This window comes from Rhinatrema bivittatum, chromosome 2 (genome assembly GCF_901001135.1).
Source record: "Rhinatrema bivittatum chromosome 2, aRhiBiv1.1, whole genome shotgun sequence".
Classification (NCBI taxonomy): Eukaryota; Metazoa; Chordata; class Amphibia; order Gymnophiona; family Rhinatrematidae; genus Rhinatrema; species Rhinatrema bivittatum.
This window is the reverse complement of record NC_042616.1, coordinates 55487077-56640509: the sequence shown is the minus strand read 5'-3', so window position 1 is coordinate 56640509 and position 1153433 is coordinate 55487077. Positions and strand designations below refer to the sequence as shown.

Sequence of the window (1153433 nt, the reverse complement as noted above, 5' to 3'; positions counted from 1 at the left end):
CATCTGAAATTAACTTAGCAGTAATCCTTTAACTTAGCAGTAATCCCTGCCGATCCTGCCCCCTTACACCTCCCTTGCCCTCCCCCATGACTTATTATAAGACGTCAAGCTCGCTGTAAATTGTTTTAAAATTGTTTTACATTCTCTCATAATTTGTTTTATTGTTAACATTGTATAGCGCTCGCCCTCCCCTCCCCCCGTACATAGCTTACCTGCCCCCCACCATTTTCCCCCTCCCACTATATTACGATACATTTCCACCCCACCCCACCTCCCCCCTGTACTGTTCCCCCCCTCCTCCCCTTTTGCTCTCCCAAGTTTGCTGTAAATTGTTTGAAATTGTTTTTAACTTGTTTCACTGTAACTTGTTAAGTTCGCTGTAAACCGATATGATGTACTCACGAATACCGGTATAAAACCCCCCCCCCCACTTACATAAATAAATACGTAAGTAAGTAAGTAAGTAGAAGGTACTCCTGAACAGAAATATGAAGTGGTGACAGAGCTGAAGAAAAGGAAACCCAAGGATAGTGTCGAAAGATGATAAAAGAGCAGGAAACTCCTTCTGGTGGGAGACTCTTATCATCACAGGCATTGATTTCGTATAATTATAAGGAAATGAAAAGGTGACATGCCTACTGGGTTTCTTGGCTGGCAGGGATGCCACAAATATCCTTTGTATTACCGAAGCAGAAAGGGAGGGAATGTGAAGTTAAATATAGAAAACACAGTAAATGACGGCAAATAAAGGCGAAAAAGGCCCATTTATTTATTTATTTATTTTTCTATGCCGAGGTTCATCGGGCGTATCACATCTAGCCTACCCAGCAGTGATTTATTTTACATGCATCTACCCAAAACTGATCAAATTCCCACATGTAACACAAACCCCACTCCTGCTGTGCCCTCCTTAAGGTTGCAAGTGCTGCTCCCTTGTTTTTTCAGGAAGCACTGCTCGCCCTGGGCTGCAGCTGTTGCTCAGTGAAGATTTTTCAGTGCCATTCAGTACCATTCTCTTGCATCTAGGGATCTGAAGTCTGTCACTGTCCAGGGGTGATTCATCTGTCCTACTCACTTTCTGCAAGCAGGACTATCTTTGGGGGGGAGGGGGTTGACCTGTATATTTGCACAGGGCACCACTGCTTCAGGTGCATGACCATTGTTTTGAAGGAATGCCACCGATTGCTGCACTCCTGGACACGGAGGGCACAGCTGGCTGCACTTCTGTAGTGAGCGGGTGGGGGGTTGGGATTTCCCTGCCCTGGCCATGGATGATGATGCAGCATTTTTAAAGGAGCGCCACAGACTGGACTGGTGGTTACTCCTCCTGCCATGGTGGGCACCATTCTTGGTGCCAGCACAGGGCAATGCCCTGCACTAAAGCTGGACCCGTCAGCATGATCCTGGGCAAGTCACCTTTTCTCCTCAGTTTCAGTAATAATAATATTGTTTCTTGACCTTGCTTTCATTTGGAAGCTTACATGCAGTTCTAAGCCTGAAAAGAGGAAAGAGAGGCGAGGCCTAGTGGTTACAGCAATGGGCTATGATCTGGGGAGACCAGGGTTCAAGTCCCGCTGTCGCTCCTTGTGACCTTGGGCAAGTCACTTTACCCTCCGTTGCCTCAGGTACAAACCTAGGCCTAGATTCATCATTCTGCTATAAATGTAGCAGAGTGATGAGCTGCCGCGAAAAAAGGGGCGGAGGGCCGAAAAAAAGGGTGGGGAGGCGATAGTGTGCTGCCGGCTGCATTGTGGCAGTGCGGTTTTGTCTGCCGCAGGTGCGACCGTGCTGCACTCTATTGCCCCCATAGCACCAGGGCAAAAGGTGGTGCTTTTTCCCGCGCTACTGCCGGCAATAATGTCCAAAACATTATCGCCGGCAGCAGTGCCACCGCATCATTACCCTTAACCCCACCCAAACTCCTCCCTAACTCCACCCCTTCCCCTAATTTAAATTTTACCACCGCAATACTCCCATTGTCGTGTGCGTTAACGGCCCATCGCATTTTAGAAAATGACCCTATTAGACTGTAAGCCCTCTGGGGATAGGGAAATACCCACAGTACCTGAATGTGATCCCCTCTGAAGTTCTGAAATGCGGAATACAAAAAGCTAAATAAATAATCTAGAAGGATCCTTAGAGAAAGGGGAGGAAAATTATTCTGGAGGGATGCGAGGGATGGTATTCTAATCCTGGTCTTGAGGTATCCTTGGAGAGGTGAGAGAGGGGGAATTCTTATCTCTGATCTGGGGAGATTCCTAGACGGGAAAGAGTAAAAGGATTCCAGTAGTTGAGTTGTATGTAGATACTCTGTAGAGGACAAATAGGCAACCCAGTGCTCCATTGTAGGGTTCATTCATACCAGGGCAGGTCCCCAAGGGATGCAGGGCCTGGTGTGAATTAAGGATTGGCAGGGGATGGGGAGGGATGGGAGAAGGAAGAATTTATTTATTTATTTATTTATTTATTTAAGGCTTTTTCTATACCGAGGTTCAGGTAACAGAGTTACTAATCACTTCGGTTTACATCAAACAACTAACAAAATTTACCAACATAGGTTGAGGATTGGAAGGGAGGAGGTATGCTGATGAAAGTTGAAGACTAGTGGTGGCAGAGCATGAGTTGCTCCTTCCCAGGCCACCAGCCAATTGCATGTTTGATGGCTGATTGCACCTGATTGGCTCGTGAGCAGAGTGGGCTGGGAAGCACGGGACCTCTTTCAGTATGGGGCCTTGGGAAGTTGCCTTACTCACCATCCCTTAAAGCCAGACCTGATCCTTATGATGGGTGCTGGCTGAGGAAAGATGGAAGTCTTGTAGATTCCATAAAAGCCCGAATGTTTTAAAGGTCGTTTCCCATTTTGTATCTAAGGGAAAAATACTTGGTATGTCTGGCTAAAGTGTGATATCAGCACAGATACCCAGAACTGTGTGAGATCTACGTCATTTGATTTACAATTATTATTTTAAAAATGAAGGAAGGAAGCGTGTGACATCATGGTCAAAGAAGGTGGCTTTAATCAGTGAGTTCCGACCAGAGGAAAAACCTAAAGCCGGTGCAGAATCAGAGGCAGTAACAGTAGTGAGCATGTGGATACTGCACAAAGTTTCTGAAATAAATGCATTTTTCAATGTGAGCCATGCAGCCTTTAAGTGGGGAGCAGCATCTGAGCCTCATGAGACAGGGCCTCCTCATACTCTGAGGACAATGGAGAATCCAAAGGTGGTGAAAGAGGTCTTTAAAGCAGAATTGTGAGCCTGATTCAGAGACTTAAAAAAGGATATAGCAACTGTGAAAAATTAAATTCTGGATACCATCTCAGAATTACGAGCGGAGGTAACAGACATAGGAGGCGGATCGATGAGGTGGAACAAACGGGTGGAGGACCACTCGGGCCAGCTTACTGAATTGCAAACTGCGGTTGAGGGGTTTGCGGCTGCAGAGCAGGAGCTAAAAAACAAGCTGGAAGATTTAAAAAATCGATCACGCCGAAACATGCGCCAGAGATTGGCGATTACAAGAACAACGTTGAAACTGTGCAAAAGATAAATAAAGCCTTATTGGAAAGTGGAGAATCAGGAGATGAGGCCCCTATGCAAATTTGCATTGAAAGAGCGCATCAGGCACTGGGCATACCACATCCAAACCTGCCAAGGGACATAGTCGCGTGCTTCAGGAAGGAATTAGCCCGTGAAGAAAAAGATTATGGCCAATGCTAGAGGCTTGGGAGCCTTTTACTGGGAACCCCATAAATTGGAGATCTTTGGGGATCTGTCCCTGGCTAGCTTGAAGAGGAGGAGAGACTTTAGGGAGATCAGCAGCATACTCAGAAGGAAGCAGTGTTAAATATAGATGGCTGTTTCCAATTGGGCTGAGTTTTCTCGTCAGTGGCACTACATGCAAAGTTAATATGCTGGAAGAGGGGCAGAAAGCAGGTTTGATTGAAAGATGCAAGTGTAAGCCCTAGTTTAAAGGAGACGTCCCCTGCTGCCTCAGAGTGATTTTTAAAAATGGCAGAAGGTCCCGGTGAATTTCAGTACCTGGCCAACTGAAGTGCTAAATCAGGAGCTGAAGGCTAGAGGATACGACAATTTTCCTGAAATTTTCTACTGATGTAGTAGTGACTGAGTGGCTGCAGTGGCTGCTTCTAAGTCTGTTTTTGATGCCACATGAAGAACTGAGCAATGTTACTACTGAGCTGTACCTTCTGGCCTCTGGAGCTCTTCCTTCTCCTTGATGGTGGTGGATGCAAGGAAGAGTTGGATAGAGTGGGGCAGAAGGGGTAGAGGGGGAGTTTGGGGAGTTTATTGTTAGGAGTGGGAGGGAGTGGCCTGGAGAGATGGGGTGTTCAGCTATGGGATAGGGAGGGATGGGAGGGATTTTGGTAAAGGGTTGAATATTTTGATGAAGAGACAGTTAATATTTAAGGAGGCCTCTAGGAGAAGAGCGGGCGTGGTGCTAGTGCAAGAGACTCATTTCCAAAAAGGTGGATGAGAGATTGCTTGAGATCAAGGACTTTGATCCTATTGTTTTAGCTTTAAATTTTGTATTAAGCTAAAGTGTATGTGTGGGGGAGAGTAATGTTTTTGAAGGTACTCTGTGTGTGTGTTTTGGATGTTCAGAAGGATGTGGAAGGTCAACTCATTTTTGTGAATGTGATTGTGTGGGAGTGACGGTTACATAGTGAACTTATATTGTCCAAATGTGGAACAAGGTATTTTTTTTGCTAGGATCCAAGAGAAATTGATTACTTTTGTGAAAGGTCCTATTATAGTGGGGTGAGATTTTAATTTAACACCTAATCTTACGCTGGATAATTCTTGTTCCTCCAGCGTTGCTCAGAAAAGGTATGGAATAAAATTGTCTGCCATGATAAAAGCATTGAAGCTAGTGGATGAGTGAAGGATATTCAGGGCCGGATTTAAGGCGAATGGTGCACTGAGATGAAAAGCACCCCCACCCAAGTCCTCTCCTAGGCTGAGGCAAGATGGGATCCGATGTGGCCATGTGATTGCTCCTTTCAGCCTCAGTGGGATGGGATCTGCTGCGGCCACACTTGGCCTCTCCTCCTTTATCCCTGCAGCCAGGTCAGGTGTGCCTTCAGCTGCAGCAAGATGGGATTCACCAAGGCCACATGTTTGCTCCCTTCAGCCACAGCGGGATGGGATCTGCCGCAGCCACTCTGAGCCTCTCCTCCATCCCCATGGTCCCTAGGGCACCCCTCAGTGGATGGCACCTCAAGCTGTCGCCCAGCTCACCCATCCCAAAAACCATCCATGAAAGCATTACACCTTGGAGAAGGGATTATGCGTTTTATTTTATCCCACATGGGTCTTATTCCAGGATAGATTTGATTTTAGTTGAAACAGGGGTAATGGGCCAGGTCTCTACTGCAGATATTGAATCCATCACTTGGTCTCACCATAAACCAGTTTGGCTGAGGCTGAATGGGGTTCAAGATCAATCTAAAGTAAGGTTTTGGAGCTTAAATGAAGCTATGCTAAGGGATGAATAGATATGAAAGGAAATATAAACATACATTTGAGAGGAAATGATATTTAATAATACAAGGGGAGTCAGCCTCTTATGGTATGGGTCAGACTGAAGACAGTGTTAAGGAGTTGTTTTATAGCGTGGGCCTCACAGAAGGAGAGGGAGAGAAGAATTTGATTTTTGTTGAGTTTTGGAAAGGCTCTGAAGGAATGCATAAACAATCAGCGTCTTGAAAGTTTTGTGCCAGATTGCTATCTGAAGCAGCAAAGTAAAGGATTTGTATACAGATGTGATTCATTACCAATTGCAATTGACTAAGCAAGAAGATTCTAAATTTGGAAATAATGCTTCAAAGCTGTTGGCTTTGAAGCTGAAAATGGAAATTGTGCAGTCAGAGATAACCATGATTTGGGATGAGAATGGGGAGGGTCTTCAGAATGGGGATTCTTTCAAGATTTATATTCCTCAGATCCATTCATCAGTGACGAGGAGATAGCTACTTATTTACAAAATGTGATTTTTGCCTAGGATTAAGTCACCAGAACAGAATAGGTTGGACTCGGAAATTTCCGAGTATGAGATTTTGTAGGCAATCAAGGCCCTTAAAGTGGATAAGGCCCCCCCCCCCCCCGGGTTTGACAGCTATACAGGGCATTTCTATAAAAAGTTTGGTAATTTGCTAGATGTACCATTGAAACTATTGTTTAATGGTCTTCTTGAAGGGGGGAGCTTTAGCTCCATCTATGAGGACAGCGTGTATAGTGGTCCTTCTGAAGGAAGGTAGAGATAAGACAGTTTGCAAGATGTGTAGGCCAAGCTCTCTGCTGAATGTGGATATTAAAATTCTGGCAAAAAATGTTAGCAGTTCAATTGGCAAAGGTTCTTCTAGGGCTTGTCCATGAAGATCAATCAGGGTTCATCCCAGGTCGCCACACAGTGGATAATGTAAAGTGAGTCTTGCATTTGATATGGGCTGTTGATATGGTGGGTGCAGAAAGAGTTCAGAATGTCATTATACTCTGACGATGTGCGTTTTTCAATCAGTCAGCTGAGGGCTCTGATGATTGAGCTCAAGGAATAGTGGGTTTTAAGGTGAACAATAGTAACATTTCACGGGTGGATAAGGAGTTATTAAAAGAGGCTTGCGGTACTTGGGAGTCCATATAGTGGTTCCAAGGAAGCAGTTATTGGGGGCAAATCTCTCTCCATTGCTCACTAGCATATTTAAAGACCTATAGGTTTGGATGTATACGTGGCATCCCTATTGGGTCTGGCCACTAGATGCCACAATCCCTGTACTTACAGCACACTAGACAGGAGTCATCCATACCCTTGAGTCCCTCCCACCTGGAGGTTCTGATTGGGTGATTCAGGGCTATTTAGCCCAGCCATTTTAACACTCGTGGGGTTCAGTTAGAGAGAGCAGCTGCAGTGACAACATGTAATTTTTCCATACTCTGGTAGGGCCTCCCAGCCTTGCCCAAAAGAGTTTTCTTTTAGAAGAGACACTCGCCGTGCACTCTCTGCCAGAGGGTCTTTCTTATAATTCACAGTGCGATAGACTTTTAAGCCCGATACCCCTTTGAGGCAAGGGGCTCTCTTCAGGGGACAAAGAACTAAGATCCTACTCTACTTCATGGGTAGGCAAGCACCAGTGATGGATCCTGCTGCGAGAGACAGTAAGGGCAGAGAAGCTATCCAGATTAAGATTTAAAGTATTTTTTGAAACTTAAGAGTAGTGGAAAGGTTTCCCCGTTCCCCACTGGGATTGCAGTGCTTTGAATAGCCTGGACCCCAGATTTTTCCACCAGAGAAATCACCTAAAGTAACAAATAAGGAGAATGAACAACAGAGTCCAGGGAAGAGCAAGAGAAGAAGATCCCATCTGGATTTCCACCTAAGGAAACAGGACAGGCTGGGTGTCCATGGGAGAGAACATTTCTAAAGGTAGGATTTTTGCAAAGCAAAGGGGAACCCTCCATTAGGATTCCCACGGCACAGCCGCTGGGAGAGTCAGCACATTTAACATCACCATGGGCTCTACCCAGAGGTCTGTAATAAGGACACCTACCAACACAGAAAAAAACCTCTGTAACTACAGTCAGATGTGCACTCATCACTTTGGACAATGGACTTTAATTTGTCTTTAAGAATCAGTAAACTTTATTTTAACTCCCAGACCTGGTCCTCTCTTGAGTTCTTACAACCTCTCTCCTCATGGGACGCACCTTAAGTACAGCACACACACTGGCGACCTCTTTTGAATCGTCTGGGCCATAAGCGAGTCCCCCCCCGGGATTAAAAATTAGCATGGGAATGAATAGCTAGCCGGAGCAGCCCCAGAAGATATAAATGAGATTGTGTGCCCTTGGGACTTAAAGCACCCCACTAAGCATTACATAGAGAGAAATTTTCTGGTTAGGATGGGTTGAGGTGATTAAAATGAATGTGTTGCCTAGGCTTAGTTATTATTTTCAAGTGTTACCTACTAAGGTTCCAAAAGCAAAGTTTAATCAGTCTCAGAAGAAATTGTTGGGTTTTATTTGGCGAGAGAGGTTTAAAGGTACCTCATGTAGGGAAATATGTTGCTTTTCAATTGAAGATGTTAGAATGGCAGATTAGGCATCATCCAAAACAGTGGGTGCGGATTGAACAGTTTTTCATATGGTTCCCTGCTGTCTGAAATTCCCTGGGTACAAAGGGAGATAGGATGCAAGGGATTCCTTTGAACCTTTTTACCCGGTATTCGCTACAAGTTTAGGATTCGAACAATACTCATCTGGTTTCTTGAGAGAACATATTCCCCTTTGACTCGCATTAGTTACTTACTTACTTGGGTTAAAGTTAGGGGTTTTTTGAAGGCAGGGAGATCAAGGTTTGCGAAGCATAGGGCAGCTTGGTTTCAAAGGGAAAATCATGAGTTTTGCAGAACTGAGAGATAATACTCCCTGTTGAATATGGATTTGTGTTTTTTCAGGTCAATCATTATTAACTAAGGCATGCTGTTGGAAGAGAATTATTGAGAATCACCCCGATATTTGAGAGGCTCTATGTGTAAAGCTCGCCTTTGGAAAAAGATTGGTATCCAGAGTTTATAAAAGCTTGGTCTCCTCCGCAATAGGAAAGCTTAAGGAGGAAACAGCATGGGAGCAGGAGCTAATGTGTAATATAGACTTTGTCGACTGGGAAGACATTCAGATGCAGATTATACAAATTTTCCATTTCAGCGAATTTGATGGAAAATGCATATTAGGTTTATTTTAGGTGGTACCTCACCCCCTCTTGTTTGCATGCCATGTTCACTGCAGCGTCAGACAGATGTTAGCAAAATTGCGAAGAAGGAACAATGGGGCATATTTGGTGGAGCTGTGCCAAGATAGCGGGATTTTGGAAGAAGTGCAAAATTTGGTTCAAGCATTACTAACACTGCCAATTGATTGGGACCTGAAATTGTTTTGGTTTAATTTTCCAATAGAATCTGCATCTAGGAAAAGTGATAGGTCGGCTGCTCTAGCTTTTGTTGCAGCCAGGTGCGTGACTGCTAGGCACTGGAAAAGGTTGGATCGCCCTGGTTTTTACTTTTCCATAAAAGACTTTTGTGAGGAGGGATAGGTTGCCTGACATTTTGTCAGTATGGAAACCATTTGAAAAATGGACTACCATAGTTCCAAGGACTTTACTACTTGAGGGAGGGGCAGGGGGTGGGACTGGGGAAGAGTTTTCGGAGTAAAGACTTGTTTGATTCATTGTGCGCGATGATTATGCTTGTTGTAGAAAAGTAAATAAAGTATAAATGTAAAAAAAAAAAAAAAAATGAAGGAAGGAAACTATACAAATGCCATGAGTCAGATTAACTTTAAAAATGTTTATTTCAATTTTTTTTGGAATTTTATTTTATTGTATTTCAAAAAAAAAAGAGTAAAAGTACAAAATAAGTCAGTCAAGTACAGGAAAGGTTTAAGAAATCATGGTGGGAATGTCGGAGTATGTCTCCAACCCAAAGAATATACACATGGGGCAGGAATCAACCAACTTGCTGTATGCATCACTCACAGACTTCTGCAGCTCATCCTGTGCCCTCCGTTTTCTGTACAACACACACCAATGCATGCCATGGACCCTTTGGGGGGGGAGGGAGCGTGTGGGCGGGGGGAGGGGGAAGCCACAACAAGTTAGGAGAATTGAGATTTGTACAACTGTTCTCTCTCCTCTCGCTCTCTCATGTCTTTGTGCCTCTGTCCTGCTCTTCTTATGTTAGGTTGTTCTGCAGGCAGTTCACGTCCAGACTGTCATGTCCACCCTTGTCACTGTCGTGCTTTGGCGACAGGGAATTCTGAATGTTGAAGGGCTCCTCCTCCTTCGCAGAGGGTTTTGTGGGATCCTGCAGTTTGTGGATGGCGTTAGGGTCCTCCTACAGAAGGGAAGCGGAAACAAAGAGAGGATGAGAAAGTGATTATGTTTGGGGGCCCGGTTCAGCTTTTCTGTATCTGGGAGGAGGAAAGGGAGGTGTGCTGGAGTTGACAACACATAGCTCTCATTAACAAATCTAGACTATGTTGTGGAGTTATAGCCAAAACCTACAGCGCATTGTAGCAACCAGTCAAGTTTGATGTTTACATTTCTATACAAGCTATGAAATGTATTTATTTATTTTTTTTGCATAAATAAGCCTTTCATGCTTGGAAATTTTAAATCTTCTTTTCCACTTCAAACCATGCAAAGAAACACTAACATAGCAAATGTCTGCTGATAAGGACTATTTGATCCTCCCAGTCTACTTGGTTGCTGAAGCCTACCTTGCTCCAGCTAAGGATATCTCCCAGCTGCACAAGCTTAACCACCTAAACTGCTCTAGCTCTGGCCGTCACCCCTTCCTAGCCATTGCACCCATCCACTGCACTAAGAATGTCTCTCAGCTGCCAGCTATGCCAGTCTGACTACCTGCAGGAGACCACTTCGTCTCCTCGTCATCCTTAGCTGGAAAGTGTCGCCAAGTCAACCTGCTGAAGCCCGTGCTGGTAACCCTCCAGTTCTGTCTGACAGAGTATCAAAGCTCTGCCACTCCTGCACGCTGGTTGACTTTCTTCCCTCTTTCTGGTAGCTTGATGCAGCCGTATCGCTGCTCTGTGCAAGTCAGCTTTGCCATGTCCTCTTTTGTTTTGGGTGGTTGAATCCCTAGGTTTCTCTACCTGATCCGACATGCAGACCTCCTCTTTTACGTCCTCCTCCCTCTGCTCTTTGCATCAGTCCCAAGCCTGCTTGAATACTGTCACAGTTCTGTTTCCTACCTCCTTTGCAGTCAGGTTATCCCATGCATCGACCACTATCTCGATAAAGAAGTATTTCCTCATGTTTCCTTGGAATCGTCCTTGCTCCATTTTCATATCATGACCCCCCCAGTCCTTGATTTTCCCTTTTTTAAATACAAAATGCCTGTCTTTTTGCTTCAGTCATATCCTCCCTTTCTCTTCTCTTTTCCAGTTCCTTAGCCTTAATGTTCAAGATGCTGGACTTTACTATCATTTCTCTCTTTCACCCACCCTCAGCTAGGCCTGGGTTTAGGCACAAGTAAGCTTTGGTTATTAATTAGAATGGTATTTTAGCATCCCTTGTTGACTTGTTAATGTTTTCTCCAACTGTAATATATGTCATTTCGTGCTAGGAGTCTGCATGTGTGTGTAATATATGTCATTTCGTGCTAGGAGTCTGCATGTGTGTGTGCATATGTTTGTGTGTGTAATATATGTCATTTCGTGCTAGGAGTCTGCATGTGTGTGTGCATATGCTTGTGTGTGTAATGTATGTCATTTCGTGCTAGGAGTCTGCATGTGTGTGCATATGCTTGTGTGTGTAATGTATGTCATTTCGTGCTAGGAGTCTGCATGTGTGTGTGCATATGTTTGTGTGTGTAATATATGTCATTTCGTGCTAGGAGTCTGCATGTGTGTGTGCATATGCTTGTGTGTGTAATATATGTCATTTCGTGCTAGGAGTCTGCATGTGTGTGTAATATATGTCATTTCGTGCTAGGAGTCTGCATGTGTGTGTGCATATGCTTGTGTGTGTAATGTATGTCATTTCGTGCTAGGAGTCTGCATGTGTGTGTGCATATGCTTGTGTGTGTAATGTATGTCATTTCGTGCTAGGAGTCTGCGTGTGTGTGCATATGCTTGTGTGTGTAATATGTCATTTCGTGCTAGGAGTCTGCGTGTGTGTGTAATGTATGTCATTTCGTGCTAGGAGTCTGCGTGTGTGTGCATATGCTTGTGTGTGTAATGTATGTCATTTCGTGCTAGGAGTCTGCATGTGTGTGTGCATATGTTTGTGTGTGTAATATATGTCATTTCGTGCTAGGAGTCTGCATGTGTGTGTAATATATGTCATTTCGTGCTAGGAGTCTGCATGTGTGTGTGCATATGCTTGTGTGTGTAATGTATGTCATTTCGTGCTAGGAGTCTGCATGTGTGTGTGCATATGTTTGTGTGTGTAATGTATGTCATTTCGTGCTAGGAGTCTGCATGTGTGTGTGCATATGTTTGTGTGTGTAATATATGTCATTTCGTGCTAGGAGTCTGCATGTGTGTGTAATATATGTCATTTCGTGCTAGGAGTCTGCATGTGTGTGTGCATATGCTTGTGTGTGTAATGTATGTCATTTCGTGCTAGGAGTCTGCATGTGTGTGTGTGCATATGTTTGTGTGTGTAATGTATGTCATTTCGTGCTAGGAGTCTGCATGTGTGTGTGCATATGTTTGTGTGTGTAATGTATGTCATTTCGTGCTAGGAGTCTGCATGTGTGTGTGCATATGCTTGTGTGTGTAATGTATGTCATTTCGTGCTAGGAGTCTGCATGTGTGTGTGCATATGCTTGTGTGTGTAATGTATGTCATTTCGTGCTAGGAGTCTGCATGTGTGTGTGCATATGTTTGTGTGTGTAATGTATGTCATTTCGTGCTAGGAGTCTGCATGTGTGTGTGCATATGTTTGTGTGTGTAATATATGTCATTTCGTGCTAGGAGTCTGCATGTGTGTGTGCATATGCTTGTGTGTGTTTGCGTGTCTGTGCAGTTGGTAGTTAGAGTTTTCCTTGGCACTTATCATTTCATGCTGGGGATGAAGGTACTGATAGTTAATCTTGTCCTGGGGACAGTATTACATGTCATTCCATGATGCTGGTGCCTCCTTCAGAACCCGTTTGTATAAATAAATGCTGTTGGGCGCTGGGACCCCCCCCTGACTAGAAGGCTGAGCTTAAACCAGAGGGTGTCAAATCACTATCCTTGAGGGCCGCGAGTTGGTCAGGTTTTCAGGCTATCCTTAATGAATTTGCGTGAGATATATTTGTATGCACGCTGCCTCAACTGTATGCAAATCAATCTCATGCCGATTCATTAGGGGTGCCCTGAAAACCCAAACGGTTCATGGATACCCCAGGTACCGGAGTTTGAGACCCCCTGGCTTTAAACATACGTAGTGGGTCCTCGGAACTATCTATTCCAGTGTAAGAAGTCCGGGCTCTGCCTCCAAACACAGACAAAAAAAAAATTCTTAGGGAGAACAGTGAGGGCGGGAGGGGGAGATACAATAAATCACTAATATTTTTTTTTAACTCGGCTGCATCTTTGGGCCTTCAGCAAAAAATGGTGCCAGTATTTGTATCCTGGTGCCATGGGCCTTCATTAGCAACTACCCTGAGGGATTTTGTCACTTATTCTGTATCCCCCTCCCTTCACTGTATCTAGTCTGGTAATTGCAGCTAAGGTCCTGGGGGCTCCCGCTGGAACCCTAAACTCATTGGCCCTGAAACCGGCTGCTAGGTGTCACCCTCGAGTAATGACCAATGCTCCCTTCCCCCACCCCCACCCTGCCTCTAAAAAGCATCCCCAGCCCCAGTCAAGCTGGGGAGCAGAAGGCCTAACTCATACCGTCCAACATGAAGGTATGCAGCACTGCCACGGAGACACCACGCTGATCCAAAATAAATGATTTTCAGGGGTCAGTGGCTGAATCTCACATGGGATACAGTCCCTTCTTAGCCGTTTCAACGAGCTCCTTGCCTTTAATGTTTTTCCCCCTTCAGTCTCCAGAGCCCCTCAGAGTGAGCAGTACTGTGTCATGGGGGGATGGGGAGGTGGGAGGCTGAGTTATCTGTTCCCAGGCTCACCCATCGCTGACTCTGCATAGGTGTAGAATAATGGTTTAGACAGTCCTTGGGACCTATTGACCAGTCTGGTTTTCAAGATTTTCGCAATAAATATGAATGACAAATATTAGCATGCCTTGCTTTCCTTTTATGCACATATTGTACATCTCATGCATATTCATTGCAGATATCGTGAAAGCCAGATTGGCTGGTGAGCCCAAGGGCTGGGGTTGAGGACCATTAGCTTAGAGCTACTGGAGGCAGGATGGCTCTGCTTTCTAATAACCCCTCTCCCCAGGTGTTTTTTTTTTTGTTTCTTGCAGTCTTGCCTGCCCCAGTGAGAAGAACATAACTGTACATAAGCAGAATGAAAGAAGAAATCAATTTAACCTCCCTCTCCCCCCCCCAAACCACAGGATCGACCAGTTTATCTGCTTTATACCCTTATCCTCCTCTTTCCACTAGTGATGTGCTGGAAGGGGCTCCTGGAAACACCCTCGCTAAATCATTTAATCAAAACAGAATCTTCCAGCAAGTGGAGGAGAGCTCCCGCCATAAGAAACTGGTACCACGTTACTGCTTCCTACTGAAGTAACTGCACAGGGCATGGCGTGAAAATGGCCACCAGCCATTCGCGGGAAGTGCAATAGCATTTCTTTTTTTTACCACTAGAGGGAGCCAAGACAGGTGGAGGACTGTAACCTTTCTCTTCACAGGCGGAATCGCTGCTGGATAGCTTCAGGTGTGATGTTGTACACTATATGGAGGGCAATCTCCTCTAACCCCCCCCCACACACACACATTCCTTACTCCTCCCTGCTGGTATTGTGCCACATGGTCAAGATCACCTTTATTATAAATCCCCAGGCCTTCCCAGCAGAGAGTGCATGCAATAACTCTGATCTTGCAAGGAAGCGCTGAAATTCTGGGCTCATGAAGTCATATTCTATACTTCCAATTTATTGCTCACGGGTCAGTAATTTACCAGACATACGTAGACACACACATGCACACAAAAACATGAAGACACGTAAGTGCACACATACACAGCGACGTACAATGATAACCAATCAGCTGGGATTCCCTCTCATGGACCGGGAGCATCCATGTGAGTCTTAGAACATGTCACAGTGTCATTTAAGCAACAGAGGGCGAGGGAAAGCAGTGAGGGAAACATAGCAGAACTGAAGCCGCTTCAGTGCAGAAGGTCTGGTTCAGGGTGCCAGAGCTGACATTGTATTCAGGTAGGGGGAGGGGGGAGCTCCTGCACACTCACTCTCTATCTCATCCCACCTCCTCTTCTGTATGGTGCCATCCACATGAAACAAGGTGGACACATCTGTCTGATCTACAATTCCCAGCCATTGTCGACTTCAGGAGTCCCATGCTTCTGCTCTGCACATATGGCCTGAATGTGAGAGATGGTCACCTTCAGGACATCTGCAGATGTAGGGACACTTGCTAAGTCTCTGTTACTGGTCTGGGAAAAGTCCAGGCTACTGTTCCAATCAAACCTCTTCCTAAAATCCTTCATCCAATCAAAAGCCACCTGTGAGGGATGCTGTAAAATTTTGGCCACAGTTTGCAAGGATTTATGGGCACTGCCTTCTGTTTGTGCTGGAGCTCTGTTTGATGGGTGTCCCTGAGGATTTCAGGCATTGTTCCCCCCTAAAAGGGGACGCTCATTCTGGCTTCATGCTCCTGAGAAACTGTTTATATGCAGAGAGAAAAAACTTTCCATTCCGTCTGCTCCTTATAATCACACCACTTTTTTTTCCTACAACAAAGACATTTTTGGGGACTAAGCCAAGTCCTAGAAAGAAGTCAGTACCATGTAGCCTGTGACCTTTAATTATTCATTTGCCCCTTGCTGAAAGTGGTCACTGATGCATCCTGTGGTCAGCACTGAGTTTTCTACCAGGATACTCTGGAAGCTGGGTGAAAAGGGATCGTGCCATGATGCCATGCTTTTGCTATACGATTGCTTTGTTTTTGTGTTATAGGCTTTTAAAAAATTATTTCACTCACTTTGTGTCTACACCTCTGATAGGAGCTGAGAAGCTAGCTTTCTGCTTTGTTCCCAGGGATTAGCCCGTGATGCAGAGAATAGGAGTGAGGCTGGAGCAGAGCAGAGCAGAGCTTCTCTAATGCACAAACCAGCCCTCCCCTCGTGTTCTCCCTTCCTGGGTAGCAGCACAAAATAGGAGGGAAAGAGGTGAGGCTGGAGTAGACAAAGAAGAGCTACTCTGCTCCTTAATCCAGTCCCTCCCCTCCAATCATGCAGAGAACAGGAGGGGAGGGGGTGAGGATAGAGCAAACACTGCAGAGCAGAGAAGAGCTACTCTGCTCCCAAAGCCATCCCCACCACCATAGATGGGATGGGAAGGGTCAGGCTGGAGCAGAAGGAGCAACAGGTTTGTAGTGTTCTGTGCTCCTGGGCTTCAGACTCAGCAGAATCTCAGTTATACTCCTGTTTTGTGTTTTTTTAGAGGATTGTTCTCTGAATGAGGGGAAGGAGGGTCTATCATGATTGTTGACTTTAATCATCAGAATCGTTTTTAAGTACCTAGTAATTCCTCTGCTACTGGAAGCAGGAATATATCATCAGAATTGTGGACTGGAATAACTGGGCTGACTGGATGGACAGTTGGCCTTTTTCTGCCATTATTGAGTATGTTACAATCAATATCCTGTTCTCCTTTTTCATGTACAATAAATCTGTAATTAGAAATGCAGAACTTTTTTTCATACTAATGCCAATATTAATTTTCAAAAGTTAGTTTATTTACTATTTATTTATGAATTTATTTATTTGAATATTATATATATTGCAATAATAGCAAAGAGGTCCATATTCAGCCACTATCTGGCTGAACAAGTTAGCTGGATAAACATATCCGACTAAATTTGTCCAGAATATTCAGCGATGCAGTTGCACTGCTGAATATACCCATATAACGAATAAAAGAATAAGTTTATCCAGATAACTTTAGATCTGTCTAACTTAACCAGCTGACTTAGCTGGATAAGTCTGAATATCTGGCTAAGTTAGCCAGATAAGTCGCCACGCCCCAGAATGCTCTCGTCCTGTCTATCACTTAGCCAAATAACTAGCTAGATAAATAGTTACCCAGCTAAGTGGCAGCCATTCAATGCAGCCAAATATTTCCTAGCATGTAGACAGATGGACTCAGGACGAGTAGGATTATGCTCCCCTGCCAGCAGATGGAGATGGAGCAAGCTGACGTCACAGTATATATATAACCCTGCAGTGACCCCAGCCTGCCAGTATTCTCCGTCTCCAGCAGAGCAATGCCCTATGGGGACTGCTTTGAGCTTTTTGAAAGGAGAAATTTGAAGTTCTAAATCCAGGAAAGAAAGCCCCGATCTCCTGCAGTGACACCTAAATGTCCCTCCCCCAGTTGAGAATTTCTAAGGCGATTTCTGTGCCTTGGTCCGATAGCTGGGTTTTCCGACGTGGACTTAGCTGCTAGTTCAGCTGAAAGGCAGCAGGTGCAGGAGGCCGAGCGAGGTGGTGACGGCAGATGCCCTCTCCCCCTATAGCTGGAGACTGTCTCTGTACTCAGCCAGTAAGCACTGAGCTAGGTAAGGTTTAAAAAAAAAAGGAGAATGTTTTACCTGAAACAGAAACAGTTAGAGGGGTTTCAGGACTTTCTCTGGTCTCCATTCTCGGCGCGTCATGCCGACATTTGTTCTCGTTCCCGTTAGGGTTGGGAGGCTCCCGGTAGGCTAGGCCCCACACGTAGGCTTTTTTCTTGCAGGCTGCGTGGTAGGCCGCGGCAGCCATTTTCGCATGCCCTTGTGCGTGTTCTGCTGCCCTCTATAGGCTGTTGGTATGCGCAGTGTGTCGACTCTGTGCACTTGTTGTGCGCTTGTTTTTTGGGCGTGCTTTTTACGTGCACAAACTTTTTTATGCACTCAACTTGGTGCACAGGTTGTGCGTGCGCCTTTCTGTACTTTCTTCTAGGCACTTATTTTTTTAGCACATTTCATTTTTGAACGCGAGCCATTCCAAAGCACGTTTACTGCAGCAATGGCGCCGGTAAGCAAGAAGCCTAAGTGTCTTCCTATTTGTGTTGCCTGTCATATTAGGGCTTCTCAGCCTAACCTGGCTTCTAATCTGTGTCAGCGCTGCTCAGACGCTCAGGGAGAGTTTTCTTCCTCGGATTTTGCTAAGCCTGGCTCTTCCCATTCGGATAATGGGTTGGTCATGGCCCTGACTGGGGGGACGCCATATCTTGGTTCTCTCTTGACTGGTTCCTCCACTGGCGAGAGCAGTTCTGTGGGACCAGCTCCAGTTCCTTCTGGGCTTGCTCTGGGCCCGGCTGCCTTTTCTTGGGTGGAATTTGTTTCAAGGCTTACAAGCCTTTCTTCAGGCACAGTCCTCCACTTCCTCCATTTCTGTCCGGTTGGATCCTCGGCCGCTGGCTCCTCCCTCTTCCAGTCCTATGCTTAAGCGCTGGGGCTCGCCTCGGCTCCCTGCTGATCTTCTCGACAGGAATCCGGATGGCAGTGATGATGAGATTGATCCTGATTCCCTGGAAGATGGGGAAATTCCTCCAGGACTGGAACTGCATCGAACCATGTTCTAGTTCTTTCATAGAGATGAACTGCCGGCCCTGATTTCCCAGACCTTGAAACAGCTGGGTGTTCCTAGTTCGGATGTTATGTCAGAGCAGAGGAAGAATCCCATTTTAGTTTCCTTACATAAAGCCTCTTGTTTTTTCTCAGTGATGGATGCCATCCAGGAATTGATTGTTCTGGAATGGGATGCCCCAGAGACAAATTATAAGGGGGTTGGACATTGGAAAGCCTGTACCCCCTGGATCCGGCTGTGAGAGAGCATTTGCATTTTCCCAAAGTGGATGCTCTGGTATGTGCAGTGTCTAAGCGGTCGACTATCCCCATAGAGGGAGGAGTGGCCTTGAAGGATGTACATGATAGAAGGATTGAGGCTATTCTTAAACAAGCCTTGGAGGCAGTGGCGATGAATTTACAGATTGCCTCCTGTTGCGCCCTAGTGGTGAGATCTTGACTGCGTCTCTCTTAGGAGGTTAATGTGTCTGGAAGGAAATCCAGAACGGTTATGGAACCAGCTGTCACCTTTTTAGTGGATGCAGGCTGTAATTTGGTGCGGACGTCGGCCAGAGGAGTGGCTTCGGTGATAGCGGCCAGGCATCAACTCTGGTTGCAAAATTGGTCAGCTGACACAGTTTCCAAAGCCAGTCTTACCAAGATGCCCTTTAAAGGCTTGCTCTTGTTTGAGAGCAAGTTGGAGAAACTGGCTAATAAGTGGGGCAAGTCTCCAGTGCCTCGGTTGCCAGAGGATAAGAAACAGTTATAGCACCCCTTTGGTATGAGGGCTCGTTTCCGGGATTCCAGGCTTTGTCATTCCTACAGAGGGACGACCTTTCAGCAGACTCGGCCTTTCGGTACTTCTCAGTCCTTTTGTCCCCGGCAGCCCAAGAGAGGAGCAGGCTTGGGTGGTGGGCCCTCCCGAGCTTCCAATCAAGGTTTGCCAATCCACCTTCCAGAACAGGAAATAGGGGGACATCTCTCTCTCTTTTATCAGAGGTGGGTTGAGATCACGTCGGACCAGTGGGTCCTGGAATTGTTATGCAAAGAGTATGCACTGGAATTTCGCAGTTTTCCTCGGGACATGTTCATGGTGTCCCTTTGCCACTTCCCGCAGAAGAAGCAGGCAGTGGAGTTCATGCTTCAAAGGCTCCTCAGACTGAGGGCTGTGGTTCCGGTGCCCTCGTCTCAAGGAAGAATGGGACGATATTCCATTTATTTTGTTGTGCCCAAGAAGGAGGGCTCTTTTCATCCCATCTTGGGTCTCAAGAAGTTGCCAGCAGGTCTAGGAACTGAAGGCCCCAGCAATCCACAATCAGCTGAAATGCTTTGGCTGACAACACCCACTCTCCTGGGTCCAGACTCTTCCTGCTGAGAAAGTTCACTCTTACGTTGTCTTTTCCTGCAATGTGAGAGGCCGATATCATCTGCAGATGACCTTCTGCCCATTCCATCAGGTGATCTAATTCCTGCAGCACTTGCTGGCTCTTGGTTCCTTCCTGGCAATTGATATAGGCCAACGTTGTCGTGTTGTTCGACATCATGCAAACCGCTTGATTCCGCAGCCTGTGACTGTACTGCAAGCATGTTAGCTGTACCACCCGGGCCTCCAGGCGATTGATGTTCCAGCGGGACTCTTGGAGAAGAGACGGCTGAGGGGGGATATGATAGAGGTCTTTAAGATCATGAGAAGTCTTGAATGAGTAGATGTGAATTGGTTATTTACATTTTCGAATAATAGAAGGACTAGGGGGCATTCCATTAAGTTAGCAAGTAGCACATTTAAGACTAATCGGAGAAAATTCTTTTTCACTCAACGCACAATAAAGCTCTGGAATTTGTTGCCAGAGGATGTGATTAGTGCAGTTAGTGTAGCTGGGTTCAAAAAAGGTTTGGATAAGTTCTTGGAGGAGAAGTCCATTAATGGCTATTAATCAAGTTTACTTGGGGAATAGCCACTGCTATTAATTGCATCAGTAGCATGGGATCTTCTTAGTGTTTGGGTAACTGCCAGGTTCTTGTGGCCTAGTTTGGCCTCTGTTGGAAACAGGATGCTGGGCTTGATGGACCCTTGTTCTGACCCACTATGGAAATTTCTTATGTTCTTAAGGTGCAGGCTGTGGCTCTTGGCTGTTTCAGAGGCCTGGTGAACGGTGTTTCCTTGTCGTTTCATCCTGATGTGGCCCATTTTTTGAAGAGATGAAGCACCTTAGGCCTCCCTTGAGGTTACCGCTTCTATTGCAAAATCTTAATTTTGTGCTGGACTTTTTGGCGGGCCCTACGTTCCAACCACAGCGTAGCCTTTCCTTACAGTTGTTGACTTTGAAGACTGTGTTCCTGGTGACTATATGTACTGCGTGTCGGATTTCTGAGCTGCAGGCCTTGTCTTGCCGGGAGCCGTTCCTTCGGGTGATTCCAGGGGCGTTACAGCTGTGTATTGTTCCATTCTTCTTGCCCATGGTAGTCTCGGACTTTCATTTGAATCAGTCCATCTCCTTGCCATCTCTGGATAAGGTCAGGGATTTGGAGGAGTTTCGCCTTTTGCTCTCCTTGGATGTTAAGTGTCTTGTTGTGCGGTATCTGGAGGTCTCTGAGTTTTTTCAAAAAATGGATCACCTGTTTGTTCTCCATGGCGGGAGTAAGCAGAGCACTCCAGCTTCACAGGCTACCATAGCTCATTGGATTAAGGAGGTTGTCACAGCTGCTTATGTGGATGCTGGAAAGCCATTGCCTACTCAGGTTAGGGCTCATTCCACTAGGGCTCAGGCAGTGTTATGGGCGGACGTTAGTCTGTTGTCTCCGATTGATATCTGCTGAGCTGTGATGTGGTCATCCTTACACACTTTTTCCAGGTTTTATTATCTGGATGTGCAGACCCGGGAGGATGCAGCCTTTGCACATGCAGTGTTGACTGGACCACAGGCAGCCTCCCACCCTGTTGTGGAGTACCTTTGGTATATCCCACTGGTCCTGAGTCCATCTGCTACACGCTATGAAATGGAGAAATTACTTACCTGATAATTTTGTTTTCCTTAGTGTAGACAAATGGACTCAGCTTCCCGCCCTTGGCTGCCGCATGAGTGTTAGTCCTCCTGCGGTGCTCTGGGTCCCAAGGGCTTAATGGTAAGTGTTCATCCAGTCCCTAGCTTGGGGTACCTAGAATATTATGTGAGTTCAGTGTTTATGGTTGGTTGAGTACAGTTCTGTTTTTAATCAAGTTTTTTGCTAGTCTGTCCACCATTGCTTTTGAAGAGAATACTGGCAGGATGGGGGTCACTGCAGGGTTATATATTCTGTGATGTCAGCTTGGTCCATCTCCATCTGCTGGCAGGGGAGCACAAACCCCACTGGTCCTGAGTCCATCTTTCTACACTAAGGAAAACAAAATTATCAGGTAAGTAATTTCTCCATTCAAACAGCTCCATTTAGCCAGATACGTCCAAATTTATCCGGGTAAGTGTCGCTCAAAATGTTCGTGATAAAACAATGCACATGAAAATTAAAAAAAAAAAATCAACATGTAGGGAGCAGGTTGAAAGAAGTGCAGGGCTGAAGGTTCACCTAGGTTGCCTAATTCCTTTGCACCAAACTTGCAAAGAGCATGCCGGAGATTGGCTCCAAAAAACTAGGGAGCAGAGTACGGTAGCTCTTCTTTGTCTGCTCCAATCACCCATTCCCTCCTGTTTCCTGCTGCTAACCAGCTTCTCAGCATGGGGGTTAGAGAACTATCACTGCAATGATTTAGCCAAAGGGGGAGGAGGGGGAAGTGAAAAAGAGGACCACCCAATCAGGCACAAATACAGGTGCAGCTTTGGCTCTGCCCTCCTCTCCTTCTTCCCATCCACATGGTGACCAGCAGGACAGGAACAAGTTCTAACAGGGCTGGAAAATTCAGGAGTCTGAGTAAAGCCAGCGATCCACATATGTAAGATTGCTGTCATTGAAATCACTATAAAACAACATGGCTACCTCCACATTAAATGGACTATAAATTCCACTAATCCACTACTTTGATGCATGCTTTTATCTATTGCTTGCATTTAATTTGCACTGGAAAGCATTCTGAGTTAATTAAAAAAATGATATAGAAATTGAAATAAATGAAATAAAAATGAAAAAAATATTTTGTGAATTGAACAATTACACATGACATATCACCTATGTGCTCTCAAAAGCCCAGGAGCAATATCATATTTGGATAATTCTTAAGTTCGTCTAATGAAAAGTATCACAGACAGGATGCAAAATATCCCAGAATGGAAAATAATTGTTAATTGATTGCACGGTTTTGTTGTTGTTGCCTGAAATCTCCCAGGTGGTCGCACCCTGGGTAGAAGGTTACTCTTCCTCCATTCTTTAGCAAAGATGGGTGCCCTAAACCAGACCTTGTCAGCGGGAGGAGGCGTACCAAAGCATGCAGAAGGGAGAGCTGAAGAAAGCGAGTTACCTGACAGATAATGTTATCATAGTAAGCCAATGCACAGGCATGAGGGGAGAGGTTAGATGGGGTGTCGCAAAGTTTCCTTACATTTGGGTGCGAGCCTTCGGCAATCGTGGAGAGAGAAAAGTTATCGTTGTGAAGCTCCGACGGTGTTCGGTATCTGCTGAAGGAGGAGGGTTGACGAGCAAAGGAAGGGAGAGAAAAAAGAAAGCTGATAAATGCATGGAAATAAGTAACATCGCTGCAGTAAGACTATCTAGTACAACAAGACTGAGTGAAAAAAATAAAGATACATCTATTTCACTCTCTTCTGGGTAGAACCAGGATTATTACTGTTCTCTAAACATCTGTTTTAATTATTTATAATGATTGTTGATTTTTTTTTCTCCATTTCACTTCCCCAATCATTTTTCTTCCCCTCTTCCCCCCAAACCACCATAAGAACATAAGAACATGCCATACTGGGTCAGACCAAGCGTCCATCAAGCCCAGCATCCTGTCTCCAACAGTGGCCAATCCAGGCCATAAGAACCTAGTAAGTTCATAAAACCTAAGTCTATCCCATGTTACTGTAGTTAGTAATAGCAGTGGTTATTTTCTAAGTCAATTAATAGCAGGTAATGGACGTCTCCTCCAAGAACTTATCCAATCCTTTTTCTAAACCCAGCTACACTAACTGCATAAACCATATCCCCTGGCAACAAATTCCAGAGTTTAATTGTGCATTGAGTGAAAAAGAACTTTCTCCAATTAGTTTTAAATGTGCCACATGCTAACTTCATGGAGTGCCCCCTAGTCCTTCTATTATCTGAAAGAGTAAATAACCAATTCACATGTACCCATTCTAGACCTCTCATGATTTTAAACACCTCTATCATATCCCCCCTCAGCCATCTCTTCTCCAAGCTGAAAAGTCCTAACCTCTTTAGTCTTTCCTCATAGGGGAGCTGTTCCATCCCCTTTATCATTTTGGTCACCCTTCTCTGTACCTTCTCCATCGCAACTATATCTTTTTTGAGATGCGACGACCAGAATTGTACACAGTATTCAAGGTGTGGTCTCACCATGGAGCGATACAGAGGCATTATGACAATTTCCGTTTTATTCACGATTCCCTTTCTGATTATTCCCAACATTCTGTTTGCTTTTTTGAGTGCCGCAGCACACTGAACCGACAATTTCAATGTGTTATCCACTATGACACCTAGATCTTTTTCTTGGGTGGAGCTCCTAATATGGAACCTAACATTGTGTAACTGTAGCATGGGTTATTTTTCCCTATATGCGTCACCTTGCACTTATCCACATTAAATTTCATCTGCCATTTGGATGCCCAGTTTTCCAGTCTCACAAGGTCTTCCTGCAATTTATCACAATCTGCTTGTGATTTAACTATTCTGAATAATTTTGTATCATCTGCAAATTTGATTACCTCACTCATATTTATTTCCAAATCATTTATAACTATATTGAAAAGTACGGGTCCCAATACAGATCCCTGATGCACTCCACTGCCCACTCCCTTCCACTGAGAAAATTGTCCATGTAATCCTACTCTCTGTTTCCTGTCTTTTAGCCAGTTTGTAATCCACGAAAGGACATCGCCACCTATCCCATGACTTTTTACTTTTCCTAGAAGCCTCTCATGAGGAACTTTGTCAAATGCCTTCTGAAAATCCAAAAACACTTCATCTACTGGTTCACCTTCATCTACATGTTTATTAACTCCTTCAAAAAAGTGAAGCAGATTTGTGAGGCAAGACTTGCCCTGGGTAAAGCCATGCTGACTTTGTTCCATTAAACCATGTCTTTCTATATGTTCTGTGATTTTGAAATTTAGAACACTTTCCACTATTTTTCCTGGCACCGAAGTTAGGCCTGTAGTTTCCCGGATCGCCCCTGGAGCCCTTTTTAAATATTGGGGTTACATTAGCCACCCTCCAGTCTTCAGGTACAATGGATAATTTTAATGATAGGTTACAAATTTTTATTAATAAATCTGAAATTTCATTTTTTAGTTCCTTCAGAACCCTGCGGGGTATACCATTCAGTCCAGGTGGTTTATTATTCTTCAGTTTGTCAATCAGGCCTATCATATCTTCTAGGTTCACCGTGATTTGGTTCAGTTCATCTGAATCATTATCCATGAAAACCTTCTCCGGAACGGGTACTTCCCCAACATCCTCTTCAGTAAACACCGAAGCAAAGAAATCATTTAATCTTTCCGCAATGGCCTTATCTTCTCTAATTGCCCCTTTAACCCCTCGATCATCTAACGGTCCAACTGATTCCCTCGCAGCTTTTCTGCTTCGGATATATTTTAAAAAGCTTTTACTGTGAGTTTTTGCCTCTATGGCCAACTTCTTTTCAAATTCTCTCTTAGCCTGTCTTATCAATGTCTTACATTTAACTTGCCAATACTTATGCTTTATCTTGTTTTCTTCTGTTGGATCCTTCTTCCAATTTTTGAATGAAGATCTTTTGGCTAAAATAGCCTCTTTCACCTCCCCTTTTAACCATGCCGGTAATCATTTTGCCTTCCTTCCACCTGTCTTAATGTGTGGAATACATCTGGACTGTGCTTCTAGGATGGTATTTCTTAACAATGTCCACGCCTGTTGCACACTTTTTACCTTTGTAGCTGCTCCTTTCAGATTTTTTCTAACTATTTTTCATTTTATCAAAGTTTCCCTTTTGAAAGTTTAGCACTAGAGCCGTGGATTTGCTTACTGTCCCCCTTCCTGTCATTAATTCAAATTTGATCATATTATGATCACTATTGCCAAGCGGCCCCACCACCGTTACCTCTCTCACTAGATCCTGTGCTCCACTGAGAATTAGATCTAAAATTGCTCCCTCTCTCATCAGTTCCTGAGCCAATTGCTCCATAAAATTGTCATTTATTCCATCCAGGAATTTTATGTCTCTAGCGTGTCTCGATGATACATTTACCAGGTGAATATTGGGGTAATTGAAATCTCCCATTATTACTGCACTACTCAGTAAACCTGGAAAATGTACTAGGGCAAACTGATAAACTAAAGAATAGCAAATCTCCTGAGCCAGATGGTATATATCCCAGAGTGCTGAAAGAACTGAGAAATGAAATTGTGGACCTACTATTGGAAATTTGTAAACTATCAGTAAGCTTGTCTATAGAATCTGAAGACTGGAGGGTTGCCAATGCAATGCTAATTTTTACAAAGGGATCAAGGGGTGATCCAGGAAACTACAGACCAGTGAGCCTGACATCTGTACCAGGCAAAATGGTAGAAACTATCATAAAGAACAAAATTGATGAACATATAGACAGGGAGAGTTTAACTGGCAAAGCCAACATGCATTTAGTCAAAGGAAGTCTTGCCTGACCAATCTGCTACATTTTTGGAGGGTGTAAACAAACATGTGGATAAAGGTGAGCCAGTTGATATAGTGTATCTGGAGTTCCAGAACGCATTTGACAAAGTCCATCATGAGAGACTTCTTATGAAATTAAAAAGTCATGGGATAGGGGGAGTGTCCTATTATGGATTGCCAACTGATTAAAAGACAGAAAATAGAGAGTAGGGCTAAATGGTAAATTTTCCCAATGGAGGATGGTGAATAGTGGAGTGCCCCAGGGATCTGTTCTGGGACCACTGATTTTTAATATATTTATAAATGACCTGGAAATGAGAGCAACAAGTGAGATGATCAAATTTACCAATGACAGAAAATTATTCAAAGTTGTTAAATAACAAGCGGATTGTAAGAAATTGCAAGAGGACATTGCAAAACTGGGAGACTGGGCATACAAATGACAAATGAAATTTAATGTGGCGATTGCAAAGTGATGCACTTAGGGAAGAGTAACCCAAATTTTGGCTACACAATGTGGGGCAGATTTTAAAAGCCCTACGCGCGTAAATGGGGTTACGCGCACCGGGTCTATTTTAGAAAGGCCCGGTGACACGCGTAAAGCCCCAGGACACGTCTAAGTCCCGGGGCTTTGGGAAAGGGGACGGGGCGGGGCCAGAGGCCTCCGGCACAGCGGCCATTTGCCGCTGTGTCGGAAGATTGCATGCCGGCCGAGTGCCGGCGTACGCAACCGGCGCCTGCCTGGAGGCAGGTGCAGAAGGTAGGACAAAGGTCTGGGGTGGGCCTAGGTAAGGGGAAGGGAGGTTAGGGTAGAAGGGCTGGGAAGTTCCCTCCCAGGCCACTTCAAAATCGGAGCGGCCTGGGAGGGAACGGGTGAAGGTCGTGGGCGTAGGCGCGTGCAATTTTGCACCCCCTTGCGCATGCCGACCCCCAATTTTATAAGATGTACGCACCTGTGCACGCATGTTATAAAATTGGGCGTCCATGTGTGCAAGCCGGGTCGTGCGCACACATGGACGCCTGCGCATAGCTTTTTAAAATTTACCCCTGCATGTTTCCACATTAGGAGGCATCACTCAGGAAAAGGATCTAGGTGTCATCATTGAAAATATGTTGAAATCTGCTCAGTGTGCAGCAGCAGCTAAAAGGCAAATAGAATGCTAGGGATTATTAGGAAAGGAATGGAGAACAAAACTGAGAATATCATAATGCCTCTGTATCGCTCCATGGTGCAACCTCATCTTGAGTACTGTTTGCAGTTCTGGTCACATCTCAAAAAATTTATAGCAGAATTAGAAAAGGTACAGAGAAGGGCGACCACAATGATAAAGGGGATGGAATGATTCCCCTATGAGGAAAGGCTAAAGGGGTTAGGACTCTTCAGCTTGGTGAAGAGACGGCTGAGAGGAGATGTGATAGAGGTCTATAAAATCATGAGTGGAATGGAATGAGTAAACATTAATAGTTGTTTACTCTTTCGAAAAGTACAAAGACCAGGGGACACACAATGAAATTGCTAGGTAATACAGTTAAACTAATAAGAGAAAATACTGTTTTACTCAACGCATAATTAAACTCTGGAATTTGTTGCCACAGGATGTGATGAAAGCTATTAGTGTAGCTGCGTTTAAAAAAGATTTGGACAAATTCTTGGAGGAAAAATCCATAAACTCTACCATTATTAAGGTAGAGTTCCAGAAATCCACTGCTTATTCTTGGGATAAACAGCTTGGACTCTATCTACTCCCTGGGATCCTGCCAGGTACTTATGACCTGGATTGGCCACTGTTGGAAACAGGATATTGGGCTTGATGGACCTTTGGTCTGACCCAGTATAGCAAGTCTTATGTCTTATGATTCCATTAAGACTGCTGTTAGGCAATATTAAAATAATAAATGGTGCCCTGGGACACATCAGGATAATAGTGGAGATAGTAGGGAGGGGGGACGGGACACCAAAATTATTACTCATAGAAGCATTAAAAAACTGGATTATGAAACAATCAATACATTGTTATGAATGTTAAACACTGCGGGAGTAAATATTCAGTCATTGGCCAGATTGCAAAGTTACCCCTGGATGCACTAAGCTGCAAAGTTTTATTGTAGGAGGGGTCCCGCTTTCATGAGGAGAGGGGGGGTGTCACCACGATAGTGAGGCCCCCTCCCCTGAAAAATCTTTGTGGCTCTATGGTGTGTTTTGTCTCACGGCCAAATACCATGGGGCAAAATAACGCGCCTAGCGGCCTTTTAACGTGATGGCAGCCCCCAACCTCAAGGGACCGCCATCGCCTTAAAGGGCCACTGGCAGAAAAAAAATTGTGGGGAAAATGGGGAGGTTGAACGAGGGTGAGTTGGGGGCCTGGACCCTAATTTTATTTTACTTTTTTGCTTTCGAGATGGTAGGAGTTGTGTATGGAAAGGAGGGCTGGGACCCTATTTGTGACTTGGGGGGGTTGGATATGGGCAGGGGGGGCTGGGTTTTGGGACCCTATATTTTTTTTAGCTCTCGGGGAGGGGGTTAGTTGGGGGTGGGGCTGGGACACTCATTTTTATTTGTTGGGGGTGGGGGGCCCAGGACACTCATTTTTTTTCATTTTGTCCTTTTGGGGAGGGGTGGGGGGGGGCTGGAGTCATCGCCGTGCAGACTCATTTTTCATTGGTTTTTTTTCTTTGTTTTTCGTTGGGTTTTTTTCATTGTTTTTCAACTGCCGGCCTCAGGTTGAGCCTGAGGTCAACACTGAACCCCGCTCAACCTCCCCATGTGGCTGCAACATTTTTTTTTTTCTTTGCCAGTTCTTTAAAATGTGAGGTGGGAGCCTCGAGACCCGCATTAGGGTCCCAGACCTCCTGCCTCACATTTAACACTTTTGAAATAGGTGTTATTTTATCACAGCTGACCACCTTCTCGGTCAGCCGCAATAAAAATATTTGCATAGGATTTCCTATGCACAACTTTCTTTGCATGTATTTGCATTATGCATGCATGCAAAGAAGGTCATTCTATTAGGGGAGGGTAGAAGGGTGGGCAGATGGAAAATATTACTTGTGTCGTTGCGATAGTGCTCTATGACGGCAATATATGCTGCTTATCATGTGATATGTACTGTTTAATGCTCGTTAGAGCACTGCTGCGGCTTGATCCATGCCCCGGTTAGCTGGATAAACTTATCCGGCCAGCTTGGGAGGGATATTCAGTGGTGCAGCCTCAGTATTGAATATGGCAGGTTATCTTAAAGATAGCCAAATAAGTTTAACTGGATATCTATAGGACTACTCTATGACACGACCAGAGTTAGCCACAGAAGTTATTTGGCTAACACTGAATATCTGAGTTAGCTGGATAACTTAGCCGGCTAACTTAATTCTGCTCCGGAACACCCGCAGGACGCCCTCATGCAATTTGGCTTAATTTTTGGACAGATAATAAGTTAATTCAGCTAAACTTTAGCCAGATAGGTAGGGGAAACATTGAAAAGTCAGCATTCAGCCGGATAACTTGTGGGTTATCCAGCTAAATGCCACTGAATAGTGACCCCTGCATCTTCCTCTTTGTGTGTGTCTGGGCGGTGGGAGGGGATGTCTAAACTTTTTTGGGAGGGTAGCAGTGCCCCTCCAGGTGATATGTCTGAATTCAACACAGCTTTATGGGCAGATGATTAGTACCACAAAGATCTGTCATGTTCAGTATTTTTAGCATAAGCTAATAGAGAATTTGCTACATTCAAACAGGTGAGCTTAGAAGGTACCGGTACCTTCACTGGCTGCTGCTCTTCAAGATGCAATTCTTTGTATAGCAAGACAGGGCTTCTGATTCTTCCCTGTGCTTAAAAAGATACAGGCAATATTTATTTAGGCCTGCTTTAAGGACAAGTGCCTCAGAGAGCTGGCCTGGGAGGATGTGAGCATTTCCAACCTGCAGGGTCCCTTTCTGATAGGCTCAGAATAATCTAGAAATCCATTTTGGGCAAGTCAACAGAGGACAGCAACATGCCCCAAGTTTACTCAGAAGATCATCTGGCATGGCAGGAGCTATCTGGCAGGCAGACCGTGAAGGCCACATGCCGTATGCCGAGTCTCCTCTCACTCTCTCTCCTGAGCTGCAAAACATGTGCCTGGCCCTTCCCCAGCGAATTTTAGATGCGAGCACTTTGCACTGTGGCTACAGAATCAGTGCTCCAAATAGCAGCACTGCCCAATGGAACGATTAACTAGCCCTGTAACTGGAGGGCCTGGAATATCAATCAGATGGCTAGAACTGTAAACGTGGCCTTGAAGGAAAAAAAAAACTGGTAACTTATTTCTTTCTGGCCAGGAAACAGTTTTTCCAGTATTCCAGATGTGGCTGGAGATGGAGGAAGTGAATTGAATGTATGGAATGCTTTTTTAACAGCAGTATCACGGCAGACGGTGCTGCCCTCTTTAAATACCGCTATTCCATGAACGTGGAACGGTGGAAGCCGCGAGATGCAAGCACTGCTTTCGTGCGACCTGCTGCTCTGAGGTAGCTGCTGGAAATACAGTTCTGGAGCTCAGGGAGGCAGGGAACACAGAAGAAATTTTCTAGAGCCATCAAAATAAAGCTACTGTCTTCCACCCAATGCTGCATTGTCACTGCCGCCTAAAAGATACAACGATCCATCCATAGAATCTCGTTGTATAGTGCACAGTAACATAGCAAACGATGGCGGCTAAAGACCAAAAAGGCCCCATCTAATCTGCTCAGGAGCAACTGTACGCACCTCTACCCAAAACAGATCAAATTCTCACATAGAGTCTAACTCCCAATCCCGTTGTGTCTCCTTTATGGTTGCACCTGCAGGTTACCCCATGCCTTCCAGGAAGCACAATGCAGCCAACATCACTGCTGCCTTGAGCTGCAACTACTCAGTAAAGGATGCCCAGTACCTTCATTACCATTCTCTGGCCACTAACAAATGATAAATATCCCTCGTATTCTATAGAGCTGTGCACGCGTCCTAGAGCGTATCATGGCACACTGCAGAATTCCGGGGCGGTATGACTGCAGAACCTATGGAATCCCACAGGTCCCCAAGCCCATTCCCCAAACTCTCCTGCCATTCTTTGCCATGGCCAGTAACCCCGGGGCATGCCCTCACTGCTCTTGCACTTCCCAGAGCCCTCAGACTCAGGTTATGCTCGACATATTCAGATGCGGTCCTTCTGCTTGTTTCTTGCGCGCTCCACGCTGATTTCTGTCTGAGGCGACCACCGTGGGAAATACCAGTGCAGGGCCTGCAGAGTAACCCAGGGCCAGTGATAAAATGGCGCCAGAAGCCCTCCCAGCTCACTGTCATTTCAAGGCTGACTGCCTCAACGTGGAGATTTGCTTCTGCCCAAATCATCAGGGGAGTGATCTCCAGGGACACCTGGTGACTCTTGGTACCGCCTTGTCGGTTGATGTAGGCCACTGTGGTGGCGTTGTCTGACATCACTCTGACCGCTCTGTTTCGGAGTCTGTGGGCAAATCGCAGGCATGCGAGCCTGACCGCCCGTGCTTCCAGTCGGTTGATGTTCCATCCCGACTCCCTTCTGCTCCACCGCCCTTGGGCGGGGAGCTCTTCGCAGTGTGCTCCCCATCCGTTCAGACTGGCGTCTGTAGTGAGCAAGGTCCAGGTTGGGGAGGACATCCTCGAGCCCCGGCTCAACTGGCCGGGCCGCAACCACCACCGTAGCTGAATCCGTACTCTGGCTGGTAGAGGCAGGTGGACGGTGTAGTTCTGCCATCGTGGGCTCCACCGGGACAGGAGGGCGCGTTGTAAAGGTCTCATATGAGCCCGCGCCCATGGGACCACTTCCAGAGTGGACGCCATGAGGCCGAGGACCTGCAGGTAATCCCGAGCTGTGGGCCGGATGGTGCGCAGCAGCACCTGCAGACAATTCTGAAGCTTCATTTCTGCCGTTATTACCACCCAGCCGGACTACGCGCCTCTTGAGCGGGCGTCTTAAAAACGTGCGCCTATAAACGGGCGTCTTATAATATGTGCCTATGTACGGGCGCCTAAGCAATGTGCGCCTATGTACGGGCGCCTAACTATAAGCGGGTGTCTTTCTATAAGAAAAGCGTACAGCGGGCGCCTAACGCAGCGCGCGTACAGCAACGGGCGCCTATCGCAGTATGCGAAAGCAAGACAAATGTCGATTTCTTCAGTGTGCTGCCGCACAAGCAGGCCCAGCTAATCCGCACTTCCTCGGAGACCACAATAAAGATGTACGCCTTACCTTGTCTTCGGCGCTTCCCGGCTAGAACCCGGGCGGTCTCCGGCTGCGGGGGGAGAGGGGAAGTACCTTCACCGCCGCTCTGGGAAGTGCACCGGCTGCCTCTAGGCCGCGCCCGAACTCGTCTCGCTGGGGGCCAAGTCCACGCTGGGACCGAGGCTGCCTCTATGCCGCGCCCGAGCCCTTCTCACTCGGGGGCAAGGTCCCTGCCGCGACCCAGCCACCGGACCGAGGCTCTTACCTCCGAGGGACCACGGAAGCCAGCTTGGGAAACTCAACTGGGGGAGGGACTGACTGGTATCACCGCAGGAGTGCGGGGCTTGTCTTCAGTAAGTTGTTTTCGATGAGATTTAGAAGTTTAGAATTTGGAAACACGCTCTGCGAGCGTGAAGGAGCTCCAAACTGCTTTGGAGATGGAAATTACTGAGTTGCTTCACTTCCTGTGGGGGTATATGTACCCGTGCTGATGTCAGATCCGTCTCCAACTGCTAGCACGAGCACGCTATACCCACTTGTTTTGAGTCCATCTGCTACACGCTAGGAAATATACTTTGCCAGTAAGAGTATAGGTACCGTTACATGTACTGTGTCCGGCTATTATTCTGTGACAATCAGGCCGATACCGTACAGTGCGATCCAATGGAGCACACTGTTAACCCGCGTTTGGACGCACGTTTTCGACGCACTAGCTTTACCCCTTATTCAGTAAGGGGTAATAGCGTGTAGAAAATGCGCGTCCAACCCCCCCCCCCCCCGAAACTAGTAGCGCCTGCAACATGTAAATGCATGTTGATGGCCCTATTAGTTATTCCCGTGCGATTCAGTAAGTAAAATGTGCAGCCAAGCCGCACATTTTACTTTCAGAAATTAGCGCCTACCCAAAGGTTGACGTTAATTTCTGCCGGCACCAGGAAAGCGTACAGAAAAACAGTAAAAACTGCTTTTCTGTGCACCCTCCGACTTAATATCATGGCGATATTAAGTCGGAGGTCCCAAAAGTTAAAAATAATTAAAAATTTAAAAAAATATTTTTAAATCGGCCCGCGGCTCGCGGGTTGAAAACCGGACCCTCAATTTTGCCGGCGTCCGGTTTCCAAACCCGTGGCTGTCAGCGGGTTTGAGAACCGACGCCGGCAAAATTGAGCGTCGGCTGTCAAACTCGCTGACAGCCACCGCTCCTGTCATTTGCATGTGGGCCGATACTTAATCGTGCGCAAGGAGAGTGGCCTGTGCGCGTGCCGAGAGAGCAGGTGCTCGCCCGCTCTCCAGCGACTTTTACTGTATCGGCCCGAATGTAGGGAGGAAATGCCTTGCAACTGCTCTCCTGGCATGAAATGACCTGCCTGGGCAGGAAATGTTGCACCTTCCCATAAGAGAGAGTGGGCTGGCACTGGGGCCCTGGAGTTAGCACTGCCCAGGACAGGGTAAACACTCCAAGAGGGCCCTCCGTGCACTTTGGACTAAAATAAGATGGCCAGACAGCTCCATGGCATTAAGGGTAGGTTGATCCAGGCCAAGCTTTTACCTTCCCGCTGCAAGCAATGACCTGCAGTCCCACTTTTCTTAAGGAAATTAGCTCATGTAGACAACGGAATAATAGCGGCACTGACTTATCCACATTATGAGGTGTGTGATTAATGCAGCGTTGTGCCACTGTATAATGAAGGGCAGAGGTTTACTAAGCAAACTCAGCCATGCATGAAGACCAGTAGTAATGCCCTCCCTGACCTCTGCCTGCTTCCCTGGGCATGGGGGATACCAATGGCTGAGTGGTGTGATCTGCAGATAGGGTCCACGCGATGGAATGCAAATCCCAAAGACTACCAGATGGCCAGTGCAGGGGGTCCTCCGGCTGGTGAAAAAGGGCTGTTCTGAATGCAACTGCAACATGTCTGGCCCTGCTCCTTCAGCTGCGCATCCTACGCCGAAATACCTTTTACCTAAAGGAGCACCAAGGCATTCTGGAAGGCAACAGCGTGAAAAGGCAGGAAGATCTATACAGCGTGCTCTGGTTCCAGCCTGATGCAATTTCAGGAGAGCTGGGCCAGTACAATAACTCCTTGGGAAACAAAATCTCAGCAACTGCAGACCCAGCTTCAGGGATTGGGGAGGGGGAGGGGGTAAAGGGGGAGGGGGGGTGTCATGGGAGCAGGGCCTGCATGTCACCACATGCACAAAGCCCCCTCCCATAGTCATTACAAATGCAAATGAACTGCCCCTACCCTGCCTCATTGCACAGCCACAATAAAACCCCCCCATTGGTCCACCTCCCCCCCCCCCCCCCCCCCGCCGCATCTTAATGAGTTAAAGAGCTTTGCAGAGTCTTTGGCAGCTGCTGCTCTGCGGGAGGCCTTCTTATTCTGGGAGCGGCAGATGGTGCTTTGTTCTGCCCCAGGATGAGGAGTTTCTGCCCCTGTCATACTCCAAACCTCAGGGCTTGAGTTCAGTAACCAATCATCGTCCGTTCCATCTCTGTCCAAGCCTACGTTAAAGATTCCAAAGGGATTATAATTTAAAGGGGAAATACTGTGTAGTATTTCCCCTTTAAATGTAGTAATCGGAACTGAAATCCGAACCGATTCTGGTTCCGATTCACATCTCTAGAAAGTACTCTTTTTTTTTTTCTCTTAAGATTCAAGCCCTGGAATCTGCCTCTTTCTGTACCTTTGTTTAATTTGCTAGTTATCTGGCCAGGGAAAATGCTTTAGGAATCACTTTCTGTTTTCCCTGTGAATTGCCATTTTTACTTTCTTGGTGTTTCCTGTTGCAAGGGCTGCTGGGTAAAAGTGATGTCACGGTGCTGTAAGATGCTCACGCTCCTTACAGCACAGGTGTCAGGGTAAAAGAAAATCACGCCGCGGTGGGCCTTGAACGGGAGCCACTCAGAGGTCGGTGCCTTGCTGTGAGGCCACCGAGGCAGTCTCAGATCTGTGTTTGCCTGGGACACGGCTCTGCCCCTGAGAATCTAGATTTGGTCCTGGAGGGAGGAATCAAAAGGGGGTGGCTGGGAAGGACCCAGTGTTTGGGCAACTTGATCGCCAAGAGCTGTACAATGGGATTGGAAGATGAAGCTGTCTTGCTGCAATAGGCCTGAACCCTGAACATGGAATAGCAGTGAAGCAAGCTGGTATAACCAGACTCCGGTAACAGGCTGCCGAACCGGGTTCTATGTATTAATTTGCAAAGAAACCTGCGTCTGTGAATAAAGCCCTGGCATCTGAAGATGATGAAAGTTATGTCCGTGTCCAGGAGGGGCCCTAACCCCGACAGTCTGCCTTTAATCTGGGGTAGAGTTAATCAGGTGCTGGGAGCAAGCAGCAGTTTGGCTACAACCATCAGCACTATAGCAGGGTGTTATGCCTTGCAATTCGTTTTCACTCTGTGCTCACACCGCAGTCCTGGTGTGTAACCTGGTCCTGAATCCTGGTTTTACGTCCTACCAAGAGGGAAAAGATGAAAAGTGCTTTCCCTCCAGCCAAGTATGCAAGCTCTTGTGCACAGAATAAGGCTATCCATACATGTAGGGTGCCCGTATGTAGCACCCTGCAATGGCTGTGCTGGAAGGGAGGCAGCAACAGCAGCAGCAGCAAATTTAAGAACTGCTGCACCAGAAATCGGCTCCTGCAGACATAGCAGCGGTAAAGACCCCTACCAAGCCCAGGGGCGGGCAGTTGAAAAACTGCCCAACAACATTTGCAGCCCCAGGCGGTGGATCAGCAGAACCACCCAGGCCCGCCGCCACCAGAACACTTTGACGGCAGCAGGGAAAGTTACTCAGGGTCCCTGCACCGGTGACACCTAACACTTCAGGTTACGCCTGGAGTACTCCCAGGAAGGAAGTGTGAGGATGAACCTTATTCACAGGAGATGCCGTGAAATGGCTACCGCTCTCATGGGACAAAAACCGGCACGTGACTTGGAAGAGATCTCAGGATGAGTTTTAACGAATGTTTTTGGGACCCACACCAGATATGTTCTGTACCATGGGGGCCTCTGACAGTGAAAACAAGGCAGAGGTTCAGTTCTTTCTTAGGCAACCGGGTGTTTGTCAGCCACAGGGAGGCAGCAGATGGAATGAGCAAGGCCTGTGCCGTCAGTTCCATCTGGGACTACATGAGGAAGTAACAGATGAGAAGGCCCGAGTAAAACCACCCGCGTCCCCGGAGGAGCTGCTTAATACCACTATCTGTACAGTTTTGAAACTGGAAGAGTGACAAGAGCGTAGAGATGTATCAGGGTGGCCACGTCCTTCACCCAGTACCCCTGAGGAGAAGGCCCCCCCGAGCCAATGCAAGTAGATGTGACTCACTCCTGGCAATTAGGTTTGGGGAAAGGAGCAGGATGCCCATGACCTCAGTGCCTGTGGTGCGAGCGTATTGGGCATTTTACGGTGTCTCAGAGTGCCGTATAACCTGGAACAGAGGGATCCTGGACCTCTGATGAGAAAAAAAGCTGGAGCACCCCAGAGGAATGTGGACCAAGGCGAAAGGGTAGGAAGAATAGCCACACTGGGGCAAACCGAGGCGGCTGGCACGTGGACACTAGATTGCTTCTGGGAACAGAAGTTTATGGGAAAAACTCCACCATGCCTTTAGCTCCCAAATGAGCAAGAGTGTGAGTACCATTAATTCCCAAATGGCCATTGTCAGTGAAGCTGGCAATAGCCCAGTTTAAGATGCTCAAGTGCCTTGCTCAAAGACAAGGAGCACCAGAGAGAAGCACAGCACGATCTCCAGGAGGTAACCTAGGGGTTAATTGAAGTAGTGGCCACTGACCCCCAAAGGCAGCTCCAATGATTATAGCCTGACTGGGGAAAGCATCCTGAGGATTTTCTGTGCTAAGAGTACTGCTCCCCAACGGAAGAAGGGGAAACGTCACCGGTAGCAGGCCACCATCTATCAGGCATATGACCCTGCGCAAGAAGACCCTAGCACAGGAAGCAGATTTAAGGGATATCTGAGAGCCAGAAGTGGCAGGGGCCAAGTCTGGTTTCTCTGGGGGACTTCACAGAGGAAGACCTGGCAAAGCCCAGTATAGGAGGCTGTACATTGTAGACTCAGGAGAGCAGGATCTGAGCTTGTCAAAACCGAACTCTCCCCACGTCAGGTCAAAGTTGGGTTGTGCCATTAGATCAGCAGGGCCATTGCCACCAAAGTCAAGTTCAGGGGAACTAAACTTAATTTTTGTGGAACGCAATTTCCCCAGTACCCAACCAAAATTGTTCAGTAAGCCTGAGTCAACAGGCCAGCTGTAGCCATGGAGGGCACTAGCCCTCAAAGGCTAAAAACCATCTTGATTTTCTCTAGTCATGACTGATAGTTCTGCTTTCTCATTGGAAACTCTGAATTGGGTTATGACAAGGGAAACTCAAGTCTTGCCCTTAGGAGAGGCATTAAAGATAACATTCCAGGATATGAGGTCCAGGACCCAGGGAGAGTCTATGGGGCTACTCAAAGGTTAACACTGGAGAGGAAGGTGATGTCAGGGTAAAAAAAGGTATTGGGTGGGTTTTGAACTAGAGACTGCCTGGTTGAAGACTGGTGCCCTGCTAGCAAGGCCACTGAGTGTCTTAAACAGAGGCAGCCTCAGACCTCTGTTCACATGGGACATGGCCTCACCCCTGATGATCTGACTGTTCCTCAGGAGGGGCTCAAAAGAGGTTGATGGAAAAGGCCCAGTGTTTGGGAAACTTGGCGTTTTCAGCCTTGGACAGAGTCGTAAGACCTACGCTTCGAACCTAGCAGGCAAGGGCCCAACACTGACCGACGACACATCGGAAGAGGACCAACTCCCTGATGAAAGGTCTCAGTGTAGACCTGAAACGCGGCTGCGTCGGTGACCCACCAAACCACCAGATAAGTTGGCGTGTTGTAGGAGCTTTTTTAAGCCATAAGAGACTGCCGGTTAAGCCTACTTAGGTCGCGCCATCAGCGGCTTTTCAATATCTATACCCTTCTTTGGGATCAGTTTATAAGGCTGCAAGGAGCGTTCACTTGATAACATTTTGAATAATTTCAACACTTGAGTGTATTTTTGCACCGTTATTAATACAGTAAAAAAAATTTTCAGATTAATAGAAGAAACATTTTTCAAAAAAAAGCATTTTGAACAGCAATATTGTTTTGTACACACAGTGCACACATTGGTCGGAGGAGGGATGTTTATGATTACAATTTACAGTCATATTACCCCGGTTGGGGATTTATGATTATGTATATGAAACATTCCTCTCCTTCCAAACAAATTTTTTGGTTTTGTTAACAGTTGAATTTTTTCACTCTTTTTTTTGAGGATTTCAATGTTTCAGTTCGTTATATTTACTTGAAGGTTCCGTTTTTGAGGTTTGAATTAGTATAGTAAGGATCCTTCTTAAATTGATTGGGTGCCTATTGATAATAGTGTGAATAAACCCTGGCATTTGAATATGAAGGAGAACTGCCTGTGTCCAGGAGAGGCCTTAATGCGACACACCATCAAGAAAGGCTCCTAGAAGAAAAGCAGACTGGAGTGCACATAAGGGGGCTTGATTGTTTAGATTTCAAGAACCACAGCAACTGAATAGCAGTGCTACAGCTGCATCAGGCTTCCGAGAACACTGGGGAAACCTGCTCAGAGCAACCACGGTTGAAACCCAAACATCGATGAGCATGGGAAAGCTGAATGTCTAGGGCAACAGCCTTACAGATCTTGATGGCTGAGTAGATTATGTAAGACTTCGTAACAGAGCATGAGGTGGGGGGGGAGATGGAGGGCCCTGGATGCTGGATTGGGTGTTGAAAGGGGCGGATTGGCCTATCGGGGGAATCGGGCATCCCCCGGTGGGCCGATCACTCCAGTCATGTGGTCTGCCGTGCGCGGCAGTGACAGAGCCGCACTCGGCAGACCACGTGATGTGTCCTGGGCCAGATTGGGCGGCGAATACCCAGGCCGGTCCGACATCGTGAATCCGCCGCTGGATGGGAATCGGAGGAAGATGAGAAAGCCCGGCAGAGATGGTGGAGGCACAGTGGCAGGATTTGGACATGGCAGAGAGGTGATGGGAGCAGAGTTGGGGGAGGAGGGGTTATGAGACATGGGAGAGCTGGTGTGAGGTTGGATATGGGCATTTGTACGCTTGTCTATCCAGGGTGATAAAGAAACAGAGAAGAAGAATCTCAACTGGGCAGACTGGCTGGGCCAGTTGTTCTTTATCAGCCATCATTTGCCATGCTCCTACAAGTTAACGAGAGGCAGAGAGTAGGGGCCAGCTCAGAGGAACAGATTCATTAGCAGCAGCTGAGGAAGTGCGCGAGTGCTAAGTCTCTTTTGTGGCGTGACAGTGGCAGGAAGATGGAGGAGAATCTGAGGAACAGGAAGTCGGGGGGAATGGAGGGGCCCAAGGAGCCAGTAGAAATCAGAGACCACAAGGAGCAGCGGCTGGAGGTTGGGAGGGGGGCCACAAGGAGCAGTGGCAGGAGGTGTGTTTTGGGGGTAGGAGGAAATACCATTTGGCCCACAGTCCTTGAAAATGGCCACTAGCAGTGGCAATATTGTGCAGGCAGGAGGAGGGGCAGGTGGTAGCAGGACTGTGCCAGGCCAGAGGGCCCGAGAAGCCCAATTGTACGGGGGGGACACCCTCTCCCCTCCCCAGAGGTTTGATTTCATTGGGTGGTCGGATGTGTGTGGGGGGGGGGGGGGCTGCTCCATGAACTCCGTGAAATAATTTAGAAGAGTTTAAGTCCTCTCTTGGTAATTAGTTTCAGAGCCTTGGTTCTGCGCACTCCCTTCACTCTGCTCGGATAATTTATAGCTCATTTAAAACAGAAGGGACTTGCACACCATTCTGGCTCAGACACCATGTCTGACCTCTGCCTGGGATGGGCATTTTGCATATAAATCACGGGGAGGCATTCATTCAGCGGCCTCGCTGGAGCGTGAAGGCGTTCAAAGAGCAACGGAAAGGCCCAGTGCCCTGAAGTCCATCACCTGGGCTCTTTCAGCGCTGCCCTGCTTTTCATGTACTCTCTGCTCTGAAGCGGCGATATGTGCCACATCAACAGAGAGAGAGAGAGAGAGGGACGTTGTAACTGGAGCAGCAGGGAGGGCCCCCATAATCAATATTCCTTCCTCACTCCCTGACAATGACCCCTGCCAGGAACCAAGGCACTCGCAACCAGAATTGTATTCAAAATTCTCGGTGGGACCCCTGTAGGAAGTGAGCAAGCCTTCAACAAAGGCTGACACAGTGACAGTAGGCGTATTATGGCTGCCGGGGCTGGCTTTGAGGTTAAGTAAGCTGTGCAGCCGCGCAGGGCACCAAGCACAGAGGGAGTGCCTGCCACACCAGCGCCTCCTCTCCCCTGGCCCCCTTCCATGTTATCTGTGCAGGTGGGGGAGGAAAGGAGGCTGGGGAGAATAATGGGGGAGATAGTGGGCAGAGGATGGGGGAGATAGTGAGAGGGCAATGCTGGGCAGGGGGGGAGAGAGAGCGAGAAAGGGGGGAGGAGGGGGATTGGCATGCTGGAGCTATTACCATTAGCAAAAGGCAGAGCTGCCGCTGCTGAATGGGCAGGGGGGGGGGGGGGCCGATTTCAGATTTTGCCCATGGTATCGGTTAGCCTAGAGCTGGCCCTGATCCCTGAATCCCATTGCCAGGAATGCCAGAACGTTATTCAGAACAAGATGGGGCAGGCAGGGAAGAACAGAGGTGGAGCAATGAGCAATGGTAATAACCAGCAGATCCCCGAGCCATCACTCGCTCAATGTGTGAGCATCCCCATCCTCCCCCCGCCAAGGTAAGAACTCACTTAACCTACTTCTCCTCCCCTCAACACTGTCACATCAGTGACAGAATTTTTTTGTCCACTATTTCTTGATTTTTTTCAGGCACCCCTTCCCCGAAGCAGCTTGCAAGACCTGGAGGTCTAAGCACACAGCATTTGAGCGAATGTATCCATAGAACTGGCGGCTGAAATACTAAGTAACGGATTAACCAGAAGTGAGCTGGAGGAAAATGTTAATTTGGATGTCGGGAGGGAGCCTGTGCCAGAGTTGAGGGGCAAGGGGTAAATACAGGGAAGGCTAAAAATCGAGCAGACACCTGCCGGATGCAAGGCATACAGAGAAGGGCTGGAGGAGGAATGGAGATACCGGGAGAGGGACTAGAGAGAAGATTATACAGGTAATGAAAGCGCTGATTCCTACCTCATTCCCTACACTGACCTGTGATGGGGAAGGGATCTGAGAGGAAATGCCTGGGTCATCTGTTCTGTTCATTTACGGTATTAAATCTAACATTGCACAGATGCACAGGAGAAATGACTGGCAAGACACTGAGGCAGCCACTAAAAGCCTGGTAATGTGTCAACCGAAGATAATCACGTCCTTCCATAGTGCAGGTCCCAGCCTGGGACCAGTTGCCGGGCTTGTTGGACAAGTGACCTTCATTAAGCTCTTGCCCAACGTTCCCAGGACGAGAAGGTGCGCCCTTGCATTACAGGTGAACATCCTGCAGGCCGGGATGAGGGAGAAGCCCAGGGGCATGGCGTGCAGATGGAGCCACAGCGCCAAAGACTGCCAGGCTATCTCTGGCTGCCCTGTCAATGCTGTACAGGAAAAACCCTGGTGCCTTTTCCTGTCGCTCTCAAAGGCACCAGAAGAGACGGTTCTACACCAGTGGCCGCTTAAATGCTCACCAGCTGTTCACGTTAATGAAAGGCAATTTAACGGTTCGAGTGCCCGGCCTGCGGGGGACACCACGGTGGCGAGGCGAGACATCTATTTACCGCTCCATGCACTGCTTAACCTCCATAAATAAGAACCTCATTCACTTCGCTCTCCGATTCCCACCCCCAGCCCCCCACCTCCAGCCCCCAGCGAGCCCCCCCAGGGTGGCCATCCCTTGCCCTCAGGCGATACTCACTTCCTCTTGCGCAGTTTGTAGTTCTCGGTTTTCAGCAGGTAGAGCTTCTTGGCAAAGAAGACGGTCATCATGAAGAGCAGCAGCACCACCAGGGCCGCCGTGCCCACCGCCACGCACATCACCTGGAAATCGGTGATGATGGACTCGCACCGCACCCCCTTGTGCCAGATGTAGTCCTGCGTGTTACACCTGCAGCGGGAAGCAAGAGGGGCAAAGTCAGGTCCACTGCTGCCGGCCAGGCTGAGCCACAGAGGGACAGGAACTCCCTGCACGTTCGCCCGCTTCCTTCACCATTCTCCTCTCTCCTCCTCCTCTATAAAAACTCTCCCAAGTCTCCTGCATTGCCCTGGAGTCTCTGATCTTTTCAGTATTGCTAGCACTCCCTCCTCCGACTCTTCTCTCCTGTCTTCTCTCCTTCCTGCTTGTCTCCCTTCCTCTGCCTCTCCCCTCCATCTTTCCCGCTGTCTCTCCTTGCTTTCTACCCATCTAGCGCCGTCTCTCCTGCCTTCTCTCTCCCTTTCTTCTCTTATTTCTGCTCTTTTTTTCTCTCTCCCCTCTCCTCCTCCTCCTCTCTCAGCTCTGTTATGTAATTCAGCTTGGTTTGTAAATGTTAGCCTCAGCCACTACCGCTGACTGTTAACCTGCTTTTTTTTTTTTATTATCTGTTCTGCTGCAGCGGCTTCTGCACTCCGCCTGCATGGGGAAGCAACCTGTGCAGGCCTCTCAGCTCCAGGGAGATGTGGTGGGGGTGGGGGCAGCAGCCGGTAACCTCAAGGAGTCACCAGCAAGCAGGGGAAGGGAGGCAGTACAATGAGCACATGGACGTGGCCTGAGGGGGGCATGGACGCGCCCGCACGGGTAGAGGGAGGGCTAGGGGAGGAGTAGGGTTGCCAACTTTCAACCATGAAAATTCCAAAAAACACTTGGGGGGTGCAGAGTACAAATGCTTGCTGCTTGCTGATTTCCTTCCACATCCACACAGGACTATTACTGCCACCCCCACCGTTAGGAAACGTGCATCTCGCTAGAGAGAGAATTACAACAAATACTTGTCCTGATTTATCAGTATCGGACGGACTTTCTAATAACTTAGTCCCAGCCTAGTCCCTCTGTCCGTATTCTGGAGTGCTGATCCCTTCCTCGGCCCCAGCCTCTTTAATTTGTCCATGACTTGGAGTACTGACCCTTTTCTCAATCCCAGTCCTCTGACTCTCTCCCCCTGCAGTGGGGCTATTTACCTACACTTTTCTATACAAATGCATCCCCCCCCCCCCCCCACAGTAAAAGTACTACTAAAATTATTTGATAGAGTCAGTCAATCAATCCTCGTATATGAAAGTGAGGTCTAGGGTCTATCATTAACCCAAAACTATACAGAATGGAACAGAACTCCTACAGAAAACCTGCACCTCCAGGTCTGCAAATAGTCTGTGCTCAGAGAGACATTCTCAGTAAGGGGTGCAGAGCAGAACTATATATTTCCTTTTATTATTCACCATACAAAAAAAATAGAATATTCAAAGTTTGAATCATCTAACAGTGACACAAACTCCCTCCTCTACCAGGCACCCTTTGAAGTAACACAAAACCCTGCAAAAAATATACTCAGCACCTACGTAGCAAACCTGCCATCCCCAAACACACTAAACTCCTTGAACTCAAGCATCAACAACCCTATCTACGAAATGGTGGAACTGCAAATGTTGCAGTGAACCCTAGAGCACCAATACACCTCCTACTGGGAAATTGGAAGAATGCAGACTCCTATTATTCACTACAGCAAAACTACATGTTTCTAGTATTTCTCACCTCTGCCACACATGCAGAAAGACCAAATCACCAAATACAGAACAAGTGACCAAAAGTCAGAAATGCGCAGTCAAAAACTGAAATGGAAATCCTGCAAAGCCAGACTCCACATGTAGTGCAGCAATGGAGAACTAAAAAGGGAAAAGCAAAATAAAAGGATAATTGCTGGAGGACCGATAACAGAATGGTAATCCTCCAGCACAGATAGCAAGGGGTTAACTGCCTCCCCCCCCCCCCCCCCCAGCCATATGGAGAGAAAAATCCATAAGAGAAGAGATGTATATTTCCAAAGCAGGCATATTCCAATCACTAAACTAAAAATAAAATGCTTAGGGTGGCTTTGGCTGTGATAAACGGGCGCTAATTATTTTAAATAAATAAATCTTCCTTTCTTGTCTGGACATATTATGGGGTCAATTTTAAAAGCGATGCTCGCGCTAAGAAGCCCATTATTGTGAGTACCTGGGCCACGTGCAAACGGTGCGTATTTTTAAAAGCTGAAAATTACGTGCATATGTACACGCGTGTGCGAGTAAAAAAAAAAGAAGAGGCACAAAAGGGGCAGAGTTGGGGGTGGGCATGGGCACTCTGAGGCAGGGCCAAAGACAATGCATGTAACTCTGTATTTTAAAACTGCTCGCCTCATATATTTCCTGCTGCTCCTGATGACGTGTAAGTCTGCAGAAATTGTTGTTTAGACCTAACTTGCCAGGGTGAGGGGTCTGGGTCAACTGGGGAGGGGGGGGGGAGTGCAGGATGAAGACCTAGAGGGGTACGGATGATCTCGAGTCAGACTAGGGAAACTGGTGGACCAACTGGGAAAACTGGCTTATGTCCTTCATGTGAACATGTTTTAAAATCCGCTTACCCGTGTGCGTTAAAACCAAAAATTTCTTAAGGAAGATACGCAAAATACGTTTGCTTGAGTAACACCTTAAAATTAGGAGCACACATACGTGTGTTAGGTGTATTTTAAATCTTATGCACGGAAATGCTCGCACAATATGCTTGCTTGCACGCCCATATAGGTGTTTTAAAGTTACCATCTATATTTTTGAATTGTGTTGATCCCAGTCTTTTCTGCTTTTCCTATGACGTTATCCAGGGTCTCCTTTCCATTTTTCTTTTCTTCTTTCTTCTCCTGTCTTTTTCACTTCTTCCCCTAGGATTCTTTCAATTTTATCTCTTTTTCTTCATTTCTTTTTTCTGTCTCTGACAACTCATAACTAGGTTTCACTCCCCTTCATACCCTCCCTCTTTCAGTCTTCACTCTCTCTTTTCAACTCTCACTTACCCACCATCTTTCCATCTCCCACTCCAATCACCTTCCCAGTCTGTCTCCCCTTTTCCCCACTCCTTCCCTAATCTCATATTTCCCCACGTCCTAATCCTCCATTTCTACCCTTTAAATTTACCTTCTCTCCAGTCCTCAACTGCTTTCCATTGCCTCTAATCTTCTCCGGACTGATTTCTATAGTTCATGCCCTCCCCTGCCTCCAGACCCTTTTATCTGTCTTTTACACCTAACCAGCCTCCAAGGACCCTTCTTTCACCACCTCCTCAACCCCATTCCCATTTTCTCACCCCCCCCCCCCCAAATCATCCCAGTCATTTTTTACTGCCTCTCACCCTTTCCACAGTCCTCCAGGTCATTCACACCACATTCTCCACCCTTCAGCTCCCTTCTTCTCTGACCGCATCTCACACCTTTACTCATATACCCAGTCCATCTAACACAACCCCCACTCAAATCCACCCAACTGCCAAGTTCCCACTGTCCACCTTTCCAAATCTCCAGTCAGTCTCTGAGACCCAACAATTCCATTTCCCTTAGTCTTTGCTCAATCCTGCCGCCCACGCTCTGAGTCCCCACTATCTCCCCCAATCATGAAATCCCCATTCATCCTCTGCTCTGCTCCCCCACCCCCGAAATCCCTGTTCTTCCTCTGCAGAACAATCACCACACCTCCAACGTGCAACATCACTGCATCTTGCTCCAATGGACATCTGCCTGCTGTCAGCCCCAATCGCAGCAGACACCAGTGCTACCACTTCCAAAGACTATGGTTGGCTTAGGTTGCTGCCACTTACTTTAAGGGAACGTGGGAGATGAGACTTCCCAAACTGGAAGGCTCCCATGAAATACGAGAGACTTGGCCTGTCTGGAAAACCTGTCTCTCTCTCTATCTCTCTCTTCACTTCCTTCCTCTAACTCTTCGCTCCTTCTCTCCTCATACTCTGGCTGATCTCTGTATTTCTCCCCTCTCCTTCCCTGCTCTCTGGGTCTCTCCCCTCTCTGCTCTCCGTTTTACTTTTACTTTCCTTGATGTTTGACCCTAGCAGTGCAGGCTTATAGGTGCCACGAGCTATTCATATGCACCACTGGGGTATGAATTGTGCACCTGGGTAGACACAAAGCATAACAAGAGCACGGATCTGCAGCCATCCTATAACTTTAGAATATAGAAGTCATATATATTTGCTGGCCTAGTAGTTTCTAATTGCTACTTATGGCTTTCCAGCTCAATTGGAACCAGCCTCAGTTGGGCTATGAGGCCATCAGCCATCATTCACAACTATCCAGGGTTTCACACCCACCTCCGCCCCCCCACCCCTCCCAATTTATATTCCTCTCCCCAATTACCTAGCCCAACCATCGCAGTAACAATCCTCAGCCAGAAGCCACGCATTGGCATTTCTTCTGGAACCCTGCAATCATGGCCATGAATTTCGGCCACTAGGTGTCATTGTTGCAAAATGCCTGGGACTCCCTCCCTCTGCAGGATCCTCAGCTCCAGAAAGCAGAACCCAGATCCCCCGCAGGGCAACATGCAAGCCACTGAGGCACTTCGGCCGGCCCGAGTGTGGCTTTTTTGAGACTTGTTATGCAGCTCATTGCTAAAGTGACTTAATGACAAAGGTCAAGTTCACCACTCCTGAGAGGGCATTTCCTCTCACCTAAGAGGGATGAAGACCCTCTGATCTCTTCCAGTCTCACTGCACACTGACAGCAGGAAGCACCGAACACAAGCAGCTGTTTGTGAGGCCAGCAAAGCGTCTCCTCTGTTTTTCTCATTTGTAATATGATAGTGCCTGGGCACAGTCAGAGAAGCAGAGAACTTTTCAAAATAAAAGTGATGCAATCACAAGAAACCTGTTCAGTTCAAGCGCTCTTGATAAGAAGCAATGGGTGCCTGTCCATATTTATTTATTGAAGGAAGCGCTATCTAGATTGCTCAAAAATATCAACCTGGATTTTTTTTTTTTTTTTAGTGCCTGTGCAACTTCTCCTGATCTTATCCTTAAGTCTCCTTCCCTTTTTCTGTCCTAATATATTATGTGGCAAATTTTCAAAGGCTTGTCTTTTATGCAAGTAAAAATAAGGGTTAAACCATGTAAATTAGCCCTGGCTTTTTAGCTGTGTCAGACACAGATTTAACCCTCCATCTATCCACCTCTGAATTTTCACCCAGCCCAGAGGTTGGGGGAGTTGTCCCCTCCAAAGTTGCAGCTGCCCTGGGGGAGGGTAGTATCTAGGTTGCCTCTCAATGACGCATCAGCTGGGCCTTCCTAATGTAGTGATGTGGCTGCTGAAGCTACTTTCAGTGACCGGTTGGACCTCCGATGGCAGGGCAGCCACCATTAGGCAGTTGCCTACTCTGCCTATTGGGAAGTCTGCCCCTGAGTTGGCTGAAAGTATGCACAGACTGTTAGCCACATAGGAAAGAGGGGTTCTGGGGAAGCATTTGGAGTGGTGATTGCAAACTGCTCGCATACAGTCAGTATTTAAAAAAAAATGTATGTGGGCAGGTTTACACACATATTTCACGGCTTCGTTTCACACTGGGTAGGGGTGTGCAGGTGGATAACTTTAGACAAATGTAACCCCTCCTGCTTCACTGGGTAGACTGAATGAAGGGGGCCACATAGTTCTCAGGATGCTACTAACACCCCGGACCTCTGATTCTCTCTGCCATAGCAACACAAGTAGCTTCTAGGATGTTGGGGGTGTCAGGGAGCCAGCAGCCAGAGCTGGACTCTGGGAGTAGCCCTCCGGCCACTCCAAAAGCCCTTTCGGTCTATAGATAGGCGTGAGCCACTGTGCCACGACGTAACCTGCACAACCCCGGGGGCGGGTGAGCACATCCAGGCATGAACTAGGCATACGCTGAAGACAAGAATCCAAGCAAAACAAGGCACCAGGCGAAGATTGAAGACAAAGAGTCCCAGCAAGATGAGGATTCAGCTGAAGGCTGAAGACAAGGACCAACAGACCCAGGCATGACCAAGTCTATAAAAGAGAAGGCATGGGAACTCAGGACCAGAACTTAGGAACTCAAAAGACTATGACCAAGACTAGGAACTCAGGAACAGGTCTCTGAAGACTTGGAACCGGACCACTGGTGTGAAGATTGAAGACACCAGATGCTGGAACAAGGTGAAGACCACAGGAACTAGATGTGGACCTCCTGAAGCAGACTAAAGACACCAGACGCTGGGACAAGGCCAAGACTGAGGCACTGGAACAAGACGAAGACCACAGGAGACCTTGCAGGACCAGAGACTTGGAATCAGGAATGAAGACAAGGAACCCACAGAACCAGGAACAAGAGATTGGTGACCTTGCGAAGGCCAGAAACAAAGACTGAAGAGCTCTTATGTAGGGCAGCCAGAAATGATGTCTTTTGAGGGTGCTGTGGGCTTTTCCCGCTGTGGGCACTTTAAATGCTGAAGAGACACACGCGTGCACGACCTAGCAGAAGGCCAGCGGAAATCAGGCCACAAAGAGACGGCATCGGTGGTACTCTCAGGCCACAGGAAAGTGAGGCAATGAGGCCCCTGAGCCCATCCCAAAAAGGGGAAGGTTTAAAGCTGGGGAGAATATCCCCAAAAATGCAAAACCATAGGGGTGAATTTTAAAAGAGTTGCTCGCATTAAAAGACCCACATATGTGCGTATCTGGTCTGAGCGCAAGCAACTCGTATTTTAAAATGGCTCCATTACACACGTATATATGTGTGTGCGAGCAATCAAAAGCATGGAAAAAGAGGTGGAGTTAGGGCATGTCAGAGGCATTCCAGGGTGGATTCAACATTTACATGCGTAAATATGGATTTAAAATCCCACACCCGCAGCACGCGTCTGGCTGTTACCCGCGCATATTTACTACTGCTCTTGATGAGATGAAAGTCTGAACAAAACTCATTTCAGGCCTAAAACGACATGGTGAGGGGTCTGGGTAAACAGGATAGAGTGCAGGCTGAAGAACTAGAGGGATATGGATGATCTAGAGATAGGCTGGGCAAACTGGTGGAATAATTGGTCAAACTGGCTATTTCCTTCAGGCCCACTTTTTAAAATCTGCTTAGCTGCGCACGATAAAGCCGACGAATCCATAAGGAAGATACACAAATAATAGTTGCCTGTGTAACCGTTTAAAATTAGGGGCACATATACATGTGCTGGGTGTATATTAAACAGTGCATGCGCAGCTGGGCGGACGATTTAAAATTCCTACATATATGTGCTCGTGCGCGCATATGTATGTATGTGGGTGCCTGCGTGCTCGTTTTTAAAGTTTCCGGCCCTATGTGGGCTGGAAAAGGTTTAGCAATGGTGCAAAGCCGCTAGCCAGACTCAACACACGCCGGTACCTTCTGTGTGAATATGGGCTGGATTTGTGCGGGCAACAAAGTAGGCAGGAAGCCTTGCTGGACAGGCATCCCACTGCAAAATTTGACTCAATAATTATTTCTCAGGTTTTTCACACTTTTCCAAACCAAAAAACTGTGCACTTTTAGCATAAGCTCCATCCCTTGTTTGTTTTTTTTTTGGACAGTCTCCTTCACCTAATCCACACTCCAGCAATCCATGCTGTACGGGGCATGGGGCTAGGGTGAGGAGCAGCAGCTCATCAGCGCCGTGTGCGACCGGAGAATCCATTGTAACCTAAACAGGATGGCGCTTTCTTTTTTAATAAAAAACTTTACACACGTCCCAAAAATGAAATAAAAATGAAAAAGAAAAAAAATTTGAATCTTAATGATTTTATTTAACTGCATATGACTTTTTAATAGTACTGTTGCTTTTGGCTTACCATAAGGGTTCACATTTCCTTACAGGAAACCAGACTGCTCCCGTAAGCCCTTAGAACCTGCTTTGTTCTTCAGCTGCGGCCTCACATCCTAGGTCGAGAAGAAGCAGGCCTGCTGACTTTGTCCGTATAAGAACATATGTCTCCCGAGACCAGTCTAGGGTGCAGGGATCCCTCAGACCTGCCAAGTCTCCCGCGTCGGGCAGGGGTTTCCCACTTCGCGAGTCCATCTCCCACGCGAGAGCAGGAACCTCCCGCCCAATGCATGAGAACTTGGAAGGCAGGTGGCATCAGCTCCAGCGGAAGGGTCTTATGTTGCTGAGCTGACTGAGAAGGCGCGCTGCACCTCAGACCCACAGAGGAGTGCCAGGAATCTGTCACACAGCAGCCCACCATTTGGTTTATTCTTTGCTGGCACTGTGACGAGCAACTTCTAACCTCATGAGATCAGCAGCAGGAGGTGCTGGGCTGCGAGATTTGAAAGTTACCGGTCGTGGTGCCTGCAGAGAAGACATTGGACAGTGACCTGCTGCCTGATGGGCTCAGTTAGCTGCTGCAGGCGAGAGTGGGTAAACTGGGGAGGGGCAGAAGGTGAATGGAGGAGATTTGGGGGGAGGGGGGGTTACAAGCAATACGGGACATGATGCTGGGAAGGGAGGGGATCAGATGTTGAGGAAGGGTGGAGTGAGGAGCATTGAAGAGCAAATACTAGGGAATGGGGGGGGGGGAATGGCAGAGGGAATAGGTGCTGAGGAAGGGGGGAGCAGGTAGCAGGGAGCATGAATGCTGGAGAAGGTGGGATCAAGAGTCAGGGGATAGATACTGGAGAAGGGAATGGGCAGAGGCAGTAGCCAGATGTTAGGGAAGAAGAGTGGGGAGAGGCAAATGGTAGGAAGAAGGGGGAAAGACTGGAAGGAGATGACAAGAAACAAAGGAGGGGAGGCAGAAGACGGATGATGGGGAAGTGGAAAGATTACAGGGGGACAGATGCTGGGGAAAGGGGGTAAAAGGTGGGGCAAATACTGGAGAAAAAGAGTGAGGCAGGGAATAGATGCCAGGGGTAGAAGGAAGACGGGAATGGATGCTGGGGAAGAGAGAAAGAAGGGTTAGTGGAGGGAAGGTGTAAGAATGAGAAATGAGATACATGGATAAGGAATGACGTTGAGGGGATGGGAAACAAAGACGTGGAAAGGCAGGAGAGAGAAAAATGAAGAGAGAGGGATGGGGCTGATGCAGGGGGAGAGGAAAGGGACAAGTAGGGTGGATGCGAGAGATGAGAAATGTGGAGGGATGGGGAAGGAGAAATAGAGACGAGGATGAGTGAAGGGGATGGGTGGCAAAGGAATGGAAGTGTAGGAGAGAGGAAAATGAGGTGGTGGGGTAGGTGAGAGAGTGAAACGTGTAAGAAAAGCTACAAAGTAAAAAGAAATGAGATGGAAATGAAAGGAAGGGAGATGAAAGATGAGAAGAGAAATGGGAAAGGAGGGCAGAATAGAGGGAGAGAGAGAGAAGAAAGAACCTGAGAGGGAGGAGAGATAGAGAAAGTATCGGGGATGGGGGAGGAAGGGAGGACTGGGGATTGGAGTGAGAAAGAGAGGAAACAGGATTTAGTGCTCGTTGGGGGTGGGTTGGGGAGATGAGGAGTCCAGGGAAATAATGGAGGAAGAAGGGAATGGGAACTGAAGGAGAGAGCATAGGAGAAAGGGGAGGAGAAAGGGGAGGAGGAATGGAGAAAGGAGAATATGCAGGAAGAGTCAAGGAGAGAAGAAAGCAGAAAGCAAAGGAAGAGAAAGTCTTAGCATATTCACTCATAGAAAGGGACGAAGAAGGAAGAGAAAGAACTGAAATAGGACACAGCAAGAAAGAATCAAGAGGCAGAGATGGAGAGCAAGCAGAGATAAGAGGAAAGAAATCACACTGCAGACCCACAGGCTCTGATCTTTCTCCTGAGTCCCGAGATGACTGGAAAACGCCCCCATGAGCTTTGCTATACTGATCAGACAAACGCAGGAGTCTGCCTTGGGCTCTGCATTTTGAACAGTGAAGCACTGAAACAAGCAGGGTTGCCCTGGGAGGTGGAGGAATCTCCTTCACTAGGGGTAGGCGACTCCAGCCCTTGAGAACTGCAAACAGGTCTGGTTTTCAGGGTATGCACAAGGAATAAGCACGAGAGAGATCTGCATGCACTACCTCCCCGGTATGCAAATACATCTCATGCATATTCACCATGGATGTCCTGAAACCCAGACCTGTCTGTGGCACTGGAGGACAAGAGTTGCCTTAGACACGCAGCTGTCTGTGATGGTTGAGGTATGGTGGACTCTGTCTAAAGGCAGCAGGATGAAGAGATGACCTCTTGACGTCCCTCCTGATAGGGTTAAACCCACTGACTATTATATTGCATGCATAGAAATATAGTTTTGATGAAAAGCAGGGCAACATTTCCATAGGTCTGGCACACCTAACCAGTCGGGTATTCAGATATATGTAATGAATATGCATGAGAGAAATTTGCATACACTGGGTCTCCATTGCATTCAGATCTGTCTCATGAATATTCATTGTTGCAAGCCTGAAAACCTGACTGGAGTGGTGTGCCCCCCTCGGAGAAGGTTAGGAAACGGGAATCATCTCTTATCCATTTCCAACTATATTCTTCTCTGTTTATATGGCAAGGCTTCCCCAACCTCTCCTGATGACCCCACAGTTAGTCTGGTTTTCATGATATTCGCCATGAAAAAGACTAGCGATAAATTAGCCTATACTGGGTATCCAATGCATGCAAATGTATCTCATGCATATTCACTGTGGATATCCCAAAGAGCAGACTGAATGTGGGGTCACCAGGACAACTTTGGAAAGCCTTGTTCTATGAGGTACAATGAACTCCGTTCCCCTTCCTCCCCACTTCCGTTCAATCAAGAACAATAAAGGAGATTTTCACAGAGGGCGCCTGCCTAGGACTTGAAGCACCCGTAGCCTGTCTCTAACTATGCCGGCACTGACTATATTCCCTGAGGCTTCTCAGAGACACTTCATCTCGTCTCTTACTCCTTCCTTACCCTTATGGTAGCCAGCAATTTCATTTCATAAGGGAGCAGGTAATCCAGTCCTTATTTTACCCACCTGCTTGTGTGGACTTGCAGATATGATTCTCTTACAAAAACAAAACAGCATTACATCTCCACTCACAATGTGGGGTAAAACAAGGGCTGCATTAGCATGACATGGAATAGTTGGAAATGCTCCTGTACCCCAACTGGGGGTTCTCAGACTATACCAGGGCTTCCCAAACTGTCCTGGGGACCCTACAGCCAATTGGGTTTTCAGGATATCCACAATGATCATGCATGAGATAATTTTGCATATACTGGGTCTTCAGCGCAGGCAAAGTTTATCTCATGCACATCCTTCCTGAAAAAGCTGATGCCTGTGAGGCCACCAGGATAGTTCTGGAGAGCCTGGGACTATCCCTACTGCACTGGAAAACCTCCTGAAGGGATAACTTCCCTCCCTTCCTCTCCCCCTCCCCCCCCCCCATGCCTCCATGCCACATGCATACTTTATAAACAGGGCTTTGATAGAACTATAGTAACTGGTAGAGCCTTGACTAGCACAGCAGTCGCGTTTTCAGGCTACCTGTAATGAACATGCAGGGCAGAGATTTACATACATGCAGATCTACCTCGTGCATATTCATTTCTGCAATCCTGGAAACCTGAGTGGCTGGGTGTGCCTCCAGGAGAGGGTTGGGAAACTTTGCCAAAGGGCTCCATCCAGAACCCTGAATCTGGCCACTAGGTGTCACCCATAAGCAATGACCACAGCTCCCTCCTCAGGGGATGGGAAAGCTGACTCAGCAGCAAGCCAGGCTAACCGGCCCTATTTACATCCCCATTCTGACTTCCAGATCACCTCGGACTTTTTCATGACATGTTTATCTCCTTGGGGAGGGTTAGTGTGATATACAACGGCAGGTTTTTTTTTTTTGTGCTGACAGATTCATCATCATCATCATCATCCTTTATTTGTGCCGCACCTTCCCAGCCAGGAAGATCTTTCTCTCCTACTCCTTCTGGGCTTCCAGCTCATTTGGAACCCAAGCTGGCGTTGTCACCTTTCTTCACAACTAGCCATGGATCTTTCCCCCTATTTCAACCCCCCTCCCAATTTGCTAGCCCGCCTGTCCACCATTCCAGGAGTGCAATAAAAGCAGTCATAAAAAATTAAACAGAAACTTAACAATGGGCTTCCCACGATTCCCCAATGGATTTAAAAAAAGCCATTTATGTGCATAAAATTGGGTTATCATTGACATAGATGCTAGTGAAAATCAGGCCCAAAATTATACATATATTAAATATATACAGGCATCATTAAGCAAAAAAAAAAATTTACAATAATGACATTAGAGGGGTTTTTTTTTAATCCAAATATTTTCTAAGCGAGAGCACTTTGAATGGGGAAATTAAAAAAAAAAAAAAAAAAGTCTGCTTGCCACGCATGGAAAAGCAGCAGTTGGAGGCTTCTCTGTAAGTAGTAGAAGATTTGAGTACATAAATCCAGAGTGGCAAAGCTTTCTCACTACGTGCCAAGTCGCACTCTCTAGCCAGCGGTTCCTTAACTGTAAACGCCGCATATAAATGCCAGCGTGCTCTTTGCTGAATGATCGGTGGATCCAGCTCGCGCTTTTAATGACTTATAACAAAGCAGGTCATAAAACGCATTAGTAGTAAAGAAAGACCGAACAGATGGTGCAAGGGAAAGGCTGTTGGAAGACGGAGATATTGTTAGAAGACTGTGTGTGTGTGTGTTTGCTTGCCAGCCCGCTGAAAATGGATGCAATGCAATAAGTACAGATAACAAGAAAGTGAAAATGAAATGCATGCTGGTCTCCAGGGTCCCCAGTTGACTTCCTGAAGGCAAGGCCGGTGCAAGGGGATTAGGCGCCCTAGGCGAGCCTTCTCCCTTGCGCCCCCCCCCTGGTCTCGGCCCCGACTCCTACATCGGTCTCGATCACGCCCACCGGCTGTGTGGTTTTCTGGGTCGCGAGCAGGTTGGGCACTGCTCGCAGGCCCGCCAAATCTCCACTCCTCTTTGCCGCCGCTTGCGGCCCCATATGGTTCGCACCCAGTGGCGCACCAAGGGTCTCCGGTGCCCGGGGCCTAATGCATTTGTGTGCCTCTCCAGCATCCCCCCTTAATCCTTCTTGTACTAATGCTTAAGGTCACAGAAAATCAGTGGCATCTCTAGACAGAAGAATTTGTTTGTTTTTTTTTGTGGGGGGGAGCCAAAATGACATTTCTTCATCTCACCCACCTCTATAGCATGGATCCTGCTTTAAAATTGGTTTAAAAAAAAAAAGTGTTAATAAAAAAGTCCAAAGGGTCTTCTGCGCAATTTTAAAAAGCTGACCAGTTTCACACTTCTAGTAAAATTACTATAAAATTATTTGATAGCCTCATTCAACTAATTCTATATGACTATGAGAGTGAAGTCTGGAATTTATAGGAAGGGACAGAATGTCAATATAAATCCTGCACCTCCGGTTCTGTAACTCTCTGCATCCACTGAAATTCCCCCAAACAATGGAGCTTGGATGTTTCCCTTACAGCTCATCAAGGTAAAAGATATTTTCAAATTCTGGTGTCACCTCACAGTAACAGCAGCACAAACACCTTCCACTGCCAGGCACATTGTGAACTAACACAAAACCCTGCAAAAAAGACACTCAAAATCTATACTGCAATCCCATCGTAACATAACAGTAATAACACCAAGGACTCAAACAACAATAACCCTACCTGTGAATAAGCAAGGGTAAATATTACACTGGGTCCTAGAATACCAATACACCACCTACTGAGAAAGCAAAACAAACCAGATTGCTATAGATCCCTATGCTAGCAGAATCTCTCATCATGGTCACACACACAGAGCAGAGACAGACCCTCACCAAATACAGAATACAAAATAAAGGAGCACAAATTAGACAAAAACTGAAATGGAAACTCCAAGAAGCCAGACTCTGTGTATTAACAATGGAAAAACAGAATCACCATTCCTCATAAAACAAATAAAATCAAGAAACATAAAGCATCAGTTATAATAGTAAAACCGTAATAAAAGAATATTTTAAATCTACTGATAAATAGAATTTCTATTAATTAAAATCATATACATTTTTTACTATTTCCCAAACACCAATAAAATATTTCAAAACAGCACATATATCAAATAACATCCAATAATTAAAACTAATAAGGATTTTAAAAAGCTCCTGCTGTCCCCTTCTGTGGGAGCTCTTGATTTCCAGTCACCCTGATATTGTCGAAGATTAGGAGGTTATCCTCTCTCTCTCACACATACTCACATGTCCATTCCCTCTCACACATACACTGTCACATACATACACATTCATGCTCTTATACCCACCATAACCTCTCACTCTCACAGACACTGACACATTCTCAGGCTCTAAGACACTCTTTCCCCTCCACACACACCCCCCCCCCCCCATATACAAACTCTTACTCCCCTGGATTTTCTCATACACACTCATGCTCTCACACTCACTGGCTCCCTCACATACACACAAACACACACATCCAGGCAGGCTCCCAGTCATTCTCACACCACTACCTCCCCATCCCCCAGGCATGCACACATTCATTCTCACACACACAGACCCCCAGGCAGGCAACCATGCATTCACACACATACACCCCCAGACAGACTCCCATTCATACACATGCATACACTAAAGGCAGACCCCCCTCTCTTTCTTTTGCCAACAACCTCAGAGCCTCTCTCATTCCTCTGCTGCCACTGTCACTGCTGCCGTGTGGCTATTGGGGAGGTGCCGATTGCTGCTACTGACACTGAAGCCCATTCTGCTGCTTCCTCTGTGCAGGCCCCGTGGGCTTCCACTTTCTCCATGCTGATCTCGTACATTGTGAGATCCGCATAGAGAAAGTGCTACTCTTGCACATTACCAAAGATTACATGTGCCAATCACTAAAAAGTAATTTTTATTTTTTTTTACCTTTGCTGTCTTACATATATATAGAAACATAGAAGTGACGGCAGAAGAAGACCAAATCTGATCTTAGTTTTCTAATCAGTTGGTCATAGGCTTTTTTTTTCCTACCTTCCCTTTCTTATTTTTTTGCCAATTCCTTTTATATTGTCTTTTTTTTCTATTTCTTTTCTCTCCATCTTCTTCCCTCAAACACACAGTCAGGTTCTCATTCTCACATGCATTTCTCTCTCTCATATACACACAGGCTCTCACTGGCACATGCTGCTTGAGTCTCACACACACAGGTTCTCTCACTGGCACATGCTGCTTGAGTCTCACACACACAGGTTCTCTCACTGTCACATGCTCTCTCTCATACAATCATTCATACACACAGTCTCTCACTGGCACAAGCTGTCTGACTCACACACACAGGCTCTCTCTCACTCCCACATGCTGTCTTGCTCAAGCACAGGCTCTCACTGTCACATGCTCTCTCTCATACAATCATTCATACACACAGTCTCTCACTGGCACATGCTGTCTGATTCTCACACACACAGGCTCTCTCTCACTCCCACATGATGTCTTGCTCAAGCACAGGCTCTCACTGTCACATGCTGTGTCTCTCACACACAAACAGAGGCTCTCACATTCTGTCTCTGCAAACATTCAGGTCCTCACTTCCACACACAGTCTCTCAACTCACTCTCACATACAATCTCTCAACTCACTCTCACACACAATCTCTCATCTCATACATGCACACATACACACTCTACAGACCCTCAGCCTCTCTCTCACCTCTGGGCCTCCTCTTCGCGGGTCACCGCAGGATGGGCTCTGCAGTGGCCCTGATCTTCTCGGGCTGCGGAGGCCCTGCTACCGGGCCTCTTCCTCTTCTCGGGCCGCTGCGACTTGGGATTCGCGGCGGCCCGTAAGTGTTGCTCCTCTTTCGCACGCGCTGATGCTCCTCCTCCTCCTTCCTGCCCACTTGGCTCCAGCAACGTTTTCTTCCGGGGCCGTGCAGGCAGGAAGGAGGAGGAGCACCTGCATGTTTAAACGCAACCTTTTTCTTCGGGCCGTGGTGACGTGAGCTCCACCACGGCCCTGCCGATCTGCCTGCTATGTGTCGCTACTCAGCCGCCAGTGGGATGAGGTCCACCGGCAGCCGCCCGAGCCTCCCTGCGCCCGGGGGCATTGGCTCCCCTCGGGATGCCACTGCTCGCGGCGCCCCCTAATACTCGGCGCCCTAGGCCCAGGGCTAGTTTGCCTAGTGCGTCCACCAGCCCTGCCTGAAGGCCCCCACTGCGGTCATTAAATCATGTGGGAACTTTTCTGCCCCTTGAGGTAGATGGCAAGGTAGGATCCCGCTGCAGCCGCCAGCATTAGGTGGGGCTTTCAGATCTGCAGGGTGTGCTTCTGCGCTTCAGGGCAGAGTTGGGTCCTTGGATGGAAGCAAAGCTCTTGCTGGTACTCCCAGGGATGGCAAACCAGCCAGAGAAAGGACGGTGTATTGGGGTTAGGGGAGGCGGGGCCGGGGGCACCATTTCACACAAGTTAAAGAGCGGCGCTGGCACGTGCGTCCTGGGCACATACCTGCTGGCTTTGCCAGTCGCAGCCATGTTAGACTCACAAGCTGCTTCAGTACATCTTTAAGCATGGCAAAAATGAGTCAGTTCAGCTGGGGGGAAGTTATTTTGGCCACAGTGATATATAATCAGCTGCAGGCTTGGATGTGAAGACTTTGTAGCTTATTCTTAAAAAGCCCTACATGAAGTGGTTTTGCTGCAGCCAAGGATTTTGGTTTCTTTGAAATTTCCATATGTGGTAGCCTGGAAACAAACCCAGTGTTGGACAAAAGATGCATCTGAATTTTGCTATTATTGTTGTGGGGGTCACTAGAAACAGATAGAATTAAAATTGTGGAATTTTTTTTTTTAACTTGTTCTTTATTAGACTTAAGTGCACAACAAAGACACAGTTATTGTCTCATTCACATTTGTTAGACAAATATGTTGGTTAAATATGACAACTAAATAAATCACATCACGTATTTTAATGAACATATGTGTGGTCCCGTCCCCCCCTTCCCCTTGGTCCAGACTATGAATTATTCCTATGCTTGGGGTGGGGAGTACCACATGAGAAATGTTATTTACTAGTATGATTTATCTTCGGGTTTGTAGCCTGAGTGGGGGATGAGACAGAGTCCCGGTCACCCCCCTACCACTGTTCTGTGCCCTTCCCACACAACCTCTCCCTTGTGACATCACAGAGCGCATAAAATCATCACACAGGAATAAAACAGTAATTAATCTTTTTACTAGCATTATGTACTTAGACAGTAAATCCAACCAGAACATTAAATGGGAAAAGTACAACAGTGAAGTATAATATAAGCTTGCAGTTTTCTTATTTTATATCAAGGAATGCAAAAATAACACTGGGTATGGCCTGTTAGCCAGGGCAACCAACATAGTCATATGGATAGTAAAAAAAAACAAACAAGGAACACTAATAGAGAAAGGTTGAGGGAGAAAAGCAGTAAAGTACCCAGGAATTGGATAAAGACTCCTAGTAGCCATCCAGAGGGAAGAATCCCTGAAGTCAAGGGGTATAACTCTCTGCTAGGGAAGCTCCAGGAAAAGGGTAACGTTGCAACAAACTGCTCAGAAAGCATTGGGACTGAATGTTGATTTGTAGGATCTCTCATTCTCAAAGAAGTTGAATTGAGAAGAGAGAATTTCGGTTTATGTTTATTTTTGGGGAACTCTATCCATTTATCTTTTTTTAAGATTTTTGCCTAAAGATTCTGACTGCGTTTGGATTTATAATAAAATTCTATTTTGCAACCAAGCTCAGGTGTGGACCTTGGCCTTTGTTGGCATATAGGAAGTCTTCCCCTGGGCCTCCCAGAGATTTCTCTGGTCCCTGACCGGCGATCCCTGGAGGACCATTACTGTGGCCCTAGTGAAAATTGTTGCACTGGAGGTGGACCCTTGGCCTGGTGCAGGATTGGTACGACCCTCCGGTCGGACCCGGAGAGCGCCTGCCAGCAGGAGGCGGAGCACAGGAGGAGACAGAGGCTAAATGGAGCTTCACCAATAGCGACCCGGGGTTCCCTCAGGTTGAGCCCTTGGTTACCCGGGCCGCCTGGTCTTAGGTGGGCCTCGCAGGGTCTCCTAGAGAGGAAGTGCAGAGGAGTGCCCACCACGAACAAGGGTGCGTGGTCGATGTCCAAACAAGAATGTCCAGAGGTCACAGGAGGCCAGAACAGAGAGTCCGAATGGATAGGCAAAAGGAGGCGCTAGGGCCACTAGCGCGTCCCTAGCACCTCCTTTTGGACCGGAGCGGCGGCTGTCAGCGGGTTTGACAGCCGACGCTCAATTTTGCCGGCGTCGGTTCTCGAGCTCACTGACAGCCATGGGCTCGGAAACCAGACGCCGGCAAAATTGAACGTCCGGTTTTCGACCCGACAATTGCGGGCGAACTTTTTTTTAAATTATTTTTTTACCCTTCGGGACCTCCGACTTAATATCGCCATGATATTAAGTCAGAGGGTGAACAGAAAAGCAGTTTTTACTGCTTTTCTGTTCACTTTCCCGGTGCCCGAAGAAATTAGCGTCTACCTTCTGAAAGCAAAATGTGCGGCTTGGCTGCACATTTTGTTTTCTGAATCGCGCGGGAATACCTAATAGGGCCATCAACATACCTTTGCATGTTGCGGGCGCTATTAGGTTCAGGGGATTGGACGCGCATTTTCGGCCCCTTACTGAATAAGGGGTAATGCTAGCGCGTTGAAAACGCGCGACCAATGGCGGGTTAACAGTGCGCTCCAATGGAGCGCACTGTACTGTATTGGCCCGATGCTAGTACAATACACCATCACTTTTTCCTGGGCATAGTTCATACCTCACAATGGTCATGGACCTCTTTACACAAATCTCCAAAGTACCATCCCTCCTTTCTTGTTTCCCTGGACATAGCACTAACAAGAACATCTTGAAGCAATAGCTTAGTGCAACTCACCTCTCTTGATCACAGCTTCTTTCCCCCTTTGAGCCTCCTACTATGCATCTGTTGATTAGGTCCTTGGGAGGAGGACAACACTACTCCACCTTCTGCCCACTGGCCTCTCTGTTTCACCACATGGTGGTGTTCCTCAGTGGGAAGAAGAAACCTCTACTGTCCATGTGTGCTAGATTCCCTGGAGCTCACACATCCAGACATTATAGAGCAGTTCCCCATTCTGCTCCTACTTCCTTTTGATCCATCTGGTAGTTCCCCATAGGAGAGAAAGAACTCACTTCTTGCCACTCTGATACTCCTCAGCTTCGACCCAACCATGAACTGGAACGGACTCCACTTCATCTCTTTTCGGCCTCGGACCTCTCCCCTTGTGGGGGATATCTCCTGAAGGGTTCCATTCCCTTTGGGGGGTTCCCGAGCCTCCCAGCCTGTAGGTTGGATACTCCAGTGCGGTCACATCCCTGGAGGTTCCTAACCCCCACCTTATACTGGGGAAGAGCAGGGGAGGAAAGGACAAAAACTCACCAAAGCCTTTACCTTTTATACTGCTCTCTCTCTAGAATCCACCAATAAGAGCATCCCAAACTCTTAAGGGAACATACACTCTTTTCCCAAAAAGCACCTTAAACAATTTACATCATGAATCATTCCCCCAAAATGCCATCCAGTGGTCATTTCATGGTACTATATGATAACTATTTAATACTTTTGTTAACCAGTCAAGATATGATGAGGGCAAGTTTTTCCCAACCCAGACAGTGTTGTACCATTTAACCCAGAATAATAATGGTCATCTCAAGGGGTTCGCCACACTTGGGGATCAACTCCTTTCTCTTCTTCTATGCACATATCCAAAACAACTGCTAAAATGTGTTGTTTCTTTCTCTATAACATCACCAAAATACATCCTTTTCTTTCTGAACACACTACCAGAACCCTTATCCACTCTCTCATCACCTCCCATTTAGACTACTGCAACCTGCTCCCCACAGGCCTCCCAGTGAACCTTTTCTCTCCCCACTTCAATCTATCCAAAATTCAGCTGTGCGACCTATCTTTCACCAGAGTCACTATACCCATATAACCCCTCTTCTCAAGTCACTACATTGGCTCCCTATCTGTTCTCGTATTGAGTTTCTCTTGCTCACCTACAAGAGCCCTTGCTCTGCAGCCCCTCACTGCCTCTTCTCGCTTATCTCCCCTTACACCCCTCATTGTACATTCTGCTCATCAGGCAAGTCAGTCCTATCTATGTCCTTCTCCTTCCGACTTCATGCTTTCCACCTGGCTTATACTTCCTGAGCTGGCGCATCATGCTTCCTCTCCAGCTTTATTAAAACCTCACTTTTTCAGGCTGCTTTTAAATATTAACCCCTGATTATCCCATTTATAGCCTTATTGATTTTCATCATTTTCTTAAATCAATGAAATTCCCAACATCGTTTTAGCCCTGTATGGTTGTCTTGATTAGATTGTAAGCTCTACAGAGAAAGGACTCACTCTTATATGTTTTTGTAAAGAGCTGCGTACATCAAGTAGCACTATGGAAGTGATAAATAGTAGTACTAGAAGTACAGCTACAATATGCAGGACAACCAGTTCGTATGGATCTCATTAGCCCTATCCAACCAGCTAATATATAATCTTTTCTATTTAAGGCTATCTTTTTAAATGCTTCTATAAAAGGATATAATTTAATTGGTATAACTCCTCCAACTTGGCTGAGATATTTATTCCCAGATATTTTATACTACTGTTGTTCCGCCTAAAAGGGCAGTGTGCTCCACATCTCAATCTATTAAATTCTTCTCTGTTCAGGGGCATGTTTTCAGACTGACTTATGCCCCAAAAGCACTTAATTTGTCTAACCGGGCTGGTATGGATCGCTCCAAATCAGTTAAATATGTTACGAGCGCGCAGGGGCGCGGTCGTCTCGGGCGGGTGGTGAGCCCTTGGGCCACGGCAGGACCCCAGGAGGAGCCCAAGGCCACACCGTGGGAGGTGAGCTGAGCAGGCATGGTGAGCCAGGCAGGCAGGAACAGAAGCAGGAAGTCCGACCCTCAGCCGGACCTGCATGCCCATGGTAGCCAACACGGGGAAGTTGACTAATGAACGGTCCTCCGACTGTTCCCGGCCCTTTCGGACCTGCCGCAGGGAACGGCAATGGGCAGCAGGCCGGACAGAGGCGAGGGCAGACAGAGTCCTTAGCAGAAGACATCAGACAGGGCAGAAGCAGGCTGAGGCAAGACGGAGACATCAGGACAAGGGCTGAAGCGAGACACAGGAAAGGCCCAGGCGAGCGGGAACTCCGATGCTGGGATACTCACATCCGAAGCCCCCTCGGCTGGCAGAGGAAGACATCCGGGCAAGGGCTGAAGCAGACACTGTAGACAAGGCTGGACGGGAACATTGCACTGTCCATCAGGGCGCCCTACTCAGCCCACCCGTGGGACTGAGTCGCGGACCACCCTGTCCCAGACGCGCCCTACACAGCCTAGGAAGGCTGGTCGCGGACCACGCTGAGAAGGAGGGCGCGGGGAAGACCCAGGCGAACAGGAACTCCGATGCTGGGATACTCACATCCGAAGCCCTTTCGGCTGGCAGGAACAGGAGCAGACAACAGGCAAAGACACTGGACAAGGAACCATGGAAGACCTGGATCAGCACGGTTACAGCCAACTGTAAGGCCTGATTGAAGGCCGAAGACAAGCAGGAGTCGGAGTCACGGACCGGAGTCAAGGCAGGCTGAAGACAAGCAGGAGTCGGAGTCATGGACCGGAGTCAAGGCAGGCTGAAGACAAGCAGGAGTCGGAGTCACGGACCGGAGTCAAGGCAGGCTGACGACAAGCAGAAGTCGGAGCCACGGAGGACCTGGATCGGGAGAGGCCACAGACAACTGTGTAACCCAATCCGAAGGCCCGGTGCAAGTGAACAGACAGTCCTTAAGTACTGGAGGTAGAAGGCAACTCCCTGGGAGGAGCTTGCCAGGACCGCCCACCGCTGGTCCTATAACTAGGGTAGAGAGCTGCGGGCCAGCCCCTAGAGAAACGGGCGTGGCTGGAAGCAGGAAGTCCAAACGCTGAGGCTTGCAAGCCACAGGCATGCCTCAGGAGCAGCTAGGCCTCTAAGGCCCTGGAGCAAGTCCTGGAAGATGCGCAGGCGAGGCCCTGGCTTCAAGGCGGCCTCAGGAGGAAGGTAAGAGACCTCCTGCAGCGCAGCAGCAGGGGGGATCGCAACAAAATACTGTAATATATCATCTTCAGTCAGTGACATTTTTGGCTCCAGCTCCTACATCACAATTCCTCTTCTCTGAGAAGATCTCCTGATATGCTCTGCCAGGGGCTCAGCCACCAAGGGGAACAGTAATGGTGAGAGAGGACAGGCTTGCCCAGTCGCTCTGTGAAGCTCAGGCTGATCCGAAGTTGCCACATTTCTCTGACCTCTGCTCTAGGGAACTTCTAAAGGACCTGCATCCATCTCCTAAGATGATTTCCAAGCCTAAATCCAGGCTCGTGTTCTACGGTTTCTTCCATAAATCTCCATTCGACCCTGTTGAATGCCCTCTCTGCATCTAATGTGACAGTCGCTGAGTTCTCATTTCTACCAATGGCAAACTTGATGAACCTCTAGTGTCCTTAGCATATTGTCACTTGAATGTCTCGCTAAAATGAAGCCAACCTGATTCCCTGTGAATTAGTTTTGTTATTTTTTGATCTACACTAATTGCAGTTACTTTGCAAACTTTTTCATATCTGCATTTAGCTATATTATGGGGTGATGCAATGCACATTTCTTTGTCAAGACATTTCTTTGTCTTCTGTCAATACTTTGCAATAAACTTTGGTGTTTCTCAAACAACAAAAGGAAGATTCTCAGTAAGAATTTGGTTTGTTGGACAGATCTTAAGATATCCACCATACACCTCCTTCTCTGTGATATATTATTAGTGTACAAGTGGCTCTTTCTTCTTTGACTTTATACCGTTATGCATGCAGCATAAATTGTCATGGAAAGATGGCCTGAGACCAACACATTCTGAGACAGCCATGCCCATGTCGGGGCTACCTGTACTGCAAACCTTTTGTAGTATTCTAGGCCAAAACCATCTTTAATGCATGCTTTTCCAGCCTTTAATTTCTTAATAGTTTCTAATTCCTCTAGGACATGTAACTGAAGCCTCTACTTCCCCCTGTGATGCTCCGTTTTGTATGCTCATGCTATTTAATGACCCATCGGTATGTAAAGGGATCTTGCTATTTACCAATGCGTTCTCAGATTTCTATGCAGAATAATAGCATGAACACACTACCGGCAGAGCTGGTGCAAGAGTATAGGCACCCTAGGCGACCCTTCAAGATTTTGATAATTAAACGTAATCATGATGATGCCATCGCCACGCCACCCAGAACACCCGCCCGCCCCCTCCCCACCCCCCCGTTTTCGCTGGTTTCACCATTCTGCGATAGAATGGTGAATCCAGGCCTTAGATGGGCTAACTTTTTAGCCAGATAGAAAGTGAGCCGGCTAAGTGGTAGCCACTGACAATACCCAGATAGTCAAACGCTACCACTTAACTAGCTAAGTCCAAACTTAACCGGCTAAAAGGAGCTGAATATCAGGTCCACTGTGCCTGATGAATGTGTCATTGAGATTTTAGGGGAAAGATTGCAAAAAAAAAAAAAAAAAGAATACATACATTTATAAATTAAAATAAATCCATACTAATCTACCTGAAAGTAATCTCTGAAATGGTTGACTGGCCTGAATTAGATTTTCCCCTTACTATTCACTATACAAAAAAAATAATTAAATTCTGTTGTTACCTCAGTAACAGTGACACAAGCTCCATCCATTAACAGGCACTTTGTAAAGCAGCACAAAACCCTTAAAAAAAGACATACCGAAGTTATATAGCAAACCTATTATACCAAAACAGCACTAAGCCCCAGAATTCAAACAGCAATAACCCTATCTAGGAAAAAGCAGCATTGCAAATATTACACCAGGCCCTAGAATACCATATACCCTTTATTGGGCAAACAGAACAAGTCAGATCCCTATGCAGAAGCTACATACCAGCAAAATATTTCATCTCAGTTACACAAGCAGAAAACACAGACTGTCACCAAATGCAGAAAAAGGGCTCCATTTGCAGCTGCTGTTTGACCAGCAAGATTACTCAGATAAACTTATCTGGCTAACTTTGCCAGGATATTCAGCAGTGCGGTGGTGCCACTGAATATACCCAACTACCTTAGAGATAGTTTATCCAGCTAACTTTAGGACTGCTCTGCAGTATGACTAGAGTTATCTGGGCTAACTTATCTCCACCCTGAAACACTCCCAGAACACCTCTAAGTTATCCAGCTAAGTTTTATTGGCTAACTACTTAGCCAGCTAACTAGAAGGCAGTCAGCCAGAGGGGGTTTTCAAATTCCACTATTTGTCTGGCTAATAGCAGCCTCTATGTGGCCACAAATTAGAACCTCTCCACCTTCAAGCTCACTGCTTGATCTCTGATCCCATTTCCATCCAGTTCCTCAACTGTATTTCCCTTGCAGTCACTCCCTCTATATGTCACATGCTCAACCTATCACTTTCCACTGCAACCTTTCCCCGCTGCCTTCAGACATGCTGTGATCACATTCTGTTTCAAAAAAAGCCTTCATGTGACCCAAACTGCCCTGCTATCATCCCTTCTCCCTCCTCCATTTCCCGTCCAGATTACTCAAACGTGTCTTTTACCTCTGCTGACTTGACTTTCTTTCATCTCAAGCCACTCTCAATCCATTCACATCTGACTTCCACCCTCTACATTCCTCAGAGACAGCCCTTGCTAAAGTGTCCAGTCATCTTTTCAATGCCAGGGCCAGGATCTTTTATTTGATCCTCATCCTCCTTGACATCTCCATTGCTTTCTGGCATCACCGATCACCATCTACTCCTTGACACTCTGTCCCTCACCTGGATGTTGGTATTCTGCCCTTTCTTGGGTTTTCACTTAACTTTCCCATCACACCTTTAGTGTATCATCTGGCAGTTAACAGTTGGTGTGCCTGAAAGTTCTGTCCTGGGCCCTTTTATTCTTCTCTCTACATACTTATTCCCTTGGTGTCCTGATGTCCTCCCATGGCTTTCAGTACTATCTTTATGCTGTTGATTCCCAGATCTGCATCTCTGCACCAGAACTTTCATCCAGAATCCAGTCTTAGATCTCAACCTGCTTGTCCAACGTCACCACCTAAATGCCCAGCCACCTAATATTAAGTTCACTTAGAGAATAGCCACTGCCATTAGCAATGGTTACATGAAATAAACTTAGTTTTTGGGTACTTGCCAGGTTCTTATGGCCTGGATTGGCCACTGTTGGAAACAGGATGCTGGGCTTGATGGACCCTTGGTCTGACCCAGTGTGGCATTTTCTTATGTTCTTATGTTCTTAATATGGTCAAGTTGCAACTTCTAATCTTTTCTCCAAAACCTACTTCCTGCCTGCCCCTTTCTTCACTTTCTGTGGATAACACTGGTATCATTCCAGTTCCCACAATTCACAACCGTGGGGGTCATCTTTGACTCCTCTCTCTCCTTCTCTGCACACATCCAAAACACCGCTAAAACATGTCAAATATTTCTATCACCAAATTGTTCCCTTTCTTTCTGAATACACTACTCTTGCTTTGTTTTGACCAGAAGAAGGAAGTGAAGCTCCTGAACACTAGTCAAGAAATGTTTCGTTAATCCAATAAAAAGATGCTATCTTATATTTTTGGTTTATTGACCTTTATTTCTGTGACTTACCATTGAATCCCAGCTGCCAAGACTTCGACCACTCTTCAAGCTTTCTTAAATCACTTTTCATTCTCTGTACTCCTTCAGGTATATCCGCTCTGTTACAGATCTTATAATCATCCACAAATAGACAAACGTTACCTTCTATCCCTTCCACAATGTTACTCACAAAGATGTTGAACATAACTGGTCCCAAAACCATTCCCTGTGGCACTCCACTTAACACCATTTTTTCTTCAGAATAGGTTCTATCTACCATTGCACGCTGTCTCCTGTCAGTCAACCAGTTTGTAAAGCATTCCACCACCTTGGCGCCTACTCCCAAGCTTCTCATTTTATTTATGAGCCTCCTATGTGGAACCGTATCTAAAGCTTTGCTGAAATCCAAGTAAATCACATCAAGTGCTCTTACTTGATCTAATTTTCTAGTCACCCAATCAAAAAAAAATCAATCAATTCCCCTGGTGAATCCTTGGGTCCAGCAACCCACTGGACTGTAGATAGTTTACTATCCTTTCCTTCAGTAGTGTCTCCATTAATTTTCCAACTACTGAGGTGAGGCTAACCAGCCAGTAGTTTACAGCCTCCTCTCTGCTACCGCTGTTATGAAGCGGGACCATCACCGCTCTTCTCCAATCTCATGGCACTACCGTTTTCAGGGATCTATTGAACAGGTCTTTCAATGGACCCTCCAGCATATATCTGAGTTCCCTCAGTATCCTGGGGTGTACCTCATCCAGCCGCATGGCCTTGTCCACTTTCAGTTTTCCTAGATCTTCCTATACATTCTCTTCTGTAAACAGGGTTGCATTTACCCCACTGCTATCCATGACTTTATCAACCAGCAAAGGTCCATCTCCAGGGTCTTCTTTAATGAACATTGAACTGAAGTATTTGTTTAATATTTCTGCCACTTCCTCATCTTTCTCCACACATTGCTCTTTGTCACCTTTCAATTTTACTATACCACCTTGGACAGTACTCCTTTCTTTGATATATCTAAAAAATGTTTTGTCACCTTGCTTTACCTCTTTGGCAATCCTTTCTTCCACCTGAACTTTTGCTTTCCTGATTTCTTTCATTTTCCCTAAGTATTCTCCCCATCTTCCTCTTTTTGGGATCCTTTGTAGAGATGTGATTCAGCCGAACCTTTTGGTTTGGCCTTCATTATCGGCCCGCTGCGGAAAATTTCATTTCCCGCAGTTCGGACCAGTTTGTTTTCGGCTGTCCCTAACTGAAAAAAAACCCAAACACCCCAACCCTTCAGATTTAATTAATTACAATCCCCCACCCTCCCGATCCCCCCAAAACTTGCCTAAAGTCCTTGGTGGCCCAGCAGGGGTCCCGGGAGCAATCTCCCGCTCTCGGGCTGTCAGCTGCTAGTAAACAAAATGGCCCCAGTGGCCCTTTGCCCTTACCATGTGACAGGGGCTATCGGTGCCATTGGCCAGCCTCTGTCACATGGTAGGAACAATGGATGGCCGGCGCCATCTAAAAAAAAGGTGCGGGCCATCCATTGCTCCTACCATGTGACAGGCGCTGGCCAATGGCACTGATAGCCCTGTCACATGGTAAGGGCAAAGGGCCATTGGCGCCATTTTGATTAGTGGCAACCGATGGCCCAAGAGAGGGAGATCGCTCCCAGAACCCCCGCTGGACCATCAGGGACTTTAGGCAAGTTTTGGGGGGTCGGGAGGGTGGGAGATTGTAATTAATTAAATCTGAAGGGCTGGGGTGGGTTTGGGGTTTGTTTGTTTTTTTTTATGTGCCCTTTCTCCCCCCCCCCCCCCCCGAAAATGATAAGAAAACCACATGAAATTTTGTGGATTTTCCTATCGTTTCGGGGACCCCCCCCCCCCCCCCGAACCACAACAAAATAGGAAATATCGTCTATATTTCCTATTTCGTCGCAAACAAATGCACATCCCTAATCCTTTGTACTTCTTGAATGCTGTTTTTCTTCTTGCCTTTATTTGGTTAGCCACCTCCTTTGAGAGCCAGATCAGTTTATGTTTACTCTTACTTTTGTTTACTTTTCTAACATAAAGATTTGGGGCTTTGTAATAGATCTTTTTAATTTGGCCTACTGTTCTTCCATTTCACCCATTTTCTCCCAGTCTTCTAGATCTTTCTCCAGGTACATTCTCATTTTGACAAAGTCCATATTTTTGAACTTCAAAACCTGGCTCTTTGTACGACTTCTCTGTATCCTATTTGCAATATCAAACTCTATTGTCTGATGATCACTGGTGAGCACCTACCTGGATATTAGAGGTGTTATCCCTATTAATGAGCACCAGGTCGAGTATCACACCTTTCCTCATGGGTTCCATTAGCTTTTGTTTGAGCAGAGCCCTTGAAGGACATCTACTATCTCTCTTCTTCTTGTAGATTCTGCAGAAGGGATACTCCAATCCACATTGGGCAGATTAAAATCTCCAATGAGCAACACTTCATCCTAATTTCCCACCTTTCGGATGTCTTCGATCAGATCACTGTACAGTTCTTCTGCTTGAGTTGGAGGCCTGTAAACCATGCCAGTGTAAATGGAAGTGCCATCTTCCTTTTTTTTAGGAAAACCCATAATGCTTCTTCCCTATCCCACGTTCCTTGCATTTCAGTTGCTTGGTTATTGTTTTTGACATAAAGAGCTACTCCTCCCTTTTTTCTTGTCCTCTCTGTCCTTCCTTAACAAGTTATAGCTCAGGACGACAGTATCCCAATCAGGAGATTCAGTGAACCAAGTTTCTGTAACAGCAACGATGTCCAAGTCCGCTTCTATCTTTAAGGCCTGCATCTCTGAGATTTTATTGCCCTGACTACAGGCATTTGTAGCCATAGCTTTCCAACTTTTCTGCCTTGGTTTGTTACTCTTTGTAGTCGCCTTTTTTGCTTTTTTGAGGTGATTAATTTTGTTATTTTCACCTCCCACTTCCTGTAATTTCATTGGCCACCCCCTGCCACCCCTATCCTCTGGTTTAAATGCCTAATGAATGATTTGAACTTCTCACTTAGTATCCTTTTACCTGCCACAGACAAATGTAGGCCATCCTTATCACATAACCTTTTATTGCTCCATACACGGCCCCAGCCTCCAATGTATCCAAAACCACTTGCTTTTCACCATGTTTTGAGCATGAATTGAAATTATCTACTGTATATGGCTTAGCCTTTCCTTTCCCTTTCCATGAACGGGTAATACTTCTAAAAAGATATGTGCCGAATCTTAATCCCTAGGTTTTGAAAATCTTTCTTTGTTGTATGGGTACCATTTGTAGTGAGGTCATTGGTCCCCAAATGGATGATAACATTGATATCAGAGCCCCTGCTTTCTTCTATCATTGCTTTGACTAGCTGTTTTGCATTTCTGTTAGCTGAGGATCCTGGAAGGCATTAAAATTTGTGACCCAAATAACTGAGACCTGATCCTGAGGTCCCCCGCACCCCCCACTCCCTACACACACACACACTCAGCCAGAGACGCTCATGCAACACCTTATTTTCCCAGGTCTCCGTTTCCCAAACTGTAATTAGGCATGGATAAGAGCGTTCCTGCTGTGCTGTCGGGTCATCCACCCCAGAGGTAGCTGTGTGCACATTTTCTGAAGTGCTAAAAATTCTCATGGGTGTCTCAACTCTCTTTGAAGTAAAGAAGCTTTAAAAAACCAAATTATGCTGGTGGAGAGCTGTCCTAAATTATATCGCGTTCCCAGCAAAAGATGTTCCTGAAAGAAATTCAATAAATGGCGACTTGGAGGGAAAAAACTTTTAATTTACGAAGGACGGGCATTAGCAGTTCCTGTGCAGAAAGACGGCACCATACGCAGAGTTCAGTTTTCTTTTAGCTGCTCACTAATCTCTAAAACAACACAACTACACTATGACGGTTACTTTGAAACCGGCGCGCATCCAGAGAAGTGGCCATTTTATGACATCCGCGCACATATGCACACAGGCTATAGAATAGGCTAAGCGCGTGCACGTGTGCATGCAATTTTTAAGTGGGCGCCCACACGTGCGGGCAAATCCCGCTTCCAACACGTAAGTGGAGGGGATTTTAAAAGGGGTGCGCATCCACGCCATTCCCAGTTTCACCAGTTCGTTCCCAGTTTGCTCAGTTAAGGGGCAGAACTTCCCAAACCCTTAGTTTAATAGCCTCCCTTTCCCCCTGTATGCCCCGACCCTTAAAACCCCGCTGACTAGCCTAAATTATTTTTTAATTTTATTCCTTACACACCATCCACAGCAGTAGTAATAGTTACACAGCAGGGGACCCCCCTGTTTGAGTAAGTGTTTACGCACGCATTTGCTGGTCTTCCCGGACACACCCACGCCCCACCCAGCGGGAGATACGCCATGTACACGGGTGGCTTATAAAATCCGCTCGGCGCATGCCAGCCCCATTCGCGTGCATATCTCCCGGCTTTGATGCGCGCAGGGCTTTTAAAATTCACCTTTATGTGTACTTGCAAAATAAACAACGCCCAGCCCCGCCAGTGTAGAGAACCCATAAAACGCCCGACAAGGATGAATCCCAGCAGCAGCTGCTTAAAACGGGTTTAATAAAAAGGCAAACGGGCCGACGCAATATGGATGCGCTACAAACGTGCGTCCGAACCGGGCGCGTGTTTTTTGTTTTTTTTTTACGCGCGCACAATCACCTCTCCTGGGCTGCCGTGCTAAAATGGACGCTCTAGGGATGAATTGTACGTCCCTATCCCGTCCACGGCATCCGGCGCCCAGAAGACGTGGCTGTGGGTGGGTTAGGAAAATGGACGCTCAATTTACGAGCGTATGCTTTATCCCACGGCAGCTAATTTACGGGCACAATACGCATCACATGCACATCCAATATACACGGCCCGGAGCGTGTATATTGTGCATTCCCCAAAATTTTTTTTCCCGACAAGATTTTTGGTTTTTTTTTTGCATGGTGCTGCTTTCTGTGGTTCTTCCTACTTAGTATCGCGATGACACTTAAGTGGGAGGAACTACAGAAAAGCAGGGGGTTTTTTTGTTTTTAAGTTGAGCCCTTGATGAGCTGGGAAGGCTTTACGCCTGCTCCGGGGCGGGCGTAAAATTTAACGGGTTATAAAGTGCGCCTTGGGCACCCGGGGATTTTTTTGCATCGCAGGGTAATAGCTAATTGCCTCATCTAATTTGTATTTACATGCGATGAGCGCTACTAGCAACGTGCGAGTTTGGAGGCAGGCTCTGGACGCACTGATGCCCTTATTGCATCAGGGGTTATGGACGCGTGTCCAAAACGCGCACGCAAACGCTCGTTAGCCTGTGCGCTGGGCTGGGCTCTCTTTATTGCATTAGCCCCAAAAAGAGAGAGACGGCAGGAGGGGCAGGAAAACGACAGCTTTGAATGACAGAGACCTGGCTTAACGTGCAATAGGGCCGGGCGGAAGGGACGGGGGTGAAAGAAAGTCCCAAAGGCTTGGGTCGGGGGCGGGGAGAGTCAGTTCGCTTTGCACAGTTTCAGAATAACACATCCCTTGCCCAAAGATTTAACGTCTGGAAGGAGAAAAAAAGAAAAATTCCACAGGAAAAGCTGTGCAAGCAAAAAAACCCGGAGCAAACAAACCCTTAGTGCTGGAATTTGGTCTTTTTTACATGCAACTTTTTAAAAACTGGCGAAATGTCCCAGAGTGGTTTTTCTTTTTTTTTTTTTTTGCACATGATTATTGCTTGCTCGGTTTTCATCTGTGGAGATTTTTCCCTTCCAGTTGCCAGAAACCAGAGACTTGGGCTAAAGATACTGCTGTTTCTTTAAATTTTTTGTACCCTGTAAGCCGCTCTGAGTCTTTGCGAGAAGAGCAGGGTGTACCTTTAAACCAGAAATGGAACAGTAGAAGTAAACGAATTTCAAGGCTTTTTGTATTTTTTTCCCCTTTCCCCTGCCTCCGGACATACCTATTTTAAGTTTGAAATGTAAAGGTAGCCCATAGTTTTTCTTATCATCTTCCACAGAACAGTCACATGGAGTCTGTTTTTTTTTAATAGAAAAGACACTGAGGAAACTCTATGAACATTGAAGATGATGGCAGATGCAGGGCGCTATTCCTCGCCCTCTTCCTATGGACAAAAAAAAGTCATTATTGAATAAAGCCCGAGACCTCAAGGCCAATCTAATCTGCCCATTTTCCTTTTCTATTGTAACATCACAGACCCTACTTGCTCTCTGGTTTTTACTTCTCTTCTTCTCAACGAAAGATCCTTTCTGCTTATCCCATGCTGTCTTGAGTGAGCCCTGATGCTGTTCCATGCCTCCACTACCCGTTCTGTTGTATCTCCTGGGCAGGGCTGGCGCAAGCATATTTGGTGCCCTAGGCAAATCTTTCATCATTCACCCCCTCTCCCCCAACATCACTACGGGCAATAGGGTTGCCAACTGGTTACAGATTTTCAAGACAAGCTGATCCGGTCCTGGTTTTACTCCCCCGCCTGCAAGAATTTATTGTCTTGCTTTTTCTCAGGGAATGCAATAGGGAAATCAGAACAAGTCCCAGCATGCAATGGGGTAAAACCAGGACCGGATCAACCTGTCCTGAAAATCTGGAGCCAGCAGGGCCGGTGCTAGCGATTGTGCTGCCCCCATGCAAACACTTTCTGTGCTGCCCCTCCCGTTCAGGGCCGTTGCGAGGGGCTCAGCCGCCCTAGACAAGCCATCATGCCGAGTGTCTTTCTCTCGCAGGCCTTCCTGATTGGGGGGGCAGAGCGGAAGCTGTGTGTGGGCGCACACACACACGCAAACAGAGACAGGCCTCTCCGACGGCGGCTTGGCACTCTAGGCAGCTGCCTAATTTGTCTAATGGAAGCACTGAGGTTCACTAGGAAGGAGTTTAGGAAAGTCATGAAAAGGTTTAATGACGTGAGGGCAAATTTCCTGAGCTGGCAGGAGGTGTTTGCCCCTTAGGGGATGGGCTTTCTGGGTGTGCTGTATGTAGCGCTTCCACAGGCACCTGGGAGTGGCAGAGGAGAAGCAAGAGAAAGATGATTCCTGACTAAGGATTACAGAACTTGGGGAGAGTGGAGATTTAGGAGTTGCGGAGCTGAGAGGAGTTGCTGTTGGGTCCTGCAAAGGAGCAGGGTTAGAAGCTGGTGACAAAAGTGGTGCTGGAGCAGCTGAGGAGTGGCTTCTGCTAGCAGCAGGTGAGAGGCAGCCAGAGGGAGCAGACCTCCAAGAAGGAAGGGAGGTCTGCTCCCTCTGGCTGCCTGTCCTGTCTGGGGAAGCCCACAGGGAAGATATCTGAGGATCTGTGAGTTTTATCCCAAAGCCCTTGGGTAAACAGAAGGGGAAGAGGGAGAGAACTGATTTGAATTAGAGGAAGTAGGTGCTGCCATTGCGGGGGTGGTTTCTGTGCTTGGACTGTATGCTCAGTTTTGTTAACGCTTTGCCATTTGAATTTTGAATATTTTTGGACCTTGTAATAAATGTCTTTTTTATTTTGGAACGGCCGTTGGGTGTGGACCTGTTTCGTCTTCCTGGTTAGTGCAAGTCTCCCCTTAGGCCTCCCAGCTTTTGTTGGTCCCCCACCTGACTGAATCCTGGCATTTAATCCGCTCAGGGGCTGCAGAAGGAGCGCTCGCCACCCTGCAGCTGCCAAAGGTGACCCCCGACAAAGGGGAGGCTACATGTAAACGTTTAATATTCCGCTTTTACCAAGCTGGTCTGAAGGCAGTCTCTTTAATTTCAAGAGCTTATTATTTATATAAACCCTACTCTATTCCAGGAGTCCCTATCAGGGGCAAGATTACCTTCCACAGCAATAAGCAAGCTGAGCTCTTAAAAGTAACAGTAAAAAAAATATATATGCTCTGCAAGGTATCTAAAAGATAGATAATCAATATTCATACATAGTTGTTTAGGAACGTTAAGTTGCCAAATTCTTGATCACTCTTCATTTTCACTACTCCATATGCAGTGTCCACCTTTTTGTAAGTCCTAATATTATGTGGAAAAAAAAAGATAAACCATTGCTAGCAACCCCTCTGTAGTATCAGATATGAAAATATTCAAAAGAACTGGACCAAGGCCTGATCCCTGAGGGATTCCACTGATAACCCATCTTTCCTTTGGAACAAACTCAATTTAACACTATCCTCTGTTGCCCATCACTCAGTCAGCTTCTAATCCAGTTTTGTACATTCTCAACAGTGACAACAAGAGAGTGTGGCAATACAATGACAACTTTTCCCCGCTCACCCCCTTTTCATCCATTCCAGTATTTCCGATTATATACTTAAATAGCTGAGAACATCAAAATATATCAATATACAATTAACGTTTTAATACCACTAGTACACATTAGGACACACTAGTACCCAGTTAAGGTAGTCGATAGGCACTTTCATTCAGTTGGGAGATTAGATTCAACATTGTAAATCGGAGGGGAATGTTTTCACAAACGATGCCCATATTTGCAACATCTGGCTTTGTGCTCTTTTAGAGCCTCCTCTTACTGATTTTCTTTCTAATAGATATAAATCCATAAAGGATGATTACCAGGAAATCATGATGGTTCCAACCATTTGCACAGTATAAGATGTAAAGCCACCAAGCATCCTTTGATCAACAAACATTTATTGAATAGATGTAGGTCTGACTTTGCCTGGACATGACCCAATAAACAGAATTCCACTGAACAAACTGTGTTGAGACATTAATAGTATTAAAGAAAGCTTTTATCAATTTCCAAAATCCCTGTATAGGCCCACAATCCCATAAACAGTGAACCAAGGATGTTGCTGAATGGGAACATTTCAAACAGGTGCCAGAAGAAGCCACTTTCGCTGCGTAGGCTCCTTTTGGCCAATATCTCGCCCTGTGCAAAATCCTTAAATGGACCTCCCACATAACAACATATTTCATTGCTCTTCGAGCCAAAATAGCACAGTCAAGAATATCATCATCTGACATGGTAATTTTTAACTCGCATGACCAAACTGCTGCTAACCTGGAGTAAATATTATATTTGTGAGTATTATGCAAATATTTATACATCATTGAAATCAACACTCGTTTTTTGCCTTCAAAGACAATAGGTGCTGAAATATCCCGTTAGTATTGCTCCCCCCAATATTCAACACCTGCCGTACATAACTGCAAATTTGCATATAAATGAAATAATCTTTCTCAAAAAATGATAAGTATTGAATGCAATACTGGAAGGATTCACCTTGCCAATTTGCAGATTAACAAATGGATTTATACTTGAAATTCCCTGTGAACAGAGCAACCTACATCTTACGTGCGTCAATCCCGGTTCAAATTTCGAGTTGCCAACCAGTGGTAAACTAAGGGATAACTGCCAACTGAGTCCCAAATGTTTCCTAATACTGCACCAACATTTCCTCATATTGCTGGCCATTAAAGATTCTAATGCATAAGAGGGCAGTTCTTCATTCTTAGCATAAAGTAGATACGATAAATGTAAAGGACTCGGCGTCTTTTTCTACCACTCCCAAATCATTCCCTCAATACTGACAACAGACATGAGATATTATAGAAATATATATCCGAGAAACCCATAGGTTGGAGGCATACCATCTGTGAGTATCCTTGAGAACTTTAATATCCAAATATCTGATGGTATGTACAGCATATGCCAAAGGAAAATTTGGCATAGTATCTTTCAATGAGCCCGCAAGATCCATAGTTCAATTTTAAACATCAAAAGCTACCAAAAAGATGTATATAGTTTAAAACCTTGGGAAGGGTAAACCGAGCTTTGGTCAAAACCATCAACATGTCATCCATGAATAACATCATTTTCAATTCTTTCCTTCCTACCTGAATCCCACAAATATTCATATTTTCATTGATTTTTCGAATTAGCGGTTCCAACGATGTAATAAATAATAATGGGGACAAAGAGCAACCCTGCCTAGTGCCCCTTCCCAGGTTAAAGATGGGGGATATAGAGCCATTAATGCAAATATAGGCCTTGGGATTTTTATAAAGAACCCTAATCGCAGCTATGATAGGGCCTCTAAAGCCAAACTGTTTCAATGCAGCAAATAGATATTCCCTCTCCACCCTATCGAATACTTTTTCTGCGTCAAAACTGACTAATAGGGGGTCCACAAGCTGCATTTTGTTACAAGACTCAAGTGCCAATATTAACCTTCTAATATTAACCCTTCTGTTCCTTCCACTCACAAACCCAGTCTGTTCTGTAGAAATCAAAAGAGGTAAAATATGCTTGAGCCTGTTGGCAATAACTTTAGCATATATTTTTATATCTAGATTTAGGACGCATATTGGCCTAAACGACCCAGGGTCAATTGTATCTTTGCCAGGTTTAGGGATAATTACAATAGCTGCCTCGGACATTGAAGTAGGCATAACTTCTTTTTCCCTCATATAATTAAACAATTCGGCAAGAGAGCTAGCCAGGGGAACCTGGAGATACTTATGAAACAATGCATTCAGCCTATCTGGGCCGGGTAATTTGAAAAGCCTTAATTCCTTAATAACGTGGTTTATTTTTACTTCAGAGAAAGGTTTGTTCAACCCTTCTAACTGCCCTGCTGATACTTGGGGTAAATTTAAATTGGAAAAGAATTCCAGTTGGTTTTCTAAATTTGGAGACTCAGATTTGTATAAAATTTGGTAAAAATCCTTGAATCTCTCTCCAATTTGTGCCATTGTGGTTGCAAAGGATCCATCTTTACACTTGATCTTGCTTATAAATTTGGACAGGGTATGAGCTTTGGCTAAATTAGCTAGCATGCGTCCCGGCTTATTGGCATGTAAAAAGAACTTATGTCAAAACATAAATATAGCATCTTTAGCTTTCTGATGTAACAAGTCATTCAGCGTTTGCTGCATCGTTCTAAACCTCTCTTTGCAAATATTAGAATTTCCCCTATTCCACTGGGACTTATTTCTAATCCACTTTTAATACTTTAGGATCCATTCCTGGACTGCTCAGCATGCTTGAGGTCTCCTATGTGGAATGCCTTACTGAAGTTTGAGTGCACCACATCCAGCATTTACTCCTGATCTGATTCTCTGATCTTTCAGTCAAAGGAATTGATCAGATTTATCTGATATGATCTCCACTGGGTAAAGCCATGCTGCCTTGAAATTCCTGCAATTTGCTGGATTCAAGATAATTCACTATCCTTTCCTTTGGTGGTGACTCCATTAAGTTGCCCACCACTGAGGTCAGAATAAATGACTTGTAAATAATCACCAGTCTTTTCCCCACTCCCACTTTTGTGAAGAAGGATAATGTCTGTCTGTCTCCAGTTTTCTGAAATAACAGAGGCTGGTTGAAGAGAAGTATCTGTGGAGCTGCCAGATCCCCTCTGAGCTCCTTTAGTATCCTGTGATGTAGAAGAACCAACTTCTGAAAATGATCAGGGTGCTGAACTCAACACAAATTACAGTTGCAACCCCTACCCCCACTCTCCCCAGCAAAAAAAGAAAAAAAAAATACAAAACAAAGCGGTTCATGGGTGTCAATGATCAGTGAGAATAATTTTCTCACAGCCCTCAAAGGGCCAGAGCAATGTTTCCCGACCTTTTTGAACTCAAGGCACACGTTCATTAACAAAAATGTTGTGTGGTGCACCCACCTCCAGGGAGTAGCCAGCGTGGGCATAGAGAAGAATTATAGTCTACTGGATTTGTTCCTCCCAGCAATACCCAGCTCCTTTGGCATTGGGGATGAAATACAAATTGCAATCGCGGGTTATCGACATCTTGAACCATAGGTGCCAGCTCTGTGAGTGCTTGAGCACCCCCAATATTGTTCAAATTCTTTCAGAGTCAGGCATCTGGGGTGCGGCAATCCAAAAGAGCTTTATGAGATGGGCGGTGAAAGACTAATGCACACGGACTGGGAGAGGGATCTTGATGTGACAGTGTCTGATGATCTGAAGGCAGTGAAGCAATGTGACAAGGAGATAGCTAAAGCCAGAAGAATGCTGGGCTGCATAGAGAGAGAGGAATAACCAGTAAGAAAAAAGAAATGATAATGCCCTTATTCAGGTCCTGGAGTACTACATTCAATACTGGTGTCCGTATCTCAAAAAGGATAAAGTCAGAATAGAGGTGATCCAAAGAAAAGCAACCAAAATGGTGTGGGGTCTGTACCGAAAGACTTATGAGGAGGGGCTGAAGGATCTGAATATGTACACCCGAGAGGAGGTGCAGGGGAGATAGGATACAGACCTTCAGATATCTGAAAGGTTTTAATGATGCACAATCTTCAAACCTTTTCCATTGAAAAGAAATGAATAGAACTAGGGGTCACGAAATGAAACTCCAGGGAGGACAACTCAGAACCAATGTCAGGAAATATTTCTTCATGGAGAGGGTGGTGAATGCCTGGAATACCCTTCCGGAAGAGGTGGTGAAGACGAAAACAGACAAAGAATTCAAAGGAGCATGGGATAAACACTGTGGATCCCTAAAGGCTAAAGGATGGAAATAAAGAAAAGAGTGCATGGGGGTAACTGAGGGTAACTTGCTGGTATGGCAGTTGCTACCCTTAACAAATAAGCCTTGATACTGTTAATGCAACTCCATCATTGCTCTCTGCTTCAACGGCAGTGAGAAAAGGGGAATTGGATTCAGACAGCAACCAACAAGGGGCCCGATTTTACGGTCTAGGGAACAAATAAACATGGGGGTAACATAGCTGATGCAGTGCTTGCTACCCTTAATCACTAAACCTGATACTTTGATGCAACTCCAACATTGCTCTCTGCTTTCATGACAACGGTTAAGGGAAATTGGATTCAAACAGCATCCGAGGGCCCTGACTTTTATGGTCTGGTAAACTAAGCATGGGGGTAACCTGCACAGTGCAGAAGATACTGGCATAAGCTTGCTGGGCAGACTGGGTGGATCATTTGGTCCTTCTCTGCCATCATTTCTATATTTCTATGTTTCTATTACTGTGACTAAGAAGGGGTAATTACTGTTGAGTTTAGCACATTCAGTTGTTTTGATAAGTTGGCTCCTCTGGCTTCAACACATTTCTCAATAACACTTCCTTGAGCTTCAGCCACAATGTGGCCCTGTTGTTATACTTCACTTTTTTCCACTCTCAGCTGCCTTTTAACATGGGCACATTGCCCATCTGCCCCTTTTCTCCCTGTGGATGCTCTTGCTCTCTCTTCTCTTTACCACCTACAGAATCCTGCTTCTTCCCTATCCTCAGCCCCTCGCCACATAAGGAATCCTCTCTATTCCGTCCCTTAAGTTCCTCCTTGTCAACAGACTTCCCCGCTCCCAGACTCCAGTTCCTTCTATATGCAGAAGAAAGCAGAAATCTGTACCGTGTATGTTTGTGTGAGAGTCTTTGTGTTTGGGAAACATGTGACAGCCTCTCTCTCTGTGTATGTGTGTGTGTGTCTAGGAGAGCATGTGAAAGTGAAAGCATATGTATGTGTGTGTGTGTGTGTGAAGGAGCCTGTGAGTGAGAGAGACATGTGAGATTGAAAGTCTGTGAGAAAGCGTGTGAGAGTGAAAGTGAGAGACTGTGTGTATGTGTATGTGTGTGTGTGTGTGTGTGTGAGAGAGAGAGAGAGAGAGAGAGAGGAAGGAAGGGAAAAAGACATGAGGAAAGAGAAAAACAGAAAGAGAAAAGAGACTTTGAAAAAGAAATTAGGAAAAGACCAGCAAGGGGAAAGTGGAAAAAAGAGACCAGGACCTACTGATTAGAAAATTAAAAAGATCAGGCAACAGTACCAGCTCACTTCCATGGGTAAATTCTTTGTTAAGAATTTAGCAACCCACAGGAGCTCTTCCATCACAACAGAGAGGTCTCCTTGAACTGCCTTCAGTAACAGCAGCAAGACTGTTTATACCAGGGTCTCTGCGTCCTCTGTCGCTGCGCCGTTGCTGTGGAACACAATTCCCGAAGCCTTAAGACTTACAGAGAATACAAAATGTTTTAAGACACTGTTAAAGTCATTTCTGCTAGGACTGGCTTTTAGTTGACTCTTTTATGTTGTCACTAATGGTATAAGCATCTGGAATGCTAATCTGGAGTTGGCTATCATCACTGCTGATACCTATCGGCACAGTACTGTACAAGTTTGTCTTAAATCTGTTTTAATATTCATCTTATTGTATTCATTATGTATGTTTTTATGTATATCGCTTAGGGCTTTGGTTCGAGCGATTAACAAATTGTACTAAATACAAATAATACAAATACAAATTCAAATTTGCATTGCTACCACCTCATACATAAGGTTGCTGCTGTTTGAGAGTTAGGGCTGTAATGGCACGGTATGGCAAGATTCTAAGTTTCTTTTTATTATTATTGGTTTTTTTTTGAGGGATTTGTGGTTACTACACAGCGATGATAACTTTCATAGCGGGCGCACGTGTGCTGGCCGGCGCTCGGGGACGCGGCCATGTTATAACATACACGTGTATATGGCGCGCATGTTATAAAATAGCCTGAACGCGCCCACATGTGCGTGCAATTTTAAGCGGGTGCACGCCTGGATGCGCAAAAGCCGCTTCTACCCCCGTGAAAGAGGGGTGATTTTTAAAGCGAAGTACTCCGACACCATTGCCAGTCTCTCCAGTTCCTTCCCAGTTCACTCAGTTAAGAGATAGGACTCCCAACCCCCCCCCCTAAGTTTAATGCCCTTCCTTCCCTCCGTTAGACCCGAGCCGTGTAAAACCCCGCTGATCTGTCGAGATTTTTATTTATTTTTTTTAAAGTTACGCGTCATCCGTAGCAGAAGTAAAGTTATGTGGCAGGGGAGCCCGGCACGCGCCAGCCCTGCCTATTTACGCGCCTATTTCAAGTTTGAATTCAGGAACGCCCGTGCCCCGCCCATTTTTAAAAAACCAGGCGCCTTTTAAAATCCGCTTGGCACGCACCGGCCCGACACATTCGCACATCCCGTAAACGACGCGCGCGTCGGGCTTTTAAAATTCACCTTAAAGAGTTTGGCGGTGGAGGGATTTTGTTTCGCTGAGATGACACCAGAATTTGAATTTCTTTTTTCTTTGTTTTTTTGCATGTTGGGTTATAATGTGAATTGTCCTATTCTGCTCTACATCTGTTGCACATTTTAGGTTTGTGTGATTATTTTTAGTATCGCTTTTTTATTGCAGTTATTGTCTCTGCCTTTCTGGAAAGAGGATTCATAAAAGAATACATTGGTGTTTGTTTTTTTTTACATGATTGATTGGATCTGATGACTCTGTTATATATCCTTTGTATGGTTTTTACATGATATTCTTCTTCTGTATTTATAAACTGCAATAAATATAATATGAATTAATACAGGTTACTAAGGAATTTTTAGTGTTGGTAAGGGCTTGAAATAGTGAATGACAGCTGTTGCAGACTACTTAGAAATCCATGCTCAGGTGCACTCCAAGGCTTTATTTATTGATAAGATTACAGTTAGTAGGGATCAGACCTGTAAGCCTACTGCCCATCCATGTTAACCTTGGGTCCCCGCCGACAAAAAAAAAAAAAAAAAATTCAGTTCTGGCTACGCCACTGAGAGCTGAGCTGAGTGAATGAAAGGGAAGGGAAGAGAGGTGAGAGCAGGAGGGAAGAGGTGTGAACGAGCGAGGGGACATGCATGGTTTGCAGGAATATACATGATGTATGGGGGGGGGGGAGGGGTGGCGGGGGCACCATCAATAATTTTTGCCCAGGGCACCATCTGACCTAAAGCAGGCCCTGCCTGCAAGCTTAGTTCACCCATCCCTTCGCAGCTCCCCAGCCCTCACCCACCCTTCCCCAGCCCTCACCCATCCCTTCGCAGCTGCCCAGCCCTCACCCCCTCCTCAGCACATCGGGCTTCCTTCCATTGGCAGGCTGGGCTCACCTTTCAGCTTGGGTCACTTTCAACAGCTCTGCCCCTCCCTGAGCCTAAGCACATCTTTTTTTTTTCCTGACGCTGCCCCTGCCTCCCCTTCCCCTGAAGCGCTTCTCCCCGTAGTCACAGATCCCAGGCCCCTGCAGAGTCCATATAAAGACTCTCCACCCCCTGGCCTGCCCCGGCCCTCGGCAGTCAGCACAGGCTGGCACCAGCTTCAGGGACAGAGCCGCGGCTGCACGTGGCGTCCTTTGCTCTCAGTTTGGAAACCTGAGAAATAACTGCTGTCTCCTGCGGGATATATTACATTATTGCCCATCCGCATCCCGGCAGGATATATTATATATATTATATTATATATATTACAGGGATGTGGGATATATGCCCATCCACTGTTACTGTTGTGATTACTGTGGACCCTTGGGCCAGACTGCAGGGAGGCTTCCTAAGCAGACCGGGAGGCGGAGTCTATGGGTCTGGCAGGGCTTCACCCGGAACCCAGAATCCCCCCGGGAGGAGCCCGTAGGGATCCAGGCCCTTGGGACTTAGGCTGAAGGTGGGCCGCAAAGGGTATGGCAGAAGCAGGCCCAGGTTAGGTAGAGATCAGCAAGCAAGTCCAGAAGCAGGCCTGGGGCAGGCAGGCTGCTAGCCAATAGTGTACTGAGGCCGGACCGGGTCAAGGGCGGTAACAGGCAAACAGAGTTCGGAAGCGGGCCAGGGGCAGGCCAGGCAGCCAGTGGGCAGAGTTCAGAACAAACCGAGGTCGTGGCTGGCAGTAAGCTGGCAGAGCGCTGAGGCAGACCGAGGTCGTGGCTGGCGGCTGGCTGGCAGAGTGCTGAAGCAGACCGGGGTCATGGCTGGCGGCAAGCTGGTAAAGTGCTGAAGCAGACCGGGGTCGTGGCTGGCGGCAGGCAGATGAAGTACTGAAGCAGGCCAGGGTCGAGAACCAGGAAGACAGTCGAGGAGTCTCTGAAGCAGGAACAGGAATGAAACCAGGAACCAGCAGAGTCAAGAAGGCAACTAGCATTCAAGGAACCTCGTTGCAAGGCGTCTACTAGGAGTCTGAACGCTGGTTAAATGCAGGCCCGGGGTGTGACGTCAGCTTGGGGGCTGTCCCGTACTTCCGGGTGCTGGATGCACATAAGGGCCTTCCTCGCGCGCGCGAGGCAAAGAGAGGGGCGGAACTTCTGGCAGCCTGGACGGCGTTTTCCACGTGGGGAAGCTGCGACCATGCGGCCCACCGGACCAGGACCTTGGCGCGTCTTCTCGTGGACCGGAGTGGAGGTAAGCGGACCCGACCCCGAACATGGAGGAGGCGGTCGGGACTGCAACATCCACATCCCTGCAGGATACATTACATATACATACATATATATATATATATATATATATATATATATAAATAAAATATTATATATATTACAGGGATGTGGGATATATGCCCATCCGCATCCCTGAATAATGTACATTATATTTTTCCTCTCATCCTACCCCCTGTATGCTCTAATAGAGTATATATTTCACCCTCCCCTGCCATCCTTACGCACTAACAACTCACTCTACTTATTACCATTGCCCTTCCCTTTATTGTATTTCTCCCTCCTCCTTGCTCCCTTCCCCTCTATACCCTTCCCCCTCTCCTCTTCTCTTCGTACCCCCTGACTTCTCTCTCACCTCCTACATTAATTCCCGCTATTCTGTATCAAGCTTACCCTTTCTCCCCTATAAATTTTGTTCTCTCCCCCTCCAATTCTTCTTCTCCCTTTCCTACTCCCCAATCAAGTTCATTGTTAATCAAATTTGTTACTTCCTCCAATTTCCAAGTTTTGTCGCACCCTGTTCTTTGTACCACGTTCAAGTTCTCTGTAAACCGATATGATGTACCCACGAATACCAGTCTAAAAAAGCTTTTAAATAAATAAATACATAAAATATAACAGGGAAATTATTATTTTTTTTTTTTCTGAACAAGGGGAATGGTGTTCCCCTCCATCACCCCACATTTCAAATCCTCACTACAGCTCCTCTCAACATCAGACCCACCAAGGGGGAGCAGTTTTAAAAGATTTTCAGACCACTGCATTGCAGGTCGCCACAACCTCTTCCCTCATCCTTTCAGTAAAATACCTTATTTACCCCCCGGGATTGCAGGGCTGGAGGAAAAGAACAGATGCAGTCTACCCCCGTAGTACAGAAATCTTCACCAAACTTAAAATAAACATGGTTAATCTATCATTAAAATCATCCATTGCACCTGAAGACTGGAGGGTGGCAAATGTAACCCCAATATTTAAAAAGGGCTCCAGGGGCGATCCGGGAAACTATAGACAAGTGAGCCTGACTTCAGTGCCGGGAAAAATAGTGGAAACTATTCTAAAGATCAAAATCGTAGAGCATATAGAAAGACATGGTTTAATGGAACAAAGTCAACATGGATTTACCCAAGGGAAGTCTTGCCTAAAACGTGGATAAAAGTGAACCGGTAGATGTAGTGTATTTGGATTTTCAGAAGGCGTTTGACAAAATTCCTCATGAGAGGCTTCTAGGAAAACTAAAAAATCATGGGATAGAAGGCGATGTCCTTTCGTGGATTACAAACTGGTTAAAAGACAGGAAACAGAGAATAGGATTAAATGGCCAATTTTCTCAGTGGAAAAGGGAAACAGTGGAGTTCCTCATGGATCTGTACTTGGACCGGTACTTTTCAAAATATTTATAAATGATCTGGAAAGGAATACGATGAGCGAGGTTATCAAATTTGCGGATATTACATAGAAACATAGAAATGACGGCAGAAGAAGACCAAATGGCCCATCTAGTCTGCCCAGCAAATTATTCAGAAGGACCTTGCAAGCCTGGAAGATTGGGCATCCAAATGGCAGATGAAATGTAATGTGGACAAGTACAAGGTGTTGCATATAGGGAAAAATAACCCTTGCTGTAGTTACACAATGTTAGGTTCCATATTAGGAGCTACCACCCAGGAAAGAGATCTAGGCATCATAGTGGATAATACTTTAAAATCGTTGGCTCAGTGTGCTGCAGCAGTCAAAAAAGCAAATAGAATGTTAGTACTTATTAGGAAGGGAATGGTGAATAAAATGGAAAATGTCATAATGCCTCTGTATCGCTCCATGGTGAGACCGCACCTTAAATACTGTGTACAATTCTGGTCGCCACATCTCAAAAAAGATATAGTTGCGATGGAGAAGGTACAGAGAAGGGCAACCAAAATGATAAAAGGGATGGAACAGCTCCCCTATGAGGAAAGGCTGAAGAGGTTAGGGCTGTTCAGCTTGGAGAAGAGACGGCTAAGGGGGGATATGATAGAAGTCTTTAAGATCATGAGAGGTCTTGAACGAGTAGATGTGAAGCGGTTATTTACACTTTCGGATAATAGAAGGACTAGGGGGCATTCCATGAAGTTAGCAAGTAGCACATTTAAAACTAATCGGAGAAAGTTCTTTTTCACTAACGCACAATTAAACTCTGGAATTTGTTGCCAGAGGATGTAGTTAGTGCAATTAGTGTAGCTGGGTTCAAAAAAGGATTGGATAAGTTGTTGGAGGAGAAGTCCATTAACTGCTATTAATCAAGTTGACTTATGGAATAGCCACTGCTATTAATTGCATCAGTAGCATGGGATCTTAACATAGAAATGACAGCAGAAGAAGACCAAACGACCCATCCAGTCTGCCCAGCAAGCTTTGCATTTTGTTTCTCATACTTATCTGTTTCTCTTGGTTCTTAGTAACCTTTTGGTTCTATTTCCCTTCTACCCCCACCATTAATGCAGCTTCTTATTCCTTTTCTTTTAAAATTAATTTTCTGGTTTTCCTCTCATTTCTTTATCATTTTTGTTATTTTTCCTCCATATGAATATCTCTTTCTCTCCACAGCTCATTATTTTCTTTGACCTCTTCTGGTCTCAGGCTCATCCCTTCCTGCCACTTCCATCCTTCTTCTCACCCCTTTACACCTCTTCCCTCCACTATGTTCCCCTCCCTTCTCAAACCCTTCTCTTGGCTTATCTTCACTTTCAGTCCCCTCCTCTTTGTCCCAGTCTTCTTCACTTCTTTTCTCTTCTTAGGTTGCCTTTGCCTAACCCCTCACCCCAGCTCCTCTCCCCATGGTCCTCTCTTCCAACTGGTATCCCCTTCTCCCTTCTTTCAGCTCCTTTCCTACCAGTATTCTCTCTCCCAGCCAGCATTCCTTCTCTTCTCTTCATCTCCCAGTAGTTCTCTTAGCCCCTCTTACCTGCCCCCTATAGCTCTTCTGACCCTCTTTCACCCTCCATGGGTCCTTTCTCCTTCTCTCATTCCCTCTTTCAGTCCCTCTTCAGCAGCCCTCCCCATCTCCACTGGCTCTTCAGGGCAAACCAAAGGCAGGAAGCCAGTCTGACCTACACTGCTGCTGCTTTCTGGTCCCCCTGCAGCCCATTGGTCAGATATTCCACAGTCAGCCAATAGGCTACAAGGAGTGGTGAGAGCCATGGCAGAGGAGACACATGAGCTTCCTGCCTGCCTTCCCCTGCAGTCCTTCAGAACATCACAGAGCTCATAGCTCTTAATTAGCAGGAGGCAATATTGGGGGTGCTCAAGCACCCTCAGAGCTGGCGCCTATGCTGTGATGCATCTCATCTGGCCCCACTGTCTTGTCCACTTTCAGTTTTTTTTTAGTTCCATCTTAACCCTTTCTGCTGTAAAAGGATTGGTATCCAGCTCTCTATGAAATGTATCCTGCCGTCTATTTATGATCCTTCTCCAACCTTTTCTTCAGTGAAGGCTAAACAGCAGTATATGTTTAATATTTGATTTATGCTTGTTGCCCTCCATACATTCCTCCTTTCATCTCTCAGCCTTACAATACCTCTGCATGACATTGTTTTATGAAAAGAACAGGTTTTGTTGCCTTAGCTATTTTTTCATCCTTTTATGCTTTTGCTGTCCTGACTGCCTTCCTTGCTTCTTTCAGCCTTTCCAGAAAAATCTACTTCATCTTCCTCTTTCTGAGCTCCCTTCTATCTTGGAATGCTGATCATTTTGTCCTTACCTTTTCAACGGCCTCTTTTGAAACCCTACTGGTTTATTACTTTCCTAACATAAAGATGTCGTACCCTTACAATGGCTCCTTTTACTTTAATCCACTGTTCTACTTCACCCCACCAGTGCCTTCCTAAGGAATTTTCCATCTTTAAAAAGTTGGTACTCTTGAAAGCCATGGCTCTGACTTTTAGCTGACCCCTCTCTGCCTATGCTGGGCCCCAGGTGACCACCTACTAGATGACATTAGAAACATTTTCCCTGTTTGTAAGTACTGGGTCCAGTATCATCCCTCCCTTAGGGATTCTGTTGCCGGCTGCCTTGAGGAGAGTCCAGGATTTTCCTTCTTCCCTCTGATTCTGCAGAGGGGACGATGCTCCAATCAACTCTCGGCACACTGAAATCTCCCACCAGCGCCACTTCGTTCATCACTGCGATATTATGGCTGTCTGAGACTAAATCTCTCATGCATTCTTCCGCCTGTTCTTGGGGGGGGGGGGGGGGGGGGGGTGTCTCTAGATCACACCAGTGTGAATGGAAACGCCATTTCCTCCTTTCTGAAATCATCCCCATACCCCCAGCACAGGAATAGGCAACATCGGTCCTGAAGTGCCACAAGCAGATCTGGTTTTTAGGATTTCCACAGCGACTATGCATGAGATAAATCTGCACGCACTGCCTCCTTTGTATGCAAATGTATCTCATGCATATTCATTGTGGATGTCCTGAGAACCAGACCTGCTTGTGGCACTCCAGGACCGGACCTGCTTATCCCTGCCCTAACATCTCGGTTGCGATATTTACTTAAGTTGCCCCTCCTGCTCCCTTTGTGCCTACCCTGTTCATCCCGAACAGATCAGAGCCTGGTATATGGCTACATCCCAGCCATTGGGTCTCGTTAAACCACATGGGACAGCGACAATAGCCAAACTTCCTTTAGCCGACAGGGCCTTCGAATCTAGGATTTTATTACCAGATTCTGGTCTCTTGGGTTCGGTTCCAGTTTTCACATCTAAAAATTATGATTTTCCTTCCCCCGATTCCTTGCTGGGACTTCTTCTCTTTGTTCTCAGTGTGTAGACTTTTTTGTTTTTTTCCGCCTTGTCGACCCTCCTTTATTTTTTCTCTTGCTTTCTTCATGGAATTCTTTATCAATTGCTTTATTTATTGCTATCCATCAAAACAGATCCAGGTGGATCAGCAAAAAGAACATCAGCTGGTAGGCAAAGGATTTAGACTTGGAAGCGGAAGCCTGCAGAGGTGTCCGAGACGGAGCAAATGTCAGCGAAGGGGAGGGTGCACTGCAGGGCAGGCAACTGAAGCCTTAGAACAAGGTTAGCAATGCCAGGCACCGATCAGAGCTTCAGTTTAATCAAGGTTTATGCAAATCATTTCCATTCAGCTCTACCGGACTCAAATGTATCACCGATCTATTAAAGGTGGATTTATGTAATCCTGGCCAGTGTCAGCATAGGAGGACAGGAGCTGCCCGTCGTGTTAAGGGCTTAACATGTGGGTTTAATTCCCAGATGAGTAGAGATGACAAGTGACCCAGATGAAGAAGGGAGATTTCAGGCCAGTCCTAGATTTCTGCCTGCCCCCCTTCCTGGTACCTGCGGGGCTAATTTCAAATGGTAAAAGGAGTGGACAACCACACAGCATGGGGATGAAAGTTAAAAAAAACAACCCAGGCATGCTCTTTATGGATTCTGGACAGGTAGAATAAAAACTACCATCCTTCCAAGACTAATTATACCTCTTAAATTCTTCTCTGATCTCCGTAATCATATTCCCCAATTTTATTTGGAAATGGAAATCCCCAAGCATTAATTTACATACTTTGTTCAAACCCAGACTCTATGGGGATACGCCTTTTACTTCATTTGAAACCTTACTGCTGGGTGGCTAGGCTTGCTTGTATGTGGCTTGCTAATGAAATAATTTCAAGCAGATGGGCTTAAATTTAGGAGTATTTCTTACATTCACTGATAAAACCAAGTTTGTCCATCAAGTCCCATCATAGCACACTCTGAAGATCCCTGGGAAAAACATTCTCTCCTATTTCTGTCCTGCACGTACCTGTACTATAACTATGATGCTGTGGAAACAAAAGACGACGACAAATCTTTTCCGTCAGAAAAAAATCAGCAGAACCAGGGGTCACGATTTAAAGCTCCAGGGAGGAAGACTCAGATCCAATGTCAGGAAGTATTTCTTCAGGGAGAGGGTGGTGGATGCCTGGAATGCCCTTCTGGAGGAAGTGGTGAAGACCAGAATTGTGAAGGACTTCAAAGGTGCGTGGGATAAACACTGTGGATCCATAAAGTCTAGAGGACGTGAATGAAGAGTGGGTGGCTCGCGGGAATGACGGCTACTACCTGGAGATAATACCTTATTCAATAAACATTCACACGGTTAATGCGACTCCAACATTGCTCTAAGCTTCAACGGCAAGAGGAAATGTGGAAAAAAGGATTTGCATTCACAAAAAAGTGGGGAGTAGCTTGCTTGTTATGGCAGTTACTACCCCAAACCAAATAAGCCTGATACTTCACTTTTAATGCATATCCAGCATAGCTCTCTGCTTCAACGGCAGGGGAGAAAGACCGACATTTCACGCATATCCAGCGTAGCTCTCTGCTTCAACGGCAGGGGAGAAAGTCTGATACTTCACTTTCAATGCATATTCAGCATAGCTCTCTGCTTCAACGGAAGGGGGGAAAGTCTGATACTTCACTTTCAATGCATATCCAGCATAACTCTCTGGTTCAACGGCAGGGAGAATGAAGAAAAGTGGATCTATATACAGACAACAACCAACAAGGACTGAATTACATAGTCTGGGTAAACAAATAAGCATGGGTGTAGCTTGCTTATTGCAGCGGTTACTACCCCTAACTAATTAAACTAGATATTTCACTTAGATGCAGTTCTAACACTTCTCTCTACATTAATGGTGGGGGTGGAAGGGAAATAGAACCAAAAGGTTACTAAGAGCCAAGAGTAACAGATAAGTATGAAAAAAAAAAAAGTGTGAAAGCTTGCTGGGCAGACTGGATGGGCTGTTTAGTCTTCTTCTGCTGTCATTTCTATGTTTCTATGTTTTTTAACTCTTTCAGTTAAATGAAAATAAGATTTAAATTGCTTTCAGATTTAGGCTCCAAATATTCAAAATACTTTTCAATAACCCAATCACGTTGGAAAATGTTTCTGGACATGCATCAAGAAGCATTAGCACTTGGTGCATGCTTCGGCTGTTCGATATCCCTGTAAATGTATCATTGCATTGAATGATGTACAGCAGATCTTTTTGACCCTTCTCAATTGTGATTTTTCTTAAATTCAAAGAAGATGTAAGTATTCTAATGTTTGTTACTGCTGGGTAGTTTCCAGAAGATGTTAATTTTTCAGATGTTAAACTCATGCCTTTTCTTTTTTTATTCCCTTTTTTATGCTTGGATCATTTACGGACTCCCTTCCCCCAGTATTGAGGACTCTTTAAGGCACACATTGTATTTCGTCTTTGGCTATTGATGGTCACTTGTTTTCTTCTATGGCCTGTATTTCTGTAACAGGTTATACTTGTAAAATTATTTGAAAATGATAAATTAAAAGTAAAAAAAACAAAACACCTCAACTTTTCAATTATTTTCAATTAAGATCTGCCATAGGATGACAAACATGTTTTGATAGGCCGTCTACCCTCTAGGATGCTAACAACTGTGGAGATGGTGACGGATGCTGAAAACATTATCTGTTGACCTGCGTAAAGCAAGCCAGAATGCGCGCTGCAGATTTCTTCTTAAAATTTCCTGAAAAGTGTATAATTAAATATTAAGGGTGTGTGTTTTATTTTCTTTGATCCAGTACAACTGGAGGGATTTCTTAAGGATGGAACAGCGGGCTCTGTTCTGTTATCAGAGTTACATAATTTATTTCAACCTTTGGGGGTTGTACCTAGGAGGGTGCAGTTTATGGGGTAGTGATGTTAATTCTATTGACAGTCTCTTTCTTCTGAATTAACGAGTTATGCAATGTTATCTGTCTATCTGCTTTTCTTCCTTTGTAGTTTCAGTTTTGATTCTGTAGGTTTCTTATGAGATGGATTTGCTGGCAATGTTAATTTATTTTGCTTTCTAATTTGGGTTGAATTTTGTTTTTGTATGTGTATGTAACAAGATCAGTTTTATTCTTGTTCAGTTTATTTTGTTGGCAATTAGTATTTTAAGTGTTCTTTTATTCTGTTTATTAGTTTACCTGTTATGCTGATCTCTGTATTATATGATCTTCTGCTTGTTAATAGAGCTCCAGCAAAGATGGCTGATGACTGGAATACAGGTTTAAGAGTTACCTTAACTAATGACAATTGGCTATTGATATGGAAACATGGACATAAGATTTCCCATGTGTTGCAAAAGAAGACCAATGTTTGTTCATCTTTTACATCTCACATGCAGGTACTCAATCTTTTATACCAAGATTCTCTTCTGCTAATCCATTGCCTTGGAGAAGGTACAGCCAACAAGGCACCCATGTATAAATGTGGTTGCCATGTTGGGTTAAAAAAATTTGGGGATGCTGCTGAGGCTGAAATTGCAGAGGAGGTCAGTTTCCCATTGCCTCTCTCCTTTCAAATTTCATTTTCTCATTATTCAGGGATGTTAATTCTCCTCCCTTGTCTATTATGTATTTAGTCTCGTCACCTTGTTACATGCGGCCAAATACGCAAATTATTTATTTATAAAATTTGTAGCCCACTCTATCTGTAATTCTAGGTGGTAACAAATTAAAATACACAATAGTTAGACATAAAACAATGCTAATAAATTAAAGTGAAACAACTTTGAACAAGTCAACCATGGCCTCAATGGCCAATACAATAATATCCACAGGCAAAGTCTGCAACCCGTAGGAAGTATCTGGCCAGATGTCATGATCATCAGGGCATCTTATGAATTAGTCACTGAACACGAGTATAAAAAAGGAAAGCCTTTAGCAGTTTTCTGAAATGAAATAGTGATTGTTCGGATATGATATCTTCAGGGAGTGAGCTCCACAACATGAGACCAGTTACACAGACTAGATGCTTGCATAACTCAGCAAGTCAAATAAGTTTGTCAAGGAAGTTACTAAAGAAAGAGTGTAAAGTATGGATGAGACGATATATCCTTGGAACAGAATTAAGATAGCGAGATACTAGACCATTAAAGGCTTTATATATGTCAGTGTAATAATGCTGAATTGAATCCTCCAGGTAATAGGTAGTTAGTGGAGATTATTCAATATGGGAGCAAAAGAACAGACCATATCTCACCCGTGCTAAAAGAGCTACACTGGCTCCCCATAGCAAAATGAATTGAATACAAAACACTATCAATGATTCACAACTATATTCACCACAATGACCACGATTGCCTCAACTCCCTTCTACAAATTCACCACACTCAACGCAACACGAGATCAGCCAATAAAGCACGTCTAGAAATCCCACCAGTCACCACAGCCAAATTAACTACCACCAGAAGAAGATCCTTTTCAATAGCTGGACCTCTCCTCTGGAACACTCTTCCTTCTAGTCTCAGACTACAAAACAACACCAAACTGTTCAAAAAACTACTCAAAACATGGCTCTTCAAGCAAGCATACAAAGACGGAATAGGTTAAACCAACGACTTTGACAATCCCCTTCATCCCTACTCCTCCACCCGCCCTAACTACCACATTTCCCCTCCTCTTTCCATTAAACTCCCCCTCCAGACCCAACCTCTTTTCTTCCCCTTAGCTCATCCTCCAACCCAGTACCCATCCACTCAACACACTACCTGATCATCTTAACATTCTTATCACTTGACAATGTATCACTAACCTACTGTCAGTATTGTTTCCAAGATCTTTTACTCACTCCTGTTTATGTAGCCCCCCTAATCTTTTCTATATATTTGCTATAATTGTAAGTCTGTTATAGTATGTCTATATTTTTAACAATATTGACATACTTAGACCTTTAACAGGTCTTTTGTATATATTCGTTATAATTTTATTTCTGTTAAAGTTGTTCCTCTGAATTCAATGTATAGCGTTGTTAAAAATGTAAACCGGAGTGAAGGCCCCCGCCAATACTTCGGTATATAAAAAAACTTATAAATAAAAAAATAAATAAAATATGCTCACACATAGAGGAACCTGTCACAATGTGAGCAGTGGGATTTTGGGCTATTTGCAAAGTCCTGATAGTCATATGGAGAAAACCAAGGTAGAGGGCATTGTAATAGTCAATGAAGGAAATGACTAACGATTGAATGAGCAACCAAAGCTTTAGATCACTAAGAAAACGTTTTAAAAAATAAATTCCGAAGGTGGCCCAGCTTATAGAAGGCATTTTTCACTATGTCACCAAATTGTGGCCAGAATGATAAAGAAGAATCAAGCAATACACCTAAATTGTGAGTTTTATGTCATATTGGAATTGCCATGCCCTCAAATAGCAAGGATGTTGGAGAGTCAACTGATGAGGAGGAGAAGTCCATTAATGGCTATTAATCAATTATACTTAGGGAATAGCCACTGCTATTAATTGCATCAGTAGCATGGGTTCTTCTTAGTGTTTGGGTAATTCCCAGGTTCTTGTGGCCTGGTTTTTGGCCTCTGTTGGAAACAGGATGCTGGGCTTGATGGACCCTTGGTCTGACCCAGCATGGCAATTTCTTATGTTCTTATGTTCTAAATCAAACAACTTCCGTTTATTTCAGGTTTAGAGCAAGCTTGTTTGCTAAAGAGCCAAGATTTAATAGCAATCAGGCAGTTTGAGACCTTGGACAGAACATCCATAGGAACCTTCATTTTCAATTTTTTTTCCCCATGGAAATTTCAATATTATAATAAAAAAACAAAAATTCAGTAGAAAAATTACTTTTTCATTGATTTTTCTAATGTGTGCTATAACAGTCATTTTTCCACTGATTTTTTATTTTTTTGTTATGACATTGAAATTCCCAGGAAATAAAAAATAAAACTGAAAATGAAGCTACCTAAGCATCTGTTAGTGAGAAGGTGACAAGAAGGTAAAACTGAATGTCATCAGCGCGTAATTTGTATCCCACATCCAGATTTGCCAGGGCCTGACACAATGGGAAGATGTAAATGTTGAACAAAATAGCTGCAAGTGCTGAGCCTTGTGGAACACCTGTAGTTAAAAGCACCATCAAGGAAGACCCTCTGTTGTGTTGACAGTTTTGTGGCCAGCTTGAAAATACAAGGAATGGCTGGGTGGGTGCTGATAGGCTGCTTGATGATATAATGAAAGGAAGGGCGGAGAGACAGCTATAGAGGTCCTGACCTCCACCCTCCTTTTTTCCCCCCCTGACTGAGCATGAATAGACTAAGGGAAACCTTGTAAAAAAATAAAAATTTAGAATTGTGTACCAACTTCAAAAAGTGCATTTTATGACTCCATGACCTGGATGTGAGCGTTATAGAGAGGAAGGAATGGGAGGGTGTGGGTCAATAGGCTTGCAGAGGGTGTTTGGGGTGGAAGGGGGTGATGTGGGTGAGTGGTGTGTTTGTGGGGGAGGGCGAGTACGTGTGGTGGAGAAGTGGGAGGTATGTGTTGTGGGGTTGGTGGACGTGGTGTAAGGGACAGGTGGGGGAGTCTGTCGGGGTATGTGCGGTGGGCCCACTTTACCCTTTTCACTCTACACTTTATTCCTCTCCTTCCCTCCCTCCCATTTTCCCCTTTGTCCCCCTCACCCCATACGTGGCAGGTGTACGTTGGAGGGTGAGTGATGTGTGGGGATGAGTAGGGGTTGAAGTGTATGTGTATGCACTCTTTCCCTCTCGCACACTTCACTTCGAGTCCTCCCCACATACCCTGTTTCCCCGAAAATAAGACATCCCCCGAAAATAAGACCTAGTAGAGGTTTTGCTGAATTGCTAAATATAAGACCTCCCCCGAAAGTAAGATCTAGCAAAGTTTTTATTTGGGTGCATGCCCGTCGCACAGAACACCAGAGCATGCAGCTGTGATTTTTTTACCCTGCAGGATTCACAGTTAGTTGTCATCACAAACCAGCATAACCAGACAACTATTCAGAATATAATAAATGTTCATTTTTTTATTCAACAGTATATGTGAATTCTTCTTCATGGAAAAATAAGACACCCCCAGAAAATAAGGCCTAGTGCATCTTTGGTAGCAAAAATTAATATAAGACACTGTCTTATTTTCGGGGAAACACGGTATATGCATTGGGGGTGAGATGGTGGTATCGGTGGGGCACTGTTTCCTTCTTACCTCGCCACTTTCCCTCGTACTCCCTTCTTTTCTCTTCCCCTCCACCCCCCACATGTGTGTGTGCAGGTGGAAGGTGGGTGGGGTTGGGTGTTGTAGGGGGGTGAGATGGGTAGTTTAACTGGGGGGTATGTGTGTGAAGTGTTATTGGTGGTGTAGGTGGGATATGTGGGGGATGGTGGTGGTATAGGTGGGGCATATGTTAGTGGTATGGAGTGCTTGGAACTATCTCCTCCTTGCACTTTCCACTTTGTCCCCCTCCCATCTTTCCTCTCTTCTGCTCACTCACCTCTTTTCTCACTATTCTTACTCACTCCCCACCCTCCTCCTTCCACAATACTCTCCTCCCCAGTCCTCCTTTCCCACGCCTCCTCTCTTCCTTTCCCTCTTCTTTCCTCCCACTAACTCCCCCCTGACCACTCACTCACCCCTTTCCTTCTAACTCTTCTCACTCACCCCTTCCCTTCGGTCCTCTGACTCGGCCCCTTCTCTCTACCCCCTTGCCTCTCACTCACCAACCTTCTTTTTTTGGGAGGACTGATAGCAAAAGGTCATTCCCCAAGCCCAGAGAGCAAGGGGTTAACATTCCCCAGCTGGGCTGCCTGACCCTACATGTAAGTCGGGGGCTATAAGGGTTTCCTAGAAAAATGTAACCCGTATTAGTGAGCCTGAGTCTCCATCTTCCTCCCTGCCTAATGTGCTGGTTGTATTCCAGTACAATCACCTATACAGAACCATGTAAATGTATACATATTGGGCCAGATTTTAAAAGCTTTATGCACGTAGAGTGCCTTACGTGCGCCGGGCCTATTTTATAAAAGCCCAGCGACGCGCGTAAAGCCCTGGGACGCGTCTAAATCCCAGGGCTTTACTAAAGGGGCAGTCTGGGGGCGGGGCCAGAGGCCTCCGACACAGCGGCCATTTGCCATTTGTGTTGGAGGATCACGTGCCGGCAGGCTGGCAGCGCGCGCAACCTGCGCCTACCTCCAGGCAGGCGCAAAAGGTGAGATAAGAAATTGGGGGGGGTTAGAGTAGGGCCGGGGGGGGGGGGGGGAAGGTTAGTTAAGGGGGAGGGAACGGGGGAAGCCCACGCGCCGACCCCTGATTTTATAACATGCGCGCGCCTATGCATGCATGTTATAAAATCGGCCGTAGCTCTGAAAATCTACCCCAATGTTTCTTACTTTTCTATCCCAGTTTCCCAAGTAAAGAATCCTTGCATGCTGCCACTGAAGAGTTCTGAGTTACTTCTGCTTCACAGTAAGTGTTTCTTCTGGAGGCCTGGGCGTTCTGCTGCATGCACACCCGTTTCCGACCCTGAACAAGTAGATTGGGCCAGAGTGATACCAAAGAAGGAAAAAAAAAAATAATCTATCGCTACTCTTCCCCATCCCCTCCCACTTTGGGTCTTGTCTGTCAGCTGCTGGTGGGGCCTGGGCAACCCCACCAGCCTTTCTACCACTGCCAGTGCTGGGGTTGTGGCTACCACCTTGCTGACTGCACCGCCCCTCACCACTGCAGCCTGCGGTCGCCTACAAGGGCGGCGGGGGCCCGTTTCCCAGCCCTGATGCACGGCGATGCTCACCCAGAGCCCCCTGATATTTTTTTTTTATGACATGGAGAGAAATTGGAGCAGAGTTGTTTTCTTTAAAATTGTGCCTAGATCAAATTGGTTATTAAATTAAAAAAAACCAAACTAGGAACATCCCAAAGTCTCCTTGCTTGAATCGGATCACTTGGCAGCTCTGGAGCAGTTGCTTTAACATTTTACTTCCACTATTTCAGTACTGTTGTGGGCACTTCCCACTGTTGGAATAAGCACTGAACACTTGACAGCCAGCAAAGAGAAATTCCTTATTAGTATTATTTCTTCCGGAGCAATGTAGAATACCATAGCAGAGTAAAGCACATGCAGAGGTAGAGACGGTGAGGCCCTGCGGCAGATTAGTTACACCACCTCCTCCAAACCTGCACAGCAGTGGGTTTGTTTCTCTGTTCGCATAACAAAGACCAGTTAGTACTACAACCTTATCTCAGATATGCTAATAACACCGCTTTCTTGTAAGCTGGAAGTTGAGCCCTAAAGCAGAAATGGAACCTGGGCGCTTGCATTTGGTATATTTTAACATTCCACAGCTCTGGCTGTTTCTATAGACCTGATCAGTTCAGTCTTATGACACTACCATTACCTTTCTGCCTCAGACGCTCCCCTCAAAATACCCACACGCTACCAGTTACAAAGGTTATGTAATGGACCCCCTTTATTTTAATTCCAATGTATCTGATGCTGCATTAATGTTCATATAGTAACATCAATAAAGATTTTTGTTAAAAAAAAAAAAATACAATCAAAAATTTGCAGCTCTGGAGAAGACTTCTGCAATTTGAGCTTTCCAGGGCTGGGCGTGTTAATGCGGTATACTTGTAGCCTCCAGGGGGAAGAGAGAGACAAGGGCTACCCTTTGGTAGGATTGCCATCTCAAATGAGGTTAACCCAGTCCTAGTTGTGCTCCACTGCATGTATGGAGATGTAGTTACGATTTCCGTAAGGAAAGTAGGAACTACATCTCCATACATGCAATGGGACAAAACCAGGACTGAATCAGCCATTTTGGGTTGACTTGGATGAGGTAATGTTGCATCTGTCGCTGCTCGATGCCCTCACTCCGCCCTCTTTACCTCTGTGGCGACTCCCTCCGGGTCTGATGGACGGTTAGCTGCCGTGGTGTCTTCTTGCCGTCTCCCTCCGGCGTCCCCGGACCGGCACGACGCTGCGGATCTGCCATGTTCCTGATGACATAGGGCACGCGCACGCTCAAATTGATGTACCAGCAAGGGCACGAACCTCGGGGGCGTCCCCTGAGATGACGTCATCCGCTTCCAATATAAAAGGTCTCAGTATTCGCTAACGAATCGAGTTAGCAAGGGTGATTGCTTCGGCTTTACTCCCAAGCTACTCTGTCTCCTCGGACTTACCAGGGGTACCTGCTCCTCGGGGGCCTCACTCTCTTTTCTTTATTTCAGATTGCAGATAGGAACTGGTACTCGCTCCTCGAGGGCCCATGTTCCTGAACACTCTGAAGATTCTCTACTGCCTGGAAGCTATCGCAGATACAGACATTTGTGAGTTACCATCGCTCTCTCAGAGCTTTCCCTGGAACCAGGTACTCGCTCCTTGAGGGTCTAACCCTTTCCAGCTACTGAGCTTCCTAAAGACCTTGTGTGAGTTTTGTCATCCAGTTCTGGCTATGAACACAGCATACCCTGTCTACTCACTATACTTAGTTTCTCTACAGCTCAGCAACCCTGGGATTGTGGTTCCAGTACCTGAGGGACTTCAGCCCTGCCGGGCATATCAGCTCACTACTGCCACCTCTGGTGGTTCTACTAACCTGTCTAATAAAAGAATTATCTGTGTCTGTCTCCGTACTCAAGCCTAGCCGGTGGTCTCTCTCAGGATATCCTCCTGGGGGGCGCAGTCATCTGTCATCGGCCCAAGGATCCACCTATCTACATTCCTCTACAGCTGAGTGCCCTCTCCAAGCACTCTGCTGGTAACAGATTGCTACTCCTTCTCCATCAGGAGTCTTCAGTAACAGATTCATAACAGATTGCTACTCCGCAGTCTAAACCCTAACAGATTGTTTACTACTCCCTCTACAGGAGCTGAGCATATCAGATTGCTAACTCCTCCTTCCACAGGAGCAGATTCATTACAGATCACTAACTCCTCCCTTCTTGAGGAGTAGATCATAACAGTTTGCTAACTCCTCCCTTCCACAGGAGCCAAAGCATAACAGATTGCTAACTCCTCCCTTCCTCAGGAGCCAATTCATAACAGGTAACAACCAGAGTTCCCTCGAAGCTGTGTGTGTATGCCCAGGCACAACCTTTCCCTCTGGCGCACACATTTTTTCTCCCACAGCGCAGGAAGGCCAGCGGGGCTGTGTTGGAGCTCATCTCACAAAGGCCCGAACACGATGGGAAGGCTGGCAGGGCCACGATGGCGCTCATATTGCTGTAGCCCAGAGATGACGGGTAGGCCAGTGGGGCCACGATGAAGCTCATCCCACCGCGGCCCCGTGATGATGGGAAGGCTAGTGGGAATGCAATGGAGCCCATCTTTCCGCAGTTTGAAGATGACAGGAAGGTTGGCGGGGCCATGGTGGAGCCCATCCTGCCACGGTCTAAAGGTGATGGGAAGACAGGCAGGGGCCGCAGTAGAGTCCATGACACTGTGGCCCAAAGATAATAGAAAGACCGGCAGAACCACAATGGAGCCCATCCTGCCACAGCTCAAAAAGAGGTGTGTGTGTGTGTGTGTGTGAGAGAGCGAGAGAGAGAGAGCCTGTCTGCATGTATGTGTATGTGTAAAAGGAAGCCTGTGTTTATGTGTAAGAGGGAGCCTGTGTGCATGTGTGTATGTGTGAGAGAGCTTGTGTGCAATTGTGTTTTTGTGTGTGAGAGAGCCTATTTGCATGTATATGTGTGTGTGTAAGAGCTGTCTGCATGTGCATGAGAGAGAGCCTGTGTGCATTTGTGTGTGTGTGTGTGTGTGTGTGAGAGAGAGAGAGAGAGCCTGTGAGAGCTTATATGTGTATATATGTGTGTTTGTGTGAAGGAGAGAAGGAGAGAGGGAAAGAGAGTTTGTGTATGAGAGAGAATATGTAACAGAATGAATGTGTTAGTGGGGAAAAGAGGAAAGGGGAATTGGATTTAGATAAGGACCCTGACTTTTATGGTCCGGGGAAAAAAAATAAGAATGGGGGTAACTATTTAAACATAAAAAAAAAAAAGAATGGGGGTACCTAATAAGCCTGATACTTTTGATGCAACTCCAACATTGCTCTCTGCTTCAACGGCAAGAGATAACAGGGAATTGGACTCAGACAGCAATAAACAAGGGCCCTGACTTTTACAGTCTGAGAAACTCATAAGTATGGGGGTGATCTGTACTTTGTGGTGGGTGCTGCCATAGGCTTGCTGGGCAGACTGGATGGACCATTTGGTCTTTTTCTGCCATCATTTCTATGTTTCTATGTGTCAGAAAGAGAGAAGATAAGGTTTGTGTGGCCACACCTCTTCCAATCCACAACAATCTTAGAATGATTGGAAATCAAAAGATCTCAGGTATGGAGAGCAGGAGATTTTTTTAATCCTTTTTAGTTTTAATTATTGGGTGTTTTTTGATGTTTCTGCTGTTTAGAAAAATTTTATTGGTGTTTTGGGAAATTTATAACATTTTAAAATTATTGGATGTTTTATTCATCAGATGTTTTGAAATACGTATTTTTTGTATGAGTATGGTTTTGCTATTCTGATTCATGATTTATATTTCTTGATTTTATTGTCTGATGTTTTATGAGGGATGGTCAGGCTGCACTGCATACAGCATCTGATTTGTTGCGATTTCTAGTTCAGTTTTTGTCTGCACAATTAACTGACACCTGTAGGATTATTGTGTGTAATCTATAAGGTGTTAAATATCATCTGAATAAGATCTAGCATCCATTTTCTTAAATTGTTGATGCAATGCTGTCAGATGATTTTAAAAATAGTTTGGCCAGGGCTTTCTTTATTGCATATAGGGCCTTTCAGGGGGGGGGGGGGGGGGGAGAGGAACCTGTAATGTCTTATAGCCGAGTCGCCAGATATGGTTAATGGCAGACCAAGGTATGCAGGGTCTAGAGCTGTGCTCTAATTCTTGGGTTAGTTACACAAAATTTGAAATTTATATTGGAGATTGGTTTTTTTTGGCTCGGTTCTGCGTGATCCAGGAATACATGATTGATAGAAAATGGGGGGGAAAAAAAAAGTCTTTTTATTTTGTAGATGCAGAATTTCTATATATAGAGAGAATGTATATTTCTATATTTCTGAGGCGAGCACTAGAATGATGGGGAGGGGATGGGGAGTGCTGATGTCAGCGAGAAGATAAAAGTGTGCCCACTCCGGCTAATCCATAATCAGTCTGAAGGGAGGTATTAGTCCTTTTCCCTCATCCTCCCAGTCTGACTTCCTTACTTTATGCACCCAAGGAGCAGGGATCAGAGGGGGGTGGGGGGAGGGGCGCCATCAATGATTTTCACAGCAGGGCGCCACGGCCTGAAGAAAGAAGAGGGCTGCGGCAGAGCCCATTATGCCACAGCCCACCCAGAGATGTTTTAGCTACCTTACCTCACAGGGTAAGGTAGCTAAAACATTTTTGCTCACAAACACCCCCAATCCTTACAGGGAACACCGGTGATGACTGTACACTTAGGGGCAGAATTTCGGCGACTGGGCGCACAGAGGGAGTGGCAGTAGAGTGTCACGTCCAGCCTGCTCGATGGCTGGAAGCCCTCAAGATCCAGGACCTGTTTATGGACAGCAACTGCATGAATGGTGCTGAGCTTAAGCATAGGGGACTGTGAATGAATTAGAAGCAAAAGCCCAAACCCAGCAAATTTTAGGCTATAAGTCCTGGCAGAAAGATCTGTTTCAGCTAATACTTCCACCCTAGAATTTAACTTGAAAATGTTTAATGAAATAGGTAGGAAAGCTGAAATTTGTTTGAGATTTGTAGAGCTGGCGGGTGTCATTGTTTTATGCTTTTTGTATTTAATAAATCTTTCCTTTGACATTCATTTATTTTTAAATTGTTTAAATGTATTTACTTGGCTTTATTATCTGCCTAACAGTCGCTCAAGGTGAAGAGCAACCCATAAAATACAATCATAACACATAAAATACACTAATAAAATTATCTAAAAAACATATCAACTTTACAATAAATTAGCTAAAAATCCAACATCATATCATAAATTACCAATAAAAAATATAAAGCACATAGGAGACTTAACTGATGTTTTTGGAGCAATCCTAGCCAGAGATAATGAAAAGGGCCACTTTATTGGCTACCTTTCTTGACGAGTCAGGCTAAATATATTTCCTTTATGGGTGGAGTAGTGGCTGTATTTCCTGATGTGATCAGAGAGATGCAGCGCAAGTGAAAATTGTTTCTTACTTACAGGAAGAGGGTACTTGATCTTGGAGCATCATCTCTTTTAAAATTTCCATGTAAGCACTTAGTTAATTTAAATGGAAATAAATATATTTTCTTTGATCCTGAATAGTTAAACAACTTTCTTCAGAATAGGATTTCACCGTAGATGTTGTCTTCTCAGTAGGATGTGTGTGAAACATTTATTGTGAGAATGTGCTGGTTTTTCTTAATACAATTTTCATTGTGATCTCTCCCCATATTGCGGACTGTGTTTTGGTAAATGGCGGCATGGTTTTAATTTTTGTCCTTTTCTTTTTTTTATCTGATCACCTCTTGCTTAAGTTTTTCTGTAATTCAAAGTTCTCTTGATTTATAATTTTCAAATCCAGTAAAGAGATAATAATTATATATAGTACAGATATATAGTAAACTGTCATAAATAATCTAAAAAATATAGCAATATACAATTAAACACCTGGGGGGGGGGGGGAATTTTTGCGACAACCTACATAAACTTACGGGCTGTCATACGAGAAAGTTATACCAATTTTCAAAGAGACCTTGTACGCGTAAGTTTGCTTTGAAAATGATCCCATGAAAACTACACGCACCCAAAGTTTTATGGCGAAAATTACATGCATATTTTTTCATAATCGAAAACTATGCACATACATGCAAACCCACCCATACTCCAAGCCCCAGAACGTCTCTCCGCAGTGCGCATAGTTTTACATGCAGACCGGCCAGGCATTATTCAAAAGGGCCATTTCTGTGAGCAAAGAACTGTTTTATCTGCAGAAGTCCCTTTTGGAAATTGCCTTCCCAGTGGGGATCCTAAGAGTCATAAAACAATCATTAAAAAAGGAAATACAATTATTAAAAGCATGATACAATAACTGGTGTTTTTTTTTTTTTTTGCTAATCACCTAAGCATGTTATTAAACGCCAAGTGAGCTTCCCAATGTGTGGAGTAATTATTAGAGAAAGCTCACTCATGTGTCCCAGCAAGCCCAAGTCGCTTTTACTGAAGGGTTACATAAAAAGGCTTCATGTTCTGGCCTCAGGGATTACAAGTCTATCATTAGGAAGAATGTCAAATAAATCGGGGAAATATTGGATTTTGTGGGATCTCTGCACATTTTGTTCGCCTTACTTTTCTTGCATCCTAACCCTGGGGCCATAAAAGAGCAAAATGTCTGGAAGCGGCAGGCTGTCGAGTGCCAGTGGGTGTCTGTTCACTGTCGCCAAGCACCTGCCGTCATCGCCAATTTATGAAGGAGACGAAAAAAAAAAAAAGGACAAGAAAAACAGCGGCAGTCACAGCTGCGGGAGCTCTTCCTGTCTCACAAAATCCCAATGGGAAGGACAGAGGGACGTGCATGGGAAAACAAGAACAACCTCAACTAGACCCAGCCCGTCACAGTCAGAGAGAGATACTAAGAGCAAAGCGGTAACTCAGATCCAGAGTTCAGGGACATGACAGAAGCAGGCTGCACGTGCTCAGGGACGCAGAGAAAGGGAAGGCAGCAGCCCCTAGGCTCGTCTGCTCTGTCCATCTTTCCTATCTGCTGTAATTTTGCAGCCTCGCATTGATTTGTGTAAGGGCCGGCCTGGTGGTCCAGTGGAAGAAATGCATGCAGCTCTATGCGGAAGGTCCCCAGCTCAATCCCCCAGTGGGGTCTTCTGCTTCCAGGGTCGGCCAGAGCTGGGGATGTTGCAGAGGCAGCATTCACAGCCCCCTGGGTGGGGGAAGATGGTTTGGGAGGGGGCGTCATTACTGGATTCAGGGCCCATGATTGCAGCGTTCTGGAAAGAGTCCTGGTGCATGGCCCCCAGCCCCAGGATCGTCACAGCAATCACCGGACTTAGATGTGCTGGAGTCAGGGACAGGGCAGGGAAAACCCCTTGCATAAGTTACAAATGAAGGCTCAAGGTGCCCCAGGATCCCAGCTGCGATGGAGGCCCAAAGCAGCAGGAGGGAACTGCAGAGTCCAAGGTAAAAAAAAAAGCTTTTGTCTTTCTTACGACACACAGCGATTTATATATTGCTGGAAAACTTTGTAACTGCATTTATCATAAAAGGCTCTGGAAAAGGGTGCTCCAGGAAACCAAATAACAGGATGTCCTCCACAGTGAACGAAAAAAAATGGAAGAAGCGGATTATAAAACTTTTACATACATAAATTAAATAATGTAGTGATCTGGCTCAAAGGATATTCTGTGCTCTTCTCACCCGAATCCTAATCTGCAGCTGCAGCATTCTCTGCTATGCCACGTAGCCTCCTGGCTGCTCTGCCAATGCACCTGAATTCCTAGGTACAGCACTCCCTGCTGAGCCCCCCCCCCCCACAGCTCCGCTAATGCACCTTAGCCTGACTGCAGCAGTCCCTGCTATCCCAGATCTGAGCCCCCTCAGCTCTGCCTAAGTCTGACCGGCAGCACCTGATCCCCAGTAGAAGTATTCTGGGCCCTGGACTCCCTGCAGTGGAGTCTGACATATATATAATGCACAGATCTTCCTTATAGTGCAGCGTTTCCCTACCCTCTTCTGGAAGCACAGCTAGCCAGTTGGATTTCCACAATGAATATGCATGAGAAAGATTTGCATAACGTGGGTCTCCAATATATGCATATTCATTATGAATATCTTGGAAACCTGACTGGTTAGGCGTGCCTCCAGGAAAGGGGTTGGGAAACACTGCTATAGCCCATAGGGAATTCCCTTATAGCATGCAAATACCCATGCAAAGGATATGTTTGTGTAATCATTTAGTATTTAGGAAGATGGTGAAAACTGTCTTCGTTTAAGGAGGCTTTCAATTGATTTGCTTTCCCTCAGTTTGATTATGACCTTGTGCCATGGAAGGAGGAAAGGTTCTGGCTCTGTGGGAGCTGTTGCTTATTGCTTGGGGTATTACTGGTCTTCTTATTTACGGCTGGTTTTTATTATCCTTTATTTTATCGCTTAGCATGCTGTTCCGCTTGTTCAAGTTTTGTTATGCTTGTAAATATATTGTTTCATTGGATTTGTAATGTATTGTAATGGTTATTTATTTGATGCTGTTGCATATCCCCTAGAGCGGATTGTGTATAGACAGCTCTTAAATAGGAGAAGTAGATGCACAAAGCCATTCCCCCTTTCCTAACACAGTCAAACCCCTGCTGTAACCTGCACTTCTCTGTGCAAAGGCTTGGACCCCAGGGCTGGCACTAACCAGAGAGGGGGAGGGGAAGCTGGTACTCCTGGTGTATTTATGGCTCTCATTAGGATTGGGGAGAACCATCTTGCTCAGCTTGCTCCGTGGATTATAAACCTCCTCGGGGAGCGATGTGTCAGCCAAGCTGTGACTGTGATGGGCAATCTTGTGGGGTTTAGTAGCAGAAGTTGCTTTATTGCAGGGGGGCAGGGATTTCCGCAGGTTACTGCCTCCCCAGCAGGGGTGGGGGAGGTGAGTCACCACTCTCTTCTCTTCAAATCCCTGCCCTAAGCAGGGGTGAAACCAGTCTCTGTCCTTGCCAGGAATCAGTAAAGTCTTTGACACTTGTAGCAAGGTTTTTATAGTGCTTAAAGCTCCTCTGCAGGATCTGTCCTCACACCCTCCGCCCCCTTACACTATGGCACTGGCTCTGGCCATCACAATATCAGGAACTGCCTGCCAAAATCTCTCTGCTGCTCAGAAAAAGCTAGGGCTGAAGAAGCTCCAAAAAGAGAGAAAAGCATGCAGAAGGATAACTGTGTGTCGGCAGGACTGCTGCATGGCCTAGTGCTCCCTCCCCCCACCAAGAGTTCCCACACAATTAAAAATTATGAATTTATAACAGAAGATTCTACATGGAAAAGGGCTTTGAGATAAAAATATCACTTACAACATGCATATTAAATGTATATGTACTACTATGATGCCGACCGGAAAGCTCTGCCAAAACAAGACACATGGAACCCATATGGACTTAGGTCCACATAATGGGGTAGATTTTATATAAGTATGCCTGCGCGTACTTTTGTTCGCGCACCAGGCGCAAACAAAAGTACGCTTGATTTTAATAGATACGCGCATAGCCACGCGTATCCTTTAAAATCCGGGGTCGGCGCGCGCAAGGCTGCCCAAAATCGGCAGCCTGCTTGCGCCGAGCCGCGCAGCCTGTCTTCGTTTCCTCCGAGGCCGCTCCAAAATCGGAGTGGCCTCGGAGGGAACTTTCCTTCCACCCCCCGCACCTTCCCCTCCCTAACCCCCCCACCTTTGTTTTAAAAGTTATGCCTGTCAGAGGCAGGTGTAACTCGCGCATACCGGCCAGCCGGCCGGCGCGAGATTCCCTGGCCTGGGAGCTGTTTCGGAGGCCTTGACCACACCCCCAAAACGCCCCCGGGCCGGAACCATGCCCGCGGCCCCGCCCCCAAATGATGTGCTGCCGTGACACGCCCCAGACACACCCACCCTCAGGAAAGCCCCGGGACTTATATGCATCCCGGGGCTTGTGCGCGCCGCTGAGCCTATTCAACATAGGCTCGGCGCGCGCAGGGGGAACTTGGGGCAGGTTTTCGAGGGGTACGCGCTTATCTTACGCACATACCTCTTTGAAAATCTGCCCCAATGGGTGTGGTCTTGACCCTCAGAAAGCCATAAGTAAACTGAATTATAATTACAATATAGTAAATCTACCATACCTAAACAGCACCAATTGTCAGCACTCCAACAGTAACAACCCTACCTAAGAAAATGAAACACTGACAATATTATACCAGGCTCCAAAACAAACAATACATCTTCTATTAGAAAAAAACAGAACAAGCCAGGCTGCTATAGATCCCTACACTGAAACTACATGCTAGCAGAATACCTCACCTCAGTGACACATGCAGAACACAGAGACCCTAATCAAATACAGAATAAAGTTACCATGAACTATAAATAGAAACTATGTAGACAAAATCTAAAGTCAGAACCTCAACAAACCAGACTCTGGATGCAGTGCAACAATGGAAAACCAGAATCAGCATGCCTCATAAAACATCAACCATAATAGTAACACCATACCAATAAAAAAATAAATATTTCAAAACAGCTGATAAAAAGAATAGCATCTAATAATTAACTCATATACAAATACAATATTTCAAAACTGCAGACACATTCAATAACACTCAATAATAATTAAAACTATTAAAGATAAAAAAAAACAAACTAAACACTCTCTCCGTACCTGGGAACTTTTGATTTCCAGTCACCCTGAGATTGTCATAGATTGGTTGGGAGAGGCAGGGTGTGGAGCACACAGACTTTCTCCTCTCTCTCCCTCACATACACACATACAGATGTTCTCTCAAAAACACATGCTCTCTGTTTCTCCCTACACATTTGCTGTGCCCCCATGACCCCCACACACACACACACACACTCGCTCCCCACTAATGCTCGCTGTCTGTTCCCATGCCCCCACACACACACACACACACACTCTGCCCCCCATTTCACACACACACACACACACACAAACACGATCTCTGTCCCCTGGACCCTGCAACACTCCGGCTCTCATATACACATACAGAAAATCTGCCTCCTCCCCCCCCCCCCAAATAAACATTCATGCATACATGCTCTTTCTCACATCCGTGTTCTCACTCAAAATGCTCGCTCTCCCCTCTCACACACACACACACATACACACAATCATGCATACATTGCTCTCTCTTCTCGGATAGGGCAAGCAGCAGCCATCCGCTTGGGTCACTGCAGCATCTGCAGGCCTCCTGTGCGGGACACTGTTTCTTTAGTACATGGACTCTGCTGCCACTGCGTCCGATGCCTTCTTCAGCTCCGCGGGCCTTGCTGCCGCTGCTCCCAATGATCTCTTCCCTTCAGGATCTGCCACCATTACTCTTCAGCCGGAAAGGCCCAGCTGCCTCTAATGCAGATCCTCTCTTCTGCACTGGCCCTTTCCTCTGGCTCACAGAGCCTCTACATCCGGCCTCAGATTGGGCCTCCTTCTTACCGCCTGCGCGGGCCCACTTCCTCTTCTAGTCTGCAGCAAACTTCCCACAGTCCTGCCACCAAAATTCGGGCTACTGCTTCCACATTTTAGGAGGATCGGTGCAAGCACTAGGCTGATGCACCCAAACCTGTGGCGCTCTGGCCAGTTCGCCTAGTGCTTCCACCAGCCTTGTGTGTAGGTGTGGAGAGGGAGGGGGTTAAAAGAGAACACCCCCAAACTTCTTTCAGTTTGGGTCCAGATTTAAGGGAGGGGCACAGAGTGATCAGCCACTCCCCACTGACTCAATAATCCAGTCAGTTCTTTTCTCTGCGCTCATGTTTGAAGAATTCATTTTTTACACTGAGGGTGATCCAGCACTGGAACCAGTTTCCCAAAGGGGTGGGGGGGAATCTCTATCAGTAGAGGATTTTTAAAAATGTTTTGAGCCTTTTTTGGCTTCCAGCTCAACCAAAACCAGAAACTGCTGGCACCAGGAACCTTTGTATGCAGCTACCCGGGGATTCCCCTCACCCCTATTTTATAATCCTCTCACAACTTAATTTAGTCCAATCATTGCAGCAAAAATCCTCAACTGGGGGTGGGTGGGGCCAATGCAACGTCCACAACCCTGCAATCGTGAGTTCCAAATCCGGCCACTAGGTGTCACCATCTGGTAACGACTATGACTCCCGGGGGGCTTGAACGCTGCCTCTGCAGCCTCCCCCCCAGTCTCAGCCGACCTGAGGAGGGGGAAAGACCTGAGCTAGGGAGCTAAACCCAGCTCCCTGCCCACATGAATAGTCTGGCCTGTCATTGGAGGTTTCAAAGAGCAAAGCCAGAAAGACATCTGTCTGAGATGAAGTTAGCGTGGAGCTAGGGAGGGGGGTACTAAAGATGACCTCTCAGATTCTTTTTCTGGGTGGTCGTGTCTCGGACTCTGCGGTCTGGGCCCGGAGCAGTGAGTGGGAGGTGGGCAGTCGGGGGAATATTACAGGTACAGAAGCAAGAGAAAGAGACAAAAGCAGGGCAGCCTCAACCTTAGAGGGACTGCCCGAGAAAAGAAAGTACAGTAAAATGGAAACAAATAATAATAATTCAGAGAAAAGAAAAAGATTATACTTCTTCTGGTGGCCTCCTTTTTGCCTGTCGGAGAAGAGGTAAAAGGGGAGGTCTGGCTTGGTTGGCAGCTCTGTGAGATCTGTGTTTGACTCCTGGTCAGGCTTCTGCTTCTTGGACCGGCTGAGGCTGTGGATGCTGTGAATGCTGCAGGGGCTGTGAATGCTGCAGAGGGAGCATTCACAGCCCCTGCAGGGGAGCTCTATGCAACAGCGACATCTAGTGGCCAAACCCGGGGCGCACATGGACTGGGGTCCAGAGGCTGAGGAATGTTCCTGTGATGCCTGGGCTTAGAAGTCTGTGTGTGTGTGGGGGGGGGGGGGAGCAGTGAAAAGCTTACATAATTGCACATGGCAGGCGAGCTGGAAGCCCGAAGGAACAGAACAGAAGAAATGCCAGGGTCCATCAAGCCCAGTATCCTGTCTCCAACAGTGGCCAATCCAAGCCACAAGTACCTGGCAAGTACCCAAAACATTAAATAGATCCCATGCTACTAATGCTGGCAGGAGGAGATTTAGATGCTTAAAAATAAGCAACAACAGGCAATGGAAGCACAGGGATATATTTGAATGTTTTTTTTTGGGAGGGGGGGGGGGGTTGTTTACTTTTTGTTATTTTTTAAAAATCCCTGCGATTCTTCTTTGCAGCCAAGCTTCACCTGCCTCGGTAACTTAGTAGATGACAGCCAGGCCTGGATTTAGGCGTAGGCAGCTGCCTAGGGTGCCAAATTTTGAAGGCGCCAAATATCCAGGCCAAGGAGGAGTCGGATTCTGCTTGCTTTATGGTCCTGCGCCGGCACTCTGCCTATGGGTACCCAAATCTTAAATCCAGCTCTGATGACGGCAGGAAAAAAACCCTCCAACTGTTCTATCCAGTTTACCCGTATTTTGCTATCTGTACTATCAAGGATATATTCCAGCTGCCAGCCACACGGTATGACCACCTGCAGGACACCACTCCTTATCCAGGATAGTTTTTCTTATCTTCCTCCGGTGTATTCCGCTTTCCTGGGTAGCTGAGCATGCAAGATCCTTCTTTTAGTTCATTCACAGGACCCCCCTTCCCCTGCCCAACCAGAAGACCCCCACAATAATCCGCTTTCGCCGCTTCAGTCTATTGCAGTTCCTGCCGCGATAAGAATCGGAACCATTTGCAATTATTTCAAGGACAGATCTGCCAGCAGGAGAGGGAGTGGGGGCTGTCCTGGACCATGGAGATACAGAATATCAGAAGGCTGATCCGGGTCGGATGCCCTCCCCCACAGAGGAGTGCTGGATCAGGTGATGGAGGAGGACCCAGGCCCAGAAGGAATGTGTGTGTGTGGGGGGGGGGGGGGGGGGTGCAAAGGAGAGAAATGCTAGGAGGGTGGAGAGATGGTGGTAAATGCTGAGGGAGGGAGTGGAGGAGAGAGGTGGAAGTAAGTGATGGAAAAGGGGTGAGAACTGAGGAGAGGTGCCGGGAAGGGGGTGGAGGATAGATGCGGGGAAGTAGGGGGCGAGAAAGGACAGAGATGCTGGGAAATGTGGGGAGGGGAAGAGGATGGATATGTTGAGAACGGGGGGAGAGGGGAGATATGCAGTGAGGGAGAGGCTGGGAGGAGAAAAGAGATTTTGAGAGTGGGAGATGCTGCAGAGGAAGAGAGAGAGAGAAAGGAAACAGTGGACAGGGGTTGGTGATTAAGCGACCCAATGAGGGGGAGGGGGAGAGATAAGGAGGGGGCAATGGAGGGGAGAACTGAAGGTGAAAGGGAGGCAGGAGGGGTGAAATCTATCAGTGGACAGAGAGGAAGAGATAAAGAGGCAGAGCAGAGAGAAATGGAGGAAATGAGATGAAAACTGATAGATCAATGTCAGACAGATGTAGGCGAGGAGGTGAAGAAGACAGGGAGCAAGAAGAAATAGAAAATGGAGCCTGGAAAAGGAATTAGAGGAAGATATCAAGAGGAAAACAGAAAGAAAAAAAAAGAGAGATCGGCACCAACATGATCAGAAAAATAAAATGACCAGACAACAAAGGTAGAATTAAAGTGTTTCATTTTCACCTCAGTCGTTGGAATAAGTCAGCTTTGGGAATGTGCATCTCTTAATTTTTATGTTTTGATCAATACAGGAGAAAATGCATTTTTATTTGTATTTCTTCAGCATTGCACTGCATGCTTATTGGGGTTCCCATTTCAGCTTTAATGTGAACATTTGAAATTTGTGTATTTGGTAGGGTATCGGTTCTGCGCATATGACCGTGGTGAGGGATTTTGTTAATGTCCAGTTTCTGGGAAAGGTTGTGTTCTCCCCGTAAGAGGCATATTGGCATCAGGAGGGCCTGGTGTAATATTTGCAGGGCTGCCTTTTTCCACACATAGGGCTGTTGCTGTTTGAGTGTTCTGGGAGTTAGTGCTGTTTTCGGTATGACAGATTCCTTTTTCCACAAATAGGGCTGTTGCTGTTTGAGTGTTCTGGGAGTTGGTGCTGTTTTCGGTATGACAGATTCCTTTTTCCACACATAGGGCTGTTGCTGTTTGAGTGTTCTGGGAGTTGGTGCTGTTTTCGGTATGACAGATTCCTTTTTCCACACATAGGGCTGTTGCTGTTTGAGTGTTCTGGGAGTTGGTGCTGTTTTCGGTATGACAGATTCCTTTTTCCACACATAGGGCTGTTGCTGTTTGAGTGTTCTGGGAGTTGGTGCTGTTTTCGGTATGACAGATTCCTTTTTCCACACATAGGGCTGTTGCTGTTTGAGTGTTCTGGGAGTTGGTGCTGTTTTCGGTATGACAGGTTCCTTTTTCCACACATAGGGCTGTTGCTGTTTGAGTGTTCTGGGAGTTGGTGCTGTTTTCGGTATGACAGATTCCTTTTTCCACACATAGGGCTGTTGCTGTTTGAGTGTTCTGGGAGTTAGTGCTGTTTTCGGTATGACAGATTCCTTTTTCCACACATAGGGCTGTTGCTGTTTGAGTGTTCTGGGAGTTAGTGCTGTTGCTGTTTGAGTGTTCTGGGAGTTAGTGCTGTTTTCGGTATGACAGATTCCTTTTTCCACACATAGGGCTGTTGCTGTTTGAGTGTTCTGGGAGTTAGTGCTGTTTTCGGTATGACAGATTCCTTTTTCCACACATAGGGCTGTTGCTGTTTGAGTGTTCTGGGAGTTAGTGCTGTTTTCGGTATGACAGATTCCTTTTTCCACACATAGGGCTGTTGCTGTTTGAGTGTTCTGGGAGTTAGTGCTGTTTTCGGTATGACAGATTCCTTTTTCCACACATAGGGCTGTTGCTGTTTGAGTGTTCTGGGAGTTAGTGCTGTTTTCGGTATGACAGATTCCTTTTTCCACACATAGGGCTGTTGCTGTTTGAGTGTTCTGGGAGTTGGTGCTGTTTTCGGTATGACAGATTCCTTTTTCCACACATAGGGCTGTTGCTGTTTGAGTGTTCTGGGAGTTGGTGCTGTTTTCGGTATGACAGATTCCTTTTTCCACACATAGGGCTGTTGCTGTTTGAGTGTTCTGGGAGTTGGTGCTGTTTTCGGTATGACAGATTCCTTTTTCCACACATAGGGCTGTTGCTGTTTGAGTGTTCTGGGAGTTAGTGCTGTTTTCGGTATGACAGATTCCTTTTTCCACACATAGGGCTGTTGCTGTTTGACTGTTCTGGGAGTTGGTGCTGTTTTCGGTATGACAGATTCCTTTTTCCACACATAGGGCTGTTGCTGTTTGAGTGTTCTGGGAGTTGGTGCTGTTTTTGGTATGACAGATTCCTTTTTCCACACATAGGGCTGTTGCTGTTTGAGTGTTCTGGGAGTTGGTGCTGTTTTCGGTATGACACATTTGTTGGTTAAATGCTGGACACACTATTCTAGGAGAGGTCTCACCGGCGCCTGCAGACTGGCACGGTTACTACTTATTTTCTGCTAGTTATGCCTCGCCCTAGGCATCCCTGCATCCCTCTGGCTCTGGCCGCTGCCTCCTCACACTGTTTCGCTGCCTGTGTTTGGGGGCGGGGCCTCTGGGAGACGAGGATGACATGTTTGAGAGGGAGCAGTTATTGGTAGTAGAGGGAGAGGCACAGGGTGGAGTGGCTGGGGGGGGGGGGGGATGTCGACGATGGTGGTCGGGGGAGGGATGTTGGTGGTGGAGGTGGCCTGGGAAGGGGGAGGGGCAGAGGAGGTGCACTTTTTGAGTCAGCCATAGGCGCCAAATTGCCTAGCTAGGGCTCTGCAGAATATTACAATAGTGCAAGCCAGAAAGTACTGGGCTCATATCGAAGTGAGAAGCAGTGTACACGCTCGGTGACACAACTGTAAAACTCTCTCTCTCTCTCTGCCGGAGCGGCTGCAGGTCAGAGGGTCACACAACGTCTTCCATAAAAGAAAGACTCATTTGTTCTGACTGCAGAGTTCAGGTTGCTGTTGGCCTTCACGGACACATCGCACACATGGCCTGAGCACGCCATCGCTCTCCCTGAAGTAGCAAGAGGAGCAGGATTGGGAACCAGAAGGAAAAGATCCTCCCGCCAGGCAGGCGCGCATCAGCTGAGGACAGCTGCAGAGGATACGTTTTCTTTTCTTTTTTTTTTTTGGCACTGCAGTTTAATTGCCTGCATTCTGATTTTGGCTTCGGAGAAGGATGCAAGCCTTGAACTGCTGGCGACAGTTACTCATTGGCCATTGTTCTGATATAAACTCTTGGTGGGCGGAGACCAGAGACTCTGCTCATTTAAGATGATCCCTATCCTCTGGATTAGGATATTCACCTCTGGTGAGTTTATGCTGAAATAGCAGCGGTAACAGGCATTCCCTAATTGCGGGGTTTTTTTTTTTTTTTGCTCTGATATTATCAAATGAATGTTCCTATTAGAGATTCTTCTACACATTCCACTGTGATCTCACCCTCTGTTAAACGCTTTGCTGGCCGCACATCCTAACCTGCTCTGTCTTGTGGGGTTTTCAGGATATCCCCCCCATGAAAATGCATAAGAGAACTTTGCATACATTGGAGACCCAGTATATGCTAATTTATCCATGCATATTCATTGAGAGACTAAGGCTGTTTCTGAGCTGTTTGCTCAGTTTCTGTGTTATTTATTGCAAACTATTTGTTCTGTGTAATGGTTTGATGTTTTGACTTATATGTCTGTCTCCATGGTTCTATGTTTTCTTGTGATCTGCCTTGAACAACTTTGGTGCATTTGACAAAATAGAAATTGTAAAAATAAAATCAGGAGCCATGTTTGCATGCAACGTGAACCAGCCGAAGCGGATGTTCCTACCTGCATTCCCTCCTACCTGGACCTGTACAGACCATTGCTAGGCCAGGCCTGGCACAAGAGAAATAGAGAGAAGCTCCAATGAGCTGCCAGCAGAGCTCATCATGCTGCCAGCCAGAGAAAGGAAGGAATGATACTGAGGGGCTTCTAATTGTGTGAGAAGGCATGTGTGTGTGTGTGTGTGTGTAAAAAAGTGTATGTGTGTGTGTGTGTAAAAAAGTGTATTTGTGCTTGTGTGAAAAAGTGTGTGTGTGTGTGTGTGTGTGAAAGCATGTGTGTGTGTGTGAGAATGCGTTTGTGTGAAAGCATGCATGTATGTGAGAGAAAGCGTGTGTTTGTGTGCACAAGAAAACATGTTTGTGAGAGACAGTGTGTGTGTATGTGAGAGAGCATGCTTATGAGAGAAAGAGAAAATGCATATATGTGAGACAAAGCATGGTTTGTGTGTGACAGAAAGCATGTGTGTGTGTGTGTGAGAGAAAGCGTGTGTGTGAAAGCATGTATGTATGTGAGAGGAAGCATGTGTTTGTAAGTACAAGAAAACATGTTTGTGTGAGAGACAGCGTGTGTGTATGTGAGAAAGAAAGCATGCATGTGAGAGAAAGAAAATGCATGTATGTCTGTCAGACAAAGCATGGTTTGTGTGTGACAGAAAGCATGTGTGAGATAAAGCACGTGTGGGTGTTTATATGTAAGAAAACATGTATATGTGTGAAAAAGAAAGCACATGTGTGTTCTAAGAGAAAATATGTGCATGTGTGTAAGAGGAGAAATTTTGTGCTGCCCCTCTATCTCTTTAGAGTAATCAAAACAAACTCAGGTAGGCCAGTGCAATATGGATGCTCTAAAAACGTGCGTCCAAACTGGGTTCATGTTTTTTTTTAACGCGCACGCAATCACCTCTCTTCAGCGCCTGATGCAATAAGCAAATCTGCTGCCGTGCTAAAAAAAGGATGCACTAGGGATAAACTATGCGCCCCTAGTGCGTCCGTGGTATCCGGCAGCCAGGAGACGTGGCTGTGCGTGGTTTAGGAAAACAGATGCTCAATTTAAGAGCATACATGTTATCCCACGGCAGCTAATTTACCGGCAGATTATGCACACAGAATATACACAACCCAGAGCGTGTATATTGTACGCCCTGAAATGTGTTTTTTTATGTTGACTTTTTATTTGCATGGTGCTGCTTTCTGTGGTTCTTCCTATTTAGTATTATGACACTACTAAGTAGGAGGAACCACAGAAAAGCAGTTTTTTTTGTTTTTAAGTTGAGCCCTTGACGCGCTGGAAGACTTTATGCCTGCTCCAGGGCAGGTGTAAAATTTTATTGGTTAAAAAGTGCACCTTGAGTGCACAAGAATTTTTTACATCGCAGGGTAATAGCTAATAGCCTCATCTACATGGAATTTACATGTAATGAGTGCTATTAGCTACGCATGAATTTGGACATACATTTTGGACGCACTGATCCTCTTATTGCATTGGGGTTATGGACGCATGTCCAAAATGTGTGTCTAAACACTTGTTAACCTGTGCACTGGGCTGGGCACACTTTATTGCATCGGCCCCAGGGTGTCTGGATATCAAAGGTTCCCGGGTATGGAGAGCAGGGATTTTTTTTTATCCTTAGTAGCTCTGATTATTCTGTGTTATTTGATGTGTCTGCTTTTTTGAAATATTTTGTTGGTGTCTGGGAAATAAAAATTAAGAGTTTTTAACTATTGGATGTTATTCTATTCATCAGCTGTTTTGAACTATTTATTCTTTTTTTGTTAGTATGTTTTACTATTATGATTGTTATTTTATATTTTTGTATTTTGTTTGATGTTTTATGAAGAATTGTGATGTTTCTGTTTTTCCATTGATGCATTGCATAGAGTATTTGGCTTCCTGCAATTTCTAGTTCAGTTGTTGTCTGCATGTTTCTATATATAATTTATAGTCTCTTTATTCTGTATTAGGTAAGGGTCTGTATGTTTTCTGCATGTGTGACAGAGGTGAGGTATTTTACTAGCATGTAGTTTCTGTGTAGGGATCTGTAGCAGCCTTGCTTGTTCTGTTTTCTTAATAGGATGTGTATTGGTGTTCTAGACCTGGTGTAATATTTTCAGTGTTGCCTTATCATAGGTAGGGTTGTTATTGTGAGTGCTGGCAGTTTGTGCTGATTTGGTGTGCATTGTAATTGTAATTACATTTTCTCATGGCATTCTATGGGCTACGCCAACACGCATTTCAGTAGTACAGAGAAACCTTTGCTGTTGTCTTGTCCACATGCTTGGCCATCTTGAGATCATCAGATATGATCACCCCCAGATCCCATTCTTGCTTCGTACGCAGAAGAATTTCAGAAAAGATCTCAGAATTCCTTGGCAAACTGATTCTCTGCCCAGTTCAGTTCTGACCTTGGCCCTCCAGTGATACAGAATGAAATTTTCCCTCTTGGTCCCTCATTCTTTGCTAAACTAAATAACTCTTTAACATAAAAGTATATACTCTATGCTATTTTCTGATGTGCTTTTACTCACCATGGTCCTTCCTAGAGCAAAAGTTGCTGGTGCTGATTGCTGTTATGAAAGTTCCTGCTGGCTAGACAGGGACACGGTGACCTAATTTTCCTTCCCTTCTGAATGACTGAAGAGCTATATTTCTCCACTTTCCTCCTGCAGCTCACAATATTGAGGCCAGGAACCTCACTGTCTTTTGCTCTGACTACCATTCACAATGATGTAACAGGAAGAGCTTGGGGTGGGAGGTTGGGGTTAACCCCAGTCGCTTGGCCCTCAAATCCTGAGGCTCCTTCATCCCAAGGATGCGTGCTCCTGCTCAAGCCTATGAACTCCCCCTACTCTGCAGTGCCTCTCTACCCTCCCCATCCATGCCTAAAATATAAGAGTCCTGATATCCTTCCCACCCCCATCCTTAACATAGCAATTCAACTGCTCCCTGTCAACTCACGTACTTGTCACTCCCCCCCCCCCCAGACTGGGAAATTCAACTTTCCCATGGGCCCTTCACAGACAATTGGTACACAAAAGGAAAACGTATTAAAGTACAGATATAATAGCCAATGGCTGCCCAGAGTTAAAGCATCAATTCACAAACATGACATGTTGAATCCTGCCATCAGAATCAAAATGCCTGCTCAACACAATCCCCACAACTCATCTTTCTCCATGCACCAACCCTCAGAAATGAGCTTGTGATTGTGCCTCTCTTCTTAAGAATTAATTCGCAACACGACTCTTCAGCCAGATAAATAATCATAACCGTTTCACCCCCAACTAACAGGCCAAGGTTTTGAAAAGGGGAGGGACTAAGAACGTGGCACAAATAACCCCCCCCCCAAGTTCCTCGGGCCTAGTCTAATGACTACTAATGCCACTTCAGTGCTCTTCCCCCAGGCAGGCAGAGTGGAACCTTAGTAAGTATAGGACCTGTAAACCTGTTGCCTGCATGAACCGCTGGTGAGCCCAAACAGCTGGCTCTGCTTTCTGCTGAGAACAACAACACTGGCTAAGGAGATCCCGGGAGGGGGGGGGGGCATAGTTCTTTCTGCACACCCAGGACTTGCCTTATTAAAAGGAAGGGAGGGAACCATGAAACTTCAACCACTTTTCTGGTGGTGTTCACAAGCTGGAAAACCTTAAATCAAGAGCTTCAGGTGTCACTGCTAGAAGCCATGAGATGAATGAGTGATAAGGCAACAAAGGATTTGACTATGAATGTCTGGAGGTTCTCTCAGGTACTAGAGTCCTCTCTTATATCTTTACAGTACAAAGAAGCAGAGCTGAGCCTCATACTTGCACATAAAGAGCATGAAAAAAGCATGATGCTTTGCACCGTCAACATTTTCAGTCGCTGTCCGCAAAGAACACAAGCAAAGCCTGAGCCAGAGCTTGAATCCACCAGTTGAACAAAACTGAGGATTTCTCACAATGTGCAGAAAGAATGTGGATTGAAATCCAATTCTGGTCCGGCCCAGTGACTCAGTGCACGTGGAAAGTTCAATCCCCAAGTTGGGTCTTCCGCTGCCCAGGTTGGCTAGGGCTGGGCATGCTGCAGAGGCCGTCTTCACAGTGCCCAGGAAAAAAAATGGGGAGTTGTGGTCATTGCTCAAGGGTGACATCTAGTGGCCAGATTCAGCACCTATGATTGTTACTTTGCAACTACTTTGACGAGGAAACTCAAGTAGCCATCATCATTCTAACTCTGCATTCTTGCTAAATGGATAAATCTGGCTTAATGGTTTGCAACATCCATTATTGACAGTTATTGTACACAAAGAAGGTAATTTTTAAAAACATTTAGTGCTTTACCAGCAGGAGTGGGCTTTTAAAAAAGTTGCCTGCCCAACATGGAGGTAAACCTACTTATGTATATCCTGTTTGGATTTATACGCATACATTTGAAAATTCCAACATATGCATGTAAATGTTCCCAAAAAATGTCTGTACACTAAATAGCAGGTGTAACCTTGTGCAGGTAGATTAGGTGGGATAATTTTCAAAGCGGACATATATGCAAAGGTCGGTTTTGAAAATTGGTGTGATTTGGATGTATATTTGCTGGCTACGTTATGCACGATGTAACAAAATCACCCCCTAAATGCAAAACTATTTAAAAATAGCTCAATCACGCACACACATGAACTTCAGGGAAAGCTTTCTGATCGAAAAAGGCTTCAGATATGCAAGCACTGGGTAAGAAAGCATCCTGGAGTCCACTTCTCTGATAGACTAGCAGCCTCATTTAGGTCTAATTCATTTGAAAGGATACAAAAAAGCATGAGTATTCCCCCAATAAATGCATCTTTCCCCATCTTGTATTTCTGGCCTATCTGCACACCAAGAACATAAGATGTTCCCTGCTGGCCAGACCAAAAGACCATTGAACTCAGCTTCCTGTCTCTGACAGTGACCAGTTCTTATCATTAAGAAGTATCTGGTGGACACCTTATCCAAGGATGTGACTCCAAGGACATGTGGCCAGGAGGGAAGGGTTAGGACTGCCCTTGTAGTTGGCCACGTAGTCATTAGGACGGTAGATAGCTGGGTGGCTGGTGGGCATGAAGATCCCTTGATAACTTGCGTGCCTGGTGCAAATGTAGTGGACCTCACATATTACTTAGATAGGATAATAGAGAATGATGGGGGGGGGGGGGGGGTAACTTGCTGGAGTGGTACATATGTGTGCCAATGGCATAGGAAGGTGCAGGAGGGAGGATCTGGAGGCTAAATTTAGGGTTTTAGGTAGGAAACTGAAATCCAGAACCTCACATTCACAGAAATACTCCCCATTCCATGCACGGGATCCCAGAGACAGGCTGAGCTCCGGAGTCTTAAAGTATGGATGAGGCAATAGTGCAGATGTTTTAAGAATGGGGAGCTTTCTGAAGGAAAGGGAGCCTATTCTGATGGGACAGGCTACACCTTAACCAGGGTGGAACCTGGCTGCTGGTGCTAACCTTTAAAAAGGAGATACAGCAGCTTTTAAACAAGATCATGAGGAAGCCAATGGTCTAACAAAATACATAGTCAGAGGGAGGTATGTTTAAAGGATACTGGCAAAACAGGGAAGTTAGAATGTCCCAATAAAGAGGTTGTGATAAAGGTTAAAGTAGCCCAAATGGATTTAAATAAAAAGCACACAGATACAAATGAATCCAAACTGCCTGTGTCATCTGCTAATAAGCAGGTTGTGAACAACAAGTTCAAATAAAAAAAATCATACTTTAAAATGTCTATGTGAATGCCAGAAATCTGAAAAATAAGATTAGAGAGTTAGAGTGTATGGCATCTCAGAGAACTGATGGAAGGAGGATAACCTTCGAGGAACTGTGATACCAGGGAACAAATTTCATTTCATTTATTATATCCTTCCACCAGACCACAAGCCTTCCCAAAGTGGTGTATAACCATACATGTAACATTGCACAATCTATGCAAACAGCAAAATAATAAAGCACCCTTAACCCAAATCATGCCCATCACCCCCATATCCCCTCTATTCTCCTGTCCCCCATCTCCCGCCATCAAACTGTTAGATCTTATCTACTCCCCAAATATTTATTTCATCAACAGCACACGGGCACAAACTAAATCTCCTACGAGTTCACCACTTGTTAAACCTATCAATCCTGTTTCCCCCCACCTCCCTCAGAAAGTCCACGATCCCATTTATCTATCAAGGAAAAGCCACTTTTTAATTTTCTTTTCCTGAATTATATCAACACGAACGGGCAGATCAAGTTGGTGGAGGGGGCGGCACTCTATGTTAAGGATGCCATAGAGTCAAGGTGGACAAAAGTTCCTCAGGAAATGAAATGTACTCTGGAATCCTTATGAATAGAATTTATAAGTGTGGCAGGGAAGAGTACAGTAGTGGGGTATACTATCACCCGAGGAAACAGAATAAAAAATACAGAGATTAGGCAGGCTAATAAAACTGGCAACACAATAATAATGAGAGATTTCAATTAACCCAGCATTGATTGGGTAAATGTCACATAAATAACTGTTTCATGTAGCTGCTGCTCATGGAACCAATGAAAGGGGGAACTACTTTAGTTCTAATTCGCAGTGGGACATGGGACACGGTGCAAGAGGCAAAGATGGTAGATTCGTTTGGCAATAATGATCATAAAGGGGGTCATTTTCAAAGGAGTTACGCATGTAAATGTGACATACTATCGTAGCAATTTTCAAAAGCTATTTACTCGAGTAAAGTGCACTTACTTGAGTAAATCCTATGGACAATTCAATGGCATATATTGTAGCAATTTTGAAAAGCCCACTTACTTGAGTAAAGTGTATTTACTCGAGCAAAAACCAGTTTTGCTCGAGTAAATGCTTTTTAAAATCTACCCCAAAGCATTTAAATCTGACATAATCACTGGAGGGCAGATATGCCCTAAAACAGCTGCATTAGCTTTGAACTTTAAAAAGGAAGACTATGATAAACTAAGAAAATTAGTAGTTAGTTAAAAATTAAAAGGAGAGGTTGCGAAGGTTTGCATAAGGTGTAGATATTGTTTAAAAATGCTATCTTGGAAGGTCAGATAAAATGTATTCCATGCATTAAGAAAGATCAAAGGAAGCCCAAACGACTGCCAGCATGATTTAATGGTAAGGTGAAAGAGGCAATTAAAGCCAAAAGGGCATCTTTCAACAATGAAAAGCAGACCCACATGATGAAAACAGGCAAAGGCATTGCACTGGCAAGTTAGAAGTAAAACAGTAATAATGCAGGCCAAGAAAGACTTTGAAAAGTAGGTTGCCATAGAGGTAACAACTAATAACAACGACAACTTTTTTAAGTACATTGAAACAAAAAGCCTGTGAGAGAATTAATTGGTCTGCTAGATGGCCAAGGGATAAAGAGTGCTCAGGAAGGACTAGAAAATAGCAAAAATGAATTAATTCTCTGCCTTGGTCTTTAACTGAGAAGAATGTTGGAGACATACCAACACCAGAAACATTTTTTGATGGAGATAATTCTGAGCAACTAAAGCAACTCATTATGAAACTGATAGATGTAACAGATCAAATTAACAAACTAAAAAGTAACAAATAACCAGGGCTGAATGGTTCTGAAAGGATTCAGACTTGAAATTTCAAACCTGTTACTAGTAATCTGTTACCTATCATATAAAAAAAACCACAGTACATGAAGACTGAAGGGTGTCAAATCGAATGCCTATTTCTAAAAAGGTCTCCAGGAGTGATCTGGGAAACTATAGCCCGGTGAGCCTGATGTTGGTCTTGGGCAAAATGATAGAAGCTATTCTTAAAAGCAAAATTACTGGCTATATAGATAGACAGGGCTTAATGGGGAAAAGCCAACATGGGCTTAGCAAAGGAGTGTCTTGCCTTGCCAATCTATTTGATTTTTTGAATTGTAAATACACATGGAAATAAAGGTGAAGCCAGTTGATATAGCATATTTAGATTTTCAGAAGGCATTTGACAAAGTCCTTTATGAGAGACTCCTTGGGAAATTAAAAGTCATGGCATAGGATGCAGTCTCTTATTTTGGATTTCTCACTGATTAAACGACAGGAAATAGAGAGTAGGACTAAATGGTCAGTTTTCTAACTAGAGAAAGGTAAAGAGTGGAATGCCCTAGGAATTTGTACTGGGACCTGGGCTACTTAAAATATTCATATATGATCTGGAAAAAGGAGCAATGAGTGAAGTGATCAGATTTGCAGACGTGTATAATAACTTCATATGATATCTACAAACGTCATCAATGTATGTAACTAACATACCAATGTGTGTTTGATGCAATTTGAATAATGGTACGATAGTGCATAAGTTTCCGACTTGCCCTAAAATTATCCCTTTTTGGGATGACATCCTAATGTTTTTGGAATAATGTGTTGAGCTTAAGATTCCCAAGAAGAGGACTAAACTTTTATTGGGAGATATAGCAGAGATTCTTGATCTCAGTGGAGGTGAAGACTTGCTTATATACTTGGCACTACAATTGGCATGCAAGTGTATTCTTCATCTATGGATAGATAAATTAACACCTAGTTGTCCTTATGGCAGAACAAAATGATGGGCCTTATGAAGATGGAAAGAATGGATATTCTTTTCTGAAAACGTAAAGCATTGGATGAATATGTGAAGACCTGGAAAAAGTTTTATCGGCTGCTGACAACAGAAGAGGTGAATAAGTTAACTTCTATGGGATATTCAATAGGCTGGGAGGTCAAATCTGCCACTTCTCCTGCTTCAAACACCAATATATGAAATAACTATAGGAAAGGGGTAGAAGCGGGGGTTCTACTGTATGGTTGTATTGAGAATGGGATTTAAAATGGTTAGTTTAATTTTATGTTATCTAAAATGTGTAAGGATTGTTTTATATGTATTTGAGTGTTGCTACTGCAACTCAATTTAATGTAAACCGCCTTGAAATGAACTTGAAAGTCGGTATATAAAGTGAAATAAATAAATAAATAAATAAATAAATAAATAACTGTCGACAGATGCACCGAACATTGATGGTTTCGCTGTCTAACAGTATTGTTGAACATCACTTCCTCTTGAAAGCTCAAGGAGTGTGAGTGGGTGGATGAGTAGGGGGCTGAAATTGGGTTGGGTAAGGAGTGTGTATGTCAGAGGTGTGAATGGTTGAGAGAGCGTGAGATCCAGAGTGGGTGTGTGAAAGATGACTGGGATGGCTGGTGGGGAAGGGATATATAAAGAAAAAAAAGGTGGCAGAGTACAGCATGAGACATGGATGGACTAGTCTATTGAATGTACTGTATTGAGTATTAACCCAGATTAAGATGAATCTATTAAAATTATAAAATTCCTGTTTGTATGGTTTTAATGGTTAAAATGTTTGTGCTTTCTGCTCAATAAAAAAAGTAATTAAAAAAAACAAGATTTACAAATGACACAAAATTATTCAGAGTTGAATACATCAGTAGATTGTGAGGACTTGCAGAAGAATCTAGCAAGACTAGGGGACTGGGTGTCTAAATAGCAAGTGAAGTTTAAAATGGACAAGTGCAAAGTGATACAAACAGAGAAAAAATAGTCCCAACTGCAAATACAGATTCCGTATTAGGAATCACCATCCAAGAAAAGGATCTCGGAGTTGTTGTGGACAATATTTTGAAATCCACAGCTCAGTGTATGGCAGTGGTCAAAAGAGCAAATATAATGTTAGGCATGCTTCATAAAGGAACGGGAGATAAAATGGAGACTATCATATTGCCTCTGTGACTGCACTCTGAGTATTGTGTTCAGTTCTGGTCGCACAATCTCAAAAAGGACATAATGAAACTAGAAAAGGTACAGAGAAGGGCAACAAAAATGATAAAAGGACTGAATGTTCCCTTATGAAGAAAGGCTGAAGAGGTTAGGGCTCTTCACCTTGGAAAGAGATGGCTGAAAGGAGATCTGACAGCAATTTATAAAATCATGAGAGGACGCACTAGGTAAATAAGGCTCAGTTATACTAAGACTAGGGTCACGCACCACGAAACTAAGAACCGGCAGATTTAAAGCAAATCATAGAAAGTACTTTTTCACTCAATGCGCAGTCGATTTGGAGAACCTGTTGCCAGAGGCGTGGGTCAAGACAACCAGCAGAATGGGGTTTAAAAGAAGTGTGAAGGAGTTCTTGGAGGCAAAGTTCATAAAGAATCATTGGCCAGGCAGACTTGGGGAAAGCCACAGCTTATCCCTGAGATTGCAACAAAATGTAGATCTGCTCATTGGGAACTGCAGGTTATTTTTGTCCCGAACTGGCCACTGTCTGAGACAGAGTACTGGGCTTGAAGGATATGGGTTTGACCCAGCATGGCACGTCTGATGCTCTTAGATCTAGATCCATAATTCCTTGTTGCTCGCTCCCCGGGATAAGCAGTGGGTTTCCCTCTGTTCACCTGGCTAATAATTATTTATGTACTTTTCCTCCAGGAACTTGTTCAAATTTCTTTAAAAGCCCCTCCTCGCTAAGAGGTAGATTTTCAAAGCAGCCACGGCCGTCCATGTCCCCGCAGTGCCCAGCGCGCACACATGGAGGTGCCGATTTTATAACATGTTATAAAATCAGATAGCCACACACACATGCACAGGCGGCACGCGTGGGGGCAAATTTTCATTAAATACGCGCGGCGACACAATCAGGCCTTCCCCAGTTCCCTCCCAGTCCGCTCAGCAGCTCAGTCAGGGGTCAGAGGGATGTGCGTACATGTAGCCTAATGAGAGTTCACACTGCAGAGCACTGTAAGCAGTTCGAGTACATTAACTGACTTTTATTATGGAAAGAAAATTCAAATCCCCAAATGCAGGGTTGCAGACCTCGCTGTTGCCATAACTGAATCCTGAAATGGGGAAAAATTCCTGGCGAGAGTGGCCAGTCTGGCACCTTTGACAAGCCCCGAATACACTAAAAAAAAAATAGCAAGAAAGGAAAATTAGAGAGCAGCAAGATCACGGGGTACACATAATCCAAATTTATGCCTGTAGGGAGGTTTCCAGCTGGAAAGTTTGTGGCATGTGAATCCAATAAAGCTTTCAGTGACATACGTGTCTTGCAGTGCTTCCTCTGGGCCACACACACACACACATACTGCAGCAGCTTACAGGGGCAAGGAGGCCTGGCAGACACTTAGCAGCTCCTATTTACGAACTGTAAGTTGCCACAGGCAAAGGAGCTGAGAGGGAAGTGGAGAATGTTTCACAGGCAGGAGAATCTCTGACGGTGAAAAACCGCAAAGAAGCAGGCGGTCGCTATCTCGTTAGGTCAAAGGATGTGAGGTTTTGCCAAACCGTCTGTCGGGAACTGCCTTGCACAAAGGGACTGCAGAAATCTGCATTTATATTGCTCAGGTCCCATGTCTTATGATGCAAGTTTGAATTCAAATTTTTCAAAATGTCTAAAAAAAAAAAAAAAGAGCAGACTGCTTTATTGTTTCATGAATGAGCTATTTTGCCCGGTGGTTGTTTTATTGACTGTGTAGGAGAATATGTTCCCTGTCACTGGCTGTTATCTACACTGACAAATATTGGATTTGAAGACATTTTTACTATATATATATATTTTTATTTTTTTTTTTTTATTTAGCACACATGAAACATGGTCCCAGTTTCTTTGTTCCCCTTGTCTGTCTTTTCCTAATTCCTTTTCCAGGTTCTCGTTTATTCTTTCTTCTCTCTCCTCGTCTTCTTTCCTGTCTCCTTCATACACTCTCTCTCACATGTGCACTCTCTCACACACACGCTTTCTCTCACATAGGCTCCCACTTTTTCATGCTCTCTCTCACATACACACAGGCTCCCACTCCCACTAACTCTCTGTCACTCAGGCTCCCACTCTCATACGTTCCATCTCAAATGCAGGCTCCCACTCCCCCCCACAAGCTGTTTATGACATGCAAGCTCTCATTCCCCCTCACAGACACACACAAGCTCTCATTCTTACATTCTCTTTCACATAGGTTTACATTCCAACACAAACATACAGGCTCTCACATGCAAGCTGACACACACACACAGGCTCTCACTCTCAAAAGCAAGCTGCCACTCCCACACAGGCTCCCGCTCTCATGCTTTCTCTCACATGCAGGCTCCCACTTCCACGCACATACGCTCCCTCACATATACACAGGATTTCACTCCCACATGCTCTCTCTTTTTCAAACATACATGTTCTTGCTCTCTCTTACATACAGGCTCTCACACCCACATGTTCTCTTTCTCTCTCTCACACACACACACACACAGAGCTTCTCCACTCCCACATGTTCTCTCTTATAAACACAACCCCAGGCAGGCTCCCATTCACATCTCTCCCCCAGGCAGTCTCCCATTCACACCCCATCCCACCCCATGACAGGCTCCCATTCACACTCACCCCCAGGCAGGCTCCCTTTTACACCTCCCCACCCCAAGGCAGGTTCCCATTCACACCTCTCCCCCCAGGCAGTCTCCCATTCACACCCCCACCCCACAGCAGGCTTCCCATTCACACACACACCCAGGCAGGCTCCCATTTATACCAACACCCCCAAGAAGGCTCCCATTCAACAAACACATACCCAGGCAGGCTTCCATTCACTCACAAACACAAAACCCAGGCAGTCTCTGGCCTCTTCTTTCTTTGACCACCAGTGGGACAGGCTCCACGGGCGGTCTCCCAGACCTCATTCTCTTCCTGACCGCTGGTGGGATGGGAGCCACTGGCAGCCTCGTGGGCCTCCTCTCTTCAGTCGCCTGTGGGACAGGGTTCACCAGCAGCCTCCCCTCTTCGGCTCTTGCTGGGTGTTCACACTTGGCACAGCCTGGCCTGTTCGTGGGGGCCCTGCGACAGAGCCTGTCTTCCCCAGCCACCAGGCAATGCTAAATGGGCTATGCCACTGGGCAGCAGCAATGCAAGCTTCCGCGCCTCCTTCACATACAGGCCCCACTAGAGATTAGAACAACACAGGAAGGAGCGGTGCAAGCTTCCCCCCACCACACACACACACCTCACCACCACAGAGCGAATACAGTACAGATAGCAGTAGTACAAGCTTTTCTCCAACATATATACACACACACACACACACACACACACACACACACAGTGTGCCCCACCACAGAACAGGTACAGCATAGGGAACGGCAGTTAAGATTTCCAACTGCCTCCATTATTTCAGGACTGGCTGATCTAATGCTGATTTCAGTGCTGATTTTTTTGCCAGGTCACTGATAAATTTGCTTTTCACAAAGTTGCGGCAGTTCAAGACTCAGAGATAAAGGGGAAATCTCTAGGGCCACACACTTAGGGCACTGTGAGAATTTTCAAAACTCATGGGTTGGTACTTCTTGATCTGAAAGCAGAAAGTGCCGGCCCGACAAGTTAAATGTAAGACATTGGTAAGACAGGCTAAGAAAGAATTTGAAAAGAAGTTGGCCATAGAGGCGAAAAAATTCACAATAAAAACGTTAAAAAATATATCCAAAGCAGAAAGTCTGCGAGGGAGTCAGTTGGACCGTTAGATGATCGAGGGGTTAAAAGGGGCACTTAGAGAAGATAAGGCCATCGTGGAAAGATTAAACAATTTCTTTGCATCGGTGTTCACTGAAGAGGATGTTGGGGAGATACCCGTACCGGAGAAGGTTTATATGGGTGATGATTCAGATCAACTGAACCAAATCACAGTGAACCTGGAAGATGTGGTAGGCCTGATTGACAAACTGAAGAGTAGTAAATCACCTGGACCGGATGGTATACACCCCAGAGTTCTGAAAGAACTAAAAAATGAAATTTCAGACCTATTTCAGTTAATTTGCAACCTATCATTAAAATCATCTGATGTACCTGAAGATTGGAAGATGGTCAATGTAACCCCTATATTTAAAAAGGGATCCAGGGGTGATCCGGGAAACTATAGACCAGTGAGCCTGAATTCAGTGTTGGGAAAATTTGTGGAAACTGTTATAAAAATAAAATCACAAAACATTTAAATAGACATGGTTTGATGGGATACAGCCAACATAGATTTACCCAAGAGAAGAGTTGCCTCACAAATCATCTACATTTTTTTAAAGGGGTGAATAAACCTGGGGGCATAGGTGAATTCGTAGAAGTGACGTATTTGGATTTTCAGAAGGCGTTTAACAAAGTCCCACATGAGAGGCTGGTTAAAAGATAGTGTATGAATATGATCAGTGCAACAGATGTCAGAGCTGTGAAAATGAAACTTAAGTGGACTGCTTTCCTGGAAACTACAGCAGGTACAGCTGTCCCTAGCAATGAGGCACTACACACATGCAAGATTTATTAATTGGACAAGGGATAAGGGGCGGGTAAACGCAGACACCTGTTGATTGGCTGAAGGTAACTCTTTATAACGCTTTGCACTAGCAGTGTAGTTCTGAGCAGGTTTTGGGCTTGCACCATTTGCTTTGTAATGCTCACTGCTCCTGAAGAAACCACACCTTTCTTCATCATAATAAACTTCACTGTTTGAATTCTAGAGCTGGTCTCTCCATGGGTCTTTCTAGTCCTAGGTTTATTTACAATAGGATACAGATTAGGATTAAAGAGTCAGTTTTTCACAGTGGAAAAAGGTAAACAGTGGAGTGCCTCAGGGAACTGTACTTGGACTGGTGCTTTTTAATACATGTATAAATGATCTGGAAAGGGGTACAATTTATTTATTTATTTATTTAACATTTTTATACACCGAAATTCATGTAGACAATTACATATCACTTCGGTTTACAGTATAACATAAACTAGCATGTAAGAATGCTTTTACATATAACAGGTATAAGATAACTTGGTGAGGTTATCTTATACCTGTTAAATGACTGAGGTGATCAAATTTGCAGATAACATAAAATTATGTAGAGTAGTTAAATCTCAAGCAGATAGTTATGCGAGACTGAAAGATTAGGCTTCCAAATGGCAGATAAAATTTAACATAGACAAGTGCAAAGTGATGCATATAGGGAAAAATACCCCATGCTGTAGTTACACAATGTTAGGTTCTATCTTAGGAGTTACCACCCAGGAAAGAAATCTAGGCGTCATAGTGGATAATACATTAAAATTGTTGGCTCAGTGAGTTTGGCATTCAAAAAAGCAAACAGAATGTTAGGAATTATTAGGAAGGGAATGGTAAATAAAACAGAGGATGTCATAATGCCGCTGTGTCGCTCCATAGTGAGACTGCCCCTTGAATACTGTTTGTAGTTCTGGTCACCGCATCTCAAAAAGGATATAGCTGCACTGGAGAAAGTGCAGAGAAGGGCGACCAAAATGATAAGGGGCATGGAACGGCTGCCCTATGAGGAAAGGCTAAAAATGTTAGGGCTGTTCAGTTTGGAGAAGAGACAACTGAGGGGGGATATGATAGAAGTCTACAAAATAATGAAAGGACATGAACAAGTTAATGTAAATCGGTTATTTACTCTTTCAGATAATTGAAGGACCAGGAGGCATACCATGAAGTTAGCAAGTAGTTAATTTAAAACAAATTGAAGAAAATTCTTTTTCACTCAGTGCTTAATTAAGCTCTGGAATTCATTGCCAGAGGATGTGGTTACAATAGTTAGGGTAACTGGGTTTAAAAAAGGTTTGGATAGGTTTCTAGAGGAAAATCCATAAACTGCTATTTCGGTAATTAATAAGCAATAGTAGCTTGTGATCTGTCTAATGTTTGGGTACTTGCCAGGTACATGTGACTTGGATTGGCCACTGTTGGAAACAGGATGCTGGGCTTGATGGACCCTTGGTCTGACTCAGTATGGCATGATCTTATGTTCTTATGAGTTTTAAAAATGCTTGCAGTGCAGGGAATGGGAAGGCGGGCAGAGCCCATCCTGCCAGCCACTGAGGAAAAGAGACCCCCACCCCCTTACCACTGTCCCTGCTTGGGAAGGAGGGTCGGGGGAGGGGAGAAACAATATCTAGGGAGGGGGGAGGGGGGGGCAAGAGAAGATGGATGCAGGCACCCATTTCTCCCCCACAACTCCATCACCTCCTGACCTGGTATTTTTTATTTTTTTTTTAGAAGCTCACCCTTGTTGAGTCCCTTTGCATGCTGGGTCTCGTATTTCTAATTTCCCCATTGATTCCCCTAAGACAGGACTTCCCGAGCCCATCCTGGTGAGCCTGCTCATAGCCAGTCAGTTTTTTCAGAGTGTGTCTGAGTACGTGTGCACCAAGTACATTTTTCCTTCTCTTGAGTAGCAGATCAGAAGTTGGGAGTAAGATATTTACTGCTCTGTCTATTGAATTGTGAAACCACTGATTTCTAAAGCTCCAAGTTAAAATTATACTGGGAGGAAATGTAATTGGAAAGGAAAGCTAGGAATTGTAACAGGTTTAACAATCCTTCAGCTTTTTCATGAAATGCTGGTTCGGAAGTAAATAAATTGAAACGCCCCTATTCTCTACTGGATTTTGTATCACTTCAAACACCTGATCTGCTCTGCGTATAAACTGAGAATTGTGCCACTCGTTGCTCCTGTGAAAAGCAAGGTATAAATAGCTTTCTGTGTTTGCTGAACAGACCTCTTTTGCAACCATGTTAAGAGCTATACCGACTTATTCCTGGGGTGTTAGCACAGGACAATACTTTTACAGAAAGGCTCAGTCACCCTTCCCTTACATGTGTGTGTTCATCTGCAGGTCCACCACACCATCTAATTGACAACTTTTAAAAAGAACCTCCACCCTGGCTGGACGAACCGCCTGAGACCAGGATTATGCAAAAAGTGCCACCCAGAAAGGACTCAAAAATGACAAATGATGTGGCATGTGGTTTCCCCCCTTTTGATCCAGAGAATTCTCCTGAACAGCAGTCTCAGTAGAGGGTGCCAGACTTTGCAGGTTAACTGGGAGGGACATTTACATGGACTAAGCCCATGCCTGTCACGGTTTCGCCTGCTCTGCAGCCTCCTCTTTTATCAGGGATCCTCAGCGAGCCCTGCTTCCAGCAGCGCAGGTTACCCCCCTCGCTGATTGGGTGGAGGGGCCAGGCACAGCCATGTTAATTTACTGTTTTGCCAGGTGCCCTGACTCAAACAGCAACCCCACCTATGAAAAATATTACAACAGATGCTAGAACATCACTTCAGTACATCTCTTATTGAAAAGCAGAACAAGCTAGACTGCCATGGAAACTACAGGTGACCCAAGAGAAGCTGCACACTTGCAGAATCCCTCAGTCGGGTAGCACACATGCAAGATATGGACCTTCACCTCACAGACAATAAGTAACCACAAATTTAGAAATAACGCAGACTCAATCCCCACATTCCTACTCTCCAAATTTTCCAACTGATCTCGGATTTCTGCCGCTCAATCCCCCAGTTCCTGCTTGCACCCTCCCCCACCCAATCCAAAATCTCCAGTCCCCCCCTCCCCATACACACACTCTCTTCCATTCAAAATCTGAGGCCCTGCTCCTTCCACTCAATTCCCCAGTCGTCCCCATGCCAACCAACCTAATCCCAGAGTCCCCTGCACTCTCTCTTTCCAACCATCTTTTTCTCCCCCCCCCCCCCCCAAATCCCAGCGTTTCTGCTCTGCTACTCAATCGCAGCCCAGACCCTGCTCACCCCTCCCCAATCCCTGAATCCCACACTCCTTTCCCCAGGCCTCTTCATCTCCCCTTGTCCCTGCTCTCCCCTCTCTACCTGAGGCCGCTCTCTTGTCTCTTTCCCTCTCTCCCTCTCTCTCTTATACAGAGTGTGCCACATTGTGGCTTGCAGGTGAAGTGATGATTTCACATCACTACTCACAATGACTGCCGTAGTGGAGAGAACCACTGTCAGAATCACCTGCTATGTCCAGTCTTTCAGGCCCCAGCAGCCCATAAGTGGGACCTGGCAACTGTCGCTCTCTCTCCTCCTCCTCCTCCGACACTGCACTGAGTGACCAGCAGTGCACAAATGGTTAATGTGCTGCAGGTGCAGCTACCGCGGCTGTGCCTGATTTGGGCCATCCTTCAGTGAAGACTGTGGATGCTCTCATCCACTGCAAATGCTGGGTCAGTAAGTGCCCCATGGGAACATCGAATCATCAAGTCAGCAAGAGGTGGAGCTGATGAATGCTGAGGCCCAGAGCACAAGCAAACACCGACACTGCGCTCGCGCCCTTCAGCCTCTCAGCAAGTCAACGCGGCACCTGGAGATCTGAATGTCCTGCCCAGAGTCCTGGAAGTTTGTGTAAATATCTGGAGTCTCCAGGCTAAATCTGGAAAGTTCCCAGGTATGATCATCTGATGCCTCAGCCCCAGCCCTACTTCACCCGGCCTGTCCAGTCCCTCGGTGTCTCTTCATTGAGTTACCTCGGTTCTGTGACCTGGCCAGGCTTGCCTTGTTCTTAAGCCTTGTGGCCTACCCAGGTCTCCTGCCTTGCTCTATAGCATACCTTGGCTTCCTCTTGCTCTGTGGCCTATCTTGGCCTCAGAGCCTTGCTCTGCAGCCTTCTAGTCTCTCCTGCATTGCTCAGTGGGCTTCTGGCCCTACCTGTCTTGCCTTATGGCCTTCAAACCTACTAGGTTTACCTAGCCCTATTTTGTGTCTTGTCAGGAGTTCTTGTTTATTGTTGTGTTGTGTATCCTAGTTCTGTCCTTGTCCAGTCCTGTCCTTATCTGGTCTTTGTCCTGTCCAATCTTTGTCTTGCTCAGTTCTTGTCCTGCCCGCCCAGTTCAGTCCCTTGTCTGTTTCTTAGGCCTTGTTCTTTCCCTTGGTTCAGCCCTGCCTGTATCTAACCTCTGCCTGTCCTCTTTATCAACCTTACTGCCAGTGCCTGGGCCAGCTCCCAGCCTGTGCCTGACTCCAGCTCCCAGCCTGTACACAGCTCAGAGTCTGTGCCTGTTCCATGATGTTCTGCAGGAGACAAGTCCCACTAGCCCCCAGAACCCAAAAGCTCAATCTTGGGGGGGGAAGGGGGGGGCTGGTTAGGCAGAAAACCAGCTCCAGTCCTTCCCTGTGGTCCTATACTGCTTCTGTGGGGATGCTCCCTGACTCTAGCCTGCCAGATCATGACTGAATGAAGAGGCCAAATAACCCACACAGGAGTGGATGTAGGATATCTTGCCAGCTGGTGGGCAAAGACATTTTTTTTTCATTCTACCATATCCCCTGCTCTCTATAGAGACTATAATGAATGCAACATTGGAACCCTCCACACTTTCTAGAATGGATTATTTGTCATTTCCCTAATTTTGACTTGTGGGAGTGTACAGAATGCTGTTCTGCAAACTCTGCATCCATGAATGTCTGTTCCAGTTGTGCTGCACCTCTGCCAGATCCAAGCTATGGATCCCACATCCTGATGATATGACTGTACCCCAGACCCTAACTTATTGGAAATGTAACAGATGCCCAGCTAAAAATCCATTGGTATTTCCATACTGCATTGGATGTGGGTCCCTTAATCCTACCTGGTGGTAATATAAACGCACTCCTGAGTAAATACCTCCTGAAAAAGCCTGTTCATATTGTCTTGCAACTATTCCAGCATCCCAATCACAATCGAATGTACACTATGTATTAAAAAATTGCGATTATGTAGCTCCCACAGCAAATAGCTTGAAAAACACAGCTAAAACAATCACTATTTACCAAGTTAATTTGAATCCCCTACTTGTAAAGGCAAAATCTGCTTCCGAATCCAGCCCAGAATCTCTGAAACTCACAGCACACCCAGGCACAACTAAAACCAGCCAAAAGAAGTTAAACTCAGTACCTGAAGGGGTAAATGTTACTTCACAATCTGGCACCCTTTCTGCTCCTGGGTCAGATTACTGCAGTTTCAAAGCCAGCTCCTGTTATGCAAACTTCAGACTCTAACAGCATGAGAGCTGCTGCTCAAGAAATACCCAGCAGGGCCTCTTTAAAAATAGCTAATACAGCCACAGTTTGCCAAGATAACTTAAATTCTGTACCTGAAAAGGCAAAAGTTGCTTCTGTATCCAGCCATGATAATCAGGAGCAAATAAATGCATAAGGAAATCCTGCTCTGGTGCCATTGTGTCAGTCTTCAGAAGTTCTGACACAGATAGACGCTGTTAGTTCAGTCCCTGGAAAGCAGGTTCAAGCAGCTGTTTACAGTGTACCCTTAACAAGGTCAGCTTTGACTCTGAGACAAGTAGTGTGTTCTTTTCCCACATTTGTCAGAATCCTGCCTTATTAAACCGGGTCTTATAATTAAGTCCAGTCCAGCTTCTCTGAATCCATTTCATGTTGTTTCAGCCTTTGCTCCCAAGAGTCTGGTTACAACTTTTTCTACCGTGTCTCTGTAGCCAGATGATCCAGTCCCTGCAACAAATCCACTCCAAAAGAAGCAGTCCAGTCCAGCCGATCCTCTCCAGAAGGAGCAGTCCAGTCCAGCCGATCCTCTCCAGAAGGAGCACTCTGGTCAAGCCACTCAGTGCCAGGGAGACTCTGATTCTGTGCTTCAGTACCCGACAGACTCTGACTCACTGTTTCAGCACCCGAGAGATGCGAGCTCACCCACCCAGCACCCAAAAGATGTGGGCCCAGCCAACCAATGCCTGAGAGACTTTGACCCAGTCACCTGCTGGCAAGATATTCAAAGCTTCTGTCTCCATCTTGAATAACCACCCTACTGGCCACAGCCCCCATGGCAAATGGGACCCAGGAGGAGAGGGTTTTAAAAGGAGGGGTACTGTCATGGTTTTGCTTGCTATGCCACGGTTCCACCTGCTATGCAGCTTCCCCTCCCCCAGGGATCCTCAGCAAGCCCCTCTCCCAGCAAAATAAGTTACCTCCTTGCAGATCACGTGATGCCTCAGCCCCAGCCCTACTTATCCCAGCCTATTCAGTCATTGAGTCACCTCGGCTCTCTGACCTGCCAGCCTCGCCTTGCGGCCTACCCAGACCTTCTGCCTTGCCGTGCAATCTACCCAAGCAATCTGTCATGCCATGTGGCCTACCTACGCCTTCTGCCTTGCCTTGTGGCCTACCCAGGCCTCATGTTTTCTTCCTGCCTTACTCTATAACCTACCTTGGTATTCTGTCTTGCTCTGTGGTCTATCTTAGCCTCCTGCCTTGCCCTGTAGCCTCCCAGGTTTTCTTGCCTTGCTCTGCAGCTTTCTAGGTTCTCCTGCATTGCTCAGTGGCCTTCTGGACCTACCTGTTCTGTCTTGTGGCCTTTGAGCCTTCTAAGGTTACCTAGCCCTGTCTCATGCCCTGTTGGGCATGAGACGTTTACTGTTGCAGGTTCTAGTTCCATCCTTGTCCAATCTTGCCCTTGTCCTGTTCAGTTCTTGTCCTGCCCAGCCCAATTCAGTCCTTTGTCTGTTTCCCAGGCCTTGCCCTTGTCCTTGGTTTACACCTGCCTGTCCTCTATAGCAGCCTTACTGCCAGCACCTGGACACAGCACTCAGCCTGTGCCTGACTCCAGATTCCAGTCTCTACACAGCTACCAGTCCGTGCCTGTTCTAGCCATGATGTTCTGCAGGAGACAAGTCCTATCGGATCCCAGAATCCAAGGGTTCAACCTGCAAGGGCGGGGCCTGGTTAGGCAGAAAACCAGCTCCAGTCCTGCCCTGAGGTCTTGTACCGCTTCTGTGGGAGTGCTCCCTGACTCCAACCTGCCCAACCGTGACAATACCCTGCTAAAATACATGAAACTGGATGAGCTTTAAGGTAAGAAAGCACTGGAAAAGAATGCCAGTCCTTAACAGGGAGAAACGTGGGGGATTGCTCATCTTCTACAGGGATAGCCGGCATCCCTATTTAGCAAAAACAATTTCAGTTGGGTTTCAATTTCGTATCTTGGCTTGTTTTTTTTTTTCCCTAAAGAGTTCCCAATTCTGTGCGGTAAGCAAACGTCACTTCAAATATCTCTCCCCTGGTACCAAGTAGGTAAGGAGGAAGATTCTGGGTGCCAATAACTTTATCAGTATCCCCGTGTGTAATCCCTGGGCAATTACATTCACCTCCAAACCTCTTCACCTACTGATATTTACATTTCCCAAGGAAACGCCTTAAGAGTTTGAAGCCTGTGTGCTGCTTAGCCACTTCTGATCCAAGCATGAGGAAAGTAAATGCGAGAGATGCTCTCCACTTTAGATAGATTTTTTTTTTTTAAAGATGATTGAATTCTAAATGTATATGAAAAATATGCGAGCGGATGGTAGCCATGGTTGAAGCACTGACGATTGGCGATACAACTCACAAGTTTCAAATTTGTGCTAATTCAACCCCTTTTTGTGTGTCTGTGTCAAAGCAAAAGTAAAGAGGGCATATGACATCATCATTCATTTCTCCCTCCCATCTACCTCTCAATTGGCAGACACTATACATGGCCTCTTGTGCTTAGTCCAGTTGTCTCTCACATTCCCTCCTATCATAACGCTTGAAAACGGCAGAGACCATCTGTGGATGAAGAGGGCATGCAGCTCACTACCAGAGATAATTCAGATCAACTCCTTGGTTGGTCACTTTAAGGCGTGCAGTGCGTTACTTCAGCAATGCCTTCCAGCACGGCTCCGCCCAGGGAGCAAACGCCTAAGCTGGAAACCAAACCCAGTGCACAGAGCAAATCACCGGCCCAGGAAACTGCGGCCTGTGTGCCTCCTGCTTTCTCCTCGGCTAGCTTTTCTCTCTATAAACCTCGGAGGTTTGAGCTCCATTTTACAAGGCTGCCAGAAATGGATCAATTTCACCTAAGAGAGAGCATAATTTAAAAAAAAGAAAAAAAAAAAGCAAAGCCAAAATGGACAATTAACACCTCAGAAAGGTGTCCCGTTGCAAAGACAGGGAGTATATAAGAAGGATTTGTGTGGGACAGGGCTTCCTAAACCTGTCCTGCTGATCCCCCCCAGCCATTAAAACTTTTAGGATATCCATATGCACAAGCAAGGTTTGAAAAATACACTCACACCATCACCTCAGGCAAAAGAACCTGAGGCAGGAGCAGGAGGTGAAAACGGCAGACACCCTCACCACCACTGAACGGCAAGTGGAGGGCAGCAGAGCCGGGTCCTGGAGCACCCTCGCCGCTGTCAACAGGAGTCAGCAGAGCGGGGCGCCATGGGGACTGCCCCTAATGACAGGAAGCTTCAACGCCACAGGAAACACCACCCCCCACCGCTGCCGACAGGAAAGTAGCAGGGCTGGGGGGGGGGTAACATTTCATGCCTTTCTTTTATACTGCCCCAGGCAATGACAAAGGAGTCAGGCTGCGAGGGATAAGAGGAGGAGTGCCAGGGAGCCGGCCAGGGCAGCTACCCACCGGCCCTGCAGGCAAAGAGGAGCAGGAGATGCAGCACCAGGTCCCTCTCCAAGAGGAGAGGAGGAGCAGCAGCAGGAAAGCGTCTTGGTCTTGGACTCGGTTGTTAAACTCCATGTAGCTCAACGAGACCCAAGGTCAGCGAATAAAGGGTTTACTTTCAGTGCCTGCCGTTAGATCCGCTCACCTCAGCGAAGTGAGGGGCAGGGCTGTTTCAATCGCAGGGGCCAAACCTCTGGAAGAGTTTTACCACTTGAATTTAAGAGTACAGGATAATCTGAAGAAATGTAAGCAGGATGTAAAAACATGGTGCTTTCAGCAAGCCTATGGAATCGATGCCAATGAGGGTAACTGAGGAACAGGAGATCGACAGGGGGACGCTCGTTTCTATTTTCTTAACTATATTTCTATTTTATTTTCTTTAATAAGTAGATTTTAGTTACTTGGGTTTTTTTATTTTATATTGAATTTTATTGTATTTTATTCTGTTTCTAACTTTTTATGATGATTTTTGCCTATGTAAACCATAAAGATAGAATCTTGTGTTCTGTGTAATGGTATATAATAAATAAATAAATAAACAAATATAAACAAATAATAATAAATAAATAATAAATAAATAAAAATAAATAAAAATAAACAAACAAATAAATAAATAAGGGCCTGGAAGGACAAGGAGTGAGAGCTGCAGCAGGGGGTAGGAAGAACTAAACCATTTTGAATTTCCGGCTGGGAAAAGGGGGGGGGGGCAGAATATAATCAGAAACAGAAAGAGGAGTGTGAGGGAGGACTGGAGAAGGGGAGAGAGAGAGAAAGAGAGAGGGAATTGCACCTGATCGGGGTGGGGTGGGCAATGAAAGGAAGCCATAAAGAGTGGGCTGCATGGGGCTGGGGTATTCTCTAGGGAAGGAATGCACTGATTATATATTCCTGCAAACCAACTACCCCCCCCCCCCCCCACAAAAAAAATAAAAATAAAAATTAATCATTATTTGGGGAAGAGGGGAGGGCACGTGCCTTTCATCCCCGGCGAGTACGTCCCGGAGGAATTTTTCAAACCCTGTGCATAAGATACATTTTCGCACGCTGGAGACCCGGTATTTGAAAATGTATCTCATGCATATTTATTAGGGAGATCCTGAAAACCCAGCTGGCTGTGGGGTTACCAGCACAGCTCTGGGAAGCCCTGCAATAGAGGCCCACTGCACTGCTTACCTGCAAAACGCCCCACTGTTTTCCACCAGGTAGCACTGGCCCCCGTTGTAGCAGTAAGTGGGGTAAACATCGCAGACCGACTTGCAGGTCCTGTTGTGCCTAAGGTAACCATTTCTGCACTCGCTGCTGCTGCTGCTGCTGCCGTTGCTGGAACCAGCCGAGGCCTGGGTCGGCTCTTTCATGGTCTCCGGCTGGGACTTGGGGTTCAGTCCCCCCTGGGGGACGACGAAGGTTTGCTGGGGGACCTGCAGCATCCCAGTAGGCTTCCCGTTCTGCACTGTGGTCTGTATTTTGGGAGTAAAAGTCTTCACCTTGGGATCGTTCCCATTTTCCAGCTCCCCGAGGGCACCATCCTCCGCCTCCATGTCCTCCTCCTCCTCATCGTCGTCGTCGGCGCCGCCTTCCTCGTCCCCGTCGGTGTAAAAAGAAGCGGTGGGATAAAAGTCGGATTCGTCGAAGGTTGTAAAGAAGTCACCGTAGAGATCCGGCACTGCCCAGGGCGGCGGTTTTTTGCCCGGCACTTTCTTGGTGGAGTCACCGCCGGGGCCGTCGACGGAGGAACCGGGGAAGCTCTCTAGGTCGCCACGGCCGTCCAGATCGGAGGGGTCGTAGTAGTCAGCATCAATGATCTCGCTCCATGACTGCTGGGAGGAGGGCTCTGGGGGCTTTAAGATTTCGGGGGGTGGAGTGCTGACCCCCTGCGGGCCCGTCCCCAGTTCCTCGTTCCGCAGCGTCAGATCGGTGGTGCCGCCGTGGGCCGGGGGACGGCTGGCGGCCTCCACCCAGGCTGCCGACGGCGAAGGCGCCTCCTCCTTCCCCGGGCCCGTGGCGACCTCGAGCTCTGACGCCCCCTGGGGGTCGGGATCTGCAGCTTTGCCGCCCGGGAGGGGCGACGGCGGGTCCACTTCCTGGAGCACTCTCAGGAGGTGGTCGGTCTCCGCAGAATCCGGGCTGATGCTTTTGTCCCCTGGCTCGCTCGCCGTGCCAGCATCCCCGGCCGTGGCACTCAGGACCGGAAGGAGGGTGGTGGGGCGGCTCCCCGTGAAAGCACCCAGGTCCCATTTTTTCTCCGCGGAGCTCGGGAAGGTGGCCTTAACGGCCGGGGTCCCAAGGCGCTGATCCCCACTCCCCATGTCCTCCTGGCTCTCAGCTGCCTCCCTGGTGGCACTTAGTTCCTGGGCCGCAGCCTCTCGGCCAGCAGGCCCGGCCACGCTGCCCAGGGCTGCCGAAGCCTCCGAAGCGCCTTCATTGTGTTTGACCAACAAAAGCTTGGCGTCGGGCTGCAGTCTCTCATTAGCAATTTCTCCAGAGCATCCCAAGCAGGCCGATGTCTCATTGTTTTCATTGTTTGCCCCACTGGGATTGTACTTTAAAGCACTGCCTGACAGGGAGAAGCTGCCGCCTTCGCCGGCAGAAGCCACAGCTGTGCTCGCTGCTGGTGCCAGATCTGGGGAATCCACAGGTGGTGTTTTGGGGGATTGCTGTGCTTCTGTTGCCTTCCAGGTCTTATCCTCTGAGCCATCTCCCTCCTGCCCTGTGGCATTTCTCGGTGGCTCCTGGTCAGGATCAGGCAGACCCCTCGCCGGGATGGGATCCAGGGCTCCTCTGCTGCCCTCTAAGCCAAACGTCAGGGTGTCAGGGGTGGATTTAGGGCCTGGATGCCATTCAGCCACTGAGGGTTTAATACAAAAAAAAAAAAAAAAAAAAAGAAGAGAAACATAAGTCAAAATACTTTAGAAGACTTCTAGTGGACTCAAGTAATTGGGGGGTTATTAATAAAATTATTGGCTATAATAGTGAATGTGGTACTTATCTTGTAATTGCTGTAAAGGCTTTAATAAAAATGCAACTAGTTTCTGCCAGCTGTGACAACACAATAGGCTGAAGAGACAAATAAAATGACCATTAAGAAGGCAGAAGCATTCAGCTATTGTCAGTGGAAAGCCATTTTAGCACAAAGATTTTTTTTTAAGGTCAATTATTTTATTACTTCTTTAGTAATGAATTAAATCATAAAGACCCTCAGGCAAGGATTCTTACAAAAAAAAAAAAAACCAAAAAAGATTCAGTACTCTTTTTTTTTTTAAGTCTTAGTGTAAGAGGGCACCAGGGCTGCGCTCTGAAAGTGGAAGCAGCCACACTGTGGGGGCCGGGAGAGAGCTGCCTTGCCCCTGGGGCTTGCTAAGCCTTCATCTGGAGCACGGACCCTGGGAAACCGGGCCCCTGAATTCTTCCTGGGCTCTGGCTCCCAGGGCCAGATTTAGGCACGGGCAAACATGGGTCATGGACTCGGGGTGCCAAATTGGAAAGGAACCCCTCCCCCCTTTTCTCTCCAATCTCTGGGAGATCCCCCCCCCCCCCCCACTAATACTCTGCCTATGAGCCCCTCCACCTTAAAGCGAGCCCTGCTCCTGTCTCCCTAGGTGGCAACAACTCTGACAGATTCCTGATCTTTCCCTAAAGGAAATCTCTCTAAGGATCCCCAGGAGTGCCCAGGCACACGGTCGGGGGGGCTTCCTGAACCGCTGTTCCCACAGCAGGGCACTGGTGCTGAGGAGGGCAAGGTGAACTCGCCAAAGCAAGTCCAGAGATGCAGTGAAAGTTAGCCCAGAAAGAAAAAAAAAATACAAATGCCATTCTTATATTTTCCGGCACTGAAGTAGACTGACACATCCCCCCACCACAGCATTTTGTTTTGTATAGAAAGCATCAGCGAAAACCCCTTTATGGAAACCTCCCGGGGTCTCGACATTGGAGAGAAAGGATCAGCCGCCGGGGGAAAAAGTAACCGGAAAATCCCCCGTCCTCATAGTCCGTTCCGCTGCCACGGGCGGGAGAATCTGGGGGAGGCAGCGCGGGCTGCTCACCGACCGTCATATGCATGGGCTTTTTTTTTTTTTTTTGTAATTTTTTTATACATTGATTTTTTTTTTTCTGGAGATGAATAAAAAAAAATAAAAATCAGCGGGGTTTCGGGACACGTGCCGGGCATCATTCCAGGAGGTGCAATAAATGCATTATTCACCGGCACCCCAGGTAACTAATAAATAGCTTCGGCATCAGCTCTAACGCTGCTCAGGGAGGTCATGCGATGCAGTTCCGTCACTTTCATTCTTATACAGACTACAAGAATATTCTCGACAAAAAAAACCAAAACAAAACCTGATTTTTTTTTTTTTTACTGTGCATTATTGCAATCTATATAATAAAAAAAAGTAGAAGCCTATAGGTGTGTGTGGAAGGAATACCTTAGCAGCGCACCATGTAAGTCACGGCCGCTTTTCTTTCTCTGGGTGTTTTTATACGTTACATCTCCGGGTCCGGGATTCAGATCATTTTTTTTCCCCCTGTGAGCGCTGCAGAGCCCGGAAAATGTAAATCTACATTGAATAGATCGCATGCTCTTTTAACCGAGCTAAAAAGGTTTGGATATTTTCGTGTAAGAAAAAAAAAATATTCAGAAATTCCTCTAATTCATCAGTTGCAATAATAATAATAATAATAATAATGGCATTGCAGAGAGAAAGGACCTACCAGAAGAAGCCTGGGGCGCGACGCTGGAAATCAGAGCCAAGACGAGCGCCGGGGCCCCCCAGCACCGCAGGCGGGGAGTCCGGACTGCTTCCATCCTGGCATGGGCGAAGGCTCCCCCCCCCCTTCCCTGCTGCTCGGCTCGGCTCGGCTCCCTTGTACCCCCGTCGCTTCCTCTGCTCCTCAAGCCCCGATCCCCCGCATGCCTCGGGCTCTCTCCCGGCTCTGCCCACCTAGAGCCCCATCTCGGTGCTGCCGGAGCCGACGATTGCAGCCCCCGGGGCTCGGGCCGGCTCTCGGCTCCAGCCGACGTGACGCTGACGCCTCCAGCGGCCCGAGCCTGGTGGGGGGAGGGAGGGAGGGGGGGGGGGCTGCACACAGCCACCCGGTCCTCCCCTCCCCCCTCCTCCTCTCTCTCTCTCTCTCGCGGTGCCCCCCTAATCAATTGCCATTTCATTCACTTCCCGCCCTCCGGCTTTCTCCCTGCTGTAAGATCAGTCTACATCAGCGCCCCCCCTCGTGTCCAGTGCCAGACACTTCATACAGTGCACAGGGAGAGAGAGCAACACGTCTGTGTCCTGCAGCCACTGAAACAAGGGGGAAAAGGCAAAAAAAAAAAAAAAAATGCATCCTTTGCGGCGGGGTAACCACTGTGCACCGGAGCAGCTTGAATTGCTCGTATTTCTCCCCAGCAACAATAAATACAAGTCACTTCTGAACAATAACACTTCGGCTTTCATTACCATACACGTTTAGGAGTTTAGAAGCTGGAGCTCCCCCCCCCCTGGCAGGGGGCTCAGAGGGACCTACCTAGCCTAGAAGGCCTGGATCCCTCTAAGCCAGGAGTGGGCAACTCTGGTCCTGGAGGGCCCTAAGCGGTGGCGTTTTCAAGCTATGGCTAATGAATATCCACGAGATATCTTTGCATGCAGGTTGCTTGAATTGTGAGCTAGGGTTACCCTGAAACTTCCACCCGTCATGGGGGGGGGGGGGGGCCCTGGAGGACTGGAATTGTCCCACCCCTGCTCTAAGATCAAAACATTATCACGTTCTAGGGCCCGATTTAAGATAGGAAGAGGACTGGAATGGCGATTGGGGGAGGAGGGACCCCAATCTTTGGACACTTTCAAAAATGTGGTGCCTAAATCTGGCCCTGCTGAGAATCAAGGTACAACCGTCTCATTCTCGCCCATGGTACCCCCTCTTCTTGCTGAAACCTTCACACACAATTGCTGTCAATCAGAAATTAAGAAAAAAACAACCACCCCCCAAAGGGTTTGCATTGAATAAATGCAGCATGCGGAGTGGGGGTGCTCGCTGCTGGCTTTCATCCTGCTGGCAGGAGAAGCTTTAAATATTGTGAAAGCTTCTATCCTCCAGCTCCTCGCTGCAGGACAGACACCAAGCCCTTCCTCCCTGGGCCGGCTTGTAAAGGCGGGAGAAAAGGCCACCTGGCCCCCTTCAGCCTTTCCGAAGGAATCTGGCTGCCGCTTGACGGGTTTTTACCAGCAGCGGTGGCGCCTCTGGCCAGCTGTGGACGCTACCGTCCGAGCGGGGCAAACAGCTGGCGGGTGCGACCCAAGGCCAGGCCAAAGAACGGGCTCCTAAAAAAAAAAAACCTTGAACAGACATTTTTTTTACACCCTCACGCGTCAATGGTAATAACGGTGTAAACAGGGCAATTAAAAAAGCATGCTTTTATCTGAAACTGGACGACCTAGTGTTCAAAAGGCAGGCGGCGGCTCGGACGCACGACGAGCACTGAGAAATCGAACATGTGTTTCTGACGGCGCAATTGAAAAGGGACGTGGGTTTTGTTGTTTCCCCCCACCACCTTCTTCTTAAAGAATACAATAACGTGGAAAGCAGATGCAGCCAGAGTGAAAGGTGGTGGGGGGTAGGGAGTCCTGCAGTAGAAAGGGACTGAAGAGAAACGCTAGAGCGGGGAGGGGGAGGATAGGGGATTGATTGGAGTACAGACCCTGAATTGAGAGAGAAGAATGGAAAGGAGAAGGGAGCTGTGTGTGCAGACGTGACTGGTATAGCAATCGTGGGAGAAAGAGGAGAGAGAGAGCCAGCGAGCATCAATCTCTTGCTGAACAGGGGGGGGGGGGGTCTGCAGGCAGGAGCACTGTGGCCCCGGGCAGTAGCCCCCCCCCCCCCCCCCCTTGGCTAGGAGGGCTGCCTGCAGCAGAGGGTGGGTGCAGCCCAGTAACTTGTTCTCTTACCCAGGTGCCACCCTGGGAGAGCTGGGCATGGCAGCAGCATTCAGCTTTCTTTGCAACTCCTTTACAGATGCGCTCAGACCTGGCATCTGCCTAATTTAGAAGTGTGGTGAGGAGGGGGGGGGGGAGGAGGTAACAACTCCCATTAATGCTGGGGTGGGGGGCCACTATAATTCATGGAAAGAGAGGCTATGAAGGCACATAAGGACCTCAAGGCCTAGCTCAGTCTCTCCTGCTTGCTTCCTTGTGCAATTCCATAGACCACAATTGAGTTCTGGTGTTCCCATCACTTTCTTTCCCTCCCCCCCCCCCCCCCCCCCCCCCCCAATTAAGGATCCTCTGTGTTTAGCCCAAGCCTTCTTGAACGCTGCTACTGTTTTTGCCTTCACTTCCACCAGTGGAAGGTGTTTACGTGCAAGTGGGTTCCGTTAGAAAATATTTCCTAATGTTCACCAGTTGTACAATTTTCACTTTTCCTTTTTCCTGGTGCACTGCTCATCACTTTAGCTATTGGAATGCTTCTATCATACGCCCCTGCTCGCTCCTCTCCCCTGGGGTCTGCATCTTTAAGTCGCATCTCACAGGACACTCTAGATTAGGTCTCACCACAGACTCGTACAGAGGCAGTGTCGCTCCCTTTATTTCTTATTAGTGATGCCTCTCCCTATGCATTGCACTTCCTTGTCACACTGTTTGGCTGCTTTGAGATCAATGGGTATCATATGATCACTGTGAAACCTCCTAGGTGGTGCACACATCAGTACAGAGGTATTTGATAGGCCTATGCCTTGTGTCTTTTAAATATCTATGACACTGAGCCCCATACAATCTCCCCCTATTTTGATAAATTTAACAATCATGATCAGCTGCCACGCTTTCACCTCACGACCAATCCTATTAAAAAAAAAAACAAAAAAAAAAAACACAGGCCCCTAGCATTACTGAGACCATGCTGGCTTTATGCACAATTAGTGATTTGCTGACAGTTTCCCCTATCAAGGAGCTTTCACCAGTTCGGCTCCAGTGGTTGAAGAACTCTTTATTTTCACCACCTCTCTTCATCTAACAAAAGTAAATGTTGCAAAAAAAACATACAATAATGTAATGCTGAAAATTACAATCCAGTCATGGGATTCTAGGTAGATTCTGAAACCTTTTACAGGATCAGCATATGAATTATCTAAGAATATGCTACATGAGCTTTTGAAACTACAGAGTTCTCTTTTTCAAATGTCACATCAGAAACATTATTCACATCTGAAGAAAGGACTTCTGTGGTCTCAACAGCTCATGCATAAAATTTTGGATAATACTTTCACTGATCCAATAAAAGCTATCACAGCCTGCAGAGAATTAATTTGCTCAAGGAGTCATACAGTTACTAGATCACTGCATTACATATTCCTTAAGACCATAAGAAATTACCATACTGGGTCAGACCAAGGATCCATCAAGCTCAGCATCCTGTTTCCAACAGTGGCCAAACTAGGCTACAAGAACCTGGCAAGTACCCAAACACTAAGTATATCCCATGTTACTGATGCAATTAATAGCAGTGGCTATTCCCGAAGTCAACTTGATTAATAGCAGGTAATGAACTTCTCTTCCAAGAACTTATCCAAACGTTTTTTGAACCCAGCTACACTAACTGCGCTAACCACATCCTCTGGCAACAAATTCCAGAGCTTAATTGTGCATTGAGTGAAAAATAATTTTCTCTGATTAGTTTTAAATGTGCCACATGCTAACTTCATGGAATGCCCCCCTAGTCCTTCTGTTATCTGAAAATGTAAATAACCGATTCACATTTACCCATTCTAGATCTCTAATGATCTTAAACACCTCTATCATATCCCCCCCTCAGCCATCTCTTCTCCAAGCTGAACAGGTCTAACCTCTTTAGCCTTTCCTCATAGGGAAGCTGTTCCATCCCCTTTATCATTTTGGTCACCCTTGGGTCAGCTCTGTGCAAGTGGGTGGGTCTTCAACATTAAAATCCCATTCAGGAATTATGAACTCCACCCCCCCCCCCCCAACACTACAGATCAAGAGCCTTAGGATCCTGCTGGACTCAGCAAACACTATGCCTCCCCCAAGTCCAGACCACGTTTAAAAGCTGCCTCTTTCACCTGCATCAGCTGTGGAAATTGTCCTGTCATTGAAAGGTTCGAGTTTGCTCACAGTGCTCCATGCTGCGATAACCTCATGGTTGGATTACTGCAATGCGCTCTATAATAGACTGACTTTGAAGAGTAAACACCAGCACCAGCTTACCGAGAATGCTGCAGCTCGAAAGCTAGAGACAAGATCACATTCCACCCATTCTGCACAAACTACCAGTACATTACTGGGCCAGATTTAAAAACCTAACACTAGCCTTCGGGACCCTATGAGGAAAAGGTCCAGATTACCTGAAGGACGACTTATCTTTCTATGCTCCTGCTAGGGCTTTAAAGGTCCTCCCAAGAAGCCTCCTTAAGCCCGCCAGCGATGAAAGATATCAAACCCTCTGATAGCCAGCGATGGGGCCTTCTTGCTGCTGACCCCACCCTCTGGAACTCTCCCGGAAGAGCTTCACCAAATCTAGGACTACCTTCAGTTAAAGTGGCACGTGCAGCATGGCTTTTCTATTAGGCCTTTAATGGGCAACGCTAACAACTGGATAGCACTACACGCCCTACCCAGAGGAGTTAGACAGCAGCAAGTCACTACTCGGCACTTTAATCTCTCTACTTCTCGCCTACATAGGTGCATAGTTGACTCCTTGTAGCATCTCTGAGGCCCATGGCTACATGACCCACCTTGTTGTGTGACTTCTCTTGGTTGTTTTTTAAGCTGTTTCCTTTGTTTTGTTTTGTTTTTCTTTGATTACTTAAAGTGATGTTCTCCCTTTGTTTATTTAAGCGGTGCATCCCCCTCAGAGGAGCAGGACTGAGACTGTGGATAATACTTGAATTATTTTAAAGATGAATTGGGTGGTCGCTATACGATTTACTTTGAAGTTTGGTTGCACTAAACATGGATTTTTGGAAACCCCACTCAAGTGTCCAGTGAGTTGTTAGTACCACCCGTGCAGAGACCGGGCAGAGGATTCAGCAACTGTGAGTACACTTGGAGGGAGGGGGGCGGCGTTCCCCCATTACCCCACACATTTAATAAGGAATCCTGTCCCAGATCTCAGCCTGCTTGTCTGACATCGCTGCCTGGATGTCCCACCACCACTTTAACTCAATGTGGCCAAGACAAAAATCCTTATCTTCCCCCCTCCCAACCCACTTTCCCTCTTCCTCTTTTCTCTAAATCTGTGGATAACACTGTCAGCCTCCCATTACCCTCTTGGGCTCATCTTCGACTCCTCTTTCTCCTTCTCCACACACATCCAAAACCCTGCTAAAATATGTTGTTTCTCTCTCTCTAACATCACCAAAATCTATCCTTTCCTTTCTGAACTCACTACAAGAACTCTTATTCACTCTCACTCTTATTCACTCTCACTCGTCTTTTGCCAATGTCACTAAACTCTGTATAACCCCTCTTTTCAAGTCACTGCATTGGCTCCCTATCCGTTCCATTAACCTGCACCTTTAACATGACTTATTACCATTTTCCAACATCTTCCCTTTTTTCCCTACCCTTTTATTTTAATCATTTTGTGTTTTTTTTACTTTGGCAACACATGCACATCTGTCATGCCAATACATTTATCTGACTCTGAATTTATCCATTTCCACATTCAGTTCGGGATCATCTTACCTACAAAAGCCTTGGCTCTGCAGCTCTTCACTCCCTCTCCTCTCTCCCTGTGCCCGTCCTCGTGAACTCTGCTCATCGGGCAAGTCACTCTTATCTATTCCTTTTCCTTCTCTGTCAACTCTCAACCCCATACTTTCCACCTGGCTGCATCCTATGCTTGGAATAGCCTTCCCAAATTGGTGCATCGTGTTCTTTCTTCTGGCCTTATTCAAATCCAGTCTTTTTGAGGCTGCTTTTAAATCCTAACCCCCGATTAATACACTCACAATCTTTTATTTATTTTTTATTTTATTTGTTAGATTTTCTAGACTGTCATTTAGGCTAGCCATCTCAACGGTTTACAAACATTTCACACAAGACATCCAATAAAAATATAAAAAGAAGTAAGATGAACTATTAGTTGTAAAACAAAGTTAATAAAAGACAAAGCAAATACAAGGCTTCTTAGTCATAAAATAAAGTTAATAACCAGCAAAAAGATAAAAGTATAAGCATTTAAGATTAGGCTGTAAAACTCTGGTACTTCAAAAGTATAACTGGGGGATAAAAAAAACTATCCATTACTATCGTGTATGCCTGCTCAAACAGCCAGGTTTTAAGTACCTTTTTAAACATTTTAAATTCTGCTTGTAATCTTAAGTCTACCGGCATTGATTTTAACCACTTTCTTAATAAATAAAATTCTCAAAGTCTCTTTTTCCCCTCTATGTCTTGTCTAGACCGTAAGCCCTACTGAGCCAAGACTGTCTCGTGTGCTTTTGTACAGTGCTGTGTATGTCGAGTAGCGCTACAGAAGTGGGAAGTAGTCGTTCAGCTCCTCCTAAAAATCAGGCACTGTAGGCACTGGTGCACGTCGCCCGTGCCTAAATCGGGGCCTGGCCACGCTGCCAGTTGTGCTGCATTTCACAAGCGCTGCCACGCTCTGTACCGGTTAAATAAGTCCTCCATTTCCTTTCTTAAATGGACCCCCTAACAGATCCCCCTGGGGCCCCTTGGCTTTCATATCGGGAATGGGAAGGACAAGGGCAATTTTAGTTAGAAAGGGAAAAATTACTGGATGTTTCCCACCACATTCATTGCAACCGGCTGGAATAAATTCCAAACCAGATGGTGTTATTTCCTTGTGAACTGGAATGTTGTCTTCAGAGAAGCAGCACTGGCAAAAGAACATATTTTTTTTTACATAATTCAGTTGGCAGATACAAAACAATTTTTTTAGGATTTCCCTTTTTCATGCACATTTTATTTCATGCTCTGAGGATGGCCTTTTTTTTTTTTTTTTTTTTTTTAAGACAATTTAGTTTTGGCCTGACAGTTTCCTCCTGCTCCTGTTGGGCTGTTTCCCTTTCTCCCACCTGCCTATTTTACATCCACACCTCCCCCTCACTTTCCTAGCCCAGGCCCATTGCAGCAACCTGTCCTTGGCTGAGAAGGGACCACACACCAGAGCTCCCTCCAGAACCCTGTGAGCATGGTCCCTAAGTCCAACCACTTGGTGTCACTGTTGAGCAATGACTGGGGGACCCAACTCCTAGGGTTGTGAATGATTTTCAGCCCTGGTTGGCCTAGGAAGTGAAGACCCGTCTCAGGGATCAAACCCAGACCGTTTGGCATGGCAGCATGCAGGGCTTTGTGTTTCCGTTGAGTCACTAGGCTGGCTTTGATATTAGGTTTTTCAAAGCTCTTCCTACTCAGTCACCCCCAGTCTCCCACTGCTCGTTATCTCAGGAAATCAAGGTGCTGCCATGCTTTACCTCACTGGAACCTTCATGCCGATTTTGCACTGATGCACACAAAGTATGAAGAGAGCAGGAACCAACTGACAAGTGGACTTTGCGAGGAGAATAAAGATCTTTAAAAACAGAGAGTATGGTCATAGTAAAAGGTGCACGCCTTTAATGCCAAAAAGTTATAAAATCTACAAAATAAAAAGTACTGGGAGAAGTCTAGAAATAAGAGCAAAAGAAGAAGCAACAGAAACAGGCAAGTTGATAATATCAAGGGAACTAAGCTGGCATGAAGTTGCTGGATGAGGTATTCCCTGTTTGCAGTTTGCATGTCTGCAGCAATGTCCCTCAGCTCAGAAGATGGGTAATGATGAGATTCCCCCTCTGTGAGGTCTCAGCATTGTACTCAATTTCCAGCACCTTTGTGGTGTACCTGGGGCACCCTGACACCGGTTCCACCTGGTGGGGTGGATGAAGGGATGAGTGTGTTACTGGTCAGAGCTACTCTTTGTGGGAGCCCCAATGATGACACAACAGTCAAACCTCTTAGTAAGAGCTTACCCAGCCAGCTGAAAATCCAGGAACACATCTTTCCCAAAAGACCAAGAGGAATGATGCTTTCAGTATTAAAATAATTGAGCTCATTCCACCATTTTATACTTATAAATACTTATAAAATATAAATAGGGCTCTTACACTGCTAGCATGGCTTGTTCTGTCTCCCACCTCAGAAAAAGTATAGCACGGGCAGCAGCAATGCAAGCTTCTCTTATACACAGACTCATCGCTGGGCCAACTGAAGTCCTATGCAGTCCCGAGAGTGGAGAGAAAGGGTCCTACTCCAAAGTTCTGGCTAGGTAACTCCTCTCCAATGATGCAACTACTGGAATCCCTCTGTGATGGCACAGCAATGAACTAGTGGCCACGTAACAACTCAGAAGACCTCCTACTGGCACTGTAGCAGCAGCAACATGGAGCACTGGTGTCCCCATCCCCCCAGGAGTGTGAGGTCCTGATATACAGTTTTTGTCTCCTGCCAGCAGGGGCCTATGTGAGTTTTGGGAACTAACTGGTTAGTCCTCCCAACTTTTGAGCTTGCATTTCCTGCTGGCAGCCATCTTGTTTCCTGCCTGGACAAATATAATTTCCAGGCTTCCAATTAGCAGGTTGCCAGAGTTTGGTTCTCGTTCTCTGGTTCCCTCATTAGAGTCCTGCTTGCAAAGTTTGTCTCACTTCTCTGGATCTGCTGATTTGTCTCATCTGGTCATTCTGTTTCTAGTTCACTTATTTATTTATTAAAAGATTTGTAGGTTGCACTATCTCTTGTTCTAGGTGCCTAAAATAAGGACATATAAAATAGACATGTAACAATGCACAGACAGACAGGCCTACGGGATATCAAAATTCCATACATCTTTGGTGCAGTGCTCAGCAACCAACTAAAATTAAACAGTGCCAGAAAAAGTAAATATACCAAGAGCCTATAATAACAGACCAGCTAAAAGAGTAACATTATATACCACTTATTCAGACCAGTTTTCTGAAAGCTGTAGACAGAATCAATTACCGCTTGTGCTTCATATTGCATTCCTACTGAGTCCTGGTTAGGAGCCTACTACATAAGCCCTGCTGGTCACAAGCATCTGAGGACTCACCTTGAGGGAAAGGTGGCCATCATAGGCAGAAGAGTCCTCCTGCTGATTTACCTTGCCAGTGTTTCAGCCACTCTGGCCTTGGGATCACATCTCTGGCAGTTTATGCCTTCACAACAAAGCACATTGTGCTCAACAGACCTGGTAGACTGGGCAGTCACCCATCTCACCTGCCCCTTCCAATGGCCCTGCTTACTTCACAACAGAAGAGGGAGAATACAGGCAACAGGATTGTACGCTATATCCATTCTTGACATCTCCCTCAATTTGAATTTCTCAAGTGAGCAGTATTTGAGATTGGAAATCCAAACGTGAATTAGTCAAGCCAGGCCTGCAGGCACAAAAAACCCCAGTTATATCTGGTGAAGCCTTACAATATAAACATACACATGTGATTCTGAGTTAGTCTGATGGGCTTATGGTAACCCCATGTAGTGCATACTGGAAGTCCAGTATTTATCATCAGTTTAGGCTCCTGCACCTAAAGCTCACTAGGGTTGTAGTGCCCAGCCAAGACGTACCAGGCATAGGTCTTGTGGTGACATATGCTGGTTGACGTAAGAACATAAGAACATAAGAAATTGCCATGCTGGGTCAGACCAAGGGTCCATCAAGCCCAGCATCCTGTTTCCAACAGAGGCCAAACCAGGCCACAAGAACTTAGCAATTATCCAAACACTAAGAAGATCTCATGCTACTGATGCAATTAATAGCAGTGGCTATTCCCTAAGTCAACTTGATTAATAGCCATTAATGGACTTCTCCTCCAAGAACTTATCCAAACCTTTTTTGAAACCAGCTACACTAACTGCACTAACCACATCCTCTGGCAACAAATTCCAGAGCTTTATTGTGCGTTGAGTGAAAAGAATTTTCTCTGATTAGTCTTAAATGTGCTACTTGCTAACTTCATGGAATGCCCCCTAGTCCTTCTATTATTCGAAAGTGTAAATAACCGAATCACATCTACTCGTTCAAGACTCTCATGATCTTAAAGACCTCTATCATATCCCCCGTCAGCCGTCTCTTCTCCAAGCTGAACAGCCCTAACCTCTTCAGCCTTTCCTCATAGGGGAGCTGTTCCATCCCCTTTATCATTTTGGTTACCCTTCTCTGTACCTTCTCCATCGCAACTATATCTTTTTTGAGATGTGGCGACCAGAATTGTACACAGTATTCAAGGTGTGGTCTCACCATGGAGTGATATAGAGGCATTATGACATTTTCCGTTTTATTAAACATTCCCTTCCTAATAATTCCTAATATTCTGTTTGCTTTTTTGACTGCTGCAGCACACTGAGCCGACGATTTTAAAGTATTATCCACTATGATGCCTAGATCTTTTTCCTGGGTGATAGTTCCTAATATGGAACCTAACATCGTGTAACCACAGCAAGGGTTATTTTTCCCTATATGCAACAGCTTGCACTTGTCCACATTAAATTTCATCTGCCATTTGGATGCCCAATCTTCCAGTCTTGCAAGGTCCTCCTGTAATGTATCACAGTCTGCTTGTGATTTAACTACTCTGAATAATTTTGTATAATCCGCAAATTAGATAACCTCACTCGTCGTCGTCGTATTCCTTTCCAGATCATTTATATATATATTGAAAAGTACCAGTCCAAGTACAGATCCCTGAGGCACTCCACTGTTTACCCTTTTCCACTGAGAAAATTGTCCATTTAATCCTACTCTCTGTTGCCTGTCTTTTAACCAGTTTGTAACCCACAAAAGGATATCGCCTCCTATCCCATGACTTTTTAGTTTTCGTAGAAGCCTCTCATGAGGGACTTTGTAAAACGCCTTCTGAAAATCCAAATACACTACATCTACCGGTTCACCTTTATCCACATGTTTATTAACCCCTTCAAAAAAATGAAGCAGATTTGTTAGGCAAGACTTCTCTTGGGTAAATCCATGTTGACTGTGTTCCATTAAATCATGTCTTTCTATATGATCTTCAGAATAGTTTCCACTATTTTTCCCAGCACAGAAGTTAGGCTCACTGGTCTATAGTTACCCAGATCGCCCCTGGAGCCTTTTTTCAATATTGGGGTTACATTGGCCACCCTCCAGTCTTCAGGTACAATTGATGATTTTAATGATAGGTTACAAATTTTAACTAATAGATCAGAAATTTCATTTTTTAGTTCCTTTAGTACCCTAGGATCCATACCATCCAGTCCAGGTGATTTGCTACTCTTTAGTTTGTCAATCTGGCCTACTACATCTTCCAGGTTCACAGTGATTTCGTTCAGTTCATCTGACTCATCACCCCTGAAAACCATCTCCGGAACTGGTATCTCCCCAACATCCTCATTAGTAAACACGGAAGCAAAGAATTCATTTAGTCTTTCTGCAATGGCCTTATCTTTCCTAAGAGCCCCTTTAACCCCTCTGTCATCTAATGGTCCAACCGACTCCCTTACAGGTTTCTTGCTTTGGATATATTTTAAAAAGTTTTTATTATGATTTTTTGCCTCTATGGCCAACTTCATTTCAAATTCTCTCTTCGCCTGTCTTATCAATGTTTTACACTTAACTTGACAATGCTTATGTTTTATCCTATTTTCTTCAGATGGATTCTTCTTCCAATTTTTAAAGGATTTTTTTTGGCTAAAATAGCCTCTTTCACCTCATCTCACCTTTTAACCATGATGGTAATCGTTTTGCCTTCCTTCCACCTTTCTTAATGTGTGGAATACATATGGACTGCACCTCTAGGATTGTATTTTTAAACAATGTCCAAGCCTGTTGAACACTTTTAACCTTTGCAGCTGCACCTTTCAGTTTTTTTCTATTTTATCAAAGTTTCCCTTTTGAAAATTTAGTGTTAGAGCTGCAGATTTACTTATTGTCCCCCTTCCAGTTATTAGTTTAAATTTGATCATGTTATGATCACTGTTGCCAAGTGGCCCCACCACCGTTACCTCTCTCACCAAATCCTGCGTTCCACTAAGAATTAAATCTAAAATAGCTCCCTCTCTTGTTGGTTCCTGAATCAATTGCTCCATAAAGCAGTCATTTATTACATCCAGGAACTTTATGTCTCTAGCAAGTCCTGATGTTACATTTACCCAGCCAATGTAGTGCAGACACCGACAAGAGGAAAAGGCGGCAAGGTTTGAATAAAACTTATAAAGGAACTACAGTATTGTGGATACAATGTAATTGGTCTTCTCAGTGGTACAGTTCAGGAGAATTACGTCTATTACAGTCCCTGAAGCAGCTCTGCGAAATGTATGACGGACTGGACTTTTCAAACAATTGGATCTCCGAAGCGCGGTAGCACCATCAGCCTAGCAAGGGAAGTACCGTTCCACATTAAATTTAAAAAAAATTTAAAGAAAAAGAAAAAAATATACTCATTAATAAAATAAGACATTTGAAAGACTTGGACCGATGATTAAATATGACCTGCAGCGATTAAAACACAGGCTAATGTGCTTGTATACCGTGGGTGTTATGATGGTCCCATATCCACATAAACTAAATTAAATGAAAATTGCACATAGAAGATAAAAATTCTGTTTACAACGTATTTGTGTGAAGTAATTGAAATCTCCCATTATTATTGCACTGCCAAATTGGTTTGCTTCCTTGATTTCTCTTAGCATTTCATCATTTGTCTGACCATTTTGTCCAGGTGGACGGTAGTATACTCCTATCACTATTCTCTTACCCAATACACATGGTATTTCTACCCATATAGATTCTACTGAGCATTTAGTCTCTTGTATGATCTTTATCCTGTTGGACTCTATACTGTCCTGGACATAAAGTGCCCCCCCCCCCCAAGTTGATCTTCCCTATCATTGCAATATAATTTGTGCCCTGATATAGCACTGTCCCATTGGTTATCCTCCTTCCACCAAGTTTCTGTGATGCCATTTATGTAAATCTCATCGTTTGCTGCTATACACTCTAACTCTCCCATCTTACTTCTTAGACTTCTGGCATTGGCATACAGACATTTCAAAGTGTGTTTTTTGTTTGTTTTAACAACCTGCTTTTCAGTTGCTAGGGATAATTCGGAAATCATTAGCTTTGGTGATTTTTTACATATAGGCATATGGACTATGTTTGCTTTTAATGGAACCTCTCTGTTGGGATGCCCTAACTCTCCTGTTTCATTAGTATCCTTCAAGGATACATTTCTCCGAACCATGCACTGTTGAGTGACTGTTGGCTTTCCCCCTTGTTCTAGATTAAGTAGAGCATTGGCTAGTCTCCTGTGGGCATACTGGCCTTCCCCTTTGACCTAGTAGATTTTTGCAGCCCATGGTTTGGTGGACACAGAGGAAAGGCCAGAAGTTGCACATTGTATTCCATAAGCACAAATCCATTCCATTGGCACAACTGCCTGCTTTTGCCATGGAGTTCATAGCATAGGACAGACTGAAGGGCTTTGCTGCCTTATGACTGATTCGGCTACCAAATGCTGGAAGAAAGATTAAATAAGGTGAAAGTTCTGCTTAAAAAATGAGGTGTAAGAATATTCCTGGAGAGAGAAAAACAAAGTTTTAAAAGATTTCATACTGTAATGCAAAGTTCCAATAGTCTGATTGGTCAAGGAGAAAACTGGAGGCTTTGTGGACTGTGATAAATTTTAAAGGGACAACAGAAAAATATGTTGCAGATTACACAGTGTTGTTCTGAAGCAAGTAGGCAGCAGTTTTATGAGGGTCCTGTTAAATCTCAACAGATATCCTTTAGAGTAACATCTCTGCTGACTTACTGCTAAGCGTTATGGCTAAGGAGATGAATAAAAGATCCTTTGAGGCTGTATGGGCAGATTCCACTGCTATGCCCCAGGGATTTGCGGCAAAACTCCCAGATGATGTGTGGCCCAATCAATGACTTGGTGTTGGACACTTGCAGTACATATAAGTATAGTGTATTGAATCGATAGCATGGCATAGAGGTTATATAGAACAAGATGATGTTACATGGTAGGCTGGTAGTAGTCTTTGTATACATTGAGGCAGAAGTCAAAGATGGTACTCTGTCTGTATATGCCATTTCCTCAGATTGTCTTGATGGGGTTGAGGTTGCGGAGATACAGGCCTGGGTTTAGTGGATGGGAGGTTGGGATTTGGTTTGTGCATGTAACCCCTGGGATGAGGTCCTCACTGAGGAATCCAAGGGCACACTTCAATTTCACAGGCTTAAGATGTCCAAACTTCCTACACCTCCATAAATCCATCTCTTTCCAGGATTTTCTGTCAAGGGAGGGAGAGAATAATCTCTGAGCGTTGTTTTGACAGTCTTTAACGTGTATAGTAATAATCATGCTAGATGCGGAATGTTGTTCCAATGTAACTTTACTGATAATTGACTGTAAAGTGAAATGAAATCAATTTACAAATCTATATTCAATGCAGTGCAATAAATCTGTGACTCTGTGCTGATGGCTTAATCTGATCTATTTTTTTCCACATCCCATCCCAATTTCAATGGCAGATTTGGAGTTTCCTTCCAAATTGGTGGACGACATGACACTTGAATTATTCTAATTCAAAACCCCATTACTCTTACCTTGATTCAGATGTCAAGAATAGGCTTCTTATTTCTAATCCAGTTTCTCCCAGAATATCCTGATGACACTGTAGTGGTTAACATCAGATTGATGCCACAGTTCTCTTTTCTTCACAATCTTCTCCTGCTCCCAGGAATGAATGAAGATCCAGTCTATTTATGACCTCTGAAGGGTCATGGGATCTCTCTGAGTGAGAAACTCCTCTAAAAACTCCTCTCCTGATAAAGGCAACTAAATTCCTTTGGCTTAGAGAAATTTAGTTGGCTTGTAAAAATAAAAAACAATCTTCAAAATGCAAATAAAAAGGGAGGGAAGGCTGCACAAAAACTCCCTTTAACAAAAAATGACATAAAAAATCAAAAGGCAATAATATTCATTGAAAATGGGGAAAAGGCAACCCATTCTACCTTTTCTTTAAGGCCAAAATGTTCCTCTTCCAAAAGCAAGAAAAAAAAACCAAGAGGGATGCTGTGTGACAGAATTCAAGATGGCAGCTTAACCTGTTAGCTCGTCTCTCTTGGTCATTCAAAACAACTAAAAACAGTGCTTTTTGTGAAAGTTAACCACTATTGACGAGCTTTATCGTACCAGTGCACCACCCGGATGACAATTAGGTACAAAACAACAGATTTGTGACAATTTTTGTACTGCAAATCGCAAGATGATTCGGCAACCGCTGACCCCGATAAGGCCGCAGAGATCTCTATGGAGGAAGACATGCAGGGGCCTGACCAGGTGATAACGACGTTGGCAGATGACCCAGACCTACCGACTTGCGCTGAAATGAGACAATGGTTCCTGGATTTACGTAGCAATATGAGACAACACAAACAGGAACTCCTGCACTTCATAATAGAAGTAAGAGAGGACTTGGCTTCCCTTGGTCATTGAGTTGACGAAATGGACACGCGAGTGGATGGCCACACAGCAACCATAAATGTGATGATGGTGCAGCAAAAACAGTTAAGCACCAACCATCAAACCATCGAAGAAAAGATTGAAGACCTGGAAAACAGGTCCAGGAGGAACAATCTACGCATTAGAGGAGTGCCTGAGTTACCTGAGTATTCTGATAGGATGGTGACGGTACAAAAAATCTGCCATCATCTTTTTTTTTTTTTTGTGTAAATATTTTTTATTAACAGCAAATCCATAACAATAACATGTGCATCAACATGAACATTGACAAAGTAAAGGCAAAGGGTGTACATCAGTAGTATGTTCAGTATGAGAAACCTGATTTCCAAGTCTGTTCAAAGTACTATTATTGTGAACATTTCCAGTAGATAAGCAAGTAACGAGCCAGCCGAACCCTATACCTTCTGTAAGTCAGAAGTCAATAAGTATCAAGTATTAAACTAGACAATTATAACCACAAAGCAGGGGAGACCACCATAAAGACCAAGAAGCCATTGAATTTGACTTCTACTGCAAGCCTGGTAATTGTGCAGAACACATTGAGGGACACAAACCAGGAGTAGGCTATTTCCCTTATACAATAATATGGATTACTATTAGCAGAAATTTTTTATTTTATTCACCCCTACTTAACTACCACTCCTCCCACCCCCCCCCCCCCACTAACCCTTCCCATTAGAGGCATATTAACATCAATTTTTTAAGGGCCCTTGACAACCATTCCTCTCCCTCCCCCCTCCCCAACCTTCATAGGGAATCACAGAACAGTAGATATCTCGATGTGAAGCACATTGAATATCAAATGGTACATCAAATGTTATGTCAAGAGATCCAACTACACCGGATCTGCAGGTTAATACTCAAAAAGAGGGACAATTTCCAACATCCATCAGTATTAAATGTACATCAGCTGATATCGAACTCTTTTCTTCATTCAGCTCTAGACCCCTTGCTTACAAAGTTAGGTTCCCCATAGAACTAATCGGGATATTTACTTTTCACTCAGTCGTCAAAGACGGTAGAAGGGAAATAGCTTCCTTTGGGAGGGAGCTCACATAAGCCTGCCAAATAGCAAGTGTTCTATTCCGATGTTTAGCTGTTTTCTGTCGAGCTGTTAAATATTCGTAATGTAAAGTTTGTTGAATTTTCTGTTTCCAAATCGGCTTGTAATGTGGTGACGGACTCATCCATTGGTTCAGTATGGTATCCACTGCCATTAGACTGATTTTATGTAGAAACTAGATGTGAAGTTTACCCAACTGGCTAACCGTGAGCGGTACGAGCCCGAATAACCAAATCCGAGGATCAAGTGGTACTGAAATTCCCCAAATCTTTCTTAACAAGAGGTGTAGATGTTTCCACAATTCTTGTACCATTACACATGACCAGAAACTATGATAGTAATCTGGATTGTCCGCTCCACACTTTGAGCATGAGCTGTCTGGTATTATGCCCATACGGAAGGCCGCCAATTGAGGGTAAAATGCCTGGTGGTAAAATTTAAATTGTTTATCTTGAAGTGTTACATTCTCACATGTTAGAGATATACGTTGGAAGCAAGCTTTAATGTCATCCGATATAATGGGTGCTGGTAGCACTTTGTTCCATTTGTGGATTATGTTAGGGAAAACTGGAGGGAACATCAAGGTCATGAGAGCTGAATAATACTGCGAGCATGTCAATCGTTTTCCCAGCGGTCCTTTGATAAATGAAATGAGACAAGGGGAACGCAAGAAGGACGGGTTGTTATGTAACAAACCATGAATAAAGTGCCGCAATTGTAGATAACCATAAAAGTCAGCATTTGGTATCTTATATAGAGTTTGGAGCTCCTGAAAGCTATAAACATAAACCGGATCCGCTTCACAATGTATCAATTGTATAATAGTTTTTAATCCGAGACGAGCCCACTGGGTGAAAAGGTGTTGCTCCATTCCCGGCTGGAAAGCAGGGTTACCTGTTATTGGTTGATAAACCGTACTCTCTGGAGACCCTTGATGGAGTTTACAGGTAAGGTGCCACATCTTGCGTAGCGGACGGATAACAACACTGGTCTTATGAAAAGATGGGATGGATACAGAAGGGCCTTGCAGCACTGCACCTGGTGATAGTGGAGTTAACCAGTGATGGACATGTCTCATGGGCGAACAAACTTCGGAGTCAAAGGTCCAGTCTCTTATATGACGTAGTAAGTTTGCATAATTGTATATCCTTAAATTCGGGCAGTTCAGACCTCCCGCAGTTTTTGGCCGCATCAGGACCTTCAGCGGAATCCGTGCTCGTTTTCCAGACCATAAGTATCGGTTAAACGCTCTATTGATTTCCATAACATCTTGTGCTTTTAGCCATATGGGTAGCATACTGAACAGGTAAAGCCATTTTGATATTTCCATCATCTTTAATAATAATATTTTCCCTGACAAAGAAAGTGGTAAAGTTTGCCAGGTTTGTAATTTCTGTAAAAGCTTCTTCTTTAGGGGTAAAACATTTTGAGCGTAAATATCTTTAGGGCTCGCTGGTATATATATTCCCAAGTATTTGAGAGAACTGGAAACCCATTTTAAGGGGAATTGCCCTGCCAGGATGATTGTAAAGTTCCTAAGACATCTAAAGCTTCGGACTTTTCAACATTTATCTTTAACCCGGCAAATCTCCTAAAGGCACGCTGGATGTTGAGTACAAACGGCAAAGCCGAAATTGGGTTGGTTAAATACACTAACATGTCATCGGCAAAAGCGGCTACGACAAAGGTATCTCCCCTCACCTTCTGCCCCTGCAGCTCGTGTGCTTGGGCTAACTTGCGTAGCAGCGGGTTCAACGAGAGGATATATAAAATAGGAGACAAGGGGCATCCTTGTCGAACTCCTCTCTGAATCTGGACTTCCTGAGAAGTAGAGTCATTCGCCACTATATAGGATCTGGGATTACTGTAGAGAATCGAGATAGCTTTAATCACCAAGTCAGGAAAGCAATAACGCTTCATCACGGAAAACATATAGTCCCACGACACACGGTTGAAAGCTTTCTCTGAATCGAAGCCCACTGCCATCACTTGATGCTGCAGCCGATGAGAGGTTTCCAATGCTGTTATTAAACGGAAGACATGCGCCCCAGCATTCCTGCCACTCACGAACCCAGCTTGAAAAGGAGAAATCAAAGTAGGTAAAACAGCCCCCATTCGTATTGCTAATATTCTCGCATAGATCTTTAAGTCCGAATTCAGTAGTGATATTGGCCTATAGGACGCTGCTTGCTGAGGATCCTTCCCTGGTTTAGGAAGAACTGTAATGTAGGCATCGTTGAAAGTAGACGGGAAGCCAGTTCCTAGCCACGCATGATTAAAAAATAAAGCAAGTTTGTCAATGATTCCAGTATTCAGCATCTTATAATGCTCCACCGGGAATCCATCGGGTCCGGGCGACTTATTACACTTGCCTGTTTTTAACACCCCGGATATTTCCCCCAATGAAATAGGCCTTGTCAGTAACTCTTTTTGAATTTCAGTAATGGAGGGTAACTGTATATCTGTAAAGAATATCTCCTCCTCGCATTGATCACCTTCTCTGTCTTCTCGGTAAAGGGATTCATAAAATTTGCGGAGAGTTTCTAATATATCCTCAGTCTTTGTCACATACTCTCCTCCGTTTGTTTTTAACCCATTAATATAAGGTTTTCTCCGTTTAGTAGCCACCAATCTGGCCAGCAATTTACTCGATTTGTTTCTGAAGCGATACAAGTAGTGGTCCGACGCTTGGAGAGATTTCTGCGCTCGCAGATGTAAATGCGCATTTAGTGAATGAACACACGCCCAATATGCTGTCGTATTTGAAGCGGAGGGGAGCTCAGCTAGTTGTCGTTTTGCCCGTTGTAATTGGGATTCCAACATTATTATGGTATTATTAAGTTGTTTACTTTTCTTAACAGTATATGCTATTATCTCTCCTCTCATTACAACTTTTCCAGTTTCCCAGAATAAGGCGGGGTCATTCAGATGTTGTTGGTTATTGTCTTGGAACTCCTCCCATTTGCTGCTTAAATATTTTTGGAATTCCACATCTTTCACAAGATAACCAGGGAGGCGCCAGGGTTTTTTTTTTCCCAGTCTGCACTGAAGAAGCCCAATAATCCACCCAGATAGGTGCATGGTCAGCCACCACTATGGCACCAATTTCCGCTGTGTCCACCTTGGAGAATAGGCGCTCAGCCAACAATATATAGTTTATGCGAGATAGAGTATTGTGTGCTCGGGATACATGAGTATACTCTCTTGCAGTTGGATTCAATATTCGCCAGGGGTCAACTAGGCCCAAATGTTTACTTAGCTGCGCTACCCCAGAAAGTTTACCGGCATGAAAGCCTTTTGGGAGTTGAGACTTGTCCAGATGTACATCAGATACACTGTTCATATCTCCTACCACCAGGAGATCTCCCAGAGCGTTAGCAAGGATTAATGAGATAATCTTGGCAAAGAATAGGGTGTCTGGCACATTCGGGGCATAGATATTGCATAGAGTCAGTTGTTTACCCGCTAGGGTGCCTTGTATAATAATGAAACGCCCATCTGGATCGTGTATCTCATTTGTAACCATTAAGGGTGTGTTTTTATTTACCAGGATCGCGACCCCTCCCTTCCTGCCGGCCGCAGGAGAGTAGTAACAATCGGAGACCCATTCCCTGCGCAATTTTACACTTTCCTTGTCGGTGAGATGCGTGTCCTGTAAGCATGCGATGTTAGCTTTTAACCTCTGTAGATGTTGAAGGATTGTTTTCCGTTTAATAGGGGTGCCTAAGCCATCAACATTCCATGAAATGATTCGATATTTACCCATGTTGGTCCCAGTGTAGTACCATACCAAAATATATGCCAGTAAACTGACAACAACGGGGTGCAGGCTCCCAGCCTAGCCCGCCTCTCTGGCCACGAGACCTCATCCACCAAGCAATTAGGTCAAACCTCTTGACATAGTCCATATTCACGTGAATTCTTCCTTTCATGATTCCCTTATACCCATTCCCTAACCCTATCCCCATTCCCAATGAGAAACCTATTCTCTAGGCGCTTCACCCAAACAGAAGTCCCTCCGTCTGGAGAGCGCGAGGTCACGTTCTGGAGTGTTCCCACCCCACAGCCAACTTTGAACACTTGGACTGAAATTGACTTGAAACGTATGATTTACTGCTTTATGCCTTTAGTTATGCAGTGAATTGCCATATCTAGTATATAACAGAGCCAGGTGCAAACTTCTCAAATGTCCTGAAAGCAAAGTTACCTTAAGGCTTTGCACATAAGATATCCAAATATTTGTGAGCATCTTCTGGGTTTCCGAAAGTTCTACTTCTCCCCTCGTACCAGATTTTTAATATAGCTGGGAACAGGACTGCAAATTTGATTTGGTGTTCCGCCAGTTTTGCACATACAGGGGAGAAGGCCCGTCGCTGTTGCGAGACCCGAGCAGAAAAATCTTGCGTGATCCGTATCTTAGAGCCCTGGTATATGATTTCTTTGGTCTATCGAGAAGCAGTCCATAATTTCTGACGATGAGCAAAGTTTAAAATTTTCGCTATGGCTATACGAGGCCTCGGGTCTGTCTCTTTCCGGGACCCTACTCTATGGGCCCTCTCTATGATAAGCTGATCTTTCAACTCCGGCACCCCCACTGCTTCAGGCAGCCATGTTTCCAAGAAAGTTTCCAAACCGGACTGGTCTACAGCTTCGGGTAAGCTTAAGAAACGTAAATTGGATCTCTGTGCTCTATTTTCTAAGTCTTCAAGTTTACTTTGAACTTCTTTCATAGTCTTTTCCTGCGTATCTAGTTTCCCTGCATAAGCCATCACGTCATCTTCTAGTACGGAAATTCGGCCCTCCACATGCTCAATTCGGGGACTCAGTTCGGTAAGCGCTTCTCTCACCTCATTTAGCTTATCTGAAATGCCAGCTAATTTTTCATCCAGCGCTGCTGTTATATCCTTGAACGCCGCTGCAGTAACGGCACCTAAGGGAAGATTATCGCCATCGCCTGCCGCCGCCGCCATTTTGTTCTCCGCCGCGGTCTTCGCCTTTTCTTTATCTTTGCGAGTGCTTTTTGAGGCCATAATCCCCGGTGAGCGATTCATGAAATTGACTATCGACATGTGCTAGAAGGATTTGTGCCTCTTGCACCTTCACGAGCGTCCTAGGATTGATTTCGCCGTTAGTTGTTGGCTATGGGGTCGGGAGCTGAAGCCAAACACATCCGCCTCAGCTCATCCCCCCACATGACCTCTGCCATCATCTTTTAAATAACCCAGATGAAAGAGGCATGGATAATGAACCATCGGCCGCTATTATGACAACAATCAAAAGGGCACATCGAGCTTTAGGCCCAGGGACAATGAACAAGCCCAGAGACATCATCTTATGCTTTCTTAGCTTCACTCAGAAATCGGTGATTTTTGAAGCAGCAAAGAAACACCCTAACCTAAAATGGGAAGGACACGAGATTGCTATATACCAAGACCTAGCTCCCAGTATGCTCAGGAAAAGATTCAATCTTTGAGAAGTTACTAAATCACTTCGTGAAAAGCAGATCTGGTATTGCTGGGTCTTTCCCTTTAGATTACAGTACATAGTTAAGGGTGTCACTTATAAAATATAAACTATTCCTGAGGCACAAGAAGCCTATAAACTAGTGGACATGGCTATTGATTTTTCGACTGCTACAACTGCCATATCTGCACCCAAACTGGATCTGCACCCTAGATGGCAGTGAAATGGCAAGGGAGGACGAGGGTTAAGACGCCACTTGGAGGAATCACAATTAGCGATGTCAGATCAGGGCTGACTTGCAGAAGACTATTACCGGAACAAACTTCTGTATTGTAAGAAAGTCAGATGTGGTAGACTGCCTTGATACTTAATTCTGAGCTCATAGCTCTAAATGCATCTTAAAGTTTCGGATATGCTGTAATAGTGGGTGTTTGTGGAGCCCAGGATGAAGCCCAGCATCCTGTTTCCAAAAGAGGCCAAACCAGGCCACAAGAACCTGGCAATTACCCAAACATCAAGAAGATACCATGCTACTGATGCAATTAATAGCAGTGGCTATTCCCTAAGTAAACTTGATTAATAGCAGTTAATGGACTTCTCCTCCAAAAACTTAGCCAAACCTTTTTTGAACCCAGCTACACTAACTACACTAACCACATCCTCCTGCAACAAATTCCAGAGCTTAATTGTGCATTGAGTAAAAAAGAATTTTCTCCGATTAGTCTGAAATGTGCTACTTGATAACTTCATGGAATGCCCCCTAGTTCTTCTATTATCCCAAAGTGTAAATCACTGATTCACATCCACTTGTTCAAGACCTCTCATGATCTTAAAGACCTCTATCATATTCCCCCCTCAGCCATCTCTTCTCCAAGCTGAACAGCCCTAACCTCTTCAGCCTTTCCTCATAGGGGAGCTGTTCCATCTCCTTTATCATTTTGATTGCCCTTCTCTGTACCTTCTCCATTGCAACTATATCTGTTTTGAGATGTGGCGACCAGAATTGTACATAGTATTCAAGGTGCGGTCTCACCATAGAGCGATACAGAGGTATTATGACATTTTCCGTTCTATTAACCATTCCCTTCCTAATAATTCCTATGAAGTCTGCGAAACAATGCGACAAGGCGATAGCAAAAGCCAGAAGAATGCTGGGCTGCATAGAGAGAGGAATATCGAGTAAGAAAAGGGAAGTGATTATTCCCTTGTACAGGTCCTTGGTGAGGCCTCACCTGGAGTACTGTGTTCAGTTCTGGAGATCGTATCTACAAAAAGACAAAGACAAGATGGAAGCGGTACAGAGAAGGGCGACCAGGAAGGTGGAGGATCTTCATCGGATGACGTACGAGGAGAGATTGAAGAATATAAATATGTACACCCTGGAGGAAAGGAGGAGCAGAGGTGATATGATACAGACTTTCAGATACTTGAAAGGTTTTAATGATCCAAAGGCAACGACAAACCTTTACCATAAGAAAAAAATCAGCAGAACCAGGGGTCACGATCTGAAGCTCCAGGGAGGAAGATTCAGAACCAATGTCAGGAAGTATTTCTTCACGGAGAGGGTGGTGGATGCCTGGAATGCCCTTCCGGAGGAAGTGGTGAAGACCAGAACTGTGAAGGACTTCAAAGGAGCGTGGGATAAACACTGTGGATCCATAAAGTCAAGAGGCCGCCAATGAAGAGTAGGTGACTCGCCAGAATGATGGCTACTGCCTGGAGACAATACCCTTATTCAATAAACATACACATGGTTACTGTGACTCCAACATCACTCTAAGCTTCAACAGCAAGAGGAAATGTGGAAAAAAGGATTTGCACTCACAAAGACGGGAGTAGCTGGCTTGTTACGGCGGTTACTACCCCAAACCAAATAACCAAATTACTACCTCCACCTTCCTCTATTCCTGATGCCTTTCAACTAGCTTGATCACTCCATTCTTATACTTCACCTTCAATGCATATCCAGCATAGTTCTCTGCTTCAACGGCAGGGGAGAAGAAAAACTGTTACTTCACACATCCAGCAGAGCTCTCTGCTTCAACGGCAGGGGAGAAGAAAAAAGGGTTCGCACTCACAAAGCGGGGAGTAGCTGGCTTGTTACGGCGGTTACTACCCCAAACCAAATGTGCCTGATACTTCACTTTCGATGCATATCCAGCATAGCTCTCTGCTTCAACGGCAGGGGAGAAGAAAAAAACTGATACCTCACGCATATCCAGCATAGCTCCCTGCTTCAACGGCAGGGGAGAAGATAAACAACCAATAAGGGCTGTATAACATAATCTGGGTAAAAACAAATAAGCATGGGTGTAGCTTGCTTATTGCGGCGGTTACTACCCCTACTACCTCTAACTAATCGAGCTAGATATTTCACTTGGATGCAGCTCCATCACCGCTCTCTACATTAATGGTGGGGGTGGAAGGGAAATAGAACCAAGAGCTAAGAGAAACAGATAAGTATGAGAGAAAAAATGAGTGAAGCTTGCTGGGCAGACTGGATGGGCCATTTGGTCTTCTTCTGCCGTCATTTCTATGTTTCTATATGTTTCTATGTTTCTGTTTGCTTTTTTGACTGCTGCAGCACACTGAGCCGACGATTTCAAAGTATTATCCACTATGATGCCTAGATCTTTTTCCTGGGTGGTAGCTCCTAATATGGAACCTAACATCGTGTAACTACAGCAAGGGTTATTTTTCCCTATATGCATCACCTTGCACTTGTCTACATTAAATTTCATCTGCCATTTGGATGCCCAGTCTTCCAGTCTTGCAAGGTCCTCCTGTTATGTATCACAATCCGCTTGTGATTTAACTACTCTGAATAATTTTGTATCGTCTGCAAATTTGATAACCTCACTCGTCGTATTCCTTTCCAGATCATCTATTAGATAAATGAGGCTTGACTGACGTGCCGCAAATGCGCAGTAGAGAGCAGCTCTACTGTGCATGTGCGGGTGAACATGTCGGTCAGAGCAGAACTTCAGCTCTTTGAAAACATGGCGGTGGCGGCGAGGAGCGGTAGCGGCGGCAAGGAGCGATGGCGGCAAGGAGCGGTAGCACCGGCGAGGGGCGGGCGAGAAGCGGTAGCAGCGGCGCGCACGAGGGAGGGAGGGACCTCCCCGGAGATCTTCCGTTTGTGCCATCCGAAGGGGTTGTAAATGACTGAAGGGAGGGGGGAGGGAGTGACTGAAGGGAGGGGGGAGGAGAGAGGGAGGGAGACTAGAGGGGGGAGGTGGGAGGGGGAGGGGAGAATGAGGGGGAGGGGGAAGGAAATGGACCGAAAAAAAAATTTAATGTAGCCGTTGTTACGGGCTTAACGGCTAGTTTATATATGTTTAAAGAGCGACGGGAGGGGCGCTTTTAGCACCATCTTGTTCTGGAAAATGCCCTCTGAGGGAGAAGAGCCGTGCCAGGAAGGTCAGACGGGCCTATACAGAACCAGGGTATATTATGCAGAACAGAAAGTCACTAACAGTATATTTTTGACTGTGGTTGTACTATCGTCTATTTCTTGGATTGTCCTTTCCATCACTACTTTATCTTTGCTGCTGGTTTTTGGAGTAGTAGATCTAAATCATGAATAAGATAAGAGTATTCTGTCAATACCAAAGATCTTAATATAAGCAGAAAGCAATATTTACTATATTACGAATTAAGGATATACAAGACAAACAGTCTTCCTACAGGAGACGCACCTAAAAAAGCACCATGAATACTTATTATTGCCGCCGGCATTTTCTAAAAAATACTATGCGGCCAGCACAGTTCATACTAAGTATACTGGTGTAGCTATCTTACTCTCCAACTCTCTTGTTTGTGAATGTATATCCCACTATGCTGACCCAAATGGTCATTTTCTTATTCTTAAAATTAGAGTAGGTGTGGCTGTTTACACTCTGGTTAATCTTTATACTCCTAAAAGATCAGAGCCCTTTTATCCAAAGTCTCAGTAAAATGCTAACTAAACATGTAGAAGGGACCTTAATAATAGGAGGTAAATCCCCAGTTAGATAATTCCAAATTACAGACTATTGCTAGTTCCTGAGCCAGGAGAGAACTTCGTACCTTTATGTCCCATTGGAATCTGATTGATGTGTGGAGACCGATTCCAATCATCCAGGGTTTATACCTTTTCCTCCTCCCCACATGATACTTACTCGCGAATTGATCTTATTCTTATTGATAAAACCCTAATAAGCAGGGTATCAGGGGGAGACATCGGCAATATATCCTGGTCAGACCATGCGCCAGTATGGCTTGAATAGTTAATGGTGAACAATGATAATGGATTAAAGTGCTGGCATTTAAACAAACAGTTGCTCCAAGATAAGTCCTTCTGCAAGACATTTGGGGAGAATCTAAAGGAATATTTTCAAATTAATACTAATCATGAACAATCCCCAGGAGTAATATGGGAATGCTCTAAAGTTGTAGCGAGGGGATTATTAATATCGTATGCAGCAAAATGTAAGAAAGAACAGGAGAATAGAAGAGTTCAGCTAAATTCTGAAATTACATGACTCTCGAGGCTACAAATGTGTTCTCCTACTAAATCCATAGGGTCCCAATTGCAGACAGCTAGGGCAGAACTCCAGACCCTTGATAATTCCACAATAGCCCATCAACTTAATATGCTTAAACAAGTACATTATAAAGGGGGGAACAAAGCTGGCCGTCTATTAGCACAGAAATTGAAAGCCTGACAGGCTCAAAATGTTATTGTGAAAATTAAAAACTCCCAGAATGAGTGTGTTTCAGATTCTGCGGCAATTAGGGAATGCTTTACAACTTTTTACAAACTATTATACACTAGTAATAAAACCATAACAGATGAGTCTATTACGGAGTACTTAGCAACATCTTCTCTCCCACAACTTACTCAAGAACAACAGGCTTACCTAGATTGCCCCATATCTACCCCCAAAGTATTTACCGCTAATAAAGACATGAAAATGGGCAAAGCACCGGGTTTGGACGGGTTTTCTGGTCTTTATTATAAATGCTTTGCTAAGATTCTGGTCACGCCTTTAACGGAAATGTTTAATTCCTTGGGAACAGGGAATGATTTGGCCACTGGTTCCAACATAGCCGGGATCACAGTGATTGTGAAAATAGGGCGCGATCCCGCTCTCTGTGGTTCCTACAGACCCATATCTTTAATAAACCTTGATTTACAAATACTGGCTCAGGTTTTAGCAGGGCACTTAAATACCATCTTACCCACCCTAGTTCACCTTGACCAAGCAGGCTTTGTTCCCAATCGCTCTGCGGCGGACAATGTTTGTAAGATCACAGACCTGTTATGGTGGGTCCAAGAAAACAAAGTACCAACCATTTTGCTTTCCGTGGACGAGGAGAAAGCTTTCGATATGGTGCACTGGCCTTTTTTGTTTCAAACAATGAATATGATGCAGTTTGGACCATTTTTTCTACATTGGTTACAGAAACTATATAATTCACCACAAGCCCAAGTCAAAGTTAATGGTGGATATGGCGAGCATTTTGTCATAAAAAGAGGCACCAGACAGGGTTGTCCGCTGTCACCCCTCTTATTTGCTTTATTTTTAGAGCCCTTTAATTACAGAATTCGTAATTCCATTAATGTTTTAGGAGTCAAGATAGGAGATCTGCAATTTAAACATTCTCTATTTGCGGATGATATTCTGTTCACTCTTACAAATCCTGAAATCTCACTACAAGGTGTCACTACTAAACTGCAAAACTTTAGTGCTGTTTCTGGATTTAAGGTAAATTTCAAAAAGTCAGATATTTTAAATGTTAATCTTGATAGCAATACCAGTAACTCCTTAAAAGAATGCTTTCCCTTTTGGTGGGCCACTAAATCCTTGAAATATCTTGGGATTCATATTGGCGCCGATATTGGAGATCTATTTAAACTAAACTATGACCCATTGATCAAAAAAGTAGAGGGGACCTGAACAAATGGGATAGACATAATTTCTCCTGGTTAGGACAAATAGCAATCATCAAAATGAATGTCCTACCAAAAGTTTTATATCTGTTCATTACCATTCCCATTTATTTGTCGGCCTCAGTATTGTGGGTTTGGAAAAAAAGGTTTTTGATTTTATATGGAGGCGCAGACCTCCCAGGGTCTCCAAACAAATTATGTACCTACCCAAAGAAAAAGGAGGCCTGGGGGTCCCAAATTTTCATTGGTACTATGTGGCTGCCCAATTATAGTCAATCCTTGATTTTCATAGGAATTTGACCTCAGAGCAGTGGATGGATATTGAGCAAGCCATGGTAGGAGAACAATCATTGTATGCCTTGGCAACCCCGCAATACATGGCGGCAATTGAAATGTTGGCCCAGCACGCAGAATACTACAATGAGAATGCGGAGACAGTGGAAAGATAGATTAGTGGGATATCATACATATCTTTCATAATGTATCCTTTTGTATGTATCATACATATCTTTCATAATGTATCCTTTTCAGTGGGCGTACACCCAAGAGCATTTCGGGATTGGAAAATCAGAGGAGCAATAAAGGCAGAGCACATGTCATCGCAGGGAGATATGTTACCTTTGAATACCTTGAAACTGCAACACCCTGACTGGGAAGTAAATGTTTTAGAGTACGCCCAAATCCGACATTTTATACTGACGCATAAAAAATCTCAAGCTTGAACTTTAACCAAATCACTATTTGAAAATCACTGCACACAGGGTGATAAAATTAAAGGTTTAATTTCAAAGGTATATAATTTGTTACAACCTAGAAGTAGTGCCCTGGGAAAGGGATTTAGAAAGGGATTTAGGAATAACAATCCCTGGGAAAGGGATTTAGGAATAACAATCAGTAAAGAAGATTGGGATTTGATTTATTTAAGTGCTCGAAAAAGTTCCATTTCTGCACAAATTCAGGAAAATTGTTATAAACTTCTGTATAGATGGTACTTAGTCCCAATGAAAACGTGCCACTTCTCTTCTTCCTACTCTAATAAATGTTGGCGTAACTGTGGAGGGCTAGGCTCATATATGCATATATGGTGGAATTGAATAAAAATAACTTTTTTTGGAAACAAATTACCACCTGGCAGTCACAGCTATTTAAAGTAGAGATAAAGTTGGAAGCTTTGAGTATGTTACTGGGTAGACCAAATGCAAGACTCAACCAACCCCCAACAAAGGTTTTGCTTAGAAGTATATATTGCAGCGAGAAGTGAACTTGCTCTACTCTGGAAACAAACTGAACTCCTGACACTCCAGGCAATTATTAATCTTTTATCTTTCTTCTGCCATATGGCACATTTAACAGCGCTTAATATTTTATATGTTTTTTTTGTTGATTTTTATGTTTTTTTCTTAATATAAAAAGAGAGATACTTTTCCAATTTGGGTTATGCCAAACGGGGGAAGTATCTCTTTTTATATTAAAAAAAAAACCAAAACAAACTTAAAAGTCAACCAAAAAAACTTATAAAATATTTGTTTGGACCTATGATTAAAGTGCACCTAAAAACGGTAAAATACTGAAAGCCTAAAAATTAGCTTCAGTATCCGTGGAGCAGTATGATGGTCCTCAGCATAAATTATTTTTTAATTTGTTTGCTCTTTAAAATATTTTGTTTTGATTGAAAGTACCATACTGACATCTGTTTCTCATATACATGCATGCCACTATATTTTTGCAATTGTTGTGAATTGTTTTCTTCCTTCACAAAATGAAGTGATCAGATTTGCAGATGTGTATAATACATACATTGATGATGTTTATAGATATCATATGACGTTAACCAACATACCAATGTGTGCTTGATGCAATTTGAATAATGGTACGATAGTGCATAAGTATCTGACTTGCCCTAAAATTACCCCTTTTTGGGATGACATCCTAATGTTTTTGGAACAATGTGTTGGGCTTAAGATTCCTAAGAAGGGGATTATACTTTTATTGGGAGATATGGCAGAGATTCTTGATCTCAGTGGAAGTACAGACTTACTTATATACTTGGCACTACAATTGGCATGCAAGTGTATTCTTCATCTATGGATAGATAAATTAACACCTAGTTGTCCTTATGGCAGAACAAAATGATGGGCCTTATGAAGATGGAAATAATGGATATTCTTTTCTGAAAACGTAAAGCATCGGATGAATATGTGAAGGCCTGGAAAACATTTTATCGGCTGCTGACAACAGAAGAGGTGAATAAGTTAACTTCTATGGGATATTCAGTAGACTGGGAGGTCACATCTGCCATTTCTCCTTCTGCTTCAAACACCAGTATATAAAATAACTATAGGAACTGTCAACAGATGTACTAAACATTGATGCCGTCGCTGACTAATGGTATTGTTGAACATCACTTCCTCTTGAAAGCTCAAGGAGTGTGAGTGGGTGGATGAGTAGAGGGCTGAAACTGGGTTGGGTAAGGAATGTGTATGTCAGAGGTGTGAATATTTGAGAAAGCGTGAGATCCAGAGTGGATGTGTGAAAAATGACTGGGGTGGTTGGTGAGGAGGGGAAGGGATATATAAAGGGAAAAAAAAGGTGGCAGAATACAGCATGAGACATGGATGGACTAGTCTATTGAATGTACTGTATTTAACAGATTAAGATGAATCTATTAAAATTATAAAATCCCTGTTTGTATGGTTTTAATATTTAATAGTTTTGTGCTTTCTGCTCAATAAAAAAGTAATTTAAAAAAAGATTTACAGATGACACAAAATTATTCAAAGTTGAATACATCAGCAGATTGTGAGGATTTGCAGAAGAACCTAGCAAGACTAGGGGACTGGGTGTCTAAATAGCAGGTGAAGTTTATAGTGGACAAGTGCAAAGTGATGCACACAAGGAAAAATAGTCCCAACTGAAGTACAGATTCCATCCAAGAAAAGGATCTCGGAGTCGTCGTGGACAATACTTTGAAATCCACAGCTCAGTGTACAGCAGCAGTCAAAAGAGCAAATATAATGTTAGGCATGCTTCATAAAGGAATGGGAGATAAAATGGAGACTATCATATTGCCTCTGCGACTGCACTTTGAGTATTGTGTTCAGTTCTGGTCGCACAATCTCAAAAAGGACATAATGAAACTAGAAAAGGTACAGAGAAAGGCAACAAAAATGATAAAAGGACTGAATGTTCCCTTATGAAGAAAGGCTGAAGAGGTTAGGGCTCTTCACCTTGGAAAGAGATGGCTGAAAGGGGATCTGATAGCAATTTATAAAATCATGAGAGGGCACAATAGGTAAATAAGGGACAACCTCCAAACCCATCCCCTTTGGGGGGAGGATCCTTCTAGTCATCACTCCTTAACTCACACCTCCCTTGGACCTCCCATTGCTGTAAAAGGTCTCAGTGTTACTCAATAGTACATACTTTAGTGATCTAGCAAGCATCACACTAGTATAGAAAGATCATCTGGATCCTTATCAACTAATTCATCTCCAGTTAATTTGCAAAGTACAATCCATGCATAGAACCTCAGATATATATGGTCAGGCTGTTATCCCTCTACTAAAGACTATACCTTACATTTCCTTGCAAAGTTCCTACAGCAGGTTTGATTTCTTTCTTTGTGCCCCTGAAGTTATACCGTATTTTCGTGTGTATAGGCCGCGGCTTATACACGGATTTACATTTTTGAAGAGAGGGGTGCGGCCTATACAAGGGTGCGGCTTATCTAAATCTGTATTTAAATAGGATAGACTAGGATAATCTATATAATACCTACCGGTATTCTTTATATATTTTTTTTAGTTTGCTTGTGGAAAGTAATACTGGAATGTTTACCACTGAAAGTAGGAGCAATAACGAGCACACTTCAAATTATGGTATATAACAGTATTGTTATTAAAGAAGAATGCACTGCAGACAATTCAAAACCAGATTGAGATGTTATTTTAATTAAGTGTATATATCGATACAGTACCTTTAATTTACCAGTAATTTCGAATTGTCACATATGAAAATTTAGAACACAAAAGCATATAAATATTTCCAAGTACTGTATTTCCATTTGGAACCAGTTACACATAAAATACATAAAGAATTCGGCAAAAACATGTAAACTTCAGTCTATATATTAACGAGGAAATAAGAATCTCAGTTTGTTATAGGCAGCAGTGTAATCTCAGTTAGCCAACACAATAAGTCAATATACGGTACTGCCAGACAATGATTCATTGCCAAATATTTTGTCATATCCAGTTCGGCGATTCAAGAGTACCGGTATTTACAGTTGTAGAGCAGTTTTGCTCATTTGGTCACTAGAAAGAAGAAAAACATTTATTTATTAACAAGGAAAAAATATTTTCTGGAAGAGAGTCCAAAATTAAAGTATGGAAGATGTATAAGATTTTAATGTTTTATGATATTTACACCATACCTCGTCATATGATGAAAATCCCTCAAAGTCTGTCAAGCAATCAGAATCAGCAAAGTGTTCAGCTGCAAAGGCTTCTGCTTCGTCGTCGTTAAATTCGTAGTCATCCCTTTTGGTCATGCCCGGGGGTCTTGCGGTTTTGGACCCTTATTGCCAAGTTTTTAGCGGAGATTTTGGGGGTCTCCATTCCCATTGCCCCTACGTGGTTGCTTCTTGGTTATATCCCAGCGTTGCGGGTTCAAGATCTGGGCACTCGCCTCTTCATTCAAAAGGCTGGGGTAGTGGGGAAGAGGGTTATTTTATTGCAATGGCGTGAGGTGGATCCACCCTCCTTTTGGGTGTGGAGAAATCTCCTCTATACTATGATGCATATGGAATCCTTTTCTTCCCATGGGCCGCCTCAGACGTGGGCCCGGTTTTTGGACATTTGGGAACCCTATCTACAAGCACTTCCTCATCGCGCCAGAAGCAGAATCCTTAACGCGTGATGTCAAGAGGACCTACCAGCTGGACCTTCTCAGCCTTTGCCTATCGATGATATTGTGGACGGCACGGTTCTCGGACTACCCTTGCGAGTTTTATTGGGGGACGAACAGAGGAGAAGTTTGGGGGTTGGGTTGTGGGAGGTAGGGGGGGGGGGGGGTCCTGTTTTTCTTGTTACCACAAATGTTGTTTTCAGTGACGCTGGGAGCGGGCGCAGAGTTAACCCGTACCCAGACGGTTGTTTCAGTGTATTATGTGAAACGTTAATAAAAATTGCTTCAACAAAAAAAAAATAAAAATTCGTAGTCATCATCTGAAGCTGATTCCGAAGCCGATGAATTAGCACCATCTGTGCTCTCCAGTAAGCCTGCCTTCTTGAAGCCATTAATTATTGTCGTTGACTTTACAGCCTCCCAAGACCTCAGAACCCATAAGTACACTTCTGAATAGGTAGCTCGCCGCTGCTTCCCTGAAGGAGTGAATGAGTGCACCCCATCTGACATCCACTTCTCCCATTCCTTCCGCACTAGGCACTTAAAAGGGTAATTAACCGTAATATCCAAAGGTTGTAATTTGCAGGTTAAACCTCCCGGAATTACTGCAATATGAGCGCCTGCTTTATTTAGAACTTTCTGAACAGATTCCTGCTTATGGGCAGCCATTGCGTCAAAGATCAAAAGAGATTTAGGTGAAAAGAATGCGCCAGGCTGTGCGCGAAAGCACTGCTCTGTCCACTTCATCATAATGTCTTCATTCATCCAGCCCTTTTTATTGCATATGATGCTTAGACCCTTAGCAAATTTTTCCTGCGGCATAGTTATGCGCTTAAAAATAACCATTGGCTTTAATTTCTTGCCATCGGCAGTGCACGCCAAAACCACAGTGAAACTGGTGCGTTCATGTCTTGTCGTTGTAATGGGTACCGTTTTAGTGCCACGTGGAGCAACCGTTCGAGTAGCAGGAATATCAAACCACATCGGTATCTCATCCATGTTTACTATATTACTGGGCCCTAAATTACCCTCAATACACTCTTTCCGCACAAAATCACGAAAACTTGTACTTAGTTCTTGCCAGTTCACGGGCAGCTTTTGACCTACAGTGGTCCTAGACCTTATTGACAACTCGTTCCTACGCATGAATTTGTACACCCAATTCAGTCCTCCAGAGAAATCACCAATTTTCAGTTCAGCAGCCAATGCTTTAGCCTTATGTTTAATGCTAATGGTAGAAACTACCCTGTTGCTATCCCTCTGTGCAAGCACCCATTCTCTTAGATTGGCTTCAAGAACTGGCCATTTGGCAGGCATACCTCGACGGGCACGCTTCTTTGGATTCATCTTTTCCAGTTCGGCTTCTTTTTTTCTCCACCTTCGAATATGCTTTTCGTCCACAGAAAATTGACGACCCGATTCTCAATTTCTGTGTGTTTTTGCGTATTCTATTGCTGCCAGTTTAAAATCTGCCATGTAAGAATGATGCTTAGGCATAGTACAGTATACAAGGGTGTGGCCAATGTATGGGTGTGGCCTACACAACAACTTGCTGACAGACACCGGATTTCCGCAGCTTATACATGGGTGCGGCTTATACACGCGAAAATACAGTAGTTGTTATTAAATCTTGCAATCTATTTATTTGTTGCATATCTAACTGTTATGCTGTATCAGTTACAATGGACCCCAGAGAATTCTGGATGTTAAATTTGTTCGTTTTACGATCATTTTGAAGATCCCATGTTATTTGCAATATACTTGTGGTCCCTCTTTGAAACAGTGGCATAGCCAGAACTGAATTTTTTGTGGGGCAGTAGGCATATAGGTTTGAGTCTTACTAGTTGTACTCTTATCCATAAATAATACCTTAGAATGCACCTGACAATGGATTTCTTTGTAGTCTGCAACAGCCATCATACATCATGAGTGATGCTTTAAAATATTTTGTTTCAAGCACTTACAAATATTAAAAAATAGCTTATTGATCTGTAATAATTTATTTTATATGCATTTCAGTTTATAAATACACAACAATATCATATAAAAAATAAACAAAGAACACTTAATAGAAACAACAGATCCAATCACGTAATAAAACAAATATCAACTTAAAGATTCACAATGGGTGAAGAGCAGAACTAGGATTGTTCATATTATAACCCAACATGCAAAAAAAAAAAATATTCAGATTCCTTGTCTCCTTAATAACAGCAAAACAAATTCCCTCCAATGCCAAGCACTTTGTGAAGTAACTTAAACCCCTACAAAAATATAATAAAAAACCATCTAGAGCCTTGCCATGCCATACCATAACAGCAGTAACTCCCATGACTCAAAACAGCAGCAACCTTATCTATGAAAAAGCAGCAAGGCAAATGTTACACCAGGCCCTAGAACACTGATACACAACCTACTGGACAAATAAGCTGGACTATTACAAATCCTTAGAGAGAAGCTACATGCTAGCTGAAATACTGCACCTCTGTCACACATGCGCAACCCAAACAGACCCTTACCTAATACAGAATAAGAGACTACAAATTAGAAACAGAGATATGTAGGCAAGACTGAAATAGGAAACATAAGAAACCAGACTTTGTGAACGGTGGAATACTGAAGAAAAAGTAAAATACAAATATAGAAGAAATGCACATTCCCAAACATGGCATATTTCAATTGCTGAAAGTAAAAAAAATATATATATATTTTATTTTTTACCTTTGTTGTTTGATCTTATTTTTCTAATCAGTTGGTCACAGTCTTTTTTTCCCCCTTGTCTGTCTTTTCCTAATTCCTTTTTCAAAGTCTATTTAATTTCTTCTCTCTTCTCCTGTCTTCCTTCCTTCCTCATATAGGCTCCCACTCCCACACACTCTTTCTTACCCAGGCTCCCACGCTCACAGGCAGGTTCTCACTCTCATATATTCTCTCTAACAGGCAGGTTCTCACTCCCACACACACACACACATAGGCTCTCACTCTTACATGCAGGCTCCCACTCCTACACTCTTGCTCTTCTCACATCCACAGGATCTCACACCCACATGCTCTCTCTCTCACACCCATTCAGGCTCTCCATGCCCACATGCTCTCTCTCACACATACAAGCTTCTCACTCCCATGCTCTCTTATACACTGGCTTCTCATTCCCATGCTCTCTTTTACACACTGGCTTCTGTAATGGCCCTGTGACAGCCTTCCTTTTCTTGGCACTGGGCAGTGCTGATTGGGTGGGCCTGATTGCAAATTAGGTGAGCCACAACCCACCCAGGTACTCCTGTGGCTATGCCACTGCTTTGGAAATGATCAGCCACAAAGTATCTGTGTTAAAACTTATGGCAGAAGGGGCACAACATTTTGCATGTCACCATTTGAAATGATCAAATGTACATGCTGTTTTACTCTGCCCACATAAAAAACATTTATAAGAAAACCTCTTTTCTAATCTCACTAAAAGTGTACACACACACAATGACAGCTCAGATGGAGTTTTAGCCATGTAAAGGAGGGCAAGTCTCAGCCTGGTGATTTTACCCAGGTAAATGACTTAGAAAACAGTTTTCTGCAATTCATGATGGGTTTCAAGATCATGAGCGCTGTTCAACATTCATAACTCTCTGGACTAATAATAGTTCACTCAGGTGGGAAGCCAATAGAACAGTATTCGTGAGCAAACTTTTCATACTTATCTTCCCAGGTCTCATCAGATGCAATATGTAAATCTATAAATGCTAAAAGGGGTAAAATCATGCATTTGGGGTACAGAACCCTACTAGCTACATTTTCTTTATAAGGAAAAGAGCTGAAAAGCTGTTAAACAAGATAGATATTTAGGATAATCATCTCAGATAATTATTTGATATGAGGCTTCGAAGGGGAAGACTCAAGAGCAACATCAGGAAATATTTGTTCATGGAAAGGATCATAGATACAGTACATGGACTGGCCTCCCGGGAGAGGTGTTGGAGACAGAAATAGCAAGGGAGAGTTCAAGAGAGCATGGGATAAGCGCGGAAGATTTCTGACTGTGGAGGAGTGAGAGGGAAGCCAAAATTCAACTGGGGTAAATGTCACTATGCCAGAAATGAAACTAGGGAGACTAGATGGTCCTTATCCACTGTCATATTTATTTACACAGTTTATGGTTTTGTTTCTTGATGACTTGAAAGTGGTTAATCAAAATAATAAAGCAACAGGGAACAATAACAGTATGCTCGGTTGCATATACAGGGGTATCATCAGCAGGAAAAAAACACCAAGAGGTAAGATTGCCTTTGTATAGGTCACAAGTAAGAGTCCTCTATGAGTTAGGGGTCCTCATGGATACCAATCTGCTTGGGTTTTCAGGATATCCGTAATGAATGTGGTTGAGAGAGATTTGAATGCAGGCTGCTTCAACTGTAGGCAGATCTATCTTGTGCATGTTCAACAGGGATGTCCTGAAAACCCCAGTGGAATACCTACAGTTCTGAACACAGTCTCTGAGTACTGTGTTCAGATCAGGAGGCCACACTTTCATAAGGACATTAACAGAATGGAAGGTGGTCTACTAAAATAACACTGGGCCTGCAGCAATACAAACCTACAAAGAAAGGTCTTCACTGGAGGAAAGAAGAGAAAGGGGGATACAATAGAAATGTTCCAATATTTAACTAGCTTCAATTAATTGCAGGGAGGTGAAATTTTCTACATAAAAGGAATTTCAAGGGCAAGGGGTCATGCTGCCCCAACTTCTCCTGGATGACAGAGGCTCATGTGGAAAGTCATGTGCCAGGGCAGTACCTGTGATCCCAGATGCTTCCCACAAAGGAATAAAAGGAACAGTCTTTTAAGGCTCTTAAGGGTTTTTTTTTTAAATTTTTCCTGGAGGTCCCCTGCAATAGTCCTGTAGGGAAAAAAACACCCCCACATTCCAGCACTGTCGGGTCAGTTTTAAAATCATTGCTTGTGCAAAAATGCCCACATATGGGCATGTGGGGGGGGGGGGGGGGCACACAAGCACATCGATTTTAAGAAGCCACAAATTAAATCCGAATGTACCCGTGCATGCTTGAGAAACAAAGGGGCAAAAAAAGGGGCAGGGCATAGGCATTCCAGTGTGGGGACAACCCTTACCACGTTATTTCATATTCTAAAACTGAAAACCACACCACATGCAGGCTAGATATCCGCGTAACTTTACTGCTGCTCCTGATGAGGAGCAAGTCTGGAGATCTCAAGTTTAAGGGCTTATAGGACAGTGTGAGAGGTGAGGGGTCCAAGTCAACTGAGCGGCATGCAGGATGAAGAATCAGAGGGTCTTAAACCTCTATATTAACCGGACAAACTGGTGGACTAATTGGAAAACTGGCAATGTGCCTCATATGCAAGCATGTTTTAAAATCCACTTTCATGAGAGTGACGTGAGGAGAAGGCCATGACCAGGCCCCACGCCCCAAAACGATGATAAACGTGACTTCACCAAGGTTCTGTTATATTTACAGCACGTTTAACACAGGCGAGAAGCAGTGTAGCTAAAACTTGTGGTAAGAGCCATTCTTCTGATGAGTTTAAATGTCCACGAAAGTACTGTAAACAAAAACAGAATAGATGCCTTGATCTTTTCCAAATATTTATTAAAGTAAGAGACGTATAGACGTATTCATAAAAATGCCCGACTCAGGCAGAGTTTCGCAACTCAACAGCCGCTGCCTCAGGGGCTACAAGCAAACCAAACAAAAAATCAATCATCCTAAAAATTCTAAAAACATTTTTTTTTAAATAATTATCTACAAAATTTTGTTAAAATGGTGACATGTATATTCAAACAAAAATAAAAAAATATATTAACTGTAGATGTTACATTATTTATACAGAAAAAATATATGTATTATATAACTAAACAGTAACAAATTAATGTAAAGCTATTTACCTTGGACAATCAAGAATCTCAGATGAGTATAAAATCATCAAGGGAAGGTCACTGTGAACCAACACTGAAAGATAACTATAAAAAATGTGCAAGCAATTAATTTAACCTTTGGGAAACATAGGATACTTAGTTAAATGTGCCAGTCTTTGTAATGAACCAGCAATAAAAGACTAATGTAAGAAATGTGTATGCAAAAATTGTATCCTTTTAGGAACATTGGATACTTAGATAAATATACAAGCCTTTTTTAAGGCTGACCACAAAACCACAAAAAATAACTATTGAACAGCCTGGTAATTTAGATCCTTGTGATTAATTAATGAAATAAGCCTATAGGAGCCCTTCTCCAAAGGGTCTTTTCCTTTTTATGGAAGCACTGTAATAGAATAATGGCTTGCATTATTCTATTACAGTGCTTCCATAAAGAAGAAATCATAAATTGCTGTAGTTATCATCTTCAATATCAGTTGAGAAATAGAAGCAGCTAAAATTGTATAAAACTCAGCATCTAACCCATCAAGCCCAGGTGCTTTGGTCAGTTTCAAAGCATGAATGGCACATTCAACTTCTACAGTCTTAAAAGGGGAGTTTAGAAATTGTGTTGGTGCTAGCTAGACAGTTCTGAAATAGATAAGCCTATAAAGAATTCGTTTTGGACCTCAACATCACATGATTGAGCAGAGTATAACTCAGAATAAAATTCAACTAAAGTATCAGTAATTTGAGTAACATTCAAAGTAACTTCCCATGCTTGTTTCGTAACACACTAATATAATGTTGTGGCCTGGCACCATGTATCATCCTGGCCAAGAGCTTACTAGCCTTGTTACCATAGCCTTTTCAATTGCGGGCCCTTTAGTTTGGAAATCCCTCCCTGAGGTCAGAACAATTAAAGAACCCAAATTCTTCAACAAGGTGCTAAAAAGTACCTATGTCGGAAAGCCTATTCAACTTGAACACGTCAGTGATGTCATGTAGCCCAAATTTAAATTTATATTTAAATTTAAATCTGAATTTATGCTTTTATGTCAATGAGATTTTGTCTTGTTAATTTATTTTATCTCCTGCCTTTGTATTTTAATTTGTCATATTCATTTTATGTACTTTAAATAATGTGTATTTATTTGTAATCTGCCCTGAACATAGGAAGGGAGGGTAAAGCAAATGTTGCTTACCTGATGTAACAGGAGTTCTCACAGGACAGCAGGATGTTAGTCCTCACAAATGGGTGACATCGAGGATGGAGCCCAACCACGGAAAACTTCTGTCAAAGTTTCAGGAACTTTGACTGGCCCCTACTGGGCATGCCCAGCACGGCACTAACCCTGCAGCCAGCAGGGGTCTCCCTTCAGTCTTGTTTCAAAGCTACAGGCAGTGCCGAAAAATAAAATAAAAACGAACCCAACACCGCGGGGTGGCGGGCGGGTTTCGTGAGGACTAACATCTTGCTGTCCTGTGAGAACACCTGTTACATCAGGTAAGCAACATTTGCTTTCTCACAGGACAAGCAGGATGGTTGTCCTCACAAATGGGTGAGTACCGAGCTGAGGATGTCCGAACCTGCACCAAATGTACCCAACGGCGTGCAACAGGCACTACAACTGGGGTGAAATTTGGTAGAGGGCATCCGCACCCTACCGGGAGGTGGAAGGGTGTTGGTACATCATGCTGGAAAAAGGTTACGCAAGACAGACTGGCCGAAGATGGAATCCTGTCTTCCAGCTTTGTCCAAGCAATAATGGGCTGCAAATGTATGGAGGGAACTCCAGGTGGCAGCCTTGCAGATGTCAGAAAGCGGCACCGATCGAAGGTGTGCTACTGAAGTCGCCATGGCCCTCACAGAGTGTGCTTTGACACGGTCTTGGAAAGGAATGCCAGCTTGCTGATAGCAGAATGAGATGCAGTCCGCCAACCAGGAAGAAAGAGCCTGCTTACCCACAGGTTGCCCTAACTTGTTAGGATGGAAAGAGACAAATAATTGAGTGCTCTTCCTGTGGGCAACTGTACGGTCTAGAAAGAAAGCTAGAGCACGTTTACAGTCAAGGGTATGCAGAGTCTGTTCCCCGGAGCTGGAGTGGGGCCTGGGAAAAAAGATAGGTAGTATAATGGATTGATTAATATGAAACTCCGAAACTACCTTAGGTAAGAATTTAGGGTGAGTGCGGAGTACCGCCCGGTCCTGCAGGAGTTTAGTGTAAGGCGGATAGGTAACTAGGGCCTGTAATTCACTAACCCTGCGAGCTGAAGTGATAGCCAAAAGGAATAACACTTTCCATGTGAGATATTTTAGGTCACAGGAGTATAGAGGTTCGAAAGGAGGTTTCATAAGGCGACCAAGAACCAGATTAAGGTCCCAAGAAGGGGCCGGAGGGCGTAAAGGTGGCTTCAAATGGATCAATCCTTTAAGAAAGCGTGTTACAAGGGGTTGTACTGAAATAGGGACACCCCCGATACCTTTATGGAAGGCGGCTACCGCACTGACATGCATTCTAATGGAAGAGGTCTTTAGACCTGATTCTGATAGATGCCAGAGATAGTCCAAGAATTTAGAAATTGGACCGGAAAGGTGATCAAGGGACTGAGAAGTGCACCATGATGTATACCTTTTCCATTTGTAAGAATAAGATTTTCTTGTGGAAGGCTTTCGGGAAGCGATCAGGACACGAGAAACTGAATCTGAAAGGTTAAATGGCCGAAGGACTAACCTTTCAACATCCATGCCGTCAGGGACAAGGCGTGGAGGTTGGGATGGAGGAGGCATCCATCGTTTTGAGTGATCAGATGCGGGTCCTTCCCCAGAGGAATGTGCCTGCGGATGGAGAGATCCTGAAGTATGGGAAACCACACTTGGCGTGGCCAGTGCGGTGCTATCAGGATCATAGTTCCCCTGTCCTGACGTAGCTTCACGAGAGTCTTCGACAGAAGAGGAAGTGGAGGGAATGCATAAAGCAGACCGGTTGACCACGTGAGGGAGAATGCATCCCTCGGCCGAGAGTGCTGGCTCCGAATGAGAGAGCAATAATTGGCCACTTTGTGGTTCTGAGGGGACGCAAAGAGGTCTATATGGGGATAACCCCATTTGTGAAACAGAGAGGTCGCTACCAAGGGGTCGAGTGACCACTCGTGTGGTTGGAAGACGCGGCTCAGCTGGTCTGCCAATACATTGTCTGCTCCCAGCAAGTAGGTGGCCCTGAGGTACATGGAGTGGGAGAGGGCTTCTGCCCAAATCTGCGCAGCTTCCTGACACAGAAGGAAGGAGCCTGTGCCTCCCTGCTTGTTTATGTACCACATGGCCACCTGGTTGTCCGTCTGAATTAAGATTGTGTGGTTCGATAGGCAATCTTGAAAGGTCCTGAGAGCATATCGGATTGCTCTCAGTTCCAGGAAATTTATCTGGTGTTTGGCTTCCTCTGGTGACCAGAACCCTTGAGTTTGTAAATTGTTTACATGGGCTCCCCAACCGATGTTGGAAGCGTCGGTGGTGAGGATTATCTGAGGGTCTGGGGGAAGAAAAGGCAAGCCCTGTAGGAGGTTGGATTGATTTGTCCACCAGGCAAGAGACAGACGGAGTGCATTGGTGATGCGAACAATGGAGGACAGAGGCTGAACAGCTTGGGCCCATTGCAATCTCAGAGTCCATTGCATGACTCTCATGGCCAGGCGGGCCATGGGAGTTACATAAACTGAGGAGGCCATGTGTCCCAGCAGAATGAGGAATTGGCGAGCTGTTGCTGTGCATTGAGACTGCAACTGGCAAGCTAGGGACACAAGGATTTGAACTCGTTGATGAGGAAGGAAGGCTTTGGCCTGTAAGGTGTCCAAGTCTGCCCCAATGAAGGATAAGGTTTGAGATGGGACTAAGTAGGATTTCTCGTAATTGACAAGAAACCCTAGAGAAAGTAGAGTTTGAATTGTCAGGGTCAGGGAGGACCGAGCGATTTGCTGGGTTGGGGCCCTGATTAGCCAATCGTCCAGGTAGGGGTAGACGTGGACACCTTCCTTCCTGAGGAACGCTGCAACCACCACGAGGCATTTGGTGAAGACCCGTGGTGCGGATGCCAGGCTGAAAGGTAGCACTCGGTATTGGTAGTGATTTCGGCCTACTAAAAAACGGAGGTATTTGCGATGAGATTGGGTTATCGCAATGTGAGTGTAGGCGTCTTTTAGGTCTAGAGAGCAGAGCCAGTCCCCTCTTTGCAGCAGAGGGAGAAGCGAGCCCAAGGTTACCATCTTGAACTTCTCTTTGTAAAGGTACTTGTTGAGGGCCCGTAGGTCCAGGATTGGCCGAAGTCCTCCTGACTTTTTTGGGATCAGAAAGTACCTGGAATAGAACCCTTAGTCCTTGTTGTGAGAGAGGAACGGGTTCTATAGCGTTTGACTGGAGGAGAAGGGATACTTCCTGCTCTAGAAGAACAGAGTGATCGGTGAGTCTCCACGCCTGCTGGGTGGGGAGTCCGAAGGGAGAGACAGGAAGTTGAGGTGGTAACCCTGTGCAATTATCGCTATCACCCATTGATCTGTGGTGATATGGTGCCATTTTTGTAGAAAATGACCTAACCGACCTCCTACTGGTATGGTTGGAAGAGGGATGTGGCATCTGCTCTCTAATTGAAAGTCAAAAACCCGACGCAGGGCCAGGTTGTGGAGCTGCTGCGGGCTTTTGTTTTCGAGACTGGCGAGGCTGAGCTCTATGGTAAGGCCTCGCAGGCTTAGACTTGGCCAGTGGGGGATAATACTTCCGTGGACGGAAGAATGACTTTTTGGAGTCCTTCTTAAATGGTTGTATAGAAGGCAAGTCAGAAGGAATAGATGAGAGCTGTTTAAGCGTCTCATGATGATCTTTTAGTTCAGCAACTATTTGCTGAATTTGCTCACCAAATAAATTATCCCCTAGACAGGGCAAATCAGAGAGCCTGTCCTGAACTTCCGGGCAAAGGTCAGAAGATTTAAGCCAAGCCCAGCGTCTGGCAGAGATGGCAGTAGCAGAAAGTCTAGTGGAAGTATCAAAGATGTCATAAGCAGTTCTTATTTCATGCTTCCCAGCTTCAAACCCTTTATTTAGTAGGGATTGAAGCTGAGGCTGGAACTGCTCTGGCAAGGCATCTGAGTACTCCTGCATTTGTTTCAAGATGACCCTATTGTATTCGGTCATATAAAATTGATAAGAAGCTATTCTGGAAATCAGCATAGCTCCTTGGTATACTTTCCTACCTATACTATCTAGGAATTTATTTTCCTTAGTAGGAGGTATGGAAGAATGTGGCTTTATTCGTTTAGCTTTCTTTTGAGCTGATTCTACCATAACAGAGTGATGGTCTAATTGTGGTTTCTGAAAGCCAGGTGCTGACTGTACGAGATAGGTAGAGTCAGCTTTTTTATTTACTGGAGCAACAGATCCAGGGGATTCCCAATTCTTTTTTAGAAGGTCTAGAAAAACCTGATGAATTGGAATAGAGGTGATGACTTTGGGGGCATCCAAGAACTGGAGCAACTCCATCATCTGGTGCCTGTCATCTTGTTCAGATTGAAGCTGAAAAGGGGCCAACTCCGACATTTCCTTCACAAAATTTATGAAAGAGAGGTCCTCAGGAGGGGAACGCTTTCTACTCTCCACAGGAGAGGGTGGTGAAGGCAAATCATCGGTGTCAGTAGAGGTATCATCACCCCAGGTGTCATAAGGATCAGGATGCTGACCTATAGGACCATGAGGGGGCTGTGTACCTGAAGGCCCCGGTTGAGGCTCCGAGAAATTCGAAGGAATTACCGGGGGCATCGAGAATGTTCTCAATGGAATCGGTGCCGGCATCGGTACCGGTGTCGGCACCGAAGGAATGGGTGTCGGCATCGAAGGATTCGGCACCGACATCGAAATTTTCGGTGGAGCTGATGTGCGTATCGCCCCCGAGGAGAGTATCGGTGGCGAGGGACGACAAGGCACCGATGGAACTACCCCCGAAGGGGGAATCTGGAATGGTGTTTCTCCACCTGATGAGATCGGTGACCCTGGCATTATTGGTGGAAGGGCCCTTGTAAGCGCTTCCATCCGAGCAAGCAGCGGTGCCAGTGCTGCTGGAATCGGGTCAGTGGCCGGTTCCACTCTCGGTGCCGGGGTTGGTACCGGAGGAGTCTGGAACCGTATCATCACCTTGTCGATGGCCTCCTGGACCAGCCGGTCCAGTTCTGCCCGGAGACCTGGGGTGACAAGACCTGGCTCTACAGGAGAGGGAGGCGGAGGCTGAGCCGGAGGGACCACCGTCACCGGTGGAATCGCGGCTCCCAAACCCCGGAGGGGTGAGGGTTGCCTCGGTGTCTGCGAGACAGGAGTGGACAGTGCCACTTCTGGTCGAGACTTCTTCGAAGGCGGCTCGGACAGTACCGAGGTCGATGACTTCGATTCCTCGACGGTCCGAGACTTATGACGTCGATGGCGATGTTTCTCTTTCTGATCCCCTCGATCTTCGGGGGAAGGGACAGGAGTCGATGGCCGTGAAGACGTCGATGGCGGACGGTCACCGGGAGGCTGTCGATGACAATGAGACTTCGACGGTGCCGGTTCCGATGACGTCGATGCAATCGATGGCGTTGGAGTGTGAGCATGGAAAAGGAGTCCCATCTTCTCCATTCTGGCCTTGCGACCTTTTGGTGTCATTAGGGCACATTTGGTGCAAGTTAAGACATCATGCTCACTCCCTAAACACAAAACACAGACTCTATGTGGGTCTGTGATGGACATAGTACGCGTACAGTCCGGGCACCGACGGAACCCCGACGCCATGGCCATAGGCCAAAAATTTAGCCGCGGGACGGTCGACTGTCAACAGGCATCGAGGGTCAAACTCGACGGTAGTCGACAAAAACAACGGCAAAAACTCACCGAAGTACCGCGGAGGAAAAATTGAAGAAGGGAGACCCCTGAGGGGCAATTTTTTCTTCAAGAAAGTAGTTGAAGAGATTCCTGTCAGGAATGTGGTAAGAGCTCCTTAACCGCGTGGCAACTGCTACGCGGAAAAAAGAAGACTGAAGGGAGACCCCTGCTGGCTGCAGGGTTAGTGCCGTGCTGGGCATGCCCAGAAGGGGCCAGTCAAAGTTCCTGAAACTTTGACAGAAGTTTTCCGTGGTTGGGCTCCATCCTCGATGTCACCCATTTGTGAGGACAACCATCCTGCTTGTCCTGTGAGAATAAATGTTTTAAAATAAATAAAATAAATGGTGAAACAATTTACTACAAAATCGATAGTATAGCTTTTTGATGAAGCAACAAATTTAGAGTATTTTTAACATCAGTTAGTTGACACTTTACCTCATCCTAAACCTATCCAATTCCCCATTTAATCTCAAGATTTCGGCATCACATGCCTTATTTTTTACAGTCAGGTCAATACAGTAAAGTGCGGCCGCGGTTACCCTGCTCCTAACCCGCTTTCTACCCACTTTTTGGCCGCGTTAGCCCTTCCTGCGATACACAATCCCCTTTAACCTACTCTTACCGCGTCCTTAAATCACCGGGTAACCCCTTCCGCCCGTGGCATGTATATAACATGTAAACGATCGAATTAGCTTTCCCTCCCATACAGTAACACGCGCCCCGACTATCGCTTTTTTACTCTGCTGTTTTGCCACGCGTTTAACCTGCTAACTTACCGCCTACCCTTACCCCTGCGTTAAAGGCAGGGGTAAGGGTAGGCGGCAAACTTTCCTCCAGCCCCCGCTCACCTGCCCTGGCCGCGTCCATGGGTGCTGGTCTCCGGGGCAGCCCCAGTCCTCTCCCCTCCTCCCGAAGCAACGAAAGCGGAAAAAAGCGAAAAAAAAAAAAAAAAAAGCGAAAAAGCGAAAAAAAAAGTTGCAAGAGAGAGAGGGGAGAGAGGACGGGCAATCCTACGCTCGGGATTGTCAGTCCTCTCTCCCCTCCTCCCGAAGCAAGGCGCGAAAAGCAGCCTTGCTTTTCAGGAGGAGGGGAGAGAGGACTGGCAGTGAAAAGCAACGAAGTGACTTACTTTTTTTGCAGCCCCCCTCCGGAGACTGACATCGGCGACGAGGGACCGCGGCTCCCCTCCCTCCAGCTGCCCGCGAAGATAGACGCATCGCACGGGCGAAAGAGGCCCCTGTGCGTGCAATGGGCCGCTCAAGATGTGACGTCACGACGTTTGGCGTCACCGCATGTGGCATCACGTCTTGAGCAGCCCATTGCACGCACAGGGGCAGCTGGAGGCAGGGGAGGGGAGCCGCAGTCCCTTGTCGCAGATGTTAGTCTCCGGAGGGGGGCTGCAAAAAAAGTAAGTCACTTCGTTGCTTTTCACTGCCAGTCCTCTCTCCTCTCCTCCCGAAAAGCAAGGCTGCTTTTCACGCCTTGCTTCGGGAGGAGGGGAGAGAGGACTGGCAATCCCGAGCGTAGGAGAACCGTCCACTTCCTGGTACCTGTCATTTCAAATGTCATTTGAAATGACAGATACCAGCGTGTCCGTGAAGCGTTAGGCCAGCGCACCCAGGATACTGTATAGCGCTCTATACAGTAAAATGGGTTGCGCGGGCCTAACGCTTCACGGACGCTTCTGGGACGTGGCTTGCATTTGCAAGCTATTTACATACAGTATCAAGCGGTGAGCTGGACTGTGCGTGCGGCAACCGCGGGTGCGCCCGGCACTAATGCAGCTCTTCCTACCGCTCCTTACTGTATCGGTCCGAGTGTAAGAGATAATTTCACCTCTCATTACAGCTTTTCCCACCTCCCATAAAATATCTGGAGGTTCCTTAGAAGGGGCATTAAAATCCATATAATCCTGCCATTTACTAACAAGAAAGTCCTTAAACTCCTTGTCATGATGTAAGTAAGGGTTTAAACATCTCTTAAAGGCTTATGAAGGATGAGGCCCCCCCCCCCCCCCCCACTCGTAACTAGAGAGAAATGGGTGTACGATCTGAAAGTGAAAAGGCCCAGATATCCGTAGGCACAACAGTAGAAAATATAGTAGGAGAAATTTAAAAAATAATAATAATCAATGCGTGAATAACAGCAACGGGAGTCAGATTAAAAAGAATATTTCTGTTCTTCCGGATGCATCACTTGCCATATTTCAAAATGTTAGAGGTCTTCCATAAGAAATGGTATACCAATCATCTGTATAGATTTCCCACCTAGCCAAAGTGGTTTCAAGAGAATTAAAATCACCTCCCAGGATCAACGAATGATCTGGAAATTGACTTAATATTTATAATCAAGAGGAAAAAAAAACATGATCATACACATTAGGTGCATATATATTACAAAAACATATCATTTATGATGCAGTACCCCAGCAATTAACTCAAATCGCCTTTCCGGAACTGCAATTATTTGCTCCTGTTAAAAACATAGGGACCGGGACGAGGAAGTGACGTCACTTCCCATGCTGGACGCCTGAGAGTGGGGCTCCCCATCCACCGGAGCTTTTTCAGAGGCTAACTTGCGAAAATAGCGGCGTTTTGTATTGAAACCTATCACAATCGCTAGCGGAACACTAGTGGATCATGACTGCGAAAAAACCAACTTTCGACTTTCAAAAATTCTCCTATAATAAGCTCGGAGAGGATTCAGAGGCAGAAGCACATAAAATGGTGGCGGGCTCCGAAATGGGGGTTCTGGGTGAGTCTGCCTGTGCGGAACAAGGAACGACGGATGAGTCCTCGATTCGTGCTGAAATGCGCTCATGGCTCATTGAAATTCGAAAAGATATCAAATCTTTTAAAAATGAACTTGCTACCACACTACAAGAAATGAGAGAAGAGCACGCCTCCATGGCACACCAGATAGCAGAGGCTGACACGCGTCTGGATGATCATGAAGAGCGCTGGGCTGTTCAACAAAAGGAACTCTCTGCTTTACAAGCTCATCAGACAGAGCTCTCTGATAAACTTGAGGATATAGAAAACAGGAATAGACACTGCAATTTGCGTTTCAAGGGGGTCCCAGAATGTGAAGAATATAAGGATTGTGCAACTGTGATTCAGAAAATCTGTGCTGTGATTCTGGGGGATCAACTGCATGGAGCTGGTGAGTCTGAATATAATACCCAGATCGAGAGAGCACATAGATCACTGGGACCTAGAGTTGGAAATACTCCCAGAGACATAGTCGTCTGTTTTCACTCTTTTCTCTATAAAGATAAAATTGCTGCTGCTGCGAGGAAACAACGATATTGGAAGTGGGAAGAGCATGATATTGCAGTGTATGCGGATCTAGCTGCTACTACATTACGGAAGCGACTGGCATTTAAACCAATTACCACGGCATTAACCGCAGCAAAAGTGCGTTATCGTTGGCTTTTTCCCTTCGGTATTTGGTTCCAATCGGAGGGGAAATCTTTCAAGGCCCATTCCTTTGATGACGCTGTACAGGCTGTGAAGGAGGCTGGCCTGACGATAGAGGTTCCAGTTCTGGACCCCAAAGCCCCTAAAGGTCGACATCCGGAGATGCCCCGATGGCAGTGAGTTCCTAAAGGGGGCAGAAGACTGAGAAGAAATCCTAGTTGATGGCTCCAAGGACGGAGGCCTAACTTGACTTTTGTGACGTTTCTTTAATTTTTCTTCACAGGTTTGCCTATATCTAGTATGAATATTTGGGGACAACTGGATGGTATTCCGTTGTCTTGATTATCAGGGAAGTTGTTATACGTGTGTTTGGGTTTCAATTTTTTCTCGGATTTCTATTAATGTTATGATATTCAGCTGCGACCAGTTTACTGCAGCTGTGGGGATGGGAGGTTTTGTTCTTGTTTCAGGATGGGACTTTCCTCCAGTAGATGCTGGGAACGATTTTATCCTTCCCAGGAGGTTCAAGGGGGAGGGGGGGATAAGTTTTCTCCATATGCATAATGCTTGCTGTCAAAGGGGGGTTTTTTTGGTGTGGGGAAGCATATACCTACCGGGGTGTACCATTTCCAGGTATAGACGGATCATGTTTGGTTTATTGGCTAGGCCATATACTGTCCTGGGTAATAGACCCCGCTATGTTGGGTTGTTTGTACAGCATAACAGATGGAAGGACCCTGAAATTTAAATGGCTACTATTAAATTTGTATCCCTTAATGTCAAGGGCCTAAACTCAGGTCGAAAACGTAGGCTCCTTTTCCAAGAAATGGGGCGCTTGAAGGCAGACGTGATATATCTACAGGAAATGCACCTTAGGAAGCGATACGAGGCACTATTAAATAATGTTCAATATCCACATCAATATTGGGCAGCTGCGACCAAAGACGCTAAATATGCGGGAGTGGGGATACTTATCAATAAGGATTTGCAATATGAATTACTGAATTCCCATTCCGATTCTCAAGGGCGATATTTATTGCTTAATATCAGAATGGGGACGGAACTATACTCCCTTATATCTATATATGGTCCAACTTCTCAAAAGGAGGCCTTTTACACGCAGCTATATAATGTTATCGCTGACAAGGCGGAAGGGAGTGTGGTTCTGGGAGGAGATTTTAATACAACCCTTAATCCCTCATTAGATAACTCGACGGGGCATAGTTCTGATTCCTCTCTGGTTAGGAAAGCTTTAAAAAATATTCAATCTCTGATTGCGGGGATAGACATATGGCGTTCTCGATACCCCAAGTCCCGCTGTTATTCCTTTTATTCGCATCCTCACAGCAGCTATTCTCGTCTAGATATGTTCTTGCTGGATAAGATGCGCTTAAATATGGTCCAAGCAGTGGATATTGAACCGATAGTCTGGTCCGACCACTCGCCAATATGGTTTACACTACAAATTCAAAATTACGATACTGGACAACGCTTCTGGCGCCTTAATGATTCTCTGCTGGAGGATACTGAGTTTCAATGACAGATTGCAAAGGAAATACATGACTATCTTAATATTAATAATATTGAGAGGATGGATCCAGGGATCTTATGGGATTGTCTAAAATGTGTCCTGCAAGGCTCCTTTATTTCCCGAGCTGTATATGTTAAAAAACAGGCGGAGAAAGATCGACAAGAACTCATGCTGTACCTTAAAGGTCTAGAACACTCTCATATGAATGATCCTAATAACCCAATGACGTTCCAGGCTATTCAGGAGACTAAAGATAAAAAAAAAACCATAGGGACCGATGCAAAAAAGGTGCGCTGAAAGCGGGCACTAAGTGTTCAGCGCCTGCTTTCCTAAGGCTATGTTGGTTGGTTTCCTTTGGTGGGGAAAGAAAAAGTGTGTACTGGGTTTGAGAAATTACTGAGACCTAGAAATTTTGGGGGTCTAAATCTCCCAGATATTCATTTCTACAATGTTATATGTCAATTAATTTCTTTTGGGAATGGTACACTTCCTCCTATGCTTTTTTTTTTTTTTCTACTCATTTGATGGTGTCTAAATTTGCCCCTTTCTCACTTACATGCGACAGATGGTGATTTGCCAGTAAACCTGTTAATTATTGCTCGTTTCAACCAGTGCTGTTGGCTTGGTGCCATATCTGCAAATGGTGGCATTCTCCACTGAAAATGTCTGGGTTTTTTTTAAAATTTATATTTTTATTAAGTTGAAAGCAAATCAAACAACAATAAGATACATAATACCAACATTGCCACAAATACAAAAGGTTTCAACTTTTACAAACAGTATACCTTGTTCCCTCAGGATCCCCGGTTCCCATCCCCCCCCCCTCTTCTTCCCCATCCCCTTCCATGAGTACACTTGAAATAAGAAAATAAAGTAAAATAAAAGACACTGGACCTGCTGCGGTACTATGTAAAATATAATGTATAGTACATAACGTACATAGCTGACCCTGCGAAAGCGATGAATCAATATCCCGGTACCAAACATAGCTAAGCAACCATTGCTTTTTCCCAGTCCATGAAGGGTGTCCACGTGCTCTGAAAAAGAATAACTGTTTTGTGTAATGTCGCTGTGATCGCCGCCATCTTGCAGAAGTAATTAACTTTTTGTTGAATTCGTTTAAAAGGTGGCGTGATCGGCTGTTTCCAATATTGTGCAATGACCAACCGTGTTGCAATAAAAACCTGTTGACACAGTAAAGCTTGTGGTCTGGTCAGTTCTTTATGTGGTAAGTGCAGCAGCATAAAACCAGCATCCAAGAGGTCGGGCACCTGTAAAATGAGTTCCAACCAGTGTGCCACTTCCTTCCACAAGGAGAACACAGAGGGACAGTCCCACCACATATGCATATAGGTGCCTTGAGATCCACAATTTCGCCAACAGGATTCGTTGATGTTGGGGTAGCGCCTATGCAAGATTTGAGGAGTCAAATACCACCGTATGATCATCTTGTAACAGTTCTCCTGCAGAGTGGAAGATACTGAGCATTTTTTCGCCGCAACATACAGCTGTGACCACTCCTCAGCAGTAATAACCCGAGCCAAATCCCTCTCCCAAGCCTGAGTATGAGGGAAGGGTTTGGTGTCAGCCCCCAACAGTAAAACATACACTTTAGATACCATTCCCCATTTCTTGTCAATATCATCACAATAATGTTCAAATAAAGTCTTACCCAGAGTAAAAGAAGGCAACACAGGTGTAGTATGGAGAAAGTGGGAAATCTGAAAACCGGCTAAAAAGTCCCCAGCGGGAAGGTGATATACACCTTGAAGCTGTGGCCAAGACAATACTGATCCACCACCAAGGAAGTGCTCAATTTTGGTGAGGCCCCTATTAGCCCAACCCTGAAAGGTGGGATTGAGATGTCCAGCGGGGAAATTAGTTAAATGGGATACATGGGTGGAATAAAAATACATTCGATCCCCTATAACAGTTTTCTTCCATTTGATCCAGTCTCATGGTGGTATCTATAGCAGGAGATAAAGGCTCCACATTTACCCAAGTGTTACGTGGTTGCCACATTAGAGCAGATAACGGCATACTGCCGATAATATGTTCCACCATGGATACCCAGTGTTTGGAAGAGGACATCCTGTGACTGTCTAATATGACAAGAAATTGCACCGCCACATAATAGCTTCCAAATTAAGCATTCCAAGACCGCCCCGATCCCTAGGTAAGTACAGCAATCGGCGAGAAATTCTTGGGGGACACTTCCGCCATACGAAATCAAAAAGTATCTTTTGCCATGAGCGCAAAATGGCCAGACTAATGTAGACAGAGTAATAAACAAGTATAAGAATCTGGGCAAGACATTCATTTTCACTATGGCGATGCGCCCCATCCAGGAATGCTGACCTCTGTACCATGTCTGCAAGTCTTTTTGAACATTTCTAAGTAGGGGGATATAGTTAAGGCAGTAAAGATCATTGATATTCGCCCCAACATGCATCCCAAGATATTTAATAGAATCCTTTGCAAGCTTAAACGGGTATAACTGACAAAGATCCCCTACAATACCTTCATCAACCGATACATTAAGAAGTTCAGATTTATCTAAATTGATTTTAAAGCCAGAGACCGCACTAAATCGTTGAACTTCAGTGGTGATCTCCGGCAAAGAGGTAGTCGGGTTGGTAATTGTCATGAGAATGTCATCCGCGAATAGAGATAGTTTCAGGTGTAGGTCCCCCAACTGCACCCCAGTAATGCCATTGGAGTCTCGCACCTGAGCAGTAAATGGCTCCAAAAATAGGGCATATAGCAAGGGCGACAGTGGGCAACCCTGCCTAGTCCCACGTTGCACCGGGAAAGCACTCCCGTATCCCCCATTAATTTTTATGCGGGCCTCGGGGTGATGATATAAGGCTTTAATCCAGCGTAGAAATGTTGACCCAAAATTCATTTTTTCGAGGGTAGCGAAGAGGAACTCCCAATGCACTAGATCAAACGCTTTTTCTGCGTCAATTGCGAGCAGCATAAGCGGTATGTTCTGCAGCTTAACCCACCACATGGCATCAGTGACTTTGCACACATTATCGGCTGCCATCCTTTGAGGGATAAAGCCAACTTGATCCCTATGCACCAGCCCTGGAAGTACCAATTTAAGGCGAGCTGCCAATACCTTCGCTAAAATCTTTAAATCGATATTAATAAGAGATATTGGCCTATAGGAGCTGCACTGAGCTGGGTCCCGACCAGGCTTCGCCAAGACTGTAATACCCGCGACATTGATATGGGGTGGTAGAGAATCCCCGTCCCGGAGGCTATTGAAGAAATCCACAAGAGGGGTGGTAACGCTTGCACTACATTTCTTATAATAAGTTCCTGTGAAGCCGTCAAGCCCGGGGAACTTGCCTGCCTTCAGATCCCTTATAGCCTCCCGCACCTCTGCCTCATTAATCGGGGCGTCCAATACCACTTGCTGTTCCGCCGTCAGGCCTGGGATAGTTAGGGTTTGTAAATATTGCCCAATAGACTGGGTTGTGATAGTATCATCTCTTTGGTAGAGAGTTTTATAAAACTTAGTAAAGCACTCTCTTATCTCCGGAGTAGTGGTAACTAAATGCCCCTCCGAATGTTTAATCTTAGCAATATTATTTTGTAGGGCACGATGCTTCAGCTGGCGAGCTAACACTCGGTCGGCCTTATTAGAGCCTTCAGAGTACTTCTGCCTCGTGCGATCCAATGCATGGGCCACCCAAGTAGCATCTAACAAGTTTAATTCAGTGCGTATAGCCCTCAACTGCTGCAAAAATAACTGGGTTCAAGGATAGCTCATGTTTTCGGGCCAGTCTACTTAAAGCCTGCAGCAGGAGCTCCACCCTACGCCGCTCCCATTTCTTTTTCCCGGCAGAGGCCAGCGCTATTAGGTGCCCACGTATAACTAGTTTGGAACACTCCCATAAGGAACCTGCTGCTGACACAGAGCCGGCATTCAACCTGAAATAGTCTTGAAGACAGCCATTAAGGTCATGACACTGCTCCTCCTCTCCCAATAAGTCTTCCCTTAGCCTCCAGAACCGCAGTCTGGTGTCTGGGGCAACCAGCATCAACGTCACCCATACAGGGGCATGGTCTGACCATACAATATCGCCGATACCCACATCTATAACCTGATTCTGGAGTCCCTGATCCACAAAAATAAAATCAATCTGAGAGTATGATGTGTGTGGAGATGAGTAAAAGGTGTACATCCGAGAAAAAGGGTTACGAGATCGCCAAATATCGACCAGACCCCAGTGTTTCATGATAGTAGATAATTCGGATGAGGCCTTCCAACTGTCTGAGCGTGTGCGGTGAGAAGTATCTAATCTCGGGTTGCGCACTAAATTGTGATCTCCGCCCCACAGAACCTGACCTTCCACAAAATGTGATAATTTGTCATCTAAGGATCGCAGGAGAGATCCTTGATCTATATTAGGAGCATATATGTTCATGATAGTGTAAATTTGCTGATCCAGCTTTATCTTTAGGAGAATGTATCGCCCTGCCGGATCTGCTATATGGGAAAGATATTCATACGTAACCACCTGTGAGATTAATATGCCTACCCCAGCATATTTGTTAACACGAGTGCTTGCAGCCAGGTACACATGAGGGTAACCAGCAATCTGTAACACCCATTCGTGCTGCTTGCGTATATATGTTTCTTGAATAAGTGCTATAGAAATCTGTTGCTGTTGCAAGTCTCTCTGTAACAACCGCCTCTTCTTGTAAGAATTGAGACCCTTTACATTAAGGGACCATACCTTTAACGCCATATTTGCATCCTAATCCTCCTCCTCACAGTTGCATAGCTATGGTCCCCCCACAGGTACCCGCTGAGCAGGATATAGTATCATACAATAAAATACATACCCTGTGAACTCATGGATATTTTTCCCTCCCATCCCATCCCTCCCAAACAAAACGTATCCACACCCAGGATACCACTAAAAGTGGGGTGAGAGCGCACCATGCGTCATGTGGCTCATCCGGCTTACAATCGCTTAGTGCCTTGCACGTGCTCTGGGAAATCTGAAAGAAAGCTTTACAGTCCTGAAGCATTACGATGTCTTCCCGAGGTGTGCTTTAGTGCATAAGTTCCTTTAGTAAACCCAAAATAGGCATCCAATAGAAGTAATCCAGATAGGAAGGCCGCCCGCCGAGGGTCACTGGCCTATGACTGAGTTTCGAGCAGGCTGCGAGGAGGTAGATTTCTGTCTCACCAGGCGTTTGTTATTGCCTACTCTTTGCCAGCCAGGTGTGACCGCCATGCGAAATGGGACCTCTCCTGGTTTGCTAGAAGGCAGCGTGTTGGGGATGTTTACTTTAGCGAAAGCCTCTCGGGCCTCCGCTAGGTTCCTGATCCGAAGAGTGACACCCTCCATGGTGAACACTAATCCAAAGGGGAAAGTCCAGCGATACCGCACCACCCTCTTTTGTAGAATGGTAGTCACTGCTCTCAGCTCAAATCTTGTACGGAGGGTAGAGGCCGCTAAGTCAGCATAAATGCTCACAGTGTGACCTTCCCAGGTCCAGGTACGCTGCTTTCTGGCGACAGCATAAATGCGTTCTTTCTCCCGAAAGATTTGCATACATATTAAAATGTCTCTGGGCCTATTCCTGCTCCGTGGACCTTGTACTCGATGTGCCCTTTCCATGCCATACGTGAATGAGAAGGGCTCCCCCTCCAAGCTGGCTGACTGATCGGATTGCATAATAAAACGAAGCAATCGGGTGGCCACATCCCTACAGTCCGCATACTCCGGCGTATCCGGGACCCCTCTGATTCGGAGATTGTTTCTACGTGACCTGTTTTCCAGGTCTTTTAACTTTTCTTCTATGGCCATGCGCTCGGATTGACTTACAGTTTGTGCTTCAGTCGTTTTCTGCATTAGGTCTTCCTGCCGGTCCATACGGGTATCCAGTTCATCTACCCGGTTACCTAAGGCGGCCATATCGTCTTTCATATCCGAGATGAGTTCTTGTAACTCTTTCTTATGTTGCTTCATGTCCGCTCGGAGCGCCACAAACCAGTCTCGAAGCTCCTCACGAGAGGGTAAGTCACTGAATGTTTGCGGCGCCGCGTGGTCCAACTCGGGCTCTAGGTCGCCATCTGAGGCCTGCTCTTCCTGCTGCCCGCTGGGATCGCCGTCAGTTTTTGTATATGAAAACTGTTTTAAATTCACAGTTTTGCGTTTCCCTGCCATCTGGTACCATCAGGGTAGCTGGGCAATCGATCAGTTCTAGTGAAATGCAATGGATGCCTGCGATATTAGTGCGAAATAACAGGATAATGCCGGGAGCTTTCTCTTAAGCTGCCATGCTCGCTGGTGTCGTCATCACGCCCCCCAATGTCTGGGTTTTTGCCCTTAGTGGGCAACATACTTTATCCCTAATTTAGAGGGTGAGATTTGCAAAATCATAGCAGATAAAAGGTACTAAAGATATTTCTTCATTTGTTGTTTAGCAACAACTATTTTTTTGAACAAATGCAAAAATATTTATTTATTTTATTTATTTAAAAACTCTACTATACCGTTGTTAAGTTGGAGAACCATCACAACGGTTTACATATAGGCACGATAACAACTATGAGTGGGATAGATTACAACTTGAGTATGTGCCGACATAGTTCAGTAACAAATTAGTGCAATAAGCTAAAATATAAGAACATAAGAAACTGCCATACTGGGTCAGACCAAGGGTCCATCAAGCCCAGCATCCTGTTTCCAACAGTGGCCAATCCAGGCTACAAGTACCTGGCAAGTACCCGAAAATTAAGTATATCCCATGCTACTGATGCCAGTAAAAGCAGTGGCTATTTTCTAAGTCAACTTGATTAATAGCAGGTAATGGACTTCTCTCCAAGAACTTATCCAAACCCAGCTACACTAACTGCACTAACCACATCCCCTGGCACCAAATTCCAAAGTTTAATTGTGTGTTGAGGGAAAAATAATTTTCTCCGATTAGTTTTAAATGTGCTACATGCTAACTTCATGGAGGGCCCCCCTAGTCCTTCTATTATCCGAAAGAGTAAATAACCAATTCACCGTTTTAGACCTCTCATGATTTTAAACACCTCTATCATATCCCCCCTCAGCCATCTCTTCTCCAAGCTGAACAGTCCTAACCTCTTTAGTCTTTCCTCATAGGGGAGCTGTTCCATCCTCTTTATCATGTTGGTCGCCCTTCTACTAGGGATGTGCAGAAGGAAAAAATTTGTTTCGTTTCACCGGGACCCAAATTTGTTTCATTAGTTTCATAGGGGAAAAAACCAATTCAGTTTATTAGTTTCATTCGTTTTTCGTTTGCCTTTAAAGTCAATGGGGAAGTATTTGCAGCCTATTTTTGGCTGCAGTATTAGGGTTTTCTTATTAATTCTGATGAAACATCTGGGGAGCAATTATCAGAACGAGAAAAGAGCTCCAAGGTACTTAGACTGTGTCAAAGTGGCACCAAAGTGTCATGAATAGCCTAAGGCAATGTAAAGGGGCAAAGGGGTACCAGGAGTGGCAAGAGTGCTTTAACAGAGGTGCAAAGCAGCAGCAAGCGTGTCAAAAACACACCACAGCTTCAAAAGAGAACACCAATAACAGCTGCATGAACCCTCGAAGGCAGCACAACAGGCAAAGTGGCAAGACAAGTGGCATCAACATCCTACAGCACAATGAAGGGGGAACATAGCAAGTAGAAAGAGTGTCAGAAAAAACCATAAGGCGTCGGATAAAGGCACAAAGCAGCAGAAAGACTAGCACTAACACACAGGCCGATAGAGTAAGGAGCGGTAGGAAGAGCTACGTTAGTGCCGGGCGCATCCGCGGTGGCCGCACACACAGTCCAGCTCACCTACCACTCGATACTGTATGTAAATAGCTTGCAAATTCAAGCTGCGTCTAAGAAGCGTCCGTGAAGCGCTAGGCCCGCGCAACCCATTTTACTGTATAGAGCGCTATACAGTATCCTGGGTGTGCTGGCCTAACGCTTCACGGACACGCTGGTATCTGTCATTTCAAATGACATTTGAAATGACAGGTACCAGGAAGTGGACGGTTCTCCGATGCTCGGGATTGCCAGTCCTCTCTCCCCTCCTCCCGAAGCAAGCAACGAAAGCGGAAAAAAAAAAAAATCGAAAAAAAAAACCCCCCTTCCACCCGCGGCATGTATATTAGATGTAAACGATCGAATTAGCTATTCCCTCCCATACAGTAACGCGCGCCCCGACTATTGCTTTTTTACCCTGCCGTTTTGCCGTGCGTTTAACCTGCTAACTTACCGCCTACCCTTACCCCTGCGTTAGAGGTAGGGGTAAGGGTAGGCGGCAAACTTTCCCCCAGCCCCCGCTCACCTGCCCTGGCCATGTCCATGGGTGCTGGTCTCCGGGGCAGCCCCAGTCCTCTCCCCTCCTCCCGAAGCAACGAAAGCGTAAAAAAGCAAAAAAAAAAAAAAAAAAAAAAAAGCAAAAGCGAAAAAAAAAGTTGCAAGAGAGAGAGGGGAGAGAGGACGGGCAATCCTACGCTCGGGATTGCCAGTCCTCTCTCCCCTCCTCCCGAAGCAAGGCTTTTTTCCGCTTTTGTTGCTTCGGGAGCAGGGGAGAGGACTGGGGCTGCCCCGGAGACCAGCACCCATGGACGCGGCCAGGGCAGGTGAGCGGGGGCTGGGGGAAAGTTTGCCGCCTACCCTTACCCCTGCCTCTAACACAGGGGTAAGGGCAGGCGGTAAGTTAGCAGGTTAAACGTGCGGCAAAACAGCAGGGTAAAAAAGCGATAGTCGGGGCGCGCGTTACTGTATGGGAGGGAATAGCTAATTCGATCGTTTACATCTAATATACATGCCGCGGGTGGAAGGGGTTACCCGGTGATTTAAGGACGCGGTAAGAGTAGGTTAAAGGGGATAGTGTATCGCGGGTTGGACTAACGCGGCCAAAAAGTGGGTAGAAAGCGGGTTAGGAGCAGGGTAACTGCGGCCACACTTTACTGTATTGACCTGACACTGAAGAACCATGATAGTGGCAAGAACACCACAAGGAGTAGAGTGAGTCGTCTGGTGAATGGCAGCATGGCAGAGTGGCAGAAAGTTGATAGGGGCAAGACAGGCTGGCAGAGCAGAGATAGTCAGGTCGCTGTGATTTTGATAGGGGCAAGACAGGCTGCAGAGCTGAGGTAGTCAGGTCATTGTGGTTTTGATAGGGGCAAGACAGTTTGGCAGAGCTGAGGTAGTCAGGTCGCTGTGGTGTTGATAGGGGAAAGACAAGGAGGCAAGACAAGGCTCAGCCCGCAGATGATATTAGGCCGGTAGTAGTGGCCCCCAGCGCACTGGGACCAGGTCTTCTTGGAGTCGGGTTGTTTGTGAATGCAGCCAAAAGTGGGTGGTAAACTCCATCTAAGGCTAAATACCGGCACGAGACCGATAGTCAACAAGTAGTTCAATAAAAAAAAAAGTGCAGTAAAAAAAAGCCTGGCTGCCTGGCAGGCACAGCAGCAAAAAAGAACAAATATCTTTTTCAGCAATAGAAAATTAATTGTAGCAAACTAGCAATAGCAATTGAATAAAGATTTGAGACACTCTGAGAGAGCTCAAACAGCAAAGAAGCTTCTCAGATAGAACCCAAGAAGTGGGGAGCAGGTTGAATGGGGATGGGGCCCCCCTGCATGCGGCACGACTGTCAACCAGGGCGTACTGTCCATCTGACCTGTCTTGAAACCCGGACCAAGGAGTCTAACACGCGTGCTAGGACCTGAAACATGATGTACTATGCCTGGGTGGGGTGGAGCTGCTGCGGGTGCAGATCTTGGTGGTAGTAGCAAATATTCAAACAAGAGCCCCAGGCAGAGTTCCCTTTACTTTGTGCAGGAAAGGGCTCCCTAAAATGGGTTCGCCCCTAGAGTGTGGTGGTTCTGTTGGCATCTAGTGAGCTCTCGCTGGTCTTTTAAAATCTGGTGGATGTAGCAGATTTATTTATTTAAAAACTTTTCTATACCGTCGCTAAGTTATATACCATCGCAACGGTTTACAAATAGGCACATAGACTGAGGTAAGTAAATGTAGGATATCGTACATTCTAACAGGTGCCAATAAAGTTCGGTTACAATTTCATAAATAAAATCATTATTTGAGTAATGTTGGTCAAGTCCAGGTATATTATTGAGTTACTATCTCTTTGAGATATTACTTCTTAAATGTAGGATTGAGTAAATTCATTCTCATCTGCATTACCCTGTACTTTCATTCTCTACCCTCCACACTCTTTACAAACGATATACAAACAAGAATTTTGAAGGCTGAGGCAGAGGAGGATTCCATATGAACAGCGGTTCAACCTGTGTTAGCGGGTACTAAGATATAGGCTACACCCGGGAGAGTTCCCTTTCCTTTGCGCAGGAAAGGGCTCCCTGAAATGAGTTCGCCCCAAGAGTGGGGCATGAGCCTTCAAAGTGTGGCGAAGTGGAGGAGGTTTCCATGTGAACAGCGGTTCAACATGGCTCAGCAGGGTTTAAGAGATAGGCGACACCCAGGGAGAGTTCCCTTTCCTTTGCGCAGGAAAGGGCTCCCTGGAATGGGTTTGCCCCAGAGTGGGGCCCGAGCCTTCAAAGTGTGGCAAAGTGGGGAAGGTTTTCGTGTGAATAGCGGGTCTGGTTCAACATGTGTCAGCGGGTACTAAGAGATATGCGACATCTGAGGAGAGTTCCCTTTCCTTTGCGCAGGAAAGGGCTCGCCCCAGAGTGGGGCACGAGCTCGGAAAGTGTTGCGACATGGAGGAGGTTTCCATGTGAACAGCAGTTCTGGTTCAACATGTGTCAGCGGGTACTAAGAGATAGGCTACACCCGGGGAGAGTTCCCTTTCCTTTGTGCAGGTATGTTGTGGTTTGATCTGTCACTTCTTACTGAAATGGTTCACTGCCAGAAGAAAATGGCATCTTTTTCATTTGTGAAAGATAATTCAACAGAGGATGCTTTTATAGCAATAGAGACTGCCATTTGTGAAGCAAGAACTGAGCTGGAGATTATCTGTGAATACCTAGAAGCTATTAACTGTACTTATGCACTTCAGCTGATGACAAAGGAACTTGAAGAGCTCTCAGAAATAAGAAAACTGCTACTCAACTCCAAATCTACAATATCAACCTATGTTGACTTTGTACCCTACACAGTGCCTCTATAAACTATGGGAACACAGAGGATAAACTAGAGTACAACTGCCACCAGTTTTCTATAGTACTAGAAACATTAATGTTGGCACCTAAGAAAGATTTAGGAAAAATAGTCCATATTATGAAGGTCATGAAAACTATTGAGCATATGAAATATGCAAGCTCCGAACAAACATCTTAAGTCAGCTTATGTTCTTGCATTCCAAATACTGCAAAACAGGAAAAAGAATTTTCTGGAAAGAAGTGATGTACAAGTACATGAAACTGAAATTAGAGATACTAGAACTAAACTCAGACAGGCACAGCATTTGGGGGTCAGGCCCTTGTAGTGACGTAAGAGCTGGACAGTGGACAGACAGGCACAGTGTTTGGGGTCAAGCCCTTGTAGTGACGTAAGGGCTGGACAGTGGACAGACAGGCACATCGTTTGGGGTCAGGTCCTTGTAGTGACATAAGGGCTGGACAGACAGGCACAGCGTTTGGGGTCAGGTCCTTGTAGTGACATAAGGGCTGGACAGACAGGCACAGTGTTTGGGGTCAGGCCCTTGTAGTGACATAAGGGCTGGACAGACAGGCACAGCATGTTGGGGTCAGGCCCTTGTAGTGACGTAAGGGCTGGACGGGCAAGGCACAGCAGTTGAGGTCAGGTACATGTGCTGATATTATCTGGAGCATATGAGGCAGTTGGTGCTACTGCAAGGCTTTAAATTGCTTTTATTCATCTTGCCATTCATAGGGAAAATCTGGAAACCCAAGCAAAGGCATGTTTATTTTCAGAAACACTAGCATTTCCATCAACTCTGGTGCTAGCCTTGAGCGATGAGGGCTCATGATATCCCCTGTCATTGAAAATACACATTCACTGGGCACAATGGTTGGTGGATATGACATATCGCTGAGCCACTTTGGCTAGGTGTGGCCAGACAGTGGACTTGTGTGCCCAATATGCCAGCAGATCTGTCTGCATTTCCTCTATGGGCTCTGTGAGATACCATGTCACTGACATTTGTGCTGGTGTCTCCTTTGCTTGGGTGGGCTGAGAGTCCTTCTTGCCAGCTGCTTTTAGCTCTAGCCCATTCCAGAACAGATACTTTTTTAGGGCAACATGGCTTTGGCTTACTGAAGTGGAGGAGGAAGTACTAGCTGTTGCTGACAGAGTGCTGCTCCTGCTTGGGCTTGCACTACTCTCTGAAGTGCCCGCTGTTTCCTCCTCTGCTTCATGCCTAATCTGTCTCTGCCTATGGCACTCCTGTTCACGGACGTTTACTAACAGCAGGTCCTTCACAAATATGAGGCAAACAGACTGTAGGGCGAGTTTCCTTTTCACACGGGGATCACAGACTGTGGTGAGCAAGTATCTGTGGTCTTTTGTTAAAGGTCTTAATCTCTCTTGCACCTGCTTCTACAAAACGTCCAGACAATACAGCACCTCTGCTGTCATTCCCTCTTCCTGTTTAAAGCCCTCCAAATTTTCCTCCAGAAAATTAACTATAGGGATGATGTCAGCCAAGGTGGCACTTCTGGAACTCAGCTCCTCCATGGCATCCTTGAAGGGCTGCAGGATTTTTACCAGCTGACTCATGACTAACCAATCATGATGCCCTAGGGGACTCTGCACACCTATGTCCATTTCCACAGAAAGTTCATGAAGGGCTGTCTGCTGCTCCACTAACCTCTGCATCATCATATAGGTGGAATTCCACCGGGTGCCAGTGTCTTGAATGAGACGCTTGTGAGGCATCCTCAAATCAGTCTGCTTTTCACGGAGAACCTGCCCCGCCTTCACACTTCTGTGGAAGTGCACTGCTATGTTCCTGCACTTGTGTATTAAGTACTGCAGGTATTCATTCTCTTGGTGCTTGGACTACAACCCCAGAGCTGACTTCACTGCCAGGTACAGAGTGTGTGTGCAAAACATCGGATGTTCTGAACGCGCCCATCAGATATTGCCTTTACCATGTTTGCATCATTGTCTGTGACAAAAAACCCTGCCTGATGATTCCTGTCTCACTGGTGTAGCTGCCAGCCCACCAGCATCTGTCTGATGCATGCTAGAATATTGGCTGAGGTATGGGCATCGTCCATCAGGTCGGTGTGCATTAAAGCCCACCTCCACCCTGATACTTGTTCACTAATAGAGCTGCTGCCTGCCTCTGCCTCAGCCAGGTCCCACCTGCCTCCTTTCCCGGGATAGCGTTACCGAACACCCCCCTATTTTCCTCCATGGTGGGTTGTCGCTTCTGACACATGGCAGGTGTCTGCTGGTCTGCCACCTGCTAGAAGGGGCTGAGGGCGTGGGGCGATACTGCTCCTTTTCAACCACTTTACGCTGCCTGGAAAAAGGGGTCCCCTGACTGGTACTGCCACCATCCCCAGATGGCAGTACTGTTGGGTGTTGCTTCTGCATATGATGCATCATGCCAAAATTAGTTAGATGTCCCATTTGCTTGCCTCTGCTAATAGCCCTGGCACAGTAATTACAGTGAGCAAAACGCAGGTCCTCTGTCACTTTAAAGTGGCTCCAGATCACAGATTTCTTTTGTGATCCCTTCTCTATAGTCTTCGGGGTAGATGCTGGCACTGGAGTTGAAGTAGTGGGTGCACCCTGAGAAGCAATGCGAGGGGCATCAGTCACACTCTGTGCCTGCGCTGACTGCTCTTCCTCCTCATCATCAGTTTCATCTCTCCCCTGCAGCACTGAAATGGAGGCTAAGACAGAACTAACTAATCCTCCTAAACCTTCTTCAGCTATTACTTCTTCCATTTCTGATGATGAGAATCCCACACAAGATGATTCTTCATCGGAATCAGAAGCAAACAGTGCCTGCGCTAGAGTCTGCTCTCGCACTGCTGCTTTTGGGTCTTGCCCTTTTGTCTTGCATGACTTAGCCTCCCTTTCCCTCACCTCCAAAACAACAGGGTCAGAAACAGGTGGTGGTGGTGGTGCATCATCTTTAAATTTCATTTTTTTCCAGATGGAACTGCCTGCCCCTCCAGAGATTTTAGATTGGAACAGCTCCCTTTTTAACTTTAATGGGGGACTGACACTGCCTTTTGAAGTGCCTCCTCTGCCAGTCCCAACCACTCATCTACCTTTCCCTGACATCATGGATTTAATGTCACTGCCTACTAGGGATTTCAATTAAAAGAATTATTTCTTTATTGGTGAATGAACACCTCTGTACCAATATATGTGAGTGTGCAAAACTACACACACACAGTGCCTTGCTGTACACTACAACTGAGACTGCTATATGTGCACAAATAAAAAATTTAAACTCCAAAGACTGGAAGCTTGAGCAAGCACAATTCTTAGTGATGCTGCTACCTTTTTTGAAAATACCAACTCCCAGACAGCCACGGCAACTCTCACACTATCTCCCACCCACACCACCGATACCCTGCCTGCAACCTACCCCAGGGGGTTAAGATCAGCAACAAAATGCCACTGCTGGCAGCTTGTCTCAGTGGGAGAGACAGAGAGACAGTCTGAGTTCAATAAAAAAAAGTGCAGTAAAAAAAAAAAGCCTGGCTGGCACAGCAGCAAAAACGAACAAATATCTTTTTCAATGGAAAATTCTATCAAAGTAGCAAGCAATAGCAATTGAATACAGATTTGAGACACTCAGACTAGCTCTGATAAAGCCATCTCCCCAGACAAAAGCCAAGAAGAAAGTGCGTGGCACGCCGCGTGCTTAAGGTATAAATAATACAGCAGAACAGCATCACAGAGTACTGAGAACAGCGATTGGTTGCATTAGAAAAATGCTTGGCTCTGATATGTTGGCATTCTGGTCTCCTTGTCAACCTGTCTGACCCACTCTATGACAGGGCTGTGAGGTCACTTAGGACTCACAGGAAAGGACTGATTTTTGCTATGGATACTCCCACATGGCCTTCTCCTATTTCAAATGGCCACTAAGAAATCACTGCAAAGCAAAAGAACGAAACTGTGATATGTTTCATTCATGGGGGATCGCCATGCGTTTCGCGAACCCACGAATCAAACAAACAGGGACTTATGCGTTGTGGATTGCACATTCGTTGAAAACGAATGCACATCCCTACCTTCTAACACTCTCTCATTTCTATGCATAACTATAGGTGTGACATTTTATTAAGCAGATACTGAAAGACTCCACAGATTTGTTTCATTTGGATTCCTTGACTGCTAATCTTCCCTTTGTGGGGGAAAAGAGAAATAAAATATCTTGGTTGTATAAGTTTCGTTTAATTACATTTAAACTTGAGATATTCTTTGACTTGGCTCTATATTGGTCTCAATCTCTTGGGTTAGAAGTTGCTACTTTTCCTGAAATCCATCAAGGATGAGCTCTCCTCTTACAGGAACACTTTGGGTTATTTATGGCTGCAGCTAGCATGTCCCTGCTCCTGGCATCATGCATCGACAAAGAGCAATGCTGATGCTTTTTGGCCTTCACCAGATGCTTGGCATCAGAAATCCTTAATGCTGGAATCAAAGAGGCTGAACCCTTCGCCTTCTGTGGGAGGGAGGAGACAGATCATGATCTTCCCTATGCTTGATGTTGAGGTGGTTCCATGCCCTTTGATGCTGATTCAATAACAGCATCTGGTGCAACTCCTGGGTCCACAAGCATTGATGCTTCCAATGCAGATTCTGATGGGCCAGTCTTATGGTGCTTGAAGTACTTCTCCATAATTCCATCTGGACTGATGGCCCCTAGAGGTCATGGTCACACAGTAACGACACCCTGGGACGTCATGCTAAGTTACCAGGCTTAGGATATATCTATCATGGGAATCTGTGATAAACATGACCCTGTCACACTAGGGACATTGTTTGACAGGCTTTGCACCAAGGTTGGACATAAAAGTAAAGAGGCTGAAATCGAAGGATTTGATGACTGCAATTGATTGGTGTACCATTTGGGCACAACAAATGAAAATTTACAAAAACAATCAAAAAAACCTAAGGACAATTAAAGAGCAGTAAAAAAATAAAAAAATCCACAAAGCCATACGACAAATGATTCCTGCTAGTTGTGTACTAAAGAATTCCAAAAGCAGCAGGAAAGTGAAGATCTGTTACTGTAGGCTTCTGTGAAAAAGATGAGACTGAAGGGGCCCCTGAATGGAAACATGGTATGATGCCATACCGCATATGCCCAGTAGGGCACAGTCAAGGTTCTAGAAACTGACAAAGGTTCTGGAGCCAGGCTCCATTTGATATTATCCATTTGCGAGGGCTGTCATCTTACTTTATCCTCAGAGAATAGGAATAAAGAAATTACAGAAGACATTTTTACAAAAGAAACCACTTTTATTTCACAAAACTGTGTAGTTGTATATTAGGAATAAAACCTATCATATACATATGATCTAATGATGAGGTGGAAGTTAAAGGGGAGAAGAAAAGAAAAATCAAATCATATTTATACAAACACAATTGTTCTACAAATTCAGGTACTATTTTATGACCATCTCTAGTACAGTAAAAATATCTAATCAGCATTTTTTCTTTTCAAAAACTGGAGTCAATTGTATTAAAAATAACCTGAGGTGATATAACCAGACCACAGTGTGAACCACAAATTTTATATGGAGTTAAAAACCTTGATGGGGAAAATTGGAAATTATATTCCAAGTGGATAGGGAAGACACTACAATAGGCACTGTGGGTTTTTAAAGATCTTTGTCAGAATAAGGGATGTTTGTGATGAGAGTTGGGTCAGAAAAGCAGACTAAAAGCTGAGAGTAATAGGGCTGTTTAATAAACTCTGCAAAAAGTCAATTTAGCTTATGCTATCAAACAGTATCTGAACCTCTGGCATTCGAAAGTTAACATCAGAATGGATAACACGTCCATTGGCTCTACAATGTAAAGTGAATTGCTATTTTTATTTTTAATGTCACATTTGAAAATTCCTTGCACTACAACAAAACTCAGACTTATCCGAGATTTTTGTTTTTCTCCTTTTATGTTAAAAGATGGATGAGCGATGCTGCTTTGCAAATAAAGTTATTCAATTCCATTTTACTGTTATAAAAAATTTCAAACTAAACCATCATGGAAATCAATGTAATAGGCAATTCATAAAGTGCAGAGGAACATGAATGTTAAAGAAAAAAAAAAAAAGAAAAAAAAAACTGAAGAGGAGGGGATGGATTAGGGTCCTCTCTCTTTCTTAATTACCTTAACCCCCCTCCCCCCCAAAAAAACCCCAAAAACCCAAGTAATTACATTTACTGAGTTTCCTACCCAAGCATTCTGGAAGAGGTTAACACACAAACATATCTGGCCATCCCTAATCAGAGAAGCTATCACTTCATGTCTAACAGATTAAAAATAAAAGTATATGTTCCAAAAGCCTTCCCCAAAAATACAAAGTTCTCACTGTTTTATTTCTTAGTTGGTTTCTGTAACTGTGCTCTTGTCACTTTGGTGAGTTTTTCAGGAAATGGAAATCTACAATATATATCTAATAAAAAAAATTAAATAGTAACCTTTACAGTAAAAAAAAAAAAATCCCCAAATTGATTCGCAAGATAAGCCAATTGGAAATTCATTAGTACAGTCAAACTTCAGGTTTTTATTTTAATTTTTAAATTAACTAACCAGCTTATGGTTATTGCCATGGCTAAGATGATTAAACTGTTGGAATTTAGAGAGCTGCAGAATTTTAAACTATCAGTCAACCTGTCATCCAGAGTGACTACCTTATATGAAAGGCCCTTTTATGTCTTCATTCTTATGTGAGCTGTAAAACAAAAAGAATGTTACTGTTGCTCTGAACAAGATACAAATAACCTGACACTAGGGAGAGAAATGGCTTCATTTTTATTGATTGCCTTATCACACCAGATTATGAGAGGAAAGGTGAGGGGGACAGAGGGGATGGGGGTTGGCCTCATGCTGCACGTCTGTCAGCTAAGCAATCCCCAGGATCCTATGTAGACAGGGGCAATACTGGTTCTTTCTCAGATGTTCCTTCAATTAGCAATGACTGTGGTGGTGGTATTGGCAGCAGGAGGAGCTTTGAGATTACTTTGCTACACAAAAACATAACCACGCTAAGAAAATCTGCTCTTATCACGCGCCACCTATTGCCTCTCTAGGCTCAATGTGGCAAGAAAATGGGAATATATATCACGTACCTCACCATAACAGCACCAAAGAGTGTTTTTCTCCCACTGCTTTCCCAGAGCATGTTGCCTTTGAGAATTTCATTCTTGCAAACAAAAAAAAGTGTTCAGAATCACTCCCCAGTGCCCACGTTTCCTTAGTGATTTCCCCCATCATATGCTAGTACAACTTCAGGGTGAAAAAAATCATCTTTGCCTCCACAGAAATTGTATCGATAATGTAAAGTGATAAAATGAGCAAGGGACTCAATTTTTAAAATGCCTTTGAAACAAAAAAAAAAAAAAAAATCCTCTCTCAATTTGAAAGTTTGTTTGGGTAGGAGTTTAATGTCAGTCATTAAATGAAAATAAAACAATTGAATTACATCTAGCATTTTATCTATCAATTTTTTAAATTTTTTTTTTTTTTTTTAGAGGTGAATCCCTTCCTGCAAAAACAAAGGATGGCAGAAGAAAGCTCCACTCTTGTCTGACTTGCACACCATTTCTGTTTTATATGAGCATAGACTTCAAAGACAAGCCATCTAAACAGAAGTACTCTAGAGTCTGTGCAGATAGGTTAGAACAGAATAAAATGCCCTCTTAGGAAATGGACAGAAAGAAACTGGGGATTATGAGTCTGCTTTTCTCCATGTTTAACAACATCCAATGTGAAGGTTCCTTGCTGTTTGATAGCTAAGGAGGCGTGGAGGCCACTGGTGCTGCAGGTGGTGGCGTTGATCCATCAGATGGTGGCTGAGATGCAGGTTGTGGTGGCTGTTGCTGAGATGGTGGATCTGCAAACAAAAATAAAAAAAACAGCAAGTGAAAAAGAGCAACAGAATCAGTTTACCTCTGAAAGTATTAAACAATGACAAAGCAAAACAATTTTCCACATTTAAAAGTTCATTCCCATGGTCAGTCTCCCAGTTATTTTCATTCTACTTAACATCTTTCAAATCCATTTTTCATAATTTAGACAAAAACGATGCCAGAATTTTCTAATACTTCAGCTTCTATCTTGAACAACATTTCTTCGCCCTCGATTCCGCACCAGATCTGGCCTCCAGACTCAGAATGTCTCCATTTCCAAGTAGTGTCTGGTGCAGAACCCAAGGTGAGATGCTATGCATTTTTCTTATAGGCACAAAACAGGAAAAATCCTTCAGGCCACATGCCACCCAGCTTTTTCAGTGGCTGAACCAATACTGTGGAACAGCTTGCATCTAATCTTCAGGAAATTACAGATTACAAACTGTTTCACATAAAAATGAAGGCTCATCTTTTTAAAGTGATGTTTTCTTGAAGCTTTACTCTTAGTTGCTCGCTATGTTTAACTTGTTAATTAAGATTGTTTTTTCTGTACTTCTGCTATATACTGTTTTCGTCATATTTTTAGTTCTGTCTAAGTTAGTTATGTTAAATGTAATTGTTTTATATTTCATAACTGATAATGTTTATTAATAAATGTGCTTAGAATAATAGTGCCATGTATGCAAAATATAAAAAATGTGAAATAAATGCAAATAGGCTGGATTAATATCGTACAAGCAATGCAAAAGGAATTCTCTTCACAATTAAGAAGGTCTGCTTTATACTCAGTCCTCCTATATAATATAAACTGTCTAGTCATGTACAATAATTTCCATTCCACAGTTATAAATTGTGTTAGCTACTTTCCACCCTATGATAAATTTTATCCTTAGCACAGAGTAATCTGGGTCAGCCAGAAGTCAAAGGTTATGGGAATCCTTCTCCAAAACCACTGTTAAAAATCTGAAAGACATCTGCCAATGGGCACTGAAGAGCTACCATCCATGGAAAACCAATTTCCCCAGTGCTGCCACTGTGACACTGGCAAAGCCCCTTGCAGTTTCCTTTAGAAAGGCATTTCAACTTATCAACTCAAGTCCACAAAGCTGAAATGTTCCCTGATCGTGCCTCAAAAGAAGAATTTTTAATAGTAGTTTTCTCAATGATTGGAGTTTGAAGTGTGCTAAGAGCTTATTCCATGAGTACTGTGTGCATTTCTGATTGCCACATCTGAAAAAAAGATATGGCAGAACTAGTAAAGGTACAGAGAAGGAAAACAAAAATGATAAAGAGGATGAACCTGTCTCCCTGAAGAAAAGCTAAACAGGTTATGGTTCTTCAGCTTGGAGAAGAGTGCCTGAGAGAGGATATGACAGAGATTTATAAAATTGTGAATGGTGTGGAACAGATGGGTTATTTACCCATTCAAATAGTATTAGGACTAGAATTTACTCCATGAAACCAGTAGCAGATTTAAAATAAATTGAAGAAAGTATTTTCAATTAAGCTGTGAAATTTATTGCTGGAGTTCTGCTATTGCCTAGTTCTGCTATTGCCTAGTTCTGGTTCGAGTTAATAGCAGAACTAGGTTTGGACAAGTTTCAGGTCTATTAACCTTTATTAGCTAGGCAGGCAGGGTCTTTGCCATCTGCTATATCTGGGAATGAGCAACAGTGAGATGATCTTGCAGGTACTTCCATGTAACATGGATTGGCCATTACTGGAGACAGGATGCCAGGCTCAATAGGTCATTGGTTTTACCCAGCATGGCACTTCTTATGTTCCCTATCTGGCAGCATCCAAACCTGACAGGAGCCGCATGCTGCTGCAGTGGTTTCTCCACAGTAAGTTAAAGAACACCTGGAAGCAAGCTGCGAATCATTGGAGAAATTACTTACCTGATAATTTTGTTTTCCTTAGTGTAGACAGATGGACTCAGGACCAGTGGATTATGTGCTCTTCTGCTAGCAGGTGGGAGACGGAGTCAGATTTCAAAGCTGACATCACCCTAGATATACCCCTATAGTGACCTCAGCTCCTCAGTATCCTCTTCGAAAAGCCATTGTGGACATATATATATATTGGCTAACTTACAACCAACTTTATTAAAAACTTGATTAAAACTTGATTCAAAGTGGAGACCGCCAGTGCACTTAAGCAGTGTTAACGCCGACACCAGTCATATTGCAGGTGCCCTGGACTAGGGGTAAACCAAAAAATAATGCACCAATGCTATTGAGGGAGCCACAATATACTTAGTTTATGTTACCTCATTTGTTAATCTTCATACTTATTATAATGAACCCATAATAAAATCAATACTCTACAAATGCTCCCCCCATTAGTATCAAATTAGGCAATGATGAAATACCGATCACTAAATTAGCACGAAATTTAGGTGTTTGGTTGGACACCAATTTATCTTTGTCCCAACATATCTCTAAAACAGTGAAGAATTTGTTTTTCAAACTTCACGTTTTGAAACGCTTACGACCGCTTTTGTTTTTTCATGACTATCGATCCATCCTGCAAGCACTGATACTGTCTGGACTAGATTATTGCAATTGTTTATATATTGGCCTGCCCGAGAACACCATTAAACCGTTGCAATTAATTATGAATTCAGCAGCCAGACTTCTCACAGGCACACCTCGAATACAACATATCACTCCAGTTTTGTTTAATCTACACTGGCTACCAATTAAATACCGAATTCAGTATAAAATCCTGTCACTTATACATTCTTTACTAAACAACACAGATTCCACTTGGCTGTGTTCTTCGCTGAGAGTTTACAAACCCCAGAGAGAACTTAGGTCAGCAGGACAAAACCTGCTGGAAGTTCCATCAGTAAAAAAATGCTGCATTAAACGTGACCAGAAACCGAGCTTTCTCAGTTGTAGGACCTACACTTTGGAACGCATTGCCGAACACCTTAAGGCAAATTTCAAGCGCAAAGGAGTTTAAAAAAGCACTGAAAACTCATTATTTCAAATAGCTTTTAAAGATATGGAAACTCCTTAGTTTGGAGTAATAATATTAGATGGGCCCTGTTTCGTTAGTGACGCTTTATTAATGTTTAATTAATTACCTTTATATGATTTTTCTGATCTTAGAATTTTTATAATGTAGTCGCCAATTTTTTCCCTCATACCATCCTAAGTTATGTTATTGATAACTATTACACTGTATTTTTATTCTTACTTTACTGCATTTCTGTTTTATTTTGTTTTATTTCGGTTTAATTATTATTTTATTATACTCTTATTTTTATTTTATTATTGTAAACCGCTTTGAACAGTAATATTACTGGTAAAATGGTATAGAAATGTGTTAAATAAATAAATAAATAAATTTAGTTAATTATTTAACAAAAAAATGTTTTGAGGATGGAGTGGAAGGTTTCATATCTGATTGCATTCCCAATGCCACTCCACTGGCAATGGAAATTAAATTTTTTAATCATTAACGATCCACCACCAACCACTTTGTTGTAAGCATGCAAAAAACTATAAAAGTATCAAACAAATGTCCATGTGCACATTCAATTTCCAACTTGCTTATTTCAAAAAACAGTTGTCTCCAAGTTTTTTATGGAAAACTACTCTCCAAGCTGTAAATTAAAGCGCTGCAGTTAGCTTAAACAGTTGTTCATATGTATGCCATAGCTGTCCTTAACCAACGTGAATCTAAGTTGTACCATACGCCCAATGGGGCCACGTTTCAGACTACTAAGATCTTTCCTCAGGGGTTGTTAATGTACCAAATCCGCCGTCTTCTTTCCCAGCTCAATTCAGCGCGTGTTCTTTCATGTATCAAGGACGCTTTTACAGCTTTTACGCACTGAATTGAGCTGGGAAAGAAGACGGCGGATTTGGTATATTGACAAACCCTGAGGAAAGAACTGAGTGGTCTGAAACGTGGCCCCGTTGGGCGTATGATAACAACTTAGATTCACGTTGGTTAAGGACAGCTATGGCGTACATATGAAGAACTGTTTAAGCTAACTGCAGCGCTTTAATTTACAGCTTGGAGAGTAGTTTTCCATAAAAAACTTGGAGACAACTGTTTTTTGAAATAAGCAAGTTGGAAATTGAATGTGCACATGGACATTTGTTTGATACTTTTATAGTTTTTTTGCATGCTTACAACAAACAAAGTGGTTGGTGGTGGATCGTTACTGATTAAAAATTTTAATTTCCATTGCCAGTGGAGTGGCATTGGGAACGCAATCATATGAAACGTTCCACTCCATCCTCAAAAATTTTTTTTGTTAAATAGAGAGTTAACTAAATTTAATGAGTTTTGATTTTATTATGGGTTCATTATAATAAGTATGAAGATTAACAAATGAGGTGACATAATTGAGTATATTCTGGACTAGGGGTCGGAATTAGCTTATCCGCATTTGTATAGCATTGCGGTTTGCTTCTCAAATTCTTCCTTGGCGCTTCTCCTGGGCAACCGTGGGCGGGATGCTGAGTCCATCTGTCTACACTAAGGAAAATGAAATTATCAGGTAAGTAATTTCTCGATTTCCTAGTGTGTGGTCAGATGGACTCAGGACCAGTGGGATGTACAAAAGCTACTCCCGGACGGGGCGAGAGGCTGCTCATGGCCTACTTAGTACTGCCCTTGTGAAGGCTGCGTCTTCTCAGGCCTGGACATCCAGGCAGTAGAACCTGGAGAAGGTATGTAGGGAGGACCAAGTTGCCGCTCGACAGATCTCGGCAGGCGACAGCAGTTTGGCTTCTGCCCAAGATACTGCCTGGGCCCTGGTAGAATGAGCCTTAACCTGCAGGGGTAAGGACTTTCCTGTCTCTATGTAGGCTGCCTTGATTACTTCCTTGATCCAGCAAGCTATGGTCGCTCGTGAGGCCGCTTTGCCTTGATTCTTCCCGCTGTGGAGAACAAACAAGCGCACCGGTTCCGATTGTTCCAGGTATCGTACCAGGAGTCTTCCGACGTTTAGATGGTGAAGAAGGCGGGAGTCTTCAGAGTCCTTACATTCATCCGGAGATGGTAGGAACATGGCTTGGTTCAAATGAAACTCGGAGACCACTTTCGATAGGGGTGGTCAAAGTTGCTTACCCCTTTTAGGAAACGGACCAAGTCCGGATGAGCTGATAGACGGATTCCATTCACTTCGGCTCTGAAGCAGGAGAGGGCTGCTACTTGAACTTTGAGGGAGTTGAGTGACAACCCTTTTTTCATACCGTCCTGTATAAAATCCAGAATCATGGGAATTTTGGCCGTTCGCAGGGATACCCTGCGGTCCTTGCACCAGGCTTCGAATATTCTCCAGATCTGTATGTATGCCAGAGACATTGAGAACTTCCACGCGTGGAGCAGGGTGTCAATCATGGCCTTCGAGTAACCGCGCTTCTTTAGGTGAGTCCTCTCAAGGGCCAGACCATAAGAGAGAATAGAGACGGATCTTCGTGAAGAATTGGGCCCTGCTGGAGAAGATCCCTGTGTGGAAGTAGGCACAGAGGGCTCCCTGCAAGGAGTCTTTGCATGTCTGCGTACCATGGGCATCTTGGCCAATCTGGGGCCACTAGTAGAACTAGTCCCCTGTGGTGTTCTATCTTGCAGATGATCTTGCCCAACAGAGGCCATGGGGGGAAGACGTACAGTAAGTCCTCCTCTGGCCAGGTCTGGACGAGGGCGTCGATTCCTTGGGAGTGTGGCTCTTGTCTGCGTCTGAAGAACCTGGAGACTTGGGCATTGATAGGTGTGGCTAGTAGGTCCATGGCTGGGGGGCCCCAGCGATTTACTATCAGTTGGAAGGCTCTGGTCAACAGCACCCATTCCCCCAGGTCCAGGCTTTCTCTGCTGAGGAAGTCCGCTGAGACGTTGTCTTTCCCTGCGATGTGGGAGGCCGAGATCCCCTGTAGGTTTACCTCCGCCTGTGCCATGAAGGGGTCTATCTCCAGAGACATCTGCTGGCTCCTGGTTCCTCCCTGGTGGTTGATGTAGGCAACCGTTGTAGCGTTGTCCAACATCACTCGACTCGCTTGCCCTTGGAGCCTGTGGCTGAATCGCAGGCATACTAGTCTGACTGCTCGAGCTTCCAGGCGGTTTATGTTCCATCCCGCCTCTTCCTTGTTCCATTGTCCCTAGGCCTTCAGTTCCTGACAGTGGGCTCCCCACCCTTTGAGGCTCACGTCTGTGGTGAGCATGATCCAGTTCGGTGGGGATAGGCTTACTCCTCTACTTAGATGGTCTTCCTGTAGCCACTACTGAAGCTGAGAACATACCTCTGCTGGTATGTAGAGGCGAATTGAGTAGTCTTGGGACAGTGGTTTCCAGTGTGACAGTAAGGAGCATTGGAGTGGTCGCATGAGAGCCCTTGCCCATGGTATGACCTCCAGGGTTGATGCCATGAGCCCGAGTACTTGAAGATAGTGCCATAGCTTGGAGCACGTACTGGTCATCAATCGTCATAATTGCTCCATCAGCTTTCTCCTTCTCGGGGGAGGGAGGAAGACCTTTTTCTGTTTGGTGTCAAAACAGGCCCTCAGGTACTCTAAAGACTGAGAGAGCTGCAGACTGCTCTTGACCGTGTTCACGACCTAAATGAGTTCCTGCAGTAGGTTCTTGACTCTGCTGGTCACCTGCAGGCTCTCTTCCGAAGGCTTCGCCTTGATGAGCCAGTCGTCCAAGTAAGGGTGTACCAATATCCCTTCCTTCCTCAGTGTTGCTGCCACGACCACCATAATTTTGGAGAATGTTCTGGGGGCGGTTGCCAGCCTGAAGGGTAGCGCTTGGAACTGGTAATGGTGTCCCAATACCGCAAAGCGTAGAAAACGTTGGTGGTCTTGATGGACTGGGATGTGGAGGTAGGCTTTAGAGAGATCCAGGGAGGTTAGGAATTCTCCCGGTTGTACTGCCATTATTACGGAGCGAAGAGTCTCCATGCGGAAGTGTAGTATCCGCAGATGACGGTTGACATTCTTGAGTTCCAAGATGGGTCTGAATGATCCCTCTTTCTTGGGAACAATAAAATAGATGGAATAACACCCTGTATTTTGCTGGGGTGTAGGTACCGGAGTTATAGCCTTCAGGCTGAGTAGTCTTGTCAGAGTGGATTCCACTGCCAGTCTCTTGATGTGGGAGTGGCAGGGTGGTGATATAAATTTATCCCGAGGGATGCTGCGAAACTCCAGAGAAAAACCTTCTCGAATGATATTTAGTACCCATTTGTCCAATGTGATTTCGACCCATCGTTGGAAGAAGAGGGAAAGTCGACCCCCTATTTCCTCTTCCTGTGGATGGGTCGGCCCATTCTCATTGGAGAGCTTGGTTCGAGCCTGCCCCCGGACCTGTTCCTTTCTTGTTTTGTCGGTTCTGAAAGTACTAGGACCTCCCGGAGGGACCAGGTACTTGGAAAGACGAATTCCTGAAGGGTCGAAAACGTTGGGAGCCTCTACCCCTAGTTTTTCTGGGAGAAGGACGCTGGGATCTTTTTCCTGTGTCTTCCGGTAGCCGAGGCACTGGAAATTCGCCCCACTTGCTGGCTAATTCCTCTAATTCGCTTCCGAACAGGAGAGATCCCTTAAAGGGCATTCTTGTGAGATTTGCCTTAGAAGTTGCGCCTGCAGACCAGTTCCGCAACCATAACTGCCTTCTGGTTGCCACTACCGAGGCTACTCTTCTTGCTGAGGTATGCAGCAGGTCTGAGCTTGCGTCCGTCAGGAAGGCTGCGGCAGGTTCAATCGCTTCTCTGGCATACGTTCCAGAATTATCTGCCTCCCTTGAGAGAAGCAAGCAGGAGCGTGCCACCAGCACACAGCAGGAAGCGATCTGCAGCGTCAAAGGTTTGCTTAAGAATGGATTCTAATCATCTATCTTGAGTATCCTTCAATGCCGCCCCTCCCTCAACAGGAATGGTTGTTTGCTTCGAGACGGCGCAGACTATGGCATCCACTTTCGGGAAATGCAGGCGTTCCTTGGTTGCTGGTTCCAGAGGATATAAGGCTTCCAAGGCCCGACCTCCTTTAAAGTTTGCCTCTGGGGCATCCCATTCCAGGTCAATCAGTTCCTGGATGGCTTCCATCATTGGGAAATAGCATGAGGCCTTATGAAGGGACACCAAGATGGAGTTCTTCTTCGGTTCCACCATAGGGTCCCATGCCTGGAATCCCCAGAGTCTGGGAAACAAGGGCTGGCAATTCATCTCTGAGGAGGAAGCGCAGCATGGTTCTGTATGGTTCCAGGCCTGGAGGGATTTCCCCTTCCACCAGTGAACCACAATCATCTGAGGTGTCTGGGTCCCTGTCAGGAAATTCTTGGTGAGGCGAGGCACGTCTCAAGGCACCTGAGCAGGGCCGGGAGGGTCAGGTGCTCCCAGCTGGGGTTCCACCCGGGTCGCCGCCGGGGCTGTCAGTGCCTGAACGAAGGCTTGCAGTCCCTGGAAAAATTCCAACCAGGAGAAGGCCCCTGGGTCCATATTAGCCCCAGGGGGAGTTGGAGTAGGGGCCACTGAAATGCCTTCTTGTGGAGAAGACGCCATTTCGGAGTTGCATAGGTCCGGGGTGCTGTCAATTAGAGTAGTTCCCGACCCATCCTCTGACTGTGAAGGACCAGCCTTTGGTCCCCCCTGGGCTTCTTCGCAATGATGACACAGGCAGGACTCCAGTTCAGCCTGTGCGGCTCTGATGTGGCAGGCTGTACAAAGGGAGTATCTTCTGAGCTTCTTTGCCACCGGTGCCATTGCTTCTGTGTATAGACGCACAGGTAATGTGCCTCGATATGCGTGCTATTATGCGCATGTGCACTTTGCGCGTGTAGGTTTGCGTGCGGCTATGCTTGCAGTTGTGCGCGTGGCTATGTTAGGGACGCGCAAGTTGGGCACATTGACCATCTGGCCTGCCCCGCGCGTACCGATGGCCGAGGAGGGAAGATGGAGCCAAAGCCTCCCACGCGTAAGATGGCACCGCCGAGGGTCTCCACGTGTCTGGACCCCTGCACCGGACCGGGGCCTAGCCTGACCAAGGCTGCTCAACCCGATCGGAGCTCCCCTTTACCTCGCCGGATGGAAAACGGAGTCGGTACGGCTCTCCGAGCCTGGAGACCTTAAGTTAAAGTTTCCTGCTTACCTTTTCTTGGTGCTTACCGGCCGCATGCAGGGATGGTCTCCAGCTGCGGGGGGAGAGGGCTTAACCTTCACCTCTGCGCTCGGTTATGCACCTGCTGCCTTTCAGCCGCTCTAGCAGCTAAGTCCACCCCAGGAGCCGGCTACCGGAGCAAGGCACACCTCTGAGGTATATCGAAAATCACTTCAGGAATTCTCAACTGGGGGAGGGACCCTTAGGTATCACCGCAGGAGAGTGGGGCTCGATCCTCTTTAAGGTGAAAGTAAGAATTTCTTCTCCGTGCTGCAATTTCTCTAACACTGTGCTGGTGTGGGGATAGTGTCTGCATCTGCTAGGAGATAGAGAGAAACTGAGGAGCTGAGGTCACTATAGGGGTATATCTAGGGTGACGTCAGCTTTGAAATCTGACTCCATCTCCCATCTGCTAGCAGAAGAGCACATAACCCACTGGTCCTGAGTCCATCTGGCTACAGGGTAGGAAATATACGTTTTAAGTTTTCTTCTCTTTTTGAGGAAATACAAAGATTTACCACTTTGAACTGGCTACAATGAAATGTCTTAACAAGGCAACATGTCTATTTTTCAGTCTTGCCATTAAACATTTTGAGGTCCATATTCAAAAGCATTTAGCCAGCTAACTCAGAAGTTACCCAGCTAAATGAATATTTGGGCACATATCTGGTTAAATTCTAGCCTCCTAATAAGTTAGGCATCTGGAATTTTGTCGGCTAAGATAGGGGTGTTCCAGGGTGTAATTGGCAAGAGTTGACCTAGCTGGCTAAGTAAGCCGGATGACTTAGCTGGCTAATTCTGACTGGGCCAAAGAGCTGTCCTAAAGTTAGGTAGCTATAGTTAGTCAGCTAACTAGGTTAGCCGGCTATATTCAATAGTATGGTTTCACTATTGTAAGTTAGCTAGATAAGGTTATCCGGCTAACTTTGCTAGCCAGACTGTCTGAATATGTACCTCTTCTTTCTTTTAAAAGTTCAACCAATCCTTTGAATTTGCAACTCCAGTATCTGCACCAGTTATCTGTGGATTCATGTTAATCAAATCTGATTGGAGGCTGTAATCCTTTAGAGCTGATATATAAAATGTGTGTTCGTTTCTTCTATATGCCTCACTGTCAATCCTAGATCAGGCAGAGCAAATGCCTCTGACAGAAGGCATGCAACACTCTCTTCATAGTATGAAGCAGGAATTCTGAAAAGTCTAACAACTGTTGAAGCATTACTGTCGTTTGACCAGGCAGCCACCTCCTATACTTTGGTTTACCAACCCATTTAGAGCTTGCACCAGCCCTAATCAATGCTATTAGTGATGGGGGACATTGACAATGATACATCATGGGCTTCATTTGTGGCTGCTCCCTTTTAGAATATTATTGAATTAACAGTGCTGGTTGGGATGTTCAAACCATGGTTTGCTCATAAATACAGCAGAAATGTACCATAAAGCCAACTAGCAAGTGTTGCTGTTGAGCAATAACTGGGGAATCTGCTTCCATCCCACTCCTTCTAGACTCTGAATGCTACTTCAGCTGTATCCTCTGCTTTTCTGAACTGAAGAGCAAGAGCTGTGTCCAAGACAGAAATCGGGGTCTACTATTGGGCTAGCCCAGTGTTTTTAGCTATATTGTTAGAATGGTTTTGGTATCATTCTGAAGCAGACTCTGCCTATGTGAAGCATCTATTCATGAAATTCTTTGTTAAATACTAACTCTGCTATACTATGAATTTCCAAGATAAATTTTAAGTTTCACAATGGCTCTTTAATTGAATTGTTACCGTGGGTAACCAAAGTTAGAGTTACATGCAAAAATGAACAAGTACCCACATAATCTTAACTCTTCAGTCACAAATGATTTTTAAAAAGGATGTTACTTATTTACATATCAAAAATGAAAAAATTCAACTGTCTCCAGGAGGGCTTTGTCTAAAGAGACTTACACATGCCGTTTGGTGCCAAAGGTGCACGTGGTCCAACTACATTTCCAGACAATGGTGGCAGGCTTGAAGCAGGTGGGGGGTGAGGACCACCAGCTGGGTGCATATTGGGTGAGATATTTGGTATTATGCGGCCTGGCATGGGTTGACCAGACATCATGGAACTTGCACCTTGGATTTGACCTGCAGAGATGAATCAGAAATATTAATTAAATAAAAAGCCTTTTGTTATAATTGGCAGTCTGATCAACTCCAGCTATCTGAAAACAGCATGTAAGCTGTGCAAGAAATGATTTAAATAATATAGTAATGAAGTTTTTATGCACAAAGTCCAGTCTCCCAAATATGGTGCATGCTGTAGATGTTTGTTGCCTTCTCTTCTTATGCAGTTAAAAAGTAATTCAGGTAATGTACAGGCCTGGATTTGTCAATAGGCACACCAGGCCTATGCCCAGGGTGGCGAAAATCTGGGGCAGCAGCATCCATGGGAACTCTCTGGATTTAGCCCGGAGATTCTTGAAATTTAGACAAAATACCAGGTCTCCATAAAATCACCAGGTGGCGCAGTGCTGCTATTTCTGCACTGTTTCCTCTCTGTTAACTTCTGGGCATGCACAATGACTATTTCAGTGCATACACCAGAAGTAAAGAAGAGGCTGCAAGGAACTAGGCAGGCACCAGTGTACACGAGGACCTCCTATGGAGGTATGTGAGAGCAGTCACGGAGCATGAATCAGGAGGGGGGGGGGGAAGGGAGGGAGGGAGAGAGAGAACTGTAGCAGGGAGAACATGACTCTCTCTCTCTCTCTCTATATATATATATCTACCACTGTAAGAGGAGCACTCAACTCAGGGTGGGTTGGGCGGAGGTAGTGTTACATTGGTCTGTCTAGAGCACTACAGACCCTTGCACCAGCCCTGTGCATGAGGATTGTTTGTTGGGGGAGGGAAGAAAGACAGTGTTCTCCTACCCGCTCTCCCCACCTGCTAATCTTGAGAAATCTCAGGGTGAGCAGAACTCAAGTATTCCCAGGTATGGGCAGCAGTCCAGCTGAAGATTTTCTGCCTTTCAGCTATGCTGAAACTCAACTCAGCAGAGAACTGTCCTCTGCATTCTGATTAAGCCCTTGCCCTTCCCCTCCAGGCAGAATGCAGGGAACAGGATGGGAGGAGGTGAGCCTTGAATAAACAGAGCAAAGAAGAGCTACTCTGCTCCATAATCCATATTTTTTTCTCTGTCATTCAGGAACAAGGAGGGAAGGGGTGATTATTTGGCAGACAGAACAAAGGAGGATCATTTTGGGGAGATTAGGAGGGTCTGAATGAAGGATCATGGGGTGAAATGAAATGCTGGGGGTGTGTGTGTGCGAGAGGGGATCAGTTGGGAGGGCATATGAGAGAGCAAGGGGGATGCAGACAGCAGGCAGTGAATGTAAAGAGAAGGGGTTGATGCCAGGTGCATGTGTGTAAGTCATGTAGGGTGGGAGGACAGAGAGGGAATGCAAGGGGAAACAGATAAGGGGAAACAGATCAGGGGAATAGTAAGACAGACATCTGCCTCTCCGTGTCCCTCCCTTTAACAACAATTAGATCCCCTCTCTCTTGATCTTGAATTCTATTCTCAAAGTCACATTCAGGTGTCATCACAGACTTTTTGGCACTGATGATTGCTTCGGAGACAGTACAATTAATCTCTCTCTTCACATAAAGCAGGCCATTCACTGGATTTGTTTGTTCTTTTCCAGAAGGCTACTTAAAATTTTGTGAATAATCTGAGGGTGAATAAAATCATTTGGTTAGATCATTTCATTTATTTTGATTTAACTCTTCCTAATACTATAGTTGATTCTAATAGACCTTCAGAATATAAGCTTACCTGTAAGTCTAGTACTCATTGTTTTTACCTACATGGAAAGAACAAATAGAAGACAGACCCTTAAACCCAGTTAACTTGTCTAACTTGACAGTTTTTGTTCATCTCTTTCTTCTTTACTAGATAAATTGCTCCTTTGATGCAACTTGTTGCTTAAGGAATAAACCTGTTGTCCCCCAGTTTAGTCATGAATGTTATGAGCTTAAATATAGTGTAAGGAGAGTAGAGAAATGTTGGCTTCAAATATTTAGGAATTCTGATAAATACTTATAGAGAGTAGTGAAGAAGCACAATAAAGCTCTGGAATTTGTTGCCAGAGGATGCGGTTAGTGCAGTTAGTGTAGTTGGATTCAAAAAAGGTTTGGATACATTCTTGGAGGAGAAGTCCATTAACTACTATTAATCAACCCTTGACTATTGAATGTTATACTGTATTTCCTACTATTCCCGACTAATTGTTGTTCTATATTTAGACCTTTTTTACTCTTTAAAGAAAATTTAGCATTAGAATGTACTTCCTATGAAAAATTGCTAACCATGTTAACAAAATATTAGAATTGTAAACCGTTGTGATGGCAATACCGAACGGCGGTATATAAAACTCTACCAATAAATAAATAAAAATAAGTTTACTTAGGGAATAGCCACTGCTATTAATTGCATCAGTAGCATGGGATCTTTTTAGTGTTTGGGTAATTGCCAGGTTCTTGTGGCCTGGTTTGGCCTCTATTGGAAACAGGATGCTGGGCTTGATAGACCCTTGGTCTGACCCAGCATGGCAATTTCTTATGTTCTTAGTTTTATAGGGCTGCCTTTGCAAATAAAAGCTGCTTTTTCATCAGATTGAGGTCCTCCCTAAAGCAGCCCAGGGAACTATTTGGTGAAGGAGCTTTTAGTTAAACCTAGGGTTAAGAATAATATAGAGATCCCAAATGTTGAGACCTTTTCGAAGTTCTTTGCTGACAAAATGACTCCCTTTTATTATTAGATTTAATTTAGAACTTGAGTCCAGTCATATCATATCATATATAAATAGTACATAATTCTCAAGATGCTCATGACATGACAGAATACTTTTCAATATGTGGCTTCATTAGAAATTCTGGATCTTTAGAGTTTGCTTAAGATGATATCTTTAACCTGTGTCCGAGTTGGCTGTTTCAATCTATGAATAAGAGGTTTGTCAGTCCTACTGCTGATATTAATGCCTTCTTCACCGAAGGGGTTTTACCAAACACATTAAAAACTGCTATAGAGAAACATATTCTGAAGAAGCCTTCATTAGATTCTGCTGAGCTCATGAACTAATCAGCCTCTCTCCAATCTATCCTTGTTGAAAGCAAAAATTCTAAAATTCTGAAGCATGTTGGCAAACATTTCCTTTTATTTTACATTGCAAAATTAATTTCATTTATTAACATTTATAATTTGCTAAAGCAATGACACATTGTTCAAAGCTGCAAAGTAAAACATCAAACAATAGAAGACAAATTATAAAATATTAAAATCAGAATATAATGAGCATGTCAACATATCAAAAGTCACACTCCTGAATAAAAGAACAGTTTTTAATTTCTTCCAAAATAACAATATATCTGATTTTTGCCTCAAAGCAAAAGAAATGAATTCCAGGTCTGTGGTTCAGCAATGGAAAATGCTAAAAACATCTGCAAGTGGACATCCTTAAAGGAAGGAACCAAGAGTTCCTGTTGGGAATGGTCCAATGGGATTCAAACCATTTCAAAACTGACCCTCCCCCCATATGACAGCTAAGAGTATTGAAGGCTGCCAATATATCAAAGAAAACTAAAATTGCAGAACTCTCCCTGTCAAACTCTCTTAGCAGACAGTACACTAAGGAAATAAAGATTCTCTCACATGAGAGGGTCTAAATCCACACTGTTGGAAATCAAGTATATTGTTCTCTTCAACAAACTTTGCAACTGCTTCAAGGCACGTTCCTCTTTAATCATGGTGAGGAAGTACCTAACAACAAACAAAATACGGGGAAAATACAAATCCTTATGCGTAGACTTTTAATGTCCGGTATCTTTAAGGGAAACTGAAGTAAATGAAAAAAGAGAATACCAGTTTAGACAAAAAGGAAGGGACTGGTCTATTAGAAACAGAGTCTAAATAAGAAACCACAAAAGGATCTTTGCAAGATAGATCCTGTAGTTTAGAAATACATCTGGCTGAACAAATGGCTACCAAAAAGATTGTTTTTAGAGAAAGCCATGCCTCTCTCTAAAGGGTCTAAGTAGTTTGAATGGTGAATCTGCTAAGACTTTGAGAAATAAATTTAAAATCCACTGAGAAATCCACTGAGAAACCAAAGGTCTGAAGGGAGGACAAAATGTGTCCAAATGGGAGGCAACAGATATTTATTTATTTATTTACCGACATTTATTTAGTAACTTCACATCGGTTCACAGAGAACATATCCCCTGAACTCTTCCTCTATAACAGGAAATTGCTGCTATTTGAACATAGAGAGAGTTTAAGGTCAGAACTTTATCTAAATTCCTGTGTAGGATAAACAAGATGTTAGATTATCAGACTGCCCCAGAGAAACAGACTACTGCTTGCAGCACACATCCGAGACACCAAAAACTGATGAAAAACCATGAACTGGAATCCTTTTGAGCCTTCAACAGTGCAGAAATTACAGAGTAAAAATATCCCTTGCTGCACAACTGTGATCAATCAAGGATGAAACAATATGATAAAACTGAGTTGAATTTTTCATTAGAATTGGTCTCTGACATAGAAGGCCTCAAAAGTCTCTGGGAATCTGAATTGAGAACTGAATGTAGCCTCACAAGATCTAGGTGTTGTTGGCCGATCTGGAACCACAGAACAGTGGCTCTCCATTTTCCTCAAGGTCTTCCCTAGAGGCCAGGAAGGGAATATGTGCAACAGATCTCTGTCCAGCTTATGGTTGCAATAAGGTGCCTATTCTTTCAGAAATATACTTCTTGCACAGCATGAAGAAATAAAGAACCTTGCGAGTCCCCATAAAATCCATGTGAGGAGCTCCCCAATGATCTTTTGAAAGGCCTGTCGGCTGAGCAGTTAGTGTAGCTAGTTAGTGTAGCTGGGTTCAAAAAAGGTTTGGATAAGTTCTTGGAGGAGAAGTCCATTAATGGCTATTAATCAATTTTACTTAGGGAATGGCCACTGCTATTAGTTGCAACAGTGGCATGGGATCTTCTTGGTGTTTGGGTAATTGCCAGGTTCTTGTGGCCTGGTTTTGGCCTCTGTTGGAGACGGGATGCTGGGCTTGATGGACCCTTGGTCTGACCCAGCATGGCAATTTCTTATGTTCTTATGAGCTCCCATTCTCTCAGATCCAGCATGTTTCTGAGAAAATTTGCCTGCAAGTTTGCCAGTCCTGCAAAATGAGCCGTAGAGATTTGAACAAGATTCTATTCTACCCACTGAAAAAGAAGTTTTATCTCATTGGCACCCCTGGACCTTGGGACCTTCCTGTTTCCATACACTACTGCAATGGCAGTGTCAGACAGACTCTGGACTACTATTCTTTTCACCAAAGAGAGGAAGGGAATGAAAGCCTAAGGCTTTCATTTGGTATGAAGGTTCACTTGGTTGATTTGGTATGAAGGTCTCATAAATAACAGCAGGTTTACGAATTCTTAAATGTGTGGGGTTTTTTGTTTTTTGACATGGGATATTATACAAGCCAAAGGGCATGACTAAATGTCACAGTGATCACCCCTTGTATTAAAGGCAGTTTTCCATTCATCTCCCTGCTTGATTTGTATGAGTCTGTATGCACCCTGGAGATCCAGCTTAGTGAAGACTCGAGCCCCCTGTAGTCGGTCGAACAGCTTGGATATCAAAGGCAAGGAATAGCGTTCAGGCCTCTGAAGTCAATACAGGGTCACAGGGTTCCATCTTTCTTCACCACGAAGAAGAACCCCACGCCAGCAGAGTAAGGAAGATGGGCAAATAAAGCCCCTTGCAAGATCTTCTTGGATGTAGTCACTCATGGCCTTGGTTTCCAGTCCTGAGGGCGGGTACACTCTGCCTGGGTTCTTGCCTGGAAGGAGCTCGATCCCACAGTTATAGGAGTGGTCAGAAAGCAATGTCTTGGCTTGCTGTTTGGAGAACAGGTCCCCAAATTCTGCATATTGTGGCAATGGTGAGGGGAGCCGGAGAAGTGACTGCGGCAAGACAGGACAAAAACAGGAAAGTACACAGTGGGCTAGTTCCAGTGTGGACAATTAATAATGGGTTGGTGTTTTTACAGCCAAGAAAGACACAGGACAATTGGATTGTCTGCTCGCAGGAGAGAGGATGTAAAGAATGACTGACTCAGAATGAAGTACGCTGGTATGAAGGGTGAGCGGAACCGTGCGTTATGTGATCTTGCCCAGTAGGGGGTTGCCACAGACGAAGGAAACAATAAGTGGTTGTTCCAAGAAAGAATAAGTGGTAGTGTTTCACCAGGGCGTGATCTATGAAATTTCCCCCTGCACTGGAATCCAGGAACATCTGAGAAAAGAAATGGGTCTCACCTTGAGTAACTGCTACAGAAACCAGGAATGGTGAGCGGAGTAAGTCTAGCCTAGGGTTATTTCTCCAGTTAATCCTAGGCATGGAAATTTCTAGGTTTCTCTGTGAAGTGGGCCACATGTACAGGCCCTGTTGTCTACAGTGTGCCTTTTCCTGGGCTGTCAGCCAGCTATGACCTAATTGTATGGGTTCGTCCTGGGCTTTGAGCTCTGAGGATCGAGACACTGGTGGAGAGGAAGGATGCCGGAAGTGGGGTGCCAAAGGGATGGTGTGTCAAGGCATGTGCTCACGTGTCCTCTCCTAGTCTGCAGTCTATACGCCTGGCCATCTAATGAAGTAAAATGTACCCAGGATGCAAGCTCTTCTTTTATGCAGCCTGCTAGGCCTTGTAGAAAGTTGGCCATGAAGCTATCTTCACTCCAGTTCAGTTCTGAGGTGAGTGTTCTAAACTTAATGGCGTATTCAAAGGGTCTCGGAGCCCTGTTGGATCTGTAGCAAGTTGGTGGCTCAGGTGATGTCCCTTCCTGGCTTGTCAAAAATGAGGTGGAACTCCTGGAGAAAGCTTGCCAAGTTCTGGAGTATGAGATCCTCAAGCTCCTAAACAGGTGAAGCCTTCGCCAAAGTGGTGCTGCCCAAGAGAGAGAAAACATAGGTGATTTTGGTGTGGTCATCAGGGAACATTGTGGCCTGTAGTTGGAATTGCATCCAGCATTGGTTTATAAAGCCACGGCATTGTCTGGGATCCTCCATAATATGTAGGGGTGGCGGTAACTGAGATAAGGGTTGGGTGGTGGCCAGTGGTACTTGAGGAGACAAAGTCATTGGTCTCAGTGTGGGTTCTTATTTCAGGGTGTCCACCGTGACAGATAACATCTCCAGGGCTGCAGTGACACCTGTTGCTGCACCTGTAGGTGCTGTGCCAAGCCCAGAATTGCTTGGAGTGAAGCTTGGGCCACCAGGCCCCATGCCTCAGCAAACTGTCAGAGTTCTGGACCCTTGTGTTGGAGTGAAGTTGACACCACCTACTGGGAAGGCCCAGTCATTACCAATGGGTAGAAATGATGCAGAGGCTTGACTGGAGCTTCACCTATACCAGCCCCTTTCCCCACGGGTTGAGCTTTGGGTTCCTGGGGCCATCAGGTCTTAGGTGAATGTCTCTGATGAAAGCGAAGAGAGGTACCATAGGCAGGTGGCAGACAAGTATGGTCAGGTCACAGGCTATGGTCGATATCATGGGTCAATTCAAGGGAGACAAGGCAAGGCTGAGGCTGAAAAAGCAAGACAGCGAAGCAGCAACTCACACCACCTTGAAGGCAGTCAACCCATTGCTGAGGCAGTGAGGAAGAGGCAGAGAGCCCTTTATAGGGCTAGGCGTGTGATGTCATTTGAGGGTAACACAGATCTTTTCCCATCGCGGGCCCTTTAAACATGCCTGAGTTCGGCACTTGCGTGCCCAGGGGTGCATTAGAAGGCGGCAGGAGCAGCGGTGTCTGGCCGCATGTCAGCGGCTTCCTGCCACGCTTCAGGGAGGCTGGCGTTGGGGTGAGTGAGCCGACTCACGGCCTGTTCCGCAACTCTGCAAACATAACACTATCATCTGCTAGAGACAAGAGAATACTGGCTTTATTTTGGCTGCGCTGCTGTTGGTACTCTATAATGTCATCACAGGCAAAGCTGTGCCCTCTGACTCCATCTGTTGGTAGGAGGAAATAACCCAAGTCTGGACTGGTGCTGCAGGATAAGAAAAGAATGCTGTGCCAAATCAATACTGCTCTGATAAAATACCAGCAGAAGAAAAAGATGAATTCTTTCCTATCGCCAACATCTTTTTGGAGTCTGATGAATGACATTAACCAGCACGGCTTCAGAAAGGGACACTCTACAGAAACACTTCTCCTATCTACCTTTGACACATTATTCCGGGCATTTGATTCATATACAGATTACATTATAGTATTTTTAGATATCTCAGCAGCATTTGATACGGTCGATCACCAAATTCTCATCTCAGGCCTACAAGCAATAGGCATCACTGGAACAGTATTAAGTTGGTTTTCATCTTTTCTCACAGATCGTCCTCAGCAAGTTAATATTAACCATCAATCTTCTACCCCCTACACAATCCCATCCGGCGTTCCCCAAGGATCTTCATTATCTCCCATATTATTTATGATAAACAATTTTTATTGAGTTAGACCAAGCAAACAATGAAATGTACAGGGGTACACCAACAAATGCGCCCCCTGAACCAACATATGAAATAATATTGGATACTCAATTACATTTATTGGTTATATCCCCCCCGCCACCCCCCTTCCCCCGCTCATTGTAAAATATGATGGTGCCACAAACAGGCTTTGAAAGATTAAATGGAGGGACATCTTACTCTACAATGTCCCCCCAAGTTACGCAAGAAACAGCAATGCCAATAATCATCCCCCCCTCCCCCCCTGTTGTCTGAGCAAAACGTCCATCACGTCGAAATAAAGTCTGAAAAATCCACGAGTCGGTAGTCTAGAAACTTCAAAGTTAGGTCAGCAATTAAGAATCAGGCTGCGTGCTCGATGAGGTAAAGCTTGGATGTAATCATGCCAAATCTGAAGAAACTTCTGCTGCTTTGGAGGAGCGACCTTAGAACCCATAGATTCCATCTGCATCATACGGTGGAGGTGAGACCTCCACGACCAAAAGGAGGGTCCCTCTCTGTCCTTCCAGGCAGTTAAGATCATCTTTTTCCCCACAGCGAAAGCCTTCCGCAGAAACCATCGACGACCTGGACTTCTAATAGGTGGGCAAGGGATACAATCAAACAGTATCATGTAGGGTGAAAGAGACAAATTAACTCCCAGTATCTGTTGTAAGTAGCCCACTATTTTCCCCCAAAATCGCTGAATCACCGGGCACTCCCAAAAAGCGTGGGTTAGCGTACCTTGCGCACAGTGACATCTGGGGCAGGCTGCCGTGGGAACTAAACCGGCATGATGAGCCACCTGCGGGGTAATATAAGCCCTATACAGCAACTTCAGCTGCATTTCTCGATAGTACATGTTACTCGTAGCTCGCGTTAGAGTGCGCATACTAGACTTAAAAACCCCCAGAGGGACCTGCAAAATACCTTCTCGATTCCACCGTCCCACCGCAACTGCTTGAGCCTCCCCCTCTAAGCCCTTGAGAAGGCCCTGATAAAATTGTGATAAAGAGGGTCCATGAGTGTTACGCAACTTAAAAAACTGTGCAATAGTGTGAAAATGTGGCAAGGACTTGTATGTGTCCGGGATCGCCCGCCAATAGTGACGAACCTGCAGGAACCCAAACAAGTGGGTGCCCGAAAGCCTATACTGTTCCTGAAAAACCACAAAAGAAAAGGGCTCCCCCGTATCCTCCACCACGTGTCCCATTAACGTTACGCCAGCTACTTCCCATTGTCGAAACCCTAGGCTTTGCGACCCCGGCAGAAAATCAGGATTGCCCATGATAGGTGCTAAATAGGCACAGTAAGCAGGAATTCCCAGCTGCTTGGTTACTATGTGCCAGGCATAACGCAAGGGAGCTATAAGCGGGTCTTGCCTAATTGTACGCGCCAATTGCCGTTTAGGGCACATGAGCACAAAATGGAGATCTAGGGGCGCTACCAAGGTTTGGTCCGCCACCAAAACTATGGAGGTGGAGGTCCCCAAAATCCAATCCCGAACAACTCGAAGATTTGCTGCTACTGAATATCGAAGTAAGTCAGGGACACCCATCCCCCCCAATCCCCACTTCAGCTTCAGCCATCTCAACGGGATGCGGGCTTTCTTTCCCTTCCACAAAAATGCGCGGAGCAACGTATCAAATGTCCCCAAATCCTTGCGGGTGAGCAAAAAAGGAAAGTTTTGAAGGACATAAAGCCACTTAGGCAGAATGATTAATTTAAATAAATTAATGCGCCCTCCCAAAGAAAGGGGAAAATCACGCCATATAGTCAATTTTTCCCGTGTCACATTCAGTAAACGAGTAATATTCAGGGAGTAAAGAGTGGATAAATCGGTAGAGAGAAGAATCCCTAAATAGCGGAACGAATCCCCGGCCGAATGTAGGGGGAACGCCCCCTCCCAATTCTCAATCAGCGTGGCGGGAAATCCCAGGGCCTCCGACTTATCCCAATTTATACTCAACCCGGAGAATTCCCCGAAACCGTGAAATAGGTCCAATAAAACTGGAAGAGAGCGCTCGGGAGAAGTAAGAAAAACTAAAACATCATCCGCAAAAGCTGCGTATTTGTAGATCTCCTTCTTCTGATGATAGTGGAACTGTACACCTCGGATGGTGGGAGTGGTTTGCAACGCCAACAGAAGAGGTTCCAGAGTAAGCAAGAATAAAAGAGGGGACAGTGGACATCCCTGCCTCGTGCCCCGCCCGATTGGGAAGGGGGTCGAAAACATCCCATTCACAGTGATCTGCGCTTGGGGGTTATTGTAAAGCAGTTGGATAGCCTGGAGAAAAAAACCCTGAAAGCCCATATCCGCCAACACCTGAAACAAAAACCCCCACTCAACCCTATCAAAGGCTTTTTCGGCGTCCAGGCTCACCACTAAAAAGGGGAGATCTGTCCGCCTGCATAACGCCATAGCCGCTGTCACCCATCTAATATTGCTCAGGGCATGACGCCGCTTAACAAAGCCCACCTGATTGGGCTTAATCAACATGGGCAGCAAAGTTCCCAGGCGATCCGCCAATATTTTTGCGAGCAGTTTACTATCGACATTTAAAAGGGAAATAGGTCTATAGCTCGCCGGCTCCAATACATCTTTCCCCGGTTTGGGAATTAAGGTCACATGAGCCAAGTTACCATGAATGGGAAATGAACCGTCCTCAATCAATTTAGTAAACACCCCTGGAAGTAGCTTCGTTAGTGGATCGAACAAACAGACATAAAACTCTGAAGTGAAGCCATCGGGTCCTGGTGCTTTTAGTTTTTTGGCAGTCTGAATAGCTGCCTGGACCTCACTGTGCCGAATCGGCTCATTTAGCCATCTCTGCTGAGCTAAAGTAATTGAGGGAAGTTCTATTTCGGATAAAAAATCAACCCATTTGTCACTATTCCAACCTCCAGCCTTATAGAGGGTGGCAAAATAGTCTTGAAATATGGCGAGAATATCTGGAGTGTTGTTAACTATCTGACCTCCCGCTTTCCTGAGGGCCGGGATATGTCGCGACTTCCCCACCGACTTTACCAGATTTGCAAGTAATCTGCCTGACTTGTTCCCGTATTGATAAAGTTTAAAGCGGTAGTAGAGAACACTCTTAGTGGCCCTCTGGTGCAACAACGAATTAATGGTGGCCTGTAGAGAAACAAACAGGTCTCGCTGTTGCGTTGTGGGGTTAGCTATCCAAACTCGTTTAACCTTTTGAAGTTGGGCCGTAAGCGTGACTAAGCGGCTATCTAGGGACTTCCGCCAGTGCGCCACATAAGAGATGACATCCCCTCTGAGGACCGTTTTGGCAGCATTCCAGAATAATACAGGGTCGCCAACATGTTGCGCATTAAGAGTGGCATAATCCTCCCACCTGCCCCGAAGATATGTTTGGAAGGCAGTGTCCTCTGCTAAAAAATATGGGTACCTCCAGTGTCTCACCTGTGGAGTAAGTGGGTTAGCCCTCAACTCCAACCAAATCGGAGCATGATCAGAGATCAAAACATCACCAATCTCTGCCGCTGCAATCCGAGAAAAATATGAGACACTAACAAAAAAGTAATCAATACGTGATTGCGTCGCATGGGCGCGTGCAATGTGAGAAAATTCCTTTTCAAAAGGGTGTAGTGTCCTCCACGTGTCCACCAAGTGTAAGGAACTTTCCAACATCTTGAGATCTTTGCTGGGGGTTCCGGACTGCGGTCCCGATGAGATCCGATCCCAAGCCGGATCTCCCAAGGCATTAAAATCCCCCCCCACCACCAAATTCCTATCAACATATGGAAGAAGCACTGTGCGCAATGTATGGTAAAAGGCCGTTTGCTGCGAATTGGGGGCATAGACACAGCAAAACACTGTAGGAGTTTGGTAGAAAGTCGCCTCTAGAATGAGATACCTCCCATTAGGGTCTTTAATCACATTAGATACCTGCATGGGGATGTTTTTCCGGATCAAAATGGCCACCCCCGCCGATCGGGAACTAGCAGAGGCAAAGTGCACCTCTCCCACCCAACCTTGCCGTAGTTTGGCATGTTCCCCATCTGTTAAATGTGTTTCCTGAAGAAATACAAGATCGGCAGATTTACGCCTTAATGCCTGTAAGATTTTGGACCTCTTGATTGGAGAATGTATACCACAGATATTCCAGGAAATTATTTTGGGTCCCTGATTACCCATTCTCCGGGATAAAGAACAGAGGAAACACTTTATCTAGCATTAGAGACTGTGGAGCCGGCCGTCCCAGCTTAAACCAGCTCCACCACCAAAATTGGCCACCCACTCGTGGATATAGAATTTCAGATCTCCTCCCCCCCACGCCTACCCACAACCAGAAGCCAAGTATCACTAAACCCACTATCCCCCCTCCCCCAGACCCCCACCCCCCACCCTGTCCCCCCATCCCTCTTTGTTCCCGTCCACCCCTCCCCCCCTGAGAACGAAACATACAGAAAACCCCTCCCAGCGGATCACGTTTAACGCCAGAACTCCCAGCCCTCCCCCCAATCCCCCCCCCCCCCGCCAATCAATGATCTAAGATCCAACGTAACCCTCCCCCCCTTTGAGGAACAAAGAAGGAAAGGAAAAGAGAAAAAAAAAAACAAAACACGTCATTACCTAGGCAGATGCATTTAACCACATGTAATTATACATCCATCCCAAAAAAAAAACTGCAATACAGAATCATTGAAATAATGGCCCCTGGTAAAGGAGAAAGAGAGACCAAAAAAAACCAAGTAAGATTTATGCATACAGCCACTTAGGAGGAAAAGTACAGACTCCCAACAACAGAGTGCCATATTGAAATTGACGTGGTTCGCCCTAAGAAGAGAAATAAAAGAAGTCAAATAAGCCCCAACTACGGGGGGTATAGAACCACATAGAGGGTGATATCTTGAAACCAAAGTTACAACCTCCAGAGTGAAGATATGGGGATTCATCACCCTGCATAGCAAAAAATAGTAAACCACGAAAGTATTGTTCTCAGATAACCCCAAAGAAGCGTGAGGCGCCGAAGATGGGCTGAATCCACGATGAAAACTGAACAGAGACTGAACAATCAGACCCCTCATCCGGGGCTCCTGGTTAAACTTGCAAAACCGTGAACTGGAATAGAAAAAAACAAAGCCAGTCGCCCCCTAACAACCCAGCCGGTGACTGGTATACAGAACATAATGTTTGCCCTAAAAGTGGGCTCATCAAGCCCCTGAACGGCAAGAAACAAACCCTGCTCTGCCATGGCTGCACTGCTACTGTCAGCTCCGGGACCGGAAAGGTAATGTGAGCCTCAAGACAGTAATGTCCTTCACTTGGGAGAGACAGGGGCGCCGCCAGGCAGCGGCCGTAGTTTGGAAATGTAGTCTCGCAGTTCCCCCACGTCGGTGAACCATTTCGGGCCAGCCGGAGCCGCCACTCGAACTTTTGCCGGGTAAACTATAACAGCCCTTTGGCCTAAATTATGGAGCTGTGTGCAGAGGGGCGCCAAAGCTCGGCGACGCGTCGACAATGCCAATGAAAAGTCCTGAAAGACTAATATTTTCTGATCTTCAAATCGCAAGGTCGTCCCGCGTCGCAACTCTTGTAAAATTTCAGCCTTATGCATAAAATTTAAAATTTTTGCGATGACAACGCGCGGTTTTTCGGATGGCGCCCGTTTCAGCCCTAAGCGGTGAGCCCTCTCGATGCGTAAGGGCCCCCCTACCTGACTCAAGGATAGTTCTTTCGTGAGCCAGCGCTCCAAAAATCTCGGCAAGTCTTTATCTTCTATTGACTCCGGCAGGCCAATGAACCGCAGGTTCGAGCGGCGAGACCTATTTTCAAGGTCTTCTAGCCGTTCCATGTGCTGCGCCAGCTCCTCCTTCATCTTATCCACAGCAGACCTCGTGGCGCCGAGGCCATCTTCTACATCAGACACCCGTTGCTCGACTTCTTTGAAACGGAGCTCGTATCCCGCCACGGAGGAAGAAAGATCTGCCAGCTGAGCGGAGAGCTTAAGAAATTCTGGCTGTAACGCTGACACTACGGCCGCTTGCACCTCTGCCCAGTTTGCCGGCACCTGTGATTCCGTCGTCCCCCCGTCCTCCTCCAGCGCGCCGTCAGTAGGCCGCAAACGGTCTTTCACTGTTTCCTTTTCTTTTCTAGCGGTGCGCGTCGACATCTTTAGCAATTTGGAACCTCCGGGGTAAGCACTCTTCGGTCCCGGATAAAAGCCGTAGGTGGGGCCGGATTAAGGCTGCGGATGGGGTTGGAAGCAGGATACTGGGAAGCTCCCGAAGGCCAGCTACATCCGCTTGCCTTCACGACGTCACGTGATCTCATTATTTAATATATATCTCCTTCCGCTTTGTCATATTTTATCATCACTCAACCTACAATTCAAAATTTATGCAGACGACATTCAATTTCTGGTCCCCTACAAAACTTCCTGGTCCGATACTCTATCTTTAGTTTCACTCTATCTTTCCACCATTAACTCTTGGCTATCTCATAATCGTTTAAAATTAAATCCATCAAAAACTGAATTAGTCCATTTAACATCCATTACAGATTCCTCTATAGGCCCACCATCTCATTTCACTTTCAATGGCTCAACCATCCCAATTAACTGCCATGCCATAAATCTAGGTGTAACCATAAATACAGACTTATCAATGAAACAACAAATTTCCTCCCTAACAAAGAAATCATTCTACAAATTACAGCTTCTGAAACGTCTTCGTCCTCTTCTTTTCTATCGTGATTTCAGGACTGTTCTACAATCTCTTATATTTTCTGGTCTAGACTATTGTAACGCTCTATATCTAGGTCTGACTCATCAATTCACCCGCTACAATTAGTTCAAAATAGTGCAGCTCGCTTATTATCCGGTACCTCCATTCGCAATCACATTACACCTATCTTACATTCCCTTCACTGGTTACCCATAAAATACAGGATAAAATACAAAGTAATCTCAATCATTCATAGTTTAATTTACAACTCTACATCCACTTGGCTTTGCACCTTACTCCGCATTTACAAACCCACCCGACACTTAAGATCACTTACTCAAAATCTCTTAGACATTCCATCACCACGACAGGCCAGATTAGATATCACCAGGAAAAGAGCTTTTTCTGTTGCAGGACCATCTCTCTGGAACTCTTTACCCAACCCACTCCGTTTAATATCAAATCCTCATCATTTCAAAAAGGCTTTAAAAACATTCTTTTTTCAACAAGCATTTAACATTCCCACTAAACATCTCCCCGATCAAAAATGAAACTCCATCCCCTAAATTTCTCTCATCAGATACATATTACATTATCGTCTCTCTTCTATTATCCCATCCATGTTCTTTCTAGGACATTACAATTCGATAAGTTGCTACCCCCCCCCCCCTCCTCCCCCCCTCCATCCCTTTTACCCTCCCTACTCTTTACCCACGGCATGTTACCATTATTATTATTTTGTTATTTAATAATTTGTTTTAGCTAACATTTATCTAGCTATTTAGTTAAATTTATGTATTTTAAGTTTATTTTAGTTATATTTTATTTTTACTTTATTTTAACATATTGTAAACCGTTTTGATAAAATTTTATTTTAAAAAGCGGTATATAAATACTTTTAAATAAATAAATAAATAAAAGACATTTACAAACTCCTCTCTTTTTTGTGCATGCATCCTTTCTGAAATACAGGGTGGCCCATGGAAAAGAAGCCTGTCTCCAATGCTCTGGTATTGGAGGTGGGCTACTTTTCCATGGGCCACCCTGTACAACTATAGCTTCCAGAAGCCTAACATCAACTGGAAACCATGCACTCCAGAGAGCCCATTTCCTCTCTCATATCCTATGCACGATTATTAGGCATGTGCATTCATTTTCATTTGTTTCAGTAGTTTATGTGCGGAAATTTTTTAGGTGCATAAAATGTAATTTTATAGGGTTAATTTTCAGAAAGTTTTAGTGTGTAAAACTGGCATATATGCATGTGAGTATACATGGGTATATGTTATTTTCAAAACATTCCAAGTACATGTGTATTTGCAGGGTCGCACATAAATGTTAATGGGAAAAAAGGGGGTGATTTAGGTGCATTCCGGGGTGGGATTCGGAAGTATGCACACAAGTTGCTATTTTGTAATAGAATGTGCACATATATTACCAAACTTGCTATATGCTTTTATACCTGTTCACGAAGTCACAGAGGTAAAACTGCAGTTGTCTTATCTGCAATTTTTGGTTGTGAGGTCTAGGTAAAGTGATAGTGGGGCAGGGTGAAGTGCTGGAGGATCTGGGTGAACTGGTTAAGGTGTCAGCGAATTGGTGAATGCAAGTATGCGCACAAGTATTTTCAGAAGCAGAATATGTGCATGTCTCTACGTATGACTATTAAAACATGCACATATTTTACTTTTGTACAATATATGCTTGTAATATTATACAATGGGTTGAGAAATTATGTTTTCCTGCATTCAAACATTCATGCATACTGAAACATATGCATATATTTTCGGGACAGAATTATGCAGTGCTTTATAAACTGTGCACCTCCTGCCACATAGTTTATAAGATACAAGCATAAATCTGTGCAGGCCTACTTAAATGTGCATTTAGTGATTTACCCAGACTACTGGAAATTGGGCTTTGTTGACAAAAGTTGAACTTATGCATACAAATGAGAAATGACTACTTACCTGATAATTTCCTTTTCTTTAGGACAGTCAGATGAATCCAGAACAAGTTGGATATACTTCTCTACCAGCAGATGGACATGGTGATGTCAGTTTGCTCCATCTCCATCTGCTGGTAGAGGTGCATAACCCACTTGTGGATTCATCTGACTTGATGCTAAGAAAACCTAATTTATTTTTATTTATTTATTTATTTTTAAGCAGTTGACACTGACCATTAAAAAAGTTGTAAAGAAGGTGGCAAAAACGAATGGACAAGCCAAAATATTTTTTGAGTGCGCAAATCTTTAATGACCAACAGTACTCAGATTCCTAAAAATGTCCAGGCAAACTCCTTTATGAATATCTTCACCAATACAAAATACAATTTGGAGTTTCATATTAAACTGAATAGTTAATCAGCATAACTCACTCAATGTAAACACCTGTGGGGGAACACCAACACATTTCCATTTACTAATGTACTTCCTTTCAGTGCAATTTAATCAAAATAGATCACTATCCAGGCCACAAATTCAAAGTGTACTGAGGTTAGGATCCCTCCAATCCAACAAGATCAGACAGTGGTTACACAGTAAATCTAGCATGCAAAACCTGTAATTAAGGATCCCAGCACCTTTGTTAGCTGTCTCCTCACATAATGAATCTAATGTGCTGTTCAGGCATACTATGTGCCAAGCCTGGCAAATCATACCCACTGAGTGGCCTGAAACAGTAAGGCCTCTTCATGCAGGTATTACTTTACTTGAGAAGCTGATATCTAAAAACCAGCATGTTTCAAAGAACAAGAAAATGGTCTTGTTTGGAATGAATACCCTAAGGCTGCCTATTGTTTGTTGTTCTGTCATGTAATTGGATGATGCAGAATCACTTAAGACTTAATGTTGGGAAAACCGAAGCCCCATGTTTCTCCAGAGAAAGAATTTTTGATTAAGCAAAATATCACTTTTCTTTCATTACTCTATGCCAGTGTTCCTTTTCAGGAAACAGTTCAGAATCTGGGCATTACTTCTGATACCAGATTATCGTTTAAATGCCACATCTGCCAGATACTAAGAGCAGGTTATTTTAAGTTACTTAAAAAGCATTTTAGAGCCCAGTGATTTTCATTCTCTGGTTTAAGCTTTTATAATCACAGTGATTGATTATTGCAATTCTCTGTATTCAGGACTCCCTGCTTCAGAATTTGGCTGCCTGGTTGATCATGAGGCGGCACCGGTGGAAACATGTATCCCATTTGCTATGCATCCTTCATTGGCTTCTTGTCAAACAACGTATTGACTTTAAATCTTTGCTATGCATCCTTCATTGGCTTCTTGTCAAACAACGTATTGACGTTAAATGTGATGGGCCTTCTTATCTTAAAAATTTGCTGAAGCCCGAGAAGACTCTTACGCTGCTCTGGGATACATTTACTAGAGGTCCACACCACTAGGTCTTTCTGACTAGTTGAAACTCCTAAGTGGGTATTCCAGGTCAAGAGTCCTTCCTTGAGGAAGGCCCTACTGGATTCTTTAAGAGCAGTAGATGATTTGGGGAATTTTCGCAAGCAGTTGAAAACTTGGTTATTTACCTTGGCCTTCCCAAATACATGAGGGAAATGTCTAAACCTATTCACAATTTATAAATTATGTATGGACTATTGTTTATTATGTGTTTTACACTGGTTGTTAATTACACACAGTTTTATATTTTATGTAATCCGCTAAGCATAGTATTTTATGATATTGGAGGAATATAAATACTTTAAATAAATAGACAGAGCGAATCACCTAGGCTGGAGCAGAAAACCACACTGACTCCAGCCTCTTTCTAAGGCAATTTCATCTTTATTCGCATTCACAGCACTTTATCACAACAGTAGACTGCCTTAACTCTGGACAGTATACTTACAGTTGCCTTGGATTTGGTCAGAAGAGATTTACAGGAGCTGCCTCTCCTGGAGATGAGGGGGGGGGGAGGGCCCTCCTGAATACAGCTGGGCTTTATTTATTTTTATTTATTTAAGGTTTTTATATACCGGCATTCATGAAATGATCACATCATGCTGGTTTACAAATAAACAGGGGTGCAATAAATACATCAAAAACAGAAATAACGTTCGAAGAAAGCAGTTACAATTAACAAGGACTATTGAACTGGGATCGGAGGAAGTAAAGATAGTTTAGCAGAGACTAAATTATATACAAGGAGAAGAGGTACAGCTGCTGTGTTGGATATGTTGATGGCGAGGTGCATTAATTTAAGTCCGGGAAAGCTTGCATAAACAGCCAAGTCTTGAGTCTTTTTCTAAAGGTTAGGAGGCAAGGCTCCTGTCTGAGATCGGGAGGGATGGAGTTCCATAACAGTGGGCCAGCTGTGGAGAGGGCTCGATCTCTTAAGGTAATGTGACTAGTGGTTTTAGTAGGGGGTACATGGAGGGATCCTCTGTATGCGTCTCTGGTAGGTCTTGTGGAGTTGTGTAAGCGGAGAGGAAATTGTAGGTCAATTGTGGTGTGTTGATGGATGATTTTGTATATCAAGGATATGGATTTGTAGATGATTCTGAAGTGAATTGGTAACCAATGAAGGTCTTTTAGAATTGGGGAAATATGGTCTCTTTTCCTGGTGTTTGTGAGTAAACGGGCTGCTGTGTTTTGTACCATTTGGAGCGGTTTGGTGTAGGAGGAAGGGAGACCAAGTAGGACAGAGTTACAGTAATCTAACTTTGAGAAAATAATTGCTTGGAGGATCGTTCTGAAATCTTGGGCGTGGAAGAGAGGTCTTATCCTTTTTAAAACTTGGAGTTTGTGGAAGCAGTCTTTGGTTGTTCTGTTGATGGAGGCTTTGAAGTTCAGCCTGTTGTCAATTATCACTCCTAAATCTCTCACTTGTGTGGTTGGTGGGTTGGTTGAATGAGAAGCGGTGAGATTGCTGTTCTCTGGAGATATGAGTAGTATTTCGGTCTTGGAGGAGTTTACTACTAGATTTAGGCTATTGAGGAGACGTTTGATTTCTTGGTGGCAGGATTCCCAGTAGTCGAGGGTTTTCGAGTATGAGCTTTTGATGGGGATCAGGATCTGGATATCGTCTGTGTAGAGAAAGTGTTTTAGGTTGAGGTTGGTGAGGAGTTGGCAAAGTGGTAGAAGGTAGATAGAGAGGAGCCTTGTGGGACTCCTATGGATGAGTCATGACGTGAAGATTCTTTGTTCTGGATTTTGACCTTGTAACCTCTGTTGCTGAGAAACGATTTGAACCAAGATAGAGCAGAGCCGGAAACTCCTATGGCAGTTAACTGGTTGATGAGGAAGGAGTGGTTGACGGTATTGAAGGCTGCCGAAAGGTCCAGAAGGACCAGCAGAAAAGATTGACCTTTGTCGAGACCCAGGATGAGAAAGTCTGTTAGGGAAGTAAGGAGGGATTCAGTGCCTAGATTTTTACGGAATCCATATTGCGAGGCGGATAGAAGTTTATCATCTTCTATGTAGTCCGATAGTTGGGAGTTCACAAGCCTTTCCATAATCTTAGCAATGAAGGGGAGATTGGCTATTGGGCGGAAGTTGTTAGGATCTTTTGGGTCCAAATTTGGTTTTTTTTAGGAGTGGTTTGAGAGATGCCAGTTTGAGGTCGTCTGGGAAGGAACCGTGGGAGAGAGAACAATTAATAATGTCCGCCAGTGTTTTGGAGATAGAGTCTGGGATTGTAGGAAGAAGTTTGGTGGGGATATGGTCCGCCGGGTGAGAGGAGGGTTTCATTCTTCTTAGAACAACTTGAATCTCAGAGGAGGAAATGGGTTTGAAAGCTTCGAGGTGAATATTTTTGATGGGAGGCTGCAGAGCCGATGGTAGGGGGGCGATCTTGGAGGGTAGTTGGGTAAGAAGACTGATGATTTTGTTTTGGAAAAACGATGCGAGTTCTTCAGCTTTGGATTGTGCTTGGTTGCTGGGAAATTCTGGGGGGGCGACCTGAGTGAGGCTAGATACATAAGCAAATAGGCTTTAGCGTCAAAGACCAGGTTATGAATTTTAGACGCATAAAAATCCCTTTTTGATTTGGAAGTGGAGGTCTTGTACAGGTGAAGCGTAAATTTGTAGGCGGAGAGCGTGCTAGCGCATGGTGTTTTACGCCACTTGGCTTCTTTCTGTCTTAAACTTTGTTTAAGCCTTCTCAGGTCGTTAGTGAACCAGGGTTGTCTTTTAGAGGCATTTGAGTGGGATTTTTTTTATTGCTAGCGGACAGAGCTTGTTAGCTATGGATTCTGTGATGACATTCCAAGAATGGAGAGCAGTGTTAGGGTCGGTGAGGTCTATGGAGGGAAGGTGTGGAACAAAGTGATTGTTGAGGTCTTCAGAGGAGCATGATCTCCTGTAAGGAAAGGAAGGTGAGGGTATGTGAAGGGCGATGGTTTGTTCCAGCGAGAAGGAAGTTGAGATCAGGGAGTGATCTGACCAGGGTACCTTCTTACTCTTCAGTAGGGATGTCGACTTTATGCCTTTGTTGACAAAGATCAGGTCCAGTGTATGACCAGCTTTATGTGTAGGTTTGTTGACTATTTGTGTGAATCCCATTGCTGAAAGAGCTAAGAGAAGGGTTTGACAGCTGGTAGAGAGTGAAGGGTTGTCCATGTGCAGATTTAAGTCTCCTAAGATTACACTTACACTCTTATGTCCCAGCTGGTCCCACCCTCAGGACTCTCCCCTGACCTGCAGGGTCCCACCCACAGAGCTCTCTCCCTCTGTGGGATTTAAGATGGACCAGGCAAGTACCTGGTCCTGCACACTTAAAAAAAGGAGAAAAACAGGGTCACTTCATCACATACCCCCCTCTCCTCAGCTTGGATCAGTCAGTCTAAGTGTTATTACTTCCCCCTTTTATTCCATCCAGGGAAGCACCACACACTTCACTCCCTTTCATATGGCCTCCTACCAGCTAGGCTTGGGGTTGGTAACCTAGGGTCAGACTCACCCCCACACATTAGGGTTACCTCAAGCAACATTATTAGTACCACCCACTGCAGCCCTCCCCTAGTGTGCACCCCTAGTCCTTTAACTGAATCCACTGCTGGTTCCGGTTTCCAATTCAACCCGAGTGGGACTCTGAACTGGCTGTGGGCTTTTAGTGAGTACTTATCACTCCTCTCCAGTGACTCGTGTCTCTTCTGCACCATCACATTCAGTGCCCTCTGGCAACTCTACAGCGCCTCTCGCTGACTCATTGGCAGCACCACACCTTGGCTCCTCTGTAGTCCCTCTCACTAGGGTCTCTATGCTCCCTTTCTCAGGACTCTTCATGGCCCCTCCTTCTGGCCTCTCTTTGGCAGTACTTCGATCTGGCTTCTCTGCAGTCCCTCTCACTGGGGACCCCATGGCCCCTTGGTAGTGCCTCTCTCAAGCTCCTCCTTGGTGCCTTCCTCTGGTCACTCAATACTGCACCCTTTTTAGACAGCCTGTGTTGCTCTCTACAGGGTTCTTTTCAGTATTTGGGCATCCTACAGTGCTTTCCTCTGGACTTTCTGTAGTGCTGACCTCAGGCCTCCCTGCAGCGCCCCTTTCAGACTTCATCTTACTGCATTCCTGGCTCTCTCACACGCATCTCAGAAGTTTCCGCAGCCCTCTCTCTCTCTAGGCCATTCTTTTAAGCTCCTCCATGAGCTCTCGGTTAATACAGTCTTTTGCACTGCCCTCTGCTGTGGCTTATCTGTATTCCCAGTGGTCTCCTCAGCACGCTGCCTCAATTCACTCAGCTCGCAGGACCACTTTACCAGCAACTCATCTAGCTCCTCCAGGAACTGGTGGCACTCCTTTGTCCAGCCACTCTAGGCATTCACTCTCTTGCCTGGCCTGAACAAATTTCAGCTCACGGTCCTCCCTTGGAGACTTTGTGCTTTTCTGTGCTACGTTTTAGAAAAAAATCCATGACCCGACACCAGATGCAAGAGTGACCAAGCGAATCACTTAGGCTGCAGCAGAAAACCACACTGCCTCCAGCCTCTCTCTAATGCAATTTCAGCTTTGTTAGCATTCACAGCACTAACACCACAGTAGATTGCCATAACTCTGGACAGTGTACTTACAGTTCCCTTGAGTTTGATCTGAACAGATTTACAGAAGCTGCCTCTCCTGGAGACACAGGGGCCTCCTGAACCCAGTTGGGCTTACACTCTTATTATGCCCCAGCTGGTTCCACCCTCAGGACTCTCTCCTGCCCCACAGGGTACAGCCCACAAAGCTCACTCCCTCTGTGGGATTTAAGGTAGACCAAGCATCTAGCCTGGTCCTGTAATCACAAAAAGGGGAAAAACTGGGTCACGTCATCACACCTGCACAGCTATGCAAGTTTTTCTAAGACAAGGCCTAAGAGGCTCTTAAGCACAAAATTTGGAACTGTATGGTTTACCTATTTTCTAGCAAGTAGATTTGTTGCACAAAAAATTAAGATACCAGTTCAATCAGACCTAGTTAATATCGGTGTTGGTATGGCAGTTTTCACTGGTGCAGAGTTCTAGGAGCTGGAGAAAATCAGAAATTTTAAAAACTGTGACTCCTTTTAAAAGGGTCAACAAAAATCGGTGTGGTACACGAGCTTTTTATGCTTCAGAAGCCATTATTCAAGGGTCATCAGATCTGAAGAAAGTCTGGCATGCTCACAAAAGCTCATGTACTAAATCTAACCAAAATTTTAAGCAGCTTAAAATTGCCAAAGCAGAACAGAATTTTTTAAAGTTCAATCTCCTTTTTTAAAGTTTATAGCAAGAATCAGAACAAAAACAAACAGAGAATAAAATACATATAGCAAATTATAAAGGGCATTACAAATAAACAAAACACAGATTGTTTAAGCAACATAGAACAGAAGCTTATGCTATTCCCAGATATTCGCCTACTGACTGTGTACATGATAAATTTATTAGACTTTTCAAAAGCAATACTTTCAAATCAGTACACCATACTAACAGTATTCCACCAGAACATATGATTTATTAAACTATGATGCTTCCAGTTACTTAAAATAATCTGTACGGCAATAGCAAGTAGAATGTCCAACAATTTACGATGAGCAGGCCTTAAGAGTAATCAAATATGATCTCAATGTAATATGAAATAGTAATATTCAATCACAAGATATGATATATTGTATTCCAAACTTGTGACCAACACACATATTGTACTACTGAAATATAATATATAATATTCCTTCTGAAGAAGCACAATGCCAACACTTGCCAGTTGAATGAAGACTTGTTCTAAACATTTTCAAAGGCTTCCAAATGGCTATATGAATAAAAAAATATAAAGACTGCATAAGACTGATGGAGAGAGACACACATACAAAGCGAATCCAATACTTATGGCTGAACCTGTAACTTGCTTCCCCAGACTTTCCCCAGCCCCATGCAGGAGAATTTCAGAGTTTCCTGTAGCCTTTATAAAATAACTATGCCTCATCTCCCAGAGAACGAACTTTAAGCAAAAGTTGTAAGTTGTGGAACCTCAATTACGTGATCCAATTGTACTGTAGAATGTTCTATACAGTGTTTTAACTGAATCCGTTTAAATCTTTGGGACACTGGCAAACCAAATTTGGAAATTAGAATTCATAGGGAAGCAGCTTTCTGTTGTTGACAATTTGACCAATATATTAGATGCTTTTCAACTGCCACAATAACCACTTAAATCACAATTTCATTAATCAAGAATAAAAGAGTTATGCCATATTGGGGCCTTCAGACTAGTATTCCAAAAATTCTTCAAACATTTATCCAAATCACCTAAATCATGGTGAAAAGTGAAGGTAGTGGGTATCATTTTTAAATGGGCGGGAAGTGTCATACCGGGCAAGAGACTGGGATAGGAGAAACCATTGCCTGCTCCAAAAGTGCCCATTTAGGCATGGTAAATAGCAAGTCCTCAACCAAAATCCATCTAACACCATATCTTAATAGAAAAGCCTTGTGATAGCTATAAAAATCTGGGAAACAGACTCCACTTCTGTCTTTGGCCAATTGTAGCTTCCGTTCCACAATGGTAGGATCATTCTTCTTCCATAAAAGAGATCTTAACTGCTTATCAATTTTCTTGTAGAAAAAAAATGGAGAACAAAGGAAGAAGACATGCTTAAAATATAATTAATTTTTGGGGTAACCACTATCTTTATAGATCAAGTCTTCTCCACTATGAAAGACAAAGAGGTCGCCACCTACATAGTCAAATTCAATACTTATTGATTTTTTGCATAATACCCATTAGAATTTGTTCAACATCAAAATTAAACTGAATCACTAGATATTTAAAACCAGATTGGGACTATTTGTATTCAAGATTGTCCAAAATGGCCTGTGTACAGTGCCCATTGAGAGGCATAATTTCCATTTTATCCCAATTAATCCTAAAACCAGAAAAGGCTGAAAACTCAAATTAAAAAGCAGGCACAGAAACTTCAGGACAAGAAACAAGAATCTAACATATCATCCGTAAGTGCTACAACTTTACATATAATTTGTCTAAACTCAACACTAAAAATGTCTTTGCTTTCACGAATCACAAGCAATAAAGGTTCTAAGGCCATTACAAATAAAAGGCGGCATCCTTGTCTCGTCCCTCTCCCTAATACAGAGTTCTTTGATATGTTATTAACCAACAAACTAGATCTGGGGGAGAACTATTCAAAATCCTAACATATCATATGAAATTCTCACTTCAACCAAACCACTTAAGGACCTGAAACATATAATCCCATTCATCTTGGTTGAAAGCTCTCTCAGCATTAAACAACATTGCTAGAATATCTTCTTTGCTAGAGTAAGCAATGTAAATAAGACCATAAAATAAGCGAGAATTATAAAAAAATGTAGCGACCTTTTAAATACCAATTTAATCTTTCTATATAATCCCTCCTAACATCACATTCAACCTAGTAGCTAAGAACTTGGAGAACATTTTCAATCAGAGAACAAGAGAGAAATTGGCCTATAATTTTGAACAGCAGATCAGGTCCAGGCTTTTTTAGCACTTCAATTAAAGCTTCTAAAAAGCCACTCTCAGCCTTCCCTGACTGGAAAAGGAATGCACTAAGTTGAGAAAATAGAAGGGAACTAAAAGTCCTATAAAAATCCATTGGAACCTGGAGCCTTATGACTAGGAAGAGATTTAATAATGGATTAGATTTCTTCATTAGATAACAGCAGCTTTCGACACAGTTGACCATACCCTCCTACTGTGCCATCAACAGAGAAAATTCAGAACAGACGGAAATGTTAACAAATGATTCTCCTCCTTCCTAGAAGATAGAACATTCCAAGTCAAAATGGGAAATGACATTTCTGATACTTTCACAATAGATACAGGTGTCCCCCAGGGTTCAGCACTCTCAGCCACACTATTCAACATTTATTTGCTACCCCTATGTACACTGCTAGCAAATCTTGGACTTAACTTCTTCCTTTATGCAGACAACATACAATTCTATATAACTTTTGACAAAACACTGTAAAAAAACTGCGGCAACCCTGTCAACCATCATGAAGACAATACATCAAAAACTTTCTCAACTGAAACGCTTAACCCAAAAAACCCAAAATTGTGTGGCTACGAAGAGATACAACGATAATCAAACTGCTAATAATAGTCCTGGGAATTTTTATCACTCCCTCAGACCACATTAGAGACCTAGAAATACAAATCGATGAGAACTTCACAATGAAAAAACATATAAATAAATTAATGAAAATAGGATACTCCAAGCTAAGAATATTACATTGGCTGAAACTAACAAGTCAGGATTTCCGCACTGTATTACAAACACTAATATTTCCAAACTTAGATGATTGCAAATCACTTTTTCTAGGACTTCCTGCAGGATTACTAAAACCACTAAAATTACTACAAAATACTTCTGCGAGACTCTTACTAGGGACAAGAAAATTTGATCACATCACCCCTTCACTAATAGCACTGGCTTCCGGTATAATCCAGAATGCATTACAAAGTATTAACTCTAATCTTTAATATCAACAACATTAATCCAAGCTTAATAGGAGAGACACTTCAACTGTACACGGCGAAGAGAGCACGAAGATCGCAAAATAAAGGACTGCTAATGGTACCCACAACATGGAAAACACACCTAAGAGACTGAATGTTTTCCATAGCAGGCCCTAAGTTGTGGAACTCCTTTCCAGAGACATAACTTCTGGTAACAGAAAGAGTTTCAAACGTGAACTGAAAACATGGCTCTTTAGAAATGCTTATGAATTAACATAAAACAACAATAAGCCAATAACTTCATTGTCAGGACCAGAGATGATATTAGTGTAACGAGGAATTTGTATAGTATAGAGCTATATAAAGTGTAATGTAAGGAGAATTAGAATTTGTACACAATGTTATGTTGATCTATGAAACGAATGAATGAATATGACCTTAAATCCATTTACTGATTTATTGTTGGCCCAATATATGAATGATAACCCATATTGTGAAAACTGAACAAGGATATGATTATTGATGTGTAAACCATTGTGATCTTCTTTTGGAACAATGGTGTATAAAACACCTAAATAAATAAATAAATAAACAGAGGAGTATCTAATAAGGATGGATCTTCTTTCATCAACAATGGATGCTCTACTTTGGAAACAAAAGCATCACTTGCTACATATTAGTGGATATAAATTATAATACTGTTGAAACTGTGCATTATGTCTGCATCCTGAACTACCAACTTAGAATTATTTACTTCAATCAAATGGATATGAGATTTTTTTTCATGCAGCCAAACACTGAGCTAATAACCTAGCAGAATTATTTTCAGAATACCATTGAGCTTTATGATTAAAGGCACTTTTCCCTGCTTGTTGACTCAGAGAAGTATGATACTTTAATTTCTGAATTTGAAAAGGACCAAAGCAGTCCCATCCTATATACTGTTTCTTTAACAAGATTTTTTTTCTAGCTGGGACATCTTTTTGTACATTTATTTTCCAAGCAACATAACTAATAATCTCCCCTCTCATGGTAACTTTAAAGACATTCCACACTATGGGGTGGATTTTAAAACCCCTGTGCGCTGGCGCGCCTATTTTGCATAGGCCGCCGCGCGTAAAGCCCCGGGACGCGCGTAAGTCCCGGGGCTTTCGAAACGGGGAGGGAGGGGGCGTGTCCGGGGCGTTCCCGAAACGACGCAGCGTTTTGGGGGCATGCCGCGGCGTTTCGGGACGGGTCCGGGGGTGTGTCGCCGGCCCAGGGGCGTGGTCGAGGCCTCCGGACCACGCCCCCGGGACCGGAGGACGGAGCGGGGCTGCTGGCGACACGCGCAAAGTTAAGGGGGGGTTTTTTTTAGATAGGGCCGGGGGGGTGGGTTAGGTAGGGGAAGGGAGGGGAGGGCGAAGAAAAGTTCCCTCCGAAGCTACTCCGAAATCGGAACGGCCTCGGAGGGAACAGGCAGGCCGCGCTGGGCTCGGCGCGCTCAGGTTGCACAAATGTGCACCCCCTTGCGCGCACCGACCCTGGATGTTATAAGATACGCACGGCTATGCGCGTATCTTATAAAATCTGGTGTACTTTTGTTCGCGCCGGTGGCGCGAACAAAAGTACCGGCACGCATATTGTTTTAAAATCTGCCCCTATGGTCTTAGACAAGTCACCTGACTCATGTTTAGCAAAAAAGTATTAAATGAATCTGCTTACTCAGTCTAAATTACGCCTCTAGACTGGATGCGCTTGAGGAACATCCATTAAAGAAAGTTAGTATAATAGCTTTGTGGTCAGACACCAATATAAAAATAATTTTAGCCTTTTCCACCACAGATAAGAGATTTAGAAGAAAGAATGCAGTCAATCCTAGAATATGTATTGTGAGCGAGAAAATACTGTAAAATTTTTGTCAGTACACCAAAGATTACCAAGTTCAACTTGTCAATCCTTCAGAGCACCCAAAGTTTTAGTAACAGCAGGCTTACTCATTATTACCTATCCAATATTAGGTCAAGTGATTGATTAAAATCACCACTAAGAACAATGAAAGTATCCATTTAATCTAATAAACATTCAGCGAGATTATTCACAAACTCTGGTGAATCTGCTTTCGACATATACAGGGTATTTCAAAATGATGGACCCAATTTCAAAGCAGTATATTTCCAAATCAGGTCCATATTTTTGAAACACCCTGTATATGTAATTAGTAAATCTTTTTTTCCTCTACTACAGTCAAGACCATCACCCATGTGCATTCCAAGTCAGAAATTTGAGAATGTATTTACAAGTCCAATGATTTTTTAAACAGAACTGCTACCTCATATTTGTTTTTAACTGCAGCAAAGGCAGCACATTCACCTACCCATTCACCCTTAAGTTTCAAGACTTCCTTGAAAGTCAGATGGGTCTCGAAGCATAATTATCCCTTTCTCCATCTTCCTAACATTGTTTAATATTTTTTTCTTTTTCATATGATGATTAAGGCTATTCATCCTATGAAGGCTCCAAAGTTTTAAAGATTTGCCACCATGACATGTAAAGGTAAGACAGAGAAAAAGAGCAAAAAGGAAGCATAATAAAAATTGGCAGCATCCCCAAATAACTAACAATGCAAGGAAATAGTCTTCAGTTCATAACTTCAAATACTTAAGAGAAAAACTAGAATTTTTCAATAGTCGTCTATTAAGTCTGAAGTGGAATAAAACAACCAAGCCAGGCTAACAAAAACAAGACAGCACAACTGAAGCCTCCAAAAGAGACAACATGGGTCTAAGAGACCAGCCCAACATAGATCGCACAAAACTATCCTTGTGTGAATATAAACACCTAGTCCTTCCAAGAAAAAAAAATGGATCCTGAAAACAGAGCTCCAATGAAACACAGATGCTTCTAGATTTAGACAGCAAAACATTAGAAAAATAAAAAAAGACCAAAAATTTCAAAATCATATATCACAATCATAGAGGTAAACAAAAACCCCTATGATGTGTTGCTCCGAAACAAGCTTCTGTCACACTGCCTTTTGTCAATCTGGGCAACTGCAAGATGGCACAAAGAAAATAGCCCAAGGAGAAGACTGAAGCAAAGGGAAGAGAGAAATCTCAACAGTTTATCAGGACATTTCCCAACAATTCCGCTTTCTGAGTCCTCAAAGAGAAACCAGTACAATTACTGCAAGCATAACAAAGCAGAGTGTGATCACAGTCTAAAAAGCTTAACAACTATTATGATATGGACTGGTGTTCTGTCTCTGCAGCAATAAATGCCAACAGAGCATCCTGGTCATCAAATGTTTTAGTGCTATTGTTGAAAGTGAATCACATCCTAGCAGGATACAGCAGACAATATCTGGCACCTTCAATTGTGCCTACTTGCACAAAAAGTACTTGCGTTTCTGGGCCATCATTTTGGCCAAGTCTGGAACAAAAAAAGATTTTTCCCCCTCATATAAAATCAGCATCTTAAGCTTAGTGACAGGTAATATTTCCAGGACTTGAGAATATTGTGGTTGTTTTTTCCACTTCAGACCTTTACCATTACCAGTCTCATGTACCTGGAATTTTGCAAGGGGTGAGATGGGACTCAGCTTAAACCACTTCAAAAGGCTCAGCAAAGTGGAGATTAAGAAGTTGTAGTACAAAATTCTTAAGAAAGTGTAACATATTGGCACCTGAATCCTTCGGCGGGCCTAAGATGCGAACATTGTTTCTCCTATTTCCCTTAGCTAAAGCCTTCGTGTCCTTCTGAAGGAGTTCAACAGCACTAGAATTATGCCACACTTGGTCCAGTAACTTGTCTAGCACAGCCATGTCATCATCAATCAAGACATCAACATCAAACTTCTAAACCCAGCTGACCTACTCAACTCATCCACTCCCATATTAAATCACTCACCACATGTTCGAGATCTAGGTATCATGCTAGACAATCAGCTCAATTTTAAAAAATTCATAAGCACAACCACCAAAGACTGTTTTTATAAGTTACAAGTCTTAAAAAAATTAAAGCCTCTTCTTTATTTCAACGATTTTCGGATGGTCCTACAAGCCATTATTCTATCAAAAGTCGACTATTGCAATTCGCTTCTCTTTGGCCTTCCATATTCATCCATCAAACCCCTCCAAATGCTACAGAACTCTGCAGCCAGAATCCTTACCAATACGAATAAAAGAGATCACATCACCCCCATTCTCAAGCTCCTCCACTGGCTGCCTATAAAGCAAAGGATCCTATATAAAGTACTCACCGTAATTCATAAATCCATTCACAATATCTCTCCTCTTCAATTATGTAACCAACTACGCCCTCACTCCTCCTCTAGACCCATCAGAGGAGCATATAAAGGCACTCTCTATGTACCTTCAACAAAATCCTCGCATCATAAACGTGCCATATCTACAGCAGGCCCCATTCAATGGAATGCGCTCCCACCAGACATTCGGCTTGAGTTCTGCCACTCTTCATTAAAAAAAAAACTTAAAACCTGGCTCTTTAGCCAAGCTTTTCCAGGACCATGATCATCATTTTTTCCCCTCCAACCAGCAAGAACATATCTTCTTCACAAACCCCCATTTTCCATACCACTACCTACTTCGGTATCTAATCTCTTGCTGCAGGACACTTGAGACTTTCTCACTTATACGTTATAATTTTTATGCTCAATAAGACCTGTCAACTTAATTGTTTAAGTCTTTTTTTTTTTTTTTTCTCCTTTATCTTTTGGTCATCAATGTTACAACGTTATTGTGAAATTTTGAACTTATGTACACTGTTCCAAGTTTCATAACCTTGTTCTATGTAATGCCTTTTGGCAATTTTCATGTTCTGTTTCAATGTAAACCGATGTGATCTTTATTTCATATAGGAACACCGGTATATAAAAATCTAAAAATAAATAAATAAATGTTCTCTTCTAACTTTACCACCTGCAGCTGAAAGGATTGAGGCTGTCTGGTAGGGCTCTCCAACTCAGATTTAATACTCTGTGGTTGTGTATTTGTTTCTTTATTTAATTATCTATTTAAAAATTAATACTCTGTGGTTTCAAAATTAACTTGCACCAGTTTTTTTCAGTAACATTGTTCTGATAGTATGAGCTCTGTCTTTGAAGGCCATTCCTTCCCCGGAACAATTTTTTCAGGCAGAGAATCCTGCTTGGAGCGTTTGTCTCCCGAGGAGATAGTAAAGAATGTATCCAACTTAGCTCCTTTCTTCTCCGACATTATAGAAAGCACTTTAATCACAGATTAAAAAAATAAAACCAAGCTGAAAGGTTTGATAAGGCAACCATTCCCGATGAGCTCTCTAGCATGCCCCAAGCAGAACAGATTCAAAAAGCAAAGCAATGCTGAATTCTCCCTCCCCAACTGATAGCAGAATAGCAGCACACCAAATGATAGCATAATAGTGACGGAAGAAGAACCACCACAATATGAAAGATAAGAAGAAAACCAGAATAGAGCAAATCCTGAAAGTCAACAGTGTACAGTGAATCATCAAGTAGATCAATGTGTCAAAAGTAGCAGATGAAGCAGGATGAGGATGTGAGGATAAAGCAGATGAGGAGAGAGGCGGGTTCTTCCTCTTCTGCGTTACAATTTTGTCTGCTGTGCAGCCTCATTGTACCCCGATTCTGACTACTATGACACTTCTCCACCTGTAGAGGCCTCCAGTGAGTTCTGTTCAGAGCTATCCGAGCCATCTCAATGGCCTCCTTACTCAGTCTGTCCTACAGCCTTCGCTTCACCAGGCGTCCTCGATGAGCTTAGCATCCAGTCTTGCCAAGTTCCTCCTCACTGCCTGCACCATAATCCAGCCTTTCCACTTCACCCTTGCCTCTTCATGGAGTCACTCTTGGCTCTTTGACCTGGCCACTGTTCCTTGTTCTATGCTGTGTGGCCACCAGGCCTTCTTGCTCCTTGCCATGCGGCCTTTCCAGGCCTTGCCTTGTGGCTTCTTGGCTTTCTTGTGGTCCTTGGACCTTCTGCTATCTTGCACCCTGCCCTGTGGCCTCCAGATCTGTTCTCACTTTTTACCGTGCTCTGTGGCCTCTCCAGGCTTCTCCTTGCTTACTAGCCTCTGGGCCTTATGCCTAGTGGCAGATGGGCCTTCCAGATCACTGCCTTTGGGCTTTTGTGTTCTTTATTTGGTGTTGTCTGGTCCGTTCTGTCCTTGTCTGCATTGTCTAGTCCTGTTCTGCCCAGTCCTAGTCTTAGTATTCTTTCCCCGTCTTGCCCTAGCCTATACCTAATTTTTGTCCCTGCTGAGCTGAAAAACTTAGCCCCACCTCTCTGCCTCCCTCCTGACCTGGTCCCACAATACATAGGGCAAGAGGAGCATAAGCAGGAGTAGCCAGGTACCAACAGCCATGAAAACCGGAAGGCCCTTCTTCCAGTACCAGAGAAACAGGAAACATGGCATTGCCAGCAGCATTAAGAGCACAGCAGTGGGAGAGATTGAACCCCATTATAGTGAGCAGCAGGGAGAGCACAGCATTGGGGGAAGGGGTCATCCCTATAGTAACCAGTTGCAGAGGGAAAAGCGGAGGCACAATGGTGCAGACTGAATACACTTTTTTAGTGTCTTAGCTATTGGCAAGGAGAGCTGAGACCATGTAATTTGAGAGGGGGCAAAGGAAGGCAAATAGTAACTAAGAATGGAGGCAGGAAGTGGAGGCATAATGGAACAGGAACAGCATGGCAGCAGCGTAAGCTATAGATTCACACATATACATACATACATACACACACACACACTCTGGCCAACCACAGAAAAGATACAGCATGGCAGTCACATACATACACACACACACACAGCTTCATTGGCTGAAGAGCTGTGAGGAGGTAGGGATAGAGGGGTTGGAATGGACAATTGGAGGCTGGGAGGGTACTCCCCCCTCCCCAGTCATCTGTGACAATGGATGGGATTCTTTCCCCAACCCGGCCCTGCTCCAGTCCCATTAGATCCAAAGTAGTCCCCCCACTTAAAAACTGAGAGGATCATTGCCCTAAAAGTAGCTGAAGAGGGATCTTTCCATGCAGTCCCATTGATGAGAGGAGGAAATATACCACTAACCTATCAACCATGATTGGCACTACTGGCTCTGCTTCTCTTGTCTGAATGATGAACACAGCTGATTCCTCCTCTTCTGGGTTCATGGGACACCATCCATCTTTTCTAGTGGTCTCTTCCCCCATAGAGATGCTGATTCTCTCTTGCCCATCTGCCTCCTAGTCTCTCATTCCCCATAGTGCTATCTTCCTTCTTGTGCAAGGCTGTGATCAAAGCCAAGGTGGCAAAAGAGCCAGCTAGAGGTGTAGATCATTTGTCCACCTTCTCCTCCCAGGTGACAGACATTAGTGGGCAATGTGGGCTAATACCTCAATTGTCCTGTGAGTCAATGAGCTGATTCCAGTCTTGAAAAGCTTGTGAGGACTGAGAACTTCACCAGCCACTGCTATTTCTGCTGTAGAGAAAAAATGCTGGAGGTGGTAAAGTAAAGGTGGCTTCTTCCTCTCTACTGCAGGGGTGGGTCTTGGTGACCACCAAAAGACTTGAGAAACACCATGGATGTGGGGTGAGATTTGGTAATTCAATCATCACTGGGAGGATTAGGGACCACTAGGGGGAATCAAAGAAAGTGGGTGGCTGGGGATGGCAGGTCACTGGGGAAAGAAGGAGGGTAGTAAGAAAGGGGGGACTCTGAAGTTTAAGCATCTGTGATATGAAGGGTTGAGAACTGGTGGAGATTAGGGATGAAGGACTACTGGAAGAGTGAGAAAGCAAGGATTATTAACCTATCATTAAAATCTGTGCGTGTGCATGCACATATGAGAGAGACAGGTAGTATTTAAATATGGGGTTCATATGCAGAGGTTTTAAAATTAAGGCATCTCAGTTTGAGGGTTGCACTCATTTTCAGTGTCATTGTGATATCCTTCGCTTCCACTCAGACCCTGAACACAGCATGAAATCAATGTCAAGCATTTCTATGGCAGCAGTTGTTTATTAATCAATTGTGTGTGCAGTTAGGAGTATATTATCTTTTTCTTAGGTCATTTTTTTATAATAAATTTTTATAATTTTTTTCAGTCCAGCCAAATCTAGTAGTATGCAATGTTGTACACAAGAGAATCATCCATCGGATGTGTCACAATGGAAAAAAGGTTGAGAACCACTGATCTAAAAGATACAAAGGCTGAAGCTTGTATAATTTGACAATCGCCCTAAATATTTTTGTGCTCAAGGCACTAGTGATGACAGCAACTCATTAAAAGGAGAAACCAGGCGCTCTACATTGTTAGGTATTAATTTCCCAATTGTATCTATCTTACAGAAATTGTCTTGCTCTTAACAAAATTTAGGAGAGGTGTCCTCAGCACATCAAAGCCGGATAGCTTAATAAGTGTTCTTTGCCTTACCACTCCTCTGCATGAAGTAGAAAAGGAAAGCTTTCAGCATAACTGGCATACAACATTCAGATGAATCAATGGGAACTAAAAAAACTGTATTTACCAGTTTTCATTTGAAAGTGACCAAATGACTGCTAAGTTTGAAAGGGACAGCTTCCCTACTGTCTCTTGCCATACAAAGAAAAGTGTTACCTCTACAATGCACATAACTTTGGCTAGTACAAAATTTAAAATGCAAACTGCTACATTTAAATTAGATTAGATTCTGCAAGGGGCTGTTGAACCAGCTAAACCCACAAAGTTGTTTTTTTTTTTTTTTTAATGGCCTAACAACTTTGAGCTTCTAGCTCAGCTGGAACAGGGGCTGGAATCCTGTGCCATAAATCTCCACTGAGAAGTAATCAGGGGATTGTCCCTCTATTTTATATATCCTACCAACTCATTCTACCTGCCTCTGCAGTGAGAGTCCTTGGCTGGGGAGGGAGACAGATGACCATACAGAACTCCTTTTCATTGCAAACTGAAAACCTGGTTCTTCAGCCAATACTTCCAGTAATCCATGTTTGGCCTGTAGCTAGTAATTATCAATCACTTAGGGACAGCAGAGTTGCTTACCTGTAACAGGTGTTCTCCCAGGACAGCAGGATGTTAGTCCTCACATATGGGTGACATCATCAGGATGGAATCCAATTACGGAACACTTTTGTCAAAGTTTCTAGAACTTTGACTGGCACACTGACCATGCCCAGCATTCCACCAACCCTGCATCCAGCAGGGGTCCCCTCTCGGTTTCTTTTTTCCGTCAGCAGTTGCCTCGTGGTTATCAGGAGCCCTGTGAGATTTTACCTCACGGAACTTCTCAAACTTTTCAAAATATTTCTTCTATCCGGGGTTCCCCCTTGTCGAACATTGACATTCGCTAGCATCGGTAAGTTTTTACCTGCTTTGTTGCAGTCTGTATCAGACGGTCGGGGCGGATTCCAGGTAAAGATTGGCCCGGGGATTTTCCGCCCATGCCGGCCCAGGAGATACCCTGTGGTCTGCCAAGCGTGGCTCTGTCGCGGCTGCACTTGGTCCATCGACCGCGCGCCAGGTTTATTTTTTCAAAAAGGGCGACCGGCTTCAGGAAGTGCCCCGAGTGTCCGAGGACTATGTCCATTACGACCCCACATGATGTATGCGTTTTATGCTTGGGGCCTTCCCATGACGTTCAACTGTGTACCAGTTGTGCCCAAATGACACCAAAGGGCCACCAGGCCCGCTTAGAGAAAATGGAACAATTGTTCAATCTAAACGTTTGACCCAGTCTACTCCAGCTAAAAGTGCACCGGCTTGGAAGACATCCTCGTCATTGACTCCGTCGCCATCCGCTTCTCAGTACCATCGAGGCACCAGTGACTGCCAATCACCGGGGTCTTCCCGCTCAAAAGCATCAACTTCCTCATCTTCGGTGCCAGAGAAGGACTGTGTCGAGCACTGAGAGAAGCAGCGGCATTGGCATCGAAAAGATAGTCCATCCGGTGCCGGCACTGACAAGGCGTCGACATTGGCGTCGATGGACCCATCGACAAAGAAGTCCTGGAGAGAGGAGCCCCCATCCTCCTCTGATCCCGGGACACCGAGGCGATCCCCACCAGCAGTGGTGCTGGGAGCCAAGATTTCACATACTACTGTGGACCCTCTGGTGATGCCTCTGGAGCCTCCAACCCCGGAAGCTGTGATACCTACACCAATGAACCAGATGGTTCAAGAAGCAGTTCTCCAGGTGATTAAAGGATTCCAGTCACCACTGGCAGAGACTCCCATGCCGAGGCCCGACCCGATGCCTACTATGCTGGTTCCATTACTGGAAAGATTAGACACCCTTATCAGCGCACTTCCACCGGTGCCCATGCCCTCTGGGCCCATGATTCCCTCAATGCTGTCAATTCTTCTCTCATCGGACAATGAAGACCATGACCTGTCGATGCCAGACCCGATTCCGGGGCCATCGGGTATTTTACCACCACAACATCCATCCAAAGCACCTATACCAGTGGTACCTCCATCGGCCTCTGTACCGCCTCCACCCTTTTCGATACCACCTCCTGATCCAGCTGGATTAGGACTTCTTCCACCATCAGAAGAACCACAGGGTGCAGGAGACTCCCAGGATTCTGAAGACATCTCATCAGAACCTTCACTTCCTGAGGAGAGACGGTGCTCCCCTCCAGAGGACCTTTCATTTGCAAGCTTTATAAAGGAAATTCTGAAACCATTCCCTTTAAGCTTCAAACTGAAGAGGACACCAGACATAGGATGCTGGAAGTTCTCCAATTCATGGATGCCCCAAAAGAAATCCTGGCAATCCCAATTCACGAAGTCCTTCTTGACCTATTGCATCGTACCTAGGAACACCCAGCTACAGTTCCACCGGTGAATAGAAAAACTGATGCTACCTACCTAGTCCAATCAGCTCCAGGTTTCCAAAAAACCCAGCTCCCTCACCACTCCGTAGTGGTTGAATCGGTTCAAAAGAAAGCAAGGAGGTCCCGGCCTCATTCTTCTGCCCCGCTGGGCAAGGAGTAGAAATCTCTGGACGCCTTTGGATGAAAAGTTTTCCAAGGGTGTATGTTGATGGCACGTAAAGCAGCCTACCAGCTATACATGATTCGGTACACTAGATACCTGTAGAAGCAAGTGCAAGATTTCTCAGAAACTCTACCAGAAGATTTTTAAGAGGATCTAACTTCCATATACCAGAAAGGCCTTGATGCTGGAAAACACGAGGTGAGAGCTGCCTATATCTTTGACACCGCCTCAAGAGTATTCGCAGCAGGCATAAGTGCCAGATGATGGGCTTGGTTGAAAGCGTCAGACTTGCGTCAAGAAGTCCAAGAAAGATTGTCAGACCTCCTCTGCACAGGAGACAACTTATTTGGGGAAAAAATACAAGAAACAGTTGCGCAACTCAAGGACCATCATGAGACTTTGCGTCAACTTTCTACTGTTCCCTCTGACTTTTCGTCCACCACTAAAAGGCAGTTCAGAAGGGATCCCAGGAGGCTAACCTACAAAGCCCGTAGGTATTACCCTCCCCCATCCCGGTCTAGTCCATCCAGACCCTATCACAAAGGTCAACCTCGCCAAGACAGACCTCCCAAAACCCACCAGCTCCGCAGACAGGTCCTGCGTCATGTTTTTGACTCCATTCTAGAGAGCAACAGCCAACCTCTAGCAGTTTTTCCTGTAGGAGGCCGCTTCTGCCACTTTGCAAACATATGGCACACAATCACAACCGACCAATGGGTCCTTTCTGTAGTGGCCCACGGTTACCATCTAAACTTCCTCACACCTCCACCAGACTCCCCCCACCTCGTCCTGTGTGAAGAACAACCAACCACTCTCCAATTCTCGAGGAGGAACTTTTAACCCTCCTCCAGTCCAATGCCATAGAATTGGTTCCCACAGTTCAGCGAAGGAAAGGGTTCTACTCCTGTTACTTTCTAATCCCAAAAAAGTCAGGCGGCGTTCGACCTATATTGGATCTACGTGCCCTAAACAAATATTTACACAAGGAAAGATTCAGGATGGTAACCTTGGACTCCATGCTCCCTCTTTTCCAAGAGGGAGATTGGCTTTGCTCTCTAGACCTTTAGGAGGCATATGCTCATATAGCAATAACCCCTCTGCATCGAAAATACCTCAGATTCTTAGTAGGTCACCGACATTTCCAATACAGAGTGCTGCCATTCGGCCTAGCGTTAGCACCACGTGTGTTCACAAAATGCCTAGCAGTAGTAGCAGCTTACCTAAGACAACAAAGCATCCACGTCTATCCCTATCTAGACGATTGGTTGCTCAGAGGTCCATCCAAGAAAGCAGTTCTTCACTCCCTTCATCTCACTCTACAGCTACTATAATCCTTGGGGTTTTTGATAAACTATCACAAGTCCAATCTCATCCCATCGCGTACCCTCTCCTTTATCGTGGCAGATTTAGATACTATACAGGCCAAAGCATTTCTCCCAAGGGACCGAGCGCATAACTTGTCCACCTTGGCCTAAACAATACAGACTTGCCGAACCACAACAGTTCATCATCTCTTAACCTTACTAGGTCATATGGCGTCCACGGTTCATGTAACCCCTATGGCTTGGTTAGCCATGAGAGTGGCACAATGGACCTTAAAAACCCAGTGGTCCCAGTCATCTCAACATATGTCCCACATTGTTCACATCACCAAACAGCTTCGTCTCTCACTAACTTGGTGGATTCAGGAGTACAATCTTCTGATAGGACTACCCTTTCAATCTCCAGAACCTCAGATTACACTAACTGCAGATGCCTCCAACCTTGGTAGGGGAGCCCATGTCAACAACCTGCAAACCCAGGGAACCTGGACCGCAGCAGAATCAAAGCACCAGATAAACGTTCTGGAGCTCAGAGCAATACGATATTTTATTTATTTATTTTCTTTTATATACCGACATTCAATCGAGATATCACATCGGTTTACAGGTAACTGAGAGAATAGGGCGAGGTCAGCCCTATTTTACATTATAACATGGTAACAATTATAACATGGTAATAATTATAACGAATATACATGGTAACAATTATAACATATAACATTTATAACATAGATATGCCCTATTTGCTTTCCAAGATTGCCTCTCCAACAAGTTAATCCTAATTCAAACGGACAACCAGGTAGCGATGTGGTACCTCAACAAACAAGGGGGCACAGGCTCTTACCTGCTATGCCAGGAGGCAGCGCAGATCTGGGCCTGGGCTCTTTCTCCCATTCCATGCTACTGAGAGCAACCTACCTGGCAGGTGTAGACAATGTAATGGCGGACAATCTCAGCCAGACCTTTCATCCCCACAAATGGTCCTTAAATCTCACTGTAGCAGACAAAATATTCCACCAGTGAGGCCGCCCGCAAATAGACCTTTTTGTGTTGATTCATAACCACAAAGTAGACAATTTGTACTCTTTACACCGCAGCCACAAGACACCACCATGGAATGCCTTCGCCCTCTCATGGACAACAGGTCTTCTATATATCTATTCTCCACTTCCACTCATCAGCAAGACTCATGAAGTTACGGCAGGACCGGGGCATGATAATCCTCATAGCCCCTCACTGGCCACGACAGGTTTAGTTTCCCATCCTACGCGACCTATCAATCCGACAACCAATTCGCCTGGGCACATATCCACCTCTGATAACGCAGAACAACGGGTTGTTGCGTCATCTGAACCTCCACTCCCTGTCTCTAACAGCATGGACGTTGAACGGTTGATACTACAAACCCTAAACCTTTCAGACACTGTATCATGATAGCCTTCTACTAGGAATTCTTATTGTTCAAAATGGAAAAGATTTTCCTTGTGGTGCATGACAAAGGAAATAGATCCCTTTTCCTGCACCACAACAAGGTTCCTGGACTACCTCTGGCACCTTTTGGAGTCTGGTCTACAAACTTCCTCCATCTAAGTGCATGTCAGCGCCATAGCCGTTTACCACAAAGGCATAGGAGATGCTCCGATCTCGGTGCAACCTCTTGTAGGGCGCTTTATGAGAGGCTTACTCCAACTGAAGCCTCCGCTGCGTCCTCCGGTTCCGACTTGGGACCTCAATGTGGTACTAGCACGGGTCATGCGACCTCCGTTTGGGCCCCTACACTCCTGCAACCTATGGCATCTCACTTGGAAAGTGCTCTTCCAATCTGCTTTAACATCAGCCCGCAGAGTAAGTGCACTACAAGCGCTGGTAACTTACCCATCTTATACAAAATTTCTTCATGATCGTGTGGTGCTACGCACTCACCCAAAATTTCTACAAAAATAGTATCTGATTTCCACTTAAATCAATCCATAATATTACCTACATTTTTTCCAAAAAACCATTCACATCCAAGTGAATGGACTCTGCATTTCTTGGACTGTAAACATGTGCTAGCTTTTTATTTGGAACACACTGCAGCCCACAGGAAATCCACCCAACTGTTTGTCTCCTTCGATAAAACCAAACTGGGAATTCCAGTGGGCAAACAGACCCTGTCCACCTGGCTGGTGGACTGTATTACCTTCTGCTACCAACAAGCAGGCCTTCTGCTACCAGGACGCATGAAAGCACATTCAGTAAGAGCCATGGCAATGTCAGTAGCACACCTCCATTCTGTACCTCTTGCTGACATCTGCAGAGCTGCCACATGGAGCTCTCGCCACACCTTTTCAGCTCATTATTGTATTGACAAGGCTGGCAGACAGGATTCCATCTTTGGCCAGTCTGTCCTGCGTAATTTGTTTCCAGTTTAATAACCCAACTTCCTTCCTGCGACTCACTGTGAAACTCAGGCTGCCCTCATACCCAAAACCACCCCTGTTGTTGTGCCTGCTGCACGTTGTTGGGTGCTTTTGGTTCACTTACTCTGACATCCTGTAGCTCGCTATTCACCTATATGTGAAGACTACCATCCTGCTTGTCCTGGGAGAAAGCAGAGTTGTTTACTTGTAACAGGTGTTCTCCCAGGACAGCAGGATGTTAGTCCTCGCGAAACCCGCCCACCATCTCGTGGACTTGGGTTCACTTACTTTTAATTATTTTATTTTTCGCTCGTACCTTTTGCTACAAACGAGACTATCAGGGGACCCCTGCTGGATGCAGGGTTGGTGGCATTTAATAGTTGTGATAAGGTAGTATTTATTTTATTTATTTACAAGTTTTTATTTACCGTCATTCGGTGGGTTCCATCATAATGGTTTACAACAATATCATAGATTCTAAAACATTGTTAGCTCCTAAAACATATAAATTATCAGAAATAAAATATTAATACATAATTCAACTATTACATAATTATCATATATTAAGTTTGATAATAAATATAGAACCACTGACTAAATAGACCATCAGTAGATGGCTTAGAATAATCTGTAGGCCAACAGATATATAACACTCAGCATCCCAGATACTTAATGATCTCGAAAGGCAAACCCTAGTCGTTGCCTGGATTAGAAGCCACGTTGCAATGAAGTGCTTATCTAGTTTTAACTTTTTTCCACGTACTACTTTTTATTATGGACTCCTCATAGCCCCTGGTATCCTGAGGCAGCTTGGGGTAGATTTCTATGGCTAGAGTTCAGAAATTCTGAGGCAATTGTAGGCACATCAGCATACACTTGTATCTCCTGCATATTTTATAATGCAAGTTTTGCTGTACATTATAAATGTAAAAGTAGTTTAGGAGAGGGATCATCTTGGGTTAGGGATGTTGGGGATGGCAAAGGAAGAGGGAGAAGGAATATTGGAGATGGGATGGGAAGTGGTGGAAGAGAAAACAGGAGAATTAGGATATAGGAAGGGAGAAGTGTAGGGAGAGAGGGTATAGGACTGGTGAGGGTGAAAGTAGGAAGGTGGTTTGGGAATTGTTAGGTAGTGAGATCAGGAGGACAGAAAAGGGAGAGAATCCAGGATAGGTGGTTGGGGAAGGACAGCTTGGGATTTAGGAGGCGCCCCCCCCCCCCCTACGTGTCTGCTCCTGCTCCTAGTTGCCTTCTCCATACCTAACTCTAGTGGTCGTCCTCTCCTTTGGTCCCTGTATTCGTGGTCCTATTTCTTTCCTCCCCACTGTATCCTGTATGCCTTCTTTTACCTCCTTCCACTGACTCCCTCACTCACTACTCAGGTTGCTATCACATGCCCACAGTCCCCATTTAGCCTCTCATGCCTTCTCATATGGCCCCAGTTTCTCACTACCTTCTCTTACCACTAAACCCCACTCTGATCTCTTTTTTCATATAACCAAATGCCAACTCATCTCTTCTATTCCCACCTGCCCACCTTTTGATACTTGTTCTTTCTATTCATTGTACTCCTCCTCCTGTATCATCCCTTAGCCTTTCTCCCCCTCCTGTCCCAATCCAGTCTGCAGGATGAGGTGGGGCCCAGGGGTACATTGGACTGCTTCTTCCATCTCTGACACTGAGATCAGACTTGTGGTTTAAATGCACGGGAGACTGTAGTCCAGTTGAGCTCAGCAGCAGAGGAGGAGACAGCCTGCTGCTCCCTTTCTATTGAGGGCCAGATTAATGCAGAAGAGCAGCAGGGGAAGGAGGACTAAATAGTGGCAACTGGATAACTGAGGGAAGGGATAAGCAAGTGAAACATTGGGGAAACGAGGTGCACCTGCCAAACCTGGTTCTTGGTTCCCAAGATTCTGTGGGTAACCCAGCAATTCCGTGGTGTGGGTCCAATTTTACAACCCTTAACTTGGCATCGTGCAAGACCCTGTGCCCTGCTCATAATATGTACTTCTTAAGATCATGAGTAGTCACCTTGCAGCAAGGCTTTTATCTAGTTTCAGCTCTTACTGTATACCGTTCTTTGTTCCAAATCTAGGACATATACCATCTCTGTTATCAATCAAGAAAATGTTCAATTCCCTACTTAATTTGTAATGTATCTCATGTTTCCGAATCATTTATGATCCACTTTGAAGTAGCTGTCCATCCCTAAAAGGTGGAATAGAATTCCATAATTAAATTAAATTCTGCAATCAGGACCTTAAGACTGGACACTAGGTGTGACAATTATGTAATGGCTGGGATTCCCTCTACAGCATCTCCAACCCTAGACCCAGGAATCAAGTCCAGGTCCTCTGCACAGCACTGCCACTAAAGCCTAAGGCTGGCCTTACAATGCGCATTTCACTGGTTGCCAGGAAATAAAATGGACAACAAACATCAAAAATCACAACTGATTATTGTATGGTATACTAATCTACGAACAGTTGTAAAACCATACATACAGGAAACAATTCAATTAACAACGAATGGGACCGCATACATAAAATGGGTGAATTGCTTTAAACTTCACTTATCGAGGTTTATCTTAAAATAATTTTTTTTTGAAAATTTTCTTTAAAGAACCACTGGAGTGATCAAGCATCCATTTACATCACTCGTTCACTCATTGGTCTTTTTAAATGCAACTCAGTTTCTCATTAGTCCTTGTTTGGTCAATCAGTCTATATAAATATAGGTTAACAAAATGGCAGATCCCATTTGGAAACACTAAAAATGCGACTAAGTGCTGTTATTGTTTCAGATCTGTTATAACCAAGATACGAATGTATTTCATTTTATTTAATAGTTTGTGGGTTTACTTTAGATGTATAAACAAATCTTTGAGATTTTATTCTACATTTCAGATTTTGATAATTTGACTTTCAAGCCCCTGAGGAAGGAACTCTTCTGAAACACAAGCAGACAAATGTTATGGTGCAATTGGGCAGAAACATGTCGTGTTGAAGTTCAGATAAGTGGTCTTGGTTGTTCAAATATAGTTTATAAATAAAAAGAAATTTTCAATTTTCGTATAAAAAAGTAAAAAGGAAAAAAGCATATGGGACCTATGATTATAAATTTAAATGGATGCTTGATCACTTGAGTGGTTCTTTAAAGAAAATTTTCTAAAAAATTATTTTAAGATAAATCACAATAAGTGAAGTTTAAAGCAATGCTCCCATTTTATGTATGAGGTCCCGTTCATTGTTAATTCAATGAAGTTTCCTGTATGCATGGTTTTTACAACTGTTCGCAGGAAATAAAATGGGCCATGTATATGCATTTGTTACCACTACATTATAAAGTGGCAGTTGTAATATATTTATAAGATTGGTTTTGGAACAGTACAGCTTACAGCGTGAACTACAAGGCTTAATATTGCCAATAAACTTAACATCTATCCTTCCTCGTATTACTGAAATGATAAACTAACTCCACTGCCATTTTTAATCTATTACCTTGCTGTGGTACATGAGGCAGGGGCATCTGATGGTGCATCATAGGGTACGGAGGTGGCTGCTGATGAGACATAAGTCCTGAAAGGCTGGATGATCCAAGGGGAGCTATGCCAGACCCAGCAGGCCCTCCAGATTGCTGAGTGTTTGAACCATGCTGTTGCTCCAGCTGTTGACGAGCCCTCATTTCAGCATATTTCAACTGCTCCATGTGAAAGTTCTGACGCTCCGTCAGCAGCTGTTGCCTCTGTTGTTCAAGCTGTAATAAGGAGAGAAGTGGAACCAGAAAATACATTTGAGAATGTATTTACTACTTTCAAGAATCAACATAATATTTGACCAGAACTTTACAACTTGCCTCATGGGGAAAGACGCTATTATTGCGGCTAATAGTAAAATTAAAGTAGCACAGCTAGAAGAAATGATTTTAAATCCTTCAGTTGACATTTAAAACCGTTAAAGCTTTTTTGTTTTTATCTTTAATATGAATGTATATAAGAGAGGTAAAAATTGACAGTACTCATGGTTGAAGCCTTGATGCTAATGCTCATAAGTTTTAAACTTATGCTAATTTAACCCCTTTTTGTTTCTGTTGTCATGTGTCCACTACATGCACATGTATTTTTCAGTTATTTTTAATTGAAACCTGAGGAGAGTTTAGTATTTAAAAGTTCTGAATGTTCCTGCTGCTTAGCTACTTCCATCAACAGAAATCTAAAATAAACCAGAGCACTACTGTGCTGATCCTTCTCATAATCCTATGCAGGTAGTAATGTCAAACATGTAACAAAACACGAACAGCTAAAAAGCAAACTCAAAGATGAGGTTTAAACAAGCACTGTTATGATAAGAAGGGGGTATAAAAACATAAGAAATAGACACTGGAGGAAGAAGAGCCATTGGCCCTTTCAGCATTATAAATTAGTCTCAACCCTGAGTAGAGAACTTCCTTGGCAGATCCAGCATAGGGATGCGATTAAACAGGCAGAAGGCTGTCTGCTGATAACAGTAATCACGTGGAAGGGGGTTCCCTCCTGCTCCAAGCGAGATGCCAGCTGCAAAAGCTTCAGTGCCTGCCTGAAGTTGTTACCTGGATAAGTTCTACTTTTTTACAGATGACCCAGATCCTAAAGTACTGTTGGAGTGGCAGCATTTGGAAGAAGTTTCTCAATCAACTATTTCAATTTTGGATGCTCCTATAACTTTGCCATATATGGTTTTGGTTCAACCTAAAGTGATTATTAGTTTGAACAACACCTGGGATGCTATTGCTAATTTTGAAAACTTTTTTCTTCAAATACAAAATGTATCTTCTCAAATTTAGAGTTCTACTCAAATCTCATCACTGGACGGAAAAGTGAAAGCTAATATTAAACATTTGCATGTGGCTGAAACAAGAAATTTGAAGAAAAAGGAAGATTTCTTAATAAAAGAATTTAATGTTATAAGGTAAAATAGAAAGATTGGAAAAAAGACATAATTTGAGGTTTATCCATTTTCCATGGATATCTGAGTCCACCCCAGGAGAGTTGTTTAAAAGATATACTGGCAAATTTTTAAATTATGACCTAGATTCTTACAAATTGGGGTTTTAGGGCTTAATTTCCAGTATATGCTTTCTCGTGTCTGCCTTCCTCAGTACTAAGATGGAACCAATTCCTGTAGCAGTCTCCTCACTGACAGTAATTCAATCCTTAATGTTCTAATTAATAGATTATTGCAGTGGGTTCATGTATCCCTTAATTTTCCTATTTTACCTTAGAAAAAAGATTTTCCATGTTCTGTGGATTCCTAACCCCCTATTTATGGTGGACTGAGCATCACTGAATGTCTTTATTTTATTTTTATAGCTTATGCTGTTTTTGTGAATTAGATTTTTTATCAATGCTTTATGAACAAAATTGTTTTCTTGGGTTATATAGGATATACATTTAATTAAAAAAAATAAGAGGGGGAGCAAGATGGCCGCCGTTTGAGACAGACGTGCAGAGGGCTCTCCGCTTGCTTTTGAAATTATTGCCAAAAAAAAAAATTCCTCACACCAAATGCAAGGCGAAATTGAGGGAGATGTCTACATCTTCTCGCCTGCTGGCATTGGTACAGTCGCGGATTGAATCATTCTTCGCGCCAACATCAGAAGAAACGCTGGAAGACAGGGCCACTGTAGATGCCTACACGGTGCAGGTGTCGGCACTACTGGACGAATCAATATCTTTAAGCCCCGGCATACTGAGCAGCCCTCCCCACCTCAACCTGTGAAAAAGTTTACTGCAAAAGCGGGCTCCAGAGATGTGGAAGAAAGAAATCTACAGTACAAGATTCAAGCAGAGATTAAACCAGGTAAAAGGGAGTTTTTACCGTTAAGAAGACCTTTTTTTGATATTACAGCTGGGAGCCTTGTTAAAGTGGAAGGAGTTTGCAACTTTGGGAGGAGGGGGACAAGTCAAACAGGGGCAGGAGACGTGGAGACCAAGATTCATGATTTGACTCCCTTGACCAGGCCGCCCGAGATCACTTTGGAATCTTTGTGGTCAGCTATAAAATCACTGGAAACCGTGATGTTGAAATTGACTGAGATTACTCTAGAATCAAACCAGCATTTTGAAAACGTTGAGAATAAAATATCTTCAGTTAATTCTAAGTTGGTGCAGTTGGAAACCTGTGTTGATACTGTGGAGTCTCTCCAACATAATTTTGTCCGATCGGAAGCTGTGAATTTAAAGAAGCTGGAAAATCTTGAAAATACATTGAAGTTTCTAAATCTTCGAATTCTTAATTTTTCCTATGTGAAATTGATTTCAGCATATGAGATGTTTAAAAATTATCTAAGTCAAGTTTTGAAAGTATCTACTGAGGCGATGCCTGTGATAACAAGGATATATTATCTGCCTTTAAAGGAAGAAATTACAAAGAATGTTTACTTGAAAATTCATTAAATCTGACAGAAGTGTTGGAATCATCGATTGATACTATAATCACGTCTAGAGCAACGCTATTAGTGTCCTTCGCATTACCATCTGATTGGGACATGGTGTTAGGTCTGTTATGTAATCGTATGATACAGTTTCATGGAGGGAAAATTTGGATTTATCCGAATTTATCAAAAATTTCTCAGGAGAGAAGGAAGAAATTCCTAAGTATGCGCCCAGAGGTCCTGACAAGGGGACCCACTTTTCTTTTGAAATATCCCTGCAAGTGTGTTTTGAATTATTTCAATTTTAAGTATGTTTTTCTTGATCCACAGCAGCTAGGAATGTGTAGATACGCCTCCGTGAGATCCAGGGACACGAGAAATTCCCCGGTTCGAACTGCCATCACCGTTCTCAGCGTTTCCATCCGAAAACGAGGAACTTGAAGACAATGGTTGACCTTCTGGAGATCGAGGATGGGTCGAAACGTACCCTCCTTCTTCGGGACCACGAAGTAAATTGAGTACCGTCCCTGGCCTTGCTGAGTTTCCGGCACCGGGACAATCGCTCTGAGGTCGAGAAGCCGTTGTAGAGTTACCTGGACTGCTTCGCACTTGCTGAGTGAGACCACTTGGGATTCCTAAAGGGCTCTCGGACCGGCCGTGAGAACTCCAGAACGTAGCAGTCTCTGATGACCTCTATGCCCCACCGGTCTGACGTAATCCTTGGCCATTCCGCGTAGAAGTTGGATAATCTGCCTCCGACAGCTTCGATGGCGGATTGGTTCTCGTAGCTTCATTGGGAGGACTTGCTGTTTCCCGCCCCAAGGTGTCCCGAGTCTCTACTGGGGCGGCGGCCCCCCCCCCAAAAGGACTGCTGACGTCCTGGGGCTGGTTTAGAAGCTGTCGGTGTGGTGTATCTGCTAGATCTGAAACGCCGGCTGTCTCGAAAACAAGCTCGAGGAGGAAAGGCCTTCTTTGAGGATCTCCTATCCTCTGGCAACCAATTGCCCTTGGATTCTGCAAGTAACTTCACCAGCTGATCCAGGTCCTCCCCGAATAGTAGTTTGCCTTTAAATGGTAGATTGCACAGCTGAGACTTAGAGGACAAATCCGCCGCCCAAGTCCTCAGCCAGAGGAGTCGACGTGCTGAAACCAAAGACTCCATACTTCTTGCCGAGGTCCGCACCAGATCATACAGCGCATCCGCCACATAAGTGATTCTTGCTTCTAAACGAGCGGAGTGTAAAGCCCCGCCGGCTGTTGTACCGGGGCTGGCAGTCATCTCCTGTACCCAACACAGGCAGGCTCTCTACATCAGGCTAGTACAGATTGCCGCTCGCAGGCTCAAAGCGGAAACTTCAAAAGCCCGCTTTAGCTGGATCTCCAGTTTCCGGTCCTGCATGTCCTTGAGGGCAGCCGCTCCTGCGACCGGAATAGTGGTCTTCTTCGTGACCGCAGAAACCGCAACGTCCACCTTGGGAATCTTCAGCAGATCCAACACCTCAGACGATAGGGGATATAACTTCGCCATCGCCCTGCCCATCTTCAATCCTGCATCAGGAGCTTCCCACTCCCGAGTAACCAGTTTACGGACTTTCTTCGGCAGAGGGAAGGCTGTCTAAGGACCCCTAATGCCATCAAGGACGGCATTAACGCTCTCATTGTCAGATTCTTCCTGTGCAATCTTCAGACCCAGAATCTCCAGGACCTGGGGAATAAGAGGTCTGAGCTCCTCTTTTTTAAATAGGCACACCATGCTGGGGTCATCTCCATCCACCGGGGTCATCCGGATCCATGTCCGCAGTACCATCATCAGCCCTCGCGTCCGCTCCTGCAGAAGGATCCGCTCCCGGTCCAGCAGGCGAATCTTGCGGCCCCCAGGAGCCCTCCTCCATCGGAGGAGGAACCAAGGGACATTGACCAGGCTCCGCCCCTCGAACTCGCTTCTCAGGCGAGTCCGCCCTGTCTTCTGGGACCCCGGGCCCCTTCACCGCCGAGCATTTTCTCTGGAGGAAAGCCTCGTGCATCAAAAGAATGAACTCCGGGGAAAACCCTTCCGGGTCCCCCTCCCTTCATGGGAACTCCGTCGGGGACACCCCGGCCATTCTTCCCAGGGGTAGCGCTCCCCCCCGATCCCACCACAGGAGGTGAAGCCTCTACCTGTGGGACCAGGCCCATAATCGCCCAATTCCGCCCCCCCCCCCGGGGAGTGGTTCAGCATCCCTGATGAACCCTCCATCTCCGGAGCACAAGCAACACATAAGCCTTCGGCATTTAGGGCCTGACCGCATTTCCCACAGGCGCAGCAGGCCTATGAAGTTGCATGCGGCTCCATCGGGGATGCACGCCGCCTCGCGGTACAACGGTGCAGGCACAGGCCCGATCCCAGGAACAGATACTGATGAGATGCGGGAAAAAGTTTCTAGGCTGCCCGGGGCGAAGGAAGTCTGTGCTGCGAAAAGCGTGCGCAGTCGCGGTGCTGCCAGAGCAAAGAAAAAAGACCGCGATCCCGGCCTAACTGCCGAAGGCCCGGTAAGACAAATTGGGAAAATAACTCACCAAGTCGGCCCTGCCCTGCAAAGTACCCCGGAGCCCTGGGAACTGAGGGATCCAAGGTTGGCAGGCTCCCCACACAGCTCAGCGGGTCCAGCCTCTCGCACCGACTCCTTACTTAGACCCCGAAGCAGTCGGCAGATGCACAGCTCCACAGCTGACCTTTTTTTTTTGTAACTTTACTGAAGAAATCAAAAGAAAAAGAAAGGCTCTTGCAGTGGTGCAGAAGCAGCTGCAGTTGTCTTGGAGGGTAAAAACCAAGAGCCCCTGGCCATCACCCCTCAAGCCGTGGCGGACGAGACCCTGCCAGGGATATCTAAATCCTCCGGAAGCCCGGCTTCCACTGAGGGATGGCCCACGAAGGTGCCTAACACCTCAGGAAGTGACAACAACGAAAAGAAAAAAATTCTATCTAACTAACTGAAAAAAAGTGACTAAAGACTGCAGGAGTGTATCTCTACTATCTGCTGGAGTCAGAGAAATACTGAAGGACTGCAGGTGGCACTCTAGTATATATGGCAGTGCCCAAAGTTTTGGTTCTCTGACTCCATCTGCTGGTAGGGATACACAACCCACTTCTCTGGACTGATCCTGGTACGTACAGGGAACTGAATTTTATATGAAGGAAGGACATTTTATAAATGCAATTTATCTCACAGTAGACAGGATGCTGATCAATAACTACCAGTCTTTTCTTATGCTGGCAGCTTTCTCCTGTTCATTTGGGCTTTCAGCTCAGTTGGAACTGTTCTCTATTGGACTATGGGCCCATGAGCCTTCATTCACAAATATTTAGTATTTCATTGCAGCACTGGAACCTGGTCAGGTGCTGCAGAACATAGCTTCATCTTGAAACCAGTACATATGTACCCTAGTTTCAGTCAGAAGGTGTCACTATTGGGCAAATGTTGATATTCCCTCTCCCTTGCACAAGACAGTGAACACTGCCTCTCCAAGCCTGGCAAGACACTGGTCATAGAAATCAGGCCCATGATTCAAACACAGGTCTTTTGTCTGGCAGCATGCAGATTTGCTGCTGAGTCACTGGGCTAGACTAGTGGTTCAGATAATCTCTTGCATAATTAGGTATTGAATTCAAGTTCTAGAAACCAGATAGAATGCATAGATGTGTCTGTAAGCATCTAATACTTTAAAGTTTGTACTACCAAACGTTGGCATTTTTAAAAATAAAAGGAAAAAGTACAGTAAAAGTCCTGGTCACAGCTAACAAAATTGGATAGGTATACTCCTTGTAGTATACAATTTCCACAGGCTCTTTTCCATTAAAGTGGCTTCCTTTTTTGACATAGTTGGAAAACATCAATTTTGACTCTTATCTGTGTATAACTAAAATTTCATCTAAATCTGTTCACTGGTTTCTCTGCTGATATTCAGTCACATGGATAGATATGATGTTCCCAGAGGCATTTTTTCCTTGTATAAAGGATACTTTTAAAAAATTACAGACAATACCTACTACCAGAGACACTTAAATTAAGTATTCTGTGTGGGAAAGTGATCTCTGCAGCATAGCATCCTGATAAGAGATCCAGACAGGAAGCTAATGTATAATGCATAACACCCTTGTTGCTTGCTATGCTTCAGCATGTAATCACCAGTGTGTTTACTCATGCTGCTTTCATTTCTTTGTCCTTGACCAACTTAGTAGATTTTAAAGACCATCTTACTTGAAAAAAGCAAATACTCCAGAATCCAGTAGAGAATCAGCCTATTTTTCTGGAAGTTAACCCTTCATTCCAGATCATGAAGGAATTAAATGACCCTGGACATAGTTGACTCGCTTTCCTGTGCTGACTGTTCCCAGCTCAACCAATCATCCAGGTAAGGGTGAACCCAAATACCTTCCCACCAAAGTCACTATCATGACCTTGGTAAAAGGTCCTTGGCACAGTGGCCTAACCAAACAGCAAGGCCCAAAACTGGAAATTCTTTCCCTGCACTGCAAAACAAAGGTATTTCTGATTCTCTTCCCTTACTGAAATGTGAAAATAAGCTTCTGTGAGATCTAAGGAAGCCAGGAACTCTCCTTGCCTTGCTACCACCATTATCATAATCGATTTCAAAGTATCCATCTTGAAATGGGATATCCGCAGAACTTTGCTGACAAGCTTGAGATCTAAAATGGGACAAAAGGTACTTCTTTGTTTAGAACTAAAAAAACAAATCGAATATCTTCTCTGGTCCCTTTGGGTAGATGGAACAGGAATCAGATCTCCCAAAAGCAAGAGGTGCTCAAGTATCCCCTCACTGTTTCTCTCTTGCTTGCAAAGTGAGAAGGGGAGACCATAAAAAAGTCAGAAATAGGATGGGAGAATTCCAGAGCATATCTGTTCTGGACTATCTCTAGAACCCACTAATCTGTCGTAATCTTGGCCCATCATTGGTGAAATCCTACCAACTGGCTGCCTATTCCTTGAACCAAAGTGAGCCCTCAAAACTTCACTGGGAGTTTCAAGCAGCCATGGAACTGCTGGAGCTTGCATCCTTAAAAACCTCTCTTTTAGGTATGAAAGGACTAGACGGTTGTAATAAAATTTCCAATCATTCTGGTTCTCAGATCTTGAAACATTCCTAGAAGAAGCGGAATCAGAATTCTGCTTTACCTCCAGAAGCTTGGGAGCTTTCGATTCTCCCAGGGCCTTCAAAAACTTCTTTAGTTCTTCATCAAATGATTGCTCTTAAAAGGAAACTTGATCAGCTGAGATTTGGAAATAGAATCTGCTGACTAGTTAGGCAGCACAATAAATGTTGCATGGCCACAATAAATGACATGGATCCAACTGTGGCCTGAAACAAATCATAAGAGGCATCCACCAAAAAGGCAGCCCTGACTCCATTTGTGCAACCTCTTCCATTACAGAGGAAGGGCACTCCAAGGAGTTCTCTTGAATGCGCAAAGATAAGCACAGACTGGCCCTAGCAACAATCCCTCTGCAAACTGCCACTTGGAGAGCCAAATTAGCTGCATCAAAGGCCTGCTTTAGTACCGATTCTATCTTCTTATCTTGCGCATCCTTCAAAGATGTACTACCTTCTACAGGAAAAGGGGTCCTGCAGGAATAGTGAAAGCAAACTAGGGCATCCACTTTTGTAGGCTTAGCTTTTCCCATTTCTGTACATTTAAAGTGTACAGCCTACACATTGCCCTACGTAATTTAAAACTAGACTCAGAGGAATCCCTCTTCCCAGACATCAACTCTCTAACGGATTTGTAGATAGGATCCTCTGCAGAATTTTCTGCCTCCTCTGCTATATTCAAAACTCACAGAGACTGAGAAATTAGGGACAGAAGCTCCTCCTTTTGAAAAAGGTAAACCATAAGAGAATAAACATTTTTTCTGGGAGAGTATTTATTCTCCTCCAGTTCTCCCCTCACTTTCACCACCTCTAGCCCACTTCAGAGTCAGAATCAGAGGATCTAACATCTAAGTCTTCTTCCACATCTACTCTGACCCTCTTATGGCCAGAACCTGATGACAGTCCTGAATGCACATGTTGCAAGGAGGAGAGGGAGGCACTAGGGTTGAAAATTGCTCCAAACAAAAGGCTTAAGAACATAAGAAATTGCCATACTGGGTCAGACCAAGAGTCCATCAAGCCCAGCATCCTGTTTCCAACAATGCCTGGTAAGTACTCAAACATTAAGCAGATCTTATGCCAGTAATGGCAGTGGCTACTTTCTAAGTCAGCTTGAATAATAGCAGTTAATGGACTTCTCCTCTAAGAACTTATCCAAACCTTTTTTAAACCCAGCTACAGTAACTGCACTAACCACATCCTCTGGCAACAAATTCCAGAGCTTAATTGTGTGTTGAGTGAAAAACATTTTTCTCAGATTAGTTTTAAATGTGCTACTTGCTAACGTCATGGAGTGCCCCACAGTCCTTTTATTATCCGAAAGAGTAAATAACAGATTCAACATAGAACATAGTTCTAGATCTCTCATGATTTTAAAGACCTCTATCATATCCCCCACTCAGCTGTCTCTACTCTAACCTGAACAGCCCTAACCTCTTTAGCCTTTCCTCATCCCCTGTATCATTTTGGTTGCCCTTCTCTGTACCTTCTTCATCGCAACTATATCTTTTTTGAGATGCAGCGATCAGAATTGCACACAGTATTCAAGGTGTGGTCTCACCATGGGGCGATACAAAGGCATTATGACACTGTGTTTTATTTAAACATTCTCTTCCTAATAATTGCTAAAATTCGGTTTGCTTTTTTGACTGCCACTGCACTCTGAGCAGATGCCTAGATCTTTTTCCTGGGTGGTAGCTCTTAATATGGAACATAACATCATGTAACTACAGAATGGATTATTTTTCCCTATATGCAACACCTTGCACTTGTCCACATTAAATTTCATCTGCCATATGGATGCCCAATCTTCCAGTCTTGCAAGGTCCTCCTGCAATTTATCACAATCTGCTTGTGGTTTAACTATTCTGAATAATTTTGTATCATCTGCAAATTTGATTAACTCATGCGCCGTATTCCTTTCCATATAATTTATAAATATATTGAAAAGCACCAGTCCAAGCACAGATCCCTGAGGTACTCCACTGTTTACCCTTTACCACTGAGAAAATTGACCATTTAATCCTACTCTGTTTCCTGTCTTTTAACCAGTTTGTAATCTATGAAAGGACACTGCCTCCTATCCCATGAAATTTTAGTTTTCTTAGAAGCCTCTCATGAAGGACTTTGTCAAACACCTTCTGAAAATTAAAATACACTACTGGTTCACCTTTAACCATATTTTATTAACCCCTTAAAAAAATGAAGGGGTTAATAAACAGATTTGTGAGGCAAGACGTGCCTTGGGTAAATCCATGCTGACTGTGTTCCATTAAACTATGTCTTTCTATATGTTCTGTGATTTTGATTTTTAGAATAGTTTCCACTATTTTTTCCAGGCTCACTGGTCTATAATTTCCCGGATCACCCCTGGAGCCCTTTTTAAATATTGGGTTACATTGGCCACCTTCCAGTCTTCAGGTACAATGGATGATTTTAATAATAGGTTACAAATTTTAACTAACAGATCTGAAATTTCATTTTTGAATTCCTTCAGAACCCTGGGGTGCATACCATGCAGTCCAGGTGATTTGCTACTCTTTAGTTTGTCAATCTGGCCTACTACATCTTCCAGGTTCACAGAGATTTAGTTCAGTTCATCTGACTCGTCACCCTTGAAAACAATTTTCAGAACCAGTATTTCCCAAACATCTTGAAGCAAAGAATTAATTTAGTCTTTCTGCAATGGCCTTATCTTCCCTAAGTGCCCCTTTAACACCTCGGTTATCTAACGGTCCAACCAACTCCCTTCACAGGTTTCTTGCTTCGGATATATTTTAAAAAGTTTTTATTATGAGTTTTTGCCTCTATGGCCAACTTTATTTCAAACTCTCTTAGCCTGCCTTATGTTTTACACTTAACGTCAATGCTTATGCTTTTTCCTATTTTCTTTAAATGGATCCTTCTTCCAATTTTTGAAGAATGTTTTTTTGGATAAATTAACCTCTTTCATCTCACCTTTTAACCATGCTGGTACTTGTTTAGCCTTCCTCCCACCTTTGTTAATGCGTACATCTGGACTGTGGTTCTAAGATTACATTTTTAAACAATGTCTACACCTGTTGTATACTTTTAACCTTCGCAGCTGCACCTTTCAATTTTCCTCATTTTATGAAGTTTCCCTTTTGACAATTTAGTGTTAGAGCTGTAGATTTATATATTGTCCCCCCCCCCCTTCCAGTCAGTTCAAATTTGCTCATGTTATGATCACTATTGTCAAATGGCCCCACCACCATTAACTCTCACACAAAATCCTGCGTTCCACTATTTTATTTATTTATTTATTTATTTATTTAAAGGCTTTTATATACCGGAGTTCATGCACTAGTGCATACCACTTCGGTTTACACGGAACAAGGAACAGAAAATTACATCAAACAGATTGAACAATTAAACAAATATACAATTACATCCAACAATTGGGTATAAATAACATGGCTAACTTAGTAGGAACTTAGAGTTAGAGGTGAAGGAGAGAAATAGTACCAAGTGGTAATAGAACAATGTTAATAGCTAAATAATAAATATAAATAGTAAATACAAGTTCTTATAATAAATACAGGTGTTTACAGATTACAGTCTTCATGAAAAGTTTACGTCTACAGAATAGGGTTAAGTAAATAAGAACTGGCGGTTATTTCTATAGGAGTGAAGACTTCAAAAACTAAGGTTACATCTGGATTAAGAGGTATTGGTGTAGCATGTTCAAATATTTAATGATTTGGAATTGTGAGACCAAGGATAAAATTAGGAGTTGTTTGATATGATTATAAAAGCGAGAATGATTCAAGTTCTGGGATGTGGTTCTGAGCTAGACCTTTAAGTGTAGGCTTTTGTAAAGAGCCAGGTCTTGAGTTTCTTTTTGAATGTTCGAGTACACGTTTCGAGGCGAATGTCCGTGGGGAGGGCATTCCAATGAAGGGGGCTGGCAGTCGAGAATGCACGTTTCTTGAGTGAGGACTTGGCTGAAGGTACGTGTAAGGTGCCTAAGTATCTGTTTCTGATTGGTCGTGAAGACTCGTGTAGGCGAAGTGGAAGGCTTAGATCTAACGACGTTTGTGAATGGATGTTCTTGTGTGTTATAGTTAGCACTTTGAAAATGATTCTGGATCTGATGGGGAGCCAGTGTAAGTGTTTTAGTATGGGTGTTATGTGTTCACTTCTGCTGGTGTTAGTAAGAATCCTTGCGGCGGAGTTCTGCAACATTTGTAGAGGTTTTGTGGTTATGGTTGGAAGGTCTATAAGCAGAGAGTTGCATTAATCGATTTTGGAAAATAGTATTGTTTGGAGGACTGTTCTGAAGTCCTGAAAATGCAGGAGAGGTTTCAGCTTTTTCAGAATATGTAGTTTATAATAGCATTCTTTCGTTGTGTTCTTGACAAATTCTAAGGTTTACACTAAGAAGTTTACACTAAGAAGTTTACACTAAGAAGTAAACCTAAAATAGCTCCCTCTCTCGTTAGTTCCTGAATCCATTGCTCCATGAAGCAGTCATTTAGTCCATCCAGGAATTTTATGTCTCTAGCATATCCTAATATTACATTTACCCAGTCAATATTGGGGTAATTGAAATCTCCCGTTATTACTGCACTGCCAAATTGGTTAGCTTCTCTGATTTCTCTTAGCATTTCATCATCTGTCTGATCAATTTGGCCAGGTGGACGGTAGTATACTCCTATCACTATACTCTTACCCAATACACATGGGATTTCTACCCATATAGATTCTAGTGCGCATTTAGTCTCTTATATGATCTTTACCCTGTTGGACTCTATACCCTCCTGCACATAAAGTGCTTCACCCCCACCAAGTTGATCTCCCTATCATTGCGATATAATTTGTACACTGATAAAGCACTGTCCCATTGGTTATCTTCCTTCCACCAGGTCTCTGAGATGCCAATTATGTCTGTTTCATCTGTTTCATTCACTGCTATACATTCTAACTCTTCCATTTTGCATCTTAGACTTCTGGTATTGGCATGCAGACATTTCAAAGTGTGTTTTTTGTTTGTATGAACAACCTGCTTTTCAGTTGATATGGATAATTTGGAATTCTTTAGCTCAGGTGATTCTTTACTTATAGACACATGGATACTTTTGCTTTTAATGGAACCTCTCAGTTGGGATGCCCTAACTTTTCTGTTTCATTAATATCCTTCAAAGACACATTACTCCAAACTATGCACTGCTGAGTAACTGTCTGCTTTCCCTCTTATTCTAGTTTAAAAACTGCTCTATCTCCTTTATAAAAGTTAGTGCCAGCAGCCTGGTTCTTCTCTGGTCAAGGTGGAGCCCATACTTTCAGAAGATTTAAGAGAGGGAAAATATCTCAAATAAATGTGAATGAAGGTTCATGGCTGGTTCTTACTGAGCTAGAAGCCCAAAGTAGCAGGAAGAAACTGCCAGCTAAATAAAAAAAGAAATTAGCTAGAGTTGGAAAGAGCATGGTGATGATTGGGTGGAGGAGAAAAAGATAAGGGACTGAAAATTGAAGGGAAGAGTGGCAAACCTAACACTAATTGTTTCTTTAAAAGTCAAGGACTTGACATAAGTTTAATTTTTAAACCCACAAAACAGCAAACTAGCTCAAGCTTTACTGTATTCAGCAGATTTCATAAACATCTTGATCCTTAATTTATCCTTCAGAGGGATAACTGTGTTAGTGTGGTATAGCAAAAATGACAAGAGATGGGTGGCATCTTATAGACTAACCAATTTGAGGCATGAGCTTCTGAGAACGGAGTCCACTTTGTCAGATAAAGTGTAGTACAGGAGGTGGGTAAAATATATGGGGAGGGGGAAGGGTACAGAACAAACAGAAGGCACTGATTTAGGAAGGAAGGGCGTGGAAACAGTGTTAATAGCATTATAGACCAGACTGACAACTGAAGTAAATGTGAAAAGGCAGAATGATCTGAGAACAGTTAAGTTGGCTGTAGTGTGCCATCAGACCTAGGGTGATGGAGTTCAGGTTTGTTTTTTTATGAGTTCCAAATCAGAAGTTTCACACTGGAGTGTTCCTTTGAAGTTCCTTTTTAGATGTATGGCAACCTTAAGATTAGATAGAGAATGTCCTGGAAGGTTCAAATGTTATCCTACTGGTTCTGAATGTCAGATTTATGTGCATTTCTAATGTCAGATTTATGTCCATTAATTCTTTTCCTTAGGGATTGACCTGTTTGCCCTATGTAGACAGCAGAGGGACAACTGCTCGAAGGTGATGGCATATATTACATTGGAAGGAGGGCAGGTGAATGTTGTAGTTTATTTTGGGTCCTATGATGGTGTTGCCTGGGTTAATATATGGACAGAGTTGACATCTGTGTTTATGGCAGGGTCTGGTTCCTGAGTTGATGTCATTGTTGTGCAATTTATAGTTGTTGGCAAGTAACTGTCTGAGGTTGGGGGGCTGTCAGTAAGTCAGGACAGACTTGTCACCCACGGCCTGTAAGAGGGTGGTATCATTGTCCACAATGGGTTGTAGATCCTTGATGATATGCTTCAGTGGTTTCAGTTGGGAGTTATAGGTAATAACCAGAGGCATTCTCTTATCTTCTTTTTTGAAATGAACCTGTAGCAGAGTGTCCTGGGTATTTATCTGGCTCTGTAGACAATGGACCTAGTGGTAGGGGGGTGGGTGGAAGCTGGATGCATATAGGTATGTATGGCAATCGGTAGGTTTCCAATATAAAGTGGTTCTTATGTGTCCCTCATCTAATTGGAAAGTGATGTCCAGAAAGTGGACTTACTGTGTGGCTTGTTCCAGGCTCAGGTTGGAGTTTGTTGAATTCTTGGTGGAACTCTAAGTGCTTCAAGTCCATGGGTCCAGATGATAAAGATGTCAGAGCCCACTGCTTCTAGAGAGGAAGGCTTAAAGAAGCAGGATCTTTCTTCTTTCAAGCAAAATAAAATTGCTACAAGCAGCATTATAGTAAAGGTACAGAGCTTGTGTGACTGTCGTTTTTACCATACAGCACTTATGAAACAACACACAATCAGTAGCTGGGGCATGATGAAATGCTGAATGAGATCAAGGTTCCAACTGATCCTGCTAGTTCTTTACCATTACTTTAAGAGCTTTTCTACTTTATAAAGAAACAGAATATATAAGATACCACAAAAGGCCCATCTTCTCTTTCTTTGCAATATTAAAGACTTTGCTAGATTTCCACTTTCTTCTCTGTGCTTATCCTAAAATTTACTTAATTTTAATATGACTTCGCCTCTGCCTCCACCGAAATGATATTCTAGGCATTCACTACCCTTTCTGCAAAGAAAATGTTAACGTTATGCCTGAGAGTACCCCATGACAGCCTTATGAGTTTCCTTTCTATTATAAAAAGCTTGCTTTCTATATACATAAAATCTGAGTTACTTTAATGTCTTCATCATAATCATCTTCTTTCTTTCTTATATATATATATATATTAGGTCCTTAAATCTTATTTCATAGATCTTGGATAAAGTAGTTCGTCATAGAGCTTATGATAATACAGCATTCATCTGGACTGCTTCTACTTTGTCTTTTTCCTTATGGAGATGTGACCTCCAGAATTGGACACAAAAGTCTAGATGAGGTCTCTATTTGTTCAGTGGTACTATCACTGCCTCTTTTCTTAAAGCTTAAAAGAATTTTATTCTATTCTTGATGCAATCAGGAGTCATTGTTTTAAAACAGATGTTTCAATGGCGGAAAATTCCTTAGCATTTGAAGCCTAAGAGAGACAAACCACAATGATCCAACAAAAAATCAATATTAAATCATTCTATACACACAGGTGCTAGATGGGACTGCCTCTGTATTGCATAGAAGTCAACTTATTTCGGCTGAAAAACAGCTGCAAAGTACTCAATTGCATGTAGTTACACAAAAGAAAATAAAAAATGTACAACTCAAAACAAAGTTCACAGTGAACTATAATTCAATTATCCTTAACTTCTCTAAATACAAGTTTCACTTTACTCTCAGAAAGAGAATGGGCATATGGTCTGACTGTACATGATACAGCCGTTTCCCCATGAAAAATAAACAGGAAATAGTCACATTTATTTATTTATTTGTAGGGTTTTATATACCGTTATTCGGTAGAGCCATCATAACGGTTTACAAATCTGCAATTATCATCCAACATATGAAATTATCTTACAATCAAATGGAGTTAACATAGTAGTTGGGAACAGTAGGGTTTTGTGAACAATCAACATATTTTCTTAGTCGTTGAATAACAGAATATTGCGGAGAACATTTTCAAAGAACTTAACGGATCAAGGGAGTGAGCAGGGAGGGGTAGAACAGGAAGGTACATCAGGAGAGCATGAAGGAGGAGGATTATGCTTGCGAGTTCTGTTGAGTGCTGGGATGATCAGGTGTCAGATAGTTAGAATAGAGTTTGCGGAATAAAAATGTTTTTAGGTCTTTTTAAAATGTTTTTTGGATGTGCTGGGTCCTCAGTTCTATGGGTAGGGTGTTCCAAGTTTTGGGGAAAGCAATGGAAAATGCTCTCTCTCGCGTAGTTGAAAGATGAGCGTCTCTTAAGGTGGGGATATTTAGGAATCCTGTGTTGTTGGAGTGTAGGTTTCTTTGTGGGTTTTGGGGGGGTAATGTTTAAGCCTTTTAGTCCATGAAGATCATCATTTAAGATTTTATGAATGATGGTCATAGATTTGTAGGTAATTCGTGCAGAAATAGGAAGCCAGTGAAGAGAGGTTAAAATGGGTGTAATGTGTTCGTTTCTTTTTTTTCCGGTAAGGATTCTGGCAGCTGAGTTCTGCAGTATTTGGAGTGGTTTGAGGGATGATGAAGGGATTCCAATAAGTAATGAGTTGCAGTAATCGAAGGTGGAGAAAATAAGCAGTTGGAGGACGGTTCTGAAGTCAGAAGGGTTGAGAAATGGCTTTATGTGTCTTAGGGTTAGTAGCTTGTGGTATCCTTCTTTCGTTTTATTTACAATGTGGGGTTTGAAAGAGAGTTCAGCATCGATGGTAACTCCAAGGTTCCTGGTATGGGTGGTAGGGATTATAGTTGTCATTTGTTTATCTAGGATTGTCAGGGGTGGCGGTGTTAGATTGGGTTTTTTATGCATGAGTATGATTTCAGTTTTGTCGAAGTTGATTATGAGTTTCAGGGAGTTTAGTAAGTGCTTGATTGAGATAAGTAGATCTGATGTTTTTTTGTATGCGTCTTCAATTGAGTTTTGAATGGGAATTAGAAGCTGAATGTCATCAGCGTAGAGAAAATGTGAGATTCCATGATCTTTTAGTAGTTGGCAGATGGGTAGGAGGTAAATGTTGAAGAGGGTAGCGGATAAGGCTGAACCTTGTGGAACTCCAGTTTTGAGGTCAATCATTTTTGATGGGGTGTTGTTGATCACTACTTGGTATGAACGATCAGAGAGGTAGGACGAGAACCATTGTAATGTGGTACCAGAAAGGCCAATGTTTGACAGTCGTTCTAACAGTATATTGTGGTTTACTGTGTCGAAAGCGGCTGATAGGTCAAGGAGTATGAGTAGGTATTTTTCACCTTTGTCAAAGCCTCTGATGATAATGTCATTTAGGGAGATGAGGAGAGATTCTGTATTTAGGTTTTTTCTAAATCCATATTGGGATGGATGTAGGATGTTGTTTGTCTCCAGATAATCATCTAGTTGAGTGTGTACAACGTTTTCAATGGTTTTGGCCAGGAATGAAAGGTTTGATATAGGGCGGTAGTTGGTGAGGATTTCTGGATCTAGGTTGTTCTTTTTGAGGATTGGTTTGATGATAGCAGATTTGAGGCATTTGGGGTAGTAGCCTTCAGTCAATGATAAGTTGACGATTTTGGTGATGGTTTTAGAAATGGTTGTTTCGATTGTTTTGAGGGAGGTTATTGGGATGGTGTCCAATGGATGGTTGGCTGGGTTCATTTTGCTTATTATAGTTCTAATTTCAAGAGTGGAGGAGATGTCAAAGTTTGACCAGGATGAAGTTATCATGCTGTTGAGTTTGATGTTTTGATTGTTGTTGGTTATGTTGGATTGGATGAGATGAGCTATTTTGTTGTTGAAGAAGCCCGCAAAGTCATCACTTCCATGTTTGGTGCATGTAGAATCTTGGGTGGTTTTGGTAAGTTTTTGAACTATTGTGAATAGCATTCTGGGGTTATGATGAAATTTGGAGAGTTTATTGGAGAAAAAATTCTTTTTTGCATTGTTGATGATATTTTTGTATTGAGTAAGGTTGTTCTGCCATTCTCTTTCTTTTTTTCTGAGAAGACGTTTGGCAGTTCTGATATTTTCATTGTACCATTGGTTGTTGTGTTTGGACTGTTGTTTATATTTTGTAATGGTGGGATTAATGTTGTCTGCTACTTTTTTTGTGATATTTAGCCATGATAAGATAGCATTATCGGCGTTAGATAGGTTGATGTTTATTAGTTCTGACTGAAGATTTTTTTATAGGAGATCTATGTTAAATGGTGGACGGTAAGATATTACTTTTGGGGTGCTTTGAGGCGTTTTTAGGTTGAGGTTGGTGAGTAGTTCAGCTTGGATTAGGTGATGGTCAGACCAAGGTATTTCTTTAGTGTGAGTAGAGAAAGATTTCCAAATTTCAGTATTGATAAAGATGAGGTCAATTGTGTGGCCTGCTTTGTGAGTTGGAGATTGGATTATTTGTTTAAGATTTAGAGCTGAAAGTGCATCAATGATCGTTTGGCAGGTTTTAGATTGGGAGGGTAAGTTGAAGTGTATATTGAAGACGTCAAGTAAGATGATGGGTTTGTTGAGGGAGATGTTATTTATTAGAAATTCAATTAGAGGTGAGCAGTTTTTATCAAGTGCTCCTGGTGGAGAGTAGATGTTGCATATCTGAAGTTTTGGTGAGTCATATATAGCAATTTCAAAAGGTGGAGGAATGGTAGATGGACGAAGTTTTAGCTGAAGGTTGTTTTTTTTTTTTTTTAGATATAAGCATTAGGCCACCTCCTTTTTTATTTTTTCTGGGAATTGAAGAGATGCTGTAGTTCTGGTTGGGATAGTTGGTTTATTAGGACGGAATCTGTGTTTTTTAGCCAGGTTTCCGTGATTGCAATGAAATCTGGTTTGCAGTCGTTGAGTAGGTCATTGACTAGAGGGATTTTTTAAATTATTGAGCGAGTATTGATTAGTATGAATGAGAGAAGCATATAGCTTGAGAGTTGGATATGTGTGTTGTTTTTGATGGAGGTTGGCTTTTTTACATTGATTAGAAGTTTCGAAGAAGAGTGTTTTTTTTGTGTTGAGAGTTCCTTAGAAGAAGAGGGAGGGTTGATTGGAGAAGAGATCTTGTTCATTTTCAAGCTTTTTAGTGTTTGGAAGGAGCAGGAAGAGGAAGGTAGGCGTTAGAGGTGGGTAGGAATAGTGGGCTGCTTTGAATGGGCTGTGCGAAGGGGCGCGCAAAGGGGCCTGCTCCTTTGGACGCGCTCCTTCAGCGCGCGGCGCCTGGGGTGAGTGTAAATTTAAAATTCACTCAGCCGGCCCCTCCGTTGACGTCAGAGGGCTGGCTTAGCTGCAGGTCACGTGGTGTGGATTCCGATCGGAGGCCTTTCTGGTAGGCCTTGAGTGTATCCCCGTTGCTTGCTGTGATCTGGTGGGGGGAGGGCGTCCTGCGGTGTTTCCTCAGCTCAGGCAGCGGAAGCTGTGATGTTGTTCTGCTTTTTTGTGAAGCCCCTGTGGAGCTTGCCTCCAGCTGGCTGTGCGAGGGGTTCGGCAGAGCTGGCTGCTTCCAGGAGAGGTGGTAAGTTGTGAGAAGCTTTTGAACGGTCCCCTGGAGATTCGGGGGGGGGGGGAGGGGCACCCGGGGTGAGTGTAAATTTAAAATTCACTCAGCCGGCCCCTCCGTTGACGTCAGAGGGCTGGCTTAGCTGCAGGTCACGTGGTGTGGATTCCGATCGGAGGCCTTTCTGGTAGGCCTTGAGTGTATCCCCGTTGCTTGCTGTGATCTGGTGGGGGGAGGGCGTCCTGCGGTGTTTCCTCAGCTCAGGCAGCGGAAGCTGTGATGTTGTTCTGCTTTTTTTGTGAAGCCCCTGTGGAGCTTGCCTCCAGCTGGCTGTGCGAGGGGTTCGGCAGAGCTGGCTGCTTCCAGGAGAGGTGGTAAGTTGTGAGAAGCTTTTGAACGGTCCCCTGGAGATTCGGGGGGGGGGGGGGGGCACCCGGGGTGAGTGTAAATTTAAAATTCACTCACCCGGCCCCTCCGTTGACGTCAAGAGGGCTGGCTTAGCTGCAGGTCACGTGGTGTGGATTCCGATCGGAGGCCTTTCTGGTAGGCCTTGAGTTTATCCCCGTTGCTTGCTGTGATTTGGTGGGGGGAGAGCGTCCTGCAGTGTTTCCTCAGCTCAGGCAGCGAAAGCTGTGATGTTGTTCTGCTTTTTTTTTAATTCACTTAAATTATTTTTTTTTAATTCACTTAAATTCTTTTTTTAAATTCACTTAAATTATTTGACTTGTTGACCAAGAAAGCCAGGTTAAGTTAAATACCTTGTTTTCAACTGCATTCTGGAGGCACATGGAGATAAAATGACATGCCAAAGTAGCACAAAGTCAGTGAATTCCTAACTCATGTCCTAGGACTTCTCCTGAATCACAGTAAAGTATTCTAACTCCTGAGACATCACTTTTAAAATGGTAATCCACAACTCCCATAATAATAGAAGGCAAGTACAACTATCAAGATGAATGGAAGGCATGTTTGCAATCCATAAGTGCTGTACAGGAAAAGTACACTGAAATGAAATCTAAAATTAGAAGAAACAAATTGTTTAAAATGGCAGCTTACTTTTTTTTTTTTTTTTTTTAAGTGACAAACCAACAAAAATCTAAACCACCATCAGCGATATATAATTATACTAAAAATAAAAAAACCCCAAACACTTCTGTTTAATCGTTGTACCCAAACCAATCTTATGAAAATTCCTTCTGTGTAAAATTTTTTAATTTTCTCAAATATCTTGAATGAAATTCAATTGTTGAAAAATAATTTAATTTAAATGCCTACACGCTATGTGGGTTAATAATTATTTTCTGATGATATATGCTTTTTTTTAGTTTAAGAACATTATATGAAAATATTGTGATAAGAGAGATGAAGGTTTCATATAAACCGTGTAGGCGTCCCCGCACCTCTATTAGATGATATAATTTTAAACCTCCACCACCTCCTATATGTGAACTATTTTTTTGAAAAACTTTTTTTTAAAAGTTATTTTTGGTATATCTATAATATGTTTAACTGTACCATCCAGTTTATATTGTGCTTGTGCCTGCGGAATCGCATGTTTGATTATTTTCACTACAATTGCCGATGTTCCTTATGTTATAACTCTTGTGGAAACTACCACTAATCTGTAGTAGATATACACAGAAAGTTTATACACAGAAAGATCCCCACGTTTCAGACAAAAATTGTCTTTCCTAAGGGGAATTTTGCTCTGTATACCACAATTGTAACCAGATGTCCATTATTCCACCAATTTTAATGTCGTGAGTATAACTTAGCTTTTATCTTTTACATGATCTCTGCTTACGAACGTTGTTTGCCTGCAGCAATCCAGCCTTGATGGTTAAGCATTCTGGATGTACATTTTTTTTTAGCCTGCAGTTTCCTCCTGTTCCTCTGAGTTTTCAGCTCAATAGGAATTGCCCTCTAATGGGATACATGACCCTTTATTCACAACTATCCACCTGTCATGCAATGCCTTATTTATTTATTTTATTTAACAGTTTTATATACCGAAATTCTTGTATGGGGGTACAAATCAGTTCGGTTTACATTTAACAGAAACAGTGCTTCAGTAAATGAAGCAATTACAGTGAACATTAACATTACAATGAACATTAACAGAGCTTCAAAAGAGAACAATTACAAAGAACTAGAATGGGTGTCAAGGGTAGCCTTAGTGCTACCCTTGACACCCATTCAAGGTTAACACCTGTGGACTCCTGGAAGATCCAGCTAAGCACTGTTCAGGCCCGCTTGCACCCATGCATGTGTCCCTAAACTCATAATCTTCCGCCTGCCAATTGGTTTCAGTTTGCCTCTGGGTAAGTATTCTGCCTGCCAACTACATCCTGATGGTTTTTTAGGGACACAGAGACCCCACAAAACCCAGGGTCACACTGTTCCTAGAAATGCACTGTGGTAACATGGCCAAAGGTGGCTTAGAAAATCAGCCAAGGGAAATAAGGAGGCAGATTTTGGCTGTTCCTTAGGAACAGTTTATTTACGGTGAGAAAACCAAAATCATACAATGCAGCTCACCTTAACTTCAGGTAACACACAGTTCTTAAATGTGGCAGGTCTTAGCATACATAGGGTGGATCTGTCTGCTCCCCAGGGTCTGTTTAAGCCTTCCAGGCCTTGAGCTCTTAAACTCTGGTGAGGGGATCCTCCCTTCACCCAGGACTCCCTGTGTATCTGGAGTTTAAGAGGCCCAGGAGAGACAGCTGTGCCCAATCCTTTAAGATAGTCTGAAGGAGTTTTCTATATCCTCCTTCACATGCACCTATTGATCAAGTGAACAAAAAAAATCTGCAAACAGCCAACAGATAAAACAACAAGGATTCATACAGTTAACACTATTTAGGAAAAGGCAAGTGCCAGTGCCTGAGGACATTCAGGATAGGCTATCCTCATAAAGATATGTAGAAGTGGGAGAGATCTGGTTTCTCTGCACTATCAGCCAAGACTGGAGAGTTCTAGTGGGAACTAGCCCATAACTCATTAGGGTGGTACTGTACAATGAAAAGATAACCCAAAACATTGGCTTCATAACCAATCACAATATAGAATGTTGCAACATTACAACATGGGGAATATGCATTCCAAACCTCGCTTTTGGGTATACAGCAAGTTAATCTGCAGAGTATGCAAGAGTTAGGTTGCCACCTGCCTGTCAGTTCAAGGATTGCAAGGGAAAGGTGGTCTTATTGGGAAACAAAAAGGTCTCAGTAAAAAATTAAGGAACTGCAACAAGCACAAAGATCCCTAATTTGCCACATAAGAACATAAGAAAATGCCATACTGGTTCAGACCAAGGGTCCATCAAGCCCAGCATCCTGTTTCCAACAGTGGCCAATCCAGGCCATATGAACCTGGCAAGTACCCAAAAACTAAGTCTATTCCATGTTATCATTGCTAATGGCAGTGGCTATTCTCTAAGTGAACTTAATATCAGGTAATGGACTTCACCTCCAAGAACTTATCCAATCCTTTTTTAAACACAGCTATACTAACTGCACTAACCACATCCTCTGGCAACAAATTCCAGAGTTTAATTGTGCGTTGTTTTCTCCCCTCTATTCTTCACCTAGCACAGTCACTGTAGTTTTAGCCTTTGGCCGGGGACCACAGACCAGGGCTCCTTATGGAACCAGTAAGCATGCACCCAGAGTCTGGTCAGGTATGTCTCAGCATTGAGTGATAGCTGAGACTCCCTCTTTTCCCAAAGGGATGTGAACATTGCCTCTACAGGATCCTCAACTGGTCAGGGAGACAAAAGACTCAACCTGAGAATCAAACTCAGGACCTCCACATGGAAGCCCACAGCAGCGTCATTGAGCCAGAAGTCTGACCTAAAAAGCTTACATTCTGAAATGCAGACACATCTGTTTAAATAATGAACTCACGAATCCCAGGTTTTTTTTTCCTGTATCACAATATCGTACTGACTTTACTTCAGGATTCCGTTATCCCAGCAAAGCAAGTTTGCTTACCGTAAATGGTGTTTTCCGTAGATAGCAGGGAGTTTAGCCATGCACAGTGGCTGACATCATCCGTGATGTCACGAAGGCGGAGCTACTCTCTTAGCTCGAAGACCTTTGAAGTGCGCCTGCTCTCGGGTTCCTGCCCTCCTCGAGCTCCCTCTCAGTTGGTTTTCCAAGCTAAGTGCTGGTGTAGGTGTTGTGAGGATGGAAAGCTGTCCAGGGAGGTGGGTGGGAGTGCATGGCTAAACTCCCTGCTATCTACGGAAAACACCGTTTACGGTAAGCAAACTTGCTTTTTTCCGGCGATAAGCAGGGCATTTAGCCATGCACAGTGGGAGTCCCAAGCACATAGGTTGCAAAAAGACATTTCCAAATCGAGAAAGTTTTTTTTTTTTTTGCAACCAATGGAAGGTGGACAAGCCCTCAATACTTATGAAAAGTTTTTAGAATTGCAGATCCCAAGGAGGAATCTGAAGCAGACTGCTGACTGAGACAGTAGTGTGATGTAAACATATGAACAGATGACCAGGTTGCTGCTTTGCAAATGTCCTGCATAGGTACTCCTTGAATGTGTGCTATAGAAGCTGCAGTGGTGCTAATCTGATGAGCTTTCACAGAACCAGTAAGAGGCATTTCTTTTGTAGAATAACAGTATTGGATGCAGGCGGTAAGCCAGTTAGAGAGTGTTCTTTTTGATACCGCTTGACCTGGATTGTTTGGGTTGAAGGAGACAAATAACTGAGACGAATGTCTGAGTGAGGCTGTCTTGTTCTTGTAATACGCTAAGGCTCTTTTACAATCTAAAGTATGAAGAGACTTCTGTCGATCGTCAGAGTGTGGTTTTGGGGAAAAAAACGGAAGGGAGATTGTTTCATTTAGGTGAACAGCAGATACTACCTTTGGTAGAAATGAAGGGTGGGTTCGTAAAACCACCTTATCATGGTGAAATTGAAGATATGGAAAACTGATCACTAGCACTTGAAGTTCACTTATTCTTCTGGTCGAAGTGATGGCCACTAGGAAAAGCACCTTCCACGTCAAGAATTTAAGCGTGGAGGTTAACATGGGCTCAAAGGGTGGATTCAACAACGCTTCAAGGACTATGTTAATATCCCATGGTACTATTGGCTTTTTGAAAGGCGGGTGCAGACAAACCAAGCCTTTCATGAACTTGGAGATTAACGGATGGGTAGAGATGGAACAGCCCTCATTCGTGAGATGTAAGCTGCACTAGCACTAAGGTGAACCCTAAGAGAAGTTACTGCCAGGCCTGAGTGGGATAATTGATGGAGATAAGTCAACAGCATCTCACGTGGGCAAGATAGAGGGTCCAGTCTCTGATTGGTGCACCATTTTGAATATCTATTCCATTTGAAGGCATAATTCTTTCTGGTAGAAGGCTTTCGTGATGCGACGAGGACATCCAAAATGTCTGGAGAAAGGTTCAGGGAACTTAGTAACTGCCGTTCAATCTCCATGCTGTCAGATGATGGGAGGACTGCATGTGGTGAATCAGATTTCCTGCATCTTGAGAAAGGAGAAAAGGGTCTTTTGGTAAGAGTATTGGATGAGTGACAGAGATGAAGTAGATAAGGATACCATGGTTGTCTCGGCCACGCTGGAGCAATTAGGATTAGGTCTGATTTGTCCGCAATACATTTTTGGACTGTGCGTGAAATTAGCAGAATGGGAGGAAAAGCATACAGAAGACCTTTTCCCCAAGAAATCAGGAAAGCGTCCTGTGATATTCTGTGCACACTGGGAAGAAGGGAACAAAACTTTTGCACTTTACAATTGTTTTCCAATGCAAAGAGGTCTATGTCCGGAGTTCCCCAGTGTGCGAAAATCTTGTCTGCTTCTACTTGATTGAGCGACCATTCGTGGGGATGGAAAACTCTGCTTAGTTTGTCTGCTCTCATGTTCGCAAGACCTGGAAGGTAGGACGCCTGTAAGAAGATCTTGTTGCGTTCTGCCCATTCCCATATCTGAACTGCTTCCTTGCAAAGTGTCAACGAACCCAATCCCCCTTGTTTGTTGATATAGAACATGGCTACTTGATTGTCAGTATGGATCATTACTGACTTCTCTCGTAACCATGACTGGAATGCCATCAAAGAGTTCTTGACTGCTCTTAATTCCAACAGATTTATTTGGAGAATTTGTTCTGCTGCGGACCAAAGACCTTGAGTATCGAGATGTAAGAGATGGGCACCCCAGCCCTTCGTAGAAGCATCTGTTGCGAGTATTATCTGATGAAGGGGCTTCCTTCTTTCAGAACGGACGGTCGGAGCCACCATTTGATGTCTTTTTTCATGGAGTGTGTCACGCTTACTTTGTGGGACATTTGCTGGGTCAGCTGATTCCACTGAGATTTTAGACCCCACTGGAGATGTCTCATGTGTAGACGGGTATTCTGGAGTACATGAATTGCTGCCGCCATATGACCCAAGAGCACCAGCATTTGACGAGCTGGAACTACTGTCCGACGTAAGAGTCTGAGAAAGGTATTGTAAAGGTTTTGATTCTGTCCAGAGGGAGAAAAGCTCTGGATATTGGTGTTTAAATCAATGCTCCTATGAATTGAATGGATTGGGAAGGATGGAGTTGAGATTTTTTGTAATTCACTATCCATCCCAAGTTTTGTAGACAAAGGAGCATGCATTCCACTTGCTGTTTCAGGAGTTGTGGATTGGGAGATACCAGAAGCCAGTCATCCAAGTAAGGGAATATGTTTATTCCTTGTTTGCGCAAGTGTGCCACAACAACAGCAAGACATTTCGTGAATACTCACGGGGCAGAGGAGAGAGCAAATGGGAGTACTTTTTATTGATAGTGATAACTCGCAACCTGGAAACAAAGGTAACGTAAAAAATCCTTGTGGATTGGTATGTGAGTGTACGCATCCTTTAGATCCAGCGAGCACATCCAGTAGTTATTTATTTACTTTTAACTTTTATATACCGATGTTCCTGTATAGTATACATATAGTATACATAGAAACTGAACTGTTGCTGTGGGGCGGATACAATGAACATGTGGTACAATAAACATGAGAAAACAATGAACATGTGGTACAGTAGAAATAAATTGTAATATAATAGAAACAAAGGGCTATAGATGATGACATTTCAAAATAATCTTTAGGAGAAAGCCGTAAAACGGGAAGAACTGGATTAACTGACAGATAACAGGTAGAGCTAACTTAGCTAGCGGGCAAGTTAAAAAGGAAGAAATCAAACAGAAATGCAACTAAGAACGTTTAGCTTAAAGGTTCATGGAGGGACTAAGAGACTATTAGCAGCGTATTGATCAGCAGCTAGGTTAAGGAATTTATGTAGTCTCTGGCTCCCGGTGTAGTTAAAGAGCCGGGGGATATATGGAGAGCAGGTATGGTTAAGAGGGCTTAGAGTCGAAAAACTAGTCTATAGTTGGACATGACCAGGGGGGCCTCGAAGAGGATTATCTATCCGAAAAGGCCTGGCTGAAAAGCCATGTTTTCAGCTTCTTTTTGAATAACAGAGGGCAGGGTTCTTGGCGGAGTCCGGAGGGAGCGAGTTCCAAAAGGGGAGGGCCAGCTGTGGAAAGGGCACACTTCCTTAATGCGGTTTTAGCAGGTGGGGTATACAAAGTGTCTTTGTATGCTCTTCTGATGGGTCTGTTTGAAATGTGTGGCTGTAGTTGGAAAGTTAGATTGAAAGGGGGGGGGGGGGGAGATATTATGCAAGGCCTTGTGGATCATCATGAGGGCTTTAAAGAGAATCCTGAATTTGATTGGTAACCAGTGAAGGTTCTGAAGGATGGGGGTGATGTGTTCTCTTTTATTGGCGTTGGTGAGAATCCTGGCAGTCGCATTCTGGACCATCTGTAAAGGTTTTATGGTGTTGGCAGGTAGACCCAGAAGAAGGGAGTTGCAGTAGTCAACTTTAGACAAGATGATGGATTGGAGCACCAAGCGGAAGTCATTGAGGTGTAGGAGTGGTTTTAGTTTTCTTAATACCTGCAATTTGAAGAAGCATTCTTTGGTGGTGGTGTTTACGAATTTTTTCAGGTTGAGCTGGTTGTCGAGCAGAACACCCAGGTCTCTCACATGTGATGAGTGATTCACTGATATTTTTGATAGTTGGGAAGAACTTGGGGAGTTGAGAAGAACATTGTTGTTGTCCTGAGCTATTAGAAGGAGCTCTGTCTTGTTGGTATTGAGGACGAGGTTGAGGCTGGTAAGAAGTCGGTTGATTGATTGAAGGCAGCTATTCCAATGAGACCAGGTTTTGTGAAGAGACTCTGTGATAGGGATGAGGATCTGGATGTCGTCCGCAAAGAGGTAGTGAGTTAACTTTAGGTTAGTGAGTAAATGGCAGAGCGGGAGGAGGTAGATGTTGAATAGAGTGGGTGAGAGAGATGATCCCTGGGGGACTCCCAGGTTGGATCTGACTGGGAGTGATTCTTTGTTGTTGATCCTCACCTTGTAAAACCTGTTTTCAAGGAAGGATTTGAACCAATTGAGTGCGGTTCCCTTGATGCCAATGTCTGCTAGTCCCTGTAATAAGATAGTGTGGTTCACGGTGTCGAAGGCCGCAGATAGATCCAGAAGAGCAAGTAGATATGGTTGTCCTTTTTCCAAGTTTAGGAGGATGGTGTCTGAGAGAGAAGATAGTAATGATTCCATGTTTAGTGCCTTGCGGAAGCCAAATTGTGTTGGGGCGAGAATATCATTTTCTTCCAGGTATTCAGATAGTTGTTTGTTTACGATTTTTTCCATGAGTTTGGCGATCATCGGCAAATTCGCTATGGGGCGGAAGTTGGCTGGGTCTGATGGTGATAGGTTGGGTTTTTTTTTTAATAGGGGTTTAAGCATTGCAATCTTGAGTTGGTCTGGAACAAGCCCTTGAGCAAGGGAGCAGTTTATGATATCTGCTATAGGCTTAGCAATGATATTCTAAATGGTGAAGAGCAGGTTGGACGGTATATGGTCTGACGAGGGTTTAAGTTTCTTGAGAATGTTTTCTATTTCTAGAAAAGGTGTAGATTCAAATGAGATTAGTGATGTGTTTCATTGATGACAGGTGGAGAGTGTGGGAGGGGGCAGAGGAATGGGCGCCTTGAGGGGCGTGATAAGGGTGGCAATTTTTTTCTCAAAGTAGTCGGCCAATTCCTTGGCTTTACTGGTGGCTTGGTCAGCTTTGGAAAAATTGTCTTCAATCTATCAACAATCTCCTCAACAACCTAAATCTGGTCCTCAACTCCGCTAAGACTGAACTACTATTTATCTCCTCCAACCCAGACAACCACCCTCCACAAACACACCACAGTTATAATCTCACCCTCACTCAAGTGAGAGATCTGGGAGTAATCCTTGACAACCGCCTTAACTTAAAGACCATGATCAATACAACTACCAAAGATTGCTTCCACAGACTACAGGTGTTGAAAAGACTCAAACCCCTCCTTTATTTACACGACTTTAGGACTGTTCTCCAATCCTTAATATTTGCAAAAATAGATTACTGCAGTGCTCTTCTCACTGGCCTTCCCAACTCATCCATCAAACCACTTCAAATTATACAAAATGCTGCGGCCAGAATTTTAACCAACACCAACCGAAGAGAACATATTACTCCCACTCTCCGAAACCTACACTGGTTACCAATCTACCACAGAATCCTTCACAAATCTCTCACCCTGATACATAAGTCCATCCATAACTATTTTCATCTTGACCTTGAATTCCCTCTCAAACTCCATACTTCCATCAGACCAATTAGAGAAATCCATAAAGGAACGCTACAACCACCTCCAACCAAAGCTATTCACCTCGTCTCGACTAGAGTCCGAGCTTTTTCTTTCGCAGGTCCAAACATCTGGAATAGCCTCCCCGCAGACCTCAGGCTGGAACCATGCCTACTAACATTCAAAAAAAAAACTTAAGACTTGGCTGTTCCAACAAGCCTTCTCGGATCCTTCAGACTCACAATAGACAAACAACCTATTCTCGAGCTACGGAACCATGCTACTATTTCTGTTGCCTATTATTATGATTATCCTAACTCCTCAGATAATATTGTTTCCTGTTTAATCTGAATCCATTACAACTTTTGTGTTTAAGTTATTGCCCTTCTTGGGCCTTTTATTCTTCTTACTTCTAAGCTGTAAAGCCTCCAAGTTTATTGTCCTTGTTTAATGTAACTTACTGCTCTCTTCTGATTATTTTGTACTGTTCCATTTTGTTACAAGTTTCTCTATCCCCCGTTCGATGTAAACCGATCTGATATGGTATTTAACCATGAAGTTCGGTATAGAAAAATGCTAAATAAAATAAATAAATAAATCTGGAATGAGAGGTATGGACAGTTTGGTGAGGGCTGATACGTAGGAGAACAGAGCTTTGACATGGAAGATGAAGTGATGGATCTTTTTTGAGAAGAATTCTCTCTTTGTTCTGTTGATGACATTCATGTAGGCATTTAGGCGGGATTTGTACGCAGCTAGGGTTGTGAAGGAGGGGTTTTTACGCCAAATATGCTCTTTACTTTTAAGATCCTGCTTGAGGGACTTCAGTTCAGGTGTGAAACATGGTTTCCTGTTGTCCCTATCCGGCTGTCGTGTTTTAGTGATCGTTGGGCAGGTTCTTTCGGCTACTTTGCTGGTGATATTGAACCAGGACGAGGTCGCAGTGTTGGCGTCAGAAAGGTCGAGTTGAACTAGTTCATTGGAGAGCTGCGTGCTGAGGAGTTCTCTGGAACAGGGTTTCCTGAATGTTTATTTATTTATTTAAAAACTTTTATATACCGACGTTCAAAGCAATATCACATCGGTTTACAGACAACAGGGGTAAATAAACATATGAACCAACTGAGAAGGATAAAGTTACATTAAACAGGACATGAGTGAACTTGGGCGGTAGGAGAAAAAATAGTAAAGTGATACCGTACCTAAAAGCGAGGTTTTTTTAACCAAAATCAACCTAGCGAAAAAAGAAACTATAGTACATATGTAGTAGCTTGGGGGCATACTACGGCGGAGTGAGGGGGGAGACGGAAAATGGCAGAATGGGAATACATCAGGTATAGGCTTGTTCAAACAGCCAGGTCTTCAGTTTTTTTTTTTTTTTGAAGGTGGCAGTGCAGTGCTCCTGGCGTAGATCTGGTGGCATGGAGTTCCATAAGGTTGGTCCCGCTAATGATATAGCACATTTATTTGTGGAAATGAGATGTGATCGGTTGGAGGTAGGAGTGGCTAAGGATCCTAAGAAAGCAGCTCTGGTTGGTCTGTTGGATGTACGGGTATTGGAAGGCATCATTAAGCCAATGAATGTCATTATTGTGCAGGGTTTCATGGATAATGGTGAGGCTCTTATGGAGAATTCTAGATGAGATAGAGAGCCAATGGAGATCTTTGAGTATTGGGGAGATGTGGTCAGCTCTGCGTGAGTTGGTTAGGACTCTTGCTGCTGAATTTTGCAGCATTTGAAGGGGTTTGAGTGTTGATGCTGGAAGGCCTAGGAGCAGCGAGTTGCAGTAATCTATCTTTGTAAAGATGGTAGCTTGGAGGACTTTTCGGAAGTCAGAATGGTGTAGTAATGGTCTTAGTTTCTTTAGAACCTGTAGTTTGTGAAAACCTTCCTTGGTCATGTTGTTGATATGTTTTTGGAGACTGAGATGGTTATCTAGGGTGAAACCTAGGTCTCTGACATGATGGGAGAAGGAATAGGGGCGTATAGAAAGAGGGGTAATTAAGGCGAGCTGGGGAAATATGAAGGAGCTCAGTTTTTGCTGTATTTACAGCCAGCTTGAGGTTGGTGAGGAGAGAATTGAGGAGAGGCAGTTGTTCCAGGTTGTTAGAGCGTTGGGTACTGAGTCTGTGATAGGGATGAGAATCTGTACATCATCTGCATAGATGAAGTGCGAAAGACCAAGGTCGGCCAAGAGTTGGCATAAGGGCATGAAGTAGATGTTGAAAAGAGTTGGAGAGAGGGAGGAACCTTGAGGTACGCCGTGTGTTAGATTAATCGGGTTCGATTCATGGTTACCAATTTTGACTTTATATTGACGGTTGTTTAAGAATGAAGCGAACCAGCTTAAGGCAGTTCCTGATATACCTATGTCAGTAAGGCGATCAATGAGAATATTGTGGCTGACCCTGTCGAACGCTGACGAGATGTCTAGTAGGGCAAGGATGAACAATTGGCCTTTGTCCATACCCTTGAGAATGGTGTCGGTTAGGGATAACAAAAGTGTTTCAGTGTTGAAAAATTTTCTGAAGCCAAATTGGGAGGGATATAGGAGATTATGGTTTTCAAGGTGGTCTATGAGCTGTGAATTGACAACTCTCTCCAGGAGTTTGGCCAGAAATGGGAGGTTAGATATGGGTCTAAAGTTAGCCGGGACCGAAGTGTCTAGGTTGGGTTTTTTTAGGATGGGTTTGAGGATGGCTTGTTTCAAAGCAGATGGGACCTGACCTAGAGTGAGAGAGCAATTAATGATTTCTGAATGGGGTTTGGCGATTGTGTCTGGTATAGTTAAGAGGGCTTTAGTAGGGATAAAGTCTTCAGGGTGGGTGGAGGGTTTCATCTTCTTTAGTAGAGATGATATCTCCGAGACTGAGGTTGTGTCAAAGGAGACAAAGGAGAGGCCGGAATTTTTGTATTTGGTGAAGGGAGGGGGGGAGGAGGGGGGGGAGCTTAGCAATGAGGTTACTGATTTTGGATTGGAAAAATGCTGCTAATTCATTGCATTTGTCTTTTGCATCGTTGTCTGCTACAAGGGGGGAGGATGGTTTTGTGAGGAGTGAAACGTAGGCAAAGAGGGCCTTAGCATCATATTGTTGACTTATGCTTGTTATTGTTACGATAATCTTTCCTTCCACGCTGCTCCTTGTTATCCCCTTCCCAGTTCACTCTCCCTGTTATCATGTAATTTCAATCCTTTCTGTTCAAATGTAAACCGGTATGATGTCCCCACTAATACCGGTATATAAAAGGTTCTAAATAAATAAATAAATAAATATTGGTAGTGGTGTATTTTTTGAGAATAGTAATCTTTTTTTGTTTGTTGGATTGAGGTTCTGTATGTGTGGAGAGTGTGCTTGTAGTCTGCGAGAGAGGCAGTGGAAGGGCACTTGCGCCACTTCCTTTCTTTGTTACCGAGGTTTTAGGGAAAGTCTGGGGAGGGTGTTCCTTAATCTCTAGGACCGTGGAAATGATCTGGTGATCCGACCATGGGACTGGAGAGCATATTGGGTTGGTAGATAGCGAGATGCCCTCATTTATAAAAATGAGGTCTAAAGTGTGGCCCGCTTTGTAGATCGGACTGTTAACAATTTGTTTGAATCCCATGTGGCAGAGTGCGGCGAGTAGAGTTTCGCAGTTCAAAGAGAATGGCGGGGCGTCCACGTGCAGATTAAAGTCTCCCATCAGGATGGCTGGTTTGTCCGCATTGAAGTATTTCACGATGAGTTCAATAACAGGAGAAGAGTCGGATTCTAGTGTTCCTAAAGGAGCGTATATTAAACAGATTTGAAGAAACTTTGATTTAAAGATGGCAAATTCCAGATTAGTTGTAGCATTTGAGAGATGTAGGGTTAGGCCTAGTCCCTTTTTTGCAGCTAAGAGCAGACCTCCTTCTCTTTTTTTGATTCTGGGAATTGAGAGGAGGTCATAAGTTTGAATGGGGAGCTGATTTATTAACACTGTGTCTGTGGGTTTCAACCAGTTTCTGTGATTACACAAATGTCTGGTTTGGTTTCTATCAGGTAGTCGTTAAGTATGTGAGTTTTCTTGATGATGGATTGGGCGTTGAATAGAGCAAGTGAGAACAGTGAGAGGCCGAGTATTTGTGTGAATGGTGAGATCATGATGGGTATGAGCCTCTGTTGTCGGCTGGAAGGAAGAACAATTGATTTTGGCCGTCTGGCCAAGTGATTGTAAATTATGGGGATAGCGAAGGAACGCATCCTGGAGAAGATGAGAGGTGTTGATCAGGCAGAAGGAACTGGTGAGGAGAGAGGGCAGAGCCAGCGGTGGCTGGTGAGGGCAGGGGTCAATCCGAACTGTGCTTGAATGATCAGCCTCAGATTGGAGAATAGAGTTCCGGTAGAGCTAAGGGGCCTGGCCAGGAGTTAAGTTCCGTAGGATGCCGGATGAGTGCGAATTGAATGCTGGATTAATGCTGGATCTGAATGACTGCAGAATGAGTGTTGGGACAAAATGAGTGCTGGACGAAAGCTGGGAAGATGAAGCAAGAGTGAGTTGAAGCTGGGGTTGCTTGAATGATTGCTGGTCGTGGTGACTGAAGAGATAGTAGTTGGTTTGATGAGGTCTGAAACAAATGTTGATGTGAGAAAATGTGAGAAATTGTGATTGCAGCAAGATAGAGGTTGCGGCTGCACTAAGGGGCTGCACGAAGGAGCGCACAAAGGGGCCTGCCCCTTTGTTGTGCATCTTTGGCGCGCGACGCTCGGCGCCTAGCAGCCACGTTGATTTAAAGGCCAGTCGGGGCTGTCCCCCGATTGGCTGTTCGGCGGCCGGCTTTCCTGATTGGCTCCCGCGCGAAGAGGCCCGAGTCCCGAGTCAGGGCTGCCTCGTGGTCGGCGCTGGCGGCAGCTGTGGGTAAGAATGCAGGTTTGAAGGCCTTACCCCGGAGGGTCTCCGGCGCTGAACGCGCAGCCCTGGCTTGCACTCGATGCGCTCCATTCGCCGCGTTGAAGAGGGCTCTGCCTGGCTGCCGCGTTGATTTAAAGGCCAGTCGGGGCTGTCCCCCGATTGGCTGTTCGGCGGCTGGCTTTCCTGATTGGCTCCCGTGCGAAGAGGAAGAGGCCTGAGTCCAGAGTCAGAGCTGCCTTGTGGTCGGTGCTGGCGGCGGCTGTGGGTAAGAGTGCGGGTTTAAAGACCACCAGGGCACTGGAGCAACCGTTTTCCCCCCATCCAGCATCAGCAACTAGAAAGCTGGGGGGGGGGGGGGGGGGGAGGGGAGGAGCAGGGGTTGGTTTATTGACCTCCCCAATCAAATTCTGCTGCCCTTGACTAGTCTTTCCCATACAACCCCTTCCCCAATGAGATGCCAAAATAATTCCCGGCTGAACCGTTCTCTCCAGGTTTTATAGCAGATGCGTTTTGTGGGAATTATGGACTGGTTAGGGGAGTACTTAACAGTATGGCAAGTTATACTGGGCTGCAGGTGGCATACCTGTGCAAAAATCTGCCTCACCAACTGAAGCCAACTTTTCAAATTGATCCCCCCCCTTCCTGGACACAGTGAAGGACTTTGCTCAATTCTGGGAGGTGCTCAACACTCATTGCACCCACAGAGCTGACCCCTGTGCACAGCCGCATGCAATTGTCCTCTGCAGGAGACTCCCGGCTGCCCTACCAGCGGCTTCCTTACCCACGAGCACCCTCATGGCGGCCGTTGCTGCTAAAGAAGCGACATTCACTTGTAGAAAGGGAAGTACTGTTTTGAGAGAAGTCTTTGAATTTTTCTCTTGTGAGGTCTTTGTTTAGGGCTCGAAAGTCTAAAATAGGGCGTAGGCCTCCCGACTTCTTGGGAATGAGGAAATATTGGGAGTAGAAATTGTTCTCCTTCTGAGAAGAGGGGATTGGCTGGATTGCCCTCTGGCGAAGGAGAATGGAAACTTCCGTCATGAGAGAAGGGACTTGATTTTGGGGAGTCTTGGAAGTGATGAGATGTGGAAGAGTTGGGAAGGAGCTGAAATGTAGCTGGTATCCTTGAAGTATAATCCTTAACACCCATCAATCTGTGGTAATTGTGGACCACTGGGAATGAAATAAGGATAGTCTCCCACCACGTGAACTGTTGCTGTGGCAAGATGATTTAAAAAGACTGCTTTGGCGTCTGTTGAGAGGCTTGTGGTTTTTATGGTCTTTGTCCTTGAAGCTGGGATTGCTGTCTCTGAGTTTGGTAAGGCTGTTGCTTATAACTAGGTTAGTAAGGTTGATAGTAGCGGTATGGTCTGCGATAGTGGTAACCTCTTCTATATTGACCCAAGAAGTGTTTAGATGTTGAAGGCGTATCCAGAGGTGTCGTTAAAGAGTGAACCGCTATATTCTGTTCTTTAATAAGAGACACTGTCTCTCGTAGCTTCTCTCCAAAGAGGTTATCTGGTCTGCAAGGCAAATTGGTTAGCCTGTCATGTATGTCTTCTCTATTACTGCTGGCCTTGAGCCATGCCAGACGTCTAGCAGAAATGGAAGTAGCTGATGATTTATTTATTTATTTGAGTGTTTTTGTATACCGGGATACGTTGGGAACATCATCTCGGTTCACAGGTAACTTAAAAATAGCAACAAGCTTTACAAAGAACAAGGAATAGAGTGAAGGTTAATAATAAAGGTAACAAAGAAATTCCAACAGGAAACACAACAGGTTTTGTTACACAACAGGTAACACAACAACAGGTAACAGGTAACAGGTTTTGTAACACAACAGGTAACACAACAGGTTTTGATGATCTCGCAGAGGTGTCAAAGGCTTCATATGATGTCCGCAACAAGTGACGTAAGCCTTCCTGCAGATACCGGAAGGGTTGAGGCAGTGGAGCATCTCCTTGTGAAGTAGTGAGGAATGGCTGAAGCTGTTGAGTACAATTGAATAAATATTGTATAATGTAAAATTGGTGGTGGTTAATTCTACAATTAAGCATAGAAATTTGGTAAATTTTCTTTGCAAAGTCATCTAGGAGTTTATTGTCCTTTCCGGGAGATGTGTTGGAGTATAGTCTGTTTTTCTTGGCTCTCTTCATTGCCGATTCAACGACTATTGAATTGTGAGGAAGCTGTACGTTTGAATAGTAGGAAGTTTTTTGCATCCTGTATTTTAAATCTATTTTCTTAGAAATAGAGGGAAGAAGGTGTGGAGTATCCCAAGCTTTATCCATAAGACCCTCCAAGATTTGGTGGGGAGGTAGAGCAGTTGGTTCAGATGGAACGACTAGTATTTGGAGAATCCCCATAACTTCAGATCTTGGGTCTGGAAGTTTTCGAGTTTCTATATTTAAGGCTAACCCCAGTTTCTCTAGGAATTTAGCGTAAGTTAAATCTTCCGGTGATAAAGTTGGTTGAGGAAGATCTTGTGGGGGGTCTGATGGAATACCTGTTGAACGTCCAGGCGATGATACCGGAGAAGGATCTGGTGAGATAGTGTGAACAGAAGAGAGAGGTAATTGTTGTGGAGATGGCAGGTTATGAGATGGATCCGGAGACCCCTGCGGTGATGTAGGAATCTGAGGATCTAGTGGTAAAACGTGAGAATCAGATGGTAAACCATGAAAAAATGTATGTAACAGCGTAGTTATTTGAGACATTGTCTCTTCAGCTGTTTGACGATGTGGATGGACAGGTAATCTGGTCGATTTTTTTGATCATTTAGACAGCGTCCTAGGGACTGATGAATGAGGAGACCTTGGTCTCTTTTTGGATTGTTTAGGACGAGCTCCACGATCTGGGGATGATTCCCAGCCCCCTGGAGAGTCCTCAATAATAACATCTGACAAAACTGATAAAGGAGAGTGATGACCTCCTTGCTGAGATGGAGTTATAGTATGTTTAGTCTTTGACAGAGATTTCCCCGATTTATTTGGAATTGTTGGTGTTGAGACTGGTTTTTCCGGTTGCGGGGGAGAAGGCTTTTTAGTTTTTTTGAGGTAATTGCGTCGTAGACTGATGAGATGCGTCGTGGTGAGTCGTAGAAATCGACTTCTTCGATGGAGTTGATGCATGCGTCGGACGAGGTATCGACGCAGAACGCGACGCTGGTTTTAACGGCACATGTGTCGTAGTCTGCGGAGCGGTCGAAGTATGCATGAACGCTGACGCAGTATGCGACGCATGGCCCTCCGAAGCCGAGTGCGCGCATCGAGGTGCCTCGGATCGGGGTTTTTGCCTACCCGGGGAGGACTTAGTCGATCGATCATCCGTCGGAGAGGGGGCATATGTTTGCCTCAATCTCTCCATCTTTTCCTTCCGTTGTCTTCTGGCCCGTGGGTTCATTTTTCTACAGCCCCTGCACGCTGCCTGATCATGGTCAGGACCGAGGCATAAATAGCAATAATTATGGCCTGTCGGTCACCGACATAATTTTGCCGCAGGTACAATACTTAAAACCTGGGTTTTTTGGCATCCTGTCTTCTTTTTCTGTCGTTGTCCATCGCGATGATTTGGAAAAAATTATTTTTTTTTTTTTAATTTTAGTCAGGGCGAGAGTAGCACACATGTCCGTGTGTAACCGCGGAAAACTAAAACTGAGAGGGAGCTCGAGGAGCGCGGGAACCCGAGAGCAGGCGCACTTCAAAGCTCTTCGAGCTAAGAGAGTAGCTCCGTTTTTGTGACATCATGGATGACGTCACCCACTGTGCATGGCTAAATGCCCTGCTTATCGCCGGAAAAAATATGATATTGTGCAGACCTGAGAATATGATTCAATAAATATATACACCAGGATGGCACACACGTCTTATAGTAATGACTTGAATCTGCTGGATGTAGACTGCAGCCTACTTGCTGCAATGTCAGCTAGGAATAGACAAGGCCTGGATGCCCTACAAGTAGTGTTCCTCAGGAAACTGGTGAAACATGTCCACTAGACAGAAGGCTATGTTGGTGCTGGTATTGATGAATGGAGACATTGTCACTGACCCCATGGTAAGAGAAAATTTAGGTTCTAGTGATCAATATACTGCAGGACTAGACATCTCCCATCCTGGAGCGCCACAATCAGATCTGCATGTACTATATTTGCATACACTGGAGGCAGAGCATGCAAATTCATTTTATGCATATTCATTGTGATTATCCTAAAAACCAGATCTGTTTGTGGCACTCCAGGACTGAAGTTGCCTACATCTGGTTCTATATTAAACTTCAAACTGAACCACAGTAGAAGTAGGATCTTAGATTTCAGGAGAGCTGGATTTTAAGACACATTATATTTAGAGATACAAAGGGGGAAAAGCACAACATTTTGGGAAGAAACAAGTGAGATTGGAAAAATAATTTTCATTTATGTTTAAAACTATTTGTTCTTAAACATGAAATACTTAGTATATATTTGTCCAGTTTGTTAAAATCAGCTTAAAAAGAATACTACACTAATTCTGAATATTTAAAAAAAATACATATCAGATATCATCATCTCGAGGTCTCTCTCCTGGTTGGTGCATATTGGATCCTCATCTTCCATCATGTACCACTCTCAGATTTCTGAACCCCAAAATGCATGTCTCTGCACTTTGTTGCACTGAAATTTAACTGCTAAGCATTTGACCACTCCTCAAGCTTTTTTTAAGATCACTTCTCAATCTGTCTACTTCCTCAGGGGTGTCCTTAAATCCTCTGAGATATAATCACATCTGTCTTCTTAGTGAATTCCGGTTATCAGTAACCTCTGTTGTCCATCATTCAACCAATTTCTAATTCAGTCTGCCACCTTGAAACCCACCCACAGGCTGCTGTTTATTAATGAGCCTTCTCTGTGGGACAGTATCAAAAGCTTTACTAAAATCCAAGTACACCACATTCTCTAGTCACTCAATTGGATCTATTTGACATAGTCTGCCTCTGGTAAGCCCATGCTGCCTTGGATTGCCACTTGATTGCAGGTAATTGACTATCTTTTCCTTCAGTCTCTCCATTTATTTCTCACCATTGAAGGAAGACTAATTAGCAAGAAGTTTCTAACCTCCTCTCTGCTACTACTTTTAAGAAGAGGGACCATATCTGTCCTTCTTCAGTCCCATAAAACCACTCCCATTTCCAAACATCTAATGAACAGGTCCTTCATCAGACCTGCCAGAACCTCTCTGAGCTCCTTTAATGTACTAGGGTGCATCATATCTGGCCTCATAGCTTTATTCACTTTTGTTTTGATAGTTACACACACACACACATTACTTCCAAAAATGGGGTCACATCCACCTTAGTCCCCATATGTATCCCTGCCAACCATCAGTGATCCTTCTCCAAAGTCATTGTCAGGCAATATAGAACAAAAGTATTTGTTTAACATTTCTGCATTGTTTCTCTTCACACATTGCTTTCCTTTGCCTTTCAATCTTATAGTTCTACCTCTGGCCTTTTTCCTTACTCTGACATGTGAAAACAGTTTTGTCATGTTGCTTTACTGTTTTAGCTATCTTTTCTTCCACTTGTGTTTTTGCAGCCCTGAATTTTTAGTCTTAATTTCACTAAATATCCTTCCTTGTGTTATTCTTTGAGATCCTTTGCACTTTCTGAATGCTAATCTTTTTTCTTTTACTTATTCAGTCACCTCTTTGGAAAATATTGTTTTCCTTTTCCTCTTATTCTATATTAATTTTCCTTACAAAGATTGGTTGCCACTTTTATAGCTCCTTTTAGTTTAGCTTACTGTTCCACTACCTTACCTATCTCCTCCCATCTTGCCAGTGTCTCTTTAAGATGCTTGGTAATTTTTAAATCATTTTTATCTATTCTTCTCCCCTCCATCACCAACTCATTTTTTACCTTGTTGGCCTGTATGCTTCAAATAGATTCCCCCCCCTCTGTCTTATTCAAATTCAGCCAAAAAACCCACCTTTCTGAAGCTGCTTTTAAATTTTATCCCCTGGTTCTCCTGACCATAGCCTTGTTGGTTTTAACTATTTTCTTAATAAATGAAATACCCATTGTCTTATTTATCCTATACATTTGCCTTGACTAGACTGTAAGCTCCATAAGGAAGAGACTTCAGTGTATTATTTAAGCCAGCTGTTTACACTTTACCATCCAACTCGTACATTATGGTCCTTCAGTCAGCATCTACTGGAGATACCAACACTATGAGAAGCTCGACACCAAGAGACTAGTAATAAGGCTTTATCTGTAATTGGGCCAAGATTGTGGAATGAGTTGCCCATGGATTTGCATTCCCTTCAAGATTTGAAAATGTTATGAAAAATGCATACAGCTTTTTTTTATTTAGAGAAGCCTTTTCTGATGTTTAGAAAATATGCTATTGGTTAAGAGTTTTAAATTGTATGTTTTGTGTTTTGTTTTACAATTGTTTTTATGTTGAATTTGGAAACCGCCATGTTTTGAAGGAACATCGGGCAGCGCTTTTGCGAGCCTCTTTAATGGATTTGAGTGAAGTGCAGCGGCTAAGTGGCTTCCCCTGATGAAGAAGAAATTCGAAACTTGGCCTTGTTGGGGTTATTCGTGCCAATGGTCACAACGACGTTTTGGGATTCGTGCTCAAGTCAGATTTACCTGTTTGGATTTTGGAATAATTTTGGCGAACTGTGATCCTCTGTGCTGCTTTTCACATTTTTTCATGAAGCATTTTGAAATAATATTTTAGAAAAACAATACAAAAAATTAACAAAAAATCATTTTTGAGAAATAAAAATGATTTTAGGGTGGATGGTGGTGCTCATGATTAAAAAGCTAAACAAGGTACACCGGGATGGTGCCCTAAAAATTTTATGAAGCATCTCTTACACTCTTTAAAAATTTTTCCTTGATAAACTTTTTTTCTTGGTAACCAATTGGTGAGTTATGTCTTAATGTGAAAAGTGTTGTTTCAAGCAAGTTTTGAACCAATTTGGTTTTGAATTTAACAAAAAGGATAAACATCTATGATTTATTAATACCCAAAAGGGTTAATTAGTGCGGGTTTTTGTGGTGCTATTTTCAATAAATACCCCTACTGTGTGTGGATTGGCAGAGTTTCAGTGTCTAATTTTTATTATAGGCAATTTTTAAAAAATAAATAAAAATATTTATACAGCACTGTGTATATCTAGTAGCACTACAGAAATAAGCAGTAATAGCGGTAGTAGAAGTACGGATTACAGCAGCCATTAGACGTCAGTAGTGTTCATTCCTGGACTTGATAAAGAAGAAGGGAGGAAAGAAAAGGATCTGTGTTCTTGGGCCTCTTCTCAGATCCTAATTGAGGAAGATTAATGTGCCCTCAATGTTAAATTGCTAATGGCTAGTGCAGCTAATAGGTCCCTTTGATACAGATGCAGTCTGTGCCAATGGGGATGGGCTGGACTTTGGGGTTTTGCCAAAGATGCCAAGGAGTCTCAGCCATCGCTGTTTGATGACCCAGTGTTGATAATATTAATGCTGTCGTAACTAGAGACATCGTATCCTAGACCCATACGTCTTTTCCAGTCCCATTTTTCTATGATCCTAGAAGAACATAATACTTCCCTTGGACAGAGATTATCCTGCAGTCTAATATACTTTTTGAATGGTTAAAAGAACGAGGTAAAACTAATTGTCAAGCTACAGGACTGCAAAAGTGTAAAACATGTCCATGTCAGTTAGCATATTGTGGTTATCTCTATACTGAGTATCTATACTTACAGCCTCTTTTTCTCTGTCCATAATGGTTTCCAGCTCTTCAAAATGACGAAGTTTGATCTCAAGTTTCTTCATTTGCGTTTCCACCAGGAGAGCAACAAGGGACTTGATCTTTCTCTCTTCCACTGCTGCTAGATGCTGCAGATAAAGAATGCCTTTTATTCACAGAGAAGCTGCAAGGTAATTATCAGATCAGATGCTTTACACCAGAAATATCATAAAAATATCACTAAAATCCATAGGGAGGAAGCAAAATTAAACAAGCAAATTTACAAATAATGAGAATTTACTACTTACCTGATAATTTCCTTTTTTTAGGACAATCAGATGAATCCAGAAAAAGTGGATTATGCACTTCTACCAGCAGATGGAGACAGAGCAAACTGATGTCATACTATATATATACCCCTGCAGTGACATCAGCCTGCCAGTATTCTCTTCAAAAGCAACTGTGGACAGACTAGCAAAAAACCTGATTAAAAACAAATAGCCATTTCGATACTCGGCCAACAGGCAACACTGAGCTCAGATAAGAATGTAATAACATTAGTCTAGGGACTGGACTAACACTTATCAATAATCCTTGTAATACGTAGTCACACACAGGAGGACCATGCTACAATCATTCGGCAGCCAAGGGAGGGAAGCTGGATTCATCTGACTGTCCTAAAGAAAAGGAAATTATCAGGTAAGTAGTAATTTCTCATTTCTTAGCATCCAATCAGATGAATCCAGAACAAGTGGGATGTACCCAAGCTACTCCAGAATAGGATGGGAGGCTGCCCGCGGTCCAGTCAAAACCGCACGTGCAAAGGGCTGCATTCCTCCTGGACCTGCACATCCAGACGATAAAACCTGGAAAAGGTGCATAAGGAGGACCACTCGGCAAATGTCAACAGGAGACAGCAACCTAACTTCTGCCCATGACACTACCTGAGCCCTAGTGGAATGAACCCTAACCTAACTAGGTAACGGCTGGCCAGCATCAACGTATGCTGCAGAGGCTATCGTAGCCCACAGGCCAGTTCTCCTTGTTTAGTACTGCCATGAAGAACAAACAGGCGATCTGTTTTCCGTAAAGGTTCAGTAATCTCCAGATACCAGATGATAGGTCTCTTGACATCCAAGGGTCGCAACAGATGATACTCCGCTACGTCCCTCTCTCTATCTAGGGACAGCAGGGAGATGGACTGATTCAAATGAAACTCTGTGACCACCTTCGTAAACAAAAAAAAAAAAGAAGAAGAAACAAGTACACAGATGTATTGCCCCTGGGGTCACCTGGAGAAAAGCTTCCCAGCAAGACATGACCCGCAGCTCAGAAACTCTCCACACAAACTGCCACAAGAAACACAGTTTTCAAGGTCAGTAAGCACAAGGACAGGCTATGCATTAGTTTAAATGCAGGATCTGCTCAGAAATCCAAGACCAAATTTAGATTCCATAAAGGTACTGGAAATTGCAAGGAAGGACGAAGATGTTTCAGGAAATGGGCCACATCAGGATGAGCCGATAAGGAACCACCATTCACCTGGCCCCTGAAATAGGCGAGAGCCACTATTTGTACATTTAAGGAATTAAGGGCCAAACCTTTATTCAAGCCATCCTGCAAAATTTCCAAAATGAGTGGGATCTTGGTTGAATGAGGAAGAGTACCTTGATCCACACACCAGGCCTCAAACACTCGGTAAACTTGCACATAGGCCAAGGAAGTGGAGAACTTTCTAGCCCTAAGCTAGGTGGAAATCACTGTCACAGAGTATTTACGTTTCAACAATCGAGCGCTCTCAAGGGCTATACTGTAAGACAAAACAGATCTTTGCGATGAACTGGATCCTGACTTAGCAGGTTCCTGTGTGCCTGAAGTTGAAGGGGAGGGTCCCCCAGGAGCCGCCGCAAATCCGCATACCATAGCCTCCTGGGTCAATCCAGAGCAACCAAGAGCACCATCCCTCTGTTGCGCTCAATCCTTTGGATCAATCTGCCCAACATAGGCCATGAATGAGAGGCATACAGCAACTTGTCTTCCGGCCACTCCTGCACTAGGGCATCGATCCCCAATGACTTCGGATCTCTCCTGTATCTGAAAAATCGCGGAACATTTGCACTGCAAGAAGTTGTCAGGAAGTGTGGGAACAGGCGACCCCATCAATTCGGAATCAGCTGAAATGCCTTGTCTGACAAGGCCCATTCTGCTGAGAAAGTGTGCTTTTAATTGTCCTTTTCTGCTATGTGTGAGGCTGAGATAATCTGGAGACGCACTTCTGCCTATTCCATAAGCTGATCTATTTCCTGCGACATTTGCTGGCTCTTGGTTCCTCCCTGCCAATTGATATAAGCCACAGCGGTTGCACTGTCCGACATTATCGGACCGATTGACCCTGCAGCCTGTCGCTGAACTGCAAACATGCCAACTGGACCACTATGGCTTCCAGACGATTGATGTTCCAGAGAGACTCCTCCGTATTCCAGCGCCCTTGTGCTGTCAGCTCCTGACAGTGAGCTCCCCAATCAAGGAGGTTCGCATCTGTTATCAGTACTGGCCAGTCCGGTGGTGCTAGGGAAACCCCCTTCCTTAGATGATCTGCCTGCAGCCACCACTGCAGCTGGGAGGAGACTTCCATCGACAGGAGGAGCCGAATATTCCTGAGACTGCGGGTTCCACAGAGACAGCAGGGAGTGCTGAAAAGGACGCATATGCGCGCCCTTGTCCACGGGACCACTTCCAGGGTCGCTGCCATTAAGCCAAGTACTTGTAGGTAGGACCATAGGGTCGGGCGCAGATTGTTCAGTAACAGTCAGAGATGTGTCATCAACTTCTGAATACATGCTTCCAGCAGGAAAACCTTGGTCTGCCTCATGTCGAACTCAATCCTAAGGTAGTCCAATGAATGAGCAGGCTTAACACTGTTCTTGGCCAGGTTCACCATCCAGTCGAGCTTCTGCAACAGGGTGATCACCTTGCGGTTCACTCTGCAGCTCTCTTCCAGTGACTTGGCTCGAAAAATTATGAGAAGTCAGAGGCATTTCCTATTTCTCCTTCCTCAACAGATAATTGGACTGGCCCTTTTCCATTAGCTCGGGCTGGCTCCTCTTTCTACTACTTGGGGATTAAAATTGCGTGATCGGTTGATGAACTTTATGCTTTAAATATTGACTCTGCTTTGAATATTAAAGCTCTCTTACAGAAATGGAAAGCCCGCCCCTCTCTCAGTTTTTGGTTGCTGTGCCCTAGTTAAAATGGTTATTCTCCCCAAACTATTATGTCCCCTGCAAATGCTACTGCTTTGGCTCAAGCCCTCCACTATCTGGTGCCTTCCGATCCATGGTTGGGTCCTTTGTGTGGTGCAACCGCCCAGCCCAAGTGAGTTTCAACATTCTTCAGTTAATATGTGCATGGGGTGGGGGTTGCTCTCCCTGACTTGCAAATTTACAATGTAGCGTGCCTTCTCTGTTCTGTACAAGAATGGGTTCCCATCGTCCAAAGTTCGATCTAGGCGGCCTGCTGGCTGATTGGACTACACCATATTCTGCGCTCAGCTTGGTTCACCTCAGCTCTGGCAGACTGCGCTCCTTGGGGGGGGTTTCTGGGTTCTGGCTCAGTGCAATGCACAAGGCTTGGAGGTGGTGGAGAGGGCTGCTGGGCAGAAGTGTAGCTGTCTCCCCCTTCTGCAATTCGTGGGTAACTCAGATTTTTTATCTGGTTTGAACTCCTCTGTGTTTCTGGAGTGGGCGCGCAGGGGGATACATTGTTTGGCACAGTTGACTGACCCGGAATCTAACTGTCTTTATTCTTTCAAACAATTAAGGGAGGAGTGGAAGATACAGAGGCCTCCCTTTTTCACCTACCTCCAAGCTCGTCATTATTGCTTTTCTGTAAGCCAAAACAACATTTCCCTTGTTATCCCCACAGACTCTGAAGATGGTTTTCTAGATACCTCGTCAAAATTCAATAAAATTGCTATCTGGGGTAAACAGATTCTCTCCGATCTGCCTGCCCGGGTGCTAAGTGGAATGTGGATCTGAATACTGAGATTTCCCTGCAATTGATGTCTTGTGCTTTCATATTAATGTATCAGCATTATCTTGCAGCTTCTATGCAGAAAATTCAATTTAAACTTTTACACAGAACCTATATTACCAGCGTCCGGGGCACCCTAATGAAACTATGGGAATCAGACTTCTGCTTAAAATGCCAAATGGCCCCGGGGATCTGTGTCATATGTTCACTGGTTTCTCTAAATTACAGCCTTTTTGGTGCCATGTCACCACCTATCTAAGACAGGTTACTTGGGTGTTCCATAACTTGGTCAGGGAAGTCTATGGGAGAAGCAGGACCTCATACCGCAGGGGGGGGGGGGGGGGCAGGCCAAAAAGGCCATCCTAGCCAATTGGAAGTCGGATGAGGCACCCTCTTTCACACAATGGAAAGTATTGTCTCACACTGCGCGCATGGAAGCATTTTGGAGAAGGAAGTTGACCTCTCAAAGCATTTAGAGCATTAAAAGGTTATTTTCTCTGTAGGCACAAGGTGTTTAAGAACATAAGAACATAAGAAATTGCCATGCTGCGTCAGACCAAGGATCCATCAAGCCCAGCATCCTGTTTCCAACAGAAGCCAAACTAGGCCACAAGAACTGGCAATTACCCTAACACCAAGAAGATCCCATGCTACTGATGCAATTAATAGCAGTGGCTATTCTCTAAATAAACTTGATTAATAGCCGTTAATGGACTTCTCCTCCAATAACTTATCCAAACCTTTTTTGAACCCAGCTACACTAACCACTAACCACATCCTCTGGCAACAAATTCCAGAGCTTAATTGTGCCATGAGTGAAAAAGAATTTTCTTAAATGTGCTATTTGCTAACTTCATGGAATGCCTCCTAGTCCTTCTATTATCCGAAAGTATAAATAACCGATTCACATCTACTCGTTCAAGACCTCTCAAGATCTTAAAGACCTCTATCATATCCCCCCATCAGCTGTCTCTTCTCCAAGCTGAACAGCCCTAACCTTCAGCCTTTCCTCATAGGGGAGCTGTTCGATCCCCTTCATCATTTTGGTTGCCCTTCTCTGTACCTTCTCCATCACAACTATATCTTTTTTAAGATGCGGCGACCAGAATTGTACACAATATTCAAGGTGCGGTCTCACCATGGAGTGATACAGAGGCATTATGACATTTTCCGTTTTATTAACCATTCCCCTCCTAATATTTCCTAACATTCTGTTTGCTTTTTTGACTGCTGCAGCACACTGAGCCGATGATTTTAAAGTATTATCCACTATGATGCCTAGATCTTTTTCCTGGGTGGTAGTTCCTAATATGGAACCTAACATAAGAACATGCCATACTGGGTCAGACCAAGGGTCCATCAAGCCCAACATCCTATTTCCAACAGTGGCCAATCCAGGCCATAAGAACCTGGCAAGTACCCCAAAACTAAGTCTATTCCATGCTACTGTTGCTAGTAATAGCAGTGGCTATTTTCTAAGTCAACTTAATTAATAGCACGTAATGCACTTCTCCTCCAAGAACTTATCAAATCCTTTTTTGAACCCAGCTACACTAACTGCACTAACCACATTCTCTGCAATAAATTCTAGAATTTAATTGTGCATTGAGTGAAAAAGAACTTTCTCCAATTAGTTTTAAATGTGCCACATGCTAACTTCATGGAGTGCCCACTAGTCTTTCTATTATCTGAAAGAGTAAATAACTGATTCACATTAACCTGTTCTAGACTTCTCATGATTTTAAACACCTCTATCATATCCCCCCTCAGCCATCTCTTCTCAAAGCTGAAAAGTCCTAACTTCATTAGTCTTTCCTCATAGGGGAGCTGTTCCATTCCCTTTATCATTTTGGTCGCCCTTTTCTGTACCTTCTCCATCGCAACTATATCTTTTTTGAGATGCGGCGACCAGAATTGTACACAGTATTCAAGGTGTGGTCTTCACCATGGAGCGATATAGAGGCATTATGACATTTTCCGTTTTATTCACCATTCCCTTTCTAATAATTCCCAACATTGTTTGCTTTTTTGACTGCTGCAGCACACTGAATAGATGATTTCAATGTGTTATCCGCTATGTCGCCTAGATCTCTTTCTTGGGTGGTGGCTCCTAATATGGAACCTAACATTGTGTTAACTATAGCATGGGTTATTTTTCCCTATATGCATCCCTATATGCATCACCTTGCACTTATCCACATTAAATTTCATCTGCCATTTGGATGCCCAATTTTCCAGTCTCAGAAGGTCTTCCTGCAATTTATCACAATCTGCTTGTGATAAAAATACTCTGAATAATTTTGTATCGTCCGCAAATTTGATAACCTCACTCGTACTCCTTTCCAGATAATTTATATATACATTGGAAAGCACCGGTCCAAGTACAGATCCTTGAGGCACTCCACTGTTTACCCTTTTCCACTGAGAAAATTGACCATTTAATCATTCTTTCAGTTTCCTGTCTTTTGACCAGTTTGTAATCCATGAAAGAACATTGCCTCCTATCCCATGACTTTTTTGTTTTCTTAGAAGCCTCTCATGAGGGACTTTGTCAAACGCCTTCTGAAAATCCAAATAAACTACATCTACTGGTTCACCTTTATCCAAATGTTTATTAACCCCTTCAAAAAATGAAGCAGATTTGTTAGGCAAGACTTCCCTTGGGTAAATCCATGTTGACTTTGTTCCATTAAACCATGTCTTTCTATATGCTCTATGATTTTGATCTTTAGAATCGTTTCCACTATTTTTCCCAGCACTGAAGTCAGGCTCACTGGTCTATAGTTACCCGGATCACCCCTGGAGCCCTTTTTAAATAGTGGGGGTTACATTGGCCACCCTCCAGTCTTCAGGTGCAATGGATGATTTTAATAGTAGGTTACAAATGTTAACTAATAGATCAGAAATTTCATTTTTTAGTTCCTTTAGTACCTTAGGATGCATATCATCCGATCCAGGTGATTTGCTACTCTTTAGTTTGTCAATCAGGCCTACTACATCTTCCCGTTTCACAGTGATTTGATTTAGTTCGTCTGACTCATCACCCTTGAAGACCATCTCCTGAACTGGTATCTCCCCAACATCCTCATTAGTAAACATTAGTAAAGACTCTACGTAATTCTCTACTTGTTCTTTTTATTTTCACTGTACTCGACTTGCTCAGCTTGGTTGCAGATGAATGCTGTCTTTGATGGGCGAGTGACTGTGTGAGAATGCAAGAGTGTATGTGGCGTGAATGTTTTTGTTCTCATAGGTTGATCCTGTTTTGGGAAGGGTTATTTTGAAAACTTTGGGTCCTTGTGATTTGTTCGTAACCAATGTGATGATATTTTCCTTGTATTTATCTCATGTCGTTACTTGTATGTCTTTCTTGTTCTTTTGACACAATAAAGACGAAGGAAAAAAAAAAAAAAAAAAAAAGAGTAGAGCTAAATGGTAAATTGTCCCAATGGAAAAAGGTGAATAATGGAGTGCCCCAGGGTTCTGTTCTGGGGCCGATGCTTTTTAATATATTTAAAAATGACCTGGAAATGGGAACAACAAGTGAGGTGATCAAATCTGCCGATGACACAAAATAATTCAAAGTTGTCAAATCATAAGAGGATTGTGAAACTGCAAGAAGATGTGGCAAAACTGGGAGACTTGACATGCAAAGGGCAAATGAAATTTAATGTAGACAAGTGCAAAGTGATTCACTTAGGGAAGAGTAACCCAAATTATAGCTATAAAATGCAAGGTTCCACATTAGGAGTCACCACTCAGGAAAAGGATCTAGGTGTCATCGTTGAAAATAAATTGAAATCTTCTGCTCATGTGCAGCAGCAGCAGTTAACAAAACAAATCGAATGTAAAGGATTATCAGAAAAGGAATGGAGAATAAGACAGAATATCATAATACCTCGGAATCACTCCATGGTGCAATCTCATCTTGAGCATTGGGTTCAGTTCTGGTCACTACATCTCAAGACAGATAAAGCAGAATTAGAAAAGGTACAGAGAAAGGGCGACCAATATGATAAAGGGGATGGAACAATTCCCCTATGAAGAAAGGAGGAGAGAAGAGACGGCTGAGGGGAGATATGATAGAGGTCTATAAAATGAGTGAAATGTAATGAGTATATGTTAATCAGTTGTTTACTTTTTCAAAAAGTACAAAGACCAAGGGACACACAATGAAACTTCTAGGTAATTCATTTAAAACTAATTAGAGAAAATATATATTTTACTCAACGCATAATTACACTCTGGAATTCGTTACCAGAGGATGTGGTGAAAGATATTAGGGCAAAGTTAATTATTTGGGAATATTATTTAGTGTGTTTGTGCCTTTAATAGTCAGAAAGGCAGTGAATAAACAAGTTAGACTGTTTGTATTTTTAAATAGTCAGTCAATAAGGTAGCTAGTAAGCAGTAGGTAGTGTGTTTATCTTTAAAAGTCTGCAGAACTGAGTTTTCTGCAGACTTTTAAAGAATTGAGTGTTTGTATTGAAAAAAAAACCAAAAACACACACACACACACAAAAATCCCCCCAAAAAGTAGCCAGAAGCTAGAAATAAGCTAGGAGCAGTGTATACCTAAGTAAAAAAGTTGAATAGTTCAGCTCAGTTACTCACCTTGGAAAGGTGTTGAGGTAGTGTGATTAGGTTTGACTAGAGACCAACATTTGTTAATCAAGAGAGCAGTGAGTCACTCTGGCTGACTAACTGAAGTTAGACTGTTGATAAAATGAGAAAAATTGTTAGAAAAAAACTGAAAGGAGCAGCTACAAAAGTAAAAAATGTCCAAGAGGTGTGGTCATTGTTAAAAAATACCATTCTGGAAGCACAGTCTAGATGTATTCCACACATTAAGAAAGTGGAAAGAAGGCAAAACGATTACCGGCATGGTTAAAAGGGGAGGTGAAAGAAGCTATTTTAGCCAAAAGATCTTCATTCAAAAATTGGAAGAAGGAACCAACAGAAGAAAATAGGATAAAGCATAAACGTTGGCAAGTTAAATGTAAGACATTGATAAGACAGGCTAAGAGAATTTGAAAAGAAGTTGGCTGTAGAGGCAAAAACTCACAGTAAAAACTTTTTAAAATATATCCGAAGCAGAAAGCCTGTGAGGGAGTCAGTTGGACCGTTAGATGATCGAGGGGTTAAAGGGGCACTTAGAGAAGATAAGGCCATCGCGGAAAGATTACATGATTTCTTTGCTTTGGTGTTTACTGAAGAGGATGTTGGGGAGGTACCCGTAATGGAGAAGGTTTTCATGGGTAATGATTCAGATGGACTGAATCAAATCACGGTGAACCTAGAAGATGTGGTAGGCCTGACTGACAAACTGAAGAGCAGTAAATCACCTGGACCGGATGGTATACACCCCAGAGTTCTGAAGGAACTAAAAAATGAAATTTCAGACCTATTAGTAAAAATTTGTAACCTATCATTAAAATCATCCATTGTACCTGAAGACTGGAGGATAGCTAATGTAACCCCAATATTTAAAAAGGGCTCCAGGGGCGATCAGGGAAACTACAGACCGGTTGGCCTGACTTCAGTGCCAGGAAAAATAGTGGAAAGTGTTCTAAACATCAAAATCACAGAACATATAGAAAGACATGGTTTAATGGAACAAAGTCAGCATGACTTTACCCAGGGCAAGTCTTGCCTCACAAATCTGCTTCACTTTTTTGAAGGAGTTAATAAACATGTGGATAAAGGTGAACCGGTAGACGTAGTCTATTTGGATTTTCAGAAGGCATTTGACAAAGTTCCTCATGAGAGGCTTCTAGGAAAAGTAAAAAGTCATAAGATAGGTGGCGATGTCCTTTCGTGGATTGCAAACTGGCTAAAAGACAGGAAACAGAGAGTAGGATTAAATGGGCAATTTTCTCAGTGGAAGGGAGTGGACAGTGGAGTGCCTCAGGGATCTGATTTGGGACCCTTACTTTTCAATATATTTATAAATGATCTGGAAAGAAATACGACGAGTGAGATAATAAAATTTTCAGATGACACAAAATTGTTCAGAGTAGTTAAATCACAAGCAGATTGTGATAAATTGCAGGAAGACCTTGTGAGACTGGAAAATTGGGCATCCAAATGGCAGATGAAATTTAATGTGGATAAGTGCAAGGTGATGCATATAGGGAAACATAACCCATGCTATAGTTACACAAAGTTGGGTTCCATATTAGGTGCTACAACCCAAGAAAGAGATCTAGGTGTCATAGTGGATAACCCATTGAAATCGTCGGTTCAGTGTGCTGTGGCAGTCAAAAAAGCAAACAGAAAGGGAATGGTGAATAAAACGGAAAATGTCATAATGCCTCTGTATCACTTCATGGTGAGACCGTACCTTGAATACTGTGTACAATTCTGGTCGCCGCATCTCAAAAAAGATATAATTGCGATGGAGAAGGTACAGAGAAGGGCTACCAAAATGATAAGGGGAATGGAACCGCTCCCCTATGAGGAAAGACTAAAGAGGTTAGAACTTTTCAGCTTGGAGAAGAGACGGCTGAGGGGGGATATGATAGAGATGTTTAAAATTATGAGAGGTCTAGAAGGGTGGATGTGAATCGGTTATTTACTCTTTCGGATAATAGAAAGACTAGGGGGCACTCCATGAAGTTAGCATGCGGCACATTTAAAACTAATCGGAGAAATTACTTTTTTACTCAACACACAATTAAACTCTGGAATTTGTTGCCAGAGGATGTGGTTAGTGCAGTTAGTATAGCTGTGTTTAAAAAAGGATTGGATAAGTTCTTGGAGGAGAGTCCATTACCTGCTATTAAGTTCACTTAGAGAATAGCCACTGCCATTAGCAATGGTTACATGGAATAGACTTAGTTTTTGGGTACTTGCCAGGTTCTTATGGCCTGGATTGGCCATTGTTGGAAACAGGATGCTGGGCTTGATGGACCCTTGGCCTGACCCAGTATGGCATTTTCTTATGTTCTTATAGTTGCATTTAAAAAAAGATATGGACAAGTTCCTAGAGGAAAAGTCCATTAACAGTTATTAAGGGAGAGTTGCAGAAATCTACTCATTTTTGGGATAAGCAGTTTGGAATCTATCTACCCCTTGGGATCCTGCCATGTATTTGTGACTTGGCTTGGCCACTCTTGGAAATAGGATACTGATATGATGGACTCTTGATCTGACCCAGTATGGCAAGCCTTATGTTCTTATATCTTCCCTTTCCTCTAGGGTATACATGCTTAGATCTTTAAGTCTGTCCCCATTTGCTTTAGAATGAAGATCACTGACCATTTTAGTAGCCATTCTCTGGACTGACTTTATCCTTTTTATATTCTTTTGAAGGTGCACTCTCCAGAATTGTACACAGTATTCCAAGATAGTTCTCACCAAGGAAGTATAGAGGGGCAATATTGCCTCCCTTTTTCTGCTGACCATTCCTTTCCCTATGCAGCCAAGCATCTTTCAGGCTTTTACCATTGCTTTATCCACCTGTTTGACCACCTTAAGATTATCAGATACTATTACCCCCAGATCCTTCTCTTCCTTTGTGCTTAGAAGAATTTCACCTCCAATACTACAGCTTTCCCTTGGGTTTTTGCATCCTAAATGCATTACTCTGCATTTTTTAGCATTAAATCTTAGCTGCCAGACCTTAGACCATGCCTCAAGCTTCACTAGATCCCTCCTCATATTTTCCACACTTTCCTGAATGTTCAGATTTTGGCAAAAAAGACAAACCTTTCCTGACAACCCTTCCATTATGTTGCTCATAAAAATGTTGAAAAGAACTGGTCCAAGGACTGATCCCTGAAGCACACCACTAGCAACACATCCCTCCTCGGAGAAAACTCCATTTTTGTTGCCTCCCACATAGCCAATTTCTAACTCAGTCATTCTAGGATCCATATAAAGGGTGCACAATTTGTGTGTTCTGTGCAGAACCGTGTCAAAGGCCTTGCTGAAATCAAAGTACATTACATCTAGCGTTCTCCCTTGAGCCAACTCTCTGGTTACCCAATCAAAGAAGTTGATCAGATTCATCTCACAAGATTTACCTTTGGTAAAACCATGCTGCCTTGGATCATGCAATCCATTGGAGTCCAAAAATTGCACTATTCCTCTGTTTTAGCAGTGATTCTATTAGTTTGCTCACCATAGAGGTCAGACTAATCAGCCTGTAGTTCCCAGCTTCCTTCTTACTTTCACTTTTATGAACAGGAACCATATCTGCCCTTTTCCAGTCCTCTGGAACTTCTCCAGACTCTAAAGAAGCATTGAAAAGGTCAGCCAGAGTTGCTGCCAGGACATCTCTAAGTTCCCTTAGAATCCTCGGATGTATCCCATCTGGTCCCATTGCATTATCTCCTTTAAGTTTAGTTAGCTCCTCACAAACACACTGTTCTGAAAATCAATTGAAGCTTACCTCACTTTCAGTCTTATTTGTATTTGTGTTATCTGGTTGTGCTCCAGGCCCTTCCACTGTGAACTGTATAGTTGATTTTGGTGTTTCCCCCCTCTTTATGTAGCCCAGTCACTTTCTCTCCCACTCAGAGATTATGTACATATACACACATACAGCAAGCTTTCAAACTTTTAGTGATGTGAAGTATCTGAAAGGCAATCATTAAATCCAGCAAAAATAATAAACATCCTGTGTAACTAATGCTAGATGTACTTTTAATTATGAAGGAAAATACGCCTACATTTTACAATTGTTTTTCATTTTAGAAGTGTTAATTACAGCATGTACTTGCAAACTGATTTTCAACTTCCATATTTGCTTAAAAAAATCTCACCCTTATATTATTCAACAAGACCCTGTTAATTTACTCTGAGAAGAGCAAATTAAATCCTATTTTTAGCTCCAAGCATCTGAAAGAAAAGGTTGCTGTTTATTCCTATTAAAATTGTTATTGTCTGCCTGACTGCATATCATAAAAAGTAAGAAATCAAAGGAAGAGAAGTAGGAAGATCAGTGAAAAAAGTAATGTCATGAGTATCTGTTGATCGTTCACTTTCAAACTTGACTATATAGGTATGGGCATATCTACTAAGTTACCTTTTCTTAGCTTTCTAGTTTAAAATCAATATTTACATGCAGTTACTGCACTGGGTAAGAGGTATAGTCTAGTGCAGAGGTTCCCAAAACTGTCCTGGGGGACCCCCAGCCAGTCAGGTTTTCCAGATATCCAAAATGAATATGCATGAGATAAAATTTGCATGCTATGGAGGTTGGTTTATCCACCATAATTGGTGTGGATAAACCAACCACCAGAAATTATGGTGGTTGGTTTATCCTATCTTGGATTGAGATTTATGGACTAGTATTTGGCACTCAGTACATTGTTGCATTTACAAGATTGTCTAAAAACGATATAAGCACTAGAATATAGTCTGATGCATACAAGTCATTTTTTCTATTCAGTAATGTAAAAAGGGAGTAAACTGAGCATATCTGATCAGTTTATACAGCAGTCACCTATACATTCAGTCTCACTTTCATAAACGATTAGGAGAATCTTTCATAAACGATTAGGAGATCTTAAAATGGAAAACTCATGCTAAAACTTCTAGAAGCTTTGCTATGTGTTTTATGCACTGCGAGGATCAGCAGAAAGCTCAGGGTTGAAGCACTCGCATTTACCTCTGTCTGTATCAACATCAGAACAAATCAGCTCCTCATCTGCAGTGAGTTGAGAAATACATCATCACAGAGACAGAAATATCGTTCAGATTACAAGAGGAAAGTGAAAAACCCCAGAAGTCCTCATTATGCATTGTAAAATGAGTTCTTAAAGCAGCACATTACATCACAGTGCTCCTTATGGTACTGGGAAGCCTTTTTTTTTTTAACCACACAAATTATTCTTGTGCAGCTGGGTGCTAATCAAAAAAAATATGCCATATGGCCCATGGGACTCAGATAGCTGTCAATCACAGCAATAGATGGGCCCTGCTCTCATCACAGCAAGTGTACTTCCTAATTCCCTCCAGTGCTGTCTTAACAGCAGAGGAAACCAAATAAAAGCTGAAACTGGAAGAGAGAAATTACTACTTACCTGATAATTTCCTTTTCTTTAGGACAGTCAGATTAATCCAGAACAAGTGGGTTATGCACCTCTACCAGCAGACGGAGATGGAGCAAAATGATGTCAGTGACATCAGCTTGCCAGAATTGTCTTCAAAAGCAACTGTGGACAGACTAGCAAAAATCATGATTAAAAACAAGTAACCATTTCAATACTCAGCCAACAGTCAACTCTGAGCACAGACAAGAATGTATAAACATTAGTCTAGGGTCAGGATTAACATCAGTAATCCCCATCACACAGTCACACAAGAGGACCATAATGCAAACATTTGACAGCCACAGGAGGGAAGCTGGATTCATCCAACTGTCTTAAAGAAAAGGAAATTAATCAGGTAAATAGTAATTTCTCACTTCTTAGCATCCAGTAAGATGAATCCAGAACAAGTGGGATGCACCCAAGCTACTCCCGAATAGGGTGGGAGGCTGCCCGCGGTCCAGTTAAAATAAAACCGCACGTGCAAAGGCTGCGTTCCTCCTGGACCTGCACATCCAGACGATAAAACCTGGAAAAGGTGCATAATGAGGACCACGTTACCGCTCGGCAATGTCAACAGGAGACAGCAACCTAACTTCCGCCCATGACACTACCTGAGCCCTAACCTAACTAGGTAACGGCTGGCCAGCATCAACGTATGCTGCAATGGCTATCGTAGCCCACAGGCCAGTTCTCCCTGTTTAGTACTGCCATGAAGAACAAACAAGCGATCTGTTTTCCGTAAAGGTTCAGTAATCTCCAGATACCAGATGATAGGTCTCTTGACATCCAAGGGTCGCAACAGATGATACTCCTCTACGTTCCTCTCTCTATCTAGGGACAGCAGGGAGATGGACTGATTCAAATGAAACTCTGTGACCACCTTCGTAAAAAAAAAGAAGAAACAAGTATACAGATGTATTGCCCCTGGGGTCACCCGGAGAAAAGGCTCCCAGCAAGACAAGACCCGCAGCTCTGAAACTCTCCACACAAACTGCCACAAGACACACCGTTTTCAAGGTCAGTAACCACAAGGACAGGCTACGCATCAGTTTAAACGCAGGATCCGCTCAGAAATCCAAGACCAAATTTAGATTCCATAAAGGTACTGGAAACTGCAAGGGAGGACGAAGATGTTTCAGGAAATGGGCCACATCAGGATGAGCCGATAAGGAACCACCATTCACCTGGCCCCTGGAGGGGGGAGGGCGGGGGAAGGAAAAGACAGTCAGGATTGGCATCATCATCCGTGCGATCCAGATCTCGACCCAGAGATCCTGCTACCACTCTAGTACTCCGGTGCTTAACAGAAGGCCCAGCCAAGGTTCCTACCTGCGCCTCTGCTATGGGAGTACTGGACAGGGCTGATGAATGCACCTGAAGAAAGATTGCAGCCCCTGAAAAAAAATCTTACTCATGAAAAAGTAGAAGTATCCAGACCAGGAAGTACCTGAGGAATACTCACTGAGCTACCATCCTCTGCTGAGGAACCAATTAGGGGAGTTCCAAAATCAGGCGCCCCACCTGAGTTGTCGTTACCCAAACCTACATCCGGCTGGGAAGAACTAGGCTGAGTGAAAGAGGAAGATAATTTGTGCCTCCAAAGCTGGCACAAATTAGTGAGCACTCTTGGCTGAGATGCCCAAATATTCAAGCAGTGCAAAGAGAAGGACACTAAGCTTTCCAAGGCATAAGTGCTATTAAGGCCGATAGTGCACTGAACAACGACTGGAATTGTGCGTCTAGCTGTTTGTTTGTTTGTTTTTTTTTTATATACACGTTGAATCTAAACGCACAAAATTATGTGTCCAACACTTAGGTGTCACAAAAAAACCTAAGTGCACAGTACAAGCTGTGTGCAGAAGCAAGCGTGTGGCCACTATGGTGGCGCTTAACAGTTTTTGGATGCACAGACTACAAGGCCCAACTGTGCATCCAAAAACTGGGGCGCACAAGCTGGACGCACACACTGGACCGTCAATCCTGTAGAGGGCAGTCTTACAAAGTGCGCGAAATGCTGTTGCGGCATACCTCGTGGTGTGCAACAAAAAGCCTTGGAGCGGGGCATAGCCTGTCAGGCTGCCCACGTTTCTCACCCTCCCACGGAGGGAGCAGGACGAACATCAGAACAGAGTGCCGAGCAGCGAGACTGGGGGAAGGAGGAAGCCATATACAACAAAAAAAAACCTCCTTAGTCTCTGGATAATTTTTTTTTTTAAACTTACTGGAGTTCAGACTTTTCTGGTTGAGTACAGAGACGGTCTCCGTCACCACCATGCTTGGCTTCCTGCACCCACTGCCTTTCAGCTGTTTAAGCAGCTAAGTCCAAGCCAGCTGAAAAACCAGCTACTGGACCAAGGCCCTCATCTGAGGGACCATGAAAATCACCTCAGGAATTCTCAACTGTGGGAGGGAGCATTTGGTATCACCACAGGAGAGCAGGGTGAAATTATTTCCTCAATTCTCCATTTTTTTTTTATTAAATGAAGCAATCCTCAGTGGGGAGATGCACCTCTACCATCTGCTGGAGACGGAGAATACTGGCAGTCACTACAGGGGTATATGTACTGTGATGTCAATTTGCTCCCTCTCCATCTGCTGGTAGAGGTGCATAACCCACTTGTTCTGGATTCATCTGACTGGACACTAAGAAACCAGGGTTAGCCCCAGCTGTCACTGAGGGTGGTCCAGGCTTCAAAGATCCTGCAATTGTCACACATAACTTTTTTTTCAAACAGGGAATTTCAGCTAATTTAAAAATTATTTAAAGTGGGCAATCTGGGCATTGGGCTTTGTACTGCCATATTCAAGATCCCTGTTTGATCCAAAACTCCCCGGACCAGATGGAAATGTGATAAAGGCAGTGTTATGAGCCCGGGGGTAGGGTGAAGGAGTCCTGGTCACTGTTTAAGGGTGACACCTTGTGGCCAGATTTAAGGTCCATGGATGCAGTGTTCCAGAAGGAGCTTTGTTGCATGACCCCTGGTCAAGGACAGGCACTGCAATAACCAGACTTGGCATGTTGGGTTATGTGGGGAGAGAGATAAAAACAGAAAATACCCATGTAGTTAGTTGCAAGTGATGGGCAAATGCTAAGCTTAGCTCTGACTAAGCTGAAGTACAAAAAGGAGGAGAAGGAAACTGCTGGGTCAAAATGCAACGATCAGCTGGGCAACAAGCTTTCGAAGTCTTCTGAATTTTTTTTTTAAATTTAAGCTGGTACATTTCAATATGAACTACCCAACCAAAGATAAGAGGCCATTAACAGCACTACAATACTTAGATTCTTCAAAATATTTGATGTCTCAATTGAATTCTTAGGTCACCTATTACTTACATTTTTGCTTTTTCAGGAACAAGATCAGCAGAAGAATTTAAATTGTCTTGAAAGCTTATGCACTAAATTCTCTTTAGCTGGTCTTTAAAAAAAGGTTTCATATCCTACTAAGGTTCTAGTTTTCTTCATGACTAAAATGGCTCCTAGAATTCTGAATTACAGTCTAAACATGAAAGACATCTGATTATGTCATACATTTTCTATGCAATGGCAAAGTCAACTCTGCTTCAGTGACCACAAATAAAAAGGCCTCACAGGTAAGCTATTAGAAAGGTAGTAAGAAGGGATGACCAGGAATATCACATATATACATACATACCTTTGCTTTGGTGGCCGCAGAGGCTAGAGCAGCAGCTGCAGCGGTTACCACGTTCCCTTCTGAAATATCATGTTCCATTTTCTTCTTCACCAGGATATTTTCCTTCTCCTTGGCCAAATCAACATTTTCCTTGTTCTCCTCTGCCTCTTCTTCTAAAGAGAGAGTAACATTTTAATTTTGAAGGACCAATGAGCTCATGTGGGGTCAGGTTCACTGTGTACTGACATAAACCTTAAATTCTACCCACCCCCATTTCAAAACAATCATTCTTAAAAGATTTTCATAACCATCCCCCCATTTTGTTCATTTAGCTATAGGCAGGATATCTTTACTACACACCCTCTAAGGCAGGGTTGGCCAATTCTGTTCCTCAAGAGGTACAAACAGGCCTGGTTTTCAGGATATTCATAATGAATATGCATGAGATGCATTTGCATACCATTGAGACAGTGTATACAAATCTGTCTCATGAATATTTATTCTGAATATCCAGAAATCCAGACTCATTTGTGACTCTTGAGGAAAGCAAAATTGCTTACCTTGTAAAAGTGTTATCCTAGGACAGCAGGATGTAGTCCTCACATATGGGTGACATCATTGATAGAGCCCTATTGTGGAAAACTGTCCAAGTTTCTAGAAACTTTTGACTGGCACTCTGAGCCCACTGAGTATGCCCAGCATGCCATGATATTCTCTGCCACAGGGGTCTCCCTTCAGTCTCATATGTAGCAATAAGCTTTAGCAAAAATAAAATAAAATCTATCGGACCCAACTCCGCGGGGTGGCGGGTGGGTTTCGTGAGGACTACATCCTGTTGTCCTGGGATAACACCTATTACAAGGTAAGCAATTTTGCTTTATCCCATTCAAGCAGGATGCTAGTCCTCACATATGGGTGATTAGCAAGCTAGAGGCTGAGTCATTTTGTAGTGAAGCAACACTGAAGTATTGTTGGTGAAAATGAGGCAGCCGAAAATCACAGCAGGTTGGATGTAGAAGGAGTTGGGATTATACTGGAAACAAGTTCATTAAGACAGATTGTCCGTAGGCTGAATCTTGTTGTCCTTCTTTGTCTAAACCAGTGGTTCTCAACCTTTTTTTGGCCGGGACACACCTGACAAATGGTTCTCATATGCGTGACACACTGAACATGTGATCATCACGGGGCTAAGTGTAAACATGCACTCTGCATCCACAGGAATCTCTTCAACCCTCAGCAATGAGTGCAGAGCAGATCTAGGGCATAACCCGTACAACTCACCATACAAAAAAAAGATATTCTGGTTCTGATGACATCTCAGTAAAAGCAAAACAAACTCCCTTTACTACCAGGCACAATAGCCTTCCTTATGAAAAGACAGTAATTTACCACTAATGCATATCCTATTGAGAAAACACATCAAATAAGATTGATACAAATGCCTACATGCTAGTAAAATACCTCACCTCGGTCACACACCCAGAACTGACCTTCACCAAGTACAGAAAAAACACAAATTATAAATATGGAGACAGAAACTGGAACGGAAAACCAAAAAAGCCACTCTGCATACAGTGCGAACCTGGAGAAATGGAAAGAGAAATATAGCACCTAACAGACTCAGGATTTGCAATAATGCACACAAACTAACCTGCACAAAGTTACACCTGTATTACGGAACACACGCAAACAGTAACAACCCTATCTAAGAAATACAACTATTAAACCAGGCCCTAAACACTAAAACATTTCCTATTGGGAAAACAGAATAAGCCAAGCTGCTACAGAGCCCCACACTGAAATCATTGTAAAGTTATACCAAAAATGTTACAAAGCAGCTGCTGAACAAAATAATATTCAATTAAATACTCATAAAAATTATTAAAACATGTCCAAATATCAATAAAATATTTCAAAACAGCAGACATCGCATAATACCCAATAATTAAAATGGCAGTCAATCAAGAAAAATAAATTTAAAAAGCCACCTTTACTTACCTTCTCCAGCAACTCTCCTACTCCTTTCCCTTCCAGGCCAATAGCACTAACCAGAAGCAGCAAGGGCTGCTGAAGCTCTGTCCTCAATCTTCTTCCTTAGCACCCACAACCAGTCACTCACAACACACACACCCCCAATTAGACCCCACGACCAGTCTCGGTCTCTTTCACACCAGTCATCTTCCTGACCAGTTTCTCTCTCTCACACAGAAACACATCACCTCCCTGACCAGTCTCGCTCTCTCAATCACACTCATGTTCTCTTATATACAAGTTCTCAATCACACACAAAAGCTCTTACACCCATTCACACCAGCTCTCACCCAGGCTTCCATTCACACCCCTACACACAAGCTCTCACCCAAGCACCCATTCACACCCAATGACACAAGCTCTCACCCAGGTACCCATTCACACCCACAGACACAAGCTCTCACCCAAGTACCCATTCACACCCTCCGACACAAGCTCTCCCCCAGGCACCCATTCACACCCTCAGACACAAGCTCTCCCCCAGGCACCCATTCACACCCTCCGACACAAGCTCTCACCCAGGCACCCATTCACACCCTCCGACACAAGCTCTCACCCAGGCACCCATTCACACCCTCAGACACAAGCTCTCACCCAGGCACCCATTCACACCCACAGACACAAGCTCTCACCCAGACATCCATTCACACCCACAGACACAAGCTCTCACCCAGGCCCCCATTCACACACAAGCTCTCACCCAGGCCCCCATTCACACACAAGCTCTCACCCAGGCCCCCATTCACACACAGACACATCAGCTCTCACCAAAAATAATTTCTTCCTTCATTGCAGGGATGGGCTCCGGTTCCGCCGTTGCTTTAATCCGGCGGGCCTTCTTTTTTCGGCGCCACAGGGATGGGCGCCTCAGTCAGAGGTCGGGTTTTCCTCTTCACCGCTACGGGGCTGGGCTCCCGTAGCGGCCTTGCACCGTTGGGGTCGGGTTTTCCTCTTCACCGCCACGGGGATGGGCTCCCGTAGCGGCCTTGCACCGTCGGGGTCGGGTTTTCTCTTCACCGCTACGGGGATGGGCTCCCGTAGCGGCCTTGCACCGTCGGGGTCGGGTTTTCCTCTTCACCGCTACGGGGATGGGCTCCCGTAGCGGCCTTGCACCGTCGGGGTCGGGTTTTCTCTTCACCGCTACGGGGCTGGGCTCCCGTAGCGGCCTTGCACCGTCGGGGTCGGGTTTTCTCTTCACCGCTACGGGGCTGGGCTCCCATAGCGGCCTTGCCCCGTCGGGGTCGGGTTTTCCTCTTCACCGCTACGGGGCTGGGCTCCCGTAGCGGCCTTGCACCGTCGGGGTCGGGTTTTCCTCTTCACCGCTACGGGGCTGGGCTCCCGTAGCGGCCTTGCACCGTCGGGGTCGGGTTTTCCTCTTCACCGCTACGGGGATGGGCTCCCGTAGCAGCCTTGCTTCGTCGGGGTCCTACACTGCTATTCCTCCCACCCCACTCCCGGGCAGTGCCATGCCTGCCTCACCGGCCAATCAAAGGCTTCCTCCCTTCTTCCTACTCCCACTGGCAGGTGGCAGGGAGGAGGCTTCCGATTGGCCTGCGCGGGGGAAGGCAAAATGAAGGAGGCTTCCCATTGGGCAGTGGGGGTAGGAAGAAAGGAGGCTTTCAATTGGACCGCGGGGGCTGGAAAAAGGGAGAAGGAAAGTACAATGGGGCAGTGGGACACCGGGAGACGCGACACACCTGCCGGTGTTTGGCGACACACTAGTGTGTCGCGACACACCGGTTGAGAAGCCCTGGTCTAAACAGTAATGAGCTGCAAAGGTGTGAAGAGAACTTTACATATGTCAAGAATTGGCACTGAACGATAGTGGCTACTGAGGTTGACATTGCTCTTACTGAATGTGCCTTTACTCGCCCTTGGAGAGGAAGGCCTGCTTTTTCATAGCAGAACTGTATACAATCTGCTAGCCAGTTGGAGGAGAGTGTGTTTTCCCACTGCTTTACCCGGTTTGTTTGGATCAAAGGAAACAAAGAGCTGATTGGATTTCCTATTGACTGCAGTGCGGTCTAAGTAATATGCTAGCGTACGCTTACAGTCCAAGGTATGTAAGGCCAGTTCCCCTTGGTGAGAATGAGGCCTTGGAAAGAAAGTGGACAAAACTATGGACTTTGGGAAGGAATTTTGGATGTGTATGGACTTTGGGAAGGAATTTTGGATGTGTATGGAGAACCACTCTGTCATGTAGGAATTTTGTATAGGGTGAGTACGTGACAAGGCTTGTAACTCACTAACCCTTCCAGCCGATGTAATGGCTATAAGGAAGATAGTCTTCCATGTGAGAAATTTAAGATCACAGGAATTCATGGGTTCAAAAGGAGAACGCATGAGTCTTGTTAAGACCAGATTCAGGTCCCATTCTGTGACAGGTGGCTGAATTGGTGTATTAAGGTGAATTAAGCCTCTCATAAATCTACTGACAAGAGGATGTATGGATATTGGTGCATCTCCCATCTTGTTATGGTAAGCTGAGATTGCATTTAAATGTATTCTTACAGATGATGTCTGGAGACCAGAATCTGAAAGATGGCATAAGTAGTCTAGTAGAGAAGTTGTGGGGCAGGAGAAAGGGTCAATGTTCTTTGCTGTGCACTACAAGGTAAACCTTTTCCATTTCAAAGAATAGTTTTTCCGTGTTGAAGGTTTACGTGAAGCTATAAGCACTTGAGAGACATTGGTTGAAAGATTGAGTGGTTGTAAGATCAAGCTTTCAACATCCATGCTGTCAGGGATAGGGATTGAAGGTTGGGATGGCGCAACCGACCCTGATCCTGAGTTATGAGAGTGGGAGCTACACCCAGGCGAATTGGATCGCTGATCGAGAGGTCTAGGAGTATGGGAAACCATACTTGTCAAGGCCAATATGGGGCTATGAGTATCATGGACCCCTTGTCCTGTTGTAGCTTCACTAGAGTTTTGGTTATGAGCGGTATTGGAGGATACGCGTATAGTAGGCCTGAGTTCCAAGGGCAAGCAAAGGCGTCCTTGGCTGGTTGGTGTTTCTGTCTGTGCAGAGCGCAGAATTTGTCCACTTTGTGATTCAGGTGTGATGCAAAGAGGTCTATTGTTGGTTTCCCCCAATGTTGAAATATCCTGGTCGCTACTAAGGGATCCAGGGACCACTCGTGTGGTTGGAATTGACGACTGAGGCGATCTGCCACTACGTTGTGAATGCCTGCCAGATAAGTGGCCCGGAAAAACATTGAGTGTGTTAGGGCCCAGTTCCAAATCTGTGTGGCTTCTTGACAAAGGAGATACAAGCCGGTACCTCCTTGTTTGTTCAGGTACCACATGGCTACTGTATTGTCCGTTTGAATGAGAACAGTCTTGTATGAAAGGCAGTCCTTGAATTCATGCAGAGCATAACGTATAGCTCGAAGTTCCAAGAAATTGATATGAAATGTTGCTTCGAGTTTTGTCCAAGTACCTTGGGTTTGGAGATTGTCTATGTGAGCTCCCGAACCTAAGGTTGATGCATCTGTAGTTTACGTTATCTGTGGGACTGGTTGTTGGAAGGGCAGGCCCTTGCGCAAGTTGTCCTTCTTCGCCCACCAAAGTAGAGATGAACGCAGCTGGTGGGTTACTTGAATTGGAGAGGACAGTGGTTGAATGGCTTGGATCCATTGTGATCTTAAAGTCCATTGGGTTATTCTCATGGCTAGTCTTGCCATAGGAGTGACATGAACTGTGAAGGCCATGTGGCCTAGTAAGGTCAGAAATTGATGAGCTGTTGCTTGTTTCTTCGAGTGTAGCGAGTTTGCCAATAGGGAAAGTGTCTCTGCCCGATCGTCGGGTAGAAAGGCTTTTGAGAGGATGGTGTTCAATTCTGATCCGATGAATTGAAGCAGGTGAAATGGAATGAGATGGGACTTTTGATAATTGATGAGAAACCCCATGGAATGAAGTAGAGCAATTGTTCGGTTGAGAGAAGTTAGTGCTCCTTGTTGAGATTGACTCCTGATCAGCCAGTCGTCCAGATAAGGGAAGACGTGGACACTTTCCTTGTGTAAGTGTGCTGCTATTACTGCCAGGCATATGGTGAATACTCTGGGAGCTGAAGCGAGTCCGAATGGTAGTACTCTGTACGGGAAATGTTGGTGACCCACCAGGAAGCGCAGATACTTGCGATGAGGAGGGAATATTGGAATGTGAGCGTAAGAGTCTTGTAGATCCAGAGAACAAAGCCAATCTCCTGTTTGAAGGAGTGGAAGCATGGTGCCTAGAGAAACCATCCTGAACTTTTCTTTCTTCAGAAATTTGTTGAAATTTCTGAGGTCTAGGATGGGACGTAGGCCTCCGGTTTTCTTTGGAATGAGGAAATAACGGGAGTAGAATCCTCTGCCCTGCTGAGTCCAGGGCACGGACTCTACGGCTCTGGCTCTCAGAAGGGTGGATAATTCTGCTTGTAGTTGAATTATGTGATTTTCGCTTAGTGGAAGAGGTCTTGGAGGAGAATCTCTTGGAATTGAGACAAAATTGAGTTGGTAACCTCGAGATATTATTGAGAGTACCCATTGGTCTGTTGTTATTTGTAGCCAATGGTTGTAAAAGGAGGAAACTCGGCCTCCTACTGGCAGGTCCAGTGTTGGGTTGTGGAGATGGCTTTGGTCTCTGGTGATGGCCACAAAAACCTGCAGCCGGTCCCGTCTGCGGTGGAAGTTGAGGCCTAGCAGGTCTAGGTTGTCTGGGCTGAGATCTTTGCTGTGGACGAGAAGATCTGCCCCTTGATGCTGGAGGGTAATAACGCCTCTGCCTGTAGAAAGGCCTTCGAGATTCCTTCCTTGGAGGACAGCGAGATGATGCAGCAGAATCTTGCGGAACGGACGACAGTTGGCGCAAGGTTTCCATATGTTCTTTCAACTAGGTCACAGCATCCTGTACTTTTGAGCCAAAGAGGTTATCACCTACGCATGGCAAATCAACCAGTTTTTCCTGGACCTCAGGCCTGAGGTCAGAGGCCTTCAACCATGCCCAGCGACGTGCACTTATTCCTGAGGCCACTACTCTGGAAGCAGTTTCAAAATTGTCGTAAGCGGCTCGGACTTCGTGCTTACCAGCTTCAAGCCCTTTATGTATTATGGCTTGAGCTGCTTCTTGGTATTGCTGAGACAGGGAACTGGAAAGCTCTTGCATCTTTTTCCACAGATTCTTCTGGTATTGTGTCATGTATAGCTGATATGACGCAATTCTTGAATTGAGCATGGCCCCCTGATACACTTTCCTGCCCAAGGAGTCCAGGAATCTGTGATCCTTCCCAGGAGGAGTGGAAGAATGAGGTCTTATTCTTTTAGACTTCTTCTGTGCAGACTCAATAACAACTGATTGATGTGGCAGTTGAGATTTTTGGTATCCAGGGACATTTTGAACTAAATAAGTGGTGTCCACTCTCTTATTAATGGATGGTACTGAGCATGGATGCTCCCAGAGTCTATGCTGTAATTCCAACAGTACTTCGTGGACAGGGATGGCCAAGACTTCTTTTGGAGGGTCCATGAACTGCAGGATTTCCGAAGTTTGTCATCTTGTGTCCTCTTCAGATACCAAGGTAAATGGTATGGTGCCTGCCATATCCTTAACAAAATTAGTGAAGGATAAATCTTACGGTGGGGATTTCTTCCTTCCGGAAGAGGAGAAGGGTCAGACATAAAACTCTCAGAAGTATCCGAATGTTTGTCCTCCCAGGAATCGTATGGGTCTTCTCTACATGGAGAAGTGGGAGAAGACCTTGGTGGTCGAAAAAGCCCTGAAGGACTTGGCTGTGGATCAGGGACTTCTTCATGTGGTTTGGCTGGAACCGGTTTCGGTGGTAGAGCACCGACGATTGCATTGAATCTGTTCATTAGAAGTTGAAACACTAATTCTGGCTGTGCTGGGGCCCCAGGCACTGGCAACGACAGGACTGGTTCCGGCATTGGGCCAGGCATCGGCGTCGACGGCTGCTTCGGTGTCGGTGCAGGTAGTGGCTTCGGTATAGATACCGGCATCGGTGCAGGCACCGGCATCGGAAGGAGCGCCAGCATTGGTGAAGGCACCGGCATCGACGTCGGCGAGGGCATCGATGGTCCTGCAACGCTTGAAGCACCGCTGGACGGATAAAATCTGTCAATTCCTCCGTGATAGCTAGTGCAGGCAGAGCAGCTACACGTGGTGGCGGTGGAGGTGTTGGTCCTTCCACAGGGCCCTGTGGAGGTTCGATGGTCGGCGCATCGAAAGAAGGTGAAGGCCTTGGCGTTGAAGGCCTCGGTATTTCTTGAAGGCGAGGTCGTTTTGCAGTCGATTTCTCTGGGGAGAGAAGTGCCTCTGGGATCGATGGATGACTGTGCCGATGGCGATGCTTTGGTCGATGTTCTGCCGCTGACCTCATCAACGCCACGGATGGGGTCGGCGATGAACGATCCCCCGAGCCTTCCGGTTGACGTTTTTTGAGGATTAAACGTTTTGAAACTCCGGCTGGAGATGATTGAGTGGACGTCGATGGGGAAGGCAAAAGTTGTAGATGGAATAAGTGTTCCATCTTTTCTTGTCGGGCCTTTCGGCCCTTCGCGGTCATTTCAGCACACTTGGGACATGATGTCACATCGTGTGTTTGACCTAAACAAAGGACACACTCGAGGTGTGGATCTATAATGGACATAGTCCGATTACAGTTGAGACATTTTTTAAATCCCGTGGCCATATTTTCGTCGACAGCCATCGATGAAAATGAGAAGAAAAAATATTTTTACTCAAGAGAGTAAAAATGAGAGAAAAAGTACTCACCGGCTTGTGGTTAACACGGGAGACCCCGATATGGGAGAGAAATAATTGTTTTTAAATCTGATTTTTAGTCAGACAGTATGGGAGAAAACTCACACAGGCTCCTGCTCCGCGATGCCAACAGCAGCGCGGAAAAATGAAGACTGAAGGGAGACTCCTGTGGCAGAGAATATCATGGCATGCTGGGCATGCTCAGTGGGCTCAGAGTGCCAGTCAAATGTTTCTAGAAACTTTGACAAAATTTTCTGCAATAGGGCTCCATCAATGATGTCATCCATATGTGAGGACTAGCAACCTGCTTGTCCTGGGATAATGGCTTTTCAGCATCCACATACGCAGCCGTGACTACCTCCTTAATCCAGCAAGCTATGGTAGCCTGTGAAGCTGGTTCGCCCTGCTTCCTTCCACCATGAAGGACAAATAGGCAATCCATCTTTTGGAATGTTCAGAAACCTCCAGATACCACACAAGTTTCTTGACGTCCATGGGTCGCAGGAGGCGATACTCCTCCACGTCCCTGACCTTATCCCGGGATGGCAAGGAAATGGACTGATTCATAAGAAATTCCGAGACCACTTTGGGCAAGAAGGATGGAACAGAATGCAGTGTAATGCCCCTGGAGTCATGTGAAGGAATGGCTCCCGATAAGAGAAAGCCTGCAGCTCAGAAATTCGACACGCAGCCACCAGGAACAGTCTTCAAGGTCAATAACCCCAAGGACAGGCTATGCCATGGTTGGAACGTAGGGCCCACCAAGAATTCCAACACCAAATTAAGACTCCATAATTGAACTGGTAACATCAAGAGAGGCCAAAGATGCTGCACTCCCTTCAAAAAAATGGGCCACATTAGGATGAGATGATAAGGCACCAACATTCACCGGGACCCTGAAACAGGCAAGAGCTGCAACCTGTACCTTCAAGGAATTAAAGGCCAATACTTTATTTAATCCATCCTGCAAAAACTCCAGAATGAGCGGATTCTTACCGAACGAGGAAGAACACCTCGATCCTCACACCAGGCCTCACTCTCCAAACCCACACACAAAGGAAGTGGAGAACTTCCGAGCACCGAGCAAGGTAGCTATCACCGCAGAAGAATATCCACACTTCAACAAGCGAGCCCTCTCAAGGGGCAAACCATAAGACAAAATAGAGTCGGATCTTCATAAAGGACAGGTCCCTGCTGCAACAGATTCTTGCACAGCAGAAGACGAAGGGGGGTCTCCACCAGGAGTCTTCACAGATCTGCATACCACGGTCGCCTGGGCCAATCCAGTGCCACCAAGAGTACCAGCCTTCTGTGGTCTTCGATCCTGTGAACTATCCTACCCAACAAGGGTCACGGAGAAAAGGCATAAAGCAACTTGTCTTCTGGCCAGACATGTATGAGAGCATCTATGCCCAGGGACCACAGATCTCTCCTGCGACTGAAGAATTGAGGAATCTTCGCACTGCGAGAAACTGCCAGCAGGTCTAAGAATGGAAGGCCCCAGCGATCCACTATCAGCTGAAAAAACGCCTCTCCTGGGTCCAGACTCTCCCTGCTGAGAAAGTCTGCTTTTACGATGTCTTTTCCTGCAATGTGAGAGGCCGAGATCATCAGATGTCGTCCTTCCACCCATTCCATAAGTTGGTCTATTTTCTAAGACACTTGCTGGCTCTTGGTTCCTCCGTCGACTGATTTAGGCCACCGTCATTGCGTCGTCTGACATCCCTCGGACCGCTTAACCCTGCAGTCTGTGGCTGAACTGCATGCATGCCAACCGGACCGCCCAGGCTTCCAGGTGATTGATGTTCCAGAGGGACTCTTCGGCATTCCAACGCCCTTGGTCCATCAGCTCCTGACAGTGAGCTCCCCAACCCTGGAGACTCGCATCTGTCATGAGTATCAATCAGTTCAGGGAGGTCACGGAAACACCCTCTCTCAGATGAGCCTCCTGTAACCACCACTGGAGGCGAGAGCAAATTTCCATTGGCAAGTGGAACCGAATCCAATAGTCGTGAGACTGAGTTCCAACGAGACAGCAGTGAGCGCCGAAGAGGACGCATATGCGCCCTCGCCCACAGCACCACTTCTACTGTTGCCACCATCAAATCAAGTACCTGTAGATAGCACCACACTGTTGGGCGTATAGTGCTCACATACTGACGCATCTGACATCAATTTCTGAATCCGAGCTTCCAGCAGGAAAACCTTGTCCTACCTTGTGTTGAACCGAACACCCAGATACTCCAATGACTGAGATGGCCAGGTTCATCACCCAACCAAGCTCCTGCAACAAGGGGCTCACCAGGCAGCTCTCTTCCTGAGACCTGGCTCAAATAATCCAGTCGTCCAAATACGGGTGTACCAGGATCCCATCTCTTCTCAGTGCTGCTGCATTTACCACCATAACGTTGGAAAACATTCTGGGAGTGGTGGCTAGACCAAAAGGCAGCACCCAAAATTGATAATGGTGCCCAACACCGCAAAAAGGAGAAAACATTGGTGCTACAAATGGGTGGGAATATGAAGGTAGGCCTCAGACAGATCCAAGGAGGTCAGAAATTCCCTGACTGCAAGGCCATTATCACTGAGCATAAGGTTTCCATGTGAAAATGAGTCACCCTCAAATGATGGCTGACACTTTTGAGATCCAGGATGGGACGAAAGAAGCCCTCCTTCTTGGGCACAACAAAATAAATGGAATATTGCCCCATGCTTTATTGAAATGTAGGCACTGGAACCACAGCCCTCAGCCAGAGGAACCTTAAAAACATAGATTCCACTGCCTGCTTCTTCTGCGGGGAGTGGCAAGGAGACACTGTGAACATGTCTCGAGGAATTCTGTGAAATTTCAGCGCATATCCTTCTCTTATCTCCAGGATCCACTGATCTGATGTGATCGCGACCCACCTTTGATAAAAGAGAGAGAAGTGTTCCCCTATCTCTTGTTCCCGAAGGTGGGTCGATAAACCTTCATTGGGAAGCTTGGGAGGATCCGCTACCCAAGCCCACACCTCTCTTGGGCTATGTCTGTGGTGAAAGTACTGAGGGCTACCGAAAAGCTGAGTCTTCTGAAAGGTCAAACCTCTGTAGGGACGAAAGTGCTTGGAATCCTGGAAATGACCCCTCATACCAGAGGGGCGACACAACTGCTTCTTGTCCTCTGGCAACCGAGGGACCGGAGATTTGCTCCACATACTGACCAATTTCTTCAACTCGCTCCCAAACAAGAGCGAGCCTTTAAAAGGCATTTTCGTAAGATTAGCTTTGGAGGTTGCATCAGCTGATCAATTTCATAACCATTTTAGATGCCTTTCTACTACCATCAAAGCCACTCCTCTGGTCGAGGTACAGACCAAATCACAGCCTGTATCAGCTAAAAAGGCAGCAGCGGGTTCCAAAACTGCTCTGGAATTCACTCCAGAAAGAACTTTCTTAGAAAGAAGCAGACGAGCTTGTGCCACTAGGGTGCAACAAGAAGCTATCTCTAAAGTCATCGCCAATGCTTCAAAGGCTTGCTTAAGGATAGCCTCAATGCTCTTGTTATGCACATCCTTCAAGACCGCTTCTCCCTCCACAGGGATAGTCATCCGCTTAGAGAAGGCACAGACCAGCGCATCCACTTTGGGAAAATGGAAACGCTCTCTCACCGCTGGATCCAGGGGGTATTGGCCTTCCAATGTCCGACCCCTTTGAAATATGCCTTTGAGGCGCCCCATTCAAGATCAATCAATTCCTGAATGGCGTCCATAACAGCGAAAAAATAAGAGGCTTTACGCAAGGAAACCAAAATGGGATTCTTCTTTGGTTCAGACGTGAAATCTGCACCAGGAACACCTGCAGTTCATCTCTATGAAAGAACCGCAACATGGTCCGATATGGTTCCAGTCCCTGAGAAATTTCCCCATCTTTCAGGGAATCAGGATCTGCCTCATCATCAGAGCCATCCAGGTTCCTGTTGGGATTACCCGCAGTGAATTGAGATGTGCTCCGGTGCTTAAACAAAGGGCTGGAAGAAGGAGGGGCCACCGGCTGAGGATCTGATCTGACAGGAGTGGGCGGAGCTGAGGACTGCACCTGAAGAAAGGATTGCAAACCTTGAAAAAACTTCACCCAAGAAAAAGCAACCAGATTTAGGCCAAACCTAGAAGGAACTGGAGTGGGGCCCACTGAACTGCCATCTCCTGTGAAGAACCAGTCAAGAAAGTTTCAAGATCCGGTGTACCTCCAGACAGATCCTTAACCAGACCATCATCAGGCTGGGAGGATCCAGGCTTAGCGAAATCAGAGGAAGACAACTCTCCCTTAGCCTCTAAACAGTGCTGACACATGTTAAAGGACATGTCAGACTGAGATGTCCGAATATGACAGGCAACACAGACAGAAAGATGCTTAGGTTTCTTGCTCACCAGCGCCATCAGTGCACAGGTGATGGAGAACATGTGCCCAACCGGCTCGCGCTGAAAAAATTTCAAGCGCACAAAATTTATGTGCACAAAAATTAGGTGGCGCTTACTCTAACAAACGCACAAACTGTGCCAAAGCCGGGTGCACCACCAATGCTTAAAAATTTGTGTGCCCAAAACTAAGCACACATGTGCGCAGAGCAGATGCACTGCGCCACAGACATGCTGTAAAGGGCAGTAAAGTACTCACAGAAACATGTGAAAACGCCGGTGCGGCCTACCATGCGGCACGCAGGCAAAAATCCTAACCACGGGGCCTAGCCCACTGGAGCCGCCCAACCCACCAGGCTGCCCAGTTCCCTTAACCATCACAGGAGTGGGAAAGTTGGAATAGCACGCCAAGCATGAAGACGAGAGGAAATCCTGCAAGCACCTCTACACTGTCTCTACCTTTACTAAATTCTTCTTTATTTCTTTCGTTATTTATTTGAAACTTATCTGAACTCAGCTCTTACTGGCTGAGTACTGAGACACTGGGGAGAGGTTTAAGCTGTACAATCAGCTAAGTCCATGCCGGGAAAACCAGCTACCGGACCATGTCACACATCTCAGGGACCACAGAAATCACCTCAGGAATTCTCAACTGGGGGAGGGACCCTCTGGTATTATAGCAGAAGAGCGGGTTTTTTTTTCCTATTTTAAATTCTTCTTTCAAAATCTGAAGCAATCCCTATAGGGAGATGCACGTCCACCATCTGCTGGAGACGGAGAATACTGGCAGGCTCCTTTCACTGCAGAAGTATATATACTGTAATGTCAGCTTGCTCAGTCTCTATGTGCTGGCAGGGGAGCATAACCCACTGGTCCTGAGTCCATTGGTTTGCAGAGAATAATGTTCAAAGGAAGCATGGACCTTTGGGCAGACATATGCTGGATATCAGACATTCTCCCACATTAACCAGTCCAAAGTTAGTGTGATGGTTAACCTAAGGACTCCCCCTTCCCAACCTGATGTTCCAAATATTCCCCTCCCTCAATCCAAATAATGCCCCTCTTCTGCCTCCCCCCCCTACCCCAAGGCTCTTCTCCAGCTGCCTCGAGGACCTCCCATGAAATGGCTCTGGTTGGCAATGCTGAATGCTACAACCCACATTTAAATTATAATGCATAGCGCAGCCAATAGGTGTCATTTTCGGTTAATGGTGGAGGGGCCAATTGTTCAGGGCCTAACCACTAGTTAAGTGCCAGGGTACCAAACCTACTGTGCAGGATTGGAGCACTAGCACTTAATTACAGCCCCACAGCAGGATTTAACATTTCATGATAATTAGTCCTGGGGGAATTCTGTGCTACTGCGGAGCGCAGAATTTGCGCAGAATCCCCCTCCTGCACAGAATTGCCAAATTCTGTGCAGAAAATAGTAGAGGAGACCCTGGCATGCCGTGAACGGAGCATGTCCCATGTGTGCCACGGGATGCGTTCCGTTTGCAGCGAATATGAAGGCCCAGGCGCACATTCGTGGCGGAAAGGGAAGGCCCCCGTGTGCTGCGAATGGAATGTGCTCCGCTCGGGGTGAAGATGGAAGGCCCCCGTGTGCCGCGAACGGCGCACCCGGGCCTTCATCTTCGCAGCATGCCAGTGAGAGAATATGTGTGTGAGAGAGGGGAGGGGGAGAGAGAGCATGAGGGTGTGAGAGAGCATGGGAGGTAAGAGGGGGGTGGGGGGATGCTGGTGAGAGGGAATGTGTGTGTGAGAGAGGGGAGGGGGTGTGAGAGAGGGGAGGGGGTGTGAGAAAGCGCATGGGAGGTAAGAGGGGTGGGGTGGGGGGATGCTTGAGTGTGGGTTTCAGGGAAAGGGAGCCTATATGTGTGGAGTGTGGGGGAGGGGAGGGTGAGAGAGAGCATGGGAGGTAAGAGAGCAAGGAAGATGCTTGAGTGTGGGTTTCAGAGAGAGGGAGCCTATATGAGGAGATTGTGAAGGAGTGTGTATATGTGTGAGAGATTGGGAGCTTGTATGTATGAAAAAGGGATTGTGTATATGTGAGGGTGCTAGTCTGTGTGAAGGGATTGTGTATGTGTGAGACAGAGCTGTGTGAAGGGGTGCATGAGAGAGAGACATAGGTAGCCTCTGTGAGGATGTATGTGTGAAAGAGAAAGGGAGCTTGTGTGGGTGTGTATGCAAGAGATAGGGCCCTGTATGAGGGGATGTGTGTGTGTGTGTGCGCGAGAGAGTAAGTGAGCCTATATGAGGGTGTGTGTATGTGTATTAGAGAGAGGGAGCACGTGTGTGAGAGCGGGAGGGCCAGAGGGAGCCTGTGTGAGGTGCAGTATTGAGAATGGGGTCAAACGCTGGGACTGGCAATAGAGTAGATGGGGTTGAGCCTAGAGGTGAAGGGAAGAGATACTGGCAGGTGGAGGAGTTGGGGCCAGAGAGGACAAAGTGGCCAGGGGAGTAGGAAGAGCGAGTGGAAGGGACAACTCTTACAGTGAATTTCTAGGGAAATTCTGCTCAAAATATTTAAAATTCTATATCTTTAAGTAATAACTTTTTTCTGTATTAATTTAAAATGTAATTACTTAAAGACTCATGTAAATTGTGTTATTTTGACCAATATAAAGTTTGTAGAAGTTTGCAGAATTTTAAGTTTTTGTGCGCAGAATTCTAAAATGTTTTGCGCAGAATTCCCCCAGGAGTAGATAATGCACATTAAATTACATCCTGCTAGTGCAGACTTAGTACATAGCACAGTAATGAGTAATTAGGTCATTATCAAGATATTTTAATGTTTGGCACATACAAATGCATTTATCTTTTAATGTACCGGCGTAAGCTCTAAAAACAAAACACCTCCCTGCCAAATAGTTTTTCATGCCAAGGCCTTTATAAACAGCACAGTTTTGGGTAAACACAGTAAACATGCTTACTATGCAGGCAAAAATTTTAAGTATTTAGTATACAGGCCCCAAAACAGTGAAAACAATTTATTCACCTGTCTTATTTTCAGTAAGCTCACCATCTTCTTCCTTATCAGTATATCTCTCATTTGTTCCATTTGAGGCTCTCTCACCACCCTCAGCTTCACTTTCTCCTTTGATTTCAGCCTGAGAAGGGAAAAACTGTGTACAGGAAAAATTCCCCAGACAAATTTCCATTTAAATCTATATGCTCATGAGTGGAGAAGCCGCCTAGTCGGTTGGAGAAGCAGGCTGAGAACCCGAGAAGCCAGGATTCCAATCCTGCTGACACTCCCATGACCTTTGGCAAGTCACTTCACGCTCCATTAGTTCAGGTACAAACAGATTGTAAGCCCTCTGGAAACAAGGAAATACTTATAGTAGCTGAATTAAACTTGTTTTGAGCTATCATGAAAAGAAATGAGCTACATCTAAATATGAAAAGAAAATGTAAAAATCAGTGGCATAGCCAGAACTGATTTTTTGGGTGGGCACAAGGCTAATATCGGTGGCTGTAGGCATGCAGGTCTGAGACCAACTAGTTGTATTCTTATTGATAAATAATGCCACACACTGCACCCTACAATGGCTTTCTACATAGTTTGCAACAGCCATTATACATCATGAATAAAACTTTAAAACATTTTACCTCAATTATTTCAAGCACTTACCAGCATTAAAAATTCCTTATTAATCTGTATTAATTTTTTTTATATTTAATGCAGTTTATAAATGCACAAGTATATCATGTAAAAAGCAAAGAAAACAAATAGATCCAATCAATCATGTAATAAAACAAAAATCAATGTATTCTTTCATAAATCCACTGAGAACGCCAGAAATCATAACTACAATAAAATAGCATTAATCATTAGGGATGTGCGTTTTGGAAACCCGAAAACGAATATAATTTTTCTGAAATTAATGCGCACTAACCCAAAATTTCGGGTTCCCTGAAAAAAAAAAGCCCAAACCGCAGGAAAATGAAATTTCTCATGGAGGGCCAAAACCAAAGCCCGAACCAATAGGCTCGGGCTTCGCACATCTCTATTAATCATCAGAACAGGTGCAGAGCAGAGCTAGGTCAATTCACATTACAACCAACATGAAAAAAAAAAATATTCAAATTCTGGTGTCACCTCCTGCCAAAAAAAAACCCAAACCAAAAAAACCACACAACTAAACCTTGTCAAACCATAGTCACTCACTCTCAGGATTCAAACAAGAACCTTATGAAAAAGCAGTGATGCAAATACTACACCAGGCCCTAGAATATTAATATATCACCTACTGGAGCAGTGATGGCGAACTCCAGTCCTCGAGTGCCACAAACAGGCCAGGCTTTCAGGATATCCATAATGAATATGCATGAGACAGATTTGCATATTATGGAGGCATTACATGCAAATCTCTCTCATGCATATTCATTGTGGATAGCCTGAAAAACTGGCCTGTTTATGGCACTCGAGGACTGGAGTTCGCCATCACTGTACTGGAGTAACGTAAGTTGTACTACTACAAAGAAACTACATGCTAGCAGAAATACTGCATTTCAGTCATACACAGGCAAAACAGAGACTGACCCCTAGATAAATACAGAAATAAGAGACTACAAATTAGAAACAGAAACTTGCAGACAAAGCCAAAATAAAAAGCCTGAGAAACTAGACTCTGAACAGTGCAATACTGAAAAAAGAGCAAAACACAAAAATATAAGAAATGCACATTCCCAAAGATGGCATATTCCAATTGCTAAAATCTCAAAAATAATTTTTTTTCTACCTTTGTTGTCTGATCTTTGTATTTTTCTAATTAGCTGGTCTCAGTCTCTTTTCCCCACTTTTCTCTTGTTGGTCATTTCCTAATTCCTTTTTAGGGTCTCTCTTCTTTTTCTGTTTCTTCTCCTACTGTCTTCTTCCCATCCTCCCTCACAGACAGGATTATGCTTTCTTTCACTGACTCTCTCACACACACAAGCTCTCATATGTTCTCCCCCAAGCTCTTTCACATTCTCTACACACACAAGCTCTCACTTGCTCTACAACACACACACAAGCTCTCACTCTCATATAATCTCCCCCCACCCCACACACAAACTCTCACTCTCACATGCTCTACAACAAACACAAGCTCTCTCTCTCACATTCTCTACACACACAAGCGCTCACTCTCACATGCTCTACCACAACAAGCAGCTCTCACTCTCTCGCAGTTTGGAAGAAAGACAATCAAAGACTACTAGCTGCAAAACTCTGATAAGTTAAGAGAAATTCATTAATGAAAATTGTTTTAATTATCACATTTTAACTAAGATTACATAATTATTTGACTTCTTGACATACAAAACCAGATAGCTTGAAATACCATTCCATATTACACAATAGTGCCTGTAGTAGCAGGCTTTATCTACAGTCCACTGCCTTTGAATGGAGCTAGATGTCCCTAAGCAAAAGGCATCTAACAGACAGTAAGGAAATCACTGCAGTACATCCCTTCACAAGAGGACATAAGAACATGCCATACTGGGTCATACCAAGAGTCCATCAAGTCCAGCATCCTGTTTCCAACAGTGGCCAATCCAGGCCATAAGAACCTAGCAAGTACTCAAAAACTATGTCTATTCAATGTTACTGTTGCTAGTAATAGCAGTGGCTATTTTCTAAGTCAACTTACTGTATTTTTCTCTCCATAAGACGCACCTGACCATAAGACGCATCTAGGATTCAGAGGGGGAAAATTAAAAAAAAAAAAATTGTGCTAAACCGGCTCTGTCCCCGGGCATCTGTGCGTCTTATGGAGCAAATTAGGGGAGTGCATAACATTTTTTTTCCTCCCCATTTTGTTTTCGGGTCTGGGGAGGGCCATTTCGGTCCACTCCCCAGATCAGAAAACTTTTTATCTTTCTCTGGGACCCCCCCTCCCCCCAAAAAACCCCCTATCCCAACCCTTTAAATTAATTAACTACAACCCCTCACCCTCCTGACTCCCCCAAGACCTGCCAGCTTAATTTACTACAACCCCCCACCTTCCTGACCCCCCCCCCCCCCCAAGACCTGCCAAAAGTCCCTGGTGGTCCAGCGGGGGCCCAGGAACGGTCAGGGAGCGATCTCCTAGACTTGGGCAGTCGGCTGCCAGTAATCAAATGGCGCCGACGGCCCTTTGACCTTACTATGTCACAGGGGCTGTGACATAGTAAGGGCAAAGGGCCGTCGGCGCCATTTGATTAGTGGGGGGGGGGGGGGGGCTGTGACATAGTAAGGGCAAAGGGTGGGGGGGTTTTGTTAGATTTTTAGGGTTTTTTTTTATATTCGCTCCATAAGACGCACATACATTTCCCCCCCACTTTTGGGGGGAAAAAAGTGCGTCTTACGGAGCGAAAAATACGGTAATTAATAGCAGGTAATGGACTTTTTGTCCAAGAACTTGTCTAATCCTTTTTTAAACACAGCTACACTAACTGCACTAACCACATCCTCTGGCAACAAATTCCAGAGTTTAATTGTGCGCAGAGTGAAGAAGAATTTTCTCAGATTAGTTTTAAATGTGCCACATGCTAACTTCATGGAGTGCCCCCTAGTCCTTCCATTATCCGAAAGTGTAAATAACCGATTCACATCTACCCGTTCTAGACCTCTCATGATCTTAAAGACCTCTATCATATCCCCCCCTCAGCCGTCTCTTCTCCAAGTTGAAAAGACCTAACCTCTTTAGCCTTTCCTCATAGGGGAGCTGTTCCAACCCCTTTATCATTTTGGTTGCCCTTCTCTGTACCTTCTCCATCACAACTATATCTTTTTTGAGATGCGGCGACCAGAATTGTACACAGTATTCAAGGTGCGGTCTCACCATGGAGCGATACAGAGGCATTATGACATTTTCCATTTTATTCACCATTCCCTTCCTATTAATTCCTAACATTCTGTTTGCTTTTTTGACTGCTGCAGCACACTGAGCCGACGATTTCAATGTGTTATCCACTATGATGCCTAGATCTCTTTCTTGGGTGGTAGCACCTAATATGGAACCTAACATTGTGTAACTATAGCAAGGGTTATTTTTCCCTATATGCATCACCTTGCACTTATCCACATTAAATTTCATCTACCATTTGATGCCCAATTTTCCAGTCTTACCAGGTCTTCCTGCAATTTATCACAATCTGCTTATGATTTATCTACTCTGAATAATTTTGTATCATCTGAAAATTTGATTACTTCACTCGTCATACTTCTTTCCAGATCATTTATGAATATACTAGCCGTTAAGCCCGTAACAACGGGCTACATTACTTTTTTTTTCCTGTCCATTTTTGAACACAGCACCCGTCTATGCTTTTTCTCCCTCATTCCCCCTTCCCCTCGGTCACCCACCCCCTTCCCTCCCCTCAGTCTTACTCACCCTCTGTCTCCCACTGCCTCCCTCCCCTTCTCTCACCTCCCTCCCTCCCCTTCTCTCACCTCCCTCCCCTCCCTCCCTCCCCTCACTCAGTCACTCCCCACCCTCACGCTCATCCCCTCCAATCCCCTCTCAGCTCTTCCACAACCCCTTCCCTCTGACAGGGAGGTCCCTCTGGCACAAATAATCTGGGCTATGCTCTCTATGATCCAATCAAAACCCTGTCCCAGACTTTGGCTCTGAGGCCCTCTGCTGCCTCAGATGAATGTGAGGGGCCTGTCGTGCATGGGCCGGAGAGAGTAAAGGAAAATGCCTACTTGGTTGGAAGTGTCTCCTTTGATCCATACTCTGGTATCTCTTGATAGAGATGAACGGCTCAGGAGTGGCAATTGAAAGTTGTTGAAGCATCACAGAGTTTTCTCCGATCTGTGCCATTGCTTCCTTCACTCTGTCTCCAATGAGATTCTCCCCAGTACATGGCATATCAGCGAGTCTTTCCTGGACCTCAGATCAGAGGTCTGAGGACTGCATCCAGGCAAGTTTGCAGGCACCAATCCCCACCACAGATTCGTGATGCCATTTCAAAAACATCAAAGGTTGTTCTGGTTATGTGTTTTCTACACTCCATCCCCTACTCACCAATGACTGAGGGTGGTAACGCTGCTAATAAGGAAACTGTTCTGCCACCTCCCATATCTGAGGCAGCAGATCTCGCATATATATTGACCCATAAAGAGCTGGTAAAAGTTATGAGGACATATTCCTCCCAAGATTATCCCTCAAAATCAGCCTTTGGACCCTAGGGAAGAGGTTTGCCTTGTGTGAGCAAAAGGCCTTAGACCTCTTCCACGCCACATAAAACCTGCTCGATTACTTCTGAATTTGTTGGATCTCAAGACGCACTCAGGGTTCATCTCAGTGCAGTTTGTGCCTGTCCCTGCCATGTAGAAGATGGACTCATCTCTGTACAACCTTTGGTTGCCCAATTCATTTGAAGCCTCCTATCAGATCCTTTTTGGGCACTGAGCTCGATTCAGAAGATCTAGTATCTAGGTTACCTGTTGATAAGATTTGCAAGTTAAGCGAAATGCTCCAAAACGCCTTAGCAGCAAGGAAGCTGACGTTGGTTAGCATTCAGTTCCTTGTCGGTTGTTGCGGTCCTGACCGCTTCCCTTCTGTTAGGGCTCAGGCCCGCCTACCTCCGCTTCAGTGATCACCGCATTCCACCCGCTCCGGACCCCGGGGGCTTCTCTCACTCCATGTGGCGGCCGCCATTACGGGCCTGCTTCCCTTCGGTCTCGCGCGCGAGGATGTCCCTCTTGAGCGTCCAGCTCCCGGAAGCCCGGCCCCGCCCGCGCTGCTGACGTCACGCCCAAGTCCCGATATAACCGGCGTTCAGACTCTCTCTCAACACCTTGCAACGAGGTTCACAACTTCTTAGTACCTGTTGATCTCCACGTTGCCTGCTTCTGACTCCGGTTTGCTTCTGACTCCGCTTCAGCTCGCTGCCTGCCTCCGACTCCGGTTTGCTTCTGACTCTGCTTCAGCTCGCTGCCTGCCTCCGACTCCGGTTTGCTTCTGACTCCGCTTCAGCCTGCAGCCAGACCCTGACTCCAGTCTGCTTCCGACTCCGCTTCAGCCTGCAGCCAGCCTCTGACTCCGGTTTGCTTCTGACTCCGCTTCAGTCTGCAGCCAGCTTCCGACTCCGGTTTGCTTCTGACCCCGCTTCACCCACTGCCTGCCTCTGACTCCGGTTGCTACAGACTCCGCAGCCGCCCGCTGCCCTGCCTTCAGCCGGCCCTCGGTCCTGTGCAGCCGGTCCCCTGCCTTCCGGGTACCTTGGACTTCCTATTCATTCTGCTTGCTCTGGTCCCGGCCTACGCCCATCTCAGCCTCTGGACATTCTGTAGACAACTCCCTGTTCCGAGGACCCGGGACCCTACGGGCTCCTCCCGGGGGGGTCCCTGGTTCCTGGGTGAACCCTTCCAGCTTGTGGCTCCGCCCCCCAGCCTACCCTGTCTCCCTAGGTAGGCCAGCCCAAGGGTCCACTATCTTCTCCAGCAGCATCAAACTACAATAGTTTGCAAGGCCATGGACTCGGCGGAGGCCCCAAGCCTGCAGGCCATCCCGGGGATGGCAGCAACAGCACTGTATCGACACACTTGCTGCTACCGTGGAACAGCTGGTCTCCCACCTGGAGGCCACTCCTCCGGACTCGCCTCCAGCCCCTCCTCCGGCTCCAGTACCCAGTTCGGCATCAGTGACTCAGCTACCCACGCCGACCCGGTATGCCGGGGATATCAAGACATGCCGTGGCTTTTTGAATCAATGCTACGTGCGCTTTGCCCTTCTGCCTGCGCAGTTTCCCTCAGACGCAGTTAAAGTGGCATATATATTCTCGCTACTGGATGGTAAGGCACTGGGCTTCACCCAAGTGGGAGCGTCAGGACCCCTTGTTACAGAATCTGCAGGAATTCGTTCTCAACTTTCGCCTCACTTTTGATGATCCTGCACGCCAGACCACCGCGGCCTCGGAGCTCTTGCACCTCAGGCAAGGGACACGCTCGGTGGCCGATTACACCATAGACTTTCGCACACTGGCCATGGAAGTTGGCTGGCGGGATGATTGCCTTAGGGGAATCTTCCTGGAGGGGCTTGCCAGCCGCATCAAGGATGAGTTAGCAGGCCGAGACCTCCCGGAGGACTTAAATGACTTAATTGACATCGCCGGCAGGGTGGATCGCCGCCTTCAGCAGCGGGATAAGGAGACCCGTTCCTACCGTAAAACACCACCACTGTCGTCCGCTGCCACCAGAACCCCGGCACCTAAGGGACTTCCTGCCTCTGCCAACAATGGAGAACCCATGCAGTTGGGCAGATCTCCACTAACTCCCGAAGAAAGGAGGAGGCGCCGCTCGCAGGGCCTCTGTCTCTACTGCGGAGGCAAGGGGCACTTCCTCGCCAATTGCCCGGAACGTCCGGGAAACGACCGTGCCTAGGTTATACCGAGGAGCTACAGGATCAGCTCCTCTATGCACTTTGCCAGTGACTCTTAAATACCCCAGTGGGGAACTCCAGATCCGGGCTTTCATTGACTCTGGTGCGGAGGGGAATTTCATTGTGGCCGATCTGGTGAACTAGCTGTCTCTTCCCACGCAACGAAAGGTTCCTCCGCTGCGTATTTCCTCCATCCGGGGCACGCTGCTCCCTGGAACCATCACCTGCTCCACGGTCCCTTTGACTCTCCTGACAGGCTTGTTCCATTCGGAAGAAATCTCCCTGCTAGTCTTGGAACGAGCTGTGCACCCCCTGGTCCTTGGACTACCGTGGTTACGACAGCATTCACCCATTATTCAATGGGATAACTTTCAACTAACCCAATGGAGTCCCTTTTGTTTTGATCATTGTTTACACCTCCCAGGCCCACTGAAAACCTTGCACCTCTGCTCCTCCCTCCTGCTGCCCGAGCCATATCGGGAGTTCGCCGACGTCTTCTCCAAGGAGATGGCTGAAATTCTTCCACAACACCGGCCTTTTGATTGCCCGATTGACTTGCTACCGGGCACCACGCCTCCCCGTGGCCGGGTGTATCCTTTGTCTTTGCCAGAGACTGCTGCCAGGTCTCAGTATGTGACTGAGAACCTTGCCAAAGGCTTCATTCGTCCCTCTCGTTCTCCTGCCGGAGCCGGCTTCTTCTTTGTTGCCAAGAAGGATGGCTCCCTCCGTCCATGTATAGACTATCGTGGCTTGAATGCCATCACCAAGCGGGACCGTTATCCGCTTCCCTGATTCCTGAGCTTTTGGATCGCCTTCAGGGAGCATGCGTCTTCACCAAGCTAGACCTCCGAGGGGCCTATAACCTCGTCCGTATTCGCCCCAGGGATGAGTGGAAGACGGCCTTTAATACCAGGGATGGGCATTACGAGTACCTAGTAATGCCCTTTGGACTCTGCAACGCCCCGGCCGTCTTCCAGAATCTCATGAACGAGGTTCTACGCGACATGCTCCACTCTCATGTGATTGTCTATCTTGATGACGTGCTTATCTTCTCCAGAGATCTGGATACTCACCGCCACCATGTCACACAAGTTCTGCAGGCTCTCCGAGACAATCATCTCTATGCCAAGCTTGAAAAATGTGTTTTTGAAGCTGAGGCCCTGCCCCCTGGGGTATATCATTTCTTCCACAGGCTTCCGGATGGACCCCGAAAAAGTATCAGCTATAACTAGATGGCCTCAACCCAGGGGTCTCAAGGCCCTCCAGAGATTCTTGGGCTTCGCTAACTTTTATAGACATTTTATTCCACAGTACTCGCATCGGGTCGCTCCCCTTACTGCCCTGACCCGCAAGGGAGCCGACGCCAAGAACTGGCCTGACGCTGCGGTTGCAGCCTTCACCGACTTGAAAGAGGCATTTCTCACGGACACCTGTCTCCGTCATCCCGATCCGGCAAAACCTTTCATCGTCGAGGTCGATGCCTCCAGCATAGCCGTCGGGGCGGTCCTCAGTCAACACTCCGATTCCGGACAACTATTGCCGTGCTCCTTCTTCTCCAGGAAGTTCTCTCCCGCCGAGACAAATTATTCCATCGGTGGCAAAGAGCTCTTGGCAATCAAGCTCGCGTTTGAAGAATGGAGACAATGGCTCGAGGGGGCAAGACACACGACCACCGTATATACGGATCACAAAAACTTAAGAGTTTTTGTCCCAGGCCCAACGGTTAAACCCTCGCCAAGCCCGCTGGGCCATGTTCTTTAGCCACTTTGACTTTGTCCTACAGTACCGGCCGGCAGCCAAGAATCTCCGAGCTGATGCTCTCTCACAGACCTCCCTATCCGAGGAAGACCAAGAACCTCCACAGTACATTCTAGACCCTAGTAAGGTTCGCCTGTCCGCCCTGACGGTCCTCTCCCAAGATAGGACCGTGGCTCCCCGACGAGATCGTCTAAAGACATTACGCTGGGCTCATGACTCCCTCACTGGAGGGCACGCAGGACGAGAGAGAACATTGGAACTCCTTAATCGTTTTTACTGGTGGCCCAACATGCGACAGGATGTTCGCGTCTATGTAAGTTCTTGTCCCACCTGTGCTCATCAAAAGCCCAGTCCCGGAACCCCGTGCGGTCTTCTACAGCCTCTGCCAGTTCCCACAGAGCCCTGGACCCATCTCGCTACAGACTTTATGGTGGACTTGCCTCCATCTCGCGGTCAGACGGTTATCTGGGTCACCGTCGACCATTTCTCCAAGATGGTGCACCTTGTTCCATTGACTAAGTTACCCTCTGCACCCGAACTAGCTCTCCTCTTCACCCAGCATATTTTCCGGCTACACGGCCTCCCGCAAGACATAGTTTCCGACCGTGGGCCACAGTTTGTCGCACGTTACTGGAGGGCTCTCTGTAAATGTTTCAAAGTGAAGCTCAGCTTTTCTACAGCTTTCCACCCGCAGAGTAATGGGCAGTCCGAAAGGATGAATCGGTCTCTGAAAACCTACCTTCAAGCCTTCACCAATGAGAAGCAAGACAACTGGTCAGAACTGCTACCCTGGGCCAAGTTTGCCTATAACAATCAAGCTCATGCTGCCACCGGGCTCTCACCTTTCCAGCTAGTATACGGGAAACAGCTGAGACCTCCACTTCCCATCGCTACTCCCAGTGCCTCTCCAGCCACCCAGTTAATGGCTCGACAGCTACAGACCTTGTGGCAGAAGATCCAGAACAAACTGATCCGCTCAGCCTCCTCTGCCAAACAGACGGCTGATCGCCACTGACGACCGGCTCCCACCTATCAGCCAGGAGCCCGGGTTTGGCTCAGCACCAAAAACATTCGTCTCCGCCTCCCCTCATGAAGATTTGCCCCCAGGTTCTGTGGGCCATTCCGGATCGCCGAGAGAGTGGGCTCGGTCTCATATCGGCTGAGGTTGCCGTCCTCTCTTCGAGTCCACAATGTTTTCCACGTATCCCTGCTAAAGCCCATAGTTCTCTCTCGCTACCACCGAAGACCTCCGGATCGATGATGATCCTACTTACCAGGTACGCGAGGTCCTGGATGTTCGATTCTACAACCGAAGATGGGAATATCTTCTCGCATGGGAGGGTTGCGGCGACGAGGACAACACCTGGGAGCCCAGCCGTAACATCCTGGACAAATCCCTATTGCAACAGTTCCACCGTGACCACCCGGAGAAACCCGGTCCTCTCAAGAGGGGCCATAAAGGGGGGGGGGGGGGTACTGTTGCGGTCCCGACCGCTTCCCTTCTGTTAGGGCTCAGGCCCGCCTACCTCCGCTTCAGTGATCACCGCATTCCACCCGCTCCGGACCCCGGGGGGCTTCTCTCATTCCACGTGGCGGCAGCCATTACGGGCCTGCTTCCCTTCGGTCTCGCGCGCACGAGGACGTCCCTCTTGAGTGTCCAGCTCCTGGAAGCCCGGCCCCGCCCGTGCTGCTGACGTCACGCCCAAGTCCCGATATAACCGGCGTTCAGACTCTCTCTCAACGCCTTGCAACGAGGTTCACAACTTCTTAGTTGTTCTCAGTTGCATACCTGTTGATCTCCACGTTGCCTGCTTCTGACTCCGGTTTGCTTCTGACTCCGCTTCAGCTCACAGCCTACCTCCGACTCCGGTTTGCTTCTGACTCCGCTTCAGCCTGCAGCCAGCCCCTGACTCCAGTCTGCTTCCGACTCCGCTTCAGCCTGCAGCCAGCCTCCGACTCCGGTTTGCTTCTGACTCCGCTTCAGCCTGCAGCCAGCCTCCGGTTTGCTTCTGACTCCGCTTCAGCCTGCAGCCAGCCTCCGACTTCGGTTTGCTTCTGACTCCGCTTCAGCCTGCTTCAGACTCCGGTTTGCTTCTGACCCTGCTTCACCCACTGCCTGCCTCCGACTCCGGTTGCTACAGACTCCGCAGCTGTCCGCTGCCCTGCCTTCAGCCGGCCCTCTGTCCTGTGCAGCCGGTCCCTTGCCTTCCGGGTACCTTGGACTTCCTATTCATTCTGCTTGCTCTGGTCCCGGCCTACGCCCATCTCAGCCTCTGGACATTCTGTAGACAACTCCCTGTCCCGAGGACCTGGGACCCTACGGGCTCCTCCCGGGGGGTCCCTGGTTCCTGGGTGAACCCTTCCAGCTTGTGGCTCCACCCCCCCCGGCCTACCCTGTCTCCCTAGGTAGGCCGGCCCAAGGGTCCACTATCTTCTCCAGCAGCATCAAACTGCAACAGTCGGTAGCCTGAATTTTGCATGTCGAGTCATACCTATGGGGAGGGTATTCCTTAGGAGGCTGACTCAGGCCACGGCAGGCATCAGTCGGCCACATCATTTCATACAAGTATCTACGGCTATGAAGAAGGATTTGGCCATATGGGTTAATTTCCATAGCGAATTCAACGAGGAATCTATGTGGCAGGAACTGCCAGTCTCTAATAGTGACTTGGATATTTACTCAGATGCATCTAGGAGTTGGAGATTTGGTGTGTATTGCCAGGGCTCATGGTGCGCTGAACCGTGGCCTTCGGCACGGAAGGAGAGGGGGCTGACAAAGAACATAACGTTTCTTGAATTATTCCCAATACTCGTAGCTCTAGTGGTGTGGGGCGTGGGGCTTGCCAATAAGAAAATAATCTTCTGCAGTGACAACTGGGCAGTAGTGGAGGTCATCAATAAGCACTCCGCAAAATGTCCAAAGGTGGTGGAGTTATGTAGGGAAATAGTCCTGCGCTGTTTGCGATTTAACATGACCATCAGGGCATGGCACGTGTCCGGCATAAGTAATGGGATAGCTGATGCGCTCTCTCATGTTAAATGGGATTCTTTTCATATACAGATACCAAATGCGGACGCGGAGGCTACAACGTTCCCGGAGTGCCTATGGAGTATTGGGACATGACTACCAGGGACCTGTTATGTGGAGCATTAGCTCCAACATGGGCTGCTTATTCTCGTGGATACGATCACGTGCATGTATTTTTACGTGGCTGGGATGGGTGCTGGGTCCTGTACCAGTTAACCTGATGGTTCAATATGCTGCAAAGGAAAAGGGGCAGTCCAGGAGTGCAGTAATGAACCATCTGGCAGGATTTCCCTTTTTCACGAAAGCGCGGGGGTGTGGGGACCCAACCATGGCCTTTATTTTATTTATTTATTTATTTACTTTTATATACCGGTGTTCGATTTTACATATCACATCGGTTTACATTTAAACAAAATTTGCAGGAACTTATGCGTTATGATGAAGAAGATGCTAGTAGGGTGGGGGCGGAAGGTTTGGACGAAGAAGGCTACAAGGAAGCCCATCATGCATGAGATACTTATATGCCTATGGAATGCACTTCCAGCAGTGTGTGAATTTAATTTTTGATTTGCCTTTTTAGGGCGGTTTTCTCATTGGCTTTCTTCAGAGCAATGAGGGTGGGTTAATCGCTAGATCCAAAACCAAAACTGGCCATAATGGCACGCTAATACAAAATGTGCATATCAGAGATGGGGCAGTGTTTATCTTAATACATCGTTCCAAAACTGACCAGGAGGGGAGGGGGGCCCCGCTATGCTTGAGGCAGGTGGAATCTCAAGTCACTTGCCCAGTGAGGAACTTTTTTTTTTTTTTTACTTAGCAAGCCAGACCTACCAGGGGCTTTATCTGCTAGTGCATGCTGACGGGGTTCCACTCACTAGGTATTGGTCTGCAGCAGTGCTAAAGGGTGCATTAGCTTACCTCAAGCCTGAACACGGGTGAGTTTGGAATTCATGTATTCAGAATCAGCACAGCAACCAGTGCTGCGAGGGTGGGTTTAAACAAGGAAGTCATACAGCGAATAGATGAAAATCATCCGTGGTTAATTTGTACATTAGAACGGGCCCAGACAGCAACAAACAATGCCATTAATTTATGTTACAGGTGTGCACAATGGGCGAAGGACAATCTGGATTGTGGGACATTCTTCTATTCATTGGACAGCCAGGAGGCACACGAGTGGCCATAGTGGGTGCATTTGGGGCTGGCACCATGTAGGGTCTACGTTGAATGGATTGTCACCGCGGGAACACCTGTTACCCCTTCTACGGCAGCGTGAGGTGGCATGCACCCAGCCAGAGGTTATCATCATTTACCCAGGCAGGAACGATTTAGGGAGCTTGTTCTGTAAGTAGTTACTGCAAATTATAAGAGAGAATTTCAAGATGTTATCTATTCTATTCAAGGGCAGCTGCTTGGTTTGGTCCGATATCATACCATGCATGCAATGGGGTGACTCAAAGCTGAGGAACAGAAGAAGCAGGAAGCTGAACAGACAAGTGGATGCATGCGTCCAGAGGCTGGGAGGAAGTCAGATTCAGCATGTGTGGGACAATATTCAATATTGACCTATATCAGATAAATGTAACAATTCACTGCAGGAAGCCTTAGAAGAAATCTTTGGTATGAGGGTATCATCTGGCCGCAGCTAGGTTATGGGCATGAGGCAAGTGAATAACTACCTCATGCTGGTGGCAGGGTACATGAGCTGGGGTCGATGAGATGTTGAACTTGCTGCCAGGAGCAATCGCTGGATTATGACTTGTTGAGGACGGTTGTGAGATGGCCATATGGCGCAGCAGAGTCCAGAAGGGGACCCCCCCTTGCTTGAATGCGGTGGGGGGGGGAGGGGGCGGATACATCATGGCTGTCTTGCTTGTGTGTGGCGGACGGCAGTTGGTGGGCAGCGTGGTGATACCGTGCAAGAACTCAATGGCTTGGGTACTGCAGGTAACATTCTATGTTTGTTCAATAAAGCTGCGGCCTTTTTACACTCACAATTAATTGCGTATGCCTTTACTTGGGATTTGGTTTGTTATTCTTTGTTGGGCTTGTGGGAGGGAGGGGGGCACATACCCGCTGCCAAAGTTAAGTGTTACAATAATCAAGATACGAGAGAACCAAGTCAAAAACCAAAGATCTTAACAAAAAAGCATCCAAGAAAGATTTAATTTGCCTAAGTTTCTTGAACCTCATATAACTGTTTCTTACCAAATACATAACATGTTGCTCCATACTCAATGTTGAATCTAACTGTACTCCTAAAGATCTCACCTCTTCCATTGGCAGAATCTCCACCCCCATCACTTTCAAAGGGCCTTCCACCTTTCTCACAGGACAAGCAGGATGGTTGTCCTCACAAATGGGTGACATCGAGGATGGAGCCCAACCACGGAAAACTTCTGTCAAAGTTTCAGGAACTTTGACTGGCCCCTACTGGGCATGCCCAGCACGGCACTAACCCTGCAGCCAGCAGGGGTCTCCCTTCAGTCTTCTTTTTTCCGCGCAGCAGTAGCCACGCGGTAGAAGAGCTCTTAACCACGTTCCTGACAGGAATTTCAAACTTTCAGTTTTGAAGAAAATTTGCCCCACAGGGGTCTCCCTTTGTCAAATTTTCGGTCCGCGGAACTTCGGTAAGTTTTTGCTGTTGTTTGGTCGACTTTCCGTCGAGTGTGGCCCTCGAGGCCTGTTGTCAGTCGACAGTCCCGCGGCTAAATTTTTGGCTCTTCGCCATGGCGTCGGGGTTTCGTCGGTGTCCGGACTGTACCCGAACTATGTCAATCACAGACGCTCATGGAGTCTGTGTTTTATGTTTGGGAAGCGAGCATGATGTTCTGACTTGCACAAAATGTGCTCTCATGACTCCAAAGGGTCGCAAAGCCAGAATGGAGAAGATGGGGCTCCTCTTCCATGCTCGTACCCCAACGCCATCGATTGCATCGACGTCATCGGAACCGGCACCGACGAGGTCTCATCATCATCGACAACCCTTCGGTGACTGTCCTCCTTCGGTGGCTTCCCGGCCATCGACTCAGATTCCTTCCCCTGATGCTCGAGGGGATCGAAAGGAGAAACATCGCCATCGACGTCATAAGTCTCGGCCTGTCGAGGAATCGACGTCATCGACCTCTGTACAGACCGAGCCACCGCCAAAAAAGCCTCGATCAGATGTGGCACCGTCCACTCCTGTTTCGCAGGCACCGAGGCAACCCTCACCCCCTCGGGGTTTGGGAGCCGCGACTCCACCGGTGACGGTGGTCCCTCCGGCTCAGCCTCAGCCTCCCTCTCCCGTCGAGCCGGGTCTTGTTACCCCCTGGTCTCCGGGCAGAACTGGACCGGCTGGTCCAGGAGGCCATCGACAAGGCGATGCAACAATTCCAACCTCCTCCGGCACCGACACCGGCACCGAGGGTGGAACCGACCACCGAGCCCATTGCAGCAGCACTAGCTCCGTTGCTAACCCGGATGGAAGCGCTCATGACAGCCCTTCCACCGGTGATACCTGCGTCACCGACACCGGCAAGACCGCTGTCACCGACAGGTTTTTCATCAAGTGGAGAAACACCGTATCGGATTCCCCGTTCGGGGATAGTTCCATCGGTGCCATGTCGTCCCTCGCCACCGACATTGTCTTCGGGGGCGATACGCACCTCTGCTCCACCGAGGTTTCCGATGCCGGCACCGATTCCATCGAGACCGACACCGATTCCTTCGGTGCCCATACCGGCACCGATATCAGCACCGATTCCATCGAGGATTTTCTCGATGCCCCCCGGTGACTCCAACTAATATTTCGGAGCCTCAACCTGGACCCTCAGGGGTTCAACCCCCTCGAGGTCCTGCAAGTCATCACCAAGATCCCTATGACACTTGGGGTGATGATACATCTACTGACACCGATGATTTGCCTTCACCACCCTCTCCTGCAGAGAGTAGAAAGCGTTCTCCACCTGAGGACCTCTCTTTCATAAATTTTGTGAAGGAAATGTCAGAGTTGGTTCCTTTCCAACTCCAATCTGAACAAGATGACAGGCACCAGATGATGGAATTGCTCCAATTCCTGGATGCCCCTAAAATCATCACTTCTATTCCCATTCATCAGGTTTTTCTAGACCTCCTTAAAAAGAATTGGGAATCTCCTGGCACTGTTTCCCTGGTCAACAAAAAAGCTGACTCTACATATCTTGTACAGTCAGCTCCTGGTTTTCAAAAACCTCAATTAGACATCATTCCGTAGTCGTAGAATCAGCTCAAAAGGAAGCTAAACGACTAAAGCCACACTCTTCCATGCCTCCTACTAAGGAAAACAAATTCCTAGATAATATAGATAGGAAGGTGTATCAAGGAGCTATGCTGATTTCCAGAATAGCTTCTTATCAGCTTTACATGACCCAATATAATAGGGTCCTCCTGAAACAGATGCAGGAATACACGGATGCCTTACCTGAACAATTCCAGCCACAGCTTCAATCCCTCCTAAATAAAGGATTTGAAGCTGGGAAGCACGAAGTAAGAACAGCCTATGATATCTTCGATGCTTCCACAAGAATTTCAGCCACAGCCATCTCAGCCAGACGCTGGGCTTGGCTTAAGTCATCTGACCTGCGACTAGAAGTTCAGGACAGGCTATCTGATTTACCCTGCCTAGGGGATAATTTGTTTGGCGAGCAAATTCAACAAATTGTTGCTGAATTAAAGGACCATCATGAGACACTTAAACAGCTCTCATCTATTCCTCCTGACTTGCCTTCTAAACAAACGTTTAGGAAGGACTCCAAAAAGTCTTTCTTCCGTCCACGGAAGTATTATCCCCCTTCAACCAAGTCTAGGCCTGCAAGGTCTTATCGTAAGACTCAACCTCGCCAGACACACAAACAAAAGCCAACAGCAGCTCCACCACCTGGCCCTGCGGCAGGTTTTTGACTTTCACCTGGAGAGCATTTACCAAACCCCTCTTCCAAATATACCAGTAGGAGGACGGCTGTGCCACTTCCTAGAAAGGTGGCAACACATTACCACAGATCAATGGGTAATAGCAATTATTGCACAGGGTTACCGCCTCAACTTCCAGTCTCTCCCTCCCGACTCCCCACCTCTGCAGGCGTGGAGACATACCGATCACTCTGCTCTTTTAGAGCAAGAAGTTTCTCTTCTCCTACTATCAAACGCTATAGAACCTGTTCCTCACTTACAACAAGGGCTAGGGTTCTACGCCAGGTACTTCCTGATCCCAAAAAAGTCAGGAGGACTTCGTCCAATCCTAGACCTATGGGCCCTCAACAAGTACCTTTACAAGGAGAAGTTCAAGATGGTAACCCTGGGCTCGCTGCTCCCTCTCCTACAAAGAGGGGATTGGTTATGCTCTCTAGACCTAAAAGACGCATATACTCACATTGCGATCACACAATCTCATCGCAAATACCTGCGCTTTCTGGTAGGCCGAAAGCGCTACCAATACAAAGTACTTCCTTTTGGCCTGGCATCTGCACCACGAGTCTTTACCAAATGTCTCGTAGTGGTAGCAGCATTCCTCAGACAGGAAGGTGTCCACGTCTACCCCTATCTGGACGATTGGTTAGTCAGGGCCCCAACCCAGCAGCTGGCTCGGTCCTTCCTGACTCTAACAATTCAAACCTTGCTTTCTCTAGGATTTCTAGTCAATTACGAGAAATCCTACTTAGTCCCATCTCAAACCTTATCCTTCATTGGGGCAGACTTGGACACCTTACAAGCAAAGGCCTACCTTCTTCATCAAAGAGCAATAGCTCTTGTGTCCCTAGCTCGCCAGCTGCAGTATCAACACACAGCCACTGCTCGCCAATTCCTCGTTCTCCTGGGACACATGGCCTCCTCAGTCCATGTGACTCCCATGGCTCGTCTCGCCATGAGAGTTACACAATGGACTCTAAGACAACAATGGGACTCAGGCTCTTCAGCCTCTGTCCTCCTTTGTTACAATCACACATGCACTCCGGCTGTCTCGTCTGGTGGACAAATCAATTCAACCTCCTACGGGGCTTGCCCTTTCTTCCACCAGATCCCCAGATAGTCCTCACCACCGACGCTTCCAACATCGGTTGGGGAGCTCATGTAAACACTCTACAAACTCAAGGAATCTGGTCACCAGAGGAAGCCAAACACCAGATAAATTTCCTGGAGCTGCGAGCAATTCGCTATGCTCTCAGGACTTTTCAAGATTGCCTGTCAAACCACGCAATCTTAATTCAGACAGACAACCAGGTGGCCATGTGGTACATAAACAAGCAGGGAGGCACAGGCTCCTTCCTTCTGTGTCAGGAAGCTGCGCAGATTTGGGTGGAAGCCCTCTCCCGCTCCATGTACCTCAAGGCCATCTACTTGCCGGGAGTAGACAATGTCTTGGCAGACCAGCTCAGCCGAGTCTTCCAACCACACGAGTGGTCACTCAATCCTCTGGTAGCGACCTCTCTGTTTCACAAGGGGGGTTATCCCCACATAGACCTCTTTGCGTCCCCTCAGAACCACAAAGTGGACAATTACTGCTCTCTCATTCAGAGCCAACACTCTCGGCCCAGGGATGCATTCTCCCTCACCTGGACAACAGGTCTGCTCTATGCATTCCCTCCACTTCCTCTTCTGTCGAGGACTCTCGTGAAGCTACGCCAGGACGGAGGAACCATGATCCTGATAGCACCGCAGTGGCCAAGCCAAGTGTGGTTTCCCATACTCCAGGATCTCTCCATTCCCAGGCACATTCCTCTGGGAAAGGACCCGCATCTGCTCACTCAAAACGACGGATGCCTCCTCCATCCCAACCTCCAAGCCTTGTCCCTGACGGCATGGATGTTGAAAGGTTAGTCCTTCAGCCATTTAACCTTTCGGAATCGGTTTCTCGTGTCCTGATAGCTTTGCGAAAGCCTTCAACAAGAAGATCTTACTCATACAAATGGAAAAGGTACACATCATGGTGCACTTCTCAGTCCCTTGATCCCCTTTCCTGTCCAATCTCTAAATTCTTGGACTATTTGTGGCATCTATCAGAATCAGGACTTAAAACCTCTTCTATTCGAATGCATGTCAGTGCGGTAGCCGCCTTCCATAAAGGTATCGGGGGTGTCCCTATTTCAGTACAACCCTTGGTAACACGCTTTCTTAAAGGCTTGCTCCATTTGAAGCCACCTTTACGTCCTTAGGACCTTAATCTGGTTCTTGGTCGTCTAATGAAACCACCTTTCGAACCTCTGCACTCCTGTGATCTTAAATATCTCACATGGAAAGTGCTATTCCTTTTAGCTATTACTTCAGCACGCAGGGTTAGTGAATTACAGGCCTTAGTTACCTATCCGCCTTACACTAAACTCCTGCAGGACCGGGCGGTACTCCGCACTCACCCTAAGTTTTTACCTAAGGTAGTTTCGGAGTTTCACATCAATCAATCCATCATACTACCTATCTTTTTTCCAAGGCCCCACTCCAACTCCGGGGAACAGACTCTGCATACCCTAGACTGTAAACGGGCTCTAGCCTTTTACCTAGACCGTACAGTTTCTCACAGAAAGAGCACTCAATTATTCGTCTCTTTCCATCCTAACAAGTTAGGACAACCTGTGGGTAAGCAGGCTCTTTCCTCCTGGCTGGCGGACTGCATTTCTTTTTGCTATCAGCAAGCTGGCATTCCTTTCCAAGACCGTGTCAAAGCACACTCTGTGAGGGCCTTGGCGACTTCAGTAGCACACCTTCGATCGGTGCCGCTTCCTGACATCTGCAAAGCTGCAACCTGGAGTTCCCTCCATACCTTTGCAACCCACTATTGTTTGGATAAAGCTGGAAGACAAGATTCCATCTTCGGCCAATCTGTCTTGCGAAACCTTTTTCCAACTTGATGTACCAACACCCTTCCACCTTCCCGGTAGGGTGCGGATGTCCTTTACCAAATTCCACCCCAGTTGTTGTGCCTGTTGCACGCCGTTGGGTACATTTGGTGCATGTCAGGACATCCTCAGCTCGGTACTCACCCATTTGTGAGGACAACCATCCTGCTTGTCCTGTGAGAAAGCAAATGTTGCTTACCTGATGTAACAGGTGTTCTCACAGGACAGCAGGATGTTAGTCCTCACGAAACCCGCCCGCCACCCCGCGGTGTTGGGTTCGTTTATTTTATTTTTCAGCACTGCCTGTAGCTATCAAAACAAGACTGAAGGGAGACCCCTGCTGGCTGCAGGGTTAGTGCCGTGCTGGGCATGCCCAGTAGGGGCCAGTCAAAGTTCCTGAAACTTTGACAGAAGTTTTCCGTGGTTGGGCTCCATCCTCGATGTCACCCATTTGTGAGGACTAACATCCTGCTGTCCTGTGAGAACACCTGTTACATCAGGTAAGCAACATTTGCTTTCCTTTTCCTAAAAACAAAACGTCTGTTTTCCTGGTATTTAAAACCAGGAAATTTTATTCTGATTTAACCAGGTTTTCAAGGAATCCAAACAATTTACTAATTTCTGATAACATTCAACTTGGTTCACTCTCAAAGGGACCAAAATTTGCACATCATCTGCATAAATGTATGGTAAAAAAAACCCAGCCCCCCAATTATTATTCTACAGCTACATATATTCCCAAACCAGGCCTCTGAATTCCAAAGAGGTTTCAGGATAGCCGCAATGAATAAGCATAGGATGAATTTACTGGGTCATAGGCAAATCTCTCTCATTCATATTCATCATGGATATTCTGAACCACGACAGACTGCAGGCTCCTGAGAACAGGTTTGGGAACTACTGCACCGAAAACTTCTTAGATTTCTAACACAAAGAATGAAAACAGTAATAGATTTACAGCAGCACACAGATGAATATTCAGTACTCAAATTTCACTAGATAGGTTTGCATTGTACTTTCAGGTTCCGTGATCTCAGAATACATTCTTTCAGAGGACTGCACCTTTCAGCAATTACTTTGTCTCTTCATATACTTCCTAATCTCCCTAAAAACCTATATAGAGAATGCACGTTAAGACTAGTTTTGTATGGAAACCCCTGGAATTTACCATTATTCATATCTGTTCAAAAGATTCTCTTACCTTTTCCTGAGGTGGTGTCTCTGTTTCAGTTTCCATTTTCTCTTCTTCTGCTCCATCAGCTATGTGAAAGCAAAACAAATCCAGTAAGTGATTTACAAGACTTACATGTTCTTACAATAATGGCTATGGTGATAGTGTCTGATTAAGTTAGCTATATGGGTAACAGAATTCCCCCCTCAGTCTTCTGAGTCATGTTTAACTGAGCATTATTTTAAAACTAATCTTATTTGTAAATTCCACAGACTAGAAAACAATTTTCTTCAACAATTTATTACTTTTGTGAGATATCAGTCAGGTTTTCTGTAGTCTTTCAGATCAGCCCATAGCAATAAGTTTAAAAATAATCTTAAAAAAGAAATGTGAAAGAATGAAAAATGAATTTGAAGGAGCAATCTTTCAGTCTAATTACATAACTAAAATTTGCTTGCTGTTATAAGATACAGTGTAAACTAATGTACCTTTCACATATTGTTTTAAAGGGAACCATAACTTCTATAGTTAACTTTAAATACTCGCGCCAGATGCAATACGAGGATTAGTGCATCCAATCGAGCGCACAGCTAATAGTGCTCATCAAATGCAAATTCCATGTAGTTGAGCGATGAGCTATTAGCTATTAGCCTGCAATGCCAAAAACTGCATGTGGCCAAGGTGCCCATTTTAATGTGGCAAATTTAATGCCTGCCAGCAAGCAGGTGTTAAAGCATGCTGCACTCAAGGGCTCATGAAAAAAAAAAAAAAATAAATCGTGCTTTAATTCCTATTAGTATTGTCGCGATACTAAATAGGAGGAACCACAGAAAGCAGCATTCCCAAATTATGGCCCGACTGAAGGAGTGAATAAATTAAGTGTCGGGCACAGCTCGACGCACAGCCACTCTCCTGGGCACCCGCCGAGGCAGAGTGCTAGGGATGCACAAATTATCCACCATGCATCCCTTTTAGCACGGCAGCTAATTTGTCTATTGCACTGAACACCTAGGAGAGATGGGTGTGCGTGCGTTCAAAAAACATCCACCCAATTTGGATGCATGTTTTTCACGCAATGATATTGCATCGGCTTATTAGAAAGTCCAAAAGATTCCCCATTCTGGAGTTAAGTTTAGTTTCAGTCCCTCTTTCAATGCATACTTTAAAGTGTGTAAGATATTTTCCCATGATGTTATCTATCCTGGAAAACTGGGAAAGACATTGATCACAGAATAGAGCACTGGCAAATTAGATGTAAGATAAAAGGCAAAGCAAGAGAGACTTATGGAGAGACTTGCCAAAGAAGCAAAAAAAAAGAAAAATCCAACTTTTTCAAGTACTTCAAAAACAAGTAAACTGCAAGGGAGTCAACTGCACCATTTTATCAGCAAAGTGGCAATTTACATGGTTTTGAAAACTGATCTCTAAATCATTGGTTCTCAACATTTTTTTGGCCAGGACACACATGCGTAACACACTGAACATGTGACCATCACGGGGCTAAATGTAAACATGCACTCTGCATCCACAGGAATCCCCTCAACCCCCAGCAATAAGTGCAGAGCAGATCTAGGGCTTTACCCTTTACAACTCGCTATACAAAAACGATATTCTGGTTCTGATGACATCCCAGTAAAAGCAAAACAAACTCCCTTTACTACCAGGCACAATAGCCTTCCTTATGAAAAGACAGTAATTTACCACTAATGCATATCCTATTGAGAAAACACAACAAATAAGATTGGTACAAATGCCTACATGCTAGCAAAATACCTCACCTCGGTCACACACCCAGAACTGACCTTCACGAAGTACAGAAAAACCACAAATTATAAATATGGAGACAGAAACTGGAATGGAAAACCAAAAAGGCCACTCTGCATGCAGTGGGTACCTGGAGAAATGGAAATAGAAATATAGCAAATGTTGCTTACCTGTAATAGGTGTTCTCACAGGACAGCAGGATTTTAGTCCTCACATATGGGTGACATCACAGGATGGAGCCCAATCACGGAACACTTTTGTCAAAGTTTCTAGAACTTTGACTGGCACCTACTGGGCATGCCCAGCATGGCACTAGCCCTGCATCCAGCAGGGGTCCCTCTTCAGTCTTGTTTAAAGCTACAGGAAGTGCCGAAAAATAAAATAAGAAAACGTAACGAACCCAACACCGTGGGACGGTGGGTGGTTTTCGTGATGACTAACATTCTGCTGACCTGTGAGAACACCTGTTACAGGTAAGCAACATTTGCTTTCTCATAGGACAAGCAGGATGGTAGTCCTCACATATGGGTGAGTACCGAGCTGAGGATGTCTGAGAAAAGCACCAAATGTACCCAAGATGTGCAATAGGCACAAGGACTGGGGTGGAATTTGGTAGAGGGCATCCTGAACCCTAACAGGTAGGTGGAAGGGTGGTGGTACATCAAGTTGTAAAAAGATTTTGCAAGACAGACTGGCCGAAGATGGAATCTTGTCTTCCGGCCTTGTCTAAGCAATAATGGGCTGTAAAGGTATGGAGAGAACTCCAGGTAACAGCCCTGCAAATGTCAGGAAGCGGCACCGAGCATAGGTGCGCTACTGAAGTCGCCATGGCCCTCACAGAGTGTGCTTTAACACGGTCTTGAAGCGGAATGCCTGCTTGCTGATAGCAAAAGGATATGCAGTCCGCCAACCAGGAGGAGAGAGTCCGCTTACCCACAGGATGCCCCAATTTGATGGAATGGAAAGAGACAATCAATTGAGTGCTTTTCCTGTGGGCAGCTGTACGGTCTAGATAGAACGCTAGAGCCCGTTTGCAGTCAAGGGTATGCAGAGCCTGTTTCTCCTGGATTGGAGTGAGGCCTGGGAAAGAAGGTAGGTAGTATAATGGAATGTCTAATGTGAAACTCCAATACTACCTTAGGTAAGAACTTAGGGTGAGTGCGGAGTACTGCCCGGTCCTGCAGAAGTATAGTGTAAGGCGGATAGGTAACTAGGGCCTGTAACTCACTAACTCTGCAAGCAGATGTGATTGTCAAAAGAAAAATCAATTTCCATGTGAGATGGTGAAGATCACAGGATTGGAGAGGCTCAAATGGTGGTTTAATGAGCAGACCCAAAACCAGATTGAGGTCCCAAGAAGGGGCCGGAGGGCATAGTGGAGACTTGAGGTGAAGCAAGCCTTTCAGAAAATGTGTTACAAGGGGTTGTACTGAAATAGGAACATCCGACACTTTTATGGAAGGCGGCCACCGCACTGACATGCATTCTGATGGAGGAAGTTTTTAGACCTGATTCTGACAAGTGCCAGAGATAGTCTAGAAACTTCATGGTGGAACAGGTAAAGGGATCAAGGGATTGAGAAGAACACCATGACTTAAACTTGTTCCATTTGTATAGGTAAGACTTTCTCGTGGAAGGCTTCCATGAAGCAATCAGGATACAGGAAACTGGCTCCGAAAGGTTAAGTGGCTGAAGAATTAACCTTTCAACATCCAGGCCGTCAGGGACAAAGCTTGAAGATTGGAGTGGCCTAGGCACCTGCCGTTCTGAGTGATCAGAAGCGGGTCCATTCCCAAGGGAATGTGCCTGCGAATGGAGAGATCCTGCAGTATTGGATACCACACTTGGCGAGGCCAGTGAGGTGCTATCAGGATCATGCATCCTTTTGTCCTGACTTAACTTCACGAGAGTCTTCGAGAGAAGTGGAGGGAATTTATTTATTTAACATTTTTTATATACAGACAGCCGTTTGCACATCGTTATCGGTGTACATTTAACTCAGAACTAACAGGCGGTGCCTTTACATGGAACGGAAACTAAAATTAAAAGTTAAATGGGTATTACAACAGATAAAGTAAACAAATTAATAGTAATTGAGAAATAATGTACAATATATTTACATGAGAGTCAACAGTCATATGGACAAATGGTTTTCATACATCAAGTGGTGGGAGTAGAGGGAAGGTAGGCTTGTTGAAAAAGCAATGTTTTTAGTTTCTTTTTGAATTTTGGGGTGGATGTTTCTGTGCGGAGATCTGGAGGGAGGGAGTTCCAAAGAGGAATGCATATAGGAGACCGGTTGCCCATGAGAGGGAGAACGCATCTCTTGGCTGTGAGTGTTGGCTGCGAGTGAGAGAGCAAAAGTTCTCTACCTTGCAGTTTTGAGGTGACGCAAAGAGGTCAATGCGAGGATGACCCCAAAGTTGGAATATTGCGTCCGCTACTGAGGGGTTGAGGGACCACTCGTGCGGATGAAAAGCGTGACTTAGGTTGTCCGCCAACACATTGTCCACTCCTGGCAAATAGGTGGCCCTGAGGTACATCGAGTGGGAGAGGGCCTCCGCCCATATCTGCACAGTTTCCTGACACAGTAGGAAGGAACCCGTCCCTCCCTGTTTGTTGATGTACCACATGGCTACCTGATTGTCCGTCTGAATCAGGATGACCTGATTGGAAAGGCGATCCTGAAATACCCTGAGAGCATATCTGATTGCTCGAAGCTCCAGGAAATTGATTTGGTGTTTGGCTTCCTCTGGAGACCAAGTTCCTTGTGTTTGCAAATTGGCCACATGGGCTCCCCAGCCGAGGTTGGAAGCATCGGTGGTGAGAATTATTTGAGGCTCTGGAGCCTGGAAGGGCAGGCCTTGGAGGAGATTGATCTGATTTTTCCATCAGGCTAGAGACTGACAGATTGAGTCGGTGATGTGGACAGTGGTTGATAGAGGTGGGACGGACTGAGTCCATTGTGACCTTAGAGTCCACTGCATGACTCTCAGGGCCAAGCGGGCCATTGGGGTAAGCTGTACTGAGGACGCTATGTGTCCTAGTAGGATGAGGAAGTGGCGTGCAGTCGTGCGTTGCTGAGACTGTAGCTGGTGTGCGAGGGAGATGAGAATGAGAGCTCGCTGTTGAGGCAGAAATGCCTTTGCCTGCAAGGTGTCCAAGTCTGCCCCTATGAATGATAAAGTTTGAGAAGGGACTAAGCAGGATTTTGCGTAGTTGACAAGAAATCCTAGCAAAATCAGAGTGTGTAAAGTAAGACGTAGGGACGACAGAGCAGCTTGCTGAGTGGGAGCCCTGATCAACCAATCGTCTAGATAGGGGCAGATGTGAACACCTTGAGTCCTGAGGAAGGCTGCTACTACTACGAGGCACTTGGTGAAGACTCATGGTGCAGATGCCAGGCCGAATGGGAGCACTCTGTATTGATAGTGGTTGTGGCCTACTAGAAATCTCAGGACCTGCGGTAAGATGGATTTATTGCAATGTGCGTGTACGCATCTTGGAGATCGAGAGAGCAGAGCCAGTCTCCTCTTTGCAGAAGAGGAAGGAGGGAACCCAAGGTTACCATCTTGAACTTTTCTCGTTGGAGGTACTTGTTGAGGGCACGTAGGTCCAGAATTGGACAAACGCCTCCCGAATTTTTGGGGATTAGAAAGTACTGGGAATAGAATCCTAGGCCTTGTTGAGAGTAAGGTACTGGTTCTATTGCTCTGGACTGGAGGGAGACCTCCTGCTCCAGGAGTAGTGAGAAGTCGGATGTTCTCCATGCCGGTAGAGGTGGGGAGTCCGGTGGAATGGAGAGAAAGTTCAGGCGATAACCTTGAGAGATTATGGTAAGGACCCACTGGTCTGAGGTGAATGTGTGCCACCTGTGGTTGAAATGTCACAATCGACCTCCCACTGGTATCTGAGGCAGTGGAAACTGGCTGCTGCTCTCTATGCAGGAGTCAAAAACCGGAAGCAGGGCCCGGCTGAGGAGCTGCTTGCAACTTTTGTTTACGAGGTTGACGAGATTGGGCCTTTTGGAAAGGTCTGGTGGAACGAGTCCTAGACTGCGGTGGATAGGACCTTCTTTGTACGGAAGAATGACTTTTTAGTATCCTTCCTGAAAGGCTGTTTGGAGGAATACTCAGAGGGCATCAGAGAGAGCTGGCGAAGGGTCTCATGATGGTCCTTGAGTTCCGCCACCGTCCGCTGAGTCTGTTCCCCAAACAGATTGTCTCCTATGCAGGGCAGATCAGATAATCTGTCTTGTACTTCAGGGTGCAAGTCCGAAGACTTAAGCCAGGCCCATCTTCTTTCCGAAATAGCAGTTGCAAATACCCTGTAAGCGGTGTCAAAGATATCATAAGAAGATCTTATTGCATGCTTCCCTGCCTCAAAACCCTTGTGTACTAGGGTTAGAAGTTGTTCTTGGAATTGCTGAGGCAGGGACTCTGCAAAGTCCTGTATCTGCTTGAATAAGACCTTGTTGTACTGGGTCATATATAGCTGGTAGGAGGCGATCCGAGAGATAAGCATTGATCTCTGGAAGACACACCGGCCAATGGCATCCAGGAATTTCTATTCCTTACCTGGGAGAAAGGAAGAGTGGGGTTTTGATCTTTTTGCCCTTTTTTGGGCAGATTCTACCACCATAGATTGGTGATCCAGCTGAGGTTTCTGGAATCCTGGGGCTGACTGGACCAAAAAAGTGGTATCATTTTCATAGTTGGTGATTCATCTACAACTTTTCTGTTGACTGGAGCAACAGAATCAGGGTGTTCCCAGTTCTTTTTGAGGAGATCCAAAAGAACCTGGTGAATAGGGATGGAGGTTATTTCCTTGGGAGCATCCAGGAATTTTAAGAGCTCCACCATTCGATGTCTGTCATCTTGTTCAGTCTGCAATTGGAAGGGAACCAATTCAGACATTTCCTTCACAAAATTTATGAAGGATAGGTCCTCTGGGGGAGAACGCTTCCTGCTTTCAGTAGGAGAAGGCGGCGATGGCAAGTCATCAGTGTCTTGAGAAGAATCGTCGGTCCAGGTGTCATAGGGATCAGGACCTGCCCTCTAGGAGCCTGAGAAGGACGGGACGATGGTATTCCTGAAGGTCCTGGTCTAAGTTCTGAAGGCATCGAGGGAAGTGCTAGAGGCACCGATGAAGGCATTGAGGGCATCGATGGATGGATTCGTGGTGCTGATGGGCGCATCTGCATCGATGGTTGCGGCATTGGAAGAACTCCCGATGGAGGAATGCAGAACGGTGTTTCCCCTCCCGATGACAGGGTAAGCGGGGAAGGCACTGGAGCCATCAGCGACCCAGGATCCATCGGTGGAAAAGCGGCTGTAAGCGCTTCTATCTTCGAGAGCAGCGGTGCCATTGCTGCCGGAATCGGATCGGTGGTCGGTTCCACAGTCATGTCGACTGTGGAACCGACCACCGATCCGGTTTCGGTGGCGGAGGGACCATCGATTCGGTTTCGGTGGCGGAGGGACTTGAAGTCTGTGCATCGCCTTATCGATGGCCTCCTGAACCGTCTGGTCTAGTTTTTCATGGAGACTTGGAGCAAGCAGCCCCGGCTCCGGAAGGGAAGAAGGAGGCAGAGGCATAGCCGGAGGGACCACCATTAAAGGCGGAGTCGCGGCTCCCGATACCCGTCTGGGTGAGGGGTGCTTCGGTGACTCGGTCGCAGAAAGGATCGGTGCCTTTTCTGGATGGGGTTTCTTTGATGGCGGCTTGGACGATGGTGAGGTTGAAGATTTTTCTTCCTCGATGGTGCGAGACTTGCGGTGTCAATGCCGATGTTTCTCTCTATGATCCCCTCGGTCCTGAGGGGGAGTAGAGTTAGTTGAAGGCCGAGAAGTCGTCGACGGTCACCAGCCGGTGGCCGATACTGGTGCGAAGTGGACAGTGCCGGTTCAGACGACATCGATGCAATAGACTGTGTCGGAGTTTGAGAATGGAAGAGAAGTTCCATTTTCTCCATTCTGGCCTTGTGATCTTTTGGTGTCATTAAGGCACATTTGGTGCAAATCAGGGCATCATGCTTGCACCCGAGACACATTACACAGACTTTATGCGGGTCTGTAATGGACATGGTACGAGTACAGTCCGGGCACCGAAGGAACCCTGACGCCATGGCCTTTGAAAAATTTAGCCGCGGTACGGTCGACGGCCAGTAGACCACGAGGGCCAAACTCGATGGGAATCGATCAAAACCGGGTAAAAAACTTACCGGAGTACCGCGGAGTCAAAAATTCGAAGGAGGGACCCCTGTGGGGTATGAAAGTTTTTAGTAATTCCGTGAGGAAAATTCCTGTCAGGAATCTCTGTGGAGCTCCTTAACCCGCGTGGCTACTGCTGTGCGGAAAAAGAAGACTGAAGAGGGACCCCTGCTGGCTGCAGGTTTAGTGCCATGCTGGGTATGCCCGGTAGTTGCCAGTCAAAGTTCTGGAAACTTTGACAAAAGTGTTCCGTGATTGGGATCCATCCTGTAATATCACCCATATGTGAGGCCTACCATCCTGCTTGTCCTGTGGGAAAGCACATAACAGACTCTCAGGATTTGCAATAATGCACACAAACTAACCCACACAAAGTTACACCTGTATTATGGAACACACTCAAACAGTAACAACCCTATCTAAGAAATACAACTATTAAACCAGGCTCTAAACACTAATACATTTCTTATTGGGAAAACAGAATAAGCCAAGCTGCTATAGAGCCCCACACAGAAATAATTGTAAAGCTATACTAAAAACGTTACAAAACTGCTGAACAGAATAATATCCAACAATTAAATACTCATAAAAATTAAAACATGTCCAAATATCAATAAAATATTTCAAAACAGCAGACATCGCATAATACCCAATAATTAAAATGGCAGTCAATAAATTTAAAAAGCCACCTTTACTTACCCTCTCCAGCAACTCTCCTACTTCTTTCCCTTCCAGGCCAATAGCACTCACCAGAAGCAACAGTGGCTGAAGCTCTGTCCTCACAGTCCTCTTCCTTAGCGCCCATAACCAGTCACTCACACACACACACCTCCCCAATTAGACTCCACGACCAGTCTCGGTCTCTCTCATCTTCCTGACCACTCTCTCTCTCACATACAGGTCGATACAGTAAGGCCGCGTTAGAAAGAGTGCGGCAGTGCCGGGCGCACCCTCCTTCGCCGCACGCACAGTCCTGCTCACATACCGCTCGATACTCTATTTAAACTGCTTGCAAATGCAAGCCGCGTCTGCGAAGCGTTAGGTCCGCGCAACCCATTTTACTGTATAGGCGCTTAATACAGCTCCTATACAGTATCCTGGGTGCGCTGGTACCTGTCATTTCAAATGTCATTTCAACTGACATTTGAAATGACAGGTACCAGGAAGTGGATGGTTCCCCCCCTCCCGAAGCAAGGCGCAGAGCGAAAATTAAAACAAAAGGGAATAAAGTGTAAAAAAAGTAAACTTAGTGGCGGGAGCCGGCGAGCGCGCGTTCGAGGCGGGAGCGAGTTCGAGGCGTGCTGTCATCAAGACGGGAGCCGGCGGGCGGGCGTGCTGTCATCGAGGCGGGCGGCGGCGGGAGCGCGTTCATCCAGGCGGCGGCGGGAGCCGGTGGGCGCGCGTTCATCCAGGCGGTGGCGGCGGGACCCGGTGGGCGGGCGTGCGTTCATCCAGGCGGAGGGAGCCGGCGGCGCAAACGGCCTCCAGCAGCCCCCGCCGGCAGTGAATGAATGCACGCCTGTGTACGCCCGTGCAATTTCGGCGCTCAAGGCCTGACGTCACGACGTTTGACGTCACGGCATGTGACGTCGGCGTTCTCTAATGCCCTGCCTTGAGCGCCGAAATTGCACGGGCATACACAGGCGTGCATTCATTCACTGCCGGCGGGGGCTGCTGGAGGCCGCTTTCGCCGCCGGCTCCCTCCGCCTGGATGAACGCACTCCCGCCGCCGCCTGGATGAACGCGCTCCCGCCGCCGCCTGGATGAACGCGCGCCCGCTGGCTCCCACCGTTGCCGCCTGGATAAACGTGCGCCCAAGGCTCCCACTGCCGCCTGGATGAACGCGCCGCCGCCTGGATGAACACGCGCCCACCCGCCCGCCGGCTCCCGCCTCAATGACAGCATGCCCGCCCGCCGGCGTGGAGATGGGGGATTCGGAAAGTGACATCCAAGGTATTTATACCCATTTTAGGTTTTTAGGTTTTCTTTTGTGGGAAAGTTTGCTGTCCACCCTTAACCCTTGCCTTTAACGCAGGGGTATGGATAGGCGGTAAGTTAGCAGGTTAAACGCGGGGCAAAATGGCAGGGTAAAATAGCGATAGTCGGGGCGCGTGTTACTGTATGGGAGGGAATAGCTAATTCGCTCGTTTACATCTGATATACATGCCGCGTGCGGAAGGGGTTACCTGGGGATTTAAAGAGGCGGTAAGAATCGGTTAAAGGGGATAGTGTGTCGCAGGAAGGTCTAACGTGGGCGGAAAGTGAGTAGAAAGCAGGTTAGGAGCAGGGGAACAGTGGCCGCACTTTACAGTATTGAGCAGACAGAAACACACCACCTCCCTGACCAGTCTCTCTCTCAATCACACACATGATCTCTTATATACAAGCTCTCAATCACACACAAATGCTCTCACACAAACAGTCTAACTTCAGTTAGTCAGCCAGAGTGACTCACTGCTCTCTTGATTAACAAATGTTGGTACCTAATCAAACCAAATCACACTACCTTAACACCTTTCCAAGGTGAGTAACTGAATTTTTTTAACTTTTTTACTTAGGTATTCACTGCTCCTAGCTTATTTTTAGCTTTTGACTACCTTTTTTTTTGTTTTGTTTTTAATATACAAACACTAACTTCTGCGTATTAGCTGCCTGACTATTTAAAAATACAAATAGTCTAACTTCTGTTTATTCGCTGCCTTACTATTCAAAGCACAAACACACAAATACACTAAATAATATTCCCAAATAGTTAACTTCGCCCCAATACTTTTCCTCAGTGATGATTAATGATTACTTTTAAAAAAGAAAATTTCCCGAGCAAAAACTTACTGATTTCTTTCAGCCACCAGCAAGGTGATCCTCTCCTCTCAGTGCTCCCTGGTTAAAGTAGTCTCCATCCTTTTGAAAAAGTTCTCCCCCTTTCCCCAAAAATTTGCCCAATTCCTAACAAAATTAAAGCCCTCTTCTCTGCACTATTGTCTTAACCATGCATTGAGACTCCAGCACTCTGCCTATCTCTGGGGTCCTGCATGTGAACAGGGAGCATGTCCGAGAATGATATCCTAGAGGTTCTGGATTTCAATTTTATACCTAAAAGCTTAAATTTGGTTTCCAGAACCTTCCTCTCACATCTTTCTATGTACAACGACAACCAGCTCTTCCCCAGAACTGTTTAAACCCATGTCTAGGCGACCTCTGAGGTCCTCCACCTTCACACCAGGCAGGTAAGCTACCAAGTGATCCACACGTCCACCAGCCACCCATCCCCATCTACACTCCTGAAGACAGAATCACCAACAATGATGGCAGACCTAACCATTCCCTTATGGGCACAATCCCTTGGAGACTCATCCTTGATGTGCAAGGTTAATGCAGGTCCTAGCCACTTGATCTCTGTCCAGGTGACCTTGCTCCTCCAAGGCAGCACACGGGCTGCCAGACTGGAGTTGGGACTTGGCTATGTCCCTGAAGGTCTCCTCTATACCTGTCTGCTACTCTAGCCTCCAGTGATCGTACTCATTCTCTGACAGCCAGGTGCTCTTTGCACCGGTGCACACAATCTCTCACCAAGTGGCAGATAATCATACATGTGGCCCTCAGTGCAAAAGACTAGAAAGCCTCTATCTCATTGCTGGACTCTGTCTGCATCTTAATATTATGTGTTCTTATTTAATTTAGTTTGCTAAGGGAGTAGGGATGTGTGAACGCAAGTTCTTAAAATGTATGCGGTATATTTAATGTTAATTTGGCAATTACCTGTATGCATACAATAATTCATCTATTGATAAGGGCTGGATCACTCACTGAATTCGATACATCCCCAACTGATTTTTGGTGTGAAAATCTCTCATCCTCAAATGGAATAGAGTGTCTATAAATCAAAGAATGTGCTTAGGAGTAGGTGGGAGACAAAGAATGACTCTTAAATTTACCTATAACCCCATCCCGGGGAGCTGACTGCATTCTGATGCGGCTGTAAAAAAATCTGCTAGTCTCTTCATGGCTGGATCACTCAGGCAGAAGCATGCTTAGGAGGGGGCAAGGAGGGGTCAGCCCGGGGTGGCAACAGGGGAAAGGGTGCCAATGCTGCTGGCATTAAGGTCTAGTGGCGGCGCGGAACAGTGACGTGATGGGGGAAACCCCACCAGCAAAAGCAAGGAGTTGCAGTACTAGAGGCCAACAGAGCCGCCGGCAATTCCTGGAGCTGGTGCGGCTCAGCTTTGCTGCTGGCACTCCGGGAGCCGGCGACAGAAGAACAGACCCAGAGGTGCTGCCAGCGGATGAAGAAGGGAGAGACTAGCCCTGTGAGAGTAAGTGCCAGTGTATGAGAAAGAGTGTACATGTATGAGAGGGTGTTTGGGTGTGGATGTGTGTATCAGATGGTGAGTGTATGGAAGAGGGAGTGGGGGTGAGAGGTGAGAGAGAGGAAGCATGTGCGTGTGTGAGACAGGAATCCTGTGTGAGAGATAAAGAGGAAGCGTGTGTATGTGAGAGAGATGGAGGGAAACGTGTGTCTGTCTCTTTTACACACACACCAAGCGTGCATGTGTGTGAGAGACAGCGGGAGCATATTTTGTTTGTGTCTCTGTGTGTGTGTACCCCTAGTTCACGACAATCTCAGGGTGACAGGTGTGGAGAGTGGGGGGATTTTTAATTAAAATCTTTTCTTTTAATTACTGGGAATTATTTGATGTCTGTTTTGAAATATTTCATCGATGTTTGGGAAATTTTTAAAAATGTGTGCAGGAGCTTCTAATTATTATTATTCTATTCATCAGCTGTTTTGAAATGTATATTTTTCAGTATGGTTTTACTATTCTGATTTATATTTCTTGATTGTATTGTTTTGAGGAATACTGATTTTCTGCTTTTCCAGTTTTTGTCTGCATGTATGAAAGAGAGCTAGAGAGAGAGAGGAAGCGTTGTGTGTGTGTATGTGTGTTATTGTGTGAGATTGACACAGAGGAAGCATGTGTGTAAGAGAGATGGAGGAAGCAAATCTGTGTGAGAGGTATAGAGAAAGTGCATGTGCGTGTCTCTCATATACACACGTTCCATCTGTCTCTCACTGTATGTGTATGTCTGTCCCGAGTCTACAACAATCTTAGGATGACACATATGGAGAGTGGGAGATTTTTAAAATCCTTATTAGTTTTAATTACTGGGTGTTTTTTGATGTATCTGCTGTATCACGCATATCCAGCATAACTTCAACGGCAGGGGAGAAGAAAAAAGGATTCACACTCACAAAGCGGGGAGTAGCTGGCTTGTCACGGCGGTTACTACCCCAAACCAAATGTGCCTGATACTTCACTTTCGATGCATATCCAGCATAGCTCTCTGCTTCAACGGCAGGGGAGAAGAAAAAAACTGATACCTCACGCATATCCAGCATAGCTCCCTGCTTCAACGGCAGGGGAGAAGATAAACAACCTATAAGGGCTGTATAACATAATCTGGGTAAAAACAAATAAGCATGGGTGTAGCTTGCTTATTGCGGCGGTTACTACTCCTACTACCTCTAACTAATCAAGCTAGATATTTCACTTGGATGCAGCTCCTCCACCGCTCTCTACATTAATGGCGGGGGTGGAAGGGAATTAGAACCAAGAGCTAAGAGAAACAGATAAGTATGGGAGAAGAAATGAGGGAAGCTTGCTGGGCAGACTGGATGGGCCATTTGGTCTTCTTCTGCCGTCATTTCTATGTTTCTATGTTTTGAAATTTTTTCGATGTTTAGGAAATTTTAAAATTATATACTGGAGGAGGTTTGCCAAAGAAGTATCCGCCCCAGGTGCCAAATACTCAAGGTACGCCTCTGTACTCAGGCTAGCTAGCTTTTGCAAAGACTCTTTCCCCCAGGGTTCGGGTTCTTTATTGGTGGGAGGAAAAGACATCATTCAGGGCCCAGAGTGACAGGAGTGACTTATTGTACCTTCCTTTCCCTGGGAGAGGAGCGATTATCTTTCTTATGTGCTGTGCCATATAATACACTGGAACCACTGATGTAGTATCCAAAAATAAAGTCTTTACTGATGGGTAATTGGGTGAAATACGGCACAATAAACTCAGCCCTCAGCACCACAGCTTTACTCTTTGCTTACAGTCTTTTACCTCTTTCTTTGCATGGGTCTACACAGAGTCACAATTCTCTTTCTCTCCAGGATTGAAGACTCCTGGATGGGTGTCCTCAGTGCTCTCAAATGGCTCTTACTCAATGTTAGTTGACAGTTCTGCTCTTTTTTCTCAGTTGAATCCCTGATGAGAGGGATCCCCTCAGGAGCAAGCAGCTCCAGATGTTCCTTGGAAGGGAAGGAAGAGGGGCATCCAAAATTTTCTCCCTGATCCTCTCAACAAAATTCTTCTCCCCAAAGAATGGAGGCAAAACATCTGAAAGGCCTTGACTTTGGGTCACCACCAATCCTCTGTTTTTACTAAGGGTGCAGAAGGGCAGATCTTTCCTAGCCTGGGACTTCGAAAGAGATTGTTCCCAGTATCCTCCCTTGCCAGACTTCTTACAAATTAAAATCTCTGAAAAATACCAAACACACATCTGGGATATAGTCCTTACCTACCAGGGAGTGGATAGGCAGGGCAGATCCCCGACCTGACTCTCGGACTCCAAGCAGAGTTTGAGTTCTAAGAGCAGGCCCCAACAATCCAACTCAGAAAAAGTTCCACACACCACTAACTCCAAAAGTAACTCTCACTGCCCTGAGAGCTCTTTTATTAACTACCAGGAGGGTGGCCATCCCAGCACCCTCAAAGGGAGGGCTGTACCTAATGGTTCTTTCCCTCAATACTTCACTCTAATCTATCCCTAGCAAAATGGAGTTTACCCAGGGCACTACTAGTAATGCGCCAATAGGGGCCATTACATACCTATCTTTCCTTTCTTTTTCTCAGGCAAACACTTAAAAGTTTGTGGGAGAGTGAAATTGTGGGGTAAATTAATCTTTAGTTTGCATTCTTAATTAAAAAGGAAGGTAGGTAAGTTTTAAGTCCCAAAATTAGCCAGTAAAACAATACTCACCAATTCTCTCCAGCCACCAGAAAAATCTTCTGCTCTCAATGTGCTCTCAGAATTAAGGACTCCTAAGCTCTTTCTCTGCTACATATTTTGTGCTTCAAAGGCAAATTACTATTAAATCCCTTTGATGATACTTCAGTTTGCCAACATAACCTTGTACTACTGTTCCTATTTAACAACTATCATCTATTCAAATCAATCACAATTCTCTCTCACCTTATTCAACACAGGCAAACACACTTAAAAATCACCTAGGTAATTTTTTTTTTTTACTCAATGCATAATTAAACTCTGGAATTCACTACTGAAGGATGTGGTAAAGTTGTTAGTATAGCTGGGATTAAAAAAAAGGTTTGGACAAGTTCCTGGAGGAAAAGTCCATAAACCATTAAGGTGGCCTTGGGGAAATTCACTGCTTATCCCTGGAATAAGCAGCATAGAATCTACTGACCTTTTGGGATCTTGCCAGATACTTGTGACCTGGATTGGGCACTATTGGAAACAGGACACTGGGCTTGAAGGACCTTTGGTCTGATCTAGTATAGCAAGTCTTATGTATTTTCTTTTTATCAGACATACACACTTAAAAATGACCTACCTTTCCTTTTTAATTAAGCACACAAACTAAAGATTAATTTTCCCCACAATTTTACTCTCCCACAAACTTTAAGTCCCAAATTATCCAGTAAAGCAAACTCACTGATTCTCTTCAGCTATCAGCAAAGTCTTCTGCTCTCATTGCTCCCTCCAGATTGGAAGAGTAATAGTTTTAGACACAGATATACCCTTTCCTTTTATCAAAGGTAACCAAGGAGACCATTTTCAACAAGACTCAAAGAAACATTCTATAAGGCTTGAGGGCCCAGCTCCCTCCTACCTTTTCCCATGCTTTGTTGTGTATCTCACTCATTCAGGCTCCACTAGACCCTCACTACCCTCTCCTTTGTTTGGGCTGTGCAGGCGAAGGCCAATGCAGGCTCATCTCTTCTAGCCTGGGTGGGCCAGTGTTGGCTCTCCCAATTCTCTTCCAGTCTGCATACGCCAGCCTGCCATTGCTCATTTCTCATTTCCAGTTGACAGGACTCTATTCCTTCCTTCCTTTTGGCCTATACAGGTCTCATCTGTAGTTAGTATTGCTGCTTTCTGGTTCCCACACCTAAATTTTGAGAGGAAAATCAGAACTCTTTATAAATGCTATGTGGACCATCATTTGGCTTTTTTAACTCAGTGGCTACATTCTTGCTACCATCCCATAAAGGCCAAGTTTGTGGAGATAGAGCAGCTTTTAAACTAGAACAAGGGGAAAAGCCGACAGTCACTCAGCAGTGCATGGTTCGGAGAAATGTATCCTTGAAGGATACTAATGAAATAGGAGAGTTAGGGCATCCCAACAGAGAGGATCCATTAAAAGCCAACATAGTCCATGTGCCTATATGTAAAAAATCACCGAAGCTAATGATTTCCGAATTATCCCTAACAACTGAAAAGCAGGTTGTTAATACAAACAAAAAACACACTTTGAAATGTCTGTATGCCAATCCCAGAAGTTTAAGAAGTAAGATGGGAGAGTTCGAGTATATAACAGCAAATGATGAGATTGACATAATTGGCATCACAGAGACTTGGTGGAAGGAGAATAACCAATGGGACAGTGCTATATCAGGGTACAAATTATATCAAAATGATAGGGAGGATCAGCGTGGTGGGGGTGAAGTACTTTATGTCCGGGAGGGTATAGAGTCCAACAGGATAAAGAACATACAAGAGACTAAAAGCTCAGTAGAATCTATATGGGTAGAAATCCCATGTGTGTTGGGTAAGAGTATAGAGATAGGAGTATATTTATTTATTTAAAAACTTTTATATACCGACATTCATTTGCATATCACATCGGTTTACATTTATTTATTTATTTGATGAGTTTTATATACCATTATTCGGTTGAGCCATCATAACGGTTTACAAAAGTGTACAATATCTTGTAACAGAGCATTAGAAAGAACAGTACTTTACATATAACAGGATTAATACAAGCACATAATTTAGAAAGGGAAAAATAAGTTACATGTAACAGGGAGGTGAAGGAACAAGATGGGAATGAAGAGGAAGTAAAAAGGGTTCAGAGGTCTTGAGAGGGCAGTTAGATAGAATTAAATTAAAAATTAAAAGTTAAAAATTAAAATAACTATTTACAAGATTCTGTATACCGCCCACCTGGACAAAATGGTCAGACAAATGATGAAATGCTAAGAGAAATCAGGGAAGCTAACCAATTTGGCAGTGCAATAATAATGGGAGATTTCAATTATCCCAATATTGACTGGGTAAATGTAACATCAGGACTTGCTAGAGACAAAGTTCCTAGATGTAATAAATGACTGCTTCATGGAGCAATTGGTTCAGGAACCAACAAGAGAGGGAGCTATTTTAGATTTAATTCTTAGTGGAACGCAGGATTTGGTGAGAGGGGTAACAGTGGTGGGGCCACTTGGCAACAGTGATCATAACATGAATAAATTTAAACTAATAACTGGAAGGGGGACAATAAGTAAATCTGCAGCTCTAACACTAAACTTTCAAAAGGGAAACTTTGATAAAATGAGGAAAATAGTTAGAAAAAACTGAAAGGTGCAGCTGCAAAGGTTAAAAGTGTTCAACAGGCATGGACATTGTTTAAAAATACAATCCTAGAGGCGCAGTCCATATGTATTCCACACATTAAGAAAGGTAGAAGGAAGGCAAAATGATTACCGTCATGGTTAAAAGGTGAGGTGAAAGAGGCTATTTTAGCCAAAAAAAATCCTTCAAAAATTGGAAGAAGGATCCATCTGAAGAAAATAGAATAAAATATAAGCATTGCCAAGTTAAGTGTAAAACATTGATAAGACAGGCAAAGAGAGAATTTGAAATGAAGTTGGCCATAGAGGCAAAAACTCATAATAAAAACTTTTAAAAATATATCCGAAGCAAGAAACCTGTGAGGGAGTCTGTTAGACCATTAGATGACCGAGGGGTTAAAGGGGCTTTTAGGGAAGATAAGACCATTGCAGAAAGACTAAATGAATTCTTTGCTTCCGCGTTTACTAATGAGGATGTTGGGGAGATAATAGTTCCTGAGATGGGTTTCAGGGGTGATGAGTCAGAAGAACTGAACGAAATCACTGTGATCCTGGAAGATGTAGTAGGCCAGATAGACAAACTAAAGAGTGGCAAATCACCTGGACCGGATGGTATGGATCATAGGATACTGAAGGAACTCAAAAATGAAATTTCAGACCTATTAGTAAAAATTTGTAACCTATCATTAAAATCATCCATTGTACCTGAAGACTGGAGGGTGGCCAATGTAACCCCAATATTTAACAAAGGCACCAGGGGCGATCCGGGTAACTATAGACTAGTGAGCCTGACTTCAGTGCTGGGAAAAACAGTGGAAACTATTCTCAAGATCAAAATCGTAGAGCATATAGAAAGACATGGTTTAATGGAACACAGTCAACATGGATTTACCCAAGGGAAGTCTTGCCTACCAAATCTGCTTCATTTTTTTGAAGGGGTTAATAAACATGTGGATAAAGGTGAACCGGTAGATGTAGTGTATTTGGATTTTCAGAAGGCATTTGACAAAGTCCCTCATGAGAGGCTTCAAAGAAAACTAAAAATGCATGGGATAGGAGGCGATGTCCTTTCGTGGATTACAAACTGGTTAAAAGACAGGAAACAGAGAGTAGGATTAAATGGGCAATTTTCTCAGTGGAAAAGTGTAAACAGTGGAGTGCCTCAGGGATCTGTACTTCGACCGGTACTTTTCAATATATATATAAATGATCTGGAAAGGAATAAGACGAGTGAGGTTATCAAATTTACGAATGATACAAAATTATTCAGAGTAGTTAAATCAGAAGCGGATTGTGATACATTACAGGAGGACCTTGCAAGACTGGAAGATTGGGCATCCAAATGGCAGATGAAATTTAATGCGGACAAGTGCAAGGTGTTGCATATAGGGAAAAATAACCCTTGCTGTAGTTACACGATGTTAGGTTCCATATTAGGAACTACCACCCAGGAAAAAGATCTAGGCATCATAGTGGATAATACTTTAAAATCGTTGGCTAAGTGTGCTGCAGCAGTCAAAAAAGCAAACAAAATGTTAGGAATTATTAGGAAGGGAATGGTTAATAAAATGGAAAATGTCATAGTGCCTCTATAATCGCTCCATGGTGAGATCGCACCTTGAATACTGTGTACAATTCTGGTCGCCGCATCTCAAAAAAGATATAGTTGCGATGGAGAAGGTACAGAGAAAGGCAACCAAAATGATAAAGGGGATGGAACAGTTCCCCTATGAGGAAAGGCTGAAGAGGTTAGGGCTGTTCAGCTTGGAGAAGAGACAGCTGAGGGGTGATATGATAGAGGTCTTTAGGATCATGAGAGGTCTTGAACGAGTAGATGTGAATCGGTTATTTATACTTTCAAATAATAGAAGAAATAGGGGGCATTCCATGAAGTTAACAAGTAACACATTTAAGACTAATCGGAGAAAATTCTTTTTCACTCAATGCACAATAAAGCTTTGAAATGTTTTGCCAGAGGATGTGGTTAGTGCAGTTAGTGTAGCTGGGTTCAAAAAAGGTTTGGATAAGTTCTTGGAGGAGAAGTCCATTAACGGCTATTAATCAAGTTTACTTACGGAATAGCCACTGCTATTAATTGCATCAGTAGCATGGGATCTTCTTAGTGTTTGGCCTCTGTTGGAAACAGGATGCTGGGCTTGATGGACCCTTGGTCTGACCCAGCATGGCAATTTCTAATGTTCTTATGATCTTGCAATTATTGAATAGTCAATATTTTTCCCAATCTTGGCCAGAGACCTCTGTGGTTCTTTTAAAGTAATCTTAGACCTCACTGTGACCTTCTGTATCAGCTTCCTTAACCCATGGTTATTGACTTTGGAGTGACGACCTGGTTGCAACAGCGTCTTGATGGTGCCAAACTGTTTCCACTTTACAATGAAAGACCTGACAGTGCCTCACTGAATATTCAAACACATTGCAATTTTCTTAAAACCTTTCCTCAATCTGTACCTTTGAATAAAGCTATCCCAGAATTATTTGACAGCTCCTTGTTTGGCATATTTTGATCAACCTTTCAAATTAACTTCATACAAAACAAACAGCTTGATTCTTCATCCAGGAGTATTCAAATCAGTTCAATTACTGTGATTGAACCCATGGCTTCATTTAACTTACTATGGGCCTTAAGTCAAGTCAATTTTTTGAACAGGAAGTAATTTGGGTTTGCTATGACAAAGGGTATGAAGACTTGTGCAATCGATTTTTTTTTAATTCTCAATTATTTTTGGAATATTTTTATAATTGTTCTCTCTTGAAGTATAGATCATGTGTAGATCTGTAAAACAAGCTCCTACTTTAATGCATTTTTTATTTGTATTTTTTAGACAGCAGAATGTGAAAAATGTACAAAGGTGTGAAGACTTTTACAAGGTACTGGACATAAAAGCAGTGTGGGACATTTCAGCCATATCACAGCCTCTGAACTAAGTGCTGAGGCATTGATGTTTCCATCCAAGGCTTGACTGTCACCCTCTTTAATTCACAAGTTGAGCATATTAAGTCATTTGAATGGACTGATTGGGGGAAGGGGATCAAATGCAGGCCCCATCTTCATGCCTAGCCAACAAAGTAGTTGAGGGCTGCTTTGACAGGTCCTGATCACCAGCACAACCTGAATCTTCTTCCTGGGCCTTTTTGTCAGATCTCAGGGGTAGTTTTGAGTTGGCTTATGTTTCTTGGGACATATAGGCACAGATTTCATCTTACTGGCTTCAACCTGCTCTTATTTATTTCTAGATTCTTATAAACCACTAAATCAGGTACCAGACTTGGTCAGAGTAGTTAAAATGCAATATAAAGCAATAAAAAAAATACAATAAAATTAAACAAAATCCCAACAAAAGAATCAGATATAACCAGCAATAACATAATACTAGACACTCCCATGTAGCCGTACCCAGACTCCTCAACTATAATGCAAACAGCCAAGTTTTTGCATTTTGTTTCTAAAATTCAAATTATTTGTTTCCAATTTCATTTCTCGAGACGCTGCATTCCATAGCTCTGGACATATTACAGCAATAATGACATTTTTTGAATCTCTTGCCTTGATGGAACTTGGCATAAGGCCTCATTCTTGGTCAGTAAGTTCCTGTTAGGAATATAGTATATAACGCTATCCTGTAAAAATTTTGCTTCACTCCTTCTTAGAACCTTAAACATCAGTGTTAAGAACTTAAACTGAGCATGTTTCTCTATCGATAGCCAATACAGTTGAAATAAGAGTGGTGTAGCACTCACCCTATGAGGACAGCCATAAACCAACTGAGCTGCAATATTTTGCACCACTTGCAACCGCGGTATATTTTTTTAAGACGACCCACCAGTAATACATTAGACTAATCAAATAATGGGCTAATTAAAGCTTTAACAATCACTCTGAATAATGAGGGAGTCAAGACCAGTCATATCCTACGCAACAGCCAGAGTATTAGAAAGACATATAATTAAGAAAATGTGGAGGTCAAAATTAAAATCGTCATCTACTAACACCCCCAAATCACTAACCACCAATGTATCACGAATCTTCAAGTACTGCGAATCATAAATCCCCCCATCTTAGTGACATCTGGATACAAGGGCCATACCAGGAGACATCATAGCCTTTTCCCAGGCAATAATATCACTTAGTATGATGATCAGTGTTTGAAATCTAATGCCTTTTAAAGGCTGCTGGTCTGCTTCCAAGATGTGTTAAGTTGTGAAGTCTAAAGTGAAAATCTTGCCAAGAAAAAGGGTTTTGAAGGGAACAGAGATAAACAAGATGACAAAGTCACAAACTATAAGCACAATTCACTGAAGCATAGTGCCAAGAATTTGGTGCTGAACTGATGCAAGAGATATTGAAAATAAAGGAAACTTAAAAAAGGTTGAAATGCTTAAGGGAGTCTAAAAAAGAGAAAAATAAAATCCTGATTGAAACAGGACAAATGATGTGGGAAAAATAGCACAAAACCATGAAACTGCCACAAAGACACAGCTGCAGCAGTCTACTAAGCATTTTATGATAGATTGAAGAAAAAGTGACAGGAAATGGTCTGGCAACATACAAGAAGTCTACCACCCATGTACAAAAGCTTTTTCTGAAAAGCTCTGTAAATATTCAATGAGGTATGCAATGCAGGTCATGTGACCCTGATATATAACTCATTGTCTCTGTCATCAGAGAACACAAGTAGTTGACAACATTCTAAGCATAAAATCTTTGGTTCATATACTTTCAAGGAATATAGCTGAAGGCAAATATACAGTTTATCGTACAAAGTTTTTCTGTATGGCAATGCCAAGCATATTTATTGTGAAATTGTTTTAAATATAATTTCAAACTTCATAGAAAATGTTATTAGTAGTTGTGAGGTTTTAAGCCCTTAAAGGGTGCTTCAACTAAAAAAAAACCAAAAAAAACCCAAAAAAACTACTTAGATCCTTTTGGGCAAACAAGAAAATAAACCAATACCTTATTGCACTTTTGTTACCATTCATAAGCTAGATATGGTTTTTTGATTCTGCTCTATATTTTCCCACTCATGTATTACATATATGTGCTACAACCTTTAATAGGTTCTATATTAGGAACTACCACCCAGGAAAAAGATCTAGGCATCATAGTGGATAATACTTTAAAATCGTCGGCTCAGTGTGCTGCAGCAATCAGAATCAAAAAAAGAAACAAGATCATCCCCCAGGGCGAACAGGAAACTCAGCGTTGGGACTCTCCCTGACCTAGAGCCCCCATGCTTCCTGAAAAAAACACTGAGAACCACATAACTCAAAAGTCATTAACTATTCAGTTTGTAAACCTTCTGCACTAATACCAGGACATTCAGTCTTTTAGCAATAAAACTGGGGCGGGTCTCTGGACTGATCTGCGGTATTACAGGAAAGAAAATTAGCAGGTAAGAACCAACTATCCTTTCCTATTCATACCCAGATCAGTCTAGGCAAGTGTGATGTACCAAAGACTGGACAGGATCCCGAAAGACCTGCGTGCAGAACATTCTCACCAAACGTTGCACCTTCCTGCGCCTAAACATCCAATCAGTAATGCTTGGTGAAAGTATGAAAGATTGACCATACCACTGCCCTACTTATCTCCTGTGGAGACACCAACTGACACTCTGCCCAGCAGGCTGCCTGTGTCCTTGTAGAATGTACTCGCAAGCCTACCAGCGCATCCTGACCTTTACAAATATAAGCAGAGGAAATGATTTCCTTCAACCAATGAGAGATTGTAGCTTTTGAGGCCTTATCTCTTTTCCTCACACCCCGAAACAATTCAAAGAGGTGATCCGACACAGGGGAAAGCCGACAGTCGCTCAGCAGCGCATGGTTCAGAGAGAGGTATTTTTAAAGGATACTAATGATGCATTAGAATTAGGGCATCCCAATAGTGAGGTTCCAATAATTAGAAAAGTAGTCCAAGTGCCTGTAACTAAAAACTCACCTGAGCTAAAAAATTCTAACTTATCCCTATCAATTAAAAAGCAGAATGAAAATACAAACAAAAAACAAACTTTGAAATGTTTGTATGCTAATGCCAGAAGTCTAAGAAGTAAGATGGGAGAATTAGAATGTATAGCAGTGAATGATGACATAGCCTTAATTGGCATCTGAGACATGGTGGAAAGAGGATAACCAATAGGACAGTGCTATACCGGGGTACAAATTATATCGCAATGACAGAGGAGCACTCGGGAGGAGGTGTGGCACTTTATGTCCGGGATGGCATAGAGTCCAACAGGATAAACATCCTGCATGAGACTAAATACAAAATTGAATCTTTATGGGTAGAAATCCCTTGTGTGTCGGGGAAGACTATAGTGATAGGGGTATACTACCGTCCACCTGGTCAAGATGGTGAGACGGACAGTGAAATGCTAAGAGAAATTAGGGAAGCTAACCAAATTGGTAGTGCAGTAATAATGGGAGACTTCAATTACCCCAATATAGACTGGGTAAATGTATCATCGGGTCACGCTAGAGAGATAACGTTCCTGGATGGAATAAATGATAGCTTTATGGAGCAATTGGCTCAGGAACCAACGAGAGAGGGAGCAATTTTAGATCTAATTCTCAGTGGAGCACAGGACTTGGTGAGAGAGGTAACGGTGGTGGGGCCGCTTGGCAATAGTGATCATAATATGATCAAATTTGATTTAATGACTGGAAAAGGAACAGTGTGCAAATCCAAGGCTCTCGTGCTAAACTTTCAAAAGGGAAACTTTGATAAAATGAGAAAAATTGTTAGAAAAAAACTGAAAGGAGCAGCTACAAAAGTAAAAAATGTCCAAGAGGCGTGGTCATTGTTAAAAAATACCATTCTAGAAGCACAGTCCAGATGTATTCCACACATTAAGAAAGGTGGAAAGAAGGCAAAACGATTACCGGCATGGTTAAAAGGGGAGGTGAAAGAAGCTATTTTAGCCAAAAGATTTTCATTCAAAAATTGGAAGAAGGATCCAACAGAAGAAAATAGGATAAAGCATAAACATTGGCAAGTTAAATGTAAGACATTGATAAGACAGGCTAAGAGAGAATTTGAAAAGAAGTTGGCTGTAGAGGCAAAAACTCACAGTAAAAACTTTTTAAAATATATCCGAAGCAGAAAGCCTGTGAGGGAGTCATTTGGACCGTTAGATGATCGAGGAGTTAAAGGAGCACTTAGAGAAGATAAGGCCATCGCGGAAAGATTAAATGATTTCTTTGCTTCGGTGTTTACTGAAGAGGATGTTGGGGAGGTACCCGTAATGGAGAAGGTTTTAATGGGTAATGATTCATATGGACTGAATCAAATCACGGTGAACCTAGAAGATGTGGTAGGCCTGATTGACAAACTGAAGAGTAGTAAATCTCCTGGACTGGATGGTATACACCCCAGAGTTCTGAAGGAACTAAAAAATGAAATTTCAGACCTATTAGTAAAATTTTGTAACTTATCATTAAAATCATCCATTGTACCTGAAGACTGGAGGATAGCAAATGTAACCCCAATATTTAAAAAGGGCTTCAGGGGCGATCCGGGAAACTACAGACCGGTTAGACTGACTTCAGTGCCAGGAAAAATAGTGGAAAGTGTTCTAAACATCAAAATCACAGAACATATAGAAAGGCATGGTTTAATGGAACAAAGTCAGCATGGCTTTACCCAGGGCAAGTCTTGCCTCACAAATCTGCTTCACTTTTTTGAAGGAGTTAATAAACATGTGGATAAAGGTGAACCGGTAGATATAGTATACTTGGATTTTCAGAAGGCGTTTGACAAAGTTCCTCATGAGAGGCTTCTAGGAAAAGTAAAAAGTCATGGGATAGGTGGCGATGTCCTTTCGTGGATTGCAAACTGGCTAAAAGACAGGAAACAGAGAGTAGGATTAAATGGGCAATTTTCTCAGTGGAAGGGAGTGGACAGTGGAGTGCCTCAGGGATCTGTATTGGGACCCTTACTTTTCAATATATTTATAAATGATCTGGAAAGAAATACGACGAGTGAGATAATCAAATTTGCAGATGACACAAAATTGTTCAGAGTAGTTAAATCACAAGCAGATTGTGATAAATTGCAGGAAGACCTTGTGAGACTGGAAAAATGGGCATCCAAATGGCAGATAAAATTTAATGTGGATAAGTGCAAGGTGATGCATATAGGGAAAAATAACCCATGCTATAATTACACAATGTTGGGTTCCATATTAGGTGCTACAACCCAAGAAAGAGATCTAGGTGTCATAGTGGATAACACATTGAAATTGTCGGTACAGTGTGCTGTGGCAGTCAAAAAAGCAAACAGAATGTTGGGAATTATTAGAAAGAGAATGGTGAATAAAATGGAAAATGTCATAATGCCTCTGTATCGCTCCATGGTGAGACCACACCTTGAATACTGTGTACAATTCTGGTCGCCGCATCTCAAAAAAGATATAATTGCGTTGGAGAAGGTACAGAGAAGGGCTACCAAAATGATAAGGGGAATGGAACAACTCCCCTTTGAGGAAAGACTAAAGAGGTTAGGACGTTTCAGCTTGGAGAAGAGACGACTGAGGGGGGATATGATAGAGGTGTTTAAAATCATGAGAGGTCTAGAACGGGTAGATGTGAATCGGTTATTTACTCTTTCGGATAGTAGAAAGACTAGGGGGCACTCCATGAAGTTAGCATGGGGCACATTTAAAACTAATCGGAGAAAGTTCTTTTTTACTCAACGCACAATTAAACTCTGGAATTGTTGCCAGAGGATGTGGTTAGTGCAGTTAGTATAGCTGTGTTTAAAAAAGGATTGGATAAGTTCTTGGAGGAGAAGTCCATTACCTGCTATTAAGTTCACTTAGAGAATAGCCACTGCCATTAGCAATGGTAACATGGAATAGACTTAGTTTTTGGGTACTTGCCAGGTTCTTATGGCCTGGATTGGCCACTGTTGGAAACAGGATGCTGGGCTTAATGGACCCTTGGTCTGACCCAGTATGGCATTTTCTTATGTTCTTAAAGTATTAGTAACCTTAAGATAATACAATAGAGTCCTGTGTACATCTAAAAGATGAAACTCTCTGAGGAGCCAGAGTGGTGTTATTTGTGAAAATTGTGGGTGGATCCTTGGGCTGGTGGCAGATGGCCACGCCCCCGGGGGAAGATCCCGAGAGGGGCCACCGGTCAGGCTCAGAGTTGGGAGATAGACACACACTAGATCTTTTATTAAACTGTATAGTAAACCACCAGAGGTGGCAGTAGTGAGTAGGAAGAGCCCAGCTGGGCTGTAGTCCCTCAGGCACTGGAACAGCGATCCAAGGATGGCTGAGCTGTAGAGAAACTGAATATAGTGAGTAGGCAGAGTATGCAGAGTTCGGGAACAGAACCTTGATGGTAACACTCACACAATAGTCTCTTGAAGCAGCCCAGAGGCTGGAATGAAGTAGGCCCTGGAGGAGCGAGTACCTGGTTCCAGGGAAAGCTCTGAGAGAGAGATGGTAACTCACTGGTATTTGTAGGCAGCGGTGACTTCCTGGCAGAAGTAGTATTCAGTAGCAGATCCGGGAACGTGGGCCCTCGAGGAGTGAGTACCGGTTCCAGACTGCGACCTGAAAAGCAAGAGAGAGAGCGAGGCCCCCGAGGAGCGGGTACCCCTGGTAAAGTCCAAGGAGGCAGACTAGCAAGGTATGCAGAGAGCGAATCCCATCTGCAGCGATACCTGGAGGAAGCCCTTGCTAACTTGAATAGCTAGCAAAAACGAAGACCTTAAGTATCCGGTGAGGATGACGTCATCTCAGGGGTACGCCCCTGAGTTTTGCGCCACAACTGGTACTACAGTTGGGGCCGTGCCGCGCGAGCGCCCTTAGGCTTCAGGAGAACATGGCAGAAGGCAGCATCTAGCCTGTCCGGGGACACCGGAGGTGGTCGGCAAGATGACGCCAAGGCAGCCAAACATCCATCAACAAAAAAGGGAGTCGCAAAAGAGGTAAGGTGGGCGGGAGTGGAGACATTGGGCAGCGACTGTCGCAACACAGAGCTGGTCGAGCACGGGATATGGGAGGATAATACCTGATTGGTCTGTAGAATTGCTTTCTGACGTCCCTGCGGGCTACAGATGGTGCATCTGAGGTGGCAGTTGATAGTTGATGCAGGGTCTCATGATGGTCTTAACTGGGCCACTGCATCTTGGATCTTGTCCCCAAACAGGGGAGGATCTGCAAGCTTATCCTGTACCTCCAGGCTTAAGTCTGAGGCCTTGAGCCAGGCCCAGCGTCTAGCAACGATGCCCGCTGCCGAGACTCTGTATGCCGTTTCAAAAGAGTTGGAAGCAGCTCTGACCTCGTGTTTACCTGCTTCCAATTCTTTCCGAAGGATAGAGGACAAGGTCTCTTGTTGTTGCTATGGTAAAGTATCTGCAAATTCCTGGACTTGTTTCCAGAGATTTCAGTTATATTGGGTCATGTATAACTGATATGCTGCTATTCGTGCTATCAACATGGACCCTTGAAAGACCCTACGTCCCAATGCATCCAATGCCTTTTGATCCTTTCCAGGAGGAGCAGAGGAGTGTGGACAGGATCTTTTAGCCTTCTTTTGGGCTGATTCTATAACCACAGAGTGTTGTGGGGCAACTGGCTTTTCTGAAATCCTGGGGCTTGTTGGACCAGGTAAATAGCATGTCTTCCAGTTTACTGGAGGAACAGTACCTGGGTGGTCCCACAGGCGGAGCAAGAGATCAAGCAGAACTTTGTGCACTGGTATCGCCATCACCTCTTTTGGAGCATCTATGAATTGTAAGACCTCCAACATTTTGTGGCGAGCGTCCTCCTCCGTTATCAGTGGAAATGGTATAGTCTCAGACATTTCCTTGACAAAGCTGACAAGAGGAGGTCCTCCGGGGGAGAACGACACCTTTCTTCCGAAGTGACGGCTCTGAAAACAATTCCTTGGAATCTTGTGAGGGATGATTCGAGGATGCCTCCTCCCATGGATCATAGGGAGTGTCTTTCACTCCCACCGGTATTCCTGAGAGAGGAAGAATGCCAGCACTTGGAGGATGAGAAGGCATTGATGGGAGTCGAGGTGGCATCGATGGATGCGGCACCGGCATAGAGGGAGGCTGTGCCGGCATCGAGGCAGATGCGGTGCGCTTAGACACCGACAGTCCCGATGATCCTGGAACAGGCTCCGGCATCAGTGGATCCCATGCTGGGATCGGGCTGGACATCCCTTCTTCCTCTTCCGAGGAACCCGGTATGGGAATCGAGACCTGCGGAGGCTTCGATGGTCGACTCAGTTCAAGCATGTCTGATGGCACGGGCTGAGTCTGTAGGGCACCGATGAGGGTGTCAGGTGCTTGAGGAGCGGCGCGAACATAAGAGGACGCTGGTTCTGATGCTGGTATGGGGGCCGGCACCGGTGGTGAATGGAAGCCCCGAAGGGCATTCAGCACTGCCTCTTGGACCATGCAGTCCAATTCCTCCCGAAAAGCCAGCATGGATGGCACGGCAGTTGGGGTAGGAGGCAGGCTAGGCGTTACTAGATGCTCCACAGCGATCTGTGGAGACTCAATATCCGGCACCGATATCTGTGGAGAACGCCTCGGGGTCCTGGGTCCAAAGGAGGATGGGAGCTCCTCTCCCCGGGCCCTCTTTGCAGACAGCTCGGTGGAAGTCAATGCTGCTGTGGTATTGGTGCCGGCACCGGGTGGGGACGCACGTCAGTGCCAGTGACGATGTTTCCCTCGGTGATTGGTCCGGTCCTTCCCCGGCACCGAGGAAGATGAAGTAGATGCCTTTGATGGTGTCAGTGACGGACAGTCACCAGCTCCACGATGTTCCTGGTGGGGGGGGGTCTCCAAGGTCGATGGACCCTCTTCAGTTGGTGGCACTTGAACTGGCGTTGATGGAACAGAACGTTTTGAAGCAAACAAATGCTCCATCTTGTCCAGATGAGTGTGCCGGCCTTTGGGGGTCATTTGTGCGCAACTAGGGCATCGACGGATGTCGTGCGAGGGACCTAAGCACAAAACACAAACACTGTGCGGATCCATGGTGGACATGGTCCTCGGACATTTGGGGCATTCTCTAAACCCGGTTGCAATTGAAAAGAGGCTGGCGCTTGGTTGGTGACCATCGGGCACCAAGAGGTATGCTGCCAGGAACAGACTGCAAATCACAGGAAAAAACACTTACCGAGCATAGGAGCGAATGGAGCGCGATGGGGGACACTGGTGAGGGTGATTTTAAGAAGGTAAACTTCAAATATTTCCGTGAGGAAAGTTGGGAGAATTTCTCAGAGCTCTGAAACGCGAGGCAACTTGCTGTGTGGAAAAAAAAAAGAGAGACTGAAGGGGGACCCCTGGTGACCACAGGGTTAGTGGCATGCTGGGCATACTCAGTGTGCCTGACAAAGTTCTAGAAACTTTGACAAAAGTATTCCGTGACAGGGCTCCACATGATATGTGAGGACTACCATCCCTGCTTGTCTTGGGAGAAAAAGTTTTTTTGAGCTTTGAGAGCATTTTTCTGTACCAGTGCCATCAGGATGACATCATCCACTTGTGTGGCTGACTTTATCCTGCTTGTCTATGGACAAAATATAAATAACTGCAGATAAAGATCAACTGGCTCATCCAGACTACTCAGTTATTGCTGTCCATACTGCAAGGACATATCCCAGTTGCCAACCATAGAAGAATGACTGCTTATAGGAGATAACTCGTTATCCAAGTCTGTTTTTGGTTTTTTTTTTTTGCTTTCCTCATTGGTTCTCTACCATAAAGATTAAATGTCATACAAGATGTCATAAATAATCCTATACTGAGCAACACCACTTCCTGCCTGCACCCCCGTCCTAACAACCAAGCTTCTAATAATTTAAACCGCTACCAAAACTAGTGAAGCTATTGCCTTAATATCCAGCCTTCTAGCTCTCCCATGCCTTGTTGAATGGTACTCAGCCATTAACAATCTGCTAGAACAACTCAGTCGGTTTCTGAGGTGCTGTAATTTGCTGATACAAACAACTATTCTAGTGTGCAATATCACTAGGTTGACTTTCCTATATCTGACCCTTGTTTTCTCCTCTAACTTTCTGGACCATATCCAGCCATCACCAACCTGCCATCAACACACTGCATTTCTGGGAATTGGTACCAGCAAGTTGCAACTTAAAGGAAAATTAGTTTCTTACCTGATAATTTTCGTTCCTGTAGTACCAAGGATCAGTCCAGGACACCTGGGTTGTGACTCTGCACCAGTAGATGGAGACAGAGCAAAACTTGTCGGAGTGAGTCATATATGACCCCGTGCCAGTCACAGCCCCCTCAGTCTTACGTATTGTCAAAGTAGAAACTAAACCAGGAAACCAAAACTAGCTAGAAAATTCGCTTCCTACACGGAACATATCACCAAAAACTCCTACTGGAACCGGACTCCCCAACCGGGAGAGCTAAACAAGCGATCAGATTAACTAATAAAAACGATGAGCGGACTCTCCGTTACTTCAGCGAAGCCCTGCGGGTGGGATCCTGGACTGATCCTTGGTACTACAGGAACGAAAATTATCAGGTAAGAAACTAATTTTCCTTTCCCTGTCCGTACCAGGATCAGTCCAGGACACCTGGGATGTACCAGAGCCAACTTACCGAGGGTGGGAAGTAGAGAGTCCTGCTCGGAGCACCCTCTCTCCAAATCCCCCGGTATCTGTAGCCCGGACATCCAACCGGTAATGCCTGATAAAGGTATGCAACGATTTCCAGGTAGCCGCCCTGTAATCTCGAGGCGACACCGGAGAGGCTTCCGCCCAGGACGCAGCCTGAGAACAAGTCGAGTGAGCCCGAAGACCCACGGGAAGCGGTTTCCCCCGCACCAAGTACGCCGAGCCAATGGCCTCCTTAAGCCAACGGGCGATCGTCGTGTGGGACGCTGCAGCCCCTTTCTTTGGACCAGATAACAAAACAAACAGATGGTCCCGTTACCCGCAACAGATTAGTAACCTCCAGGTAGCGAAGGAGGGATCTCCGCACATCCAGTTTCCTCAGTTCCCTTGAATTTGGATCAGAGGACTCCCCGACCGCAAACGCGGGCAACTCAACTGACTGATTTAAGTGAAAAGACGACACCACTTTAGGCAGAAAGGAAGGGACCGTCCGCAAGGAAACTCCTGAATCGGAAATACGCAAGAACGGTTCCCTACAGGACAAGGCCTGCAATTCCGAAACACGCCGCGCCGAGGCAATCGCCACAAGGAATACCGTCTTCAACGTGAGGTCCTTAGCAGTTGCGCGCTTCAAGGGCTCAAACGGAGCCGAGCCTAAGGCGGAGAGAGAACCCAGTTAAGGTTCCAAGACGGACAGGGGGGACGCAATGGAGGACGGAGATGTTTAGCCCCCCGAAGGAAACGGGAGATATCCGGGTGAAGAGCCAGGGAGGTTCCCCGGACCTTACCTCGCAAACAACCAAGCGCCGCCACCTGGACCCGTAGAGAACTGCACGCCAAGCCTTTGGCCAGACCGGCTTGAAGAAACGTCAGAATATCGGATACCGAAGCGGAAGTGGGATCCACCCCCCGCTTCACGCACCATTCCTCAAAGACCACCCAGACACGGACATAAGCCAGGGATGTAGACTGCTTCCTGGACCTCAGCAACATGGCTATCACCGCATCTGAGTAACCTTTTCTCTTCAGCCGATTCCTCTCAAAAGCCATGCCGCGAGACAGAAGTGATCCGCATCCTCCAAACAGACGGGGCCCTGATGGAGGAGCCCCACGAACCCCTGGAGACGAAGGGGAGCCTCCACAGACAACTGGATGAGGTCTGTGAACCATGGATGACGTGGCCACTCCGGTGCCACCATGATCACGTTGGACGGGTGCAATTCTATGCGCCGCAGAATCTTGCCGATCATTGGCCACGGGAGAAACACATACAGCAGCACATCCGTCGGCCAAGGAAGCACCAACGCGTCGACACCTTCTGCTCCCCTTTCTCGATGCCGACTGTAAAATCACGGAGCCTTCGCGTTGTGCCACGTGGCCATCAGATCCATGTGGGGCACTCCCCACTTCCTGCAGATGAGGACAAACGCTTCGTCCGCCAGCTCCCACTCTCCGGGATCCAGGTGATGACGGCTGAGAAAATCCGCCTGGACGTTGTCGACCCCGGCAATGTGAGACGCTGCGATGTGGCTGAGATTTTGTTCTGACCAGGCCATCAAGAGCTGCGCCTCCACTGCCACCAGTGGACTTCTCGTCCCGCCTTGACGATTGATGTAGGCTACGGTGGTTGCGTTGTCCGATAATACTCGGACCGCCTTTCCCTGCACCAACGGCAGGAAGGCTTGAAGAGCCAGACGGACCCACTCTGGTCTCTAGTCTGTTGATAGACCACTGGGCTTGAGACGCTGACCATAGCCCCTGGACCGACTTTCCTAGGCAAACTGCTCCCCAGCCGGAGAGACTGGCATCCGTGGTCACCACCGTCCAATTGGGTACCAGAAGGGACACTCCACAGGTCAGATGCTTGGAATCGAGCCACCAGTACAGGCTGGATCTCGCCTGGCCCCCGAGTGGAAGCGGTAGGTAAAACTCCTCAGAGACCGGCTTCCATCGGGATAGTAAGGATGACTGCAATGGCCGCAGATGAGCGAACGCCCAGGGAACCAGTGTGAGTGTTGAAGCCATAGAACCCAGGACCGTCAGATAATCGCAGACCCAAGGACTGCGAAGAGACAACAACCGCCTCATCTGAGACTGTAGTTTGCATGTGCGTTCCTGGGATAGAAACACTTTGCCCTGTTTCGTGTCGAACACGGCTCCGAGGTATTCCAAGGTCTGGGTCGGTACCAGCTGACTCTTGTTGAAGTTGACTACCCAGCCTAGAGACTGTAAGATCTGCAGGACCCTGGCTACAGCCAGCCGACACTGATCCTCGGACTTTGCGCGAATCAACCAATCGTCCAGGTAAGGATGAACCAGAAACCCTTCCCGGCGTAACTGGGCCGCCACCACCACCATCACTTTCGTGAATGTATGGGGGAGCTGTCGGGAGACCAAACGGCAGCGCCTGGAATTGGTAATGCCGCCCCAGAATGCAGAACCTCAGGAATCTCTGGAACGAAGGCCGAATGCCCACATGAAGGTATGCTTCCGTGAGATCTAGGGAGGCCAGGAATTTGCCCGGACGCACCGATGCAATCACCGAACGAATCGTCTCCATCTTGAAGTGAGGAACGCAAAGGCATCTGTTCACGCCTTTGAGATCCAGGATTGGTCTTGACGTGCCGTCTTTCTTTGGAACGACGAAGTAAATGGAGTAATGGCCTTTGCTGTGCTGATTGATCGGGACGGGGACAATAGCTCCTAAGCTTTCCAAGCGCCGGATGGTGCCTAGCACTGCCGCCTTCTTCCCGGGGGCTTTGCAGGGAGAGACGAGGAACTTGTCTGCTGGGATTCGAGCAAAATCTAACGCATAGCCGTGTCTTATCACGTTGAGGACCCACTGGTCGGACGTCACGTGGCCCATTCCTCGAAAAATAACGTTAACCACACCCCGACATTTGGGACTACGTGCTGAGGCTGCGGCGAGGAATGGGCCAACCGCATTTCATTGCGAAGCCTTGGAGCCCGCGCCCGCCGGGGTTCCTCCTTGTCTACCGAACCGCTTCCCCCGAAAGGACTGCTGCCACTGAGGGGTCCGTGAGGAAGAAGACCTATACGAGGGCCCCGTAGAACGTGGAGGACGCGACTTCCTGGAACCGCGAAAATGGGACCTGGCGGAAAACGAGGACCGCGCCCTGGACCTGTCCTCGGGCAGTTTAAAAGCCCTGTTCTCCCCCAGAGAAATCATTAAATCATCCAACTCCTTGCCAAACAACAATTTCCCTTTGAAAGGCAGCGCCCCGAGGTGAGCCTTGGACGAACCATCCGCCGCCCAGTTTCGCAGCCATAGAAGACGACGCGCCGAAACAGCCGCCACCATGGATCTGGCTGACGTCCGCAATAGATCATGGAGAGCATCCGCCCCATACGCTATCGCCGCCTCTAACCTATCAGCCTGAGATGCCTCTTCCGCTGACAGACCGCATTCGCCTGAAGGACCTGGGCCCAGCGCAGGCTAGCCCTCATCGCAAAGTTAGTGCAGATGGCGGCCCGCACCCCCAGGGCGGACACCTCAAAAATCTTCTTAAGCTGCACTTCCAGGTTCCTGTCCTGTATGTCCCTGAGAGCCGTCGCTCCCATAACCGGGATGGTAGACCTCTTTGTCACCGCGGAGACCACTGAATCCACTTTTGGAAGTCTGAGAAGCTCCAGCGCGTCCTCAGGTAGCGGGTAAAGCTTATCCATGGCCTTACTGACCTTCAGTCCCAGCTCCGGAGTATCCCATTCTCGGAACAAAATATCCGTCGACGAAAAGTGAAATGGAAAAGCCACTGCTGGTCCCGTGAGACCTAAGAGAACCTGATCCATGTTGGCCTCTTGATGGACCACCACCGGCGGGGCCTCAATGCCTAGCTCCTGAAGAATGGCCGGAATTAACGGGGACAGTTCCTCCCTGCAAAATAGGCGGACCACCTTGGGATCATCCCCCTCCACGGTCTGTGCTCCTTTGCCTGCTCCGGGCTGGGTGGAACCGTCCGCTGCCGTCTCCTCGGCCCCCTTCAGGGGCTCCTTGGAGGAATCCGTGTCCGCCGTGGAGGAAAACTCTGTATCCGACTCCTGTGGGACGCCACGCGGAGGCCGCTTCTCTCGCGGAAGCTGTCAGGAGGACCCCTCAACCTCCTTAGCTTTCCTTTTCTTCGGGACGTGCTTGCCAGGTCCCCCTCCAGGAGCTCCTCTGTGTCTGCGCCTGCTGCGCTTGCATTTAAGGACTTTGCGCAACAGGAGCGCAAAGTCCACCGAAAAGGAACCAGAATCAGAGGAATCGGCCCCGGAACCCTCAGGGGATCGAGACCCCTCCGGAGCGCCCCCCCCCCCCCGCAGGCCCCCGCTGCGGGGAAAACGCGGGAGGCAAGGCCAAGTTCCCTGCTGGCTCCCGCGCTGAGCGGGAAAAGGTCCTGAGGCCTCTCAGCTGAGGCACCACCGCGCGGCTCTAGACCGGGTCCCCTGAGGTGCCTCCGACGATCCTTCTCCTCCCGGGACGCAAGACGCGCAGAGGCCGTCCCGCGATAGGCGCACGCCGAGCCGCAGGCCCGACAAGTCGATCCACGCAGCATGGCGGCGAACGCGGCGAACCCAAGAGAGACGCGACTTAATTAAAAGAAAAAATAGATCCGCGCCTTCCCCCCGCTAGCGGCGCCCCCACCCCCCCCGACGAAACCGGAGCGGCGGCGCGAGGTAACAGAGAGCCGGCACAACAGAAAAAAAACAAATTCTTTTTTTTTTTTTTTTACTACCGCTTGTCGCTGTCCACGGTCCTGGAGCCCTGTTGCAGGAGGGGTGAGTGAACCGGGCTCCCTAGCAGCGGCCTCTACCAGAGGGGGATGGTCCCCTCAGAACCTCACAACCCCCCTGGGAGGCAGGGCGGACGGGACTTCACCGACTAATAAAATACAAATTTAAAAGAAAAAATCCCAAAAAAAACCAACCAAACCTGACTAACTACCAGAATCAGGGCAGGCAGGGGCTGTGACTGCACCTGCACCATCTACTGGAGACAGAGTAAGACTGAGGGGGCTGTGACTGGCACAGGGTCATATATGACTCACTCCGACAAGTTTTGCTCTGTCTCCATCTACTGGTGCGGAGTCACAACTCAGGTGTCCTGGACTGATCCTGGTACGTACAGGGAACTCCCTATAGATTGCTGTGTTACTAAGTTGTGCACTTTCTTTTTTTGTATTTACCTCTTTTTTTTTTTTTCTGATTATAGTGTTGGTGAGTACTCAGCCACCCCCAATCTGCCACAATCAATCTGGTTGGTTCTTGGGGAGTTGTAGCCTGCTAGTTCCATTCACCACCAAAAGAGAAAAAAAAATGAGAGAAAACTTCCCAGAAACCTACAGCTTGGTAATAACTTGCTGAAAACCAGCAAATACAGGCTTGTCTAAAACTAAATCCATTGAGTGCCTGTAGTTTTCTGTGTTTCTCTATATCACTTTTCTGTGTATGATATATTTTTTCTTTAAACAATTTTTGAATGAAAATAGCTGAATATAACTAATTTTTTACTTGATATTTTTTTCATTAAAATTAGCACCCTTAGAATTATACAATTCGAATATCCTTGATGAATCTATTATATGCAATCTGCAAGATCAGATATTAAGAAGACATGTCTCACATACCTGTTCAAGCTAGAACCCCTCTTTTGCTTAACAGAAGCAAGATTTAATCATGTGAAAGTACAGAGCCTATCTTGGTAATTTCATGTCTTATTTTGGACCATTCATTTTAACAATGCGGTCTGCTGAATTTAAATCAAGAACACCACAGCTCTTTTGACTCTGTAGTTCACTCAAAGGATAAATCTGAAAATTGCTCTGTAAAGGAGTATATGTTAGATACCCCTTAAAAGAGCAGGATCAGGCATTTAGCAGTTGGAATCAAGAAATCATTACAAAAAGAACAGCACATTCGCTTTTTCATTTGAGTTCAGACACCTCTTATCTGATTCCTTTAATGTTAAAACATTGGAAGCTACAACAAACTGGTTTCGTTTGCTATTAAACTATTGTGGAATAATCCCTGAATGCTGGAATTCAATACTCATGATTATCAGTGACTTCTTTGCTGAACAACTCTTTAGAAACCATTACGGATTTAAAAAAAAGGATGGTCAGGAGGCAATCTAAGGCACCCAAATGAGTCAAACCTAAATATTAAAAAATTATGTTGATCTTGAAAGCCTCACATACACTCTCCCCTCCAATTAAGTGTTTAGTTGATCTGAACCCTGGAAAGTGCAGACATCTCTGCATACAGTTGTTTGAACCTACCAGACTTGTCAGGATCATCTGAACCAGTTCCTGCAATGCAGCTGTGCTCTAATCCATAACTGGGATCCACCTTCCCTGAGATCCTTGCAGCTTCTTGCACTTTCTTAACATGGGCTTCTACCAATTCTAAAGGCACCTCTTCCCGGACCCGAGAAAACTCCTCTGAGAGAGAAGAAAAAAATAGTTCTCAAACCCTAGTTACTGCAGTAACTCAGGAAACACTGCTACATTAACACATATCTGTTGTGGCTGGTTAGTCATGGTATGTGTCTTTGCAAAACAAATAGGATGCTAAGAAGCAGCAACCTTATATCAGTGAACATTGTTGTAACTCACTTTAGGAAGCCCTTTTTGGACTGGAAAGACAGGGTTTAAGTTAAAACTGGCAACAGAAACGTGATTTTAATGAAATTGCAATGAGCCACACATAGCTTACCTTTTCAGTTTATGCCCTTCTACAATAATGTCACAATTCTCTATAGTCCACAGTAACACAATAGAGGCAGATAAGGTGTATTTGGCCCACTCTCAATAATTCATATAATTGTTTTGGTAAAACCATGTTAAAGCCCTAAAACAGTTTACTTTAATTCTTAACAATTACAGTATATAGCATGCTGGAGCCATATTTTAAAGCACCGATAACCCTCTTCCAAGTATGTCATAGATTTCTACTTGTTAACTGAAATGTAAGTGCAATCTACATTACTGCACTGGCAACAAAAAGCTGAAGAAAACAGACACTACAAACAGGAAAAAATCTTTACTTCTCAGGAAGTTATTACTTTTTGCATAATTTTTTTTGGGAAAGAAGGCATTGAAAAGAAAAAAGTACCTAACGCAGCTTTGGCTGCAGCCGATGCTACTCTGGGATCCACCACAGAAGCCAAGAAAGCAACTGTACTCATAACAGGGTTTCCAGACTGGCTGAAGGGGACAGGCTGGTAAGCCAAGGGACCGAGGGATGCATCCGAATTCTCCAAGTAAGGGTCCTCAATCGGAAGCCTAAGGAAGTGGAGAATGCATTCATCTTGAGTGCGGCTGCCTACATGTTCTGAGACTTTATTCCAGTCATCTTTGTACATCTCTAGAGCCTGAAATAGAAGAGTGGAAGAATTATTCCTGGTTATATATCAGTTTACACAGTGGAAGACTTCCATTATTTAATTTTAGCATTCATACAGCACCCTAAACCAAAGGTATTTATTCAAGTGAAACCAAGGTATTTTAAACAAATTATACACAGATATACCAAGACCCTGCTTGAAAGGGTTACAATCTAAGTGGATTCCTGAGGCAATGGGAGACAAAGTAACTTGCCTAAGGTCACAACAAATGCTAGAAGCAGTTGCAGATTTGAACCTTGGGTTTCTCAATTCCCAGTCCATTATCTAAACACTACGCCACTCCCTCACAAAAATCAAAGGTTAGATTCATCAATAAGTAATCATGGCCCGTTTGAGCATTAGCACAGAACCACATACTCCAATGTAATACGTACCCTCTAAAGTAATACTAGTTTGATTGTCTATATGGCTGGTATATCCTGCTATGAAGAAATCAGGAGAGTTACACAAGAGTAATTATGAAGATACATGCTATGCCTAAAAAATATTTATAAAACCTAGGGATCAGCTAAAAAATTTTAGAAGCGGGGGAGGGGGGGAGAGAGAGGGGGCATGTATTTGCTTTTTTCTTGGCTAGCTTGTTTTTAACTTTATTGTCCTTCCCTTTCTTCCCAAGCACTCTTCCCCTAAATCCCCTAGCTTTAGTTGGTCTCCTCTCCTTGCCATCAGCAGTTACCTTGACGTCCCAGCCCCACCAGCAGCAGCTGTCTCAAAATCTCTCTCCCAGCCAGATGCCACAACATTTTCTTCTTGGTCTTACTAGTAGCAGTCGTCATCACAACTTCCTCTCATCAGTGTACTTGCTCTCAGGTACAAGGGTTCAAATTTGAGGCACCACGGTGACCTGGCACTCAGAAGTTTTCCAGACCTGCCTATCAGTGTGATTACTGTAGTTGTAAGCAAAAACACTTCTTTATGATCTACTGACCGCTTTTCTAGGCTTAAACTGAATATAACCTATTGGATAACAATGCATACCATAATACACTGGTTAAAAAAACAAGGAGATGTATGACCATTTCATCATGCCTAGTTTCCTTCTTTGCTTCAGAAATTTGCACACAGTTATGATCAATGGAAGGCAGTTTTCAAAATGTTCAATGATATCACATTGTGCTCCAATTTGTGATTTCAACTAAACGGGTCCGTTTCTCTATTAGCAAAAAAAGGGACTCTAAGCATTGTCAAAAACAAATGAAAAATGTGTGGAAGAATTCTTTCTAATCTAGAAGGGAACACGCAGACAAGCACATAGACATGATAATTTTATAGGGCCAGTTTCCCTGTTGGAAACTGCATTAAAAATACTCTTGTTATTTTTATCCTCAAGGATAAAATTATATATTCATTGTACATTCATGAGCTGACATGTTATGGTGGGGCATTATCCATGTGGACACTGTTCTTTATGCCCACAATTGTTTCCAGGAAGCCAATTACTATCATTTTTGTTTCCTAATAATTCTTTTAATATGTTGAGCTTGTGTACATCTAAACAGTGATTTGTGTTATTTGGTATTCTTGCCATCTTGTCTATAAAGGCAAGACTACAAGAACATTATGGGTAAGTTTAAGAGAACATATGAGCTGAATAAATCGTGAGAAGATCAGAGGCAGCTCTCGCTGCACACTGTTTTGCCTTAGTTCATACATTTAAAAGATTTGGATTTTTTTATGCTTGAAATCCCATCACTGAATCCACAAAGGTATGACAATTGTCTGTTAGTATGACATGAACAGTATGTTAATCATAACAGTGACCCCTGTGAGTGTTAAGGAGATTAAGTGGAACGTCTTTTGAAACAGCATACTGTGTTTCACCAGAGGATGGTCAGTGATTGACAGCCCTTTGCTATGACGATAGTGACAAATAGAGCCATGAGTGACTAGTGATGTATTTTTAAGCAAGGTCAGACCTGTTCATCATATTTAATTTATGAGAAGTTCAGTCTGTCTGTATACATGTAAATTTCTTTTTTGCAACACAGTTTGAACGGTTTAAGGAATTATATTTTAATTTTTAATTCTCTTGTTTTTAGAAACATAGTATCCCTCCTGAAGCAGACATGAGTGCCGAAATGCCGGTGTCAAAGTAGTTGTTTTAACAGCATCAGTAATAGCTAGTGAGCTGATGGTATTTGCAAGAAGTTTTTAAATGTTTATGATGGCTACTTGATGAAAGAGATTACTGAACATTTCTTCAAGATAAGGACTTAATTGTTTTTGCCAAACTATGAATGAAGGAAGTTTTTAGAGTTTGTGATAGATGAAAACCTGTTTTGAAGATCCAATTGTCTTGATGAAGATTTGTTGGACAAATGTTGATATTTATGGGACACTTTTTTACTTTCGGTATGTTACACAAAAACATCTTTGTGATGGTACATAATTAGACAAAGGTGCTTTGTAAGTTAATTCTGCTTTTGTAGCAGCATGAGCTGTGTATATGATACCATCTTTAAACTTTGTTGCTTACAGCAAGTTCACTCCTGTTTTGTCTTTTTATATAATGAACTCGCTTTGCTTCTTTTTTCATTTGTGACCTATTTGTTAATGACATCCAACTCTGCATCAAGACAGGATGGGACCAAATCTCTTCTATCACTGGTCTTAATCATGGTCTTACAGTAGTAGCCCAATGGCTCAACAAGCACAACCACAAACTCAAACCCTCTAAATTAGAACTTCTCTGACTAAGCTGACAAGAGTACCCCCTACTATCCATGTCCTCCCTTCTCAGGAACTTCCTTACAATCTAAGGATTCAGTGCAATGTTTGGGAGTTCAACTTGACCACATTTTTACAATGGAAACCCACTTTTCAAAGTTGGTAAGAACCTCCTTTATGAATCTGTGCCAGATTTGACAACTTCGTAATTACTTTAATAATTACAACCTTGCTACCATGATACATACATTAATAACCACTTGTATTGACTATTGCAGTTCTCTATTCCGTGGCATCTCACAATATAATCTCAAATGCCCCCAATTCTTGCACGGTACAGCTGCCAGAGGAAGTGGCTAAAGCAACTGATCATATAAGGCCTATCTTAAGTCAACTGACCTGGCTCCCAGTCGAATAAAAGATACAATTCAGAAGTCGTTGTGGTGTCTTCAGATGAATAAACATGGCACCCGAGTATTTCTCCATGTGTCTGCTCTCCTATAAAAGAAATGTGTTCCTGCCAAATGGCACTCCTTTCCTCTCCCTCCTTGGCTTCTGCCAGCCTTGAGTCATCTTACTTTATCTTTAGGAAAAGAGTTAAGGCTTGGCTATTTACCCAGGCCTTTATCTAAATTCCACTCAAGAACTGTGACAAAGACAGCATAGAGACTCTCTATCACTTGACTAATATCATCTTAGGTACTTCCTCCTTAATATACCTCCCCTTCATGTTTCCCTATGCTGAGTCACTAAAGGAGCATAAATTTAACCATATTTTGATTGTAACCCTCCTTGAAACAGCTTGGTAAAAGGCAGAATACCAAATGTTTATAAATACAATAAAAATAAATCAATCTCCTCTACCGAGGCTGATCTTAGATGTGTTACTGATGCTGCCATGGCTCTTACATTCAGGCCGATACAGTAAAGCGTGGCCGCGGTTACCCTGTTTCTAACCCGCTTTGTACCCACAATTTGGCCGCGTAAGTCTAACCCGCGATTCACTATCCGTTTTTACCAATCCTTACCGCTTCTTTAAATCGATGCGTATCCCTTTCTGCCCGCGGCATGTATATGATATGTAAATGATCTGATTAGCTATTCCCTCCCATACAGTAACGTGCGGCCCGATTATCTCCTTTTTAACCAACTGTTTTGCCGCGTCTTTAACCCGCTAATTTACCGCCTATCCTGACCCTGGCGTTAGAGGGATGTGACAGCAATAGGCAGGCTCCGGTCAAATAAGTGGGTGGGTTGGAGCAAGCGAGTAACATGGTGTGGCCTGGTTCTCCTACGCTCGGGCATCGGGGATTGCCAGTCCTCTCTCCCCCCCTCCCGAAGCAAGGCGCATGAGTGCATGCCGTGACCTGAGCGCCCGGATGGACGTCCGAGGACACGGTGTGCACTCATGCGCCTTCGCTGCTTGAGCACCCAAATTGGACATGCGTTCATGCACCTTCGCCGGCGGGGCTGCTGGAAGCCGCTTTTGCCGCCGGCTGCCCTCGGGATGCAGGGAAGCCACGGTGGGCGCCTCGGGAGGAGGAGAGGAGAGAGGACTGGGGCTGCTGGAAGCATGCAGAAAGTTTACTTTTGTTACAATTTCTATTTGCTTTAATAACATGTCGAGTCAATTTTTGCCCTGCGCCTTGCTTCAGGAGTGGGGGAGAGAGGACTGGCAATCCCCAATGCCCGAGCGTAGGAGAACCATCCACTTCCTGGTACCTGTCATTTGAAATGACATTTGAAATGACAGGTACCAGCGCACCCAGGATACTGTATAGGCGTTGTATAGAGCTCTATACAGTAAAATGGATTGCGCTTCATGGACGCGCTTTGGACACGGCTTGCATTTGCGACTAATTTAAATACTGTATCGAGCGGTATGTGATCCGAACTGTGCGAGCGGCAAACGAGGGTGCGCCCGGCACTGCCGCACTCTAACGCGTCCTTACTGTATCGGCCTGATTAACAGCTTTGACATGAATCACCAGATTCAGGCTTGCTTAGGCACAACAGGAGGAGAAAAAAATCTGCTAGCCAATTTGTTAGAATGCATTTGGCAACAGCAATTCCAGGTTTCTTGGCATCAAAAACAAACAAAACTCTGGGTAAATTTTTAAGAATTCAGTCCGCTCCTGATAGAAGGCCAAAGCTCTTTTGCAGTCTATAACTGTGTAACACTTTTTCAGCTTTTGTGGACATGTGGCCTGGGAAAGAATGTTGGAAAGATGCTTGACTGGTTACGATGGAATTCTGACACTTCCTTAATCAGGAACTGAGGACGCGAGCACAGAACCACTCTACAGTGAAAAAACTTGGTATAAGGTGGATACGTCACTAGGGCAGGGAGCTTGTTGACTAAGCGGGCCAAAGTGAATGCCACAAAACATATGACCTAGGTCAGCTACATCAGCTCACAAAAGTCTATGGACTCAAAAGGAACTTTCATTGAGTCAATACCATGCTGAGGCTTGATGGAAGCTTCAAGTAAAGCAAGTCCCACATGAAACAGAAAATGAAAAGCCATACGGAGACTGGTCTTCTTCTACATGGTGATGTTGAGCACCAATTAAATTAATGTGAACTCTAAGTTTGTCTTAAGAGCTGACAAAGATGCAAAAGAATCAATCAGTTTTTGTGTCATCCAACAGGAGAAAGGATGTAGGGCTTTCTTCACACCAACAGGCAAACCTCTATTTCAATCCATATGATTTTCTCTTGAAGCTCTTTATGGAAATTAAAAGAACCCAAGACATCCTCAGAAATAATCAGGGACTGTACAGCTACCCTCTAACATCCAAACTGTGAAGGCCAGGGATCCATCTTTGAAATAGCATAACTCCTGATCTTGAGTGATGAGGGTTAGGGAATACCTTAGTACAACTGGATTTCTGATGAACATCTCCCACAGGAGTAGAAACCAAATGGATGTCAGTCAAAAAGGGGCACTATGAGAATCATAATCCCTTGGTTTTTTTTCGAGTTTCAATAAGGGCTTTGGGACAAGAGAAATTGGAGTTTGCGTGTACAGTAGATACAGACTCCAATTTAGGGCATAGCCATCCATGGCTAGTTTGATTCTAGGTCCCCTTTCTGGAGCAGAAAAGCTGGACCTTTCTGTTCAGAGGGGACATAAACAGATCTACTATGGGTGTGCCCCATTCGCAGAAAGTGCAGTTGCTTATCTGTAACATGTGTTCTCCTAGGACAGCAGGATGTTAGTCCTCACAAGTGGGTGACATCGTCCAATGGAGCCCGGCACAGAAAACATTTGTCAAAGTTTCCAGAAGCTTTGACCAGCACATTGAGCATGCCCAGGTATGCTGCTATCTGCGCGTCCACACAAGGTCCCCCTTCAGTCTCATAACAGAGAAAAAATACGAGCGAAAAGATAAAATAAACCAGGAGGAGAACCCAACTCTGTGAGGAAGTGGGTGGGATTCCTGAATACTAGCATCTTGCTATCCTAGGAGAACACCTGTTACAGGTAAGCAACTGCGCTTTCTCCTAGGACAAGCAGGATGGTAGTCCTCACAAGTGGGTGAGTACCAAGCTCCAGGCTGTCCCCGTTAGCCGGTGAGACTAAGAGTTACCAAACAAGGTGCCAACGGACACAACAACTGTGGAGCTGTTGGTCCGTAGGGGACTGTTTGGCTCCCACCAGGGGCACAAGGCTGGAAGAGTTGGGTTCAGGTCTGGAAGAGACTGCACAGGACGGACTGACCAGAGGCACTGTCCTGAATATCATCCTTGTCCAAGCAGCAATGGGCCGCAAACATGTGAAGAGAACTCCTCATGGCGGCCTGGCAAATTTTGATGATGGGGACTGCTCACAGATGAGCCACTGATGTCGCCATGGCCCGCACAGAGTGAGCTTTAACTCTGCTGGCCAGTGGAAGGCCAGCCTGCACATAGCAGAAGGCGATGCAATCCGCCAGCCAGTTAGATAAGGTCTGTTTACCCACCGCCACTCCCAGCCTGTTTGTATCCAACAGCAGAAAGAGCTGAGTGGACTGCCTGTGACTGGCTGTGCGATCTAAATAGAAAGCCAGGGCCCTCTTGCAGTTCAGAGTGTGAAGAGCCCGCGCCAGTAGGTAGGAATGAGGCCTGGGAAAGAAGGTGGGTAAAACAATGGACTGATTGACGTGGAAATCATTCACAACCTTAGGCAGAAACTTAGGGTGTGTACGCAAGACCACACGATTGTGAAAGAACCTCGTGTATGGTAGATACGTGATCAAGGCCTGAAACTCACTGATCCTACGAGCCGAAGTAATCGCCACCAGGAATATAACTTTCCAGGTGAGGAACTTCATGTTGCAGGAACGTAGCAGCTGAAAGGGAGGACGCATGAGCTGTGCCAGGACAATGTTGAGGTCCTAGGACGCAACAGGAGGTCGAAGAGGGGGCTTCAGCTGGAGTAGGCCCCTCATAAAGAGACCTACTAAAGGCTGCACAGATATGGATGTGCCAGAGACACCTTGATGGTATGCACTCACAGTGCTGAGATGGAGCCTGACTGAGCTGGTTTGGAGCCCAGACTCGGAAAGGTGCCACAAATAGTCCAACAGTCAGGGAAGTCTGTCTCAGTTTTTTCACTAGCTGAGCTTCAACTCTAAGGGGAGTAGGATGGAACTGTGTGGCCACAAAACAAGGACAGCTGTGTCTTTGTGCAAAAGGTATGGCAGGATTTTGTCCAAAAATACATGACAGAGATTAAAGTGTTGCCTCAAGAGCCTATTCCAGTCTTAGAAAGGTTCACATCACCTAGACTCTCAATCAGTTCTTTCATTCAACTCCAGAGGATAAGGGAAAATCCACAATCCATATCTCATCTAAAGTCTGTGTCACCAATTCATGCCCAGGTCATGATAAAATGCAACTGTCTCATAATTCTGTAGTAGTGGAATCCATGCTTCAGAAGGCCAAGAAATCCAAGATTTATGCCAATAATACACCAAGTAAAGAATGTAGACTTCTGGAATATGTGGGTAAAAAGATCTTTCAATCTGCAATGTGCAGAGCAGATTTATTTGCACATCTGTCCAGATGAGACAGTACTTGTATATATAATCTGCAAAAGGTCTGACATCTCAATTCTTCCAGCTGACCTTTAGGAAATATTTGAGCCACCACCATTAGTTACAGTATCCACAACGAAACTTACGGTCAGCCAACAAAGGCCTTTTAACAATTCCTTCAGTACGCTTTGCACAACTCACGTTAGTTCAAGAACGTGCAATCTCACTCGCCAGTCCAAAATTATGGAACGCATTTCCCACTGAATTATGACTACAATTGAGTCTAAAAACATTTAGGAAGGAGTTAAAAACCTGGCTGTTTACCAAGGCATATCAAGATTCATAATAACCCTCACACATTTTTGACCTCCCACACTTACACTGGAAGACATTTTTCTTTTAGTATTTATTTCTTTTTAATATTTGTCTTTTAATATGTAACCTGTATCTTAATTTTTATCTTGAATGTTATTGTATTTTATCTTTATCATGCTTTGTTTTACTTGTTTTTTAATTTGTTAAACCGTTATGATGGCTACACCGAATGACGGTATACAAAACCCGACAAATAAAGATATCAGCCTCAGTCATACAAAAAGCAATTCTACAATCTTCATAGATGTTATGCTTCTTATCAAAACCAAAGATAGCTATTTCAAAACCTTCAGCCACAACATCAGCTACTGTAAAACAGATCACAAACTAGAGAGAGGCCTCAATCTAAGTCATTACAATAATTCAAAAATCAACATCTAGTTTTTGACTACAAACTACTCATCTCAACCAAATACCTTCCAGTAGGAAGGCTTCAATCTATTACCAATTGTTCCCCATTACCGCAGACTATTGAGTCCTTAATTTTCTCAGCAGGTACAGGTTAAACTTTGAAACCCTTTAGACTGACATGTACAATTCCATTTTTGTCACTGTTCACCTGTTGGGAAAAAAAATGAAAGGGAAAAACCCCCCCAACCCTCTCACCCACATTCCCCCTACTCATCACATTTCCAGACAACAGTTGCCCATACTAAAACAAAAGCTAATCTTTCTGTTGTTGGCTCATGTGATACAGCTAGTCCCAATGCCAGAGAGGCATCCAGGTGTTTCCTTTTATCCAAGAAATCAGGTGGCCTTTGTCCTAACCTGAACTTATGAGAACTGAACAGATATTGCAAAAGAGAAAAGTTCAAAATGAACTCCCTTGCCACTATACTTCCTCATTTAGAAATGATCAATTGTTTATCCACTTTAGATCTCAAAGATGCATGCACACATAGTCCCATTCATCCAAACTACAGAAAATACCTCAGGTACAAAATAGAGGGCAAACATTATCAGTACAATGTTCTCTCATTTGGCTTTCTAATAGTCCCAAGGATCTTCAGAAAACATCTAGCAGTGGTAGCAGCCTACATGAGCAAAACCATATCTTAATTTTTCCATACCTAGATGATTGGCTAATATCAAGCAGATCCTTAAAAGAAGCCAAAATATGTACAACATTCACAATTCACATGTTTCTTTCACTAAGATTTATCCTAGGAGATCATAGGAGTGCAACTGGACATCTAAGCCAGGAAAGACTTCGTCTTCACTTTGCAATCAGAGATCAGTATCAGCCAGAATATTCATGGAGATATTTGGTCACTTGGCAGCCACAGTTAATGTGATACCTTTTTATATGACTGCACATGAGATCCCCACAATGGCACCTAAAATGCCAATGGAATAAACACTCCCAACTGCTATCAATCAAGATACTACTCTCACTTCATCTTACTCTCTAGAATGCTGAAATAATCCACCCAGTCTTCTGTTTGTTTTTTGGTGCAAATATGCTCGATGCAGAAAAATCAGAAGTAGATGGCACCGAAGCTGAACGCCATAGAGTTATCATAAGATGGTACAGACTTGTACTTATTAGTCTTCACCAAAGCTTCTTGCACCAACTTACGAGCTTGGTGTCAAGACTTGTGAACCGAAAAAGACCTGCGTTTGCCCCAGTGGGAATGGGAAGAGGATTCATTACTTCACTGTTTTATTGACTATGACCTCTTTTTCTTTGGCGCTACTGGTTTACCAAAGAGGAGGTCTCAAATTAGCTTGAATTGATATTTAAGAGCTTGCGGGAAAAATTTGCCAGACTCTTTGCAATTAGCTATATCATGGGAAGAAAAACAACAAAAGATATTGTAAAAGTAGGAGGCAGTTGATGGCTGCATTTATAGCACAACTTGAAAGGCTGTTTTCCTGACATTATGGCCCTCTTTGTTTTATCTTTATTTTGAGGAAACCCAAAAATAAATGAAATAAACGGGAGAGCTAAAACTGAGGAAATAAAAGAAACTGAAGAATAATTGAAGGAATACAGAAAAAAACATGAGGGGTAGGGGGTGCAGCATGAAGAGAGCAGTTGAGCATTCTTTTACATCAGAAGAAAATTGACTTAGGAGATTTGTGCAGAGCTAATATGCAGGAAATCCCATGCACACTCAGACTCTTTCTGAACTCAAGAGACCATATCAGTGTCAGCATCATCCAATGTCATCCCACTTGAATGGCTGAATTTATTCCTGCTTGTCCACAAAGAAAGAATGTTTCTCTATGTAGATGCCACAAATAAAACAAATTCACTCCTACATGTAGACGAAAGTCTGGTTTTATGGCACTATTTTTTTTTTTTTTTTTTTTTTTTTTTAACAGTCTTGCTCTAAAAGTGTTTTAATGATGCTATTCTAATAGACAAATGCACAGCAGCATACAATAAATGATAGCACTCCTTGTTCAAGTTTAGCAAGCACTGGACTAATCTTCTAGATGTATAATTTGGGTGAAGTTGTATAAATTACAATTTGTTTTTCTTTTTTGAATAAAGTTCTCAGCAAGGTCTTCACAGCTCCTGATTTTTAATTATGTTTTTTTGGACTAGATGTGCAAAACTGCGGTTGCAGCTGCACCCTGAAATAGGTTGTACATGTTTCTTGTGGAGATAAAGACTTTACTGTTCTTCCAAAATGCGCACACACTGCTATGGAAACTGTCAGTGCTTCCAAAGAAAACACTAAATAGTTGAATGTTAGCTTAGAACAAGTCGAAATGGAAGGACTCATGCTGGGGCAATAATTTACAATAAAGACAATATCAAATAAATTATAAGGTGTCAAGAATAACTATTGCATGAAGAGTTTACAGCTGCTCCCAGCAATCCATGTGGCCTGTCAAGGAATCTATCTGTAGAAACAGGAGCAGCTGCAACATCAGCCGCATTATAAGCTTCAGTTATGACTGGACAACTACACGGATTGAAAGCCACATTCAACAACTCAGATTTCAATGGTGCTACGGAAAACAGTAGCACTTCTGTAGAACACCTGCAGGAAATTCAGTGTATATATTTTGTAAGGCATTTGTGCTCATCATTGAACTAATTAAAATAATGCTTTAAACTGAAACCAAACAGAATTGTTAAGGTCCAGAGCTACATTTTCACACTTGATAAAGATGAAATAATAATGTAGTAGAAGATTTGCAAAGACTTGTTTACTCAGGAAATCAAATTAAATATGTCACTATATATAACAGATGCATCCTTCAGGGACCAGCAAATTGTTTGCATGATGTACTCCTCCCTTATCGCTGCTTCACGAGTACAGAACAGCATGTTATCCATAGGTTCCAACAAGAGTTTTAAAGAGTTGCCTTATACCAGCTAATAGAAGTTCAACAGCTATACAAATGTTTTTGCTTTAAAAATAAATTTTGTACTTGGCAGAGTAAGGGGTCTCATTCACCGTGAAGTGGCACGATCCTCATGGTAGTCGAACGGTAACATATTGCCTTTCACACTGATCATGCTATATGGACAGAGTGATTAGTGGAATACAGGGAGGAGAAGGGTTGTGAATAATAGTGCTCTCAGTAGGAATAACAACAAGCAGTTCTGAATACTTAGGAACAGGATGCTGCAAGGTCTTTCGAGCGGGGAAGGGTTAGTGGGAGGGATTGGGGAGGGAAGGGAAGAGATACGAAAAGTAGAAATATGAGTGTACTGTAGTGGGAAGTTTACATTGTACTTTGAGTATAGTGTGGTGTCATATGCTTCATAACTTGTATAATAATCACAGTTGCCTTTTGTATTGGTTTGAATGTTTATTGCACTCAATAAAAACATTATAATTAAAAAAAAAAATAAATTTTGTGATTTCTCTGATTATTATTAATGAAGAATGTTAAAAAAGAAAAGCTAGAGAGCGGATGACGTCACCGCGCGGGTCGGACGGCTGACTTTAAGCTGCTCCCCGACCGCTCCTAATATCAGCCTACATCGGCGCCCGGTGGCCTCGGTTTTCGCCGAAAAACGAGACTCTGACTCAGCAAATGCTGCTATGGCAGCCAGCAGGAAGAAAATCGATTTAAAAAAATTTTCCTTCGCCGCGGGAGCGGCGGAGCTGGAAACGGGAAGCGTGGCCAAGATGGCGGACGGGCCAGAAATCACTACCGAGGCGGAGGGGGAGGTGACTCCAGGATCCCCTGAGCGGGGGGATAACGAAGTGCCTTCCCGAGCAGAGTTCACCGCGTGGTTTGGGGCGCTGCGAGCAGATATGGCACAGAACAAGAAGGACATGGAGGCAATAATGTCTGGTCTAAAAACGGAGGTAGCTGCGATCGGACACCGCGTGGAGACCCTGGAGGAGGGCCTAGAGGAGCAACAGTCTTATGGCCACAATCTCGGGGAGGAACAGCAGAAGCTCTCAGATGCTCAGGACGTCTTATCAAGGCAAGTGGAAGATTTGGAAAATAGATTGCGAAGATCTAATCTGCGCTTTAGAGGCATTCCTGAGACCCCTGATAACAGTGACTGTATAAAGGTGGTTCAGGACATCTGTAAGATCTTGCTTCATTCCGAGACGGCTCCAGTTGAGGAGACACCTATTACTTTAGACAGAGCTCACAGATCCCTAGGGACCCCAAGGAATAACCAGGTCAGGGATGTCATTGCTTGCTTTCACAATTTTACGGTGAAAGAGCGGGTGATGACTGCTGCCAGGGCTCAGGGCTCCCTGCAATGGCAGGGGCACCGGATTGAAATTTTTCAAGACTTGTCCTTCACCACAATTCAAAAGAGGAGAGAGTTCCGTGATGTGGTGCAGGGTCTGCGCGACCAGAATCTTCGATATCGATGGCTGTTCCCCTTTGGACTGAGTTTTTCTATTAATGGCATCACCTCCAGAGTCCAGAAGGTGGCAGAGGCCGAGGATATACTGCGCGCGGCAGGCCTCCTGTCGGAAGCACGGCGATCGGCGAGGACAGGCACACAGGAGACGCCACACAGGAGAGACTTTCCAAAGTGGCAACGGGTGCCCAAGGGTGGTAAAAGGCTACGCAGGAACTCTGAGGACTCTAATGCATTCAAAGGCCCAGGCTGAGGGGCAGGACCTACGAGGTGGTGGTACCTCCTCGCGGACTTGAGTCTATTTGCGGGGCTTCTGACAAGCTCGGGGCAACAAAGGCCAAGGCCTAATGCCAGGTTCAGTTGTTTTCTAAGTTACCGGTTGATAAGGTGCCCGTTGTTTTATATGTGCTACTCACGGGAGCGAGCGGAAGGGGGGATAGGGCCAGCTCGGTGATGGCATCGCTCTCTATGATTAAAGCCCACGTACTGAGTGGGCGCACAAGGGGGGGGGATGGGGGGGGAGGGTTGGGAGGAGTGGGAATTGCTCGAGCCTTAGCTGTTTTCATGTTGGCATTGCACCAGGGGGAGGGGGGCAGCATAAAGATCCTTGGCTGGGTATGGTTGGGAGGTGGGTGCCAGTGCTTATCCGTAGGGAGGTGGAAGAGATTTGTTTATACTATGTCTTATTTAGATGGATAGTCTCAAATTAATTTCTGTGAACACGAAAGGCTTGAATTCGCCCATGAAAAGGAAAACCTTTATGCAGGATATGAAACGATTACATGCTGATATTGTATTTTGCCAGGAGACGCACCTGCTCAAACGGTATGAAAAGCTGTTGGCTACTAGGGATTTCCCTCATTTTTATCATTCAGCGGCAACTAAAGGGGATAAATATTGTGGGACCGGTATCCTGTTCTCACAGCATGCTACCCCAGAGGTGGGCACGATCTTAAGGGACGTGGAGGGTCGCTATATAATATTGAAGGTGAAGCTCTACAACTCCCAATACACGCTGGTTAATGTTTATGCACCCACGGGCGACCAGGCAGATTTTTTTGGGAAATTGTCCAAGCTATTGGGTGACTGGGCAGAGGGGCATTTAATAGTTGGCGGGGACTTTAATCTCACTAGAAACCCTTACCTTGACAACACGGGCTCTGGCCCGGGAGGGAGACGTAAGGAGAGACAAGCCCTCAAACATTTGATTGAGGATAGGGGCCTTACAGATATTTGGCGACTCCTAAATCCCACTGCTAGGAATTACTCCTTTTTTTCTCATCCGCATCAATCATATTCTAGGATTGATTTTTTCCTCCTGGATAAAGCATTGGTAAGTCATGTCTTGGACGCAGAGATTGGTAGTATCACATGGTCTGACCATGCCCCGGTGTGGATCTCGCTGCGGCGGAGTGGGGGGGATCAAGGGACTAGATTTTGGCGCCTCAACGAAAGCCTACTGGATGATAAGCCCTTTGTTGAGAAGATTAATGAGGCCATACGGGACTTTCTAGCTACTAATGATGATGGGGAAGTGGCCCCAGGTACACTCTGGGAGAGTCTAAAGGCCTACCTACGAGGTTTATTCATCTCTAGGGCGGTCTATGTTAAACGGGACAGTGCTAAGAAACGCCTACAGCTTCTAGAATCTATAGCCCAATTAGAGCTCCGTCATAAACGGAGTATGGAGACCCACATCGCACAAAAGCTCCGGGAGGCTCGTAGGGCCCTTCATGAATTAGAGATGGGAAGGGTCGCTCACCAGTTAGAGCTTCTCAAACAACAACATTTTGAATACGGTAATAAGGCAAGTAAGCAACTTGCACGGAAATTAAGGGAAAAGGAGGCAGCCACCCACATCACAAAAATCCGAAACACGGATGGGCAATATATTCACTCGCACAGGGAAATAGGTAAGAGATTTAACACCTTTTATCAAGATCTATATGACTCAGACCCAACAATCACAGCTCCCGAGATCGATAAATACCTGGAGAATGTTAATCTGCCTGCCCTGGACGAGCCTGACAGACAGAGGCTAGATAGGGAGGTGTCACAAATGGAAGCACTACAGGTTATTAAAGAGCTCCAATTGGGCAAGTCTCCGGGACTGGATGGGTACTCTGGGAAGTTTTACAAGGTATTCGGACCCTTATTGGTACCACCCCTTATAAACATGTTTAATGACTTAAAGGATACTGGCAGAATTTCCCAACAAGCCAACACGGCGGGCATCACTATCCTGGCTAAACCGGGGAGGGACCACACCCTATGCGGCTCATATAGGCCGATATCTCTTATTAATCTTGACCTCAAAATCCTGGCAAAAATCATGGCCAGACGACTGGGGAGTGTGGCCCATCTGCTGGTCGCTCCAGATCAGTCAGGGTTCATTCCTGGGAGGTTGGCTTCCGATAATGTCCGTCGGGTTGTTGAATTGATAGAACATGTACGAAACCATGATGTTCCCGCCACCCTCTTATCCGTAGATGCCGAGAAGGCTTTCGATAGAGTACACTGGCCATTTTTATTTCAAGTAATGAACAAAATGAGGTTGGGAACGAACTTCCAGTCCTGGGTTTCCAAACTGTATGATCACCCCCATGCCCGCATTAAGATCAACGGAGCGTACTCCCCCCCTTTTGAGGTTAGGCGGGGCACCAGGCAGGGTTGCCCCCTGTCCCCACTGCTATTTGCCCTGACATTGGAACCTCTGGCGGAGGCGGTTCGCAGAACATTACAGGCATTTCAGTGGGAGGAGCTGAATACAAAATATCCTTGTTTGCGGATGATCTCCTTTTCACGGTCACCAACCCGGACACCTCACTATCCGCTTTGGTACAGGAAATTAGAGTATTCGGGAGGGTGTCCGGATTCAAGATGAATGAGGACAAATCTGAATTACTTAATATTTCTATGCCTGATTTACCGTATTCGAAGATAGCTGCCCATTTACCCTTTAAGTCAGCAAAACAGTGGATAAAATACTTGGGGGTTAAGATTAGCCCGGAACTGCGGCGATTATTTGATTTGAATTACAATCCGCTAGTTCTTTCCATTCAGTCTCTCCTGGATAGATGGGATAGAATGAATCTCTCTTGGGTGGGGCGCATTGCGGCGATCAAAATGACGATTCTCCCCAAATTTTGCTATTTATTCCAGACTTTGCCTGCTAAAGTTCCTCTTAAAGCTCTGACTCTCTGGCAACGAAAGCTATTTCGATTTGTCTGGAAACGGAGGCCTCCCCGGGTGGCTCGGTCAGTCCTATATAAGTCTAAGTTACAGGGGGGACTTAATTTCCCTAATCTATTATGGTACTACATAGCTAATTTATTAGCTGTGATAATCAATTGGCACTGTCACAGTCAGATCAAGCCTTGGATAGTTATAGAGCAGGCGATTGCTGGGTCTCCTCCTTTGACTACTAGGGTCTGGGCACCACATCCACCGAAAGGGGACGGATTAACAACTTTCACACAGGTGGTGCTGCACACTTGGAAGTCCTGGAAAAGGCAGCTGGTGGGGGACCTTGTCATGTACCAGTCCACATCGTTCCTGCATAACCCAGTTTCCCCCGGGGTTGGACGCAGCGTTCATTAGGCGCTGGCGGCACAAGGGTCTCACTACTCTGGGGCAACTATGGAAAGGTGGTAAACTGGTACCTTTCCCCGATTTACAGGCTCAGTTCCACTTAGATCAATCAGACTATTATACTTACTTACAGCTTTCACATCTCTTTTCCACTTATAGACTATCACAGCTGTTCTCTCAGGAGCAGCCACTCTTTCTGACATTATGTGGGAACGCCGATCGGGTTAAGCGACATGTGTCTAGGATTTATGCTTTATTGAATAGGGGCAAGGGTGTGGATGACAAGCATCTAGTCCACTGGAACTCTGATCTGGGCGGCATTATGACTGTGAAGATCTGGGAAACTTGTTACCAGCGCATATCTAGATGTTCTATTTCTGCCGCCTTGAAAGAAAATGGCTATAAACTTCTATATAGATGGTACCACACGCCAGATAGATTACACAGGATGTCCTTACGCCCGAATGCTAATTGCTGGCGGAGGTGCGGCAAAATAGGTACCTTTTTTCATATGTGGTGGGATTGTCCTAGCGTGGCACAGACATGGACGCACATCCAGGATTATATCTGGAACACCTTACGAATCCAAATTACTCTTACTCCCCAGCTCTGTTTATTACAGGTGGATTCCGAAGAGGGCAACACTTGGGAGAGAGCTCTGGTGATACAGGTGGCTTTAGCTACCAGGTGTGAAATAGCACTATGGTGGAAGAAAGCTGAGACCCCTACATTACGTGATGTTCTGAACAGATTGGATAAAGTATATCTTATGTGCCACCTGACCGCTATTAGGCATGATCGGCTTCCTAGATTCCAGAAAATGTGGGCACCATACAGTAAGGGGATCCTCAAGGAGTGACGCTCTGGAGGCTTTCCATTGTAGTTAGGGCAGCATTCGGTCTCACTGACACCTTTCCTGGGGAGACTTGTTCTCCTCCTTTCTCTGACAATTTATGCACTCAACCATGTTTCTCATCCAGGCGTACCTTACTCCTGATGCACAGGATTGGAAGGCTCATAGGCAGGGCGGGAGGGGGGAGGGTAAAGGGGGGCTGCGGTTCTGTGGGAAGATAATTCAGCAGCATACATTTAGTGTTTTCATAGTTTTTATTGTCAAATCGTTTACCACTTAGTTTGTACATTTTTGTGTTGATAGAGAATATTATATGATGTAACATGTTCCTCATATGCCACACAATGTGACGGCGGTGCGGCCACTGCCCGGAGGCCGACTCCCCCCTTTTCTATGTGGCGCTTTCGTGCCAGGATATGTATCATATTTGGGATATCGGTGTCTATGGCAGTTTGTGGAGGCGCATATTGGGTGGTACTAGGGGCGTTGAGTTCTGTATGCTATTCTGTACACTTATCTGCTGTATCATGATGGGATGTTTCCCTGTTTGTATATGATTTGGTACTAATAAAAATACAAATTATAAAAAAAAAAAAAAAAAAAAAAAAGAAAAGCTGAGATCTGCCCAGCAGCAAAAGTGAACAGCTTCACAGTAACATAGTAAATGTCAATAGATAAAGATCAAGATGGTCCAGTCTGCCCAGTAAGATATTTAAGGGTTGTAACTGCTATTCCATGAAGCAGCAGCAGTAAGGAGGCCTCATCCAAGCGGTAAAAGCAGGTCATGGCCACAATTCCCTGTCCCAATTTTATTAATTCTATCTTGTGATACAGAAGGCCTGCCCCAGACAGAGAAGCACAAGAGTGGGAGGAGGAAGTGACGTCACCTCGCTGAATGGCCGCCTAGGGACCTCGCTCCCGATATTAGGGATAAAAATAACCAGAGGGACGCAAAAACCTATCACGATGTCTGTGAGGAAGAAAATAGCTGATCTAAAACATTTCTCCTTTGACAACTCGAAGTCACGGCCCCCCGGGACAATGCAGGAGGAGGGGGAAGCCCGCGAAAATGGCAGCGAGGGCACGAAAGTGCTGGAGAGCACGGCACCTCCGAAACCAATTCCAGCGGTGGATGAACTGCCCCTGTCACGTGATGACTTCCAAGCGTGGTTTTGGGACCTTAAAACAGAGATGGGATCCATGAAGGCAATGATGGCAGAGTTGCGTCAAGACCATGAGGAGCTGGGAGACTGCGTGGGTGCTGCAGAGGAGCGGGTTAGTGAAGTTGAAATACAACAAGAGTCCCTTCAAAAAGAGTTGAAACACCTACAGGAATCTAATACTGAATTAAGGGCATGGATTGATGACTTAGAAAACCGCTCCCAGCGGGGCAACTTACGGTTTCGGGGGGTGCCTGAAGAGCCTGCATACCTGGATTGTAATGTGGTGATCAAGGACATTTGTGCTTTACTTCTGTATGATAATGACCCTCCAGAAGGGAGCTTGGAGATCCTCTTGGATAGAGCGCATCGGGCTTTGGCGAAGCCACATGGAAATCAACCGTGAGATATAGTGGTTTGTTTCCACTCATATCAGCTGAAAGAAAAAGTGCTGGCACAAGTACGCAAACGGAAAGAGATTGTTTGGCAGGGATATAACATCGAGGGCTTTCAGGACTTATCTGCCTATACAATAAGAAAGAGAAGGGAGTTCAAAGAAATTGTGGCTGCTTTGTGACAAGAAGAGGTGCGCTATAAGTGACTATTCCCTTTTGGACTCTCCTTCACCATTAGAGGAACAACCTCCAGAGTCAAGACCGTGGATGAAGCTAGGACAATCCTCATGGATGCTGGGATGGCGATGCCGGGCAGAGAGGATAATCCGCAGTTTGTAGCACCAGATCGGAGAGACAACCCCCAACGCTGGCAGCGAGTACAATCTGGAAGGAAGAGACTGCGTCGGAACTCGGAGGGAGCTGCCCCGTTTCGGGGCATCAATAGTTGAATCGGTAGCATTGTTTGCCACACTACATATGGTTCTTCCCTTTGGTGGAGGCTCGGAGACATATGGCCTTCCCATGCACTGTGAGATCTTCTACAAAAACTGTACATCTGTACTGGGATAGCCTTCCAGCTGCGGACTGATCTATAACCATAAGAACAGAGGACTATGAGAGATCAGGTTCGGGCCCCTGGGGGGTTCTTCTTTCGAGTGACAATTCCTCTCATAGTAGATGGGGGGGGGGGGGGGGGGAGGAGAAGATAGGGGAATCACAATTAGGGGTCTAGGGGTGGGAGAGAGTGTCTGGGAGAGGGTTGGTTTGCTTATTATGTTTTATCAGGGTGCCGCTATTATGAGATCTGGGTGTGTTATTTAATATGGCAGGCACAATCAAACTGATGTCATGGAATGTCAAGGGCTTACATACATATCATAAACGAAAACATTTACTACAAGATGCACTTAATGCCAAAGTAGATATCCTATTCTGCCAAGAGACATTTTAAAAAATGGTACGAGAAATTGCTCACTAATCGCAACTTTCCAGTCCAGTACTTTGCTGCGGCTACAGTCAAAGGTAAATACAGTGGGGTTGGCATCCTTTTTTCAAACAATTTAGTGGTGGACATGCAGACGGTGGTCAGGGACCAGGATGGCAGATACTTGCTCCTTAAAATCAAAATTGGCCACCAAGTGTATACGCTAGTGAATATTTATGCCCCCAACAGTGGACAGGGCCCTTTATTTATTTGTTTTTATATACCGGGATACGTTGGGAACATCATCTCGGTTCACAGATAACTAAAAATAGCAACAAGCTTTACAGAGAACAAGTTACAAGGTGTAAGTTAATAAAGGTAACAATGAATAGTTTGAACAAGTAACACAACAGGCTTTATAGCAAACAAGTTACCAAGTGTAAGTTAATAAAGGTAATCATGAATAATTGGAATAAGTAACAAGATGAGCTTTACAGTGAACAAATTGTAACGTGTAAGTTAAAAATAGGTAACAATGAATGATTGTAACAAATGACACAGGAAATCGAGCTTTAACAGGGAGAAGGAAGCAAAGTGCAAAGAAATACACCTGGAACAGTTAATAATAGTTGAAAATGAATGGTAGCTGGGAATATAAATTTGGGTAAGATGAGCAGGGTGGGTGGGAATTGGCTGCGGGGAACTAGCTGGAACATACTGGATAATTTGATAGAAAAACTAGCTGCAGTCATGCGGCAGTGGGCAGAGGGACTGTTGATTGTTGGAGGAGACTTCAATTTGCCTTGCTATCCTTATTTAGATACTAGTACAGGCAGCTCCGCATATTCTAAGACCCACAGAAAAAGCCTAAGGTCCTTTATGAAGGATTGGGACTTGGTGGACATTTGGTGTCATACCCACACTTCCGAGAGAGATTATACTTTCTTCTCAGCGGCACATGGATCATACTCTAGGATAGATATGTTTTTAGTAGACAAAACTGGTTAATTTTGTAGCGGAAACAAGCATTGATGTGATCTCGTGGTCAGATCACGCGGCGATTCAAGTCTCTCTGCCGGGCTTGGGGGGATCAGGGGTGGGGACCATTTCTGGAAGCTTAATGAGAGCCTGTCAGAGGATAGCCAGTTCGAACTTCAGCTACAGCAAGAGATGGAAAGATATCTGGAAGAGAATGAAATGAGGGAAGTATCTCCCAATACGTTATGGGACTGCTTTAAGGCGGTAGCAAGGGGCAAGTTAATAGAGCGAGCAGCCTTTGTAAAAAAGGAGCGAGAACATAGGCGATTTATTATTCTCCACTAATTAGGCTAACTGGAAGTTCGGAACAAAAGAAATCCTGACCCCAGGGTATGCTCACAACTAAAAAGCTTGAGGGAGGACTTAGAGAAACTGGTCTTGGGGGCAATAGCACACCAACTAGATAAAGCAAAACAAGAATTTTTTGAGGGGGGAAATAAGGCGGGTAAATTATTGGCTGGACACCTTAAAGCAAGAATGAGTCTCAACCAAATACTTAAAATTCAAAATTAGAAGGGGGAAATAGTGACAGAGAATATGGCCATTAGAGACCGCTTTACCCAATTCTATCAACAACTTTACTCTAAGCGGCTGGATATCTTGCAGAGCGGTATTCAGGACTACCTGTCAGATATTAATCTGCCGATCCTGGGGAAACCACAGCAGGATATGGTAAATAAGGAGATAACAGACTTTGAGGTAGAGCAAGTGATTAAAGACTTGAAAATGGGGAAATCTACCAGGGTGGATGGATTTTCAGCAGGTTTCTACAAGAAAATGCGCAATATAGTTTCTGGGCCTCTTACCAGAGCCTTTAACCACCTGTTAAAAGGAGGGACAATTTCAGAACATGCCAATAAGGCAGGATTCACAATTTTGGCCAAGCCTGGTAAGGATCCAACACAGTGTGGGTCATATAGGTCCATATCACTTATAAACTTTGACTTAAAATTGCTTGCTAAGGTACTAGCCAACCGCTTGGGGGGCGTCGCACCATTCTTAATACACCCTGACCAAATGGGGTTTTGTCCCTGGTAGACTTGCGGCGGATAATGTGCGCAGGATGATAGATCTGATTTGGTGGGAACAGGAAGAGCATATACCCATGGCGCTTCTCACGGTCGATGCCAAAAAGGCATTCGATATGGTGCATTGGGATTTCTTACTAGCAGTGTTAGACAAAATGGGGCTAGGAGGCAATTTCTCTACCTGGATCACTCAGTTGTATCGTAACCCCAATGCTTGTATTAAAGTTAATGGAGGCTATTCAAAAGCATTTCAGATTGAAAGAGGGACTAGGCAGGGCTGTCCCCTATCGCCACTTCTGTTTGCACTTTATCTAGAACCCATAGCGGCGGCGATCAGGGCTAAGGGGGGAATACAGGGAGTACAGGTGGGGGACCAAGAGTATAAACTTTCAATGTTTGTGGATGATATCCTATTTACAATATCCCACCCGGGGTCGACCTTGGCACACTTGATGGCTGAATTGATTACTGCAGACCATACACTATTTTTGTCATCTTTCTCTGGTCTGCTTCTAACCTGTCTCTATCCTTTTTGATATATAGCCTCCTGAACTGAACACAGTATTCTAGGTGAGGCCTTCTCAATGATCTGTATAGGGGCATTATCACTTTTGTTTTTCCTGTTGGTTATGCCTCTCTCTATATAGCACAGCAACCCTCTGGCTTGGTCAGACATTTTTGTTACTTTCAGATCAGATGACACTATTACTGAAACATCTGCTTCAATAGTTTGCTGAAATTTAGTTCAATGGAGGTTTCATACTTAATTCCAGCTTTCAAATCAACAACATTTTAAAGAACTTTGTGGTGTTATATTTAAAAAAATCCAAGCAGGTGAGCTGGCCTTAAAAAGGCAGGCAGTGCTGAATGCTGGTGTGTAGGTGTCTCAGCAAGGCCAGTGTAGGAATGTTTGGTGTCCAGGCATTGCACAACAGTGACATTTACTGGCTGATTCAAGAGCTTGTCTGAGGACAGATGCTGTAACAATTGGGCCAAATGAAAGCCCTTCAGTACAAGGCTTCCCAAGCCATGGGTCAGAACCCCAAATGAGGTCACAAAAATTTCAACTGGGGTTACAAGTAACTTAAATGGCAGTGCTCTTTAGGCATTAGCAGATGAAGTCAGCATGGGACTTGTGAGCCAGCACACGCTAGCCCTGTCATTGCATGAGTTTCTGTGGCAAGGGAACAGGGACACTGCATGACTTGAGTTTGCACTGATTCACAGGCCCCGGGCTGACAATACTAATGCTGTTACTGCCTGCAGATCACAGTCTGGCTTGGGACCAGCCATGAGAAGGGAGGGCCGAGTGTGCACGGGTCAGTAGAGATTGCCACTCCAGCCTGGATTTACATTGCCGGTACCCATAAGCATGGGCGGATGGGGGTACTCTCTCACCCTTCTCCTCTACTGAGATACTGGTGGGGGGATTGCATCTCCCAGGACAAGTCACTTACCTAAAGAGGAGTGATCTCAATTCTGTGCGGCAGGTGCAGCAGCAACCTAAAAGCAATTCAGCGTGGGGCTGCACACTCAAGTTCCTGTCCCCTTCTTTCAACGGGCTTTCTATTAGAATGGAAACCCATGTGAGAGGGAGGGCCTTGAGTGTGTGGCTGCAAGACCCACGCAGAATCTTTTTTAGGCTGCTGTTGCATAAGATTGGGACAGCTCGACTTTAGGTAAGCGGCTGGGAGAAAGGCCTGGATCAAGACATAGTGGCAGCAGCAATGATCTGGCACCTATCAAAATTTGATACTGGAGGCAGTTGTTTATGTTGCCTATGACTAAATTTGGGCCTGTTGCCATTTCTGCTCTCCTCACCCAACATTGAATATACCCAAGACAAAATGTTGCCCCTATCAGCCTGCACTCTCATCCCATCAGTTATCATCCACTTTTGGCCTGGGGCCCTAAAGGAAAATGTTGTTGCTGATCCTGGCCAGGGGGATGTTTGGATGAGCTGTGGAGGGTGAGAGAAAGGGAATGACAGAAGTTCAACTGGGGGATATATGAAGAGCTGGGTAAGAGGGGATTAGCTGGAGGGATGTGAGAGAAGGTTTGCTAAAACCCTAGATCCTGTAACAAAGCTAACATGGAAGAGTGGAAGCTCAACTAGCCTCAACCAGTACTACACTGGGGAGCTGAAACACCTTGGTACCTGATGCCAGAGAGGAGCAAGTAGATCCTGTGAGATGTGTGTGTGTCAATATCAGCCTGAACAGTACATAACATAATCAGTTAGTCTATGCAACAGAAAGTAAGCTTAAGACATCAAACAGAAGTTCAGAGAAATTTTTTAAAGCAAAAGAGCCCTTCCAGAAATTGATCTGTTTCAGTCCTCCAAGTTATCCTTGCAATAATCTGTATTCTCATCTTTCACAACAAGAGAAACGTACCTCCAACAGTAGCAGCGTCTCCTGCTCCATCCATTCCCTTCCTGCACTGCCTCCTTTACTCTGTCAGAGAGATAAATTTCAGCAATTGAGAATTTGTTAAAGATTTGCTTTCAAACAATGATGAAATACAGATTTGGAATCTCTTCACACCTCCCTTGCAATTCGACAGGGCTTTGCCTATAGTACAGCAGAACATACCACAAGACCCATTTTCAGGTCTCCTTCTCAGAACATCCTGGCTTGTCACAGGCAGATGCAGGAGGAGATGCATGCTCAGCAGAGGGGGAGCACTACCTGCATACTGTCCCTGAACTGAGCCTCCCCTCCAAGTAGTGCCTGCATAATGTCCCAGCTCTAAGCAGAGTTCTATTCTTGTCACCACTAGGAAACTTGGCTTGGAGCCTGCAAGAGTGGTGGAGACTGAAGATTGGTGCCCAAGTCAGTATGAGGGACTTAGTCTCTTACTAAAGACTACTGCCTTGGGAAGTTAGGAAAAGAAAGCAGAGATGCTTACCTGTATCAGGTGTTCTCCAAGGACAGCAGGATGTTAGTCCTCACACATAGGTTACATCATCAGATGGAGCCCCAACAGGGAAAACTTATGTCAAAGTTTCTAGAACTTTGACTTGCCACACTGGGCATGTCCAGCATGCCCTATACCACGCATCCACATGTGGTCCCCTCGTCAGTCTTATAACATTAATTTATTTATATAAATCAAACAACAGGTGAAACCCAACTCTGTGGGGTGGCAGGTGGGTTTTGTGAGGACTAACATCCTCTTGTCCTCAGAGAATACCTATTACAGGTAAGCAACTCTGCTTTCTCTGAGGACAAGCAGGATGGTAGTCCTCACATATGGGTGAATCCCTAGCTACAAGCTACTCCAAAACATAAAAGGGGGACCAAAAGACACCCAAACCAGGTGCCAAAGGGCACAACAACAATGGTGCTGTTGGTAACAGAAGGGGAAGGCAGCCTGAACCAAAATAACAGGTCCTAGGCTGGAAAGAGTTAGGTCTAACACCTCAAACAGATTCCCAAAGACAGCTTGGCCAAACCTACTGTCGTGTCAGTCATTCCTATCCAAGCAATAGTGAGATGTGAAAAGAAAACTAAACAGTCATGGGATAGGTGGCGATGTTCTTTCGTGGATTACAAACTGGTTAAAAGACAGGAAACAGAGAGTAGGATTAAATGGTCAATTTTCTCAGTGGAAAAGGGTAAACAGTGGAGTTCCTCAGGGATCTGTACTTGGACTGGTTCTTTTTAATATATTTATAAATGGTCTGGAAAGGAATATGACGAGTGAAGTTATCAAATTTGCGGATGATACAAAATTATTCAGAGTAGTTAAATCACAAGTGGATTGTGATACATTACAGGAGGACCTTGCAAGACTGGAAGATTGGGCATCCAAATGGCAGATGAAATGTAATGTGGAAAGACTAGGGGGCACTCCATGAAGTTAGCATTTAAAACTAATCGGAGAAAGTTCTTTTTTACTCAACGCACAATTAAACTCTGGAATTTGTTGCCAGAGGATGCGGTTAGTGCAGTTAGTATAGCTGCGTTTAAAAAAGAATTGGATAAGTTCTTGGAGGAGAAGTCCATTATCTGCTATTAAGTTCACTTAGAGAATAGCCACTGCCATTAGCAACGGTTACATGGAATAGACTTAGTTTTTGGGTACTTGCCAGGTTCTTATGGCCTGGATTGGCCACTGTTGGAAACAGGATGCTGGGCTTGATGGACCCTTGGTCTGACCCAGTATGGCATGTTCTTATGTTCTTATGGACAAGTGCAAGGAGTTGCATATAGGGAAAAATAACACTTGCTGTAGTTACACGATGTTAGGTTTCATATTAGGAGCTACACCCAGGAAAAAGATCTAGGCATCATAGTGGATAATACTTTGAAATCATCAGCTCAGTGTGCTGCAGCAGTCAAAAAAGCAAACAATGTTGGGAATTATTAGGAAGGGAATGGTTAATAAAATGGAAAATGCCATAATGCCTCTATATCGCTCCATGGTGAGATCGCACCTTGAATACAGTGTACAATTCTGGTCGCCGCATCTCAAAAAAGATACAGTTGCAATGGAGAAGGTATAGAGAAGGGCAATCAAAATGATAAAGGGAATGGAACAGCTCCCCTATGAGGAAAGGCTGAAGAGGTTAGGGCTGTTCAGCTTGGAGAAGCGACGGCTGAGGGGGGATATGATAGAGGTCTTTAAGATCATGAGAAGTCTTGAACAAGTAGATGTGAAGTGGTTATTTACACTTTCGGATAATAGAAGGACTAGGGGGCAATTCCATGAAGTTAGCAAGTAGCACATTTAAAGACTAATTGGAGAACATTCTTTTTCACTCAACACACAATTAAGCTCTGGAATTTGTTGCCAGAGGATGTGATTAGTGCAGTTAGTGTAGCTGGGTTCAAAAAAGGTTTGGCTAAGTTCTTGGAGAACTTCGCTATTAATCAAGTTTACTTAGGGAATAGCCACTGCTATTAATTGCATCAGTGGCATGGGATCTTCTTGGTGTTCGGTTACTTGCCAGGTTCTTGTGGCCTGGTTTGGCCTCTGTTGGAAACAGGATGCTGAGCTTCATGGACCCTTGGTCTGACCCAGCATGGCAATTTCTTATGTTCTTATGTGAATGTGTGGAGATAACTCCATGTTGCAGCCTTGCAGATCTCCTCCTCAGGAATTGCTTGTAAGCATCCCAGACTGGTTTGCTGTCTGAACTATACAGGGAGTAGAACCAAGGCACCTTTCTGTTGCAAGGGGACATGAAGAGGTCTACGTATGGGCTCCCCCAGAGGCAAAATATCCGATTCGCAACTCCCTGGGTTCAGGGACAACTCATGGGGTCTGAAGGCACAACTCAGTCTGTCTGCTAACACGTACTCCGGCCCATGACTAAATCTGAACCATTTCCTGACACCGAGCCCATACATCCCTGATTGTTGACATATAGCACCACTACCTGACTGCTGGTTTGGATTAGGACAACTGTGTAGGAAAGCCGATCTCTGAAAGCCCAGAGCACATACCTGATTGTCTGGAGCTTCATGAAATTCATTTGGCAACAGCATTCCTGAGTAGACCAGAAACCCTGGTTGCTAAGCCCATCTACATGAGCTTCCCAACCTAGAGTGGATGCATCTGTGGTTAGGACAATTTGGGTAGGACGACTTCGGAATGAGATCCCTGTTCCAGATTTGAAAGTACCTGCCACCAGGACAAAAAGCCCCAGAGGAACAAGATGACTCAGATGCAATCCAGGAGGTTCTGCGTGGTCTAGCACCACTTTGACCACTGGGCCCTGCGCATGTATAATAGTGCTAAGGGAGTGACATGGACGGTTGCAACCATATGGCCCAACAACCTCAACATGTGCCATGCTAACACCTGCTGGCTCTGCTGAATCTCTGCCGCAATGTACATCAAAGTGATGGCCCTTTGATGGGGCAAGAAAGCCTTGGCCTGAGCCATGTCTAGCAGGGCTCCTATGAGATGGGACTTTGGGTAGTTGGTGACAAACCATAGTGATTCCAACACCCAAATGGTCAAGCACATGGACCTGACTGCCTCTGCCTGAGACATGCTCTTGATCAGCCAATTGTCCAGAAAAGGGGAAACATTCATCCCCAGCCTGCAGAGGTGTCCTACCACCACGGCCAGGCATTTTGTGAAGACCCTTAGGGCTGACACTAGCCCGAACGGCAAAACATGATACTGGATGTATTTTCCCATCACGAATCAGAGATGCTTCTGGTGACTTGGGAAGATCTCAATGTGTGTGTGCATATCCTTCAGATCGAAGGAGCATAGCCAGTCCCCTTTTTGCAAAAGGGGGATTAAGGAGCCCAGGGAAACCATCTTTTCTGATAAATCTGTTCAAGGCCCTTAGATCTAAGATGGTCGGAGTCATCCTGTTTTCTTTGGAATCAAGAAGTACCTGGAATAAAATGCTTGCCTTCTTTACCCTGGTGAAACAGCTCAACTGCTCTGATCGTTAAGAGGGAGGAGAGCTCCATTAGTAGTGCCTCCTGATGAGCTACCGGCTCCCAAGATGGGCTCGGAGAGCAATTTTGCAGGTCATCCAAAACGCTCAATTGGTACCTCTGTTGGACGATGGAAAGAACCCACTGGTTTGCAAAGAACCATAGCCTGCCCTGACCGGTGGAACCATTGCCCCGGGTACGAGTAACTGGACTACGCTCTCTATGACCCAGTCAAACCCCATCCCTGGAGTTGACTGAGTCGCCGGCTGGGCATTGGGTGCTCTCTATTGCCTGGGACAGCCGTGGGAACCCAGATATTGTTGAGGGGAGCAAGGGGGTGGAGAATAGTACTTCTTCTGGTGAAAGAAAGAATTCCTCAGCCCCTGAACTCGCCAACCTCCTAGCTGAGGACGGGTCCAGAGCGCCGGCAGAGATGTTGGAGGGTTTTATGGTGGTTCCGGAGCTGGACTAACTCATCCCTCACTCTATCTCCGAAGAGATTCTCCCCAGTACTTGGCACATCAGCAAGTCTTTCCTGTACTTCTGGTTGGAGGATTTAAGGCCCACAGCCATGCCATTCTGTGGGTGCCGATTCCCGCTGCAGAGACTCTCAATGCCATCTGGAAAACATCGAAGGTTGCTCAGAGTTCGTATTTCCTGTACTCCAAGCTCTTGTGCACAAGTGACATGAGAGTGTCATGCTGTTGCTTAGGCAGCTGCTCGGCCACATCCTGCACCTGCTTCCAGATGTCCTGCGAGTACTGGCTCATGTAGAGCTGGTAGGAAGCTATGCGGGCAATGGGTAGGGTCCCCTAGAAAACCTCTCTCCCAAGATCCTTCCCCAGAAATGCCGAGGAATGGGTCTGAGTGGAGCAGCTGTCGCTTACTGAATCCAGGAGCCTTCTGGATGAGGTAAACCCAATCAGTCTTCTTATTCCAGGGAGGCACTGTGAGATGTTATCAGCAGTAATTCTTCAAGGATATCATATACCAGGACCACCACGATCAACTCAGGAGGCTCCAAGAACTGGAGGATTTCAAGCATTTTGTGCCTGGCATCCTCCTCCATCAATAACTGGAAAGGGGATGGCTTCCACCATTGCCCTCACAAATTTGGCAAAGGTTAAGTCCTCAGGTGGACTTTCTTTGCTCTTCTGGAGGAAAAGTTTCTGAGGGAAGACCCTGGTGTCATCCCCCCCAGAGGTCACAGAGGCCTTCATCCTCACTGAAACTGACAGGGGAAGGGGCCCTAGGCGCTCGGCCTTCATCCAGAGGTGCAGGCACCGATGAAGCTGGACAGGGAGCTGCAGGCCTTGGCGTTTCAGCTGGCCTAGGTGGAGCTTCCTCCTTTGAGAAACCAGCAACGACAACCGTATCAGCAGGGGGGAGGCTGCAGTGCCCCAATGGCCACTGCTGCCGGTGCGGGAACTGATGCAAGCTGGGTTGGTAACACGTCGATGAGTGCATGGAGTTTCTAAAACAGCGGCTCCAAGATGGATAGTGCCAGCTCTTGTGCTGCTAAGCCACAGGACCAATACTCAACACTGCCCACTCGACCACCAGTTCAACTTGCCCCTCAAGCTACTCCTCAACTATTGCTGATGCCAACACCAACCAGGAGGAAAAAGGAGTGGCCAGATCCTCTACAGAACTAAGAGGATGATTGGTAACTGGCATCAGGATCAGTGGAGATCATCATGGACCCTTGGTACAGATGGAGAACTGGTGCCCTTGCCACTGGGTCACTTCAGGGGCATCACAGCATGATTTGGCAAATCCCTGTGCCTGGTACCGTGCATTGATGGGGACTGATGCCGATGCTTCTTCGGCTTCCGTTTATGCTCAGCATGGTCCTCCCCTGGTGCCAAGGCCAATGATAAAGAAACTGACGTCTTCAGTCTGAAGCAGCCTGATGGTGGCTGGTCTCCGGTGCCCCCAGCAGCTGATGGCACAGACAATCCCACTGATGTCGATGGCTCAGTGTCCTTCGATGCCGATGTTGCTGACGGCTCAGTCTTCTCCGGCCCAAAGAGTTGTTCCATCTTATCGAGCCAAAGACGATGTCCCTTCCGGGTCATCTGGGCGCATTTGTGGCAAACCTAGATGTCATGCAATGCCCCCAGGCAGAGGATACATTTATCATGGGGGTCCATGATGAACATGGTTCTCAGGCACTGAAGGCATTGCTTGAAACCAGATGCGGGTATGAAGGGACAAAATAAATGGGAAGCAAGATCAAAATCGATGACGGCGAGTGTCAAGGGCCAGTGGCACCGAAGCACCGCCGCTGCAGGGAATAGATAGCAAAAGAAAACTTATCAATAAACGTCAAAAACCCTGACAAGGAACACTACAGGGAGGACAGAGAGGAACCCAGCATCGAATGCAGGCAAAAAAAAAAAAAATCGCAACAATGTGACAAATGGAAAAGTTTTCCAAAATATGCCAAAAAGGCAGAAAGTGAGCTCACCAACCGCAAAGCTGCAGCTCCATGGAAAAAGAGAGACTAAAGAGGGACCTAACGCGGCGCATGGTATAGGGCATGCTGGGCAAGCCCTTTAAATAAAGGGCTTTTCCAACTACCAATTCTCTTTGTTTCTCTTGCTCACTGGTGCCATCAATGCACAGGCAACGGAGAATGGGCATCCAGCCAGCTCGCACTGAACACATTTCAAGCTCACAAAATTTATGCGCACAAAATCTAGACGCCCCCAAAGTAATCGCTGCAAAAAACATGTGCACAAACTGCGCGTCAAGGACTGGCTGTACTACCAGTGCTTAGAAATTTGCGCGCACAAAAGGCAAGCCATCACGTCTCTGGCCGTGGACTGATGTGTATATAGCAGTTTGTGTAGAAATGATCTCAGAGTAGTCATTTGATCTAAGGGAAGGAATGTTTTCTCTTCCAGAGAATCTAACCACACTGAGGAATTTTATCCTCAGAGGGAATTGGAGTTGAATTTTCAAAATTTATTATGAATCCCAGGGACTGAAGGAGTTGAATCATTGTTTGCAAGGAGGCTAGCACATCTTACTGGGAATTTGCTGTCATCAGCCAGTTGTCGAGGTAACGAAAGACTTGAATGCCCTGTTGTCAGATGTGCTGCTACTATGGCTAGGCACTTTGTGAAAACTCTCTGTGCAGTTGACAAAAGGGAGCACTTTGTAATAACAGGAGGAACTCACTACAAAGCACAAGTACTATCAGTGGGAGGGATGAATGGGAATATGAGCATAAGCATCTCTGAGATCCAGAACGCACATCCACTTCCCCCTCCAGATGAAGGGGAGAACTGTGTGGAAAGAATTCATTATGAATTTCTCTCAGAGTATGTGCCTGTTCAGGCTTCTTAAAATCAAGAATGGGACTCATTCCGCCAGATTTTTGGGAGATGAGGAATTACGGGAGGTAGAAACCTTGGCCAAATAAATGAGAAGAAATTGCCTCTATCACCCACTATTTGAGGAGGACTCCACTTCCAGTCAGAGCTGCACAGAGTGAGACACATCCAGATTGAAGGCTGAACTATAAGTGAGTGTGGGAAGCTGGGAGAAACGCAGAGAGGTATCCAGAGTTCACACTTCTGAGAACCCAGTGATCTTTCATGATCTTGCACCACTCCTCCAGGTAGTGCTGGACTATCCCTCCTACAGGAGAGGTTGGGTGCTGAGTTTGGAAGGAGGTCAAAAGATTTGTGCAAATTTTGGCTGGCTTGTGTGGCTTTGGGTTGATGTTGCTCCCGCTGACTTGGACTAGACAGAAGTTGATGATTTTGCAGAAGCAGAGATGGTATCTGGTAAAGGGAACTGCCAGAAGGGGCATTTCTAGAAATATGGTATTTTATAAGCATTGTAAAGACGCCTTATGGATGTGGCTGTTCTGGTCCTGCCAAGATGAACTGGACCACTCCATTTTGTTCTTTAATTTGTGCTACTGTTTTCCTGAGCTTCTACTTTCTGTGGACATCATCGCAAAGGCTACTAACTCTCAACCAAGCCAAGCAGCGCACTCTGATAGGGGTTGAGGAAGAATAAGCAGTGGTATCAAATACCTCACAGATAGAACAAATAAGATGGCACATACATTCTTCAGCATGCAAAAGTGGTTGAGGGTACTGGATTCCAGTTTCTCTGGCTGGAAGAAAAAGTTTAGCAACTGTTGCTTACCTGTAACAGGTGTTCTCCCTCACATATGGGTGACATCATCAGGATGGAGCCCAATCACGGAAAACTTCTGTCAAAGTTTCCAGAACTTTGACTGGCCCCTACTGGGTATGCCCAGCATGGCAATAACCCGGCAGCCAGCAGGGGTCCCCCTTCAGTCTTATTTGATAGCTATAGGCAGTGCCAAAAAAAATAAAACAACAAAACATTACGAACCGAATATCGTGGGGCGGTGGGCGGGTTTCGTGAGGATTCACATCCTGCTGTCCTGTGAGAACACCTGTTACAGGTAAGCAACACGTGCTTTCTCACAGGACAAGCAGGATGGTAGTCCTCACATATGGGTGAGTACTGAGCTGAGGATGTCCGAACATGCACCAAATGTACCCAACAGCGTGCAACAGGCACAACAACTGGGGTTGAATTTGGTAGAGGACATCCTGAACCCCACCGGGCAGGCGGAAGGGTGTTGGTATGTCACGTTGGAAATAGGTTACGCAGGACAGATTGGCCAAAGATGGAATCTTGTCTTCCGGCTTTGTTCAAGCAACAGTGGGCTGCGAAAGTGTGGAGAGAACTCCAGGTGGCAGCCCTGCAAATGTCAGGAAGCGGCACCGATCGTAGGTATGCTACTGAAGTCGCCATGGCCCTCACAGAGTGTGCTTTAACACGGTCTTGAAAAGGAATGCCTGCTTGCTGATAGCAAAAAGATATGCAGTCCGCCAACCAGGAGGAGAGAGTCTGCTTACCCACAGGTTGCCCTAATTTGTTGGGATGGAAAGAGACGAATAACTGAGTGCTCTTCCTGTGGGCAACTGTACGGTCTAGGTAGAATGCTAGAGCCCGTTTACAGTCAAGGGTATGCAGAGCCTGTTCCCCTGGGTTGGAGTAGGGCCTGGGAAAGAAGATAGGTAGTATGATGGATTGATTAATGTGAAACTCCGAAACTACCTTAGGCAAAAACGTAGGGTGAGTGCGGAGTACCGCCCGGTCCTGCAGGAGTTTAGTGTAAGGCGGATAGGTAACTAGGGCCTGTAACTCACTAACCCTGCGAGCTGAAGTGATAGCCAAAAGGAAAATCACTTTCCATGTGAGATATTTTAGGTCACAGGAGTGAACCAGATTAAGGTTCCAAGAAGGGGCCCGGAGGACGTAAAGGTAGCTTGATATGGAGCAAGCCTTTCAGAAAACGTGTTACGAGGTGTTGTACCGATATAGGAACATCCCCAACACCTTTATGGAAGGCGGCTACTGCACTGACATGTATTCTGATGGAAGAGGTCTTTAGACCTGATTCCGATAAATGCCAGAGATAGTCCAAAAACCTTGGAACTGGACAGGAAAAGGGATCAAAGGATTGCGAAGAACACCATGATGTATACCTTTTCCGTTTATAGGAATAAGACTTTCTTGTGGAAGGCTTCCGTGAAGCAATCAGGACACGAGAAACTGAATCTGAAAGGTTGAGTGGTTGAAGGATTAACCTGTCAACATCCATGCCGTCAGGGACAAGGCCTGAAGATTGAGATGGCGCAGACATCCGTCGTTCTGAGTGATCAGATGCAGGTCTATTCCCAAGGGAATGTGCCTGTGGATGGAGAGATCCTGGAATATGGGAAACCACACTTGACGTGGCCAGTGAGGTGCTATCAGGATCATGGTTCCCTTGTCCTGATGGAGCTTCACGAGAGTCTTCGAGAGAAGAGGAAGTGGCGGGATTGCATAAAGCAGACCGGTTGCCCACGAGAGGGAGAAGGACAGAGTTGTCGGTTACTCTCCATGCTTGTAGAGGTGGTGAGTCCGGTGGAAGAGCAAGAAAGTTTAGGTGGTAACCCTGAGCAATGATTGCTAGCACCCATTGGTCGGTTGTGACTGATTGCCACATGCCGTGAAAGTGGCACAATCGACCTCCCACTGGTATGCTTGGCAGAGGAATCAGGCTGCTGTTCTCAAAGGGAAAGTCAAAAACCTGAAGCAGGCCCCAGCTGGGGAGCTGCTTGTGGCTTTTGTTTCCGGGGCTGGCGAGGCTGAGGTTTTTGATAAGGCCTCATAATTCGGGACCTTGGTGGTGGAGGATAGTACTTCCTTGGGCGGAAGAATGACTTCTTAGAGTCCTTCTTGAAGGGCTGTCTAGAGGGGAAGTCAGAAGGTATCGATGAGAGCTGTTTGAGGGTCTCATGATGGTCCTTTAATTCAGCCACTATTTGCTGAATCTGTTCACTGAACAGACTCAGGTGAACAGATTCAGCAAATCTGTACACATTCAGCAAATCTGTACACCGAACAGCTGTACACCGAACAGCTTACGATATCGAAGATATCGTAAGCTGTTCTTATCTCATGCTTTCCTGCCTCAAACCCCTTCTTGACAAGGATTTGAAAATGTTCTTGGAATTGGTCAGGCAGGGTTTCAGAAAAGTCCTGTATTTCCTTGAAAATGACCCTGTTGTATTGGGTCATGTACAACTGGTAAGAAGAAATTCTGGAGATGAGCATGGCCCCTTGGAACACTCGTCGACCAATATTGTCTAGGAACTTGTGTTCCTTAACAGGAGAGGTAGAGGAGTGAGGCTTCGTCCTTTTTGCTTTCTTTTGAGCTGATTCTACCACAACTGAGTGGTGGTTGAGCTGAGATTTTTGAAAGCCAGGGCTGATTGTGCTAGATAGGTAGTGTCAGCCTTTCTGGTTACTGGGGCAATGGATCCAGGGTTTTCCCAGTTCTTTTTGAAGAGGTCAAGAAGAACTTGATGAATGGGAATAGAAGTGATCACTTTAGGGGCATCCAGGAACTGGAGAAGCTCCATCATCTGGTGCCTATCATCCTGCTCCGTCTGAAGCTGAAAAGGGACCAATTCCGACATTTCCTTCACAAAATTAATGAAAAAAAGGTCCTCTGGAGGAGAACGCTTCCTACTTTCAGTAGGAGAGGGAGGTGAAGGTAAGTCATCGGTGTCTGTGGAAGTATCATCACCCCAGGTGTCATAAGGATCAGCAGGCTGACCTGTAGGACGAGAAGGGGGTTGGATACCCGAAGGGCCCAGCTGAGGCTCCGAGAAAATCGAAGGAATCACCGGGGGCACCATGGACACCCTGGGGGGTATTGGTGCTGGCATCGAAGGCCTCGAAGGCGCCGATGTGCGTATCGCCCCCGATGAATGAATCGGTGGCAAGGGACGACATGGCATCTATGGCTGAGGCAATACCCCCGAAGGAGGAATACAGAACGGTGTTTCTCCTCCCGATGAAGCGGTCATCGGGGAGCGCACCGGAGCCATCGGAGACCCGGGAATCACCGGTGGAAGGGCAGTCATGAGCGCCTCCATCCAGGATAGCAGCGGTGCCAGCGCTGCTGGAATCGGGTCGGTGACCGGTTCCACTCTCGGTGCCGGAGGAACCTGGAGTCATTGCATGCCTTGTCGATGGCCTCCTGGACCAGCCAGTCCAGTTCTTCCAGGAGACCTGGGGCAAGCAGCCCCGGCTCAGTGACGGAAGAGGGAGGCTGAGGCACAGTCGGAGGGACCACCTTTACAGGCGGAATCGCGACTCCCAAACCCAGATCGGGTGAGGATGGCCTCGATGTCCCGGTCGCAGGAATGGTCTGTGCCGTTCCTGGAAGGGGCTTCTTCGATGGTGGCTCGGACGGTGACGAGGTCGATGATTTCGCTCCCTCGACGGTCCAAGACTTACGATGCCGATGGCGATGTTTCTCCCTACTATCACCTCGATCTTAAGGGGGAGAAACGGGAGTCAATGGCCGTGAAGACGTCGATGGCGGGCGGTCACCAGACGGTTGTCGATGCTGGTGCGACTTCGACGGTGCCGGTTCCAATGACGTTGATGCGATTGACGGCGTCAGGGTGTGAGCACGGAAAAGGAGTCCCATCTGCTCCATTCTGGCTTTGCGACTTTTTGGCGTCATGAGGGCACATTTGGTGCAAGTCAGGACATCATGCTCACAGCCTAAACACATTACACAGACTCCATGAGGGTCTGTGATAGACATGGTGCGAGTACAGTCCAGGCACCGACGAACCCCTGACGCCATGGCCATAGAAAAATCGAGCCGCGGTACGGTCGACGGCCAGTAGGCCAAGAGGGCCAAACTCAACGGTAATCGACGAAAAACGGTGAAAAACTTACCGGAGTACCGCAGCCTGAGAAAATTTAGAGGAGGGACCCCTGTGGGGCAATCTAAATTTAATTAACTCTGTGAGGAAAATTCCTGTCAGGAATCTCTTCAGAGCTCCTAAACCGCGAGGCTACTGCTGCGCGGAAAAAAGAAGACTGAAGGGGGACCCCTGCTGGCTGCAGGATTAGTGCCATGCTGGGCATGCTCAGTAGGGGCCAGTCAAAGTTCTGGAAACTTTGACAGAATTTTTCCATGATTGGGCTCCATCCTGATGATGTCACCCATATGTGAGGACTACCATCCTGCTTGTCCTGTGAGAACAGTTTTTATATTGTATAATGCAGAATTGATGGGTAGAAATTCTTGCATTTATCTTGCAGCTTTGAAACATTTTTTTGCCAAAATTATCTAGGACCAACAACCAAACCTCAGTTCCTCACCTTGTTAGTTGTTGAAAATTATCTAGGAGCCTGGATCTGGCTACTGGATCAAGGCACTCCTCAGAGATCTCGGAAATCGCCTCAGGATTTCTCAACTGGGGCTCAATTTTTTTCTCCAATTTAAATGTAGAATTTCTCCTTCCAAAACATACAGCAATTCCCATAGGGAGAGATATGTCCACCAGCTGTTGGAAATGGAGAAATACTCAAGGGCTGAGGTCATTGCAGGGGTTTATCTAGGGTGACATCAATTTTGAAATCTGACTGGCAGGGGAGCATAACCCATTGGTCCGGAGTCCATCTGGCTACATGCTAGGAAAAGGGAGCTTAGTTGCCAACATCTGGCAGTAGAGCACCTTTCAAGAGTTCAGCTTTACAAGTTTCCCAGTTTATCTCCATAAAGAAGGAGGCTGAATATTGTATACATTTACTCAGAGAACCTGAAAAGCAAGTAAGTGAGGAAATAGCCAAAAGACTAGCCTTCTGGGACTCCATAATTCATTATAAAATTAAGAGCTGTTCAGCCCCTCAATGCTTTTTAGGAAAGGAAAACAATAAAAGGACTTTACCTTAGCTAATGTTTTCTTTGAGTAAATGTCTGTGCGCAAACCAAAGTTTTGTAGGTCTGTCGGCTTCTCCTTGTTTTTCTCAGGAAAATTCAACATCTGCTGAGCAGCAGGGATCTGAACAAAATAAAAACCATGAGGAACATGTATTACCAAAATTTAAGGATTAAGAAATGCCTCTCCAAACACACCTAAACTGAATCAGCAGTAAGAAAAATGTATTCCAGATAAGTCTCAAACCCCCTCCCAAAAAAAACAAAAAACCAACCAGAAAACCTAATAGTGTACAAGAATTGCAATCATACTGATGCTGTTGCCCTACAGGACACGAGAGACCGTACATTAGCTTTCTTTATAAGAGAAAGAAAAAAGGAAAATAATTGAGAATAGCAGAAAAAGACCAACCAGCCAATCTACAAAATCATGAAAGGACTTGAACGAGTAAATGTTAAACAATTATTTACTTTTTCAGATAATACAAGGATCAGGGGGCATGCCATTAAGTTAGCATATAACTCATTTAAAACAAATCAGAGAAAATTATTTTTCACTTAACACATAATTAAGCTCTGGAATTTGTTGGCAGAGGATGTGGTTAAGGCAGCTAGTGTAACTGTTTGAAAAAGGTTTGGTTAAGTTCTTTGAGAAGTCCATAAACTGCTATTAATCAATAGGGAATAGCCACTGCTTGTTGCTGGCATTAGTAGCATGGGATATATTTAATGTTTGCCAGGTACTTAAGACTTGGATTGGCCAGTGATGGAGACAGGACACTGGGCTTGATGGACCCTTGGACTGACTCAGTATGGCAACTTATGTTCTTATCCAGTCTGCCCAGTTATTCAGTTGTACCCAAGAGGCAGGCTGGGCTCCAGAGTCTCACAATGCATGGATGAGACAATGGTGCAGAGAAAAGCAAGTTTGCTTACCGTAAACAGTGTTTCCGTAGATAGCAGGATGAATTAGCCATGCTGTCTGGGAGCTTCTCGCGACCGGTCAGTAGCGGAGTTCTCAGTTAGTACAGTTTTGAACTCTGTACGGCTGCACGGTGAGCTTCCCACGCGATTGCCTTGTTTCCTCAGTCTCTTGTAGCCAAGCGAGATGTACGTGGAAAACGTTGTTTGGTAGAATCTGTAGACTGTCTAGGGAGGTGGGAAGGGATCGCATGGCTAATTCATCCTGATATCTACAGAAACACTGTTTACAGTAAGCAAACTTGCTTTTTCCCATCGATAGCAGGGCTGAATTAGCCATGCTGTCGGAATCCCAAGCTCCCGGGTTGTATCCATATAGTAAGTTTTTATGAGTTGAAGACACTACCCTTCAATAAAGGTAGACAGTCTTATTCTGTATTTAGGGTTGACAGAACTGCCGAACCCAGAGCTGCATCGGAAGATGCTTTCTGTCAGATACAGTAGTGAGATGTGAAAGTATGAAGAGAAGACCAAGTTGCTGCTTTGCAGATGTCCAGTAGCGGAACTCTTTTTAAATGTGCAACAGATGCTGCGGTTGCTTGTATCTGGTGTGCTTTTGGTTTGTTGCTCAAAACCAGAGAACGTCTATTGTAGCAGAATTCAATGCATTGGGATAACCAACTAGCAATGGTTCTTTTGGAGACAAGTTGGTTTGGATTATTAGGGTTAAAGGATAGGAACAATTGAGATGGTCTTCCTTGAGATTGAGTTCTGTGTTTGTAGTAAGCTATCGCTCTTTTACAGTCTAAAGAGTGCAGAAGCTTGTCTCAGTCATTATGATGAGGTTTGGGTTTAAAGATTGGCAATGTAATTGACTGGTTTATGTGGAAAGCCAATACTACTTTAGGAAGAAAAGTAGGATGAGGCCGAAGAGTGACCTTATCATGATAAAATTCTAAATAAGGAGAATAGTGAACCAAGGCTTGTAGCTCACTTACCCTCCGTGCTGATGTGACCGCCACTAGAAATACCGTTTTCCAGGTTAGGTATTTTATGTGGCATGAATCTAACGGCTCGAAAGGAGGCAGCATTAGTTGTTCAAGGACTATATTGAGATCCCATGGCATAGGTGGTTTGACACCGGTGGCCTTAGATGTAGCATGCCCCTCATGAATCTGGAGATCAACGGATGGTTGGAAATGGGAAGTCCATTATGAGAGTGGTGAAAAGCTGCAATGGCACTAACATGCACACGAACTGAAGCCAGCGCTAAACCAGTAAGGTAGAGTGTATGAAGATACTCCAGGAATTGCGTGGCTGTTGATGAGAAAGGGTCTAGCCTTCGTGTTGTGCACCATTCCGTATAACGATGCCACTTTCCTGCATAGTTACGTCTAGTTGAAGGTTTCCTAGAAGCAATGAGAATGTCTTCAAGTGGAGCTGGCAGACCCAGATGGTTTAAATAATTGCCTTTCAACCTCCAAGCTGTCAGATGGAGGGATTGATGCATTGGATGAAGGAGGGACCCCCCTCCCTGAGTCAACAGACATCGATGGTTCTCCAATGGAATTGGTGGGCGAATGGATAGTCGCATGAGATACGGATACTAGGGCTGCTTGGCCATGCCGGAGTTATGAGGATCATATCCGCTATGTCTCGGATACATTTTTGAATCGTCCTTGATATTAGCGGAATGGGAGGGTAGGCGTATAGTAAGCCCTCTGTCCATGGAATGGGAAAGGCATCTGGAGCATGACGAAGTTTGCTCGGGTAAATGGAGCAAAATACTTGTGTTTGACTGTTGTTCTCTGTGGCAAAGAGATCTATCATCGGGTTGCCCCAGCGTTGAAAGATTCTGGTTGCAACCTCCCGATTTAAAGTCCATTCGTGTGGATGAAAAATCCTGCTGAGGCGATCCGCCATGACGTTGTCTAAGTCTGGAAGGTAAGTGGCTTGCATCGAAACTTTGTTTGCTATTGCTACGTCAGTATTCGAAGTGTTTCTTGACAAAGGATCCATGAACCTGACCCTCCTTCCTTGTCTATGTAGAACATGGCAACTTGGTTGTCTGTGTATACCATGAGATGCTTGCCCCAAACCTGAGGGGAGAAGGTTTGAAGTGCCTTCCAAATGGCTCGTAGTTCCAGAAGGTTGATCTGGTGTGTGTTCTCCTGTGCAGACCAGAGACCTTGAGTCTTTAGTTCGCTCAGATGAGCTCCCCAGCCCCTTCTGGATGCATCCGTCATGAGGGTGAGTTGATGGGGAGGTAACCGGAAAGGGGCTCCCGAGGTCAAGTTGTTCCACCATCGAATATCTGTGCGCATTTGGGTAGTAAGTTGTTTCTTGGTTGAGAGGGGCTGAAAGTATTGAGACTATTGATTCTTTAGCCCCCACTGTAGGCGGCGCATATGTAGTCTCGTGTAGGGAACCACATGGATAGCTGCCGCCATATGACCCTGTAGCTGGAGGATTTGACATGCCGATGTATGTGATCGGTTGCACAGACGTCGAGCTAGTGAGAATAGAGTTTGAATTCTGTCCTGTGGGAGGTATGCTCTCTGTTGTGTTGTATCGATGAGCGCTCCAATGAACTGTAACGTTTGGGTCGGTTGCAGGTTGGACTTTTCGTAATTGATTATGAAGTCCAACGTCTGCAGACAGTTGATTGTTTGGAATGTATGAGTTCGTAGAGTAGGCTGATCCAAGGCTACTAAAAGCCAGTCGTCCAGATAGGGAAAAATCTGGATCGACAGTTGTCTGAGGTGAGCCACCACCAACGCTAAACATTTTGTGAACACTCTTGGGGCGGAAGACAGGCCAAAGGGTAGAACCTTGTACTGATAGTGATTGCTCTGAGCTTGAAAGCAAAGGTATTGCCAGGAAGATGAGTGCATGGGAATATGGGAATACGCATCCTTCAAGTCTATGGAACATAGCCAGTCGTTGGGTTGTAGGAGAGAAAGAATAGTGTTGAGAGACGTCATCTTGAATTTTTCTTTTTGAATGTGTTTGTTGAGATTCCGTAAATCTAAGATTGGTCGAAGACCTCCGGACTTTTTTGGAATGAGAAAATAATGGGAGTAGAACCCCATATTTTCCTGTGCCCTTGTAATTCTTTGAATGGATTTCTGGCTTTGTAGATTTTGTAACTGTTCTTGAAGGTACAATGAGTAGAATGATGTATTTCGGGGGGAGGGAATATGAGGGAGATCCAGGAGTGTTACAAAATTTATTCGGTAGCCCTCCCTTATGATATTCAGCACCCAAATATCCGAAGTAATCGCCTCCCAATTGGTATAAAAAAGTTGAAGGCGACCTCCTATGTAAGGTGGTGGAGGTGGCTCGGGATAGCTCAAAAAGATGAAGTCTGTTTTTGAGGAGGTGCTGGTGTTTGCTTTTGTGGCCTTTGTTGACGAGGTCGTCCACGGGACTGATGAGCCTGAGATTGGTGGGAATAATTCTGTGATCAATAGATATTGTATGGTTTGAAGGGTACCCTTGAGTAGGGCTTCTTCCTGAACGAAGGGTAAAGTTTTCTGGACGAGGTATGGGGGTCCGTTGGAGATGTGAGTGATAGTACAGCGGTACTCTGATCTTTAAAAAGAGTAACGGTTTCCCCAAACTTCTCACCAAAAAGATTGTCACCCAGGCACGGTATGTCTACTAACTTATCGTGAATGTCCTCTCTAATTGCACTTGCTCTCAACCACGCCATCCGTCTTGCCGCTATAGCCGTAGCCGAGGACCTTGCGGAAGACTCAAAGGACTCATAGACAGACCGAAGTAGATGGCGAAGCCCTTCTTCCATGTCAGTAAAAGTTTGTGGTAGAGTATTTTCAGAGGTTAAATATGAGGGACGTAACCTCTGAAGACATTCAAATAAATACTGGATTACGTAAAACTGATGTTGAATTCTTGGTGCTAACATGGAAGAATGGTATACCTTACGGCCAAAGTCGTCCACAGACTTATGGTCTTTTCCTGGTGGTGAATTGGAATGAAGTTTTGACCTTTTTGCCTTTGAGTGCAGATTCCACTACTATTGAATTGTGTGGCAGCTGTGTGGAATCGTAAATTGTGGAATTACACTTTCGGTACTTTAAGTCTGTTTTCCTTGATGAGGCTGCAGTAGTAAAGGGTTTGTCCCACATTTTATGAAGAACTGCATCCAGCACTGTATGTGGTGGTAGAGCTGTTGGTTCTGGAGGCATTTCGAATATTTTCAGTATTCCTAACAACTCTGACCTAGGATCAGGGATCTTTCCCGTCTCGATATTTAAAAGAGAGCCCACTTTCTCGATGAACTTTGCGAAGGATAAGTCTTCGGGAAGGGAATAAGGTTCTGGAAGACCTTCTGGAGGATCAGATGGGAACCCTGTAGATGAACCAGGCGACGATGTCCATGGTGAGTCTGGAGTATCTGGTCGGTCTGGGATTGGAGATGGTGCCGACGGCAGAGACGAAAGTAATGGAGTTGGTGATGCAAGTGGCGAAGGTTGAGAAGGCGCAAATGGAGGCTGAGGATGTGCTGTGTTTAGATCTTGGAAAAAAGTATTCAATGCCTGCAAAATTTGTAACATTGCTTTAGATGCGATAGGTTGTGAAGGTCCTGGAAATGGACCTGATCCTGAAGGCATTGCTGTTATGAGCTCGTCTTGAGGAGGCAGGCCTGAGTTATGGAGAAGCCGAGGGTATTGTGGTCTACTAAAAAGAAGATCCATCAGAATCAGAACCCTCACTAAATGTGGCAGTGTCATGGACAGAGACTAGTTCCACCTGTTGGTCAGAATCTGTCTCACAAGGTTTTGAAGATGTTACATGCTTAGTTTTTTGTGACTTTTTAAGATGTTCCTGACTTAGTAGTGAAGACTGCGTCAAGAGTGGTGTCAAGTGCATTGGAATTCGAGGTGGATAGTTTTGCACATTGAGTCATGTTGCTTCAATGCGTCGTGTGGTATCGGCGCTGTGCGCTTAGATGCACCTTTGTGCGCCGATCCGTGCACCGATGTGATGTGCGCGCCCATGTGCGCCGATGTCTTGTGTGCGTAGTTGTGCGCCGAGGCCTCGGGCGCCGATTTGTGTGCCGATAAGTTATGCGCCGGGCTATGCACACATCTCTGCTCCGATGCACCGTTCTTCAAATGCTTCGGCCGATTTGATTTTTTGTTTCCCGACTTTTTTGGTGTTGAGGAGCGAGAGCGAGTGGGTTTAGTGAACTGAAACCCAAGCGGCTCATGATGGGATTTTTGTGAAAGAGGAGTTGCAGCCTTGACTCCCTTCACTGGCTCTGGTGGTATAACCGACCTGGCTGAGGTACCCTCTAGCGAAGCAGGCCTTTTAGACGGCGTCTTCTTCGGTCTCTTCGACGGTCCCGGCGAAGACTGTGTGGAAGATATCTTTAGCCGCACGATTTTTTCTGCGCGCTTCCTCTGGGCTTGGGGGGACATACGACCACAGTCCCGGCATGAGACTTGATCATGTTCCGGTCCCAAGCATATGTAAGCAGTAATTATGTCCATCTGTAATGGACATAATTTTACCACATTGACAGTATTTAAATCCTGATGGCCTAGATGCCATCACTGATTAGAAGAAAGAATAAAAAATCTCTTCAGAGACAAGGAGGAGAAAAACTCCGCGTGCAGACTGCTAGCAGAAAAAAAAAGACTGAGGTAACAAGGCAATCGTGGGGGAAGCTCACCGTGCAGCCGTACAGAGTTCAAAACTCTGTACTGAGAAAACTCTGCCTACTGACTGGTCGCGAGACGTTCCCAAACAGCATGGCTAATTCAGCCCTGCTATCAACGGGAAAAGGGATTTTACGTTTGTTCGGAAGGGGGGGGCCTATTCCGAAAGGATGGGCTCTACCGTAACCAGATGGGAACCAGACTGCTGGCACTAACTTTTAAAAAGGAGATAGAACAGCTTTTAAACTAGATGATGAGGGAAAACTGACAGCCGCTTAGAAGTGCTAGATTAGGAATGATACATCTATGAAGAATACTAAGTGAACTGGGAATTTAGGGCATCCCATTAGAGAATCTATCTACCCCTTGGGATCCTGCTAAGTACTTGTGATTTGGATTAGCCACTGTTGGAAACAGGATACTGGGCTTGATAGGCCTTTGGTCTGATCGAATATGGCAAATCTTATGTATTTACATATGTACTGCACATTAGAGATGTGATTTGGCCAAACCTTTTGGTTCGGCCTTCGTTATCGGCCCGCCACGGGAAATTTCTTTTCCCGCAGTTCGGACCTATTTTTTTTTTCGGCTGTCCTGAATCGAAAAAAAAGCAAAAACCCCACCCCAACCCTTCAGATTTAATTAATTACAGTACCCCACCCTCCCGACCCCCCCAAAACTTGTCTAAAGTCCCTGGTGGTCCAGCAGGGGTCCCGGGAGTGATTTCCCGCTCTCGGGCCATCAGCTGCCAGTACACAAAATGGCACCGGTGGCCCTTTGCCCTTACTATATGACAGGGACTATCGGTGCCATTGGCCAGCCTTTGTCACATGGTAGGAGCAATGGATGGCTGGCGTCATCTTAAAAAAATGGTGCAGGCCGTCCATCGCTCCTACCAAGTGACAGGGGCCGGCCAATGGCACAGATAGCCCTGTCACATGGTAAGGGCAAAGGGCCATTGGCGCCATTTTGATTAGTGGCAGCCGACGGCCCGAGAGGGGGAGATCGCTCCCGGGACCCCGCTGGACCACCAGGGACTTTCTATAAGTCTTGGGGGGGGGGGGGGGGGTTGGGAGGGTGGGGGCTGCAATTAATTAAATTTGAAGGGTTGGGGTGAGTTTGGGTTTTTGTTTTTTTTTTAATGTGCCCTTTCCCCCCCCCCCCCCAAAAAAAAAAAAAAAGAAGAAAAGCCACACAAAATTTCATGGGTTTTCCTGTCTTTTCGGTGACACCCCCCCCCCCCGAACCGCAACAAAATAGGAAATATTGTCTATATTTCCTATTTCGTCGCAAACGAATGCACATCCCTACTGCACATAAAGATACAGCGAGGTTTTAATGTATTAATAAGAACATAACAAGTGCCATGATGGGTTAGATCAAGGTCCATCAAGCCCAGGATTCTGTTTCCAACAGTGGCCAGTCTTGGTCACAAATGCCTGTCAGATCCCCAATAGTTGATTTATTTCTTGTATCTCACTCAGCTGTAGAACAAGAACAATTGAGTGCATGATAAAATGCAAGTGATCAAAAATAGCAATAACAGGAAACACAACAGCCTATGAGTCATCACATAATGAGAAAAGGAATATATTAATATGTAAGGAGCATGGCATATATATAAGATTTTACCTGAGGGGTTCGGAGATGAAGTGGTGCAAGTCCCGATGGGGTATCCGCAAGCACATTGAAATGAGGAGTAGGTGGAGGGCCCATGGCCATGGGACGAGATTCAGCATCCACTTGGTAATTAACAAGACCCCACTGCTCCAGGAAGGCATGCACCCTAGGGAATATTACAACAGCTCAATACAGAAGGAAAGGAAGAGAAATCTACAATCAAGTGCTCAAGGAATAAAATAGGCAAAAACTTCTCAATACAGCTCTCACACATTAGCTCTTATTACATCAATTTATTAAACATAGAATTTTCAACCATTACAGGCTTCTTCCAAATCAACACCAACACAATGAAGTAATTGCATTTTTCAGGAATATATTATCTATGTAGGCCTGAAAACCCAATGACACCACATCTAATTTAATGAAACTCAACCGTGAACTAGAGGAAATGTGAAACTACTGCATCCAATTTAAAGAATGGATATAAAAATGAGTTTCAGAGAGGAGTGATCTGGCCAAGACCAGACCGAGCCATGTGGGTGCTCCGAGCAGGCAGAGTGGTGCCCCAAGTGTGATGATGTCCCAAGTGGGATGCTCCTCCCAGCCTTGGCATCTGAGGGACAGACCAGTCTGGTATCCCTCTTCCTCAGCAACAGCTACTACTGGTCCATCTGCGCTGGGCCAGCAAGCGGTAGTTACCAATGCCAAGGGGTGGTCCCAATTGGCTCAACCCCATCCCACCTGAGCCACAGCCCCCCACAGAAGACAGACAAACCCGGAGTCCTGCTGGTTCTGCAGTAGCGGTAGCTGAGAGCAGGGAATGCGCAGGTGGATGCATGGAGCCTGGGTAGCAGCAGTTGTTCCTGCAGCCCTTGGTGAAGAGCCAAAACTGCAAGTCCCCAGCACACTCCCATACGCAGGCACCCAAGATAGCTACTTGGCTGGCTCATTCCTTAATCCAGCCCTGGATCTGGCTATAAATCCCTAGATGCCATGTTTTGCACATTGGTGATCATTTAGGCAATGGATTTACAACTGTACTTGCAGTTTGTCAGAACTGTAAATCAAGGGGGGGGGGGAGGGGGCATGTCAGGATGGAAGGATCTGGGGGAAACTGTATCCTGATGATGTAAGAGGTCAAACAGGTAGACAAGTTGACAGCAAAAGCAAGAAGGATGTTTGAATGCATAGGAAGAGGACTAAATAGCAGGAAAAAATTGGTTCTTACCTGCTAAATGTTGCTCCTGGAATACCAGAGATCAGTCCAGACTCTTGGGTTTTGCTTCCCTGCCAGCAGATGGAGACAGAGAAAAAAGAAGCTTTACTGACACTATTATACGTTATCTAGTGTGCCACCTTCAGTCCCTCAGAATGACCTGTATCCAAGCCAAGATGAGAAAACCATAACTAAGACCGCAAACCACCCTCAACAAGCAGGAGGAAGGCAAAGCCTTAAAATTGGAACCCCGTTCCAGTTACAACTTAGATCATCACTGAATCCCACAAGCCCTGCATCATATACATATTGCCAACAGAAGCGGACTTTCTTAATCCGGTGGGGGGCTCTGGACTGATCTGTGGTATTCCAGGAACGAAAATTAGCAGGTACGAACCAAACTTTCCTTTCATCCTGTTCAAACCCCAGATCAGTCAGACTCCTGGGATGCACCTAAGCTCTCCTAAACAGGGTGGGAACTTGATAATCCCGCTCATAAAATACTCTCACCAAAGCCCAACAATAATGTCTGCCAAAGGTTTTTAACATCTTCCAAATAGCCGCCCAACAAATTTCTTGTGGAGTCACTTGACAACACTCAGCCCAGGTCGTCACCTGAGATCGGGTCAAGCGAGCCCAGATCCTCTGGAACTGGGTGACCCTTACAAATCTAAGCCGATGCAGTTGCTTCCTTCAGAGAATGCGCAATCGTAGCCTTGGATGCCTTGAACCCTTTCCTAGGTCCATTCCAAAGCACAAAGAGGTGATCCAACCTCCAGAAACTATTAGTAACCTTGAGATCAACAATGCCCGCCGTACATCAAACATCCAAAATTCCTTCACGTGAGGTACGGACCAATCCAAATTTGGAAAGGCAAGAAGCAGATGGTAGAAAAGCGGGTACTGTGCGCAATGAAACCCCAGACTCCATAATCTGTAGAAAAGGTTCCCTACAAGACCACTCCTGAAGTTCCTCAATTCTTCTGGCTGAACAAATCACCAAACACACCACCTTCAGGATTAAATCTTTGTCTTTATGCTGGGTAGAAACACGAGGTGAGAAGTCTTGGAACACCAGTATTTTTTTTTGATCATATTGAAATTATCTTGGGGAGGGAGATAAGCTGGTTGGGTATGTTCTATGGTTGATTACCTTGTATTGATACAGTATTCCACAATAAAGATATGCTGGAAAAAAAAATCTTTAATAATCACCCTTTTCATTGATTAAAAAAGAGCCCCTCAAAACCAAATTAAGATTCCAAGAGGGACATATCTTACACACCAGGAGGGGTTGCAAATGCTTTGCTCCCAAAGAAAACCAATCACATTCAGGTGCGAGGCCAGGGATGTTCCTTGCACCTTGCCCCTAAGATAGCCTAAAGCCACCACCTGCACCCAAAAGAATTAAAATTCAGTCCTTAAACCAATCCCTTCCATAAAAAAGTCAAAATACGGTAAGCTAAAAACTGAGTAAGCACCCTTCCCAGTTTGGTACACAAACCCTCGAAAACCCTCCAAATCCTTACGTAGGCCAAGGATGTGGACGGTCTTCTGGCATGCAGTAAAGTGGTGACACCTTCGGAATAACCCTTTCACCTCAAGGGTGGGGGTGGGGTGGAAAGAGGTATTGGATTCAGGCAACAACCAACACGGGCCCTGACTTTTACAGTCTGGGGTACTGATACACAGACATAAGGGAAAAAGCACATGACTGCTTCTACAGCCAAGGCCATAAAGAAGCACCTCAGCACCACTGTCTGATTTTTTCAAGAAGGCTCATCACACAGTAAGAGAGAAACATGAGAGTAATCTGCACAGCACGGCAGATACTACCGTAAGAAGCTTGCTGGGCAGACTGGATGGACCATTTTAGTCCTTTTCTGCTATTATTACTATGTTACTATGGGATATGCTTCCTCTGAAAAGCCAAGCTGTGAAACAGAAGTAAGCCACCTGATTTGAAAATACTGGACCCTGATGAAGCAGCCTCACAAAGTGACTGAACCATAACAGCCTGTCCACTGCCATGTTGACTAGGTCTGTTTATCATGGTTGACTTGGCCACTCTAGAGCCACCAGAATTACCTCACCTGGATGTTTCTCTATCTATCGTAGCACCTTGCCCACCAGTGGCCATGGAGGAAACACAAAAGAATTCCCAGAGGCTACCCTAAAACCAGAGTATCAATTCCTTCTGCCCAGTGATCTCGCCTGCAACTGTAAAAATGAGATGCCGTGACACCATTAAATCAATGTGGGGCGTTCTCCATCTAATCTGAATGAGACACATTGCTTCCTCCTGCCCAAGTGATGTCTCCCAAAATATTGTGAAAGATGAAAGGGACTTCATTGGGACTATATGCCCTGCCAGGGATTAGACAGCGGTAGCCATGGTGGGAGCTGTAATGGTAAAATCGGACAGACAAGCAGTGTTTGGGCCTGGACCTCTAGGAGTGCTTCCATGTGCAGTGAGTAGAGGTGGGGATAAGTGGGGGCTCTTCCATAGCAGCTCAATTTTTGGTTTCTGGAGAAGCATAAACTAAAAGTTTTGTGTTATTTTTTGTAAGGTTTTGGGTGGACCCTTGGACACTGTGGCAGCTGACCATGCCCACAGGAGGAAGTCCTGTGAGGGGCCACAGGCAGGCTCAGTTTTGGGACACACAACACTAAGTTATATCTTTTATTAGACAGATTTCAGAAGCCACCAGAGGTGGCAGTAGTGAGTAGAGATGAAGCCCGGCTGGGCTAGGGTTCCTCAGGATACTGGAACAGCGATTCCCTCTATGGCTGTGCTGTAGTGGAAAAAAACGGAGATAGTGAGTACAGTGGAGCATACACAGAGTTCTGGTATAGAGCCTCATTGGTAAAGTTACTCACAGAGCAGTTTCTCCAGGAAGGTGACACAGAAGCTGGAATAGAGGCAGGCCCTCGAGGAGCGAGTACCTGGTTCCAGGGAACAGCTCTGAGGAAATAAAGTTGGTAACTCACTGATGATGTAGGCAGTGGTTTCTTCTAAGCAGAAGAGATAAGTGCAGGCAGCGAGTCAGGGAACATGGGCCCTAGAGGAGTGAGTACCGGTTCCTGATAGCGACCTGAAAGAAATGAGAGAGGCCCCCGAGGAGAGGGTACCCCGTTAGGATAAAGTCCAAAAGTTGGAGAGGCAGAGTAGCTAGGTACGGAGAGCGAATCCCATCTGTAAGGAGATCCCGACCTTGCTAACTTGATTAGCTAGCAAAAAGTGTAGGCTTTTTTTTATCTGGGATGCGTGATGTCGTCACAGGGAGACACCCCTGAGGTTCGCGCCAAAAAGAGAATAAGAAGCAGGGCCGTGCGGAGCGCGCACCCTATGGTACCTGGACAACATGGCGGGATGCAGTGCCCAAGCCGGACCAGGGACGCTGGAGAAGACGGCAGGCAGACGCCGTGGCAGCCAGACGTCCATCAACCACGGGAGGAGTCGCAAAAAAGGTAAGGTGGGCGGAGTGGAGATGTCGGGCAGCGACAGTCGTAACATTTTGGCTTGAGGTCCCCAGCTGCAATAGAGCAGGTTTCAGTAAAGAGTATTTTGGTGATGCCCCAAACTACTACTTTGGAAGATGCCTGGAAAATGATACAGAATTTGGAGCAATTATTATGAGGTCAGATTAACTGATTCTTTTAAAGAATGAATGCCAAGTAGTATTTCAAGAAAGCAAGTTTGCTTACCTGTAAACAGGGTTCTCCGCAAGGAGGATGACATAGCCGTAATGCATGGGTGACATCATCCAATGGTGTCAACAGACCCAGCTCTTAGAGCTCAATAAAATACTGAACATATGTGGAAGCTCCTGCATGTACAACACTGCTTCGTAAGCTCCTTGGTTTCTTTCAGAGTTTAAGCTTTAATGAGGTAGCTGACAATGCAAGGAGGTAGGCAGGCTAATTTATCCTGTTTTCTACAGAGAAAACAGTTTATACATAAGCAAACTTGCTTTATGCTTCAACAACCAGGCATGAATTAGCCATAAAGCATGAGGAATCCTAAGCTGAGAGCTGCATTGCAATGCAATTACTTAGGCAACCTGGCCTCACCAGATGGAAAATAACTACAGGGTATACAGGCTGCATAGAACTGCTAGTTCAAAATTACTGTCTCCCCTCAGGACATATTGTCCAGACAGTAGCGAGACAAGAGTGTACAAACAGATGACCAAGTAGCAGCTTTGCAAATGTCTTCAGTGTGCTATAAAGTCTATTAGCCAAAAAGACAGTTTGTTTGGAAATGCCCTTCCCAATCTATTGGGATCCAAAGAAATGAAGAGCAGAGAAGCTTAATGGTAAGGTTGAGTCATCTTTAGGTAAGATGCTAGGGCTCTCACACAGTCCAAGGAGTGAAGAGCCTGTTTTCCTCTGTGCACATGTGGTCTTAGAAAGAATGTTGGCAGGACAAAGCCTGGCTGTTATAGAACGCAGATACCATTTTTGGCATGAACTTGGAATGAGTTCATAAAACCACTGCGTTATGAAAAAACTAATAAGATATGCTGAGTATAAGATCAGAGCCTGTAATTCGCTCACTCTTTGTGCAGTGGTCACAGCCACAAGAAACATTTTCCAGATTTGAAATTTCAAGTCCACTGATTCAAGAAGTCAAAAAGAGGTTTCACGAGTTGAGCTAGGACTATACTGAGGTCTCACGGCACTGGAGGTTTTACTGACCAGAGGCTTGGAATGCCAGAAACCTTACAGTGGAGAGAAATCAGAGCTCCCTCCATCTGCGGGCGATACGCCACAATAGTGCTAAAATGAACCTTCACTGAAGAAGTACCAAGGCCTGAGGATGAGAGGCAGAATAGATACTGAAGTCCTGAGGAAAAAAAACAGCTGACTGGAAAACCTTTGCCATTTGAAACCGTCCGATCTCCTGGTTGAAGATTTTCTGTTGGGGGATCAGAAAATCATCCACTTCCTTGAGAATGAGCAAGGAGACTACTGTGCATTCAACATCCATGTCATGAAGGACAATGTTGGCAAGTTCAGTTGGCAGAGCCTGTGACATTCCCAATGGAGCCAGAGACTAAACTGAAAGACAGACAAGATAGGGATACGCACCTGCTGTGACCAGGCTGGTTTTATGAGAATCATTCTCACTTTGTCCTAAAGAATCTTCTGGACAGTCCTAACAATTATAGGAATCGGTGGATATATACAAAGCAGACAAATGCTCTACTCTAGCACAAAAACATCAGGAACTGAGCTGTAGTTGCTTGAATGCACAGAGTAGAACTTCTTGACATTTCTGTTGTCTTCTGAGGCAAACAGGTTAATCACTGGACTTCCCAAGCTACTGAACAAGTTGTCCATGATTTTTTGATCTAAGGATCACTCGTGCATTTGTAACACACAGCTTAAGTGGTCCATCAATGTATTCTGAATTCCCAGAAGATAGACTGCCTGGAGATAAGAAGTCTGATGTCCTGCCCATGACCAGATCCAGCTGGCCTCTAGGCAGATAGCATAACCCCCTGTATCTATTTGAATCGAGATTCTCTTTCCTGAAAGGGGATAAGGGAAAATCCTCAAAGCAAAGTGATTTGAACATGACTTTCCACTGAGGACCACAATCTTTGCATGTATGCCATACCAGTGTGCACACCCCGATCTTAGTGGAGGCCTCTGCTGACAGAGTCACTCTATGCAGAAGAACATATTGCGACAGATCCACCTTTAGAACTTCCAGATTCATCCATCAGTGAAGGGATGCCCTCATCCCAAGGGTCATTGAGATTTAGTGGGATAATGGCTGATAGAACTGATTCCATTTGCTTTGGAGGTCCCACTGAAGGCCCCACAAAGGCAAACTAGTCAGAGGAACCACATGCACCTCTGCAGCCTTGTGTGTCTAAGAAGGACCAGGACTAAACTTGCTGTTTTTCAGGAAAGATCTTATTAGGCCTGTCAGTAATGCGGCTCTTTTGACAGGGAGAAATGCTTTTTCCTGAAGATAGTATACTCATGCTTCTAGGAATTGAATTCTTTGAGATGGAACCAGTTTGACTTGGTAAAGTTGACTTGGAAGGCCCAGGACTGGAAGAGCTGTATGGAATGAGGGACTCCAGAACCCCTGAGATAGACCCATCAGCAATCAATCATTCAGGTATGGAAATATGCCAGCCTTAGGCTGTTATCTGCTGCTAAATCTCTGGCTGACACTTTTCCCTCGGTCAACTTTGAGTGGACAAGCTGCTGCTGCTGCTGCTAAAGAGTGGGAGGGGCTCAATGATTCTACAAAAAGCAGAAGGGAAATTTTTGGACGAATGGATACTAGTAGGAGAAAAACTGGCATTGGGTGGGAACCGCTTGATCTCCCGCCTCAGCTGATAACTAACGTGAACTGATGCTCCTTAATTAGAGCCATAGTCTCTTGAACTTTGTTGCCAAATAAGTTGTCCCCTGCACAGGGCACATCTGTAAAGATGATCATGCACATTCTCTCGAAAGCCACTTGCTCACAATGTCATGAGCTTTTGGGTTCCTATAGAAATGTCAAAGTCTTGGTTGCAGTATCAAAAACTTCATAAATAGAACAGATGAGATGCTTTTCACATTCTGCCTGTTCTAGGTCTGACCATTCTGACAATGGTTTTAGCTTTTACATCATTCATATATATAATGAATCAAATAGAGCGGATAAGTCACAATTTGGGCAATCAGCATGGAACCCTGGAAGACCTTTTCTCTAAACACATCCAATGATTTTGGATCCCTCCCATGCTTTAATGCTGACTCCACCTCCACAGAGTGGTACAGCAATTGGACCATGTCAAACCCCATGGTAGCCTGAACTCTATACTTCAGGACCCATTTCCAGGCTACCAAAAGGCATATCATTAGCATCTGCCACATCATCATCTGAAGGATCTGGAGGAGTCTGCTGGAGGTTGCAGGAACTTAACGAGCTTGATGGCATCCTTACTTTGGCAGCTTATCTAAACATTTGGAGTAGCCAAAGATCCTCCAGAGGAGAGGTATGCAGAGGCACGTCTGGCAAGGGATCTGGGATATGCAGCCCTTGATTTCTGCTGTAGTATAATCCATGGAAGGTTAAATACCAGATGAGACCAATAATTGCAAGAACTGTAAGGGAAAGGAATTTGAACAAAATGTTTAAGAGGACATTAAAGCATTAAAAATAACTGGGTGGGTAAGGCCTATGTAAAGCATCAGATGGCCAGGGTAAGATCAAGTGTCAAGTACTGTAGGGAAAGGAGATTTGGAAAGATAACAGCCAGAGCAGTGAAGCGGCAGTGAAGGTGCAGAGCAATACAGAAAGTAGCTGAAAACCCCCCAAGGTGTACCTTGAGGGCTGAGGCAGGAGGAAGAATGGTATCAATAGCCCAAGATACCAGGAGGGGCAAAAGAGTACCAGGAGTGGTATGAAAAGGCCAAGAGTGGTCCAGCAAACATGCAAAATAAAGGATGGCCAGGACAAGAGCAAGAGTCTGCAAATACCATAAAGGAAGGGAATTTGAAAAGAACCTTGAAGAAAGTCAGAGTAGACATGGCTACTTAGTTGATTCTACCAGTAGCATATTCTTCTGTCAAAGATTAAGCCATACACATTTTAAGTACATAGGGTCAGTATAGTTAAACTGCAAATGGATTATTAAATCAGTTATGGCTCCATCTATTATTTGGATAACTGTTGTAATTGTAGAGCTAATACATGTCAAGTGCTGACCCCCAAGTTATGGTGCAGGGAATTGCAATCAGGACAAAGGCATCAAAACCCCCAAGACAGAGTGCTGTCAATCGTAAACAGCACATACACATAAAAAGGTCTACACAGCAAGACAGAAAACCAGAAAAGAGGTGGGGTGGGAAGAGAAATTCTCCCCCTCCATTTTTATTTTGGGGACAAAAAAACCCAGTATAACAAAGAAGTAGAGTAGAAGAACTAGGCTGGGATCCAAACAGCAAACACCATAGAGGCATTAAAACTCCCAAGGTGGCACATAAAGGAGCATGGCAGATAGGCATATTTGCAACAAGATCCCTATAGGTGGGTATAGCTGGTGCATAGCAGGTAGGTATAGTGGCAGCAAGACCCCTAAAGTAGTACCATCAGAAGCATAGCAGACAGGCATACTAGCAGCAAAACAGTCAAAAGTGCTACACAGAGGACATGACAGGTAGAGATATTGGTTGCAAGACTCCAACGGTGGTATATCTGGGGCATGGCAGTTAGGCAGAGTGGCAGCAAGACCTCCAAGGTGCTTTCCATCTTCACATTCACATGGAAATTCTGGAAAGCACAGCAAAGACAGAAGGATGTTCAGAAACACCAATTTTTTTCATCAAGTCAGGTGGCAGCCTGGAATGATGAGAGCTCACAATATCTCCTTCCATTGAGAAGATGCATTTTCTGAGCATGCTGGTTGGTGGGTAGGAAAGGATGTGTTAAGCCACCTTGGCTAGGTCTGGCCAGAGTGATAACTTTTGGCCCAATATGCCAGCATATCTGTATTCATGCCCTTGAAGGAGTTCAGCAGAAATTTCTGTGACATGCTATCTAAAAATTCTACTTTGCTGGGGTGAGCCAAGGGTCTCTTGCCAGCTGCTTTAACTATGGCCTGTGTCAGACGAGACTGTTCTGTGCTGGTAATGTGGGTTTGTCATATTAAGGTAGAGGAGGAAGTGTTAGCTGACAGGGTACTGCTCGTGCCTGCACTAATTTTTGGGGTGGCCACTCTTTCATGAACTAAATCTCTACCATGCCTCTGGTGCTCCTGTTCATCTGTTCACATACCCTGCCTACCAGTATTTCATTCATGTGTGTTAGACGCTGGGATGGAGGGCAAGACGCCCTTTCACCCGTGAATCACCAAGTATGACAAGTATATATGTATTTTTTGTGTCAGAGGTTTCAGTATCATTTGCAGCTGCAAGAAGTCCACAAATTGTAACACCTGTACTTTCAATTCCTCTTGCTCACGGAAACCATGTACCTTTTCCTCCAGAATGTTTACTACAGGGGTGACCAGGCACAGGATGGCACTTCTGGAAGTCAGATACTTGTGATATCTTTGAAAGGCTTCAGGATTTCTATCAGCTGCCTCTTCACTGTCCAATCATGATGTCCCAAGGGACGATCAACACCTATTTCTGTTTCCAGAGACAGATCATTAAGGGGTGTCTGCTGCTCCACTAACCTCTGCAGCATCATATAGGTGGAATAGGTACCAACATCTTGAATCACGTACTTATGAGACATCCAAAATTCTTCCTAGTCTCAGAGAAACTGCCCCCTTTCAAGTTTTGATGGAAATGCCCTATTTTCCTGCACCTCTCTATCAGATCCTTCAGGAATAGACTCCCATGGTCCTTTGCCCTAGGACACCCCTCACTACCAGGTGCAGCAAGTGTGCACAGCAACAGATGCCCTAAAAGTTCCCATCTTCCATTGCCCTTAACCTGGAGGGCACTTTGTAATTTGGGGTTAACACATACAACTCAAACTCATGTTTCTCCACTACCTGTATGGTGGGGGGAGGGGGGACCATCCAAGGCAATCATTTTCCCAATGCTCCTCGTTACTACTTTCAATCCTGCCTGCCTCTTGCCCTGCGACAGTGATGCAGACTGCCATCCCATTTCCTATATGGTGGGTTGCTACTGCGGATGCATGACAGAGGGCTGCTGGCTTGCCATCTGACTGCTGGAAGGGACTGTGTGATCAGCTTTGGGAAAAAAGTCTTCCCCTTTTCAATCCCTTTCCTCTGGCTTTTATTTAGAGAGTCAGGTGTCTCCAGTCTAGTACTGCCATCATCCCTTAATGCCAGAGTGGGTGCTGCTTCTACAGGTGATGGTACATACCAACATTTGTTAGAAACAGCACTTGCTTCCCTTGACTAATAGTTTTACTTCAGTGAATAGAGTAAGCAATACACTTTAAAGAGCCTCCAGATCAGGAAGTCTTCTGTAATCTCTCTACTTCCTTGAGGGCTGATGCTGGCACTGCAGAGGTTGAAGGTGGACGCTGAGGAAAAAATGCCAAAGACATCACTCATGCTCTCTGCCTGTATTGCCCACTCTTCCTGGGGGTTGCTCTCAATAGTATATTTCTAAATATGTAGCAGTGGGATCTGCACTGGAACAAAAGGGAAACTGCAAAATATAAGGTGGTTAAATATAATTTAAAAAATGTTTCCACCTATCACCACACTGGAGGTTAAAATGCTACTGACTAAACCTCCCAAATTTACTTCAGCTACTAGCTCTTCAATTTCTGATTTGGTGAATCCCAAACAAGATTCTTCCTCAGAATCAGTTGTTGAAAATATTGCATTCATTGCCTCAGAAGCAGTAACCAATGTAAAGGAGCATGCTGCTGATTTTGGCTGTTGCACATCTGCTGCCCCAGTTTATGCCCCTGCCCTGCTACTGCTGGCCTTGGATCACTCTCCTGCCTTTAACGCTGGCAGTCATGACTAGAACATTGGGCCGGCCAACCCAATTCCGCCCCCCCCCCCCCCCCCCCCAAAGCCACACCAGATGAGTGAAGTCAAGACACAAACAGGATGAACACAGGCAATATAAATGGATGTAAAGGCCCCAGCTTTATTAACAAAAATCACAATAATTAACCCGTACCTGAGCCGTGGTAATGAACACCTGGGCTATGCTCACAATCCTGCTGCCTGCCATGAAACCAAACAAGCCAATAATTTTTGCATCTGGCCCTCCATCTTGTTTCAAGCTAAGGGGCCTCACTTCCAAGATGTAACGATGATCCACCATTTTTGTTGTAAAAGCATTCTCCTGCCAGCTGATGGCTGACCTAGTACTGTGCTGAAACGCTAGCACCACCTTATCTCAAGATCACTGACTCGGATACCCGCCCTCATTAAGACAACATGATCAGTCAATACAAATTACAACTTCCCCAGTTAACATTGCTTATTATCTGAAAGAAAACAGAATATATACAAAGACTGGCAGAAGCCATCTTATACTGACCATTTGCCTACAGAAGCAAATGAGGTAAAATTACCCTTACATCCCAATTAAAACATACCAGAAGCCTTGCACCCATTTGTCTTTCACCCATAAGGATGGTTATGAAAAATGTCAAGCATAGATATATAATGATCTACCCCCACTTGTCTGAGTCCCTACACATACACCCTTCACACAATTATATATACAGCCACATATGCGCACAGCACTCATAATTGGTCAATGTACTGACCTAACTGTTTAACACATATCCAGCCATTTTAAAGTTTATTCATTTGTTTACCCAATAGGTAAACACTTAACAAAAAGGGGATGGGAAGGTGGGAGTGATAGAGCAGAAAAGATGAATTGCAGCTCTGGGGAACTGAATTTATGGTGGTCTGTCATCACAGGACTGCAACTTGCATCCCCCTTCCACTGACATCATCCGCAGTTCTCCCGGATAACATCATCGGCACACTAACTCACAGCATGCAACAGCAAATGATGTCGATGAAGACCGATGCAAAGGCCCCTTATATGCTACTGTGGCGTGGGAGGAAGAAGGAGAAAGCCATGACTTGGCGCCAGGTAACTGGTGGGTTCTGGGCCATTCAGCTCAGGCCCGACATTTCCATCTGCTCCAAAACAAGAGGGAGAGGAACAGGTGATGGTGGCATATGCTCTCCAAATTTCAATTGTTCCTGCCACTCTTCACCCCAAAAAATTGTCTTTTCAGTTTAGGGCTGTACTTTCCTTGTTTTTTTCTTTTAAAATCGCTGCTATTGGGCTGGGCTGACTCTGCAGCAAATCCTCTACCCCTGCCAAAGCTTCCATTCCCTCCTCTGCCTTTTGCTCTCAGTTGCATGATGGAATTTGAAGTGACTATTGGGGGTTTGGATATCACACAATAATTTTATACTATAACACCACTCACAATACCACTCTACTGTGGGCAAAAATGACACATGTATAGTGATTGTGTGCGCTGATTAACTCCTTTTCCACACACAAAATCTGTTAGAAAGTTAAACAGAACTTACAAGGCTGGCAGTCTGGCAAGACTTTGAATTTTCACTTATCAGTGTGCTAACCTCACTGCACTGCACTAGACACTCAAAGAAAAGCACTGCTTCAGTCTCCATACTCCTACCATCATCCCCCAGTGAACAGAGAAAGCTCAGTGTCACTGCCTCTGTCGTTCTATCACAGTCAGTGATACCACTGCAGCAGAGAATATCAGAAACAGTCCTTTACCAATGCCAAAAACAACGTTTTAAAATCTTTTTTTCAAACTCTGAGCTGCTCAAACAGATCCTTCTCTATCAAATAAGAGAGAAAAAATAGCTTATTGCACATGCTTAGGCCTTTCAGCAAGAGGACAGTGTCACTTGATCCAGATGGCAGCTATAAATCGGGTAAAAAGATGCTTCATCACAATTTGTCCTCTGACTGGTCTCCCTGACAGTTTGTCCTGTCTCAGATGCCAGGTAGCTGTGATGTCACAGATGCAAGAGCTGGTCACTAAATTACCTGCACCTGTTTGCTCACAGCACAGCCATAGACTTGAATGGGAAACAAACAAATGTGATGAAAATTTTTGTTCAAATTCATGGGACCTCTTCATTTGTTTCAGGGGGTCCATGAATGAAATTAAAATACGAGTCAGTCCATTTTTCCCCATTTGTTAGGAACAAATGTATAACCCTGGTACACATACAACCTTCTCAACAGATAAATATAAATGTAGCACCAACTGCAAAGACTAAATAGCCCCTATTTCACTGCTAGACCTTTGCATGCATCCTAATGTTACTGAGCTGTTAAAGCTGGATATGTATAATCAAAATTAGTTGTGTTTTATGTTAGTCTGTCAGCGATTTGCTACTTAATTTTTAAAAATATTATGCAAAACAGATTGCTTTTTATCACCTACCTCATTACCGCACAAACGTCTCCAGTTAGATTTCTCCTGCATGCTGTGCTGGTTAAGTATTCCTGAGGATTCAGTCGGTACGTATCAATAATGAAATTACGGTAAGCTAGGTATCTGAAAAGAGAAAGAAAATACTTATACTCCTCCAGAAATCAGAGTTGTGGAACATTTATTTATTTATTTGTGTGTACCGATATTCCTGAAAAATCATACCGGTTCACATGGAAATAAAATTCATAAAAACAACAGCAATCATAAAAGAAAATCTTAATCAATGTCATGTACAAAATAAAATACATAACTTAATAAAAATGCAGTAAATAAAACAAAGAAATGAAATAAAACATGTATATATCTTGAAAGATGTAGAACAATTATTACACTGAAACACATCTAACTAGACTTAAAATCCTTTACAATGTCCCTGTGTCATGAGTTCTTTTCACACAAATTATCTTTAAAGAGCAAAACTATGCTGAGACAGCTCTGCTGATCAAAGAATGTACTTACCGTATTTGCCGGCGTATGGGACGCGGTGGCGTATAAGACGCACCCCCTTTTGTCTACACAATTTTAAGGAAAAAATAATTTTCTAACTTGGCCGGTGCAAGCCCCTTTTGACCAGCACCAGCCAAGTTAGAAAATTATTTTTTCCTTAAAATTGTGTAGACAAGCAAAATTCCCTGTCTTGTGCATCATTCTCCGGTGCTGGGCAAAAGGGGCTTGCCGAAGCAAGCCCCCTTTACACCGGCCAATCGGACAGCACGCCCTCGCTCCCCGACACCACCGCGTCACTCCCCCACCAGACGCTGTTAGTATAATCAGTAATATTGTACAGCTGAATAATCACGTCGCATGGGCGATTACCCTGTGCTGGTGCTAGGGCTCTATGAGCATGATCAATTTTAATAGGCCGCTTAGAAAAATAAGTAACCGTATTGTTCCTCACCACATCACTTCCCCCCCATTGGACGCTGTTAATTTTGATTACCAGCGCATAGGACGCACTCCATATTTTCCCCCTATTTTGAGGGGGAAAAACTGCATCCTATAAGCCCGCAAATACAGTATATTTGTTAGAATCTGGGGTACATGATAAAAGTCACACAAAACGCTGGTGCAGGATCAATGTTAAATCACCATTTAGTGGTGTACTTTAATAGATTCCAAAATCACAAAGTGAGAATGTTTATATCGGCAACTCCATAGCTTCAAAATCAACCATGTAAAAGAGGTCCCCTCTTTTACATGGGACCTCTTTTACATGGTTGATTTTGAAGCTATGGAGTTGCCGATATAAACATTCTCACTTTGTGATTTTGGAATCTATTAAAGTACACCACTAAATGGTGATTTAACATTGATCCTGCACCAGCGTTTTGTGTGACTTACCTATGTGTATGGTTGCTGCTTCTTCTGCATCTGTACATGATAAAAGCCCAGGATTACTAATTTACTGGTTGATTTTAAAAGCTCTACATGCGCCAAACCCGGGACATACATACGTGATTTGGCCTTATGCGCACTGCGTGGATTTTCAAACCCACACGTGGGTATGCACGTAAAAATCTCTCACCAAAAGGGGTGGGGTGTGGGCATGGTCTGAGTGGGGCACGGGCGGGCCAGAACTACACCATGAAGTCTGCACGTGTTTTATACTCAAGCATGCACCGGAGTCTCCTACCTTATAACTTTACTTCTGCTATAGACGGCATGTAAGTCGTGTAACAAAAAAAAAACTAGGCTAGTCAGTGGGGTTTTAAGGCTTGGGGCTAACAGGGTAAAAGGGAGGCAAGTTACCTAGGGGGTTTAGGAAGTCCTCTCTTCACTGGGCCGAACTAGAAACGAACTGGGGAAAGCAGAATTGCTTACCTGTAACAGGTGTTCTCACAAGAAAGCAGGATATTAGTCCTCACATATGAGTGACATCATCAGGATGGAGCCCAATCACGGAACACTTTTGTCAAAGCATATGCCTGATTCGACTTCACTAACACTATCCCGTCTGGTTCAACACACCATGTGTCCCACTACACTACATAATAATCCCAGAAACAAATTCAATCTCCTCCTGCCTAAGACAGACTTCGTGTTACATGACCGATCCTAATCGCTAGAATGTTAGATTTCAATATGCTAGATTTCAGTAAGTTAAAATGTTGTTTCTCATAATGTGCTATGCAATTTAATTTAATTTATTTAATTTTCTCCCAGTTCTCACTGCCTTGTTCTATGTAAGACATTCGTGTTATGTCATCCCAAAGTTAAATGTAAACCGAAGTGATTGATAACATTGTTACCAGAACCTCGGTATATAAAAAATGCTAAATAAATAAATAAAGTTTCTAGAACTTTGACTGGCACCTACTGGGCATGCCCAGCATGGCACTAACCCTGCATCCAATGTATAGTAAGAAGTACGTGCAAAAAAATAAAATAAATTGCAAGTGAACCCAATTCCGCAGGGTGGCAGGTGGGTTTCGTGAGGACTAACATCCTGCTGTCCTGTGAGAACACCTGTTACAGGTAAGCAAATCTGCTTTCTCACAGGACAAGCAGGATGGTAGTCCTCACATATGGGTGAGTAGCGAGCTGAGGATGCCCAAGCAATGCACCAAAAGCACCTAAAGACATGCAACAGGCACAAAAACAGGGGTGGATTTGGGTAGGAGGGCATCCTGAAAACCCAGAACGGGTCGCTGGTAGGATGTTGGGTAGTTAAGCTGAGAATGAGTTGCGTAGAACAGACTGGCCAAAGACTGAATCTTGCCGGCCAGCCTTATCTAAGCAATAATGGGCTCCGAAGGTTTGGAGAGCGCTCCAGGTCGCAGCCTTACAAATATCAACAAGTAGCACCGAACGAAGGTGTGCCACAGAGGTTGCCAAGGCCCTAACAGAATGTGCTTTCACACGGTCTTGTAGCGGAATGCCTGATTGCTGGTAGCAAAAGGAGATACAGTCCGCCAACCAGGAAGAAAGGGTCTGTTTTCCCACTGGATTTCCCAATTTGATGTTATCGAAAGAGACAAATAATTGAGTGGACTTTCTGTGGGCTGACGTGCGCTCCAGATAAAAGGCTAGGGCATGTTTGCAGTCCAGGGAATGTAGAGCTTTTTATCCTGGGTTTGAATGGGGCCTTGGGAATAAAGTAGGTAAGATGATGGATTCATTAAGATGAAATTCCAACACTACCTTTGGTAAAAACTTAGGGTGTGTACGGAGAACCACTCTGTCATACAGAGTGTAAGGTGGGTAAGGTGACTAATGCCTATAATTCACTAACTCTACGAGCAGATGTTATAGCGAGAAGAAAAATTACTTTCCAGGTGAGATAGCGGAGATCACAGGAGTGCAGAGGCACAAACAGAGGTTTCATGAGCTGCCCTAAGACCACGTTAAGGTCCCAAGCAGGAGCTGGAGGGCGCAATGGAGGTTTCAGGTGGAGCAACCCACTCATGAATTGTGTGACTAAGGGCTGTATCGAAATAGAGACATTTCCTACTCCGTTGTGGAAAGCGGCTACTGCACTGACATGCACTCTTATAGAGGAAGTCGTCAGACCTGATTCTGACAGATGCCAGAGATAGTCCAGAAACTTCACAGTGGAACAAGTGAAGGGGTCTATGGACATGGACGTGCACCAGACCGTAACCATTTTCCACTTGGAACGATAAGAGCGTCTCGTGGAAGGCTTTCGTGAAGCTACCAGGAATTGGGACACTGACTCTGAAAGGTTAAGGGGGTTGAAGTATTAACCTTTCAACATCCAGGCTGTCAGCGACAGGGCCTGGAGGTTGGGGTGGTGTAGGCACCCTTCATTCTGAGTTATCAGGAGTGGATCCTTCCATAGAGCGATGTGCCAGTGAACCGATAGATCCTTGAGGATTGGGAACCAGACTTGGCGTGGCCAGTGAGGGGCTATCAGGATCATTAAGCCCTTGTCCCTTCATAACTTCATGAGAGTCTTTGATATGAGTGAAAGTGGAGGGTACGCATAGAGGAGACCGCTGGACTACAAGAGGGTGAAAGCGTCCCTCTGCTGTGAGTGGCGGCTACGAATGAGCGAGAAGTTTTCTACTTTGTGGTTGTGGAAGGACGCAAAGAGGTCTATGTGTGGATACCCCCAACGTTGGAAGATTGTGTCCGCTACCATTGGGTTGAGAGACCATTCGTGCGGATGGAAGGTCTGGCTCAATCTGTCTACCAGAACATTGTCCACGCCCGCCAAGTAGGTCGCTCTGAGGTACATCAAGTGGGAAAGAGCCCACGCCCATATCTGTGCAGCTTCCTGACACAGAAGGTAGGAGCCCGTTCCCCTTTGCTCAGCCTGAGCTTGTTGATGTACCACATCGCTACCTGGTTGTTGGTTTGAATCAGGATTGTCTTGTTTGAGAGGCGATCCTGAAAGACTCTGAGGGCGTATCTGATCGCTCGAAGTTCCAAGAAATTTATCTGATGTTTGGCTTCCCTTGGAGACCAGGGACCCTGAGTCTGTAGGTCGTTGACATGAGCACCCCAACCTAGATTGGAAGCGTCTATCGTTAGGACAATTTGAGGCTCTGGAACCTGAAAGGGTAGGCCTTGAAGGAGGTTGGAGAGCTGAACCCACCAGGCTAGTGATAGGCGGAGCTGCTTGGTAACGTGGACAATGCTGGACATTGGCTAGTAAGCCTGAGTCCACTGGGACTTTAGAGTCCACTGCATGTCTCATGGTGAGGCGTGTCATTGGAGTGACATGTACAGCGGACGCCATGTGATCCAGCAAAATGAGAAAATGATGAGCTATCGAAGAACACAGATTCTGGAGGCATTGTGCGAGGGATAAGAGAGTACAAGCTTGATCATGAGGGAGGAACGCTTTTGCCTGCATGGTGTCCAGGTTGGCTCCTATGAAGGATAGGGCTTGAGATGGAACTAGGCTGGACTTGGGGTAGTTGATTAGAAACCCGAGAGGCAGCAACGTACGGATTGTTAGACGTAAGGAGGCTAATGCATCCCTCTGAGTCAGAGCCCTTATCAGCCAATCATCGAGATAAGGGTAGACATGAACACCCCGACATCTCAGGTAGGCCGCAACTACTAGGAGGCAGTTGGTGAAGACTCGAGGAGTGTATGATAGGCCGAACAGCAGTACCCGGTACTGAAAATGCCAGGGGCCGACCAGGAAACAAAGGAATTTGCGACGGGACGGAGTGATCGAGATGAGTGTATACGCGTCTTGTAGATCAAGAGAGCAAAGCCAATCTCCTCTTTGTAGAAAAGGCAGTAGAGAACCCAAGGTCACCATCCTGAACTTCTCCCTCTGAAGATATCTGTTTATGGCACGCAGGTCCAGTATTGGACGAATGCCGCCTGACTTTTTTGGGATGAGGAAATACCTGGAATAGAACCCCTGCCCCTGCTGAGAGAGGGGCACTGGTTCTATTGCCTGGGATTTCAGGAGGGTTGATACCTCCTCTTCCAGGGCCCAGTTGAGGGGCTGGCTGGGTCTTCTGAGGTTGGGTTTGCCTGGGCTGACCCTTCTGGTAAGGCCTGAAAGGACGACCTCCAGCGGCAGGAGGATAATATCTCCATGGCTTGAAAGACGGTTGCTTAGAGTCCCTTCAGAATGTCCTCTTAGAAGTGGACGGGAAATCAGAAGGTACTGAGGAAAGCTGGCGCGGTGTTTCATGGTGGTCTTTTAGCTGTGCCACTGTTTCCTGGATTTTGTCCCTGAAGAGATTATCTCCAGCGCAGGGTAGGTCTGCTAACCGGTCCTGCACCTCTGGTCTTAGGTCTGAGGACTTCAGCTAGGCCCACCTTCTTGCACTAATCCCCGCTGTGGACACTCTGGAGGCAGTGTCAAAAATATCATAGGCAGCGTGGACCTCATGCTTGCCAGCATCTAGGCCTTTCTGAGCCATAGCATTGAGTGGATCCTGGAATTGTTCTGGTAAAGATTCTGAGAAATCTTGGATCTTCTTGAAAAAGTCCCTGTTCCTGTTATAACAGGAACTACAAGGTCAGAATAAATAATCCCTCCCAATCAGCTCCTCTCACGGAGTTCCGCAAGGATCATCACTTTCACCCACTCTTTAACATATCTCCTAACCCTTTGCCAGCTGCTCGCAAATCTTAAAGTAACACATTTCATTTACGCTGACGATGTACAGATACTGATACCTATAACAGTACCCATCGCCAAGACTCTGAATTTCTGGAACAGCTGCCTTCAATCCATCAACCTGCTCCTCTCCAGCCTCAATCTAGTCCTCAACACCTCCAAAACCGAACTACTCCCCATCTCTCCCAACGACCATATCCCCTCCCCCCAACAACCTCAATTCACCATCTTTGACCCAAGTCAGAGATCTTGGATCTATTTTAGACAACCGTCTGAACTGCAAAAAATTCATCAATAACACCACAAAAGATTGTTTCTTTAAACTACATACTCTGAAAAGGCTCAGACCTCTCCTTCACTTTCAAGATTTCCGCTCAGTTCTTCAAGCCATCCTATTCTCAAAAATTGACTACTGTAATTCTTTACTTCTGGGCCTCCCCGCCTTCACCACTAAACCTTTGCAGATGCTTCAGAATGCCACCGCAAGGATCCTAACCAACTCCAATAGAAGTGACCACATCACACCCATCCTCAAGAACCTGCACCAGCTAAAAATTCCACTACAATTCCACTCCTCCATGAGACCCATCAGAACGGCCTACAAAGAGACCCTACACGTCCCCCCCCCCCCAAAGCCACACGTCACCCATCCTTTCGGAAACGCACATTCTCTACTGCTGGACCTTCTCAGTGGAACGCATTACCTACGGAGCTACGCCAAGAACAATGCCTGATCACCTTTAGGAAAAAATTGAAGACTTGGCTTTTCAAACAAGCCTTCCCCTAATCTACAAAACCGCTATCTCTATGCGTCTTCCCTCGCCCTTCATCTCCTTTGTGCTCAATATGCCATTCCACCTCCACCTCTGTTTATTAGTCATCTTCCCTTCCCTCTCTCTATACCCCTCCTCAGCCCCCTTATACCTCCCGCCTCCCCCCAGACCCTACCTGCCTCACGATTATAGTTAAGTACCCGAGTTAAGTTATGTTTATTTATTAGTTTCTATGTCTAATTTCTTTGCTTCTTGGAATTTTCCGTTACTAAGTTATCCTGTATTTATTTCCCTGTTTTATGTAACTTTCCTATAACTCGCTGTTTACCCTGTGTTCGATGTAAACCGGTGTGATAGGACTATTATGTCCTGAACATCGGTATAGCAAAAAGAAGTAAATAAATAAATACTGGGTCATGTATAACTGGTAGGAAGCAATGCGAGAAATGAGCATTGAGCCATGGAAGACACGCCTGCCAAAAGCATCCAGGGACCTCTGTTCCTTCCCTGAGGGTATGGAGGAATGAGGTTTAGAACATAGTGCTTTCTTCTGGGCTGACTTTACAACCACAGAATGGTGATCCAATTGTGTTCTTTGAAACCCAGGGGCTGTCTGGACAAGGTAGGTGGCATCTGTCTTTCGGTTGACAGGTGGTACCGAGCCTGGGTGCGCTCAATTCCTTTTCAGCAGGACAATTAGGATTTCATGAATAGGAATAGACATGATTTCCTTTGGGGCATCGAGAAACTGGAGTACTTCTAGCACCTTGTGCCTTGAATCCTCTTCCATCTGAAGCTGAAATGGAATTGTCTCTGACATTTCTTTAATAAAATTAATAAAGGACAGGTCATCTGGAGGAGAACGTCTTCTCTCCTCAGGGAGTGATGGCTGTGAAGGTAAGTCATCAGTATCCTGGGAAGAATCATCGGTCCAAGGATCGTAAGGTTGATCACCAGGTCCCACAGGATCTCCAGAGGAGAGTAATGGTGCTATTCCCGATGGACCATGCCTAGGCATCAAAAGCATCTAAGGTGGAACAGATGGAGGCAAGGGCACCGATGGAACCAGCGACATCGATGGATGAGTCTGTGGCAAGATCCCAGACAGCGGTATGGATATCTGTGTTTCTTCGTCCTTTGATGACAAGGGTATCAGCTTGGAAGGCAGTGGTCCTACCGGGGTCCTCAGTTCCAGCGGCGGAAGAGCACCGATCAATGCATCCAGCCAGCCGAGCAGCAGTGCGAGTGCCGTGGGAATAGGGTCGGTGACTGGGGCTGGCATCGGCATCAATACCGATGGAGGTTCAAAGCCCTGCAGTGCCTTACCGATGGCCTCTTGGATCATGCGATCCAATTCCTCGTGGAAGCCTGGGCCGTGGAACCCCAGCTCCGGAGTAGGAGGCAACACTGGCGTAGCCGGAGGGTCCACTGGTGAAAGTGGAGTCGCGGCTCCCGGCACCAATGAAGGTGGGGAATGCCTCGGTGACCCAGTCTCAGAGGAGGATGGGGCCTTCTCAGGACAGGATTTCTTTATCAATGGCACTGTCGACGCCGATGCCGAGGGCTTGCCTGGATCAATGGACTGAGCCTTCCAATGACGGTGTCGACGCTTTTCACGATGTTCTCCTCGGTCCTTCCCCTGAGGCTATGAGGAAGAAGTTGACACCTTTGGAGTAGTCAATGCCGGTCGGGCAGCACCGGTGTCTCACTGCTGGCGAGAGGTCGATGGCACCGGCTCAGATGAAGTCAAAGCGGTTGATGGAGTCAGGGGTTTTGACTGAAAAAGAAACTCCTTTTTTTCTGAGCGGGCCTTACGGCCCTTCAGTGTCATCTGAGCACATTTGGTGTAAGTTAGCATGTTGTGGTCGGACCCCAAACACAATACACAAACCCTATGCGGGTCTGTGATGGACATTGTCCGAGGACAATCGGGGCACCGACGAAAACCCGACACCATGACTTCGACAAAAATTTAGCGGCGGTGCAGTCGATGGCCAGTAGGCCCCGAAGGGAAAACTTGACGGGAATAGACCGCAACGAGGGTAAAGCCTTATATTTCAACCGCGGAGTACTGTTATCGATAGGGGGACCCCCTATGGGGTATAATTTTTTTGAAAATTTTGAAAGAAGTTCCATGAGGAAAATTCCTGTCAGGAATCTCTAGAGAGCTCCTTAACCCGCGTGGCTACTGCTGCGTGGGGGAAAAAAAAAAAAAGAGAGAGACTGAAGGGGGACCCCTGCTGGATGCAGGGTTAGTGCCATGCTGGGCATGCCCAGTAGGTGCCTGTCAAAGTTCTAGAAACTTTGACAAAAGTGTTCCGTGATTGGGCTCCATCCTGATGATGTCACCCATATGTGAGGACTACCATCCTGCTTGTCCTGTGAGAAATAGGTAATTGCGCTGGTGTGCGTAGTTACTAAAATTCCCCCCACTTGTGCGCTTGAGTTGCCATATGCGCGTGCCCATATCAAATCATGTGCACACGTATGAGCATATAACCAATTTTATAACACTCGCATGTGTTATAAAATCACCGCGTCCATGCGAGCCTGCTCACAGGTCTTAAATTTTACTACTTAGTTTTTAATCCTCCTACAGTATATAAAATGAATAGCAACCTGCATCAGGATGGAGTAATTAATTCCACAGTTCTGTAAAACACTCTGAAAGGTTGTACTATGTACATTACAATATATTAAGTAGGCAATGACATCCTCAAAGATGTGTATTAAAAGAACTCAAGAATACTGTAAAGTTGAGGCATAAAAGCCAAAAATTTATAAAAACTAAAAACTATCAGAATCCTTTAATGTGCAACCTGGAATGTTAATCCAATTATATAATATCATATAACTAAAATTACTACAACATTCGCAGAATTTAAACCTTCCTCTGCTGTGTTTATTGCATTTTAACTGACACACAAACTAGAATGATGGAGAAATTACTAACCTGATAATTTCGTTTTCCTTAGTGTAGACAGATGGACTCAGGACCAATGGGTATAGTGTGCTCCTGATAGCAGGTGGAGACTGATCAGATTTCAATCTGACAACAGCCCTAGTACATATACCCCTGCAGGAAGCTCTGCTTTTCAGTATTCCCTTCGAAAAGCAATTGTGGATACATGTGTGACTGAATAACTTGATTAATTTGGTTAACGTGATTAACTTGAACCGGTTGATGTGGTTATAGCTGGAGACCGCCAGTGCACTCAACCGAGAAATGCCGACACCCGGTAGGTATGGGTGTCCTAATTAGAGGGAAGCTTGGCTTACCCGTGTTTGTCTTGCTCTCGGGGAATGTCACCCGAGGTTTCCGTGTTTGTCGGCAGCCGTGGGCGGGATGCTGAGTCCATCTGTCTACACTAAGGAAAACTAAATTATCAGGTAAGTAATTTCTCTATTCCGTAGCGTGTAGCAGATGGACTCAGGACCAATGGGATGTACAAAAGCTACTCCCGAACCGGGTGGGAGGCTGCCCATGGCCCACTTAGTACTGCCCTTGCGAATGGTGTCCTCCTGAGCCTGGACATCCAGGCGGTAGAACCTAGAGAAGGTGTGAATGGAGGACCATGTCGCTGCCCAACAGATCTCGGTGGGTGACAGCATCTTGGTTTCCACCCAGGATACTGCCTGGGCTCTAGTGGAATGGGCCTTGGCTTGTAGAGGTGGAGGCTTGCCTGCCTCTACGTAGGCTGTCTTGATAACTTCTTTGATCCAGTGGGCTATGTTGCCCGTGAGGCCACTTCCCCTTGTTTCTTCCCACTGTGAAGGACGAATAGGTGGTCCGTCTTTCGTACGGATTCTGATCTTTCCAGGTATCGAACTAGGAGTCTGCGACGTTAAGGTGGCGAAGGCGGCGAGAATCTTCCATGTCCTTATGCTCATCTGGCGATGGTAGCAAGATGGTTTGGTTTAGATAGAAGTGAGAAACCACTTTTGGGAGGAAGGAGGAGACAGTGTGTAGCTGTATGGATCCCGGTGTGAACCTGAGGAACAGTTCTCGACAGGACAGTGCTTGAAGCTTGGAGATGCGACGGGCCCAACAGACTGCCACTAGAAATGCAGTCTTCAATGTTAGCAGTCGGAGGGACAGACCGGGGGTGGGTCTGAAGGAGGCTCCCGCTAGGAGGTCTAGGACTAGATTGAGATTCCATGAAGGTACTGGCCACTTTAGGGGTGATCGGATCTGTTTGACCCCTTTCAGGAAACTGGAGACGTCCGGGTCAGAGGCTAGGCTGCCGCCCTCCATTTTGACTCTGTAGCAGGCCAACGCGGCCACCTGCACCTTGATGGAGTTGAGAGACAACCCATTCTGTGAGCCGTTCTGCAGGAATTCCAGAATCATGGGAATTTTGACTGTCTGTGGGAGAATGTAGCGGTCTTCAAACCAGGCTTTGAATATTGTCCATATTCGTATGTAGGTTAGGGATGTGGAAAACTTGATTGCTCGAAGCAGGGTGTCAATCACCGCCCCCGAGTATCTGCTCTTCTTCAGGCATGTCCTCTCAATGGCCAGACCATAAGAGAGAATAGAGTTGGGTCTTTGTGGAGGATCGGGCCTTGTTGGAGCAGATCCCTGTGTGGAGGTAGAGGGAGCGGGCTCCCTGTCAGTAGTCTTCGCATGTCTGCATACCACGGCCTTCTTGGCCAGTCCGGGGCCACTAGAAGTACTGGCCCCCTGTGGTGTTCTATTTGCGGATGATCCCGCCCAGTAGCAGCCACAGTGGGAAGGCATATAGCAGGGTGTCTTGTGGCCAGGCCTGGACGAGGGCATCGATCTCTTGGGATTGTGGTTCCCTCTGCGACTGAAGAAGCTGGGACCTTGGGCATTGGACTGGGTTACCAGGAGGTCCATGGCTGGTGTTCCCCAGCGGTTTACTATCAACTGGAAGGCTGTGGCCGACAGCCTCCATTCCCCTGGGTCTAGACTTTCTCTGCTGAGGTAATCCGCAGTGACGTTGTCTTTTCCCGCGATGTGGGCGGCTGAGATCTCTTGTAGGTTCGCTTCCGCCCATGCCATTAGGGGGTCTATTTCCAGGGAGACCAGTTGGCTTCTGGTTCCTCCCTGGCGATTGATGTGGCGTTGTCTGACATGACTGACAGATTCACCCCGGAGTCTGTGACTGAATCGTAGACAGGCTAGTCTGATTGCTCGGGCTTCCAGTCGGTTTATGTTCCATCCCGACTCTTCCTGGCAGTGGGCTCCCCACCCTTGCAGGCTCACATCCATGGTGAGTAAGACCCAGATCGGTGGGGACAGTCTTACTCCCTTGCTCAGATGGTCTTCTTGTAGCCACCACTGGAGCTGGGTCCGTGCCTCTGCCGGTAGCTGGAGGCAAACGGAGTAGTTCTGGGACATTGGGTTCCATCGTGACAGTAGGGAGCGTTCTAATGGTCGCATGTGGGCCCTTGCCCATGGGACAACTTCTAGGGTCGGTGTCATGAGGCCAAGGACTTTGAGGTAGTCCCATACCTTGGGGAGAGCACAGTTCAACAGTTTTCGCAACTGGTCCATCAATTTCCCCCTCCATGTAGGGGGAAGAACGACCTTGTCTTGTTTGGTGTCGAACCGGACTCCCAGGTACTCTAGCGATTGGGAGGGCTGCAGGCAGCTCTTGGTTGTGTTGACGACCCACCCGAGATTCTGCAGTAGATTCTTGACTCTGGTGGTTGCCTGATAACTTTCCTCTGGAGATTTTGCCCTGATCAGCCAATCGTCCAGATACGGATGTACAAGGATTCCTTCTTTCCTCAGTGTTGCCGCCACTACAACCATGATTTTGGTGAACATCCGAGGGGCAGTAGCTAGCCCAAAGGGTAGCGCCCGGAACTGGTAATGATGGTCCAGTTTCGCAAAGCGTAGAAAGCGCTGGTGGTCGTGATGGACCGGGATGTGGTGATAGGCTTCTGACAGATCCAGAGAAGTCAGGAATTCTCCCAGTTGTACTGCCCTTACGACTGAGCGTAGGGTTTCCATGCAGAAGCGCGGTACTCTCAGGTAGTGGTTGACGGTCTTGAGGTCCAGGATGGGCCGGAACGTTTCCTCCTTCTTGGGAACGATAAAATAGATGGAATAGAGGCCAGTATTTTGTTGGTGCATGGGCACAGAGGTTATCGCCTTTAGGCTGAGTAGTTTTGTCAGTGTGGTTTCCACTGCCGTCCTCTTAGAGGGGGAGAGGCACGGTGATCTCACAAATTTGTCTGGAGGGATGCTGTGGAAGTACAGGTAGTATCCCTCGCGAATGATTGTTAGGACCCACTTGTCCGACATTATCTCGACCCATCTTTGGTAGAAGAGGATAAGTCTGCCCCCTATGGCTTCTTCCTGTGGATGGGTCTGTTGATTCTCATTGTGGGGTGCGGCTGGGACCTGTACCCGAGCCAGCTCCCCCCTGTTGTGTCTGTTCCGAAAGGACTGGCCCCTGCCTGCAGGGCGAGGTGCTTGTTATGTGTTTTTGTATGGTGTAAAAATGCTGGACTCCTTTACCCTTGGGTCTTCGGTGAGAGGAGCGTTAGTTTCTTCTGTTCCTGTCTTCCAGTAAAAGAGGTACTGGGGATTCGCCCCATTTGTTGGCTAACTTCTCCAGTTTGCTTCTGAACAGGAGGGATCCTTTAAAGGGCATTCTCGTGAGTTTTGTCTTGGAGGTTGCATCGGCTGACCAATTTTGGAGCCAGAGTTGCCTTCTGGCTGCCACTATGGATGAGACGCCCCTGGCTGAGGTGCGCACCAAGTCAGAGGTCGCATCCGTGAGAAAAGATATCGCTGGTTCTGTTTCGGCGGAAGTGGTTGCTTCCCTGGAGAGCAGCAAGCAGGCACGTGTCACCACGACGCAGCAGGAAGCGATCTGCAGGGTCATTGCTGAAACATCAAATGATTGTTTAAGGATGGATTCTTGACGTCTGTCCTGGGTATCCTTGAGTGCAGCTCTTCCTTTGACTAGGATGATAGTGCGCTTTGAGATAGCGCAGACCATGGCGTCCACTTTGGGTAACCCTAGGAGTTCTTTGGCTGAGGGTTCTAGGGGGTACAAGGCTTCTAGGGCTCGTCCTCCTTTGAAACTGGCCTCCGGGGCATTCCATTCCAGGTCAATCAATTGTTGTATGGCCTGCAGCATCGGGAAATAGCAAGAGGCCTGACGGAACCTGACCAGAACTGGGTTCATCTTTGGCTCCGGTGCGGTACTTGCGCCTGGGATGGCCAGCGTCTTCACGCTCAGAGACACGAGATCTGGTAACTCGTCTTTGGAGAAGAAGCGCATCATGGTTCGGTATGGTTCCATTCCTGGAGGATTTTCCCCTTCCTCCAGGGAGTCTGACTCTTCCCCCGAGGGGTCTATGTCCCCTAAGGGGAGGCTTTTGCCCGGAGGAGGCACGTCTTGGGGGGGGCCAAGAGGGGCCTGGAAGGTTTTGCTCTTCCGGTGGAGACTGTGGCTATGTCACAGGCGGTACAGATTGCACCTGGGCAAAGGTTTGCAGCCCTTTGAAGAATTCCACCCTGGAAAAGGTCCCTGGATCTATATTGAATCCAGCGGTGTTCCTCAAGAGGCCCGTCTGAGGAGGGGCCGAGCCGGAGATAGAGAGGTCTGGGGTACTATCATTGGTGGAGCCGGTTTCCTCTACTGGCTGAGGGGGGCATTGCCTCGGTTGAGGAGAAATTCCACAAAAATCAAACCGCCAATCCTAGACCTAGGAAACTAACATTACTCCCTCAGACCAAGTACAATACCTAGGAATACAGATTGATGAAAATGTGTCAACAAAAAAGTACATAAGCAAACTAATTAAAACAGGATACTCCAAGCTTCGAATATTACAACGACTGAGACTTCTATTAACAATACAGAACTTCCGCACTGTCCTACAATCACTAATATTTTCCAACATAGATTACTGCAACTCCCTATTACTAGGCCTACTCTCAGGACTCATAAAACCTTTACAACTACTACAAAATGCCTCAGCCAGACTGCTACTAGGGACAAAGATTTGATCACATCACCCCCTCGTTGATAGCACTGTACTGGCTTCTTGTACAATACAGAATTCACTATAAAGTATTGACTCTAATTTTTAATATCAACAACAATATTAAGCCAAGCCTATTGGGAGTGACACTTCAACCATACACAGCGCAGAGAGCCCTAAGATCGCAAGACAAAGGACTTCTAAAAATGCCTACAATACAGACCACACACTTAACGCAAATAAGTGTCTGCATGTTTTCCATAGCGGGCCCCAAATTATGGAATTCTCTCCTAGAGTAACTATGTATGATAACAGAAAGAAAAAGTTTCAAACTGGACCTGAAAACATGTTTTTTTTAGAAAAGCTTATAATCTAACAAAGGCCAATAAACTGATGTCACTAGCAGATCTGTAAACAATATTAGTAAATTGAGTAAAAAGAATTGAACAATATAAAATGTAAAAGACTACATCATAAGTTTGGCACATAGGACAATGAAATGAAATAACACCTTAATTAACGAATACTTGATGTTGTGTGACCTAGAATTAGAATTTATAACAGTAAGAAACTAGAAAAGGCACAAAATTGGATAATGCATGAATATGACCTCGACTATGTATTAGCTGTTTGTATTAACCCAGAATATGAATGTTGTCCTAAAATGGGAATGTTGACCCAGAAACCAAACAATGACTTTTATAAACTGTTGCTCCAGGAAAAGATCACAACAGTTTACAAACACCTACATAAATAAAATAAAGTATGTACAGCTGAACATCTCTTTTCTGATGGACAGCTTTCAAGTGCAATTTTAGTTTTAGATGAAGCTACCTTTATTACTTTTTGGATGAGTTGCTTTGTTTAAAATGGTGTTACTTCCCAAATTACTATTTATTTATTTATTTATTTATTCAATCTTATATACCGGCTTTCAAGTTCATTTCAAGGCGGTTTACATTGATTGAAGTTGCAGTAGCAACCTTCAAACACATATATACTAAAAACAAAACATGGTACATGACTAAAATACATTAAAACCAAAAGCTAGCTGACTAAAAATATATTAAACTAAACCCTTTCAAATCCCAACAATTCTGCCACATCTTCCCAGGTACCCCCCTTCCCTCCACCCATCCATCTACCCTCCTCCCCTCCACCCACCCATCTCCCCTCCTTCCCTCTTAGACTCTCCTCTCCCTCCTCTCCTAGTGTCTCTGTACTACTATGGAAAACGGGGTCAACTATTCAGGCTAAAAGCCTGTTCGAATAGCCAGGTTTTTATCTGCTTCCTAAAGCTGTTAATGTCCTCCTCTGTCCGAATCTCAGCGGGTAAGGAATTCCACATTTTTGGCCCTGCTAAAGATAAGGACCTCTCTCTCACTGAACTAAGGTGAGCCAGCTTGGGCGATGGAATGGTCAACAAGGCCTGCCCAAGGGACCTCAAATTTCGTGATGGGACATGGATACGTAAGGAGGCATTCAGCCATTCCGAATTCGTGCCATATATTGCTTTATGTATTAAAGTTAGGCACTTGTATTGTATACGGAACTGAACCGGCAACCAATGTAAACCCATCAGAACTGGGGAAACATGATCAAATTTTTTTGTGTCAGATATTAGCCGTGCAGCGGCTTCAAATGTTAACTTACTCGTCAGGATAAGATAAAGCTAAAATCTTTGATTTCTAGTTTTTTATGGCGGGTTAAAGTGAGAAGAATTAGTTATCAAACCTTAATAGCAGATAAAGCTCATGGTGGAATTAATATGCCTGACTTGAGATTCTACAATGTAGCATGTCAACTGCGATTTGGATAGGAATGATTAGAGGGTTCCTACAAATTTTGTACCCCTGGACTTGTAGAAATTGTGGTTAAAACATTTTCACCATGGCATCTATTACCATCAGGAGGTTGCTAATATCCCCTCTGATCTTAAAATGTATCTTATTTTTTTTTAATATCCTATGCAAAAAGTGTGGTGCTTTCAGATGAATTGGTGGGATATTCCATGGTTAATTTCAGGTTTTTTGCTATAAATAATCGATCTTTTATACCTGGGTTTAAATAACAGTTTCACTGACTGGCAATCTTTGAGGATTAAGGAAATTTTCATCTTATATAATTGCTGCTCAGGAGGCTTTGTTTTCTTTTGAACAATTAAAAGCTATTTATAAAGTTTCCATTAAACATTTTTATGAATATCTTCAGGCCAGACATATTAAAGCAACAGTTTCCTCAGCTATTTCATCAGAGTTCCTTATGCAATTTAATTACTACTACAGAATATGGTAATAAGATTGCTCATTGGTACAAATTTGAGGTTAGAAAAACCCCCTTTTGGCATTGTATCTAAATTGGTATTCAAATGGAATAAAGAAATGGGGACGCATTATTGAGACAGAATTCTTAACACTTGTTTAAAGAACTTTAAGTGATTGCTTGATTCACAGCTGAAAGATACAATTTACGATCTTGCATAGATGTTATAATTCTGCTAAAGTTTTCCAAATGGGTCTTATTGAAACTAATGTTATTGTCTTCAATGCAAAATTTCTATGGGGACATTGACACAATTTCATATTCTGTGTTAAAATTATATGACTCGGTATGAAGTGCTTTTGGCTACTGAACCTGTCACATCACTGAAGCTTCCCTTTCAAGGAGAAATACTATTGCTAGCTTAATAAAGAAGAACTTACCTAAGGGTCTTCAAAAATTTACTCATGTTGCTATTTTTCTAGTTAAATTGTTTAAATTTCTATTTTTATCCTAAAACTGGGTTAAAGATTTAGCCCCTCTCATGGGTTTGCAGTATAATGTTATGTTAGATAGGATTCATTTGGAAAGACTGAATACCTTACAAATGCACAAAATGTTGACCAGAGATTTTCAATAAGCTTGGAAAAGTTTTTTATATATTTGCTCTGGTACAGGCTAAAGAGGTTTTTCACCAACTTTGTCTATGTTAATTGAAATGTAAGAAGAATTAGTATGAATGTGTATGTATGGATGTTTTGTTTTTATGTTAGCTGCTTTTGTATCAGTTGTATGTGTTCTTGCAGAAAATGGATGTGACACAGGGAGGACTTCATTTTTATTGGTTTGCCCTTTGTTGATGTTATGTTTTACTGCTCTGTTTCCCATGTGTGATGTGATATATAAAAAATAAATGAATGCTTCTCAAACTGTTCATGTCAGCTGAACTACAAAATAAAAACAAAATTAATACACTAGCACAAGTATATACATATTTTTTCTTCATCATAGGTCAATGTTCACCTTCAAAACACCAAGCAAATGTTAACAAGGCAACAGAAAGCAAGAATAAAATAATGGATGTAGGATCGATCTATTGAAAAAAAAAAAGGACAGGCTTAAGTTCAGAAAGGAGGGGAAAAAATTGAAAAAAAAATTATGGAGGAGATTGAACAGGAAACTACCAAACTGAAAAAGTCATGGGATAGGATGCAATGTTCTTGCGTGGATTACAAACTGGTTAAAAGACAAGAAACTGAGAGTAGGAGTAAATGGTCAATTTTCTCAATGGAAAAGGGTAAACAGTGGAATGCCTCAGGGATCTATACTTGGACCTGTGCTTTTCAAAATATTTATAAATGATCTGGAAAGGAATACGATGAGTGAGGTTATCAAATTTGCAGATGATACTAAATTATTCAGAGCGGCTGCTCCTACCTACTGATTTTACTTGACATCTCCGCCGCATTTGTCACCTTTAACCACGAAATTCTGTTAAATAGACTAAGAGAAATTGGCTTATGCAACATCACTCTTACCTATCAGACAGATCTTACAAAGTAAGACTAAACTCAACAGAATTCAAACAAATACCCCTTCTACACGGCATCCCGCAAAACTCATCCCTTTCATCCACTCTCTTCAACATATACATGTTGCCCCTCTGTAAATTCCTGTCTGGATTAGGCTTATCCTTTTACGTCTATGCGGTGACGTTCAAATTCTGCTCCCCCTAAAAGAGACCCTCGAGAACACTTTAAAACTCTGGGAGACTTATCTATCAACAATAAGGCAGCTACTCTCACAAATGTCTATTTCACTCAACCATAATAAAACCGAAATTTTATATATATCAAACAAAATCACCACAGTTCTTAGCCCCGATTGCATAGCATGCCATTTGAAGAATCAAATAGTCTCTACAGTAAAGATCTAGGTGTCATCCTAGATAGGGAACTAAACTTTAAAAAACACATTAATACAGTGATAAAAGATGGATACTTCAAACTCCAGGTCCTAAAAAAACTCAAACCGCTTCTATATATCCAAGACTATCGAACAGTAATTCAGGAACTACTTTTCTCAAAACTTGATTACTGTAACGCCCTCCTCCTGGGCCTCCCAGCTGCCACCCTCAGACCAATGCAGCTGTTACAGAATGCAGCAGCTAGAACACTTACAAACAGCAAAAGATCGGATCATATTACATCAATCCTTAAAGAGCTACACTGGCTACCCATCCCATTTAGAATCCAATACAAAGCTTTAACTCTCATTGACAAAACACTTTACAATGACAAGATTGACTGGCTGAATGCTGCCTTATACTTTTACATCCCCCAAAGGAACCTCTGCTCCACTAATACTGAGCTGCTTCCAATCCCCTCTCCGAAAGTGGCGCACCTGATTACAGTAAGGGAGCGCACACTATCAGTGGCAGGTCCTGCCCTTTGGAACAACCTACCAACAGAGTTAAGAATTGAACCCACGACTCAAACATTCAAGAAAAACCTAGAGACATGGCTCTTTCAAAAAGCCTTTGCATCAATGTCCTAACACCTACCAATCACTGTCACTAAGTAGAATATTTGTCCACCCATAGAAAGCCTAGGAATGCACTTCACTGATACTCCTTGACAATGTTCTTAGTAGCAATTAGTTTTACGTGAATTTCAGTTAATGTTGACTAAGTTATTCTGTAAGAACTAACAGGAAGACAAGGATCTTTCTAGCACCACTGACACCCTTCGATAATGTTCATAGTAGCAAGCAATGTTAGTGCTAGTTTTATGTTAATTTCGGTTAATGTTGATTCTAAGTTATACTGTAGGAAATAATAGGAAAACAATGTTTTTACTAGCACCATTTATTTCCTATAAACCGATGTGATATGTCAGATCGAATGTCGGTATATAAAAATAAATAAATAAATAGTTAAATCTCAAGTGGATTGTGATAAATTGCAGGACCACCTTGAGAGACTGGAAGACTGGGCAACCAAAATGGCAGATGAAATTTAATGTGGATAAGTGCAAGGTGTTGCATATAGAAAAACAACCCATGCAGAAGTTACACGATGTAAAATGTTCGATGTAAACCGACCTGATATGGTATTTAACCATGAAGGTCGGTATAGAAAAATACTAAATAAATAAATAAATAAATAATGTTAGGTTCCATATTAGGAGCTAAAACCCAGGAAAAAGATCTAGGCATCATAGTGGATAATACATTGAAATCGTCAGGTCAGTGTGCTGCAGCAGTCAAAAAAGCAAACAGAACGTTAGGAATTATTAGGAAGGGAATGTGAATAAAATGGAAAATGTCATAACACCTCTGTATCGCTCCATGGTGAGACCATATCTTGAGTACTGTGTACAGTTCTGGTAGCTGCATCTCAAGAAAGATATAGTTGCACTGGAGAATGTACAGAGAAGGGCAACCAAAATGATAAAGGGGATGAACAGCTCCCCTATGAGGAAAGACTAAAGAGATTAGGGTTGTTCAGCTTGCAGAAGAGACGACTGAAGGGGGACATGATAGAGGTCTTTAAAATCATGAGAGGTCTAGAATGGGTAGATGTAAATCGGATGTTTACACTTTTGGATAATAGAAGGACTAGGGGGCACTCCGTGAAGTTAGCAAGGAGCACATTTAAAACTAATAAGCTCTGTAAATTGTTGCCAGAGGTTATGGTTAGTGCAGTTAGTGTAGCTGGGTTTAAAAAAGGTTTGGATAAGTTCTTGGAGAAGTCCATTAACTGCTATTAATCAAGTTGACTTAGGGAATGGCTTCTGCTACTACTGGCATCAGTAGCATGGGATCTTCTTAGTGCTTGGGTACTTGCCAGGTTCTTGTGGCCTAGTTTGGCCACTGTTGGAAACAGGATGCTGGGCTTGATGGATCCTTGGTATGACCCAGTATGGAAATTTCTTATGTTCTTAAGTTTAATAAAGCAAAAGTTGCTCACATATAACAGGAGATCTGTGGACAGCAGGATATAAGCCCTCACAAGTGGGTGACATCATCAAACAGAGCCCAGCTAGTGAAGATTTCTTCAAAGCTTTGAGAAGCTTTTGACATGCTCTGAGCTTGTGCATGCTATCCCATGTCATGGATATTGCGGGAGCCCTTTACATTTTTAACTAAAAAAAAAAGTATCAATATATAGCAGACAATTCTAACAGAAGGGGTGAGGGTTCTGTGATGACTGACATCTTGCTGTCTTTGGAGAACACCTGTTACTGGTAAGCAACTTTTACTTTCTCAGAGGACAAATAGAATGCGTAGTCCTCACAGGAGTCAAATCCCTAGCTACACTGCTTTCAACTAAAAAGACAGTGCCAGAAGGCAAAGTGTCAACCAGCCATTGTGTATTAGAAAGATAAATGCAGCCTAGACACAACAAAAATGGGTCCTGGGGAGGATGGAGTTGGATTCTAAACCTCAGAGCTTGACCAAACCTATCACACCAGGAGTCTGTCTAAACAGTAATGGGATATGAATGTGTGACTAAACTCCGTATCGCAGCCTTGAAAATCTTCCATGGAGATTGATCTCAGGTGGGATCACTGATGCTCCCACAGCTCTAACACTATAAGTCCTGACATACTCATCCAGAGTCAGACCTGCTTGAGCATAACAAAGAAATGCAATCTGCTATCCATTTCGAAAGGGGGTACTTGGTAATAGTTTCAGGTTTGCTGGGGTCAAAGAAAGAAAAAGTTAGGTGGTCTTTTTAAGGGTTCCATTCCATTCCAGATAGGAAGCTATAACTGATTTACAAACCAGACTGTGAAAGGCTAGTTCAATCTTGTGGACATGTGGCCTGGGGAAAAAGATTGGAAGGATGATTGACTGATTAAGGTGGAAGTCTGACACTACTTTAGGCAGAAACTTAGGATGTACGTGCAGAATCACCCTATTATGAAAAAACTTAGTATAAGCCTGATAAGTCAGTAGGACTTGAACTCATTGACTCTGTGTGCTTAAGTGATCACCACCAAAAATATGAACTTCCAGGTCATAGGAGTCTAACGGCTCAATGAGAGTTTTCATCAATTGGGCAAGTACCATCTTGAAGTCCCAAGATACAGCAAGAGGCTTGATGGGAAGATCCACCTGAAGCAAATACATCATGAATCAGACAATGAAAGGCTGTAAAGAGATGGCTTTACGAACCCCAATGGAGTTAGCCTTCACAACAGACTCAAAGACATAGAAGGTATTCAAGCAGTTTTTGAGGGGAACCACGCCCTCACACCAGAAGGCAAACACCCTCTTTTTAAAGCCATATGATTTTCTTGCAGAATCCTTTCTAGCTGCCTGAACAATTCAAGCCAAAACCTCTGATAAGGAAATTCAATATTATCCACTTAACATCCGGACTATGAGGGCTAGGAACAGGAGTTGGGATGATGGTGTTCTCTGACTGAGTGATGAGAGTTGGGGAATTTCTCAATTTACTTGGTTCTCCATCTAGAAGAATGGAAACCAGATTTGTCTCAGCCAATAGGGGGCTAAAAGGGTCATGGATACCAGGTCTGAGTTTTAGCAAGGTTTCTGCCACTAGAGGAATTGAAGGATAAGCATACAGAAGACCCCTTTCCCCAATCTAGACAGAAAGTATCCAAATCTAGTTTGCCTTAGTTTACCTTCTGGAACAGATATTTGAGATGTTTCTGTTCATAAGAGATGCAACAGATCTATCATGGGCATTCCCCTCTCCAAAAATATCTGATTTGCTATTTCTGTGCCAAGACCATTTGTGAGGTTCCAGGATCGGACAATTTGTCTGCCAGAAAATTCTCCATGCCTGCCAGTTGTGTGACCCCTGAGCCATCCTTTGAGTGATGGCTCAGGTCCATATCTGGACAGCTTCCTGACACAGGAGATACAAGCTTATTCCTCCTTGCTTGTTCACATAGAATATTGCTACATGACTAAATGAAAATGTTGTTGGCCAACCAATTTCTGAAAGCTTTTAGAGCAAAATGTATCTCCCTTAGCTCTAGGAAATTTATTTGGAGTTTTTTCTGAGCAGACCAAAGGTACTGGGTGTGAAGCCAGCCTACATGAGCACCCCAAGCAAGGTTAGACATCTGTGGTTAAAACAATTTGAGTTGGAAATATCTGGAAAGAGAGTCCTCTGGTCAGAGTTGACTGAATCAGGCTGTTGGGTTATTCAGATACTGTCTCGAAGATTTTAAGTGGCCCAAATCCATTGTGATTGTAGAGTCCATTGGGCTGGACTCATATGGAGATCTGCCAAGGGAATTACATGCACTATTGATGCCATGTGGCCCAACATCCTCAACATGTTCCATGGTGATGCCTGCTGTCTTTTATTATTTCTACTGCAGTGTGAAGATCCTTTCATATGTGTGTGTGTGTGTGTGTGTGTGTGTGTGGGGGGGGGGGGGTTTGGACCTTTTGCCCACGTTGTATCTAGCAGAGTAACAATAAATTCTAATTGAGATGATGGACTCAAATGGGATTCGGGATAATTTGTGACAAACCCTAGCAGCTCAACACCCAGATTGTTTTCTGATTGATTTTATGTCACTTCCTTTAATTTAAGACCCCACTCCCTTGACCTTATTTTCAAAGAAATTTTCTCTACTGCCTAACATGCCTGTGTGTGTTTTCTGGACATCTTGTCTGAGGTCCATAACCATGTGAGTCTGCAAGCACCATCGCCACCGCAAAGTCTCTCAAAGCCGTTTCAAACTGATCTTAGGTTGATCAGATTATGTATTTTCTACACTCCAAACTCGTCACTAGTGAATCTAGGATGTCTCGCATCTCCTGAGGGAGATACTCTGACACTCCCTTTACCTCTTTCGGTATGTTTTGCATATACTGACTCTTAAGGAGTTAAACAGGATGCTATGTGAGCATTCCGCATACATCCTAATAAACTTTTTCCCAATAAGGTTAAGGATACAAGAATACTTCCCCAGGATCACCAAAAATCGGATTCTCAACTTTACCTTTTTGAGAGAAGATTCGACTACAACCACGTAAAAGTTCTTTGAAACAGTCTACTTGGCAGCAGTGAAGAAACAGAAAGATAATTACAGCACAATGAGATTGCACTGATCAGAGTTGTAGAAACAGCAATGGAGAAATTACTTAACTGATAATTTCATTTTTCTTAGTGTAGACAGATGGACTCAGGACTAATGGGTTATATGCTCCCCTGCTAGCAGATGGAGACAAAGTCAGGTTTCAAAGCTGATGTCACCTTAGATATAACTCCTGCAGTGAACTCAGCCCTCCAGTATTCTCTCCAAAAGCTATTGTGAACATAGTATTGAAAAACCTGGATTTAAAAAATGGATAACTGTAACTATACTCAACCAAACATAAGTGCTGAATCCCAGCAAGATTATAGATGCCCTGCTGATCTAGAGATTGAATGACAGTTTACCCGTAACTTCATGGAATCGAGATTCACCTCATGGGCGATTCCCTGACACCATTCTTGGGCAGCCGTGGGCAAGAAGCTTCTGCATGGCTGCATACCAGGAGCATTTGGGCCAATCTGGAGTCACTAGAAGGACTAGTCCCATGTGGTGCTCGATCTTGCGAATGACCTTGCCCAGCAGGGGACATGGAGGGAAGGCATACAGCAGGTCATCCTCTGGCCAGGCCTGAACAATGGTGTTGATCCCCAGGGCTCGCTGATCTCTTCTGCGACTGAAGAAACGGGAAACCTTCGCATTGTGAGATGAGGCCAGCAAGTTGATGGCTGGGAGGCCACAGCCATTTACCTGCAGTTGAAAGGCTCTGGTCAACAGTGAAGTGGGCAGTGGAGTGCAGGGATCTGTATTGGGACCCATACTTTTCAATATATTTATAAATGATCTGGAAAGAAATAAGAAATAAGACGAGTGAGATAATCAAATTGTGATAAATTGCAGGAAGACCTTCTGAGATTGGAAATTTGGGCATCCAAATGGCAGATGAAATTTAATGTGGATAAGTGCAAGGTGATGCATATAGGGAAAAATAACCCATTCTATAGTTACACAATGTTGGGTTCCATATTAGGAGCTACCACCCAAGAAAGAGATCTGGGCGTCATAGTGAATACTACATTGAAATCATCGGTTGTGTGCTGTGGCAGTCAAGAAAGTAAACAGAATGTTGGGAATTATTAGAAAGGGAATGGTGAATAAAACGGAAAATGTTATAATGCCTCTGTATCGCTCCATGGTGAGACCACACCTTGAATACTGTGTACAATTCTGGTCGCCACATCTCAAAAAAGATATAGTTGCGATGGGGAAGGTACAGAGAAGGGCGACCAGAATGATAGAAGGGATGGAACAGCTCCTCTATGAGGAAAGACTAAAGAGGTCAAGACTTTTAAATTTGGAGAAGAGACGGCTGAGGGGGGATATGATAGAGGTGTTTAAAATCATGAGAGGTCTAGAACGGGTTAATGTGAAAGTTATTTACTCTTTCGGATAATAGAAAGACTAGGGGGCATTCCATGAAGTTAGCATGTGGCTCATTTAAAACTAATCGGAGAAAGTATTTTCACTCAACGCACAATTAAACTCTGGAATTTTTTGCCAGAGGATGTGGTTAGTGCAGTTGGTGTAGCTATGTTTAAAAAAGGATTGGATAAGTTCTTGGAGAAGTCCATTATCTGCTATTAATTAAGTTGACTTAGAAAATAGCCACTGCTATTACTAGCAACAGTAGCATGGAATAGACTTAGTGTTTGGGTATTTGCCAGGTTCTTATGGCCTGGATTGGCCACTGTTGGAAACAGGATGCTGGGCTTGATGGACCCTTGGTCCGATCCAGTATGACATGTTCTTATGTTCTTATGACAACATCCATTCTCATGGATCTAGACTCTCTCTGATTAGAAAGTTTGCTCTGACATTGTTTTTTCCTTTGATGTGGGAGGCCGATATTATCCGTAGGTTCAATTCCACCCATTCCATAAGGGGGTCTATTTCCAGGGACACTTGCTGGCTCTTAGTTCCTCCCTGGCGGTTGATGTAGGCTACCGCTGTTGCGTTGTCTGATATCACATGGACCGCCTGACCCTGAAGCATGTGGCTGAACTGTAGACACGCTAATCTGACTGTCCAGATTTCCAGGTGGTTTATGTTCCAGCACGCCTCTTCCTTGGTCCAGCGCCCCTGGGTCGCCAGTTCCTGATAGTGAGCTCCCCACCCCCAGAGGCTCGAGTCGGTCGTGAGAACTAGCCATTCTGGAGGGGACAGGCTTATACCCTTGCTCAGGTGAGCTTCCTGCAGCCACTACTGAAGCAGAGAACATATTTCCATCGGTAGGTGTAGGCGAATTGCATAGTCCTGGGACAGTGGATTCCAACGTGACAGCAAGGAGCACTGGAGTGGATGCATGTTTGCCCTCACCCATGGTACTACCTCCAAGGTTGATGCCATCAGACCAAGGACCTGAAGACAGTGCCACACCCTGGGGCGTATGGTGTTCGTCAACCGGCACATCATCTTCCTTATCCTTGAGGGTGGAAGGAAGAGCTTGTCCTCTTTGGTGTTGTACTGGACACCCAGATACTCTAAGGACTGGAGGGCTTGAGACTACTCTTGTCCATGTTCATGGCGTTGCTTGTTTAAGAGTGGACTCCAGCTGCCTATCATGTGCATCTTTAAAGCTGTTCCTCCCTCCACTGGGATAGTTGTTCGCTTTGAAAAGGAGAAGACCAGGTCGTCCACTTTGGGGAAAAGCAGGCGTTTTCTGGCAACCAGATCCAGGGGGTACAGAGCTTCCAATGCCCGACCTCCTTTAAAGCTGGCTTCTGGGGCGACCCATTCTAGGTCAATCAATTGCTGGATGGCTTCCAGCATCAGAAAATAGCAAGAGGCTTTCTGTGGAGACACCAGGATAGGGTTCTTCTTTGGTTCCTTCTTAGAGTCCGTGCCAGAAACTCCCAGAGTCTGCAGGGTCTGGCAAACCAGGGCCGGCAATTCATTCCTATGGAAAAACTGCAACATGGTCAGATATGGTTCCAAGCCTGGAGTGATTTCCCCATCATCCAATGAATCTGCATTCCCTTTGTCGTTTCATAGTGTCTGGGTCCCTGTCAGGGATATCCTTTGAGAGACAAGGCATGTCTCGAGGCATGCTGATAGGACTGAGAGAGCGAGGCCTTCCCATCTGTGGTTAGGTCTGAAAAGGGGCAGAAGAGACAGACTGGGCCTGTACGAAGGCTTCCAGGCCTCGAAAAAATTCTACTCATGAAAAGGCTGCCAGGTCCATATCTAGCCCTGGAGAAACAGGGTAGGTGCAGCTGAATTACCCTCTCCCGAGGTGGACGCAACCCCAGGATTACTCAGATCTGGCGTGCTACCGGAGAAGATCGTGGCTGAGCCATCTTCTGAATGGGAGGAACCGGACTTGGAAAAGTTCTGGGAGTCCAACCCTTCCTGGGGCTCCTCGCAGTGCTGACATAGGAAGGACTTCAGGTCAGACTGTGCAGCCCTAATATGGCAGGCAGCACCAGGGGAGTGTCACTTTGCTTCTTTGCTGCCAGAGCCATAATCAGTGGTAACTAGAGTCTGGATTCAAGCACACACAGATCTGTCCTGATGCGCGTAAGTATAAGCACCTCTAAGCACAAACGTATGCGTGCATGTATGTGCGAAGTTAGGCGCACAGCATGTGCGCAGAGCCGACTTGCACCACATGTACCAACAGACTATGGGGGGCAATGGTGACGATGCACAAAACTGCGTGCAAAATGGTGCCACCGCGGCCTGCCACGTGGTGTGTCCCCTGGGCGTGAAGCAGGGCCTAGCCCATGGGGGTGGGGGGTAAACTTACACGGATATGACTAATCCAGCTAACTTACGATGTATATTCAGCAGCCAGCAAAGCCGCTGAATATTTGAGTATATGCACGCACTTAGCTGGATAAGTCTACCCGGCTAAGTTCAGACCTGATCAATGGGGCATCTAAACTTAAATGAAAACTTATGTGGCTAACTCCGAATATTAGCAGTTAGCCATTAAAGTTATACAGCTAACTTGCTCTACCTCCGCTCCACCTAGTACAAATCTACTTTTTGTGCATTTAACTTTTAGCCACATAAGGGATTTATACAGCTAAGCAGCAGCCACTGATCGTAGACACATATACAGCGGACGCTATTTAGCTGCACAAGTCCCACTTATCCAGCCAAATAGCACTGAGCATGCTTTGAATATTGGGCCCCATATGACTTTCAAGAATGCAGTCTTATTGTCTTATTAACTTATGAGATAAAATACTAATGCCAACCATTTAGAAAATATGCACACAAACTAACATTTTACTGAGTGTAATGGCTTGGGAGCTCTGAGTTGGAGTTTATTCCACATTGTTTGGTAATTTACACTGCTCCTTATAAGATATCTTATAATAAAACTAAACATGTATTTTTTCTTATTAGCTGTTTGTATTCAGTGTTTAGTAGCACCCCTTACAGTTTTGGTGCTCTGTGTGAGAAGGCTGCAGAAGGGAGGTCCATTTGGTTGGTAAATAAGGGATTTTCCATTTCTTAATACAGAAACCTCTATTCTCTCCCTTTCCACACCTAAGAAAATGCACATAATTTGGGAGTTTTTCAGAGAGACAGCAGAGAGCAACCACAGAGAAACAAATCTGACTTTTAGATTTTAGGCATTTTAGATTTTACCCCTGGGATACTAGGCAGACTTTCCTAATAGATTTAGTGCAAGTATAAGGTTTTTTGGGTTAAAACACAATATCCAAGGCTTGGGGGTTCTGCTGCGGGGTCATCTGGTGAGAGTTTATCTTGGTATATTGATTAGGTTAGATTGGGTGAGCCTAGGCATATCCCAGGCACACAGAGCTGGTGGTTCCCTGAGCAGTGCTCAGTCTAGCGAACATTTTACCTCCATGGTGCTAGGAAGGAGATCTCAGATTAGTAATAGTGACATGAACCTCAAGGTTAAAACCCCTTAGAAGATTCTGTTGAAATATAAATATAAAGTTTGTCAGATCAGTAATAGTGTTAGAGGTTTGGGAAATCCAGTATGAATGTGTGCTTGAGAGATTACTGTGGAATGGCATGGTTGTTTTGTCTGTTTGCTGGACTGTACAATTTTTAAATCTTGGATAAAGCACGAGTGACCAATTTTGTGCTTGTCTTTTGGATTCCTGGTTCTTCCTCCTGCAGGCTCTCAAGAGTAGTTGTGATAAGCTTATTGCATTGAAAGCAGAGTTCTGCTGGAATCTTGCCTGTGGCAATAAGGATGGTCTGTTCTTGTTGGCATGGTCCAATGATACCATATGAGTCTCTCTCTCCTCCCTTCCTCCTTCATGTTATCAGGGGGAGTCAGGGCTGTGAGAGGGAGAAGCACTAGTGAAAATCCGAGGCTGCAGCACCTGTGATACTTAGTAGGAAGAGAGTGGTGTGATTAGTGTGTAAATAGTAATGGATTTTATTAGCTATGCTGTGTGTGCCAATAGGGAAACTATGTATACTAAGGAATACTGTTGCACAGTAATATGTTCTAATGTGCCAGAATTATCTTCTAGTTGATATTCTATTAATATATCTTTTGTCATTTTCTGTGCTTAGCAAGCTGGAAAATAAACCCATTCCAGGTTTAACTTTGTCTCTGTGTATCTTATCTTTAAGATTAGTCCTCTACTCGTCAGCCTGTATATAAGCAGCTAAATTCCTCTAAAAAAAACCCCAAAAAAAAACATGTAAAAAAATATAATAACTTATGCACAAGAAAAACAGACCTAAAACAAAGTATAGGAAAAAGTCAGAGAAATGTTACATATGTTATCCAGTCATAGAAAAATATCAGATTTGAAATATCCTTTAAAACAGACTAGATGGACCATTTTGGTCTTTTTCTGCCGTCATTACTATGTTACTATATTCTGGCACCAGCATGGAGGCCGGTGCTGGAGGCGGCTCGATATCCCGCAGGGCTTGGAGCACCGCCATCTGAACCCTGCGGTCCAACTCCTCCTGAAAGTCCAGCAAAATTAGGACGGATGGCGGAGGAGGAGGAAGAGGCATTACCGGAGCCTCCTCGGAGCCCTAAGGAAGCTTGGTGTCCAGCACGGACGCCGGTGGGGAATGCCTAGGACTCCCAGGTCTGATAGAGGATGAGACCTCCCTCTCTACGGGGTTGCTTCGGTGGCGGCAAAGCAGCCACCATGGCTCTAGAACTGGTGTGACATTGGCGGCAAAGCAGCCACCAATGTCACACCAGTTCTAGAGCCATGCACAGACAGCAACCAGTGACTATGCTTGTAGGATTTCTCACGATGCTTGGCCCGGTCTTTTGCCGGTGCCGAAGAAGCTGAAGAGCCTGATGCCCTGGAGTGCAACATTGGAGACAGCATATCACTGGTCCCACTCCCTCTAGACGGGCCCGCTAGGGACATGGAAAGGGACGTGTATCCAATGGCTCCCCTCATCCCCTAGGTGTCAATGACTCTGATGCCAGAGTGGATGAAACAGACTTTTTGGGCGCAAAACGTTTCTCCATTTTATCCAGCTGTGCAGGACGGCCCTTGGGGTAATCTGATAGCACAAATGACACCCGCGGATGTCGTACGATGCCCCCAGAGAATACAAATCTTATGTGGACCAATAATTGACATGGTCTGCGGGCATCACTGAAAAACGGAAGATGCCATGAAAAACAGCAGGCGAGCGGTCGATGGCCTGCAGCCACCAAGGAGCGACACACCAGGAATCAACCACAACGAAGGGGGAAAAAAAAAAAAAAAGAGAGACCTATCATGCCGCTGACTGGGACACTGATGGAGACGAGGGACCTGACGCTGACAAGCCGAAAAACTGGGTAAAGAAGTTTGAGAAAAACACTAAGAACAGTAGCTCCACAACCACAAGGCAGTTACTTCTTGGGGAAAAAAGAGACTGAAGAGAGACCCTGTGTGGACACATGGATAGTGGCATGCTCAGTGTGCCAGTCAAAGTTCTAGAAACTTTGACAAAAGTGTTTGTGCCGAGTTCCATCTGATGATATCATTCATCTGTGAGGACTATCATCCTGCTTGGACTAGGAGAAACACCACGTTCCTCATACCAGGCCTCAAATACTCTCCAGACCCGCACATAAGCTAGGTACATACAGAACATCCGCGCACAGAGTAAGGTGGTAATTACTTCCGCGGAATATCCTCGGCTTCTTCAGGCGAGCCCTCTCAAGGGCCGGACCTTAAGAAAGAACAGAGTCAGATCCTCGTGAAGGACTGGTCCCAGCTGTAGCAGGTTCCTGTGCAGTAGGAGGCACAAGGGGGTCTCCACTAGAAGTCTCCACATGTCCCATACCACAAATGCCTGGGCCAATCTGGAGCTACCATTAGGACTAATCCCCTGTGGTGCTCGATTCTGTGAATGACCCGCAGGGGCCATGAAGGGATGGCTTATAGCAACTCCTCTTCCGGCCAGGTCTGAACGAGCGCATCAATCTCCAGGGACCACTGATCTCTTCTGCGACTGAAGAATCGGGGAACCTTCGCATTGTGAGATACAGCCAGCAGGTCAATGGAAGGGAAACCCCAGCGATCTACTAGCAGTTGAAAGGCCTTGGCCGACAACACCCACTCTCCAGGGTCCAGACTCTCCCTGCTTAGAAAGTCTGCTCTGATGTTGTCTTTTCCTGCAATGTGGGAGGCAGAGATCATCTGTAGATATTTTTTTCTCCCATTCCATAAGGAGGTCTATCTCCTGTGACACTTGCCGGCTTTCGGTTCCACCCTGGTGGTTGATGTAGGCTACCGTCATTGTGTTGTCCGACATTACATGGACCGCTTGACCCTGGAGTATGTGGCTGAATTATAGACATGCCAATCTGACTGCCCAGGCTTCCAGGCAGTTTATGTTCCAGAGGGCCTCTTCTTTAGTCCAATGTCCCTGGGCCGTCAGTTCCTGACAGTGAGCTCCCCCTCCCCGGAGGCTCATGTCTGTCCTGAGGACCAGCCAGTTCAGAGAGGACAGGAGTACAGCCCTGCCCAGGTGAGCTTCCTGCAGCCAACACTGGAGCAGAGAACATTCTTCCATCGGTAAGTGGAGGTGAATAAAGTAGTCTTGAGATTGCAGGTTCCAACGTGACAGCAGGGAGGCTTTGAAGTGGTCACAAGTGTGTCCTCGCCCACGGCACTACTTCCAGGGTTGCCGCCATCAAACCAAGGACTTGAAGATATCTCCACACCATCTGGCATTTTGTGCTCATCAACCTACACATTTGGGACCCACGTGGTCGGCAGGAAGACCTTACCCTGCTTGGTGTCAAATTGGACTCCTAGGACTGGGAGGGTTTGAGACTGCTTTTGTCCCGGGTTTATGACCAGATCGAGTTCCTGGATCAGCTAGTTACCCAAGTAAGGGTGCACCAGGATTTCCTCTTTTCTCAACGCTGCTGCTACAACCACCATAATCTTGGAAAATCTTCTGGGAGTGGTGGCCAGGCCAAAGGGCAGCGCTCAAAACTAATAATGGCAACCCAGTACAGCAAAGCATAGGAAACGATGTTCTTGATGGACTGGAATATGTAGGTAGCCTCGGATAGGTACGGGGTGGTTAAGAACTCTCCCGATTGTATAGCCATTAACACGGAGCTTAGGGTTTCAATGCAGAAATGAATCACTTGTAGATGTCAGTTGAAGCTCTTGAGGGCCAGGATGGGGTGAAAGGAACCTTCCCTTCTTGGATACAATGAAATAGATGGAATAACGCCCCATATATTCTTGGGGCGTAGGTACTGGAATTATAGGCCTCATTCTGAGGAGTTTAACAGGGTAGTCTCCACTGCCTGCTTCTTGTGCTGGGAGTGGCAAGGAGATATCATGAATATGTCCGGAGGAGTGCTGTGAAATTGCAGCGCATATCCTTCTCGTTTGACCTCCAGTACCCATTTGTCCGAAGTGATTTCGACCCACTGTTGGAAGAAGAGAGGCAATCGACCCCCTATCTCCTCGTTCCGAGAGTGGGTCAGCAAAATTTCATTGGGGGGTTCGGGACGAATCTGAACCCACGCTTGCCCCTCTCTTGGACTATCAGCTCTGAAAGGACCGAGACCTCTGAAATGACGTGTTTCTGTAGGGGCGAAAGCGTTGGGAGCCCTTGGATTGACCCCTCATAGGCAAGGTGTGCTGTAACTGCTTTTTCTTATCTTCTGATAGCCAGGGAATTGGAAATTTGTCTTATTTACTGGCCAGCTTTTACAATTCACTTCCAAAGAGATGTGATCTTTTAAATGGCATCTTTATAAGATTTGCCTTGGAGGTTACATCTGCTGAGCATTTCCACAGCCATAACTGTCTTCTAGCCACCATCATCACCAAGGCCACTCCTCTAGGACAGAGTCCACATCAGCTAAAATGGTGGCGTTGGGTTCCATAACCGCTCTGAAATTCGCCCCGAGTCATCCACTTCCCGAGAGAGGAGTGGGCACGAACGAGCTATCAGGGCACAACAAGAAGCAATCTGTAAGACCATTGATATGGCATCAAAGGTCTGTTTAAGGATGGACTCCATCCATCTATCGTGCGCATTTTTAAGGCAGGTCCTCCCTCCTCTGGGATAGTTTTTCGCATTCACTTTAGGGAAACGCAAACCTTCTCTCACTGCTGGATCTAGTGGGTATAGAGCTTCTAACGCTTATCCATCTTTAAAAACTTGCTTCTGGAGCATCCCATTCCAGGTCAATCAACTGCTGGATGGCTTCTAGCACTGGAAAGTAACAAGAGGCTTTCCTTAGGGAAATAAGGATGGTATTCTTCTTTGGTTCTGACAGAGTCCACCCCAGGAAATCCCAGCATCTTCAGAGTCTGGGAAACCAGGGCCGGCAATTCGTCTCTACGGAAAAATCATAGCATGATCCGATACATTTCTAAACCAGGGGAATTTCTCCATCTTCCAAGGAATCTGTATCTTCCTCTTTGTCCGTGCCATCCAGGTCCCTGCCAGGAATACCCTTGGTGAGGCAAGGCATGCCTCGAGGTCTGCAGATAGGCCTGAGAGAGTTACTGGCTGAGGTTCTGTCCACACAGGGCAAGTGAGGTAGCAGATTGTGCTTGTACAAAGGCTTGAAGGCCTTGAAAAAAATTCCACCTAAGAGAAGGCAGCCTGGTCCACGCACAGCTCAGGAGGTACTGGGGTAGGTGCTGCTGAATTTCCCTCTCCCATGGATGACCCAGTTCCGTGATTACTCAGATCCAGGGTACTTCCAGTTTAGGCTGTGGTTGGCCCATCCTCTGAATGGGAGGAGTCGGGCTTAGCAAGTCTGGAGAGGCCAGCTCTTCCTGGGCTTCCTCATAGTGCTGACATAAGCAAGAATCTAAGTCAGACTGTGCAGCCCTAATAGGACAAGCAGCACACAGAGAAAGGCGCTTATGGTTCTTTGCTGCTGGAGCCACTGGCGATGGTAGCTGCTTATTCAATCGGCTCGTGCTTAAAATTTTATGCGCAGAGATTTACGGAGTGTTCGCAGGCCACAGCAAGGTACATGCATAGCCCGTGCACCCGGCTTTAATTGAATTGTGCGCTTAGTAAGTACATACATTGGTTTTATCGAAGGAGACAAACAGTTGGGTGGACTTCCTATAGGCTGCAGTGCGTTCCAAATAAAAAGCTAGTGCATGTTTACAATCCAAGGAATGCAGAGCCCGTTCACCTGGGTGTGAATGGGTTTTTGGAAAAAATGTGGGTAGTATTATGGATTGATTTAAGTGGAAATCAGATACTACTTTTGGTAGAAATTTTGGGTGAGTGCATAGCACCACACGATTATGAAGAAATTTTGTGTAAGGTGGGTAAGTTACCAGCGCCTGTAGTTCACTTACTCTGCAGGCAGATGTTAAAAGCAAGTAGGAAGAGCACATTCCAAGTGAGATGCCGTAGCTCGCAGGAGTGTAGAGGCTCAAATGGAGGTCGCATGAGCCGTGCTAGTACCACATTGAGGTCCCAAGCCGGAACCAGAGGACGCAGTGGAGGCTTCAGTTGGAGTAAGCATCTCATAAAGCGCCCTACAAGGGGTTGCGCCGAGATCGGAGCATCTCCTATGCCTTTGTGGTAAGCGGCTATGGCGCTGATATGCACTCGGATGGAGGAAGTTTGTAGACCAGACTCCGAAAGGTGCCAGAGACAGTCCAGGAAGTTTGGTGTGCGGCAGGAAAAAGGATCTATTTCCTTTGTCGTGCACCATAAAGAAAATCTTTTCCATTTGGAACGATAAGATTTCCTAGTAGAAGGCTTTCGTGAAGCTACGAGTACCTGGGACACAATGTCTGAAAGGTTTAGGGATTGTAGTATCAACTTTTCAACATCCATGCTGTCAGAGACAGGGAGTGGAGGTTCGGATGACGCAACAACCCGTTGTTCTGTGTTATCAGAGTTGGATCTGTGCCCAGGCAAATTGGTTGTCTGATTGAGAGGTCGCGTCAGCAGCCAGTGAGGGGCTATGAGGATCATTATGCCTCGGTCCTGCCGCAACTTCAAGAGAGTCTTGCTGATGAGTGGAAGGGGGGGGGTAGGCATATATAAGACCCGTTCGCCACGAGTGGACAAAGGCATCCCATGGTGGTGTCTTGTGGCTGCGGTGTAGAGAGTAGAAATTGTCTACTTTGAGGTTGTGAATCGACGCAAAGAGGTCTATGAGCAGGTGGAATATTTTGTCTGCTACAGTGAAAACACGCATGTTCTACCCAGCAGGTTTCAGAAGAGGTAACTCTCCCACACGGGAGAAACGTTTATCCTCTGATGGGAAGTGGAGTCCCTTGAGAGGAAATCCAATACCAACACTGCAGGGAACTCAAGTCCAGGACAGCTTCCCGCATGCCAGGAGGCATCACCGCTGTGCAGTAGAGCAAAGCAGTAGAGTGAGTGCTGCTCCCTGACAGGCTCCCAGATCCAGCAGGATACAGAGCACAGCCGAGGAAGAAAGCAGTCACTCAGAGACAAAGCCCACGCGGAAAAGGGAGAGTGCAAACAATCTCTTCCTTAAATAGTAAACAAGGCACCGAGAGGGAACCTATTAAGGTTGCCTTTCAAAAGCCAATAGCCATACTGCCTATCCTCAAGGGGAATGAAGATTGCAACTTTACCTGGGTATTCCTGATCCTGGAATATCCTACTCTGTATGAGTGGGAGGCACAGTCACCAACCTATGAGGTTCTATTGGCAACACAGCAAGTCGCTAGTGACTACATAATTGAACACTACAGACACCATGACAATCAAGCTCATGGACATCAGCGAAAGGGAAAGAACCCTGCTGCTCCTTTTCCCCAGCTCCCCCTAGGGTTCCTGCGAAGAACTGCTCTGATTAATGTGAATTAAGGGCTGTATCATCAAGTGGCATAGCTCCTGCCAGAGCAACAAACTTGCAATGGTATGTGCCCTGGAGGCTTTCGCGTGAAGGGGATCCAAAGTACAAGTTAATAGGGGGAGGGCTCGTTAAAAGCCTGTCTCCACCCACCCTCCCCATGGGAAAAGTATCCTAACAAAGTGAATAAGAAAGCATTGTCACCTGAAAAGCCAGAGACATACCAGTGCATCAGTTCCTGTGATGCCTTCTGTCACAAGATGATACACACACACACCAGAGGGCAATCAGTAACAATGGTGCCTCTATGCTAAACCTGTGACTGCAGGGCACATACCATACCATTGCAAATGTCCTTTCGTGCATTACAAACTGGCTAAAAGACAGGAAACAGAGAGTAGGATTAAATGGACAATTTTCTCAGTGGATGGGAGTGGGTAGTGGAATGCCTCAGGGATCTGTATTGGGACCCTTACTTTTCAATATATTTATAAATGATCTGGAAAGAAATACGATGAGTGAGGTAATCAAATTTGCAGATGATACAAAATTGTTCAGAGTAGTTAAATCACAAGCAGATTGTGATAAATTGCAGGAAGACCTTGTGAGACTGGAAAATTGGGCATCGAAACGGCAGATGAAATTTAATGTGGATAAGTGTAAGGTGATGCATATAGGGAAAAATTAGCCATGCTATAGTTAACACAATGTTAGGTTCCATATTAGGTGCTACCACCCAAGAAAGAGTTCTAGGCATCATAGTGGATAACACATTGAAATCATCGGTTCAGTGTGCTGTGGCAGTCAAAAAAGCAAACAGAACGTTGGAAATCATTAGAAAGGGAATGGTGAATAAAACGGAAAATGTCATAATGCCTCTGTATCGCTCCATGGTGAGACCGCACCTTGAATACTGTGTACAATTCTGGTCGCCACATTTCAAAAAAATTATAGTTGCATTGGAGAAGGTACAGAGAAGGGCAACCAAAATGATAAAGGGAATGGAACAGCTCCCCTATGAGGAAAGACTAAAGAGGTTAGGACTTTTCAGCTTGGAGAAGAGACGGCTGAGGGGGGATATGATAGAGGTGTTTAAAATCATGAGAGGTCTAGAATGGGTAAACATGTATCGGTTATTTACTCTTTCGGATAATAGAAAGACTAGGGGGCACTCCATGAAGTAAGCATGGGGCACATTTAAAACTAATCGGAGAAAGTTCTTTTTCACTCAACGCATAATTAAACTCTGGAATTTATTGCCAGAGGATGTGGTTAGTGCAGTTTGTGTAGCTGTGTTTAAAAAAGGACTGGATAAGTTCTTGGAGGAGAAGTCCATTACCTGCTATTAATTAAGTTGACTTAGAAAATAGCCACTGCTATTACTAGCAACAGTAACATAGAATTGACAGTTTTTGGGTACTTGCCAGGTTCTTACGGCCTGGATTGGCCACTGTTGGAGATAGGATGCTGGGCTTGATGGACCCTTGGTCTGATCCAGTATGGCATGTTCTTATGTGCCACCATAATGTATAAATGCTAGACACTGCAGCACCTGCCCAGAGTCTGTGCTAGCATAGCAGCCAATGCCCATGCCATGGACTGGCAACAGAGCTGCCAGTACCTGCAGTGGTGCACTGTGAAGGAGCTAACCATCATGAAGTGTGCAGTGGCGCCAATCCCATTGGTGCCGCACAGCACTCCATAGTGCAAGAGACTAGGACACTAGATGGCGCCTGAGGCACTGATGGCAAACAGTAGCCTCTGCACTGATGCGCTTGGCCGAGGCAGCCCAACTTCAAGGCAGATCCCGGCATGTGCATAATCGGCACTTCGTGCTGTCGATGTCGTATATGGCGCTTACCATGGATGATGATCGGACCGGTAAACTGGCATCTACGGCACACCAGGTGCCCATCAGATCATCAATGGTGTCAATAGTGCCTGTGGTGACACAGATGTCCATGGCGCCCAGGCATTCACATGCAGATTGCCTTGGTAGCATCTTGCAGCACTCACATCAATGCCAAAAATGCTTGTTCACAGTGCCCATGTTGAAGGCGCCCTCCGCATTCAACAGCGTAGATGGTGCTGGTGGATGTGCAGATGGCACTAGACTGTGACGATGGTGTTCCCAGTGCCTGAGGCGCCTATGGTATCAAAGGCCAATGACATTAACAGCATCTGATGTAGACTGTGCTACATGTAGTCGACAGCGTGAATGGTACACTCTGTGCCTGAAACATCCAAGATGACTGACATACCCTTGGCACGCATCAGCGTTGACAGCACCAGTTGGTGTTGATGATGATCAAATGCCGCCCATGACATTTGACAGTGTTGATGCTAGACAGCACTCAATGGCATCGACAGTGCTCAGGGAGCTCCTGGGCTATGTGCCCTGCATCTGATCACTGGTGCTTTGGCATGGATGTGCACGGGCAACTGATTTCTGCACTATTGGCTTGGCGCCAATAGTGCAGAAGCAGAGCTGAATGCCCAGGCTCATGCTCACCCTCTCTTCCAAGGAGGCTGCACTGCCAGAGCAAGCTGACAAGCAGGAGGGGAGGCTATGTCATCCAGGTCATCAGAGGTGAAGATTAACTTTGGCCCATAGAGAGAGTTTCCCAGGTGCATAGGGAGGATGAGCTTTCCTCCCCATGGAACATTCCAGGACTGGATTCTTTCACTGTTTGATCCACTGGTCATGCCCCAGCGGTTGGACGAAACTTCATGAACTCCTATCTGGATGGTAACGCAGGCAAGCCCCCAGGACTAAAGGCCTACTCGGACCACACACGGACTGCAGGCTACAAACCCCATGAGGCACCGACAAAGCATGAAAAAACAGATTTGAAGGAGGATACAGGTGGAGCTGCAGGTGGAGCATTTCTTTATTGAGAAGAGAGAAATCTCTGCTAGACTGCACAATGCACTAGGCTGGCCATGTGGCCAACAGAGAGAAACCTTGAAAAAGGTGGAAAATATAAAATAAATACAAACTACCCTAATGGATAAGGAAAAACAACAAACTCACAGGGACCTGCTTAACAAAAAAAAAAAAAATGGAGAGAGCAAAGAACCATTATCTTACAGGCTCTGTGGATAACTATGCTGCTACCATTCTGTTCCATGGGGGGGAGGGAGATTGAGGTGCTCTGCTGGGAGGCAGAAAGGTGACGAATGCTGAACATGCTTAACAGAGCATGCTGAAGGCTCTTGAATCTTATATCAACCGTGTGTGAGGACTGCTATCCTGATTGCCCTCTGAGAAAGCACAATTGCTTACCTGTAATAGATGTTATCCCAGGACAGCAGGATGTAGTCCTTACTTATGCGTGACGTCACTGGACGAAGCCCTATCATGGAAAACATTCTGTCAAAGTTTCTAGAAACTTTTGACTGGCACACTGAGCCCACTGAGCATGCCCAGCATGCCATGATCCCTCGAGCCACAGGGGTCTCCCTTCAGTCTCGTGTGTAGCAATAAGTGTTAGCAAAAATAAAATAATAAAACATATCAGACCCAACTCCGCGGGGTGGCGGGTGGCTTCCGTGAGGACTACATCCTGCTGTCCTGGGATAACACCTATTACAGGTAAGCAATTTTGCTGTATCCCAGGACAAGCAGGATGCTAGTCCTCACATATGGGTGATTAGCAAGCTATAGGCTGAGTCATTCTTGTATTGGACCAACAGCAAACAATTTGTGCTACGGGCACAACAACTGGTGAACTGTTGGACAAAATGAGGCAGTCTGAAATCACAGCAGGTTGGATGTGGAAGGAGTTGGGATTACGCTGGAACCAAGTTCTTTAAGACAGATTATCCTTAGGCTGAATATTGTCGTTCTTCCTTGTCCAAACAATAATGAGCTGCAAAGGTGTGAAGAGAAGTCCATGTTGCAGCTTTACATATGTCAGCTGTTGGTACTGAACGATAGTGTGCTACTGAGTTTGGCACTGCTCTTACTGAGTGCGCCTTTATTCGTCCCTGGAGAGAAGGCCTGCTTTGTCATAGCAGAACTCTATACAATCTGCAAGCCAGTTAGAGAGAGTTTGTTTGCCCACTGCTTTACCCAGTTTGTTTTTAATAAAAGAAACAGAGTTGAGTGGATTTCATATGGACTGCAGTGCGGTCTAGGTAATATGCAAGTGCACGTTTACAGTCTAAGGTGTGCAAAACCCTCTCACCTTGGTGAGAGTAAGGTCTTGGGAAGAATGTGGGCAAGACTATGGACAGATTCAAGTGGAATTCCGTAACTACCTTGGGAAGAAATTTTGGGTGAGCACGGAGGACCACTCGGTCATGTAGGAACCTGGTACAGGGTGAGTATGTGTCGGTAACAGGATGCTGGGCTTGAGGTCTGACCCAGCATGGCAATTTCTAAAGTGCTTGTAACTCACTAACCCTTCTAGCAGATGTAATAGCCACTAGGAAGAGAACCTTCCATGTGAGAAATTTAACATCGCAGGAATCCATGGGTTCAAAGGGAGAACGTATGAGTCTTGTTAGTACTACATTAAAGTCCCATTCTGTGACTGGTGGCTGTAATGGAGGTTTAAGGTGAATTAAACCTCTCATAAGCCTACTGACAAGGGGTTGCGCTGATATCGGTGCATCCCCTACTGTATTATGGTAAGCTGAGATAGCACTTAAATGTACCCTTACTGATGTAAGGGTACATTTGGCACCTTTCAGACCAAAGTCTGAAAGGTGCCAAAGATAGTCTAATACAGATGATGTGGGGCAGGAAAAGGGGTGAATACTTTTCTGCATGCACCATGTGGTGAATCTTTTCCACTTAGAACGATAGGTTTTTCGTGTGGAAGGTTTACGTGAAGCCACAAGCAGTTGAGACACATTAGTTGAAAGATTGAGTGGCTGCGGGATCAAGCTTTCAACATCCAGGCTGTTAGAGCTAGGGATTGAAGGTTGGGATGGCGCAACTCGCCCTGATCCTGAGTTATGAGAGTGGGAGCTGTGCCCAGGCGAATTGGTTCTATGATCGAGAGGTCGAGAAGTATGGGAAACCACACTTGTCGAGGCCAATAGGGGGCTATGAGTATCATTAACCCTTTGTCCTGTTGTAGCTTCACTAGAGTTTTGGTTATCAGCGGAATCGGGAGATAAGCGTATAGAAGGCCTGAATTCCAGGGGCGAGCAAAGGCGTCCCTGACAAACTTGTTGGTCTGCTTGTATAGGGAGCAGAATCTGTCCACTTTGCGATTCAGTTCGGATGCAAAGAGATCTATGGTTGGTTGGCCCCAGCGTTGGAATATTCTGGTCATCACGAAATGATCCAGGGACCATTCGTGGGGATGGACGGACGACTGAAGCGATCTGCAACTACGTTGTGTATGCCTGCTACGTGGCCCGAAGAAACATGGAGTGTGTCAGGGCACAATCCCAAATCTGTGCGGCTTCTTGGCAGAGGAGATTCGAGCCTGTGCCTCCTTGTTTGTTCAGGTATCACATTGCTACAGTGTTGTCTGTTTGTATGAGAACAATCTTTTGTGAAAGGCAGTCCTTGAATGCATATAGAGCATAACGTATGGCTTGAAGTTCCAGGAAATTGATTTGAAATGTTGCTTCGAGTTTTGTCCAAGTACCTTGAGTCTGGAGATTGTCTATGTGAGCTCCCCAACCTAAGGTGGATGCATCTGTAGTTAAAGTTACTTGCGGAACTGGTTGTTGGAAGGATAGGCCTGTGCGCATGTTCGCCCACCAGAGGAGAGATGAACGTAGTTGGTGGGTTATTTGAATTGGAGACAACAGTGGTTGAATGGCTTGTATCCACTGTGATCTTAATGTCTATTGGGTTATTCTCAAGACTAATCTGGCCATAGGAGTGACATGGACATGGCCATTGTCGCGGGCACCTCTGGAGTTCTCACCAGCGAGATGTAGTTCCTTCTCTCACAGGGCTGTCATCCCTCTAGGCATCGCAGCAAGGCTGAAACGGCTGGGCTCTGCTGCAAATTCAGACGCTCTGGCAATTCTTTAAAACAGTTTAGGAGTCAACCTTTTGAATGAGGTTTCCCATTCTGGCTCTGACTGGCCCACTTCCAGTCAGGTATTTTTCCTGAGCTCTCACCGAGATGCAATTATCAGTTCTTCCCCCTCCTCCACTGAGGAAGGATTCACAAACAAACATATAATAGTTTATCAAAAATCCAGGTCTTTTTTTTTCTTTCCTAAGATTGTGCAGAAATTGCAATTCACTATTGCCTCTGCACTGAAACTGAAATGTCTGTAGTCAGGCTTCTAACCTTGCACTGACTACCCAGCGTGGGGATCCAGCATCAACTCACCCCTTCTCCCCTATAGTTGTGCTCCCCGTCCAGTCTCACCTCTATCTCTTGCGGTAATCAACCTTGTCCTCCTTGTAAGTGTGTAGTGAAATCAGGTAACACCAATGCTGCAGGACACACTCACTCCGTCTCCATGTCAGACGCAGATGAATCCTCAGATGGCAGCTCCCAGTCCATCTCCTCCTCACTCTCCATGCTACTGCTCTCTGAGCTTTCTTCCTCACTCCTGGACACACCCTCTGCTTCCCACAGCATGCTCTCAGCTGCCTCTAATTCCTCCAGATTACCCTCGGCCTTCACCTCAGCCTCCTTCTGGTTAGGAGCCTTCCCCTGCCGCTCTGGGATTCTGGGAACTGTAGTCCACACAGGGTGTCTCCACGCCCCCTGCTGTTTCCCCTTGGTATCTTTGGACCTCTGCTTAACGGGGACCTGTAGAATATCCTGCCGTGCTAGGAGTTTGTCACTCTTCTCCTGACATATCCCCCCCCTTTTGAAAACGCTGGAACTCCGAGGATTGGGAGTTGCAGTGTTCTCCTCCAAGCGAGATAAGAAATCTGCATTTATATGCTCTTTGCCCGCTCTATGGCGCACTTCAAATGCATAGGCCTGTAGGGCTAAATACCATCGGGTTAACCGGGCATTAGAATCTTTCATTTGGTGTAACCACTTCAAGGGGGCATGGTCGGTAACAAGAACAAACTGTCTACCGCCCAAGTAATATTTTAGAGAGTCCACAGCCCATTTCACAGCTAAACATTCTTTTTCTATTGTAGCATAATTCTCTTCATGGGGGTGTAATTTCCGGCTTAAATACAGAACTGGGTGTTCTTCCCCCCCTTCGAGCTGGGATAATACAGCTCCTAAACCTCTTCCACTTAGCCACTAATCTGTTTGGGGAAGTAGGAACCAGAATTAATACCCAATCACCTTCCCTAAATTCCCTTTCTCGGGCTTCCTTATCATAATAGGTTCTCTGTTTATCCTGGGCTTTTCTTAAATTTTCTTTAGCCATACTAAGCGATGTTTCAGCATGTTGTTTTAGGTTTTGCATGTAACTTACGATATCTTGCTGCTCCGGTTCCTTCCCCCTCCATTGTTCACTGAGAACATCCAATAAACCTCGTGGCTGACGCCCAAAGGTCAGTTCGAAAGGGGAAAATCCTGTAGAGGCTTGGGGCACTTCCCTAGTAGCAAATAATAAAAACGGCACCAACTGGTCCCAGTCACTAGAGTCTTGTTTCAAACAGCTCCGGAGCATAGCCTTCAGGGTTTGATTGTATCTTTCCACCAACCCGTCTGTTTGCGGATGGTAAGCAGCCGTAAGCAAATGTTTAATGCCGAACTGCTTCCACATTCTGGCCAACTCCCGGGACCTGAAGTTAGACCCTCTATCCGTTAGCACTGCTCTGGGGAACCCGAATTGGCAGAAAATTTTAATTAACTCCTGTCCTATTACTTTGGCTCCCGTAGACCGTAGGGGGATTGCCCAGGGGAATCTAGTAGCATAATCAATTACTACTAGTATATATTGGTGACCTCGCTTGCTCTTTTCCAAGGGACCGATAATATCCATCGCTATTCGATCCATCGGTTCTTGCACAACAGGTAAGGGTACTAACGGCGCTTTTGGAGGCCCTCGGGGCGCAACCAATTGACAGTCCGCACATGACCTACAAAATTTCTTGACTGCCGCATATATCCCTGGCCAAAAAAAACGTCTTTTAACACGAGCTAATGTACTATGAACCCCTAAATGGCCCGCTAGGGGATGCTCATGAGCTAACGCCAAAACCCTAACCTGGCAACTGCTAGGTATCAGTAATTGATGGTGAGGTTCTTCTTGGGTTAGCCCTTCCTCCACTCGGTATAATAAACCTTGTTGTATAACAAAATAAGGATAAATACTTTGATCATTATTAGCCACATTCGAGCTATCCACTTTAGCCTTTTCCCAAGCTATTTTCAATGAAGGATCCCTCCTTTGTTCTTCCCTCAAATTTGGAACTTGTAATAATATTTCCCTTAACAAGTTTGGTGCTGCCACCCCCTCTGCCCCTTCCTCTAGCAGCTCATTAAAGTGCTGCTGGGCTTTCTTCCGCTGTGCCGAGGATTTGCGATCCTTCCCTGGAGGTGCTATTACCTCCTCTCCTTCAAATGGAAACACCTCCCCCAAAGTCTGACCTCTGGTTAAAGATGCTTGCTCTTGGGCTCGCGTGGTTACAAAAGTGTGCCTATCCTCCATTAATTCTCTAAGGCGCCTCCATTCTCTCCCCAGAATGAGTTGCACTGGTAGCCCTTTCACCATAGCTACTTCTATGAAGTCCTCGTAACCCCGACATTGGATCCATACCTTCTGGACAGGGTGTCGGATCGCATGCCCATGTACACATCTAACAGTTACGTAATTTCCCTGCTCTTGGGTGTCATATAACCCTATTTCCTGCGCGGTGTGGTCAGAGATCAAAGACTGGTTGGTACCTGTATCTAGTAATGCCTGAACCTCATGTCCGTTCACTTTCACCCTCTGTAAATAGGGATTGCTGGTAGAGCCATTCCCCTCCTTTTCGGCTTGGGGAGGGTAAGTGTAGGCCGCTGTATAATGCGGACATTCACTACGGTAATGCCCTACAGCCCCACAATGATAACATCTCCGGGGTCCGGCCATACTACTCCTTACTGGCCCTTTTCCTTTCTCCTTATAGGGAGGCCCCTCCCGCCTAACTCCAGCAGTGTTAATTCGAGGAACACCTAAACCTTCTTGTCCCCCATTACCTGAGGTTTTAGCTTCTTTGTGCTCCTCTACCCTCCCTTTATGGGCTGAAGCTTTTATCGTAGATTCGGATTCCAGATACCTTTCCGTATTTATAATGGCCCTTTCCAACCCTCCAGCCCCTTGCCGCACCACCCAGGTTCTCATTGGCAAGGGTAGCGCCTCAATATATTGTTCTAGTACCACCATTTCTATTATCTTAGAAACCGATTTGCCCTCGGGTTCTAACCAGCGATGAGCTAAATCTTTTAGCCTTTGGGCTACGGCCCTAGGGCGCTCATTAGGCTTTAGGCAAGTTTCCCTAAAACGCCGTCTATAGGAGTCTTGCGTTATACCTAATCTATCTAAGATAGCTGCTTTAACTGCTGTATAGTTCAATGCCTGTTCCGGAGTCAGGGCTCTATAAGCAGCTTGGGCTTCACCGGTTAAACAAGGTGCTAGACGCGCTGTCCATTGTTCCCTGGGCCAACAGGCCACGCTAGCTACCCTTTCAAAAGTTACTAAGAAGGCCTCCGGATCGTCCCCAGGTCCCATCTTTTCCAAATGCAGTTTCTGACCCCAGTCAGGCCGGCTTTGTCCTGCCGGATGCACTCCCCTGTCTGTGGTACCTGTGGCTTCCATAGTAGCCTGTCCCTTTAGAAGTTGCAAAGCTTTCTGTTGCTCCTCCAATAACTGCAATAAGGGTCTCTGTTGCTGCTGCTGAAGGTCCATGAATTGATGAAGCATCTGCTGCATGCCTTCTTGCTGCTTTTGCATTTGGCTTGCCAGCCAGGTTAGGATCTCCTCTGATGCCATGTCTGTAAAGAAAGGAAACACAAAAAGGAACCCAAGTGCGGTTGTATCACACAACAACCCTTCCCCTTTGTAATTCGGTAACTCCGGTTTTGCCGTGCCCACTGGAGGGGTTTGGCCTCTTACCGGATATTCCTTTTAAACAGCACCCTTTTTTTTTTTATTTTTTTTTTTTTCTCAATCCCGCCGCTTTAGTGCTCCCTGTGCACCTTTACCTTAAAACAGTTTCATCAAGCATTTAGGTGCACTTTCACATCCAATCTTCTGTGGCAAGCGAACTTCAGGATCCCACTGCTGCCACCATTTTATGTCGCGGGCACCTCTGGAGTTCTCACCAGCGAGATGTAGTTCCTTCTCTCACAGGGCTGTCATCCCTCTAGGCATCGCAGCAAGGCTGAAACGGCTGGGCTCTGCTGCAAATTCAGACGCTCTGGCAATTCTTTAAAACAGTTTAGGAGTCAACCTTTTGAATGAGGTTTCCCATTCTGGCTCTGACTGGCCCACTTCCAGTCAGGTATTTTTCCTGAGCTCTCACCGAGATGCAATTATCAGTTCTTCCCCCTCCTCCACTGAGGAAGGATTCACAAACAAACATATAATAGTTTATCAAAAATCCAGGTCTTTTTTTTTTCTTTCCTAAGATTGTGCAGAAATTGCAATTCACTATTGCCTCTGCACTGAAACTGAAATGTCTGTAGTCAGGCTTCTAACCTTGCACTGACTACCCAGCGTGGGGATCCAGCATCAACTCACCCCTTCTCCCCTATAGTTGTGCTCCCCGTCCAGTCTCACCTCTATCTCTTGCGGTAATCAACCTTGTCCTCCTTGTAAGTGTGTAGTGAAATCAAGTAACACCAATGCTGCAGGACACACTCACTCCGTCTCCATGTCAGACGCAGATGAATCCTCAGACGGCAGCTCCCAGTCCATCTCCTCCTCACTCTCCATGCTACTGCTCTCTGAGCTTTCTTCCTCACTCCTGGACACACCCTCTGCTTCCCACAGCATGCTCTCAGCTGCCTCTAATTCCTCCAGATTACCCTCGGCCTTCACCTCAGCCTCCTTCTGGTTAGGAGCCTTCCCCTGCTGCTCTGGGATTCTGGGAACTGTAGTCCACACAGGGTGTCTCCACGCCCCCTGCTGTTTCCCCTTGGTATCTTTGGACCTCTGCTTAACGGGGACCTGTAGAATATCCTGCCGTGCTAGGAGTTTGTCACTCTTCTCCTGACACCATGTGGCCGAGCAGAGTTAGAAACTGATGGGCTGTCGCATGTTTCTTTGTGTGCAGAGATTTCACTAATGTGGAGAGTGTCTGCGCAGTCCTTTGGGAGGAAGGCTCTTGATATTGTGGTGTTCAACTCTGCTCCGATGAACTGCAGTAGGCGAGATGGTATAGGTGGGATCTTTGATAATTGATTAGGAATCCCAACGAGTGGAGCAGATTGATTGTGAGCCTGAGAGAGTTGAGAGCTCCTTGTTTTGACTGGCTTTTGATGAGCCAGTCATCCAGGTAAGGAAAGACATGTATACTTTCCTTGTGCAAATGGGCTGCTACCACCGCTAGGCACTTTGTGAATACTCGGGGTGCTGAGGCAAGTTCGAATGGTAGAACCCAGTATTGGAAATGCTGATGTCCCACCAGGAAGCGCAGAAACTTGCGATGAGGAGGGAATATTGGAATGTGAGCATAAGCGTCTTGCAGATCCAAAGAACAGAGCCAATCTCCTGCTTGAAGATGGGGAAGCATGGTGCCTAAGGAGACCATTCTGATTTTTTTTTCCGTAGAAATTTGTTGAGATTTCGGAGGTCTAAGATGGGTCGAAGGCCTCCTGTTTTCTTTGGAATGAGGAAATAGCGGGAGTAGAATCCTCTGCCCTGCTGAGGTTGGGGAACTGGTTCCACGGCCCTGGCTCTCAGAAAGGTGGATAATTCTGTTTGCAGGAGAGTGATATGATCTTTGTGAAGCCAAAAAGACATTGGTGGAGAGATTTTTGGTACTGTGAGAAAATCCAGTTTGTAACCTTGTGTTATAATGGATAGTACCCATTGATCTGTTGTGATGTTTGACCAATTGGGTTGAAAGAAAGAGACCCAACCTCCCACTGGTAGATTTGGGATCGGGTTGATGGAGTGGCTGCTGTCCTCTGGCAGGTTCTCAAAATCCTGATGCTGGGCCTATCTGAGGCGGAGGTTGAGGCCTAGAAGCTCTTGGTTGCCTAGGTTGACTTCTCTGTGCTGGTCTGGATGCCCTACCATGGGGTGCTGGTGGATAATTCCTCCATGGTCTGTAATAGGGTTTTCTGGTGCCCTTTCTCACTGTTCTGCGTGCAGAAGAGGGCGTTTCTGTTGGAACAGCAGAGAGTTGGAGCAGAGTTTCAGAATGTTCTTTTAGCTGCGCCACTGCATCTTGAATCTTTCCCCCAAAAAGGTTGTCACCAGCACAAGGCAAATCTGCTAACATTTCCTGAACCTTAGGCCTGAGGTCAGAGGCTTTCAGCCAGGCCCACCTACGGGCACTAATTCCCGTTGCAGCCATCCTGGACGAGGTTTCAAAACTATCATAGGCTGCACGGATTTCATGCTTGCCTACTTCTAGACCCTTGTGTATGATGTTATTCACCGAGTCTTGATATTGCTGAGGTAAGGACTCAGAGAGCTGTTGCATCTGCTTCCATAGGTTGCATTGATATTGAGTCATATATAATTGATATGATGCAATCCTGAAGACAAGCACTGAACCTTGGAAAACCTTCCTGCCAAGAGTATCTAAAAACTTTTGTTCCTTGCCAGGAGGTGTAGAGGAGTGTTGACGGATCCTCTGCCTTTTTCTGGGCAGATTCTACCACAGCAGACTGGTGTAGAAGTTGGGACTTTTGGTAACCCGGTATGTTGTACTAGGTAGGTGGCATCCAATCTTGTTCACTGGTGGGATTGAACAGGGATGTTCCCACAGCCTATGCTTCATGGACCGGTATTGCTAAAACTTCCTTAGGAGGATCAACAAATTGTAAAACCTCCAGGGTCTTTTGCCTTGTGTCCTCTTCTGCCACTAGCTGGAAAGGAATGGTATCAGCCATCTCCTTTACAAAATTTGAGAAGGAAAGGTCCTCTGGTGGTGACTTCCTTCTTTCTTCAGGTGGGGATGGCCCAGACATTATATCTTCCGATGAAGAATCTGTGTCTCCCTCATCCCAGGTGTCTGATGAAGGACGTCGTGGAGAAGTAGTGTGAGGTATGAACAAAGGCATCAATGGCATCGATGGCTTCTGCGGTTGCATCGATGGAGACACCGGAATTCTCAGCCAAGAAATTCCAGACGGTCCTGGTACGGGTTCGGGCATCGGAGACGGTCTGGAGGCGTCTTCATCAACAGGAATCGGTATTTTCGGTGTCATTGGGAAGGGTTGCATCGGGAGAGCACTGATGAGGGTATCGAGCCTTGAGAGTATTGGTGCGAAGACTGAAAGGTCATCGGTAGTGGCACCGGCATCGGTGGCTGAGATGGTGTCAGTGAAGGCATCAGCCCCGATGGTTGAAGGTCTCTGAGAGCGTCTGACTGCCTGGTAGATAAAACTGTCCAGTAACTCCTGTATAGCTGGTGAGGTCAGAGCAGCTATAGGGGGTAGCAGAGAAGGCAGAACCAGCCCTTCCACAGTCCCAGTGGGGATCGCCCTGTAGTGAGAGGCATCGAGGGTATCGATGGCCCTTCCACTTGAGACCTTTTCGGCAATGGTTCTTCTGGCATCGACGGAGTTCCTGGAATCGATGCGACATCGGGCGTCTATGTCTGTCGATGACGATGGCGATGCTTCTCACAATATTCAGTGCCCTTTTTCTCAAGCCCCGATGTAGATTTTACAGATGACCGGGATGGTCATCTGTAAAATTAATTAATTAATTAATTAATATGATATAATATTAATATGATATAAGGGGAATATGGCATTAATGCCATATTCCCCTTATATCTCCCCCCCCCCCCCCTAAATCTCTCTCTTGTTAACTTGTTACTTTTGTTCGATGTAAAGCACCACCCCAGGCGCCTGTTTGTGTTACACTGTGAACCGATATGATATCATTGATGAATGTCAGTATATAAAAATTTTAAATAAATTAAATAAATAAATTAAATAAATGGAGTCGGGGATAATTGGTCACCGGAGCGGTCAGGACGACGTTTTCGGATGACTAACTTTTTGGCCACTTCAGCCAGAGACGACTGAGTCGATGTCGACCTTGATGGCATTAGTTGAATATGGAAGAGATGTTCCATCTTCTCTTGACGGTCTCGCCTGCCCTTGGCTGTCATTTCGACGCATTGTGGACAGGAGAAGACGTTATGAGATTCGCCCAAGTACAGCACACACTCGACATGTGGGTCGGTGATAGACATAGTGCAAGGGCAGTTCAGGCATTTTTAAAACCCGTTGCCATTGTGAAGGCCGGACAGCAGTCGACGACCTTCTGACAGAAAAAAAATCTGCTTAACCGGAATCAACCGGGAAAAAAACAAGTACTCACCGGTCGGTGGAGAAAGGGAGGACCCCTATGAAGGGGTAAATTTAGAAATTTTTTAAAACTTTTTCTCTACTTACTTTGTGTGAGAAAACTCACACAGGGCTCCTTCAGCGCAATGCTAACTGCAGCGTGGAAAAACGAAGACTGAAGGGAAACCCCTGTGGCTCGAGGGATCATGGCATGCTGGGCATGCTCAGTGGGCTCAGTGTGTCAGTCAAAAGTTTCTAGAAACTTTGACAAAGTTTTCCGTGATAGGGCTCCGTCCAGTGACGTCACCCATATGTGAGGACTATCATCCTGCTTGTCCTCGGATAATTACAGTTACAATAATGTACTTCTGTTACACCACACAGCAGAATTAGAAGCATGTTTGGAGTGATGCACCAGATGTACATAGTGCTGTACAGAGAGACATGAAGAACAGTTCCTACTCCTTGCAGCTTTATCTAGTCAGGATAGACAGACAAGAGACAACCAAAAATAAATGAGGCTTTGTGTTAAGATAACGCCACAATGCTAAAGAAGGATTTTACAAGAACCTGTCAAACAAGGCCAAGACAACTAAGAAAACAAATAACAGAGGTAAACCTGGAATAATTCTAAAGTAATATAATTTTCAAAAAAAGTGTGCTTAAATGTCAATCATCCACTAGCCTGATGATGACAGAAAAAGACCCATCGTCCCATCCAGCCTGCCCAGTTATTTCTGTCCACACTGCCAAGGAGATGTCAGAAGCATGACCATTTGTAAGATATCCCTTCTTATCCAGGTCAAATTTTATAATCTTCCTTCTTTGTAATCTACCATATTAGGCAGATGAGTATACAAGACTCCCCACTTAGTTTACACCCAGTACATGGCATTATAAGTCCTGGCATTAAAAGAAAAGTGTACCTACAATGCACCATCATGTTTCAGAAGTCTGTATGGCAAACTGATATCCAACCTGTAAAAATCAATTTTACTTTTAAATCTTTAGAAGTGTTGTTGTATGCAATCAGATCCAACATATGAAGTAATTAGTTAACACTGTTTCAAGTATAAGTCAGAGGAGCTTATCTGCCTAAAATCTGGGGTAGAAAAATAATTAGAAAAACTTGGATGCCAGCCAAAATATTTTAAGAGTCAAGGGGGAAAAATGTTTCCTAAACTTCTCTCATTTTGATTTTTATTTACTTGTCTATTAGCTCTCTTCACTCCTCCAGCCCTCATAACCTCTCCTCCCCCAACCTCTCCACTTCTGCATGGTCTTCACACCAGAAAGGGTTGGGCTTGGACTTTGAGAGCTTCTAATTTTCCATTACCAGAAATTTTGCACCTTGCCAAAAATTTAAAAATCATCATAAAAAGATGTTTAGGGCTCTATATTTTTGCACAGGTGGGTTAATATTCATGTTTGGACAATGATCATAATAAAAAAAGGTATAGCCAATATAGGAGGTATAATACTACTGGTCAAATAAACTTTTAAAATACTACACAGTACATTCTTGATAAATTTGTCTTAACAATGGTATAGAGGATGTATTATTTTGGCCCCTTAGTTTCCTTCTGTTCCTTTATACTTCCAGCTCAGTCATAACCAGGGCTAAGATTCAGCGCTATGAACCTGCATTCACAACAACCCAGTGATTTTTCTGTATTATGTGATCCCCCCTGTCCTCAAAACAGCTAGTCTGATCAGTGCAGTGAGAGTCCCAGGCTTGGACACCATTCATCAGGGCTCCTTCTGAAATGCTGCAACCGAGAGCTCTAAATCCAGCCACCAGGTATCACCATCCTTAAACGATGTCTATGACTCCCTCCCCCATTGACAGCAGGTAAGGCTGCCTTCATAGCAACTCCAGATGACCACTTGGGGATCAAACCAGGAAATCTTTCACATGGCAATGGTCAACACTTGCCACCCAAATCACTGGGCCAGCCCAAGGAGGTTTTGTTTTTTTTTTATTTATATAGCACTTGACAAAATTATTGATCTGCTTGATCCAACTAATTATTAGAGAGTCTATGTGACCACTGATTAAGCAATCTTTTTTTTAGGGTTCAGTTTACACAACTGAGTAAATTGCATCACTGTTCCTTAATAGATTTGAAGCTTTCAAGCAGACTTGGTGTCTCAAATAGTGTTAAGAGATCCACCATAGAGGAAGCTGCCTTTATGCAGATTAAGTATTCAACTACAAAGTACTGTTGTTACTTGGTTTGCATGACAAATACTACATCAAAACAATTTAGGGACTCTCTCCACAAGCTTAAGCTATTTTACAATACATTTGGGGATAAAGGCAGACCACATGTTTTGCTGTAATTTACTGAAAAGTATCCCTCATCCTAGCACTTATGTTCAGAAAATGGTAGCAGTTTCCAATTGGGAAGGGCAGGGAGGAGAACAGATCACTTATCCCCAGACTATCATCAGTGGTTGTTTTCTTTTGGAAAATGGAAAAGAAGGGAAATCCCCTCATTCAACAATGTTCCAAATGAGTCCTTTTGTTTCTTTAGGAAAGCAGGAAGGACACTGGTAGCTCTGGTACTGCACCACAACAGATCTGATGCCAGTTTAATACTGCATTACAGAAGCAAGTTTTGAGATACCAAAGTCCGAGATACCAGCAGAGGGGTTAAATAGTGCTCTGCTCTAACATCATATATTATATATTGTAAAAAGGTGTCCTGTGTATACAATGAACTATATTATATACCAATTATGTTATCCACTATAAGGATGCTAAAAAGTCTAAGATAATACAAAATCAGATTGACCAAGAGAATGGATGAAAACTTGCAAAAATGGCAAAAAAGAAAAAAGTTGAGAAGGTCTTGAAAGTTCTTATCTGTCCAACCTTTGTAATTTAGATAAAATAACCACTCATTGCTAAAAACCTGGACCCTCCTATTTCTGATCTAAAGAGGAGTTCCTGTAACATGATTCAAGGGAGAAGATGAAATGTCTTGATTAAAATATATCTACTCCCTTTTAAATACACACAAAATCATTCTAGACAAAAAAATATACATACAGCTTTAGGCTACTGAAGGAGACAGTTTCTACTGTAATCCACAGGACCCTAATCCAACCCAAGGTCTGCAAACCATTCTGGTTTTCAGGATTTCTACAATGAATACGCATCAGCGATATCCGTAGGTGCTGCATCCATTTAAGCAAACAGATTTCATGCATATTCATTGGAGAAATCCTGAAAATCTGTCTTAGCTGCAGTCCTCAAGGAGCAGATTTGGGACCCCCAGCTTTAATCTATGCATTTTACTTACATTTCTGGGGTCTTGGACTTATTTTTTCCATTGAAGAACTCTGGAAGAGCACGGCGTTCAATTATATGAATGCTGGAATGGAATATAAAAGGGCATGCTCATTCTTATAGCCTCGCTTGGGGAAAATGCACTCATCACCATTCAGGCTATATACCTCAAAGTTATCTTTTTACTTTTATACAATAATTCATTATATGCATGTTTTTAAAATGCCTACCTTTCCCAATAAACCTAGCACTACTCTAATACCACAGTGACTGTTTTAAGCTGAGACTTGACATTTTTGCTCTATGAATGCTCTTTCCTAGTTTTTTCCTTGCCTCTCTTATGCTTTCACTGTATCCTCTGGTGGTGGTTCTTCCACCACTATTGTTATTGGTTGATGTGCCTCAAGGCTCTGTCCTAGATGCTCTTCTCACTACACTTCTTCCCTCAGTACTCTGATCTCCTTCCATGGCTTTCAGTAATATAGTAGTATAAATGAAACAAGTCCATCCTGCTAAAAGGCCTTAAACAGCAATGATTTTTTTTTTTTTGCATGTTTAAACATAAATTTATCAATTACTTAACATTACAGCTCCCATTTGTTGAACAATGATGTTGTCAGTCTCTATTTTTATTAATGATATCAGAACCTTTGCTCTTTAGCAGATGTTTGCCTAGAATTTTAGTTTGTATTCAACTAAAACTGATCACTTGTTGATTAAAAAAAAAAAGTAGAAAATAGCTCGTTAGAGGAATGTTGATGGATGACTGATTAAAATAAAGTGAATTGCTGTTATCTCTAGAAGGAAATGCCAAATCTCCTTCCTCCAACAGTGCAGTTAGGAAATGCAGTTTTATCCCAGACTTCTCTTCTTCTATTGCTTTAGTTTTCAATATGTTTGATATATACGCTGTTCTTTCTAGACTGCCATGTATTGACATTACTGCTATTTCTGCTATCGGGAAAGACAGAGAATGTTCTGGACAATCAAATTTAGATATCAGCTATATCCGAAAAATAAAAAGCAACATAGTAAGAGAAGTCTGGGATAAAATTGCATTTCCCAACTGTACTGTTGAAGAGAAAGGAGTCCAAGGAATAGTCGATAAAGATATCTTTAAAAATAATTCCACTAGGATAGAAATGGTGTATCTTTCTAGAGGTAACAGCAATTAACTTGTTTTAATAGGTTATCCATCAACATCCCGAATACAGCTATTTTTTTTTGTAAGCAATTTTATTGAATTTCCAAAAAGAGGCATTATGACAAATACAAGCCAATAAAGCCAAAACTAATACAATATTATTTACCCCCTCATAGGTGTTAACAGAAGAAAAGATTGGATTCTCAATACAATTACATAAATGTGCCCTAATTCCCATATCGCCTACCCCAAGTACCCCAAACCCCCACACCCCCAATCACTGAAAAAGTTCAAAAAAAGAATTAGTCCATTCTGTAAGATTTTGCCCAAATAGTAAACAGATTTCAGATGTCTTTGTATTTCTGTACTCAGTCCTTACGTAGAGCTGTTAATTTCTCCATATACTGCAAAGTTCTCAATTTAGCCACCACCATGCATAACGGGCGGCTATTGCCACGAAGGTCAACAACTTCTGTTGGTGTAAAGTAAGGTCATCTGCAACATTTAATAACCAAATTTTAAAAGTTAAAGAGACTCCAACCCCTAATATCTCCTACGTAAATTTACTTACCCTTCCCTAAAACTGCACCATTTTAGGACATAACCACCACATGTGAATAAAAGAGCCAATAGTTTTACAATGCCTCCAACATAAATTACTACTTGATCTGTACTTGGACAGGTGTTTATATATATATATATATATGATCTGGAAAGGAATACAACGAGTGAGATTATCAAATTTGCGGACGATACAAAATTATTCAGAGTAGTTCAATCACAAGCGGATTGTGATACATTACAGGAGGACTTTGCAAGACTGGAAAATTGGGCATCCAAATGGCAGATGAAATTTAATGTGGACAAGTGCAAGGTGTTGCATATAGGGAAAAATAACCCTTCCTGTAGTTACACGATGTTAGGTTCCATATTAGCAGCTACCACTCAGGAAAAAGATCTAGGCATCATAGTAGATAATACTTTAAAATCGTCGGCTCAGTGTGCTGCAGCAGTCAAAAAAGAAAACAGAATGTTAGGAATTATTAGGAAGGGAATGGTTAATAAAATGGAAAATGTCATAATGCCTCTATATCACTCCATGGTGAGACCGCACCTTGAATTCTGTGTACAATTCTGGTCGCCACATCTCAAAAAAGATATAGTTGCGATGGAGAAGGTACAGAGAAGGGCAACCAAAATGATAAAGGGGTTGGAACAGCTCCCATATGAGGAAAGGCTGAAGAGGTTAGGGTTGTTCAGCTTGGAGAAGAGAAGGCTTTAAGATCATGAGAGGTCTTGAACGAGTAGATGTGAATCGGTTATTTACACTTTCGAATAATAGAAGGACATGGGGGGATTCCATGAAGTTAGAAAGTAGCACATTTAAGACTAATCGGAGAAAATTCTTTTTCACTCAATGCACAATAAAGCTCTGGAATTTGTTGCCAGAGGATGTGATTAGAGCATTTAGTGTAGCTGGGTTCAAAAAAGGTTTGGATAAGTTCTTGGAGGAGAAGTCCATTAATGGCTATTAATCAAGTTTACTTAGGGAATAGCCACTGCTATTAATTGCATCAGTAGAAATGGGATCTTCTTAGTGTTTGGGTAATTGCCAGGTTCTTGTGGCCTGGTTTGGCCTCTGTTTGAAACAGGATGCTGGGCTTGATGGACCCTTGGTCTGACCCAGCATGGCAATTTCTTAGGTTCTTATGATTAGATTCTATATGCTTGCTCTGACGCAAAAACTGAAAACTATGAGTCCACCAGTATGTCTATGATTATCATTTCATAACAAAGTTCGTTGTGTATTATATTGCGTAGAATTTGATTTTTGAATTGTTATAGAGCCTAGCAAAGCTTGCTCAATATCAACCCACTGTTTCCTATTCCTTTCTATGTGACTCTCCACTACTGGCTTCAATCACAAAGCTACACAATATTTTGTTAGGTTTGGTACTCCCAATCCCCTTTCAATCTTATAACGATACAATACACCTTAAGCCACTCTGGCGGGGGAACTTCTCTTCCAAATAAATGCAAAGATCATTTCTGAAGATTCTTAAGATATGAATCTGGAATATTATAAGGTAATATTTGAAAGAAGTAACAAATCCTAGGTAAAAAGTTCTTTTTACTGCAGCCACCCTTCCTAACCATGATAGTGTGACTCTGTCCCATTTATCTACATCTTGAGATAGCGCAGTTGCTTACCTGTAACAAGTGTTCTCCTAGGATAGCAGGATGTTAGTCCTCACATGTGAGTGACATCATCCAATGGAGCCCGGCACGGAAAACCTTTGTCAAAGTTTCTAGCAGCTTTGACCAGCACACTGAGCATGCCAATATCGTGCGACTACGCGAGGTCCCCCTTCAGTCTCGTAACATAGATTAAAAAATATGAGCAAAAAAAAAGAAAACCAAACTAGAAGGAGAACCCAATTCGCAGGGTGGCAGGCGGGATTGCTAAGGACTGACATCTTGCTGTTCTAGGAGAACACCTGTTACAGGTAAGCAACTGTGCTTTCTCCTAGGACAAGCAGGATGGTAGTCCTCACATGTGGGTGAATATCACGCTCCAGGCTGTCCCCCAGGAGCAGGTGAGACCAACAGTTACTGAACTAAGTGCCAACAGGCACAACAACAAACTGCGGTGCTGTTGGTTGACAGGGGATTGCCTGGCTCCAACCAGGGGTTCAGGCCTAGAAGAGATTGCGGAGGACGGACTGGCCAAAGACACTGTCCTGTCGACCATCTTTGTCCAAGCAGTAATGGGCCACGAACATGTGAAGGGAACTCTATGTTGCTGCATGGCAAATTTCGATGATGGGGACCGCTCGCAGATGAGCCACCGATATCGCCATGGCCCGCACAGAGTGAGCTTTGATTCAACCTGTCAGCTGAAAACCCACTTGTGCATAGCAGTATGTAATGCAATTCGCCAGCCAGCTGGACAGAGTCTGTTTACCCACTGCCACTCCCAGCCGATTGGTATCAAAGGATACAAAGAGCTGAGTTGACTGCCTGTGACAAGCCATGCGTTCTAAATAAAAAGCCAAGGCCTTCTTGCAGTACAAAGTGTGAAGAGCCAATTCCCCTGGGTGGGAATGAGGTCTGGGAAAGAAGGTGGGTAAAACAATGGACTGATTGATATGGAAATCAGTCACCACCTTAGGTAGGAACTTAGGGTGCGTACGCAAGGCCACATGTTCATGAAAAAGCCTTGTGTATGGTGGGTATGTAACCAAGGCCTGAAACTCACTGATTCTATGAGCTGAAGTAATCACCCCTAGGAATATAACTTTCCAGGTGAGGAACTTCAGATTGCAGGAGCTCAACAGCTTGAAGAGAGGACGCATGAGCAGCGCCAGGACAATGTTGAGGTCCCAAGATGCAACAAGAGGCCGAAGAGGGGGCTTCAACTGGAGCAGGCCCCTCATAAAGCGACCCATCAAAGGCTGCACCGATATGGGTGTGCCAGCAACACCCCGATGGTACGCACTAACAGCACTAAGATGGACGCTGACTGAGCTGGTTTGAAACCCAGACTTGGAAAGGTGCCACAAGTAGTCCAACAGTTTGGGAAGGGGGCATGGAAATGGATCCAAGTCATGGATCCCCGCACACCAGGTGGAGAATCTTTTCCATTTCAAACTGTAAGACTTCCTGGTGGAAGGTGTTTTAGAAGCCACCAGCACCTGGAAGACACTGAGAGGGTCCAGGGGCTGAAGAACTAGGCGCTCAACATCCACGCCATGAAGATGAAGGCTAACACCCGAAGGTTCCGATGCCCAGGGTCCCCTGGTTCTGAGTTATCAGATCAGGCGCTGTCCCCAGCCAAATGGGGTCCTTGATCGACAGATCATGAAGGAGAAGGAACCAGATCTGTTGGGACCAATAAGGCGCCACGAGGATCGTGGTACCTCTGTCCTGTTGAAGCTTCAGCAAGGTCTTCAAGAAGAGCGGGAGAAGAGAGTTTGCATACAGCAGACCCTTCTCCTAGTGAAGGGAGAAGGCTCCACAGGCCAGATGTCTCTCCCCCCCGCCCGCCCCCCCCCCCCCCCCCGCCCCCAGGTGATAGGGAGCAGAAGCTGCTTACCTTGTAGTTGTACAGGGAGGCCGATTGAGCCACATCTAGGGTACCCCACTGATGAAAAATTCTGGCTGCCACCTCCGGATTTAGGGACTACTCGTGTGGCTGAAAGGAACGGCTCAGCCGGTCCGCCAGTACATTTAGAGTCCCGGGCAGGTATGACACTCGCAGTGACATCCCCTGTGACAGAGCCCAGGACCACACCTGCAATGCCTCTTGACAGAGGAGGAGCGATCCCGTGCCTCCATGTTTGTTGATATACCACATTGCAACTTGGTTGTCCATCTGGATCAGGACTTCCTTGTGCGACAACCGGTCTCTGAATGCCCAGAGAGTGTAACGGATCGTCCATAGCTCCAAAAGGTTTATTTGACAGCGGGCTTCATGAGCGGTCCAGAGACCCTGCGTGTGGGTCCACATAGGCTCTACAGCCCTGAGGAGAGGTGTTGGTGGTGAGGACCACTTGAGGCAGGGTAGCCTGGAAGGAATACCCCACTCCAAATTGGAGAGGTTTTCCCACAAGGGCAGAGATGCCCTCAGAGGTTCCATGATTGAGAGACAGGTCTTGAGGTCCTGGGAGGCCTGTTGCCATTGCAACCTCAAGGTCCATTGTGCCCATGCACAAGCGGGTGAGAGAGGTAACATGGACTGAAGCCACCATGTGGCCCAACAAACGGAGCAGAAGGCGGACAGTCACCTGCCGGCATCTGTGCACGAAGGTTGTCAACAAGTTGAGGGCAAGTGCTCGATCGCAGGTCAGAAAAGCTTTTGCCTGCGTCATGTCCAGCCTGGCTCCTATAAAGTCCAGCTGAGACTTTGGATAGTTAATTATAAACCCCAAGGACTGCAAAGTCTGCACGTCAGGGCTAAAGCGCTCATTGCCCCTGTGTGGGAGTCGCTCTTGATCAACCAGTCGTCTAGGTATGAGAAGACGTGCACAGTCGACGCCTGAGGTATGCAGTCACACCGCTAAGCATTTGGTGAAGATGCAAGGGGCTGAGGCCAACCCAAAAGGCAGCACTTTGTACTGGTAGTGAGCCTTCCCCACCACGAAGCGGAGGTATTTTCTGTGGCTGGGGTCTTGCTATGTGAGTGTAAGCCTCCTTGAGATCGAGGGAGCAGAGCCAGTCTCCTCTTTTGAGGAAGAGGATCAGAATGCCTAGAGAAACCATCTAGAACTTTTCTTTTAAGACAAATTTGTTCAATGCCCTGATGTCAAGAACGGGGCACAAGCCTCCGTTTCTCTTCAGTATGAGGAAATACCTCAAATAGAACCCTCAGCCTGCTGAGGGCGAGGAACGGGCTCTACTGCTCCTGCTGTGAGAAGGGCAGAGAGTTCTGTCCGAAGTATGGCCTGCTGGGAAGATGAACCCCTCGACAGACATGGGAAAGTGTTCTCGGGGGGGCCATCTGAAATTGAGATGGTACCCCTGACAGACTATAGTAATGACCCATTGGTTCAAAGTGATGGCCCCCCAGTGAAGCCCTCCTACTGGAGGATCCGGTGCTGGCAGTATGTTTGACTGACTGGTGCTCCCTTGCCGTCAGCCAAAAGCCCGTGGCCGGGCTTGCTGGGGCGCTGGCTGAGGCCTAGGTGCCCACTGTTGATGGGAGCGGCCCCTGGACGTAGTACGTCATGTGAAGCCCCCAGGCAGAGGATACAAATCTCATATGAATCCATAATGGACATAGTACGCGGGCACTGGGGCACCGACAAAAGCGGACAATGCTATGAAAATACCCAACGTGTGGTCAATGACCGGTGGCCACCGGGAAGTGGGATGCCGGGGAATTGACCGCGAAGAAGCAGAAAAAAAAAAAGAGGTTTTGAACCTACTGTGTCAAGGAGGCACCAACCACGAAGGGGGACCAGACGATGGGATGAGAAAAATATTCGATATTTACAAGAAAACAAGAAAGAAGTGGAGCTCCATAAACCGCAAGGCAACTGCACCACGTAAAAAGAGAGATTGAAGGGGGACCTTGCGTGGGCGCACGGATAGTGGCATGCTGGGCATGCTCAGTGTGCTGGTCAAAGCTTCTAGAAACTTTGACAAAGGTTTTCCGTGCCGGGCTCCATCGGATGATGTCACCCACATGTGAGGACTACCATCCTGCTTGTCTTAGGAGACAATTAATTTATTAAAGATGCATAAATGAACTTAAACAGGTGCCTAAAATACATGCCAATATTTATTCCCAAGTATCGCAGCTTGTCTTTACTCCATTTGAATGGGTGATGCTCTTTTAAATAGTGAAATGGAGAGTCTTAAATAAATTCGTAAAATTTCAGATTTATCCATATTTACTTTAAATCCAGAGACTTTTCCGTACTCTTGTAATTCCTTCACCACCAATTATAGAGATACTTCTGGATCCAACGAAGTGAGCATATCATAAGCTTACAGCAATATCTTATAGTGAACACTCCCAAATACAATGCCGTTATGTCTGAAAACCTGCAAATAGCTTCTGCTAGAGGTTCAACACTAATAGCAAATAGGAGAGGAGAAAGAGGATAACTCTGCAGTATACCTCTTTGCACTACAAAATTCTCTGTATAACCTCCATTGATCTTGAGGCAATCTTTCATTCAGCTCCTTCACCCAAGCTAAAAAAAAAATGTCCCCCCCCCCCGACCCACTTTTTCCATTACTAGAAATGAAAAAGGCCAGTGGATCCTGTCAAATATCTTTTCTGCATTGACAGCAAACAATATAGAGGAATGGCGGTCCTTACTCAGTTTTGGATGAATTGTTATACCTGCCATATTATCCGATGACAGCAAATCATCCCCCATCTCTAATATAATTGAACATCTTAACCAAAGGATGAGGACAGCTTTGTGGGATAAACGATCCCAAAACAGCCAGAGAGTGTAGCAGATTGCTCGGAGCTCCAGGAAGTTGATCTGGCAGCGAGCTTCCTGTTCCATCCATTAATCCTGTGTACGGAGGCTGTCCACATGTGCCCCCCCCCCCCCAACCCAGGGTGGATGCGTTGGTGGTGGGCACAGTCTGGTGCAGGGGAGTTTGAAACTGAAGTTCCCATTCCAGATTGGAGAGATTTTCCCACCAGGACAGGGAAGCCTGAAGAGGCTGCGTGATGGAGACACATGCATTGAAGTCCTGGGTTGCCTGCAACCACTGAAAATGCAGGGTCCATTGAGTACTGCACATACATAAGCAGGCTAATGGGGTAACATGAACAGACGCGGCCATGTGACCCAGAAGACGGCGCAACAAGCGAGCAGAAACCTGATGAATGTGACATGCCAAACTCGCCAGTGATGCCAGGGCAAGCGCTCGGTCAAGAGGCAGAAATGCCTTGGCCTGAACAGTGTCCAGTTTGGCTCCGATAAAGCCCAGATGTGGGGATGGGCTGAGCTGGGACTTGGGGTAGTTGTTAACAACCCCCAGAAACTGCAGCACACAAGCAGTCCCTGCTGAGTATTGCTTTGATTAACCAATCGTCCAGATAGGGGAACACGTGCACTCCCTGCTGGCGCAGGTGTGCCCCCACAACTGCCAGACATTTGGTGAAGACCTGTGGGGCCAAGGTGAGGCCGAAGGGCAACACACAGTATTGGAAATGCTAAAAAGCAGAGATACTTCCTGTGGCTGGGGAAGATCTCGATGTGGGCGTAGGCGTCCTTTAGGTTGAGGAAGCAGAGCCAGTTCCTTGTTGCAGGAGAGGGATCAGGGTGCCCAAAGAGACCATCTTGAAATTTTCTCTTTGCAGAAGCTTGTTCAAGACCCTCAGATCGAGAATATGACACAGACCACCCGTTTTCTTTGGTATCAGAAAGTACTGAGATTAGAACCCTTGGCCACGCTGGCGGAGAGGGACAGTTTTGATCATCCCTACCATTAAAAGGGCGGAGAGCTCTGTCATAAGTACTTCCTGATAAGAGGACACACCCCACGATGGACAAGGAGAGTCCTCGGGAACATCCCTGAAGTTCAGCCGGTACCCTCGGCGAACGACAGTGAGAACCCATTGGTTTGATGAAATGCTGGGCCAGTGGTTCGCAAACAGATGTAGTCAGCCCCCTGACTGGGAGGCAGGGGCTTGAGGGTTTGGCAATCTGGCACATGCTCTCTTGCCTGTAGTCAAAACCCCATAGCGGGGCTTTCCTGGGGGGGGGCGCTGGCTGAGACCTGGGGGGGGTGGTCGCTGTTGACAAGAACGACCCAGAGAGCTGGCACGTGACATACAAGCCTGAAAGGCAGGAGGATAGTAATTTCTCTGGCGGTAAAAGGACTTCCTGGAACCCTGTCACAAGGATTTCTTAATCAAGGACTACGGGTCTAAGGTACCCACTGAGAGGTGTTGCAGCAGGGTTTCGTGGTGGTCTTTTAACTGGTCCAAACAGCCCATCTACTCTGCCCAGCAAGCTACGCACTTTATCCATTTTTTTTTCCCTTTTTCTCTCTCCCACCTGTTACTGGGAAAGCCACTATCTCCTCTGGGGCATCAACGAACTGGAGGACCTCCAGCATTTTGTGACTAGCACCCTCTTCAGTAAGGAGCTGGAATGGGATGGCCTCTGCCATAGCATGAACAAAGCCTGCAAAGGAGAGATCCTCCGGGGGAAATCGATGCCTTTCCTCTGGTGGAGACAGCTCAGAAAGAAGGTTATCTAAGTGTTCTGAGGATGACTCAGATGTGTCATCTTCCCAAAGATCATATGGGGGCTTCTCCTCGTTAAGGTCCCTTGGGGGCCAGCGTGGAGGGTGCCTGCCCAAGCCTCTCTGTTTTGGTATCGAGGGCACCGTGGACATTGACAGTCCCGAAGGCATTGATGGCACCAGGGCATCAACGGCATAGAGATCCCGTTTTGGTCTGGTAACGGAATCGGAGAACTCCATCCGTGGCACTAATGGCCCCGAGGGCATCGCAGCCACATGGGTTCTCCTTCCTCAGAGGACCCGATAATGGGAATTGCTCCAGAGGGGGGCATTAGTGGCTGCTGGGGAACTGATGGTCCCCCGGACACTGGCTGCATCGAAACTACACACAGAAGGACGTCTAGATGCCCTAGTACGGGTGCCAAGAGAGATGGCACAGACTCCAGCACTGGCCTGGGGACCGGTGCCGGCGGCAGACTGATACCCCGCAGCGCTTGGAGCACTGCCTGCTGGACCCTGCAGTCCAATTCCTCCTGAAAGTCTGCTGTAGTTAGGATGGATGGAGGAGGAGGAGGAGGAGGAGGAAGTGGCGTCAATCGATGGGGTATGCCTTGGATTCCTGGGTTGCTTTGGTGCGACATGGCGGATGCCGCACCAGTTCCGGAGCCATGTGCAGACAGAAACCGGTGAAGTTGTTTGCGGGACTTCCCTCGGTGCTCGGCCTGGTCTTTCCCCAGAGCCGAGGAAGGTGAAGATCTTGATGTCCTTGAGTGCGAAGACATTGGAGACAGCCTATCTCCGGCTCCTCTCTCATGAGAGATATAGCATATCTAACGGTTCCCCTCGGCCTCTAGGTGTCGATGCCCCCGATGCCGGAGTAGATGGATCATATTTTTCTGGCAAAAAGCTTTTCCATCTTATCCAGCCAGGCATGACGGCTTTGGGTGTCATCTGGTCACACAGATGGCACCATCGGAAGTTCTGCGATGCCCTAGGCAGAGGATACAGACCTCATGTGGATTAATAATCGACATGGTCTGCGGGGAATAAAGGCATTGGCGAAAACCAGACAATGCCATGGAAAATAGCCGGCAAGCGGTCGTTTTCCTTAGTGTAGACAGATGGACTCAGGACCAATGGTTTATGTGCTTCCCTGCTAGCAGATGGAGATGGAGTCAGGTTTCAAAGCTGACGTCACCCTGGATATACCCCCTGCAGTGACCTCAGCCATTCAATATTGTCTTCAAAAAGCCATTGTGGACATATTATTGAAAAATTTGATTAGAATTTGGATACAACTTTATAACTTACTTAAAAATGATTAAAAAAATGGAGACCACAACTGTACTCAACCAAACAAGCGCTGGATCCCAGCAATACTATAGATGTCCTGAACTAGGCATAGGGCGACGGCTTATCCATAAGTTCGTGGAATCGAGATTCACCTCATGGGTGATTCCTTGGTACCGCTCGTGGGCAACCATGGGCTGGATGATGTGTCCCATCTGTCTACACTAAGGAAAACGATAATTATCAGGTGATTTCTCCATTAGTAGTAGGCCTATGTTGTTGAATTGCAATGTTGATATAAACGGGGTATGTTTGTTTTCTGGTACCCCGATAGGTATTCAGGTGTTTTTATTACAGCATAGGTAGGAAGTACTCTAAGGCCTGGGAGGGCTTGAGGCTGTTCTTGTCCATGTTCACGATCCAACCAAGTTCCTGTAGGAGGGACCTGACCCTCTTGGTTACATGGAAGCTCTCTTCTAACAACTTCGCACAGATCAGCCAGTCGTCCAAGTAAGGGTGCACCAGAATCCCATCTTTCCTCAGTGCCGCCACCATGACCACCATAATTTTGGACAATGTTCTGGGGGCGGTTGCCAGGCCGAATGGCAATGCCCGGAACTGCTATGCTTTGCAGCCCAGTACCGCAAAGCGTAGGAAATGCTGGTGGTCTTGACTGATTGGAATATTAAGGTAGGCCTCAGAGAGGTCCAGGGAGGTTAAGAACTCTCCCGGTTGCATGGCCATTATAATGGTGCGAAGAGTTCCCATGCGGAAGTGAATTATCCACAGATGATGGTTGATGCTCTTGGGATCCAGGATGGGTCGGAATGAACCCTCTTTCTTGGGTATGATGAAATAGATGGAATAACGCCCCGTATTAACTTGGGATGTAGGTACTGGAGTTATAGCCCTCAGACTGAGGAGCCTTATCAGCATGGATTCCACTGCCAGTTTTTTGTGCTGGGAGTGGTAAGGTGACATCATGAATATCTCCTGAGGGATGCTGCGAAATTCCAGAAGCGTATCCTTCTCGAATGATGTCCAGTACCCATTTGCCCGACGTGATCTCAACCCACCACTGATAGAAGAGGGATAGTTGGCACCTTATCTCCTCATCCCGTGGATGGGTTGGCCAAACTTCATTGGGAAGTTCGAGTCGAACCTGATCCCGAACCCATTCCTCTTTTTGGTTATTGGTTCTGAAAGGACTGACACCTTCCCGAGGACCGAGATGTCTGAAATGAGTTTCTTTAGGGCTGAAAGTGCTGGGAGCCCCTGGCCCGATCCCTCATGGGTGAGGGGCACTGTGACCTTCTTTTCTTATCTTCCGGTAGCCGGGACACTGGAGATTCACCTCACTTACTGACTAGCTTCTCCAATTCGCTTCTGAATAGGAGGGATCCCTTAAAGAGCATCTTTGTGAGGTTCGCCTTAGAGGTTGTGCCCGCTGACCAATTTTGCAACCATACCTGTCTTCTGGCCACCACCACTCAGGCTGTTCGTCTGGCTGAGGTACGCACTAGGTCCGAGCTTGCATCCACTAGGAAGGCTGCGGTGGGCTCGATTGCCTCTCTGGTATGCTCTCCTGAGCTATCTGCCTCTCTCAAGAGAAGAAGACACAAAGGAGCCACCAGGGCACAAGAGGAAGCAATCTGCAATGTCCTTGCTGTCATGTCAAAGGCTTGTTTAAGGACGGATTCCAACCACCTATCGTGAGCATCCTTCAAGACCGCTCCTTCCTCTAGTGGGATAGTTGTTCACTTCGAGACGGCGCAGATCAAGGCATGCACTTTCGGGAAGCGCAGCCATTCCTTGACCGCAGGGTCCAGAGGGTAACAAGTCCTCCGAGGTCTGACCTCCTTTAAAACTTGCTTCTGGGGCGTCCCATTCCAGGTCAATCAACTCCTGGATGGCTTCCAGTAATGGGAAATAGCAAGAGGCTTTTTGTAGAGATACCACGATGAGGTTCTTCTTTGGCTCCAACAAAGGGTCCATGCCCGGAACTCCCAGAGTCTTCAGGGTCTGGGAGACTGGGGCCGGTAATTCATCTCTGTGGATAAATGGGCTGGTATGGCTCCAAGCCTGAAGGGATTTCCCGGTCCTCCAATGAATCCGCATACCCTTCATCGTTCGTAGTGTCTGGGTCCCTATCAGGGATACCTTTTTTGAGGCAAGGAATGTCCCGAGGCATGTGGATAGGGCTGGGACGGCGAGGCCTTCCCAGCTGAGGCTCAGCCCGGGCAGGGGCAGTAGCTGACTGCACCTGATCAAAGGCTTGTAGACCCTGAAAGAATTCCAACCAAGAGAAGGCCACCGGATCCATATTTAGTCCAGGAGGAACTGAGGTGGGGGGGGGGGGGGGTCGCTGAACTGTCCTCTCCCGGGGAGGACGCAAGCCCAGTATTGCTCAGGTCCAGGATGCTGCCAGATAAGGTCATAGCTAGCCTGTCCTCCGACTGGAAGGGGCCAGACTTGGAAAAGTTCTGAGAGTCCAGCCCTCCCTGGGCCTCCTCACAGTGCTGATACAGGAAGGATTCCAGGTCAGACTGTCAGCCTTAATATGGCAGGCAGCACAAAGGGAGGTTGCTTTAGCTTCTTTGCTGCCAGGGCCATAGTACTCTGTGGCTTTGTGTGTTCAGCCAGATAGTGCCTCTCAAGAACGAACTGACCCTCCTCGGTGCGCATAAATCTAAGTGGCCGGTTGTTTGTGTAGTTATGCGCGCAATGATGCGCGCATGTTAAGCGCATAAAGGGCCGGCCTGCACCGCGCAAACTGATGGACAATGGGGGAAAATGGTGCTGTCACGGCCAGCCATGTGGAGCACCCACCTAGCCTGAAGCAGAGCCTAGCCCATTGGGTGCCGCTCAACTCACTCGGGAAACCCCCTTCCCTTGCTCTCACGAGATTGGGAACGATGTCGGTACGGCACACCGAGCAAGGAGACCGGAGGAAAGACTTAGAGAGACCCTTCCACATCTCTGAATAGGAGAAGCTCTTCACTACTTAACTGGGCTCAGCACTTACTGGCTGAGTACAGAGACGGTCTCCAGCTGCAGGAAGGAGAGGGCTTAGGTCATCACTGCCATGCTCGGCTTCCTGCACCCGCTGCCTTTCAGCTGCTTCAGCAGCAAAGTCCAAGCAGGAAACTGGCTACTGGACCAAGGCACACCTCTTAGGGATCTCGGAAATCACCTCAGGAATTCTCAACTGAGGGAAGGACCCTTAGGTATCATTCCAGGAGAGTGGGGCTCGATCTTTCTCCAAATTTAGAGGTAAGCTTAAATTTCTTCTTCAAACTAGTGCTGCAATCCCGCTAAGCGCCGCTACTGGTCTGGGGATAGCGCATCCACATCTGCTAGAAAACTGAGAGATACTGAATGGCTGAGGTCATTGCAGAGGTATAAGAACATAATAACATAAGAAATTGCCATGCTGGGTCAGACCAAGGGTCCATCAAGCCCAGCATCCTGTTTCTAACAAAGGCCAAACCAGGCCACAAGAACCTGGCAATTACCCAAACACTAAGAAGATCCCATGCTACTGATGCAATTAATAGCAGTGGCTATTCCCTAAGTAAACTTGATTAATAGCTGTTAATGAACTTCTCTCCTCCAAGAAATTATCCAAACCTTTTTTGAACCCAGCTACACTAACTGCACTAACCACATCCTCTGGCAACAAATTTCAGAGCTTTATTGTGCGTTGAATGCAAAATAATTTTATCCGATTAGTCTTAAATGTGTTACTTGCTAACTTCATGGAATGCCCCCTAGTCCTATTATTTGAAAGTGTAAATAACCGATTCACATCTACTCGTTCAAGACCTCTCATGATCTTAAAGACCTCTCATTATCCCCCCTCAGTACTCTCTTCTCCAAGCTGAACAGCCCTAACTTCTTCAGCCTTTCCTCATAGAAGAGCTGTTCCATCCCCTTTATCATTTTGGTTGCCCTTCTCTGTACCTTCTCCATTGCAACTATATCTTTTTTGAGATGCGGCAACCAGAATTGTACACAGTGTTCAAGGTGCAGTCTCACCATGGAGCGATATAGAGGCATTATGACATTTTCCATTTTATTAACCATTCCCTTCCTAATAATTCTAACATTCTGCTTGCTTTTTTGACTGCTTCAGCACACTGAGCCGACGATTTTAAAGTATTATCCACTATGATGCCTCGATCTTTTTCCTGGGTAGTACATCCTAATATGGAACTTAACATCGTGTAACTACAGCAAGGGTTATTTTTCCCTATATGCAACACCATGCACTTGTCCACATTAAATTTCATCTGCCATTTGGATGCCCAATCTTCCAGTCTTGCAAGGTCCTCCTGTAATGTATTACAATTCGCTTGTGATTTAACTACTCTGAATAATTTGTATCATCCGCAAATTTGATAACCTCACTCATATTCCTTTCCAGATTTTATATAGAAAAGCACTGGTCCACGTACAGATCCCTGAGGCACTCCACTATTTACCCTTTTCCACTGAGAAAATTGACCATTTAATCCTACTCTCTGTTTCTTGTCTTTTAACCAATTTGTAATCCACGAAAGGACATCACCTCCTACCTAGGGTGATGTCAGCTTTGAAACCTGATTCCATCTCCATCTACTAGCAGGGGAGCACATAACCCATTGGTACTGAGTCCATCTGGTTACATGATAGGAAATGTCCTACTATACAGTCAGCACCAGAGAAACATTAACCTCAGCAATTTCCCCAAAGCTCTACTCTCTTCTCCAATACCCTGCTCAGTTCAGGTAGAAAGGAGTTTCTGCTCTTTGTGAGGATCCAGAATGATGGGAGGACGAGTCACCAGAACATCTCCTTAACATGTGGCCTCCTTTGCCTATCCGTTGCCATTTTGGTTGTTCCACCATCATCGAAACTACGTTGTGCTTCTCTGTAGTTGGTACAGGGAAACTGATTGGTCATAGGATTATATATGCCTCTTCCACAGACTTGACTCTAGAAGTCACTGTGCTGATAATAAACGCCTTGCTGCTCAGATATGGGCAAACAATACCAGATGTTCTCCCGTCGCAATAGCATGGTTACAGTATGCAATTCTCTACATCGTCGCAGGTAGCAGATGAAAGATCATTATAAATTGAGACAGTACAGCCTTCCCACATGATATTGCCCATCTTTTGTGTGACATGCATTATAGCTTCTTTCATCAAATAACTGTGCAAACATACAATATTTTCTCTGGTGGTGCTCAGAGGAGAAGCCTCCAATGCCCTGTGTGCGCAATCAGTAACTATATCTGACCCATCACGCTTATCATAGTCAGAGCTTTCTTTCAGACTGGCTTGACAGATTTTACTCACTACTTGTGATGCATTCTCACATTCTTCTAATTCTGGACGACCTTGAATTTTAATATTACATTGTCTCGAGCGGTTTTCCAAATCTTTAGTTTTGAGATGTAACATCATTTGCTTTGAAAAGATCGCCACTTCTGATTTCAACTGCTTCATGTGGGAGAGCCTGTTCTTCATCTTGTGTCTCTATCTTCTACACACTTGGCAAAATCCAACAGATCTGAGTGAAATTCAGAAATAGTCTCTCGTAATTCTTCCTTCAACGAGCTAATATCCGACTGGATATCTTTAAATCCAATTTTGGAAGTCCTGCTTGGTGAGATATTCACCATTTCCTGTGCCTGTAGAATCACCACCCTCTGAGGCCTGCGTCACTCTCTTCTTGCTCCATGCTCTTGGGCATGTTGCTCAGGGCCCCGAATTTAGATCTTCCCACATCGAAAGAAAATGCTCAAGATCGATGGATTTCTTTCAACTAGCCATGATCTCCACTTAACCACTGTTCTTTTCAATCAGGTGCATTTTTTCTCAATTGTATTTAGGCTGGAAAAATTCAAAATACTAAGGTTGGATTGAGGAGTTATAAACTCAGACATCCATCTTGTTTGGATGGCGTCACTTCTGCTTCCCATAATTTGCTACTTTTTTTTTTAGTCAGCACATGATAAGTTTTAATTCAATACATACTTTACTTCTGGGTAAATATCTGCCAAATATAAATGTTCTCATTTGATTAATACAAATAAAGAGGGATTGGCAATGCCATTGTTCAAGAAGCACAAATTAGGCAAAGAATCACAGAACACAATGATCTTTCGACAAAGCCAGTAGCTTAACCACAGTGCGCTTTACATTAGGACAAGGCGGCCTTGGATCAGAGTCACCCATCCATCTCTGTCAGAATATCATGGACAAAGATGAGTCAAGTCCTGTGAGGTGTAAGTTTGTTGATTTTAGGGGTTAGCTTGTTGATGAATGGCACTGAAGTGTTCAGGGGTAGAGGCTTTCCCCCTTCGGCCCTCAGTCCCCAAAAAAACACTTGATACCCAAACAATCTTCATGCCTACGTGGAAGGTGAGGTGAAAAAGGGTGTATAAGAAAAGTTCTATTTAACTTAAGGCTTGAAAAACTGAATTGTCAAACCTACACTTCCATCCACTGGGAAGGAAAATGATAGCCTGCACAAGTCATAGCCTAAGAGCAGGCTTGGTTACTAGATTCGCTACTTAGATAGAGGAAATATAAAGTCAGGCATTCCATGTTCTCCAAAAGCACAGAGTTTTAATAAGGATGAACATATATACATTTATGTTTTGCTTCTTCATACAAATCTTCAGTCTTTTATGAAGATCTGTCCAAAAAACAGAAACAACACACTTAACTATTAGAATCCGAGTAGATAGTGGATGCCTGACTTTGGATTTCAAGAGCCAAATCCTTCTAAGAATGCTGAAAGCAGGCAAAAGTACAATAGCCTAATATTGTGAAGAGGAATGAAACAAAATATGCATGGAGCAGTGGCTTAGCCTAAAACTGCACTGGAATGATGGTACTGTGTATCCAAGAAAGGCATGGGATAATCTGAACGGAGCAGCAGTTTCAACCTTACACAGAAAGTATTAGAGTAACTTGCATGGAGCAGTAGTTAAAACCTAAACACCTTTGGCTGTTTGGATAGGCCATTTAGGGTTTTTTTCTACCATTATTTACCATGTTACTATTTGGAATAACTATGCAAAATGTGCCACATTCTTTTTTTCTGATTTACTATGAGAAGCAATTTCTTATAATCCCTGCTCCCTTTGATAGAAAAGCAGCAGACTGCATTGAGAACTAGCAGGCCTGGATCTTTATAGGGCATGACCTGCAGGAAAAAAAACCATGCTAAAAACTCCAGTAATTCAGGATAAAACCCACTTCACAAAGTGATCTCTCAATGTTTTCATTTCTTCACATACCAGTTATAGTCGAACCAGGATGCATAGCTTGGGATGATGATGTGGTTTGTCTGTTCTGTGACATTGTCTTCACTTGAGTCAACTGATCGGCTCTGATCGCCTTTGCTGGGATCTTCATCTTCCTACCAAAGGAAACTAATGTTAAAAAACAAACCCCAAACTGTCAACTGCTGGAATTTGCCACATAGTACCTTTATAGCACAATGTAATCCTTGCCAACTCAAAAGTTGATAAGTTGGCATGCTTAGCAAACCTAGTAGACCACTAAAAATTAGGAGCCTAGTATTTAAAAAAAGCAAAAACAAAACAAACAAACAAAAAAAACCCCTTAGCTGGCTAATTGGCACCGCTGAATACCTTATATGGTCAGTGGGTGCCACTTAGCCAAATAACTCTGAAGCGGGGGAATAGGCGAATTGGGTAAGAGTTGGGTTAGCCAGAAAACTTATCCAACTAACTCTGGTCAGGCCACAGGGTTGTCCTAGAGTTAGCAGATAAACTTATCCAGATAATTTTAAGATAGCAGGGTATATCCAGGGTCACTGCTATGCCACTGAATCTCTCAGCTAAGTTAGCCAGATAAGTATATCCGGCTAACTTGCCAAGTCTTACAGCAGCTGAATATGGACCACTTAATAAATAAAATAATGATCTGAATGGTGACCTATAAGTCAGAATATCTTCTGGCACTGATGTGTTAAAACCCCTTTCTCCTTGTACTAATAGTGCCTTATGAAGCAAATTACTATCTCCCCACTTTCCTCAGTTTGGGTCTTAACAATATTACACCCCCAGAGGAGTAGAATCCCTCTGAAGTATGGCTATATACTGCCATGTGGAAGGAGCTAGGTTAGATTCTCAGCTCAGGTCAGCTAGATCTTCATGCAATGGTAACACCCAGTGGCTGGATTTGGATTCTATGATTAGAGGGACCCAGAAAGAGCCATACTGCATGAGCCTTGGCTGAGGACTGTCGCTGCAATGACTGGACAAAGGTAAGTTGGGAAGGGATATAAAATAGGGAGGAAAATCCCTGGGTAGTAGCAAATGAAGATCCTAGCCCTGATTCTGCAAGTATAAAGGAGGCTGATGGAACTACCAGGTTAAAAAAAAAAAAAAAAAAGGAATCCCTCTAAAGTTAGAGATATGGCCATTTAATTATGAGAACTGCTAAACAAATAACTTATGGTATTCCACCAGCCAACAGATTGTGCTATACTGCTTCTTCCTTTCTTCCTTACCAAGTATAAAAGATGGTAGCCAGACAAGACATTGCAATTCTTATTTTCCTTCATACAAAAAGAAAAGCTCTAAAGAAATAATCATCCTTCAGGGAATAAAATTTAACATCAATTGAAGAAAATAATAGTTTCAGGCCTTCCCATCTGGGCATCAGGACTTCAGGTGCCTCTAACCACTTCCTCCATCTACTGGGAAGCTGGATTCAAACAGATATGGATGGCCACAATGGAAAGCACAAGTGCTCTCCTAGCATGTACCAAGGCCAGTAATCAAGTTTTCTTGCCATAAACAGAGTTCTCCATAGAAAGCAAGATAAATTAGCCATGACATGTGGGTGACATCATTCAATGGTGCCAAATGGATCCTTCTCTCAGTTCACAGAACATTTGCTATACTGAGCATGTATGGGAGTTCCTGTGCGTGCTGCCTCAATATCTCTTTGGTTGATTGTAGAGCTTAAATTTAGCTTGGTAGACAACACTCCAGGGAGGCAGATGGGTATTAATGCCTGGCTGATTCATCCTGCTATCTACGGAGAACCCCATTTGTAGTAAGCAAACTTGCATTCTCTGTCAACAAGCAGCACTGAATTAGCCATAACGTGGTGAATCCCAAGCTGAGAGTTGCAGCAGAGTAATTACTGAAAAAGCAACTCAGATCCCACCATGAACGAATGACTGGGTAAACAGGCTGCCCTAATGTACTGCCACTTCTTGATAGGTTGTCCAGACAGTAATGGGACAAGAAGGTGTGAACTGACAACCAAGTTACAGCTTTCAAATGTCTGATACACAGGGCTTACAAATGAGACATTGATGTAGCCATGGCTCTCACTTGATGAGTCTTGACAGAGTCTGATCTGGAGGCCAGCCAGTGTATAGCAATGCTTGATACAGTCTGCTAGTCAGCTGGACAAAGAGTGTTTGGCAAATGCTATACACAGTCTATTATGATCATAAGAGATGAAAATTTGTGAAGCCTGTCAATGTGATCAAGTTTTCTTCAGATAATAATCCAAAGCCCTCTTGCAGTCCAATAAACCTAAGGTCTTTCCCCCTGATATGCATGTGGGCCACACAGCTCAATTCAGATAGGAAAAGAAAGGGGAAAAAAAACAGTAGGCAAAAACTCGGGGTGAATGCAGAGCACTACTCTGTTGTGAAAAAAGTATGTATATGGTGAGAAATGGTTAAATTACTTAGCTGATAATTTTGTTTTCCTTAGTGTAGTGAGATAGACTCAGGACCAATGGGTTATTTGGTCCCCTGCTAGCAGCTGGAGACGGAGTCAGGTTTCAAAGCTGACAACACCTTAGATAAACACCTGTAATGACCTCAGCCCTCAAGTATTCTCTTCAAAGGCCATTGTGGACATAATATTGAAAAACTTGATTAAAATTTGATTAAAAACGTATAACCGTAATTGTACTCAACCAAACAAGCATTAAATCCCAGCAAGATTATAGATGCCCTGATCTAGAGATTGGGTAACGGCTTACCCGTAAATGCTAGGAATTGGCACCATTTTTGGGCAGCTGTGGGTGAGATATCTACACTAAGGAAAATGAAATTATCAGCTAAGTCATTTCTCCATTTCCAAGTGTGTAGCCAGATGTACAAAAGCAACTCCCAAATGGAGCAAGAGGCTGCCCGCAGTCCAGTTAGCACCACCCTTGCAAAGGCTTCGTCCTCTCGGGCCCAGCCTTCCAAGTGATAGAACCTGGAGAAGGTATGTAAGGAAGACCACGTCACCACTTGGCAGATGTCGACAGGAGACAGTAGCTTAGCTTCCGCCCAGGATACTACCTGGGCCCTAGTGGAATAAGCTTTAATCTGAAAGGGTAATGGCTTCCCTGCCTCTACATAAGCTCCTGTGATCACCTCCTTGATCCAGCGAGCTATAGTAGCTTGCGAAGCTGCTTCACCTTGTTTCCTTCCACCATGAAGAACAAACAAGTAGTCCATCTTACACACCAGTTCTAAGATTTCCAGATACCGCACTAAAAGCCTACTGACATTTAAATGGCAGAGGATGTGGTATTCTTCCGTGTCCTTCAGTCCATCTAGGAATGGTAAGGAAATGGACTGATTCAAGTGAAATTCCGAGGCTACCTTGGGAAGAAGGAAGGAACAGTGCGAAGCTGTAACGCTCCTGGAGTTATTCGGAGGAATACTTCCCGACATGACAATTCCTGTAGTTCAGAGATGCAACGAGCCGAGCATATCGCCACCAAGAACACAGTCTTCAGTGTTAACAGGCACAGGGATAGACTGCACACTGGCCAAAAGAAAGGCCCTGCTAAAAAATCCAACACTAGATTAAGATTCCACAGGGAAACCAGCCACCATAAGGATGGTCAAAGGTATTTAACCCCTTTTAGGAAACGGGCCAAGTCCGGATCCGCCGACAGGCAGGTTCCATTCATCTCACCTATGAAACAGGAGTGAGCCGCTACTTGGACCTTCAAGGAGTTATGGGACAACCCTTTATTCAGGCCGTTGTGTAAAAATTCCAGAACCACAGGGAGTTTGGTCATCCGAGGGGCAACCCTGCGTTTCTCGCACCAGGCCTCAAATATTTTCCAGAGCCTCACATACTCTAAGGACGTTGAGAACTTCCGTGCGTGGAGCAAGGTGGAGATTATTGTCGCTGAATATCCACGCTTCATCAGGTGAGCCCTCTCTAGCACCAGACGGTAAACAAAATCGAGTTGGGTCCTCGTGAAGGACAGGACCTTGTTGCACCAGGTCCCTGTGCGGAGGGAGGCATAGGGGGGAGTCTCCACCAGAAGCCTCCTCATGTCTGCATACCATGGGTGTCTGGGCAAATCCAGAGCCACTAGAAGGAGTAGTCCCCTGTGGCACTTGATCTTGCAAATGACCTTGCCCCAGCAGGGGCCACGGAGGAAAGGTGTACAGTAAATCCTCCTCTGGCCAGGCCTGAACAAGGTCATCAATCCCCAGGGATCGCTGATCTCTTCTGCGACTGAAGAATCAGGAGACTTTCACATTGTGAGATGAGGCCAGAAGGTTGATTGCTGGGAAGCCCCAGCGATCCACCGGCAGCTGAAAGGCTCGGGTAGACAATGTCCATTCTCCTGGATCCAGACTATGTTTAGAAAATGTGCTCTGACGTTGTCTTTTACTGCGATGTGGGAGGCAGAGATCATCTGTAGGTTCAATTCTGCCCATTCCATAAGGGGGGGGGGGGGATCTACCTCCAGTGCACTTGCTGGCTCTTGGTTCCTCCCTGGCGGTTGATATTGGATACCTTTGTTGCGTTGTCTGATATCACGTGGACCACCTGACCCTGAAGTCTCTGGCTGAATTGTAGGACCCAAATAACAGCAAGGAAGACTGTCTATCGAAACCATGAGGATAATAAAAAGAAGATAGATCCGGAAGTCCTTAAAAACCTTTTATTGTATGTGGATGAAGATGCTCTAAAATTGCCCAACTCTGGCCTGAGTTTCGCCCTCTTACATAGAGCTGCTTCAGGGGATCTTGCATTAATTAATTAATGAAGGACTTCCGGATCTATCTTCTTTTTATTATCCTCTGAATTGTAGACATGCTAATCTGACTGCCTGGCCTTCCAGGCGGTTTATGTTCCAGTGCGTCTCTTCCTTGGTCCAACGCCCCTGGGTCGCCAGTTCCTCCGACAGTGAGCCTTCCCACCACGGGAAGCTTGCGTCCGTCGTGAGAACTAGCCATATCGGAGGGGAAAGACTTATACCCTTGCTCAGGTGGGCTTCCTGCAGCCACCACTGAAGTCGAGAACATATTTCCATCGGTAGGTGTAGGCGAATTGCATAGTCCTGGGACAGCAGATTCCAACATGACAGCAGGGAGCTTTTGAGTGAATGCATGTGTGCCCTCGCCCACGGAACTACCTCCAGGGTTGATGCCATCAGATAGAGGACCTGAAGATAGCTCCATACCCTGGGGAGTATGGTATTTGTCAACCGGCGCACTTGGCACAGTATCTTCCTTATCCTCAAGGGTGGAAGGAAGACTTTGGCCTGTTTGGAGTCGAACCGTACCTCCAGATACTCTAAGACCTGGGAGGGCTTGAGACTGCTCTTGTCCATGTTCATGATCCAACCAAGCTCCTGAAGTAGGGACATCATCCTGTTGGTCACCTGGAGGCTCTCTTCTAACGACTTCGCCCGGATCAACCAGTCATCCAAGTATGAGTGCACCAGGATTCCTTCTTTCCTCAGTGCCGCCGCCATGACCACCATAATTTTGGAAAATGTTCTAGGGGCGATGGCCAGGCCGAAAGGCAGTGCCTGGAACTAATAATGGTGGCCTAGCACCGCAAAGCGTAGGAAACACTGGTGGTTTCGTCAGATTGGAATGTGGAGGTAAGCCTCAGAGAGGTCCAGGGAGGTTAAGGACTCCCCCGGTTGTATGGCCATTATGACGGAGCGTAGAGTTTCCACGCAGAAATGAATTACTTGTAGATGGCGGCTGACGCTCGAAGTCCAGGATGGGGCGAAAGGCACCCTCCATTCTTGGGTACGATAAAATAGCACTCCATATTTTCCTGGGGTGCAAGTACTGGAAATATAGCCCTCAAATTGAGGAGCCTTGTCAAAGTAGATTCCACTGCCAGCTTCTTGTGCTGGGACTGGCATGGAGACATCATATGCCCTGAGGGATGCTGTGAAACTCTAGCGTGTATCCTTCTTGTTTCCAGTTTGTCCGACGTGATCTGGACCCACCTCTGGTAGAAGAGGAATAGTCGACCCCCCCTATCTCCTCATCCCGTGGATGAGTTGGCAAAACTTCATTGGGAAGTTCGGGTCGAACCTGAACCGAAACCAGTCCCTCTTTTTGGTTGTTGACTCCGAAAGGATTGAGACCTTCCCAAAGACAGATGTCTGAAATGACAGGTTCCTGTAGGGCCAAAAGCGCTAGGAGCACCCGGCCCAACCCCTCATAGGAGAGGGGCTCCATGTCCTCCTCCTCTTATCTTCTGGTAGCCGAGGCACTGGAGATTCACCCCACTTACTGGCCAGCTTTTCCAATTCGCTACCGAATAGAAGGGATCGCTTAAAGGGCATCTTTGTAAGGTTTGCCTTAGAGGAGGCTTCCGCTGACCAATTCTGCAGCCATAGCTCTCTTCTGGCCACCATCACTGAGGGCACTCCTCTGACCAAGGTACAGACTAGGTCAGAGCCCGCATTTGCTAAAAAGGCAGGGACGGGCTATATAGACTCACTTAAAGGTACTCCAGAGATATCTGCCGAGAGAGAGAGAGAGAGAGAGAGAGAGAGAGAGAAGCAGGCATGAGCGCGCCACCAGGGCACAACAGGAAGCAATCTGCAATGTTACTGCTGTCGCGTCAAAGTTGTTTAAGGATGGGCTCCAGCTGCCTATCATGCGCATCCTCTAAGGCCGCTCCTCCCTCCACTGGGATAGTTGTTGGCTTCGAAACAGTGCAGACAGGGGCATCCATTTTGGGGAAATGCAGGCGTTCTCTGCCGCCGGATCCAGTGGGTACAGAGCTTCCAATGCCTGACCTCCTTTAAAGCTGGCTTCCAGGGTGTCCCATTCCAGGTCAATCCACTCCTGGATGGCTTCCAGCATCAGAAAATAGCAAGAGGCTTTCCGTAGAGACACCAAGATGGGATTATTCTTCGGTTCCATCATAGGGTCCGTGCCAAGAACTCCCAGTCTTCAGGGTCTGGGAAACCAGGGCCGGCAGTTCATCTCTATGGAAAAATTGTAACATGGTCCGATATTGCTCCAAGCCTGGAAGGATTTCCACATCCCTCTAATGATTCTACATCCCCTTCATCGTCCGTGGTGTCTGGGTCCCTGTCAGGGATACCCCTGGCGAGATGAGGCATGTCTTGAGGCGTGCTGATAGGGCTAAGAGAGCGAGGCCTTCCTGGTTTGGGTTCGGTCCAGACAGGGGCAGGAGAAACAGACAGCGCCTTCCCAAGAACTGTGATTGTCTGAAATGATAAGTTCTTGTAGGGCCAAAAGTGTTGGGAGCCCCTGGCCTGACCCCTCATAGGATATTGTACCCCCGTTCCATGTAAACCGACAGGATATGATTGTATCATGAATGCCGGTATAGAAAAGCACCAAATAAATAAAATAAAAATAAATATCTCACAATAGCCGAGGCACTGGAGATTCCACCCAAGAAAAGGTCGCTGGGTCCATACCTAGCCCTGGAGGAACTGGGGTAGGTGCAGCTGAACTTGTAAGATGTAGTAGGCCAGAATGACAAACTAAAGAGTAGCAAATCACCTGGACCGGATGGTATGCATCCTAAGGTTCTTCAGGAACTAAAAAATGAAATTTCAGATCTATTACATAAAATTTGTAACCTAATCATTAAAATCATCCATTGTACCTGAAGACTGGAGGGAGGCCAATGTAACCCCAATATTTAAAAAGGGCTCCAGGGGCGATCCGGGAAACTATAGACCAGTGAGTCCAGCTTCAGCGCTGGGAAAAATAGTAGAAACCATTCTAAAGATCAAAATCACAGAGCATGTAGAAAGACATGGTTTAACGGAACACAGTCAACATGGATTTACCCAAGGGAACTCTTGCTTCACAAATCTGCTTCATTTTTTTTGAAGGGGTTAATAAACATGTGGATAAAGGTGAACCGGCAGAAGTAGTGTATTTGGATTTTCAGAAAGCATATGACAAAGTCCCTCATGAGAGATTTCTAAGAAAACTAAAAAGTTATGGGAAAGGAGGCAATGTCCTTTTGTGGATTATAAACTAGTTAAAAGACAGAAAACAGAGAATAGAATTAAATGGTCAATTTTCACAGTGGAAAACAGTAAACAGTGGATTGCCTCAGGGATCTGTACTTGGACCGGTGCTTTTCAATATATTTATAAATGATCTGGAAAGGAATATGAAGAGTGAAGTTATCAAATTTGCATATGATAGAAAATTATTCAGAGCAGTTAAATCACAAGCGGACTGTGATACATTGCAGAAGGATCTTTTGAGACTGGAAGATTGGGCATCCAAATGCCAGATGAAATTTAACGTGGACAAGTGCAAGGTGTTGAATATAGGGAAAAGTAACCCTTGCTGTAGTTACACGTTGTTAGGTTCCATATTAGGATCTACCACCCAGGAAAAAGAATCATTGATTCAGTGTGCTGCAGCAGTCAAAAAAGCAAACAATGTTAGGAATAATTAGGAAGGGAATGGTTAACAAAATAGAAAATGTCTTAATGCCTCTATAATCGCTCCATGGTGAGACAGCACCTTGAATACTGTGTACAATTCTGGTCGCCGCATCTCAAAAAAGATATAGTTGCAATGAAGGTGGTATAGAGAAGGGCGACCAAAATGATAAAGGGGATGGAACAGCTCCCCTATGAGGAAAGGCTGAAGAGGATAGGGCTGTTCAGCTTGGAGAAGAGACGGCTGAGGGGGGGATATGATAGAGGTCTTTAAAAACATGAGAGATCTTGAACGAGTAGATGTGAATCGGTTATTTACACTTTCAGATAATAGAAGGACTTGGGGGCACTCCATGAAATTAGCATATAGCACATTTAAGACTAATCGGAGAAAAGTCTCTCTCACTCAACGTACAATTAAGCTCTGTAATTTTTTGCCAGAGGATGTGGTTAGTGCAGTTAGTGAAGCTGAGTTTAAAAAAAAGGTTTGGATAAGTTCTTGGAGAAGTCCATTAGCTGCTATTAATCAAGTTGACTTAGGGAACGGCCTCTGCTATTACTAGCATCAGTAGCATTGGATCTTCTTAATGTTTGGGTACTTACCAGGTTCTTGTGACCTGGTTTGACCTTTGTTGGAAACAGGATGCTAGGCTTGATGGACCATTGGTCTAAGCCAGCATGGCAATTTCCTATGTTATCATCACTGTGGGTTCAACTGGAGTTTCCAGGATCCTAAGAAACCTAAAGTTTTCAGTGCAGGGATCCTTGTCCTTGTGAACTTCGACTCCCAGTGCCTTCCCCGACTTATCCAAGAATGTGAAATAGGAAAGGCCCTTCTGGCAGCGAAGAGTACTCCAGTGGATCAGGTAGGAGGGTCAAAGGGAATCCCCATCAATCCTTCCTCATATCCAAGAGGTGAGGGAAAACTAACTCAGCTCTCCAGTGACACAGCCAATCAGGGCATATTTCTCTGTAGTCTCAGAAGGGAATTTTCCTGGGGTATGTCCTCAGACTAGTTGGACTCTGCAGCAAGAGAATGGCAGGGACTAGACTCCAACCCTGGCACTTCTGATGGGATCTATCTTGGTGTGGAAGCAAGGGGGACTCCTCCTTGGGGGAACAAATCTGACATACTGGATAGGAGAGGATGAAAAGTGCCCATGAGTCAAAGAAAGTTTTCACCAACCTCACTCCCTGGTGTATGGGCTGCTGTGATCTTTGACCAGGAGATGGGGGGAGAGATTTTCTTCCAAAACTAGTATAGGCTCATCTTGGTGAGAAGCTCCCTCTGAACTCCAGGAGGGCACCCCCTTCCTGGAACAACTGGATCAGTGGATGCATGGAAAGCAGAATTGCTCACCTGTAACAGGTGTTATCCCAGGACAGCAGGATGTAGTCCTCACATATGGGTGGGTCACTGGATGGAGCCCTATCACGGAAAACTTTGTCAAAGTTTCTAGAAACATTTGACTGGCACACTGAGCATGCCAGTATCCCTCGAACCACAGGGGTCTCCCTTCAGTCTCGTTTGTAGCAATAAGTGCGAGCGAAAAATAATAAAACTATTCGGACCCAGCTCTGCAGGGTGGCAGGTGGGTTTCATGAGGACTACATCCTGCCGTCCTGAAATAACACCTGTTACAGGTAAGCAACTCTGCTTTATCCCAGGACAAGCAGGATGATAGTCCTCATATATGCGTGATTAGCAAGCTACATGCTGACGTATTTCTTTTGGACCAACAGTGTACAACTTGTGCAACAGGCACAACAACTGGCGTACTACTGGGAAAAATGAGGCAGCATGAAATCACAGCAGGTTGGATATGGAAGAAGTTGGGACTATATTGGAAATAAGTTCTTTAAGAAGATTGTCCGAAGGCTGAATCTTGTCGTCGTTCCTTGTCCAAGCAGTAATGGGCTGCAAAAAGTGTGTAAAGAGGTCCATGTTGCAGCTTTACAGATCTCAGCAATTGGTATGGAATGATAGTTGCCATTGCTCTGAGTGCACTTTTACTCGTCCATGGAGAGAAAGGCCTGCTTTTTCATAGCAGAAGTCTATACAATCTGCTAGCCAGTTGAAGAGAGTTTGTTTGCGTTAAAAGAAACAAAGAGCTGGGTGAATTTTCTATGGACTCTATGCGATCTAGATAATATGCTACTACGCGTTTACAGTCTAAGGTGTGTAAAACTCTTTCTCCCTGGTGAGAGTGAGATCTTGGAAAGAATGTGGGCAATGTTATAGACTGATTCAGTGGAAGTCAGTAACCACCTTGGGAAGGAATTTAGGGTGAGTATGGAGGACCACTCTGTCATGTAGGAACCTGGTATAGGCCGAGTATGTTACAAGTGCTTGTAACTCACTAACACTTTTAGCAGATGTAATAGCTACTAGGAAGAGAACTTTCCATGTAAGAAATTTAACATCGCAAGAATCTATGGGCTTAAAGGGAGAACGCATGAGCCTTGCTAGTACTACATTAAGGTCCCATTCTGTGCCTGGTGGCTGCAAAGGGGGTTTAAGTTGAATTAAACCTCTCATAAACCTACTGACAAGGGATTGTGCTGATATTGGGGCATCCCCTATTCCCTTGTGGTAAGCTGAGATAGCACTCAGGGGTAACCTTAGCGACGAAGTCTGGAGACCAGAATCTGAAAGGTGCCAGAGATAGTCTAATAAAGATGATGTGGGGAAGGAAAAGGGATCAATACATTTCTGTGTGCACCACGTGGTGAATCTTTTCCACTTACAATGATAGGATTTTCATGTGGAAGGTTTTCGTGAAGCTACAAGCACTTGAGAGACAGCAGTTGAAACATTGAGTGATTGCAGAATCAAGCTTTCAACATCCAGGCTGTGAGGGATAGGGTCTGACCTTTGGGATGGCGCAACCTGCCCTGGTCCTGAGTTATGAGAATGGGTACAGAGCCCAGGCGAATTGGTTCTCTGATCAAGAGGTCAAGAAGTATGGGAAACCAGACTTGTTAAAGTCAATGAGGGGCTATGAGTATCATTGACCCCTTGTCCTGTTGTAGCTTCATTAGAGTTTTTGCTATGAGTGGTATCGGAGGATACATGTATAAGAGGCCTGAGTTCCAGGGACGAGCAAAGGAGTCCATGGCTAACTGGTTTCGTTGCTTGTGCAGGGAGCAGAATCTGTCCACTTTGTGATTCAGTTCAGATGCAAAAAGGTCTATTGTTGGTTGACCCCAGCGTTGGAAGATTCTGGTTGATAAAGGGAATGGAACAGCACCCCTATGAGGAAAGACTAAAGAGGTTAGGACTTTTCAGCTTGGAGAAGAGACGGCTGAGGGGGGATATGATAGAGGTGTTTAAAATCATGAGAGGTCTAGAATGGGTAGATGTGAATCGGTTTTTTACTCTTTCGGATAATAGAAAGACTAGGGGGCACTCCATGAAGTTAGCATGTGGCACATTTAAAACTAATCGGAGAAAGTTATTTTCACTCCATGCACAATTAAACTCTGGAATTTGTTGCCAGAAGATGTGGTTAGTGCAGTTAGTATAGCTGTGTTTAAAAAAGGTTTGGATAAGTTCTTAGAGAAGAAGTCCATTAACTGCTATTAATTAAGTTGACTTAGATAATAACCACTGCTATTACTAGCAACGGTAACATGGAATAGACTTAGTTTTTGGGTACTTGCCAGGTTCTTATGGCCTGGATTGGCCACTGTTGGAAACAGGATGCTGGGCTTGATGGACCCTTTATCTGATCCAGTATGGCATGTTATGTTCTTATGTCCACCAGAGGAGAGATGAACATAACTGATGGGTTATTTGAATTGGAGACGACAGTGGTTGAAAAGCTTGAAGCCACTGTGATCTCAAAGTCCATTGCGTTATTCTCATGGCTAATCTGGCCATAGGGGTGACGAGGACCGTGGAAGCCATGTGCCCCAGAGAAGGAGAACCTCAGGAAGCAAACCTCAAGATTAAACAAATATGGGTAAGCCGTTGGCTTACCCATAACTGAGAGGGAGTTTTTCTAATAACAAAGAATATCTAGAGGGAGACCAATAAGAAATAAGGGTGGATTGGATGATAAATGAAATATAACAATATAAAATTGGTGCTATCTGATTGTAATAATTTTGGATGTATTTTAATATGTTGGTAATAGGTGAACTGCTGTATTAGAATTAGGTGCAATATTTTTTCTATGTTATGTGATTGTGCATGTGTGAATGTGGTATGAGTGATAGTATTGGTTTTAACATAAATTTGTGGATTGTATATGTGTTAAATTAAAAGATTAATAATAAAACAGAGTTAAATTATACACAGGTATTTATATATTATTTATCCATAAGAATTATACCTGTGGGTTACCCATATGATGTTATATTTATTTAACCCTAGTTCAAGACACCCGCAGTTATCCGTTGTTGGCGTTAATTGGTTGAGTGCACTGGCGGTCTCCAGTTTTTGAAATCAGTTGAATCAGTTCAATCAAGTTAATCAGTTTTAATCAAGTTACTTAAGCAAATATATATTCACAATGGCTTTTCGAAGAGAATACTGAAGAGCTGAGGTTACTGCAGGGGTATATCTAGGGTGACGTCAGCTTTGAAATCTGACTCTGTCTCCCATCTGCCTGAGCCTCACCAGAAAGTAAAGAACCAGATTCAAATCCCACAAGGTACTGGGAAACCCAAGGGAGGTCTAAGGTATTTTACCTCCCTTTAAGAACCTAGATACGTCTGGGTGAAGAGAGAGGTCTCTCTTGTACGCAACCCCGATAACACGCTATAGCACCTACCTCCACCATGTTCATGGCTAATCCCTTACTCAAACTTTCTTGTAAAAATTACAAGATTAAGGGAAGGGGCACCAAAGCAGGCAAAGAAGCGTGATTCTGACACTAATGCTCAAAAACCTGCTAAACACGAACATATGCCAAGGAGGTGGAAAACTTGCATGCTCTCAAAAGCTTTTCCACCACTGATCCAGAGTAACCTCACTTTAAGAGCCTAGACTTCTCAAGGGCCAAACTTTAAGACAAAACTGACTCAGATTGTCATGAAAAATTGGTCCCAGCTATAACAACCCTCCGAGAAGCGGGAGTTGCCGAGGGTCACCCATCAGAAGAAGACACAGCTTCGCGTACCACAGCCTGTGCAGCTAATCCGGGGCCACATGGGCCACAACGGAAATGCATAGAGTAACTTCTCTTGCAGCCATGCCTGAACTAGGACATCCACTCTGAAAGCTTGAACATCTCTTGTCCTACTGTAAAATCTTTCCACTTTTGCATTCTTGCGAGTTGCCATTAGATCCAGAAAGGGACACCCCCAGTAATTCATGATAAGATGTAACACTTCAGAAGCCAGTTCCCATTCTCCTGGATCCAACTCTTGACGACTGAGATAATGCGTCTGCACGTTGTCTACTCATGCTATATGGGAGGCTGACAGTGCCTATAAATGAAGTTCCGCCCACAGCAGAGGGTCATAAATTTCTAAAGAGACTTGTTGACTTAAGAGTCCCTCCTTGGTGATTTATGTACGCCACTTCAGTCGTGTTTTCTGACATAACTTTCACAGCCTTTTCTTTTAACCTGTTCGCGAACTGAAGGAAAGCTAGTCGAATCGCCCGTGCCTCCAGTCGATTGATGGACCAAGTCGCCTCTTCAGGAATCCACCTCCCTTGCAACACCAGTGTTGCAAGGGAGGTGGATTCCTGAAGAGACAGGATTCCTGAAGAGACAGTGTACTCCCCAGCCCTGGAGACTTGCATCCATGGTGACCACCTTCCAGTTGGGAGTTTCCAAATCATTACCTTTTTCTAAATGCTCCAGAGAAGATTCTGCCTCACCTTCGGTGGCAAGACCAGCATCACATTCTACACCTGTGATTAGGAATTCCATCAAGAAAGGAGAGACCACTGCAGAGGACGCATATGAGCATGCTTCCAAGGTACAACCTCTATCATCACGTCCAAAGATCCCAACATATGCAGATACGACCAGGCTGATGGGTCGATAGCCACATGCGGGGCCCAACCTGACCCCAGATCTTCTGAATGCGAGACTCTGGGAGAAACACATTGCCATGTGAAACCGGATGCCCAAATACTCCAGGACCTGAAATGGCTTCAGGATATGCTTGGCTAAGTTCACTATCCATCCCAGCTGCTGCAATAACTGAACCACCCTGGTTCAGTTATTGCAGCAGTTATTGCACCACTCAGCTTTCTTCCAACGACTTGGCTCTGGATTAGCCATTCGTCCAAGTACGAATGAACTATAATGCCCCTCCATTCTGATGGCTGCGGCCACGACTACAATTACCTTGGAAAAAGTCCTAGGTGCTGTGGCCAAAATGAAGGACAACGCTTGGAACTGATAGTGCTGACCTAATACTGCAAAGCGCAGATATTGCTGATGCTGCTTTTGAATTGGAATATAAAGGTAAGCTTCCAAAAGGTCCAGAGAAGTGAGAAATTCTTTCTTCACTGCCATGATCACTGATGTTAATGTTTCCATCTGAAAAACCTGGAGGGCCTGACTGAGCCCCTTGAGATCCAGAATAGGCCGAAATGAACCTTCTTTCTTGGGAACCACGAAGTAAATGGAATAGCACCCTGTGCCCTCAAGATCCTTTGGAACTGGAACCACTGCCTTTAGGGCGAGCAACTGTTGCAGTGTGTATTGGACCACTGACTTCTTTTACTACTCGAACCTGTGGAGGAGCAAAAATGTTGAAAGCTCCAAAATCACCCCTTGGCTTGAAAAAAACAGAGTCGACTTCTTATTCTCCAGTAACCAAGGAAATTTCAACTCTCCCCATCGATCTTCCATCTTCTCTAACTCCTCCCCGAACAACAAGCACTTCTTAAAAGGTAACTTTGTAAGGTTTAATTTTGAAATAGTATCAGCAGACCAGTTCCGTGACCATAGGAGCCTTCAGACTACAATTACCGAAGCCACCCCTCAAGCCTCCATGTGCACCAAATCATAGCCAGCATCTACCAGGAAGGCAGCTTCCAGCTCCAGAAATGGGCCATTCTCTCCCAGAGCATCCTGGGCCTCCTGGGTTAACTGAAACCGGGCCAGGGTCTCCATACAACAATAAGCAGAGATTTGTAGATTCATAACCATCGCTTCAAAGGCCTGCTTTCAAAATAGCCTCAATCTTCCGATCTTGAGTGTCTTTTAAAGCCGCACCTTCTTCCACTGAAATGGTGGTCCGCTTCATCACAGCAGAGACTAATGAGTCGACCTTAGGAAACCGAAGTTGCTCCCTCGCTTTAGGGTCCCATAGGAAACAATCCTGCTAAGTAGTAACTTCCTTTAAAATTAGCCTCAGATGTGCGCCATTCCAAATCTATCAGCTCCTGGACAGCCTTGAGCAGAGGAAAAACCAGGATGCCTTGTGCAAGCTGATCATTATAGGTTTCCACTTCAGTACTATGCAAGTGTGTGTAGTGTCCCTTTCTGCTTAGGAGACTGAGAAATACTGGAGAGCTAAGCTTCCTGCACGGGTATAAGTAGGCTGACGTCAGCTTGAAATCTGACTCCGTCTCCCATCTGCCATCAGGAGTACACTATACCCACTGGTCCTGAGTCCATCTGCTACATGCTAGGAAATTGTCAATTTGCCCTAGTACATCTTTCAGGTTTACTGATATTTGTTTCAGTTCCTTCTGAATCATCACCTTTGAATATCATTTCTGGCAAGAGTATTTCTCTTACATGTTCCTCAGAGAATACCAAAGCAAATAATTTGTTTAGACTTTCTGCTATAGCTTTTTCATCCTAAGTGCCCTTTTTACCCCTTGATCATTTAATGGTCCAACTGACTCCCTTGCAGACTTTTTACCTCGAATGTACCTGAAAAAGCTTTTATTATGAGTTTTTGCTTCCACTGCAAGCTTCTTTTCAAATTCTTTCTTTGCCTTCCTGCTCAATGCTTTGCATCTGATTTGCTAGTGCTTACGCTGTTCCTTTTTTCTTCACTTGGATCCCCCTTTTCTATTTCTTGAAAGACTGATTTTTATTTTTTTTAAAGATATTACAGCAGGAGTCCCCAACCACGGGTCCGCGGACCAGGACCGGGCCATTGGGGGTTTTATGCCGGTCCGTACCGCCGCAGACCAGCTCTAAACACCGACAGTGTGCTCTGCGTCGGCTCAGAGCACACTTTGTGGGGTGGATGCTGCCCGCTGCCCAGGGCCGGTGGGAAGCACTAGGCGAACTAGGCGATCGCCTAGGGCGCCAAGGCACCGATGGCCGCTGGTGGACCTCATCCCACTGGTGGCTGAGCGGTGAACTACTGCTGAGCTGTGTGCCGGATACACACAGCAAGAAGATCAGCAGGGCCGTGGTGGAGCTCAAGTCACCATGGCCCGAAGAAAAAGGTCGCATCTAAACGTGCAGGTGCTCCTCCTCCTTTATTGCCCACGTGGCCCCGGAAGAAAAATGTTGCCGGAGCTGCGCGGGCAGGAAGGAGGAGCAGCGCAGCCTGAGAAGACCAGGGCTGCTGCAGAGCCCATCCTGTGGCGACCCGTAAAGAAGAGGCCCAGAGGTGAGAGAGAGGCTGAGGGCCTGTAGTGTGTATGTGTGCGTGTATGAGATGAGTTGAGAGACTGTGTGTGGGAGTGAAGACCTGAATGTTTGCAGAGAAAGCATGTGAGAGCCTATGTGTTTGTGAGAGAGACAGCATGTGACAGTGAGAACCTGTGCTTGAGCAAGACAGCAGATGACAGTGAGAGCCTGTGCTTGAGCAAGACAGCATGTGGGAGTGAGAGAGCACATGTGGGAGTGAGAGTCAGACAGCAGGTGACAGTGAGAGACTGTGTGTATGAATGATTGTATGAGAGAGTGAGTGTGTGTATGTGTGTGTGTCTGTGTGTGTGTGAGAGAGAGAGAAAGCATGTGAGAATGAGAACTTGACTGTGTGTTTGAGGGAAGAAGACAGATGGAGAGAAAAGAAATAGAAAAAAAAGACAACATAAAGGGAATTGGCAAAAAAATAAGAAAGGGAAGGTGGAAAAAAAAGCCTGTGACCAACCGATTAGAAAATTAAGATCGGACAGCAAATGTAAAAAAAAATAAATTACTTTTTACTGATTGACACATGTAATTTTTGGGAATGTGCAAGAGTAGCACTTTCTCTATGCGGATCTCACAATGTACGAGATCAGCATGGAGGAACTGGAAGCCCACGGGGCCTGCACAGAGGAGGTAGCAGAATGGACTTCAGTGCCAGTAGCAGCAATCAGCACCTCCCCAATAGCCATGCAGCAGCAGTGACAGTGGCAGCAGAGGAATGAGAGAGGCTCTGAGGTTGCTGGCAAAAGAAAGAGAGGGGTCTCTGCCTTTAGTGTGTGCATGAGTATGAATGGGAGTCTGCCTGGGGGTGTATGCGTGTGAATGCATGGGTGCCTGCCTGAGAGTGTGTCTGTGTATGAGAATGAATGGGTGTCTTCCTGGGGTTTGCTCACAGCCAGGGGAGGTCATGAGAGGGAAGGCGTCAGGTGGAGGAGAGAGGTGTGAAGTTTGGAAAACAAGGGAAACAAGCCCGGTGCTCCCACTCATTCTGAACCTATAGTGAGTTGAGTCACATTCACATTATAAATGCCATAACCCCCTCAATAACCCCACCCCCATATGACCAAAGCTCCGCCCCGGAAAAATGGTCTTGCTTGCAGCCGGTCCCTGGTGCAAAAAAGGTTGGGGACCACTGCATTATAGCCTCTCTCACCTCATCTTTTAATCATGCCAGTAGTCGTTTATTAGTCTTCCTTCCACCTTTTCTAATGTTTGGAATACATCTGGTCTGGGCTTCCAAGATGGTATTTTTAAACAATATCCATGCCTGAGCTAAACTCAACCTTTGCAGTTGCTTTCAGTTTTTTCCTAACCATTTTCCTCATTTTATCATAGTCACCTTTTTGAAAGCTAAATGCTGTTGCAGTATATTTCTTTATACACTCCCTCCAGTTAAGTCAAATTTGATCATGTTGTGATCACTATTGCCATCACACCAAATCATGTGTTCCACTAAGGGCTAGGTCTAAAACAGTTTCCCCTCTTATTGGTTCTTGCAGTTGCTCCATGAAGCATTCATTTATTTCATCTAGGAACTTTACTTCTCTAGAGTATACTGATGTAATATTCACCCAGAGAATACTGGGGAAATTGAAATCATCCAATATTACTATGCTTCTGTTAGCTTCCCTAATTTCTTTTAGCAATTCATTGTCTGTTAGTTCATTCTGGCCAGAGGGACGGAATACACAACCACTACTATTTTAATCCCTTTTCCACATGGAATTTCTATCCATAAAGATTCAACATTGCATGTTGTTTCCTGCTGAACTTTTATCCTATTTGTCTCAAAGCTCTCTAATAAATAATGCCGCCCCTCCACCAATTTGATCCATCCTATCATTTTAATACAATATGTACCCTGGTATCACAGTGTCCACTGGTTATCCTCCTTCCACCAGGTCTCTGAGATGCCAAATATAAGTACCTCTTCATCCAGTGCTATACACTAACTCTCCCATCTTATTTTTTAGACTTCTAGTGTTTGTATACAGACATTTCAAAGTATAGTTTTTGTTTGTATTAATATCCTGTTCATTAGTTGGCAGGGTTAATTTGGAATCTTTCTGCACTTTACTTGAAGAAACCTGATCCACTTTGGCATTTATTGCAACCTCTCTACAGGGATGCTCTCTTTTCCCTGTTCTTGTAGTATCCTTCAAAGATTCATCATTCCGAACCATGTGCTTCTGAGAGACTATCTTCTTTCCCCCATCAACTAGTTTAAAAGCTATGCTATCTCCTTTTTAAAGGTTAGTGTCAGCAGCCTAGTTCTACTCTGGTTAAGGTGGAGCCCATCCTTGTGGAAAAGCCCCCCCCCCCCTTCCCCAAAATGAAACCCAGCTCCTTACAAACCTGCAACTCTCTTCCCTGCACCATCATCTCATCCACATACTGAGACTCTGGAGCTCTTCCTGTCTCTGAGATCCTGCACGTGAAATGGGGAGCATTTCTGAGAATGCTATCCTGGAGGTTCTGGATTTCAGCTTTCTACCCAAACCCTAAATTTGGCTTCCAGAACCTCCCCTCCTGCACTTACATATGTCATTGGTACCCTAGCACTTTCTAAAATCCTATCTATGTGATGGATGAAGTCTGCCATCTTCACACCAAGCAGGCAAGTTACCAATTGATCCTTATGTCCACCAGCCACTTTATCATCAACCTTTCTAATAACTGAATCACCAACTATAAGTGTCCTAAACCTTCCCTCCTGGGCATGTGCCCCCTGGAGACCTACACTCATGTACTGCATCACCTGGTATTTTCTATAGATCTCACAACTAGCCACTAATCCAATTAGACCCTATTTCATTTTCAAGACTACTTGATATGTCCCCTGGTTGTGAGAAAAAACAAATACCTACACAGTCCCTGAATGTAATCTGCTTTGAAGTGCCTGAAGAGCAGAATATAAATCAAATCAAATAAATTAAAATTAACACGGTTCTCAAAACCTCTCAAACTGATAAAGCCAACATTTCTCAAAATTTTACAAAACGCACACACTACTTTGACCCAGTTTTCTAAAACTAATTTTAAGTAGCACATGCAGAATGACAAATATCTTTCTGAAATCTACATACACCTTTACAGGCATCATGACTACACTGCCAACATGGGAATTTCCACAAATAGCATTGTGGCAAAATGGGGATCTCTGTCAGGCCGATACAATAAGGAGCGGTAGGAAGAGCTGCGTTAGTGCCGGGTGCACCCGCATTTGCCGCACGCACAGTCCGGCTCACCTACCGCTCGATACTGTATTTAAATAGCTTGCAAATGCAAGCCGCGTCCAAGAAGCGTCCGTGAAGTGTTAGGCCCGCGAAACCCATTTTACTGTATAGGCGCTTTATACAGCGCCTATACAGTATCCTGGGTGTGCTGGTACCTGTCATTTCAAATGTCATTTCAAATGACAGGCACCAGGAAGTGGATCCCAACTTTAACCAAAGAAAACCTAAAAACCCCTCCTCCCGAAGCGACTCGACATGTAAAATATGTGAATAAGTGTAACCAACTTACTTTTTGTTCCTTTTTCAGCCCTTTCAGCCTTCTCTGCCGTCCTCCAGAGTGGGGCAGCTGGCGGGGGCAGCCGGTGGTGAAAGCGGCTTCCAGCGGCCCCGCCGGCGAAGAAGGACGAACGCACGCCTGTAGTGCACGGGCGCTCAAGCCAATGAAAGCACATGAACGGGTGTGCGTGACGTACGCCGTGACGTCACGCATGTTCATGTGCTTTCATTGGCTTGAGCGCCCGTCAATTTGGGCGCTCAAGCCAATGGCTAGAGCCAGCGAAGCGCATAATGTCATGGCGTACGCTTCGCTGGCTAGAGTGCCCAAATTGACGGGCGCTCAAGCCAATGAAAGCACATGAACATGCGTGACGTCACGGCGTACGTCACGCACACCAGTTCATGTGCTTTCATTGGCTTGAGCGCCCGTGCACTACAGGCATGCGTTCGTCCATCTTCACCTGCAGGGGCCGCTGGAAACCGCTTTCGCCGCCGGCTGCCCCCGCCAGCTGCCCCCTCCGGAGGACGGCAGAGAAGGCTGAAAGGGCTGAAAAAGAAACAAAAAGTAAGTTGGTTACACTTATTCACATATTTTACATGTCGAGTCGCTTCGGGAGGAGGGGATTTTAGGTTTTCAATATTTTACATGTCCAGTCGCTTCGGGAGGAGGGGGATTTTAAGTTTTCAGGTTATCTTTTGGGGGAAGTTTGCAGTCTACCCTTACCCCTGCCTATAACGCAGGGGTAGGGGTAGGCGGTAAATTAGCAGGTTAAACGCGCGGCTAAACTGCAGGTTAAAAAGGCGATAGTCGGGGTGTGCATTACTGAATGGGGGGGGGGGGATAGCTAATCCGATCGTTTACATCTCATATACATGCCGCGGGCGGAAGGGGTTACTCATTGATTTAAAGAGGTGGTAAGAATGGGTTAAAGGGGATAGTGAATCGCGGGTTGGACTAACGCGGCCAAATTGTGAGTAGAAGGCGGGTTAGAAGCAGGGTAACCGCGGCCGCACTTTACTGTATTGACCTGAGTGGCTATTAAGGTTTGTTTTGCACCAAAATCTTGTTCTTTCTATACAAAGACCTCCTATCCCTTGCAATCTTTAAACTAATAGGCAGGCAGCAGACTAATGCTGCTGTACTACTCTGCAGTTCTGGGAGCTAGGACTCAGCAGGTTAACTTTTTTGTATAGTCCAAAATGAAGCATGGACAAGCATACTTCCCCACTTACCACAAGGTGGTATAATGTTATAACCTTCTGTATTACTATTGGTCAAAAAGCTGGTACCTTAGGCTTTCTCTGATGGTGCAATACCAGCCCCAGGGGGACTCAGTCTAGAATTTGCCAGGAAATATCTGTTTTAGCTGGGAGTGCAGAGGAGCAAGATCTGTGCCAAGACCCCATCCCAGCTCTACACGTGTCACAGTACCACTCCTAACACCTTCAGGGTTAACCTTCTGGCCACTTGGAGGATCCTGTCAAGTACTGACCAGGCCTGCCTGCCCCTTTATATGTGCTACTATGCTGGCAAGCTGCCATCCACCAGCTGGGTTCCTGCTTGCCTCTGGGCAAGTAACCCACCCACAAATTGTCCCCTGGTGATCTCTAGAACACTGGTATCCCGGACAGAGGAGTCACACAGTTCCTAGAAATATATCTGCAGACCAAATTCAAAAAATACTGGAATCATCAATCTGTCTAAAGATAGGCAGAGCTAATAAACTGAGTTTATGAAAAAAAAGAAAGCAGAAACAGTGAATGGAAAAAATTCAGCTTGCAAACAGATAGGAAAAAGAACAAGGATTAAACAATAAACATTAGCTAAAACACTTTTCACTGTTTATCAGTATCTAGAGAGCTTCAGGAAATAAGCTGCCCTTTGTAATTGGGTCAGGGTTTCAGCACAGAGATCTGCTCTCTATACTTCCAGCTGAGATTAGAGAATTCTAGCACCTTCAGGACTCGTTCTGTCTGAAGGGGCAATCAGAGCGCCTAGTACTAGTATTAGCTCTCTGACCCAATGGGCCTTCTCACTGGTAATTATGAGGAACTGTGTGCAATGCTCACCTTCTTTCAGCAGGACCCCTCATAGGCCAAGTTCCCTGCTGCTCCTATGGCTTGGAAGTCCTGCTGGAAACCATGTTCCCTGCACTGCCACAAGCTTTAAAACCCTGCCTAACTTACAGTCCTTCACCTCAGCTTGGAGTTCTCCTTACTTTGTGTTGTGGTCTTCGTATCTTGTATCCTAGTCCTAGCTCTTGCCTTGTCTCTGCTTTGTTTTTGCCTTGTGTTTGGACCCCACTTTAGAGTGGCCGCATTGTTCTGTCTGTGTGTGTCCTATTTTGTTTGCTTGTCTTTGTGGTTTGGCTCCAGTTTGTGTGGCTTTCAGCTTCTATTTGTTCTTGCCTTGTCCTTGTCTCTTGCACTCCCTTGTCTAGTCTGGTGTTTATTTGTGGGCACCCTTCTGTTCCTAATTCTCTGCAGCTCAGTCTTGTTCTAGTGGGCACCTCATTCATCCTTGTCCAATTGCATTCTCTTGCTAAGGCTTGCTGGCCAACAGAAACTGACAACTCAACTCAAGGGGGAAGTAGCTGGTTCAAACAGAAGACCTTGATGCTTAGCCAGGCCCTTTCCTGTGTACGACGGCTGCTCCCGAGTCCAGCCCCACCCCTGTTCTGGGGGTTATCATTACCAGCACCCCAAGCTGTCACAGTAATAATTTTCTGGCCAGTACTACTACAGGGTGTTACAGTCTTACAGCTTTCTTAAGGATACAGGGATGGCTATGCTGTCCAAGCCTTATTCTTAGTGAAGCCAACATCCCAAGCCTTTATCTGAACTAGAGTGCAGAGATCAAACACCATCTCTGCAGGTCAGCCAGAGGATAAGAGCTTTCTCTGTGGAAAAACAAGAACTAAGGCAAATCAAAAAAACACAAAGCATGCAAAAACCTTATTTCATCACATCTTTGCAAAGGCAGCCTTTCCTGAACCTCCCAAGACACTGATAAGTAGAGTGAAGTTTTTCTAGTTAGCATAAACTAATTAAATCCTTATTTTACCTGTTGGTTGTTCGCAAATTACATCTTTTTTCAGTTCACTGTTCATCTATATATTAATAAACTCTTTAGCTCTGTTCTGAGACTGATTGATTACCTAGTATTTTTTTTTAATGTATTTGATCTGTAGGTGCATTTCTAGGAACCATGTGACCCCCCCTTGAGTTGTGTGGTGTCTCAGTTTCCCTAGAAGCCACCAGGAGAGAGCTTGCAGGCAGGGCATTTGCCCAGAGGTAAGCAGGAACTCAGTTGGCAAGTGAGAAGTTGCCAGTGTAGGGGCAAATGCACAGATGCAGGCAGTGCTTGGCCGGACAATCCAGGTGTTCACAGGAATAACCCTGAGTAGGTGATAGGCATAGTGCTAAGGCTTTCAAAGATATTACATTCAAAAGAATTCAATATTTTCAAAACTGAAACATTTTGTAATCAGCACCAAGACTGGGGTCTGTTGCTTATTAACTGTTACCCTTACCTTTCCACTTGCGGCCACCATCTCATCATCTTGTTCATCTGAAAGAAGAGCAATCAGAGACTAAAACACCTGCATCACTTAAAACTGCTTGTGTGTATTAAAGTGTTAAAATTGAATCAAAATATTCCTTATTTCGGCAATAAGAGAAAATATCCTTGATGTACATGGATACAGCGATTTGACAATTCTTACCCTTATTGTTCTGCAGCTACCTTTCAAAAACAATTATTTCAATCAATTATTTAAGGGTTGCTAGACCTGGAGGGCTCAAAGTAACAAAACATTACTTGGAAGAGGAGGAAATGTCTCGAGTGCCCCCTCCCCCCCACTCCCTGCAACGGCAGATACATTTATAACACCCCTCAGGCAATGGAAGCATACATCTAAAAATCAACCCAGCACATATAGCTCTCCTTCAATTCAGGATAATGCAATGTTTGAACATGACAAATTTGACAATTAGAAAAAAAGTGAAAACTTGATTATTTCCTAGTAAATAAGATTTCGATAGGTAGAAAAATAGGTTGGCAATCTGAAGATGACAGTAGTGGGGAAAAATAAATTGAGACAATTGCTGGTTTTGGAGACAGAACATAAGAAGTTGCCAAGCCCAGCATTCTGTTTCCAACAGTGGAAAATCCAGATTATAAGTACCCGGCAAGTACCCAAACATTAAGTAGATCACATGCTTCTAATGCCAGTAACAGAAGTGGCTATTTCCTAAGTCAACTTGATTAACAGCAGTTAATGGACTTCTCCTCCAAGAACTTATATAAACCTTTTTTAAACTCAGCTACGCTAATTGCCCTAACCACATCCTCTAGCAACAAATTCCAGAGCTTAGTTGAGCATTGAATGAAAATTAATTCTCTCTGATTTGTTTTAAATGTGCTACTTGATAACTTCATGGAGGGCTTCCTGGTCCTGCTATTATTCGAAAGAGTAAATAACTGATTCACATTTACCCATTCTTGACTTCTATCCTATCCCCCCTCAGCCATCTCTTCTCCAAGGTGATCAGCCCTAACCTCTTTAGCCTTTCCTCACAGGGGAGCAGATCCATCCCCTTTTATCATTTTGGTTGCCCTTCTCTGCATCTTCACTAGTGCAACTATATCTTTTCTGAGATGTGGCAACCAGATTTGCACACAGTACTCAAGGTACATTCTCATTATGGAACAATACAGAGGCATTAAGAAATGTTACGTTTTTTATTCACCATTCCCTTCCTAGGACTAGGTTATGGGAGGTGGTATGGGTGGGTGTAAAGGTCATGTTACATTTTTATGATGTTTTACTAAGTAATTTTTTTATGCTGTCCATTGCCTTGGGAAGACTGTTTCTGATTTGGTGGAATATAAAACAAAATGAAAGAAGGAATTATTTTAAATAATTCTGCTATTTTCCAAGTTGAGTAAACGTTTTTGCCAGCCTGAACATATTTTGAGATGGGATCTCAAGCAGATTTCACATCACAAGTTGGTTATAAGATTGCCAAAACTTAAAAATTCTGATGAATGAAGTACAGAACTGTTAGCTAAGCAAGTCACATTTGTGTATATATTTTTTTATTTTATCTGCAGTCTACCACCAAACCTTACAGTTGATACATTCAGACAGTGACATGATTTCTGAAATATGTGCATGTACACATTCGTATACACACACACATACACAAAACATTTAATATTTAAAAGTTTGATGTCTATTTTTTACAGGATTATTCTGAGAGAGGTGGTAGATGTAGGATCACAGTTTTCAAGTTTATTTATTTAAATCTTTGGGAACGGGGCCTAAGGTCCACCCTAAGTTAATTAGGGTGGGGGACACAAAGTTGAAGATTCACCTAGGACACCTAATAGTACTGCATCTGTCCTAGGAAGATGGGTGTGTGTTCTATAATTATGTGATGAGAGAGACCATGCATTCTTCTTTTAAGTTAATGTGCAATACTGCTTCCATTATTGAAAAGGTTTGTTCAGAATACATCACGTTAATGTTTACAAATTAAAGCAATTATACTAGCTATAATTAAAATGTCAACAGCCTATTTCTTAATTTTATTGCTTCTCCTTTTGGCCTTAGACCAATGTCGCCTACTTTTTTCATCTTACTGTAATTCATGTACTCAACCTTTCATGGATTAGAGGATGGCATACCTTGTATTATACACCAAATGATACTTCCTCTCTTTTTCAATTGAGCTAGATGGATTCTAATATTGACCCAATGCTATTTCCTCCCCAACTGTATGTTCACTCACAATAATTCAACAATGCTATTCTCATTTTAACTCCACCTTATATATAAAACTTCAATCAACTTTTTATTTTAAAAAAAAGTACTCTTACACAAAGAGGTCTCTTGTAAATATAACCAATCACAAATATACCTATTAAAATCTAAATAAAAGCCCACACATACAAATACAGCACAACTATACAACAAACCCTCTTCTAAACCCAAAAAGGCAGAAAACATACACAAACAATAATGGAGAAAGCAGAGTTGCTTTCCTGTAACAGGTGTTCTACCAGGATAGCAGGATGTAGTCCTCACATGGGGGTGACGTAAGCAGACTGAGCTCTATCATGGAAGACTTTTCTGCCAAGGTTTCTAGAACTTTTGACTGGCACACTAAGCATGCCCAGCATGCCATGATCCCCCCTGTGGCCACAGGGGTCTCCCTTCAGTCTCATTTGTAGCAAAAGGTGCGAGCGAAAAATAAAATAAAATGTTTCGGACCCAACTCCGCAGGGTGGCGGGTGGGTTTCGTGAGGACTACATCCTGCTGTCCTGGGAGAACACTTGTTACAGGTAAGCAACTCTTTCTCCCAGGACAAGCAGGATGGTAGTCCTCACATGTGGGTAATTAGCAAGCTAGAGGTTGACTCATATTTGTTTGGACCAACAGCATACAACTTGTGCAACAGGCACAACAATTGGTGTACTGTTGGGAAAAATGAAGCAGCCTGAAAATCCCAGCAGATGGATGTGGAAGGAGTTGGGATTATACTGGAAATAAGTTCTTCAAGATAGAATGGCCAAAGGCAGAGTCTTGACGTCCTTCCTTGTACAGGAAGTAATGTGCTGCAAATGTGTGAAGAGAGCTCCATGTTGCAGCTTTACAGATCTCAGCAATCAGTACTGAACGGTAGTGTGCTACTGAGGTTGCCATGGCTCTCACTGAGTGTGCCTTCACTCGTCCCTGACGAGGAAGGCCTGCTTTGTCATAGCAGCATTCGATACAGTCTGCTAGCCAATTGGAAAGTTTGCCCACTGCAACTCCTGGTTTGTTTTTAATCGAAAGAAACAAAAAGAGTTGGGTGGATTTCCTATGCACCGCAGTGCAGTCTAGGTAAAATGCAAGTGCACGTTTACAGTCCAAGGTGTATAAAACCCTCTCGCCCTGGTGAGAGTGAGGCCTTGGGAAAAATGTGGGCAAGACTATAGACTGATTCAAATGAAAGTCAGTAAGCACCTTGGGAAGGAATTTAGGGTGAGTACAGAGGACCACTCATTCATGTAGCCACCTTGTATAGGGTGAGTATGTGACAAGTGCTTGTAACTCACTAACCCTTCGAGCAGATGTAATGGCTACTAGGAAGAGAACTTTCCGTGTAAGAAATTTAACATCGCAGGAGTGCAAAGGCTTAAACGGGGCGCGCATGAGCTTTGTAAGTACTACATTTAGGTCCCTTTCTGTGACTGGTGGCGCACAGGGGGCTTAAGTTGTAGTAAGCCCCTCATAAACCGATTCACAAGGGGTTGCGCTGTTACCAGGGCATCACTCACTCCCTTGTGGGACGCTGAAATGGCACTCAGGTGTACCCTCACCGAGGAAGTCTGTAAACCAGAGTCTGAAAGATGCCAGAGATAGTCTAAAAGAGATGGAATGGGGCAGGAAAATGGGTTGATACCTTTTTGTGTGCACCATATGGTAAATCTATTCCACTTAGAACGATAGGATTTTCGTGTGGAAGGCTTTCGTGAAGCTTCAAGCACTTGAGAGACATCAGTTGAAAGGTTGAGCGGTTGCAGGATCCAGGCTGTGAGGGATACGGTCTGAAGGTTCATATGGCATAACATGCCTTAGTTCTGAGTTATAAGAGTGGGCGCTGTGCCCAGGCGAATGGGTTCTCTGATCGACAGGTCGAGAAGCATGGGGAACCACACTTGTTGAGGCCAATACGGGGCTATGAGTATCATTGATCCTTTGACCTGTTGTAGTTTCACGAGAGTTTTGGCTATCAGTGGTATTAGGGGATACGAGTATAGGAGGCCTGTGTTCCAGGGGCGAGCAAAGGCATCCCTGGCTAACGGGTTTTGTTGCTTGTGCAGGGAGTAGAATCTGTCCACTTTGTAATTCAGTTCGGATGCAAAGAGGTCGATTGTTGGCTGACCCCAAAGCTGGAAGATTCTCCTCGTTACCACAGGATCCAGAGACCTCTCATGAGGATGGAACTGTCGACTGAAGCAATCTGCTACTACGTTCTGTATGCCTGCTAGATTAAGTGGCCCGTAGATGCATGGAGTGTGCAAGGGCTAGACCCAGATCTGCGCCGCTTCTTGGCAAAGAAGAGAGCCTGTGCCACCCTGCTTGTTTAAGTACCACATTGCAACTGTGTTGTCTGTTTGTATGAGAACAGTCTTGTGTGAAAGGCAGTCCTTGAACGCATATAGAGCATAATGTATAACTCAAAGCTCTAGGAAGTTGATCTGAAACGTTGCTTCAAGCTGTGTCCAAGTACCTTGAGTTTGAAGATTGTTCACATGAGCTCCCCAACCCAAGTTGGATGCCTCTGTGGTTAAATTTACTTGTGGAACTGGTTGCTGGAAATGTAGACCTGTGATCAAGCTGGATTTGTTTGTCCACCAGAGAAGCGATAGATGCAGCTGGTGGGTTATATGGATCTTGGATGAAAGAGGCTGAGTGGCTTGGAGCCAATGAGACATCAAAGTCCACTGAGTTATCCTCATGGCCGGTCTGGCCATAGGAGTGACGTTGACCGTGGAAGTCATGTGGCCCAGCAACGTTAGGAATTGATGGGCTAAGGCTGTTTCTTTCGTGCACGGTGACGAATCTAGCTTGGAGAGTGTGTCTGCGCGGTCGTTGGGCAGGAAGGCTTTGTGACTGTGGTGTCAAAATCTGCTCCAATGAAAGTAAGGAGGTGAGATGGAGTTAGGTGGGATTTCTGGTAGTTGATGAGAAATCCCAACAAGTGTAGTAGATTGATAGTGAGATTGAGAGCGTGAGAGCTCCTTGCTTGGATTGGCTCTTGATTAGCCAGTCGTCCAGGTAATGAAACACATGTATGCTGTTCTTGGGTAGATGGGCCGCAGCCACTGTTAGGCACTTTGTAAATACATGGGGTGCTGAGGCAAGCCCAAAAGGCAGAACCCGGTACTGAAAATGTTGATGTCCTGCTATAAAACGCTGGTATTTGCGATGCTGTGGGGATATTGGAAGATCCAGAAAACAGAGCCAATTTTCTTTTTGCAGAAGGAGAAGCATGGTACCCAGGAACACCATCCTGAATTTTTCTTTCCGTAGAAATTTGTTGAGATTTCGGAGGTCTAGGATGGGGCAGAGGCTGCCTGATTTCTTTGGAATGAGAAAATAGCAGGAGTAGAACCCTCTGCCCTGCTGTGCCTGGGGAACGGCTTCCACAGCCCTGGCACTCAGAAGGGTGGACAGTTCTGACTCTAGAAGGGTTGTGTGATCTTTTTGCATCCATAGTGGATTGGGTGGTGAATCCGGGGATATCATAAGGAAGTTTAGATGGTATCCCTGGGTTATGATGGATATAACCCATTGGTCTGTGGTAATGCTGAGCCAGTTGGTTATGAAGTGGTGAATCCGACCTCCTACTGGCAAAATCTGGTTTTGGATTTGTGGAGTGGCTGCTGTTCTCTGGATAGATTTCAAAATCCAGAGGCTTGGCCTGTTTGAGGGGCTGGCTGAAGCCTGGATGGCTTGGGCTGTTGTGGATGTTCTTCTCTGAGGTGGTTTGGTAGGCCTCACGCGAGATGTAGGTGGGTACTACCTGCATGAGCGATAAAAGGGTCTTCCGGGGTCCCTTCTTATGGTCATTATTACAGAGGAGGGAGCCTCCCTAGTAACCGTGGACAGTTGACACAGGGTCTCGTGATGGTCTTTCAGTTGACCCACTGCGTCTTGTATCTTGTCTCCGAATAAGTTTTCACTGGTACCTTGTCGCCCAATATTTAAAAAGGGCTCCAGAGGTGATCCGGGAAACTATAGACCAGTGAACCTGACTTCAGTGCTGGGAAAAACAGTGAAAACTATTCTAAAGATCAAAATCACAGAGCATATAGAAAGATATGGTTTAATGGAACACAGTCAATATGGATTTACCCAAGGGAAGTCTTGCCTAACAAATCTGCTTCATTTTCTTGAAGGGGTTAATAAACATGTGGATAAAGGTGAATTGGTAGATGTAGTGTATTTGGATTTTCAGAAGGTGTTTGACAAAGTCCCTCATGAGAGGCTTCTAAGAAAACTAAAATGTCATGGTCATGGGATAGGAGGCGATGTCCTTTCATGGATTACAAAATGGTTAAAAGACAGGAAACGGAGAGTAGGATTAAATGGTCAATTTTCATATATATATATATATATATATATATATAAATGATCTGGAAAGGAATACAACGAGTGAGGTTATCAAATTTGCGGACGAGACAAAATTATTCAGAGTAGTTAAATCACAAGCGGATTGTGATACATTACAGGAGGACCTTGCAAGACTGGAAGATTGGGCATTCACATGGCAGATGAAATTTAATACGGACAAGTGCAAGGTGTTGCATATAGGGAAAAATAACCGTTGCTGTAGTTACATGATGTTAGGTTCTATATTAGGAGCTACTACCCAGGAAAAAGATCTAGGCATCATAGTGGATAATACTTTAAAATAGTCTGCTCAGTGTGCTGCAGCAGTCAAAAAAGCAAACAGAATGTTAGGAATTATTAGGAATGGAATGGTTAATAAAACGGAAAATGTCATAATGCCTCTGTATCGCTCCATGGTGAGACCGCACCTTGAATACTGTGTACAGTTCTGGTCGCTGCATTTCAAAAAAGATATAGTTGCGATGGAGAAGGTACAGAGAAGGGCAACCAAAATGATAAAGGGGATGGAACAGCTCTCCTAAGAGGAAAGCTGAAGAGGTTAGGGCTGTTCAGCTTGGAGAAGAGACTGCTGATGGGGGATATGATGGAGGTCTTTAAGATCATGAGAGGTCTTGAACGAGTAGATGTGAATCGGTTATTTACACTTTCGGATAATATTTATTTATTTATTTTTAATTTTTCTATGCCGATGTTCCTGTATACAATACATATCGCACCGGTTTACAAGGACTAGGGGGCATTCCATGAAGTTAACAAGTAGCACATTTAAGACTAATCTGAGAAAAATTCTTTTTCACTCAACGCACAATTAAGCTCTGGAATTTGTTGCCAGAGGATGTGGTTAGTACAGTTAGTGTAGCTGGGTTCAAAAAAGGTTTGGATAAGTTCTTGGAGGAGAAGTCCATTAATGGCTATTAATCAAGTTTAGTTAGGGAATAGCCACAGCTATTAATTGCATCAGTAGCATGGGATCTTCTTGGCATTTGGGTAATTGCCAGGTTCTTGTGGCCTGGTTTGGCCTCTGTTGGAAACAGGATGCTGGGCTTGATGGCCCCTTGGGTCTGACCCAGAATGACAATTTCTTATGTTCTTATGAATAGATTTTCTCCAGTACATGGCAGATCAGCGAGCTTGTCTTGGACTTCAGTTCGCAAGTCAGATGCCTTAAGCCAGGCCCACCTCCTGGCACTGAATCCCATCGCTGATAAGTGAGAAGCAGTCTCAAAGGAATCGTAAGCAGCCCTTACACTTCATGCTTTCCAGCCTCAAGGCCTTTCTGTAGTATGGCACTGAGGTTATCTTGTTGTTGTTGGGGAAGAGAGTCAGTTATTCCCTGATCTTGTGTCATGTATAGTTGAAATGCAGCTATGCGTGACACTAGCATAGAACCCTGAAAGATTTTTCGACCCAAAATATCCAGGAATTTTTGGTCTTTTCCAGAGGGAGATGAAGAGTGAGGGCACAGTCTCCTGGCCCTTTTCTGTGCGGATTCAACTACCACTGATTGGTGGGTAGTTGTGATTTTTGGAATCCTGGAGTATGTTGGACCAGATACGTTGCATCTGTCTTCCTATTTACTGGTGGGAGAGTGCAAGGGTGCTCCATAGACGATGTTGGAGATCCAAGAGTACCTTGTGGACAGGTATGGCCATAATCTCTTTGGGAGCATCAATACATTGGAGGACTTCCAATGTTTTATGACATGTGCCTTCCTCTGTGACCAGATCAAATGTCTCTGACATTTCCTTTACAAAATTAGCAAAGGAGAGGTCTTCTGGGGGAGACAGTCTCCTTTCTTCCGGAGGAGATGGTTCTGATAGTATGTCCTCCCTAGAAGTGTCTGTGTCAACATCCTCCCATGGGTCATACGGGGTTCTCTGGCTGAGATCCTGAGGGAGGGAAAAAAGCTGGAACTGCAGGTCCTGTTGGCATTGACGAATCCCTTGATGGTCGATGCGATGGCACCGATGAAGATTTCGGCGGCATCTATGGCATCGAGGGGAATCGTGGGTGTCTCGGTCCTGAGAGCCCCGACGGACCAGGAACCAGTTCCGGCATAGGTGGAAGCGATGCTGGAAGACAACTGAGTCCGTGCCTTCGAGGACCCCGGAATGGGTATCGGGGGTTTCAGAGACTCAATAGGTTGTTTTGGCATCGACGGCCCAGGCTGGGTTGGAAAAGCACCAATGAGTGTGTCCAGGCGGTCGAGCAGCGGTGTAAATATCGATGGCTCTGGTGTCTGTGCCAGTATGGGGGCCGACATCGATGGCGGCTGTAGGTTCCGGAGGGCATCGAGGACAGCTTGTCGGACAAGTATGTCCAGCTCCTCCCTGGAAGAGGAGGGTTGGGGATCGCCACGGTATCTCGGGTGAAGAGGAGGTTGGAGGCTGGGTCCTCTTCGCAGTCGGCTCAATAGCCATCGAAGCCGATGCATTGTCGACACCGGGAGTGGAATCGCGTCGGTGCCACTGACTATGTTTCCCTCAGTGCTCGGTCCGGTCTTTCTCCAGCACAGAGGAAGATGATGCCGATGCCTTAGATGTTGTTGGTAACGGATGGTCACCGCTGCCTTGGTGCTCCCGGCGAGATTTGTCGATGGACTTTTTTCGATGTTCCTGCCGGTGACGGCTGGGTGGACGTCGATGGAGTTATCTTGGTTTTGAAAAGGGACTCCATCTTGTCTAGGTGGGCCCGCCTGCCCTTCTGGGTCATATGAGCACAGCTTGGGCATTGATGAACGTCGTGTGATGAGCCGAGGCACAGCACACAGACATCATGCATGTCGGACATGGAACGGGGACATTCCGGATATTTTCTAAAACCCGATGCCATGATGGAAAAAAGGGGCCCCAAAAACGGTCGATCGCCTGCGAACAACGAGGAAAGAGGAGCAGGAACCAACCGAAGACGGTGGAATTTACTCACCGAGCGACAAAAAAACGATGTCACAATGGGAGACCCCTATGAGGGAACTTTTTTGTGAAGTAAACTTCAAGTTTTTCTATGAGGAAATATAGTAAGAGAATTCTCACAAAGTTCCTAACCGAGAGGCAAACTACAGAGCGGAAAAAATAGAGACTGAAGTGAGACCCCTGTGGCTACAGGGATTATGGCATGCTGTGCATGCTCAGTGTGTCAGTCAAAAGTTCTAGAAACTATGACAGAAAAGTTTTCCGTGATAGGGCTCAGCCTGCTGATGTCAGCCACATGTGAGGACTACCATCCTGCTTGTCATGGGAGAAATTACTTATCTGATCATTTTGTTTTCCTTAGTGTAGACAGATGGACTCAGGACCAATGGGTTTATGCTCCCCTGCCAGCAGATGGAGACAGAGTCAGGTTTCAAAGCTGACGTCACCCAGATACATTCCTGTAGTGACCTCAGTCCTTCAGTATTCTCATCGAAAGCCACTGTGGACATACTATTGAAAAAACGTCATTTAAAATATGATTAAAAATGGATAACTAACTGTACTAAACCAATCATAAACCCCAGTAAGAATATAGATGCCCTGGATCTAGGGACTGGATAATGGCTTACCTGTAATCTCTTGGAATCTATATCCACTCCACGGACGAATCTTTGGCACAGTTATTGGGCAGGGGTGGGAGGGATGCCGAGACCATCTGTCCACACTAAGGAAAACAAAATTATCGGGTAAGCAATTCCTTCATTTCCTAGCGTGTAGTCAGATAGACTCAGGACCAATGGGATGTACAAAAGCTACTCCCAATCAGGGTGGGAGGCTGCCTGCGGTCCGGTTAACACCACATTGCAAAGGCTGAATCCTCTCGGGCCTGTAAGTCCAGGTGATAGAACCTGGAGAAGGTGTGCAAGGAGGACCATGTCACCACCCGGCAGATAACGACAGGAGACAGCAGTCTAGCTTATACCCATGAATCAGCTTGAGCACTAGTGGAATGAGCTTTCACCTGAGAAGGTAATGGCTTTCCTGCCTCCACATAGGCTGCCGTGACCACCTCCTTAATCCAGAATGCTATGGTAGCCCGCGAAGCTGGTTCGCCCTGCTTCCTTCCACTGTGAAGGACCAACTGGCGGTCCATCTTCCGGACTGGTTCTGAAACTTCCAGACACCGCACCAAAAGCCTACTGACATTTAAATGGCAATGAAGGTGTTATTCTTCCGTGTCCTTGTGCTTATCTAGGGATGGCAACAAAATAGACTGATTCAAATGAAACTCCAAGACTACCTTGGGCAAGAAGGATGGAACAGTACGAGGCTGGAACACTCCTAGAGTCATCTGGAGTAACGGTTCCCGACACAACTATGCCCGTAGTTCAAAGATGTGACGTGCCGAGCATACAGCCACCAGGAACACCGTTTTCAGGGTTAATAAACGCAAGGGAAGTTAGCGCAGCGGCCGAAAGGAAGGCCCTGCCAAAAACTCCAATACTAGATTAAGATTCTACAAGGGAACCGGCCACCGTAGGGGTGGCCGGAAGTGCTTCACCCCTTTCAGAAAACAGGCCATGTCTGGAAGAGCCAATAGGTGGGTTCCATTCATCTCACTCCTGAAACAGGAAAGAGCTGCTACCTGGACCTTCAAGGAGTTAAGGGTCAAACCTTTAATCAAGTCATCCTGCAAAAATTCCAGAATTAGTGGGATTTTGACCGCCTGAGGGTGAAACACTGCGTTCCTCATACTAGGCCTCAAATACTCTCCAGACCTGTACAAACGCTAGGGACATAGAGAACCTCCACACGTGGAGTAAGGTGGCAATTACTGCCGCCAAATATCCTCACTTCATCAGGCGAGCCCTCTCAAGGGCCAGACCGTAAGACAGAATCAAGTTGAATCCTCATGAAGGATCGGTCCCTGCTGTAGCAGGTCCCTGTGTGGTGGGAGGCATTGGGGGCGGGGGGGGGGGGGGTCCTCCACCAGAAGTCTCTGCATGTCCACATACCACAAACACTTGGGCTAATCTGGAGCTACTAGTAGGATTAACCCCCTGTGGCACTCGATTCTGCGAATGACTCTGCCCAGCAGGAGCCACAGAGGGAAGGTGTATAACAGCTCCTCTTCTGGCCATGTCTGAATGAGAGCGTCGATCCCCAAGGTCAACTGATCTCTTCTGTGACTGAAGAATCGGGAAATCTTCACACTGAGATGCAGCCAGCAGGTTGATGGACAAGAGACCCTAGCGATCTACCATCAGCTGAAAGGCTTTGGCCAACAACGCCCACTCTCCTGGATCCAGATTCTCCCTGCTTAGAAAGTATGTGCTGATGTTGTCTTTTCCTGTGATGTGGGAGGCTAAGATCATCTGTAGATGTATTTCCGCCCATTCCATAAGGAGATTTATTTCCTGTGACACTTGCTGATTTTTGGTTCCATCCTGGCGGTTGATGTAGGCTACCGTCGTCCAACATTACGCGGACTGCTTGACCCTGAAGTATGGGGCTGAATTGCAAACACGCTAATCTGACTGCCCGAGCTTCAAGGCGGTTTATGTTCCAGAGGGGCTCTTCCATGGTCAACGCCCCTGGGCCGTCAGTTCCTCACAGTGTGCTCTGCAGCCCTGGGGGCTGACGTCTGTCATGAGGACTAGTCAGTTCGGAGGGGACAGGGTATATCCCTGCCTAGATGAGCTTCCTGCAGCCTCCACTGGAGCCCAGAGCATAATTCCATCAGAAAGTAAAGGTGAATCGAATAGTCTTGAGACAGTGGATTCCAATATGACAGCAGGGAGTGTTGAAATGGTTATATGTGTGCCCTTGCACACGGCACTACCTCCAGGGTTGCCACCATCAAATAGAGGACTTGAAGATAGGTCCACACCATTGGGAGTATTGTGTTCATCAACAGACGCCTTTGGGATATCAACTTCCTTATCCGCATGGTTAGGAGGAAGACCTTGCCGTGCTTGGTGTCGAACAGGACTCCCAGATATTCCAAGGACTGGGAGGGTTTGAGATTGCTTTTGTCCAGGTTTATGATCCTACAGAGTTCCTGAAACAAGGAGGTCACCCTGCTGGTCACCCGGAGACTTTCTTCCATGGACTTTACCCTGATGCACCAGTCGTCCAAGTACGGGTGCACCAGCATTCCCTCTTTTCTCAACGCTGCTGCTAAGACCACCATAATCTTGGAAAATGTTCTGGGGCCTGTAGCCAGGCCAAAGGGCAGTGCCCTGAACTGATAATGGCGACCCAGTACCGCAAAGCATAGGAAACAATGTTCTTGCCGAATTGGAATATGTAGGTAGACCTCGGTTAGGTCCAGGACGAAATTCTCCTGATTGTACTGCCATTATCATGGAGCATAGGGTTTCCATGTGGAAATGAATCTCTCGTAGATGTCTGTTGATGCTCCTGAGGTCCAGGATGGGGCGAAAGCAACATTCCTTCTTGGATATGAAGAAATAGATGGAATAACGCCCTGTATTTTCCTGGGGCACAGGTACTGGGATTATAGCCCTCTTCCCGAGGAGTCTTAATAGGGTAGTCTCCACTGCCTGCTTCTTCTGCTGGTAGTGGCAAGGAGATATCAAGAATATGTCCCGAGGAGTGTTGCAAAATTCCAGCTCCTATCCTTCTCGTATGACCTCCAGTACCCACCACTGGTAGAAGAGGGACAGTTGACCCCTATCTCCTCGTTCCAAGGGTGGGTCGGTAAAACTTCATTGGGGGGGGGGGTCGGGATGAACCTGATCCTCTCCTTGGGCTGCAGATTCAAAAAGGACCAAGACCTCTGAAATGTCGAGTTTCTGTAGGGGTGAAAGCGTTGGAAGCCCCTGGATTGACCCCTCATGGGCGAGGGGCACTGTAACTGCTTTCTCTTATTTTCCAGTAACCGGGGTTCTGGAGATTTGCCCCATTTACTGGCCAGCTTTTCCAATTTGCTTCCGAAGAGGAGTGACCCTTTAAAGGGCATCTTTGTAAGATTTGTCTTGGAGGTTGCGTCTGCTGACCAATTCTGCAACCATAGTTGTCTTCTGGCCGCCACCACTGAGGCCACTCCTCTGGCCGAAGTACAGACTAGATACGAGCCCGTGTCAGCTAAAAAGGCGGCGACAGGTTCCATAATCACTTGGGAATTCACCCCCAAGTCACCCACCTCCCGAGAAAGAAGCAGGCACAAATGAGCTACCAGGGCACAACAAGAAGCAATCTGTAAGGTCATTGCTATTTTGTCAAATGCCTGTTTAAGGATGGACTCCATCCGCCTAATGTGCGCATCCTTTAAGGCCGCTCCTCCCTCCACTGGGATAGTTGTTCCCTTAGAAACGGCACAGACCAGTGTATCCACTTTAGGGAAACACAAGCATTCTCTCGCTGCCAGATCCAGTGGGTAAAGAGCTTCTAACGATCTTCCCCCTTTAAGACTTGATTCTGGGGCAGCTCATTCCAGGTCAATCAACTCCTGGATGGCTTCCAGTACTGGAAAGTAGCAAGAGGCTTCCCTAGGGAAATCAGAATGGGATTCTTCTTTGGTTCTGTCATGGAGTCCACCCCAGGAACTCCCAGCGTCCTCAGGGTCTGGGAAATCAAGGCCAGCAATTCATCTCTATGGAAAAACCGTAACATGGTCTGATAAAGTTGTAAACCAGGGGGAATTACGCCAACCTTAAAGGAATCTGGATCCTCTTCTTCACTGGTGCTGTCCAGGTCCCTCCCAGAGATTCCCTTGGTGAGTTGAGGCATGCCTCAAGTTCTGCCGATTGGAATGGGAGGGCTTACCGGCTGAGGTTCCTTCTGGACAGGGTCAAGTGAGGTAGCAGACATCGCCTGTATGACGGTTTGAAGGCTTTGAAAGACTTCCACTCAAGAGAAAGCCCAGGAGCTACTGGGGTAGGTGCCGCTAAATTTCCCTCTTCCAAGGATGACCCAGTCCCAGGATTACTCAGATCCGGGGCACTTCTGGTTAAGGCTGTGGCTGACCCATCCTCTGAATGGGAGTTGTTGGGATTAGCAAAGTCCGGGGAGGCCAACTCTCCCTGGGCTTCCTCACAGTGCGACAAGGAAGAATGCAGGTCAGACCATGCAGCCCTAATATGACAAGCAGCGCAGAGAGAAAGGTGCTTATGTTTATTTGCTACCGGAGCCAATGGCGATGGTAACTGCATATTCAGATGGCTCACGCATAAAATTTTATGCGCACAGATTTCCGGCACCTACGCAGGCTGCAGCGAGTCGCACACAGCCCTTGCATCTGGCTTTACTTATATTCTGTTCCAAGTTGTGCACACATGTACATGCGCGATGTTATGCGCACAGCATTATACGTACTGCGTGTACCAAAACTCTATGGTGGGCAATACAGGCACAAAAACGCGCGCAAGATTACACCACCACGGCCTACCACACAGTGTGCTTACCAAGACTAAAGCAGGGCCTAGTCCACCAGGGGGGGCCACTCAACCCACTCAGAAGCCCACTTCCCCTTACCCCAACGGTATCAGGAAAGACGTCAGTTCGGCACATCAAGCAAGGAGACTGAAAGAAGTCTTACCGAAACCCCTCCAACATCTCTGAATCTGGAGGAAATCCTTTTTTTTAAAATTTACCTGGGCTCAGCACTTACTGGCTGAGGGGCAGAGGGCTGAAGACTGAGAAATACTGAAGGGCTGAGGTCACTGCAGGGGTGTATCTAGGGTGAAGTCAGCTTTGAAACCTTACTCCGTCTCCATATGCTGGTAGGGGAGCATAAACCCATTGGTCCTGAGTCCATCTGGCTACATACTAGAAAATTAAGAGTTCATCAGATGCAAGGCGGTAACAGATGCAATTTCATGAAGTTGTCAATCTTAGTATCAGTGTGAAATGTTCAGCACAGTAATCTTCAAACTCTTCTCTACACTATGGGAAACTGAATCCTCATCTACCTTCAGTATTTCCTTTTCGATGTGTACTTGTAACTCCAAACATTATCTTTCTCATACCAATTTAAACACTGACCCAAAATTTTTTTGCAAAAAGTTTTGGACTGAAGATTTATATACTATATTTAAATACCATGACATTGTCTTCATGTTCTAATGTTATACAATAATAAAGTTGTACTTTGAGGATTGTGAAAAAAAAGAAAATTATTCCTGTGCAATCAGAGGTGGTTAAGTTGCGCTGTGGAAAATTTGAATATCTGCCCAAGGTTTTAGAAATTATATCAACATTACATTTGTTTCATTGTATGCTGAACCCCTGTCCATTTTGGATCCTTAAAGCTAGGCCTTCTCTGTTTTTAGAAACTATTACCAAAATTGTTAACCATTCTTTAGAAGAAGGTAGATTACTGGAATCACTGAAGAAAGTTGAAAAGGGTGTTATCCTTGCTGGGGATGACATGGCCAATGTCCAACATACCAACTGTAGCGAAGATCATAGAAAAGGCTGTGTTGGACCAACCTGCAGATTTTTTGGAAGAGCAGTCCAAGGAAGCAAAGCGAAAGATGATCTCATATAGCCAGGAGGCAGTAGTGATGAGACCAGTCGCCTTTAGTGAAGGGAATCCTTTATTGAATTTACAAAATTTAAAAACAATGACGTGAGAAAGCAATACAAATTATCTTCACATAAGGCCAAATGTGGTTATTTTACTTTGCAGAGCAATGCATGAAGTTTAAGCCATTATCTATAATATATAAATCTGTACATGGTTCAAGTCCTTTCTTTATTAAAGACAAATTAGTAGGTAAAGAACCAGGTTGTTTCCTATGATCCTTAGGAAAGTGTTTGCTTACTATTCCTTCATTCAGAGACTACCGTCTTCAAACTAAAACTAGGAAAGCATTCTCTATAGTAGGCTCAACCTATTGGAACAAACTACCACTTGCGCACTATGGGTGACTATAAACAGTTTCAAAAGCAGATGAAGATGTGTTTGTTCAAATGTGTTTTATTGATTGTAATTTTGTGTTTTATGTTATTTTGTACCCCACTCAGCAGGAGATTCTCTTTATGAGCAGTTTATAAATGATCGTAAATAAATAAATTCTGAGTGGATGGAGCTCACTTCCTTCACCTTCCAAATCATGCAGAACTCCCTTGAGGGAACAGAATCCAACACCTCATGTCGAGTATTTATTCCGTGCTGGAAGCTGTTGTGATGAGGCCCATAACGGTGTAGTATTAGGAGCAGCCCCATTATGTGGCAAAACTTCTGCTATCTTGCACAGGATTATATTTTTTTTAATTTACTTGATATAAGAAAATTATTCCTTACCTGCTAATTTTCGTTCCTGTAGTACCATGGATCAGTCCAGACAGTGGGTTAAATCCCCCGACCAGCAGATGGAGTCAGAACAGAGTTTGAGAGCGTCAGCATATAGAGTAGTGCACCCTCTGCTGGAGCTCAGTATTACGCATAGCAAAGCCCAAAAGCAAAAAACACAACATTTTGGATCCAGAACCGTTCCCAAAGAGGAACAGAGAAAGATATAAGTAAATAAACGGTCAACAGGACCAGCAACAGACAACTTGTGAAGAGCTGTGAACAGTAACAATAATCAGAGACAAACAGAATGAAAGATACCTGGAAGAATCCGAGCAGGACCTAATGAAACCCCTAGTGGCGGGCATCTGGACTGATCCATGGTACTACAGGAACGAAAATTAGCAGGTAAGGAATAATTTTCTTTTCCCTGTACGTACCTGGATCAGTCCAGACAGTGGGATGTACCCAAGCTTCCCTAAACCGGGTGGGGTCCTGAGAGACCTGCTCGGAGAACCTGATCGCCAAAAGAACCCGTGCACTGAGGCGCCAGGTGTAATCTGTAATGTCTGGAAAAAGTGTGCAATGACTTCCATGTCGCCGCACGGCAGATTTCCTGGGAGGAAACAGAGCGAGATTCCGCCCAGGACGCCACTTGGGATTGCGTGGAATGAGCCGAGACGCTGCGAGGCGGCACCCGCCCCGCCGCAATGTAAGCGGATGAGATGGCGTCCTTTATCCAGCGAGCAATAGTCGTCTTGGATGCCTGAGAACCTCTCCTCGGTCCTGACCAGAGGACAAACAAATGATCAGATACCCGGAAGTCATTGGTAACCTCCAGGTAGCGGAGCAGTACACGCTTGACGTCCAGGAGCCGGAGAGACCGGGGTTCCTCTGGAGCAAACGCTGGAAGCTCCACCATTTGATTGACGTGGAAGGCCGAGACCACCTTTGGTAGGAAGGATGGCACCGTACGAAGGGAAACCCCGGAGTCGGAGAAACGCAGATAAGGGTCTCAGCAGGACAAGGCTTGAAGTTCTGAAATCCGGCGAGCAGAAGAGATGGCTACCAGGAAAACAGTCTTGAGGGTCAGGTCCTTGAGGGAGGACCCCCTCAGGGGTTCAAAAGGAGGGCCCGACAGCGTGCGCAGCACCAAGTTGAGGCTCCAAGAAGGGAAAGGATCCCTGACCGGTGGCCGCAGGTGTTTGGCACCCTTCAGAAAACGTGCGATATCCGGCTGAAGGGGTAGAGAGCAGTCCTTCTGTACCAAGACATTCAAGGCCGCCACCTGAACCCGGAGCGAATTATAGGCGAGACCCTTATCCAGACCATCCTGTAGGAAATGAAGGATCAGCGGGACAGTCGCCTCCATGGTTTGGACTCCGCGGTCGGAACACCATGCTTCGAAGACCTTCCAAACTCGAACGTAAGCGACGGAGGTCGAAGGCTTGCGGGAACGAAGCATCGTTGAGATCACTATCTCCGGGTAGCCTCTGTGGCGGAGACGGCGCCGTTCAAAAGCCAGGCCGCAAGACAGAAGAGTTCTGCCTGCTCGAAAAATACCGGACCCTGGCGCAGATGATGAGGAAGATGGGACAGGCGAAGTGGGCCGTCCACCGTCATCTGAAGTAGATCTGCGAACCATGGCAGACGGGGCCATTCCGGGGCGACGAGAATTACAGTCCCTCGATGATGTTCTAACCTGCGGAGAACCTTGCCGACCAGAGGCCAAGGAGGAAACACATAGAGCAGTTGATCCGACGGCCACGGAAGGGCGAGGGCATCCACCCCCTCCGCGCTCTCTTCTGCGGCTGAAGAAGCGTGGAGCCTTGGCGTTGAGAAAGGTCGCCATTAGATCGAGGCGTGGAGTCCCCCAATGACGGATGATGAGATGCATTGCCTCGTCGGAGAGAGCCCACTCGCCAGGGTCTAGCTGTTGACGACTCAGGAAGTCTGCCTGAACGTTGTCCATTCCGGCGATGTGAGAGGCCGCTATCCGGACGAGATTGCTCTCCGCCCACTCCATCAGGGGAGTAGACTCGAGGGAGACATGCTTGCTTCTTGTCCCCCCTTGCCGACTGATGTAGGCCACGGTGGTGGCGTTGTCCGAGAGGATCCTCACCTCCCTGTGCCGCACCAGGGGAAGAAAACGCTGGAGAGCGAAACGCACGGCTCTCGTTTCTAGGCGATTGATCGGCCACTTTGCCTCCTCTGGCGTCCAAGTCCCTTGAGTGGCGCTTCTTTCGCAGACAGTGCCCCATCCCGCGAGGCTGGCATCGGTGGTCACCACCACCCAATTGGGAACCTCGAGCGAGACTCCCCGAGCCAGATGCGAGGGGACAAGCCACCAATCCAGGCTTTTCCTGGCTAATGGTGAAAGCGGCAGGATCACCTGATACTCCTGGGAGACTGGTTTCCAGCGGGATAGTAGGGACGCCTGCAGTGGACGCAGGTGTGCAAACGCCCAGGGTACCATGTCGATGGTGGAGGCCATTACTCCCAGGAGCTGCAGATAATTCCAGGCGGTTGGTTCTTCCAGAGCCGAAAACTGAGAGACGTGCTCTCTCAGGGCTTGCGCCTTGTCCTGGCGCAGGAACACCATCCCCCGCCGGGTATCGAAGTTCGCCCCTAAGAAATCCAGGTGTTGCGAGGGCACAAGGGAACTCTTTGGAAGGTTCACCACCCAGCCCAGAGAGCGTAGGAATTGTACTACTCTGGCCACTGAGGTCTGACCATGTGAGAAGGACTTCGCTCTAATCAGCCAGTCGTCTAGGTACGGATGTACTAGGATACCCTCCTTGCGGAGGGCCGCCGCCACCACTACCATGATCTTTGTGAAGGTCCGAGGTGCGGTCGCCAAACCGAAGGGAAGCACCTTGAACTGAAAGTGTTGACCGAGAATCTTGAAGCGAAGATACCGCCGGTGAGCCGGCAGGATGGGAATGTGCAAGTACGCTTCTGAGAGGTCCAGTGAAGCGAGGAATTCTCCCTTGTGCACTGCGGCAATCACTGATCGGAGAGTCTCCATGCGGAACCGGGTGATCCTGAGGGCCTTGTTTACCTCCTTCAAGTCCAGGATGGGGCGAAAGGAACCGTCCTTTTTGGGAACGATGAAGTAAATGGAATAGTGGCCCAAGCCCACCTCGAAGGGGACGGGAACGATGGCCCCTATTTCCTGCAGTCGGTCTAGTGTTTGTTGAACCGCTATCCTCTTGAGATCCGAACCGGTCCCTCGGGGGGCGGACAAATTCCAAGGCGTAACCGTCTCTTATGGTGTCCAGCACCCACTGGTCCGTGGAGATAACTGCCCACTCATCATAGAAGTCCATGAGGCGGCCTCCGATCCGGGGAGGTGAGAAGTGGGCTCCTTTGGCATCATTGGGATGACTTTGTGGGCGGAATTCCCTGCCCTGGACCCTCTCTCGCGGGCTCCGCCCACGAAAGGAACGAGACCAAGGCTGGGGTCTTGTCTGCTGTGTCCGGGAAGCGGACTGTCGGTAAGACCTATAACGTCGCTGTGCCCTGGCCCTGGTTCTACCGGAAGAAAATGATCTGAAGGAACGCTGTCTGTCCTCCGGCAGCCGATGCACCGAATTTTCCCCCAGTGACTTGATGATCTGATCCAGGTCCTCTCCAAATAAAAACTTCCCCCAAAAGGGGAGGGAGCCAAGGCTCGACTTGGAGGAAGCATCCGCTGCCCAGTTGCGAAGCCACAAGAGCCGTCGGGCTGCTACAACCGAAACCATGGACCTCGCCATTACGCGAAAGAGATCATACAGGGCGTCCGCCCCGTATGCTAAGGCAGATTCCAGCCGGTCCGCCTGGGCGGCCTCTTCGGGGGGCAATTCCTGAGAGGTGAGAAGCTGCTGTACCCAGAGTAAGCTGGCCCTTTGCGCGAGCGAACTGCACATCACGGCCCGCATACCCAGGGTGGAGACTTCGAAGACCCTCTTGAGGAAGGTCTCTAATTTACGGTCCTGCGTATCCCGTAGGGTCCCGCAGGGCCGTTCCCCCCGTGACTGGGATGGTTGTCCTCTTGGTCACTGCCGACACCGCTGAGTCCACCTTGGGAACCTTGATAAGATCCAAAAAATCCTCAGGGAGCGGGTATAGCTTTTCCATGGCACGTGTGACTTTCAAGGATGCCTCGGGAGTGTCCCACTCCCTGGTGAGAAGCTGTAGGAAGGACTCATGAATAGGGAAAGCCCTTGCTCTAGGACGGAGGGCGGCAAGTACTGGATCTCCTTTGCAAGACGAGGTGGCAACGGCAGGAGCCACAGGGATCGGCGGATCTGGAGGTGGGTCGAGGTCCAGCTCCTGAATAATGTGGTGGATGAGTTCATCCAGCTCTTCTTTTTGAAAAATCCGTAGGGCTCGAGGGTCGTCCCCCTCCGTATGTCCATCCGGATGTGCCTCCGGGGGTTCCGGGGAGACGTCTCTCACCGGCGAAGCCGCCCCCGTGGTACGCCGGGGTGGCACGGGAGAGGGACCCGGCAGGGATCCAGGCGTAACGGACGAGGCGGTGAGACCAACAGCAAGTTTAGGAACCTTGGGGGGGAGGGGCCCCCAGGGGATTAGGCGCCTGCGCTCCCATACCCTGCAAATAAGCCATGTGCATTGCCAGAATAAAGTCAGGTGAGAAAAACGGAGAGCTGATTGGAATCCCTGGGGGGGGGACCGTCCTGGGAGCCCCGGTCGGGCAAACCTCCCGCCGGGGGCAAAGCCTGTTGAGAGCCAGTGCAACCAATCCTGTCTGCATCTGGGAGCGAGTCTGTCTCACAATGACCCCCTAAAATGGCCGCCGTTCCCGCCAAAGGCGGCGTCGTGGCCGGCCCGCGCCACCCGGGCTGAGGAGGCGGCAGGTCCGAAATCGCACCGGAGGACTGCAGGGTGCCTTCCCCGTCGGGGAAGCACCTCTCACAAAGTCCCTCCCTCAGAAATTGATTTCCCGGCTCGCCGCAGGCCTCACACCTCAAGGACCGCGGCATGTCAGCACCGGGAAAAAGAAAAGCCTCGGGGGGGGGGGGGGGGGGGGGGGGGGGCCAAAGACGAACTAGTGCCGCGGGGGTGCCTGGAAATGGCCCTAACAACCCGCCGAAGGGGTCCAGTAACTGCGGGGGAAAACCCCCGTTTTAGTTGAGCACACACCCACGGGCGGAGCTTGCGAACCGCGGGACCCTCAACGACGCGTGGAGCGGCCGGAACCACCGGCATCCACGGGGCACCACCAAAAAGAAGCAAACCTGTGGAGAAAGAAACTCAAAAAACTTCCACTTACCCCAACGGAAGAGGAAAGGAGTACAGAATAGAGAAGGCAAAGCCACAGACACACGCCTCCTCAAAAATTGAAAACTTTTTTTTTTTTTTTTTAAACTTTAAGGATCCAAAATGAAGAGAAACATAAGACAGGGAAATACTGTGGAGAAAAAGAAAGAAATAACTAAAAATGAAGAAACCCTGTCAAGCTGGGGGAGCTAGTGGATCCCCCCACTCGCATCTGCTGGAGTCAGAAGAATACTGAGCTCCAGCAGAGGGTGCACTACTCTATATGCTGACGCTCTCAAACTCTGTTCTGACTCCATCTGCTGGTCGGGGGATATAACCCACTGTCTGGACTGATCCAGGTACGTACAGGGAAACTGTAACTCCAAATGACACCAAATTGGAAACATTCTAATCTCCCTCTTCTGTCTTCAGGGCTCAAGGTTGCAAAGAAATTATTCACTAACTCTAATTTCTGAGTTTCCACTGGTTGAGGAACCCTCTGGGCTGGAGTTGGAGGAGAGTTACTCTTTTCAGGATCCAGGAATGTTGGTAAAGCAGACGAGGAATCTGGCATTATCGTAGCATCCCGCATCATGCCAGCTGCAGGCTCTGAGATGCTCTGCGCCGGCTGCTTCGTCAACTCCTATCAACTACCATCCCATTGCAAAGATGGTGCTGGCCTCTTCTTTACTGTGGTCGGGACTCCTGGATGTCTATGACAAAGCGCTCTGCTCCAACACCACCTTGGTCATCCACGTTAAAAGTACTGAAGGTACCCTCAAGCTCCATGCCAATGACATGGATGGCATTCTGGTTGGTCCCGGGTCCAGGAAAAATAGGAAACTTGGCACCTTGGGAATCTTCCGCAGTATGAATAATGGCACTTGTGATAAGGCTAAATCCTGTCTTAACAATGAGAAGGGCTCTGCTCTAATGGATCACTGCGACAGTGGTAGCCTCTTCAGTTCCAAGAGGGATGGACCCAAAAACGATCCCCTGTGCCACTTCAACACTTTTCTTGGCACTGCAAGCCTCTGCACCATAATCAACCCCAGACTGGAAACAAAACAAAGCCGGCACAACAGGAGTTGGGGGAGAGGGGAGAGAGTAAAAGTTTCTGTTTTTGCAAGATTCAGAGGGGTATGCTTCCCGCCTGAACTTCTTGTGCCAAGATCCTGATTATGCTTCACTACTAGAGGAGCAACTGAGCTGCTCGACCTTGTGCTGAGATTTGGAGCTATTACTCACTGTCACCTTTCTCAAGGCCTCCATTTTCCAGACACAGTATTGCTGTGCCTGGAAGACAGTCGACCACAGCTAGAGCAGTTTAAAGAATCACGATTGGGGCCCAACTGCAGTAACAAGACAGTGTGTCCATGATAGACATCCAGCACTCAGATGCAGACTTTGAACCTCTCTGTGCTTCCTGTCATCTTAACTGTTTTTATTACAATTTAAAAGTTCTGTTTGAAGGACTGCCATGGCAACAGCAGAAAAAAAATTCAACTAATGAAGCAGTTTGATGACCAAAAAAGATAAAAATTTAGATAGCTACTGGGACATGCAAGTGCTGCAGCTCAGATGAAGAAAGACTGAAGGGCCTTTATGACGGCATGCACACACAAGGGAACTCGCACGCATGCTCAGTAAAGTCTTTATCAAGCTCAGAGTTGGGGCCATGTTGGCACCATTAGATGACATCACTCGTACATAATGGCTAATTCATACCTGGTTATCGACGGAAAAGCAGCTATTGAAGGAATAACATGCATCTGACATTCACTGAAGAAAATGAACATAAGTACAATGTATGGCCACAGGAATTACCATGCAGTTCTGGAAAATGTGCTATTGCCAGTCCAGTCAAAATTATGTCGCCTATATGTCTAAGGCAAATTGCCTTTTTTCCCAGAGAATATTTCAATGTTTTCCAGATTCATAGGACTTCACAGTAAGAAAATCACAGTAAACAAAATACTCATTACCTAAATCTGCTATAAATCCTCCTTTCACAGGCGTGTGTTCACTGTCTTTCTTCGGGTTTACTGTAACAAAAAAAAAGGCCAAAATAAAACCAAAACAGATTGATTTCTTTTCCAGTCTTAAAAACATTTTTGAAATACCTATATGAGCTGAATCTTTAGCATGATACCACACTACTCCTCAGTGGACTACATTTAATGTAAACAGAGATGGCTCAAATTGAGTGTCACCCTCCCAGGGATTAATTTCAGAAAATTACAACCAGCTTTTCAAAAAAGCTTTATACAATAGATTTAGTACAACATTTATTTATTTGTAGGTTTTTATATACCGACAACCGTTTGCACATCGTGTCTGTTTACAGATAACTTAAAACTTTTTGGCAGTGCCATTACATAGAACTTTTTGGCAGTGCCATTACATAGAACAGTTAAACGATGCATACAAGAAAAACACATGAACAAATGGAAACTGGGTAACTATTTACAGGGGATGATGTTTCCTCAACCGGGGCGGAAGAAGGAGAAGTCGACAGGAGCACATTGTAAAAATAGTACGAGAAGCACAATGTGAGGATAATAAATCGAAAAAGTGTAAGCAGCTCATAAGGTCATCTGGGAGAAAGTTATTGTGAGAAAAAGTCGACAGGGATACATTGTAAAGGGTGATACAGGGAATGCATTATACACAGCTTAGAGGGTCATCAGGAAGATGATTGTTGAGGGAAGGGAAGGCCTGTAGGAATAGCCAGGTTTTTAGCTTTTTTTTGAATTTGGGTGTTTCAGATGTTTCAGAGCGCAGGTCTGGGGGCATAGAGTTCCAAAGGGTAGGGCCGGCCAGGGAAAAGGCTCTGTTCATAGTTGAAATATGTTTCGTGGATTTGATAGAAGGGATGCGGAGTGTGACTTGGAGGGCAGTGCGGGTAGGTCTATTGGAGGTGCGGGTAAGCAGTGGGGGGTTGATCCAGTCTGTGTTTCCATTGATGATGCTTTTATGAATAAGGGAGAGAACTTTGAAAAGGAAAGTGAAAAGAAAGTGAAGTAGAATCTTTGAAAAGAAAGTGAAGTAGAATCATACAAAAGACAAGTTCTCAACCTACAAATGAGAAGCATTCAATGCTTATCTTTCGAGGGGTTCTGAATAGCTTAAGACAGAGGTTCCCAAATTACAGATAGCAGGCAAAATCCGGCTCGCTGAGCTCACTTGATCGGTCTGCCATGTTTGGGTTTTTTTTTTGGTGCGGTGAATAAAGGTTATTTTGTTTTTTTGTTTTTTTTTTTAAATGCAGATCAGAGACAGAAAAGCTGGCAGGATTGTGCAGGCCCAGCAAGTGTGAGAAGAGGCAGCAGAACCGGGCAGCAATGAAGAAAGCTGCTGGCAGGAAGACCAGATACCAACAGTGCAAGAAGAGGCAAATGAACTAGACAATGCCAAATAAAGCCACTTTCTTTGTATGGGAAGTGTGTGAGTATGCATTTTTGTGTGTGTGTGTATAATTGAGGACCTGTGTCTGCATGTGTGGGTCTGAGTGAGCCCATGTGAGAGTCTGCATGTGTCTGTTGGAATGAACCTGGAGCTGTCTCTCTCTTTGGGAGTGTGGGAGAATCTGTGCATGGAAGTGAGAGTCTGTGTGTGTCTGTGTGGGAGTGACTGTCACTGTGTGACTGTCTCCGTGTGTGTGTGTGTCTCTCTCTCTCTGTAGGAGAGAGCAAGCCACTTTGTGTTTGGGAGTGAGAGCCTACCTCAGTTTGTGTATTTAGGAGTGAGTGAGAGCCCAAGTCTGTGTGTTTGGGTGTGAGTGAGAGCCTGTGTCTGTATATCTGGGAGTGAAAGCCTGTGGTGTCTGTCTTTGAGCATGTGTGAGAGCTTATATCTGTGTGTGTGGGGTGGGGGAGCGCGATACCTGTGTCTGTATGGAAGCAAGAGCCTTTGTCTCTGTATGTGTGTGTGTATGGGATGAGTGATAGCCTTTATTTGTGGGTGGGAGTGATTGATAACCTGTGTCTGCATTTGTGGGAGTTAGAGCCTGTGTTTGTATATCTGTGTGTGTGTGGCAGGGGGGGGGGGGGTGACAGAGAGAACCCGTATGTATATGTGAGAGAGGGCCTGTGTGTATGAGAGCCTGTGTACATGAGGAAGGAAAGGAAGAAAACAGGAGAGAGAAAAAGACCAGAAAACTTGAAAAAGGAATTAGGAAAAGACAAACAAGGGGAAAGTGGAAAAGAGACTGGGATCAACTGATTAGAAAAATAAAAAATATTAAACATTTTGCGCTTTTAGCACTTGTAATACGGCATCTTTTTTTATACAGCAGAGTTGCTTACCTGTAACAGGTGTTCTCCTATGACAGCAGGATGTCACACATGGGTGACATCATTGGACGGAGCCCAGCATGGAAACCTTATGTCAAAGTTTCTGGAACTTTGACTGAGCACACTGAGCATGCCCTACTCCACATGTCCACATGGGGTCCTTCTTCAGCACAACAACCACAATGCTGTTGGTAACAAGAGGGAGAGATAGCCTGAACCCAAACAATGAGCCCTAGCCAGGAAGAGTTGGGCTCTACACCTGAAAGAAATTCCAAAGGACAGACTTGGCAGAATCTGTCACGTTGGCCATCCCCATCCAGACAGTAGTAAGATGTGAATGTGTGGAGAGAACTCCATGCCGCAGCCTTGCAGATCTCCATGGGAAGTGCTCGCAAGTGGGTCACCAACATTGCCATAACTTTAACAGAATGAGCCTTGAACATGACTCCCAAGATGCAGTTCCGCCTGGGTATAACAGGAGATGCAATCTGCTAGCCAAATGGATAGTGTCTGTTTGGCAAAGGCAACTCCCAATCTATTCCTATCAAAGGAAATGTATTTGTGTTCTAGGGCCTGGTGTAATATTTGTATTGCTGCTTTTTCATAGATAAAAGCTGTTGCTGTTTGAGGCCTGCAAGCTAGTGCTGGTATGGTATGGTAAGATTCTAGGTGTTTGTCTTACTTTACAAACTGACAGTGGAGAGAGTTTGTTTTGCCTTTACTGAGGTGACACCAGAATTTCAATATATTGGAGTGCAATGTGAATGGTTTTTGTTCTGCTCTGCACCTTTTGCAAATTTTAAGTTCCTATGATTACTGCTATTTTATTCTTCTCTGCCTTGAATGCAAATATCATAATGCCTCTTTATTGCTCCATGGTGAGACCGCACCTTGAATACTGTGTACAATTCTGGTCGCCGCATCTCAAAAAAGATATAATTGCGATGGAGAAGGTACAGAGAAGGGCTACCAAAATGATAAAGGGAATGGAACAACTCCCCTATGAGGAAAGACTAACGAAGTTAGGACTTTTCAGCTTTGAGAAGAGATGGCTGAGGGGGGATATGATAGAGGTGTTTAAAATCATGAGAAGTCCTATGAGGAAAGACTAAAGAGGTTAGGACTTTTCAGCTTGGAGAAGAGACGACTGAGGGGGGATATGATAGAGGTGTTTAAAATCATGAGAGGTCTAGAACGGGTAGATGTGAATCGGTTATTTACTCTTTCGGATAGTAGAAAGACTAGGGGGCACTCCATGAAGTTAGCATGGGGCACATTTAAAACTAATCGGAGAAAGTTCTTTTTTACTCAACGCACAATTAAACTCTGGAATTTGTTGCCAGAGAATGTGGTTCATGCAGTTAGTATAGCTGTGTTTAAAAAAGGATTGGATAAGTTCTTGGAGGAGAAGTCCATTACCTGCTATTAAGTTCACTTAGAGAATAGCCACTGCCATTAGCAATGGTTACATGGAATAGACTTAGTTTTTGGGTACTTGCCAGGTTCTTATGGCCTGGATTGGCCACTGTTGGAAACAGGATGCTGGGCTTGATGGACCCTTGGTCTGACCCAGTATGGCATTTTCTTATGTTCTTGTGTTCTTATGTGGTCATTGTTAAAAAATACCATTCTAGAAGCACAGTCCAGATGTATTCCACACATTAAGAAAGGTGGAAAGAAGGCAAAACGATTACTGGCATGGTTAAAAGAGGAGGTGAAAGAAGTTATTTTAGCCAAAAAATCTTCATTCAAAAATTGGAAGAAGGATCCAACAGAAGAAAATAGGATAATGCATAAACGTTGGCAAGTTAAATGTAAGACATTGATAAGACAGGCTAAGAGAGAATTTGAAAAGAAGTTGGCCATAGAGGCAAAAACTCACAGTAAAACCTTTTTAAAATATATCCGAAGCAGAAAGCCTGTGAGGGAGTCAGTTGGACCGTTAGATGATCGAGGGGTTAAAGGGGCACTTAGAGAAGATAAGGCCATCGCGGAAAGATTAAATGATTTCTTTGCTTCGGTGTTTACTGAAGAGGATGTTGGGGAGGTACCCGTACTGGAGAAGGTTTTCATGGGTAATGATTCAGATGGACTGAATCAAATCACGATGAACCTAGAAGATGTGGTAGACCTGATTGACAAACTGAAGAGTAGTAAATCACCTGGACCAGATGGTATACACCCCAGAGTTCTGAAGGAACTAAAAAATGAAATTTCAGACCTATTAGTAAAAATCTGTAACCTATCATTATTGGGGTTACATTAGCTATCCTCCAGTCTTCAGGTACAATGGATGGGTAAACAGGAACAACTTGCGCAAAGGCCTACCCTTCCAACAACCAGTTCCACAGATAACTCTAACTACAGATGCATCCACCTTAGGTTGGGGAGCTCACATAGACCATCTCCAAACCCAGGGTACTTGGACAACACTCGAAGCAACATTTCAAATCAAATAACCGATTCACATTTACCCGTTCTAGACTTCTCATGATTTTAAACACCTCTATCATATCCCCCCTCAGCAGTCTCTTCTCCAAGCTGAAAAGTCCCAACCTCTTTAGTCTTTCCTCATAGGGGAGCTGTCCCATTCCCCTTATCATTTTGGTCGCCCTTCTCTGTACTTTCTTCATCGCAATTATATCTTTTTTTGAGAATCGGCGACCAGAATTGTACACAGTATTCAAGGTGGGGTCTCACCATGGAGCGATACAGAGGCATGAGTTTGCTAATAAGGAGAGTGTTTCCACCCGATCTTCGGGTAGGAAAGCTCTTGATAGTTTGGTGTTCAATTCTGCTCCGATGAATTGAAGTAGGTGAGACGGGATGAGATGGGACTTTTGGTAGATGATGAGAAAACCCATCGAGTGGAGCAGATTGATTGTTCGTCTGAGAGAAGCAAGAGCTCCTTGTTGAGTTTGCTTCTGATGAGCCAGTCGTCCAGGTAGGGGAAAACGTGTACACTTTCCTTGTGTAATTGTGCTGCTACTACTGCTAGACATTTCATGAATACTCTGGGTGCTGAGGCAAGTCCGAATGGTAGTACCCTGTATTGGAAATGCTGTTGACCCACCATGAAACGCAGATACTTGCGATGAGGAGGGAATATTGGAATGTGAGCGTGTCTTGTAGATCCAGAGAACAGAACCAGTCTCCTGTCTGAAGAAGGGGAAGCATGGTGCCTAAAGAGACCATCCTGAATTTCTCTTTCCGTAGAAATTTGTTGAGATTTCTGAGGTCTAGGACAGGACGTAGGCCTCCTGTTTTCTTTGGAACGAGGAAATAACGGGAGTAGAATCCTCTGCCCTGCTGAGGCCAGGGTACCGGTTCCAAGGCTCTGGCTCTCAGAAGGGTGGATAATTCGGCTTGCAGAAGAGTGATGTGATTTTTGTTTATCCAAAGAGACTTTGGAGGAGAGTCTTTTGGAATTGACAGGAAATTGAGTTGATAACCTTGTGATATTATGGAGAGTATCCATTGTTCTGTTATCTGTAACCAATGGTTGTAATAGAAGGAGACTCGACCTCCTACTGGTACGTTTGGGTTGGGATTGTGAAGATGGCTTTTGTTCTCTGGCGTTGTCTCAAAAACCTGCAGCTGGTACTGTTTGCGCTGGTGGTTGAGGCCTAGCAGTCTAGGCTGCCTAGGTTGAGATCTTTGCTGTGGTCGGGAAGATCTACCTCTAGGTGCTGATGGATAATATCTTCTTGGCCTGTAGTATGGCTTTCGGGTATCCTTTCTTGGTTGACGGCGGGACGCTGAAGAAGAGTCTTGTGGGACCGCAGATAACTGACGCAGTGTCTCTGTATGCTCTAAGTTGGGCCACTGCGTCCTGAACCTTCGACCCAAAAAGGTTGTCACCTATGCAGGGTAAGTCTACCAGTTTATCCTGTACCTCAGGCCTGAGGTCAGATGCTTTTAACCAGGCCCAATGGCGTGCACTGATCCCCGAAGCCTCAACCCTGGAAGAAGTTTCGAAGCTGTCATATGCAGCACGAGCCTCATGTTTTCCATCTTCTAGTCCTTTATGGACAATTGCGTGAGCTGCATCTTGGTATTGCTGAGGTAGGGAATCAGTGAGCTCCTGCATTTGTTTCCAGAGCTTTCTCTGGTATTGCATCATGTAGAGTTGGTAAGACGCTATCCTGGAGTTAAGCATTGCTCCTTGGTATACTTTCCTTCCTAGAGAGTCTAGGAATCTATGATCCTTCCCTGGTGGTGTAGACGAATGAGGTCGTATTCTTTTAGATTTCTTCTGAGCCGACTCGACCACTACTGACTGGTGTGGTAGTTGTGCTTTTTGAGAGACAGGGACATGCTGTACGAGATATGTGGTGTCCATTCTCCTATTGACTGGTGGAACGGAACATGGATGCTCCCACAATCTATGTTGTAACTCTAGTAGGATCTCGTGGATAGGAATGGCTAGGACCTCCTTGGGTGGATCCACAAATTGAAGGACTTCTAATGTTCGTCTCGTATCCTCCTCAGATACTAATTTAAAAGGGATTGTGTCTGCCATATCTTTTATGAAGGTAGTGAAGGATAAGTCTTCTGGTGGGGACTTTTTTTTTCCTTCAGGGGGAGATGGCTCAGACATGAAACTTTCTGATGATGAGTCTGTGTTTCTCTCCTCCCAGGAGTCATATGGTGCATGTTTGGAAGGAGAAGTGGGAGAAGACCTTGGTGGTACTGATGGAACCACTGGTCTGAAAAGTCCTGAAGGTCCTGGTTGGGGTTCATCGAGTGTGAACTGACCAAAAGTATCTCCTACACCTGCTAGCTTAGTAGGAATAGGTTGTGATGGCATAGCACCACTGAGGGCATTGAGTTTTTCCATGAGCGGTTGAAAAATTGAAGCGTCTGGTTGCATTGGAGTCCCCGGTATGGGTACTGGCATCGGGAATGTTAATGGCAATGGCATTGGCATTGGTGCTGGTCCCGGCATCAGTGATTTTCCTGTCTTCGGGGATGGCCCCGGCATCGGTGACGGCTTCGGCGAGGGTATCAGCATCGGAGGAGTCATCAGTGTCGATGGCCAGTATTCCTGGAGCGCTTCTTGCACCGCCTAGCGGATGAATCTGTTCAGTTCCTCTGTAATAGCTGATGCAGGCAGAGCAGCTATACGAGGTGGCAGTGAAGGCGTCATCGGCTCTACCACAGGGCCCTGTGGTGGCTCGATGTCCGGCACCTCTAGGGGTGGGGTATGCCTTGGTGTAGAAGGCCTCGGTGTCTCTTGTAGACGAGGTCTCTTGGCTCCAGGCTGCTCCGGTGATAACAGGGCCTCCGGAATCGAAGAATGTCGATGCTGATGTCGATGTTTTTTACGCTCCATGGCTTTTTCAAGCCCAGACGTTGACTTTGATGCCGGAGACGGGGGTTGGTGACGACCGTTCTCCCGAGCCCTCCAATCGACGCTTTTTAATAACCAGATTTTTCAACGCTCCAGCCAGAGACGAATGGGTGGACGTCGACGTAGAAGGTAATAGCTGGATGGGGAAAAGGTGTTCCATCTTTTCCTGATGTGCTTTTCGACCTTTAACGGTCATTTCCGCACATTTTGGGCATGATGAGACACCATGGGATTGACCCAAACAAAGCACACACTCAAGGTGTGGATCAGTAATTGACCTCGTTCGATTACATTTGGTACATTTTTTAAAGCCTGTGGCCATGATATCCATCAACGGCTGTCAAGGTTATGTGACTAAAAGTTTTGTGAACTCAGAGTCGGAAACAAAATTTCATTGGCCGGTGGTTGAAGAGAGACCCCGATGTGGGGATGAGAAAAAGTGATATTTTAATCTGGTTTTTTTTAGACAGAGTTGTGTGAAAAAATTCACACAGGGCTCCTGCTCCGCGATGCTAAATGCAGCGCAGAAAAGCGAAGACTGAAGGGAGACCCCTGTGGCTCGAGGAATCATGGCATGCTGGGCATGCTCAGTGGGCTTTGTGTGCCAGTCAAAAGTTTCTAGAAACTTTGACAGAAAGATTTCCATGATAGGGCTCAGTCAGTGACATCACCCATATGTGAGGATTAGCATCCTGCTTGTCCTGGGATAAAAGATTATATTTAAAAAATGCTCTTTCCCAAGTAGTTGGAATGAGGTGTGATTATTTTTCCTCTTATGAAATGAATTACATACTACATCTTGTTTCTTTCAGTAAATTTTATCTTTTTTTTTTTTAAAGGTAGCAGGGAGTGGGGTAGCTCCAGCTCCGAGCTCAGGAAGCTTGCTCATTTCTGAATTTTCATCTGTACCAGCTTGGAGCATAACAAAAAAAAATATCTATAGATATATATATATAGATGTTCAATGTATTAGACTAAGGAATTATTTTTCCTGCTTACACTGTTTCATTGTAAACCGGTCTGATATGCATTTGATGCATGAAAATCGGTATATAAAAATCAGAAATAAATAAATACATAAATAAAATATATCTATATATCTCTATCTCTATATATATCAGTTCTGATCCAGGTCTTGGAACTGGCTCTTAGCTCCAGAGCCCCAGCCATTCATAGAATAGACCATTTTGGTCTTTAATTGCTGTTTTGTTGTTTTTTTTACTATGATTTAAACAAACCTAGACAAAGTGTTTTGTAAGTCTATATACCTTAAGCCAGGCATATAGACACCCATGGACAGAGGTTCTCCCTGACACTCTCTCTCACAGGTTGTTTCTGACCCCCTCCCCCACCCACAGTCTCTGTAACACTCCCCCCACCCTATAAACACACAAGCTCTGACCCCCCCCCCCCCCACCGCACCCACATACACAAGTCTCTCTGAATCGCAACCCAGACATACAAACAGGCTCTGACTCTCCCCAATACACACACACAGGCTTTCTGATTCTTCCCCCACATACACACCGGTTCTCTCACTCTCCGACACATTAAGCGCGCATGCACAGGCTCTCTGGCACCCCCAGACATGCTGACACACACACACAGGATCTCTGACTCTCTCCACACACACACACACACACACACACACAGTCTCTAAATCTCCCACACACATGTGCACGCATGCACACACACAGGCTGACCTTATCCTCCCACACACAAAGGCTCTCTGACTCTCCACCCCAATATACACACAGGCTCTTTCCAACCCTCCCCCACAGCTCTGACAATTCCCACACACATGCAGATTATCTGAGTCTCCCCCAGACACACACAGGTTCTCTCTGACTCCCACACACACTGGCTCTGACTCACTCACACACACAGTCAGTGGCTTTCTTCAGCATTGCTCAATCCTACAGCCTCTTTTTGCCCTGGCAGGGCGAGCCCACCCCACCAGTAGCTTTCCTCTGCATCGCCCAGTCCTGCAGCTTCTTTGTCCCGCCAGCGGCTTTCATCGGTGGCCCCTGATTTCACAGACTTCTCGCTCTGGCAGGGCCTGTCTTCCCCACCAGCTGTTTTCCTCAGCACTACCCACAGCCTTTTCTCGCATTGGCAAGGCCTGAGCAACTGTCAGTTTTTCTGACTCCACTCTGTATTTAAAAATAAATGAACACTTTCTCCACCACACCAAAAAAAAATAGCATCAAGGGCCAGATTCGGCTCATAAGCATAGTTTGGGGACCCCAAGTGCTTGTCTCTAGTTTGGGGACCCCAAGTGCTTGTCTCTAGTTTGGGGACCCCAAGTGCTTGTCTCTAGTTTGATTTTAATGCTGAGACACAAGAACAGCAAAAGCAAAATGAAGAAAAATATATGGTAAAGCACAGTGCAAATTCCATTAGAAGCTGACTTGAAACATCTTTCAATCAGAAGAGATATCTGAAAAGACACCACTAAAATATTTACAAAAAATATTAAAGGAGCAAGAAAAAAAATAAAAACAGCCTCGGTTGAAAGATATTTTGGAATCATGTCTGGAAGTTCGAAAATGCCACCAGGAAAACAAGAGGAGGGTAGAATGAGTCCTTAATCCCTCTGGAATAGGATGACCACGACAGATATATGCAGACCCAATAGCCTCCTTCGACCACTGTGCAATCATGGCCTTCAACGTTTTCTGTCTCTTTTTTGAACCACTTCAACAACCGGAAACTGTTAGTGACCTCCAGATATCGCAACAGAGCCCTCCTGACATCCAACCACTTTAATTCTTTTGCGTGAGGCGTACAGATCTCCAAATTTGCAAAGGCCGGAAGCTCCACTGATTGACTCAAGAGAAACATTGAAACTATCTTCGGCAGAAAAAAACAGAACCAACCTCAGAGAGACCCCAGACTCCAAAATCCGTAAAAAGGGCTTCAAGTTCAGACCCCGTCCTGGCTGAACAAATCACCACCAAAAAAACCCACTTTCAAAGTCAGATCTTTTATGGTGGCCTTCTTTAGAGGCTCAAATGGCACTTCACACATGCCCTTCAGAACCAAATTAAGGTTCCAAGAAGGGCACACCTGACGAACAGGGGGGCACAGATATTTCACCCCTCGGAGGAAACTAACTACATCTGGATGTGCAGCAAGGGTTAATCCATGAAGCTTGCCCCGAAAGCAGCCCAGGGCTGACACCTGCACTCTCAGGGAACTAAAAGACAAACCCTTCGACAGGCCCTTCTGCAAAAAGGCCAGAATCTACACTACCGAGGCTCAGCCCCCTGCTCTGCACACCAAGCCTCAAAAACTCTCCAAACTCTGCATACATCAAGGAAGTGGAAGGCTTTCTAGCCTGCAACAGAGTAGAAATAACATCCTCAAGATAAGCTTTTTTCCTTAATTGCCTCCTTTCAAAAGCCAAGCCTCTAGACAAAAGCGATCCATTTGATTTGAAAATATAAGGCCGTCGGCTGCCAGTAATCGCCGACGGCCCTTTGCCCTTACTATGTCACAGGAGCTACCGCTGCCATTGGTCGACCCAGTGACATAGTAAGGGCAAAGGGCCGTCGGCACCATTTTGATTGCTGGCAGCCAACGGCCCAAGTCCAGGAGATCGCTCCCGGACCGCTCCTGGACCCCCACTGGACCACCAGGGACTTTTGGCAGGTCTTGGGGGGGGTCAGGAGGGTGGGGGGTTGTAGTAAATTAATTTGGCAGGTCTGGGGGGATCAGGAGGGTGGGGGGTTTTGTTAGATTTTTATTTTTTTTTATATTCGCTCCATAAGACGCAGACATTTTTCCCCCCACTTTTGGGGGAAAAAAGTGTGTCTTATGGAGCAAAACATACGGTAATTATTCGCCCTATAAGACGACCCCCGGCGTATAAGATGACCCCCGACTTTTGAGAAGATTTTCAGGGGTTAAAAACTCGTCTTATACGCCGGAAAATACGGTACTTGCCAGGTTCTTATGGCCTGGATTGACCACTGTTGGCTTGATGGACCCTTGGTCTGACACAGTATGGCATTTTCTTATGTTCTTCATGGCCAACTTCGACAGGGTATCTCTGTGGCAGGAGCTTCCACTTTCCAGCAAGGATTTAGAAATACGCTCTGACATCTCTGGAGGATGTGGTTTCAGGCTGTAGTGCCTGGATGCATGGCCGCTGCACTTGGGCTGGACACTTGGGAGGAAGTCTGATTAACTTGGAACGTCACATTGCTAGATTTTTTTCCCATAATGGTGGCTTTATGCTTTTGAAAATTAAGCAGCAGAATAAGCAAAGTCATATTCTAGTGCGACAATCAAGCAGCATCCTTGTGCTCAACCGTTAATACGCTAAGATTCTGCACGTAGCAGAACAGCTTAGAGGTGATATGGGCCATTTTACGCAGCAATACCACTATTAGAGCGCAACATGTACCAGGGGCTAGTATTGAGGGTTGCAGATGCTTCATCTTGAGCTAAATGGGAATTAGTTCGATAGCAGGTACCCACAGTGGAGAAGCAGGAACAGAAGCCCTGGACCACCTATGGGGAATTGGTCGCCGACTACCAGAAACCTCATAAAAGGATCGTTAGCTCACAGCACATGGTCAGCTTACTGCAGGAACCAGTTGCTGTGTCCCCTTGCCTAGGCCAAGGCTGGGGCCCGGGTCTGATGCGGCCTTGCTTAGCTATTATGGCAGGCAGCAGAGGTGGTGAGCTAGGCAGGTCTAAGGCAACCGCCATAACGGCTCAGATACCAGTCCCAGTGCCGGATGACCTGATAAATATGTCTCTTCAGCGAAGGAAATGGTCATCCAGAGGCTCAGTGGTTAGACATTTAGCAGGTCTGGCCTTCTTTTGAAAGTACGCAGACGGGGAGACCCCATGGAGTGTAGTAGTAGGCTAGTGATAAGAGCAATGGGCCCTGAACCAGGGAAGCCAGGGTTCAATTCCCACTCAGAGTTTACTAAAGGCAAATTACCTCTCCCTCTGGAACCAATAAATGCGGTGAATAACCGTTTTGGAGGTGTCTACTTGTTGGTGCACACCAACCAGGTCCCATTGACCAGATATCAGTTCTCCAAAGTGCTCAGAATGGGGCTGGATGTCAGAAAATTTACCACACACTCCCTTAGGATTGGAATAAGCGTGTCACACAAGCAGGTCTTCGGATCAACACCATACAGCAGATAGGAAGATGGCAATCAGCAGCAGTAAATATGTTTGTCAGGATGGACCAGGCGAGCACATCTACTCATATCTCTTAATTGTATTTTGCAGATCCATGTCTGACCCAATTGACTACTTGGATTATCGGACACTTTGATAGAGTGGGCCGTCAGGAGAGCACACAATCACCCCTAAAGACTGCATTTTGGATTGGCAGCTCATGGGCTAGTCGCAACATGGATGGGTAAGCCAGGTATGCATTGGGACCGTTTCTTGCCCCTTTCTTCAGCGCTGGAGGGATTCGATGGCAGCTCCAAAATGCCATCATAATGCATTTGGGGGGCAATGACCCAGGCAAACTAAGAACATAAGAACATAAGAAAATGCCATACTGGGTCAGACCAAGGGTCCATCAAGCCCAGCATCCTGTTTCCAACAGTGGACAATCAAGGCCATAAGAACCTGGCAAGTACCCAAAAACTAAGTCTATCAAGCAAGCAGCTAATTATGAGGATCAAAAAAGCAAAATTGCTTACCTTTTAATGGGTGTTATCCCAGGACAGCAGGATGTAGTCCTTACATATGGGTGACGTCACTGATTGAGCCCTAATACGGGAAAACTTTCTGTCAAAGTTTCTAGAAACTTTTGACTGGCACTGTGAGGCCACTGAACATGCCCAGCATGCCATGATATTCTCTGCCAAAGGGGTCTCACTCTAGTCTCGTATGTAGCAATAAGCTTTAGCAAAAACTAAAATAAGTAAATGTATCGGACCCAACTCCACGGGGTGGCGGGTGGGTTTCGTGAGGACTACATCCTGCTGTCCTGGGATAACACCTATTACAAGGTAAGCAATTTTGCTTTATCCCAGGACAAGCAGGATGCTAGTCCTCACATACAGGTGATTAGCAAGCTAGAGGCTGAGTTATTTCATAGTGAAACAACAGTGAAGTATTGTTGTTGAAAATGAGTCAGCCGAAGATGACAGCAGGATGGATGTAGAAGGAGTTGGGGTTAAACTGGAAACAAGTTCTTTAAGACAGATTGTCCATAGGCGGAATCTTGTCGTCCTTCTTTGTCCAAACAGTAATGAGCTGAAAAGGTGTGAAGAGAACTCCATGTTGCTGCTTTACATATGTCAAGGATTGGCACTGAACGATAGTGTGCTACTGAGGTTGACATTGCTCTTACTGAATGTGCCTTTACTCGTCCTTGGAGAGGAAGGCCTGCTTTTTCATAGCAAAACTGTATGCAATCTGCTAACCAGTTAGATAGAGTATGTTTACCCACTGCTTTACCCGATTTGTTTGGATTATAAGATACAAAAAGTTGATTGGATTTCCTGTGGACTGCAGTGCAGTTTAAGTAAAAAGCTAGCGCACGCTTACAGTCCAAGGTATGTAAGACCCGTTCTCCTTGGTGAGAATGAGGCCTTGGAAAAAATGTGGGTAAAACTATGGATTGGTTCAAGTGGAATTCCGTAACTACCTTGGGGAGGAATTTTGGACGTGTACGTAGAACCATTCTGTCATGTAGGAACTTTGTATAGGGTGAGTACGTGACAAGTGCTTGTAACTCACTAACCCTTCTAGCTGATGTAATGGCTATGAGGAAGATAGTCTTCCATGTGAGAAACTTAAGATCACAGGAATCTATGGGTTCGAAAGGAGAACGCTTGAGCCTTGTTAAAACTAGATTCAGGTCCCATTCTGTGACTGGCAGCCGAATTGGTGGTTTAAGTTGAGTTAAACCTCTCATAAACCTGCTGACAAGAGGTTGTATGGATATTGGTGCATCTCCCATCTTGTTATGGTAAGCGGAGATTGCACTTAAGTGTACTCTTACAGATGAAGTCTGGAGTCCAGATTCTGAAAGATGGTATAAGTAGTCTGGAAGAGAAGTAGTGGGGCAAGTGAAAGGATCAATACTGTTTTGCCTGCACCACAAAGTAAATCTCTTCCATTTGGAAGAATAATTCTTTTGTGTGGAAGGTTTACGTGAAGCTATAAGCACTTGAGATACATTGGTTGAAAGATTGAGTGGTTGTAAAATCAAGCTTTCAACATCCATGCTGTCAGGGATAGGGACTGAAGGTTGGGATGTCGCAGCCAACCCTGATCCTGAGTTATGAGAGTGGGAGCCATTCCCAGGCGAATTGGATCCCTGACTGACAGGTCGAGTAGTGTGGGGAACCATACTTGTTGAGGCCAATATGGGGCAATGAGTATCATGGATCCCCTGTCTTGTTGTAGCTTCACTAGAGTTTTGGTTATGAGCGGTATTGGAGGATACGCGTATAGTAGGCCTGAGTTCCAAGGGCGAGCAAAAGCGTCTTTGGCTGGCTGGTTCTTCTGTTTGTATAGAGAACAGAATTTGTCCACCTTGTGATTCAGATGGGATGCAAAGAGGTGTATTGTTGGTTGTCCCCAACATTGAAATATCCTGGTCACTATTGCAAGATCCAGGGACCATTCTTGTGGTTGGAACTGGCGACTGAGTTGATCTGCTAGTACATTGTGAATGCCTGCCAGATAAGTGGCCCGGAGAAACATTAAGTGTGTTAGGGCCCAGTCCCAAATCTGTGCAGCTTCTTTGCAAAGGAGATACGAGCCCGTACCTCCCTGTTTGTTGATGTACCACAAGGCTACTGTGTTGTCCGTTTGGACGAGAACAGTCTTGTGTGAAAGGCAGTCCTTGAACGCATGCAGCGCATAACGTATAGCTCGTAGCTCTAGGAAATTGATTTGAAACATTGCTTCAAACTTTGTTCAAGTACCTTGGGTTTGAAGAGTGTTTGTGTGTGCTCCCCATCCCAAGGTGGATGCATCTGTAGTTAACGTTATCTGTGGGACTAGTTGTTGGAAGGGTAGGCCCTTGTGTAAATTGTCCTTGTTCACCCACCAAAGTAGAGAAGAACGGAGCTGGTGGGTTATTTGAATTGGAGAATGTAGTGGTTGAATGGCTTGGATCCACTGTGATCTTAAAGTCCATTGGGTTACTCTCATGGCTAACCTTGCCATAGGAGTGACATGAACTGTGGAGGCCATGTGGCCTAGTAAGGTTAGAAACTGATGAGCTGTTGCTTGTTTCTTTGAATAAATCGAGTTTGCCAAAAGGGTAAGTGTCTCTGCCCTTGAGAGGATGGTGTTCAATTCTGCTCCTATGAATTGAAGGAGATGAGATGGAGTAAAATGGGATTTTTGATAATTGATGAGAAATCCCATCGAATGGAGAACAGTAATTGTTTGATTGAGAGAAGTTAGAGCTCCTTGTAGAGATGGACTTCTGATGAGCCAGTCGTCTAGATATGGAAACACATGGACACTTTGTTTGTGCAAGTGTGCTGCTATTATTGCCAGACATTTTGTGAATACTCTGGGAGCAGAGGCAAGTCCGAATGGCAGAACTCTGTATTGGAAATGCTGCTGACCCATCGCGTACTCATCGCAGGTACTTGCGATGAGGAGGGAATATTGGAATGTGAGCGTTAAGCGTCTTGAAGATCCAGAGAACAAAGCCAATCTCCTATTTGAAGAAGTGGAAGCATACTGCCTAGAGAAACCATCCTGAACTTTTCTTTCTTCAGAAATTTGTTGAGATTTCTGAGGTCTAGGATGGGACGAAGGCCTCCGGTTTTCTTTGGAATGAGGAAATAACGGGAATAGAATCCTCTGCCCTTCTGAGACCAGGGCACCGGCTCTATCGCCCTGGCTTTCAGAAGGGTGGATAATTCTACTTGTAATTGAAGCATGTGATTTTCGTTGACATGAAAATGACGTGGAAGAAAATCTGTGGGAATTGAGAGGAAACTGAGTTGGTATCCTCGAGATATGATTGACAGAACCCATTGGTCTGATGTGATTGGTATCCAATTTTTATAAAACTTGGATATACAGCCTCCCACTGGAAGTTCTGGCTGAGGACTGGAGAAAAGGCTGAGTTCTCTGGAGGTGGTTTCAAAAACCAGCAGCAGGTCCTGTCTGTGGGGCAGGTTGAGGTCTCGCTGCCCTCTGCTGTCTTGGTTGCAGCCTTTGTTGAGTTCTAGAAGGCCTGGGTCGAGATGCAGGAGGGTAATACCTCCGCTGTCGGTAAAAAGGTCTTCTAGTGTCTTTCCGTTGAGGCCTACGCCCAGTGTGCGTAGGGGATGGAACAGCTCCCCTATGAGGAAAGGCTGAAGAGGTTAGGGCTGTTCAGCTTGGAGAAGAGACGGCTGAGGGGGGATATCATAGAGGTCTTTAAGATCATGAGAGGTCTTGAACGAGTAGATGTGACTCGGTTATTTACACTTTCGAATAATAGAAGGACTAGGGGGCATTCCATGAAGTTAGCAAGTAGCACATTTAAGACTAATCGGAGAAAATTCTTTTTCACTCAACGCACAATAAATCTCTGGAATTTGTTGCCAGAGGATGTGGTTAGTGCAGTTAGTGTAGCTGGGTTCAAAAAAGGTTTGGATAAGTTCTTGGAAGAGAAGTCCATTAACTGCTATTAATCAAGTTTACTTAGGGAATAGTCACTGCTATTAATTGCATCAGTAGCATGGGATCTTCTAGGTGTTTGGGTAATTGCCAGGTTCTTGTGGCCTGGTTTGGCCTCTGTTGGAAACAGGATGCTGGGCTTGATGGACCCTTGGTTTGACCCAGCATGGCAATTTCTTATGTTCTTATGTTCTTATGTGGAAGGGAAGAAAGCTGCCTCAGTGTTTCCGTGTGCTCTTTTAGCTGAGACACAGCATCTTGAACCTTGGATCCGAAAAGGTTGTCTCCCAGGCAAGGGAGATCCACCAGTTTCTCCTGAACCTCTGGCCTAAGGTTGAGGCCTTTAGCCATGCCCATCTCCTGGCGCTGATTCCTGAGGCAGCTACCCTTGAAGCTGTTTCGAATCTGTCATAGGCCGCACGAACTTCATGTTTTCCGGCCTTCAGGCCCTTGTGAATGATGGCCTGGGCTGCTTCCTGATATTGAGTTGGGAGAGATGGGACAAATTCTTGGATTTGTTTCCACAAATTTCTCTGGTATTGGGTCATGTAGAACTGATAGGAAGAGATTCTAGAGTTCAACATGGCCCCTTGATACAACTTACGACCCAGGGAATCCAAAAAACTGTGGTCTTTATGTGGGGGATTCGATGAATGTGTTCTTATTCTTTTTGATCATTTTTGTGCTGTTTCCACCATCACTGAGTGGTGGGGAAGCTGAGACATTTGATATCCAGGAGTAGATTGAACAAGATATGTACTGTCCATTCTTTTGTTTACTGCTGGAACAGAGCAGGGATGTTCCCAGAGTCGATGTTGTAATTCTAAGAGAACATCATGCACTGGAATGGCTACAACCTGTTTTGGAGGGTCTACAAAATGAAGAACCTCCAAGGTTTGTTGTCTGGTGTCCTGTTCTGTTACCAGGTTGAAAGGAATGGAGTCTGCCATTTCTTGGACAAAAGTAGTGAAAGTAAAATCTTCTGGTAGAGATTTCTTTCGGGGATCTGGTGGTGATGGCTCAGACATAAAATCCTCAGATGAGGTTTCTGAGTTAGTGTCACTCCAAGGGTCATATTCTTGGATTTGTTGTGAAGGTGCTGAAGTCCTAGGTGGAGGAGGAGGAATGCCAGAAGGTCCTGGTAATGGATCTTCAGGAGATGGGTCCTCAGGATTGTCTTCCCTTGGATTAGAGGGAAGAGAATCCAGTAAATCTTGATACCTTTTCATGATTATTTGATGCAGTGCTGATTCTGAGTGTCCTGGAGCCCCAGGAAGGAGTGGCACCGTTGGTGAAGGCTTTGTCATCAAAGATGTGAATAAAGTCTTCGATGAACCCTTCAAGGTCAACATCGTTGTCTTGTCTTGTTTGCCGTGCATCGGTGCCGATGTGAACATTGGCATCGGTGCCGGGATCGATAGAGTCATCGGCATCGGCCTGGCGTCTGGTAAGACTGAAGGTACCGACACTTGTATCGATATTCGCATCGAAGTCATCAGTGGAATCGAAGTTTGCACTGGCATCAGGGTTGCCCCCGGCATCGAGATTGGTCCCAGCATCGGTGTCACCGGTATCGATAATGCCTTCGTTATTGGTAATGTTACCGGCATCGGTGATGTCACCGGCATCAGCAGTATCACCGGCATCGGCATGGTCGCCAGAATCTGTTCCTTTAGGGCTTGTACTACCGCTTGTTTAATTAGCAGAGACAAGTCCTGCGGCACCGTTGGAATGTTGGCGCCGATGGAGAAGTAGCAGATACCTCTTGCAAAGGTTGTATAGGCTCCATCGGATGGAGGCCCTGGCGGTGGCGGTGTTTCCTTTTGTTTTTGCCGCTTCATGAACTGTTCTCCCTGGGAGGGAGTTAACGGTGACACCGGGGCATGTCAGTGTCGATGCTTATGTTTAGGCCGTGATTCGGTTACCGACCTTGTCGACGTCCCATCACCCGATCCCTCTGGGCGACGTTTCTTCAGCAGGACTTTTTTGGTAACTCCTGCTGGGGATGATTTTGTCGACGTCGAAGGGGAAGGAAGGAGTTGGAGGTGAAAAAGGTGCTCCATTTTTTCTTGCCGAAGCTTCCTTCCTTTAGGAGTCATCTCCGCACACTGTCGGCAGGAGGAAATATAATGTTTTTCTCCTAAACAGACCACACATTCAAGGTGTGGGTCTGTGATAGACATGGTCCGGTTACAAATCGGACATTTTTTAAACCCCGAAGCCATGTTTCTATGGACGGCCGTCGATGGAAAAAACGGGGAAATTTTTCTGAGAGGAAAATTTTGTTTTTACTTACTGTAAAAACGATCGCAGTATCACCGGCTGGTGAAAAAAAGAGAGAGTGAGATCCCTTATGGGTGTCATTTCTTGAAAATAATGACTTTTTCAGTCAAAAAGGTGAGTAAAACTCACAGGGCTTCTATCTCCGTGATGCTAACAGCAGTGCAGAAAAACGAAGACTAGAGTGAGACCCCTGTGGCAGAGAATATCATGGCATGCTGGGCATGCTCAGTGGCCTCACAGTGCCAGTCAAAAGTTTCTAGAAACTTTGACAGAAAGTTTTCCCGCAATAGGGCTTCGTCAGTGACGTCACCTATATGTGAGGACTAGCATCCTGCTTGTCCTGGGATAATGACTTGGCCGAGTTAGGTGCTGGGTTCCTGCATTCAAGACCATAAAGGAGGGGAAGCAAGAAAGTCAACCATCAGATCGGTGTTATGAACAGCAAGATGGGTGGTTGCTGGGTAAGGCACTAATGAGTGGATGTCCAAGGTAAAGGTTCTTTAGGTCAGTCTATCTTTCATTCACTGGCTATGATATACTCAACAGCACCCCTGCAGGAGGCTCCCGTAGGATGGTTGTTGGGATTTATGTCAGCCACAGTTAAGTGTTAGTGGGGGGGTGGGGGGGGTATATGAGGCAAGGGCATGCCCTACCTCATGCCTGTGGCGGTTATCCGGGCTGGAAGGGGCATTTCGGACGTGGTGAAGGCAGGCATCATGGTCCAAGTCAGCAGTGAACTGGTGCCTTGGGTGGCGCAAAGTGGGGTGTTCCATACGCTGCAGGTCGGGAGCCCCTTGCTTGGGGACAAGGCAGGGGGCCCAGGATCAATGCTGCCTTGCTTGGTAATTATGGCAGGTAGTGAGGGTGGTGGTATAGCCTGGTCTTGGCAATTGCCATACCGGCTCGGGTACCAGTTGGTCTAGGTCTGTATATATATGGTTAATAAAGCTGTGGCTTTTTTTATCCAATATAAGTGTTGTTGTTATTCCTTTGTATACATGTATGGCTATGGATCAATCGAGGTAATGGGGGCAGTAGGAGATTGGGGGGTGGGAGGGATGCAAACGGGACGACACTACAGTCACAGCTGCTAGAGTTACTACCCATAACAGAAGCATAAAGATTACTACCCTTAACCGATAAGCCTTGATGCTTTTGATGCAACTACAATACTGCTCTCCGCTTCAAAGGCAGAAGCAAAAGGGGAATGGGATTCAGACAAGAACCAATAAGGGCGCAGACTTTTATGGTCTGGGACAATAAGCATGGGGGTAATCTGCACGGAGCAGCAATTACTACCCTTAACAGAAAGCAAGGAATTACTACCCTTAACCAATAAGTCTTGATGCTTTTGACACAACTACATCATCGCTCTCCACTTTGAGAGTGGTGGGGGTGGAAGAGGAATTGGATTCACACAATAACCAACATAGGCCCTGACATTTACTGTCTGGGGTACTGATACGCAGACAAAAGTGAAAATGCATAAGACTGCTTCTACAGCCAAGTCCATAAGCAAAGTACATTAAGCTAATCTGTCTGAATTTTCAGTAAAATTGTTCCTGGCAGTAAAAATTTTTTATGGGTTATTATAAGGCTTGGGAATAACTTCAAGGAGCGACAGTTGCTACTCTTAAGAGAAACATGGGGGTAACCTGCAAGGCTCAACAGATAGTACCATAAGAAGCTTGCTGAGCAGACTGGATGGACCATTTCGCCCTTTTCTGCCGTCATTATATTACTCTACTTTTTAAATTGTCTAAGTTAATTGTTAATATATTTTTTGCCATGCTTTTTTTTGATCAGGATTTTCTTGATTTATAGTTTTGAAATTTAATAAAGATATAATTTAAAATATATATATTAAATAGTGCTACTTTAAGATTAAGTCAAATATTTACTGCTAATCATTTTTTTGTATTCATTTAGGAAAAAAATAATACAATGCACATACCACTGAATCACCCATACAGACAATACATAACTTGCAGTGTAAGGTAGTTACAGCAGTATGTTTCCTTTCATTTATCAAAAACTTTTCATGTTCCCAGCCTGTTAATTACTTGACAGAGACCAAGAGGTTTACAGACATCCCACATATTTACTCAGGGACTAATACTTGCATGGTGAATTAGACCAGGGAAGCTCAAACCAGTCCTTGAGGTCCCCTCAACCAGTCAGGTTTTCAGGATATCACTAATGAATATGCATAAGATTTGAAAGTACTACCTCCTTTTAAGCAAATATTTTGCATGCATATTTATTATGGATATCCTGAAAATCCAACTGATTGGGGGGGGAGGGGGTAGGCAACGGGCCCAGAGGACACATTTGAGCATTTCCGAGTTAAGCAACTCAGAAGGTGGACTCTGTAGACGAATCATCTTCTTTCAACTTAAAGGGATTATGTAAACATTAGAACATATTCATTAATTTCCTGAAAGCATGCAGCCTGTCAATGATCACTGTTGATATTGAGTGTTTAATGTTAAAAGTAAATAATGTTAAGATTCTAAAACAACGAGTTCCAAAACTTGCCATTTTTGGGTAGAACCACCTCTTCTATGTTAGGAACAGGTGTTGGATCCTCCATGTCTTTGGTAAGATCTTCCTGATCATCGTCATCCTTCTGCCCTCTTCTCTTGCCATGTATACCACTCTGACTTGATAGACAGAAAGAAATCAATTTAGGATACAGCTTTATTTAAAAAACAAAAAAGCTGCCTGCATTAGTGTCTTCTGCCCTAAAGACACTGACCCCCAAATCTCTTCTATGGTGAAACAGGGAAATTTGTGCCTGTTGCAATTCCTTATTTTGTCCTGGGATCTGTTACCCTATTAAGACCTCCCTCCCCTTGCAAACTCTTAGGTTAACAAATGACCAGATTTCTGCAGGGTTCTGCAGCACCTGGCAGCAGGGAGGCTCTCCTTTGTGCCAGCCAAGCCTGAAGGGATTCAAAATGGAGCCATTTCAGGAAGTTGTAATATTACAGTTTTCTACATTGGACAAGAGAACCTTGTCTTTATCAAATATCCTGCACAACTTAGATTTGCCCCATAGAATTTTGCAACTCACTTTCTTGAAAAGAAACTTCTAAATTAGCATTTTCCACAACATGCACACAATTTTCCAAAAATGAATTCTTCAACAGTGGAGTAATAACAGCTTTGCCTAGCCCTTCTGTATCGCCCCATATGGCTTCTAAGGTAAAAACCAATGGACTTACTAGAATAAAAGCCTCCTGGCCAACTTGAGTGCAAGTAACAGTTGAAAAAGTAGTAAAAACAATCCTTAAAACTCCTCTGTCTTCTCTGCTCTGAGCGTGCACCCCCATCTGGAGCTTCAAGGTTTTGTTGAGGTAATTCCGGAAACAGTACTTCCCCCCTACCTCGCCTGCTCTGGAAGCAATTGCATAGCATCATCACTAGGCGCGTCTCTTCTCAGCGAGTAGATTCTCTAGCTGTGGCAGGATCCATTAGGGGTATTCTCATCGATGGGCTCAGCGACAAAGAACCTAGGGAGGATGGAGGCAACCCTTTCCATCCCCAACACCCTAACAGCTCTACTTCCCTGCGATGCAGAGCTTTCGAGAAGGTGAGCATCCATAGGCCACAAAAATCAGGAGTGTGGAAGAGCAGTTGGAAAACTCCCTTTGCCTGACACATGAAGCAGCTAAAATTCAAAGAAAAATCCAAACAAAGCCAGAGCTAGGGATAAGGACACACATGATGCCTGCTGCCATTTTGAATTCTTCTCTTTCACCTCATCTTTTAACCATGATGGTAGTCATTTGGCCTTCCTTTAACCTTTTTTAATAGGTGGAATACATCCGCTCTGGGCTTCCAAGGTGTTATTTTTAAATATCCATGTAAACTCTTGACTTTTGCAGCCGCTCCTTTCAGTTTGTTTCTAACCATTTTTTTAAAATTTGATCATAATCTCCCTTTTGAAAGTTAAATGTTATCACGGTAGATTTTCTTAGAGTCCTCCCTCCAGTTATCAAGTCAAATTTTTTGTTATGATCACCACTGCCAAGTGGCCTAACACCATTACCTTTTGCACCAAATCATAGCTCCCCCTCGTCTATTCTTGTACCAACTGCTCCATAAAGTAGTCATTTATTTCATCTAGAAACTTTACTTCCTTAGCATGCCCTAATGTGACATTTACTCTGTCATTTCTGGGGCAACTGAAATCACCCATCATTGCTGTATTGCTAATTTTGTTAGCATATCATCATCTGTCTGTTCATTCTGGCCAGGTGGACAATAGACCACCCCCACTGTTATTCCACTCCCCTTCTCACATTGAATTTCTATCCATAAAGATACTATAGTGCATTTTGTTTCCTGCAGAACGTTTATGCTGTTCGACTCTATGTCCGGGTTCTCAACCTTTTTTCTGTCGACACACACCTGATAGATAGTCCTCACACGCGAGACACATAAGAACATAAGAAAATGCCATACTGGGTCACACCAAGCCCAGCATCCTATTTCCAACAGTGGCCAATCCAGGCCATAAGAAACTGGCAAGTACCCAAAAACTAAGTCTATTCCATGTTACCATTGCTAATGGCAGTGGCTATTCTCTAACAGGCCGATACAGTACAGAGCGCTCCGACGAAGCGCACTGTTAGCCTGCTATTGGACGCGCGTTTTCCCTTACCCCTTATTCAGTAAGGGGAGGAAAACGCACGTCCAACCCGCGGCACCTAATAGCGCCCTCAACATGCAAATGCATGTTGATGGCCCTATTAGGTATGCGCGCGGGATACAGAAAGTAAAATGTGCAGCCAAGCCGCACATTTTACTTTCAGAAATTAGCGCCGACCTTTGGGTCGGCGCTAATTTCTTCCGGCACCGGGAAAGTGCACAGAAAAGCAGTAAAAACTACTTATCTGTGCACCCTCCGACTTAATATCATGGCGATATTAAGTCGGAGGTCCCGAAGAGTAAAAAAAAAAAAATAAATTTGAATTCGGCCCAAGGTTGTCGGGCCGAAAATCAGACGCTCAATTTTGCCAGCGTCCAGTTTCCGAGCCCGTAGCTGTCAGCGGGCTCGAGAACCAACGACGGCAAAATTGAGCGTCGGCTGTCAAACCCGCTGACAGCCGCCGATCCTGTCAAAAAGGAGGCGCTAGGGACGCGATAGTGTCCCTAGCGCCTCCTTTTCCCCGTTTCTACTGCGCCGCCTAATTTGCATATTGCATCGCGCGCACCGGCAAGGGGCCGGTGCACGCGATGCAAGAATTTATCCAATCCTTTTTTAAACACAGCTATACTAACTGCACTAACCACATCTTCTGGCAACAAATTCCAGAGTTTATTTGTGCGTTGAGTAGAAAAGAACTTTCTCCAATTAGTTTTAAATGTGCCCCATGCTAACTTCATGGAGTGCCCCCTAGTCTTTCTATTATCCGAAAGAGTAAATAACCGATTCACATCTACCCGTTCTAGACCTCTCATAAATTTTAAACATCTCTATCATATCCCCCCCCTCAGCCGTCTTCTCCAAGCTGAAATGTCCTAACCTCTTTAGTCTTTCCTCATAGGGGAGCTGTTTCATTCTACTTATCATTTTGGTAGCCCTTCTCTGTACCTTCTCCATCGCAATTATATCTTTTTTGAGATGCGGCGACCAGAATTGTACACAGTATTCAAGGTGCGGTCTCACCATGAAGCAATACAGAGTCATTATGACATTTTCCGTTTTATTCACCATTCCCTTTCTAATAATTCCCAACATTCTGTTTGCTTTTTTGACAGAACACATGACAGTCACAGGGCTAACCTCTCCCCTCAGAAATGGGTATAAAGCAGAACTAGAACATTCCCCGTACAGCTCACCATACAAAAAAGATATTCTGGTGTTATCTCAATAACAGCAACACAAACTCCCTCCACTACCAGGCACAATAGCCCAACTTACAAAAAGACAGCAGTTCACCACCAATGCATGTCCAATTGAGAAAACACAACAAATAAAATGAGGTAGTTTATGTGCCTACATGCTAGTTAAATATCTCACCTCGGTCATACAAACAAGATCGACCTTCACCAAGTACAGAAAGACCATAAATTACAAATATGGAGACAAACTGGAATGAAAACTGAAAAAAAAGCCACTCTGCATGCAGAACAAACCTGGAGAAATAGAAACAGAAATATAGCACCTAACAAAGTCCCAGGATCTGCAATAATGCACAAAAACTAATCCACACAAAGTTACACCTGCATTATGGCATGCACTCAAATGGAACAACCCTACCTATAAAAAGACATCACTACAAATATTAAGCCAGGCCCTAAACACCAATACACCTCCCATTAGGAAAACAGAAAAAGCCAAGCTGTTACAGATTCCCAACAGAAATAATTGTAAAACTATATGAAAAAATGTTTCAAAAAGGCTGATGAACAAAACATCATCTAACAATTAAAAACTCTTAAAAATTATTAAAAATTCTTCAAACACAATAAAATATTTCAAAACCAGACACATCGCATACTACCCAATAATTAAAATGGCAGCCAATCAAGAAAAATGAACTTAAAAATCCACCTTTACTTACCCTCTCCAGCAATTCTCCAACTCCTTTCCCTTGCAGGCCACACCAGAAACAGCAGTAGCTGCTGAAGCTGTCCTCAAGGTCCTCTTCCTTAGGGACCACAAGCAGTCTCTTCTCAAACCCCCCCCCCCCCCCCCCCCCCCCCCCCCCGGACCAGTTTCTGTCTCTCACACACCAATCATCTCCCCAACCAGTCTCTCTCTCTCTCTCACATAAGCACACACATACCAGTCATCTCCCTGATCAGTCTCTGTCACACATACACAAGTCACCTCTCTGACCAGTCTCTCACAATCACACAATGCTCTCGCTCTCTCAATTACACACAGGCTCTCAATCACACACCTGCCCCATCTCTCTCACAGCCACAGTCAGCCAAAAACATGCTCCATCTCTCTCTCACACACACATATTGACACACACAAGCCCTCTCCCTAACTCACATACATGCCACACAGACACAGAAGCACCCTCCCTTTCTCACATACACATTACACTCTCACAGAAGCACCCCTCCCTGTCTCACAAACACATTACACTCTCACAGAAGCACCCTCCCTGTCTCACACCACACACAGAAGCACCATTCCTTTCTCACATACTCATCACATACATACACACAGAAGCACCATTCCTTTCACACATACACACCACACACACACACACACAGAAGCACCCTCCCTTTCTCACATACACACCACACACACACACAGACACAGAAGCACCCTCCCTTTCTCACATACACACCACACACACACACACAGAAGCACCCTCCCTTTCTCACATACACACCACACACACACAGAAGCACCCTTCCGATCTCAAATACATACACACACAAAAGCCCCCAGCTGAACAGGTCATCTTCGGCCCGCCAACCTGGTCTCCAGCGACGGCTAGCAGTGACAGTCTTCATTTCTTTGGCCCCGCCAGCCTGGTCTCCGGCAGCAGCAGCCAATGGCTCCGATCTTTGGCCCCCACTGGCCTTGTCTCTGGCGGTGACTAGCAGCATTGGACTTCATTTCTTTGGCCCCCACCGGCCTTCATTTCTTAAGCCCTACCAGCCTGGTCTCCAAAGGCGGCTAGCAGCGCCGGTCTTCATTTCTTCGGACCTGCCGGCCTGGTCTCCGGTGGCAGCTAGCAACGCTGGTCTTCATTTCTTCAGCCCCTGCCAACTGCGAGAAGCTCGCAACACACCGGTTGAGAATCACTGCTCTAACATATAGCACCACTCCTCCATCAATTCGATCCATCTTATCATTGCAATATAACTTGTACCCTGGTATCACAGTGTCCCATAGGTTATCCTCCTTCCACTAGGTCTCAGATGCCAATTATATCTACCTCCTCACTCAGTACTATAAGAACATAAGAAATTGCCTTGCTGGGTCAGACCAAGGGTCCATCAAGCCCAGCATCCTGTTTCCAACAAAGGCCAAACCAGGCCACAAGAACCTGGCAGTTACCCAAACTCTAAGAAGATCCCATGCTACTGATGCAATTAATAGCAGTAGCTATTCCCTAAGTCAACTTGATTAATAGCAGTTAATGGACTTCTCCTCCAAGAACTTATCCAAACCTTTTTTGAACCCAGCTACACTAATTGCACTAACCACATCCTCTGGCAACAAATTCCAGAGCTTTATTGTGCGTTGAGTGAAAAAGAATTTTCTCCAATTAGTCTTAAATGTGCTACTTGCTAACTTCATGGAATGCCCCCTAGTCGTCCTATTATTCGAAAGTGTAAATAACTGAGTCACATCTACTCATTCAAGACCTCTCATGATCTTAAAGACCTCTATCATATCCCCTCTATGCATTCTATCTTTCCCATCTTAGTTTTTAGACTTCTAGCATTTGTATACAGCCATTTCAAAGTAGGTATTTTGTTTGTATTAATAACCTTAGTTGACAGGTGTATTTTGGAATCTTTCTGCTCCATCTGCTCTTTATGTAAAGGCACCTGGGCTATTTTAGCATTTATCGAAACCTCTCTATCAGGATTTCCTAAATTCCCCATTTATTAGTATCCTTCAAAGATACATCATTCTGAGCCATGTGCTTCGGAGCAACTGTCTGTTTTCCTCCATCTCCAGTTTAAAAGCTACTTTCTTTTTTTAAAGATTTGTGCCAGCAGCCTGGTTCCACTCTGGTTATGGTGGAACTCATCCTGCTGGAATAGGCTTCCCATTTCACAATTCTTAAATCTAAAACCCTCTTCCTTGCACCATTGTCTTATTCAAGCATTGAGACTCTCAAGCTCAGCCTGCCTCAGAGTCCTGCACGTGGAATGGGGAGCATTTCTGAGAATGCAACCCTGAAAGTTCTGGATTTCAGTTTCCTACTTATAGGAAAATTGGTTCTTATCTGCTAATTTTCATTCCTATACTACCACAGATCAGTCCAGACAAGCGGGTTTTGTTCATCCCTACCAGCAGATGGAGGTAGAGAACAAAACTTTGGGCACTTAAACATATACGAGAGTGCCACCTGCAGTCCCTCAGTATTAATTGATACCCAAGCCAAGATAAGAAAAATAAAGAGCGAACGAGGCTCCCAACATGGATACCCCTGACCAACTAGATAACCATGCAGAAAACGCTAAACCTAGAAACTGAAGCCAAAAAATGGCAAATCCAATTTGCAAATAAATACAGCAGTAGACCAAGCAGTCGTTCGGCAGAGATCCTCAGGGCGGGCCTCTGGACTGGTCTGTGGTATTAAAGGAACGAAAATTAGCAGGTAAGAACCAATTTTCCTTTCCTGAACTTACCCAGATCAGTCCAGACAAGCGGGATTACCAAAGCCCTCTTACACTGAGCGGGAACCCGAAAGACCCGCTCGAAGAACACTCTCTCCAAAAGGGGGCTGCCTCCAGGGCCCGCACATCCAAACGGTAATGCTTGGTAAAAGTATGCAATAAAGACCACACCACGGCTCTACAGATCTCTTGGGAAGACACCAGCTGACACTCAGCCCAGGATGGCGCCTTAGCTCGAGTTGAATGTGCTCTAAGACCCACTGGAACCGCTCTTCCTTTTGATACATAAACTACAGAGATTGTCTCGCTGGTTGAAAGAGACTAAGAAGCCTTAGCCTTTTCGCCCTTTTTTGCTCCCCCGAAACAGGACGAACAAATGATCAGAACGACAAAAGGCATTAGTGACTTTCAAGAAACGTAACACCATCCATCTCTCATCCAAAAAGTGAAGTTCTCGTCCCATCGAGGGATCCTGAGCCCAATCCAGAAACCCGGGCAACTCCACTCATTGGTTTACATGAAAAACCGACATCACCTTAGGAAGAAACGAAGGTACCGTACGCAAGGACACCGTATCGGATGACATCCGGAGAAACAGATCATGGCACAAAAGCGCCTGCAATCCCGAAATCCTTCTAGCCGAACAGACAGCTACCAAAAAGATAGTCTTCAGAGTCAGGATCTTCAAAGATACCCGATTCAGAGGCTCAAACGGCTCCTCGCAAAGGACCCATAGCATGAGATTAAGATTCCATTCCGGACAAATGCGACGCAGAGGTGGACGGAGATGTTTGACTCCTTGTAGAAAACGCACCACATCCGGATGGAATGCCAAGGCCTTCCCCTGGACTCTCCCTCTGAGACAACCCAAAGTGGAAACATGGACCCAAAGGGAACTATGGGCTAATCCTTTGGCTAAACCCACCTGCAAAAAAGAAAAAATATGGGACACCGACACCTGAAGAGGGTCCAATCCCTGTTGTCCACACCATGTCTCAAACACCTTCCATACCCTGGATAAGGCTAAAGAGGTAGCAGGGCGTCTTGCTTGGAGCAGCGTGGTAATTACTGGTTCCGAATACTCCTTCACGCACAATCGCCTCCTCTCAAAAGCCAGGACGAGAGACAAAAGCGATCCTCTCGAATGGAAAATATAGGACCCTGACGCAGGAGATCGGGTAAATGGGTCAGGCGTAGCGGTCCGTCCATTGCCAGCCATACCAGATCCGCACACAATGAATGGTGAGGCCATTCCGGAGCCACCAGAATCGCTGATCCTGCGTGGCCCTCTACACACCTGAGAGTTTGTTATGCTCGACTACAGATGAATTTAAGAAACGTTCAAAAGAGATGAGAGAGAAATTTTTGAGCAGGGGATATCCTGAAAAGGTGGTCCAGAGAGCAATGAAAAGAGCCCGATGGAATAACAGGGATTTGTTGTTAACCCCTCATGCAAAAGTGAAAAAGAACAAATTCACTTGTGTTTTACCACACTCAGTGGGGGTATAGGGAAGGTGGTAATCAGTATTAAAAAACACTGGCATATTTTGCAAGTACATCAAGTATTTGCAGAGTTCCCATGGATGGCATTTAAAAGAGGTAGTAATATCAAGGATTTAGTAGTTCATTCAATGTTTAAAAAAACTCAGGAGAAGATCATTGAGGTAGTAGGTCACTTTCCATGCAATGCTTGTACTGTGTGTGTGAATGCACATTCAAATATAGATATTCCAATATCAAAGTTACAATTTTATAAACCTAAAGTAAGATCAACTTGTACCACTCAAGCAGTGGTGTACGCAATCTGGTATCCATGCGAGTTTGTGTACATCGGTAAAACTGTGAAGTTTGAAAACTCGGCTCATAGAGCATAGAAGTGCGCTGAAATGCATGAGGCAAGAAGCCCCGATGGTGCAACATTGTCTGGAGAAGGGCCATGTATTTAATAGCATGAAATGTACAGTGTTAGAAGTTTTAAAAGAGGATGAGCATGGAGGCAATTTAAATTTAAAGTTAATGCAGAAAGAACAGAAATGGATTTTTAATTTGCAAACCACGTATCCAACTGGCTTGAACAAAGAGGTTGACTGGTCGGTCTTTATGTAGTAAGGGATTTCATTGGCTGAGAGGTTAGGTGAGTGCTCTGATTGGTGAGAGCTTTAGAGAGGTGGGTTGTTTAAATATCAGGAAGTCCGGAAGAAAATCTTTGAGCGTGGAGACTCCGTTCGGTTTTTGTGCTGCAGGGTGGAGCCGTGAACGGCCAACTAAATGAGTGAGTCCCGTTGTGTTAAAATGTCAGGTAAATTTGTAAAATATAAAAATTTTCTGTAAGGGAATAGTGTGATAGTGTGCATGTTGTTTTTTCATTATTAGGAAGAATCCCCTGAAGCAGGCGAGATGAGCCGCCGAAACATTGCAATGTTGGGAAGTTGAAAACTTTTTAACAGCCACAAAAACAGATATACTGAACGGGTGGTAATGAGCACATCAGGTTTTGACGAGAGGAGGTGACTGAAGTAATTGGAGTTTCTATGGAGCAATTTTAAAAGATAAGTGATTTAGTACATTAATGAGTAGTTTTAAAATAATAAATAATAAATAAAAATTGTGGTTCAATGGGAATTGGTAAATGAGGTTAACAACTAAGTGCTGTTTTTGCCATGAATATGGTTGCAGCCCTGTAATTAAGTGTGTTGTGTATTCTGTGACATATAACCTACCACTCAGCCACCCCCCCCCCCCACCCCCCCCCCCTTTCCCCCACCTTTTACATCCACCTCCTGAGAGAGGAGTAGGCATGAACAAGCTATCAGGGCACAACAAGAAGCAATCTGTAAGGTCATTGCTACTGCATCAAAGGCCTGTTTAAGGATGGACTCCACCCGTCTATTGTGCAAATCCTTTAAAGCCGGTCCTCCCTCCACTAGGATTGTTATCCACTTAGAGAAGGCACAGACCAGTGCATCCACTTTAGGGAAAGGCAAACACTCTCTCACTGCCGGATCCAGTGGATATAGAGCTTCTAACACTCATCCCCCTCTAAAAATTGCTTCCGGGGCATCCCATTCCAGGTCAATCAACTCCTGAATGGCTTCCAGCACTGGGAAGTAGCAAGAGGCTTTCCCTAGGGAAATCAGAATGGGATTCTTCTTTAGTTCCATCATAGAGTCCACCCCAGGAACTCCTAGCATCTTCAGAGTCTGATAAACCAGGACCAGCAATTCGTCTCTATGGGAAAAAAAAGTAACATGGTCCGATACGGTTCTAAACCAGAGGGAATTTCCCCTTCTTCCAAGGAATCTATATTCTCCTCTTCGGCCGTGCCATCTGAGACCCTGCCAGGGATACCCTTGGTGAGGCGAGTCTGCAGATAGGCCTGAGAGAGGGAGGGCTTACCATCCGAGGTTCTTTCCAGACAAGGGCAAGTGAGGTAGTGACTGTGTCTGCACGAAGGCTTGAAAGTCCTGGAAAAATTCCACCCAAGAGAAGGCAGCTGGGTCCATGCCTAGCCCAGGAGGTACTGGGGTAGGTGTCAATGAATTTACCTCTCCCATGGATGACCCAGTCCCAGGGGTACTCAGATCCAGGGTACTTCCAGTTAAGGCTGTTGCTAACCCATTCTCTAAATGGGAGGAGCCGGGCTTAGCAGAGTCCAGGGAGGCCAACTCTCCCTGGGCTTCCTCACAGTGCTGACATAAGTTGGTATCTAGGTCAGACTGTGAAGCCCTAATATGACGAGCAACGCAGAGAGAAAGGCATTTCTGTTTCTTGGCTGCTAGCGCCATTGGCGGCAATAACTGTGTTCTGTCGGCTCACACTTAAAATTTTATGTGCGCAGATTTCGGGCGTCTAGGCGGAACAAGGCGAGGCGCTTAGTAGCTTGTGCACGTATATACATACGTGTTATTATGTGCACAGTGCATGGCAGACCCAACACACTGTGCGTACCGACGTTCTATGGAGGGCAATACAGCACGCACAAAGATGCACGCACAAAGATGCGCGCAAGATGGTGCCGCCGCAGCCTACCACGCGATGTGCCAAACAAGTCTAAAGTTGGGCCTAGCCCACCGGGAGAGGCCGCTAAACCCGCTCGGAAGCCCACTTTCCCTTACTTCAACGGGATCGGAACGACATTGGTACGACATGCCAAGCAAGGAGACCGGAGGAAGTCTTACCAAAACCCCTCCAAATGTCTTTGAATCAGAAGGTAACTCTTAAAAAAAAAAAAAAAAAAAAAAAAAGAGAGAGACTTATCTGGGCTCAGTGCTTACTGGCTGAGTAGAGACTTTCTCCAGCTGCAGGGGGAGAGGGCTTTGGCAGTCACCTCCACTGCTCGGCTTCCTGCACCCGCTGACTTTCAGCTGCTTAAGCAGCAAAGTCCATGCCGGGAACTGTCTACCGGACCAAGGCACACCTCTGAGGGATCTCGGAAATCACATCGGGAATTCTCAACTGGGGGAGGGACCTTTAGGAATCACCGCAGGAGACCGGGGCTCAATTTTTTCTCCAAATTGAAATGTAGAATTTCTCCTTCCAAAAGATACAGTAGCCCCATATGGAACATAAGAACATGCCATACTGGGTCAGACCAAGGGTCCATCAAGCCCAGCATCCTGTTTCCAACAATGGCCAATCCAGGCCATAAGAACCTGGCAAGTACCCAAAAACTAAGTCTATTCTATGTTACCATTGCTAGTAATAGCAGTGGCTATTTTCAAAGTCAACTTAAATAATAGAAGGTAATGGAGTTCTCCTCCAAGAACTTATCCAATCCTTTTTTAAACACAGTTATACTAACTGCGCTAACCACATCCTCTGGCAACAAATTCCAGAGTTTAATTGTGCGTTGAGTGAAAAAGAACTTTCTCCGATTAGTTTTAAATGTGCCACATGCTAACTTCATGGAGTGCCCCCTAGTCTATTAGCCGAAAGAGTAAATATAACCGATTCACATCTACCCGTTCTAGACCTCTCATGATTTTAAACACCTCTATCATATCCCTGCCTCAGCCGTCTCTTCTCCAAGCTGAAAAGTCCTAACATCTTTAGTCTTTCCTCATAGGTGAGTTGTTCCATTCCCCTTATTTTGGTAGCCCTTCTCTGTACCTTTCCCATCGCAATTATATTTTTTTTGAGATGCGGCGACCAGAATTGTACACAGTATTAAAGGTGCGGTCTCACCATGGAGCAATACAGAGGCATTATGACATTTTCCGTTGTCTTCACCATTCCCTTTCTAATAATTCCCAACATTCTGTTTGCTTTTTTGACTGCCGCAGCACACTGAACCGATGATTTCAATGTGTTATCCACTATGACACCTAGATCTCTTTCTTGGGTTGTAGCACCTAATATGGACCCTAACTAGAGCATGGGTTATTTTTCCCCTATATGCATCACCTTGCACTTATCCACATTAAATTTCATCTGCCATTTCGATGCCCAATTTTCCAGTCTTACAAGGTCTTCCTGCATTTTATCACAATCTGCTTGGATTTAACTACTCTGAACAATTTTGTGTCATCTGCAAATTTGATTATCTCACTCGTCGTATTTCTTTCCAGATCATTTATAAATATATTGAAAAGTAAGGGTCCCAATACAGATCCCTGAGGCACTCCACTGCCCACTCCCTTCCACTGAGAAAATTGTCCATTTAATCCTACTCTCTGTTTCCTGTCTTTTAGCCAGTTTGCAATCCACGAAAGGACATCGCCACCTATCCCATGACTTTTTACTTTTCCTAGAAGCCTCTCATGAGGAACTTTGTCAAACGCCTTCTGAAAATCCAAATATACTACATCTACCGGTTCACCTTTATCCACATGTTTATTAACTCCTTCAAAAAAGTGTAGCAGATTTGAGAGGCAAGACTTTGTTCCATTAAACCATGTCTTTCTATATTTTCTGTAATTTTGATGTTTAGAACACTTTCCATTATTTTTCCTGGCAATGAAGTCAGGCTAACCGGTCTGTAGTTTCCCGGATCGCCCCTGGAGCCCTTTTTAAATATTGGGGTTACATTAGCTATCCTCCAATCTTCAGGTACAATGGATGATTTTAATGATAGGTTACACATTTTTACTAACAGGTCTGAAATTTCATTTTTTAGTTCTTTCAGAAATCTGGGGTGTATACCATCCGGTCCCATTGGTTATCCTCCTTCCACCATGTCTCTGAGATGCCAATTAAGTCCTCCACTGTCCCATTGGTTATCCTCCTTCCACCATGTCTCTGAGATGCCAATTAAGTCTGATGTGGAGAGGTACATCCACCATCTGCTGGAGACGGAGAAATACTGATGGGCTGTCACCGCAGGAGTGTATCTAGGGCGACGTCAGCTTTGAAATCTGACTTTGTCTCCATCTGCTGGCAGGATCCTGAGTCCATCTGGCAACCTGCTAGGAAAAAGCCTTTGAGATATCACAAGAAGGAAAGGAGAGGTAGAACACTTCCTTTTTTATTTTATTTATTTATTTATTTATTTTAGAGCCCTGATGTGAAGAGGAGGCAAAATGAACCGAAGGGGTCATGGAGGAAGCATGATGTTTGCACCAATACATCCAGGGTTGCCAGGTATGAATGCGTCGAGCAATTTTGCATCAAGAACACTGATGGTGTTTGCAGAGAGGCATGCTTTGACCACTTTGATGCATTGTATGCCTCAATGCACCATGCACTGAGATCTTTTCTACAAGTACTGATGCTGTAAGTGTCGATAATGCCAATGTATCCTGAAGTTTCTTCAACACAAGGACAATCTCCGCTGAGTGCCTTTCTTTGAATTTTGATGCATATTGGCTTTCTAACCCTGTGACAGCTGGTTGGGAGGGAGGAGTTCTGGATGAGCTCCAGCTCAAGCAATTACCTGGAGTTGGGGGGGGGGAGGGGGGAGAGAAGACACTGCACTCCAAAGACATACTGAGGTCTCTTGCTGACTGATGTAGGTCCTCAACTTTTGCCACCCTGGATCTCTGTGACCACGGAGACAGAATGCAGGCTGGGTAGTTTGGCTGGTCATGGTCCGGTCCCAAACATCGATAAGTCGTAATCATCTATTATAGCCATTACATGACCGCAGGCACACGTTTTGAAGCCAATTATGGTGGCTTTCTTCTTAGCAAACATCACTTTGAAGAAAAGTTCTAGCAGGCCCTGTCTGTTGGTTTTCTTTCAATTTTTCAAAATTTTTTTTTGTAGCACTGAAAAGTGCTGTTGAGGCAGCGAGGCAATAATAAAAAATGGATGGTATTTGTAAGATGATAGATTATGAAAAGAAAAGACTAAGTCTTAGGCTGGTTTTTTATTCACTGTTTTCTATGATTGATTTACTATTATCTATAGTATTATTTTATAGTATAATATATATATTTTTTTTTTTTTTTTTACCAAATTATTTATTTATTTTTATTTATAGGTTTTTTTATACTGAAGTATTGGTGAAGGCCTTCACTCCGGTTTACATTTTAAACAACGAGATACAGAGAACAATCAAATGATAACTAATTTAACCTTTTCGATCAATTATATACTGTTAAAGACGGTATAGAAATACCTTAATAAATAATGTAGCCATCCGTGCTCTAGATCAGACAAAAAAAGAACTATGGAGGCTCTTAAGAGAATTCCTGCATGTGCTCAGTAGAGCTCAAAGTTCTGCTAGCTTGAAAATATGAGTCCGTTCGGTGCAGCCAGATGACATCACACTATAGATCATTACAAATTCAGCCTGCTTATTGATGGAAAATTGCTTGCAGGCTGCAAACAAAAGCAAGTTTGCTACTGTAAATGGTGTTTTCCGTGGATAGCAGGGTGAATTAGCCATGATATCTGGAGGAACGTCCTCTGGTCCTCTAGCTTTAGCTATCGCCTTGTCACATTGTTTCGCCGACTTCAGATCATTAGAGACTATCACCCCAAGGTCTCTCTCCTGCTCTGTACATATCAGCCCTACTCCCCCCATCGAATACAGTTCTTTCGGATTTCCACACCCCATGAGATTCAATGCCAAGAAGCGTAGAGACCTTGGGGTGATAGTCTCTACCGATCTGAAGTTGGCGAAACAATGTGACAAGGCGATAGCTAAAGGCAGAAGAATGCTGGGCTGCATAGAGAGAGGAATATCGAGTAAGAAAAGGGAAGTGATAATCCCATTGTACAGGTCCTTGGTGAGGCCTCACCTGGAGTACTGTGTTCAGTTCTGGAGACCATATCTCAGAAGGAACAGAGACAGGTCCAGAGAAGGGCGACCAAAAAGGTGGAAGGTCTTCATAGAATGACTTATGAGGAGAGACTGAAGAATCTAAATATGTACACCCTGGAGGAAAGGAGGAGCAGGGGTGATATGATTCAAACTTTCAGATACTTGAAAGGTTTTAATGATCCCAAGACAATGACAAACCTTTTCCGTTGCAAAAAAAATCAGCAGAACCAGGGGTCACGATTTAAAACTCCAGGGAGGAAGACTCAGAACCAATGTCAGAAAGTATTTCTTCACGGAGAGGGTGGTGGATGCCTGGAATGCCCTTCCGGAGGAAGTGGTGAAGACCAAAACTGTGAAGGATTTCAAAGGGGCGTGGGATAAACACTGTGGATCCATAAAGTCTAGAGGATGTGAATGAAGAGAAGAGGCAAGAGGAGGCTTGCTTGCGGGAATGACGGCTACTACCTGGAGATCAATATCCTTATTCAATAAACATACACACAAGTTATAATGCGACTCCAATATTGCTCTATGCTTCAACAGCAAGAGGAAATGTGGAAAAAAGGATTTGTATCCACAAAAAAGCAGGGGAGTAGCTGGCTTGTTACAGCGCTTACTACCCCCGAATCAATTAAGCCTGATACTTCACTTGCAATGCATATCCAACATAGCTCTCTGCTTCAACGGCAGAGAGAATGAAGAAAAGATGATTTATATCAGCATCAACCAACAAGGGATGAATTACATAGGCTGGGTAAACAAATAAGCACAGGTGTAGCTTGCTTGTTACGGTGGCTACTACCCTGAATCAATTAAGCATGAATCTTGACTTGGAATAAGTATCCAGTGCAGCTCACTGCTTCAGCAACAGAGGGAATTAAGTAAAGAGGATTTTTATTCAGACAACCAACAATGGCTGAATTGCACATGCAGGGTAAACAAACGGGAGTAGCTTGCTTATTACGGCGGTTACTACCCCAAACCAATTAGCTAGATACTTCACTTAGATGCAGCTCCAGCACTGCTGTCTGCATCGATGGTGGGGGTGGAAGGGAATTGGAACCAAAAAGTTACCAATAAGGGCCCAGACCTCAGCGGTCAGAGTAACAGATTAAGAAAACAAATAGGTGTGAAAGCTTACTGGACAGACTGGATGGGCCGTTTGGTCTTCTTCTTCTGCCGTCACTTCTATGTTTGGTAGCGGTTGTATAATCACCACATGGCTCCCAGCCTGCCTCAGTCTGATATCCAAGCTTGTGGTTGCACATTTAGGAGACTGTCCGTGGAGGCGGACGGGTTAGCATGGCTAATTCACCCTGCTAACCACGGAAAACACTGTTTATGGTAAGCAAACTTGCTTTTTTCCGCAGATAAGCAGGTTGAATTAGCCATGATATCTGGGGAGTCCCCAGCTGAAAGGTTGAGAGCCCTCTAGTCTCTGAGCATGGTACATAGACCAGTCTGGTTCCCGGGAAGGTGTGCTCAACCTGGCATGTCACTGTTGACAGTCTCTTTAGATGTTCCTGCCAAGAAGATGGCTTGGACCACCACTGTGTCTGCGGCCGCCTGCTGATTGCGGCAGTAGTGTGAGGTTAAAGTATGCAATGATGACCATGTGATGGGCTTGCATAAGTCCTGTATGGGTACTTCTCATAGGTGGGCAACAGAAGCCGCCATTGCCCTGACTTGGTGATCTCCTGCCAAAGTAGCTAACTTCTTTGCTCTTCTGTTGTAGCAGAACAGGATACATTGGGAGATCCATGACTTATCGTCCTCTTGGAGACTGGTAATCCAGAAGCATTCGGATTAAAGGAGATGAAGAATTGTGAGGCCCTAGATTCTGAATGTGTACATCACTTGTAGTAAGCTAAAGTACGTTTATAGTCCAAGATGTAAAGCAGTCTTTCAGTCTTGGAGTTACGTGGCTTTGGGAAGAAGGTTGGTAAGGTGATTGGTTAAGATGGAATGCTGACACCACTTTGAGGAGGAAGGAAGGGTGAGTCCTTAAGGTCCCCTTATCATGGTAGAACTCCAAGTATGATGAGTAGTGGGACCAACGCCTACAGTTCGCTCACCCTTCTTGCTGAGGTCAGGGCAACCAAGAAGCAGTCTTTCCATGAGAGATATCTCATATGGCTACTATCCATCAGTTCAAATGGTGGAAGCATCAATTGTTCTAAAACTAGGTTGAGATCCCATAGCACTAGCAGATGCAAATGTAGAATGCCGTTCATAAATCTTGATACGAGTGGGTGGAATTGCACCGGTGAGCTCTTAATGGGAAGGTTATAGGATGCAATGGCACTGACGTGTACTCTGACCGAAGCCGTTGCCAATCCTGTCCGAAAATGTGTGTGAAGTTCTCCAACAAACGCTCTGGCGGGCAGGAGAAAGGAGCTGCACCACTTTGAATATCTGGCCCACTTGGCTAGATAATTTTTCCTAGTGGAGTACTTTCTAGATGATACCAATACATCTTGGATTAGTGGAGGTAGATTTAGTTGTGTCATTACTGTCCTTTCAACCTCTACTTTGTGGGGCAGAGGAACTGGTGATTATGATGGAAAAGGAACCTTTTGTCCGGTGCTCGCCGGATACAGACTGGTGGGCGAGCTTGATGAGTGCACATAGAGCGTGGAAGTCACCCTGGAATTGTTAGAGCAAGACAGTGAGACATTGTCTCTTCTTCTCCCCTTTCAAAGTACGTCCAGTCTCCTGGCCGATCCTCCATGAACCGGACTCTCTTCCTCTGGCTATGTACAGCATCATCCGTCCACTGCCCCCATCTTTGCTCAGGGTATTCTTACCTAAGCCGATCTAAGGAGCCGGCTGCTGACAGGTCAAACCCCTTGGTGTCGGAGGATACGGCCAGTGCCGGAGGTCTTCCTACACTATATGTTCATGACGTATGGGTTGCATATCCAAGGGGGTGGATTCTGGGCAACTGGTAGTCATTTGTCAAGGTAGTGGAGCCATTATATCTCTGTCCACTGGGGTGGGTCACCATCCTTGCCGGATGTTTGGCAGGGACACTTGGGAATGATGAGGGCCCAGAAAGGCGTAGTGTGTACTGTGAATGGTGCTCATTGATCTGACTGCGTTGATATTGTTTGCGTGATTGACAGTGTAAATTTATGTCATAGTCAGTGGGCATGGGTTGAGTCTTTTTAGAATTCCTGCTGTGTCTTGGAGGAGGTTGGATCCGCATCCCTTTGTGTTTAGCACAGATTGCGCTGTCTGCCCTGAGTTTGGGTTTGCTGCAGCTGCTGACCTCTGGGCAGCTGGTATGACTGCGGGTGAAAGAGAGAGTAGGTCCTCTCTGTGCATGGTAGAGGGCATCCGCTGCAAAAAACTGAGTAGCTCCTTCTACCCGCTGGTTGTTCTCTCTGAAAGGTGAGGGACTGCACTGCGATGTTTTGTTCTTTCAGCTGGACTACTGTCTCCCTCAGCTTCTCCCCGAAGAGATTGTCTGCAATAGCTCCTGCTGAAGTTCTGGCTGATATATCGAACACTTCATAGATCCTATGGGAGTAAGTGGCTTAGGCTTCTTCCAGTGTGTGAAGCTGTACCCGCAGAGGATGAGTTGGATCAGCACTCTTTACCACAGGTTTCAAAGATTGGAGACACTCATATAAGTACTGAGTGATATAAAACTGATGTTGTTGTATCTTGGCATTCAACATCGCTGCCTGGAAAATGCACTTTCCAAAGTGTCTAGATATCTATTATCCTTTCCTGGAGGGGTGTGGAATGCAGCAGCGACTTTTTCGCTCTCTTCATAGCTGATTCCACTACTATAGAGGCATGGGGCAGCTGAACTATGTTGTAGAAGGGCGAGTCGCACATCCGGAACTTCATGGCTGTTTCATGAGACATGGTCGGTCCCGAGAATGGCAACTTCCATGCTCCGGTCATTACTTCGTCCAGTATTGCATGCGAAGGCAAAGCAGTTGGCTCCACTGGCATCTCCAATATCTTATGTATGCTCAGGGGTCTGGCACCTTCTTGATTTCCAAATTAAACACATTCCCCACCTTCTCCACAAACTTGGGAGTAGGATAAGTCTTCTGATGGGGAGATGGGCTGAGGTTGTTCCTCTGGAGGGTCAAAGGGATAGCCCGTTGAAGAGCCTGGCGATATGCAGGGTGACTCACCCCCCGACATTTGCTAGGACACGTCACTGGGGAGGCGCAGTTCTGGCCAGACAGCCTCCTCATCCCGCAAGGGTGGGCTCTGGTATCGAGGAGGGTGTCTCGCTTTTCACTGTGACCTTGCTCCACTGATGAGAAGAGCTGCGTCAGTAGTTGCGAAGTTTGTGCCACCGCCTGTGAGGCCAGGGTTCCTTGTGGTTGGCCCCTAGGGGATAATGCTGCTAACAGAATATCCAATCAGGGCCTGTGGGACGTGTGGGCACCTGAATTTTACGGGGCCCCTTCTTATGTCGTTCCCTTAAGGGCTCCTGGAGGCATGACCCCTCACGTCTGCGTCTCAATGCCATGGACAAATCTGAGCAGGCCCTTGACGAATGGGACGAGGCCACTGACGAGCTATAACACCAGGACGGAGGCCTGAGTCATGGGTGACAGGCCCTTATCCATTGGAAAGGTATGCGGGACGCGATTATCTCCATGTCCCTTTCTCTTTGATGCACCTCCTGTCAACATCTGATGCTTCAGGGATGGACTTCTGCGTCGGTGCTTCGACCCTACACCATGCTTCATGTCTCAACGCATGTGGGTCGGTCCAGCGTCAGGCATTGGAACAGTGCATTGATAGGATGCTTCAGTGCGGCTAGCATGAGCATCGATGCATCTGTGGAATGCTTCGGTGTGTCGGGCATGTGCATCGATGTGGCGAATGGGTGCGAAGCGCCCATTTTGCCCGAAACTTGCCTGGATTGTGGAAATTGTGGTTCCCCTGGCTCCTCCGGCGTCAAGGCAACATGGGCGCGCTTCTGCAGCGACCTTGGGTCGCCTGAAGGGTCCAATGAGGAAGCCCTTTTCACTCTCGAGTTTCCCAACTGGGTCCTGGAGAGAAGTAAGTGCAGCCTGCAAACTCAGAAGAACAAGACTGAGGAGGCTGGGAGCCACGTGGTGATTTACAGAGGCAGGCACACAGAGCAGAGGTCTGTGTGCTTTGAAGAGCTCCACCAAGTAGAGGACTGGAGGACGATCCCCCAGATATCATGGCTAATTCAACCTGCTTATCTGCAGAAAAATACCCATGCATGTTCAGAAAGACTTCTATGCCTCCTGAGTTCTGAGAGTGCATGTTCTGTGTTGGCATTCTATAGTGATATCAACCACTTGTGTAGCTGAATTTGTTCTTGCTTGTCCATGGAACTCAAAAACCTTCGACAAGTGGCTTCAAAAGTGAGCAAAATGTACCATTTTGCACAAGAAGAAAAGAGTGACTAAGGAGTTTCCTGACCTCAGAAACTTTTTACCTTCTCAACACTATCTGATGATATTACCCATAATACAAGAACATTTAGTGAGATTGAGAAGGAACTCCCTGGGGTATGAATACAGGTCAGGGGAGGACAGCATACATACATGATATTTTCAAGAGTAAGCAAAATTGCTTACCTGTAATAGGTGTTATCCCAGGACACAAAAAAAAATATGGTCTGAAAAACTGGAAAATATTGTGATGAACATTACTTTGTACTGCTCTTGTTGATGGGAATCTCTGCTTCAATCTTTACCTCTTTGTGCAGAATGACAAAGCAAATAAACTGGGGGTAAGTGGGTGGAAGTAGTGCTATTTTAAAAGAATTGAAATGCCATTTTCATATTAATAACTGCAGAAATGGGGAGTAGAAAGGGATGGATAAGATGCTAGTCAATATATGTAGAATATGACATTTCTAGGCCCTCTTCTAGATACACCAGAAAGAGCCGAGATTTCCAGCACATGGCTCGTATCACAATCTTAAAAAGAGCTTCTACATCTAAAAGTCAAGTGCTTCCATCTTGTGCTTTGTCCTAGCTCTTACCCTTTTTTCCCAGTCTTTTTCCTGGACTCCAATGGCGTAGAAGGTGGAGAAGGAGAGCGCTTTCTTTTCTTGGTACTAGCTGATGCCTTCCTGTCTCTTCTCTCCGGACTGCGTACCGGCTGCCAAAACAAAAACAAAGCATAAACCAGTGATGAAAAATTTGTTGCAGATACAAACAGTTTTAGTGGCACTCAAAAGGCATAAATTCCAAAATAAAGTCAAAGTGATAGGAGTACTCAAGAGGTTTGCCTTGTAGGCTTGGCTGGCCTCAGACTTACAGGATTTTTGCAGTGGGGACGTAACTGCCCAAAGAGAGAGACCTGGGGACAGTGGATATTCATTCCAATGTTTCACGTCCTCCCTATGATAAACCCCAAAGATCCCATCACCCTTCCCTAAACAAACCCTTACCCCCCTCCCAACTACCCTTCTACCTCCCAATCCCTGTGGTCCTCTTATCCTTGCTCCTCCAATCCAATCCAAGCCCCCCACCCCCCAGCACTCACTCTCCTTACCTGTCCTCAATTCCCAACTTCCTCCCACTAGTGGCCCAACTAGCAGGAGTAGAAGCAGTTCAGCATTTCATACCTTTATTTATTGCCTGTCCCACTAGCTCAAAATTCCAATTAGAACTATACTCTATGGAGCACAGTGTGGTAAAGTTCAGCAGCACCATAAACCATACAGGAGATGTGGCAAAACTGACAGGTATGAAGTGCCCAGTGCCAGGCCACTGGAGAGAAGGCGATGGCGATGTGTGATTTGGGATGGTATGATAGGGAGGGGGAAAGTGGAGTGCTTGGCACATGGGAACTGCAGGCGTAGGCTTCAACCTCCAGCAGCCTGGCCAAAATGCTCCCCTGCTAGAGACCCAAGCCTAGTTCATCAGCTCCTCCATGCCAAGCAAAATGTGTGTGCCAGAGCATGGTACACATGCTAGGATTACAAACCCCTTATCTAGAGTTCAGGAAACATTAGCGATACTATCATATTTATAGATAAACTGATACGTTGTAAATAATGTTTAAGCAACTGCTATACATATTTAGAGTTACCCTGATACCTCAGGGGTACGGAACTGTTTTTCACTGTGGAGGAACAAATCATATGAGAAATTAAAGATATTTTATTGCAGCCTTTGACCATAATCAGAACCCCACCCATTCTCATTCATGTTCTACAAGGCTCCATCCCATCATCCATCCTCTTCAACAGCTATACAATCCTACTAGGTAAAATAGGAAAATTAGTTCTTACCTGATAATTTTCGTTCCTGTAGTACCAAGGATCAGTCCAGACAGTAGGGTTATGTCTCCCTTCCAGCAGGTGGAGTCAGAGGTCAAAGTTCTAAGCACCTCCCATATCCCAGGGTGCCTCCTGCGATCCTCCAGTATTTTGAATAACAAAGCAGAACTCATGAATAAGGATAATCAATGACTAGATCAACTATATATACGAATAGAACAAATACATTACCTGAAAAAAATAACGTAACAATATTCAGAGCTTCTTAAATCATTGCATAGGAAAAATATAAAAAGGAAATCAAAATAAGAAATTAACAGTATTTAATAGTGAACTCTCCAGAAAAAAAAACTGGGCGGGCATCTGGACTGATCCTTGGTACTACAGGAACGAAAATTATCAGGTAAGAACTAATTTTCCTTTCCCTGTACGTACCAGGATCAGTCCAGACAGTAGGGATGTACCAAAGCTGCCCTAAATGGGGTGGGAACTGGAGAATCCCGCCTTCAGCACACTACTGCCGAAAGAGTCGATGTCTGGAGCGCGAACGTCCAAACGATAATGTTTGGCAAAAGTTTGCAAAGATTTCCAAGTCATCGCTCTACAAACGTCTTGAGGTGAAACACGACGACTCTCGGCCCAAGACGCCACCTGAGAGCGTATCGAATGTGCCTTGAGACCATCAGGAACTGGACAACCGTTACAAATGTATGCCGAAGCAATGGCTTCCTTCAACCACCGTGCAATGGTAGCCTTAGAAGCCTGATAGACCTTCTTAGGAGCGCTCCATAGAACAAAAAGGTGGTCAGAAAGACGAAAGACATTGTGAACTCTAAATAACGTAAAAGCACTCGGCGGACATCAAGTCTTTTTAAGTCTCGTGATTGAGAAGAAGATTTATCCAAATCTGGGAAGGCTGGCAATTCAACAGATTGATTGAGATGAAAAGAGGAAACCACTTTGGGTAAAAAGGATGGTACTGTGCGCAATGATATACCTGAATCTGAAATCTCAAGAAAGGCTCACGGCAAGACAATGCCTGAATTTCTGAAATGCGTCTAGCAGAACAAATTGATACGAGAAACACTGCCTTGAGCGTTAAGTCCTTCAAAGTTATTCGCTTAAGGGGTTCAAAAGGAGGAGCACAAAGACTACGAAGAACCAAATCCAGATTCCATGATGGACAGATAGCCCGGATTGGTGGTTTCAAATGTTTGACTCCTTTGAGAAAACGGACAACATCCTGATGCATAGCAATAGACACACCATTCTCCTTACCTCGTAAACAGCCTATTGCCGCAACTTGAACACGGAGCGAATTATAAGCCAGACCCTTTTTTAAACCGTCTTGTAAAAAAGCCAAAATGTCTACAACTGTAGCTCTGCGCGAAGACAACCCGGATTTACTACACCAAGCATCAAATACCTTCCATACTCTAACATAGGTGAGAGAAGTAGAAGGTTTTCTCGAACTAAGCATGGTGGTGATGACTGAGTCTGGATAGCCTTTCTTTTTTAATTGCCTCCTTTCATAAGCCAGGCCGCTAGACAAAAGTGAAACGCCTGATCGAAATACACTGGACCCTGTCGAAGGAGGTTGTTGAGGTGGCCTAGGCGGACTGGACCATCGATCGCTAAGTTGATGAGATCCACATACCATGGTCCGCGAGGCCATTCTGGAGCGACGAGAATCACCGGACCTTCGTGGGATTCTAATCGTCTCACGACTTTTCCTATTAGTGGCCATGGGGGAAACACATAAAGAAGGATGTCTTTGGGCCAAGGCAGAACCAAGACATCCACCCCTTCCGCTCCATGTTCTCTCCTTCGACTGTAGAACCGAGCCGCTTTCGTATTGACACGGGTAGCCATCAGATCTAACCTGGGTGTCCCCCACCTTTGAATGAGAATGTTCATTGCCTCCCAGGAAAGTTCCCACTCTCCGGGATCTAGATACTGACGACTGAGGAAGTCTGCTTGAACATTGTCTACTCCTGCTATGTGCGATGCCGCTAGACGGCGTAGATGAGATTCGGCCCAGGTCATTAGCATGTCTGCTTCTATGGCGACGGAGCGACTTTTTGTGCCTTTTTGTGCCACCTTGCCTGTTGATGTACGCTACCATCGTGGCATTGTCGGAGAGAACCCTCACCGACTGATGTTGAATAAGTGGTAGAAATCTGCGGAGTGCTAGTCGTACCACTCTGGTTTCCATACGATTGATAGGCCACTTGGCTTGTGAAGCTGTCCACCAACCTTGTGTCGAATGTGACTGGCATACAGTTCCCCAACCGAAAAGGCTGGCATCCATTGTCACTAATATCCACTGAGGAGGCTCCAGGTCCATTCCTTCCTGCAAGTGACGCAGTATCAACCACCAATTTAAACTGGACCGAGCCGGCTCCAGAAGGGGTAGAAGAAGATGAAACTCCTCTGACTTGGGGTCCCACCTGGAAAGCAATGCCCTTTGCAAAGGTCTTAGATGTGCAAAAGCCCAGGGGACCATGTCCAGAGTAGATGCCATAGAACCAAGAACCTGTAAATAATCCCATACCGTGGGTAAATTTAGATTCAAAAGCCGACGGACTTGAGACATCAATTTGATCATCCGGTCCTGTGGAAGAAAAACCTTTCCCACAGCCGTATCAAATCGAGCTCCCAGAAACTGCAAAATTTGCGTCGGGACTAGATGACTTTTCTTGAAGTTGACTACCCAACCAAGTATATGAAGATGCAGCAGAACCTTTTGGATCGCTAGTTTGCAAAGAGTCTTTGACTTCGCTCGAATGAGCCAATCGTCGAGATAGGGATGAACCAATATCCCTTCTCGTCTGAGTGCTGCTGCAACTACCACCATTACCTTGGTAAACATTCGAGGCGCAGTTGCTAGACCGAATGGAAGAGCCCGAAACTGATAGTGTTCGCCCAATACCATGAAACAAAGATATCTCTGGTGGGATTCTTGAATTGGTATATGTAGATAAGCTTCTGACAGATCTAAAGAAGCCAAAAATTCATTTTTGTGGACGGCCGCAATGACTGATCTCAAGGTCTCCATACGGAAACGAGGAACCCGAAGTGACTTGTTTACCTCCTTCAAGTCTAATATTGGACGAAGTGTTCCTTCTTTTTTGGGAACAATGAAATAAATGGAGTAACGACCGGTTCGATATTGGGACAGAGGAACCGGAACAATAGCTCCTAGATCCTGCAACCGATGTAAGGTTTGACGAACAAGTTGCTGCTTTAGAAGAGAACCGCTTGGAGATACTAGAAACAGATCCTTTAATGGGCGTGCAAAATCCAAAGCGTAGCCTTGTTTTATAATATTGAGGACCCAATTGTCTGAGGTAATTTTGACCCATTCCCTGTGAAAACGTGAGAGACGTCCTCCTATTTCTGGCACCAAGGAATGGGCCGGCGCACCTTCATTGTGGAGATTTGGAGGATGGAAAAGTTTGGGAGCTGTTAGAATGGAGAGGCCGTCTCCCACGAAAGGAATGGGCCCAAACCTGAGCCCTTGAAAGCTATTGACGTGTAGAAAAAGATGGAATTCTACCAGTACGGAATCTTCTCTGGCCCCCGAAAACGGCCTCTAAAGGAATTGAACAAACGATAGGAACAAGGTTTATCCTCTGGTAATTTATAAACTTTATTATCTCCCAAATCTTTAATGAGCTGCTCTAACTCTTTCCCAAAGAGTAATGATCCTTTAAATGGAAAAGAACCCAAGCGAGATTTGGAAGTTGCATCAGCTGCCCAATGACGAAGCCAAAGAAGCCTTCTTGCAGAAACTGCAGAAGCCATAGTACGAGACGAAGTACATAACAAGTCATATAAAGCATCAGCAGTGTATGCTACTGCTGATTCTAAACAATTGGCTTGTTCAAGTTCTGCTGACGGCAAATCCTGAGAGGTAAGTAACTGTTGGACCCACCGAAGAGTTGCCCTCTGCATTAGACTACTGCACACCGCCGCCCAAACACCTAATGCGCATACCTCAAAGATACGCTTAAGAAGAAACCTCAAGTTTTCTATCCCTGAAAATCCTTTAGAGCAGTGCCTCCAGTTACTAGAATTGTGGTGTGCTTAGCAATAGCAGAAACTGCAGAATCAACCTGAGGGACCTTTAACAAATCCAAAAATTCTTGTGGAAGTGGATAAAGTTTATCCATAGCTCTAGTAACCTTAAGACCAGCTTCTGGGAAATCCCATTCTCTAGTAAGCAACTGGAAAAGCTTAGGATGAAAAGGAAAGGATTTAGGCGGAGCCCTAATCCCTGCGAGAACAGGATCCCCAGGAGTGGAATCCGTTACTGGTTGTGGTGCTGGAATTGCCAGTTCCTCTAGTATAAAAGGAATAAGAGGATCTAACTCCTCTTTGTGAAACAATCACAGTACTTGGGGATCATCCCCTTCCACCAGCACTGATCCCATAACCTCTTCATCAATAATATCAGCTGATGATCCCAGAAGTGGGTCTTGTAAGTCAGGATCCTGACCCATATTAATTAAATGTGACAATCTTAGCAGAGGGTGGCTGATTACCTTCTGTATCTGCTGTAGCCTCCAAATATGCCTTATGCATAAGCAAAATAAATTGTGATGAAAATGGCTGCTTTAATACCCCCCCCACCCCGGGGGTAAAGGAAGGTTGAATATTATCATTTTCGTTCAAACTAGAGTGCTCTGGGGCTAAAATAGGAGGTGATAAACATTCAATGTGCTCCCCTCCGTCCGACCGCGAGCCAACGCGATCGTCGTTTAAATTCAAAATGGCCGCCACTGCCCCGCGATTCGGAGACGGGACCGTTATAGGTAAGGAAATCAGCTGTGAAGCATTTCAATCGCGCGTACGTGGCAACTGCCGTTTTCTGCCAGTAAGAGGTAGCTCAGATCGCCTTCGCCGCCAGAAACGCAGAGAAAGCACAGACTGTCTCTGGAGATCCGTGCTGCCGGCTCTCCACAGGCAGAACAGCGACAACTGCGTGGCATCACAAAATAAAAATTAATAAGCAGCTCTGAAAAAAAGAAAGGCTTGAAATAAATGTCTTGTGTCCCTCCCAATATTAAAATTTGCCTTGAACTTAGGGTTTTTTTTTGTTTTTTTTAAACTGCTATACAGTTAATGGAGCTTTCTCTTCAGAGGAATGAAACCTCCCTGGAAATCAACAAAAAAATCTCTAAGCTCCCTTCAGAGGCATATAAACTTCTCTGGCACTGAAAGGGGGAGGGACCGGCCCACCGGTAAATCCCCTCTTTGCCCGGGAATAATTAAAGTCTTCCGGGTGTCAAGGACAACGGACACAGCATCAAATTAATTCTAAATTTTATTTTTTTTTTAAACATAAGAAGATCTAGTCAAAAATCAGCCAGGGACAAAAAACTCCCTTCACTACAAATAAAGGTAAATTTACTCAGCTGACCAAAGTAACAGGACCGCAGGAGATGTCTTCCTTCACCTGCTGGAGTCAGAGGAATACTGGAGGATCGCAGGAGGCACCCTGGGATATGGGAGGTGCTTAGAACTTTGACCTCTGACTCCACCTGCTGGAAAGGAGACATAACCCTACTGTCTGGACTGATCCTGGTACGTACAGGGAACATTAGACTACTTCTACAGTCTATGCTATGTCATCAATTCTATTGTTTTTGTTTTCTCTTGCTCGTCTGGTTTGTTTTTGAACATCAGCGAATCCTGTATCTGTTTGTGAGAGGATGGGTGAGATATTGTATTGGATTATTATGGGATAGGTTATTTAATTTTATTTATAATTTTGTGCTAAATGATTGCTTAGTAGTATACTGTATGATTTTAATTTGCAATACACTTTATGCTCAGAAGATCAAATGCTACTTGATGTTCTAAGTTTCAAAAGCATTAAGTTATATGAGGTCATAGAAAGACTCCTATCAGTAGCAGGTGCAGACCTCTGGAATTAGCAGCTCCCAAGTGATTTAAAGAAAGAAGGATGTTATAGTATATATTCAGGAAAAAACAAGTCCATTTTGTTTGGACAAGCTTATTACAACATATAATTCTGCATTTTCATAGATTTTTCCATTTCCATGTTTTTAAGTTTATTTAATTTGTTTTTATTTTGTTGTTCATCTATGTTTTCTATATTTTATTATGGATGTTTTTGAATTTGTAAACTGCACAGAACTTTGGATTTTGAGGTATATCAATATTTTTTAATAAATAACATTAAATAAAAATTGGGCCTGCTGGATTTGCAGCATAGCAAGAGTAATAAATAAAATAACGAGGAAAAAATGTGGGTGTCTGATGAAATGGGAAAGCAGAGTTGCTTACCTGTAACAGGTGTTCTCACAGGACAGCAAGATGTTAGTCCTCAGATATGGGTGACATCATCAGGATGGAGCCCAATCATGGAACACTTTTGTCAAAGTTTCTAGAACTTTGACTGGCACCTACTAGACACGCCAGCAATGCACTGACCCTGCATCCAGCAGGGGTCCCCCTTCAGTCTCATTATATAGCAAAAATACGTGCAAAAAATAAAATAAGAAAACGTAGATGAACCCAACTCCACGGAGTGGCAGGTGGGTTTCGTGAGGATTAACATCCTGCTGTCCTGTGAGAATACCTGTTACAGGTAAGCAACTCTGCTTTCTCACAGGACAAGCAGGATGGTAGTCCCCACATATGGGTGAGTACCGAGCTGAGGATGCCCAAGTAAAGCACCAAATGCACCCAAAGATGTGCGCAACAGGCACAACAACAGGGGTGGATTTTGGTTAAGAGGACATCCTGAAATCCTGAATGGGTTGGTGGAAGGATGTTGGGAAGTTTAACTGAAAACAAATTGCGTAGAACAGACTGGCCAAAGATGGAATCCTGTGTGCCAGCCTTATCTAAGCAATAATGGGCTGCGAAAGTATGGAGAGAACTCCAGGTAGCAGCCTTACAAATATCAGTAAGCGGCACCGAACAGAGGTGCCCTACTGATGTCGCCATGGCCCTGACAGAGTGTGCTTTTACACAGTCTTGTAGCAGAATGCCTGCTTGCTGGTAGCAAAAAGAAATGCATTCCGCCAACCAGGAGGAGAGGGTCTGCTTTCCTACAGGATTTCCCAATTTGATGATATCAAAAGAAACAAACAAGTGAGTGGATTTCCTGTAGGCCGATGTGCGGTCCAGATAGAAAGCTAGAGCAAGTTTGCAGTCCAAAGAATAAAGAGCCTGTTTTCCTGGGTTCGAATGAGGCCTGGGAAAAAAGGTAGGTAGGATAATAGATTGGTTAATATGAAATTCCGACAATATCTTCTGCAAAAATTTAGGGTGAGTACGGAGAACTACCCTGTCATGCAGAATTTTAGTGTAAGGCGGGCTGTAATTCACTAACTCTGTTAGCTGAGGTGATCACCAGAAGAAAAACTACCTTCCAGGTGAGTTAGTGGAGATCACAGGATTGAAGAGGCTCAAACGGAGGTTTCATGAGCCGTCCCAAAACCACATTAAGGTCCCAAACTGGGGCAGGAGGGCGCAGTGGAGGTTTTAAATGAAGCAAGCCTCTCATGAAATGGGATACTAAGGGTTGAGTTGAAATGGAGACATTTCCTACACCCTTATGGTACACAGACACTGCACTAACATGCACCCTGATAGATGACAGGTGTTAGAGGTAGTCCAGGAACCTTGCAGTGGAACAAGTGAATGGGTCTATGGACATGGAAGTACACCAAACCATAAACCTCTTCCATTTAGAGCGATAAGACCTTTTCATTGAAGGTTTTTGTGAAGCCACCAGGACTTGGGATACAGTCTCTGAAAGGTTAAGAAGTTGGAGTATTAACCTTTCAACATCCAGGCCGTCAGGGACAGAGCTTGGAGGTTTGGGTGACGCAGATATCCTTCGTTCTGAGTGATTAGAAGGGGATCCTTCCCCAGAGGAATGTGTCGGCGTACTGATAGGTCTTGGAGGATTAGAAACCACACGTTGCATGGCCAGTGGGGAGCTATCAGAATCATTAATCCTTTGTCCTGCCAGAGCTTCACAAGAGTCTTTGAAATGAGAGGAAGTGGAGGGTACGTATAAAGGAAAGCGCTGGTCCAGGAGAGGGCGAAGGCATCTCTTGGCTGTGAATGGTGACTGCGAATCAGAAAGCAGAAGTTGTCTACTTTGTGACTGTGTACCGACGCAAAGAGGTCTATGCGAGGGTAACCCCAACGGTGGAATATCGTGTCCCCTACCGTGGGGTTGAGAGACCACTCGTGCGGATGGAAAGTGCGACGCGCTTGTCTGCCAACACATTGTCCACTCCCGACAAGTAGGTTGCTTTGAGGCACATCAAGCGGGAAAAGGACCATGCCCATATCTGTGCATCTTCCTGACACAGGAGGTAGGAGCCCGTTCCCCCTTGTTTGTTGATGTACCACATCGCAACCTGATTGTCGGTTTGAATCAGGATAGCTTTGTTTGATAGGCAATCCTGAAAGGCCTTGAGGGCATATCTGATCGCCTGGAACTCCAGGAAATGTATCTGGTGTTTGGCTTCCTCTGGAGACCAGGTTCCCTGAATCTGCAGGTCGCCTACATGTGCACCCCACCCAGATGCGTCTGTTAAGGTGATTTGAGGATCTGGAGCCTGAAAAGGAAGGCCTTGAATGAGATTGGAGTGGTGCATCCACCAGGCTAGTGACAGACGGAGCTGTTTGGTAATGTGGATAATGCTGGACAATGGCTGACAAGCTTGAATCCACTGACATTTTAATGTCCACTGCATTACTCTCTTGGCTAGGAGAGCCATCGGAGTGACATGCACCGAGGGCACCATGTAACCCAACAGTTTGAGGAAGTGACGAGCAGTTGAAGATACTCGGGACTGTAGCTGATGCGCCAGAGATGTAATGGTGAAAGCACGATCCTGGGGGAGGAAGGCTTTAGCCTGTATAGTGTTTATGTCGGCCCCTATAAAGGATAGGGTTTGAGATGGAACTATCTTGGATTTGGGATAGCTGATTAGAAACCCTAAGGAGATCCGGGTGTTGATAGTGAGACGTAGGGAGGTTAACGCTCCCTGCTGAGTCGGAGCCCTTATCAACCAATCGTCGAGATAAGGGTAGACATGGACACCCTGATTCCTGAGGAAGGCTGCGACCACCACCAGGCACTTGGTGAATACTCATGGAGCAGACGCCAGGCCGAATGGTAGTATATGGTACTGGAAATGACGAGGGCAGACCAGGAATCGCAGGAATTTGCGATGAGATGGTGTGATTGAGATGCGCATGTATGCGTCCTGGAGATCTAGAGAGTATAGCCAATCTCCTCTTTGCAGAAAAGGAAGTAGAGAGCCCAAGGTTACCATCTTGAATTTTTAGAAAATAGCGGTAATAAAATCCCTGCCCCTGCTGGGAGAGGGATACCGGTTCTACTGCTCGGAATAGGAGGAGGGATGAGACCTCCTGTTCGAGCAAGGGAGAGTGGTCAGACTTCCCCCACATCAGCCGAGGTGGAGAGTCCGCTGGAACAGTCAGGAAATTTAGATGGTAACCTTGGGTGACTACTGCAAGTACCCACGGGTTTGTGGTGACTGTGTGCCAAGCGCTGTTGAAGTGGCAAAGTTGACCGCCGATTGGTATGGATGGAAGAGGAGGTTGGCTTACACTCTCTAGGAAGGAGTCAAAACTCCAATGCTGGTCCAGGCTGAGAAGCTGGCTGAGACTTTTGAGGCCGAGTCTGCCTGGATTGACCTTTTTGGTAAGGTCTGGAAGGGCACCCTCTAGAAGCCGGAGGATAAAATTTTCGTGGCTTGTAGGTTGGCCGCTTAGAGTCTCATCTGAAAGTTCTCTTAGGGGCGGTAGGGAACTCAGACGGCAAAGAAGAAAGCTGGCGCAGCGTTTCATGGTGGTCCTTCAACTGCGCCACAGTCTCTCAGATCTTTTCCCCCGAAGAGATTATCTCCCACACAGGGTAGATCCGCCAACCTGTCTTGGACTTCTGGTCTTAAGTCCGAGGATTTGAGCCAGGCCCATCTTCATGCACTAATCCCCGCTGCAGAACTCTTGAGGCAGTGTCGAAGATATCATAAGCAGCGTGGACCTCATGTTTTCCAGCATCCAGACCTTTTTGAGCCAGAGTATGAAGTTGAGCCTGGAGTTGCTCTGGTAACGAATCAGAGAAGACCTGGATCTTTTTAAAGAGGTCTCTGTTATACTGGGTCATGTATAACTGGTAAGAGGCTATGCGAGATATGAGCATGGAGCCATGGAAGACACGCCTGCCAAAAGCATCCAGGGATTTTTGTTCTTTCCCTGGAGGTATGGAGGAATGAGGTTTGAATGTCGTGCCTTCTTCTGGGCTAATTCAACATCCACAGAATGATGATCCAACTGAGACTTCTGGAACCCCAGAGCTGACTGCACCAGATAGGTGGCATCTGTCTTGGGGTTGACAGGTGGGACGGAACATGGGTGTTCCCATTTTCTTTTCAGGAGATCAAGAAGGATTTCATGAATAGGTATGGACATGATTTCCTTAGGAGCATCAAGAAATTGGAGTACCTCCAGCATCTTGGGCCTAGACTCCTCTTCTGTCTGAAGTTGGAAAGGAATGGTTTCAGACATTTCCTTGATGAAATTGATAAAAAAAAAAAAAACAGATCTTCTGGTGGAGAACGTAGTCTTTCATCTGGGGGAGAGGGCTCTGATGGTAGATCATCTGTATTCTGGGACGAATCATCGGTCCAAGGACTGTACGGCTGATCTCAAGTACCTAGTGGGTCTCCAGCAGGGAGAAAAGGTGCTAATCCTGAAGGACCAGGCCTAGGCATCGATGGCATCAGAGGCGGCACAGACAGCATCAATGGAGGCACCGAAGGGACCGGTGACATCGATGGACGAGTCGTAGTAAAATCCCAGACTGTGGAATGGGAACCTGTGTTCCTTCTTCATTCGAAGATAATGGAATCGGGGTAGAAGGCACTGGACCCACCGGTGCACTTGGTTCCATCGGAGGCAGGGCACCGATCAACACATCCAGTCTACCCAGTAGCGGTGCAAGCGCTACGGGAATTGGATCGGTGACCGGTACCGGCGTCGATGAAAGCCCTAAAGTACTTTACCGATGGCCTCTTGGATCATCCAATCCAATTCCTCCCGGAAGCCTGGGGGCATGGAACCCTGGCACCAGAATAGGAGGCAGCACTGGTGTAGCCGGAGGGTCCACCGGTGAAGGTGGAATACCGAATCTCAGCACTACTGAAGGTGGAGAACGCCTTGGTGACCTGGTCACAGAAGAGGATGGGGCCTTTTCTGGACGGGCTTCTTTGTCTGTGGCTCTATTGACGTCGATGCAGAGGGCTTGCCTGGTTCGATGGACTGAGCCTTCCAATGCTGGTGTCAACACTTTTCACGATGTTCTCCTCGGGTTAAAAACCTTGGGTTAAAAACCTGAGCTGGGCTTTTAAAGGTAGAATGAGGGAGCTGTTGGTACACTCAGTCACATTGGCACTGTTACTTCTTTATGGTCTTAGTCTTAGGTCTGAAATAGCTATTTACCAGTCAGAAAAATACAAAAGTACAGCAATGTTGTTAGGTAACATCACAACTGAGCTAAACCAGCTCGAGCAGAGAAAGTCTCTAGCAGAATAAGATATTAACCAAATATTTCTGGATATTGCATTGTATGCAGATCTGTCTCCTGGTTTTCTGAGTATGAAGATTCAGGAGCAGACAGTGCATGCAAATCTCTCTCCTGCACATTTGTGGATATACTGAACACCTGAATGGCTAGTTATTTCTTGAGGACTGGGTTGGGAACCACTGAACTAAAGTGGTAGACCTGGAGTAGTTGAGCAGTGTAGCAATAGAAAAGCCTTGAACAGCCCATACCTCTTCATTCTTTGTGGAAATTCGCTGGCGTAATGTCACTGGCTTCTTGTTCTCATCCACTTCATAATCTTCTTCATTCATCCACTCGTTGAAACCATCTGTGTCCAGAATCCACTTTGCATGAACCTGGGAGCAAAACACCACCATGAACCCACAGTGAAGATAGGTTGAAAGGAACCTACTACTAGTTTGGTTTTGATTTTATTTTTTAGCTGCACATTACACTGGTGAATGCAATTGGACTCAGAACACACTGCAACATGGTTTACCTTGCAGAAATCCAGGTTTATAGTAAAGATGGGACCCACAAAAAAAAAACAAACCCACCTCAACCTGCTTTCACAAACCCAACCCACAATTAAAGTATATGCCATTGGCAGGGTTTACTAAATCAAACACTCCTCCCCCCACCTCCCAAAACAACAACAAAAAAAAAATTATGGGCACTGATCATTTCTTTGAGACTGCCATTTATTTATGCTTCCTGAGTTTTACTGTGTCTTATGATTACAATCCAATAAAGTGTATCTACAAACAAATACTTGGGCTATAAACAGAGTTTGGAATCGCCAGTTGCAATTTTTCAGCTCATCCTGCTCTGCAGCAAAACACTGCACATTTTGGAAGACTGGAAGTAGGTGATCTAACTCTGGAGTTTCCTCTTCAATGAGGTCAGCAAAACCTCTGCATGCAGTTGTAATGTGTTCTAACCAAAACCAGATGGTTCTAATGCTCTTCGACACCTTAACTACATTGGCATGTCTAGGTATACAATCTATAGCTTGAGACTCTGAAGAACTCATTAGGGAAATAGAATTAATGAGATCCTATACAGCCCACATACATCATTCAGCACTTTAAAAAGAAAAAAAAAAGTGCCACAGGATGAGGTTGGATAATTTGTTAATTTTAATTATAGAAACATAAAAACATAGAAATTGATGGCAGAAAAAGACTATAAGGCCCATCCAGTCTGCCTCGCAATCTTATTTGAAACTGGATTCACAGACCTTTAGTCAGGGCCTTTTCTTTGCCATTATGGTTACATCTTCAATTTAATTTTTTTTTCTACTGCTTCATCCCATGTCTCTTAGTTTTAGCTCCTTAGGAATCTTTATTCCCATTCTCCATCAGTTTTCATTCTCTCCTATTTCAAATCCCCTCTTATCCCAACTTTTCACACTAGTCTTCTCCCTTCTAAAAATGTGCCTATTCTCCTCTCACTATCCATTTCCCCTTCTTTCTACAGCCTCTCTACCTCCTCTTCTCTCCCTCTGTTTGCTCCTTAACTTACATTCTCCCCCTCCCCCACCCATTGCTGGTGCCACATAGCTGTTCACTACAAGCCACTAAGAGCCAGCAATTGGGGGGGGGGGGGGAGAGACAGAGTGAGTGTGTGAGAGAGAGACTACCACAGCAGCAACCCAGGTGAGGAGGGTGGCAGCAGTCTAGAACAGTACTAGGCCAATTGCCCACACTAGTAAATTCTGTAATAGTTGCCGCAGCATCAAAGGAAACTGGGGAGGGCAAACTCAGGATAAAGCACTAATACAAGACAGGAAAAAATACAGGGCTAAATCAACTTGCAAAATACATCTGTAGGTTAAACAACTGTGACACTCTTATGAATATACTGGCCTTGATGGACTTTGGTATCAGACCAAAGTCCATCAAGGCCAGTATCCTCTCTCAGACAATGGCCATAAGATCCCAAAAAGTACATCCATTTCTTGTTATTCTCTCCCAGGGACAGCAATAGCCTTTTTCAATAATATTTTATTGACTTTTCCTCCAGGAACTTGTGCAACCCTATGTACTAGTCACCTTGACCATATCCTCTGTCAATAGCCTCCACAGGAAGATTGTACACATAATAAAGCACTTTTTACTGTTTAAAATCTGTTGATTGTTAGTTTTATGGCGTGTCAACTTGTTTTATTATTTGAAAAGGTAAATAATGGAGAAATTATTTACCTGATAATTTCGTTTTCCATAGTGTAGACAGATGGACTCAGGACCAATGGGTTATATGCTCCCCTGCTAGCAGATGGAGACAGAGTCAGGTTTCAAAGTTGACGTCACCTTAGATATACCCCTGCAGTGACCTCAGCCATTCAGTATTCTCTTCAAAAGCCATTGTGGACAAACTATTGAAACACTTTAATAAAATTTGAATACAACTTAATAACTTGATTAAAAAAACAAACAAACGGGTGACCATAACTGTACTCAACCAAACTTAAGCAATAGATCCCAGCAACATTATAGATGCCCTGATCTAGGAATAGGGCGATAGCTTACCTGTAACCTCTTGGAATAGAGATTCACCTCACGGGCAATTCCTTGGCACCGTTCATGGGCAGCCGTGTCCATCTGTCTACACTAAGGAAAACTAAATTATCAGTTACGTAATTTCTCTATTTCCTAGCTTCTAGCCAGATGGACTCAGAACCAATGTGGTGTACAAAAGCTAGCTGCCCGCGATCCGGTTAGCACTGCCCTCGCAAAGGCTGCGTCCTCTCGGGCCTGGACATCCAGGCGATAGACTCTGGGAAAGGTGTGCAAGGAAGATACTGCCTGGGCCCTAGTGGAATTAGCTTTAACCTGAAGGCGTAAAGGCTTCCCTGCTGCTACATAAGCTCCCAGGATCACTTCCTTGATTCAGTAGCCTATGGTAACACACGAAGCTGCTTCACCTTGTTTCCTTCCACTGTGAAGAACAAACAAGTGGTCCATCTTGTGCACCGGTTCTGAATGTTCCAGATACTGTACTAAAAGTCTACTGATGTTTAAGTGGCGTAGGAAGCAGTAGTCTTCCATGTCCTTACGTCTATCCAGGGACAGTAAGGAAATTGACTGGTTTATGTGAAACTCCGAGACTACCTTAGGCAAGAAGGAAGGAAGCTGTAATGTTCCTGGAGTCAACCGGAGGAACAGCTCCCACATGATAGCGCCTGTAGTTCAGAAATGTGATGAGCCGAGCATATCACCACCAAAAATACATTCTTCAGCTTAACAGACTGCACAGCGCACGAAAGGAAGGCCCTGCTATAAAGTCCAATACTAGACTGAGGTTCCATAGGGGACCTGCCACTTTAAGGGTGATCGGAGGTGTTTAACCCCTATTACTCCTATCCTCTCATGTCCTCAGCCTCGGAGTGATCCTTGACACTCATTTTAATCTAGAAAACCTCAAACTCTACCCTAAAAGAAGGCTTTTTCAAACTACACACACTAAAAAAACTCAAACCTCTTCTACACCTAAGTGACTTTCGAACTATACTACAAGCCATCATTCTAACTAAAATCGATTACTGTAATGCCATGCTACTTTGTCTACCAAAAAGCACAATCCAACCCCTGCAAATTTTGCAAAATGCCGCTGCCCGTATCCTCACCAATGTACACAAGAACGAACATATCACCCCAGTTCTCAAACATTTGCACTGGCTTCCCATATCCACCCGGATACAATATAAAACACTCACCCTCATCCATAAATCCCTCTACAACAATGACATGCAATGGTTCAGAGAACACCTCTATTTCCACGATTCAGGTAGACCCTGCAGAAAACAACATGCAGCCTCACTTCACACCCCTTCCCACAAAAAGACAAGACTGAAGTCCACCGCAAACCCAGCTCTATCCATTGCCGGCCCTTCTTTATGGAACAGCATGCCTCACACCTTACGACAAGAAGCATGCTACAAAAAATTTAAACAAAACCTCAAAACTTGGCTCTTCAAGCAGACCTTCATGTAACTCTCCGTACCCCCCCCCCCTCCTTCTCGAACCGTAACTAAGCCTGCAATGCAACGCTTCACCATATGCCAGCTATATATAATTTTGTATATATTTTAGAAATAGTTATTTCCCACTTTCTACCCTTTACCTTGCTCTTGTAATTCACCTTCCTTCCTCCTTATACCAATCTTGTTATACACTAAGTTACATGTAAAGCTTGTTGCTGAATTTTGTTGCTGTTATACTGTAAACCGATCAGATGTTTCAAACGATGAGCGGTATATAAAAAACCACAAATAAATATTAGGAAACGGGCCAAGTCTGGATGTGTTGATAAGGGGGGGCTCTGCTCACCTCACCTCTGAAACAGGAGAGAGCCACCACCTGGACCTTCAAGGAGTTGAGGGACAACCCTTTGGTTCAAGCCGTCCTGTAAAAATTCCAGAAACATGGGGATCTTGGTCATCTAAGAGGACACCCCACGTTCCTTGCATCAGGCCTCAAATATTCTTCAGATCCGCACGTATGCCAAGGACATCGAGAACTTCCAAACTCTGAGCTAGGTGGTAATTACTGCCGCCAAGTATCCACGCTTCTTCAGGGGAGCCTTCTCAAGGGCTTCCCCTCATGAAGGATCGAACCCTTGTTAGAGAAGGTCCCTGTGTGGCGGGAGGTATAGGGGGCTCTACACCAGAAGCCTCCACATGTCTGCATACCACCGGCATCTGGGCCAATCCGGGGCCACCAGAAGGACTAACCCTCTGGAGGAAGTGACGTCACTTCCCATGCCGGTCAGCTAAAATGGAGCTCCCTGTCTCCTGGGGCTTTCTGTGAGAAATTTAAGCTTTTACCCATGCGATTCAGCACAATTTTGCGAGCAATCGGCAGCGGAAACCACCAGGCACATGGCGAATAAAAAAAAGATAGTCGACTTTAAAAACATTCTCCTACAGCAAAGGGGGAGAAGAAGTTGATCCTGAGGCGCACAAAATGGCAGCCGAGGACAGCCCAGAGGAATCGGGGAATGAGGGTGGAGAGCCAGGGAAGCCTGACTCAGAGCTCCCTTCCTGTGCGGAACGCCGATCCTGGTTTATGGAGATCCAGCAGGATATGAAATCTTTCAAAGCAGAGATCGCCGTAACTTTACAGGAAATGCGTGAGGACCATGCGGAGCTGGGCTGCAGGCTCGATGACATAGACATCAGACTGGATGAACAAGAGGAGCGCTGGTTTAAGCAACAAACAGCTTTAACAACTTTACACTCCACCCAGTCTGAAATGGCGGACAAACTTGGAGACCTAGAGAATAGGTCTAGACGTTGTAATTTATGTTTTAAGGGCATACCAGAAAAGGAGGACTACGCTGACTGCTCCTTGGTGATACAGAACATCTGTAATATGATCCTGGGGGAAACTGAGGCCCATACAGAGGGAACTCCTGCCACTCTGCGGATTGAAAAGACACACAGGTCCCTAGGGCCCAGGATTGGGAACAGGCCACGGGACATCGTGGAATGTTTTCATTCATTTGCCTATAAAGAAAAGATAGCTAATGCAGCGAGACAACGCCGGATTTGGAACTGGGAGGAGAATGAGATCACCATCTATGCGGACTTGGCTTCCAGCACCCTGCGCAAGCGACTGACTTTCAGACCTATAACCTCTGCTCTGCTTCAGCGTCCATCTGATACCGCTGGCTTTTCCCTTTCGGATTATGGTTTCAGATAGAAAGGAAATCGTACAAAGTACACACAGTGGATGAAGCAACGCAAGTTCTGAAAGCAGTGGGAATATCGGTGGACATGCCAGCCCCCAGTGTCGCTGCTTCTATCAGTTCCAGACCTGATACACCACGTTGGCAACGTGTCAATAAAGGGGGATGCAGACTCTGAAGAAATACCAGCGACAGCTCACTGGCTGATATTCCCACTTGAATTGCCATAATTGTCAGACTTTCTTTATATAATTTCAGGTGCCCTCCTTTGATAATAGAAATGGGACGTAAGGTGATCCATGGGGGGTTGTTTTTGGTTAACGCTGACCACTTACTCAGCACTGTGGGTAATCATAAGCTAAGTTAACTTTAATATGGTTGTCAGTTTAATGTTCAATGCTCCGGGGATAGGAGAACCTCTTTACCAACATCATGGCTCCTTCCTCCGGGAATCTCCTGGAACGATGGAATCCTTCCCGGGTACTTCAAGGGAATGGGGGGAGGGGGGATTGGGTATTCTGCCTCACAATATATATATATATATATATATATATATATATATATATACACAAAACCAGCAGAGGGAACCACTGGAGAACCGTCATTCATATGTGCCAACTTGTAAAATGGGTCATTAGGGTTAGCTCTATCAAGGTTATGATGGGTATGTGCTCAGGTGGGAGGCATGCAGGGCTCATCATGTCTCCGGTTAAATTTATATCCCTTAATGTTAAGGGTTTAAACTCTGAACGCAAAAGGAGGTTTTTGTATCAGGAGATGGGTCGCTTGACTGCTGATGTGATTTATTTGCAAGAAACATCTTCAAAAAGATATGAAGGTCTAATGAAATCGGATAAATATCCGCACCAGTACTGGGTGGCGGCGACGACCAAGGATTCTAAATACTCAGGATTTACACTTTGAATTGTGAGCTCACACCTTGATTCTCAGGGTGGCTATCTCCTACTTAATGTGAAATATAGGGGGGAATCCTTTACGGTATGTACAGTATATGGCCCTACCTCCCGAAAGGAAGCCTTCTATGCCGCTCTTCACACTTTTATAGCTGACAAGGCGGGGGGGGGAGAGTGTAATCCTTGGCGGAGACTTTAATTTAACGCTTAATCCGCATCTGGATAACTCCACGGGGACCAGTTCAGACTCTACCCTTTCTAGAAAGGCACTCAAAAACATCATCACACTAATAGCGGGGGTAGATGTTTGGCGATCTCGCTTTCCTACCTCAAGATGTTATTCATTTTACTCACATCCTTATAAATTGCTACTCACGCTTAGATATGTTTTTGATAGATAAAATCAGAATTAATATGGTTTGAGCAGTGGACATTGAACCCATAGCATGGTCCGACCATGATCCCATTTGGTTTCAATTACACTTACCCAATTATGATACTGGGAAGAGATATTGGCGGCTCAATGATTCCTTATTGGAGGACAGTGATTTTCAAGAAAAGATAGTAAGGGAAATAACAAGAATATATACATCTCAATGATACTGGAGACATTAATCCTGGGACCCTATGGGAGTGCATGAAAAGTGTATTGCAGGGATCATTTATAGCCCGGGCCACTTTTGTCAAAAAAAAGAGGGAGAGGGAAAGGCAACATTTAATGACTACCCTACACCAGCTTGAACTGTCTCATATGCAGGATACGGCTCGCTCTTCGCTTCGAAAAAATATTCAGGAGATAAGGGACAAATTAGTAACGCTGGATTCAGCGCGGATAGCGCATCACTTAGAACTGGCCCAGAAGAAATGTTTTGAAGGTGGGAATAAAGCAGGGAGGTATTTGGCCCAAGCCCTCAAACGCAGACAGGCTTGAAGCCACTATCACAAAAATTAAAGATTCAGAGGGGGGGGGATTCTAACAGATAATACCTCAATAAGACAAAGATTTCATCAATTTTATACCCAGTTATATAGCAGGGATCTGGCTATACAGGCTGGAGCTATTACCGCTTACCTGTCCGATATACCACTCCCAGTCTTGACAACTTCTCAGCAGCAATTCCTCAATAAAGGTATTACAGAAGGAGAACTCCACAAAGCTATCAAATCCCTAAAACCTGGCAAGTCTCCAGGACTAGACGGGTACACGCCGAGGTTTTATAAATTATTTTCTACAGCAATAACGCCCACACTCTTAAAATGTTTTAATTCTTTGAGAACGGGGACTTCTTTGTCGTCCCAAGCTAACACGGCAGGGATTACGATTTTGGTAAAACCTGGGCGGGACCCAACACTATGCGGATCCTACTGACCCATATCCCTCCTGAACATTGATGTTGAATTACTAGCAAAAATTCTTGCCAATCGTTTGAATTGTTTTATAGCACAGCTGGTTCATAATGATCAGGCGGGATTTATTCCTGGGAGGATCACAGCTGACAATGTCCACAAGATACTCGACAATATTTGGTATGCACAAAAGCACAATCTCCCCACTATAGCCTTATCAATTTTCGCCGAAAAGGCGTTTGATATGGTGCACTGGCCATATCTTTTTCATACTATGGAAAATATGGGATTTGGGGCTCCCTATCTCCAGTGACTTTGTCAGCTGTATAGTTCCCCCAGGGCATGCCTCAAGATCGATGGAGGCTACTCCCCTACATTTTTGGTGGGCAGAGGAACCAGGCAGGGTTGCCCGTTATCTCCATTGCTTTTTGCTTTGTTTCTTGAGCCTTTTGCGATCAACGTTAGATGCAATGCTGCTATTACTGGGTTAACTGTGGGTAGGACTTCCACTAAACTCTCACTGTATGCCGATGATATTTTACACTCACGGACCCAAAGATGTCCCTTGAGCATATGACTGATGAAATGGAGGCATTTAGTCAAGTCTCTGGATTCCGGGTAAACTGGGAAAAATCTGAGATACTTAACATCAATATCTCCCCCAGGGAGGTCACTCGTTTACAAGGGCAATTTCAATTTAAGTGGGCAAAAGCGCAGATTAAGTACTTAGGAATTCAGCTTAGTGCCACTCAGGATTTACTCACCATAAATTATATGCCCTTATGGCACAAAATTTCTAAGGACATGGAAGAATGGAGCCATTACCACATTTCCTGGATGGGTAGAATGGCCGTCTTTAAAATGACTATACTGCCGAAACTTTTATATCTCTTCCAGACACTACCCATTATGATCCCAGCTCCACTCTTAAAGCAGTGGCAAAGGAAATGTAGGACTTTCATTTGGGCAGGACGTAGGCAAAGAGTGGCTAGGCATGGGTTCTTACCCAACCCAAAATTCAGAGGGGGCTTAATGTTCCTGATATCTCTCGATACTATTGGGCTGCCCAGTTTAAAAAGTTGGTTGATTGGCATATTACACGACAGCCTAAACAATGGGTGCTAATAACCCAAGAATTGATGGGACACATTCCCCTTAGTAGTCTTCTCTGGCAACCCAGGAAGACCTGGCTCGAAGAATCAAGCACAGTTTTTCCCCCCCTCTACCCTCCTTTTACTGCAGTTGTGGCATCAGCATGGAATTCGACTGCTGGGCAGGAGGTAATATCATGCTAGTAACTAGTTTTTACGCTAACAAAGCGTTCCGACCTGGTTTTGAGAGTCAAGCTTTTGGAGTGTGGAGGCGGCAGGGAATACGGTCATGGGAGCATATATGTGGCCAACACGATATGCGTTCTTTTTCAGACCTACAACAGGCCTATGCCTTACCAGCATCTGCTGCATACCCCTATGCACAATTAGCTCATATGATTGACCTACATCTCAATTTAGGAAAGTCAGAATTTGAAAATGTTTGTGGGAAGGCCAATTGCTGTACTAAAATATTATCCATGATACATTGCTTACTATCTCCACAAGAAGGGCCTATACATACATTTCAGAAGGTATGGGAGAGAGACCTTCAGGTAGATTGGCCACCCCGGGAATGGAAGAATATTTTCCAGAATATGGGTAGAGGATATATTGCTTCTTCTCTTATTGAAAATTCCTATAAATTACTATACCATTGGTGTGTTTGCCCTTCTCAATTGCATAAATTCACACCACAGTCTTCAGACAACTGCTAGAGGGCATGTAAGGAAGTGGGAACTTTTTTCCACATGTGGTGGGATTGCCCAATGATTCAGGCATAATGGCAGGAGGTGTTCCATTGGATGAGGGACCTGATACCAGAGCTTGTCTCACCCACGCCTGCACAGGTATTATTGGGTACAAAAATTCCAGGGATCACGGATGACCACAACCGTTTAGACCACTATATATGGACCGCCAGTCGATGCGAAATTGCATGCCTGTGGAAGTCTCCGAGGGTACCAACAAAAGCAAACATACAACAAAAGGTGCATAAAATGTATTTATTATCAAAAATCACAGCTTATAAAAATAAGAGTATCTCTCGCTTTGAAAAGATATGGCAAACCAAATGTGGCTGTCTTCTCAGGAAACTTACGCTCAGGCACAGTCAACAACCTCACATACCCAATAGGATTTCTTTGATAGAGAGTGCAGACAGATACATGATTTCTTTACTACATCTTATACACCTAGGATTACTAATTGACTCAGTATTAGGTGTATGTATGAGAGGCAGGGGGGGGGAGGGTTAAGGTGATAATAAAAAGACTTGGTAGTTTTGACAGTGTGTGAATCTTTACATAGCTCATGTTCTTACAGCTCCTATTAAGGATTTATCTTCTGGTTATGAAGGTTGATATTATACCATAATATTGTTCTGTGTTTCTTCTGTTAATTCATGAATGTACCAAGCATGATTTACCTCTTGCACTGTTTGTAATAATAAAAACCTTTACTTACAAAAAAAAAAAAAAAGGACTAACCCTCTGTGGCGTGCAATCTTGTGAATAACCTTGCCCAGCAGGAGCCACGGAGGGAAGGCATACAGCAAGCCCTCCTCTAGCCAGGTCTGAACAAGGACGTCGATCCCTTGTGAGTGCTGGTCTCTTCTGTGCCTGAAGAATCGGGGAATCTTCACATTGTGAGATGTGGCCAGTAGGTCAATGTATGGGAGGCCCCAGTGATCTACCAGGAGCTGGAAGGCTCTGGTCGACAATGCTCAATCTCCTGGATCCAGGCTCTGCTTGCTGAGAAAGTCTGCTCTGACGTTTTCTTTTCCCACGATGTGGGAGGCAGAGATACCGTGTAGATTTAACTCTGCTCATTCCATAAGGTAGCTTTTGGTTCCTCCCTGGCGGTTGATGTAGTTACCGTTGTTGCGTTGTCAGACATCACGTGGACCACCTGGTCCTGGAGTCTGTGGCTGAATTGCAGACACGCTAATCTGACAGTTCAGGCTTCCAAGTGTTTTATATTCCAGTGCGCCTCTTCCTTGGTCCATCACCCCTGGGTTGTCAATTCCTGACAGTGAGCTTCCCCATCCTCAGTGGCTCACTTCCATTGTGAGGACTAGCCAATTCATGGGGACAGGCCTAAACCCTTGCTTAGGTGGACTTCCTGTAGCCACCACTGGAGCCGAGAACATACTTCCATCAGCAGGTGGAGGCGAATTGAGTAGTTTTGAGACAATGGGTTCCAACGTGACAGCAGGGAGCATTGGAGTGGCCGCATGTGTGCCCTTGCCCATGGTACTACTTACAGGGTTGACTCCATCATGCCAAGGACCTGGAGATAGCGACACACCCTGGGGCGCATTGTTTTCGTCAACATCAGTTTCCTTATCCTCAAGGGAGGGAGGAAGACTGTCCTGCTTGGTGTCGAACCAGGCTCCCAGTTACTCTAAGGTCTGGGAGAGCTTGAGGCTGCTCTTGTCCATATTCACGACCCAACCAAGTTCCTGAAGCAGGGACGTGACCCTGCTGGTCATATGCAGGCTCTTTTCCAACGACTTCACACAGATCAGCCAGTCGCCTAAGTAAGGATGCACCAGGATCCCTTCTTTCCTCAGTGCCACCGCCACAACCATCATAATTTTGGAGAATATTCTGGTGGCGGTTGCTATGCCGAAGGGCAATGCCCGGAAATGATAATGGCAGCCCAGCACCGCAAAGCGTAGGAAACGCTGGTGGTCTTGATGGATTGGAATATGAAGGTAGGCCTCCGAGAGGTCCAGGGAGGTTAAGAACTCTCCTGGGTGTACGGCCAATCATGATGAGGAGTTTCCATGCGGAAGTGAATTATCCACAGATGACGACTGATGTTCTTGAGGTCCAGGATGGGGCAAAATGAACCCTCCCTTCTTGGGTATGATTTATTTTATTTTTTATTTTTATATACCAACATTCACCCAGGGGTATCACATCGGTTTACATAATATTTAGTGAGATAGTGTGATAACAGGTCATTCTATCTTTACATTGAGACATTGTAAAATTATAGCGAAGTAAGGTTTTGTAACTTATAAAATTATTACATTGTAAAATAAAGGTGATTTGTTATCTTAACAATATAACAGCTAACGTTGATTTGACTATTGAGAGATCTCATTATGGGTTATGTGTGGGATTAGAGATCTGTTTGGTATTGGTTGTTGGGGGTGACATGGGGTTAACTGTTAGCTGGATAGGGTTTTTGGAATAGCCATGTTTTTAGTGATTTCTTGAAGTTTTGTGATGAGGGTTCCATTCTGAGTTTTGCTGGTAGTTTGTTCCATAGTGTGGGGCCAGCTATTAAAATTGTTCGATCTCACGTTGAGGAGATGTGGACCTGTTTGCTGGATGGGATGGAAAGTAATCCAGTGTTATTGGATCGTAGGTTTCTTTGGGAGGTGTATGGATGAAGGGTGTCCCTTAGCCAGTCTGTCTTTTCGTTGTTGAGGGACTTGTGCATTAGGGTAAGGGCTTTATATTGTATTCTTGTGTTATGGGGGGCCAGTGGAGGTCTTTTAGTATGGGGGGATGTGTGTGGAGCGTTTGCTGTTTGTGAGGGATCTGGCTGCCACATTTTGTAGTAGTTGGAGGGGCTTGAGGGTGGAGGTTGGGAGCCCAAGGAGGATGGAGTTGCAACAGTCGAGTTTGGAGAAAATGAGGGCTTGGAGTACTGATCGATAATCTTGAATGAATAGTAGTGGTTTGATTTTTTTTGAGGACTTTAGTTTGAAGTAGCCTTCTTTTATTATGGTGTTGATGTAGGTTTTCAGGTTGAGCTGGGAGTCTAAGGTGACGCCTAGGTTTCTTGCAGTTGTAACGAGATGGCTCATACTTTGTGTGAGGGGGCCATCTTGAATATTCCATGCTGGGGGTTTGGTTAGAGATAAGTAAGATTTCTGTTTTTGCATGGTTAAAGGTGAGTGCTATTTGGGATAGGAGTTTTTGTATTTGGGTAAGAATGGATCTCCATTGTAGAAGGGTGCTCTGTATGTTTTCTTTCATAGGGATAAGGATCTGGACATCATTGGCATAGACAAAGTATTGGAGGCCCAGGTCAGTGAGGAGTTTGCATAGTGGGAGCATATAGATGTTGAACAGGGTGGAGGAGAGTAATGATCCTTGAGGGATGCCGTGTGGAAGGGGGAATTGTTTTGATTCCTTGTTGTTGAGGATATCTTTGTAGGTTCTGTTCGATAGGTAGGAGCTGAACCATTTGATTGTGGTGCTGTTTAGTCCAATTTCACTTAGTCTGGATAGGAGGGTGTTGTGGTTGATGGTGTCGAAAGCGGCGGATATGTCAAGTAGTATAAGAAGGTAGGATTTGCAGGCGCCAAGACCTCTGAGTGCTGAGTTGGTAAGGGTAAGTAGGAGTGTTTCGGTGCTGAGTGCTTTTCTGAATCCGTGCTGGGGTGGGTATAGTATTTTTTTGGGTTTCCAGGTATTCGGAGAGTTGATGGTTTACCGTTTTTTTAAAGGATTTTTGAGATAAAAGAGAGGTTCCATATGGGTCTGAAGTTGGTAGGGTCAGCCGAGTCTAGGTGTGGTTTTTTTGAGCATAGCTTTGATGGTGGCGCATTTAAGGGCCTCGGGGAAGATTCCTTGCTCTAGCGATACGTTGATGATGTCAGCTATAGGTTTGGCTATGATGTCTGGGATTAGTTTCAAGGTTTTGATTGGTATAGGGTCAAGGGGGTGGGTGATTGGGTTTATTTTTTGTATGATGATTTTTATCTCGGAGGAGGCTGTGGGTTCAAAGGTGGTCCAAGTGGGGACAGTGATGGGCTGGGGGGTCATTGTTTCCTTGGTTGCTTGAGGGTTGGAAGTTATTAGTTTGGTGGTTTTGTCCAGAAAGAACTGTGCTAGCTTGTCGCATGTTATTGAGTTGTTCTCATTCGGGGGTGCGGTTTGGATGGGTTGAGTCAGCTTGGTGACTAAGTTGAAGAGGGCTCTTGGGTTGTATTGGTGTTCGTGGATTTTCTTTGCATAGTATTCGCATTTGGCCTTATCTATATCAGTTTTGTAGATGTAGAGTATTGTTTTGTATTTGTCCAGGTGGGGTGGGGTAGGATCTTTTCTCCATTTTATTTCGGCTTGATGGAGTAGTCGCTTTATGTTTTTCAGTTTGTGTTTGTACCATGGCGCTTTATGGGTGTTTTCAGTTCTGATTTCTTTGATGATGCTAAGACATTTTGATTTTGCAATTTCAGCGTTGATGTTGAGCCATGAGTTTGTGGCTGTGTTTGCTGTGTTGAGGTTAAGATCTTTTAAGGCGGTGGGGAGGGCTTCTGCGAGGACTTCACTGGGGCATGGTTTGGGGAATGTTGTTGTTGGTTTCTGTATGGTTGATTTTGAGTTGTAGTGTGGTTTGGATGAGTTTGTGGTTGGACCATGGGATGTTGGTCGTTGTGAGGGGGATGATGGTGCGTGCTGTTTTGTTGTTGATAAATATGAGGTCAAGAGTGTGACCGGATTTCTGAGTTGGTGTGTTTACTATTTGTTTGAAACCGAAGGCTGACATGGTGTCAAGTAGTAGTTTGCATGTGGGAGACTGGGAGAGTGGAATCTATGTGGAAGTTGAAGTCTCCTAGGATGATTGCTGGTGTGTCCATGTTAATGTGTGATGGAATGATTTCAATGAGTGATGATAGGTGGAGGTCCAGGGATTTGGGTGGGGCGTATACCAGCATGATTTGAAGGTTTTTTTGTTTTGGAGAGGCCTATCTCCAGGGGTGGCAGTTGATTGAAGTAATGTTGTGAGAATCTGAGTTTCTTTGAGGCTAGGAAGAGTAGTCCACCACCTTTTCTTTTAGGTCTTGGTAGAGAGATGTTGTATGCAGAGTGGGGTGGTTGATTGATTAATGCTGTGTTGGATTTCTTGAGCCATGATTCTGTGATGCAGAAGCATGAAATAGATGGATTAATGTTCCATATTTTCCTGGGATGTAGGTACCGGAGTTACAACTCTCAGACTGAAGAGCCTTATCACCGTAGATTCCACTGCCAGTTTCTTGTGCTGGGAGTGGCAAGATGACAACATTAACATGTCCCGAAGGATGTGCGAAATTCCTTCTCTTATGATGTCCAGTACCAGTACCCATTTGTCATATATGTGATCTCAACCCACTGCTGATAGAAGAGGGATAGTTGGCCCCTTATCTCTTAGGTCCATGGATGGGTCGGCCAAACTTCATTGAGCCCGAACCAGTTCCTCTTTTTGGTTGTCTGCTCTTAAAGAACTGAGGCCTTCCCGAGGGTCGAGGTGTCTGAAATGACGGGTTTCTGTAGGGTCAAAAGCACTGGGAGCCTCTAGCCTGACCCCTCATGGGCGAGGGGCACTGCGGCCTCTTTTTATCTTTCAGTAGCCATGGCACTGGAGATTCACTCCACTTATTGGCCAACTTTTCCAGCTTGCTTCCGAATAGGAGGGATCCCTTAAAGGGCATCTTTGTGAGGTTTGTCTTAGAGCTCACATCACCGACCAATTTCGCAGCCATAGCTGCCAGCACTGAAGCTACTCCTCTGGCCGAGGTACGCAATAGATCAGAGCTTGCATCCGCTAGGAAGGCCGGGCGGTCTCCATCGCCTCTCTGGAATGCACCCCGAGCTATCTACCTCTTTCAAGAGAAGCAGACACAAGCGGGCCACCAGGGCACAACAGGAAGCAATTTTCTGTGTCATTGCTGTTGCTTCAAAGGCTTGCTTAAGGATGGACTCCAACCGCCTATCGTGCAAATCCTTCAAGGCCTCTTCTCCCTCTACTAGGATAGTTGTTCATTTCAAAACTGTGCAGAAAACAGCATCCACTTTCAATAAATGCAGGCATTCTCTGGCCGTTGGATCCAGAGGGTTTAGAACTTCCAATGCCAGACTTCCTTTAAAGCTGGCTTCCGGGGCGTTCCACTCCAGGTCAATCAACTCCTGGATGACTTCCAGCATTGGGAAATAACAAGAGGCCTTCCATAGAGACACCAGGATGGGATTCTTCTATGGTTCTGTTATAGGGTCAGTGCTGGGAATTCCCAGATTCTTCAGGCTCTGGGAAACCAGGGCCAGCAAGTCATCTCTGTGGAAAAATCGTAACATGGTCCGGTATGGCTCCAAGCCTGGAGGGATTTCCCCATCCTCCAAAGATTCTGTATCCCCTTTGTCATCTAGGGTGTCTGAGTCCCTGTCCTGGATACCCTTGGTGAGGCATATCCCGAGGTTTGCCAATAGGATGGGAGGGCGAGGTCTTCCCAGCTGGGGTTCAGTCCGGGCAAGGGCAGCAGCCAACTGCCCCTGAACGAAGGCCTTGAAGGCTCTGAAAGGCCCTGAATGAATTCTACTGGGTCCATACCTAGCCCAGGAGTAACTGGGGTAGGCACTGTTGAACTGCCCTCTCCCGAGGAGGACGAAGCCCCAGGATTGCTCAAATCCGGGGTGCTCCCGGATAAAGTCATGGCTGACCCATCCTCCGGCTGGGAAGGGCTGGGCTTAGAGAAGTTCTGAGAGTCCAGCCCTCTCTGGGCCTCCTCACAATGTTGACACAGAAAGGATTCTAGGTCAGATTATGCAGCCCTAATATGGCAGGCAGCACAAAGAGTGTAGCTTTTGCTTCTTTGTTGCCGGAGCCATAGTACAGTGTAGCTTGTGCATTCAGCCAGCTAGCGCTTGGACTCAAGCATGCACAAATCTGCCCCAATGCGCTTAAATATAAGCGTCCGTTGTGCGCAAATGTATGTATATACTTACGCGTGCACGTATGCGTGCGGTTATGTACACAGGTGTGCACGCGTTAGGCGCACAGTAGGGCCAGCCCGCACCGTGCATATCGACGGCCTATGGGGGAAAATGGCGCCACACAAAACCATGCGCAAGATAGCAGAGTTGCTTACCTGTAACAAATATTCTCCCAGGATAGGGATAGGGCTCCGTCCAGTGACATCACATGTGGGTGACGTCACTGGACGGAGACCTATCACGGAAAACGTTTCTGTCAAAGTTTCTAGAACTTTTGACTGGCACACTGAGCATGCCCAGCATGCCATGATCCCTGCAGCCACAGGGGTCTCCCTTCAGTCTCTGTTCAGTCTCGTTTGTAGCAAAAGGTGCGAGCAAAAAAATAAAATAAAACTTTAGTAAACTTTCGTTATTATCTATGTGTCATGATTATAGTTTCACCCTTGTTCCTCCCCCCTGTATCTTCAACTCACTGTTTAATTCCACTGCTCTCTCTGTAAAGCATATTTTGCTATCGTTATGTTTTAATGTAAACAGATCTGATTTTTCTAATGAATGTCGGTATAGTAAAAACTTCAAATAAATTAAATAAATAAATAAAATAAAACGTTTCGGACCCAACTCCGTGGGGTGGCGGGTGGGTTTCGTGAGGACTACATCCTGCTGTCCTGGGAGAACACCTGTTACAGGTAAGCAACTCTGCTTTCTCCTAGGAAAAGCAGGATGGTAGTCCTCACATGTGGGTGATTAGCAAGCTACAGACTGACTCATATTTGTGTGGACCATCAGCGTACAACTTGTGAAACAGGCACAACAACTGGCACACTGTTGGGAAAAATGAGGCAGCCTGAAAATCACAACAGATTGGATGTGGAAGGAGTTGGGATTATACTGGAAATAAGTTTTTCAGGATGGATTGGCCAAAGGCAGAGTCTTGACGTCCTTCCTTGTCCCAGAAGGGTAGACAGTTCTGACTCTAGAAGACCTTTGTGATCTTCTTGCATCCACAGAGGATTTGGTGGTAAGTCCGGGGATACCATGAGGACGTTTAGATGGTATCCTTGGGTTATGATGGATATAACCCATTGGTCTGTGGTTATGTTGAGCCAGTTGGTCATGAAGTGGCAAATTCCACCTCCTACTGGCAAATCTGGTTTTGCATTTATGGAAGGACTGCTGTTCTCTGGATATGTCTCAAACTCCGGAGGCCTGGCCTGTTTGCAGTGGTGGCTGAGGCCTGGATGTCTTGGGCTGTCGAGGATGTGTTTTCTGAGACGATTTAGTTGACCTCACGCGAGAAGCAGGTGGATAGTATCTGCGTGGGCGATAAAATTGTTTCCTAGGCTCCTGTCTAGTGATTCTTCGTGCAGAAGAAAGGGCCTTGGTAGTCACTGTGGATAATTGTCACAGGGTCTCATTATGGTCTTTTAACTGAGCCACTGCATCTTGTCACCAAATAGGTTTTCACCTGTACATGGCAAATCGGCAAGTTTGTCTTGGACTTCAGGTCTCAAGTCAGAGGCTTTTAGCCAGGCCCATCTCCTGGCATGGTTCGGAGAAATGTATCCTTGAAGGATACTAATGAAACAGGAGAGTTAGGGCATCCCAACAGAGAGGTTCCATTAAAAGCAAACATAGTTCATATGCCTATATGTAAAAAATCACCAAAGCTAATGATTTCCGAATTATCCCAAACAACTGAAAAGCAGGTTGTTAAAACAAGCAAAAACCACACTTTGAAATGTCTGTATGCCAATGCTAGAAGTCTAAGAAGTAAGATGGGAGAGTTAGAGTGTATAGCAGCAAATGATGAGTGACATAATTGGCATCACAGAGACTTGGTGAAAGGAGGACAACCAATGGGACAGTGCTATATCAGGGTACAAATTATATCGCAATGATAGGGAGGATCAACTTGGTGGGGGTGTGGCACTTTACGTCTGGGAGGGTATAGAGTCCAACAAGATAAATATCATACAAGAGTAAATGCTCAGTAGAATCTATATGCGTAGAAATCCCATGTGTGCTGGGTAAGAGTATAGTGATAGGAGTATACTACCGTCCACCTGGACAAAATGGTCAGACAGATGATGAAATGCTAAGAGAAATCAGGGAAGCAAACCAATTTGGCAGTGCAATAATAATGGGAGATTTCAATTACCCCAATATTGACTGGGTAAATGTAACATCAGGACTTGCTAGAGACAAAGTTCCTGGATGTAATAAATGATTGCTTCATGGAGCAATTGGTTCAGGAACCAACAGGGAGCTATTTTAGATTTAATTCTTAGTGAAACGCAAGATTTGGTGAGAGACATAACAGTGGAGGGGCCACTTGGCAACAGTGATCATAACATGATCAAATTTAAACTAATAACTGGAAGGGGGACAATAAGTAAATCTGCAGCTCTAACACTAAATTTTAAAAAGGGGAACTTTGATAAAATGAGGAAAATAGTTAGAAAAAAACTGAAAGGTGCGGCTGCAAAGGTTAAAAGTGTTTAACAGGCTTGGACATTGTTTAAAAATACAATCCTAGAGGCGCAGTCCATATCTATTCCGCGCATTAAGGGGGTAATTTTCAAAGGAGTTACGCATGTAAATGTGACATACTATCGTAGCAATTTTCAAAAGCTATTTACTCGAGTAAAGTGCACTTACTTGAGTAAATCCTATGGACAATTCCATGGCATATATTGTAGCAATTTTGAAAAGCCCACTTACTTGAGTAAAGTGTATTTACTCGAGCAAAAACCAGTTTTGCTCGAGTAAATGCTTTTGAAAATCTGGCCCTAAGAAAGGTGGAAGGAAGGAAAAACGATTACAGTCATGGTTAAAAGGTGAGGTGAAAGAGGCTATTTTAGCCAAAATAAATCCTTCAAAAATTGGAAGAAGGATCCATCTGAAGAAAATAGGATAAAACAAACATTGTCAAGTGTAAAACATTGATAAGACAGGCAAAGAGAGAATTTGAAATGAAGTTGGCCATAGAGGCAAAAACTCATAATAAAAACTTTTTTAAATGTATCCAAAGCAAGAAATCTGTGAGGGAGTCTGTTGGACCATTAGATGACAGAGGGGTTAAAGGGGCTCTTAGGGAAGATAAGGCCATTTCAGAAAGACTAAATGAAGTCTTTGCCTCCGTGTTTACTAATGAGGATGTTGGGGAGATACCAGTTCCGGAGATGGTTTTCAGGGGTGATGAGTCAGACGAACTGAACAAAATCACTGTGAACCTGGAAGATGTAGTAGGCCAGATTGACAAACTAAAGAGTAGCAAATCACCTGGTCCGAATGGTATGCATCCTAGGGTTCTGAAGGAACTAAAAAATTAAATTTCTGATCTATTAGTTAAAATTTGTAACCTATCATTAAAATCATTGTACCTGAAGATTAGAGTGTGGCCAATGTAACCCCAATATTTAAAAAAGGCTCCAGGGGCGATCCTGGTAACTATAGACCAGTGAGCCTGACTTCAGTGCTGGGAAAAATAGTGGAAACTATTCTCAAGATCAAAATCGTAGAGCATATAGAAAGACATGATTTAATGGGACACAGTCAACATGGATTTACCCAAGGGAAGTCTTGCCTAACAAATCTGCTTCATTTTTTTGAAGGGGTTAATAGACATGTGGATAAAGGTGAACCGGTAGATATAGTGTATTTGGATTTTCAGAAGGCATTTGACAAAGTCCCTCATGAGAGGCTTCTACGAAAACTAAAAAGTCATGGGATAGGAGGCGATGTCCTTTCGTGGATTACAAACTGGTTAAAAGACAGGAAACAGAGAGTAGGATTAAATGGTCAATTTTCTCAGTGGAAAAGGGTAAACAGTGGAGTGCCTCAGGGATCTGTACTTGGACAGGTGCTTTTCAATATATATATAAATGATCTGGAAAGGAATACGACGAGTGAGGTTATCAAATTTGCAGATGATACAAAATTATTCAGAGTAGTTAAATCACAAGCAGACTGTGATACATTACAGAAGGACCTTGCAAGACTGGAAGATTGGGCATCCAAATGGCTGATGAAATTTTAATGTGGACAAGTGCAAGGTGTTGCATATAGGAAAAATAACCCTTGCTGTAGTTACACGATGTTAGGTTCCATATTAGGAGCTACCACCCAGGAAAAAGATCTAGGCATCATAGTGGATAATACTTTAAAATTGTCGGCTCAGTGTGCTGCAGCAGTCAAAAAAGCAAATAGAATGTTAAGAATTATTAGGAAGGGAATGTTTAATAGAATGGAAAATGTCATAATGCCTCTGTATCGCTCCATGGTGAAACCGCACCTTGAATACTGTGTACAATTCTGGTCGCCGCATCTCAAAAAAGATATAGTTGCGATGGAGAAGGTACAGAGAAGGGCAACCAAAATGATAAAGGGGATGGAACAGCTCCCCTATAAGGAAAGGCTGAACAGGTTAGGGCTGTTCAGCTTGAAGAAGAGACGGCTGAGAGGGGATATGATAGAGGTCTTTAAGATCATGAGAGGTCTTGAACGAGTAGATGTGACTCGGTTATTTCCACTTTCGAATAATAGAAGGACTAGGGGGCATTCCATGAAGTTAGCAAGTAGCACATTTAAGACTAATCAGAGAAAATTCTTTTTCACTCAACGCACAATAAAGCTCTGGAATTTGTTGCCAGAGGATGTGGTTAGGGCAGTTAATGTAGCTGGGTTCAAAAAAGGTTTGGATAAGTTCTTGGAGGAGAAGTCCAATAATGGCTATTAATCAATTATACTTAGGGAATAGCCACTGCTATTAATTGCATCAGTAGCATGGGTTCTTCTTAGTGTTTGGGTAATTGCCAGGTTCTTGTGGCCTGGTTTTGGCCTCTGTTGGAAACAGGATGCTGGGCTTGATGGACCTTGGTCTAATCCAGCATGGCAATTTCTTATGTTCTTATGACATGTGAGAAGCTGTTTCAAAGGAGTCGTATGCAGCATGAACCTCATGTTTGCCAGCTTCAAGGCCTTTATGTGGTATGGCATTGAGACTATCTTGTTGCTGTTGGGGAAGTGAGTCGGCTAGTCCCTGAACCTACTTCCAGAGATCTCTTTGATACTGTGTCATGTTAAGTTGGTATGCAACTGTGCGTGACACTAGCATAGAATCTTGAAACATCTTGCAACCTAAGATATCAAGGAATTTTTGGTCTTTGCCAGGATGTGCTGAAGAGTGTGGTTGCAGTCTTCTGGCCTTCTTTTGTGCAGACTCAACTACCACCGACTGATGGGGTAGTTGTGGGTTTTGGAAACCAGGAATATGTTGGACAAGATATGTCGCCATCTGTCCTTTTATTCACAGGCTGAACAGCACAAGGATGTTCCCAGAGACGATGTACTGGTATAACCATCACTTCTTTAGGTGCATCCACAAATTGGAGAACCTCTAATATTTTGTGGCGTGTGTCCTCTTCTGTAACAAGTTCAAAAGGAATTGTCTCCAACATCTCCCCAATAAAATTGGCAAAGGAGAGATCCTCTGGGGGAGATTTTCTCCTTTCTTCTGGAGGAGATGGTTCTGATAAGATATCCTATGTGGATGTGTCGGTGTCAACATCTTCCCATGTGTCAGAAAAGGTCTCTTGTCGAGATCTTGAAGGAGGGAAGAAGATAGGACAGGTTGGTACCGATGGATCCTTCGATGGCCTCAATGGAAGATGCAGTGGCACCGATGCGGGATTCAGCAGCACCGGAGGCACTGATGGAAAACGAGGGCCTCTTGGTCCCGAGAGCCCTGATGGACCAAGCATTGGTTCTGGCATCGGTGACAAAGGACTGGAATCCGTACCTTCGTCATTGAAGACCCTGGAATGGGAATCGGGGATTTCAGAGGCTTTGCAAGTTGCTTTGGCATCTGTAGCCCAGGTTGTATTGGAAGGGCACCGAAGAGTGTATCCAGCCTGGTTAGCAACGGTACAAATATCGATTGCTCCAGTGTCGGTACCAGTATGGGGGATGGCATCGATGGTTGTAGGTCTCTGAGAGCATTGAGCACTGCCTGGCGGATGAAACAGTCCAGTTCCTCCCTGAAAGCTGGTGTAGATACGCAGCTACAGGGGGTGGCAGGCTAGGCACTACTGGCACCTCCACAGGGACCTGTGGGGTCTCAGTACCCGGCACCGATATCGGTGGGAATCGCCTTGGTTTATTGGGTTGAGAGGATGTTACAGGCTCCTCTACCTGAGTCTTCTTCGCAAGCGGCTCAATAGCCATCGAAGCCGATGCAGGATCGGTGCCGGCACCGGGAGTCGACTTGTGTCAGTGTTTCCCTCTGTGCTCAGTCCGGCCTTTCCCCAGCACAGAGGTGGATGATGTAGGTGCCTTGGACAGAGTCAATGACGGACGGTCACCGCTGCCCTGGTGCTCCAGGCGAAGTTTTATGACTAACTTTTTCGATAGTCCTGCCGGTGATGATTGGGTGGACGTTGATGGAGTCAACTTGATTTTGAATAGAGTCTCCATATTCTCGAGGCGAGCCCACCTACCCTTCGGAGTCATCCGGGCACAACTTGGGCAGTTAAGACACGTCGTGTGATGAGCCGAGGCACAGCACACAGACATCATGTGGGTCGGTAATCGACATGTTTCGGGGGCACTCCGGACATTTTCAGAAACCTGTTGCCGTAATGGCAGAGGTTGAGGCCCAAAAACGGTCGATGGCCTGCGGACACCAAAAAAGGTGGAAGCAGGAATCGACTAGGAATAGTGAACTTACTCACCAAACGATTGAAAAACGCTATCCCGATGGGAGACCCCTATGAGGGAATGTTTTTTGAAGCAAAATATTACTGTATTTTTCGCTCCATAAGATGCACTTTTTCCCCCCAAAAGTGGGGGGGAAATGTCTGTGCGTCTTATGGAGCAAATATAAAAAACCCAACAAAACACTAACTACAACCCCCCCACCCTCCTGACCCCCTCCCCCAAGACCTGCCAAAAGTCCCTGGTGGTCCAACGGGGGTCTGGGAGCGATCTCCTGCACTTGGGACGTTGGCTGCTAGTAATCAAAATGGCGCCGACTGCCTTTTGCCCCAAGTGCAGGAGATCGCTCCCGAACCCCCGCTGGGCTACCAGGGACTTTTGGCAGGTCTTGGGGGGGGAGGGGGGGTTCAGGAGAGTGAAGGGTTGTAGTTAATTAAATTTAAAGGGTTGGGATGGGGGGGGGGGGTTGTCCCACAGAAAGAGAACGATGTTTTCTGACCTGGGGATTGGACAGAAATGGCCCTCCCCAGACACGAAAACAAAATAGGGACAAAAAATATTTATGCACTCTCCTAATTTGCTCCATAAGACGCACAGAAGCCCGGGAACAGAGCCGGTTTAGCACACCATTTTTTTTTTTGCAGCACGGAAAAAAAAGAGACTGAAGGGAGACCCCTGTGGCTGCAGGGATCATGGCATGCTGAGTGTGCCAGTCAAAAGTTCTAGAAACTTTGACAGAAAAGTTTTCCGTGATAGGGCTCCATCCAGTGACATCACCCACATGTGAGGACTACCATCCTGCTTGTCCTGGGAGAAGGCGCCGCTGCTGCCTACTACATGGAGTGCCCACCGAGCCTGAAGCGGGACATAGCCCATTGGAGGGCCACTCAACCCACTCGGAAACCCCCTTCCCCCAACTGGATTGGGAACGTCATCAGTACGGTGTGCCGAGCAAGAGAGAGGAGGAAAGACTTATCGGAGCACGTCCATGTATCTAAATCTTACAACATCTAGTCGCCTTATACCTTCTAGAATACTCCTATTCTTGTTTCCTGGGAGATTGTCCTCTCTCCCGCCTCCTCCCACTTCCACACACACACACACACACACACTGAGACCCCCCCCCCCTTCCAAAGAGTTTCTCATTCCGCCCCAACTTACCGTTATTCACCTTCCTACAATTCCCTGTCTTCTTCACCCTGTAGGCCTTCTTCGTCACCCACTGTGCAACAACCATGCACACGCTCTTCATACCCACTATCAAACACTATCCTGTGGCACATTACTACCCCCTCCCCAAACTCCCACTGGAGTGTCACAGAAACCTTCTTCCCATCATGACCACTCCTATTACAGAAATAATTGGCCTCACAACCTTCACAATCCTCCTCCTAAATGCACAATCTATCTCCAAAAAAAACCGCTTTAATAAGCAACATACTCACAGACGACAAACCTGACATACTAGCCATTACTGAAACATGGCTAAAGGATACCGACACCACCCTCATCAACCAATTACCGATTGACACACATGATATCTTCTCTATTCCCAGGTCCAAAAAAAAAAAAAAAAAAAAAAAAAAAGGAGGTGGTCTCCTCCTCGCAACTAAAAAGGACTTTAAAATCTCACACAAACCCATTCCCCCACCACACAAATTAGAAATCAGCATATTCACTGCACCTAACCTGCAAATCTGCCTAGCCTACGCCCCCCCCCAGGGCTTCTTGAAAAGAACCCCTCCCTCCTAATCGAATACATCTTCAAACATATAAACTGTCACTCGCCTGCTATTATCCTAGGAGACTTTAACATCCATGTTGATACTACTCCTATCTCTCCTCCCTGTGATGCCATCCTAACTGCACTAGACGCTCTAGGCTTCAAGCAGCTTATCTCTAACCCCATTCACTAAGCAGGTCACACCCTAGACCTCATTTTCACCAATACCCAAATTCAAACCACCTTACCCTTATGCTCCCCCATCCCCTGGTCCGATCACTACCACATTGACATTACCTGCACTATAAATAAAACCTCTACACCCATACAATTCAATAAAAAAAACATTCAATTCAGGCATAAGTGCAAACAAGAAGACCTAGTTGCAGCCCTCACTATGGAGCTCAACAAGCTCGACTTAACTGATGCAGAAACTGCTCTTGACTCCTGGAGCCTCTGTACCAACGCTATAGCTAACAAGCTCTGCCCCATGCAAACCTGTGTGATCGACCCAGCTAAAAAGAAAACACAACCATGGTACACCACTGAGCTAAAATCTATCAAACACAACCTCAGAAAACTAGAAAGAAATTGGCGCAAAAATCCCTCCCCTCCACTTCTAAGTACCTTCAGATCCTTCCTCCACACATACAGAACAGCTATTGATAAAACTAAGAGAGACTTCTACACTGACAGAATCCATAATCTCCAATTCAACCCTTGAGCCCTATTTGAACTAGTAAACAGTTTAACAAAATCCAGCCCAAATTTCACACAAGACACAGATGATCAAGGCAAGTGCAAAGACCTAGCTACATTCTTCCACAGGAAAACTGACATTATGTCACGTTTCCCCACACACACAGGCATCCACTGACCTCCTCGTCGACAACACCAATGCAAGACTACCTACACTCAAAACTACTTCCTCATTGGAAATTGCATCCATCTTAAAGAAACTGAGGCCATGCACACACCCTTTAGACACTTTCCCAACTAAAACCCTCCTCACCATCCCTGACATCATTGCCAAGCCCATCTCAAATATCATCAACAGATCCATCAATCTTGGCATTGCCCCTAAAAATCTTAAACATGCCATTATCAAACCCATTCTGAAAAAACCTACACTTGATCCTACCGACCTTGCCAACTTTCGCCCCATCTCGAACTTGCCCTAATAGCCAAAATCCTAGAAACGTCAATCGTCAATTAAACGAATACCTTGACGAAAACAATATCCTCTCGCAATCATAATACGGCTTCCGACGACATCACAGCACAGAGACCTTACTCGTCTCTCTGTCTGATTACATTCTCAAAAGCCTTGACAAAGGCCTCTCACATATCCTCATCCTCCTTGATATATTTCTTCTGCCTTTGACACGGTCAACCACAACATATTAGCAGAACACCTCACTGACATTAGCATCACAGGCTCAGCCCTCCAATGGTTTCAAATCCTACCTACAAGATAGGCAATACAGTGTCCAATTAGGCAATTGTACGTCCAAACCAATCCCGCTTGCACAAGGTGTTCCACAAGGTTCTTCCCTCTCCTCCACCCTCTTCAACATTTATCTCCTCCCCCTCTGTAACCTGCTATCCAAGCTAGGCCTCCCACACTTCATCTATGCTGATGATGTGCAAATCCTTATATCTGTAAAGACACACTTGACAAAGCTACAGAGAATTGAAACTCCACCCTATCGATTATTAACACCCTCCTGACAAGCAACTTCCTTGCACTCAACACTGCCAAAACAGAGCTTCTCTACATTGCACCCCAAAGCATTTCCCCACCCCTTCAGTCAAACAATTCCTTCTCTGCCGCTACCTCCTCCCAACACGTGTGCAGCCTCGGTATCACTATAGATAACCAGTTCACCTTCAAAAAATTCATTAATAACACAATCAAAGCCTGTTACTTCAAACTACACTCACTCAAAAAACTGAAACCCCTTCTACACCTCAGTGACTTCCGCACCATTTTACAGGCCTTCATCCTATCCAAAATTGACTACTGTAACGCCCTGCTCCTAGGACTACCCAAAAGCACGTTGAAACCACTTCAGTTACTCCAAAATGCTGCTACCCGGATCCTAACACCCACAAACGCAACCACATCACTCCTGTACTGAAACACCTGCATTGACTCCCAATCACTGCAAGAATAACATACAAATCTCTCACTCACGTACACAATGCCCTCCACAACCAAAATATGCACTGGCTAGAGGAACACCTTACTTTTCACAACACAAACAGACCTACAAGACAGCAACACAGAGCAACACTGCATATCCCATCACCCAAGGACTCTAAGCTCAGCTCCACTAAAGCTCGGGCACTTTCCCTAGCTGCACCCGCCCTCTGGAACAAACTCCCCTCCTCACTACGTCAACAAGCATGCCCAAAAAAATTTAAACAGAACCTCAAAACATGCCTCTTCAAACAAGCATACTCTGATCAGCACACCTCCCCACCCCCCCCGACACCTATTCCCTCCCCTGACCTCCACGACTTCTTTGTAAAAAGTTATATTTTTAACCTATATATCCTATATTCTTATGCCTTATAATTGTAAACCGTTCAATTTTTTATATCTGTATTTTCACGTGTTCTTTGTTTCACTGTAAAGTGTTTGTTGCTGACTTTTGTTTAATGTGAACCGATGAGATGTTCCCAAAGTTCATCGGTATATAAAAACTTATATATATATATATATATATTTTTTTTTATTTATTTTTTTTTTTTTTTACATTTACCTGTGCTCAGCAATTACTGGCTGAGTATAGAGATGGTCTCCGGCTGTAGGGGAGAGAACTTAGCAATCACCTCCACACTCGGCTTCCTGCACCCACTGCCTTTCAGCTGCTTCAGCAGCAAAGTCCACACCAGGAACCGGCTACAGGACCAAGGCACACCTCTGAGGGATCTCGAAAATCACCTCAGGAATTCTCAACTGGGGGAGGGACCTTTAGATATCATCGCTGGAGAGTGGGACTATCTTTCTCCATTTAAAGGTAAATTTTTCTTCTTCAACGAGTACTGCAAACCCACTAAACACCAATGCTGGTATGGGGATAGCATGTTCACACATCTACTAGAGGACTGAGAGATACCGAATGGCTGAGATCATTGCAGGGGTATATCCATCTAAGGCAGGGGTGGGCAATTCTGGTCCTCGAGGGCTGCAAACCAGTCGGGTTTTCAGGATATCCTTAATGAATATGCATGAGAGAGACCTGCATACACACTGCCTCAGTTTTATGCAAATCTATTTCATGCATATTCATTAGGGGTATCCTGAAAACCCGACTGGTTTGCAGCTCTCGAGGACCGGACTTGCCCACCCCTGATCTAAGGTGACGTCAGCTTTGAAACCTAACTCCGTCTCCATCTGCTAGCAGGGGAGCACATAACCCATTAGCCCCGAGTCCATCTGGCTACAGTGCTAGGAAATGTCCTTTATTTACCCATTTCACCCCATTCATAATTCTAACGTTTCCTCTCAGCTATATTTTCCACACTGAAGAGCCTTAACCTGTATAGCCTCTCTTCACAGGGGAGTCATTTCATCCCCTTTATCATTTGTGTTTCCCTCCTCTGCACCTTTTCTAGTTCCACAATGTCTTTTTTGAGTTGAGGCAACAAGAACTGCATATTATAATCAAGATGCAACCTTACCATAGATTAATAGAGAGGCAATTATATTTTCCTCTTTATTCTCCATATTTTTTTGGATCATTCTTAACATTCTATTTTTTTTAAACTGTCACTGCACACTTAACTGAATATTTTTATGTATTGTCCACAAGGACTCCAAGATCCTTTTCCTAGATGGTAGTTCCCACGATAGAACCCAGCAAGAGAACATAAGATGTACTAGGTCAGACCAAATGTCCATCAAGCCCAGTATCTTGTTTCCAATAGTGTCCAATTCAAGTCAAAAGTACCCAGCAAGTACCCAAACATTAAATAGATCCCATGCTACTAATGCCAGCAGCAAGCAGTGGCTATTGCCTATTGATTCATATCATTTTATGGACTTCTCCAGTAACTTATTCAAACCTTTTTTAAACCCAGTTACAATAACTGCCTTAACCATATCCTCTTGCAATGAATTCCAGAGCTTAATTGTGCGGAGAGTGAAAAGGAATTTTCTCTGATTTGTTTTAAAGGTGCTATCTGCTAACTTCATGGAGTGCCCCATAGTCCTTGTATTATCCAAAAGAGTAAATAACTGATTCACATTTACCGGTTCAAGTCCTTTCATGTTTTGTAAACTATCATGTTCCCCCTCACCTTACTCGTCATACCCCTTTCTAGACTATTTATAAATATAATAACAAGTACAGATCCCCGAGGCACTCCATTGTTTACCATTTTCCACTGTGAAAACAGACTAATCCAACTCTGTTTCCTGTCCTTTACCCAGTTCACAATACACAAAAGGACATCGCCTCCTATCCCATGACATTTTAGTTTTCTTAGAAGCCTTTGATGTGGGACTTTGTCAAACGCCTTCTGAAAATCCAAATACACCACATCTACTACACCTTTATCCACGTTTATTCACCCCTTTAAAAAAATGCAGTAGATTTGTGAGGCAAGACTTTCCTTGGTAAATCCATTCTAGTTGTTTTCCATTAAACCATGTCATATCTATATGCTCTGTGATTTAATTCTTTATAATAGTTTCCACGATTTCTGCTGGCACTGAAGTCAGGTTTACCAGTCTATAGTTTCCCAGATCACTGCTGAAGCCCTTTTTAAATATCGGGGTTATATTCGCCACTTTCCAGTCTTCAGGTACAATGGATGATTTTAATGATAGGTAACAAATTACTTGTAATAGGTCTGAAATTTCATTTAGTTCTTTCAGAACCCTGGTGTGTATACTATCAGGTCCAGGTGATTTGCTACTCTTCAGTTTATCTATCTGGCCCACTACCTCTTCCAGGTTCACAGTGATTTGGTGAACCTATAGTTGGGATTATTTTTCTGTATCTGACTTATTTTACACTCTTCCATATTAAATTTTACCTGCCATTTAGATACCCAGTCTCCGACTCTCCAAACATTCTTCTGCATCTCCTCGCACTGTGATGTTTTTAGCAACTTTGAATAATTGTGTCATCTGCAAATTTGATCACCTTACTTCTTATTCCCTTTTCCAGATCATTTATGAGTATATTAAACAGTACCAATCCCTATGGTACTCCATTAATGTCCTTTCTTCATTTGCTTGAAATAATTAAATGTAAATTTAAAAAAAACAGACAATATCCATTGTGTATAGGGGACATACAATGAATCTCAAAATATACTACAGAGTAAGCAGAATTTTTTTCTTTAAGCAAACAAACCTGTCTCCCCTCCCCCCCAGTGTTCTAAAACGTGATCACTTGCCTTCCATGGTTTCTCTGGGATTGGTGGAGCTTCGATTTCAGCATCAAGATCACTGGAGGGCACCCATGTATCATAGCTAAAAGGGAAAGCAAGGGAGAATTGCTTGCAGTAAAAACAGAAATCAAATTTTTTTTTTTTTTTACAAAGTACATTTTTAAAGAATGCTTTCTAGTTCTATTTTACCACCATCATACGAGAACAATTACTATCCTCTTCTGGGATAATAAGAGAATAGCTACAAAGAGCTTATCACTGAAAAGCATTTTCATTCAAGTAACATGCATATGTTTGTGAACTTAACTAGCAAGGAGGACAAAGAGAAGCAAGTTTGCTTACTGTAAACAGTGTTTTCCGTAGATAGCAGGATGAATTAGCCATGCTGCCTGGGAGTACCCCCTGGCAGCTCGATGAGGAAACTTCTCTTAGAACGTCGAAGACATGCTCCTGCACGCCTGCGCGTCTGCCTGCATCGCCTCAGTATGTGAGAAAGCACGGAGCATAGGGCATTGGTAGTCGCCAATAGATAGCAGGCAGAGAATAGAACTGTCCAGGGAGGAGGATGGAAACACATGGCTAATTCATCCTGCTATTTACATTTATGGTAAGCAAACTTGCTTCTCCCCCCCCCCCCCCCCGCACAGATAAGCAGGCTGAATTAGCCATGCTGTCTGGGAGTCCCCAGCAAGGGAACGGTGTGTATGTGAGCAGGGAGATGGAGGATGCTCATAAAGAGGATCCGCTGTGCCACGTGCCCTTGAGGTGGTGGACAGTTCAAGATTTGGTAGCATAATGTAGTATCTCCTGCCTCATGGATGCGTCGGTACTGGCATGCTGACGGAGGCAGTAATGAGACGAGAACCTATACAATGAAGACCACTTAGCCGCTTTGCAGATGTCCTGAATGGGCACTTGTAGATGTGCAACTGACACTGCAATTGCCCTCAGCTAGTATGCCTTGACTTTGAAGGACAACGTTTCACACCTAGATGAATAGCAGAAGTGGAAAAACTGAGTCAACCAACTCGCCAAGGTATGTTTAGTTACTGGCAGTCCCAGAGCATTCAGGTTGTAGGAAAGGAAGCGTTGAAGATGTCTGTTGGGCATGCTAGTCCTTTGCTTGTAGTAGTCCAATGCTATTTTGCAGGCTAAGGTGTGCAGAAGGGCCTCTCGGCTGGATGCATACGGACGAGGGAAAAAAGTTGGTAACGTTATGGTTTGGTTGAGATGGAATGCTGAAACCACCTTCGGGAGAAAGAATGGATGAGTTCGAAGCATGACCTTGACATGGTAGAATTGAGGGTAGGGTGCATGATGGACCAGCGCTTGATGCTCACTAATTCTCCGTGCCAAAGTTATGGCTACTAGAAAAAGGACCTTCCACATGAGAAACTTTAGTGAGAACAATTGCATTGGTTCAAACAGAGAATGCATCAGTGTTTCCAGTATTACGTTTAGGTCACGTGGAACTGCCGGGCGTGTAATCGGAAGGCGTAGTTGTAGAGCTCCTTTCTTGTAACGGGAGATGAGAGGATGCATAGAAATTGGGGGCCCCCGAATGGAGAGGTGACAGGCCGTGATAGCACTAAGGTGTACCCTGATTGACTAGACTGCTAGTCCCGACATGTACAAGGAATGCAGGTACTGAAGTAAGCGTTCCAGAGGGCACTGAAAGGGGTCCAGGGACACCGATATACACCATCAGCGAAAGCGCGACCACTTAGTTGCATAATCCTTCGCTTGGATGGTCTGCATGAGGAAATAATGATATCTTGTACCTCCGAAGAGATGGTGGGGCAATGAGGAGCCAGTTGTCCAGACAGGGGAAGAGCTTTATTCCCTTCTTTCAAAGATGGGCCACAGCTACAGCTAGGCATTTTGTGAACACCCTGGGTGCCGAGGATAGGTCGAACGGCAGTACTCTGTATTGGTAGTGTGCTGTGTTGACTTGGAAGCAAAGGTAGCGCATCATTAAGTCGGCATAGGCATCCTCGTGGTATAAAGAATACATCCAGTTGTTGGGTTGAAGAAAAGGCAAAATAGTTTTGAGGGAAGTCATCTTGAATTTCTCCCTGCGAATGAAGCGATTGAGGGCTCGCATGTCCAGAATCAGTTGCTGCCCTCCACTCTTCTTGAGAAGAAGGAAGTACTGGGAGTAGAACCCTTGGAGTTGTCGCTCCTGAATGGCTCATTGACGGAGTAGCAAGCGGACTTCTTGCAAGAGGAGGGGAGCGTCCTACACCACCTTGCGGGATGGAGTCAGGTGTAGTAATGCGGGCTTGGATCTGAAAGTTAGGCGGAAACCATTCTGAATAACACTTAGAACCCAACAGTCTGTTGTGATTTGTGCCCATGCCTAGGAAGTTAGATGGCTATCCAATGCTTCCTGTAGCTGTGACCCAGATGATTTTAAAAAGACTGCTGAGACTTCTGTCCCTCACTCTGCGTCGGTTTCGGCGGGTGCTGGATATGGCTATGGCTCCTCTGCCGCGGTGGTTGCTGCTGTTGCCTGTGCGACTGGTAAGGTCTATAGGATGAAAAAGGTCTGCACGACTGCCTCGGATAAAACGGTTTCCTGAAGGTGGAGTAATATCTTTTCAGCAGTGCCTGTTCCGTTGGAGACATAAGAGAGGACACTGCTACACTTTGTTCCTTTAACTGGGAAACAGTTTCATGCAGCTTGTCCAAGCTGTCTCCCTTGCAGGGCAGGTCCACTAGCTTCTTGTGAACATCCTCACAAATGGCACTCGCTCGCAGCCAGGCCATCCTTCTGGCCATGATGGCCACGACAGAGGTCCAAGCCGATGTATCAAAACCCTCATAGATTGTGCGGAGTAGATGTCAGAGCCCTTCTCCCATGTCGGTAATGCATTTTCTCTGAGGACAATCATCTGCACCTTGATCGTCTTCCGATTTCAGGGACTGGAGACATTCGTAGAGGTACTGGGTAATGTAAACTTGGTGTTGCTGAATTTTGGTATTCAGCATCGACCCCTGGAATACCTTCTTCCCAAAATCATCTATATGTGCCTATAGGTAAAAAATCACCAAAGCTAATGATTTCCAAATTATCCCTAACAACTGAAAAGCAGGTTGTTAATACAAACAAAGCACATACTTTGAAATGTCTGTATGCCAATGCCAGAAGTCTAACAAGTAAGATGGGAGAGTTAGAGTGTACAGCAGTAAGTAAGATTGACTTAATTGGCATCACAGAGACTTGGTGGAAGGAGGATAACCAATGGGACAGTGCTATATCAGGGTACAAATTATATCGCAATGATAGGGAAGATCAACTTGGTGGGGGTGTGGCACTTTATGTCCGGGAGGGTATCGAGTCCAACAGGTTAAAGATCATACAAAAGACTAAATGCTCAGTAGAATCTATATGGGTAGAAATCCCATGTGTGTTGGGTAAGAATATAGTGACAGGAGTATACTACCGTCCACCTGGACAAAATGGTCAGACAGATGATGAAATGCTAAGAGATATCAGGGAAGCTAACCAATTTGGCAGTGCAATAATAATGGGAGATTTCAATTACCCCAATATTGACTGGGTAAATTTAACATCAGGACTTGCTAGAGATAAAGTTCCCGGAGGTAATAAATGACTGCTTCATGGAACAATTGGTTCAGGAACCAACAAGAGAGGGAGCTATTTTAGATTTAATTCTTAGTGGAACACAGGATTTGGTGAGAAAGGTAATGATGGTGGGGCCACTTGGCAACAGTGATCATAACATGATCAAATTTAAACTAATAACTGGAAGGGGGACAATAAGTAAATCTACAGCTCTAACACTAAGCTTTAAAAAGGGAAACTGATAAAATGAGGAAAATAGTTAAAACAAACCCCCCCCCCCCCCCAAAAAAAAAAAAAACCCTGAAAGGTGCATCTGCAAAGGTTAAAAGTGTTCAACAGGCATGGACATTGTTTAAAAATACAATCCTAGAGGCGCAGTCCACATGTATTCCACACATTAAGAAAAGGTGGAAGGAAGGCAAAACGATTACCATCATGGTTAAAAGATAAGGTGAAAGAGGCTGTTTTAGCCAAAAAAAAACAAACTTCCTTCAAAAATTGGAAGAAGGATCCATCTGAAGAAAATAGGATAAAAGAGCAAATTTGCTCACCATAAATGGTGTTTTCCGTAGATAGCAGATGAATTAGCCATGCTGTCTGGGAACGTCCTCCATGCCACTAGGTGGTGGAGCTCTCAAAGCTGAAAACTTACCTTTGACAGTGAGGTGCGCCTGCTTGCATGATCCCGCGCTGCCTCAAGTCTCCTCAGTCTGAATCAAAGCGAGACGAGCTGCTAAGTGAAAAAAACTGTCCGTGGAGGCAGGAGGGTCAGCATGGCTAATTCATCTATCTACGGAAAACACCGTTTACGGTGAGCAAACTTGCTCTTTTCTCTTAGATAAGCAGCATGAATTAGCCATGCTGTCTGGGAGTCCCCAGCTAATGTAGTGAGCACATATGGTCCATATAATGTGTCCCTGATGTAACCAGGAAAAATGCACTCAAGGTTTAGACCATAGGCTGACAGTTTTCTGATGGTACTGTCATAGTGGTTCAGATATGTGCTACTCGAGAATCATGTCTGTCCCGTGTACGTCATTCACAGTCTGCTCGTAAAGCAGTAGCGGAGGTTATCAGATATAGCGAGGACCGTAGGGTTGTGTTGCAATTACCAGGGTAGGACATTCATGGATATGGTTCAGTGAAGCAAGTACAGTGTGAACGTGGTGTACGAAATAGGCTGTAAACAGGGTCTCTGAATTCTGTTGACAGCAGAGAAGAAAGCAGTCAGAGATCCACATCAAGAGTGTGTCATTGAAGATAGGCGGTCTAGGGCATTCGGGTTAAAGGAGACATAGAGCTGTGGGGCTCTGTAGTCAGAAGGATTGTGACGTTGTGAAAAAGCGAATCTTCGGTTACAAAATAGCGAATGGAGGGTAAGCTCACCCTGGTAGGCTCGAGGTTTTTGGGAAAAACCAGGAGGCGATGGATTGGTTGATGTAGAAGCCGACAAGCATCTGTGTGCGGAAGGTGGGATGCGCACGCAGCGCAACCCTGTCATGGTGAAATCTGACAGGGTGGTTAGTCCAAGATGGGTTGCAGTTCGCAGATGTGCCTGGTGGAGGTGGAGGTGATTGAAAAGGCAGCCTTCCGGTGAGGGAACATGGGTTGAGAAGTGTGTAGGGGGTCCCCGTGGTGAGAGCATGAATGTGCTATGGAACCCCTTTATGTCCCTTGGAATTACAAACTTTCGGGCCGCAACTGGAAACGCAAGACCCCCGACTTGAATTTAGAGGTAAGCGGGGGCAGAGAGCAGAGACATACTGAAGGGGGAATGGCAAAGACCATGACGCTGAGGTATGCCCAAGCCGAAGCTGGTCAGATGGCTCCAGTAAAGGAGGTGGAAGAAGACTGGAGACGGTCTGGTGGATCTGCGCCGATAGCAAAAAACACCCGCCAAAGGAGAGATCAGTCACACTACAGTGCAGCAGGGAGTGAGAAATACCCCATGGAAACTAGCCCTACAGATAGGAGTGCCTGCAGAAGATTCCTATGTGGGAAGACAGCAGGGGGAGCCGGTGGCTACAGAAGGCTGTCAGATGGCAACCGCAGGGTGATCAAGTCTCGTCAGATGGCTATTGAAGTTGGCGCTCTACAAACATTACAAGCTGCAAGAGCCCTGGAAGTTGGAAACATCCTGAGGGATCATGTCTGCTGAATGTAGTACCATGGCTGAGCTGCGGTGCCCATTGGGTGCGATGATGCCATCTGAAAGTTGCCGTGTAGTATTCTAGCTCAGGATGTGTCCCGAAGGCCATGCATGTCCTCATGGAAGGGGCCTTTAACTTCGCCGGTGTCTGAAGAAGAAGAAAGACCCCTTCTCTCCCCCCCCCCTTTTATTTATTTACTTATTTATTTGCCAGCACACGAAGAAGGATCTGCGTGAGCCCACGCCCCGACCCAATATTCCTGGGGGGCCCAGAGCATCGCTCACAATGCTTTAATGAGGGCGAGCCACTCAGTCGACCAACAGCATGCGCACTGACATCTCAATGTAGGGCCGACCGGTCGATGCTGGCCAGTTCTGCATCGGTGTGCCGCCCATTGTCTGGGTAGCCGGCGGACACAGCAGCGTACTGGTGCGCTTGTGGATGCATCCTATTGTCTGCGGACATGTCTGTGCCACTGCGAGTGCGCCAGCAAGCCTGTGGATGCACTCGTGCCTCGGTTCACCAGCGGAGGCATCGGTGTATTGGCGCTCCACGCATGCGTCGGGGCACCCGCGCCCATTTTGGTGCTTTGTGGCACCAGCGCCTGCTTCGGAGCCTCGGCATCCCCATGCACAAGTCGGTGCTTCGCAGCCTCAGCATGCACACATCGGTGCTTCGGGGCACCCCGGCATACGCGTCGGTGGCTCAGAGATCTGCACTGGCGGACGCATTGGTGCTTCTGCACGCCAGCAGGCGCATCTCCTGATGTGATCTGAAGAATGTGTCTGCGCTTCAACGTGCCCATGCATCGGTGGGTCCACCGACTCGAGACGCTGCACCACCCCCGGAGCTTTCCTCGGCGCCGGCTCAGGCTAACCGGGAGGTCCACCGAAGCACTCTATGCCGGAGGTGTTCCGGATGCAGAGGCCTCCTCGACACGGCCTGGCCTTTCCTCCGCTTCCCAGTCCTTCAGGTTTATGGCCCCATGTGACTTACTTGAAGAAGATTGCAGGGAGGAGTGACTTGATTGCTGGGAGGGCACGTAAGAGCACAAAGACTGCATCTTTTTCAGCTCCGCGATCTTGTTGGCTCGCTCACCATGGGCCTGGGGCGACAACCTGCCGCAGTCCTGGAAGGATGCCTGGTCGTGATCCGGGCCCAGGCAGCAATAGCCGACCGCGTTCCCATAGGTGATGGACATGATTTTGCGGCATGGGCAAAATGTAAAGCCCGGGGCTTTAGGTGCCATGATAGCACTGACAAGGGCTGTTGTGGGTTCATCTAGGTGAACAAGAGAAAGAGAAACAAGAAAAAACAGTGAAGAGGTGAGAGAGGGAAGAACCTGCAACCACTGCTGCACGGCAAAGCTAAAAACTGAGGTGATGCAGGCAGACCCGCGGAAAGGCACTGCGCAGGCATGCAGAAGCATGTTTCAATGTTCTATGAGAAGTTCCCGCATTGAACCGCCAGGGGGCGCTCCCAGACAGCAAGGCTAACAGCCTGGCTTATCTGCGGGAAAATCTTATAGTTCAATAGCAGATACTCTAGTGATCAGTCAAATTCATGGCGAACTTGCATAGTACAATCAAAACCTGGTGTTCTAGCTCTTCTACAACTGTTTTCATGCATTCCAACATGGACTACATGCAACATATACTCCTATATTAAGAACAAAGGATTGGTGATTTAGTTTTAGCTTAACAATAAAAACAGTATTTTAAAACTGTGCAATGGAATAACTAGCCATTAATACACTTCAAGGGAAAAGGAATGTAATCCTACAATTAAAAAAAAAAAAAATACCGGAACATATGAAGTATAAGAATGTCAAAGACACTTTTCAAAAAAGGGATGACTAATTTTGCAAGGTATCACAAAAAAACAACAAAACCAATTTGATGCAAAACAATTTAATCTATTACTAAAAGTTATTTCTACTTTCAGTAAGTTGTAAAATCATATTTCCTTTTGAAAACCAGTTACTGAATAGTAGATAATCTTATTCCTCTTTTTCCTAAATTTTCATATATTGTCAAACTATGATGCTGGCTAGGAGGTTCCTGCCATCATAGAAAGGCAAGTTTGCTTACCATAATCAGCATTTTCCACAGATAGCAGGATGAATTAGCTATTACGTGTGGGTGAAGTCATCCAGTGGCATCAAACAGATTCATCTTGCCAAGCTAGAAGAACTTGGCAGCTCTACTGACCATGTGCGGGAATTCCCGGGGAGAGGGGGGGGGGGGGGGGGGGGGGGGCGCGCACTGTCTCATGAGTCTCTTCAGTCTATACCAAAGCTAATATAGCTATGTAGTCAACTCTCCTAATTCATCCTATCTAAAGAAAATACTGTTCACGATAAGCAAACTTGCTTTTTCTGACAATAAGCAGGCTGAATTAGCCATTACATGTTGGAAGTCCTAAGCTAAGGGTTGCAATGGAGAATTTAGTTAGTAAGCAACCCGGCCCGAACCAAGGATATTGAACTACATCGAGACCAGATTTTACAAAACTGCTTGTCCAAATTTACTGTCAGTCTTTGAGAGGTTATCAAGACAGTAGTAGGATGTGAAGATGTGAACAGAAGACCTAGTTGCAGCTTTACAGATCTCTTCAATAGGTTCTTCTCAAAGATGAGCAACAGAAGCAGCAATAGTTCTCATGTGATACATAGTAACATAGTACTGGTGGCAGAAAAAGATCAAATGATCCATTCAGTCTGTCCAGCAAGTTTCTTATTTATTTATTTTTTTATTTGCATTTCTTATATACCGGCATTCGCAATGGGAGTCGCATCATGCCGGTTTACAATAAACAGGGTGTAACAAAAGGATAAATACTTAAAAACACTTAACATTAACATGTGATAGAATAGGAAGATAGCAGTTACAATAAAACAGGGACATAATGCAACTTGGATTGTAGAGAAGGTGAAAGAGAAATTAACAATGAGCTAAAAAAGAAATAGCCAAGGTAATACAACCTGCCAAATTAGAAAAAGAAAAATACATTAAAGGAGTTGTCCAAGGTTGTTGATTACTCTGTCGGAGTTGAGTTGCTTGAATTGAAAGTAAGTTCAGTTGGTATCTGGAAAGGCTTTCATAAATAACCAGGTTTTAAGTCTTTTTCTAAATGTAGGAAGACAGGGTTCCTGTCTCAGTTCTGGTGGGATGGAGTTCCACAAAGTCGGTCCTGCAGTAGAGAAGGCCCTGTCTCAGAGTCATATGGTGAAAGGTTTTGGCAGGAGGAACCTGTAGTGAATCTCTGTAGGACTCTCTGATCGGTCTGGTGGAGGTATGTTTTTTAAATGGGATTTGGAGGTTAAGCGGAGAGAGTTGATGGAATGCTTTGTATATGGTGGTAATGGATTTATATAAAATTCTATAGTGCACTGGTAGCCAATGTAAGTCTTTGAGGATCGGAGATATGTGGTCTCTTCTTCTTGTGTTTGTCAAAATTCTGGCCGCCGTGTTCTGAACCATCTGAAGAGGTTTAGTATGGGAAGACGGGAGACCTAATAGAATAGAATTGCAATAATCTAACTTCGAGAAGATTATTGATTGCAAGACTGTTCTGTAATCGTGGAAGTGGAAAAGTGATTTAATTCTTTTTAAGACGTGCAGCTTATGAAAGCAGTCCTTCGTGGTTTGATTAATAAATGATTTTAGATTTAGTCGATTATCAATGATGGCTCCTAGGTCTCTTACTTGTGAAGTTTGAAAGCCGGTTGGTGGATTTGAGGTGAGGTTACTGTTTTCAGGTGAAATTATGAGGAGTTCTGTTTTTGCGGAATTTAAGATTAGATTTAGACTGGAGAGGAGGTTGTCAATATTTTGAAGGCAGTTTTCCCAGAATTTGATGGTTTTAGCAAGGGATTCTTTGATAGAGATGACAATCTGGACGTCATCTGCATAAAGAAAGTATTTGAGGTTCAGATTGGTTAATAGTTGACAAAGGGGTAGGAGGTAAATGTTAAAGAGCGTGGGGGAAAGAGAGGAGCCCTGTGGAACTCCTAGCGTGGAAGGATAGAACTGAGATTCTTTGTTGTGTATTTTGACTTTGTATCCTCTGTTTCCCAAAAATGATTTGAACCAGGCAAGAGCAGAGCCTGTAATTCCGATGTTCGCTAGTTGATTTAGGAGAAGGGAGTGATTCACGGTATCAAAGGCGGCCGATAGGTCGAGGAGTATCAGCAGATAGGCGTGACCTTTATCGAGGCCCATGATGAGGTAATCTGTCAGAGATATGAGAAGAGATTCTGTACTTAAAGATTTTCGGAAGCCGTATTGAGTGGGGAATAATATATTGTGGTCTTCGAGGTATTCTGATAATCTGGTGTTGACTAATTTTTCCGTAACCTTGGCTATAAAAGGGAGGTTGGATATTGGACGGAAGTTGGAGGGATCTTTAGGATTTAGATTAGGTTTTTTTAATAGAGGTTTGATAGAGGCAATTTTCAGGTCGTCTGGATAAGTTCCTTGGGCTAAGGAACAGTTGATAATGTCAGTCAAGGTTTTGGAAATGGTATCTGGTATTAGTAGCAGTAGTTTGGAAGGGATCTGGTCAAATGGATGAGATGAAGGTTTCATTCTCTTCAATATTAACTTGGTCTCTGATGTAGCAATGGGTTCGAAGGCTTGTATAGTAGTGTTTTTGGAGTGATGGTGGTAAGAGCTGAATGGAGCTAGGGTATTCGGTTTTAGTAATGATTGTAGGTTGGAAATTTTGTTACTGAAGAAGATGGCCAGCTCCTCAGCTTTTTCGTGCGCTTGGTTGAGTGGAATGTCCGGAGAATTGGGTTGAGTTAAATTCGAGACGTATGTAAAGAGGGCTTTTGAATCGAAGATTAGGTGATGTATCTTGTGAGCGTAGTAGTCCCTTTTTGTTTTTAATGTTGTGCTCTTATATATGTGAAGAGCTAGTTTGTAAGCTGAGAGGGAGGTCGGTGATGGGGCTTTACGCCATTTGTTTTCTTTTTGTCGAAGGGAATGTTTGAGTTTTTGCAGTTGTTCGTTAAACCAGGGTTGTCTTCTGGAGGCATTCAGTTTCGGTTTTTTTGTTGCTAGTGGGCAGAGTTTATTTGCTGCCGATCCTGTGATGTTGGACCAAGAATGGAGAGCAGAGTTGGGAGTAGAGATGTCTATATGTGGGAGTTCTAGGACAAGGTGTTCGTGAAGTTCATCGGATGAACAAAGGTTTCTGTAAGTGAATTGAGGTTGAGGATCGTGTTTGATGCTTGATTGTGCCAGTGAAAAGGTGGTAGAGATTAAAGCATGATCTGACCAGGGGACTGATTTGTATATTGGTGGTGCTGAGTGTGAGATGCCTGAATTTACAAAAATGAGATCCAGAGTGTGTCCTGCTCTGTGGGTGGGATTGTTGATTATCTGCTTGAATCCCATGGCGGTCATGGCGTTTAGGAAAGTTTCACAGTTTGTGGAGGGATAGGTGTCGTCAACATGTAAGTTAAAATCTCCCAATATGATTGCTGGAGATTCAAGATTTAGGTTAGTAGCTATTATTTCTAGAATGGGGGAGGCGTCTGAATCCAGAAGTCCCGGAGGGGCGTAAACTAAAATGATTTGTAGCAGGTCAGATTTGAAAAAGCCGGCTTCAATTTTAGTAGGAGAATGTATTGGGATTTGAGTAAGTCTCAGCTCTTTTTTGGCTGCAAGGAGAATACCCCCACCCTTTTTTTTCTGTCTGGGAATATGGTAGTTAACTTATGGTAGTTAACTGCAGCTCTGTGCAGGTTACCCCCAAGCCTTGTGTTAAGGGTACTGATACCAAACAATTAACCACCAAATACTAATGATGAAGTGAGGGAGACATTTTCATAAAGGCCCAGCAGACCAAATTCAAAATGGCATTGTAACTTTAACTCCAAAGTCACTATGAATGCTCATAGGTAATGACAAATATAATCACAGGTCTCAAAAAATCACAAATCCATTTTGTTAGAAAAAACTTTTAATGCACGTGCAAAGCATGCAGTTCAAATATAGTAAATAATAAAGGAGACAACTCAAAATGTACACATTCACCTTGCCCCTGCAAAAGGCATACAAAATGCGAATTGCATCTGGCTTGACATGTTATGAATGTTGAGTGCAGTTTTTCCAAGCGAGCTATTTTGAGATGTCTCCCTTACATTTTACTACACATTCAAATCGAGCTGCACTTGCAATAAAAAATCTTTTTCTAACAAAATGGATATGTGAACTTTTGAGACCTATGATTATGTTTGCTACAGCCTATGAGCATTCATACGGGTCAATACAGTAAAGTGCGGCCGCGGTTACCCTGTTTCTAACCCGCCTTTTACTCACAATTTGGCCGCGTTAGCCCAACCCGCGATACACTATCCCCTTTAACCCATTCTTACCGCCTCTTTAAAGTATTGTGTTCAGTTCTGGAGACCGTATCTCAAAAGGGGCAGACACAGGATGGAGGTGGTCCAGAGAAGGGTGACAAACATGTTGGTGGGGGAGGGAGGGTCTCCATCAAATGACTTATGAGGAGAGGTTGAAGGACCTAAATATGTATAGCCTGGAGGAGAGGAGGTGCAGGAGAGATATGATACAGACCTTCTGATACCTGAAAGCTTTTAATGATGCACATCAACAAATCTTCTCCGTTGGAAAGAAATCAGTAGAACTAGAGGAAATGAAATGAAACTCCAGGGAGGACTACTCAGAACCAATGACTGGAAATATTTCTTCATGGAGAGGGTGTTGGATGCCTGGAATGCCCTTCTGGAGAAGGTGGTGAAGACAAAAATGGTGAAAGATTTCAAAGGGGCATGGGATAAACACTGTGGATCCCTAAAGGCTACAGGATGGAAATGAAGAAAAGAGCTCATGGGGGTAACTTGCTGGTGTGGTGGTTACTACCCTTAACCAACAAGCCTTCACACTGTTAATGCAACTCAATATTGCTCTCTGCTTTAATGGCAGGGGGAATTAGTTTCAGACAGCAATCAACAAGGATATGAATTCTATGGTCTGAGAAAACAAGCATGGTGGTAACTTGTTGATGCAGCTGTTACTATCCTTAACCAATAAGTCTTATACTTATGATGTAACTCAACATTGCTCTTTGAAACAAATGGCAAGAGTTAACGGGGAATTGGACCCAGACAGGAACCAACAAGGGCCCTGACTAACGGTTTGGGAAACTAAGTATGGGAGTAACTTTATTACAGGGGAGACCTGTATGGTGCTACCATAAGCCTCCTGGGCAGACTGGATGGACCATTTGGTATTTTTCTGCCATCATTTTTATGTTTCTATGTAATGCCTTTGAAAATAGATCCCACATTAGTTCCTTTAATGATTGAGTCTCCTATCAGAAGATGCTTTCTTTTATGATGTTTGATAATGCTAAAGGGTTTTCGGTTGCATTGGATGGCAGCTCCAATAGGGCTGGCCGAGGAGCAGAAAGGCATGGTGGCGCTGCCAGCCTTGAAAAGCCTTCTTCATCTAAGGAGCCATGAACAAGAACAGCATCAGGGTGAGGAAGTGGCAGTGCCCCATGGCACATCAATGGCACCCAGGGCACCAGAGCCAGCTGAGAAAAGAGGAAGCCAAGAAGAATATCGAGGTGCTCTAACAGCAGCTCCAGTAGGGAGGCCACAGCCACCAAGGCCCCCCACAGGGCTCACTCCACTGCCAACTGCACACTGCACTCCAGCTCCTCATCGAAGGTCACAGACACCAAAACTGGCTGCGCCAGAAGAGTGGTATGACCTTCCTCAGAGCATCGAGGGAGGTCGGTACCTGGTACCAGAATCGGTGGGGACTGCCCTACAGCCCCGGCATCAATAGAAGATTTAACCTCATCTCAGGGACGCTTCGGGGGCATTGCAGTAAGAACTGGTACCAGCCCAAACTCGATGGCAACCGATGTCTTGTTTTCTTGACTTCCCACTGTGCTCGGCCCAGTTGTTCTCCATGCCAAGGTAGAAGGTGAAGATCCAGACATCCGTGATTTAGAAGAGGTCGAAGAGGTTCGGATCCCAAGCCTTCCACTCCCTCTGGGGTCAGCAGGAAAGAGTGAGGATTGGTGCCCATCGGTTCCCCTCGATCCTTTCGGGTCGAAGACACAGATGCCAATGTCGTAGGTTCAGATCTCTTAGGGACGAACAACTTTTCCATCTTATCGAGACTGGCCCACTGGACTTTGGGGATCATCTGGTCACAGAGCCGGCAACCCTGAATAACATGGGATTTCCCCAGGCATAGGATGCAACCGTCATGCAGATCCATGATGGACATAGTCCGATGACACTGGGGGCACCAATGAAAACCTGATGCCGCCATGACAAAAAGAAGGCCGGCGAACAGACAATGGACTGTAGGCCTCAAAGGACACCGCTACGGGAAACCAACCATGAAAAGAGAACTTACTGCGCCACAGGACTAAGGGCAGGGGAACAGAGAGGGACCCGGCACAGGAACAAGGCAAAAAAGAGCCGAAAATTGATTAGTTTTCCAGAAAAAGAGCACAAGCTCCACAACCACGAAATGACAGCTTCACGGAAAGAGAGAGACTGAAGAGGGACACCGCATGGACACGTGGATTAGGGCATGCTAAGCATGTTGGTCAAAGTTCTAGAAACTCTGACAGAAGTTTTCCATGCCGGGCTCCACCTGATGATGTCACCCATGTGTGAGGACTACTATCCTGCTTGTCCCTAGGAGAATCCTCTTTGCACCATAGCTGAGATGCCAATTAAGTCTACCTCTGGGATGATGAACTACTCCTATGACTGGATTCATGGGAATACTTAAGTGTCCTTCACATGTCCTGAATCATCCAGGCCCATGTCTGCTGGGCCATGGGAAACATCAGACCACAATTATAGCAGTTCACCATATCATAAAGTAAGTCTAAACATTTATAATAGACCTCATGAGTAATATCCGGAACTCACAAACAAAAAACTTGAAGCCACTGATGGGCTTCTTCATGGGCCTCTCTCCGGACTTCTCAAGCTATGCAAAAAGACAATTTTTTGTGGTCGCACTTAAAAGTGCTGTTGAGGAGCTGCTGAAGTAGCAAGAGAACAAATGAACTGCAATGAGAAAGATAAGAAAATGCAGAAAAAAAAGATTGTTCCAAGTCAGGATCACATATTTGTGTGCCAGCTCAGACAAAGTCAGACCGAAGAGCTCTATTTATTTAATCCATTTTATATTTTGCTTTTTCCATAAATTTAATGCAGATTACATCTTTGCATACATAAACAGACATTTCACACTGTAAAAAATAAAAAAGGTTAAAGATAATAAAATTGCCCCTTAAAAATACTGCACAATTACAGCTACAGTTATTCAAAAAATATTATGCCAGAGTGTCTATGTACACCTTGGTAAAAACGAAAGCTTTATTTTCTTTCTAAAATTTAAGTAATCTTGTACCTGTCACACACAAAAGGAGTTACATAAAACTGGAACAGCTAAAGAAAAGACTCAATGACCAGTAATTTGTAAAACAGTAAACAGAACCAGACAGAAGAATAAGCAAATTTTAAGACAATGAGCTCAGAGTTTGCATGACAGTGCCATGCAGGAATCGCTTTACATTCTTATATGTTAGATGACATCACCCATATGCCATTGTTAATTCAGCCCTGCTTGTTGACAGAAAATTAGGCATTATAAGATGTTCACCCATCTCCTTTTGTGCTATGACATACAGTACCACAAATTCAAGTTGCAGCATTTGCTCTTTCTGTATTGGGCCATTTTTCTCACTAAACAGGAAGGCCAAGAAGGATTTTTTTGTAAATTTTTATAGCAACCCGGTTCCGTGGCATTATGAGATGATTTAGAATAGTATGCAAACATTCCTCATAACACTACAAGTTACCTAGGACATCAAGGCTATGGTGAGAAATTTAAATAAGAAAAGAACTGCAGAACAATTCATGCGAGTGGGTATGTTTGTTTTCTCTAAAACTAGCAAAAAAAAAAATGTCCTTCAATTTTGTGCTAGATCCAAAAGTTTTCTGGGAAAACATTTTGTTTTCTAGTTTTAAAAAGATAACCCTAACCTGCCAATTAGGATGGTGCAGGATGATCCATTTCAGAGATCTGTATACTTTTTTTTTCCTTTTTCTTTTTTTTTTTTTTTTTTTTAAAAGGAAAAAGCAACGAAAATGTTGGTAGGAATAGTGTGCAGCTGGAACATTAAAAATAAGTTCATTAAAGAAAAACATCCCTAAATAAGTCCTGTTTTCCCTTCTTTTAAGAAAAACAGGAATCAAACTCAGGAGAAAAGAGACTTTATGATAAGTATATGGATTCACACTGAAAAATCATAAGACAACCCATATTGAATGGACTTAGCAATTTTCACATTGAAAAATTATACATTGCTTGATGAGGTTTAAAACAGTATTTAACCAAGACCGAATCTTGCAGACTCTTCAACAAAAGGTTAAGAAAATAACCTTAATTTTTGCAACTATGATGAAGTGACGCTATGAAAATTAACTTTTATATAACATATCTAACCTTATTAACTCCCTCTCTTAGTTGTTACCATCTTGGATTTTCAACTTCATGCCTTGACTTACATATCTTCAATAATGTACACTTTGTATATAGTTTTATAATCATATATGCTACTTCCTCCCCAATGCATCTATTGTAAATAGTTCCTTGCAATCTTTGCAACTCCTCCCTTTCCCTCCCCCATGCAACCCTTTCAACTCTTCATTCCCCTCCCTATATGCAACATACAACCCCTCTCCCCTCTATACATTCCGTCCATCTTCATCCCCCCTCTACCCCCTTTCTTTCTTCCCCCCACTCCATCCCCCAATCATTTCTCTCAATACCATCTCAGTTATCCAACAACCTCTATTTAAGTCTCGTTCATTACATAGTTTATTTAATTTTATTCTATTCACTGTTTTCCTATAAGTTCTATGTAAAGCCTCTGTTTTGCTGACTTTGAAATTATAATGTAAACCGAACTGATGTTATCCTACGAAGTCCGGTATATAAAAACCACAAATAAAGAAATAAAGAAATTACCTGTCTGGGAAAAATCCCCAATGCACCAAGATTTGTTTCTCTCTTTTCATCACAGGTCTCAACCACTCATCTGGGGGAAAAAAAAAAAAAAAGAGAGAGAAATACAAAGACAAATACTGATTATCCAAAGTTACAGTAACAACTCAACAAAATGTTTTATGTATGTGGTTTACTTAAGTTTTTCCTTGTACATAGTCAAAATGCCAGCACTATATTTTCATTAACCTACTCCTGTCCTAAGCTTTCAGCTCAGTGGCAAACGGTACAAAACCTTCAGATAGCTCAAGTTAGACATTTTCAGTATAACATATGAACAAGCAACACTAATTTTTATGTGCATTTAGTGATTTGGGGATTATTTTTTTTAATTCAAGAATTTCCAAATAATTTTGGAAGTACACACATACTAATGACCAAGTCAGAAATCCCTTCTCACTGTTTCTAGAGGGAAGCTCTCTTTAAACTTATGAGGAACAAGCCAGGAGCTCGAGGTTAAATCCCACCTTTTAACATCAGCGATTGTTCTGCCTTACTTAGACACTATTTTTTTGATTTACTTAACTGTATCTGGGTAATAACTTAATCCACTTGGGAAGCTCACATGAAAACTAGATACCAGAAACATGCTGCTACTTCATAACACAACACAAACTGGTTGCTTGCATGCTTCTGTAAAGCTCACTGAGCTTCTATTGGATAAAGGATACCAAATAGAAATGGTCAATGCTTTATTTATTATCTTGTAGCAACTACACAAGGTAAATTTCATCCACTTGAAACACTTAAGGGAAGATACAGATAACCAAGTACTTTCCTGATTTTTAGATTTGTCATTGTTATGTATAATATAAAACTGAAATTTAAATTTACCAAACTGATTCATGTTTTATCAGGAGTTATTTAATCTCCAGTCATAAAGCAACATTGTCATTAAAACTCAGGAATGTGAAATGGAAGATATTGCGATGAGGCGTGTAACTAATGAATAGTGGTGCAAGATACATAATTTAGAGGCAAAAATGTGTATAACATTTGAGAAAGTACATTGTATTGTACGTTATAATTTGTTTTAGGATGCATTTATATTCTGAATTTGTGTACATATTTTTGCATGCCATCTAGAACAGACAGAGCAGGTTCATTTTTAATAAAACTTAAATAAATAAATAAAAGTGGACTTAGTCTCTAATAGGACTATGTACCAGACAAACCACAAACTTCAAATTCATCATCATCCATGGTTAAACTCTGACACATGCAGAATTATTGGCAATAATTTTGAAACGTGCACTAAAAATATTGTCCGCTCTGGAACCAGTTTAAGCCAATTGTAATTGTGGAACACCACTGTCTGGAGAAAGGTAGAACTCAACATCCTGTGAAAAAAGCAATTCACTAACATGTGGCATCTCTCATTCAAGAGCAATTTTGGGCCCATTTTTGGACTGCAAAAAGTGGTCATATAAATCAAGACAAGAATTCCAGAAATTGTTATCCCCTAAACATAGGAGCCAACTTTTCAAAATGATGGAGATGCTAAACTCAGCACAAATTACTCCTCACCAGACACAATGAAGGAGTTTGCCTAACACTGGGGATGCTCCTGCACCTATGAAGCTGGAATCTGTAAGTCACTGTGTCAGCAATTTAGACTCCTTAGAAAATTTAGAAATCAATGCACTTATCCAAGGTCAAACTACTTGCTGTGTAAACTTTAGTAATCAGCAATGTTATACCATTAGCTGCACAATATAGCTCCTCCGTTTACTAGAGAGGTATTATCTTGCACCCTTCTAGATCAAAACAGCACAAATATGAACATAATGCCACGTGAATAAGTTAAAGATCAGATTCACGTGCTCTACTAGGTGTTGCACTGCCCTGCACCCAAAACAGGTAGTCATTTTCTTAAATATTTGGCTACTCCAGCCAATTTAAGTAAACTCACCATCATCCACTGAGGTAGGAATGGGGTAAACATGATGTGAGGCTTTTGACTTTTCCTCAGTTACTGTTCCCTACAGGTGCAAAATAAAGATGGGAAAAAATGTGAAAAACTGCAAGAAGCTATAAAAAAAAAAAAAAAGTGACGACTTTTCTATATTAGGAGTGCTTCTAGGTGATCTTTAGCATAAAATAGTTTTCAGTATGCCTGCACAAATTAGAGGAATATTTTATTCATTTCATTTATTACTTATATATTGCACCAGACTAATTTAGCTGCCTATGGTGATGGACAACAAATTCTAAAAAACAAATTAACACATTTTAAATAATTTAAAACATTTAAAAAGACAATCCCCTCCCCTCTCCCCAAAAAGCAAGAGAAGAAATAAGAGAACTGACATTGCGTTACAATGTGAACCGATATGATATCCTGGATGAATGTCGGTATATAAAAATTTTAAATAAATAAATAAATAAATTTCTTCCAACCCCTTATGCTTTTTTTTTTTTTTTTTTTTTTTTTAAATACTTTTTACTGAAAGAGAAAGAGACAATTAAACATCAGGACTGAGTCCCCAGTTCTCCAAAGTATAAAAAGAATACACAAAAAGCCAACAGGCCAAATATTATAAACATATCAAGCCAAAAAGCCCTCTCGAAAAGTGCAGTAATATAGCGTTAACCCAGAACAAGCAAAGACAAAGATATACACGTCAGGGAACAATATCAAACAAATATTAAAGATATCCCTTTTCTCTGTTCTATGTTTCTTTCCCACAGAACATACCACCCCATCAACTCAGCAATCACTCATACGGCTCACCATACACACCACACCATTACACAAACCAAAACCCCAACCAACTGCCTACTCCCCAGGATCTCCAAACTTTAATCCCAGGGACCCAGCCCTTTCCCACCCCCCATGCATCCACTTAAGACATGAGAAGAGAAAGATAACAAAAGAAAAATATGCAGAAAAAAAGCAAGCATAATCCCCGCACAGCACATAAGATCCAACCCATAAATAGTAGATAGAAACCACAAAGCAGTGATATCTTAGTGGAAAGGGAGGAGCAGCAACTAAACTCTCCAAGGAGTGACATACTCAACATTCAGCAATCTCTGCTGAATGTCTAGGGGCAGTAGCCAAAAATCGGTTCCCCATGCCGAACAATACGACTCATCAGGTCTGCTTTTACCAAGCTTCACATCTAGTTGCTCCACCTGCATTAGCAGAGCCATACACTGAAACCAGGAGCAGGAGGAGGGTGGCAGCTCCTCTATCCAGACTGTTAGAATGCACCTGCATGCAGTCAATAGAGCCAGACGAATGAATCTCTCTCTCAGACTAACATCAGTGGTACAATGATGGAGTGCCTTGAAACATTTATTTATTTATTTATTTAAGGTTTTTCTATACCGGCATTCATGAAAGCGTTCACATCATGCCGGTTTACATGAAACAGGGGTGTTTCATCATGAAACAGGGGTGTTCACATCATGCCGGTTTACATGAAACATCCCATTAAGAATTCCACTGTAACAGGCTCTTCCGAAGCAAAGGACCAATACTTGGTGAGAGGCTCCAGACACTGGACCCGCAGCAACTGCTTACACAATTTGTGCCATCCCGCTATAGTGTTACACATAAGTTAGTCCTGGGGGAATTCTGCGCTACTGCAGAGCACAGAGGTTGCGAAGAATTCCCCTCTCCCCCCCCGCACAGAATTGCCAAATCCTGCGCAGAAAATGGCAAGAGCGCGTGCCATTTGCGGCGAAGATTAAGACCCCCCGCATGCTGTTTGCAATGAAGGCGGCGGCCCCCAGCACGCCGTTCTCAGCAAAGAAGGCGGCCCCCGCGTGCCTTGGGACGTGCTCTGCTCATGGCGATGATGAAGGCCACGGTAAGAGTGAATGTGTGTATGTGTGAGGAGGGGGAGGGGGTATGAGAGGGGAAGGTGAGAGACCAGGGAAGGTAATCAGGAGTGGGGATGAGAGAAAGCAGAGGGTATGCCAGGGAGAGGGAGCCTATATGAGGAGATTGTGAAGGTGCGTGTGTAGGTGTGTGTGTGATTGGGAGCTGGTGTGTATGAAAAAGAGATCCTGTGTATGTGAGGGTGCTAGCCTTTGTGAAGGGATTGTGTATGTGTGAGAAAGCCTGTGTGAAGGGGTGAGTGAGAGAGAGATATAGGAAGCCTATGTGAGGGTGTATACGTGAGAGAGAAAGAGCTTGTGTGGGTGTGTATGCAAGAGAATGACTCTGAATGAGGGGATGTGTGTATGTGCACTAGAGAGAGGGAGCATGTGTGTGAGAGGGAGGGACAGAGGGAGCCTGTGTGAAGGGCAGTACTGAGATGGGGTCAAACTCTGGAAGTGGCGACAGAGGAGAGGGTTGAGCCTAGAGATGGAGGGGAGAGATATAGGCAGATGGAGGAGTTGGGGCCCGAGAGGGCAAAGTGGCCAGGGGAGTAGGGAGAGAGAGTGAAGGGACACTCGTACAGTGAATTTCTAGGGAAATTCTGCTCAAAATGTTTAAAATTCTGCATCTTTAAGTAATAACTTTTTTCTGTATTAATTTAAAATGTAATTACTTAGACTGTCATGTAAATTGTGATACTTTGACCAATATAAAGTTTGCAAAATTTTGCAGAATTTTAAGTTTTTGTGCGCAGAATTCCCCCAGGAGTAATAAGTCAGAATCTTGTATAGAGTCCGCAAAGGTAACTTCCTTATGAAAAGAGTCCTGCTCCCACTGCAGAGAATTCAAGTAGTGCCTTGCTTAAAGATAGGCAAAAAACTGACTGGGCGGAATTTGAAAAATTTGACCCAACTCAGAAAAATAAACATTGATGGTATTTGGCAACATATAATTGTGAAATAAACTGAACCCCTAACTTAGCCCATCCCTGAAAAATAGAAGTGTACTCCACCCCAGGGGGAAGCCCCTGTTACTAATAAGCGGGAGCAGCAAAGACTGAAATCCACTCAACCCCCACTGCTTAAGCAACCATCTCCAAGTCAGCATACAAGGATTTATCAAAATTCTGGGAAACATAAGCCGTTTACACTCCCCAGGCGGGGCCCAAATCAAATAAAGTGGCGACCAAGGGAGCTGCAAGCCAAGCCACCAACCCCCTCTCACAACAAGAGTATTTACCTGAAAGCCATTCACCTACAAATCTCAGCTGGCAGGCTATGTTATACATACGCAAATTAGGAAGATCTAGGCGCGGCCCCCCCATCTTTAGAGATTTCCAATTTAACATGACTTATGCGTGCTCTGTTTCCATTCCAAAGAAAAATTAGGAAAGAGGAATGTAGCTTAATCAAATCCCGTACTAAAAGCAAGCAGGGCAACATTTGCAGCTTATACTAGATTTTAGGAACGATCACCATCTTAAGAAGCACACTCCTACCAAAAAGAGAGGGAGGCATGGATTGCCACACTGCCAGCTGAGACTGTATCTGTTTTATGACTCTTTAATATTTAATTCATACAACATAGCAAAATCCCTCAGGATCCACACCCCCAAGTATTTTATTTTAAAATGGGCCCATGCCAGGGGGAAAGGACCTTCCCAACGCATCAGTGTAGGATCCAGTGCCAAGGCCTCAGACTTAGAGAAATTGATTTTCAAGCCCGCTATCATTTCAAGCTGAGAAAATAAATGTATAATGGCAGGTATGCTGTCCAGAGGGTGGTCCACAAACAAAAGGATGTCATCTGCAAATATGGCAAGCTTTAAAAGTTAGGTACCAATATAAATGCCCTAAAATGTCTCCTCCCGTTGCAACTTCACCGCCAACAGTTCTATAGCCAGAGCGAACAATGCGGAGAAAGAGGGCATCCTTGGCGGACCCCACATAGCAGTACAAAAGGGTCAGAAAGAACACCATTAATCAGTATGTGGGCACTAGGGTTACTATACATAATCTTAAGCCACTCCAACAGCCTACCAGAAAAAACATACTTTTGCAGCGCCCAAAACATGTAATCCCATGAAAGCGAATCTAACACCTTTCCTGCATCTAAACTAAGAAAAAACAATTCCACAGAGGCAGTCTGAGTCAACACCGCAATAAGCCTTCGAATATTTTTCACTCCTTGCCTCACTTTCAAAAATCCGGTTTGATCAGGACTAATTAACTAATTAAGCCTGATAGCTAATATGGCAGCCACAATTTTCATATCTATATTTATCAGGGAAATGGGACGATAGGAGCCCAACTCCAAGAAATCTTTTCCTTTCTTGGGCAATACAACTATCACGGATTTATTCATATCCGGGGCCAGAGCCCCTGTAGAAGCTAAATCATTGTAGAATTGAGTTAACACAGTGAGTACCGGAAAGTCCAATATTCTAAAAAATTCAGTCTCCAAGCCATCAGGCCCTGCAGCTTAACTTCAAGCCCTGTATGACTGAAAAAATGTCACCCTCCCTAATAGGAGCATTATGCCTCTTTCACATCTGGAGACAAATGAGTCCAGCGGTTTACTACTATTCTATGACTTTTTACTTTTCCTAGAAGCCTCTCATGAGGAACTTTGTCAAATGCCTTCTGAAAATCCAAATACACTACATCTACTGGTTCACCTCTATCTACATGTTTATTAACTCCTTCAAAAAAGTGAAGCAGATTTGTGAGGCAAGACTTGCCTTGAGTAAAGCCATGCCAACTTTGTTCCATTAAACCATGTCTTTCTATATGTTCTGTCATTTTGATGTTTAGAACACTTTCCACTATTTTTCCTGGCACTAAAGTCAGGCTAACTGGTCTGAAGTTTCCCGGATCGCCCCTGGAGCCCTTTTTAAATATTGGGGTTACATTAACCACCCTCCAGTCTTCAGGTACAATGGATGATGTTAATAATAATTTAAACATTTTTACTAATAGATCTGAAATTTCATTTTTTAGTTCCTTCAGAATCCTAGGGTGTATACCATCCGGTCCAGGTGATTTACTACTTTTCAGTTTGTCAATCAGGCCTACCACATCTTCTAGTTCACCGTGATTTGGTTCAGTCCATATGAATCATTACCCATGAAAACCTTCTCCGGTACGGGTATCTCTCCAAAATCCTCTTCAGTAAACACCAAAGCAAAGAAATAGTTTAATCTTTCCGCGATGGCCTTATCTTCTCTGAGTACCTCTTTAACCCCTCGATCATTTAACAATCCAACTGACTCCCTCGCAGGCTTTCTGCTTCGGATATATTTTTAAAAGTTTTTAGTGTGAGTTTTTGCCTCTACGGCAAACTTCTTTTCAAATATTCTCTTAGCCTGTCTTATTAATGTCTTACATTTAACATCCTCTTTAACCCCTCGATCATTTAACAATCCAACTGACTCCCTCGCAGGCTTTCTGCTTCGGATATATTTTTAAAAGTTTTTAGTGTGAATTTTTGCCCCTACGGCAAACTTCTTTTCAAATATTCTCTTAGCCTGTCTTATTAATGTCTTACATTTAACTTGCAGGCTCTTATGCATTATCTTATTTTCTTCTGTTGAATCCTTCTTCCAATTTTTGAATGAAGATCTTTTGGCTAAAATAGCCTCTTTCACCTCATCTTTTAACTATGCCGGTAATTTTTTTATCTTCCTTCCACCTTTCTTAAGGTGTGGAATGCATCTGGACTGTGGTTCTAGGATGTTTTGGTTTTTTTTTAAACAATGTCCATGCCTATTGCACTTTTTACCTTTGTAGCTGCTCCTTTCAGTTTTTTTCTATTTTTCTCATTTTATCAAAGTTTCCCTTTTGAAAATTTAGCACTAGAGCCTTGGATTTGCTCACTGTCCCTCTTCCAATCATTAATTCAAATTTGATATTATGATCACTATTACCAAGTGGTCCCACCACAGTTACCTCTCTCACCAAATCCTGTGCTCCACTGAGAATTAGATCTAAAATTGCTCCCTCTCTCGTCGGTTCCTGAAACAATTGCTCCATAAAACCATCATTTATTCCATCCAGGAACTTTATCTCTCTAGCATGTCCTGATGTTACATTTACCCAGTCAATATTGATGTGTGAGGTCCGCTACCTTCGCACCAGGTAGGTATGTTACCAGGTGATCCTCTCACCCACCAGCCACCCGGCTGTCTACATTCCTAATAATCGAATCACCAACTATGACGGCTGACCTAACCCTTCCCTCCTGGGCAGTAGCCCTCTGAGACACATCTTCGATGCGAAAGGACAATGCATCACCTGGAGAGTAGGTCCTTGCTACAGGATCCTTTCCTGCTCCACCAGGTTGATGCTCTCCGATCATGAGACCTTCTTCCTCCAAGGCAGCACCAGAGCTACCAGTCTGAAGTTGGACTTGGCTACTATGTCCCTGAAGGTCTCATCAATGTACCTCTCTGTCTGCCTCAGCTCCTCCAGGTCTGCCACTCTAGCCTCCAGAGATCAGACTTGTTCTCTGAGAGACAGGAGCTCTTTGCATTGGATGCACACGTACAACTTCTCACCGGCAGGTAAAAAATCATACATGTGACACTCGATGCAAAAGACTGGGAGGCCCCCCTCTTGCTGCTGGGACTTTTGCTTTCATCCCAAATGTGTTCACAGTTCCTAGTTAAGTTTTAGATTGCTATGGGAGTAGGAATGTGACTAATTAGTGTCCTTTAAATGTATTAGTGAATACACTATATGTCTGGTAGTGGCCTATAGGGGAACAATCAAACTCTCAATAAGGTGTGGGGAATTCGTGAAGTGAAAAGATTGATTTTTTTTTTTTTTAAGCGTGAAAGTGGTACCTGCCTATAAATTAAAGGATGAGCTAGGGGTGGGTGGGTGAGGAGTAGGAGGGCTGGAAATACAAACACACTAACTTCTGCTTATTAGCTGCCTTACTGACTATTAAAAGCCCAAACACACAACACACTAAATAATATACCGCAATAGTTTACTTCTCCCTTTAAAAAATAAAAATAATAAAATTTCCCAAGCAAAAAACTTACTGATTCCTTTCAGCTACCAGCAAGGTGATCCTCTCCTCTCAGTGCTCCCACTAGATTGTGGGTTACTGAGCTCTTCCCTTGCAATATATATTGTGCTTCTAAGGTAAATTAGTGCAAAACAAGCCCTTTGGAGATTTACACTACATTTAGTTGTCCTGAGTAACTCACTGCTGTCCAAAATCATCAAGGTGACACATCCGCGTCTCTCAAAGACAAACTTCCAAAAGGATCTCCCTATTTAGAAAACAGAAACTCAAACGTAGAAAAAAGAAGAACCAGGCCTTGAGTACACCTCGAAGATCTCAGCTTGCCGCTCCACAATCCAAGGTAGCCAGAAACACAGATGCTTCCACTTTTTTTTTTTTAGAGAAGAAAAGCATCTTGTTGTCATCATAATGCACACGTAATTTGGCAGGAAACAATAAAGCAAAACGGATCCCCCATTAGTGTAGTTCAGAACACGCAGGGGAAAGTTCCTTTCTCATGGCAGCCACGTGTGCAGAGAAGTCATTAAACAGCAGAATCCGATAGACCTGAAACTCCACATTTGGATGCATTCGAAAAGCATGCATCAGCTGGGTTTATGCGACCAACTGAGAATGTGGTCCATCACCGGACAGGGCTTACTGTCTTTATTCCGCTGTGGACCAATACGATGTATGCGCTCACATCTCAGGTTATCAGCCCCACGCGATCGGGTACCCATTTTTCAATAAAATCATATAGCTCATTTTCCTTTAAAGACTCTGGAAGCCCAATGAGTTTAATATTATTCCGGCGATTGCAATTTTCTTGGTCATCTAACCTGTCCACAAGCACTGACAGCTGTCATTCAGCAGTAGTAAGCTGATCATCCTGATCGGAGATGCATCGCTCAGCTTGGTCAATGCGCTTAGCATGGCCATCTAAGCTGTTTTTAATTTCTTGCATAGATGCCTTGATTCAAAGCAATCGCTCATCCAGGGCAGCCAAGACGCTGCTTGAAATCTGGGCAAGCACCCCTGCCGAGATCACCTCCAGAGTTGTTGAGGGCTCAGGTGCAGCTGCCACTTTGGAACCATCACCGAGCTTCACTTTCCCACTCCTCAGGCTCCATGATCGCATAACCCAGCGCCCCGAGCCTAAGAAGCACCAAACGCTCAACACCAGAAGGAGCAGGAAGTTGTGACCGAAACAAAAACCTCAAATCAGGTTGGAAAGATGAGCAAATTTAGCAATACGTGGGAAGAGGAGCCGCAGAGCTCACACCCCCACCTCTGATCAGCTCTTCACCATAACCGGAAGTGTCTACACGTGTTCCACTTATCTGTAATACCCAAACAAAAAGCAGAGTTGCTTACCTGTATTAAGTGTTCTCAGAGGATGTTAGTCCTCACACATGGGAGCCAGCATGGAACTTTGATTTCAAAGAATCTAGAACTTTCAAACATGCCCTAAGCAGCATGTGCAGCTGCCGGGGTAATCATAAGTTGCTAGGTTGTATAATTCAACCCCAAGCAAATAACTCACTGCCAAGTCTAATAGGGAGTTACCCACCAAGACAGAGCCCTCAGCCTGCTTGGAACAGCTGAAACAGAGTGAATTCCACAGGTAAGAAATCCAGAAACATTCCACAAAGAGACAGGAAGCCGGGATACCACAAGTGCAAACCCCTGTCGAACAGGATTTAATCACTGGCCTGGAAACCCTAAAGGTACCAGGGCAGGGCAAGAGCGATCTTGGAACAGGATTGCCCTGGACCTGGCTTAGGTATTGATACTTCAGCCATGATAGCATATACTTCCCCCAAGAAAAGCAGTAGGGTTATCCCTAAAATGGGAAAGTATAGCTTGCAAGCCACTAAAACCAAAAGAGCAGCACCTCTGTTGTGGGGTCCCTAGTCTCCCAACTCCCTCAGCCATGGATATGGCAATAGGCTGAAAGGGATACTAGCCAATTAGATGGATTAGAACCCTTCTCACTGAGGTAGGGTCCTGCAGATGAGAATGACTGCAATAGTGATCCCTTATCAAATGAATGCCCACTGAGTTCAGTGGGAGGGAAGAAACACCTAATCTTCACCAGGGAACTACTCTGGAAAGGCTCCCTCACGAAATAGACCTGCTGTGCCTTAGGACAACCTAAGGAGAGCACAACTGCTCGACCAGCTCTGATCCTATAAGGAATAGAGAGCGACCACCAGTCAGAAGCAGTGATATACCTTCTCTGGAAAGTGGAAAGCAAGGCCCCCCCCCCCCCCCCTTAGAGAGGTGAACAACCAGGCATCCAGAGGGGAACCCATAAGAGTTGCCTTGAACCCTATCAAATCCCCCCTTCCTGAAGGTAACAGGAAAGCAATGGGAATCAGGGCCTCCCAATCCCCAAAAACCTGTCAACTCTCCGATTAAGAGTTGAGACACAATCACTGAGGTTCAGAAGCGACCAATCTGCCACTGGCAGCCACTCCTCTGATGGGGAGGCAACCACGCTAATCAATAAAGGAGACCCGGCAAAACTGGTCAGAAGACCGCCGCTGCCATACACTAGCCCTGGCCTACAAAGAGATGCACAGATTTAAAGAATCGAAGCTCCGGTTCAGTGATTAACCTGCCAGGGATGGAGCTCTAGGGGCTTCCTCACAAAGGGGATTTGTGACACGGAAGGGGTTAAAAGAATATTCCTCTTCTGAGGAAGGAGAAGACTCCCGACACTATTCTCTTGATGTCTACTCCCCTTAGGGTTCGACCAGGAACACAGTCCTAGGACAGTCCTGTGGCTGCGGCACACTATAGAGGGCAACTGGAGAATAGATCCCTATGCTATAAAAATACGCTGACCAGTACTCATACAGTGGTATCCCATCCTATGGATGGCGGCACACCAATGACCCCACTCCCCATGTTTGTGGGTAGAATTCCACAACACAGCAATGACAGAGCACTAAAGGTGGTGGCTGCACGCTGCCAAAAGGCAAAGCACAGAGAGTGTGATGATAACCTTCCTCGCCAGTGCTCCCCAGTACTTTGTGTGCAGAACTGATGAGGAGGCTGAGACCTTGACATGATAATGACAGAACCCTGGCCTGGCTGAGAACTGCACAGACAGGGAGGATGCTGCCTGCCATCGCCTTGCCGTATCCGACTGCACATGCTGCGCTCCACAGTTATTGCGATTCCCAGTGGCGTGCACAGGAACAGTGTTATGACAGCGTCCCCAGTACCTCTAAAGCTCTGGGTATGGCATGGTGGTGGGTGGCGTTCTATGGTGTCGCCCCTCCAGTAACTGATAACGCTACAAGAGGCCTTAACACTGCATCGGGAATGGCTCACTGCCATTTCCCTCATGGAATGACAGCAGCAAAGTTCATGGCAACCAACGGTGCCCATAGTGCTCTGTGGTTCTGTCATGCGGTATATTTATTTATTTTTATTTAACAGTTTTTTATACCGGCCTTCATAGTAATTAACCATATCGGATCGGTTTACGTTTAACAGAGGGTAAAACTGAAGGAACAATTCAGGTAAACAGAAGATAACAATAGATAGGAATAAGTCAAAGTTACAATCAACGGGAATCGAGAACTTGGAAGCTTAACATAAGCTGGAAGGAAGATAAAGGCAGGTAATAATTATAAAATATACGATAGTGAGACAGGGTTAAAGCTTGAAGGTATATGACTGCGTCCACTGGTGCTCACAGTTGTGACGGTGCCTCTAGGGCCTATAGTGCTTTAACCAACAATAGATCACAGCCAGGGCACTAAAAGACACTACACCCAGCCCTTCAACGGCACTTGAACGAATCTTGATCAGTTCGACCGTATATAGCACCATCACCAGTGCCACAGGCACCTACGGAACTCAAACAGCCCAGCAGCATCGATACAAACCCCAATGCCCAAAGGCATCGATGGACCGGCAATACCAAGAATGCCAGGGCGCCTGCAGGCAGAGGTTCTGCATCCCTGATACGCCTTATCAGTGCCCAGAGGAACCGATGAGTGCCAGCACCATCGACTGCTCCCCTCGGCTCACCTATCCATCAGCGAACATCGATTCTACGACCTCGATGGCCAGTGGCTATGGCTGACGATAGCCTCGCTAATGCTCATTAACACCAATGGTGCAAGAATCTAGGTGAAGCCTCCAATGCCCCCTGATCCCAGCAGCACAGGGCCTCCGAGATCATCAGCATCTATGGTGCCCAATACCCCAGGGATAGGACAGCACAATGCCCCTCAGTGCCCCATTGGGACATTGCCAAGGTGCCTTGGTGTACCAGGGTGCCTTAAATAAATGCTAGCCCTGGTGCTCTATCCATTCAAGGCCAAAATCCCTGTTGCTCAACGGCTTCAGTGGCACTCAAGAGCTCCAGCAGACAACGGCCTCGGGGATGACCAGAGCACTTAATGGCAATCTCAGCGCCTCGTTGGTGGTGCTTCACATTGTTGAGTGGCAAAGAAAGGCATCAGTGGCCAACATGCTTGATGGCCTCCATGGCAGCCCCCACACCTCGATGGCATCGACTGTATTGGGGCAGCTCCGCAAAGCAATGGCATCAAGGCCACCCACCACGATGGCCCTGAGGGCGGCCACAGCAGAGGCCAAACACCTCAATGGCACAGAGGGTGGCCACTCGCACATAAATGGCACTGAGGAAATCGAGGGCGGCTCCAATGGCATTGAGGGGAACCAAGGTACTTGATGGCAGACCTGGTCCCCAACACTAGAGGTCAGTGCCGCTATTCCACCACAGGCCCAAGGTGCTTGATGACTCCAGTACATCAAGACACTGCCTACAGATGCCTGCGGCACAGAAGGCCCTTTTGGCATCAAGGGCAATCACACACACCAATGGCATCGAGGGCACCCTGATACCTCTACCATCAATGGTGACATGGCACTCAATGGCATTCTTGAATCCAGACTTGGTCCTGACATCGATGAATTCGATCAACAGTGAGCTGGTCACAGATGTGCATAGGCAACCGTTGCTGGGCATGGCACCAAAGATGCAGCAGCCAGTTGCTTGCCCAGGCTAATGCTCACCCTCTCACACAAGGAGAGTGCACTGCAATACCAGCAAGCAGGAAAGGAAGCTACATCATCCAGGGTTTCTGCCCATGGAGACTAGTTGCTTTGAATGTGGGGAGGATGTGCATGCTCCTCAATCTCTGCACTGTCTGAACTTCTATCGATGCCAACTGATCGGTGAAATGAGATGGAACTGACCGGATAGAACTCAGGCAAGTCCCCAGGATCAGCGGCCTACATGGATCACCCACTGATTGCATTCAGTCAGTCCTGCCAGCACCTGATAAAGGTACAAAAACAAAACAGAGTAAGGAGAGGTCACAGATACTAAACTGCCAGTGCAGTTTTTGTTTTGTTTTTTTTAAATAAGGGATAGAAACAGACTGCCAGACTGCATTAGCGAGGGACTCTGCCTAGGGAGCAGGGTGATAATTACAGCTGCACATGCTCAGTAGGACATGTTTAAAAGTTCTAGATTCTTTGAGATAAGAGTTCTGTGCCAGGTTCCATCCAATGTTGTCACCCATGTGTGTAAGAGAAAAAGAATTCAGCACAAATTGAGGGGAAATGTTAATTGTAATAAAAATATAAAATCAGTATTTTGTTTGTGGCCAATATCATCACTAGGTTTAAAAAACATCCTCCTAGCCACACTGGATATGTATATGCTAATGCATGGTGCATCTGGTACCATTTAAGTATTGGTTTACTGAGCTCTATAAAATGCTGACAACTTACATTATAACACAATACGTTCTCAACAAATTTTTGGATTTTAAAATTATTTCTTAATGATTTTTACATAAACAGTGACTCCAATAAATTTAGATCTTGAATATCTACACTTAGCTTCACAATATGCAACTTAACTCAAACAAAATTACTTTTCAGTAACATATTACCTGATTACGCTTAACAATGTCCTTTAGTTTATTGGCCAGTTTAAGTTCAATATCTGGAACGAGGTAGACTGTCGGTCTGCTAAGACAGTTGTTCTGCAAAGAACATGGAAACAAAACTAGAACAATGAATAGATAAGAAACATGGAACAGTCACAAGAACTTCTCATTAGATATCATTGAATGCTTCTCATGCACCCAAAGGAGCTTTGCCAAAATATGCTATGGGTCAAAAGTTACAGTGAAAATACAGTAACTACAGTATTCTGCTCATTCCAAACAGTCCACAGGACAGCAATGTTATTTCACTTGCCAGGTTCTTATGGCCTGGATTGGCCACTGTTGGAAATAGGATGCTGGGCTTGATGGACCCTTGGTCTGACCCAGTATGGCATTTTCTTATGTTCTTATGTTTCTTAAGTTCTTATGTTCACTAACAAGAGCTTTTTAGAGTAGCTTGTGGTAACTTGGGCAATAGTGACTTGGAAACAGCCAGATAAATATGGGAGGTAGATTCCAGCTGTTTCTTAGGTGCCACTTATTTACAGTGGAAAACGCCGGTGCGCGCAATGCAGTATTCAAATTAGGTGGCGCGGTAGAAACGGGGAAAAGGAGGCGCTAGGGACACTAGCGCGTCCCTAGCACCTCCTTTTGACCCGGAGCGGCAGCTGTCAGCGGGTTTGACAGCCGACGCTCAATTTTGCCGGTGTTGGTTCTCGAGCCCGCTGACAGCCACGGGCTCGGAAACCGGACGCCGGCAAAATTGAGCGTCCGGTTTTTGGCCCGACAGCCGCGGGCCAAATTCAAATTTTATTTTATTTTTTTTTATTTTTTTATTTTTTTTTTACTTTTTTTACTCTGAGACATCCTCCCCTTCCCAACCTCCTCTTCCCCCCTGCCCAAATTGGGAAACATCTGACATATTGAAATTGTAACATCAACTTTGTCAATACGTTTTAACAATGCAGAGATGTCATTTACAATCAGGCTCTGTGGAATATGAGTAAAAATACCTTTTTCTGTGTTCTTAAAGGTCTCTATATTTGTTGGATTGGCTATATGTAGGAGCACAATGGATTTATAAGAAAAACATTTTTAGATTTTGTAGAGCTTAGCAAGCATGGTTGTTCTGAGTAGCTGTTATCTCAAGTAGTGAATGTACTGTTAGATTTGTTTGGACATCTTATAGTCAAAATATGGAGTGGGCTATGTGCTGACTTGAAGGATGGATTGTGCAATGTTGCATCAGAATTTGCAACTGACACCTACCTAGCATGATACAATTGATGACACCTAATATATATGAAAAATGGGTGTTTCGGTATTCAGGCTTGGTTACAATGGGATAATAAATGATTGGCAGTGGACCCTAAATTAGGTCTGTAATTGGACAAATTGTCATCAGGGAATGAAGCGTTGACTGATTACATGCCTGGTTAATAAAATATATTAGAGATGAGACCCGGAAGCTAAGGAGAGATTGGAAATAGAGCAACTGTACCATAGTCATGTAGAATTTTATTTCTAATAAATATAATGAAAGATGAAGTGCTGCATATCAGTTCTTTCTCCTCTAAGAAAATGGGAAACTAAAGTTTGCTCGATGGAGATGTATAAAATGCAGGCCCTCCCACAGCTGGATTAGGCTGGGAGGTGGGGTTTTTTTTTGTTTTATTTTTTTTTAGATCGTAAAGTTTTTATGACAGCTCCTAGCTCTAGGTCAGATGAATATTCATTGTGGATATCCTGAAAACCTGACTAGCTGGGGGTCCTCCAGGACAGGGTTGGGAATCTCTGCTCTAGGTGTCAGGGGCTATAAAAGAGCACATTTTATGCTCTTCCTGCCACCTCCAACAACCTACTTTAGTAGGTTCTCCCCTCTCCTCACAGTTTTACCTCATTTGCTATCTCACTCCCTTTAGTGGACCTGGTCTACTTCTTCAAATCTTTAAAATAGAAAATCTCATCTTGATCTTGATAGCCTCTGGCAATATCCTTGAGCAGATGCTACATTACAAAAAAGACATCACAATCCCTACCCAGACATTTGTAGCACTTTGTTAGCAATGGATATTTTCTGTTTGCATTCCAATCAAAACTTAAACCAGTTTGTCTTTATCATCATCATTAGAAAAACAGACTATGCAAATTAAAAGGAAAAAATATTTCTAAAGGGAAACTGTAGAAAAAAGGGAACTGAGGCTAGAGATCTATCAGAAGCCACAGCAGAGTGCAATGTCTTAAGTGGGAACCTGAAACAAACACCAAGTACACAAATGTGACAATTTCTCTTAGTTCTTTCAAGAGCCAACAAAAAACTGATTTGCAAGTTTTATTTTTTTTATCCTTCAAAGTGGTACATGGATTTTGATCTGAGCCTAGTGGTTAGAACAGCAGGCTATGAACCAAAGAAATCAGGCTTCAAAATCCCACTGCCGTTCCTTGAAACCTAGGGCAAGTCACTACCCTCAAAGCTTTTTTTCCCCCCCATTTTGTGTCTATCGGAAAAACCCTTAATGAATCAGGTACTTAGATTGTAAGCCCTATGGGGATAGGGAAATAGCTACAATACCTGAATGTAATCTGCTTTGAAGTGCCGAAAAACAGAATGTAAAATAAAAATAAATAAATAGTTGTTTACCAGCATCTAGTACCTTGAAATCCTCAATCAGGTCAAGTATGCAGACAGCTGGCATTGATGAGATACTATCTTATATAGGCAGGCCATCCTGCTTCTTTATTTAAATTGTCAACATCAGATGTAGAACAGATGCAACCATGCTTTACACAAAATCATTTTACAGCCACTCTCTGGAACTGAAGCATTTTAATCTTTAAAGCAGAAAGGAAATTGCCAGCATTGTATCTTTATCATTTTCTTTTTATTCTCATAAGCCTTGTTAAATTTTACAAGTTTTGAAAGTTTACAACCTTTTATTACAACATCCACTATTTTTATAAATCTCCTTCCACAAGTACACTTGAACTGTTCATGTTACATTAATATTACATGTCTGCCTATTTGGAGTTTTGATGACTACACATACATATGGCAACATCCTGATTTCATAAGGTTTATGAAAGTACGAGAAGCTTTCAAAATAAAAAACTTCAGGTGTTTCAGCAACTAAAAATCTGAAAAATGGGATATTATTTTATTTTTTTATTTAATTTTGATGATTTAAACTGTGAACTTAAGATTTTTTTTCCTCTAATAATGCTGCATTAAGAAGAAAAGGAAGACCCATAAAGTGCCTACAAAAGGTCATTTAGCCAAAGAAATGAGTGTGTTGTTTGGTAGACTATTAACACCAAATTTGTCTACAATTAAGCTAGCCAGATCAGAACATAGGGAAGTGTCCCCATAGTAACAGATGTTTAAAGAGATGAATGTTACATATAAGCAGGTGTTCTCCAAAGTAATGGTTTCTGACCATTACTGTAGTGTGATGGTGCTCTTTCCTGCTGTTTAGCTCCGACTTACAAATTATATTGCATTTAACAGAGTAAGATCTGCTTGCATTTGTAGCTTCTAGGATAACACTTCATACAAAATCCTGTCGGCCCATGATATATTAGTCCTCTGGATCTCTAAACTCACAAGCATCTGAAAGTTTATACAAGTAGGAAGTCAAGTCACATTTTCATGGGTCACCTGAGATGTTTTGGAGGCTGTGATTTAGGCCTTTAGAACAGGATGTAACTTCCCTAGACTCTTTTGAAGGTGAGCAACCTTCTCTGTGGGAATGGTTGGGAAGATGTAGTGATGCTGCCAATTTCTCCCTGCTCTTGTCACTGGGTATTGCCCAGGACTGGTGTCTGTGCTTCTTTGGCTTCGTTCGATGCTCTGAAGTGGTGTCCCTCTGTGATGATACCAATGAAGTGGAACCCTTGGCTCTATCAGTGCTCAATGTCGAAGAACAATGTTTCCTTGATAGCGATGTGCCACCAGCATCTTGTGCAGCTTCCGCACACCTCAAGGTCTCCAAAGCAAATTCAGATGGCTCAGACTTATCCATCCAAAGAGCTTTCCCATGAGCTCTAACCAAATTTGATGACATCTGATAGTCATCTTCTCACGTGGCATATCCTGAGACATGTTAGTCATGCCCAAGATACAGCACACATCTGTCATGCAGGTCTGTGATTGACATGATGTGTCTACATTTGGAGTACTTGAAGAAGTCGCTAGTCTTCTTCAATTTGGTGGACATTGGAAGAAAAATCTAGTTTGAAATCAAAATGACTCAGATTTTAAAATGAAAAAGAGACCTGACCAATAAAACAACCGAAAAATAAAGAAAACCTTCCAAAATAAAGTAAGAGGGAGGAGAACTTCCAAAAGAAATAATTTGTTAAAAGACTTAGAGGTAAACAACATTTTTAGCTCAGGGAGTAAATTAACCAGATCCATGGAAATGGGATGCAAATGGACCAGAACCCTCCTCACTGAGGTAGGGTCCCACATGCAAGAATAACTGGCAAGATCGGCCATCCACAGAGAACACCCATTTTGCTCAGCAGGTATCAAAAGGGTGACTCACACGTGGGAGAAACCCCTAGTCTTCACTGAGAAGCTGCCCAGAAGGGGAGACCCCAGATACGACAGGGAGACCGAAATCCGAAATAACTCCCTCATGAAAAAAACCTGCCATGCCTTAGGATGACCTAGGAAAGAGCCCTATTGCCCAACTTTCTCTTGTATCCTATGGGGAACAGAAAGCGACCGCCAGTCAAAGGTAATGAAATCACTTTTTCATTAATGGAGAACAAGGGCCATCCTTTGTAGGGGTGGACAATTTGGCATCCAAGCAGGAACCCATAAGGGTGATCTCTGGAAACCCAGTCACATCTCCCCTTTATAAAGGGGCAGGAAAGCAACACGAATTGGGGCCACCCGATCCTGAAAACTTTTCTACTTTCCAAGGGAGAGTAGGTTACTGTTGCTGAGGTTCATAAGCAACCAAATCATCTACAGGTGGCCACCCAGTCAAACAGGGTAGGCCACCACAGTAAACCATGGACCAGCAAAAGTGGCCCAAAAACTGCAAATCCTGGCCTGAAGAGAAATGCACAGATTTAAAAAAAACAAAAAAACCCAAGGCTGCAGTTCAGCGTCAGTCCTGAAAGGAACATAGCCTGAGGCTTCCCCCCCCCCCCAAGTGGATTCAACGTAAGCTAACATGGGAGGGGTCAAAAGACATACCCCTCTACTGTTGGAGGGAGAGACTCCCGACACTACCTTCTTAGTATCTATGCCTCTAATGGTTCAACCAGGAATGCAGACGTAGGTCAGTCTCGTGGCATCAGCACATGTCCTGTTTTGCGCACCACGAGGGAAACACACCCCCACTTAAACCAGAAAGCAACTGGAAGAATAGTACCCTCTGCTTTTAAAAGTGCAATGACTCATGCAGCGGTACTCCATCCTGCGAATGGCAACGCACCTTATCACATCATTGCCGTGCTTGTAGGTAGATGCCAAAAAGCAATCCAAGAGCACGTGATGGCACCCTCCTGGCTAGTGTCCCATCGCATCCTAAAATGCAAAACAGACAAGGAAACTTATACCTGGACACAATAATGGCGGTCCTGCTATCTCTGGAACGGTGGTGCCCGGCAGTGATAGAAAGAATGCCACCCGCCATCACCTGAGGTGCTTGGAGGAGTAGACAAACCCCGCTGCATCTGACCATGTATGATGTGCTCCACTGTCACGAGCTCCTAAAGGAGCTGGTAGATACGGTGTGGAGACGGCACCCCAATGCCACCTAGCATTCCCACTATGGCCGTTCCTGTTGGTGGAGGTGTTGCCCCCATGGTACTTAAAAGTAACTGACAATACTCCAAGAGGCTGAATGCAATCCTTGAATTGGGGTCGTGAATGGCCATCCGCCCTTTCCATCACATAATAGCATAACAGCAGAAGGGAAACCCATGGCAACCTACTGTGACCATGGTGCTCTGCGATAGTGCCTTGCAGCATCCAATCACGTCCACTGGTGCCCACAGCGCCTTTGGTGCTTACAAGCGACGGATTGCATCTATGGTACCAACAACTGCCATGCCCAGGGCTCAGACAGCGCTTGACTGTGCCTGCAAATGTCAGCCAGATGGCACACATGGTGTACCTGATGCCCAAAAAGTGCCAATGACTCACAAACATCGCAGCCAAAAACGTCCGAGAGTCAGCAGCATCGATGGAAACTGGTGCCCAAAGGTGTCAATGGTCCAGCAGTACTGATGACGCCCACAGTGCCCGGAGGAGGCCCTGAAGCACAGACACACCACCGGGTGCCCCGCGGCACCAACATACCGCACTGGTGCCCAAAGGAATGGATGACAGCTATCATCCTCAACAGTTCCCCTCGACTCTGCTATGTGCCCGAAGGCATCAATGCTGTGGGCTTGATGGCATCCATGCCAGTGCCTATGGCTGATGCTAGCCTCGACAGCAACTCCGGCACTTGGCAGCACTGATGGTGCTCGAAGCCCAGCGAGGACTCCAATGCCCCACAACTCCAGTGCCCCTGGCACTGTATGGCAGCTACAGGCACCCAAGAGTGTTAGTGCCCACGGCACCCGACAGCCTTATGCTATCAATGGCACTCTGTCCCCAGCCAAGTCAGTTACTGGTGCAGCTGGCCAGTGGGGCCAGGACCAAGATGACTCCCTCCCCCTCGGGGGAGCTTCCTCTTCCGAGGAGACTGGGATCACCATCAGGTCAGCTGGCACTGATTCCCGATATCCCTCCAGGTATCAGTGAGGAACGAGCACAGACACCGATACCGGTTTCAGTAAAGCACTGAGTGCATGCAAGGTATCTAGCAGTGGCTCAAGAAATTGATAGTGCCGTACTTGGTGCCACCGATGCCCCAACACAGAGGTCTTGCAATGCCTTTTCCATAGCCAGCTGCACATTTCTCCAATTCCTCCTCTAAGATTGCCAATGCAAACACCAACTGGGAGGCAGGAGTGGCCACATCCTCTTCAGAATGGAGAGGAGGGCTGGTGGCTGACACCAGGCCCAGTGGAGATCATGGCGAACCCCCAGAAATTTTAGAGGGTGAGTATTCCTCACCGCAGGGTCACTTTGGGGGTTTCTTGGCAAGTGCTGGACCATCCCTGTGCATCGACTGGGACCAATGCTTATACTTCTTCAGTTTTCCTAGATGCTCGCCATGGTCTTTCTCTGGTACAGAGGTTGAACCTGAAGCCATCTTTCACCAGGAGGAGCTGGGCAATGGACTGTCTCTGGGATCCCTACCGGCTGCTGACACCAAGAAAGCTTTTCACAAATAATTACCTGCATTAGTGTTTTTTCAATATTCATAAACATTTCCACATTTCGATCCATTCGGGAAGGATTCTGTAGGTCAAATCTCCTCCTGAAAGAAGGAAACAGAATATGTGAACTAAGAATTCCTTTTCAATTCTAGAAATCTGCAATAAAATTCTTTAAGGATTTATGACAGGTTCAATGGCTCTGGATTGTGTGTGATTAAGTACTAGCAAACAAAATCAGGGTTTGGGCTTTATTCCATTATATAATGTGCATCAACCTTTATAATATTAAATCATTAGTACAAAAGGCAAAACAGCACAGTTAATATTTCTTAGATTGGCAAAAGGGAGCAAACAAATTTACAGGTTCCATTCCTACTTAGCAGCATGAACAAGAATGTATTTTTCTCAAAACACCTTGCACCCAAGAGCTCAGAAAGGAGAAAATCTGCTACTGAGCAGACCCAGCATAATGTGGGCATGCAGGACAACACTCGCTCGCATCCACCCTTTTACATTTCCAAATAATACAACAGACAACAGGTTTGTGTTAACAGGGCCACAGCTTTAATAACAACCTGGAGGCCCGAGCCCCTCAAATAACATTACAATTTCAATCAACAAAACCTCACAAACCATCCACCGCTCCTCCAGCAAGACGGTCAGCACCAGCCACACAGCTCGTCCTTCAGCCCCACACCGAGTTCAGACCCCCACCGCCTGCCAGCAAGGAGCCAACCCGGTGGACCCCCGCTGCCAACCAGCAAGGAGCCAGGCCAGAAGACCCCCGCAGCCTGCCAGGAAGGAGCCCGCCACCGACAACTACCCCAGTTGTCAACCATTCTCAAATTGCCACAGAAATCCATCTTAACAGATAACCAATGTATAAGCTGTATCGGCTCGGGCCATCCGCCCCACCGCTGCGACAAGCAAGGTCCCCGCACATACAACCGTAACAGAAGGAAGGGCGGATGGGAGGGAAAGCGGCTGTCCGGCTCCCAGGGCAGACGCGGCGAAAATGCGGAGCTCAAGTCACACTGCCCCGAGACTCCACCTACTTGCTGCAGTCAAATACTCGCCGACCAATCCTGGCCGGCCAGCACGACTGCAGCTACCCTGGCTTCCCCCAATTGCCTTCCACCTCGTGAGGAGTCTCTGCTCCTCCTGCTCAGTGCCCCCACCTTCCCCGCGACCCGTAGCTGACCTGCTACCCTCTAACTCCTCCCCCCCCTCGACCTTGCAGCGCAGCCGTGGACCCGGGCCAGCTCTCAGAGCGTGCCTGGGCCCACATTACCTTGGCCAACTGGACACTAGGTCCGGTCGGCCTCCCAAGAAGAAAGTAAGATGGAGAAACAAAGTACAGATTTGGGTGGGGAATGACATCCAGAGCCAGTTATCTATACTGCAATCATGCACCTGCCTAAAGTTAGATTTCCTGATTACTATTCTTGGGTTTATTTCCTATATGCTGCTCAGCAGGGATGAAGGGAGATAACTACATCTGACTATTCAGAGCCTTAACTTGTGGGGGAGTGGCCTGGAATGGAATTCCACCACTTCTTTTCAGATTTAAGAGGCAGAGCAGCAGAGGTGTTCTGCCTCAACCTCTTCCCTCCAGGCAACCACAGAAAAGAAGAGGGGAGGTGGCATGATCCTGAAGCAGACAGAGCAGAAAGCATAACAGTATTGGCTGTGATCTGAAACCAATTCCCATTCCCACTCTCCCCCGAAAAGGAGAGCGATGCTGCAGTTGCATCAATATGATGTAAGCTAATTGGTTAAGGGTAGTAATCTCTGTGCCTTCTGTTAGGGGTAGTAGCTGCCATTCCATGCTGGTTCTCCCCCATGCACCCTTTTCTTAATTTTTAACTCTAGCCTTTAGGGATCCACGGGTTTATCCCATGACCTTTTATTTATTTTTAAAAATTCATTTACTGTTTTTGTCTTCACTACTTCTTCTGAAAGGGCATTCCAGGCATCCTTCCTCTGTGAAGAAATATTTCCTGATGTTGGTTCTGAGTCACCCCCCCCCCCCCCCCTGAAGTTTCATATCGTGGGGGACGACTCAGAACCAACGTCATTCTTCACCCTAACACTGCCCGTCCCTCCTATTTTGCAGGAAAGAGAGGACATGATCCTGAAACAGTCGCTGCAGAGCAAAGAACAGACACAAAAAGGGGTTGAATTAGCACAAGTTTGAAACTTGCGGGCAACATTGCCAATGATTAAGACTTCAGCTCTGGCCTTGATGACTGGCACTACTGCTCACACTTTTCAAACTTGTAGTAATTCAGCCAGTTTTTGTGTGTCAATTCTGAAAGTATGAGAGTTATGCCATCTTTATCCAGGACCCAACGAAGAAGAGCTAATGGTATATATTCAGTTGTGGTTCCCTCACAGAAACAGAATGAATGTATGTATGTGTGGGTGTATTTGTATATGTATGTGTAAGTGTACGTGTGAGAGAGAGAGAAATAAAGTTCACACCTGGCCCTGGTCTCACCCCTCTGCACAGTTTTAGTCCTGGGGAAATTCTGCGCTACTGCGGAGCACAGAATTTGCGCAAATTCCCCCCCTGCGCAGAAAATGGCAGAGGAGACCCCAGCATGCTGCAAACGGAGTGCGCAAAGATGAAGACCCCCTGTGTGCCACGCTCCGCTCACGGCAAAGAAGGTGGCCCCAGTGTGGTGAAGATGAAGGCCCCGGTGACAGTGAATATGTGTGAGAGGAGAGAGGAAGGGAGGGAGGGAGGTGTGAGAGAGGAAGGGAGGGGGTGAGAGGGGTATGAGAGGAGAAGAGAGGTTGAAAGCAGGGAGAGAGTAGGAGGGTGCGAGAGTAGGAGGGAGCGAGAGACAGCATGGGAGGTGAGGGGGGGAATGCTTGAGTATGGGTGCCAAAGAGGGGGCGCCTATATGAGGAGATTGTGAAACACAGAAGTGACAGCAGAAGACAACCATACGGCCCATCCATTCTGCCCAGCAAGCTTTCAGAGTTATTTTTCTCATACTTATCTGTTACTCTGACTGCTGAGGTCAGGGCCCTTATTGGTAACTTTTTGGTTCTAATTTTCCTTCCACCCCTGCCATTGATGTAGAGAGCAATGCTGGAGCTGCATAAAAGTGAAGTATCAAGCCTAATTGGTTAGGGGTAGTAACCACCGCAATCAGCAAGCTATTCCCACGCTTATTGGTTTATCCAGCCTGTGCAATTTCATCCTTTTTGGTTAGTCTTAATATAGATCCTCTTTTCTTCATCCCCCTGCAGTTGAAGCAGTGAGATGCGCTGTATCTGTATGTAAAGTGAAGTACTGGTTCGGGGTAGTAACTGCAGCAACAAGCAAGCTACTCCCACGCTTATTTGTTTTCCCAGACTAAGCAATTCAATCCTAGTTGTCTGATGTAAATCATCTTATCTTCATTCCCCCTGCCGTTGAAGTAGTGAGTGTGTGTGAGAGATTGGGAGCTCGTGTGTATGTGATGGTGCTAGCTTGTGTGAAGGGATTGTGTATATGTGAGACAGAGCCTGTGTGAAGGGGTGCATGAGAGACACAGGTAGCCTATGTGAGGACGTATGTGTGAGAGAAAGAGAGCTTGTGTGAGTGTTTATGCAAGAGAGAGGGACCCTGTAAGAGGGGATGTGTATGCACGCGAGAGAGTGCGGGAGCCTGTATGAGGTGTGTATGTGTACTAGAGAGAGGGAGGGACAGAGGGAGTATGTGTGAGGGGCAGTACTGAGAACGGGGTCAAACTCTGGGACTAGCTATAGAGTGCAGGGGGTTGAGCCCAGGGGTGGAGGGGAGAGATACTGGCAGATGGAGGTTGGGGTCTGAGAGGGCAAAATGGCCATGGGAGTAGGGAGAGCGAGTGGAAGGGACACTTACAGTGAATTTCTAGGGAAATTCTGCTCAAAATATTTAAAATCTGCATCTCTAAGTAATAACTTTTTTCTGTATTAATTTAAAATGTAATTACTTAAAGACTGTCATGTAAATTGTTTTATTTTGACCAATATAAAATTTGCAGAATTCCCCCAGGAGTAAACAGTTTGTTCCTTCCCTCATGCACCTTCCTCTACCCTGTGCCATTTTCTTTTTGTCTAACAAAAAAAAAACCCAAACAAACAAACCCTGAAGCTATTTCAACTGTTCACAAATCAAACTGGCATTAGAAGTGTTAAGCAGCAATGACCAAAAGAGATGAGAGATGAAGGAAAGGAATCACTAACTATCAGAATACTAAAGTGCAGGAAGCACTCGTGGTCAATTAAATTTTTACACATAGTCTGAGGCAGACATACTAAGCACAGTAAAGATTTTGCAAACTGTTTCATGTGTAAAAACGGAACTAGTGCCCACTGCTTTTCATTTTAGCACATGAAGCAGAGTTTGTGAAATTTTTTGGTTCTGCAAGAAAAATTTTACATGTAACATAGAAACATAGAAACATAGAAATGACGGCAGAAGAAGACCAAATGGCCCATCTAGTCTGCCCAGCAAGTTATCTGTTTCTCTTAGCTCTTGGTTCTATTTCCCTTCCACCCCCACCTTTAATGTAGAGAGCAGTGATGGAGCTGCATCCAAGTGAAATATCTAGCTGGATTCGTTAGGGGTAGTAGCCGCCGCAATAAGCAAGCTGCACCCATGCTTATTTGTTTTACCCAGACTATGTTATTAGCCCTTATTGGTTGTTTTTCTTCTCCCCTGCCGTTGAAGCAGGGAGCTATGCTGGATATGCGTGACGTATAAGTCTTCTCCCATGCCGTTGAAGCAGAGAGCCATGCTGGATGTGCATCGAAAGTGAAGTATCAGGCACATTTGGTTTGGGGTAGTAACCGCCGTAACAAGCCAGCTACTCCCCGCTTTGTGAGTGCGAACCCTCTTTTCTTCTCCCCTGCCGTTGAAGCAGAGAGCTCTGCTGGATGTGTGAAGTATCAGTTTTTCTTCTCCCCTGCCGTTGAATCAGAGAACTTTGCTGTATATGCATTGAAAGTGAAGTATCAGGCTTATTTGATTTGGGGTAGTAGATTTCTGCATCAAATTTTTATTCAAATTAAGTGTTAATGAACTTGCTGCCATGCAAAATCATGCAAAGCGGCTCATTAACTATTGCATAGGTAAACTACATGTAAAATTTTCTGTACAAGGCATAAAGGGATTTTCTTGGTAGAATTTAGCTTAGCAAAACATTGCATGCTATTTTCTATCAGACTCATTTGCATGTGTAGAAAAAAGCAAGTTTGCTTACCATAAACGGTATTTCCGTAGATAGCAGGATGAATTAGCCATGCTGTCTGGGAGCTCCTCACGACCGGTTAGTAGACGGAGTTTTTTCAGTTAGTACAGAGTTTTGAACTCTGTACGGCTGCACGGTGAGCTTCCCGCGCGATTGCCTTGTTACATCAGTCTCTTGTAGCCAAGCGAGATGAACGTGGAAAACGTTTTTGGTAAAATCTGTACACTGTCTAGATTTTTCCCGTCGATAGCAGGGCTGAATTAGCCATACTGTCTGGGAGTCCCAAGCTCCCGGGTTGTGTCCATATAATAAGTTTTTCCAGTTGAGGACACTACCCTTCAATAAAGGTAGACAGTCTCACTCATCATGAAGGGTTGACAAAACTGCCGAACCTAGAGCTGCATCGAAAGTTGCTTGTTGTCCGATACAGTAGTGAGATGTGAAAGTATGAAGAGAAGACCAGGTTGCCGCTTTGCAGATGTCCAGCAGCGGAACCCTTTTCAAATGTGCAACAGATGCTGCTGTTGCGCGTATCTGGTGTGCTTTCGGTTTGTTGCTCAAAAGCAGAACACATTTATTATAGCAGAATTCAATGCATTGGGATAACCAACTAGCAATAGTTCTTTTGGAGACAGGCTGGTTTGGATTATTAGGGTTAAAAGGAGAGGAACAATTGAGATGGTCTTCCTTGAGATTGAGTTCTTTGTTTGTAGTAAGCTAATGCTCTTTTACAGTCTAAAGAGTGCAGAAGCTTGTCTTGATCATTATGATGAGGTTTAGGTTTAAAGATTGGCAATGTAATTGACTGGTTTATGTGGAAAGCCGAAACTACCTTAGGAAAAAAGGTAGGATGAGGCCGAAGAGTGACCTTATGGTAAAATTCTAAATAAGGAGAATAGTGAACCAAAGCTTGTAGTTCACTTACTCTCTGTGCCGATGTGACGGCCACTAGAAATACCATTTTCCAGGTTAGGTATTTGATGTGGCATGAATCTAATGGCTCGAAAGCAGGCAGCATTAGTTGTTCGAGGACTATATTGAGATTCCATGGTATAGGTGGTTTTGACACCGGTGGCCTTAGACGTAGCATGCCCCTCATGAATCTGGAGATTAACGGATGGTTGGAAATGGGAAGTTCGTTGTGAGCGTGGTGGAAAGCTGCAATTGCACTAACATGCACATGAACTGAAGCCAGCACTAAACCAGCAAGGTAGAGTGTATGAAGATACTCCAGGAGTTGTGTGGCTGTTGATGAGAAAGGGTTTAGCTTTCTTTGTTCGCACCATTCTGTGTAATGATACCACTTTCCTGCATAATTACGTCTAGTTGAAGGTTTTCTGGATGCAATTAGAATATCTTCAAGTGGAGCTGGCAGACCCAGATGGTTTAGTAATTGCCCTTCAGTCTCCAAGCTATCAGGTAGAGGGATTAATGCAGTGGATGAAGGAGGGATCCCCCTTCCTGAGTCAACAGACATGGATGGTTCTCCTGTGGAATTGGTGGGCAAATGGATAGTCGCATGAGGTACGGATAACTAGGGCAGTCTTGGCCATGCCGAAGCTATGATGATCATATCCGCTATGTCTCGGATACATTTTTGAATCGTCCTTGATATTAGCGGAATGGAAGGGTAGGCATATAGTAAGCCCTCTGTCCATGGATTGAGGAAGGCATCTGGAGCGTGACGCAGTTTGCTCGGGTAAATGGAGCAAAATATTTTTGTTTGATGGTTGTGCTCTCTGGCAAAGAGATCTATCATCGGGTTGCCCCCAGCGTTGAAAGATTCTGGTTGCAACTTCCCGATTTAAAGTCCATTCATGTGGATGAAAAATCCTGCTGAGGCGATCCGCCGTGACGTTGTTTAAGCCTGGAAGGTAAGTGGCTTGCATCGAAACTTCATTTGCTATTGCCCATGTCAGTATTCAAAGTGTTTCTCGACAAAGGATCCATGAACCTGACCCTCCTTCCTTGTTTATGAAGAACATGGCAACTTGGGTGTCTGTGTATACCATGGGATGCTTGCCCCGAACTTGAGGGTAGAAGGTCTGAAGTACCTTCCAAATGGCTCGAAGTTCCAGAAGGTTGATCTAGTATGTGCTCTCCTGTGTAGACCAGAGACCTTGAGTCTTTAGTTCACTCAGATGAGCTCCCCAGCCCCTTCTGGATGCATCAGTCGTGAGGGTGAGTTGATGGAGAGGTAACCGGAAGGGTGCTCCCGAGGTCAAGTTGCCGGTGTTCTTCCACCAACGAATGTCAATGCGCATTTGGGTGGTGAGTTGTACCTTGGTTGAGAGGGGTTGAAAGTATTGAGACCATTGATTCCTTAGTCCCCACTGTAGGCGGCGCATATGTAGTCTCATGTAGGGAACCTACATGGATAGCCACTGCCATATGACCACGTAGCTGAAGGACTTGTATGTGATCGGTTGCACAGATGTCGAGCCAGTGAGGATAGAGTTTGAATCCTGTCCTGTGGGTGAGTATGCTGTTGTGTTGTATCGATGAGCGCTCCAATGAACTTTAGCGTTTGGGTCGGTTGCAGGTTAGACTTTTCGTAATTTATTATGAAGCCCAAGGTCTGCAGTCAGTTGAATATTTGGAACCTGTGAGTTCGTAGAGTAGCCTGATCCGAGGCTACTAAAAGCCAGTCGTCCAGATAGGGAAAAATCTGATCGACAGTTGTCCGAGGTGAGCCACCATCACCGCTAAACATTTTGTGAACACTCTTGGGGCAGAAGACAAGCCAAAGGATAGAACCTTGTATTGATAGTGATTGGTCTGAGCTTGAAAACAAAGGTATTGCCAGGAAGAAGGGTGCATGGGAATATGGGAGTACGCATCCTTCAAGTCTATGGAACACAGCCAGTCGTTGGCTTGTAGTAGGGAAAGAATAGTCTTGAGAGACGTCATCTTGAATTTTTCTTTTTGAATGTATTTGTTGAGATTCCGTAAGTCTAAGATTGGTCGAAGACCAATCAATCAACATGCGAAACTATCGATTCAACCTCTAATTCCGACACACTTGACACCAGTCTTAACCTGGCCGCGGTACCCTCTAGTGAAGCAGACCTTTTAGACTGAGTCTTCTTCGGTCTCTTCAATGGTCCCGGCGAAGACTGTGTGGATGATATCTTTAGCCACGCGATTTTTTCCGCGCGTTTCCTTTGTGCCCTGGGGGACATATGATCACAGTCCCGGCAGGAGACTTTTTATTTAAGCGTTTTTTTTTTTTATACCGAGGTATAGCTAGCAGCCTTCACTCCGGTTTACAATTACAACAACCTATTACATTTAACAGTATAACTTAAACAGAGAAACTTACATATTACAAACAGCTTCAACATTTATAACAGTGTATATCTGAACAGAAACGATGTAATTTCTAGCATCAAACGGTCTGTGTCATAGTCTTACTGGTGCCGTAGCGTATCCGAAAAGAATATGCATTATCTATGTTAAGTGATATTAATCAACACAGTCTTTGAATGTTTGACTAAATATCCATGTTTTGAGCTCTTTTTTAAATGATTTAATGTTGCTTTGTGAGCTCAAGTGTTCTGGTAGTGCATTCCATAATTTTGGGCCAGCAATGGATATAGCTCTGTTCCTTGTGTTGGATTGCTTGGCTAATGGGATTGATGGTATTTCTAGTTGTATTTTACTTGTTGTTCTAGTCATACGTTGTGGTCTGTGAATATGTATGACATTGTCAAGTGCCATGTTATCTGCTTTGTATATTGCATTGTGTAGGATTGTTAGCATTTTGAACTCAATCCTTTTTTCTACTGGTAGCCAATGTAAACTCTTTAGTACGGGAGTGATGTGGTCTGATTTCTTTTTTCCAGTTAGAATTCTCGCTGCAGCGTTCTGCAGTAATTGAAGTGGTTTTAAGGTCACTTTAGGTACGCCAATCAAGAGTGAGTTGCAGTAATCAAGGCTGGTGAAGATTAGAGATTGTAAGACTGTTCTGAAATCTTGGTGATGAAGCAGGGGTTTTAGATGTTTAAGTATTTGGAGTTTGTGGAAACCTTCTTTTGTTTTTGTTGAGATGTGCTTTTTGTAGTTTAGTTCTCTGTCAATCCAAATACAGAGGTCTTTTACGTTGTCTTTAAGTTGTATGTGTATGTTGTCTATTTTGAAGGGCAGGGTTGCTTTTGATCCTGGGTTTTTTCTTTCTATTAGCATACATTCAGTCTTGCTCATGTTTAGACAATTTTAGGTGGTTTAGCATGTTTTTGATCGCATCGAGATGAGATGCAGCTAGAATCAGTGCATTTTCTGTGGTGGATGTGATTGGAATGAGGAGTTGTATGTCGTCAGCATACATGTAGTAAGTTATGCCTAGGCTTGATAGGAGTTGGCATAGAGGAAGTAGATAAATATTTTTAAAAAAGTGTGGCTGATAAGGCGGAGCCTTGTGGCACTCCTGTTCAAGAGGGATGGCTTCTGATGTGATGTTGTTGATTGAGACTTTGAAATATCTGTCTTTTAGGAAAGAAGTGAACCAGTCAAGAGTTTTGCCCGAGAGTCCTATGTTTGTTAGACTTGATATTAGCATTTTGTGGTCAACTGTGTCAAATGCTGCGGAAAGGTCGAGAAGGATTAGTAAGTGGGCTATTTTGTTATCTAAGCCTCTTAGTATATTGTTGGATAGGTTGAGCAGTAGAGTTTCCGTGCTGTGGTTTTTCCTAAAGCCGTGTTGTGTGGGATGTAGTATTTTGTAGTGTTCGAGGTGTTCATTGAGTTGTTTCAGGGCTACTTTACTTTCTCTGTCATTTTTGCCAGTAGGGGTAGGTTTGATATTGGATGGTAGTTGTTCAAGTCTTCTAGGTTCAGGTTCTTTCTCTTTAGAATTGGTTTGATAGTTGCGATTTTTAACTTGACTGGTAGACTTGGTCATGTTCCGGTCCCAGGCATATATAGCAGTAAATATGTCCATCTGTAATGGACAATCTTACCACACTGGCAGTATTTAAATCTGGATGGCTTCTGGATGCCCAGAAGAAATGAAGAAGATAAAAAATTAAGAAAAAATCTCTTCAGAGACGAGGAGGAGAAAAACCCCGTGTGCAGACTTGCTCGCGGAAAAAAAAAAAAAAAAAGAGACTGAAGTAACAAGGCAATCGCGTGGGAAGCTCACCGCGCAGCCATACAGAGTTCAAAACTCTGTACTAACTGAAAAAACTCCGTCTACTGACCAGTCGCAAGGCACTCCCAGACAGCATGGCTAATTCAGCCCTGCTATTGACGGGAAATTAGCATATGAAAAAACAATAGTGTGCACATAAGCCTCGACTGTTTTAAAAAGAAAAATATTAAATATTGTTTTGGTTGCCTGAAAACTACACTGTCATGTTAAACACGTACTCATTTCCCTAAGCCTACTCTGTGTCCATTTGGTTTATCAAGATGTTGAAATCCTGGTCTTCGAGTTCTGGCCATGTCAACTCTAAACATATATTACTAGAAAAGCATTAATTAGGCAGGGCATGCAATCCTACCTCATGAGCATGAATATCCTGAAAACCAGACCATTGTACAGCTCTGTCTATTCTATATCTATCTATACACACACACGATGGCAAAAGAGGACCAAATGGCCCATCCAGTTTTCTTCATTTCCATCCTTTAGTCTTTAGGGTTCCACCTTGTTTATCCCATGCCCCTTTGAAATCTTTCGCCATTTTTATCTTCAAAAACCTCCACTGGAAGGGCATTCCAGGCATCCACCACCCTCTCCGTGAAGAAATATTTCTTGACATCGGTCCCTGGACTTTCATTCCGTAACCCATAGTTCTACTGATTTCTTTCCAATGGAGAAGGTTCGTCAATTGTACATCATTAAAACCTTTCAGGTATCTAAAGGTCCGTATCATATCTCCCCTGCACCTCCTCTCCTCCAAGGTATACATATTTAGGTCCTTCAACCTCTCCTTATAAGTCATTTGATGGAGACCCCTCACCATTTTTGCCACCCTTCTCTGGACTGCCTCCATCCTATCTGTCCCCCTTTGAAATACGGTCTCCAGAAATGAACACAGTACTCCAGGTGAGGCCTCACCAAGGACCTGTACAAGGGGCATTATCACCTCCTTTTTCTTACTGGTTATTCCTCTCTCTCTATGCAGCCCAGCATTCTTCTAGCTTTAGCTATTGCCTTGTCACATTGCTTCACTGTCTTCAGACTGCTAGACACTATCACCCCAAGGTCCCTCTCTTGCTCCATGCACAGCAGCCCTTCACCCCTCCATCACATACAGCTCTTTTGGATTACCACAGCCCAGATGCATGACTGTTGCATTCAATCCCAGCTGCCATATCTTCGACCACTGTTCAAGTTTCCTTAAATTATGTCTCATTCTAACTACTCCTTCCGACGTGTCCACATTACTGCAGATCTTAGTATCATCCGCAAAAAGACAAATTTTACCTTCTATCCCTTCCGCAATGTTGCTCACAAAGATATTGAACAGAACTGGTCCCAAAACCGATCCCTTTGGCACTCTACTTAACACAGTTCTCTCTTCAGAGTAGGTTCCATTTACCATTACTCCACTCCACCACCTTGGCGCTCACTCCCAAATTTCTCATTTTATTCACAAGCCTCCTATGCGGGACCATATCAAAAGGTTTGCTGAAATCCAAGTTGATCACGTCATGCGCTCTTCCTCGATCCAATTCCTTAGTCACCCAATCAAAAAAATCAGATTCATCTGACAGGACCTTCCTCTGGTGAATGCATGCCTAAAAGCCCTTTCCCTTGTGATCACAAGGATTGCTTCTTTCAGTGATACAACTGATAGAAACCTGGGATGATCACAAGGTATGATTTGAATCATAATGAGAAAAAGTCCTTTCCCTCCCCCCCCTTGTTATATCCGTAAGTTTTATGGGACATCAGGCTAAATACAGCTGCTGCTGAGGGAATATTTTTAAATGATCCTCCCACAACCAAGAGTAGAGGATGCCAGACTGGGAGGGGTTCATGGTCAGAAGGCTCCTGGCCCAGGGGATGTTGGTTCTAGTGCTCCCATGACAACCATCTCTGAGAACCCTATAATCATGACATCCATCCCCTCGTACCAACAACTCCCTTCACTGGGTATTAGGTTTTAGAGCCCCTTAGTAAAAACTGTAAAATCTGTAAGAAAAAGGCAGACACAAAAATGTATTCTTCATACAATGACTCAGATAAACCTCTCCAATATTGTTCAAAGACTTACCATCCCTGTTCATTTTTGAACTTGTAGGCAGCACCAAGAATGTGGCATAATGTACCAGCAGCTTTAAAATCCATGAAGCATGTTGCCTAAAATTATAAAAGAAAAACTGATTTTTAAGAAAGCCTTACTATACAAATTAATCTAGACAGTGTGCAGCAATGAATATTGGCATCTTAGCTGGATACGTTTGGACTCATCTGGCTAAGTAATGCCATTTTAAAATTCAGCCATGTTCTGCAACTACCACGTATCCAAAAAAACTTTATCTGGATAAAGCGTTAGCCAGATAAGTGAGGGGCAGGGAAGGGGCATTCCAGGATGGAGCTACTTATATGGCTAAAATTGTCAGATAAGTGTTGATATTCAGCCTTATACAATTAAAGTTTACAGTTTAATAAAATTTATGGATTTCCAAATATAAAAAACTAGGTGATTTACAATTTAAAAACAAAAAATTCAGACATACCATACACTACAAATAAAAATTAAAAAAAAAAACATTAATTTAATAACTACTCTTCATACCAGCTAGGATATTAGCAACTAGAACACAATGGTTATGAGAAGGCCAAGTTGAACAAGTAGGTTTTCAGTTCAGCCTTTAATTAAATTATTTTTTTAATGTTAGTTTCTTGTCGCAATTGGATGGGTAGTGAATTCAAGAATTATGGTGCTGCAATACAGAATATTCTCTCTTGTCTCTTGAAGTCAGGCTAGTTTATGAGAGGGAACCTCCCACAATCCTATATCTATAATTGCAGGTTAAGAGTAGAAGGGTAAATCTTAAAGAGTGTTTGCCCATGGAAAAGAGTTAATAAGTAGGTAGTATACCATAACAGAAATGTTATCCTTTATATGCCACTGAAATGGAAGCAGTGCAAATTGTAAAATACAGGTGAAATATGCTCTCGAATGTGCCTGCCCGAGATAAGCCTTGCAGTGGTATTTTGCAACAACTAAGTGCTTTTAAGGCCACAGCTGGGAGACCCAAGTATACTACATTGCAGTAGTTGAGAGATTGTAAAATTAAAGCTTGGATGACAGAAACGAAATCATCAGCATTAAGCAAGGGTATTAGGCCATGAAGTAGACAAGATTTTTAAAAAAGCCAGATCTAATTGTCACCTTGATTTGTTGTTGGAAAGAAAGTCTAGAATCTAACCAGACACCAAGGCTTTTAACATGATGTGAGAAAAATAAGGACACATTATTGCACAACAGAATGGCAGAAATATCAGAGACCTATCAAGCTAAGTTATCTGGATAAGTTAGACCTGCTATTCATCCAGTCTAAAGTTAGCAGCATTCCAGCTGCGCCATCAAATATCTCGGCCAAGTTAGCCGAATAAGTTTCTCTGGCTAACATGCTCAGCTGGACAGCAGCTGAATATGGCCCCCTGACATTTTACAAGTCAGTACATATTTACATAAATCATGTTCAGACCAGAATGGGCAAAACTTTATCAAGGAATTTATATTTTACATTTATTAAAATGTATGAATTGCCTAACACTAACAATAGGTCTATGATTTAAATCATAGATGCCTGTGATAATTTGGGGTGCTTAATGCTTTGGTAAACTAACTGCAAAAAAGACAGGAGTCAAGTGACAGCTTATAGACTAACAAATTTATTAAAGCATGAGCTTTCGAGGACAGAGTCCACTTCATAGGATGTATCTCTCCTCGAAAGCTCATGCTTTAATAAATTTGTTAAACTATAAGGTACCACTCATAGAAACATACATAGAAACATAGAAGTGACGGCAGAAGAAGACCAAACGGCCCATTGACACTGAAAAAGCGTTTGACTTGGTCCATTGGCCGTTTGTTTCTTACTCTGCAAAAAATGGCGTTTGGGCCCTATTTTCTTCGATGGGTACAGAAGTTATATGATAAGCCTAAAGCCAGGGTTAAAGTCAACAACGGTTATGGTCAGGCCTTTGACATAGGCAGAGGTACTAAGCAGGGATGCCCCTTTTCCCCGCTACTATTCGCACTTTACCTGGAGTCTCTCACGATGAGGATCCGGAACTTATTGGACATTAAGGGTGTCACCTTCGGAGATACTCAGTACAAACTCTCATTATTTGCTGCTAATATTGCTGCTCTCATTATGTGCTGCTAATATTAACAGATCCAGTACATTCCTTGAAGGGGGTAATGCGGGAATTGATCAGGTTCAGTGCAGTATCAGGCCTTAAGGTTAACCTTGAAAAGTCAGAACTGCTAAACATCAACCTGAACCAGAATGAAGTGCAGGCAATTAGGGGGCAATTTCCATTTAAATGGGCAAAAACACATATTAAGTATTTGTGTGTATTGGTATCAGCACAGCTGCCTGATTTGTATCGCCTTAATTATCAGCCCTTGGTTGATAGAATTACCAAAGACATGAGTAAGTGGAACAGTTGCGCATTCTCGTGGCTAGGCAGGATTGCAATTGTTAAAATGAATGTCCTACCAAAGTTCCTATATTTGTTTTCATCCTTACCTGTTTATAAACCCTCACCGATCCTCCACAGCTGGCAGAAAAAAGAAAATTATTCCTTACCTGCTAATTTTCGTTCCTGTAGTACTAAGGATCAGTCCAGACGGTGGGTTATGTCCCCCGTCCAGCAGATGGAGTCAGAGCAAACTTCGGAGGGTGCTGGCATATAAGCTGGTGCACCCTCCACAGATCCCCAGTATCGAGAATATCAAAGCCAAGACAGAACACTTGACACCAGAGAAGGATGGATCAAGCAACTTCAAAATTAAACCTGTGTAAACGGATAACCAATGCAACTTGCAAGGAGAACTGTCGAAGTAATAAGAATAACGGAACAACAGACCGTAGGAGAGCGAGGGACAGGAGAAGAAACATACACGAGCAGGCGTCTTACCATGACCGAGCAAAGCCCGGGTGGGCGTCTGGACTGATCCTTAGTACTACAGGAACGAAAATTAGCAGGTAAGGAATAATTTTCTTTTCCCTGTACGTACCAGGATCAGTCCAGACGGTGGGATGTACCAAAGCTTCCCTAAACTGGGTGGTTCCCTGAAGACCCTGCTCGGAGCACCCTGTCCCCAAAGCAAGCAGACTCACATACCGGTAATTGCAACCGGTAAGGCTTCGAGAAGGTGTGCAGTGACTTCCAAGTCGCTGCTCGACAGATTTCCTGAATCGGAACGTGTTGAGACTCCGCCCGGGACGTGGCCTGGGTGCGCAAGGAATGAGCCTTGATCCCCACCGGGGGAGCTTTACCGGCTCCAATGTAGGCAGAGACTACCGCTTCCTTGAGCCACCGAGCTATAGTGGTCTTTGACGCTTGAAGCCCTTTCTTGTTTCCAGACCAGAGCACGAAGAGATGATCGGATGCCCGGAATTCGTTGGTCACCTCCAGGTAGTGCAGGAGAATGCGCTTTACGTCTAGATGCCAGAGCGACTTGGGGGAATCAGACGGGAAGGCTGGCAGCTCCACCCACTGGTTCAAGTGGAACAAAGAAACCACCTTAGGCAGGAACGAAGGAACTGTCCGAATGAAGACTCCCGAGTCCGTGAAACGCAGAAAAGGCTCCCTACAAGAGAGCGCCTGAAGCTCAGAAATGCACCTCGCCGAGGCTATGACTACCAGGAATACCGCTTTCAGGGTGATGTCCTTGAGAGAGGCCTGCCGTAGCGGTTCGAAGGGAGGCTCCCCGAGGGTCCGGAGAACCAGATTGAGATTCCAGGAGGGATAAGGGAGACGCACCGGCGGCCGCAGGTGCTTGACCCCTTTGAGAAACCTTGAGATGTCCGGGTGAGACGAGGGATCCATCCTTCCCGTGGTGCGCGCCAGGGAGTCTAACGCAGAGACTTGCACATGCAGGGAATTGTAGGAGAGCCCCTTCTCCAAACCCTCCTGGAGAAAAGCTAGGATCTGTTGCAGCGAAGCTGTGGTCGCGGACACCCCGTGTCCGGAACACCAGCACTCGAACACCTTTCACACCCGAACGTAAGTGACTGATGTTGAGGTCTTACGCGCCTTGAGGAGGGTGTCTACAACGGTGACTGCGTATCCCTTGCGCAGGAGGCTCCGCCTCTCAAAAGCCAGGCCGCGAGACAGAAGTGTTCCGCCTAATCCGAAAATACCGGTCCCTGGTGAAGCAGCCATGGCAGGTGCGAGAACCGAAGGGGCCCGTCCACCACCATGTTGAGGAGGTCTGCGAACCATGGGCGCTGCGGCCATTCCGGAGCCACGAGGATTACCGCCCCTGGATGATTTTCTATCCTCCTTAGAACCTTGCCCACCAGTGGCCATGGAGGGAAGACGTACAGAAGGAGCCGGGGCGGCCAGGGGAGGACCAGGGCGTCCACCCCTTCTGCACCATGATCCCTTCTTCGACTGAAGAACCGCGGAGCCTTCGCGTTGGAGGACGTTGCCATGAGGTCCATGGAGGGCGTCCCCCAGCGCCGTGTGATGATCAACATCGCCTCGTCGGACAGAACCCATTCTCCGGGGTCCAGCGTCTGACGACTCAAGAAGTCCACTTGAATGTTGTCTACCCCTGCAATGTGTGAGGCCGCCAGGCGGTCGAGGAAACGTTCTGCCCAGGCCATGAGCCGTGCCGCTTCGAGAGCCACTAAACGGCTTTTGGTGCCTCCTTGTCGGTTGATATAAGCCACCGTGGTTGCATTGTCCGAGAGGACCCGAACCGCTCGGTGTCGAAGCAGAGGCAGGAAATGCATGAGCGCCAGACGTACTGCTCTGGTCTCCAGGTGGTTGATCGGCCACGTCTCCTGTTCCTTTGACCACTGCCCCTGGGCCGAACTTCGGAGACAAACAGCCCCCCAACCTGTCAGACTGGCATCGGTAGTGACCACTACCCAATCCGGCGACTCCAGAGGGCAACCTTGAGCCAGGTTCCTGGGGTTCAGCCACCAGCGCAGGCTGAGCCTGGCAGTCGGCGGAAGAGGGAGTACCGCTTGATAGTCCCGAGAGACCGGCTTCCACCGCGAGAGCAGCGCCATTTGTAGAGGTCTCAGATGCGCAAAGGCCCACAGAACTAGATTGATTGCAAAGGCCATTGATCCTAGGATCTGGAGGTAATCCCACGCCGTGTGAATCGGAAGAGATTCGAAGTGAAGGATTTGCTCCCTCAGTGCTTGAGCCTTATCCGGGCGTAGGAAGACTTTGCCCTGAGCCGTGTCGAAACGCGCCCCGAGGAAGTCCAACTGCTGAGCTGGAAGTAAGCTGCTCTTGCCGAAGTTGACCACCCAGCCAAGGGACTGGAGGAAATAGACTACCCTGTCGACCGCCCGTTGCCTCTGTGAAAAGGTCTTCGCCCGGATGAGCCAATCGTCCAGGTAAGGGTGTACTAGGATCACTTCTCGCCGAAGCGCAGCTGCCACTACCACCATGATCTTGGTGAAAGTCCAGGGTGCGGTCGCCAGCCCGAAGGGGATGGCCTGGAACTGAAAGTGTTGGCCCAGTATCTTGAAGCGATGGGCCGGCAGGATCAGGATGTGCAGATAGGCCTCCGTCAGGTCCAGGGAGGCTAGGAACTCTCCCTGATGCACCGCTACGATGACTGAGCGAAGGGTTTCCATACGGAACCGGGGTATCTGGCGCACCTTGTTGACTTCCTTGAGGTCCAGGATGGGCCGGAAGTAGCCATCCTTTTTGGGCACCACGAAGTAAATGGAATAATGCCCCGAGCCCACCTCTCCGAAGGGGACGGGCGAGATGGCTCCCAGGGCCAGAAGTCTGTCCAGCGTGCTCCGTACTCCCAGGCGCTTGGGACTGGACCCACAGGGCGAAAAGATGAACCTGTCTTTGGGGAGCCGCAACAAATCCAATGCGTAACCGTGCCTTAGAATATCCAGGACCCACTGGTCCATAGTGATGTTGGCCCACTCCTCGTAGAACAAGGCTATTCGCCCTCCAATCCGAGGTAGAGAGGAGTGGGCCGTCCTGGCATCATTGGGGAGGCTTGCCAGAGGCTCCCTGCGCCGACGAGTCCCTGGGCGATCTGCGGCCACGAAAGGACCGGGGCCACGATTGTGACCTGGCTGAGGGGTTTCTAGGGCCTTGCTGCCTGGAGCCCCGAAAATCGCCGCTGAGCGCGAGGACGGTTCCTGGAAAAAGAAGACGACGAACGATATGGTCGTTGACGATCCTCGGGTAGTCTGTGTACCGAATTCTCCCCCAGGGATTTGATGATCTGGTCAAGATCCTCGCCGAAGAGGAACCTACCTTTGAAGGGTAGGGCCCCCAGGCTAGATTTGGACGAGGCGTCCGCCGCCCAGTTCCGTAGCCACAACAGGCGCCTGGCGGAAACTGCCGAAACCATAGTCCTCGCCAGGACCCGCAGCAAATCATGAAGGGCATCGGCCCTGTAAGCAATGACGGCCTCTAGACGATCCGCTTGCGCCGCCTCCTCCAGCGGCAATTGCTGGGAAGTGAGGAGCTGCTGTACCCACCGAAGACCGGCTCTCTGGGTAAGAGAGCCGCAGATAGCTGCGCGGACCCCCAGCGCTGAGACCTCAAAAATCTTCTTGAGGCAGACTTCCAATTTCCTGTCCTGTGGGTCCTGGAGGGCCGTTCCCCCCGTTACCGGGATCGTGGTTCTCTTTGTGATGGCGGAGACCGCCGAGTCGACCTTGGGTACCTTAAGCAGGTCCAGGAAGTCGCCGGGGAGAGGATAGAGCTTGTCCATTGCCCTGCCGACCCGGAGGGACGCCTCCGGCGTGTCCCACTCCCGCACCAGCAGATGGAGAAACGACTCATGGATTGGAAAAGTCCGTGCCAAGGGACGCAGTCCCGCCAAGACAGGGTCCCCTTTCGTGCTGAGGCTACGGAGGGAGCCGGGAGCCCCGGCGGCTCGACGGGGGGATCGAGGTCCAATTCCTGGAGGACGTGGGGAATGAGATCCGACAGTTCTTCCTTACGGAAAATCCGTAGCACCCTCGGGTCGTCACACTCCAGGTGCGCTGCAAGGAGCGTGTCGTCATCCGCCGTCGACGCCGGGTCACTCCCTGGGTCCGGGGCTGGAGCCACCCCACTCAGCGGAAGGGCTAGGTGAACCCTGGGACCCCCCCCCCCATGGCTCCCGGATTGGGGCCCGCCGTACCCACCAAGCGGGGCACCTTAGCAGGCGTGGGATCCGCCGATGCCCCCCCCCCCCCCCCGTCGGCTGCAGGCTCTGGAGATATGCTTGGTGCACGAGGACCACGAAGTCGGCCGAAAACCCGGCTGGCGGCGGAGGGGGGGGGGGAGGGGACCCGGGTCCCGAATCTGCGTCGAGCTCGGTGAAAAATCCTGCTGAGTCTCTTCAGCATCCGAATCCATGCAGCTCTCCAGCTCCAAAATGGCCGCCGCTCCCGCCAAAGGAGGAGGCGGGGCCATCCCCCGAGGGCCACGGCGCTCCGAGCACGGCGGCGAAGAAGCCGGGGGAGCTAGGCAGGTCTCCCCCCCAGGGAGACATCTGCCGCAGGAGCCATCCCGCGATCCGCCCCGCCCCGGGCCGCCACAGGAAGGGCACCGAACGCACTGCATCGCGCAGGCCCGGGGGGAGGAATCACCGGCGCCGAGGCCTGGATCCAGGGGAAAAAATCACGCCGCAGGAGGAGCGGGCTCGTGCCGCCCAAGCTCAACTCAGCCAACCCTCCCGTCAGGAGCGGCAGGGGAATGGGACCTCCCTGTCGCCGCAGCCCTGGGGAATGCTACGTCGCAGGGCCGAGGGGGGAGGGGTCCGACTGCGGTACGAAGTAGGGGAGAGGCTGGCCCCACCAGCATCCACCTCCTCAGTCCAACCGCAGAAGCTGCAAAGCAAAAAAATGACAGCCAAAAAATTACCGCCGAAGGACAGAAGAGGAAAGAGGACAAAGAAAGAAACGCAGTCCTGCTAGCAAGCCAACCAGGGCTGCAAGGCCCGGGCAGGGAGCTCAGAGAGACCCCCAAAGTGAAAACTTTTTTTTTTTTTTTTTTTTTTTAACCCAGACCTGCTTGATCCTATCCTTAAAGGGAGAAAGAAGAATAACAAATGTGGAACAAAATCCACTAACTAGGGGAAGCAATGGTTCCCCTCCTCACATCTGCTGGAGTCAGAGAGATACTGGGGATCTGTGGAGGGTGCACCAGCTTATATGCCAGCACCCTCCGAAGTTTGCTCTGACTCCATCTGCTGGACGGGGGACATAACCCGTCTGGACTGATCCTGGTACGTACAGGGAAAGGTCTTTGACTTTATTTGGTGAAGACACCCGGAGACTTTCATGACATGTACTATACTTAACCAAATTGCAGGGAGGCCTGGGAGTACCCAATAATATCTGGTATTACACCGCGTCACAATTGAGAGCCATGTTAGATATTAATCAACATCGGACTCCCAAACAGTGGGTACAAACTGAACAAGCTATTGTAGGCCCTATGGCGTTAACCGCCATGCCTTAGCAACCGTGTAACACCTGGCGACCTGTTAAGAGTATCCCCTAGCCACTGGAAGTCACATTACGTATATGGGCGCAAAGTCGAAAACGGTTGATAGGGGATCATAAGTATTTTTATCAGACATCCCTTCTATATAATGTGCAATTCCCCATTGGGTACCAAACTCAGCAATTAAAACACTAGCGGGAGAAAGGGATCACAAATATAGGACAACTACTGTCTCAGGACGAACTTATTTCTATGGAAAAGATGTCTACTGTTTATCATCTAGACCACCAAGATTTCTTGGCATACGCACCGGTTACCCATTTTATACGCTCTATACAAAGATCTAAATCCCTTCGCCCCGGTAGATCACTGCTCGAGTCATTTTTTTTAAATAGCGAATTGCTTAAAGGCTCCATTTCAAAAATCTATCAATTATTTTTCACACAGGGGATAGAATACTGTGCATTTATAATGCACTGGGAAACAGACTTGAACAAACAGTTGGGAGTGCGAACCTGGTGAGAGATCATGCGCATTGCCAGGCGGTGCTCGATATCCGCCAAATTGCAGGAGAATTGCTACAAAATAATTTACAGATGGTACCTTACTCCAGACAAACTCCATAGGTTTTATACCCATGTCACGGATGCATGCTGGCGTAAATATGGGGCCCATGGCATTTACTTACACATCTGGTGGGAATGCCCCCGGATCACAACTTTTTGGGGAGCGATTTTTGCATGGCTCAGCGAACTATTGGAAGTAGATATACAACCTTCAGCTGCAATTGCGCTATTACACGTATTTCCAGATACTATAACTAAGAATCAACAGCGACTGTGTGCCCAGCTATTCATAGCCACCCGCAGTCTAGTGGCACTTCGCTAGAAATCGGAACAAATACCTAAGATTACAGAAGTCAGGGAAAAATTACACTGTTATTACCGATTAGCTTTTTTTGACAGCCGCTAAATATAACAGAATGACTTCCTTTATGAAAACATGGAAACCATTTTCGGATTATATAGCACACCTGTGATATACTAAAGATGCCGCTTATGTGCGCCACCTCCATTACAATTACATTTAGGGAGAAGCAGGAATATTCCTTCATGGTTATGGATGTGTGACTCTTATTATATGATTGTATAATACTGAAATCGAGTAGAGAGCTTCATGATGTATTTTGCACTCCAGTCGTTAAATTTTCTTTACAATTTCAAGATTTATTAGACTGCATGAAGTCGTCATTATTGCAATAGACTTTGTCATGAAGGGGGAGGGAGCGGGGACTTGGGGGGGTTTCATGTTTGGACTGTACTATATTAAGCTTGCATATATGTTAAGATTGTTCATAACATTTCAAAAACTCAATAAAAACTTTTTTTTTTTTTACTTTTTTTTTTTAATTTAAAGGTCCCTTTTGGAATTTCTATAACAAAATAAAGACATTTGGAAGACAGACTAAGGGGCCGATGAAATACAGTGCGCTCAGCTGTGCGCACTGTATAATCCGCAATCTGATGCGGGTTAAATAGGCGCTAATCCACCCCCTAATGCAATAGGGGGATTAGCGCCTATTTAACACGCTGACGCGGAGTGAAGGTAATAGCGCTCATCACATGCAAATGCATATGAATGAGCCTATTACTCATTCACTCTGTCTGAAACGCACATTTATCGCTCAGCTATTAACGCCTGCCTGGAGCAGGCGTTAATAGCTGAGTGCAGGTAAAAAGTACAGAAAAGCAGAAAAAACTGCTTTTCTGTACTTTAAGTAAAAAATAAAAAAAAATAAAAAAACCAGACCGCAGAGTTTTCATAACCGGCCGTCTGCCAGCAATGAAAACGGCTACCGATAAACTCTTCATAACCAGCAGCCGCAGCGGGGGTCACATTAGCAAGGAAGCGCTAAGGTCGCGCAAGTGACCTTAGTGCCTCCTTGCTATCGCGACCCCCTAATTTGAGTATTGCATGGCGCCCCCCTTGCGGGCACCATGCACGCATTAGGAAAGCGGGCGCTGACTTTTCAGCACCCGCTTTCCACGCTTTATATTGCATCGGCCCCCAACAGTGCCAATATCAAAAGACAAATAGTTCAAAAACATGCTTTCACAATTCAGGCTTACAAAAAAAAAAACAAAACTTCATAAACCACACATCAGCTTGTAATGAAGCTTGTAACTAAAGAAAGAAACAGACAATTATTAACACTGCAGTACTAAAGGAGCCAATCAATGAGCTACCCTACAGGGAGAAACCATATTTTCTTGGCTGTTTATTTTTGGGCACTTTTTAAATCTTTAATTATTAAAGTTTTATTACAAGTCGATGTATGGTTTACAAAGTTTCTCTTTTCTAAGCCGAAATTGTGAATTGTGAAAGTATGTTTTTGAACCTTTGCTATTGGCATTGTTGGTAGCCTTATTTGTTCTGTCTTCTGAGTATCTATATTTGGTTTGTGTTATAGACATTGAAAAAGGACCTTTTTTGGTCGTGTTGTCTCTCCCAAAGCAGCCCCAAACGAAAAATGGACCATGCGGGGGAACTTACTGTATATGACACTTGTTACTTTCTCTAAGACCATTAAAATGGTCTTTGAACAAGTCACTGGTGTTGATATTTAAATTTTCCAAGGACAGACAGAACCTTAGGTGTCATACACTTTTTCTTTGAATTGACAAAGTAGGGATCTTCATTTTTTTTTTGTTCTTTTGTTTTCCTGGGAATTTATCAGGGTTTATGATAAGAACAAAACCAGGAATAAACCATTTGAAAAACAGGATACATTTTTGCAGGTAAATATCGGAGTTTATTTTGATGGAAAGAAGCCATTACAATAGAACAGTATCAGATTCTCTCACCCATCCACGCAGCAGTTTATCTACCCCATCCCCTGCCTAACATGCCCCCCTCTCTCACCTCCCATCCTACCAAAACTCTCTCGCCACCCCCCCCCCCCCCCATACACACTGCAACAGCATTCATCCTAACTGGTGGTGGCTCCAGGCTTCTTTTCTTTCCTTCACCAGCATGTTTACGCTCTGCAACACTGCACTTCTGCATTTATGCAGGGCCAGAGAGACTGTTGAAAAGTGCTTCTGGTGGACAGGGCCTGCTTGAAATGCATTTAAGGCATCCAACAGCAGGTACTTTGGCTGCTTGGGGGTAAGGAGGTGTATCCTGAAACACAGCATGAGCAGCATTAGAGGGTGAGTGTTTTACTGGTGGAAAGTGGGACTTAAAATACAACATGAGCTTTGGCCCACACTGGCTTCCAGCAGCATCTGGAGGCCTTGAAACACTGCATCTACAGCTCTGAAAAAAGCTTTTTAAATCAGCCGAATGTCAGCTGTCCAAAAATCCAGGAATTTATGGGTGGAAAGCGGTTTAAACTGAAAACAAAGGGCCCCATCTATAAGCCACTATCGCAAAGCAAGGACACATATACAGACATAACAGACGCCGCCCAAGGGATAGCACACAGAGGCGAGGTGCTAATAATGAGGAACCTAAGTCTACCAGATGCTCACTGGAGACTGCATCAACTGGTGGTGGATACATGCACAACCTTCCAGGGGAGGTGGAGGAGGCAAAAAAGGTAACAAAATTTAAAAAAAATATAGATTGAAAAAGCACAGAGGATCCCTAGTTGCAAAGAAATGAAGGGATAGCCAGAGATCATTTGGGGTCTATAGCATCCAAAAAATAAACTTGACTGATTAGATAAGTCTTACAAACATAAAAACATGATGGTAGAAAGACTATATGGCCTATCTACCTCGCTGTCACAGACATGTATAATATTAGAAGTAAGACAAATAAGCATATGGATAAAGGTGATCCTGTAGTTGTGGTTGTGTACTGCACAGAGCAGCCGATGCAATAAAGGCACGTAGAAAGCGGGTGCTCTCTTAACGCGCGCATGGCGCCTGAAGTCTCCACTTTTCTGGCGTGCACTTGAGCGGAGTTCCTCTGCTCCGATTCGCAGAGAGGAAGCAGGGGCTGAGCCCTCCTGGGTGCGCGATGGTCCGGGCGCGGGGCTCGTCCTGGCCTCTCCTCCCTGCAAGAGGTATGTGAAAGGCTCTCCCTGCTGAGCGGCCATCTCACACCAAGGGCAGCGGCCATGCCTGCATCCGAGCCGCTGAAGTCTCGAAAACAAGGCATCCCGCCGCCAGCGAGAAACGGAGCGCTTTCCTAACGCCCGCCGCTTCAGTTTGCTGCGCTGCATCCGGGTGAGACAGCTCGATTCCAGCTGTCACCAAAACCAACGCCGGGTTTATCAGCGTCTGTTTTCCTTAGCGGCGGACAGCCACATAAACCCACACTGATTAACTCAGCTTTGGTTTTCAGTGACCTAGTCACGAAAACCAACGCCGGGTTTATCGTAATATTTTTTTTCTTTTTTCGATGCGCTCATCTATTCGCCTGCTCCTGGCAGGCGTTAATAGGTGACAGTTAAATGTGCGGAGACGCACATTTTTCTTTTTGCATCGGGAGTGAATGCCTAATAGCCTCATTCACATGCATTTGCATGTGAAGAACACTATTACATTCACTCCGCGTTAGACGCGCGTTGAATAGGCGCTAATCCCCTTATTGCATTAGTGGATTGATTAGCGCCTATTCTACCCGCATCTAACTGCACGTTAAGAGTGCGCTCGGCTCAGCACACCATATTGCATCGGCCCCAGAGAAACAGATATAGTGCCTAAAGGGTTAAATTGCTTAATACAGGGTTGGGCTGTGTTTAAAGGAGGCTTGATCACAGACAGAGGAACAAGAGGGTTATTGCAAAGTCTGAAAGTATGAGATTCTTCTGCTGTTTTGCTTCCTGCTGTGAGAGGCTCCAGGACCCTAAGTAAACAGAGATACCAGTGCTGCCTTTAAAATGCTTAATGCACTGCAATGTCTGTCTTTGAAACTGCTGTGAGCTTTTTGTTTACAGTAATTACAGCAGATTTCCTGCTGCTTTGAAACACTCTGTGAAGCTCATGGAAGGGAACAGGCATTGCATCACTTTGCTTTTTTAAAAAATTTTTCTAATTCTGTAAACAAAGGGGGTAGGAGAGTGAAAACTTGTTTTCATACTTCTATGATCATATACATAGTTGGGAATAAGAGTAAATTGTGAATAATTGTGCCAGAGGTGTTAAAGAGTGCGATTTCAGAGAATAAAAAACTAAGAGACATATAGATTGGGGGGGGGGGGGAGGAATGTGCCAGACCAGAAAAAGGAGACATGGCACTGCGTGTCAATCAATAAGGGGGAAGACCAGGGATAATAGCACAAAGACAATTGTACTGTGAGAGGGACAGTCCTAAAGATAAGAGTGACACGCCTATTAGGCATAAAAGAAAGAAGTTGTACACCCGAGAGTCAGAAAACTACAGCCAGATGAATACAAGCTTGTGCGTGAAGCCTCCCAGCGCACTGTGCCCACGATTTCTCACCCCTGAGCAGTGACAGCTTCCTAGAGATCCTGCCTGCAGTGACAGATTTCTTGTGTCTGATTGCCTGCCTGCCTGACCAGGAACCTGATTAATCGGACAATCAATCAGATTCATTCTAGAAGCTTTTACAATCCCGAGATAAAATTGTAATGAATCCTTCAGCTTGTCCAATGGGTACAGTTACTCTGCTACTTTCTGAGCAGTATATGGGTTTCTAAAATGTTTAACAAGCTATGACACCCATTGTAAGAATTTGTTATATTTATAGTTATATTTGCTGTTACATGCTAGAGATAAAGTTCCTGGATGGAATAAATGACATTTTTATGGAGCAATTGGTGCAGGAACCGATGAGAGAGGGAGCAAGTTTAGATCTAATTCTCAGAGGAGTGCAGGATTTGGTGAGAGAGGTAACTATGGTGGGGCCGCTTGGCAACTGTGATCATAATATCATCAAATTTGATTTAATGACTGGAAGGGGGACAGTAAGCAAATCCATGGCTCTCGTGCTAAACTTTCAAAAGGGAAACTTTGATAAAATGAGAAAAATTGTAAGAAAAAACTGAAAGGAGCAGCTACAAAGGTAAAAAGTGTGCAAGAGGTGTGGTGATTGTTAAAAAATACCATCCTATAAGCACAGTCCAGATGTTTCCACCTTTTTTAATGTGTGGAATACAAGGCAAAATGATTACCGGCATGGTTAAAAGGGGAGGTGAAAGAAGCTATTTTAGCCAAAATATCTTCGTTCAAAAATTGGAAGAAGGATCATTTTCCTTCTTACCCCAAGTTATTGATTCCCTGTTACATGTAACTGCTTTTCTGCACTATTGTTCAAATTGTAAAGTTTATTTAATTGCACCCCTGTTTCTTGTGAACCAGCATGATGGGACTACCGTCATGAATGTTGGTATATAAAAAAACTTAAATAAATAAATAAATAAATAAGGATCCAACAGAGGAAAATAGGATAATGCATAAGCGTTGGCAAGTTAAATGTAAGATATTGATAAGACAGGCTAAGAGAGAATTTGAAAAGAAGTTGGTCGTAGAGGCAAAAACTCACAGTAAAAACTTTTTTAAATATATCCGAAGCAGAAAGCCTGTGAGGGAGTCAGTTGGACCGTTAGATGATTGAGGGGTTAAAGGGGCACTTAGAGAAGATAAAGCCATCGCGGAAAGATTAAATGATTTCTTTTCTTCGGTGTTTACTAAAGAGTATATTGGGGAGATACCCATTCCGGAGAAGGTTTTGATGGGTAATTATTCAGATGGACTGAACCACATCACGGTGAACCTAGAAGATGTGGTAGGCCTGATTGATAAACTGAAGAGTGGTAAATCACCTGGACAAGATGGTATACACCCCAGGATTCTGAAGGAACTCAAAAATGAAAGTTCAGACCTATTAGTAAAAATTTGTAACCTATCATTAAAATCATCCATTGTACCTGAAGACTGGAGGATAGCTAATGTAACCCCAATATTTAAAAACGGCTCCAGGGGCGATCCGGGAAACTACAGACCGGTTAGCCTGACTTCAGTGCCAGGAAAAATAGTGGAAAGTGTTCTAAGCATCAAAATCACAGAACATACAGAAAGACACGGTTTAATGGAACAAAGTCAGCATGGCTTTACCCAGGGCAAGTCTTGCCTCACAAATCTGCTTCACTTTTTTGAAGGAATTAATAAACATGTGGATAAAGGTGAACCGGTATACGTAGTGTACTTGGATTTTCAGAAGGCGTTTGATAAAGTTCCTCATGAGAGGCTTCTAGGACAAGTAAAAAGTCATGGGATAGGTGGCGATGTCCTTTCGTGGATTACAAACTGGCTAAAAGACAGGAAACAGAGAGTAGGATTAAATGGACAATTTTCTCAGTGGAAGGGAGTGGGCAGTGGAGTGCCTCAGGGATCTGTATTGGGACCCTTACTTTTCAATCTACCTTATAAATGGGCTCTGACCGACGGCCCGCAAATGCGCAGTAGAGACCAGCTCTACCGCGCATGTGCGGGCGAGCACGTCGGTCTGAGCCAGCGTCAGAAAGAAAAAAAATAGCGGCGTCCAGTGGCAGCAGCGGGCGGGCGGCGGCGGTACCCGGCAGCGGGCGACGACGGCTGGTAGCGACGACGGTAGCAGGCGGCGGCGGAGGTAGCGAGTGGCGGCGACGGCGGTAGCGGCGACGGCGGGCGGTGGTAGCAGCCAGTAGCGAGGGAGGGAGAAGAGAGAGAGAGGGAGGGAGTGACTGAGTGAGAGGGAGGGACTGAGGGGGAGGGACTGAGTGAGAGGGAGAGGGGGGACTGAGTGAGAGGGAGTGGGACTGGGAGAGAGAGGGAGGGAGTGGGACTGAGGGAGAGTGAGTGGGACTGAGTGAGTGAGAGGGAGGGAGAGAGGGGGGAGGGAGTGACTGAGTGAGAGGGAGGGATTGAGTGGGACTGAGGGAGGGAGTGGGACTGAGGGAGGGAGTGGGACTGAGGGAGAGGGAGGGAGTGGGGACTGACTGAGTGAGTGAGAGGGAGGGGGGAGGGAGGGAGTGAGACTGAGTGGGAGGGAGGGACTGAGTGAGAGGGGAGGGAGTGAGGGAGGGAGGTAGGGGGTGGTGAAGAGTGAGGGGAGAGAGAAAGAGGGGGAGGTGAGAGACAGAGGGATGTAGCCCGTTTTAACGGGCTTAACGGCTTGTATATTTATAAATGATCTGGAAAGAAATATGAGTGAGGTAATCAAATTTGCAGATGATACAAAATTGTTCAGAGTAGTTAAATCACAAGCAGATTTTGATAAATTGCAGGAAGACCTTGTGAGACTGGAAAATTGGGCATCGAAATGGCAGATGAAATTTAATGTGGATAAGTGCAAGGTGATGCATATAGTGAAAAATAACCCATGCTATAGTTACACAATGTTAGGTTCCATATTAGGTGCTACCAACCAAGAAAGAGATCTAGGCGTCATAGTGAATAACACATTGAAATCATCTGTTCAGTGTGCTGCGGCAGTCAAAAAAGCAAGCAGAATGTAGAGAATTATTAGGAAGGGAATGGTTAATAGAACGAAAAATGTCATAATGCCTCTGTATCACTCCATGGTGAGACCGCACCTTGAATACTGTGTACAATTCTGGTCGCCGGATCTCAAAAACGATATAATTGCGATGGAGAAGGTACAGAGAAGGGCAACCAAAATGATAAGGGGAATGGAACAGCTCCCCTATGAGGAAAGACTAAAGAGGTTAGGACTTTTCAGCTTGGAGAAGAGATGGTTGAGGGGGGGGATATGATAGAGGTGTTTAAAATCATGAGGTCTAGAACGGGTAGATGTGAATCGGTTATTTAGTCTTTCAGATAATAGAAAGACTAGGGGGTACTCCATGAAGTTAGCATGGGGCACATTTAAAACTAATCGGAGAAAGTTCTTCTTCACTCAACGCACAATTAAACTCTGGAATTTGTTGCCAGAGGACGTGGTTAGTTCAGTTAGTATAGCTGAGTTTGAAAAAGGATTGGATAAGTTCTTGTAGGAGAAGTCCATTACCTGCTATTAATTAAGATGACTTAGAAAATAGCCACTGCTATAACTAGCAACGGTAACATGGGATAGACTTAGTTTTTGGGTACTTGCCAGGTTCTTATGGCCTGGATTGGCCACTGTTGGAAACAGGATGCTGGGCTTGATGGACCCTTGGTCTTACCCAGTATGGCACGTTCTTATTGTAATAAGTTGTTTTACTTGTAAAACAGAGTGAAGGTGTGTCCCAAACTTCGGTATATAAAAACACACAAATAAATAAATAAATAAATTCAGAGATCTCTCAAGGAAGTAACTGCCACCGATTTGTATAAAGCTTAGCTTAGCCTCTTAAATGTTTATCATTTGTATCTATTGTAATCTATTTTCTATTATTGCTAAATAATTATTTTATCTTATCATAGCTAAGAATAAATAACCACTTTTTACCTATAATTATCTTCTCTGAATATTATTGCTATTTATATAGGAATACAACAGACAGAAAAGGGGGGGGGGGGGGGGGGGGGGGGGGAGGGAGATGAATGCTTGGTCACTTCTTATAAGCTGATCCTTATGGGTTGAAAGGTCACACAAAGGAACCCTCAAGCATAGGTATACATAACTGAGCAAAACCTGAGGGAACTATGGTTTGTTTTCTCAGTGGAAAAAGGTAAACAGTAGAGTGCCTCAGGGATCTGTACTTGGACCGGTGCTTTTCAATACATTTATAATGATGTCACAAAATTATAACTGCTATTAATCAAGTTTACTTAGGGAATAGTCACTGCTATTAATTGCATCAGTAGCATGGGAACTTCTAGGTGTTTGGGTAATTGCCAGGTTCTTGTGGCCTGGTTTGGCCTCTGTTGGAAACAGGATGCTGGGCTTGATGGACCCTTGGTCTGACCCAGCATGGCAATTTCTTATGTTCTTATGTTCTTATGTTAGAGTAGTTAAATCACAAGCTGACTGTGATAAACTGCAGGAAGACCCTGCGATGCTGGAAGACTGGGCGTCCATATGGTGGATGAAATTTAATGTGGAAAAGTGTAAGTGATGCATATAGGTGAAAAAAAACTCATGTTGTAGCTACTCAATGTTAGAATCCATATTAGGAGTTAACACTGAGGAAAAAGATATGGGCATCATAGTTGATATTACATTGAGATCATTGGCTCAATGTGCTACCACGATCAAAAAAGCAAATAGTGTTAGGAATTATTAGGGAGGGAATGACAAAGCAGAGAACGTCATAATGCCTCTGGTATCACTCAAAGGTTAGACCGCATCTTGAATACTGTGTGCAATTCTGGTCGCCGCATCTCAAAAAAGATCTAGTTGCACTGGAGAAAGTGCAGAGAAATGCACCAAAAGGTTCCAAGAAGTGAGTGAATAAAAGAAAATACAAATTGAAATAGAACAGGCAAAATTATCAGGAGAAATAAAAAAGGAAGCAGAAAAGGCATTCAGAATGGTAAAAAAATAAAATAGAAGTAGATTTCCTAATCAGTAAAGGCAGAGGATAAAGCTTTTAGATATATAGGTCGAAAGAGAAAGATTAAAGGGGAATAAAAGGATTAAAGGGGAAAACAAGTTAAGTGAAGAGGGTGATAGACAAATGCAACAGGTGAGAACATATTTAACTGTGAAACGAACACAGAACCTTTTGCAGAGGATATAGTATGCAAGTTGCTGGCACAATTGAATGTAAATAATGTTATGGGACCTGATAGGAAACGCCCCAGAATTCTGAAGGAGCTCAAGGAAGAACTGATTGTATCCCTCACAGTTCTATTCAACTTATGACTTCAAACAGGAGAAGTTCCAAGACACTGGAAAAAGAGCAGATGTACCACCACTCCACCAGAACTTAAAAAGGTATATCATTATCTGTGCGAGTGGGCATTCTGCTACCTACTCTGGCCTTTATTAGGAAATGATTTCATCTAGTATATTACTCGGGAAGCTCACTGCCATTAAAAATAACACTCTGCCAAGTTTTGAGAAATTCTGGCCCCTTATCAGCTCTGCACAAGTTTTCAAAAAAAACTTTAGTGTTAAACTTTATTCCCGGGGAAATTCTCCACTACTGCAGAGTGCAGAATTTCCCTCCTGCGCTAAAATTTTCTCTCTTTTTTTTTAGCACTGATTTTTAAGCTGTCTGGCAGGCTGCAAGCAAAGCTTATTCCATTCATGACCAAAGTGGAAGGAGGTCCGGCAGGCCACAAGCAGAGCCTATCCCACTCGTGCTGAAGATGCGGGAGGCGCTAGTGGGCCAAGAGTGGGTCGCAGCAAAGGAGCAGTAAACAGCTGACATCAACATGAAACTCTGGAGCTCTGCCTGCCTCTGGGGACCTGCACGTGGATCAGGAAGCATTTCAGAGAATGCCACCCTGGAGGTTCTAGATTTCACCTTCCTACCTAAAATCCTATATTTGGCTTCCAGAACCTCTCTCCCTCATTTTCCTATGTCGTTGGTGCCCACATGTACCACGACAACTGGCTCCTCCCCAGCATTGTCTAAAATCCTATCTAGGTGACACGCAAGGTCTGCCACCTTCGCACCAGACAGGCAAGTTACCAGGCGGTCCTCATGTCCACCAGCCACCCTGCTATCTGCATTTCTAATAATTGAATTACCAACCATGATGGCCAGCCTAACCCTTCCCTCCTGGGCAGTAGCCCTAGGAGACTTGTCCTCAGTGCGAGAGGACAATACATCACCTGGCGAGTAGGTCCTTGCTACAGGATCACTTCCTGCTACACCAGGGTGATGTTCTCCTACTGGGAGACCTTTCTGATCCAAGGCAGCACTCGGGCTACCAGACTGGATTTGGGACTTAACTACTATGTCCCTGAAGGTCTTATCAATATACCTCTCCGCCACAGCTCCACCAAGTCTGCTACTCTAGCCTCCAGAGATCGGACTCGTTCCCTGAGAGCCAGGAGCTCTTTGCACAGAGTGCTTGGTCAAGGTGATTTGAGATGTTCACTCTCCCCTCTCCCTCCTCTCTGCTACTTTCTGGTATGGTTGTAAAAAGAGGGAGTAATAGTGGTTCAGCGTGTCAGAGGTGCTTGCTGCCTGGCTTGCGAGTAGGCAGGCACCAGGCAGGTGGTTGCAAACTACAGTGGGTCAACATTCTGCCAAAGGCAAAATTCTTCTCTCTTGCCCTTTCTAATAGCCGAGTCAGGGAGGGAACAGCCTGCAGAAAATGGCTCTCCTTTTGTTACACAAATGAAGATTCCCAGAGGGTCTTTTTGAGGCTAAATTAGGCTTGTGAAGCTGTAGATTTCTATAGTCTCACTTGCACAGCATCTTTTTGGATTTTTCCTTGCGCTCTTCCTATATCTTGTCCACAGCAAGGAAGACTTTTATCCTTGGCAACATTTGGGATGCTAAAGTACTCCACTGGCTGGACAGTTGTAGGGAATTGACTGGACAAGCGAAAGAGGAGAGAACTGATCCAGTGGACAGGGGGCGATTGCCTCTTCAGAAGGGGTTAATGTCTCAATGGGGAGGCTGTACAGGAGAGAGAAACTGGTGACCCTTAATTCTGGGGCATGACTACATGCAGCTCTTGAATGAGCAGTGAGAGCAGGTAATTTTTAAGTGGATCCCTTATTTCTGGGTGCTCTTATTTTTTTTATTTATTTAAAAGTATTTCTATAGTCTTTACAAACAATGTTTAATCAAAACGGTTTACAGATATCAAATAAAATGGAATTAAAAATAAATTAAGGATTAATTAAGAGTAAAATAGCTTATGGAAAATATAAAATTACAAAAATTTCATTAATATAAAATAAAAAAAATTGTTAAAAATAAAAATAGGTAACCTAAAACAAGTCAGTAGTCAAGCGGAGAGGAATCGGGTGCCAAACTAAATATGTATGTATTTCTGGGAGTGTGATGTAATTATTTGGTGGGTGGTATATGAAATGCAATTCGAAATAAATGAGTTTTTAAAGATTTTTTGAATTGTTTGGAGTTAGATATAGATCTGATGGAGTCCGGTAGTGAATTCCACAAAATGGGGCCTATGACTGAGAAGGCTCTTTTTCTAGTAATATCGAGGCGGGCTTGTCGAGGTGAAGGAATGTCGAGAAGATTTTTGTCCAGTGACCTTAAATGCCTAGTTGGTTTGTAAATTCGGAGAATGGAACATAGTGTGACCGAATTGGGAGTGTAAATGAGAGTGTATAATGGATATAATTTTATACTGTATTCTGTATTTAACTGGTAACCAATGTAATGATTGAAGTATTGGGGTAATGTGATTTTTTTTTGAAGAATTTGTTAGGATACGTGCTGCTGCATTTTGGATTAACTGAAGTGAGTGAAGTGTGTTTTCTGGAAGACCTATGTATAGAGAATTACAATAATCCAGTTCAGAGAAGATAAGTGATTGAAGAATGGTTCGAAAGTCGTGGAAAAAAAAAAAAAGTAAAGGACGTAACCGTTTTAAGAGTTGAAGTTTGTAGAAAGAATTCCTAGTTAGCATGGATATGTGTTGTTTTAATGAGAGATCTGTATTGATGGTTATGCCTAGGTTTTTTGCAGATTTTGATATGGGAATGGTTATTCCGTTGAATATGAGTTGAGGAGGGGGGCCTATAGATGAATCGGTGATTGATGAGAGGTGAACTATTTCTGTTTTTTTTGGATTTAATTTCAAGCAATTATGAGAGAGCCAGGTGTCAATGGTTGAGAGATATAATGTTACTAAAGATAGAGTATGGGTCCAGGAAGTGTTATATGGTACCATGAACTGTATATCGTCAGCATAGATTTTGAATTTTATGTTTAATGAGGCTAGTATGTGGCAGAGAGGTAACAAATAGATATTGAAAAGAATAGGAGATAAAGAAGAACCCTGTGGAACACCTGATGCAATGGAGTATGGATCGGAGGAGTAGTTATTTATATTGACTTGTTGAATACGGTCAGTTGGAAATGAGATGAACCATTGTAATACAGTGCCTGTGATACCTATAGATTTAAGAATGGAAATAAGAATTTGGTGATCAATGGTATCGAATGCTGCTGATATATCTAAGAAAACAATGATGTGATCCGTATAAGAGTCAAAAGCCCGAAATATAGAGTCAAAGGAGGTTAAAAGAAGGGTTTCAGTGGAGTGACCTTTACGAAATCCATGTTGACTTGTGTGTAATATGTCATTGTCTGATAAATAGTCTGATAGTTGGGATAGTACTGCTGATTCAATTAACTTGGCTAGGGAAGTTAATGTGGCAATGGGTCTGAAGTTACTGAGGTCAAAGTCTTCCTTAGATTTATTTTTTAGGATGGGTAGTATGGAGGTTTTTTTGAGAGAAGATGAGAAGGAGCCAGTTTCTAAAGATTGGTTCACTAATTGCACTAGGAAATTGCTAGCATGTGGGCCTAATGCTTTGAAGAAAGCACCAGAGCAGGGGTTACTAGGGGAATTAGAGGGGTTTTGTTTTCTAATGATGGTTTGTATAGTATTTTCTGTGACCAAATTAAATTCTGACCATTTGCAGGTGGATTCAGTATCTTTATATGACTGTAGTGGGTATTTAGAGAGTTGATTTGAAATATCTGTAACTTTAGTTTTAAAATAGTTAGCGATTTTATTACATAAGACAGTGTCGAACTTAGTGGGACTTTCTGAGTGGTTGTTAAGGTTTTCACTATATTGAATAATATATTAGGATTTCCATTTGCTTTGGATATTTGGTTTGCATAATAGGATTTTTTTGCTAGGTTTATATTTTTATTATATTGACGTAGAATGGAATAGTAGGCATTTTTTGTTTCCGGGGTTTTTTTCTAAGTGAAGATTTTAATGAGTGTAATGCTTTAGTATACCAGGGGGCGTTGGGTTTGGTTTTGCTTGAATGTATGTTTATTGTTTTTAATGGAGCGATTGAATCTAATGAGGAAGTAATGACTGAATTCCATTTATCAGTAGTTTCTTGAATGCTGGGGGCTATTGTATTTGGCAGATTAGGTACTACTGCATCTAAGAGTTTTCTGCTACTTCTGACTGTTGGAGATGGGATGTCTTCAATATGGGACACTTGATTCCAGCCTTAAAGTGGTCAAGATGGTGAGGGATCTATATCCTTTCTGAGGAAAGGGAAGAATACGGTGTTGGATCACACTACACTTTACTCCTGCTGCGTTCCTGAGCCCACTGACTGAGCCACCTTCAGCATCAGACGCGAGTATCATGAAGGTGCCAGCAATCTCCAACCCTTATCTCTGGCATTCTCATCTTTGGCCTGCGAGGCTGCTTAAAACGACAGCCCTGCAGGCATTGCTGCCATCAACAGTCTTCCGGCAAAGTGCCACAGACCCTTGGCTTGCAATTTGGGCTGTTTGTGCAATTGTTTCAGAGGTGTCCGAAGATACTATGCCAGTCCTTATTGAGCAAGTAGTAATGGTAGTCTACTTCTCTCTGAGATTTGGGCTTGCCTTCTGTATCCCCCTCAGGTATCAATGTCCCTGTTTTAGAGGCAGTGAATCCAGTATTCTCCCAGGTCAAGCAGGATGGTAGTCCTCACATGTGGGTGACATCACTGGATGGAGCCCTATCACGGAAAACGTTTCTGTCAAAGTTTCTAGAACTTTTGAGTGGCACACTGAGCATGCCCTGTAGCCACAGGGGTCTCCCTTCAGTCTCTTTTTTTCCATGCTGCAGTTTGCCTCTCGGTTAGGAGCTCTGTGAGAACTCACAAAAAATTTTCCTCATGGAAAAAAACTTGAAGATTACTTCTTTAAAAAAGTTCCGTCATAGGGGGGTCTCCCATCGCAACAGCGTTTTCATCGCTTGGTGAGTAAAGAATCACAGTCTCCGGTCAGTTCCTGCTCACCTCTTTTTTTTCCCGTGTCCGCAGACCATCGAACATTTTTGGGCCTCAACCTCTGCCATCATGGCAACAGGTTTCTGAAAATGTCCGGAGTGCCCTCGTACATGTCGATTACCGACCCACATGATGTCTGTGTGCTGTGCCTCTGCTCATCACACAACGTTTCTCACTGCCCAAGTTGTGCCCAGATGACGCCGAAGAGTAGGCGGGCTCACTGTGACAAGATGGAGACCCTGTTTAAAATCAAGCTGACGCCATCGACGTCCACCCAATCGTCACCGGCAGGAGCATAGAAGAAACTGGTCATCAAACCTTGCTGGGAGCACCAGGGCAGCGGTGACTGCCCATCACAGACTCCATCCAGGTCATCCGTATATAGTCTTCCTCAGTGCCGGAGAAAGACCGGACTGAGCACAGAGGGAAGCACCGACACCGGCACCAATGCAAGTCTACTCCTGGTGCCGGCACAGACACCACATCAGTCTCTATGGCTATCGAGCCGATTGCGAAGAGGACACAGGTAGAGGAGCCTTTAACACCCTCTCCACCCGAGAAACCAAGGCGATCCCCACCGATATCGGTGCTGGGTACTGCGCCCCCACAAGTTCCTGTGGAGGTGCCAGTAGCGCCTAGCCTGCCTCCCCCTGTAGCTGCAGTATCTACATCAGCTTTCAGGGAGGAACTGAACAGTTTTATCCGCCAGGTAGTGCTCAATGCTCTCCAAGACTTACAGCCATCGATGCCGGTCCCCATACCGGACACTGGAGCCATCGATATTTGCATCGTTGCTAACCCAATTGGGTACACTCATCGGTGCCCTTCCTACACAACCAGGGCCACAGATGCCAAAGCAACCTGCAAAGCCTCTGAAATCCCCGATTCCCATTCTGGGGTCCTCAGAAGACGAAGGCACGGTCTCCAGTCCACTTTCAACACCGATTCCACCAATGCCAGAACCAATTCCTGGTCCATCAGGGATCTTGGGACCGAGATGTCCACATTTTCCCCTCGATGCCTTTGGTGCCACCACATCTTCCATCAAAGCCATCGAAGGATCCATCGGTGCCAACACGTCCTACAGTACCAACCTTCTTCCCTCCTTCAGAATCTTGGCTAGAGACCATTTCTGATACATGGGAAGATGATGACACAGACACATCCACGGAGGATATCTTATCAGAACTATCTCCGGAGGAAAGAAGAAAATCTCCCCCAGAAGACCTCTCCTTTGCTAATTTTGTAAGGGAGATGTCAGAGACAATCCCCTTTGACCTGATTACAGAGGAGGACACACGCCATAAAACATTGGAAGTTCTCCAATTTGTTGATGCTCTGAAAGAAGTTAAGACTATCCCTGTCCACGAAGTGCTAGTGATCTCCAGCATCATCTCTGGGAGCATCCTTGTACTGTCCAGCCACTGAATAAGAGATCAGATGCAACTTATCTGATACAACATATTCCTGGATTCCAAAAGCCACAACTACCCCATCAGTCCATGGTAGTTGAGTCCGCACAGAAGAAGGCCAGAAGACTGCGCCCTCATTCTTCAATACCTCCTGGCCAGTACGTGCACAAATCAAAAACTTTTTTAAAAAGGGGCGTGGCGTGGTCATTCCAGGAAGTTACTCTGAAACATGCGTGTAAGTATTTAGGAGCACAAGTATGTGTCACCTGATTTTATTTCAGCTATGGATGGCGTGTATTAAAATTAAAAAAATAAACTAGGTGAGTCAGCAAGGTTTTAAGGTAGGGATAAAAAAAAAAGGGGGGGGGGGTAAATGGGAAGCTAAATAACAGGGGGTTTAGGAAATCCGATCTGTGAACTGACAGCAAACTGGGAATAAGGGCTATTGCATCAGCACATGTTATCTAATAAACACCCCCCCCCCTTTACGCAACAGAACCGGCATTTGCGCGCATATAAAATTGCACACATGTACACACATACAGCTGATTTTATATCATACGGCATATGTTATAAAATAGCCATACATGTACGTGTGCAAGCCGGCATACACACGTACATGTATGCCCAGGCAGCTGTTTGAAAGTTACTATTTTAGTGCACAGATTGTCCCTTCAGATAATTAGCCCTGAAGATGCTAGAATTCTCTAGTCTTGCTTGGGAGGACAGACTGCTGTGTCGAGACCCTGCTGCAACTTTCTGAAGTTCCCCAGGCACTATTAAGAACAGTAAAAAAAAAAAAAAGTTGCTAAATTATCTGTTTAATCCTTGTTAGTTATTTTACCTGTTACTGCTTGCAATTTGAATTTTTTTCTATTCCCTGTTCCCACTCCTTGTTAATAAACTCATTAGCTTGTTAGCTCTGCCTGTCCTGGGCTGACTAATGATACCAGTATTCTGTGTGACTGATGTGTAGGTGTATTTCTAAGAACTGTGTGACTCTTGGTTTGCGTAGTGCCCCTAGAAACCACAAAACGGAGAGCCTGCAGCCTCTCTCTCCCCCCCTCCTCCACTGGCTCTTAAACTTTGGTGGCAATATATGGAGGTTGAGAGAGCTCAGCCACTGGCTCCCAAGTTTTTTGGCTGGCTCCCAGATCCAAAGAAATATTTGTCAAGGCCCATCCTAGAGTACAAACGAGGAAGAATTCAAAATGTTATCCAGGATAAGGAGAGATATCTTACAAGAAGTCACTCTCTATAGGGCTGATGTAATAAGACCCGCAGAAAAACAGGTGCTCGATATGAGCGCGGGTTTTGATCACCACGCACAGCTGAAGCTGCCGCTTCTGCGGGATGTACAAAACAAATTATGCAAATGATTTGCGCACAGAAATACGCATACATACGGAAAAATGTGCATACCTAAGCTTGGTTAAGGGCCTATGTAATAAAGCGGCCGCATCCACGCTCAAAACTTGCGCAGATAATCCGCGCATAAAAGTGAGCGAGTGGGTTTCCCTATTAAGTGAAAGTATGACCCTGGAAAGTATTTTTAATATTTCAAATAACTGTGCTGCAAAAAAACATGGCAAATATTTTCAATGATTCTAATTCACAACAATCTTACTGCTCTTCTGGCCATGTATCTGTCCACCCAGGGAAGCGCCTACCTCGGACGCTGTGAAAAGTACTTTGCTAAGCTGGCCACTCAAACCGAGCTAGGTGCTCAGCTAGGTAAATAATTCTTGATGACTAATGATTATAATATGGATGTAGTCTATGTGGACAAACTCAATTGTCAGTCTGTATCAAAGTGCAGATGTAAACAAAGGCTCTCACATCTTCATGTGATGTTCATATAGATCTTGAATATATCAGATATCTGTTTATGTTTCAAAAGGGGAATGTTTGTTTTCACATCAGGTTTGGTTTATTCACCTTTGGATTTGAGTTAGTGATGTCACACAAGAAGTTATTATTACTGTTCTATTTTTTTTTTATTTTTCATAAGCAGCCTTTATAATTGCTAACAAGTATAACATTGTACATGACATCTATGCTACAACTGTAAGCTAGATAAGGATGAGCTACAAGGTTGTAGAGACTAGATCAATTGACATTCCATCTAAGATTATAGAAAATATTCTTAAAACAAACACAGGGTTGTTAATGCTGGCTCATTACAAGAAAATTTGTACATGTGAGATAAGAATTAAGTTACCATATGGCCATTCAGATATTTTGTTTATAATAGAAAGCCAACCATAGAAATTTTGACAATTATGTAACCTAGTTTGGGGTTGGAAATATACAGCTGAATTTCTATATAATGTTTTTTCATTAGTAAAATCATTTGAGGGAATTTATGCTGCTGCCTTGCATGGCACCCTGCTTCACCATAATGTGCCTTATTATTCAATATCTAAGATTTAAATTATTTTATACCATTTAATAAAAAGCTTCTCTACAGCTAGTGGTTTTAAGTATTCTTATTTCAATGAACCACAACACACTCCTTCCACCAGTTAACCTTGCTTTCTACACATTCAGATAGAATAATGTTCATCTACCTCCAATAATTTTCTGGAGAAAAAGAAAAGAAAAAACCAGGTAAGAACACAAGGAAAGGAGCAAAGATTAATTTCTAACATTCTGGAGCAGTAACACACCCTCATTTGTAAGTTGATGAAACAAAGAAAGAGGAAATAAGAGTGAAATACAAGAACATTAAGAGGTTGCCTTACTGGGTCAGATAGAGAGTGTATCAAGCCCAGCATCCTTTTTCTAACAGTGGCCAATTCAGGTTAGAAGTACCTAGCAAGTACCCAAACATTAAACAGATCCCATGTTTCTAAAGCCAGAATTAAGCAATGGCTATTGCCCAAGTCAACATTATTATAGCAGTTTATGGACTTCTCCCCCAGGAACTTAGCTAAACCTTTTTTTAAACCCAGCTACACCAACTGCTATAACCACTTCCGCTGGCAAGGAATTCCAGAGCTTAATTGTGCATTGAGTGAAAACAAATTTTCTCCAATTTGTTTTAAAATGTGCTACTTGCTAATTTCATGGATTGCCTCCTAGTCCTTGTTTGCTAATTTCATGGAATGCCCCATAGTCCTTGTATTATCTGAAAGAGTAAATAACTGATTCAAATTTACCCATTCAAGTGCCTTCATGATTTTATAGGTCTCTATCATATCCCCCCTCAGCAGTCTCTTCTTCAAGCCCTTTATCATTTTGGTCATCCTTTCTGTACCTTCTCCAGTGCAGCTGTATCTTTTATTTGAGGTGCAGCTAACAAAATTGCACACAGTATTCAAGGTGCAGTCTCGCCATTGAGAGATACAGAGAAATTATGACATTCTCCGTTTTATTCACCATTCCCTTTCTAATAATTCCTTTACCTAATAAAACCTTTACTTACAGGAAGTTTGGTGAAAGCTGGGCTGATCACTTGTTTTCCAAAAGCATCTTCTTGAAACTGAAGCAGCTGAACTACCAGGCCAGCCAAGGTTTTATTGGTAGGAGCATCTGCTTGAACATACTGTAAAAAAGACAAGAAATAATATTATAAGTCAAACAGTGTCTTAGCAATTCACATTAAATCTAAAATATAACATTGGGACAATTACTCAGTATTAAATCAATTGTTATCCGCTATAGCCAGCGGAATCAAAACCAGCTCCAGTCCCTACTATAAAAATTTGAAGAGGGGTCAGTCTCAGAACCCCAGAGCTTATCTGTGCACTTCTTTCTGGGCCCGATGCTGTCCCACTATGCCAGCACTGGTATATTCATCTGAGTAACCTGGTAGCAGGATTAGTATTCACCTGCTTTTGGTAGTGTTGCTTTCTCCTGGCCAGCTAGCACCAGCATGTTCTCTAAAGCAGCGCTTCTCAACCAGTGTGTCGCCAAACACCAGTAGGTGTGTCACATCTCCCGGTGTCCCACTGCCCCGTTGTACTCTTCTTCTCCCTTTTTCCAGCCCCTGTGGGCCAATTGGAAGCCTCCTTTCTTCCTACCTCCACTGCCCAATGGGAAGCCTCCTTCATTCTGCCTGCCCCCCCGCGCAGGCCAATCAGAAGCCTCCTCCCTTCTACCTGCCAGTGGGAGTAGGAAGAAGGGAGGAAGCCTTTGATTGGCCGGTGAGGCAGGCATCGCCTAGCCCGGGGGTGGGAGAAATAGCGGTATCCAACTCAGATGAAACAAGGCCGCCATGGGACCGTGGCGGCAAAGAGGAAAGCCGACCCCGACAGAGGCCATCACGGGAGCCAATTCCCATGGCGGCGAAAAAAGCAGGCCCACCGGAGTAAAGCCGCAGTGGAACTGGAGCCCATCCCTGCAGTGAAGGAAGAAGAAGTTTTTGGTGAGAGCTTGTGTCTGTGAACGGATGCATGGGTGAGTGTGTGTGTGAAAATGGATGCATGTGTGTATGTTAGTTAAGGAAGAGGACTGTGAGGACAGAGCTTCAGCAGCCCTTGCTGCTTCTGGTGAGTGCTATTGGCCTGGAACGAAAAAGAGTAGGAGAGTTGCTGGAGAGGGTAAGTAAAGGTGGCTTTTTAAATTTATTTTTCTTGATTGACTGCCATTTTAATTATTAGGTATTTTGCGATGTCTGCTGTTTTCAAATATTTTATTGATAATTGGACATGTTTTAATAATTTTTATGAGTTTTTAATTGTTGGATATTATTCTGTTCAGCAGCTGATTTGTAACATTTTTAGTATAGCTTTACAATTATTTCTGTGTGGGGCTCTATAGCAGCTTGGCTTATTCTGTTTTCCCAATAGGAAATGTATTAGTGTTTAGGGCAGAGCTTTCCAAAGTGTGTGTCGCGACACTTTAGTGTGTCGCCTGCAGTGTGCCGGTGTGTCGCGCAAGCCCGGTGCACGTGACACACCGGCAAGTGGGAGCCAATGCGGCCGCTGGTGGACCTCATCCCACTGGCGGCTGAGTAGTAAAGTATCGCTGTGCTGTGTGCCGGAGACGCACAGCAGGAAGATCGGCGGGGCCGTGGTGGAGCTTACGTCACCACGGCCCGAAGAAAAATGTCACGCAGGTGCTCCTCCTCCTTCCTGCCCACGCGGCCCCGGAAGAAAAATGTTGCCGGAGCCGCGCGGGCAGAAAGCAGGAAGAGCAGATGCTCCGCCTCCTTTCTGTCCACGCGGCCCCGGAAGAAAAATGTTGCCGGAGCCACGCGGGCAGAAAAGAGGAAGAGCAGGTGCGCCGCCTCCTTCCTGCCCGCGCGGCCCCGGAAGAAATATGTTGCCGGAGCCGTACGGGCAGGAAGGAGGTGGCTTGTGGCATATAAGATCGCGATCACTACCATTCCCTGCCTCTGTTCACTCACCAATATGGCTAAATTGAGAATAGTCTCCATAAACACTAAGGGGCTGAATTCTCCTCAGAAAAGGTCTCTTCTTTTTTGAGAACTTAATGTGCTTACCCCTTAGATAATTTTCTTACAGGAAACTCATCTCTCACGGAGATATGAGTCTCTTATGAAATCATCCAAATTCACCCCACAATATTATTCTGCCAATAATAAAACTGCTAAATATACAGATGTGGGAATCTTGTTTGCCACCAGCCTGGTAGTGGAATGCACTTTATGTAAACTGTACCCTAGGGGTTGATATTTATTATTGCAAGTCAAGATTAATGAGACTGAATATACTCTGCTTAATATATATGCCCCCAATAAAGGAACAAGCTGGTTTCTTTAAAGAAATTCATCAGCTTCTGCTCCAATATAATTCAGGCATGCTCATTAGAGATGTGAATCGGAACTGAAATCGGATCCGATTCTGGTTCCGATTCACATCTATAGAGATGTGAATCGGAACTGAAATCGGATCCGATTCTGGTTCCGATTCACATCTCTAATGCTCATTATGGGAAGTGATTTCAATGTTGTGCTTTCACAGACACTAGATACTTCCAAAGGCTATTCATCTACCGCTTTATCTCATACACATGCTCTAAAGGCTCTTATGGCAGATTTCCACCTAGTAGATACTTAGAGTAAAATATCCCTGCTCACGTTCCTACTCTTATTATTCAGCAGCCCATGACTCTTACTCCAGAATTGACTATCTGATGGTGGATAAATCTCTATATCATTTGTTACAGAAAGCCGAAATAAGCATTATAACATGGTCCAATCATGCTCCCATTCATAGAGATCTCTGCTGTTCTAATAAAGATCAGGGCTGCCGATTTTGGAGACTTAATGACTCTCTCTTGCATGATCCTCAATATACTAAAAGATCTGGCAAAAGTCATCTCAGATTTCTTTCAAATCAATGCCGAGTCTGTCCAATCAATGCAGAGTCTGTCCAATCTCCGATTGTGGTGTGGGAATGTTTTAAATCATACATTAGGGGTCACTTAATCTCCCAATCTTCATATTTAAAAAAGAAAAGGGAGGCTGCTCGCTCTAAGTTACGAGATCAAATTTCACTACTATCACATCAACATATGCATAGCAACTCACCTAAAATACTTACCGGACTCACTAGAGCCAGAGAAGACCTCCAGAGACTGCAACTGGACCATATTGCACACTCGCTTTCTTTGACCCGCCAGATACATTTCGAGGGGGGAAACAGAGCCGGCAAACTCCTCACCCACAAATTTAAAAAAGTAACGTTTCAGAACCATATTCTTAAAATCAAAAATAAGGGCCAAACTGAATCCTCCAACTCCACCATTACACAACAATTTCTTAAATTCTATCAAAATCTTTACAAGGCCGAGACACAAATTCCTCAGTTAACCATAGAGACATATCTCCAGTCAATCCCCCCTCCCTCGCTTATCCTAGGATATGAGAAATATTCTAAATGCTAACATATCAACCTCTGAGATACTAGGGGGTCATAAAAAAATTTGAAAGTAGGCAAGGCCCCAGGCCCCGATGGCCTCACCGCCAAATTTTACAAAACCTTTGGCCCGCATATTGTCTCCCACCTACAAAAACATTTTAACTATATCCACGAAGGAGGCTCGCTTCTTCCTACCTCTAACCTGGCTAACATCACAATCATAGCTAAACCAGGCCGTGACCCAGCATTATGTGCATCCTATCTGCCTATTTCTATGATTAACTTGGATTTAAAAATTCTTGCTAAAATATTAGCAGATAGATTGAACTGCTTTATAGCCCACATTATTCATTCAGATCAGGCTGGATTTATTCCAGGTTGAATGGCGAGCGACAAGGTGCGTAAAATCATCAACTGGCACTAAGCAATCAATATCCACACTATTGCTGGCCATAGATGCCGAAAAGGCTTTTGATATGGTCCATTGGCCTTTCCTATTTCAGCCCCTCTAAGCCATGAATTGTGGAGCCTCCTTCCTACAATTTTAATCATGTGGTTCCCATATGCTAGTGTTCAAACTGCCATGCCTGGTGCCTATTAGTCTGTATTCAGTATAGGACCTGAGGCCTGGAATGGATGCACTGGGAGCAACAGCTGTGGGTTTCTACCACCAGCAAGGAGCAGATGCTGCAGGCTGAAGAGCCCCATTAGGCTACTGGAGCTAGAGTTGGGATACATGCCCTTTACACTTTTCCCACAGCCTGTCTAAAAATAAACAGCAGCTATTCTGATCCCTTTACAGTACAGCGAGGCACCAGACAGGGTTGCGACCAAAGAGTAGAAGATCGGTAAAACACCAGGGATTCTTTATTATCACAAATCTTTACAAGCTGCCTGACTCAGGCCGAGTTTCACTCATATGTGAGCTGTTTCAGGGGCTATTATAAATATGAACAGATAAAAGTAACACAAAGACATTTAAAATGTACTAACATCAGAATAAAATTTAAATAAAGAATAAATAATAAAAACATAATAAAAACAAATAAAATACCAACTGTCCATCACGTAATAGCTAATGATATAGCAAAATGTACTTATAATGGTAGTATGGTGAAATAGGTTCCTTAACACCACACTACCATTATGTGTTACTTTTATCTGTTAATTTTTATAATAGCCCCATCAAGCAGCTCACACATGAACGAAACTCGGCCTGAGTCGGGCAGCTTGTAAAGATTTGTGATAAAAAAATCCCTGGTGTTTTACCGATCTTCTACTCTTTGGTCGCTACTTGCAATATTGGATCGGTTTCCGGTTTGTTTCTTTGGACCAGACAGGGTTGCCCCCTCTCCCCCTTACTATATGCTATTTTTCTGGAACCCTTAGCTATACGCATAAGGAACAACCCCTCAATTCAAGGTTACACTTTAGGACCACAAACATATAAAATGTCATTGTTTGCCAACAACATCATCCTCACTGTGGGTCATCCTGAATCGTCCCTACCGGAGATCGAATCTGAACTTGCCCAATTCAGTGCTGTGTCTGGATTCAAAATTAATTGGGACAAATCAGAAATTCTTAATATTTATTTCTTTATAGTTTTTTATATACAGACATTCGTTAAGAAAAACATCACGTCTGTTTCCATACAACGAGAATTCAGCCAAAGTTGAACTTCACCTGGAGTCATATGGAGAAGGCTCACGGCAGGAAAAAGCCTGCAGCTCAGGAACAAGACATGCCGATTAGATTATCATCAGAAAACCTGTCTTCAAGGTAAGCAGCCGCAAGGAACGAGTACACAGTGGTAGAAAAGTCGGACCTGCCAAAAATGAGAGGGCCAAGTTAAGGTCCCACAGAAGCAGCAAAAGCCGCAACATGGGAAAGAAGATGTTTAACTCCCTGCAAGAAACGGGACACATCCGGATGGGAAAACAAAGGTTGTCCAATGACTCTTCCCTTATAAGAAGCCAGGGCTGCGACTTGACCTTCAAGGTACTAAGGGAAAAACCCTTAAGCAAACCGTCCTGTAAAAATTCCAAAATACCCCACTCAGAACACCAAGCCTCCAGACCCTCCAAACTCTAACCTAGGCTACAGAAATGGAAAATTTCTGGGCCCAAAGAAAAGTGGAAATTACAGCAGGCAAAAAAAACCCTGCTTCAACAACTGAGCCTTTCAATGGCCAAACCATAAGACAGAATCGACATGGATCCTCTTGCAGAATGAGCCCATGATGTAAAGATCGGTGTACCTCGGCCTTCGAACCCAATCAGGAATCATCTGGTCCACACTGCCCATCAGAAGCCAGAGGGAAATACACAGCCACTCCTGAAAAAGAGCATCTATGTCCATCGCTTTTGGGTCCTGCCTGTGACTTCATGTAGTTGAAGCTCGCCAACAGGCCTAGATCCGATAGGCCCCCGTGGTTCACCAGGAGCAGAAAGGCCTAGGTCCAAGTTTCTCCTGATAAAGAAATAGGTTCTGAAGTTGTTCTTTCCTGTTATAAGAAAGCAGATATGCTTAGGAGAAGCTGCTCAGCGAATCACCGTCACATCAACCAACCCACTCATGCTTCCCATTTGTTGATGTTCCACTGCCGCTCTTCTGCATTCTAGCGCCCTTGCAGCACCAACTCCTGAGAGTGAGCCCTCCCAGTCCTGAAGGCCCGCATCTGTCATGAGTACCAACCAATCCAGTGTCATCAGGGAAATTCACTTCCTAAGATGACCTGCCTGTAACCACCAGCCGAACTGAAATCTCACCTCTGAGAGGAACAGCCTCACCGCACTGTTCTTCGACTGCGAACTCCAACAGGAGATCAACGGGTACGGTAGGCAGCACATATGTGCGCTCTCCCAAGGAATCACTTCTATTGCAGAGAGTCATCAACCCCCAGACCTGTAGAGAAGACCCACGATGAACAAACAGGATTCCGCAGGGATTGAACTCGTAGCAGCAACATGGGAAACAGAGTCTGCGGCAGGAATACTCTGCCCCACCTTGTCTTGAACGGAACCTAAGATACTCTAGGGTCTGAGACAGCTGCAAATCACTCTAGGCCAGATTCACCCCCAAGCCTAGTTTTTACTTCCCACAGGGTGGTTCTTTGCTATAGGAAGTTTCTCTTCCACGGTTTTGGTTCGAATCAACCAGTCATCCAGATAGGGGTGAACTAGAATGCCCTCCTTGTGGAGAGCCACTGCTACTGTCACCATGACCTAGGAAAAAAGGTCCTGGGCAATGTGGCAAGGCCTGAAACTGGTAAAAACAATCCAGAACAGCAAAACAGACAGCTGAAGTTCCCAATGAATGAGACTATGCATCCAGTATATGAAACGAACCTTCTTTCTTGGACATGACCAAATAAATGGAACAATGGGCCATAAATCTCTGTGATTTGGGAATGGGAATCACTGCTTTCAGGTTCAACCTTCATTGTAATGTTGCTTCCACTTCAACCCTATGCTGCGGGGTGTTAGATAAAGAGACCATGAAGGCATTAGAAGAAATGCGAAGAAATTTTAGAGTACACCCGTCCCAAAAAGCTTCGAGAACACATTGATCTGAAGTAATCTGGACCCACCTGTGGTAAAAATAAGATAGATGCCACCTATCTCCTAAACCAACAGGTGAGCCTGCCAACCTTCATTGGCAGACTGAGGAGCTCCACCTTTGGAGTCTGTATCCTTTCGAGGTCCTCGGGGGTGAAAGGACTGAGAGCTGCTGAAGGGACAGGACCTCTGGGAAGAACCTCCCCTATAAAGCTGAAAACACCTCAAATGCTTTACTTTAGGACAGTCTCAATCATCCAATCCTGAGCATCCTTCACTGCCACACTTCCCTCTACTGGGATAGTGGTACGGTTTGTGACAGAACACATCAAAGCATCCAACCTAGGAAAACGGAAGCACTCTCTGGAGATCCAAGGGGTATAAATCCACCAAGACACAACCTCCTTTAAAAAATGCCCCAGCACTCTCCATTCCAGAAGTCAACTCCCAGAGTGCAACCCAGAGAAAGAAAACAAAAAGCCTTGCGTAAGATGAGCAAAATAGGATCTTTCTTCTGCCTTCCCAAGGAGTCAATACAAGCCACTCTGAGGGTCTTCAACGCCTAACAGACCAAACTCGGCAACTCATCTCTAAGAAAAAAAACAGAGTAGAGTTCGATTTGGCTCCAAAGGTGGAGGAAATGTTTCCCATCATCGCTACCATTTTGATTCTTCTGCGTTCGAGTTTAGTCAGGCCACATTGTGCCATAGAATTTGGCCACGAAGCCAGGTGGAGGAGCACTTGGAACGGCCAGGCCAACCATAGTAGTTACTGGCGATTCAGAAGACCGGCCCTGAAGGAAAGTCTACCAACCTTGGAAGAATTCTACCCACAAAAAGGAGAACAGGTCCATTCAAAGCCCCACAGGCTCAAACTTGACATCTTGAGAGCTAGCAGCTCATGACGACTCAGCCCACAGATCAACCAACGGAGGGGTTAAGCTAGTCATATCACCCTAGGTTCCAGTCTCCAAAGAGCGCAGAGATGGACCATCTCCGGCAAAATCAGGAGGTGGTAAAATCACCCCGAGCATACAGGCGGCACTGACACAGGCTTAAAGATAGCTGCGGCTGAATGACTCTAAAATGGCATGCAGCCATAGTTGTAAGCATGCAGAACAGTGAAAGCTTGTGCCTGGAATATATGCACATAGAACCCACGCCCAAAGTGTGCACACGCACGCATACGCACCTAGGCTGCGCACCCAATAAAGCAAGGTGCATATGCAGGATGCACAGGCGCATGCTGAGCAGCCCACAGCCTAAAAAACACGTACAAAGACCTTGCGGCCTACCATGCACTCAAAAAAAGAGGAGCCTGCGAGCGGGGTCTAGCCAAATGGCTGCTCAACCCGCCATGCCTGCACTGCCTCCTCAGTTCATGGAACACCTCAGAGACATAAGCATAGGCTAGCCTATGATTTTCTTTTTAAATAAGAAAAACGTTCACCTGAGCCCAGCCCCTGTGGCTGATAGCAGTAACAGGTCCTTCGTTTTTGTTTTTTTACTCACAGGCAATCTTCCCTGAAGAGAAATACACATTCACCATCTGCTGGAGACGGATAATACCGGCAGGCTGTCAGGGTGGGACTATATAGCCGTGACGTCAGCTTTTGTTCTGTCTCCATCTGCTGGCAGAGGTGCATAATCCACTCGTTGGGACTGACCTACCCAACCACTAAGGAAACTTATTTAATAAAGCCCAGATTGCAAAGGATGTCCTCAAAAACTTAAGAAAAAAAACACACACTTTCATATATAGATCTATCTTAGCACTTACTATTTTACTGAGCATTCCATGTTAAAGTATCTGGATCCAGTTTAGACAATCCTCAACACAAAAAACTGATATAGATTCAATTTAAACCAAAAAAAAAAAAAAACCACCATCTCAAAAATCTCCTAATCACACTCTAACCCAACTGCTGCTATTCCAATGCATCTCACGCCATTACCCGATCCTTCTGTTCATGCAGCTCTTACAGTTCGTTTACTCCTGCACTGTTCTTATGAGAACACTGGCAGGAGTGGAAACAGAGAAAAAAAGGTCGGCAGTCAAAACTTTTAAGAACCAGGGGAAAAAACCTTTTCTTCCCTTACATGTACAATTTTTGGGGCCTTTGTTTTGGGTTGGTTTTTTTTGAGACAGCTCACCCCTCCATTTTTGTTCACTTCTCACACCCTACTTCTTTCTCTCCCTAACCTCTACTTCCATCCTCCTCTTTTCCCTATTTTCATCCAAGCTCTCTCCATTGAAGCATCTTCCCAACTCTAGCTCCAGTAGCCTAATGGGGCTCTTCAGCCTGCAGCATCTGCTCCTTGCTGGTGGTAGAAACCCACAGCTGTTGCTCCCAGTGCATCCATTCCAGGCCTCAGGTCCTATACTGAATACAGACTAATAGGCACCAGGCATGGCAGTTTGAACACTAGCATATGGGAACCACATGATTAAAATTATCCAAGAGCCGCCTGGTCTATTTCAACCAACAGCAGCAGGAGCATGCTGCTGTTGGTTGAAGTAGACCCATAACCTGGAGGAGCAGCAGCTGATGCAAGAGCATAAGTAGCAGTGGAAAGGCTGGAAGTAATAGTCATAACCCAATTAAATGTACCCAAAAGAAAAAAAAAATGGATTTTAAGCATCCACAAAAAAAATTCAATTAGCTGGAAAATAATCATTGAAACTCATTTTATAAACACCTACAATCAGTAGCCCTACACACATTCAACATGTACCAAACAAAGGAAATGCTTGCCTGTTTAAAAGCTAAGACTCAACTTTATCCTTAACATTATTGATGTCATGCACATTTTGTCTAGGCACCTCATCTACATCAACTATCACTGTTTACCACCTTGATTCTTAAACATACACAATGGGGACAATGACAGGGAATAATATTTAAAATGCCTAGATACCGCAGGGGTGTCTAAAATTATTCGCTCAAGGCAGGCTCAATGACAGTGTTGCATACTACCATGCTGAGGCAAATGGGTTTAATTTTTGGCTCAAAGCCTTCCACTCCCAGGGAAGATTGTGTTTTCTGTGTTGGTAGTGTTTACAGCAGATTGAAGGTGGAGGAGTTTAAGTCAGTCATCATGCAATAGTGACACCTAATGGTCCCTGGCAGAAGACTCTCAATGCAATCACTAGGGTAAAAAAAAACAAAAAACCCACATTTAAGTTAGTTGAGAATGAAGGCTCATTGTGCCACATCTCAGCCCTGGTTCCAGTTGAGCTGAGAACCAGGAGACCAGGGTTCAAATCCCACTGTCACTCCTTGTGACCTTGGGCAAGTCACTTTACCCTCCATTGCCTCAGGTACAAACTTAAAGGTCGATACAGTAAGGCCGCGTTAGAAAGAGTGCGGCAGTGCCGGGTGCACCCTCATTTGCCGCACGCACAGTTCTGATCACACACTGCTCGATACTCTATTTAAATTGCTTGCAAATGCAAGCCGCGTCTGCGAAGCGTTAGGCAACGCGCTAGGCCCACGCAACCCATTTTACTGTATAGGCGCTTAATACAGCGCCTATACAGTATCTTGGATGCACTGGTACCTGTCATTTGTAATGTCATTTGAAATGACATTTGAAATGACAGGTACAAGGAAGTGGATGGTTCCCCCCCTCCCGAAGTAAGGCGCAGGACGAAAATTAAAACAAAAGGGAATAAAGTGTAAAAAAAAGTAAACTTACTGGCGGGAGCCGGCGGGCGCACGTTCGAGGCGGGAGCCGGCAGGCACGCGTGCTTTCATCGAGGCGGGAGCCGGCGGGCGGGTGGGCATGCGTTCATCCAGGCGGCGGCGGTGGGAGCCGGCGGGCAGGTGGGCGCGCGTTCATCCAGGCGGCGGGAGCCGGCGGCGAAAGCTGCCTCCAGCAGCCCCTGCCGGCAGTGAATGAATACACGCCTGTGTACGCCCGTGCAATTTCGGCGCTCAAGGCGTGACGTCACGACGCTTGACGTCACGGCATGTGACGTCGGCCTTTGCTAATGCACTGCCTTGAGCGCTGAAATTGCACGGGCGTACACAGGCGTGCATTATAAATTCACTGCCGGCGGGGTCTGCTGGAGGCCGCTTTCGCTGCCGGCTCCCGCCGCCTGGATGAACATGCGCCCGCCGGCTCCCGCCTCGATGACCGCCCGCCCACCCACGTGGAGATGGGAGATTCGGAAAGTAACATCCAAGGTATTTATAACAACTTTACCAACAACTTGTTTTAAGTTCATTTAAGGAATCGCATGTGTAGTGCAATGATTCACAATATCATGTAAAAAAAAAAAAAAAAAAGGGGGGGCTAGCCGACAATAATAAAATAGACATGGACAGTAAATAAGAGATTAAAAGCTGCCCTTTCATATATTTAATGGTTTTTAGGTTTTCTTTTGAGGGAAAGTTTGCCGTGTACCCTTAACCCTTGCCTATAACGCAGGGGTAGGGGTAGGCGGTAAGTTAGCAGGTTAAATGCTGGGCAAAATGGCACAGTAAAATAGCGATAGTCGGGGCGCGCGTTACTGTATGGGAGGGAATAGCTAATTCGATCATTTACATCTGATATACATGCTGCGTGCGGAAGGGGTTACCCGGGGATTTAAAGAGGCAGTAAGGATAGATTAAAGGGGATAGTGTATCGCGGGTTGGACTAACGCGGCCGAAAAGTGAGTAGAAAGCCGGTTAGGAGCAGGGTAACCGCGGCCGCACTTTACTGTATTGAGCTGTTAGATTGTAAGCCCTCTGGGGATAGGGAAATACCTACAGTACCTGAATGCAATCCACTTTGAAGTGCTGAAAAATTGCAAAAGGTGGAATATAAATATAAATAAATAAATAAGGGGGGGGGACCCAAGACAGACATCTAACAGGTCTATCCAGTACCGAGCGGTAGGAAGAGCTGCGTTAGTGCCTACGGCACCCGCGGTTACCGCCCGCACAGTGCAGCTCACCTACCGCTCGATCCTGAACACTAATTTTATTTAAATGTAAACCGCATCCGAAAAGCCTTAGGCCCGCGCAACCCATTTTACTGGATAGAGCGCCTATACAGGATCCTGGGTGCGCGGGCCTAAGGCTTCACGCCACGCTGGTATCTGTCATTTCAAATGACAGATACCAGGAAGCGAAAAAAACAAAAGCAAAAAGTAAGTCGCTTCACCGCTTCACTCTTCCCTCCTCCCGGAGCAGGGCGCGAAAAGCAGCCTTGCTCCGGGAGGAGGGAAGCGGCGAAGCGACTTACTTCTTGCTTTTGGTTTTTTTGCTTCGTCGCTGTCAGTGTCTTCCCTTCCTCTTGGAGCAGGGCGCGAAAAGCAGCCTTGCTCCGGGAGGAGGGGAGAATAGACACGGACAGCGGCGAAGCGAAAAAAACCCAAAAGCAATTTTGTTTTTTTTTCAAAAAGCTAAAAGTAAGTTGCTTCGCCGCTGTCAGTGTCCCCCCTCCTCCCGGAGCAAGGATGCTTTTCGTGCCCTGCTCCGGGAGGAGGGGAGAAGAGATGACAGTGGCGAAGCGAAAAAACCAAAAGGGGACCCGACCCGACTTACTTTTGCAGCCGTCCGGCATCGTTGCTCCCCCGCCTCGTCCGGCATCGTTGCTCCCCTGCCTCGTCCGGGAAGATGGCTGCCAGCACGGGGGAAAGCGGCCCCTGTGCATTCAATTGGCTGCCGTGACGCCAAACGTCGTGCCGTCACGTCTTGAGCAGCCAATTGAATGCACAGGGGCCGCTTTCCCCCGTGCTGGCAGCCATCTTCCCGGACGAGGCTGGGGAGCAACGATGCCGGACGAGGCGGGAGAGCAACAATGCCGGACGGCTGCAAAAGTAAGTCGGGTCGGGTCGGGTCCCCTTTTGGTTTTTTCGCTTCGCCGCTGTCATCTCTTCTCCCCTCCTCCCGGAGCAGGGCGCGAAAAGCAGCCTTGCTCCGGGAGGAGGGGGGACACTGACAGCGGCGAAGCAACTTACTTTTAGCTTTTTGAAAAAAAAACCAAAATTGCTTTTGGGTTTTTTTCGCTTCGCCGCTGTCAGTGTCTATTCTCCCCTCCTCCCGGAGCAAGGCTGAAAAAGCAGCTCCGGGAGGAGGGAAGAACTGAAGCGGCGAAGCAACTTACTTGCACTGGGGAAAGCGGTCTCCGTGGCAGCCCCAGTCCTCTCCCCTCCTCCCGAAGCCAAAAAAAAGCGAAAAAAACGTTGCAGCCCCCCTCCGATGTCCGGAGCAGGGGAGAGGACTGGGGCTGCCACGGAGACCGGCACCCTTGATCGCGGCCGGGGCAGGTGAGCGGGAGCTGAGGGAAAGCTTGCCATCTACCCTTACCCATGCCTCTACCGCCTGGGTCAGGGTAGGCGGTAAGTTTGCAGGTTAAACGCGCGACAAAACGGCAGGGAAAACTAGCGATAGTCGGGGCGCGGGTTACGGGATGCTAGGGAATAGCTAATTCGCTCGTTTGCATGCAATATCGAGCTAATTCGCTCGTTTGCATGCAATATACATGCCGCGGGCGGAAGGGGTTGCCCGGGGAATTTAGGACGCGGTAGGAGTAGGTTAAAGGGGATTCGGGATCGCAGGAAGGGCTAACGCGGCCGGAACGTGAGTAAAAAGCGGCTTAGGAGCAGGGTAAACGCGGCCGCACTTTACAGGATAGGCCTGTAAATAAAGAAGCATTACTTGAATTGGAACTAAAATAGAGATTTAAAAAAATAAATAAAAGCCCCCCCCACACACAACTTGTCAAGCTCCAATGTGGACACCCCAGCACCTGTTGCAGATGAGAACTTTGAACGCCCCTGCTGTAGTAGATGAAAGATGATGCACTCTACTCCCTAATGGGCCGATAAAGTAAAAGTCGCGGGAGAGCAGGCAAACGCCCACTCTCCTGTGCTAGCAATTCACTAAATTAATTTATTTAAATTAGGGCCGTGGCAAAAAGAGGCGCTAGGGACACTAGCACGTCCCTAGCACCTCTTTTTGGACAGGAGTGGCGGCTGTCAGCGGGTTTGACAGCCGACGCTCAATTTTGCCGGCGTCAGTTCTTGAGCCCGCTGACAGCCATGGGTTCGGAAACAGGACACCGGCAAAATTGAACGTCCGGTTTTCAACCTGCGAGCCGCGGGCCCATTTCAATTTTTTTTTTTTAATTTTTAACTTTTTTTTTTTTTTTTTTTTAAACTTTGGGGGCCTCTTCGGGACCTCCGACTTAATATCGTCATGATATTAAGTCGGAGGGTGCACAAAAAAGCAGTTTTAATGCTTTTCTGTGCACTTCCCCAGCGCCGGCAGAAATTAACGCCTGCCTCTGGGTAAGCGCTAATTTCTTAAAGTAAAATGTGCGGCTTGGCTGCACATTTTAATTACTGTATCGCGCAGGAATACCTAATAGGGCCATCAATATGCATTTGCATGTTGCGGACGCTATTAGGTTTGGGGGGGTTGGACGCGTGTTTTGGACGTGCTATTACCCCTTACCGAATAAGGGGTAGAGCTAGCGCGTCCAAAACGCGTACTGTATCGGCCTATTATTTTGCCTTGTTTCTTCTCCCCCTCCCCCCAACAGAACAAGAGATGAGGTGTGAAGTTGGAGAAAGAAGCCACAATGTTTGATCCCTCAAAGATCTGTTAAATCAAAGCACTGATTAATATTGATATGATCTTTGGATGGAGTTATGCTCTTTAGAAGAATTCATCTAAATAGGTTCTGGCACCTGCATATATGGCCAAGCATACACCATTTACAAAGACATGGAAGACTGCAACTGTTGGTGTCTCACAGCAGAGGAGGCATTAATTCAAATTCATAGAATCCTTAATGACTGACACTACTGCTGACAAGTTTCAAACTTGTGCTAATTCAACTCCTTTTTGTATCTGTTGCCATGTGTCCAATAGTTGTGCACATATATTCATCAGACATGCTGCTCTTTCTTTTTACCCTTCTCCAGACACCACGTTTTCTGTCTTGCTGTACTTACCTGCAGGCCAATACAGAAAGAAATGCGGGAGAGTGGGGTCTCCCAGCGCGTGCACAGGCCAGTGTCCTGTGCACGCAATCCAGTAAATAAAAATATGCTAATTAGAGCCCACGGTAAAAGGAGGCGCTAGGAACACTAGTGCGTCCCTAGCGCCTCCTTTTTGACAGGAGCTGTGGCTGTCAGCGGGTTTGAAAGCAGACGCTCAATTTTGCCGGCATCGGTTCTCGGACCCGCTGACAGCCACGGGTTCAGAAACCAGACGCCGGCAAAATTGAGCATCCGGTTTTCAACCCGCAAGCCCTTTTCAAATTTTTTTTTTTTAATTTTTACTTTTGGGATCTCCAACTTAATATCACCATGATATTAAGTCGGAGGGTGTACAGAAAAGCAGTTTTTACTGCTTTTCTGTACACTTTCCCGGTGCCGAGAGAAATTAACGCCTATCTTTGGGTAGGCGCTAATTTCTGAAAGTAAAATGTGAGGCTTGGCTGCACATTTTACTTTCTGTATCACGCGGAATAACTAATAGGGCCATCAACATGCATTTGCATGTTGCGGGCGCTATTAGTTTCGGGGGGGTTGGACGCACGTTTTCGATGCGCTATTACCCCTTACTGAATAAGGGGTAGAGCTAGTGAGTCACAATCGCGCTTCCACCCGCAGGTTAACAGTGCGCTCCGCTTTTAAATCAAAAACCCGACTCTTCCTAACCTTGACACACTCTCATCAAACATGTTTTACTGTAACATGTAAGTGATTACTATGAATTATTTGTTTTTGTCTGGCAATCTCAATTGGACCGAAAGCTTCATAGAGAAGGGGCTGTCTTACAAGAAAAGCAATGGCTACACCTAGAACCACTTATAGAAATATTAGAAGTAGTAAAAGTACTAGACATGAGATAGTACATTTGATTTCATTAGGGTAGAAATATTTAGTGCCAGCGTTCAAAACGTTGCATAAGTAATTTTATGTTGTTCTAATGTTCTTGCCTCCCCCCCCCCCCCCAAAAAAAATTATTTTATAATTCAAGGTTAGGCAGTAAGCACTAAAGTGAACCATCTGAAAGACTGATACAGCCTGAATGAACAACCATAAGCACCACCATAGCAGACCAAAACAAGCATGGCTTTTCTAACTTTAATGATGGTACATACATCTTGAAATTCATCTACTTAAAAATATAAAAAGTAACACAAAAAAATCATGATAAAACAAACTACGAAAATGTCTTTGACGTTACTGTTACACACGGTCTCTTGACAGCAAAGGGACCGGTCCACTGTACTTTAGTTTTAAAGCCACGTGCTCATGTTTATTGTACGGTTCCAATCACTGCGCACAGATATGAACATCCAATAACGAGAAAAACGATTTTACTTAATGATCATTGGCCGATGCATAAAAACGACGAAGCAAAAAAAAAAAAAACTTCCTAAGTTAAGTAGATTTTTACAAAGTATTTTGCATGATATTTAAGAACAGTTACAGTAACCTCATCATCGTATAGATCAATGGAGCTCAATCAACTAGAAACCAACAGCTCCGACACATGACACTAATATCCAGAAACTCAATAGAAAAAAATAGTGATGGGGAAAAACATCACTTTTTTCTTCATATATTTATTTACCGAAGGCGACGGGCATTTACAACACCGAAGCTGCACGGTTCAAAAATCTCCCAGCGAAAAGGTCGTGCATGGGAAGATCTGACAAGAGACAGCAAATTCTCTCACAGGAAATATACTAGTCCCAGTAATCAAGGGTCCCAGGTCATTAGCAGCTGGCGGCGCGCCATAGGCAAGTGTAGAGGCTCATCCGGCCTTCACCCCACCCCCACCGGGTTCTCTCTTTGTTGTCCCCCATGTGCTCTCTCAAAGCCGATTGGGTGGGGAGAATGGAGAAGCCGGGCCCCGCCATGTTCTTACCTTCTTGTAATGTTTCCCGATCCACACCCGCACCGAGTCGAGCTGCGACACCGTCTCCGGGCTCTCCCAGAACTTCAGCGCCGGCCCGCCGTCCTTCTTCCGCCCCAGGGATGCCGCCACGGCCGTTCCCCCTACAGCCGCCATTGCCGCGAAGCCGTCCTCGCCCTCCTCCTCCTCTTCCTCCTCCTCCTCCTCCTGCTCTTGCTCTTGGCGGCGCCGCTCCACCTCAGCGGAATCCTCTTCCCCTCCTCCTATGTCTTCTTCTTCCTCGTCGTCCTCTTCCTCCACTTCGTCCGCCTCTTCTTCCTCCTCTCTAGCCGGGCTCGCGCTCTCCTCGGCGCGCGCACTGCCGCCACCTCCGCTGCTGCTGCCTCGACGTCGCCCTCTTCTCCGCCGTCTCCGTTGCTGCTGCTGCTGCTGTTGTTGTTGCTGCTGCTGCTGCTGCAGCAGCCGCCGCGCGCTCAGGCACGCCAGTCCCAAGCCGTTGCCGCAGCTACCGTCTACCGGCCCAATCCCGGGCTGCCTTTGTTTCATTAGTTTTCCTTTTAACCACAACAACAGAAACTTTATTGAAAAAAACAAACCCGAACCTTAGGGGCGGGAAAGCGCCGGTGCCAAAGGTGGTGCGCACGCGCCGTGGAAGCTGCGCAGTAGCTTGTGAAGGGTGAAGGTTCGGAAGTGTGTGGTGTTCCTGGAGGAAGGGGAGGGGGGGGGGAGCGACTATTTAAGCCATGCGCGGTGACAGAGCTCTCCAAAAGGGGAGGGAAGGGAACGTAACGGTGTACTAGTGAGGTTAAAGATTGGGAGAGGGCGGGAGGAGGAGGTCACCTTGTGGTGAGTAATTGGTAGGGTAGAAAGGGTTTTAAACAGGGTCAGCGTGATTCACCGTTTTTATCACTAGACACTGAATGGTACGAAATCACGAATGCCCTCTCCCTTCGTAAAGCAGAGCTAAGCTCTATGCTAAGAAATTGACAATAATAGTTTGTTTGTTTTTTAAATTGATAACAATGAACTTGTGATATTTAAGTTACACCGCTAACGCTACCTGAGGAAACAAAATACTAAGTACATGGTTCAGTCTATAAGGTGGTACTAGCCTTTTTAATATTTTAAAAATATTACATTGAGGCTGTTTCTTTGTAGTTAATGTTTTCATGTAGTACCGGGGTACTTTTGATTTCCAGTCACCGTAAGAATGTGGTGGATTAGCAAGGTAGGGGGCACCCATATGTTCAAACTTTCTCAAATATATCCACATTAACACACATGTATTAACACACATGCACACTCACTCAGTTCTTCCTGTCATCCACACACACACACCTCAGTAACAGCAAACCAAACACACTACACTGCCAAACACTTTCGGGCCGATACAGTAAAATTGCGGGTGGAGCTATTGCTAATCTCTGCAGCCATAGAAACCAGACTTGGCAGGGCCAAAAAGATGCAATTAGAGTCATTGTTCCTTTTTCCTACCTTAATTTCAAGATAGCTTTTGATATGAGAGGAAGAGGAGGAAATGCATACATAAGCTGCATCTTCCATGAAATGGCAAAGGCATTGGTTGCTAGATCATTTGGCACGGGTCTCTGAGCATTATAGTGAGAGCATGTAATTTGATGGAGTTGCAAAGAGATCTGTCTGTGGTGTTCCTAAATGATAAGAGAGACAATTTTCAGTGTTTGGATGAAAAGACCACAAGAAACTGGCTAGAACGCTAAACTTCCCTGGAAGATATATGGCATTCAGTTGAATCAAGTCCATATTTTACATATTATTTTGTCAAGAGTTGCAGAGTCTGTACCTCTTTGTTTCTTTTGTAGATGACTAGCTGAATATCCATCTGAATTTGAGCTACTGTTCCCTTCAGCTGTTTCTCAAAATCCAGGAGACCTTTCTATATGACTTTTTAATTCCAAAAGATTGATGCGACAAAGCTTTTGAATATTCAAAATTCCCTGTGAACATAAGGGATTGAGATGTACTCTGTCCTTGTGTTGAAACATTGGTAGTTAACACCTCTAACCTCCACAGAAACAAAAGACCCTTGGTACTGCAGTGTGGTTGGTGCAGCCTAGTGAGAACAAGCCCGCTAGGCCCACACCAGCAGCTGGCAGAGGAGCCCTGTGGCGGGACCAGCTGGAGCTTCATCTATACCAGCTGCCTTCCTTGCAGGTTCAGTTCTTGGGTTCTGGCAGCCGGCAGGTCTTTGGTGGGGCCCTAGGGCAATACAGAGACAAAAGTCCAAGGCCAGGTAAGAGTTGGAGCAGGTAGCTGACAGCAGAATTGAATAACAATCCAGAGGTTGGGGCAAGCAACAGAAAAGTCTAAAAACAGGCCAAGCAAAATCAGGTCCATGCAGCGATCACAGAAGTTCAGGGTCAAAATCCAGAATGTCAAGCCAAGGGGAACAGAACCAGAGCAAGGAACAAGACAAGGCAAGGTAACGGACAAGGCAAAGACAGGGCACAAATAAGGCAAGGAGAAAACTCAGGAAACAACACGCACTGGGACACAAGGAACACCAGGAGACCTATTGCTGAGGTACTGGTTGGTTGCAAAGGAATTCCTTATGTACTACAGAGGATATGATGTCATTAGCCAGCACCATAGAAAGTCCCGGCTAGGGAACCTATAAAGGGGGTCCAAAGTTACAGGAAGGTCTGTGCTGGGTCCTAGGAACATCATGCTGCTGGAAGCTTTGCCGGAGTCACTTTCAATCAGAGGTGAGCGGCGTAACACATCTAGGGCCGGATTTTAAAAGCCCTGCACGCGTAAATCCGGCTGGATTTACGTGTGCAGGGCACTCGCGCGCCGGCGCACCTATTTTGCATAGGCCGCCGGCGCGCGCAAGTCCTGGGGCTTCGTAAAAGAGGCGGGGAGGGGGCGTGTCCAGGGCGCGTCAGGGGCAGTTCGGGGCGGGACTGGGGGCGTGGCGCCGGCCTGGGGGCGTGGTCGAGGCCTCCGGACCAGTCCCTGGGTCGGGTGATGGCGCGCCAGCAGCCCGCTGGCGTATGCAGATTTACACCTGCTTTCGGTAGGCATAAATCTGGCAACAAAGGTGGGGGGGGTTAGGGAGGGGAAGGTGCGGGGGGGGGGGTGGAAAGAAAGTTCCCTCCGAGGCCGCTCCGATTTCGGAGTGGCCTTGGAGGGAACAGGCAGCACGCGCCGGGCTCGGCGCGCGCAAGTTGCAAAATGTGCACCCCCTTGCGCGCGCCGACCCCGGATTTTATAAGATACGCGCGGCTACGCACGTATCTTATAAAATCCAGCGTACTTTTGTTTGCGCCTGGTGAGCGAACAAAAGTACGAGCTCGCGCAAATTTATAAAATCTACCCCCTAATGTGTTTGAGGAGGATAAAAGTTTTATCCACATAATAGGATGGATGGTTGTGTCCAACATTGTAGAGATTGAATGTCTAGTTTGGTAATTTTTTTTGTAATTGAAAATTTTTATTGGATGGTATAGAAGAAACATGTACAGTGTTCATATGTCCAAGAAAACAAACCGGTAGCCGATCCAAGATGGCTGTCGGCAAAGGAAACACGTGGATGGATCGGTGTAAAACAAGGTTTTATTGAAGCTTGCCCGACTCTGGCCGAGTTTCGCTCAAAGAGCTGCCTCAGGGGCTTACAAGCCAATCAATTTGGCTTAAAACATCAAAGTTAACATGTAGCAAAGACAAAGGTGATAACACAGCAGATTTCTCGGAAATAATGTTCAGATCAGGTCCTAATGAATGCTCAGCATGGATAATCGCAGAAAGTAAGCCGGACAGTCAAGCAGGTGGTTTTATACCTCCTTATACCGCACTGCGATTATTCATGCTGAGTGTTTATTAGTATCGCGAGATTCTGGTGCGGTAAGCCCCTGAGGCAGCTCTTTGAGCGAAACTCGGCCAGAGTCGGGCAAGCTTCAATAAAACCTTGTTTTACACCGATCCATCCACGTGTTTCCTTTGCTGACAGTGTTCATATGTGCAAATATATCTCCCATTTTTCCCCAACAGAACACTCCGACCCACCCTGCTTCGTTGCAATAACAAATCAACACATATCAAATAACATAACAAAAAAGATTGTAGTACACATTATGAAGTAGGCAGCTTGCCCAAAGCGCTCAGAATTAAGTACAAAACTACAGAAAAAGTACCTGTGCAAGAGAAACTCAGCCATATGAGAAACATCTTCCCAGACATCATCAATCATTGAACAAGAGTAAAAATGGAAAAGAAATGGGAAGACAAATAAGGGAGTTTAGACCTTGTTAAGCAGCAAGACCTTGGGACTTAAGCCATGTTACGATTGTGGCACAAAGTGGTTAGATAAGCTAAACTATAGTGGCTATGTAAACGTTGGGTTACCAACTGGACTGAAGATACATCCGCTCATTTCCAATATATAGCCAGTTCACGACATGCTGCTATAAACACCTGAAGGCAGAGTCGTTGAGAATGTTTATCAAGACTGGAACTTTAAGCAGAATATATCGAGGATTGTGAACATCTCCCACCACCAGGAGATGCGATTTCCAATCCATGATTTGCTTCCAGAAAGAAGCAACCACCTCACATTGCCACAATATATGGAAAAAGGTGCCAGTATTGCCACAATTTCTCCAGCACATATCCGTCACAGTGGGAAACATACAATGCAATTTAGCTGGAGTCATATACCAGCGATGCAATACTTTATAACTGTTCGCCTGTAAAATAGCAGATATAGCTCATTTGCTAGCATACAAAAAGGGCAGCTCCCATTCTTCTATGCTCAGAGGTTTACTCCAATCTGAATCTCAAGCTCGTAAATGCTTAAATGGCTTGTGGAGTCATCCATTAAGAAGACTAGATTTTTTTATATTAGTCCTTGCAGTTTATCTGCTTGCTCGCAGTCATTTTCAAACAGGGATCTAGTCTGTCTCAAGATGGCTGCACACTTCTTAGAGTCTATAAAATGTTTGATTTGAGCATAAGCTAAAAAGTCTACGTTCCCTATTTGAGGCTTATCCATTAATTTGTTAATACTTAAAAAGTTACCTTGAGATAAAAGGTGGTCAATGCAAGTGTTACCTCATTCCGACCATATTTCAAATACTTTAGAATGTAGGCCAACTGGGAATGTTATATTGTGAAAGAGGTGGGTGAGATAAAAGTATTACCAACCAGTTGAGACTTTCACTGAGACCAAAACTCACATGGTATTTTGTAAAGTAAGCGGGAAACACTGCAAAGGTCGCCAGGAGGACCAAGGCTGCCATGGGAGAGCAGACAAGGGCATTGCACCCACTAGAGCTTGTTCGAGCATAACCCACTGTTTCACAGACTTATTTCTATGCATATCTACCAACTCTCTAAGTTGGGAGGCAGCAAAGTACCACATCAAATTGGGGACTCCTAAACTACCCTGCAGTTTGGGCTGAAAGAGGGTTAATCAGGCAACCCTCGGTGGGCGTCACCTCCAAATAAAATAAAAAATCTTCTTTTGCCAAGAAAACAGTATAGCAGTGGAGACAAAAATTGGGAGATTTGTGAATAAATAAAGAAAGCGGGGAAGAATATTCATTTTGATGATAGCTATACGTCCCAGCCAGGAAAAGTGTACCTATGCCACTTCTCCAAATCCTTATCTATGGCTTTCAGCAAGGGAATGTAATTCAAGGTAAATAAATCTTACACAAAGACCTATATGAACCCCAAGTGTGTGCCTGGCCCACATGAAGGGAAACTGCTGATACAATTGGTGACCTCGGTCCCTATTAAATTAAAATTCAAAATTTCAGATTTATCAAAGTTGACCTCAACCTGAAACTCCACTGAATTGATCTAATTCAGTCACAATACCTGCCAATGATGAAATGGATCAGTCAACATGAACAGGATATCATCAGCAAATAGGGATAACTTAAAATGCAAATCCCCCATTCTAATCGCTGTAATCAGAGATGACATACGTACTCTGGTGGTGAAAGGTTCCAGAAATAAGGTAAACAATAATGGAGACTAGGGGCAACCCTGCCTTGTGCCTCTTCGTATTCTGATGCTTTCTCCAAAGCTCCCATTTATCTTGACTCTAGCTCATGGGGATTCATACAGCTTCTCTATCCATTGAAGGGAAAAATGCTCAAAGTGCATTTTCTCTAAGGTTTTGAATAAGAAGGACCAATGCACCAAGTCAAATGTTTTTTCAGCATCAAAGGATAGCAAGGCTGATGGGATGTGCTTCTTGTTAACCCACCAAAGAAGGTCAACAATTTTGCGGACATTGTCTGCAGCCATACAATTGGGAATAAAATCTACTTGGTCAAAGTGAACTAGAGAGGGCAAAATCTTATTCAACCTTTCAGCAAGAACTCTGGCCAGAATCTTTAGGTCTAAATCAAGCAATGAAATTAGTCTATAGGACCCACAAAGAGATGGGTTTCTGTCTGGTTTTGCTATGACTGAAATCTCAGCCACATTAGAGTTCACTGAAAAGGAGCCTCCCTCCTGGATATAATAAAACATATCAGTTAAAAGAGCTACTAGAATATGAGAATACTGCTTGTAATAAACCACTAGAGAACCCATCTGGACCCGGAGACTTTCCTGATTTCAGCAGTTTAATAATATGTAGAACTTCAGGGATACTGATGGGGCTATCAAGGTATTGTTGTTCAATGGTGAGAGTGAGAAGAGGCACAGAGTGGAGATAGTTATCTATATTGAGATCATATATATCCTCATCTTTACTATAAAGAGAAGCATAAAACATTGTAAAACAGTTCCATATTCCAGAGGAAGTGGTAATCATATCACCTTGTGTATTTATAATTTTAGCTATAGAACCTTGAGCAGACAGGGTTTTCAAGCACCTGGCTAGATAGCCAGCTTTATTTCCCTCTTTGTAATACTTTTGTTTCGTTGACTCAAGTCTAGGGTCAGCAATTCATCATCGAAAGCTTGAAGCTCAGACCTAGCTAAAGAAAGTTGCTTGAAAATAGATTTAGACTGGGTTAACATATGAAGATGCGAGAAATCTGAAATTTTAGTAAATAAAGCAGTCCATAACTTCTCCCTCTCTTTCTTATGGAAAGTAGCATGGGAAACAGACCCCCTTGCCTCAACTTTAGAGCATTCCCAAACCATCCCCTTAGTGACAGATGTAGGAGCGTGTATCTGAAAATGGACCCCATGCAGTTTTGTTGATTGACCTTGAAAATCATTGTCATTGAACATGCCTTATTATTTATTTCAATATGGAAAATACAAAAAGAAAGTTGTGACCAATTTTTCTTAATATTATTAACATGACTTAAGAGAAATCTGTTCATTTCTTATTCACAAATTATAAACAAAACAAATAAAATTGACTTAGACATGACATTTTGATTTGAACATAAGAACATGCCATACTGGGTCAGACCAAGGGTCCATCAAGCTCAGCATCCTGTTTCCAACAGTGGCCAATCCAGGCCATAAGAACCTGGCAAGTACCCAAAAACTAAGTCTATTCCATGCTACTGTTGCTAGTAATAGCAGTGGCTATTTTCTAAGTCAACTTAATTAATAGGAGGTAATGGACTTCTCCTCCAAGAACTTATCCAATCCTTTTTTAAACACAGCTACACTAACTGCACTAACTACATCCTCTGGCAACAAATTCCAGAGTTTAATTGTGCGTTGAGTGAAAAAGAACTTTCTCCGATTAGTTTTAAATGTGCCACATGCTAACATCATGGAGTGCCCCCTAGTCTATTATCCAAAAGAGTAAATAACTGATTCACATTAACCCGTTCTAGATCTCATTATTTTAAACACCTCAGCCGTCTCTTCTCCAAGCTGAAAAGTCCTAACCTCTTTAGTCTTTCCTCATAGGGGAACTGTTCCATTCCCTTTATCATTTTGGTCGCATTTTGAAGACTAAATACAATAAAAAAAACTAGTGTTGTTTAGTGTTTGTGAATGTTTCTAAACTCACTGCTATGAATCTACTGTAAGTTTAGATGCACACAACAGGTTTTCTTTGTGTACTGTGGTTTCGACAGACAGGTTTTCTGCAAGAACTGCATATCTGACTAACTTTCTTATCATCTTCTCTTGGACACAGTGCATATCTTTCTTTTTCCTTTTGCAATGTCCTTGTGGTCAATTTGTGGAACTGCAAATTCAATTCCTACCATCTTCATGGCTAACTGTATTGGTTCCTGAAGTGTTGGCATACTGGATCTGTGCCTGATTTGGGGCATAACTAGTTGATGCCCAAGTTCTAAAAGAATTATTCTTCGCCTTCACTTTCCTTCAGACAGTTTCCATTCTGGAAACTTTGCCATCCAAATGATGAAAGCAGCAACAGCACCAGCATCAACCCAATTGCCAAACAGTACAACAGGCCAACGATTCACTTTCATTCTTGATGTGAACAATGTACACATATGGTCCAGGTTATCTACACCACTCTTTGTGGTATTATAATGAAGGATGATTTGTGGCTTTCTTTTGTCACCTTCTGCAGTTTTATTATGATGCATACTTGACAGAACAAGAACAGATTTATTCTGCTTGGGTAACTGAACTGTGTTCTTCCCTGTTGTAGGCCGCTTTCATTTCATTTGGAATTTCAGGTTTATTGAATTGAATCATGCCTACATATGTCAAGCCATCCATCAGGAGATCTTCAGCCAGCTGAATAGAGGTAAAGAAACTGTCAGCCGTTACATTCCTACCACTTCCACACCATGGAGCAACTAGCTCCTTGACAGCACGAGCGCCCTGTCCCACATCACGTTGTTCACCTGGTTGACATCCCAGATAAACCTCATTTTTCAAAGAATAACTTGTTTCTGCATCACAGCACCACCATATTTTGATGCAGTATTTAGCCAGTTTAGAAAATATGTATTGGCGGAAACCACACCTCTCTTGGAAGGCCACCAACTGTTCTTCTACACACAGATCTGTGCCTGGGATATAGAATTTCGGAGTTGTGCTAGAAATAGCAACCAGAAATCATGGAATGGGGCCAATTTGTCAATGGCTCTTCTATCAGCACGAGTTGCTCTTTTGTCAAATCATATATATTTCAAGATATTGGTGAATCTGTTTCGGACATAGTTGCGGTAAAGATAGGTCTCTTTTCTTTTTCTGACCACAGTGATGCAACTGGTTCATGATGTGATTTATGCAGTCCTGCCAGGAGATATAGACCCATGAAAGCCTTTATCTTGTTGCTTTCAACATTATTCAAGTACTTCATTTGGTTAGGATTACTGTTATTCCATTCATTGATCTGACTTTGACCTTCTCGATTGGTTTCCAAGACTATAAGATTGAACATTTCCAGTGTTATTAAACATGTGAAAGCTTTGACAGATGAAGAACAGGTAACAAATTTTGTAATTCCAGGTTGTTGACTGATGATGTCTTGAACCCTGCATCTACCTGTGTTTGGTGCATCTTTATGCCAAATTGTGCCATTTCTTCTAGTAAGAGTGTGTGGTGTTGATTCCTGTACTTGTCCACTCAAGAACTAAGGTTGAGCTGACCACGACCCCTGCCACATCCACAGCCCTGTGCCACAACAAGTTCCATGTGCCCTTGATGGACATATTTCTCTTGCAGGAATATCATTTGGTTGACTAACAAGTGGCTGACCGGATTCGGTGTCACTATGTTCCAATTGCTCTGATATGTGATCAACTTCATCATCAGAGCTGTCTGTATCTTCAAAATCAGAGTCATCGTTATCCTTGAAAATTGCTTTCAGATTATCTGCAGTAGAATACCGAGTATATTTCTGCCTAGAAAACCCTCTTGTAGACATTTTTACTGACTGAAAATGCAAACGATAATTGAAAATGCAAAGAATCAGTAGTTATACATTTTTAAACTTGCTTAATTGAAAGTCTCAAATTCTGGGGTCTTTTTGGACCCCAAATAATAAATAGCTGCTGTAGGAAGAATAAAGTAGAATAGTTTAGAATAACATTTGAATCAGACTTTACCGTAGGCTAAATGACAAATCCCTAAAATAGCGGCTGAAAATAATTTCTGGTGTTTATATAGTGGAAGCATATTAGTGCGTAGGGTCCAATTGGATCCCAGTTTGTAGGATGAAGATTAAATGCCAAAGGCGTTGACCATTACCCACATCCTGAAGAAGGTCATCGATCCAGGTAGGCGCATGATTGGACCAAGTGATATTCCCAATTCCCATGCCTACTACATGGTTCTGCAAAGCTTTATCTATGAGGAAATAATCAAAATGGGAATATGACCCATGAGGAGACGAAAAAAAGTGTAAGTGCACTCCAGTGGGACATTAAAAAGGACAACGATTTCCTTGTCCCCTGTAGAGACACAATGGTTTGGGAATTATCCAAATTCAGATTTCTGGTGAAATTAAAGTCCCCACTTCATATTAAAAATTGCTCTACATGGGTTAGCAATATTTTGTCCAAAGCTTTTAAAAAGGAAGTCTGGTCGGAAATAAGAACTTAAATAGTCACCATGGTAAAAATATCCCTGCCCACCCTTATTTTTACCAGGAAAAATCAACCTTGAGAATCAGCTAATTGAAAAAGCACTTCATGAGCGAGATGGCAAGAAATTAATATGCTTCCTTAATGCTAGTAGATAAAAATGTATGTGGGTATTCTTGAGAGGAAAGAAAGTGTTCATGTCTTTTCCGCAAGGGCATTTCCTGGATCAAGGCTATAGAAGCTTTATGGTAAGCTAGTTCTTGGTCTAAAAGGTCACGTTTCCAAAAGGTATCAAGACTCCTGACATTCAGGGAAATTATTCGGGCTGCCATTTATGTACATACAATAACAAGTGTAGCAATACTATAATATTGCACTCAGAGTGATTAAACCAAAAAAAGTCATGCTGACTCTGCAGTGTGTGTTGAAATACATATATAAAGGTAAAACATCCCCCCATACATTCCCCAAAACCCCCAACATGAACTGCCCTTCCCAAATGATGGATCCCTCTGATCCCAGAGGCTCAATCACAGAGCAAGATGAACTCCCAACAAATCTCCCCCTGCTCAACTATAGAAAAAAGAAAAAAATTCTGTTCTGTAATAGCAGCCTTGTCGGAAGTAAGTATAAAGGCACAGATTTTCAAAGTTATGGCTCTGGTGTCTGCAGATTCAGCAGTTTCAGTAGCTCCTCTGATTCGCAAGTTTTAACGCCATGATCGATTCTCCAAATCTTCAATTTTGTCGGCAAGAAGCATATATTTGGTATGCATCAGCTTCTTTTGTACAGTTAATGCGTTGAGTGCGTCATCATGGCTATCGACTCTAATATCTAGCTCGTCAACTCTAGTCCTGAGTGTGGCAAGATCTTCTTGCACCTCGGAAATTGAAGCCAGTAAATTGATTTTATGCTGCTTCATGTCAGACTTCTGTTTGAGGAACCATCCCCATAGCTAGTCTTTGGACAGAAAGTCAACAGATCTGGTCCTGATAGGAATTGTAGGCAGGGGACATTCAAAATTATTCCCGCCGGTGCCGTCCATGGCCTTAGCTCACCATACTCTCCAAGAATCTCTGAGGAATTTTTACTAAAATAAATTGTTTTAAATCTGTTATCTTTCATTTGGTCGTCAATAGAGAGGAATGATGAGTGAAATATGAGTAGAGGTATCCAAGAAATCTCACTGATAGCAGAGTTAAGCGAAGGATTCAGACCAGGGGCAGTGAGCGCTTCACTTAGGCATCCATCTTGGTTGACATAGTTATAGCACACCTGGTTTGGTAGTTTTTACTCTGAAAGACATTAGTTGGTTATGCTGACTCCAGTGACATCTTAAATACGATTGAGCTTGACTCATGTTTAAGTGAACAACGGAACAACAAACTGTGCTGCCATATGATCTAACATTCTAATGTAGCTTTTGGCTGTTTTTTGGTTAGGTAGGTTATTTTACAAACTATGAGTGTCAAATTGTTCATTCTCTGCAAGGGAAGAAATGCTTTGCATTCTTTGGTGTTCAGGGAACCTCTTATCAATTCCAGCTGATTTTATTTTTTTTAAGATAACAGATTCCTTGCAATTGATCAGGAATCCTAGTGAACAAAGAGTTGTCAGTATATAGTTTGATATAGAGTTGCTTGCATTAGAGATTTGGCTGATATTAGCCAATTGTCTAGGAATGGGAATACAAAATATTTTTTCTTCTGATATGTACTGCTACTACTACAAGGAATTCAATGAAAACCTTCAGTGCTGCTGACAGGTCAAGTGGCAGGTCTCAATATTGATAATGATCTTCATCTACTAGAAAACATAGATGGTTCCCTGTGATCTTTGTAAATGGCTATGTGCATAAGAGCTTACCACTTTGGATCTAAAGGATGCTAACTCCCCCACATCTAGCTGAGGGAGAATGGTGCCAAGTGAATTAATTTTTAATTTTTCTCTTGTTAGGAATGTAAGTTCCAAAGATCCAGACTTGGGTGAAGACCTTCTGACTTATTTAGAATCAGGAAGCATTTGGAGTAAAATCCTTTCCCTCTTTCTAATACATAGAAACATAAAATTTATGGCAGAAAAGGACCAAATGATCCACCCAGTCTGCCCAGCAAGCTTATGCCAGTATCTGCTGCATTGTGCAGGTTACCCCCCATGTTTATCAGTTTACCAGACCATAAAAGCCAGGGCCCTTTGATGCTGTTTGAATCCAATTTCTTTTAACCATTGCTGTGAAAGCAGACAGCAATATTGGAGTTGTATCAAAAGTATCTGATTTAGTGATTAAGGGTAGTAAGCACCACATCAGCTAGTTACCCCTAACAATTTCTGCAGAAGCTTAATAAATAAAATAACACTCCTCGTGCGTTTTTCTACTCAACATAGCGTGTCACGAGACCTCTTGGATTACAAAATGTGGCTTCAGTTGTTACCAGCTCCACAACTGTGGAAGCCTACAATAGTTAGGATATTCAATTATGGCTAATTTTAATTTTTTGTAAGGATGGGACAAGCCAGGTGGTTGAATTATAAGTGACTGGGTTTTTTTTTTGTTTTTTTTTCTGGTACATATAAAATATCATGATATTATTAAGAAATGGCTACCTTCTACTTTACTGCACACATAGACCTTCCTATACTAATGTTTTATGCTATTGGTGATACTAGAGCACCATAATTACACATATGTACATAAAGAACAAAAACAGTGCCAATTTTTCATATTTATTAAATGTATTACAATGCCGCAAAAAGATTTTTTTAAAAATATCACATCCTATTAAAATCAATCCACCCAATAATATCCAACAACTGGACTAAGACCCTGGTCTTGATGACAAATAGTTGCCTTCTTCAGGGGAACCCACCCACTAAATTATTGCAAAAATACAATAATCTGAATCGGTTTACAAATCCAATTATCTAAATCAGTTTACAATACATTATTGCAATCACAAAAATTTGTATTAACTCCAAAATTACTTTTAGTTTTGGGCCTGTGGCCATATTAATCAGTTCTGGCGCAAGATTGTGCAGTACTTGACGACCCTCTTGGAAATCAACATACCCCCAACGCCTCATCTGTTGTTATTTGACTATATCCAGTTGTCCCTACTACAAAGCCTGGGAATGCGCATTTTCGTCAAGAAAGCATGTTATGTAGGGAAGAAACTTATCTTACTGCACTGGAAGGATGCGTCTCCGCCCACTTTTTGGTCTTGGTGCAATCATCTGCACAAGATGATGCAATTGGACTGCCTGCTCTCCAGGACCTCTCCGGCCCAGCGCCGGAAATTTCTGCAGATCTGGGAATCTTATGTTCAATCTTTACCGCACAAATCCAGGAGTTTGATTTTGAATAATTGATAGACTACCTTCAGCTGTATCCTTAACATTAGAGTGCGTCGCTATCCTATTGTAATGAATACGGTGACTTCTCCTTCATGCCCAGGGGGGGTTGGGGGGAGGTGAAATAAGAAGAGGGGGAGGGAAAATTGGGAGAATATATGGGGAAGAATTTGATAGGGAGGGGGAGGAATAGGGGAGAGGGGGTATGAGTGGACCAGGGAACATTCAGCGGGAGATAAATGGTTTGATTGTTGGAATGTTGATTTTTATGTATTGTACTGTGTGGAGGCATAAGGATACCTGCCTCTGTGCAGCAGTTCCATGTTATTTGTTACTAAAACAATAAAAGTGGTTAATAAAAAAAAACAAACCTCCAAAATTACTTTTCATACTGTTATCAATGTCGTATAATAAATGTTCCATGAATAAGATGCCAATTCTGTATACATCTGCGTCACTCTTAAAAATATTCATGCATATTAATATTAATTAATATCAATATTAGTAATATTAATATTAATTAATATTAATACATATTTGTGCATATTCATATTAATTAATATTATTAATTAAATTAATAATATTAATTAACCTCCCAGCTCCCCCCTGTTTCCCAACCCTGCTACTGTACATAGTTAATTTATCTTAATATTTTCTGTATAATGTTATGCAATTAAGCACGTTATATTGTATTACTATCTTGTGGTAAAACAGTTAGATGTACGCAACCAGTTACTCAATTAAGCGGTTATATTGTATCATGTCATAAAAGGCTCGCCTTAGACATCTTGTTAAATGTAAACCGATGTGATATGTCAAATCGAATGTCGGTATAGAAAAATAAATAAATAATCTAAAAAATAATTTTCTGTTTTGTCAATAAACTTATTCAAAAGTACACTTACCCTTCAATTTTTTTTTCTCTTTATTGAATTTTCAAAATAATTACAAAGCATTAAGAACATAAGAAATTGCCATGCTGGGTCAGACCAAGGGTCCATCAAGGCCAGCATCCTGTTTCCAACAGGGGCCAAACCAGGCCACAAGAACCTGGCAATTACCCAAACCCCAAGAAGATCCCATGCTACTGATGCAATTAATAGCAGTGGCTATTCCCTAAGGGCCGGATTTTAAAAGGGTTACGCGCTTAAGTTAAGCGTGTAACCCTTAAACCCCCCCCCCCCTGCACGCGCCGAGCCTATTTTCCATAGGCTCGGCGGTGCAAGTAAGTCCTGGGGCTTTGCTAGGGGGGCATGTCAGGGGTGGCGCGACATTCGGGGCATTCCGGGGGGGGTGGTGCCGGCCCGGGGGTGTTCCGGGGGGCATGACCGAGGCCTCCGGATCGGCCCCCGGGTCGGGTGATGGCGCGGCAGCGGGCCATCGGCACGCACGAGTTATGCCTGCTTCGAGCAGGTGTAACTTGTGCGATAAAGGGGGGGGGTTTAGACAGAGATGGGGGGGTGGGTTAGGTAGGGGAAGGGAGGGAAAGGTGTGGGGGGTGCAGGGAACAGGCAGCGCAAGTTGCACAAATGTGCACCCCCTTGCGCGCGCCGACCCCGGATTTTATAAGATACGCACGTATCTTAAAATCCAACATACTTTTGTTCGCGCCTGGTGCACGAACAAAAGTACGCGCGTGCGCTGTTTTTTTTTTAAATGTACCCCTACGTAAACTTGATTAATAGCAGTTAATGGACTTCTCCTCCAAGAACTTATCCAAACCTTTTTTGAACCCAGCTACACTTACTGCACTAACCACATCCTCTGGCAACAAATTCCAGAGCTTAATTGTGCGTTGAGTGTCTTTGCATATGTAAAGCACACTCTATGCTTATGGCCAGAGACACAAGAACACTTAGACTCTGTAAAAAGTATAATGTATTTTTATTAGTCAATATAAGTGTTCTCGGGAGATGGTGGGTACTGGGTGCCCTTAGTCTTACAAACTGACCAGCATCTCCCTGGATACAGGAAGTGACCCTTGTTTTATAGATAACCTTCAAATACAGGAAAAGGATAGAAGGTTCTAGAGATTTGCATGACTGCCCAAAGGATCATTTACATAAGTTGTGATGTCAAATGCATGATTAGATCATTCCTAACTATCCCTGATTAGTTTCTTCCCAGGAGGTGTGGCCCATTTCCCATGGCTTTCTTTGTTCTGTTAAACTCTTCACTGGTCAAGGTAATCAACACTGTCTGTAGCTGTGTGGATTACAAACTCCTGAGAATAGTGCCTGAAGCTCCCCTGTGGTTTCTTCTTTGTGACTTTATGAATAGACATCACCTGTCTGGTGCCAGCTTGCCTGCTTCTTCAGATATCCAGGGATATTCTGTAAGTTCACTCAGAGTCCATTCAGCCCAGGCAGGCCAAAGACACGCAGAGGCTTCTGGGGATTTCCTTCTCCATGTTGGTTTTCTGTTCAGGCTTACTTCTCATTTCCCTCTTGTGCCACTTACAAATAGCAAAGTGGCACACCCAAGTACCAGTTGGGAGGACAGAACTGTATGAAGTCATTATGGCAAATGGGCTAAATGTGTAAGCTAACAGCTAACCTTGTGTGTGTTATCCCTCTAGATCCCCCCTAAAGTAAATGAAACTCATAAGCAGACACGCACTCTCTAATTGACAAATAATAACAGCATAACTAAGTTTCACTAGGTAGCCATTAGCTCTATGATTGAGCTAAAGGATACCTGCGTTATAAAAAGGACCTAATTTATAATAGCAAGACCACATATGTTATTTTTCAGAGTCAAGTTATTTATTTATGTATTTATTTATTAGCTTTTATATACCGCCGCTCATCAGAGATATCACGTCGGTGTACAGAGAACGAAATAACCAACACCATAGCGTTATACATAGAACAAGATGGTAATAATTAAACCAGTACATAATACAACTCAAAAAATTAAAAGAAGAAACGAGGATTAACTTAGGTACATAATATTAGCAAGGTACATGGTAGTAGCAAAGTATTACTAGTGTATAAACAAATTAGGATGTTGATAACGCAACTTAAGGCAGAATTAAGTGTAATGATAATAACTTGAAAAGGCGGGAGAAGGGCAGTGAGAAAGAGAGTAAAAGAATTAGGAAAGCAATAGAGATGTGAATCGTGTGCCAGATCATCTTAACGATCAGGTTCGACTGGGGGGGGGGGGAAATCTGATCGTTAAGATATGTAAATTGGAATCGTTTCCGATTCCAATTCACATCGCTAATTTTTTTTTAGGGAGGCCCGCACCGCTTAAACAAAAACCCACCCCAGGGGGGCCTCAGGGGACGATTTCCCGTTCCCAGGCATCAGCTGCGCTAAAAAAAATGGCGCCAATGCCCCTTTGCCCTTACCATGTAACAGGGTATCTGTGCCATTGGCCGGCCCCTGTCACATGGTAGGAGCACTGGATGGCCAGCGCCATCTTTAAAGATGGCGCCGGCCATCTTTACTCATCAGCCCCTATTATAGAGTATAGTATAATAGGGACTGATGAGTAAAGATGGCCGGCACCATCTTTAAAGATGGCGCTGGCCAGTGCTCCTACCATGTGACAGGGGCTGGCCAATGGCACGGATACCCTGTCACATGGTAAGGGCAAAGGGGCATTGGCGCCATTTTATTTTAGCGCAGCTGATGCCTGGGAATGGGAAATTGCTCCCCGAGGCCCCCCTGGACCACCAGGTAATGTTAAAAGGTTTTGGGGGGTCGGGAGGGTCGATTTAAAGGGTCGGGTGGGGGTTTTTTTTATCAGGCCATCGGCGCCATTTTAATTAGTGGCAGCCAAAATGGCGCCGATGGCCCAAGATCGGGAGATCGTGCCGGGACCCCCCATTGGACCACCAGGTAATTTAACATTTTGGGGGGGTTCGGGAGGGTGGGGGAGGGTAAGGAATTGGTTTTAAAGGGTCAGGGTGGGTTTAGGGGTTGTTTTGGTGTGCCAGTTTTCCCGCCCTCCCCCAAATAATTCCCGTGCCCTATTTAACGATTTAGGACGATTTATGACGATAAATCGGGGGCATTTGTATTGTATCGTGCACTCTGACGATTTAGGACGATTTTAAAATTATCTGACGCTAATTTTAATCGTTCAAAAACGATTCACATCCCTAGAAAGCAACGCTAAGACTGGCGTTACATTTTAGGAGAGGCGTAAGAGAAGAAGTGATAAAGCATCAATATTAGCCAGGTGGCGAAGATGTATAGGGAAAGTGATTAATATAATAGCTCTAGTGTTACAGAGAGAGAAAAGAAGAAGATAAAGGGGAGAGAGGGAACAAATAAAGATACATTTCTTATGAACGAGAGGGTAGGCAGCTAAAGGCTATGGAGGAGGAAGTTGGGATCATGTGTAAGCTTGAGAGAATAACCATGTCTTAAGTTTTTGTTTGAAGATCTTGGGAGACAGTTCAAGACGTAATTCAGTGGGCATAGAGTTCCATAAAATTGGGCCAGCAAGGGACAAGACACGGGCTATAGTGGAGGCATAATTAAATGTTTTTGGTGACGGGGTTTGCAGGGTGGCTAGGTATTGATTTCTAGTCGGTCTGTTCGATATATGGAATTGTAACGAGTTAGAGAGCCAGTTCATTTCAGGATTGTAGAGAGCTTTGTGGATAAGAGATAGTGCCTTGTATTGTATGCGATAGTGGATAGGGAGCCAGTGTAATCCCTTCAGGATGGGGGTAATGTGCTCCTTTGAAGTAGTGTTGGTAAGGATACGAGCAGCAGTATTTTGCAAAATTTGTAGCGGGTGTATGAAGCTTTTGGGTAGGCCCAATAGCAGTGCTTTACAATAGACAATTTTCAAAAAGACCATGGCTTGTAACACAGTACGAAAATCAGAAAAGTGTAATAGTGGTTTAAGTTTTTTGAGTGTATGGATCTTGAAAAAACATTCTTTGAGAGTAGAATTAATAAATTTTTTGAGTGTCATTTGATCGTCAAGTAAGACTCCTAGGTCCCGGACTTGATGGGAGAATTGTATGAGTGGCAGATTAGTACGAGTTGTGGGCATAGTATGTAGAGGTGTTGGAGGAGATATATCCATGAGTTCCGTTTTTGTGGTGTTAAGGGCAAGTTGAATACAGCTTAAAAGATTGTTAATTGAGGTAAGGGTAGCTTGCCAAATTTCAAGAGCTTTCGGTATAGAATCAGTAATAGGAATAAGGATTTGTACATCATCAGCGTACAAAAAGTGAGGTAACTTAAGGTTGGAGAGGAGCTGGCAAAGGGGAAGCAGGTAAATATTAAATAGTGTGGATGAAAGTGAGGGGCCTTGAGGGACTCCCTGCGAGAGGGGAATTTCCTTAGATTCATAATTGCCAATTTTGACTTTATAATTTCTATTGCAAAGGTACGAGCTAAACCAGTTATGGGCAAGGCCGGTTATTCCAATCTCGAAAAGTTGTTTGAGTAGGATCTGATGGCTCACAGTGTCAAACGCAGCTGAGATATCTAGTATTACTAGCAGATGGGATAAACCTTTATCTAAGCTTTTGATCAGGTAGTCAGAGAGTGAAAGAAGAAGGGTTTCTGTGCTGTGTAATTTACGAAAGCCAAATTCAGACAAGGAGAGGATCTAGTGTTCATCAAGGTAGTCACTGAGCTGGCGGTTAATGTTTTTTTCTAAGATTTTTGCAATAAATGGGAGATTGGAGATGGGGCGGTAATTGGTAAGATCAGCTGGGTCCAGCTTAGGTTTTTTTAGGGTGGATTTAAGGATGGCTTGTTTTAATGGGTCAGGAACAATACCAGAATTGATGGATGCATTGATAATATTCGATATGGGTGAGGCTATTAGTTCCAGTATAGTGAGGAGAAGTTTTGTAGGGATGGTATCGGTGGGGTGGGATGACGGTCTAGCTCTTTTGAGTAAAGATTCAATTTCCATTGCAGTAGTGTGTTCAAACCTTGCGAGGTTTATAGAGGGGTTACTAGATTGAACACAATAGTGGTGTAACAGGTAAAGGTAAGGAGAACAAAGAGAAACTAGTATGAAAATATTATGTTTCTCATATAATACTAGGTATACTGGGCAAGTCTTTACAAGGAATACTGTTATTGTAAACAACTACCCAGGATAATATTCATTACAATGGCAAGCAGGGATATAATCAATGCACGTTACCAGAAAAGTGAAGGACAGCATAAGGACTCATACTGTGTTGTGCATACATCCTGTGGGACAAGTTATAAAAGTGTTGCAAAAAATAAGACATGTTCTGGTCATAGACAGAAATGGGCCTAGGTGAACAGAAGTGTCACACTACCAGAGCACATCTGTGAGCGCTTGTGACTAAACTCTAGGTAAAGAAACCAATAGGTAGTGTTACAGGAAGAAATGCTCAAAAAGGTATATAGGGAAAAATAGAAGGGGCTCACTAAATTCAGTATATTGGGTACAGAAAAATACTTGTGCAGAAGCAGCAATAGAGCAGAATTTACCTCAAGGGAATATTTGATTTATACCAAGACATATCACACTGTCAAGTGGCCAGCAGTGGGTCAGGGTGTTTGGTTAGTGTGAACAGATTAGCTTTCATAGATTAAAGTAAAAGAGAACATATCAAATAATCATCTCACTGACTCATTAAGTAAATGCATATACTCATTATAGGGTATAGGACTGGATAATGCTACAAAATGCTGGAACTGTAAGGCTACTAAAGACTGCTTCAATTCAGACTGTGGTATTAACTCAAAATCTAAATAGTGACATTTTTAAATGTGTACATAACTAAAATATTGACTAGGTGTATCATTTCATATTTTTGTTATGACAATCCGTTATCACATATGAAATAAAGGTCCATATGATGAAAAGTGCACGATGACTTCTGTACAAAGGATGGGATGATTTCTGAAATCAATGACATTTGACGTATGCAGATTTCTTAGCTGGGTGGATTTCTGACATCCGAGCATAGCCTCTTAAATCAGTATTAGATGTATATGTTATTTAAAGCCTAATATAACAAGCAAAACAAATTCAAATTAATCAATGAGACAAATTCTGTCATGGCCTTAGCTCCCTACATCTGGTAATCCCTACATCTGCTATAATAATCCTTCTTTATTATTGGTAACATGCAATAGTCAGGACCACAAACAACTTAAGTGCTCAGACATTACACAGACACATGCATTTCACTAAACTGACACACAGATTCATTCATTGCATTCTTCAGGTGTCATGACGCACACATAACACAAAAAAGACAGATAACAATTAACATATTTGAGCTCAAAAAGTAGACAAAAAAGTATTTGGATCGATCCAGAATAAAACAAAAATTAAAATTAAAACGATCTATTTAAAAGTGAGAAAATCATACTGAGGAAAAATATAATCTTCAAGCTTTACAGCTCAAATGGCAAGGAAGGTGTTTTCTTTTTCAATCTGAAAAGATATAAACTCTGGCATACAATAAAGTAAGGTTATAGTTAAAGTGGAATTGCAGCATCATTGAAATTAACATTATGATATATCTTAATTCAGCAAATAGCAGTCAAGCAAATTTCTTGTTTCTTTTGTTAAGCAAATGGGAAATACTACACAACGTGTGGTGAGTGAACTGTTCTCCATCTGGGATTTAAAACCCTTTGTGTTCCTTTTCTTAAGGTGATAATGGTAGTGCTTTGTAATTCAAAGATTGAAAATCTGCCACCTTTGTTAATGGTCCTGCAGATGCACCATCAATATTTGTACCATCAACTCCTAGCTTAATTCCTAAAAATGAAACCTGGGACAGACAATTTTGTACTTTGGTAGAATTTATTTTATTTCCTTTCTATGCTCTTTATATAGGTAGTTCTGTAGGGTGCCTTGCACATAAATCCTGAAAATACTGTACTTAATAGATCGTTTAGATAATCACAGATGCATCAGTTGGAAGTCTGAAGGTCTTGGGACAAGGTTTAAAAAATATAAGGGCTTCAATTGAAACAGGCACCTATAGAAACAGTTCCTGTCTGTATGTGAAAGTAACAAACTGTCTGGCTGAATACACAACTTTGGAGATTGATGCACAAGAAAGCTCTATTTCCGTGGCTTGTAACAAATCCCTGCCTAACAAATTTACTGGATAATCTGGTGCATATATAAAAACTGACTTGTTACTTCTTTTCATTGTAACTGTATGCTAGTCTTAGCTGTCCTATGTACCAACTTATTCTGTCCTTCAAATCCTATAGTTTGTATGGTTTCATCTGATAATTCAACTCCCTTTGGAAGTATTGTTAGCACTGAAGTCGCCCCAGAATCCAAAAAAATGTGCAAGGTTGCTTATTAATATATACAGTCAACATGGGTTCTTCTGCTCCTGCCCTGATTTGCACCACTACTAACAGACATTATGTATAACCATTCCCTGCTCTATATCTCTAAATCTCGGGAAATCTTCCTGGTCTGCCTTTCCCACTAATCCTGTTATATGTGGGATTTCTTTCAGGGTTTGCTCTATATTTATGTGCAAAATAAATATCAACATTTAATACCTGTGCTCCTGTCAGGATCTAAACTAACTCCTTATGAAGGGCTAAACACCTCTGCCATTTATCCTTCTTCTAATTCTTCCCATCCTTCTAGATTACTGCACCTATTAATTAATTCTGGGAATACCAAGCATCACTTCCACTGGTTCTATATTCCACATCATCTGAAACCTGTTTACCCCAGATACTTTCTCAGCATTTATTCTATCTAGAAACACTTTTCCCTCTTTCTGCTTATGTAATTCCTCCATTTGCCTAGAATATAACTTAATTGGGAGTTTAGTTAAATCTTCAGCTCCTTTGCTCTTTTCTCTGGCATACAATGACGAATATTGAGAAACATTTCTAGCCATAGTTTATTTTCCAGCCCTGGTTTCAAAGAACAAAGTGTCTGTAGATTTGGAACCCACATGCTGGGCATAGGCCAATGAGACCCATGTAATATCAAATTTAAACATTTAAAGTGTAACAGATAATACCAGCTGGGTGTACCTAGTTTTCTATTTCCCCACAGATTCATGCAGCTGCTGCACTGTTCATAATCCTGTTACCCTTTGTGCTCTAGTTTGTACACATTCCTTAACTGCTAATTAACAAGCTTGTTTAGTAATCTCTTGCGCTGCAAAGTCTGCAAATGTAAGCGAGATATTCCTCCTATTCCATTTTCTTAGGTGTACACCCTGAACTGAAATCATTATACAGTACCTAGCCTACCTTCTGCCATATTTGAAAATGTTAAAGGCAATTATTTTATTACTCCTATGAAGCCCTACTCAGCATGTGTTAGTTTCCTCAACTTGCTTTACATCTATAATTTAAAAATCTTTAGGGATTTAGATTGGGTGTTAGAAAAATATGGCTTTTCTGGTCCTTATCTACAATGGATAAAAATCCTCTACTGTAACCCGAGTGCCACTATATTGCTCAACGGGATGCCTACGGGGGCCTTTCCCATACATTGTGGGGTTAGGCAGGGCTGCCCCCTTTCCCCCCTACTATTCGTTTTGGCTTTGGAGCCTCTGGCCATCCGTCTGCAGGGGGGAAAGAATTTTAGTGGTATCAGTGTGGGTGGCCACCCCTTAAAGGTAGCGCTATTTGCAGATGACATTCTGTTGTTTGTTGGTAGACCGCGTATTAGCGTGCTGGTTATTGCTCACTTATTTGATCAGTTCCAACTAGTGGCGGGCCTTCAAATCAATTACACTAAGTCAGAGGCTCTGGCCTTGAATGCACATTTATCTGATACTTGGGTGGGCCCCTTCCCTATCCAATGGCCCCTGCTCAAATCAAATATTTAGGGGTGTGGGTCCCGCGGAACTTAAAGCAATTATATGCCCTAAATATTTCGACCTGTATTGCTAAGCAGCAGACACAATTGGCCATGTGGACCCCCCCCCCCCCCCTCCCATTGTCTCTTTTTGGCAGGTGCGCCTTGGTTAAAATGGTGTTGGTGCCTAAACTCCTCTATCTGTTGCACATGGTGCCTTGCTGGTTGACGGGGAGTGATATTCGGCGTTTGCGCTCCAGTATACAGAAGTTTCTCTGGAAAGGGAAACGCATGCGGCTAGCCTACCCAGTCTTAGAATTACCAAGGGAGCGGTGAGGGCTTAATATGCCAGATTTCTGTTTTTACAATGTAGCTTGCCAGCTTCGGTTCGTGGGGGAATGGCTTACGGGGTCTTACCATTTGTGTGCAGCGGGGATGCTCTCTCGCATGTCGGCCTCTAGCTCACCCGTGAGTATAATCCAATCCCGCGCTGCAGCACGCTGTGGCATAACTTACCCTACTATGCTGTTGTACCCCTGTATACAGGCTTGGCGGTAGTGGTGCAAGCTGAGCAACATGTCTGGGGTTTGGTCCTTGCTGCTCCCTTTTGTACACAATGTGGAATTTCTACCAGGGCGGGTCAGTGGTGCTACATTTCAGTCCTGGGCGGATAGTGGGCTACTGTTTGCATATCACATGTATGATCCTGCCTCTTGTCTCTTGCTGGATTTTGCTACGTTGGTACACACTTATCAGATATCAACGAAGCAGTTCTATGCTTTTCTTCAGGCCCGTCACTACTTACAGTCCTTCGCCTGGACACCCGCTGTGTTAGAAGCAGAACTCAAGTTTCCAAACACCTTCTTTGATACTGCCTATCTCACCAATACTATTACTGGATGGAAAAACATGGGGCAGAAGCTCCCCACTGCTGATCGGGTGACCTACCTGGCCAGCCAATTGTCCAAAGCCTTGGATTACTATATTACTGGGGCTTAGATAACTGCTTCTTTTACTAATATGTATAGGCTGATACCTGACATTGGCCTCCGTGAAGTGCAGTTTAAAATCTTGCATTGTGTTTATTGTGACTATGTTCGCTGGTTCCAGATGCGGCTGACCACCTCCCCTTTATGCATTAAATGTGGCACAACGGCAGGTACTCTGTTCCACAGGCTGTTTGCTTGCCACTCTCTTCAACCATTTTGGACGGCTGTTTTGGCAGTGATTGGCACCTGCACTGGAGTCTCTCTAAGCGCTACAGGGTCTGTGATTTTTTTTTTTGTCATTTAAAGTTTTATTATTATAAATATCAACAATACATGTCAGTAACAGATGAACCTGAACAAAAGCATGAACCTAAACATAAGGCATCCACAAGATAGAATGCGCATCATTGGAAACCAGTTCTATAACCTGTTCTTAGGAGCCTACATGACATGACGAAGGATACCACATGACATGACAAAAGATACCCATCCCTCCCCCCCCCCCCAGCCCCTCTGGGTGTACTATATCACTATTATCAGTATAAATGAAAAGAATAGATGATTAATGATTTGATGAACCACAGACCCACCATTGGCTGTGCTTTGAAGTAAACCATGGTTCCCCAATCAGGGAGAGGAGTTGCAAGCCACCCATTGTGCATAGGGCGCCCACAACTTCTGAAATTGTTCCAAGCGGTCTTGACGAATAGCGGATAACTTGCACAGATAATAAACACTCGACATTCTTTTCCAGACAGCCGAGCTCTGAGGACCTGTCACTTGTTTCCAAGAGGCCGCTATGGTCATCCGTGTGGCCAAAACCACCTGGGCAATTATCAGACCATGCGCCCTACCGGAATTTGGGTAAGGAAATGTAAGTAAACAACATTTTACATCTTTTAGCACTGTCTTACCCAATATTTCAGATAATGTATGGAATACCGAGGACCACAATTCACTGATTCCAGGACATTCCCACCACATATGCAAAAATGTTCCAACCTGTTTGCAGTTTCGCCAACATTGATTAGAGAAATTAAGGTACATCGTTTGCATTTTGTAGGGAGTCAAATACCAGCGATATAACATTTTGAAGCCATTTTCCACCAATGTAGCGGATGTAGAACTTTTACCAATATTTTGGTAGCAGATATCCCAGTCCTTCTTATCTATGTCCACCCCTAAGTCGATGGCCCATGCCTGGACATGTTTAGGAATGTCCCGCATATCTCCCAAAAGTAGCAAATAGATCTTAGAAATCACTTTTTTGACTGTCCCCTCTGCACTGCATATGCCTTCAAAAAGTAATTTATCTGGGGGAAATGGTTGCCTGGATTTGGCTTGAATTAAGTAGTGTTTCAGTTGTGAATACATAAAGATATCAGTAGAAGGTAAGTTGTAGCTCGCCTGCAATGTGGCAAAATCCATGAGTTCTTTATTATTAGTATGAATAAGCTGTCCCACCACCCTTAGGCCCAAAGTATGCCAACGTGTAAAATATCCACCTTGTAGTCCCGGAGGGAAATCCCTGTTATCACATATGGGAGTATTTCTATGTAATGAGTGTGGGCCTATCAATGCTCGTTTATGTTTATCCCATAGACATAAAGTATGGTTCGCATAGGGAGATAATTCACGGTCCACCACCCTGTGTGTACGAGATAGCCAACTCTGCCCTGCTAGACGCCGACCGTTAGCAGAGGCTTCCTCAAAAGCCACCCACTGCTTTTTCGGACGCTCTAAATGCCATCCCACAACTTCTTTCAATTGAGCAGCTAAATAATGTTTTTTAAGGTCGGGCATGCCCACCCCTAGCCCTGCTAGGGCTGATCAACCCGGTGGCACTGGCACCAGCTGGCGACCTGTGCGACTCTTTGAACTTCGAAGACCGGAGTCTTTAAAAGAAGTTTTCTACCTTACCTTGTCTCGGGGTTTCCCGGTCTTGTTCCGGGCGGTCTCCAGCTGTGGGGGGGGAGAGGGAAAATACCTTCACCGCCGTGCTCGAAGTTGCCCCGCTGCCTCTCAGCCTCACCCATTGCCAGGGGCTAAGTCCATGCCGAGGGTCGGCTGCCGGACCCAGGCCAACCTCCAAGGGATCGCAGAAATCACCTCGGGAAATCTCAACTGGGGGAGGGACCCAAGGGGTGTCCCCGCAGGAGAGCGGGGCTCGTCTGTAGAGGTAAGATTTATTGTTTTGGGTTTCTTTGGTAAATTTCTTTAACGCTGTGCGAGTGTGCATAGAGTCCCGAACTGCTATGGAGACAGAAAATACTGAAGAACTGCACTTCCTGCAGGGGTATATGAACTAGGGCTGACGTCAGATTGAAATCTGATCCGTCTCCAACTGCTATCAGGAGTACACTATACCCATTGGTCCTGAGTCCATCTGCTACACGCTAGGAAATCTTTTCTTCTCTCAAACCCTCCCCCCCCCAAAAAAAAAAAAAAAAAAAGAAAGCAGGTATATATTGGATATTCCTACAATTCATGCTGTGATAGGGATCCAGCATTCTGACTGGTTCATACCCTTAATGCTTTTACTTTAGTAGGATTGTATAATATTCAAAATGACCATTCTTAAAGTCTAATTTTAAAATTAAAAAGAATTTCGTTTGATTTCCATTCAGAGGTTAGTAATAGTAAAGACATTTCTTGCTGTTAATGCACTCCAGCAAGTAAAGAACACTCAATTTGGCTTCTTCTAAGGCATTAAGTGCCAGGAAATGCTCTTCCTCTTGTCATTTCTTACCCATCAGCATCTAATAAACTATGTAATAAAGATAACAAACCACAATCTGTCAGGTTTCATTTTTTTATTTTGTCTTGTCTAGCACAATGTGCTTAGAATTCATAAAAATGTATCTAGATCCATTTCCCAGGACACTCCCCTCACACTTCCTCTTTTTTCTACAGAAAATATGCAGACAAGTTTGCCTAAGCAGCCTCTTTATCTAGGACTTGTAGGCTAATTTATGACTTGAAGGGCATCATTGGTTCTCAAAAAAAAATTATAAAACAATGGTGACAAATCAAGGATGTGTTTGTTAGCGTACTATGCATCAAATTTTTATGTGCAGTCAACATCATGAGGGGGGTCACCAATGGCAAGGCAACTTTTACCATGCTATTAACATGCTTCAGCTCTACAGAGATTTATCCAAATAATGAACATATGGTAACATAAGGATTGAAAGTTATTTTCTTTTTATTTTCAGAGAAAGTTTTATTTTTTTGGTCCAAAGACATTTCAGTATGAGCAACATCACATTGCTGGGTGTGCACTAAAGGATTTTGACACACTTTCTATTTGCCAAGGGCACTTTGTTTTCAATCTCGTGCCTCAAATACACTTAAGGCGTGTTTAACTTAATTCAGTTGTGTACTATTGCTTACATAAAAATACAAAATGAAAATTATGATAGTGTCAGATGATATGCATATACAGAACAAAATAATGTACAAACAATGGTAGTGTATCTTCTGAAAGTGGAGTACAATATTAGATTATGGGCCTAAGACTCAAATCAAACTGTTTTCTAAATATGATAGATTGGATTCTTTTAAAGTGACAGTGAAGAATAGCCCACATTATTTTATATTGAAAATGTCTATTTCATTTATATTGCTCCCGTCATTAGAACAGTACATATAGTTGGTGCAGGGGAAGGGGCAACACAGTGAGGGAATTCATGAGAGAGAAATTTAATTGGGAACAATGACTCAAGAATACTTCAGATTCAGCTATTGTATACCTGCCTCTCTTGTGAGAGCCCAGGGACTCACTCTAGGCATGGCTGAGTACCCAGGACCTTTTTAGAAAAGCAATGGCTAATTTGTAGTACATACAGTGTATGTATAGTGCATATTGTTATAGCGCTGCAAAAACTTAGCAATCTGTGGATGACTAAGGGTGTTTCCATTTATAGCGATGGAGCCCAAGATTAGTTTCTCGCAGCATTCCTGAAACCATCCAAAGAAATCTGCTACTTGTTAGGTACTGCCCCCATTTTCAAAATAAAGCTATTGCTTCCGCTCCTTCTGTATAAAGAAATGCTCTAATGGAGCAGCTTTGAAACCACTTTCACATGCTCCAGGATTCCTCTAAAAGGATATTTAGGCATTTTCCTCCTCTTTTTTAAAGGGATTTTTGCTCCTGTTCTGATCAAAGAAAGAAAATCCATCATCTTTCTGTCCCCTAATGTTTGCTTCTTAAATGATACAATTTTTAAAAGCACTTGTTCAAACAAGAGAAGCAGTTTCTTAGACACCAAAAAATCTTTCTTAATTAGGAAAGATTATAAAAGTGTTCAACTTACATCTTTTCACTTTCATTAGCATAAGAGTGTTTGAAGACTAATTCTACAGCCTCTATAATCCATTTCACATGATTTAAAATTCCCTTTTTTTCCTTTAACAAGTTTACAAAATCCCATAAATCAAGCTATTTTCAGATCATAGACAGTGAATTCCTGCTTTTCTACCAGGTGTTCACATGAATGTACTTAATGGTTAAACTTTGGTCATTCTAAGGTTACTGACAATGAATTCACCCAACCTTGCCATGGATTCAGTAAAGAATCAATGGGAAATCTACTCTTCTTGCCCCAAGACACAGTGATACACAGTAATTGAAAAAGCTGTTACTTAGAAGACCCCTTTCAAAACCAGACAGGAATCAATCAAAAAGGTGAAGACAGCCGCTAATGCTTTCATTGTCTTATCTCCTTTTGCCTGTTCAGCTGTGTGCAGCTGAATTGCCTAGCCCCACTGCTACAGGTCAAATAAGGTAGCCACAGTGGGTGGTCTTTCTGGATGATACGGTCTATTGGAGACCAAGCACCTTGCCTTTGCTGTATGACCTTCCTCTACCGGAACTAGGGAATAAGAATCCCTCTCCACTGAGCACATGGCTGAACCCAGGACCCTCTTTGTACTGCATTGTATACCACTGCCTTTTCTCTGCTGGGCCAGCGCATCAGCCAAGCATTGGATACTGAAATAAAGTATATGAAACTGTGTTTAGGTATCATACACATTACGCAAAGCAATGGCGCTCATCTTTTATTGACAAGTTTCACTGGGATGTACTCCAAACTTGTAAGATCCCCGTTACTGGAATGCGAGCGTGCAATATTGAAACCATGTGCTTCCTTGGAGGTGATTGCAAAGTTCTCAATAGACAATCCAAAATCTGTGTTCTCAACCCCGGTGCCCTGCTTGCTGTTGGAGTGCCACAAAACATTTGGTGATTGCTTGTAGCCTCCTTCGCTTGATGGTGCAGACTGGTCCAGAAGAATGCGGAACTCTTCATCTGAGAGAGGAAATATGCGAGGTTCCCATGGCTGCACAGTCTGTAGGAAAGCAGGGGACAAAAAAAAAACAAAAAGCTTGAAATGTTCCAGATGCACATTACAAAAACTACTAGTTACTTATTTGGATCGTATTAGACTAATTATTCCTGGATATCCTCTGGATTCTGCAATCTGAACAGCTCAGACTGCTGAGATTTGACTATTCACAACAGCACAGTTTTCCTGAATATTTGACTATCAGCGAGCCACCTACACAGGAAATAATTTCCGAGGGCCACGCTGATATTCTCTCATATTTTAAATTGTGTCATATGCACATAATACATAAACAAAAGAACTTCTTTGATACAAATATGGCACAACAGTAGATTTTTTCACATTGTTCTCATTAACCCCATGCCCCCCACCCTCCATATTATGCTATACCAGTGGGTCTCTACCTTTTTCCCCATCGTGACACACCTGACGGCCAATGTTCACATGTGTGACACACTGCTCATTACAATCCATGGTGGAAATAAAAAATAAAAATAAAGGTCCAGTATTATTTTTATTGTTAAGAATGACACAAGGGAAAGATAAGTACTCTCTCTGAACAGAAATTACATAAATAGTAAACATCCCATATCAGAACAGCACCAACTTCCAGTACTTAAACAGTAACTATCTTACCTAAGAAAAGGCACCACTGAAAATATTACACCAGGCCTTAAAACACCAATATTCCTCCTATTAGGAAAACAGAACAAGCCAGGCTGCTATAGAGCCCTACACAGAAAGTACACGCCAGCAGAAAACCTCTCCTGAATCACATGTGCAGACCCTCACCTAACAAAGAATAAAGAGACCATAAAGCATAACTAGAAGCATGCAGACCAAAACTGAACTGGAAGCCACAAGTCAGAGACTCTGTATGCAGTGCAACAAAGGAAAAAGAGAAACATCAGTCCTCATCAACAAATCAAGAAATGTAAAATCAATAGCAGTAAAACCATACTAACAAAACATTTCAAAACAGCTGATGAATGGAATATCCATAAAAACTAAAAAAATTTCGAGACATCAATAAAATATTTCAAAACAGCAGACACAAAGACCCCAAAATTAAAAATAATAAGGATCAAAAAATGCTCTGCTTTCCATAGCAGAGAATGTTGGATTTCCAGGTGCCCTGAGATTGTTGTAAATTACCAGAAGGAGGGGAAGTGGGGGTTTACTTGCAAATTTCTCCTCTGTCACACAAGCTCTCTCTCTCTCTCTCTCTCTCACAGACTCTCAATCACACTTATACACATGCTCTCTCTCTTTCTCCCATTTACTCACAGGCTCTCTGTCTTACATATACACATGCTCACTCACCCACACAAGCTCTCAATCACACACATGCTCTCTTCTCTTATACACAGAGGATCTTAAACATACATACACATGATCTCTCACACATACAGGCTCTCAAGCACAGTTACATACATGCTGTGTCTCTCAAACACAAAGGATCTCAATCACACACAGTCATGCTCTTTTTCACACAAACATGTTCTCAATCACACATACACGTTCTCTCTCTCATATACCACACAAGCTCTCAATCACGTTTACACATACAGGCGCTTTTTTAAAAATTTTCAGAATATATCATCTTCAGACAGCAAACAGCAAAAGATAGTACCACTGCAATCCAGTCAGTACTACCATTCATTCAGTCCCAAATCAGAACATTAACCCAATAGATCTACATACAAATAGGATTCCCATTCGCATTAAATTATTTTCATGTGGCTTCCTGTAACTTCCCCTCCCCATCAAACCTAATAGTGCTTACTTCATTACAGTCCAGGATGAACAACTGAAACACAAGTGTTGCAGGATGTCTTATACTACTACTTCTTATAGGATTTTAGTTATTGCTGTGACTGGTAACAGGGGAAACAGAGGCCTCCAAATAGCAAGAAAGCTATTAACCATATTAATTTGTGAGCAATCTACTGAACGTAATTCCACCAAAATAATTTGATCATCGCTGCTTTCCATGCTTCCAGTTGTGGACTGGCCTTATCAAGCCAGACCTTTAAAATACCCATTTTGGCCACCAAGCAACATTTAGTAACACCTTGAGATGTTTTCGAATTTCAGCAGTGGTCTTGGCATGACCCAGTATACAGAAAGAAGCGGACCATATAGAAGTGGAGATTTCAGTCTTAGACAAAAATGTCTTAATAGATAACCAAAAGTTCTGAATTTTGGGACAACCCCATAGACAGTGCACCAGAGTAACTTCATCATCATCATCATCACATTTAGCACATGAACTGGAGTGCACAATGCCCGCTTTGAAAGCTTTAAGCAGCCAATAATAGATATAATGAGTTATGTAATACTGCATTTCCCTTAATGTTATACTCTGCGCTGCTTTAGTCAGCGTTATTGAATTATTTACAATATCATTTACAATATTACTATCAATTAAATCAATTGCCAGATCCACACTCTAAACCTTAGCCAGGGATCTCAAAATTACAAAATTTGAGATTGACAATAGGTATTTATACAGCATTGATAACGATACCCGTAGTTTCTTATATAATTGGCGCAGCCTTTGGAAAGGAACAGAAATATTGCAATCTCAGCATTTCTCAAGCACTGTTCAATATAACTTTTCAATTGAAAATAATATAGGAAGTCATTCTTATGTAATGTTGAAATAGATATTAAATATGAAAAGGAACAGATATCAACTGCAACATTATCAATAAGTTCCTCAAATATCCAATACATATTGCCTGGAGCAAAATGACTATTACCCACCAGAGGAATAAAAGGTGAGACTTCCCAAGAGAGCTGTAAGAGATTTCGCAAATTTCCAAGCAATTCTATTAGCGTGCACTATCAGTGAGTTTGTAATATAATGGGGCAGTTGCCCCCCCTACACATGTAGGATAAAAGAGAAGCCGGGCAAGCCTGTCTTGTGCGGCGCTTATAACTTGGGGAGAATCAGTGAAGGAAGGGAGGGCCAAGGGGCGGGGGTTTTTTAGGAAAGGCAGGAAGGAGGGCCAATGGGTTAGAGGGAATCAGAGGTCAGAGTAGCCAATAGGGTCAAAGCATTTGGGTTGAAAGGAGGTGGTAGCGACGCCAACGTTCAGCAGCCTGCGGGGAAGCCAGGAGGCAAGACTTGTTTTTTTTTTGGCAGGTGGGTATGTTGTGAGAAAGAGACGTGGAATAGTAAATTGTACCGAATAAATAAGCAAAGAATACCAAAGAGCACTGAGGGAGGGCAGGTTGAGGAGGTGTTGACCGCCGACTTACAATTGAGCAACAGCATGAATAATGCCGCAGGGCAGGGACAAATGTGCTAGGCCTGAGCAGGGGGTAGAGGTATTTTAGCTAGATTGCCAGATTGTGACCTAATAGTGGGAGGAGACTACAATACTGTTATGGACAAGTAAATTGACTGTAAATCCCCGAGGCCCATGGGCAGTAATGATCTGCACTTGGGAGTTAATTTCCTTTGTCATGAGTTAAATTTATTAGATATTTGGAGGATATTACACCCACGGGACCAAGATTTAACCTTTTTTTTCTCACCTTCATAGTTCTCATTCTAGGTTGGATTATATCTTCGTATCAGAAAAAATTTTCCCCCGAGACACTGAAGCCACTATAGGGACTCTCTCAGTTTCTGATCATGCTCCCTTATCTGTCACTTTACAAATGGGTAAGTCCCTCCCCCTTCGGCTTTTTCCTGGCGAATGCCTCCAGATTTGGGTTCCGATGTACGTTTCCAGGAGTACATTAAAGAAGGCTGGGAAGAGTATATTACATTTAATAATATGCCCGACATTGCCCCGCATATGCTCTAGCTTGCTGGGAAAGCAGTAATGAGGGGTAAAATTATAGCTTATGTTGCCACATGAAATAAACAGCGGGATGCAGAAATTCTGCGTCTAACTGCAGAGTTAAAAAAAGCGCAGGTTAAATTTGTAAGGGACTCCACTGCAGCGAACAAGCAGGAGGTAGACCGTGTGCGTCAAGCCCTTAATACTGCTTTGCACCAAAGAGCATTGAAATCGTTAAGATATTTTAAATACAAGCTGTTCAAAAAAGGGAATGTACCGGGTAAACTTCTTGCTAATTTAGTTAGACCTAGACAAGCGCAATCTTTTATAGCTGGGGTTAAGGGTAGCGATCGCGCCTATCATACTCATCAGAAAGATATTGAAGCTAGTTTTGTAGCTTATTATAAGAAACTATACGCTTCCAAACCTCACACTCTGTCAGTGTCGGAGGATTTTTTTTTCAAAACTTTAACTGGCCTCAGCCGCTTGGTGACAAGCTCCCGGCACTAAATGCCCGCATCGTGGATTCTGAAATTTTTGCCATCATACAGAAATTGAAAAAGGGTAAGGCGGCTGGTCCTGATGGGCTTAGCAATGAGTTTTATAAAGCCTTAAAATGTCCTCTCTTGCCGAGTCTGGTATCTTAATATAATCCAAAATAAACACCTCCTGCAGGAAGAAAATTGTTCGACTATCATCTTTTTGTCAAAGAAGGGGAGGGATCCACAGGATGTGGGATCTTACAGACCCATCTCCCTCATTAATGTCGATATAAAAAAACTTGCGGCAGTCCTGGCAGCCCGGCTCAATACTATCCTGCCTACTTTGATACACTCCGATCAGACGGGCTTTGTTAAACGTCGACAGGGGGTCCAAAATATGAGACGTCTCATTGCAGCCCTCAGTTATCACTCGCAGGAGGCGGCCCTAATTCTCAGTTTAGATGCTGAAAAGGCTTTTGACTCCCTGTCCTGGGATTATATGTTTTGGGTACTCCAACAATATGGGATAGCAGGGGATTTTGTCTCCTGGTTAAAAGTTCTATACCAAAACCCTAGTGCTAGAATTCTTATTAATGGGGGCCTGTCGGTCCCATTCCCCCTAAAATGTGGGGTACATCAAGGGTGTACACTTTCCCCTCTGCTATTTGTATTGGCAATCGAACCCCTAGCCGAAAAGCTCCGGCAAGATAAAGGATTATGGGGGCTTAGTCTGGGAGGGCACCCCATTAAACCTGCCATGTTCGCAGACGACATCCTTCTATTTGTAGGCCGACCTTTGATATTCACACAGTTCAGGGACATAGTGGGCCTCCCACTAGATGCCATAGTGGGCCTCCCACTAGATGCCTTGGCCCTAAATTCACAACTCCCTACGTCTTGGCCTGGTTCCTTCCCTTTTACGTGGGCACCTGGGAAGCTGAAATATTTGGAGATTGGGTTTTTAGAGAGTTGGATAAGCTCTATGAGTTAAATGTGTGTGAAATCCTGGCTAATCTGGGGCAGCAGTTGCAGGCTTGGCAGTCTCTTCCCCTCACTTTCTCTGGGCACTGTGCTTTAATAAAAATGATGATTGTTCCTAAACTTCTATATAAACTTCATATGCTCCCTCTTTGGCTCAAAATTCTCGATCTTGAAAAAATTACAGGTGGGGTTGATTAAATTTTTATGGGCAGGCAAACGGGCCAGGATTAAATATCAAACTCTGGTGTACCCTAAGACACAGGGAGGGCTGGGACTGCCTGACTTGAGTCTAACGTTGCTTATTAGCTGTGCTTTATTGGGGAATGGATCATTGATGCTTATACTTACTGCGAGGAGGGGCTGTTAACACATATGACTTTCCTTGGTCTCCCTTATACTTAGTGCAGGCACCAGCAGCTACGTTGCAATCGCTGGACACCCCCCAATGTTTAGTCCACCCATGTTGAAAGGCTTGGAGATGGCTGCGCAATCTTTACCGTCTGCAAAGTCCTTTCTTGCTGTTAACCCCATTAGTGGTGTAAGTGCAAGTGGGGTTTTCAAGACTTGGGCCTGCCATGGCCTAATGTATGCCTTTCACTATTTCGAAGACGACGCCCCTCAAGTGTTAGGGTATGATACTATGGTTAAAAATTATCAGCTACAATCTAAGTTTTTCTTTGCTTACCTTCAAGAGAGACACTACCTGCAGGCCTTTCACTGGCAGCAAGAGGAGTTTTTAAAGGAAGTCGCTTTCACCAAGACTTTGTTTGAAATTGCGTACTCACACAATTCCATAAAAGGCTGGAGTGGGTTGATTAAAAGCGTGTTGCCCGCACCACACCTTGACCTTCTGGCCAAATACTGGACACAGTTTTGTGCAAAGGACATACCTGCTACCTTCATAACCTCTTGCTTTAAATCGCTCCATAAATGACTGAAAGATAGTGGGCTGCAAGATTTACACTTCTGGATTATACGTCACACAATATGTGACAATGTGCGTTGCTTTCATATGGGCCGCCTCCCTTCTCCATTATGCATTAAATGTTCCCAAGTAGAAGGCACCATGCTCCATCGTTTAATTCTCTGTCCGACCTTGGATTTTTTCTGGACCCAGAAAATGGATTGTATTGCTAAATGCATTCAGGTACCCCTCAAAATGTCAGCGGCACTCATATTGGCTGGACCACAAGTGCTGTCTGAAATGCGCACCGGGGCCCAGGATCACTTTGGCAGGATTGCGGTATTGTTAGCGGGCCGTACTATACTTGCTGTCTAGACTGATCCCTTAACTACACCACCACTTATGGCCTGGCATCATCGTATGATGGACATGGTACTGCTGGAGCAAATGGATTATACAAGATCATCTAAGACAACGGTCAAGAAATATGCTGATTGTTGGGTTTATACTACTCTCTTCTTTCTTCAGACTTTCAAGGTCATTTGATCACAGCAGGCTACCGCGTCAATTGGTATTCCACTGCTTCATCTGCACACAAATCTTGAGTGGGACTACGATGCACATTTTTTTTTTTTTTACATCTTAGATTCTATTTCTGTATGTGGGACTGAGTCTGATGGTTGATGAGGATGGTTGTATGGGTAGGAAGCGTGTGGTGTGCATGGCATGAATGGTTTGAATGAGAGTATTGATTAGCTTGGAGTGTTCAGTTTGAATACAGGGGTGGAAGATTATGTTCAAATGAAGATCTGTATAACCACTGTTTTGATTGTTGCATGGTTGGTCTCGCTTTTTGTATACCTTTATTTTAGAAAAAAAATAACAAATAATTATCTGCACCCCAGACTCATTCAAAATATATAAAGCTTATTAAATAATGCCTACTGATATAAACAGAATACGTATAATTGCAAAGCACAGTAGTAAATGTGCAAGAATATTCTCATATTCAATAACTTGTGGCATAACTACAGTCAGTCACAGTTGGATCTGTCTGGATCTGGACCAACTGAGAGGAATGAACTGATGGAAGGAGACAGAAAAACTAGCAGGATGGAAAAGGGAGATGGACTGTGGAGAGAGAGAGGGAGAGACTGACTGACCAGATGGAGAGAAGGAGAAAGACTGGCAAGAAAGGGACTGGTGGAGGGAGAGTGAGAAAAACTGGTGAGGATGCACTGGTGGAGGGAGAGACAAGTATGGATGGGACTTGTGGAGGGAGAGAGGGAGACTGGTTAGGATGGACCTTGGAGCAAGGACAGAGCGTGAGAGACTGGTGAGAAAGGGGGAAGGAGGGATGTTTGAGACAGGCCCACATCACTAGAAGGGAGATGAGAGAGAGGTTTGGTGCATATGTTTTTGGGTTTTTTTTTAAACTATGATTTTTAAAGAAAATCACCTGTGATAGGGAAACCACCTTGATCTTGGCAGGGGTCCAATGAATCTCTCCACAGCTGCCTGTTACCAAATTCCATACATGCAGAGATAGGACACTTCCACCAGGCACTGCTACAAACATTTTGCACCATTTATTGCAAGACCCTGGGCATGCATCTCAGTGGCCTCTCCAGACAGAAGAACCTTATAAGTAACAAAAACCCTCGGGCCAGTATCAGGCATCTGGTATTTCACTGTTTTATGTTAACATATATCTCATCAATATCACAATGTTTCATGTTATGAATATATGAGTATATGTTTTAGATGTTATGAAACTCGATGCATCAAGTTGTTTTCTCTGTAAACTGGAGTGAAGGCCTGTACCAAACTTCGGTATATAAAAACACACAAATAAATAAAAATAGTAAAATTACCACTACAATTATTCAAGAGCATAAATCAAAAAATTCTTCTAGATAGGAATGGGAAAAATCCCAATATAAAACCTGCACCTCACATTCTACAATACACTGTGATCACAAAACTTCCCCATAAAAACATAATATTCCAATTCTGAGTCACTTCAGTAACAGTAACACAAACTCCGCTCCACTACCAGGAACACTGTACAAAACAAAATCCTGCAAAAAATGTATAGAAATCTGCCATATCCTCACACACTAATCGCCAGACTCAAACAGTAAGAACCTTACCTATGAAAAGGCAGCACCAATACACCTATTAGGAAAACAGGACAAATTAGGCTGCTATAGATCCCTGTTTAGAAACTATATGGTAGCAGAATACCTCACCTAAATCATACATGCAGAGCACAGATGGATGCTCTCCAAATACAGAGGATACAAATGAGCAGACAAAAACTGAACTGGAAACTGCAAGAAGCTAGACTCCACATGCATTGCAACAATAGAAAAACAGAAACATAGTCATTCCTCATAAAACATCAATAATACAATCCAGAAATATAAAATATCAAAAATCGTAAAACCATAATAATAAAAATGTTTCAAAATAACTGACACATACAACTTCCAATAATTTAAAACTCATTTAAATTTTTAAATTTCCCAATCTACACTAAGGTATTTCAAATCATCAGACACATCAAACAACAGCCAACAAAATTTAAAAAGGATTTTAAAATTCCCCACTCTCCATATGTGGGACCTTTTGATTTCCAGTCACTCCTGACATTGCCATGAATTAGTCGGGTTGGGGAGAGGGATACACGCATATATGCACACATTCATTCTCACTCAAACATACATGCTCCTTCTCTCTCACTCTCACATACATGTTTCCTCTGTCATACACACATGGTGTCTCAAACACACACGTTCTCTCTCATTTCCACTCACACATACACACCCTTCACACACACCCCTCTCATGCACATACGTGCTCAAATACACACATGCTTCCTCTCTCTCATACACAAGTTCTCACACACACACACACACACACTCTCCCCTCATATACACTCATGCTCTCACACACATACAAGCTCCCATCTTCATACACACACATACAAGCTCCATCTAATTCAAACAGGCATACATGCTCACACTCCCTCTTATCCAGGCCACACCCTCTCTCTTTGTCCTAGAATCTGCACTGCATGAGGAGAGGGTCCAGCAGCCTCCTCCTCTCTCAGGCTGCTGGTGGGATGGAGTGAGCTAGCGGCCTTCTTGCATGGGATGGAGTGAGCCAGTGGCCCCACTGCCTCCTGCATTCTTCAGCCGCCGGTGGGATTGGGTGAGCCGGCAGCCCCATGGCTCCTGCAGTCTTTGACCGCCGGTGAGAGGGGGTGCGCTGGCGGCCGCATGGCCTTCATTCCTTGACTGCTGGTAGGATGGGGTGAGCTGGTGGCTTGCAGTCTTCAGCCGCTGGCAACATGATATGAACCAGCGTCACTCTTCAGTCTTCAGCCGCCTTTGGGATGAGGTTTGCCTGTGGCCTGTTGGGACTTCTCTTTTATGGCCGCCATGGAATGGGGTCTGTCGGGCCTTTTCTTGGCATGGGTTTTTGTGGACCCCCTGTTATGGTCTGGCGGACCCCTAGGGGTCTGTGGACCACATATTGGGAACCACAGCCTTAAGAGAGAAAAACTAATTTATCACTAAAGTAATATCAAATAACCAAAAAGGTGAAAAGCAACCAACTTTTGTGATTGTTTAAAATACAACAGTCAAACTTTAAAGAATTCAATCAAATTAAAAAATGATGTAAATGTCATTTCTGTTTTGACAGGTCCCTGCCCTCTCTAGAGGCAGCATTTTGTACAAAACACCAGTGTTGGAACTTTCAATCTGGAGTGTTTGGATTAATCAATGTGAAGTTGGACTTTCAATTTGGAGTATTCAGACCAATCATAATGAAGTTGGTTCTTCAAGTCAGGTCTTGAAGTCTTTACAAGCTAAGCCACTCTAAAACCTTTTTGAACTTCAGTATTTTATTAACCCTTTATGTTGATTCATTTGGGTGATGTCACAGGATATGAAAATTTGTTGAATCCAAAAAACTGGCAAATGACAAGTGTGGAAATTGTTGCTAGTGGTTTTGACCACTGAAAGCCCCATTTGATGCTTTTACATAATTTTTAGATTTTACTGAATCTTGTTTAAAGTTTGGTTATGGTATTTTGAACAATCACAAAAACTGGTTGCCTTTCACAGGGGTGGATTGGCCTATCGGGGGATCGGGCATCTCCTGGGCGGCTAATCCCCGGGCCGGTCTTCATCGGGAATCCACTGCTGGCCTTTCATCTTTTTTATTATTTAGCATCTGACAATTACATCATAATTGATATCGCTATTGAAATGTTCCCATGTGCTTGCATTTCGGGACAATTTTACCTGTACCTTTAAAGGAGAGAAATCTTTAAAAAGAAAAACTCACCTGTACTTCTTCATCTGGGATTTCTGGGGTAGATGATCTTGTATCCTCATTCCAGAAATTTGCTCTGCTCTTGTCCTTGGAGATGCACTGAAGACTGCTGTAAAGTTCAGGGCTGTCACGGCCAGCGGTGGAGGGTGTGGGCGGGAGGTCATTAAGGCTGTGAAACCGAACATCTGGAGATGCAGGCTGAAGAAATCCTTGGTTTGCAGAATGTTGCTGCAGTGTCCAGCGCCCCTCTCCTTTGTTACAGGACCTAATGCAGAGTAAGGCTTTAGTAATAATCATTATCAGAGTAATTTTCAAGAGGATTTACACTTGTGTAAATGTAACTACTATTGTAGCAATTTTCAAAAGCCTTAAACAGATAAATCCTATGGACAATTCAATAGCGTACACTGTAGCATTTTTCAAAAGCCCACTTAAATGTATAAAACCCAGTTTTAAGGGTGTAATTGTTTTTGAAAATCAGGTCCTATATATTTACTGAAAACAAATCCATAAAGGCAAGCAATAGCCTACTCATTAAAATTCAAATTTACTACTCTATTTTGTAGCCTACAGAAGAGACATTCCTCTAGAATGTACAACAGCGCATATCTTTCCTCATAGGAGAGTTGTTCCATTCCCCTTATCATTTTGGTAGCCCTTCTCTGTACCTTCTCCATCGCAATTATATCTTTTTTGAGATGCGGCGATCAGAATTGTACACAGTATTCAAGGTGCGGTCTCACCATGGAGCGATACAGAGGCATTATGACATTTTCCGTTTTATTCACCATTCCCTTTCTAATAATTCCCAACATTCTGTTTGCTTTTTTGACTGCGGCAGCACACTGTACCGACAATTTCAATGTGTTATCCACTATGACACCTAGATCTCTTTCTTGGGTTGTAGCACCTAATATGGAACCCAACATCGTGTAATTATAGCATGGGTTATTTTTCCCTATATGCATCACCTTGCACTTATCCACATTAAATTTCATCTGCCATTTGGATGCCCAATTTTCCAGTCTCACAAGGTCTTCCTGCAATTTATCACAATCTGCTTGTGATTTAACTACTCTGAACAATTTTGTGTCATCTGCAAATTTGATTATCTCACTCGTTGTATTTCTTTCCAGATCATTTATAAATATATTGAAAAGTAAGTGTCCCAATACAGATCCCTGAGGCACTCCACTGTCCACTCCCTTCCACTGAGAAAATTGCCCATTTAATCCTACTCTCTGTTTCCTGTCTTTTAGCCAGTTTGCAATCCACAAAAGGACATCGCCACCTATCCCATGACTTTTTACTTTTCCTAGAAGACTCTCATGAGGAACTTTGTCAAACGCCTTCTGAAAATCCAAGTATACTATATCTACCGGTTCACCTTTATCCACATGTTTATTAACTCCTTCAAAAAAGTGAAGCAGATTTGTGAGGCAAGACTTGCCCTGGGTAAAGCCATGCTGACTTTGTTCCATTAAACCATGTCTTTCTATATGTTCTGTGATTTTGATGTTTAGAACACTTTCCACTATTTTTCCTGGCACTGAAGTCAGGCTAACCGGTCTGTAGTTTCCCGTTTCGTCCCTGGAGCCCTTTTTAAATATTGGGGTTACATTTGCTATCCTCCAGTCTTCAGGTACAATGGATGATTTTAATGATAAGTTACAAATTTTTACTAATAGGTCTGAAATTTCATTTTTTTAGTTCCTTCAGAACTCTGGGGTGTATACCATCCGGTCCAGATGATTTACTACTCTTCAGTTTGTCAATCAGGCCTACCACATCTTGTAGGTTCACCGTGATTTGATTCAGTCCATCTGAATCATTACCCATGAAAACCTTCTCCATTACGGGTACCTCCCCAACATCCTCTTCAGTAAACACCGAAGCAAAGAAATCATTTAATCTTTCCGCGATGGCCTTATCTTCTCTAAGTGCCCCTTTAACCCCTCAATCATCTAACGGTCCAACTGACTCCCTCACAGGCTTTCTGCTTCGGATATATTTAAAAAAGTTTTTACTGTGAGTTTTTGCCTCTACAGCCAACTTCTTTTCAAATTCTCTCTTAGCCTGTCTTATCAATGTCTTACATTTAACTTGCCAATGTTTATGCTTTATCCTATTTTCTTCTGTTGGATCCTTCTTCCAATTTTTGAATGAAGATCTTTTGGCTAAAATAGCTTCTTTCAGCTCCCCTTTTAACCATGCCGGTAATCGTTTTGCCTTCTTTCCACCTTTCTTAATGTGTGGAATACATCTGAACTGTGCTTCTAGAATGGTATTTTTTAACAATGACCACACCTCTTGAACACTTTTTACTTTTGAGCTGCTCCTTTCAGTTTTTTTCTAACAATTTTTCTCATTTTATCAAAGTTTCCCTTTTGAAAGTTTAGCACGAGAGCCTTGGATTTGCACACTGTTCCTTTTCCATTCATTAAATCAAATTTGATCATATTATGATTACTATTGCCAAGCGGCCCCACCACCGTTACCTCTCTCACCAAGTATTGTGCTCCACTGAGAATTAGATCTAAAATTGCTCCCTCTCTCGTCGGTTCCTGAACCAATTGCTCCATAAAGCTATCATTTATTCCATCCAGGAACGCTATCTCTCTAGTGTGACACGATGATACATTTACCCAGTCTATATTGGGGTAATTGAAGTCTCCCATTATTACTGCACTACCAATTTGGTTAGCTTCCCTAATTTCTCTTAGCATTTCAGTGTCCGTCTCACCATCTTGACCAGGTGGACGGTAGTATACCCCTATCACTATAGTCTTCCCCGACACACAAGGGATTTCTACCCATAAAGATTCAGTTTTGTATTTAGTCTCATGCAGGATGTTTATCCTGTTGGACTCTATGCCATCCCGAACATAAAGCGCCACACCTCCTCCCGAGTGCTCCTCTCTGTCATTGCGATATAATTTGTACCCCGGTATAGCACTGTCCCATTGGTTATTCTCTTTCCACCATGTCTCTGAGATGCCAATTAAGTCTATGTCATCATTTACTGCTATACATTCTAATTCTCCTATCTTACTTCTTAGACTTCTGGCATTAGCATACAAACATTTCAAAGTTTGTTTTTTGTTTGTATTTTCATTCTGCTTTTTAATTGATAGGGATAAGTTAGAATTTTTTAGCTCAGGTGAGTTTTTAGTTACAGGCACTTGGACTACTTTTCTAATTATTGGAACCTCACTGAGGGGGGATATGATAGAGGTGTTTAAAATCATGAGAGGTCTAGAATGGGTAGATGTGAATCAGTTATTTACTCTTTCGGATAGTAGAAAAACTAGGAGGCACTCCATGAAGTTAGCATGGGGCACATTTAAAACTAATCGGAGAAAGTTCTTTTTTACTCAACGCACAATTAAACTCTGGAATTTGTTGCCAGTGCAGTTAGTATAGCTGTGTTTAAAAAAGGATTGGATAAGTTCTTGGAGGAGAAGTCCATTACCTGCTATTTAGTTCACTTAGAGAATAGCCACTGCCATTAGCAATGGTAACATGGAATTGACTTAGTTTTTGGGTACTTGCCAGGTTCTTATGGCCTGGATTGGCCACTGTTGGAAACAGGATGCTGGGCTTGATGGACCCTTGGTCTGACCCAGTTTGGCATTTTCTTATGTTCTTCTTATAAGGCCCCGGTGATGTAGGATGGCTGTGCATTAACCATTACCTTTCCTGAACCTGCTTAGCAAGGACCATTCTCGGCACACTACTTCAAAGCCAGGAAGCTGATGAGTGTAGTTTAAAACAAGGAACTTGCCTTATTTCCTGTGATCCCAATTCCTTGATCTGAAGGCTAGCCACAGACAGATCCTGGTTAGGGTGGGTGCTCCATAATTGGCATCATCAAGAAAGATGGGCCTTAGGTGGGTTAAACAGTTATAACTGTTTACAACAATAAAAGGCAAAAACTCCACAAGGATGGCTTGGAAATTCAGTACTCAAAGCTATAACTAATCTTAGCCAACGTACAGCCAAATATTTAGCAATGGGGAATCAAGCAAAGTTAGCTAGATAAACTTGTCTGGCTAACATAATGGATATTCAGTAGTGCGGGTGCGCTGCTGAATATACCTGGCTAACTTTAGAACTGTCTCGGTGGCATGGCCAAACTTATCTGGATAAGCTAGCCAGATAATGCTGAATATTGATGTTATCTGGATAAGTCTGGTCTGTGTCCAAGTTATCCAGATACATTTTATCTGGCTAATCACTTGGCATTCAGAGCAGTTGGAATTTCCAAACTCATGGTTCATCTAAGTCTCACACTTAGCCAGAAAAACAAAACATTTTAATAGGCACCTCCTACCATTTTCTTTAAAAAGTAATTTTGAATTCCTTTTCCAGCAACCAGGTCAACTTTGAACAGCCTTATTTGTCAAAACCAAATAATCCAATGGTTCATGCTTTGCATTACTGCGTAAGAGGTACAGAATATTCTCACAGGACAAGCAGGATGGTAGCCCTCACATATGGGTGACATCACAGGATGGAGCCCAATCACAGAACACTTTTGTCAAAGTTTCTAGAACTTGACTGGCAGCTACTGGGCATGCCCAGGATGGCACTAACCCTGCAACCAGCAGGGGTCCCCCTTCAGTCTTCTTTTTTCCGCGCAGCAGTAGCCACGTGGGTTAAGGAGTTCTTAGAGATTCCTGACAGGAATTTTCCTCACGGCATTACTTCAAACTTTAAAACCACACAGGGGTCCCCCTCTTGAATTTTTTACTTCCGCGGTACTCCGGTAAGTTTTTACCCGATTCCGGTCGATTCCCATCGAGTTTGGCCCTCATGGCCTACTGGCTGTCGACAGCACTGCAGCTCAATTTTTTTCAAAGGCCATGGCGTCGGGGTTCTGTTGGTGCCCTGACTGAGCTCGCACCATGTCCATCACAGACCCCCATAAAGTTTGTGTAATGTGCTTAGGGTGTGAGCATAATGTCCTGACTTGCACCAAATGTGCCTTACTGTCACCAAAAGGTTGCAAAGCCAGAATGGAGAAGATGGAACTTCTCTTTTGGTCTCAAACTCAGACGCCATCCATAGCTTCGATGTCGTTCGATCCGGCACCGTCCACGTCACGCCAGTATTGGGAACCGGCCGGTGACTGTCCAGCGTCTACAACTTCCCGGCCATCGACTACCTCTGCTCCCTCCTCAGGATCGAGAGGATCGTAGAAAGAAATATTGGCATCGACACCGAAAGCCTCGGACCATCGACAAAGTCAAATCATCGACCTCACCATCGTCCGAGCCACCATCGAAGAAACCCTGTCCAGAAAAGGCATCGACCCTTTCTGAGACCGGGTCACCGAGGCAACCCTCACCTGGACGGGTAATGGGAGATGTGACTCCACCTTTAACGGTGGTCCCTCTGGCTACGCCTCTGCCTCCTTCTCCCCTTCCGGAACCAGGGCTGATTGCTCGAGGTTTCTGTGAAGAGCTGGACTGGATGGTTCAGGAGGCCATTGACAAGGCGATGCACAGCTTCCAGGTTCCTCCGATGCCGAAACCAGTGCCAGTTGTGGAACCACCGATCCCATTCCGGCAGCATTGGCACTGCTGTTCGAGGATGGAAGCGCTTATAGCCGCTTTTCCACCGATGGATCCGGTGCCCTCTCCACTTGCTCTGTCATCGGGAGGAGAAACACCGTTCCGTCTTCCTCCATAGGGAGTCCTGCCAATGCCTCAACCATCAACATCATCGATATCATTGCTGTCATCGGTGCCGCCGATCCGTCTATCGATGCCCTCGATGCCTTCATCGGTACCTCCCATAACTCTCTTGATGCCTTCGGAGCCTAGACCAGGACCTTCGGGAATACCTTCCTCCCGTCCCTCTCAGGTGCCTAGAGGGACTGGTGCTGATCTTTATGACACCTGGACAGACGATTTGCCCCCAGACACCGATGATTTACCATCTCCATCCTCTCCTACTGAAAGCAGGAGGCGTTCTCCCCCAGAGGACTTGTCCTTCATCAATTTTGTGAAGGAAATTTCATCAATTTTGTGAAGGAAATATCTGAGTTGGTTCCCTTCCAACTACAGACTGAGCAAGACGATAGACATCAGATGATGGAGCTGTTACAATTTCTGGATGCTCCCAAAGAAATCACCTCCATCCCTATCCATCAAGTTCTTTTGGATCTTCTCAAAAAGAATTGGGAACACCCTGGTTCGGTAGCACCGTCAACCGCAAAAGCAGATACCACATACTTGGTCCAATCAGCTCCAGGGTTCAAAAATCCTCAATTGGATCACCAGTCCGTGGTTGTTGAATCTGCCCAAAAGAAGGCACAACGTTCAAAGCCCCATTCTTCCTTCCCTCCAGGCAAGGAACAGAAATTCCTGGATGCCACTGGTCGGCGTGTCTTCCAGGGATCAATGCTTATCTCTCAGATCGCCTCTTACCAACTTTATATGGCCCAGTACAATAGGGTCCTATTCAAGCAAATACAGGACTTTGCAGAGTCCCTGCCTGAGCAATTCCAGGAGCAGCTACAAACCCTGGTCCACAAAGGTTTTGAAGCGGGGAAACATGAAATAAGGTCCTCTTATGACATCTTCGACACCGCTTCCAGGGTTTCGGCAGCTGCTATTTCTGCAAGAAGATGGGCCTGGCTTAAGTTTTCGGACTTACGTCCTGAAGTCCAAGACAGACTGTCTCCAATGCAAGGCAGATCGGACAATCTGTTTGGAGAACAGATCCAAACAGTGGCGCAGCTCAAGGATCATCATGAGACTGTTCGCCAACTTTCTCTGATGCCTTCTGACTATTCGGCCAACAACCATTCAGGAAGGACTCTAAAAAGTCGTTCTATCGTCAAAAGAAGTCCTACCCACCACCGTCTAGAGGTCGCTCCACGAAGCCTTTCCAAAAGGCCCAGTCCCGACAACCTCTTAAGCAAAAACCTCAAGCGGCTCCTCAGCCGGGCCCTGTTTCTGGTTTTTGACTCTTGCATAGAGAGCAGCAGCCAGCTTCCACTGCCGCATGTACCAGTGGGAGGTTGATTGTATCATTTCAACAACATCTGGCACACAATCACCTCGGACCAGTGGGTCCTTGCCATAATCTCTCTCAAGGTTATCACCTGAACTTTCTCTCCATCCCACTGGATTCTCCACCTCGGCTGAATTGGGGAACATCAGACCACTCACTACTCCTGGACCAGGAGGTCTCCCTCCTTCTTCAATCCAGAGCAATCGAACCAGTGCCCTACTCCCAACAGGGCCTCAGATTTTATTCCCAGTACTTTCTAATCCCCAAAATGTCAGACGGCGTTCGTACAATTCTGGACTTGCGTGCCCTCAACAAGTACCTCCAATGAGAAAAGTTCAAGATGGTAACTTTTGGGTTCCCTCCTTCCTCTTCTGCAAAGGGAAGACTGGCTCTGCTCTCTAGACCTCCAGGACGCTTACACACACATTGCGATGACTCCGTCTCATCGCAGATTTCTGAGGTTCCAGCCCAAAGCACTATCAATACCAAGTGCTCCCATTCGGCCTAGCATCTGCACCACAAGTTTTCACCAAGTGTCTCGAAGTAGTAGCAGCCTTCCTCAGTACCCAAGATGTTCATGTCTACCCCTATCTTGATGACTGGTTGATCAGGGCTCCCACTCATCAAGCTGCTCTGACGTCCCTACGTCTTACCTTACACACTCTGATCTCTCTAGGATTTCTCATCAATTACACAAAATCCTGCTTAGTCCCATCTCAAACTTTGTCATTCATAAGGGCAGACTTCCACACCTTCAAAGCAAAGGCACTTCTGCCTCGAGAACGTGCTCTCACTCACTTCTCTTGCACACCAGCTACAATCTCGACAACGCTCAACTGCACGCCATTTCCTCATCTTACTGGGACACATGGCATCCTCAGTGCATGTTACCCCAATGGCCCGCTTGATCATGAGAGTCATGCAGTGGACTCTAAGGTCACAATGGACTCAATCCATTCAACCACTATCAACCATTGTCCATATCACCAACCCACTTCGTCAGTCTCTAGCTTGGTGGAAAAATCAGACCAATCTCCTCCAAGGCCTACCTTTCCAGACTCCAGATCCTCAAGTAACCCTTACCACCGATGCTTCCAACCTTGGCTAGGGAGCACATGTTGCCAATTTACAAACTCAAGGGTCTTGGTCTCCAGAGGAAGCCAAACACCAAATCAATTTCCTTGAGCTACGAGCAATCAGATATGCTCTCAGGGTGTTTCAGGATCGCCTTTCCCACCAGGTCATCCTGATTCAGACAGATAACCAGGTGGCCATGTGGTACATCCACAAGCAAGGAGGGATGGGCTCCTACCTCCTGTGTCAAAAAGCTGCACAGGCCCTTTCCCACTCGATGTACCTCAGGGCCACCTACTTGCCGGGAGTGGACAATGTGTTGGCAGACAGGTTGAGTCGCACTTTTCAGCTGCACGAGTGGTCTCTCAACCCCACAGTAGCAAACTCGATATTCCAACATTGGGGTTACCCTCACATAGACCTCTTTGCGTCACCTCAAAACCGCAAAGTAGAAAAAAAATGTGCTCGCTCACTCGCAGCCAACATTCACTACCAAGAGACGCATTCTCCCTCTCATGGTCTCCTCTATGCATTCCCTCTACTTCCACTTCTCTCAAAGACTCTCGTGAAGCAACGTCAGGACAAGGGAACCATGATCCTGATAGCCCCTCACTGGCCATGCCAAGTGTGGTTTCCGATTCTTCAGGACCTCTCCATTCGCAGGCACATTCCCCTGGGGAAGAACCCACTTCTGATCACTCAGAACGACTGGTGCCTACGCCATCCCAATCTTTAGGCCTTGTCCCTGACTACCTGGATGTTGAAAGGTTAATTCTTCAGCCACTCAACCTTTCGGAGCCAATTTCCCATGTCCTGATTGCTTCACGGAAGCCTTCCATGAGAAAATCTTATTTTTACAAATGGAATCGGTTTAAGTCATGGTGTGCCTCACTGTCCCTTGATCCTTTCACTTGTTCCACCACGAAGTTTCTGGACTACCTCTGGCACTTAGAGTCAGGTCTACAAACTTCTTCCATCAGGATGCATGTCAGTGCGGTAGCCGCCTTCCGTAAAGGTGTTGGGGATGTTCCCATTTCAGTACAACCCCTTGTAACACGCTTTTTGAAGGGCTTGCTCCACCTCAAACCTCCACTGCACCCTCCAGCCCCTTTCTTGGGACCTTAACCTAGTTTTGGGTTGGCTCATGAAACCACCACAGTTTGTGCAGAAGTTTAGTGTAAGGCGGATAGGTAACTAGGGCCTGTAACTCACTAACCCTGTGAGCGGATGTGATTGCCAGAAGAAAAATCACTTTCCATGTGAGATAGTGAAGATCACAGGATTGGAGAGGCTTTTAAACAAGACTGAGGGGGACCCTGCTGGTTGCAGGGTTAGTGCCATCCTGGGCATGCCCAGTAGGTGCCAGTCAAAGTTCTAGAAACTTTGACAAAAGTGTTCCGTGATTGGGCTCCATCCTGTGATGTCACCCATATGTGAGGACTAACATCCTGCTGTCCTGTGAGAACACCTGCTACAGGTAAGCAACTTCTGCTGATTCCTGCCTTGGGCTTCTGATCCTTTGTGGACTTAGGCAGACTGTACTGCTGAAGATGGACTCAAGGCCTCTTGAGAAAGCTTGAATCAAATACTGTTATCACACACAGATCAACTGGCTGACAAACAGAGCACTGGAAGCAAGCAGATCTTAAATAAGCTGTATTTTATTTTATTTATTTATTTATTTATTTCACATTTTTCTATACCGAACTTCATGGTTGAATACCATATCAGATCGGTTTACATCGAATGAGGAATAGAAACATGTAACAGAAAACGGAACAATAAGTTATAATCAGAAAGAGAGCAAGAAAGTTACATTGAACAAGGACTATAAACTTGGAGGCTTTACAGCTTGGAAGTAAATAGAGTAAAAAAGGCCCGAGCAGAGCCGTAACTTAAAATTCAAAAGTCATAATGAGCTCAGTTCGAGCAAGATAGTTTAATTGCGGAGGTATTGGATAAAAGGCATCTCAAAGAGGCATGGTTCCATGGCTCGTGAGTAGGATGGTAGATTATTGTGTGTCTGAAGGATCCAAAAAGGCTAGTCGGAACAGCCAAGTCTTAAGTTTTTTTTTAAAAGTTAGTAGGCATGGTTCCAACCTGAGTTCTGCAGGAAGACTATTCCACATGTTTGGACCTGCTAGAGAAAAGGCTCGGACCCTGGTCGAAACTAGGCGAATGGTTTTGGTTGGAGGGACTTGTAACTCTCCTTTGTGGATTTCTCTAATCGGTCTGTTGGATGTATGGAGTTTGAGGGGAAATTCAAGGTCAAGATAAAAATAGTTATGGATAGACTTGTGTATCAGGGTGAGAGATTTGTGAAGGACTCTGTGGTAGACTGGTAACCAGTGAAGGTTTCGGAGAGTGGGAGTAATATGATCTCTTCGGTTGGTACTGGTTAAAATTCTGGCAGCAGCATTCTGTATCATTTGAAGAGGTTTGGTGGTTGAGCTGGGTAGGCCAGTAAGAAGAGCGCCGCAATAATCTATTTTTGAAAAAATTAGGGATTGCAGAACAGTTCTAAAGTCGTGGAGATATAGGAGAGGTTTGAGTCTTCTCAACACCTGTAGTCTGTGGAAACAATCTTTGGTAGTCGAATTGATCATAGTCTTTAGATTAAGGCGGTTGTCTAGAATTACTCCCAAATCTCTTACTTGAGTATGGGTGAGTTGGAGACTTTGATGGATTTGTGGAGGATGGATGTCTGGGTTGGAAAAGATAAATAGTAATTCAGTCTTAGCGGAGTTGAGGACCAAATTTAGATTATTGAGGAGATTATTTATAGATTGAAGGCAAGTTTTCCAAAGTGAGAGAGCTTTAGTGATGGATTCTGTAATGGGAAGCAGAATCTGAACATCGTCAGCATAGATGTAATGGATGAGATTGAGACTTGTTAACAGATGACAAAGGGGGAGGAGGTAAATATTGAAAAGGGTGGGAGAAAGGGAGGATCCTTGAGGTATGCCAAGAGAAGAATTTGTCGATGGCGATTCTTTGTTGTTGATCCTGACCCTGAAGCTTCTGTTATCAAGGAAGGACTTGAACCAGCTGTAGACTGAGCCGGATATGCCAATATCAGATAAACGGTCCAGGAGGATGGTGTGGTTGACCGTGTCGAAGGCTGCTGAAATGTCTAGAAGGATTAGAAGAAATGAGTGTCCTTTGTCCATTCCCATAATAATATGGTCTGTTAGTGAGATGAGCAGGGTTTCTGTATTGCGTGATTTGCGGAAACCATATTGGGAAGGGGAAAGAATATTGTGTTCTTCTAAGTAATCTGATAGCTGGGTATTGACTACTTTTTCTGTAATTTTGGCTAGGAATGGAAGATTAGAGATTGGACGGAAATTAGCAAGAATGCTAGGGTCTAAATTGTGTTTTTTCAAGAGGGGTTTAAGAGAAGCATTTTTTAGGCTATCTGGGTACAGACCTTGAGTTAGGCAGCAATTTATGATGTTAGTCAGAGGTTTTGAGATTGTGTCCGGGATGAGTAGCAATAATTTGGAGGGTATGTTATCTGTTGGGTGGCTGGATGGTTTCTGCCTTTTTAAAATGGTTTCGATTTCTTTAGTGGAAGTTAATTCAAAGTTGTCGAATTTAGTATCCTTGAGTATGTGGTTGGAAGTGCTTGAATCAGGAGGGTTGGTCTTAGTTGGAAGAAGTGCTATAGTGTTTGAAATTTTCTGCTGAAAGAACAGGGCTAGCTCATTTGCCTTGGATTGAGCATGTTCATCTGGTATTGATGGAGGAATTGGCTTTGTGATTTGTGATACATATGAAAATAAAGCCTTTGCATCATATTGTAGGTCATGGATTTTATTAGCGTAGTATTGTTTTTTTGATTTTAGGATGGATGATCTGTAAAAATGTAAAGTTCCTTTGTATGATGATAGAGTAGACGGTGAAGGGGCTTTGCGCCATCTGTTTTCTTTGTGGCGTAGATCTTGTTTTATCCGTTTGAGTTCGCTGGTGAACCAAGGTTGGTTACCTTTTTTTGCTGGGTTGATTAATTTCGAGGTTGATGGGCAAAGATTGTTTGCTACCCTTTCCGTGATCTTATGCCAGGATAGCACAGCTGAATTGGGGTTGGATGTGTCTAGGTTTGTGAGTTCCTTGGTGAGCTGCTCGCTGAGAATTTCTGAAGCGCAAGATTTCCTGAAGTGGATGGTGGAGAGGTGTTGATCAGTGGAAGATTGTATCTTGGTGGATAGGGTTGTAGTTATCAGGAAATGGTCTGACCAGGGAATGGGGGTACATGTAGGATCAATAGAGCAGAGGAAATTAGCATTGATGAAAATAAGATCCAATGTGTGTCCTGCTTTGTGAGTTGGATTGTTGATAATCTGGGTGAATCCCATAGCGCTAAGGGCGGTGAGGAATGCTTCACAATTGGATGAGTGTGGAGAGGCATCAAAGTGTAAGTTAAAATCTCCCAAAATTATGGTAGGAAAATCTGTGTTGATGTGTTTCACAATGGTTTCTATAAGGGGTGAGGAGTCTGCTTCTAGGATTCCTGGGGGAGCGTAGACTAGTAGAATTTGAAAGTGATTTGATTTAAAAAATCCAAGTTCAATTGTAGATTTTAACTTGATAGGATGAAGTGTTAGTCTGAATTCTTTCTTTGTGGCTAGGAGCAGGCCACCCCCTCTTTTATTGTGTCTGGGGATTGAGAAGAAATCGTATTTGTGAGTGGGTAGTTGGTTAATTAGAGCAATGTCTGAGTTTTTTAGCCAAGTTTCTGTAATGGCGCAGATATCAGGGTTACAGTCCAAGAGATAGTCGTTGAGGATATGCGTCTTTTTTGTCAGAGATTGTGCATTGACCAGTGTTACTGAGAGCATAGTTAGCCCTAGGAACTGTGTTAGAGGAGTGATCATGATTGGAATGAGAGATCTGGGATTTCTAATTGGTAGTTCTTGCACAGGTGACATGTTGTGAAGGAGACGGTGGTGTCTGATAGGGATGTATTGGTATTGCATTCCTTCTGGGAGTTATTGAAAGAGAAGCCCGGGAGAAAAAACTTAGGAGCTCAAGCTGGGAGTAGATGCTGTCTATAATGAGATGGATGAGAGTTAGTTTGGGAGAGAGGAGAGGCTGTAAGGATTCTGAAGTATCAGCAGGAAGCGGAATTGTTTGTTCCTTTTCTTTTTTTTTTTTTTGGCAGGCGGAGCGTTGCAAACACGGCTGCAAAATCCGTTAATGGGAAACGTTAATTAAGCAGAGGTTTGTCTGTGGCCATTCCGGGGTAGGGATCGGGGCTCCTTCGGGGCTGCAACTAAGGGGCGAAACAAAGGGGCAGGCCCCTTTGTCGCGCTCCTTCGGCGCGCGACGCCCGGCGCGCAACGCCGGGATGAGCGGCAGGGATTTAAATCCCCCGCTTACCTCTGCTGCTGACGTGTCTGTGCTCGCTGATAGGCTGCTTCTCCTGGGTGGGCGGAGCTGAGGGACGATCGGGTGAGCCGCGTGGCCGTCGCTGGAGCCCCGGTGGTGTGCTTTAATTTTAAGCTAGGCCTTGCCCCGATGGGCTTCAGCGCCAGCTGCGCAGGCCTGGGCTGCAGTCAATCGCGGCAAGAGGCAATCGCGGCGGTCGCGGAAGAAGAGGACGCCGGGAGGAGCGGCAGGGATTTAAATTTAAATTTTGACAGAGACAAAAAATGCTGGAATACTGTAAACTATGTACTGGATGGTAGCTCTCAGATGACAGCCAAATAAAAGCAGCAGGTGAAGGGGCATAAGAAATAATGAAGACAGCCCTTAAACATGGATTTTGAAAGCAGCTGGATTACTGAAAAGCTCCCATTTATTTGTGTATGAAACTCAGACATTGTATTTGAGGGAGCTGTCACCCTTGGTTATCCATTATGTATAGTTTAAAGAAACAAATTTGCTTACCTGTAACTAGAATTCACAAATCACACATATGGGTGATATCGGGACACAAAGATCTGTTGAGTATTTGTGGCAACTCCCAAGTTCCCATGGGGCGTGCCATGCCCCAATTCTGAAATTAAGCTAACAAGCTCAACTTCAGGAGAAGAGACAGGAGGATGCATGTGACTTCTAAACTGTTCCCTTTAGAGAACACCTTTGTTTTCTCTGAAAGCAAGCAGTTCATTTTCATCACACAAATGGGACTCCCTAGCTAAAGGATATCTTCAAACAAAAAGAGAACAAACTAACTACCAATAGGGTGGAATATTGGTTTTGATGGGATTTAACTCCCTTTTTTACATGTATTTTTAAACTGGAAGATAATCCAAAATAAAAAGTGTATTCTAGGGGGACTGGAGTTAGTTCAGACCATCAGAAATCCTACAGAAAGGACTGCTCAAATCTGCTGTCATGTCAGGTGTCTACATCCAAACAATAACTAAATGTAAATACGTGAATTGAACATGCCATAGCTCTGTATCTCTCTTCAACAGAAGCTGACCTCAGATGGGCCAATGCAGCCACAACTGTAACATTATGGGCCTTGACATGCCCTTCTGAGGCCAAACTTGCTTGGCCACATGTGAAGGAGATGCAGACTGCTATCCAATTAGAGGTTTGTTTTTTTTGAAAAAGTGATCCCAGGATTGTTGGGACAAAAGGAAATACAAATCTAGGTGGAACTTGTAAGCATTTTGGTCTGTTCCCAATGACACGTTTACAATCTAAGGTGAACTAGGTTTGGTTATCTTTCTTGGTATGAGACCTTGGGAAAAATGTTGTAAAGACAATTGACTGATTAAGGTGGAAGTCAGACAATCGTAGGTAGAAACTTAAGATGTGTATACAGCAACAGTATTATGATGAAATTTAATATAAGATGAAAAATTTGGTAGGTCCTGAAGTGCTCCGACGCTATGGGCTGAAGGCATCACCACAAAAAAAGCAATCATCCAGGTCAGGTATTTTAGTTCACAGAAGGCCAAAGACTAGAAAGAGTCTTGCATCAGCTGCATAAAAACCACACTGAAGTCTCATGACTGTGGAAGGCTTCAAATAAAGCAAACCCCGTATGTATCTTATAACTAATGATTGTATAGAAATTGGTCTTCCTTCTACATAGTGGTGGGTTTGCGCTCACCACTCTACAGAGCACCGTAACAGAGTTTTTCTTGGACTCAGTCTCAGATACATAGAATGTATTCCAACAGATTTTGTGTGAAACAAGAAAAAAGGATCTAGGACTTTGTCATCACACTAGACAGCAAACCTCCTCCATTTACAATTACAAGATCTTCTAGTGGATTCCTTTCTAGAAACCAGAGGTACGTGAGAGACTCAGAGAAAGCAAAACAAAGTATCACCTTGATCTCAACTCCAGGCTGTGAGGACAAGACACTGGAGGTTGGGTAAAGCAACAATCTCTGGTTCTGCAATATGAATAAATCCTTGAGTATTGGCTAAGAGGGCACCATGAGAATCATAGTTCCCTGGGTCTTTTCTGAATTTTATCAAGGTTGGAGGGTATGCATACAGATTTGCCTCTTCACTTGGAGAGGACATCTGATGCTAGTCTACTTTTTGACCTTCTTCTGATACAGAAAGCAGATACCTTCCTGTTCTGATCTGTTGAGAACAGATCTATCTCGAGATTCCCCACCAAAAAAAATCCTGTTTGCTATATTTTAAGTCAGGGACCACTTGTGAAAGTCTAATTGGCTATCAGCCTGTCTGCCAGGTAAGTGGCTCTTAGGACTGTCCTGTGTGAGCTAGCCTAGTTCCACAACCTGAACGCTTCCCAACATAGGAGTGACCCTGTTCCTCCCTGCTTGCTCAGGCAGAATATGGCCCCCTAACAGAATTCAGGCAATTTGGTTACACAAGTTCTGAAAATTCTTGGAGCAATATGTACTCTAAGGATCATCTAAAACTTTTTTTTCCTGGTGGGAACCAGTGACCCTGGGTGTAAAATATGTTTAGATGTATGTTACTGAATTTGGAAGGGCATCCTTTTTGCCAGATTGGAATGGAAGAGCCAATAAAGCAGTGATTATTTTAGCCTCTTCATTGTGTTAATGCATTCCTGTAGTCTCCAGGTGGCTTGGTTCCACTGGGTCTTGTGTTCATTGAATGTGTCTCATATTGAGATGTGCTACGGGGATTACATGGACAGCTGAAGCCAGAAGATCCAATATCCTCAACATGATCCAAGCTTTCTGCTGACTCTTCCTGGCATACTTCCTTGTGGACACTACATCCAAAATTCTGTTGGCAATAAGGAAAGGCAGGGCACCTATAAATTCCAACTAAAGTGTCAAGATTACTTTGGATATGGGATAATTGATGATGAACCTTAGCAGCTCTTAGCAACCACATAGTGTTACAGATGGATTTGTCTATCTGTCTGTAATATGCCCTTGATCTGTCAATTATCCAAGCAGGGAAACACTTGCAGCTCACGTTTGTGTTAGTGTTAGAGATATGTGGCATAACAGAGTTGTTTCATAAGTGAATGCCTTCTAAAAAAAACAAAAAACAGGAAGGTTTCATTTTTGCAAGAGCTGTAAAACAGCTTGATTTAAAACAGACCTTGTTAGCAACCAGCAACTTAACTTGCACAGAAAATGGAAACAACTAAGAATACATACACAGTATGGAAGCCATAGTAGCTCAGAAGTACAGTTTAGTACTAGCTAACAATACAATCCAGCAGATTGATTCGAAATGTGTTTTCAACACTCTCCCATTCACGTGTATGTCACTTGCTATGATAATCTTCTTTAATAAGTCCAAATCCTTGCATACAGAATGGATTTTGAAGTAATTTGCTCAAGGTATCAGCAATCATCTCTTCTGTAGGGACACAGAGCATGAAATTTTCCTCATTGCACTTCATTTCTTATGAATATTTAAGATCAATGTATTTTGTTCACTGATGTTAAGATGCACTCTGCAAATTCCATCACAGATTGGCTGTTAGTTTTTACTTGTTAAATCCAATTTTTTCTTCCAGAATTTTAGTTAACCAGTTAACCACTTTCCTTCTTTAACAGTTTTGCATAGAGCGATGTATTCAGATTCACACCATCCATTGTTTAACAGCTTTCCAGCCTAATTGCTGCATGTGATAGCTTTTATACATAACCTCTAGTAGATCTTGCATCTTGAGTTCAAGAGTTCCAACTTGCAAACTTGCTATGAAAGCTAAAAATGTATCTTGTAAAAAAAAAAAAAAAAAAGGGAAAGTAGGGCTTGAGGATAATAGCAAGATACATAAGCACTGCCAAATTAGATGTGTGTGGGGTGTCACAAAATGCGACTCCAGGACTCAGAACGAACATCAGGAAATATTGCCTGTAATGCCCTCCTGCAAGAGGTGGCAAGGACGAAAACAATAAATGAATTCAAAAGGGCATGGGATTAACACTGGATCCCTAGAGGCTGGAAATGAAGAAAAGGGTGCACAGAGGTAACTTGCTCAAGTGTGAGTTGCTACTCTTAACAAAAAGCATGGGGGTAAACCTACAAGGAGTGGCAGTTACTACCCTTAAGAGAAGGCAAGGGGTGACCTGCACAGAGTGACAGTTACAACCATAAGCAGCTTGCTGGGCAGACTGGAAGGACCAATTTTATTTTTATTTAGAGATTTTTTATATACCGCGGCACGTTAAAAACATCACCTCGGTTTACAATGAACAATAAATCAGCAACAGGCTTTACAATTAAATGAGATTAAGAGGGAACATTATAAATACCACATAAAACAAAACTATTGAGCCAATGAGAATCATATTCAACAGTTGAGGCATGCCTAATAAGAAAAGGAGATCCGAAGCAAGTACAATAAAACTTAACAATGAGCAATTCATTAATATGGAATGTGGATATGGCTCCGACAAACAGACTTTACAAAGAGTGGGTGTAGAGAAGACATTTAGATACAATAGATGAGCAGGATTTATGGCAAGATTTCTATTTGAAGGCAGAAAACGAATTTTGCATGGAACAAGCAATCAGCATTTCTAATAGGAGATGACTATCTTCCATCATTACTGTTACTATGTAACACACTAATAAAACAGACCAAAAAAAGAATTTCAAGAGGGACATGCCAAAGCAACTAAAGTAATAACATAACTTTGAGAACATTAGAAACAAAAATCTTGCAAGTGGGTCAACTGCAGGATGACTGCTGTTAAAAGGGGAGCTCAATGACGATAAGGCCAGAGCAGAAAAAGTAAACATTCTTTGCTTCAGTCTTTCCTGAGGAGGATGTTGTGAAGATACTCACATCTGAACTAACTTTTCTACGTGATGGCTCAGAAGAACTGAATCGAATCTGTCTGAATCTGGAAGAGATGCTAGAGCAAACTGACAAACTAAGTAGTAGCAAATCACCAGGCCCTGATGATATTCACCCCAGAGTTCTAAAGGAACTCAAATATGAAACTCATCATATGAAACTGCCTCTATACCTGAGAACTGGAGGGTAGCAAATGTAATGACAATTTTCAAAAAGGGTTTTCCAGGGATGACCAGAGTATTTGCAGACAGGTGAGCCTGCCATCTGAGACTGGTAAAATGGTGGATGCTATAATTAATAAAATTACTAGTCATAAAGCTTTTTACTGATATGCAGAGTTTTAAAAAGGTTCTTAAAACATTTTTGTTTCAGCAGACTTTCCCATCGGTGCCCTGAGAGTTTTTATAGTTAACATCATTCTCTAGAGAATACAGTTCTTGCAGTTTATGAATCATCATAATTGTTATATTATTATAAATGTCTTACTTCTGTTCATTTTGTAAACATAATCCTGGGCATTTCCTCAACGTGTAACTGAATAGTTTGCACACAATTTGAAAAGGAGAGGTCTTAAGGTGAAAACTTACTCCTTGTATGTGGAAGAGTACAATCCGAGGGGAAGTTCCAGAGAAAATTCCTCTTTAGATCAAATCTCTTCTAACTCAGAGGCACTCCTTTGCTTGCTCAGAACCTTTACACAGAGAGGAAGTAACTATTGAAGATGCATTGATCCTAGGAGTCGGCTGCCTATAGGCACCAATGGATGACTCTCAAGGCATCAGTTCTCAGCATCAATGAACGTCTAAATCAAATGGTCTCTCATAGAAAAGCCTATGGCTTAGTGCCATCATTAAGCCTTGAAGCTCAATGGGGAGCCCGAGCACTTAGTAGCACAGGGGAGGCAGCAGTAGTAAGGTCATTTGATGCTCCAAGTGATGTTGACTCAGTTGATGCTTGCTATTAAAAAGATTTCAGGTGTTGAGAAACTGCCTTCTCTACTTGCCTCTGCAGCTTCTCCTCAAAGATTGCTGATCCCAAGACTCAATGGGACTCAGCAAGAGAAATGGCTTCCTTTAGATTGTCTGGAAGTATCCTGTAAGCTCAAAACTGGACTTCTTGAGATTGGTACAAAGAGTATGTTGGATGGGAGGTCTAGCTTCAGACATGGCAGTGCAATCTCCAGTATCACCCAAGTTCTTGAAGCTGCAGGTCGAAGGACAATGGTACTGACAAATCTTCTCCTTCCATGGGTCTTTGGCACCATTTCTCCTCAGCTCTGTGCTTTAGGCACTACGAGCCTATTTCCTGGCATAAATTGGGAGAACAAGATCTGTTTCAGTCTCTGGTCTGATCCACAGGCTTTGGTGCCAAAATCTTCTAAGGCAGTTCAAAGCCTCCTGTGGTCAGCCCAGCTCCACTGCCTTTATGCTTCTTCGGTAGAAGTTCAATGGAGTTTGATTTCATGTCTTTCAGATGAGACTAGTCTTGATGGACTTCAGAGATATCCTGGAGCATATGCTGCAGAGGAACACATCATGATCCAACCTGTCAAACGCTTGTAGCAGGTTTTGTGATAGTGACTGACCACAGTCTGGGCACTTTTTTTTTTTTTATGTATAATCTTTTTTTTATTGGCAAGTCATAACTTACAGTCTGGGCACTTTTTAAAGCTCAGCCCTCCTCAGGAAAAAATGGAGAATACAAAATCAAAAAGAGAAGAAATGTTTTCTCAAAACGACTGGAGAAAAAAGGGGCCACAGACTGCAGGCCTTTCAAAAACCACAAAAGGGAGCCACCAACAGGGATGATGAAAAGAAAACCTCAAGTGTCAAAAACTTATCTGGCAGCTAGAAAATTAAAAAAAAAAAATAAATAAAAATCTAACGGCACCCCTAGCTAAGAGGGGAAACTAGAAAGGGAAAAATCCAACAAAAACTGCCACTCCGGCAGTGAAAACTGAACAAAACTCTGACCATCTGTGCTAATGGAAAAAGACAAGCTGAGTTAAGCTGTATGGCCATGGGAGCTGCCCTGCATATTCAGAAGCTTATTTCAGTCTTTGCTGGGAAACTCTGGAAAGTGTTAAGCGTTAATACTGTTGGATGACTTCACTCACCTAAAGGACTTAAAAATGAACCGCTTGCCTTTAGAGAAGAGAAGAAATGGGAGAATTTGTTCCCTTGTTTGCCAATGTACCCTGCATGCTGTTCAGTTTTAAATGATAATACCTGCTTATCCGCCTCTGGGAAGTAACTGCTGACCAGGAATCCCAGTGGGAACGCTCCAATATCTCATATTCAGCGTGACGGCTAAGGTATCCTTCATCTGAGATGTCCTCTATCTACAGGGGGGAAAAAAAACCCAAACAAACAAACTAGTTAGAGAAGCTTTTGTTCTAACACCATGCAATGTTTATGCCAGGTAAAACTACTAAAGCTAAAAAAAAGATCCAGTTCTTGGTTCTCTCTGCAAATTGTCCTGCCTTCTTGGTGCAAATGAGTATTGTATACAGAGAAAAAACATTAATCTTATGCTTAAATCCCTTGAGTCCAAAAACCGACAAAGCAAGCTCCTTTGCTCTGAAGAGCTAAAAATTAGGTCTAAATTAGACTGACACCAGTTTTCTCCCTGAGAAATTTCCACATCATATTTCCAAAGCAATAAACAAAGGGAAATATAGCAAACAGAATGATGCAAAGTTGCATGCTAAAATTTATAAAAAGCAATATGGGAAGGCTACCGGGCTGCTGGAAGCACTAGGCAGTGCCACGAGTTTGGGGATGGCCGCCCAGTACTTCCACTAACCGCGATCTGCATCGGCCCTCTGCTTCTGCTCCTTCAGATCCTGCTAGCTGGGCCTCCACAGAAAGGATGACTTTAGAGGCAGAGCAGTGGAGGCCTGCAGGAGCAGAAGCAGCAGATGCGTTTGGATCGACAGCAGGTGATTTTGGAAAATATTCGTGAACAAGATATTAGGAAATCATTTGTTAGGGTAGACCAGAAGGCTTGTTCTATGAATGTTGATCTGAGAGGGGATGAAGACTGTATTAACAAGAGAGTTAAATGAAAATGGGGAAATAGTTCAAACTGGTCAGAATAAACTGAGAATCTTTTTTTCTACATGACAAAGTTTGAAATAATGAACATTTTAAAAGAAATGAAAACAGGGTTATTTTAAATCAGATCCGCTGCCATCAAAATTCATAGTGGCAGAGCGACAATTCTTTGCACTGCTTTTTAAATGTATGGTTAACTCTTCAACGGAGCAGGACTTGTGTCTCCTGTATTTAAGCATGCTGTCATTCATTCAGTTTTGAAGAAAGCTAATCTGGATCCTATATTATCATCATCAAATTATTGTCCTGTCTCTAATTTATCATTTATAGGCAAAGCAGAGGAGAAGGCAGTTTATGCCCAGTTGCTAGTGCATTTTGAGAATGTGGAGGCATTTTATTTATTACAATGGGCATGGGCTGGAATCAATGCTGGTCTGAACAAAAAATTGACTCAAATGTCTGAAGACAGTGCAGAGGACTCCCTTATTGGAGCTTTATTTTATTTTTTTAATTTATATTACGCTATTTCTCAACAACCATTGTCCAACGTGAATTACATTAAAAATTAACGTAACAATATATTGCCACACAATCATAAAAGAAAAATATAGACTTTGTCTTCGGCTTTCTATAAAACAGACCACCAGTAGTAGTTAAGACTTAAAACATTTGGAGTGGAGGGGGTTGTTTGGGAATGGTTCAAATCATATTTGGCAACAAGACGACAATCAGTATGTTGGGGAACTAAGAACAGATCTTACAGAAGTAGAATGGGAGGTACCACAAGGGTCAGGACTCTCATCTCTTATTTAACGTTTATGTGAACCCTCTCATTTCAAATCATAGGGTAATTAGGAATAGACTGTCATCAATATACAGACTATGTACAAGTGCGAGTTACAATTGAGGAGAAGCAGCAGATGATAGTGGCTAATTTGAACAAATGTTTGGCAGCAATAACATCTTTGTTAAACATCTTTGATTTGGATTTGTCAGTGCGAGATCATATTACATACCACTAAACCAATTTATCATCTCATTTTCATTTGACTCATTGGATTTGTACTTTTTAAAAAAATGCAAGATTTGGCAATTATTATTCATTCTCTGTAACAAGTAGGCTGGATTACTGTAATCTAGTATATCAAGGGTTACCTAAAAAGGTCTTTAAATGGTTGCAGCTCTTGCAAAACACCACTGCAAGATTGTTAACATAAGAACTTGCCATGCTGGGTCAGACCAAGGGTCCATCAAGCCCAGCATCCTGTTTCCAACAGAGGCCAAACCAGGCCATAAGAACCTGGCAAGTACCCAAAAACTAAGTCTATTCCATGTTACCATTGCTAATGGCAGTGGCTATTCTCTAAGTGAACTAATAGCAGGTAATGGACTTCTTCTCCAAGAACTTATCCAAACCTTTTTTGAACCCAGCTATACTAACTGCACTAACCACATCCTCTGGCAACAAATTCCAGAGCTTTATTGTGTGTTGAGTGAAAAAGAATTTTCTCCAATTAGTCTTAAATGTGCTACTTGCTAACTTTATGGAGTGCCCCCTAGTCCTTCTATTATTCGAAAGTGTAAATAACCGATTTACATCTACTTGTTCAATGCCTCTCATGATTTTAAACACCTCTATCATATCCCCCCTCAGCCGTCTCTTCTCCAAGTTGAACAGCCCTAACCTCTTCAGCCTTTCCTCATAGGGAAGCTGTTCCATTCCCTTTATCATTTTCTTCAACCTTCTCTGTACCTTCTCCATGGACAAACATGCTTTTCCAATGTAGATAATTTATCTGAATTTAATTTTCCACTTTAACTGTAACAAGAAAGATTTATCCTTGGGCATAAAAAGAAAGTTATATACAGCATTCCCCTCACCTCCATGTCCACATGTTCAGAGCTCTCCATTTCTTTGGCATCAACCACTCGCCAGCTGTAAGGGGAAAAACCCAGCAATAATTAGGACAATTCCATATTAACAGATGACATCCAATGTTAAGCATGTTCTACACGCAACTCATCTCTGCCATTGGGGCAAATCAACCTATTTAGGTTATCTTGGGACATGCACTTAAATACACAATTTCACAAGTAGGATCTGTAAATCTCCAGTGAACTAGGAAAGGATGCTGTGCTTCTAAACCAATCCTTTCTGAGAATTCACACTGGATGTATTGATAATTGTTTTTAGAGCTATTTGGAGGGCCAGTCTGATTGTTCAAGGTTAGTTCCATGAGTTCCTCAGACTAGCTAACATTTACTTATTTATTCAATCATATTTATATCATTATTCCAGCATTTGCTTATAGCAGGTTATACCATCACAGTAAAATTAGCAAATTACAACCAACCAACAATAAACATACAGACACCAATAGGATAGGACTGCTGCTGAAACAGCACCTATAGCCCATGTTGTGATAGTAGCTGTCTGTAGGTTGCCCCAGGAACGAGTGGCCTAATGTCTGGAGAGGTGTAACCAAGCTGATGATAGCAAAAGCAGGAGAGTTGAACATCTTCCACCTATGCCAACCAGTATCCTCTTGGGTTGAGCCTTAAGATGCCTGTGGCCAACGAGGCATAAGGAACAGGGGGGTAGCTCCAATACAAGCAAGAAGTTTTAAGCTTCAAACAGAACAAAAAGATGGAGCATATTAGGAATCTAGGAACAGGGAGGCGATCAGACAGAAATGCTGAAGATAGAAACTGGAGACAAGGATTGGGCCAGAGTATGAGGACCAGGAGGTAACATCAAGCTCTGGCAACTGAGGAAAGGCTTGAATATAAATACATGTCTAGGCAGAAAACATGATGACCCCGGGGGGGGGGGGGGGAGGGGCCCAGAGCTGGGAAGACAGATAATCCAAGCAACTCACAGCACCACCTGCTGGTTGGAGGTGGAGTCTGCAACAAATCCACACATTTGACCCCTAGTGACTCAACCTAACTGTAGCAAAGGAACTGGCTCTGAAGGGAGCTTCATGTTGCTCTTTGTCATGGGAAGCTGATGTAGAATATGAGAAAACAAGAAAAATATTTGAGACAGCAAAAAACAGCTCTCCAATGGAAGCCATACAGAAAGAGACAAGAAAAAAAAAAGACTGATGGTGGGATGAAAAGGAGAAAAATTGAAGAGTTATTTTCTTGGTTCAAATATCATATGCTGTCCTACTGAAGTTTCCAACCTGTTATTCTGGACCCTAAATAGCTTTACAGAGGATTTGTAATATGGTTAGAAAATAAAGACCCATTAGAGTAGTGAAGAGTAAAACACTACAATCAGGCTACAGTTGTTTAAGTCTTCTAAATAAAGATGAGTGCCAACTCCAGCTACAGTATCTCAAAATCTGAGTTTTCACTAAAAATCTATACCATTAAAAAAAGCAGTTGATGCAATTTTATTTTGCATCTTAGAATACTGCTATAGAATTTTAGTGGATCCTGAAGCAATAAAGGTTGGAAGTTGATGTTCTATTACTTCAAAGGCAAGAAGTGAACATTATCAGGATGTCATGCTCTTTTTGTGGGCCTGATGCAGATCAGCACTGGAACAGAGAGCACATCTCTGGATATTAAGATTTTCTTTCATGTTGAGAGAGAATTCCTCTTAAAGGAGGTAGTGACCCCCATGTTCTTTTTGGTTTTCTATTAAATTTTATTTTGTTGTTGAATCACAAAAAAATCAATAGAGATTTGTCAAAAAAAAAAAAGGAGGTGGTAGCGACCAATTTAAAATGGCTCACCCCATTTAAGCTTATATAGCATGTAAAAACCAGATAACCATAACTAAATTAACTTACCTGAGCCCATGGCAAGGTCATTTAACATGAACATGGTCAATGCCTTAGTAGTGTGTGACTTTCTTAATGTAATTATAAAACCCTGTGTGTTCAATATGCTAAAAAGTTAATGTCTCAGACTGTATGAGCACAGTAATGCCATTAGAATTTGCCTCCATTTAGATGATAGCTTTTCATGTTTGGTGCTAGTCTATAATTACGTTTAGAGAGAGGCAGGTTATAAAGCTATAAACATTTACTTCCAGACAAGATGGTACCATGTCTCATTTTCCATAAGGTGTTCTAATTATTTTTCTATGAATTTTCTCCCATGTTAAATCCACAAAAATCTGTTTGACAGTGGTGAGGCATATACCATCTAGCTGTGTATGAGAAGATTTTTATAAAATGTTTGCTGGCCCTGCCTCCCAGACCTGCGGTAATCTTAATCCTTAATTTCTGCCTACTGCATCTGCAATATTTCTGGGCCTTTCCCCACATCCCTGGCATTCAGCTACAAGATGTCACATTCCATAACACAGGAGAAGGGAGATGAATACAATTTGCATTTATTGATTAGGGTAGTGTAGTACTGATCTGCAAGTTGTGATGGCCTAAAAGTGCGTTGGACTGATTAATTTATTGTATATTTGCCTTTGTGTATATGTATATGCATATATATATATATATATTTTGCATTATTTTGTTTTTATTATGTATGTGCTTCTATAATTCATGTTGAAAACTGTGGCACATAAAATGGTTTAAAATTGCTGGCCATATCAAAACATTTTATTTATCAAAGCCTTTATATGGTGCTCTACCCCAGAGCACCTCACAATCAGGCTGATACGGTACAGTGCGCTCCGGCAGAGCGCACTGTTAACCCGCGTTTGGACGTGCGTTTTCGATACGCTAGCTTTACCCCTTATGCATGTTGATGGCCCTATTAGTTATTTCCGCGCGATTCAGTAAGTAAAATGTGCAGCCAAGCCGCACATTTTACTTTCAGAAATTAGCGCCTACCCAAAGGTGGGCGTTAATTTCTGCCGGCGCCGGGGACGTGCACAGAAAAGCAGTAAAAATTGCTTTTCTGTACACCCTCCGACTTAAAATAATGGCGATATTAAGTCGGAGGTCCCAAAAGTAAAAAATAATTTAAAAAAAATGTTAAATCAGCCCGCAGCTCGCGGGTTGATAACTTGACACTCAATTTTGCCGGCGTTCGGTTTCCGAACCCGTGGCTGTCAGCGGGTTTGAGAACAGACGCCGGCAAAATTGAGCGTCGGCTGTCAAACTCGCTGACAGCCGCCGCTCTTTTTACCACGGGCCCTTATTTGAATACTAAATCGAACGCACAGGAGAGCGGGCGCTCTCCCGCAACTTTTACTGTATCGGCCTGAATGAGAGAAAAACAAGCAGTACATAACTAAGCAAGGACAAAAAAAGACGGAAAAGGGGCCGGTCTGGTGGCTTAGTGGCAGTGCCACATACTGTAATGCAAAGGACCTGGATTTAATTTTTGGGTCTGGTCTTTTGCTACTGGGATAGTTGGGGTTGCTGCAGGGCCTGATTCTTCCATTACGCAAATAGGGCTAGGCTAGTGTTTCTCAAACTGGTTGTGGAATAACCCCTAGCCAGTCTGGTTTCCAGGATATACAATGCATATAAATTGCTCTTGTGCATAGTCTTATGGATATCCTGAAAAACAGATTGGGCAGGGGGTAACTCTACGACTGGTCTGAGGAACACCGGGGTAGGCCAGCACCTGGGGTGAAAGAGCAACTATTACCTCTGGTAGCAGAATACAGCTAATTTTGCTTGCTGCTCTCCCTATCCTCTCAGACAGGGAGCAGAAGGGGAGGGGGGGAGAGACAGACAGAGGATGGAATGCAGAGAGGAAACAAAGAAGAGCTACTCTGTTCCCTAATCCTGCCCTTCCCCCTCCTGTTGTTACCCAACCCCACTTACCCCTCTGTCTGCAGGAAACAGGAAGGGAGAGCATGTTGCAGCAACTGACAGCAGAGCAAAGAAGAGTTCAGGCTGTATCTGCATATTTCTGTTTCTAGTTTGTGGTCTCTTATTCTGCATTATTTAGTGAGGCTGTGCATTCTGCTTGTGTGATGAGAGGAGATATCCAGCTAGTGTGCAGTTTATTTGTAAGGATTAATAGCAATCCATCTTATTCTGTTTTCCTAATAGATGTATTGGTGTTCTAAAGCCTAGCTGAATATTCGTTGTGTTGCTTTTTTAACGGTAAAGGTGCTGCTGTTTTAATTCTGTGAATTCTTTGCCTGATAATGGAGGAAGACTGTGTCACTGACACCAAGGTGACAACAGAATTCTAATTTTTTTTGTATGCTGAGTAGTAAGGGAAAAAACATCCTAGTTCAGGCCAATTAGTTATTTCAGAGATGACATTTAGGAAAATCAGTATGGATTTCTTTTAATTTATACATTTATATATCTCGATTATATTTTTGGCTACCTATCCCAAAAATCACACTTGGGACTTTCAGACAGACATGATTTCTGAAACATTTCATTTATACAATGCTGAGAAAATATTTGTGAATCCCAAGTATAATAATGAGAATTGCAAGTTTTTACCATGATACTCGTTTAATTGAAACCCGTCTTTTCTTATGCAATAAAAAGGATACTTGCCAGGTTCTTGTGGCCTGGTTTGGCCTCTGTTGGAAACAGGATGCTGGGCTTGATGGACCCTTGGTCTGACCCAGCATGGCATTTTCTTATGTTCTTATGTTCTTAAATTAAACAATGCCGTATTTACTGACATGCAGTGTATAAAGTAGGAACAAAAAAGGTCCAGGAATGCCCATGCTCCACCCCCTGTATATGTAATTTATTTTGTGCGCATACCGGGAGATATGTGCGTACTCGGGTGCCTTTTAAAATCCACGCGGCACGCGCCGGCTGGCCACACTCAGGTTTTATCTCCCGGTTTTGGCGTGCCAGGCTTTTAAAATTCACCCCTGAGCTTTGGAGTATCTCTTACATCTTCTTCAGTAAAGACTAAAGCAAAGATTTCACTTGGTCTCTCTGCTGTGGCTTTGTCCTCCCATAGTGTCCCCATTTACCACTTGATTATTTAATGATCCCTCACAGGCTTTTTGCTCCAAATGTACCTTAAAGTTTTATTACAAGTTTCTGCTTCCATGGTAAGCTTCTTTTTAAATTCTCTCTGCCTCCCTTATCAGTGCTTTGCATCTAATTTGCCAGTGCTTATGCTGTTTCCTGTTTTCTCCATTCGGATCCCGTGTCCATTTTTTGAAAGATGGGGCTTTTGGCTATAATAGCCTCTCATGCCTCACCTTTTAACCATGACAGCAGTCATTTGGCCTTCTTTCCACCTTTTTTTAGTGTGTGGAATACATCTGGTCTGGGTTTCCAAGATTGCATTTTTAAATATCCATGCCTGATGTAAACTTTAACCTTTGCAGTTGCTTTCAGTTTTTTTCTTAACTATTTTCCTCATTTTATCATAGTCTCCCTTTTGAAAGTTAAATGCTATCACAGTAGCTTTTCCTTAGTGTCCTCCCCCCTCCCCAGTTAAGTCAAATTTGATCATATTATGATCACAATTTCCAAATGGCTCCAACACCAAATGGCTCACACTAAATCCTGTGTTCCACTACAAACTCTGTCTAAAATAGCTCCCCCTCTTGATGATTCTTATTCCAACAGCCCCATGAAGCAGTCATTTATTTCATCTAGGAACTTTACCTCTCTAGCATGTCCTTATGTGACATTTACCCAGTCAAAACTAGGGTAATCAAAATCACCCATTATTACCATGTTACTAATTTTGTTAGCTTCCTTAATTTCCATTAGCATTTCATTGTCTGTTCATTCTGGGCAGGTGGGTGGCACTATACCCCCACTGCTTTTATATTCCTATTCTCACACAGAATATCTATCCATAAAGATTCTACAGTGCATTCTGCTTCTTGCAGAATTTGTATTCTGTTTGACAAAATGCCCTCTAACATACAGCACTACCCCTCCACCAATTTGATCCATTTTAGCATTTACTCTGGTTATCCTCTTTCCACCAAGTCTCTGAGATGCCAATTATATCTACCACTGGTGTGCAATGATATTTATAGCAGGGGATTCAGTCTCACTCCCTCAGTCCCCTTTCCCTTCCCATATGCACTGCCCATCTGCCCTGCCTCCTCCCTGGTCTACAGCAGTCTCACTCACTCAATTCCTCTCCCCTATATTCAAAGAATACATGGAATCCACATGGCATTAGGCCTGTTGTAACATGTAGTAGGTGTGAGTTTGGCCCTCAGAAAGCCATGAATAAACAATTACAATATAGTAAACCTCCCATACCAAAAACAACTCTAAATGTCAGCACTCAAACCACAACCTTACCTACGAAACGGCAACACTGTAAATATTACATCAGGCTCTAAAACACCAATATACTTCCTATTTAGAAAACAAGCCAGGCTGCCTAAAATACATATAAAATAAAAAAATTCATGTACCTAAAAATACTGTAACAAAAGCTTTTAAAACTACCTATCTCCATTCTTCAGATGTCAGATCAGAGACATTCACATCTAAAGAAGGGTCCTATATTGTCTCTAACTCACATACAGTATTTCTGGATAATACTTACAAAGCTCCAATAAAAGCTATCACAGCCTGCCAAGAATACAGTTTACCTTCAAGAGACAAATCTCATCTCAACAAGACTAACTCCCAGGACTCAACACAAACAACCCTACCCAGGAAAGAGCAGCATTGCAAATATTACATCAGGCCCTAGAAAACGAATACACCTCCTATGGAAAACAGAAGACGAACTGCTATAGAGCCCTAGAATCTGTAAACTCGCAGAATCCCTCACCTCAATCACACAGAGTCCTGGAGTGCCCTTACCAAAGGCAAAATAAGAGACCAACATTTTTCACTAAAATTTTCATATATATATATATATAAAAGAAAAGATTGGAACCTCTTGGAGCAAGTGATGGTGGTCAGGGCATGGTGCAAGAGTAAAATTATATCTTGGTTTGTCCGTTTGATGCCTTATACTTTTTAAAAGTAATACAGTTTCTCCGTGTATGGCACGTTTGATTACGAATGAAATAGTGTATTTGTAGATAACCAATATTAATTTTTTCCTTCTACTTCTTTGTTGAGAGCAGCAGAGCTGCCAGGACACCCTTATCTACTTTAAGTTTAGTTAGCTCCTCACGAACACACTGTTCTGAAAACAGATTGAGGTTTACCTCACTTCAATCTTATTTGGGTTCATTTTATGTGATTCTGCTCCAGGCCCTTCTATAGTGAACACGGAACAGAAATATTTGTTAAGCAATTTTGCTTTTTCCTCATCAAGCTTCCCCTTCACCTCTGAGACTCACAATGCCACTTTTCAACTTGCTTCTATCATTAACATATTTAAAAAAAAAATAAATAAATCTTGTCCTCCCATTTTACGGTATTTGCTATTTTTTCTTCCATTTTCATTTTTGTATTCCTGACTACCTTCCCAACTTCTCTTAATCTTTCCAGATATTCTTGGATATCTTCTGTGATCTCTTGTAGTTTATGAACACTGACTTTTTCACCCTTACCTTTTCAGCTATTTCTTTAGAAAACCAAAGCAGCCTTTTTTCCTCTTTCCTAACTACCAGGCAGATACAGTAAAAGTCGCGGGAGAGCGGTCGAGCGCCCGCTCACCCGGCGCACGCACAGGCCACTCTCCTGTGCGCGTGATTTAGTATTCAAATGAGGGCCCGTGGTAAAAAAAGGCGCTAGGGACACTAGCGTGTCCCTAGCGCCATTTTTTTTGACAGGAGCGGCGGCTGTCAGCGAGTTTGACAGCCGACGCTCAATTTTTCCGGCGTCGGTTCTCAAACCCGCTGACAGCCACAGGTTCGGAAATCGGATGCTGGCAAAATTGAGCGTCTGGGTTTTCAACCCGCGAGCTGATTTTAAATTTTTTTTTAAAAATTTTAAATTATTTTTAACTTTTGGGACCTCAGACTTAATATCACCATGATATTAAGTCGGAGGGTATAGAGAAAAGCAGTTTTTACTGCTTTTCTGTGCACTTTCCCGGTGCTGGCAGAAACTAGCGCCTACCTTTGGGTAGGCGCTAATTTCTGAAAGTAAAATGTGCGGCTTGGCTGCACATTTTACTTACTGAATCGCGCTGGAATGACTAATAGGGCCATCAACATGCATTTACATGTTGCAGGCGCTATTAGTTTTGGGAGGGGGGGTTGGCCGAGCGTTTTCGACGTGCTATTACCCATTACTGAAAGTGGTAAAGCTAGCGCGTCGAAAATGCGCGTCCAAACGCGGGCTAACAGTGCTCTCTGCCAGAGCTGATTCCATGTCTGAGCCAAAGGAAGATCTCATTTTAATTTCCTTGCATAAAGCCTCATGTTTCTTCCCTTTTATGGAGGCCATTCAAGAATTAATTGATCTTGAATGGGGCACCTGAGAAGCTAATTTTAAAGGGGGGGTGAGTCTTGGAAGGACTGTACTCCCTGGATCCAGATGCGAGAGAGCAATTGCGTTTTCTGAAGGTGGATTTGCTTGAGTGTGCTGTTACCAGTCGGACAACTATTCTCATGGAAGGGGGAGCAGCCTTGAAGGGATGCATAGGATAGAAGAATAGAGGCTATCCTTAAGCAAGCCGTTGAGGCAATTTCAATGAATTTTCAGATAGCTTCCTGTTGTTCCCTGGTGGCCTGCTGTTGTTTACTGCTTTCTCAGGAGATCAATGAATCCTTTTTGGTAATTTTGCGCTGCATAGAAATATATACAAGTGGTCTAGGCAATTTACAGCAGTAACAAGCATAAAAGAAATTCAAATACAAAAACAGTAAAAACAAAATATAATGTAAAATAAAAATAAAATACAATAAAAATGCACTTCAAACTGAAATGTAATTAAAAATAAGCAAGCCTAAACAGGAAAGGTTTTAGAAGAACTCTAATATCTTTTAATGAGTTGGACTGCCACAATTCAATAGGGAGGGAGTTCCAAACATAGAAATGACGGCAGAATAGGATCAAATGATCCACCCAGTCTACCCAGTAAGCTTAATCCAGTATCTGCTGCACTGTGCAGGTTACCTTCATGCTTATCAGTTTCCAAGACCATAAAAGTCAGGGCCCTTGGATGCTGTTTGAATCCAGTTTCCCTTAACCATTGCCGTGAAAGCAGAGAGCAATGTTTGAGTTGCATCAAAAGTATCAGGCTTAAGTGATTAAGGGAAGTAAGTGCTGCATCAGCAAGTTACCCCTGTGTTTATTTGTTCCCCAAACCATAAGTAGGGGCCTTCATTGGTTGCTGTCTGAATCCAATTCCCCTTTTCTCACTGCCATTGAAGCAGAGAGCAATGATGGAGTTGCATTAACAGTATCAAGGCTTATTTGTTAAGGATGGCAACTGACACACCAACAAGTTACCCCAGTTACCCCCAGTTACTTTTTCCTTTATTTCCAGCCTTTAGGGATCCCACAGTGTTTATCCCATGCCCCTTTGAATTCCTTCACTGTTTGTCTTCACTACCTCTTCCGGAAGGGCATTCCAGGCTGCGACTTGGTCCACACCTTGGCCCAAGGGGTGGCTTCGGTAATAGCAGCTAGGTGTCAGCTATGGCTGAGAAATTGGTCGGCTGATACAACCTCGAAGTCTAAACTTACAAAGTTTCCTTTTAAAGGCTCGCTCTTGTTTGGGAGTGAGCTGGAGAAAATGGCCACAGCGCCAAGATCCTTCAGCACAAGAAGTCATACCTAGGGGGTTAAGACTTTTTCAACCCTACAGAGGAGTGGCCTTTCAGATAACCTTTGGGTAGATCTCAGTTCTTTTGTCCCAGGCAGTCCAGACAGGGCACAGCTCAGGTAGTGGAGCACCCCGAGCCTCCCAATAAAGGTGTGCCGACCCACCTCCGAGATAGGTCACCTCTCTATTTTATTGGAGGTGAATCGAAGTCACATCAGACAGTGGGTTCCGGAAGTGATAAGGGATGGCTATACACTGGAGTTTCACAGAGCTCCTTGGGATGTAGTCATGGTGTCTCCCTGCAGCACTCCGCAGAAGAGGCAGGCAGTGGAGTGTACGTGTTTCGTTGTGCCCAAGAAAGCAGAGTTGCATACCTGTAACAGGTGTTCTCACAGGACAGCAGGATGTTACTCCTCACATATGGGCGACATCACAGGATGGAGCCCAATCACGGAACACTTTTATCAAAGTTTCTAGAACTCTGACTGGCACCTACTGGGCATGCCCAGCATGGCACTAGCCCTGCATCCAGCAGGAGTCCCCCTTCAGTCTCGTGTATAGCAAGAAGTACGTACGAAAAATAAAATAAATCGCAAGTGATCCTAACTTTGTGGGGTGGCAGGCAGGTTTTGTGAGGACTAACATCCTGCTGTCCTGTGAGAACACCTGTTACAGGTAAGCAACTCTGCTTGTCACAGGACAAGCAAGATGGTAGTCCTCACATATGGGTGAGTACCGAGCTGAGGATGTCCGAACATGCACCAAATGTACCCAAAGACATGCAACAGGCACAACAACAGGGGTGGATTCAGGTAGTAGAGCATCCTGAAAACTCTAAACGGGTCGCTAGTAGGATGTTGGGTAGTTAAGTTGAGAATAAGTTGCGTAGAACAGACTGGCCAAGAATGGAATCTTGCCTGCCAGCCTTATCTAAGCAATAATGGGCTGTGAAGGTATGAAGAGAGCTCCAGGTCGCAGCCTTACAAATATCAATAAGTGGCACCGAACGACGGTGTGCCACTGAGGTTGCCACGGCCCTAACAGAGTATGCTTTCACACGGTCTTGTAGCGGAATGCCTGCTTGCTGGTAGCAAAAAGAGATACAGTCCGCTAACCAGGAGGAAAGGGTCTGGTTTCCCACTGGATTTCCCAATTTGATGTTATCGAAAGAAACAAATAATTGAGTGGACTTCCTGTGGGCTGACATGCGCTCCAGATAAAAGGCAAGGGCACGTTTGCAGACCAGGGAATGTACAGCCTTTTTCGCTAGGTTTGAATGGGGCCTTGGAAAGAAAGTAGGTAAGATAATGGATTGATTAAGATGAAATTCCGACACTACCTTTGGTAAAAACTTAGGGTGTGTATGGAGGACCACTCTGTCATGTAGAGTTTTAGTGTAAGGCGGGTAGGTAACTAATGCCTGTAACTAACTCTGCGAGCGGATGTTATATTGAGAAGAAAAATTACTCTCCAGGTGAGATAGCGGAGATCGCAGGAGTGGAGAGGCTCAAACGGAGGTTTCATGAGCTGCCCTAAGACCACGTTAAGGTCCCAAGCGGGGGCTGGAGGGCGCAATGGAGGTTTCAGATGGAGCAAACCTCTCATGAAGTGTGTGACTAAGGGCTGTGTCGAAATAGACATCTCCTACTCCGTTGGGGAAAGCGGCTACCACACTGACATGCACTCTTATAGAGGAAGTTTTCAGGCCTGATTCTGACAGATGCCAGAGATAGTCTAGAAACTTCGAGTGGAACAAGTGAAGGGGTCTATGGACATGGAGGTGCACCAGACCGTAAACCTTTTCCACTTAGAACAATAAGAGCGTCTCATGGAAGGCTTTGTGAAGTTACCAGGACTCTGGATACAGACTCCGAAATGTTAAGGGGTTGGAGTATTAACCTTTCAACATCCAGGCCATCAGGGATAGGGCCTGGAGGTTGGGATGGCGAAGGCACCCTTCGTTCTGAGTTATCAGAAGCAGATCCTCTCCTAGAGGGATGCGTGGGCGAACTGATAGGTCCCAGAGGATTGGAAACCAGACTTGGCATGGCCAGTGAGGGGCTATCAGAATCATTAAGCCCTTGTCCCTTCATAACTTCACGAGAGTCTTCGATATGAGTGGAAGTGGAGGGTACGCGTAGAGGAGACCGCTGGATCACGAGGGGGAAAAAGCGTCCCTCGGCTGTGAGTGGCGGCTGCGAGTGAGGGAGCAGAAGTTCTCTACTTTGCGGTTGTGGATGGACGCAAAGAAGTCTATTTGTGGATACCCCCAACGTTGGAAGATGGTGTCCGCTACTGTGGGGTTGAGAGACCATTCGTACGGATGGAAGGTTCGACTCAACTTGTCCGCTAGAACATTGTCCACGCCCAAGTAGGTCGCTCTGAGGTACATCGAGTGGGAAAGAGCCCACACCCATATCTGTGCAGCTTCCTGACACAGAAGGTAGGAGCCCGTTCCTCCTTGTTCAGCCTGCACGCACGTAACTGAATTGGCCTGTATGTCATTGGTATCCAAAGTTAAGTGAAAACCTGTCCAAAACCCAGAAAATACAGAATATTTTTAAGGAGATTAAACTTTTAGAAATAAAAGCACATGCAGAGAGAGTGAACAATAGGCTGGGCAGTCAGTGGGAAAACAAAAGTAACACTGAATCATCTGCAAAGTTAAAAATAAGTGCACTCAGCTAGTAAGTGTACACCAAAAAAAGCAGTGGTCAAGAACTGAACTCTACAGAACACTGACAAAGTGGAGATTGAGTAGTAAAGGAATTATTTAAGAAATAACAGCATAAAATAGCTACAGAAAAGAGGAAAAAAAAAAACTGGTAAGGACCACTCCAGAAAAGCCAATGAAAGAAAAAAAATTGGTGGCTCACAGTGCCAAGAACAGCAGATGGATCCAGAACAGATGAGGAATGAGAAATTAGATGCATAAAAAGGACTGAAAAATTACATAAAAAGTAAACAAAACAGCAGATAAAAGAAATGAAAGGGTCTAGAGAGAATGTCCATCTAGGGCTTTTAATTTAAAACAAGACTTGTATTCCATAACTGAGTGGTGAGTCCGTTTAGTGTGGATTACAAAACATAGTTAAAATAACCATATACGGATGATACAAAATTATTCAGAGAAGTTAAATCACAAGCGGACTGTGATACATTACAGGAGGACCTTGCAAGACTGGAAGATTGGGCATCGAAATGACAGATGAAATTTAATGTGGACAAGTGCAAGGTGTTGCATATAGGGAAAAATAACCCTTGCTGTAGTTACACGATGTTAGGTTCCATATTAGGAGCTACCACCCAGGAAAAAGATCTAGGCATCATAGTGGATAATACTTTAAAATCGTCGGCTCAGTGTGCTGCAGCAGTCAAAAAAAGCAAACAGAATGTTAGGAATTATTAGGAAGGGAATGGTTAATAAAACAGAAAATGTCATAATGCATCTATAATCGCTCCATGGTGAGACCGCACCTTGAATACTGTGTACAATTCTGGTCGTCGCATCTCAAAAAGATATAGTTGTGATGGAGAAGGTACAGAGAAGGGCGACCAAAATGATAAAGGGGATGGAACAGCTCCCCTATGAGGAAAGACTAAAGAGGTTAGGACTTTTCAGCTTGGAGAAGAGACGGCTAATGTGGGATATGATAGAGGTCTTTAAGATCATGAGAGGTCTTGAACGAGTAGATGTGACTCGGTTATTTACACTTTTGAATTATAGAAGGACTAGGGGGCATTCCATGAAGTTAGCAAGTAGCACATTTAAGACTAATCGGAGAAAATTCTTTCAGTCAACGCGCAATAAAGATCTGGAATTTGTTGCCAGTGCAGTGCAGCTGGGTTCAAAAAAGGTTTAGATAATTTCTTGGAGGAGAAGTCCATTAACAGCTATTAATCAAGTTTACTTAGGGAATAGCCACTATTAGTTGCATCAGTAGCATGGGATCTTCTTAGTGTTTGGGTAATTGCCAGGTTCTTGTGGCCTGGTTTGGCCTCTGTTGGAAACAGGATGCTGGGCTTGATGGACCCTTGGTCTGACCCATCATGGCAATTTCTTATGTTCTTATTAGATTAGAACAGAAAGACTGTAAGGAAGAAGGCTGATTATTTGGCTTCTATAATTCACTTTGAACACTTGTTCGTAGGTGGATGAAAAACAGAAATAAGATCCAATTAAGATTTCTTCAATATGGAACAAATCATTGCTGAAAAGGTAATTACTGACTTTTTTTTTAACTTGTTCTGAGAAACAAGGGAATGAAAGAACTGGCTCAATTACTTAGCTAGAGGATCACTATATATTTCACTCACGTTTGGCCAGCGTCAAGATTTCTTGACACTGCTACGTCAAGGGATCAGGAATAGTAGGAAAAGATGTGGTGCAGTACCGAAGAATCAGCTATTATTCTAACTGTATGTTTGGTTGTACCCTATCTAGGGTATTTGCAAGTTGGCAAGTCAGAAATCTAAATTAAAAACATAAAAACCACCATATTGGGTCAGATCAAGGGTCTATTAAGCCCAGTATTCTGTTTCCAACAGTGACCAATACAGATCACAAGTACCTGGGAGAAACTCAAATAGTAGACAGATTCCATGCTGCTTAAGCCCATGGATAAGCCATGGCTTTTCCCCAAATCTATTTGGTTAACAGTTTATGGACTGGGGAGAAAGAATTCAGTGCTTACCTGCAAAAAGGAGGTGAAAGAACTGCTTTGCTGTCCGGGGGTAAGGTGTTTGCTTAACCTAGCCCCAACGGTGTTTGCAAAGACCCGCCCTCCCGAGTGACGTCAGCCTGGTAGGAACCTTAAAGCCAGAGCTGTTTTTTCTAATTTGGGAGAAAGAATTCAGTACTTACTTGCAAACAGGAGGCAAAAGAACTGCTTTGCTGCCCGGGGGTAAGGTGTTTGTTTAACCTAGCCCCGACGGTGTTTGCAAAGACCCGCCCTCCCGAGTGATGTCAGCCTGGTAGGAACCTTAAAGCCAGAGCTGTTTTTTTTTTCTAATTTGGGAGAAAGAATTCAGTGCTTACCTGCAAAAAGGAGGCAAAAGAACTGCTTTGCTGTCCGGGGGTAAGGTGTTTGCTTAACCTAGCCCCGACGGTGTTTGCAAAGACCCGCCCTCCCAAGTGACGTCAGCCTGGTAGGAACCTTAAAGCCAGAGCTGTTTTTTTTCTAATTTGGGAGAAAGAATTCAGTGCTTACCTGCAAAAAGGAGGCAAAAGAACTGCTTTGCTGTCCGGGGGTAAGGTGTTTGCTTAACCTAGCCCCAACGGTGTTTGCAAAGACCCACCCTCCCGAGTGACGTCAGCCTGGTAGGAACCTTAAAGCCAGAGCTGTTTTTTTTCTAATTTGGGAGAAAGAATTCAGTGCTTACCTGCAAAAAGGAGGTGAAAGAACTGCTTTGCTGTCCGGGGGTAAGGTGTTTGCTTAACCTAGCCCCAATGGTGTTTGTAAAGATCCGCCCCCATTGCGTGATGTTTACTAAGATTGTATAAGTAACTGATAAGACTGTGGCGCATTGCGTCCGCCGGCGCTCATCTAAGCCGCGCGCGCCCCTTGGGCGCGCGAGACTTAGTTAGCAACTTTGTTTGGACTTTGAGCTGGACTTTTGCTGTAGTTTGCTGCAGGATTTTATTTCTTCCTTAGTATAGTTTTGGTGTATGGTATCACTAGAGTCACTTTCTTCTCATTACGAAGAGTTAGTGGATTAAGGATAGGAGAACTGGTGGGAAAGCAATAGCTTATATTATTGAAATGCCTCATACTAAGCGGAAGGGGCGAGTGAGACTGGATTCCTCTACTCCAGTCTCTAATATCCCAGTCCAACCGAAAATACAAGGCTTTTTCACCCCGGTAGCAGCCTCAACACCGGGAGAATTATCCGCTGAGGGGTTAGGTAAGGAACAGAACCAATCCCTCCTGGATAGTCAAATATCTCTGTCCCCGGGAGCACCGATTGCTCCACCACCTCCCTTTCTCGGAGATCCTCAGGGACTCTCCCAGGCCCTGGGGGAAGGTACCAAGGGGAACCTGGAAGTAGAGGGAGCCTCAGGGGAAAATACGAGAGAGCTTGTGGAGGAGGGTGGAAACGCGACAGTGGAAATCCAAAAGATTTCCCAAGCTTGTCGAGTACGGTCATCAATAACTGGTATAAACATTCCCAAAATAGACAAACCAAACGTTATTACACTAGAATCTATCTGGCAGGCAATAACAACGATGGAGAAATCAATATCCTTGTTAGTTATATCTGTGAATAATTGTCAAGATACTTATTTATTTATTTATTTAAGTTTTTTTATATACCAACATTCAAGACGGTAGTCCCATCATGCTGGTTCACAAGAAACAGGGGTGAAACTCAAATAAACTTTACAATTTGAACAATGGTGCAGAAAAGCAGTTACATGTAACAGGGAATCAATAACTTGGGGTAAGAAGGAAAATGAAGATCAGATATATATATATATATACAAAAACATTATAAGAGGTGGCTATTAATGATTGATAATTTAAGGGAGTTAAGTAATGTTTGAGTTAGGAAAGGCCTGCGTGAACAGCCACGTCTTGAGTCTTTGGCTCTAATAGAACCCAGGATAAATAGACAGGCAGAACAAATTGAAGAGGTTACAAATTGAAGAGGTTTGGCTCTAATACTTTGGCTCTAATAGAACCCAGGATAAATAGACAGGCAGAACAAATTGAAGAGGTTACAAAGAAAATTACATCGATTCAAAATGTACAAACAACAATGATTAAATCAGAGAGTATTTTAAAGAGGAGATTAGAAAACACGGAAAATAAACTACGATATTTAAACTTAAGAGTTATAAATTTCCCTAGTGTAAAATTAATCTCTCCCAAGGAGCAATTTAAAAAATATCTCAAAGAAATATTACTATTGCCTCCTGATAAAATGCCAGTAATCTCAAAAATTTTCTTTTCTTCTATGGGTAAGAGTGGTAGTGAACCTAAGCAAGAATGTATTAATGTTAATTTAGATCAAGATTTAACAGCCTACTTGGAAACGCCATCAGAAGAACAAATTGAACAACGAGGTATACTGTTAGTCTCATTTAATTTTCCATCTGATAGAGACTTGGTTTTGAGAACTTTTATGAAAAATCGTAATAAAATGTATCTCGGCCAAAAGTTTCAAATATATCCAGATATTGTTAAAGACACGCAGATCCGGAGGAAAGCCTTCGTAGAACTAAGTCAGGAAGCCAGAAAGTTAGGTGCACAGGTTAATATTAGATACCCGTGCAAGTGTTTAATGTCATATAAAGGGAAGAGGTTTGTCTATTTTGAACCTGAGTTAATGAAGAATTATTTAGAGAGCTTAAAGAAAGAACTAGTAACTCATGACCAATCAGGTGATTAATACTATGGCTGTAATGTTTCTCCTGATTATGTGTAATGACTGATTAATATGTTATGTTCCATTTTTATTTACTCTGACTTTTCGTATTCTTTATAACTGTTAGGTGTAAGATTATAGTTTGCAACTTGGATGTAAACTTTATTTTGCATTATAAACTTGAAAAATTGATAAATAAAAAATAAAAAAAAAAACCAAAAAAAAAACAGTTTATGGACTTTTCCTTCAGGAACTTGTCCAAACCCAGCTATGTTAACTACCTTTAAAACAATATCCTTTGGCAATGAATGAGTATAATCTGCTTTGAAGTAATAGACTAGACACAAAAGGCAGCATTTCAATTAAATATTTTTTTTCCCGATTTGTTTTAAATGTGCTGCTTAGTAACTTCATGGCATGTCCCTAAGTAAACAACCATTTTGCAATTACCCACTCCACTCATGATTTTGTAAAACTATATTTCATCTCAGCCATCTCATCTCCAAGCAAAAAAGAGGCCTAAACTCTTTAACCTTTCCTCATAGGGGAGCTGTTCCAGTTCCTTTATCATTTTGGTCGCCTCTTTCTATATCTTTCTAGTTCTGCTATACCTTGTTTGAGATGTGGCAAACAGAATTGCACATAGTACTCTAGGTGCATGCACACCATGCAGCTGTACAGATATATTATGATATTCCCAGTTTTATATTAATTTCCTAATAATTACTAACATTCTGTTTCCTTTGTTGACCACCACACACAGAGCCAAGGATTTCAATTTATTGTCCATGACAGGGGTGGCCAACTCCAGTCTTCAAAAGTCACAATCAGGGCTGGATTTCAGGCTTTCCACAATGAATATGCCTGAGACAGATTTGCATGCACTGCTTCTATTGTAAGCAAATTATCTCATGCATATTCATTGTGGATAGCCTGAAAACCAGGCCTGATTGCGGCTCTTGTAGACTAGAATTGGCCACATCTGGTCCATGATACCTCTTCTCTCTCTTTCCTAGATGGTGACTCCTAATATGGAACCTAACACTATATAACTACAGGCTTGGATTATTTTTCCCTATGTGTATCATTTTACACTTGTTTATATTAAATTTAAACTGCCATCTGGATGCCCCGTCTCCCAGTCTCACAAGTTCTGCTTGCAATTTCTCACAATCTGCTTGTAATTTAACAACTCGGAATAATTTTGTCTCTGCAAAAATTTAATCACATTACTCACTGCTCAGTTCTTCAGATCAGTTATGTGTTAAAAAGCAGGGGTCCCAGTACAGACCCCTGGGGCTCTCCACTACTCACCTTCCTCCATTGAGAAATCTATTCAGTCCTACTCTGTTTCCTCTCTTTTAACCATTTGGCAATCCACAAAAGGACACTGCCTTCTATCTCATGACTTAATTTGCTGAGGTCTCTCTCATGAGGGAATTTATTGAATGCCTTCTGAAAGTGTCTTCCCTCCAGTTATTAGGTCATATTTGATGACATTATGATCACTATTGCCAAGTGGCCTCACTACCATCACCTCTTGCACCGGTTCCTGCATTCCTCTAAGCATTAGGTCTAAAATAGCTCCCCTTCTCGTTGGTTCCTCAACCAGTTCTCCACGAAGCACTCATTTATTTCATCTGGAAACTTTACCTCCCTAGCATGTCCTGATGTGACATTCACTCAATCAATACCTGGGGTAACTGAAATTGCCAATTACTGTGTTGCTAAATTTGTTAACTTCCCTAATTTCTGTTAGCATTTCATTATCTGTCTCTTCATTCTTGATAGTACAATGGTAGTATACCCCCAACATTATACTCTTCCCCATCACACATGGAATTCTATCCATAAAAAGATTCCACAATGCACATTCGGCTGATGCAATACTGCGCGCTGTGGCCAAGGCATTGCTCAACACGTGATTGCACGTGCGTTTTGGACACACAACCATAACCCCTGCTGCAAAATGGGGGTTAGCACGTCCAATCGGGTGTGTAGCTAATAGTGCTCATCACATGTAAAGTACATATAGATTTGGCTATTAGCTAATCCCCATGATGCAAAAAGTTTCCCACGCGGTCAATGCGCCCCCTTGCAATGTGGCAAATTTTATGCAAACCCGGGGCTGGTGTAAAGGTCTGCCACACTCAAGGGTACATTGTAAAAACCCCAAATTTCTGCATCGATACTAGTAAGAGGGACCACAGACAATGGAACCATTAAAAAAAAACAAACTGTTCGCAAAAAAAAAATAAAAAAATTCTGTGTGCCCAATATACATCCACAATATATTCTGTCCAGGCCATGTATATTGTGCCGGTAGCGGGAGAAAACGGACACTCGTATTGAGCATCCGTTTCCTAACCCACTGACAGCTACCTTTCCTGGGTGCCCGATACAAAGGAGATGGTAGGGACACACAATTTCCCCATGTGCCTCCTTTTCACCCCAGCAACTAATTTTAATATAAGATTGGGCTGCCAGGAGAGGTGGATCAGCATGTGTTAAGAGAGCAGGTGCTCAATCATGAGCATCTATTTAACGTGCGTCAATATTGCAATGGCCTGTTAGTTTCTGCAGAATTGTTGAGCTGGTGGACCCTTGGACTGAGGGGGAATTGATGCTACCTGACCCCACTGTCGGTAGACAAGGCTGGTGGAAAGCAGAGGCCCAGCTGGAGCTTCACCACTACCAGCCCACGTTCCCCTTAGGCTGAGCCCTCGGGTGTCGGGGCCCGATGAAGTTAGGTGAGGTCTCTGCAGTAATGGAAGTCCGCGTGAAGAGATGAAGCCGGTGCACAAGTTGGAGGCAGGAGCAGGCAGCAGCTCAAGGTCGTAGGTCAGGCAAGGGGTCGAGGCAGGCCGCGTAGTTCGTGGTCAAGTTCCAGGCACGGGTCATGGCAGGCGGCCTAGCTCGTGGTCAAGTTCCAGCCAAGGGTCATGGCAGGCGGCCTAGCTCGTGGTCAAGTTCCAGGCAAGGTTCGTGGCAGGCAGCGTAGCTCGTAGTCAAGATCCAGTCCGAAGTCAAAGACAAAATAAGCCAGAGGAATGAAGGACGACAATGAACATAGGAGGCAGGAACGCTGGCATGCAGGAACTCAGGAACGCAAGAATCCAGGAATGGCAATCCACTACTCAGAAAGAAGAGACCTAATGCCAAGGCACTGGGAAGGTTGCCCAGGAAGTCCTTTTATAGTGCAAAGCAGATATTATCAAGGAGAGCCATGGAGCATTTCCCGCTGCAGGACCTTTAAATCTGGAGGAGAGGCGCGTGCACCCACGCACCTAGGGAGTCCAGTGCAGGAGCAGAGTCGGCGGCGTCCTGCTGCTGTGGAGAGCTGCGGTGCTGGCGGCCTTCAGAGCCACATGGGGACGGTGGCGGCCCCCGAGCATGGCAACATTCAGAGCCACGAAGGTAAAGGGGTACCTTGGTGGCTCCCCGCTGCTACAAGGGAACCCGGGGCACTCTTCGGCATGGCGTTGGGTGAGTGAGGCCAGCTACGGGCATCACAGCCGGCAAGCGTAACAAGAATCTTTACCCTGTTTGATTCTATGCCACCTTTAACTTTATTTATTTATGTGATTTATATTCTGCCTTTCAGGCACTTCAAAGGGGATTACATTCAAGTACTGTAGGCATTTCCCATCCCTAGAGGGCTCATAATCAAGTTTGTACCTGAGGCAATGGGGGGTAAAAGTGGCTTGGTCCAATGTCACAAGAAGCAGTAGCAGCTGCCACACCTCCACCAATTGTATCCACCCAATCATTGCGATCTAACCTATATCCTGGCATTGCGCTGTCCCCATTGGTTATCTACCTTTCACTAGGTTTTGCTTCATGTAGGTTTACATCTTCATTTAGTATTGTAGACTCTAGCTCTCCCATCTTCTGTTTTTTTTTTTTTGTTTTTTTTAGACTTCTGGAATTTGCATACAGACATTTGAAAGTATTGATTTTTGTTTGTATTTACAACCTTCCTAGCAGCTGACAGGGATTAACAAACACTACCTTGAAAGTTTTACAGTGGAAGAGCAGCCCGCAATTATGAGATCTCACGCAGTTTTCATTAAAAAAAAATAAAACACGCTTTCTTTATTACTATTTAATTTTGCTTTACTTGTTTTTATCCAATGCAATTGTGAATTTTAGTTTTTGTGTTGACAATGATTAAACAAAAAAAAAAAAAAAGGGTCCATTTCAACACATTTGGAGTAGCTCACTGATTTTTTGGAGCAAAGGAGTACCTTCACTTTACTCTCCATTGCCCCAGGTACAAACTTAAGACTGTGAGCCCTCTGTTGGGACAGGGAAATGTCTACGGTACATGAAATGCAATCCACTTTGAAGTGGCTGAAAGGTGGAATATAAAAAAATAAAAAATAGATTTACCATGAATTAAAATAGGTCCACAATTACTATTACCCAGTTATTCTTTTTTTTATTCTGCCTGGGGAAGGCACACATGACCATGTCAACCCCACATAGATGCTGCAAGCAGATGCATTTAACAGCATATCAGCCTTTGGTTTGGATCAGATTCTCTAACAATGCTGCTAAAAAAAAAAAAAAAAAAAAAAAAAAGAGTTAATCCCAGTTGCACTTCCTCTCCAACACCAGCATATGCCTGTCTTCCTGTTATATTCCTATACGGTGTGACCCTCTTATTAGCAATTTCCTCAGAGTGAAATTTTCTAAAGCCCAATTCCATGCCTTCATTCTTCCTGCTAGAGAGAATGAAGTTCCTACTAGGGGGTAAAAGGACCGGATGAAGCAGGTTATTTAATGGAGACATCACTTCATCTGTTGTTAAGTATCCCCTATTCTGTTTCAATCGAATTGTGCAGGGTATATGCTTCCTCAACACTAAACCAGAAATTTCCATATCATCTGTAACCTTAGTTTCTTCATTTCTTGCCTTTGCTTTCTCACATGCTGAATAATTCACCTACATAAACAAAAACAAAGCCACAGATTCTCCTCCCTACAAATCGTCTGCAGCTGTACCTCGGTGTTAAAATCTCTTTGTACTGCAGTTTCTCCACTCTAGTTGCTGCTGCCATAGACATTGGGATCACAATGTTATTGATATCAAAGGAGCTGTCTGTCTTCTTCCTCCTTGGGGGCTGCTGAAAGAATAAAACAAACAAAGCTGTTAGTTTGTCTCTTTAAAAAGCACCAACACAGTTACATCGAGTAAAGAAATCCAGTACCTCATCATAAAAAAACAAAAGGAAAACTCCCTTCGCTGACTGGTAAAGGGACCACCTCAGGTTCATCCCTGCTCCCAACAATATCCATGCACCATTTACAATAGCCTGCACGCAGTTTTTATGTCAGCTAGGGAAGGTCAAAAGCTTCTGCGCAATGCCAGTCCCAAAATGAAGACAATCTCTCTTAAGACTGCAATTGTGCTATGCTAGTGGCATGGATGCCCACATTCTCCACTTCCTATGTTTTCAAAACTTGCCTTCTGAAATGTTCCCAGCCTCACTTACCTCTTTCTCTGCTATCTTTTACTATAGGTGGTTGTCCTCCCTTGCCTTCCAATTTGTTAAGTATTTCCTTTGTTAATAACTATAGTGGTCTGATTTGACAATGTATATATTTTTTTGGCCTAGCTTCCTTGACCACGAGCTAGGCCACCTGCCACGACCCTTGCCTGGAACTTGACCACAAGCTAGGCTGCCTGCCACGACCCTTGCCTGGAACTTGACCCACGAGCTGGGCCGCCTGCCACGACCCTTGCCTGGAACTTGACCACAAGCTAGGCTGCCTGCCACGACCCTTGCCTGGAACTTGACCCACGAGCTGGGCCGCCTGCCACGACCCCTTGCCTGACCTACGACCTTGAGCTGCTGCCTGCTCCTGTCTCAGACTCGTGCACCGGCTTCTTCTCTTCACCCGAACTTCCATTACTGCAGAGACCTCACCTAACTCCATCGGGCCCCAGCACCCAAGGGCTCAGCCTAAAGGGAACGTGGGCTGGTAGTGGTGAAGCTCCAGCTAGGCCTCTGCTTTCCACCAACCTTGTCTACCGACAGTGGGGACAGGTAGCGTCAACTTCCCCTCAGTCCAAGGGCCCAAACAGAATCAGCTCTTAGTGGGATTATACCAGCATATATTGTCACTTGTGGCTACTAGCAGGGGTTTCCTGCCATTTTTTAACCACCTCTCCCTTCCAAACCAACCATCAAGCAATTGCCACTCTCTATAGCTCCCTGTTAAACGTGTACACTTAGCTTGTTCTATAGGAGAGTTGCATTGTATGATGACAGATTCCCAGGCCATTTTAAAGTAACCTTGGTTAAAACAAACTGGAATCATGCCCCCAAGTGAAGTTGGAGAGGCAATTTTATAAATGTAAGACAAATAAAAAAATAAAATGTACACTATCTGCTAAAAGACTTAACTCATTTGTCTGTTCCTCACCCTTTAGTAATAATTTGTATTCATGGACTACAATGTACTCTTATTTTCCAGAAAAATGGTGTCTCCACAGTATGTACTGAGCATGCCAATAATTTCTGGGATGCTGGCTTCTTTATGAATCAAATAGTGCCTATGGCGGAGGACATAGTAGTGTGAGTATGGTGGAGATCTATGGTGTCTTGTAAAAACCTTCACACCCTTTTAAATTTTTCACATTCTGCTGCCTAAAAAATACAAGTCAAAATGCATTAAAGTAGGAATTTGTGTAGATCAGTGAAACAAAATACCTACACTTTCATAATGAAAGAAGAAATATTCCAAAGGTAATTAAGATAAGTTGATTGCCTTGTTAGGGAAGTTTTAATGATGGAATGCTTGGGTTCTTAATATATAGATAATGTATCCATGTAATTTAAGCCCAATTGGAGAATGCAATGATGGGTAATGTATACCTATGGCCCGTGCAGTACACATTTACTCTGGAATCTTTCACACACTCTGGCACAGACTGTAAGACTGAGATAATGTATATAATGTAATTTAATGTAAATATGTATAGGTAAATTTATATTTCAAAGTTCAATTGTTCAATTTCCCATTCTGTATTATATGCAAATAGTGCTTCTAACTACCCAGTATCCTCCCTTTTCTTACTGCTCCCTGAAGTGAAGTGTCTTGTAAAATAACCGGGAGTCCATATCGCCTCTCCATGTCTCTTTCTGGTCTTAGGCCCACCTCAGCATGGTTTGTCTGTCTCCTTCTGATCACATCTGCGGCTGGGCTGCTTACATCTGCTTTGGGCTGGAGCTGGCTGTCTGGTCATCTGCCCAAGTTGTCTGAGTTGGGGCTGATGCCTTGAGTTGCCTGAATACATTGGGCTGAGCATTTGCCCGAATATGTTGGGGGCCAAGTGTTTGCCAAATTTTTAGGCTCCAGCCTTACTCTTTTATCCTGCTTTCCATGCAATGGACAGCAAAGATTACATCTCTCTTGATTCATTGGGTGGACCTGAACACAAATCTACGCCCCCTTAAATGTCAGGGTGCCCAATCTGTTCCAGGTTATTTGGGTCAAGAGACCAAAATGGTTCACTGCGACATTTCGTGTTTGTTGATTCCCTCTCCTATACCATCAGGATGCAGCAAGGCGTTTCAATATGATGCCATTTTTTATTGGTCCCATACGATGATCTCTCTTATTAGAACATAGTTCTGCAGCATCAGCAGCCAATCAATTTCTGGCAATTAATTCATCCATGAATTTAGCCATGGCTGTTTGGCCGGTTCCAACTTGGCTGTATGTTTGCTTTTAATAAGTGTTCACTTACCGCAAACTAGTTACAGTCAAAAATAAAAAAAACTTTGGAATCATTGCAAAATTGTCTCTTAGTATGAGTACGGACGTATCTGGTAGCAGAAATCAGATAGGGTGTTGTGGTAAAGATTGGTGGTTTAAGTTTAGGTTTAATCCAAAAAAAGGAAATGTCAAACTCCAAACAATATTATAATAATTATGCCGCTTCCCAGAAGAATTTATTAATGTTTGATTTTTTGTAAATTTTATGCAATTTTATTATTTTTAGTATTTAGCCGCATCATCAAGCCTGACAGCGTGTTCTCTATAGTTTCCAAACGAGAGCCGCCCGGACCTCTAATCATCTGCGGCCTCATTTGAAGTGTGGCGCCGCAAGAAAGTGGTTTCGCTTGAATACTTGAAGTAGCGGATTGAAATTAAATTGGTTACATTGTGAACTGCTCAAGTGAGTTACTTTGCTTCAATATGAGGTGAGACATGAGTTTCTGATTATAAGTTCTTGAATAAGTGTTATGATATTTTGAGAAATTCAGTAATAATTTTATCGGTTTTGATTATAGAATATAATTGGAAAATGAAAACGCTGTGATAGAATTTATAGTCCCTGAGGAAGCCCTCATGAAAGGGGGTGAAACGAAGATACCTTTGTCGGATCGGACATTTAAAGTTGAGATGATACCAACATGAGAATGGCAACGGGCCTTGACAGTTTAAATTGAAGATGAAAATACATTGATATCCGTGAAGAACATTTACTAACAAGTGACTATAATAAGAAATAATCAATTGTTATGAATATAGAAGTCCTTGTAATAGAGTTTTTGTATGTTGAAAATACTGTGCAATAACAAAAATACCGTGCAATACATTTTCTGGTGTTTTAGATGGTATGTATGGATAGTGTGTGTGTGTTAGCAAAGTTTTTAATTGTTTAGATAGGTGATAATTTAAAATGTGTTGAATAAATACAAAGCATATTGTAAATATGTGGTCTTCTCTGTGTGTGTTACAGGGCTGTATAGGCAGGCCTTCAGCAAATTAATTAATGCAGATTAAGCTTATAGATGGGAGTTGTAGATAACCAAAGTCTATTCTATTCCTATGGAACAGTATTTTAGTGTATTGTCCTGATTATATGGTTTTATGAATGTTTTAACTGTAAACCTGATCGATCTATGGTGTATGAGGTATATAAGCAATTTTTAATAAATAGATTCTCACAGGACAAGCAGGATGGTAGTCCTCACATATGGGTGACATCATCTGATGGAGTCAATCACGGAATACTTTTGTCAAAGTTTCTAGAACTTTGTCTGGCACCTACTGGGCATGCCCAGCATGGCAATAACCCTGCATCCAGCAGGGGTCTCCCTTCAGTTTCTTTTTTTCCGCTCAGCTAATAGCCACGCGGATTTTTGGAGCTCTTCACGGTTCCTGACTGGAAATTTTGCTCAGGAAATTATTTTTAAAACTTGTAAAAGTTTATACCGCCTAGGGGTCTCTTCCTTCTTCGCCGAATACCGGGTTGTGCAGTAATTTTACCACCATTTTTCAGTTGGTTCCTGGTGGGGACCTCTAGGCCTTGTCGGTGCAGACCACGGCAGGCCTAAATTTTTTGACGGCCACGATGGCGACAGGTTTTCGTAGGTGCCCTGACTGTCCGCGAACTATGTCAATCATGGACCCTCATTTAGTCTGTGTTTTATGCCTCGGACCGTTGCACGATGTGGAGACGTGTACCCATTGTGCCCAAATGACCCCAAAGGGCCGTAAGGCATGGTTGGAAAAGATAGCACTTTTATTCTATCACCAGTCTCCGCAGGAACCATCGACTCAATCCTCGCCGAAGCATCGATGTCGCTCAGAGGCTGAAGACACTCGATCGCTGTCCCAGTCCTCGGCGTCTACATCATCGATGCCGGAATCAGGGACAGCGGACCGTCGAGAAAAGCACAGACAAACATCAACGGCCAGTGCCCTCCGCTTCCGCTATGTCAGTGGAGCCATCGACGAAACCACCAATGAAAAAGACCCAAGCTGAGAAGCGTCCAGGGCCCTCGAAGCCGGATGCACAGAGGCGTCCCGCGCCTTCGGTGGAAGGGGCTAACGAGACTCCACTGGGATCGGTGGACCCTCCGGTACTGCCCGTAGTGCCTCCCACTCCAGACCTGGGGCTCACCACCCCAGCTCCAAGAGGAATTGCTCACACTACTATGTCCGGATGGAGCAAGAGGCTGTGGTCCAGGCGATCCAAAGCCTTCCGCGACCACAGATGCCAGCACCGGTGCCTCTGCTGGAACCGGCACCGATGCGTCCGGGTGCTGCTGCCTCTGCTGGATAAACTGGATCTGCTCATCGGTGCCCTACCAGGGGCACTGAGAAAATCACCGTTACAGATGATTCTATGGACGCCCATCCCGCTTTCATCGGGAGAGGATACATCGCCAGAGCCAGTTCCAGGGCCATCAGGAGTACCACCATCGAGGCCACCAGTGAAATCCCCGATGCCATCGGTTCCTGGATGTCCGGTACCGATGCCGGATCTCGAGTTCTCGATGCCAAGACCAGGTCCCTTGATGCCAGCACAGATACCTGTCCAACCTTGACCTCCGGCTGGAGAAGTTACAAGTTTTCCACTTGGACGACCGAGGGATGCAGGGGATCAGCCCTATGATTCCTGGACGGATGATTCCACAGATACCCAGGACTCAACAGAAGTTCCATCAGAGCAGTCTCCTCCAGACGAAAGGGGCAAGTCTCTGCCGGAAGACCTCTCCTTTATTAATTTTATAAAGGAGATGGCGGAGACTATCCCCTTCCAACTGCAGACGGAGGAAGATTCCAGGCATAAAATGCTATAAGTCCTGCAATTTCTGGATCCCCCTAAGGAAATCATGTCCGTCCCAGTTCATGAGGTGCTGCAGGACCTGATGCAGCGCAACTGGGAGCATCCTGGGTCGGTTCCTCCTGTAAACCGTAAGACGGATGCTATTTACCTAGTCCAGCCTTCCCTGGGATTTCAGAAGACACAGCTAGCTCATCAGTCGGTGGTGGTGGAGTCCGCCCAAAAGAAGGCCAAGCGCCCAAAACCCCATTCTTCAGCTCCACCTGGGAAGGAGCAGAAATTCCTCGACGCTTTGGGCCGCAGGATATTTCTCGGGGCCATGCTTACCTCGCGCATTGAGTCATATCAATTATATATGACCCAGTATACCCGTAACCTGTTTAAACAGCTACAGGAGTTTGGAGAGTCCCTTCCAGACCAGCTTCAAGACCAGCTGAATTCCATCATAAAGAAGGGATTCGACGCGGGAAAACATGAGGTCCGCTCGACAAATGATGTCTTCGACACGGCCTCCAGTTTATCTGCGGCTGGTATCAGCGCTCGCCACTGGGACTGGTTAAAATCCTCTGATTTCCGTCCTGAAGTGCAGGATCGTTTGGCTGACCTCCCCTGCACAGGGGATAACCTGTTCGGCGATAAAATCCAAGAGTTGATGGCCCAGCTGAAGGACCATAGTGAAACGCTTCGTCAGCTCTCGGCAGCTCAGGCGGATCTTTCCACTCCATCCAAACGATCCTTCCAGCGCGACACTAAATGGACGACTTACAGGACCCGTAAATATTATCCACTGGCGTCTCGAGGTCGCTCGTCCCGGCCCTTCCAGAAGTCTACAACGTGCCAGCCTCGAGCTCAGAAAGCTCAAGCTCCTTCCCAACCTGCTCCTACAAAGGGATTTTGACTCCTGACTTCAGAGCAAAGGTCATCCTCCATTGCCCAATCTACCTGTGGGCAGCCACTTATGCCACTTCTCCACCAAGTGGCTAACCATCACCACCGACCGCTGGGTGCAAGCAGTCATCACTCAAGGCTACCGTCTAAATTTCCTCTCCATTCCGGATACGCCACCTTGGCCGGGGTGGACCTCTTCTGACCACTGTCTTCAACTACAGCAAGAGATATCCTCTCTGCTGGAAGTGAATGCTATAGAACCCGTTCCTCTTGCCCAAAGAGGACATGGATTCTATTCCTGATACTTTTTAATCCCAAAAAAGACGGGAGGAATTCACCCAATATTAGACCTAAAGGCCTTAAACAAACATCTTCGAAAAGAGAAATTTCACATGGTAACCTTGGGCTCTTTGCTTCCACTTCTCCAGCAGAGGGATTTGCTTTGCTCTCTCGACCTAAAAGACGCGTACATGCACATCGCAATTACCCCGTCTCACAGAAAATACCTCCGCTTCCTTGTAGGGAACCAAAATTTCCAATACAAGGTCCGCCCATTCGGCTTAGCATCAGCCCCTCGGGTTTTCACAAAGTGCCTAGCAGTAGTAGCTGCATACTTAAGAAGACTGAGCATTCATGTCCATCCTTACCTGGATGACTGGTTGCTTAGAACTCAGTCATCGGAAGGAGTTCTTCACTCCCTCCACCTTACAGTGCAACTACTACTCTCGTTCGGATTTCTAATCAATTATCAGAAATCTCACCCGACTCAATCTCAATTCCTCTCCTTTATCAGAGCACATCTCAACATGATCCAAGCAAAAGCTTTTCTTCCCAGGGACCGAGCTCACACACTGGCATGGTTGGCGCAGAACATAAAATCTTGTCAAATCACAACGGCTCGCCATCTACTAGTCTTGCTGGGGCATATGGCATCCTCGGTCCATGTAACCCCAATGCCTTGTCTAGCCATGCGAGTAACTCAATGGACATTAAAGTCCCAGTGGTCACAGGCACATCATTCAATTCCCCTCCGGAAGACCTTACATACCCAAAATTTCTGGAAAAATTGGGTACAATACTTCATCTAGAGGTCCAAAAAGAGACAGACCCTAGATCAGAAACCCTTGCTCTCCTAAAGATTTTTGATACTCCAGGGGAACCAACATCTCTTCCACCACAAGAAATCCTGCACTCCGTCTTACAAAAATCCTGGGACGATGGACATAAAATTCCGTATGAGGAAAACATCACCGTACTCTATACCACAGTTACCTCATGCTTCAATTGTGGTAGAATCGGCGATGCAAAGATTTAAGAAAACGAAGTCACATTCCTCATACCCACCAGGGAAAGACAACAAATATTTGGATGAGTTTGGCAGGAAAATATACCATAACTCCATGTTGAGTGCCCGAATTATGCACCATCAATTTTACATGGTACAATACCTATATGAGTGCATACAAGCTATAACAGGGATGTTATCTTCGACTGCAGATCAGATACCACTGCCTCTTCATGACATGGAAGAATGTTCGCGACACCTTTTGAGGTCAATCTATGAAGCATATGAAACATCTTCCAGAGCATCTGCAACAGCTATTGCAGCCCGAAGACTAGCATGGTTACGCTCAAGTTCGATACGTGAAGATTTACATGAGAAACTTACAAACCTGCCATGTATAGGAGATAACCTGTTCGGGGAACGATTTCAGGACACAGTAGGTAAATTGAAGGAAGAAGCTCTAGCAGTACAATCATTAATATCACAACCTCATTATTCAACTACACGTCGTGATATGGGATCTACTCGTTGGCAATCATACGCCAGGAGACCTTACAGGTCTTACCAGTCCTTTCGTACACAGACATACCCTTCTTACCAGCATCCTGCTCCACAACAAAATACCTCTAACCAACGCAGGGGTAAAACACGTAACCAGAGACAGCAGGCTCAACAGCCGGCTACTACAGTAAAATAGACTCCATCTTTTTAATTACCCAGCCACCATCACAGCATCAAGCACCATCTGGCAGGATTCATTCTTGCCTGGCAGCCTGGGAAAGGATAACATCCGATCAGTGGGTTTTGGAGATAGTACGATACGGTTACCAACTCCAGTTTGTCACAAAACCTACATTACCTCATCTTTCCACTCTCAAGACTCACGACTTCCAACCACAATTAGAGGAGGAAATTGCTTTGCTTCGCAAACAAGCAATTCGACGAATTTTCCCAGGAAACCAATCAGTAGGATTTTATTCCCCATATTTCCTCATACCCAAGAAGTCGGGTGGCCTTCGTCCCATACTAGACCTAAGGGAATTGAACAAATTTCTCACCAAAGAGAAATTCAAAATGGTATCGTTGAAATCAATCCTTCCTCTGATTCAAACCAACGATTGGATGTGTTCCATCAATCTGAAGGATGCCTACACACACATTCCAATCCATCCATCCTCGTGGCGTTACCTATGCTTTCGCTACAAGCATCAACACTACCAGTACAAAGTTCTTCCCTTTGGACTATCGGCTGCACCCAGGGTTTTCACCAAATGCATGGTTGTGGTGGTGGCTTCTCAGACAACAAGGTATAACCATCTTCCCATATCTGGACGATTGGCTCATAATCGCCCCAGCTCCAAACATCTTACTCGATCACCTCCACCAGGTGATAAAATGCTTACAGGTGTTAGGCTTGGTGATCAATTTTCAGAAATCACACCTACAACCCACACAACAACTACAATTCATAGGAGCATGCCTGGACACCACTTGCAACCGGGCATACCTACCAAACGACAGAATATCACACTTCCATCACCTTCTACACGAATTGAACCTTACTCAGAAACCTTAAGCGAGACAAGTTCTAGTAGTCCCAGGCCACATGGCGGCGGCCATTTTCACAATTTCCAACACCAGGTTACACATGAGACGCCTGCAATGTGGTTTGAAACGTCAATGGAAACAACACTCAACTATTGACACAGAAAGTATCGTTGACCTCCGAGATGAGGAAAGACATAACATGGTGGCTCCTGGACTCCACCCTGTCCAAAGGAGCATTGTTCAGCTCCCCTCCCTACAATGCAGTCTTAACCACAGATGCGACTCGCAAGGGCTGGGGGGCACACCTTGAGATATACAAAACACAAGGGTTATGGACAATCTCGGAACAGAACCTGCAAATAAATGTATTGGAACTCAGAGCGATTCAGAAGGCCTTACAAGTGTTCCAAGACCATCTGAAGGGCCGCAGGGTCTTGATCTACATGGACAATCAAGTAGCAATGTTTTACATCAACAAACAAGGAGGGTCCAGTTCATGGTTCCTTTGCAAGGAGACACTGCAAATATTCAAACACGCTCACAAAAATTGCATACATCTACAAGCAACTTACTTACCAAGAGTAGCAAATACAAGAGCGGACAGGCTAAGCCACATCTTTCATCCTCACGAATGGGCACTCAATACAGAAATAGCCCAAGACATATTCATGCACTGGGGAACACCTGCGATAGATCTCTTTGCAACGGAGATCAATGCTCAAGTTCCCAAATTCTGTTCGATAAGACCAAGCCAATTCAGGATCGCTCAAGATGCCTTCCTCATTCCGTGGATGACAGGTCTCCTGTACGCCTTTCCTCCCATACCACTCATAACAAGGACAATTCAAAAGTGCATAGCAGACAAAGCTCAACTGATACTCATTGCCCCGGCCTGGCCGAGGCAACCATGGTACAGTTTCCTTCTCTGATTATCCATCATGGACCCAATTCGGCTACCGAATCATCAAGATTTTCTCTACCAAGATCAAGGGATGCTTCTACACTCATCTTTACACTTGACAGCATGGAGATTGAGAGGTCCTTTTAACAGAACAGGGAGTTTCCTCTTTGGCACAATTCATTTTGTTAGAATCCAGGAAACTCTCAACTAGGAAGAATTGTAGCTATAAATGAAATGCTATTCTACCTGGTGCACTTCCAAAGGGAAGTGGACTGCTCACCTGAATTGCTCATTGATTATCTACATACACTATATGTAGCTGGTCTAGCAACTTCATCCATCAAAGTTCATCTCAGCGCCATAGGTGCCTACCATAGACCAGTTAACAATATTTCTATATCCAATCACCCCTTACTATCTCGTTTCATCAAGGGGTTAATGCACCTTCGTCCTCCGATCTCTAAGCCTCCGATTCCATGGAACCTCAATATAGTTCTGGAACAGCTTATGTTTTTCCCGTTCGAACCCTTGGACTCAGCACATATTAAATACCTCACATGGAAAGTTGTATTCCTCGTTGCAGTAACATCGGCACGAAGAGTTAGTGAATTACAGGCCTTGGTCCATTATTCACCATATCTGCAGTTTCATCATCAAAAAGTAGTTCTCCCAACTCACCCATCCTTTCTACCAAAAGTGATTTCTCAATTCCATCTCAATCAAACCATGGAATTACCCACTTTTTTCCCTAAACCACGTGCAAATGATAGGGAAAAACTACTGCACACACTAGATTGTAAAGAGCCTTAGCATACTATAAAGAGGGAACTCAGACTCCCGTGTTTCTCAACTCTTTGTCTCTTTTGACCCAAAGGCACCTGGACTTCCCAGTGGCTAAACGCACCATCTCCAGCTGGATAGCGCAGTGCATCAAATTCTGTTATGACAAACAGAAACTACAACTATATTCAGAGCCTAAAGCTCACCAAGTCAGAGCAGTAGCTGCCTCATTGGCACACCTAAAGAATGTGCAACCCATAGACATTTGCAAAGCAGCTACATGGTCATCGCTTCATACATTCACATCTCACTACTGCCTTGATCAACAGGCAGCCACTGATGCGAAGATAGGGCAAGCAATCCTACAATCCCTATCCTCCTATCCACGACTGCCACACTCCTAAGGATCACGTACAAATATATATATCATAAATAACGTGATCGGGAGCTTGGGACTCCCGTGACAGCATGGCTAACTCAGCCCTGCTATCGACGGGAAAAAGCAAGTTTGCTTACCGTAAACGGTGTTTCCGTAGATAGCAGGATGAATTAGCCATGCTGACCCACCCTCCTCTCTGGCAGTCATCTCGTCTTCGACTACACTACAGCTTAATCACAGACTGAGGAGATTCCGTTACTTTCCTGTGCGGGAACACACGCGTAGACGCAGAAAGCAAAACTCTAATCTCTGCTTTGACAAGCTCAGTCTCCCGGACCTGATTGACAGATCCCATGACAACATGGCTAATTCATCCTGCTATCTACGGAAACACAGTTTACAGTAAGCAAACTTGCTTTTCCAGTTTACAGTGATGGACCTGACAGTGTTTCCTAAGGATATTCAAACACTTTTTTTCGCACAATATGTCCCTCAATATGTAACTTTGAATAATATTTATTTGCAGGTTTTTAATATACCAACCATCACCTGAGATATCATGCCGGTTTACAATTAACTGGGGAAAACGAAGTGGGAAGATATGTTACAAAAAAAACAGGGGTCATAAAACTGGGGGTGCGAGAGAAGAAGCGCACGGGAGGGAGAGTAGCAGGCAAGAGGATAGATGCACTTAATACTTGGGTACAGATAAAGATATACAACAGCCGACACAGCCACACAGCAGCTGAGTTTTCAGCAACTCATTTGGCATGTTTAGACCTTTGCTTCAAATTCACTTCCTATAACAGAATCAACCTGATTCTTTATTCAGGAGAATTTAAATCAGTTCAACTACAATGAAAGGATACAAGTGGGCTGTATTTAACTTAAGGACCTTAAGGTAACTTTCTAAATTGAAGCTGATTTGGATTTCCTACATCAAAGGGTGTGAAAGACTTATGCAAACAAGATTTTTTTTATTCTTAATTTTGGAATATTTCTATAATTGTGCTTTTACAATGAAAGTGCAGAGTACCGTATGTTATGTAGATCAGCAAAACTAATTCCTACATCAATTCATTATATTTTTAGACATCAGAATGTGAAAAATGTACTAGAATGTGAAGACTTTTACAAGACAATGTACATCATATGTACAAAACAAATACACTTGCAACACTAAGTGTGCAAATTTTAGTGAAAAAAAATCAGTTTTTTGTATTTATTAAGCATGGACTACCTGTTTTGTGCATGTACCCTCTCTTATGGATGTCTTAGTTTTCAATATAATTACACTTTTGAATTGAGAAGTTTAGCTGCTCTAGGAAGGGTACTGATTCTTTTTAATAAAAATACAGAAAGTTTTACATTTGCTTGGTATGTAATGTGAGTATTTGCAACCCATTATTTATTCCCTCTGTATTCAGAAGAGAATCTGGCTTATAGCAAGTTCTGACTCACCAATGTTGGGCCAGCAGAGATAGCAAGCTGGTTGGATGCCAAGAATGGAGAAATTTCTGGGAACAAAGATGACAACGGATGCATTGCTGAAGGCGGCTTCGGTGCCTGAAGGCTGGGATCAAGTAGGCTGCAATTTGTCATTCCTTGAAATGGTGAAGCTGCATGCAAAAGGATCACAGTTAAAGCATATTGAACGAGGTGACCGACCCAATCTACTGGCACCTTTCAGCCTACCAAAGAGCAGCTAAGGGACTCTGCTGCTGTACAAAAGGAATACGATCTAGAGCACAAACACAGATAGTGAAGGAAAAAAATGAATAGGTACTGAACTAGAGTGTGCTAGGTTAACTGTGTCGTGCTAATTGTACAGGACTGCCTTTAAAGGTTTGAATATTTACAAGATACAAGGCAAAAAAAAACATTAAACATTCTCAAAAACTACAACAGCACTGAAGTCCAAAAATGATCTGCAATAAGGTATCTAAAGAAAATCCCTTGAAACAGATGACAATTTTGTATTTCCATAGTAGCTTTTAACCAAGCTAATGTCAGTAGCTAATGTCAGTAGTCATAATATTGTCATTTTGTCATATTTTGGAAATCGACAACTAGTGGCATGCACTATTGATGGGAATAGTACTGCTAAGCTAGAAATACCACAGAACACATAAAAAGTGCTCGAATGGGGAGATCAAAAGAACCATAGGAGTACTGAAAAACATCAAATAAGAGAAGCTTACAAAAGACCCCAAAATGTCATGGTAACAGTGATTAAAAAGAAAAAGGCAAATCAGAGAATAAAGACCTAATGGGAAAGGTTCAAGAAGGCTACTTTTCTCTTCCCAATGTTCAGGTGGGCTCACAGCAAGAGGCATGCAGAAGATGTGCTCTAAATACAGCTTGTTTTTATTCATTCAAATTACAAGAGTGCGGCATCAGATAGGACAGAGAAGCTTGGCACAGCCATAAGTGTCACAATTGTCTATCACTGCACTTACAGTAACTGCTTAGTAAATACAAAGATGCCATCCTAACCAAAAATAAACACACTTCCAACTTTTATTTTGGTCTCATATGCTGATTTGCTTTTTTTTTTTTTTTCCCCCATTCCTTGCTCTTTTTCTTCTCGGATTTTTCTCCTTTTCAATTTTCTGTAAATCTTACTTGCGATAAGGCATTCCTTTCTTTCTGTAGGTGTAACATGTTTGCGTCTTTTCCCGTCCCATCATCTTTTCACACCTGTTTTTCCTTGCCTCCCAGTCTTGCTCGTGCCTCACCTGTACCCCCCCCCCAGACTCATCGTTGCCCTTCTTCCCAATCTCACTTTGTCCCACCCAACTCACTCTTACTCCTCACTGCCTCGCATACTTCTGTCCCAGTTTATTATATAAGTGGGGACCTGAAGCAACCAGAGATAAAATGACTCAAGTCATGAGTATCTGTGAGAGAGAGGCATGACTTGAATCCAATTTTCTTGCTTCCATTATTCATGTGCTCTTTCATACATCTGTAGGAATGGCATTCTTTGAGTTGGGGATTGTTACTTGATAAAGACCACTTTACCAGACTTCTGGGGATCACACTAACACATCTTCCATGACCCAAAAAAAAAAAAAAAAAGTCAGTTCAGGTCTGGCTCAATGGATCAGTGGCTGTGCTGCACACAGTCATCGGGGTTTAATTTCTAAATTTGGTTTCTGCTCTTTGGGTCAGCCAGGAATGTGGTGGAAGCAGTGCTCACTGGCCCAGGAATTGGGGAAGGGCAGGGGAGAGAGAGAGAGAGAGGAGGGATAAAGTTCTAGCTGTTGTGCAGTGGTGAAACCTAATGGTCAGTCTCGGGGGTTCCAGAAAGCGGTGGTCTGTGGCCCCTGGTTGAATGATTGTCACTGCAATGGGTGGCCTAGTAAAAGGAGGTTTAAAAATGGGGGGAAACCCTACTGGAAGCACAAAGGAAGAATAAACTATTTACTGATTTTATAGGAAGCGCCCCATACACAAGTGCTGGTCATGTAAGGCCTGGTTTTCAGGATATCCATAATAACGCATATTTGCACACATCTGATCTAAGAAGTAGGTTTCATTTACATACCCTGATCATCAGAAAAACAGACCTATCTGCATGCCATGAGAAATGGATTCGAGAACCATCACTGCAGGCCACACTTAACACGATCAACTGATTTGTTTTCTCTGTATAAGTTTTAAAAATATACTCTGCCTGAAAAACTGGTGAAACTGATACTTTTTATATATAATTGTGTGCAAAAGTTTAAGCTCCCTGGTTTTAATGAATCTCTGTGTGAACAGAAGCCAATACAGCCTCTACATGGTTTGAAGTTAAACTTCTTTCTACAATGCTTAATACAAAATTACTGTTTGCTGATTTTAACAGCTTGAAAATAATAAAAAAGCGAATGTGCCATGCGCAAAAGTTTTAACACCCTTCCGGTTGATTCATTACTACTACATTTTTTAAAAAGTTTTTAATAAGGTCCAAAATGTTGATGGACTCATTAGGCCTTCTATTAGTCAGATGAAAACTATTCCATGGTTTAACAAATACTCTGATGGATTTTGACAACCATGGGCTCCCTTCCTCTAAGCAGCTGTTTGAACATTTGAAAATTAATATAATTCATTCTCACAAAGCAAGGGAAGGCCACAGAAAGCTCTCAACCTTCCAGCTTACAATTTTCAGAAACATTGTCAAGAAATGGAAGTCTCATGGAAGAGCTGGGGTTAGGACAAGATCTGTCAGATCAAGTAAAATCTAACAGAACTGCAAAACAGAACCCATAGGTCACTGCAAATAATCTGCTGAAAAGTTTAGCTGCCACTGGAGAAGCTGTCCAGAGGTCCATGGTACAGTGATGCTTATACAACAATCACTTGAAAGGGGGAGTTGTAAGAAGGAAATCTTTTCTACAACCTCATCACAAAAGTCATTGCCTAAAGTATGCAAAGCTTGAAACTTTCTGGAACAAAGTGCTTTGGACTGATGAAAACTGAACTCTTCAGCCACAACACAAGATACACTAGAAGAAAAGAGCGAAGCATTTGAAGAAAATAACACCTTGCCAACTATTAAAAATACAGGAGTAGATCTATTATACTTTGGGTTTGTGTGGCAGCCAATGGCACTTGAAATATTCTATGGGTGGAAGGAATAATAGATTCAATATAAAAAAAAAACCAAACACTTGGAAGCTAATATCCTATGGTCCATGAAGAAATTGAAGTTTAAAAGAGGTTGAATACTTCAGCAAGACAACGATCCAAAACATATTCCAAAATCAACCATGAAGTGCTTACAGGAATGAAATATTCAAGTTTTGGAATGGCATTTAAAGTCCTCAGACTTGAATATTATTCAAAATCTGTAGGGAGATCTCAAACATGAGTGCATGCAAGGAGACTTAAGAATATTTCTGAGCTAGATGAATTCTGCAAGGAAGAGTGGGAAAAAATTCTAAAAGCAAAAATAGAAAAAAACTCTTAACTGACTACAGGAAACATTCAGAAACTGTCATGTTTGCCAAAAGAGGTGTTACAAAGTACTGACACAGATTACACAAACTTTTACATATGCCATATTCACCATTTTCTTATTAATCTGTTAAAAAAAACCCACACACACCCCTGCAAATAAATAGTTATTGTGCATTACAATTTGCAGCAAGTGGTGATATTTAACTTTACCCCAGTGGTTCCCAACCCTGTCCTGGAGGACCCCCAGCCAGTTAGGTTTTTAAGATATGCACAATGAATATGCATGAAATAAATTTGCATGCACTGCTTCCACAGCATGCACATTTTTATCTCCTGCATATTCATTGTGGATATCCTGAAATCCTGACTGACTGGGGGTCCCCCCCAGGACTGGTTTGGGAACCTATGCTTTACATCAAGCAGACTTTATATCAATTTCTATTTACTAGAGATTCATTGAAACATACATTTCACAAGGGTGTCTAAAATTTTTCACATAACTGTAGCTACATTATATATATATATATGTACATATATATACACACACACGTGAATAATATATATAAAGCAAAGTTGCTCTTCTGTAACAGGTGTTATCTGTAGATAAGCAGGACAGAACCACCACACAAGTAGCAATGTTACCTGAGGATACAAAGATAGAAAAGTTGTCACTGTGCTAGTCTCCAGTCTTTAGAGCAAGCTGATCAACTCTTAAGGGGAGGAGGGTAGGACTGTGTGGCCAATTTGTCCTGCTTTTCACAGAGAACACCTGTTACAGATGAGCAACTTCACTTTCTCTGTGGTCCAGCAGAACAGATCATCCATAAAAGTGGGGACTCTCCAAGCTAAGGTTGCTTGTAATTGTATATTATGCTCTTACGTTGTGTTAGAGGACCACGTAACCCATAATCACACCAGAGGCTGGAGGGCAGAGTTGAAGGAATCAATCAAGTACCGGTAAACTCTTTAGAAATGCCTGTCAAACTGCCACCACTGATAGTGATCACTCCCTATGGTTAAATCTAGAAATTTCCTGTAATTAGTGAGAATTAAAATGTGTGTGTAAGCATTTTTGAGATCTAGGGAAGTTTATCTCCAATAGGGAGATAATGATAACTAGAATTCCTCTTGAACTTCAAGATGCAGCATGGGACGAAGTCCTATTTTGTTTGAAATTAGGAAGTACTTGGAATAGAAACTTATGTTCTCTTCCTGTGATGGAACAGGTTATATATTACACTGGCTGCAAGGAGGGTTCATGGCTCCCGGAGAACTATGATTTGATCTGCAACTGGAGTGCCTCCTTGGAGGATTATTTGGAGAGAAAAATTTGAAATTTAAATGGTAATCCTGCTCTATAATCTTAACACCCAACAGTATTATCAAAGACTATGCGGGAATGAAATGTTGGGAATCTTCCCCTACACTGAAAGGCTGTCCAAGGCAAACTAGAAATTTTACTTTATAATGTAGTCAAAAATTCTGTTTTGGTTTGACAGAGCTGCAAAGATCTGGTTTGTGCTCTTTCCTTGACCTATTGCCTGTCTTGCTGCTGCTGCTGTTGAGGACAGTCACACTGAAAAAGATAGGACTGATATATTTCCTTAATAGAAGTTCTGCCTTTTGCCGTACTGAGGCTGGGGCTACCTAGATGAAGAAGATTGCTCTGTTATTGTGGCTAATTTTAGTACAATGATCCTTAATCAGGTCTACTGTTTCTTTCACTTTTTCTCCAAAGAGATTATCTCCTGTATATGGGACATCAGCAAGTTTTTCATATATATCTTCATGGAGCTCTAAAGCTCCTAACCAAGCTCATCTTGGCTATTGCTGGTGTCCAAGAAAAAGTGTCATATTCCTCGTTATCACATTTTTCAGCTTTGTGGGAAATATGCGCTTGCCAGCAAGCCATTTCATCAGGTTTAAACACTAACTTCCCTTCTCCCTGACCTTTGCCTGAATAAAAGCATCACTTGTGCTTAAGCCTCTCTGCCTAGGAGAGGATACCTGACTTCATGTATTTCTCTGGCTTATAATTAATCCTGTTAGCCTGAAAGAGGGGCTGGGTGTTCCCTAGTCAGAGGCAGGACAAAGTCAGGAGGTATAGATTTCAGCAGCCAATGATATGATCCGTGCACACCCCCTGAGCCAAAGCCAATGGTGTAATGACTCTTCTGTTGCTATGAGAAAGTAGCCAATCATGTAATGACACATCATCTGCCTTTGTATGAATGTACAATAAAAGGAAGAGGCTCTGAGGACAAATCCTCTTTGCCTTCTCTCTTCCTGCCTGCGATGAAAGCTGTCTGAGGCCTCTTCATTACTCCTACAAGCTTCATGGAAGTTGTTGGTCATATCTTGTAGTTTTTGTTGGCAAGAATGTATATATGTGTGTGTGTATATATATATATTTTTTTTCATACTTATCTGTTACTCTTGTCCCTTATAATAATAATAAGCAAGCTACTCCCATGCTTGTTTACCCAGCCTGTGCAAGTCAGTCGTTGTTGGTAGTTGTCTGAATATAAATCATCTTTTCTTCATCCCCCCTGCCAGTGAAGCAGAGAGCTATGCTGGATATGTATTCCAAGTGAAGTATCAGGCTTGATTCGGGGTAGTATCCACTGTAACAAGCAAGCTACACCCATGCTTATTTGTTTACCCAGACTATGTAATTCAGTCCTTGTTGGTAGTTGTCTGAATATAAATAATCTTTTCTTCATGCCCCCCTATATATATATATATTACCATTTCTACTTAATGTGCAGCTATTCTGAATCATAACAGAGCTACTTGGAACACTTTTTTTGTTGTGGAATCCAATGTTGCAGGATCGTTACCTTGAGGATTCAATGATCTTCGCAAGTGCAGTTAAAGATGCAATAAGGCAAAAATTGTTTAGATCTGATGTATCTGAATTAATTTTCTTTAGGATTGGCAGAATGGATGTGCATTTCAAAGAGTCTGGAAAGGACCTAGAATCGAGGGACAGATTAAATAGAAAAGCTAAATGGGTAGAGAGATAATCACGAGAGGCATATAAGAGTTAGCCTGAACATGGGTTAAAAGGGCTATATGAGACCTTTAATTTAGGGTAAGATCAGTGAGATGGTAGATGGAACAATATCATCAAAAGTGAGCCAGGAGCTTGAAACACAGGGTAAGCTGGGATTTGGAATGGGTAAGTAAGAAAATTCATTAGATATATTAGTGACTTTGGATTTGAAATGTTATCAGTAGAATAAAACATTTTTACTTTGATTTTTGTAATGGTTTTGACAATATGGAACAGAATAGTAGGATTACCATTGGCAGATTGGATTTGTTGGCATAGAGCTAAAGAAACTTGTTTTTTGTAGAAACAAACAAGCATAAAATGCATTTTTATTTTCTATGATGGAATTTTTACACCAGTGTTTGTTCCAGCTGGTAGAGTTCAGTTTTTAAGGTTTTTAAAGTGGTCGTGAACCAGGTTGCAGAAGGTTTGTGATGAGCAGAGTACCACTTAATTGGGGCAAGAGAATCAAGGGTTTGTGAAACAGCAGAGTTCCATTCTAAAACAGTGGATTTGGCATCGTAGAAGATAAGTTTAGTAAGAAGAGTATTGGAAAACAGTTCAGAGCTCATGCTTTTTCTTTTGTAATGTATTTCAGGATTCTGCAAAGGTTTTGTTTGTGGGCTGTTGAGAGTTCCAGTAAAGGACAGGATAAAGTAATCAGACCAAGGTACAGGATACATAGTTAGGTTAATAGAGAGGTATGGTGAATGAAAGATGGGTTACAGAAAAGTAGATCTAATATGTGGCCAAATTTGTGTGTGGGTTTATTAACTAATTGTTCCCAGCCTAGGCCAGCCATAGCTTCCATAAAATGAGAAACTGAGGGGGGAGAGGGTTGAGTGTCAAAATGGAGATTGAAGTCTCCAGTTATCAGGGTTCGAGATAGATCCACTGGTAAGGTGGTCAAGGTTTCTAAAAGGGTGAAAAGATCTGAATTTAGTAGTTCGAGTAGACAATAAATCACACAGAAATAGTCCACTGATGAAGTAATGAGGAGAGTTTCAAAGGGGCCTGTAGGGGGAATGTCTATTTTTCGAGGGTGAAGGGAAGATCTAATAATGATCAGTAGACCTTCTCCTCGGCAGTTAGGTATAATCTGTGGGACATAAATCATTAATAAAAATAGAATCATAGTCGAATAGCCAAGATTCTAAGATAAGCAACAGCATCAGGCTTTTGCATAGATATTAGATCGTAAATGACAAGAGCTTTTTTCCGAATTGATTGCGCGTTAAATGTTAATAGAGAAATAGTTGTAAGGAGGACAGCGATCGGCTTGGCTGATAGCATGATTGGTTTCAGGTAGCATCTATTAACAACCTTATAGCTACGAGGAGGAAGTCCAAGTTGACCATATGTATCCTGGCCTAGAATAGTACTGATTTCCATTAAAGAGAATAATGTGGAAAATATTGTAAGCGAACAGAAAATCTTAACAGCTGTCAAGACGAGAGCACTGAAGGTGAGCACAAAGGGGTGAGCCCCTTTCTCATGCTGCTTCGGTGTGCGCACTGGCGTCACAGCTCCAAACTTGTACCGGCACCTGATAGATGACTTCATAGATGGGCGTTTTCATTGATGCCTCTCTTATCTCTAGTAATAGCTCACAGAATGATTTCCATGCCTATATGTAGTTTTATATCCATTCTTTCTAATTGTATTAAGCCTATCATTTTATCCTGCTATAAGACAGATGGCAGGATTTCTTCAATCCATTTATGAGCCATGTTTAAAGCCATTTTTATGAAACATTTCTTTTTGATACTACCATACTGTTAGACAATTAACTCAATACTATCCCCTAAAAAAGGGACCTGCATTCCTATTACTCTCAATTGATCTTGAGACTTCTTCTGATTTTATGACATAATAAGAAATCTTAAACCAAAGTACCTTGAGAAGTTTTTCATTTATATAACAGTCTAGCTTAATCCCAATTTTGAGACATTTAATATTAACTATGCAGCAGCTGTGAATCAGCTTAAATTGCATCTCTTAAGTGTCACATCAATTAGCTGTTTATGGACTTCTATAAAAGCCTTTTGAATCATCTTAACTGTTACTTCTTGCCCAAGTTCTATATGCCAGTAGGCTGTCACCTCTGAAACACTTTGTGTTATATTTTGTTCCATTTTTTTAATCAAGTTCTTTTCCTTGATTTAATTTTGTGTGGACAAAATTAAAGGCCCTTACATATGTGAACCAGCATGATGGGACTGCGTTCTCGAATGCCGGTATATAAAAAAAAACAAAAAACAAAAAAACCCCAAAATAAATAAATAAAAATAAATAGTGTCTAGCTTGCAAGCAAGCATAGGAGGGTTTGCATGGTATATCAATTTTTTTGGGATTTGAGTGAAATTAGTTTTTTCATCCAACAGGTCCCTCAAATATTGTACCCCATTGTTTTGAAAACAAAAATCAGTCTGTCAACCCTGGGATAAATTCTGAATTTCCCCACTAATGGCAGAAATATAGATTTATCCAGCTCGAGTCACCACCATTTGTGAAAATTTCTCCATGCCTATACCACTAGCTGTATCAAAACATTGTTTTTAATAGACAGACATTGCTTATCAGAAAGATGTATCACTTCCAATGGTACAAGTGAGAAAAGCTCCAAAATGAAAGTCCAAAATGGAAAAAAAAAAACCCCACCCCACAACTATAAATAATCTTTCCAATTTAAAATATCAAATATTAACAACTGGCAGAATAGATAGTTTTATATAGGCAAGATCATCATATTAAAAGGCAGTATGCATCGCTGCAAACAACTGCAACCATTGTTGTGGTGATGGTCCTTGCATGACAACAGACCATAATGGAAGCTCACAGACATTAACTGGATAGAAGGTATTATAGGAAAGTTGACCACGACCCTACAGGAGACATTCAATTATTAATTCTTACTAAGAGAGAATAGTCTTTCTTATGGGTCAGTCCGAATCTGGTACCGAAAGCCACCCCACCCCCCTCCCCGGAAGACCCATTGTTTCCAAAAAAAAGGGTCATTATTTGAAACTATTTCCACATTTATGGATTTTTTTTTTTTAATCCTCTGTGACTCAGGCCAAATAGTGTGTACAGGACTCCAACCACATGCTCTCTTTACTTTCACAGACTGATAAAGCATCTGCGTGTACAATTTTCATAACCATGGATATACAGTCCTTATATACAAATGCACCCCAACGGGCAGCACTTGAAATAATCAATCAAGTACTGTTGCAAAGACCCAGCCCACAAAGAATACAAAATGCATTTAAAATGCAATTGGCAGAGATAGCCCTTTTCAATAACTTTTTTTTTTTTTTTTTTTAATGGGGTCACCCATGGCCCCCAGTGTGGCTAATATATATGTGGGCAGATTTGAAGAGAAGTTTGTTTATACATCTAAATGGGCCTCATATTTTACATGGTGGCATCATATTTTAGATGTGTTCTTTTTGTGGCATGGTCCACTGGAATCACTGGAATTTCGTCAGTGGATTAATTCATTGGATGACAATTTGCACTTTACTACTGAATACAGTATAACATTTTTGGACATTACAATTCAAATTTCTACAGGTTTAATTATTATATCTATTTATTGTAAACCTTCAGAATGAAAATCTACTTAGATATGAAAGTTTCTACCCTCGCAAATTATGTCAAAGTTTGCCCATTAACCAATTTCAATGGCTCAGAAGACTGTGTACTGATATTAATGACTTAAAGATCCAGGCTTGTGAAATGGAGATACATTTTATACAATGGTGTTACCCTAAACCAGTGATGGCTAACCTATGACACGCGTGTCAGAGGTGACACGCCGAGACGTTTTTGCTGACTATGGGGAATTTTTTTTTTTTTCAGCTGTGCCGAGCCTTTTTTTTTCCGGTTGCACCGACCCTTTAAAATTTGTTTTTTTAGTATCCCCCCACCCTCCGGACCCCTCCACCCCCCCCTCCCCAATGCCCCCGGGCGCAGGGAGGCTCATTCAGCGCAGTGATAGGCAGGGCTGTGGTGAGGTTCACGTCACCATGGCCTGAAGAAACAGATCGCATTTAAACGCGTTGATGCTCCTCCTCCTTCCTGCCTGTGCGGCCCCGGAAGTAAACGTTGCCGGAGTCGCGTGGGCAGGAAGGAGGAGAAGCATCAGCGCATGCAGAAGAGGAGCAGCACTTGTGCTTATGGGCCACCGCGAATTCCAAGTCGCAGCGGCCCAAGAAGAGGAAGAGGCCCGGTAGCAGGGCCGCTGCAGGGCCCATCCTGCGGCGACCCGCAAAGAGGAGGCCCAGAGGTGAGAGAGAGGCTGAGGGTCTGTAGAGGGTGTGTGTGTATGCGTGTATGAGATGAGTTGAGAGATTGTGTTTGAGAGTGAGAACCTGAATGTTTGCAGAGTCAGCATGTGCTTGAGCAAGACAGCATGTGAGAGAGAGCCTGTGTGTGAGAGTCAGACAGGATGTGCCAGTGAGAGACTGTGTGTATGAATGACTGTATGAGAGACAGCATGTGACAGTGAGAGCCTGTGATTGAGCATGTGTGAGTGAGAGAGAGCGTGGGTGTGTAAGTCAGACAGCATGTGCCAGTGAGAAATTGTGTGTATTAATGATTGTATGAGAGAGCATGTGACAGTGAGAGCCTGTGTGTATGAATGATTGTATGAGAGAGCATGTGACAGTGAGAGCCTGTGTGTGTGAGAGAGAGAGAAATGCATGTGAGAATGAGAACCTGACTGTGTGTTTGAGGGAAGAAGATGAAGAGAAAAGAAACAGAAAAAAAGACAATATAAAAGGAATTGGCAAAAAAAATAAGAAAGGGAAGGTGGAAAAAAAAGCCTGTGACCAACCAATTAGAAAACTAAGATCAGACAGCAAAGGCAAAAAAAAAATATGATTTTAGTGATTGGCACATGTAATCTTTGGGAATGTGCAAGAATAGCACTTTCTCTACGGATCTCACAATGTACGAGATCAGCATGGAGAAAGTGGAAGCCCACAGGGCCTGCACAGAGGAGGCAGCAGAATGGACTTCAGTGTCAGTAGCAGCAATCAGTGCCTCCCCAATAGCCATGTGGCAGCAGTGACAGTGGCAGCAGAGGAATGAGAGAGGTTCCAAGGTTGCTGGCAAAAGAGAGGGGGGGTCTGCATTTAGTGTGTGGCATGTGTATGAATGGGACTCTGCCTGGGGGTGTATGTGTGTGAATGCATGGGTGCCTGCCTGGGGGTCTGTGTGTGTGTCAGAATGAATGTGTGCATGGATGGGGAGGGAGTGGTGTGAAAACGAATGGGAGCCAATAAAAGAAACAGACTGACAGATGAAGTTTGTAACGCTTGCTTGGGCTTGAAGTGTACGAAATACCAACTTTCAATTGAAGATTTAGCCAATGAAATTCAGCAACAAAAATGTCACTAAGCAGGTAAGGTAAAGAATTATTTGTTTTTGCTTTATTAATAAATACAGTACATATATTAAAATTATAACTTATTAATTAGAGCTACAAATATCACAAAATTATGGATTTTTCTAGAAGTGACACACCACCTGAGTTATGCTCAGGTTTTTTATGAATTTTGACACACTGAGCTCAAAAGGTTGGCCATCACTGCCCTAAACAGTGGTTCGGAGGGCATACAAATGTGCCTTGTATACCAAAAGGGATCTTCTGTTAAAATACCAATTTACCTGTAGAGAAGATCGTTTGAAATATGTAATGAGATTCTGACAAATCCAGTGGAATTATTTCTATCATTAAAAAACACTGGCATAGAGTGCAATGACATAGTGTCTTTCAGGAACTTCCATGTTTCTTTTTTCATGAGGTAGGAATATAAAGGAGTGTGTTACCAATGAGATTCTGTTGAATTCTACTCACATGGACACCCAGAGAGGTCATTCCCATGTGGGAAGTTTTTTCACTGTGACCAAACTATTACAGGCAGTGAGTGTACTGCTCCCAACACAGGGTTTACCATCAAATTGCAATATTCTACTAACTATATATCTCAATGGGTAGCATATGCATTAATCTGTCCATGTGATTTGATATATGTGGGATGCACCAAGAGATTATTAAGACATCTGAATGAGCATCATAGCTGTTTGACAACATTAAAGATTGTGGCTCTGATCGTACAACATTGTGTTGAGAATATGCATAATTTCAGCCAGTTTCATTGGTTAGTTGTTGAACATGTCCCAGTGCCATTCCGGGAAAGGGGGGGGGGGGGGGAATCGAGAAGCACAACAATGTGCGTAAGCAGTTTTGGATTTATATACTTCACACAGGGCACCCATAGAGCCTCAATCAGGAAATAGATTGGTATTCTCTTTTATGAAAGACTGGGGATTATGTACATAGTGATGAAAACTGTTGGAAAGGAGAAATTACTTATCTGGTAATTTTGTGTGTATATATATATATATATATATATATATATATATATATATATATATATATATATATATGTTCTGACCACTGTGTAGCCTTTCCTTATGGTTTTTGATTTTGAAGACTGTGTTCCTGATGCTATATGTGGATAAGTTCCTCATGAGAGGCTTCTTGGAAAAGTAAAGAGTCATGGGATAGGTTGCGATGTCCTTTCATGGATTGCAAACTGGCTAAAAGACGGAAACAGAGTAGGATTAAATGGACAGTTTTCTCAGTGGAAGGGAGTGGGCAGTGGAGTGCCTCAGGGATCTGTATTGGGACCCGTACTTTTCAATATATTTATAAATGATCTGGAAAGAAATACATCAAGTGAGGTAATCAAATTTGCAGATGATACAAAATTGTTCAGAGTATTTAAATCACAAGCAGATTGTGATAAATTGCAGGAAGACCTGAGACAGGAAAATTGGGCATCCAAATGGCTGATGAAATTGAATGTGGATAAGTGCAAGGTGATGCATATAGGCAAAAAATAACCCATGTTATAGTTACACAATGTTAGATTCCATATTAGGAGATACCACCCAAGAAAGAGATCTAGGCGCCATAGTGGATAACACATTGAAATCATCTGTTCAGTGTGCTGTGGCAGTCAAAAAAGCAAACAATGTTGGGAATTATGAGAAAGAGAATGGTGAATAAAACAGAAAATGTCATAATGCCTCTGTATCGCTCCATGGTGAGACCGCACCTTAAATACTGTGTACAATTCTGGTCGTCACATCTCAAAAAAGATATAGTTGTGATGGAGAAGGTATAGAGAAGGGCGACCAGAATGATAAAGGGAATGGAACAGCTCTCCTATGAGGAAAGACTAAAGAGGTTAAGACTTTTCAGCTTGGAGAAGAGACGGCTGAGGGGGATATGATAGAGGTGTTTAAAATCATGAGAGGTCTAGAACGGGTAGATGTGAATCGGTTATTTACTCTTTCAGATAATAGAAAGACTAGGGGGCACTCCATGAAGTTAGCATGGGGCACATTTAAAACTAATCAGAGAAAGTTCTTTTTCACTCAACACACAATTAAACTCTGGAATTTGTTGCCAGAGGATGTGGTTAGTGCAGTTAGTGTAGCTGTGTTTAAAAAAGGATTAGGGTTAGGGACAAGGCCTGGAGGTTGGGATGGTGCAGCCTTCCCTGATCTTGCTTTATGAGGTCCAGAGATGTTCCCAGCTGGATCGGGTCCCAGAGGGAAAGATTCTGCAGGAGCGAGAACCAGATCTGCTGGAGCCAGTAAAGTGCAATGAGAATCATGGTCCCCCAGTTCTGCTTGAGTTTCAGGAGCATCTTGGAGACCAGAAGAAGCGGAGTATAGGCATACAAGAGACCCCTGCCCCAGTGGGGAGCAAAGGCGTCTGACGTCCTGTTCTTCGACCCTGGTCGAACCAAAGAGGTCCACGTCCGGAGTCCCCCTAAGATGGAAGATCCAGTCCTCTACCTCCTACTTCAGGGACTAACTTGTGCGGTCAGAAGGAACGACTTAGGCTGTCCGCCAGAACATTCTCCCGTCCCGGCAGGTATCTGGTTTGAAGAAGAATCTTCTGGGATAAGGCCCACAACTAGCTTTGGACTGCTTCCTGACAAAGGAGGAACAATCTTGTTCCTCCCTGTTTGTTGAGGTGCCACATGGCTACTTGATTGTCAATCTGGATGAGCACGACCTTGCTGTATAGTTGGCTCCTGAAATGCCCAGAGGGCATATTGGACCGCCCGCAGCTCCAGGAAACTAATCTGACACCTCAGCTCCTGAGTTGACCAGCAACCAAGGTGGGAGGCATCTGTGGCAAGTACAACCTGAATGTGGGAAGCCTGGAACGGAACCCCCACCTCCAGATTGGAAAGAGTCACCCACCACGACAGGGAGTCTCAGAGTGATGCGGTGACCTGAATGCGCATCCCAAGGCCCTGAGTGGCCTGGCGCTATTGAGACCACAGGATCCACTGCGCCTTGCGCATGTGAAGGCAAGCAAAGGGGGTGACATGGTGGTACTGAAATCAGGCGAATTCACAAGATCATCCCCACCAATGGAGCCAAGGTGATCGCTCAATCCCTGGGCAAAAATCGCCCAGGCTTGAGCTGTATTGAACCTGGCACCTACGAAGTTCACATGCAGGGAATGGCCTGTAGGGCCTGCAGCGCTCTCTGTCTGGAGGCACCCTTGACCAGCCAGTCATCCAGATAGGGAAAGACTTGCATGCGCTGCCTTTGAGGATGCGCAGCCACTGTTGCAAGGCACTTCTTGAAAACTCGGGGTGTGAACGCCAGTCCGAAGGGCAGTATCTTGTACTGAAAATGATGTTCGCCCACCACAAACTGGAGATATTGCCAGTGGACGTGTGTAGTCCCTATGTGAGCGTAGGTATCTTGAAGATCGAGGGAGCAAAGCCAGTCCCCCCGTCCCCCCCCCCCTGGAGCAAAAGGGGAATAAGGGCACCAAGCAAGACCTTCTTAAACTTCTCCTGTGTGAGGAACTTGTTCAAGGCCCTCAGATCCAAAATCTGGTGAAGGCCTCCCATTCTCTGCGGGATAAGGAAATACCTGGAGTAGAATCCGCTTCCTCGCTAACCGGGAGAGGTATGGGTTGGACCACTCTGGCCATTGTTAGGGTGGAGTGCTCCTTGAGCAGTATTTCCCAATCCCTGGAAGCTTTTCAAGATGGACACGAGGGAGAGTCCGGCAGGGTAACCTGGAAATGTAGCCTGTACCCCTGGCGAATGATGGAGAGGACCCACCAATCTGAGGTGATGGGCTCTCCAACGTGCCGCAAAGGACATGAGCCAACTTCCGACCAGAGGACCCACTGCTGGCTGCACTGGTGACTGGCTTAAACTCCCTTGTAGCCAGTCAATAAAACCGTGGCAGGAATCTGCTGAGGTGCAGGTTGAGTTCTGGGGACACACTGTTGTCTAGGCTGAGACCTCAGTCCAGGCCTCTGAGGTCGTGCCCTGCTTGCTGGAGGGTAGTACTTCCTCAGAAGGTAGAATGGTCATCGAGGGCCCTGCCTTGAGGATTTTTTGCCTGAGGAATGGGGGTCCAAGGCGCTTGCCAATAGATGCTGCAAGGTCTCATGATGATCTGAGTTGCACTACTTCCTCCTTAATTTGGTCACCGAAGAGATTCTCTCCAGTACAAGGCAGGTCAGCAATACAGTTCTGTACCTCAGGCAGGAGATCAGAGGCCCTTAGCCAGGCCATATGACGAGCCCCGATGCCCACTGCGGCCACTCTGTTGCTGTTTTAAAGACATCATATGCGGATCGAACTTTGTGTTTGCCGTATTCCAATCCCTATTGCACAACTTTTAGGAAATTCTCCTGAAATTAAGGGAAGCAGTCTTTCAAATCCTGCACCTACTTCCAGAGATTTCTGGAATATTGGCCCATATATAATTGGTAGCAAGCAATGCACGCTGCCAACATAGAGCCCTGGAAGTCCTTGCGGCCCAAGGCATCTTGTGCTCACACCTTGGGGGGGGGGGGGGGGGTGTCAAAGGCATGGATGTGGGACCTTTTTGCTTTTTTTTTTAAGGGCAGATTCCACCACCACAAACTGGTGTGGGAGGTGGCGCCTCTCAAACCCGGTAGATGGCTGCACCAGATACAGTGTCAGTCTTCCTGTTTACCAGAGGGACTGAGATTGGGTGTTCCCAGAGTCTGCTAACCAATGGGCCGATTCAGTAAAGTCCGCGGGAGAGCGGACGAATGCCCGCTCTCCCGGCGCGCACACAGGCCACTCGCCTGTGCGCGCGATTCTGTATTTGAATTAGGTGGTGTGGTAGAAACGGGCAAAAGCGGGCGCTAGGGACACTAGTGCTTCCCTAGCGCCTCCTTTTGACCCGGAGCGGCGGCTGTCAGCGGGTTTGACAGCCGACACTCAATTTTGCCGGCGTCAGTTCTCAAGCCCGCTGACAGCCACGGGCTCGGAAACTGGATGCCGGCAAAATTGAGCGTCCGGTTTTCGGCCCGACAGCCGCCGGCCCATTTAAAATTTTTCTTTCACCCTTTGGGACCTCCGACTTAATATCGCCATGATATTAAGTCGGAGGGAGCACAGAAAAGCAGTTTTTACTGCTTTTCTGTGCACTTTCCCGGTGCTGGCAGAAACTAGTGCCTACCTTTGGGTAGGCGCTAATTTCTTAAAGTAAAATGTGCGGCTTGGCTGCACATTTTACTTTCTGTATCACGCGGACATACCTAATAGGGCCATCAACATGCATTTGCATGTTGAGGGCGCTATTAGGTGCCGCGGGTTGGACGCGCGTTTTCCTCCCCTTACTGAATAAGGGGTAATGGAAAACGCGCGTCCAAGGGCACTGTACTGTATCGGCCTGTAAGTTCTTAAAGATATTGTGGACTGGGACTGCAACTACTTCTTTAGGAGCATCCACAAACTGAAGGACCTCCAGAATCTTGTGCCTGGAGTCCTCCTCAGTAAGAAGCTGGAAAGGGACAGACTCCGCCATTGCTCTTACAAAACCTGAGAATGTCAGGTCCTCTGGAGGCGAGAGTTCCAAAGGTACTTCCTCAGAGTCCTCAGAGGAAGAGATGGAAGGCTCATCTTCCCACGTGTCATATGGGGCATCAACTTCACTCCCTGAGGGGAACCGGTGCATGGCACGGATATTGGTGGTGACCACCTCAGGCCCTTGACTTTAACTGGCTTCGATGCCTCAGTGGTACAGTGCCACTTCGAGGGCATCATGGGCAAAGCCAGAGCCTTCCTGAGCTTGAAGCTATGGGAAGAAGGTGACTTATGCTGGTGCTTCCTCATTTTCCCCGGTGCTCGGCTCGGTCTTTCCCCAGTGATGAGGATGCTGGCGACAATGACGACTCAGACCTAGAAAGGGAAGAAAGATACGGGCCGATCCCCAGCCCTATCTCCAGCTGGGGGATTGGTGAGGGAGAAAACAAGGCTGCTCCAACACCTCCGGGGTCCTTCTTGCCATGGGGTGTCGACACCCCCCGACACGGAATTCGAAGAATCCAACTTCCTGGTGCCAAATGATTTCTCCATCTTGTCCAGGCATGCTCGACCCTTGGGGGTAATCTGAGCACAAAAAGGACAGCTGCGCACTTTGTGTGAGGCCTCCAAGCACAAGACACAGACCTCGTGGGGGTCTGTGATGGACATGGTCCGAGGGCACTGGGGGCAGCAGCGAAACCCTGAGGAAGCCATCAAGAAAAATAATCGCCAAGCAGTCAATGGCCAGCGGTCACCAGAGGACGGCACAGTCGGTAATAAGACTGCAGAGAACGCAAGTAACTTACTGCGATGCCTCTAACTAGGGCCGGGAAAGATTAGGGGACCTGGCATGGAAAGGAACGAGAAGACTCGAAATAAGCTTTTTGAAAAGGGGGAAAAAAAAAAGTGCGAGCTCCACGTCCGCAAGGCAACAGCTTGGATTCATGGATAGTGGCATCCTGGACATGCTCAGTGTGCCTAGTCAAAGTTCTAGAAACTTTGACAAAAGTTTTCCATGCCAGGCTCCACCTGATGATGTCACCCACATGTGAGGACTATCATCCTGCTTATATCCTAGGAGGAAAAACTTCAATCTCAGGATTTCTCTCAATTCAATATCTGATATTATATCAAAGTTGATCCTTAAATTATGAACTTCTCCACCTTGGGACTGAGGATATTCCCTCTTCCCAAGTTATGGCCACTCCATGTAATAGAAGAATCCTGAACAGAACTCGAGGCAGATCCAATTCAAGGGCTAAACTGTAACCATCTGCATGACAGCACACAATATTTCATGCTTTCTGGTAAAAGATTGAATTCTAGGTTGGGATTTGTTGCAAAAATCACTAAAAGATACTGAAACAGCTTTTGCAAATCACTTCTACCATGTACCTCCCCTGAAGACAGAGGAGACATAAGATGAGAGAAAATGAACCACTCAACTGAATATGGGATAAAAATCACACCAAAAAAAGTGTCAGGCTTTAATTTAATCAAAGCAAATTTGGGGTTGAATTGTGAATTAGTCAAGCAGAAATACCAAATATTTACACATTTAAAAGCACATGAATTTCAATAATGCTGCAGCAACTGGGATGCAACAGTTTGAAATTTTTTTTTAGCATGAGGTGACTACTGCACGAACGCCGTTTACAAATACTTCTGATAACAAAACTTACTGTCATAAGGGGAGGCACCTATATCCTGACAAAAGTTTTTCGTTCGATCCTGTGGTTTCTTCCTGAGCTGGGACAGCCTCAGAGCTCTCAGTGTATGGGTAAGTCGGAACCGTGGGTCCTCTTTCAGCAGCATTTCAAAGTGCAAATGAAGGGGTATGTCTAGGAAGCAGGGGAAAGTGAAAAAAAAAAAGACCCAATTAACTACGGTTTACAATGAACTAATGAGTGCTTCATGCAACACAAGAATGCCTTTTGTTAATTTCTACATGAAAAGGAAATGGAACTGTAGATGGGGGGGGGGGGGGGCAGGGCATAGATGTTGAAGAGGGCGACAAGCTGGGGGGGGCCAGGACCAGTTGTGAATGATCTCTCCCAAACACACATTCGAACACACACACACTTCCTTCCTCTCTACCTACAGTGATTCTCCATCCTCAGCCTCCCAACCAGTGCTCAAGCCCTGGGCTGTTCTTCACCCACCAGAACTGATTTACCCCCATCAGCTCTGCTTCCCCGGGTCCTAGGAAAAAAAAAAAAAAAGAGGGGGAGGGGGGCGAGAACACCATTTTGGTTCATTCTGCCAGAAATTAAGCCCTGGGTAATAGACATAAAAAAAAAAAAGTGTTGATTTAGAACAAGTTTGAAACTTACGAGCAGCAGCATTAGTAAGCCAGGGCTAAAGCCTTGATGATCGGCACCTATTGCTCACATTCAACCCCTTTTTGCACCTGTTCTTTTGGCTGCAGTGTCTGCTGCAGAATCGCACCCTCTCCTCCTGTTCTCTGCACAAAAGGAAGGGGGGAGGGGTGGCAGAACAATAGGAGGGGGGGGGGGGGGAAGGCAGAATTTGGGAGCAGACCGGCAGCACTTTGCTCTCTTACCCTCCCTCTTTCCTGCAGGCTGCCTGGAAAAGGGCTCGAGCCCCTGCTGTTTTGGCCTTTTAAATATGAAAAGAAGTGGCCACAAACTCATTTCTGGGCAGTTCCCCCACAAATTAAGCCTTGTTAATTAACAGCTGTTGACATCATTAACGGTGGTGCCTATGAAGTTGCACTTGCCGACCACCAATTAAATTTGCTGCAAGCTTCCACGTGAGTTAATGAGATTTACTGTAAATTCCATGGGCAGAACCTTATTTTTTCTTTCTGACCTAAACAGCAGTTTCACCAGACGATTCAATTCAGTCTGTACAAGCAAAAGTGCTCCATGTTTACTTTGTGCTTACTTGTAACGGGGGCTTCCTGAGAACAGCAGGATAACCAGCCACATTTGGGGGTAAGGTCATCCAACAGTGCTGACACAGAATGGTCTTCCGGAGAATTATGAAAAATCCTGGAAAGGACTTTTTGGGCGCGCGCATGATTTTCCCTGCTCGTGCCCCCTGGCAGAGCCCCACAGTCTTACATAATAGCAAACATGCAAAGCCCTATAAAAACGCAGGAAGTTAGATTTCTGTGGTCAATTATCCTGCTGCCTTCCGAGAATACCTGTTACTCTTCACTTTCCCCCAAAGAAAAGCACTGTGAGTCAGCCACACTTGGGTTGTCTTTAATAAGAAAAGGGAATAAATCACCACCAAATCAGACAGGGAAAAATCTTTTGTGGTTCGTCAATGGAAGACCAACAATTGCTACTATGGGGGAATGGAGTTGGATTTTATCCTTCAAGGAGACCTTGGAGGATAGATCGAGTAACCCTCTCCTGTCAGGCATCCGTGTTTAACAGTAATGGGAAGTAAAATATGTAAACTGAACTCCAGTCTTAGACAGACCTGCGATGCAGCCATGGCTCTAACATTAAGAGCTCTAATGCACCCTCTTCTAGGATAAGACCTGCTTGGGCATAAGAAAAGGAGAGACAATCTTATGGACATTTATTATATATTCTTGATCCACTTTTCTATTTTGTTATTTTTTTTAGAATTATATTTGTTGGGTAATCTGTACTTGTTTTTGATCCATTAATATCATATGAAGATTTTTGTATGTATTCTAGATTTATTTTTTATTTTTTTTGTTTTTGTTTTTTTTTTTTTTTGGCTAATTTAGATTTTTTGTATACCGATTTTATTTGAAATGCAAATATTGCCTACTGTTTATTTTCAATACTGTAATTTGCTTTGGCCATTGGAAAATGGTAAGGTGAATAAGAAATAAAATGTAGATTATGATGATTTGCTATCCAATTTTTAAAAAATGTAATCTTTGGATTTATTACCTGCCTTTTTCAAAAGAAATTTTCCCAAGACGGGGTTCAAAAAATTACAAATAGCAGCAGCCAGCCAGAGATCAATAGCAGCTTTACAATCTAGGAGCCGATGTAAAAAGCCCTGAGTTAACACTGTGCACTGTAATTTAGTGCACAGTTTAATGCAGGCACTAAAATAAAATGTAATTCCTAATGCAATAAGCAAATGGTATGCTAACGCATCAAGGAGTTAAAACTGTGTGCACAAACACGAGTTAAAATGTGCACACAGGCTGATCACACATGTTAAATCTTGCGGCTGGGAGAGTCTCGGACAGGATTTATGTGCACAAAAATGCTTTCACTGCAGAAAACATTTTTGGTACAAATGCACATAAATACATTTATGCACAAAACATATTTTCCGAGCATAGATTACAAATATAGGTCCTGACACAGAACTGCTGCTTCTACCCAAAGACTAATATTAGCAGCTGAAAAACTTTACTCCATCTCTGACCAGGAGTAAAATTTCCAGCATTAAGATAGGAGTTAAGCCTGTGCATTTGGGTATATTAGCTAATGCCTTCATTAGCATGGGATTTCCATGCAAGGATGCTAAGCAGCACGCAGTTTTACAGGCACTTTTTTTTTGATGTAAAACTCGTTGCTGCATCAGGAGTGCAGCCTGCACGCAAAAAAATGTGCCTGTAAAACTGCGCTCTCCTGAGCGCACCTTATTACATTGGGCCCCTAATATGAAGAAAGTGCACATTAAGTACTAAATCTGAAAAATCAACACAAAGGACTCATTTTAGAACAAACATCGCAGAAAAACCAATAGAATTATACCAGAGAGGTGCTAGCAGCTCAGCGCGGTCAATGCAGGTGCAGATTTAGCTGCTTTCTAGGGGGATTTAGCATGAAAGAAGTTCCACCAGCATGATTTGTATACTTATGCGTGATCAGAGAAAGGACATTCTCCATGGCTGGACCAACCATCTGGAATGCTCTGCCAGAACACCTCTGATTAGCAATGGGTATTAAATCCTTTAAGAAAGCTCTAGAGACTTTTCCAAAGGCTTTTAGAGACTGCATTTAATGAGAAATTCAAGTTCAGACTGCCCTCATCCAGGCTCTAAGCAGTCTTTCAGTCATGTGTGGTTTTTTGGTTTTTTTTTTTAAATGAACACATTTTCACTGTCTACTTCCTGTATTTCCATGAAAATAGTGTATATTTTACTATTGTAAACTGCAGCGAGCATATTTGTATGTGGGCGGGCTATAAATCTTTTCAATAAATAAAATATGTAAATAAAGGCCTGGCAAAAGAGTCAGGCTTTAACTTGCTTCCTGAAGTGGGGTTAGTTATGCATTTGGTGAAGCTCTTCAGGGAGAGAGGTCCACAGGGCAGGAGTCGCTTCTGAGATTGTCAGCTAGCATCTGTGCTTTTATTTCTTTTGTTAGTGTAGTGTTGTTACGGAAGCTCCAAATGAGGATCTTGCGGGCCGATACAGTAAAGTGCGCTCAGGCCGAGCGCACCATTAGCCCACGTTTGACGGGCTATTTGTACCCCTTATACAGTAAGGGATAATAGCGCGTGGAAAATGAGCGTCCAACCTCCCCCGAAACTAATAGCTCCCGCAATATGCAAATGCATGTTGATGAGTCTATTAGTCCTGCGCGATACAGAAAGTAAAATGTGCAGCCAAACCGCACATTTTACTTTCAGAAATTAACGCCTGCCTTCGGCCGGCACCAGAAAAGTGTACAGAAAAGCAGAAAAAACTGCTTTTCTGTACAACCTCTGACTTAATATCATAGCGATATTAAGTCGGAGGTCCCAAAGATTAAAAAAAAAAAATCCAAAATCTAAAAAAAAAAAAAAAAAAAAAAAAAATCTGCCCACGGTCCGTGGGTTGGAAGACGGACACTCAATTTTGCCAGCGTCTGTTTTCCAAATCCGTGGCTGTCAGCGGGTTTCACAACAGACACCGGTAAAATTGAGCGTCAGCTGTCAAACCCGCTGACAGCCGCCACTTCTGTCAAAAAAAAAAAAGTGTCCCTAGCACCTCCTTTTTACCGGGGGCCCTAATATGCATACCTGGGCTTCCTGAATCGCGCGCCCAGGAGAGTGGTCTGGGCGCATGCCGGGAGAGCGGGCGCTCGCTGGCTCTCCCGCGAAGTTTTCTGTATCAGCCCTCGTTAGTGATCTGAAAGACAGTATGAGGACAGCCTCTCTCTCAATTAAAATTTATCTGGTTACTGTAATTTCAAGCCTGTTGAGAACAAATAAAAAAAAAAAGTTGGGTGGACTTTCCAAGGCTTGCTCCAAGTTGATGATGACTTTTGCAATCCAAGTGTGCAGGACTTGTTTGCCTCAATGTACATGAAGTCTGATAAGAAATGTTGGATGGACAATTGACTGGATGAGGGGGAAATATAGCACCACTGTAATGCAACTTAGGGTGGCTAAGTCACTAGGGCCTGGAGCTCACTGATTCGCTGGGCTGAAGTAAACACCCTAAAAAAAATAAGGCCTTTCAGATCAGGTTCTAGTGGTCACAAGAGTTTAGAGGCTCAAAAGGGACTTTCAAGCAGCTGGGATAAAACTACAGTGGAATTCCATGACACAATGGGTGACAAGATGGGATCCATCAACTGAAGCAAATCTCACACATCTGATAACTTAAAGACTGTACAAAGATGGGGCTTCATTTTACATACTGGTGGTAAGTGCCAGTTGCATAGAGATGTACCCCAAGAGTTGATTTTAAGGCTGAACTCTGAAAGATGAAGAAGGTATTCAAGCAGTTCTTGTGTAGCGCAAGAGGAGAGATCTATGGCTCTACCCTCAAACCAGACAAATTGCTTCTATTTAAACCCTTGTTTTCCAGTGGATTCTTATCCAGAAGCCAAGACACTTAATCAGAGAAAGCAAAGAAATAAATCAATTCTCTCTCAACATTCAGGTCGTGAAGGCCAGAGACTCCACACTGGGGATGGAACAGTGTTCCTAGATTCTTCATGTTCAGAGATGGGGGAATTGTCCAACTTGATTGAAACCAAATCTTTCTTAGCCATGGAGAAGCTACAATAAGTAGTGTTCTTTGGACACTGAGTTTTATTAAGATCTTGGCAGCCAGGGTTACCGGAGGATAAGCACAAGGAAGACCTGCGCTTCATTGAAGAAGTAAAGCTTCTGATGCAAGTCTGCCTTCTGGAACAGAAGTTAGAGATCTTCCTGTTCAGCAAGGTCATGAACATATCTCTTGCATGCTCCCCAGTTGAGAGAAATCTTGTCTGCCACTTCCTGATCTAGGGACCACGTGTGAGTGTAGAATATGACTAATCCACCAGATAGTCTCTTTCCCTGCCAGATATGTGGCTCTTGAGGTTTTCCCATGAGAAATGGCCTCGTTTCATACCTTGATAGTTTCCTGAAAGAGGAGGTATGAACCCGTTCCTGCTTTTTCAGACAAAACATGACTACCTGATCATCATCTGCCTGTATCGGGATAATTTAGTGAAATTTTTAAAATGTTGATTACAGCTTGCAGTTCTAGCAAATTGATGTAATATTTTTTTCTGAACTGGCCAGGACACCTGAGTGCAAAGACCTTATGCATAAGTGCCACAGTTCAGGTTGAACGCATCTGTCGTCTCAATTTGGTGAGAGGGAATTTGAAACTGTATTCCCAAGGCCAGACTGACATGAGAGTGACACGAAAACATGGAATCTGAGCTGTTTGTGACACAGATGTGCTCTTTCAGCCTTAGAGTAGTTTGTTTTCAGGACAACTTTAAGGTCAATTGGGCTTGTCTCATGTGGAAGTATTGATGCCATATGATTTAACATCTTCAACATGTTCTTTATCTTTCAGAAAAGCAGGTGGAAGCTCATTTCTTTAAATTAACTTATGGAAGTGATGTCTAATTGCTATCACAGCTTGCAAGCACATTGACCATGTGCTGGTCATTAATGGGAATCTTTAAACTGATTCGCTAGTTACCAGTGAAGTTTTAAATGCAGTATAGTCTGGAACTGGTTATGTGGTTTATTTTAGCATGTTGTGATTATGCTATTTTTTCCTGTGCTTTTATATTGCTTTTATTATTTTTCATGTTATCTGTTTTGTGTGTGAATATTACGATTGTTACCTGCCACACATGTTGGATCATATTGAAATTTATTTTATTTATTTAAAAAGATGATGTTCGCAGACTCTATAAAATAAATAAATAGTTTTCAATTGTGGCTAATAGATTTGTGACCATTAGGAAGGCTTTCACCTGAATCATGTCTAGCACAGCCCTGATTAACGCCAATTGAGTTAACTGGCTTAAGTTGGATTTGGGGTAATTGACCATGTAACTCCAGCACCTGGATGGTGTTATGCATGAATTCATTTGCCCCTGGCTGAAATTTGCTCTTGACCAGCCAATCATCCATGTAGGGAAACATTGAGTGCCATTTGCATTTAAAAGTTGCAACAACCAGCATTTCATAAATACATGCGTTGCCAATGTTAGGCCATAGGTTACTAGAAGTGGTGATTCTCTACTACAAATGAGATACTTCCTGTGATTGAGATGTATTCTTTATATTAGTGAATGCATTCTTGAGATCCAGAAAGGATAGCAAGTCTGTTTAGAAGAAGAATAATGGTGCCAGAAAAATCATCTTGAATTTTTCTTTCAGGAGAAATGGGTTCAGAGCTCCTAGGTTTAGGATGGGAAAGAATCCTCCAGTTTTCTTGGTAATCAGGAAACTTTGAGTAAACTCCATGCCATCTTTCCTGCAGCTCAACCATTTTGGTCTTACAATTTAATTACATTTCTTACCTGCCCTTTCCAAAAAGATGCCTAAGGCAGATAAGGGAGGACAGTACCATCTCTAGCTTTTACCTCAATTTGATGGGGTTTTCAATAAATGTAAGTTGCAGTTTTCCTTTTTAATCTAGAGGTATCAACTGTCTAAGAATACAAACAGACAATGGTTTATGTAAATCTTCAGATTTTCCCTTTACAGTTAGATCTTCAGGCACATAGACAAAGATAGGCTATGGGCTCTGAACCCAATCAAAAACCTGTCATAAACAAGACCTCAAGCATAGCTATTAACAATGGGTGGGTAACAATGGCAAGCTTGAAAGCATCAAATAAACCAGCTGCTTCCCACACTCCTCTCCCAATGCATAGCAAATGAACAAACTTGTTTTTCCGGAGAGAAGAAATAAGAATTTCTGTGTCCCTTTTAGGGTGAAATGCATGAATTCCACCATGAAGACCTGGTACGATGCTGACAAGAACCTTTTTCCCATAAAGGTCCAAGATTTGGCAATCACACCCCAGAGGCAATGAGGAGGGACTTCTTGGCCTTTTCAGGGCAGATTCAATGACCACAGATTGATGAGGTAAACAGGATTGGACGCAATATTTGGTGTTTGTTTCTTCCCAACAAGAAGTAGGAAAAATAGGGTCTCTCAAATTCTCTTCTGTACATCCTGAAGAAGTTGTTAGATCTGCATTACCACCATGATCTTAGGTAGCTGAGGCTGCCATAAAGTGAATCCTTGGGCTGACTAGTCCTCTGTACAAAAACTGGAACGGGAAGGTTCTCCAGAGATTATTTATTCCTCACCAGATGAGGGAAGAGGGAACAGAAATATCTTGAGAATATTCTTATTCAGAATCTGATTCTTCAGCCCTGAATGCAGGACTCTTCAGACTGACTCCAAGACCACAACTGGAGTGTTACCAGAACTCTCTGGGAAACCGTTGCATGTCTGCATGCCTGATGACGACATCCTACTGTGAGTCACCACGATTCATCCTGCTTGTCCGCGGAAAAATAGAGCGCATCACTGCAATAAGCCTAAGATAGCGATGTATACACCCAACCTGGTTTCTAGTGTTGGTGGAATTTTGCACTTTATTCCTGCACAGTGTTGTTCCCTCAGATTTCTGTGTTTTACAATGAAAGCACCTAGAATATGATGGCAAATAAGAATCATATTGTCTAACTAGTCCGCCTATGCAACTTCAGTAGCGAATGATCCGGTTGCATATTTCTGAAGTCTAAACTGCATGACAAATCAAAAAAGAGGAGAATACTTTTTTTTTTTTTTTTAAACAAACATTTGTAGAGTTTTGTTTCTTCTTGCTCCTTTGGGTTTCCTTCTCAATTGAAACCAAAGTAACTATTTTCAGCCTTCATTCACAGCTACTCTGCATTTTTTCCCCTGTTTTAAATCCCTCCCCATCTTTCTTTAGCTTAATCATTGCAGCAACATCCAGGAGCCATTCACTAGGGCTCCTTCTGGAACTCTGCAGTCATGGGCCCTACATTCAGTCACCTTGTGCTACCATTGCTGAAGCATTTCCAGGCCCTGGCTGATCCAGGCAGCGGAAGACATGCCAAGAATCAAACCCAGGATCCTGCACGTGGCAGTGTACAGCCTGGCCAATGTTTGCAGTGCCTACTACTAAATTTTACTGTGCATGCCCAAATGATAATGTTACAATACAAAAAAAAAAAAAAAATTAAACATTTCTCATTAGCATTTTGATTTATAAAGACTATGCAGATATCCAAGGCAACTTGTCTGGATTTATATCTCCTTTGCAATACTTTTAAATGGATCAGTTCTTTATACATTAAAGACCTGATTTTAAACCCCCCCCATGCACGGGGGGTGCATGGCCATGCTGCGCACATTTTAGAAGAGGGCCAGCCACGCCTATAACCCCTGTTACGCGCACAAGTGCCAGGCCTCTATCAAGGGGTGGTCCCAGGGGCCGCCAGTACAACTGCCATTTGCCGCTGTGTCGGGGGGGATCGCGTGCCGGCAGGCTGCCGGCACGCGCAAAACTTACACCAGCTCAGGAGCTGGCGTAAGTTCCGAAATAAAGAAATCTACGAAAGGTAGGGCCTTCAAGGGGTTGGAGAGGAGAGGGGAAGAGGGAGGGAGGGTAATTGGAGCAGACATGGAGGGTACTGGCGGAGGACCGATCTCGTCGCCGCATGTAAACTTGGGAAATCTACCCCCCTCTGTGCCCGCCAGCCGGGTAGCGCTTGCACATGGACTTGCGTGCGCGTATTTTTAAAAAATCTACCCGTAAATACACACTCATTTAACTGCTTTAGCTATCAGAGACAAACAGGCAGGACTAGGCCTTCCTATTCAGGAAGCAATTGGGTGGAGTGCTAATCCATCCTGTTTGTCTGTGACTGCTAAGACAAACAAACAAAGAACACAAATATAGAATCTAAAAGCAGATGAAGACTACAAGGTTAGTCTGCCCATTTTCCTCTTACTGCAATACCATTCAGCTCACCAGACAAAACAGAAGATATTGGTAGAAAAAGACTATGCTGTCAAAGGTCTTCTTGATCTGTAGTCTTCTCTCTCTCTCTCTGCCATTAAGATCCCTTTAGTATCCATTTCATGCATGCTTGAATTCTTCTACTGGTTTGGTCCTATTACCTGTGCTGGCAGTCTGTTCCAGGTATCCATGTTTATATCCTCTCTCCTCTTTTCCTACTTCTTTAGCTCCTTCAGCCTCCATGCATGGTTCCCTCTAAGCTGTGTACGCACACACAGGTCGTGAACCTTGCGCACACAGCAAAAAAAACCATGTGCCTAAGAAATCCTACTATTATTTGCATTATACTGGTTCATAATGCACACATTTCAATTCAGCTTATAAAAAGTTGCACAAAAGAAAATTTTTGGAGGCAACATGGCGGCATACAGAAGTTTTGTAGCGTTGTTGATCTGATTTTTCCTTGCCTACTTTTTTTCCTGCTAGGAATGCCTTCCATGCGCAAGGGGAAGATTCGGGTCTTCCTCCAGACCCTGTCCACCTGGACAACAAGTTATTTCCCACTACATGACTTAGTCAGCGGTCTTCATGGGAGTGAGGATTCTGATGTGCACTATGGTTAGAGAGAACTTCGAATGATGGCAGAAGAGGCGTCCCTTAGCCCAGATCTTCGCCCCCCCTCTCCCTTGGCACGAGACAACTTATGAGAGCGTTCCTGCGTCCCACAGCGATGATGCGTTGCTTGCATTTGTGGTGGAGGGGAGCGTCTTCTCAAGTTTCACTGTGTACATTCGTTCTGTCTTCTTTGCTCGAGAGCAGTGGCCCTATCTATCGATTCACCATCGGAGCCATATCCGCAGCAGGTCCGTTGAATTTGGGACAGATGATAGGATCTACCGTGCCTAGTTTATCCCGGGAAGCTGTGGTCGCTGAAAGCTGTGAGTTTTTTGTAATACCATCTTGCCTCGAAGCAGTGACTCGAGGCCCTGTGGGACTTGGTGGCTGGATTCGAGAACTCTGTAAAGTTGCTGAATCCAAAGATGAATCTTTTCTTGCTAAATTGTCATTAAAAAGCCTTGGATATGCAGGAGCAAGTTAATTCTACTATTTCCAAAATTTCTAAGGTGGAATATTCAGTTAAAACTATCCAGGAGTTTAATGTTACCACTGTGAAAGATCTAATCACTTTCTAGGAGTACTGAATTCCAAGAAAATAATGTGAGACATCTTAATTTACGTTTCTTCAATTTCCCCAACGTTACTGGGGAAATTCCATTTGTAACTTTGAAGAGGTTCTTTTAAGAAGTTTTAGGCTTTGCGACTGAACAGATGCCATCAGTAAATTCCTGTTATTTTCTTCCAAAAAACAAACACAAACCTCCTGGGATTGCTGCGAATATTGATATTCAAGACAATTTGACCAATTTTCTTGAAAATTCTACACTGGAAGTCTTGGATAGGAATACCTTGCTAGTCTCATTTATCTCAATCTTGGACTTAAATAATGAGATGCATAATTACTTTAGGAATTTTCCCTTTTTGTTCTATGTGAAGTCAGTGAGGATCTTTCCATATCTTGCTCAAGCAACTCAAGCTAGGAAGAAAAGTTTTGTAGTTTTTCAGCAGGACCCAAAAAGCAAAGCGGAAGCCGATCAATGATGCTGGACAGCAGAACAAAAGGTAATGATCGGTGTATCAAGGGATTCTTTACTGGAACTTGCCCAACTCTGGCTGAGTTTCGTTCACACAGGAGCTGCCTCAGGGGCTGTACCAATGGGTTCTTTTACTATGACACACTTCAATGTGAGAACATTACAAAGTATTAATGAGGATTCTTAGTGCTTTAAGTGCAGTCTGTACCTTCAATGTGAAATTCAGAATTGTATCGGGTAAGGTTAGCAAGATATCAGAAATCTGTAGCGCATAGTCAGATCAGAAGTCGGGCAAGTTCCAATAAAGAATCCCTTGATACACAGATCATTAGTTTTTCAGCAGGAAATTATATTTTTAGGTTTTTTATTTGACTTCACTTCCCTTGTAAATGTGTAATTAAAAGGGGTAACGTTTTATTTTCTTTTTGCCTGAACAATTAAAATCCTTTATAGAGGCCCGACAACCACTAACCTTCTCCACCTGTGCCCCATGTATCTTAATGCTAAGAGTATATATACATCACTGGTTATAGCTATGTTACATCCCTTTCTTTGATTCTTGTTATTTTCAATTGTATTCCTCTTGGATTGTTTCTTTGCCTCTCTTTTGGTATTCTTTTTTACTGCTTGAAAGTGGAAAACTGCATTCCAATTATTAATTTGAATGATTTTTTCCTAGAAGTACATTTGTAATGCAGAAATCCATATGTTTCTAGTACAAGCAACTTACTTTGTTGTAATTTAAAAGCTAATAAATAAACAATATTTGTGCATGTAACCTTTCAAAAATTAGAAGGAATATTGCCTCCATGCATGGCTTACAATGAAATCCACGTGTCATTTTGATGACTCTTCTTTGAATTGCCTCTATCTTGTCAATATCCTTTTGTACATTTGGTCCCGAGAAATCCACACAAGTTAATCTCTCTTCAGAGCCTTGTAACGACAAGATTACCTCCCTCTGTCTACTAGCAATACCTCTCTTTATGCACCTATGCATACCATCAGCTTCCCAAACTGCTTTGCCATACTGACCACCTTAAGGTCAGAGATAACCCCAGGGTTTTTTTTGTTTTTGTTTTTTAATTGATGACCAATGTTTTCCACTTGCTAAAAGGTATTTGGCCCTTGGATTTCTCCATCCCAAATGTACAATTTTGCTTTTTTGTGGAATTTATTCATAGTTGCCATACCACTGCCCAGTTTTCCAAGGGTTTTTCACATTTTTCAGAGGAATCTCATTTTATTTACCCACCTCTGGCACGACTACTCTATTGCAGAAGATATGAACATTTACAAACAGATATATTCTTCTAATCCTTCCCCAATATAATTTAAAGACATTGAAGAGGACTGGACTGAGCACTGAAACTTGTGGCACCCAGCTGGTCACTTTCCCTTCACTAGAATGGAGTCCATTGACCACCACTCAGTCTTGGTGCTAAACTAATTGTTCAACAGTCTTCTATGCAGAACAATGTCAGATTTAACTAAAATCCTGATAAGTCACTTCTACTGCACCTCCCCTCCCAACCCCCATTTACAACTTTGGTCATTTTATCAAAGAAATCAAATTTGTTTGGCAAAATTATTCCCTTATAAAACCAGACTGCTTGAACCCTCTAGGCTTCAAGATATTGCACTATTCTGTTCTTCAGTCGTGCTTTCATTACTTTATCTATCACCAAAGTTAAACTAATAGGTTTAAGTTTTTCATTTCCTTGTTTCTAGCCTAGTGAAGTTGTACTACATCTGTTTTTTTTCAAATCTCTTGGAATTTCTCCTCATTCAAGTGATAAACTTAACAGACCTGTGAAGGGCACCATCGGTACCTCTTCTCTTCCAATATCCTGGAATGTACCCCATCAAGTCCCGTACCTTTGTTTACTTTAAACTGCACCAGTACCTTGAATACTACTACCTCTCCAGTAAATGTGTTCAACTCCACAATCCCTCATGTCCTTGGTCCATCATCCTCTCCATCTATCATTAATGAGCAAAAGTATTTAAGATACCTGCTTCCTTTTGATTTTGTTCTTGACTAAGCTTGTGTTCGCATTTATTTTTAGTTCCCTTTCAGTCTTCCTCTTTTCATTTATGGTTTTAGCCCCGCCTTTACCGACTGGACAATATATTCCCCTGTTTGAGCCCTTACCTCTCTAATTTCTCTTCTTGCCTAGTAATTTTGACTGTCCTTTTCCTGTATTTTTTTGTTTACTTTTTCTCCTACCTCTTTAGTGAACCATGACAGCGTCTTCATTCTCTTCCCTTGCTAACATCCCCGATTTAATGATTTATACCCTTTCAAAGCTCCTCTTTATTGCTGTCCATAGTTCCTCTGTATCTCTTAGATCTCCTATTCCTTACTAGGCTTGCTTATTCATTTTCTTGTTAGCCCTTCTGAAATCTAAAACTCTTGTTCTAGTATAATTTCATTCTGATGTTTATATTGAACCACAACAGTACAGTGATCACTGGACCCAAGACAGTCTCCCACTATAGGCTCAGTGATGGTCTCCGTTTGTCATTACCAAGTCAGGGTTGCCTCACCACAAGTAGGCTCCTCAAGTTGCTTGAGAAAGAGACTTCTTGCAAGTATCCTAGTATCCCCCCTATTTATAGCATTCTCCAATCTACATCAGAGAGATTTAAGTCCCCCACTTACAGGCCCTTCATTCTTGCATGCTATCCTTTGAATGGCTTCTATTATACGAATATCTACCTCTTCCCCTTCTTATGATGGCCTCTAGATCCCATGTACACAAATATTAGAATCCTTAGGTTAATTCAGGATAGGAAACAGCAACTCAGCTTCATCGTGGTTATTTCAATGGCTTTTGCCTTGTCCCAACAGATAAAGGGACTCTCTTCCCCTTTGTTTTATCTACCCTTTCTGAAAAAAGATATATCCTGATATATTCAATTCCCAGTCCTGATTACCACTGAAACATAATTCAGTTACGTCCACTACCATCAATGTCCTCGTCTGCAATGGTGGCTTCTAGGTCAAAGAGTTTATGGCATAGACAGGGAACATTTGTACCCTTGACTTTCCAAGTCTTCCCTACATTAACTCCTATTTGTTCCTTTCTAGTAATTGCACCAGTTCTCCCATTCACTTGACCAGTCTCCTTGCTCTACTTACTTCAGGGTCTTCCAATTTCTATCTGCTATTTTAAAAGCCTTCAAGGTTATTACCACTTTAGTGTATCCACCTAATACAGTCCACCAGATCTCAAGCTATATCTTCTCTTTATCACAACTATGGCTCATCCATACCTCTCCCCCTGCTTTCTTGAACTCTGTTATTGTATTTACCTTTACACAGTCCCATGGAAGACTGTTTGATACGTCTACTAACTCTTAAAATTTCTGACTGGTACAGATTTTTCACTTTTTTTTTCCTGATGTGAACCGTGCAGGATTTGAAAAGCCAAGTTTTGGACTTTAAGATAGTGACTCTGCTACTAAGGTATGAAAAGTATTGCTGATTTGCTATGTGGGAGGTAACCATTTTCTGGAACTTTGAGCAGGTCAGTGGGGATTTTTTTTACCTCTGTATTGTCCTCTGCTTAACATTTCTTCTGTGTGGGACAGAGTTTGAATTTCTACTATACAGACAAAATACAGAAAACAATAAAAATCACCCAACCTAAGCCCCCTATTTATAAAATGTCCTGCTCCCTTATTCTTTTGATTGAAAGGAAAACTTTTTCTAACTCAGAGCCTAACAATGTAAAAATGCACTCACCGTGAGGGAATGACAGAATGGGGTGGAAACTAGGATCCAGCAATGCTATCCGCTCCGCCAGAGACATGGTGCTGGGGTCAATGGACCTGACTGAAGCTTTGCAGAGAATACAGGTGCTGGGCTCTTCACAGCCGCACGCCATTGTGAGAGGCTTCTGAGGCTGAGTACAGGGGCAGAAGAAAAAAAAAAAAAAAGAAAGAAAAATTCAGAGCCATCGACTAGAAAAGATAAGTTTGGACAGGCATTCATCCCCTGAAAACTATATTCACTGGGATCCAATGAAAAAGCTTAATAAAACTGAAGGCTCAAACAATAGAAAATAAGCCTAAAAGTAAACAGATGACCAAAGCCTAATTAAAAAATAGTTGCTACTGATGTTAAAGATACCAAACTCAGGCTAAGAGATGGGAGCTATTAGATGTACACTTTGCTCAGTGGTGCTTGACCTTTAAGTACACAATTCTGGGAGGTACTAAAGGACTGACCCAGTCTGTGAAAAAACCCTTTACACACAAAATGTCTTGCTATCCCTATCCCTACCACAAACAGAAACAAAATGGCTTTTCAAGCAAATTCAGCTCAACAAAAGGGAACAGAGGCAAAATTGTGCATGGTACGTCAACAGGACAAGTCTTATTTAGACTAAAGTCGAGTTCCTATGTTACTTTGATATTTTCTACTCATCTTACTTCTTGTTGTGTCACTTTTCTTTGCTTGTAAGATGAAACTGTGTGTGTGTGTGTGTGTGTCGGGGGGGGGAGGGGGTATGTATAGATATACAGAGATGGATTTAAAAGTTTGCCACCCCTAGGCACTATTGAGCCCCCCCCCTCCGGGCAAGGTCAGATAACAGTGAGCAGGAGGTGTAAGGCAGAGTCCCACAGTTTGCTGGGGAAGCACAGGCATAGATTCTGTGGCAAAAACTGGAAAAATCTGAAGCACATTGGTAGGTAAACATTTCCATCTTTCATATTACAAAAATTAAATACTTTTCCAACCTTTTTTGTCTCTGCATAATTTATTTATTTATTTTTTAATTGGGTCAGGAAAAGGGATCTTAAGTGTCAGTACAGGGATGGGCAAAAGAGAAGGAGAGGGTGAGGGGACCAGGGATTAGGAGAGGAATGGAGAAGGACTAGGAATGGGGGTGAAGAGAAGGTGGAAGGACTGGGGATGGAGGGTGGAGAGGTAGGAAGGACTGGGGATGGAGGGAGAATGGGAGATGTGGAAGGTAGAGGAAAGGGGGAATCAGGAATCTGAGATGGGAGGAAAAGAGGGAGAGGGATAGAGGTTCTGGGATGGGAAAAAGGAGTAGGACGCGTGGGGGTTTTGGGTTCCAGGATCTGGAGAGAAGGAAGAGGAAAGGAGATGGTTCCAGGATCCGGGGATAGAATTTGAGATCAAAAGGCGAGAGAGCGCGAGAACCTGAATTGCAAAGGGTGGGGGGGAAGGGAGGGATCCCTACTGTACTCTGCTCCTGCTCCACCTTACAACTCTAACTGCTCTATCTGGCACACACATACACCAGCATCAATCCCTTCTCTCTCTCTCTCTTTCACACATACACACATACACTGCCCCCTTCCCCCCTCTCTTCTCACTCCCAATGATCCCCATTCAGCCCCTCCTAATCTTACCAAAATGATCCTCCCCTTTGCTCTCTGTGCTCCAGGCTCACCCTCCTCCCAATTTGTTTCCTGCCTGCTGCCTGGGGAAGGAAGGAGCTGGATCAGGAAGCAGAGGGCTATTCCCTGCTGAGTAAGATTCAGCACAGCTGGAAGGCAGTAAATCTTCAGCCAGCCTGAGGCCCCCCCCCCCCCCCCCAGGCACAGGCCTGGTGTGCCTATTGACAAATCCAGGCCTATATATATATATATTTAACATTTAAAATGTAAAAACTTCTCAATGGCTATTCATGCAGATTTTGAAAATAAAACAAAAACCAATGCTATAAATGTAATTCTGAGAGTATTTCCACTCATGCTTCATGGAACTAACTAATAGGATTAAGTGGTCAGGCACAGCCACCAAGTCCTCTGATATAGGAAACTGCAAAGAACTTAAAGCCAGCCTTGTGGTCAGGCACAGATGCAACAAGAAAGCTGAAAGCCCTAGGCTGGGCAGAGATACAGTATTTTTCGCTCCATAAGACACAATTTTTTTTCCCCAAAAGTGGGGGGGAAATGTCCGTGCATCTTATGGAGCGAATGTAGCGTTTCTCCCTCTCACATGCCGTCTCCCCCTCCTCCTCCTCCCAACTCAGCCCAATCAGTATGGCGCAGGCCAGACATCGGCTGTTTGAACCGCGTGCGCTACGGAGGCCCCTCCAGTTCAAACAGCTCCCTGCCGGTCTGCGGTTCCCGGGGTACTGCCGACCTTAGCAGTAAGATGCACCCCGCGGCACCCCGGGAACAGCAGACCGGCAGGGAGCTGTTTGAACTGGAGGGGCCTCCGTAGCGCACGCGGTTCAAACAGCTGATGTTTCACTTGCGCCACACCGAGCTTCGCAGTAAGATGCACCCCGGGAACAGCAGGCCGGCAGGGAGCTGAAGCTCTGCCGGCGGAAGACAACACATGGCATCAAAGTTAGTACAGGCCATTTCCTTCTCATTTGTTTAGATATATTAGGTGTTTCATGCATTTGACCTGCGCCACCATTACTGATTGGGCTGAGTTGGGAGGAGGAGGAGGGGGATGGCGCGCGAGAGGGAGAGACGCTACATTCGCTCCAGGGAGAGCTCCGTACAGAGCCCGTCACGGGGACAGAATTTTTTTTTTCTTATTTTCCTCCTCTAAATCCTGGGTGCGACTTATGGTCAGGGGCGTCTTATGGAGCGCAAAATACGGTAATCTTCTACATTTCTCTGTGTGTGTAATCTACCAAACTGCTGCTACAGCTGGCTTCACTGGGAGCTGCCTTGAGAGGTCAAGGAGATAAAGGTCTTCCTCACACCCTGTACGGTAACTTCCAGGTATCCAAGGGAGCTCAAATCCAACTAAGGAGGAAGGACTGATCCTTCCTGACTGGCTACTTTGAAGTATGTCAGTTCTCATCCACATCAGAGTCCACAGAACTCCATGCTGGTGTCCAGGGTCAAGGTCCTAGCCAGAATTTTAGTTCATGAACCATTCCCCTTCCAAGTAGTCAAATTATTTTTACATACAGGCAATCCTGGGTATACATCACAGCCCTAAGGGGAGGCATCAAAGCAGCTGAGATCTGATCATCAGTGGTTCTTTTTTTTTACAGACTGTGGCATGTTTATCAGGCTCTATGGCCAATATAGAACATATTTAGTTTAGTTTGACTGTTAACAGTGTCAAACAAAAAAGTTAAAGTGGTTTACAGATATAAATACATGAATCATTGTTAAAATAATTAGTAATAAACAGAAAAAAAATTATAAACCTTACATAGCTGCTAGACATAAAAACACCTAACAAAATTTAAAATAACCCTCACACATAGCAAGCCTCCACATGAAACCACCACCCATAACCTGAAACCAAAATCCAAATCCTTTCTTACAGAATAACTGCAGCTCTCTCCCAAACCCCACAATATTCCTTGGATCATGAGTATTAAAACCACATTGTCCTTAAAGAGCATCTAAAATATGAAAAGCATTGTTCTCGAGCCTGCCAATCTAATCTTTACTGGTGGTTCCCACAATTGACCCTCATTTTGTAAGCATGAAGAATATCAATCTATCCTTCAAACAGATTGGACCTACACCTGGTAATGATGTAAATATTAGTATTAACTTTATCTATGCTTCCACTGGTAACCAGTGTAGTTCATATAATACAGGTGAGATAGGATTTCTAAGCCTTTTTCTGGAATCAACTATTACTATGCTAAATAATTAGCTATTTCTTCTTTAAAAAATTAATAAATGGCTGTTTTCTTTGGTTTCTGGATCCTGGGTTCCAAATGGACTTTTTTTTGTAGCGCTGCTATCTATATTTATTATCCAGCTATTATCAGCTGCTGTTTTATGCTTCTGTTTGATTTTATACACACACACACACAAATATACATATTTAATTTTATTTTTATTGAAGTTTCAATTTCAAATACATTGAAAACAATGTTAACAGAAAATAATTGAAATATAATTAAAGTAACATCTTTTATAAGAGCAAATTTACATAAAATATTAAAGGAATAATTGGGAGAACCATCGATTACTAAGCGGAATCATAGGGAAAAAAAATATCCATCATAAACAATAAGACTAACACCGTGTGCGCAACAGATAACTATGCTGACCATCACCTTCTGCAGCTTATTAGGAGTGTGAGTCTAAGTATACACGTAGCCGGTCTGGATTGGAAAAAATATATCTGTCATTTTGATGTATTAAAATACACCTACAGGGAAATCTTAAATAATATTTGGCGCCTCTATGAAGCACCTCATTTTTCATTGATAGAAATACTTTTCTTTTCTCCTGTATTCTTTTAGTTATGTCAGGAAAAACTCTTATTTGGGCACCATAGAAAAGCTGTATATGTTTCCTAAAGGACTTTCTCAATATATTATCTCTATCCATAGCATGCATGAAAGTCACCAGCAAGGTAGCTCTTAATTCAATTTTAGCTTCATATGACTTTTCCAAAAAAATCAGAAAGATTGTCAAAGGCAATATTATCTTGTTCCTCTTGCTGTAAGTTTATTTCTTTTCCAGGGAGATAGTATCTCTTAGATATCTCTGGTATGTTTGTTTCAGAAAAATCCAAAATATTAACCAGGTAGCTTTTCAAAAGGTCTTTTGGGTTCGCCCACCTAGTCTTTGGAAAGTTCAAAAATCTAAGGTTGTTTCTTCTCATCTCATTTTCTAAAAGATCCATCTTCTTCGTCGTCATACTTTCTGAATTTATAAGATTTACTTGTACATCTTTTATGCCCTTAATTTCAGTTTCTATTTTATTTAAGGATTTTTCAACAGCTTGAACTTTATTTTTCAAAATTTGAGTTCCCTCCATATTTCGTTTAACAGCCGTTGTTAAATCATTAATTGCTGTACTTATATTTGTCAAAACTTTCCAAATTTCAGTAAGAGTTATTTTCTCCAGCATTTTCGTCAAAGGTAACACCACCTGGAACTCAGGCTCCTTACCTCCTTGCTGCATTAGGCCATCCATGCCTGCTTCTTTTTGCCGTGCCACACCATTGTTGTCCCTGGAGCCCTGACTCAATGGGCTCTCCGAAGTCGATGGGGTTTCCCCTTCTTTTCTCTGGGAGACATCAAGGCAAGGAGATGGTGAAGGCCACGGCGCTGTTTCCCGCTGTTCCATTTCCTCTTCATTCAGAGGCTTATAGAGCATGGATGGAATTGCTGGCGCTCCAGGGCTGAGTGACACCTCCTCGGCCAGGGCGTCTGCCGGCCGCTCTCTGTCTCCGACGCCAGCGGCCTCGCTCTCCGGTGTCTGCTGCGCAGAACGGAATACCTCCTCAATTCGCGGTTGTCGCCAAGAGGTATCGGGTGTTAAGGTAAGAACCTCTCGAATCTTAGCTTTCCTTTTCGAATGCGGCATGAGGAAATGTAAGGAAATTCAGTAAGGAAAGCGAACTATTAGGAAAACCTCGGAACTAAGGGGCTCCCGTGTTCACGGTGCGGCAGCCATCTTGGTTCTCCCCATACATATATATTTTTATTACTATTGCATGTATTACAGTATATGTTTTGTGTTTTTAGGTTGGTTGTAAACTACTTTGAGCAATTTCTGGGATAGCGGTATACAATGTAAATTTAAAAATTAATATCCTTTCACAGACTCCCTCAGGAAACAGGGGACAGAACTCAGAAAAGGAGGTGGCTAGACTTGAGAAGCAGCTGGTAGAACTACATCAACAAAATTTCTTATCAAAGCATCAAAGGAAGAAAGCTCAAGCAGAGGGTAAGCTAAAACCGGACCACATGACAGCTGGGTCCAGATTAGTATAGTCACTAGATGCTACCCCATGACTGATTTTTCTCTGAGCTAAAGAACCGGTATGCAGCCTTGGAAGTGGAGGAGAAACCATCCCAGGATGAGGAACCATAACCTACAAACCCCAAAGCTGCACCTAGGAGACGGAAAGCAGAGGTGGTTGACAACTCGCTTAGGAAGGGCACAAAGGCATCCATCTGCCTACCAGATATGTTCTGGGAAGTTTGCTGTCTGCCGGGTGCCAAAATCAAGGACACTATGCAAAGAGTGATGAAAATCCTGACTGCCTAATGCTGCTCATCCATATTGGCACAAATGATGCTGCCAGTTACCATACAAATCATATCAAAAGTGTCTTCATGGCTCTGGGACAGAGGGTAAAGCAGACAGATATACAGGTGGTATTCTTCTTCATCCTCCCAGTCAAGGATAAAGGCCAGGCAGGGAAGCTCACAGATGGTATCATAGAATCACAGAAACATAGAAATGACGGCAGAAGAAGACCAAACGGCCCATCCAGTTTGCCCAGCAAGATTTCACACTTATTTTTCTCATACTTATCTGTTTCTCTTGGCTCTTAGTAACCTTTTGGTTGTATTTCCCTTCCACCCCCACCATTAATGTAGAGAGCAGTGTTGGAACTGCATCTAAGTGAAATATCTAGCTTAATTAGTTAGGGGTAGTAACTGCCGCAATAAGCAAGCTACACCCATGCTTGTTTACCCAGACTATGTAATTCAGTCCTTGTTGGTTGTTGTCTGTATATAGATCCACTTTTCTTCATTCCCCCTGCTGTTGAAGCAGAGAGCTATGCTGGATATGCGTGAAGTATCGGTCTTCCTCCCCTGCCGTTGAAGCAGAGAGCTATGCTGGATATGCGTGAAGTATCGGTCTTTCTCCCCTGCCATTGAAGCAGAGAGCTATGCTGGATATGCATTGAAAGTGAAGTATCAGGCTTATTTGGTTTGGGGTAGTAACCGCTGTAACAAGCAAGCCACTCCCCGCTTTTTTGTGAATGCAAATCCTTTTTTCCACATTTCCTCTTGCCGTTGAAGCTTAGAGCAATGTTGGAGTCGCATTATCCTTGTGTATGTTTATTGAATAAGGGTATTATCTCCAGTTAGTAGCCGTTATTCCCGCGAGCCACCCACTCTTCATTCACGTCCTTTAGACTTTATGGATCCACAGTGTTTATCCCACGCCCCTTTGAAGTCCTTCACAGTTCTGGTCTTCACCACTTCCTCCGGAAGGGCATTCCAGGCATCCACCACCCTCTCCGTGAAGAAATACTTCCTAACATTGGTTCTGAGTCTTCCTCCCTGGAGCTTTAAATTGTGACCTCTGGTTCTGTTGATTTTTTTCCGACGGCAAAAGTTTGTCGTTGTCTTTGGATCATTAAAACCTTTCAAGTATCTGAAAGTCTGTATCATATCACCTCTGCTCCTCCTTTCCTCCAGGGTGTACATATTTAGATTCTTCAATCTCTCCTCATAAGTCTTTCGATGAAGACCCTCCACCTTTTTGGTCGCCCTTCTTTGGACCGCCTCCATCTTGTCTCTGTCTCTTTGGAGATACAGACTCCAGAACTGAACACAGTACTCCACTTCCCTTTTCTTACTCGATATTCCTCTCTCTATGCAGCCCAGCATTCTTCTGGCTTTAGCTATCGCCTTGAGAACATTTCGGCGTCCTGAACCATGAGCTGATATGGCAAGGACTGCTGAGCAGAGATGGGGGTCCACCTGTCAAAGAAGGAGCACAGCATCTTCCAAACACAGACTGGTAAACCTATGGAGTGTGGCTTCAAACTAGGATTATCGGGGATGGGTGAATAAACTCCTAAGTAAAACATTAAATAACTGTATAAAAATGGGAAGGGGCAACATCTGGAAAGCTATGTACACAAATGCTCACAGTTTAGTAAGTAAAACCCCAGATCTAGTGGCAGTCATGGAAGAAGCTGACCTGGATGTAGCGGCTGTCATGGAGATGTGGCACACAGAAAACCATAACTGTTATATAGTTATACCAGACTACAATCTATTCAGGAAGGATCAGGTAGGAAGGAAGGGATGCGACATAGCACTACATATAAAAAATATTAAAGCAACAGAACTGCTATGAAAGAAGAGGTGCTTTTGTTAGGGTATTTCAATCTGCTGGTTGTTGATTAGGACTTCCTGGCTGTGGTGCCTTCTGGAAGCAAGGAGAGCCTTGGTTCTCTTCAAGAAGAATTATTCTGTCAACTGGTAAAGAAATCCACTTGGGAGCTGGTGATACTGGACCTAGTGCTTACCAATGGGGACATCATTTCTAATGTTGTAGTAGATGAACATTTGGATCCAGTAATCACCAGATGGAGTGGTTCAGTATTGGAGCACAAGAGATGATCCTAGACTTCAGGAAAACTTAAAAAGGGTGAATACCTCAAGGAATTGTTAACTGTATATGAAAATCTAGGAAAGCAGAAGAGCAGTAGACAAAACTAAAAGGAGATATATGGCAATTAACATTTTCATTAGAAAAGTAAAAGAAAAAAAAAAAAGACTACTATGGTTTTCTAAAGTAGTAGTAATAGCTAAAAAGGGAAAATAGGTTAGCATTCATAAACCAAAGGTATAAATGTGAAGAAATGGAATACCCAGAATATATAAACTTCACAGTATCATAACTTAACCATACTTCTCATATAATAATTCCTGGATGTCTAAAAAAAATCGGAGGAAAAAAGACCTCAGGACCTCAAGATTTAGTTCTATACAGAACTTACAATTGCAGACATCCAGGAATTAATATATGAGAAGTATGATTAAATTATGATACTGTGAAGTTTATACATTTTTCTTAGCATTCATAAACTACAAGAGATTGGTGAAAGAGTAAGACAAACAAAAGTATCTGGAAATGCTAAGAGAAGCTGAGAGTCAGGAATGCAAAAAATCAAATGAAAAAAATAGCAAGTATGGTAAAAAGAGCAGACTTTTTTTTTTAAATGTTAGTGACAATAGAAAATGTAAAAATGGTATTGACAGACTGAGGTGAAGGATTGGAATATGTAGAGGCTGGCAAGGAAAGTGACATTGCTTAAATATTTCTATGCAGAACCACAGATGGGAGTGCATTGGTGAGATCGTCCTCTTGCAGGAGGAATTGGCTAGAGGACTGTGATGAAGCCCTGCTCAGCCGAGGCAGGTGTGTCACAGAGCTTCCTGAGCTTTGCCCCTGGTGATATCATCTGCCCGCGACTTAGGAGCCTTAAAAAGACAGGAGGCTGTGGTGCGCAGCCGCTGGCGCACTGCCGAAGCTGCGTGTCCCTTAATGCATTTTTGGGCCAGTTCTGGTCGGGAAATCCTATGGGCAGGAAAAGGAAGATTAAGGTCTCAACATCTACTCTGACTGTTTGTGTTAAGAGGACCTATGGACACACAACTAATGCGAAGGGTGAGTCAATCCACTCGAAATTCTGTTCTTGATGTCTTTCTCTCATAGCGGTCTACACAGAGTCCTGGCCAACACCATTCACCTCATAATACTCCAGGGTTTCTTGAAGCTAATTCTTTGATTGTTAAAAATTCTTCAGATCCGGCAGTTAATGTCTCCCAACACGACAAGATGCAATCGGGTGACTCATTAGTGGCTCAAATAGAGCCTAGAAGTTCCCCATCTACAGGGGTATCCCTGCCAGGAAGTTCTAATTTGGAGCTTCTTGATCCTAAGAACATTACTCTTGTAGATGTTTGGAGGGCAATCACAAATATGGAAAAACTTAACTCAATCTATGTCTCATTTTGGGAGTTTTACCACTAAAACTAGGAATATGCTTGAGGATTATGGAAATCGTTTAGTTAATTTGGAAGCTACTTCTACCTTTGTATCATCTCAAATTGCCTCATTACAGCTAGCTAACCATAGCCTTGAAATAAAAAAACAATTTGGAAATTTGGAAAATGAGATGAGCAATGGTAACATGGAATAGACTTAGCTTTTGGGTACTTGCCAGGTTCTTATGGCCTGGATTGGCCACTGTTGGAAACAGGATGCTGGGCTTGATGGACCCTTGGTCTGACCCAGCATGGCATTTTCTTATGTTCTTATCCAAGAATCTTCGTCTCTTAAATGTTTCTATTTCTAGGTTGCTATCTGCTATGGAATTGTTTAAAAAATATATTGGAGAAGTGTTACTAATTCCCTCGAGTAAAGACATAATTTCTAAAATATATTATATTCCCCTGTCCAGAATTAGATCTGAGGAACAGGAGGATGAGTTGGATGTATTACAGGGAGATAGTCCTAATTTGACCTTTTTGGAGGCATCTATTGATGATATTCCCACAAGGGCTACTCTATTGGTATCATTTTGTAGCGAACAAGAAAAACTTGGTACTACAGAAATATTTTAAGAACAAGGATATTCATTTTTGTGGTAAAAAAAATTTAGATATTTCCAGATGTTGCTAGAAGTGCTATTGATCTTTCTTTTGAAATATCCAGGGGAACACAAAACTGAAAAAACGAAGTAATTCCTGTCACTTCCAAAAGGCGGACAGATCTCCGCCTGAATGGGAAAGTTCTCCCTAGGAGACCAGGCCTTCTGAAGATGATGGTAGAGGTCCCTGGGGCAACAACAGGACTCCCTTGATCTCAGAATAAGAATATTGCCAAAGCTGGAAGAGGCAAGAAAAGCAGTCAGGATGGAAAATATGTGGATGGAGGAAAAGCCATTTAAAGAAGTAAAATGATAGATCTTTCATGGGAGCAGCTCCTAACCTATGGCACTCCCTTCCAGAAAAGCTTTGACAAATATATGACTACTCCCACATCAGGAATCAAAAAGGTCTGGCAGAAATCCTAGGTTTTTAATACCAAACCCGGAAACCAAAACTGCTAAATTGACTACAGGAAACTACCTGGCATGCCTTTGAATGCTTTCAAAGTGCTGCTATAACCTATATTGTTTTGCTATGGTACTATTTATTTTTGAGTAATCACTAGTATTCTGATGTGTTGCTATTTAGCCACTAACATTCTCTACTGAGTTACTGTTTGAGCATAGTCATGACTGTTGATCTATTTAAAGTTAGGCCTTAAGGTGCACCATGGCACTCACTCCTACAGTGAGTGCCATGGTTTTGTATTAGCCAGGTGACAAGGAACCTCAGTTAATGAATTTAAATTTATCAAGTTATAAAGTGATTTTTTTGCTGCTATTCTAATGTGCTAGACACATTTAAACTGCAAATGACCTCTGGTCTGTATGCAAATATTCTAATATATTGTAACCCACTCTGGCTGAATTTTGTTTTCAAAAAGGCAGATAAATCTAAGTAAAATAAAGGTGACAAGACTTTTTCAGCTATGTCAGTAAAAGAAGAAAGAATAAAGACAGGATTGTAGATTGAGGAGGAATGTGTGGAGTGATGCAAAGAAAAAGCACAAATGCTAAACAAATTTCTGTATCCACCGAAGAAGGGTTTGGAGATGGGACTGTAGACGGTTTGGCAAGAGTGCATATCGTAGTGGGGCAGATACCATGCCATTTATGGAAGAGAGGGTTTGAGAGTGGACAAAGCCATGAGGTTGGATGGAACGTATCCTAGAATATTAAAGGAAGAGGATAAGTTTAGTCAGAGCAGCAGGCTAAGAACAAGAAAAGCCAGGGTTCAAATTCTACTTTACCCACTGATGAGAATCATAACTAAGCTCTAAGCTCCTTATAATCTTGGGCCCCTCTGGAGCAAGGAAATAAATACTGTACTTAAGTTGTAAAAGCTGCCTCGAGCTCAAATACAGAAAGGCAAGTAAGTCAATTTCAAATCCAAATCCCCGAGTCTACGATTGGTCCACTGAAAGACCTGCTGGAGACAGGAGTGGTTCCATGTTTTAAGGCCTAGCCCAGCTAATCCTTTAATATATTGTGCGCGTTTCAGTGAACCAAACAAAAATGGTTCAGAGCCAGAGTCGTTACAACAGCATATGGGACAAAAAAAAACCAACTACTGTTGTTTCATAAACAGGACATTGTTTAAACCAGCTGACTTGGCTAACTCAACAAACTTGAGGCTGCAATGGCCTTCACAGACATTGTATCCAGTTAATCAGGACATTCTGATCGACAGGCTGTGTTTTCCCAGCACTTCCACTGTCATATGAAACTTCTACTAGGGAAAAATCGGCTATTAAATCACTCAACCAGTGATATACCCCAGGGTCTGTGGCATATCCAATCAATGCTCACTTTTGGGAGAAAACAGGCATTCCATATCTGTGCCAGGAGCCATGACAGTCTAGGAAGAAAGGAACTAAGAAGGGGGAACCTGGAGGAGAGGGTTTTTCCTGCTAGACTTTTCTTTAAACCATGTCTGCTGCTGCTTCGAGGTTCCTGAATGCCATTATAGGCAGGGACCACAGGGCGTGAACCTATCTGCATGTGTTGCAAAGCTGGACTAGCATCTAAAGTCTTGTTATTAGCTTGCAAAGCTCAGTTTGCCAGTTGCCCCTGGCAGAAAACCCTCTGCTTTTTCAGGACTGGTAAGAAACGTTTCTATACGGACATTGTGGCACCGTTTCCAGCTAAGCCGTAGGGGTAGTTAATTCCCTGCATGTGTGGCCAGCCTCAGAGAATGAACCTTGGACAAGACAGTCTGACTGTTGGAAAGACTAACTGAATGTAATGCGTTTTGAAAGTACCTGAAAAGCAGAATATAAATACAAAATAAATAAAAACGAACAGAAAAAAAAAAAAGCTCAGATGCATGCTCAGGCTACTATTACGTTTATGCTGGTCAGTTACTTTTGCAATGCAAGTATTAAAAATGTGGGCTGGTTCCAGATTTTGATATTGGTGATAAAGGCAATTCCAAATCCAAAATGAGTGGTAGCTGTTGCTTAACAAATCTAAGCCAGGACTCATTTAACTGTCATTCATAAAAATCTATACTAGAAACAAACAAACAAAAAAAAGAATAATATAATTCAGTCCCTAGTGACGTTGGATTGTTTTATTGGCTGGGATATTAAGTCTTAATTAAATATACTTGGTTACAATATACCCTAGAGTGTGACTGGAGCAGCAAAGATGCTGTTCCTGTTTATAAACTGGTACACTAGGGAGGAGGTTGAAAATTACAGGCCAGTAAGTCTCTCATTTCGGCAGAGGGAAAATTATTTCTGAAGGAAGACTTCTGAAGGAAAGGATAGTGAACAATCTTGAATCCAGCAGGTTGTGGGGATCTGAGGCTCCATGGTTTTTACCGGACAAAACCAGGCCGTGGGGGCCTGTAAACACATCTGACTTAATCCTGGCTGCAGTTGGAGGATGCCTCACTGCAGCAGGACTCCTGGTGTTGGGAGCAGGGCGCAGTGATGAACGGGCAGGGTTCCGAGATTAGAGGTGTGCAGGGCAGGGGGGGGGGGCGAGAATATTACTACCACCCCCCCCCCCTCACACCCCCAAATTCTGCCATCCTAGGCAACAGGCATCGGAGGCCTGCATGCAAATCTAGGAAGGTAAAATAGAGGAAAAAAAACCCAGGTAGCTGCAAATGAAAGTTCACGGTGCTGGATCCCAGTCCCAGTCCAGACTGAGCTGAAAGTCCAAAGGAGCAGGAGTAAAACTGCTAAGCCCCTCCCCACCCCCAAAGTAATACTTGACTTTGCTTCCCCTTCTGGAGGTGTAATTATAGGCCTCTATTCAAAAGTCAATGCACTCAGAGTGCAAACATTACCCTTCTGCACTACCAACCATCTCACCTGGCATAGGGACCAGACTCCTCCATAAGTGTAGCTCAGTCTATAGATCATGCACTGGATCAGATTGCTAGCTACACTGATTTGTGGCAGTTCAGAAACAGAGAAATAAACCAAGATTACCTAAAGAGTCAGCTGAAGTTTGTGAACAGTTGGTTACCGTGAAGAGTTCATTATGCTGATGCAACAAAGATTACACCTGAATGATTTTATTTCTTCTATAATTTTATGTTCTAATTTACATTTTTTGTAATCCATTAACTATTACTTGGCTTTGAGATATTTCCTAAAGAACCTTTTCTTTCTATCTTTTTTTTTTTTAATCTACTAACCTCACAATTAATTATTCTCCTCCTTCTAAAGCCAGTGATCATATTAGGAAACAATATTGTAATTTGAGGATAAAGGCTAATGGGCTTGAATTAAATACGAACAGTAAAAATATTCTACAAATGAGGAATCATCGTGCATTTCTTTTAGTTTCAAGTTATAGAGTTTGCATTCCCTCTGTATCACAAAAAAAACAAAACACCAATACACACTCACAAACATACTTCAGTCCTATCTGAAACACCAACACACACATGATTAGAACAGCAAAGTTTCTTTCCCCCTACCTTTCTGCTAAGGGAAGACACTGCGCTAGCTCGGATCAGTTTGGGTTTATTGTGCGTATTTAAAGGCCGAATTCGAGCAGCAACATTACTGGCGTCCCGTGGATAAGGAGCAGCAGCAGCAACAAGGCCTTCCAGCCGCCGGCGTTTACAGAAGACCTGTTCAATATCCAGGCTGTCCACTGAACTGGTATTAGGCAGGGCACTGTGAAGTCTGCAATAAAAATAAAGCATCAAGTACAGAAGTATTAAGAGCTCATCCTATACATAATAAGCAGCATAATGCTTAAAGCCCCTATGACTCAGAACAGAACACAGTACATTAAAAACAGAGGACGCCTATTTTGCAGTTGACAAGAATTAGCAATCTCCCTAGCTTGTCTTATATAATCACAGGAAAACATGCACATTTTCTTCCTTCTGCATCCTCCAGTGATCAACAGCGGCAAAAGTAAAGGCTCAGAGTTACTCCCCTGAAAAGCTGACATAAAAGAATGTAAAGTTACTGTATAACACAGGAGAGTATATAATTTCCCCCCAGATTACCTGATCCTAAATCATTTTGCAGCTGTATAAAGCTGGAATACCTTTGAATTCTGGATATTACACTTCAGCAGACCCACCTTAACGTTCTAGAACAGGGCTCCCCGAACTCTGTCCAAGGATGGCAAATCAGTTAGGTTTTTAGGATTTCCACAATGAATCTGCAGGAGATCTATGTGCATACAATGGAGGCACTGCATGCAAATAGATCTCATTCATATTCATTGTGGAAACCCCGAAAACCCAGTTAGGATGTGGACCTTAAGCACCAAGTTTGGAGACTCCTGTTCTAAGATATATTCCATTTGGCCTCAAAAAGAAAAAAAAAAATCACTCTTCGGCCACTTTTAATTTTGCTAGTTTCACAGAAACGCTAAAAACAGTGGGGCGGATTTTCAGAGCCCTGCTCGCGTAAATCTGCCCAAAACCGGGCGGATTTACGCGAGCAGGGCCCTGCGCGCCGGGAAGCCTATTTTACATAGGCCTACCGGCGCGCGCAGAGCCCCGGGACTCGCGTAAGTCCCGGGGTTTTCGGAGGGGGCGTGTCGGGGGCGGGCCCGAACCGTGCGGCGTTTTCGGGGCGTGTCGGGAGCGTTCCGGGGGCGTGGCCGCGCCCTCCGGACCCGCCCCCAGGTCGCGTCCCGGCGCGCAGGAGGCCCGCTGACGCGCGGGGATTTACGCCTCCCTCTGGGAGGCGTAAATCCCCCGACAAAGGTAAGGGGGGGGTTTAGACAGGGCCGGGCGGGTGGGTTAGGTAGGGGAAGGGAGGGGAAGGTGAGGGGAGGGCAAAGGAAAGTTCCTTCCGAGGCTGCTCCGATTTCGGAGCGGCCTTGGAGGGAACGGGGGTAGGCTGCGCGGCTCGGCGCGCGCCGGCTCTACGAAATCGATAGCCTTGCGCGCGCCGATCCAGGATTTTAGCGGATATGCGCGGCTCCGCGCGTATCTACTAAAATCCAGCGTACTTTTGTTTGCGCCTGGAGCGCAAACAAAAGTAGGCTATTCGCGCTCGTTTTAAAATCCACCCCAGTGTGTCAGCTACCCCACAACCCTGCCAATGGTGGTAGCCCTTCTCCAATGAATACTCAGCAAGAGTATGTTTAACATTTCTATTTTTCCTTGTTCCCCGGCCACATAGTCCTTTTCTCCTCCAAGTCTTCCAATCCCACCTTTGCCCTTCCTCCTTTCACTGACATACCTGGAGAAAAAAAAAAGTCTCATTACCTGACTTTATTGCCTAGGCTTCACATAATTCTGGTACCTTTTCTTTGGACTGACTCCACTCTATGTCCTCTTGGAAGTATGGCCTCCAAAATCAGACACTAGTCTAGACAGGGTCTCACCAAAGACCTGTACAGAGGCATTATCATCTCCCTTCTTCTACTGGTTATGTCTCTACCTGTGCACCCTAGAATCTATCTCTCTGGTTCTGGCCACCAAGTTATCACAATGTTTTTTGCAACCTAGAGATCCGTCAGGATCATCCCAAGGTCTCTCTCTGGGGTAATGTCTCCAAAAGGGTTCAATATATTTATGTGTGAACATCTGATATTCTGTGTTTTCCCCAAAGTCGGTCTCAAAGGGGATTACAATAAATGTAAACAAACAGAAGCATCAGAACAGCTTACAATCAAATCCGATCTTACAAATGAGCATAGATAGGATTGGAATCCAGCATAGGAAACCCATTTGTGAATAGTTTCAAGACCCAGCTGTGTATAAACAATCCCTCATCAGGAATCCGGGTAGTTGGGTCGAAGAGGTAGGTTTCTGGGGGAAGGCCTGGCTGCAATACCATGGCTTAGCTTTATTTTTCCTGAACTTAAGGTCGCAGGCCTCCAGGAGCAGAGTTAGTGGAACTGTGTTTCAAATGTTTGGTGTGCAACAGCCGAAATCAGAGTCTTGTGTAGGACAATCTGGTAGTGGTCAGCAGATGAGAGGGAAGAAAATCCCTTGGGGGTTTGGTAAGGGAGAAAAATTGGGAGAAGTATTCAGGGGCCTGCTGATTCAAGCTTTGAAGACAAAGCAGAGAGCTTTACTTTTTATCTTGCTCTCTCTTCTGGGAGCCATGATATTGATGTAGAATAGGCTTGATATGATTCATTGCTTTTGCACCTAGCAAACTTCTCATGGCAGTACTTTGTAGGAGCTGGAGACATTTCGCACTGTATTGTGAGATATCCTTGTGCAGGGAACTGCAGTAATCTATTCGGCTGGTGATTAATGCATAGATTATAGTAACAGGTTTGTGTTTATCAAGGAAATTGGGTAGTTGGCAGATCTGACACAGATACATTAAGGAAAAACCTTATCACTTTCAAGATATGGCGTTATAGTGTGAGGTTTTGGTCGTGTTGAACCTCTATGCTTTGCACCAACTCCTAAGGATGTAAGGTAGTACCTGCTAGCGAGGGAAGCGATTGTAGGGAGTGACCTTCACAGTTACGCCAGAGGTGTTCCGATTCAGATGGGTTTAGTTTGAGTTTGTGTTTGATAAGCCACTGGGCTACTGCTGTAACACAGTTATTGAGATTGGTAATGGATGAAGTTTGGTCTGATACAATGCAAAGCTGGATGTCGATAAATAGGTGGTACTCAATACTGAAGGACGTGATGAGGTTGCAGATAAGATACATGTAAATATTAAAAGTATTGGAGAAAGGACTGAGCTCCAAGGTACTCCACAGGTGAGCCTTCTAGGGCAGGATGGTTTGTTGGCCCATGTAACAGATTGTATTCTATTGGCAAGGAATGATTCAAATCAAAAACAGGAATGTGTGAAATAAAATTTTAAAAAACTGTTCAGTCTTGAAAATACTTATGTAACACAATGACAGTTCAAAGATGCTGGAATCAAGTCAGGAGGAAGCTGAACATAATTTGCCTGTGTGACTATTGTATTTATGGAATGGTTGGTGCATGGGGTGAGTGAGGTAGAAGGAAAAGGAGGAATGAATTGCTTGTATTTTTTCAGTGAAGAATTTAAGACTTCAGCTATAGGACTCTGCATTGGTAGGAGTTTGTGCTTCTGGTTTGAAGAGTTTCCATACCAGGTCAAAAAGTTTATTTGGGTGGTTCAATGATGGATCTCATTGTTTGGAAAAATTTTATTTGGGTTTGCAAGATAACTACTTTGTAGTTCAGAATGCTCTTTGCATAGATGAAGGTTGATATATGGTTTTTTTTTGTTTGTTTTGGTCATGCCTGTTTCAGTTATCAGGATTGTTTTAGGAAAAGACCACCTTCATGGAACCATGGAGAGTTCCTGGGGGTTCTTGTAGGATTGGATTTGAGAGGGGCTAGAGTTTCAATCACTGTAGAGAATTCATCATTCCATTGCTGGACTAGGTGGTCTGGTGGGTGGGAGGTGATAATAGCTGTGGGTATGTTGATGAGATTGCTCAAGTTTTCACTTGTGATACAGGCTAGGTTGCTACTGGGAAGTCTGGATGTAGGAACACTGAGGATTTGATTTGGAAATGAGATGGTAGACTGGATAAGTTTATGGTCAGCCCAGGAAAGGGGGACTATTAATGTTGAGTCCAAGTCAATCCTGGTGCTGGCAGATTGGAAAATTAAGCCATGTATTTATTGATGTCTGAGCACAGGGACCTTGATTACTTTGGTGAGACTGAGGTCAATCATGTTGCACTGGAAGCTACAGACGTACCATTTGAGGGGGAATTCTGCAGGTTAGCTGAAATCTCCTGGAACCAAGAGGTTGTGAGTAGTGGCAGTTCAAGGAAGGAGTCAGGGTGGCTATCAGATGGGTGATAGATGAAGACTATTTTAGCTCCCTCACTGCCTTAGAGCTTTGTTAATAGGTAGATTTTATTTGTTTAGTAGTCACTGGCTCCAGGGCCAGCAAGTGTTTGAAGATGACAACTTCTCCTCCATGGCCCATGAATCGGGGGGGGGGGTGAATTTGGTAGCCAGGTGGGCAGAGGTGAGTGAGAGTGTCACCTTCTCCTATCCTGGTCTCAGCGATAAATAGGATGTGGAGTTAATATTTTTCAATCAGGTCCTGAATAAGAGGTGAGAGTTGATGTTTGCCGAGTGAACATTAGGAAGGCCTAGTTAAAGGAATAGAGAGTGTTTTGTTTGGGTTGGGTATAAATCTTGGGTTGCAGGGTAATAGGCAGAAGGTATCTTGTACGGGTCGGCTTTGGTGATGTGGGGTAGACAAGATCTCCCTATCGCCTTTATAGTTAGAGGTGTTTTGCTAAAGCACATAGTGGCAATGTATTATGGCCTTTCACTTTTTCTCAGGGTCTGAGGATGAGGCACCAAGTTGGCAGGTGGAGTTTTATTTTTCACCTTGGGGTGGACAGGTAGGGAACAACTATTTTTAATAATTCTAAAGAATCCCTTTTTTTCACAATTTAATTTGAGTGATAATTTGACTTATGCCATTGGAAGAATATTTAAGAAAGGGCAACCCTGGGGTAGGTGGGGGTAACATGGGAGGAATTAAAGTCCAGACAGCAGGAACATGTGGAAAACACTTACTCCCTTCCTCGCTCTCTTTACTTCAAGACAGCGCACATAGCTGTAACACTGTTGACTGAATTCCAGCTGACACTCAGCTAGGCTGTTGAGCTCTGTTTACAATACAAAGCAGGACCTTGCTTCTAGGTAGAGGAAGCCCCCAGCGCACTTAACTTCCTCAAGAGTATACAGCTGTAACACTGTTCACTGAATTCAAACTGCAAATACCTTAACAGGCATGAACCTCACTTGTAAGCCAAGATATGTGGAATCTGATCTCAATCTCTCAAATTTACTGTCAATGCCCTTAATACTTACAGTGTGCCAAAGACAGCTTCCTTCAGTATGTCATAGGGTGGTATATACACAGGCAACATGTCTAGATATGCTTCAAAGTTCTTGTTAATTAGGCCAGTGGCACCCAATACAATTGGAATAATTTCTGTTAACTTCCTGCCAAATTTTCTTGATCTTTGATTGTATCTTTGATACTTGATCTTCTCTTCCTCCATATGATGCACATAATAGTCACTTGGTACTGACACAATCAGCAATGCTGTTCTTATGCTTCTCTCATTTACTACAATATCTGATTTTCCTAAATCAAGCTTTTTATATGTGGGAATAGGAATGTCCCAGGTGATTACAACTTTTTCCTTCTTTACAGTTCTCTCACAAACATGATCATAGTGCTTTTCTGGTACAGGCCTTCTGACATCAACACTTCAAAACCAGAAACAAGAAGTTAAGGTGTCTAGTTCTGTTTTAACATTCTTTTCTATGCTGGCTGTGAATCATCTTGTCCATAATTCACTATCCTATGCTGCAATTATTAAATCTCATCTTCAGGTTAATGCTCACCTCTCCTTAGCCATTACAGAATCAGGTTTTGAGCCACATGGGGTTTCTGAAGTAACACAACACAACACAACACAACACAACATAAGAATTGCCATATGGGTCAGACCAAGGGTCCATTAAGCCCAGCATCCTGTTTCCAACAGTGGCCAATCCAAGTCACAAGTACCTGGCAAGTAACCAAACATTAAATAAATCTCAAGTACTATTGCTTAATAATCAATAGCAGTTTATGGATTTTTCCTCTAGGAATTTATCCAAACCTTTTTTAAACCCAGTTATACTAACTGCAGTAACCACATCTGCTGGCAATGGATTCTAGAGCTTAACTATGCACTGAGTGAAAAAGAATTTTCTTTGATTTGTTTTAAATGAGCTACTTGCTAACATCATGGAGTGCCCCCTAGTCCTTCTATTATCTGAGAGAGTAAATAACCGATTTGCATTAACTTGTTCAAGTTCTTTCATGATTTTGTAGACCTCTATCCCCCGCTCCCATTGTATCTTCTCCAAACTCAACAGCTCTAACTTCCTTAGCCTTACCTCAAAGGGCAGCCATTTCATGCCACTTATTTTGGTCATCCTTCTCTGCACTTTCTCCAGTGCAACTATATCTTTTTTAAAATGTGGTGACCAGAATTGCACACAGTATTCAAGATGCAATCTCACCATGAAACAATACAGTGGCATTATGGCATCCATTGTTTTATTTGCAATTCCCTTCTTAATTCCTAACATTCTGTTTGCTTTTTTTGATTGCCACAGCAGACTGAGGCGACGATTTCAATGTATTATCCACTATGATGCCTAGATCTCTTTCCTGGGTGGTAACTCCTAAGACAGAACTTAACATTGTGTAACTTCAGCAAGGGTTATTGTTCCCTATAGGCATCACTTTGCACTTGTCCATGTTACATTTTATCTGCCGTTTGGAAGTCTAATCTTCCAGTCTTGCAAGGTCATCCTGCAATTTATCACAATTCACTTGAGATTTAACTACTCTGCATAATTTTGTGTCATCCACAAGTTTGATCACCTCACTTGACATATTTCTTTCCAGATCATTAATAAATATATGTATTCCACACATTAAGAACGGTGGAAGGAAGGCAAAACGATTACAGTCATGGTGGTGAGGTGAAAGAGGCTATTTTAGCCAAAAAACATCCTTCAAAAATTGGAAGGATCCATCTGAAGAAAATAGGATAAAACATAAGCATTGTCAAGTTAAGTGTAAAACACTGATAAGACAGGCGAAGAGAGAATTTGAAATGAAATTGGCCATAGAGGCAAAAACTCATAATAAAAACTTTTAAAAATATATCCGTGGCAAGAAACCTGTGAGGGAGTCGGTTGGACCATTAGATGACCGAGGGGTTAAAGGGGCTCTTAGGGAAGATAAGGCCATTGCAGAAAGACTAAATGAATTCTTTGCCTCCGTGTTTACTACCAGTTCCGGAGATGGTTTTCAGGGGTGATGAGTCAGACGAATTGAACAAAATCACTGTGAACCTGGAAGATGTAGTAGGCTAGATTGACAAACTAAAGAGTAGCAAATCACCTGGACCGGATGGTATGCATCCTAGGGTACTGAAGGAACTCAGAAATGAAATTTCTGATCTATTAGTTAAAATTTGTAACCTATCATTAAAATCATCCATTGTACCTGAAGATTGCAGGGTGGCCAATGTAACCCCAATATTTAAAAAAGGCTCTGGTGGCGATCTGTGTAACTATAGACCAGTGAGCCTGACTTCAGTGCCGGGAAAAATAGTGGAAACTATTCTCAAGATTAAAATCGTAGAGCATATAGAAAGACATGGTTTAATGGAACACAGTCAACATGGATTTACCCAAGTGAAGTCTTGCCTAACAAATCTGCTTCATTTTTTGAAGGGGTTAATAAACATGTGGATAAAGGTGAACCAGTAGATGTAGTGTTTTTGGATTTTCAGAAGGCATTTGACAAAGTCCCTCAAGAGAGGCTTCTAAGAAAACTAAAAAGTCATGGGATAGGAGGCGATGTCCTTTTGTGGATTACAAACTGGTTAAAAGACAGAAAACAGAAAGTAGGGTTAAATGGTCAATTGTCTCAGTGGTAAAGGGTAAACAGTGGAGTGCCTCAGGGATCTGTACTTGGACCGGTGCTTTTCAATATATATATATAAATGATCTGGAAAGGAATACGACGAGTGAGGTTATCAAATCTGTGGATGATACAAAATTATTCAGAGTAGTTAAATCACAAGTGGATTGTGATACATTACAGGAGGTCCTTGCAAGACTGGAAGATTGGGCATCCAAATGGCAGATGAAATTTAATGTGGACAAGTGCAAGGTATTGCATATAGGGAAAAATAACCCTTGCTGTAGTTACATGATGTTAGGTTCCATATTAGGAGCTACCACCCAAGAAAAAGATCTAGGCATCATAATGGATAATACTTTAAAATCGTCGGCTCAGTGTGCTGCAGCAGTCAAAAAAGCAAACAATGTTCGAAATTATTAGGAAGGGAATGGTTAATAAAACAGAAAATGCCATAATGCCTCTATATCGCTCCATGGTGAGATCGCACCTTGAATACTGTGTACAATTCTGGTCACCGCATCTCAAAAAAGATATAGTTGCGATGGAGACGGTACAGAGAAGGGCAACCAAAATGATAAAGGGGATGGAACAGCTCCCCTATGAGGAAAGGCTGAAGAGGTTAGGGCTGTTCAGCTTGGAGAAGAGATGGCTGAGGGAGGATATGATAGAGGTCTTTAAGATCATGAGAGGTCTTGAATGAGTAGATGTGAATCGGTTATTTACACTTTCGAATAATAGAAGGCTAGGGGCATTCTATGAAGTTAGCAAGTAGCACATTTAAGACTAATCGGAGAAAATTCTTTTTCACTCAACGCCTAATAAAGCTCTGGAATTTGTTGCCAGAGGATATGGTTAGTGCAGTTAGTGTAGCTAGGTTCAAAAAAGGTTTGGATAAGTTCTTGGAGAAGAAGTCCATTAACAGCCATTAATCAAGTTTACTTAGGGAATAGTCACTGCTATTAATTGCATCAGTAGCATGGGATCTTCTTAGTGTTTGGGTAATTGCCAGGTTCTTGTGGCCTGGTTTGGCCTCTGTTAGAAACAGGATGCTGGGCTTGATGGACCCTTGTTCTGACCCAGCATGGCAATTTCTTATGTTTTTATTAAAAAGCACTGGTCCAAGTATAGGTCCCTGAGGCACTCCACTGTTTTCCTTTTTCCACTGTGAAAATACACATTTAATCCTACTCTCTGTTTCCTGTCTTTTAACCAGCTTGCAATCCACAAAAGGACTTCGCCTCCTATCCCATGACTTTTTAGTTGTTTTCTTAGATGTCTCTCATTTGAGACTTTGTCGAATACCTTCTGAAAATCCAAATACACCACAATCACTTCTGACCATATGTTTACTCACCCCTTCAAAAAAAAGTAGGAGATTTGTGAGGCAATACTTCCCTTGGGTAAATCCATGCTGGCTGTATCCCATTAAACCATGTCTATCTAAATGTTTTGTGATTTTATTCTTTAACTGTTTCCATGATTTTTCCCCGGCACTGAAGTCAGGGGTTACATTGGCCATCTTCCAATCTTCAGGTACAATGGATTTCCGTTGCTTTTGTTCCATGTAAACTGAGGTGATGTTTCGGTTTACATGGAACAACAGCAACGGATGGAACAGCTCCCCTATGAGGAAAGGCTGAAGAGGTTCCATGTAAACCGAGGTGATGTTTCGACTAACATGAGTATAGAAGACTCTTTAAATAAATAAATAAATAAATAAATGATTTTAATGGTAAGTTACAAATTAACTGAAATAGGTCTGAAATTTCATTTTTTAGTTCTTTCAGAACCCTAGGGTGTATACCATCCAGTCCAGGTGATTTACTACTCTTCAGTTTGTCAGTCTGGCCTGCCACATCTGCCAGGTTCACCATGATTTGGTTCAGTTCATTTGAATCACCTTTGAAAACAGTCTCCAGAACAGGTCTCTCTCCAACATCCTCTTCAGTGAACACCAAAGAAATCATTTAATCTTTCCACGATAGCCTTGTCTTTCCTAAGTGCACCTTTAACCCCCCTCGATCATCTAATGATCCAACTGACTCCCTCGCAAGCTTTCTGCTTCAGATATATTTTAAAAGTTTTTATTGTTAGTTTTTGCCTCTACGGCCAACTACTTTTCAAATTCTCTTTTAGCCTGTCTTATCAGTGTCTTACATTTAAGTTGTTGAATAATCACAAAAATCAGAAGCAACCACCTCTCAGAATAATCAACAATAAAGACAAATAATTCTCAACATTGTGGTGGATAAGCTAGTTTTGCTGGTCTAAACGTTTCAACTATTTGGGCTAAGTATTCTATTTTTAACTATTTTTTCAGAATTATTTGATGCTTAAAAATTGGGAGTGTTGAGATTTTTGATTCATAAAAATCATTGTTGGATTTACTTATATTTATATTGGGAATAAAAATTATATAAGGAGATATCTTTTTGCAAATGACAATAAATGATTAAAATTCCATACTGCTCTAAAGGCTGAATACAGCTTGCGGCCCATTACGTGGCGAGAGGCTGCAGATTAAAACATCTAGGAGCTGTTTTTTATGATACTATCATTTGTGATTTAAAAGATTTAAGGATTGTTTCATGAGATTTGGACTTTGATCCTTTTCCCTCTCTGTTTGTCTTTATTACATTTAAGTTGACCATGCTTATGCTTAATCCTATTTTCTTCTGATGGATTCTTCTTCCAGTTTTTGAATGAAGACCTTTTGGCTAAACTAGACTCTTTCACCTCACATTTTAGCCATGCTGGCAATCGCTTGACCTTCCTTCCACCTTTCTTAATATGTGAGGAATACATATGGATTGTGCTTCTAGGATGGGTTTTTGGGTTTTTTGTTTTTTTTTTTAAACAATGTCCACACTTGTTGTGGACTTTTACCCTTTGTACCCTTTGTACCCTTTTACCCTTTGTACCCTTTGTACCCTTTGTAGCCCTCCCTTCCCACACCCCATGAAAGCAACCCCATGGAAAAATGTGAAGAGCTCGCAAAGTATTTCCACAATAAAATTGCAAACATCATCAAGCGCTTCCTCCCTACGCCCATCCATACCCCTTTGCTCCCTATCCACAATGGCCCAATGCTGAAATCACTAGACCTTACATCCACATCAGATATAGTGTCTATCCTAAAAAAGATAAAACCAGCATCCCATATAGCAGACACTATCCCCACAAAAACCCTCCTCTCTATTCCCACCTCTATTGCTAAATCCTTAGCTGACATAATAAACTGCTCGTTAGCATCGGGCATGGTCCCAGACCCACTCAAAAAAGCGGTCGTCAAACCCCTCCTCAAAAAACCATCCCTCAACCCCTCTGACCCAGCAAACTATCGTCCTATATCCAACCTCCCCCTGATTGCCAAAGTACTTGAGAAGGTAGTCAATTCCCAAATTTCAGACTTCCTCGAGGACCACCACATTTTACATCCATCTCAATTTGGGTTCCGCAAGGAGCGTAACACAGAAAATCTCCTGCTAGCAATCACCAACACCATACTCATAGGTATGGGCCAAGGGACATCCTTTCTCCTCGCAATCCTTGATATCTCAGCTGCCTTCGATACAGTCAATCACCAAATCCTACTAGCAGAAATAGGCATCGCAGGCACTGCCTTATCTTGGTTCTCCTCATACCTCGCCAATAGAGAATACATAGTAAAAATTGACAAAGCTGAGTCTTCTCACATCCCCCTCACACAAGGAGTTCCTCAGGGGTCCTCACTCTCTTCTACTCTGTTCAATATTTATATACTGCCCCTCTGCCACCTGCTCTCTGACCTAGGATTGAACATTTTCTTATATGCCGACGACGTTCAAATCCTCATTCCTATCCAAAATACTCTAAATGAAACCCTTCAACTATGGGACTCCTATCTTACATCCATCAATTCTCTCCTCTCCAACCTCCACCTTGCCCTCAATGCTGCTAAAACTGAGATACTCATAATATCTAATCAACCTGAACTTACCCTCCCCAATATTACATCCTCCCCCCACGTCTCATCTCCAACTGTCAGAGACCTTGGCATCGAACTTGACCAGCGCCTCGATTTCAAAGCCCACATTAAATCCCTTCTTAAGGGAGGCTTTTACAAGCTTCACATCATGAAAAAGCTAAAACCACTACTCCACACACAAGATTTCCGTCTAGTCTTGCAGACCACTATCCTTTCCAAAGTGGATTACTGCAATTCCCTCCTCCTTGGCCTTCCAGAGTCGACCATCAAACCCCTACAAATCCTGCAGAACGCCATGGCGAGAATCCTAACGAACACACGAAAAAGAGACCACATCACCCCCATACTGAAGGACCTTCACTGGTTACCCATTTCTTTCCGTATACAGTATAAAACCCTCACCATACTACACAACCTCCTCTACAAACCCAACCCCTGGCTCAAGGACTCACCCCACTTCCGCATAACCAACCGTCCTACCAGATCCTCCCACGCAGGTACCCTACATACCCCCTCCCTCAAAATCGCCCATCTCACCTCCACGAGAGAAAGGGCCTTTACCATAGCGGGCCCTTCACTCTGGAATACTCTCCCTACCTTTCTCCGCCTTGAACCCTGCCTGGCCACCTTCAAAAAAGACATAAAAACGTGGCTTTTCAGAAAGGCCTACCCAGAAACCAACCAAACCTAAACATTTCCACATAATCTACCCCGAAACCTTCCAAACTTATACATTCCCACATAATCCCCCCCCCCCACTCAGATTCCCAGCCTCCATCCCCCCCACCCGCCCTTTTTTTCCCCCCCCCCCTCCTAAGGCTTTCCCTTTTTTTTCCCCCTCCTTAGGCCTTTTTCTCCCCCCTCCTTAGGCTTTTCCCCCCCTCCCTAGGCTTTCCCCCCCGCCTCTCCTTGCCCGCCCTTCCCCCCTTATCTTCCTACAATTCTACAAAATTGTTCAATTTAGTCCGATATAATCAATCCTATGCTAATTGTCACTAATGTAAATATTCCTTTTTTCTGTAAATAAGTTTCTTTTATTTCTTATGTTAACGGTTGTTTTTTATACTCTCACTCATGCTACCTATCTTTCCCTCTCTTCTTCCTGTCTCTCCTTTCCCCCCCCCCCCCCCCTTTTCTGGCCTGCTCCCATCCCCCGGCCCCCCTGTTCATTGTAATTTCCTCCTTTAACTGAGTTACTTGTAAACCGGCGTGATGTGCCTCACGAACGTCGGTATATTAAAAGTTGTTAAATAAATAAATAAATATTTCAAAAATGGTTTTTTAAACTATTTTCATAATATCAAAGTTTCCCTTTTGAAAGTTTAGTGCTACAAGCCATGGATTTACTTCCTATCCCCCTTCCAGTAATTAATTCAAATGTAATCATATTATGATCACTATTGCCAAACAGCCCCACCACCATTACCTCTCTCTCACCAAATCCTGCACTCCACTGAGAATTAGATCTAAAATTGCTCCCTCTCGTCAGTTCCTTAACCAATTGGTAAGATTTTTAAATATTTTTTTCCTTGTTTATCAAATTATATTGCTTCATTTCTCTCATGTGCTGGTGGAGTCTCACTCATTCCTTCCACTTACCAACACGATTTTCTGAGCTTAAGGATGGAATTTGATTTTAAATGTTTACTTTCATACTTTAGCACTTTTTGAGTATCAGGATCTGTTAATGCTGTTAGACATGCTTGAAGGCCTATAATAGCAGGTCTATATGTATAATCTATTTCTATAAGGTCTATACTGTCTTCAGATTTTGGAATGTACAATCTCAGCATACACGAATTCCTATATAGCATGCTTGATGGGCATTGAAAAGTTTTCTTGTTCTTACATACAACCATTTAATATCTTTACCAAATCAAGTCTACTCTGCCAAAACTGTAGCAGAGCATGGCAATTGCAAGTTGACTGATAGCTTGTACCTTATTTCATGTTAAAGCAGTTTTCAAAATCAAATTTCCATTTCAATCTCCTGTAGTATTCCTTACTGCTTTTCTCTCAGTAATTTGCGCTGAACTGTTATACCATCATCCACCTCCAGATATTTGTAAATGCCTTCCTGCTCAAGTTCTTTTATGCTACAGTCCTCAGTCAAGATAAATATTTTCAGTTTTGTTTAATTTTCCTTTACAGAAAGTCACCATAGCATATTTATCCACACCGAATATTATCCTGTTGTCATCTGAGAAACTCTTCACTACTCTGAGCTGTTCTGTTAAACGATGACCACAGGAGCAGCTTCAAGTTATCTATGAACAGTAGGTAACATAAGAACATAAGTAGTACCATGCTGGATCAGACCAAAATCCATCAAGCTCAGCATCCTGTGTGATAGTGACCAAACTAGATCACAATCTCCAATAGTTGATCTATTTCTTGTATCTTATTCCCAGGGTAAGCGCTGGCTTTCCCAAGTCTACCTGGCTAACAACTGTTTATGGATTTTTCCTTCAGGAACTTGTCCAACCCTCTTTTTCAACACCACTACGTTAGTTAACTTGATCGTGGTCTCAGGCAAAAGATTCCATAGCGCGATTGTGCGCCAAGTGAAAAAATACTTAGGATTTGCTTTAAATTTTATTTTATTTTATTTATTTAGAATCTTTTAATATACCGATGCTCAAGATAAATATCTTATCGTACCGGTTTACAGCATAACATGGGATAACCAAAAGAATAGGAGGAAGTTACAAAAAACCATGTAGCAACTGCCAGTTGCTAGTTTCGTGGAGTGTTCCATCTAATCCTAGCATTATTTCAAAGGGTAAATAACAGTTTGTCATATACATGTTCTACTCCACTCGATTTTGTAGACATCAATCATATCCCCCCCTCAATTGTCTCTTCTCCAAGCTGAAGAGCATACTCCGTTTAGCCTTTCTCCATATGGGAGCTTTTCTATCCCCCTTAATCATTTTTCACCCTTTTCTGAACCTTTTCTATATCTGCTATGTCTTATTTGAGATGAAATGACCAGAACCACACACAGTACCTCAAGCTGAGGTTGCACCATGGATTTATATAAGGGCATTATGATATGCTCAGCTTTGTTCTCTCTTCTATTCCAAATAATTTCTAACATTCTATTTGCATTTTTTGACCATCACCGCACACTGAGCTGAAGATTTCAAGGTACTGTCTCCACAAAGACTCTGAGGTCCTTTTTCTGGATTGTGTAACTATAGTTAGGATTATTTTTTTCCCTACGTGTATTGCTTTGTACTTGTCCACATTAAATCACATCTGCCATTTAGAGGCCCAGTCTCCTCGTCTCAGAAGACCCTGCAGTTCCTCAAAATCCGCTGCTGTTTTAACAACTTGAAACTATTGTGTGCCATCTGCAGATTTGGTCACCTCACATGTTCCTTTCTCAAGATCGTTTATGAATATGCTAAATAGCAGAGGTCCCAATACAGACCCCCCCCCCCCCCCGGGGCACTCCACTAATGACCTATCTCCATTTGGAAAAACTGTTTACTCCCACTCTGTTTCCTATCTTATCCAGTTATCAGTCTACAATACGGCACTGCCTTCAATTCTATGACATCCAAATTTCCTGAGGCGTTTCATGAAGGACTTTTGAAAATCCAAATATATTATATCAAATCAGCTCACCTTTATCCACAAGCTTTACATTTTCAAAAAAAAAAAAAAAAAAAAAAATCTAGTAAATTGGTAAGTCAAAACTTTCCTTTGCAAAAAAAGTGCCGTCTTTCCCCCCTTAAACCATGTTACCTATGTTGTCAGCAATTTTGTTTTTTTGTTTTTTTTTTTTTTGCAGATGAAATTTTTTTTTTTAAATTTTATATTTTATTGAGAAACCAACAGATACAATAAATGAAGACTTTGAACAATAGTATGAGAACAACAATAAGCTCTGCAAAAGGTTGACAGAAAAATATAGCGTTCCCATATACAAAAGGACTCTGTAAAGAAATCCTCCTTCCAAACTACATAATTTGACACCCTATTTATTTTATTTATTTTTAGATTTTTATATACCGGTGTTCCTGTATTAAAATACAGATCACATCGGTTTACATTGAAACATAAAAATTACGCCAAGAGGCGGTACATATAACAAGGTTATAGAACTTGGAAAACATGGAAAACAGGTTCGAAAAATAACATTGAGAAAATTGTATAGTCTCTTTGAGAAACCAAATCATAAAATAAGGCGTAATTGTCTAAGATAAATGTGATCTGCAGAAGGGATTGCGATGGTGAGAAAAACTTGATAGCTGGAGGTAAAAAATAATCAAAGTTCTGGAAAAGCTTGGCTAAAGAGCCAGGTTTTAATTTTCTTTTTGAAGGAAGCGAAGCAGATCTCAAGACGGATGTCTGGCGGGAGCATGTTCCATTGGACGGGTCCTGCTAAAGAGATGGTACGTTTCTGATGTAAGGATATTGTTGAAGGAACAAAGAGTGTGCCTTTATAAGCTCCTCTGATAGGTCTAGATGAAGAGTGAAAACGAAGTTGGGTACTTAAGTGGAGTGGGGATATGTTGTAAATAGATTTATGAATTGCTGTGTATACTTTATAGAGAATCCTTTGCTTAATAGGCAGCCAGTGGAGGAGTTTTAGTATGGGGGTTATATGGTCTCTTTTATTTGTATTGGTAAGGATTCTAGCTGCAGAGTTTTGAATCATCTGGAGGGGTTTGATGGATGAGGTAGGGAGACCAAAAAGGAGCGAGTTGCAATAATCGATTTTTGTTAGAATAATTTTTTGTTAGAATAACAAAATTTTATTTTTGTTATTAAAATATATAAAATTTTATAAAATTTTATATATTTTATATATTTATATATTTTATAAAATTTTATAAAATTATATAAAATATATAAAATATAAAAAATCTATTAAAAAATAGATTTTTGTTAGAATAACCCTAGTCAACAACGAACCAACCCATGGATACTTGGCAGTATAAGGTCCATAGGGTGTATCGTATAACATTAACCTAGAGGTTCCCCAACTTTTTGTTTTTTTTGTTTCCCCCCCCCCCCCCCTTTCCCCCTCCCCATCCCCTTTCATACCAGCTCTTAATGGAATTGGCAATCAGTCAAAATTAAAGTTACTGCCAACCACCCAAACTGGTAATTATTCCTCTCAAACAGATTAACCATTGTTATACCAGACAGGTGCACTAAATATCATCCCTACCCCCCCTCCCTCCCCCAGAATTACACATCCATGCATTCCAAGCTTAGATGAAAACTCAACATATCATATCCACATGAGACAAGAGTCCTCCAGTGCGTCCCTAGACTTTAACTAGACACAGGCATTAAGAATCCTGCTTCTGGCAGCATGAGGGAGAGATTGAATGTATGGATCCCAAACACTTAAAAATTGCTTGCGCCGGGTTGGAGACAGTCGAGTGGACATCTGCTCCATATGCATCATCGTATAAAAAAGATTCCTCCAGACCCAAAAAGAAGGGGATTCAGTACTACGCCAACTCATAAGGATCACTCGCTTTCCAACCACACTGGCCTTCTGCAGGAGCATCTGGGTGCCAGGATCTCGTATTCTCAACGGGGGTATGCATCCAAACAGAATCCACAATGGCGCAACTGGTATTGAAAGCTGTAGAATGGTAGCTAAATATTGTGCAATCCTAGTCCAAAAAGATTGGACCATAGGGCAAGCCCAAAAAGCATGGGCCAAGGTGCCTCTCTCCTTGTGACATCGCAGGCACGAGCCCGAACTTGCAATATGTTGCGTCTTCGCCATCTGGGGTGAAGTATATGCCCGTCCCAAAAATTTGTATTGCAGTTCTCTATAATACATATTATACTAGATCCTGGCAATCCAACCATAACAAGTGCGTAATACTGAGGAGGTGATCACAAATTCCCCATCAGCATTCCATCTATCCGCCAAGATAGAATATATCTCTACACTTTGCAATCTGTGCAGGGTTTTATAATAACATGATAAGGATGGTGCTTTATGTCTTGAAAGGGCCAACAATGATTCCAATTTCTGAAATGTTGAGATTTGCTTAAATGCCAAGGGAATGGCCTTAACATAATGCATAATTTGTAAATAGGGGAATACAGTAATCAACTTCCTCCCATAACATTCCTGCACTTCAGAAAGGGACATCAAATTCCCCTGTTCCATAAGTAAATGCCCCAGGTATTCAATACCCGCCTCTTTCCACTCCTGAAACACCTGTGAGGTAAGTCCCTGGGGAAAAGTCAGCGTTACCACCCACCGACAGCAAGTAAGCACTGACCCTGGGTACCTGAAGAGTTTTGGTCAGGCTAACCCAAGCTTGTCTGATCGGCTGTACTACTTTAGATTGAGTTAACATGGGGGATATTTTTGTCGGCTCCATCTGAAGGACACAGCTAACATTAACTGGAAAGAGAAGAGCACTTTCAGCCATAAAAGTGGTGTGGGAGGATGTGCCCAGCAAGCAATCTCTTATAATGCGCATGTTACACGCCACGGCATACAACGCTAAATTCTGAACTCCCAATCCCCCTGCCCCCCCACCTTTGCTGCAACCATACCAAGGGGATCCTCGCCTTCCCCCCCCCCCCCCCCCCGGCCACAAAAACCTCCGCAGGGAGCTATCCAATTGAGACGCATCGCCCCCGCCGTAAATGGAGAGGCAAAGTTTGAAATAAATACAACCACTTGGGTAGAATAACCATCTTAAATAAATTTACCCTACCACATAGCGATAAAGGAAGATTTTGCCAAGTAGTAAGAGTATCTTGAGTGTACCTTAGTAAACTTGGTACATTGATTCTATAGACCAAAGAAGGGTCCACCGGCACCCGCACCCCCAAATAGCGAAAAGAGTCCGTAGCCCACTGTAGTGGGAAGCAATTTTGTTTTTAAGAATAATGTCTACCATTTTGCCTAGCACAGACAGATATCTAGCTTACCGGTCCTATAGTTTCCCAGATCATCCCTGGAGCCCTTTTAAAAAGGTGGCATCACACTGGCTACCCTCCAGTCTTCTGGTACCATGGCTGTTTTAAATCATTGTTTCTGGTGATTTGCAACCTGATCTGAAATTTCATATTTGAATTCCTTCAAAACTCTGGGATAAATAACATCCAGTCTCAGTGATTTGTTATTTAATCTGTCAATGTGATTTATTACATTCTCTAGTTTCACAGTGATTTCATTTAGTTGCTCAGAGGCATCGCCATCAAAAAATGTTTCTGGTTTGAGTATGATTCAGATCTTTCTACTAAAAATCGGAGACAAAGAATTCACTTCGTTTTTCTGCTATATCCTAGCCCTCTCCGAACACCCCCTTTAACACTCTGACAATCTAGCAGCCCAACTGAGTCCCTCACAGGCTTTTTATTTCAAAACTAGCCGTTAAGCCCGTAACAACGGGCTCGGTCCATTTCCTTCCCACTCCCTCCCCCTCACTCTCTCCCTCTTCCCCCCCCCCCCCTCGCCTCCCTCGCACTTCCCCCCCTCCCTCCCGCTCCACTTCCCCCCCTCCCTCCCCCTCCACTTCCCCCCCTCCCCTCCCTCACCTTCCCCTCCCTCCCTCTCCTCTTCCCCTCCCTCCCTCTCCCCTTCCCTTCCCCCCCTCTCACCTTCCCCTCCCCCCCTCTCTCTCACCTTCCCCTCCCCCCCTCTCTCTCACCTTCCCCCTCTCTCCTCCCTCCTCCCTCTCCTCAGTCACTCCCCCTCTCTCAATCCCCTCCCCTTTAAGATCCACAACTGGCAGACAGAAGATCTCTGGGCGCCGCTACTGCTCCTCCCGCTCCTGCTCTTCGTCGCTGCCGCCGCTACTGCTCCTCCCACTCCTGCTCTTCATCGCTGCCGCCGCTACTGCTCCTCCCACTCCTGCTTCTCGCCGCCCCCACTGCCGCCGCTCCTGCGGCCCCAGCGCCATTTTTTTTTTTCGGGCACGCTCGGCTCTGACCGACATGCTTGCCCACACATGTGCGGTAGAGCTGCTCTCTACCGCGCATTTGCGGGCCGGTCAGAGCCTATTTATAAGGTAGATTACTTGAACAAGGGTTTACTACTTATTTCTACCACTACGACAAGCATCTTTTCAAATTCTCTGTTAGCCTGCTTAATTACCTTTTTACATCTAAATTGCCAGTGCTTATGCTCATCCCTATTTTCCTCATTTGAGTCTGCTTTCTTTTAGCTATAATTGCCTCTTTTACCTCACTATTAAACTATGCCAGCAGCAGTTTGCTTTTCCTTCAACCTTTCTGAATGCTTGGAATACATGTTGTCTGTGCTTAGAGGATGGTTAATTTTAAACAAGGACCACGCCTCCTGCAAGTTTTCAACCTTGTGAATTTACTTGTTTCAGTTTTTTTCCGAACAAATTTCCTCATTTTATCATAGTTTCCCTTTTTATAGTTAAATGCTACTGCAGCAGTTTTCCTTGGTATTCATCCTTCAGCGATTATGTCAAATTTTATTTACATTCAGGCCGATGAAATATTGGCACATGTTAAATGGGCACTCACAATTGAGCACCCACTCCCTTAACACACGCCGATCCACCACTCCCGGATGCCAGATTTAATATTTAAATTGGGTGCTGCAGTAAAAAAGGAGGCGCTAGGGGGAATTGTGCACCTCTAAAGACTCCTTGGCAGCAGGCGCCCAGGAGAGGTGGTGGTCAGATTAGGAAAATGGATGCTCAAATGAATGCTCAATTTTATGAGCGTCTGCTTTCCTAACCTGTGCACAGGTCATGGGTTAGGAAAACGAATGCTCATTAATTAAGCGTCCCTTTTCTTAACCTGACCACGGCACACTTTTTAAAATTCTACTTCGGCTCCTGCAACTTAATATTGCTTTTCTGTAACTTTTTTGGGCTCCTCAAGAATTAGAGCCTGCTTTGGGCAGGTGTTAATTTTTGCGAGTAAAAATGTGCGCTTCAGGTGCTTTTTTTTTTTTTTTTTTTTTTGTGGGGGGGGGGGGGGGAATAATAGTCTCATCAACATGAATTTACATGTGATGAGCGATATTACCTACATGCACGATTGGACACACGTTTTGGATGCTTATCCAAAATGTCCGCCCAATCGTGAGTTGAGCAGCGGCCTGATTATCATTACTGTTGCCAAACAGATCTATCACGATGTCTGTGGATCATTAGCGTTTCTGGCAATAAGGTGAAATCCACACACCAAAGTGTTAAAGAGAACTCAGAGTTGATTTATTAGATGAGATATAATGTGGACAAGTACAAGGTGATGCATATAGGGAAAAATAACCCAGGCTGGAGTTACACGATGTTAGGTTCCATAGTAGGCGTTACCACCCAGAAAAAAGTTCTGGACATCATAGTTAGTATTACATTGAAACTGTCTGCTCAGTGTGCTGTGGTGCTCAAAAAAGCAAACAGAATATTAGGAATTATTAGGAAGGGATTAGCAAATAAAATGGAGGATGTCATGCTCCATGGCGAGGCCAAACCTTGAATGCTGTGTTCAATTCTGGTCGCCACATCTCAAAAAATGATATAGTTGCACTGGAGAAAATACAGAGAAGGGAAACCAAAATCATAAAGAGCATGGAATAGCTCCCCTATGAGGATGTTGTCGCCACACACTGCTTTAAAGCATGATTTTCAGTATCTAGCCCTCCACCAAGAACTGCTCCCTCAGATTTCTGCACCCTGAAATGCACCAGTTCACACTGAATCTTAATCAGTACACAAAATACAAACCAGTACACAAAATACAAACCTTTGTAAATATAAAATAGTAACTTAACTACCCGCCAGTTAAGAGTTACATTACATTTTGTAGTTGTTGAAAAAATAAAACAGAAAAAATAACTAGCAAGAACAGTTCAAACTAGTCTGCATTTCATAACTACCATGTGGAAGAGACCCAAGCACTATCAACCTGTTATGCTCAGGTACAAGCAAAAGCACTGACATGCACACAATATATGGCTTAACTCTGTGCCAATTGGCTGCAGTAATATCCTGACAAGAAAAAGCATCCATTTGCACGCTATTCAGGTACCACTGTCGTTTTAAGAATTACCAATAAAAGGAGGAAAAAATAAAATATTGAAAATCCTTTGTGCTCCATATATCAGGAAGATACCAAAAATACTATATATTTATCATAATGTTGACAAAATGGAGCAGTCAATGTTTTCACTACTGCTTTCAACCAAATCCTACCCAACCACTTTTTTTCACTACGGGGTAATATGATGTTTTTCAATATTTTGCCAGATATGCTCAAGTAACTCAAATATAAGTTGCCAGTGTCTTCAGCGATTTTTTTTTTAACAATGTTTATCTGACTTAAAAAAATCAAGAGAAACATCTATGAATTATAGAAGATTGCAACACTTAATATAACCTATACCTTCACTTGTACTATTTTCCAAATATGTATTACTCTTTTGGCATGCCCACACGTGTAATAACTAGCGCCTGTCCCCAAAATCCTAGCAGGTGTCCATGTATTCCGGGTTTATTAGCGCAATTTAATTGAGGTAATTTAAGTTCTAGATAATTCAAATGTGACCTCCTTAATAGCAGCAGCAGCTATAGAAATTATTAAATGCTTCTTACTCTTCCGCGTCCAGCCACCTACCCAAATCCTGTAATCATTTATCTCAGGGATGTATTATGGCCTGTATCAAGTCTTTAACCAAATCAAATACAAGTAATTAAATTCACTGCTCTTTCCCATTCTTCATATTGGGGACTTGCCCAAACATCTTATTTTGGGAGAGGTAAGCATAATTAACATAAGGTAGAAGACTGGGATCTAAATCCAAGCCTGTCCTGCGCCGCTGAATATTTATTAGAAATATTGCGGATGAATAAATCGAAGAATTTGGACATACCTTTTCTCTGTAACTGCGCTATGAACTGAGGATTGCTAAATGGGTGTAATCTTTTTAATATCAATATGCAGGGAAATACAGTTAGCAATGCTCGCAATTTGTTTTTAAGTCATTTTCCATATTTATTTTTCTTTAATGTTGGGGGGGTTTAGCTCACACTTTTTCACTGGTAGCTCAAGGTGGGTTACATCCAGGTACTGTAGGTATCCCCCCCCCCCCCCCCCTTTCCTGAGAGCGCTGACAATCTAAGGACCCTATCTACCAAGCATTTTTCCCCATAGATACAGGATGGGAGAAAAATCTTTAGAAAATAGGCCCTGAAGTTTGTACCTGAGGCAATGAAGGGTGAAATGACGTCCAAGATCACAAGGAGTGTCAGCAGGATTTGAACACTGGCTTCCTGACCCTCAGCCTGCTGCTGCTTCTCATGTTTTTACCATTTATTTTATTGTTGTCTTATCTGTTTTATTTGTACCTCGCCTAGTACCTTTGGATAGAGAGCGTAATAAATCATTTTAAATAAATAAAATGAACACCAGACTATTCCTTCACTATACTGTTTGAGCACATGGATGCAGTGACATTCTTTGTATTGGGTGCATCAAGAGCTTACGCAAAATTTTGACATTGGAGTAAACTCTTCAGATCACACTAATGGAACACAAGTGGCAACTTATTCTCGCACAAGAATCCTGCTGTCCAGTAAAAAAAATTAAATCTGGAAAATTCATACCTCCCTTCTATATAGTTTATATGCCAAACAGCGTCGCCTCCCCTACCACATATTGTAGTAGAATGCCAGGGCCATAATCAAACTATGGAACCACGTTCATTTTGGTTATGGCCATCCTACCCCACCATGAGCCAAAATTATTCAACTTGCTAAAGTAGTAAGTAATTGATACAAATATGAAAGGTAAATGAGTACAATGGAAAGCTTCTGTTTAAGCTGTAATATTAAGACCTAAATTACTGGATAACAACTGTGCCCACTTCACAAGGAGACCCCCCTCCATTTCACATCTCCTAGAGTTTTCCAAATCTTGCCTTAAAATCAGATTACACCCCAAAATAATCTGGTCAATTTTCTTAGTGGAAAAGCGTAAACAGTGGAGTGCCTCAGGGATCTGTACTTGGACCGGTGCTATTCAATATGTATATAAATGATCTGGAAAGGAATACGACGAGTGAGGTTATCAAATCTGCGGACGATACAAAATTATTCAGAGTAGTTAAATCACAAGAGGATTGTGATACATTTCAGGAGGATCTTGCAAGACTGGAAGATTGGGCATCCAAATGGCAGATGAAATTTAATGTGGACAAGTGCAAGGTGTTGCAAATAGGGAAAAATAACCCTGGCTGTAGTTTCACGATGTTAGGTTCCATATTAGGAGCTACCACCCAGGAAAAAGATCTAGGCATCATAGTGGATAATACTTTGAAATCGTCAGCTCAGTTTGCTGCAGCAGTCAAACAAGCAAACAATGTTAGGATTTATTAGGAAGGGAATGGTTAATAAAACGGAAAATGTCATAATGCCTCTATATCGCTCCATGGTGAGATCGCACCTTGAATTCTGTGTACAATTCTGGTCGCCGCATCTCAAAAAAGATATAGTTGCGATGGAGAAGGTACAGAGAAGGTCAACCAAAATAATAAAGGGGATGGAACAGCTCCCCTATGAGGAAAGGCTGAAGAGATTAGGGCTGTTCAGCTTGGAGAAGAGATGGCTGAGGGGGGATATGATAGAGGTCTTTAAGATCATGAGAGGTCTTGAATGAGTAGATGTGAATCGGTTATTTACACTTTGGAATAATAGAAGGACTAGGGGGCATTCCATGAAGTTAGCAAGTAGCACATTTAAGACTAATCGGAGAAAATTCTTTTTCACTCAACGCACAATTAAGCTCTGGAATTTGTTGCCAGAGGATGTGGTTAGTGCAGTTAGTGTAGCTGGGTTCAAAAAAGGATTGGATAAAATCTTAGAGAAGTCCATTAACTGCTATTAATCAAGTTTACTTAGGGAATAGCCACTGCTATTAATTGCATCAGTAACATGGGCTCCTCTTAGTGTCTGGGTAATTGCCAGGTTCTTGTGGCCTGATTTGGCCTCTGTTGGAAACTGGATGCTGGGCTTGATGGACCCTTGGTTTGACCCAGAATGGCAATTTCTTATGTTCTTACGAGCATGGGCATAATCCAGGGGACTGAGAAAAAAAGATAGACACAATGCCATCGGTACAGAATACCAATTTACACATCTCCTGCTCCGCTGCTTTTATGAAAGGATCTGTGTTAGGGTTTTGAGTGGATACTTGGGTACTGTGGCAGATGACCACGCCCACGGGGAAGAGCCCCGTGGGGATCCACAGTAATGGACTAGACTCAGGACGCACAAACACTGAATTGTCTTTTATTAAACAGCAGATGTAAGCCACCAGAGGTGGCAGAGATGAGCAGGTTCTGAAGTAGCAGTCCAGGGACCCTCGGCAGAGGGACCCTTCTCACCAAGTTGGTATAGGGAGGTTCCGGTGTAGGGTTCCCAGCACGGCAGAGCTGTAGATGAGATACACTGAGAATTAGATTACTCACTAGATGGTAGCTGTGATGTAGAAGGTTTCCACCAGGCAGAAGTAGATGGATCCAGGCACCGAAGCAGGGAGAGCAGGCTCTCGAGGAGAGAGTACCTGATCCCAGTAAGGTACCTGAAGAGGAGCGGGTTCCCAGGTTAGTAGTTACCCCGAAGGGCAGAGAGAGCGCTTCCAGTGGCAGCATGGAAGCGCAGAGCAGTGTAAACCGGACGAGTCCAATCTGTAATCCAGTCCTTTCTAACTCGCAGGCCGGATACAGTACAGTGCGCACCGGTGGAGCGCACTGTTAACCCATGTTTGGACGCACGTTTGACGCGCTAGCTTTACCCCTTATTCAGTAAGGGGTAATAGCGCGTCAAAAACGCGTATCCAACCCCCCAAAACTAATAGCACCCGCAACATGCAAATACATGTCGATGGCCCTATTACGGTAGTTATTCCCACGCGATTCAGTAAGTAAAATGTGCAGCCAAGCCGCACATTTTACTTTAAGAAATTAGCGCCTACCCAAAGGTAGGCGTTAATTTCTGCAGGCACGGGGAAAGTGCACAGAAAAGCAGTAAAAACTGCTTTTCTGTGCTCCCTCCAACTTAATATCATGGCGATATTAAGTCTGAGGTCCCAAAAGTTAAAAATAATCAAAAATAAAAAAAAAATAAAAATTTTTTTTTAAAAATCGGCCCGCGGCTTGAAAACCGGATGCTCAATTTTGCCGGCGTCCAGTTTCCGAACCCGTGGCTGTCAGCGGGTTTGAGAACGGACGCCAGCAAAATTAGCGTCGGCTGTCAAACTTGCTGACAGCTGCCTCTCCTGTCCAAAAAGAGGCGCTAGGGACGCGCTAGTGTCCCTAGCACCTCTTTTTACCGTGGGCCCTAATTTGAATAATTTTTTTCTGAATCGTGCACAGGAGAGTGGTCTGTGCGCTCACCCGCTCTCCCACGATTTTTACTGTATCGGCCTGTCGATTAGCTAGCAAGTAAGGGCAGGCTAAATACCTGAATGTTGTGACATCACTCAAGGGGGACGCCCCCGAGGTTCGTGCCACAGCTAGAATAAAGATGTGGGTAGGGCGCACGTGTGCACCCTAGTAGGCCCTTGGGAAGAACATGGTGGGAGGCAACGCCATAGCCATTCTGGGGACGCCAGAGAGGGCGGCTTGCAGACGCGGCGGTAGCCATTTTCCGAAGGTAAGCGGGAGGAGCCGAGAACAAAGTGAGGCATAGGGGGCGAAGCCGTCCGAGACCGACGGACACAACAATCTGTTCTGATCATCTCAACAAGGGGGGGCTCAATATTCAAAGGGCATTCAGTACTATTTAGCCGGAGAAGTGGGAGTGATGGGACTAAGCAGCAGTTGCTAAATATGCCCCTACGTTCAGCAGCCGCCACTTAGCTATATAAGTCCCTTACAGGGCTAAAAGTTTCACACAAAAAGTAGGCGAGCCATGTGCAAACTGGGGGCAGAGTAAGTTAGCAGATTCATTTATCTGGCTAACTACCGATATTTGGAGTTAGCCACATAAGTAATGCATGCAAGTTCTGACTGCCCATAGAGCAGATCTAAACTTAGCCAGGTACACTTATCCGGCTAAGGGCATATATATATGCGTATATTCATCATGTTACTGAATATATATCATAAGTTAGCTGGATAAGCTCTGCCCTCCTCTACCGCCTAGTGTCTGAATTGTGTTTCAAATCACACCATAGTACAGCGTCCTGCACGGTTCAAAGCACGAGTCGAGCTCCAAGCTTCAGAAAAAGACAAAGCCCAGTGCACTGCTGCTTTCCTCCTCCTTCTGCCATCTCAATCAGTGGTAGGGGGGAGCGAGTAACTCAGGAGGATATAAGAGCGGATTGGCTGGCAGCATGTGTGAGACAGCAACAGGGTGGGGGAAGAAAAAGGACTGTGGGTATGTGAGAAGGCACAAAGAAGGCCCTTGGAAATGTCACATACTTCTATAGTATTCCTTTTCAATCACAATGAATATGCATGAGAGAAAATGTGCATGTTATGGAGGTAGTGCATGCAAATTTTCTCTCATGCATATTCATTGTGGATATCCTGAAAACCCGCCTGGCTGGGGGGGGTCCCCAAGGCAGGGTTGGGAACCATCGCTTTAAACTGTGGGTGTAGTCAAACACAAAACTTTTCTCGTGGCCGCACATAGCTTTTAAAACCCCCTTCCCCCACGCAGGAAGAATGGCGGAGCCATGGTGGAGCTCATCCTACCATGGCCTGAAGGATGAGGCTGGCAAGGGTTATTGTGGAGCTCATCCCACCATGGCCCAAAGAGACCCCCAAAACTCCAGATGCTCCTCCTCCTTTCTGCCTGCATGGCCCCAGAAGAAAAATGTTGCCAGAGATGCACAGGCAGGAAGGAGGAGCAGAGTCAGCCTGTGTGCACAAGAGGAACAGCATCTGTGGCAGGGCTGCCACGGATCCCATTTCATGGCGGCCTGAGCAGTCCCAGTAACAGGGACACCGCAGATCCCATCTTGCGGCACCTGAGTAAGTCAGTGCCACCATGGAGTCCACCCCGCAGCGATCTGCAAAGAGGAGGCCCAGAGACGAGAGGGATGCTGAGGCCCTGTATTGTGCACGTGTGAGAGCGTGTGTGTGTGAGAGTCAGACAGCATGTGAGAGTGAAAGCCCATGTGTGAGGGACAGCATCTGAGAGTCGGGGCAGTTCTATCATGAGGCAGGGTGAACCTCAGGTTTGAGGCGGCAAAAAGTACCCCTCAAATCTCTCAATCCACGGCCACCTCACCCTGCCTTTAGTCCCATCAATGCACAGTTCTGCCAACAAGCCCACAGGGTTCCCAATCCCTGTGGGCAGGAAAAAAGAAAAGTCAACAGCACAGGGACAGATTGGCCTATTGTGGCTTTGAGCCAGTTGAGGGGTTCCCATGGTCTGGGTTGGTCGCTGCGGCCCCGTGCCTGTGGAGCCGCTACAACTAGCACCAAATGCTGCAGTATCTTTTATCACAGAGTGAGAACCTCCTTAAGGCTCTCCACTCACTCTGCCTTCTGGTGTTTTTTTTTGTTTTGTTTTTTTTAAATGGGCATGGCAATGGTGGTTGCAGCAGTGGCTCCATGCACCTGCTCAGGAACATCTTTACCGCCATCGCTGCCTTCTTGGCTCGTCCCCTCACATGATTCTGCCGGAGGTCCACGGGAAGCGAGTGAGCAGGCTTCTCACCACCAGCTCAACTCCAGCCCTGCTCTCAGCCACTGGGCCGTGGCAAAAAGTAACTGAAGAAGAAACAAACCTAGCATCAGGGCCTTCCAATCCACCCCTTCCACACCAAAGATGGAAACCAAGCAGCAACCGGCAGCCCACCCAGAGATCAGACCCTAATCTTAGGATCCTGCCTGGGCCCCCCTGACCACCAATATAAATAAAAACTTTTTTTTTTTTTTTAAACATTTATTCAGAGGGGAGAAAGTGAGAGAGGGAAAAGACCTGAATCAGTGAATGTGTATTTTTGAGCAACAGTGAGCATGTGTGCGAGTTATTTATTTTTATATACAGATGATCCTGTATACAATACATATCGCACCGGTTTACTTGGAACTAACACCTCAGCGGTGGAATACATTGAAACAGTTTGACAAGAAAAACTTTTGGGAGACATTCATAAACACGCTTAACTGTAACAAGGAGTCAGTGAATACATGTGAGAACGCACGAGTCAGTGAGCAGGTGTATGAGCATTCCAGTGCATGAGTGTCAGTGAACAAGTGAGAGTCAGTATGTGTGTGTGTGAGATGGTGAGAGAAAGCATAAGAGAGAGTATATGTGTAAGCTGGTGAGCATGTATGAGCATGAGAGCATTGTGTGAGCAAGTCAGTGAGTCAGCATGTGCGAGTGTCAGGGGCTATTTGTAAATGAGTATATGAGTGTGTGTGTGTATAAGATTGAGCATGAGTGTTATAGAGTGTCTGTATATGAAAGAGAGAGAGAAAAAAAAAGTTTGTGCATGTCACCTCTGACTAATCCATAATAATTTGAGGGAGTCTTGAATCTAAAGTTCCTAGGTATGAAGAGCAAGAGAATTTTTTTTTAATCCTTTATTGTTTTTAATTATTGGATGGTATTTCATACGTCTGCTTTTTTAAAATATCTTATAAGTATTAGGGAAATTTGTAAAATGTTTTGAATTTTTGAATATTGGATGCTCTGTTCATCAGCTTATTTTGAAATATTTTTTAATAATATGGTTTTAGTATTTATATTTTGTGTTTTTGTTGTTTGATGTTTTATAAGAAATGGTGATGTTTGTTTTTCCATTGTTGTACTGCTTGTCTGGCTTGTTGCAGTTTCCTGTTCAGTTTTGTCTGCATGTTTCTATTTATACTTTATGACTTTCCTATTCTATATTTGGTGAGGTTGTCTGTGTTCGGCAAGTGTGACTGAGGTGACGTATTCTGCTACTGTGTAGTTTCTGTTAGGGATCTATGTAATAAATGATCTGGAAAGGGGAATGACAAGTGAGGTGATCAAATTTGCAGATGACAATTTTTCAGAGTAGTTAAATCACATGTGGATTGTGATAAACTGCAGGAGGACCTTGCGAAACTGGAAGATTGGGCATCCAAACTGCAGATGAAATTTAATGTGGACAAGTGCAAGGTGATGCATATAGGAAAAAATAACCCATGCTGTAGTTACACAATGTTAGGTTTCATGTTAGCAGTTACCACTAGAAAAAACGATTTAGGCGTCATAGTGAACAATAAATTGAAACTGTTGGCTCGCTATGCTATGGAGATCAAAAAAGCAAACAATGCTAGGAATTATGGGAAGAGAATGATGAATAAAAACGGAGAATGTCATAATGCCTCTGTATCGCTCCATGGTGTTACCATTCCTTGAGTATTGTGTTCAATTCTGGTCGCTGCAACTCAAAAAAAAGATATACTCACACTGCAAAAGGTACAGAGAAGTGCGACCAAATTGATAAAGGGGATGGATTGGCTCCCCTGAGGAAAGGCTACAGAGGTTAGGGCTGTTCAGCTTGGAGAAGAAATGGCTCAAAGGGGATATGATGGAAGTCAACAAAATCACAAGACGACTAGAATGGGTAAATGTGAATTGGTTTACTCTTTCAGATAATACAAGGTCTAGGGGGCACTCCATGAAGTTAGCAAGTAGAACATCTAAAACAAATCAGGGAAAAATCTTTCACTGAACACAAACAAGAATTCATTGTGTTAGTATATGCAAGTATGTGAGAAAGTTTGTGTAGATGCTGCCAACAATATTCCCCTCTAAGGACTGGGTTACTATGAGCATAAAATTGATAGGCTTTTAGCATCAAAGAAAGTAGTGCTCACAGGGTAATGAAACTAAACATTTTTGCCCACGAGCAAAACGTTTTGCAAACAGAAACCCAATCCTTAGAGGGAATGTTGTCTGTGACAAACCAGTGATTACCTCATTGTGTTTAGGGGAAGCACAGGACTGGAAAAGCAGGGCAACAGACCAGGAAATGAACTAATAGCTCCACGGGCAAGCTTATACAGCACCTAGCAACACTAACCAATGTTAATCATCTCTTTCCCTTTCATAGTTACAATTCAAGAAACTCGCTCCCAAATATCTGAAAAATCTAAAATCATATCCTCACACACTCAACAAAAGTTTTATTTTTCAGTTTGACAAGACCTTATTCAGAACTTAGCATTTGATAGCATATTGTGGCTTTTGCTTTGTCCCCCAAGAAAACATTTTTGGCTCTGAAAACTGTGGAGCATGTTGTGTTAATGAGTGGAAAAAAATCCTCATTTCAATGCATGCAAGTTGACACACTGACACAGCAAAATGTGAAAAATGTTCACGGAGTGCAGACTTTCTATAGCAACTTTGTGTGCTACAGCTTTACTACAAATCTGCAATAACTGGGGAAGATCTATCTAGGTATAAGCCTCCTTGATATTCTGAGAAAATAATCAAACTTCCCAATTTTAAAGGATAGAATGGTGCTTAGGAAATCTAATCATGAATTTCTTTTTCTTAGGAACCATATAGCATCTGAAATAAAATCCCCTGCAGTGCGACAGATTTCACTGCATGACCATTTAAGAGGAAGAGATTCCCAACCTCAGTAGGTCCCTCTTTACCATGTGGATTTGAAGGATTAACAAAAGGCACAATCCATAGCCAATCCTTGACAATCCAGAGGCTCTAGCTAGCTGATGTTTCTCCCTCCTACAGAACATTAACAAGAAAGAGATCTAGGTGTCATAGTGGATAACACATTGAAATCGTCGGTGCAGTGTGCTGCGGCAGTCAAAAAAGCAAACAGAACGTTGGGAATTATTAGAAAAGGAATGGTGAATAAAACGGAAAATGTCATAATGCCTCTGTATCGCTCCATGGTGAGACCGCACCTTGAATACTGTGTACAATTCTGGTCGCCGCATCTCAAAAAAGATATAATTACGATGGAGAAGGTACAGAGAAGGGCTACCAAAATGATAAGGGGAATGGAACAACTCCCCTATGAGGAAAGACTAAAGAGGTTAGGACTTTTCAGCTTGGAGAAGAGACGACTGAGAGGGGATATGATAGAGGTGTTTAAAATCATGAGAGGTCTAGAACGGGTAGATGTGAATCGGTTATTTACTCTTTCGGATAGTAGAAAGACTAGGGGGCACTCCATGAAGTTAGCATGGGGCACATTTAAAACTAATCGGAGAAAGTTCTTTTTTACTCAACGCACAATTAAACTCTGGAATTTGTTGCCAGAGGATGTGGTTAGTGCAGTTAGTATAGCTGTGTTTAAAAAAGGATTGGATAAGTTCTTGGAGGAGAAGTCCATTACCTACTATTAAGTTCACTTAGAGAATAGCCACTGCCATTAGCAATGGTTACATGGAATAGACTTAGTTTTTGGGTACTTGCCAGGTTCTTATGGCCTGGATTGGCCACTGTTGGAAACAGGATGCTGGGCTTGAATGACCCTTGGTCTGACCCAGTATGGCATTTTCTTATGTTCTTAAGACTATCTGCTCTGGATCCAATCAAAAATCCTATCTTGGCCTTGACCAGATGTTATAAAGGCCTGAGCAGTTAGTGCCATAAAATAAAATGTGACAAACTGCAGCAAAAAAAAAAGCTACAAATGACCGAGCACTAGTTCGGTAAGATGTCTTCCTCTGACAGATCAAAGAAAATTTAGCCAGCACACAAAAGCTCTCTGAGAAAGCACAAGTAGAATTTTCAGATTCTGCACATGACCCATGAGTGAAAAATCACTGTACTGTTTAAAGTCTACCTACCTTTATCTTAAGAATATAAGAGATGCCATGCTGGGTCAAACCAAAGTCCAACATCTTGTTTCCAACATTAGCCCATCTGGATCACAAGTATTCGGCAGATCCCAAAAACGTAGCTCTCTCTCATTACTCACCTAGGAATAGCAATGGTGGCTAATAATGTTCTATTGTCTTTTCCTCCAATAACTAGTGCAAACCTCTATTAAACCCCGCTATTGGGCCGATACAGTACATTAGCCTGCATTTGGACGCACGTTTTGGACGCGCTTTACCCCTTATTCAGTAAGGGGTAATAGCGCGTCCAACCCCCCGAACCTAATAGCGCCCGCAATATGCAATGCATGTTGATTGCCCTATTGGGAATTCCCGCGCGATTCAGTAAGCAAAATGTGCAGCCAAACCACACATTTTGCTTTCAGAAACTAGCGCCTACCCAAAGTAGGCGCTAATTTCTGCCGTCACCGGGAAAGTGCACAGAAAAGCAGTAAAAACTGCTTTTCTGTGCACCCTCCGACTTAATATCATGTCGATATTAAATCGGAGGTCCCGAAAGTTTAAAAAAGTAAAAAAAAAACCAAAAAACTAAAATGGGCCCGCAGCTGTCGGGTCGAAAACCGGATTCTCAATTTTGCTAGCGTCCGGTTTCAGAGCCCGTGGCTGTCAGCGGGCTCGAGAACAGATGCCGGCAAAATTGGGCGTCGGCTGTCAAACCCGCTGACAGCCGCCGCTTCCGTCAAAAAAGAGGTGCTAGGGACGTGCTAGTGTCCCTAGAGCCTCTTTTTTTTTACCGCCGGGCCTAATTTAAATAAATTAAGATACTGTATCGCATGCACGTTCGCCTGCTCTCCCGCGTTTTTACTGTATCGCCTGTATGTTAATAATCTTGACCACATCTTCTGCCAACAGATTTCCACACGGCTTGACTGTGCTTTGAACAAAAAAGTCTTTCTATAATTTGTTTAAATCTGCAGATTTGTTATTTTCATGACACATCCCCCCTGTTTTAGTATTTCAAAAGGGTAAATAACGGTCCTTTATTATCTGTTGAATCAACCCAGAAGAAGGCACAACGTTCAAAACCTCATTCCTCCATACCTCCAGGGAAGGAACAAAAATCCCTGGATTTTTTGGCAGGCGTGTCTTCCATGGCTCTATGCTCATATCTCGCATAGCCTCTAAAAGATCAATCTCTGTGTTTGTGTGTCCTAAGCTGAGCCTGGCCTGTGGCCCCTCATGGGACTTTCCCCCCCCCCCCTCCCCGTGGGCATGGTCAGCTGCTACAGTGTCCAAGGGTCCACCCAAACCTCACTAATTATAACACCATCCTGCTTGTCCTGTGAGAATATGCTATTCTCAGTTACAGTCTCCATTCCTTTTCAGAGCATTCCTAACATTCTATTTGCTTTTCTGAACTGAGGATTTCAATGCATTATCCTAGGACTCCAATGTTCTTTTCCTGGATGGTGACTCCTAATTATGGAGCCCGGCATTGTGTACCCACAGTCAGCATTATATTTCTTTATGTGCATCATTCCACATGAATTTCATCTGCTATTCAGCTGCCCGGTCTTCCCAGTCTCGCAAGGTCCTTCCTGCAGCTCCTCACAATCCGCTGCTGTTTACACAATTTTTAATTATTTTTGTGTCAACTGCAGATTTGATTGCATTACTCGTTGTTCCCCTTTTCCAGAACATGTACAAAATATGTTGAACATCACAGGTCTTGCAGCACAGATCCCTGTGGTACTCCACTAGTCACTTTTCTCCATTTGAAAAGATGACTATTTAGTCCTACCCCCCCCCCCCGTTTTCGGTCTTTTCACCAGTTACCAATCCAAAAAAGATCACTGCCTCCTATCTCATGAGTTTTTAATTTCCTGAGAAGTCTCTCCTGAGTAATTTTGTCAAATACCTTCTTGAAAATCCAAATACTCCTTGTATCACCTCGCTCACCTTTATCTACATAGGGCTTCACAAACGTTTGGGCCAAAGTGACCTCATTTTAGCACTTGAAAATTCACACGAGTCCAAATTTCCAAAACAAATTGGAGTATGTATTGGGGGGGGGGGAGGGAGGGTTGGGGGCGGTGATTATCAATCCCCCCCCCCCAAGCCTGAGCTGATCCCCTCTCTCAATCTCCCCATCTCTGGCTGATCCTCTCAGTCTCCCTCCCCTACAGTATAGCTCTTTGCCCTCCCTGCCATCTTAAATCCCCCAACCCAACCTCTTTCATCTCTTGGTAATTTCCTCTCTCAGCCTCCAAACTACTCCAGTTGACTCCCTCTTTCAACCTCCTCCCCTCCAGATGATCCTTCCATCCAAGCCTATCTCCTTTCACAATCCCAGGTGATCCTCTACCATCTTTCTTGCTCACTTCACCAGTCACCTCCTCCCCTCCAGTCAATGCCTCTCAAACTCCTCCTCTCTAGCTGATCCCTTCTTACATCTCTCAGCAACTCTCACCACAAAGAACCTTTCACAAGTGACCAGCTGATCCTCTTCATCCCTCACACTCATTTCCTATTCCTTCTTGCTCACTGCCTCAGCCTCATCTCATTCTTTCCAGCCCTTCTCTCATTTGTCTAGCTGATCCCCTCACCTCCCTGCAACTCTTACATCTCCCAGTTGATCATCTGTCATCCCCCCCACCCACTACAGTTAATCCCCTCTCCACCCCTATAGCCAAACTCTCTCCAGCTGATTCCACTTTCCTGTAACCTATCCCTCCCGTCACACATCCCCTCTAACTATTCCCCTGGTAAGGGTCAATAGCCTGGGTTGACTGTGGATGACAACTGACAGGAAGAGAGGAGGTTGATAAGGGAAACATTTTTCTCTTAGATAGGTTCAGTAGTGGGTAAGAGGAGAGCAACAGTGGCAATATGCACCAGCCTATGAACACACAGTCCATCTCGCCCAAACCCCTCATCTCTTGGAGAGCCCCAAGCATAATAGCGATCTGCAAGCAGTAGCAGCATTAGTAGTGGAAGTCCGCGCAAGGCTTATGAACCACTGCAAACTCTCGTGCCCTGAAGTGGTCCTGATTCTTCCTCTCGGAGGACTTCCTGTTACCATAGAAACCCAAATGATCGTGAGACCGCTGTGGGGCCTGTGAGTGTGCACTGGTTCACAGGCCCCACTTTGACTTGCACTACTGTTATTGCTATCCTGGTACCTGAAGAGCACTACTGTGTGAGGCACTTGTAATCCCAACTGGTGGTTTTGTGACCTCATTTGGGGGTTACAGTTCAGTTTGGGAAGCCCTGAACTACATGTTTATTTACATCGTCAAATAATAAATCTGTAAGGCTAAACTTCTTGCTGATACCATGTTGACTCTTTCCCATTAAGCCACACTGATCTATTTATCAACATAAATATACAAGTCAATAAGAAAAGCTAGAGTGTAAAGTCACACATAACCTTGCTCAGAAACACAACTGGCATACTGTCTTCATTACTTTGACAAGTCTGATAATCAGAATAAACAGAAAACCAGATCAGATCTAGCAGAAACAAAATAAAATTCTACATTATGCATATTTTGCTGTCCACAACTGATGCAGAAATATGGATTATACCCAAAATCAAACATTTTTCCCAAAATCTTTTCATTATAGCAGGGACAGGATTTCCTTCAGCTAATCCAAAATAAATTGTGGCATCTTTTTTCTGTAATGGATACCCAAAATTACTGGCATGGGCTGACATGCTATTCTGTCAAATTATTAAAATAATCCATTATCAAAATTTCACTTTATTAGAGTCATGTGCTTCCGGTGCCAGCCTTTGGGTAGGGTGCGCTGGGTGTCATCTCAGGTGCCAGGAGCCGAGGGGCACTCTGGGTGCTGCTGACTTTGTCTGCCATGTTGAAGAGCCGGCAGAGAGCTATTTTTGACCCAGTGCGCCATTTACCCTAAAGCTGACCTTGTGTGCTTACGCACAGATACATAAAAAGCTCTTTTTTTGGTTGACTAAATTCTGTGCCATCAGAATACACCATTAAAGAGGACAAGACCAAATAATTAATTTGTAATGGAAAATGCACACCATAGTCCATAAGACCTGCACTCTTTACAGATGGCTATGTAGTGTCTTCAACCACATTGCCTTTTTGATCAAAAAGCTGCAGAATATAATCTGTAGACAATGGCTAAGAGCTCTGGAATGTGATGAAATATTATGACTATAAATGGCCTTCTTCACTGTATGCCTTTCAATTTTTCAGCTGATTGCCCATAGTTCCTTCTTAAAAACCTCATTATGTAAAGCCCAGGCTGTGACCCAAAATAAAAAAAAAAAAAAGACAACTAACCGGTTACTTAGTCCATTGATTTGTCGGGCTGGTGTGCAGGATTTTAGGGGTACTGGAGACTCAGACACGGGGTTACTGGAGCGACTTTGACACATAAGGTTTCCTAAAGACTGCATAAGGTGAGAACACTGTAAAAAAAGAGAGAAAAAAAACCCTTAATGCTGAAAGGTTTCTATAGTATTGAAATATTAAACAAAAAGAAAATAAATCAATAGTTCCCTTACTATAAATCTTCATCATCAGACCTCTTATGGGTACTAAGTAATTTTAATTTCATAGACACAGCAACTTTGGGAAATACTTAAGATTCTTCTCTAAGCTGCAGGCAATTTCTCCAAAAGGTTATATAGGATAGTTTCTTGACAAAGGTGTATAAAACTATCATAGCCCAAAACTTAACAGTTCCTTTGGAAAATAATAAACCTCTTTTTATTATCACCGACTCATATCAATATATCTGTCCTTTCCGTGTTTGTGTTTTTATCTATAGCTATTACTGTATATTTTCCTAACAGGTAGCAAGATACCAAATTCTTTTCCATAATAGACAAATTATTTTTTAAAACCCTCAAATATGATAAAGTCTAAGAGTGGAAACGAAGCATGAAGCAAGCAAAAGGAACAATACACCTTGTATTGCTAAAATGTGTCTGCATGTATTTCTGGGTTGAGGATTCAGAATCTTTAAGTACGCTTTCCTTTCCGAGACCTCAGGTGAAAAAGTACAAACTTAGATTGTAAGCCCTCTGGAGATAGGGAAATATCTAAAGTACCTGAATGTAATCTACTTTGAAGCGCTGAAAAATCTGCGAAAAGCAGAATATAAATCTAAATAAGTAAATAAAAATAAATAAATAAAAGAAATCTAGGACTGTATAAGTATGCTAGTATACCAACTTCAAGGATGGCATTATTAAAGGGCTTGGAAAGCATTCTAGGAAAACTGTGGCTTGATCCAATGGCAAAGCTGGCATTGAATTTAAGATTTCTTAATCACTTACCAAAAAGATTTCAACTAAGATTAGTTTAATTCTCTTTTCCTTTTAGGATGCACAGCCATTGTAAATCTATTTAATATTTATGTTTATTATTCAACCTATCCCTTTTACAAACAAATACATTTATGTATTTGTTTGTAAAAGGGATATGCATATGCTTGAGAATAATTGAACATAATCCAATTTAATTCCTGTTCAGAGTTACAAAAACTCCAGGTCATAAGGGAAAGGCTGAATCAAACTTTTTTATTTTTTTATCATATTATATTTGTGGACACACTATATTGTCTTAAATCTGAACTACATGCTCCTCTATGCAATAGGCCAAAACCAAGACTGGCTCAGATTGTCCTTATGACCTGGATTCACCCAATGACCTTAGTTCCACCTCTTGTGTTATAAAATACAGAACTACACCAATCTACTACTAGAAATTCAAAGTGTTCTATAATCAGGTGACTGAAGCATGCACTATGAAGTGCTCTGTGGGATCGAAAGAATAAGATTTATGTTGCTAGAAGGCAAGGCTTGAGTAAAATATTAAACAATCCATTGCCAGTTGCGGTCTATGCAAGAAACACATTAAGCAACCTACTAAAACACAGGCTGAAGAACAAGTTTTACAAATGAATTTCTGATGTTATATACAGTTTAGCAAATTTGCTTATCGTAAACTGTTTTCTTTAGATTGCAAGATTAGCCATGATGTGTGGGTGACATTTGGCAGCAAAGAATGGACCTCTCTCTCTCTTGGCTAGTACAGCTTTTGCTCTACTGAGCATGAGTGGGAATTCCTGCTTGGTCATTGCCTCGAAAGCCCGCTCAGTCGATTTGAGAGTTAATTCTAGTTAGGTAGCGGACTCTCCAGAGAGGCGGGCAAATATTTAGTATGGTTAATTCATACTATCGACGGAAACCACCATTTATGGTATGCCAACTTGCTTTTTTCCCGTCGATAAGCAGGCTGAATTAGCCATTTCATGTGGGAAAGTCCCAAGCTGAGAGCTGCAGTGAGATGTTACTGAATAAGTAATCCAGATTCAACTGTAGAGAGAATAGACTACTGATTGAACAGGCTACACAAAACTGTCCGAATTTACTGTCACTCTTCAAGAGATTGTCCAGATAGCAATAAGACACAAAGGTGTGTACTGACAACCATGTTGCAGCTTTGCAGATGACTTCAAGCTGTATGGCTCACTGATAAGCCACTGATGCAGCCATGGCTCTGTTAACTTGATGAGCCTTGATATGTTTAATTTGTAGGCCTTCTAGCCTATAACTGGGCGATGTAGTCCGCTAGCCATTCCTATGCCTAGTCTGTTAGGATCATAAAAGATGAATAACTGCAAAGCCTGATAATGAGGCTGAGTTCTTTTGTATTAAGCCAAGGCTCATTTACAGTATAAAGTATAAAGGACGTTATTGCCCTCATGTACATGTAGCCTTGGGAAGAACATAAGTAGCACAATAGCTTGATTAATATGGAAAGCTAACACAACCTTTGATAGAAACTTTGGGTGGGTACAGGGCACGACTCTATAGTGGAAGAATTATCTTCAGCAGGCTCTACAGTGGAAGAACTATCTTCAGCAGGCCCACATCAGCTTCCCCCAGATCTTAGACTAGAACCCAGTCATCAAGAATTCAAAAAAAGACTGAAGACTTTTCTCTTCCAACAAGCTTTCCCAGACGCTTAATCTTACTGTGACTGACAGACTTCCTAATTACTGACATACTTACTGTGACTGACAGACTTCCTAATTACCAGGTATCCCTTAACCATGGACGCAGTATCAAGTAATATTTTTAAGAATCTGCAACTGGACAATTATCTTTGAGCTCAAAAATTCACTTTATTTCATATATATATTAGGCACTGCTTATATTTATATTTATTGCTACGTTAAATAGTTATACTTCTTATATAAAATATTATATTTCTTTATTTATTACCAGTTAAACTATTATTACTTTATTTAGCACTATGTTAAATTGTCAACCAGTTATACTGTTCCATATGTTATACGGTTCCATGTAAAGCTCCGCTCTTTGTTGAGCAGTTCTTCGTTGTATGTAAACCGGAGTGATTTGTAGTCCCTACAAGAACTTCGGTATATAAAAATTAAAAATAAATAAATAAATAAATATAAAGTTTGATAACGAACTAAAGCCTGAAGTTTACTGGCTCTTCTGGCTGAAGTTACTGCTACAATAATTATTATTTCCCCATGTTAGAAACTTGAGAAGCTGATTCCAAAGGTTCAAACAGTGGTTTCATCAGTTGTGCTAGAACTACATTCAGGTCCCATGGAACAGGAGGTTTTATAACTGATAATTTAATATGCCACAAGCCTTTTATGAATTTGGATACTAATGGATGACTGGAGATAGCCGCTTACCATGTTTAGTCTGAGGGTAAGCCTATGGCATGGAGATGTACTCTTACTGATGAGGTGGCAAGACCTGAATTAGAAAAAGAACAAATACTTTAGTAATTCTTTGGGTTTGCAAGTAAATGCATCCAAGCTGTTCTCTTGACATGTGGAAAACCTTTTCCATTTAAAAAAATGGTAAGCTCTTCTAGTTGTTTTCTGGGAGATACTATTATGTCTTCAACCTCTTTGGGTAAGGGCAATATATATATATTTTTTAATTATTGAATGTTCAACATCTAAGTCATCAAGTTGAGGGAGAGAAGGTTTGGAGGAAACAGGCATGGATTTTATCCGAGAGGTATAGGAGAATGGTGAAGAGCTGAACTAGATATGTGAACCAGACTTGCCTGGGCCATTCTGGAGCTATGAGGATCAGACTGTCCCAGTCTGAGCACTTTTTGCATCATTCTGGCTATGAATGGAATTGGTGGAGACACGTACATGAAATCTGCATTCCAGTCTAGCAGAAAAGTGTTTATTCTGAGTTTGCTGGGAAAAATAGAGCAAAAATCTTTTCTAGTTTTCTGTTTTGCTCTGGTGCAAACAGGTTGATTGCTGGAAATCCTCAGACTGACCAGTCTTGTCAACTGTTGACTGCTGAAGAAATCACTCATGCAGTCAAAAAAACTCACTGAGGCGATCTGCCAACATGTTCAACATCCTTGGAAGATAGGTTGCTTGCAGGACAGCTTGATGTTTTCATGCCCATTTCCATATCTATCATTTCTGGGAAGAGAGCTCATGACCCTGTGCCCCCTTGCTTGTTTCATGCACAATATGAATGAGAATTCTCTCTGGAGGAGGCATATTAAAAAGTTAATAGAGCTTACCTGATTGTTCTCAACTCAAGGAGACTGATCTGAAATAGTCATTTCGAGAGAAAATGTTCCTTGCATTCAAAAAAACCTGTGTGGCTCCCTGCAACCCTTTGTGGAGGCATCAGTTGCCGTAACTTGGTGAGGAGGAAGACAGAGTGGTACTCCTTCCTGAAATATGAAAGGGTCTAGATATTTCATTTCTGCTGAGATTTCCATCTTGGTTGTTAAGGGCTGAGTTAGCTGGTTCTATTGGAAACAAAGGCCCCACTACAAAAAACTTATGTGAAGGTAGGTTAATGACACTATGTGATTGCTGCCGCTATGTAGCCAAGAATAACTAGCACTTTCCTGGATGGGGACAGATTTGTGATCAGCAGGACGTAGACTAGAGACCTGAAAGTGTGTGCCTGATCCGACAGAAAAAAAGCTCTCTCCTGTAGAAAATCTATCCACACACCAAAGAATTTTATTTTCTGGGAGGGACTTTGAGATGATTTCTAAAAATTCACCAGGAAACCTAGCGACTGCAAGAGTTGTATTGATTTCTGCAGAGAGATTAGTACACCGTCTTGGGATTTCACAGTCACAAAGCAGTCGAGCAGGTAAGTGAAGACTTTAATGTCCTGACACTGTAGATGAGCTGCTACTAGGGCTAGGCCTTGGTGCTACCAATAGGCTGAAGGAAGTACTTTTTACTGACAGTGGGAACAATTTACTGTAAAGCATAGGTAGTGCTGGTGGAAGGGATGGATGAGAATATGAGCATAGGCATCTTTTAGATCCAGAGCACACATCCACACCTCCTTCTGGATAAAAGGAAAGAATACGTAGAGAATGAATTTTGAATTTCTCCCAGCATATATGCTTGTTAAATCCAAGATGGATCTCAGTCTCCCAGATTTCTTGGGGATAAGGAAGTAAGAGTAGAACCCCTGGCCATAGTGATGTAGAGGGATGGGTTCTATCATCTGCTATTTGAGGAGAGACTTCACCTCCAGGTGGAGTTGTTCGAGTGAGATGGATCCTGATTAAAGGCTGAATGATGAATATGGAAAGCCAACACAATTTATTTATTTAAAATCTTTTCTTTGCCGTCTTTTGGTCATGCACCATCACAACGGTTTACAGAGGCGCACATATATTTAATGTTCAGCTTGGGTCTTACTATCTTACAAAGTGCCAATATAGTTTTGGTTACATGTTTCAATAATACAATCTATATGAAAGGTGACATGGATCTTGTCCATATATATGATTAATAGGGTAACTATATAAGTATAGTACTTTATACTGTCTCTATTTAGCTTTAGAAGTAAAGTATGAGAGAAAATAATAAAATATGCAAATACTCATCTAGGTGACTTTGTGCTGTATGTTGATGTTCCGTTGCCTGTTAGTTCATATTTCTTATTCTCCATTCTCTCTGTAACAAAGCTTTTTTGAAAAGCCAGGTTTGTTTCTAGATTCCACAAATTTTAAGAACCCAGCTATCTCAGAAATCTAAAGGCCCCTGGTTCGATCTCAGGCTTCAGCACAGTCTGCAGAAATTAGGAAAACCAGTCCCTTACTTCCTTTAAAAATTCCTACTTCAGAATAAAACTGATCTTCAGGTCCCAATTTATCGCAGAGTAAACTCAAATTAGCAGAGTGACATTAATCAAGAAAGTCTGACATGAAATCAAAACTTCCTCTTTCAGGTGGTTTGTGGTCTCAAGTACAACAAATCTAAAAAAAAAAAAAAGTTTGTTCTATATATCCTACATAGGCAACTCATTACATAACATTTTCATTACTCACATACACAGCCAATGAATACATTACCCATTTCCTTGCATCATATTCTCATGACATCATCACCTCAGAGCCAATCAGGCAGATTTACTACTTCATATAAAAATATACTACACTGATTAGTACACCTCTTTTCCCCATCTTAGATCTTATCCTCTATTTTAGATCCAAGGGCAGGCTGTCCTTTGCCCTCCATCTTAGATGGAACATCATGTGATTTTTTTTCACTCTTTCAACCAGAAAAACATTCCCCCTTTTTGTAGGAGATAAACAATTGCAGTTTCATTATGATCCAATACCCCAGGTGCAGGCTTAAAATAATCCTTGTTTTCAGACTTATGACTTTATCAGTCTTAATCAGATTAAGAGAGACACAAAAACCATATTGCTTAGCTCAGCTAAGTATTCCACAATAACACTCTATTCTGTGCAGCTGACCCTGATATACAGGCCCAAGTCAAATATAACTAGATGGTCTTAACTTATCTAAAATTCCACAGTAGCAGGTCTTTGACAGCTTTGATGACTTATCTGCTGGAGAAGTGGCATGCATATTCAAGTTATTAAACATCTGAGAACATCCAAATAGAGAAGCAACAGGAAAATCTACCAGGCTTGGGTGAAATCAAACAATGTCTGTTTTCGTGTGATATTGCTGCAAGACTGAGCTCCCCCAGTATCCCTATAAAGGGTGAAACAAAGGCCTTTATAGGGGTCATCTTATAAATTTGCACCAATAAAGTTAATTCTACACCATGTGACAGCAGAAATTGGGCAGTGTTCTCTCAACCTAGCTTGATGTTACCCAGGTAGAGAGTCCATCAAGCTAGGTTGAGAGAACACTGCCCAAATATCATCTTGGAGTGAGTTTCCTCACTCCGAAGGTCAGCAAATCTTCACAAGAGACCACTGTTCTGTTCGAAGGTGTCACGTAGAATGTCAAAGTGGCCCCTAACCCCCTACACTCTTACCTAAACCCCACCTCGAGTTACTAGGTGGGCGTACCATAGGGATACAAATACCTACTTATGGGCCATGACATTATGGCCAGGCTCTCTCTCTCTCTCGCTCTTTCTCTCTCTGTCTGTCAATTCACCTGAAATAGAACTTACAGAGACATCGCAACTGGCGATGAAACCTTACCTCACGGTCACAGCAGCTATCGCACAGCCTAACGCAATCCAAAGAGGTGTAGTTAAAATCAGTGTTACAGCTGTGCAATAGCTCTTCGCAGACAGGCTAACCCAGCCCACTCTCCGCCCCTAACTCCTCCTATTTTCTGAATTTGCATCGCACCATAGGATATGGTGCGATCGCATGCGGTAAACACATTTTTGCATGCGTTAAGGGCCTATCGCATGCGTTAAAGGCCTATCGCATGCGATAAGCCCTTAACGCATGCGAAAACGCCTTATCGCATTTTGATAAATGACCCCCTTAGTTTGTTAAAAATACTAACAATGGATGTATTATTAGAGATGTCTTCAATGTTCTTCATTACATCACATTAATTTGAGTTGTGACAAGTAGAAAACATTTTTCTGTAGAATTACAGAACTGTCAGAGCTCTCTACAGACAGTTAAATGAAATTAATGAGAACATACTGTTAAGTTTTGGCAATTATGTCAAGTATACTTTGAATGTACTTAAAAATTGAATGTGTGTTTGCTGCATGCCACTCGATTGGTTTTTCATAAAAAATTTCTGGCTCCCTCTTGTGCTTTCTCTATAGTGTGCGTCTCAACAGTTCCCAAAAACAAGCCAAGCTAACCCTTGAGGGAGATCAACTTGATGCCTGGCAGAACTGAGCCAAAAAATATCCAACATAAATTTCACACATTCCCTAAATAACTAAGTAGGGCATACCCCTGAATGGGGTATGATATTTGCTGTGCAAGTAGTTGGTTAATACTTTTAAGGTGATAAAAAGATGTTCATGATTTTTTTTCTTGGACACAAAAGTCATTCTGTTATTGCAAACAGTAGTTAGTGAGTATTCAATAAATAATTGAGAAAAGAGGAAAATTTTTTATATTGTGCCTATATATAGTCATAGAAACAAATATATATATGAGAGAGAGAAATCTATCTTTAACGAAACTAGTAGGTGGCTCAACCGACTGCATGCAGCTCGTTCACCCCTGGGCTAGGGTATGCTCTACTTAGTTATTTAGGAAGAGTGTGAAAATTATATGTTAGAGATTTTTTGGCTCAACTCTGCCAGGTACCAAGTTGATCTCAAGGATTGGCTAGGCTTGCTTCTGGGAACTGCTGAGACACACACTACAGAAAAAGCACAAGAGAGTCAATTCCTTGGGCTTATATTTTCCTAAAATCTGTCCCTGCCCAGCTGAGTTTAAATTTCCTGCCGCTAGGTACGTGACCCAGATTTTGAAAGTAAGTGAAAATTGTACAGTGACATTCTGGTTGTCCTTAGCATTAAAATGATTCCTTGAAGCAGCCATTTATTGTTTAAACATGACCACATCAAATGCTGGACATAGGATATTTGTTTTGCTTATATGACCTCTCTTGACAATATCAACACAAGGCCGCTGGTGTCTGTTTCTTCACTCTCATAGGGCTAGGGAAGAATTTTCATGTTTTTACAGATTTGCATTATATATTTATGGAAACTGATATGGTGTTTTGCATGCAGTGACTGCTTTATGGCACACAAAATAATTTTGTAGGTATGCAATGATTAAACAGTTTGGTGTTCTACAGAAAATTAAATTGCATCCGAGGATTATGAGCATTTCTTATTTCTAAACCATTTTGGGCCAGTTTCTTTACATTTATAGAATACCTAATCCTTTGTATTTAGGAAAAATCTTCCATGTTAAGAAAACAAAATTAATGAGAGTCAGGCCATAACATCTTGTTTCAGATACTTGAAAGGTTTTAATATTGCATGATCAACACAAACCTTTTCCGCTGAAAAGAATCCAATAGAACTAGGGATCATGAAATGAAACTCTGGGGAGGATGACTCAGAATCAATGTCAAGAAATATTTCTTCACAGAGAGGGTGGTGGATGCCTGGAATGCCCTGCCAGAGGAGGTTGTGAAGACAAAAATGGTGCAAGATTTCAAAAGGGCATGGGAAAAACACTGTAGATCCCTAAAGGCAAGGGGGAGGGGAATGAAGTAAGAGGCATGGGGGTAACTTGCTGGAGTGGCGGAAACTACCCTTAACAAATCAGCCTTCATACTGTGATGCAACTCTATCATTGCTCTCTGCTTCAATGGTTGGGGGGGGGGGGGGGGGGGGAGGAAACTGGACTCAAACAGTAACCAACAAGAGCCCTGACGTGGGCAGTCTGGGTAAATAAGTATGGGGAACTGATAACTATGGGAGCTTGCTAGGTAGACTGGATGGGCCCATGAGGTTCTTTTCTGCAGTCACTTCTATGTTACTCTCTGTTTTCATTTCCATCAGAATAAAAATCTCAGGGAAAGCAGAGTTGCTTATCTGTAACAGGTGTTCTCCAAGGACAGCAGGATGTTAGTCCTCATACATGGGGTGACATCATCAGATGGAGTCCAGCATGGAATTTTGATCTCAAAGAATCTAGAACTTTCAAACATGCACTTCCTACTCAGCATGTGCAGTTGTAGTCATCACCCTGCCCCCTAGGCAGAGACGTTTTTTTTATTTTTTTAAATGATATCTTTTATTAGGATCAAAGGAAGACCAAACATGGGCAAAATATATAGCTAACCAGCTGAAATATAGGTTACAATACAGCCAAAATTGTCGGTATAACAGCAGACAACTAAAGGCTTCCCAAAAATCCAATTTTCACATTTTTGTAGCAACACCACCCCTCACCCTTTACCCTCCCCTCCCAGCAAACACATAATATACACTCACGCACACATTCATACATCACACACCCAGGTGCCCAAACCCACGGAGCGAAACCTGCATGTCTTATAGAAAATGAAGCATACGTTCCCACAACCGAAAGTAGCGACGTAAAGCAATGCGAATTTTTGGGTGGGAAATATAATTTTTCCGCAAGAGTTCCAGTCGTAATTTTCCAGTTTGTTGCATTGAACCACATCCTCTGGCAACAAATTCCAGAGCTTTATTGCGCGTTGAGTGAAAAAGAATTTTCTGGAATTAGTCTTAAATGTGCTACTTGCTAACTTCATGGAATGCCCCCTAGTCCTTCTATTATTCGAAAGTGTAAATAACCGAGTCACATCTACTCATTCAAGACCTCTCATGATCTTAAAGACCTCTATCATATCCCCCCCTCAGCCGTCTCTTCTCCAAGCTGAACAGCCTAACCTCTTCAGCCTTTCCTCATAGGGGAGCTGTTCCATTCCCTTTATCATTTTGGTTGCCCTTCTCTGTACCTTCTCCATCGCAACTATATCTTTTTTGAGATGTGGCAACCAGAATTGTACACATTATTCAAGGTGCGGTCTCACCATGGAGTGATAGAGGCATTATGACATTTTCCGTTCTATTAACCATTCCCTTCCTAATAATTCCTAATATTCTATTTGCTTTTTTGCCTGCTGCAGCACACTGAGCCGACAATTTTAAAGTATTATCCACTATGATGCCTAGATCTTTTTCCTGGGTGGTAGCTCCTAATGTGGAACCTAACATCGAGTAACTACAGCAAGGGTTATTTTTCCCTATATGCAACACCTTGCACTTGTCCACCTTAAATTTCATCTGCCATTTGGAGGCCCAAATGGCATAGAGGGCAATCACACACCCCGATGGATCAAGGATGACCATGGCGCTCAATGGCAGCCCTGGTCCCCAGTGCGGTCCTGACATCGATGCGTCAGATCAACGGTAAGCTGGTCACAGATGTGCATGAGCAACTATTACTGGGCTTGGCACCAAAAGCGTGGCAGCAAGCTGCTTGCCCAGGCTTCTTCTCACTATCTCTCACAAGGAGAGTGCACTGCCAAAGAGGCAAGCAGGAGGGGAGGCTATGTCAGTCACAGTTCCTGCCTGTAGAGACTAGTTCCTTTGAATGTGGGGAGGATGAGCTCTCCCCCCCCCCCCCCCCCACCACACACACACGAAAAGTTCGGTCCTCGATCTCTGCACTGTCTGAACTTCCATCGATGCCGACTGATCGGTGAAACGACATGGAAGTCCTGCCCAGGTTGAACTCAGGCGAGTCCTAAGGCTCAGCGGCCTACACAGATCACCCACAGACTGCATTCAGTCAGTTCAGCCAGCACCTGACAAAGGTACAAAACGAGCAAGGAGTGGACACAGATACTTAACTGCCAATGCAGTTTTTGGGGGTTTTTTTGGTTTTTTTTTTAAATAAGGGATAGAAATAGACTCTGCCAGACTGCTCAGTGACTAAGGCCTGCCATGTGGCTGGCAGACAGAGGAAAGAAGAAAAAGGAAAAGAAATATGACTACCGTAAGGTAAAGGAAACAAAACAGCTGCAGTTCTAGAAAACAGCTGCAGTTCTAGAAAAAAATAACTTACAAAAACCGTGAGCAGAGAAAGATGAATACCATGAGACATGGCTCCTGCGACCACACAGCTCTGCGGGGAAAAAAAAAAAAAAAAAAGGAGACTGAGGGACTCTGCCTAGGGGGGGCAGGATGATGACGACAGCTGCACATGCTCAGTAGGGCATGTTTAAAAGTTCTAGATCCTTTGAGATCAAAGTTCTGTGCAGGGCTCCATCTCACAATGTCACCCCATGTGTGAGGACTACCACCCTGCTTGTCCTCAGAGAAAGCCTAGTTTCGGAGCTGTTTCTTGATACTCTGAGTATCCTGACTACCAACTACACTTATCTGTCTGTAAGCAGCTTGGACAGGGCCTATCTATCAAGCAAGCATCATATCTACCACCCCAGCAATCATACATCATCCTCACACGCATACTTACACTACATATAAGACCTACAATATAGACATGCATAGTTACTCCAGCACTTTGACATATCAATCACGATCACACACAAGAGACCAAAACTATAGAGGTAGATTTTAAAAACATACGCGCGCGCGAACAAAAGTACGCTGGATTTTATAAGATCCGTGCGTAGCCGCGCGTATCTTATAAAATCCGGGGTCGGCGCGCCCAAGGAGGTGCACATTTGTGCAACTTGCGCGCGCCGAGCCCTGCGCGCGCTGCCCGTTCCCTCCGAGGCCGCTCCGAAATTGGAGCAGCCTCGGAGGGAACTTTCTTTCTACCCCCCCGCACCGCACCTTCCCTTCCCCTTCCTAACCCACCCCCCCTACCTTTATCGGAGAAGTTACTACTGCCTCCGGGCAGTAGTAACTTACGCGCGCCGGCGCGGCAGGCCCTGACACAGACCGCTATGTCGGGGCACTCTGCCACGCCCCCAGACCGCCCACACACACCCCAGACACGCCCCCGATCCCTAACCGCGCCCCCTGGTCACGCCCCCGACTGCCCCTTTTTGCAAGCCCCGGGACTTGCGTGCGCCGCCGAGCCTATGCAAAATAGGCTCAGCGCGCGTACCCCTTTGAAAATCTACCCCATAATGCACTGTAAATCTACAAGAAAAGCTTTTTATTTGAGGAGAACAGGGGAAGAAATGTATCCGTGGCAGCGTTTTTTGGGAGTTTGGTGGCCACATCCTGCTTTCATTATAATGGCTTCTTCAGCCAGTGACTTATAACTGAAAGTGGGGAAAAATGACAAATTAGCAGCTTTGTTCCACCTTGTTCTGTTATACAGAGCTGCAAGACTCATGAACAGTCAGGTTAGATAGGATACAGAACTAACAGCTTGCTCGCTCTCTCTCTCAAAAAGAACATCAATTACAATGCAGTGGATACCTCCGTATATGCATCCACTGCTACCAAATCTGGACTGCAGGAATCAGGTCCTTTAGAAAGGCAGTTGCACAAAACAAATTACAAAAGAAAAAGAAAAAGAAAAAATAAGGGAAAGAAAGGCAGCTGCGGTATCAAATATGAAGAAACAGTTTTACAAGGAAGGGCAGGCACTACAAGACAGCAAAGAAACACAAGAAATAAAAAAACAAGAGATGTCTGAGAGACAGAAAATAACTGAATAGATTAACATTACCTAGCCAGGTCTTACTGAGCCACCTTCATGTGGTGACTTCATTGTATATCACCTAAACGAATCTCAGTAAGATAGCCAATATCATTCAAGTATGAAAAGCAATAAAAACGGACATCAATATTAGCTGTACATATCTAGGGGCCGTTTTCAGTTATTTTATTTTGCCTGGAAATTTCAATGTTTGAACAAAAAAAAAAAGAAATTGGTAGAAAAATGCGATGCAGAGGGCTAATAAGCCACTGCGTCAAAAAGAAAGCGCCAGGGGAAACTGTGTGTCCCTAGTGCCTCCCTCTGCATTAGGTGCCCAGGAGAAATAAAACAGAGCGTCTGTTTTCCTAACCCGCGCAAAGCCATGGGTTAAGCAAATGGATGCTCGTAAATTGAGCATCCGTTTCACTAACTTGACCGCCATCAAGACTTTTTTCCCCCACATTGCTGCTTTCAGTTGTTCCTCCGACTTAACGTCACCACGATATTTAGTCAGAACAACCACACAAAAAGCAGTATTTTGTGCTTTTCTGTTCAACATTTGGGGCTCCTCAAGATTTAACTCCAGCTCCAGGTCTGGTGTTAATTTTTGAGGGTTAAAACATGTGCGTCAGGTGGTTTTTTTGGGGGTTTTTTTTGTTTTTTTTTTTTTTAACATCTGCGTACTAGCTAATAGCCTCATCAACATGGCATTTACATGTGATAAGCGCTATTAGCTATGCCCTTATTGCATCAGGAGTTATGGACGCGTCCAAAATGTGTGTCCAACCACGGGTTAACCTGTGTGATAGCCTGAGTGCATGGTATTGCATCGGCCTGAATACGTGGCACACACAAGTACGCCTGACAGAGACCGCATCAAAGTATGCCTTTCATCCCTTATTTTAAAAGGGACATGGAATTAAACAAGAAACAAAGAAAATATTCGTGGGTCGGCCAAAAGGGCTGCTGCTCTTCCAGCCCTGTGTACCTTTCTTGAAAACTGGGGAACAGTAAAAGGATGCATCCCAAGTTGTTTACTCCCAGATCACTCTGGAAAACAGAGAAGAAATATTTAGTACGTACTCTAACAAAACGTTATCTAAAATTGAACAATCCTGCTTACTCTCACGCTCTCAGAAAACCTTGGTCACGTCAACAGTGTTTGCTACCCTAACAATCAGAGTTTAGAGCTCTACATTATTACCTCTTACATGAGGGGGAAGGAAGACCCTCCAGGGCATGTGACTGTGTCCTAGTAAAAGGCCAGGAAGGACAGTTGTAGATATGTGGCATGGCAATTCCACAGCTGGCTGTCGTCACCATGCATGTGGTCATTCTGAACATGCCCATCAACGTGTGGCTTTTCTTTTTTTTTTAAATCAAACAGTGCATCTATACGTGTGGTGCTGTATAGCCACTAAACAGGTCCACATCTAAATATAACAAAGGTCACACTGTTAGGAGAGTATATCCTGCCATTATTTCCCCAATTTACGGGTACTTTTATAAACGGACCAGCAAATGTGTGTCAGCTGTCCCTGTCTCCACATATTTCTATTCCTTTGCACATGTCCCATTTGCCAACGTGTCTCCTACATGCTGCGGTATCCCGTTGCGTATCTGTAACGAAGGATGGTGACAACAGCTTCCTGACATGCAGGCCATCTAATGTATGTGGGTATAAAAGCTGGCAGCAGTGGGATGTATAAAGGCAGAAACACCTCTATTGTGGCATATCTGCTGGACACCTTATAAAACGATTACCTATTGACCCAAACCCAATTATCATATTGTACACCAAAAAAAGAGAGGGGTCAAATCAATAGCTTTGTTTGACCTGCTGGTACCATACATAGTGTGGGCTGCCCATTGATTCAGGTAGAAACACCAATGGTTCAATCATATATCAGATTGTTCCCACTTATAAAGCAATCTTTTTTTTTTTTTAATATAATAAATTTTCACTGCAATTAAAATCTCAATAGGTGATATCTTCTATAGCTGAAAATGCTTCAAGACTATCAACATCTTAATATATCCACAACCATATCCATGGAGAGCTCTCTCATACACAATATGGACCAGTAAGACTTTTATATAGCTCTTAATTGTATATTTCATTCATTGTAAAACAATGTGATGTATCCTACGAACGTCAGTATATAAAAAAATAAAAAAATAAATACTGCAGCGCTTTTAACACTGGCATTTTACATATTACTAAGATTATGATTTTATGGTTTATATTTATTTATTTAAAACTTTTATATACCGTCATTCTGGCTTCGATCATGATGATTAACATAGAATTAACAAATAAAAATGATAATATAAAACAATCATAAAATACAACAGTAATAAAATTAATTAAAATAACATAAAACGTATCAAAAAAATAAAATAAAAATGCCTTATACTCAGCTCTAAAGCGAGAAACCTAGCCACAGTCGTTAATCATTCAGATACCTCGAATGCTTTTTTAAAAAGCTATGTTAAGTTCTTTTTAAAAATTATAAAATCTGCCTGCATCATCAGCTCCAACAGTACTATATTCCATAATTTGGGTCCTGCAACTGAGATAGCTCTCTCTCTGACTTCGCTCAGGTGGTCAATACGTACGGATGGTACCACAAGGAATCCCTTATCAGCTGATCTCAAACTTCTTTGGGATGTGTAAAGGTGGATGGCCGCATTTAGCCATTCTGTTTTTTCGTTATTGATATACTTGTGTAAAAGGCATAGAACTTCAAAATTGATTCTGAACTTTACTGGTAACCAGTGAAGAGAAATCAATGTAGGTGTAATATGGTTGAACTTTCTGGCTCCAGTTAATATTCTGGCAGTATCATTTTGTAAAAACTGCAATGGTCTTAAAGCATTTGCAGGTAAGCCCAGTACTCTAATAATAAACAAAACACCATACACTATAGAAAACCTTGCTCATTACAGGAACTTACCCTATCCCTTCCGAAGGACCTGCAGAACCTAGACCTCACCAATGAAGTTACGGCCTACAACTCTTGGAAGAACATCACAAAACACATCGCTGACTAAATCTGCTCCACTATCACCAAAGAAATAATGCCCTCCAACCCCAAAAAGCCATGGTACACTCCCGAACTTAAGGCTATCAAACTTCAACTAGGAGCCAAAGAAAAGAATTGGCGTAAGAATCCCACCTCAGCTCTTCAATTAGCCTACAAACACACTCTCCACACCTACAGAACCTCCATTTTGAAAACAAAAAGATTACTATGCTCAAAAAATCCACAATTACCAATACGATGCTAAAGCACTCTTCGCTTATGTATCCTCCCTCACAAATTCGGCTACTCTTCCCATCACAGATACCGATGCAAAAAACAAATGTAATGAATTAGCTAACTTCTTCCACACCAAAATCACCCTTATCTCAAGCTTCCCCCCTCCCTCCCCCCTCCCTTTTACCATCCAGAAGGGCCCCAACACCATTCTTAACTCCTTCAAACCTACCTCTGCCTCAGAGATAACCAGTGTCCTAAAGAAGATGAAGCCCTCCACGCACCCAGATGACTTCATCCCTACAAAGTCTCTTCTGGCAATCCATGACATCATTGCCAAACCCATTTCAGAAATCATTAACTGCTCCCTCACCCTTGGTCAGGTCCCCTCAGAACTGAAACAAGCCACACTCAAACCCATTCTAAAGAAACCCAACCTAGACCCCGCAGGTCCTTCCAACTTCAGACCAATATCCAATTTATCATTCGTAGCAAAACTCATGGAAAGGGTAGTCAAATCTCAGCGTATAGATCACCTTGAAAATCACAGCCTGTTATTCCCGTCTTAGTTTGGTTTTCGAAAGTTCTTTAATACCGAAACCCTGCTAATCTCCCTTACCGACACCATTCTCAAAAGTCTGGATAAAGGCCAAACATGCATTCTGGCCATGCTAGACATCTCTGCCGCATTTGATACCGTCAGCCACAATATTCTAATCAACCGGCTTTCTGACATCGGTATTTCAGGCCCAGCCCTGAGTTGGTTTACATCCTTTCAGGCAACCATGAATCAAACCCAGTAAGCTTTCCCATGGGGTCCCCCAAGGCTCCTCCCTCTCCCCAACCCTCTTCAATATTTACCTTCTACCTCTATGCCAACTCCTTGCAGACCTTGGACTTACACATTACGTCTATGCAGACGATGTTCAGGTTCTCATCCCTGTCTCAGACTCCATTACTAATGCCCTCAAAACCTGGGATAAATGCCTCAATTCAATCAACAGTCTCCTCACCAAACTCAACCTCACCCTAAACACCTCAAAAACAGAACTACTTTTTATCTCCCCTGCCCGCCACATCCCCTCCCTCACCCCCCACACCCCGCCTCATATCAAGTCAGAGATCTAGGGGTCACCCTGGATAACCACCTTAATCTCCAAAAACATATATCCAACATAGTAAAGGACTGCTTCTTTAAACTTCATATTTTGAAGAAACTTAGACCCCTCCTTCACCTCAGTGACTTCCGAACAGTCCTCCAAGCTGCCATATTCTCAAAGTTAGATTATTGCAATGCCTTACTTTTGGGCTTACCCTCATCTACAATCAAACCGCTGCAGATGTTGCAAAATGCAGCAGCTAGAATCCTCACCAACTCTCACAGATCGGACCACATAATCCCAATTCTGAGAGATCTCCACTGGCTGCCAATCCCAGCCAGAATCCTTCATAAATGCCTAACAATTATCCATAAAACCCTACACAATAAAAAGATGCATTGGCTTAATGGCTCACTCCAATATCACACCTCCAACAGACCAACCAGAACCGCCTACTTAGGAACCAAGTCAACCCCTTCGCACAAACTCACTCAGCTAACTTCCACCCTAGAAAGAGCCCTTTCCATAGCAGGACCATCTCTATGGAACTCAATGCCACCTGACTTACACCTAGAGCATTGCACAACTTTATTCAAAAAAAGCTAAAAACCTGGTTGTTCAAACAGGCTTTTACTTAATTTTATCATTCCCTTGGACCACTTAGCCCTGTAACAGATATCGTAATGTAATGTAATATAACACAATATACCTACGGATACTGTAATATAATATACTGCAATTGTACCGCATCATGATGTTTAATGTATTGTAATATAGTTTCGCTTCTTGTTAATCTATCTTAAATTTCTGTAACTATTCGCCTCTTTCTGGGTCCCTCTGACCGTTCTTTTTCTCCCCTGTTCCTCTCGAATCCCCTGTTAGATGTAACTATCATTTCTCCTTCCATTCTGTTGAGTTCTCGCCCCCGTTGTATGTAAACCGATGTGATATTCGTTTGAATGTCGGTATATAAAACACTAAATAAATAAATAAAATAAATAAAAGGGCATTACAATAGTCCAAAATTTGAAAAAAGTAGTGATTTTTTTTTAATTTAAAAGTTTTTCTATACCGTCATTAAGTTATTTACCATCATAACTGTTTACAATAAGGCTCATATAGAGGAGATTAATTCATACTTTACAAAGGGGGTGCCAATAGTATCCAGTAACAAATAAACATTAAAGGCTATTTTTGTTTATGACATGGATTTTCCATTGATGTATATCTCCTAGGAGATAACATGTAGTTCATTCTTTGCATTATGGGTTATTGACTATGATTAGCTGAGTGATAAAAAAAGGAAAAAATAATTTCCAGGTAGGCACTTGGAGATTGTGTTTGGTCCTATATGTCTGCTCTTCCTTACCTATCTGTGCCCTTCTCTTTGTAAAAGGCCCATTTGAAATGTTGAGATTACTTACCTGATAATCTCCTTTTCCTTAGTGTATGCAGATAGACTCAAAGCAAGTGGGTATAGTGTGCTCGTGCTAGCAGTTGGAGACGGATCTGACGTCAGCACGGGTACATATACCCCCACAGGAAGTGCATCAATTCAGTAATCTTCCTTGAAAAAGCTGTAGCTGACCGATCGATTAAATGAACAGGATTACCCTGACCGATTGATAGGAGCTGGAGACCGCCAGTTTCTCTACCGGAAGGCGTCGACACCCGACAGGGTGGATGCCCTATTATAAGAAAAACATGGCTTACCGTGAGTCGGTGAATCCCCATGTATACCGGCAGCCGGGCGGGATGCTGAGTCCATCTGCATACACTAAGGAAAAGGAGATTATCAGGTAAGTAATCTCAACATTTCCTAGCGTGTAGCAGATGGACTCAAAACAAGTGGGATGTACAAAAGCTACTCCCGTACTGGGCAGGAGGCTGCCCGAGGTCCGTTCAGGATTGCCCTCGCAAATGCTGTGTCCTCCCTGGCCTGGACGTCCAGACGATAGAACCTGGAGAAGGTATGGAGGGAGGACCACGTCGCCGCTTTACATATCTCTGCCAGCGACAGCATCCTAGTTTCTGCCCAAGAGGCTGCTTGCGCTCTGGTAGAGTGAGCCTTGACTTGTAGAGGCAGTGGTTTCCCTGCTTCTACGTAGGCTGCCTTGATAGCTTCTTTGATCCAGCGGGCGATGGTTGCCCGTGAGGCCGCTTCCCCTTGCTTCTTGCTGCTGTGAAGGACGAACAGGTGGTCCGTCTTTCGTACTGCTTCCGACATTTCCAGGTATCTAGACAGTAGCCTGCCGATGTCGAGATGGCGTAGTATTCGACCGTCTTCCGACTTCTTCAAACCATCCGTGGTAGGCAAGGATATGGTTTAGTTGAGGTGGAAGTGTGAGACCACTTTGGGTAAGAAGGAAGGAACCGTGCGAAGATGGATAGCCTCTGGAGTGATTCTGAGAAACGGATCACGGCAGGACAGTGCTTGTAGCTCTGAGATGCGGCGTGCTGAGCATACAGCCAGCAGGAACACCATCTTCAAGGTTAGCAAACGGAGGGACAGGCCTCGAAGGGGTCTGAAGGCGTGTCCCGCTAGAAATTCCAAAACTAGATTGAGGTTCCACAGGGGTACTGGCCACTTCAGTGGCGGATGAATGTGTTTGACTTCTTTCAGGAAACGGGAAACGTCTGGGTGTGTGGCGATACTGTTGCCGTCACTCCGGGGACCGTAGCAGGATAGCGCTGCTGCTTGGACCTTGATGGAACTGAGGGACAGACCCTTCTGAAGTCCATCTTGTAGGAAATCCAAAATGATAGGAATCTTTGCGGCGTGTGGATTGGTGCTGTGAGTTTCGCACCAGGCTTCAAATACTCTCCAGATCCTTATATATGTTAGTGATGTGGAGAACTTGCGTGCTCGGAGGAGTGTGTCTATTACCGGCCCCGAGTATCCTCTTTTCTTCAGTCGAGCCCTCTCAATGGCCAGACCGTAAGAGAGAATTGAGCTGGATCCTCATGAAGGATGCTCCAGTGTTGGCCTGAATGAGGGTGAGGAGGAATCCCGGCCATACAGAGCAGGCACGCCTCTGACGTCATCTAGGAGGGTCCGGCAAGCCTTAAAACCGGCCCCTCCTGTGGCACGTAGCTGCCGCTGGTGCGCAACTCCGAAGCTGCATGCGCCAAAGGGGCACACGGCTTTCTTTGGCTCACTAGCTTGTACTTTTAACTCTTTTCTCCGTGTGGATTAAATGTCTGGAACGATTCATTTGGATTTCTAGTAAGTAAATTATTCTTCAATTCCTCTGATTACCCCCAACTCCAGGAGAAATCAGACCAATTTATTTGGACAGAGATATACATTAAGAAAAAGTGATCTGTTTGCTTATTACTTATTTCCTCTAATACTATGCCACATAGTAAAAGAAAGGCTCGGGTAAAGGAGGCAATATCATTGTCTCCCTTGCCTTCGTCAACTCAGCCTCAGATATCCTCTTTCTTTATGGCTTCAGCAGACAAGGCACCGGAGGACAAGGCCGCATTGGGTGAAGTTTCAGAGCGAGAACCTATACCACAGGCCGATGTTATCTCATTGAGCCCCGGAGCTCCTAGCATGCTTTCCCCACCATCTACATTTTCCAACAAATTCAAGGACCCTCTTTCGATAGAAGAGGGTTCTGGAGATTTAAATTCTCTCCTTGGACATGGGCAGGGGGGAGGAGACCAAGCTGTGGGGAGGGGGGGGGAGTGGGGGAGGAAAGGCCTAAATTAGAGATAATTGTAACTAACAAGGGAGCAGAGATTACCATGGATACCCAGGGCCGGTGCAAGGGGATTTGGCGCCCTAGGCGAGCCTTCTTCCTTGCGCCCCCCCCCCCGGTCTCGGCCCCGACTCCTACCTCATTCTCAATCACGCCCGCTGACTGGGGTTTTCTGGGTCGCGAGCAGATTGGGCACTGCTTGCGGCCCGCCAAATCTCCACTCCTCTTTGCCACCACTTGCGGCCCCATATGGCTCGCACCCAGTGGCGCACCAAGGGTCTCCAGCGCCCAGGGGCCAATGCATTTGTGTGCCACAGAAAATCAGTGGCATCTCTAGACAGAAGAATTTGTTTTGGGTGGGGGGGGAGCCAAAATGACATTTCTTCATCACACCCACCTCTATAGCATGGATCCTGCTTTAAAATTGGTTATAAAAAAAAGTGTTGTTAAAAAAAGTCCAAAGGGTCCTCTGCATTATTTAAAAAGCTGGCCAGTTTCACACTTCTAGTAAAACTACTATAAAATTATTTGATAGCCTCATTCAACTAATTCTATATGATTATGAGAATGAAGTCTGGAATATATAGGAAGGGACAGAATGTCAATACAAATCCTGCACCTCCAGTTCTGTATCTCTGTGCATCCACTGAAATTCCCCCAAACAATGGAGCTTGGATGTTTCCCTTACAGCTCATCATACTAAAAGATATTTTCAAATTCTGGTGTCACCTCACAGTAACAGCAGCACAAACACCTTCCACTGCCAGACACATTGTGAACTAACATAAAGCACCGCAAAAGAGACACCCAAAATCTATACTGCAATCCCATCATAACATAACTGTAATAACACCAAGGATTCAAACAATAATAACCCTACCTGTGAAAAAGCAAGGGTAAATATTACACTGGGTCCTGGGATAACAATACACCACCTACTGAGGAAACAAAACAAACCCGATTGCTATAGATCCCTATACAGACACTACATGCTAGCAGAATCTCTCATCGTGGTCACACACACAGAGCAGAGACAGACCCTCACCAAATACAGAATACAAAATAAAGGAGCACAAATTAGACAAAAACTGGAATGGAAACCCCAAGAAGCCAGACTCTGTGTATTAATAATGGAAAAACAGAACCACCATTCCTCATAAAACAAATAAAATCAAGAAACAAAGCATCAGTTATAATAGTAAAACCATACTAATAAAATATTTTAAAACTACTGATAAATAGAATTTCTATTAATTAAAATCATATACATTTTTTACAATTTCCCAAACACCAATAAAATATTTCAAAACAGTACATATATCAAATAACACACAATAATTAAAATTAATAAGGATTTTAAAAAGCCCCTGCTGTCCATACATGGGAGCTCTTGATTTCCAGTCACCCTGATATTGTCGAGGATTAGGAGGCTATCCTCTCTCTCTCACACATACTCACATGTCCATTCTCTCTCACACATACACTGTCACATACATACACATTCATGCTCTTATACCCAACCATAACCTCTCGCTCTCACAGACACTGACACACTCAGGCTCTAAGGCACTCTCTCCCCCTCCACACACACCCCCACACAAACTCTTACTCCCCTGGATTTTCTCATACACACTCATGCTCTCACTCTCACTGGCTCCCTCACATACACACAAACACACACTCCCAGGCAAGCTCCCACTCGTTCTCACACACACACACACACAGGCAAGCTCCTAGTCATTCTCACACTGAACCCCAGGCAGGCTCCCATTCATTTCACACCACTCCCCCCCCACCCCCAGGCATGCACACATTCATTCTCACACACACAGACCCCCAGGCAGGCACCAATTTATTCTCACACACACCCATACACCACAAACAGGCAGGCACCTATTCTCACACATACAAACCCCAGGAAGACACCCATACATTCTCATTCACAGACACACCCTCAGGCAGGCACCCATGCATTCACACACATACACCCCCAGGCAGACTCCCATTCATACACATGCACACACTAAAGGCAGAGACCCCCTCTCTTTCTTTTGCCAGCAACCTCAGAGCCTCTCTCATTCTTCTGCTGCCACTGTCACTGCCGCTGTATGGCTATTGCGGAGGTGCTGATTGCTGCTATTGGCACTGAAGCCCATTCTGCTGCCTCCTCTGTGCAGGCCCCATGGGCTTCCAGTTCCTCTATGCTGATCTCGTACATTGTGAGATCCGCATAGAGAAAGTGCTACTCTTGCACATTCCCAAAGATTACATGTTCCAATCAGTAAAAAGTAATTTATTTCTTTTTACATTTGCTGTCTGATCTTAGTTTTCTAATCGGTTGGTCACAGGCTTTTTTTTTCCACCTTCCCTTTCTTATTTTTTTGCCAATTCCTTTTATAACATATTTATTTTCTCTCCATCTGTCTGCTTCCCTCAAACACACGGTCAGGTTCTCATTCTCACATGCTTTCTCTCTCTCACATACACAGGCACTCATTCTCACATGCTGTCCCTCATACAATCATTTATACACAGTCTCTCTCTTGCACATGCTGTCTAACTCTCACTCCCACATGCTGTCTTGCTCAAGCACAGGTTCTCACTGTCACATGCTCTCTCTCATACAATCATTCCTACACACAGGCTCTCACTGTCACATGCTGACTCACACACACAGGCTCTCTCTCACTCCCACATGCTGTCCTGCTCAAGCACAGGCTCTCACTGTCACATGCTCTCTCTCATACAATCATTCCTACACACGGGCTCTCACTGTCACATGCTGACTCACACACACACACACACACACACACACACAGGCTCTCTCTCACTCCCACATGCTGTCTTGCTCAAGCACAGGCTCTCACTACCACATGCTGTCTCTCACACACACAAAGGCTCTCCCATGCTGTCTCTGCAAACATTCAGGTCTTCACTCCCACACACACACACAGTCTCTCAACTCATCTCATACACGCACACATACACACTGTACAAACCCTCAGTCTCTCTCTCTCACCTCTGGGCCTCCTCTTCACGGGCCACTGCAGGATGGGCTCTGCAGCGGCCCCGGTCTTCTCGAGCCGCGCTGATCCTCTTCTGAACGTGGCAGATGCTCCTCCTCCTTCCGGCACGCGGCTGATGCTCCTCCTCTTTCCTGCCCGCGCGGCTCCGGCAACATTTTTCTTCCGGGGCCGCGCGGGCAGGAAGGAGGAGAAGTTCCTGCATTGGCTGATGCTCCTCCTCCTCCTTCCTGCCCGCGCGGCTCCGGCAACATTTTTCTTCCGGGGCCGCGCGGGCAGGAAGGAGGAGAAGTTCCTGCATTGGCTGATGTTCCTCCTCCTTGCTTCTCCTCCTTCCTGCCCGCGCGGCTCCGGCAACATTTTTCTTCCGGGGCCGCGCGGGCAGGAAGGAGGAGGAGCACCAGCATGTTTAGACGCGACTACCCGGCCCTGCGATCTTCTTGCTGTGTGTATCTGCCATTGGGATGACGTCCACCGGCGGCCATTGGCCGTCAGCGGCTCGGCGCCCCCTAATGCTCAGCGCCCTAGGCGATCGCCTAGTTCGCCTAGTGCTTCCGCCGGCCCTGTGGATACCTTATGACAAGCTATTAAATCTTTAGAAAAGGCAATTATAGATTTGACTAAAACCAATTTAAACTCCCAACAAAGAGTACTTGACTTGGAAAACTTTGTAATTCAGAGTAATAACAAGTGGGGAATTAATGACAAAAGAATGGAGAAAGTTGAGAATGTTCAGAAAAACCTTGTTATGATCGAACTATCTAATTCAAAGAAATTGGAATATATAGAGAATACCTTAAAATATTCTAATTTAAGGATCTTGAACTTTCCCTTTCTCAAATTAATATCAGCTAGGGAAATGTTTAAGGAATATTTGCAGTTTATTTTGAAAATACCAGAGCAGTCCATTCCTGCTATCGGGAAAGTGTATTATTTTCCTCAAAAAAAATCTTTAGGTAGTCAAGAGGGGAAAGCACTACCAGAGGAATCCACTTTGGAAACTACGATTAATACTGAAATTTCTGAAAGATCGTCATTATTTGTTTCATTCTTATTTCCATCTGAACGAGATACTGTCTTACGTCTATTTTTGAGACACTGATTAGAGAAGTTTCATGGCCAATTGATATGGATATACCCTGACTTGGCAAGGGCAACACAGATTAGAAGGAAGGAATTTCTTAGATTAAAACCAGAGGTCCTTGCTAAAGGTGCTAGATTCCTGTTGAGATTCCTATGTAGATGTGAAATATGGTACATGGAACATAAATATGTGTTTAATGAAATTTCTCCTCTACAGGCATTCCTAGAATCCCATCCCCCAAACACAGAATTGGGTTAAGAGTAAAAAATAGAGTATGCTGTTATTTCTGATTGCTAAAGAGGGTGGGGTGGTGTAATCTATTTCCCCTCTTAGTGGTTAATTGAGTTATATCGCTCATGTATATTCTTTATCTCCTGAAATTACCTTAAAGAAGAAACAGATATGTTTGTTATATGATATGATTTTATCATATTGTGAATTAACAGTATTTCTTTATCTTGTATGCATATTTTTTTGTTATAATTATAATGCATAAATAAAAAATAAAAATTATTTCTTTTTTTTTAAATAATTAGAAATTTTATTAAAAGCTACAATATACAAAAACAAGAACACACTATACAACTTATCTCTAGCTCATTGGTAAACACAGAGTAAGAGAAAAGGGCTATAATACATTAGAAACAAAATAAAGTAATCTATCAGGACTATTCTAGTAGTGTTATCCTTTGATATTACTTTGCACATAAGAAGCCTAAACGTCATCTGAAAACACAATATGAGCTGCTTTAAGTCAATGATACGTAATAACCAACCGAAAAAACAACCTCCCCTCTTCCCTAATTATAAAGAAAAGAAAAGGTGGCAGAACAGAGTACTCAAATAATAAGAGTGGAATGGAAACCAAGGAGTACTGGGATCATGGCGTAATTTAACTCGACATCCACTCTTGTGAGGTATCAAGTTATTAGAGTAAAGACTCATTCCAGGAAATATATGGTGATCATCTACCTTATAAATGGGCCATGACCGACGGCCCGCAAATGCGCAGTAGAGCACAGCTCTACTGCGCATGTGCGGGCAAGGACGTCGGTCTTAGCCAGCGTAGAAAAAAAAACAACATGGCGGCGTCGGGCGGCAGCGGCGATGGCGGCGTCGGGTGGCAGCGGCGATGGCGGCGGCGGCGTTGGGTGGCAGCGGCGGCGTCGGGTGGCAGCGGCGGCGTCGGGTGGCAGCGGCGGCCAGTAGCGAGGGAGGGAGGAGAGAGAGAGGGGAGGGAGGAGAGAGAGAGAGAGGGAGGGAGGGACTGAGTGGGAGGGGGAGGGACTGAGTGAGAGAGAGGGAGGGATGGGAGGGACTGAGTGAGGGGGGGAGGGACTGAGTGGGAGGGAGGGACGGGTTGGGGAAGAGTGAGGGGAGAGGGAGAATGAGGGAGAGGTGAGAGACAGGGATGTGAGTAAGTGGAAGGGTAAGAAGTTGTGGAGCAGAGAAAAGGAGTGGAGGAGGGCTGAGGGAGAGGGGATGGGATTGAGACAGGGTGGGGAGTGACTGAGGGAAGGGGAGAGAGGTGGGAGTGACTGAGGGAAGGGGAGGGAGGTGAAAGTGAGGGGAAGGAGGCAGTGGGAGACAGAGAGTGAGTAAGACTGAGGGGTGGGAAGGGGGTGAGTGACTGAGGGGAAGGGGGAATGAGGGAGGAAAAGTGTAGGAGGGTGCTGTTTTCGAAAATGGACCGAAAACAAAAATATAATGTAGCCCGTTGTGACGGGCTTAACGGCTTGTATATTATTAAAAGTAGCTGTGTTCCTATTTTTATAGGCTGTAATCTGTCGCAAGTGGAATATCAAGTCCACTCGTGCCTGCAACTTGGAGCATAGGGGAATGGTGCTGTCTTGCCAGAGACTAGCTATTTCACACTGAGCCAAAATGATGATTTGTTGTATTAACTTTTGTTGATATTTATCTCCTAAAGGACAAAATACATTTAATAGGGTCAACTTAGGAGATAATATTTATTTAAAATCTTTTCTGTACCGTCATTAAGTAGTATACCATCACAACGGTTAACAGTGAGACACATATATACATCTTTGGAAAATGTATAAGTTAATACTATCTATAGGAAGTGCCATTAAGGTCCGGTAACAGTTTTGTAATAAAGACTATTTGCAAGAAGTTAAAGATCTTGTCCACTCTCTATGTTTCACAGTTTTAATTGCATAACTATCGGAATGTATGATTTGTTTTAATAAAACACTCTCTTATTGAGCAAAAAGGTGCTGCGTTCTGATGTTCTGCTGCCAGATTTCATATTCCACTATTCACTGCTCTCTTTGTAAAATGCTTGCTTGAAAAGCCAGGTTTTTAAACTTTTTGAATAGTTTAAAATCTCTCTGTAGTCTAATTTCTAAGGGCATGGTGTTCCACAGTATTGGTCCGGCTAAGGATATAGCCCGTTCTCTAACTTTGGTCAGTCTTTGGACATCTTTCACTGAGATATCTGAAATGGAAGTGGAACACATGCTAAAAAAGGTAAACCCCACCCCACACAAAATTGACACAATACCTACAATTGAACTGAAGAAGTCAGCTAACAGTCGCCCATATGCTGACTAAAATCATAAACCTATCCCTAGAAGAAGAAATAATGCCAGATACACTGAAAGGAGCAATAATAAAACCAATAATTAAGAAAAAAAAAACAGTGATCCCCTTATCCTAAACAACTACAGACCAGTATCAAATCTTCCTTTAATAGCTAAACTAATAGAGAAAACAGTACAGAAACAGTTAGCTGAGCACCTGGACAACAACATACTGTACCCATCTCAACACGGATTTCGTAAACACTACAGCACTGAGACTCTGCGCCTCTCTCTAACAGATAACATTCTAAGAGGCTTTGATAGTGGTAAACACTACATTCTACTAATGCTTGACCTATCGGCAGCCTTTGACACAGTAAACCATAAAATACTACTAAATAGACTGGAGGAAATCGGATTACATGGTCTAACATTAAAATGGTTCAGTTCATACCTAGAAAACAGGTTTTTCCAAGTTCAGATCAACAACACATTATCAGAAAAAATTAATCTCAAAACAGGAGTTCCACAGGGATCAGCCCTAGCCGCGACCCTTTTTAACATATACATGCTGCCATTATGCCACTTACTTGCAGGGCTAGGAATTATACACTACATTTACGCCGACAACATCCAACTAATTCCACCCATAGAGGACACTTTAGAGAAAACATTAAACTTAGCCAACATGTACCTAAGCATTATAAAACAACTACTGACACAAATGAAACTTGTAATTTATATTGATAAAACAGAATTTCTACACTTAGAACGAAAAAATTCTGAAATCAGTCAAACCTCAATAATACTCAAAGACAACCAGAAAATTGAACTAACTGGAAAAGTACGTAACCTGGGAATAATTATAGATCCTGAAATCAATCTGAAACAACACATATCACTAAAAGTAAAGGAAGGTTAGCAAAGCTCATGGTACTCAGAAAACTTAAACCACTAACAACTCAAAATGACTTCCAAACAATTCTACAGGCACTAATTTTCTCCAGCATGGACTACTGCAATGCCCTTATGCTAGGACTGCCTAATACGACATTAAGACCACTGCAAATACTTCAGAACACAGCAGCTAGAATACTAACCGGAAAAAGGAGGGACCATATAACTGAAACCCTAGCAGAGTTACATTGGCTACCAATTGAACACAGAATTAAATACAAAACCCTGTGTATCATTCACAAACTAATTTATGATGAGAAATCAGATTGGCTGAACACAGCATTACGGGTACACACTCCACACAGGAACCTCCGATCAGCAAATAAAGCACTCCTAACCATTCCATCAGTTAAAACAGCAAGACTGACACAAGTGAGAGAAAGAGCCCTATCACTAGCAGGACCCATAATCTGGAACTCAATGCCTCCAGAGATCAGACTACAAAGTGATCTCAAGGCATTCAAGAAAAGTTTAAAAACATGGCTTTTTAAACAAGCATTTTACAAAGAGACGAGAGAATAGAGAGAAATTATTCAGGAAAAGACAGAAAGGCTCCCACACACAGTACTTAGAACATTACAGTAGATTAGTCTATGAACTCTACATTACAATAAGCATAAGCATGTGTGATAAAACTACCCGTGTAAGTTCCTTGGTTCAATTGGTCATGAACTACTTCGCTAAATAACTATGTATAATGATATATTGTAACCGAATCTTTGACGGCACCTGTTAGAATGTACTATAGTACACTTTCACCTACATTAAATATGTGCCTATATGTAAACCGTTGCAATGGTATTTAACTTAGCAACGGTATAGAAAAGTTTTTAAATAAAATAAAAATAAATAAAACCGAAGGGATGGTTAGGAGTGCTTTGTTAGCAGATCTGAGGTTTCTATGTGGGACATAAACACGTAGTGCTGTGTTCAGCCATTCTGCTTTTTTCATCGTGTATTAATTTATGTATTGTGCAAAGTGTTTTGTATTGAACTCTGTATTCGATGGGTAGCCAGTGTAGTTCTGCTAGAGTTTCCGTAATGTGATCATTTTTTTGTTTACCAGTAAGTAATATTCTTGCGGCAGAGTTTTGCAGTATTTGGAGTGATCTTATTGTTGTGTATGGTAATCCTAGGAGAAGAGCATTACAGTAGTCGGTGCTAGCAAATATTAGTGCTTGTAAGATTGTTCTAAGTTTATTAATGTTAGTAAAGGTTTTAATTTCCTGAGAACCATAAGTTTGGCGTATCCTTCTTTGACTTTTAGTGATATGTGTTATTTGAGGCTAAGTTGTGTGTCAATTATTACACCGAGGTTTCGTACATTTTCAGTTAATTCTATTTTCTGCTTATTTTTGAGCAGTATTGGGGTATGGATGATTTTTCGTTCTAAATGTAGGAATTCAGTTTTTTTCATATTATAGGTAGGTTTAATAAGACCCGCAACCATTGAGACACCTCCTGCCAGTAAACCTGGATATGTGGGCATTCCCACCATGAATGAAAAAACGAACTCAAATTACCACCACCTTTCCAACATCTATCCAAAATGGAGGGAAAAATTCTACATAACCGTTCAGGAGTGTGGTGCCAACGGTATAGAACCTTGTACCCATTTTCAATTAAGTTGGCCAATATTAATCCCTTGCCAGTAACCCAGAAATTCTCAGAAAACTCTTCTCCCAAGTCATGCTCCCAGGCTCTAATATGCAGGGATTTGGACTTGAGTTCCTGATTTAACAAACATTTATAATCTTAGACATAACTTGCATAGTCTGCACATAGACTCAAGTAAAATGACCCTTTTCAACAAATCCACCCGCAAGTTAGATTTCAACATAAAGTGCCATAATTACCGGTAAATGTATGAGAACATTCCTTTATCAGGTAGGCTGTATTTTGATTGTATGCCTGGGAACTCCATGAGCCCTTTTAGAGTCCCAAATATGTTCTCATTTACTTATACCACACGCTGTCCAGTAAGAGAAAGCGGAAGATACACACCCCGGAGGGAACAATATATTATAAAATAAGTAAGTACTGTGATAATATATCCTCTGACCCACCAAATGAATTTTCCATTTCTCCCAAATATGTAAGGTATGAGACAAAGAAACTGGAAGAGCATTTAAAAGCTTCCAATATTTTTTAGGTTACCAAGCTAAGGCTGTAAGAAACATCTCTCCAATAACTGCCTGCTCCAATTGTACCCAGGGTTTTCGTGTTCTAATTTTGTGCCAATCGACAATAGCCCTTAATTGAGATGCTGCATAATACCATGTGAGGCTGGGAACCCCTAAGCCATCCTGTAACTTGGATTGGAAAATAATTCTGTGCGCTATTCTGGGATGTTTGCCCTTCCAGATAAACTGTATTATTCGCCTTTGCCAGCATTTTAACAAGGCAGCAGGGATATCTAAGGTGAGAGTCTGAAAAAATAAAGTCTGGGCAGCAGGTTCATTTTTACCATGGCTATCCAACCTAGCCAAGAAATATGATAGCGATCCTATTCTTCCATATTTATTTATTCAGACGAGCCCATAATGGAGAATAATTCAATTGGAACAAATCCATGCTAGAACCAAAATACACCTCCAAATACTTAATTTTGTGGTGTGCCCATCTAAAAGCGGCAGTCACTGTTGAATGAACACCGCAGTTTTTCAAACAGTTTAATAGAATTCTAATGCATTTAAACTCCGGAGATATAAACAAAATAATGTGATCATGATTTCCCATGCTGGATAATACAATGACATGGTCCAGATCACACAGGATGCTGCATAACTAAGAAGGAACAACTTGAGAATATACACTATAGACAGAGCGGGAGTATATCTTTGTGGCATCAGCATTGCCCCTGAGGCAGCTCTTGACAAAAGAGCGAAACTCGGCCAGAGTCTGGCTATTTTCAATAAAGGTCTTTCTTATACACCAATCTCCACTTTGTTTACTGCCACACAGCAACCTTGGATCGCTTCCGATTTGTTTTCTGGGTATTAACATTATATAAACCTGAATAAAAACGCAGGAACCTCCGGCAGATAGCCATATTCGAAGATAACATATTACCTTGCTCATCCTTACGTTTCGCTATATTATTTTGCAACTTTTTGCCTTTAGTTTACTAGCTAATAGTTTACCCGCCTTATCTCCTTCACAGTACATCTGTTGAACCAATTCTAATTGGTGAGCGATCTTAGAGTCAAGCTCAGCCAACTTTGTTCTGCATATCTCCAATTGGTGGAGACAGGATTGGGAGGACATTCTCTTGTGTATTTGTTCCAAATGAGCTATTTGCCTCATTAAGGCTAACCTATCCTCCTCTGGAGGAGACTTCCTTTGTTTCTCTAGAGGAGAGGGCCCTGAGGGGAGATCCTCCAAGTCCTTGGCGGAGGAATCTGCAGTGTCATCCCCCTAGGGTTCATACGGAGTCTCATTCTCGCTGTAGTCCACAGAGAATGGGGCCCTAGATGCTCGTCCTTTGTCCAAAGGCATAGGCACAGATAGCACCAATGTCGATTCTGGCAAAGCTGGATGGGGGGGCTACAGGCCTCTGTGTCCCTGCCAGTCTTGGTGTAGCTTCCTTCTCAGAGGAACCAGCTACAAACAGTGTATTGGTCAGGGAAGCATTTGTGCCCCACTGGGCATCAATGGCATCCCGGGAACAGACGCCAGCAGGGTTGGTAAAGCACAGATGAGCACATTGAGCCGCTCCAGCAACAGTTCCAAAATGGACAGTGCTGGCATCGGTACTGTCATTGCCAGAGGCCCAAATAACCTGCAGCACTTGTTCCACCAGCAGATGGACTCTCTGCTCCAGCTCCTCCTAGAAAGTTGCCAATGCCAATACTGACTGGGAAAGCAGGAGGGGTGGCCAGATCTTCCTCGGATCCCCAAGGTGGATCGGTGACTGGCACCAGGACTGGCGAAGACCGTTGCAAACCCCCTGGCATTGATGGAGGATTGGCACTCCTCACCACAGGGTCCCTTTGGGGTTATCACAGCATGAGCCAATACATCCCTGAGCCCAGCACTGTGCATTGAAGGTGACTGAACTGATGCTTGCTCGGCCCATTTTTTCCCCAGTGTCTAGGTCAATAACGACGAACCAGATATCCTCGACCTGGAAGAAACTGACAAGGGGCCGGTTTTTGGCACCTCTATCTGCCAGCGGCATCGATAGAACTCAACGCCCCTTCAATGTTGATGGCATGGTGTCCATCGGTGCCAATGTCGCTATTGATGGCTTGGACTTTCTCGACCTGAAGAGTTTCTCCATCTTATCGAGTCAAGCACAACATCCCTTGGGGGGGGGGGGGGGGGTGTCATATGGGAACACATGCGGCAACCCCAGACGTCATGTGATGCTCCTAAGCAGAGGACATACCTCATGGGGATCCATGATGGACGATCCTCAGGCACTGGGGGCATCGATGAAAACCGGAAGAGGTCATGACAAACAAAAAGAAGAGAAGTAAAATGTGAGTGATGACGGCGGGCAGTCGAAGCTGGCAAGCACCGAAGTACTGCTGCCGCAGGGGAATGATAGCAAAAACAAACTTTCCAAGAATGCCTAAAAACCTGACTAAGGAGCCTACAGGAGGAACAGAGAGGGACCTGGAATCGATGGAATGCAAAAACAAAAAACAAAAACCGAAAATATCTGATGAAAAGTTTTCCAAAGGCAATTTTCAAGAAAAAAGCAAAGAGCTCACTTAACCGCGAGGTGAAAGCTCCGCAGAAAATAAGACTGAAGAGGGACCCTGGGTGGATGCATGGTATAGGGCAGCGCTTCTCAACGTGTGTCGCCAGGTACCAGCAGGTGTGTCGCGTGCTCCCGGTCTCTCCCACTGCTCTTCCTTCCCTGTTGCCGTTGCCGCCGGGCTAACAGCACGTTCAAGCCTAATGTGAATGGCAGCGGTGTTAGAGGAAGCTGTGGCACCTGCGGCTGGGCTTTTCTTCTTCCCGCACCTGCCCCGGAACAGGAAGTGATACGCAGTGCACTGCGCGGGAAGGAGAAAGAGCAGTGCGGCATGGAAGAGTAGTGGTGGCGGCAGCAGTATCGGCCCCCGTGCAGAAGCATGGCCCGGAGCAATCGAAGCAGCCGGCAATCGGCAAAGGAGACAGCAGTATAGGCCTCCCACGGCCGATGGGATTCTTCTTTCTTGGCCTGCAGGGGCTGGAGGAGGCTGCTACAGCTACCATTTGTGCTCTGGGGGGGGTGGGGTGTGGGGGTGTGGAGGAAGTGAGAGAGAGAGAAGACAGCCAGCCTGTGTGTAGTGAGAGAATAAATGGGAGTAAGAAGCCTGGTGCTGTGGGGGAGGGGGGGGGTGAAGGAAAGCATGGGAGTGGAAAGCCTGTATATTTGAGAGAGAGCATGGGAGTGGGAAGCCTGTGTGTGTGTGCATGCATAAGAGAGAGACTGGTTGGTAAGGTGACGGTGTGAGAGAGAGAGACTGGGGTCTGTGTATGTGAGAGAAGGAAAGTGATTAAGGGAATGAGAAGCCTGTGCATGTGGAGAGAGTGAGCATGGGAGTGAGAAGGTTGGGTGTGTGTGAGAGACAGTATGGGAGTGAGAAGCCCATATATGTAAGATAGAACTTGGGAGTGGGAAGCCTGTGTGTGTGTATGGCATGAGAGAAACTGTTCAGGAAGGTGACTAGTGTGTGTGTGTGTGTCAAAGACTGGTTGAGAGATGATTGGTGTGTGAGAGACAGAAACTGGTCATGGGGGTATGACTAGTATGGTGTGTGTGTGTGAGAGACAGAGAGACTGGTTATGAGCCCTAAAGGAAGAGGACCATGAGTATAGAGCTTAGCCACTACTGCTGGCTCTGGTGTGTGCTACGGCCTGCATGGAAGAGAACAGAAGTAGGAGAGCTGCTGGAGGGGGTAAGTAAAGGTGGCTTTTTAAGTTTATCTTTCTTGATTGACTGCCATTTTAGTTATTTAATATTATGTGATGTGTCTGCTTTTTTGAAATATTTTATTGGTGTTTGGAGAATGTTTAATAGCTTTTATGAGTTTTTAATTGTTGGGTGTTATTCTGTTCATAGCTGTTTTGAAACATTTATTCTGCTTATTAGTATAGTTTTACAATTATTTCTGTGTGGGGATCTATAGCTACTTGCTAGTTCTGTTTTCCTAATAGGAGGTGTATTGGTTTTTAGGGCCTGATTTAATATTTGTTGTGTTGCCTTTTCATAGATAGGGTTGTACTGGTTGAGTGCATTCCATAATACAGGTCTGTGTGCAGAATAGTTTATGTACATAACTGCAGATCCTGGGAGTATGTTAGGTCGGTTCTGTGTGTGTTACTGAGGTGAGATAATTTACTAGCATGTAAGTGTTTGCATCAGTCTTATTTGTTGTGTTTTCTCAAGAGGACATGCATTGATGGTAAACTGCTGTCTTTTCATAAGTAGGGCTATTGAGCCTGGTAGTAGAAGGAGTTTGAGTTGCTGTTACTGAGATGACATCAGAACATCTTTTTTGTAGGGTGAGTTGTATGGGGAACGTCGTAATTCTGCTTTACATCCATTATTGTGGGTCAGGGGGGTTCCCATGGATGCAAACTGTACTTTTACAACTAACCCCCTGACGATCATGGGTTCAGTGTGTCATGTATGTGAGAACCATCTGTCAGGTGTGTCCCGACAGAAAAAAGGTTGAGAACCACTGGTATAGGGCATGCTCAGTGTGCCTAGTCAAAGATCCAGAAACTCTGACATAAGTTTTCCGTGCTGGGATCCATCCGATGATGTCACCCATGTGTCAGGTCTATCATCCTACTTGTCCTAGGAGAATTCCTTGAACCTTACTCCTACTCCTCATGGGGTTAACACTATGGGTTGTGTTACTTATCTACTGGGAGCGAGATAGGGAAGTGAAATTATAATGTGTGTTATATTATATTTCTCTCTCCTTTTTTGCTGTTCTGTACATAAGCATGTTGCTAGCAATAGTTTTATTTTTATTCAATTACTTTCTTATATGCACGTATGCTAAAGTCTCAGATATATTGCCTGGGTCACTTCTTATATTTTTGCCATAACACTTTTGTATTACAATACTGTTTCATAAAGTAAACATTTCTACTCATCTCCTGTGTCCATGTTATCTTCCCCACAAAATTTATGATCAGTTGCAAGGCCATCCCAGGCGGATAAGGTCAGAAAATGATAAGATATATAGGGAGAAGCATATCTAGTAAAAAAAAAAAAACAAAAAAAAACTGAGGCAATGCTGCCTTTCCTCAAGTCTTTGGAAAGAAATCTGGAATATTGTGCCAGTTCTGGAGACTGTACCTCAGTAAGGATACAAACAGAGCAGAGGCAATCCAGAGGAAGACTACTAAAATGGTGCATGGCCTGCACCAAAAGCCCTACCAGATTAAGACTTAAGGACCTAAACATGGACTTCCGGTGATGACGTCACTCGAAAGGGAGTCGGGAGTGTGAGCTCCACGGCTTCCCTCCAAACTTACCCCCATAATAAGCTAAAACTGCGGCGATTTGGAGCGATTTATCTCAGGAGGGGCGCCGCATACCTTGGTGCCCCAGACAATCGTCTCAACTTAAAATCATTCATCAACCAAACCACCAAAGATTGCTTTCACAAACTACATATCCTAAAAAGAATAAAACCTTTATTCCACTCACAGGACTTCAGAACAATTCTTCAAGCAATAATCTTCTCCAAACTAGATTATTGTAACTCGCTACTACTGGGTCTCCCAGCTTCCCACACCAAACCTCTACAAATGGTGCAGAATACAGCTGCCAGAATCCTGACGAACTCTAGGAGAATGGACCACATCACCCCAATCCTCAAGGACCTTCACTGGTTACCGATCCATTACAGAATCATATACAATCCATCACCACCATCTACAAAGTTATTCACCAACAAGCCTGGATCAACTTACAAATTCCCTTCAAAAAACACACATCCATCAGACCCATCAGGGAATCCTACAAAGAATCTCTTCAGGTGCCTCACACAAAAACCATGCATCATAAGTCTCTCAGTGCCAGAGCATTCTCAACCGCAGGTCCACCATTATGGAACTCCATCCCAGCGGACCTGAGACAAGAACCCTGCCTTCCAACATTTAGAAAAAGGCTGAAAACTTGGCTTTTTAAAAAAGCCTTTCCAATCCCTGACTGAGACCTTCACCAGACATCTTAAGCACACTATCCAAGCTCCGACTGAGACCTACACCCCACATCTCAACCACACTATTAAAAATGGTTTTAAACAACAAACTTTGTTATTCGCTGCCATCACCTTCACAGTGTTAACACTATCATTTACTAATCAATTCACATTTAATCGGACTCAATCTTGTAAACTTGTAAATAATTTGCTGTAAGTTATATCCCCCTCTTCTCACCTCTAACTCCCAGTTATTTATTTCCCTGTTTTAATGTAACTGTCACTCCCCTTACAATGCTCTTGTTACAGTTGTTAGAGTTATCACTTTCTTGCACACTTTGTTAAATGTAAACCGGTTTGATGTGATCCATGTCATGAAAGCCGGTATAGTAAAAACAATAAATAAATCTTGGTTTTTGGAGCGCCAGATTCCCCAAGTACTTGTGGCAACACAGCGCGTTTCTGATCGCTCTCCCATGCAGTCAAAATGGCGGTCGCCTGCCTAAAATGAAAAAGAATCGCCGAGCTGTAGCAGCGATTTCGGGGCGGGTTCGTACCTTGGCGATCCTGAAATTGCTCTTTGGAGTGCTGGACTCTCCGAATGCCTGCAATTGACATGGCGCGATTTGGATTATTCTCCCGCGCAGTCCACCTGGCAGACGCTCGTCTATACTGCCTAAAATTACCATTGGAGTGCGGCAGCGTTTTTGAGGCGGTCAGATCCCGCAGCTTGGAGCCGGTTAGAGCTGCAGCTGGGCAGAATCAGGAACACTGAGGTACCGGGAGCTCGGGGACGAGACGAAAAGGACACAGACAGAAGAACTAACTCCGGCAACCCCCAAAGCATTTTCTACCTTGTTAGCCAGCTATAGCGTGATATTCGATTCAAATTTATTGTGTCTAAAGCGGGGCCAGTCACAAACTATGTCTATCCGGAAAAAAGCGGTGGATCTACAGCAGTTCTCTTGATTCCGGCGGATCCCACTATGCGGCCTTGAGTGATTCGAGCGGTGGCTCCAGCCTCGAGGGATCTGAGGCGAAACCGCGCCAAGACCTGTCGGAGATGGAAGGCGGCGCTGAGCCTATTCTAAAAAGGGATCTGCAACTTTGGTTCCAGGACTTAAAAAAAGATATTAAAACTTTGACGGACGAATTTCGGGAGGCCATCGCCGATCTCCGTACTGATGTTAAAGATTTAGGGCATCGGGTGGAGGCCGGAGAATCCATGCTGGAGGAGCATGACACGCGGCTGATTTCCCTGAACTCTGAGATCGAGCAGCTAAAAAGTCTCCATGAAGAAACAGTTTTAAAGCTTGAATATGTGGAGAATCGCACAAGGCGCAACAATCTGCACATTAGGGGTCTTCCTGAAGACCCAACCTATGCTAATGCGGTGGAGGTGGTCCAACGTATCTGCAAGGCGCTTCTCAACGCGGCCGCGGATCTGGGGGCTGGATTGGTGGCAGAGGTAACTCCAGACATAATGGTGGACAGGGCGCACAGGGCGCTGGGGGCAGCTCCACGTAACGCGCCCAGAGACATAGTGACTTGCTTGCACAGTTTTGTGGTAAAAGAGGAAATAATGAAAGCGGCAAGGAAATTAGATGTTTTCGAATGGGACGGGCATGAAATTACTATATATAATGATATTGCTCCAGCGACGCTGAAGAGGCGTAGAGAATTTAATCCGGTTACTGCTTTTTTGAGAAAAGAGCATTGCCGCTATCGCTGGCTGTATCCATGTGGTATTGCCTTCACCATAAAGGGGATTACCTCAAGGGCAAAGACCCCAACGGAGGCGGCAGGTATACTTAAAGAGGCGGGACTGGAGATTACTTGTCCAGAGAGTGCTAGTGAGCCCGCTAGAGCGACGGTGGAACAGGCAAGATGGCAGCGAGCGGGAAAAGGGGGACGGCGTCTGAAGAGGACATCAGACCCTGAGCCTCGACAGCAGACAACAACTGCGGCGGATAGCGGGAAAGACCAAGCTCCCCCATGACTTTCTCTACCGCACATATGAAAGGATATCTACTTATTCAGTTCTCAGCAACTTAAGTTTTTGAGACATGATTTACTGCATATGCACGCTTTTGGGATACATATTTCTAATGGATGTGTTTTGGCTCCAGGTTTATAAGGCATTATTGTATGCACCTGTGGTTTATAAGGTATGAAAGAAGAGTGACTGTGTGCGTGATGGGGGGGGGGGGGGGGGGGGGGGGGGGATTGGATGTGGCTTCCTCTATTCAGAGTCAGGCCCATGTTGGGAGACTCTGTATGTGTGAGAGGGGAGGGGGGAGGGGGGAGGGGGGGGATAGTGAGGTATCTATAGCTGCATTGATGGTTAGAATTTTGCTCAGACGGCTAGAAAGGAGAGTTGGCAGCGCGAAGGAGAGATTAGGTTCTGATGTCTCAAATCTTTTTCCCTAAACGTGAAAGGCTTGAATTCCCCGCTGAAGCGACAACAGCTGGGTAATGAGTTGCAGAGGCAGCATGCATCTGTGGTATTTATTCAGGAGACGCATTTAAGGCGCAAACATGAACATTTACTGCGCCCCCGGCTTTATTCGCATAGATATTTCTCTGCCAGCACTCCTGATAGCAAATATAGTGGTGTAGGAATTCTGTTTGCTAATAATTTAGGAGAAAAGATACTTGAAACGGTGGTGGGTCCTAAAGGTAGATATTTAATCTTAGTGGTAGAAATCCACAATTGCAAGTTTACTTTGGTTAATGTATACTGTCCGAATCAGGGGCAGGGGGATCTGTTAAACGAAATCAATCAGAAATTGCATCAAATAGAAGGAGGATACTTAATTATGGAGGAGATTTTAACTTAGCTCCTCACGCAGACCTGGACACATCGTCCGGCCAGGGGGGAAAGCATACTCGGGACAGGACGTACCTGCGTCAGTTATTGACAGACTGGAACCTAGTTGACATCTGGCGGGTATGCTATCCCCACAGTAGAAATTATACTTTCTGCTCGAGGCCACATGATACATACTCCAGGATTGACTACTTTTTAATTGATAAACACTGAGTGATCGTACACAAAAGGTAGACATAGACCATATCACTTGGTCAGATCACTCTCCCTTATGGTGGGAGGTGGCACTTCCTTCTGGGAGCCGGAGCTTACAATATTGGAAACTTAATGACAGTCTACTTAAAAATAAAACATATTTGGTCAAACTGCAAACCCAATTGGAGGAATACATAGCTCATAATTCGGATACCACAGTGTCACCGGTGGCGGTGTGGGAGGGTTTGAAGGCCACTATGAGAGGTAATTTCATCAGTCTGGGGGTTTATCATAAAAAACAGAAGGAATTGCTTCAGACCCAATTGCTAGTGCAATTGATAGCATGGGAAAAGGAACATAAGAAGGGCCAGTCTTCTCAGGCACTCCAGAAATTGGATGAGATTCGTAGGCAACTAAAAGAATTGATGCGGAACGAATTGCTTTTCAATTAGATCTTGTCAAGCAAATGTATTATGAACAGGGGGACAAGCCTGGTAAATTGTTGGCACATAAATTGAAAGGCCAACGCTTACAATCACACATTCACACCATTAAGGATAGTAAGGGGCAAGTTTGTACACAATTGTCAGACATTAAAAAGTGTTTTACAAGTTTCTATGAGGGGTTATACTCTACCGATCATGATGTGACGGCTACAGATATAGCTAATTTTTTGGATGGCCTGGTATTGCCCACTTTGTCCAGTGAAACTGGGGAACGGTTGGGATCCCCTATTCTGGCTAGGGAAGTCCAAGAGGCTATTAAATCTTTGAAGCAGGGGAAGGCACCCGGACTGGATGGGTGTACACCCCTATTTTATAAAAAATTTATGAGTCTGTTAGTGAACCCGTTGAAAGATATGTTTAATGCTCTAAGGGAGGGACATCAGTTATTACCCAACGGGAACACTGTGGGAATTACCATTTTACCTAAAGCAGGAAAGGATGTTATGCTTTGTGGGTCATATCCAGCCTCCCAATCTTCAGGAAAAGACTTAAGACCTGGCTGTTCAAAAAAGCATTCCCGGACACCGATTAATCCTATTCAGCCAGTTCAACCACTACCCCTTGTAAAAATGTTATTACTAATGTAAAATGTTATTACTAAATGTTACTACTAATGTAAATATCTAAAAATGTTATTACTAATGTAAATATCTACATCCTATGTTATCCTCGCCCTTTCTTCTCTTTTCCCAGTTCTAGTACCTTGTTATTTGTAACTGCTTCCTCCTCACTAATAGATTACTCAATTTGTTATTTGTACACCCCTGTTTTATGTAAACCGGCATGATGTGATTGTATCATGAATGCCGGTATATAAAAATTTTAAATAAATAAATAAATAAATAAATATCGACCTATCTCCTTGATTAACATCGATTTAAAGCTTCTTGCGAAGATAATGGCCAATCGCTTAAGGGGGGTAATTCTCGATTTAGTTAAAGATGACCAGGCGGGCTTTATGCCAGGGCGGTCCACCTCGGACAACATACGGAAAATTTTAAATATCATCTCGATAGTAAACACTAGATCTTCTCCAGCAGTGCTATTGACTATAGATGCCGAGAAGGCCTTCGACAGAGTGCATTGGCCTTTCCTTTTCGCTGTGATGGAAAAAATGGGAGTGGGGGGATATTTCTTGACGTGGGTTAAAGAACTATACAGAGATCCCCGGGCGAATATTAAGATTAACAGGGGATACAGTAACTCGTTCCCTATACATAGAGGCACTAGACAAGGGTGCCCACTCTCGCCATTGCTTTTCACGTTGAGTGTGGAACCCTTAGCGGAAATGGTTCGACAATCGAAGGATATCCATGGGATCAATATAGCGGAGAACCAATATAAAATTTCATTGTATGCAGATGACATTATATTCACGATGGGGAATCCTCTCGCGTCCCTTCAGGCTTTGACGACTGTGTTGAAACAGTTTGGGGTGGTGTCTGGCTTTCGGGTCAATATGGACAAATCAGAGGTATTCCCTATTGGGCTTACACCAGAATATAGCTCTACTTTGCAACATATGTTCCCCTTCAAATGGACGAAAGGCCCTATAAGATACTTGGGTGTTAACTTGGTGGAAGATCGCAAAGATCTATTTACAGCCAATTATGTTCCTCTTGTCGGATAAATATGTAAGGATATGCAATACTGGGATAGATATCATATTTCCTGGATGGGACGTATAGCTGTTGTGAAAATGAATTTGTTTCCCAGATTAAGCTACCTTTTTCAGGTCCTCCCTTGTTTGAAAGCAGATCATTGGTTGAAAGGTCTTCAACGGAAAATTTTTTCCTATATATGGAAACGGCGACCTCCAAGAATAGCACGGAAGGTGTTATATAGGCCCCGGTTTAAGGGAGGTTTAGGAGTACCCAATCTCCAGAAATATTATGTAGCATCCCAATTGCAGGCGGTGGTGGAATATCATATTCCGGGGCCTAAGAAGCAATGGATGATCATTGAACAAGCGAGGTTAGGGAGAGAGGTCCCAGAAAATATTTTTTGGGATCGGATTCAGCCACCCTAGAGGGATTCCACTATTCTGCCATCTCTGCAATGTACGTTGACTGTGTGGTATAAGTGGCGGGAATATCTGACCGGGAAGAGGGGATACTTTTTCCCAGCACGGTTTCGTGGCATATCAGACTTCCCTGTAGGGCGGGGTTCTCAGTCATTTCGAACTTGGGCAGAAAAGGGTTTGGGAAGCGGGGGCGGTGAAATCCTTTTCTCATTTACAGAGGGATTTCCGCTTGACTGAAGGGGATTTCCTAGCCTATGCTCAGGTTCGTCACTTTTTACAAAAATTGGAGGTCACTAGAGATTTACAGAAAGGAGTTTCCTTGATGGAACATTTCTGTGTCGCCCTGAAAAAACCACCTAAATTGATGTCCAAAATATACAAACTATTGGAAGATACTGAGGTGTATCAGGTCTCCCATATTCAGGCATGGACGCGTGACTTGGGAGGGAGTTGGGATAAGGAACGCTGGAACACCTGTTTTATGGGTCTGGGGCGTTATGCTATGTCCACAACTATGATTGGAAACGAATATAAAATGTTGTACCAGTAGCACTTATGTCCCGTGACTTTAGCAAAATGGTATCCGACATTCTCAGATAGGTGTTGGCACTGTGACAGCGCAGAGGGGACTTTAGCTCATATTTATTTTATTTATTTATTTATTTTAATTTCTTTTACTATACCGATGCTCAAGACTAGGTCTTATCGTACCGGTTTACAATGTAACTGAGGGGAAACCAATTAACATCAAGGTAGAAAGTAAAGTTACATTAAACAGGGAGCGTAAAACCTGGGCAATGGAAGACAGTACAGAGTTTAAACTAAGAAACAATTAGAGAGAGATAAATATATAAATCAACAAAAAAACTGTAAGATACATAAACATAGGTTTATCCTAGGCAGTTATTAGCATGGTATGTCCAGAGGGAGAAGGAAAGGGTGAGGTTGGGTGGGGGGGAACGTGAGAGGGAAAAGAGGGGGGTAGGGATTGGGGAGGGGTGGGGGAGTGAGAGTCAGTGATGGTTGAGGAGATCCTTCAGCGGTAGGCTTCTGCGAACAGCCAGGTTTTCAATTTCTTTCTGAAAGTTGTGGTGGTTTTGCCCTGTCATAGGCACATTTTGGACAAAGATACAAAGTCTAGCTACAGAGTTGGTGGGTAGGGAACCACGCTTAAGTCTGGAATTATGGCTTCTGGGGCTTTGGAAAGAGGAGCAGGATCTGCGGAATTCTCGGCTATTGCGCTATTTGGCTATAGCTACCAGGTCGGTGATTGCTCAATGGTGGAAAAAGCAGGAATTGCCGCCTTTGCAGCTGGTCATTACCAGACTCAAAGGCATTAAAACGATGGAGAAAATTTCTGCCTACCGGAGGGATAGGGTGGTCAAATATGAACAGACCTGGGACTCCTTTGAGAGGTGGATCTTGAAACATGAAACAGGGGGGATGAGTACCCATCGGGGTTTAGCTACTGATGGGTCGCCTCCTCTACAATGATTATCTTAAATATCCTACATCTCATAGTTGATTTTGGTTTATGAGCTAAAAATACCAAGTTTGGTAATGTATTGAGTTAACTTTTAGGATATGTGAAATCTCTCCTACTAGCCTGTCTGGTTATTATTGTTTATTATTGTGGTTCATTCATGCGGTCTATTGTTGGGGATATTGTTCAATGCAACTATGGGTGGGGGGGGGGGGGGAGGGATGGGATGGGGAGGGGATCATATATGGAAATGTTTGGATGACAAGTTAGTCCTTTGTGGGCTGAAGCTGTATGTCACATGATTGGCTTGTACATTTACTGTTGTCCAAATAAAAATGTTTAATTACAAGAAGAACTAACTTTCAAACTCAGCCACATGGCCAAGATGGCGACTGTGTGAGTGTAATCTCCCTATGGCAGCATGGGCTTTGATTTAATGGCTAAGGAGTTTCAGCAAGGGAAAGATTAGTTGAGACTGAGTGCACTGGTGGGGGTAAAGTTTCCTTGTTAGAAGACGGAACAGTAAAGATCACTCCTCGTCTGGTCTCTGACTATTCTCCCACGCGTGGATACACCTGTTGACTTCGCTGCGTGTACCTGTAGGCTGACGGGATCCACTGGTATTTCTCGCCCGAAAGCTGCACAGCAGGCTCAGTTTTCCTTGAATTCTCTATATCTCATCTTCTCCGCTTGATTGCTTAGGGGTAGATTTACAAACAGCGCGATTTGGCGTACTTTTGTTGGCGCATCAGGCGCAAACAAAAGTACGCTGGATTTTAGTAGATACGCGCGTAGCCGCGCGTATCCGCTAAAATCCGGGATCGGCGCACGCAAGGCTATCGATTCCGTATAGCCGGCGCGCGCCAAGCCGTGCAGCCTACCTCCGTTCCCTCCGAGGCCGCTCCGAAATCGGAGCGGCCTCAGAGGGAACTTTCTTTTGCCCTCCCCTCCCTTCCCCTACCTAACCCACCCGCCCGGCCCTGTCTAAACCCCCCCTTACCTTTGTCGGGGGATTTACGCCTCCCGGAGGGAGACGTAAATCCCCGCGCGTCGGGACGCGACCTGGGGGCGGGTCCGGAGGGCGCGGCCACGCCCCGGACCGCCCCGGGCCGTAACCACGCCCCCGGGCCCGCTCCCGAAACGCCCCGAAAACGCCGCGTGGATCGGGCCCGCCCCCCACACGCCCCCGACATGCCCCCCTCTGAAAACCCTGGGACTTATGCGAGTCCCGGGGCTCTGCGCACGCCAGTAGGCCTATGTAAAATAGGCGCGCAGGGCCCTGCTCGCCTAAATCCGCCCGGATTTAGGCGAGCAGGGCTCTTAAAATCCGCCCCTTACTGCACTAACTGTGTACAATTGTCAGCAGATCATCCACGCTTGCATAGACACCTTTACGCTTTTGGCAAGGCCTGGAGTGGGGGAAATCACGGAATGTGCCATCGGAGCTCCCAGGCTAGCACCGAGCGAAGGATCCCCGCAAGTAAAATGGCGACTAATGCAGAAGGCTTGAAGCAGCTCACCTCTGTGTCAGAAGATGTCTTATTGCAAATCTCATCCCGGGTCTCGGGGGCGCTGGATGAGCGGCTCATCAGATTGCAGACTATGATGGATGACATAAAAGGGACTTTAGAAGGACAGGCCAAGCGGATGGATGGCGTGGAACAACGGATCAGCGATCAGGATGATCGGCTGGCTACAGCGGAACGGCAAGTACAAAACCTCACGGAGCAGCAGGCTGTACTTTTAACTCGGATAGACGATCAGGAGAACAGAAATCGAAGGAACAATATCAAACTGGTTGGAATTCCAGAAACTGTAAAAGAAACAGAGTTGTATCATCTTATAGAGGACTGGCTTCCTAAACATCTCGGCCTGACTTCTTTAGTGGGTCAAATACGCTGTGAACGAGCTCATCGGATGGGACCCCTCCGTGAGGGGGATAACAGGCCGAGGCCCGTTATGACACGTATCTTGAATTGGCTCCATAAGGTGCAGCTGATGCGCGAGTATCGAAAACATCAGGTGATAGAATACCAAGGGAGTCGTATCTTACTCTTTAATGATTTTTCCACGGTGGTCGCCTCACAGCGGAAAGCAATGGCTCCCACGTGTACTGAATTACATAAGCGGGGTATCTCATTTGCACTACTATATCCGGCCAAGCTACGGATACATCATGATAACAAGACTTTTTTCTTCCTTAAGCCTGACGATGCATCCGCTTTTCTGGCAACCTTGGCTCCAGCGGCACCTCCTGGTGCGGGGGTAGCTTAGCAGATATTACTTGCAAGAAAGTATTGTCATCGTTTGTTTGTTCTTGATATTCTTCTGGAAACATGCATCCGGAGACAGTTTATTCCCTGAAGTTGGCTTGGAGCCAGGGTTTTTGCTCCATCATTTCTATACTCAGTGTCATATTCCATACCTGTGTAGTATTGATTCGCAAATGTCTTCAAGAGAGGGCCCGTGATGCATGAACGTGCAGTTGTAGCTTTCAAATCTAGTTTTCAAAAGTAATATGTTTATGTTGTAATGGTGATTTCATGCTTATATTTTCACTGTTCATTTGGGGGGGGGGAGGGGGATGAGGGGAACTTTGGCATGCCTCAGACCAGGGGGTCTGCTGAAGTTCCGGGCCTCCTACAGTTGCAGGTTTCTAACTGTGAGTATGAATGGAAGTATGTTTGGTGTGTATGGTGTGCCTGGTGATATTGGGGGGTTGTTGGGAATTGGGGGGGGGGGGAAGAAAGGAATCTCTAGGAGAGGTATCTGCTTTTTTGGATGGGGAACAATGCACACTGGACACTGATGTAGTATGATGCAAGCTGTTTCTATTCGATCCCGGAAGCTCAGGCTGGGGAGCCAAGGGATTTTCTTTAAAACCAATATCTCCTTGTAAAGCCCACCTGGGCCTTGACTACAGGACTCTAGCATGATGGCAGCAGTAAAATTCACATCTCTTAATGTAGATGGCATTCATTCTCCCATCAAAAGAAAGAAGCTTTTAATGGCGTTTAAGCGAATGAATGCACAGGTGGTGGTCCTCCAGGAAACCCACTTATCAGCTGGCGAACATGCCAAGTTGAAAAAAGAGTGGGTGGGACAATGTTTTTTCTCTTCTTACACCTCTTACACCTAATTCATAACAATTGTCTTTTCAATTGGAGAAGGTATGGCAAGACCCGGTAGGCCGTTATGTCGTTGTCCAGGGATTGTGTAACCAGCAAAAAGTGCTTTGTAATGTATATGCGCCAAATGTTTACAGTCATGATTTTTTCATACAATTGTTGGGGAGGTTGGGGGAATTTTCAGATTGTGCAATGTTGGTGGGGGGAGATTTCAATTACGCGGCCAATAAACAAGAGGATTGTAGACCGCCAAAGTCTGTGGAGCCCGGGGATGCTCAAAGAGGACCCAATTTTTTGTGTCAAGAGTTACATCTATTAGATATGCTTTATGACCATTGATTCATGTACATTGTTACATATGTTCATAATTCTTTATCTATTTGTTGATTTATTAATTTGCGTTGCCTATCAGTATTATCTACTCTCCCTGTTAATTGTATTTCTATCGGTTATATGTAAGGGCTCTGCCCAAAAGTTCTTGTTTTTTGTAAACCGATGCGATGTGCGAACGGCTATCGGTATAAAAGAGACTTTAAATAAATAAATAAATAATATTTGGTGGACTTTGCACCCTGGTGAACAGGATTACACATTTTTCTCACACCCGCATGGGTCCTATTCTCGATTGGACTATTTTTTGATTTCAGAATTCTTGTTCCCAAAAATATTAACAGCCACCATAGGTACCATAGCCCTGTCCGATCACGCTCCGGTATCAATTACTGTTACCTTGGGTCATACCCCGAAACCCCCCTTTTCATGGCGTATGCATCCTGGATTATTTTTGGACAAGGGGTTCTCCTGGTTTCTGCAGGAGCACTGGGAGGAGTATATACTTTTAAATTCAAACCCTGAGGTAGCGCCTGGGATTCTCTGGGAAGCGGGAAAAGCAGTGATGCGAGGGCATATTATAGCATATGTTGCCACCCAAAATAAGAGTAGAAATGCTGAAATACTTAGGCTTACCGTAGCGTTGAAAGCTGCTCAACTCTGCCATATACAGGCGATGTCTGAGGCTAGTAAAAGGGAGATGGAGGGTATTCGTGAAGCGTTACTGATGCTCCTGCACCAGCATGCATCCAAGTCTCTGAGATATTATCGGTTTCAGTTGTACTGTTATGGCAATAGACCAAGTAAATTGTTAGCGGGTCTAGTGCGGGCATGGGGTCATAAATCTTTCATAACTAGTATTAAGGATCAAGCGGGGGTTTGTCACATCACTGCGCAGGCGATAGCAGACAGATTTCATGAGTACTATAGCAGGTTATATGGAGATAAACCTGGTAGTGAAGAGCTGAGGGAGGGCTTCTTTCACAATCTTCCCTGGCCGCGGTTTAATGAGGACCAGCAGGCCATGTTAAATAAGCCAATAGTAAATGCAGAAATCCATGCGGTCATCCATGGTTTGAAAATAAGCAAGGCGGCGGGGCCTGATGGATTAGGACCGGAATTCTATAAGATCTTAAAATTTCCCGTGTTACCGGTCCTGAGGAAATACTATAATGGTTTGTTACTGTTTTGTTGCATTATGTAGTGCACCTTTTGTGTGTTTTGAAGGATGTACTGCCTATACTCTTGAATAAAAATGATTTTGATGAAAGGACCTAAACATGTATACCCTAGAGCAGAAGTAGGCAACTCAGATCCTGGAATGCCAGAAATAGGTTTGGTTTTCAGGACATCCACAATGAATATAAATGAATATAATATACCACCTACACTGTATGCAAATATATCTTATGCATATTCATTGTGGATATCCTGAAAACCAAACTTAGATCAGTAGTATTTAAACCAATCCTCAAACTGCCTGATCAGTTGGATTATTAGGAGATCCACAAGGAATATACTTGATGCATATTTGCTTACAATGGAGAAAGTACATGCAAACATATAGTAACCTAGTAAATGACAGCAGAAAGACCCAAGGGGTCCATCTCATGCATATCCATAAATAAATAAATACAATAAATACCCTGAAATTCAGGCAGTCCCCAAAGACAAGGTTGAAAAACACTGCCACAGAGGACAGGAGAGATGGAATAGGAGACATTTAAATGCCTCAAAGATAGAAATACTCAAGAAGCAAAACTTTTTTCCATGGAAAGGAAATTCTAGAACAAGAAGGTATAACATAAGATTCAAACAAAGTAGACTCAGACATAATATAAAATATTTCTTCATGGAAAAGGGGGTTAGATGCATGGAATGGCCTCCCAGGGAATGCGATTGAAGCAAACTGGGGTAGGGAAGAGAAAGAAGGAGATTAAACACCTCCCTTTTCTCCAGCAAGTCAACATTTCACAAAGAGATGCTGCATGTATTTTTGGTACTTGGCCAAAAAATCATTGCCAAACTGTGATCAAAACTCTTAAGACAGCCATGCCTTCTGCCACAACCTAATTTGCTTTTCCCTCTGCTGTATGCTGAGATGATCCAGCCAATGCCTTAAGAATTTGCCTCACGTAGAATTTTTTTTTTTTTTTTTTGAAAGGTGCATTTATTTCTATATGTGGATAATATATAGCTGTACGTTCGGGGTCATATTTACTTTATTCTCAATCTGATCTCTATTCAAAAAAAAGATACAGCATTGCTTCCAGCTGTAATACAAAACTATTCCAAGTAATAGGTACTGTTCTCCGGTCAAATCGAAAACAGCCTTTTCCAAGTGCAAATTCAAAAGGGCCACATAAAGCTATCAAATACTTGGGGGATCTATATTTTGGCTGATCTCTCTGAATTATTACCGTTTGAAATGCCCACTAGTTACAGAAGGAATCAAGGAAGGCTTATTGTGCTGAAATACTCTACCATTAAAAGTGACAGAGAGGTAGTCTATCAAAATGAATAATATGCCAAAGATGGTTTATCTTTTTCAATTGCTCCCATGCTGTACCACTGCCCAAACATTTAAGGATCTGGAAAGCTGTTTTATTGTATGCTTCTGGAAATATCAACACTATCTACTTGATAGGATGGCAACAAAAAAAATGTATTGAAGGAGGAACAATCTTACAAGCTGTCATGTGCTATGGGTGATAAGTTAGGATATATCCTTTAGCAGTGTGGACAAGAATTGGGTAGACTGGATGGGCCACCGGTAGGTCTTTTCCTGCCATCTCCTAAGTTATGTTACTACTATATTACACTCTAAGCTGCTAAGGAATGGAGAACTAGCAATATCAGACATCCAGTATACTTGAAAAGATGACAAAAATCATAAGCAGCAGATGAACTTGTTTTATACAAAGACTGTAACAGGTATTCATTCTTGATACCCCTCCCCCCCCCAAACACCTCAGCTGTTACAGCTAACGGATAATCTCCTGAAATAGTCGTAACATAACAATAACAATCAACCATACACAGTAAAACTTTACTAAAAACATGTTGACAAATATTAAGCATTGCGATTTGTCAGGCATTCAATCTACAAAAACTGTTGAAAATATTGTTACAAAATATGCATCAGTACTGGTGCAAAAGACGTGGATACCTGGGCTTCAAACACAGACAGACAATTTTTCAGATACAGAGCACTTACCAAAATTCATCCTCCCAACCCAACAGCAGAAGAATGGAATTTTTTGAATAAGGGTTTGTTTTTTTTGTTTTTACTATTTCTGAAGGGTTGGTAGTATGCTAGTGTTATGTTCTTTATTTAGATTATGAAACATCTACTTCAAGAATTTGTTGAGGAAGCACAATCCTATAAAGAGTTTCTTTATTCAGTACTATAATACAACTAACCATTGGATTCAGGCCGGAGAGTTATTTTCATAAGAAAATGTCACTAAGCAAGAAGCATAACTCGCCCCTCAGCTTATGTTACAAAAGAAAAAGCAGCCATCACTACAAAATTCAATTTACTGACAGTCAATTTGACTTCAAGATATTCAATACAGAAAGAAAAGGCATTGTTTACAAAAAAAAACAAACCTGTTTCAAGCCAGCACTAAGGCAGGCTCTTGGACACAGTGACTATAAAAATCCAGCCAAAGCACAAGATTGATGAGGGTTCACGTCTGAGAAACACTGCTACAAACAGCAGAAAGATCCTCTACCAATCAGTTTCTGTAGCATTTCAAGTACACAAAAGCCCATAGCTTAATCTGCAATCAAAAAGGAAGTGGAACTGTGGAGGGGGAGGTTCAGATGGGCAGGACCGGGGGCTAGGAATTACCTGTGCAAAGGTGTGGGAGCACGAACACACACACACACACACACACACACACACACACAGCTCCATGACCACCGGTAGCAAAGGATGGCTGGGGTCTGGGGGTGCAGGATCACAGGGGTGAGGAAGAGAAGGCAGACAGAGAGAACGAGGCGCTCTCTCTCTCTCTAACCCTCTCCTCCTATCTGCCCCAGTGATCCTGATCCCCTTGCTCCCCCCCCCCCCCCCATTAAGTCCTCAGTGTCCCCGTCCCCCCCATAGTGGTCCTAAAGCCCCTAAGTCTAACCCCTATTGCAGGCAATCCTCGAGCCCCTTCTTCTCCCCAGAAAATCACCTTAAGAATAACTCTCCTCCTGGGCCAGTAAAGAAGGGGTCTCTGCTTCAGGTCAGAATCAGCTGGCTCATCTCTGCCATGGGGGACAGGAGCAGCCTGGTGCGCACAGTCCTCAGTCTCTTTGGACAGCAGCTGGGGGGGAGGGGGCGCTACTCTTTCCCTTCTTGGGCATGAAAGTAAGGTAGAAATGCTAAGTGCTCTCCTCACTCACTCTTATCTCTCCCTCCCCTCCCCCCACCACACCCAATCCCATCCCCTCTCTCTCTCACTCTCTTCACTTTATGTCATCGCTCACGGAACTGATCCGTTAAAAGCGCCAAGCCAGCAGGCACCGCGCGCCGAAGGGGCGCAACAAAGGGTCATTCCTCTTTGTGCACCCCTTCGTGCATCCCCTAGTTTTAAATATTCCCCTTGTTATATTTTATCCCTTGTTAACAATTTCTTCTTTATAATTGTTTTACATTTCTGACAAAGGTAATGTATGCTTTTTAGTATAATTTGTTGATTGTTCTATGTAACGCTCACAGGCGAAGTTATGTTTTATTGTAAACCGGTGTGATTTATATTTTATACAGGAATGTCGGTATATAAATGTTAAAAATAAATAAATAAATGTACAGACTGCCCCCTACTTTGATCATCTCCTTCACATCTCAAAGTCCCTCTGATCCCCTCACTCGTACCCTCCGCATCTTTGATCCCGATTCACTCTTTCCCCCATGCAATCCACAGCCTCTCTCAGATGTCTTCACTCACTCTTTTACCCTCCCACATCCCACTCACTCACTCTCCTTTCCCCTCCCCTCTGATCACTTCACTCAATCCCCCACCCACCCCACCCCCCTCATTCAATCTTTTGGCCCTTTCGACTTCCCCAGGGCCTGGGATGGCAGCACAATAAGCCAGAAGCCATCACACCCAGGAGAGGCAGAAGCCGAGTGGGGGGGTGACAGGCATTCCACCCCTCGTCTTTTTTTTTTTTTTTTACACCTCGGTCTCTTAAATTTGGCTGGGAAATACCACAATAATCAAAGCCTTGTGGCTGCCCTTGTCTCAGGGTAAGCAGCTCTAACACTCTCTGGCTCTTCTCTTCTTCCTCCGGAGGGGGGGGTTTACAATAAATAATCCATGCAACTACTGGCTCTGGTCTGTTTCCGCAGGGGAGCTAGGACTGATATACACTGCCAGCTCCACGCCGCCGTCTCAGATCCCTGGGGGAAAAAAAAAAAAATGGTGGCAGATATCCCTTCAGGGTGGTTCTGCGGGAAATTAAGCCCTCTGGTAAGGGACGCAAAATGGTGCTGAATTAGCACAGGTTTGAAAGTTGTGAGCGGTAGGGCCCAGTCATCAAAAGCCAGGGTTGAAGCCTTGACAATTGGCACTAACGCTCACAAGTTTCAAAACCTTTTTGCCCCTCTGTTCTTTGCTCTGCGAGGTCTGCTTCGGAGGCACACCTATCCCTTCTACTCCCTTCAATACAGGCAAAAAGGTCGGGGGATTGGGGAATGGCAGTGCCTGGATTAGGGGAGCAGAGTGGCTGTTCTCTTCTCTGGGTGCTCCAGGCTGACCTCCTTCCTCTTCTCTTCCCTGCAAGCTGCCAAGAGGGGGGGGGGGGGGGGGGGGGGGGAGAAGCTGGAAGAAGTAGTGCCCCAGCTGCATTTCCCAAAATCTTAAACCCTGCATAAGCCACACAGTTAGTCTCTGGGAATATCCTACCGCTCAAACAAGGGAGCAGCACTGGCATTTCCTTGCCCCAGGCATAAAATAAGTGCCACTGTCACAGATACCAAAAGAGCTATAAATTGGTCATCGGAATCAGCTAAAAGGCAAGGTAAAGGACCAACCTCAGAGATACTGAGGAGTTACTGCAGCAAAATTAGTTCATCTGTCAGACTAGGTAAGAGGATAGAAAAAAATACCTTAAGTTTCACACACATTTCAGGGGGAAGAAAAGTTAAAAAAACAAAACAAAAACTAGTTTTCCTAGTTGCTTACTCTAGCATATGGAGTTTAAAAACAGTGCTGAGGACTTGATATTGAGTTCATTAATTTCAAACTTGTGCTACCAAATGGCCAATACATGCTATGTACTTTTTTAGTTGCAAAATACCAAAACATTTAAACACACACAAACGCAATAATTTTCCTAAACTACTTGAGATGTCTAGAAGATCTGTTTATTTTCTCCATATCTCACTGGAAAATGCATTTGATAAGGGAAAGACTAACCTCTTTGTTAGAACATAAAGTGGTGCCATGCTGGTGTCAGACCAAGGTCCATTGAGCCCCGCATTCCATCTCTGACAGTGGTCAGGGCTGGGTCACAAGCATCCAGTAGATCCCCAATAATTAATCTATTTCTTGCATCTCGCTCACACAGGATAAGAGCTGGCTTTCCTAAGCCCACCTGGCTGATAACTGCTTATGGATTTTTCCTTCAGGAGCTTCTCCAATCCTCTTTCGAACCCCTCTATGACAGTTGTTTTGACCACATCCTCTGGCAACAGATTTCATAGCTTGACTGTGCGAACCAAGTGAAAAAAATACTTCCTATGATTTGTTTTAAATTGGCTGGTAGCTAGTTTCATGGAACATCCCCCCCTAGTCCTAGCATTGTCTGAAAGGGTAAATTGTTCCTTATTTACCCATTCCAAACCATTCAAGATTTTATAAAATTTCAATTTATATCCCCCACCCCTCTCATTTCTTTTTAAAACTAAAGAGCCTTGATCTGTTTAGTCTTGATCCATAAGGGAGCTCTTCCATCCTCTATCATTTCTGTCACCCTTCTGTACTTTTTCTATGCCTGCTCTCTCTTTGAGATAGAGGGAACAGAACTGTACACAATACACAATTAGACCGTGATGGATCTATATAAGGGCATTATGATATTCTGAGTTTTGTTCTTTATTCCTTTCCAAATAATTCTTAACATTCTATTTGCCTTTTTGACTGCCGCTGCAAACTAAGCCAAAGATTTCAAGGTATTATCCACAAGAACTCCAAGATCCTTTTCCTGGGTGGCGACTCCTAACATGGTACCCATCATATACCTGTGGTTAGGACTATTTTTCTCTACATGCTTTACTTTCCACTTGTACACATTAAATTGCATCTGCCATTTCGATGCCCAGTCTCCTAGTCTCACAATCCAGTGCTGTTTTAATGAATCAAAACAGTTGTATCATCTGAAACTTTGGTCACCTCACTCGTTCTTCCTTTCTCCACATCATTTACGACTGTGCTAAATAGCACCAAGTTCCAATGTAGACCCCTGGGGCACTCCACTAACAACCTTTCTCCATTTGGAAAACTGACCATTTAGTCCTACCCTCAGTTTCTGGTCTTTTATCCAGTTACCAATCCACGATAGGACACATTGCTTCCAATCCCATGACCTCTCAATTTCCTGAGGAGCCTCTCTCACAAGGGACTTTGTAAAATGCCATCTGAAATCCAAATAAACTATATCAACCAGCTCACCTATATCCGCATGTCATTTACACCTTCAAAAGTCTAGTATATAGGCTATGAACTGGATAAAGTGAAACAAGAACATTTTGAAAATAGAGCCAACAGATTTCTGGCAAGGAAACCAGAAGAGAGGGTAATGCAGAACCAAATTGTAAAGATTAAAGATAAAGATGGCAAAATGATTTTGGATACAGAGGGCATTAATAAGTGCTTTTCCCAATTCTATCAAAAATTCTATTCAGCTAACCAGCAGATTGTGAGGGATGATAGATATCTTCATAACACTGATTTACAGTCATTGGAAGGCAATAGACAGGAGGCATTAAATAAGGAAATTACTTTATTTGATTAGAGAGGGTAATTCAAACATCTGACGCAGGGCAAGGCACCAGGCTTAGATGGGTACTCTGCTAAATTTTATAAACTTATGTGCCACTTATTTTGAAACCCTTGGTTTCGATGTTCAGTTCGCTGCTAGCATATCATGTAATCAGTGGAGACTAACATTTATTTAGGATTTTTTTTTTTTATATTCCACTTTTCGGCACTTCAACGTGTACATCAAAGTGGATTACATTCAGGAATTACTGTTTTAGCGACGCCTGGTAGAGACACCACATTATGTGGGTCATATTGCCCACTTTCTAATTAATATGGATTTGAAAATATTACTTAAAGTATTAGCTATGAGACTGGGAGCTGTGGCACCCCTTTACTAATCCATTTAGATCAAACTGGCTTTGTTCCAGAGAAATTGGTGGACAATGTGTGTAGGGTTATTAATCTTGTGTAGTGGGTTAAACGGCAAAGTATCCCAGCGATTCTTAAGATAGATGCAGAAAAAGCATTTGATATTGTACACTGGGACTTTCTATTTGACATGCTATGCAAAACGAATTTGGGAGAGAATTTTATTATACGGCTAGAGAAGCTTTATACAGGGTTTTTGGCATGTATTAAAATTAATGGAGAGTACTCCCCCAAATTTCCAGGATGCAAAGGCACGAGAGAAGGGTGCCCATTATCACCATTACTATTCACCTTATATTTGGATCCTTTAGCTGAAAGAATCAGGAAATCATCAGAAATAAAAGGGGATTCAAGTTGGGGCAGAGGAATATAAATTAGCACTATTTGTAGATGATGTGCTGTATACTATTGCATATCCAGACAAATTATTTAAAAACTGTTGCTTTGGGAAACTGAAAAGTTTGGCAGGATATCTGGATACAAAACAAATGAGGATGAGGATAAGTCTGAAATTTTAAATATTTCAGTTCCAGCTGCCAACATAACTCCCCAGAATCCACAAAGAAACTTACGTTCAAATAACGCAGGCCTTTTAACAGTCCCCCTCCATCAGAGATACTCACTTGACAGCAACCAGAGAAAGAGCATTTTCCATCGCCTGCCCTAAAATACGGAACTCCCTCCCAGAAGATTTGAGAACCCAACCTAACCTCAAAACATTCAAAAAAGATCTAAAAAAATGGGTGTTTTACAAAGTCTACATTGACAATCAAGTATCAAAACATCCAAACACCCAACAGAATTACCAACCGAAACCACGCAAAAAACAAGACAGACCAGCACCAAGCAAATCCATCTCATTCAAAAATCATTTTTGTCGGATTTTAAAATGAATAACTTTCCGTTTAACTAATTTCCCCACCCCTGTAACCCTCCTTTTCCCCACTCTTTCCTTTTCACCCCCCGTAGCACCTCCACCCCCCTCCCATCCCCCTCTTATCCGCTCATTTTCGAATATAATATGTATCCTGTTATACCCTTAATTCGCATTTGTTAAGATACTACCTTTTGAATCTTGTAAACCATTGCGATGGCTTCACCGAATGACGGTATATAAAACTCAACAAATAAATAAATATGATGGCGATATTAAGTAATTTCCCATTTAAGTTAGTGAAGGGAGGAGTGAAGTATTTAGATGTGAGAATCTGACTCCAATTAGATCAACTATTTGAGTTGAATTGTGTGGGATTATTGAAGAGATTGATAAGGACCTTTCTAGGTGAGATAGAAATGATTACTCGCAGTTTGGTGGGAAAGCAATCATAATTAAATCTAGGTAATATGTTCATTTTTATCTTGTTTCAGACACTTCCCATAAACATTCCAGATGACATGTTTGAGATGCGGCAGAGGAAGCTGTTTGGGTTCATTTGGAAATGGAAGCTCCCTAGGGTGGCAAGGGAAGTGTTGCGTCAAATGAGGTCTAAGGAGTTCCATGCCTCTTGAAATATTTTACTGCGGCTCAATTAGGGGCGATAGTAGACTGGCATAAAAAAACAGGAGATAAAACATTGGGTATGACTGGAGAGAGATCTGACGAAAAGTATACCTACTGAAGATCTACCTTAGAGGGTCATTTACTAAGGCTTTTCTCCCATTCTATGTCTATGGGGAAAATGCTTAGTAAATGACCCCCCTTAGTTAGCAAAACCTACCAGGTACTTACCACTTGAAATGCCTCCACTTCCAGGTATGACCTTAGAAATTTGGGATAAATGGAGACATGCAATAACAGGAAATAATATTCTTGGCAAACTATTCACTGTAATGGGGAGTTCACACTTGATTTGGATACGATGGAAGGAGAAAGGGTAAAACAAGTTGGAACAACTGTGGGATTGTAAGGGGATAGTTTCCTTTGAGTTGTTGCAGAAAATGTTCTCCTTATCCGAAACAGATTTAACTAACTGCAAGTACAACATTTTATGACAGGGGCAGAGGTTGAGGGGGACCTTTTAAAAGAGAAAACTCTGAAGGATTTTGCGATCATGCAGACAAAATGACCAGATTGATTTCTAAAATATATACCATTCTTAATAGCGAATTTAAGGAAAAGCCAAGTTATCTGTTGGCTTGGAAGAAAGATTTAGGTCAAGGTCTGGAAGTCAGAGTGGGAGAGTTACCTTTTATATACAGGAAAGAAATTGGTTTCTGCTTTATTAATGGAAAACACACCACAAAGTGGTATATAGATGATATCTTAACACCTGAGAAATTATGTAAGCTATATCCTGAATTGGACAATAAATGCTAGAGATAATGTGGAGGAAAGAGAACGACTGGTGATGGCTCTTTGTTAGGATTCTATAATAGAATATCAGCACCGGCAAAGGAACATGTATGCAGGCGGTTGGAGAAGAGTAGATTATCTGAATAAATCAACAGCTTTGAAACGAGACACTTTACAAAGGTCTGAGCGGACTTGGCAGCCCTATGAAGAATGGAAGCAAAAGGGAACAAGTTGAGTTATGAGTAGTATTTAAAATGGGAAATGGATTTCTCTCAATGTGGCTACATGAGAAGATGTGAAAACCACAGTTTGGCAAATAAGGGGGAGGGACGAGGAGTTGGGGGGAGGAAAGGAGGAAGATGAGAAGTTAGATGCACAGTAGACATTTTGTGATAATGGTTGGACAATGAATATGATTATTTGTAGTTAAAGAGTTTTTTGGATGTATAATGATGAACATGTGTTTACATGTCGTCACACACTTGTTGGTTTAATAAAAATAGTTAAATACAAAAAATAAATTTAAAAAAAGTTTAGTAAATTGCTAAGGCAAGACTTCCCTTTGCAAAAACCATATTGACTCTGCCCTATTAAAAAATGTCTGTCTATGTGGTCAGTAGTTTTGTTTTTCAGAATAGCCTCTACAAGCTAGCCACATGACCTTGGGATGAAAGCTCCATGTTGTGATTCATCTTGCAGCAATTCCTGTTAACAGTGGTAATTAATCTTTCTTCGCCTTTTGAAAGATAGCAAAATTGCTTACCTTGTAATAGGTGTTATCCCAGGACAGCAGGATGTAGTCCTCACATATGGGTGACGTCATTCACGGAGCCCTTAAGCGGGAAAAACTTCTGGCAAGTTTCTAGAAGCTTTTGATTTGGCTGCCTGAGGCTACTGAGCATGCCCGGCATGCCATGATATTCCCTGCCACAGGGGTCTCACTCCAGTCTTGTATGTAGCAAGAAGCGTTAGCCAATAAGAAACTAAAATCCGATGCCCAACTCCGCGGGGTGGCGGGTGGGTTTCGTGAGGACTACATCCTGCTGTCCTGGGATAACACCTATTACAAGGTAAGCAATTTTGCTTTATCCCAGGACAAGCAGGATGCTAGTCCTCACATATGGGTGATTAGCAAGCTAGAGGCTGAGTCATTGTCCATGCAGGTAACTGGAATACCGTGTTTAAGAAATGAGTCAGCCGAAGAATACAGCAGGATGGATGTAGAAGGAGTTGGGATTAAACAGGAAACAAGTTCTTTAAGACAGATTGTCCATAGGCTGAATCCTGTCTTCCTTCCTTGTCCAAACAGTAATGAGCTGCAAAGGTGTGAAGAGAACTCCATGTTGCTGCTTTACAAATGTCAATAATTGGCACTGAACGAAAATGTGCTACTGAAGTTGACATGGCTCTTACTGAATGTGCCTTTACTCGCCCTTGGAGAGGAAGGCCTGCTTTTCCGTAGCAGAATTGTATACAATCTGCTAACCAATTGGATAGAGTATGTTTTCCCACTGCTTTACCTGGCTTATTTGGATCATAAGAGACAAAAAGCTGATTGGATTTTCTAAGGGATGTAGTGCGATTCAAATAAAAAGACAATGCACGTTTGCAGTCCAAAGTGTGTAAAGCTCTTTCCCCTTGGTGAGAGTGAGGTCTAGGAAAGAATGTGGGTAAAACTATTGTTTGATTCAAGTGGAATTCCGTAACTACCTTAGGGAGGAATTTTGGGTGTGTTCGGAGAACCACTCTGTCATGGAGAAACTTTGTATAAGGTTCGTATGTGACAAGTGCTTGTAACTCACTAACCCTCCTAGCTGATGTGATGGCTATGAGGAAAATAGTTTTCCATGTGAGATATTTAAGGTCACAGGAATCTATAGGTTCGAAAGGAGAATGCATTAACCTTGTTAAAACCAGATTCAGATCCCATTGAGTAGCCGGAGGCCGAATCGGTGGCTTAAGGTGATTGAGACCTCTCATGAATCTAGTGACGAGAGGTTGTGTGGATATAGGTGCATCCCCTATCTTGGTGTGGTAAGCGGAGATTGCGCTGAGATGCACTCTGATTGATGATGTCTGCAGACCTGAGTCTGAAAGATGGTACAAATAATCTAATAAAGAAGTAGTGGGGCAAGTGAAAGGATCTATGTGCTTTTGCTTACACCAAGAAGTAAACCGCTTCCACTTGTAAGAATAATTTCTTCGTGTGGAGGGTTTACGGGAGGCTATAAGTACTTGAGAAACATCAGTTGAAAGATCAAGGGATTGTAGGATTAGGCTTTCAACATCCATGCTGTCAGGGATAGAGATTGGAGGTTGGGATGGCGCAACCGACCCTGATGCTGAGTAATGAGATCGGGAGGTACTCCCAGGTGAACTGGATCCCTGATTGACAAGTCTAGCAGTGTGGGAAACCATACTTGTCGAGGCCAATACGGGGCTATGAGTATCATTGTCCCTTTGTCCTGTTGCAGTTTCACCAGCGTCTTGGTGATAAGCGGTATTGGAGGGTACGCATAGAGTAGGCCTGAGTTCCAAGGGCGAGCAAAGGCGTCCTTGGCTGGGTGGTTCTTCTGGTTGTGTAGAGAACAGAAGTTGCGCACCTTGTAATTCAGATGCGACGCAAAGAGATCTATTGACGGTTGTCCCCACTGTCGGAAGATCTTGGTCGCAACTGAGGGATTCAAAGACCACTCGTGTGGCTGAAATCGGCGACTGAGTCGGTCTGCTAGGACGTTGTGTATCCCTGCAAGATAAGTCGCCTGCAGGAAAATTGAGTGGTCTAAGGCCCAGTCCCAAATTTGTGCTGCTTCCTGACATAGGAGATACGAACCCGTACCTCCCTGTTTGTTGATGTACCACATGGCTACTGTATTGTCCTTCTGGATTAGCACAGTCTTGTGTGAAAGGTAGTCCTTGAACGCATGCAGCGCATAACGTATAGCTCGAAGTTCTAGAAAATTGATTTGATATGTGGCTTCGAGTTTTGTCCAAGTCCCTTGAGTTTGAAGAGTGTGCAGGTGAGCCCCCCATCCCAATGTGGATGCATCTGTAGTTAATGTTATGCAAGGGATCGGTTTTTTGGAAAGGTAGGCCTTTGCATAAATTGTCCTTGATTGTCCACCATTGTAGCGAGGCTCGAAGCTGGTGGGTTACCTTGATTTGACAGTACAGTGGTTGAATGGCTTGGATCCATTGTGATCGTAGAGTCCATTGGGTGAGTCTCATGGCAAGTCGTGCCATGGGTGTGACGTGGACTGTAGAAGCCATGTGTCCCAATAGGATTAGGAACTGATGAGCTGTCACGTACGGTTGCCTTGATACCTCGTATGCCAGTTGGGACAGCGTATGAGCACGGTCTTTTGGAAGAAACGCATGTGCTATGTTGGTGTTTAATTCTGCACCTATATACTGGAGCACATGAGATGGTTGCAGCTGGGACTTTTGATAATTGATGATGAATCCCAGCTTGTGTAGTAACTGTATTGTGGAATGAAGAGACGTTACTGCTCCTTGTTGCGATTGGCTTTTTACGAGCCAATCGTCGAGGTAAGGGAACACATGAATTCCCTGTTTGTGTAAGTGTCCCGCCACCACCGCTAGGCATTTTGTGAATACTCTCGGGGCGGAGGTTAGGCCGAACGGCAAGACTTTGTATTGGAAATGGTGATTTTTCACCGTGAATCTGAGGTATTTGCGATGAGGTGGGAAGATTGGAACATGAGTGTATGCGTCCTGAAGATCCAGAGAACAAAGCCAATCTCCCTGTTGTATGAGTGGAAGCATGGTTCCTAATGATAACATCCTGAATTTCTCTTTTCTGAGAAATTTGTTGAGATTTCTGAGATCTAGGATGGGACGTAGGCCTCCGGTTTTCTTTGGAATGAGGAAATACCGGGAATAGAATCCTCTTCCCTTCTGAGTGCATGGTACGGGTTCTATCGCATTTGCCTTCAGAAGGGCAGATAATTCTACTTGTAATTGAGGATCGTTGTCCAGATAGGAGTGTTTTGGTGGTAACTCCTGAGGTGGGGATGTGAAATCTAGTTGGTAACCTTGACGAACTATTGATAAGACCCACTGATCTGTTGTAATGTTTTCCCATTGTGAGTAAAATTGGGAAATTCTTCCCCCAACCGGTAACTGTGGATGAGGGTTGGGTAGTTGGCAGTGTTCTCTGGGACAGCTTTCAAAAACCAGAGGTTGAAGTTGTCTGAGGCGGTGGCTGAGGTCGTGCGGCCCTTTGCTGTCGCTGTTGAGGACGCTGTTGGGGTCTCGCAGGTCTTGGCCTAGAGTTCTGCGGATAATATCTCCTTGGTCTATAGTATGGACGCTTTGTGTCCCTACGGGGCAGTCTCCGTGGAGGATGGACTGATGTGTCATGTGACAAAGTGGAGAGCTGTTTCAAAGTCTCAGAGTGATCTCTAAGTTGTGCAACAGCGTCTTGCACTTTTGTGCCGAACAAATTGTCACCCTGACAGGGCAAATCCACCAACTTGTCTTGAACTTCTGGGCGCAAGTCCGAAGCCTTTAGCCAGGCCCATCTTCTTGCAGATATTCCAGATGCTGCAGTCCTAGCAGAGGTTTCAAAGGCGTCGTATGCTGCACGAACCTCATGCTTTCCAGCATCAAAGCCCTTTTGGATAATCTGTTGAGCTGCCTCTTGTTGTGTTTGAGGCAGTGAGGGTAAGAATTCTTCTATCTGTTTCCATAAATTCCTTTGGTGCTGCGTCATGTACAATTGGTAAGCAGCAATTTTGGAATTTAGCATAGCCCCTTGGTAAATCTTCCTGCCAATAAGGTCTAAAAACCTGTTATCCTTTCCAGGAGGAATAGAGGCATGGGTTTTAGATCTTCGTGACTTCTTCTGTGCAGATTCCACCACTAGGGAGTTGTGAGGAAGCTGGGTCTTGTCGAATCCTGGTGCAGCTTGGACTAAGTAAGTAGAGTCCACTCTTCTGTTGACTCCTGGTGTTGTGCAAGGGTGTTCCCAGATTCTTTGCTGGAGTTGCAGCAACACCTCATGCACTGGGATAGCCAAATTGTGTTTTGGGGGATCTACGAACTGTAGAATTTCCAGAGTCTGTTGTCTTTCGTCCTTTTCTGCTTGTAGTTGAAAAGGAATAGATTCTGACATTTCTTGGATAAATGCAGAGAAGGATAAATCCTCAGGAGGAGATTGTTTCTTTGCCTGAGGGGGAGTATGATCCGAAAGGAAATCCTCCGAAGAATGTTCAGATTGTGTATCTGACCAGGTATCCGATATTGCCTGGTATGTATGAGAGGTTTGTACCCTAGATGGGGACATCCCTGATGTGCCCTGTAAGGGATCTTGAGGGTCAGGTGAAGTGTCACTTACTTCCCTTTCTCTTTCTGTGTCTGCTTCTTCCTCAGGCCCCACTGGTAAAGATGCCAAGAGATCTTGGTATCTCTTCGTGAGGATTTCATGTAATTTCTTTTCCGAAGAGATGTCAGTGACAGATCTGGAAGTGTGTTTGGACTTCCCTGGTGCCTTTTTTGAAGAAGGAGTTAAACTATGTACAGGAGCTTCCGTTGAAGCTATTGTATAGTGAGGTGTCACCGTGGAAGTTCCTGGTATGGACACAGGAAGTAATGAAGGAATTGGCCTAGGAATCCATGATGATACGGAGGCCATCGATGCCATAGACGGCTGCGGCTGAATCGATGATGGGGCTATCGAAAAAGTAGCCCGTGACATCTCTGAGCAGCCTGAGAATTTTTCTTGTACCGATGGTAGGGATATCGGCATCGTCATCGAGGTCGATGGAAGTATGGCCATGGAAATGGATGTTGGCATCGACATCGGCATCGTCACCGTTCCCGATGGCGTCATCGAATCTGTAGTCGGTATCGACTGGTCCTTCGGCATCGGCCCGATGGCCGGCATCGACGGCAAGGTCGGCATCGACCCGGAGGTCGGCATCGACCCGGAGGTCGGCATCGGCGATGACGCCGGCATATTCTCTTTGAAAGCATCCGTGACAATCTGCTTGATTAAAGCTGTTAGGTCGGATACTGATGTCGATGGCAGCGGTTCTGTCACGATGGTCGATGACTTTTTTCGTTTTTTAGGCACTGGTTCCTCTGGCGGTGGAAGTAGAGGAACTGTATGTGTACGGTGCTTATGCGGACGAATTTCATATGCCGATTTTGCGGACGAGGTAGATGGGGTTGGCGAAGAGGCGTCCCCCGATCCCTCGATGTGGCGTTTGGTTATTAGTAACTTTTTTGTAACGCCGGCCGGCGAAGATTTAGAGGAAGTTATCGGTGATGGCGGTGTTTGAATTTTAAAATGTTGGGCCATCTTTTCGTGTCTCAACTTCCTACCTTTCGCCGTCATCTCTTGGCACTGGGTACAGGCAGCGATGTCATGGTCCTTTCCCAGGCAGCGAACGCACTCGATGTGCGGGTCTGTTATTGACATAGTCCGGTTGCAGGCCGGACATTTTTTGAACCCTGTAGTTCTGTCAGTCGACATCCGTCGATCGTACGATGATTTTTTTAAGGAAAAAATTCTATAATGTTTGTCACCAGCCGGTGACAAACCGAATGAGACCCGGTAAGGCGAAAAATTTTTAAATATTTTGTAAGTGTGAGGAAATCACAGGCTCCTAATGAAAAACGCGATGCAGTCAGCAGCGCGGAAAAAATAAGACTGGAGTGAGACCCCTGTGGCAGGGAATATCATGGCATGCCGGGCATGCTCAGTAGCCTCAGGCAGCCAAATCAAAAGCTTCTAGAAACTTGCCAGAAGTTTTTCCCGCTTAAGGGCTCCGTGAATGACGTCACCCATATGTGAGGACTAGCATCCTGCTTGTCCTGGGATAAATATTTTTATCTGTGATACTGATATCAGACAATCAGAAAGATCAATTATAAGCAGCTGAACATATCAGTTACTCATCAATCCACAGAGTAACACTATGCAGGAATAATATACAGCATACAAAGCTCTCACTTCATCAGAAGGCGTTAATTACTATATTAGAATGCAACAGAACAGGGCTCTCCAAACCACCAGCCCACAAGCCATACCTGGCTCGCCGGGCAGTTTTCACTGGTGGAAAGACTGCATGCATGCACTTCACTCCTCATTGCCCAAAACTCCTACACAAGAGGCAGGAGGATCTGCAACACCACATACCACTGCCGCACTCTGCTTCACCATGACAATGCCAGCACCACAAGCATGTTCAAAATTTCATGAGATCAGCAGGCAGGAAAATGCTAGTCCACGAGTTTTGAACATGCTCATGATGCCTACACAGTCAGGACAAAATGTAATACAGCCGTGGGAAGTAACTGAGGGAGAGGGGATGGGGGATGTGGCTGGATAAGTGGAAAGAGGGTGACAGATGGCTCCCCCCTTCCCCAACATTTCAAAGCACTGAAAGGGCAGGTCAGGGGAAGGGCCTCTTCCTCTCCCCCCCCCCCCCCCCCCAGCCAGCCAAATTCTCTCCCCTCTTGGTGATTTGAGGTTTTCTGTGTGGCCCTGCTCATGAAAAGTATGGGGAATCTCTACAATAAAGTTTAGAACAGCACTGAAAATTGTACTCAGTATCAAACCAGTATAACATAAGACATAACTTCTCAACCACCCCATAGGAAAAAAAAAAACAAACAAACAAAAAAAAAAAGCTTAAAAATTGCATGAAGCTTTCTCTCATCTACTCTGAAATTCATAATAAAGAACCTTGGCAGTAAAGCTATCAGATTAAAAAAAAACAAAACATAAAACCACCCACAAACTTGCAACATAAAAAATAACAGCCAGCCTAACCACCCCCAGCTGGCATATATATGCAGCACCTTGCATTTCACTCAAGATGCCAACAGGCTTTACAGTATGTTACTCAAAATCATGCACCGAAACACCTGAAAGCTTGCTTGGAAGCACACTGCAGGCGCTCTGACTGCATAAAGCTTTCCAATAGGTGACAAGGGAAGCGATAATGAATGACCCCTAATTACCTCCTTGTCTCAGTTTACTGAACTGCAGCCAGACTTCTCCAGGGTCATATGGAGAGAGAACCTAGCAGAAATTTGGAAAACCCCAGTAATTTTAACAACTGCATGTTCTAACCACCAAACTATACCTCACCACCACTATGTTCCGACTGGTTTCATTGATCCCAGACTATTTTTTTTACTTTTTGTGATACCATCTGTATTGTCCTGTGATCCGCCCAAGTCAGCAGCAAGTTTGGTTGCCTGAAAACAGGGTTCCCCAAAGACAGCAGAATAAATTAGACATAACATGCGGGAGATGTGATTCGATGGCACAGATATGGACTCAGCTCTCAGAGCTCACTGGGATTTCCAATTCATGCACCCCAACTTTGTTGCCTCGAGGGCAACTCAACCTCTTCCCACGGCGAATACTTTAGTGAGGTAGTTGATTCTCCAGAAAGGCGAACGGGTACAAAGAATGGCTAATTCATCCTGCTTTCTATGGAGAGCTCTATTTCAGATAAGCATTTTTTTTCCTGGGTGGTAACGTCTAATATGGAACCTAACATTGTGTAACTACAGCCTGGTTTTTTTTAATTTTTTCCCCCTCTATGCATCACTTTGCACTTGTCCACATTAAATTTCATCTACCATTTGAGTTGAGGTATATACTATCCAAGCCAGGTGATTTGCTTCTCTTCAGTTTGTCAATCTGACCTACTACATCTTCCAATTTCACTGTCATGTGGTTCAGTTCATCCAGATCATCACCCTTGAAAACCATCTCCAGAACTGATATCTCCCCAACATCCTCATTAGTAAGCATCCACCCCCCACCCCTCGCACCACCTCCCCTTGTACTTAATTAATTTTGTCTAACTTTGTATAATATTATCTAATTCTTGTCTAATATGGTTTATCATATATAATCGCGTTTTAACTGTGACGCATGTTGGCACCACAGTAAAGTTAACCTACCTTTTTAACTATTTATCTTTCCTCCACCTATCATTGTAATTTCCTTTCTCAGTTACATGTAAACCGACATGATGTTTTTTACGAATGCCGGTATATAAAAGTTATAAAATAAATAAATAAATAAATAAGCATGGAAGCAAAGAATTCCTTTAGTCTTTCCACAATGGCCTTATCTTCCCTAAGATCCCCTTTAACCCCTCGATCATTTAACTGTGACAGACACCCTCGCAGGTTTCCTGCTTCGGACATATTTTTTTAAAGTTTTTATTATGAGTTTTTGCCAACTTCATTTCAAACTCTCTTTTAGCCTGTCTTATCAGTGTTTTACATTTAACTTGCTAATGCTTATGCTTTTTCTAGTTTCTTTAGATGGATCCTTCTTCCAAATTTTGAAGGAAGTTTTGGGGGGGGGGGGGTGGTTGTTGTTTTTTTTAACTTAAAAACTACTTTTAACTATGCCTGTAATCGTTTGACCTTCCTTCCACCTTTCTTAATGCGTGGAATACATCTGGACTGCGCTTCTAAGATAGTATTTTTAAATTATATCCATGCCTGTTGTACACTTTTAACCTTTGTAGCTGCACCTTTCAGTTTTTTCTATTTTCTTCATTTTATCAAAGTTTCCATTTGAAAGCTTAGTGTTAGAGCTGTAGATTTACATATTGCCCCCTTCCAGTTATTAATTCCATTTAGATCATGTTATAATCACTATTGCCACTTGACCCCACCACCGTTACCTCTTATCAAATCCTGCATGCCACTAAGAATTAGATCTAAAATAGCTCCCTCTCCCTATGATTTGCATGGGAGAGTTGTCAGAAGGAATCTTTTCTACAATCCCATCTTAAAAGTCATCATGTAAAGCATGACAAACAAAACCTTGATATCTTGCAACTTTTTGGAATAAAGTGTTTTGACTGATGAAACAAAAATTGAACTGTTCAGCCACAACTGTTCAGTCATAAAATACCGTAACTTCCGATTCTTAATGTTTCCAGCAGTTGAAATTACTAGCTGAAAGCATTTAGAGATATTTTCAAAGCCTTGCCCTGCTTCTTAAGAGTGAATTACAATATCTTTATTTTCAAAAGCTCAAAAGGTTGTGTGTGTGTGTATATATATACTAAAGACTAAAGTACATACACACACTAAAGTGTGTGTATATACATACACTTTAGTGTGTATTTATATACACACTAGGTATGTATATACATAGTGTATATACACATACACTATGTATATGTGTATGTGTATATATACGTATACACGTGTATGTGTATATATACATATACACGTGTATGTGTATATATACATATATACACACACACACACACACACACATACACTATGTATATGTATATACATGTATGTATATACACACATACATGTATATACACACTAAAGTGTATGTATACTAGTGGCTATTCTGCTATTCTGCCGAGCCTTCCCAGATACTAGTTCTACAGTCTGATTTAGAATCATCATATCTCTTATGTAAATACTCAAAACGCTAAGCTTGCTCACATTTTATCATGAGGTTCGGCCTCTGCCTCCATCCCATACTCCATTGTATATAGTAACTTATTGTATATCGTTATTTATCTTTCGTTCTCCCCCTCTTTTTTTCCTCCTCCCTGTTAAGGCAACCTTGTTATAATGTAACTTTTATGCTCCTTCTAAATGTCTCTTGTTGAATTGTTGGTTATAGTTCTGCTTAGTTCGATGTAAACCGAGTTGATTTGATCTGTATCAAGAAAGTCGGTATATAAAAGCCTTAAATAAATAAATAAATAAATATATATATATCTATCTATATCTGCATATCAGTATCCCCAACCATAAAAGTTGGGGCCCAGCGTTGGCTATCGTCTGAATTCAGTTCCCCTTATACCCTTCTGCTGTCGAAGGAAAGAGCAATATTGCAGCTGCGTCACAAACATCAAGGTTAATTGGTTAAGGGTAGTAATCCCAGTGCCTTCTGTTAAGGGTAGTAACTGCTGCTCCGTGCAGGTTACCCCAATACACCCCTTTGCTTCATTTCCAACCTGTAGTCTTCTAGGGATCCATGCTCTTAATGTTTACAAAACATAGTTTATATCTATCTCCATAGGCTGATAGTTTTGAGGATAGTACTATCTAAGCACAAACAAACAACTCGAGTACTATAAGTTTTCTGTTACTGATGAACTAAGAAGAGTTGAGCGGGTATGAAATGTGAGAGAGAACTGGGTTGTGAAAGACCTGGCATAGAACCAAAAACTTTTACTTTTCAGTTTTATGAAGGGTTTGAAACAAAAAAATGATTTTCTAAACACTGCCGCCTCCCTCAGTTTCTTAAATTCATTATTGCGCGTTACTAACCTTTTTATCCACACTGCACAGTAGGCGGGAAGGACAACAAGATGACATGTCACACCTGTTATCTCCTGACAGGACCTTCGAGGAAGAGGAGGAAGAGGAAGATGGCGTTCTGCCCCCTTTGCAATTCACAGTGGCAGAGGATTCAGCTAATTGACGTTGCTGTTTCGTCGCCTCTTCATTCTGCCGAGCACGGCCAAGGACCACCGAACCCTGGTGAAGCAAGGGCAGAAAACATGATCTGATGGACTGTTCTACGCCAAAATTCTCAAAAGACAATAAAACCAGGATTAAGCAGCAAATGAATCCAAAAATCTAAGCAAAAGGAAAACCTTGCAAGGGGAATCGCCACTCTGAACCCTAGGTTCCTGCATATGCATAAAATGGAAGAAACGGCTGAGTGGGGCAAACGACTGAAGATATATTCACCGGCTGCTTGGTGACCTAATGAAACAAAGGGCAGGGAGAGAGCCCCCCCCCCCCCCCCCCCCAAAAAAGAAGTTTAGAATTGCATGCCAAATTCAAAATGCACGTTTTATGACTTAAGATGCGCATGTGTGTTATAGAAAATCCAAGTGTATGGGCGATTCATATATGCTCTCTGGGTTTGGAAGAAAAGGGATAAGTGGATGTACGTGGCTCAGTGGGGAAAGCCATGGTGGGGTGGGGGTTGACAGGTCCATGGGAGGGGGTGAGCATGTGTGTGTGCGTGCGGGGTTAGGTGAGTAAGAATGTATAAATGCAGGGCACTGTTTCCCCCTTGCGCACTCCAATTTGTCCTGCTCCTCCTCTCCCCCCCCCCCCCATGTGTGGAGGTGGTAATGGAGTAAAAAAGTGTGGTGGGGGGTTGGATGTATAGAACTTGCCACCTTACATTCTCCACATTCCCCCTTCCTCTCCATCCCCCCATGTGCATGGGGGGGGGGGGGGGGGATGATGGAAGGTGTGATGGGGGAAATGGTTTGTGTGCCTGGTCTGTGTGTAGGTGGAGATTGGAGAGGAGGTGGGGCATGTGTGGAGCAGGTGGGTGTGGGGGGGGATGAGTTTGAGTGCGTGCGTGAGTGCAGTGGTCTTGTACAGGGGCGGATGTGAGGGGGAGATGGAAGGTTGTGGGGGTGCACGCCCTATTTCCCCAGTGCACTCTTCCATTGTCTCCCCCCCCCCCCCCTCTTCCCTCTCACTCCTCTCAATCACCTCCTCTCTGCTTCACACCCTCCTATCTGCTCTAACCCATACATGACCCTTTCCTACCCTCACCTTTCTTACCCACCTCCGGCCTCATCTTCCTGCTGCTGGAAGGGCCCAGAAAACCCCAGCAGCCTTTCTGCTGTTGGTCTCCTGACTGCCACTGCTGCTGTGCTAATTCCACCGGCTCGGGCCCTGTACTGCCTGAGGTCTTCTGCATTGGCTCCAGTGGCTTATTTTATTTATTTATTTTATTTTTAATTTTTATATACCGGAATTCCTGTATGCAATACAAATCAATCCGGTTTACAAGTAACGAAAAGGTTGCCCTGGTCTGGGAGGTTAGACCGGGGTTTTTTTACATAGAACATTGAACAATAACAATCAACCATTGAACATTATTACAAGGAACATTGAAAGTAACAATAATATTTAAACAAATAACAAATAACCTTATTTGTGTATTGAATAGTATGTGTGTGTTCACCTTTTTTCAAGCAACTTTAGTAGCGTATATGGTCTTACCATCCTATGTACAAATGAGCACAGAAACATATGCACAGGTGCACCACGAAGCTCAACATGGTTTGTGAATGGAATATGGTGGTACAGAAGATGCATGGATGGGGTCTGTGTAAAGGTGAATGCAGGTAATTGGAGGGGGTTGTGTGGGAGCACTAGGGTATATGTGCAGATGGGCACTAGTGGCATGTGGTTTTTGTAACGGTGTGCATGGGACACGAGGTATGGGTGGTGGTGTTAGTGTTGTGAGGATCGAGTGGGTGGTGCGAGGTAGTGTGAGTGGATGAGGAGATGGTGTGAAAGGATGAGTTGGGGGGGGGGGGAGAGAACTGTTGCAATAGGGTTTCCAGGGATGTGCTTGGTGTAAGTAGCTGTGGTTAGGAGGTGTGTGACATACTACATTTTTGTGGTGTGTAGGAGGCGTTTCCTGAGGGGGGGGGGGGGCGAGAAAATAGGCTTGTGGAACAGGGGCTGAGCGTGGAGGTTCCACTACTCACAAAGCAAAGGACTCCGTGGGCACTGCTGGATGGCATTTCTGGCAGGGTTCTCCTGCTCCCCTCCAGCAAGAGGACAACCCCGTGTGCGAGAGTGAGCGTGTGTGTGCGAGAGTGAGTGAGTGAGTGAGCGAGTGTGCGAGTGTGCGAGTGTGCGTGCGTGTAATCCACAACAATCTCAGGGTGACTTGAAGTCAAAAGATCCCAGCTATGGAGAGTGGGGAATTTTTTTTCTTATTAGTTTTCGTTGTTGGATATTTGATGTCTGTCTGAAATATTTTATTGGGTTTTTGAAAACTTTTGTAAAGCAATTATTTTTTTAGTTTAATTAAAGGATGTTCTGTTCATTAGCTGTTTTTGAAATATTTCTTCTTTCTATATTTTTACTATTATTTATTTATTTATTTATTTAAGTTTTTTATATACCAACATTCAAGACGGTGGTCCCATCATGCTGGTTCACAAGAAACAGGGGTGAAACTTTACCATTTAACAAAAGTGCAGAAAAGCAGTTACATAAAACAAGGGAAAACAATAACTTGGAATGAGAAGGGAAATGAAGATTAGATAGTAAAATATAAGTATAAATAACATTTTGAAAGGTGGCTGTTAACGCTAATACTAGCGGAGCTTGTTGTGTGAAGGGAGATTAGATGGGGTTGGAGTTAGGAAAGGCCTGCGTGAACAGCCACGTTTTGAGTCTTATCTTGAATGTTGAGATGTTGGGTTCCATTCTAAGATCCGGGGGAATGGAGTTCCATAATGTTGGACCGGCTGTGGAGAATGCCCGATCTCTAAGCGTGATGTGTCTGGTAGTCTTGGCTGGAGGTACTTGAAGTGATCCTTTGTAAGCATCTCTTGTCGGTCTTGTGGAATGGTGTAATCGGAGGGGAATATGGAGATCGATTGGGGCTAATTGATGGATGTTTTTGAAAATGGTGAGAATGGCCTTGTAGATTATTCTGAAGTGGATGGGCAGCCAATGGAGGTCCATCAAGATAGGTGTTATGTGTTCTCTTCTCCTGGTGTTGGTGAGTATACGGGCGGAGGCATTTTGTACCATTTGTAATGGTTTGGTGTGTGATGAAGGGAGACCAAGCAAGATGGTGTTGCAATAGTCCAGCTTTGCGAAAATGATTGATTGTAGGATCGTTCTGAAGTCATGTGTGTGGAAGAGAGGTCGTATTCTTTTCAGCACTTGGAGCTTGTAAAAGCAGTCTCTGGTGGTTTTGTTGATGTTAGCTTTCAGATTTAGGTGATTGTCAATTTGAACTCCTAGATCTCTCACTTGTGTAGTGCTTGGTACGGTAGGATGAGTGTATGTGATGGAGCTGTTTTCTGGAGTGATGAGTAGAAGTTCCGTTTTTGATGAATTTAGTATCAGGTTGAGACTTGTAAGAAGTTGTTTGATGTTTTGGAGGCAGGATTCCCAGTGCAACATTGTTTTTGCGAGCGATTCTTCGATGGGGATCAGAATCTGAATATCGTCAGCGTAGAGAAAATGTTTGAGATTGAGGTCAGTGAGAAGTTTACATAAGGGTAACAGATAAATGTTAAACAAGGTAGGAGACAGGGATGAGCCCTGAGGGACTCCTACGGCTGCGGGGTGTAGAGAGGATTCTTTATTATGAATCTTGACCTTATAACCTCTGTTGCTGAGGAAGGTTCTGAACCATGATAGGGCAGTGCCTGAAATACCTATGGCTGATAATTGGTTGATGAGAAGGGAGTGATTGACCGTATCAAATGCAGACGAGAGGTCGAGTAGTATCAGAAGGAAGGCTTGTCCTTTGTCTAATCCTAGGATGATGTGGTCAGTCATAGAGATGAGGAGGGCTTCCGTGCTTAAGGTTTTACGGAATCCGTATTGTGATGGAAATAGAAGGTTGTTGTCTTCAATGTGGTTTGAGAGTTGTGAGTTTACCAGTTTTTCCATTATCTTGGCTATGAATGGGAGGTTAGCTATCGGTCTGAAATTGTTAGGATCGTTTGGGTCGAGATTTGGTTTTTTGAGAAGGGGTTTGAGTGAGGCAAGTTTGAGGTTTATTATTTGAGGTTTATTATTTGAGGTTTATTATGATTGATACATTATATTTCTTCATATATTTTATGAGGTTTGTTGGTGTTTTTATTTTTCCATTATTGCACTGCAAACAGTCTGGCTTCTTGTAGTTTCCAGTTTACTTTTTCTTTGCACATTTATATTTTTACTTTACAGTGTTTTTATTCTGTCTTTGGTGAGGGTCAGTTTGTGGTCTACATTTGTGACCAATGATTGTAGGGATCTACAGCAGACTTAATTTTTTACCTCACCTAGTGCCTAGGTGTATAGGCAATTAACAAATTTTAAATAAAGATAAAGATCAAGATAATGTCCAGGGATAAGCATTGGCTTTCCCCAAGTCTGTCTGGTTAATAAGTATTTATGGACTTTTCTTTCAGGAACTGGTCCAAACCTTTTTAAACTCAGCTACACCAACTGCCTTAACCACATCCTCCAGCAATAAATTCCACAGCTTAATTGTGCATGGATTTAAAAAAATATATATATATAATTTAATTTTTTTTAATCTCCTCTTTTTTGGCTTAGTAATTTCATGGAATGTTCCCTAATCCAAGGAGTAAACAATTCATTTGCATTTACTTGTTCCACCAGATTCAAAATTTTATAGACCCTGCATCATCTCTTCTCAGCCATCTTCTCCAAGCTGAAGAGCCCGAACCTCTTTAAGCCTCTCCTCATAGAAGAGCCACTGCCTCCCCTTCCATTTTGGTCGCCCTTCTCTGTACCTTTTCTAATTCTGCTATATCTTTTTTGAGATGCAATGACCAGAACGGCACACAATATTCAAGGTGGGTCACACGATGGAGCGAAACAAGAGGTAATACGATATTCTCCGCTTTATTCTCCATTCCTTTAACTAATAATTTCTAACATAGGAGTAGGAACAACATCGCAAGAATACATATTTAAATTACGTACCTCACAGAAATAGTAAAAAAAAAAAAAAAAAAAAAAAAAAAGTAAAACGCATTAAGACAAAATGTCTTATTCCCATACTTGAAACAGACAAAGCCAACCACAAATACTATAAACAAAACAATTTTTATATGTCCACAATGTGAATTTTAAGACCGCTTCACACATCACATGCATGCTCTTTTGCTCACACACAACCCTTGGGTAAGTCTACCCATTTTATTGCCATGTTCAAGAATATTTCTAGAACCAAAATCTTAATATATAGGAGGGAAACAATTTAGTCATACAAGCCAAAACAGTTTTTTTTTTCTTTGAGAAAACACCCCACTCTTGGACTCTGGAATAGCCTTCCTCAGCCAGGACACTTGAACAAGAGAGACTGTAGACACAAACACAATAAGTAGCGTGCCGTGCAGCCCCTAACTCATTAAAAGAATTGGAGAAGTACTTATGACCAAAGCAAAAAAAAAAAAAAAAACTGTGCCTGCTACTTCCACACTGGCTATGTCACTTCTGTTTTGTGTCACAGAAAAACCACCTCAGGAACGAAACCGAATACAAATCTAGATAATAAATAATAGCATTTCCAGTTTTTAAAGTGAGAGCGTGCACTCCAGGGAGGTCCAGTACCCAAGAGATTTCAATAAGAGCATTTGAATTGTTTAATAAACCAGTGCTCAGCTGTTACAGAGCTTATGAACTAAATGTCATGAAGTTAATTAAAAATTATAACCAGGACACCTTCCCCCACAATAACATGGGTAGGGGCTGCAGAACTGGTACTTTGCTGTGAAGTAGCAGGAACTACCGAGTGGCTACCTGTACCAACATTCTTGCTGGCGCACTCGGCAGCTTTCGGCACCTGCAGGGAGCACGCTGTCTTCCCTACTGCTGCAGCTTTCAGCACTTAGCCCCAGGCTGCTGCTTTAGAACCCAGCTTTTAGCTTGCCTTGGCTGGCAGTCTGGAAGAGCAGACTGGCAAGGAAGAGGCAGTGGCCTGGAACAGAGCAGGACAAAAGCGTAGGACTAACTGACAGGCCGATACAGTACAGTGCGCTCCGGCGAAGCGCATTGTTAACCCGCGTTTGGATGCACTAGCTTTACCCCTTATTCAGTAAGGGGTAACAGCGCGTCGAAAACACGTGTCAAACCCCCCCCCCCCCCCCCCCGAAACTAATAGCACCCGCAACATGCAAATGCATGTTGATGGCCCTATTAGTTATTCCCGTGCGATACAGAAAGTAAAATGTGCAGCCAAGCCGCACATTTTACTTTCAGAAATTAGCGCCTGCCCAAAGGTAGGCGTTAATTTCTCTCGGCACCGGGAAAGTGTACAGAAAAGCAATAAAAACTGCTTTTCTGTACACCCTCTGACTTAATATCATGGTGATAATTAAGTCGGAGGTCCCAAAAGTTAAAAATAATGAAAAAAAAAAAAAAAAAAGTTAAATCGGCCCACGGCTTGAAAACAGGACGCTCAATTTTGCCGGCGTCCGGTTTCCGAAACCGTGGCTGTCAGCGGGTTTGAGAACTGACGCAGGCAAAATTGAGCGTAGTCTGTCAAACCCGCTGACAGCCGCCGCTCCTGTCCAAAAAGAGGCGCTAGAGACGCGCTAGTGTCCCTAGCGCCTCTTTTTTACTGCGGGCCCTAATTTGAATAATTTTATTTACAGAATCTCGTGCACTGGAGAGTGGCCTGTGCGCTTGCCCGCTCTCCCACGATTTTTACTATATCGGCCTGAGAGTGAGGAGACTGGGAGGCATGAGAGGAAGGATCCAGCTTTTTTTTTTTGAAGAACCCAATTTACAAAACAGACTTTTTTTCTCTGTCAAACAGGGATGAATAAGCCAGGACATGTGGGAGTTGCACTGAGGAGCAATACTAAATTATCGCCCTTTCCTGACTAGCGAAGAGTGGGCTACTGGGAAGACAAGCTGTCCAAAACTGCTTATCCAAAACTACTGTTGCCCCTTGACATACTGACCAGACGCCAGTGGGATTAAGGGTGCATACAGATGAAGAAGCTGCAACTTTGTGCATGTCTGATGGAAGCGGCCCCAAGGTCAGCCACTGATGCCACTATGGTTCTCACTTGATGAGCTTGACAGAGTCTGTAATCTTTAAGTCAGTCAGCACTTAACAGTACACAATACATGCCACTAGCCAACTGGAGAAAGTTCTCTTAACTACTGCTACTTCTAGTCTATTGGGATCAAAAGAGGTTACAAGCTTGAAGCTTGATGAGGTGGAGTTCTTAAGTGGTATGACAAGGATCTCCTACAATCCAAAGAACTAAGCCTTCTCATCTTTACAGGCATGTGATCTTTGAAAGAAATTTAAGAATAACTCAATATGAATAGCCAAGACCATTTTTGGAAGAACAAGAATTGGCAATATGATGAATAGGAAACCAGTGCTTGCAATTCACTGACTCTGCAGACTTGACAACCATCAGGAAGAGTGTCTTCCACGTGAGGAATTTCAAACTAGCTAACTCCAGAGGTTCGAAGGAAGGCTTCATAAGCTGAATCAAGACAACACAGAGATCCTGAGGTACTGGAGATTTACTGATGCCTTCATATGCAGCAAAATATGAATTCTGACTTCACAAAATGAGTGCTTGACTTGTATTTCAGCAGAAATAAGAGGATGAACTTTGGCTAGAATATCAATATCAAAGATGGACAGCAGTGACTCTTAAAAGAGCTGGACTTCTCCGCGCAGACCTGCCTTTGGTCCGAGGCTAGAGACTTGCAATCTAAGACTTGCAATCTAAGACTTCAAGAAAGTTTGAAGCACTATTCAGAATTTTTTTTTAATTAAAGCCAAAGGCAAGGTAGCACTGAAAAGTGCTGTTGTGGGTCGCTGTAAACAGTTTTGAGGTTTGAAAAATGTTTGTGAAAGATGAAAAAATGAGGAGAGATGAGAAAAGCCAAATGTGCAAAGCTCAGACAAAAAAAAACAGAGTGAGGAGAATAAGGCAATGTCTGTGCAGAAACTCTTACACATGCTCAGTAGAGCTCAAAGCTCTACTAGCTTGGAGGAATAGTTCCATTCAGTGCTGCTGGATGACTTCACCCCACAGATCATGGCTAATTTAGCCCTCCTTATTGACAGAAAAAAAGATCACTTACCAAAATAAATAAAAAAAAAAATCTTACAGATTGATCTCCAGCCCCTAAGAATGTGATAACAGAGTTAGATGACATGCAGGAATAATCCTAAGAGGAGAAGAAACTCCAGTGTAGCTAGTTGAATGTAATTTGCCTGGCATCTTTCTAGCAACAACAAGTTGATGAAGTACCTAAATCTATTCAATTGTTAAGACATACTAATCTGACCATTCAATAGCATATTTGAAGACTGGGTAGTCAAGGGCATCTTGTTAGATCTTGAGTAATTTGTTCTTCCATATGAAACTTGAGTTGCAAAGATTAGAGAATGGCACATGCTGAAACCAATAATGAAAACCACAGGAGAATGTTCATTTTGAGCAGATCAGTTTTGCTAGGTCATGAACGAGAAAGATTAGTCTACGTACATCAAGATCTTTTTACATTTTTGGATATCGGGAACAATACTAGTCTTAAAAATGTCCTGTGACTTAGAAATCACCTTAGCTCCCAAGTACTCAAACTATCAGTTTATATTTAGGAGGCATATGGAGATATACAAAACTGAGGACCAACATGAAAAAACTGAAATTTAGAGAAATTGATTTTAAAGCCAGAGTCTTTGCTATATTGAGAGAACAGTAAGAGGGACAATGTAGAATTAGTCAGAAATAAAACCACTGTCCACAGGGAACAAGAGAACTAGGCAGCTTTTGACTACACCTTATGACCATGTGTACTACTAAACAGAATCCCAGCCCTAACCAACCCTTGTACCCCCTTCCTCAGTTGAGAAGCAAAAGAACTATGTGCTGCAATGTATGTATCTTCCCAAATATGTTTCATGTCAAAGTACATTTATTTAGGTAATACTATATTGAATTGTACCAATGTATGTGTTTTACCAAACTGTGTTACCCCAAACTATTATACCAAATTTATTACATTTATGTATGTTATTCATCTTTGGGACATGTTACTTTTGTAAACTGTTGTGATCTTCACTGGGAATGACGGTATATAAAATAACTAAATAAATAAAATGTAGAGAAACTGTATTTTTCTCTCAAAACTAAAAGCATGTGATATCAAATTTATTTCTGACCAGCTGTGCCAGTGTTCCAATTACAAGACTGAAAAGGGATGTTCGACACTATATGACAAAAAAAAAAAAAAAGAAGAAGAAGAAGAAACATATCCATTTACCAAGATCTGGACACGAGTTCATATAGGGGAAACTTTGGGGAAAATCCAAACCTGCATAAAGGTGACCAAAATTAGCCTGAACTCCTATTATTGTTTACAGAGGATCTGCTTTTAATTAAACCACAGTCTGATCCTGCCACTCTAAAACAGGCATAAGACAAGTCTTGGCTAGAAGCGTTTGGCCATCACTTTTGTATCTGTAGTGATTGTAGTCTAGGTTTGTCTTTATCTTTATGGATAAGAGTTAATTGTGGTATCAGATAAGTAGTTGGCTGAGGTAGCTCATTTTTGTAAATAGTTATATAAATAAAAAAATACACATTTTAAAATCTCTCATAAATCTAGATGAAATATCAGGGCCAGGAAATTCTCCATGAGAACACTTACTAGCCTTTTTAATTGGGCCCATGCTAACTGGGGCTATAAGACAATTGCTTTGAGTCTCTTAATTTTAGGATTCCTGCTCACTTTTACACATTCTTACACCATTAGCATATAGTAAGGCAAAGGATCGAAGAAAACAGGGCATCTCTCTGCCAATTTACATTTTACTTGCAGTTTTTTTTTTTTTTAAAGTCTTTACTGGAACTTAACATCTTCTGACTGCCCTCACTAGAACAGCTCCTGGCTTATTTCCATATTCACAGAATTTTTGTTTTGTATACCTGAAAGACCTTTCCACCTGCTCAACCTTCAACATTCGCAGCTTCTCTCTGACCTGTGTGTCAGAGGAGGCAAGGTCACACTAAAACAGTTTTTATTTAATAATTTGAATTATTTAATGCAGTCTATTAGCGGGGCCGCTGAGCCATCTTAACAATGCTCAGTTTAGCAGAAAACATGACCTTGTGGAATAACCAAGCAACTTTCCTAGGCTGGAGGGACGACACTCATTCCAGGCTTTCTTAAAACTTCCAGCTTTATTTACAATACTTAGTATACAGACATGTAGACTGCTTGCCTCCAGCAGTGTACTTCCAGCATTACCTTCCAACAGAGAGGATTCAGGAGCTGCCTTCTCCTGGAGACACTGGGCCCTCTGTTGCTAAGCTGGGCACTGCCTCTTATCCTGCCCAGCAGGATTCTACCTACAGAGCTCTCTCCTTCTATGGGTTTTTTGTTTTTTTTAAGGTGGACCAGGTATCTAGCCTGGTCCCACACAGGTTAAAGAGGGGTAGTAGGCAGGGGCGGTTCTATAATGAGGCAGCCGCTTCAGGTAGTAGAAGTTTGAGGCAGGAAAAATTGCCCCTCTCAGAAAGCCACTGTGGCATCCACCTCACCCTGCCTGCCCCTGCTGCTGACCCAAGACTGGCGGCATGGAGAAGGGAGGAGGGCCACCGCCGCTGGAGGCCAGGCTGGCAGCGTGGAGACAGGAGGGCTGCCACCGCCGGAGGCCAATCCGGTAGCGCAGAGACAGGAGGAGGGGACGCCACCGCCGCCAGCCAGGTTGGCGGTGGCTGAAGGGAGGAGGGGCAGGGCGGAGCGAGAAGAGGTAGGGTAAGGAGAGCCAGGGCAAGGGGGAGGGGGGTGGTTGCCATCTCCTCCCTCGCCTCAGGTAGTAGATTTCCTTGAGCTGCCCCTGGTAGTAGAGCTACCAAGATGATGTTCCCAACGTATCTCGGTATATAAAATGCTTAAAATAAAAAATAAATAATATATCCTCCCCCTCAGCTCGAACTTGCTGGGGTGAGTACTACCACTCAAGGATCCCATCCAGGGAAGAGACTCCACTCCCCAATATACTTCTACTGGCTTCCCGCCACCTAGACTTTGGGTAATAGCTATAAGGTCATGCTCTCCCCCTCTCATTAGGGTTACCCCAAATACCACAAGCACCCACTGTGCCTAGTGTTTATCTCCAGTCCTTCAAAGGAGTCCTTTTGTTGCTCTGGTTTCTACTCCTCCTCTGGCCAGACTCTCTGGACTTCATTTGGGTGTTTCTGGTGGTGGCTTAAACTTTTTCCCACTTTGCCATGGGGACCTTCTGATTCCTATGTGCCGTTTTCATCTGCGGTGCCACTTCCTGGCAATTATTCACTGGTTGTATCTGGGTACTCTTATAGCGCCTCCATTTTGCCTCTCTGTGACATCTGCATCTGGCCCCTGTGCTGCGTCTCTCTCGGGCCACTCTGCATCGCACAGTCTTTCCTCAGCCAGTCTGTGCTACTTCCAATAGGTCACTCTAAACTGTCTCCTGCAGGGACAGGCTGTAAAGCTTTATCATGAGCTTTCTTGCACATCAGTTCCAGTCATTGTAGGCTCAATCACCTGAGTTCTAGTCTCCTTTCTTGCACTGTACAGTACCTATCCTTGCAACTCAGTCTTTTCTTTTGCCTTCTAGTGGGATGTTCTACTGGTTCCATGCCAGGTTCTCCTATCGCCTCATCCACAGGATCCTTTCTGGCCTCAGCACCTTTGCTGCTATTATCTTCCGTTGCACTTTTGTCCCTCTGGAGGATAAAGTATCAATCATGTGATCCATACAGTTGCTGTGCTTCCTCTGCTTCCAGCTTGGCAGTAATATGCACCCTGCTTGCTTCCTGTTCCTTCCAAGCATACACCCAAGCAGTTTGACACTTCACACTATATACTCTTGCAGCTATCTGTCCTTCCAGAAGGATTTATATCACTGCTTACATTTCTTGATCAGTCATGCTTTCCAACAGCTAGGGCTGACTTTCTTGAGCATTAGTGCAAAGCAAGTGGCTTGCTGTGTAAGGTCCAAGCCCTATTCAAAACACAGTCTGCACAAACTGTTCCTTTTTTTTCTCTGAGGAAAAGGGGAAAAAAAAGCCTGCTTGTCCAGAAAATAGCTCACTTCTAATTCCCTCACTAAGCAAGCAGAGCTTCTCTCCTTACTTGCAAACTTTTACAGCTACATTCTTCAGTCCAGAAATAGTTTTTTTTTTCTTCTGTGCTCCTCCTCAAGCCACTCTCTTTTAAACTCTTCAATGCTTTGTACACCATTAGCAGCACTGCTTCTTTGTCAGGCACCATACAACACACTTTCTTTTCCATTCATGTAGACTGTTTCTCTGTGCTTTTGCGTACAGCAGAAATCCCCAAACTGACACCATATGTGGGATAGCCGAGCAACTTTCTTAAGCTGGAGGCAGGAACCATATTGACTCCAGCCTTTGTTCTTACAAATTCCAGCTTTATTTACAATTCTTAGCAAACTCACATGTAGCCTGCTTACCTCCTGTAGTGTACTTCAAGCATTACCTTACAACAAAGTATTCAGGAGCTATGGTGCCTCCTGTTCTCAACTGGACTCCGCCTCTTATCCTGCCCACAGAGCGCTCTCTGTATGTATTTTTAAGGTGGACCAAGTATCTAGCCTGGTCCTGCATCAAGAAAGCTCCTCACCCAGTAAAAATGTTGCTAACAATTTATGTGTTTGACAGTTGCTTGGTTTTGATTGATTGTAAATATTACTACCCTTATCATATTTGGGGGGGGGGGGAGGGAACTGTGCAGTGTGGCAGTTACTACCCTTGAGAGAAACATGGGGGTTTTCTGCACAGAGCGGCAGATACTACCATAAGAAACTTGCTGGGCAGACTGGATAGGCCATATGACCCTTTTCTGTCGTCAGTTCAATGTTGCTATGTCGTAGGACCACTTCTTTGCAGACCTCTTAATTCTTCCTTAAAAGTTATTCCATTTCTGGAGTAGGATTATAAACTTTGGAAAGGCTATGATCACTCAAGTCTTAGATTATGTCAGAGATTAGTTTTTGAATTCAGCATCACCCAACATTGACGAAGCCTCCAAATTACATTTGCACCTAGTAGAGTCAGAGAAGTCAACAGAGACTGAGTGATATAAAAACTAGGAAGCATATCACAGGAGTTAACCTAAGCACATATGGAGAGCAAAAAAGCAAATCTACTATACAAATTATATCTAGGAGAAAAATAAATATAAGCTTCACTTGAGGGAAATGTCCTCCACAAAAAAGTCAGAGGAAAAGCTCCCAGATTGATAGTGAGGACCCAGAGAAGAGCAGGAGCTGGTATGATGGGGTAAAAGGAGAGTGATAAGTAAGGTTCCTAGATGCAGGGCAGTGGTGGGACTTGGGTTAGATGGTGAGGACCCAGGAAGGGGGGGGGGGGAGGGAGAGAGGAAGACGACCAGAGTTAGTAATGTGGAGGAGGAGAGGACTTGGAAATGGTAGAGGGGACCCACAGTCTCTGCTCTGAGCACCATTATGTCTAACATTAGTCCTGTGAACTGGGCCCATATACATTAACCAGAATTGTTAACACTTTCCAATATAACAATCTTCCATCCTGATTTGAATATAACCTGTGTATGATAACTAAAGGAATTATGAAGTGGTTGCATATTCCTGCTTTTAGAATTATAGGAAGAAAAACATCTGACCACTCCACACTCTGCTTAACTTAACATCTTTCTCTTGATCCTTCACAAATTGCAGTTTTCTTTTACGCTTAGCAGAGGGACGAAAAGTCTGACATTCAGTAAAAATGTCATTTAATGATACCATAACCAATGGTGGAAAAATATTTAGAAAATGTGCATGCCAAGTTTTTGGTTTTTGGGGGGTTTTTTTAAGAGCAATGGAAAAAATGCATTTTCTCTTGTATCCTTGATGCTTTTTTTGCACAGAAATAAGGACAAAAACAAATATATAAGGTGATCAGGTGTCAAGCAGTGTAATTTTATGGCTCAAAATGTGAGAGGAAATCTAAGTCTCTGTTGCAGCCTCTGTGATCAGTTCAAAAAGCGTGTGATCTTTTTGATTTAAGAGTCCTGCGTTCTTAGATGGTTTTACATTTTCCTTTGATTATTCTGATCAAAAAGTACCCCCCCTCCCTCCCCCGAGGCATCTGTCTGGTCTTCCTTGTGATAGTTGATTTTGTGAGCCTGTGTGAATTGACTCTTGCTTTTAAAATTTGGCCTGTCTCACCAATGGAGCATGTTTCTTTGCTTCTTTTGCACTGAATACACACACTACATTAGAGGAGGAGCACAGGATCCCTTTATGTTGAATGTTTTTCCCATGTAGGTAATTACAGAGTCCTATGAACATATTGGCATAGTTTACACTGCAGTATGGTACATTGGAATGTGCCATTTTCTTCTCTGTTAGAAGCTTGCTTTTTACCAATTTTTGCTTCACATTAGGTGGTTGCCTCAAGGCCAATACCAGTGAGGCAGGGAATATTTCTTTCAGTGCTTCATCTTCCAGGAGTAGTGGCTGCTTAGGTCTTATGATTTTTCTTAGTTTTCCCCAGTTCTGAGTTGCATGTGACTACAAGGGGTTGTCGCTTTGTGATTCTCCTCTTTGTACTGCAGTATATTTGTCCTGGGTGTTTTAAGTAAACAAGCCAGGATTTTGAGATTGTAGCCCTTCTGTCTGAAGAATTCAGTCAGGATTCTGAGGTGTTCATCTCTATCTTTTGGATCAGAGCTTATACGATGATACAGAGTGACTTGACTGCATTTAATGTATTTTTTGTATGTGAAGGGTAGAAGCTGTAACTGTGAAGATAATTGAATTTGGCAGTCTGTTTCCTGTATACAGATGTTTGTAGATAGTCACGGATAGAAACTGTTATCCAAAAAGTTAATTTATGTAGTTGTCCACTTTTAATTTCATTGAAGAATAGAAGGCATTAAAGGAATTATAATATTGTATGAGAGTCTCTTCTCCTTCCCAAATCATAAAAATGTTATCAAAATACCAGTAATATTTGAAGAGTTTAGTCTGTTTGTTCGAAACTGTCTGTTCTAGTTCAGCCATAAAAAAGTTGACATATTGTGGTGCCATCCTGGTGTCCATGATTTCTTAGTTAGATGTCATTATTTAAGATAAAGTAATTTTGTGTCAGGATGAATTTGATTAAATTTTGCAATAGTTTCTGGTGTGTATTGATGGTCCAGGGTGGATGTGTCTAGAAATTTGTCACATGTAATTATGCAATCCGCATGGGGCATGGTGCTGTATAGTGATTCTATGTCCACAGTCACTAGAAGAGTGTCAAGACGGTAGCTGTTCAATGCTCTACCTTATTCAGAAAGTCTCCGGCGTCTTGTAGGAAGCTGTGTGTGTTGTGCACCAAGGGTTTGAGAATCCTCTCTACATCAGTCCAGATACTCCCGTCTGCAAATGTGTAAAAACGTGAATCTCAACCTATGAGGGAGGCCGCCATAAATAACTCCACCTCTCGGCTTTGTGATTTAAAAAGGGCATGTGTAGCACACGCCCACACAAAAGATTCTCTAAAGGGAGTGGGAAGGAGAAGTTAGAGGAGAAAAAAAAAAAGACATACCAAATCACTACTGCAAGTAACATAAGCAAAAATCAATGCATATACAGTTACATAACATTTAGATTCTTATATGCTACAGAAAACAGCAGCACATGGCATAGAAAAAGAATTTAAAAGCATTGGAAAACTAGATTTGTATAATTTATAACAGAAACCCTGTCCTAGGAAGCTATAGTGTAAATGGGTTGAATAAGTCTACTATTCTTATTCCAGCTGACAAAAGGGGGTGGCTAAACTATTACTTATAGATCTTCTATTTATAATATCACAAAAGGCGGAATATAAATAATTAGTGGGCTGGTAATTATATTACAGAAGAAAATTATTGATATAGAACGGCACTATATAATCCTTAATGAGTGAATCTTTTTCATCAAAATTTTGTTTTCTGTATTACTTATGCTCCTTACAAAGTAAGTTACTTTCTTACAAAGATAGTTACTAAGCTAAGCCAATTTTTCAAGTTGGCTTAGCTTAAGTTGACTTAGCTTAGTTGGCTTAGCTTAAGCTTCAGTTGATGACCCCTCTCCATCTATAAACTGTGAAACTTTCCTAAATGCAATGACCGCCATGGGATTCAAGCAGATAATCAACAACCCTACTCACAGAGCAGGACACACTTTGGATCTCATTTTTGTAAACTCAGGCATCGCGTACTCAGCACCCCCCATATGCAAAATAGTCCCCTGGTCAGACCATGCTTTAATTTCTACCACTTTTTCGCTGGCACAATCTAACATCAAACAAGATCTTCAACCTCAATTTACTTACAGAAACCTATGTTCATCAGATGAACTTCACGAACACCTTGTCCTAGAACTCCCTCACATAGACACTTCCACTCCCAACACGGCTCTCCACTCATGGTCCAACATCACAGAATCGGCAGCTAATAAACTCTGCCCACTGGCAACAAAAAAACCTAAACATAATGCCGCCAGAAGACAACCCTGGTTTAATGACCAACTACAAAAACTCAAGCTTTCACTGAGACAAAAAGAAAATAAATGGCGTAAAGCACCATCACCGACCTCCCTCTCAGCTTACAAACTTGCTCTTCACATCTACAAGAGTGCCACACTAAAAACAAAAAGGGACTACTACGCTCACAAGATACATCACCTCATCTTCGATTCAAAAGCCCTCTTTACTTACGTCTCGAACTTAACTCAACCCAATTCTCCGGACATACCACTCAACTAAGCGCACGAAAAAGCTGAGGAGCTGGCCATCTTCTTCAGTAACAAAATTTCCAACCTGCAATCTCAACTAAAAACGAATACCCTAGCCCCACCCAGCACATTCCGCCATCACTGCAATGACATTGCTATACAAGCCTTCGAACCCATTGCAATATCAGAGACCAAGTTAGTATTGAAGAGAATGAAACCATCATCCCACCCATTTGACCAGATCCCTCCCAAACTACTGCTGCTAATTCCAGATACCATCGCCAAAACCCTAACTGACATTATCAATTGTTCCTTAGCCCAAGGAATTTATCCAGACGACCTGAAAGTTGCTTCTATCAAACCCCTATTAAAAAAACCGAACCTTAATCCTAAAGATCCATCCAACTTCCGCCCAATATCCAACCTTCCTTTTATAGCCAAGGTTACAGAAAAATTAGTCAACACCAGATTATCAGAATACCTCGAAGACAACAACATATTATTCCCCACTCAATACGGCTTCCGAAAATCTTTAAGTACAGAATCACTTCTCATATCTCTGACAGATTACATCATCATGGGCCTCGATAAAGGTCACGCATACTTGCTGATACTCCTCGACCTATCGGCGGCCTTTGACACCGTGAATCACTCCCTTCTCCTAAATCAACTAGCGAACATCGGAATTACAGGCTCTGCTCTTGCCTGGTTCAAATCATTCTTGGGAAACAGAGGATATAAAGTCAAAATACATAACAAAGAATCCCAGTTTTACCCTTCTTCGCTAGGTGTTCCACAGGGCTCCTCTCTCTCCCCCACGCTTTTTAACATTTACCTCCTACCCCTATGTCAACTATTAACTAATCTTAACCTCAAATACTTTCTATACGCAGATGACATCCAGATTGTCATCCCTATCAAAGAATCCCTTACAAAAACTATCAAAATCTGGGAATACTGTCTTCAAAATATTGACAACCTCCTCTCCAGCCTAAATCTAATCTTAAATTCCGCTAAAACCGAAGTCCTCATAATTTCCCCTGAAAACAGTAACCTCACCTCAAATCCTCCAACCGGCTTTCAAACTTCACATGTAAGAGACCTAGGAGCCATTATCGACAATCGGCTAAATCTAAAATCTTTTATTAATCAAACCACGAAGGACTGCTTTTATAAATTACACGTCTTAAAAAGAATCAAACCACTTTTCCATTTCCACGATTACAGAACAGTTTTGCAATCAATAATCTTCTCTAAGTTAGATTATTGCAATTCTATTCTATTAGGTCTCCCGTCTTCTCATACTAAACCTCTTCAGATGGTTCAGAACACGGCGGCCAGAATTTTGACAAACACAAGAAGAAGAGACCACATATCTCCGATTCTCAAAGACTTACATTGGCTGCCAGTGCACTATAGAATCTTATATAAATCCATTACTACCATCTACAAAGCATTCCATCAACTCTCTCCGCTTAACCTCCAAATACCATTTAAAAAACATACCTCCATTAGACCTATCAGAGAGTCCTACAGAGACTCATTACAGGCGCCTCCTGCAAAAACCTTTAACCATAGGACTCTCAGAGACAGGGCTTTCTCTACAGCAGGACCTACCTTGTGGAATTCTATACCACCAGAACTGAGACAGGAACCTTGCCTCCCCACTTTCAGAAAAAGACTTAAAACCTGGCTATTCTTGAAAGCCTTTCCAGACACCAACTGAACCCACTCTCAACTTAAGCAACTAAGAACTCCCGTCAGAGTATTCAACAACCTTTGACATCTCAATAATGTTCTCTCTTTTTTAATGAGGCAGGTTTATTTACCTTGGTTCTATTTACCTTGGTCATTCTTTTGTTATCTCAGTGTTAATCTCTCTTTTGCCTTCTCTTCATTCCAAGTTACATTTTATCCCTGTTTTATTGTAACTGCTACCTTATTCTTCTATCACATGTTAATGTTTTTAAGTTATTAAGTATTTATTCTGTTGTCACACCTTGTTATTTGTAAACCGGCATGATGCGACTCCCATCGCGAATGCCGGTATATAAGAAATTTAAATAAATAAATAAATAAAAATTAAATACATTTTAGGGGGAGATTTCAATTCAATAATTTATCTACTTTGCAGAACATTTAAGTTAAATGAAGGTATTCAATTTCTTAATAGTTACACTTAATTTACCTGTTTCTGGGTAAAAGTACATAATAGCTATTCTCGCTTAGATTTATATACTTATTTCTCATTCATTATTTTCAAAAATCTCAGGCTGATATTGGTATATTTACTATCTCAGATCATGCACCTGTTTGTCTTAAATTGCAGCTGAATATACAGCAATCTACGGTGTTTAAATGGTGCTTGCACCTCTCCATATATTATGATTTGTAAGTTCATGCTTATTTGAAATTGAAGTGGCAGGAACATACTAGCTTCAATGAATCTTCTGAAAATATCCCCAGAAGTATTCTGGGCAGTTAGAAAGGCTATTTTGAGGGGAATATTGTGTATGCTGCCCATAAAGCTTAAAAACTAGACATGGAAATTTTGAGACTGAAGCCACAATTATAAAGATTAAAATGAACTTATATTAAGCATATGTAAACACGAATCAACCAACCTCAAACCCTCTCTCACTAATTCCTGCTGAATATTTATCATACTATTACCATTCACAACTGTGTCATATTTATTCATTTGATTACCTATGTACCGTTTCATAGTCTTATTTTTTCACTTGCTATTCTAATGTATCAATAGGCTGAAATGTAAATATTGTGCTGTTCAATTTCTCCCCTTCCATCCCAAGTTTATTTTCCTTGTTTTTTGTAACTTTCCCTCTCCCTTTTTCTGATTCACTGTATTTAAAGTTCAAGGTTCTTATTGAAAATATTGTTTTTTTACGTTACGTTATGCTTTACACTCCTTGTTATTTGTAAACCGGGTTGATGTGATGCCTATCATGAAACTCGGTATAACAAAAACAATAAATAAATAAATAAATAAATATGAACCCAGAAACAAAGTTTCAAAAGGAAGGTATGTGGCAATCGCTTAATTGGTTATTCTATGAAAGGGAAACGAACTATTACCAAATCTAAAAACATGGCTACGGATATTCAGAGCAAAGCTATCAGAATGCTGGCAAGGTCAGATTAAAAAAAAAACAAACCCCACACACATTGGGGCAGATTTTATATCCTGCACGCGTGGCCTACATTTGTGTGCGCTACTCGGCGCGCACAAATGTACGCCCGATTTTATAACATGCGCGTGCAGTCGTGTGCATGTTATAAAATCCGGGGTTGGCGCGCGCAAGGGGGTGCACACTTGTGCACCTTGCGCGCGCCAAGCCCTAGGGGAGCCCCGATGGCTTTCCCCGTTCCCTCCAAGGCCGCTCCGAAATTGGAGTGACCTCGGAAGGAACTTTCCTTCCGCTCCCCCACCTTCCCCCCTCTCTGCCCCTATCTAACCCATCCCCCAGCTCCTACCTAAATCCTCCCCCCCCCACACACACCTTTATTTCAGGAGTTACGCCTACCTCTGGTGCACCATCCCCCGGCACGGCCGCTGTGCCGGAGGACTCGGGACCGCCCCGGACCACCAACCCGCCCCCTTCCCGCCCCTTTTTCAAAGCACCGGGACATAGACTCAGCGTGCGCAGGAGCAGATTTTCGGGGTTACGCGCGTAGCCCTTTGAAAATCTGCCCCATTAAGTCTAAGCATTATATCTTAATGTTAAAGAATCTACAAGGTGATACTTCTTCTTTCTCCACTGAAGATATAATTAATATTTTTGTTGATTATTATTTAAAAAGTGTATATGGCCCAGAATGTTTCAGATAGTAATTTAAGAAGGGTTTTGTTTTTTTTTTGCCAGTCTCAATTTTCCTCAACACCATTCCAGCTTCAATTACTAGAGAAGCCTCTCTCTATTATGGATATTACTTTTGTTAATAATCGCCATCTTGCAATTGCTCCTGAATTGGATGATCTGGGATCAGAGTGTTATAAAGTCTTGAAGGAAGATATTTCTGATCCGCTATTACAGGTGTATAACAGTTGCTTACTGAAAGGTTCCTTTCTGTATGGAGCTAATCAAGCATTAATACTGGTGTATCCAAAGCCTAGTAAAGATCTTACATATCCTGAATCACACAGACCAATATCACTAATTAATGTGGATATTAAAATACTGGCTTCTATACTGGCCCAGAGACTGTACCTGGTTTTACCTGCATTGGTAACCCCTGATCAAACAAGTTTTATGAAGGGTCGCCATGGGATAACCAATGTCTGGAAACCAACAGAGGATCTTTGGTCTGGTAACCGGTAAATTCATCAAGAATAGTTAGTTTGTATGCAGAAAAAGTGTTTCACTAGGTCCAATGGAATTGTAGGTTTTGGGCTTAAACAATTTGGAATTCCAGATGTTTTTCCTCAAATGAATTTGTGTTTTATATTACAACTCTCAGGCGAGAGTAATTGTTAATGGCCTAGTTTCTAAAGTCTTTGCATTACAAGGGGGCATATATCAGGGATGCTCAATCTTTCCACTGTATATTTTGACTACTGAGCATTTGGTTCTTAAAATGAAGATGACCTCTGATATTCAAGGCTTGATGTTGGGTCTATTTGCAGATATGTTATTGTTCTTATGAAATGCAATTATTGCTTTACCTACAATTCTTAATTTCATTTAAATTTTTGGTAGCTTTGCGGGTCTTAAAAGTAACCTTAAAATTGGAAGCTATGCTGATATCTATAAGTACTAAACAGCAATGGGTTGGTGTTTTTCCCCTTTATACTGGGCCACCATAGAAGTATTTGGGGTTTATTTACCGTGTGATTGATCTTTGCTATATAAACTAAATATTAGTGAAACTATTGATAGTTTTCGGGAGCAATTGTCTGCATGGACAGATTTATCAGTGTCGGTTTGACCAGTGTGCTCTATTCAAAATGACTGCTGCCTAAGATTTTGTACAAATTACAGATGCTCCCTTGTTGGCTGACTGCCAAAGAGATTACTAAATTACAATCCATGGTAACTCAGTTTTTTTTGGAGGGGTAAACATTTTAGAATGGGATATTTCACATTGATTAGAGCAGAAAAAATATGGAGGTTTAAATATACCTGATTTTCGTTTTTACAATGTGGGTGGCCAAATGCATTTTTGCTGGGAGTGGTACTCCGGAGTATATAAATTTGACATACCTAATTTTATGGAGTCGCTGGCTACCCTATTTCCACCCCTAGGACTTCTCCATGCTGAGGACACATTAATCCCAGCTAAGGTTAAGTCTCATGCTTTGTTTAGTCCTACTATATTAGCCTGAAGATTTGTGTGGATTTTTTCTCCAGAGTTCTCCAAGTGGCTCCCCTTAGTGTGGAATCCAAACTTTATTCCAGGCTTCCATAAAGATTTCAAAGAATGGAGACAAAAAGGGATTCTGGACATATTGCAACTTTATTGAAATGGGCAACACTTTTAGGACAGTTAAACACACAGTATGGTAGTATTTATTGCACAAACACTTTTTTGCATATTTACAAGATAGACACTACGTCAGGTTCCAAAGTTGTTTTCTGAACAGTCTATCTCATTATGATGCATTTACTGGATATACACCATAACAAAATTTCCAGTATAAAATACGAGTATCTAAATCTTCGGAGCAATGTTTTTCTTTTTTATAAGCAGAGTTCTGGACTAGAGGTCAGATAGCTCCCAATGAAATGGTCACATATGTTGATATAGCTTTCATACCTCCATATATGCCAAACAACAGGAACTTCAATTTAAACTTTTATATAAATCTTATATAGATTCTGTTTGAGTGTTTAAGATGGATAAAGTGGAACTGGATCTCTGCCTTAAATGCAATATTTGAAAGAGGCACGTTGGTTCACTGCTTTATTCTGTGTGTCAAATTTTATCCCTTTTGGGATGTGTTATTGGCTATCCTGGGGAAAACTGAAGCTATACCTCCTTTTTGTGGGGCTTTTCTTTCATTGGGATCCATGCAATGGGTTAAGGGATTGTCTAAACTTATGTTAAATTCTTTCATATAGCCAAACTCTTAGCAAAATGTAATATTTTAAAATACCGGCTACAATCTATTTCACCTTCTCCAATGCTTTGATTTCAAGAAATGGCTGACAGGAAGCAATTAGAGCATTTGGATATTCAACATATTAAACATCGTATCTCTAAGGTTATGTTACAGATTGGAAAAATGTTTTATTCTTTATTACCTCAATCTATTAGAGATAGATTAGTGATCTCGGGATATTCTGCTCAGTGGGTCTGATGTGATCATTTGACGACCATCACATGCTAGATCTGGAAGTGGATTGATCTGAAATGTGTATGAATGCATGTGATGTCTTGTATTTGCTATTAATGCGGCTTTGCATTAAGTATAATTTATTTCTAAAAAAATAAAAGCATTGTATTTTAAGTATTGCAGAATATTGGCTATATTTTATGTTTACTTGTGGTCTGTTGTCTATTTCATTATTGTATAAACTGTATTATGGATAAATAAATAAACAAAAGCCCTGCCCAGTCTCTCGGTTCAGTTCGCTTCAAGTAAATAAAAAATTTGGGGGTTCAAAAATCTCTTCTAATTACTGGCCATTTTAGCATAAATTCTCAGTTTAATCTCGCTTGACTGCTGAATACTTTAGAAACACTTCTCTGCAGTCCAGATGGTTGATGAAGTGGTTACTGATGCTTGGGGAAATCAGTCGTTGTTTCCAGCTTTCCACATAGATCCAGGATCAACCTGTTTTACGGTTTTGTCCGAACTCTCACAAAACCCAAATACTCTCTCTTCTCTAGTCCTACATAAAATCGTGCGATATCTTCTGAAACTTTCCAGACACTAAATTAGCGCGATACTACTAGTGGGGGCAGACTTTAAAAGCCCTACGCGCGTAAATCCAGCTGGATTTACGCGCGCCGAGCCTATTTTGCGTAGGGCCCGGCGACCCGCGCAAGCCCCGGGGGTGTGCGTATGTCCCGGGGCTTGTAAAAAGGGGCAGGGCATGGGCGGTCCGGGGTGGGGGTGTGGCCAGGGCCTCTGTAGGGCCTCTAGGCTGGGGGATTGCGCGCCGGCAGGCGCAACTTGCAAAACAAAGGTATGGGGGGGGGGTAGGTGGGAGGGCAGGAAGGAAAGTTCCCTCCGAGGCCGCTCCAATTTCAGAGCAGGGAAAGCCCTAGGGCTCGGCGCGCGCAAGGTGCACAAGTGCGCGCCCCCTTGCGCGCGCCGGCCCCGCGCGCATGTTATAAAATTGGGCGTACGCCCGCGTGTAGGAATTAAAATTCTAGGACTGTAAAGATAACTGTAAAATAAAATCTTTTAAAAAAAACCAAAAACACCCACTAATTTCTCTTGCTAAAAAACATAAGGGGTTATTTGCTGGTTTCTCCTTCCTAAATAAGAGAGCAAAGAAAACTCCTTTACTTTTTTTCTTTGTCTGTAGTCAAGCCAAGCTTTGCTTTTTTTTTTTTTTTTTACTTGGTTGCTTTGCTTGCTCATTTTATCTATATTTCAGATTTCTATTTTTTTCCTTTCTCCATTTTATTTTTGGTTCTGTCCGGTCTATCTGCATTTTTGTTTTGGTTTGAGTCTATTTTTAATTTTTCTCTCCCACTTCTGACCTCTGTTCAGTATTGGCAGTGGATGCAGGCTCCGGCTTCGAGATGACTGATTCTGCTGCAGGCCTGAAATGGCTCCTTCCCAAGGCCTCAGCTAGCAGCAGGTGTCAAGTATTAGGCATCCAGACAATTTTGTGCCTGGGGTTTTTCCCATTATGGCACATAAAAAACCAAAATACTGCATAATTTACATATTTGACAATTCTGTAAAAGATACCAGCCAACTAAAAACTAGAAAACCTGCAATTTCTATCCTTTGAATTTTTAGGCATCCACAGCAGATACTGTCTTGCTCTGCAAAGCATTAAATCTCTTGACAGTGTCAACATTTCTAGGCAAATGAAATATTGAGAGAATATCTACCTTATTACAAGGAACTCTGCAAGCCAATGAAATCTCCGACTAGGGTTTGACAGCTAAAAACATCATTGTGATTTTAAGTGCAATGCCTTTTCATTATGCCCAGTCGAACAATTCCTGGCACAGAGTCCCAAGTTACCCTTTAACAGAAGGCAAAAAAAAATGAGCAAGCAGAAGATACTGCTTTGAGAATACAGCAAATATTCAAGCGTCCATCTGCTACTACCAGATACTACCATCTGCATTCAGCTAGTTGCTATTTCATTAATCTGTTATTCTTGTGTATTGAAAAGATGAAATATAAAATTGTTTCAGTATATAAAAATAAATCTCCCAAATCCAAATAAATAATCCTTGTAGTCAACTAAAAACAGAATTCTCTGGAGGCTAAAAGAGAAGAAAGAAAAATAAATCGAACTATGGTCAAAATTTATTCCATTCAAAGGTAAGCCATCAAGATCAATAGTACGGACCAAAAAAAAAAGCAAAACTGCTTGCTTTAACTGGTGTTCTCGATAGACAGCAAAATAAGTGGTCACACAAGGGAATGACATTTGAAGACACCAAGATAGAACATTCTCCACCCACATCTCTCTGAAAAGCACAGGCAGGTTTTCCAGATATACACGAGACTTTCCATTCAGCCAATGTCACACAGAACCCGCTCAGTCCAATAAAACTGAAGAAGCCAACGCCAAAGGGGTGGAGAGTAGAAATTTGTGGTCAATTACATTGATGTCCATGAATGCTGGCTACAGGTAAGCAAACAGGATGAATCAGCCACACAAGTGGTTCTCTCTAAAGGCTGCTTTTCAAAAAAAAAAAAAAAAAGAGAGGAATAACAGCAAACAAGTTGCAACAGGTAAATAATGTGTTTTTGTAGAGTAAAAAAACCCATGTAAATGTGGAATGAACTCCATGCTGCAAGCTTCCAAGTCTCCTCATCTGAGGTTGGTCTTCATTGAGAACAACCAAGCTGCCATGGTTCTAACATTATGATTGGATTACCACTCTCCACCATCCGCCCACTACAAATCTTACAAAACACAGCCGCCAGAATCCTCACAGGAACAAAAAAAGCACGAACATATTACGCCAATTCTCATTGCCCTACATTGGCTCTCGATAAAATTTCGAATAGATTACAAAATACTGACCCTACTGCACAAAACAATATACGAAGAACGAACAAACTGGTTAAGTACAACAATAGTAATACACACACCTCAATGAAACCTCCGCTCTGAAAATCCCACCTGTGCACTCCAACCAACTAACATCAACTCGAGTAAGAGCCATATCCCTCGGCAGCCCCAAACCCTGGAACACCCTCCCAACGGAACTAAGAACTCAACCAAACCCAAAAACCTTCAAAAAGGAACCTAAAACCTGGATGTTCACCAAAGCCTACCAAAACACCCAATGACACATGCACATCCTCCCCAAAATATAACACAATCCAGACTGAATTCTCCTCGCCCCCGCATGCTTTTTTGTTTATTGTTCTGCCTGTGACACCTTTTCCCCAGATTGGCTTACCTGTAACAGGTGTCCTCCGAGGACACCAAGATGTCAGTCTTCAAAACATGCATGACAACATCCAATGGAGCATGACAAGGAAAATTTCTCAAAGTCATTAGAACTTTGACCATGCCTCACTGAGCATGGCCATGGAGTCAGTCCCTTCAGTTTAGTATTTTAGCATTAAAAAACAAAAACCAAGTCCAATGGGAAGTGGGCGCGTTTTGGGAGGATTGACATCCCATTATCCTCACAGAATACCTGTTACAGATAAGCAACTCTGCATTTTCTGAGGACAGGCAGGATGGCAGTACTCCCACATAGGGAATCCCTAACTACAGGTTGTACCCAACCAAAAAAAGAGAAAAACAAGTGCCAATATTGATGTTTTCTGAATATTTTTGTTGGCAATAAGGTTGTGGGGTTTTTTTGTTTTACACTTAACCTATGAGGGACAGCCTGGAATAAAAACAGGCAAAGAGAGAAAGGAGTAGGATTCTACACCTGAAATAAAATTCCGCAGGATACACTACTGGCCAAACCTACTATTGTGTCAGGCATCTCTGAGAAGTGAATGTGTAGAAGGAACTCCATGTCACAACTTTGCAGATCTTTATAGGGATTGATTTCCAGGTGATCCACTGACACTGTCATGGCTTGGACAGATTGAGCCTTGACATGGCCAACCAGATTCAGCCCCAACTGGGCATAACAAAAGGAGATGCAATTTGCTAGCCAATTACATATAGTCTGTTTGGCAATGGTGATCCCCAGTCTGTGTTCAAAGAACAAAAAACAAAACCCACACCGAATAGGATAGATTTTCTATGGGCTTCAGTCTGTTCCAGGTAGAAGGCCAAGGCTCTTTTACAGTCCAAACTTTGCAATGCTTGTTCACCTCGGTGGACATGGGGCCTGGGAAAAAGTATAAGGATGACTGAAAATCTGCCACCAACTTAGGCAGAAATTTAGGTAGATACATAAGTCCACCCTATCATGGTATAATTTGGTACAACTGTGGATACGTTGCGCGAGCCTGGAACTCACTGGCTTTGCACACTGATGTGGCCACCACCAAAAATACAACATTCCAGGTCAGGTACTTCAGACACCGGAGGGCAGAGGTTCAAAGGGAGCTTTCATTGGTTGGGACAGAATTACACTGAGGTCCCAAGATACAGGAGGATGCCTTATAGAAAGCTTCAAATGGAGCTGGCCTCACATAAGCCAGATAACTAAAGGCTGTACAGAGATGGACTCATCTACCACATAAATGGGCTCTGACAGACGGCCCACAAATGTGCAGTAGAGAGCAGCTCTACCGCGCATACGCGAGAGCACATCGGTCAGAGGGGAGCAATATGGCGCTGGGAGGAAATGGAGCAGCAGAGGGCTGCCTTGGAAGTGGCGGGGAGGGGGAGCAGTGGCGGCACAGACACAGGTGGTCTCCGGGGGTCTCTCTCTCGCATGCGCCTCACCACAGAGCCCAGTGGTGAGGCGCGCGCAAGAGAGAACACCCTGGAGACCTCCCATCTCCGTGTCTGTGCCGTCCAGCAGCCGCACTTAACGGGACCCTGGGATGGCGGGCGAGCGGCTGACGTCTTGCAGCAACAATGAGGGACCTGAGCTGCTGCCGCCGTTGGTGCGAAAATATCGGGAGAGGGAAGGGGTTCTGGATGAGGTGAGAGAGGAAGGAAAGGGAAGAGGAGAGGAGAGGGGATGGAAGGAAAAGGGAAGAGGATGTGAGTAAGTGGGAAGGGTAAAGTTGTGGAGAACAGAAAAAGAGAGTGGAACAGGGCTGAGGGAGAGGGAAGGAGTTGTGAATGAGGTGAGGGGAAGGAAAGGGGAGATGAGAGGGGATGGCAAGGAAAGGGAAGGGGATAGTATGGGGGAGGAGGGAGTTGGGGGGGAGGAACGTCGAGAGCTCTGACCGACGTAGGAGTGAGTCACATAGCGTAGTGACAGAGGACGGGAGGGAATTGGGAGAGGGTGGGGAGTGACTGAGGAGAGGAGGAAATGGGAGTGAGAATGAGGGGGGGAGGTGAGAGTGAGGGAAGGGGGGTTTCAGTGAGAGGGGAGGGAGGCAGTGGGAGAAAGAGGGTGAATAAGATTGAGGGAAGGGAGTTTGAGTGGGGGCAGGGGAGGGAAGGGAGGTGAGTAGAGGAAGGGGGTGAGTGACCGAGGGGAAGGAGGATGAGTGAACGAGGTGAATGGGAGAGCGGAAAGGGGAGTGAGGGAGAAGAAATGTAGAGGAGTGGCGTTTTCAAAAACTGAACCGAAAAAAAGTTTTAATGTGGCCCTTTGTTACAGGCTTAACGGCTTGTATTCTATATAGAGATGGTAGGCACCAATTGCTCTAAAGTAAACTCTTATGGAGTTGGCCTTGAGACCAGACTTTGATAAATGTAGAAGGTTTTTGTGTGGAGCAGGATTAAGGACTTTTTGCTCACACCATATAGCAAACCATGGGAATGACATGAACAGTTGATGCCACGGGACCCAGCAGCTTCAACATATCCCATGCTGTCTGCTGCCGCCTCATCTGCATCTCTTCCACTGTGGAAATCAAGATGATAGCTCTTTGCTGCGGAAGGAAAGGTTTTGCATGAGTCATATCTAGCAGAGCTCTGTTAAACTTCAATTTAGGTAGTGGTTTCAAATGAGACTTGGGAGTAGTTGACAATGAATCCTAGTAACTCCAAAACCTGGATGCTCATACACAGTGATTCCTTGACTCCTGCCCAAGATGTGCTCTTGACCAGCCTATTGTCCAAAAAGGGACATATGTGCACTCCAGTTTGCATAAGTGTGCCACCACTATGGTGACTAGGCATTTTGTGAAGATGTGGGGCAGATGCTACCGCAAAATTTCTCCAGCATAGGTACCAGGATAATGATTAAGTTCTCCGCAATCCAATCAAAACCTGTCTTAAGAATTGACTGGGTTACTCTCTGGGGCTTAGGTGCTCTCTGCTGCCTCAAGGGGCTTACTGTATATGAGACCGAGGAGGCAGGGAATAGTGCCTCCTAGCTGGATAAGTGCATCCTCTGCCTTGGCCTCTGGAATCTCCAGGAAGAGGAGGCCAGGTCTTGAGTGTCAGAGAGCTGCTGGAGCACCACATAATGATTTCCGTTATGCACTGCCACCTCCTTCATTCTGTCTCCAAAGAGATTCTCTCCAGTAAAGGGTACAGCAGCAAGAATTTCCTATACTTCTGGGCACACAGCCAGGCAAGTCTAAGGGCTACAACCTCTAAGGCAGAGACTCTCAATGTCATCTTGAAATCAAACATGTGTTTTCCGTACTCTAACCTTTTGTACACCAGTAACTGGAGGGAACCTTGCTTCTTTTGAGGATGTTGCTTGGCCACCTCCTGCATTTGCTTCAGCAAGTCCCGCATATACTGCCCCATGAAGAGCAGGTAGGAAGCCATTGAACATAGCCCTCTGAAAAACCTTCTTCCCAAGGTTTATAGATTCCTTTCCTGGGGGCACCAAAGTATAAGTTCTAGACTTCTTGGCCTTCTTTAGTCAATTCAACTACCAAAGCAACTATCTTTTTAAATCCAGGAGCCTTTTGGATGAGCGAGATCATGTCCACCTTATTATTAAAAGGAGCCCAGAGTGGGCCATTTCACATCCTCATGTGGACTTCCTGAAGAACGTTTGAACTGGAACTGCCATGACTTCTCTAGGTTGGGGGGGGGGGGGGGGGGGGAGGGGGTCCATGAATTGGAGGATGTCCAGCATTTTACTTTTGGTTTCATCCTATGTCTGTAAAGTAAATTGGATTGGTTTCAGCCTTTTTTTTTCTCATAAAACCTATGAAGGAGAGGACCTCCAGCGGGGAACTTCCTTCTCTCTGGTGGATGGGGGGTCTAGGGGAACCCCATCAACATTTGCTCTTCAGAGGTATCTGCAGAGTCACAGCTGCAACCTTAAGAGTCCCTCACCCTGGGTCTGTTAGTGGAGAGGAATCCTTCGGTGCTTGACCCCCAGCCAAGGTCTCAAGGACTGATAGACCTGGTGTATCTGCAGATCAAGAGACAGCTCAAGCAGATACATTGAGTATGGGCAGAACTGCATCTGTGCTGCTCAAGAAACACTACTAGCAGGGAAATCCGATAAAAGGGACTCATGATGCAGAAACCGCAGGTGCCTGGTAAGGCTGAAACTCAGATAGAAGAAAGATAACAGCTTGTGGGAACAGGAAAGATACTAATGTTGAGGTAATATGGGTAAAAGATGAAAAGAAACAGATTCAGCTGTCATGATGCTAAGATAAGAGGAAGCTGGTAAACAAAAAAAAATTCTTTATATAAGCAGCTAATGGGTATGCTGAGAACTGAAGGAGTTCCAACAGTGTCAGGTCATTTGTCCCTCGTTCCCAATACTCTGTCTTTACTTTACATACCAATAAATGCTTTTAATCTGAGTACCTTGTCTATCTGTAAACACAGGAATAAGCACTGTAAGAAGCCTTCACTGGTTATTTTCACCCGATCCCAAGGAGCTCCGATGGCCTAAGGTAAGCATCCTCCCTCAAAGAGCCAGAGATCAGCAGCTGGGCAGCAGTCATCAACCACAATCCCCCCCCAGGCATTGGCATCAGATCCAGTACTGGCACATCACAGAACACCCATAAGGAATCAAGAAGAGGTTTGAGGATAGTCTGTACCTGCCTCAGTGCCCTTGATGCCGCAGCACAAAGGCCAGCAGTGCTTTCTCCAAGGCTGCTGGATTTTTTTTATCCACTCTTCCTTGACAATGACCACACTTCTACCTCAAAACCGAGAGGTGCATCAGTGATGGACACCTGGATCAGAAGAAGCTGTCTCGAGTCCTTGTCCTGCTTAAAGGATGAGCTCTCCTCACCAAGGGACTGCTTTGTGGGGGGGTTCTCAACATGTACTGCTTTTCTTCGCTCGACGCTCGGCATGGATCTCTTCAATACTGAAGTCAAAGAGGCAGAACCAGATGATATCTTCAGACAGGAAGAGTCAAAAACAGGCCTGTCTGTGGGTTCCTAATCGACTAGCAATACAAAGTTCCCTCTACTAATGTAGCCCAGGGGTCCTTCAAGGTCAATGCCTCAGATATTAATGTGGATAAGTCTTCCAATGCCAGAAATGCTTTTGTATTGAGGGCTAGTCAGGCCAGTGTCCTTTGAGGTCATGGTTGGGCATTTGAACATTACTGGGGGCAACGCTGGAAACCTCTAGACATGTTCATCCAAAATAAAAGGAAAACAAAATCAAACTGTAGAGCGGCAGCACACCGCCACAGAACAAAAGTATGTAAAAATGAATGAAAAGTTAGAAAATTAACCAAAAACCCCCATTACTCAGGGTTACAAAGAGCAAAACCATAGGGGCTCCCGATAAATGATCCCGTGTATCTAGTAAAATCAAAAGGGTCCAGAAACAAGAGTGTGAAGCACCAAAACCCACGGCTCAAGGGCTTCGTGCAAAAAGACAGAAGGGACCCTGCATGGATGCCTGGCATAATGGCATGCCAGGCATCCATGCAGGGTCCCTTCTGTGAAGCACAGGTAAAATTTTAGAAATGTTGACATTTGTTTTCTGTGCCAGGCTCCATCAGATGTCACCCACATGTGAGGACTGCCAGCTTGCTTGTCCTCCAAGAACCGGCATTTTGTCATACTGCACCATGCTTCAAGGCAGAGTCATAGCAGGCAATTTGGCACCTATGGCCAAGTGAAAAAGTGTGCTCTCAGTCTATACACCAGTGTTTCTCAAACCAGTCAGGGAGTACCTCCCCACCAATCTAATTTAGAGGCAATACCCAATAAATATGCACAAGATAGTGGGGACAATGAATGCAAATTATCTCATGCATATTTATTGTCTATAGCCTACAAATCTGGCTGGCTTGAGAAACACTGCTCTATAAAAAAAAACACGACACCAGGAGTTGTAAGATTAAAATTTTTCTCCCACTGGTATCAGGTAGCCCTCTCATTCCCTGCTTCTCCATCAGGCACCCCTTTGCTCTTTCACACCTTCCCATTTCCAAGCCTCCCTTCTCAAGAACCCCCCTGGCCTCCTCATTGCCCCTCCCCCTCGAAGCATCCATTCCCACTCCCCTGAAATCCCATCCTACCCCACCTCCTGGATTTGCAATTTATTTCCCCCCTCAACTTCCCACTATTTGTTCCAGTGCGACTCTGTACAACTCCTCTAGCCACTGGTGCTGCTACGCCTCTTCCTGCTCAGTTCAGGGCTCTCTATGCATGGAGCCCTGAGTGGTTCAAATAGAAGAGCATTGAACAACTGCACGGGTGTGTGAGTGGCACCTGCAAGTGAGAGGGAAACAGCAGCAGAGTTTGGGACCCAACCACCTTCTTCTTCCAGTTCCTGTTTGGCCATCTCCAGGCTGCCACCACCATCTTTTGCTTCCCACGACAGAAGACAAACTGAGGAAATCTGTAATCGTGCAACTCCCTTCCGCGGCGGTGCTAGGATTGCCAGCTTTTTAAAGGAGAAAAACAAAACCTTATCTGCCTCTCCCCCTCTACAATCAACTACCACCTAAACACATGATCTGTTCCCCCTAGATACTTCCCAAACACATGAGCCGTGATCCCATTCAGTCCTTAGATCCCACCCCCAGCTTCCAAATACATTCCCCATAGCCCTCTTCCCATAAACATTCCTCAGTCTTCAGGGGGGGCCCCCCCCCCCATATCTTTCGACCAGAACAGGGTAGGAGCAGAGCAGTCCCCTACCAGGCAGGGGCATTAGATAAAGATTTGCCATACTGTATCAGACTGAGGGTCCATCAAGCCCAATATCCTGTTTCCAACAGTGGCCAATCCAGGTCCACAAGTACCTTGCAGGATTCCAAAACAGTAGATTAGATTCCGTGCTGCTAACACTCAGAGATAAATAGTGTTTTTTTTCCCCAAGTCTGTCTGGTTAACAGTTTACGATTTAGAAACAGAAATATAGAAACATGATGGCAGAAAAGGACCAAATAGCCCAGCTAGTATGCCCACCTGTCTAATTTATCTTGCCTTTACAATACCTATCACTCCCCCTCAGAGATCCCCTGCATTTATCTCATGCTTTCTTGAATTCAGATACCATTTTTGTCTCCCCCACCTCCACTGGAGGACCGTTCCATGCATCCATACCCTCTCTGTACAGGAATATTTCCCAAGATTACTTCGAATCTACCGGGTTTTACCCTCATCCCAAGACCCCTTCCTTGTTCTAGAGCCTCCTTCCCACTGAAAGAGGCTCGCTTCCTGTGCATGGGAAACCTTTGTGATATTTAAATGTCTCTATCATATCTCCCCTATCTTGCCTGTCCTCGAGGGGATATATGTTTAGATTTTTAAGTTTATCCCCATATACTTTAGAACTAAGACCAATGGTCATTTTAGCAGCCACCCTCTGGGGACCAGTGGTTCTCAACCTTTTTTCGGCCGGGACACACCTGACAGATGGTTCTCACATGCGTGACACACTGAACATGTGACAGTCATGGGGCTATATGTAAACATACACTCTGGATCAATGGGAACCCCCCTTAACCTCCAACAATGGATGCAGAGCAGAATTAGGGCATTACCCATAGAACTCACCATACAAAAATAAAATATTCTGGTTCTGACGACAACTCAGTAAAAGCAAAACAAACTCCCTTTACTAGCAGGCACCCTGCCTTATATGAAAAGGCAATAATTTACCACTAATGCATGTCCCATTGAGAAAACACAACAAATAAGATTGATTCAAATGCCTACATGCTAGTAAAATACCTCACCTCGGTCACACACACAGAACTGACCTTCACCAAGTACATAAAGACCACAAATTATAAATATGGAGACAAACTGGAATGGAAAACCAAAGAAGCCACTCTGCATGCAGTGCAAACCTGGAGAAATGGAAAGAGAAATATAGCACCTAACAGTCCCAGGATCTGCAATAATGCACACAAACTAACCCGCACAAAGTTACACCTGCATTATGGAACATATAACAACCCTATCTATGAAAAGGCAACACTACAAATATTAAATCAGGTCCTAAACACTAATACACCTCCTATTAGGAAAACAGAACAAGCCAAGCTGCTATAGATCCCCACACAGAAATAACTGTAAAACTATATTAATAAATGTTTCAAAACAGCTGAACAGAATAAGGTCAAACAATTAAACTCATAAAATTATTAAAAAGTGTCTAAATATCAACAAAATATTTCAACAGCAGACACATCACATAATACTCAATAATTAAAATGGCAGTCAATCAAGAAAAATAAACTTAAACTTAAAATGCCACCTTTACTTAACCTCTCCAGCAACTCTTCTACTCCTTTCCCTTGAAAGCACAGACCAGGAGCAGCAGCGGCTGCTGAAGCTCTGTCCTTATGGTCCTCTTCTTTAGGGCCCACAAGTCACTCACACCCCCTCCCCCCCCCCCCCAAATTAAACCCTACGACCAGTCTCTATCTCTCACACACACCCCAGTCACCTCCCTCCCCAGTCTCTCTCACACACACCCCAGTCACTCTCTCTCTCTCACACACACACCCAGGGTCACCTCCTTGCCCAGTCTTGTCTCTCACACACAACTCGGTCACCTCCCTGCCCAGTGTCTGTGCCTCACACACACCCCAGTCACCTCCCTAACCAGTTTATGTATCTCACACACATCCCCAGTCACCTCACTGCCCAGTCGCTCTCTCACACATACTTTGCTTAGAGCCCCAATGCTGTGTTCCCCTTTAATTTCGCAGTGGCAGATTTCCCAGGGCTGCCGCTGCCTTCTCAGCCGCACTGAAGCAGCAAACATTTATTTTAGAAAAATATGCCACAGCACTCAAGCCTTTCTTCTGGCTGTCGGGATATCCCTAGGTCCAGTGGCCCCCATCTGCCTGCTTTTACATCCACTGGGAGCTCCAATTGCCCCATCTGTAATCAGCACGGCTGAGCGCCACTTTTACTTTAATCTTGGCTTTGCCGAGCTCTCTCTGTTGCATCGGGGGGGGGGGGGGGGGGGAATCCCTGGAGCAACCAGCCTCTTCGTGCTGCCGCTTTGGGTCCCTACTCTATTGCGGTTCCCTGCCGCTTTGGAAGCAGGAAATCCTGGCACGGCTGGCCTCTTTTCTTTGTGGCTCACCGCTGTGTTTAATTTCAGCACTTACACGTGGCGGTCACAGGATCTGGCTTCTTCACCGCCACGGGCCTGGACACTGCCACTCCTCCCAGCCCCCCTCAAACCACCCCACCCCCGGGCTGTGAGATGCCCCCCCCTTCTTCCTGCCCCACTGGCCAATCAGCGGCTTCCTCCTCCCACTGGCAGGAAGAAGGGAGGAGGCTTCCTATTGGCCTGCGGGAGCAGAAACAACAGAGGAGGCTTCCGATTGGCCCGTGGGGGCAGGTAAAAGGAAGTATAACTGGGGCTTTGGGACACCGGGAGCCACGACACATCAACTGGTGCTTGGTGACACATTGGTGTGTCGCGACACACCAGTTGATAACCGCTGCTCTGGACCAACTCCATCCTGTTTGTATCCTTTTGAAGATGTGGTCTCCAAAACTGTATAGACTATTCCAAACGAGGTCTCCACTAGGGACTTAGAAGGCAAAGATAAAGCAAGACAGACCAGTTGCCTTAGGTAGGGATTTATTCATTCACACAATTATCTTGATAAAAGAGCCCAATTCTGGCCGAGTTTCGCACAAGGCTGCTTCAGGAGCTTTCAGGGAGATAATGTTATGTGTGATTTTCCAAGATGTAATAATGGAAGATTGTCCTAAATGGAATCACGGCGGATTAAACTTCAACCATACGTTGCGTACATTAGTATTTCAGTTAAATACTAAGACTGTGCAGATTAGCAATCTACTCCACTATTTTTGGCTGCTTTCTGCCGTCACTTTCTCCACCTGTTTGGCCACCTTAAGATCATCAGATACAATTACCCCTAGATCCCACTCCTCTTTGGTGCTTAGAAAAAATTTGCCTTCAATACTATCTTTCCTTTGGGATTTTGCAACCTAAATGCATTACTCTGCATTTTTTAGTATTAAATCTTAGCTACCATTCTCTAGACCATTCCTCAAAAGCTTTGATAGATCCCTCCTCATGTTTTCCACACCTTCTTGGCTGTCTACCCTGTTGCAGATTTTGGTATCATCAGCAAAAAGACAAACCTTTCCTGACAATCCTTCTATGTTGCTCACAAAAATGTTAAAAAGAATCAGTACAAGGACACACTGCTAATAACACCCACTCCTCAGAGAAAACTCCATTACCACTACCCTTTCTCACCTTCCACTCAGCCAGTTTATAATCCAGTCAGTCACTCTAGGTTCCTTACCAAAAACCCTCAATTTCTCCTCCAAGAAATTGTCCAAACCTTTTTTAAACACAGCTATAATGGCTGCTTTTACCACATCCTCAGGCAATGAATTCCAAAGCTTAATTTCACATTGAGTGAAACAATTTTTTTCCAATTGGTTTTAATTATGTTATTTACTAACTTCATGGAGTGTCTCCTACTTTTTATGTGTGAAGGAGTAAATAACCAATTCACATTTACCCATTCTAATCCACTCATGATTTTATAGACCTCTATCTGCCCCTCAGTCATCTCTTCTCCAAGGTGAACAGCCCTAACCTCTTTAGCCTTTCCCCTCATAGAGGAGCCATTCCATACCTTTTATCACTTTGGTCACCCTTCTCTGTATTTTTTCCAGTTCAACTTTTTAAGAGATGCTGCAACCAGAATTGCACAAAGTACTCTAGGTATGGTCTCTCCATGGATTAACACAGAGATATTATGATGTTCTTCATTTTCTTCTTCATTCCTTTCTTAATAATGCCTAACACTGTTTGCTTTTTTGATCACTGAAGTCCACTGAACCGAGGACATTGAAGTGTTGGTCCATGCTGACGCCCGGATCCTTTTCCTGTGTTGTAACTCCTAATACGGAACCTAAATGTGTAACTACAGTGTGGGTTACTTTTCCCTATGTGCATTACTTTGCGTTTATCCATATTGGGCATCTAAATGGCAGATGAAATCTAATTTCCCAGTCTCGCAAGGTGTTCCAACAATTTCTCACAATCCACTTGTGATTTCACTACTCAGAATAATTGTGTCATCCGCACATATTTATTTATTTATTTGGAGTTTCTTATATACCGATAGCCGTTTGCACATCGTATCGGTTTACATACAACTGATAACTTGTGGGCGTAGCCCTTACAAAGAACAATAGCAAGATGTGAAAAACAATATACAAGAGATATATATGTAAATCAAGAGATATATGCAAAAAATATATATGTAAATCAAGAGATATATGCAAAAAATACGAGAGATATATATGTATATAAGAACAGGGAGTATCAAATGGGTATCATATGATCACCATATGATCATAGTATCATATGATCACCTCACTCGTCGTTCCCTTTTCCAGATCATTTTTAAATATGTTAAAAAGCACGAGCCCCAGTACAGATGCCTATGGGCTGGTTTTACTGCTGCCCCTGCATATGGCTCCTCTTCCTCATGACCCCACATATGGCATCTCTCCCTACTAAGTCCCCCCATGGCTCATTCTAGGCACCTCTTCATTTTAGTATCCCCACTTCTACAGACAGACATACCCACCCCTCCCCCACAAGGCTCCATCACAACCCTTCTCAGTTCCTCTCATTCCCAGCACCTTCCAAACGTCTCTTCCCCTCCCCCCCCCATGGCCCCTTCCTGGCTTCTTTCCCTGGCAGTATCAGTCCCCCTCCTCTGTTTCTACCCTTTTCTGTGCCACAGCAGGTTGGCAGCAGCTATGGCAGCAGTAATAGAAAGAAAATTGCAGCGCGGGACAACTATGTGTGTGTACTCTGGCAGACCCTGCAGCAACCCCACCCCTTGCAGGGGGTTTCCTTGGTTACAGGAGGAAGGGATGGGGGTGCCACAGGACCTGCCACATCACCCACACGAGCTCTGGCCCTGTGTAGCATTTCCTTCTCTGTTGGGCTGTGCCGTCTCGCACCAGGTTTTTATTTCTGCCATCAGTGGATAAACAGGCCGGGATTCGAGAAGAAAATAGAAAGCTGCAACCAGGGTGACAGCCAGAAGCAGCACTGCACAATGCAGATTGTTATTTCGAGGAGCTACTGCAATTGGGAACTTAGCAGGAAGGTGATTGTGAGGTTGAGTGGGAAGGAAGAGGGAATGAAGGGTCCTTTCCTGCTGGGGACCCATACTGTGGCTCCTCCCCATTAGCTATGATGTCTGACTAGTACACAATGCGAGTCACCTAAGGCCTGCCAGTTTATCTTTGCTGCTCTAGATCAATGTTCCCCAACCTTTTCAAGCCAAAGGCACACTTGTATTAACAAAAATGTTGTGGCACACTAAACTCCACTGAGCAGGCAGTGTACACATCTGAGGACTCCTTGGTCAAAAAGAAGAGCTAGGGAAACCGTGAAAACCCCACCAGTCCCTCTTCCAAATTCTAAAACAAAGGGAGAGAGGGGGCAGAAACACACACGAACTCATCACAATGGGCCAGATCCCCCTGTTTACAGATGCAGGAGTCAGTGTGGTGTAGGCAGCCGACTCAGTTACTTTGGTTTCGGCAGCCACGCAAGGCGGCCATTTCACTGCTACTTTTCCCAGCACTCAGAGCGAGTCACATCCAGTGCTCAGAGCAACTCTCTCCCAGCCTGGATATAAGACAGAGGCTAGAAGGATTCAAGATGAGGAGGTGCTGTGTGCAATATGTATAACTGCACAAAGGGGGTTCCAGCTCTCTGTGCCCTGCATGTTGCCCATTAATGACCACAATTTGGGACTTGTGCTAGAGCTAGGAGGCAGCAGGATACATGATTACACCAGTCCTGAGAAAGGAGCTTCTACACTTGAGCCACCAGTTGTGTTTGTTGTTGCTGTGAAATGCTGAGAACCAAAACCAGGTGTCGGTCTGGATCTGATCATCAGGCAGTGATGGCTTTTCTGTGGCACACCTGATAGGTCTGAAAGCATATGGGGTGGGAAACACTGCTCTAGATGGTGCAGTTCTTACTATCTATTTTATCTTGTTTTTTTATTATGGATTACATGGTTTTGGTTTTGTTTTTTTAACACTCTTTAAACTCTACAACAGAAATGCATGAAGTAAGAATAAACTGCAACTACATCCAGATGAGAGGACAATTCAGTCCCAGTGCCCATTTCAGTTCTTGTATCCTTACTGAGTCTTTCACAAGTGATGTCAAACAGTGGAAAGATAACGGTGTTTGTTTTAATTTTGGTTTAAAGGAAAGTAAACAACTGCCCACTGGAAAAAAAAAAAAACTCATGGCTTCGAGTCACAGAAACCAACGTACATGCTTTCGAGTAATGACTGTGGCCACTACCGGCATGAAGTACACTCAGACTGGCAGCTTAGAAGTAAAAGGCTCCATAAGCTGATGCTAACTCACGGAGCCATCACTCCTCCACCAGTGCATTTTCTGTTCAAAGGGAAGATAATTCTCAGCTACTTCTGCAGATGGAAATGGGCTTTTTTGAAAACTGCCTGCCCTATATGCTGATAAAAGTATGTGCATAGAGCTTTTGCATGCAGCTATTTTTTTACCTCAGAGTGTGAAAAGGCTTTCTTGTGAGTAGAATGTGCAATTTGTTACACACCTGTATTTTCAAAAAATATGCATGTAATTTTTGGAAGCAGATGCGAGTGGGGGGGGGGCTAGTTTCGGTGGGATATTTTTCAAAATGTAAAAGTACACACATATATGCTTTCCCTTTGAAAATTACTATAAAGTCTGTGGGTAAAAAGTAGCTGCAGACTTTATACTAAACGCGGGCATTTACAGAATTTCGCCCCCAACAGGTCCGGGACTGAGCCAGGGTGGCCGTGATACACCAGACTTTAAATACTTTGGTGCTCATCAAAACCTTATGCTCAAGTCTTCACCAAAAATATTCTCAAGCCCATAGCTAAAAAAAAAAAAAAAAAAAGGGTTTAAAGCTTTAGCATCTTACTTTGTTTGCACGGATTTGTCTGTAGATGTCAGTCTGCTGTCGGATTCGATATTCTAAGTCGGAAACCTGAGCCTGCAGCCAGGTCCAGCGACATATAATGGCTGCTCTTTCCACTGCCCACTGCCATTCTGCTCGACGACACCTGGAAAATACCAAGATTTCAGTGCTCTTGTTTCCTAACCATTCTGATTTTCATCCGTTTTCATATATTCTTGTTTACTGTTTCTTATTCATGAACCTCCTCAATGCTTCTATGCCCAAGGCTGGAGAGGAAATGCTCGGTCAACGTCTACAATTCACTTTTTTTTTTTTTTTTTTTTAAATCATTTAGTTAAGAATCTTAGAGTTCAGATTATTGATGCTGTTATAACAGTTATGTGAATCAAAATGGAGATCTAAAATCCATACAAATACAAATTACATATACAAACGCATATACTTATTTATCAAAAATACAGTCTCTCACTCTTAATGTTACTACCCATAATGGGTATGAGAAAATAGATTTGCAGAACACTCACACATAAAAGCCAATTCCTTCTACTTTTATAAAAATGCCTACTAATGTGATCAACACTTGGATTAGCTGTTACTGTTTGGCATAACAGTCAATTAACCAGGAATATAGGAAAATCTAAGGCCCTTGCCTAAATCATGCTGCTTTTTTGTTTCAGATGAATTCCATGCATACATTTATACCTCATTACAGTCAGACTTGGGAAGCAGCAACTTTACAAAAACATTAAGTTGGCTGAAACAGAGAATATGCTTTTAAAGATACTTATCCTTTTCCCAAACAATCAGTTGTTCTATCTGCAACAGTGAATATTTTTACAGGAAATTCATGCTGAAGCATTCCCAGACTATCATTTCCTGCCAATAATATATTATACCTCCCCCCCCCCCCGCACAGTGGCTCTTAACTTGCTTACAAAAGACCAAGATGAAAAACATCACAAAGGTGCCAAACTGATCATTAGAAGTTAAAATAGACAACAAAAATGCAAGACAGCTGACAACAAAAGCACAGGATAGAAAATCAAGTTGTTAAGAAAAATGATTTACCGGTACTTTCTTGCTCAGTAATAAGAAGAGTTATGAAATAATAAAAAGGAAAAGCAGTTTTATTTTCCCTAAGTACATAAATTTGTACTTCTCAAAGTAAAACACCATTTTACTGTGAACCTGCAGTGTCTGCCAGTATATATTTGGTGCCTTTGTATCAAGCATCCTTTAGTTTTAATATAGCTGCCTACAGCCAATTAACATAGAAACATAGAAATGATGGCAGAAGAAGACCAAACGGCCCATCCAGTCTGCCCAGCAACCTACGCACTTTATCCATTTTTTTTCCCCTTTTTTTCTCTCCCACCTGTTACTATTGGCTTCCAGTACCCTCCAGCCCTAATTCCCCTCCACCCCACCACCAATTTAGAGAGCAGCGCCGTATCTGCATCCAAGTGAACGTCCAGCTCAATTAGGGGTAGCAACCGCTGTATCAAGCAGGCCACACCCTTACCCCATACTCTTACCCACCCCTGTTTTTATTTTATTTTATTTTTGAGATAGCAGCCCTCCATCCTTCCGCTCCGTGAAGGTGGAACACCAACTACTGGTCACTGGCATCCCACGCCGTGAATGCCTCTGTGGCTACTGCCGCTCCGTGCAGTGTTTGAATGCCTCCTCTTTATTCACGTCCTCTAGACTTGATGGATCCACAGTGTTTATCCCACGCCCCTTTGAAGTCGTTCACAGTTTTAGACTTCACCACTTCCTCCGGAAGGGCATTCCAGGCATCCACCACCCTTTCCGTGAAGAAATACTTCCTGACATTGGTTCTTAGTCTTCCTCCCTGGAGCCTCAGCTCGTGACCCTCTGGTTCTGCTGATTTTTTTCTGACGGAATAGGTTTGTCGTTGTCTTTGGATCATTAAAGTTTTTCAAGTATCTCTCATATTTTTCAATTGATGGATTTATTCCATGAATTTCAATACTCAGCACTATAAAACATAACTGTTGCTTTGAATTTTTAATTCAACTACATTCCAATAGGCTAAACAGAAAGCAGAGCTGAGAACACCTGTTACAGGTGTTCTCCTAGGACAGCAGGATGTTAGTCCTCTCACATGGGCGACATCAGATGGAGCCTGGCACGGAAAATTTATGTCTTTGACTGGCACACTGAGCATGCCCAGCATGCCACTATCCACGCATCCAAGCGGGGGCCCCTTTTCAGTCTTATAATATAGAAGTCACGAAAAATAAAATGATGAAACAAACCCAAAGAGAAACCAACTCCGCGGGTAGGTTTCGTGAGGACTAACATCCTGCTCTCCTAGGAGAACACTGGTTACAGGTAAGCAACTCTGCTTTCTCCTAGGACAAGCAGGATGGTAGTCCTCACACATGGGTGAATACATAGCTACAGGCTGCTCCCAAACAAGCAAGAACGACAGGCATCCAAACCAGGTGCGAACAGGCACAACCACCCTGGTGCATTCGGCCATAGAGGGAGACAGCCTAAACCCGAATAAAGGGCCCGAGGCAGGAAGAGTTTGTTTTCACTGCTGAAAAAGATTACGGAGGACTGACTGACCAAAACTGCTGTCCTGTCGGCCATCTTTGTCCAGACAGTAATGAGAGGCAAAGGTGTGGCAGAAACTCCAAGGTCGCAGCCCTGCAGATCTCGTCCATGGGCATCACACGCAAGTGGGCCACCAAAGCTGCCATGGCTCGCACAGAATGAGCTGTGACGTGACCCTCAAGCTGCAGCCTGGCCTGCATGTAGCAGAAAGATATACAATCCGCTAGCCAGTTGGACAAGGTCTACTTGGACACTGCAACACCCAATCTGTTTCTGTCAAAGGATAGAAAGAACTATGTGCCCTGCCTATGGGCTGCTGTATGATCCAGGTGAAAGGCCAGAGCCCATTTACAATCTAGCATGTGGAGGGCCCGCTCACCCTTGTGGGAATGTGGCTTTGGTAAGATGGTGGGCAGGACGATAGACCGAGACAGAACTCCGGATGCGTACACAGAACCACCTTGTCATGAAATAATTTTGTATTAGGTGGGTATGACATCAAAACTTGAAGCTTGCTGACCCTACACACTGAGGCGACTGCAATCAGAAAAAGGACCTTCCAAAATAGGTATTTCAGATCACAAGATCACAGAGGCTCAAATGGGGCCCTCATAAGATGGGCTAAAACCACGATGCGGTCCCAGGAGACCACCGGAGGACGGATTGGTGGCTTAAGCTGGAGCAGTTAACACATGAAGCTCCCTACGAGAGGCAGTGTAGAGATGAGCAAGCCATCCATTCCATGGTGATGTGCTCCAATAGAACTGAGGAGCCGCCTCTTGGAGGTGGTCTTCAAGCCAGCCTCAAGTCCACAAGTTTCGAAGTGGAGCAGGAGAACAGATCCAAACCATGTCCCTCACACCAGTCCGAGAACTTATTCCATTTTGTAAGATTTCCTAGTGGAAGGCTTTCTGGATTCTACCAGAACCTGAGACACCTTTTCCAAGAGGCCCAGGTTCTGCAGGGTCATCCGGTCAACATCCAAGCCATGAGAGCCAAAGTTCGGAGGTTGTAATGGCGCAGTCTGCCTTGATCCTGCGTGATCAGGTCCAGAGAGGTCTCCAGGGACATCGGGGCCCAGGAGGACAGATCCTGTAGAAGCAGGAATGAGATCTGCCACATGGCCAATATGGCGTGATCAGTATCATGTTTCCCTAGTCCTGCTAGAGCTTCAGGAGAGTCTGACACCAGCGAAGAAGGGGGTACTAGTATAGGGGGCTGGTGCCCCAATGGCAAGCGAAGACATCTGAGGCTGGCCCGCTGACTGTTCTGAACAGGGAACAGAATTGGGTCTACTTTCTTGTTGCATGGGAAAGCAAACAGATCTACGTCCAGGGTTCTCCTAAAGGTGGAAGATCAGATGTGCAACCTCCTGTTTCAGGGACCATTCGTGAGGTCGCAACGAACGACTCAGAGCATCTGCAGTCACATTCTCTGTTCCTGGCAGGTATATGGCTCGAATGAGGATGCCGTGCGAGAGCACCCAGGACCAGATCTGTACCGCCTCCTGACAAAGGAAGAACAAGCTCGTACCTCCCTGTTTGTTCAGATACCACATCGCCACCTGGTTATCTGTTTGAACCAAGACTACCTTGTTGGCCAGGTGTTCCCTGAACACCCCCAGAGCATAGCGAATTGCCCAGAGCTCCAGGAAATTGAGCTGGGAATACTGCTCCTGCGCGGACCATTGACTCTGGGTGCGGTGATCTCCAACATGAAGCATCTGTAGTGACAGTCACCTGAGGAGAAGAAATTTGGAAAGGAATGCCCAAGCTCTAGGTTGGATGGTGTCTCCCATCACAACAGGGATTCTCGAAGTGGTGCGGTAACTATGATGCATGCCTGAAGGCCCTTGGTTGCCTGACACCACTGGGAGTGCAAATTCCACTGTGTTCTGCGCATTTGAAGCCGAGCAAAGGGCGTAACATGACAGTCGCCACCATGTGCCCCAAGAGATGCAAGAACTTGTGTGCAGGAGGCTCGGCAGCTCCGAGAGATCGGCCGCAGAGACAGCAGGGACAGAGCTCGGACACGGGGCAAAAAAGCCTTGCTCTGGGCCATGTCGAACCTGGCCCCAATGAAATCCAGGTGTCAAGATGGAACCAGCTGGGACTTCAAGTAGTTGATAAGAAACCAAGGTCTCTGCTATCAGTATGGTAGATTAGAGAGACCATAATGCTCCCTGCCTGGTGTCACTCTTGATGAGCCAATTGCCAAGGTAGAGGAAGACCTGCACTCACTGCACTTTGAGATACGCTTCCACTACCGCCAGGCCCTTCGTGAAGACGCATGGCATGGATGCAAGGCCAAAAAGGTAGCACCCAATATTGAAAATGCTCCTCTTCCACCTGGAAACTGAGGTACTTCCGATGATTGTGAGAGATTGCAATATGAGCATAGGTGTCTTTTAGGTCGAGGGAGCAAAGCCAGTTCCCACTCCTCAGGAGAGGGATTAGGACACCCAACAAAACCATTTTGAATTTTTCTCTAATGAGAAAACTGTTCAAAGCCCTCAGGTCCAAGAAAGGATGAAGGCCCCCTATTTTCTTGGGAATCAGGAAATACCTCGAGTAAAACTCGCTGTTTCACTGACCTGGCGGGATGGGCTCAACCGCTTGGACCATTAAGAGGGAAGAGAGCTCTACTCAAAGTATCTCATGGTTTGCTGAAAACCTCTAAGAAGGGCATGGAGAGAATTCCGGGGAGCCCTGTACCTCCCGATCAACAGAAGTGACAGATTCGACAGTCTGCAAAGCTTTCTAGATGGCCTCAAACTGGGGGGGGGGGGGGGGGTTTGTTTGTCATGGGTATTGTTTGCTGGCTCAAACTCCCTCGCAGCCAGTCAAAACCCCATAGTGGAGCCCTGCTGTGGGGCTGGTGTTTGCCAAGGGGTGTGCAGCTGCATCATCCATGGTCTAGCTGGTGCTTGTTGGGGTCTCACCCTACTAGCTAGAGAATAATACTTCCTCTGGTGGTAAAAGGGGCACCTTGAGCTTTGCCATGATGGCCTTTTGCCAGCGGACTGAGGGTCTGAGGAGGTGGCAGACAGATGCTGAAGGGTTCCATGGTAATCCTTAAGCTGTGCTACCACCTCCTTGACCTTGTCTCCAAAATGTTTTTCCCACGTACAGAGCAGGTCCACAATACACTCTTGCACCTCTGGCTGGGGGTCCAAAGCCCAAAGCCAGGCCATGCATTGAGCTCTTATGCCTGCCATCACCACCCTCGCCACAGTTTCAGAGACATAATAAGTCGACCTGACTTCATGCTTGTCACACTCCAATCCTTGCTGGATCACTTTCAGGAAGGCCTCCTGAAATTGTTGGGGGGAGGTGCTCCACCAGATCTTGAACTTGTTTCCAGAGGTTCCTGAAGTATTGGCTCATATAGAGCTGATAACATGCAATCCAGGCCGCCAGCATAGACCCCTGGAAGACTTCCCTTCCTAAAGCATCCAGAGCCCTGGTATTCATGACCTGGAGGAGCAGAAGCATAGCTCCATGACCTCTTCCGCTTTAAAGAAGATGATTACACCATTGACTGGGTCGGAAGCTGTCGGCGTTCAAATCCCATGGTGGGTTGCACCAAGTAGACCGTATCCGTTTTTCGGTTTATTGGAGGGATGAAAGTGGGATGCTCCCACAATGAACAGATTTTTGAAAATGTTGTGTACGGTACTGCTACTACCTCCTTCGGGGCGTCCACAAATTGAAGGACTTCTAGCATCTTATGCCTGGAATCCCGCTCAGTCAAAAAGATGAAAAAGCATTGATTCCACCATGGCAATCACAAACCCAGCAAAGGTTAAGTCTTCCATTGGAGACCTTTGCCTCTCCTCCAGAGGGGAGGGCTTGGAGGGCAAATTCTCAGATTCCTCCATAGAGGAGGGGATGCCTCATCCTCAAGGATCATAGGGGGCGTCCTCCTCACTCAATGGGATTGGGGGGGGAGCTCCCAATGAACTCTTGTGCTGAGACCCTAAAAGGCCTTGGTAGCCCCGAGAGCAGAGACATGGGTACTAACAGCACCTTTGGAACTGAATGGTATTCCGGCCCTGGAGGTGCTGCAAGTACCAGGATCACAAGGGGAACCGGCGGCCTCAAAGGCCAACTGGGTTATCACAGACCAGGATGTCGTCCTCGAGGGCGGCTTCAACGATCCTGACAGCCCCCTCTCATCAGAGGAATAAATTACCGGGATCTTGTCCTATGGAGGTTGCACCGATACTGCGTCAGCAACATAAAGAGCAGCAAATCCAGCCGCTCCAGTGGCCGTGACGGCACTGGCAGGATCGGGGCCTCGATGCCCTGAAGGGACCGGTCGACCACCAGCCACACACAGCACTCCAACTCCTCCTCGAACACTGCCAAGGATAGGAGGCGGCGGCAAAACCAGATCTCCCCCAGAGCCTCGAGGGGGATCGGTGCCCATCACCTTGGTCCCTTGGGTTCGATGGAAGGTGATGCTTCCTCGGCCCGGGGCTGTTTCAGGGGCAGCTCAGTCAGTGCTCGTGCCTTCCAGGAAGTGGCATCTTCAGCAATCAACCGCTAACAATGAAGCAATTACCACGATGCCCAAAAAGAATCCCGAAAGTACAGAGGGACCTGATGGGACTCTGGACGAAAACCAAAAGTTTTCCATAAAAGAAGCAAGAGCTCCACAATTGTGAGACACTAGCTACGAGGAAAAATAGAGACTGAAGAGGGACCCTGCACAGATGCATGGATAGGGGCATGCTGGGCATGCTCAGTGGGTTGGTCAAAATTTCTAGAAACTTTGACATAAGTTTTCTGTGCAGAACTCCACCTGATGTCACCCATGTTTGAGGACTACCATTCTGCTTGACCTAGCAGAAAGATAAAGATTAATCTTGAATCCATGGGTCACGCTAGAATGGTCACACTACAAGTGAGAAATGTGGATTTGTCGCCTTTGCTTCAAGTGCTATGATGCCCATAGGAGAGACTGGCTAGTTGCAACTGTCACGAAATAAACAGCAGCTTCTTTCTCTCCTGCCAAAAAGGATAACTACTCCAATTGTGAGGAAGATGTCAAAAGGAAGGGAAAGGAGACACACACAAATTAAGTTCTGTCCACTTGTACAACAATGCTACTTTAACCAGGAGGAATGAAAAGTTACCATGTTAGTACATTTGAATGCGTGGAAATAAGAATACATTTGTACAGAGACAACAGAAACAGCAGCAAGGCACCATTTCCATCAGGAACATTTTTTTTTTTTTTTTTTTTAAGAGCAGATCACTTCATCAATGAGCTTGTGATCAGGATACTTAAAGGGAAATCCTGAACCAACCAAAAACAAGACATTCAAAATTAAAATGATCACTCAAAACATAGGACTTAACAGAGCTTTAACTCACCAGGAGAAATAATTCAGCTGCCTCTTGTCACTGTAACACATTACATCTCTCTCACACACACACACACACACACACACCCCCCTTCACACCACCACTGTAATTAATCTGAGAACTACTTGCACAGTCATCCTCCTCTGCACTTTGCTTTGATCTGATGGAGGAAGTCTAACTCCCAAAAGCTAGTCAAGAAGTACACTGTTAGTCAATAAAAAAGAACCACCTTATATTTTGTTTGATTTATGTTGTGCATTCTTTCCAGTGAAATTGAGCATAATAGGTTTCTCATGATGGCTAAGGCACAGGTGCCATTATGGGATGAGGACATGTTAAGGGATGACAAATGGAAGGTAGGAGAAAAGAAAGTGGCCTAGAAGACAGGCTCTAAACAGTTGTAAGTAGAAAATATATATTTTATAAGAACCACCAATAAATAAATACTGGGCTTTACCAAAAGCATATTTCGCTACTACTAACACCTTGGGCTAGACAGCTCCTGTGATGGACAGAGAGACATCAAAATTAATAACAGCATTCACATTTTATAAACTTGCTAAAATACTCTCCCTTAGAGTTTCTGGGGCCTTCAATTCGCAACCATCCCTAAGCAACAGTAAACTCTACCTCTGCATATTGACGTCAGAACAAAAAAAAAAAAAATCTGTGTAACTGCTATTAAAATGCAATGCTTCAACCTCGCTCTGCTCTAACAACAGTTTCTAATACCATACAATATTCACTGTCTCCTAAAGAAAGGCAGTTTAGAAAATACGTTTCCCAGGGGCAAACTTAGCACTCAATTCCAGGATTCCAGTGACAGCTGACCCCAGTGATGACTGGGCTAAAAAAGTTAAGAGGAGGATAAAAGAAAAGATTTTAAATTTTATCAAAAAGCAATACAGCTAAAAAATATTGTTATGGAATTTGAATCCATTAGATAAACAATGGGAATCAATGGAAATAGCTTGGGCTAGAGCACAGGGTTGGAGGCTGTCTCCTTGGATATCCGGCATAGCTTCATCACAAACACGAGGATTCCACCCTTTTATTAGGCCTATTTTAAATTCTTGGTATAGAATACTATCTTCATCTCTATCACCTTATCACCCTTCTGGAATATTTCAGATTTCCCTGACCACAACTGCCATAGTCAATACCTGGGACAACGCTCTCACTGTCGCTTCAGGCAAACCCATCTCTACCCATACATCCCTCCATTCCAGAATCTCCTATGCCCCCTGGTTTTCTCAAACCTTGATGATATTAAAGCAAAACCTTCTCAGTCTAGGAACAAAATGGAGAAATAATAAGTCTACCCATAATCTGTCTGTATACCTCTCTGAATTATCTATCGCTCCTCAATCAATGGTGCAAAAAAAAAAAAAAGCCTACTTTTCTAATCAAATTTTACAAGCAAATAATAATCCCAAAATCCTCTTCAATACGGTCAAAAGGTTAATCAAGCAATTCAACTCTGTCTAGGAGTATACAACCGTCCACCTGGACAAAATGGTCAGACAGATGATGAAATGCTAAGAGAAATCAGGGAAGCAAACCAATTTGGCAGTGCAATAATAATGGGAGATTTCAATTACCCAAATATTGACTGGGTAAATGTAACATCAGGACTTGCTAGAGACAAAGTTCCTGGATGTAATAAATGATTGCTTCATGGAGCAATTGATTCAGGAACCAACAAGAGATGGAGCTATTTTAGATTTAATTCTTAGTGGAACGCAAGATTTGGTGAGAGAAGTAACGGTGGTGGGGCCACTTGGCAACAGTGATCATAACATGATCAAATTTAAACTAATAACTGGAAGGGGGACAATAAGTAAAGCTGCAGCTCTAACACTAAATTTTAAAAAGGGAAACTTTGATAAAATGAGGAAAATAGTTGGAAAAAAACTGAAAGGTGCAGCAGCAAAGGTTAAAAGTGTTCAACAGGCTTGGACATTGTTTAAAAATACAATCCTAGAGGCGCAGATCATATGTATTCCGCGCATTAAGAAAGGTGGAAGGAAGGCAAAACGATTACCGTCATGGTTAAAAGGTGAGCTGAAAGAGGCTATTTTAGCCAAAAACATCCTTCAAAAATTGGAAGAAGGATCCATCTGAAGAAAATAGGATAAAACATAAGCATTATCAAGGTAAGTGTAAAACATTGATAAGACAGGTGAAGAGAGAATTTGAAATGAAGTTGACCATAGAGGCAAAAACTCATAATAAAAACTTTTTTAAATATATCCAAAGCAAGAAACCTGTGAGGGAGTCGGTTGGACCATTAGATGACAGAGGGGTTAAAGGGGCTCTTAGGGAAGATAAGGCCATTGCAGAAAGACTAAATGAATTCTTTGCCTCCGTGTTTACTAATGAGGATGTTGGGGAGATACCAGTTCCGGAGATGGTTTTCAGGGGTGAGTCAGATGAACTGAACGAAATCACTGTGAACCTGGAAGATGTAGTAGGCCAGATTGACAAACTACAGAGTAGCAAATCACCTGGACTGGATGGTATGCATCCTAGGATTCTGAAGGAACTCAAAAAAGAAAATTTCTGATCTATTAGTTAACATTTGTAACCTATCATTAAAATCATCCATTGTACCTGAAGACTGGAGGGTGGCCAATGTAACCCCAATACTTAAAAAAGGCTCCAGGGGCGATCCAGGTAACTATAGACCAGTGAGCCTGACTTCAGTGCCAGGAAAAATAGTGGAAACTATTCTCAAGATCAAAATCGTAGAGCATATAGAAAGACATGGTTTAATGGAACATAGTCAACATGGATTTACCCAAGGGAAGTCTTGCCTAACAAATCTGCTTCATTTTTTTGAAGGGGTTAAAAAACATGTGGATAAAGGTGAACCGGTAGATGAAGTGTATTTGGATTTTCAGAAGGCATTTGATAAAGTCCCTCATGAGAGGCTTCTACGAAAACTAAAAAGTCATGGAATAGGAGGCGATGTCCTTTCGTGGATTACAAACTGGTTAAAAGACAGGAAACAGAGAGTAGGATTAAATGGTCCATTTTCTCAATGGAAAAGGGTAAACAGTGGAGTGCCTCAGGGATCTATACTTGGACCGGTGCTTTTCAATATATATATATATATATAAATGATCTGGAAAGGAATACGACGAGTGAGGTTATCAAATTTGGGGATGATACAAAATTATTCAGAGTAGTTAAATCACAAGCAGACTGTGATATATTACAGGAGGACCTTGCAAGAGTGGAAGATTGGGCATCCAAATGGCAGATGACATTTAATGTGGACAAGTGCAAGGTGTTGCATATAGGGAAAAATAACCCTTGCTGTAGTTACACGATTTAGGTTCCATATTAGGAGCTACCACCCAGGAAAAAGATCTAGGCATCATAGTGGATAATACTTTAAAATAGTCAGCTCAATGTGCTGCAGCAGTCAAAAAAGCAAATAGAATGTTAAGAATTATTAGGAAGGGAATGGTTAATAGAACGGAAAATGTCATAATGCCTCTGTATCGCTCCATGGTGAGACCGCACCTTGAATACTGTGTACAATTCTGGTCACCACATCTCAAAAAAGATATAGTTGTGATGGAGCAGGTACAGAGAATGGTAACCAAAATGATAAAGGGGATGGAACAGCTCCCCTATGAGGAAAGGCTAAAGAGGTTAGGGCTGTTCAGCTTGGAGAAGAGACGGCTGAGGGGGATATGATAGAGGTCTTGAACGAGTAGATGTGACTCGGTTGTTTACACTTTCGAATAATAGAAGGACTGGGGGCATTCCATGAAGTTAGCAAGTAGCACATTAAAGACTAATCGGAGAAAATTCTTTTTCACTCAACGCACAATAAAGCTCTGGAATTTGTTGCCAGAGGATTGGTTAGTGCAGTTAGTGTAGCTGGTTTCAATAAAGGTTTGGATAAGTTCTTGGAGGAGAAGTCCATTAACAGCTATTAATCAAGTTTACTTAGGGAATAGCCACTGCTATTAATTGCATCAGTAGCATGGGATCTTCTTAGTGTTTGGGTAATTGCCAGGTTCTTGTGGCCTGGTCTTGGCCTCGGTTGGAAACAGGATGCTGGGCTTGATGGACCCTTGGTCTGACCCAGCATGGCAATTTCTTATGTTTATATCCAAAACCCACTCCGAATCTCAGTTATGTGAATCATTCAAGAACTTCTTTCAAAACAAAATTAACATAGTGAACACATTCCCCAACTCTACCCACCTGTCAGGACTCAAAACCATCTCAGTACTGGAATTCTTTTGAGCCCGTTGCCAGCATGGAAGTAATCCAGATAATCTCTAAAATAAATCCTTCTACTTATCCATTTTCCCCTTGTTCCACAACTCTGCTTAAATCCATGAAAGATGATATTGCACTACCCTTCGCTAATACTATCAACTCTTGTCTACCTGATTGTTTCCCAACTCACTAAAACAAGCTGTGATCTCTCCTATCCCAAAAAACCAGACTAATACACCTGAGTATAGCAGGTTTTGTTCTATTTCCGCACTACTGTTCATTGCCAAAGTTATCGAATCTGATGTACTAATACAACTCTCTGAATACATGGATCAATTCTCCATTTTATATCAATACCAGTTTGGATTTAGACAACTTCACAGTACTGAAACTCTTCTTTCCTGCATAGACATTACACATCATGGCTTCGACTGATACCTCCTACATATATATTTTCTTAGATCTACCTGCCGCATTCGACAATTAACCATGACATATTACTTTCCTGCTTATCAATCACTGGATTAACCAGCACTGACCTACAATGGTTTAAATCATATCTTCTCAATAGATCACAAACTGTCATAATCAACAGCACCACTTCCTCATGGTTTCCGTTAAATACTGGTGTTCAAGGATCGGCACTCTCTGCAGCCTTATTTAATATAAAGGGGGAAATACTTACAGGACCTGTAAGTCTCCTTAATAAAGCTTCCAACGGACATTCTTAGGCATCTATTTTGTTTGTATTTCCCCCACAGCTTTTTTAGATCGCCTACCTCCTTATTTAATATAAGAACAGAAGAAATTGTCATGCTGGGTCAGACCAAGGTTCCAACAAACCCAGCATCCTGTTTCCAATAGAGGCCAAACCCAGCCACAAGAACCTGGCAAGTACCCAAGCACCAAAAAGATCCCATGCTACTGATGCCAGTAATAGCAGAGGCTATTCCTTAAGTCAACTTGATTAATAGCAGTTTATGGACTTCTCATTTATTTATGGCTTTTTTATACCGATGTTCGTTTGGAACATCACATCGGTTTACAAGGAACAGATAGCATTAAAACACAGTGGTAGGAAAAAGAAATGGAAAAATTACATCTCAACATAAGGGAACGTCACTAAGTAGGGAGGAATAGGTTGTAAAATAGAGTAGGGGGGTGAGGGTGAGCAGGGTGTGGTAAAAAATTTAACATGGTATTTTTATATACAAGGTGTCAAAAAATGTGTAGCAGGAGAGAGGAACTTTGTACAGAAGTTTTCTCTAAGGTTGTTTGGATATGGTAGGGTGATGGATGGTGACAGGGGGGGGGGAGTTATGAAAAGGCATGTTTGAATAACCAGGTTTTAAGTTTTTTTTATTTTTTTTTTATTCTGAGTGCTGGGTTCTAGTCTTAGATCAGGGGGCATCGAGTTCCAGAGGGAGGGGCCAGCAAGCGATAGTGCTCTATCCCTAGTAGAGTTAAGATGGGTTAGTTTGGGTGAGGGTATGTGTATGGTTGCGTTGTATGCAGATCTGGTGGGTCTTTTGGGGGTTTGGAAATGGAGGGAGTCGTTAAGCCAGTGCATGGTTTGGTTGTGTAGGGACTCGTGTATTATTGTAAGGCTCTTAAAGAGAATTCTGTGGTGGATGGGGAGCCAGTGGAGGTCTTTTAGAATGGGCGTTATGTGATATTTTCTTCATGCGTTGGTGAGGACTCTGGTGGTGGCATTTTGAAGCATTTGGAGGGGTTTGAGGGTTGTAGCAGGTAGACCAAGTAGAATGGTGTTGCAGTAGTCAATTTTGGAGAAGATTATTACCTGGAGAACGGTTCAGAAGTCATTTAGATGTAGTAGGGGTCTTAATTTTTTTAGTACTTGAAATCTGTAGTAGCAGTCTTTCATTGTTGTGTTTATGAATTTTTTTTAGATTGAGTTCATTGTCCAAGATGACACCTAGGTCTCTTACATCTTGCGCAATGGGGTGTCTGGGATAATGGGTGTTGATTTTGGTGAGGGACTTTAATTTTGGGTCGTGAGATATCATTAGGAGTTCTGTTTTGGAGGAATTCAGAGCTAGATTTAGTTGGTTCAGTAGTTGGTTGATGGTGGTGAGGTGCGTATTCCCATTGAAGGAGGATTTGGCGATGGAATCAGTGATAGGGATTAGAATTTGGATGTCATCGGCGTAGCTGAAATGTGTAAGACCTAGGTTGGATATGAGATTGCATATGGGCAGCATGTAAATGTTAAAAAGTGTAGTAGAGAGGAACCTTGTGGCATGCCTCAGGTAAGTTTGATAGGTGCCAATTCAGTGTTTCCTATTTTGAGTTTGTAAAGTCTGTTTTGTAGATAAGATTTGAAACAGTGTAGGGCAGTACCTGTTATGCCAATTTCGGTAAGTCTATCTATAAGGATTTTATGGCTGATGGCGTCGAAGGCTGCTCAGGTGTCTAGCATTGCTAGAATGTAGGATTGGCCATAGTCTATTCCTTTTAGGAATATGTCAGTTAGGGAGATAAGAAGGGTTTCAGTGCTAAAGAATTTGCAAAAGCAGAATTGGGATGGGTATAGAATGTTGTGTTTCTCTAGTTGTGAGTTGGAGGTTTACTACTTTCTCAAGGAGTTTAGCTAAGAAGGGGAGAATGTATATTGGTCTGAAGTTTGCTGGTTCTGCAGGGCTCAGATTGAGGGGTTTTGACTATGGCTTGTTTTATGGCGTCTGGGACATTTCCGTGTGTGAGGGAGGTGTTTATTTATTTATTTATTTAGAAACTTTTATATACCGACAACCGTTTGCACATCGTATCGGTTTACAGATAACTAAAAACTTTAGGCGTTGCCTTTACATGGAACAGTAAACTATGAACTAGGGAACAGCAAACATCTAAAAGCACATTAATAGTATTTACAAAGGTAGGCGACAGAATAGATTAATTACAGCTTGGGAACTAGGAAGGCAAGCCGGGTAAAACGGGAAGATATGCAACTTCGGTAATTGGCAAGGCAAGGTTGGACAATTTACAAAATATTAGACAAAAGTTAGGTTGCAAAAGCGTTGTTGATTTCAGATAGGGGTTGCAAAAGCGTTGTTGATTTCAGATAGGGGTTTGGCTAGTAGGTTTGATATAGCTTTAAGGGATTTTATGGGGATGGGATCGGCTGGGTGTTGTGGCAGGGTTGGTTTTTTTGTTGTTGTTTTTTTAAGATAGATTCAATTTCTGCTGAGGAGGTAGTCTCGAAAGAGTCTAGCAGGGCGTTTGGGTTTTTTGGTAGGACAATTTTGTTTGTGTGGTATGCGGGAAAATTCCCTATTAGCATATTCAGATTGGTGGTGATTCCCTTAACTGGAAAGTATGCAATCCAGGGATCTTTGGTTTCTTTCTCAGTTTTGGAAAAATGGTTTAATACTTTCTTTTCCTGTGCTATGAGAGTCTCACTCTTTGCCGTGTACTCAGTTTTAAAGCTGGTTACAGCTTTGAGACTGCTTAACTTCTACCTTGCTCTTCCACTTGTCTGGCTGCTTTTCCCAGCTTATATGTCCTTTAAAGGGATTTTGGTCCCAGGGGACATTTAGCCTTGTGATTCTACAAATCCCTTAAGGATTCCCAGTTTGTCACTCCTCTTGGGCTGCAATCCTTTTGGAGCTCAGAAAGCTCTTGGTTCCACTGTCTTCTAGCTTAACTCAAACTTCCTTTTTTATATCCCAGAGGGCGGTGTGGACTCCATGGAAACTCTTTCAAGCTGGCATAGAGTCTGCTCACAACTGTTGGACCTGCTCTCTTTCTACATCCACTTTGTTACACATATTTCTTTTTACCCCACAGTGTTTATGTTTTGGAATCTGGTCTGGGAGGTAATTTCTCAAGGTATTGCATTTGGAAGCGCCACTCACTTACCATATAGTCCTTTTTAGGGGGGACAGCTTTGCCCTTTTCTTTGTCTCCCCCCATCACAAACTATTGGATTTTTTTTCTTGCGGTCACAATTCATTTAATTTTATCCTACTGGAAGCACAGTGATTTGCTTAATGAGCAATTCTGGTAGAACTCCACTTGTTTATGCTGCAAATATGAAAAGGCTGTAGCTATTAAGAGTCGCCATCTTGCTTCTTGGTCTTGGGTGTGGAAAACCTTTGGATAACTATCTTGACTCTGAAATTAACTAGCTGAAGCATATTTGCTTTACTGTAGTGTTATCCTTTTGCTAAGCTCTATTTTACCTTGCTGTGGTAGCTGTACACATTTTGATTTTGTATTATGTATGTCTAGTTTTTTGATACTGTACTATCCTTTGTTCTAGTTTTTATATTCTTAAGATTTGAACACAAAAAAAAATTCTGCACACATTTTAAAATTCTGCGTACTATATTCAAAATACAATGTAATCACTGAGCAGAAAATGAATTTAAACTTCAAAACAGAAAAGGCTTCTTTACTCAAATATGCAAAATTTAAATTTTTGATGCAGAATTCTCCCAGGAGTACAATACTACTGGACCATATCTACAGCTTCTAGTTTTTAGGATTTTACTTTAGCAATCCACATAGTCTAAGCGGCACTTGGAACTGTAGGCAGTGCCGTGATTTCTTGCTGCTGCCAATACAGCAGCGTCTGTAGTTGTAGCTAAAAATGTCAGCAGTTGAAAGAAGTTGAGCAGCTACTCTTGGGATCTACTGATGGCCAAATGGAAATCCCTGAAATCCAGAAGCCCTAACCATAAGGAGGTAGATCAGGGGTGGCCAACTCCAGTCTGAGAGCCACAAACAGGCCAAGTTTTCAGGATATCCACAATAAATTTGAGAGATATTTGCATACAATGGAGGCAGTGCATGCAAATCTCTCTCATGCATATTCAGTGTGGATATCCTGAAAACCTGGCCTGTTTGTGGCTCTCAGGGAAAGGAGTTGGCCAACCCTACAGCAAACCACACTCTCCCCCACCCTAGCACTCCCAGCTCGTCCCCCTAACATTCTCTTCCCTCTATTCCCAGCTTTTCACTCTCTTCCTCTTACCCCAGCATGACCCTTCGAACATTCTTCCCCCTCCTTCTCCAAACAATCTTCCCTTCTTCCTTCCAAAACTCTTGCCCAAGTTCCTTCCCATCTCATATCCCTCCCCACACTTCTCTTATCCCCTTCTCCTCCCCCTTCCCCCAGTCTCTCTTAATCCCATTATTCCAGTTTCTGTCACCCACTTTTTTCCAGATGTCAGCGACCTGGCAAGCCCCCTTCCTGCACAGTGCTGCTCTGAGGCCTGGTGTGTGAAATCCCATTCTGTTTTCGAAGTCTTGTGAGGTCAGCTTGGGTGTTCAGGCACTACAGCACTGCACTTCTCACACTGTGCAGGAAGATGGCTGCGGCAGCAGCTGCTTTTCTACTCATAAGCAGTCCACTCTGGCACTTTTTTGTCTCGCCAGCTTGACAGAGCAAATTCTGCACACAGAAAGGTAAATTCTGCACCAGGGGGAGTTCTGAAGAAATTCTGCATTGCACAGAATTCTCCCAGGAGTAGCTGGAGCCTAACAATGTTCTGATTGCACTTTTGCATGAAGTGAGCTTTAGAAAGAACCTGAATATTAAAAACTGGTTTACCTTACTTCCCCCCTCCAGGGAGAGGCTGCCCAAGGGACTGTTAAAATTGACCCTTCAAGGCAGCCTACAAGAGGAGAATTTTTGCTTAATATTTCTAATGCATGCTCTTACTCTGTTGGGATGGGTATCTCCAATTCTTGGCTTTTAAAGTCGGTAAGTCTGTAAGCACCTTTTTGTTCAGTCCCATCCATTCTTCTGATAACTCTCAAAGCAAGAAATTGAGTCCCTCATCACTGCTTTAAGTACTATATCATGTATCTCAACTCAGTATCGTCAATACTCATCCATCTACTAAAATTTTATAGTTATTTGAGGTACGATGTAAATTTTACCATTATTATTCTTATCCCACTCATCTTTTAACAATTTTTAAAATCCATTTGTACTAACTTGTCTTATTTTGCCCTTTGTTTTGTATATTTTTCTTTTGCAATTTTTCTTCCACTTTTTCCCAGGCTGCCAGCAGCATCATCCTCCCTCAGCTTACACTAGTGACTGCTCCTGGTGGCCTGGGTCCCAACCATGGAGGTGGCTGTGTCCTCTTCTTACTGAGGCCCAAGACCTGATAATGGTAGTAGTGGCTCCTCTCAGGCCCACTGCCATGGAAGTGGCTTCTTCTCCCAAACCACAGCCAGAATGACTTGGTATCGGGGGATATTCTACCTATTTGGCTGGCGTTCTATTGCTTAATATTTAGGGTATTTTATTATTGTGTAGGTAATGAAAACATCTTTCAATAAATGCATATGTTATGTCCTTTATTGATCAGGACAACAAAAGGAAAAATGTATATACAGAACAGTAACAAACCATTGCTAAACCTTATTTATTGGAGCAAGTAGCATCCCTAGCACTGGACAGGAGCTTGCTTTATTGCTGCTGGAATCATTGAAGTAGGAGAAATTCAGCTCCTGAAGCAACATCTGGATGCACACAACTGTCTGTAATTAGAATAAATGTCCTAGTTCATTCACTCGTATAGTATTTCATTTTCTTTTGGGTTTGATTTTCTCCACAGGCTTCAACGGTGAGAGTATTAGGTTCATCTGCCTCATTCATGCTGCCCTGTAAAATCCTAATATAAAAGGAAACCGACAAAAAGGAATTCATCTCTGTACACAGATGGAATTAGTGAGGCTAATGCACCTGTCCTGCTAATTACCTTAAAAGTGACACCCGATATGCACCTGTCCTTAATAAGCTAGCTGCCTGTGGCATCAGCAGTAAGGCAACAGAAACTTCAAACATACAGAGGTGGACTAGCCGCAGCTTAAGCTCTTAAATTGCGTGTGCACTTGATTGCACATACCTTAGTTTTGGTTTTGGGTTTTTTCAAAACTGTTAATCTTGGTAAGATTTTACTTTGGGAAGAGTAACAGTTCATTGAGAGAGGTTTATTGCTGGACCTGCACCAGAGCTTTTAGATCCTTACACCAAGATTTTGATCAAGTGAAAATTGGAGCCAGGTGTGCACACATCAGGATCTTTATCCTGTATAGAAGAAACTGAAGTTTTCCAGTCCAAGGAACACTGCTTTGCTGTATCTGATTTATTATTCTGCTTTTCTGTTTCTTTAAATATGCAAGTTTGAAAGAAGCAAACCTATTTACATTCGTGTGTGTAAAAGTTTATGCTGAAAGAGCATCCGAGTTTCCAGTTTGGACGCCAGTGCCGTGGTAAGAGAGGAGCTTTCCCCCTAAGCTTCTGAACAATTTTGATTGGCAGCCAAGTTCTTAGAAAACTTTTCCAATCCTAAGGCCAAAGCAAGAATGCGCAAATGAAAAATATCAATGTGGCACGCTGGCAGAACAACATTAAGGAGAAAGCCATCAGAAACAGGACCTTTTTCAAGCATTACCGACCGATCAATGCACAGATATCACAGAAAGATGTGGGGGCAATAGATTTCAAAAAGAAGTACATGACAAGTAAGTTAGACTAGGTTAATCTGCAAGATGCCTATTTTTTTCCATAACTTTCTATCAGTGCTCAACAGACACATAACCCAATTTAGTGATACCGTGCATTCAGAAAGTTATCAGATCCCTTCATTTTTTTCCCCCCATTTTGTTACGTTACAGCCTAGGCTAAAATGAATATGCATTTTTTCCCCCCTCTTCAATCTACACACAATACTCCAAAGGATAAAGCGAAATCAGGTTTGTAGACATTTCTGCAAAATTAAAAATATATATATATACACATTTACATAAGTATTCAGACCCTTTACTCAGTACTTTGCTGAAGCACCTTTTGCAGCAATTACAGAAAGTATTCTTGAGTAGTACGATACAACCTTGGCACAGCCGGATTAGTGATTTTCTCCCATGCTTCTCTGCGTATACTCTCAAGCTCCGTCAGGTTGGATGGATGGGGAGCATCTATGCACAGCTGTTTTTTTTTTTTAACTTTTTTCCCAATGTTTCCCAATCACTTCAAACAAAATACAGGTACAATAGAGAAGAACAATACAGTCACAGAAGAACAATTACAATATCAGCACAGAAGAGAGATCGCTACAACTCTCCGCTCTGACCCAAACACCGTATGTGCGAGGAGTTCTTATACATTTTACACCTTGTCAATGTTTAAATTGTGTTAATATTTCACATATTCTATCATTAGCAGCTGACAATCCCAGCTGCCTAATAAAATCCTTTCAATGTGTCAGCCATTACTGTATGCACAGCTATTTTCAGGTCTCTCCAGAGATGTTCGATCAGGTTTAAATGTCCAGGCTTTGGCTGGGCCACTCAAGGACATTCACAGACTTGTCCTGAAGCCACTTCTGCATTGTTTTGGATGTGTGCTTAGGTTCGTTGTCCTGTCAAAAGGTGAATCATTGTCCCACTCTGAGGTCCAGAGTGCTCTGGCTCAGGTTTTCATCAAGGATCTCTCTGTACTTTGCTTTGTTCATCTTTCCCCTTGATCCAGGCTAGTCTCCCAGTTCCTGCAACTGAAAAACATCCCTACAGTATGATGCTGCCATCACCATAGGGATGGATTTGCTAGGTGATGAGTGGCCAAAGGAGCTCAATCTTGGTTTCATCAGACCAGAGAATCTGGTTTCTCATGCTCTGAGAGGCCTTTAAGTGTCTTTTGGCAAACTGCAGTTGGACTATCATGTGCCTTTTAGTGAGTGGTGGCTTCCATCTAGCCACTCTACAATAATGGCTTGATTGATGAAGTGATGGAGTGCTGCAAAGATGGTTATCCTTCTGGAAGGTTCTCCCATCTCCACAGCCGAACTCTGTAAGAGTGACCATCGATTTCTTGGTCACCTCCCTGACCAAGACCCTTTTCTCCTCCCATTACTCAGTTTGAGTGGGCAGCCAGTTCTAGAAAGAGTCTTGGTGGTTCCAAACGTCTTCCATTTAAGAATAATGGAAGCCACTGTATTTCGAGACCTTCAATGCTGCAGCGGTTTTTCTGTACCTTTCCCTAGATCTGTACCTTGACACAATCCTGTCCCGGAGTTCTACAGACAATTCCTTCGACTTCATGGCTTTGATTTTGCTCTAACACAAACAATGAGCAGGAAATATAAATCATCACATAAAAGCCCATGTTCCACAAAATGTATCAAACATGTATTAAATATTATCAAAATGAACACAGCATCAGATATAATTTGAGTACCAAGATTCAATCTACAATCTACCATCTCTTGCTTTGTAACGGGCTGCAAACAGTGTCAGACAAAAGGCACAACAGGCTCTCACTCATCTGCTAGTTCAAATTTTCATAACCCATAAAGTATATAAACCCTCAAAAATCCAAAAAGGTCAAAGATAATTAGCTCTGAACAATTCCCTGTGCAACCGTGGTGGAAACTGTGTTCAATGCAAAATGCCCAACCGACATGGGCCCATGTTTTGGTGTATAAACGCCTGCATCAGGGAATCAGGTTACCTAAACCATATAAACAAACATCACACACTTACAAAAAAAAAACAAAACAAGGCACCCACTTAAAATATTCATAACATACAAAATTCAAATATGTTTGTTATGAACATGACCTTAGACAAAAAAAGTATGCCTTTCCAAATCAACTGAATTTACCACAGGTGGACTCCAAGTTGGAGAAACATTTCAAGCAAGATCAATGGAAGCCGGATGCACCTGAGCTCAACTTTTCAGTGTCATAGCAAAGGATCTGAATATTTATGTAATAAATTTAAAAAAAACCTGAATTTGCACAAATTTCTATAAACCTGATTTCATTTTGTCATTATAGGGTATTGTGTGTTGATTGAGGAGGAACAAAAAGCATATCTATTTTAGAATAAGGCTGTAATGTAACAATGTGGAAAAAGAATGGGTCTGAATACTTTCTGAATGCACTGCTTTGTGTTTCATCAGTAGTACAAAAAAAAAAAAAGTTATGAAAAATCTGTTTTTACTTTCAACATAGCTAAGATCTTGTGACTGCCATCCAAAAATGAATTAGCAAAGCCTTGTAAGAACATTTTGAAATGTTCTACTTTTTCCTTTTATCACATAAAATTTCTAGAAAGGTAAGATTAATTTGGACATAAACCAGGTTCCTCTGGACAGACATTAAAATTTCTCTATTTGGGCTACTCTGCTGGTGGCTCAGTGGCGGGATATTGGTTTGATTCTTAGCTCAGCTCTTCAGGCCAGCTGGGGCTGATGATGCTGTAAACAGGAGTGAAAAAAATATTTAAATACACTTTGGCACCAAGGGACATTCTATGTCAAGTGGACCAATTTAGAAAACCATCCATGCCCCGTGCAGTTACCCCCGATGGCTTGCTGTGCCACAAGTTCATGCTTCTGCTATCATTTCTCATAAGAACATGTCATACTGGGTCAGACCAAGGGTCCATCAAGCCCAACAGAGGCCAATCCAGGCCATAAGAACCTGGCAAGTACCCAAAAACTAAGTCTATTCCATGTTACCATTGCTAATGGCAGTGGCTATTCTCTAAGTGAACTTAATTAATAGCAGGTAATGGACTTCTCCTCCAAGAACTTATCCAAACCTTTTTTTAAACACAGCTATACTAACTGCACTAACCACATCCTCTGGCAACAAATTCCAGAGTTTAATTGTGCATTGAGTGAAGAAGAACTTTCTCCGATTAGTTTTAAATGTGCCCCATGCTAACTTCATGGAGTGCCCCATAGTCTATTATCTGAAAGACTAAAATTACCGATTCACATCTACCCGTTCTAGACCTCTCATGATTTTAAACACCTCTATCATATCCCCCCTCAGCCGTCTCTTCTCCAAGCTGAAAAGTTCTAACCTCTTCAGCCTTTCCTCATAGGGGAGCTGTTCCATTCCCCTTATTTTGGTAGCCCTTCTCTGTACCTTCTCCATCGCAATTACCGTATTTTTCACTCCATAAAACGCACTTTTTTCCCCCCAAAAGTGGGGGGAAAATGTCTGTGCGTCTTATGGAGCAAATATAAAAAAAAATTAAAAATCTAACAAAACCCCCGCCCCCTCCTGACCTTCCAAATTAATTTACTACAACCCCCCCTCCCCCCAAGACCTGCCATAAGTCCCTGGTGGTCCAGCGGGGGTCCAGGAGCGATCTCCTGGACTTGGGCCATCGGCTGCCAGCATGCAAAATGGCGCCGATGGCCCTTTGCCCTTACTATGTCACTGGGATCGACCAATGCCAGCGGTGGCCCCTCTGAGGGCAAAGGGCTGTCGGTGCCATTTTGATTACTGGCAGCAGACGGCCCTTTGCCCTTACTATGTCACAGGGGCTACCGCTGCCATTGGTCGACCCCCAGTGACATAGTAAGGGCAAAGGGCCGTAGGCGCCATTTTGATTGCTGGCAGCCGATGGCCCAAGTCCAGGAGATCGCTCCTGGACCCCCGCTGGACCACCAGGGACTTTTGGCAGGTCTTGGGGGGGGGGGGGGTTTGTAGTAAATTAATTTGGAAGATCTTGGGGAGGGGTCAGGAGAGTGGGGGGGGTTATATTTAATTAATTTGGCAGGTCTTGGAGGGGTCTGGAGGGTGGGGGGTTGTTAATTTAAAGGGTTGGGATGGGGTTCCCACAGAATTAGAAAGACAAAAGTTTTCTGATTTGGGGAATGGACCGAAATGGCCCTCCCCAGATCCAAAAACAAAATGGGGAGAAAAAAAATGTTATGCACTCCCCTAATTTGCTCCATAAGACACAGAGACGCCCAGGGGCAGAGCCGGTTTAGCACAAAATTTTATTTTATTTTTTTTTAATTTTCCCCCTCTGAATCCTAGGTGCGTCTTATGGAGCGAAAAATACGGTATATCTTTTTTGAGATGCGGCGACCAGAATTGTACACAGTGTTCAAGGTGTGGTCTCACCATGGAGCAATAGAGGCATTATGACATTTTCCGTTTTATTCACCATTCCCTTTCTAATAATTCCCAACATTCTGTTTGCTTTTTTGACTGCCGCAGCACACTGAGCCGACGATTTCAATGTGTTATCCACTATGGCGCCTAGATCTCTTTCTTGGGTGGTAGCTCCTAATATGGAACCTAACATTGTGTATCTATAGCAGGGATTATTTTTCCCTATATGCATCACCTTGCACTTATCCACATTAAATTTATTTATTTTTTTTATATGCCGACATTCGATCTGAGATATCACATCGGTTTACATTCAGCTACTGTAGGTATTTTCCCTATCCCCAGAGGGCTTACAATCTAAGTTTTTGTACCTGAGGCAATGGAGGGTAAAGTGACTTGCCCAAGATCACAAGGAGTGACAGGGGGACTCGAACCCTGGTCTCCTGGTTCATGGCCCACTGCTCTAACTACTAGGCTATTCCTATATCCTCCCAAGTAAGGATCCTCTTTTTATCCCGTACATTTTTGAAGTCCATTACCCTTTGGGACTATACCAGCTTTTCCATGAAAAACATCTCACATGCACACATCCATTCATCCCATCTCAAGGTCTTTCTCCTGAGCAGTGCATATCAGCTTCTCATTTCCCCATCATGTACTGTTTCCTCATGAATCTGCACCCCTAATGTAGGACACTCATTTTTTTCATTGAATCTTAGCTGCTAAGTCATTCAACTATGCCTTAAGTTTTCTTAAAAATCACATCACATTCTATCTACTTATTTATTTTGAATTTTTATATACCCAAGTTCTTGTAGGAAATACAAATCAATCCGGTTTACATGGAACAGAAAAATGCCAAAGGCCTTAAATAAATGCCCAGGGCTTTACATGAAACAGTTAACCAGAACGACTCCATAGAACAATTAAGTAGTAACACTCTCTGGGTTTTGCAAACAAACCCAAAGGCTTTAGATAGAACAATTAAGACAATTAAATACAATTGTAACAATTATACAGAAAAAAAGGCAACGGTTTAAAGTAGACTATTGAACGATGTAGTAGGGAGGGAAGCATATGACAGGGGAGTAAGTATGAAGTAAAATAATGGGTGGCATTGGAGAGAATAACTGTATTGAGTGAGTTCATTGTGTGTCTGGGAAAGCTTGGCTGAAGAGCCAGGTTTTTAGCTTTTCTTTTGAAAACCGGATGGCTAGGTTCAAGTCGTAGGTCTGGGGGGAGTGCTTTCCATTGGTGGGGTCCTGCAGCAGATAGAGCTCGCTTCCTTAGTGATGTTTTTGCAGGCGGGGCATACAGTGTGCCTTTGTATGCGCTTCTGATGGGTCTGGAGGAGGTGTGCAGGTCGAAGCTGTGTCTTTAACTTGATGGGAGAGATGCTGTGAATTGTTTTATGAATGATAGTGAGGACTTTGAAAAAAGGATCCTGTATTTTATAGGTAGCCAATGTAGGGTTCGGAGAATGGGTGTGAATGTCAACTCCCTTTCAGCTCTTACGAAATATCAGAAAATTACTTGGAGAATATGTGCACGTCAGTCCCACTGCTATTCTCATGCAAAGCAAGCTAACATTTGAGCTAATCCCTCCTGCCTCTGATGATTTAAAATATCCAAACGTGTCAGAGGTGCACAACCTAGGTCCTCAAGAGCAGTAAACCAGATTTTCAGGATATCCAAAAATATTTATCAGGTATATCTGCATATATTTTGCCTGAACTAGATTATATTGCATAGCTAGGCCAGCCAGAAAAATCAGACCCATCTGTTGTCGAGCACAAGAGTTTATGCACGACTACTATCAGGGATAACATGGTGTTAGTGGGTGCTCTATTCAAGAATAAAGTAGTGTGGTTGTGTGTTCACTTGAATATGTAGAAATAAAAAAAAAAAAAAAAAAAGTCAAACTTGTAGGTAATTCCTTTTATATTGGACTAACAATGCATTTTTGACTAGCTTTTTCTTCTCCAGATAAATTGTGAAGCAGGTACCATAAGTCATACAATATTAAACACTCATGGTCTCAAAGAACTTAACTGTCAATCAGGGCTTTTTCTTTATGACCAATGTTATGCTATGTGTGTGCCATTTCAGCTGATAAACGATCACTCTGTTATCACTAGCTTTCAGATTGTCTGTTTTCATGTTTCCCAGTGCAGCAAGCAGCAGTGTAGTTTCATCTGTTTCTTGCCAAAATATTTTGACATTTTGCAAAAATAAAAGTTCATTCTTCTCAGCTTCTAAACTATTTAGCACCCTGACAGGACATACTATCAGCAAAAGTCAAAGAGAAAAAAAAAAAAAAAAAAGGATTTGAATGCAAGGAAACTCTCCCCTGCCCTAAAACACTGCTCATCTCCAACCACCACTATACAGAGTACAGACTGAATTTAAATCAGGAAAATAAAAAAAACAAAAAACTAATAGTCCTGAACCCAATTCTAATAGACACAGAGATTCTATTGTGAATTTCTTCATGTGATTTTATCCCAAGCCTTTTTTGGTTTGGGTTTTGTTTGTTTTTTTAAAGTTATCAGTAACTTACATTGATTTTGAAGCTTAAGTGAACGTCTTGCTCCAGTAATGAATGCTGTGGATATGAGCAAAACAATTCTGCCCTGAGGCAGTCTAGTCGATGAAACAATTGGCCAACTTTGGCAGCAGATTGACAGAACTCTTTGCATTACTTTGAAGAAAACAACTAAGTCAAGATTTTTTTTAAATATAAAAAATTAAAAATTTATAAAATTTGGAAAATGTTATTGGTAGAATAAAAGAATACTGGATGGCTGGAGGTTTTTCTGACTGATGATTGAACACAGCAAAACATATTTAGAGGTTCATTGAACACAATATGTTGGTGGTCTGAGATCTTTTCCTCCGCCTTTAACATTTGCCTTCCTGGTTTTAATTAGCAAAGAAAGGGATTTCATGTGTAGGTGAAAGATATTTTTGATTGAAGCTATACACTTACTTTCACCAGCCCACACTTGTTGGAATATTTCAGATAAGACTTGACATCTTCAACATTCCGTACAAGATGCACTCTTGACCAATCATTCGTTAAGGTAGAGATATACATGCCACCACTATGGCTAGGCCTTTTGTGAAGACAAGGGCAGCAGACAGTAGCCCAAAAGGGAGAACACTGTACTAGAGAAGGCACTAGAAAGATAAATATTGAGGAGGGCAATTTTCAAAATTACCAAGATAGTTTAGGTCAGTTGGGACTGAAGGTAGAGGGAAACAATGAATGCACAATTGCATCTTCCAATGAACACACATTATTTTTGGCTTTGCATTTATTTCATGTATTATAATCATTGCTTTTACCAGAATGCATGTATAGAACTATACATTCCTACATAGTATTGGGTGTGTGCCTTATTTCTATCATGTACCATACATCAGCACCCAAGATAAAAAATGATTACATTTACCCCAATTGCTCCACCTGCAGAAATAGCAGATACAGAGTACACAGATATACACTTTGTCCAGTTGGTTTCCCTTTGAAAATTTTCTATGAGAAATATGGGTAAAAGTGCCCACCTACATTGTACCTAGGTGGGCTACTCGAAATTTCCTTCTTAATTCATATACTACTAAAAACATGCTCACCAATATTGCAAGAAGTTTTTAAAAATCTACAGAAACAGGGGGTTCTGCATGTGTTCATGTAACAGTGTGGCACTGTTGCTGGTGACTGCTCAGAACAACCTATTGCTTAGAAGAACTGGAGTATTTGCTCTACCACACTGCATTCAACTGCAATCCATTTTTGCAAGACAGATGAGAAAACACGGTCACATTTTAACCGCATGTCTGTACCAGTCACACCTTCTGCAGAAGAGTTGACCACTCTAACAAATAACCTGCGGAACATCCCTGCCAATGATCCTTTCAGTGGTAATCCACTTGAGAGCTATTTAGATCATCTATAGAACTCACGTAAACTTTGGCAGTCGAAGATCATAACCTAGTCTTATAATTAGCAACTGTTTATTTAACCTACATTAGGCACTGTATCTTTTACTTATGCCTACATTAGGCAATGTATATTTTACTTGTTAACCCCATATATACTTATCCAAGTTATATCGACCTGTTCATTGTAAGACATTTACTTGTCAATGTTATTGTTACTGTTAAAATGTAAACCGAATTGATCAGTAATTCTGTTATTGGAAAGTCGGTATATAAAAATGCCAAATAAATAAATAAATAGAGAAGACTATATCCCTAACACAAATCTGAGATATTTCCTATCCCTTTTGATAAATCTGTTCAAGGCCCTTAGTCTAGGATGGAACAGCATCCCCCTGTTTTCTTTAGAACCAGGAAATATTTGGAATAGGATCCCACTCCCTTTGCATTGGTGCAACAGTTTTGACCACATTGGTCAATAAGAGAGGCGAGCTCCTTCTGAAGCTGCTCCTGACGTAGTGAATGAACCCAACTGGAGTCTAATCTGGCAGGAGACCCAATACATTTAATCTGTAACCTCCTTCTCCTGAGAACCAAGAGAGCTGAAGTTACACTGGGCCACTGATTTATGTCAAATCACAGCCTCCCTCCAAACAAAAGGTCCTCCAGCATGGGTACCAGGATATTGGTTATGTTCTTCACAATCTGGTCAAAACTCCATTCCTGGTGTTGACTAAGTTGCTGTCTGGGGTATAGGTACCCACTGCTACTGTGGATGGGTACGGGGGGCCCCACAGCCTATGTAAGCAACAGAGGGGGCAGAGGAAAGTGCCTCCTCTGTCCTCAGATACCTTTTCTAGAGGCGGTGGCTGGTTGTGAGGGCCAGCAGAGAGTTGAAGCGTGGCACGGTGATTTCTGATCTACACAACTGCATCCTTCACTATCTCTGAAGAGATACATGGCACATCAGTAAGTCTTTCCTGCACCTCTGGATGGAGATCAGAGACCTGCACAGCCAGGCGAGTCTGCAGGCTCCAATCCCTACATCAAACTCTCGATGCCATCTCGAAAACTTCAAAAAGGTTGAACGGACCATGTATTTTCCACACTGTAACCCTTTGTCTGCCAGTGACTGGAGAGCGTCTTACTGCTTCTGAGGAAGCTAATCCACCACCCCCTGCCATTTGTTTCAGCAAGTGCTGCATATACTGGCCCAGGAAGAGCTGGTAGGAAGTCGTGGGTGTTGAGCATAGCCTCCAAAAATCCTTCCTCCCAAGGATTCAAGATTCTTTTCCTGGGGGGCACCAAGGAATGAGTTCTAGACCTTCTGGCCTTCTTGAGTGTGGATTTGAAGGTCAGATTGGTGTGGTAACTGCCAAATTATGAATATGGGAGACTTTTGGACAAGATAGATCACGTCCACCTTCTTATTAATGGGAAGTGTGAGGACTGATATCCTGCTGGTCTTTGGTGGGGGAACCCCCCCCCCAAAAAAAAAAACCAAACACAAAAAAAGGCACACAGCTAGCTCTGAAAATGGACTATGTAAATTAAAAACAAGCTATAGAACTAGTTTTACATGTAACCTCTCCTCCCCACCCCTAAATAAAATCATTTAAAAACATCTTAATATAGAAACTGTTGAATACATCTATTTTTATCCAACAGAAAGCTACATAATTTGGATAGAGCCACCAATTTCCTCATTTGACATCTTGAGAATCAAGAATAAACCAGAGAACATTGTTTTACACAAAATATTGTGCAAAAGACTAAATCAGCAAGCTTTCCGGCAAAAGAAGGAAAGGGATATTTTTGTGAAATTATTTAAAAGCTTGAGCATTATTTCTGAAGGCTCCAATATGCAACAAAAATATTAAGGGTTAAGATTTTATAGAGAGGTTCAATAAATATATTAGCTTTACACAATGAGCCCTTAAACTGTGTAGCAGCACAATATTTATGATACAGAAGATCTATTTACACTTACATTAGACTGTAGTTTGGCTTGACTATTTGGGTTACACAGCTTCTCCACATAATTTTTTTTTTTTACCTATAACTCAGTGGGGGTTGGATCATAACTGAATGTAGTAAAGATAGTCACACATGCTTCCTGTTTTTCCCTGTGAAAATCTTTTGCCCTAACCACAGCACAAATATTTTACAATTCATTTCAAACATAGAAAGAAACCATTCCACTGTATGCAGATTACAAAAGTGCTAAATATAGGCATCCTTTCATGGGAACCAGGTTTCCAAAGCATGCAAACAGCACTGTAGCTGATACTGCTTTTCCACACAATATTCATGTGTGCTAAGCTGCAAATATGCAACACTGCTTTATCAGGGGAACCAGGTTAATTATTTACTTTTCATTGCTATTCTGTAAAAATAGCATTGAGATTGAGTCACATGACCTACCCAGTATAAATAAGTTTTTTTCCAAACTCTAGAACTTTCATAAAGTTCATTCATCACAAGGGATCAAAGCCACCTCCATTCTGTTTTAATATAAACAAGAAAAATTACTCAAAAAGTAGTAGATGGATTGCATGACTGTTAGAATATTATCTTTAGACTCCAAATAGAGTTCAGAACTACTATTGAAAAACTCCCCAATGTAGATGCTGGACAACTCTTAACCAGTTCCCTTTCCTCCTAAACTCTGACTTCTGCCAAACTGAACTACACAAGAATAAGGGACTTCATCTGCTATGCCCCCATGATCGGGAATGAGTTTCTACTACCCATCCATCTGCTTGCAACCAAGCTACCTTGCTTTCCAGGGAAAAAAAAAAAAAAAACCAAAGTCACAAGGTATGGTTATTCAACCAGGTCTTCCTGCAGTTAGCTCATTAGGAAAAAACAAAACTTCCCACCCCCAGACCTTTTTTTTCTCAAATGGCATATATTGCTAATTAGTATTCCATCAATATATTTGTTAATTCTTAAGTTGATTGTAATCTGCTTGAGACCATCTCTGGGAAAAAACAAAACAAAACAGAATATCAAATGTTTGTGAATAATTTTGATTTGTGAAGATCAGAGCTCTCTCTAGCAAGGGTGTAGAAGGCCTGTTTGTTCACATATCTGAATACAAAGCAGAGAGTTCTGAATTTAATACAGATTTCAAATCGGAGGCCAGTGCAGCCTATAAAGGAGGGACTTGGTGGTCCGATGATTTGTCCACTACCAAGATTCTGGCTGTTTTGTACACGTAGTCATTTTCAAGGTGGTCTTCTCTAGGAGACAATATTTTGTAGACAGTTGCAGTAATCTAATTGTCTGGTGTTTAGTGCATGGACAACAGATGCAAGGCTGTGCTGATCAAGGTAGCTGCATAGCTGGTGCATCTGACTGAGGTACATAAAAGAAACTCACCACCTTAGAGATGTGGAATGCCATAATAAGAGCATAATTAAGTTGCACCTCTAGGCTTCAATACAGTCTTTGGGCTTGAGGAGGGCTCCTTCTAGGGAGGGTATGGACCATAGAAGGTGACCTCAGCAGCTTAGCCAGATTTGGAGGAGTTAAGTTTTGAGTCTGCAATTGCTGAGCCATTGGGCTACTGCAGTTAGTTGTTGAGACTGGCGATGAGCGAGGCTTGGATCCAAGTTTGATGCAAAGTTGGACGTCATCTGCAAACAGGCGACATTCATTGTTGAAAGAATTAGATCACGGACAGGACGGATATAGATGTTAAAGAGAACTGGGGAAAGAACAGAACCCTGCAGTACTCCACAAATGAGGCTTTTAGGAGAAGACTGTTTGTTAGGCCACATGACTGATTGAATCTTTTCACCCCAACAGAACCAACCATCTAAGGGCCACCCCTTTCATACGAATATTCCCTAGGACTGTAGCAAAAGACTGATCGACCTTGTCAAAGGCAGCAGAAAGATCTAGTAGGCCTAAGATAGCGTCACCCTCTTGATCTGTATTTAGATGAATACCATTGGTGATGTCCAGTGGGACAGATTCAGTGCCATATTGATGGGAATGTAAGATGTTTCATGCCAAGGAAGTCGAGCAGTTGAAAGTAGATCATCTTTTCAATTAGTTTAGATAGGAAAGGGAGGTTGGAGACTGGGTGGTAATTATCAATAATGGGGGTCACAGCCTGGTTTTTCAGGATATGTTTGATTACCACACCTTTAAATATGTTGTGAACATAATCCATGCCATATCCGATGACTATGTTGGAAAGCCATGGGGCTTTAGGCTGCGAATGAACTTTGGGGAACCTTAGCGGGCTAAGGGATTGGCTAACTCTGGAGAATATTTTCCACCTCTTGGGGAGAGGGGGCTGATGGTTCTGAAGTTAGAACTCAGAGACTCTTCCCTTGAAGCAGTTCTCTGCAAAAACAGAATTAACCAAGAGATCCATGAGTGCTTGCACAAATGAAGCTCACATCAGTGAAGGAGCAAACCCTGCCAGTGCAACAGCAATTTAAAACTAATAACCGCATGTTATACTAATTAAATGTTTAAGCAATTTTTACCAAAGTGTGTACTTTCACCACAGTGCTCTGCATGCATGGAAGTTTCTCATTTCTGGCAGTCCAAGTCTTACCTCCATTTTGTTCCACTGCTATATGTTAGGAAGGAGCCTGATCAACAAGCAATTTGTATTCCCTTATTGTTGTATTCCAAAATGACCTGAATCCCTTTGAAAATGAGGCGTTGGTATCCAGTTTTTAAAAGAACCCAGGGAACCAGCTGTATACTAGGAAAGGAGAGGAATCTGTCACAGGAATCTGTGTGCATATAGTGAGGCGAATCTCTGACTCTCAGGTTAAGACAGCAAGGTGAAACTGGTTAGACCAGTATTCAAGCAAGGCGTATGAAAATCACACAAACCATGGACATTTTAGCAACTTAAAGCATCAAAAGGTATGAGGAACATGTTTACACATAAACAGGAACTGCCACAAGATGCCATAATGGAGCACCTAAACAGTGGCCTCAGGGCAGCTTACCCCACCCCCAACCCAATCACCACAGTTGTGGTCAGGGCAAAACACTTTCTTCATGTCCAGCATTATACCAGAGGACCAGTGTGACTGGACCTTAAACCTCATGGTACAAATGGTTTACAGCATGATGATATCACAGGGCTTTTCAAAACAGTCGTAGTGAACTCACAGCCAGTTGGATATTTAAAATATCCATAAGAAATATGCATATGATGTGTATCCAATATAGGGGTGGGAAAAAAAGTTTTAATTATGCTGCAAGTAAGGAACATAAGAACATAAGAAGAGCCGGGAGCAGAGGGAAGGTCCGGCTTTCCCTCCCGAAAAGGGAGAAAGAGGGCAGGTGGGTCTCCCCGGCACCCGGACGGATCGCGGTCCCCGGGGACACGGAAAACGGCGGGCAGGCGCCGCCTTCCTTCCCGGGACGCGGAGCCGTCCGGCAGAGCACCCTTCCCTCTGAGGGTTCCAGGTACCTAGTGCCTTTCCCACCCCGGGGTAGGCGGAGGTTTGAAGACTCGAGCGGCCCAACGCGACCGGGGCGAGCATAAGCATAAGAAAGTTCTTTTTCACTCAACGCGCAATAAAGCTCTGGAGTTTGTTGCCAGAGGATGCGGTTAGTGCAGTCAGTGTAGTTGGGTTCAAAACAGGGTTTGGATAAGTTCTTGGAGGAGAAGTCCATTAACTGCTATTAATCAAGTTTACTTAGGGAATAGCCACTGCTATTAATTGCATCAGTAGCATGGGCTCTTCTTGGTGTTTGGGTAATTGCCAGGTTCTTGTGGCCTGGTTTTGGCCTCTGTTGGAAACAGGATGCCGGGCTTGATGGACCCTTGGTCTGACCCAGCATGGCAATTTCTTATGTTCTTTCTTCTTATGTCATGCTGGGTCAGACCAAGGGACCACCAAGCCCAGCATCCTGTTTCCAACAGAGGCCAATCCAGGTTACAAATACCTGGCAAGTACCTAAACATTAAGTAGATCTCCTGCTACTGATGCCAGTAATAGCAGTGGCTATTCCCCAAGCCAATTTGATTAATAGCCGTTAATGGACTTCTCCAGGAACTTATCCAAAACTCTAAAATCAGCTAAACTAACTGCCCTAACCACATCCTCTGGCAACAAATTCCAGAGTTTTATTGTGTGTTGAGTGAAAAAAATGTTTCTCCAATTTGTTTTAAATGTGCTACTTGCTAGCTTCATGGAGTGCCACCTAGTCCTATTATCTAAAAGAGTAAAATAACCGATTCTCATTTACACATTCTAGACCTCTCATGATTTATAGACCTTTGTCATATCGCCCCCCTCAGCCATCTCTTCTCTAAGCTGAACAGCCCAAACCTCTTCAGCCTTTTCTCATAGGGGAGCTGTTCCATCCCCTTTATCATTTTGGTCGCCCTTCTCTGTACTTTCTCCAGTGCAACTATATCTTTTTTGAGAAGCGGCAACCAGAATTATACACAGTACTCAACGCTTGATCTCACCATGGAGCGATATAGATGCACTATGACAATTTTCCATTTTATTCACCATTCCCTTCCTAATAATTCCTAAAACTGTTTGCTTTTTTGACTGCCGCAGCACACTGAGCCAATGATTTAAATGTGTTATCCACTATGGTGCCTAAGATCTTTTAAAATCAAGCCAGGCAGAAATTTTTCCTCCTGAAATGTTTTAATCTGTTTTTATTTTGCTCTTTGGGTGAGTTTAATAGCTCTTTTGCTAATTTATTACACTTTTTGCATTTGTTCTCATCCTCTCCCCTTTCCTTTTTCCAGCCTCAACAAGACTCTCCCCCAGCAGGGGGAACCTCTCTCCTTGATCAGGAACTGGCAGTAAAAGGAAAGTTGGAAGAGACAAGTTACCGGTGCAAACAGGAGTGTGTGCATGATCATGAGCAAACATGGAGAGAATTCTTTGAAGGTGTAAACATGTGGATAAGGGTGAGCAATTGACACAGTGTATCGGGATTTTCGGAAGGCATTTGACAAAATCCTTCAGACTTCAGGAAGTTAACAAGTCATGGGACAGAACTGGTGACTGGTTAAAAAGACAGGATATTATGGGAACCTCAAGCTTCAATTTAGCTGCCTTATTTGTGTGAAAGATATTACGCAAGTCATGATATTGGGTCAACAAAGGAGGATTAGATGCCAAAGTCTTTTTCAATCTTTATTGTAGTGGAGACTGTTTTCCTCCTTTGTTTTCCTAACGGCTTTTTTAGATCGCCTACTTTCTTGTTTTCTGGTCCATGATATTGGGTCAAGACACGGTCAATGGAATTCCGTTTATATCCCTTAACAAGCAGGGTTTGTTCTTCATGTATTAAGCACAAGAGGCTTGTTCAATATCTAAAAAAGGCTTGGGGCTCAAATTGCTGTGTTTTGTATATTCATATTGAATATACCATCTACATTAAAGACCTAAGCGGTTTACAGCATAATAGATAATTTCATAAAACAGAGACAGTAATATTAAGACATACATTTCCATAATATATTAAAACATAATATATTAAAAAAAAACAGGAGGCACACCTGACTGATCTGGAGCATTTTAAGTTCAGGAGGGGATTGGGTGGATGAAGTATTTTTTTTGCCTCCCACTACTCTATAAACAAGCGGGGGTGTCTTAATCCCCAAAGCATTACCTCTAGAAGTGGTCAGTTCCTACTCTGATCCAGATAGTGGATTTATCATCAGAAATGTATGGTCTTTTCTACTCTATGGCCCAAATGTAGGGCAGCAAGCCTTTTACAATGAAGTCACTGTTTTGGTCAGTTTTAGTCAGGTCATGCTGTTCCAGGGAAAAGAAGGACCGGAATTGAGTCTGCAACCTAACAAAGACAGATCCATATCCTCTGCCATCCTAGTGCCTACACTACTAGCTCAGAGAGACTAAAGATGTCTTCAGGCCCAGTGCAATATTATGATGTACCCTAGGTGACCCATTGGTCTTTTGCTCCCTCCCCCACTGCCCTCTACCTACTGGCATCATTTCCAACACAATACTCTCCCCCACCCCAACACACAAAGCAGTCATTTCCTACTGTCTCTCCCCTCCTAACAGCAGTTCTAGGGCACTTCCTGTATTCTTCAGCCACTGGAAGGACGGGCTCCATCAGTAATCTTAGGCCTCTTCCAGTTTAGCTGCTAATTGGATGGGCTTCACTAGTGGTCCTGCCCTCAAGGACTCTTCCAGTGAGATGGGCGCAATCCTGGGCCTCTTGCTGATGGGATTTTGCCACCCCCAAAGATTTGCCACTCTAGGTGACCATCTCATTTTGCTTAATTGAAGCACCAGCCCGGATGTGTTTCATCTTCTAGATGTTTGGAGACAGTGGTATCTTTCAAGCAAAGATTAGATTTCTCTTGCCAAGGCACAATACTTACAAATAGGCTAGATTTTTTTCTGATGTCCACTGCATTACTTTATGTGGCTTCTTGTGACATCTTACATAACATGCTTTCTGATCATAATGATTTCTATTAAACTGGATTTGGGTATAGGGTTGCCAACTGTCCAGATTTTTTCCCAGACAGAACGGATATTTCAGGCGATGTCCGGAAGCCAGGAGCGGGGCTAAAATGTCCAGATTTTAGACCTCCAATCTAGCTGCAGTCCACCCAGTCTGAAAACCTCCTCCTGCCCAGCAGTGGTGCCTTCAACCAAGTTAACACAGTCCCTACTGCCAAAGGTCAGGGCGGCGCCTGTTCTGTAGCTTCTGTGGCATCCTATTCAAACAGCTGTTTGACCTGTAGGGACCTCCATAGCCTGTGTGTTAATGGCTAATGTTTGACCTGTGTGCCAGGAGAACAGAAGAGGCACTGTGCTGATCTTGGCAGTGGAGACTGTGTTCACTCACTCATAGCAGAAGATACGGAAGAGACAGGCTGGATAGCTGAAGGTGGAGTGCATCCCACTTGCAACCAAAGAGAGAGGCCCAGAATGACCACTCATGGGCCTATGTAATTGAGAGGGGGGGTGCATGCAAGAGTGAGGGTGCGTGTGTGTGTGTGTGAGAGAGGGAGCCTGTGGGAGAGAATGTGCATGCACAAGAGAGAGGGGAACCAGAGATCGCTTGGTGGGGAGGAATGGAGGCAGAAACCTTGGGGGAGGGGCTGCCAAATACTTTAAGTACATCCCTCCCAATAGGGAAGGTGTTCACTTTGTTGAAAGCACCAGTCCTGCCCATCAACACAGTTTTCTGTTAACTGTATATCCCAAGTTACACTACCCCTTTTTTAGCCATTCCCTATATTTATTCACATTATTTTGACGAGTTATTGTTGTCTATGTAATATTTATTTATGTTCTTATGTTCAGAAACTCTGTTTATTGTAACGCCTTAACCGCGACAGTTTTGCTCTATGGAAACCAACCTGATTTGATACTTGTATTGAGAAGGTCGGTATATAAAAATCCTAAATAAATAAATAAATAAAAGAGGAGCTGCAACAAAGATTAAAAAAAAAAAAAAAAAAGCAACTCACAAGCAGCGGGGCCACTAGGGAGCCCCAGCCCTGCCAGCTGAAAAAGATGCACCCTGGGAGCAGCAGGCCAGCAGGGAATTCAAGCCCTGCCAGACAAATGTATGAGCAGAGAAAGAAGCCCATGTGTGTATGTGAGGGAGAAAAAGCCTTAAGAGTCTGTGTGTGAAGGGAGAGAAAGTATGTATGGAGGAGAGAGAATCACAGAGTGTGAGAAAGGCTGTGTATGTGTATATGTGAGGGAGAGAGAGCCAGTGAGTGTGGGTGGGTGTGTATGAGGAGGGAGAGAGAGTCTGTTTGTGAGAGATGGAGTGTGCATGACAGTCAACATATGAGAGAAGGAATAAAGTATGCACCCTCCTTCTCCCCCACTAATCCAGGACAATCTCAGGGTGACTGGAATTCAAAAAGTTCCCAGGTATGGAGAACTGGGGTTAGTTTTTAACCTTATTTGTTTTAACTTATTGGACATTGATGTATCTGCTGTTTTGACATTTTGTTTATTAAAAAATTTTTAAATTTACCGCGTGTTAATTAATGGATGTTAGTTCAACTGTTTTGAAATATTTTTTTTTTTATTTGTATGATTTCACTATTATGATTTTTATATTTCTTACTTTTGATTGATGTTTTATGAGGAATTAAGATTGTATATAGTGCAAAAATGGAAAACACAGTCTGGCTTGTTGCAGTTTCCAGTTCAGTTTTTGTCTGAACGTTTCTATTTATATTATTTTGTCTCTTTATTCTACATTTGGTGAGGGCTGGCTAAGTTCTGCATGTGTAACCTAGGTGAGGTATTGTGCTGGCATGTAGTTTCTGTGTAGGGCTCTATAGCAGCTTGGCTTGTTCTGCTCTAACAGGAGGTGTATTGGTATTTAAGGGCCTTGTAGACTAGTTGCAAAATTGCCTTTTCTTAAGTAGGGTTTTTATTTGTTGAGTGCTGGTAATTAGTGCGATTCTGGCTTGGGAAATGTCCTATATTGCAATTGTAATTCAGTTTACTTACGGCTTCCTGCTGGTCAAGCCTACACCTAATGGAATAATAAAAGCAAAGGTATATTGTTCACTGTCCACAAGAGGCATTTATTCAATACAATAATGAAGAGAAACAAATACAGCGAGAGTTAGCGGTCCCCCAACACGGGCCATGTTTTGAGAACAGGAGGGGCCAAACCACATCTAACAATAGAAATATATATATAATTCAAAATGAGGACGAATAAGCCAATAAGAAACAAACAGCAGATAATCCAACAGAAGAAAAAAATAATAGACCTAGCCACAATTTGAAAGGCAATAGTCTGAGAAGGATAATAAAAAATATAAAAAGTAAATAGAACAGGAAAATAAACGGTCAGGTTGTATACAAAAAAAAAATACTGCACACTGAAGAGAAAATAACTGTGGCATGGGAAGACAAAAAGGGGAGGGGGGGTAGGGTACAATACCAAGAGGGTAAAAATGTGTAGATGGAAAAACCAGAAGAGTAAATACCTGATCACAAATTAAAGGAAAGATACATGAAGCATTTATCTCCTCCACTCCTTTCATACTTCTCTCTATAAAAAAAAAAAACAAAAACCTGGTAAGACAACTCTCCTCTCTTAGCTGCCACCCACCTTCTTTAAGGGACTTTATTCCAGTAAGCCAGTTCTTTAGTCTTCCTAGGATCTGGCTCTTCTCAAGATGATTTTCTGACACAAGCCAGTTTTATGTTCACCAATTCTCTCTCCTGTGGCTACCCATATAAAGTGGTTAAATGCGCCTTCAAACACACTCTCTATACCAACCCAGACTTGTTCTCTTAGATCTTATTCAGACGATCCTGATCCCTTTAACCTGTGTACTTCCTTTCTCTCCAGCTTGACTTGCCACCTGCAACATCAGATGTCATTGGTCTCTCCTTCGCCCTATCCCTATTTTCCAGAAACAACTTCATTTTGCTTTCCCACTGTGGTCACAACCTGCAGGACATTCTTATCTCTTCTGAATTCCATGATTTCCCTTCTACCCTTCCTCCGGACATGCTCCCTGTGGTTCCTGCAAAGCTCGTCCCCTGTCCATTACTATTTCTCAGTTCACTCATTCCTCTCTCAACAGACCTCTTCTTCTGAAATTTTCTTCTGACTGCCATTCTTCCACAGTGTAGTCTATTTAATACTTAGCCCATGTTCTCATCTATACTGGTTAAACCAGCCGCATGATCCAGACCAGTATTTGAGAGTATCTTTCCTGCCTCCGACACTCACGAGAGCATGCCCCTTTGGTTCAACATTGGCTTGCTGCGTCTCACTCTCCTGAAGATCTGCTATTTTTTTGTCGTGGATAAAGTTACACCTTCAAGCTGCTGTGGCAATTTCTCTCGCACACGACTGCAACGCGAGCTATGCTGGATTTTCACTTTTAAAATCGCTGGCCCCTCGTGGGACAAAATGCTGATATGGACGGGTCCGATTTCTTGATTCATTCCTTTTTTGTCTTGTTATTCAAAGCATTTGCGTCCCCCTTCCCCCCTTTTTTCCCCATTTTATCCTTCTCATACACTATGTTCCCTTATTGTTCCCTTTCTCTCTCATTTCCCTCATGTATATTTTTATACTATTCATTTTTATTTTATCTATTGTTTACATTATTCTATGTTTCATGACTTTTTTTTTTTTTTTTTTACATGCCCCTGCTTTCTATGATGTATGCAATTTGACAGCATCAATCTCTTAGCACCCTTTTTGTATTTAAATCCATCCCTCTTTGCTCTTTGTTTGCTGTCTGTTCTATTTTCTATGCCTTGGTAAGTTATCCTTAAGATCTTTAACTATGTGACAAATTTTCTTTAGGTAGATGATGTTCTTATCTATTATTCTCTGTTTTTTCTCCTTCCAGATAAACGCTTCACGTATCTTACCTCATCACAAATTAAAGAAAAAAAATAGAAGAGTAAATTTTTATCTACAGATTTTCACACTCTTGGTATTATACTTACTACCCTGCAATTTGCATGGAGACATAGTAATCTCGCCACGTGTTTTTACTCCTGTTTACGGCACTAAAACCCCAATTACATACTGGGATTAAGTTAGTGCCCCATGCTAAAACAGAAGCAAAAAACCCCATGGTACCATCAATGCGGATTACATTCGCCCTTTGCCAAAAATGAAATGAAATCGAGAGCCAAGCTAAATGAACAAGAGGCAATATCAGGAACTTAAGAATTGTCATAGTGAGTCAGGCTGCGGATCCATCTGGCCAGTATCCTGTTTCCAACTGTGACCAATCTGGGTCACTATTTCTGAAGAGTGCCAAACAGTCAACAGCTAAAAATAAAATACAGGCCTGACCTGATGACACAGTGGCAAGCACTGCACACACAGGAGGACCATGGACCTAGGTTTTGAGTCCAAGACCCAAGCAGAGGATGTTGCAAAGGTAACTTCCATTATTGCACACTTAAGGTTCACAATTGCAAGGCTCCAGGCTTGTAGCACCTTGCTGAGGACTGGGCTTAATGAGATAGGTGCTGGGGAAAACATAAGGTGGGGCTAATCCACTTCATTTAATGAGTTTAAGATTATACCCGACAGTATCTTTACTTACACAAATTTGCTGATAAAGAGGAGGAACAATGATTGATCCTCACAAATCCAAAATATGTTAGAGAGGTTTTTGAGTGATCCAGAGCCAAAAAGAAAAAAAAAAATGTCCCTCATCTACAAACACATTCCAGTCAGATCCAATCTCAAAGGATGCAAAGTAAATTAAAAGACAGAACCCAATGAATATGATTGGGGATGTGGGTATGGCAAATCAAAAAGATTTTTCAAAAAGCAAGCATCTTTAGTATTAGAAAATTGGGTAGTAAACTGTCTGAAATTACTGGAAAGTACTCAGGGGTGGGAAAAGAAAATAAATCAAAGAACTGAATCAACTCCTAAAGAAACTGCCTTATCCTCTAAGGAACAGGCAGGAAATTTCAGGTTCAACCTAACTTGCTCCTACAAAAAAAAAAAAAAAAAAAAAAGAAGTTGGGGTGAAGGGATGCATATGCAGGGATGGCAGACATGCTCTTCCCTCCTGTACTCTTTTCTCTGTTGCACTGCACTCCTTTTCCACCCCAACAGTCCCCCAGAGGCCTACTGTTTTCTTCCTGTCCTTCCCAGTCCTAGCCTAGCAGTGTAAGAGCTGCTCTTTTGCCTCATCTCTTCCACCAGCATCATTTACTGGTGGTAAGATTGCAGTACTCATGGCAATGCTCTTCCTGAGCAGGGGTTTCATATCCTGGATAAGAGGGTCAATGATTAGCTTACTACTTTTATGTTACTGTAGAACTGTTATGACATACTGTATGACTACAGGTGCAGTTAGGTATTATTGGTGCTCTAAATTACTTGCAAGGATATCACAGTTAAGTGTATTAAGAACACAATCTCGGCCACAACAACAGCAGCAGCCTGTTTAAATGGCACCATCACCTGCTGAATGCTCCACTTTCAATAACTATCCCAGGAGTATTAGGGTCACAAGATTTAGTGATGGGGTGGGAATGGTTTTGGCTTGGTTCGTCATCTACAGTGGCTTGCAAAAGTATTCGACCTCCCCCAAAAGAGTCAGATTTGTGTGGCTTACAAATGACAGATTGCTCCAGATAATGTTTATTGAAAACCAGTGCGCTCTTAAAGTAAATTATCAAAGTCACAATTCATAATTTCTCTGCATCTTTTGTAAAGTATAATAAAAACCGGAAAAATGCTGCTTGCGTAAGTATTCAACCCCTGGGTGTGGAAGCTCCAAGTTGCCCTAGTTCTTGGCTTACAATTGGCCTCCAGCTGTGAATCATTAGAAAGGTCGGCTTTTCCGGACAAAAGACCCCCTGACCATTGGTCAGACTGTGAATCTGAAGGAAAGCTGTGAAAATGAAAACCAAACAGCATTCTAGGGAAATTAAAGATAAAATTATAATCATGCACAAGATAGAAATTTTGTAGTCTTTTTTCCTAAGTGAGCACTGTTGGATCAATCATGAGGAAATGGAGGCTGCATCATAGCACCCAGACACTGCCTAGATAAGGCTGTCCCCTCAAAACTCAGCATCAGAGCAAGAAGACTTATAAAAGAAGCCACAGAGAGGCCAACCATCAAGCACTTTGAAGATGCTACAGAGTTAAGTGGCTGAGACTGGAGTGGAGGTGCACCAGTCAACCATATCACGAGCTCTGCATATAACTGGCCTGCATGGGAGGATGGCTAGAAAGAAGCTTGTTACTGAAGAAAAACCACATCAATGCATTTCTGGAGTTCGCCAGAAAGCAGAGTGGCCCAGTTAACATGTGGGATAAGATTTTATGGTCAGATGAGACAAAAATGGAGCTTTTTGGCCAAATTTCAAACACGCTATATGTGTGCCTCTAACCTAACACTGCCCATTCCTCAGCGCAAACTATCCCAACAGTAAAGTATGAGGGTGGCAGCATCATGTTGTGGGGTCGCTTTGCCTCAGTGGGGTCTGGGCATCTTGTTAAAACTGAATGATGGATGGATGGTGCAACATACAGGGAGATACTGTAAAGACAGACAATCTGCTTCCATCTGCATAAAAACAAAATTGACAGAAAGTTTGCCTTTCAGCAGGACAATGATCCCAGGCTCAAGGCCAAAGCAACACAGGAGTGGCTGAACAGCAAAAAGGTGAATGTTCTACAGTGGCCAAGTCAAAGTCCGATCAAGAATTTGTGGCACTATTTGAAAATGAAGGTCCATAAACATCTTCCAACCAATGTAGAGCAAATCTGCCAGGAAGAATGAGCAAAAATCAGTCCCAAACAGTGTGTAAAGCTGGTAGAAACTTACCCCCAACAGACTTAAAGCTGTTATTGCAGCAAAAGGTGGTTCTACCAAGTACTAGTCTGAAGGGGGTTGAATACTTATGCAAGCAATATTTTTCAGTTTTTAATTTACAAAAAAATGCAGAGAAATAATGAATTATGACTTTGAATATTTACTTTCGGGCTGATTCAGTAAAAATGCGGGAGAGCGGACAAACGCCCGCTTCCCCGGCGCACGCGATGCAGTATTTAAATGAGATGGTACAGTAGAAAAGGGCAAAAGGAGGCGCTAGGGACACTAGCGCGTCCCTAGCGCCTCCTTTTGACCCGGAGCGGCAGTTGTCAGCGGGTTTGACAGCCAACGCTCAATTTTGCCGGCATCGGTTCTCGAGCCCGCTGACAGCCACGGGCTCGGAAACCGGACGCCGGCAAAATTGAGTCCGGTTTTTGGCCCAACAGCCGCCGGCCCAATTTAAATTTTTTGTTTTTTTACACCCTTCAGGACCTCCGACTTAATATCACTATGATATTAAGTCAGAGGGTGTAGAGAAAAGCAGTTTTTACTGCTTTTCTGTGCACTTTCCCGGTGCCGGCAGAAACTAGCGCCTACCTTTGGGTAGGCGCTAATTTCTTAGAGTAAAATGTGCGGCTTGGCTGCACATTTTACTTACTGTATCCCACGTGCATACCTAATAGGGCCATCAACATGCATTTGCATGTTGAGGGCGCGATTAGGTGCCTCGGGTTGGATGCGTGTTTTCCGCCCCTTACTGAATAAGGGGTAAGGGAAAACGCGCAGCCAAGAGCAGGCTATGTACCGTATCGGCCTGTTTAAGAGCATACTGGTTTCCAATAAACATACTATCAGGAACAATCTGTGTAAAGTAATCTACACAAATCTGCTGACTTTTTAGGGGATTGAATACTTTTGCAAGCCACAGTATCATCGATAGGTATCTTATTTACAGATATATGCATAATGCGCTTGGTCACCTGTTGTCTGTGTTGCCAGTAATGAAGGGTCACGCACGCGCATTCCTCTAGTCCCAGCTATGGTGGAATATGGATGACAGAAGAGGGATGCAGCTGATCAATGAGAGAGAGCCAACTTGGGTGGTGGGGGGAGCTGAAGGCTCCATTATAATGGCTGGCTGGGGGAGTAAGCATGCACACTCCTCCTTCAGAAATCTAAAGGAAGAGTAAAGCCGGGACTGCGTGATCACTGCCCAATAATACAATAGGTGGGGGGCGGTCCAGCACCACCACCAACAATACTGTACTGCTCACCATATGCACTTCCAGCACAAAAGTTACACTGCAAACACTAACAAAAGGTTACTACGAACAATTGCCTGCCTGTGGCATACTATAACCAAGCACTGGTCTCTCCCTTTAAACATACAAAGGTTGTTCCAAAAGCCCCACAGCTATGCAAAACTGCCACTACCATAGCTGAATTTCCAGACACACACACACCCCCCCCCCAATAAATAAATAAATGGTGCTTCCATTTATACTAGTGTGGTCTACAGGCCTCTGAATCAGACAGAAGAACTGGACAGAGATTTGTCTGAAGACATCCAAAACGTGTGGGGAGGGGGGAAGGGAAAAGTGCTGCTCATTGGAGATTTTGATCTAGCAGATGTGGATCTGGAGTATCCCTGCTGCGGAATCTGTAAGGCAGAGCTTTCCAAAGTGTGTGTCGCGACACTTTACTGTGTCGCCTGAGGTGTGCCGGTGTGTCGCGCAAGCCCGGTGCACGTGACACACCGGCAAGTGCAGGGACCAGGAACCCATGGCTCCGAGCCAGATATGGCTCTTTGGAGGGCTGCATCTGGCTCGCAGACAAGTATCGCCACACTTTCCCGCTGACCCAGCTGCTCCCCGGTCCTCCTCCGCCCGGGCGGAACGCAGCACCGGCGTGCTCTCTTCTTCCCGCCCCCCCCCCCCCCCCGTGGCCCGGAAGAGGAAGTGGAGAGTATCGGGTGAGTGTGCGGCAAGAAGAGGCCACGCTAGTGCGCTCGGCATCGGCCCGAAGAAAAGAAGACTGCAGCGCGGCTCGGAGGAAAATGAAGAGCTTCAACCGCGGCCGATGGGACTCCGCCTCCGCGAGGGCTGAAAATGAAGAGGTTAGCGTTGGGAGGAGGCTGCTGCTGCTGCCGCGAGTTCCCGGGGTGGGGGTGAGAGAGAGTCATTCACTCTCTCTCTCCCCCACCCCGGGAACTCGCGGCAGCAGCAGCCTCCTCCCAACGCTAACCTCTTCATTTTCAGCCCTCACGGAGGCGGAGTCCCATCGGCCGCGGTTGAAGCTCTTCATTTTCCTCCGAGCCGCGCTGCAGTCTTCTTTTCTTCGGGCCGATGCCGAGCGCACTAGCGTGGCCTCTTCTTGCCGCGCACTCACCCGATACTCTCCACTTCCTCTTCCGGGCCGCGGGGCCCTGTGTGTGTGTGTGTGTGAGAGAGATTGCATGTATGTGAATGATTGAGAGCCTGTACATGTGAAAGAGAGTATGTCTGTGATTGAGAGCCTGCCTGTGAGAGAGAGAGAGAGCATGAATGTAAGTTTACCATTGGGAACCTGTATGTGTAAGTTTGTGATTGAAAACCTGTTTGTATGAAAGAGTATGTGTGTATGATTGAGATCCTTTGTGTGTGAGAGAAATCATGTGTATGTATGATTAAGAGCCTGTGTGTATAAGTAAGAGAGAGATCATGTGTGTCTGTGTGTGATTGAGAGCTGGTTTAGGTGATGGAGCATGTATGTGATTGAGAGCCTGTGTTTAAATGAGAGAGAGAGACCATGTGTGTCTGTGTGTGATTGAGAGCTGATTTAGGTGAGGGAGCATGTGAGTATGTGATTGAGAGCCTGTGTGTAAATGAGAGAAAGAGAGGACATGTTTGTAAGCATGTGAATGAGAGTCTGTGTGTGAGAGAAAAAGACAGCATGTATGTGTGTGATTGAAAGCCTGTGTGTGTGTAAGCGTGAAAAGATAGACAGCATGTGTGTAAATGTGTAATTAAGAGCCTATATAAGTGAGAGAGAAAAAAACATGTGTATATGTGAGTACTGAGAGCATGTGTGTATAGGTGTGTCATTGAGAGCCAGTGTGAGAGAGAGCGCTGGTATGTGACAGAGAGGAGAAAGTTCCAAGCAAACCACCCCACCTCCTGCTAATTCAGAACAATCTCAGGACACCTGATATCAAACGTTCCCAGGTATGCAGAGCAAAAAAATGTTTGTATCCTTATTATTTTTCATTACTGGGTCTTTGTGTCTGCTATTTTGAAATATTTTGTTGGTATCTGGAAATGTTTTATATGAGTTTTTAATTATTGGATATTCCACTCATCAGCTGTTTCGAAATATGTTCTTTTTGTTAGTACAGTTTTACTGCTGACGATTTTATATTTCTTGATTTGTTTTATAAGGATGGGTGATGTTTCTTTTTTCCTTTGTTACACTGCATACAACCTCTGGTTTGCTAGTAGACTGAATTACTGTGTCCCGAAATTATGTTTGTCTAAAAAGTGTGTCACCAACATGAAAAGTTTGGAAAGCTCTGCTGTAAGGAGTAGGAAGATTGCGGATGCCTTTCAAGGGGCTCTGCTTAGACAAATGGTGGTGGAACAATACTGGACCTGGTGCTCACAAGTGGGGATACTATCGCTAATATCCAGGTAGGGGGGCCATATGAGCGCCAGTGATCTTCATAAGCTATAATCTGATATAATAACCAAGAAGAAAGAATTTGCACGAAGGTCAAAGTCATGGATTTCAGAAGTACAGACTCTAAAATACCTCAAGGAAGAGCTGGAAGGCTAGGAGGAGATGGAAGAAGGGGAACATTGGGCTAAATTAAAAGGCAACAAGTATAAGGAACGTGAATAAGAGTAAAAGGAAACGAGTGGCCAAAAAAAAGAAAAAAAGATAGGTATTCAAAAATTAAAAATACAAAAAAAGGGGCTCACAGGTAAGAATATCTGGTGAAGCTGAAAGAGAAAAGAAATCCGGACAGCAAACCCTTGAGTAGAAGAAAGGATCACCAAAGTAAAGAGGTAACCAAAACATTTTTTTCAGATATATTAAAAAAAAAAAAAAAAAAGCAGGCCAGATGTATTTTAAGATTGAAAAGAGTCAAGAATCATGGTGTGGAGAAAGATGAAGGAAAAGCAGAAACATTAAACACTTCATTTCGGTGTTTACCATGAAAGACCTTGGGGGAAGGACAGATACTGGTTGGTAAGAGTACAGATGAAGGAGAGGTAGACACCACTCCCGTTTATGGAAGAGAAGATATGGGAGGTACTAGTGAAACTGGAAGTGGACAAGGCCATGGGGGGCCTGATGTAATACATCCCAAGATAGTAGAGGAGCTCACAAAGGTGCTGGCAGCTCAGCTGAAAAACCTATTAGATCATTAGAAATGGGAGTGGTGCCACAGGTGGGCCTGCTTCATAAAAGTGGTAGCAGGAAAGAGCCTTGAAACTGCAGGCCAGTTATCCTTATTTCAGTGGTTGAGAAACTAATGGAGATGCTTCTGAAAGAAAGGATAGGGAATTATCTGCAATGCAGGATCTGAGACAGCATGGCTTAAAAAAAAAAAAAAAAAAAAAAAAGTTTCCCCAACCCTGTCCTAATGAACATAATTGAGGGAGATTTGCATACAATGGAGACCAAGGTTGTGCATCTCTCTCATGCATATTTATTGTGGCAATCCTGAAAACCCGACTGGTTAGGTAACAGAGGCTTGGGAAACACTGGACTAGAGAATTAGATCAAGGATGGGCACTTGATATGATTTATCTGGATTTCAAAGCATAGGAAGCTCATGAGCAAATTGAAAAGCAGTAGAATCATCCAAAAGTGGTAGAATGGATCAGAAACTGGTTGACTAACAGACAACAGTGGTCGCAAATAGAGCCTATTCTGAGGAGGGTACTGTACATAATAGTACATGCTTAGGGCCAGAGACACAAGAACACTTAGACTCAGTAAAAGGTATGAAGTAAATTTTATTTGGCATTATAAGTGTTCTTGGGAGATGCTGGATATTGGGTGCCCTTTGTCTTACAAACTGACCAGCATCTCCTTGAATACAGGAAGTGACCCTTCTTTTATAGTTAAACATACAGTATTGTCGAAGTTTCTAGAATTACGTGACTGCCCAAAGACTCATTTACAGAGACACATCATGCTGTTGTCATGACAACCTATCCCTGAACTGCCCTGACCAGTATTCCCAGATGTAGCTCATTTGCCCTCACTCGCCAGATAATCCTTGTGTTCTGTTAATGATCTTGTCCAGTGAGATTTCAACAGAATAGTGCCTGAAGCTCCCGCGTTGCTTGCTTCTGTGTGACCCAATGAATAGACCTCACCTTTTCTGGTGCCAGCTTGTCTATCTCAGGGACAATTCTGCAAATCATGCCCAGAGAGTCACTCAGAGTTCATTCAGCTCTGACAGGCCACAGAACAGCAGAGGCGTCTGGGTATTTTCCTTCTCCTTTGTTGGTTTGCTATTCAGGCATTCTCCTCAGTGTGGTGATAAATGGAGTGCCTCACAGATAGTCTGGGACCAGTTCTATTCAATATTTTTATGAATGATATTGTGGATAACACTAAAATCTACAACAAAGTGGACACACCTGAAGAAGGAGTAGAGAATAAAATGATCTAAAACAAAAACAAAAAGTGGTCAAAAGTTTGGTAGCTGGGGATTTAATGCCCAGGAAGGGCAGAGGGATTCATTTGGGGTGCAGAAATCCAAAGCAGCTGTACATGCTGGGGAAGAAACATCAGGGTTTTTGCTTCCCCTCCTTCAGATCTTCCGATACTACGTGACAAGGAGGTGGCTAAGGCCTGAAGGATGCTGGGCTACACAGAGTGAGAGGCATAACCAGCAGGAAAAAAGGAGGCAATAATGCCCCTGTAAAGTCACTGGTGAGGCCTCACCTGGAGGACTGTGTTCAGTTCTGGAGTTCATCTCAAAAAGGATAAAGAAAAGATGGAAGCGGTCAAGAGAAAGATGACCAGAAATGGTGTGGGGTCTGGAGCAAAAAAATAAAAAAGGTATGAAGAGACTGAAGGTCCCAAATATATATATACTGGAGGAGAGGGACACACAGACCTTCAAAATACCTGAAAAAGTATTAATACATAGGAATCAAACATTTTTCGATGGAAAGTAAACTGTAGACCAAGGAATCATATGAAGCTGCAAGGGGTCAAGTCAGGACCCAAGTCAGGAAGTATTTCTTCATGGAAAGGGGGTGGTGGATGCATGAATATCCTCCCAGAGGAGGCAGTGAGGACAGACAGTAAGAGAATTCAAAAGGGCATGAGATGAACACAGAGGATTCCCTAGTGACTAAATGGAGACAGAAAAAGGACAACCTGTGTTGACAGAGATTGCTTTATACAGATTACCCCAAGAAAACAAAAAAAAAAAAAAAAAAAAGAGAGTTTGCTGGGCAGACTGGGAGGGTCTTTTTCTGCTAACATATACTATGCTATTAAAAGAACCCATGTATGACCTTCCTGCTCTAACCTTTCCAACTATGATCAAGAGCAATCGTTGCAGCAAAGACCAGAAGAGACACTAGAGAATCCAAAGAGGCTCATCCTGAAGCTTGAGATTATCCGAGAGAGAATTCTCATCTGAAGGAACCCTAGCAGAGGGCAGCAGACGTGCTATACGAGAAGAATGAACATGGTGTATCTGTAAATTTATTTAAAAAAAAACAAAAAAAAAAACATGCAACTTTCTAATAAAACCATAGTTGTACTTTTGAGAGAGAGTGCATCGTGATGAGAAATTTACTTGACTGTATTCATGGTTTGTGTAAACCATATTTTTGGTGCAGTAGTCCTCCCTGTTTTTGGGTCTGTGTGACCTCTTACCTCACAAACATTATTCTTGGCACTGCTGTTGCAGCCACACAGGGAACATGAGCACGAGATAGATGTCTCACAACAGTCAGCAATGCAAGGCAGACAAGAGCAGAGGCACAGAGTTTTTAAAAACAATGGCTGTTCCTGCGCCTCTGCTGCCAGAGATTACATGTTGATTTTTTTTTAAGAACATAAGCAGTGCCATGCTGGGTCAGACCAAGGTTCATCGAGCCCAGCATCCTGTCTCAGATGGTGGCCAGCCCAGGTCACAAGTACCCAGCAGACTCAATAGTTTATTTCTTGCATCTCACTCACAGGGATAAATGCTGGCTTTCCCAAGTCAACCTGGTACATGTTTATGGACTTTTCTACCAGGAATTAGTCCAATCATCTCTTGAACCCCCACTATGTAAATTGCCTTGACCACATCCTCAAATTGCATCCTTGAAACTCAACTGCAGTCTTTTCAGCTCTCTCCCCTAACTCTCCCAGAAACCTTTAGCAACTTCCCTCAATGCCTCACTGGAACTCAGACCACTCCCGCTTGAACCTGTAGGAGAGACCCGGGTTCTGGCAGCTAAGATGGATTCTCTGACACCAGCAGTAATGTAACAGAGCAGCCGGTACTGCTCTGTGGACAAAGCAGAGCTGAATAGGTTTGCCATACATGACGTGTACATGCCTAACGGGGTTACCAAGTTATGCCAGTCATAAAGAGGTGCCCTGCGATCAGGGAAAGATAAGGACAATGGGTACTATGTGAACGTGTGAGGCAGAAATTAGTAGGTCTCTTTCTTTATGACGATGGAGTCAATCTACGAAGGAAAGATTATCGGTTACCTGTCACTTGCTAACTGGTAAAACTTCAAGATCCCCTAATTTGAACCATGAGACAAAGAACTATGAAAAGGCACGAATAGAGAGAGGCTATGACACTGACTCATGTCTCCTCGTTACTATGCATCAAGACACTGAATTAAGCATAGGTGATCCCTTTAAAAAAAAGTAGCAAGGAGCAAGCACCAAGGGTCATCAGCAGTCACAGTCTATCCAGAAGAAATGACCCATCCAAGTGCTGCCTTCCCTCCCTGCACCCTGAGACAAAGCAACTTGCAGAGACAAAGGGCATAGCAGAGCCAGCTCCACACGCTACAGGTATCTGAGACTGAGGAGCTGAACAACCCCTACTGCTTCAGTGACAGACATTGCCCTTTGTAGCTCCATGCTGAAGACCGAGACCACTAGGCCAAGGACCTGGAGAGCATGCGCCAGTGGAAGTCCTGGTATTGGTGAGAAACTATGGGCTCCAACCCGCATACTTTGTAAGTTAGCAAGATAGGACTCTTTAGTGCTTTAAATATGCAAGTCCAGGCTAAAGAGATGTGAAGCCAGGGTTAATTCTGTAACCTAATAAGCATCGGGTGTCAAGCATGCTTTTATAACTATTGTTTTCTTATTTTTGTTTCCCTAATACATGTTGTCCCTATATTATTGAGTTATTACTGTCGCTCCTGAATAAATAAGTTTTTTTACTCAAAAATATCAGTATGGCCCGGATTTTAAAAGGGTTACGCACATAAGGTACGCGCGTAACCCTTTTAAAACACCCCTGCGCGCGCCGAGCCTATTTTGCACAGGCTCGGCAGCGCGCGCAAGCCCCGGGACGCGAATAAGTCCCGGGGCTTGCAAAAAGGGGTGGTCGGGGGCGTGGCCAAGTGCCTGTGTCTGGGGCCTGCCGCGCCAGCGCACGTAAGTTACTACTGCCCGGAGGCAGACTTTGAAGAGTCTTAACCTGATGATTTTAAAATTTTCCTGTTATAGAATTAATTTCCCCTTCTGATTTGTTCAAGAGTTATATTTTTTATGTTCTAAAAATTCCAGCTGCAGCAATGCCAGTAATAACAAAAGCTTACTTTTTCCCTAAACCAGAAGACACTACTGAAGTCCTCCAAAAGATTCTTCTTTTAACCTTACTGAAATACTTGCATCATCACATGAGATGGAGGTTTAGAGAGGAACCTTGTTGGTCTTTTTTGCTTTCTTGTCAGATAGAAATATTGTACTTAGATTTTTCTTCCGTAACAGGGCGTCATTCTGTGGTCAGAACTTATGGATTTATCCTGATGTTAGAGTAACAACTCCAAGGGAAAAGATTTCTTTCCATGTGTGCTGAGGTATTATCGAGGGGGACTCAATTCATTTTGTTTTATCCCTGTAAATGTCAGATATCTTAATGCTTTTTATGTTTTGTTTTTTTTAACCATCACAACTTGACGTTTCTAGACTCGCACATCTAAAACTCACTCAAGATCAGCTAAAAGTATAAGATGGTTTTTGTCCTCTATTTCCTATTATTTTTCATTGTTTATTACTCTTTGATCTTCTCTTTTCCTTTTTAGAAGAGAAATGCACAGATTGTTTTCTGTTTTTGTTTTCCCTATTGTATTTTATTGCCTGAAATGTCATGTTTACTGTACAAGAAATTCTTGTGATTTGTTGAAATGCATGTAAAAAATATTTTTAAAAAAACCCCAAACAATTAACATCTATGGCTACACTATTAATTGTGTTTGCTCTGGAACCAGATAAGAATTGGTCTTTGAAAAAGTGCTATACAGAATATGTGTTTCTTGGTCACAGAGTGACAATGTTTTTTGAATTATCTATGCCCATACAAAGGCTGAAAGGGTTTTTGTTTGTTTTTAGTAAAACCTAAACTAAAGGTTTTAGTAAAACCTTACCTTTGTTCTTAGATTTCCTGGCAAATGTGAGTTAAGAAGTTGGGATGTATTTATTTATTATGTTTATATACTGGCATTGGATCTCAATCAAGATATCAGGATATGCTAAATGTGTTCCATGAACCATATCAGCTTTCTGGATTTTTACAGAATAGGGCTATGCCTAACAATATTTTGGTTCCCCGATAGATATCAATTAACATGATCAGCTAAACTATATTTTCATCTTGAACTATGTGTTCAAATGCTATGTTCTTTATGTTTTGCACCCTATAATTGAAGTCTACCTTATGGAACCTTTTGCCTTTGGAGATTTAAAAAAAAAAAAAGTTTGATTACAAAATTTAGAAAGTTGATTAAAACATTCTATTTTAATCAAGCTTTTAACATTTCTTAGTAATATGTTTCAATTTAGATCCCTAGATTAGGGGACTTCAAATTTAAGTGATATTTTGAAAGAACCCCGCTGAGTGAGATTGAGATATGACTGTGGTAGGTAGGCACCCAAGCAGTAACGAGTTTTTTTATGTTTTCTTGTATATTTTTGTATCAATGTTTGTTTTGTATTGCTCCTTGTATTAATTATGAATATTTTTTATTGTAAACCACTTAGTAATTGATAGGTGGTATATACATTTTATAAATAAATATGCAGAGTTTATTAATTTATAAATTAAATTTGTAAAAATTCTCATGTTCTGTCATGGTATTTTTCAAGAATTCTTGATTTGATTCGTGTAACGTGAAATCTTTAAAAATTGGCTCAAACAAATTCACCATTATTGGTACGCTGGTTTTGTCATCACCTATATAGTGTTTGCTAGAGTACTGGGATAATCACAAATAAAGTGTTATTTATGATGTAAACCACCTTGTTACCAACCTAGGAAGAGGGAAAATATCGAATAAACGTTATGAAAAGATGCCACAAATTGGTTGCTTTTCATATATGCAGCCTGATTTCTTTGCAGAAAGATAAAAATTACTATATGGTCCTCTAAAACTTGTCAATGAGTGCAATCCTGTGTTAGTATTTGGCGGCTAAATACTGAATGATATTCAGAACTTAAGAATTCCTCATTCACATTCAGGTTTGCTTTGTTTTATGGGGAAACAAAGGTTGAGCCTTCACCTTTTATGTTCTGTGCTAGATCTCAATAGCGTGCTCTCGATTCTCATGGCTATGAAGTAAATGGCTATTTCATGCCTTGCTGATGTGACATGATGGGCTTTTCCCCGGATTTAACTTGTTTGTACTGTTCAGATATATATACTATCATTTCTTTTCTTTACAATAGTTTAAGAATTCCTTGCAGCAGACACCGAGCCTAATTCGCTCATTTAGTAGTTCAATATACCTTCTCTTCATTGCATGTAGTTTAAAGGTGACACTCTGTACTAGCACAATATCACTTTTTGGTGTTTAAATGTATGCACATTGGATGCGTGTTCTGAGCAAGCGGGACGGGGGGGGGGGGGGGGGGGAGGGGGGTATGCTAAATACAGATATTTCTCTTACCATTTCCTTGCTTAATTTACCAAGAATAGCTCACAAGCAGTTTATATACCCAGTCAAACTAATCCACAGACCATACGATAAACTTGCCTTCATCTACAAAGAAAATCTGTTTCCATGATCACTGAAACAAGGGGCAGTATGACCTTCTTTCACTTATTCACAGAATAAGTTTTTTTGTTTTTTTTAAACAGCTGAGCTTTCATGCAGACACAAACCTGTCAACATATAGCACAGAAGCAAATGTAAACCAGAGCTTTTATCTTTTCCTTCCAGAACTCCATCATCAGTCCAATTACAGAAGCTTGGCAAACACACAGGCCTAGACAGTACAGAGGAGTCCACCGCCCATACAATGCCTCAAAGAGCTGTGCTCCCACGGCAAGACAGTTTCCACTATGTGCACAGAATTCTACTGTTCAGTACCACATTAATCATGCTGAACTGGCTCAGTTCAGGTAAGATAAGCACTTTCCATTTTCCTTAATGACTATCAGCTGTTTCCTTCCAGTGTGGCTTGAAAGCTATTTGTTTGCAGGGCCCCTGGTTTGTTGCAATCCAGCTGCCACAGCAACTCCCACAAAAATCTGCTATCCCATATGGAAATGTGGAAAACCACGGGCCCTGCACCAGCCTTTTCCCCCACTGCCACTGGTGCTACATAGGTTTTTAATCTCAATTCCAACTTTGCTATGGAAAACACAGGCAAAAGCATTATAAGACTGCCTTTTATAAAATTAAAATTACCGTATTTTTCGCTCCATAAGACGCACCTGACCATAAGACGCACCTAGGATTCAGAGGGGGAAAATTAAAAAAAAAAAAAATTGTGCTAAACCGGCTCTGCGTCTGGGCGTCTTATGGAGCAAATTAGGGGAGTGCATAGTTTTTTTTTTCTCCCCATTTTGTTTTCGGGTCTGGGGAGGGCCATTTCGGTCCACTCCCCAGATCAGAAAATTTTTCTTTCTGTGGGAACCCCCAAACCCTTTAAATTAACAACCTCCACCCCCCTGACCCCCCCAAGACCTGCCGAATTAATTTCCTGCAACCCCCCACCCTCCTGACCCCCCCAAGACCTGCCGAATTAATTTCCTGCAACCCCCCTGACCCCCCCAAGACCTGCCAAACGTCCCCGGTGGTCCAGCGGGTGTCCAGGAGCGGTCCGGGAACGATCTCCTGGGCGTGAGCCGTCGGCTGCCAGTAAACAAAATGGCGCCGACGGCCCTATGCCCTCACTATGTCACTGAGACCGACCGCTGCTATTGGTCGGTCTCAGTGACATAGTGAGGGCATAGGGCCGTCGGCGCCATTTTGTTTACTGGCAGCCGACGGCCCTATGCCCTCACTATGTCACTGAGACCGACCAATAGCAGCGGTCGGTCTCAGTGACATAGTGAGGGCATAGGGCCGTCGGCGCCATTTTGTTTACTGGCAGCCGACGGCTCACGCCCAGGAGATCGTTCCGGACCGCTCCTGGACCCCCGCTGGACCACCAGGGACGTTTGTCAGGTCTTGGGGGGGTCAGGAGGGTGGGGGGTTGCAGGAAATTAATTCGGCAGGTCTTGGGGGAGTCGGGGGGGGGGGGGTGTTTGTTAGATTTTTGTTTGGTTTTTTTTTTATATTCGCTCCATAAGACGCACATACATTTTCCCCCCACCTTTGGGGGAAAAAAAGTGCGTCTTATGGAGCGAAACTGAAAAGATTAAAACCTGTGGATTTCAAGACAATTATACAAGCTGCTATTATCCCAACTTGGATTATTGTAAATGCCATGCATTTAGGTCTTCCGAGACATCTACTTGATGTTCTCAAATTGGTTCAAACTTCTGCAGCTCAGATTACTACCACTACTTACAGTGAACATATTTCCCAAAAATTATTTGACTTTCACTGGCTTCCTAATAATATCACCAAGTGTAATTTAAGACAACTTTTTTTTTTTTTTAAATACCAACCTCTTCATGGTGATTTTTCAGTTCATATTTGAGAAGCAATTTCTATTTGCCTGCGCACACTATGATTCTAAAGAAGTTATACTTTAAAAAAGTACCTTCGATCAAGAAAAAAAAAATTACCTGCTAGAAACTTTTACCATCACTACTCACATATTATGGAACTTTACCCCTCTAAACACCTTCTTGAATGTTACAGTGCTTACGAAAAAGTAAGTGCCTCTTTTGAATAGGAAAGCTTCAGTTCCTTGATTTTATAAAATGTGCCAAACTACCTTTGTATTAAGGAACTCCAGTTGGGTCTTAGTTGAGCAGTTTTTTGTTTTTTTAAGATATTCTAAAAGAACATTTTACAAATCACAAAAATATGACTGGACCTTTGCTGGCTTGAAGGTAGTAAGCAGCAGATGCAAAGATCGGTGATAATGAGTATGGGCAAGGGAAGATCAATCAAGATTTTAAAAAATCATTTTCAGGCTTTATACGCAAGCACTCAGGCTGCTTCTGCAGAGGAACTGGAGATCTTCTTAGATGATTAAGTTGCCATCAGTCTGCGGTTACCAGGCTGAAGCAATTAGTATGACAATTTCCCTGCTTGATATACAGACAGCTATCAAAATCTTGCTGAATGGTAGGTGTTCAGCGCTTGATGGATACTTGGTGAACCTTTACCAAAACAAAACAAAAAAAAAACAAACACACAAACCTTGACTTTGGAGCCTTTTTTTCTGTGACTTATTTTAATCTTCTTTAAGCTTCTACTAGGAACCTGATGCCTTTATTTCTTTAGTTTACAACAAAGGAAAAGACAGGGCGATACAATATACAAATCCTCTCTCCTTGATAAATGAGGATATATAAAACTTCTTACAAAAGTGCTCCAGCTCAGGTTGGGGGGGGGGGGGGGGGCGGGGAAGCTCAAACTGGTTTCAGTAAGGGCTGCAAGCTCTATCAATATTACTACAAAGTTGTTTAGTTTAAATTCCTTTAGTCAAAAAGCTTGGCTCCAGGTTTGATGCTCACTTTGGATGCTGACAAGCCCTCCAACAGGATTTGGTGGCAACTCTCATTTTCAGTATCGCAGAAGTTAGAGTTTCAGGCTTCTTTTTAAGGCTTGATTAGAGACATGCATACTTTTCCCTCCTAAGTCTGCAAACTGACAAAAGGACAGGGCATTGCAATTTCATTCAACACAAAAACCGATACCAAACAAACAGGGCTGCCCACTTTAAATACTTCAAGAGGATTCTGCTGCCATCTAGAAAGTGCAAGTCCTTCCTCTTATCTGCAACAATCTAAACCCTGGCAGGGAGATCGGTTGGCTGAGGTGGAACGCCGAAACCACCTTAGGGAAGGAGGATTGGTCCAATTGTCACCTTTTCTCTTGAAAAGGAGAGACATATAGTTCACGGCATGACAGGGCTTGGATCGCCAATATACTTCTTGCTGAGCACATTGCTACCAGAAAGGCTGCCTTCCAGGTAAGATGAGTGGCTTGTAGTGGGGGGGTGTTAGCTAATGCCCTCAATACCAGGTTCCAATCCCATGTTGGAATTATTGGTGAGTGTGGTGGCCATATGTGATTTGCTCCCCCCCATAAGAACCAGACATCGTCTGGGAGCGACACAAAGGAGGAACCTCTGATCCGCCCGCTGTAGCATCTGATTGCTGCCACCTGGACTCTCATAGAACTTCCCAACAAACCCTTATCCAGGCTACCCTGTAAGAACTGCAGTATTGCTGCTTGTCCACCTTCTGTGGGCATATGTCAGTGCAGTGCTGTAGTAAATATTGTTGTGATTAATTACCAGACATTAATAGTCAGTTCAAACAGCACACTGTATCCTGAAAACAATTAAGATGATAATTTAGAAATAAAGTGCAACAAGAAGAATGTATCTACTGTGATAATGATGGCAAATGTGCTAAATTAGGACTTCATGGTATCTACTATGATATTGATGGCAAGTGCGCCAATTCAAGACTTCAATACATATATTTCAGTCGCATCAAAACATATACTAACAGCAAAGACATCCGGAGTTACACGTATGTGAAACTCTACTATCGCTGAATGTAAATGCTGCAATATAATCTTTTTTTTAAAAAATATGAAGTAATGAACAAAATTTTTTGTATGTATGTATTACTCTAGAGATGTACGCACTAATTAGGACTGTATATGCATCTTGCTGCCTCCATATCTTTCACATGGAACAGCAGTGGAAGCGTTCGCTTGAAGTCCAAATCTTGTGAAGCTCCGCTGGCCAGGAGGCATTCCTTTAATAGCATAATGTGCACTTTTGTCCAAGGTACTGTTTCAATGGCTGCTGTCATTGATTTTAGTACTTCAAGGTAGGATTTTGCCCTGGGCAATGCATCCATCTGCTGCTGCCACTTGGCTATTTTCTCTTCTGGTAGGACCAGTGTCCCCTTGCTTGTGTCGAAGAGGGCTCCCAGATACTTGAGCATCTGGGATGGGCATAGATGGCTTAGGTTTGCTATCCGTCCCAACTCTTTCAGCCTTGATGGACCCTGACTCCTTTCCTTGTGTAAAGAGGGATAGAATTAGTGATGAGGGATAGAATTAGTGAACTGACATAGAGGCCTTAAGCCAAGCTCAGCTGCCAGCTAAAAGAGATTTCTTGTATAAAAGCTATTATGGATGCTAAATTTGGACCTGAATCTATGAATGATCTGTGGAACAAGGATTTGAACGTCGGTTTAGTTGAGCAAGACTGGAAATTAGCACCATCTCTAAGTCTTAGGAGGGTGAAATTAAATGATTAGACACCATAGGACTTACAGAACCTGTTGTGGATCACCAAAACAAACACTTAATATCAGTAAGAACATAAGAACATAAGAAAATGCCATACTGGGTCAGACCAAGGGTCCATCAAGCCCAGCATCCCGTTTCCAACAGTGGTCAATCAAGGCCATAAGAACCTGGCAAGTACCCAAAAGCCAAGTCTATTCCATGTTACCATTGCTAATGGCAGTGGCTATTCTCTAAGTGAACTTAATAGCAGGTAATGGACTTCTCCTCCAAGAACTTATCCAATCCTTTTTTAAACACAGCTATACTAACTGCACTAACCACATCCTCTGGCAACAAATTCCAGAGTTTAATTGTGCATTGAGTAAAAAAGAACTTTCTCCGATTAGTTTTAAATGTGCCCCATGCTAACTTCATGGAGTGCCCCCTAGTCTTTATACTATCCGAAAGAGTAAATAACCGATTCACATCTACCCGTTCTAGACCTCTCATGATTTTAAACATCTCTATCATACCCCCCCTCAGCCGTCTCTTCTCCTAGCTGAAAAGTCCTAACCCTCTTTAGTCTTTCCTCATAGGGGAGTTGTTCCATTCCCCTTATCATTTTGGTAGCCCTTCTCTGTACCTTCTCCATCGCAATTATATCTTTTTTGAGATGCGGCGACCAGAATTGTACACAGTATTCAAGGTGCGGTCTCACCATGGAGCGATACAGAGGCATTATGACATTTTCCGTTTTATTCATCATTCCCTAATAATTCCCAACATTCTGTTTGCTTTTTTTGACTGCCGCAGCACATTGTACTGATGATTTCAATGTGTTATCCACTATGACACCTAGATCTCTTTCTTGGGTTGTAGCACCTAATATGGAACCCAACATTGTGTAACTATAGCATGGGTTATTTTTCCCTATATGCATCACCTTGCACTTATCCATATTAAATTTCATCTGCCATTTCGATGCCCAATTTTCCAGTCTCACAAGGTCTTCCTGCAATTTATCACAATCTGCTTGTGATTTAACTACTCTGAACAATTTTGTGTCATCTACAAATCTGATTATCACACTCGTCATATTTCTTTCCAGATCATTTATAAATATATTGAAAAGTAAGGGTCCCAATACAGATCCCTGAGGCACTCCACTGTCCACTCCCTTCCATTGAGAAAATTGCCCATTTAATCCTACTCTCTGTTTCCTCTCTTTTAGCCAGTTTGCAATCCACGAAAGGACATCGCCACCTATCCCATGACTTTTTACTTTTCCTAGAAGCCTCTCATGAGGAACTTTGTCAAACGCCTTCTGAAAATCCAGCTTAAGAAAAATCTTTTAAATAAAAAAATGAAATATAAACAGCTGTCGTTGCCTTGGAACTCCTCGCCCTGGCCCCCCCATATGCAGGAATCCCGGGTTTTCCCAATGGGAATAGTCTACCGTTTTTTTACTAACTTATCAAATGCAGGCTGGGACAAGTTTCATTGCTTTACTGACTACACAAATTACCACATGCTCTCTTTTCAGCATTGCAAAGAACATTTCCAATTTCATGCCCAGGACTTTTTACATTACTTACAGATTCGTAGTTACATACATACAATCATACAAATAACACACCAACCATATCCTCAGGGCCTTTTCAGCGGTTATTAGGTATTTATTGGTGTTGTAAACAGTCCCTGGCAGGGTTACACAAATATTTACACTCTATACAATCAATAAAAAGTACTTGACCATTTAGCTATAAACTGGAGGTCAGACCTCGGGACTGAATTGGAAGGAGACAATCTTTTCGATAGCATAAGGTGGTTGAATTGTAACATTCCATCTATTTTGCTAAGGGAACACCACCTGAGAATATCGCACAGAATAGTGATATCCCCGCTACAAGCTTTCAGGATGCAGTGTATTGGTAGACCAAGTTGTTGCAGATGTCCTGGCCCTAGAGCAGTGATGGCCAACCTTTTGCGCTCAGTGTGTCAAAATTCATTAAAAAACCGAGCATAACTCGGGTGGTGTGTCACTTCTAGAAAAATCCATAATTTTGTGATATTTGTAGCTCTAATATTAATAACAAAAAGTTATAATTTTAATATACGTTCTGTATTTATTAATAAAGCAAAAACAAATAATTCTTTACCTTACCTGCTTAGTGACTTTTTTGTTGCTGAATTTCATTGGCTAAATCTTCAATTAAAACACTCTCCCCCTCCCCCCCCCCCCCCTCACACACAAACTCTTACTCCCCTGGATTTTCTCATACACATTCATGCTCTCACACTCACTGGCTCCCTCACATACACACAAACACACACACCCAGGCAGGCACCCATGCATTCACACACACACCCACCCCCATGCAGAGTCCCATTCATTCACATGCACACACTAAAGGCAGACCCCCCTCTCTTTTGCCAACAACCTCAGAACCTCTCTCATTCCTCTGCTGCCACTGTCACTGCTGCCGCATGCATATTGGGGAGGTGCTGATTGCTGCTACTGAAGCCCATTCTGCTGCCTCCTCTGTGCATGCCCCGTGGGCTTCCACTTTCTCCATGCTGATCTCCTACATTGTGAGATTCCGCACAGAGAAAGTGCTATTCTTGCACATTCCCAAAGACTACATGAGCCAATCACTAAAAAGTAATTTATTTTATTTTTTACCTTTGCTGTCTGATCTTCGTTTTCTAATTGGTTGGTCACAGCCTTTTTTTCCCACCTTCCCTTTCTTATTTTTTCCCACCTTCCCTTTATTTTTTTTGCCAATTCCTTTTATAGTCTTTTTTTCTGTTTCTTTTCTCTCCATCTTCTTCCCTCAAACACACAGGTTCTCATTCTCACATGCATTTCTCTCTCACACACACAGGCTCTCACTGTCACTTGCTGTGTCTCATACAATCATTCATACACTCAGTCTCTCACTCCCACATGCCGTCTTGCTCAAGCACAGGCTCTCACTGTCACATGCTGTCTCTCTCATACACACACACACACACACACACAGAGGCTCTCACATGCTGTCTCTGCAAACATTCAGGTCCTCACTCTCACACAATCTCTCAACTCATCTCATACACGCACAAACACACTATACAGACCCTCAGCCTCTCTCTCACCTCTCCTCTTCGCGGGTCACCGCAGGATGGGCTCTGCGGTGGCCCTGCTACCGGGGCCTCTTCTTCTCGGGCCGCTGCGACTTGAGATTCGCGGTGGCCCGTAAACGCAAGTGCTGCTCCACTTCTGCACGCGCTGATGCTTCCCCTCCTTCCTGCCCACGTGGCTCCGGCAACGTACAGGCAGGAAGGAGGAGGAGCATCAGCGCGTTTAAACGCGATCTTTTTCTTGGCCTTGCTGATCTGCCTGTCGCTGCGCCTGGGGGCATTGGGGGGGAATAATAAAAAACTAGTTTTAAAGGGTCGGCGCAGCCGATTTAAAAAAAGGCTCTGCGCAGCAGATAAAAAAAAATTCCCGATAGTCCACAAAACGCTGCGCGTGTCAGCTAAAAGTCTCGGCGTGTCATAGTTTAGCCATCACTGGCCTAGAGCCACACTTGTGCATGGTTTATGGGAGTATACCTCCATCCAACAGTTTTGGATGTCTATCAGACAATATTTTCAGAATAAGTTCCATCTGTCAATACCAGATATGGAAGATGTATGTATTCTGGGGGTTATTCCAGATGAAATATCTGGTACCAACAATGAATTATGTCTTTTAATTAGAGGAATCTGTATTGCAAGAAGATGTATACTAATGAGATGGGTTGAAGGGAACATACTTACGATCTCAGTCTGGCAGGCCGAAAGGATAGATTTGCTCTCTATGGATTATAAAACATGGGGCTTGGGAAGGGGAGACAAAGGAATTAAAAGACTTCCTAGCATATGGAACCCATTTATTGTTCAACTTAAACCACACCTGCATGCCCAATTCTCTGCGTTTGATAGAACGAAGCTGACGTTATATCAAATGAGTGCAACCAAGTTATTCTGTGACGCTATGTTTACTAGAAGAACAATATATTAAAAAAATGTGAAATATTCCAGGAGAGTGCAAGGCAATTCAGAAGCACTCTCAGAGCATTGTTGACAAAATTAATTAGGTTATCACCTCATGTGATTTACTATAAATTGAGTCCAAAAGGCAAGCTCGATTAACAGTAAATCATGCTTAGAAACTTAAGACTGAACTCTGACATTTTTTACCTTCTAACCTACATTCTAGCAGTTCAGCATATTCTGGCAGGTCAGCAACCTTTAATAGTTTTACAGGTCTAATCAATGCAATTTCACAGTGCAGTAATAGCTTCAAAGGGTGCTTTGAAAAGATTTGCCTAACAACCCCAATGGGTTTTTGTTTTTTTTTTGTTTTTACAAAATTTGATACCAAAGTATCTAATTTGTGTTGGTGAAACTGTGGGGATACAGACATGCTTGCACACGTGGTGGTCATGCAGGTTCTCTTCAATTTCATTTTTTCTGGGGGGGGGGCATCGTGGGAGATGTTGATATTAAATTTTCCTCCATATATAAATTCCCCAGTTAGGATTGCTAGGTCATTGGGAGAAGGTTTACCTGTAACAGATGTTCCAAGCCCTACTGGACTACTTTCAAGAAGTCCTCCAGCAGTTGCTGAGGAAGGAGCTCGACCAGCTCCTGAACCTGCTTCCAGAGGTTCCTGGAATTCTGGCCCATATATAACTGGTAGCGTACAAAGCAGGCCGCCAGCATGGAACCCTGGAAGACTTTCCTCCCCAGGACATCCAGAGCCCTGTGTTCTCGGCCCAGGGAAGCTGAGGCATGGATGCGAGAACGCTTTGCCTTCCTTAGGGTGGACTCCACCACCACGGACTGGTGCAGTAGCTGGCAGTGTTCAAACTCCATGGTAGGCTGAAAGAGATACACTTCATCGGTCTTCCTGTTCATAGGAAATATCATTATGGGGTACTCCCAGAACTGGACAAACAATTATGGACAGGGACAGCCACCACCTCCTTAGGTACATCCACAGACTGAAGGACTTCCAGCATCTTGTGCCTGGAGTCCAACTCAGTCAGGAGCTGGAAGGGGATGAATTCTGCACAGCCCACACAAAGTCAGCAAATGTCAAATCCTCGGGAGGGGATTTACGCCTCTCCTCCGGAGGAGACAGCTCAGAAAGTAGGTCCTTGGAGTCAGCAGAAGACGATTCAGAAGCATCCTATCACCACGGGTCATATGGGGTGTCCTACTCACTGAGATCGCCCGGGAACACCGGTGGGAGAGCCCTCACTAAGCTCTTGGCATGGAGCACCGAACAGAGGGCACTGGAAGCCCAAAAGGCATTGGAGGCACCAAGGGCTTCGATGGACCCGGTAGGGGTTCAAGCAATGCTGGACACAGAGTCTGCCTCAGAAGAGGCACCACCAGGCCCGACAGTTCTCCCTCATACAAAGAATAGGCGATGGGAATGGTCTCCATCAGAGGCAGCATCAGTGCCCCCAGGGGCATCGAAGGCACCCAGGGCACTGGCAGCAGTTGCATCAGCAGGGCACCGAGGAACATATCCAAGCACTCCAGCAAACAGTGCCAGCATCGATGGCGCCAGTTCCGGCGGCTCGATGCCTTGTAGGGCTCGGCCAACTGCCAACTGTACTCTACGCTCTAACTCTTCCTCGAAAGCTGCTGAAGAGAGGAAAGCTGGAGGAGGTGGTGTTGCCCGGCCTCCCTTGGAGCCCCGAGGGAGACAGATGTCCGGCATCAGTATCAGTGGGGACCACCTCAGGCCCTCAGCCTCGATAGAGGGCAAAGCTTCCTTGGCCCAGGGCCACTTCAAGGACATTTCGGCTGATGCTGTTGCCTTCCTGAGCTTGGTCTCTTGTGAGGATGGAGACCGATGATGGTGCTTCCTAGCCTTCCCATGGTGCCGAGGAAGATGGTGATGATCCGAACCTGGAAAGGGAGGAAAGATGTAGGCCAGTCCCCATTGCCTAATTAGACCTGGAAGTGGAGAAAACAGCATGGCCCTGGTAGCCACTTGACTCTCCTTTCCCAGGGGCATAGACAATCCCGATGCCAAGGTTGAAGGACTGGACTTCCTGGGGCCAAACAGCTTCTCTATCTTATCTAGGCACGCACAGCGATCCTGTGTGTGTGTGTGTGGGGTGGGGGGGGGGGGGGGGGGGGGAAGGGCAGTAGCAGGGCAGTAGCTAGGCAGAGGGAGCACCCCCTGACATCGTGTAATTGCCCCAAGCAAAGAATACAGATCTCATGGGGGTCTGTAATGGACATTATCTGAGAGCATTGGGGGCATCAGCAAAAGCCCGATGACACCATGCCAAAAAACAACCGACAAGCAGTCAATGGTTGGCCGTCACTGAGGAATGGCGCTGTCAGGAATCAAACAAAGAGCGTAAACTCACCACCAAGCCCACTAACTGAGACTGGGACTATGTCAAGGGACCCAGCATGGGAAAGAGGACCAAGAAGAACTCTACCGTGGAAGTTTTCCCAAAAAAAGGAGTGGGAGCCCCACATCTGCAAGACTATAACTATGTCAAAAAAGAGAGAGACATAGCTGCACATTTTACTTTCAGAAATTAGCGCCTACCTTCTGCCGGCACCGGGAAAGTGCACAGAAAAGCAATATAAACTGCTTTTCTGTGCACCTTCCGACTTAATATCATGGCGATATTAAGTCTGAGGTCCCGAAAGTTAAAAAAAAAAAAAAAAAAAAAGTTAAAAAAAAATTTTGAAATCAGCCCGCAGCTTGAAAACAGGACGCTCAATTTTGCCGGCGTCCAGTTTCCGAACCCATGGCTGTCAGCGGGCTCGAGAACCTACGCCAGCCAAATTGAGCGTCGGTTGACAAACCTGCTGACAGCCGCCGCTCCTGTCCAAAAAGAGGCGCTAGGGATGCACTAGTGTCCCTAGCGCCTCTTTTTACCACCAGTCCTAATTTAAATATTTTAGTTTACTTAATCGCGTGCACAGGACACTGGTCTATGCGCGAACTTTACTGTATTGGTGGCAGCTGAAGAACGGAGACCAGGTTTATTGGGCCAAACAATGAGAAGAGGGTCCACATGAGAGATGAAACTTGCTTGTGCACCAGAGTGGCAGCTTTGTCTGCGCACAGTAGAATGGGAGTGAGTATGTGTGAGAGAGAGAGAGTGAGAGAGACAGACTGGTCAGGGAGGTGATTGTGAGAGAGAGAGAGACTGTGTGTGCGTGACTGGTTGTGGGCCCTAAGGAAGAGGACTGTGAGGACAGAGCTTCAGCAGCCACTGCTGCTTCTGGTGAGTGCTATTGGCTTGCAAGAGAAAGGAGTAGAAGAGTTGCTGGAGAGGGTAAGTAAAAAAGGTGGTTTTTTAAAGTTTATTTTTCTTGATTGACTGCCATTTTAATTATTGGTTATTATGTGATGCTTGCTGTATTGAAATATTGTGATATTTGGACAATTTTTTTTTTAATAATTGAGTGTAATTGTTGTATGTTATTCTGTTATCAGCTGTTTTGAAACATTTATTCATATAATTTTACAATTATTTCTGTGAGGGAATCTGTAACAGCTTGGCTTTTTCCGTTTTCCTAACTGGAGATGTACTGGTGTTGAGGGCCTGGTTTAATATTTGTAGTGTTGCCTTTATAATAGGTAGGGTTGTTCCTTGTGAGTGCATGCCATAATGCAGGTTTAACTTTGTGCAGATTAGTTTCTGTGCATTATTGCAGATCCTGGGACTATGTTAGGTGCTATATTTCTCTTTCCATTTCTCCAGGTTTGCACTGCATGCAGAGTGGCTTTTTTGGGTTTCCATTCCAGTTTGTCTCCATATTTATAATTTGTGGTCTTTATGTACTTGGTGAAGGTCAGTTCTGGGTGTGGGTGACTGAGGTGAGGTATTTTACTAGCATGTAGGCATTTGTAGCAATCCTATTTGTTGTGTTTTCTCAATAGGATATGCATTAATGGTAAATTACTGTCTTTTCATAAGGAAGGCTATTGTGGCAGGTAGTAAAGAGTTTGTTTTGCTTTTACTGAGATGTCATCAGAACCAGAATATCTTTTTTGTATGGTGAGTTTAATGCCCTAGTTCTGCTTTGCACCTATTGTTGGGGGTCAAGGGGGCTCCTGAGGATACAGTGTGGTTTTTTTACACTTAGCCCTGTGACAGTCACATATGCAAGAAATATGTCAGGTGTGTCCCGGCCAAAAAAAGGTTGAGAACTACTGCCCTAGAAGAAAAGTGAGTTAGGGGAGATATGATAGAGAGACTTAAGTATCTCAAAGAATTCCATGCCCAGATGAGACTTTTTCAATGGAAAGGCAGCTCTGGAACAAGGGGTCATGAGATGAGGTTGAAGGGGGGTAAAATCTGGAGTAATCTCAGGAAATATTTCTTTTCAGAAAGGGTGGCAGATGTGTGGAACAGCCTACCAGGGGAAATGGTGGAGACAAAAACAGTATTTGAATTCAAGAACGCATAGCATATATGCAGGTGATCTCTAAGAAAGTAATGAGAATTATAATACCAAATTAATTGGTTAGATGGGCAAACTGGATGGGACATACATTTTTTTTCTGTCATGTTTCTATGTTTTATTATCAGAATATGAAGATAAACATCCTGGAGCTCCAGAGAGCAAGAGAAAACCCGCAAACCTGAGAGCCTGAATGACACACACACCATAGACTCCATATTAAAGGACTTCTGCCTTTCAAATCTGTCAAAGTCCAGGACATGTCAAAAAACTCTTCTGAACTCAGCTACGATATTGGTCTTGGAGTGCACACCTTTGTGCCTCAGTGCTTCAATGGAGCACTCCTGATAATACCCACACACACACAGACTCACACCCACACACAAATCCCCCAAGTTTCTAATGGTATCCAGTACTGCAACTTCTCAGGGGTCTTAAGGCACATGACCAAAAATTTGCAGCTGAAAGCATTTGATACTTAACGCTGTAATCCTCCCTTAGGCTCCTGCAATTTATTAGCAGATTTAGTACTCAGTTTGCAAATGGGTTATGGGACAGTTCTTAACTGGAAAGCTGTAAGATATACATGACTAACAAACTTTGTCAAGTCTTATATATGTGGCACTTCCAGCATTTCCCCAACATGGCACACTGGCATGCATTCCTGATTGGGTCTGAAGGCACAGAAGAAAAAGAAAAAAAAAATGCCACCACAACCTGATGCTCTGATCCAGGCCAGCACCTGGGCTCTTAAACAGACAGAACTGTTTTCTGACATGTGTAATCATGCATGCTTCTTCCTGGCTACAGCATGAGCCCTGGGGTGCGGTAATTAATGGACAGTATGCAGGGCAGAGATAGCTGGGACGCACTTTGTGCAGCAATACACAGTACACACAACATCTTCATTGTCTTTGATTCCGTGAAGCCTCTGTCTAACCCCCAGAGCAAGACAGACAGGGACGTGTGTGCCCTGAGCACTGGATGTGAATCACTCAGTGGTGGAGAATTAGCAATGAAGGGGGCTCTGGCAGTCACAGATAAATGAGTTGGTTGTCCACACCACAATTCTCCCTTCTCCCAAGGGAGCGGTTGCATTGTGACGGATTCATGTATGCATCTTTGCCCCCTCTCTCCTTCTGTTTTAAAAAGGTGTGTAATCCCTTCTTTTGGGAACTCCTAGAATGCAGCTCAGGATACCAAAAACCAACTCCAAATCCCATGCCACTCCTTGTGCACAGTCTGCTTTTATAGTGCACTGCTGACCAAGTCAGACAAGCCTCTGTGAACGTGCCTGCCTGCAGAGATGGTCTGCAAACTACAAAATCCTAGCCTAAGGCATCCAAGCTAAGGAACAATTGGATTGGGGAGACTTAGAAGTCTCTATAGTTGGAAGAGAGACTGGTGGGGCCTTTCAATGCTTCTCTAACTTTTTGTCCTAAAAGTCCCCTCTATAGCTGCACTGCCTGCTCGGTGGAGGTTGATGTGCCATGCATTTTTGTTAATGTAGGCATGACTTGCACATGAAAGGTTGGGAAACACTGCACTACCTAGTCATATCCTCAAAATTTCCCTGTCACACACACAAAAAAAAAAAAAAAAAGTCTTTAAAGAGGATTATTCCTAGCTTTTGTACTTTGACATGCAACCGTCCTCATCACAGACAGGAAAATTTATAGACAATTTGGAATGCAAACTGGAAAAACAGAAAGTCTCAGCCTTCAGACAATAAAGACAAAATAGAAAGTACAAGCTATACTGCTGCAGAAAACCAGGTTTGCGTCAACACAGGGGCATACAATCAAAGAAAGAGAATGGAAAATGATATCCTATCCATCTCTCGCCTCCACTTTTACTCAGCTTATAAACTGGTAAATTGGAGAAAACGCTCTGATAGGGACCAACAATTATGACCTACGTGTGTAAGATTTTGAGACTACGAGTTCACTCTGCCTTACAGCAATGCAGAGCAAAAATACCGCATTCAATCTAAAGGCCAAGATAAACAAAAAACTGTTCTAAGGAAAATGTGCCCTACAAAGTCTATATTGCATGACAGTAATTACCCTTGCTTTTCTTTCAATAAATCCCGAGGGGGGGGGGAATAAAATTCCTGCCTTGGTTCAGGAAAGCTCTCAATCGAGTAATGCTTGGGGGAGGCTGCCTCGGAACAGGATCGGCATGATCTGGCACTCATACTATCTAACATTAAAAATAGGAGGGCTGAATTAGGCAAAGAATTGTCGGGCAATGTGAAATTCCATCTCTGAATTACGTGAGAAATTTCATTCTATAAAGGCTACAGGCTGAAGAACTGGAGCAGAGGGTCCCAGATACTGAAGACTAGGAGACCTCTGCTGCTAACTCTCTCACCCTACATGCGCAAGCAGCTCACAAATTTGCCAGATAAAAGTCGCCGACATGGAGCACAGGTTGCGGCAATCAAATGTTCATGCTTTCAGAGCCCCTTAGAAAATGGAGGGCAGCGATGCAGTGATCTTTTGTCGAAATAATGCTGAGAGAAATATTGGCCCCCTGGAGCTCAATTGTGCGCACTGTGTACCTGATCAGCTTCAAGCTTTTGCGGTGAAGTTTCATAAATTTAAAGACAAGGACAGAACTTGGCGCAGGCTCCTCCGAGTTAAAGTTATCACAGGGTGGCCATTTTTCCTGACTATAGTGCAGAATCTCAGAAGGAAAAAAAACAACAAAAACCAAAAGTGGCATTTGCAGCGGTTAAGAAACAACTTTATCAAAGAAAGTTAAAGTCTAAGCTGCTTTGTCCGGCTTGAGTACATGTTCTGATAGACGATAAATGGAAACAATTCGACTCGCCAGAGGAAACTGTGGCGTTTTTGGCATTATCAACTCAAAATGGCATCCAGAAAGAGATCAAATCCGAGTCTCTTGGTAGATGGCCATATGCTTAGGGAAGAAATCCTTGGGGAGCCGTGGCTGCCGAGCAAGTGGAAAATGGAGATTCACAGCAGTCTGGAATAGAGCAGGGCTCTGGTACGTGGCTGTCTGGTGAACAGGATCAGCCCGCTTTTTTCTGCTAGAGAACATGCAGTGTTGGATTCAAGCATCTAAGCAGAGGTTCTCTTGGAAAGAGCCAAAAACTTTGTGCAGCTAAATATGACCTGCCCAAGCAGTGAAGACTTATACGCAGGCTGATTCAGTAAAAAAGTATGGGACAGGCAGCGTGCCATTTTGAGCACCCGCTCTGCCTACGTGCAACCCAGGCACCTCTCCTGGGCACACGATTCTGTATTCAAATTAGGTGTCGCGCTAATAAGGAGGCGCTAGGGACAACAGCATATCCCTAGCACCTCCTTATTAGCGGTAGAGGCAGCTGTCGGTGGGTCAGACAACCGATGCTCAATTTTACAGGCGTCAGTTTTTGAACCCGACAACAGGAGGTTAGGAAACGGATGCTGGCAAAATTAAGTGTCCGTTTTTCTAACCAACTCACTGCCAGGTTAGATTTTTTTTATTTTTTTATTTTAGGTTCCTCCGACTTAATATTACTATGATTTTAAGTCGGAGGATGTGCAGAAAAGCAGTTTTTTCTGCTTTTGTGCACACTTTTCTCAGTTGTTTCAAACTGAACGCCTGCTCTTGGGCAGGTGTTCATTTCAGAGAGTAAAATATGCAGCTTTCGGTATCCCAGGTGACCGACTGATAGGCTCATCAACATGCATTTGCATGTGATAAGCGCTAGTTTTCAGGGGGGGCTGCGTATTTTTGCGATGCTGTTACTCCTTACAGTATTATAAGGAGTAAAAGGTACTTGGGTTTGGCGGGAATGGAAGATGCTAGCATTCTGGAAATGGCTTGGGGAAACTGTATATCTGTGTAGATGAGTTTTGTATTCTTGAATAGCAATGGCACGTAAATTGTAATCACCCAATTAAGATTAAAAAAAAAAAGTTAATACAAGTATTGGCTAAATTAAACCCTAATGTAGTTTATACAGGAGACATCTGCCAATGGATTTCAACATAAGCTGCAGGCTAAGTAGCTTGGAGATGTTCATATGCCTCTTGGGGGTGGGGAGTTGGTAAATAAAGAGTGACGGCTATTTTGTTTTAGCATGCAAATTTTCTTTGTAAGAAAACAGTGTTTGATCAGGAGGGAAGGTTTATATTAATTCAGGGAAGAGGTGACTATGATGAATGTCTATGGGCGAAATGGCTAAGCATTTTTTCCTGAAAATATTGAACCTGTGTGCATGAGGGTAAAGGGATTCTTCTAAAAGGGGGGAGATTTCAACTTTATAGTTGAAATCTAGATAGGTCAGGTCCTTCTCCACAGAATATTCAAAAAACAGGGGCTTACTAAACTTGTAAGAAACAAAATGGGACATTTGGGGCTGATTGATGCGGGGAAGAGATTCCATTCGGGAGTGAAAGATTAGGGGGGCCAATGAAAAAAGTCAGTACGGAAAAAACGGGGGCTCATTGTCGAGCTCCCGCTTCCCTAACGCACGCCAAACAGCTCTCCTGGGCCCAAGATTGATAATTTAAATGATCCATACAGAGATCCCTATGCAATTACATTTTTAGTGCAGACCTTCTTCAACGCAAAAGAGGTAGATAGCCTTTGAATGAATCCCTTTTATGGGACAAGGAAGTGGATGATGGATCGAGCAAAACCGAAAGGAGTATATGGCCAATAACCATGTTGGAGGGATGAGTGCCAAAACTGTATTGGAGGCTAGAAAAGCTGTCCTTAGAAGGCATTTGATTTCAGTCACCTCTTTTCGGAAGATCAATGTAGTTGAAAAAAGAAGTTTCCGCATTGGAACATCAACATAAAAGGTCGGAGATATTAAGGTATATAAAGCACCACGTTATACCCAAAATGTCAGTTAAATGTATTGATGGGACACAGAATTGACCGCTTTATAAAAGTCACTAAACGTTACCAGTATGAAAAGGAGTAATAAACCAGAGGGAATCTTGGCTAGGTAATTTAGGAGGAGTAAGAGGGCTAGTCATATTGGTGAAGTGAATGGATAAAATAGAGTGATCAGCACTCCTGGAGATAATAGCCCTATTTAGAAGTTTTTATAAAGTAGCTTTACCACACACACAAGCTACCCTGATTCCAAATCTGACAGGCAGGTGCATTTGTTTCATTATTTATGCACATAAATCATGGACTTTGTACATAACAAATTGCCATGCTGGCTCAGACCAAGGGCCATCAAGCCCAGCATCCTGTTTCCAATAGAGGGCAAACTAGGCCACAAGAACCTAGCAAATACCCAAACACTAAGAAGATCCCATGCTACTGATGCAATTAATAGCAGTGGCTATTCCCTAAGGAAACTTGATTAACAGCCGTTAATGGACTTTTCCTCCAATAACTTATCCAAACCTAGCTACAGTAACTGCACTCACCACATCCTCTGGCAACAAATTCCAGAGCTTAACTGTGCGTCGAGTGAAAAACAATTTTCTCCAATTAGTCTTAAATGTGCTACTTGTTAACTTCACGGAGTGCCCTCTAGTCCTATTATTCGAAAGTGTAAATAACTGATTCACATCTACCCGTTCAAGACTTCTCATGATCTTAAAGACCTCTATCATATTCCCCCTCAGCCACCTGTTCTCTAAGCTGAACAGCCCTAACCCTCTTCAGCCTTTCCACATAGAGGAGTTGTTCCATCCCCTTTATCATTTTGATCGCCCTACTCTGTACCTTCTCCATTGCAACTATATCTCTGAGATGCAGAGACCAGAATCATACACAGTATTCATGGTGCGGTGTCACCATGGAGCGATACAGAGGCATTACGACATTTTCCGTTTTGTTAACCATTCCCTTCTTAATAATTCCTAACACTCTGCTTTTTTTTTTGACTGCTGCAACACACTGAGCCAACGATTTCAAAGTATTATCCATTATGATGCCTAGATCTTTTTCCTGGGTAGTAGCTCCTATTATGGAACCTAACATCGTATAACTACAGCAAGGGTTATTTTTCCCTATGTGCAACACCTTGCACTTGTCCACATTAAATTTCATCTGCCATATGGATGCCCAATCTTCCAAGATCCTCCATCAATATATCACAATCTGCTTATGATTTAAACTACTCTGAATAATTTTGTATCTGCAAATTTGATACCTAATATTCCTTTCCAAATAATTTATAAATATATTGAAAAGCACTGATCAGAGTACAGATACATGAGGCACTCCACTGTTTAACCTTTTCCACTGAGAAAATTAACCATTTAATCCTACTCTCTGTTTCCTGTCTTTTAACCAGTTTGTAATCCATGAAAGGACATTGTTTCCTAGCCCATGAAATTTTAGCTTTCTTAGAAGCCTCTCATGAGGGACTTTGTCAAATGCCTTCTGAAAAAAACGGTTTACCTTTATCCACATATTTATTAACCCTTTCAAAAAAAAAAAAAAATGAAGCAGATTTGTGAGGCAAGACTTCCCTTGGGTAAATCCATGTTGACTGTGTTCCATTAAACTATGTCTTTCTATATGCTCTGTGATTTTGATCTTTAGAATAGTTTCCACTATTTTTCCCAGCACTGAAGTCAGGCTCACTGGTCTATAGTTTACCAGATCGTCCCTGGAGCCCTTTCTAAATATTGGCGTTACATTGGCTACTCTCCAGTCTTGAGGTACAATGGATGATTTTAATGACAGGTTACAAATTTTAATAGATCTGAAAATTTCATTTTTTAGTTCCTTCAGAAACCTAGGATGCATATCATCTGGTCCAGGTGATTTGCTACTCTTTAGTTTGTCAATCTGTCCTACTATATCTTCCAGATTCACAGTGATTTGGGTGAGTTCATCTGACTCATCACCCTTGAAAACCATCTCCGGAACTGGTATCTCCCCAACATCCTCTTTAGTAAACACGTAAGCAAAGAATTAATGTAGTCTTTCTGCAATGGCCTCATCTTCTCTAAGAGCCCCTTTAATCCCTTGGTCCTCTAACAGTCCAACCGACTCCCTCACAGGTTTCTTGCTTTTTTTTTTTTTTTTTTAAAGGAGTTAATATTATTAGTTTTTACCTTTACGGCAAACTTCATTTCAAATTATCTCTTAACCTGCCTTAACTTGACAATGCTTATGCTTTTTCCTATTTTCTTCAGATGGATCCTTCTTCCAATTTTTGAAGGATTTTTTTTTGGCTAAAATGGAGAAATTACTTACCTGATAATTTCGTTTTCCTTAGTGTAGACAGATGGACTCAGGACCAATGGGTATAGTGTGCTCCTGATAGCAGTTGGAGACTGATCAGATTTCAATCTGACTTCAGCCCTAGTACATATACCCCTGCAGGACACCATGCTCCTCAGTATTCTCTTCGAAAAACAATTGTGGATATATGTGTGACTGAATAACTTGCTTAACTTGAACTGGTTATAGCTGGAGACCGCCAGCGCACTCAACCAAGAAAACGCAGACAACCAGTAGGTATGGGGGTCCTAATTAGAGGGAAGCTTGGCTTACCTGTGTTTGTCTTGCTCTCGGGGATTGTCCCCAGAGGTTTCCGTGAATGTCGGCAGCCGTGGGAAGGATGCCAAGTCCATCTGTCTATACTAAGGAAAACGAAATTAGCAAGAAAGTAATTTCTCCATTTCCTAGAGTGTAGCAGATGGATTCAGGACCAATGGGATGAACAAAAGCTACTCCCGAACCGGGTGGGAGGCTGCCTGTGGCCCTGGCGAATGCTGTGTCCTCCCGAACCTGAACATCCAGGTGGTAGAACCTAGAGAAGGTGTGGATGGAGGACCATGCCGACGCCCGACAGATCTCGGCGGGTGACATCCACTTGGTTTCTGCCCAGGACACTGCCTGGGCTCTAGTGGAATGGGCCTTGACTTGTAGAGGTGGCAGCTTGCCTGCCTCTACTTAGACCGCCTTGATTACTTCTTTGATCCAGCGGGCTATGGTTGCCCGTGAGGTCGCTTCCCCTTGTTTCTTCCTGCTATGAAGGACGAAGAGGTGGTCTGTCTTTCATTCGGATTCCGTCCTTTCCAGGTATCTGACTAGGAGTCTGCTGATGTTAAGGTGGCGAAGGCGGAGAGATTCTTCAGAGTCCTTATGCTTGTCTGGTGATGGCAGTGAGATGGTTTGGTTTAGATGGAAGTGAGAAACCACTTTTGGGATAAAGGAGGGGACCGTGCGTAGCTGTATGGATCCCGGTGTGAACCTGAAGAACGGTTCTTGAACGGTTCTTGCTTGAAACTCGGAGATGCGACGGGCCAGACTGCCACTAGAAATGCAGTCTTCAATATTAGTAGTCGGAGGGACAGACCGCGGATGGGTCTGAAGGAGGCTCCTGCTAGGAAGTCTAGGACTGGATTGAGATTCCATAAAGGTACCAGCCACTTTAGGGGTGGTCGGATCTGTTTGACCCCTTTCAGGAAGCGAGAGACGTCCAGATGAAAGGCTAGACTGCCGCCCCCCACCTTGGTTCTGTAGCAGGCCAATGCGGCCACCTGCACCTTGATGGAGTTGAGAGAAAACCCCTTCTTTAAGCCGTTCTGCAGGAATTCCAGAATCATGGGAATTTTGACTGACAGCGGGAGGATGTCATGGTCTTCACACCAGGCTTTGAATATCCTCCATATTCGTATGTAGGTTAGAGATGTGGAAAACTTGTGTGCTTGGAGCAAAGTATCAATCACCACCCCCGAGTATCCGCTCTTCTTCAGACGTGTCCTCTCAATGGCCAGACCGTAAGAGAGAATAGAGTTGGGTTTTCATGGAGGATCGGGCCTTGTTGAAGCAGATCCCTGTGGAGGGAGAGAGCTCCCTGTCAGTAGTCTTCGCATGTCTGCGTACCACGGTCTTCTTGGCCAGTCCGGAGCCACTAGAAATACTGGTCCCCTGTGGTGTTCTATCTTGCAGATTATCCCGCCCAGTAGCGGCCACGGTGGGAAGGCATATAGCAGGATTTCCTGTTGCCAGGTCTGGACGAGAGCATCGATTCCTTGGGATTGTGGTTCCCGTCTGCAGCTGAAGAAGTTGGGAACTTGGGTGTTTGACTAGGTTGTCAGGAGGTCCATGGCTGGTGTTCCCCAGCGGTTTACTATCAACTGGAAGGCTGTGTTCAACAGCCTACATTCCCCTGGGTCTGGACTTTCTCTGCTAAGGTAATCCGAAATGACGTTGTCTTTTCCCCGCAATGTGGGCAGCTGAGATCTCTTCTAGGTATGATTCCACCCACACCATTAGGGGGTCTATTTGCAGGGATACCTGTTGGCTTCTGGTTCCTCCCTGGCGGTTAATGTAGGCCACTGTAGTGGCATTGTCAGACATGACTGACAGATTTGCCCCGGAGTCTGTGACTGAAGCATAGGCAGGCTAGTCTGACCTCACGTGCTTCCAGTCGGTTGATGTTCCATTCCGACTCTTCCTTGCCCCATTGCCCCTGGGCGGTCAGTTCTTGGCAGTGGGCTCCCCACCCTCGTAGGCTCGCAACCGTGGTGAGAAGGATCCAGGTCGGCGGGGATAGCCTTACTTCCTTGCTCAGATGGTCTTCTTGTAGCCACCATTGTAGCTGGGTTCAAACTTCCTCCGGGAGCTGGAGGTGAACGGAGTAGTTCTGGGACATCGGATTCAATCGTGACAGTAGGCAAAGCTGTAGGGGCTGCATGTGAGCTCTTGCCCATGGAATCACTTCCAGTCTGGATGACATGAGGCAGAGGACTTGGAGGTAGTCCCACACCTTGGAGCGAAGACTGCTTAACAAGTTTCGCAATTGGTTCATCAGTTTTGTTCTCCTTGGAGGAGTTAGTATGACCTTGTCTTGTCTAGTGTCGAACCGTACTCCCAGGTATTCCAGAGATTGGGAGGGCTGCAGACAGCTCTTGTTCATGTTGACCACCCACCCGAGGTTCTCCAATAGAGTTTTGACTCTGGTGGTCGCCTGATGACTTCCTCTGGGGATTTTGCCCTGATCAGCCAATCGTCCAGATATGGGTGTACGAGGATTCCTTCTCTCCTCAGCGTCGCCGCCACTACCACCATGATTTTGGTGAATGTTCGGGGCACTGTGGCTAGCCCGAAGGGTAGAGCCCGGAACTGGTAGTGGTGGTCCAGGATCGCGAAGCGTAGAAAACGTGGATGTTCGTGGTGGACCGGGATGTGCAGGTAGGCTTGTGACAGATCCAGGGATGTGAAGAATTCTCCCGGCTGTATTGCTCTTATGACCGAGCGCAGGGTTTCCATGGGGAAGCAAGGGACCTTCAGGTGACTTTTGATGGACTTTAGGTCCAGGATGGGTCGGAACGTACCCTCTTTCTTAGAAATGATAAAATAGATGGAATAGTGCCCAGTATTTTGTTGTTGCGTGGGCACCGGCATTATGGCCTTTAAGGTGAGCAATTTGGTCTGCGTGGTTTCCACTACCATCCTCTTGAAGAGGTTGTGGCAGGGAGATTTCACAAATTTGTCCTGAGGAATGTTGTGGAAGTCCAGATAATATCCCTCTCGCATGGTTAGGACCCACTTGTCCGAAGTTATCTCGACCCATCTTTGGTAGAATAGGGCAAGCCTGCCCCCTATGGCTTCTTCCTGTGGATGGGCCAGCTGATTTTCATTGTCGGGTGCGTTTGGTGCCTAGGCCAGAGCCGGCTCCCCATTTGTTTTGCTTGTTCCGAAAGGACTGGCCCCTGCCTGTGGGGCGAACTGTTTGATATGTACTTTTGTATGGTTTGAAGCGATGTGATCCCCTGTTCAGGGAAAGGGGCGCTGGCTTCTATTGTTTTTGTCCTCCGGTAGCCGCAGTAGTGGGGATTCGCCCCATTTGTCGGCTAACTTCTCCAGTTCGCTTCCGAACAGGAGGGTTCCCTTAAAAGGCATTCTCGTGAGTCTCGTCTTGGACGTCACATCGGCCGACCAGCTTCTGAGCCAGAGTTGTCTTCTGGCTGCCACAACGGATGAAACGCCTCTGGCTGCGGTGCGTACCAAGTCGGAGGTCGCATCCGTGAGGAATGATACTGCTGGTTCCAGTGCTTCGACGGGCATGGTGGCGTTCTTGGGTCTTAGATAAGCAGACGCGTGTTACCACGGCAAAGCAGGCAGCGATCTGTAGTGACATAGCTGAAACGTCGAATGACCGTTTGAGGATGGATTCCAGACGTCTGGTCCTGGGCATCCTTGAGTGCCGCTCCTCCCTCGACTGGGATGGTAGTGCACTTAGCGACCGCACAGACCATGGCATCCACTTTGGGGAATGCCAGGAGATCTTTGGCGGTGGGGTCCAGGGGGTACATAGCTGCCAGGGTCCGCCCCCCTTTGAACGTGGCCTCCGGAGACTCCCATTCCAGGTCAATCAGCTGTTGGACAGCTTGCAGCAAAGGAAAATGGCGGGAGGCCTGACGGAGTCCCTCGAGGAGGGGGTTCGTCTTCGGTTCCCCTGTGGCACTTGTGCCTGAGATAGTGAGCTCTTTCAAGCTGTGCGCCACGAGGTCTGAAAGCTCGTCTTCGGCGAAGAACCGCCTCATGGGTCAGTAAGGTTCCATTCCTGGAGGGATTTCTCCTTCCTCCAGGGAGTCTTGATCCTCATCCTAGGTGTCCATGTCCCCTATGTTGGGGCAGGCTGTGGTTGTGTCATCGGGGGCGCCGGTTGCATGTGGACAAAGGTATGTAGGCCTTTGAAGAATTCTACCCAGGAGAAAGATGCTGGGTCTAAATTGAAAGGCGCTGCATCCTCAGAGAGCCCCGTTTGAGGGAGGATCCCATTGGGGGTAGCTAGATCCGGTGTGCTGTCTGTGGATCCCAGTGCCGGCTGAAGAGGACCTTGGCCTGGTTCACCCAGAGCCTCCTCGCACTGTAGACACAGGGCTGTGGCCTCTTCCTGTTGCGCAGCTCTAATGTGGCATAGAAACATAGAAACATAGAAATGACGGCAGAAGAAGACCGAATGGCCCATCCAGTCTGCCCAGCAAGCCTCACACATTTTTTCTCTCATTCTTATCTGTTTCTCTTAGCTCCTTGTTCTATTCCCCTTCCACCCCCACCATTAATGTAGAGAGCAGTGATGGAGCTGCATCCAAGTGAAATATCTAGCTTGATTAGTTAGGGGTAGTAGGGGCAGTAACCGCCGCGATAAGCAAGCTACACCCATGCTTATTTGTTTTACCTAGACTATGTTGTACAGCCCTTGTTGGTTTTTTTTTCTTCTCCCCTGCCGTTGAAGCAGAGAGCCATGCTGGATATGCATTGAAAGTGAAGTATCAGGCACATTTGGTTTGGGGTAGTAACCGCCGTAAGAAGCCAGCTACTCCTCGCTTTGTGATTGCGAATCCTTTTCTTCTTCACCCCTGTCGTTGAAGCTATGCAGGATATGCGTGAAGCATCAGTTTTTTGTTTTTGGTTTGTTTTTTTTTCCCCTGCTGTTGAAGCAGAGAGCTATGCTGGAAATGCATGGAAAGTGAAGTATCAGGCACATTTGGTTTGGGGTAGTAACCGCCGTAACAAGCCAGCTACTCCCCGCTTTTTGAGTGCGAACCCTTTTTCTTCTCCCTTGCTGTTGTAGCAGAGAGCTCTGCTGGATGTGTGAAGTATCAGTTATTCTTCTCCCCTGTCATTGAAGCAGAGAGCTATGCTGTATATGCATTGAAAGTGAAGTATCAGGCATATTTGGTTTGGGGTAGTAACCGCCGTAACAAGCCAGCTACTCCCCTCTTTGTGAGTGCAAATCCTTTTTTCCATTACCTCTTGCTGTTGAAGCTTTGAGCGATGTAGGAGTCACAGTAAGCATGTGTATGTTTATTTAATAAGGGTATTGTGTCAATAGCCATCATTCTGGCGAGTCACCCACTCTTCATTGGCGGCCTCTTGACTTTATGGATCTGCAGTGTTTATCCCACGCCCCTTTGAAGTCTTTCACAGTTCTGGTCTTCACCACTTCCTCCGGAAGGGCATTCCAGGCATCCACCACCCTCTCCGTGAAGAAATACTTCCTGACATTGGTTCTGAATCTTCCTCCCTGGAGCCTCAAATCGTGACCCCTGGTTCTGCTGATTATTTTCCTACGGAAGAGGTTTGTCGTTGTTTTTGGATCATTAAAACCTTTCAAGTATCTGAAAGTCTGTATCATATCACCTCTGCTCCTCCTTTCCTCCAGGGTGTACATATTTAGATTCTTCAATCTCTCCTCGTACGTCATCCGATGAAGATCCTCCACCTTCCTGGTCGCCCTTCTCTGTACCGCTTCCATCTTGTCTTTGTCTTTTTGTAGATACGGTCTCCAGAACTGAACACAGTACTCCAGGGTGAGGCCTCACCAAGGACCTGTACAAGGGAATAATCACTTCCCTTTTCTTACTCGATATTCCTCTCTCTATGCAGCCCAGCATTCTTCTGGCTTTTGCTATCGCCTTGTCGCATTGTTTCGCTGTCTTCACATCATTAGACACTATCACCCTAAGGTCCCTCTCCTGCTCCGTGCACATCAGCCTTTCCCCCCCCCATCGAGTACAGTTCATTCGGATTTCCACTCCCCATATGCATGACTTTGCACTTCTTGGCATTGAATCTCAGCTGCCATATCTTTGACCACTCTTCCAGTTTCCTTAGATCCCGTCTCATTCTCTCCACTCCTTCCGGCGTGTCCACTCTGTTGCAGATCTTAGTGTCATCCGCAAAAAGACAAACCTTACCTTCTATCCCGTCCGCAATGTCGCTCACAAAGATATTGAACAGGACCGGTCCCAACACCGATCCTTGCGGTACACCACTTAAAACCGCTCTCTCTTCAGAGAAGGCTCCATTTACCATCACACATTGTCTTCTGTCCGTCAACCAATTTGCAATCCAGGTCACCACCTCGGCACTCACTCCCAAGCTTCTCGTTTTATTCACAAGTCTCCTGTGCGGAACCGTATCAAAAGCTTTGCTGAAATCCAAGTAGATGACATCTAGTGCTCTTCCTCGATCCAATTCCTTGGTTACCCAGTCAAAAAAGTCAATCAAATTTGTCTGACAGGATCTTCCCCTGGTGAATCCATGCTGCCTCTGGTCCATCAATTCTCCAGACTGTAGATAGTTCACTATTCTCTCTTTCAGCAGTGACTCCATTACTTTTCCCACCACCGAAGTGAGGCTAACTGGTCTGTAGTTGCCTGCCTTTTCCCTGTTCCCACTCTTGTGAAGCGGGACCACCACCGCTCTTCTCCAATCACTCGGCACCACTCCCGTTTCTAGGGATCTATTGAACAGGTCACACAGCGGACCCACCAGAACATCTCTGAGCTCCCTCAATATCCTTGGATGAATCCCATCAGGCCCCATGGCTTTGTCCACTTTCAGGTTCTTTAGTTCTTCCCACACATTTTCTACTGTAAAAGGATTTTCATCTATTCCCCTTCCCTCCAGTTTCTTGTTGTTTAGAGATGGTCCTTCTCCAGGGTCTTCTTTAGTGAACACAGAGCTGAAGTATTCGTTTAATATTTCTGCCATTTCTTCGTCTCTCTCCATGCTGGGCAGAGGCCCTAAGCTTCTTGTCCAGTGGTGCCATGGATTGTGTGCACAGAAAAACTCCGGTTTGTACGTTCAAGCATACGACGGGAGGTTAAGTTATGTGCTCCGGGTGCGCCAAAGTTGTGCGTGTAGGTCGGATGCGCGCGCCGCTGTGCACATGGGTTTGCTTATGCGCCCGGCACCATTGAGCATGTGGCTGTGTGCCTGGCACTTGTGTGCACCAGCACGCCCTCTGTGCGCACGGATCCAATCGGCGGACAGGACAGCGATCAAGCGAAAATAGCGACAGCGACCACCTCGGAGGGTCTCCACATGGGGGGACCCTTGTATCGGACCGGGGTCTAGCCCGGATAGGGCTGATCAACCCGGGTGCACGAACGGCGGCTGGTGATCTGTGCGTCTATTCGAGCCTCGGAGACCATAGACTTTTAGGAAGTTTTCTACCTCACCTTGTCTCCGCGTTTCCCGGTCTTGTTCCGGGCGGTCTCCGGCTGCGGGGGGAGAGGGAAAAGTACCTTCACCGCCGCGCTCAAAGTTGTACCCGCTGCCTTTCAGCCACACCCGATGTCGGGGGCTAAGTCCATGCCGGGAACCGGCTGCCGGACAGAGGCCTACCTCTGAGGGATCACGGAAATCACCTTGGGAATTCTCAGCTGAGGGAGGGACCCGTAGGTATAACGCAGGAGAGCGGGGCTCGTCTGTAGAGGTAAGATTTCTTCTTGATTTGGATTTCTTTGGTTAGAATACTCTAACGCTGTGCAAGCGTGTATACAGTCCCGAACTGCTATGAAGACAGAAAATACTGAAGAGCAGAGCTTCCTGTAGGGGTATATGAACTAGGGCTGACAGATTGAAATCTGATCCGTCTCCACCTGCTATCAGGAGCACACTATACCCATTGATCCTGAGTCGATCTGCTACACGCTAGGAAATAGCCTCTTTCACCTCACCTTTTAATCATGTCTAATCGTTTTGCCTTCCTTCCACCTTTCTTAATGCGTGAACTACATCTAGACAGTGCGTCTATGATTGTATTTTTAAACAATGTCCATGCCTGTTGAACACTTAACCTTTGCAGCTGCACTTTTCAGTTTTTTTCTAATGGATAATATACACTACCCATTTTTACGCATGTACTATAAAGTCTAAGAGTAACACACAAATGAATGAAAAAAGCACATCCCTAATCTCTGAAACAATCTTTGGAAGATATTTATTTGTTGGGGTTAGAAGGAGATGAAAGAAGGAGACTGGATACTCCTATCACTGAACTGGAGATTTTAGAGGCCATTAACTGAAAGTAGGTAAGGCAAGTGGACTTGACATTGTTTGATGTTTGATGGAATTATAGCTATATTTTTGACTAGAGTATTTCAGGCTGTTTTGGAAACCAAAGGGCTACCAACCAGACTCGATGTTTGAAATTTACATTAGTGTAATAAAACCAGAGAAAGTTAAGGATGAATGTCCCTCCTTGTTGCCTCATAAATAGTGATCTTATGATCTTGGCCATGGTGCTGGCCAATTGGTTGGATATGGTGATACATAAATCGATCCATACAAAGACCAGGTTTGATGTTAGAGAGATACTCTAGTGATAATATTTGGAGAAGCCTGGGTGTAATTTTTGAAAAGTGGACTGGGATGGAGGATGCTTTAGTTACCCTAGATGCCAAAAAATCTTTTGATAGGGTGCAGTAGTGTATCTTAGAGATGGTACTTTGCAGAATGAACTTTGGATTGAACCTTAGTTGATGGATTCAAGTCATACACAAAACGCCTAGGGCTACAGTGTGTGTAAATGGTATATTTGTATCTTTCTCAATTGGAAACTCGCTTGCCTAGGGTTCATTTGCTCCTGAGAGACTTTGGAAGTCTTTCCAGTTAAAGTGAATGAAGCTAAGTCTGAGATTTTAGCATTAGATATGGAGAATGATAGGCAGCTGCAGGAGAGGGGTACCTTGTGTATTGCTGTGAATAAAGGACTTTATTAAGTATCCAGGTACCTTGTCTCCAAATTTAAGGAAAAATAACTTTACCAGCTGAATTTCCTTCCTCTATTATCACTGTTTAAGGATGACGTTTGGAGGCCTCTATGTTAGTTGGTTGGGAAGGATGAATGCAATACGTATGAATTGGCTTCCCAGTTTTCTATATCTTTTCATGATGCTTCCAATAGTATCCCCTGCTTCTGTTTTAGTGCTTTAAATCAAGTAACAGTTAGCTTTATCTGGAAAGCTAATGTGGCTACAGTCAGTTTGCAGACATTGCAGAAAACTAGCTGTGAAGGTGGAGCAGGACTACCAGATTTTAGATAGTATTATTAGGTGTCTTTAATTAAATCTCTTAGTTTAGTGTTACTCGCTATCTACTCAGCACTTGACAGTGTGAAAATATACAGCTTAGATTTAATGGATTTTGGAATCCTTAAGAGTTTTGGTGATAGGGGTAGGCCATTTGGTCTGAGAATAGCAGCTTAAAAAAAATGGTGGCCCTTGCAGAAGTCTAGGAGTAGGGATAGAATAACTGGATGTGCGCCTGTTCTGGCCTGTAAAATTGTTTAAGTCAGTGGCAATATAAGGTAAGGGTTATGGTTTTTCACTTTCCACTCCGGGTTTTTTCTCAGCTATTTACTTGGTGTAAGTTTTGTTCATGGGTAGAGTTTAAAGAGAAGTTTGACCTGCTCAACTTCCCTTTTTTAAGTTATCTTCAATTAAAAGGCTCGTCTTTACTAAGGTTCATAAAGGTCTGATATTGAAGCCTCTTTCCATGCTATAAAAAGCAGTTTTTGGAAGAAGACCAATGAAGAGAGGGGTAAGCTGCATTTATAAGGCTCTTAGTTGGACTAGGGAAAGTAAGCAACCCCTCTCAGTAGTATCACTGAGAAAGACAGCTGAGAGGAAGTTAGAATGAGGAGGTTTGGGATAAGGTGACTTTGGAAAAGCTCAATTTTGGCAAATACTATATAACAGCTGTATTGTCTTCTTCATAGGGCCTATCTTACCCCAGTGCAAATGAATGCAATGTAGGCTTCATATTCTGACTACTGTTGGAGGCAATTTGGGCCACTGTGAACCGTCTTTTTCTCTCCTGTGCTTGTGCCATTTTGGATGGGCAGATTTGTGGAAATGGTCACAAATCTTGTTATACCAGATAATTCCAAAGTACATATTTTTATGTATTTACCAGAAGATATTCAATGAGGATTCAGTGTATCCTTGCTAGGAGATTGATCTTGGTGGGTAGAAGGGCAGTATTGGGTAAGTGGAAATCCATGGACCTCCCCAGGGATTCAGGAGCTGTTAAAAAGGATTGGATGGATAATGGAAATGAAGGTGTTAATTGCTAAGACTCAGGGGAAACCAAGAAAAGTGATGAGTATTTGGGGTTCTATGAAGAAGTTCTTAAAAGATTAAAATGGTTGTGGCTCTTTAAAATTGATCTGTTGTCAGAGTAGTGCATTTCAGAATGGGGGCGGAGTCTGAGGGGGTGTTTCCTACAGGATACAGTACTTCTTTATACGATTGTGCTCGAATGAGGGTTGAGGTGGTGTTTTAGTCTGTAGCTGGTTATCTTTGTACAATGTGATTTATGTGAACTGAATATAATTGTATTGTGGTGCATAATAAATTTACAAAAAAAATAATGCCTTTGTGCCCCACCAGGATACAAGGCTCAAGTGTATCTAGAAACCCTGCTGGTAGCAGTCAAGGTGCCCATAAAAAAAGCAAAGCCATATGGCGAATTTGTGCCTGTTTTTAATTCTACTGTATACAAAAAGACTTCCATAAAAGCTCTCAAATTGTTTTAAGCATCAACTTACTAAAAATGGCATTCGCTAATGATCTGGGAACTACTCTGCCGGCACTTACCATTATAAACAAATACTCTGACCTACTCAGTTTTTCTGGAAAAAAAAAACCAAAAAACAGCCTATATTATCGCAAAATGTAATCACTACCCTACCAAGAAAAAGCCAGACACAGTTTTAACTCGGCTCTTTTACTAGACATGAAGTATTTATAATCACCAAGATCTTGTCTTCCTTACCCTCCTCCCTCAAGTACACAAATGCTCACACCGGGGCACCCAGTAAGAGACGGAGAAGAGGAACCCGATGACACGTGCAACTCATAGCAGCGTTACAGCGAGCTGGCTCTGTATAACCACTTCGCACTTCTACCTCCCAGCCCCTCAGCTTTTCGTATAAACGTATCGCACAAAATGCAGAACTAGAGAATCGTAGCCCCAAAGACATGGCAGCCCACGTGCGGGCCAAAAAGAAAAAGAACAAAGATTCTCACTCACCCGGGTGCCAGGCTCCCTCGCTCTCCGCCTTCCGCTTCCTCCTCCTCCTGCGGCGCCGGATCGGGTTCCGCATCGCTCTCCTCCGCTTCCTCCCCACCGGAGCTGCTCTCCGTTACATCCGAGTCGCAAGCCGCCTCCGCTGCCCGCAGCCTGGCCGTGGCGCTGCGCACCAGCTCCTGCACCTCCCGCTGGCCCCGGGAGAAAGGCGGCGGCGGCGTCTCCCCGTCCCCGGACAGGCGCTCCACCAAGCCGGCCAACTGCTGCTCGACGTGCCGCTGCACGTGTTTGGCCTGCACCGCCTCCAGCCGCCGCCGCAGCCTCCGCACGCGGCTGTCCAGCAGCTCCTGGCGGGAGGAGAGAAGGAGCAGCGCCGCCGCAGAATCGGGCCCCGTCGGCAGCGGGTCTCGGTTCAGCGCCGGGCCCCCGCCGCTCCTCTTCCTCCCCCTCAGCAGGGACTGCGACAGGCGCAGCAGCGCCGCTCCTCCGTTCAGCCGCTGCGCCTTTCCCGCGGCACCGCTACTGTCCAGCGCCTCCACCTTCCGCCAGCTCGGCGGCGGAAGGAGCCGTCGCCGCGCCTCCTCGCCCTCCTCCTCCGGGTGGCCGACGGCGGCAGGAACGGCAGCAGCGGTGGTGCTGGAGGAAGGGGAGGGCGCGGGTAGTCGGAGCCGCTGGTGCGCCTCGCTGGCTGCTTCGGTCAGCGCCGGAGCCATGGTGGCCATGCAGGGAGCGCCAGTCTGGAGCGGGGCTGGGGCTGGAGGGCGAGTCACGGCCTGGGGGGTCCCGGGCTCTTCATAGCCGCCGCCAACGGCGGGAGCCCGGTGCCAGCCTCCGCGAGCACCGAGACGAGCGAGCCAGGGAGGGAGGAGATAGCTCGCCTCTCGCACCCACCGTCGGTGGCCCAAAAGGTGAATGAAAATAAAATAAAGTTTAAAAGTTGGTTCTTGCTTGCTTAGTTTTGGTTTAGTTTGTTTTTTTTAAATCTCAAGTTCTGCACCTCCTTCCCCTCGTCACACGCAGCTCTCGGGTTGCCGCCGCCGGGCTCAGGAACAAAAGCTTCATTTACTCCACCCCCTCGCGCTCTGCAGGCGCTAGTGGTGCTGCTGCTCCCCACTCCGCCTCCTCACCCGGGGCTCGTCCTCTTTCCGCATCTCCTCTCAAGCGGGCGACGAAAAAACGCGCAGCGGCAGCAACTCCCGCCATCCCCCACCCAGCTCTAATGTCCAAAGGAGGAAATGGGGACGGGGGTTGGGGGGGGAGGGCAAGGGTGCACAGCTCGGAATTCCGCGGCTCGAGCTCGCTCTGACGTCAGCAGCTATCTTTCAGCAATTATTATCTCTAGAAGAATGGTTGTTATTATTATTATTATTATCAGCTATTGGCTGAGCTCCACCTCTTTCCCGCGACATGGCGCAATAGCATCAAACGTCAGACAAGGACGTTCCTCCTCCCAGTTCTGCTTCCCACTCTGGATTGGCTCTTCCGAGCCTCAGCCTATCTAGCTTTCTCACACCTCCACTATTCGGTCTAGCCAAACCACGCCCCTTCATTCTCATTGGTCAAAGTGACGTCTCTTTTGTCCCTTTAACCATCTATCCCCGCCTCCTCTCCCCCCACCCCCCCTTTTTATGTTAATACATTTCTATTGGCTGTTCAACGCATCTTGCGAACTCTCTCTGCTCCATTTACTAGGCGAAGGAGGAGAGTCTCAAGGAGTTCAGGGATTTTGTTTATTCACCAATCGAAATTATATAACTTATTTTTCACGACTATTTGCTTAAACCGTAGCCCCTAGCGGCAGGTCTCGGAGCTACCGGCAGGAAGAAAGTTGCCCTCTTGAGCCAGGAAAGTTAAACGCAGATTGTACACAACCAGTAAACTAATCGCATACGACCTAAAATCAATACAGAAGATGCAGCGGCTACCTGATATCTTTTTTAACACAGAAGCATTTGTCTTCCTTTTTCCAGAAAGTAGTTTTTACAAGTAGTTACAATACATTTGCATTTCTGTGGTACATTTCGTTCAAAAAAGGCCAAAACGCACTTTTACAGCAAATTTTTAGAAATA

General features: G+C 44.3%; 3 protein-coding genes across 9 annotated transcripts; all 3 read right to left on the bottom strand.

Moving 5' to 3' along the window:
* Positions 1-9359: 9359 nt before the first annotated feature.
* Positions 9360-144847, bottom strand: CSPG5 (chondroitin sulfate proteoglycan 5). 2 transcript variants are annotated; one of them, XM_029588190.1, is made up of 5 exons: positions 144374-144847; positions 140840-142511; positions 42172-42360; positions 22761-22836; positions 9360-9904 (listed from the first exon to the last, which is right to left on the bottom strand). In XM_029588190.1, the coding sequence occupies exons 1-5, from the start codon at positions 144825-144827 to the stop codon at positions 9743-9745; spliced, it is 2553 nt and encodes an 850-aa protein (XP_029444050.1). In that variant the 5' UTR covers positions 144828-144847; the 3' UTR covers positions 9360-9742. The 2 variants fall into 2 exon arrangements, with proteins under 2 accessions (XP_029444050.1, XP_029444051.1); XM_029588191.1 differs by having other exon boundaries at positions 9361-9904; positions 22761-22833; positions 144374-144846.
* Positions 144848-213867: 69020 nt separating this feature from the next.
* Positions 213868-771694, bottom strand: SMARCC1 (SWI/SNF related, matrix associated, actin dependent regulator of chromatin subfamily c member 1). Of its 3 annotated transcripts, none has more exons than XM_029588188.1 (29): positions 771022-771694; positions 754176-754295; positions 725124-725209; positions 712692-712773; positions 705389-705481; positions 692508-692577; positions 690560-690629; positions 673782-673857; positions 643402-643527; positions 630298-630416; positions 609299-609423; positions 587191-587250; positions 563110-563147; positions 539082-539203; positions 520646-520717; positions 518268-518315; positions 466543-466656; positions 452420-452573; positions 444190-444303; positions 430877-430936; positions 406338-406596; positions 405503-405664; positions 367987-368045; positions 346793-346904; positions 330629-330777; positions 312918-313052; positions 270801-271056; positions 225385-225564; positions 213868-214321 (listed from the first exon to the last, which is right to left on the bottom strand). In XM_029588188.1, the coding sequence occupies exons 1-29, from the start codon at positions 771553-771555 to the stop codon at positions 214221-214223; spliced, it is 3696 nt and encodes a 1231-aa protein (XP_029444048.1). In that variant the 5' UTR covers positions 771556-771694; the 3' UTR covers positions 213868-214220. The 3 variants fall into 3 exon arrangements, with proteins under 3 accessions (XP_029444048.1, XP_029444047.1, XP_029444049.1); XM_029588187.1 differs by having other exon boundaries at positions 330629-330780; positions 771022-771693; XM_029588189.1 differs by lacking the exon at positions 518268-518315 and having other exon boundaries at positions 330629-330780; positions 771022-771693.
* A 26688-nt stretch (positions 771695-798382) lies between these two features.
* LOC115083980 (KAT8 regulatory NSL complex subunit 1-like) lies at positions 798383-1152800 on the bottom strand. 4 transcript variants are annotated; one of them, XM_029588184.1, is made up of 13 exons: positions 1151367-1152800; positions 1064923-1065064; positions 1024356-1024565; positions 954934-955061; positions 917948-918158; positions 903648-903807; positions 888729-888887; positions 869599-869756; positions 856773-856891; positions 834714-834768; positions 832005-832117; positions 811458-811710; positions 798383-800937 (listed from the first exon to the last, which is right to left on the bottom strand). In XM_029588184.1, the coding sequence occupies exons 1-13, from the start codon at positions 1152083-1152085 to the stop codon at positions 800641-800643; spliced, it is 2724 nt and encodes a 907-aa protein (XP_029444044.1). In that variant the 5' UTR covers positions 1152086-1152800; the 3' UTR covers positions 798383-800640. The 4 variants fall into 4 exon arrangements, with proteins under 4 accessions (XP_029444044.1, XP_029444045.1, XP_029444043.1 ...); XM_029588185.1 differs by having other exon boundaries at positions 832009-832117; positions 856773-856894; positions 1151367-1152799; XM_029588183.1 differs by having other exon boundaries at positions 856773-856894; positions 1151367-1152798.
* Between the last annotated feature and the right edge of the window lie 633 nt (positions 1152801-1153433).

What these genes read in the sequence shown, in the direction of transcription:
- LOC115083980 (XM_029588183.1), bottom strand. Translation starts at nt 1,152,085, where the DNA reads ATGGCCACCATGGCTCCGGCGCTGACCGAAGCAGCCAGCGAGGCGCAC. An exon ending in TCTCTGCTGGCCCAACATTG is followed by an intron (nt 856,895 to 869,598) that starts GTGAGTCAGAAC and finishes TTATTCTTTCAG; the next exon opens with CAGCCCCCAAGGAGGAAGAA. An exon ending in CTGAACATGTGGACATGGAG is followed by an intron (nt 832,118 to 834,713) that starts GTGAGGGGAATG and finishes TCCCCCCTGTAG; the next exon opens with ATAGAGGACATCTCAGATGA.
- SMARCC1 (XM_029588187.1), bottom strand. Translation starts at nt 771,555, where the DNA reads ATGAAACAAAGGCAGCCCGGGATTGGGCCGGTAGACGGTAGCTGCGGC. An exon ending in TTGAAAAAACACTAATGCAG is followed by an intron (nt 705,482 to 712,691) that starts GTAATTATTTGT and finishes TGTTCTTTGCAG; the next exon opens with AACAACTGTCTTAGCAGACC. An exon ending in TGGGGATTTTTCCCAGACAG is followed by an intron (nt 673,858 to 690,559) that starts GTAATTTCTTTA and finishes TTTCCCTTTTAG; the next exon opens with CTATGATACATGGGTGCCCT.
- CSPG5 (XM_029588190.1), bottom strand. Translation starts at nt 144,827, where the DNA reads ATGAAATGGCAATTGATTAGGGGGGCACCGCGAGAGAGAGAGAGAGAG. An exon ending in TACAAACTGCGCAAGAGGAA is followed by an intron (nt 22,837 to 42,171) that starts GTGAGTATCGCC and finishes CTCCTCCTTCAG; the next exon opens with CAGATACCGAACACCGTCGG. An exon ending in CCGAAGGCTCGCACCCAAAT is followed by an intron (nt 9,905 to 22,760) that starts GTAAGGAAACTT and finishes TCCCTTCTGTAG; the next exon opens with GAGGACCCTAACGCCATCCA.